This window comes from Pempheris klunzingeri, chromosome 4 (genome assembly GCF_042242105.1).
Source record: "Pempheris klunzingeri isolate RE-2024b chromosome 4, fPemKlu1.hap1, whole genome shotgun sequence".
NCBI lineage: Eukaryota > Metazoa > Chordata > Actinopteri > Acropomatiformes > Pempheridae > Pempheris > Pempheris klunzingeri.
Window position 1 is genome coordinate 7572563 of NC_092015.1, and position 1114252 is coordinate 8686814.

The 1114252-nt window shown below is 41.3% G+C and overlaps 37 protein-coding genes across 49 annotated transcripts; 21 read left to right on the forward strand and 16 right to left on the reverse strand.

The window, feature by feature from the left end:
- Window positions 1–139410: 139410 nt before the first annotated feature.
- Window positions 139411–298067, forward strand: robo2 (roundabout, axon guidance receptor, homolog 2 (Drosophila)). Of its 4 annotated transcripts, XM_070828639.1 has the most exons (31): window positions 139411–140075; window positions 152498–152824; window positions 237935–238092; window positions 238330–238450; window positions 238855–238993; window positions 248282–248418; window positions 249562–249573; window positions 253586–253710; window positions 255391–255562; window positions 258131–258336; window positions 259439–259520; window positions 259637–259802; window positions 259954–260120; window positions 261417–261538; window positions 263380–263611; window positions 266604–266728; window positions 266820–266991; window positions 267936–268124; window positions 269019–269045; window positions 272036–272078; window positions 276118–276245; window positions 277558–277830; window positions 278838–278963; window positions 283554–283713; window positions 285908–286171; window positions 287165–287379; window positions 291331–291513; window positions 291991–292149; window positions 292380–292646; window positions 294398–294592; window positions 295030–298067. In XM_070828639.1, coding segments are annotated over exons 1-31 (4749 nt in total). In that variant the 5' UTR covers window positions 139411–140020; the 3' UTR covers window positions 295032–298067. The 4 variants fall into 4 exon arrangements, with proteins under 4 accessions (XP_070684740.1, XP_070684741.1, XP_070684744.1 ...); XM_070828640.1 differs by lacking the exon at window positions 269019–269045; XM_070828643.1 differs by lacking the exons at window positions 269019–269045; window positions 278838–278963.
- Window positions 298068–318682: 20615 nt separating this feature from the next.
- On the reverse strand, window positions 318683–442322 carry robo1 (roundabout, axon guidance receptor, homolog 1 (Drosophila)). The gene is made up of 30 exons (XM_070829613.1): window positions 441746–442322; window positions 425429–425755; window positions 360102–360259; window positions 355276–355396; window positions 354082–354220; window positions 353762–353889; window positions 349446–349454; window positions 348342–348466; window positions 347965–348136; window positions 346118–346323; window positions 344189–344270; window positions 343792–343960; window positions 343531–343697; window positions 343313–343434; window positions 341335–341566; window positions 340330–340451; window positions 338606–338777; window positions 336379–336579; window positions 333499–333525; window positions 331895–331937; window positions 330004–330158; window positions 327605–327991; window positions 326791–326907; window positions 325486–325630; window positions 324975–325205; window positions 323889–324385; window positions 323633–323794; window positions 320481–320747; window positions 320198–320391; window positions 318683–319905 (listed from the first exon to the last, which is right to left on the reverse strand). The coding sequence occupies exons 1-30, from the start codon at window positions 441804–441806 to the stop codon at window positions 319891–319893; spliced, it is 4953 nt and encodes a 1650-aa protein (XP_070685714.1). The 5' UTR covers window positions 441807–442322; the 3' UTR covers window positions 318683–319890.
- Window positions 360809–740010, reverse strand: LOC139200340 (diablo IAP-binding mitochondrial protein-like). Of its 2 annotated transcripts, XR_011584167.1 has the most exons (7): window positions 739948–740010; window positions 738935–739067; window positions 738725–738847; window positions 737368–737478; window positions 737093–737189; window positions 736254–736693; window positions 360809–360821 (listed from the first exon to the last, which is right to left on the reverse strand). XR_011584167.1 is itself a non-coding variant. In XM_070829611.1 (6 exons), exons 1-6 carry the CDS (start codon window positions 739989–739991, stop codon window positions 736485–736487), a joined length of 717 nt encoding a protein of 238 aa, XP_070685712.1. In that variant the 5' UTR covers window positions 739992–740010; the 3' UTR covers window positions 736137–736484. The 2 variants fall into 2 exon arrangements, 1 of the variants encoding a protein (XP_070685712.1); XM_070829611.1 differs by lacking the exon at window positions 360809–360821 and having other exon boundaries at window positions 736137–736693.
- apbb1 (amyloid beta (A4) precursor protein-binding, family B, member 1 (Fe65)) lies at window positions 634987–644382 on the reverse strand. Of its 3 annotated transcripts, none has more exons than XM_070828970.1 (14): window positions 644272–644382; window positions 642926–643579; window positions 641609–641814; window positions 641473–641529; window positions 641100–641179; window positions 640927–640993; window positions 640475–640621; window positions 639949–640076; window positions 639021–639135; window positions 638821–638905; window positions 638657–638737; window positions 638401–638516; window positions 637739–637915; window positions 634987–637526 (listed from the first exon to the last, which is right to left on the reverse strand). In XM_070828970.1, exons 2-14 carry the CDS (start codon window positions 643560–643562, stop codon window positions 637371–637373), a joined length of 2052 nt encoding a protein of 683 aa, XP_070685071.1. In that variant the 5' UTR covers window positions 643563–643579; window positions 644272–644382; the 3' UTR covers window positions 634987–637370. The 3 variants fall into 3 exon arrangements, with proteins under 3 accessions (XP_070685071.1, XP_070685072.1, XP_070685070.1); XM_070828971.1 differs by having other exon boundaries at window positions 641100–641176; window positions 642926–643584; XM_070828969.1 differs by having other exon boundaries at window positions 642926–643584.
- Window positions 645505–659669, reverse strand: LOC139200201 (scaffold protein ILK). Its single transcript, XM_070829443.1, has 13 exons — window positions 659580–659669; window positions 657978–658224; window positions 651603–651768; window positions 650312–650407; window positions 650102–650198; window positions 649910–649993; window positions 649616–649701; window positions 649398–649507; window positions 649056–649183; window positions 648729–648850; window positions 648452–648551; window positions 647218–647348; window positions 645505–647083 (listed from the first exon to the last, which is right to left on the reverse strand). Exons 2-13 carry the CDS (start codon window positions 658064–658066, stop codon window positions 646934–646936), a joined length of 1359 nt encoding a protein of 452 aa, XP_070685544.1. The 5' UTR covers window positions 658067–658224; window positions 659580–659669; the 3' UTR covers window positions 645505–646933.
- On the forward strand, window positions 660484–666655 carry rrp8 (ribosomal RNA processing 8). Its single transcript, XM_070829873.1, has 9 exons — window positions 660484–660657; window positions 660750–660855; window positions 661934–662192; window positions 662315–663188; window positions 664054–664183; window positions 664282–664388; window positions 664738–664834; window positions 665259–665378; window positions 666478–666655. Exons 2-8 carry the CDS (start codon window positions 660757–660759, stop codon window positions 665370–665372), a joined length of 1680 nt encoding a protein of 559 aa, XP_070685974.1. The 5' UTR covers window positions 660484–660657; window positions 660750–660756; the 3' UTR covers window positions 665373–665378; window positions 666478–666655.
- On the reverse strand, window positions 666109–676997 carry LOC139200117 (uncharacterized). The gene is made up of 14 exons (XM_070829351.1): window positions 676931–676997; window positions 674251–674580; window positions 673815–674123; window positions 671591–671872; window positions 671351–671507; window positions 670686–670855; window positions 670284–670565; window positions 669858–670154; window positions 669478–669762; window positions 668894–669053; window positions 668086–668246; window positions 667880–667955; window positions 666672–666699; window positions 666109–666529 (listed from the first exon to the last, which is right to left on the reverse strand). Exons 1-14 carry the CDS (start codon window positions 676995–676997, stop codon window positions 666380–666382), a joined length of 2754 nt encoding a protein of 917 aa, XP_070685452.1. The 3' UTR covers window positions 666109–666379.
- nectin3a (nectin cell adhesion molecule 3a) lies at window positions 702512–729990 on the reverse strand. The gene is made up of 6 exons (XM_070829656.1): window positions 729892–729990; window positions 714457–714804; window positions 709878–710177; window positions 708031–708148; window positions 706111–706262; window positions 702512–703970 (listed from the first exon to the last, which is right to left on the reverse strand). The coding sequence occupies exons 1-6, from the start codon at window positions 729956–729958 to the stop codon at window positions 703315–703317; spliced, it is 1641 nt and encodes a 546-aa protein (XP_070685757.1). The 5' UTR covers window positions 729959–729990; the 3' UTR covers window positions 702512–703314.
- Window positions 740011–743128: 3118 nt separating the features above from the next.
- Window positions 743129–744082, forward strand: LOC139200121 (odorant receptor 131-2-like). The gene has a single exon (XM_070829354.1). The coding sequence runs from the start codon at window positions 743129–743131 to the stop codon at window positions 744080–744082; it is 954 nt and encodes a 317-aa protein (XP_070685455.1).
- Window positions 744083–747400: 3318 nt separating this feature from the next.
- Window positions 747401–748354, forward strand: LOC139200122 (odorant receptor 131-2-like). The gene has a single exon (XM_070829355.1). It carries the CDS (start codon window positions 747401–747403, stop codon window positions 748352–748354), a length of 954 nt encoding a protein of 317 aa, XP_070685456.1.
- A 3303-nt stretch (window positions 748355–751657) lies between these two features.
- Window positions 751658–752587, forward strand: LOC139200123 (odorant receptor 131-2-like). The gene has a single exon (XM_070829357.1). It carries the CDS (start codon window positions 751658–751660, stop codon window positions 752585–752587), a length of 930 nt encoding a protein of 309 aa, XP_070685458.1.
- Window positions 752588–756040: 3453 nt separating this feature from the next.
- LOC139200421 (odorant receptor 131-2-like) lies at window positions 756041–756943 on the forward strand. Its single transcript, XM_070829717.1, has one exon. The coding sequence runs from the start codon at window positions 756041–756043 to the stop codon at window positions 756941–756943; it is 903 nt and encodes a 300-aa protein (XP_070685818.1).
- Window positions 756944–758660: 1717 nt separating this feature from the next.
- Window positions 758661–759563, forward strand: LOC139200413 (odorant receptor 131-2-like). The gene has a single exon (XM_070829710.1). The coding sequence runs from the start codon at window positions 758661–758663 to the stop codon at window positions 759561–759563; it is 903 nt and encodes a 300-aa protein (XP_070685811.1).
- Window positions 759564–761773: 2210 nt separating this feature from the next.
- Window positions 761774–762697, forward strand: LOC139200414 (odorant receptor 131-2-like). Its single transcript, XM_070829711.1, has one exon. The coding sequence runs from the start codon at window positions 761774–761776 to the stop codon at window positions 762695–762697; it is 924 nt and encodes a 307-aa protein (XP_070685812.1).
- Window positions 762698–767159: 4462 nt separating this feature from the next.
- LOC139200424 (odorant receptor 131-2-like) lies at window positions 767160–768083 on the forward strand. The gene has a single exon (XM_070829722.1). It carries the CDS (start codon window positions 767160–767162, stop codon window positions 768081–768083), a length of 924 nt encoding a protein of 307 aa, XP_070685823.1.
- Window positions 768084–772370: 4287 nt separating this feature from the next.
- Window positions 772371–773288, forward strand: LOC139199844 (odorant receptor 131-2-like). The gene has a single exon (XM_070829021.1). It carries the CDS (start codon window positions 772371–772373, stop codon window positions 773286–773288), a length of 918 nt encoding a protein of 305 aa, XP_070685122.1.
- Window positions 773289–775514: 2226 nt separating this feature from the next.
- diabloa (diablo, IAP-binding mitochondrial protein a) lies at window positions 775515–777687 on the reverse strand. Its single transcript, XM_070829022.1, has 6 exons — window positions 777411–777687; window positions 777012–777144; window positions 776767–776892; window positions 776407–776517; window positions 776154–776250; window positions 775515–775869 (listed from the first exon to the last, which is right to left on the reverse strand). Exons 1-6 carry the CDS (start codon window positions 777545–777547, stop codon window positions 775664–775666), a joined length of 810 nt encoding a protein of 269 aa, XP_070685123.1. The 5' UTR covers window positions 777548–777687; the 3' UTR covers window positions 775515–775663.
- Window positions 777688–781581: 3894 nt separating this feature from the next.
- or95a1 (odorant receptor, family 95, subfamily A, member 1) lies at window positions 781582–782526 on the forward strand. Its single transcript, XM_070829020.1, has one exon. The coding sequence runs from the start codon at window positions 781582–781584 to the stop codon at window positions 782524–782526; it is 945 nt and encodes a 314-aa protein (XP_070685121.1).
- A 2195-nt stretch (window positions 782527–784721) lies between these two features.
- On the forward strand, window positions 784722–795634 carry p4ha3 (prolyl 4-hydroxylase, alpha polypeptide III). The gene is made up of 13 exons (XM_070829550.1): window positions 784722–784856; window positions 785835–785989; window positions 786106–786329; window positions 788925–789074; window positions 789153–789204; window positions 789282–789445; window positions 789702–789878; window positions 792389–792453; window positions 792667–792826; window positions 792936–792998; window positions 793525–793593; window positions 794294–794390; window positions 794949–795634. Exons 1-13 carry the CDS (start codon window positions 784744–784746, stop codon window positions 795017–795019), a joined length of 1560 nt encoding a protein of 519 aa, XP_070685651.1. The 5' UTR covers window positions 784722–784743; the 3' UTR covers window positions 795020–795634.
- A 2116-nt stretch (window positions 795635–797750) lies between these two features.
- On the forward strand, window positions 797751–814649 carry c2cd3 (C2 domain containing 3 centriole elongation regulator). Its single transcript, XM_070829538.1, has 33 exons — window positions 797751–797873; window positions 799035–799304; window positions 799388–799545; window positions 800106–800284; window positions 800384–800547; window positions 800641–800773; window positions 800858–801010; window positions 801102–801249; window positions 801380–801480; window positions 801718–801921; window positions 802014–802129; window positions 802252–802370; window positions 803019–803153; window positions 803250–803696; window positions 803827–803978; window positions 804614–804857; window positions 805196–805379; window positions 805474–805657; window positions 805863–806035; window positions 806133–806268; window positions 806800–807068; window positions 807321–807401; window positions 807487–808095; window positions 808181–808525; window positions 808625–808763; window positions 808861–808925; window positions 809013–809218; window positions 809339–809457; window positions 809556–809705; window positions 809800–809990; window positions 810574–811369; window positions 812439–812547; window positions 814419–814649. Exons 1-33 carry the CDS (start codon window positions 797822–797824, stop codon window positions 814560–814562), a joined length of 6675 nt encoding a protein of 2224 aa, XP_070685639.1. The 5' UTR covers window positions 797751–797821; the 3' UTR covers window positions 814563–814649.
- Window positions 814650–815674: 1025 nt separating this feature from the next.
- On the forward strand, window positions 815675–819884 carry LOC139199603 (dicarboxylate carrier UCP2-like). The gene is made up of 6 exons (XM_070828662.1): window positions 815675–815931; window positions 816598–816805; window positions 818285–818488; window positions 818707–818808; window positions 818892–819072; window positions 819186–819884. The coding sequence occupies exons 1-6, from the start codon at window positions 815806–815808 to the stop codon at window positions 819298–819300; spliced, it is 936 nt and encodes a 311-aa protein (XP_070684763.1). The 5' UTR covers window positions 815675–815805; the 3' UTR covers window positions 819301–819884.
- Window positions 819885–822143: 2259 nt separating this feature from the next.
- On the reverse strand, window positions 822144–823417 carry LOC139200124 (vacuolar protein sorting-associated protein 37D-like). The gene is made up of 4 exons (XM_070829358.1): window positions 823316–823417; window positions 823061–823232; window positions 822881–822954; window positions 822144–822575 (listed from the first exon to the last, which is right to left on the reverse strand). Exons 1-4 carry the CDS (start codon window positions 823415–823417, stop codon window positions 822144–822146), a joined length of 780 nt encoding a protein of 259 aa, XP_070685459.1.
- Window positions 823418–828034: 4617 nt separating this feature from the next.
- camkk1b (calcium/calmodulin-dependent protein kinase kinase 1, alpha b) lies at window positions 828035–834027 on the forward strand. Its single transcript, XM_070829427.1, has 16 exons — window positions 828035–828289; window positions 828381–828428; window positions 828524–828577; window positions 828670–828721; window positions 828820–828953; window positions 829287–829323; window positions 829426–829447; window positions 829570–829658; window positions 829783–829982; window positions 830173–830226; window positions 830305–830378; window positions 830786–830873; window positions 830984–831112; window positions 831643–831746; window positions 833372–833422; window positions 833867–834027. Exons 1-16 carry the CDS (start codon window positions 828035–828037, stop codon window positions 833946–833948), a joined length of 1473 nt encoding a protein of 490 aa, XP_070685528.1. The 3' UTR covers window positions 833949–834027.
- An 8408-nt stretch (window positions 834028–842435) lies between these two features.
- ywhag2 (3-monooxygenase/tryptophan 5-monooxygenase activation protein, gamma polypeptide 2) lies at window positions 842436–849314 on the reverse strand. The gene is made up of 2 exons (XM_070828663.1): window positions 849095–849314; window positions 842436–845743 (listed from the first exon to the last, which is right to left on the reverse strand). Exons 1-2 carry the CDS (start codon window positions 849179–849181, stop codon window positions 845087–845089), a joined length of 744 nt encoding a protein of 247 aa, XP_070684764.1. The 5' UTR covers window positions 849182–849314; the 3' UTR covers window positions 842436–845086.
- A 4068-nt stretch (window positions 849315–853382) lies between these two features.
- Window positions 853383–854735, forward strand: LOC139200125 (RIMS-binding protein 2). The gene is made up of 5 exons (XM_070829359.1): window positions 853383–853604; window positions 853968–854130; window positions 854285–854388; window positions 854512–854583; window positions 854670–854735. Exons 1-5 carry the CDS (start codon window positions 853383–853385, stop codon window positions 854733–854735), a joined length of 627 nt encoding a protein of 208 aa, XP_070685460.1.
- A 5013-nt stretch (window positions 854736–859748) lies between these two features.
- ca4b (carbonic anhydrase IV b) lies at window positions 859749–863383 on the reverse strand. The gene is made up of 8 exons (XM_070829500.1): window positions 863273–863383; window positions 863011–863055; window positions 862747–862911; window positions 862451–862596; window positions 862249–862341; window positions 861421–861487; window positions 861001–861164; window positions 859749–860065 (listed from the first exon to the last, which is right to left on the reverse strand). Exons 1-8 carry the CDS (start codon window positions 863331–863333, stop codon window positions 859880–859882), a joined length of 927 nt encoding a protein of 308 aa, XP_070685601.1. The 5' UTR covers window positions 863334–863383; the 3' UTR covers window positions 859749–859879.
- Window positions 863384–877533: 14150 nt separating this feature from the next.
- Window positions 877534–879832, forward strand: LOC139199841 (adenine phosphoribosyltransferase). Its single transcript, XM_070829018.1, has 5 exons — window positions 877534–877659; window positions 877907–878000; window positions 878269–878415; window positions 879235–879330; window positions 879413–879832. The coding sequence occupies exons 1-5, from the start codon at window positions 877537–877539 to the stop codon at window positions 879553–879555; spliced, it is 603 nt and encodes a 200-aa protein (XP_070685119.1). The 5' UTR covers window positions 877534–877536; the 3' UTR covers window positions 879556–879832.
- Window positions 879832–885809, reverse strand: rab34a (RAB34, member RAS oncogene family a). 2 transcript variants are annotated; one of them, XM_070829016.1, is made up of 12 exons: window positions 885728–885809; window positions 885306–885353; window positions 884357–884473; window positions 884185–884276; window positions 884039–884104; window positions 882858–882959; window positions 882706–882770; window positions 882465–882516; window positions 882294–882375; window positions 881290–881380; window positions 880772–880879; window positions 879832–880686 (listed from the first exon to the last, which is right to left on the reverse strand). In XM_070829016.1, exons 3-12 carry the CDS (start codon window positions 884429–884431, stop codon window positions 880619–880621), a joined length of 801 nt encoding a protein of 266 aa, XP_070685117.1. In that variant the 5' UTR covers window positions 884432–884473; window positions 885306–885353; window positions 885728–885809; the 3' UTR covers window positions 879832–880618. The 2 variants fall into 2 exon arrangements, with proteins under 2 accessions (XP_070685117.1, XP_070685116.1); XM_070829015.1 differs by having other exon boundaries at window positions 884039–884107.
- A 3462-nt stretch (window positions 885810–889271) lies between these two features.
- On the reverse strand, window positions 889272–894113 carry tlcd1 (TLC domain containing 1). Its single transcript, XM_070829765.1, has 4 exons — window positions 893610–894113; window positions 892604–892686; window positions 891183–891265; window positions 889272–889993 (listed from the first exon to the last, which is right to left on the reverse strand). The coding sequence occupies exons 1-4, from the start codon at window positions 893813–893815 to the stop codon at window positions 889589–889591; spliced, it is 777 nt and encodes a 258-aa protein (XP_070685866.1). The 5' UTR covers window positions 893816–894113; the 3' UTR covers window positions 889272–889588.
- Window positions 894114–898650: 4537 nt separating this feature from the next.
- On the forward strand, window positions 898651–910382 carry nek8 (NIMA-related kinase 8). Its single transcript, XM_070829532.1, has 15 exons — window positions 898651–898719; window positions 899713–899918; window positions 900800–901032; window positions 901150–901281; window positions 901476–901684; window positions 901774–901853; window positions 901952–902136; window positions 902693–902840; window positions 903369–903445; window positions 903804–903921; window positions 904062–904212; window positions 904801–904964; window positions 905359–905511; window positions 907140–907298; window positions 908879–910382. The coding sequence occupies exons 1-15, from the start codon at window positions 898673–898675 to the stop codon at window positions 908905–908907; spliced, it is 2091 nt and encodes a 696-aa protein (XP_070685633.1). The 5' UTR covers window positions 898651–898672; the 3' UTR covers window positions 908908–910382.
- A 1171-nt stretch (window positions 910383–911553) lies between these two features.
- traf4a (tnf receptor-associated factor 4a) lies at window positions 911554–946448 on the forward strand. Its single transcript, XM_070829829.1, has 7 exons — window positions 911554–912083; window positions 937966–938017; window positions 941353–941457; window positions 941702–941863; window positions 943126–943287; window positions 944062–944217; window positions 944995–946448. Exons 1-7 carry the CDS (start codon window positions 911941–911943, stop codon window positions 945625–945627), a joined length of 1413 nt encoding a protein of 470 aa, XP_070685930.1. The 5' UTR covers window positions 911554–911940; the 3' UTR covers window positions 945628–946448.
- Window positions 946449–983947: 37499 nt separating this feature from the next.
- tada2a (transcriptional adaptor 2A) lies at window positions 983948–995357 on the forward strand. The gene is made up of 15 exons (XM_070829157.1): window positions 983948–984033; window positions 984537–984643; window positions 984730–984789; window positions 984873–984964; window positions 985655–985812; window positions 986266–986354; window positions 986628–986700; window positions 986828–986891; window positions 988879–988922; window positions 991505–991615; window positions 992726–992797; window positions 993326–993458; window positions 993889–993932; window positions 994265–994344; window positions 994845–995357. Exons 1-15 carry the CDS (start codon window positions 984009–984011, stop codon window positions 995028–995030), a joined length of 1338 nt encoding a protein of 445 aa, XP_070685258.1. The 5' UTR covers window positions 983948–984008; the 3' UTR covers window positions 995031–995357.
- A 14035-nt stretch (window positions 995358–1009392) lies between these two features.
- On the forward strand, window positions 1009393–1010080 carry dusp14 (dual specificity phosphatase 14). The gene has a single exon (XM_070829764.1). It carries the CDS (start codon window positions 1009396–1009398, stop codon window positions 1010023–1010025), a length of 630 nt encoding a protein of 209 aa, XP_070685865.1. The 5' UTR covers window positions 1009393–1009395; the 3' UTR covers window positions 1010026–1010080.
- Window positions 1010081–1017289: 7209 nt separating this feature from the next.
- On the reverse strand, window positions 1017290–1054003 carry synrg (synergin, gamma). 5 transcript variants are annotated; one of them, XM_070828726.1, is made up of 23 exons: window positions 1053963–1054003; window positions 1049327–1049367; window positions 1048086–1048222; window positions 1047473–1047600; window positions 1044661–1044766; window positions 1044436–1044547; window positions 1042924–1043361; window positions 1041328–1041606; window positions 1040047–1040124; window positions 1039695–1039891; window positions 1038472–1038717; window positions 1038248–1038387; window positions 1036645–1036769; window positions 1036022–1036084; window positions 1033643–1034605; window positions 1028488–1029039; window positions 1026953–1027116; window positions 1026731–1026784; window positions 1026101–1026197; window positions 1025614–1025762; window positions 1024781–1024891; window positions 1024616–1024654; window positions 1017290–1018400 (listed from the first exon to the last, which is right to left on the reverse strand). In XM_070828726.1, the coding sequence occupies exons 1-23, from the start codon at window positions 1053995–1053997 to the stop codon at window positions 1018269–1018271; spliced, it is 4386 nt and encodes a 1461-aa protein (XP_070684827.1). In that variant the 5' UTR covers window positions 1053998–1054003; the 3' UTR covers window positions 1017290–1018268. The 5 variants fall into 5 exon arrangements, with proteins under 5 accessions (XP_070684827.1, XP_070684826.1, XP_070684830.1 ...); XM_070828725.1 differs by having other exon boundaries at window positions 1040047–1040127; XM_070828729.1 differs by lacking the exon at window positions 1041328–1041606.
- A 9099-nt stretch (window positions 1054004–1063102) lies between these two features.
- Window positions 1063103–1079868, reverse strand: hnf1ba (HNF1 homeobox Ba). Of its 2 annotated transcripts, XM_070828799.1 has the most exons (11): window positions 1079706–1079868; window positions 1078235–1078834; window positions 1076074–1076273; window positions 1075524–1075791; window positions 1075203–1075426; window positions 1070048–1070202; window positions 1068661–1068787; window positions 1068373–1068555; window positions 1067753–1067871; window positions 1067296–1067340; window positions 1063103–1064991 (listed from the first exon to the last, which is right to left on the reverse strand). In XM_070828799.1, the coding sequence occupies exons 2-11, from the start codon at window positions 1078612–1078614 to the stop codon at window positions 1064971–1064973; spliced, it is 1722 nt and encodes a 573-aa protein (XP_070684900.1). In that variant the 5' UTR covers window positions 1078615–1078834; window positions 1079706–1079868; the 3' UTR covers window positions 1063103–1064970. The 2 variants fall into 2 exon arrangements, with proteins under 2 accessions (XP_070684900.1, XP_070684899.1); XM_070828798.1 differs by lacking the exon at window positions 1079706–1079868 and having other exon boundaries at window positions 1078235–1078954.
- Window positions 1079869–1106055: 26187 nt separating this feature from the next.
- Window positions 1106056–1108432, reverse strand: dynll2a (dynein, light chain, LC8-type 2a). The gene is made up of 3 exons (XM_070828974.1): window positions 1108414–1108432; window positions 1107732–1107905; window positions 1106056–1106730 (listed from the first exon to the last, which is right to left on the reverse strand). The coding sequence occupies exons 2-3, from the start codon at window positions 1107861–1107863 to the stop codon at window positions 1106593–1106595; spliced, it is 270 nt and encodes an 89-aa protein (XP_070685075.1). The 5' UTR covers window positions 1107864–1107905; window positions 1108414–1108432; the 3' UTR covers window positions 1106056–1106592.
- A 1569-nt stretch (window positions 1108433–1110001) lies between these two features.
- On the reverse strand, window positions 1110002–1112982 carry srsf1a (serine and arginine rich splicing factor 1a). Its single transcript, XM_070828972.1, has 4 exons — window positions 1112547–1112982; window positions 1111819–1111997; window positions 1110877–1111049; window positions 1110002–1110700 (listed from the first exon to the last, which is right to left on the reverse strand). Exons 1-4 carry the CDS (start codon window positions 1112732–1112734, stop codon window positions 1110503–1110505), a joined length of 738 nt encoding a protein of 245 aa, XP_070685073.1. The 5' UTR covers window positions 1112735–1112982; the 3' UTR covers window positions 1110002–1110502.
- Between the last annotated feature and the right edge of the window lie 1270 nt (window positions 1112983–1114252).

A 1114252-nucleotide genomic window follows, 5' to 3' on the forward strand; every position in this document is an offset into this window, starting at 1 on the left:
ACATTTACCCAATGAAAAGTGTCTAAAGCTGCGAGTAGGAACACAGAGAGATTCATTACTGTCATATTGTTTCAATCCGTTCTGGAAGTACTGTTCTATTTGTCATGCCCTATTTTTGTGTTAAACTTAAGCACAAGTAACAGTGAAATGGCACTTTATATGAAACCTATATCTATAATCCACAATCTCTATTGTAATAAAGCAATCCTAATCATGCATTATGATGCTGATGTAACAACAGTAAAAAGTACAATTCTTAATCACAATCACAGTACCCATTTTGCATTAAAGGTTTCATAAACATAGCTTTGCTTTCTGTAACCATAATGCATGGAGAGTGTGGTGATGGCTTGCCATACCGCGTTCCTGACACCTCACTGTCTGCTTCAAGTAAAGTAAAGATGTGCTGATATCTAGCAAACACACCCGAGGGCACAGACAGAGGCACGATACGACTATGACTATCACACTGTTTGTCACTGCAGGCATTTCGTTGATCCTGACACCTGAGCCAACATTCAAAACCTTGAGAGAGCATGGCAGACATTCAAAGTCGGAGTGCGGTGTCACAGTTTAAACAGTACCGCTGCCTTTCTGGAAGACTGTCTGTAGTAAATGAGTGGGAGTCCTGGCTCATTATGCACAACCCACAGGCACTACATTCTGAGGGGAATCGTAAATGACAAAATACAAAAACTAAGAGTGTTAATGCGTTACAGAGCCTTGCATACCTGACTCCCTGTGGACCTCAGTGCTTCTGCAGTCAAATGTAAACATATTTATCAAGATATGTTTTTGTCACATTTGGCCTTTGTCATTATTAGTTATGTACCAATGTCTCTCCTGAAACTAATTCCAATTAAGTCTTAATATCTGATAATATGGAGTACTTATTGAATGGTAAATAAGGCAATGATATGTAACTGATAGTGGAAAACACTAGATTTTATAGTGACATTGATGAAGATATTGTGTTTTAATGTGGATCATTCACATCTGGCTAATGTGATCCAATCCATTCAATGAGGTCAGTATCAGTGCTAATACCTATGCAGTGGGTTGGATCGGTGGATTTCTAGTTATTATATATGCAGTAAATATCACAAATAGCACAATAATTTAAGACGAAATTTAAATTCTCGTAAAAGCATGATATTATTACATGTTTATTTAATTTAATAAAGTGGAGCTGAAGTGGAGCGAGGAGATGTAATTAAGACAGTTAGGCAGACATGGGATCAGGATCTGAAAGAAAATTAGATGGCATTAGATTATCTAGTAAAGTTAGTGTGCAACATACACTTCCTCCTATGATCAGCTGTTTTGTATGGTGTCCTTGGTATTGAAGAAAGTCTATTCATTATATTTGATGTAGCCACATGTCTCCTTTCAAAGCATATACAGCATATTATCTTTTGGATATATGCTGAGCATGTTTCTCATCACACTAGGTGGCAGTATTGCTTTGTTTAAAGCAGTAATTCACCCTTACCTTTCTAAATGGGAACAGTTAAATGTCAAAAAGACATAGTCTTAAATTAATTAATTACTATGAAGTCACTGCTGTAGTCTCTATGGATTGATTATGTTCCTGGCTTTGCTTTTGCATTCACAATATATAGTATCTGTTTCATGGATGGGCTTTGACTTTTTAAAGTACTTTTTCTTACTTAAATTATGTTGGTATAGGAGACAGCATTTCATTTAGAGTGGGTGGCTCTGTTCCCTAGACCTTTTTTAATGAAAGTGTGGAGTCAAAGTCATCAATGATTCATTAACCCAAACGTGGTTGTTGTAGTCAATTGGAAAAAAAAAACCCCACAACACAGCAGGGTGTTGCTCCATTACAACACAAATGACTTTAGAAAGCCATCTTTTGAAAACTTCCATTTAGGGAGTTCATTTAGGATGCCTGGATGCACTTGCTTATTTTGATGACCTTTAATGTCACTGAGCCCACAGACATCATGCTGGAAGAGTTTTTGTAATGGTGTTTGTTTTAGGAGACTATGGCTGTTACTGCTGTGCTTCTCATATGCTTGGCTTTGATTTACCAATGTGTAGGGTCATGAAATATTACAGAGGGCCATAAAAAGCATGGCACATCTACCGCCCAGTAAGGAATAAGGGGAGTGAAGTCCCAGTGGACTATGTCACAGTCGCAGCCTCTGACTCCCTACACACAGCAAGGCCCATTAAGTCTAACTATCTGGCTTTACGTTTCCCACCAGCAGCACCTCTTTTCCAGCTAAAATCACTGTGTAATAAAGTTTATTCAATTTTACAGCAAAAAAATGATATACATTTATATTATGAGGTTATCTCCTTTTTAAATTGTCCCGCTGGAGAACAGGAGTGTAACAAGAAATTGCATTTGAGTTCATTTTTGACATGTAGCTGACACTTTTACCCAGAGCAACTTGAAGGGAGCGCAACAGATGAAAAACCTCAGTTTCTAGATCATCATCTTCACAGGCAAACTGTACTGAGAAGTTCAAGGAGGGCGAGACAAACAGTATTTTGTTGTGAGTGAATATACAGCACTGTAGCTCCTCTCGCTGAAATGATAAGTTTGTCGACAACAATATCAGCACAAGGTCTGTTTCGATATTGTTCTTTCGATTGTATCTTACAATCTCAAGATGGAGTTTCCCCAGACATGGATCTGTACTACTCAAGCTGTGAAAAGAGTAGGATCATTTCTTCTGTGGCTGTGGAGAGAGTTTTGTAACGTCTGAGAAAATAACCCTGGTGACATTATCAGCGTTATCTCAGCTTGGGCTAGAAGAGTAACAGAAAGTCTGCATTACAAACTGCAGCATTAAGTTTGAAAAATGTGGCATTTACCAGGCAGGTAAACTCTTACCAAAGATGCTATTGAGTTGCATTATGGGAAATGTTGAACCCAGCATTCTTAGACTTTGTATAATGATAGTGAATAACAGTAAGTTAGCCTTTGCTGCATTTTCCATTTTTCCCATTCTTGTTGTTTATTTCTATGAACATGCTTCTTCAAGCAAGCCATCCAGCTCTGTAGAAGTGCAATACTTAAATTGCTGTCGTGCTCTGGCACTTCTTGTCCATTTCGGCTTAAGTTTTTGTTTCATCATATTGTCTTCCCACTCAAGTTCCATTTAGAAGCAGTTCTTCACTTTGTATTCCTCAGCAGATACATTTGTTAATTCTATCAACTAAATAATTCCATGTTTTAGATGCAGTTAGATACATTTTCCTTAAAATGGGGTTAATCGACTCTGTCATTCATTGTCATGGCATCCAAATAAAGGCCAGCCAGATACCTCTACCAAAGAAAACTACATGAATAGTTTGCAGCTGAGATGCTGTTAGATTAACAGGAATAAACACTATTAATGGATCATGTTCCTGTGTATTGACCTGCCTTGAGGGAAAATGTCATCCTACACAATGACCCCTGCATTGTGTACTTTATATAAAGTCCTTTCTCCCTTGAGAGGAGACCAGATGGTATTCTCTCATTGTGATCCTGTGGCTGTAATAACTGTGGACTCTGGATTTAAGCACATCACTGCATGCCCTTGGGAGACGATCATTAGAGAGATCTGTTTGATTTTTGAAATGAGACCCAGTGCCTGTGCTTGGACCAGGTGATGCTGACTATGCATGTGAGGGTGCTCATAAGTGTGATTATAAATTTAGCTGTGCTGCTGGAGTGGGAAGAATCCAGATGTCCTTGGAGTGTTGGAGTGTTTGTCCTCTGAGCATGATGGTGTTGTGGTAAGGGGTGTGGCTGCATGACTGGGCTCCTGCTTTGGCAGTAGCACTGACACTGTTCTTCAGAATGACATCTGAGGGAGGGACCTTTCACCAAATGCATCACAGTCTCATCAAGTGTTGCAGTCTGCCCAGATTAATGGGGCTGAGAGCTGATTATGCAGGGCTGTACATCATGTCTGTCTAACTGCCTGCTGCTCTCCCTGCCTGTCAATGATCCACCCTCCTATATCCTATCCTTCCACAAAAAAAAGCATAAAGTAGTACTGCCGCCCTCAGCAAGAAGGACTCCCATGGTTTACCCCCAGACTTAAGCAATATGATGTGGTTGAGCAGTTTGTCTTTTATCTCTGGATAAAGTACAGGTTTGGTGAAACATCCCCTCTCTCCTGAGTACTATACTCACTTGTAAAGCCATCCATCTTTCTCCTGGCCTTTATTGATGTACACACAAACACATACCTCATATTAATGAACTATGCTGAACAGTGTACAGACGGACCATCTTTGAGTCATCTGTGGAATGTCTTAGAACAAACAATATTTTTTTTTAAATGTGCAAAAAATCATAATGTATGGTCTGTGTGGTAGCCTTGTAGTTTTAATTTATGATGGTGACACACTATAAAGTTTAAAGTGTAATTAAATGGATTGGAACTGCTAATAAACAGTTATTTTACAACTCTGAAGGCATTAACTGCTGAGTTGGGCTACCTGCATGTGTAAATTACCTCTGTCGCTGCACCCCGTGAGCCCAGCCCCATGTGGGGGATGGATTAATCTTCCCAGTGCATTATTGAATGTGTTCCCTTGCTTGGGAGAAGCCGATAAATTGTGCTTGTCACAATGGCCCTGCACCTGCTCTCCATAGCCTTGGAATTTCTAACAAAGCATCACATTTTTGAACACAGCACTCAGGGCTATAAAAAAAAATAGAGTCACAACATGGATGGAAAAAGCTTGAGGAGGCTTGGTGGTGGGGGTGGATTGGGGAAGAGGAGGGGTAGAAACATGGAAAAGAGAGGTCTGTCGTCCCCGTCGTTGCGTTACATTGTATACCATTTCTCATGCAAACACCTGTCCTCCAAAAAAAGTATTTTTGAATTAATCCATTTGAGATTCCCAAAGATAAAAATAACTGAAAAGAAAGGTCTGCTAATGACCCTTTGAGAACAGAAAAATGTCACATTCAGTGGTCACTTCATTAGTCATATCTGTGCGATCCAATACAACTGTTCTGCAATAAACTGAATATTACAGTTGGTATACAAACTCCCACATACACTGGGCATTGCTACTGTAATGGCTTCATATGATTCACGTGGAAGTGAAATCTTTGGCTATTAACAGCTATGAACAGTCCACTGAGCAGAACTAGCCAGCCAGCTCAATCTGATATGCTTAAATACTCTTCCACTATGAATATTTCACATTGGGAAACAAACACAACTAAATCAATCGGCCCCCTTTATATCATTTGGCTGAAAAAACAAGGTTTTCGGAGCTGTTTCAATTGCTGAGCAGTGCAGTCTCAACCACTCTTTTTCCATGCAATTATTGTCAACCAAGTCAATATTTTGTACGCTCCATTGAACTCACTAAAGACTATTGAGTTCACGAAAGACTTGGAAATTTTATTTTTCCCTGATTTCCCCCTATTTGTTTGTTTTGTTGCTGCTTGATTCAGATCCAAAGCGTACCATATCATTTTTCCAAATGGATCTTTGAGTCCTAAATGCTTCTTCATGTCCATCTATGACTGAAGGAACTGAGGTATGTGGTGCTTTTCTCAGTTTCACCAATAGGGGGAGCTTACACACTTGCCATCACCTGTGTTCCTCACAAGCTCTTTTTAGTCTTTCGTCATGCATCTTTATTCCTGTCTCACCATATAGCCCTTTTTACAGCCTTTGTTTTACTCTCCATCTTAGAAGGTCATGTGCTGTATATTTTCATTGCTTTTGTTTGTTTTGTCACATTAGTTGTTAATGTTTTGTGGAGCTCACACAGCAGTGATTACTTTGCTTCATTCAGTCAGTGAAAATATTGTTTTTCCTGAACAAGACCATTGACACCAGTTAAATGAATTTCACTACATCTCCTACTCCATCTTCACCCTCGTCATTCCTGTCTCTTTGTTTTCACTCACTCACTTCTCACTCTGTCTTTGCCTCCTCCGCCAATCACCACCCACCCCCATTCCCCACCCTGGCTGCGCTCATGCAGTTTCATCCCCAGAGGTGAAGAGCAGACTCCTATAATTACCCAAGTGTCTGTGAAATGAATCATTGGGCGGCTGATTGAGCTGCATGATGGGAAACATCCATCCTGAGTAGTACGACTGAGTGTTCTCAGCCCTCCACCCCATCTCTCTGCTGATGCCCAGGGCTGGCACGTGTGCATACTCAATGCCACTGCTGAGAGAGACAGGGTGTGGTCTGCAACTGCTGCGTGCTGTAGCAGAAACCATGACAGCTGACAGGAAATGGAGTAACCATGAATGCTGTTACATAAACAACACTAACAGCACCTGGATTGCTGCTCTTGTACAGTCGTAGCACTCAGAAGTGTCCCACCCTACCAGGAGAATGAAGTACCTTTGCCCTGGTGGCACCGAATTTGTGCTGCAGCACGGCATGTGATACAGTGAAGTGTCAGTAGGGGGCACTCCTCCTACACACACCTTTGCACAGGTAAACCGGCTACAGTACTTTGGCTTGGGATGTGATGTCACGCCACGCTACATTGAGATTGTACAGTACACCATCTGCACCAGTAGCCTGTCCAACTTAAATAACTGTGAAGCACTTAAGAAGCATTGTGATCATGGTTTAACATGGTTAGGTGCTTTTGCATAATCAATTTATGGTGAGGGAGAGATGACCACCTCTCCTTCCCCCAGGGACCCGGAGGTAGCGCAGGGTCTGTTTTTATTTTTACAGACAGCATGTGCTGTGATTGTGTGTGCGTTACTATATTTGCCCGTGCTGTCTGCACTCCGATGTGTACCATGCAGTTACATTTCGTTGATGGTGCGTGGCCGCTTTAGACTGTGATTGCTGAGTTCAACACTCAAAATCAGAATGGCTGATGGTTTGGTGAAAACTGATGTAAGTTAGGCTAATATTTGATGCTGTTTATGCAAAACCTGCACTATTAGCCTGCACCAAGTACCAGGGCTGTGCCCCCTTTTGAAAGAAAGAATGCACTTTAATGCAAGAGAAACTACTGAGAGTCAAGATTAGTTGAAGATTTTGATTCAAGTCACCCTGAGATTTTACGTGATAACATGAATATTCACTGTCAGTGTGGTAAATGGCTAAATGATGCTGGAGAGAGTTACTACTGATGGATGGCCTCTGTTTTGGGTCATCAGTCCACTTTGAATGTGGAAGACTGAAAGGGCATGGCGGCTCTGATTACCTTTTACTTGTCAAAGTAGCATCAGGTCGTGAACTAATTAGAAGAAAGCTCTATACGTTTTGTTTAATATGAAGGAAATGCATGCAAAAATTCTGATTCAAACGCATCATTTTACATTGACACCTGTAGAATCTGAGGTTTTCTGTTCCCCCAAAACGGGCGCAGCCATGATGTTTTACAAAGTACCACTCTGTGCCACCCTGGTCAAAAAGAGACAAATAGAGCGGTCTCACACCTGTAGCCATTTTTTTTTGTCTTGGAAACATTACGTGCTGCCTGTAGAGAGGGATTGGGTGATGTTCTGGTTTGAATGACTTTACTTTATCCAGAGATCAAACCTTCTGCGTGGTCTGCTGCTGAGATCCAGCTTTCCTCTGATATTTCCTCATGATGCGCAATGATGCTCTCTGATAATTGTTTACTTTGCCAAAGGATCATGAAGTAGAGATGAGATGATTGTCTCAATCAGCAGTGCGACCTGAAAATGTGGCTTTGACATATCACAGTAGCCATCAGACTGTAAGAACATTGTTCAGTAATGGCCCATCAGTGCGACCCTCTGAGGTGGTGTGAACACGCAGCTCGTGTGCCAAAAAACACACACACTTAAATCCTTAAATGTGGACTGATACTGAAAATTGGCCACAACCATTGACCATTTTCAGCATTTTATTTATAACAAAATTGACTGCATGACTTGAAAAATTAATCCAATTTTTTTTGTAAAACACTTCAACTCACTATAATATGTGACTTCCACCCGAGGTGAAAAAAAAGTCCTGGCTTGAACTGAATTTATCAGTCATCTCAGAATCACTCCCACAGTAGTTACTTATGGCTTGCTGCACTGCTGGAAGTCATTATTTTATAATACCAACATTCTCTGACAAAATCAGCATAAATACAAGTTAATACAAGGACTCACTGTATCAACATTTAAAATTAGTGAGCACAGATACAGTTAGAAACAACAGGAGGTTGTCATTTGAACTCCAGGCAGATGCACTCTCAATGTTTTCAGTTGATTGTGTTTCCTTCTGGTCAGACCAGGTTAACTCCTTGGAAGAGGATCACAGACCCCAAACCTCTCCAAAATCCAGCACACCTTACACACTGCTGGCAGTATGGATACCTTCTATAGTTATTTAAATCTTCTGACACATGGATTCAATTGAACTTGTGTGCTTCTCCAGGTCAAACTTTTTGCTTGTTTTAATGATAAAAGTTGAAGGACTTTACAAGGACTGATATTTTGCATATGGACTTTTTTGCTCCTGATTTTATCTACTCCTTGTACACCATTGAATCAATATGTCACTAGTGATCCTTTTTAAAAATTGCTGAATTCATACCACCCTCATGGTGCTTAAACTTGTTTTCGTGAGGTAGGTGAAAATGTTTTCACAACATGACAACGTGATCAACCTTTACAAGAAATTCTCTCACTGCTTCCTGAACCAGGGCAGATTATTCTGAAGTTGCCTGATGATTTCCCATGAGAAATAACCGGCTGGACTGTTTACATGATTGACTGGTTTTGGTTCCTGAGGGCCATGATCTTCGACACCTACAGATGTGATAACACCTCAGTCTTTATAGCCTTATGACAGATACTCAACAGATATGCACTCAACAGTTTCTGTAGGTTTTCATAAATGACTATTCAACATCACAACCACTTCAGACAGGTTAGGAGGTTAGACAGTAGGCAGGGACATAATGTCTCTCCCCAAATTTGTTTTCATTCTTTACACAACTATTTCTGTCACTCTAGGTGTATAGAAGTAAGTGCAAAACTATGAAGGCCTTCCAGGAATGACAGAAATTGTTTGCTATAATCTCTATTTGAATGAATGCTTGCCCCACTCATGACAGCCACTTTTCACCCTGCCTTTTGGTGGGGCCAATCTGAACAGCTATACACATTTGACTTCCAACACGGTCCATTGAAAAGCTGTACGGACTAGTTTCCTGTCAATATACCCACCCCCATAATAAACTTCACTTACTTTGTAACTACAAATCCTTTTTAGTTAGTGTGTGTGTGTGTGTGTGTGTGTGTGTGTGTGTGTCTGTGTGTGTGTGTGTGTGTGTGTGTATATATGGCATATTGGTAACATTGATTTAACATTGATTTGGTGTGGATAGAATTGTTATTGAATTGCAATATGGAATAGTTAACTTTTTCTGATTATCTTGTGTATCCCTGTACCATGTTATGAGTAAGTGCTGTGTCAAATGGTTAATTTCTTGCATCCACTAGATCAAGAGAAAGTAATTTAAAGACACTTTTAGATATGCAAGTCTGCAATACAACTTCAGTCATATTTGTGCTCAGCAGTTTAGCTTAAACTCAACACTCATAGCTTTGGTTTGCTCTTTCAGAGCTCAGTACGCCTGCTGCTTTGATGCTGACTCTGTGCTCACAGAGACGAAGAGAGATAGGGGGACAAGCAGTGTGTGACAACAGCCCTCCTCCCTGGCTGGCATTAGACATGGGAGTTTATACTGGGGAGAGGATGAGTGCTGTGACAAAGTCAGTAGGACAGAGGGGGAATGGGACTGCATGGGCTTGATTGTTTAATTAGACTTTACTTCATGGCATGCCAAGCCAAATGAAAAAAGGGGAAAAAAGGATTGGGAAAAAAAAGCCTGACATTCTTGGCCAGAACTCATTGTCACAGATTGTGATGGGCTCGTGAGATTCTGGTGAATTGCTGATAGTGTTGTCATTGTAGAGTTTGCACTTCTGTTCAGAGCTAAGACTTTGCACACAAACAATGACATTTTTTCTATTATTTGTTTATTTTAAACCTGCTAGTAGAGTCATGCAGTGTGCCACGGAGCGTTTCATTGGCCATGCTTCCTTATGGTTCTCAGCCACCTCAGAAATGTCACTCCTTGGTATATTAGATATTACATCTTAGAGCTCCACTGATGACATTTTGGGGTAAGATGGTCTACCTTATCCATTGCTTTTTGAGTTGATCTAAATTTGCTGTCACTGGATGCTGCCTATATTACGCCAGCTGGCCAGTGTGCGAGTCATGGAGATACTGCTCAATAAAATCTTTCAGGCCAATAAGGCTTGACTGAGCACTTTGACCCTTCCTCCAGGCATTGACCACAGGGACAAACTGGTTTTCCTCATTTCTGAGATTATGTACATGATTTTAAACTTACTGATTTAAAGGTGACCAATAAAAACATTGTTCACTGTCTGATGCTGAGTCTCTTTTTTAGAAGAACTGAACAATAGAATGGACTTATTTACTGTATTTATTGTTAAATGTATTTATTTATGTACTAGGGGTAGACGATATGGCCAAAACCTTCTATCAAGCTTCTATCAACCTTCTACAATTTCGCATCATGGTAACAGTATATATTACAATGCAATAATTGTTCTGGAAACTCAATTACGAAATTGTTTAAAATAACTATTCCATACTTCATAACATTTGATTATTTTCTTTTATTTGGAACTGCCTCACATGAGACAACACTTAAAAATAAAAGACTCAAAACAGTAAAACTAACATTCTATCAAAATTGAAGCTTTAAGGGTCCAAATGAGGACAATAATTGACAATCTCTGAAAATCTCTGTGTTTATGATTTCCCTCTCCTCTTCCATGTGGGGCAAATAAAGTTCCCTTGCCAGGCAACTGGATTAATAGCTCCCACGGTGGAAACGGTATTACCAAATCCAGACGACACATTTCTGTCATTGCACAATGTATGTAGAAGTGTACTCACTGACCATGTAGTCACCAGACATCATTGATGGATGGCAGTCACACTGGAATTGAAGGGTGCCTTTTCCTAATCGATTCAAATGGGTTTGAAGAGTTTCAGCAACCTGGCATACATTGTGTTTTGGAAGTGGGGTCCATACAACTTGAGCTGAGCAGATTAACTTTCTCTGTCACCTTGGCTTTTGTAGCTTTGCTTTTTGACATTTTTGACCTAGAAGAGGTCCAGAATGTGCTGTATATTTCAGCCTTGGGTCAAACTGCTCTTTGATCGTAACATGACTTTTGTCTCTCCGCTGAACATTATGGTATGAAAACAAAGTAGATATTCCCCACAGGCTTGGTTCAGTATACTGTAATTCACTAGCACACCTCATTTACAGTAACACAGATTGAAGAGCGATTCCCTCCTGTCTGAAGAAATTGACAGTGTTGTGTTCTGTGACATCTGTTTGCTGTTGCTGGGTACTCTGGGTAATCCAGTGCATTTGTATGTAGCAGCATCCTGACAACTGCAGTGGCTCCCCAGCAACCTGAAAGGGATTATGACTGTGCAGTTGATATACCTGACTATTGACAGGGCCGGCACTTCCACCCACACATACTTCTACACAATGTCAGCCAGCCTTCACCGACTAAAGAATAAGTGAACTCTCAAAATATTAAAGTCTGTCCTTTTCCCAGGCTTTAACATGTGTAGTCTTTTTTTTAAATTTTTTTATTCATCTCACATGATTTCGACATCTGCATTCTGTGAACAAGCATACTTCTTTTCCAAAGGAAATACTGTTAAAATGATGGAAAATGTTAACATCAGCTTTCATTTTAATTAATTTGTGCTTTTGTTGACTGATATACACAATATTTCTGTCCTCAACAAGGACCATATATTACATTTTTCATATGGATTCTGCTCTGAAACAAACAAAAGATATTACTACTTGTTTTTTCTATGTTTAATGCATTACTTCTCGAATATAAGTGCTTATGAGGCCTGATAAGGTCTGTGATATGTGACACAGAGTGTAATATCACAGCTGTATCCATCCCTTGACTAGCCGGTGTCTGAGATTGGGACAAAATGCCTTCAAGGATAAGATGCACAAGGCAGTTTGAGTATGGTGGCGTGAGAGAATTGGCACAGATTTATTGAATTTTCAATAAGAAAAGGGACAAAAACACTCAAACTAATAAAATGCCATTGGCTGTTTTCCTATAGGGCAGTATTTATGACTTTTGCCTTTTGTGGAAATGTGCCCTCAATAAGAACTGAGCGGCACAGGTTTGTGCATTTGTCTGTAGGCTATGTTGTAATTATGAGCCACCATCACCTGCTAAGAAGGGGCTGAGAGAGGGCACATCCAAAATGATTTGATGCTGCTGGAGTGAAGCAAATGAATGAACTTCCTTTGGTGTACATTATGTGTGTTGTATGACTGTGAACAGAATGCAAATATCTGTCTTTGTGATTATATATCTGTATTTTGGACTTAATGACATGTTTAAGGTTCTACACCTGCAGTTTAACTCATTTAGTCAGAATGAAGGAAATGAATATTACATTGTTATCTTTAAGTTTGAGCATTGTTTGTGTTCACTGTGGCTCAACCCAAGAGGTGAAAGTCTAATGAACTGACAGATAAGTCAGTGATTAGACCATTTTTGCATTTTCACATCATGCATCATTAACGCTACATGGACCCATGTAGGGAAATCAAGCCTAAGTAACTGACAGCATGTCACACAGAATTTTAATGTTTCTTGTGCATTTATTTATCCTCTCCTGTGTCAAAAAGAGCTCACAAAGAAAATAACAAATTATGTGCATTATTAGATGAGACTGCAACCTTTCCCCATGTACGTGTCACTAACTTTTTAATGAGGAGCTGCCAAAGTACACAGGTTAGGAGAACAAGCATATCACACCTTTGTTTTAACTTGTTTTCTCTTTTATATGATTATATTATCATATTATTTGAATAACTGTATGTGCAGATTTAATAGTATAGCTTAATATATGGATTTAATAGTATGATGTTTTGAATTCTAAAAACACATTCCTTTACTTTCACACCACAAACAAGCTGCACCAGAGTCCGCTTGGAAGTGGACTGAGATCCACATTTTCAGGAGGTTTAGTCCAGACCAGAGTTTGACTGACAACTTTCACACCGACTGGCAGATGCACTGTTTGATTGAAGTTTGGTGTGAAATCCACCAAAGGCAAATATTTAAAGTAGCCTATAGAATTAACATATACTTCAGCTTCTGTACCAGAATTTTTCTAAATGCTCTTTTTAATGCTTTCCTTTTGATTGCTGGAATGTATTCAGTGTGACACATTAATAGACTGTGTCACATAGGCGCCATTATCCAGATCTAGAAATGTCTTATATGGATAACAAACCCCCTCCCTCTTACACATTTCCTCTTTTTAACAATGACAACACTAATCATCAGAAATTGATATTTTAAATGCAAAGTCTGGAGCTTCATTAAAGTGGTGTCAGGGGCAATAATAAATATCTTTAAAGTAGGAACAAATGTGTTAAATAAGGGCTTTAAACTAATTCATATCATCATATTCTCTTGTGGAAGCTATTAAATTCTTGTGATTGGCATATACCTCTTTGTCTGGAGGCTAAAATGAGAAACGACCTATATTTTTGTTAAGCATGATATGAAAGCATTAATTCTCACCAGCAAACCTGACAGAACAGGGCTCCTAGGGGCGAGTTAATACAAAATGATCACATTTTCACTCATAATCAATATTGGTCAGTGACAGTGGTCCCCTATTTTTCATTCCGCCAGTTGTCTGGAGAGAATGATATGTGGCTCTTTCCTGGTAAAGGGCCCTCTCAGCGACTTGGAGATGGAAATGGCATTTTTAACAAGTGGCCTGGGAAGCTATTGATTATAGTGCCATTTCTGGGGCTGCAGTTTCTATGCCCCATGAGCCTGTCTAACCATCTACGCCTATTGAGTGAAGGCAGGAATATTGAAATTGTGTCCACTATTGTTGTTGTTGGTGGTTTATTTTGGAACATTTACTTTCCATTTCTCATGATGCCACTTTGTTGTCTTTGTTGACTTTGCCGGGTCTCTATTGTATGTTTGTAATCTTAATTGAGCTTCCTTGTCAGATGGAAAAGAAAGAGCAGCTGTTTGCAACTGAAATCATGTTAGTGTTATTTTTGTTGGTGTTTCCCCACAAATACTCCATCGTCCATCTGTGTCAGATTTTGTTTGTATATTTGGAAATATAACAAGCATTAATACGTTAATAACAAGCATACTGAGTTTTTCCCTTGGCTGGTGAAATTAGGAAACCTCATAAAAATATTTGGACCTATTTTTACATATTTTGGGCTCAAAATGACGGGTAGGTATAAAATGTTTTGGAATTTCTCCTGTAGATCACCTCAGCCAGCTGGTGAGAATGGGCTATAAAAGCGCTACCATGGCTATCAGTTAATCCTTTCGGGGCAAGCACTAGTCAAAGTGCGTTCCCTAAAAATGCTTATTGTTTGCCACTGATGGCTTCAGATTACTATTTCAAGAGGCTGACAACATTGCAGAAAGGATCTGTACAGAATCCTTTTTGTTTAACCAGAAACAGCTGTCATATTGCCCTCTTCAAAGCCACCAGACAATAAATGTAATTTTACTTACACAGAACATGTCCGCTCAGATCCGAACTAACTCTTAAAAACACCAAAGTCACACAATCACAAACAAACTAACTTATTCAGGCAGCGTTAGACCAGCCACTCTGGTGTTCTGTGAGGTGAATTTTTATCAATGGTATCTAGTGGTTTTGAAGAGAGCAATATGGTGGCTATTTCTGGCTAAACAATCGATCTTACAGGTCTGTCTTCGCAGGAATCCTTTCTGTAACATTTTCATACACTTTGAATAACAATGTTAGCCTCAGTGGCTAAAATAAGCCCTTGAAGTCGATGTACTTTGACTGGCACAGTTGCCCCAAAGGCTTACATCACAGCCACTGTAGCTTATTCATGATCTACTGGACCATTTCCAAAGGTTTTATGAACCTACCTGCCATTTGGATCTGAACACATGTTAGAAATTGGGCCCAGATTTAAGAATACCAGTTATTGTTTAATTGGAAATTTGTGTTGTTTTCTCACATTTAACAAAACGGATTAAAACTGTCCTTTTCTTTTAAGCTGGGGGAAGGGGGGGGGGCTACGCTGACGTGCTACTGTTTGAAAGATCAGATTGTCGGAGGAAATACAAGATTCTGTTTGCTCTGTTCATAAATTTGTAAGGAGAAAATTCTTTACAGCTCCTTGTTAAGTTGACTTCAGGCATTGCTCACTTTTGCAGCTTATTTCCCCTATGACACCTTTCCCTCATTGCTCCCATGCCTGCTATATAATCTTGTAGCATTGTGAGCAGAAGCAGTCTAGTAACTCAGCAGCATCAGCAGCGTAACAACTCAAATTGTTTTTGCAATGTGGAAATAGGACTTGAAACTAAGGATGCCCCTTTCTCTGGCATGCAGCATAGCATACATTACACAAACCGTGATAACAGACTAGTACACGTCAGCTGTTCTGGTAAGATTTTAAGCAACGTACACTCTTATAGTAATGACATACATGACACCAAGTGTAATAGTGTGTTTTACTGATATGTTTTTAATAGTCTTTAGACACAATGGAGGTCTGTGGTACTGAGACAGAATCTGTATCAGACTTTGGCTTCACAGACAGTATATCATGATCCCCCCCCCAATGAGTTAATTTTGTTTCTGAAAAACTCCAAGAGATTTGAGGACTTGATTCTCACTTCCCACTTCATTGTTGTCTGTTATTTTGTTGTACTCTAGTCACCCTTGTTTCTACTGCTCTCTGTCTTTGTGTGTTTTCCTGCTCTTGTGATTATCTGCACCTGTTCCTTGTTAACCTCACCTGTCTTCACTTCTCTTGTCAGCCTTCTCTTCTTATAGCAGCTCTGATCCTTTGTTACTTGTCAGTTCACCTTAGTTCTTGAAGGGTTTCTGTCTTGTGTGTTGCTCCTCCATTTTGAAGCCGTATCTGGATTAACACCTGCACCTGCCTGCTTATGTTTTGTTTGTAAGGTCTTTTCTCATTAAACTCTCCATAAAGATTTGCCTCTGTCTGTGTCTGGGTCCTTCACCTGTGCTCCTGGCGGCCTCCTGACACAACACTTACTAGGTTAGTTACTGGGATCATTTCAGTGTTAGCCTTGGTCTTTTTAGGGTATTAGGTGACAAGAAAAATAGAAAGTATCACTAGCCTCACTCTCAAAGCATTTATTTCAGTGCTGCATAAGTGTCAGAGCATTTGCTTAATTTTGTATCTGTATTTTGAACCAGCCAGCTTTGTCATCTTAGCTTAATAGTTTTTAGAATCTGGTGAAAGGAGTTGAAGCTTTTACCAGCTTTAGTTCAGCTTCCCCAAGTATTTGCTGAACCTTACTTTGGGTATAATGTTTTGTTTGTAGTAAAGCTTTTAGATCATATTTATTTCACAAACCGAATGTAACATTCTGAGTGTTTTAATATGCATAAAAAGAGAAGAATTAAAGGAGTAAAAACCTAATGTGTAGTTGCGATGTTTGCAATACCCTAGCCTACTTACATTGCTGACTATAATTGGCCACACAAATTTCATACTTAATGTTCTGTCTTGACACTTAGCCATCTTTCATGTAACTGATGGTTTAATGCAAGGCAGAAGTTAACAAGTTAGCATGAACTACCTGCTGGTGCACATCTATTTGCCAGATGGTGGATTCACCTGGGTAAACAGATTTGCTGAGTCTGATTGTGTTGTAGTGGTGTGAGGGCCTGCTGAGACACAGCCGCAGGAAAGAAATTGTGTATTTGATCTGTAGCATGGGTGTTAACCTGCCTTGAAGGAGGTGGGCTTTGTCGTCATATCAGACTCATGAGCAATTAGGTGTGGGATAAGGTGTGTAATCTGAAGCAGTTATATCTTCAATGTATATACTATGTCAATATAATTGGTATTTGACTAAACTACAATGAATTAAGACATCATAAGCCTGACCTCCTGTGTCCATACAGGAGGTGTAGTGTGAGCAGCACATTAGCAGAGCAGCAACAACAGCTTCAGTGCTCAGTCTGTGTCTACCCAGAATGTGTTTAGATGTATTGAGTGCAGGTCACCCACGTTTTGGCAGCGCTTAAAGCTCAATACACAGTTACTATAGCTTTAAAATAGAAACCTGAATCTGTTCTGTCAGATGTAACAGACGCCTGAAGGATTTCTGTGTAGACACAGTAAGGAGACAAGTTCGCTATATGTTCACTGCACTTTTATGTTTCAGTTCATTTTTCAGTTTCTTCAGTCAGATTCTTGTCATGCTGATGGTCTGTAGTACATGGCCAGACACCACCTCACTGTCTTACAGGAAGCAGAGTGAGTGATTATGGTTGGATATGTGCTGAACATTTTCAACTCATGGCTGTGTGTATAAAGAATTTTTGGGAAGCGAGAAGTATGATGATAAAGTTGACACAGAAGATGACAAGAGGCAATGTTGTGTGCAGGCTTTTTTTCTACTGTGCAAAGTTATTGTTTAGTGCACAGGCAAACAGTTTCACAGTGTCCCCCTGTCATCCTGTGAGTGCAGAGACAGCCTCTATAAGTAGGGCTGTCATGATTTTATTGTAAAATATAATTATGTGCCTCTCAGTGATTTATTTGACAATCTATTTAGTCTTTTCAAAAAATCACAAACTGTTTCTTAACAAGGAGGAAATAAACTATGATATTGTTCAGCCTTAGAATAGGGTTAAAATATGATTTCAGTAAAAACAAAACTCAAGTAAAGAATAGTGGAAATAAAACAAAAATTTTAGTCCAGGTTTTATGTTAGTCTAAACTTACATTAGGACATCAATACTTGCCAGCCCTACCATATGCTGAAGCAAATGACCAATAATTTTGTGAAATTGGATGCACATCAGTATGACCATCTACTTTTTGTCAATTTTGGTAAATCGTTGCACAACTGCAGTAGTGGCAATATTGTGCCCTTCATGAACGGAACTGATTCACCTCCTGAAATTATCTGTTCATTTCTCTGTTCAGTTGAGGTCTCAGTCAGTCAGATTCAAGTCATTTGCGAGGGAACAGTGCATGTTCAGTGATTCTTTCACTGAATGTACTACACAGTGAATGTCAGCCTTGACTGATACTCAGCGGCTCAAACTATGGGAAGCAGACTTAGCAAGTAGATCAGTTAAAGAATTGAAAGTTAGTAAAAAAACAGTGTATTATATTCTGCATGAAAACTTAGAATATCAAGAATTTTGAACAGAGTTTGGCGGTTTGTCACAGCGACAGCATGTTCATTTCTGGTTTCTTGAGCAATACACCATTCAGCTGTATTTCAGTTCACTTCAGTTTAGCTGTCGGTGCTCAGGTCAAGCATTCAACAATTCAGTGAAGATTTTTTATTTACCAATCTACCAATCTTATCTACCAATCTTATCTACCAATCTTATCTACCAATTTCAGGAGAAACTATAACTCATGTACGCATAATTATGTGTTATGTAATGTTTAATGTAAAATAAGATTAGGCTATGATTGCAATAGTCTATGATACAAGTGATACAACTTCTATCTTTGGAACAAAAAAACCATCCCCGGTAGGCTTGAAAGGTGCATTTAAAGTTTGTAGGTTTCTCACTGAGGGCGAACAGCCAGTGCAGTCAGTTTGAATTCAGCCAGTTACAATGGATTCGAATGGTGACAGTTTTTCACAGCAGAAAAGAAAACTACTAAAATGGCCACACAAACCTGTTAAACCAATCCTGTAGCATAATCCATTGGTGTAGCATTTCTCGCCCTATATTTGTTAAACAAACAAACTATGAATGTTGATTATTCTGAGAAGCTTTGGTGGGTTTTTTTAATGTATTTTTTGACCATTTGAATGTATTTTATTAGACAAAATTCAAGGTGGGTACAGACACTGTTCCCACCAGTGACCATCAAAGTTGTGTCCTTGGGCTTGCACTCACCCCTTCAGTGTTTTAGCTGCATGTAGTTTTAACCTGTGTTACAGCCTGTTGATTGATAGGAGATAATATCACTACCCTTTTGACTTGTGGAGTTAAACTAGCAATATATAACTGAATTTGAGCAGAGATCTGCTCAGAGCCAGTGTTGCTTCTGCAGGTTTAATTACATTATTTATTGTAGGTTGTGTTACAGTGAAAACAAGTCTCTCCATCATAGATGGTCAGCAAATACATATATTATGCTTGTCAAGCTTGTGAAAAGGATTCTCTTTGACCTTAGGGCACGTTAACATTGTATAAATGCTTACAGAAGCATCCATTTTCATTGCTCATTAATTGCCTAATTACTTCCCAAATGTCTTTGTTTCAAATGATGGCTTACTGACCAAGAGGGCAAGTCTCCCAGCTGGTGTTTGAAAACAACCTATTAATTCTTTGTCACAGAAATGTTATGAACCTGCTGGCTTTAGCAGTCAATTCCACTCTTATCACAACTTGAGCTTTGTTTTCCAGAATGCAAATTATAGTCAAGTCGATTGAGTTGTTATTATAGGCACCATTGGCTTCTTGGAAAGGACAACAAACAACAGTTTCCAAAATTAAAACATTAAAATCTTTTCAGCAAAAACTGAACATCATAACCCTCATAAAATTAAGATTGTTGTTTTAGACTGCATTAGTTTTAATGTGATGTTCATAGTAAACTGGAACCTGAGTGTTTATGATAACCAGATGGGAATACGTGTTTTTGTATTATCCATTAAACAGAAAACTATACAAAACAACTTATTTCATAACACTGATGCAAAAATCATCCTGGATGATGTCCCACATGCACACGCTAGTTTTTGTGCAGCTTTGATAAACAGCCACCAGTAGCAGTCACCTAAGATGAGTGGTCATTATAAAATGACTGCTCACAGCTGATGGCGCCAGCTGACAACATGGCTGTGACACGATGTGCAGCTGAGGAAATTAAGCTGATTTTTGGGCTTGTGTCACTGGGCCACAAGGCTACAAAGCTGATTATTGGCATGTCTATGCAGGGGCACATGGGCGTGCCTGTGATGGATCCTGCTTTGTTGGAAGGGAAGAGGGAAGTCATATGTAGAACTCTGGGTTTTCAGATGTATGCAAATGATCAGTCATGTATGTATCTATTAGTTTCCACTCAGCTTTAAATCTAAAGATTAATGGGCAATGTATTGAATAGATCTCAAGAGGTAAAATATCTTGGCCTCGTGTTAGAATCCCACCTAGAATTTGAAAAACATGTTAAAATGGTGAGTAAGGTTTGAAAAGCAAACTTATATACACTTACACTCATGTTATTAGAGACTGCCTACCATTTCATGCTGCAAACAGTTTCGTGCGTTCTATTATTTTTTTCACATTGAAGTTAATGTGTAACCTCACAATAACTGTAAGGTACCCTTACTTAATCCTCATTTGAACAAGGCTGTTTGGGGGATCAACATGTGGGATAAGTTACCTGCAGAGCTGGATCCTGATGGGGATCACTTTAAACTCAAATTGAGACTGTTTTTGAAGTGTTTTGAATCATGTAGTCATGAATGACTTGGTGCTATTTGTTGTGATATGGCGTTTTATTGTTTTACAGTCGTCTTGTATTGTTTCTGTCTGTATTCTTCTGGTGAGCTCTGTGAATTTAATGTCGGGCACATATTTATTGTTGAGCTTCTTTTTTATACCGTGTCTGGATTATTTGTTGAGTTTTATGTATTTCAAAAGGCCCATTTAGGGACGGCAACTGCAAATTGGCTCGGGCTGTAAATTCTGTGGTGAGAGGCATTGGTTTATGCTGTATACTTGTCCTTATACAAACGAACATTAAATATATAAATGAATAAATTCAGTCTTGTTAATAGATGACATTACATTATCCAGGGTGCACACCTGAATAACTACATACACATTGGTGTTTTGCACATTTCTCCAACCTAGCTGCTCCGAGTTCTGCAGCCGCCTTCAGTGTCATGACTGCTTAGAGAAATTAGTTAAATCTATGCAACTAATCATTCCCTGGAGAAGAAAGAAAGACTTCTGTAGTTGCTTCCTCACAAGTTGAAGACTTGTTAGGAAGTGTAGACATCAGATGGAATAGCGCCTTCCACATGGTGGACGGATTCGTCAAACAACAACCTGCCATTTGGGCTGCTCTCCTGTCTTCTCAGGTGAGAAAAAGTGCAGTTGACATTTTCACACTAACCCAAATGGACATTTCCAAAGGAGAAGATAGTGAAGGCTCTCAAGCCATTGAAAGCAGTAGCAGTCATCATGTCCAAGCAGTGGACACTTAGGCTGTCAACGATTGCTGCACTGCTTCACCACAGACTTTGGTGGTGCTGACACACAGTTGTATGGGAAATTAAACGGGAAATGCATATAGGGTTGGCTAAGAGTTACACTACCGTAAATGACATGACTCCTCCTCCACAGATTCTTTCCTTATCACAAGTCTTGAGGTAGTGACACGCACTTCAATGTGATTGCTGAGGCTTTATCATTTTTGGTAACAGTTTGACAAAAATAATGCAATTTATGTATTTGAAATGTATGTGATGATTGCAGATAGATAATGGCAATTGCATATGAACAAGCATAACCATAACCATGTTACAAGACATCATGCCAGTTAGTTTAAAAGATTTGTCTTAATGTCTAATTTTATCTTTGGAATAAGAACTCTCTAAAAAAAAAAAAAAAAAACCTCCATAATAAATCTGGAAAGAAGAACATTTGTTTGTTTTTCCACTGCTGCAGGAAGCAACTGGAGACAATGCTGAAAAACAAAAGTCAAGTTCTGTTTAAGATGAAGTACATGCCCACAGAAAATATCAGCATTGGAGGATTTAGTAAGACATTCGCCAAGATCATATTAAAGAGCTGAAGATGTTTATTGAAGCCTTCCAAGTGCTACTCTTGGACAACCCCCTCAACTTGCAAAGGTCCCAAGAGAATGTCTTTCCCTTGCATGTCCTTCCCTTGCATTGCAGTATAGCCTGTAACATGTTTACAGATTATTGCAGGTACCGTTTTCAAATAACATAACTTTGCATTCCCAAAGTTTTCATTTTATTCTGCTCTATTTGTTCATTTAGACTGATCTTCATCCAGATCAGTTATCTGACTGCCAATTATGTTTTTGATTTATTCTGTCCAGAATCAATTGGAAATATAATCATTCCAACCCAGACTCATCTCTCTTTTCATATCTTTGTACAAAACCTGCACATTTTTATTTCACTGTGCCATCGATCTTCCTTTCATAAAAAATACATTTTGACTTCACAAATTAAAATTAATATTTTTTGATCACAAACCTTCCAAATCTCTAACAGCCTTTCAATTTTCTGATCTAGTTAATTGCAATTGCATCCAGATTTCAAGCTGTACTCATTCTCAAAAAGGATTTACTGTGCAAGCATAGCAACCACTTGAATACCACCATGTGTGAGATGATAATCACTCTTGTGTCCTTGTGTCCTCTGTTGTTGTTACATGTTGCTCATTAAAGCTGCTTAGTGTGGGGCCGGGCCACAGCTGTACATGTGCAGCCATATGCGGGGATCCTCCTGTCCTTTCTCCTGTTTGACACATAAGCTCTGCTGGTGCCAGATGAGCTCTCACTGACAGCTGGATGTAGGCCGGTCAATCCTCACGGGTTCACCTGTCAGCCTGTGTTTCTGCTTGCCTTCTAAAGCAACGCTGACACTTCCTGTGTCCCTCTCCTCCACTCCTCTGCTGTCACTCTTTCTCCTCTCCTTCACCTTCTCACTGACTCACTGACTTCTATCACCACTACAGGGTTAATCATGAAGCTGCTTGGCAAGGGAACTTGTCTTTCCAACATATCAGATCAACCTACAGTATTTATCTGGCTCTAGCTCCCCTTATTCCAGGACACACTCGTGGTCTCACTTCTACTTTAGGGGTTCATGTCTTTAGGTTAACAGGAAGTTAACTATCTTACCACACAGGATGTTTACACTTCATACATGTCAACTTTTACAAAGCAGTCATCAGTGAGCAGTACATTAGTTTATTAATACACAGCATTACGTACACAGTGATATGCAATAGTAAATGTCTTTCTTCATTATATTGGAAACATTTTACATTTTACTTTTAAAGTTATCACTGAATCTGAAAGATCATTAAGTGTACTATTGTTTCATCTGAAATTGGAGCATGATTTGTCTGCCAAGTCTCAGGTTTCTCATTTGATTTTCTTACCTAACAAAATGTCATAATAATTAATCATCATAGCTTTTTCAGCTTAATTTGATTAATTGCTCTTCTGTCGAGTTTCTATGTGAACAAATAACATATGGACACGTCATTTATCAACAAAATCCGCAGCAGGTCTTAAAGTTCAAATAACAGCAGCATGAGAATAATTATGCTGCCAGCTCTGTGTAATAAGTCACACAATAAACAAGCACACACCTAAAGTACAGTGCAGTACACAGTATAGAAAACACACACAAGCATTGACAGATGCCCTTTTTAAGCTTTTCAAGATATTTATATGAATGAATATCAAAGAATAAAGAGATTTACATAATAGGACTGCCATTACTATTCTTACAAACACAAACCTCTACAGATTTACAGAATCAATTGATCAGTCAGTATTTAGTTAGTTGCAAATTGCATTTTTAAAGTAAACAGATACACAGAAGGACAAAGCTCCCTCTACTGTCCGGTATGGTAGAAATTCTTCCCTGGTTCACAATTGAAAAACAGACAAAATAAAATCCAATCAAGTATGGTGTGAGCCATTATTGAATGTTTATATATCACAACATTAGGCAGACAATGACAGCACAGGGAACACATATTTTTTCATACATTGCAGGTTTCCTCCACATACTATACAAGATCTTTTCAGGTGCACTATAGGATGCTAAATTTCATTAACCATTTCTTCTGTGAAGGAGGGAGTACAGATTTCTAGAGTTTTGTAGAAAAAAAGCAGTATTTACTCTAACAGCACACTGGCACAAGGAAAAAAAAAAGAATCGACTAACCTGTCATTATCAGTTACTTCTGGAAGAATTCTTTGTGGACCTTTTTCAAATGAAGCGTGCCGTCTCTAGCACAACAGAATGCAATGTTTGATGAAGTAAACAGATAATATTTGTGTGGCAAGAATTTGAAAGCAATTGAGATTTTCATTATTGGTACTTGGTTAGAAATTACTTGAACAACAAATCTTATTGGGAATTAGAAATATCTGAAGATGCAACATGAATTATCAACAAGTATTTGATTTTCCTCTTTATTGCATTAGCTACACTGACATGCACTTGCCAAATACACCTCTCCTATCACTGAATCTCAAGCTCATCTTCGATTTCTCGGCTTGTAGCCTGGTGTTAATGCTAATAGCATGCTGTATCAGTGGGGACACTAAAGGTGATGGCTAGCCTGAGTGGACTCCTGTCCTGTATAAAACCCTATCTCCAGATGGGCCAAGGAAGATTTAGTGACGAGCGAAGGGGTCTTTTAAATGAGTGAGTGCTGGAAATGTGGAGACACATCTCCACACCCAGCCATTTGGACTGGAATGGCAGAGAGGTGAGCACTGAGGTCCTGTCCATTTGGAAGACTGACAGCACAATCAGAAGCGTCTTAATCACATCTGGTTGTCTCGTTAATCAAGAGAAGTACTATTGTTAAATGTTATGCCTCTGTCCCTCAATGCACCAGTACATTTCCATTAATAATTTGGCTAACCTTCAAGGAAAGTTCTTTCTGTGAACACATAGAAGGAAAAGCTTGTGGTTGATCCGCTGTCTTTTCTATTTTTCCTTATTTGCAAATATAATAAGACCACATTTTCAGTTGCAGAGAAAGGGGTGATTATCTGGTTCACAGAGCTTTAAATGTTTAATTCAGATGACATTGAAGATTTTGAACCATAAATATTTTTGTAATATGAAAGTGGTCTTTTGCTTCTAAGAAGCCGATACTGAAAAGGTAAATGTTGGTTAAATGACTTATACAGTATTTATTTGGGGCATTATTGGGCATTATGATGGAATCTGAATCAATTTTGTTAGAATTAAAGTATACTAAAAAACTTTTATCTCAAAGTAAATTAGGAGGAAGTGAGTAAAACAAATGATCTTTAAATTATTACATAATGAGGTGATATTAGACAGGCAAACACAGTTTTCACACCTTGTGTGTTATTGTTAAGTTTCTTCCTTTCTGTCACTTGTTAGTTCGAAGTAACTTTCTCTCCTGTACTAACCACATCCCACTCTATAAAGCCCTGAAATACAAAAGCCTAAAATAATAATGTATTTGAATTCAATTCCATAATATAGTTTTATCTAAATATAAACTAATGGAACAGTTGTGAAATTATTTGCTTGCAACCAATAAAAAAAAATCTGAATTCAGATCTTGGGGCAAATAAACTGGGACTGAGAAAAAAAGCCAAGTACACATCTACACCCTTACGTTTACTCACTCTTACGGTCTCTAGTTTCTGTCTTTTTTGCTTGGGTTTACAGTATTACTGGCAAATGTTTTGAGAATGATGAAAACACTCATTTTTGACGCTTATAAAGGCTTTTGTGCTTATTCAAATTCTGACAGTGTAAATTACCACTTTTGCTATCTAGGCTGAACACAGCATTTTTAATGTACTTGAATGCAAACTGCAATTTCCTTCTGTATATGACCAGGAAACTGTCTCAGCACTGATCGTTTAATGGTGATTTGCTGGCATGGTTGGACTAATCGTTCTATTTCACAGTAATGATCTTTCCACTCTGTTATATTGTACTCATTTCCACTAGTTTTCATTAATCTTTCTAACTGCTGTGACCTCTCAACTCTGGACAAGGCCTGGGTCCTGAACACCTGTCCACTTCCTAGCCAACTACCCAGCACTGTGGCACTCTTAGACCTCTCCTGAATGCCTTCCACTGTCAGTTGATGGTGTAGTTCAATCACTGCAGTTAATAGAGAGATTGCTGTGTCCGTGGGGCTTGATACCGCACGGGTACATAAATTCTTAATACAAAATTGATTCACAGAATCAGTCATCAACAATCAATACATGGTAATGTGACACCAGTCCTTGTATTTTATCAGAGGGCCCCTGGCTCCGTTTCACTCCTTCCACACTCTGTAGCATAATGCATTGATCCATTGATATGTTGTAGGAGAAAGGCAAACAATAGTTGTCTTCAACCAGTGGAAACGTGTTGACATCCCTGTACAGTAAGTTGTGGTTCAGCCAATGACAAACACACAACACCAACAACATGATTATTATGAGCATCAGCTTGCAGCCAGCTATGACCAGGTGACAAGCAATTTATCTCCTAAACATTCATATTCAGCCTCGAAATTGTCACTGCAGTCCATGCGACAAATGTATTGTAGTCAGCTTTGTGTCTGGCAGTTTCTAAGTTATAGCTGTTTGCATAGAATCAAGCTTTGTACATATATTGTAATAAGAAAAAAAGAAAAGTCTAAGAAGCAATACAAATGTAAAAACCCACATCCACATTTGCAGGTGAGTTTCAACTGACTTTCTGCAACCTTCAAGTTGGACTCATAAAAGCTGGCTAACTGTCACCCCTGTCAGCACAGCCTGAGAGGTGGACGAGACATGTCATCTCGACAAAATTTAAAATGTGTTCTGAGGCCCCCTAGCTGAGTGGCTGCCACTCTTTCTCATCACCAGGCAGATTTAATGCCCAACACTAGTCCCGAGAGCAATGGATCCAACCCAGCACATCAAGCGGTGTATTTCTCTGTATCTGTCTCCATCTCTCTCTCTGTCTGTTTGAAGGGACCCAGGTGGGGGTATTTTGGAGCTGAACCTTGAATTCCCACCAGAATGTTTCTATAGGTCACTACTTTGACCTCTCTGCTTCCTGTTGAAGGGATGTGAATAGGAATTATGCATTAGGAATTTGTTTGCCACTGCTATTCAGGAATATGCGTCTGGTCCTAACAAACAGTGTGTGCCTCCACTGTAGTAAATACATGCCATATTCACAATCGTAGTTCAATAGCATTAGTTCATGGCTTTAATCAATGTGAAATATCGGAAATCTATTACTGCATCTTAGAGAAACATGCATCAAGAGATTTATAGTCTAGTGGATGTAAATGTTTGAGGTCTGCTGGGAAAACACTACTCTGAGCAAACTGTACATGAAAATTACATTTTAGTGAAGTAAAAATACAAAAAAGAGCTGCTAACTATTTTCTATTGACTGTTTCATACCATACTTGACAGCTGACTTCTCACTTCCATTAACTAGCTGGTAGAAACTGCAAGTGATCAACAACTTGGTTCAATTCACTTGGCAAAAGACGTGTCCAGCGATCGGTGAGGGTAAAACAAGCCTTACCTAGTCTGTTGCAGGCCATATTTTGACTCCATAGAAACATTTTGTCTTGTTTTGAACTGGAACATCTGCAGATGTGCTGGCATTGTGCATACTGGCTCACTGTCACAGCTTACTGAGACAAAGCCAATGTTAAAGATACTAGTAATACCCATGCTTTTCCTACTATGGCAATTCAAAATGTCCCCTAAGAAAAAGGCCTATTTATTTTTGGAAATAGTTGTTAGTTACGGCCATATTCCATATTGTGCACCTCATTATAAAAGCCAGAAGCTGAAATCATTAACTTTGTGTAGCAAAGCAGAGAGATATTTAAATTAGGTATGAGTCAAGATTTTTGAATATTCAAATAGTCATTATATTCTAAAAAAATTGAATTCTTTTATATGACTATCATCTTATTTTAAATATATATTTTCCCTTGTCTTTGCCAGCGCCTGGTAGTACACCCAACGGGAGCAGTAGCTTGATCTGGGGCGCTAAGATGAAGCCAGGTCTCTGTAATTATATGGGCAGAAGCGGTCTATGATTTTTTTGTTGGTTAAGCAGCCCAAGTCCCATTTCATTCATTTGACCTTCCCGCGACTGGGCATAGATACATGCTGGGTTAGCTTAGCTCCTATCCCAGCTCTCTGTCGTTTTCTCCTCTGGGCAGTCGCTCTTCCTGCTGCAGTGTTTGGTCAGTGTGGTCTGGCTGAGTGGACAGAAGATGCTGTGGGCAGCAATCATCTCAGGGTCCACTTTAATTCAAACGCTTGATTCAAATGTATAACTCTACCATAAGTAATATGTGTTTCAGCAATAAAGGCAAAAAAACTGACCTACAACTGATAAACACAACAATGTAGCAAAGTTTAAACGAGCTACGCTCGCTGCATCTGGCGTCTCTGGCGGTCAGCATTCGAAGAATATTCAAATAGTTCACAGTGACTATGGAATAGTATTGTAATTGAAATTGCAGCAATGCCATGAAGCTGCTGTCACAGTGACAGTGTGGAGGCCTGTGGTTTATTTAATCAGCCAATGCAAAAATTAGAAAATGTGCCAGCTAATGAAGTGTGTTACCACAGGGCTCGTGCTGTTGATTTAGGAACATGAGAATACAAGCATGGTTTGAAATAAATAACCGGCAGTTTATTGGCAGTTGGCAGTTTTGTCAATTAGGACGGGAGCTACCCGCCAGTCAGTCAACATTTTCAGTAGCAAAATATGAATATACAATAGTGAGTTATTGGTATTTATCCATGTGACATGAGCATTTTCTTTTGCACCAAAGCGTTAAAAGGAGACAGGTTTTCAATATGCCCCCTGTATGTGTTAATAAGTGAAGGGGAGTAGGCTACATTTTGTTCCCCATATGAAAAGTCATCCTATTTTCTGGAAGAGAGCAAAACAGTATGGGGGGAGGGAGGTTGTGGAAACACCTGACTTCAGTCTGAGTGCATTTCTCTCCAGCTGTTATTTCTGCACAGTCATATTTTGAAGTGAATATAAGGGGGTAGATTTCATATTGACTGGCTTATTATACTCATTCAATTTGCAGTGATCAAAAGTGTAGAGAAGTGAAAGTAAAGTGAAATGGAAGGATGAGCTGTAGGCTTGGGTGACTGTATGGATGTTAGGCTGGCAGCTCCAATAAAGCCTGAGGGGCCTGAAGTCTACCTGGAAGTGTCTGGGAGATGATGTGATTGTTGCTGATGATATGGGGTAATGGATGTGTATAGCTTTCAATCTACCGGCAGTCTCTCCTGCTCCTCTGCCTGTAGCTGGGAATCTCATTTTGTAAACACCTCCAGAAAGTTTGTCTGAGAGACTTGGTCTCTGTCCATTTTGACTAAATTGCACTGTCACAATGCTTTGGGTGTGTGTTTTTATAATGAGACCTTCTTTTACTGATCCCAGAACACCTTTTGGCATTTCTGCCACAGTTATTTTGTGTTTGATAATAAATAACCCCAGTGGAGTTACTTTATATTCTTAGAGCAAACAAGCCTCTAGACTGTATACAGCTGATGATCGATTGGCCAACAGTCTAGTAGTTTGCAAATGTACAGTATTCAAATGAATGAGACTGTGCAACAGCCTGAAGCTAAACTGAGGTAATGATTTATGTCTTGTGGCACATCGACTTCAGATAAGTACAGCCCATTTCTCACCTTTCCATAACATTGCGTATTTTGGTTCTTTTCTACTTGATTCACCAGTTCATGATAGGTAAAATAATTAGATGTACTGTGTTGTGTACGCAATTATTGATTAAAATGACTTTATTTTTCAATTTATGCATGAAAGTAAAATGTTCTGCACTCTGATCTTAGACTGTATAAAACAAAGAAAATAAAGTCAAAGCCATAACTGAAGCCAAATGTAACATTATTCTCACCTTCACGCGAATTTCACGACAACAAGTGTTGTTTTCTTTATGTCGAATAGCATATGATGCTTGTCAAGATGTTAATATTATCAAGCTTGATATTTTCATCTGGAAACTATCAGTTAAATTGGCAAATGTCATCTGTGAATTTGATCACCTTTTGCCAATAAAGCTAAAGTATTTGGCATTTCTATTTCCTCTTTACTTTTTCCTCCATTTTCAAATAGTGGGGGTAGTCAGAGTTAAATGTAGCTTTTGAAATACTTAACTTAAATGGGCAACTGCACATAAACATCATTTTTTCCTGAAACTTTCCCTGGAAATTTCAATTTCATTACTGGATCTTTTTCTCGTCTTGTCACATTACAGTCATGGAAGATGAATTTATTTTGGTTAATTTACGTTTGCCATAACGCCAATCTGTGCAAGCCTTATGACAATTATGTGTTCTGTAAAATGTGACAGAAGCTGCTTGGATATCACTGTCATTTTAATGGCATCATTATACCAGCATCTTGCAGGACTGTGTTATAAACAAGTGAATAATGACAAACTAGTGTTGCTACATTCTCTTTATGTTCACGGTCAGAAAACAGAAACTTAGTTTTGCACACCACAGATGAGTGTGTGATTGAGATTTTCTAGTGTTTTGAGATATGAGAGACACACAGAGAAAAGGAGGGGTGAGTGTTGAGAGCTGGGACTGTTGAAACCTGTTATTTAATTGAGTGTGTGATACAGAGCGTGCTGTCCTGTTGATATGCAGAGCTGGTGACCTTCACCAGTGAGACCACTGATCAGGTGAAGCTCTTCTCTCTGTCCACATCTGCCCATGTACTGTTCCCCACCCTCCTAATGGAAACTAGAGGAGCAAAAAATAGATTTTACTCATTACAGTTAAGCCATTACATGACTGTAATGGCTTATAGACGGGTACAAATTATTTGTCTGTGTCACATATCTACTCTGGTTGCCACAGGTCCACTTGTTATTGGTAACTAGCACATGCTGATGACTAGGAATGCAATGTATGAAGCTTAAGCTATGCTGTAATTTCTTGATCACTTCAAAGTGATTTAGTAAGAAAATGCACTGCTAATATCATTCCCCTTTACAATTATGGTATAATAAATCATACTAATCCAATTACCGCATTAGTTAGGATTGTAGTCCCTGTGTGTAATTTCAGTCTCATGCTACTGATTGAAATACTTTTTCCACTTTACAGCTTTTGTATGCATGTGTGATATAGGGGCAAAAGACATTTTAGTCTTTTGTATTTTATTACCTGAGCTACTGATGTGAAGACATAGAGATTTTAACTACTGTGAATTTTGTGACTGTCAATGACTATACAATTTCCCAGTCTGGGATCAATAAAGTCTGTCTGTCTCTGTCTCTCTCTCTGTCTCTCTGTCTCTCTGTGTCTGTGTCTGTCGAGAGTCAGGCAAAGTAATGCATTTCCACCCAGCACCTAAAAAGAGGTCTGTTATCCACAATAACTGAAAACATCTGTGTGGGTGTGCTCTGGGAATCCTCTGAATATTCTGTTACCAAAGTATTGGCAGTCCTGCACTACAAACACGATGAATTAAATAGTAAATAACACAAAATGTTTTTTCTTCCTCACTATTTGGAAAAAGGCACAATCTTTAATCAGCTTATTATTAATTAACAGTGGTGATTAATGTGATGTCAGTGGTCTTGATACAAGACAAAAAACAAATGAATCTGGAGGGAAATGCATAAAATCTGTAAACAAGCACACCTCGAACACTATTTAAAACCACCTGTTATCACAAACCGAAGCCCCATTCAGAGGTCATGAATATATGGTTAGCTAGTAAGCTCTGTAATGTGTGTCGACCCCACATTAATATTAATTTTAGATTTTATGTCACATTTTTGTCCATAGTTTAAGGCTGTGATACCATTAATATGGTTCTACCATTGCCTGTTGGCTGTTGAGGGGAAAAAAACTTGCTTGGTGTGAACAGAGAAAAGGGATTGATGAGTGCACAGACAAAAGAAAAGCTCAGCACACGGTAGCAGTTTGGGTGGGCCTCAGAGATGGAGGAAAGCCTCAGGCTGGCGCCACGCTGCCACCTGAATACCGTATAAGCATGACACTGTTGCTTTTTTTAGCGCTTGCTTTCCAGTTTGCAATGCTCTATTAGACAAAATGTCCATCTGCCAATATATTCAGAATGCACTATCGAGGTTATTAACATGCCCTTGGCAAAAAGGGTTTGGCTCTGTGGGACAAGCATCTCCATAAATCGCGCAGAGGCAGTTTTATTACAGGTTGTAAATAGAAGCCCCTGCCATATTTTATGACAGCCATCACTAACTCATTCTGATTCTTATTACCTCTCTGTTCTTTGACTTGCGGGACCATTCACAGACACATTCTGTGCGCAAGTTTATGCGGTATAAAGGATTGATTGTAAAGGAATTTATTCCTGATGTAATTGCACCTTCAGCTTGTGCCACACACTTTTGACTTCAATCGCTGTTTTCGCGTACATTTTCAGCCCAGCCTGGTTTTGAATGGTTACATATAATATTTACATATAGATGCCTGTACCAGCAGTTTGATTGAAGAGCTGTTTAGTATAGCATGTTATGGAGGTGTAGAACACAATACATTTTTGATTAGTTCATAAAATTAGATCATCCACTTTGCATTTAAAGGGAGCTCATACATATGATTTTCACAAATATAGCAATTGTTGAATTCTGACTGATTTTATTCTAAATTATAAAACTGTTCATTGTATAGGCATAGTTTTTTTTATGTAATATTATAAATAAAAATTAACATTACCTTCAATATAAATCAAACTGTCATGTATTTCTTAATGGATATTGCTTTACAAGTCATTATGGTTTTCCCAGTGATCATTCATCTGACAGACCAGCCAAGCACACATGCACATTGCAATCATATTTACGAATTGTTTTCTACAAGCACTGCTGTGTAGTCTGGCTTGTTTTTCTATTTGAATTGGCTGACAAAGCCATAATCTGCTTATGATCTTTAACATTTGGCTGCCAGGAAACATACTGGGAGCTCTATTCAAGTATGCTGCTTTGTTGACTATGATTTATACATTTGAGTGAAAATTAAAATGAAAATACGAGCAAACAGACTGGCATCGATGTCTTATCTTTGATATATTTGCTATGCCAATATTGGTGACATCAAAATTTAGGGAAAAGAGAGCATTCAGCTGCTAATAAAAGAACGGTTCCACCACTGATTGGAAGTTGCTGGGCTCTGATTCTGGTAGATTATAATTGGAACGTTAATCATTACCCAGAGATTAGCACGGCAGGAGAAATAATCATTTCACTGCTACACACTGAACAGTCATTTCAAGAGAGACAAACAACCAAATCTATTCCATTATAGACTTCCAAACTACACCCCTGTCCTGTGCTGGGACACACATGGGCGGAGTGAATGGGGATGGATGGTTGGATTAGGAATGCCGGGAGCGAGTAGATTATCCAGTATCTGGGCAGGCAGATGCGCAGAGGAGAAAACGACTACACAAAGAGCCAGATCTCCATCAGGGGATCAATTCATGGTACTCGCTCTGTCACTTCCTGTGAAAAAGCAAATTTCATGGTGTGTTTCAAGAGGCCGGCGTCGAAAAACATCAAGAAGACAGTTTCCCTCTCTCTGTGTCTGTTCTCTCTACTCTATTCTTTTTTTCTCGTCTACTCTAGCTCTCTCTACTCTTCAGTCACTCTGCGTTCAGTTGTAAAAAATGTGCCAATGTGCTCTGTCGTTGCTCGCACACATGCATAGTTACACTGAAGACACACGAACACGCATGCTGTAACCTATATTTGCTGAGTACGGTAAATGCCTATGTGTAAATTTTTTAAGAGGTTTAGCCAGCGAGAGCTGGAATGAGTGTTGCTGTTGGCTGAGTTTCTCAGCCCGGGGCCCCTTGCCTCACTCCCCCATTTCACCCAGTAGAGCTTCATCCTTATCGCTGTCCTGCACCCCATCACTGCTGAAGCTGGGCTCCTCTTCTGCTTGACCACATTTATCCAAGGGGCTCTTGTCTGGGGGTGATAAGCTGTCAGACTTACCAGTATGGATGTAGGGGTTCCCACATCCCCTCCACTTCACTCCACTCTACTCTGCTTTACTTCTGCTACAGTAGTAGTGACTGTTTTGGTGACAGTGCCCTCAACAATACTTCTGAGCATGTTTTTCTATACATCTGCCTATCACACACCGCACAGGTCTCCCTCCTATCTCTCGTATTCTGTCTCCTTCTTCCCCTTCTGCTTCTTACTAGTGTTTTAAAGATGCAGAAAGTATTTTGAAGCAAATACAGTTTTGACTGTTAAGTAATGGGCTCAAAGGGACCTTAGACAAAGACACTGAATGCTAATTCCAGCTGCACTTCTCCAGATTTATGTCTGTGTGAACTAATTTTACTCAAGAGGCTGCAGACATCAAAGTCTGTCCCTTTCATCCACTGATGACACACGAACCGAGTTTGTTTTTGGAACATCTGTGCTGTTTTTCTGTTCCTCAACTCTGTAGTCAAAACTTTTTCCAAATAATTGCTAATATATCTGCTACAAATTCATGTGTTGTTGTGTTATTTATCTGCTTATTAGAGGGAGCCAGGATTCACACTAGCTTTTAGATTAGCCTTGGTTTGGTAAATGTGAAATAAGTCTCAGCTCTTTGATGTTGAAGTGTGGCGAATTTAATGTTCACTGTGGGAATACAAGTTTTACCTTTTTAAGGTGTAAATGAATAAATACTGTGTAGTAGTTACAACAATACAACTGTCATCATAGCAACGATTGTTGTTTTCAAGGTTCTTGGTCTACACTGGTGGCTTATGAAGGAGCTCAGCCATGTGACACAGACTGTAACAAGCTGTCACTGTAGACCTCTTACTATTTAGCACAAGCTGCACCACATGCTCCATGTATTTTCAGGTCGTCCTCCACTAACGGCTTGCATCTAAGCTATTTGGTGCTTAGCCTCGTGAGCATCATTTACATGTGGAGCCACAAGGTACCACGCCAGGCTCTTTTTATGCAAAAAGAATAATCTCTGAGTGTTCCTGTTTAACACAAAAAGCTCCAGGCTACTGATGAAAAACTCCTACTTAGAGATGTAGACATGCAGCAAGATATATTGTAGCATTAGGTTTTGAATTTACCTTGTCTTGTGCAGATTTGCTTTGTAATTTTATAACTCAATTAACAGGGGGCTGTCATTCTTTAGAGTTATGTACTTTAGCTATGGTGTAATAGCCCAGAGAGAAGCAAACATAGCACTTGTTTATCTGTCATTGAAAATGTGTATTGCAAACAGATGCTCCTGCTGGTGTCTTAGAGAAAATGCACATCTCCTTTCTCATGTGCAGAAAGCTTAATTATAGTTCCTGGTGTCGTTGCAGGTTGTTATGAAGGGAACGTGAGATAGTGTGAAGGAATTGGGGGCTGCAGGTACGAAACGAGTGAAGATTATGTGTGGATTCAAGATATTAATTTGCACTGCGTATAAAAAATTATGGACTTGATCATGGGTTTCCGCAGAAGCTGTAATTAGGGCATTAAAACCATGGTGTGTGTACGAGACAGCCTGTTCATACTCCCCGCTTGTGAAGTACCTGTTTTATGAACTTGGAAGCATAACAACCTTGGCGCTTTTCACAGAAATGCGGCTGGTATCTTGATAATGAATCCAAAAAAGCATGCTCTTGCAAAATCGTGGTTAAACTAGTTATTATCAGTTAAAATATGGATGCTTTTAATTTGGCTGCGGTGTATTGGAGAAATTAAGCTTTTCCACAGTTTAAACATAAACATCTATCCTGCTTGCAGGTCCACAGTTTCCAAATGCAACACTGCTGCTGACACTAACTTGGAGGAATGACTGTGCAGATGTTATAGGACAGCTACAGTAGTTTGTTTCAGTCATAAAATTCCCATAAGCTTAAAGATGGGGTGTGATGATTCTTTTCACTGTGAAGTGTATAGCTGGTATGATTAGACATTAGCCGATCAACACAATAAACAACCGATATGGTAATTGTTAAATTATTAGTAATTCTTGGAGCCAAATAACCGCTGATGCCAGAACCTCAAATATGAAGATTTGCTGCTTTTATCTGTTTTATATACATTTCCATGTTATACCTTCAAGTTTTAGACTGCTGGCTAGGAGGTTTTTTTTAAAGATGTCACCTTGGGCTGTCAGATATGCCTTTTTTTTTGGACGTTTTGCCCAAACAGTTAATTGGCAGATTAATTAACAATAAAGGTAACCATAGGGTTTGTGGAGTAGCATCACTTCATCAGCATTTACACAATAAGTTATTTCAGTTGTACTGCTGGTTGTGTGATCTACAAACATGACTTATAGCACATTTTCTTTTGGTTCAAGCTCAAAATGCAGCAATTACATTGTAGGCTATACTTGCTCTGGTGCTGTATGCTCTGATGTTATTGAGTTAAATACATGGCCCAAATAAACACATTTCACCACAATGATTTTGTTTGATTTTGTCTGCACTGGCCTAAGGATTTACTACACTTTGTTGACCATGTGCTTTCACAACAGTGGTGGGTGGGTCAATAAGCGAGAACCCTACAATTTCCCCTCCAAAGTGCTGCTCTCGGATCTCCTACTCTCTTTTTCTTCCCCTCACTTTCTCCCTCCCTCCTTGCTTCATTGCCCCCAGTGAAGCATAGCACCTTACTTCAGCAATGGTGATGCAGTCTCCATGCAAATGTCTTACAGAAAAAGAGCATCTCCACAAATACGGACCTTGTCTTTCCTCTGCCCTCTTTGCTCACCAGCTCACCTGTTATTCTTACTTGCCTGTTTGTTGGTTTATATAAGCAGACAGCCTCAGTCCAACACACCCCCGAAGAATTCTTTCTAGAGTGCAGAAGGTGGATTGTGCTACCAGTTCTCCTCTCCTCCACGATGTGAAGCTCTAAGCACAAGACAGGGCGCAAAGGAATGAATTCCCACTGAAACCCAGATTGAGGAGGGCAGGAAATAATTCAGCAGCAGCATCGGCATCAACAGTGGTGGCAGCAGTGAGCGTGAGAGAGACGGAGAGAGAGGGAGTGTGTGTATGTGTGTGTGTGTGAGTGAGCCTGAGTGAGAGCGAGTTCCTATGCACTGTGCCGAGCGTAGCTGAGCCGTTCCGTCGCGTGGCAAGCTGTGTGTTCCCGTTTGGTTACTGTGCGCTCTGGTGAGGCTGAGCTTACAGAAGGCAGAGATGTGGCTCCACTCAGAGCTCCAGCATCAGTGAACAGCAGCACCCAGCCGGGGCATCACAGAGCAGCATGGTAGGACTAGAGACCCACTGCTGACACCAGCGTGACTGATGATGACAGCCCACGCGTGGGTTACCATGCGCCACAGCCGCGCTGCTCTAGGAGGAAACACAGCCATGTGAAAGTGACTCGACTGCCAGCAACTCTTGGACATGTTTTCCAGGGCAAAGTCTGGATTTCTTTCTGTGTTTGAACTTGTTTTTTTTCTCTTGGTGCTGTCTGGCTGTCCCGAACTCACCTATCAGGCAAGGACTAAAGGCAGATGGAACAAGGGGGGTAAGTGATGATTGACAACAGTGATGATTGAGCTGTACTGTATCTATGTCTTTGAATGAATTGAAGGTTTGATAGACATTTTCATGTGATCCTGGGTGCGACAGCGCTAAAATTTTGAATGACACTCCCATTCCCATCACAACCTGACCTTGCCTCGAGACACTTTTGGTTTTGGAAGTTGCCATTGTAGATGTATGTATGTAAGTCTGGATGTACACATAATATTCTTCCATAGTTTTACATTTACAGTTATGACTCACTGTTGCAGCTGAGGTGTGTTCAAAGGAAGTTGACCTGTTTTTAAGAAAAAAAAATATTATTTTAGCATAGCAGGAAGTGATGATCAGTTATTAACTTTTCAGTGCTGGCCAATGCATAGCTGTTCACCACTTAAGCCAACATGTTTCCTAGATTTTCATTACTTCACATCACTTCTTTTACCGTTCTGCTGCTATCTTTTAGTGTTTAAAGGATCTATTTTGAAAGCCCTCCACTCTCTACACACATACACTCACACACACCCTTTTCCCTCTGTGTGGCGGAGAGCGTTGAGCGAGATCACATTTATCTGTGCACCCTGGAATGTTTGGTTGGCAGGACATGCCACCACTGTCTCAGAACTGTGATATTTGGTTTTAAAGACTTAGATCACCAGTCTTGAGGAGAGGTGTTAATAATTCATCTCAGCCCCTCCGTGGGAGCGGTCCTCTCGCCTCTCTTGTAGCATTTAATCCCCTTTGTCGGATTAAAGGAACCTCTAATCTTAGTGCTAGTGCTCAGTGAGAAGGCTGAGAGATGCTCCCTGCAGCCTATCGGCATTGTTAGCACTCAAGGCTCACGCTCAGTGGGATGTGTGTGTCTTCAAAGAGGCAGTGTCACCACCGTGATCTATTTAATGATTCCTTGCCACTTTGCTTTTGCTCTTGTTCTGCTTCACCCATTCCCTACTTTACATTTCTTCAAATACATCTCTTATACACCCTCCTAGTACTGTGTCCACGCACTTCTCACCGACATGCATCATTACCACACAGAAGTTCGAACTTAATGACTTGGACCAGGCTCTCAGATTGATATTACACACTCTCAGAAATTGGATTATGAAATAATTTCCCTTTTGATGTCCAGTTCTTCTCTTACTTTAACCATTGCATATATGAATAAAGTAGTACAGTTCACATAAATAGGTGAATAATTTCATTTTATTTTTCTGATTTTTGCTATCATTGAGACAGCAGCCCATAATGAAGGGAAAACTTGCAGATAAATTAAGAGAGAGAAGTTTCATTCTGTCATAGCGTTCAAAAAACATGTATTTTCAGCCCAATTTTTGAATCACTTGAATTGGTGGGTAAAATCTGTTCAAGGTTGGAATTTGATGTGTTTGTTGCAAATGTGAATCAGTAATTTGTAAACTAAGGGTAAAAGCAGATACAGTATGAAATTCCAGCTATCACTGTCCGCATGTGAAATGGAGGGCAGTGACCTCCCTCAGTGTAATCAGGCCATAGACTCCATCCCTATCTGTACACAGTTGAGCAAATCATTCCACAGCCATACTCTGAATTGTAATCTTGCTTGTTTAATTATAGTTCTGTGACGTTTTAGACTAACTGTTTTCCATAAGTAAGATAAGATCTCTGCAGGGATGACAAATGCTTATGGATGTCCTGTAATTACCTATAGAAGATATTGGGTGGGAATAGCTGTTTAACATTTCATTTGTGTGCCAGCATAGTGTCATTGGATTTCTCTCACCAGCTGTAATTTTCATTGACTGTAAATTGCCATTCTTTATCACATTCAACATCATGATTTTCACACTTGTGTCATTTTCAACTTTACAGTTTTAGCTAATTTATCAGTACTTGTCCCTACTGTTACTATTTACATAGCTAAGAACACACTACGGGTATGCAAACAGAATGCATAGATGTAAACCATTTTGTTCACATATTAGAAAACACATGGCTGAGCTTTTGTTATACAACTATGGTGTTTATTTGACTAGTGTACTTAATGACACTAAAACATCACTGTGTGACAAAGCTGTGACTTTGTAACTGTAGGATGTTAAAACTCAACTTTCTCAAACTGCGCAACATGAATGAGGTCACCTGATAGTAAAATAATAGACTTTATGCAATAGCATCTTTACCGGAAATAAAATCTAAACACAAATCACATGGATTTTCCATAAATCTGAATCATGCATTTAATTCATTTGAATATCAGACACCCTCTGTATGCTTCAGGAGTGACTGTAGAAAGTTTGCATTTTGCTCTCTCACTAAGAACAGCAGGTCTGGTCATCTTGAATTTATGTCGATCATAAGAGATTCCAGTGGTGACAAGTTGACCTGGTGGAGAGATTATCAAAATGTCCAGAGGCATATATCAAACCACTCCTGCAATCTAAATATACTCTAAAAAAAGATATATATAAAAAAGATATATATATATATGCGCGTTGTACTATTACTGTAGCTTTGAAGCTGTGAGCTTTTACAGCTACTGCACCTGTCAAGCCCACCGGGGATGAGTGTTTGATACTCACAACATTTTGGGTGGAGCGTTCAGTGGTGGATGTTGAAAACCAGTTCATGTAAAAATGAATAAATAAAATGAATACTGAAGGACAGTCAGGCAAAATTTTATAATTACATGTATTTGTACAGCTATAAGCATACAGTAGTACACTGCACAGTGATGTTTTAGTACATCTTTGATTAAAATGAAAGATTATGTAATTATGCCTTTCCAATTGCAAAATTCTGAACTGGAAGAATTTAGTAACAATATTTCTGTGTTAATGTTCTTGATCTTAGAAGAACACAATTAAAGCTTAGACATAAACACAGACTTCTAAACCTTCCCTAAGCACACAGGAGGGTTCAAAATATATAAGTGCATTCATAAATGTTTTAATGAGATGTCTTTAATCTCTTAGCATGCTATGGATTCACACTATGAGGAAAGACCAACATAGCCAAACAAATGGAAAAGAAATTGAATCTTAAAAGATTATATTGATAGGTGCTTTGTATATTTATTTTGCTGTTTCACTTTGACTTTCAGCCACCCTTGCACAGCCTGATGTATGCAGACTGTGGGAAGTCAGTGGATTACCACCAGGTGTAGCAGCTGTGGTATGGTGAAGGTTGCAACAGAACATTATTTTTTGTCATCCCACCTCTAGAGAATGGAGCACTAGTTCTGAAGGTCTTGTGATCCAGAAACTGCATACTTACTTCCTATGCCTGATGTCTCACATCGCTCAGAATCCAGCAAGTTATTGTTCTTTTATATTTTCATACCTGCAGAGAGAACCTCCATAACTAATATCACACAGGCGCCCAGATCAGGAGCGGCAGAGATTGAAGTGAGCCTCGCAATGGGGGGGAAATCCAATTGGATGTATTACATTCCCACCGAACTATAATAAATGGTAATGTGAAGACAGTACCAGGTGGAGAGAAGTCAGGTCGACATAGAGCTCTGAAGACAAACGATACGTGGACTAGCCCAGGTTTAGCAACAGGATCATTTTTCGTAATGTTCTCAACAACTGATTTACTAAACAGGGGCTTGCTGAAGCAGTCAGTAAAAGAGTAATGGTAAAAAGAAGTGACCAACACCCATTACAGAAACCACTCACACTCCTATCTCCCACAGCGGTGTATCTGACCATCTGGGATCTGGGAGTGAGAGTATCAGATTTATAGACCAGTAGTGGAAAGCAGGAATTAGTACTACCCCTTCCCACTCACACAGGAATAGTGTAGCCTACTACAGATCAACAGCCCAAATTGCTTACTTCATCACTGTGTTTGCACATACTCCATAACTGCAATTAGTAAGAGCTATTCAGTGCTGCTCAGACCACGAGAAAGAATAAAGTAACCATATACAGTGGGCTGAAAATGTTCCATATAAACATTAACTTTACAACATACCCCCATTCTAAATGAATTAAATAGTTTAAATCCTTGTTTAATTAACTCATTATTCAAATATTGGCCACCCTAACTTTGAGAGGAATATTACGTTAAAGGATAATTCCCTTAATTTGTATTCAACAATGTAGCTGCTGAGACATCATTAAAACCAAAGCAAGCAGTCAGATAATCATACAGACACACCCACAAGTTAGTCAAGTTTATTAAGGAGGAAAGAAAGGTGAGTGGTGAAATTGTAGCCCAAGCTGTCCGTTGAATGTATCCATCACAGTTTACAGAACAACTTGCTGGTTCACTTTTGACGTGCTTTATTAGCTGTTGCTGTTTGTGCATTATTGCAACACACTCACTTTCACTTTTACTTTCAGTAATTTTTGTAATCTAAATTTTTGTCCCAGTGCCTGCTGGTGTTCGTTGCTCAGACTGTGTCGTTTGTGATGTTGCAGCATTGTAGCTACCTAGAACAGGACCCAAGTTTAAGTAAACTGGAATTATTCTTTAAAGCTTCATATTTATAGCTGGTGTCTCCACTGCTGTGTTCAAATCAGCAACACATTACTCTGTCATGGTCTTATCTAATTTGATCAGTGCTACAGCAGTGTCTTCTATTATTTACTTATTTACGTATTTACTCATTTTGACAGCTAGAGCAAAGATTTGTTGCAGTGTATGTTTTACATGTTGGAGTGAATATTACCATAATTGGCTTAAGACCTTTTCTTTTTTCTCTTATAGCTGGTGGAAAAAACATGACATAGCGTGTCATTGTCTTGTTATTCTGGAAGCTTTATTATCACAACATGGTTTGCATATTTTTCTTCAGACTTAAGTGCATTGTTTAATAAACCAATCTTGTCTTTATGTAGAATTATTATAAATGGATTTCACCCGCAACCCCCCAACGTGCCACTCATGCCCTGGCCCTAGCACGAAGGCAGAAGTGGCTGCAGGGATAGAAATATTATACAAACTAATGGGGGGAAATTAGGTAACAGCCTGACAGACAAATTAAATCAAGTCATTATTTTCAATTAATATGTTTTGACTTGTGTCTTGGGGCAGGGAACACAGTGATGGCTGTCATAGAGCAAGGGGGAAATCACTCTCTATCTCTTCCTGTGGTGTTTTGCTGACAAACTGTGACTCAGTTTGGTTTCACCGGTGAGGACTATGAGACCCGTTTTGAGCATCCCATGTATGCTAATGTAAAAATATAGGGCCAATTTTCAGTTCTGCCAAACACTTGATGTTATAAACAAAATGTTTACAAGACAGCCAGCAAGTGCATCTATAATGAAGCAGACTTTGCTCCCTCATAATTACTCAATCATGATGAAAAAGGCTAGAAAGGCAGAAAATACGCCTGCTGTTCCTCGTTCAATCCAATTAGATCATTAAGCTTTGTGCCACAGCAAGTTGAGTAGAATCAGTTTCACAAATGTACTTGCCTTAATTTTGTATGCCTACGCCTTGTTAGATATAAATGTATGTGTACAAGCTGAAAAGTGTGGGCGAGCTTACAGATACAGTGGTAACAGGATTGAGTCAAGATTAGGTAAGTGTTGCTGCTACCCAATTTAAGGCAGCAAATGGCTGTTATCAAATCAAATCCAATGCTAAGAAAATAATTATTGAGTGATTGTGGGCTGCTAAATTCCAGTCCCTACTGGCTTTTGCTCCTCCCGTGTAGGTAACAGACTACACCTAGTCTCAGGTAGATCCTGGGCAGGTATGGCTCTTTAAGTACCAGGGCAGGAACAAAGAGCTGAAGGGCCCTTCCTTCCTTCCTGCTATAAGATATGGTAAAAGTCATAATATACAACATACATCTATGTAAATTAGACACACTCACAGAAATGTTGAGAGTTCTGAAAACATAATTACCATAACATTTACATATCATTAATTAATTAGAAAAAAGGACTGATAAAATTGGTAATTTTCACTGATGGTGCAAAAATTTTTCTTTAGATTTAACTGTTATGCAGTCCAGGATGTTTTGGTGTTGTTTTGTGACTGGTCAGTCATAGTAGAGCAGTTGGACCAAAGACCTTTTTTGCTGCAGACATTTTGACTTAGTAGGAAAAGCACAGGAGCTACTAATAAAGGTCATAGTGAACCAGCAGGCACAACACCAGGATCCTAAATCGATCTCAGCCATTGTTCATTTTATTATTAGCACGTCTGCTTCAGCTACTGTGACATGTCAAAATTCCTCTGTGAAAAAGGCCTAAACACCTATTATTCACTAATTTCACTGCAAATTGCTGTTTGGCCCTGTATATTACGCTTTGAATGGGATTTGTGGGCAGTGCAGTCCAGTTTTGCTGTGTTTTCTTTTTCTACCCATGAGGGGTAGACATATAAGCGAGAAAATAACACTTTCATTAAAGCTACATGTTGGTTTGGAATTGATTTTAATGATTGTGTTTAGATTGTCCTATAAAGCCTGAATCTATTTAGTCTCCCATCTTCACCAATTCCACGCAAACGTTAAAACCAAACACCCTAAAGGTCACTCAATGCAAAGTGTCATCCATTTAAGGACATTTGGGTCACAGAGCTGAAAGTCACTTCACAACTCAGTTTGTTCAATTCTTAGTGATTCTCCAAATGTCTGTAAACCACTCCTATTGCAACACACAGTCTATAAATATAATTTATTAGCATATTTGTGTATCATTTTTTAGATATATATTATTTGTAAAAAATATTATGTGACTTTGGTGGTTGCCAGTAATAATAATAATAATAATAATAATAATAATAATATAAATAATGACCATAGAAATGATCTTTTAACACATAGCTTTCCTAACCTTTTAAATGATGGATTAATCATAAGGTTAAAAAAAAGTTGCATATTGGATTAATCTGAAGAAAGATTAGTTATTGTGGGCAATTATAGACTGAGACAGTGAAATAACTGATTCAGTAAATTGGTAAAGTGCCATCACAGGGTATTGCACCTCCTCCTTCTCACCACCTCAGCCCCCAATCCACTTGCCATACAGCACAGCTTAATTGCCACATTGCGGTCACACGTCCTCTGATGAAGCGGATTCCTAATTGCGCTGGAAATTACACTTTACAATAACAGTGTTTTATGGGTGAATTTCAGACTGTAAATATGACAACTTAGCGTGATAGATAGAGGTGGGTGCATTTTACTGCCTAGGACCCTCTCACCCTGTCATTCCCTGACCTGGCTACAACCAAGTTGGAGAGTATCCGCTTGGTCATATGTGTAGATGGTCCATGTGTAATAGTGTATGCATGGCTGCTTTACTGTGCTCCATATCTTTCCTCTTTGTTTCTCTCTCTCATTCACTAACAAGAGATGATGACGATGGTGGTCATTCTGATGATCTTTACGATAGTGATGGACTACAAGTTTTTCTGTGTGCATTTTTTGTTTCAATATTTCAAACACAGCAAAGGGACAGAGGTAGTCAGCAGAGGAGAGTGTGTAAAGATCCTTCTTTAACTTGCCGCCCAAGGCATTTTCTTTCCCAACGATCTTTATAATTTCCTTGGAAATGTCAGCAGCTATGGAACATCACTCTGCCCAGCTGAATTGTTCTACTGTTGCCAGGAAGATGACGCTGTCATGGTCAGAAACCGGAATCCTTCACAAAGCATGTCAGTAGACAACTGTATCTCCATAAGCTTTTTTTTTAACGTTATCTGGGACTCGCTGCCTCACTCTAACTCACTTTCTTTCCATATACCACCTTACCTCTCTTTGCTCTCTGCAATAAAACTTTAAAGAGATAAGAAGCTTTTTTCTATTTCAGGGTCACCATTAGCCTGAATAATGCATTGACAAGAGAAGAGCAGTTTGAGTTCTATGGAGGATAGAAGCACAGCCTTCAATTAAATTATACATCATTATCACAGCTGGCAAGCCTGGTGCGACGGTACCCTCTCCATCCTCCTCTAAATGTTCCATGTTACTGTCTTGTCCAATATTGTGTGTCAAGCAACAGCCTCTTCCTGTGCCAGCACAGAGCTTGGATGCAGATAAGGCCGCTTGTGCTGGAGGTGCACATTAAAAAAAATAGGAACAGTGTAATGCAGGGACATAGCTTAAAGGAGCGTACTGGTGTTGTTCTGACTTCCTGTCATTAACAGAGATTGTCCCTGTCTTCAGTAGACAATGGCGTCTACTTGATAGGGTTAGACTGACAAACTGACTGGCAATCATTCAATAAAAAGCCAGCTTCGTGCCTCAGTCAGATGTTAACATAATATCCTGTTTGTAGGTTGTTATGAATGCTCTGTTGACAGCGTTTAACTTTGCCCAGTGCAGTAGCTCTTCTTTTTTAAATGGACCTTGAATAAAGAATAGTTTTGTCAACATATTGCAGATTTCTTTCCCTGTATTCAAGAAACTGGGATGCACTGATTGAGTTGGTGTACACAATAAACACTGCAAACGGTGATCGAAATTGGGAGGATATGCTTCTATACAGAATCAAGGGCTCTTTGTTATATAACTGAGTCTACGCACATGATGTCACTACAGACGGAAAGTTGCCATAGTCACTAAAGTGGCAAAAACAATCATGCTCTGCTATGAGTCAGTTTGTTTACATGTGACATAGACATAAACTGCATTTGAACCAAACCCTCCAGCTATAACTGAGCCACACTGACATTTTCACTCCGTGGACATTGAATCTACAGGAGAAATATAGAGCTATTTAGTTGTCAAACATAAAAATTTTAATGTTGGCCTACTGAGGGCAAAGTAGTGTGCACTGTGCAGCTGTTTTTTTAAGAAGAGACAAAAATGTTCTGAATTGGCAGATACTCAATATGAAAAGAGTAGTATAGTGATCCCCTAAAGCACACACTGTGAACACACATGCACACAAAGTTTGTTAAACACATGAATAACATGCAGTGACAGCAAGATGTCAGAAATGCACCAGTATAGTTTTTTAAAGTAGCCGTAGGCAGCCTTTTAGGTCGGATGTGGGTCCATGGAAAGTAAAGGGGCTACATTTTGCCTCTCGCCGTGCCGTAGAAAGAATGTCCAACCAGATGCTGAATGTCATTTTGGACCCCAGGAGATGCAGCAGGAAGCTCTGGCTTTGTGGGAAATATGTCAGTGCAGTATTTATATGAAGCAAGGGATTTTCACTGCCGGATTAAGGTGTTCACAAAGGCGCTCTTTACATTTTGCATTAGCATGCGTCTTATCCAGATCCGCTCTCCTGCCCTCACAAAGATGTCACCAAAATGGCAGATGCTTTTCAAACTTATTTAGTGTCTTTTGGGTTGAGTCTGGTGCTATTTTATCAAACTGAAGTTGTCACTCCTTCTTTAAGTTAACATAATGCAGCTGTTCTGTGTCTGTGTGTGTTGCTAACACTATTGGAAGGAGGTCAGGATTGATGGGCAGGCATACAATGTACATGACTGTAGAGAATGAGGCTGCTGCTTTGCGTCACATGTGTTCTCAGGTTAAGGTGACTTTTTGACCATTTGTTTATGGTCAGGGGAAAAAGTGGTTTTGGTGATGCATTGAACAAGTTGAGCAAGTTAATCGTCAACACCGTCATTAATGTGGATGACAATTGATAAAGGAAATTGCTTGGAATTTAGATGCATAGTTAAATGTCTTTTTAAGAGACTGAGAGATTAGTTGAGAGAAAGTAGTTGTTTACAGCTGTCAATGTGCTGTTAAAATCAGAGCAAGCTCCTCGTTAGCTGTGCATTCATATTGATTTTTGGTGGTAAGCTCATCATATTGCAGTTGTAAAGATAATGCCAGGTGCAAAGATCGTACAAGTGTTCGTTGGCATCTGAAGCAAATTTGTTTTTAGACCTTGTTTTGGGTCAAACTCATCAGGTCAGTTGCCAGGTTAGACATGCACAGTTCAGCAGGGGTACAAAAACACAACTGCTGACACAACTGACTGCTGGGCCACATCCTTAAATAAAATGTATTTGTAACTACTCAACTTCAATTGGAATCTAAATGAATCAGGAATAACTTAATTGCCTTGCCTTTTGGCTTTTGAAATAGTCATCAGTAAAGTAATAATACTGATCACTAATTATCTTGTCATCCTTTTGCTCATTTCAAAGTAAAAATAATGAAAACAAGTATGAGGAAATGAATTAGTCAGTGGTGTTACAAAATGTGTTAGATTAAACTTAAATCTAACAATGAAAGGGGGCTGTCATCCATTACATTTCAAGAGATGTAAATGTAGATATTCTGTTTTAAGGGAGGTGTAACTTTTTCTGTTAAAGTAAAGAAAGGAGTGCCATCAAAACCATGTACACTCTAATGCAGAGAGACCTAAAGCAGTGCTCATGTCTGCATTGTGGAGAAGACATTGTCGAAAAACTGTCAAGATATATCTGCTATTCTACTTGGAAAAGAACTGAAAGCTGGAGTTGAGAAGGACATTCTCAAGTGTGTTATTACCTGCCCTATATTAGTGCTGCATTATTAACATTGTCCTTAGCCCACTAGTTAATTAACCCAGAAGACCTTAATTTACTGACGAATAATGCATAACAATGGATTAACTTCCTGTTCTCATTACTAAGATTGATTGATTAAAATCACAGCTGTGTTATCGGTCATGTTTAAATATGACCATATTATCAGCAAGTTGCTGTTATTGCGTTACCGCCGGCAGTGAACTCCAGCGGTGCAATATTCAGTTTTCTCAAGTATGTCTGTCCCTCGTGCTGAAAAAGTAGACCCATGAAACAGTTTTGAAACTATGTGTTGTTTCAAGTCAGACTTACTCATAGTTCTGTCTTTGTTAATACGTTTAATGCACAGAGCTTAATGTCTTGTAGCAGCCAGTTTGTTGTGAGAAACCATAATCTTGGGTTTTACAGTAAAAATAGAATAAGGAACATTTGCTCACGGCTTATTGTGCACTTTGAAGTCAATATTCAGACTTGAAATGGTTTGTTTGTTTAGATATTATCCCTACAATAAATTATTTAATTCAGTGTATTTGAAATAAGACTATAATGGGCCACGTCATGTTGTGGGATTAAGTATCATTAAAAATCCATATACTGTCCTCTGGCATTTGGCAGAACCAAAAATGGTAATTGCCAGAGGATCGCACATTTACTTAAAAATTATATAGCATATTGTATTTACTGTACAAATAAGATACTACATTGTCTTGACTGGCAAAAGATATTAAATAAAGCTACAATTCTGACATCCATGAACTAGAAAAACTACCTTCTACAACTTGTTTGCAAATACAGACAGGGCTGAGAGAAGGGCAAGAGTGTTTTCTGTGGTCAGACCGTAGCACACTATTTACTTTATTTATTTTGACTTATAAAGAGCTACAACAAATTAGTCTGGTTGTCTGCTGTTGATTTCAGAATATCACAGTGTAATTTGGTTGTTATGATGAGAGTTTTAGTTTGTTTCAGTATTTTAAATCGCCGTTACTGTAGACATATTATGGATGTACTGTTTGCCTCCACACTTCCACTCCAACTCCAACTCCACAGCTATTTCAGCTTATTACAGTGTTTGCTTGTATTCATCCAACACAAATATGAAAAAAAGAACTCAACAATATTGTGTGTTGTCATTATTTGAATAAATTGAAACAAGCATAACGGCTAATGCCAGTTTGGGTGGGAAAAAAAGTTCTTCATTTTGTTTGTCACAGTAAGAAATCCAACTGTTTGGGCTACTTTGGGTGAGATGATATGCCATATACATTTTAATTATGAAAACAAGTGATTGTACAACAAAGAAATGTGTGTTTTGTAACCATGATATTCTTTGTGAATACTGGTCTCCTGTGACTGGCAGTGTTGCTTTGCAGGTTTTGTTGTAAAGTCATATTTAGTGCAGCATTATGCCTCTGTGCACGTTGGTGTTGCAGAATTAGATTGTTTATTGTCAAATTTATCATATTCAGCTTGCCTGCCATGAAAAATATCTCCCTATCTCTGAATATGTAATGGCCCTGCTTTGCAAATACAGCGAGACGAATATTAACAAGTGGTCTCTGCAATCTTCCAGCTGATGCCCTCCAAAGGTTTGAGAGCACGATTTCCTGCAGAGACCAAAATAATTTGTAGAATATTAACCTGAAGGCAATGAGCGTAAAACAAAGTAATTCTCAGGATATTGCTTTACCTGCCAAGGATCATTTTCTGCTTAAGCCTGTAAAATGTATGAAATGAGAAAATGTTGAATCACTGTGAACTTCAATCTGCAATTTCTTCTGTGTTGTACTCGCCTCAGCAGAGGTTTCTCACCTTTGCTTTCTGTCGTAATGGGAGGCTATGATGCAATGCCAGCATGAAGTGATAAAAGGCCATGGATGCTTTGAACGATGAGATGGAGGTCTGCACACTGACTGGATTAAGAGTTTAATGACTGGTAAAATTGTGGCATTTCGTCCAAGGTGACCCCAGTGGAGAGATGATCATGCCAAAGCTAGATGAAAAGTGAAGGTAATCCTTTCTTCCTCATTCCCAGGTAGCCGTCACCAGCACAGGCTTTGTCACCAAGGCCCAAGGCATGTAATTACACTTTTATTGGCTTTAGGGAGACTGCATCATTCATTTAAGGAATAATCTCACTTGTGAGCACAAGCCACGGTACCGATAGATCATACCTGCATGAAAGCCTCTTGTTCTGACTTGCTGCGGTTTAATGGACTTTTATGAATCTAGGTTTGATGCATTGTTAATAGTGTGTAGGCTGTTAATACCCGGGTGTTATCCAGAAGTCATCCCTCTCTCCTCTTCAGTTTGGCCTTTTTTGTGAGTTGAAGAGCAAGGCCATATGAGTGTGACAGCAGCAGCATGCGAGTGTCTGGGTCTACTGCCAACCAGCCTTGACACCATTAGCTCTGGTGACACATTAAGGTTCTGTTTGCCTTGTAATTTGTTTTGTCTGTCAATTTGATGGATGTCTTGTTTGCCGGCACTTCCTCACACATTGGAAAATGGTGGCTCGAGGACATTGTTAAACGAACTTCAAAAAGGGAAGCAGAAGGCATTTGTTTTCTCCAAACAGGTTTTTTGTGTTAATGGGTGTGTGCAACATTGTCATGACTCCGTGCCATGCCAGACACTGGATAATTAAAGGTGAAAAGCTAATTTGAGGAGAAAAGGTGGGAAGGTCCAGGGGCTTGAGTGAGCTAGAAATAGAGATCCAAGTGACATTCTTCAGTAAATTTCGTGGCCTATACCAGTGTGGAAACCTGTGCTTTGTGGCTGGGCACGTATACCCTTCTTTCTGAGTACAAAAACAAGTTTTTGCTGAGGTGTAAAAACTATAAAACCACCATTATGCCAATTTTATCTGCTCTTTCTTCCTGAAAATGAATGCTTGTAGCCCAGTACATTAATTTTACCGCTAAGTTGCCACCACTAATTCCATTGCAAATTCTTTGTTCACACTATTGACCTCACCTCTGTGACTGAGCAGCAACGCAATATCCATAAAACTGCAGTTTAGCACACTTTAGGTGTAGAGGTGCCACACAGAACTGCTTCACCTGTTTCTGCATAGATGACAGGTCAGGCAGCCGACAGCACAGAACTGCTGAAAATGTCCCTCCCTGACCACTCGCCTCCAGCTGTGCAGTGCGGGAAGCCATCAGAGCCCTCTACCAGGACCACTGAGCTGAGGAAGCGTTACAGCTACACCACCAGCTCAGCTTCATGAACCACGTCCCCATTACTGACATGCATGAATAGCAGAATTCCTTACTTCAGGATGAAGCCCTTTTCAGACATGAAATATGTAACACTGCCAGCAGCATTTGCTAAAATAATAGTTTTTGGTTATTAAGACATAGGTGACTTTTATGTAAATGTTTCTTACAGATTTGTTTAGACATGACAGGACATTGATTCTGGGCATTTGGACCACAGGAATGAGCAGTGTCACTGCTTCAGAACAGCGGTAGTTGAAAAGTAATGTTATCAAGAAAGAGGAGTGTTGTCATGTCTTTTCAAGGCTACATCAATGATGGTTTTTGAAACATATTTTTTGTTGAAAAACTTTTTTTGTTTTATTCTTTTGCTTCACTTGGCGTATGTTTATGTAGCCAAACTTGAACAATTTTCCATTTACTATTGATGAAGCGTAGCATAACATTACATGAAGAGGCACATGTCAAAAAGTGGTTTCAGTGTGGCGGCATGCCAGTTTTGCTCCAGATGGGAGAAAATGGAGATGACAGTGCGGAATACAGTCAGGTGGCCATCTCCAATGTATACTATTATTAGAAGGAGGTAGGGAACAGTTCTTGGTGGGATATCAGGTGCCACTATACTGTTTTGTTCTGTCAGACCACAGAAGCAAGCTTACTCGGTCTCATAACTTGACTGAAGTATGTAAGCCCTGTGTGTCACTGCTCTTGACTCTTTCCCCCCAGTGGTTTCATTTGTTATAACAGACCTTGAAATTTGAGAGAGCAGTGTGAGACTGTAAGAGACATATCACAGTCACAAAGCCATGGCTTCCCCTCAATTTTTTTCACATGTGGAGAAGATAATATGTTACAGCTGAATCTTTTCACTGCTCTAATCCACGGAGCAGAGGATGAAATCTTATTTAGGGATCAGCACCAGTGCATCACTGCCATGATAGCAACAACATGCAACTCTGCAAGCTCTTTTTAAGAGCATTAGATCCTAGAAATGAATCAGTCAGCAAAAATACCTCTTGGCTCATTTTTTTTTTTTCAATTAGAACAGGGACAGCCAAGATGCTGCACTTCAAGTATGCTACTAAAATGTAACATGCTACTAAAATGGCCAAGTCTTAATCTCTCCATTCATTCATGATATCAACCATACCAGCCATTAAATATTTCTATACATTAAACGCCTACTTGCCTTGCCGTAGCAAAATATTCGAGACAGAGAGCCTTGGATTATTCAAATACAAAAGCTTGGTGAATGAGCTTTGCTTTTGTATGTGTTTGTTTCTTTTTCTGTCCTTTTGAATCTGAAGCCAAGCTTGTCTCAGTACGATATGCAAATTTAGAAGAAGAATAGCTGTCTAGCTCCCTGAGAAGCTCTTATCCTTTACTGTAGCTTCAGTGCTGAATAGAGCTGGAAGATTTTAATGTGCTATAAGGTGCTGTTTGGACAAATTCTTACATTTGTGCGATGGAATAAATGTTTGCTGTCTGAAGAACATAACTGGACCCATTGGAAGAGATTAAAGTGTTTGTATTTCTCTGTTCTGTTGTTGATAGTCTGAATAACTTTGTCTTGTCTAAAAATAGCCATTTGTTATCCAGCTCTCTGTCAACAGTCCTATTGTCATGTTATTTTAGGCCCTGACAAGCTAGTCTTAGTTTGAATAACACCTGCTCATACAAAAGAAAGGAGGGCACTTCACTTCATATCGTGCAGAATCATTGGAGGCTGAACTTGCTGCTGTGCTACACTTGCATAGCAAATAAGGGTCTCCAAGGAGCCATGAAAAGCTGGTGGAAAGTGTCACTGCTTATAAACGGGAGCTCAGGAGAGGTGTTACACTGCAAAGAGCCGAGAAGTAAAACTGCAGAGCTGCAATTTGACAAGCAGGTTGAGTCTCGGTGTTACTCAAGTAGCTGCTGACTGTGATTCTACACCACACATATTTTTCACCACAAAACCTCTAATGGTCTCACTTTTGTTGCTAATAATGCTTGAAATGTTTCCAGCACTTAGTATGACAGCTTTAGGGACGCAGTTATTCAGTTTGTCGATACCGTCAAAATCTTTTTGCAGTCGACATGCGTTTGTGATTAAGAAGAAGCCATTAGCATATTGGAGCGCTGTTCCAATTAATGAAGATAATTTCATCCATGCCCACACATGCCCCAAATCTGTGCTCTCTGGCAGCCTACAGTAACAGCTGAGAGGATAGACTTTGACTCTAACAGATGAATGAGCAGATGTGAGTTGACAGTTTGCGACCACAGGTGAATCTAATGATGGGGGATATTATTGAAAAACAGCCTACTTACAACTTAGAATCATAATAGTGCTTAATTTCCAACAATATAATGCTTTATTATCATATGTTTGTTAGCTACTTGTGAGCCAAAATATTGTATCCATTACATTGAATGTTATTCTTAGAATTGACCACTTTTATCAAGTTAAGGACGGATTACTTAAAAGAATATTAAATGAATGTCTGGGTCACTCACTTTTAGTTTTAATCTCTGCACATGTTGATTGTCAAGCAGACGCAGAAGCACAATACATATTCATCATACTAGTACTGTCACCGTGAATCTACTGTGGCTTTAACTAACTACAGATTTCCTAACAGATGGTATTGTGGCTTATTGTGGTAGATGAGGCCCAAATGTTCTCTATCACATAACTGTACTGTATGGTGGCGAGAGTGAAAAAGGTGTGGTGCTACTGTAAATAGGCCATCATGATCACCTATGAATATTTCATTGTATGTGCTGTAATGGGTTACTTCAGTGAGCCTTGAGGGAGTAGCATTTTTTTTTTTAACTGGACTTCCTGGTACACAGCAGCCATAGCTTCTCAGTAGGTTTACCCCCTTTAGATAATCCTGTATTATTCTCTCAACCCTGTGATTATATAACTGGCTGCTAACAATTACAATATTTGTGCCATTAGTATATGAATTTGACTGTCCCCTGTTTTTTTCCCCCCATTTTATTCCTTTAATTTGTTTAATTCCTTTATTTAGAAAACAAATGTATTTTTGTGAGGAGCCTTGCTGAGTATATGAGCCTGTGGTTGAATACAAATTTAACACATTTGAAAACCCTTTTAAATGGATTTACAGTTGCATAATAGCATCAACACATCCAGTATGCCATTTATGTTGGGCACCAATCCATTAGTTTGCTGTTGAACACGTTGGGCAAATGCCATTTGTTTGCATTTGTACTTGTTTGGTCATTTTGTGGTGCCAAAGTATCCTGCTTGTGCAAGGGTGGGTGGAGCAGCAATGTTTGTACTGGTTGCATCAGGAAATTGTGCTCCTGCCTGCTAGTTAATCACACTCATATGCTCTTGCGTCCTAATTCTGGTATGGTTGCTGCACCTGGTTTGAGGTAATTAGATGTTTACCCCTTTATCATCACATACACCACCTTTGAGCACAAGGATAATTGGACACCTGAAAAGTTCACAGCTACTTATCTTAAAAACAGTGAAGGTACATGAAATGTGAGTACATTTTGCGCGTATATCTTTCTCTAGAAAACAACATACTATCTCAAGAGTGGAAAAATATCACCTTTTGTTGCTATTTCACAAATCCCACTTTTGTTGACTTAAGCCCCGACTCAGTAAAACCAGACAAGAGACAGAGGGGGTGGTTTTATCCTCAACCTTGTCCCATTGGGATGACGAGCCGTCTTTGTTATCTTACACCCAACATCAAACTCCTGATCCCAATCATAGCCTTTTTTTTTTTATCTGTCCATGCTCTGAGAGCATACTACTCCCCCACGTCACCCCAACTGCTCCAACATTGCTCCTCAGATTAGAGAACTCGCCAGCTCTCAGCTTTATCTACCACTGTTCCCAACCAAACAAAATTGGCTCCAGAGGGGAGTGGGAAGGAGAATCACAAGGAGACGAGACAGGCTGGCTTTATCTTAATCAGCAGCAGACATTAAAAAGTTACACAGAATTAGTTTTTTCTCGCTCCTCTCTGACTAGGGTCATTAGGGTTAACACTGTAAAGAAAGGATGGGATGTAGGAGAGATTTGTCTCCGTGTGCTCTGACTTTAAGTACAAGGCTTCAAGGACAGTTGTGAATTGAATACACCTAGTAAAACATGGTGGGATAAGCATGAAAAGAATCAATATTATGCTTAACTGCAGTTTCTGTTTTGGTTCTGGTGTCAAGGAGCTCCTGAGGGGCTTGCTGTATAATCAGTTTTGTATTCTTATTATCAAATGTCAATTATATAACTTGGAAAGTTTGCTTTACTCTTATGTTCTCACTGCAGATCATGTGGGAACTTGGACTATGGACATTCCTGGAGATAATCGTATGTCCTTGAATCTAAGTAATACAGTACATAACACACTGTCCACTGTAACCAATGGCAAAACTGATAAAATAGCTGTGCGGGGGGCATACTGAGGTTTTTAGGGGAGAATGTGTATAAATGTAGCTGGGAGAGAACGAATGATGTACAGTTTGACATTAAACATTCAATCCAGTTCTTAACTTTGTGATCTTCCATGTGCATGTTCTACATTACCCTATTTACACCTGGTATTAACATACAATCTGTATCAGGTTAAGGGGAAGAAAAACGTCATCTGCTTGACCAGGCCTCATGTGAAGGTGGTCTACAAACTACAGTTTGACCAAGCTCTCAAGATAATAATGATAATAATGATCAGCTATGTCCGTCCTTCCTGCATTCGTACATGTCCAGCAAAAAATACTGTTGGTAGCGAGTAGATCTTATTTAAAGTTATGTTTAGGTTCTTTAAATTTGATGGAGGATGGCTAAGGAGCAAGAGGAAATGTGCTGCTCAATAGCAGTGCATAACTTCACTGCCCTTGACCAGCAAATCCACCAGCACAGACTACCTAATGTGCATACTGATATCTGATCATAATGTAATGCAGACAGAATTGCGATATAAAGAACTTCTATTAATACCAATAATAATAGTCATTGTTGAGATAAAGAATCCTGACACAGACGCCATTGCAGACGTAGACAGGACAGCTGGAAATGGAGTCTATGTGAGGCAGACATGTTTTCCAGTCCATTAGTTAGAAACATAGTTAGTAAGCTAGTTATTCTTTTACTTATTTGCAGATTAAATCACAATTGCGTGTCACTTTACTGTAAAAGGTTCATAAATGGGCGTGGGCCATAACAGTATCTTAAAAATTCACCAATTTTAGATTTTAGCTGTTTTAAATTGTTTCTCATTCTTATCAGTTCTCACTTAATGGTGGTTTCAGTCCAGCAATCATCCATGATTTAAATGTGATGAAAAAGTCAGTGCAGTGAAGTGTAGATGTCCCTATGGCCAGTATCCAAAAAGATGGACCTCAAACATGACAGTCAAGGGCAGGGGTTGTGGACAGTACCAAGTCCCTCATCAAAATTTTGATTGAAACCATAAGACAGTGACAGATTCACTGTGACCTTGACCCGAGTTGACATGAGGGGTGAGCCAGTCAAAATGCCTCATCCATGACGAGCTCTCAGCTCCCTCGAAGAGTTGACCTTACTGGCATGTTTCTCTTTCACTCTTTGTCATTAGCTGAGACACCGCCTTACTGCATCTCCTCTACTCATCCTCGATAACTCAATTCTCTGTAACCCTTCGCATCAAACCTCCCATTTGGCCTAATTTTCCCATGAGCTGCATGTATTAATCAAGCCCAAGGCCTGATTGACAGGAGTTATCACCAGTGGATCAGTTCAGCGCTGCCTATCTGGGCCTTTCTGTCTGACTAGGAGACTATCAGAGCTTCTGCTATCTCTTGAGCCTGCAGCCAGTGTCTACCATGAGGAAGGGCTGTTACATCTGTGGGTCTCTCTTATCTCTCCCATTTTGTAACATCCCACAATCAAAGAGCCTGTAGCATTTCCTGGCTAATTGCCAGAGGATAATAAATTGCAAAATCCCCGAACACCCCCATCCTCTCCCTTCACCTCTTTCTGGTGCTAACAGCTACTCATTGGCAGCAGGTAGCTAATAATCCGCTTCATTGCCACTGCTCTTATTCGCCTGACTGTAAGCATACCCAGTATCCAGTTGCATGTTGAGTGACCCACTTTAATGAAAACTGTACCTGAATCTGTGAAACACATCAAACAAATGGAAAATTATCCCAAGCATCATTAGGCTACACTGGCGCTCTATCTGCCAAGATGGAAATTTGGAGCGCAGAGGCTGAGCTGTAGTTTTCATTTAAAGATATTGGTCTCTCTCATTGCCCCAATTTATAGGATTACTATCTTTTCATTATGAGCTGGTTATGTTAAACCAGATTTACTGTATTTAAACAGATGGAATATGAGGGTGTCAATTTTGCATGACAGGATTAGGCTCATCTCACCATTTGGATGTCTTTTAAAAAGCAGCAGAATATTAAAACACGGTCGCATTAGTGAAGATGCTTTCATGCAGTCTTGCTGAGTGTAACTGAGGGGTGATAATTACCGGGGATACACCCTTGGTCCTAATAATGTAAGGCTTAATTATTCTTTGAAAAAGAAATGTTGCCTTTGGGCAACTGAGGATCTCAGCTCCAGCATTTCATCTAAGCCTTATCTAGATTCCTATAGTCTTTAATGGCTGTAATTCAGCATTTGTAAGCTTTCTGATATTAAACAACATTGGCCCATTGAGACTTATCTGTGTCAGGATGTTCTCTCTGATTATCACTTTAACAGGAGCAATCTTCATTTTGACGCAAGTGTGACAGTTAGTTATTAACTGTATTACCTAATTTTGTATCCCCCATACACAACATACTCTAGCACACACACGAGAACACAAGTATGCTGTACTCCATCTCTTTTTGAAATGTTATTTTCTCCACATTTGGTGGGAGGAAAAACATGTATCTATGTTGTTGTCCATACAACAATGTACCTTAGATTATGTTGGTGTTTGGATTATTCACTTTTAAGGTCTCCTGTAGTGGCGTCAAAATGTGAATTTTTGTTGAAGTTTTGAGCATCACCTCCGTTTGACTCATGATCAGAGCTGCTGTGAAGCATCTGATGAATATATACATTTAAACTAGTTACAGCTGCCAATAAGCCCTTGTATGTGTAGATAGAAAGTGTACAAAATGAGTAAATATATCAATAACAAACTGTTAACACTTGTGTCAAAATGAAGGTCTGGGACATGAGACATGAAGCATGTGAACTGCTCAGTAAAATTCAGTAATGGGATGCTGCAATACACATTGTTTCTTTAAACAAAGTCATTGCTGTGCAGTTAGAGAGCACAGAAGAAGAGTTGTCAGGCTTATTGTTTATTTAGATTAGTCAGTGTTTGTGATTATAAATAACTCCTGGGTTATTCATGGGTTGACTGAGCATGAAAGAAATGTCATTTCTCGCACTCGCACAGTCACACCTACACACATTTACATCCTGGGCTACCAGGTACAACCGCATTCTCATACCACTATCCACTGAGCAGCTCTACTCTCACAGTTTAGGAAATACAGTATAATGCTGTTTCAATACACTTACTGCACATAAATAAATAGCCCCAAATTCATTAAAAGATAGTAACAGCTAGAAGTGCTAGAAGCTTTATTTAAAAGTACTCATGTCAGATCTTAAGGATGTTTGCTCCAGATATGTGGTGCACTGAAACTAAAAACTGCTTCACTAAGCTTTGTTTTAACTCTCAAAGGAGTATCCAGGCAGCTCCAGGTGACTCCAAAAGGTTTGTAATACAGAGGCAGAGCAGAGATCTATATTATTTTGGTCCCTAAACATAAAAATGACCAATGAAGTAGTCGTTTCGAGTATTAAAGTTAGCAATTTAGTAAGTCAATACTTTTATAATATTTTCAAATCAGTTCTTTGATGCTTAATCACAGAGTACATTGATCTGAAACCGACTCTAGAATGGGCTAAAACTGCCTTGTTGGTCACTGAATAATTGTTCTTAGGACACCAGTGTAGGTTATTATTGTTATTGATATGTTATTATTTTGTTACATGTCGATGCAAAAACAAACTTGTCTTTACTGTATGGCTGTAAGAAACTGAATATTTGTGAATATTAAGAGATACCAGCTGGGTAACAATAACAATAACATTATTTTTTAGAACAAGAACTTCATTTATGTTTCCGTGGTGTGTCCTCCAGAGTATGTGCTATACTGTACCTGTCATTAGGGGATCCCCGTTGTAACCCCCCAGTCATCCTTCTCACTATTCCTCTGCCCCAGTTCCCCCTCCCATTTCCTCTGGGTACTAATTAATGTGTGGAAGAGGCTGAGAAGTTAACCAACAGCATCTCTGTGTCTCCATGGCTCCTCCCAGGACAGAAGATGCTACTTTTGATACCACCTGAACACACACACACACACACACACACACACACACACACACACTATTTACTTACACATCTTGTCCTTATTCAGTCAACTTTCTTTCCAACTCACTTTTTTTTTTATCATACTCACATACACATGCTGACCCACATTTACATACAGTATACATACTGTTCAACTGTTCAGACTTCACCAGATGTTAAGATAAACTGCATGCCTTCATGACAGAATAGGAGAACCCACTCTGACTAAAGTTGATATAAGTACCACATATTTCATATTAAACATATCTCTATGATATATTTTGTATTAATACAGAATAAACTCCACTCCACCTGGCTAGATCTTTACTAATGTGAAGCATCTTACAGATAGAAAAAGTACAAACTGATAAAACTGATTACAGACACGTACATCTATGCAGTGTTTCACTTTAGTAGAAGTGTTTGTATTAACATGCATATTGTCAAAGGGCACAACTGCTCCTTATCCTGTGAGTGAGTGAATGAGTTTGCGTAGAGGGAGCAGTGGCTTGAGTCAGGATGTAGGCTGGGGCACCTGCTCACATTCACCAGCCTATCTGCTAATGCTGAGTAATGACAATGTGTGTTTCAGCTTACAAAGCACAAAGGTTGAATTGACAACACAACTGAAGCAGGTTTCTTTAACACCTGTAAAGCAGAAACTCGACAAACCATATATATTGTAATCCATCTTTAGCTGACTCTAAGAACTACATTTAATTTTGAATAGACTGTCTTCCCTCACTTTCCTACATTTGTATATGCATGTAAAAAAATGAGACATGCACAATCCCATAGGTGGCGGGTGAGGCTGAGGGTGGGGATGGCTAATATCTGACCAACTATCACACTTGTAGCAACCACGGGGACAACATTATTGTGTTCAGAGAGCCAGTTCTCTGCACTGACCGTAAACACTAAGGCACAGCTAATAATGCAACACAGTAAGAGTAGGCAGACTACTAATGCTACATGCATAGGCATATCAGAAAATGGGCTGGCATAAGCGTCTGTGATTGGTGGTTAGAAATTGAGTTTTGACTATCCAGAGCTTTCATTCAAACAAAGCTCTTGTCACTTTATCATAACATATTGGCTTCTATAAATCGCCAGGGTGGTAGTTGCTCAGCTTGGCTGTTTGAAATAGCCAGACATCCAGCTGTGGTCTCACACAAATCTGTGCTCCATCAACAGCCTGGGGGTCTCTATCTTAATGAGCGGAGGCTGAATCCTACACTTACATTAAACACTATGGACATGTTCAAGAGAACGGAGGTGGATCTGTTTACCTCACAGGAAAATGCTTCTCCATGAGCACACGTGAGCGTAGACTTTCTCTTACCGTCACCCAACGTTCTACCCTATACTTTTCCCAGGGTTCCCCTGATTCCTCGCCTTTTAGCATGCATCCAGGAGGACAGTTTAACAGTTAGACTGACTGCTTCAGCACGCACAAGTGTATTATTTTCCGACAATAATAGAGCTGCTGTCGGAGAAACCATGGCAACGTCCATGGTGCTGAGATTTGCTCTCCTAGCTGGACGGCTTGATCCATTCCACTGATATAGTCATATAGTGATATCATATCTATGTGCATGTTTATCTATGTTAACAATTTTTTCAGCCTCAGTGTATAACAGCACTTTTTTGACTGACCAACTTAACGTATACTGTGAGTAAGTTAACATACTTTATACTACTTGACTTGGAGGCTTGACACAATGACCTGGATTTCTGTTATTGATAGTATATCATTTGTATTGCCTTTAATCTTTACATGGTTTTTCTCACATATTGAAGGTCACAGAGTAAACTAGTATAGACAGTAGACGGAAGAACATTTTATCACTCTTTATAAGTTATGAATAATTTGTTTAGACTGTGGTGGCTTCAGTAAAGAATATAGTATATAACATGAAGAATGCAGCCACTTAAAGGATGATGTTGGTTAATGTTTGTGTATAGCAAGTGCTGGATGCATTATTGAAGTTTTACTGTGCTACATGTAATAAATCCTCTTGACTCCTATTATTCATTGCATAATGGCCTCCATTCATCACTGAAAACATGAGGTAAATTAGCTGCTGAAACCTGGTGTTTGGCTCCAAGGCTTTTCTGAAAAAATCTTTCGAAGTCTTTGTTGCCTTTTTTAGAGACTGCATTTGCACTTTAACAATAAGATATCTCCATCCAGTGTCGCATTGTGCTATTGAATGGGAGATATTTGTCAGAACTCACACACTTACACATTACTCATGAGATAATCCTCACATTTTCTTCTCATGAGTGCTGTACTTTTTTAGATCATCACATTGCTTAGATGAAATGTGTCTGTCTCCTCCCATTATATTCAACCCTTCCCCCAAAATGATAATTAAACGAGGAATGCGTCAGAAAGCCTAGAATTAAAGTACTTAATTATGCATCCTTCACACATTAATCTTTCATGATTTGGGAATCAACATTCTTAATTATTCAAAACTGCAAAATGTATGAAAAGTTAAATGTGGAAAAGGCAGAACAGATGAATACAGAAATAAGCAAAACAAAATGCACATGGAGGTGGTGAAGTCAAGGTCTAATACCACATAGTTTGCAGCAATATTTTTCTCTCCAATTCTTTCATCATCCAGTCAAAAATGCAGATCAAGGAAGAAAACTGGGTTTAATTACCTGATAAACAAAAATTACCCAAGTAGAGGAGATCTTTGACCTGAAACAGCAGTCCTGCTGGGAACTTAGACCAGTGAGGACAGACGGAGGGTCTAATTTGGTGATTGAAATGTGAAACTCGAGTTGTACTAAGCGGATACAGTGTACAATATGCTACATGTTCATTGTGTTTTTCTGATTTGATCTGTCCACAATCTCCAGCCTCATAGGATTGACCATGGTAACCTCTAGGCAGAGGTTGGAATTATTTTCTGTACTCTGACATGAAGTGGTTTATGCCACATTAAGTGAGAATGAAAATTAATTAATTTAATCTATTTAAATGGTTGCAGAAGATGAAAGGTCACATTTTAATCCATCCATATTTCAACCCTTTTTATGTTTGTTACAAGGTCACGCTAATCCTGTGCATGCTCTTTCTGTCAGTTTGTGTATATATACATTCTGTTTGTTTTTGGCTAACAACCGTATGAAACAAACAGTGAATGCATTTTTACTCTGCTGTGTTGTGCATGTAAATGGCTTTCGAGTTGATGTATTCTGAAGGTCCATCTGAGGGTAGAAGGTGAGCAAAACACTGACCTGCACCTCTGAAATCTTCTGTAGTCTGACAGTGACTCTGTAAAGCTCTACCCTAGGAAAGAGTTGTTAGTGTGGCTGGAGGTCACCCAGGCAGGTCTGCTGGGATGGCACAAGGCCTCCCAGCATGTTTTCTGGCCACTGCTGCTCCCACCGCCAGCCACCATAACAAAGACTGTGGCCTGAGCCAGCACTTGGCCTCTCTCTCTGGCCCTTGAAGGCAATCACCAGCACATGCACCCGTGTACGTGTGCATACACACATAACTGTGCATGAGAGTTGACCAAGGTTCCCCATGAGGGTCTTGGCCTGTCATCTGACAAAGCCTAACAATAGCAGTGAGCAGATGCCCGGGTTCCAGGGCCAAACAGATGGATGGGCCAAGTGGCTTTGGATAAGAATCACCCTCCTAACCCATAAAGGCAGCTTGGGGTTCTGGCTGTCAGGGTGCTATGTTTTTAGATAAATTAGCACAGTGAGAGCAAAAACAGTGGGCTTTGCAAAAGTCCAGGAACAGCTTGCAGGAAGGCAGGCATAAAAGAGAGACTCGCTTAGGGCCCAGAATCCTACCATGTCTAATCCCTCACCCATTGCTTGAAAGGCCAGAAGGGATGGCCAGTATCTCTCCACGAGGGAGTGAAATATTAAAACAGTGATAAACCATCAGGCTGGTCTCCACCTTGGCTGACAGGCTGACTTGGAATGGTCAGTAGATTTAAGGTGCCATGCGCAGCATGACAATAAAAAGACACATTACAGGGCAATATGTCAGTCCCTTATTAAAAGCAGCCTTAGCAGCCTCTACCTCTACTTGTGTAACTTCCATCTCTTTGTAAATTTTAGCTACTTTTCCAAGCTGTTGTTTCTTTCCTTGGTTGTTTGATACTTCTACATTTGCTTTTTGATGTTTTCCTTGTTGCACCACATTTCCCAAGGCTTAGTGACCAAAAAACCTGTGGTATTTGAAGACCAGTTAAAAAGCGCCCTCCCCTTCAAAGAGCTTAAGCATGTGCTGATGCTACACTGTCGGGCCTGTGTTGGCAGGGATCTGTAATTTGAGGAAGAAGAGGTGCTGGTTGTCTGACCCCTGGCTTGTCAGGCAACCCTCACAGTATACACCGTATTGAAACTCTTGCAGTCAAACAGGGAGGGGCAGGCAGCATAATGGCCCTGAGTGGAGTGGGAGAGGGTGCTTAGCCAGGGTAATTTAGAGCAGGACATACGGATGGGATTGGGGGCAGAGAAGAGACTCTGCAGGGCAGCAGTGATTAGACAGAAGGGCTCTCTAGAGTGCTGCCATAGAACTTGGCCACCATGACAGAAGAGGTGGGTGGGGGGTAGAGGGGCACCCACCTTATGACATCATCAAAAGGGGGTGAAAATGGCAAGGGTGCTGATCGTGGAGTTTGGAAATTCCATAACCAAAGGGCCCATGTGAAGTCCTTATGACAACGCTGATCATGCTGTTTGTTAGAAAGCAAGTAGGACACTAGGTTGCTACGCTCAGTGAAAATGTCCCTCTGGTCAGCAATGTACAATAAGGTTTTCCCAGAGGATAAGGATACGGGAAGGTAAACAATCATGAGCCAAGTACTGTAATGCAACACTGCAGCATCAGGCTCTGATCACACACCATCACAAGAATCAAGAAATAGCACAAGTCATCATGCAGTGGAGCTGCAGGGTAGTTAAATAAACACCCTGAGGTTCAAGGGGTCATTGTTGATAAGGTGGAAGAACGGTGAACGTACTGCGGGCGATTTGACGGCAGGATGTAGCAGACCTATCAAACCAAGCAATGAATACACAATGCCCGTAGTTGTTGAGCCCCCTGGCTCTTATTTATCTGAGGGTAAAACATAAATGGAAAACCGCAAATGGCACTCAGCACCTGCATGCTGCCCATGTCTGTTTGGACATTAAGTGTAATGAAAGCCACACGTCTCCTGTCTGGTCGGGTTGGAAATGATGCAGCTCAAATGAACCTGCCTCTCAGTTAAATGTTTTCACACTTCACACTCCATTATGGTGGTGCTGATGTGAGCGTCTCCAGGTGAACAGCGGGGATGAAGGCTGTCAGTGGAGGAGAGGGGCTGTGGTCCTTAGAGTGGGAGTGGGAGCGGGAGAAAGGAATGGGAATGGAGCCACAGCTCATTGGGAACATCAGCCTGCTACGGGGAGGACAGGGAACATGACTCATTAGGTATGGGCCTCTGCATTTTCTATACTGAGCTGCATGTTAATGTAGGGAAGACATGGTTGAACTGGGACCTCAGTCCTAGACGATCACTATGCTAGAGAACTGATATAGGTTGTGGCTTTTCTATGCACCATATGGTGGCTGTAGCATCTAATAACCTTCTAGCTGGCAGTTGTAATGTAGTCAAAAGTAAGTATACATAGCTATATAACATCAACAGCTTGATGTACTTTTGTGTGAAATTTACTGGGAACATTTACAGGAAGGACCACATGACTGACTTGAATATTTAATGAGAAGAAAGTCTGGGATCATATACATCATGACCATTGAAGAGCAAGTGAGCCTTGATGGAGATTGAAGGAGAGTGAAAACCTTTATCATACTAATGAGGGATATTAGCCATACTTCCCAGGCTTCAACGACGTTGAAAATTTTACACTTGACATTAATTGCCTTTCTCGAGTACTGAAAATCTTTTCTTTTTTTTTTTTACCTCAAGAGTGTCATTTTATGAGGCTGAATTAAATATTGTGGGGGTTGGTAATAAATGTGGACAGGAGTCAGCCAAAAGTTTTCTATTTGCAAGGTTGAGATGTCAATAAAAAGCTCTTGTGATGGCATTTACCACTACAGGCACACACACACCCCTTTTCTCTGTGTCAACAGGAGTGCAGACCAGGCAGTCACATTAAGCGGGGTACACCTTCCTAGAAACCATTACACCACATCAAATATATGGCGATCAACTGTGTTTAAACACCACAAAACAAATGGGGGCTTGTTTGCTCTTGAATTTTCTTTCTTACTAATTAGATGCTCGAGGATACATCTGATTAAGCAACACGCTACTCTCACAATGAAATGTCATGTGCAATTACCATGAGAGGAGTGACTGATCCTCATACCATGTAACCTATTTGCATGTATCTTTCCATCGTCCTACCAGCTCTCCTTTTCTATCTTGGTTTTCATCTTGGTCTTCGTGAAGGCAGAGATAGTGAGACCTGTCTGATTATTGATCAGAACAAGATGCCCTTTGAGAATTTAGGACATTATATACAGCACATAGCATTTATGACAATACAATATGGCATAAAATCCAATGAAAACTGCTATTTCCGCCATGTATGAGAACTCAAGACATTAGGGTTGAGAGCGAACCATTTTTTAACCTTAAAGGATCCGGCTGGCGATATTCTGTCAACAAATCTCATGAAAAGAAAACGGTGAGTTTGTCTGTTGCTCAGAGCTTTTAAACTTCCCAAGCCTTTCTCTGACTAAAGAATAATAAGAAATGGTTAGATAATTTCATGAAACAGCCGGGTACTGTAGTTTTTAGTTTTTACTCAAATAGAAGGAAATGTTGCATTTGTCGGGGACGATTTTCACCTGCAGGTTTGGTGCCCTAGAAAGTGTAATAGCAAGAAGATATTGTATATGGGATTGACTCAAAATAAACTACGATGCTTATTAAAATATAGGTACATGTCACCCGGTGCAAATCTTTAGCTCCAGACTTTTTCTTTAATGTCTCCATTAAGAAGTTGTATTTTGGATAAAATACTTTATGTTTTGCCGATGGTCCTATATTCAAAGCAGAGGTGTCCCAGTTTTAAGCAGACTTATGTGAGATTTACAGTCCCCCAACTAAGGTAGAAAACATTCCCTGTGGGCAAAACTCCCACTCACTCACACCAAAGTGAAAAACAACAACAGCTAAAAGTGTGGTCTCTTAGCAAGTTGCCTCGAGCCTTGTAAGCTTTTCGCTACATTGTTTTTTAGTTTTGCTTGTTGCTCACCTGCAGTAATTTGCTATCATACTTTAATTTTATTCTTAGGACATTTCAGCTGTAGTAGTCTCTTCTTGCTGTGAAGCTGGGAGACCTCACTGCCACAAGCACCTGGGCTGCACCTGAGTCTGCAACATTATGGGGTATTTCAAAAATATTATATTCTTTGTCCCCATTTAGACTCCCTTTGAAGATGCAGTTGCTACTAAAGTGTTTTTGATTTGACTCACATGAGGTGACCATTTCTTTTATCACAGTCTAGCCTGCAACAGTTAATCGCAAGAGGGCTTCTTTAGACTCTTCCCCATCCTGCTACACTGCTGTGATCAGTCACCTGTTCTCTGTTTTACACAAAGCTTGCGTGGGCTGTGCGTAGTGTTCATCCCCAGTTCTCCCATATCACTGGGAGAGGGTGTTTTCCCCATAGTAATCCTGATTTACTCCTCTGTAGAACCTGCACACTGCTGCTTCGATGGCAGTGGAGTTGTAGCATACAGCTAGATCCACCCTACTCTTCTTCTCTCTCGCACATTACCCCACCCATCTTACATGCTCTTCATCTGTTTCCAGAGGTGAGATTTGGAATCGGGTGGGAGTGTGTCCAATGGCATTAACCCACAGTGGAGCTTGAATCACAGATTAGAGCAGAGGAGGGACTGTGCAGAGTGGGGCTGGGTGGGAGGTGATACAGTGTTGAGATGGGGCTTCGGGCGCCTGGGGAGGGTGGACAGCTCTCATCAGGGCCAGCAGGGATAGAGGAATAATACAGAGATGTGGGGCTTGAAATCCAAAAAGGGATAGGCTTAAATCTTCTGCTATTGAGATGGAGCTTTGGGGCTAATAAAGGATTCCCTTGAAGCAAGAGTGAGAGCTCGGCAGCCTCCAGAGTTTGTAGTGTCCCTGCTGGTGCCAAAGCAGACCAATTTATCATCTGTGTTCCCTCTGAAAGCTGCCACATTCATGGAGGAGGCAAATTTGCCTCCATGTCACCGTAGTTATGTCAAAAGTTTTACTGACCTGTCACTGTGTTCTCAAATTTGTCTCCTGAAACCAGCTTTTGAGTGTCACATTGAGATACATTGAACAATAGCTCATAAAAGGAATATTATTTGCCAGTTTTTTGAAGATAGAACCTCCTCTCCTCTCCTCTCCTCTCCTCAGTTTCACTTAAACCTAGTGGCTTTAAACACAACAACAATGTGTGAAATATGAATGAAAGAGCAAAAACATATTTGCTTATTTGTAGGGATCTCTTGTACATAAATTAATAATGAGTTTACAGTATATTACATTTTTTCTCTCATGTCATAGATATAGCAAGTATTGGCGGAAACGATATGTACTTTGACATCCTTTCAGCATAAATGTCAGTCAGTTTAAAAAAAAAAAAAAAAAGCTCACCAACATTATTTACATATGGGTGAACTTTCAAAATAGTAAATACATTAATCTTGTGTGTTCTCTTCTTTTTCTGTGTGTTTGTGTATGGGTGAGTGAGTCCTTTGCACTCACTATTAAGAGTCAGGTTCACAAATAACAGGATTGCGAGGGTCTGCTGTTTGCGTGGAAGTGGTTCGCTAATGTCACAAGCACATTAAACCTAGTAAAAATGTGCCCTGTTGATACGTTAAGTAAGTTACCTCACTGCATACTGAGGGACCTAACCCCAGCCCTCTGCCAATAAGGAGGTGCTTGAGCAGGGTGAGTAAGATAAGTGGGTGGAAGGCAATTCAAAATGCTTTATTTTTTTGGTAACAGGTGTGCGGGTCAATGCTGAATAACTAAACAGTGTGGCGCTGTGAACATTAGGTTGAAGTACGTGGGCAAGAATGTTTTAGAACATTTTCCTTGAATATATACTTAGAGAAGTTTAGAGCTGTAGGATGGTAAATAGCCAGCATTTGATTTAGTATTAGTTAATTTGTCAGTTATGATACAGTCATGATACAGATGTGTTGCATATAAGATTCCTATCTTAGATTTTTCTGCTGACAAATAATGTTAGTTAAATTGAGCACATAATAAATAGTGGCATTCTCTTAAATGTGTCACGATCACTCAAACTTTACAAGGTTTACACTACATTACGATCATTTTACATGGTGCATTTAAAAATCATTGTTTACTCTATGAAATGTCTGAAATTTGTGTCAATGTACATCATCATTGATTATCTCACTAATCATTTCAGTACAAACTGCCACTGCTGTGTTAAAATGTTGCTCAGATGTCACCTTGGGCTCTGGGAAATTATGACATTTGGCATTTCACACATTGTATATGCTAAACAAATAATTGATTCTAAGAAAATAGACAGTAAAGACAACCCTTCACAAGTTGCGTAGTTTGAAACTGGTCCTCTTTGCCCCACCTGGTATCAATATAACCAACAGTAACTCCTTAAGGAGTCTAACCTGTCTTCTAACAAGTAATGAGGACAACTAGCCTGCTCCAGCCAGTTATTTACACTGCACTGAGCCAAGAAGTCATTATTATTCAAATTCATTCAATTGCAAAAGTGGGGGGAGAGTGGTCTATGAAGATGAGGAATTGCAGATAATTAGCAGGAAGGCATTTTGTTTGAACCCAGCCACTTCGACTTGGGATGCGCTACAAAGGTTGGGTGATAAACATGCATTGAGAAAACACAAGGGGAAAGAGAAAAAAGACAACAAACTCTTTCATCTAAACCCACACAGAGATAAGTCTAAGGAATAATCAACTGTTGTGTTGCGGCTAGACAGCTATGGAATTAGCCATCTCCAATCTGATTGTCCCCAGCACTTTAATCCCTAATGCAGATAAATATGGCTCTGAAGTCGTTGGGAGAGAGTGGCTGCAGCAGCCCTGGGTCTGGCCATCTAACAGCTTCTGTCTAAATGGCTTTGACTGTCGATGAAACGAGGCTGTGGCAGCAGCACTGATGTGATGTTAGCTTGCTCGCTCTGTTTGTCTGTCTGCCTGCTTGTTGTTCGCTATAGGTATCATTGTTTCCATTCCATTTCACAGCAATCGGCCTTGGTGAGGGAAAAGTGCTTTTCTATCCATGAGCTGTGTCTTTGTCATATCAAGGCCTCTAGCTTGAGCTGCAGATTCTTTATAACACTAAGAGTGTGTGTGTGTGTGTGTGTGTGTGTGTGTGTGTCTCTGTGTGTGTGTGTGTCTGTGTGTGTGTGTGTGTGTGCAACGCTGTGTGTTTATGCTTAATCCAATGTACGCGCCTATAGTTATTGCAGTTTAACTTCATGGTGCATGGTTTCTTAATGTGTGCAAGTGTGTGAGCATGAGTGTGTGAGTGAAAATGTGCTTGTGAGTACTGAATATATTGCGAATGCTGATGGATCTATTTTAGGCTAAAAGAGTCTCTGTCAAAAAGAATTGCATTAGTATGACAACAGACATTCAAGGCTTGTTGAAAGCACAGTCGCTAGAATAAAGAATCTTTTATCAAACCCAAGCCAGTACGTTTTTACAAATTTTACGCACACACCTTTCGTGTTCTCTTTTATTTTTCCAACCTGACAAAACATAGTCTGTGAGTCTGTTTAAATTGGCTGTTCTCTTTGGGTTTTATCATTTTTTGATGGATACATATCCAGGTACCTGCTGATAGTACTCGGCTTTGATTTAGTGAGTGTGTACTCAATATAGCAAAATTTTAAGCCAACACATTTATGCAACTATACAACTCTGACAAGGTTTGTGGCTGATTCCTTTTCAGTTTTAATTGCATCCTGATAACCAGTGTAGAATGATGCTAGAAGTAATTAATCACACACCCCGTTTGTGAGTACATTTACAACACACAAGTAGACTCACACAGACACACGCACATAAACACACAGGGCTGTGGCAAGGTGATCAATCAACTTGCGACAATGTTCCAAACACACCATCATTCCCTCCATGGCTGCCTTTATCAACAGGCTAATTTGTCTCACTCTGCACCTCAAACATTATGAGTCCTCACACATTTACCCCCACACCTTTCGCTTTTATCTTCCTACCCACCACTTAATACAGCAATTAGGGAGCTATGGAGGTTGCAGCTTCCTATTAACTCTTGCCAGCTCAGGCTAGTTGCCACAATCACATACTGTAACCTGTAGTCTGCTGTGACAGCAATGGTGTACAGCACACTAGGCAGTAGTTAGCTCAGCCCAATATTGCTCTCTCTGCCTCTTCTTTCTCCTCTTTTCATAACACACCCTGTAGATATTCTTATTACATTATTTTTTGCATACTAGTCTCATCGATCTTCCAGCCTGAAATTCTTCCATCTCATATACAGGCTCACAGGGTTGATAAAGCAATCGGCAGTACAGTAGAATTAAGTAGGTAAATATATTAGCACCGCTGCTGTGCTCTCTCTCCTCCCTCTTTCATTTCTTTATATTTGCGCACACCTCGTATCTGTTTGGCTCTACATCTCCCTTCACCGCACTGTCCCTTGCTCTCGCTTACTTTTATGCTTTCATGTGCTCTCCTGCTCTTGTTCTGCCCTCATCCTCCAATCTTTCATGTTGATTTCAAAACTGGCAAGTCCGCAGATGAAAAGTGGAATGGAGTCGGTTGAAGAGAGCCAATTTCCTCGTCTCTTGTGAAGATTAGCTGAGGCTCATTGGAACGTATGCTTTGTGTTAAAGAGCCTGCCAAATGACAGAACACGGTTGGGGGATTCATAATTATCTTTTCATTATTCTGCATGTATAATGACTGCCCCTATTATAAAACTCAAGACGATGTACACAATTACATTACCCTAGACAGAACTGAAACAGGTGCATCTATTCTACAATACAGTTGATGTCTTTTTGAGAACATGGTCATTGTCTTTATTCATTTGAAATGAATGTTTTACAAATAACATTGCCTACTGTTAGATTCACTTTGCTTATTAACTTGGTTACAATATCATACATACCATCTACAACATGTTTATACAGTCCTGTAGCTTCTGGGACGAAATCAATGCAATTTTCTCTATCGAGGGAGCAAAACTTCTCGATATTTACCATATTATGTGAATGATGTGTAATTTTCAGTATCCATGTGACCTAGTGGTGAATAAAATTTGAGGGCTCATAGAGGGTAGAGCATCTGTTATAGGATATAGCCTGTAGGTATTAGGAATTGTTGTAGATCAAAATACAATATTATATCTAAAGTGTTGTCTTCTTTCTTGGTTTACCTGCTATTGCAGCAGGATTTAAACAAGGTATGGAAAATACTGTATGCACATTCTTTAACCTGAGTGAAGGTTCAAATGAAAAGGAAAAGACTAACGTTATAAAAGCCAGAGCACAGTCCATGAGTCAGCATTACACTGAGAGCGTTTGCAGTCCTTGCACTTGTCACTTTTGCAGTTTTTTTTACCCACAAGCCCTCCAAATCCCAGATTAAATGGTATTCTTTAAATTACAGTTTAAATTCCTCATTTGTTGGTTCAAATCCCACCAATCTTAAACATTGCGTTAGGAGAATAATTTTAGGTTTGTAATTGTGTTTGTCTTGCTTAGAAAATGTCTACAAATACAAACAGGGCCACCATTTGTGTGTGTGTGCACATACTGTACGTACACATGGTTCTTCCCACCATGCCAAACGGTACAGATGTGAGGGAGGACTGGGTTTATGGGTTTTTGAATCTGGATGGCGTAGAGCAAATGGGTGGTTTGGCTGTAGTATTTCTGTCATCCCACCACAAACAGAAAAACAACAGGACTGCAGGCTTGTGAATAGACTCCGTTATTAACCCCATAAATCACTGGACTGCTGATGGTTTCCATATATGAGACAATTCATCAGATTTTCTCCCTCTCTTTCTCATTTGCAGTCACACACACACACATACACACACACACATAAGCTTGAAAAATGGGAAATGTTGCAAATCTTCCACACAATAGCATGACATTGCATCTTGGCCACCAGCATTATTTGTTTGGTTTCATTTTCCTGCATACCCACACAGAGAGTGATAGTTTATTTTAAAAAATCCATCACCTCGTAATGGTTCTAAATAATGGTGTTAGACAAGGCATTAGCCACATGGGCTACTTGGCTACTAAAAGAAAAGATACTCTCTCCATGAATAATCCTCGTGATTCTCATGGTTCCTCTGAAAAAAATAGAGGGTAGATAAGATTATAGGTAATGAAGAAGAATGGATTGAGGCAAAGCAGAGGGAAGTAGGAGGGGGTCTTAACTCCATGACCAGCAGCTTTGTGATAGTGATTTAAGAGGTCAGAGAAGGAAGATAAAGGCTCGTGAATTATTAATGCTGAAGGTATCTAACTGGATTGGAAGTTTCTGCCGGTGTTCCTGCTGAAGAAAAACTAAAATTCATCACAGGGCATACACAAGTTATGAGTATGTGTGTTCTCACATCATGCCTCATGCAATGATACCACATTTGAATCTTTATTTGAGTCCTATCTGTGTTGCATAGTGTAAAAATAGCACAAATCGAATGCATTCTTTTTGCTTTTTTTCTTTCTGCTAGTTGTTGTTTTCCCACGATGACAGTGCACGTAAAATTAGCTAAATGCATCAAAATGAATTTTTAAACTCAATTGTGCAGAATGTGAGACTCATTTCTTTTCTATGCTGCATTGATTTCAAAACTTTTCAGTTTGTCTTTTTGTTGAAACACAGTAATATTTACTTGCGAGTGAGGAAAGTTTGTGCATAGAAATGGTGAAATGGCAAACCATGTCAGTGGAGCACAGTCAGGTCCATGTGCATGTAGATTGGTCTGGTGAATGTCTGTATGCCTTTGTGTACTGTACATATTTGTACGTGTGTGTTTGCGTGTGAGATTGAGTGTAAACTTGTGGTTACCTGTCGCCCCTGGTGCAGAGTGATGGCTTACAGACAGGTAATTTATGACCTCTCGATGGCTGGCAGGGAGAAGGGTGACACAAGACTTTCCCCGCAGATAAATAAGCGCTGCTCTGGGGCCCACATCACCTCACCCCTGCATGTTTGTGAAGGAACAGATTTAGCTCCCGCTCATATATTTATTTATTTTTTTGTCTTCTCAAACATCCAGTGGCTTTCTGCTGGTCGTTTCATCTCTTTTTTAAATATCCTCACATTTCAACACTTTCTTTCTCTGTGCCCCTCTTTCAATATCATGTACCCTCCTACCCTTTCCCACCCTGCTCCTCTCCCACCTTGTTCCTCTCCCACCTTCAGTTGTCTTTGTTTTGCCCCCTCTCTCAGCAGGGAGCTGGGGACTTTGACATGCCAGCAGTCATTTACAGAAATATGGTGTGAAATCGATCTCATGGAGAATCCTGCCGCAACGGTAAATTTAGGAGAGAGGGCTGCAGATTAATTTCAAGGTCTTTTTGGTGAAACACATGGCCTGTCTGCAACAGGGAGAACATATGAAGGTGTGATATCATATTGTAATTTATCATGTGGCTGCAGTCTCATGCTGCACGTACGTCTGTGCTGGAAGTTTATTGAGGGAACAAGATGGTTTCATTTGAGCTGAAATAAACATCAAAAGGTGGCCGAGCTCAATCAATCCCTTTGTCCGTCCATGTAATTCTTCCCCAGAGAGGGAAGCTGTAGTGAGCCGGGCAGGAGCAGGAAGTCGAATGGCAGAGAGGGAGAGAGATGCGTGAGCAGAGGTTGACTGATGGATGTGGAAGTTATTACACTGCTGGGAGAACGTGTCATTTATTGCCAGTTGCTTGTCTCTCGTTGCCTCTTGTTTCTTTTATGGCAGTGATTACAGAGCGAATGCATGGACAAACAGCTCCCACAGAGATGCCCATCAGCCACATAAAACACATGCACACACACACATACCAGATTTGAACCTTCCACAGCAAGCCGAACCACCATCAGGACAGTCAGGACACGATGCAGGCAGGGGGACGGAGTCATCAGGAACACTTACATATGTCAGATCTGCTACAGGACCTTGTCTGTCCCTGATGTGATGACGCGCTAAAGCCACAGTACAGCAGACCTTGAACAAGCCTTTCTGCTTTACTCTACCAGGGCCCCGCTAACAAGCACAAAACTTGTTCAGACAAGAGATATTAGTGTGTCTGTTTAAGACCATGGCTCTTTCCCAGATCACTCAAGCAAAAGGTCTGTGGTAGAGCTGGATGAAATAGCTGAAATATAATAATGTGACAATATTTTTAGCGTCCCAGCAATATAAATATGAAAATATTTTTCTCTAAATTCTTTACCAAGGGATTTGTCTAAGTGAAATAATTATGTTTATATTCAGATAATTAGAAATGATATTTGGTGTCATCAGAGGGTGTCATTCTTCCTCCAGCCATCTACTTCCTACTGTCGATGACATAATAAAATAAAAATTTTCTGTCATTAAGCGTTCGTTTAATGTTATAGACAGAATAAAGTTGTCGCTACAACCGTGTTTTTAAACCACTGACCTCAATGTCTAAAATTTTCCATGTTGATTTTGAGGAAAATGAAAACATCAGCAATCCTGTCTGAAAATACACTAGACTCAGAACAGAGTAGTTCTGAACATTGTTTGAAATTTTTAGGTACTGATGCCAGTACGATACCTGAGTTACATCACCAATAGCAAAACAACACTTTTCTACAAATCTTTGGATTTTCATTACACAGAAGTAGCAAAGCTTCGAAAATAGTTCTGTGTGTGTCTGTAAAAGGACTTTTCCCATATAAAATAACATTTTATTTTACATAAAATTACAAAATTCTAATTTCTGTCAGTGACTTCCAGGTATTTGACAGTTTTGTGTACACATTTTGGTTGGAAAGAAAAAAGTTTTGAAGTTTGATACCGAACCATAGTGCAGAAAGTCAGTTCTCCCACACGTCCCTCGCCTCAGCGTCACTGAGAGAGTAAATGACCACAGAAGGCAAGTCGCTGGCTATGGCTGAACGTCCTCTGCACCATGGCAACAAGAAAGATGCTACCAGACAGATGCTCCTGAATGTACAGCCCAGTCTAGCCCAGCCCTAATTTTCTATCCAAGGACACTGGCAATTTAGTAGTGCCTGTTTCTGATGCTGTGCCAAGCCATGCTCTTCTTTGTTGTCCTATTTTTCATAATAACACTTTCTTCCAGGGCTAAACAATAACAGAAGGGAGGGACTTTAATAAGCCTCCATCTCAGCCCTGTGTAGCTCAGGGGCTTGTGGCAACAGTAACTGTGTGTATTTATTATTGATGGCTAGCACCTTGGCCCTGTGTTTGCAGTGGAGGAACGGAGCAGGAGAGAAACCAGGTCATCTACTGCACAATGCCAGAGGCCCAGCTGACTCACCCAACCAGCTTTATTGCATTATTATTGCATTTCTTTCATTACTGCTATCGCCTGCCTTTTCAATACCTCTGGCTTGGAGTCACAGTTCCCATAGAGTTTACCTTATGGCCTTACGGAGAGCCACTTCTCACAACTACATCTATTACGCACAAACACACAAAGTCTCTCTATGCCTTAATGTTTCTCTTCCCTCAATCTTAACACCCCCCACCCTTCCCCGTCCTTTTTCTTTCCTCTCTTCTCTCGAGTTATTTTTCTCTTCTTTGGAGAACGGCGATAACGATTTGCCTTGGAAACACACCACTTCTATTCACTTCTGTTAAGTTGCTTCAAGGTATAATTTGCTGAATCAAAAAAGGATGTTTTGCTACAAATGTTTACCCTGTGTTCTACTCTGGGGTAATATTCTAGCCTAGCGGATGATTATTTTCTGTTTAACAGCCTGGCTTTACACATGGGTCTGTGCTGTGGGTGCAATTAGGATGGACAAAATGCTGTTGCAGAAAATTATGTTTTGAGGTCAAATACATAGTAAACACCTCAGATATAACACATTGACCCCCTGTGTATTTTTTATAATTTAGAGGGGTACATTAACTTGTGTTGTTGGTATTATATTAGACTACATGTAACACCCACACATTTAAGGTGAATTAAGTATGATTTGTGGGTTGAGGAGAATGGTCACTGAGTTTGTAAACATTGAGGCAGAGCATTTTTATCCCAGTCATATTGCTGTCCCAGAGAAGGCAGTAGTGGGTGTTTGATCTCATTAATGTGGTGATTAAGTGTTCATTGTCTCGTATTTTTCAACTGGAAAAGATTTTACTCTTTTTATGTGCCTGTGAATTGTGAATGTAATGGGGCTAAATGATACCAATACGTCCTGCATGAGCCATTACTGTTTCAGGGTAATTGTGTTTCCCAGAATTAGCAGTAGGTCAGCCCATTGTTTTATCACACCCTGTGATTATGGAGATGGATACGGCACTGAAATGTTTCCTGTTCAAACATCTAAAATACTCTCTTAAAATGATATAAATTCAGCTTATTTGACTAGATCCTTCTATCTTACTTTTCCATTGCTGACAATTTGACTTTGGCATGGTTTTACGGGTCTGATATTGACTGTATTGATATTTATATAGTGGACATATGTCATGCATGGTCAGTAGTCTGGATTAATACTTAACCAAGGCGTTATATTGATGATTATAGCAATTAAATTGAATGAAAAACTGCAGTGTTTACAGTCTTTCACTTACTTTTTGTTGTAAAGCGACAATGGAAACATTTTCCTTGTCTAGCCCATGAAAAAAGGACTTGCTGGGCAATCAATAGCCAAATAATCATGCTTATGCTGTCGCTCACTGTGAGACAGAGTGACAAGCCGCTTTAAAATTGGAATGGCTTGTCAAGATGTGTCTAAATGAAAAGGAGAAGATTACTGAGACTTTCTCTGACTATCTATCAACAGTTTCACCTGGCATCAGAAACATAAGAAAAGACAAACAGTCCCATCTGGCCAGTCATAGTTCTTGTAGTCTCCTGATGTGTAGTTACATTTTTGATGAGGAGCATGTCAACCACAGTAAAGCTCCCATAGCACAGTGAATAAAATGTTTAAAGTTAATCAACTTTTAATCAAATTAAAGCATGTGAATCATGTAGCTTTTGCTATAATATAAAGTGCTTCTGGCTCTGCCATGTTGCATATTTTACCAATAAAATACAATGACAATAGTTATTTTTTTCCATTGGCTTTATGAGTAGTAGTAGTAGTGTTCAACAGAGAATTTTTTAAAGAAAACTTTCCCTTGTTCTATCTTAGTTCAGACACAGAAGTTGGGTAAATGGTGCCTCTGCTCAGCCACATATCATTTGAGGGTTTCTGTGGTTCCAACAACTCCAACAGACTGATACCTTCCCACTTAAACGTTCAAATAATATCGATCATTTTAGTTTGTAAACGTTATAGGTATTAATCAGTCACTTTCAATAATTGGATCAAGTAACTTGTGAAAATGAAGTGTCTGATTTAGTAGTCTACGTATGTAATGCCATTATGTGAGATAGATATTTAGTCAACATTTAAGTCAATACAATCATCTAGAGCTCTGAAAAATTGTGATGGGAATTTTTCACTGTTACTAATGTCTAATAATGATTTATTTGTTGATGAAAAATCACCAAATGAATCAATAATGAAAATAATTAGCCTAAAATAGCCGTAATAAAGTTTTCAATCTAGTATCCTACTGTATATTGTTGAACAATTTACACAGGCTGTCCATGCTCACCATGTAGCCTCTTATATTTATTTTATGCTGTATGTGTCTGTGCTGTGTCTCATAAAATGTTCCATCCTAGCCTTGTTTAATGGAAGAGGCAGGGCCACTAGAGGCCATTCAAGGCCAGAGGTGACCACCATCCACACGTGCCTTGGGTCACTCATAATTAGTCGGCCTGCAGCCTGGGGGCTCCATAAAAATGTGATAGGTCATCTCAATCTGTGGTCGTCTTGGCCAAGCCTATTCCTGAGCTAGTTTTAAATGTGTTCAGTGACCCCCAACAAAGTGCCTCCATAAAACACCATGCAGTGTCCCTGGGCAGTCAAGAATCAGTCATGTTGTGTTTTTCCTCTATGAATATTTCCAAAACTACTGATGCATGAAGCTGCATGAAGGCATAAATGTAACATTATTTCTGCCCTGTTCTCCTTTGAAATGTTCTGGTCTCTTTCTGATTACAGATCAGTTTGGCAGAATGCAGTTCATCAGTATTAAAAGCCTACATACCTGACTAATGATAATTGATAGTGTCAAGGCAAGCTTCTAACAGAGGAATAGCAAATGAGGTTTATGTAACAAAAGCCCTGTCTGTGACAACACGTAAGGTTCATGAGTTTAACTTTGATGCATTAAGTTAATTGCTGGGGGGATGCCTTGTTTTGTATTTGTAGTCATTAAGGCTATGATTACCTCTGTACAAAACCCATAAACATACACTTCACAGAGCTGAAGAAATGCAGCTACTGCGACATCAACCAGTAGTTTGTGGACTATCGTTTTCACACCAGTTTGCCATTTTGATTTTTAGGAGCCATAAATGACGGTTGATTTTTTCCATTCTGCGAATGGTTAGGTTTGGGCATGACTCATCTCTAATTGGTGGGTCTCAAGGTTTTACTGCCTTAAAGCATACCCTGCTTTATTGTCTATTCTACTCTAAATAGGACCATTTACAAAATGAACATTATGATGTGTTGACAATACTTAGAACAAGCAATGAGACCATAAACTGATTAAGAAAATGTTTACTAAGATGATAAATCAAGTGAAAAGCAGGGTTATTTTCTCATAGACTTCCATAAAATGTGACTTATTTTTGCAGCTAGTGCAGTTGCCCCTTGCTGTCATTAGGAAAAATGCAAATTTAAGGGACTGCAGCATGACTTCACTTTTCAAACTTTTCATATCCAATTATTTCATACAGTCCGTGACAAAACCTAGGTCAAAGTCTCTGTTGCGATATAGTTCAGATTTACAGCAGTCACATTGGAGGATTATGAGCTCTTCACAATAAATTGCCCAGACAAATAGCTGCAAAGAAGAGACTACAGGGTATAATTGTGTGTTTTACATGTCAAAAACTCAGGTCAAATCATCTTTCAATGTCAGCGGATCAGGGCGGTGAACTTCCGGCGTTATGACTGGCTGTTTAACTGTTTGATAAACAAGCTCAAGGCTCCTTATCCTCAAGGCTACACATATTTGATGAAGCCATAGTCGATTTTGTCCCCAAGTGCATCCTTTTCAAATCTTCAGCTTTCTGTTGTCTATTACTAACTTGCTCTCTGCATGTCGTTTTTAACTTGTCTTGCTAAACTCATCATTTATCTTCTGTCTCCCATAATATTCAGACAGTGATGTCTTTTATGGCTATTATTAGAAATGGTGTCTGTCTTCAGAAGCTGGCACAAAAGTGTGAGTGGTCCCTTGGGCACTGTTTCATATCAAGGTTAACTTGTAGTGATTAGGATAAGGAGACGAGTAGTTGCCATGGGGATGAAGGAAACGGCAGTGGAGAGGACGATAAGCCGGGAGTGACAGAAGCCTGATGTTTCTGTTACTCTGTATACAACAAAGCTAATCTGAATACTGTTCATATATATTTCTTCCTTCACAGGGTTTCTTAGCAGTCTTAGTCATGATGTGATGACAAATATGTCCCTCTTACATAATAATCATGATACAAATCACCAGTGCTGATGTTCAATAGTAATGGTATTGAACACTGTACCATCATAAAAAAGAATGAGTATTTTTGAGAATCTTAAATATAATCCACTGATATTAATATTGCAGTCATACTTTGGCAATTCCATCATTTTGTTTTTGGAAATTTAACAGTAGTCTGACAGATTGTTGAGAACCAATCAAGGCTCTTATTGTTTTCCATTCACTGATGAGTTTTGGTCGGCAGGCTGATCTATTGCTTTGGGAATTTTGCCATCTGTCATTGAAATATTGTTGTCGGGGAACATTAGTCACTTGATCTAGGTCAGTCTTACATTAACCAATGTAATAGCCCTCTGATACTTCTTGAAGAATACTATATGCATTATATGAAAAGATCAATTATCTATAGCCTGTCCTGGATGAAAACTGTGAGAATTGCTGTTCTTTAACTAATTTTACTGACTATTATAGGGTCTTTATAGTAAATCCCCTTTAAAGCATAATCCCAAATTATGTAAAAACCCTAATCTCAGTCTGTTGCTATCAACTGGGTCATCTTCATTCATTAAAACAACATGTATTCAGCCAAGAGATAGCTCAGACTGATGCAGTGGATAGTTTTATACCAAGCTAGCATTTTGACCATTTCTATAATGCCATGTAGGTTGAGTAAACTTTCTCATGGTGCTTACTCCTTCTATGGAGTTGATCCAAAATCCTCTTCAGCATACTTTTCCCTTGGCAGTCCCTTGAACACTGTGTGGATAATCCTTGGAGGAGAGGGCTAATGCCCCAGGATAGCCCCCATGAGAGGCGCTATCCTCGCATCCCTTCTGCCGAGCTCCCTCTTCTCCCGGGTGCCGTCCCCAGCAACACAATAATTAATGAGCTCAACCAGCCTATCACTGCAGAAACCTCCTTCCCCAATCTCCATTATCCACATCATGCAATGATAATTTGACTTACGTAGGTGCTAATTTCATATAAGTTAAAAGGCAATTAGGAAAATGTGTCTTTTTGACGGGCAGAGGGATTAAGACTAAGCTGTGATGCCGCCAGTCTTCAGAGGGTGCAGGCTTATAGTGGGTATGAAGGCCCCTGCTTGGCAACTACCATTATCGGTCATCACATTAATAACCCCATATTTCACATCTCCATTTGATGTGCTACATTTAATTAAAGTGCGAGGTTGTGTGACGAATTAATGCCTAATTGGAAAGCACCTTTTGTACATTCCCTTTGCCCTACACCAGATGTGGTTAGTTATGGGGTGAGAGAAGTTGTCTTACTTTTTCTCCTGAATCAAAATTCAGCCTTCTATTGTCAATGTTCACACGCTGCTAAAATTGACTAGTTTAGCATGTATTAAACACTTCTTCCAGTAGATGAATGCATGAATGCACCTATAGTGTATATGATATTCTTCCACACTTCTTTCACAATCCATAAACAAACGATATGCCCTGTGTTTTTGCACTGTGTTTAGAAGGTGTGTTGCATGTGTGAATACCACATACACATAACCACCTCACCTGCCTGTTGAAAGTAAAGGTAAAAGCCCTGTCTGAATTGATTTTATATTACTGAAAATGTGGACAACTGGCCTCCATCTCCTATTTGGAATCTTAAACATCTGCTATTCCAGATTAGTTTAAAGCTCATAAAAATGTAAATCTGCCACACAGGGGTGGAGTATGTGTAGAAAATGATTTACAAATACCTTAGACAAACTATATTTCTCATGCATTTATTTCTCCCTTTGAAGACTGGTGGCTGAGAGTTGGTGCTAATCTGACATTCCATAAATCTCAGACTATTCAGGGAGATATTTGAAGATAGAGGTATTATTTCCTCTCCTACCTCAGCATTCCCACAGCGTTGGGAGAATGATTATTATGGATTTGTGGAGAAGTTGTGTTAACGAATTTACTCACACTGTTTAGAGGCTAAAAAGCAATTTTAACCTCTGCAATAACCATGCAGGATATTGAAATGTGGTGTTTGCTCAGTGGAGTTTCTCGATTCTACACACTCCCGAGGACTTTTGACTATTGTTTCTCCTGCTGTTCTGTTCAGATCCAGTCTGTCATGCTCAGGCCGTTTGTCTTGTGTGTGTTCTCCTCTGAAGGAGACCTAACAAATTAAATTTTTGTTTAAGAGTGGCAGGCAAACTGAGTCCCATTACAAACAAGTTAGCACAATTTACTCTCTTGCCATGTGCCAAATTGAAGCTGTAATTCAAAGTTGCACTGTGTTTGTCACTCCGTAGATTTCACCCTGTTGCATGACAGCCACGTTTTTCCAGTGAGGCTGTTTTTTTCCCACCCCATGCTCAGCCTACATCATGCTCTCATGTCTGCATTTTTTTTCATCATATGTACCTCACACTGTGTGGTAATGACTCCATGGAACTTGATTAATGCAGGTATTGATTTTATTGTTAAATGTGAGAAGAGACGCATGGACCCCAGCACTATTCATCAAAATGCACTGACATGTAATTAAACTGTCTGTTTATATTTTACGACTTCACACAATTATTAAATATGAAACTCATGTTGGTATTATTTTACCCATAGGACAATGATATTGTATGTAAACAGAGAGCAAAAGTTGAATACTGATATCCATCTTTGGTGGAAGAGGTTAATCTGAAAACTCATCATTAGAACACAGCATTACCAGGGGTATTGAGAGGGAAAAAAATGGTAGATAAGAAGCATGATGTAGAATAAGTCTCTATTTTTCAGATGCACAAAGTGTCACTGGCTACTGGAGCTTTGAAGTTACATGGATGTCTGTGTTTTATTCTCCATTCAAAATCCTACGATGAAATAGATCTGAGATTAAAAGAATATATTTGCAATAAGGGCTGTCGCGATAACCTCAGTGTTGCAATACCATGGTGTTGTCAATCTACCGGCAGTGGATGTCAAGCAACCACCATAACTGCAATATTCACTTTTTTTTTTTTTTTTTTCAAAATTCTGTCTGTGACTGGGGCTAGAAGTGCCCCTTCAGCAACTGCACAGCACTGTAATATGGGTCTGGTGCTACTGATGTGTGCGCTGACCGGCCCCTGCAGCAAGAGCTGCCGCTGTTGTGAGAACGGAAGTCCCAGTAACATTAACATCATGAGTGAAGACTAAGGAGCTCCTACTTACAACAGGAACATTGTGGTGGAGGCTTTTCTACTTAAAACTGTATCATCTTTGTGATCACCAGCTCAGGAGCTTCCATGTTAGTTTCTTGATCATATCCACAAGTTACAACCTTCGGGCCACGCCTACTAATAGCAAATAATTAAAGCTTATTCATATAACACTAACATCAGGATAAGTTTAGTCATTTAACCATGTACTGTGTTATTGAGCCAACCGTTATCACCATGGAGGAAATTCCTTAGCCGCGACAGCCCTGTTTGCAATAAAAACATAAAAATGATTTAAAAGTGGTCAAAGGGGCATTAAAATACAAGCATTTAAAAAGAGGAAACATTGAGGAAACAGGTCACTGTTCAACTGAAGTCCATTTCCATTACATTTTCTTTTTGTATATTCAACCAAAATGCTACTTTAAGAACATAATCTGTAATAGCATCATAAAAGTATCCAAGCTGAATTATACAGTAAAAGCTAATAACCTTTTGGGAACTGCCTTGTTTTTAGTGAGCCGTGCTTTTATCTCTTTGTGAGTCACCTGATTCACTTTCTCGTTTCTGATAACATCTTCTACTCTTGGTACTTTCTCCCTTGTCCATCATTCCTGCTATAGCTAAAAAAAACCCACACATACCCACCCCCACACACCATTTCTGGGTACTGGGATTATGGACTATGTCCCAATGCATCCATATTTCAGAGTTGTATCTCTAGTGTCACTCTACATCTTGTCTGTGGAAGCAACATGGAGGATCCAGCTCGTGTTTAAGCATGTTTATGTTGCTGACCCACTTACTGGATTCCGGCAGCGTTAGATATGTGGACAGGGTGGGGCAGCAGCGTAGGTATCATTAATTTCAATTTAGCTCTCCATTTTAAGTGTGCATACACACATAGAAGTGTATATGGCCACACGTGAACACACACACACACACATACGCATGCAAATACATAGACACACACTGGCACATATACCTCTACATGCAAGTACATGTGACATGTGCTCTGCAGCTTAACCAAGCCCTGAGCTTTTCATGTGATTCTCATAAATGAATAAATGTATGCATTACTCACGCTACATACTAGGTATGCACACCTATCAAGCCTAGATGCTGAAGGGTAACTACATGGTTATAATACAAGTGAGCTCATCATTGATGGATAATTGAAGACCTGACTGTGTAGAAAGTGGGAAGATAGAACCATGAGGCATGCTTTAACGTTGCATTTAAAATCCAAGGTATTCAATAATGTAGAGAGCCCTTTGAAAGCTCAGTCGAGTATTCAAGCTCAGAGGTTGTCAACAATGTTGGGAAACTTAAAGGCACAGCTTGTACCGAGTGGTGTTTGTTGTGGGTTTGGAAACCCGTGTGTGTGTGTGTGTGTGTGTGAGAGACAAAGATGCAGGCACAGATGTGTGTGTGTGACAGCATGTCAATATGTGCTGTGACATGACACAACAATGTGGCATCTCGTGTTCATGATGTCTGGCACGTTTGCATTACTGTCGCGTTACCTGCCATGATTGGTTTTATGCCCTTTAAAACTTTCACATTAACTGCTAAAATTTAATACCACAACACTGAGTGATCACCATTGTTCTGTCATATTTCCTGCAACTACTGCTACATCCACAAACATGCAGTCAGCCTGTCATTTGAACAACCAAATGATGTCATACAGCCCTTTCCACAGACTGCCTCTAAAAATTTAAAATGCATCACTTCACATAGCTTTCCCTACTGGGTGTTTATAACAGAAGATGTAAATCTTTCATGATCTTAGTAGAGGGTCAAATTATTCTTGTGTTACATCAGTTGGTGAGAGTATTTGTACCAAAACATACATTTTTAAATGAAACTACACACACGAAAATTAGCAAATTTTAAAGAAAATAATCAGCAAATTAATCAATTGTTATCAACTTTTGATGCATGTGCATAGTTATGCAGTGAGCTAAACACACTGCCAATAAAGGGTGAAGAGAGCTAATTGCCATTGAGGTTTTTACTGGAAACAGTTGTGAAACTGTCAAACAGGATTGGACAACTAATTCAATGATATTGATTACAAATCAGACGACAGGATTCCATAAACAAGACTTAGACCAAAGGCACTGTAAAAATAGTACAGTAACAAGACAACTGGATTCATAAAAGAATAGAGCAGCTGTCAGAGACAGTAATTAATCAAGTAAACATATGTATCACAAGTCCACAAGAGTAAAGAATGAAATGATATCCTATCCAGATATCCTAGCAACAGTTCAATAGCTACTTTCACTAGGAGATATATCATTTAACATTGAGAAAGCACCTTTGTGAATGTCTTGCTTGAAGCTCTTTTTTATGTTGATTACTTCAATTATTGCTTTGCATAGTAGCAAGCTTGGTTGGCAGTAAGGTGATCATAGAAGAAACTAAATGTGTGATCGGGCATTTTCTGATTTTGGTTTGATCTTCCCCCATCATTGATGGCTTTAAAACCCATCTAAAGAACCTTCCCATTCATTAGCCTTTTAATAGTCAACATAAGGACGTGACCAGTCACACTCAGTTTTTATGCCTCTGCGTGGGCTGTTGTGTTCTCAGGTTGTCCGTGCATGTGTGCATCTGTCCTTCCCTCCATCTGTCCATCTGCTCCATTCTTTTGAACACAATATCTTATGGATACCTTGAGGGAATTTCCTAAGATTTGGCACAAACATCCAAACTCAATGAACTCAAGGATGAATGATTAGATTTTGGTAGTCAATAATTCATACACTAATTATGACAAAATTTCACACAGATGCCTAATAAGATAAAATGATGATGATGACATTATATATCCAAGAGGTTGAAGGTCAACTTCACTGTGACCTCATAATGTTTGCAAAAACTCTTCTCTGGCCATTATTCAACGCAGCAACTCAGGAATTGGAGAAAAGGAGGTTGTGACCATATTTCACATCTGGTTTGTTACTGAATTAACGGATGCTGGATGGATAATGGATACTAACCATTTGGTCAACTTTTGTTTTTAAATGTGCTCTATAGATAGATAACTTCACTTCACAAACAGTCACAAAACAGCTATGATAAAGGGGAGTTCCTACAAATTATGCTCCAACAAGGGCATCTGCTGAGTAAATAAAAGATGCCTGTCAATATTTGCCTTTACAGAGATCTGACAAAATGGTGGATTTAATATTGTCAGTTAAGCTGCTACACAAATGTGCCAGAAGTGGTTGCCACTAGCAACACAACAACTTACTGAAACCAAATGCTAGTGGCAGAATGTATTGGTTATCATTTTAGAAAAGTCTGTCATCCAGATTAATAATTCAAATAGGATTCAAAAACTGAAAAAACAGCTTTTGATGGTCATATAAGTGAGGACTTTGGTCTTCATACATACATGTATATTGATTAAAATATAGGATATATAATATATTTTTTTACATTTGCCATATCAGTATGTTCATGCTGTCTGTTCTCTCTATAGAGACATTCTGCTGGGTTGAAACCCCCATCACTTTCACTCAGACACAGTACACATCAGCACTCACACTCGGCTCATTCACCACCGTTGAGAATTGTTATTTGCCTTGTGGGCCTTTAGAGAAAGACATTTCCTGTCCTGTCAACAACAGGTGTAGAGTCTCATGAGGAACAACTGTATCTTTTACAATCTGTTTAAGATGGGTTATCATCATCTTGGTTTTGCACACACAAGTCTACACAGATAATTATTGAATGATACCAGCTGCATAATTTACCCTCGATCTCAGTGACAACACATCCATCTGTCCCGCCTTCATAATTTTGCTGTCAGTGAACCTGTGACACCGTTTGTCCTTGTTGCAAAGCCTGTTGCTCAGACAGTATTGTGAGATTGATGTATTCACAAACCTTTACTGATGTCTCTCTCTCTGTGGTGTCTGTCCTGCTAAGCTGGAGAGCTCAGTCTGTAGGAGTTACGAATGTTAAGAATAGTACTGACATCATTGGGTTGTGGCTCTCGGCCTGTGTTCAGGTTCCTGTTGGTCTCTTAGGTAATTGTCATGATGTTGTCACTCTGAAATGAAGCGAGACAGCTGACCAGCTCCCCTCCCTCCCTCTCTCTCTCTCCTGCTGTCAGGATGACACCATCCCTCCTCTGCAGAAGACAAAGGAAGTTAACTGATCTTGGCTGTGTTAGCTGTGGAAGTAATTAGAATGCACACTTCTTAGGTCCTTACATAGATATGCTAATCTACTTCATTAATCTTGTCCCCTTGCATGTAAACGTGGGAGCCAGATGCTGCACCAGTTGCTCCTCACACTCTAAACTCTGTTAATGTTTTGCTGGGAGAGAACGATCTGCTGGAAAATAATCAAGGCCGCCTGGCCAGGACGTCACTATGGTAACTTCCCATGACCCCCCACTGCGTAGAATCAGTGCTATCTGTAGATTAATTAGGCTGACTGTTATGAATCTTCTCCCTCCCATCACCCTTTAACAGTGGGCTCCACTCTGGCCGCTGGTCATACAGTGACCCATTGATTGGATTGTTCCCCCCCCTCCTCTGAAGCGGAAGGACAATTTACAGGTCAGTTGTTTGTTTGAACAACACTCTAAAGTGAATGAGCTGAATCGGTTCGTCAAAAGAACTGAATCGAATTTTCAAAACACATCTGGGGGCTGGATGGTTTCTTTACAGTTCAAAGTGAGCCTATGAGCTTGTGAAGGGCCTGGTAGCTTTAGAGAAGTTGTCCTGAATTGACTCACTTACATTTGACAGCCTGAAAGAAAATCAGTATCATATTATTTCATGGTACGGACCCAAACTTAAAGCTCTGCTCTTGGGATCAGCATCAGTACAAAAGTGAGCTGCTGAGCCACAAAATCTAAAAAAGCTACTTATCCAAAACCACTTTCCCCTTTCTGTTATTTCTTTATAAATATTCATAAATGTTAGTGTGTCCCATAATTATTTTATAGCCCTATAAATCAAAAATACTTAAATGATAATTCATTCACATGTTCTTTATAATTACATTATTTCCCCTTTATGTTGAGACCTTTCCTCAGTGTAATCTTGCTGTACTGATATTTTTAGTGTCTCATAATTCAACAATGTTACACCTCAATTTGTGTACTAGTTCATCATAAATGATGTACAAATCCATTATAAATCCATCACAGATATTAATTAAGTGTGAGGTGAGTAAAATGTAACCATACTTTAATAGATAGTTATTCTTCAAACTGAACCTCTGCTGAAAAAACAGACAAAACTGATTAAGAAATCTTATTTTGAGCAACAAATTACCCCTCAGTGACTACCTCATCAGAAATGATGTGTACTTTACTCGCCTGCAGCTGCTTCACAGTAAAAGCCTTCCATTGCTGCCAATGACTGCTATGCTGCTTGAATTCAAATGTAATGCCCGATGGTTCGTTGAGAATTTCTTATTTCCTACGTGACAGTAGTATTTGAATATTACAGTAACATGTATTTATCTCTTCGGTCACTTTGGATTTATGACGGATGGAGATGTTACAAAGAACAATATTTCTGATGGTACCTTTCAGTTCTTTTCATGAAAATGTTCTCTCATCATGTGCTAAAAACACATTGGTGGGAGATTTTTTTAGGCATCTTTGGAGACCTAGAAAGATTCTTTTTAAAAATACATTATTTACATAAACAAATGCAAAACAAACCAAAATCTATGTACTTAAAAAAATGTTTATTTGTGTTGTTGACAATTATTACTGCTTACTACTAGCATGATTGTGGAGATTAAAGTATTAAAATTCAGACCATAAATTTAGTTTACTCTGGTAATTAAAACCTGCTTAATACATAACACACCATCGCCCCACTTTTTATCCACTGTGTAAATTCATATCACCAGTAGTTGTATAATTTGTTTTGCCAGTTGCAGCTGGAGCGTTGTGTGGATTTACTTCACTAGGCGCACATTCCCTTTCCACAGCACTGTAGCTACTCTGGACCACTGACCATCACTGGTAGCTGATCAAGCCACTTTATCAGCTGTATCAGGTGCTGTGCTGTTTCCCCGGGGCTGCGTGGTGTAGAGTGAGGGAGGGGGTTGTTTTCTTTTTTCACTTCATGCTTTGGTAGACACGGCTTTGTTGACCAGGGTCTGTCTGTATGTGTACTTTGGGCTTGACATGAGGACAGTGCAGGATCAGTGGGAGAATCAGTGGAACAGAACTTGACAAGAGAACATGAAGGTTCCCTCTGGAGGAGGTTAGAGGAGGTAAAAGACTCTTTCTCTGTGGGGGAAACATTTCATTCAGGGTTTGTTTGATCCTCTGTTACCACTTGTTTTACATTGGTTGAGTCCTGATGCATGATTGCAGACAGTTCAGTACAGTTCTTTAAAATAAATCCTTAAGTCTAAACTGTGGGCATGGATTGTCAAAGATAGGGATGCAGTAGTGGTATAATGCATCATGGAAAGGATACATTTCGGAGTTATTGGACCTTGTACCATATCATGGACTAAATATTTACTTCAATAAACTTCAATAAGCAACTAAGTTGAGGGAGTGCCCCTTCAAAAAGCTTTGTGGTGATCAGTTTGCTTGGCTAGTGCTGTGCGATTGTGAGCAGGCAGTGCTGCAACTAATAGAAGCACCTCATGAACAGAAAATGAAGAAGAAGCATTACACATCTCAGCAGGACTTAACTTGTTTCAATGGAGAAAGAGCACATGAAAGAACTTGATTTGAACAGAACATTTATTTTGCCATATTAAAAATATCTTTGGTTTTTTTCCGTTTTTGTTAGAGCTATTGGATAATATTTAGCTTATCTATAACATGCTCCTTGTTTCCTTCAAAGGGGACCTTCATGCTCATTTTCAGGTTCACATTTTTGCTTTAATGTTCAAAAACACATTCTTTTCTCATACTTTACATTGCTTTACATTGCACCTCTTTCCACCCTCTTATCTGCACACAGGCCACAATAACAGCTTCTAAACCAGGAACCACACATGTTTTAGTGGGATTCTGATCCAAAACTGGGGCTAAATAATCAACATTGACAATCAAGATTAAAGTTCTCTGTGATGTTACCCTCAGGCTAATACTGCTAATGTTAGTATTGTGTCAGTATTTATGCCCAAACTCTCTAAACCCTAAACATACACTCTGATTTGCATTTATCTTTACAAGTACATTTGACAGAAGTGACCTATAGAGCCCAGTGTAGAGAGCTGTGTGGAGCCACAGAGGTAACGTGTTAGAATATGCATGTAGCACAGTATTTAATGTAAACACCTACAGTAACTACCAGGAAGTGGAAGTGGAAAGTACAATATGAAACAACAGACGACGTGAGACATTAGTCAAGTCATTTTTGCTTTGGTAAAACGACACCTAAAAGCCCATTAAAGTAATCAGTGAGTACTGCAGCCACTTTCCCTGTGTGTTATCCTGACTACACATTAGTTAGATGAGACCAGTGATACTTATCATAATGAGGCGGCAACCTGCCTGGAATTGACTGTATCGTTACCATGTAAACACGACTGCAGGGACTGCTGATCTGATAAAGTAACTTGCTTATGCAGTTAAAAAACAGCTCAGTAATCAAAGTATCTGCTGCTACTGTAAGGGCTGCACTGTGTCCATGTTTCACAGAGTAACTTGTTGCTTTTCACTCAAAGGTTTCACTTGTCAAGCAATTATTGCCACGTTTATGATTCAGCTGTCTGTCAAAGCTGCGGCTTATGTGCACGTCAACCTTTCACAGTACTGTAGAGAACTTTGTATAATTAGTTTTCAAATTTGCCAACACTGTAATAGAGTTTGAATGTGAAACAGAAATAACTTGTGTTGCTTTCAGAGTCATTATTTACTACCACATTGTTTACTAAAGGATTACTTGCACAATTCCTTCATCGCTTTATAGGCTGAATGGTAAATGAACCAGTTTTCCTCAAGTGTTTCATATCACCTGTTTGATAAGTGTTATTACAATAAACCTTTGGGTCCTCTACCAGAGGCCTGGGAGCTTGAGGGTCCTGCACAGTATCTTAGCTGTTCCTAGCACTGCACTCTTCTGGACAGATAAAGATGTACATTTGCAAAACAAAAACAATGCCAGTCAGTAGCAGTCCTTAATATAAAATAAAGATAAAATATGTTATTGCTGACGCTGGATCGTAAACAAAACAAGTTGCACACACAGTGGAAAATCATTGTTTTTTAGTACTCCCTGTGCTACTGCCTACCTACCAGCCTAGTAGAGAGGCATCTGTCTTAAACTGTCAAAAACATAAACTAAAGTCAAGTCAAACAGTCAGTCAGACTGGAACATCCTGTGCCACTGCATCTCACAAATCAAAAAAGTATATAGAAAATAAAATAATCAGGTCCTTCAATAAGCAATAAGTTTCACTTTAGTTTTTAAGTGACTGGGCATTCAGAATATAAATATCCCTTACTGTAGAAAAAAAGCTCAGTACCTGGGTTGCTATGATGGAGATATGCTTTGGCCATGGGCGGCAGTGGTGGGTAACTCTGTGCATTGTCTCTCCATCACTTGAAAGGGCAGCCAGAGACTAAAATAGAGGTCTCTCTGTGGTATGAGTCAATTTCCATCTTGATCCCAGTGTTGGGCTGTGCGCTGTCCACTCTTTCAGTGAAAAAATATCCAAGAAGATCTTCAAGTACTGTCTTTTTGGAAGGTGGAGTTTGTTCCTTTTCAGCTCCATGTGCTGTGTGTGGCATGTCATCACCAGGCTGAGGCAGCCTGGCGTCACTCCCTCCCCTTCTGCATCGTTACAGTTCTGTTGTAACAAGCAGAGGTAGGAAAAAAACTTCCTACATGTCTCATCTTGTTTGTTTTCACAAAAGCAACAGCGCCAAGCCCTGCACACACTCTTTCAATTTACCTTAACAAGGAACAAGTTACACGCACAGAATATTTAGATAATTACCTGGTTCTGCATCTGTGTTGATATCAATGTCAACCTGTTGAAGACCTTGTTTAGTTGATACAGGCTCCAGAACTGAGGGTCCAATGCAGCGCTTTCTAGCAGAAACATGTTTTGCTCCCCCTGGTATTGGGCTGTCAAGTCCCTCATCGCACTGCGCCGTACTCTTTTGTATCATGAGATTTAGAGGCACAGTCAGAGAAACTGTAGGCCAAGACTTTTTTCAGTGGTGTGAGACGGCTTACTGTGTCCTGGGTGTCAGTGATGTCAGCTGGGTCCGGAGTGTTTACGTTACGTATGTTGTGCCTGGCTTCATCACTCAGTAGCGCTGCATTGAGTGCTCGCTGTTGCTCAACCATGTCAAGTGAGCTGTTCCATTGTGTGACCACATCCATGATCTGTTTATGTACCGGCAGGTTTAACATTCTCTGTTTGGAGACCAGGCAGCTTATGTTCAAACACAATTGTGACACAAAGTTTAAAGTATGTGCAAAACACTTAATGTGTGGGGACTGTCCGACCTCTTTTGCTGTAGCATCCATGTTTCTGTAATGACAGCAATGCTGTGATGATTGTTGTTATTTGTCATGTGGAACTCCCACTCTAAATCAGCCTATTTCATCCCCTCAGAAATGGTGAGTCCAGTGTGTGATGCGTCTATTAGACAAAACTTTTCATTTCCCTTCTCTGGTCATGACATGAGCTGTGACTGCATATAGCTTTGAGGAGCTCATGCAGTCCACCCATCTGTGGATATTGAGATGCACTCTGTTTCTTTGGGGCTCTGTGTCACTTTTGTCTCTTGGTCCAGAGCAGGTAGCTCTTTGTGACTTAAGTATGGCTCTGCTGGAATGGCATGCATGGGCCACAGACCACAGCCTATGTATTTACCCATGCACCTTGTTTTTTCTTCAGCTCTTGAGCTGTTATGGGGAAGTGAGGTTACAAATGCTTCTTTCAGATTCCTTTGGCCTGGCTGAAGCTCTTTCCTTACAGTAGCCAAATGGCTTCTCATGTTTGATATCTGTCTGGTATTTTAGCTGACCATTGTCTGGCAGTATTTGTTCCACTTATCAATTACCTTTTCGCCATTGTCATTTCTTTAACCAGACATGTCAGCTCGATGGAGTTGATGGAGCACTGTCTCAAGTCATTGGGTCAGTCTGGCACACAAAGGAGGACAGAAGTCTTTTTGACTAGTTTGATTGCACCCTCTGCTGCTGTTGAAACAAAAACAATATAATTGTTGACAAGAAGAGATAGTAGAACGCAGCTATAACCATGTAGTATCATGTTAGATTTTGTCACTCCCATGACGGCACTCCAACATGTTGTCACATCTCTACCAATCTTATTGCCTCTGGGGGTAATGTTTTGGTGATTCCAGTGCGGCCAGCGGATATCCGGATTATAGTTTCTGCCTCCTTTGCTCCTCACATGGACTGCCTGCTCAAACAAGATTGGTCAGTACTTGGACTACAAACTGAAACCACAAAGCTTCAGAGACTAAAACATCTTCCATGCCTAGATTCCTATGCAGATATTGGTTCATAGAGATACATCTCTACTGATAATCTTAACAATATACAGTACAAGTCACTCCTAATTTGGGAATAATTTTCCATTATGCTAGAAATTGTGGCATGGCCACTATTGTCATGTTAAGGGTTTTCACAATATTTCATATCTCATTTCATGATTTCTTCTGTCAAGTAAAACAGGATCATTACTAGTTTCATATTGAAATGATGATTACCTTTTGAAAGTTTACTGACGTGCTCTGACTACAGAAACATTGTGAACATTGATGTGTGTGTAAATATAATCTGTTCTGCAAACCCAGATTTGTCACTTGGCTGCAGGATCCCTTGCATGGCTGGCAGTGTCAGTGTGTGAGATGGCTGCTGTTGTGATGGGTAGTTGATTATGGCTCATCTGCCTGCCAGCACCCTCAATCAACATCCACAACTAAAGGGATGAGGAGGGAAATGTTTATTTGGGCCTGGATTCTGTAAATGCCAGTGTGGATACATAAGCCCCGTGCCTTATTTCTAAGCTGAACTTTCTCTGCTTCGCTCTCTCAAACTCCCTCTTTCAGGCTCCTTCTCATTCTCTCCCTGTCAGCTTTCTACTCTGTTTCCCCTTCTTCAGTCCCTCCGCCACAATCAGAGAGAAATGTTTATGAACCAAGCTTGAAATCGTGACCCAAGCCACCCTGTCCCTCGTCTCCGTCACCTGATGTATTTTTCTGCAACCTCCTGTCTCTATGCCAGAGTAAAATTGGCCAACCCTTAACATCTCCTACAGCCCCACCAGACAACCTCCTCCCTTTCCCCCTAGCCTGGCTCAACCCAGGCTGCCAGTCTGCTGTGCTGCTCTGTGCTCTACACGCTCCAGTGCGCTGTCGGCTGGTGACAGGCTATTTGGGATTTACCCACTGCTGCTGTGCCTGTCTCTTCATCTGCAGCCTTTCATGGCAGTAAAAAGCAGTCTCTCCTCCCCCTTATCCTTTTCCTGCCTTCTCTTCCCCCCTCACCCTTCAGCTCAACTCATTCCACCATCCTCCCACTGCCCCGTCCCCTCCCCTCCCACCATCTCTGCTCCTAATCCCATCCTCCTAAAGACTGTAATTGAGCAGCATGGCGTGCTGGGATTAGGGCTGTTATTGAGGATATTCTCATTGCAGGAGAAATTTGGGTGAAAGTGTGGCAACTGGAATCTACTGACACTCAGATGCGAACAGATGGTTAGGGAATATGGGGTGTAGGGGAAAGGGAGGGGCATGAGACAGGGTCGGCTGAGGGAACTGCCGTCGCTGGACCCCTGTTCTGACAAGGTCGATCTCCAGGTCACAGCTGATATCCAACAAAGTGACAGAAAATCCATAAAACCATAACGCTTAAACAATAAAACATCAGCTCGTACAGCCCAATATGACATCAGATCACTGAACAATGATGGACATATAGTATTCTCCATATAGTATCTAACATTTGGAATTACATTTCACAAGAACAATGGAGGCCATTTGAGTGATTGATAGCCTTTAATATCAATCAGTATGAATCCATGGCATGCCAGCTGATCTTCAATGTGCTGAGAAAAACTTATGGCCTGGCACGACTAAGTGTGGGGTGGAGATTTACTGGTTGGCGAGTTGCAGTGCTGGTTGTTTAGATGTGTTTGCCAATTCTTATTGATCAGGTCTTTGGCCCTTGATCCTGCATTTTGAGGCAACCCTCTTTTTTATTCTCCATCAAGAGATAAGATAAAAGAGACTACACAGAAAGACTGATACAGAGTTGATTTTTCCCTCGCCCCCTGAGTTAATTGAGGGATTTGCCATGACCCAGATGAATATTGATTCCTAATGGAAACCAGACTTCAATTGGCAAATAGGTCTTGCAGGCCATTGAAGCAGTCAATGAAAAAAAGAGTGCTGGTGCATCCAGCAACATTCAAAACAGTGAAATGTCTTCGGTCATTTCTGATGCGATCTGTGCATTTGTGTGCATCGGCCAAGTTGTCATGTGGCCAGCATGAGGTGGGATGTGTATTTAAACTCTTTAGGATTTAAAAAGTCTTGCAAACTGCTGTGGAATCATCAAGTTTATTTCCCTGTACTTTGTAAGCTGCTTAAGTCCTGTGCCAGCTTAGCATTGCCATATTAACATCACCCAGTGAGACAAGTCTGACAAGCTCCCTTCCTCCACAGTTCTCCTGCTTCTACTGCCTGACTGGCACATTGGGGGGAAAAAAAGTCTTATGAACTGACACACACAACCACATAAATACACATGAGCACATGCCTTTTGCCACACACACACACACACACACACAGACACACACTCATACACACACACTTAAATTCACATTAAGCAGACATGGTTTTATGTGCAGTACATGGAAGCTTTGCATTTTGATATCAAACAGCACTTGCAAAAGCTGTTTGCCAAAATAGTTTTTTTCTTACCTTAATGACTAAAAAATGTAGCTGAAGTATGTAGATGCGATGATTGACAAAGCTTAATGTCATGCTACCAGCTGATCAACACCATTTGCCTACCCTTGTGTCCCTGGCTGGATTCCCTGTTTCATCACTGCTGAGAACGTAGTCCTGTGCCAGTGCAAATGTAGTGATGTGGAGAGACAGGATTATGAAGTCACTGTTAAGCAAACACATGAACACAACACAGTTTAGTGTATTAGGCGATTAATTAATGACATGTCATGTAAGTGGTTTGCACTACACGATCTTTGATGATGAAAGCAGTTGCCCTTTGAGTTTGATGAGTATGCTTGTTATGGTTTGTTAGCTGATGGAACGTCACTATATTAGTTAATATCTTTTTCTGTGTGTTGTCATGCACTACTTTTAGCTAGCGGTTGTCATACAATAGTTGTAAATACTGTTGTGGCTTGGTTACTTTGTGGGAATGATGAGTAGACATGTAATGGTGCCTGCTTATTTTTACTGTCTACCAGATGTGGCAAAACAGTGGTAGTAGCCGTTTATGTAAAATAGTGAGTTACAGTAACACATTTCTTTAAAAACAAAGTCTATCACCTCAGCCTGGAGCGCAGCTTTCACCTAGTCTGTGTGAGTGTCAGCAAAGTAAAACTGACAAAATATGTTAGATGTCTGTTGTAAGGTGTAAGACACTGTTATTTCGATGTTCAAGCGAAATTAGAGTGTTTCATTGAGTGCAATAATAGCACGTGTCAAGTGTGCAAGGGAAAGAAGGGTGTAGGTGAACACTTACAAAATTAGTTTTTCTTCAAACTTTGTGCAAGTTATTGATTGGATTGCTGTCAGTTTCTGTCAGGTATTGCTTGTTTTGTAATTTGGACCCCATGGAAGTTTGACCAGTTTTTAGGGGGCAAACAAAACAATGAAAACAATCGTTGGTTTCATGTGAAGGTGCAATTTTTCTCCACATCTGAACCTGAGTAATTTCTCTCTTCTGAGACAAAACGTGAACATGGGATGAGCCTCTGCTTATGACAGGTTCAGCCTTTTGTCTCCTCTCCCGTCAGTGACTAAATTTAACATGCATAAGCCTCTTACCATTACAGAGGCAAACAAGATGGACTTTTATTGGTTCTTACAAAACAAAGGTATCATTATTACTGCTTGAAGGAATATGCCCACAAAATTACGTTTGCCTGTCAAACTGATTTCAGAGGCAGTGCAAAGCAATAAATTTGGAAAGTGAAAATGTAATTCTATTCATGACATCCCATATTCCCTCAATATTGTAACATTTATATTATGTGCCAGGCTGGTTTTCCTCTGGAGGCTCTCTCATCTCAAAGCCTTCTGTTTTCACAATAAAGACCTTATAATGGTATAAAGAGTACTTTACATTTTAATATTGCCATCTACCTAAAAATGTGCCCCTTTTTAAGCTATTCCTATTGCCCACATTTTAACATAAAACCAAATATTTACTATAGACCCCCTGTTTTTTCAGCGAATGATGGTGGGGAGAATGGGCCCAGGGTTGACGTGTAATTTACTATATGCAATGTATGATATGTCTAGGTAATGAGAAGAGAGCTCTTTTCTAAGCTATTCCACCCACTGAATGCCCTGATTGATTAGGGCTGGGTGAAACAAACTCAGTGGATTCATGCCTGCCTTAATGCTTTGGACCCCAAGCTGGAATATTAACCTAGATGTATTACAATAAAATATTCACCTTCTTGTGCCTTATAAATCACAAAGTGGGCAGAGATTACAGTGAATGTGGCACTGGTGTGATCAGGGTCAGCCCATTTTCTCCCCCCTCTTTGCTTTCCTCCCTTCTCTGTTTGGCTTTCTTTCTGTCGAGACCGTACGAGCATGTCAAAGACAGACCACAGGGTGGGGTAGGAGGACACATAACCAGCCATATGTCTTCACTCTGCAGCACAGCAGCCATGGGGGGAGATGGGAATACTGCCGAATACATCACACAGTTTGTATACAAATGTACTCTCATTTGTTAACCTTTGTTCTTGTTCTCTGTATTTCATACTTTATATCTGCTTTAATTAAGAGTTAATGATATTACTGATTATGAGATCATGTTTAGGGACTTTTTTTTATATAAAGGTAATGATACAGCCTTTTGTTTACTATTTTCCAAGAAGAGAAGCATTAAGACGTACAAAATTAATGACATGTATTGTAAAACTCAGAAGACATGCATTAGCGCCTAATAGGTTTTGATAGCCATATGCATTCCTTTTGTTTAGCAGTATATCCCATCATGTGGGTGCTATACTGTGCCCTTAGGGTGTATTAAAGGTGAGTAATGGCGGTGCAAATATAAACACTGGGTTTGGAAAGCACTTCAATCATGGGCTCATGCTGAGACCTTTAATATTCAACTGGAATTTCAGTTTGACATAAACTTTTATGAAATTGACAAGAGACGCATATTAACACAGCCATTCCCAAGGGAAAACAAAAAGGGCTGAACAATGCCCAAACACACAGAGAGACAAACACACACAGACACACACAGACAGACACACACACACACACAGACACACACACACACACACACAAGACAGAAAGACAAACAGTTTCCCAGATCAGTGTGCCACATTAATGCAATTTAGAGATGAGTAACAGCGAGAAACAGACAGCATATTATCAACTAATGGCTTTGGTTTTGCAATCCATCTAACAGCAAATGTGCATGCTGATATAAATAACATTACTAACTGTGCATGGAAAAAAATATGTCCACAGCAAAGAAATGATTGTGAAACATCAAATGCAAAGAACATTTCTTTAAGAAGTTAACGAAATAGGTCAGGTGCTGCTATGATGTTTAGACAAACAAAGTGTAGACACTCCAGATGGACAGCTTGTGTTTAAGCTCAGACTCAAAGCGGTTCAAAGCTCAGACTTTAAAGCGTGCCAATTGTGTGACATGACACACACAGCTGACATCTAAACAAGAACAGAATAATAAGCTCAGTGTGTATCTCTGTGTGTCTTGACAGCAGTCAAATTTATCAATCAACAATATAAATCCCCTGAGTTTTTCCTGAGTGAGACGTTTTATTGGTTCCTTACTCCAAGTTTCTTTACCAGGGATCATCTAATACTGTGTGCTGCTGGTGTCCGTCATGTTCAAGTTCGATGACAGCAGTGATGAGGTGTGACTGATGAAGGCAACTATAGATCAGTAAAATTGTATCAAAATTGTATGTCAGGAATCATAATATGTTCTGGATAATTGTGCTGCTTCACAAATTGTCTAAATTTCTCATCTCTGCAGAATCAAATACTGTTTTCTACCTTTTGTTCAAATTGCAGCTACAGAAAAAAAGTTGGAAAAACAGCCTCAAGTTTCCGAGGGCAATATTATATCATAAAAAGTTGTTTCACTGCAGGCAATTTGGCAGAAATACTTTTTTTCTTCCTGACAGCAATATGAAATTCTGCAGTATGTACTCTGGTTTTCTCTCATTCAAGGATCCAGCAATCAGCAGTATTCGTTGCATTGTGCTACACCACCGTTGAAAAAGGGAAAGGTAAAAATACAGAGTTGCACATTAACAAGAAGGAATAAGATGTAAGTTTCACTGGCAGACTTTAAGCCTGCAGCAGTGAGCATTCCTGAAAATGACTGCCTGAGTGTTTCTGGGTTATTATTGTGCCCGTCCTCCCAGGATGGCAGCCGGTGGCAGGAGCTGCTTAGAGGTATAGGAAAACTAACAGGATTAACAACTCCATCCCCCACTCGCCCACTTTGGCCCTCACATGTGCATATAAGAGGCCATTTCTATGGTAATGCAGTGTTTACATGAATGGGGAAAAAATCTATTATTTGCCATTTTAGCCATAAAAGCAAATGATAAATAGTGTGTTTTGTCTACTTTACCAGATTCCTATCAGCTTTGTTCCTGTTTTTGGTTTCCAATGGAGTAAAAAAATGATGTCAATATTTTTTATAAAACAGGCCCTCAGGATAGTAAATAACTGCTTTGCAATCTCACTCCCATCTCAGGAAGCTTTCCCATTGACAGAGCTGAATCTTTTACAACTTCTTTGTAGTTATTTATATTTCTAACATAAGACATTCTTCTTCTTCCCATGTTCATCTTTGAAACACTATTTTTTGAAAGCGATTTCCCAACAATTTCATAGCAGTCCTCTTCCTTATGCTCATGAAGAGAGTGCTAGAATAACAAGTGTTAATGTAGTGAACAGCTATAAACACGTGCATTACACTTGTAGAAACACAAGTTATTGGAAACTCCTATATACACTGTGATGCTGGGGAATCACAGGGAAAACAGACCAGCAGGGTGCATACACTCCTGATCAAATGTTTCTGTCCAAACAACACAACAAATTTGTCTCTGTGCCAAGTCTTTTGTTTTTGTTATTTTTCCAGACTTGTGCATTTCTCAAAGTAGCCAAAGGATGCATATCTGTTTAGCTCATACAAACAGTGAGGCTAATAGCAATGACATCTATAGCCTTGATGACTTGATTTGCAAAGTGTGTTTAGGGAAGTTAGGAGCTCAGGACAGTAAGCTACAAATGGTTTCACTGTATAAACCTGAAGTCTGTTGAATATTTTGCCAGTCTTTTGTGTAGAACAGCACACAAGGCTGCGAGAGAAGGAACCCTGAGAGGAATGTTTATTATTAATAATAATATTAATATTGATTTTATAATGTTTATTTACTGTTTGACCTCTAATTTGATTTTGATGGGCAATGAAATTCGTACTATAAATAAAAGTAAGTAAGTACTGTACTGTATGGGATGCTTGTGACTTCAAAGACTTCTGTGTTTATGCTTTCACCTAGTAAGTCCACCAAATTGACAAATGCTTGTATGTACAATGAGAGGTGATTTGGGGGGGTACCAATGCAATTTCAAAACAAACAATAAAATTGCATGATGCTGTGCAATCTGCATAACCACAGCCTCAGCTGCACCATCAGCCATGACACTTCAGCACATCACTTCGCACATCGCTAAACAAAATGTGTTAATGTTACCTCCAGTTATGCACCAGTAGATGCCATTAGAAGCCATTGTGTCCTGTCTCCATTCTGCGTTGAATTTTTCTTTATATTTGTTTTTTGATTGGTGGCCTGTATGTTGAATAATTTAGATGACAGTGGTAATTTGCAGTTTAACTGTCATATATGAAGTTATTTTCACAATGTAAATGTTATGCATATTCATGGATGCGTGCTGATGCTACAAACTGATTATTTATCGTTCACTGTCTCACAGAGATAGTGAAGACAATTATTTATTATTATTATTTCTGAATGCGAAGCTATCGCTGATGATTTTTGAATGATTTTGAATTTACTCTGAATGAGTGGTTTGCCTCAGTTACTGTTAAGACATTCTGCGTGTTGGTTAAACAACCCTGAGGGTTTAACTGGTTGGCATTGCTCCACATGGAGGGGAGACTGGTGAGTTGGCTGCTGTCATGTCTGCTAATAAAGACATCACATCCAATGGGCACGCATGCTCACGTCCTTGGTTGGCATGACAAATAATACCATTAACCCTACCTCCCAAAGCAGCCATTTTGATTGATGTGCAAGCAAAAGTGAATGGAGTGAATGTGTGTATATTTGTGCGTGTGTGTGTGTTTAACCCCACAGTGGTCTTTATTGCTGTGACCTTTCTTGTGTGCATGCAGCTGTTCAGCATTCCAATTAAAAATGGAAATGTTACATGAGATGATAATGGCACTGAGGCTCGGTCCAGATCTTTGTATGATGCCTGCACAGATTTACAGAGCAGTTTTACTGCGCACACATGGGGTGCCTGTGATATATCACCAGGTGGCAGCATTTATGTACAGAATAAGCAGGAGCTACAGTGGATCTGAATTCCCACACACTGAACTCCTACAGACTCCTACAGCTTGGCAAAGACGTGGTATAGAATTTTGAACATTTCAGATTAGAAATTAAAAATCTAATTTCTGAAGGCAAGATAACGCAATGTCTCATAATTAAAAAATGGAAGACATTTAATGTGGATAAAAAATTAATGACTCATTCATAATTTACAACAACAGATGGGCATTCTGGCACATGGGATTGGATGCATGTGAAATGCTGTCACTTTTCAGGGGATGCTGTGTGCTTTATATAATTATAAAGTGATGGGGTCATTTTGTTTTGTTTACCCCTAAAATGATCTATCTTCCCCAGTAAGATAGAGTTTTTGAGTATGAAAATTTACAGTTGCTTTACGTCAGTGGTCACCTAAGAGAGTATGAACTAAAAACACATGCAGACGTGATGGTTGCATTCATACAGCAGTCAGAAAAACTGCTTTTAATTTCTGGCGCGAACAAGTTGTCCAACTTTACTCATACCAGCGGAGACTCTCTTACTTACTGATGTGATTGATAAGGACCTAATAGCATTAATGATTTAAAATGTTTGAGTGGATGCGGTGCTAGATATTGTAAGACAGTTTAACCCCTGTTCTTAGATCATGTGCAACTGCACCACCGATTCCAAACTGACAGATGCTCCCACACATTTATTGTCCTTTTTTACCAATAGAAAGAATGAATTGCACACACTTGTGTCCTTCCAAAGCCATATATGTCACCAGTAAAACTGTCATTAAACAGATTGCCAATTACACGATTTCCGGCATTTCACCACCATCAGCTCCAGCAGCCCCCTCAGTTTGCCCTTCAGTCTGTAAATGCTGTGCGACCCAGAAGGACTGAACAGGACTGAATGTGTGTCTGACTGTTTTAATAAAGGAAATTGCAGTCAGAACACTCTGGACCCAAATCAGATTTGAGTGATGATGATTTGACTTACGGCAAGACATGCTGAGAAGTCTTTGTGTCCTGTGCTGTATACGTGTGTGCGTGGGTACGTGCTGGCAGCACACATACGTATGTGTGATTTGTGGGGCTGATTGCATTAGGTGCTAGGAGTTAGTCCCTGTGGAGGAGCCACATGCTCATTGTACCCCAGCTGTAGCTGGGATCTAATATTCCTCCACCAGTACCATTATGTCCTTGATGGGCCAAACCCAATCTTCTGCTTCTTTGTGTCTGCCTGGCAGGGTTGAGAACAGAGTGAAATATTGTGTGAGGAGGCGCATCGTATGCAATATTCATTTCTTATGAAGTTCACTTACAGTCATGGCCGTGAGTTAACTTTAGCTCAAGATTTTATACTGCTTACACTGGCACGTGGGTGTCTGAGAGGCAAGAGAGGTCAAACACCAGTCTGAAGAGTGACACTTGTACCGATTACTGAACTAGAATGTTTCTGTTAATCACGGTCATATGGTGCTCTCATGTGCTTTCCCAGATTTATCTTCTGTACTGCCTTTTGTCTACTGAGGTAGACGTCTAACCTTTCAGTCACTGCATTGTTAATTTTTCTTGTTCAGAGTACAGGGCTGCATCCATTTTTGTTTGTAGTTGATGTTTTGCCTTAGGCTTTTTCCAGCAATTGCTGCTCAGGCATGGTATAGTGTGGGTGGGCCAGACAGAGGGCACCATCCTTGCCTCTCTTAAAACGGCCACAGTTAATACCTCCATTAGTCAGCGTTCAAGTTCTGCTCAATATCTCCATCCACCCAAATAGCAGCACTGACAAACAGAGAAGCATCACCCTCACTCTACACACATCGGTTTCAGTCAGCCAATTCAGCCTTCATTTTAATATGCCCCACCATGCCAGATGGTCTGAGTGCAAGCTATATTCCCCATTTAGGATTAATTCTACAGCTGTTGCATTTGTTTAGCACATAATGAAAAGGCTCTGTCTATTTTAAGAGACACAGTCTTTCCTGATCCCTCTGTATGCTTCTGTTATAGAGGAGAAATTGCTCTTTTCACTGTGTAATCTCACTCCATTGTCTTTGCTGATTTCCATTATTGTCATCAATTCATAAGCAGTTAGGAGGGTGCCATGTTAGATTGACAGTAGCAAGTGGAGAAGCAATTAACACAAACAGCTGGTTAGAGAAAGAGACGGGGACTGTGTCATTCATGAGGGACACAAAACAAACACTGTCACTGCAAACACTTTTGAGACAAGCTGATACTCTAGGTGCATACAGTATGCTATAGATTTTAATATTTACAGTAGTTGAAGTAGTATATTGTAGAAAATGTGGCATCGTTTGACATGTGAGTACTTAGTATTGATTCTACAGTTGAAATGAAAGTGTTTTTCAACGTTCAGATTTGTTACTTGTAAGAGTAACTGTATATTTAGGATATTCAGATAGACCGTTTTCCTCAGATTAATTGTCGTCACCTCTGGATGTGAGACAAGGACAGACACGTGTTAGGATATTGGAAGAAAACCTGCAAACATCCCAGGTTAGCAGGTTGGCTGCTTTCAAAATGCAGACCCATGTACAGTGTGTCTTGAAGGTGTAAAATATCTCTACCAGAAAAGTAATCTAATCCCCATCTCAGTATTCATCCCGTCTTGGATGTGTGATAATATGATGTTGTGCTATGTGAGTTTTGTGTTTGAGTCATGATCTTGAGTCATCTCGTCTCTGTTGTATATTTATGTGTCTGCGTATTTTTGAAAATAGAGATTTGGTTTCTAAAATGAGAGAGGCCATTATATTCTATCAAACATTTCTATTATATACGGCCATGCTTCTGGATAAATTATTTGGTTATTCAAATGGCTGGGGAGTTCAACTGTTTCCCTTAACACTAAGTTTGTTGCCATAGTAACCATTCACTCTGGCAGGAGAGCAAAAGCTATTGAAGATAAATTGCCCATTCGCCACATGTTGGCTCTTTTACCATATGTGCTCTTTTCTGACACCAGATTGATGTGCTCATATGAGCAGTAGTTAAGATACTATTTCTTTATACTGAGGTGCAGATTCATTTCAGCGATGACCTGCTTGTTTACCAACATCTGCTTAATTAACCTCCTGCCTTGGCTGCAGAGGAGCTGCCCAATCAGACCACCAAGTGCCATCCCCCAATATCTAGGACAGCTGCCAACTGGCCGGCAGGTGACCACATAAACCTCTGGACACAGGACAAGATTGATCTCTCCAATAACAGCTCGAGATTCAAATGGTTGAGATGATTGCAATAGTGATTGGATGTCCCTAATAAACAGCAGGCTGTATTTGGGAGAACATCTCCCGCTAGGTCATTTAGAGTCCACTGGATCCAAACAATACTGTACAGTGTATGTTTTAAAGTAAAGACTAACTAGGGTAATTGCCTGGATCTGTTAGAAACTATTGATGCTTTCTTTGGTCTTCACCGCTTTTAGGTTTTAGTTATGTTAGTATGTTGGTAATGTGTCCCCTACAGGTGTGTGAAACAAATACAAAGCTGGAGTGAATCTACTCAAATGTTTATGTGCTAACATACTGGAGAGTGTTTCCATTTCAGTCAGTTTTGAAATTTCAGGTTGAGCATTTCACATTTGTCTTTCTAATATGCTAATCACTTTGATTTTGTCCAAGATTTTATTAGATTTTGATTGATTGGCTGGTTTGGTGGGTGGATGATTGAATCACCTGTTGGTGAAGTTCATTGACACATTTTAGCTGAGATCTGGACATTGTCAAGTTCAGTGATGTTTCTGTTATTTGCTGTTTTCTGCCATCTGCTATTTCATAGGGGCTCATCACACTGTCCAGCAGTCTATTTCAGTGCCATTATCTTCAAATTTGAGACCATTTCTCTGTAGTAGAAAAATCAATGTTTAGGCAGTCGGCAACTGATTCAAACAAATAGACATCAGGATCTCTGTCCAATGATAATTATGATGTATTTTTTTGCTACAGCAGAATAGATCTATTGTATAACATTTGTTTTCTATAATTTACTATTTTGTCTGTAACAGTTATTTTGTGTCCTTTTTATTAAAAAAAATAGTAGCAGAGAGATTTTAATTTTTTGTCAGTCTGTAACTCTAATAGTACTTTTTTAAAAAAATGGTTAGTCTATAATGCTCTCATTTTTAATTCTAACTGAATTAATATTCAACATCATCCTGCAAACATGCTTCATCCACTTTTTTGCATCTTTCTAGACTTCATGGCTAATTTCACAACTAGTCCATAAGACCTCACGCCGATCTAGGCAATAATATGGCATTAGATTGTGTGACAAATCTCTTATGGCCTCTAATCATGAAATATTAAAAAGAGCGAAGTGATTATTGAGATATAATACCATTCTCAATATTCACTTCATGTGCTGGAATTATATAAAAATGTTTTATTGATGTAATTTAAGCTCCCCTCAAATGTTTTGATCATGGCTTGAGGACATAGATGAACTTGCACTGATTGTGAGAGAAAAGGCAATAAGAACAAAGAAGTTGGGAGTAACCTTTGAAGATGATCTTCTTTGTCACCTCTCTTTGCCACCGGCAATGTTTCTAGTGAGGCAAAAGCTAATTTCATTAAGACATGGGGGATGGGTTTGTGTTCGCCTCACAGTTGAGCCAACATTATATCATTGAAGACTTCATCTGTGTTTCAGGGAAAAGAACAGGGTGATCAATAGTTCTGCTGGCGCTCATACCAAAACAGGGTTTCTGGCTTAGTGAAATCAAACAGTGCGCACATGATCCATGCTCTGAAATCACAGAGGTTGGGAGCCTCACTAGTTCAAGGTGTTCTTGTGGGCAGTAATAGGAGTGAGAGCCTCTGCTTTCTTTAATCTACTTTCTGCCTCTCACGCTTCTATCATTGTCCTCCCAGAACTCGGGTGAGTAGTGCAAGGTAGACTGGAAGGGTGAAGCACTCAGAACATGACTTTATCTCTTTTCACCAGCTGCTCTCTGCTCCCATCTATAGAGGGAGCAGGGGAGGAGATTGAAATGCAGTGCTACAGTGCTGTTGCCAGGCTAACACTGAAAAAAGCCTTAAAACGAGTCACAGTGACACTAAGTCACACAGCAATGGAAACCGGGGTGCGGGGGGGGTTGCCTACAAACCAATAATTATGGCTTACCTTTGCTGTGTGGCCCAACATGGCTGAGTGCGCTGCAGTATAACCTCTGTGTCACAGCTTCTCTCAACTACACTGCCTGTTATTTTATGTTTAACCAGGCACTGTACTCCTACTACACGTTTATTTTCTGTAATGAAAGTGTGGCGCTGCCATCTCGAGTTTAAGTTTGGTCCTGTCCATGTGTGGACAGGAACAAAAATACCTCTGTTCAAATGTTGTTCAGTCTACCTTAGGTACTCTAAACCATTTATTCAACCCCTTTGTTTGCTTCTGAATTAAAGCTTGACTCCTATTCTTTGAAAAAAAAAAGTAGAATTAATGTTACTGTGATCATGTATTAATGTGTGTGTACATGGGTGTGTGTGTGTGTGTACATGGGGCGTGTGTGTGTACATGGGGTGTGTGTGTGTGTGTGTGTGTGTGTGTGTGTGTCACAGTGAGCATTAGCCTGAACAGGGGGAGGGGAGTAATGGTGCCCTCTGCTATTCCTAGTCAACATGTTAATTAAAGAATTATTAGCACTGTTCCACATGTAGTCAGACGCTGGTGATTAAAATGAAAAACTATCTTCAGCCTTTTTTGTTCTAATCTATGAAGCTGAGCCTCTGATATGTAATCACAGCTGTGGTATCATTTAAATTGGAATTCTTCTGACATTAAAACATCTCATTTAAATACTAATACCGTCAGATCCAAGTTAGTTTAGTACAGCTGCCTTTGTTTGAACCATTATATTGCCAGTCTCACCCGCAGTAGATAGATGGTAAACTCTGACTTCCACAGAAACACATGAAACCTATTGATTTGTTTATAGGGAGGCTCTGTCCCCTGAAACTAAAGTGTCTGCATCAAACAGCATAACCATAAATGGCCATTTCTGTACATGAATCGCCGTTATAGAAACAGTGATCCTTAGATACACAGTGTGTGCGGCAGGTGTATGTGGTAGGTGTCTGGATATGTACTGGATTTCAAACATAAATACGTTGACACAACACAACACATGACCAACAGGCAGACTTCTGAAGTAAGTGTGAACATTACATTTTTTGATTTGGGTATTTATTATTTAAATGAGCTGAGATTCCAAAATCTGGACCATCACCAACCAAACAGAGTTAAGGGAAATAGACTCAGCAGAAATGTGATCATTGAGCATTATTACTGCTTTAATATCACAGGTTTTGCTACTTAAAGTAAATGCTGGATTAAGCACACAGAAAATACCAGTAGTTTGCAGAAATTTTCCAGAAATGCAAACATTTAAAAAGCAACATGTTGTGTGCATTTTGTTTATTTCTGTGTGACTGCAGATATGGAAGCATGCAAAGCATCTGTTTTGTGAATGTTTTTTGAATGTGTGTGTATTTGTGTGCGTGGATATGTGCATGAATGTGTGTGTGTGGCTTTGTATCTGTACTGTACCTGTGTGGAGACAGGGCAGCCTTGCTGTCTTGTTTGCCTGGCCATGGCAGAGCAGCAGTCGCAGCTTGGCTCACACACCAGCTGCTGTCACATTTCAGGACACACTCGGACTCATTCAGTTTATACCCTTCACTGCCCCTACACCTCCTCGGGCTTTTCACCTCTCTCATGGGTTACCAAACAGACATCACTGGATATAAAGATAATAAAAGTATAACAGTTTGTTTTTTTTAACAGACTGTCCTAAACTGCAGTTTGGGATGCTCACATCCAGTTTTTTAGCAATACAAATGGCTTAAACTGATCAGGTCACATCCTAAACAGTGCTGATCTATTATGTGTTTCAGAATGAAAATTAAAATTTAAAGCTGCACTAATAATTTATTTGGCCACATGCTGTAAAGCTGTAAACTTAGAATGAATACATTATCTCCTATGATCTTATTAAGTTTTATTTATGCATCTAACTGACAATGAGCATCATAACATTTAGTTTGGAATTGTATTTGTGTCCACCTGACCAATATAAGACCAATATTACTTTAAACTTTGTTTTGGCTCTCTACTCCTGAGAAAAATATGGCTGTATGGCTTTCTAGACCCTCATTCGTTCATTAGCTAGCTAGTCCATTTGCTGTTTGGGGATGGGCAGGTATTGCATGTAAAGGGAATTATTAAGTGCTGCTTGTCAGAAAAAGCTGCCTGGTGTGAATAGAAACGGGGTTGTTGAAAGCACAGTTATGGGCTGGAGGACCAAAACATTGACCCAAAGTAGACCAAAAGGCTCAAGGGGCCTACGGGCTACGTGAGACTGCAAAGTTGCAAGTTTGTCACTCTAGTCATTTGTTTCACTGTAAAAAAAAAAATCGATTAGTAAATCTTGAACTGTAGTGATGTATCTGGTTAAAATTGTCTAAGGCTTATGAACTTAAACATATTATCTGTTTGATAGTGCCTTGTAATTTTTCAGTGGTGGCTATCTAGGTACATAATATTAAAAGAATATATATAAGTGCATAATAATAGTGCATAGAAGCAGGTGGTGGTGACTTTCACAATTGCCATTCATAAGACTTGAGGTTTTAATAAATCAAACAAATGTCAGCTATTCTTTTCACAAAGAGGGGGAGAAAAAAGAAAAAAAAAAAAAATATATATTACTTAATATTGTTAATGAAGCTGCAGGGATTTAGTGACAATAAGCAGGCTTTATGACTATACTATGTCTTGAGCTGGAGTGCTAGAGGTTATTCAAACAAACCCCCTCAAACCAAACACAGAGCGATATTTCTGTTTACTAGTGTTAATGCTCTGTTATTTAGTGCCACAGGCCCACAGGGAGCAGGGTTCGTCTGTGGGGTGAATATTCATTTGGGACTGACACCTGAGACTCACAAGCTTCTGACAGAGCACATCCTCATTCTTCATTAGCGATGTGATGGATGCACAGTATTGACTGCATTGTTTCAGTCAAATATCCACTATAGTCAACACGTTCATTATTCACCTCTGTTTATTCCACATTTTTGTCCAAATAGCTTTATAGATATGGGCTTGATAATTGTGAAATGTTGTTGTTTATAAAAGTGGTAGTACAATGGTAGTGCAAGACAAATAGCATGATATTGCTAATACAGCAATACTCAGACTCGTGAGAGTAAGATTAACAACAAAAAGTCAATGTATGACAACAATGTGTTATAATGCAACATTTTGATTTAACAGTGTCATTTTCCTTCATGTTGGGAAGCATAGAATTGCAGCGTCCATGCTTTTGAGCTCCCCCAGACTCTCCATTGTGTGGAATATAATGAAGGCATTGAGTGCTTCATGAAATCCATTTCCCTCTAGATCAATCTGGCCTAATGTCATCTGTCTCATTCACATCTAACTGCCTAGGACTGTATTAATAATTGCATCGGCTGTATTGATTTCTATTGACCGTCGAAGCGGCCTGTGTGAAACACTGTAGTCTTCGAGCAGCCTGACCCTAAATCAAGTGACATCTCATTAGAACAGACAGTGGCTCTTAAACAGATCTTTTCCGGCTATAAAAATGGAAATAGGAAATGGCCACTAACATAAAAGAGGATTGTTTCTTCATTCTTTGCTGATATGTCGTTCTCTGAATTAGTCAATATGTCCCCACTGAGGTTGACAATAGGTGTCTTGTTCATTTTTCGGTTATCAATTTACCTGACCACAATTCTTTTTCTTCTTGCTAAACTCAATGACAGTTTTATTAGTGATACCTGTCTTGCATTCAGCCTTATCTGTTTCAGGCTGGATTTCACTTAGGTTAGTTGTTTAGCCCACGGTGACACCATGAAGCCATGCTTTCTTTTGTAGATGTTTTGGCCACGCTGTGAACCTCTCATTCTACCTCATCTGTGACGTTCTTATTGGATTGAGATCATTCACGTTATTGTAGTAACATGAAGTTGCTGTTGTTTTCTTGGAATAGTGTAAAGGATGAACATATTTGGTCATTTTCCTCTGAGGTCTCACACTGGCAAGTAATTTGTTCCCACAGAGCAGCCACTGAACGCTCTCTGCTTTGTTAAATTTACTGCTTCATTCTATGTCAACTCCAGATGCTGAATTACTTGAAGACCTTAGGTGGGCTGCTGTCTGAGAGAGAGTCCAGGACATGTTGAAACAACAATCATACCACATACATACCAAATTCATAGATCTTTACCCTCAATAATTAAAAAAAAATTAAATTTATTTGAATGCATTATATTTACACTGAATGAAAGCGATTTGAGTTTGATATGGCATTCTTCAAACTGAGTGTTGTTGTGATAATTGTGGCCATTTTGTCTATGGTCACCTAGCTAACTCTGCAGCAGCAAATCCAGCAAAACAATGTATATTGGGACAAGCAGTATGAGCATTCTCAAGCTTTAGAAAAATACCTTGCATTAATCACTTTGAATGTTTGTATCTTAGTCCAACCTGAAAATACATACAGAAAGTAGCCCCCTGGATTAGTTATTGTAGAAGATTTGTCTATGTTATTGTCTAATGAATTTGCCTTTATCACCCATATCATCCCTGCATAAACATATACTGACTATTGTTGTAGGGCACATACAGCCTTGATGCTGACATTCAAATTCTCCTTTTCCTTTCTTTCTTTTTTGCCTCCGGATGACTCCTTTGGCGGACCTTACCCCAACAAGGTAAGTGGACAAATACATTCACTATTTCATATTCTGTTGCTGTTATGTGTAATAAACCAAATATAACATTGGAAACGTATTTTCAGTTAATGAAATATCACAGTGTAAATAGGGCAGGACCTGTGGTTGTGAGAACTACTTTCTATCTCCATCTGATGAGTTGCTGCTGACTGGCTGCCACCGTAGGTTAATTTCCTTCTTTGGCCTTCTTTTCTCGCTGAAAAAAAAAAAAAACTAAGCAATTTCATATTGAATCGTTCATTCGTGTCTTTCCTACTGAGTTTATTTCATCTACATTGTCAGAACAGCTCTTAAAGTTGTTCTAATAAAATAAATAACAAAATAAATTCAGTAAGAACGTAAGTCTTGTCTGGTTGAAGTGAATTGAAAACAAAAAAGATTGTTGTAGTTATTAAGACATTTTCTGTCATTGGTTTTTTTTTGCAATTTGCTTACACGCCTCAATAGCTATGAAAACCATATCAAAAAAAAAATTTGTAGCTGATGCTTTTGAAGATATTTAACAATTTGAACACACTGTTTACATACATTTCATAAACACAAACCACACACGCCACTAAAAGCTACGTACGTGTTTATTATCTGATGAAACAATGACCTTTTTTTTTACAGTGCTGCCCAGGCCAAAAAAAGGATGATCTGTGGCTGGATCTGATGCTAAATGAGTGCTTTATGATTCAGTGCTGCTCTCTCATGGCTGAGCTCGAGTCAGTAATGAGTTAGTAATGAAATTTGGGTTGGTGGATGCTGGGTAATGTGGCTAAGCAATGCACCAGGGGTCCATGGCGTATGCTCACTTGCTTGTTGGGCCCTGCTCTCTGATTATAACCCCCACAGGTTTTAATATTAGAGCAGAGGCCAGCATTGGGGCAATGGGCTAACACAGCCTTATTGCCTTCTGATAAAAGAATATTGACAAAAGACAGACATTTGCCACATCTCATCTAGATTGCACATATGTCATGATTAATGATTAATGTGATAAATAACCTATCTAATGTCTCTATAATAATTCTCCCTAATTTAACAATGTGGCCATTCGATCTTTTCGCTCCCCTCTCTATCACCTCGCCTTTACACCCCAATCTTTCCATCAGACTGTTCTGCTGAAAGCAGCAAAATGGCAGCGCTCGTTTTCAAGTTTAATAGTCATTAGATTTGTAACAGAGTGACAGCTTCATGAATCCAGAAAGCTCCTTTATTGTGTTAGTATGCTCCACCTTGTAAATTCCTTTGTGACTCTTTGTAAATTTAAAGCATCAATTACACTGGGTAGAGAAGAATCGTGATAAATCTGCGCGGTGAGCGTTGCTGTGTGTTCAGCCGAAGATTGTTGTTGTTCTTGCATATATCCTGAACCAGCCATGCATTTGAAAGAAAATCTCACCATGTTGTCAGTATGTAAATGAATTTGTATTCATCTCACTATTTTCATGATTGATTGACTATAAAATATAAATGCATACCCCAGACAGTACCCTCAGCACAATTGCTGTTGTATAGAACTGCATCAAACCAAAATGATTGCATGTACGTATATATACTAAATACTGTTTTTATAACAATCCATCAGCCCTCTAATGTCACATGAAATTAATATTTTGCCTCGTTGGACTTTTCAGTTTGTTCTTTGCACTGTTGTGCTTTCTCTTGCCTTTGAGGATAAGAAGCTGTTTATATGGAAGTCAAGCCAATATAGCCACCATTGCCTCCACAATCTTTCACTTAGACATAAGCCACTTTCCTCCACTGCCCAAGTAAAGCCCACCTAATCCACTGTGTATTTGCAGGCCTCCCCAGTTTGCCGCAGCAGTGGCGGTGACACTGGACATGTATACAGCACAGGGCCACCTAAAGGCTGCCTCCACCGAAGGGGAGAGGAGAGGAACCCCTGTAATGACTAGTTGAGAGAGCTGGATGAAAGGAGCACAGCAGAGAATAGAGACCAGAGAGGCGAACTCAGCTGCCCCAAGGATCACGCTCTGGTTTGGCCCCTTGGGGTTTAGATCACAACCAATTGTAGCAGCCCCACTGCCCAGGCCTCACACACACAGCATGTTCTGAAGAGGGCTTTTCACAACCTCGCTGCAACTCTGCTGCTAGCTTTCTATAGGAGCCAAGGCTGAAGGTCTACAGGGATAGAGTATTAAGGAAGAATTAGATCCTAACTCTCCTCAGAATGCCCTGGGTGATATTGGAATTAAAAACTACCCTTTGTATTTGTCACACCCTTAGAGTCTACATTATTTTCACTTTACTGTAGTGTTTCAAAGGGTGAATTTGTTTCCCTGCCTTTGTTAATATGCAGTACACTGTCAAAGCACAAGCAACTCTAGCCCCCAACAGTGTTCTGTGAACCTCATTTAAATGGAAATTGTACAATTATAACCCCTGTGAAACTCTACCACTGTGATGGGAGAACTGAGACTTTTTTATGTCAAACATGCATTTTTGGTAATGCAATTACTGATGCTGACTTTCTTCTCTCTTTTCCGTTGGGAGGGGAGACTGCTTAAGGTGTGTTTTGCCTCTAAATGCACTATAGCAAAGATAATGGCGGCTATCAAGCTATCAAGCTTTTTTTTCCATGAGGCCCACACACAGGGAGCCAATGAGACAGAGTTGCAGTAGTAATCTTCTTTCCTGCATGAGTCCCACCTTTAACTGGGCTAGGCAAGGCCTGCTGGCACAATAGCCTCACCACTTATCATAACCACCTGCCATTTACCCGCAAACACAATCCTATTCTCTGACTAGGTAATTACTGTGTTTGCTTCCACATTGTTGTGTCTCCACCATGCTGATAGGCATGTCCAAAGATGACAGCTACTGCTGGTTCTCTAAAGGCTCTGCAGCTATCTGCCATATGTGCCTCTCCAATATTGTTTATCTTTTTTGTTGAATCCAAAGCACCCTGAAGAGACAAACATGTATCACCTCTTGTTTTTATGCTCATGTACAACCCATACACCTCTTTTCTCTTTTATATTTTTGTCCGTGAATTAAGCCAATGAAGTGATGGGGGTTGTGGAAAAACTAGTGGCTGTTCTTCCATTCGAGATACATGAAGATACTTGACTCCTCATGTACACGGTACAGTCAAAAGAACCCCAATGGGTTTCACAACTAACCTGTCTTTTTCCCACCATGACTACAGCTGCAAGATGTTTACTTCAGGCCTTTTCTATAAATACAAGGCTTCTCAACTGGCCGGGATTAGCACTGTGGAGAAGGGAGGTTCTACAAAAGGGGATGGGAGTGGAATGCGGTTTTTGGGGGTAAAAAGCAGCTGTTTGTAGACCGTAAAAACTTCCATGATGTAGGTCCTGTGTACTTGATAATGATGACCCTGGATCCCATTACCCCAAGAATCAGGGAGTCAACATCTATGCCCTACAATTTAGAAGCAGGATTCCAGTCTGTAATGAGAGGCCCCTGGTCTGGACTGCACGGTATAACCACGTGATACAGGAAGTCACCCCGGCTCCAGGTCACACAGCAAACACACTGACATCAGTATGACAGCTACATACTGTCCAACCATTAAGTTAATGGTAGTAGGTAAACACAAGGTAGATTCCAGTGATTTTTCTAACCTTGGTGTATAGCCATATAGAATATTTAAGGTAACAAGATCATTCATGACAAATGTTTAGTTGAATTTTAGCCAAATTTAGATTGTAATTTGGTGATATTTTTAAAGCAGTCTCCACATTTTAAAAATTTGAGTGGGTTATTGATTCATTTAGAATTGCTCTCGAACCCACTGTTGTAGCTATGCTTCGTGTTTTTTCTACTGATTTAACAATGGCACAATCTCTACTAACTAATGTAATGAGTAATGTATGCAAGTTTGTTATACAAAAATATTCATTTTCATTCATATTCACAAATAGTTTAAACTGGCACTATAACAGCCCTATAATCATTTGTTAGTTTAAAAACAGATGAAATCAATTAAGGGAAATTTTCAATAGAATTGTTTACATTTAGTCATTTGTTGGTAAAATAATCCACAACCAACTGATGTGGTGTAAACCAGTGGATTATATTATGATTACAGTCTTAAACAGACCATCAGATCCCTGAAACAAATGTTATTTTCAAAGTAACCTTTCCAGAAGTGAATCACAGTGTATGATGTTGTTAGGAGGACAGCCTGTATTGCTCATCTCAGGGGGCAAATGATAAAATAATTTCAAGGAAGGACAATTGGTCTCTACTGAATTTTAAAACTCATTTACTGTCTTTTGCCAATTTTTGACAGATGGGAAAGTAGCAATTCTGCCTAGTTCCCCGAAGACTAAACAAATGAAATGCAGTGGGGTCACTGACGAGCTCCTGTGAGTGAATTAACGCCACCGTTTTCATAATTGCTCTAGAATATGTGCTGTAGATTTCAGCTCAATGCACCCTGCCATCTTGCGCACACAGATTTAGCTAGACCCTAACCCCCCACAGCTGTAATTCACATCAGGATTAGATTTCCCCTCATGCTTCTTCCATATTTTTTACCTTTATATATATATGAAACTCCATCTAGGTGCAGATAGCATCCTCACTCAGTTGATAATACAGTTTATTAAAACCCACCATGGTGGGTTTGGTGGAATGGAGGTCATATAGGAGACTCTAACCTGTGTCATCTATAATTCATTGTCAGAATATGCTCTTCTTAGTGGGATTAAAGTTTAATAACTTGACAGGCTCTGTAAATACCCCTTTGTGCAGAGCTAGTGTCTTGCCTTGTGTAGGGACCGGTGCAAGGGCTAGATCTTGTGCTGAGTAGGGGGCTGGGAGAGATGGGGAGTATCTGCTGGGGGAGAGGAGATGCAGTAAGCCCAGGTTAAGCCCTGAGAGCCCACCGTCAGCAGGCCAGTCTCCTGCATAAGGACAAGCCCCAGCTGAAATGTGTTTCCCTGCAGATAAGGTCCAGTCCAGAATGGGGGCATGGATGAGATGTGGCCCCTATCTGTTATGGTTCTTATTGTGTGGGCGAGCGATTAAGTTAGGGGAAATGTAATACCTCAGTGAAGGAGTTTTGCTACGTATGTACGTACTGTAGTAACTTCGGGTGAGGTTAGACAGGGTTTAAGACATACTGTGTATGTGTCTACTGTAGTTGGAGCTGCATAGTTGGAGTTTTACAGTCTAATCATCAGAGCAATATATTAAGCAAAACTGCGATTCGTGTAAACACTTTCCACATAGCACTTGTAAGACAATGGATGTATGTGTATTTACGTATTTTATTGTTGCTATTTTGGACTTTACAGTCTCACAGGAGTCTGGCCATGTAGTTAGATGCCTGACCGTATTGGGCTGGCCCTGTCATCATTATTAGGTCTGTCTTGTTTATGGCTGCATTTAGCCTGTGGACTAGGTGGGGTCACAGAAAGGAAACCGTCTCTTTTTGGCCATCACTCAGTGCTTGTTAGAAATTACAGCTTTGCAGCAGCACTGAACCTCAGTGTCCGTACAAAATACAGTAGCGTTCTGTTATCAGTAACGGAGTTATCAGTAACAGATCTAGCACCACTTCACTATAGTGGCCTCTCTCCTGTATCCTTTCCCAGTTAAGAGGTGCATGTTTTGATCGGGCTTGTGGAAATGTAGCAGTATCTGATTGCTAAGCAGCAGTATTTTGGCACTCTCAGAAATCACTTTAAGTATGTCTTATAGTCCAGGCTCATATTCAGTTTTCGTTGGATCTGTTTGGCACCAGACCAACCAATTAACCTCCCTAAATGGCAGTCTGGATTGTTTGAAATCCTTTTCGTCACATTTAGACCCCCTGTGGTTTCTATCAGGGAACAACGGGTAAGGGGTGATGCACAGTGTGTGTGTGTGTGTGTGTGTGTGTGTTTTTGTGTGCGCGCACTTACGCACTTACATGTGTATGTAGGATACCACTGCACTGTATAAGAGTTTAAGGTGTAGTGTCCAAGCTATGGCCTAGTAATTTCATTTTCTCTTTAATATAGCTTGAACTCCCTTTAAGGCTATGGACATGCAAATGCATTTCTGCCATTTTCCCCCTCAGTGGCCCCTCTCTTTCAGGTTTATGGGGCACATTATGGTCTAATTGCTTTGATTTGGATCCTGCTTGTAAAAACCAAACCCGTGGTGGTGCTCTTCAGACCATCTCATCACTTCAAAGAAAAAACCTCTATTCCTCCCAACCCCCCTATTTACTATAGCATCTAGGTGAGCAGGAAGAAGTGCTTCCCTTCAGACCCATATCCACTGATGTCGGACTAGATTGCAATTATTCATGATGGACAGGTCAGAAAAGCCTTTCCCTTTGCCAAAACTCAATTCACCTCCATGCTATTGTTGTGTCTTCCATACAAGTAATGTGAATGTATGTGTTCTCCCGAGTGTATGTGTGTGCGTGCATGCATGCTGTGGTGGTCTTTGTGATTTCACCACATAAAACAACTTGTATTCTGGGTCTCTTGGGGATTGATCCCTTGACATAGAATAGATTAAACACTGGAGGAGATAGCTATGTGTGCTGTACTGGCCAAGTTGGCAGGTGGTACAACAGGCAGGTAATGCTACTGTGATGCATTCTCACCACACCTTTGTTACAGCTCTGAATATTTGGCCAGCTACACTGAATGAGTCCTTAAATGTTACCTTGTAATTAGCTTCTGTAGCTTCTGTTACAGCGCAGAGCTGAGTAAAGCATGGGGAAGTCAGACAACACTAGAGTTCTCAAGGAGAAGAGGTGAAGCACTTTGCTTGTTTTTTATCGCCATTATTTCCAGTGAAATGTCTAAACCCATTAGTAAAGAAGTAGTCAGTCGTAAACAGCTATCCTTAATGTCTCCTCTGATGCAGGAACCCGCTCGCTCCCACTGCTACAAAATCTATCAGCCCACAGAGGCAAACTGCTGGCTTGACTAACACACTACATCATGTTGACAATGGATATCAGTATTTATCTTTTTATCTTTTATCGTTTTATCTTTTTGCAAATTAGATGATGACTACTGTGCATTTTAAGTCCTAGTTGCAGAGAAGACATAAAATAAAACTTAAGTCAGAGTGAGAGGAAACTATGTACAACTTTATCTTTAAATTCAATTCAGGCACAATGGAAGTGATTGTGATGCAGTCAGTCTTGTTTGGACAGAGAGGATACACTCATTCTTCAAAATGATGTACCCCGTTAGTCGAGGCAGCAATGTGTCCCTTTTAGCTGTTTAAAGGCATTTTATAAACTGTAGAAGTCTGTGAGAAAAAAATAAAATGAGTAAACTAAGTACGATGCATTCATCAACACAGTTTTGTCCTTTAAGGTATGTGACCCTAAATGGCGTATAGCAGTATGAACATTCTGAATTAGAAATGCAATGATCATGCAGTCAGTAATTGATTTTATTTTATTGTAATGATTTAGAAGTGATGTAACAGTGGTCTTTGGAATTCTGGCCTGCACAAATTTGAACCTTTCCTCCCACCTGAGTAAGAGTCCTCTCTTTGTTCTTGAGGGTGATCAAATGGGATTGTTCAAAAATCATGGCTGGCCATTTATCTTCATTCAGCAACAACAATTGCAGTGCAACCTGGACGCTTCCTTTCTCTATTGTTTTCCCCAGTTGTATTCATTTTTCTCCTGTATGGTCACTTTTTTTCAGGGAACATATTTTGTACAGATATTGTGAGTAATTTCTTACCATCTGTGGTAGTAAAATGTAGACTACTCCGTGGCATCCTTTGTAACCATTACTTTTAGAATCCAGTAGAGGGCACATTTTGCTTGTTGCTTTTCTCTTTCAAATGACTTTGTTTTTTAATGAACCACACTCCCCTCTCAAAGTCTGCTGTGACTGTATATGAAGTGAGAACTGGACATTGAACTCACATAGCAGACATGACAGGGTGAAAGCACTGATAAGCATTTACTCATTCCAATATTTATTAGTATTATTTATTTATATTATTTATATTCTTTTTTTTATTTTAATTAAGATTGAAATGTTGCAGAGCTGATTGAATTTTCAGACTTTTGTTTTTCAGTTTTCCTCTGCTAGGACAAACCTGATTTGAGCTGAATGAATGACCCATTTGTTGTGTGTGTTAAGTGAGAAAAAAAGGATGAAAAGTGAAAAGTAGCCCTCACAAGTTAAATTACATGTCCTTGAACATGAGCTTTTTCTTAGATGTCATTTCAATGGTCAGTTTGTAAATCATTTGGGGTATACCTGCATTTAAGTTAAAACATGAGAAGCATAGCCACGACTTTGGCCACCTCTCTGTTAAACACACACCCGATTTATGGCCACCATCATGGGACTCCAGGGAGGAAAGCTCAACATTGTGGCTACACAGCACAGGGAAAACATATAGCAACCCCTGTCACAAGGGCCTAAAAGCTCAATACTTGAAACTTAGAGATACATTTTGAGTGCAAAACTTTAAAAACCTCAAAAAATACGTGCGTTTAAAGCCTCTTGAATAAGTCTGGTTTCTTTTCATACCAGTGTGCTGCTTTTCATAGAAGAGAAATGTCACTCAGAGATCATGGTACTGAGAGTTCACAGCACCCATTAGGGGAGATTCACTGGCCTTTTTATGGAATATTTCTGTGTGGGTTGCAGCTCTTCCTAGAACTGCAACTCACAAGGACAGATGTATTAAATACCTTTCCGTAAAGTATTCTTAGTTTGTAACACGAGTGGATGTGTTACTCTTTTTCTATATTTACAATAAATTGATAATATCAAACCACAGCTTGTGTTACTCAGAAATGCATCTTCTCCTCACAAAGGACTATTCTTTGTGCTTTTGTAAATGGTTGATTTGTTGTTTTTTTCATTTGGAAATATGTGTCATAACTGCATTCATGTAAATATTTGTACACACGACTATGTTTTCTGTGTTGTTACATGTCATGGACAAAGTCATCTCTACACTAAAGTGTTATGTTTATGGTCACTGCGGTTAATACATACCGAGAGCATCATGACCAAGAAAAAAGTATTCTGCCATGGCTGAATCATGTGGTTATGCATTATATAGATGACACTTTATGACAGAGACCTCTGACACTCAATCAGGTTTTCTTAGTACTACATAAGTGGCAATTCAGTGTATTGCTACAAAAACGGGGAAAAACACAAGTTAGCATTTCATAGTGTCTGTATCATGTGATGTATCAATGTATCACTTTTATTGAACACATTTGAATATAAGCGGACAAATGATTGTTCATCACTGTACTAAGGAACAGTGGAGAGTTTGAAAGCCTGTGGTATTGATATTCTTCCGCTGAGACTGTGTAATGTAGCACATGAAAGACAACCTGCTGTTAGGAAGAGAGAGTGCAGCAGATACAAGTACACATCAATAAAAAAAACACAAGTGGAGCCAAAAATAACAACTTGGTGAAAAAAAATCTTGTCCAAAATATGAATATTTTTTTAATCTAAATGAAGAATATCTAACATGAGGTGAACTCAGCCCTTGCATTCTGAGAATTGTAGGGAACATGCTATTAATATTAAGCATAGTCTGGCTTGCTTTAACGTAACAGACAAGCTGTAAGCTGTTTTATAATGTGCACCACACCACTTGAAAATATTGTATTATTTATTTGGTGGAATCTTATTTGTTTTAAGTAAAGCCTCTTCAGTATAAATAGTTTTGTTCAAATCCAACTCTCAGCGAGTGTGCCTCTCAGCAACCTCTGTTTTTCTTGGCAGTTCTGTAGAGACAGACTACTACTACATAGCTGAATATTTTTTTCATTTTACTCCTGCCATGGTATGGTGATGTGAGATGTTTAATTGTCTCATTTGGATTGACTAATCTTATTGGAGCATTAAGACAGCACAATGTGTGTCAAAAATACAAATGCAAATGCAGACGTCCCAGTTTTCTCTCCTATTGTTTGTCTCAAGGCTGCACTATTGAATTTGTCTGTTTGAATTTGGTAACAACAACATTAAAGAGTGCATGCGCCATTCTAAATGAGAGCCTCTGTCCTAGTTTTAGTTATAGTTATATTTTGATCTTCCATATACAGTACTGTAAACTTAAAGACGGGTCTATTTACGCTGTGAACCCCATGTATGATGAATAAGCTTAGTTAGCAAATAATCTGAACAGTGATTAACCAGTTTTTCTGGAGGGGTCTGGTTAAACAAAAATGATGAGCATGCTCCATCCAGAAGTGAGAATTCATCTGAGCCACACATTGCTTTTATGCCTTCTATGCCCATTTTCTGAGGTGTCACGATCAGCCTCTCAGGGATAAAAACAGCAGAATTTACTGCGGCTCTTACTGCAGTCTTACAGGCCACCAAAATGATTTCCTTATAGCCACCCCCTCCATTTACTTATTCTCTTTAATGTTCTCCTATTTACACTGATAACATCCTTTGCAAACCAAAGCAACATTGCTAATTTTCAACCAGTCAGAAGCATCCTTCAATATTACAATTTTTTTGCATTTATTTATCTTTGTAATGGCAAATCGCTCATTTTTCTAGTGTGAACAGTCTCCCTCTCCAAGTAGTAAACAGTAGAAAACAGTAGTTCACACTCTGTGGACCTGCCACAGAGTGTGAACTACTGTTTTCTACATCATTGTCCATAATCACTATCTCCAATTAAATCACATCATACTATTACACTCATATTGCAGTTGCAATAATGCCACTTTTTAGTGCTTGATTATATCCTTAGGACAGATCAGACAGTGACCACCTTCCTGCTGCAAACTAATCAGCTCCAAAAAATTACTTATTGATCCCAGTCCAGACCAAGGAGGGGGATTTAGTGGTGGGGTCAGTGGGAGGGCCTGTGGTGCCTGATTGCCAGCCAGCATTTCTGAATCATGAAAACACACACTGACACACACACAACACACAAACACATACACATCCACATCCATGCACATGTTGTGCCTTTTCATTTTTTTCCCTAAAATGAATCAATTACAACCCAAACGTGTACTTGTAACACGCTTTCCTTTCATAAAATCATCATGATAGATATGATGGTAACTGGATCTGGTTTCATATGGAATACTCTCCCGGCACAACATCTCTTCCCCTTAAAATACATAAATTGGAAATGGATTTTTTTATATATACTGTGCATGACATTTACTTCGGGAAAGTAATATGATGGGACTGGAATTGAAATATCATCTCCAGCAGGAAAGCTCACCGTATGATCCTATCGAGTTTTGTAATAGCTCACACTGGGAGTTCAGACATGTATTGAAGTGCTGAAGGGTATTTATGTTGTCTTCGAACAACATTTATTTGTATGTTATATTTCATTGATGTTACATAGTAAACATGTTACCATATGCAGTCACAGCTCACCAATATTTACAGTTATGCTTTATCAATAATGCCATTTTCAGTCCAGTTGCAGCATAGCAAACACTGATTGACCAAACCACGGTCTACATGTTTTCCTGTACTATTCCCATTGCATGGCAGTTCGCATTGCAGACAGCATTGATCGGCTCTTTTTTGAGATGAATGGATTAATTACGGGCAGTGAGAGGAGACGACATACAGTCTGGCATGGGGATGAATGGAATTGAGGGCTGGGATTGAGAAAGCCATTAAGGCAAATTGAGGGCATTAATGACTGTAACACTGCCAGGGGGGGCCCAGTGGCCCACCCCTTTCCCTGGCACTATGGCTGTGAAATGGCTTCCTCAGTTGCTCTTTTCAAGCACTGGTTGGGCAGTGGCTTTGTGGTAGCATGGCAGAAATGATGTTCTTTTCCACCTCCGAGACTTTACGTGGTCTCAAAAAGGGCCGCTGTCAGAATTCACAAGAACCACCTGCATCACATTGTATAGACATGATGACGCAACTGACATTGTGCAGGACGTAAATACTCATTAGATATATTCGACCAGAGACACTGATGATTAATACTGTGTTTTAAATATATACAATACAAATACAATAGTGTATGAGAAATACAGTGATGTTGTGTGACTTACTCATTTATTTCTAATAGGAGGTTGTGGGAAATTAGGTTCATTTAAAGAAATACAGCAAACTCCTTTAATCATTAAGCCCATGCCTCTCAGAAATATTTTGACACATGTGAAATGGTACTTCAGTATATAATGAATAGCAAAAGGAAATATGAGCCTGATGTTTAATACCAAATACGAATAACAATCCATTGTTATTTTCTTAAAGGCTTTAAACACCAACACTGTAACATGGCCATACATATAATTGACAATTCACCCACAATAGCATCAATTAGGTTTTAATTACAAGTAGCAACTCCTCGTACATTATGGCATTAAATGTTATACACATGAGCTCCAAGACTGTATTGATGTAACAATCAATACTAAGAATAATGATAATCATTTTATAATAAAATACATAATAACAATGTATTAACCATAGCCTTTATGCTCCTCTTTGTTCTTTTCTTGCAAGTTTATTTCACCCCTTCTCAATGTCTAGGTTGTTTAAATCTAATCTAGCTGAACACATTACGGCGCTCACACGGCCCCCAGCTGAATGTAGCAACTCATAAAAGCCCAATATTTCAGCCATATTGATTCCTCTTGTTAGATTGGTTTGAGCCATGAATGTGCTGCAGCACTGTACACTGAAATGTTTTTCAGCCTTGGGGGGAAAAGAACGAGGGTGACCTTGAATGTTTTTTCCCCTCTCTTAGTTTCATATCAGTTTTTCTCATTCTGCCTTTGAGCACTGTTTGATATCCTCACGGACGCTGTAACTTGAGTGACCTATGGCACAGTATTCACATTCTCTTAAAGTGAATTACACTGTCTATTCATGGCTTCTAAAAAGAGAAAAATATTTGGATTTGCTCCCAACTTTGATTGAGGAAATGACACGAAGCAGTTCTTGTTTGATCTCAGATTCAGATCATTTATATGACCACATCTCTGCTTCCTTTCATCTTTTTTAGGTCCTTCAGCAAGAGTTCGCCCAGATGGAAAGTATGTTATGTGCTAGTATGTGATCCCTGACCTGGATTTCAATAGTATGCCTCTGCATTTCTCTCACAGAACATTGACTATACACTATGCCTTGGTGATATGGAATGTAGCATGCAGAAATGGCTAAATATGATGTGTTAGCCTTGCAGGGATACATGTAAACAAACTGTTCCCATTTACAATAGTAGTAATGGTACTTTCAGCTTTACTTGCACTTATTCTCCTGCTTAACTTCATTAGTACAGACAATTGAAAAGCCACCACTACAGCTGGCTGTTTTGCAGAGACCCAAGAACTTTATAATGCCCACAGCCGTGGTTTACAGTTACTAGTACAAGGGATAGTAATCATTAGTATTATACGTGCATATTATTATACATATTAGTTAATAATACTATTATCAATATTGGTACTGTTTATTGGTATCAATCCTTATCAGTACTCTTACTGACTCTTAATGTGATTACAATTTATAGCTAAGTGCATCAATGCTCAATGTATGAAGTATTTGTTCTGCAAAGTGATCATGGCATACGGTTAATTGCTGTTTAACAGCCAACTTACAGAGCTGGTAGAAGTAAAACGACCAGCCTTCTGCTCAAGATGGTGGCTCGTGTGTCAAGAGCAGTGACACGTAGTTAGTTGCTTTAAAAGCAGGTAACACATCAGATGTGAGGAAACAGATGAAAATGCATGACATACAGAACTACAGACATACAGAGTTGTGCTACATATTTCCAGTCCATGAGACAACCACAGCCAGTCAAACTAAAGTAAAGTTGAGTTAGTGTTTATACTTTGTTTTGTTTTATATATTATTGTCCCATTACAGTAGGTCACCAGTGTTATCTTATTACACACCATAAATCTTATAAACATACGCATAGTGTTAGCTGAGCTTTCTTTCCCTTGGCTTTAGAGTAAGCCCAATCTGCAGAGAATTTTAACCTGCCCCCTTCACAGAAGCACACATGATGTATTCTCACAACACTAAGGAATGCACCATCATTGGTGATGTTGCGAAACAGTCAATTTAATAGTAAGCTAAATATTTCAGTGACTGAAATATTGTGTGTGTGCATGGTTGTGGGCAGGCTTGTGTGTGAGTGGCATTCCTTCATCATGTCCATGTCACATCGTTACCTCTGTGTCGAAGGCTGTTTGGCTCTCTCTGCGTTGTTTTTCAAGTCAAGCAGTCAGTGTCTTTCGGCATCAGAGGGCCGATAGATTTGACAGTCTGCTGTGAGTGGAGTCAGCAGCGATACAGAGTGTTCCTCCAACTTTTTGCTGGCCACAATACTTCATTGTGATTTGAAAAAGGAACACTCAGCCTTATAGTGATGCAGCTGGGTCAGAGTTGTAAGTCTGATGTTGACCTGTAATAAAGCGAAGGGCTCAGACCCAAACTCAGTGGAGGCTGATGGAGGAAAGTAGGAAATTGTGTGCCAGGATCATCAGCAGTAGGTCCATTGTGGTGAAATTCTGCAGCTCCGGTAAAAAGTTCCACCTGATGGAAATAAATTGGCTGGGTGAGTCAGTGCTGAGCTGGAGTCTCTAAAGACAGACCCAGCTTCTAAATGGCTCAATTTAGCTTTTGTGGGAGCCAGGAACCAGAGCAGGTCACTGCCCCACAACCCGCCACAGTGAAAATCAATAGGTAGTTTCAGAACAAGGGGCCTTATTAAAACAGGTCCTTTTTCTGTGAGGTGTTTGGATGACACTGTCTCACAGAAATCATTAAGTTCAGCTCAAACTGCTCACCACGTTTAAATTGTTGCAATCCCTTTTGACCCACACAACCTCTCTTGTTTTCTCTACATCCTCCCTCTGATCCTGAAGATAGCGGGACTACAATTGTGATCTGCTGTAATTGTAGGATACCAGAGACTGTATAGACATGAATTTTCCAGTTTATAGCTAGCACACAATAAGGAGAACAAAACAGATTCTATAGCCTCTTCAACAATAAATATCAACAAAAAAGAATTCCAAGAGGAAGAAAAACAACAGCATGAATGCATCAATTTACAATGTCACCGGTAACGCTGCAAAGAATCTTTATTTTGATGCTTGATATATTACAACTTGAACATCCTTTTGTTTTAAAGTTTGCAAGTGTAGATGTCTCTCTCACCTTCTGTCTCTCTCTCTCTCTCTCTCTTCTATCTTTGTCTCTCTCTCTGTTGTAAAGGTAACAACCTCACGCTTTTAGAGCCAAGATGACCTTTTCGATTTTATGTGTTGGACCTTAATGGCACACAGTAAAGTCTCAAGGCCAGCAGCACTGCACAGCAGTGTAGTAAAATCCAAATAATGTTGTTGACCCAAGGCCACGTGCCCACACACTCATTCTGTTTACCTCCTGGAGGGCTGTAACACTGACCACACAAACAGTGGCAACACCCTGAGCATGGCAGGTCTTCAAGCAGCTAATTTCTTTCTTGATGTTTTGAAAGTAGGTTATTTGAGCCACAGTCTCACTGCAGGATTTATTCACTCGACTATGACTGCATTGTGATTGTGATTGTGTTTGTTGGGTTTTACGTCCATTCTGAATTAATAATATAATTCACTCCTACAGGGAATGCATTTATAATTTATGGCTGTGTATTGGAACATCGTAGCATGTTCCTGCTTCTGTTTTGCTTTGTGTTCACTGTAAATCAAAACAAGGAAAGAGATGCATCAAAGTGCCAAGCTAGTGCATTACATTAACTGGAACCCAACCACAAGTATATTTAAAGACAAATATGTATATGAAGAGATATAGATACAAAAAATATGGCATCCTTATGATTTGTTGTCCACCTGGATAAATCACAAACATGGATAGCGTGTGTTTCCATTAAATTTCGCTATAGAATAACATGGGCGTAACAATATTACGTAATTAAAAGAAAACTCTTGTGTAACTTAAGTAAAGCATGCCATTTAATTGCTTCTTCCCACCCAGTATGGCATCTAAATTAATCTGTAATCCCTGTCCACACACACTGTATACTGTTCTTGTCTGCCACTGTCTCATCCCAGACTTCTTGGGCTTTACAGAGGAGTGAAAGGCGTGTAACAGTGGTTGGCAGAGTATAATAAGAAGAAGAGGAAGAAGCAAAAACAGGTCTCCTAGCATTAATGTCAATTTACCAATCAATGTTAAGATTAACGTCTGTGCAATATTTACTTCATTTGTAATAGAAGATCATTTTTGGCTAACAGTCATGATAATGACATCAGCAGCTTCCACGGGGAGAATGGACAGGGAATTTGAAGGGTAGGAACATGGTGGTCAGAATGGTGAAAGAGAAGTGCCTTTGATGCAGCTGCTAATCAGTAACCAACTATTTTTATGACAGTCTGCTCATGCCAAAGAATCAGTGGGCAGCACAGAAGTGCCTGGGCCATAGCAGTTGAGACTAGGCGTGGGTAAACACTGCAAAGGGAGGGGGGAAGTTGTTACACAGAGAGACAAATAAAGATGGTGCCAGAAACCAAATGGTGCTGAGTCCAGTTTATGTTGTAACAACAGAGAGTTATCCAGGGGAATCGGCTTCTAATTTTATTAGTCCAGATGTGGCCATCTTGTAGTTTGGTGGTAAAGCCAGATGTCTTTTCCCCCACTCTTTCTCTAGTAGTAATTTCCTTTGCACTGCTCACACAGTCTACAGTATGTGGGCCACTGATCCTTTTCAATTGAGACCCACTAACCCATTTCATTAAAAACAACACATTTATTAATTGCTGTATGAATAAAGGTCACATTATGGACAAACTCAGCCTACAGTTGTTGGACACTTAAAACTGAGCAGAGGGATCCAAAAACTGTGATGGATACACTGCGCCTTCTATCACAATCTGATGACAGAAATCAACACAGTTTTTAACAAGTGGTGGAAATGTGAATATACACATAACTAGTAAAATGTGGATTCAGTCACGCTTAACAAATATTTGAGGCAGAATTTGTAATGTTCCTCTAATAAAAGAGAGAGCGAACATCTACTATCTGTTGTAACAGCTTAGAAGTGAAGAGCTATTCTTGGAGGAAGAGACAGTATGATACAGCGTGGGTTGAGAGTGAGACAGATTAGACAACAAAGGCAATGAAAACAGTAATTTAGTGCTGCATTAAAACAGATTATGGAATGTGCAAAAATGCTCTTTGATGATTGTGTACAACTTTGATGTTTACCAGCATCAGTAAATGTACGACGTACAGTATCTGTGGAAATAACATCTTTGATGAATGTTAGATTTAAGCAGAAACTCAGTCTCCCTAAGCTTCCCATTGTTTGGCCTCATTCTATCACCTTTTACTGTGCTCTGCCGCACAAATAAATTAGAGGAAAATGCAGTGCTACCTTTTCTTCGTGCCATTTTAGTATGTTAATGAGTAGTTTGACTAATATGCTTAGTTTCATTTTCCAATTAAGCTTCCTGTTTGCTCCATAAAACACCCAAAGTTCTGCAATACCAGTCGGCCACATTGTATAACGCGTTTAGATTTGTTTGCAATGTTTAAAATACAATAAAACATCATAAATTAAGTAAAATGATGATTAACATGCCATATAACTCTAAAGAATTTTAAGTACCGATGCAGCATTTTAGTATTGATGACATCACGGATTTATAGGCTACTATTTGAACAGCCTTTGTGTATTCATAGCTTTAGGTCTGTTTGGCTTAATGTCCCCGTGCTGCCGGCAGTATTTGTGGCATGGTGTGAAATTTGACTTCTTCAGTGTTCAGACTAGGTCTGTAATGGCTCTGTTGGGACAGCATGAAAGTGCTTCTTCAGCGCTCATTAATGGAGCAAATTGAACAGGTCTCCCGGCCTACCTCTATAATGAGAGCTCCCTCTTCTCTGCCCCCCACTTCCACCATCATCCTGCAGTCTATTGTTCACCTACAGTTAGGGTCAGAGCTACCGAGCGGTAATTGTATCACTCTGACCCTCTTTTGGATTTTATTTTGTCACAGGGACCTGCTCTTTATTGGGTGCAGGCCATCCCTCAGGTTGTAAAAGCCACAGTGCCCCTCCTCCCATACCTAGGGACAGGGGTGCTGCCTGCCTGCCTGCCAGCGATCAATATGCCACTGTCGTTAACTGGATTTGTTGCTGTGGTGCTTGCTTATGAGGCAGCAATTAGAGTGTGAAGTGGCAAGGCCGGGGTACGAGGCTGTGGCCGTGCGAAGCTTGGCCCTGGGGGATGGAAATGTCAGGGGCACAAGCCCAGTTTCATTAGGGCCTGAAGAGAGTATGACGATCCATACTGTCTGTGTAATTCAGTCAGCCTAGGGGGCTTAAAATTATTTGTGGGAGACAGTTAGAATACACAGAAAGAGGTCACAGGTTAGGAGCGGCTGTGGAAACTTGCTCGCTGTGAAATCCACTTACACCCTGTGGAATCCACTTACATGCCTCCATTGTTTTATTACCAGATCAGTGGTTTTAGCGGAGCTTAGCCTGAGCTGCAGCCTCTTGTCATGTAACAATTCAACTTTCATTTACAAACAAAATCTATCTATCTTTCAGTAAAGTGCTTCGACATACAGTGTATTCTGGAAGTTTTATAGAGTCGTTTTTCGTCACCTGCTGCTTGTGGGCATTTACTCATTAGTGAGTGTGCGCAAGTTCATGCCTAAAAATACTAAAAGGCCAACATGGTTGTGTCCATTGTCATCTGTGTCAGACCATCACTCAGCTCAGATTGGTGACATTGAGACATTTATGGCTGTTGGGGTGCCCGGGGCCCCCCCAGTGTCTGGATATTTTTCTCCCCCAAAAGGGTCATGGCGTCCCTGGTCGAGCATGGGGAAGGGTTGCCCTAATGTGTCATTTGGGATTGACTCTGACCTAAGGCTCTAAATCACTTTCCATTTTGGGGGACAATTAAGTTTGAACCTCTGATGCGCACTGCCTTCAGCTGATTCTGTCAATAGCACTCCACATACAGGGGCGGGGCTGTCTGTTTAAGTGGAATACCCCGCAGTTTGAAAGTCGATTGGTTTTATTCATAGTGGTCCAAAAGGTATTGATTAATGAGAGCCAAATGTAAGCAACTGCTTTAGGGACTAGACATCTAAATGTTTCATAGCAATGTAGTCAAGCAGCTTTGGTAAACATACATATAAGATTATGCTTATTTATGGGATCAAATATGCTTGTTATTACAATGTGACTATCTGTTTTTCATTGATAACTACAGCAAGCTGTCTTGGGTAGTCTCACATTGCTCCGTGGAGCTGTACATGAGAACACCACAACACTGCCCACTAAGGCATGCAACAATTTTAGTTTCTGGCAGTAGGGGACAACAGATGTTCAAATTGTCCCAGGCCACAGGGTTACCAAATCTGAAATATTGAGATTAATGTTGTTCCCCCCCCAAACACCTGACTTAAAATGAGGAGCAAAGCGGACGATTTAAAAGACGTGAGGTGGTCATATTGTTTTCTAGTCATGATTACAGCCGGTTTACAATGTACAAAGGGACAGATACAGTGAAAATGTGTAAGTAGGAACGAGAGAAGCAGTGAGAGGAGCAGTTTTAACTCTGGGCTCTGTTCCAAAAGTGAGTGCATTGTTGAGAGTGTAATGGGGTACATACTTTGAGTGTAATCTTGACTGTGTGCAAAAAAGAAACGACCATTAAAACTGAGTTTTATTTGAAAGTGTTAACATACATTTTTATTCCCTGAAAATGGGCTTTTGCTCTAATGAATACATTATAATGTTCATTGTCAAAGTTTACACCAGTGTACTGATGCTGTTGAGTGCTAAAATATATTAAAGATAATCCTATATTTTATCATAAATCAGACACTCATGCATAGTACTTATAAATTGTTGCTGACAGTACAAAGTTCAATGGCAAAACTGTTATTGAACTGTATTAAGAAATTAGAGTGGAGAGAAGAACCAAAGGAGATATATAAACGTAGAGAGAGCAAACTTTTATGTCTAATTATTTTCACGATGAATGCTTGATCTATTTAAGATTGCAGTCCAAAATCATCTTATCGTCCTACTATCATCCCAATCCCCCGTCAGAGAGGTCACAGTTGCCAACTACCTAATAAAGTAAGCACAGAGAAGCTCAGTCACAATGTTTAACTTTTCCTTGACTGGGTGAGCACCAGCCATATGAAACCAGAAGTTATTTTCCTTTCCTGATCTATAAAGGGCAGGCAGAAAAGCATGACCACCTGCACCATATAATGCCACCCACTTTATAATGCAATTCAATACAATTAGCACTGTCTTTAATAAAGAGATACTGCCTTTGTGAATCTTGCTGTATAATATTATTTCCACTGTACATTTGCTACCTGCTAACCCAGAAAATAAATTGCATGACTTACAACAATGAGACTGTCTAGAAATCCTTAGATACTGTTTATTGATCACATGCCACCACTACAGAAGGACATTTAATTAAACTCTTAGTTTATGTCACACCAACTCTGCTCCCTCTAACAAAGAAAAGGGAATATTTATAGCAGCTAATCCAATGAGATGTATTAGTGGCATTAAAGAGGAATAGCTGGTACGTAATAAGTAAAAACTCTTTTTGATAATGGACACATTCATATTTACAGTTTAGGCTATAATAACTTACAAGGCCTGGTAATGCAGATGCAATTAAACATGACGTGTCAACACAACCAATTATAGATAGGCCAGAAAATGTACACAGTGCTATGCTAACATATGTGTGCTAACATAACTGTGACAATGATGGCAAAGTGCTACCAGTCACACTACCAAAACCTACTGATCTGAAAACCTTTCCATGATAACCTCAGTCCTCACATGAAAAGCATGTCAATAAAGCACTAGTCAAAATACAAACTAAAATTGGAAATATACTGTTGATATACTGTCTTTCATATGGCTTGAATCATGCGAGACACTCAACAGGCTAGGACTGGTATTAATGGCATTTATTACTCAATGCTTCTCAGACATATAAATGTCTTGTGAAGTTTATTCTTAACAACAACACTTGTAAATTCTGGTGCCCTGATTGAGGACGCTCATGCCAAGTCATCGGGAGAGTGGCAATTCTTTGCAATAATGTTTTTAATGAGGAGGAAGGAAATGACTATGAATAAATGATGTTGATAGCTTAAATAAATCCATTTGTTTGGGTTCCTTGGGTGTTTATGAGACCAACTGTGCCATTTTCAGAATTTCCTGCAGGGGTAATGAAAATAAATAACTTCCCATTTTTACCACAGACCATTGTATAGAAGATTGTCACAATGGGCTCCCTCATGCCAAATATGAAACCAGTCTTATCAGTCTTATATAGCCTGCTCAGTTGTGCAGGACTACGGGATTTAAAAACCTGAGGAAACAGACTCTGCTCAGAGCCTTGCTAATGATGTCTGTAGCTGTGGGTCTGAGGAGGAAGACTGGAGAGAGGAAGGACAATGTCCTAACTGATAAGGAGGTTGGAGAGATACTTGAGAAGCTCTTGTCCTCCCTTCCTCTCATTCCCTCCCGTCTGACTCGTCACAGCTCAAGTATTCACTTCTCACTCATTAGCGGCTGCTGCCCATCGTTCACTGGACCAAACTGTTTACCCTGACCTGTCATGACAATGACTAGCACCCTGTTATCAAGGTCTGCCCTAGGTGGGGGGCTGACAGTTGCGATGAGTTTCCACAGAGGCAGATTAAGAGGCTATGTTCAGGAAAAAGTAGGGCAGCTAATTAGCTGCAGCTCTCAGGACCCGAGGAGTGGGCTGTTTTTCACCTAGACAGGGAACTTCCATAAATGACAGGAATGTAGTTGAAGACGGGGGCTGGAATATCTAATAAGGGTGGGAGGAAGAGAGAGGTTGGCATAAAATAGCAAAAATGGAGGGAGGAGATGGATCATCCTGTAAAGTTTACTTTGGATTTCCAGCAACTGAACTTATCTCATAGTCTCTTTTGACATTTGTGAGTTTGTCAGTAGCTTATAGATGTTACCACCTGTGTGCAGTGCTAAATATAAATTAATCTTCTATATGAAGTTTGTTTTTGTTTAAAAGCCCTGAAAACTTGTGAAAACTTGTTTAATGTGGATTCAAACTTTTCTGTAGAAGTTAGAACAGTTCCACAAGTGAGGGGGGCTCAGCTGGGTTTTGATATCCTGTATTTCTGTGCATAAACCAGCGTTTTGCAACATTTGATTCAAAATGTGATAAGTCGTAGGGTTGTTTGTTTATGTTGGCGGGCCACTGTCAATCAGATGTGATCAAACCACACCCTCGAAGATCTGATGATAAGCTGAGTTTAAAACTCTTTATAAATAGTATATATGTAATATTAATGTTTATTTCCTGAACCTTAACTGTGATTGCTGTTTATTTGTTCATGAATATTTAATAGAAAAACACTTAAGATTTGAAACCAACTTTTCAGAGGCTTTAAGGTTTTTCTCTACACATTACAAATCTAGAAATTCCTTAGTTCCATGTCTACAAATTAGTAAACACGGGTACATGTGAATGTGCTCCACTGTGTCGCATATTATTATTGCCTCATAGTTGCTGAATCTTCACCTGAGCTTGCAAACAAAATCATATGTTAATAGCTACTTTATTCAGTACTTCACTCAATATGAAAGTGAATGAGAAGAACAGGAAATGACAGAGCTGAACTGGATGTGCAAAGTATGAATTCTTTTACAGTAATCCTCAGTTTTGCAACATTTGATAGGGAGCCCCGATCTCTTCCTGTGCCTTTCAGTGAACACAGAGGAAGATGGGGCGATGCATTACATACAGAGTTTACGTCCTGCTGATAGAAGCCTCTCTCCACATCGAGCTCAGGTGTCGTGTCCTCCATACTTCCTCCATCTGCCCGGCCTCGTCCTTAAGCCCCTCTGAGGGAGTATCGGAGAGTACTGAATTTAACACGTGTTGCACTGACTTCTATTAAATGCTTTATTGCCCTGAATAAACCCAGGTCGGCAGTGTTATGTCTCCAAAAACTTGGGTTCTTATAAATGTCTCCCTTTTCCATGTATCGTATAAAAGCCACAAGCCTAAATAGCTAAAGCAGTCGTAGTTGCTGAGGCTCCGCCAACATTTAAGGCCTCCTCATGTTCAGCCTGCCACATTTCTGGTTGAGACTGTACAGGGTCCTTACTCAGTAGCCTTGTAACCTTTTTGTAGTTGTGTGGCGCTGATTCACTGCTGAGCTGAGTTTTGCATTGTTGGACGATGCATCATTGTGAGAGGTTTGTCACTTTTTCAGCATAATGTGATATTGGGTTGTGTGTATTAAAGAATGGAAGGAAACAGAGATATCTAATAGATCTATGGACTCTGTCACACTGGAACTGAATCTGTAAAACTTGCTAAATAAGAAAGTAATATTTCAACAAACGGTAACGCGTACGTAGTGATGTGTTTTTGAGTTATGAGTATGCTGTGTGTGTGTGTGTTTGTGTCTGTCACTGTATTATATAGAAATGACTGTGTCAGTGTGTGTGCCTATGTGGGTGTTATTGCCGAGGATAGTGCGGAGCGGAGCACAGCTTAATATCTATGTTTGACATAGAGGCCCATTAATAAGGGCCTGATCCGAGCTCAGTGACAGGACTGCTGACAGAGGAGGATCATGGGGAAGAATCATGCCCTGCTGAGGGAGCCTGGGCTGCAGGTAGGCCCATTCTCCCTTCCCCAGGTGTCATTACGGATGCTGGGGAGGGAGCACGGGAGGGAGGGCCGCTACTGACATCTACATTAATCACCCCTCCACACATCGCACCCCACCCTCTGCACACCGCCGCCCCCAACCTTCAGCTCCTAATCATCCCTACACAGAGACCCAAACCCAGTAAGGGGATACTCAGCCATGAAAGATATCCAGCTAAGAGCTCCCCAAATACCACTCTGATCTGATCATGAGTGATGTTGCTACCTGAACCTCTGACCCGGCTCACAATTAAAAACACTTTCCTCTTTCTCCCCCAGACACATACATATAGACAGATGCAGCTATGCTGAAGCTTCACATTCTGTCACTGTCTGCATTTGATTCATAGTTTGCATCTGAATTGGACCTCAGTTACATGCAATTAAAATGCAGAGAATGTCTCTGCCGGAATGCGTCTCAAAAACCCCCAGAGTGTGTGCCGCTGTTGTACACACTCCTAATTGTCTCGTAGATATCACACTCTCCACTCGGGGACCCCCTATTGATCCTCAGCTCTGGTTTTATCTACAAAAAAACAACAGTACTTTATGTTCACATTGCTTCACTGTAAAATGAGCCACTGAATCTTAATCATTTATAGAACAAAATAAAGGATGCTGTAATTAAAGGGAGCAGCACTTCAAATTCTAAAGTGATCATATCAGTCCTTAATAATCTGCATAAAGTTTATCTTATAGTAAGCTTCCATTTTGTCTAATATTTACTAATAGAAGAAATGAACAGAATTTTGCCACAAAACTCAGTGGACTTTGGCAGTCAACTTGACCGATTTAAGTCATGTCAGTCTAGAAGCGGACGAGGATGGATGTGGGTCACGCCAAACAACCCTCCTAATGAATGGCTCCACCCAGGATCCATCAAAGAGCAGATGTCCTCAGGACAATAATGGGAAATTATCTGATTGATTATTAGCTTTGATTCAATTAAAAACACATAATTGTCCAAAATGTGACAGTAATTTTTGTATGATTAGTTTAGGTTATAATAAATGATCCATTGCAGCATCTGGTTGAAAACTCAAATAGTCTTTGCAGGGGTGGGAAAAAAAAAAGGGGGGGGTGTAATTGCTTACAAGACTGTTTTTCTCCATGTTTTTAATATCTTTGGTTTCGTCTGTGTTGATGCAGTCATTCCAAACCACCACTCTTGCTTTGCTTTCCTGCTTCAGTGACGTCATGCTTATTTGTGTGTGGTTCCACCTCATCTGCATGCTCCCAGCTTTTGAAATGAAAGAACTAATCAACCTAGAAAGCCCTGTTTGTCAGTAATATTATGAGTGTCAGTCTAATAAAAGATTGGTGATTCTTCCAACAGTAGAATGAAGCCTAAGCTCATAGCGTCCATGAGTTATCAGTCCATGGCTTAGCCCCACCATCTCATTTTTATGTAACATGCCTTGCCCTGAGTAAACACAGCCTCCAGTTTAATTAAAATAAATCCACTTTCAGCTGATATTTAGAAACCCGGGCAATATCACTGCCTCCACCACAGATACAGTGATTGAATGTGGTGAATAAAAGGCTCGGCTTGAGGAAGAATTATACTCTACTTACTTTTCCATCAATGAAGCCATACCCTCCATTGTTTATGTTTGAAGTGTGCTTTTCTTCTTAGTAAATTACCTCTCTCCAATTCCCTTTTTTTCTTTTTTTATTTGCCTTGAACTTTCAGCAACACTGATGACACAATAAATTTCTGTGTGTGTGTGTTTGTCTGTGTGTGTGTGGGTGTGTCTGTGTGTGTGTGTGTGTGTGTGTGTGTGTGGTTGGTTGCAGGCATCTGGTAAAATCTAGGACACTATGGAGGCAGTGAGAAGACAACATTTGCATGCAGCTCACAAACGTATAAAAATATGAAGACAAATCACTGTGTCTGGCCAGCTGACAGCACCGCCTGCAATGGGAGCAAGCTAGCAAACTTACAACATGTGGCACTTCCCAGTAAGGCCTTTATAGGGCAAGCCTGAACATGCAGCTTGACAAACAAACAGAAGAAAAGAAAGAAAAAAAAACCATGAGCAGTCAAAGCTATTATTAAAGGCAATAGAAGTGGTTCCCTTTTCCAAAGCCGTCCTGCCGTGGTGTTAGTTTCTATAGTTATTTATTGGGAGAGTATGGTTTTCACAGACACCTTCAGGGCACATAGTTTGAGTTTTGAGGGCTTTGTTCTGTGGCTGACTTTGATGTAAGTCATAAAATAGGAAATCCAAGCCTTTTAGATTGTGCTCCTGTTCGTGTCTGTTAAGGTAAAAACAAAGGGGCCAACTTGTTGGATTGATCTTGCGTCTCTCCGTGTTTCTGTAGACTTAGTTTCTTATTTCTTATTTTATTTAAAAAAGATTTTAATGTTGCAGCTATAGTATTTGCATTCTGTACGTTTTTGGCTAAAATACCAAACCCATTTGCATGTGTATTCTGTGGGGAAAAAGAGAGACAAAAGTGGTCTAATTCTTATTATATTTATGAATGGAAAACTCTTTTGTGAGAATTATTTCATACCCCTTGAAGTAATAATATTAATTAGTCTCATGTAGCTCCACCATACCAGTTATTTAATTTTATATTAGTCTGTTGAAGGAGCTCTTCTGATGTGGTATTTATCAAATCTGCTAAATGATGCTGCTGAAAGTAACACAAAAATGCATGTTATGGCACACTTATGTCATATTAATCATGCTGCCGTAGAATATATTACTGTTGGGGCTGCATGTGCTGTCTCCTCTCTTTATACCACTTGATGAAGCAGCGATGAGAGAGCGTGGAGACCAGACTAGTGGTACAGCTGAGACCAGTAGGGGGAGCTCATAGCTCATAGCTCATAGCTCACTCTACAGCAAAGTGGTGAGACAGTATGAGGGAGGTTGCTGGGCCGCAGCGCAGTGCCACATACACGACCCCCCCCCACCTCTGAACCTCAGCATATATATTGGGTCCTGACTGCTGTGTGCAATCACGTGACCTTAATTTATCCATAATAAAAATGGATAGTGGTGATTTCCTTGTGCACTTGCTGTATCCTGTCTCTGTTTGCACACTTAGTTTTGAGAAACACTTGCATGTGTGCACTATTGGTATGCAGAGGGGCTGCCTCTCTCCTTGTGTAGGTGGAGGGGCTCGGTCAATCAGTCATTGATTTCTGACAGAGATCATATTTACAATTCTGCTTCAATATCTCAATACATCAACATCCATGCACTATTCAGCATCTTCTTTCTTGCATCTTTTATATGCCTGCAGGTATGGTGTCTATTCACTAGTAAAAACAATTTAAAAAAATCACATCTGCATTCTTTTTTTTTAAAGCTTTTATTTAAAGTATTTTCTTATCACATATGCTACATGTTGGCTGTTTTTTCCCTTTATTGCACAATTTCTAATATTGTAATATATAAGAAGGTTAAGGTTAACTGGAAAATGTAAGATAAGATTTGTTCCCAGTGTCATTCTCACAGTGTGTGGTAAATACTGATTTTAAAGCTATACATTATATGTAACTCAAGAAAACACTCATATGTGTGTAAACAGAGTTTAGGAGGGTTTATCCTCTACTCCAACACTTCTGCTTAGATTAAGTCTCACCTGTAGAGGAGTCACAAGCCTAATCTTCATTCATATTCAGACTGGGATCCAAGCTCTCCTCGACTTCTCCTTCCCCTCAGTCTACTTACTCAGTTCCCCTGTCGCTGCTGTCTTCCCCCACCGATCCGTGTTTCGTGTAACTGTGTCAAGCTTCAGTGCGGTGGGCTGCGGGCTGTGCCGGGTGCGCATAGACCGTGCGCTCCTAGCGGCAGCGCTGGTGAAACCAAACAGCAGAGACATAGAGAAGGAGGATGTTGGACTGACTTGTAGTGTCACTGTACATTTACAGCGCTGTATCCCAGGCAAAGCACATGGGTCTTTTGGGAGCTGGTTCCCGTTGTAATAAAACAACTTTTTGGGAATGCATGAGAGTTGAAGGCTGGTTTCCAGTCAGAGTGTCAGCCGAGCCATGTGCTGAACTGTGGAGACATCGCTGAAGATTTGAGACGTGCCACAGACGCGTCCTGAGGACCTGAGGAGAAGTGCCCAGCCTGCGTTTTTTTTGATTTCCCAGCGTGGACTTACATTTCTTTCCTCACATGGTCTGCGGGCTTTACCTTGTGAAATAGGTCATCTCGGAGAAAAAGCCGAAATTGCGGATGAACTCGCGGGGCAAGCGGGGATAATACTCAAAAGACCGAGAGTTTGGTGTCAAGGCTTGGTGGATATGAACACCTCGAGCAGCTCCGGGTGACCTTCTGTGAAATGGATCCTCTCAGTTTTTGGACATTGAAACTGGCTTTTGTCAGTAACTAGGACCGTCCTTAACTCCCACAGACACGGAGCAGACTTTCCTGTCATTTCGGACATATTTTTCTGCTGTGAATTCGAGGATTTACGCGCCTGCCGTGGATGTTTAATATGCTAGTATGGGTCCGCTAGCGTTCATCCTTGTTAGTGGATTACTGTATTTTCAAGTTGATGGTAAGTTGCCTCACGTGTTGTTGTGTAAAACAACTTCTTATGTGTATTTAAAAAAAAAAAAATCTGTGTTGCGCACACTTCCCCTTGAAAAACTGTGAAGTCGGCAACTACACAGTTGTCAAGGAGCACTGCCGGTAACTGAACCTTCTGCTCTTTAAATGCATTTCGCATAATGGAGCGGATACTTTCCATTCATTAAATTAAAAGTAATAAACGAACTCGAATTAGCCGAACTCGAGTCTAATGCAGCCAATAGTCTCCTTCCATGAGTTTAGAATTAGGTTGGAGGTGAGTTGTTGTTTTCTTCCAATGCAACAGATAGAAGAGGCAGCATGTAGTCTGTTCAAGTAGTGATTATTATTTAATGATATGTACATATTAGAAGAGAAAAGGGACTTCCTTTAGAAGGGGTTTTCAACGGGTTTTTCCCCTCTCTGACTCTGTGTTAAGCCAAGATCTGTCAGTATGAATGATTCTCAGGTTGGGTGTCAGTTCTATGTTATTTCTCTAATGCAGAGGTGCAGAACAGTTTGTTGAAGGGTTGTTGAATATTGCCAGACAAGTCCCAATTATTTGTGTGTGTGTTCCAATTGTGCGAATGAAGGACAAAGTAGTCTACACAACAGAAAGTAATTCAGACCTGTGGGAGGGAGGCTCAGTGGCTTGCAGGTGTTAGGCAAATGTGTTGTGAACGCCCCACCTATGCACTGTAGTAGATGGTGGAGTTGTGGTCATTTCGCTTCAGGATTTCGGTGCTGCGATTTTGCATCATAGTGTAAGCCGGCTTAAACCCAAGCCTGGGCAGTGCCCCAGTTTATTATTCCCATTTGTTTGATTAAACTTTAATAATGATGCAAATGAGATTGATACTGTTTAATTTCTTCAGCCAAAAGCCCCAGCCCTCCTCGCCCACTCTGCTGCTGAGTGCTAAGTCAGCATCTTTTCTTTTCTTTTTTTTTTTCTTTTACGACTTTACAAGGTTTCTTGGGATTCACCGTCCTACGAGAGAACTGGTGTATTTGAGGAGTTAAAACAACCTCAACTGGAGATTTAGACTCACATCAATCATCAAAATAGGAGTATTTAGGTGACAGAAGTCGTGACGGTGGAACGATGGGAGGGAATCAGATATGTTCATTTTAAAATTTTAAACGCATTAGATTAAAAAATTTAAATTTTAAACCTGAAGTCTGATTGCATTTTAGTGCTACTTTTGAATAGGACACACCTCTTCACAGTTTTCTCAAACACACACGCACAAGCCCGTACAGACAAACTGGCGCTCATGATCATAGAATGAGGGAATAATGCTCCTGAACAGTCACATACTTGATATCAGCACTATGTTGTGAGTGATGATTCACACATGTGTTTGCTTTGTATTGTTTGTACAGCCTAGCAGTATGTAAAGCTGAGTTTTTGTTGTCATTGAATACAAGAGTCTGCAAGTCCCTATTTCTCTTTTCTTTCACCTGTCAACTCCCGCTTTTGTTCTCCACAGCTGCGAGTTGCGGTTCTGAAGCAATCCTCATGTCTGCTGCAGTTAGCAAATCAAATCCCCTTTCTGCAGGGATTTGAATATTTTTCTTTTTCTTTCATTTACCTTTTTTTGGTGTCTTTCACTCTGTTCAGCCAAACCCACTGGTTGCTAAGCAGTGGCTGAAGGCATTGCTAGCTGTCCAGAGGGAGAGGCTGTACATCTCCCCGGGAGCAGTGGATCTTCCCAATAATTTGCCTCCCCCTCTTCCTTGCTCTCCTCCTCCATCCCGACAGAACTCACCCATCACCCAGCCCTTTTCAGAGGTGATCTGAGGGTCCTTGGAGAGGGAGGAGCTTCCTCTAAGAGTCCACTTAGGCAGACAAAAAGGTCCAGAGTTGTATTCACTGGGCAGCATAGCCAACAAAGCCAGGCCTAGTGAATGGCGTCAGTCACTGTTTATTGTGCTGTGATTAATACTGCTAGTGTGTAGGAGAGGAGAGAAAAGGTGAGATGTAGAGAGAATAGGGGGATAAACTGAGTGTGTTCTGGGTGTTGTTACCAGGGATGGAAGAGAGGGGATTGTTTTGAGACCTGGGAGAAGATCTGCATCTGAATTCAGGGCTATTCAAGACTCTGATTGATTGCAGTAGAAGATGTGTCCAGGAATACACCAGTCAGCAGCTGTTTGGTTATCTCTTAAACTCCAACGTGCTGCTTTTGATGATGAGAACATGCTTTGCATAGTGGACATGCACTCCTGACCCTGTGCTATTCTGAGATCTCCTGCATGCTTGTGTCTGATGTAGGAGCTGGTGACATCACGTCCATCCTGGCTGACACACTGAGAGGTGCTGAAATATGGTCCAACTTAAATCTGTCTAAGAGGCTATGGAGACTGCTTCTTGGGGTCTTTGGTGGCCCAGACAGCGTACAGCTCTCTATCTGCCAACAGGGTTGTGGTTTCAGTAATGCTGAGTCAAGAGAAACTCAAACCCTGAGAGTGGTTGCGTATGTGTCAGGGAGGGAAGGGGGGGTGGAGAGACGAAATGAGTGTAATCAAATATAAAAATTGAGAGAAGAGTTGTTTAACAACACAATCTTTTAAAGGGAAATGGCGAGGATGAGGCTTTATTACCAAAGCACCCTGGAGACTAACAGCTCTGTTGATGGCCATGATTGAATGAGAGGGGTTTAAAGTACTGCCCTATAATGGAAAGTAAGCCCAGATTAAAATAGTCTAGGTGAATGATGAGGCAGGCTGAGGTCATTGTGTAAGAGCCATTGCAATGTCTCGCCCCAAATGTGATTGTTCTGCTTGAGTTGGCAGCATTTAGGCAGCGTTATTGTAATTGCGGTTCATTTGCTGGAATGAGGCTGCTGTAATGATGAGACCTTCATCTGAGATCTACAGGAAGCTCCTCTCTACTGTCTCCCATAGTCTCATCACTGTCAAGGAAGCCGCTTTCCTCTGCATCCAAGAGCACCACTGTTTATTCTCTGATTAACATCAAGAAATGAGTGGAGAGTAAAGACAAAAGTGGTGATCATAAAAGGAAGTGAATGATCAGAGAACAAAGACTAAGGTGTGCATTTGTCCAGTGCAAGCTTCCAGGCTCTGGTGTGTGTGACTGATAAGTGTTACCCGACCAGTGACGAGGGCCTGTCAACTCCTATGATATTTTAACAGCCAAGACTGGCTCCTCTTTGGGTCCCGTTTCATCAGCCATCTCTCCACACATCCAGGATAGAACTGAATAGACGTTGAGCTTTGAGTGCATACTTCTTTTAAGTTCAAAGTAGTGCTCTGTGATCACTGAAAAATAACAGGATTCACAGATGTTTTAAATTCCCGGATCATACTGGTTAATGCCTTTACATTTTCATTGTGCCGAAGTGGGAGAGAAAATGTCAGTGTCAGACAATGCTCCTGGCTGATTTCGCTGTAAGACCAGCAGAATGCAGGGGAGGTAATACCACTTTTCCGTTTACCTCCGCTTTATTAAGCCCCAGCCAAGCATACCCCTGACATTTACAGAGCAGAGAAGGCCTAATGCCTTGATGCTTTTGCCTAGAGAAATAGAGACACAAAGAGGATGAGAGATTACAACTGGAAGTGATAAAGATTTAATGCTAACAGGTAGGCGGCAGTAAAGGACAAGTATCTTTCCTCATATGATTTATATTTCCAAACTTCCCCAGACCCATTTCAGTCACTATCTCTGTTTCTCTCTCTCTCGCTCTCTCTCTCTCACACACACACACACACACACACACACACACACACACACACACACACACATACACACACCTATCCATTGTCAGCATTGTCCATGAGGGTGGAATTCAAACACTGAGGGGGTTGTTGTACACCTGTGATGGCAGTATAGTGGGGTTGTGTGTGGAGTAGAGATGGGGGAGGAATGATATGATGAATTGAGCATGCTGACTATGAGGTAAAGCAAGTAGTCAGGGCCTTCACCTGTCTCACACACCTGTACTTACAGAATACACACCTGTGCTTACCCTTCTGGGCCCCTACACACAGATATAATCCTTGCTCTATTCTCTGTGTCCCCCAACAGCCGATTAGGAGTTTGAAGCAGGCCAACAGACAGAAAATGTTGATCTAATTACTGTTATATAATCCCTGATGATTAGATGATACTAAATGAAGTTTTATTGATCAATGGTAAATATCCGGCCAGTGGTTACATTTCAACCTGCCTCTGTGCAGGCCAGATTACTCAGTTGCAGTGTGGATGTGACGAGTATTCTTATCTCCACAAAACTAGATTATTTTAAAAGCATGCCAAAATGCAGACAGGAAGTCAGTATTGAGCACAACACAAGCCAGTGATACCTTAAACTTGCTGGAAGAGCCTTATCTGTGTTTTTGTGTCGCATGCTGCACTGAGACGTCGTGTTTGGGGAAGCGTCTAATTACTCTGTATTCCGTTGCCCTCAAGCTGCCCTTTGGTTGGCTGTCTCGCAGCAACCTTCAGATGGAAGGGAGGGATTTCAAGGTTGAATGACTCATGGAAGTAGATACAACTATACAACTATACACGCCCATGGGTGCAGGCCCACTTACACACCCTGTAAAAACACAGAGAAGCACACAAATGTTTACTGGTGGTTGCGTCAATCTTTTACTTTGTAAAAAGAACAAGTAAATATACAGTATACAAATGAGTTGAATGGAACAAGCATTTGGCACATGTGCTATATTAATTCTCATTGCTGTTTATTGGACATACCTGGTATGTAGCACACCCTCTTCAGTTTGTGTGACAGTTGTACCTGAGCTGTGTCTTACCAATACCTTGAAGATGAGGTCAGGCCTGGTGATAAAAATGCATGAGCTGTCTCCCAGTGTGAGATGTGTGAAGATGGACAGCCAGAGCATGACACTCAAGCACACATCCGTCACGCACAGCAGTAGTCCAGTGCAGCTGTAATGCTGCTCAGAATGGTGGAGCCAGTGAATAAGTGTCTTGTTCCACCATCCCCATCCCCGACTTGCTCCATGGATCACCCAGCCATGACAGCTTGGTACCTTTTCTTACCTGAACGTAACTTGGGGAATCAAACTCTGTAGCAGAGTGCAGAATCTCTACTCTGCTCAAACTATACATCATCACCTACCAAACCAGTGTTTGAGGGTGGAGATTGTAGTAACATGGAGGTCTTCTGAGGGGCTTGACCTCTTATGAACAGATCTCACCCTGCATGCCAATGAGGGAATATCAACATTTACAGTACTGTATAGCTGGCTTTCACCCCAACATGTGAGCAAATATGCTCATATTGCTGAGGCTTTTTTTAAAAAATTGCAAATACTATATAATGCTAATGCTATTGGTAATAACAGTGTTCCCTGGCAATGCATTTATAAATAACCATGTTGTGTAATCAGTGTGCCTATGTGCTAATATATGCTGTAATATGCTAAATTATGTTGATGTGCAGTTGCAAAAAATAACTGTCAGGCCATACAGCCTGCTTTAACAGCATTCTCGGTTGGAACCTGATCACATTAATACATACATAACAAATGGTAAGTAATGAGACCTGTATTGTATGTCAGTGCTGTGGGAATCTGTTCTTGTTGTGTCCCTGCTGCAAAAACATGGCACCATACTGCTTTGTAAACCGAGCCACCATGGCCAGGGGTGAGTTGATTTACCGTATATAATGATTCCTGGTGAGACTGGCTTTGTGGTTGAAGTCACAGTGTGGAACGCGGCATGAGCCAAGTGTCACAACCATAGCGGCGGATAGGAAGAAAACCTTAATCGCATCCTTGAACGTTTGAACTCTCCAGTTTCACTTCCAGGATGGTGATGATTTTTCTAGAGAGCTGCTCACAGGCATTTGTCATTTAGAGGCCCGGTAACACCCAGCCAGTGGTAGAATTATGAAATGTGGTGGGTGTATGTGTGTGAATGTGTTTGTGAACACCATTAATAACCATCAAAGCCCATTGTTTTTTTGTGTTAGCATGGATTTATCGGCCTGAGTAAATTGAATGAGTCCTTCATCCACTTACTGCTGGCACCCTTGACCCTGTCACCCTAAGCCAGACCAGATGAAGTGTCCCATGGAGTAGAAATTTAATAAATCTCATCTTGACTTGGTATGCTGCACCTTAAAAACACAGTAAGGGCCATTTGATTATCTTGCTCTGCTCTCTGAGTCCATCACTTGGATGGTGTGTGGTTACAGCTCTTATTCCTCATGTTCACACGTGGGGCTGAAGACCACTGGAGTAGCTGGAGGTGGTGACTGGCTTCATTGACATGCAGGGACAATGCATCGTGTTCCCTACAGGTCAGCAACCACAGCACACCTCCAATTATCCACTCATCTCGCATCTCGCAACACAGTGTATCATAGACACCTGAAGGCCTTCTCCTCCACCTGTCCCTCCCCTTGGTCCTCATTTCTAAAGCAATAAAGCACTTATTTATTTTGCCCTATTCAATCTGCTGGGGCAGCTCAGCAATGCAGGTAAAGAGATTACAATGCTTGAGGGAGAATCAATTGATGCCATTCATTTCATTCCACTCACATGCCCACCACACACACAAATATGTGTTTCTTGAGAACACCAACATAAACACTGTCGCTTGCCTATCTGATTTTATAGCACATTCACAGAGATTAAAATGACCAAAGCAAATTGTGCTCTCCTGCAGTAGTTTTCTTCTGATGGCCACTGCTTGACTGCGGCAAGTGGGCATTCACTTAAGTCAAGGGTTCCTCACCATTAGTTGAGGAGGAAGGGGAGACTATTAATCATTCAATTCACCTCTTTAATTTTTACTTGTTCAGGGATTTGAATCATTGATTCATTCGTCGTTGAACACACTAGCACACATCTTCAATATCAAGGCTAATGCCATCATGCAAAGCAGAGGCAAAGAAAATGGCTGAGCACAGGCTGCTCAGAAGGATCTGCAGGAAAAGAGAGAGGGCTACAGAAGGTGTGGTGGTGCAGTGAGCTACATGCTTGAGTGGCCCTGGCATCGGAAATCATTTAATCTGCATCACGCAGTTTAGTGTCCCTACCAGTGACCAGTGACAGTCCCACAGAGCTGCTGCTATACTCCTTACACTAATCAGCCCGTATAGAGAAAGCAAGCAGCACCATTATCAACACATTGCACTTTACCATAAACACATCTTAACTGTTTGTATGTCTTCCTCCTTTGCCTCTTCTGGTCTCCTATTTCACAACAGCAATCTCAGCTCCTCTGAGACAGGTCATCTGCTGAAAACGGATAGACGACATCGTCCTTTCTGTTCATGGCTACTGATAGTAGAAGGAGAATAATTTAGGAAAGAAACAAGGTGGAAACTGCTTGAAATGCAAGCTACATGAATCAGCCCTTTGCAGCAAAATCAGATATTCTGTTTCCCACAGTAATCTATTTATATATTCCGACTACATGGGGGAGAGAGGGCAAATACACATGCAGAGTCAATACGACTCTCCACACCAATGCCCGAAATACTCAGAGTGGAATTCTATCTGATATTTGTTGGAGGCAAGCATGGATGCAGAGACATGTTGGGAGCAGCTCCTAGAATTACCCTTGTGTTTGTTTTCAGAGTATAGATCTTAGCAGGAGAAGGGGAAGGGGGGTGTTGTGGAGTAGCAGAGCACTGAGGTGGAACAGAGCCTATCAATTGAGCTCGCTCCCCACCTAGCTAGCTCAAACTCCCTCCCTTTCTTGCAACCGAAGATAAAGCGAAAAAATCCACTGTGCACCTGTAAACACCCTTCATTTCACTTTCTGTGTCTTCACCACGAGGATTTTAACGCATATTCCAGGCTGTATCAAGTGGGTGGCTGCATGCAGTGAGTTGAGATGGACTCCAGTACATACAGCTGGTTGTTTTTAGTGGTACCCCACTGAGATGAGTTGTATGTCTGGTATTGGGGTATACTGACGCCACTGACAGCCTGCCGTAAAGAAGATGAATCTCGGGTGCAGAGCAGGCTGCTTGCAAGTGTCACGGCAGGCCAGTGCAGAGGCGAGGACGGTCAGCAACATCACTCTATCGCCACCCCCAGTTTCCCCATGCCGCGCTCTCACATTTCCCTTCTGATGACATGACGGATATGACTCTGTCACCCTCACAGCAAGGGTAGGATGTAACAGGACAGGGAGCAACTGAAGGAGACAGAGAGATATTGGGAGGGAGAGCCAGAGATATATAGAGGGAAGGAGATGGAGTGGGAGGTTGAGGAGAAGTGGGAGGCAGGGGAAAATATATTTCAGATTGGACAACATGGATCCAATGCATAATTCACTCCTGAAATTTCTTTGAAGTTTTTTGTTTCTTTGTTTTGTTTTTTTTGTACATTTAATATTCTATCAGCTTACTGGTTTTCAGCACTTTCTGCCTGAAATGTCTCCATTACCAACGCCATTACTTTATCCGCATTAGAGTGTTGTTGAATGTTGTCCTGGTCCTTGGTTTTCATGTTTGATGTTTTATGGAGCCTCAGTGACTGGAACTTTTTGCCTTGGTCTGAGGTTGCCGTTGGTTACCTGTGATCAGCGCACATGTCTGTTGGCAGAATAACTAATATCTCTTTGGGGAGCCCTTCCTTTTATGCTCTGGCTGTGACTGGTGTGGGTATTGATTCGGTTGGTGGGCTAGAATTTCTCCTGGGAGCTAATAAAAATAATTACAAAAAGATCATCAAAGGCCTGACCTTCTGTTGCACACATGAATAAATATTTGACAAAGATAATAGAAAAGACCCCTTCTATGTGTGTGGTCAGTGATATATGAGAGTTAGTAAGCTGTTACGGTAGTTAAAGTGATGTTTTTATCCTGGATTTGACCAAACAAATGTAACCTATATATGTTTCATTATGTACTAATACTTTTATGTCTCTACTTATATGTGATTGATAAATTTGAAGCATAATATGTTATTTGAAAGATAGATAACAACCCTACAGAGTCAGAAAGCACACAGTCAGACTGCGCATTTCTTGGATAGCAGCAGTGCAAAACATCCGCAACATCCGATTTCGGTGAAGCTGATCTAAGTAGACTGAAAGAAAAGGCAGTAAAGAATCAGCTTCTGGTTCAGTAATCCCTCCCTGATTTCATTCTCTGTCTGTGTGCTTGTTTGTTTGTTCTCTGGTTCCTGCTTTCCTCCAGGAGTGGATGACTGCACAGCAGTGGTGAAAAGTAATGGTGGTGTTATTGCAGACGGGGGGAAACACAGCATTTTGATTGGAGCGTGTGCCCTGAGACCCAGTGAAGTGCACTCGCCTCAGCTCAGAGAGCACTTGATTGCACAGCACCAATGATCGCATTAAAAGGGCAACAGAAAGCCCATTTACCGTAAAGAGAGTGAGAAAGGGGGCCCAATAGGAAGCTGAAAATTGACTTTCACTTCTGTTAGGAGCTTGGTCTGATGGCTGGGCAGTGGGGATGCACATGAGTTTTTTAAAAGTCAATCTTCTTGGACAGCATCTGTAGGACATGATAGCTATACGAGGGCACATTAAAGAACAAACAAAAAAACACACACGCACACATGAATGTACGAATGTTTTAGTTTGTGCTTTTGAAAGTGACACTTGCCCAACAACAGGCGGGGATTACATGAAGTTGTCCAGTATTGAGATTAATGTGGCTTTTTGAAAACATATTTCATGGCATATGGATGTGCTTTTAACCTTTCCTACCTCAACACCTGACTACCTCCACTCAGGAAGGACACTGACCAGTCACGTCTGGCCTTATGTGCACCCGGCTCAGCTTTTTCTGGCAGTGAAAGGACAATTGTAGAGGCATCTGCTGTGCTCATTTTCACCGGAAAGAGGAGAGCAGATGGAGACTCAAGGTTTAAGTGATTAGCAGGCAGTAGATTGGAATACAAATTGGATTTAAAGAAATTAGACTGATATAAATCGAATGGGGTTGCTGCAGTTTAGTGCTGTGCATGCGCATTGGTCTTAGTAGAAAGCCACCGCAGGGCCTGTGGATTATGAAGGAAGCAGATGCTCCAATGAGATAAGAATAAATGTGAGTTTGACACTCCATCTGAGGGAGAAGGGGGTCTCAGTGTCTGTCCTTTATCTTGCCCTCCATTTATCAATGTCACAGTGTTAATTACTGCTTCATTTATTAAGTCACTTACCGCCAGAATACAAACTTGCCCCCCTGCCCCTGAGCTGGTGGGGAAACTGACTGCTTGCCAGGTTACTGTTACCAACTGCTGGTGAAAGACATTGGGTTATACATGACCCAAGACATGGTAATCTGCCAACAGCATAATGTAGGTTTTTGTTCCACTACCTATAGTACATCCTCAGTTTTCCACATAAAGTCAATGAGATTAGATCATCCCCTCACCCACAAACCTCAGTCTGTGGCCCCACTTAGAGCAAGACACCAGGCCTGATCACTAATCAATTGCTGGGAAATGGAGGGAATTAGCCCAAATTAGGAAGAAGAAAGAACAGACAACCTCCTGTTCAGGGGTCAATATGCCACTATCTGAAGCTTGATCCCTGAGAAAACAAACGGTGCACTATGGCGCATTTACACGCTGTGTTTGCATGTATGTATGTGCAAATCTGTGCACACACATTCACTACACTCAGAGTCTTTGAAGTGTATTTTGTGCTGATAAGTGGGTTTTAGTCTACGCCTGTCCTTTTGCCCGCAGACTGCTGGGCAGGAAAGACCGGGGTACAGAGTGTCCCGGTTCCCCCTGGGAGGTTTAAGCATAAGCGGTAGTGGAACATATGCAAACCCAGGCAAACAAAGAGCTGGAACCTCCACTGTTTTGCCTCCATCCCATGTTGAAATCAGCCCTTACATAAGCACAATGGCCTATGTGGTACACTGCTCTTCTGTGCAGCAGGCATCGTCCTATTACCACACTACACTGCCCCAGGGAAGGGCACAGTCATCAACTCAGCTCAATCACATGCACACCTGCAACAACTAATGTTAAGACAAAGAGCCTAGCGCGCTTAATACAACACTGACTGAAGCAGAGTTATTGATGGGATACTAAATGTGGTTCAAAAGAGAGAGGATAAAGAAAGGTTTGTTGGAAAAGTTAGCCTTGTTCCCCATTCCTCTTATTGTGTCTTTGATTGTTTGATTCTGGATCAAACTCTTTGATTGTTGCATGGTTCCCAGGGCCTCTGTGATGCAAATGCGTGTGTGTGGCCTACAGCATCTTATCTCCATGGTTAAGACCTGGTCACAGACACACAGAGCTCTCTGACTTGGGGAGCATTATCTTGGCTGCCAGACTCCCAGAGCTCACCCACTGCAAGCCCTAACAAAAAGGAGTGGGTCGAGGTTCTCAGCCACAGGGGATTAGCATTTGACATTAGTCTGGAACCGGCCATTCATATTCACATCACATGTACACTTCTACAACAGTGGACTCAACAGTTTTACTTGTTTGCACTGAAAGCCAAATATATAATTTGTGCGTGTTTATAGTTCAGATGTAAGCTGTGTGTACGCTTCCATTCACAGTTCACCCATGGGTCCAATTACCCATAAGCCCTTACAGGGTTGAGAAGAGCAGATGGCTGTTTTTTTTACGCCCTGAAATGGTGATTAAAGGGTCCAGTATATGTTTTTTACATGTCTCTGGCCCAATACATGCTTTGGTAACTTTTAGTTGGAGTCATCCATCCATTTTCTTCTGCTTATTCAGGCTCGGGTAGCAAAGGCTGCAAGCTAAGGGAAATAGCTCATATAGACTTCTCCCCAGCAGTGCTTGTTGTGGCTCCTCATTTCAAATTAATATTAGTTGCAGTTTTCTGATGAAAATGGAAGCTAAAATTTGTCACATTTTAGAGTGTTCTTTATGACTTCCCCTAGCTGTTTTGTCGCTGCATTTGCTGTTAGTCCACAAAAAAAAAAATAGTTGGCCATAAAAGACAACGAGAAAGAAACAGAAGTTGTTTCTTATTAGTAAGTAGTTGCATTAGTAAAACTGCTCAAGCATTTAAGAAGCTAAATCAATTCTTTTTTTAAATGACATTTTGGGTAGTAGCATTCTGAATTGTATGCAGATCACTGCATAAGAGAGGACTTTAGAATAAAGAACCAATCCCTCTGCCTTTTTTTCTGTATGAAAAACATGATACATGTCATCATTGTTTTGCTTACAAATGGTACTATTTATTTAGTCAGTTTACTATGGAGTTATTATTTTATCATATATTATATGATGCTCTCCTGAGCTACACTGAAGGTGTAATCTGTCACTTTTAGTTGTGTTCATTAATTTAACCCCTTCCTTTTCCCTGTTTTCCAAATGCTATACCTGCTGGCTGGATATTTTGGAAAGACCATTATGGAAAGTCCAAATACACAGATGTTAAAAGTTGATATTCTGTTCTGCTTTGATTCATTTCATCTCTTCTTTCTCTAGGATCCCGTCTGCGCCAGGAGGACTCCCCACCCCGGATTGTGGAACACCCCTCTGACCTGATTGTCTCCAAAGGGGAGCCCGCCACTCTCAACTGTAAAGCAGAGGGGCGGCCAACCCCAACAGTGGAGTGGTACAAGGATGGAGAGCGGGTGGAAACGGACAAAGATGACCCACGTTCTCACCGCATGCTGCTGCCCAGTGGCTCGCTTTTCTTCCTTCGCATCGTTCATGGACGACGGAGCAAACCGGACGAGGGAGCCTATGTCTGCGTGGCCCGGAACTACCTGGGAGAAGCTGTCAGCCGTAATGCATCTTTGGAAGTAGCATGTGAGTCAGTGCTCTGTCACCTCTGTCCTTCTACTTTCTCCTGTTTGCTGCATTGCTGAATCTATTTCGCTCAATGTTTTGATAAGTAATTTGGCTGGATGAGGAAAGTCTTTATTTTGCTGCTTTTCAATGATGGAAAGACTGGATTTACAATCTGCTCAAGAAAATTGAAAGATAATATTTGAACATGTCCTGTCAGCAACAACTATTAAAATCTTTTTTCCCCATTTATACATAATAGAAAATGACATTGTTTTCACTGTAGGGAATAACAGTAAATAAATCAACATGTAATTTGAGGCAGCTGTAATTATACTATTTTAAGATTTGATTTCATTTTGCTTTCCTTGTTCTTGTTTGCAAACAATGTGATCATTTCCTGTGGGTCTAAAAAGGACAGTTAGGCTCCATTGTGGTCTCACTATGTGTGACACTGTTTGGTGGGATAATGAGTTGTGTAGAATGAGGTTTTTCACTTGAGATGAGATACATTTGACAAATGTTTTAACTCAAGGGAGTTTTGTTGAAGTTCTCTGCAGATCTTTGAGTTGGACATAAAGCTACTGTCAAGCCATATGAGAGGGACTTGATGGCGTGGTCGACACAGGTCTCTGGATGGGTGGGGGTTGAACATCAGGCACAGATCAAAGCCCTGATAGACATTTGACACAGGCCGCCTGGACAGTGTTGGTGAACACTAACAGGCAGAACCTGAGCTGTGGATCAAATTACCTTTGAAGATGAGCCTCATCCCAGAAGGCTCAGGCTGGGCTTCCTATGGAGTGGCTCCCAGGCCCCTCAGATGCACATAAGGTGGAGCAGAAAGTGTTCTTATGCTGTTTCAACTGGTGGTACCTTCAGTAAGCTAGTTCTGTCTGTCTGTCTGTCCACCATAATATGTTTTTTGGTGGTATTCGCAGATGTTTTTGGATACTTTGCTCAGGGTATGAAAGTTGGCATGAAGAGCAGACCTGAGATCTCATATCATGATAAGTGACATACATTTTGAGCATGGTAAAGATAGCTGTAATAATTATTATTAGCTATTATTCTCTATGACCACTAATAGTTAATTGTTCTGCAATAGTTTGAACAGAAGAAACAGCAGAAATAAAATCTTCCATGTAATGAAAATGAACTGCAACTGTATTTCTATTGTCATCAAAGTGATCAGTGGTAGTAAGATGAGTAGTTGGTTTGTGATCCTTGGGAAATGGACTTTGTGGACGAGGGAGAGGAGGGGGTTGGGCCTCTGCCTCTGATCCAGTCCCCTGCCTTCCCGAGGGCCTTCCAGCAGCCCCCAGGTGCTAAACTGCGTGACAGCAGCTTGATCTATCGATTGCTGTAAGAGGGTTCTCCCAGTCTAAATGAAAATTCATGAAAAATTGATGAAGTCTCCAGATTATTTTATTTTTCCCTTCTCATACTCTTTCTTAGCCTTTATTTTCAGTACTCTCTCTCTCCGTATCTCTCATGTAGTAGGTGTTGAGCAGCAGAGGGGGTTGAATAGATGCATTGACTGCTTGAATGGCTTAAAGTTGAGGGGTCAGAGGTCAGGAGGCTGGGAGATGAGGGGATAAGTAGGAGCTGGCAAGGTGAAGAAATAAGAAGACACGTATAATGAGTATCAGCAATGATACAGGGTTTAAGCGAGAGAGAGGTTCAGGGCAAAGTCTGAGGCCACACTGAGTAAACGAGGATACAGAACTATACCTTGTACCTAACTGTACATAGCTGGACCATTTTGACAAAAGTACACCATCATCAAACAACACACTGTACTGAGCAAATAAAGGTACGCATAGCCAAATACCTGACTGTGCAGAAATAGCTTCCAGTTCATACCCTGTTGCTTTGGGTTAATGTAATATTCAGTTTGCATGCACCAAGATCGACCAACAGAAAGGGAGAACATTTTCTAATTACTTAAAAATGTTCATCATTTAATTGTTCATCAAAGTGACATCAGATCCTCCAATTCCAATTATAGATAAACCGATATTGGCACTGCATTACCTCACACGGTTTTACTCATATTGACCTGACCTGACCTGAGCTGACCCAAGAAACTCATAGTTTGAGAATGACAACAGTGTTGGCCTGACTGAGATGGAGTGTGGTCGTAGGAAATGGTTATGCTGGTGTCCTGTTCAAGAGCGACAGGGACTTGATTGTGATGTGGCAGTGCAATGCCATTTTATTTAAGTAAAATATTGTTGATATAAATCATTTGATTTTCACTTCAGAGAAAATTAAGGAGATGAGGCGAAAGAAATAATATTCAGCATATTTTCTTTGAGATGTATGATCTAGCCTTGTTTCTGAAAACAAAAATACACAAAGGGGAAGGAAGGCCATTTTGTGGAGCGCTCCATGCCCAGTTTGTTTTGGGCCCTGGGCTTTCTTAGCATTCTCTTTCAGCCAGGTCTTCAGGGGGCTGAGGAAGCAGAAGGGGGTGGGGTGCTAAATCCCACTGCTTTTGGCTTACTGCAGTGATTAGCTTTATCAGGTCCTGACATCCGTTTAGTGATTGTAAAGCCAAAGCTAATCACACAAGAAAAAGCAGCATTTAAATCTATATCCATGTTGAACTGGGTTTGTGTTTATGATATGTCTTGTCTCCCCTCGTCTGCCCCCCTCTCTCCCTCCCTCCCTCCCTCTTATTGAACACACCTTTGCCCCTTTTCCATTCACGAGTGGTTGAGCAGGACCCTGGTGAGATAATTGAATTGCAGCTCTGAAACAGATTGAACTCAGTGTCCACTGAGCAGAGTGGCGCTGCTGCATTCTGGACCTCAAGCTGGGCAGCACTCACCACTCTCTCTGTTAGAGGAGGAAAGGTGGATTGGAGAGGAAGAGGGGGAAGAGGCCTCTGAGAGGTGCCTCTGCATTATTAATGTGGGCCAGATTGGGGGGACTTGTGCAGTTTCTTTCAAACATGTTTCCTTTAAGCGTTGGATGTCGAACACACATTGTTCACAAATGGGTGAACAAGAGCATGAACTGCCTGTAATGTTATCTAAGTCCATCGTGCATGTGCAGAGTGTGAGGCTAATGCTCACACATCACTTTGATGCATTTGGGAAGAGTTCATTATAGCTGTTGTTCACTGTCCTGTACTTCAGAAGATTGAGAACGTGTAAATGTGTTGCCTAGAGGGTATCCAAGTAGTCTACTTTGTTTTTTTATTCCTCCGCCCGTGCTCTAAAAAACTGACTTCAGTCCAGCTCCATGGGATGGATATGCCGCATATACGAGGGGATGTGCCCCCTTTTCTCTTTTCAGAATAAACTAGGTCAATGAGCAGGTTCATAAATCATTGTGAAGCCTGTGTCAGACATGCTAGCTGCAGCCACCACTGCTGAATAAATTGCTAGTAGTGCAGATATCTGTGTATATGTAAGTGTGACAAGCACACCTGGGGCGATAGGATCCCAAGGAAAATGTTAATTAGCCCCATCTTTTCAGGTGGATGGGTAGTGCACATACATAGTGATCCAGATACAAGCATGTAGGGTGTACAGTTGCACTTTTAATTGAGTGTTGGCTGTGACTCAGGCCCTCTGACATATATGTGGTAGTGTGTGTATTTAACATGTGAAATCGTCTGGGGAGAGAGGCATCCTGAAAGAATGAAGACACAGAGTCCTGAGGTGTAGATCTGTATCCTTTTCCTCCTAGTTCAGTTTGTAACCTTTAAAAATGCAAACGACACAGAAATGAAACAGATGTCTTGGGTTGGCTCTAAATGCCGCTTGAAATGGGATTGGATGACTTTTAAAAAGGTCCTTTGATATCATCTAATGTACCACTTCTGCAATTAAGTGAATCGTTAGGTAGCATTTGGTGCTCGTACAACAAGGTAATTAGCAGGAAAATAGAGTTGGGAGAGGTGTGAGTGGTGAAGAGAGGAGGAGGGCACCAAGCTGTTCCTGTTGTGTCCAGCATGAGGGGAAGCTAATAAAGGGACAGGCCAGGAGGAGCAGGCCAGGTGGGGAGTCAGGCCGAGCTGCACTGCAGAGGCTTTCACAAGCTCATCTGGACTCATTATTCCATTTCAGAAATGAGAAAATGGAGTGACAAGTGCACACAAACAACAGAAACACACACCCTCACACAAAAGTGTACACAAACACGTGCTTGTATAAATCCCCGGTAGGTTGAGGTATAATCTGCGCTGAAGTCCTTGAGAAATAATGAAGGGTAATGAAGGAAGCAGCAACAATGCAACTATTACGGCACATTAATGATGCATGCTATAGTTTGGAGTCTCAAAAACTGAGCACGATCTAATTTGTTTTTAAACATGTTTAACTCTCACAGTACACCTCATTGCGTCTGCTGGTTTATGTGGTGGGATACTGGATCCGATATTTATGCACTTTTGAAAGACTCTGAGTTGTGCAGTGCAAGAGGACGCTGATTTTACTGTTTCTGTGTGTTGCCACTACAATTTTACTTGGATAAAAGTCCCTTCCCACAAATCAGAGTGATTGTGAATTCAAAATGTTTTGTTGTTTCAGTTTAGAAATAAAACACAACACCATAGTTGCAAAAGAAGTACCAGAAAAAAAATAGAACAATAGTTGTTTAATTACTCAGCACTGTACATATTTCTTTATGAAACTGGCCTAGTTCAGTGAAGAGAGAAGTAGGGATATAACAGAGGAAAAGCAAAAAAGTATAGATGCAGAAATGGTGCGAGTGTTGTCCAGTGATAAGAGAGATAGTGAGAGCAGGCAAGAGTGTTAGAAATATCTTCCCCTGATAAACTGTGAGAGAGAAAAAAAAATCCCTGATTAAATGTGTCAGCTCTGTGTCTGTACTGCTGGAGTTTGCTGACCTCTGTAAAGAGGTGTTGTTATCTATCGGGATTTACTCATGTAGTGTCCACACACACATCCACGAACATCCACATGCACACACATAGTTTTTGCCTGCAGTTTACAGCAGCATGCAGATTGCTCTCTCATCTATCAGCCACAGATGGCCACCGTAAATGAGGAGTTCCCGCCACAAACCAACTCCTGTGCAGTGCATAGAAAGAGACTGGCCGGCAGAAATGGAACAGGAATTTGGAAAACTCTCACAGGGAGATAAATCATAGGAATATACTGCAGTCACCACCAGCACTCTGACCTTTCACTGTCACACACACAAAGTACCATATTCACACACACATGATATGTCCTGAGACTGCACTTCTTCTATTCTCAGTGGGCCTTGTGTCCCAGCTCTGACCTCCCCAACTCCACCAAGGGAAATAGACTGTCTGTGTGTACCTTCCTACCTTCAGAGGAGGCAAATGTAGTGCTGAAGATGGGAAACGTAGCACGCCTAGACCATGGCATTGCTAAATGATGACAGCAATAATGGAGTAGTGCGGTATGAGCTGAGGGCAAAGATGGAAAGTGTGGTGAGAAGGTGCTGGAAGGTAGCAAAAAGATGGAGCACTTAATGATATCCAAGTTTGGCGATGACCTTTGACCATCTTTCTCGGTCCCTTATGAGTCTCTTTCTCTCTCCTTTTCTCACCCTCCATCTCTCTACTTCCACCATTGTGTCACCTTCGAGTGTATAAACTGGATTAAACAAGTGTGTAGCGCTCCGTCATGGATGCCACAGCCCGTCAGCAGAGGAGTGAGCCGTCAAGCAAAGAATGCTGAGCCAGCCGCTTCTCACGCCCATTAGTGCCCGGCAAGATGAAGCACCCGTCGCACCGGGTTTTGTTGTGTTTCTTTTATACACCCTACTCTCTCCCCTTCAGTCTCTCTCTCTTTCTCTCTTTATAGTGACACTGTTATTGATGGCCTCTCCACTCTGACAATGCAAACCTATTGCTTTGTCTCTCCTGCCTGCCTGTGTTTTGCCTCTTCTCTCCCTGTTCTCCTTGCTCCCTCCACCCCGACATGTCTCATCACGCGTGCTTCTCACTATGTGTACTCGCTTTGCAGTGACTGACAAATAAATCTTTGCATTAACATCGGGTCCCTAAATTGCACAAGCTTGGCAGCTTTGTTGTAAAAATTAAGCACCTTCCGACAAGCACACTCTATGAAATAAACTTACCTTGCTGCTTCTTTTACTCTCAGATAGTTTTAGATGTAGACTGAGCTGTAAATTATTGAAATCTGTCTGCAGGCTGATTATTGATCAGCTCTAAAACACAGACAGGCTCAGAGGCTCCTGCTTTCATGGGTGGATTGCACTTTGATATATGGTTTAATATCGACTTATGGTTGTGATTTATTCAAGTCCTGTGCAGCTTGCAGTTTGTAGGAAGCAGATTTACTTTAATGATCATCAAAATATGTCCTGGAATATGCCCTGCTTTATCAGTCTATTAATCTGTTCTTCAGGCTGCGTGTAGATAACCGAACACGTGGGGGTTCAAGTCTATTTTAAATTGTTTCACAGGTGTGATATTTACCAACATTTAGATTAATCTGTCTGATACCACTCTATCTGCTGTCAAGTGGGCGAAGAGACAAGTGAGTGATCATAATAATCGAAAAATGTGACCCTGAGTGAAATCCCTGTAGACTGCTGCGTTCTGAGGGTGGCTTGCCATTGAGTCCAGCCGGGATTGGATCCTCTGACCCCTGGAGAACCCTTTGCCCTCTCCTATCCACCCCAGATCTCTGTCAAACCATAATTCCTTAACCCAGCACTCCCCTCCAATGAATGTGTCCCTATAGTGACTGACCTCCCCCACCCACCTTCCTCTCTCTGAGACTGCCAGAGATGGTAATCCATCATATGGAGCTGGGGAGGACGTGACAGGGTGGAGGGCTGAAGTTCAGGCGCTAGCTGATATGGGTTTGAATCGAATGTTGCTGAAATTGATTCACCCTCTGGTTTGTGCAATGGTGTGTTATTTCTGCACTGGTGTGCCAGGTTCAAATGCCCATTATTGCCCTGGTTTACTTTCACACACACACACACATCTTTAAACACACATTTGTTCACACGCATACATGCCTTCATGCAACACTGTAGGGTGCACAATCCTGCTGGGGATTGATCTTGTGAAAGCGTCAGGACTCAGCCATACCCATGAATTAGTCTGGGTTTTGGGTTTTGACTGCCACACTGGCACTCAGATGGATCTGTCTAGTTGGAAACTGCTGTACACACTTACATACAAGTACACATAGACACTTACACAAGTGCTCAAGTACACATAGAAATGCTGAAGGTAAATGGCTTTTGTGGCTGTTTTTCTAGTTGTTCAAACATTAAGGACAGCCCCTCCTTAAAGGAGCCCTTTGGGAACATTGGAGACACAGAGTTTCAGCTTCATTAGATTATCAACTGAACTGTGCGGATGGAGAGGAAGTACGGTGGTGGGGGAAGGGAGGAGGGGTGTACATGGTACTCAACTGGCCTAAGGAAGTGAAGAGTTCATAGTGTGCCATTTTGCTAGCCTTGTGGTTTTAAAGGAAAAAAAGCATCAGGACCTCTCTTCCCCAAACATAACTCGTTTTGTCTCGATTTATTAATACAGTCATTTTCTGCAATCCCTAAAACTGTTACCAGGCTTCCCTTGGCCATGGGCCATTGCAGAGTTATCGTGGGTCCGGATGTGTTATGACTCGGTAATCTCTTGATGGCGTAGACAGATATTGTGTTTGGCTTGGATTACATTTGCTGTAAGGGACACCTATCAGCCACCAGAGCCCTCAACAGCTGCAGACCAGAGCTGAAACCTGATCATCCCGTCTCTGCTCTCTCTCTCTCTCTCTCTCTTCATCTTTCCCTCTCTATCACTCTCTTTCCTCTTTCCCCCTTTCCACTCCTTTCCTCTCTCATTTCCTTTCCTGTCGTTTGAAAGTGATACTCAAAGCATTTTAAAAAGTGAAGGGAGACAAGATCAAATGTTTAAGAGCGTGGTTTCTAAGACAGCTGTGGTTCCATTCCATTTTATAGCATGACCTTTACATGACTGCACTGCTGCATCCATCGTGCATATCAGCTGAGGAAGTTGGGTGGCTGCTGTGTCTAGTTGAAGGTGACCTTGTGTGTTGCAGAGTTAATGGCTTCCTATTTCGATGTGGAGTGTGTCCTAACTGCTGCCTCTGACTGTTAGACTGCCCTGGGATCAGTTTCAGGCTTGGCCGAGGTGAATGAGGGGATAGAGAGGTTTGATGTTGTTCATTCACCAGCCATCAGTTCACTGCAGGAGACGTCTTGTCTCTCCATTGAGAAAACGTCAAAGGCTCCCAGCTTCAGGACCAGCAAAGACACATGATTTCATTGGGGGAAACTGGCTACCTCAGTTATGTGTAATGCAGTGTGACCAGGTGCAGTGAGATGACATCACATGGTGAATGGGACTGGGAGCTGTGGTATGTGTGGCCACCTGCTTCTGCAGCTGGGAGGATGATTAGCAGCTAGCCAGGCTGATTATTAACCAGCCAGACACTCATCCAGCCAAACCGACAGTCAGACAGACAGACCAGGACACTGACAGACATTACACATTGCCAGATATGAGCCTGCACATTGGTTGGCACAGTAGAGACCAGACAGACTCACCCAGACCACTTAAGCACTAGCGTGGCCAAAGGCCAACTGAATAGAAATCAGAACACCCTATTCAAATGCTAAGCAGAATCTTATCTCTGTGACTCTTGCTGCTGGCCCTGCGGCTGTACACTGTCCCGGGCAAAGCTATTAACGAACATGCAGGTGCCTCCCATGTTTGCCTGTGTTTCATTGTGTTTGCGTTTATTTAGGCATTAGTTAGTTGTCTATATGTTTCTTTTTGCTGTATTGATGGGATATTATTTGGCAAGTTATTTCTTGAGTAAAATTTTAAGTCTGTCTTATTGTTAATGTATTTCCAATGATCACTGTTGACATATCAGTCTAAATGCAATAATGGCATACACAACAGTACCCACCACCCAGTGAGACAGAAATGCAGGCAGTGAATCATCTTAAGTGTGGCTATAATTGCAGGGATTTGTCTTGGATCCACTGAAGATCTTCATATTCCACAGGAAATGAAATCTAACGACACTGAGTGATCACCAGGGGGTGTGTGGCTAACTGATGAGCGCGCTCATTTGACTCCACCGATCTTTAAAAGCCATTAACGCTCTCCTGTTTCATGCACAAATTAGGCTTCCATACACAAAGGCACACAGGCACAGCGGCACCTAGATGTTTGGAACTCGTACACAAGACAGACAGATATGCACATGCCAGTACCCGCACGCCCACTTTGTAACAGACTCCCAATCCCTCTTTGTCATTCAACTTGCACAGTGAACGTTTGCCCATTTAAAGCCTAAATGGCACAGTAAGGGAAAAATGAACCCCAAGACACTGCCTTGTAATGAAGCTGAAAAGAACAGCTTAATTGGCCAACATAAGCCATGCCCAGGCATTAGCTGTGAAATTTACATGTTAGCTTTTTCCCCATCTTTCTTTTAAAGGTCCCTGTGGTGTTCATGTGGAACAGACACATGAATTACAACTTTGACACTTCATGAATATCGATTTGGCTGCTGTTGCTGTGCAGGAGGTTATGGAAAACCATATTATTTGGAACATGTTGAGTGGGATACATCTGCAATTAGTCGGTTGTTAGTTTATGCAACTAATGTGCTATTAGTTTAATTGCATGTTTTTAGTAATTAACTTATCCTCTCTCACACACAACATTGTTCTGTGAAAACCATCCTGAACATTAAAAATGAAACACAATTTAGAAAAAATTGTGGATGAATTCATTATGTCTTGATGATTAACGTTATTGAAAATGGTAAGTTTGAGGATGTGGTAAATTGCTCTTTTTATCAAATTCTCAGACTTTAAGCAGAAGGGAGTTGTCCACATGATTTAACTCCATTCACTGCAGTGCAGGGGGTTGATAGGCCGGTTATACCTCTGGGTCTAGATAGGCTGACCTTTGGACAGCTCTGGATGCGACCTCTGACTGACCATCGATTGACCATCATCTGACCCCATGGCTTGAAAACAGGGCTGCATACGGGTCCATTTGGCTGTCTCGAGAGCATCTCTAACATACACTGCTAATATAGTTACCTTAGTGTTATTGGGAGATGTATGAAAGGAGAAATAGCTTGGGAAGGCAGGGTTATTCCTGTGTCAGAGGAAGAAAAGCACAGATAATTCAATTACAGGCAAAGGGATATGAGCATCTGTCAGCTTATTCATTCTTATAGTATACAAGTTCTGTTGTTACTGCAGTAACCTCAAAACTAGATTGCCACCGGATTCAACTCATTACCCACCTCATGACAAATCGAGCTCACATTGGTATTCTGACATCTATGAACCTTTACTCCCTTTATTTACTAAGTATTTCATCATTTTACAGTACAAAATGCATTTTCTGCTTTCTAAGACATTTTGTGAAACTGAACCTTCCACAGTCCTTGTACATTTACTGAGTGCTAGACCAGAGTCTGTTATCTCTTCTCAGCATCTTGCCACTCTTCAACCCCCATCCCGCCTCCATTTCTCCCTTATCCCCTAAATTGCTGTTCCCTAACTGGCTGTAGATGATAACAATTTCAGCCCAGCAGCCAGAACACCCACCCCCCTTCTCACTGTGAAAAATCAAATAGCAACCTAGTGACTGACTGCTAATAAAATTAGAAGAATTTCTCATAAACTTTAATCAGTAACTTTACTCAATAAAGGATGCTGATGAGGGCAAGAGACAGCAATGTGATTGAAAAAAAGAGGGGGGTATATCATTCATCTCAAAATCACTCAACGGTGCCAACTGGGGTGCTGATTGTCATAAATATTCCTGGACTTTCAATTTTCACCCCCACACCCCACGCCCCACCCCCACCTCACCCCACCCCACAAGAGCGTCTCACCTCTTCTGACTGCATCCATGCCAGCACCACCGCCATCAGTCCTCTCCCTCTGTCTGTCTCTGCTCTCACATGCAGCAGGGGGATGGTTGGCCCAAGAACGTGGCATCATTAACTTTCTTGAGTGGCAGACGTTAGATGTGCGGAGGGCTGTCCTGTCCCACCCCCTGCTGGGTGTCCCTCAACCCCCATCACTCCTTCCTGTCATCCTCGATCGCTGCATTTCTTGCTTCTTCTTCCCCAAACAGCCTTCCACAGATTTCATGCATTTGATGCTCCATCAAGGGTGGATGAGTGGATGCATTAAAGGATACATATTCAATTTCAGCATCTTTGCTGTGCAGTGTAATTGTTTAAATACATGCATAATTTGTATAATGTGTATTCATGTGAATGTGTTGTAGTAGGGGTAGAATTGTCTACACTTATATAACTGTTCAACTATTGTCACTCTTGCTCTTTGTAAAACTGTGGAGAGTCCACTGCCACACAGTGTCAGGAGTTTTTGTTGTTACCACCAGTGCGGCACGTGCTACTGAGCTCCCTGTGGTGCGACGCCCTGTCTCATTAATCACAAGCCCTGTGCTGAAACCCTGACAACCCACAACCTGGTGGCCTACCACCTCCCCTCATGTATACTGGGAAGACTGTGCCATTATCCGCTCACAGGAAGAAGGCAACACAGCAGTGACAGCTGCCAGTGGTCATGTGAACCAACCCCCCATTTCAATTGAAACTCCTCACTTCACATATCCCCCACCAAGCTTTTTGGCTTCCTCTCATCTCAGGTTCATAAGTTTTGAACCGCTGGGCCAAAGGTCAGTGGATTTGCCAGGTCGTCACAGGAACTCTTGACAACATCAGATGTCAAAAGAGTTGGCCGACCATGACGATGGCAGGCAAAGCGCTCTGCTTGGCCAGCCATTTCTTTCTGTAGAGCAGAGAAAGCAGGACAGAAGGGGAGAGAAGAGTCTTTTTGTGAAGCACACACTCTCCCTCATCCTTACTTCAACCTGTGTCTAGTGTGATGAGGGCTGTGGTGGAGGGATATTTGGGCATTTATGGGAGGTGTATAAAGGGCTTGTTGGGGTCCAAGTCAGGCTTGTACTGTGGGGTGCTGGGGCTCAGAGCGATGCCGTGGTCTAGTTGTGTCATGAGCATGTAGCTGAGCTGTCACTTGTCTCTAATTGGCTTAGATCAGCCCAGGAAAGGCTCAAAGCTCACTGACCCACCCTCTCTCTCTCTTTCTCTCACTCTCTCTTTAACCCTCTCTCATTAGCTTTTGTTCCTCTGCCAAGCTAAGATAATGGTCTCCACACGAGCCTTTCCATTGGACCGTTTGATCCAAAATCTCTCTCTCTCATTCCAGCAGGCCTGTCACTTTTCCTGTCTGTATGTATGTCATGTTAGGAAGCTAAATCTTCCGAGGAGCAGAGGACATACTAGAATGATGAGAGAGGATGCAGAGGGCAGCTTGATCTAATCCTGATTGGAGACCTGATTGATCTGGGCCCTGGGGTCGTCACAGGGTCAATACAAGGACTGATGATAACACAGCTCATCTTAAGGGAATAAACCTATTGCAGCACTTTCACATGCCATTACACCTTGTATCAATCCAAACAACAATTCGTTGCAGTTGTCTCCACCATTATAGCTTGCGATGTATCGTAGCACCTCATTTAGCAGCGCTGCAATCAGTCAGCCATTTTGAATCCTGCCAAAGTGGGTGTTCCTTCTTGGGCAGTGTAGGATTTACGATGTGCTACAAGGGTTCAGGGAATGACCCTCTAGTGTGCATCCCTGATGATGTTCTAATTGGATGGGGTGACCTTTCTTCACTGTAATTTTGAAGTGTACTTGGTCCTTGGGGGTGGGAACAGATTAAAAAGCAGCAGGGGTGGGCTGATTGATGTGTGCTGTGGTTGGTGTGGTTGTGGATGGACAGTGACAGGTAGAGGGACAGTAACATATGAGTCCACAGCTGTTGAATGGGAAGGGATGTACACACTGATATATAGGAGGTGGCCACAGCCAGGCTGACAGATTGCTACCTTATGGTACATCATCCCTTGTAATGGCTGCAAAGACTCTGCCTACTATGATTGAGTAGTGGGGGAGTTTGTACGGTGTGTATATAAATCATATCATACCATATAATTCATTATAATACCAGTATGATTTTTAATCTGATAAAAAAAAGTGTCATATCATGATATCAAACGTAGTGAATCATGTTTTATTAAGAATTTACGCCATGACATGTACAGTAGTAACCTGAACAGCTAAGTGAAAATATTGTAGCTGACGGTGCTCAAATGAAAAATTTAGCTCCCTAATAGGGAGCAACTTAACTTTAAAGTGGTTTAAAACGTTAAACATCACAGAGAAAAATAAAGAACATCACATCAACAACGGCCACAGTTGTCATCTAATTGATTATTCACCATGAGAGGTACCTCAAGATCTCTCTCATTGAGTTCAGTGAGGGGGGAAGAAAAACAAAGAAAACTCAGGTTTACATGTTGGGCAAAGTAGAGGTGAATGGAACCACGAGCCACAATCAGTTGTGGATATGTGGCAAAAAAATGTCCCATGCACACACGTGTATTATATAAAGTACATTCATATTTATAGATATTGTCATAGTGCATATATGACTTTATCAAAATATTACCCTGCAATATCATTTTAAATTTATAGGTTCCAATACGCTGTGGATATAAGTCTTTGTGGTATGTGGCTGTTTGTGTTTGTGCAATCTACTGTATGCTTATCCCTGATTTTGGCTGTTATTTTGCTTTGCATTCATGTATAGCTCTTTCACTGTGCTCACAAAGCTTCCAGCATATATTTATTTATTTCTGTCAATATGAAATTTGCTTTGCTTTTCTTTGTAGCCAGAATGAGTTGAAGTGTGGTGAATGGGTTGTTTTGGTGCATTGACAGGTGGATCCTATTTTGACGGCGAATGAAGCTGGAACTAATTCCTGCATATTTATTTGGCTTGGTCTAAGCAAGCTAAGCACTAACCCCACTTAATATTCCAGGGCATGCTAACAGGGACAGCCTTTTCGTGATAGCAAAACAGCCTCATACAGCCTTTGGAAGATTGCAAGTGGAACAATTCGGGACCCTCAGAATGTCAAAATAATTTATTCCCTTGCAAATGAGCATGTAGGCATGTGTCAACTTAAGGTGCTAGGATTTGCTTTTCCAGCTGTCTTTTGTTATTTTATGTCATTTAGGCCCATACTAATAATGGAGACCATGCTAAAATGCTAAAGGAAATAATCCACTCAATAACGTATAGTGACACAATATTGTAGTTGTAGTTAATTGGATTCATTAGCTTGTTTGAATTATTGTCAAAACTTTGCCTCGTGAATTTAGTTTTGTCTCTTGGTGTCCTTACTGTAAATTAATTGTTGACTCTTGAATTTCCATTATATGTACAATATGTGCAGTTTATGCTACAGTATGTACATGGCATGATGGTCGGATTGACTCTGTAAACACAGGTCATCGTGAAGGGTGTTCAGTGAGAACATCAGTTAAAACCCCTTATCTATATTCTTCCTGCATCTCATCCAATGTGGTCAGAAAAAGAGTAAAAAGATAAAAGAGCAAAAGGGGGAAAGAGAGCTTCATCCATTCCCCCAGCCATCTTCACCAGGCGTGAGGTACCTTTGAAAAGATCAGCTTTAACTACTTAAGCAAATAGGCTGTGGAAGGGAGGCCCCTTGAACTTTCTGTAGAACAGGTGTGTTTTATTGCACTGTATTTGTCCTTTGGTCTTTAATGCTCTACAGTCCCACATTGTGTGGGTGGGTGTGTGTGTGTGTGTGTGTATTTTTTCATGGTTGAAGCTCCACTGTAGCAGTAAGCCAGTCCCAGCAGGAGGGATGCAGTCAACCCTGTGCCATGTGAGAGCTGCAGGGAGCGGGCTAACGAGGTGTCCAGGCAGCTGACGGCTTTGTCCTGCCGCCTGTGAGTGGCGATGGCACAAAGAGTGTCCTGCAGAGAGTCCTGTCTGTTCTTTGTGTCTGCCTTTCTCCTTTGCCCAGCACTTTGAGCTACAAAAGACAGCAATGCGAGGCAGTATTGTGGCATCAGGTGGACGAGGCTCTGTGCCTGTCCCCCATTTCCCTCCCTCCCAATACGTTTCCTCTCTACACCATAAAAAAGCATTTACTGGAGTCTTGGGTAGCTTGGAACTTGTGTCTCGTGTAAGTTTGTATGCTCCTCTGCTATTCTTAGCGAATCATTGGCAAAATAGCTATAATTTTATCAGATTCTCCATTCTCTTTGCTTGTCCAATCTTGCGTTTCTTTTCTCTCCTTCTCTGCCACATTATGCTGAAGTGAGTGCAGGCAGTTCTTTGTCATGTGTTTGCTGCTTGTATTTACTCAGTCTCCCATCTTCCTCTCTTTGCTCTTCTCTCTAATTTATGAACTGTTACACTTGAGTGGGCCTCGCGCCTATTAAAATCAGCACAGTGCCTGTGTTTGTACTGGCCTTTCCTGCGCCACAGGAAGCTCATCTAGAGTCCCTACTAGTTAATGCCACTGCAGGGGGTGCACAAGAAACATGGACACCTCTGTGGATCCTCTGCCCACTGGAGGGAGAGATTTGACGCTTCTTTTAAAAGGCCAAACTCATTTGTCTCTCTTGTTTTCTGTCTCCCAGGAATTGTTTAGAGAGAAAAAGACAGCAAGAGCGATAAAGAGTGAAAGGGAGTAAGAGCAAGTAGAAAACATGCCTTTTTCTCAGAAAACTCTGGTGTGAATTCTTCTCATCTGGGCCATTGTACTATTCAGGGACCTCTGATAAGGTTTCTCATCACTCAGTGCCACTTTACAGCAGCTGTGCATTGTGTCCTCATAGTTTAAAATATTAGATACAAAATCCAAACAAATTCAGCATTGATGCCTTTAATATTTTTAGATATCTGACCTTTAAGTCTTCTGTAGTCCTATAGATCAAACTGTGCCAAAACCATTTGCATGTGCAGCCCCGTAAATCTCCATTAATATTTAATCATTTGAACAGCAGGTCTGAATAATAGTGTTAGGATTTATGGTACCTCAGAACGAAGACTCTGAGCTTTGATCCTTCAACCTGTGTTTAAGTCTTCTCCAATGGCCAGAGAAGCTAGGATTGCTCTGGTGAGTCATCATCATGAGGTCAATATCCATGTGGACGCCAGACATGCTCCAGTCATGCTAAAGCAGACACCAGTTCTAACAAAGGATCCACAATGTAGGCATCAAAAATTCACACCACATCGCTGAAATGTTTTATATGTGAATACCACTTGCTGAGCTCAACCGCAGTGTTTCCATATTGTTATAGTAATCGGATTTAAAACAGAGGAACATAAGGGCAGACAACCAAGAGAGAACCTCAAAAATCACAGAAAGGTTAGGGTGGAATCCCAAAGGACTACAAATCCCCTCTCTGAAATCTCATTGTTTGGAAACCATGAAACCGGATTCCTGTAACAAGTCTCTGATCAGAGGTGCCTCGGCCCAAAGGACTCAATTAGACCAGAACGGCCCTTTCTGACCAGGCCTTTATTTTGCCTCCCTCTTTCTCCCAGCATGCTGTTACCAGTGCAGTAGAGCTGTCTAATGCCCCAAACTGGGAGTCTGGCCATACAGCACTCTGAGCAATCACATTTCCCCAGCCTGTGCACCTCTTATTACACACCAACGGCACAAGTCCACACTAGGATGTGTGTATGCGTGCTTGTGTGTTTTGCTTTTCAGTAAACCTGTGGCACTCCTCTTGATTTAGTGTTTTAATTGGCAGCACGAGTATGGTAAATGTATGTTTAAAACACTTAGAGAAAATAACAGTCACTGAAACATCCCTACAGACGGAGGCAGTAATTCAGAATTTAATTTCAGGCATTTTGCCCTCCTTCACTTATGATTAGAGTGAATTATGATAATTTCTTGATTATGGTTTGGCCCCTGTCTGTGAGCCTCAGGACACTCCTTGTCTGAGTTCAACAGAAGATGGCAATTGGTAACATGTGCAACCCACTGTATCTGCAGTGTCAAACACATGCTTCGAGATGCCATAAACAGAAGCTGTGCTTTGTGCCCTGCAGTTGTAAGACATGATGGCAATGTGGCTGGTACATTTCTTTTCATTCAGATCATTTTTTGCAAAAATATTAAACTATAAAAATGTTTATGTGGCCTCTAAAGGTATCTACAAAGAGTTAAATGAAAGTGGAAGATGAACGATTAGAAACGGGGCATTAGGACCAACCTAGAATTAGCTGGACTGATATAAAGGCTGTGCATTAATTAATGTGTGCATATAATGAATGTATGTGCGTGAGAGAGAATCATCAGCAGTCGGGACAGCAATCTCCACAACCTGGCTTCCATTGTCTGGAAACCTAATACAGCATCTCTGATTCACATTCAATCAGCGATTCAGTCTGTGATTCAGATAATACAAGCTGGATCATCCACATTGCTTTCTCCACACGAAAGTCAATTAGAGCTTCATTTAAAAAGCAAAATTAGTTGTTATAGATTTAATAAGTGACCTGGCCTGTGGTGGACTGGGCAGAGCCTGGGAGATCGTGGCTGGAGGTCCGTGGGGAAATGAGCGCCTCCTCAATAAAACCCACTGGTAATGACTTCTGTTTAGTCTTGATAATGTCTACTAATTAGTTAATCAAAGACAATGGCCTTCTACATACACCTCCCACCTTAGCAGCTTTTGTCTGCTTCATTGAACAGCTCAGAGTCTAAAGCCTTGAAATCCCCATTCACTCTCATCACTGGTGGACACACCTGGTTGGGTTTGGTGTATGCCTGCAGCAAGATGTACAACACATTAATTTGCTGAATTAATGTTAATGGATGCATGAACAAAAATATGCAATGATCGGTGTTATAAAACATGTAATAGGATAATGAAATATTATAGAAATAATACACTTCATCCCATGCGAGGTGTCCACGCTGGTCAGAAGGTCGATATAAAGACCCTCTGGGCTGGACAGACTGGAAAAACAGAGCATTGACAAAGTGTCTCAGCACCCCTTGGAGCTGCCATCATTGGGTGAGTAATACTCTGTTTTCTCCATAATCAATTAGTAAGCCTTCATTAGCAAGGCCATTCATTATGTTGGCGTGTCAGGGACGGGACATGGTGCAGTGGTCGCCCCTGGGATGGGCACGTCACTGGGTGCTGATACATGACGAGGCTCTCACAATCGCTCTTGCATCTAAACAGGACACAGCCATTACTCTGTTGCACAGCCAAGCAAGCATTACGCTGCGTGGCCAAATCAACATTGCAGTGATGTTGCACAGCCAGCCAAGTAAGCATCATTCATTTTAGTTGCAGAGCTAAGTAAATATTATTTACTGCTCTTACACAACTAAATATTCATTACACTATATTGTTAAAACCATTTGAGCTAATTCATTTTTCAACTAGAAAAGCAATGTCTTCTCGACGTGGCTGTTTATTCGGGAGCTGAATGCCTGCAGTACATATTTGGGGATTCTTGAGACGAGAAAGTGCGAGCAGCCCTGCTGTCGGCTTTTAGCATGAACTACATAGTAAGACATCCTAAACATATCCCAGTTACTCTGGTTTCTCACAGCCCTTGTGAATATTACAGTAGCTTGTGAGCTGCACTAGCAATCATTAATGTAAAACAGATGTTAAACGCATTCCCTGGTGCACCAGCTCTCATCACTGGAGTCTGTACCACTGCAGCATCAACTACTCTGCTTGTTTGGATGCATATTTAATAGAAACTGAATTTATTCGAAAATACAGAGAGAGTCTGTGTGTGCATGTGTGTTGGTGTGTCAGCATTTGTGTGTGGGAAGTGTTAAAGATGCCCACAGCACAGTGTGAGCCCCCATGCTGTGTGTATTGGCCAGGGCTATAGAATTATGATGAGGGGCAGACAGAGATTAAAAGAGTAAGATATTGAATGGCCCTATGATGAATGAGAGCTGTTTGGGGATCAATTAAACAATAAGAAATTAATTCTGCCAGCGACATACTCATTAGGGACTTAGTGAAAGGAAAGCAAGGGAGAGAGAGAAATGTGTCACTGCTATATTTGGTCCAGTTTTTTTTTATCATTTGATCCTTTATTATATTTCCATTTTTTTTTTAGAGAATATAAATGTTGTTCATTAGCAACAGCTGTTTTAATTTAGCACCCAGAAAACATTTATTATCTGGCAACACTGAACCTGATCATATGTGCTCACAATGGGTCAGCAAATGTTTGAAAAATGGTGTGATGTTTACATACTACCACTCCATATATGTTTACCGCATTGCTGACCTTGTTTAAAGGCCACAGCAAAGAGCTTTTTTCCTTCTCCCACTGAAAAGAAGCTGCTATCAACCTTGGACTACACGGTGCTTTCGTCTTTGTGTTGCACACTGCAGCCAAATTTGGCTGAGCAGAGAAGCAGAGGAAAGTCAACTAATTACGGGAGCAGCTCGTATCAAAGGGCCGCTGAGCGCTGCAGATACGGGAGCCAACAGATGTGAGTAACAGCTGCCATGTTGAGTGTCAACCTTCTCGGTGCTGTCAGTCTCCATTTGCCCCGTGCACGAGTAAATAATGTGTTGTCTTAATTCATTTGCCTCCGCTTGCAACAGCCTGTTCGTAATGGATTCTAATATTAAACATGATCCCGTTCCAGTGTGCAATTAGTGTGTAGCTCCACCTATTAACACTTACATATTAATGACGTCTCCCAGAGTTTGCTGAATGATGGTTGTGGGCCTAGTCATTGTAGCGGTGGGGCACACCAATTGGCAGGCGCCAGCAGTTGGGGACCCATCAGTCTGCCTGCCAATGGAGGCACTATGGAACTTCTGTGGTACTGTGGCAGAGCCAACACAACAGCCCCTCCATCCCCCGCCCCTTGGGGAAGGCTATCCTGATGCGCTGGCTCGGGGGGTGAGCACACAGACGGACAGGCATGGCTGGTTGCCAAGCTGGGCCAGGCCCACTCAGTGCGCAGTCTGTCTGTGTGTGCAAATGTCTGCTTGGGGAGGGGTTGATGTGGATGGACTGCTAAGTGGAAGTAGATAGGATGGTGTAGGGGTGTGGCTGTTAAGTGAGAGTGGTGGTTGAGGGTGCAATCTGTACAGATGGGGGGGATGGAACATTTGCTTGCTGAGCAGATGTTTTAGGGGTGTATGTTTGTCTAGGGGGTGTGACATGGTCAGTGAAGGGCAGTCAGGGGACTATAGAGAGGACATTTGTTGTTTAGCTTTCTGCTCTTCTGAGGCTACTCATCCAAGAAAGTTAAAGGTGAGGCTAGAGAACTGACATCTGAGAGTGAGCTCTGCCCTCTATCAATGGTCTGGGTCTTACAGCTGACTCTTCCTTTTGTTACACACAGGGCTAGAATTCAGTATGCTTTTTTTGTGTCTGTTATTATTCACCTTACACAAGCAATAAATCATTCTGTAGTACGACTAACACAACACTGAATACAGTACACATACTTTGAACCACATTTGGTTAGAATGAAATGAGATGAACTGATGCATGAATTGATATGAATATCATATCTTTATTTAGCTGTTGAATTGTACAAACCTTGTAAACATGTCATATAATCATCATGATTTCACTTTGACAGATTTTAAAGTGCAGAAATATAAAAAAAAAGATCAGATCTCAGCAGCTCATGGCTCTGCCACTCTAAACATATTTTGATCACTTCAAGCCCAATGGTAATATGTCAACATTTTGATTTTACTTAGATTTGATTTTACATAGATAAAATCTCAACAACCTCCTCTCCCCAAACACCTCAGAGGCACATTTCAACATGGATTTGTTTACAGATGTATAAGGCTGAGGGAATAGATGGACCAACACTACTGGGACATTTCAGAGTCTTCATAATTTTCATACATGGTTTTTCCACGTAATTTCTATCGTCCCGCCACAACAGGACATAGTAAGTCTCAAGCCCGGCCTCTTAAACAATAGTTGCCAGTGACAGCACAGTGCAACTTGCTGTTGCTGCTGTGTAGACTTTCAGAGCGGTGAACAAGAACTGATTTCAGGGGTTTTAATTCAGGGCTAATAAACTGTTTTGGATCAGTGCGTAGACTCATGTACTCGCCTACACCTGAACCAGCATTTTAGGCACTTCCGATACCGATATAAGAATAATTCTATACCTGACTCTGTTGAGTGTCATGTGGACATGACATTTTAGCTATTTGACTATGTGAACTATTTGAAGATCCTTCAAATATTGCCCCGAAAAATCAGAGACTTTTTGTGCCCATATCAAAAAAACAAAAGAGAATATTTTTAAAACAAGATGATAGTCACATAAACTATTCAGTTTTTTAAAATTTAACAGCTATTAGAATATTCAGAAATAATTACCCTTGGCTTGGAGGGCAGTATGTTTGCATGTGTAGCCCACAGTTTCCCGCCCTCTGGTTGGTTAGATTGTGTAGCATTAAAACAAACACAGTTTCTTTTTTTTTATTTTAATTGCAGCTTTCGTTTCATAACACTACAATGTTGGTTTGAATTCTATTCATTGTTCAGCCGTAGAATATCTGTCTTCTTTGTTGCTAGCCTCTGGTGCACAGCAAAAACAGATTGGAGTTTTCATTAAGGCTGAAAAACTGTCAGATTGTTGACAGCTTTTGATCTGGACAATATGCCCTGATACACTGGAAACAAACACCAAGATCAAACCTAGAAATTCTCTCTTTCTCATTCGCCATCATCCTGAGTTCTGTCCACACGACATTCATACTTCACCTACAGCTGAGGAGAAGCTGTCTGGTGCTTGCTTGAAGCTGTTTTTCATATTTGGTGGAGTTTTTTTTATAATTGGTAGATAGAAACGGGTCTTTGAGTATGGATCATGGCTCTGTAATGACTCTCTCTCTGTGTATGGGTGTGAGTGCAGGGTGTAGACCAGTGCTGAATGGGAATGAGATGAATGCTGGGTGGAAATGAATTTCTAAAGGCCACAGTGCTTCATCACAAGCCCAGCACTGCCCGTCCCACTCCTGCCTGAATAACACCAGAATTATCACTCAGAGGGAGCGATGAATACCTCCAGCTACTACACCCTGGGGACTCTGGTAACCCCGCCCCTCCCTGCCTCTTTCTCTTCTACACACACACGCACACACACGCACACACACGCGCACACGCACACACACACACACACACACACGCACACACACACATGAATGTACTGCACACTCACACAGGTAGAGATGGGTGGGGGGGGCAACATTATGCACTAATGGTGTGCTCCATTAATCATACAATGATGAAGGCCATTTCCTTTATTTAATTGGCTGCCAGTATCTCAGTGTCTTTGTTGTATGTCATTTTAGACTCTCGCTGGCAATATACTTGTGTGCTCTCCACTCTTTTAGCTAGCAGAGTGCTGTATTAGGGTATGGCTGAGAGCTCTACAGACACATCAAACAAGTGTCTTTTGTATTTGTTCATAGCGTATCGCTAATAGACAGAAAAATATTGGTACAACAAACCTTTATTTCTGCCATGCAGAATTTCCACAAGCTTTCAATTAGTCTCAATCTATTCAGCTTATTTAACATGAAATTGTAGATTAGTATTTTATGCATCAATATCTTTCTTAATTAATCAATAGTTATTGTTTGGTCAGTCAGTATGTAAATGCAAACAAAATAACCAGGTCTGAGACTCGTTACGATAATTGATGCCAGTTTGGAGAAGGGACCAGGAATTAACCAGTGACTGCATATGAAAGAATCAAATGTGTGTTCAGTAGATCAGGTTATACAGAGGATTCATGACTGAAAAAGGTATAAATATGTTTCCTCATTGCTGTCTGTCCAGTTTGCTTTTTCTTGTCATCCACATTATTCTGTAGTTTGGCTTCAGTTGTTTTCATCGCCATTAATAACAAAATGCAGGAGGGCAAAAGGTCCATGTTCTGTCTCCAGCTGAGTGGGTAGCTATTAGACTATAGATATGTAAGTGTTATTAAGAAACATGTAGCAGTGAATGCTTAGCTGACTCCACAAATAGCCAGTGGAAGGGGTTACTAAAGGGTAAAGACCCTGCCCCATCAAAACACAAACACAAAGGGCAAACTTACACCATGTAAAATGATGACATGATAAAACAAAACCAAATTAAAACAAAATAATAAAACTTGTTTTCAATAGATATTCACATTCAGTGTGTGGATTTAAAGGTTGCACTTTTGAAAGCATTCTTTTTCTCCATAACTTTTCCTACTTATGGCATGCTGAACAAATATTTTTATGTAGAAATAGTGAGACTGTGCACCATCCATTATTAATACACTAGACGAAATGGCAGAATTTATGCCTAGTGGCTATTAGGGGACATTCTTTACCACTGATGACCCACTAATAGAGCCGCTTGCTTTAAAAAAACATATTGGTGATAATATGGCTAACAATTTAATATTTTTTTGATTCAGTGTAACATTTGGCATTGTTAGTATGAAAGGAATATTTATCCATCAGTGATGTGCACAACAGAACAGCCTGCTTGAGAACCCACTGCGGGCATGATAGTACAAGCTGAGTTGCCCACAGCAGGAGTTACTGCATTGATCTGAATTTTGATGCTCTGATTTCAACTATGAAATAGTGGTAAATTGTTAGTTTGTAATTTGTTTTGTGCTGTGTTCTCCTCGCTGCACATCCAGCATATTAATAGTAAACAACAACAATAACAAGTGTCTGTTTTAGGACATAACTGTTTATTCAGAAATCTATGGGTGTGCAGAAAGTTAAAGTTGTTGATGTTAATGTTAATTTCTAAAAAACATTCTCAACACAGCCTTGGCTGTTGCTCCTAATTAGACAAGACATCTCTTACATTTCAACAATAAGGGAAGATAAAAAAAGAGTATGCAATCATGTACTGCATATAAAGGCCTTTTTGATTCTCAAAACACTTCACACATGGATGTCTATTATCGTAGCACACACTGCTTGTTTTACAGTGTGGATGGGAGAGCAAGAGAGGAAGAATGCTGCAGTTAGCTTGTTTTGCTCTTTGAAGGCTGAAGGAGGGCATGGCAATATTTACTGAGAGAGTGCCCCCCCCCACTCCCCCCCTCCTCTTGGTCCCACCCTGCTAGGCTGGCATTTGAGCTTCACAGCCGGGGGATGTGTTTTGCACCAGTACATCTCTTCTCCCTCCCCCTCCCCCTCAATCCCCCCTCTGCAAGCCCTCTACGGACACGCTGCACAGGGACACCCACTTCCTCATTAAAAAACCAACAGCCATTAATGTTAGATGAGGGCAAGAGAAGCTGGAGGAGGGAGAGCAGGGAGAAAGAGGGAGGTGTTTTCCCCTTGATCGACTCCTAAGGATGCATGATGAATCCTCACAGACACACAGGCCGACATGCTGAGAAAGGGGAGGAGATGAGAGGCTGCAGACATTCTTCCCAAAGACTTACAGACATAATCGAGGTCTTATAAAATGGCTGCAACATCTCATAGAGACACACTATTTGTTCAAAAACACGTCTTCCTCCCTTTCTCACTTTCACACACACACACACACACACTCACTGAATATGGACGTGCCTAGTGCCATGTATAGATGGACTGTTAATACCCAATATGCCCCTGCTGTGAAATCTTAAAGCTCCTTGGAGTGGAAAAAGTGACAGAGAGAGGAGGGGTAACACCATCTCAGCTTTAAGTCTGGGGTCAGAGTGTTAAGACATGGCTTGGAGCGTAACCACAAACAAAAATGCACATGTACATCCAAATGGAATAAAGAGTTCGCAAATCTCTTCTGTTGCTATGCGTTGTTCTGTTATAAGAGTGCTGACAGTTCTTCACAGCAATTCAAGACTGTAATGGTCAATCTTCTCTGGCCATCGACCAATCTGCTGAGTCCCTCCACTCGATTCCACTTCTACCTTTCCAATTGTGATAGACAGTTTGGTCCAGAGAATCAATCCCATCAATTTTTGGATTGACCCCAGCTGCACAGTCTGTAAAGACTTGAGCACACAGGCTCAGATTTTAAATGCTAGGGCTTACTTAGATATTTACATGCTAGTGGTTTATGTATGCTATGGACTGCCTTTGCTGCGGTTAGGAGGATCATCATCGTGTGGGAGGGAATTGGGGTCATTGTTATTCCACTGTTTTTACAGAGAACCTCCAGGAAGAAGCAGAGATTACCACCCAAAGCAACGTGGGTGGACGTTTTGGATAGTGTGTGTGTAGATGTATTGTATTGATATGTTCCTGCTGCACATGTGTGTGTGTGAGCACTTTTCTTTCCACATATTCATCCAATATTATTGGGGTTACATGGAGAATTTCAGAGCCCTGATGAGAAGGGGGGGCCGTGGCTGCAGAGCTGCAGAGCTGCAGAGCTGTAGCCCTATAGCGGTGGCTGGTCTGTGGGGAGCTTACTGTGTGTGTGCTTGTCTGCAGGCCCTGTCTGTGTGCATAGGGCTGGGGGAGACTGAGCTGGAGAGAGTGGGCAACCAGAGCTAGCTGGCTGGGTAATGAATTTACTCCTGCGGCACTCTTTAAAGCATACTGTAATTACACTCATCAAAGCCAGGAAGGCCTGTCTCGCCCACTGACTCCTAGCTAAAACAAAGGCTGTGCAAAAACACCACAGCTTAATTCTCTTTCCATATTACCATACCACCGTTACCACTACAAACCACAATATCATTTTATATGTCTTTTTCTGTCTTTAGCCAGAGTGCGGATTGTAAGTCAGATGTTTTCTGTGTAAAAATGGCTTTAACAACTAATGGGCAAAAGGCATAAATATATATATATATATATATATAATACAGAAGGTCTCTCTCCATAGCACCTCATCTTTATAGATACCTGGTTCCCAATGTCCCCCTTTGACTCTGTTCTTGAATTCAACCCCCACGTTCCTCTTGCCATCGCTGTCCGCCCTCCTTGTCTCCCCTTGATCTCCTGCTTCACCTCCAATTTCTGTGGGAAAAGGTCAAGGGTGTGTGTGAGCACTTGGTTGTGTGTCCAGGACACACGCAGGGTGTGTGTGGTAAGCATACAGAAAGAAACTCAGCTGCACCTGTTCTTGCTCTGGTGATGAGAGGGGGGCATAGACAACGGCAGGAAAATTATTTCACACAGACATACACACACATGTGCACACATATTCATGAATGCGTGTGCAGTGTCACACACATACAGACATTCATTCATCTTTTTTTGCAGATATGTAATGAGATCCTTTAGTACTAAAATCATTTTACTGAAGGCACAAATAACTGTACTGTATTAATGGAAGCTTCTGTTGCATATTTGCTGTCACTGATACACATATTAGCAACTTATCATGATAATGACTACCAGCCCCAGTACAGGCAGCCCACAAGAATTTGCCAGAGGACAGATGTGGCTGACAACTGCAGGCATACCGCTATTACGCCCCTCCAGATAAGTGTGTCTCTCAGAAGATACACTTATGAACATGGAGCAGAAGCAACCATTACTTTGATCAGTAGACACTCATACATTTAGCTCATGATTTGAACCATCAGGATTCAACATCAGTGTGAAGTTAGTTATGACCAAGTCCCTTTTCATCCCACACAGATATGAGGAAAAATGCTGTGTCTATAAAGGAGCATTACAAAGGGGTGTGGTGGTGTCATGGCTGTTCAGTGTGCTACGTAATAATAAAGTTATCTCTGTAAATTCGTCCACTATGTAGTCCATAGTGAAGAGAGTAAAGACGATGATTTTGTTGTGTGTGCCTTTGTATGTGTGTCAGAGTGTGTTTAGTCTAATTACTGCAACCCCTGCTTGGTGAGGTGATTTACACATTGTTGTTCTCCACCAGGTTTTGTGCTAAATTTGAGATAAGCGCTCTCTCTCTCTCTCTCTCTCTCTCTCTCTCTCTCTCAATCTTCCCCCCACCCCAAGATAATAAACACTTTCAGTGTTTTCCTCCGCAAGGCCTTTGTGTCTCTTGAGGATTTATCATCTGCCTACAGTATTTTAGGGGTCTTAATCTCCTACTATTTGATTACTACCAGCTAATTAAACAGAGAGGATGCCAAGCAGGTGATAGAGGGATGGAACAGTGAGGTGGCATCACTCCCTGTCTGAGAGCCAATGCGTCTTTTCTCTCCTCTGTGGTCTACTTGCCACAGTCTGCTCAAATAGTCTAGGTATTACAACTTTATTGGTATGTATTTTGGTTTCTACAGTGATGTACGGTATATCCTTCTACTGAGCCAAGATGTTTTTCTTTTTGGTTAAATAGACCTAGTTATTATTTCACTTCGCCCTCGCTACTGGACTGCCGGAGGCCAGCGAGAGGGAGGACTGCTTGATTTCAAGGCTCTGCAGCTGGGAATAAGGAGCTGCTGACATCAGCATCCAAAAGCAATATTAGGGAGAAAGAAAGTAACACAGTGGAAAAAAATGCCCATAGATTTATTTCTGTAAAAATTGAAATTGGCTGCGATCCTTTTCCCCGTTTTCTCCCTCACAAAGTCCAATGTCCCTTATGAATTTTTAGCAGCAGGTACAAATCTTTAGCCGTGCTTCCATTTGGTTTGACAACTTGCCGCCCACAAGGTTGCTTAAACAGAGGGGTGAAATGATGGCACGCACACATGAAGGGGACAATGATAAATGTCACAGATGACAATGGGTTTGTCACAGCCGAGGGATGCCCTTTTCTCCAGTCCCTCAGCAGAGATGCTCTCTTCACAGGTCTCAATCCCTTGTCAAGTGGTTGAACCTGCACATCCATATGCATGCTGCTACACATGAAACAGCATGCATCTGCTTGTCGTGCTCCGTGGCTGCCCTAGTAGACAAGCAGACAGGATGTCCTTAGCCTAAAGGCCAGTGAGACAACACAGGATCTGCTGACCGGGAGAAAGGGGCCACCAAGATCCTCAGGGCACTTCTTTTAGTGTGGATGAACTACTGTATCTACTTGACAAAGCAGACTCTGTCAGCATATCAGCAGAGTGATATTCAAACCGACTTCTTTTGGCAATTCACCAATTTACTCTCCTTTGTTAATGTACATTCATCGACAGGGTAAGGATCGTAGTAGTTCTTAAGGAGGACATGCCCCTCACTTATTTCCTAATTATATTCTTTTAGAATGCAGAGGGCATATCTTTATGCTTTAATTATAATTAGACAAATCAAAACCACTGAAAAGACATCAAACTGCACCTGCTTAATCAAGCATTTATTATGGTTAAGTGTGAGCAAGAAGGCTCGTACGAAACAATGCCTATTCCGTTTTATTTTTAAGTACCATTAAAATTGAATAGGCTTATTTCTGCTCCTTCTTTACAGTAATGTCACTTTCTATTTTCAGTTCTACAGAAAATATCTGCCTGCTACTATTTTACCTCTGTGTAATCACAACCAGGATCATCTCTCATAGCTAAGACTGGTATCCATTAACCATGTGAGAAAATGGGATATAGGAACTATCTTGAAAGGGTTGATTTATTAACTAAAGGTCTAATTTTTTTCTTTTCTCAAGTTTTGTAAATAAATTATTTTTAAATTATGTTTCTGTATGGTTCTAAATGCTGCACTTTAGTGATAATAAAACCCAATATCTCAAATATGAAGTGCCACCAGCAACACTTAATTAATCTTAATTGCTTTGAAACAAGCCAACCTGCAGAATCGCCTCGTTTTTCTAAACGACTCTTCCCTGTACAATATTGCATACAACCATTTTTCCCCTGTCTTTCCTGGCGTGATGAAATGCGCTTTTCGTCGCTATCTATTCCTTATCCACTCTGTTCCACCACACACTCTTCTCTCCAGTGGAGGAAAAGCTTTCGGAGGCTGCCAGAGCAGACCCGTCATCTGCTGGCAGTCTATTTGCTGTTGTTGGTGGGGGATGAGTAATGGCAGCACCACTGTCCTTATCACCAGTCCACACACCTGCACTCCTCCCTGCGCCATACACTTAATTGCCCGGTTGCACCCCCACCCCTGCTTGAGGCCCTGATATCTGCTTATGCTTCACATTCCTGGATAGAGGCCTTATGTCCATTAGTGCCATGGCTGTATGGGATTTATAGCTTTGCATGGCAAGGAAGCTAGGAATCAACATTTCGGGGCTTGACAGGGCAGGGGATACTGTAATCTTGGTAAACTGGTGAGGAAGGTTTGAGAAGGGGAAGGGATCAGTGTACTTCTCCGTAGCAGTGAATGTGCTGAATATAAGGCGTGGTGACATTTGCCTATGACTTTCAGGGTCATAACTGGCATACCACTGAGGAAAACAATGATGACTCAAGAACCCAAAAGAAACAAACAAAAAAAACACCAAAAACAAAAACAGAAGGCATGGAGGAGTATTGAAGTGATGTCCACACATACCCAGACAGACAGTCCCAGAGTGAGGGTCACAACAAGGTGGATACAAATAGAACAAAGGGCCGTCATGCACTTACAAAAAAGGATTTGTAGTGTTCTGTCTGATCACTCTGATGCAGACCTTTCCCTTAGCTTGTGTGAAAATATGCTTTATATTTGCATACAGCCAAGCAGATCTTCCAAATCTTTGTTTACTAGCTCCATGCACCCAGCTGCAGAACATATCCCATTAATGCCTGTTGCTGTTTAAACACTGTCACCTTGTTCTACTGCAAAATATTGGGACAGAGTCGACTGTGAATGGGATTGAACCTTTCCTCAGGACTCTTTGTGTCAGTGCACTTTGTCCCTCAGTGCTCATTTCTTATTTTGTCAGTCATTGGCTTGACAAAAGAGAAGACCACAGCAGATAGTCTATGTTTCTTTATGTGGGAGGTACAAGCCCAATGAGCAGGTACTTCATGTAGGCTTTTGTTGAGATCTTTCCTTCAAAGACAACATTACTTTGGGGTTTCGAAATGTAATTGGAGAACCATTTGAAGTCCCGTGGTTGTAGATTCCTCAGGCCCTGACAGGCCTCTAATAGCCTTGTCTCTCAGTCACCAGGAGACCAGTAGATTTTGCTCATTCCATATTCAAGGCCTCGTGAAAGACCTCTCTCATGAGACCATGATTGTACCTTAAGAGATTTTTTTCAATGTGTATTATCTGTCTTTCTAAAAATTGAAAACAAATATGGGGTTACTGGCTTGGATGAGCATTTGTCTTTCCTGATAAATGCATTAAAATGCATTTGTTCTCCCTCAAATTGTCTTTTCTCTCTTAAGCTGCAAATTTCACAGTTGGCAGAAATGAATATTAGTGTGTTCATGGAGTACTTTGCTGTCCTCGAAGGGTTATTAGAGCGAAAACCTGAGACATGCAAAGCATTCCTGTGAGATTGATTGCAGACAGTTCGTTCAAGCAAGGTGCATTCTCAAATAGAAACAATGGCTGCAGCGGCTGCTGTTCTGGCCTATAAAAAGCAGCAGCAACAGCTCTAGTATCCATTTAAGAGTATTCATCCTCCTCTGAGCAAATGCCCCAGAGAGTTCCTCCATTACAGCTCCAGCTGGAGACAGTAGCAACCACAGTTATACTCTTGTCCTGCCACAAGCCTCCCAGGTCAGGAGGGTGCTAAGAGGCTCCTATTGGCAACCCACCCGTCCCCAGTGATAAATATCCAGGAGCTCACTGGATGACACCAAATTTTTCATCATTAATCCGAGCCATTATGAGGCTGTTTCCCCGGCATTGATCCCCAGGCCAGTCCAGCTGACGCAGCCCCTCCGGGGGGGAGGGGGGTATCACTGGGGGAACTGGGACATAGCCAGGCTTCCCAGTCAAGTGCAGAGTAGGAAAGTAGGCTGAATATAGATGTGATGTGTTCCTCCTGTATACTAATCACCCTGTACTGTATGTTTACATATACACACATATAAACACAGTTGAATACAGCCGGACGCACACACACACACAAATGTAAACACAAGATGTTGTGTTGGATGAAACCCGATTCTGTGTGGAATACTATGTTGAGAATCAGGGCCAGATGTCCAGGTGTTTGCTGATAGTAAAGGCTTAATTATATTCACATGGGCTGCAGAGAGACAGTTGCTCCCCATTACGTTTATAAACACACATACTGTACATACACACACCAGTGAGCCCAGGGGGGGCAGATGCACAGCTATTGTCTTAATTTCATTCCCCACTTTTCCTCGATTTGCTCTCTTTTACCCCTCCTGGCTGGCCCGGTTGAGATTGGCCTGCTGTTGCACACTCCCAGTATTCCAGAAAATGAGATGAACAGAATGTATTATATCCCACCGGGGAGAGGTAGAGCAGGGAGATTTACCTTCTTTTTACAAATGATACCAAATCAGGGAAAGGAAAGTCTGTCAGCTGTGAAATTACTGATCATCCGGGTCTTTCTTGTTTCTGCTCACTGAGAGACAGCCATAGAGACCGAGGAGCAATAAGGGGAGAATAGGATAGGAGGGTATTTTGCTCAGCATGTGTTCCCTTTCTCCTATCGTTCTCTTCCCTGTCATCATTTGTTGAGGACAATCTTGCTAAGGCTGATTGTTTCTCCACCTCCTTTGATGAAGTCAGGCACAGGAGTGTCATAGGGCTGTATGGAGAAAGTTCACCTCACCTCCAGGTCAACAGAGGGGACTTTAAAGGTCTCTCTTCCCTTTTGTTAGACAGAGGATGTTGATGTTGATTGTTTGCCAATCACTGCAAACAAACAGTCTAATGCATTAGACTTCTTTATATTTCAGCATAAATCATGAAGAGATGATGATCATAAGGTTGGTGGTGTAACAGAGTTATCTCTCGTGTAACAGCATCATCCATGTAGCTCTCTCTCAGACCAGTCCTCATCAGTGTTGTGACAGCCAGCTCGGTCAGACCAGTGTGGAGGTGGCAGAGTTGCGTCTAGAAAGGGGGGGGGGGGTCAGATGGACGAGGTAATTACTCGGATCGCTGAGCATGAAGGTGGGGCCATGGACCGCTGTCATCACCGAGTTAACAGCTGGAGGCTAAAGCCCCTTCAACAGCTGGATGATTACACACACACACACAAACGCATGCACACGATCCACAAGAATTATCCTCACCTGTACTGAAAAGAGACAAGTGGCCAGTGCTGTGATAATCAATGGCACAGCCAGCCAACTACTCTACTCTTTCTTCACAATGTGGTGCATCGTTGCTCCATCATACTGTTGATACAGTCTTAAAGGATGCATGAGAATGTGACCTCCTCCGTCTCCTCTAGTCGTCTTGTATGTTTTTGAGCTGCTGACATCCCTGTCTTGCTCCCATATCATCTCACATGAGGAGAATAGAGACATTAATGGAGATGGCAGTCCTACTGTGAGAGTTATTACTCTGCTCTTTCCCTAATGGAGAAAAATTTAATTATCAGCTAATTTGCTGTGTTGTCTCTGGTGACATGAAGTTCCCCATAGTGTCGGCTCCCATTAAATGCTCTGCTTTGACTCTTTTACTCAGACAAGGAGTAAGAAACCCAGGTAGGCACAATGATATTCTTAGGCATAGTTGCCTTTTGTGGCACATATGGCACGCAACACTGCATATGTTGGTATATTAGCAACTTTGCACAGTTCTTCATCCCTATACCAGTCTCAACTTCAGATCATATTGAGATCAAATCTGACGCAACATGAAATTAGATAATGGAAGTGAGTTTTGATAATAATCTCTCAGTGTTGACACAGTGGTGTTTTTTCATCTGTGTGCCAAGTGTTTAACATGCATTGTACTTTTCTTATTTTTCCTCTCACAGCAAATTGGACAGACTTTGTGATTACAAAGATGAGATAAAACACTAAATCTGTGAAAAAACATAATTGAGTCCCCTCTGAGAATTATACTCAGTAGACCTCTTTTTGGAAATGAGGGACATGCATTAAACCTTCACGTAGTGTATCCATTGTTATCCACTAGAAGTGTTCCATAGTGTTCCTCATTTATCTGTCTGTCTCTTCTTGTAACCACTGGGTATAATAATAGTCAGCAGCGGAGCCGTCTTCCTTCCACATATAATGTGGATGTCATCCAGTGGGACCATTAAAACAATGTGTTATGATTGGGCGTCTTGAGCAGTGAAAGGGATTGATTTCCATTTACCCCCCATTAAATCTTCAGACATCTGGCATGCCTTTGCCAGCACGTTTCCAAGTCCTCCTTTTTGTTTTCTGTTGAAATATTCAGGAGTACTTCTTGCTTCTGTGCTCTTACCATCTCCCTGTCAAAATACAGTCAACCTAATTTATTTATTTATTTGTTTAGTGTTAGGATGTGTGTGTGTTCACTATGCACTCTTTGTTAATAATCCTTTGACAGCTAAATCAAAATAAAGTGATATTATGTGGTGTGACTCCATGATTGTTTTACCCCTCAGTGTGTAAGTGCGGTTTTGCCTACCTGCATGCATGTGGTGTCTGTAAATGAATGAGTTAGTGTGCAAGTGGTTGTGTGTGTGAGTGTGCCAATGCTATTGAGAGGCTCTGCAGATGCTGATGTTGTGTTGTTGAATGTTAGCCCTGCAGGCCAAGCGTAAAGATGGAGGGGGCACATGAAAAATACATGATAATCATCCCGCCACAGTGCACACAAAAGCCTAATTGGAGACAGGGCACCATCCTTATTTGCGTACAGAGAGGCAAAGATAGAAGGAGCATCGTCATGTCATTAGGCTTTTTTTTTTTGTATTTTTACCCTAAAATACTTGGCTTTTGTTTTAGTTATAGAGCCAAAAAGCTACTCACAGTACTTCAACATTGTAGATGTGTTTATTTACGATCATACTTTTTTTTGAGTGCACAATTCAGCAGACATGAGGTATATGCTTGACTTTCCCCGATTTTCTTTTCTTTTTACCACTATGTTTAATTTTCCAAATCATTTTACTAGGCTTGTACTCCAGTTTTGCCATCTTCAGTCTGAATATTCTAGTGGCTGTTATTGTAGTCGCCCTGAGGCTCGGTCAGAAGGGGTGTAAATATATGGGTCAGGAGTGAGAAGAGTTTGGCCACCCCCATCTCTGCTCTCTCAGCCATTAGAACAAACAACACACAGCTGCTTACCCAAGCATACCTCGCCTGCAACACAATATCTTATCAGCTGAGAATCCACACAGGCCAAATCAATTAGAGCCTGTGAATATCTATGGATCTGCAGTGTGAAAGCATCAACATCCCTCCAGCTCCTCCTGAGAACAGCCAAATTAATAACTCTAAGTGGATAATGCCCTTGCTCCTATCAACATCAAAATTGAATTCTTGCAAACAGCTGAAATATAGCCAGGGCATGTAGCACTGTGGTAGTCAGCATTACAGGCTTTTGCTTTGATAGCTTGGTATCCTACGGTCCTGCTCTGCACATTAAAATTCAAAATGCAAATTCTTAACAGTATCTAATTGGCAGGGGGTGTTTAATATAAAAGTGTTCCTGGAGCCATATCTCCAGACACTCTCTGCTCAGCATTGATTCTCCACTGAGTGGCTCTGTTGAACAAAGAGACTGTGAGCAAGGATCTACAGTGTAGATGAAGAATCGTGTCAAGCAGAAACGAAAACAGAAGTCTGGTCCACTGGCTAGCTGTGAAACTGGGGACTTTTGGGGAGGGTAGATGAACCAGCAGTGCTTGTACAATAAGTGGAAAGGACAGAGTAAGTGCTTTTACATAATACATAGAAACATGAGTGCCAGCAGAGCCCTCCGCCCTCTTTTTTTTGCCCACCGACTGTTAAGATCTCATTGCAGTCTCTTATTTACGCTGTTTTAACTGCTGTGGGTCATCTATAGTGCCAGGAGCACCACAACACACTCATTCAGAGGGTCCTTGTGTTGGCACCACTTGTTCCCATTCACATGGACTCTGATGGCATGGGTGGGAAGGTTCCCTCCTCTGTATAGTCAACAGTATTTGAAGCAGCAGTGCATCGACACTGACTAATTCAGTTGTTTGTCCCTTGAGTTTGTTAAAGTTAATCTGGCTCTGATTAGCTCTTTTAATAAGATAAAGTGTCTGCTCTCTGGAGTGGTTCATTCCTCCCAGGGAACAGGCTTCTTTCCATGTTGTACTTTCCAAGGACTTTATACCATGTTTTATACCCTATCATAAATTTAACTCAACAGTGACCCTGATTCACACACCACCACCAACCTTATCCATTTCAGTCTGTTTTGCTCAATGAAGTTTTGCTCATTTCAAGGTCAAAGACTTCCTGATTACTTGTCCACCTCCTTTCTCTTTCTTCTTGCTAAATCCCCCTGTCTTTATCTCTCTTGATGTCCCGTTTGTCCTCCTTCATTCACTTCATCATTTCACTCTTCATCATGAGTGGATAGTCAGAATAAGTAGTTCTTGTCTTTGTGCATCTCCAGTACGTCATCCACAATGGCCCTTAAAACTGCCAAGAGAATGTTTTTTTTCAACTCTTAAAAGCCACAGCTTGGACAGCGAGGGCACTGCCCTCTCTCTCACAATGTCAAAAGAGAAGTAGTGGCAAATAACTAAAGTGGCAAAAAAGCGGCAAACAAGCTGCCACTGAATTTGAGACAAAATGTTAAGATGTATAGTCAACAGCTTCAAGAAAGAGGAAGGGCAGCAACATTTGCTGTGAAATTGCAATAAAATAATTGGTGAAGATGCAAGCTTTTGTTTGGCATCCAAGGTTATTTATTCAAATATCACACCTCAAAAATGTTCCCAGTGGTCTTTTCAAATGTTTGAAACCTGCAAATAGTTAGGTTAGCAGTACTGATTTTCTCACTAACAAATTCAGCAGTGTTTTAAAGTGGTCAATGAGGCGGATGAGGGGTTAAGAAAGCTGCTGTCTATCCTCTCCTTTGTCCTCCTTACACAGCAATGGAACGTGAAGTTATTTGGGTCCACCGATCTGATAGAAGGGGGATGGGGTCAGGTAATCCACTGGCCTGCCTGCAAACACTCTTTCATGCTAGACTGCCTTTCAATAAATAAGAAATGTTGTCTCCCCCACCAATATAATATTAACCTGATCCCCCCCGTGGAGAGTATAGGGGTACCTCCTGGGTTAGGGCCGGTAGAAAGGCCTCCAGGCCACACTGCTAATGGATACACACGTACACAGTGTTTGAGGATTAGACGAAAGCACATCTAGGGGGAATATAGCCCAGCAAAGGAGAGGGGGGTTGTTGAAAGTGAAGGCATCTCATTTCTAGTCATTTCAACACCAAGTCACCACCTTATCTTTACCTAGTGGTCATGGAGTTCACAATGCATAATCAACAATAATGTAATGCTTAGTGAAATAAAAATATGTTTCTCAGTGAAAAGCTCAGACAGAAGGGAGCTGATTAAAATGACATGTCTGTGATGAATCATATGGACATACAGAGGCACAGAAAGCTGGAGCTAAACTGTGGAACAAGCCGGGGTGGAGGGATGTTGCAGCCCTCTGTAGCAGTGGCTTCACGCTGTGTTTACCGTTGAATCCCTCTCACTTTTTCTCATCCTAAATTCACTTTTCTCCGGGAGACAATCTATTGGTCACAGTCTAGGAGTAAAGCAGCACAGCTTAGGCCACAGAGGATGAGCTTCATCCCAAACAGGTACTACTGGACACACACTGATTCAAACTCGGTGCCAAATACCAACACTCTCATCCAACCGATTCAAATCATTTGGAGAATTATACAAGATAAAATATTATGCTGGAGACACAAAGAATAATTGCTAATGGTGGCTTTAGAATGGCCTCATTCTGGAAATGAGAATGAGGGTGACAGAGAATATTTCAAGTCTTTATCTTGAGCTTTCATTAATGCAAGTTTAATGGAAAGGATGCTGAGAGAGGAATGTTAATTATCACCATTCATTTTTCACAGAGCACAAAACCGAGGATGGTTCCACCGGAACAAAGATGATTCAGACTTCTTGTTCTCATAACCTGTGCTTGTGTGTTAAGGTCGCCCACAATTGACTGCTTATAAGAATCCATGTCACAACATTCAACTCTTACTTTTGGCGCAGAACACAGCTTTTCATGGTCGTAGTCAATCAATAGTCATGTAGAATATTGATCTACTCTGTAAGCAACGAGAGTACAAAATCTTAATCCTGTATGTTTTATGTATATCTCGCCTGGGTTCTAGTGTATGGGAAACTGATCTGAAAGGTTGAGTTTGTGTCTTGGTCTGTAGAGGAATGCAGATGTGGTCGTGAATGCAGAGTGGATGCACCATTGTTCACTATGTGGAACTCGTCTATAATTTACAGGGTCTCCACCCCTCTCCGTCACTAATGGATGGGGGTGTCTGCTTGGAGACTGTGCAGTGCATTGAGATAGGCTAGAGGATTGCCTCTTGAAGACCCCCCTCCCTCCACCACCACAGATGAAGAAAGCCCACTTCAATTTGATGCACGTCTAGTCCACACGACGGGATACCAAAGATACCGAGACAAATCTTGAACGCAGCTCTTAGGTTTTAGGTGGGTCATATCTCGTACGGGTAGATATTTGAAAGAGGGGTGATGGAGTTAGGTAGTAGGGGGTGTACAATGTGGAGTGTACACAGATCATTACCGTCCCTTATAGCTCCAGGGCTCGTCATGCTGAAGGCAGGCAGATTGAAAGGGCTAATGGGAGCCAGGGTGATGCTGTGTGGAGTAATTTAGTGCAGAAGGCGTGGTGGTTGAGAGAAAGGGGGGGGGGAAGGAGCTCTTAATCCTCATCATAAAAAAGAGATATACCGTTTCAGTTTTGTGTGGGGGAGCACCTTCGATACATTGAGGACAGGTGCTCAGCTGAGAGAATGATGTAGGTCACTGCGGCCCCTAGGCTATATTGAAATGACTGTATGCCGAAAGCAGCCTATTCCTTCCTGTGTTGTGTCAGCTCAGAAGAGAACAGCCTTTGTTGTTGGCCTGTTCATAGCCTTGACACCAGATGTGAGTGTCAGCCACAGGATGAAGAACAGCTGCTGTGGGGTTAGAATGGTATGGCTTGGATAAAAATACTCTGCATGTTTGCCTGTGAAGTTCAGTGGCCATGGTGATAGCATGTAGTGGCCGGTATGGTTAGGGTGGTTAGGCTGGGCTGGGTTAGACTAGAATTTGGGCTGAGTTGGATTGGTCAGAGATATACAGGACTAGCACAAACGGCAAGCGACACCATGTCCACTGATGCCATCTGAAACACATCACATAGTAGCTCAAATGTTACAATGCACTCGCTCTGACAGACGTTCACTTTCCTATTATTCATTTATTTGCTCTCCTCTTAGATGGACTAACCCCACTCTTCACTTATTTATACAGGGAGACACAGACATTTCTCTCCTCCTGCCAGAGGAAGCATCAAGAAACAGGGGTTCCATCCAGATAGCTTTAGGCAGAGCCGTGTGATGAGAGCCTGATGAAATCATTGTTTGAATCTGAAGGACACAGAGGAAGCTGTCTGAAACAGTTAGAATCAATTTAATTTGAGCTTTGGGATCAAAGGCAGGCCTCTGGGCTGCTCAGTATTTTTAGTGCTGCCTTTAAAGCCATCAGTCATTTTCAATCCTGATTAACTTATGGAAATCACAAGCTATTTTTGAGGTGTTAATTCTCATTAGATTACTGATGGGAGACGATGACTGATGCATAAGCACGGTGATGTTGACTAAAATTCAACTGGACCTTCAATCAGATCTTTTTATACATACACAATACAATACATTAATTAAAGCTCTGCGACTAGGTAAACTTACATACTGTAGGCCCACGTAGTTTTTAATGTTTAGTGATGCCGCTGCTCATAAGATATCTACAGTAGTGGGATATGCCCTCATACAGTATCTAGGACTTTGCGAAAACTTATCTTATTTTATACATAATATTCTAGGTATTGTACGTAGTCTTTCCAAAAGCTAGATGTTGTGTCTGACCTATTAAGAGGTGGCCTGAGGACACGGCACTCAGGACCGACCACACAACTGTGGACAAAGCCACTGATAGAATCTACGCCTCCTTTGAGAAGACCAGAGGCATCATTGAATGTGTACATGAACCCTGGAGACATAGAAGTGTATTAGTATTTATAAAAGCAAGAGAGTGAGCACACTCCAGTGCACCAGGATTAGCTAGTGTGGCCTGTTGGGCAGCCTGCTGTTTTCTGCATCATTTCCAACCAGGGTGTTTTCAGAGGAAGATTAGGACATGGCCAGATTGTGCAGTAATTGGTGGAGAGAGGCAATGGCTCCCTATGATCCCATCACACTCTTCACACCTCACTGGCACTCCCCTGAGACCAGTGTCATAGAGATAGCAGTGAGAGCAATATGTGTGCATTTATGTGAGTGTATGTGTGTGCGTGTATTTGTATAGGTTTCTGCATTCATGTGTTTGTGTGGCAGAAGTGAGGGGTGCAGGTAAAAAATTAGATTTTCCTTTTTACCTGGTACTGTTTTAATTTGTATCTTTCACTCATAAAAAACAGCACATCACAGATGTCTGAGATGTTGGTGTACATGAATGGAAGCTGTCAGTCCTGGAAGTCTGTTGACCTGTGCGCCCGTCCTGGGGTTCACGCCTGGATATGCAATCTTTCCTCAGCTAGCTCCCATTGGCTTTTTTTCTTTCCCGCTTTTGATCTCAGACGGATAAATTCTGCCTGGCTGCTCCTCCGTCAGAGGAAAACCCAATGGTGGGTTAGGCAAGGTCATGTGGAGAGAGGGACAAAGTGAGGGTAGGAGACAAGGATTGAGAGAGAAGTGACAGAGAAAAGCTGGCAGCAAAAAAAAAGACAAGGCACGTTTGGCCCATCTTATTGTTGAAAATCAAACAGAGCAGACCCCTTTTAACACCAGTGCATTATGCTCTATATTCCACCCCAGTCAAACACACACAAAAAGATTTAATGTTAAGACTTTCTTTACAATCAAGTGAACTTGCCAAATTCCCTGTTAAAACAAGTGGATCAGAGAGATTAGCAGACATAATACTAGTAACAGGCTAAGGCAATATGCTCCCTGATACCATCTACCTCAGCTCTCTTATCTGGACTTTTCCCTTCCTTACCTGCCAGCCCACATAGCCTGTCCTTATGTATATTTGCTCAGTGGTTAAAAAGACACCGAGGCCACTGTCAGGTTATCATCCAGTGGGGCTCTTTATTTATTTACTCGTCAATCCTTTCTGATTCTGCTCATGTCTTCCCTCTTTCACTGACTCTGTTTTCTTTGAAGTAGGTCATTTTATAGACGGGGAAAGGTCATTCTCTCAGGCTCCCTTGTGCAGTGTGTCGCTCTATCTATCTATCTATCTATCTATCTATCTATCTATCTATCTATCTATCTATCTATCTATCTATCTATCTATCTATCTATCTATCTATCTATCTATCTATCTATCTATCTATCTATCTATCTATCTATCTATCTATCTATCTATCTATCTATCTATCTATCTATCTATCTAAACTTGGCCAGATGGAGTCAGTGAAGGACTGGGAGACTGAGAGGAAATGTTATTGAGCAATGCTAATATGCAGATAATGTCGTTAGTGCTGTGCAGTGGCACTGGTGGAGAATGCGTGGCTGCCAGGGGTCCTCTGCTCTGACAGGCCTGTTGACAGACTGTGTCCACATGTATATATGTGTGTGCATTTATTTTGATTAGGGGGTTGGGGGCTGCTCAGCTTTGTCACTCTCTCAGCACCCGGCCTTAAGGATTGGACATATTGCCACATGCTATAATTTGCAGCATACAGACACAGAAAAGTATTTTTACACACACACATACACACACATCATTACAGACATGAAGACCATTTGTGCGGATGTACAAAGGTTGTTGCTTGTGATTCAATAAATTATAATCAAGAATAAGAAATGTCCATGAAAATGGTCCCCTTCCTAGCGAGTCATATTTAGTCAGACAAAGGTTGATCATTTCTTCACTTCTCCAAATCACAGCAGTTTCCTTTAAGGTGCCTTAGTTCAGTGTTTATTCTTACCAAACATTACTTTGAAGGTTTTGCAATTTTGTTGTTGCATTTGTTTTGGAGTCTTTTGTGGTAACAAGTGTGCAAGCTAAGTGCTGCAGACGTAGGGGGAAGACGTAGGGGGACGCAGACACAATGACCACTTTTGTCTGCTGTTTTAAGTAGTGATCTTTCTGCACAGCTACAGACATGCAGGAAGACACAGTAGGTGTGAGGTGAGGTGGAGGTTTGACCTAACCACCACCAGCTCCTTCTCCCCTCATCAAGTCCTCCTCCATCCTGACTGACATCCCTCTATGGGCCTGTACCCCCAGCAGCGATGGTCAATAAACCCCTGCCTCTTCAAAAACAATCACCCCCAGTCCATGCTCAATCCAACAGCATCATGAATAACAATTAACACCCTCCAAAAACAGCAGTAACCTCTGATAACTCCAGTCTATCTGGCTTCTGGGGTGTATTTGCATTAATGATTTCTCTGCCTTCCTCATTCTCTCTCTGTCAGCCTGATCGCTTTGTCCCTCTGCTCTTCTCAGTGTATCTCTTCACAGGCTCTCTGTATATTGGCTAGTCTATGTCCCCCTTTAAATGTGTATCTGACAATTAGATAGATGGCTGCAATGCAACGTAGCCACAAAATGCACTGATGAAAGCTCTTTTCAGAAAAAAACCCCTCTATTGTGTGCCAGGAAAGTCCACTATTAAACAATATTTGGTATTTCAGATTGTGTGTAAATCCAGTCTGTTCCATTGCACAGGTAAAGAGACAGCATTTTACAGTGAACAGAAAATACTTTCTCTCATGCTGTTTTTCATATGTATGAACCCCAGTGCTCTGCCTAATGTTTTCCTCTTGTCTCTTCTCTCTTGTTGCTGCTTCTCTTGCCTGATGGCGTCGTCCTTTTCCAAATCTCGTCATTCAGGTGAGTAATTTTTGGTCCTATTTAGTCATTCCATCTATTGTAGAAGAAAATGCTCTTACATCTGATTGTATTTTAGAGTGTCCTCCTCATATAATTTCTTTATAATGTGACCAGACCGTTCAGTAAGGTTCATGTTCCTCTTTGCTCATCATAAATCATTCCAACCATGCGTAAATGCAGTTCCTTCGTTTTCACTGCACTCATATTGTAACACACTCAGAAACACACACAACCATGTAACCACATACAGTATGTGAACATGCAGACATGCACACCTCAGTCACACCTATACCCATAACTGCTGTCTGAATAAGCTAATGGGTACTGACATTTTCCCAAGGGATCTGGCTAAAATAACTGTGATATTCCTTTGAAGGCCTCTTTAGAGTGCAAAGTAATGAACACTTTCAGCATGGAGTCTGCATTTTGTGCTGTCAAATTGTCGTACAGTGAAGTGAACAAAATGGAATTTGGACTAGCTTTTCAGGGAGCACATTCCCCACACTCTTCACTTTGTTGTTTTTCCAACTTTGCTCATCTACCTCAGGTACCTGTTTTCCCCTCCTTTTATTTCCTCTTCTATTTCTCCTCCTGCCTTTAGCATCTAATTTCCCCTCCCTATCCTTGTTTCCATATTTTTCCCCTCATACATCTCCCTTGCTCCTTCTTTCTTCTCTCCTCCTCCCCTCTATCCTTGTCTCCATATGTTGTGTCTGGGCTCGTTTACATGGCTGGAGGAAAGGAAAGGAGAGGAGAGGGCTAGTCTGAATTATACATGCAGCAGCAGTAGTGCACCAATCCAGTCGGGACCCACCAGATGCTTGCCCTCCAGATTCTCTGCTTTTGTCTCTTTTGCCTCTCTTAACATTCACTTGTTGTATCTGTATCTTTTCTATTGTCCCTGTTTGTTTTAATGTGAATCCATTTTTAGTAATTTTAGAATGGTCACAGCATTTATAGTACAAGGACGTAGTTTTTGAGAAGAAACTAGGCTTATGTTTGCCTTGCGATCAACAGCACGGCACATGACTGCAGTTCAGCAGGCATATAATTGTATTTCCTGTCATAATACTTCCCTCACTCATGTTCCTGCCTCTCTACTGGGTCCTGGGGTTAGTGGCTCCTATTTCTTAGGTGAACGTAATTAGAACCCCCCCCCCACTCCCCATCAGACGTGTGTGTCTGCTGCATATGTGTATGTGTACCTGTATGTGTGACAGGGAGATTTACATGCTGTAATGATTAGGGATCAGGGTGAGGACAGGGCCTGTCAGCACCCCTAATGAGAGAAGCCCTGTAGCCCGGGGCCAGGGTAAAGAATAGGAGAGGAATATGGATGGGGGGCTGGGGGTCGCACTCAGCAGTGGGGGGTGTCCAAGGCGACAGAGGCTGGCATCTGTCTTTGGTGACACTGCCCTCATCGCTAATTCACAGCACCCATCCTACATTCCTCTGTACAGAAATGATATGGCTCCAAGACAGAGGAGCCTCTACCCTGTTGAGGAGGACTACTGATTAGGCCTATTAGACTCTGTGAGGATTGAAGCCTTTTCACTCAGGCACACAATGCCATCCCGCTGTCTCAGGCCTGCTAAATTATTCTGCTTATTGATTTAGAATTCAGCTGTAACAACCCCATGCTGCATAACTGGGTTTGGACTGAAAAAATATAAATGAAAAAAATCAAGGATCTGGAGTGACTTCTAATGATTATAATTTATTGGGACTTACCAGTAGTTGTTTATTGATTTCAAATAGATGCAGGCAAGCAACAGTTTTATGTGAGGGTATTTTTGTTGTTTGTGTTTGCACCGAACAAGACAGAATCCCAGGGATTAGTTGAGTCTTATACTAAGCCTCTAAAGATGCCCTGTAGACCTGAGTAGTTTCTCTACACTCACCTCGACCTGAGGGACTTTCTTCTCAGCTCTGCATTAGTGTGAGGTGCTGGTGTAACATCACATCTATTTTCTACCTCAGGCGCTCAAGCCAAATGTGTTTAAACCAGAAATGGCAAGACTGACCTCCACACTGCCTCTTGTGCCCCAGATACACTTAGTTGGACTCCACTACCAATCTGCTTGCCTGCGCACACAATTCACAATGAACAGATTTGAATCAGCTTATAACAATGTGATCATTAGTCACATCAGACTGAAATACTGAATTTTGTTACTTCTTTTGTTATCAGAGATAAGTGCTGCAGGGTCATCAAAATCTCCCCAATACTCTTAATGATAAAGTTGACAATATGTAGTGCATTACAGCAGGCCATTGACTTGACCTCTGACATCAGAAACATCCTCAGGGCATGCCCTGGCTGTTGGGAGATCTCCCATGATACACTGAGGCCACTCTCTGTCCACACATGTTGCAGTATGGCTTCGCTAAAGGCCATTGATAATTCAGCTAATGAGCGTGAGGGGATGGCCAGGATTAACCCTCTTTAGCATCCCACTGTCTATCTGCCTGTCTGGCTCTGCCTCACTGAGCCGCTGCAAAAAGACAATCAATAGCCCGAGATGTGTCACACAGAGCTACTGATGTGATCCACCACAAGAGCAAAAGAAAGCATGTTTTGCTAACAAAAAAAAAATAACTCTTTGTGCATCAACAGTGTCATGCAGCATTTCCAGTGCACTACATAGTGGCCTCTGAGGTGGTCCCAGTTTGGATAAGCACAAGAGAATCTTTTGCAGAGAGCAGCCCAGTGTTGCCGCATGCAGCAGGCAGGGCCCTGCTCGGGGATGTGTTCTGGGCATGGCTTCACCACATCAGTAGAGCAGGACTCATCCAGCAGCCCTTCCTCCTAGCTCCTCTCCACCTCCTTAACCCAGAGACCAAGCCCAGGCCCTGCCTCCATTGCTCTAATTATAACAGGAGCTCCACAATCTGTAATTTATAAGTCTAAAACACTGTAATTAACTACAGCTTTTATGGGGAGTCATAAATAATGCCAGGCCCTTTTTATAAAGCTAACTTCTCTGCCCTTTCCTTGCCTGCTCTGGGTTTGTTTCAAGGTAACATGGGGAGACCTGGGATTATTATTCAAGCCACCCACCTCATTCAACCCCATAGCATCCCACTCATGCAGACAACCTCAAAGACTTTTTGAGTTTTTCTGACTGGTATGGGGGATTTTGTGGGGTTACCCAACAACATTACATCAGAATATCTTGTCAAGTCCTGCCAGTTTTGGGATGTTTGACTCAGGGGTTGAGGGGCTTGAAGGTTGTTGGCTTAATATGTCTCTGGTGTTTCTGGAAATGTTTCTAATTGCGGTGAGAGATCCCTCTGAATGATCCTGATATACTTGTCTTTAGAATAGTGATGTAATTAATGACTCTAACAGAGCAAGACAGAAAACCACAGTAGGCCAGGAAAATGTTACCATATGGCTCAAGTAAAGACAGATTTCTCTATAATGCCCCGAGAAAAATATAGGATACAGTGACGACACACATGTGCACATTTGTCAGGTTAACAGTTAAAAAGAGGTTATATTTTGTGTAGCTGCTATATAGTCTTGTGTCTGTGTAGTTAAAAAAAAAATGGACGTTTTACTTGTGCAGTAGCAGATTTTTCCAAGGTAGCTGAGATAGTCAGATATGCAGGGGGGATGATGATGCATATGGATGATAGTTCCTGCTGTAATCAGCTGCATTGTCTGACGGCTGTTTTCCTCCATGCCTGTTTGGGTGGCTGGTGATTTATGTGGTGATCTTTACATTCAGTCCTTAGGGAGGGACAGCCACCGAACAGGCTGGAACAGCTCGACTCAGCATTCTTCTCCTGTCACAACCAGCCTTCCAACTTGTTCCTCGGTCTACACAAAACAACCCGTACAAGGAAAAATGACCACCTCCATCCAAAACAGGCAAAAAAAATCTCTCTGTTGTGAATGAGAAAAGGTTAACAAAAGTGAGATACATAGTGAGGCACAAAACAACAGCAAACAAAACAGAGTATAACAAAGCCCATTGCAGAGGGGTGGCAAAGAGGTGAAGTATGGGATAAAGAATAGGCCAATCTGGGCACAAGGAAAACTCTCAGCACCCACTCCCCAGGACTCAACAGACAATAGTCCATCTGCTGGAGACACACAGGCGCTTTCAGTCTGCAGAAAAGCCCCCTCGTTTGGATTCAGCCTCCAAGTATCTTTCTCTCTCCTCCCATTCGACCACCCAGACACTGCCGCCGCCCCATCTCCCCACTCTCGCACATCACACATATGCAGGAGATGATTATAGTCCTCCCTGTCTTACGGCCCTGCCTCCAGTTTTTTTAGTATCCACTGGAGACAGATCCTACTGATAGTTCAAGGCAGACAGAGGCTCTGTTCTATTGCTGCTTAAACCCTTCTCTTTAGCAACTATTCAGCTTGGAATCAATTAATCGCAAGTCTGCTTGTTTAAAAGCCTGCAGGAGGGATTGTAGTTGAACCAGCATTTTGGTTTTTTTCCAAGAAAATGCGCAGCTGAGAATTCGGTTTTAGGTGTTATGAAGAGCTAAATAGAATACTGATCCACTCCACAGTCTGTCTCGAGAGATAAAAAGAAACCCTTAAAAAAAGATTTTTTCCCTTTTGAAGATGCATATAATGAATGTGCACACATATGTCTGTCTGCTTGGCAGTCTGTGTTTCTCCTCGGTTGTTTGTGCCTTTGTGTGAGCAGTGCTGTGGCTGGGACTGAGTACGGTCCTCAGTGGAGCAGTTGGGCCTCTTGAGATGTGGCTCTGGGGTTTCCTGTGCTCCCTTGCTACACCATGGTCTTTAATGACAATATGGTGGCCCAGGCAGTGGCAGCTCCTCTGAGAGAGAAAGACGGAAGGAGGTGGGGTAGGGCATGGGCTGATTAGTGAAGAAGCCAAAGATGTTTACCAGGCTTTACTGCTCACTGTTTTAACCCCTATCAGGCTCTCCATGGAGATTAGGCTTTCATTTTGACTCTACCAGAGTATATGCGGCTTAGCTTAACTTAGCTTAGCTTTCATCAACTTCACTGATTCCTGATCCATTATGAAAAAATAAATACACTTTGTTTTTTGTTTGCAATCATTAATTTGACAACTATAAAATTTGAATTCAGGTCAGGAGTAACCAATGCCTCTAACCTCACTTGCTCTCCGTACCATCCACCAGGCTCCTAAGGAGTCCTGGGATGTTCTGGCCTGGATTCCAAATCTTTTTAGAGGGTTTACGAAATGGGTTTTAGTCTTAATATGGTTGGCAGTTTGCCAGTGGCCCAGCACTGATTCTGTTTAGGATAACTAAAGTAAATGCATGTGTGTGTGTGCATGCGTGTGTTTGTATGTTCTTGTGGATGTTTCGACCAGAAAGCTCTTGACGTGAAGTAGATGTTAATCCTCCCTCTAACTAAGCTGCCAGCTCTTGGGTATAATTTGAACCCATCCAATCTAAATCTCAGCGTGCCTCTTCACTAAGTGGTAGGTTGCGGACTGCAGTTTCCGTCTGTGCGTGGCAGCTTTTCCTCTGATGACATAATGTGTTGACCCTCCTTCTTGTGTTCCACGCATTGGGCTGCTGGTTGTACAGTCACGTAATCCGGAAATGAGTAAGTGGCAGGGAGTGGGGATGTTCTCTTTAAAGCTTAGCTATCTGCCTAGCATAGATGAGAGGGTTCAGTCTAGGGATGAGAGAAGCTCAGCACATCCCTGTGGTCTTACTCCTGCCATAGCCACTTTTCAGGGACAGGCAGAATGGATGCTGGCAGAGTAGAACAAGTCTCCTCCTGTTCCTGCTTCACACTAGTTAACCACAAATGACTCTGTATGGCAACACACACACCTGTGGAAACTGCCTGTTGGACTGCTGGTTTTTTGTGTTTACCAGAAAACAAGACACGCTACCTGTCTCTATACAGTGCATTTTCTATTGTATTTATAGATGCAAATATATTCTTCATAGAGCCTAATTGGTTCTTGGCTCTTTCCGTTATCAAAAACCAACCAAAGCACATGATACTCTGAACGCATGAACTACCTTGGTACACATGATCTCCCAAGGTAGATTTGTGTACCATGTGCTGCAGAGTGGTTCCATCTATAATAACCATAATCAAATCAATGCCAGTAAATATGTCTCTCGAGCTGAACAGGAATGGCGTTAATGACAGACGTGTTGAGATGTAGCAGTATGCTGAAGACAGGTACTAGATGATTTATTTGCTGAGGAAATCGCTGTCACAGCAGCCCTGTTCTCAGTCCTTTCCCTGGTGCCCAGTGGGCCAATTAGACCAGCCTGTAATCCAAGGTACAACACCTAACTATGCCACCAGAGAATAGACGCATACACAACACAGACCGGCTGCTGTCATACACATTTCAGTCATAGAAACTGTCCTGCTTTTCCATTTTGCATTACTATCACCATCCCTCTTTCTCCCGTGTGGTACCTGCTCCACTCACGGCCAGTCAGGCAGTATGGCGGCACGGCTGTTGCCGTATAGTCGCTGCCATGCTCAGGTGATTATGCCTCATTATGAAGACGTTTGTGCTACACTAATTAATGAGCCTGTTGTGTTGCCTCTCAACCTCTTCCCTATTTCCCTCTCATGTCCCTTTTTAAGTTCGGGCTGTGGTCTCCCACCTGCTACACGGCCTGACGTTTGCCCTTGCACTGCAGCAGCTACCAGATTGGAAACTTCACACTGTGGCTACAGTCCCCCAACCAAGTGTTGACAGTTAATTTGATTTCACCTTCATCAAGAGCAAAAATAAATCAGAAATGCTGTGACACTCAATCAGTGCAGACTGGCAGTATGTCAAATACAAGTGCATGAATGTTTGACACTGTTTTGATCAGATATTTATCTGTATGCTTTCATCCCATGCTGTGGCTGATCGTACAGCTCCATGAGTGATCAGTGTACATGTACTCTTCTGACCAGACACTCAAACGGACAGTTAGTCACGCCAGCAGTCAGGTCTAGCAGCTGTTAGAAAGGGACGGCCCTTCAATCACTGCACTGTTTTGTACACGGAAAAAGAGGCCTCATCTTGTCCATTTTGACAATAAAGCATGTGCATACCCAAAAGAAGTACAACAGATGAGTCTCCTTGTTCAGTTGTGACCACTGGCCTTCCCTTGACAGCGGCGCCATTAGCAACCAGTGTCAGGGCAAGGGCAAATCTGGGCGGGAAAGGATGGTCTCCAGGGGTAAAGAGGGAGGCTATTTGTTGGCTGAGGACGAGGGGGATGGGTGTCATATTGCAAATCATCAAACAAAGCAATGAGATTACCGCCAGTAACCGGTTTTAATATCAGAGCATAGATATTGCCAGAATCTCACACTGCCAACTTAAAAATGTCAAACATGATTTAAAAGGTTATTACACTGCCTAGTGGGGAAGAAGAGACATTCTGTCTTTCTTTTTTCTATACTTTTTTTTTCAGCTGTTTGATATTTTATAATAAATCTCTCTGTCTTCTCTCTGCTTCAGTCATCCTGTCTAGATTCTGACGAGTATAAAGTACAACTCAGTATAGTTTCTGAGAGGAATTATCAGTGAGAAAAAAAACAAAAAATCAAAACATATTACACTCCTCTAAAAATAAAAATCAATCCGTCAGCTGTTGTGCTCCAAGACAACTCTTTCAAATGGAAGTGGGAAAACTACACTCTACAATATCCTGCACTGATCTCAATGTGGGGTCTGTGTAGTCTCATTTTGGCTCTTGTCATGATAGGAGGCTATTGTGTTCCCTGTGTGATTGTGCTATGATCTAAACACACAGGGAGCCCCCAATCCTGTTGTCTCCCCATGTTTTTGCCGGGGGGGCCCCTGTCAGAAAAGGCCTTTCAAGGGGCAGGCCTTTGATATTTGCAGGAACCATTAGATGTCTTGTTCAAGCACATTAGTTCCAGTGTTGACAAGGGACGACTCAGGAGTACTGAGGTGGCTAGCATCTTGATGTTGATGTTGGTTAGCCCTAAAATTGTCGTTAGACTAGAAAGCAAGATAGTGTAAAGCCTAGGCTGGGGTCAAAAGGCTACAATTTGCCTCCACTCCAATCCTTCATATGCACCACTTGCCATCCCTCTTGAGCATTATTTTTCCTCAAGCTGTAGCTTGCTGTATAAGTCTGAGTATCATGCATATGCAACGATTCCTGAATTCCCATGTACCTGCTTTCCCCTCCCGCTGCTTCCACATATCTTGGGCCCTCAGGGGAAGAACGGAACTGATATTCTTGCCACCCCACTCCAGCCTCACCCTCCCACCCATCACCACCATACACCAGTCAATCTCCTGCTCCTCACTCATTCTCCTCCTGCTGGAATGCCAGCATGATATGTGTTTGAAAAATACAAAAAATTGAAAACAAGATAGATGCAATCCAATCTGCTTAACAGGGATGATGTATGCTTCAGACATTATGCTTTTGTTTAATCATCATCCTCTCATTCTTTCTGTGATATGCTAGTATGATTACCTGAACCAATTTAAATAATCTCTTATTTTAACACCTGCATTCAGTGATCATTGTGTCTTGGCACCTATACCAGACTGGTGGGATGAGGTCTTTGTCTCAAGCTTGAATTAACATCATCTTCATAATGGAGAATTACATGGTACACAGAAGCTTTGGACCCCTGGTGACAGAAGTGTATGTGTCTATGGGTTGAGCCAGCAGGCTGTGCTCTGCACGTTCTGCTCTTTTTGTCTCTCATCAGCAGGTTTGTGGTGTGGCATGTTAAAGTGGTGTGTGCTCATTTTCAAATTTGTTTACTTCATAAATCATTGGCTTTTTTCATAGTACACTGACAGGGGAAACTGGCAGTGAGTGAAAAAGTGCTCTTTAAGCACCCCCAGCTGCTCAGCTGTCCTACTCTTGGGATCGTCCTCATATACAAGTGAAGACTTAGGCAGTGCAAATTGAACCAATCCATCAAGCAGGATACAATTTGTTTAACCTTCCCCTGTCAGATGTTTAATGGCTCTGTTATTACATAGAGGGAAATGCCACATATACTGTTCTAACTAGTTTAATAGTTATAGATATGAGTGCAGGTTGGAAGATACATTTTGTATATATTCATAAACTGAATGACTAATGGTGTACCATTTGTTGTGGGAGGTGTGTTAAAGGGAATAGAAGATTGCTGCAGAGAACAGTAGCATACAGCATTAGACAAGAATCAAAGAGAATGCAGGAGGAGGAAGAGTATGCAGAGATGTGGAAAAAAGTGCAGGAATAATAAAACAGTCTCTCTGGCTGGCAGCCAGGCAGAGTGTGAGGGCAGAGTTCAGATAAAAAGAAGAATAGGAGACTTGGAAGTCAGCCAGTCAGATTTCACAGTTTTTTCTACTCCCCCTTCTCCTCCCCCCGTTTATTGTTAGTGCCAAGATCTTTTGCCAGAAAGTAATGGAAACTCCCTTGTATCTAGTGTTCCAATAGTGGAGCAGAGGAAGAGGTTTGTTGAAAGGCCACTTTTGATTGCTGTTCTCTTACATGTACATATGTGTATGTTTTGCTGCAATATAGTCAATACAGTTCTCCTCTATGTCTGACATCCTTTGAAAGACCATTTTGTGTTTAATGTAATAGCTGTCCTTTACCTGTACACTCCACCTACCCAATCTCATCCCACGCTCCTTGCATAGACTCAGTGGAATTCGAGATATGGTTGCTATGTCTACACACGTACTCATAAATCTCAAAACCAAGGGAATTCAGCTTGGGATCCCAATTTGACTCCCATGGGTTTCTAGAAATATGTGTATAGAAAGTAAATGAGCAATATTCAGTAAAAAAGCTGTGCGTTTTCTTGGTGGCTAGCAGCAGCAGACTGGGCAGTTTCCATGTGTGAATGTAACAGTGTAAATGTGAAGCAGAGAGGTGCTGAAAAAACACAGCAATTTACCTTCCGTGCGTAAATAAAGAATGGAAAAAAAAAATGTGCACCCTGTTTCCTAAACATAAACAATGAAAGGACAGGAGATGCATGGCACAGAAATTGCAGTCTGCTTGTGCAGTTGACATAATGCCCCACAATGACTCTTATTAAATGGTAACAAGCCCACCCTTGGCACCCCATCTTTGCCCCCGCAGCCCCCACAGCCCCCGCCTCCTACCAGAGCCTAGAGGTTTGTCCAAACACCAAGAAGAAAATGCTGACATTGTGGGCTGCTGTTCCTCGTTATTGCAGCCCACATCTCAGAGCTGTCAGGAGCTAGCTGGTGGTGACGTGGGGAAATTGGACTGACTGCTTTCTGGAGGGTATTCCCCCCTGCTGTGCCCTGACCTGAAATATGAGAGAAAGGCCACTAGTCACTGGACCATCACCTGCTGTAGTGCTTGGAGAAACAATGGCAATTGTACCTTAACTAGAGGGAGCAGTAGCCAGTGTTTGGATTTTTCAAAGTTTGTTTAAGAAAGGAAGCACGCGTCTTAGCATTTTTCCTCTGCCTTCTCTCTTTCAGCTGAAGTGAGAGGACTCTTAAGAGAGAGGGATCTTGAGCAGAACTCACCAGTGGAAAGAATTTATCAGCGATTAGTAGAAGATTGGATAAACTAATCCTTGGGAGCTACTTCAAGGCTCCTCAGTCCCCTCTCCTGGGGGACAGAGACCTGTGTGTCAGGCTAATATCCAAATATCCACACACACACGCACATGCTTGCATATACACACACAAAAAGTAGTATAAAGAGAAATACAAAATAAAAAGGTTCAGTCATTTAACAAAGCTTCGCAATAATGCAAATGTATTCCAATAAACATGTGTTCACACACATGCACTCAGTGAAACATGAACACTCGTGCACTACCCACAAAATCCCTTTTCTGCCACCTGCTAACCCACATCCATAATGTTTTCCTCTCCCCTGCAGCTCATCAGGGATTAGGGAAATTGCCTGGAATGAAAGAAATATGTTCTTTGATGGCCCCTTTTCATGCATATGGTGGCACAAGACACAGCTGGAGGTTCTTTCTGGAGCCAAGGAAAAGGGGAGGAAAACCCAAACACAGTGAATGACGGGGGATTGTGTCTTGTTTTCTCATTGGTTCAAGATGGATCATTTTATTGTCCTCTTAGTAGTGCTCATTACCATTCAATTAATCCAAAATTATAGATTAGACATCACTTTTCTGCTGGTGAAGTTTACCATGCACAGCTTCATATTCCTTCACGAGATGTTAAGTGAACAGCAGTCTTGCCCTCCTCTAATCTAAATGGCTGTCCAGCCTGCAGAATTGTTGGAACATTTTGCTGTGGTGTTAGATGATGCCGCTTCAGTTTCTCAAAGTGCACATGGCTTCTCTCAAATTGCACCACGTGTAGGCACCACAGCTCATGCTGCATGGCCAACTGGATGCCAGCAGCCTTATGGTGAGGGTAGAGGTAATGACCCCCTGTGCATACGTGGGTGGGGCTGAGATGGCAGATGAGTGGGTAGTGGTCTATAATTGTACCCAGTGTGACTGCATGTTGAGGGTTTCATTCGGCCCATCTCTACTTCATGGTCTGCAAAAGCCATACATCCTGTTGGGGGCAGGGGTGGTAATTGAAGGGTTTTAGCAAGGACTGGCATTGTACCTCACAACAAGTTCAGGTTTATCACCACGGGACGGCTACACACTATATCTTTTTTTTTAATAGAGTTTGAGGAACGTCTACGTAACCAAACCTCACTGTGTCTTAGGAAAAAAGATAATTATACAAGATGTTTTTTTCTATATTGCCTGTGTACTGTGAAACATGCATTAATATGTGTTAGATTACACCTTCCCTCTTTGTCCAGTTAACTTATATTAGAGCGAGACAGTTTAAGATGCGAAAGAGAGAAGATGTAATCAGTTTAATTGTCAAGGAGAGATGTATGCAGCAATGGGTGATTTTTATGCCTCCACTATTCATTTAGCTGCTCCTGCACCAGTCAATGGCAATCCTAGCATACATCGATCTATTAACAATGTGTACATATTGATTGGCTGTGCAGTAATGTATATTCCTGCAATTATTAGGGGCCCACTCTCATCCCTATGCATTTCCTCACCTATGACCTTTACACAGCCGTAGGCATTTAGGCCATGCTATTATGAAAAATACTTTCTGCTATTGGACGTAAGGATGAGGAACAGCATGCAGACTCTGACAGTATTCGGGCCATCACGCAATCTTCCAAAAACTGATTTACCAGCCAAATTAATCTTTTCTGGGTACACATTAATAATATGTGCACTCAAATTATTATGTTTGATGTCTGATTGGCTCTTTACTGTATATATATTCATAATGAGTCTTATTAGCAATAAAAAGTGATTTTTTTTTTTAAAAAGTAATTTTTATTTTTTTCTTCTTTGCTCCCCATCTGTCTGCCTCTCACTCTGTCTTTCACTTAAGCATAAACATCCCATTTTGTGTGTCTTTCTCTGGGCTCCACTTGGATGTTTGCTTTGCTTTAACCACAGCAGAGAGGCTTTGATCACATAGAGATAGACTTTGCTTATTTTAGCACATGTATTTCAAGTGTGTGCTAATGATCAGCACAGAGGCAGATTTACACACTAGATACTGTATATATGGTGCAAAGAACACAGAGAGAGTGGGACGAATCATATAAAATGTATGTGTATGTGTATACATTGCTGCACTTGTTGGTCTGTTTCTTCATTGTGAAAATTACACTGTTAGTTTGGAGTACAATGTTTCTACAATTCCACAATTCCAGTGCAAAGGAGTTTGGTTTTTTTTCTTGGATCTGAAATGGACTCCCAGCCTCGTCCAAGAACCACAACTAGACCAGAGTTACTCCTCTGTGGTCACCTCAGCCTTGTAGCATCCTGGCACAAGCCAGTGGCACAGAAATAACAGCAAAGAAAAGGGAAGTCATTATGGGGCTTGGTTAGCGCTCACATTGAATTATTATTATGGTGTCCAAAATAAACATGTGCACCACCAGTTGGCTCATGCGAAAAGGGGAATAATAATCAAGATTGAAAAATAAATGTAATTATAAAAAGTGGCATCTTATTTCCTTTGAAGTCTGTAATTTTCTAATTTTGTTCTCGTTCTGCTCTTTCAGCCAAGCGAGTTGGCAGTAACTTCCAAATATACTTGATATGATGTTGGAGTTTTGAATATAGAAAAAGGAAAGTGTGGAATAGATCTATTTAAGGACTTTAATGAAAGGATATCCAAGGACATCAGTAAGGAAATGTTATGTGCAGGTTGGCAAAGTAGTATTGTCTAGTTGTCCAGTACACATAGTCCATTTCTACCTCTTAAAATTCGGAACTCCATTCAGAAGAAGACAGAAAGACACATAAACACACACGCACATACACAGCTGCAAATAGCACATCAGTAGTAGACTGTAAATCCACAGCTGGCCCTACTGTGCTAATGGAGGGCTCATATCTTCTTAGTCCCACAGGAAAGTTGTGCTGTATACCTTCCCATTGTGAGGCTAATCTCTAGTTTATGGGCCAGAGAATATCTCTCAGAGCACAACAACTAACCCTTAAATACTCTCCCACAAACCACACTGGGTCATATCTCAAGCAATTAACTGAACACATAAGCTGCCTGCTTCTGGGCGTTGGGAGGCAGGAAGAAAGTGCTTTCATGGGGTCCTGGGATGGTGACTGCCCTGGGGGCTATTGGAATTGATTGGATATCCTTACTTAGGAATGACCGAGCTTCTCTAAGCGCTTAGCATGCTGACCTAAGATAGATGAGGCCAGTGTCCTCTTGGCAATCTCCACACAAATCCACTTCTCTGCAGTACTCGACTTCAGTCCGCAGCTTCTGTTCACTTTAGTTCTCTGTGCTCAGAGAAAGAAGAGATGAATGAAATGACACTGGGGTGGTACCCCTCTGTTTTCATCTTTCTTTCCCTTCTTTCTGTTGAAGAGGAGCATAATGTCCACCCCAGGGTCACAGCATCAGGGCTGCAGTGAGAAGGTAAACGGCTGTGGAGGGTAATGAAGTAGATGAATAATAAATGTGGGAGTGTGCCATGTGGTGCCAGGATCCTGGGGCGGCAGGAACAGTGGGGTGTATAAGGGCCTCCCTGCCCCAGGGGTCAGAGTCCACACAGTTGGATGAGTGCCAACGCAGCCAGATCAACATCAGATCAACAACAGGATCATCCTGATGTTCCTCTGAGCTGGTCAGATCAAGTCTTCATGAGGGAGTCTGGGTTCTGTGCTGGAGGGAGTGGAGGCTTGATGCTGCTGCTTGCAGTTAAGGAAGTTATAAACTTTTAACTAGTTTTGTAAATGCATCCAAGTTGGTGTGATGTGTTGCTTCTTGTAAAATTGGTGGCTTGTTAAACAAGTTAAATGCTGCCAAATTTGCTAAGGTCATATTGACTTCTTGACTTTTTATCGGACAGACTAGAATAGCAGGACTTTCCTTACATTCTTAACTGAAAATTTCAATCACGCAATGTTTTACTCATTACGGGGGAAAAAACCAAGGACGACTTTTTTAAGCTTACTTGATGAAAATTTTGTTCTTAAATTGTACTTCCACCTATCATACTGTAATGTAACTCTCAGTTTGTCAATTTTAGTGACAATGACCCTTTAAGTCTCAGACATGCAATTGAAAGTGTATCGTGAATTATGGGGAAAACCTGATAGATTCTGAGAAACTGTAGGCTTATCACAACATAATTTATCCTTAGCATTTACAGTCAATATGGAAACAAGCTGCTATTTCAAATCATGTTGTCACATTTTATGCCAAACACCACTGAGCAAATGCAGGCCCCATACAAGCATACTACACTGATATGTGTAGTTTAATGTCAAAGTCTGTTCTTGGCACAGTCCAGTGAGTTAGCACGTGGCTTAGTGCCTGTCTTTGCATTTATGTCTTTTCATGTGGAAAACTACTTCTGATTGTCTTCTTACCATTTTATCACACCAGCGTTTATGTAGCAATCAGTGTTAGTTAATGGTTCAAGATTTCAATGGAAAGAATAAAGTATAATAGGTTATCATTCCTTCAGCTGCAATTTCCACTTGGGGCTGCAGGTGTAATGCTTTCACTTGACAAATATTTCTTGATTACTGTGACATTTTTAGGTCATTGACAGCTGTCACATTTTTAGACTGAAAACGTCTCTTTTGCCCGTTCCCCTGTCTTTCCGTTTGGTATTTCTATCATGTGTTCAACTTGACACCCAAGAAAAGATACAATCCTTAGTCTTAAATGTGGTTGATTATGTGGTAAAGAATCTGCATGTCGATCCTTGAGTTAGTGGAAAATTATAGAAATATCCAGACATTTTGCTGTTAACGGGTGTCTCCCCAAATTTTACACTCTTTACTAGCACCCAGCCTGGCCAGAGTTAATATGCAGTATAAGGAACATCTTGGTTTATTATTTATATGAAAATTCCTGCTGTCTGTAAGTATTAAGTAAAATGTAATTGCCACAAATGTATGCTGAAAGGTGTGGAAGATTTCTTTGACAACCATAAAATATATAATAAATAGGCCTTTTCTGGTAGGCCAAAGGCACCGCACATAGCTGATTACTGTGTTTGGTGAAAATCACACAGTCAGTCTATGGCAGCACAGACACGCAACACATTTCGCCCCACATCCCGTTATATACCCATTGCCTTTAGCCTGCAAGTGAATGTCAGTTCACGGGAATTTAAATTGTTTTTCTTGGCCTCAGACAATGGAATGATAATGGATAATGGTGATCCGCCAGGCATAAAGAGCGAAAAGAGAAAGAAAATGGTCAAGGTTGAGAGAGTAAATTTCCTTGGGTCAGAGGTCTAGGGATTAGCAGATGTCAGAAGGAAAGCTGGGAGGATGGGGTGATGCAGGGGTGGGGGGGAGATGCAGAGGGCATATAGGAGTGGGGTAGGGAATATGATAGTGGTCTCAGACTGGTTTCTAACAGTAACCCCAGGTCACAGATAGTTCCTCTTAGACCTATGTGAAATGCAAGGTTTACATCGCTTTCTTTTTTACTGAAGATTGCTGTTGCTCTGTGTTTGCCTCTATTAACCAGCTGTTTTCTTTTTTTTTCCATGTCTGTTCCTGACAATCCTTTTGTCTCCTGCTGTATGCTTCTCAACTATGGCCTTCTCCTCCACAGGTAAGTGAAGCATCAACACAGTATAGATAAACATTTTAGCTCAGAGTATAGAAATCACATTCACATTTTGTTGTTGTGCAACACAGACAGAAAGAAGACATACTTTTTGGTAGAGATTCAAACATCATGACAGCTAGCAAAAGGCTAAGAAGAGCAATCACTTGGTTTAGAACTAATGCCTTTAACAGGATTTTCAACATATGTTCTCATGCCTCCCAAATAATTACACACTTAAACAACGATCCTACCCAGTCGTCCCAGGCGGAGCAGTTAATATTTGTTCTGAAGACCCGTCTGTGTGTGTTTAAGCCCAGCTGGGATCCTGGTGAGTGCAGAGGGAGCGAGAGCGAGACGCTGAAGAGAAAATAAAATCTAGAAAATCAGCTTAATTGGCTTAAATTAAAGGAAGAAATTGGAGCGGATGTGGAGTGAGGTTATCTGGAATGGTGCACTTGTACAAATACATGTGTGTGTATGTATGGGAGGGCACTGCAGCAAGTTGCTGGTGTTCCCTCAGTTCCTTCGTACGGGTTGCTTGGCACCAGATGGGCTCCCAAAGTGAGGAGCAGCTGAGCAGTTTGATGAGCCCCAGCGAGACCCTGAGCGGAGATCAGAAAGAGGCCCGCCTTCCGTACATGTAGCTCCATCGGGGGGGTGGAGGTATACAGGCCTTGGGAGGGCTGTTAAACTTTCATCTGCAGTCGTCCTCCCACCCTCCACAGCTGGTTCAGTCTGTATCTGTGGTCCCAGAGAGGCCAAGGGCAGGGTCACCAACCCCTCTATAGCCATAAAACATACATCACTCCCACAGAGGAATAAGTTCCTCTACTCAGTTTTTTTCCATTATTCTTGACACAATTTTAGCAGATTCTTCCTCTCCACACAATTATTTGGAGTTTGGGCTGGCTCTTTGTGTTTCCCATGAATGTATTACTCTTTGTTTGGCTTTCTTCCACCTACGCTTCACTTCCAGTCGATTTCACTCCCACTTTTTGTAGGGAGGCAAATAAAGGTCTCCTCTGTCTGGTCCACATGTCGAGTATCACACTCCTCGCTGTCTCTGTGTCTCCATTTCTTACCAGCAAACGTTCCTCCTAGTTTGGTGTTATCTCCCTGGGGTTACTGTCAGGGGAAAAGGGAGGTGATCCAGACAGACTCCATCTTGTTGAACCACATTTAGATAGCAGTTAGTGAGGGCCTCCTTTGTTCCAATTCCAACGCAGAGAGCAGACAAAGCCTTCGACAAAAATAATGACAGAGAGTGACATATATTGTGAATCTCTGTGGACTAGTACAGTAGTAGAGAAATGAACACATGCCCCCTCCATATGGAGAGCTCTTTGATTCGGTTGCAATCCTGCTGATTCACTGAGCACATTTTTATAATTATTACACGTATATAATACAAAACTTCAGCTAGGCAAGTTTTCCAGAGCATGTGGCTCTAGTCAGCAGGCAGCAGTGAAGCATATACAAAGTGTCTCAATCCTGCACAGATTGTATGCTGGCAGTTTACTGATAAAGACGGCAGAAACATGATGGGGAAGTTGATGAGTCAGGAAACCAGCTCAGGCGTACTTGAACACGACACTGAATCACTGTCAGTTTCAGGAATGCTGGTTAACCCTAAACCTTGACTATACAATGAAAAGCATCCAAAATACGATTAATATACTAATACTGCACTCAGGTACAAACAAAAACAGCAACAACAAAACAGAAAGAATAGAATTCAAACAATGCTGGGGTTTTTTTCTGTAGTTGTGCACAACAGAAAATGGGCTTCATGTAGTCTGGCCTTTTCTTTTTTAACTTTTCTCCAGGGGCGCTTGATGACAAAACCAGAGTGAGTGAGAAAAAGAGAGAGGAAATGACCATCCATAAACATGGCATGTTTCATCTGCTCTGTTGTGATTATTGGAAGAGCAGATGAGGTTGTCTGTAGAACATTAGAACTCCTTTTCTGTGACTTTCTGAACAGGCTGACACCCCGTATTTCAGTGAAACTATCCAAGCCTGTCAGCAGGGACTCTCCAAGCCTGAACTTTTGAAAGATTTAACTCTGCTGTGGGTTTATTACTGTGAATGTTTGTATTTGGAGAGCATTTTAGCATTTGCATTTTGCACGCAGAATTGGGATAGATTCTTGGCAAAAGACTTTTACTGCATTTGAACTGGTTCATTCGGATTTCAAATATATATTACATATGATATCATTGAAATGTGTCGGCCTAGTTCCAAGCTGTGTGGTTATTTGTTCATAAATCTGGAACAGGGACCTCGGAGAGTCAGGGGTCATGCTGTACCAGTGCTGACTAAACCGACAGCTACCGTGTGAAATCGCACTCTGAACAGCTTTTCATAAAGTGTGTTGCTTGGTAGACATGCACACAGTATTTAAATTACACTGCAGGTATGCGAATTGAAAAATTGCCCCTGCCCTGACTTGATTTGCATGTTTGTTACACAGTGAATTAAGAACTAAATAAAAGGTAATGCTCCACCAACCAAAACTATCCATTTAGCCTATACTAATAGCACTATTGGTAGTAATCTAATAGTATACAGCGTGTTCATTTATTTGCAAATTTTCCATCATAATTTGTTAAAGTTAAGGGCTATGGAAACTTAATCATTGACATATTGTCAAGTTCTGCATTGAATGTATATTTGCAAACCAACACAGTCTAACCAAATGTGCATATGTGCATCAGTGGATTTAACAAGATGCAGAGTGTTGATGCAGCACCCAGAAATAGGTACGAAAGAGATTTATTACCAGATTTATTATTATTATTATTCATTGCTTCTCCATGTTACATTCCCCACTCCTTAATGCTTTAGAAATCTCCCCCTGAGATGACTTATAGCAGTTCAACCATATTCTTCATTGTCATCTCTGCCAATCCAAAGCTTTTACTGTTGGAATAAAACCTGAAAACTTTGCAAAAGTAGCTTGGAATTCCCAGGCTAATATCGCCTGTGTTTCCTCTAGCTTTGATTCCTCGTTCCTGTCTGACTCGGCGGTCGGAGGGGGCATGAGAGGGTATGAGATTTAGTCAGATTTTATCTCCCCAGCCAAGCTGCAGTGGAACTCTGAACTGCCTGCTTGCTAACCCTGTCAGGACCAGACAGAGAACTCTGGTGGAATGAGACCTGTGGATGACTTGTGTGTCACTCTTGGCTTATATCCTTTCCCCTCACTGCTTGAAAGCCACAGGCTTTAGTGAGGAGGCAAGCTGAAACACACAATGCAGGGAGTAACATTCCTCAAATTGTTGCCTGAGCCAGTCAGAGGTAATTGTTTATTTGAATTTGTATTACAGTGCAAGACAGCTTCCCCATGTCAATTGCTGTGAAAACAAATTACGATGAGCAGCACTGTTGAGAGAAATTGAGTGATGAATGGAGCTAAAAGTCCCTATGTGTGGAAAATACTTGAACACACTTCAACACACAGATTGTATTTTTTTTCTCTCTTACCTATAGGGAAACGCAGTCATGCCTTAAGCCTAGGATTTTCCTTAATCTTCCTTCTGACTCGACACACTTCCTTATTTTGTTTACAAAGTTTAACCTGTAGGGTAAGCAGAACACACAAAGTGGAATCACCAGAATAGTTTGAATAAACACTGCAGACCTTGAATTGCCATATTTCTGTAATAGTTAACTACACTAGAAGTTCTCCCATGGTCTTTTCTTTGCCCTGATGGTCATGTCCACATAGAATGTCAGTGTCTGGCAGTGAGCACATCAAAGACTGTTTACCCATCAAACAGTCTGAGCAGAGAGGGAGATGTTTATTTGGCCCTGGGCTCTCATTCAGCTAATAGGCAGGGCTTCACTCTTGATGAATTGTCAAAAAGAAAGTGCCACATTCCTCCTCTGATGGCACTTTGAGAGTGTTATTGCTTTTTATTGCTTTCCTCCCTTAATGAGTGGAAGGGAGCCCAATTACCAGCAGAGGCCATCAGGTTTCATCTCTGTAACACATTTCAACTGGCAAGTATTATTATTGTTCATTAGGTTAGGGCCAGAATCTTGCGTAGCTAATGAGAAAGCTCAGCAGCCAAGAACCCTCATGTACCAACAAGACCACAATTCAATTAATTATAAGATAGCACCTAATAATGCCATAAGAGTGAAGGGCAATCATCAGTTCTTTTTTCCTTCTTCCTTTAAAGTAAGCTGCATTGTGGGGAGTGTTTGTTTTAACACCGACTCTCAGGAGAATTTGAGTTCGGCAGAGAACTGTTGAAAGAGAGCTCTGTGTGTTTGTTGGCAATGAGAGGAGATTGGGACTGGAGGAGGCCTGCCAACACTTCTGTTTAAGTACACACAGCATTATTGGGTTACTTCAGCGGGGGAGGGAGTGGACTCGGTGGGCCTGGATTAACATGGGGGCAGAGAGCGGACAGCTGGGTGTTTCTGGTGGCACAGGACGGGGCTAGGCATGCGTTTATGTGTTTGCCCAAGAGGGAACCATAGAAGAGGAGAGAAAGAGAAAGGGAGCATGCACAGTCGCTTTAACAGCCACAGCTCAACTATTTTCTCCGCCACATTTACTCCTCCTTTCGGGGCCATTTCTCATTTACAGTCTGTGGTGTAAACAACTACTTCCCTCGGTGTGAGAGGGCTCCAGGTGAAAAACAGAGGCTATCGTCTCCATCTCCCTCCCCAGTGACTCACCTCATCTTCCAGCCTACCAGTCCCAAGCTCGCCAAGGTCTAATTAGCTCACCGGCACAGAACGCAGCCAGAGTTGCGCTGAGTGTGAAAACTCAGCCTGTAGCAACCTGGCTTGTGCACACGCGAGGCTGCTCAAATTGCGTGGTGCTGTGGCATGCGGCCACCACAATCTTTTCTCCTTTATTTATTCACTTACTCAGTCACTTAACCTTGCTTGTCATCCTTGCTCTGAAGCTTAATCAGATTTACCACGCAGTTAGGACTGTTTCAGTCTTTATTCTGTTCTCAGTGGCTTCACAGCTTCTTTATTTGGAACTGTCAATCACTCTTGACTTCTTTTTTTTTTTCTTCCCTCTTGCGGTCCTGTTTTTAAAAAAAAAAAAAATGTTTTTTCTATTTTCAACTTAGTGACTCACTGATGATAGTGGAGTCATCTGGGTCATGAATTCAGTGCTCTTTGATCCATTAGATGCTTGGGGATCTTTTTCAGTTACTTGCTGTGCTGTATTCTTTTTGGAAAGACCAAAGGTTGACTCAACGAGCACTGACCCTGGGGCTGTCAGTCCTTTCAGAAAGACATAGGAACTGAAATCCTATTTCTGACTGGCATGGGTTCACTCATGAATAGTACAACTTTTTAGGGATTAAGATGAGAGGAACTACAGTGCACTAAGAAAATTATGTATTGGCTTTGAATGTATTTCACATGCCTCAGGGTTATGACACTTACTTACTAAATAAAAGACTACAAACTTTGTATGCTTTAAAATATCCAGTTTGAGTTTTGTGCTGCAAATACAGAAAAAGACATGCAAAATTTGACACATGTTCAAACGTGAAACAAATGTGGAGCTTTCACACTAAACCAGCAAAACAAGGGAGGTTAAGACTCTTTTCCAAATAAATGAAGAGACTATTCACTCCCCCTGAGACAGCAGTATTTAGTAATGTCACCTGGGGCAAGTGGGGAGGGGGTCAAAAGCCAGGGGGTGAAAATGGAGCCATCTAACCTTCACCATCCTTCATCCTGATGGCCGGTATAAGGGAGGAAGGAGGAAAAGCTGGATTAGAGAGGAGGACAGTTGGAGCATGGGGGGGCTCAGACCAGGCTTCCTGCTATGATGGATAGAGGATGTTTAAAGAGAAAAGAGCAGTTGATGCTAGTGTGGCTGCAGAGCGAGGGAATAAAAGAATGGAGATGAATAAAATGATTCATCACTAGGGAAAAGGTATTAGTCTGATTGAAGGACCAGTTAAGAGAGTAAAAGAGAGGGAGGGGTGGATGGGGGTGGCAGAGGGAGTGACATAATCTCAGAGGCGTAAAGGTGAAGATTTGGTAAAAGAAGGAATTAATGCCGGCTGGCAGATGGAGCGTATTCCAGGGAATGTTAAATAATCATGCTGAGTCTAAAGAGAGCGGGGAGAAATGGGTATTGTTTTGTCTTATCCCGCGCCTTCAAAGTGCCATTTTTTCTCCTGCTGTCTGTCTAGTGGTGGGTCGTGGGTGTTAGGGGGATTATGAGTTTTGCCAGGCAGACCAGGGTTAAGATGAATGGTTGTCCTTTTGGATCCAAGATGGTCATTATCATTCCCACATGGTGCCGCCAGATAAAGCCCCTAAAGCCTTTTTGATTCACATGGGTTTGTTGTCCGTCTCATTTTTCTTTTGTTTCTTTGTTTTCTCAGTAAATGCGGTATTACTTTATACCTCTTCCTGGAGCAGAGTGAAGCCTGTCATAGCACAGTTTGTTACTTCTGCATATATAATTTCTGCATACATAATTTCTAACACTCACAAAAACTTCAAGTCAAAGACAAAAAAATATTCCAGATTGATATGGAAATGATTAATGAAGTATTTGCTGAGTAGAGAGTCAATCATAATTCTGAATGTGTGTATGTATGTGTGTGTGTGTATATATATATATATATATATATATATATATGTGTGTGTGTGTGTGTGTGTGTGTGTGTGTATGTGTATAATGTTTCAAATTGTTACTGTACTTAATTGCTGGTTAGACAAAGTGTGCAGATTTTAGTGAGTGACTGATGACTAAGAATTCTGTCAAAAATAAAAGAAATGGATTTAATTGTTAATTTGGGCCCTATTTACTCTCACAGTGGCTTTTGAAAAGGTTTTCAAAAAGGAAAGTATTCATCGGCTTTGTCATGTGTTGCATACTAGGGACAGTCCTTGGCCAACCATTTTTTTTGTCTATAGTCAGACACAACAATAAATGTGTTTCTATCTGTTGCCTTGGTAGCAAATAACAGGGTTTAAAACCATTTTTCACATGGATTCACTTAATGGCTATCTCTGTCTCATTCTTCTCCAATCAGAGGCTAGTGTGATTAGACATGTCAGTCACTGGTGAAAGCCCCTCATGCACAGTGGCGCTGCAGTTTAATGTCTGAATAGACTTGTGAGGAAGCTCTCCAGTGGTAGCATGGACACTGGAGCCATTTACATTCACATCAGCTTTTGTAGTGTCACTTTAGTATTGTGGTATGGGGAAACGTGTTGACATTCCTCTTCACGGGATTATTATCAGCCTTTGTGCTGTCTATTAAGGCCCAGCGTCACATTTTCTCAACAAATATGATACACCAAGAGTTAGTACACAATTTTCTTGGATGGAAATAGACTTTAAATGACAAGGAGATGAAATATCAGATAGTCTGGTCAGCTCACTGGCAAATGTAGCTGATTTGGACCCTTTTTGTTCAGACTATGGCTGTCTGTCCATGTGATCATGACAGCTAGTGGTGGTGATGGTGATCTGAGTATGTGTGCACTTGTTCATTCATGCGTGGTGATGTATTTCTGTTTGTTCAGGTTGACAGTAAAGAAATATAGTCTACTCTGTAATCCACTTTGCTTCAGCCCTTTGCCTATGCCCTAGCCTCCTTCTTTGTGCTGCCCATGTTTGCTCAGCAGTGGACACAGGCCTCAGCTAAGAGCATCTGGGGTGCTATGATTAAGTATTAATTCAGGCGCGTGATCGATTTCCCTCCAGCTGCTGCAAAAGAACTGAACACAGAGGGCAATGTTCAAATCCTGACTCGGATTAGTGTTCAACAAGATATCTTTTTTTTTTATTTTTCTCTGGGCGCATTGTACAATATTCACTGCTGAACCAACCAGGCAGACCACACACAAAGATTGTCCTCTCTTGTATCAACATCACTTTTCCTGCTCTAAACACAAGCCTCAAACACTTGTCCGAAGCGTTCCAAAATGTACATCTACACAACTATTCTTTGTGTCAAAAGGATGCTGTTGTGTTTAATTTGTGGTTGTCTTAGGCCTTGTCTCAGACTTGCATCCCTGTCCTTTCAACTCTTCCCCAGCAGATCACTTGATCTATGACCCCTGCTCAGGATAGATTGACACTCGTGCCACTCAGTGAGTGGAGAGGCCTCCACACCCCACCTCTAACCCTTCAGGTCACCAATTAGGCTCGGTGTCCATCATCCAACCAGCCATCCCAGACCCCCGTGTTCCTGTAGATGATATCCCACCACATGGAGGCCATATTGGTCCTGTCCATTTGTCTTCATCAGGGTCTATCACGGTAGAGGCCTCCCTAGCCCCAGAGGGGCCCCCCATCTCTGGTCATGTCTCACTCATTGCCTCTAACTTTCTCTGAGAGGTCCATGCATATTGTCATCAAGCCTTACCTTGAGAAGTACCTGATGGCAATCTATTACATTGAAGTAGTTTTGTTTTCAGCATGATAATGAAGAGGGGAATGGGGTCTGAGCAGAGGACAGCGCACTGGATAACGATGGTTTTGGAGGGGCAATGGTGCACTGGAGCATACAGTAGGGCTTTGCAGGCCAGTATATTTCCCTGGAATTGGGGGGTGTGAGGCAAGACTGAAATGGCAGGCAGAGGCCAGTTAATGGGCCTGTCAACACAGCCAACCTTGCTTTGAGTTTACTGTTTTAGTCTCATTTTCGGTGTGTGCATGTGCTATGGTGTGTATTTCTGGCCATGTGAGCGTACATGTGTGCGCATACGGGTTCGCAAGGGCCTACTCCCTCATCACTCAAGCTGAATGGACATCAGCCAGCAGTGAAATTAGACTGTCTCTCCCTCAGTGGTGGACTGTCACTACTGAGATGGAAGGAGGGTGAGCAGTCTGGTCCCAAGGCACTTTTAGTGGAGGCCCATTTTGAAGTGTTTAAGGTTTGACACACACTGACACACTGTCAGAAGCACAATGACCTACGAACAGCCATACTCTCCATCAAAAAGGTATGGTTAAGCCACAGCATATGGGGCCATGTACTCAAAGTCATACGCCCATTAAATCAGGCAAGCAGTGGCTCTCTATTTTATCTAAACGCCTCTATTTGGCACCAACTCAAAAACTAGCTGCTCAAATTCCAGTAAGCCAATCCATTTGATTGCCTGACACAGTGGGGACAATGCCTTTTTGTTACTCATGTTACAGTGATTTTCGGAGTGAGGTTAGCCACATTCTCGAGCCAGGGGCAGACTCCATCCACTCCTCAAAGATTGTACTTCATGTAAGTGGCCAAAAAAGACACTCCCTGATTTTAGTTTTGCAATAATTTTAGAGAAAACTTTGGATAAACATCTGTATTTGCCACTAAGACATTATATTGCCACATCCTTAAGATTTTCAGAAATGCGCTTAAAGGGAGATATGCATGCATGAGGATGTGTTGGCACATAAATGTCAATGCAGTCTCAAGCTTGTGATTATAAGGTTCTGCAATTACTGCACAGATGTTCTTTATACTTTACTGTTACTCTCACTGTTGGCATTCCCCATTGCTCTTTATGTTCTAGACATCTAATATATGACATGCCTTCTTACTACTTTTCCTCTTTCAAACCCACATACTAAACTTTTATTTCTGTAAACATTCATTGAAAAGGGGTTTTTTACTCATTCATTTCAGTATGCAGGGAAGCAGCTGCAGGCGCACAGCATGTTATGACTTTATAGTGGTATTGCTCCTGCACTCCCTAAAGCATCTTTTTGTCTGACGGCTAAGTGGAGTGAGGTTACAGTCTCTTATTTTATCAGGCTTTTACCACTCCTCCACTTCCCCCTCTCTCCCATTACAGGTCATCCTGCGGCATCTCCCGCCGCTGTGCTTAAATGTTTAAAAGCCTTTTCGCCTTCAGTTTTACTGTTTGTTTACCTATTTATTATGTTACAATGCCTCTCATTTATATGGTCTGTTGTAATATTATTCTATCTCTTCTTTTTTCTCTTTTTATATCTGGCTTGTTTTTGTTTTTTTTGCTGTGTTTGTGTGCTCTGATGAGAATGAGTGCCTAGCCAGGTGCTTGGCTGGCATTTATACGAGCCTACCATTGATCTTAACGCTCACACCAGACCAAATATGCCCACTGAGAACTGGAGGAAGCCACATTTCCTTTTATACTATACCTATTTTCTCTGTTAATTTATATAGTTATTGGATTCCTCTGGACTCATTCTCAGCCTACCCTATGATCCTCTTGTTTATACAAGGTCTGGTTGTCCTTGCAGATTTAGCCACTTCAATTTGCGGTTGCCCATGAATGCTGCGTTGATTCACGGCTGGTAATTTAGCATTTGGCCACGAGGGGAGTGGACAGGCCCTGGTTTCTGCTCATTAATAGTGGGGCTGTGACACAGAGAGAGTGGAAAGTCTTCCAGGCTCCATTGATTCACCGTCTCCATGCTGTATACTGATGCAAGCAGCACTGCTTAATGCCCTAGTACAACAGCCTTACTGGGTAGAGGAAGGTGAGGGAAAAAGACAAAAAATGTCTTGGCCTGACACAGATTACTGTCTCTACTGAGTACTCATTGCTTCGCACTCCAGTTACACCACCACTCTCCAGAGAGGTGACTGCACTACGGAAGGTCCATGTTTTGGTCTCTTAAGTTTTCACCAGCTGTCAGTGAGTCTTAGTCATCTCAGACTTATGTGTTTAGACAGAAGGCTTGAGATAAAAGTGATGTGTTCAGCAGGTGACTTCACCATGTAGCATTTACCTCCACTGTGTAATTTGTAGGTGGTACGTATGGAGAGTGAGTCCTGATGAAGACTAATGGCTCATTAGTTTCCACTAAATCACAGTTGATGTTCAGTGAAAACAGTCATGACCCTCATGGCCCTTCCAGATACCCAGGGGCTCAGGCAGCTGAACCCTAAGGGGTTAAAGGTCGACTAAAACAGTTAACAGAGCAAGACTCACACCTGACCTGACCCCACTGTAACCTGAGAGGCAGAGATAGGCTGCCACTTAGAATCCCCACTAATCTTTCACTTCAGACCCTCCAAGCACACACACATATAGAAAGTCATGGACACTGGAGGAGGCTATAGTGAATTGCTGGTGTGAATAGCATGACTGAGAACTGGAGGTGCAGGGTGTGGTGTGACAAAGATAGAGAGGGAGAGAAAGACGGTCATCTCATTGTCCCTCTGGGGAGGTTATCAGAATTCTTCATTGCTGTGGAGGCAAAACCATCATACACATGATGTGCCATACTCTCTTCAAGATATGATTTAACTTAAAGACCCCAAAAACGTTAAAAAGTAAAAAAAAAGGTTTACGGTTTAAAAACCATAAACTTTGACTAGTAAGCACAGCATCTGATAATTCAACAGATTAATTGAGGCTGAGAAGCATATGCATATGCTTGTTTTGGGGTCCCCTTTCTTCTCCAACAAAGAGCCTGGTTCTGCCAGCCTTTACACACCCCTGTGCTCCAGTATGGTGGCTATGTGTCTGGCTGGCCTGTGTGTCAGGGCTACTGAGGCCCTGTCCCCTCTCCAGGGAGTCTCCTTCCACTCGCTTGCTTCATCCTCCTGCTGTTGCTGCCCTGTGGGACACAGAGGCACACAGAGCCCAGATTGAGCCACTCTTGCCTGGCCCTGCTCCATTTCTCCAACAACGCTAATTACATCTCAAATGGTAATAGATGAGGCCTCGTTAGCAGCTCTCACTCCCTTGAAAGATTCACAAACATACATCAGAGGGGCCACTGATCGGTCTTAGCTCCCTCCTTCAAAGGCTGGACTTCACAGGGAGCTAGGGGCCCGATTCGCTAATTACTCCTGCAGTTCCACACTACTGCCCTGTGCACTGCCTGCACCAAGCAGACAGCTTTTCTCGCATCACCAGTGCTACTCTCAGACAGGCCTATCCTCAAACTAAGGCCAAACTACACAGGCGTGTTAAATCTATAATTCAATGATCAAATTAGCATTATGTCTATTTTTGTCTCCCAGTAAACCAGCTGCCAATGTGATGACATTGCAGAAACCAGTCCTCTCATAGTCACTGACAGTTTTAACCTCAATTCTGGAAACTCCTTTATGTTAAACAGAGACAAAGAAATATGATGTCATTATGGTTCTTGGGGAAAATGCTGACATCTCAACATTATGTATGTCATTAGTGTTTCCCCTTACAAAATTAGCCTAATTAAGGCTAGAGTTCGTTATTAAATTATCTCACCGAAAAGCTTGTCATTTTCTGCTCTCAATATTAGAAATGTAATTTTATTCTGCAGAGATCCACTTAATGGGATGAAAATAGATCTGAAGTTCCGCATGAGTTCATTCATGTGTGTCATCATTTTCTCTGATGTGGGTTGGTACATTTATGCGTGTGTGTGTGTGTGTGTGGGTGTCTATGTATATACAGTATTTCTGAGAAACATACATTGTTTCGTACTGTTTCATAATTCATTATTTTTGTGTGTTACATTTGCATGATTTTTACTTTAACCTGTTGCAAGTTTCTGGGACAAATTATGCATCACCATGAAGAGAAGCTGCTCTTCTGGCTTGTTAAGCCTATATGGCCTATGTGCATATATAATATTGAGTGGTATATACCTCTGTCTGGATCTTTATTGGTTCAGATCTGTGGCTGGGCTCTCTTCATTGTTGAAGCGATTTAATTCCACAGAATCCCATTAGATTCTATTATCATTTGTGTTTTATTCTGTGGCTGTTGTGAAGGAGATGGAGTCAACAAGAAGATTAGACACTGCTCTAATTGTGGTGTGGTTTACAGTGGGCTTGTTTGCCTGCATCGATCCGCTGTGAGAAATAATAATAAAATGGATGTAATGCAATGCAGGGAAGGAAGAGGTGGCAAGTGAGCAGGGCTCGTTACTGAAGGAATGATGTATTGATTGCGTCTGACAGGGTGCTGTGGACCGATCAATCCTGATGGGCAAGAGGAGCCTGTTAGGAGATTCTCCTGGGTCGTCAGGGTCGCTCAGACAACAGGCAATGGGAGAGAAATTAACTCATCAAAGAAAAGGGGTAGATGGAAAGATGGATTGGCGCATGAATAATCAAGAGAAAAAAATCTTAGGCTTATGTAGAAAATAATTTAGTAAGGTATCACAAGGTGAGAAGGTGGTTTGTGTATGAATACATGACGATGGCGATGGTGCACATAGAAACGAACCTCCTACTCTTGAGCTGTTCCCTTCCACACAGGAAAACAAACACTCATGCAAATGAGAGGAGCCATGCTGCATGTGGACATCTTGTCCTGCATACTGCTTCTGTAAATGGTAAGCAGCTGCCTGCGTTTTGACTCTGCTTCGAGTGATTGAAAGTAATGCAGCCTGACAGAAAGAGGAATGCATTTCGTCAAAATGAAGGTCAATTACTCAAGAGTAAAGAGCAAACCACTGTTGAGCTGGTGAATAGTTTTAGATAATGAGGGAAAAATAAAGTGGAAGAGAGAAAAAAGGTGTAATGATGGTAAGGATACAATATCATCTGTCTTCGCTGTCCAGCATCCATCCAGGATGCCTTTCTCCTTTCCCCTTGAGTACTCTATGCCTGGCCTTGCTCAAGCTAATTGATAGCCTGCACGTTAATTCAAGTCAGACATGAGTGGCTGCTATTAATGAAGGTGAAATTTGCTGGCCTGACAGTGAAGTGAGGGCTCACGGGAGAGTGATCTACAGTAAAGCTTGAGGCACAGTCTAGAGGCAGAGGCTGGAGTGGTGTAGAGTAGAGCAGCCATTACATTTCAAGAAGGCATTCACTGTGAACTCAGAATGAATCCATTTTCACAGTAAAATTACCTCTATAAATTGGTCTAGGAGCTATTTTCGGCGTGTAGAGGAGAAAGGCGAGCAAAGTTTTCCTCCTCAACTGCTTGGACAAAACTCATAGAGGATAATGATAAAGTGAGCAGGCCGGGTCCCTCTACAGTGGCAAAGATTTGGTTTGTTTGTGCTTTATCCTCTCAGATCGATGGGTCCATCCACACTCGCAGCCCATTTGCATTTAGCCTCCATAATTGCTGACATTAATAGCACACACATTTACAAAGTATTGTCAGCCATGAAGTGATTATGGTAATCAGCAGATGAATTCGAAAAGGCAATTTTAAACTGCTATTTCTTTTCTCAAATGAGTTGATCGACTTCAATCATCTGGGCACTCTAGGGAACAGTGGCCATGAATTATCTGCGTTAATGACAGCTTTTTAGCAGGGCAGTTTGAACTATAATGTTACAAAGCAAATACACATGCATTATTAGTTTCAGCGTGTTTGTTAGCCGCACGCTGCTGCAGGGTCATGTTGATGCAAAACATGTAACAATTACCTGGTCAGATCAGACTCCTGTGGAGAATTCTAAGTGCTGGTTGTCACTGTGGCATGGTGAGGTCAGGGGTCTCTTTACCACGGCAGAGTGCTCACATGTCACCTTTCTGCTATTTAAACACAGCCTCTTTGCCCCATCTCCTCTTATCTTCTCCCTTCTTTCCCCCTCCCATCTCTCCACCTCTCCCGTCCTGCCCTCATTTTTAATTCAGTAGCAGCCCATGAAGCAGGAGCAATGTGTGTTGGTTACCGCTGGATTGGAGCAGGGGACTGACCAATTTGCCCCCTTTCCTAATAGTAGTTGTAATAAGAATGGTTCTCACATTGACCAAACCATCCTCAATGGCTCATTAATGTAAGACACATCTTACAAGTAGTTGAGATTTTAAGCATCATTATAAATTTTTTTTAATACATCCAGTAAAGGGGCGGGTGTGCAGAGGTCCTTGCTGAAATTGACGTAGAGAAGGCAGTCATGCATGAGTGGAGCGCCTAGCTCTTCATTTAAAGACCTCTCTTGGAGGAGGAGGATGCTTTCTTGTGGCTTGTTGTGCTTCCCCCACATTCAGACATGTTGTATGAAAATACAGCCCTCCACATTCCTGCTATCATGTATTCAGTTATTCAGTTATTCATGGCTTGAGGCTGAATAATGAAAGATGGTGAAAAAACACTTCACTCTGTTTCTCTCTCTGTCTCTGGATTGATATTTAGTTCTTGACTGCTATTGAGCAGGGGCATCTCCAGCATCAGTGAAGTCAATAATATTGGGGAAAAAGTCATTGAAATGGCATTTGAAATTCCATAATGTTAATGCAACTTGAAAATGATTAGCTGATCTATAATAATCAAATAGTTTAAATCAGTGTCACTCTAATACGCGCCTACATACAGGGCACACATGCGTACAAGCTCTCTATGTGCAGAATGCAGAATCCTATGTGCTTTTACACTAGTTTCCAGCCATACAGTATGTTTGGTGAGAACCTCAGCATCTTGACTGTGATCTGTGCCATCAAAGAGCCCAGAGTGATGCGGCACATGAATACAGAAGTAGCTCTTTTTATGGCTGCGGTGGAGCAGAGACTTGCACAGCACGGCGGCTGCGATTGCCACCACTCTGTTCTGCTCTTTTATGTGGCTGTGGGAGATGGAGGTGTTTGAAGACAGGGATAAGGCTGGTGTTGTGACGCTGTCAGCCGCTGCTTCATTCCTCAGCTGCAGTCACTTGTAGGCAAGAAATCGAGCTCCGAGACGCGCCGAGTAAAAACCAGGAAACGGCTATAATCTTTGTTTAATTACATGCATTAAAGAGGGAGACGTGGTTCTCGTTGTGTAGCGGGTCGTTGATTATTAGGAAAGGCTTTGCCTCTGTTTTCATGTATAGCGTTATGAATTAGTCTTTGCCAAAACAGACACAGTGATTTTACACTCTTGATTAAGCCTCCTACTGAGGACGCAATACCCCAGAATACATGATCACTGTAATTTATCCCCCTATATTTCCTAATTCTCAACATGCATCTGCTTGGCTGTGTGTGTCCAGCAGGGGGCAGACCACCAGACATGCAAAACTCAATCTCGTGGAGGCTGTTATCAGCATGTGTAGTTCTAACTGAGAGAACTGATAAAACCACACGCACTAATTGGGTTTTACAGCGACCACAGTCTCACAATGCTCTTTTATTACCCAGGGGACAGTGCGTCTGGTTGTTTCTGTGTTCAGACATCAGCCATCCGTGTGTGTGTGTCTTAGGGTCTGCATGTGTGTGCCTGTATCATAGATATGTGTGTCAACCACCCCCACTGAACTGAAAATGCAGTGCCTATGTGCAATCAGGGAATCCAGTAGAGGCAAGAAAAGCAGCTCAAGTGGTGTCTGCAGCCACAGTAGATGTAAACCCCAAGTCCCCCCTAATGGCTCCCCAACGTCCTGCTTTCTGGGGTTAGACATGACGATTTCAAATGTCATTGTATCACTGTGACCTTTGAAGGACCTGAAATTAATCAAAGAAGAAAAATGTGCCTTCAATCCTAAATGGCAAGAATAGTCACCTTTGATCCAAGCATTAGATGGAATTGTCTTCAGAATTAAACTGACTTATAGGACAGTTCAAAGGCTGCATTTACTGTAAAAGCTGTGTCATGAAATCTGTGGCGTTTGTGGTTTCTTTTCTTACCCTTAGTAGTGGTAGGCATAGATGCAGTTTCAAAGAATCTGTCATGTAAGATGAATCAAATAAGATATTGCAGTAACAATTTGTCATGTCTTTCTGTAATTTCTTGGGAAGAAATGTGCCATGTGCTACTAATTATAGAGAAACGGGAATTTTCTTGAAAGAAAAGCTCAATTTGAAACCATGTGTTGATTATTAATTTGTTATTGGAAACCCAGTAGTCCATATATTTTGAATTGTCTAATAGTCCATGAATCAGTGTCACATTTTTGAGTGCTATCCAGCTGTCCACTGAGTAAGAGATTAATTGGAAGTGCACAAATTGAACGCTCATCTCTGTTTTCTTCAGATTACTTATTGGACATTTTTAGGACTTTGGAAATATTATTTGGAAATTCTTAAATGTTTCCTCAATCATAAAGAGATCAGTGGCCATCTAATGTTCTACATCCCAATCATGCTGCCTGTTATCAGCAAATGTCCCATAATGCCATGAATGTTCTCTGTGGTTGAAAGACACTAGAAAATAACACTTGATTTTATCTTCTCGCTCTTACTAGACACATGCGCAAAGCTTCAGCATCAAACACTCAGTGTTATAGAGTGTCATTACAGGGTGTCATTCATAGCAGACATGTGGCAGACCACAGCCATACCCAACTCCACCCCCTCACCATCCTCTATCTTTAGAAGTTCTGGCTCAGTAGCTCCAGCTCATTGAATTATTAGCTAATTGCCAGGTGGAATCAGTATTGATTGTGTGTTGCACAGCGGCTAGTGGTAATAGTGGTATATAGCTGGTCGCAAACTGGATTCTACTACTTGGTAATATGAAAGCCAGGAACAGTAAAGATAAAGGACACTGCGTGGGTGGAAGTGGAAATGCTTGCCCATGCAGATACACACACACACACACACACACACAGCTTACACAAACACACACATTCAGTGTCTTTTTAGCGTCGTGTCTTTGCTGCAGAATCTGTGCCCTGGAGTGCTGTGGGATCACTGTGCTGTGCTGCTGTTGAGCCACTGCCTTGTCCTTGCTATGTAGGTCATCGGTGCCCTCCAACGATATCTTATCCCATCTGCAGTGCAGTCAATACTGTTGACAGAACTCCGAATAGCTTCGGATAAGAAGTTGCCTCATTAACTTTGTTCCTTTGCCTAAATGATTAACCTCACATCTTCATCCTACAGAGATGTATTGGACAAGTTTGTAGTATTAACACAGTATGAAACAGTACTGCTTAATCTTTTTGATGTGGAGCCTGAGAAAATTTAAGGGGGGCAGGGATAAAGCGGGAGGAAAGAAGTGGAGAGGTTTAAAATAAAAAGGGAGGGCTGAGGGGTAGAACTGGAATGGTTTAGACACAGCACTCTGCACTGATCCTGAGCATGGCAGCCAGTGGTGTGTTTCAGATTGTTTTCCATTTGCATGATAATATGAGCATATGAGCACAGACACACACACACATGCACACACACACCAGGTTTATTACATACAGACTGACGGTTCCAGCAGGCCAGATTACCTGAGTGAGTATCCAGGGTTTTTACTCCGTGCCCTGAAATGAATGAAATTCCCCCCATTAGCACGCAGGTTACATAAGCCTGGTGTACAGGTATATCCAGCTGCACTGAGGCAGTAAGCTGATTACAGATGGAACTAACACAATTACTCCTCTGTAATGCAATTAACACGAATTGGATTGTGAAATAAGCAACCGGACTGTGATGCAGATTCTCTGAAGATGTGGAGCTCCTCCACAGAATGACACCAGAGGAGCTATAGCTTCAATAAATCATTTAAATGCTCCGCTAAGCAAGTTAATGTCAGAGCATTTCAGCACACATGCTGAAGTCTTTTGCATCGCATATAAATGCACACACATGTGATTCAGCTGTACAGTAAATTGTCTGTGTATGTGTGCGTTATCTCCTTTTTTTATTTGAGCAATGGACTAATGGACTGTATATGAGCGTAACTCCTGCTATTTCAGCGCAGTATATAGTGATCAGTTTGTTATTAGTGCTGTTGGTGCATTGCTCTGCCGTATACTGGGCAGCTGTTTTCCATACAAACTGACAGACTCTGCAGCACAGACACTTGAAATTGTAATTTGTGTGTGTACGAGTGTGTGGTACTTAGGTGAGCCTAATGTTGCAGTGATTTGCTGAGCAGGCAGCAGCGCTACTACAATTTATTCCAAGAATTTAGATGTTATGTGCAGCATTCAATCATGCTTCAGTAGATGCACATAAAGTATATAGCACATCTTCAGGATGATAGTGGTGCTGGTTGTACAGGGAGGAATTTTCAGATACACATTCTGACTAAATGGTGAATTGCTCCTTTCCCCTCAATCATAAACAACTCACACATACACATACGTACTTGGACATGGAGATGGAGAAAAAAATCCCTATCCATGGGTGAGGCTGCTGTAAAGGTCATCTCCATATCCAGTTTAATTTTTGCTCTTCCTCAAGAGTTAAGATCTATAAAGTGATCAATAAATCTCTTTAAATGTCTCTGCATCTAGGCTGCATGTGATTTAACACCCTGCCACATCTGCTGTCTGCTCTCTGTTCACCACACTAACAGATCTCAACCTTCCTTTGCTCACAAATCTAACTGTATCACCCGCTGCCTACACCACCCACCTGGAAAACGGCCAGACCTTTACATTTGATGGATATCAGAACTGGTTCAAAGTCATCTGTAAGGTTCTGATCCAGAAGCACCACATTCCTGGTATGGAAAATGTGTCACCTGTGATGTACAGTGGGGAACAAAGTGTCCTTAGGTGTGGGATCCTTCCTTTCAGGCAGTATTGATTGAAGGGAAGATGATCTGAGGAGGCCATTAGGAGGATTGAGGAGGGGGGACCAGGCAAGGAGGGGCTGTGATGAACACCTCTCTAATCATTATGCCATGTACAGCACTGCCTACAGCGTCAGCCTCACATGCAGATTCACACACACATACACACACACACACACAGAGGCAGCTGCACAGTAAAGTAAGATTAGTTCCAAATTTACAGCAGTGGTGTGGGATCAGTCTTCTGTTGTATTCGTTGTTCGTTTAGATTCTTGTTTGTGCCCATGTTCTGCCGCCATGTTGTGGGGCTGGCTGTGCATCTGCACCAATACACACATGACTGCACACTACTGATGGGTGGGGCTCTGTCACAATGAGCACAAGGAGACACAGTAATGGCACACACACACACACACACACACACACAAGCACACTGGATTTTTTTATGTCTCCCAATATCTACTTGGTCCAGGCATGTATATTGGTGCCTAAGGAGGGATGCTGAGTACAGTAAACTGGGCTATCTACAGATGTAGTAAACACCTCCTTTCCTCCTACTGCCTGTCCTGCAGTATAGTGGGGAGAACACTTGCACTTGGGGCTCATCAGACCAAGCTAGATAAAAGCAGCTCAACTCCAGCCGAGAGCTTAATTAAAACGGGGCTGCCATTGCAGAGTGACACCTTTTACAAGCTCCTAACGGCTCTCTGCTTGCCGTTACTGCCAATCCAATTATAGACCAAAACAATAAAATAGATACGTAGGGAGCTGCAGCAAATAGGTTGGCGTAAAAAAAAGAAGGGGGAAGCTATTAAAGATTATATGAAGATTCGCACAGTGGACTGCAGAACTAGGCTGCAGGGGTTTCATTTTCACCGGAGATGCTCGTGTAAGTATGCCACACTGGCTAAGCGAGTCTGCTTCTGTGTGTGTGTGTGTGTGTGTGTGTGTGTGTGTGTGTGTGTGTGTGTGTGTGTGTGTGTGTGTGTGTGTGTGTGTGTGTGTGTGTGTGTGTGTGTGTGTGTGTGTGGTCTCTGAGGAAATCCAGCCCTGCTCTCTCAGCCTGGACACAGTTCAGCAGCATCCTGGGGATTATCTTTCCCTGTGGAAGGTCAACCTACCTCAATGTCATTAGGCCAGAGCTCACACAAAATATGCTGAACACACACGCAAGCACACACACACACAGCTCAAACAGCATTTCTGACTATCTTTTCAGATGTATCAAATTTATGTCCTAGTGGCGTCTAGCACTTCCTGTTTTCAGTGGTTTTACTCCTCTTGTGCGACGCAGCTGGATTTGTGACATGAGAAAACTGTGGGGGGTTATACATATTAACTATAACACTGCAGGTGAGAGGGAGAGATGGTGAGGATGAAAACTGATGAGATATTAAGACATTGTTTGGGTTGATGTAGAGATGGTAGATGAAAGGTTTTGTTCTGTATGTACAGAAAAAGAAGTTTTTCACCTGTGGGTTCCTGTGGACATAATAGTAGAGTCCAGTTGTTCGTAACCTCATAACCAAAAAGCCAGAGTTGATGTGAGTCCCATGCATAGTGAGACCCTTTAGAGGTTATGGTGTCGATAGCCCAGAACACAAGACTTTCTTCCTGTATTTACTTTGTGTCTCCCATCCCAGACATATCTGACCAATAAACAGAGTGAACGTCTGTGGTTTGTAGTGATGCATTTTGGTTTGCTTGGATTTTTTTCTTGACGAAATGAATCCGAACCAAGGGGAAAATGCTTTTTGCAACTGTAGTTTAAGAACTCATCTGATTCAGACCAGAGCAAACAAACTGTACGTGGGAAAATGCCCCTACATTCTGAGAAAAAACAGAAAACATTGTTTTACATAACTTTTTTTCCTGATAAGAATCAATACATCCAGTCACAAGATTTAGAGAGCAGCTTTTAAAGCCACTGAAGGGAGTTTGCCTATATGTTGAGATATTCCAAAATACAATATAGTATTCAACTTTGAATGTGCCTGCTTAGCCACTCTTTCACAAAAAAACTCTAACAGCTTCCATACCATATTATCTATCATATTTAGATGGGACTGATGCAATTGGAGATTAAGAGAGAAGACATTAATAAGAGACTTTCCTGTCTGCCTGAGTCTACTACTTTCCTTCCTCTTCTTCTTCTCACTTTACTTCCTCTTCAGTCTTCCTTTACCCGATGCAGGAACAGATCCACCTGCTCCATCATGAAGCCTCACTACCTCTGTCTGTGCTGTCTCTGTGCTGGAATTGGCAGGAAATCAATTCCGCTCTCATCTACAACCCCCACCCCCTCCCCTTCTTCTCCTTCCTTCACGTCGGTCTCCCCCTCCCGGCTGTAAAGTGTCCATTCTGGACTGAGCACAAGCATCAGCACAACATCATGCCTTATCAGAGCAGGCACAAAGACCCATGGGCACATTGTTCGTCAGTATCAGCCAGCTCCAGTTTCAGTGCGCTGTCTGCATCTGCCAAGCGCCCCAAACACATTTATGACCATAAACAAGACAAGCTAAACAGAATGAAAACTGGAGTGGCCACCAAAATCATTTTGGGGCAAGATGCATCCTTAATTGTAGCGACTGTTAATTACAGAGTGCTATGAGAATGGAGAAAGATAGAAAGGAGGATATAGCACGTTGTTATTTATTATGCAAATGTATTCCATTTTAGACACAATTAAGTGATTAGAAAGCTGTCGCTCTCTGCTCTCTTTCTTCTCCTTGTCCTTACTTGTCTTTTTCTTTGCTTTTCAGCATATTACTGTAATGAAGCCATTACTTCTTCAAGTGAATTTTAATGAGTTTTTAACTAACATTTTAATGAGCTATACATTACCATAAAGCATGGATTAGGCTAAATTGAATTGTGTGTGTGTGTGTGTGTGTGTGTGTGTGTGTGTGTGTGTGTTTGCATTGTTAAAGGGTGTAAAGGAAAGGGGTTCATTAAGAGTTAATTATATTGTTTCTCAGGAGCAGCAACACACATTTTTCCTGTATCGGCCAGCAGAATCGTCCACTGTGGTCTCACTGTCATTACTGTGCTGCCCAGGGGCTTGTTAGGGCAAATTAGGGGTGCTGTTTGAAAAATGAGCTTTGAACGGGGCTGCTGTTTAAATAAGGATGTTTGTTTAGGCTTATCTACTGAATCAGTGGTAGAAGCACAGTACGCAGTATGAGCTTGATGGAATACACCCCATTCATTTACAGTCAGCCCCATCTATTGCACCTTTGTACTCCTCTCTTCAGTTTGACCTTGATCAGACATCCCCTCATCATCCCCTGTTGTGTGGTGTTATGTCTTGCCTCTTTTCTCTCAGCGTTCTGACTAGAGCACATATGCTCTGTCTCTTTTGCTCCATCCAAGGCTCTATTAAAGATGCACATTTCATATGATATCGCCACCTGTGATTTCCCCCACTATGGTATCGCTGCCGGCCATATGATTCTCTTTACCTTCACTCTTTTCAATATTTTTTGCATCTTATCTGTGTAAGTGACAGTGTTATTTACAATCCCTTAGCTCTGGATTTGCAGATAGGGAGAATGGTGGTGAAGATCATATCGGGTTTGGCCATGGTCTGTGGAGAATGATCGGGTGTGCATGCATACGGCTTCATCTGCAAAACCTCATCTGCAGTCAGTGCAGAGAAAGCCCTGACAAGCCAGTGAAAGTGAGTGGAGGGGGCATGGTGCAACGCATGAGACAACGCTGTGGGATTGGGAAAAAATTGATGAACTGAGAAGATGGGGGAAAAAGAAAGACAGAGAATGACCCCTGATGGTGATAGAAGAGAATAAGACAAAGAGAGAGATGGTGATGAGTTGTGCTAATGATGAGAGTCTCTTCTCAGTTCTCAGAGGAGGTACAGCCTTGGGCACCGCCAGCCGGCCATATTTTTGCAGCTGTTTCTCTGGTCTGACCTGCAACCTCTCAGAGGAGGAATACCGGGGATATGTGTGAACCTGCTGTTTGCCTGCCTGCTGAGGGGGTAATTTCTGCATCTGGATGGGGGGCAAAGGTTAGCTCTGGCCGGTGGGAGGGCAAATGAGCCAGTCAGAGATGGAGAAAAAGCTTGCATCCAGACAAATGGAGCACATCTCCCTTCACTGTGTAGTAATATATAGTGTGGCATTATCCTTCTCCTGCCTTCAGCGTCAACAGTAATACAAAACATCAATGACAGCACATAGAGTGGGTTTGGTATGTTTTGTCAAGTGACATATATATTGTCTCTCTTCTCTAAGGGTGGAATTGAAAATGGCGGTATTGTAATGGCACTCTGCCGGATGAAGCGCAAAAAGCACTTGAACGAAATGATATTATAGCTTGGAGCTACCTCTTTACAGCTCTCCGAGTTTGTGGGTGTGTGTGTGTGTGTGTGTGTGTGTGTGTGTGTGCATGTGCATGGTTTATTTTCTAATCAGACTGTGGGTTGAAGGTGGTGGGTCTTGGTGACGGGGTATGGCCCTGGGCTTCTAGCTGTTGTAATCTCTCTCTGTGTGTCTTAGCCCCTGACCCAGGAGGATATCTATGAAAGCACAGAGGGTCTTTTTCTCCAGTAAATGGGGAGGGAAAAGTAATAACAACTACACAAACATACACAAACATTCACATGTGTAGTATTACAAAGATAGCAAGCCCCGCAGCTTTTAAGAAATGTTTCACAGTCTCTCAGGCTTGTGTATAAGTTTTTGTGTTTGTGGTGAATGCCTATCAAAGTGATGTGAATGTCAAAATGGACGGAAAAAATGTGGTTTTAGACATCATCAGTCTGTGGTGTTGTGGCAGTGAGCACAACCTTTGTGAACCAAAGCTAGGTACGCTCATGTAGGTGAATGCATTTGTCAGCACTTATCTCAGTATGCAGGCTGGACGCTTCAGTCAAGGCTCCCCACTAATCTTACCGACAAGCAGTGTCACCCTCCAGTGAGTAATATCTTGGGTGGGACAAGAGGGTGCACTGCACAAAATATCTCTCCTCATCCTGTCCTTGCCCTGCCACCTCTGTGCTATGATGCCGGGTGTTTGTGCTGTCATGTATCTGCACTGGGATGATTTTTTGTGTACCGAGTCTATCATAGACAGACAAACACACACACACACACACACACACAGGTGGACCTCCCTAATGGTTGCTGGCACAGGCCTCCCCTGCCAGTGTAGGACAATCTGGTTTACAAAGTAACTGTGTGGGTGTCTCCTTTGTGTTTTTATTCTGGCAAAGACCTCCACGATCAACCCCTTGGCTGTTTCACAGTGCAACTACCAACCTGACACGCTCCCCTTTAAGTTCGAGGTGTTGAAACCATGCCAGCTAAAAGAGCTGCAAATTTGCCATGATTTGCCCCCTGCCTGATGCTCCTTCATTTAAATCAGCCCACTCCTCTGATATTTGGGAAATAAATAAATAAATAAGATACAAGAGGCAAAGGCATATTAATATTATTCAGATATGGGTTGTTTTTAGCCTGCAGCCGGATTGGCAGATGTAGCATTTGCCAACAGAGGGGTGTAAATGTAAAAATATATAAATATTAATAAGCAAGTAAGCAAAACGGCAGAGTTTGGAGCCTTCTGAAAATCCATGGGAGGTGAGATGTTTTCAGTGGAGGAAGAGCTGAGTGTTTCAGGGGGATAGAAAGGCAATTACCTCACGTCTGTCGAATGATTCGGGCCTGAATGCCTACAGGGCCTCAGAGTTGGAGCAGGAGTTCAGTTTCTGACAGCAAATACACAGACCTACTTAATGATATACACATAGAAGATGCAACTTACATAGATTAACAGAGAAAACAGTCATGTTATGATTCTAATATAGAATAATTCACTTGCCTTATGATCCTCAACATAGTGTAGTTCAGCCCATGGAGGTGCCTGCAGGCAACAGAGAGAGATGCATGCTCATACTGTAATGAAGCAAAGCAAATGTTACACTGAGCCGATGAATATTTGAGTTGTGCGTGTGCTTTGACCATCAGAGGTTGACCTTGATGACTGTGGGCTTGTAGTTAGGATTAGTGTATTAAAGTGTATTTGGATTGGCCCCTCCCCTCATTAACTTAGTAAATGTATCTGTTCAGAGTGTTGTCTTGGCATTAACACACCCTGAACCAACACACAGCAGGACATAATCCTTTCACCAGTGATGTCATCTGTTTGTTTGCTTATAGTTGTTTCTCACCCTGTGTTTATCCTGTCCTCAACAAGTGTGTATATTGTGTTTTGTTGGCTAGAGCGTGTGGATTTTATTTTTCTGTTTCTACAATTTGTGTATTTATTTCAATTGCAGGGTAGAGGTGCATTTACTGTGACGCGGTATTAGATTAGATTAGACAGCATGGCACAAGCACCGTAATGATGCACCTAATGTGTGTTTCTTTTGTCACTGTTCTGTTTCAAAGGAAATTGATTCTGACAAAATCCCATGGGTGCTAGCAATGAATGGAAAGGAGCAATTAAATCTAACATGATCTTGAAAACAACAGGCAGTGGTCCAAACCAGGCTATGATTTTAAACAGCACGACTCCTGTTTGTAATGCAAATACAGAGAGCCCAGCGGTGGTGGCTGTTATGCCCACCCCGGCCAGGGGGGTCGGCCACTCTGGAGCTGGCTAATTACCTTAGCTCTTTAGATTAGAGGGCAGCCCTGCATGAAAGAGAAAAATCCTCTACTTCTACCTTTCCTGTATTCTCTCCTATTACCCTTGTGTAAAGGTTTCATTTGAATTCATGTCACACAAAAGTCCCACTCTGTACCCCTGTGCATCCCCAGGATAATTGGGTTGAAAGCTTCCCTCTTCCTCAGCCCCACTTCCCCTTGGTCTAAATAAATAAATAAGAAGACAATGGCTATGCAGGTTTCTGTAGAGAGGGTAAGAAGAGTGAATGAAGAGATGAGAGAAGCCGGGAGCGCAGGGACCAGTTATCCCTTCTTATAATCCCGGCCCTCCCGCCATTGTCCCCAGTGCGATGTGGAATTTACATAAGGACCTGTGGTGCTGCCCTCAATTTAGCCCTCCTCAAGCATCTTCAAACATCCTCCAACAAGCTCAGTCCTTTTATCCTTCAGAGGAATCGTGTGTCCCTCACTGGATGGACGCTGTTGAGGCTGAAATTCCTAGAGTGCTTCTCCATGGATTAGATTTAGTGTAGATCAAATGGAGACAGATCTGTTTGAGTACACACAGTGGGAGAGAGCCAGGGTGACCTCCTGTTTGCACCCTTAAATCTTTTTTTTTACTACATTATTACAGTATTATGTGTGGTCAGTCATTGGTATGGCAGTTGTATCCTGCTCTGAATACACCATTGACTGAGTTTAATTTCTTATAGCTAGTTTAGTATGTTTGTGCTTTCACATTTGCCTTTGTGTTCTCGTGTGTGTGTTTGTGTATGACGGCAGCTTTCCTAGTATGATAATGAGCCGGTGTTGTTTGTGCCACTGAACACTTTGTAGAGCGAGAGGCTATCTCTGTGATGAAAGGCCTACCTGAGGGTGATTAGATACAAGGCCACAGTTGTTCATCAGACCACCCGCTGTTTTTTTGTGTATTAGCACGTATCTGGGTGTGTGTAAGTGTGTCTATGTACACACATGCCAAGAAAAGTGAAGCAGTGTTGCACCCCTGTGAGCTCTCACATGTGAATGACACCAGGCTTCAGGGCATTCTGTCTCTGTTTGTTCTGCTACCTCCACAGGGACCTCCATTAGCTCCAATTAGCTTTCACTTGTGCTTGCTTTGTCAGATGAAGCTGCACATCCCATTTAATAGCCACAGTGAAAACTGCATACATTCACTCTGAGTTGTGCACACAACTTAATGCGTAACAAGATATTTCAAAGATGGTGAACTTAAACATTTATTCATTTAAATTCAACAGTATGCTACTAAATTGTACTCATCCTGAGCCGTTTCCTCCTTTTTTCCCCTCAGTGCTGCGAGATGACTTCAGACAAAACCCTACAGACGTGGTGGTGGCAGCAGGAGAGCCCGCAATCCTCGAGTGTGTTCCTCCCAGAGGCCATCCTGAACCCACCATCTACTGGAAGAAAGACAAAGTGCGAATTGACGACAAGGATGACAGAATTACCGTGAGTACAGTTACAATCTGCTTTAATACCTTGAGTGAATAGGAAGACCAATTGTTGTGAAATGTATTATTAGCATTTAGTATAGTGGATCATTACTTGCTGCACTTTGGCTTAAAATGGGTTGGCAAAGAAGGGCTTAAATTCATAGGAAAGGGAAAAAGGCGAGAATATTATGAGGCAATGGATAGAATCTAAATGTATTATCTGTGGAGTTTCAAGGCAATTTTTTTTCTTTAGATTCGAGGAGGGAAGCTAATGATCTCCAACACAAGAAAAAGCGACGCTGGCATGTACATCTGTGTGGGTACCAACATGGTCGGAGAGAGGGACAGCGAAACGGCACAAGTCACAGTGTTTGGTAAGTTCTCCTGAAATTTTTTTTCTCCCCAATGATGTAGCAGAGCGACTTCCATACATGTGACTGTATATTCTCAGTTACTGTATAGCTCTCGATCTGGAATATGTCTCTAATGTTCAAAAGTGTTCCTTTAGTTTAATTTGATTGTCCATAATCATGCTTTTAGGTCACATGATCATAGATCTTTGTCCATATAATGATCATAGAAAAAATCACAGAACAGAGTAACAGTCTGAAGTAAACTTAATATTTAAGATAAAAAACAGAGTGAGTAGAGGGTGAGGGTAGGAAGAGGACACTGTGTGGAAAAAATAGTGTTTATAGTCACAAAACTGACATAAAGCCATTGCATTACATTATAAAATAGTCTAATTCTATTTTTATCCTCTGTGCCTGTCCTACAGAGCGACCAACCTTTCTCCGGAGGCCCATCAACCAGGTGGTCCTGGAAGAGGAGACGGTGGAGTTCCGCTGCCAGGTACAAGGAGATCCTCAGCCAAATGTACGCTGGAGGAAAGATGACATTGATGTTCCTCGTGGGAGGTATGTACAGCTGCAAGAATATTCTCAAAAAAAGCTTTATTTCATGGGAGGAAAGTTTCTTAAGACAGTGATGATGGCTCACAGGAGCAAATATTTCACCCTTCCTCTGTTACAGTATATGAGCAACTAGTCTTGAGTGAGTGTGTGTGTGTGTGTGTGTGTGTGTGTGCCTCTCCATACCAGTATTGTGTGCGTGTCTATGTGTGAGTGTGTGTGTGTAGAAGTGATGTGACAGGCTGCACTTAATGCAAAGGAGCTGTGGAGGCATTGATGTCAGTCTGAGTGACTGTTTCAAACTAATGATAACTCACACTGCCAGCTCTCACCTGGCCTGGCTGCCATGGGGCATTAAATAGCTCTATTAGGCTGTACATAATGCACATTACACATTCAGGATAAAGTGACTCCACCCTTGGGTGCTCCAGAAGACAGCTCCCACAGCCATAACAGGGGGCAGTGTCACATGTCAAGAAGGGGTCTGCATGAAGACAAACACATAGAGGAGGTAGACAATTAAAACTGAGTGACGGGTAAGTGGACAGGGAGGCTGATAGGAGGACATTTAGACGAGCAGAAAAAATGTGGCACATTGAAAAGCAGTAGAGAGAGAGACAGATAGAATGACAGGAAATAGGAAGAGACAGAGTATAGCAGCTGACGCGGCCCTCAAGTGTCTGTGTACAGGTGCAGCTGTTCAGGTGAAACCTTGGCACTGATACCTAGAAACCTGAAAGATAATCACTCCCTCCCTCACAGATTTAACCGCATTCAGACTGTCTACCCTCGCTGACATGACACATGCATTCACTCACAGTTGCAAAAACAGTGACTGATGAAAGAAAAAGCAATAAAGTCTGTAATTTACAGAGAAATGCCAGCGCCATTACCAGCTGTCTCACCTCCTCTAAATAGCCCCTGATGACATAGTGATACTGTTCTTGTTTGGTCCTGTGTGCTGGCTTGTTGCTTCACCATGAGTCACTGGACTCACATTCAACAGCAGTGTCATTGTCAGGAGTAGACTTGAAAGAGACCAGCGTTCTGTCCGCAGCCAGCTAGCCAGTCACACACTGCTTAGATCACCTTAGAACATACACTCAGTGGACCTGACATCTCTCAAGGCTAGCGGCAGAGCTGAGCGTAGGCGGCTTGTTTGTGTCTGATAAGGATTTGGTTCACTGGGCAGTGGGACACGAGGGCTGTGCCAAAGCAAACACATAAAAGTATTTCACTCATGTCTTTGATAGGGAGTTGGCTCTGGAAATGAGTTTATTTTGTACACTAATTAACAGATTTAAAACGGAGTAGGATGAGTGTCATGTGCCCGTGTTCTTGCTAACTGTATCATCCCTTTGATGTTCAGCCTTATTTGGATATAAAAAAAAGAACTAACACATGAAAAAGACACTGCAAAAGTTAATAAGCAATAAATATTGCAGTGTTTCTAATTACAATGTGAGAGCTTTTGTTTTCTTTGCCAGTTTTGCTTTGAAGCAGAAAGCAAGCATGAAGACTGCGATATTCTAATTCTGACATTTTCTGCTGCCTTTGTTGCGTGCCAAAAAGAAGACTCCTCATATTGTCAATTGACGAACTGTTCCTGCTTTCTCTACTGTTTAGTCCTCACTTATTAAACATCAAACAGGGCTTCTGTCTCACTAAGAGAAGAATTGTTTAAAATCCCATGAAAAAATAGTTTCCAGTTTGGTAACTGGCGAGTGCTCTGAAGAAGAAAATAAAAACAGCTACTGTAGCACAGCCATTGTGCCATTACGCTGTGGGTGTTTGTAGCTGTAACAGGAGTAGTCTTCACCGTAGAAATCAACAATGACTAAAGATCAAGCACTTCTATATTCAGTGGGGAGGGGTCTTTGCTTGCTCTTTATTTGAAAAGGTTACACTGTCCTTATTATTATGATAAGCTGCAGAAAGAGAGAGATTTAGTGAGACTGCTCCGTCTTTACCATCAAATTGTTTTGACTTCTTTGCTGCGTTTTTGCTAGTCCCTTTACACGCATTGTGCATGCCTGTGTCTTTGTTTGGGTGTTTGTGAGTGTGTATATATGTGTGTGTGTGTGTGTGTATGTGTGTGTGCAACTTGCATACTAGGAAGAAGGGAAATGGAGCCTCAGCTGAGTAAACAGGTCTTTAATATGCTCAGTGGCTCCAGCAGCCTCCCAGGCAAACACACACATACACTGGCACATAGACATAAAGCATGCCAGGATGGCACTGGCTTCAGTCTCTGTGGGATAGAGGAGGAGATAGAGACAGCAGAAGAATGGTTTCAATTAGAGGACAAAGACAATGGTGATGCTCTTTTTCCTCTGTGTAGGTGTTTTACTGTGTTTGTGAAACTAAATTAAAATCACCAAACAAGCTTGTGTACTCTAGGGCACTTTGCCCTGCCAGTGTTATAAAACAGGTCAATCCCACCATCGCCAATCACCATTCACCCATTCAAACCATTCAAATTAAAGTCTGGTAGATAGATCAAAATGTCAAGGAACAACAGGTACATTATTACTAAAGCAGCCTTCATTATGATTGAGAATTAAGATCATTTTTAAATAAATAAGAAAAATAAAATGTCTAAATAAGAAAATGTTTAGGGCGAGTAGTTTGTATAAAGTGCTTAAACACATCAGTGTCTCAGTTCATAACCATAAATAACATTTGTGGTACACACCTGTAGCTATCTTCTGACAAAATCTGTAAAAGAAACATTTACATAACATTCAATCTTCTGGACTGTATTTAACCCACTGAGAAATTAAGGTATCAGGTTATTTTTTTTTTACTATTGCTATTAGTATAAGGTTAATCAAATTATCAAATAGTTGTGTTTGAATTTCTATTATACATTTACTTTAAAGAGAGGACTGGAGTCTGTGAGGTTATGGTGTTAAATACATGTGGTCCACCACGCATAAAATTAGTTATAGGAAGGCAGACTAACCGAGACAGGATAATTACCTGTAGCTGAAATTAGATCAGACCATTTGTTGAGCTTGCGGGATCTTACTCTCATAATGGCTTTTCCTTTTTTTTTTTTTCATCAGTGGGCTCCTAAATAAGACTTATTGTTGCCACCAGGTCAGAAAAAAAAGTGTTCCTATTTCATTCTCACACAGATCGTCATACTGTGCGCTGAGCCAATGAAACTCCAACATTCAAGGTCTCTCTCAGGACAGGACTGAAATATATGAGACGGCCAATAAGTGTGCTGAAAAACAGCAGTTAGTTGGAGCTTTAATTATTACCAGGGTAGGAGGAGAACAATTGCATATATGCACTCCAGGCAGGATTAAAATCACTGACCAGCACATGTAATATTAAAATCACCCAACCTCCCCTAGAGGAATAAATCTGGTTTGAAAGGGGCTCATTCTTTTTGCCAATATACTTAAGATTAGATTCAGATGATAGAATAGTGTGTCTTCTCAGGGGAAAAACCCAGGAGTTTTGGCTTATTTAGGTTGTATACAGCACACAGTCTATCCCCTCTGTATATTCCCTTCTATATTGTGGCTGAATTTACATCCTCAACATTTGGTTATGAGTAAACAGGCCAATTTATAATTTGCAAGAGTGTCTTCATTTGGATTAATATCAGTATCAGATTAATATCTGTTTGTCAATCATCTCTGCAGAATCTTGGGATAAGCAGACAATAGCTGCTCCCAAATCAGACAGCTTTGTGTCTCCAAATGGAAGAGTTTCTGCCATAGTCTACAAATCCTAGTGAAAATACTTGGACAGTGTGTGTTATCTCCCATTGCCTACCAGCTCAGTGTGTGGCCCACGTATTTCCCTCCTTTGGCTTTCCTCTCCCTCCTCATTTGCTCTGGACCCTTGTGCCCCCTCCTGTGCCTTATCAGAGCCCCTTTGGTCTTGTAGTCTATCTGTATTCAGACCCCCTGTCCCCATTGACCTCGGCAGCACAGCCGCTGCAACATTCAGCAGAAAAACCTTTCTTTCTGACTCAACCCCTTCATGTGTGTGTGTGCGTATGTGGGTTTGTGTACGATAGAGGTGTGTGGGTCATTCTATTTGAGAGAGCTGTTAAAGCTAGTGTGACAGGAGCGCCTGCGTTATGCTGACCATCCAGTTTCAGTGATTTCTCACCTCCGCAACTCAGCAGAATGAAAATACGGCAGGCTATGGTTCCTGTCTCCATTACTTCCCCTGATATATAAGTGGATACATCTGGTATTTATGAGAGCACATGTGTAAGGGGGTTGGCAAGTGGAAAAGCAGTAGGATGATCAGCATTATATTTTTTCTTTAAGCTTAATTGACACTGAAAATGTGAACAGCAAAGTCAGGTGAATGAAATAATAATGCAGTCTCTATAATAGAGAATATTGAAAATATCTTTTTTGCATTAATTAGAAAGACGTGCGGCTCATCATTCATTATTTATCAGTTCTTTTTTTTATTTATCTTCCTGGATGACAGAAAAAATACTTTTGCAGAGCTAAGAAAGCACAAATGAATACCTCAGCATATACAACTGACTTTCTCAGTGCTTTTGGAGTTTGTGCGTTCTTTGTTCTTCACACACACACGCACACACGCTCACAAAGGCAGAAAGAGTAAGAGTGGCTTCCAGGCATTGGTCAATGAACTGTACTTTGCCATTTCTTTTTCTCTATCTGCAACATTTTCCAGTGCAACCATAGTTTCTGCTCCAAACCGCTTTGACTAAGTAAAGCTTGCACTACTGCCACTGATGCTGTGGCACTGAGGAAAAGTAACTCTTTTAAAGACAAATATACAGTAGAGTCATTTGCTTCCCACAAACCCCCAGCCTATCAGGGTTGAAATCTGGCCAAACTGATCTTTGATTAATGTAGGATAAGGTGATGAATGTCAGTCGCACTGATGGGAAGGCCCTGACCCTGCTAAGGCAGTAGCGATGCCAAGAGGGAGCTGAGTTCTGGCTACAAGGAAGATGAGAAGCGATAGTGGTTAATTGATTCCCTCTCATGGGTGACAAGGCCCGGACAGGTAGACTCCAGCTCTTTTGATCTGGATGAGGTAAGGTAGCAGTCAGATGGTGTGAAACTGGATCAGACTGTCAGAATGAAATGGAGCAGAGAGGGGACTTTGTGTCAGAGCAGTCAGGCCAGAGAGCAGGCTGGAATTAGCCCTCTGCTGTATCTTGAGTCTGAATCATGTGCTCAGTGTTGGCACACAAGCCTTCTGCCTACTGCCGGCCCTATTCATATGTACACAGAGAAGCGAGGCAGATAAGATCCTCTCAGGTTGAGTCATTTTGTGGATAACTGTACACACACATTCAGTTGACCATACAACCGAGAGATAAGATTCTCTTAATGTGACTTAATTGGCACAAGTCTGAAGGTGGAACACGGGTGAGTGTGTTCCTGACAGACAGCTTCAAGGCAAATCCTCTGGGATGATGTGGAGGATTTTTAAGATGTAATGCTTTTTAAGTGTGTCCAATAAAGTTTTCATCTTTGCACAGCCATCTCCGGGCAGCAAACACATCAAGTTGGCAACCCAGAAAAGTGCTGCTTTGTCTTGGCATTTGCTTACATTCCTATCACTCCTCATCTGCCTGCACCAGTGAATGACTCTGCACATGTGTGGATATGTGTTGGATGATTGTATACTTTGTTCTCTGTGTGAGCGTGTACATACAGTGTGCCCTTCCTAGTTGAAAAGGAGGGAGAGTCGAGCGGGGTGAGCTTGGCTCTCCTATCCTTTCCACAGCCCTTCTACATGTGCAATTACATTCCTGCTCTAATAGAGAACAGAGCTCTACTCCAATCCACTCTCAATAAAGAGCTACTGTTCCCTTTCTGTGTGTACTTACATGTGTGTGTGGCCACAACTACCTCTTATCCCTGAGTATTTCCACTCATCTTGTCATCTAGGCTGATTCCATATAGGAAGTTGATTACAGATTGATTGGGCTCATGTTTCTCACTAATAAGTCATGGACCAGCCAGAAGTTCTGTTTGAGAGGCTGAGAGGAGACAGAACCAAGAACAATCAGCATGTTGTCCAGTATGTGCATACGTGGGTTATTCGCACAGCAAGGGCCCAGTCGTGCAAATGTCAGGCTGTGGGAACCTGTATGAGCAGTTGAACAGCGCTTCTGTGAGTGATAACACAATTTTAAGCCCTCATTCCTGTTCTGAACATAAAGTGAAAGAACAAAATCGAGGTGAAAGCCTACTGTGTTGTCTCAATATATGCTGTTATAGAGAGAGAAGTTCAAAACCTCCACTGTTGGTTGTTGTAATTTTTTGTGTTGATCTATTCAGCTGCTAACTCTTAAGTAAGTTTGCTGCTGCTTGCTATTTAGCATTGGCACCTGGCTAGCTAACAGTGTCATGCTTTGTTCTACATAGTTGGACAAAAAGCTACCGTCATGGCTCTGCAATCTCACATCCTAGCATCCCTTTTATCCACAGTGGCGTTGCTCTTCGGATGGCAGCATCACTCTGTCATCTGTCTGGTCGGTCAGTCCACCACTTTGGCTCCAGAAATATCTGGAGTCCCTATGATTCACTGGAACCTGTCCAGTGTGTACCCCACCTCTCGCCCAATGTGAGCCGAGGTTGGCTCCAGCACCCCCACAACTCTTAAAGATAAGCAGTATAGACAATGGATGGATATCTCTACAACTATTAAATGGATTGCCATGAAATTCTTAACATGTGTGAATGGTTCCCAGAGGATGAATTTGATTGGTACTGCTGATCCTCTGACTTTTCCTTTAGCACCACCATGAAGATGTCATATGTGGTTTTGAGTCTGAACAGCTATAGGATGGATTAGCATGACATTCAGTTTCACCTTCATGGTACAGAGGATGAATCCTATGACTTTGGTCAACCCTAGACTTTCTTTCTAGAAAATTCCAAATTTTCCAATTTGCTTAATGACCAAATACCTGCAAAATGAATGACATTCGTATCATTTTCAGCTGTACTTTGTGTGAATTAGTAAATGTTAACATGCTAAACTAACACAGCAAACCTTATACCCCCTAAACATTGTGAGAATGCAAGCATACTGTCAGCATTTGATTCATTGCATTGCTGTACCTAGCGTCTACTAGCTGATTATAATGGAAAGGCTGCTTTAGAATTACATTTCCTCTTTGTTGATACAGAGCTGGTTCAGGTAGGTTGATTGAGAGTACTGGGAAAAATGTTCACTCACTTGCTTTCATCATGGCGTGCTGGGGAATCATGGTGTTTTTTGAAGCCCTACCCTATCCCTGTCTCTCTTTTGTTCATCTCCACCTCCTCTTGCAAGTCAGAAGTTCATGTTGAGCCACCTAACTTAGCCAGAGGGCAAGGTATGGAAGATATTAGCTTGTTTGTTTTTCATCTGACAACAGGCTTGTCCCAAAAGGTGCTGTCTCATTCCTTTGGATGACACTCATTCGGTTTTAACAATAAATGCTTTATTCACGTCCCCCGCCATTACCTGAACTGTACATCCCCTCTCTGTAGAACAAAGCATTCAGTCATGACTCAGTCAAATAATCATTATGGCTCCTTAAGTACCTGTGTGGAGAGGAGGAACTGGCAGTCAAAGTTGAGGAATGTGCTTCAATAAAGCTGCCTTTGAATGCTTGCTGAGGAAATGTCATAACAGCAGGCGAAAAAAATAAGACATGGATAGACAGGACAGATTAGTTTTGCAGCTGCCAGTGGCAAGCAGCCATCAGTACACCTGATGGCTGAACAGAGGGGTCTTTCCCACTCTGAGGACCAACGCATACTGTAACTCTAAAGCTTCATATGAAAGTGTTGCTCTAAACCATAGTTTGTTGCCATATCTCATTGTCCAATGTGTTATCCAGGTGAACAACCTCATATTGTGCACAAACCTCACCATAGCATCCCCCGAAGACACCGAAAACAAAAATAAATATATCCCTATAAAACGTATCATCTCTGCAGACAAAGCATAGCCTATTCCTTTGTGCCATGGAGCTCTGTTGTCATCCAAAGGCTATTAAAAACACATAAAAGAGTCATACTGTGGCTCTGGGTGGCATATTTCTTCATTACAATGAACAGTGTCTATGTAGTTCATTCGAAAAACAACTTTGACTGCATTTTCACTCTCCAAAGGGTTAGCTCCATGTTGGGCAGGCATCACTGCTCTTGTTTTTTTTTTAATGTGTTTTTAATAGTAGTTGGACTACAAGTTTGGAGTTTTATGGCACATAGGAATAAGCTATAATAAAAGGATAATATAAAATCAAGCTTGCCCTTTACAGCTCCTATGTGGATTTGGAAAATTCTGACTTTGGGGACTCCAAGTGGTAGTCTCAGCAAAGACACTCTTGCAGACTGCAAGCTTGAAAAGCTGAAAGCAACACTTAGACTGCACTAATTTTATCTGAATTGTCTCCTTTTTATACAAAGTGATAATTTAAAATATTCAGTAATATAAAAATTCTACACAGGGGTTTTAAAGGGGAAAACGTACTGTCAATCTCTAATAGAGTGACTCCTTTTCTGTTGCTCCCAACTCTGATCTCAGTGTCTGTGAGTGACAGACTGTGGACAGCAGAAGGTTGTCAGGCTGACAGACCACCATCACACAGCCCCACCACCCCTGCCAGCACACTACTTACACACTGTCAGGCCAGCACCCCCTTCAATTATATACTAGAACAACAAACCAGCATCATCCCCCTGTCAACTGCCATAAAATTCATACATGTCTAAGCAGCCATCTTCAAACACGCATAAACACAAACATTTGACTACTGCAGTGGAAGTTGAAATTAGGGCCCACTTTGACTTGATGATGTCGCTGTATTTATTCAGTCAGTTGCTTTACAATGAAGTGTAGCCCTGTATAGTTTTATAACAACAGTCTATCCATGTACGTGTAAAAGGCACACAAAGCTCTGAATATGGTTTGAACATATCTAAATACACTCGCAGACATACATAGAGAAACGTCTCATGAATATTAAACACGTTTTGAGGGTTCCAACTGAACGCACTCCTCCCTGTGTACTTTGTGTCATTGTTGAATAACTGATCCTCCTCCCAGCAATCTCCATTTGTCAGAATGAACAGTTGTGCTCTTGTGAAGCTCTCCAAAAGTAAATACAGTTTTTTGTTTTTTGCTAGAGCCAGACAGCTCAACAGGCATGGGTGAATCACTGAATCACATTTTATTTGTTACAGGGTTGATGTTTTATCTCTAAATATAGTATTTGCATTTATTGCTGAACAGGCAACTTCCATTTCATGATGTTGTGTTTTTTCTGGACAGGTATGAGATCAAGTATGACAAGGATGACTATGTGCTGAGAGTGAAGAAAGCTTCCATTAACGATGAAGGCACGTTCACCTGTGTGGCAGAAAACCGCGTGGGCAAGCTGGAGGCCTCCGCCACTCTCACAGTCAGAGGTACAAAACACCTTTGTTCTTTGTTATTTTTTCATATCAGCTAGCACGTAGCAGCATTTAGAGAAGTCACGGACCACTGAGGTTATTGTACTTGTACACCAATATGAGGTTTAGATTAATAAGTGACCCCATAGGGTCCCCTTTGCACAAAGGAAGTCCAGAATGCTGCCAAAGATGCAGACAGTCTATGAATCTGTTTAATTATTTACATTTCCAAGTGCAGCGTTGACACTCTGCCACCCTCCCCCCTGTTGTGGTGGTCTGCTAGCCACGCTACTCTCCATGCTGTAACCACCCAGTCAGCAAAGCCATTTCACAGATTACTGGTGCACACCGCCAGTCCCACACCTGGGGTTTGCAAGGTTAATAAAAACATTCTAACCATAATTTTCCCTCTTTTCACCACTCTTCTTCCCATTAAAACCAAGTGTTTACAGTCTCTGTGGAGCGCTTTACAGCAACACGGGGGGCCAGAGGGAGGTAAAACAAGGTCTGGGTTGACTTCTCTTTTTACCCCTTTTAAAGGGTAAGGAAGGTGAAAACGAAGGTGAATTTGTTAAAGTAGCTTCTTAGTGTTTTACTTGAATAGCGGACACAAGGAATCACTGCACCGACCCCTCTGGATAGAGTGTGGGATTTCAATAGCTCCTGTCTCTGGCTGTAACCCACATGCTGTCTTCACTTAGCCTTTGAAATGCTCTCTCTCTTTTTCTCGGTCTCCTTTTTTGTGCTCTGTCCATCAGCACGTAGAATTGTAGATTTCATTAATGCAGACAGCGAATGTCCAGTAGTGTGTTTGTCCCTGACAAGTAGAATTGGCTGCCCCTGCAGGTGTTTGAATGCAACTGAATATTTTTGATCACCAGGGGGCGCTCATACCAGACTGCCTTTATCATTCAGGTGTCTGAGTTTATCAATAAAACTGTCTGGAGGGCAACAGCTGCTGGATCCTCTCTGTCATGCTTACCCTGTGCCAGAAATGTGTTGGCCCCAACACAACATGTCATTCATTCTGACTTTGATTTCTTTTTGTCTTATTTTATTATGTTTGTTCTGTTCCTCTCCTCTTGTTTTATATGTTCGTGCGTCTTTGTCTCAATTTTTTTTCTTTTTGTATCCACTCCTCCATTGTTGTGTCTCCAGCTCGCCCTGTTGGTAAGTACCCATCCTTCTGATTTGATTCCATCCTGCATGCCCTCTCCATACACCTGCATTTGACTGCTTGACAATCAATTACCATTGCTTTAACATTACCGTATTTGACTAACACAGGTGTTACATTACATTGAGGACCATGAGAATTGTAGTATGCAAATAGCTATGTAGCCTGCGTAGATTTTACAGCTCCACCTGGATTATGAACCTGGAAAAACACTAATGGTGTGTTACACCAAGTCTGTCTGTTAATTAGATATGATACATAGCCTAAACACTGATCTTATGTCAGCTGCAGTTATTTTGTTTGCAGCAACTTGACAGAAATCAGAACTGAGACAATGCTCCAAGTAAGCATTTTATCACAGAATTTTCTAAATTGATCAATTTAGTAAGTAGAATTGACCTCAAATACATGTTAACAAACCTGATAATCATCAATATATAACCTCATGTAAAAGTTGGTCTATTGACATATCTTGAGCAAATTGTCCAAGCACATTTTTTTATGTAAAAAAAAAAAAAAAAAAGCACTACTAAGAACACTGATCCCCAACCAGGGGATATTTCTGCAGTTTCCAGTGGGTACATGGAAAAAGTATATTGTAGCTTAATCAAGGAAAATGTATATGAAATTTGTTGTGATACTTGAACTATGTTGTGATGGGAAAACTTGGATTGAAATCTGAACCGTTAGTGAAAAGTAATGGACAAATAACAGTAATAACAGTTGGCAACAACAGTAATTGATAAATGGTTGAAATAGCATCCAGTTTGAAATCAATTCAAACGAACCTATTCAGATCCTGACGAGTGGTGTGAATGAGTGAAAGTACTTGAGCTCATCTAACAGGGCTGTGGGGCTACATTAGACAAAATAAGTGGAAAACCTTTGAATAGATTCTAGTCCCTGTCCTTTACAATGACTGAGTGGGCTGGCAGTCTGATAGTCTCAGACATTGTCATCTCATATGGTCCAGGACGTGTTTAACTTGCAAGTCTTGAGGCCATCTGTGGATTTTTGGAACACAAAGCCGAGATCTGTTTGTTTTGGACAAGCGTCTTTCCTTCTGAGCCCCATAACACAGAGCTGGGAGTCTCATTTTATTTCCCTATAGATTGGGAAAAGGTCAATACAAAACCAAATATGATACACTTAGGATGTTAAATTGTTAGAGGAAGTGAGGGGAAATGGGCACCTGGAGAGAAAGGTAAAGGTTTTTTGAATAGAAACAGGAGGAATGCGGAAATAAGAAACAAGCATCAGGACAAAGAAGGGAGAGGAAAATAATGGTAGAAGTGTGTGTGAAGACAGGCTTGACTGGCAGAGAAATCCAGACACTGCCTCAGTGGCAGGACTTTGGTTGCCAAAACAGCAGTGGCTGCTCTGCGATTGTCAAACTGTCAGCTTTCAAGAAGATGGAGGAAATTACACATTCACCCTGCCTGTGGGAAGAGACAGTAATTGCTGTCGACTTCTGAATAAAATATGATTGAATGTGGGATTTTAAAGGAGGAGGAAATGCTTCTTAGTTTGTGTGCTGGGGTGTATTGAATTGATGTCTGTCTCTCTGTCCATTTGTTCTTTTCACCCTGACTGCTGTTTTATGCTGAGCCCTCTCCAAACCAGGCAGATGTGACTTGTCATGAATTAAATATGGGCACCTGATCATGTGTTTCCTTTGGAGGGGACAGGAATGAGCCCCTCACATGTCATTAAGGGTCTCTGAATCAAAACAGGGCCAGTATGAGATATCCCTGAGCCAAGCTGTGAAACTGTCACACACTGACTTTCTCTTGATTTGTCTTGAGTTTTTGATCTATGCTTCTCTGTGGGCCTCCTTGTCCTTTTTTTTAGGTCCATCCAATGTGATTTAAGAGATAGAGAGGGAGGTTGATAGTACTGCAACAGGTATAGAATAAGCTCATTATTAATCTCATGCCGCCAGAAAAAGCTAAGCAAGCCTAAATTACAAGTTTGGCAGATAGACACTTTACTCAAATTAAAGCAGATATTGATATTTTGACCTGTTATCAATTGGTTAAATAATTGAATTAGAATTAGGAATCTTTGTTACAGTAATCCTCCATAAAGTTGGTGACTGCAAATGATTCTTTTCTTTTATTAAGTTTGGTGAAATCTAGCTGAACAGCATTTTTTTGTTTTTGACACCCAGCTGCAAACAATCAAAAACCAATTATAAACCTCAAAAACATTCACATACATTAATTCTGTTTGACAGTACGTAACCATGGTTGGGTGAACTCTTCTGTATAAATTAAACAGAGTTTGTGTACAACAAGAGTCTATGAGGGAAAAAAGGAAACACTGAGAGTGTAAGAAAGGACAAGGCCGGGCAGTGCAGTGATGGGGGCTTTAAGGTGTTGAACCATATTTTTAGTGAATAGTTGGTAATTCAGTATGTGGGATAGAACAGAGCAGAGGAAGTGAAGGGAGGGAATTGAGTCCTTGCCAGAGCATGATTTAGGAGCTCTGTATCAGGCCCAGCATTGTGAGAGCCACAAGATATCCAAGCTGCAGAAGGCCAAACGGGAAGGCAGTAAATCTGTAGCCATCTGTACCATTCCCAACTGTGTGTATCTTTGACAAATACACACCCCCAAAAAGGGATTACATGTAGAAACCAGCCAAATGGGAAGAGTTTGGCCTTACTAGAACCAGCTGGCTTATCAGTGAAAGGACTTAAAAAGAAATCAAAAGAAACAGAAAGAGAGCAAGATGCTGCATTGCAACAATTCAGATTTTATTTTGTCTTAGAATTTTAATAAAATCTGTGGGAATTTCTTAACTCGTAATTGTGTTTGTTTAAAGAAAATGGCCTGTACTATCCACTTTTCCAATTAAAAGTCTTAAATTGATTGAATTTCATTATCTCTGCAGGAACCATGTTTACTCCTCTAAAGACCATGTCATTGATGTCTTATCAATGTCCTACATGGGACTAAGACCACCAGTGACATCATAGAATAAAATGCAGTAAATTACAAATGACCTGGGGAACACACTATATTCCACTATTATCGTAGCGATGTGCTCAGACTCATCAGCACTTGCTTGGTCATTGTCCTGTGAAAAAATCAAGATAAATGTTACAGGGACATGAGGAAATGTGAGGGGAGGGTGGTGTGAAATCCTGCCCCCCTAACCTATCATCAGGGAACAGTCAGGGAGTGAAGAAGAGCGCAATGCACACCAAGAGAACTTGTATCCAATCTCTTAACTCCTCTCTCTTTATTATTGAACTGTATCTGTCAAGTTGTCAGTCAGAAATATCTCACTCTGCCCAGACTGCGAGTGTGCGACAACTGGTCTGGCTCATGACGGAGTCGTGAATATTGACTGAGAAAGCTTCACACTGCGATTTCAAAGTTTGGTAGCTTTTCAAGCCTCCTTTCTCTCTGACGGAGAGGTGTTAGCTTGAAGTGTGGTAAACGCAGAAATAGTCTTTTCTATCTCTCACTCTGTTTTGATACAGCTTTGATCAGAAGTACTGAGCCACTTCAGATCTTGACTTATATATGTGATGCATTTTCATGCAGACTAAATGTTACATATGGAAAGCCAGACATGATTAACCCCTATGTGTCTATGTCTGTTCATAGTTTTGGATGTTTCCAGGGCATGGGTGTGCCTTTGTGTTGTCTCGAAATCTAAATCCCATTGTGACCAAGGCGCTTCCCAGTGTGAATGCCAATGTGACTGTCATTCATTCAGGCTCAGCCTCACCTGGATGAATGGCCAACCTGGTTACCATGGCAATGATAGTCATAATAGTCGTTGGTGTTCTCCCTCTGTTCAGGGCTATTAGAGGGCAATGGATATAACGCTGCATGGAAGCTCTGTACGGCACTCCCATTTTGATTTGAACATGTGGTATATTGCTTGTTTTTGCTTGAAATCCCCAAGCCCTGATAACCTCCAGCCCTGCTGTTTGGCCACACTAGGTATCACTGGTCTGCTAACACTGGTGTTTTTGCCCTTTGACTTCAGCTGCACCTCAGTTTGTCATCCGCCCAAGGGACCAAATCGTGGCTCAAGGCCGCACTGCTGCCTTCCCGTGTGAAACCAAAGGAAACCCTCAGCCTGCTGTCTTCTGGCAGAAGGAAGGAAGTCAGGTATGAGCGAACAATCTCACACAACTCAGTGTATGGGAAACATTTGTATCTTTATTTATCGATATTTTATATTTTATTTTTTGCACTGTTTTTGATGTGTTAAAACATATTGTTCTCTTAGTTGACAGCTTTCGTTATCTACAGTACATCTGGGTTTTAATGCTCAGCACTTTGTTTGGATTCCCTTGGCGGTTTGCACAATTACTGAGTGTTTATTATTCCCTTGCACTGCACATACACGCACACGTACACACAGCACTTCAAACTACATTATCTGTCATCAGTATCTTTACTACAGTCACAGATGCACCTTTGTTCTCAGGAGCCGCCAAGCGACAGTGTGCCAGTGCTTATCGGTTTCCCCTGACCCTGCACTGATAAGAACGATCCTATCCCTCACTCAAGCAGATAAACCATTCAAATACCTGGGTGTCCTCACAACGCTCAACAACAGTGCCAATTAAGAGCCTGTTGGGGCTTGTAGATGAACTAGAGATATGATTCAGCCCTGGCTAAGGTTCAAACACACAACACACACACACATACACACATACTGTACTGATACTGTAGCCTACAGGCCAACAATTACAGCAAAGTTCTTTTAAAAGAGTGAACAGAAGTGAGACACATGCTTACATGTTCACACAAACATTTGGTGTAATACTCCCCTTACCTAACCTAAAGTGTGTGACTCAGTAACACTGAGTAATGTTGTGAACTTGTTCACATAGAGCAGATTTATATCTAGCGTGTGTCTCACATTGTCATTAAAGATGAGCCTTTTGAAATGAATGCACCACAAACACATTTGTACAAGCAGTTGCATGTCTTTGCCGTCTCTGCACTTGTTTCTGTCCCTGTGTTCATCGATGCTTTCTCTGCCTCACCCACACTGAAGTATAAAAGGTATGATAGTATTTGTTGTTAGAACAAATTAAAGCTAATTCAGTACACTAATTAAATGACAGAAATGGCCTTTTTCTCACACTTGAGGATAATGAAAATATATATCTCTCATGTGCTGGAGATGTGTAGAACCTAATTTTAAAAAAACAACACAATTTGTTGCATTAAAGTGATTAGGTGTAATTAAATCCGACTAATGTATTTGTTGGTTACCTTTGGGGATCATAAGAAAAAAGAAAAAGAGCTAAGATAGAGTGGCTGAATAGCTAATGAAAAAAATGTAGATTTGATGTTTTGTCAGTGTGATTGGTCCTTTGATCCTGTGTAAATATGCAGGATGGATTAACCCTCTTCTATTTTAAAGATATATTGTATTATACTCAGTTTAAGTTCAAACCAATGGGGTGGTCTCTGTGGGCGAAAGAGCAGCTCAAAACTGCTGTGGAACTGAAGCAGAGAGGAAAGTAGTCATGATGCCAACAAGAGCAAAAGTTGCCTTCATAACACAGTGGAGCCTCTGGCTTGGCCCAAGAAATGGTATGAAACCAAGCCATCAAACTGTGTACATGTTGGGCAGCTTGTGAGGTTGGTTAACCAAGCGGTAGATGAAATTGTTCATACTGTAGCTGTAATAGTCTGATCTGTGTGTACATGAGTGTGCTCAGTATGTGTGTGAGTTTGGCGGTGGTGGGTGTGTGATGTTTTTTTGTCATTTTACCAGGTTGTACTGGTTCCATGTTCTCACTAATTGCCTGTTTGTTCCTCTTCCTGCAGAATTTGCTCTTTCCCAACCAACCCCAGCAGCCCAACAGTCGCTTCTCGGTGTCACCCAGCGGAGACCTCACCATCTCATCTGTGCAGCGGGTAGATGCTGGTTACTATATCTGCCAGGCCCTGACCGTTGCAGGCAGTATTCTCGCCAAGGCTCAACTGGAGGTCACAGATGGTGAGGGAAAACTGGCGCGTAACTTCTTCCATGCCAGCACACTACACACATTAGCACATTAGCACATGCCTTAGAACCACTGCAAATGCAAATGAACAAGGATATAGTTTCTACAGGTTTCTTTAGACAACTAATTATTTACACTGAAATCTTATTTCATGTTTTAACATCTTTCTTGTATTGCTGTGTTTATATGGGAATTTGGCCTTTAATACCCTTGAAAGTATAGGTACACAAGCAGAACTTATTATTTTTTGTCATTCCATGTGCAGGAATGAATTCAGCTTAGGTTTGAGAAATGTCTGTCTGCCCATGACCTTCAGTTAGTGTTTTTGCAGTACGCCCTTTGTTTCATTTTTTCCTGACACAATTTAATTAAAATTTTCTACTTTTCCTTTTGGAGAGGAAATAAAGCATTGCCCTTGAGTTCCTTCAAGTTTAATGATCAGCATTTGGGAGAGTGGGCGAGGTGCAAGTATGTGCACGCAAGAGCGAGAGAAAGAGACACGGAGAAAGAGGGGGGACAAGATTGAGTGAGTGAGTGACAGTGGTTTTCTGTGGAATGAATGATGTGGTCCTGCGAGGTGTGGGAGCATCTAATCTGCTCAGCTGTTGTGATGGTAAGATAGACGGCCATCCATATGTCTTTTGAAGTACCTGCTAGCAGGAAGATTAAAAGCACTACAGGAACACTTTTTTTTTTTCCAAGATTTTGTATAAAGCAGGATTAGTTCTATTTCACATTTTAAATTGGTTTGTCCTTCAATTGCCTGGAATAATGTATCATCACATTTTACAGCCAAATGCTCTTATCAGTTAACATTTTAATTATTTTTCTTTTACTGTATGTTATTGGGTTTAAATCGTTTTTTTTTTTTCCTGAAATGTGCAACCAAAAACATGCCAGGTAGACGGGTGTTAAGCAGTTGTAAAAGAAAAGGAGGGAAACGAAGAGAGAACAGGAGGGCCAGGGTGAGGTCATGGCCACACCTGCCGCGGTCTTCATGTGATTTACTGCCCCGAGCCCCGACAACAGTCTGTGGAGTTCAAGGAGATCTGTAATGAGAAATTCCTGATCCAGAGACCCAAGGTCTTACTTGAGCCTTGCCTCCTCCTTCTGTCACTCAGGACCCAGCAATGCCTTCTGCTTGTGCACGGTGTCAAAACTAGTCATAGCTTACTGTCTTCTCTTAATGAGGAAAACCTCGGAGTCACTTCACTTAAAGTATCTATTAACAAATTTGGATGTACAACATGGTTCAGGCTATTAATTCGTGAAACAAAAGCTTTATTCTCACTTGTAATGTTGGTGTAAATCTTAAAAATGAGAGCAGTGGCAGACTGAAAACTTCCCCGGTGTGTTTACTTGATAAGATAAACTACAGCATAGTGAGTCCTGGCTAGTAGCAGGTGCTTTGAATCCTGTTTTGGCTAAGGTTTTGATTTACATTATCACGTTTGATTCATATGATTTCATTTGCCCTATTATGAACATTCCAGAGGTCTAAAACAGTAAGTGAAACATCATTATTGAAATTGATGTCGACATCTGGCTTGTGCTACATAATATATCTGGTTTCTACACAGTTTTTCTCTCTCTGTCTTTGATGACCCAAAGCATGGGGTGGCCACCACACCCGATAAGTGTATTACTTGGAATCACTTCCTTTTGTCAGATATAGCTGCTAGAGAGAAAATAGGGGTGGAAGCGAGGGTGTGATAATGTGTTGAAAGGTTACTGAGGTAGACTTGGTAATTAGCCCCTGCAGGTCTGACATCATTAATCCATACCTTCTAATTAATGTGGGTTCTGTGATGCCAGGGGGACTCCACATTATTCAACTCTAAATATATAAACTGCCTGCATACTAGAGTACTAAGTCTCTCTGAGATCACCTCTGACATACCCACTATTTCATAGAAGGAACCCATAGGCCTTTCTTCGCACAATAACATATGAACTTGCTTATGTAAATGGAAGTCATCACACCGTTAGCATCCATTTGAAGTGAAACCTGAACAAAATATGAAAAGTTTGACTGATTATTTAATGTTAAGATTTAGATACTATTCTTTACTGTTTACGCCTCATACAGTTTAGTTATACAATGTTTAGTGTTTTAAATTCACCTTTTATTGTGCTCCACGCTGCACATAATGAAGTATTTATCTGAACCACACTGAGTCAATAGGCAAGAGTCTCACCGCTAAACTGTACCACAGAGTCTAGAGTAGTGTATAAAAATACGACTACCCAGGCAGTAACTGGAAACTGCTTAGCATCCCTTTGCCACATCAATGAAACTAGAAAATACTAGTCAGCTGTCTTTTGCTTGCTTCCTGGAAATACAGGATATGGACATTGTTCTGTGGTGCAATTACATGACCTGCAGAGAAAATAGTCTATTTTATGATAGATACCCACATCCACCCCCTGTGCATTGTATGATCAATGCTGTCACTCAGTTTATTTTACAGTCAGGCACCTTATGTGTACACCATCATCCATGTGAACCTCAGAATTATACAGTTAAAATGTTCATTTACATTTTTGTCTTTGTGTCGCAGTGCTCACAGACAGGCCACCACCCATCATTCGCCAAGGCCCATCCAATCAGACTCTTGGGGTGGACAGTGTGGCACTATTGAAGTGCCAGGCGTCAGGAGACCCCATCCCCTCCATCAGCTGGCTGAAGGATGGGATCAGTCTGCTGGGAAAGGACCCCCGCATGTCCCTGCAGGAGCTGGGCAGCCTGCAGATCAAAAATATCAAAGTAAGGGATTTCATTGGTCTTATTGGTATTAAGAACAGCTAATCAGTTTGTGCTACTGTGCCAATATCTTTCCAATAGCTTTGTCCATAACTAGAGTTTAACTGTCTCTTGTCAGCTCCCTTACTGCTTCACACTTTGCCACCATTACTTTCTCAAAGTTGTTACTTACCTTGGTTATGTATCTTAATTTAAACAATTTTACAAATATATATAAACAAATATATGCTTTTGTATTGTCATGCTTGCTGCACTGCAGGATACAAGCTTTTGTAGATTTCAGTAGGATATGGCTCAAGCATAACTTGAATGAGCGAGGCACCATAATGCCTTAAAGAGATGAATAGGCAGTATTGATTTTTTTTTTAATTGTTTGATAGTATCACTTAGTGGCACTGCAGCTCCAAGTGGGCTCAGCTGTGCAGGGTTGGATGGACTCCAGCTGTATGATAGAAACATGTATGCACTTACAGATATATACACACATGTGTACACACATACACATTTAGAGCTGATTAAATTTAAAAGGCTCACTTCTTCCTTTCCCCGCTCAGAGGCCTCGGTGGAATATCTATTACGCTTGACAAAGCTGCCGACCACTGACATGTTATTTAATAAATGGAAGGAAGGCACAGGGACAAAAACCAACAAACAACCAAAGTTCCTAAGAGGGATGGAGAGACAAGCCAGCTGTCATCGGTCCAGGGGGCTCCAGCAGCCCACCCTAAATTAATTAGCCTGGCTTTGTTGTGGTCGGCAGGACAGTGGGGAAATAAGGAGGGGGAGTGGAAAAGTGATGGAAGGGTGGTGAGTAGAAAATGGAATTCATTAGGAAATTAGCGTCAGCACTTTGAGGCACTCACAAATGACACACAATTTGGCCAGCTCAAGGCTAGCTCATGAAGTCACCCCATCACTTTTCAGTGTTTCAGTGATAGGAAGATCACATGTATTCAGTCAATGCTCAGGCACTCTCAGGAAGTGTGAAATGAAATGGCCCTTTCACTAAAAGTGTTATTAGTGGAGTCATTAAGCTCTGTATGTCAGCGCTGTTCATGTGTTTGCTTTATTCATATATATATGTGTGTATTCTACTGTACATCAGCTTTCAGACTCTGGGATCTACACATGTGTGGCTACTAGCTCCAGCGGTGAAACATCATGGAGTGCTTTCTTGGAAGTCAAAGGTAAAAGATGGTGGAATGACTCTATAGCTTTACTGTGCAGGAAAAAAATGCTTTTCAACTTTTCATCAGAGAAAATTGATCTTTTTTTTCCTCTCTTCCTCTATCCATCCATTCAGAATCAGGGGGAGTGATGATCATTAAAAACCATGATGAGAATGAGCTCCCAGGCCCACCATCTAAACCTCAAGTCACTGATGTCACCAAAAACAGTGTGTCCTTGTCGTGGCAGCCAGGGATGGCTGGAGCGTCACCCGTCTCCTCTTTTGTCATTGAAGCATTCAGGTTTGTTTTTACGAGGAACATCACACCCTCACTCACTACTTACCTGCCTTGGTATGCAATGCAATGTAGGTACAAATATATTGTACCATGTGAAAAGACAGTGAAAAATGATATGTGTAATATGAAATCACCCTTTTCTCTTGCATTACAGTCAGTCGGTGAGCAACAGCTGGCAAACAGTAGCAGATCATATCAAAACCACCCAGTTTACTGTCAAAGGTCTCCGCCCAAACACCATCTACCTGTTCATGGTCCGAGCAGTCAACAGCCAGGGCCTGAGTGATCCAAGCCCCATGTCTGATCCTGTCAGAACACAAGGTACGTTAATGTGAAAGCAATTCATTACATTGATACTATTTATTGAATACATGTATAGTTATTTCAGAGGCTGGCATTATCACTTTCACTGTTGGTATGTTGTTTCTTTTTTGCTGAGTATAATTTTTGTTTGTGCTGATAGGTTAAGGTCAATGTGCTCCTCTTCAGCGATCTGCAGTGAATAGCTGTACTGAAACACTGCAGAACTTTCCAGAGGTCAAATTCTCCATCTCAGCCCAGCTCATTAAGGCTACACTTAAGCAATTATGTAAAATAAGCATGTCTACTTTTGGATGGCCTAAGTGAGTTAGTGCTATCCCTGCTATGTTAATGATCATAACAGGAGAAAATTACTGCCTCTAAACCCAAAGAAGATTTGATTATGGTACTGGACAGACCACAGTCTCCAGATTACATTGATATGATAAGTCCCCTGTAAAAAAAAAAAAAAAAGAAAAAACATTTGGCCAAGCTCTGACAAATTCAAGCCAAGAGTATGTTGAAAAAAGTGAACTTTAACTGCAGCATATCTCTCTCATGCTGAGGTGAAGGTCTTGAGATGATATATAGACATGTTTATTGACAATGGCATGCACTGATGACAAATTGATTCTTCCATTTCCTTTGAACTCTGTTTGGCCTGTCTTGCCATATTAATGTGGTCTGTGATTCATGAATATTTTTGGGTTGACTGAATGGCATTTAAAAAAAAATAATAATAATTTCATCTTGCAAGTTTTTTTTTTTTTTTTTTGCATCATTTCAGTAAATAACTCAAAATGTGGCTCACTGCAGCCCCACTCTCGCATCTCATACACTGGAGTTTTTTATTGCTTGTAACTTAAAACACATGCATGTGCAAAATGGGAAATGAGCTATAAAATAGTGTCATAGTGTCCATTCATCTTCCATCCAATATGTCTGGGGTTGGGCATTCAGCCGTCATTCGTTGATGTGCTTGTTCAGTCAGGCCCCAGTAAGTGCAGTCACACATCTAAAGAACTTTGCCAGCAAACTCGACAAGTACCTTAATACAAAATGGAATGAGGTCATTTTAATGCAGATGAAGTTGCTCCTTGTAAAATGAAGTCGTGATCACCAAGTGTATGCTTCTTTGTTGAAACCACTTCGTCTATTCAGTCACTCTTTTCCCATTTACCTCTGATGGTGATGAAGGAAGGTTTATTGTTAGGAACTGAGTTAACTCTGTGAAGTGGAGGAAAGTGGGCAGCATTTTATTTTGGATCTCTCTCTGTCTCTCACTCTCCCTCATATTTTTTTCTCCTGATCTCATAGATATAAGTCCTCCAGCTCAGGGTGTTGACCACAGGCATGTACAGAAGGAGCTTGGTGAGGTCATAGTTCGGTTGCACAACCCAGTTGTCCTGAGTCCCACAACCATTCAGGTCACATGGACGGTAAATGCAGTTTGTCTTTTTGATTACAGGATACAGCTATGTTTAACAAACCCTTCACTTTCAGCACTTCAACTTTGGAAATGTAAAATCATTTGATTTGTATGTGGTCATCTCAGGTCTCTGCATTCATTCTACATCTTTGATTTTATAAAACTGAGTCATAAAGTCAAAACAGCTGATATTAAAGATCCCTCTTTGAAGCCAAAAAGCTACTCCTTGAGGCAACAGCTTGTTTTATGTTAGGAAATTTTAGTCAGGTTGTTCCTTAAAACTGCAGCTTTGAAAGATTGTAATTGGTGACTTAAAAGTAACTGAACATCAAATAGCTGAGAAATTGTTTCTTTTAACCCCACTGAACATCAAAAGAGATGTCAGAGACATCTGGTTGTTCATCAATCTTCCATATGTCTTCAGCTGCTTCCCTCTTAAAACACAGACTTGCACAGATAAAAGGAGATTGAAATTAATGTCTGTGGTTGATCTGCGTTTTGCAAATATAAGTTTTCCTACCGCCATGAGATGACGCATTAATCTTTTAGTGAATCTTTTAGATTCATACTTGCCAACAAAACAAATGCACACCTGTTCTTCCACCATACAAACAGTATGCACATATCATGGTGTTTGCCTTACCACAAGAATCAGCATATTATGTCCTGAAATTAGATGGTTTTAATGAATGTGAAAATGCAAAAACATTTACAGCCTTGGTTTTTATTTAATTACACGATAATGAGGACAAAAAGGCTAATTATTTTATTCAAAGTGGAGGTGTTTATATAGTATATGTATGCTGGTTTATTTTGATTGTGGTGCTATAAATCATTCTGGTGAAGGTATTTACAGTATACACTCATCACTTAATGGTGTGGGGTGCCTGTTTCAATTTTCAAATGACCCACATTAGCACTTTTCCTGATGACATGTTTATTGACCCCTGTCTCACCCCAAGACTTGGTAACTAATTTAATGGTAAAGCATTGCTTTATGATTGTAATGTACAATCAACAAAAAAACATGGCTACTAATCAATCAGGGACCCTTTCAGTAAACAGAGGAACTACTCTTAGAGAGCTTTTATATTCCCAAATCATTCCATTAATAAAAGTCACGCATCCATTTTGCTGATTTACTCGGGCTACACTGGCGAAAAAACAGCTGCTTAATATCCCACTTGAAAGCCCTGCTCACTTCTTCTACTGTTAACAAGCCATTACAATGAGTTATGCAGCAGCTCCTCCTCTGCATACATTCGGCTTTTTCTGTCGCTAAATAGGCCCAAGTTTAAGAGAAGGGTCCTTTGTGGGTTGCGGGGGGCTATCACACTTCCAGTCTCTCCATCTTTTCTATGGGGCAGATCTGCTGTTATCATCTCTGCTGTGTACTCTCCTTATGTCCCCAGAGTGCTCTATTTGTTGCTGCATGGCATTCTCATATTCGCAGCACATTTTTGATGTGGTGTTACCTGCTTTCCAGTGTCACAAGTTAGTATTTATAACTCATATGAGACTTGCATAATGTCCTTTAAGGTGGCATTACAGGAAGTCTTTTTAATAGAGGAGGGAACACTTTGGGCTGGGAGCTGGGTGTATGAGGTAACGTCAGAGTGTTAATTGAGCTAAGTGTGCCATAGCTGGTGATGAAAGGCCCATTAAACGAGTAACAGCCTCTAAAGTGTCATGAATGTAATCCTATGAGGAAGAAATACATTGCGGAAAACATCCTTTTATATGATCTAGTAGCTGGCCCAAGGTAGTATCTACCAATCTACCCTGCATAATTCTTTTTGCACAGTTCTTTTTGAAATACAACAGTAATATAATCTTCATTCACTTTCTCAGGTGGATCGTCAGTCCCAGTTCATCCAGGGTTACAGAGTTCTGTACAGGCAGACATCAGGCCTGCCTTCACCAGGACCCTGGCAGACCCAAGATGTGAAAGTTCCTTCTGAACGTAGTGTCGTCCTCTCTGCACTCAAAAAGGGCATTGTGTATGAGATCAAGGTCCGTCCTTATTTCAACGAGTTTCAAGGCATGGACAGTGAATCCAGAACGGCACGGACTACTGAGGAAGGTATGACTAAAAGAACACAGGAGCAATACAACATAACGAGTCAAATGATGGTGCATCTGCATAAATGCAGGAGGGAGGGTGACACATGACCCATTGGTTGCTTTCATGCTGATTTTTACAACGATACTACAGGCGCCTCTGCTCTTCACTTTGATACTAAGAATTTAGGGTATATGTATAAATGCGCGTGTGTGTGTGTGCACGCTTGCATGTTTGTGCCCGTCTGTCTGACCTTCCTGCTGTGCTTTTTTTGTCTATGATTGGTGGTGTTAGTGCCAACCTTCTTCTAATCCATCACCCAGCAGCCACAGGCCTGAGCTGTGATTGGACACACCACGCACTTCCTCCTGCGAATATGATCTGTCGCCCAAAGCTTGATTCAAACAGGCTCTGACAAGACTATAGAGCAGTGTGGCACAATATCACACACAAACACACACACAGGTCTGTGTTTGGGTGAATTTTCTATTTTGACCAATGCCAAAACAGAAATGCATCCAACAGCACTGCACCAGCCTTGCTTCAACCTTCAAGTCTAATAACGGAAATTAAATTATGATGTGATCTGAAGTAAAGACACACAGTACATGCATACAACAGCACAAAAAGACAAATACAGACTCTTTATACTGGAGACAAAGCCCATCTTGCCACAACATATTTAGGCCTGCGTGTATAGGAGACAGTTCACATCCTGTCTGTGTGACAGGCCCATTTATTTTCCCTTTCTCAGAGGGACCATATCTCCTGTGGCCAGCCAGTGCACACACTGCTGTAGTGGAACTGCCATCACATTACAGCTGTCCCCAACACACACACACACACACACACACACACTCACAGTAGACACCTACATGCTAGCACACCACCTCTCCCTAAGGCCTTCAGAACCTGCATGTCCCAGCTATTACCAATGCTGATAACGTTCCCTTCTTCTGCTCTATCTGCATCCCAGTCCCTCAGAGAGCTTGAACACTTTCTATTTCTGTCACAACCCCACTGCTGTGCCTGGTCATAGCTGATATACTGTCAAACACACAGCTCTAGGCTCCTCAGAGACCCTGGGACTACTGAGAAGGGCAGCTAGATGGATAGAGAAGTCTTGTTTAGAGGGTGATTAAAACTTAGGTTGTCCATTAGCTAACACAATTAGAGAATCCCGAGAGCAGGTCCAGATGGATGCAGGGTGCAGTATGCTCGGCGCTCCAATGCTGTGTCCATCTTTGTTGTCTCCCTCCTCCTTTTTCACACATTCCCTTACTCTCCATCTGGACAGTCATGTCATGGCTGACAAATGAACTCTGGTTGCCATCTGATTCCCATTGAATGATTGTCTAAGAAGTCACTAAGGAGGCCCGTCTTTTGTACAATTTAACTTATTTATTTATCGTATTTACTTATTTAGGGGAAAGGGAAATTGATAACATTGGTAAATGTTTATTTGTAGTGGACTAATCTTCATGCATGTTAATGAGTATCTCTGATGAAGGTCCGCAGGTTTCCTCCCACACCACCCACTGCTTTACATTAGCTACTGGCTTCTTTTTTGTATGGATATGATTTGTTCGTATTCCTTCATCATGCAGCACAGCACTGTTTGTGTGTGTGTGTGTGTGTGTGTGTGTGTGTGTGTGAGAGACACAGGGTCACATTCTTGCCTGCCATACATCACTCCGCTAATGGCTCTATTAGCACAGCCTCTGAGGCCTCTAATGAAAAATGTGTATTGTTTAGCACAAATATGCATGATAATAAGCTGCTAAATCATTCATAACATTAACTTTGAACGACATTGTCTCTGATGGCTGCCACGTACCAATCCAGCACTTTGTCACCTGCGTGTAATGCAGCGTTGGAGAGCCCTGAGCATGATGGTTGATCAGATGCTCCCTTGGTAGATTGTTTCTAATCTGGCCAAGGTGTTGGGTTCATCATTGGACCCATTCATCTTCCACCATGCCAGGGCCTTCTGGCTCTCTTGGGGCCGGTGTGGCCAATCGTGCTGAGGGATGAACACAGATTTACAGGGTGACACGTGCCATTTTGGATGGAGGAGAGGTGAGGGAGAGGCAGCCCAGGAGTAATTGACCTGTCAGTATTCTGCTGTGGTGCCGCTCCCCTGCCAGCGACTGCGGAAATGAGAAAACATTATTTTTAAAACGTTATTTCCAGTTGAGCCAACTGTTATTTATTTTTCCTCTGTTACCCCTTGTGGGGTCAGAAGATTGTTGCCATCAGAATAACAACAGAGTGAGGTTTATGAAAGCTTGGACTTGTCTTGTTTCTATCTACTCTCTGTCTGCCTGTGGATAGAGCCGATTCATTTAGATGTGCCTCACTCTGAAGCTTCCCTATGATCCTTACCTACTGGCTTTAGTTTCACCTGGCCAATCGATGGAATCAGTCAATATGTTTACTGAGACCTTGTTTCTTTCCCCTGAAATGTATTTTTTTCAAATTTCCTTCTCTCTCGTCTGCGCTATAAGCTCATTGACCTGCATGCCACCCTGGCTCTGTCAGTGCCGAGTCTTAGCTTGACTGAAAGAACTTGCCTGGCTTATCCAGGCCGTCATTCCACAAATCAATACCAGTATTCTCTGCGCAAATCCACAAGGTGGAGCAGAGGATGTGCAGAGAGATGTACAGATGTATTAAATCATAGCGAAATGTTAAAGATAGGCTATAGCCATGTCAGACCTGCCTAGTCTCCATGTAAATCCCCCTCTAATGAGACATCTTGACAGCCTTCAGCCACCTGTGTCATCCTAGAGGAATAACATTCTTTAGAGAAGTATGTATGTGTGTGTCTGTTTTTGTGTGTGTGCACTTGTGTGTACATATTTATGAGCTCCTGTTCAAACACATTCAGATGTACAATACTGCTGTACATAGCAGTATTCTTGTTTCTAAGGATTAGATACTCCTCTGCTGCCTGAACTGCAGAAAAGTGTGTTAAATTTTTAACCTGGTAATTTTTTGCCTCATCTTTCAGCTCCCAGTGCCCCCCCTCAGCAGGTAACAGTCCTGACTGTGGGAAACCAGAACAGCACTTCCATTAGCATCTCCTGGGACCCCCCTCCACCAGACCACCAGAACGGCATCATCCAGGAGTACAAGGTTTGCCCCTACAAGTCCGCATGGATTCTGATTTAACTTATATGAAGCCAAACGGAATCAACTGCCTCTCTTTGTCTCCTCTCTGCTTTAGATCTGGTGTCTGGGGAATGAGACGCGCTTCCATGTAAATAAGACCGTGGATGCAGCCATACGCTCAGTGGTGGTGGGTGGTCTGCAGGTGGGAGTGGTGTACCGGGTGGAAGTGGCTGCCAGCACAAGTGCAGGGGTTGGAGTCAAGAGTGAACCTCAGTCTATTATCATTGGTAAGATTAATTGATAACTTTCTCCCTAATTTAACACATTCAAATACTAGGAATGGCCAAATGGATAATATTCTTAAAATACTACTATTTTGATATGTGTCCTGACCATAAATGATTTATGTGGAGCTGTGGCAGATTGTGCCTGATTTGACCCATAACTGATGGCTTGGCCTGTAGCATGTTCTTATTTCCCCAGTGTCACTCACATAATCCATCTCTGGGAGCAGAGCCTCAAGCTTGCAGTCCAAATATCCTATATTCTTGCACGTCTGTGTATGTGCAAATACATGTGTGTTGATGTGGTTAGGCAGTCATATGAAGATGAAGAGCATTAGTGCAACTTTGCATGCATGCTCAGATGATATGTGCGTATTCATCTTATATCGGCATGTATTTGTTCCCGCCGATGTGTCAGACCATTTGTTTGTGCTCGGGGTCTTATCATGATCCAAGAAATAGAGTCAAGTAGACAAGTCAGGGTGAGCTGCGATTGGACATCAATGCAGACCGGGATCCTCTCTGCCCCTTTCACATGGTGTGTTTTACCGGCAATAGAGTAAATTAAAGGCTGAGCTAAGCAAACAACCTGCTCACCTGGGGGTTTGTTATAAGCTTTTAGGCTTTGTCCTTTTCGATCTGTACATTATATTTCACTGCACATCCTTTAGATCTATGTCCTGCTCCATTGGTCAATATCTCAGCTGGAATGTATCAGACCTACTTTCTTTGAGCTTAATCTAGCCCTAAACCTTTTTGATGTATCGATAGGTTTCATCTCCACACAAAGAAAAAGTAGAACATTCACAAGCCATTCTGTATTATTATGTTAACTTTCACCTTAAAGCAGCAAATCATGCACAACAGTATTGTTATTTCCTGTTTCTCTCCAGTAACCATCCACCCAGCATCACATTAATGCTGCCTGTTTATCCCTGTGCCCTCAGGTAAGGAGTTCCGGGATGTGATTATACACGGAAACCGGAACAACAGCATCACAGAGCAGATCACTGACGTGGTGAAACAGCCTGCTTTTATCGCTGGTATTGGAGGGGCTTGCTGGGTCATCCTCATGGGCTTCAGCATCTGGCTCTATTGGAGGAGAAAGAAGAGAAAGGGCCTGAGTAACTATGCAGGTTAGGCTGTTCACAGTCTATTAGCCTATTCAAATTCACATTGACATTCTGCTCTTGTGCCTTAACAAACAATGGAAAATTCTACCATTCAATTTTTTTTTCAACTACATTAATATCTTATTCAGTCCAATTTTGATGAAACATTGTAGCTAGCAGTGGGGTTGAGACGGCTGCAGTGTTAAAGCTTAAGAGGGAGACAGATGTCAGGGTGAATCATTTCCGGGGGGGCTACAGTTTTTGACAAATCCACCCACGGTATTGGTTAATAGCCCAGGGTGGTTGAGCTGAGTGGGCAGACTGGACTCTCTGCTGGTCACTGAAGCTGCAGTTTGTCCAGCTCTCCTCCCACACACTGACCCTGACATCTCACTGAGTGACCCCCAGTCAATACTAGCAACCACCACGTCCACATACACTGCCAAGGGTGCAAGATTTAATTAGAGAGCAGAAAATGGTAATGAACTGCCACATTAGTGTTGCAGTAAGTGTAACACAACATTCTAGCTTTATTTCCTGTCTTATTAACTCAGAGAAATTCAAGAGAAACACATATTTATAGAGATATATTTTCTTTATTTTTTGCAAGTCAAAAGAGCATGTACAGTTACATCAACTATAAGACGTTTTGGTTAATTTGTTCTTCATTTCTGTTTGTTACATTTATATGTTTGTGTGTTTTCTTTGGTTTATGCCACCGTCTCTACACCTCTGTGGCATCTGAGCTGGCTGCTTTCCTGGCTGTCGCTCTGCACACTGGGTGACGATGTGGTCTTACATTCTCTGACCCTCAGCATCTCTCGGCTTATCCCCGTCCCCAGCGTGCAGATACCCCTAAAGCACTGCTTATCTCTGCAGGCTTTTAACACACAACTTCTCTGTCTTCTTGTTTTGCAGTTCAGTCCTTCACCTTCACCCCTGCAGGTACTGTTCATTTGTCCCGTCTCCTCACCCCCTAATTGCAGATTAATCTCCTGCCCGCTTATAGTATAAATGCTTGGATTGTCAGACTGATGGTCATGGCTAATGCAAATCCAAACTTAATAATCATGAAGGCAATTTAACCAACCAGAGAAGCAAATTTACAAGTCAAAGAAATCTAGATTTGCTATTGGCTATGACTAGATCCCTGCAAACTTAAGCCCTTGTTCCTGCCCAACCTTCAGCCATATTTACATATTGTGTTGTGTTTGTGTGTATGTCTGTTGTGGCTACCTGTTTTTGAATGAAGTTTCATCCTGTCTTGTGTATCTTTTTTGTGGCAGTCTTGTGGTGCAGGGTGAGACTCTCCATTTTCCTCTTCCTCCAATAATTTTATTCATTCTTGTTTTCCTTTTAAGACCCGGATTGTGTCATAGTTGAGATATCTGTTCTCCATAGGTGTCAGTTCGGCAGCTGGATGGTCTGTTTGGTTTTTCTCCCTTTCAGTCCACTAAGTTTTTGTGTTTTTTTACTTGTAATGACTTCTCCCAGTACTCTGACTATACAAAATTGGATACCTTGGCTAAATTTCTTTTGTTTATGATAAACTAGAGCCATTTTGATGAGAGTAACGGTGTTATATTGCCACCTGTCCTCTGCTGAATTAAACCTGAGTGGCACCAGCGCTGTACAGATAATTCATCTGGCTGTCTGTGGATGCAGTGGACTGAGACAAGAGTTAACCTATCAAAGATACTGAGTAGTTGGATGTAAAGAGAAAGCTTAAAAACACATTACTGATTAATGTATAAAATATGCCCTGAGGCCTATGTACTGAACAGTATCAGTGTATCTGAAAGCTGCAATGAGTCAGGGGTCAGCACATTGCCCTTCCCCCTGTTTTCCTGGATTTACTGATAACCTTAACTAATAACATTTTTTAGTAAAGTATACTTGCAGCCATATGGTCCCTGTGGAGCCTACAGCCAAAAACCTAATTTGCTCTAGCCTTTCCACAGCAGCTGTAACAACAGATTATGGAACACATTAATTTGTTTGTGAATCTTGTCTGGTTTTAAATTGGCAGCAAACCTCGGAGAAGCCAGAGAGGAAGCAGGTTATTTCACTAAAACAGTTTTGGGCAGCAAGCACATAACAAGGTCAAATATAGCAGAGATTATAGAGTTAGAGTACGGTGATATTCAGAACATGAGCCAGAGTGTGGCTGAGGAGTCTTACAGTGCTGCTCTTCTCTGTATTGACAATTAGTTGATGTATCGAGAGTGTCCTGTCTCAGCCTCCTAAAGCTGTCAGTACAGGAGAGGTAAATCACTACACTGTTGAGACGCACGGCCAGCAGGAAGGAGATTTGATGGAATTTTTATATGCTGATTATGTCCACCCCCCCTTAATGCTTATTAAAGGGGATTAATCTGTATTCATATTGGAGAAAGTGCTTATCTGGAAAACGGAGGCGAGAAGCGCAGCAATGCTGCTATGTCACTCTGGCTAACATGAAAGTATTCCACAGCAGGCCAAAAATGTGCCTGAGCACAGATAGGGACTTCAGAGGCCTTCCCGCTGCACAGCCTTCCCTCGCCTCCACCTTCCTCTCCTGTCAGTCCTCTCTCAAACGACAGAGATTCCTCTAATGCAAGTTTGTTGGTGGTGGAACAAAGGGAAATGGCTTTAGCTATGCCTGAATAAGGAGAGCCAACTCTGTCTCGAGCTGTCAAAGCTATATTTTATTCAGGCACACTTGCAATGTTAGCATCATCAGGGTAAAACTTCTGTTTTAGGTGCGGCGAATATTTTAATTCCACTTGCTGGTATTCAGTGGCTTAAACCATATTGCAGTAAGTAAACCTCATTCATAAGAGACATGTTTTGCATTACATTTCTTTTGTGTAAAATCCTAAAATTCTGTTCAAGAGACAGAAAATTGGATTAAGGTAGCTTAGGTAATGTTGATGATGCATTAAAATGTCCTGTTAGCAGCCTTTGTAATCTACTGTGGGAGTTTCCTCTACCTGTCATCTGTGTTAGTACGTCACCCACAGAAAAGCCCCCTCTGTTGTCCATGCCTGGGCTTGTTGTGGAATCAACCTGAATGAAACAGAAAAGAGGGGAGGAATGTTCAGCCTCCTTCTCTCTTTAATCTCCATCTGTGGAACAAACGAGCCAAATTACTAACAGCTATCTTTCCCTCTCTTGAGTAAACCAGCTCTCTTTTTTCCCTCCTCTCTTTTTTTCCCTCCTCATCGGTATGAGGTGATTTCCAAAACTCGGGCTGCTTTTTTGTGTTTCCTGTGATCCATTGAAGTTCTTACATGCTTAGAACTCCCGATGCTGCTTTGTCATCATGGTCATTGAACAGAGATGAAATGGATCCTTCACAGCCGTCTCTCACTTTGAGCCATGGAGTTTTACTAGCCGCTGACAAAGAGCGGCCCTTGTTATCTATAGATCACTGTAATGGAACAGGCCACATGTATGGCTTCTGGGGAGCCCTGCTTGCAGAAGGATCAGTAACTCAGCCTCCATGCTCGCAGATAGAAAACTCAACGTGATTAATGAGCCCTCTGCCTTTTCTAATCATTTTTTGGCTGAGATTTAATCACAAATCTGATAATAACTCAGCAGCAAAATAAGAAAGATGAAATGAGTTTTGCCTCTCATCAGGCATCTTGTCCTTGAGGAACACATGACGTCTCCACTTATGCAAAGCAAAGCAAAGCAATATGCAATCCTCATCATTGCACCTTTTTTTTTAAATTGTCATGAAAGGCATTGGACACAGAGGGACATCTGCATCCCTTCAACTGTCTAGCTGTTAAAGCACAAGGGCAAACTGCACAATACTGAAAAGTGTATCGTATCTTAATTACGAAAAGAAATCCTGGTCGTTTGTGATGCATTATGATAGAAAAACCTAATATCTGGCTTTGCCCTTTTTCCCTCCATTTTCCTGTTTCTTTCTTTTCTGACTTCAGTGACATTCCAGAGAGTTGATGGCGGTCTGATGAGCAATGGAAGGTGAGTTTCCCACCGGAGACAAAATGGCATGCAGTTTTTGAGCGCAATATCACAACTGAAACCTAACACGTCTTAACACAAGCCTTCCTCCACAGCAATGCATTAGCTCTACAGCAAGCTGCTTTTGATTCCAACATTGATAAATGACTGATAGATTGATAGATAGCCAATACCTGTTTGTATGCCTGCCATGCAAACTGGTGTGCAAATATACATTTCAACCACATCTCCGTTCATGCATCGATAGATGAACTCATAAATCTCCTCAACAGAATTAACAGAAACAATTTAAGCAGAGAGTGCTTTTATTTTGTCATTTATCTTCTGCTGCTGGCTACAGGCAACCCAGAAGCCCTCTGGAGTGATAAATTTGCCTGTCACCTTGCGTGGGCGGCTGGGATCTGAGCACATGTAATAATGTAAAAATAATTACCCAGGGGAGAGATGTGTGGAGGTACCCCGCTTGCGCCCCCATACAGCCTGCTCCATTTCAGTGTGTGTTGGTGACAGAGAGAGGGGCTACAGTGAATAGGGCACATCTCAATGACACCAGTTACTGAGCCTTTGTGGGTATTCAAGAGACTCCCTTGAGAATCTCAGGCTTCTGTCTATCTACCGCTTATCACACCTGACTAGGTAAAGCCTGCAGATCTCAAACACTCAGCCAGCGATTGCCAACTAAATGTGACCCTGTGTGTCTCTGGGCTTTTGAGAATGTGGCTGTTCTACTGTCAGGTTGCAGAATTTTTATATGTATGCATTTTTTCATCTTTTCCTTACTGTGTGCATATGACTGGGTGCCGCAATGGACAATTTTGCCTATATTGTTCTGCGAGCTGCCAGCACACTCTCAATGAATTAGCCACACCACTTGCCATGCCTTTTCTCATCTACTTTTTGCTGTAGTGTTTTTCCTTCAATTTTCCACATAAGTGGTTCTGATTCTCATTCCAGCGAATGGGATTTGAAATGTCTGTGTTTGTGGTGCTCTATATTTGTCATATCTTTCGACAGAAGCAGTGACTGCCACAATTTTCCCAACACTGGAATAGGATGCAGTCTGAAACTCTCTTTCTAGCACCAGCCTCTGATCTGTTAGTCACTCCAGTGCCTTCAAATCCCAGATGTTGCAACTTGCCCATCTGCCCTGAGAGTGAAAATTTGTAGCAGAGTATCAGAGGAAAATGTGTTCATTTGTTACATGAGATGTTTATTGCATTAATTAGACAATAGCAAATGAAACCACGTCTGTTTCCAGTTTCTCATTGGTTCCTGCCAAATTACCCTGACTGAACAATTACATTTAATCGATCACAAAATAAATGATTCATGGAAGATGAATAGGCTGCAGATTGGTAGACCTGGACGATTTGACTTTGGCTGCTCAATTGAAATTGATAAAAGCCGATAAGGGCTCATTCCTTATCCTCCTGCCAATAGGGAGATGGTAATTAGAAGGTAGTAATAACTTCCTATCTTGGCACTGATCAATATTTTAGTGAAGCAGATTCACTCTTGTAGGCAGGGAGAATAGGCTTATAACTGCAGTGAACAGGTTTCACTAAGACTGTTGCTATGGAGATTCATTTACATCCCAAGATCTGAATGCTAAATGGCAGCATGTTATCTAAGAGTTAATCTAGAAAGTAATCTGTGTTTCCCATTGCTCTAAGTGTTAGCTAATGTCTAGACTTTTAATCGAAGTTCCATCCACCAGTTCCTGGGACCATAAACACCTGATTTATGAAGTTGCTTTGGAATTAATATCTCTCACTTGGCTTATTTATTGGAAGCTCAGTGTCAGGCATCTCTGGCAATATTTATCATTTCCTACCCATCACAAGTAACTGAAATGTCTAGCAGGGAGAGGAAACGCTCCAAATCAAATTTTATCTGCCAAGGTTGCCATCCATCGTAGGTTGGGCAGGGATTAACAGTTAGCTGTTGACTTGTTATTAGACATATGACCCACTGTCCAACCCCCACACACTCCCCATTACCCCACCATCTCCCACAAGCACACAGTCGCACACAATCACATATATAACAAATATCCCCAGTAGAAATCAGTCTTATTCTAATTATCCTGAGCAGGACTACTGCTGTGTGATAAATACAAGGACGATGCAGCCATTTCCACTGTCATCTCCTTGTCTTTCAAATGGTCTTTCTCTAGTGGGCAGGGGGAGGTCTCGCTGCGGCACCAAGTATGACAAGTAATGAGACAAACGCATGGTCTTTTACTTTAGACAGCGTGCATTTGTGGTGCAGTCTTGCTTGAGTCAACAAAAGAGAGCAATGTCCTCTTATTTTTCATCTGATTGGAATTTTTAGTCTGACAGATGCAAAGCACACAAGAGGTGGGGAGGAAGGACAGACAGAGGAGGTGGAGGTGTATAAGGGAAAAATAAAGGAAAATAGGGTTAGGGAAAGATGGTATGGTGAAAGAGAATGATGGCAGTGGTGGAACATGGCAGCCAGAAACAGAGGCAGAAGGACAGGGAGAGATGTATTACCCTATAAAAGTGCATCTGTCTGATGCACAGCCATCAATTTGAATGACTCGTCTCCCCCGAGGGCCTGTTTTGGCATTCAGGAACCACAGCGAGGGCTCTTAGCTTGCCAGGGCTGCAGTTCATTTGGACTCCCCCCTCTGTGGAACAGCTCTTCTCATTAGAACCTGTGGCTGAGGGAGAGACTGACTGCAGCACGCCCATTACCTGCCCTTGTCCTCAGGGCGTGACACTCTCCCAGTCCCCCAGAGCCTACACGTCACACTACTGGAGCTAAGACAAAAAAACCCCATCAGACTGCCTGGCTGCTAACTACTGTGCTCCACAGCCTCTCCGAGCACACATCTGCAGTCTGCTACACACAGCACTGCTGGGCACTGAGAGCTGGGAGTGTTGTGTTTCTAAGAAGGCAATGACATCCTTCATCACATGTGATGTTTGTTGGACCATTGCAGGTTGTGATTTCTCAGGGAAAAATGAATAAAAGAGGCCTTCAACAAAATACTTAAAATATTTCTGTTGAGGCTCTTGTGTCTGCTTAGAATATGTTTATTTAGTATTTTGTATTGCTCACCTACTGATGTTAATTGGTGATTATACAGTCCTTTTTTGCATGATAATCAATTTCAATGCAGAGTCACTGGAAAGATGTGGAGTAAGATGTATCAATGAAGTAAGACATAAACAAAGGCATTTAACTCCATCTCTCATTCTCATTTAACGCCATCTGTGTTACCCATGGTAACGAGCCTCAGACGTGATTGTACAGTAAAGTGGCCCTAATGGCCTCCCAGCAGTCACCCATGACAGGTTAAAGTCTTAATGGCTGCTTTTTATGGTTCTCACCCCCTCAGGAGGGACACAACACCTGTTAAATGGAGCTGCCCTCTCCCATATGCAGGCATCCCACAAGTGGGTTGAAGCATCATGGTGGGGCCAGGGCCGATGTTTGACGTCTCATCAAATAAGATTTAGACTGTCTGGACACCACCACAAGGGGTAGATGGGAAAACACAGCAGAATGTGCAAGATATTAATGAATAAGGAAACGTATACATGTGGGTGTTCGCCTGCACATGTGTGCAGAGAGCAAATGCATGCGTTAGTGACTCCACAGTGTGCTTTTGCATTAATAACTCAGGGAATGTGACAAAGACACAGCAGGAGAAACAGAGAGATAAAGGGCTGTGTTTGCCTGAAGGAATTCCAACTTTGTGGGGGAAGAAATGTATCCGTACAGTATTTCCCCCTATCTCAGAAGTGTTTCATTAGCTTCAGTGGCTTATGGCAAGCTTATCACACACAAACACACATTCTTGTGCACAACATTTAAACATATGCTTGATTTTTTTTTTTCTTCAAATTGTCTCACTGCTGATTGCTGTCATGTTTTTTATTCATTATTTCTAAATCCAGTAACATAATGCAGAATTAAGTCATGCATAATAAGTAATTTAGGATAATTTGCACAAAAACTGGTATTAATGTAATTTCACAGCCTTTGTTTAATCTGTGTTTCTGCCTAGCCGGCCAGGCCTGCTTAATGCCAGTGACCCAGGTTACCCCTGGTTAGCGGACTCTTGGCCAGCCACCAGCCTGCCTGTCAACAGCAGTTCCGGGGGACCCAATGACCTGAGTAATTTTGGCCGAGGAGGTGAGTACCCTGGTGCTTTTAGAAAGAGACCATTCGAGAGGAAAGATGATGGCTTGTCTTCCTTTCTGTTCTACCAGATTCCCTGTTGTTCATCATGTTCATATACTGTGTGCATTTATGATGTATATACATATGTGCATATTTCATGTATGTTAGGTTAAGTATTTATATCCCATCAGTGGACAGCTAATGCATTAACAGCAGGGCCTCCACTGTCACCAGGCTGACTAATGGCCGATAGTCCAGCCCGGTGTCATTGCCCATACCTCAGAGCAAGAGAACGTGAGGGGAGAGACAGGCAGAGGAGGCAGAGGAGCAGGGGGTGGATGGGTGTTTGAAAGGATGGTCTTGAGCAGCCAGTCGTGAAGGACAGGCGCAGCTTGACTGGCGCAGATGCGGACACTTCCGCCATGGCTCTACATCATCTCCCCTTGACTGGGCATGCAAACCATGCACTACGGGGAGAGTGTGCTTGCTCTCTCCCTAGCTCTCTCTCCCCCTCCCTTCCTCTGTCATCACACACATGCAGAGCAGCAGCATTATCCCTCATCTATGTGAACAGAGAAGGGAGGGGATGTGAGATATCCACACATGTGGGGGGAGAGGGACACCTCGACTGTGAGGCTTAGGGTTGGAAAGGATGAATAATTGGGATGATTTTTGGGATGGATGAGGTGAACCTGCAAAGTGTTGTTTTTGAAGACGTGAGCTGACATGAAAACACAAAGACCCAGACTGTAATTCCATAACACACCAGGATCACATGCATTTAATTCTCAGGTCACTCAAGTCCTAATGTGCAGGGATAGTGCTGACAAGTTAGAAGTTTGCCCTCAGGGCCTCCTGCTAGTGACCCTTTCTGTCAGGAAGCTGTTGTTCATGCTCTATGTGAAAGCAAAAGTCAGTGTTGACTTGTTATTTTAACATGATCTTTTCCCAAACCTAACCAAGTACTCTTGTTGCCTACACATACCCAAATTGTGGCTGAAAAAACTGACAATAACAAGTCAAGTCAACTAAGTCAATGTTGACTTTTCACACAGGACATGAACCCTGGTCTCATGGGTAAAAGTCTAGTGTTTCAACCATTCATCCACCACCTCCTGCCATCATGGACTTGTGCTTTCATCGCTATTTATACTACTATCACCTGACATGGCTTTCTGGCAGAAAGGCTTATGTTACCTGACTTGCTGAAGGCTTTCTGGCAGAAAGCCCACTTCTACCACATGCTTCTTATTCAAATACTCCATGGTTACAGTTGAGCTGACCATCCCTTTTAGATGACAGCTATCCCTTTCCTCTTTGCCAGATCTCCCCACCGGTCAAGGGGATAAGACGGGCACCATGCTCTCTGATGGAGCCATCTACAGCAGCATAGACTTCACCACCAAAGCCAACTACAACAGCCCTGGCCAAACTTCCCAGGCCACTCCCTATGCCACCACCCAGATTCTCCACTCCAGCAGCATCCACGAGCTGGCTGTGGACCTGCCCGAAGCCCAGTGGAAGGCCTCGCTGCAGGCCAAGCAGGAGATGGCCAACCTGGGCTACTCCCTACCCGACAAGAACTCCTGCAACAACAGTAAGTTACACTAACAAAGTCAGCGTGCTAGTAGCTATTTGTGGGGATATTGCTGCCCTCATGTTTGAGGGTGGTAAGATGGTGTCTACTAGAGATTATTCTTGTCCTGTGACATCAAAAATGAAGTGAATTTATCTAGATCACAAGCCACAAATTTACAGTTATAAGAAGATGGTCATTTGGAATTTAAACTTTTCCACCAAAGGTCTGTGTAGTCTTTCCAAAGGCCAACTGTGGTTGTGGGGAGGGTGTCTTAAAATAGTGATTTCCCCCCCAGTAGACATCATTTGGTTACTCTCCAAGGCTGAATAAACATCTCATGAAGGAGTAGTGCAGTTAAGTCATTCGTCTATTTTCTTGCTGAGTTTTCACGATGGTTCCACTCCTCCTTCAGTTTCAGAGTAATTGCCAATCCATTTTAGCTTGACTAATATTTAAGAAAATAATCCAAATGAATTATCGTGGATTTGATGCAGGATTTTTTAAAGCCAAGTGGAGTTTCATACTTAAGATGTAATGAGTGTTCCTCGGCTGTATTCTAATACATGTTTGGATCTCATTTTCCAACAGTCTAAAATAGATTGATTATAGTTCTTCATAGTTCATTTAATTAAATTAATCTTTTAAAAAAACATTTTTTTCTGATTCTCTGGCATTATTTTAAGAAGTGTAATCTCATATGATTATGTCTCTCTGATGGGGGACAAATATTGAATTAAAATCCCCACTATTGACTCATTTATCCAATTCCATGAATTGAAAAGAGTTTTGTGAAAGATTACGCTATGTTTTTCAAATCAACAAGGATTCATATTTGTCCAGCAAATGTATTGTCTGCATACAAATCAGACAGTGGATGAAAGGCTGAACAAGTGCACCTTTTTGAATGTGTGAATCCTGAATATGTCCTGCTTGCTCAATGCTCTAACTGCATGTTTGCATGTGCTTGTGCTAACTGCCAATCACCTGATGCCACTGTGATTTTTGCCCTTTAACCCTCACTGTAGCCCTCCTTTTCATTCCTGACTACCGATTGGCCGAAGGATTGTCTAATAGAATACCACACAACCAATCACAAGATTTCAGCACCACCAGCTCTCACAACAGCTCAGAGCGAAGCGGCAGTCTCTCAGGTTGGTTTACGCAGCAGAGAATCTTATAAAGCAAACTGGGACACTCTGGGGTTCTGCCGCTTGACTTTATGATTGACTGATGTCTTAATTGCTTTATTGATCTCTTATTTGCATGTACAAACCATCTAAGAAAATTCATATCAACACAGTCCCTCTCCCTCACCAGAGATGTTTTTCTCACTCAGCTCCCACTGCTTACAGTTCATTACATGAGGATGCTTTGAAGTTATTTCTTTTGTTATACAGGGCTCTGAGTGAAACATCAACTATTGTATGTAGCCATGTTGTGATATTGGATAGGAGTCGACAGCTTATTGGAGCATGAAGAAACAGGACATTTAAATCAGAGAGAAAGAATGGTACTGTGGTCTCCTTACAGAGTATGGCTGCAAGTGCTAATGCTGGGTTTCTGCCATCACTGCCACTCCTTGTAAAGTCTTTGTCTCTCACTGTGTGAGTGAGCAGACAGGAATAGGGGCAGAGGGAGTCTTTCAGACAGAGTGGACTATACACACACACACGCACACCATTAGAGATGCTTGGCTGGGTAAAGTGGCAAAAATACCTCCCTTTTTCCCTCTTCCCCTAATGGTAGCTGACTACACTAAAACCCATGTTCAGAGAATTACAATGTCATTTATAGGACACCAAGGCAGCCCTCTGCCTGCCTCCCCTCCACTCTTCTCTTTTATCTAGTTACAAGCCACTGCCTTAACTGGTCTCTAATTCAATGCGCTGGCACACAGTGGGCTGGAGAGAGGGATGTGAAGTGGCCATGCCTTACAGGCAGATTCTTCCCTTAGACACGCAGCTTACTGAAGGCTTGGAATGAGCTTGGAACATGTTGTATTATACTTTAATGATGGGGAGTTCCTGCGTAGTATAAAATGTCAGAGAATATGCTTTGAAAGAAAAGCTTGATATGCTGGAAGATATATTTATTCGCTTTCTTGCTGAGATTTAGATAAAAAGATCAATAGAAAAGATAAAAAAAAAAAGATCAACACTCTTACCTCTGTTCGCTAAATAAGCTAAAGCCAATAGCCTGTTAGCTTAGCTTAAGCATAACGACTGGAAGTAATGGGAAACATCTAGCCTGGTTCTGTCCAGACTAGCACATAACACTACATAAAGCCGCAACTTTTACACCTCGGCTTTTGCCCAGATTAAACAAACAAGACATATAATGAAGTTACGAGGTGCTGGTACATGGATTGTGTTACCTTTGGACAGAGAGGTTAGCTGTTTTCCCCTGCTCCAAGTCTTTATGCTAAGCTAACTTCCTGATGACTGTAGTTTCATATTTAACAGACAGGAGAGCGGTATCAATCTGTCCTCTAACTCTGGGCAAGATAAGTACATAAAGGTTTTTATCAGTTAAAATAAGTATATAGATGCTTACAGCATGTGGTTGCTGTGAGGGAGTAACAGTAACTAATGTATTGTTTTAAGATTTCACCTTTGTCAGTGTTCCTCCGCCTACCTTTACGGAGTACACCATATCAGAATAAAGGATTAGAGGAATGTGGACTGTGTAATATAGGCAAGTCCCCATTTCAGGGAGTTGGGTGAACAATTATTGTTAAAAATGAAATACCTAAATAAGAGATAATAAGTCTGTATTTGTATTAACAATGTCATAAAAGCAAATTAATTAACAGAAGATATGATATGAATTGTTGATATATCGAACGGGAGATGAGGACTAAAATGAGTTCCTGACTATATAGTACGTCTTCTGTACAGTAGGTTACATGCTGTACACTGTACGCTTCATCTTTACAGTGACAGGTTTGAATCAACACAAGCTTAAGATCTGATTCAGATTTCAACCAAAGTAAACTCAGCATTTGAAGGGTGGAAAAGTTGAAGTTACAGTGCCTTGCTCTCCCTCTAAGGAGATTGAAGGAATAATGAATGTCAGGTCTGAAGGAGGAGAGCCAGGATGAAAAGGAACAGAAATAGAGCAGCTTTCATGGCAGCATGGATCTCCACTGGGGACATGAAGCTGCTCATTAAAACTGTTCTTAGTGTAAGGGAGTAGAGGTAGCTGTTTTTCTGTGTTTTCTATAGCAGTTTGAGACCCTGAAGACTCCCGCACTCCCCTTACACCCTGTGAAGTTGCATAGTCCATGGTTGTGTGTGACCTGCTGTGCTCCTGCACTCCCCATATATGTTGCATCTCACCCCATTATGTAACATATTGTATTTTTTTTAACTAATCTAAAAAAAAAAAATGATGATACATGATTTATTTTGATGTCCTTTTTGAAATTATTCTCCAACTCATAAGTTATATGTGGCTGCATAGTCTTTCTAGAGTTTCTGCTCTGTGGCTTCCCCCCTCAGCACTGACGCACCCAATGAAAACAAAGCAAGCTCAAGGCTATGCAGCCCTGCAGTTATAGGCTGGGAGCGCCCAAACCCTGGGTATAAATACCCAATGCTGAATCTATATTTAGTGTGAGTTCCTCTTTGAAGAGAGGCCCAGTTTTGTCAAAGGAGATGGGTTCACTGTGTAATTCTTGTATAGCTGCTAGCCACAGCCGCGCTCTGTATTTTTCATATTTGGGGTGAGCTGTTGTAATTCCAGTGCCAGACCATTCTTCCCTAGAAGAGGCTCATTTACAATATTGATGGTTGGTCTTGTGTGGAGGGACTAAGGATGATTGAACAATCGCGTCAGCTCACCATTTATTGGTAAAAGTCAAGAGTCGCCCAGAGGTACGATTAGGAAACCCAATTACTTTCAGACTATACTTACACTGTTGTGCTGCTTGCCTTGGGCTTACAGTTGTTTCTTTTATTACTTCCATTCTTTATTAATCTTATTCCGACACCTCTTCTATCTCCTCATGCCTGATATTTCCTCCCCTGCCCCAGCTTTGTTACCATGCTCATCTATGAAGTGCTTTTGTTTTTCTTGCTGGTAAAAACCTCATTATAGTAAAATAATCAAAATTTAAGGACTTAAAACATGTTGTACAGGGTGTCTTATTCCTCAACCATCTGGCTTCCATGAAAATCAATAGAAATCTATGTCATCACTTCTGTACATTTCTTATGATGGCTGTGATCTACTTTTTGCCGTGTCTGAGTCGAGTCAGTTTATTAGATTACAGTGGAGCGCATGATGTTACATTGCGCAAGATGCAGTATTGGCAGCTTTTTGTGGCACTGGGAAAAGTGATTACAGGCCTTTGGCAGTGAAGGCTAACCAACAGATGACAGATACAAATGTGTTCAACAGAGTTTCACTAGTCTGTGTGGCTGGTGACGTAGGTTTGAGGTATCCTGGTTTAAGATTTAAGGTGTTTACTGGTAGAAAGGCACTTCAGCCTGCCACAAATTGATTTATATATGCACAAACTGTAAAGTATGTCTCCCTACTTCCCTTTCATATGTTTAATCTCAGAAGCATTACAGAAAATATTGAGATATATATCTATCTATAGTTATATATATATATAGATATAGATATATATCTATATCTATATCTATATCTATCTATATATATAGATATAGATATATATATATATATACACACACACACACACATAGATAGATATATACATATATATATATACATATATATATATATATATACATATAGATAGATAGATAGATAGATAGATAGATAGATAGATAGATAGATAGATAGATATTGATAAACCTCCATGCTCAAAAATGAATGGTACAGTAAAGGAGTGCACAACATATCGATAATATCATATCATATCATGTGATAAACTTGATAGAAACAAAAGTTTAAGTGTATAAAATGTGTTTTTACCCTAAGAATACATTTTCCAGCAGCATGTCTAAGTCTTCAGGTGTATAGTGTATATACCTCAACATAAAAACAGATTTGGATTCAAAGTTAAATGTGTTTTAAAGATGGAAAAAGAGGTTGCTTTCACACTGACCAAATCGTATAAAACTCAGTATTGACCTGGCTGGCAGATTTATAAAGATGGATGGGGCAGTGGAGAATCTGGTTTTGGAGGGATATGAGTGGAAATGGATGGGGTTAGTGGCTCTCCGGTGTAATAAAAGAAATGAAAGTAGTAATAGACTCTCAGTGAATTCCATTAGGGACACACTGACACTACACAAGCCATTCATTATGATGATGCTGTGAAGTGAGATATTTCATTGTGGGAACCCAAAGCCTGGTGTTGAAGGGGACACTGAGGGATGGGTGGAGCACAAAGGTCTGCCTTAGCCTCGTTTACTGCCATTCTCTCCCGTTTCTATGGAGATTTGAGGCTTTTCAGCCAATTAATCAATGGAAGCATGCTTTTCATCAGGTAACCTTGAGCTTTTCTATGTAAGCACTGACAGGCAGGAGCCCATTGAAATCCTGTGTTTGAAATTGTGTATGATTTTCCAAGGGTTTGTTGAAATTCAGTCCAGATGGATCCATAATCTAAGTAACATGTTTGGATTAAAGTGAGTTTCTTTAGAATATACATTTGTCACATGCCAACTACTGTAATTTGCAATGCTATCCCACTTATAACATCAACGTTTTTAATTGATTGTCTTTTGCAATCTAATTAATGTCTCATAAATCCCTTCCTTTTGTAGGTGGAAAGGGAGGAAAGAAGAAGAAGACCAAGGCTGGTTCCAAACCTAGCAAAGCCAATGGGTCAAATTGGGCCAATGTTCCTCTGCCCCCTCCCCCCATTCACCCTCTGCCCGGTACAGAGATGGACCATTATCCCAATGAACAGCATGAAGGAGGAGGGTATGTCTACCCGAGACGTGAACTAACGCAAATACATTATTAAAATATGAGCAGATAATGTGCATTAAATAGATACAAAAGCATACATTTTTGCAGTTACTGTATATTTTATTGTTTGTGCAGTAAAGGATAAAACTTGACTGTTACACAGGTTTTATTTTGACCTCATGATCAGATATTGAAGCCTGGCACTTTGCCAGACTTTAAAGTAGACAGGGAACTGACAAGCTGAAGTAAGGCACCATATCAAAAAGTGCATGCAAAGTAGCCAAGAGAGCTTTTCATATTTTTGTCAATATCTTTCTCATTCATTTTCATAGACCTTTCAAGTCAAATTATTTTTCAACTGCCCTCCCATTGTATACAAGACCTCCAGCTTTGAGGAGAAATCATACTATATGGCCACATGCAATTATGACATGTATATTCCTATTGTTTAAACCTTCTGGTGTATTTCAGTTAACTAATCCTATTTCCACTCAGGCCATTTACAGTTACACAGCTTTAATCTAGCCTCAGTTTATGCTTCCTTTTTAATTTTCTGAAAAAGGGTTCATATACAATCCTTGTTTAAATATTTCATTAATGTAGGTAAGTGGTTAAACTATTGTAAAATTGCAGTAGAAAACAATTGAACAAAATGAAGCAGTATTTTATAATGATTTTGTTGTATATGCCCTTGAGCTTACTCATTGCTATCATTGTATGTTTCCTCCTCTGACTACTTTAGTAGTAGAGAGTCTAGTTTTTTGCTTGCTGGAACAAACAAGACGGTGCTTGCCAACTTAAGCAACACCACACATTGCTGTGTGTAATAACAGGGTTCAGCTCTGTTTTCTCTGCAGCTAATTACTGTACTACTGTACATCTGGAGAAAAGTGAACGGTCAATGTGTGTATAGTCTCCACAGGCAGCCAGATACACACACACACACACACATACACACACTCACTTACACTGGCTTTCACACAAAAGCTCATATACAGATGGCTGCAGATCAAACTATCTGCTGATCCTACCTTCAATCTATGGGATGATTTCATGACTGGAAAATAAATGAAGGGGGAAAAAAACAATGTTCAACGTCTCCTGCTGCTACTAGCGTGTCGACACACAGATGGTTTCAGATTAATCTATTTGCTGAATTCCATAGTGGGGGAAAAAAAATCATAATTGCATTGTTTCGTAAAGACAAATGCGAGAGACAGACAAACAAAGGGAATTAATACCAGCAGACTGTTATCCACCTCTTAGTCTGAAATAGATGTAAAAAGCTTCCAAAGTTCTCAGAGATGTTTGATGTAATACCAGTCACTTCTTTATACACTAATTGCACGACTTCTTAAAAATCATTTAGTGTGGTGAATCCAACATAATATTATATAGTGGGTATGAAGTAACAGAGGTTTATTTAAGTGTGAGTGTGTGTCTCTCTCTTTGGTCCAGTAGGTGATATGTCCTCTTTCTCCCATTTCCAATCTGGGAGAGTCATCTGCTTTAATAGGCTATCTGGCAAATGAAGAGTCCCGTGCACTGTAAATCTGAAGCTGCTCTTAATGGCAGCAGATTAAAACAGTTATGTCCCATGGAGTGTGCACTGACAAATTTCTTTAATGAACATTTTCTTTATGGCCAGTATTATTTCAGCATGTATAAGCACGGCAATGAGGAAGTGAAGCCTGGCTTCCTCCATAATTCCACCCAAGTCTGTCATCTAACAAATTCTTCCAAAAGTTGGACAAGGTCACAAAGCACTATGCTAGTATATTAGAATTTCCATTAAAATATTTATATTTTTAGGCTGTCTGCTATTCCCTCCCTGTTCAGTAACATTTTTACATTTGGAGACATTGACAGTATTGCACACCCTATTGTAGTTCTGTTTCTGTCCGTGTGTTTTTGATTTTTTCAATTTCTTTTCTCAGTATGCATAGACTTTTAAATAAATGTGTTTTGCATCTCTATAAGGTAAAACATGTCATTTTAATACACCTCCTCTGACCTTAGGAAATTGACATTTTTCACACATTTTGTTGACAAAATGGTTATTTGAACAATTGAGAAAATAAAATGTAGATTAATCAGTAATACAAATAATAGTTAGTTGCAGCCCTAGATTAGACTGAAGATTGCAAACACAATTTCACACATAAATTGGGAGAACTATTACAGTAAACATTTCTTCTTACGTCAGGTACGAGAGTGATGGTTGGGGCCCACCCATGCCTGTGCAGACCTATCTTCACCAAGGCATGGAGGATGAGTTAGAGGAAGAGGAGGAGAGGGTACCCACCCCACCCATCAGAGGGGTTGCCTCTTCCCCAGCAGCTGTCTCCTTTGGACAGCAGTCCACAGCAACCCTTACCCCTTCGCCTCGGGACGAGATGCAGCCCATGCTCCAAGCCCATCTGGATGAACTCACCAGAGCATACCAACTGGACATGGCAAAACAGACATGGTAAAACAGCATTATCTATCTATCTATCTATCTATCTGTCTGTCTGTCTGTCTGTCTGTCTGTCTGTCTGTCTATCTGTCTGTCTGTCTATCTAGAAACATGTTTAGTTATACTTGATAATGCATGCATTGTTGTCATTTTAAAATGCCTACTGTATATTATGTTCTGCATGTATTGCTGTCAGGATTTATTTGGGTCCTTCGGTATTCTTCATGTCAACTGTGTGTGCAGTGGAGATAAACCCATTAATCATTTCATTTTAATGGGCCCATGCGACCACTTAGGCAACTACTGTATTTTGCTCACTCTAAGAGACACAATTTCTTACCCAGGGTTGTTTACTTCCCCCACACCCATACAGCACATTCCATTGTTGTGGTGCTCATGCAAGTCAGATGAAGGCCATGCTTCATTCTGACTGCGATGCAGAGAGAATGAGAGACTGGCATTCATTCATAATAGTGAAGTGGGGGGAGACAAGAAAGCCCTGTCAGGAAGGAGATGTCATGTAACCCAGTAATGACTATGTTGGTTAGAGAGCATCTCTGAAAACACCAGAGGGCCAGTAATTACAACCAATTCCCACTGCAAAATGCGTCAAAGACATTGCACTCTTCAAACAAATGTGGCTGTCAGCAGAGCGAGCTGCCACTGAGGTGACAGCCATGTGTCGACAGGCTTGGAGAGCGTGTCTTTGTATCATCTACAGCAGCAATTAGTGGGTCATTGTGTTAGCATGCAAGCAGCACCGTAGAATTAGTGGAATTGCTCAAATTTATTCAGAGCGTCACATATGAAAGAGGTCTCTAAAATTAGCACCCCACTTCCATATACATACATTTATCACCATCCTGTGGCATAGAAACCACTGAATATTCCCTTTACTATCTCCCTTCCCTTTATTATCTTTATATTCACAAGTCCCCAACATTCCTTGGTACATGCCGTATGCTCACTCCAGTAGAGTAATGTGCTATCTCTTTCTCTTCCCAGGCACATGCAAGTAGGCTCACTTCCTCCCCAGGCGCCAGCTCCTCCAGTGGGCTACGTGTCGAGCACAATGGTTTCTGATCTGGAGACTGACCTGCCTGATGAGGATGAGGAGGAGGAAGAAGAGGAGGAGGATGAAGGCTACGGAGCCAGGCATCCCCGTGGTATCGAGCACACACCAGGGTCTAGCATGGACAACCTGGACAGCTCTTTAACAGGTAAGATAGTTACCTTAAATTACTGTTTTAATTACTCTGAATGGGGAAAACATTCAGTTCCCATTGTTGTTACACCTTGTCTCACAGTAAAAATGGATTGATGTTCATGGCATGTTCTTAATCATTCTGCTTTTCGTACATTTTCATGTGAACATGCTTACGGAGTGTCCCTTAATCAAGCACTTTTGGCAGACTCTGGGGAAATATAATTATCATTTCCAAAAAAAAGATAAGAAAGTCCATGAATTTTAAACAGGATAGTGAGAGGGAAATGAAGAGGAGGAGTAGGCATGGCAAGCAGGGGAGAGTGACTGTGATTTAACTCGCACACAGCACTGGAGCCAGCGCCACCCATATCTTCCCGAGGAGATTTGAAATAAATTTCACGTGCAGCATATTCCATTCCAGACCAGAGGCACCATTTCCATTTTTACTACTCACTGAAAACTTTTACAGCCGTCTGTCAAGGGTACATGTGAAGGGCACGACATTGCAGCAGCAGAGCTGGGATCTGGGCTGCTGCATTTATACTGACCAGGCCACATTATCCATCTATAAACTAGAGGGTACAACTGCAAGGATATTTATGTGTGGCATTTGGCTATCACACACTATGGGGACCAGTTGTGACACAGAATGGTGGTGAGGTGACACCATGTATCTATCAAGTGTTCCAATAAAGTCTGCGAATACTAAAAAATGAAATGCATATTGGGAAATGTATGGGTGGAAAGACACTGAGTGAGCAGAAAATATACTGTATCTGAAGGTAGAGGAGCTGAGCCAGTTTAGAGAGAGAGCATGAGAATAAGAGGGTTGACAGCGCTGCTTGTTGGTCTATCCCGTCAGCGGCAGCCCTAAAGAGTAGTTTTCCATGGGATGATGGAACAGTGGTTTTGGTTACGCTGACACATGCTACTGCTGATGTATTTAGAGGAATATAAAGCAGCAACTGGGCCCTAATCTACTGCATCTCTCCTCCACTGTATTACTCTGAAGACAGCACTATTTCTTCTTATCTCTCTGCAAGTCTGCCTCGCACCCCATCGCTTGACAACACAGACACGGTCCCAGCTCCAGGGTTAGCAGGAGGAATAGAGGGAGGATAGAGGAAATTGCTGAGATTTATTGTGGCCACCATTTTGAGGCTATATAAATAGGGGGAGGTAGGATTGGGATTCCTGTCGAGTCTTGCTTGATAGATTTGTCATTGTTTAATAATATGGAGATGGGTCTGTTTTCTTAATGTTACTCCAAAGGCCAGTAAATCAAACATTTTCACTGATGCTCCATAAAAAAAAAAGCCCTCTCCTCGGGGGCCATTTTTCACCAGCAGATTTTCCACACAGGCTTTCCAATGTGTTATTCTATGCTCTGAGATAATACAGCATAGTTTTAGTGGATACATGTAAATCCTGATGCTGTGGTGGGTATTGCTGAGCCATGTCTTACTTGAGCTAGAGAGATGAAGTGAACACACAGGTATTACCTGGCTTTGTGTGTGGGTGGTATAGGTCATGTAAAGCTGAGATGTGTTATCAGTGAGGCTGTTACGCCTACAATGAGCTGAAAGCTGGACTGTTCTGGGCGATTACTCCCCCATAAAGCCTTGCCAGGTTTGTGAGGAGCAGGGTCACGTCTCCTGACGGCAGGTAGAGACGCCTGCTCGTCAGAGGGAATGATTTTCCAGCTTAATGACATGCAGATTAGGCTTTTGGTATGTATAAATCAGTTTTAGTGGCAGGAGGGACTTGGGTGGGGTTTTACAGCCCCTCAACCATCTCCCGTTTACTGGCCTGGCTCTATCATTGTGTGGCGCATGGGAGGTACACGGCAGTGGATTTTAGAGTACATGGTTTGGCCCATTGCTCAGGTTCAAGACGTGACAAAATGACAGAGCCGTAGTGCAAACCTTGGTCTGGACCTAGAGGAAAAAAATACCACATTTCTAGGGCAAAAAGAAAACTAGATTGAATTTTTATCAAATTATGTTACATTGATCACAGTTTGATTGGACTGCTATTTCTGAGAATAGAAGTGCTCCAGAGGTTCTGCAGTAGAAAGTGGCAGTTAGTGCAACTGAAAAGTCATTCTGTGATGTGATTTGCTGAGGCAGTGTTCCTTCACTGAGCCAGAGGAGTTGGAAGCTTCAGTGCTTTGGCTGGCAGTGCCTATACTTCAATATCTGCTCTATTCTTTGTGGGAGGATTGGACCCAGCGGAATTGCTGTCTTTCTTTCTTAGAGAAAAACTCTTAGAAAAGAATTTCAAAGAAAATAGCAAGGCAAGACGGAGGACTCGAAGTAGTTACTGCCTTGGATTTCAGTTAGTGCTGTAAAAATGGGTTGTGTAAGGGGCTCTCTACCTTATGCAAGCTTATATTTTATAGAAGTTTCCATTAATCTGAGGGAGTTTTACTGCAATAGGAGTGAAAAACTGTTGCAACTTTAGCTGTGGAAGGTGCAACTTTAGCCGTTGAAGGTGCAATTCCCTGAAGTCACATCCAGAGACTGAGTAACCACCTCTTTGAGACATATAGTTAAAGATGAAGAGACCCGGGCAGGAAGTTGGAAAACTCTTTGAAGGGGATTTCCCAGTGTGTACATAAATAAACCACAATCATATTAGCAAGTTTTCTGTCAAATGTTAATGTAGAAGAAGAAACACCTGAGAGAGCAGACTCTTTACCATTACTGAAGCTAATGTATGGGTGAGTTGTGCTCATTTGAATCTCTGAACTCTGCCAACAGTCCTGGCCAGGATTATGCTACCTTTTGTATCATACTGACCTTTTAATAAATCCTGCTGTTAACTTTTTGTCCCCATCACACCCTCTGCAACCTTTACCCTCACACCTCCCCAGTTCTCTGTTACACCAGTCTGTTCAATCACATCACTCTTGTGTTCTGTGTGAGGGAGAGATGTGAGCAGAGCACTTGGGTTTGTGCCACTTGAGCAAAGTCTGCCAAACCAGTCCCACTGAAAGCTGTCACATTAGCCGACTGTTCTCTGTGTTTTTGCTTGCCAAAGTGCCATATTTTCATTGGCAGACTAATACTTATATATTTTAAGTGCTGGCCTGGCTTTTTATTTGAAGAAGAAAATGAAAGCGTAAAGAAATACTTACAGTAGCACAGATATATAAGCCAAAAGTCTTTCTATATGTACACGTCTTCCTTGTGTACAAGCTTTCAATCCTGCCAGGTCACTGACTTTACTTCTCATCTTTCAATGATCTTTACAGTCACATGTATGAAGTGTCTAAAACTACAGTGAAAGTTTTTGGCTTTGTGGTAATGTTCTCTCTTTTCTTGATACCATAGTACCTTTTAGATGGTAGTGGACAGGATTAAAAAAAAACTGTTTCTGCATTCCACCAGGTGTTTGATTTAACGTCTTTTTTGTGAGATGCTTCATCTGTGTCACCTGAGGCAGTTTTGTAGCTAACTCTGCTCTGCACAGGTGCGCTCACTGTTCTTATCAAAAGGAGAGCGAAATCAGTTGATCCCAGTCCTGCTGTTCCACTGTGTACATTCTGTCGTGTGTTTGCGTTCACCTGTGTGTGTGTGTGTGTGTGTGTGTGTATGCAATTTATGTTCAGCATGTGTTTGTACTAGATGAAAGAAGACAGGCCGGAACAGAATGACAACACAAAAGCACTTACCTGCAAGAACAGAAATGCCCTGCAGCAAATCCAAAATAATTTAAGTGTAGAATATTCACTCTTTTTTATAAGATCACTCAATACATTCATCCATCAAAATGTAAAATCACAGCCCAGATGTTCAAAGTGCCAGATCGTACGTCCATAAAGGTTATGGCCAGTGAGCTGAAATATATGAAAAAGATATGGTTGAATTTGAGTGTTTTTGAAATAATAAAAGCATTCATTCACAAGCACAGTCTAGCATACTCACACACAACATTTGCTGAAACCTGCGGTGTTCCACAGGGTCCATGGTGAATGGGTGGGGCTCAGCCTCGGAGGATGACCGTAATTTCTCCAGCCATAGGTCCAGTTTGGGCAGTTCGTCTGATGGCTCCATCTTTACACACTGCAGCTTTGCTCAGGCCCTGGTGGCCGCTGCAGACAAAGCAGGCTACCGCCTGGAGGGCACTAGCCTCAGCAAGCGAGGTTGGTGTGTGGAGACCAGCTACCCACTGCTGGACTGGAACTTCTACCAGTGGCAGATGACTTGTTCCTTTCTGCTCTGATTCTTCCTCCTCCCAACCTTTGGCTGTTGTTGGCTTGTTATTTCCTCTCTGCTGCTTGTGGACGCTGTGCCCAGGTTGTGCATGGCACCTGTTGGCCGTGGCTGGCTGGATATCTCTCTATCCTTAACTTTAACTCAGCTCCTTTGTAACTCGTCAGGCTTTGCTCTGGCTTTCTTGGGTTCATTGAGTAATAACTGGGTGATATGTTATACTTGAAACCTTTACAGACTTCTACTACTTTTGCTTCTAATTAAAAACTTTGTTTTCTAATAGGTTTTTTGATCTTGATTGATAATCTGTACCCTTCTTGGTGACTGCCTCAGGTCCTCTGTCTAAGCATTGACTCCTTAATGTCTTTATTAACCAGCTGGCCTGTGGCCCTGTATCCCTCTTGCAGGTAAAGGCTTGTCCCACAGGCCCCGGCCCAGCAGTCCATTCTCAACAGATGGCAGCACAGTCGGCACACACAGCTTGGGCCACCAGAGGGCCACCAGGCCCACACGCAAACCCCGAAGCCAGGGCACAGCACCCCACAGGAGAGATACTGGTGCAGACGGTGAGGCAGTGACTGAAAACACATTTTAAATAGTTTATGTAGAAACTTCCCCAAACAATCTGTTGTTGGTTTATGAACAAGGAGTTTTGATAACATGTAATATAATATTGGATGGGACTTTCTCATGACATGTTTAGAGTCTTACGGGGGGGGTTTTTCAGGTAAACTGCATTTTATAAGTAATTTATGGCTTCCATTGATTCATTCTGTGGGTTTCCCCTTTGGCACAGACCTACCTCCTCCCCCGGAGCCTCCTCCCTGTCAAGGGCAGGGCCGTATCCAAGGGGCCCGCAGTGTGAGCAGCATGGTACCCCCTACAGATAGGAAGGCATCATCTCTGGAGCGCCCGCCTATGTCAGGAGCCCTGTCTGGGCCAGACGACATGAAGAGCTCCATCGACAGACAGACACGCACTTCTCTGGAACATCATCGCCAGGCTCAAGACAGGCTGGGCTCCACAGATCGAGCTGATGATGGACGCAGGGGACACAAAACAGGTAATGTTGGAACAAGACTTAAGTCTGTAGCCATGTGGATGGGCTGATGGCCCTGTAAAGCTTCAAGTGTTACACACTAGAGCACTGAACAGGTGTTTTTAATCCCACTCCTGGCCACTCCCACTTTTTTAAATCATTTAGCTAAACATCGGTGAACGTGCTCAGGTTTAGTCCCGTTCACAGTCATGTAGGAGGACTTGCTTTAAGGCAGAATCTGCATCTTATTTAGAAGCACTTTTTGTTAAATTGGTTGAAATTCTCATAACAGCCAGAAATCAACAAATGAAATAGTTTGGACAGCCAACCTGCCTCTCTAACTACGCATTAAGATGAAAGTCAGTTGAGGCTGACAGTGATTTGATCATTAGGTTTTAATGTACTGTATGTATGTTTTCATGAACATGGACAGCTGGAAATTTTGTGGTGAATGATGAAAAGTCACCAAACTTATTCAGATTCATTCTATAGCAATCCATCCAATCATCGAGAATTTAATCTGTAGCAAATGTTGAACTGACAGATGCACAGACGGACTGATGAGTTGACATCTCCATTAACTGAGCCATGCAGCCAGCAAGGTTACGTAGAGTTGAGGAAAACCAATCACACAGCTTTTCAGGGTAGTGCTCTCTAGGCTCTCCATAAACACCCACCCTATATATTTCTAAAAGGGCCATCAAACTCTTGTGTAGCACAGTTCTGCACCTCTTCTCAGCTAAACAAAATCCATAAAATTATTTTGCTTCCTTATAACTATTCATTACTGAGGAAATAAAACATCTAGGCTTCACGTTCTAAAACAAGTGGACTATTATCGTATGAAAACAACAATGTCACAGGAGTTTTGCTGCTGCTTTAACTTGGCAGTTGTGTATTTTTCTCCAAATTGTTGTGTTAAAGTTAGCTTTCATGCTGCAATGAGACTGGGCTCCCATGAACAGATTGCACTGTCTGCCACTTGCTGTGGTTTCCAGAATGCCCCCCTCAGCCCTCCCTCAGCCTCCCCAATGCCCCTGTAACTGTTGCCAATATCGGCCCACTCCGCTCCAAATGAGGCAGGAGGCCCCAGCAACTGAAATGCACTCTAATCGCTTCGGCTTTCTTTTCTCACCCAAACAGCAGCCATTCTACACCCCATCTGTGTGTGTCTGTGTTCATGTGTCTGTGCATGCATGCATGTGTGTCTGTGACCATTAGAGATCTCCATGCTGTGCGCCCTGCTCTCTTAGTGCCAGGACAGTTCTCAGACAGTTAATCTGAGACTGCTAGACAAAGACAGGTGCCACAATCAGCATCTTTACAAAAAAAAAACCCATAGGTAAATTCCCATATGTGTCAGAGTGCTGACTGATTCACAGTAGAATCCAATGAGGTCGGGGCAGGCTCTATTACAGTCATTAGCAGAGCAGTGGGGAGCAGTTTGATGAGATTTCACGCAACGATGGAGACTGCTGTGGGTCAATGTTATGCTGCCCTGCAGCAGGGGGTGCCACAGCAGCCAGTGGTCCCTCTGTTATTGTATTTACCCCCTCATAAGGCTGGTAGCTGCAGGGCCATGTGTGAGGCTGAGAGTCCTCTCTGTGGCACGCCCTGGCATGGCCTGTTGGCATCGCCACTCTGCAGATGTCAGGAGGAGCGAAGTGCTCTTTGTCCCCATGCATCAGATGTTCGATGTGTTTCACTGCAACAATAAAAGTCACATGTTGTGTCTAACTTAGAGTATGCCTTTCGATCACTCGCTGTGTTTCCAGAGGAGGGGTGCCTGCCATACAGTAAACCATCCTTCCCCTCCCCTGGTGGTCACAGCTCCTCTGGCACAGCCTCCTCCAAGGGCTCAACAGGGCCACGCAAGGTCGAGGGTCCACGACAGCCACAACAGTGGACCGCCACAGAGCACGCTGAATTCCTGGGGACCAATGGACAGGGACAGTACTCGGGAGAGTTATGTGAGTGAATCAATATTTTAATGTTTTACAGCAGTGTTTTGTGATATACACTTCATGTGTAGTGAGAAAAGTCATGTTTGTGGTCCAAAAATTATGACCATGGTATGACCATAGCGTCTTCTGACCAAACAACAATTCATCCATCTGCTGCACCCACTGCTTTTCTATAGAGCTGGGTGCTTCACAACTTGACTGTGAAGTTGTCTCTGGGAGGCCACTGCACCCAGCTGTTGTTCACTTAGAAATGGTTACAGTACAGAACTAGCCTAATAGTTAATTAGTTAATAAACTCCTACCTCCAGCTCTGTATTCTTCCCATCTGATTTGTGAAAAGAAAGGGAATAAGAAAGGGCATTTCCCAAAATGCTGCATTGTCTCTTTAAACGAATGTGTCATTTATCAAGTTTTTTTCTTTTTTTCCCCCTCGGTTCCCACAGAGTGATCTGCCTGGGATGTGAACTGGAGAAAACCCGGTCTGTCCTTGAAAGAATGACGCCCTTCCAGTCGGGGCAGCGAACTTTGTCCTTATCTGTGTGTGCTCAGAGGGAAGGAGTGCAGCAGAGGGCACTACAGAGAAAAGCAGTGTCACAGAACTGTAAATGTGATGTATAGACACAGACATACTGTACATCTCACTATGTTTTTGTCCTCAAGAAAATATTTTCCACCTCCTACCTTACTGTAATTTTCTTTTTGTTAGAAAAAGGCAAGTTCAAAAAAAAAAAAGAAAACATCTATACGAGAACAAATTTTCTGGTAACTGTCCTTGGGGAAAGGGAATTTTGTTTCCTGTAAATATATTCTTTAACTTGTTGTTGCATTGCTATGCAAGCCTAATTCAGTTTGAGCTTTTTATTTCCATATACAGGAACAGTTGGTTTCATCTGGTTATTTGTATTATATGTGAATTGAGTGGCTGTTGTGCCATAAAATAATTGTTTTATAATCCATTGTTTGTTAATAGTTACCATTAATTATTATCATTATTATTATTATTAATTATTGTTTTTGCACTGCAATTTTTGGTGATAAGCACAAAAACATAGCTCCTGCTGACATGAAGAACCGGAAGAATATGTGAAGAGGAGTTTCTGTACTGTAAAGTAAAGAGAAGAAAATTATATACTAATGTACAGAGAGATATTAAAGAGTAAGGCTTTGCTCGCAGACAGCAACAAATAAGGCACCCGTTTCCATAGTTGAGACTAATTGGGTGGCAGACACACAAGGTTCCCGAGGGTCTGAAGGGCAGATATGAAGCTGGTAGAACTGTACACAGAGGATACTGTATTACTGGAGGTGACTGAGTTCATTATTTAATTCCTAATTAACTGTCCTGAAACAATAGTTTGATACAGAAACATTAAGTCATTTAGTTTGGAAACAGACTGAGGGAGTTTTTTGTGTTTGTTTGTTTGTTCGTTTTTTAATACAAGGATCTCCAAACTTTTCAAGTTTTGTTTTCATAAGTTACTGCCTAACAAAATGTACTACACTGAGTTTACGCTCCTCTTTCAGTATAGCAGCACACTAACCATAAGTGAAAAGGACGAGGGAGTGAAATCTGTCCACATGCTGTCGTCCAGTCATAGCACTTACAGAGGCAGATTTATGATTTTTCTGTTGCCTTAATAGGTGAGCAGACATGGGAGTGTGTCTTGTGATTAGTAGCAATGATACTCCAAAATCTACCATAGATATCAGTGGAGCAACATTATTTGTTTACATCTTTTATGTTTTACATTTGATTTCTTTAGTTCCATCCATTTTAATATGGTTTGCTTTTTAGAGCACTTACTGTTTTATGTTAATTATATTATCCGTGGTACAGTATCACCTATGAAAATAACACATTGACCTGTTCAGACCAGCTAAGTGCTGCTAAAATTAGGTCACCTGTTGCTCTAAAAGGTTGGTGCCTCAGTTACTATTCCACTATGATCAGCACAGTTTAGTGTCATTAACTTTGAGAAGAAATGGTGTGTGTACGATTTACAATGTAGCTTTGAGTCACTGTTTGAATCCAAACAGTGACGTGATAATGGAGAAAAGCCTTGTATATTAACTAGCAGGTCCCACTGCCTCCATGTCTACAGCCACAGTGTGGAGCAGAACACTTTCTATCTGCCTGACCGCCACAAAACACACACTTATCATCTGCAGCTTTCGACTTCTCAGCCTCTGATTCTCAATCTTTGTCTTTTCAAACAATTTTTTTATTGGTTGTCCTTTTTTAATGAAAAGCTTGTTTCTTTGTATGCCTTTTATGGACTCCAAAACGCTGCTTACAACAATGTTTTCAATATTAATGTTCAGGATTTTTGTGGTTCAATGACTGTTTGTTTTGTCTTTTTTGTACTGCTAATGTTGATAAAAGGGGGGTGGAAACTAAAGGCCGTCAGATGCTGTTGTACTGTTGTCGTCATGCCATCGTCATTTTATATCATCCACCCAGTGGCCAGTGTTCTGGAAATGAGGTGCAAAGAGTATCTCAGGTTATTTTACATTCTGGTGGTGTTTATGTATGTGTATATATGTGTATATATCCATACGCATCTCCACTTGATTATGCCATTCCATTTTCATTGACAAAAATCCCTCTCATGTCCGATTTTGTCGTCCCCTCTTTTCTTTTCTGCTGTGGATTTTGATTCTGAGTATAATGTGCTGGTTCATCCACCTTAAGACAAGATGTCAGTAAAAGAACATACCAAATTAAGATTGATATTTCTAATGTCTAATGCGTTTTAGTGTCTCTTTAATACTCATTGTTTTCTTTTAAATCACGGTGTCGTTTTGTATTTATTAAAATGATAATAAAAGTATATTGTGAAATATGCATAAAGATTCGTGGAATATAAAATGTGTTTTTTGTTCCTTGTAAAGTTTGCTGTCAGAGCCGAGCAGCGAGGCCATAAGGAGATGATAGGCACACTGTGCTCACAGCATGGTGGAATGCCGGGTCAGTTGTCGTCTGAGTCACTCTTCGTCCTGCATGTTCACCACACTGCTCCTCTCATGTCAAAACTAAAGAAACTTAAAACCTTTTTGAACACAAGGAGCAAAAGCGCTCACAATTTGCTTGTCAAGACAATAGAGAAAACGTCTTTTCGGAAGGATGAAAGTACTTTGGCTTTCCCTCTCTTTTGTTCATTTTCTCAATATTGTTGATTCTTTGTAGCCTATCTGTGTGTTGCCTTTTTGCTATAAAAGAGGATTAAAAATGACAAAAAGAGAAAGTTGTTGGGTGAAGTCTTTCTGTACAGTATGGGGTGAGGTGAAACCCTGATCCAATGCCATTTCTATGGTACAGTACATTCTGCTTTTTTTTTTTCCCCCTTTCTTTTTTCTGTAAACCACCTTCTGTATTCACTTGCATGTCCTTGTCCAAGAGGAGAGTGGATCAAGAAAATAAACTTTTACAGACTCATTCCCATGTCCTGTAAGATAAATCCATGTTCTTTTATTTCCTTGTACCTGGATCAATATCAAATAAAATATTTTTGAAAAATGAAATGAATGACTAAAGTCTGTCTTTGATAGAAAGACTAGTGCATCTAGGAAGTGACAGGTCCAAATTGGGTGTAAAAAAAATAATGAAAAATACTGCAGGTCTTCGTTTTCCTCTTAGTTCTAATATTTTAGTTTTTGTAGGTTAATTCCTTAGACTTCAGCTACAACAACATCAAAAAATGGCAAGATTGCCTGTTTATCCAAAACATGCGCCTTCTGATATCTTGATAGTGTTTGGCTCAGCAACAGCATGTGTGTACTTACTTTGTGCTGGGTGAGTGTGTGCGTATATGTGCATTAGAGATGTGTGACCCACTGTGTGTGTTTGTGAAAAAGCTCCTGACTCAGCTGTACGTTTTCTGTCAAACCAATCCCTACCTTGATCCTTCTGGAGGAGCAGCTTCAAACACAAATCCAAATCTCCCAAATCACCGAGACGGGCAGCTTGCTTTCAAGCTCTCTTACATGGGGCTCACAATAAAATAACTTGTGAAAGAAATGGTGCAAAATTTGATGTAGAAAACCAGGAGCTTCTTCTGTATCAGCATTATGTGGAAATTTAAATTCAGAGGAAGTAGTTTGTTCTATAGCTTTCCTTCAAACATTTTCTATATCCATATCAGTCTTTCCATACTCTGTATGTACTGGACCAACCGCATGGATGCAGTTGACCACAAATCTGCAAGATCTGGGTATGTAATGACCACATTAGTGTGACTCCTTGATTTAAAAAGGAGCAGTGACGTGTCTGCCACTGATATATTATAGACTCGTGTGTTGAGCAGTATTCTGTGTAAGTTGGTATCAGCATTTTCAATGTAGAAGAAATAAGGACCAGCCCAGTGGGTTGAGTTCATATTGGCCAAAAAAAAGTGGGAGAATGGCAAACCAATTCATTACATAAGGAACGCTGCCACTTCATGTCAAATGATGAAGGCCAGCTCCAGTGGGTAGTCTGCATCACTAGCTTGTCAAAGATCAGTGAAGCTGTTTCATCTACCTGCTTCTGGTGACCTGATAATTGGGAGAACACGGGTGCAGACTTAACCATTTAGGAAGGTGGGCATATGCTGGAGTTACTCAGATAAGAGGACTCCTGATATCTTCAGAGAATGTGCTGAAGGTGACTATATTATCATCTTCACCACCCTCAGCAGATTAATTGACTGTTCCAGTAGACTGTCAATCAATCAGTAGCACATGAGCTAACTTCTTGGTAAATGAAATGTCCAGGATTTCAGCCTAAACTTGACACAAATAGTTAAGAAATTCTGCCCGAAAGTGAAACATTGTTATACAGTAGTATTTCTAAGCCGAAAAAGTATATAGTATATTGTGGTATTCTGTACAAAATAGGTATACAGAGGAGGATTTTTCGGGAAACTCCTGTGTGGAAGATGAAATGTTCAGACGTGGACTGGGCTTGGTGAGAGAAGACCTGGTACATGGTAAGACAGTAAACTGTTACTGTGTGTTTGTCGACAGCTGGTTTCATTTGTCAGGCCTGTATGAGTGTGTGTTGGACCTTTTTACAGTTCAGTGGCAGCTAGAGGTGGCTAGTTATTAAATCCCGTGTTGACATAGTTTGCTTGGCTCTGAGTGAGATATTAGCCACAGTAGACACAGGACAGGTGTCTACTATCATGACTTTTATACTTGACATCTGGTACAGGGCTAGTGTCTGCTACACTGGCCTGTCCAGTCATGATCTGCAGGGGGAACAGAAAAGTTTGGGTAATTTGGAGAAAGTTATTTCATCATTTCCCAGCAAACAATGTGATTCCTGCGTGCTGAAAATGGCTCCTTATTGGTTATGTGCATGTGCTCTCTGCCTTTGATGCATAAATGTGGAAAAAAATGGGAAATCCAGTTTTGTTGGAGCTCAGTAGTGTGGCTGAGCATCCCAGGTCCCAACCGCTTTGGCTTGCTGTTCCTTCCATTTCTGCCTCTTTACTTTGTATAAATGGGTCTTTCTCAATGTCTTAGATTTGTCTTTTGGGTACTGACAATTGACACACATCATTGTCTGGGCTTGTAAATCTTTATGTGATTTATTTTGCGGTGGCATTAAGTGTAGTTTCTCTCCAAGATGAGCGATTAAGATTTTAAAGGTTAACACTTCATTTTAAATCTATTAAACAATCTGTTGGCATTCATGAATAATGACGTGTACAGTAATGCTGACCAATTAAGCACGGCTTCACAGTTTTCCTCATAAATGTCAACTGTTACTCATTGCAGTTTTCCATGTTTTGGTTCTCATCGTATACTCTTTTTCTCCCTTCAGCTTTATTCTCCTTCATCTGATAAACATGTTTATGCAAAAAAAAGCAAATTTATCCCCAAATCCTGGCGTTATTATTATATATATTATAATATATATATTTTGTGGCGTATTCGGGTGGCATAAAAGAGTTTATTTATATACTCTATAATAAGCATTTGAGCTGATGTTGCAGTGGTAGAACATGCTTGCTAGTCAGAGACTGCACAGTTTTATCTTTAAAAATAGCCTCCTATTGAGCTGTGCAAACCAGCTTATTTACACTTGTTTACTTTGGTGTCAGGTTTAATTTTAGTTGGATTTAATGATTTTGGATGCAAGGTTGCACTGCTTACAGTGAGGATCTCTTCTTACCTTCGTTTGCACTGCTGTCACAGTTATACTTTCGCTGTTTGAAGTGTTTGTCATGCACCAGAAAGCATTATAAGTCATTCACATGGCAAAGAAATCATGTTTTTCCAGGAGAAATCTAGCTGTTAAGAGCTGTCTCTCTTAATCCTACGGCTCAGTTATGAAAACTTTTCTTGCGTGACTTTTAGGAAGCCAAAACTGAGAAAAAACTTTGGAGGTAGAACCTTCTTTTTTAAATGTGGAGCCATTAATGCATAAAATGTAAAACAACCCCCGCACAGTCAAAGAGTAATGTTGTGTGAATAACTCAGTTTCATGATATTTCTTTCAGTTTTTTGCGTTCATATTTATAGAAAAGGTTCAATGATCTGTCCTGACCCTTTAAACAAACCCATCAGTGCAGACTAGGCAGGAACTGCTCCCATTTCACACCTCTTCCTCTGTCTGTGCCTGGGGGGCAGGACGAGTAATGACTGCCCTGCTCCTTGCCAACAAAGCAACTTTCCCTCTCCGCTCCCATCTTTTATTTCCTACTGTTTACCACTGTGCACTCTTCCATCTCTTCCTCATTTCTCACCTCCGCCAGAATGTGCAGCAAATATGCAGTTTGCGGTGATGTACCTGTTTCTCTGCGCACTCCCAGAGGCCTGTGCTTTCAGACGGCTGTGTAATTGTTGCATCAGACATTGGTGGACATGGTCTGTGGAGAGAGCGAAAACTGGTTATCCAGGCTGAAGGAAATAAGCTTTGCTCAGCAAATACATACTGCAGTAAGATAGAAGTTATCAGGGTGCAAGGGAGTGTGCATATGTGTGTGTGCTTTGATGTCTGTACCAGTGTTTGCGCTGGGAGAAAGGAGCTGGTGTGTATGTGCTTGCATATATATCTGTGTGTGTGTGTGTGTGTGTGTGTGTGTGTGTGTTGATGAAAGGAAGCATCTACTGCCCGTGCTGCGGGATTTTTTCTTCCCTCCTGCTCCTCCTCCCCTTTGTTTCTGGACTGGTGACAATGAGTGGAGGTGAGAGGGCAGCAGTACCAATGCAACACCATTCATCACACATGTCAAACAGCTAGACCAGCTGCTGGGGACAAGCAGCAAAAATTAGCATTTCATCCCTCTCCCTCTCTCTCTCTCTCTCTTTCCCTGTCTGTCTCAGCCTTTATCTCTATATATATTTCCATCATAGCTCCACATTTGATAAATGACTCCAGAAGCCACATCATTTTCCACCTGTTTTGGATGAAAACATGATGTTATTGACCAACACTTTGCATATACTGAGCTTTGTGGCACAGAACAGACTAGTCCAGCTGGTTGCATGCAGTTCTTTCTTGTTAAAACTACTGTCTCCATGCTGCTGAGTCCCTAAAGACAGTTTGGCGGAATGAGATTGACCGTGTTACTTGTTAATGGTGAGGATAGTTCATTAGCCAGGCTGTCTTTGTTTGGGCTTTCACTTACAATTATTTTCTTGATTATTGATAACTGGTCTATTAAGTGTCTAAAATAGTTACCACGGCCTGTCGTGGTTTCACAGATGATGCCCTCAAATATCTTGTTTTATCCAGCCAACAGCAATAAAAGATATTCCTAACCCAAAGATCTTTAGTTTACAGTGATGTAAAACCGTACACCGCACACTGAACCACTGAATATTCAGCATTTCTGCCTGAAAAATGATTACGTCCCGTGGAGACTGTGAAGGACTGAGGCTGCTGTTCAGGCAGAGTGTAGACGGTGCTGGAAAAGCCAGATTCTCAAGAGTGTGAATTCATTTCATGTTCCTGCTTGATATCAGCTTGTGACTGATGCATATGTTTATCAGCATGTGTTATCATGATCTTTCAAGGCTTTTGCTTTTGACACATTGAGCGATCAATTAATTTTGCACGTGCAGTTCAGGCTTCTTTCGAGCCCTGTTACTTGTGTTGTGTTGCTTTAATAACTTGCACATTAAAGTGCTGATTACTGCACCTCTTTGATAGTTGATAAGTACTACTAATTGACAATGAACTGAATGAGATGTTTGTAAGTGTCTGTTGCAAGTTTTGTAAGTTGCAAATCCTTTGAGTCAATTTGCATGAGATCTAAAATATTCTGTCTATTCAGATGGGTGGATGAATAGATGGATTTCACCTGCAGTGATTTCAAAAGAGACTTTGCAGAAAGCAGGAAGGTTCATAAAAGCAGAGACATTTTATTCAAGAGAAAAGAAAACCTTATTGGCAGAAATAAATGGTAATTGATTGCCATGTATTGCAATGACATCCAGGGAAGGTACAAGCTAGTGAAAAGACTATTGTATGCACAATTTTACTTTGCTGACTTGAATAGTTTGTGCGTCTGTGTGTATTAGCACCACACATTGCCACTAGATGTTTTAATCAAAGTACCCTTGTCATATACTGACAGAGTGCGCCACTATTTCTGAGTACAGAGCTTTAGGTGCAAGTCGTCCAGTTCCTGTGGGCTTTTAACATGCCATTGGCTGCTAGTGGGATGGCTGGATGAGCAATCTCTTAATCAAAGCTTAATTGTTTAGCATGATCCTGAGTGACCTGCGTAATGGAACCCCACCCTTGATTAATGATGTGTGTTAACCAACACAGTGGGAGACACCCCAAAACCTTGTCTGACTCTCGTTAATTAAAGGCTTGGTCCAACAGTATCTGGGACTGGATTATGCAGCATAATCAAATGGAAATAAAAAGTCCTCAAGATAACTAATGTTTGCATCACAGCTGTGTGACAGTACTGTTGCATAAGATTTTGTTAACATTACATGATCTTCAGGTGATTTTTTTTCTGTGAGGTTTTTGGATGTTCTGTAAACCATAAAGAGATTTTCTTTAATATAATTTATGATTATAGAAGTCTTGGAATGTATATTCAAGGAAATCAAAGCGTACATATGGTAAAAGGAATCCAGAAATGTTTTCTCTGACTGTGAGCCCGACTACACGTGTCCCTGTGCGCGTCCTTCAAATCTTGTCCACGAAAGAAAGTGAGGCATTTCTAAACCCACGCTCTGCCTCCTGCTTGAAAACTACACTGAAGAAAAAAAGAGGCAGCTTTGCCAAGGCAAGCTTTTGTCTCTGGTTGTATGAAGTGGGCTGGAAATATGCAAAACTATTCTTTTCTGCCTTTTTTACACACACACATACACACACACAGGGATAAAGCAGAAGACTGACATATTTTTAAAGCCAAACTTTTATGGAAGCTTGCTCATGTTTTTCACACAGTAGCACTTCAACGTGTGTGATGGGCTGAGCTCTGCAGCTAGAAGTCTTTGCCAAGGACTTGCACTGAGAGTCCGCCCTCGTCTTTTGAATGTTACAAGGCTGTGGCTGCTTTCAATGGCACTGCCACATAATAAACTTTAAAGTTAAGAAAAAACTGAATAAATCCAATCAGAGCTCTTAGCGTGTACAGCACAGATTATTTAATAAATTGCTAGATAATTATAATAACTATATGACAGGACTGATTCACTGTATGCTTTTTTTTTGTATTTCACAAACTCTCCTGCAGCAGCATTTAAAACAGAACACATTGCCACCTTAGTGAAGAGGGAGCCTTGGTCTTTTCGTCCTGATAATGTTCTCTCTACTTCCTATGAAGTAATGTGTGCAGAGAGGAGGACAATTGTTGGCTTCCAAGCATGAATGTCACCACTGTTTGAGGCATAATCAGTTAATCACCCTCAGACGGGCAAGGTCACTGTTGACACACGCTGCCCAACCACTTATCTTCTTCAGCTCAGGCCACACAGGAGGCAGCAGAGGGGCTGGGGAGGAGGAGGAGGAGGAGGAGGAGGAGGAGGAGGAGGAGGAGGAGGAGGAGGAAGAGGAGGAAGGGTTACTGGAGAAGATTATATTCAAGGTATATTTCACGTTATCCTTATATTATTATTACTCAGTTATTTAATGGCTATATCATACATATTTAGGTTGCAAAACTTGAGCATGGTTTGACTGGTCTTGGCTCTCGTGGGTCTGCATATCCTTGATGAGGCTTAAGATGTACCCACACACTGCTACCTTCTCGAAATGCCTCTTCAACTCCTTTTTCCACTCATTACTTCGGTCACGGACAATAGCAGATGGTGCAGCTGCTGGTTTAATTGTCTTTATCACAGAGGCATCTGCTTTCTGCTTTTTTAATCCAAAACACTGTGGCATCATTCAGGCAGTTGAGGCCATGTTTGTGAAATAAACATGGCCTCGAATTCCTCGGCTTGTGTTGCTCAAAAAAAAAATAAAAGAGGGAAAAAAAAAAAAAAAAAAAGCTAACAAACAACTGATGATATTAAACATTATTGTCTTGGTATGTATTCTTCTTTCCATCTGCCTCACATGTGTTGCTTTCAGCTGAAAGTCTGTAAATGAGAAGGAGAGTCCCTGTGGCTCTGTTCAGTCATTTTCTTAGCTGCTGAGATGTGTTGTACTGAGTTGAGGCTGAGGGAGAAAACAGCAGATGTTAGGCTCTGACAATTCTTTCTGCCTTGGATCCGCAACAACAAAGCAGCTGAGGGAAAATGTCATTCTCGCATCATTCCTGACGGCCCAGCATGAATGAATAATTACTATACTTTGACTCAGGTCAGGGAAAAGAAGGTATAGAAACCTCTAACCCTCTTACCTTGAAACCCTTTCAATGTGAAGCCCTGCATCACGGCATATGATAAGATGGTGACACCGAGGAGTCTGTGACATGCCGAGATCCTTCAGAAATAAAAAGATTTTTCTTGTGGCAAAACGCTCAGGGAAATGAAATGATTCTCCCCAGCAGCTTAGTACGTGCTCTTACTCAAAAAGATGAGATGGGGACATGGGTTGAAAACGAGGGGAGGGGGGGGGGTAGACTACATTGGAGGATTGGTTGGCTATGTTGAGCTAACTGCAGTCATGTCAGGAAGGAAGCAAGGCTTTAGAAATGCATCATTGTCACCATTATGCTTAATAATTTGAATGACATCTCTGTGCATGACTCAAAGGCACTTGTATGGGGGCTGGTGGGGTTATTAGAAATGACTCCCCCAATGATGCGTGTCACTGAAGCAGCAAATTAACATGAGGAGATGGAGGCATGTTAAAAGCAGCAGTGAAGGGGAGGGAAAGGCTGAGATGGAGGGAAGAGGGAGAGATGTGAAGGGGAACAGCGATAGATGCGGAGAAAGATGTTGCTATTTTCACCCTCTTTGTTAGCTGAGACGATCTGGTTGTGGTGTCCCAGCTCCTGCTCTGTTAAAGCTTTTTTCTGAACACCAGGTGCTCCTATTGTGATAAATGATTCTCAACTGTGCCGAACAATAGCAGAGGCACCCAGACATATCCCTCATCAAATAGTTCCACAGCTCCTCTTCCACAAACTACACAATGAGCACACTGGGTTGTGCCGGCGGTTGTTTGTCTTGCCACCACACAAGACTGAAGGCTATTTTTGCTTCCTGTTTACCATGTTACTCATATGGTAACTGACAGTCCCCTGGAAGACACTACTGGAGGGGTTTTTTTAGCCTGTTGAGTGGCCAGTCCATCACCCATCTACATGTCCTCTTCTTCCCCTCTTCCTCTGCTCCTCATTTTACATCATACTTCCTCTTTCCCCCTCTTTACTCAGCTCCTGTGCGTTTCTTTGTTTCCATGTCTCCTGTTTACGACAGCAAACAAGACTTGATACATGTACAGTGCCTTCACCTTTTTCCGCCCAGTAATTTATGCTGTTTGGATGGCCGGGCTTTCATGTGTGTGCAGAGCAGTATCTTGGGGTGTTGACATGTTCCTCCATGTTCAGCATGAAACAGACTGTAACAGGTAATTGATGGGGATTTACTGCCACAAGCACACTGCACAAACTGGGAGGAACCCTACCAGTCTTTAACCCCACCAATTAGTTTAGCAGGTTGGAAACCAAGAGGTGATCTCAGCAAAGTGTTGATAATGTAAACACTTAGCTACTGTGTTTCAAGTAAAGCCCATCCTCAACATCGACACAGACAACACTGGCTAAAACTAATGTTGTCTAATATAGCAGTTGTGCAACAAATCCTTCCTTCATGAAGGTTATAGAATATAGTGTATAAAATGAACTGTTGTTGCTGTCCACCCCATGTATGTCAGTGATAGAAGACTGAATATTTGAAGCACTTATCAGGAAAACGCAATACATTTCATCAAAATCTAGATGAACATAAAGACCACAATCAATTGATTGTATCATCTGATTTTCCAAAGCAGATGGGGCTTGTCCAATTGTCATGAAATTTCTGATGTTAAAATCACAATTTTTTTGGAGCACCACCACTCATTCTTGACCTCAAAAATAGTCTTTGTGGTGAGTTGTTCTGTCAGCTTCTGTTTCCAAGGTCATCATCTTAGGCCTTTTATTAGACAAGATATAAGTGGATAGATGGCACAAAACGAAGGAAGTGAGAGATGGGTGTTGACATGCATCAGAAGTCAGATGCCAGTTAGGGATGCTGAAAGTTGACAACCTAATCCCCAGGCCACCTGGGTGCCATAAGAATGAAGTTTCCATATCAAGTCAACAAAAAAAATATAAAATAAAACAAAATATAACTTGTGCAACCTGAGCTGTGCCTCCCTTACAAAACATCTGAAGACAAAAACTAAAATAGAATCGCAGCCAAAACTAAAAAAATTTCTGATTAGGTTAAAATGGAAAATGTGGTGTGATGAATATTTGATAAGTCATTAACTAAATAGTAATAATCAACAGATAATGAAAATAATTGTTAAAGGCCGCTGATTGCAAGCCCCCCGTTACCTGAAACTTGTTGATCGTGGACCTGCAGTGTGTTCCTGAAGCCCCTGTGCCTCTATATCTGTGAAGAAGCTCATGTCCGTCTTCATGTTGGCATAGCACTTATATGCTTCCAACAACATCAGATCTCCCACGCCAGAGTAAACCTCTGCCCATCCGGCCTCACTCCCCACACACACAATAGTCCTGTTCAGCATTCAGCCAAGCACACTGGCCAGGATTCTGCCAAAAGTGATAAAACCCCATTTATCAGCTGGAAGCGTCCACAGACTGTAGATATATCCAGTCTCGATGTGTTTGATGCCAGGGTCACACCAGTATGATTCTGGCTGGCTTACTGAACCCTGAGTGGTTACCCCCTCAAGCTCAAGATCTCATTACCAATTGGTGTTACTCGATAATGAATTTGTCTCTAATCATGTTATTTGTACGTGTCTCACACAACCATGGTTAAAACATGCTGAAGTTCTCCCAACAGGAACAGAAATAAAATGTCTCTCTGTGGGATTGTTTTTCTCATAAAACAACTCTGCAATCCATATTTTTTGTGGTTGATTTGACAATTTATTTCAGAGACATCTAATAGGAATTGTAATTGGATTTGGTTTTGAAACAGTTGAGTGATGAAAACCATTTGGATTTTATTTCAATTATTTATTTATTCCCCATTTAAAGCAGCCAAAGCCACAGTTGTAAACTGCAGGTTTTTCCCTCCAGTTGACTGTAAGTTTCACATACTACCTCCCACCTTGAGGTTGATTACTGGACCTGTTAACATTCGATCATAAACGTTGCATGTATGTAATAAAGCTTTTGAAAATGTGCAGCAGCAGCATTGTTCTAATCGCTTTGCAAATATTGCCTCAGAGGAATAAAAATCGCATCACGCTTAGATCCAATTTGTGCTACACTCACCAATTACTTTCACGGTCCACTTCCCGTCTAATACAGAAAGGCCAGATTATCCGCTGGATGTCTGGGTGCTGCACACCCTAATTACAAACACAAATTGGAAAAACGCAACTTGTGACAAAAAATGCAGCATGTGATTTGTCCTCTTTCCAAGAAAAATATTTGCACTAATTTACTTCGACTTCGTGTCCTCAAGGAGATAACTGGTCTCTGAGAAACGGAAGGCCTACTCATGTAAAATGTGAAGAGTTTTTGATCTTTCTATTGGTCTTGTAATCAGATAAAACTGTAGCATGGATGCGCTGTGTCTAATTGGGTTGATGCATAATTAATCTAAACAGTAGTACCAGCGTAGTTCATTACATGACTGATTAAGAGGATATCCAGAAGAAAAGATGGAGTATTAGGTTATCAAATAGTGTAGTGCTTTGAAAGTAGTTTGAGCAGACCTTTAAGGCACAATAACCCTGCGTAAACTGACTGCTGCACTCCACTCACAGCTTGTTTTGCTCTTTCTTGTTGCTGCACTTGCTAGCTGCAGTTTCTGCTGGCTGCACAAATCTCATGCCTGGACTCCTAGAGGACATGTCGTGAGGAAGTCAGGGCTGATCATGATGTAACTGAGGAGAGAACCAGTGGCATTGAGTAGAACATTAATGGATATGAACTCAGAGTCACATCCAATGGGTGCTTTGTTCTGAACGCTGACTCTAGCTGAGGGACATTTCCATGCTACAGAAGCTGAATCTGTGACATGGCTTGATGGGAGGTTTATTGAATCTCAGAAAAAGTACTATGATGAGCACATTAAAAGTTTTAAGGAGGAGCTGGATATTGAAACATCTAAAGACACGTGGCCGAATGGCTGGTAAGCACAGTAGTCTTCCACCAACTCCTGGAGAGACTTCTTTTGGCCTCTTTATCACTGCCAAACAGAGATCTAAACAAACTGGCACTCAGCTATGGTGCTGGAGGGAATGTGAAGAAATCATGGTTGATCATGCTCATGTGTTCTGGTCTTGTGGCACTATTCAGACTTTCTGGAGGGAAGTACCAACAAACCTCTCAAAAAACCTGGAATTTTGTATCAGTCCAACATTCACATCCTCCCCTCCCATCTTGGGCAAATCTCAGACTATGGATGATACTTACCTCCTGAAGATCTTGCCGGCAGCAAGTAAAAAGACAATTACAAAATACTTGCTTCAAAAAAACGGTCCCACTGCTGACCTATTTGTCAATATTGTTAAACACCTAAATCTTCTAGAACATACTTTATATGACTCCAAACAGAAATGGTTTGGGAATATTGTGTTTATTTAGCCAATGAGACAAATCTACACAAGTATTGCATGATATTGATATTTTAATTTTAAATTAGACAAATATGCCTTGATTTATTGATCATCCCATGATCTTGTATTGTTTGTTTATTTGCTTAATGTCCTTTTTTAGAGGTTCTTGCTGCAAATGCTTTCTGTTTAATCCACACAATGGACATTTAGGGCTGCAACTAAAATAATCTGATTGTTCTTTTTTGTTATTTTTCATTACTCAGACATTAAAGTGTCCGGAACCAAGGAGCTGTCTTCAAATTGCTGTTTTGTCCACCTCACAGTCCAAAACCCAAAGATATTCTGTTTTCTATTATATAAAGCTGAGCAATAAATTCTCACATTCCTGGAGATGGAACCAGAGAAGGTTTGGTATTTTGATTTGATTTAAATGATTAAATGATTGGTGAATGATTGAATTTGATGGACTTATCAATTTATTTAGCCAGTTATCTCTGGGCTAAAATCATGTTTTCCCCTGCCTTTCTTCAAATAAATTTTGCTTTATTCAATTAATTCCATTCCATTTATGCTGTCATAGATAATAAACTGTCAATATTAGAAATACGATTTAACAAGAGACTTACAGGATGTAGGCAAAATTTTGGATCCAGTAAGAGTCCTAGAGGAAGCATGTCACACACTATTCAGAAATGAATGACATGACTTTCTACACATCTGAGTTCACACCTGCCAAATTCAAAGAAAAATCTCATGAGGAAAAAAACATTCGGATGGAGTCACAGAGAGCCCTGGGCTGCAGGTACTACTGTGAGTGAGGCAGGGAGATGGAGCAGCACTCCTCAGCTCTGTGAGAGATAGATGCATCCTGCCACTGTATAAATTGGCTGTCTGAAACGTTGTGCAGGGAAATACTGCAATTGCTGGGAAGTTAGAGGCGGAGTGACAATGATGGAGAGATGAAAAGGAGGGAGAGATAGGGCGAGGGTCAAAAGGGAAGAGGTAGTGAGGTGAAAATTGGGAGAAGGCCAAGGTCAGTGTTAAATGTCTCATAAAGGGCTGGAGATTGGTAGACGACTGTTTCAGAATAAAAGACCTTTCCGAGACAGGGCAATAAATGAAGATAAAGATGGCTCAGATTCAGTTATGGACAATGCACATGTGCATGGTTATCAGATTTCTTTTATGGAATAAATCTACTGTACAGTCAACAAGAAATGGTTATCAGAGTTACAATTGTGATCATTATCATTTTCATAATGACCATGTAATTGTTTTTAGTGCTTTAATGCTTCACTTGTACAGCATATCTCCTGTGAACTACATCATGAACACTACAGTAACCTCAGTGCTGAACAATGACTGGCTTGAAGTCAGAACAATAAAGGAAAGAGCCACACTGTAGAATAGCAATTATTCAACGGATCTGGCAGGCCTGATAAAATGAATGAAACCTTATGACTTGGCAAACTAGCTTCATGGTTAATGCAGGACTTCCTGGATGGAGGTGGAAGTTATTGGAGGACTGTTCCCCCTGCGGGATAGTAAAGTGATTTGGCCACACTCTGCAGATATCTGCCATATAGAGGAAGAGATAGTAGCTGTCTCCCACAGGATGGATGAGATGAGGAAATGAGAGACATGGACCAAGAATCGGCCTGTGACTAGGATGCCAATGACGGTATCAAAGGAACAATGCCAAAAATGGTGATGGTGAGCAGAGGAAAGACACAGTGTTTGCATCTCCATTTCTGTTCCAGTTGCTGGCAGTGGAATATTTCACTTGACCAATTCAAAAGATCACCTAGTAGAGACGGAAGATAAATTGTTATCCCTGTAATTGCCTGAACCTTTGGAGGCAGGAAGTGGTCACTTTACCCTGGGAGGTCTAATGTTTGGCCTCTATCATAGAACAGCATCAGCTATTGACAGACTGCAGTAATGGCCTACCTTAGGGCTGGTATCTTCACACAGAGTAATGATGACCCATGGTTGCCCACAAGCCACTGCTTTTCTTCTCATCGATGCAATTACTGCACTGAGGCATTGCTGGCCAAAAGCCCCCATACCAAGGAGGAGGATCACAGTTCTCTGCAGTTCCTCTTACCACCAGTCCTAAAGCAGAAAATACCTGTAAGGATGGCAGTGACGTTGTGTGAAGCTAATTGGATAATCTGTTATATTGAAATGGATATAGGAGTTGTGCTGTGCACAGGTTGTCGTGATGCATTATTTATTGTTGATGCTCATGCACGTTTAGCCCCCATCAGTGAAAAATGAGATGACAAAAGAGGTAATTTCCTCTTTCTCTCAAGATGGTGTGTAATTGTGTGAGCTACAGTGAAGGGTGGGGTGGGGGATGGAGATATGGGGGGGGGGCTGTGTGAGGCTTCTCCCTCCCCATTTCTTCTGACAAAGACTTTAATTCACTGTAATTATACAGATGGATTGAAATATACAGCAAGACAGGGAATCACTCCAATTATGCAGAGTTAATTAAAACTTGGACCCCATGCCAGGGTGCTGCAGGAGCATGTGAGGAGTCAAGATGTGCACCATAGACACACTGAACACATAAGACCAGTTAACATCTGCACCACAAGCACCAAAGCACAGAGGAGGATTTCTGTGTCTTTTGCAAGGCAGTAGTGTTTCACTTTCCAGGACTGACTCTAAAGTAACATTGTACGGTTTGATGGTCTGGTGTATAAGGAAGAGTTTCTGCTCTTGACAGAAGGCAAACTCCTCGCATTGAAACCTCAATGCCTCCTAATGAAGATGGATCAATGCTATTCATTTACTGACAACCGCACACATTGTACAGCACAGCCCATCTCCTGTGTTGTGTCACTGCATATAGCTACAGCATTTGCGTGCAATGGTGGGGAGAAATCCTTGGCTTCTGAAGACCATGGTCACTGGAGGAGAACGAGGAAGACACAAAGGGAAAGAAGAGGGGGAAAAATGGAGGATGGAGAATAAAAGAGAAACAGACAGAGAGACAGAATGAGAGGGGGAGAGAAAAAGATCACAAACAGGGAGGAATGGAGTGAAAAGGGCAAGACATTTGTCACCCTCTCCTACAGGACCATAAGAAGAAAGAACAATATCATTAATCTCCTGACATTTCAATATTGTATTAACCTTTCTTGTGGAATTCTCTGGGCTCATTAGTCTTTTTTGAGGGGGAGAAAAATAATAATCGATAGAACAAGCTCTGGACACGATCTAGGAATATACTGCAGTCAAATAACCATCAAATCCATGCCATATGATGCTGTCCTGTCATTGGCAATTTCTCCCCGTTTTATCTGCTTTACGTTCATCGGTTAAAATACAAATGTATCAAATGAAAAGATAAATGGAGGTGAAAGGGTGTAGCTGTTGCTCTCGAGTAGGTCACAGTCATAAAAGAGAAAAATGGCTGGGTTGTAAAACAACAGCTTAAGATGGCAACACAAGCACATCAGCCGTCCTATGTGAAGAGAAAAATGCCCCAAGGCCACACAAAGTGTGATGAACCCATGTCTCATCTCCCCCGCTCAGTCTGCAGCCTGTCAGCAATGCAAAGACAGAAAGAAAGAGAGGGTGGAGGTTGAATCCAATGGCGCCCACACCCTTTAAACTCCAGTGCCACAATCCTCCCTTCCCTGTAACACCTCCACAGCCCACTCACCCATGTCCTAACCTTCCATCTATCAATGCCTGAAGAACACCAGCCATTCAAATTAACAGCACTCCCCAGGTCATTTGACTAAGAAAACATCCTCATTTATCCCCATTATGTGCCCTCGCTGAACATCAAGCACCGCCAGGGCTTTTGTCTATCATCTTTTGCATTTAGCCTCCATGATTGGTCATGTCAGTGTTTTGGTGCATGTTTGGCGATGATGTTGTGAAAACATGTCACTTTTGAATGGTGTGATTGTGTGTTTGCATTGTGCATTCCTGACCTCGGGGAGGAGTCTCCTGGGGTTCAAGGGTTATTTCAATGCTGTCATTATAGGTGTACCTAACACCTTGACTATGACAAGAACCTTCTAATGGGTTTCTTTGAATTCACAGGGAATTGAGTGGCTGGCAGATTCACACACCTACACTATATATCTCTGTGTGAGGTTTTTTTTTAATTAGTGTTCTGTCTGGTAAATTAGCAGAAGTCAATCATATTTGTAATAGGACAAATATTGTATTGGACAGGAGCCTGATTTAAAATCCTCAGGGGGTAGACAAAATAACATAAACACTTAATGAAAAATGACTTGGAAGATTATGCACTATAAGGCAATAGTAGTGGTGAAACAAGCCATCTATCCCTTTAACATTCCTGGTTATATTGCAGCTCCAATGTTGCAAATCAATGAGCTGAACTGTTTTACGGCAATATGGGATTTACAGAATTTTTGCATCAATGTGATGAAGTACCCTGTCAGGTATTTAATTTACTGCATTAGCCCCAAAACAGACATTCCCATCTGTGTTTTTTTTTTTCTACGGTTTCTCAATTAAATTTCTAGGAAATGTAGCTGATCTTGAATGCAGTGCTTAGATGAGTCGTTAATGAAAAATGTTGAATAATAGGGCTCTGTTGTGTTATTAATGTAACATTATGTCTCTAGCACTTGAGAATGGCCTCTCAAAAATTGTTTCTTGGCATTTGAGAATTGCCGAAGAATCGCAATCGAATTGTTTGTTGTGTTGTTTGTATGTTGGGTGGTGTCCCCCCACTACAGCATGTACTGTATGGTACAATATATGATCATCATGTGCTTTTGACCTTTGTTGATGCACTGTGATTGTGTTTGGAATATATTTTATAAACTTGATAAATATTTCCGGTCAACATAATGTATGATTTAGTATTACTTTCTGACTGATGGATCTGCAGTTAAATCACAGAATATCAGCCTTCTTTGGAATTCTATTAGGTGTCTTTTTAGACCTCTCATATCAGTGTTTTTTTTTTTTCTCTACACCTCGTACATAATTAGTGCAGTCAATCTGGTAAATGTATCTAATCAAAGTCTTATAGCAGTATTAATAATTATCATAAGCACTTTGATAAAGACCATTGCGCATTGGTGATATTAAATGTTAGATGGTGAGATCAGCTTACAGATGCAAAGAGGACAGCAGAGGCAAAAAGCTGAGGGAGGGAAGATCCCAGGGACGGCATGAGGAGGCTATATTCCTCTGGGTTAATTGTGCGGACCCCATCGGCACTAAATAAGGATGGTTAGAATGACTGGCTAAGTGACAAATGGATGTACAAATCACCGAGATTACTTCCCAGTTATTAAAAAAACTTGGATCTGGCTGGCGTCCACACTCCCTCTCTCATTACGTCTGGCAGTCTCACCACTGACGGCTATCTTTTACAATAACTCATCTCAGGCTTGTTTCAACTTGTGAAAATTGAACTAAGTGTTTAACATTGATTAAAAACAACTTTTTGTAATGATGTGAAATTGTGATGAGTTGGTTGGTAACATCATTAAACGCAAATGAGTTTTGATTGATTGTCTGAAGAGGTGGCGTTTGACCTGCAGCTGTAGTCTAAATGGCTGTGGAGAGGTGCTGCTAAGCTGTCTAAACACTGTGCACCTGTGATGACGGGTTCCTCGCTGGCATTCTCGTGGAGGGTAGCGACAGTAAGATGAGTTGTCAGACAGTGCACAGCTGTTCACTTAATTACCTCCTAGTTTGGGAAGGAGGTTAATGAAGCAGTTTGGCGATCAGAGAGAAGAGACAGCCTGAATGTGCACAAAAGAAATTAGTTTCTGGCTGCTGGAACAGAGTTGAAAGCAACAGCAGTTTAAATTATTGATTGCAAAAACTGAAACACTGAAGGCATAAAGAAAGAGGAAGCTGGTAGAGGAGGAGAGGTTAGCGTGCTTTACGGATTTGTGCATGTTTCGAATACATTGGCATGTCAAATTGTGAGTAAACCTTTTGTCTGTAAATGTACTTCCTTCTGAGAAATTTCTTCATATTTGCATTCCAAGATTTGTGCAGATGTTATTTTTAGTCCTAGGAGCCTGTAAAAATGACTTCAGCGAAAGAATATGGTCTGTTTTTTTTTTCTGCAATTGTGTTTAGTGCAATTAAAGCTCCTCATTGTTTCTTTTTTAGGTTTGTAAAGATTTTTATTTAACCTAGACCATTTTCTGTCATCTCTTTCTGCTTGGGTAGTTTTGTGGCTTTATCTACAGCTTGGCAAACATTGTTTTCTGTGGCTAAAAGAAAGCTTAGTTGTTGAAGGCGTTGTTTCTTAATATAATTATACATTTGTAATCATAGATTGTATAATTGAGGAATATTTAGATAATATAAATGTTAGAAATGCAACTGTTTTACAACAAATACTTTTTTTTAATATTCTGTATAAAACAGTACATATTATACTGTATTTTGCAGTGTTACCACCACTCCTTGAAGCACTGGCTTTGCAGATATTAACATTAGCCACAGAACTTCTTGTGTGCAAAATCCTCACTATTTGAAAGTTGGAAATGGGTTCTGTTGAAAACAACTAATTGTTTCAGCTTCACAACTCTACAGTCATTTGCTGAGCGTTGCAGTTGGTATACACAATAAGTGTATAAATAGATACAGTGATGCAGGTATTTTTCATACATATGAGACAACCTTCGAAGTGAGGGAGAAAAAATGTAACATTATACTAAATACACACACACACACACTCATCTTTTTCATTCCCCTTCCCCCAGTTTTAATGCTGAAGACATGCCAGTACACCTCGCAGCCTTCCCCCACGCACACAGGTAGAGTAACTGTTAGGACCAGACCAAAGACCATTCAGCCTCATTGTGAATATTCATGCCATTATGGGGTGAATAACCCTGGCAGCCAATGTATCCGCTTAATATCCTTAATCACCTGCATCTCATTGTGGAGCCTGGACACACCTCCACTCATTAAAATGATGGATGGAGGCATAAGGGGTTGCTCTCCCTTGTTCCAAATTTGTACTTGTTTAGAAAGGTGCTTATTAGAGAACACCTGGGGGAAGGAAGGGGGGAAGGGATCTCAAAAAGCTGAGAGAGGGGCGGTGGAGGAGGAGGAGATGGGCAGTGGGAATTCAGTTGTTCTAGCTGAAGCATTATAAAAACATTAGAGATAACTGATATGTTTGATTAGATTACTTCTGCAAATTCCTGTAGTTTTATATGTAAAAAAAAAAAAAAATCAGAACTAAAATAAATGTCTTTTAATGCCAAAAAACATTCCAGCAGATGTAAAATTTCTCATCACTGATGGCTTTCAGCAGAGGACTCAGAGCCGTCGCTCTCTTGAGGCTCCAGGACGCTGAGGTGGGCTGCACTAGACATTAGCTTGTAAAAACAGGACTTCCATTCCAGTTCTTTGAGGCTCAGGAGGGAGTACAAAGGGGAGGAACCATCTCTCTTTCTTCATCACTGATGTTTGAATAAGCCAGACAGACAGCAGTTGACATTAAAGAGTCCCACAGGCCAGGTTATTGCCTCCGTGAGAACAAGCAGTAGGCAGGTTAGACGTAATAAACTGGAACAAATGTATTTCGGTCTCCAATTAGGATAAGTCGCTGTCTAAAACCGCTCTGTGGCGACAATGTCATCTTCTGATTTTATGGATATTTTGTTTTGCCGCGTCAGCAGCTATCCCACCGGCTAGTGAGTGATGAGAAGTAAGATGAGTACTATATACGCTCTCTTATGTAACCTCATTTAAGCCTCCTTACGCCTAATTGGCAGCAATCTAGGCCTGTCAAATTGAATATAATCCCTTCACTATTGGTTTTAGCTTCCCTCTATGGCTTCAAATGCCTTCACTGAATGACATGGGATGGCAATATTGTGAGTATGAGTAATGGAGAACACTAATGGAATTGGTATTGGGTAATACATTTGAATAGCTACTGTACAGAGCAGAAATAGCTGTTTAGCCTCTGAGCCAGGGATATTGATAGTTCCCTCCTTGACTGTGTTGTTGAAGTACATCGTGTCCTTTTTGGTTGAGGCAGATTTTAAATTAGAATGCGATAGATGCTTTGACATTGAGCTTTTATTATGATGCTTTTTATTTATAGTTATAATAAATGTGTCCATAAAATACGTTTATTACTTTTATGAATATTTTTTTTCATAACTCCTCAAATGTTACTGTTGTGTACTCTGCAAATATGGTTGATAAGCATCAGCTAAATGGTTAGAAATTAAATCTGTTTTCATGGTTTTGATCAAATAAAAAAAAGTTGCATAATTAATTTCTAAAGGTTAAGGATGATAAAGCTGCTATATTTTTAGATGAACAAATCCCATAAAAAGGTTAAAACCAACCATGAATAGATTCCATTATTACCTGTGCCTTTACACACCTCCATCGCTCCATCAATCAGCCACATTGCTGTGTTGGGCAGAGTCAGTTTCAATATGAGGTGACATAAACTACATTATTGATTATTTTAAAGATCAACAGTGGTGACTGAGATGTCATTGGTACCGGTACGTTTAATGAATTAATGATATGAGTCCTCTAAATAGCTACAGCTGTGTGTAAAGTTCGCACATAATGACAGCTGTTGTATCACTGTTGTACAGCCTCATTGATGTGACACAATCAGTAAAATTACATGACTTCTTTGTAGAGCAGGCGGAAGTGTTGACAAGCAAGCGTGTGATTAAGGACTCCTCTACATCCATTTATAGCATGTCTGGCTGTGGGAGTGGAAATCGGGCTGTGCATGTACACCCAATTTCCCAATGATATTTTCAACACAGGAAGTGTGGACAAACAGTTTTATAGGTGTGATTTTAAAAAATGGAGAATTTTAAGAATTTTTTTGAAATTTTCTTATCAACAGTAAACCTGCCTTACCCTTTCAGAGAATGTGAACAAATGACCAAAGGAACACGTATAGTTTCAACTTTTTTATTGATCTTTTTTTGGTTCTTTTTACTTTTTTGCTTTACGAAACAAATGTTTGCAGATGTCCTATGAATAAACAACAGCGCCCTTTCTCCCTTTAAAAACAGGGGCCTGTCACCCCTGCCTTATCAAGAAAAGAGACTCGTCTTGTTCAATTACAACCTCTCCAGATTCCCAAAGTGACTCTAATTTCCTGTATTTGACATTCATTTAAGTGCATTAGTAGACAACATAACCTTTTCGATTAATGTGCAATAGCTGAGTGTGTGGTCAATGTGAAAACATATTTACATTGCAGCTATGACTCACATTAACTGTCTTTTTCATCACTTGAGCTAGCTTCAGAACCGGAGAGGGAGACAATCACAACGCAAGGAGTCTCCTTTCAAGCACAGCCTTCGTAAACAGCAACTTTTACCTACATCATCATCGTCATCATCAGGATTAACTAGACTCTTTTGTCATACCTGTTTTCCTCCAGTAAGACAAAAAGGTTAATAGATAAAATGGTTTAAAATAAAGTTTAGTGATTGTGCTTTTAAAACCAAAGTAAAACAAGTAACAAACATTGACGACAACACGAAACATAACAGTGCATTACAAAAACAAAAGAAAAATATAGAAATCCCAAAGTGGCACTTTCTTGGGGCAGCTAAATAATATAGCAATTTACAACATGGATGGAAATGATAAAATAATTATATTTACTGGCATAATAAAATTAGAAATTGCAAAATAAAACAAGGAAGACAAATTTGAGGTACCACAATGGGTAAAACAAGAGGACATCATGTATACACGTATATTTACAGACAGTCCACCCCGCTCTGCTTGCAGTTATTTTATTACAGTAACTTCTGACTGTATGGGCTCCCAAAGTTCTTGTCAAGGAAGGCAAGCCGAGTCATGTCAATGTCTGGAGTAGGATTTCACTCCATATTGCATTGGAATTAAACATAAATATACTACTGTGTATTTTGTTTTGAATGCACCATTGTCAGACACTTTCCTTTTTTTTTTTTTTTTTTTCAAATGGACATAGAAAATGATAAGTTAGAAAAAAACCATTGGTCTGTTTTCCAGATGTAAAGAAACACTACTGATGTACAGTATAATGGCAGCCAACATGAAGGTGAAATACTGAGATATTTAAAATTGAATAGAAACAATGGTGCTCCACTTAGGACAAAAATCGGGACAGTTCCTTGTTTTCTTCCTCTGTTCTTCAGCTTTCTACCATCTGGATTAAAATAGAGAAATCATTTTTGTTAGCATCTGTTTTTCGTAACCAGATATCATCACATTGCACATAACTGAAGTACAGAAATGTTAGATTTAGTTAGATTTGAGGTCATTTAGAAACAATGCCACCATTAGTTTGTTCATGGGGAAGCGCTGAACACGTTTCTTTCATCTTGGTCCCAATTCTCAATTCTAAGAGATCCTTATCAAGATTGTTTGTGCTCATGTTAAAAACAATCTGAAGATCAGATCTGTTGGGGTTCTTTCGTGTGCACTTTAACATCCGTTACCTCTAGCTCTTCATCTCCTGGTTGGAAGGCCCCCGTGGTGTTGAGGCCCATATCTGCAGGGTTCCTGCGGCCTCCTTCGCCTCTCCGTCGACCCCCTGAACCCCTGGAGGACATGGAGCTGGAGGAGCTTGGGTCTCGGGGGCTGTTGACTGTGGGGAACTGTGGTCGGCTATAAGGCAGAATGTCCTCTGAACCTGGGACAAAGAACAATTGTGGGTGAAATTGAGCATAATCAAATCTAGTGCACACAGCGTTGAGGGATTCCCTCACATTGTATCTGTACCTGCGTGTTGGCGTGCTTTGTTGGTGGTGCTTCCCTCATGTTTATTTCCTTTCCCACCGTGAGCAGTCTTTTGTCTCTCCTGAGCGTCTTTGCGTTCAGATGAGCTGGTTCTTGGGTCTGAGCCGTCTCGGGGCCGATAGCCTCCTCTCTTGTCTCGACCATCACCTGCTTTGGGAGAAATCACTCCCCGGCCCTCCAGGGCTGCCTTGGAGGGGTGTGTGGGTGACTTAAGAACTGCTGGAGGTGGGATGGGCGGAGGTGGGAGATCTGAAGAATAAACACAGGAAGTAAGAACAAAACATCAAAACTGGGGCTTAGGTAATTGCACAAGACCGAGTAACAAGAATCTGTGTACTTTAGAAACTTGAGTGTGTATCATCTGTCACTCAGTTGTCTCACACCTGCAAGGTGATGCGCAAACACAGCTGCAGTGTGTGTACATACACTCAGAGCTGTACACACGGCCCTGCTGAACGGAAACTCCACCACACAGACAGTAAACAGAACAGATGACATTAGAGACGCTGAATAAGGCCAGAGAGTTATGAGATTTGAGCGAGAGGCAAGAGAGCAGGAAGAGAGGAGCGTGACGGTCAGCAGCTGGCTCTCTGACCTGCTCGACTTCCCCTGTCAATGAATCAATGCTGCTTGTCCTTGAGCCATTATTCATTCGAGGCCAGCCAGTGGGCCGCCTGGCCTTTCACACATCACACAGCCATCTAAACAAAATGCCGAGAGAAAAGCCTCGTCTGCTTGCGATCGATGGCTTTTCATCTTCTAATCAGCTTCCGACCTGAAGGATGGTTTTGTTGGCTGCCAGACCCATAATCCACATAGGATTATAAAGTTAATAAACCTTGCAAGTGCCAACAATTACACCTTGCTTGCATCCTGAAGGCTACATTTAGACTCATATGATTATGGAAAACTGGACTTTAAGGAGAATCAAAGCTTTTATTTCCTTTTTTACACATGAGAAGCTAATGGGGCATGTGATGTCTTTGCTGTGTCTTGTTGGCAGAATCAGGCAGCTTCAATACACTCTTCTGATTATCCTCCACCTCCATCCACTCCTCCTGAATACAAAAGGGGGGCAGTCAATATCATACAGCAGAGAGGCGTCTGCAGTTTTTTAATATCTCTCTTGCCTCCTGAGTCCTGCCTCAGCCCGAGTCCGATCAATGCCACTGTCTGTGAGATATAGCTCACTACACAGGAGGAGCAGAGTGCCTGTTAGATTTATGAGTAAATGTTGGCGAGGACAGAGCTCAGGTCTGAGAAGTGTCTCTAGGCTTGCCAAGGAGGGTGGATCGGAGGGCCCTGTGGTTAATTAGACAGACAAGGCTGAGACAGATCAAACGAGACAGGAAAGGGTTAAGTTCAGAGAGGAGGTAGACAAAGGCATTAGAGTCAAACGCAATATGAATCATGGAGGGAAATATAACTTGGGTGTTTCCACATCCACTGTGCAAACAAGAGTGAAATGAGTAGGTCAAAGAGGGGTAAGGAGTGGAGAAGGTATGGGGATTGCTTCCCTTGTGGGTTCACTTGTTTTTCTGTGTTTTTCCCTGCTGCCTTTACTGATGGTATTTATGTGTTGTATTTATAGAGATGCTCCTGGGAGAGTAGTCTCAGTTAGAAAGGTAGAGAGAGACACAAAACATTGTATAGAAATACATAGGGATGCACATTACAGCGTAATGTGAGTGTGTAGGGAATGTTTTCTTTCTTTTCTGTCCTCCTTCAAATTTCATGAAATCCCCTTCCCTCACCTCAGGACCAGTCTTCCAGACCACAGACAGGGTATGTAGGGTGGGGGTTGAAGAGGAGACAGTTGGGGGGGAGGCAATAACCTCCAAATGAAAAACAATCCATTCAGATCAAATGCAATCAGCAGGAGGGCTGATGGACAGACAGAGCTGCAGAGCTGTCAGTCCGCCCCCTCGCTGCTCAAACAAAGACGGAGGCGAGGGGAACATGAGAGAAGAGGAGAGAGTGGAGAGGGATGGAGAGATCACTCCAAAGGGAGGGGCAGCGGATGGGGAAGAGGCCAGGATATAAGGATGATGGCAGGAGGCGGTGGTTCAGGGTTGGGTTGGGGGTGGGATGGGTGGGTGGGTGGAGGGGTGGATGGGTTGGATTTTCTGCAGTGATATAGCTGGTCTGGCTCCCAGTGAGGTGGATATTAAATCTCCCTGCCAAGTGCTTCCAACACTCAAGGACACCTGACACTAAGAGGAGAGCCAGCTCTGGGACAGCACACACTGTACACAGCGTGTGCAAACAGTAACAGATGCATATAAAAAAAAAAAAAAAAAAGATCTTCCCACAAGATCAAAGCCGAAAAGAAACGACCACAAAAAAGTGCCTTTCCACTGGTAGGCTGTGTGATGTAAAGAATGGTGCTGTAAAAAGCCCATTACTCTTTTACTTAACAAGGTTAAAGCTTTTTCTTCAGTGTACAGGTGCTCCGGTATTTAGCCCCTGTTTGGTTTATGTCCGAGCCCTGCCGAGTGAAAGGTGGCACTTCACTATGAGCCAGAGCACCTGGATCAATTTCATTAGTGGCTAGAGTGGAGAGACATCCCAGTGTCAGCATAGCCAAGCTGGGCAGAGCTCCCCTGAGACAACCCCCTCCTCACAACGGCTCTGGCCTCCAGCCCACCACTCGCCCGATCTGTTCAGCACCGTCACAGATTAGGAGTGATGCCATGTATGCAAGCGCATAAACACACGAGAGAAGATGATTAAAACTCTGGCTCACAGCACACCCATACTCAGTCATTTACAGACACTACATCACAGTTAACTGCACTTTTACTATCCATATCTATAGAGGGAATAGAAAGAGAGCCATTGATACAAACTGGCCATCTGTGTACTTGCGGGATACAAGTAACCTGCTGCTGCTGCTACATGTCTATCTCTCCATCAGTCTGCTGGCTGTAATAATACCTTTCACAGACAATCATGTACATACCTGTCAACTTATATTTTTTATATCATGTGTAGTTTCTACATTATAAAATTATGCTTTTGTTTGGTGTTGCTCATTGCAGTCCACCAGGTAATCATTAAATAACCTGAGCTGGTATTGTCTAGAAAAAAATAAATTCAGCTCACCTAACATTTAGATAGATAGGATTGTTTACCTTCATTATAGACTTCACGTCGCTGGTTTCCTTGGTGACCTACAGGATGCTGTTTCTGCTTCTTAGGAGGCCTCCTTTGTACAGCTGCCATACTCATGTTACTGTCTGTAGACACCGGGCTGCCAGGACGGTGGCCTGATGGGTTTATTTGGTATTTTCGTGCTGAGAAAAGAGAGAAGAATTGTTTGCTTTTACAATTACTCAAATTTCTTGCAGTAACATTTCCTGTGAATGTGGCTGACCACATAAAACCCACCTGAAGCTCCTCCAACCTCGTGGCCCTGTGTGTTGGGATATTTGGCCACCCTAAGGCCTGAATATTCTGCAGCTGCAGCAACCGCTTGAGCAAAGTCAGCATCAGTGAAGAAGGATCCATCTGATGAGCTGACGGCGCTGGACCTCCCCGAAGAGACATTATCCTCTTCAGACGCTGACCCCCATCCATTGATCATGGAGCCTGTCACCGAGCTCTCCAGGTCGCCCATGCTGGACGCAGGCGTCTGTTCAAGCCCTCGTAGCAGCAACCTTCGTGGATGCATCTGGGGATGGTGAGGGTGTGTGTTTGGGTGGGTATGGTGGTAGTGCATCTTGGCCACCTCTGCATCTGTCTCGTCACCCTCCTCCTCCTCTTCCTCCAATATATCCTCCTCCTCCATGCCGTCTGTGTCCAAGGCCAATGGGCTGGTGATGTACCCATATGTGTGGGAAGGAGAGAGGGGCCTTGGAGGGGGTGGGGGGCTCACAGCATGGCGCCTGCAAGAGGTGAGAGACATACAGTATCAGAATCCCATCTAATTTTGGATAGATTATGCGGAAAAGCCAGTTACCATGGGACCACACTGCTGACTTTAAATGTTTTACCCAATTAAATACAAAATATCATGTACTTTACAATAATTCTGATGACTCCTTGTGTTACATCAAAGCACATCAATAAGACAATAACAATGATGTGAATCACTTTTCCTGCTCACAGCTGGATTACCACACACTGTCACTTTGACAAGAGGTAAAATGGACTAAATTTAGGCTGTGATGTATTACAACTCTCAAAATGCTGCAAGTTGACTTTTATGCTGAACTGAAATGAACTGAAACAAATGGCTCCCAGAAAGGAAAGGAATCAATCTAAACCAGAAGATATGGTTTTGAAAAATGGCCAATAGTGCTGTACAATATACAGAATTTGGAGTTAATGGGCTAAAACATGGAAAACATTGTGAATTTCAAGTACTTTAGAGATCATGTTTCACTATGAGGCTTTAGAGAATAGACACCACCTGTTTTTTGCTACTTGTTATGCTTTTAACCCAGTAGACTGTTTGATGCCATGCAGGTGTACCTGCGTTCATGGCTGTCAGGTGCATCCTGGAGCATCGGCTGCATCTCCTCCTGGGGTGAGGGGGTGAGAGTGGCTGTGGACTGGTGACTGTAAGATACGGCAGCAGGGGAAGATGCTGCCCCTCGGATTGGAGGAGTGGGCCCCCTCTCCATCTCCTCTTCATCCTCCAGCTCATCAGGCTGCAGGTACATGTGAGAGGGGGGCATGGGGCACTGCATGTCTGGGTCACAGCTGCCAACAGAGAGAAACGAGCCTCATTACCTTCATATCACTCACAAAAAACAAGAATGTTTTCATATAGTGAAGCCAGGAAAACATGTACTAAATATTCATGCCATCCTTCTATCAAGGTTTGACATGAGTATAGCACTAATAGATAGAAAACCCTTGGGGCTAATGCTTGCGATGAATGTGAGAAACTGTAGAAAAGGCAGGAAGAATGAACCACTATTTAAATACAGTGCGTGCCTGTCAGATTGTCTGTGTCTTTGTCTGTGCAGACATGTCCCACCTTTCTTCCATCGATAGAGAGTACTCCTCTGTGCTCCGACTTGGGGGTGGGTTTGCAGGGGGAGGGGGCAGGAGGTCAGCCCAATTCATTGTGCTCTGTTTGGGTAGTTTGGGGGTGCGCGTTCCTTTCTTCTGACCCTGACTCCCTGCTCAAAAATGAGGGGAAAAAAAGCACTCCATCAGTCAAAACACACCTACAGACACACAGACTTAACATTTGCTCTGTTTCTGAAAAACACATCAATTATTAATGTTGAAGAAATAGCAAGTTAATGAGTAAGGAATTGACAGCAGATAAAATGCACTAACAAGTCTGTCTGACAAAGAAAAGATAATTTTACATTTGAGAGTGCAAAGGCTAATGCAACCTTCCACTTTATGCAGACATACATCTCAGTTATTAAATGAGGGGAAATTCTATAAAATGCAGTCATTTCCCTACAGCGGTATTACCGAGAGAAAAGGTAGGGAGAAGACGACAGAAAGGGTACAATTAATACCAAACTATTAGAATTGTGAACCAATGAGCTGTGAGGTGCAGTGAGCATTAAAGGGTTCTCCTTAATGGCTTGAACTTCAAACGCAATATCAGAATGGATACATGGCATTAAGGTGGCAGTGTTGCATGCCGTCTGCAATGTGTTACCATTTGTCCTTGTCTACAGACAGACATTGAGGCCCTGATGAAATTAGGCTGCTCCATACTGGAATTAAAGTAAAGCCAATTAAAGGAAACAATGCAAACTAAGCAAGGACAAACGGAGAAATGAAATAGAAAGCAAGAAAACAAAACAAAAAAACAGAATTTATTCAAAAATATACTTTGATCTAATTTGGTTTAAAAATTCCTAGGAGGACGTTGCACCCAGACAGCAAAATACACAAGCAAATGTCTGGCATGGTGCTCATGCCTTTGTTCAGAGGCATTATTGTCAGTTTTCTCTTTATATTCTGCAGTTTTCCACTTTCTGAAGGCATCTTCCTTTCAGTTTCTCTTCAAGATAGGCTTACATGGAAATTAATCAAATTACCATTTTAAAGCATGCATTATTAGCGCCTCAAAGTGATTTATTGCTTTTGAGCAAAACAGGGATTTTCAAATGGAGCTGGGGGGTGTATGTGATTATATGGTTCACAACAATAATAAGCTGGGAAAATACTTTGGCAGTTAAATAAAAAAAAAACACACAGAATAAAGCTCCAAACAACCTTAAGAGAGCGAGAGTCTCTTCGGATGTGTTGATTTTATAACCCATGACTGCCCTTCCTGGTTTTACCCATGTCTTTAATGCCCCAAGCCTCTTACCAGAAGTACTGCTGCTGCCTCGGTCGGAGCTGTTGTAGGAGCCTCCAGTGTGGCTGTCATGGGTTTGGTTGTAGGGGATGGTGGCTGGCATAGGGCTGTCACCTCCTCTGTAGCGGTCTGATAATGGGGAGAATCAAGTGTTTGGTTAGCAGATATCTTGCCAACTCCAACCTTTTCAATCAAATGAAGGACAGCAGTTTATCAGTAGTAGAAATGGACATTACACAGAGCACAATGTAGTGTTACACGTGACAAGAGACATGCAGTACATGCTTTGCAATTTTCAGGTGAGTATGTGAACACGTGCAACATCTGCAGAAAAAAAAAAAAAATCAAAACTATCACACCAGATGTGGTTCCTTTCTGCAGGTACAACAAGGTGATGATAGCTTCATTCAAAGCATCTAAAGACTCAAGAGTTATCTTTGTCTTTCCTTTAGAAATCTGACACCAAAGATAAACCTTCACACCTGCCTTCATCACAAAAACACAACCCAGATACCGTACAATGACAGCAATTCAGACCTGGCCCACATTTAGCGGCAAAGATTAGACATGATTGCATGGAGGGTGATGAGGGGTTACGTGAATGCCATACAGACAGGCAGAAAGAAAGAATGACGGCGTCTATGCTGACTGAGAAGGAGCGAGACAGAACCAAGGGAAATATGAGCATGAAACTCTTCTACAGGCTTCCACAGTGAGGCTGAAAGAGCCCGGAGAGGAGAGAACAGAGGGAAAAGTCAAGTGTAGGGAGATCATGGCTCGGAGTTGACCTCTTTAACCATGGCTGCTGGGTATTCCACACACTCACCCTTGTTCAGCTTGTTTTGCTCCATGATGTTGTACTGGAGCTGGGAGCCCATTTCTTGTTTCTGCTGTAGGACTGAGGTGGGCTTCCAGCAGTGTTTTTCATTCATCTCCCCTCCAACCCCGAGTCCTCCTCCACTCCCTCCGGTTCCTCTGTCTGAGTTCATGTTGTTGCCCATGATGGACGATTGGATGAGCTGGGTGGTGGCGTATGGTGTCGGCTGGCCCCCTGGACCCACAAAGCGGCCCTCTTTCAGGTTTGGACTGTTGAAGGTCTTCATCTCATTGATCTTGTTGGACAAATCAACATCTCCATAGACTCCTGACTCAGGCACAATGAGGTTGGTCTGCTTGTTTTCCATCTGGTTGTTATAATTGGCGATGCAGTCGGCTGGAGAACATGAGGAGGGTATTAAGTCAATCTCGTCTACTGCTGATCAGCCTAGCAGCAGTATGCCACTTCGGTAAAAGCTTTGAAACAATAGGGCGTCATCTGACCTACTGCAGAGCTGAAAGCATTTATTTGAGGAAAGTGAAATACATTTACATATTAATTTCAAGTTTTTGAAAGATCACTGTGCCTACCAGAGAGACATTTCTATTTCCATTTAAAGTCTCAGTTTTGTTTGGAAAATGATGATCTACTTTAGGCGAGGGACACAGGTGGTATTACACCTTCTTGCTCAGCCTCTTCTGAGTCTCACCCATGACTCAGTGTGGGTGTCATCTCTGTTCTTTTCCATCTGACAGTGGGAGAGTCTTTGCTCATTGAGAGGGACAGAGAAACATGTCTGTATCAAAGACCTGGAATGAGGCGCGCAGTAAAAGCACAGCTCCACTGACAGATCCAATTTTCCCTGGCTCATAAAATATTCAAATCCTCCAGCAGATCTGAGAGCCAGCCTTGCGGTAAATACCAAGGACGGCCATAGGTGCATGCTGCTCGTGCCATGCGCCTCACATTTCAGCAGCATGGAACAGCTCGATACTTCAAAGGTTGATGTGTGAAAGCGCCCCTATGGCTGAGATAAAGGGACATTAACTCCTATTTCTTTGCTCTGTCACCTAGTCAGTGATCCTCTTAATGTTCACAGAGTTTAGGTTTGGCACACACACAAAGCATGCGTCTGGCAAGCTCCTTAGTGTCATACAGCAGGGTGTCATGCGAAGAAGGAGGGCTGCCTTTAGCCTGTTATTCCCTGTTAAACATCTCACACTATGTTAATGTAGAGTTAAACACTTCAACCGCAGAATGGTGATTAGCACCAAGAAAAAAAACTGAACTTGATGACTATAAAGTCTATGAAATGAATTATTAATCCTCACTGAGAAAGGTTTGAAGTAAGGAGAAACTATTGCATGGCTGGATGGATATTAGGCCAAACAGCTGAATAGGAATTATGGGCAACCCTTAAAGGCACAGTCCCAAAGAGCATAATTTAGAACATAAAGCATTTCATTGCAGTCCAAGTTTCCGAGGACAGGGTTGTTTAAGACTTGGGTCACAGCTGAAAATTAATAACATTAAGTCCCGTGTCATCCAAGCTAGAATTTTTGGCTGAGAGTTTTACTTTTCTCTTTTCAGATAGGTCACTGTGCGTGTATGTGTGTATAATAATGCATATTGTACAGTAGTACTGTATTTGGAGTCCAAATTCGCTCCTTATACTTGACAAATGTACTAGTGCTGAATAAACTAAAAGGCCATCTGGTGGCATTCCATAAGTCTCTTTCACTTTTTTCCTCTCCACCTACCCATCTTTACTTTAGCTCATTCACGCGCTCTACCTCTGCACATACGTTTCAGTCTATGTCTTCGGTTACACTTATTCATCATCACCCTGCGCCCCCCCCCCCCCCCCTTTCCATCTGGTCTTCCAGGTGCACCTTTCTCCTTATATCATTCTCTCTTCCTCTGCTTCTGGCCACTGTCTGCAGTCCAGCCTTGACCTCTTCGCCCGCTGCACATTTCTTAAATAACTGAGCACTTAAGGGAAATTACATTACGTGCTATAACAACAGTATGGAAATCAGCAGAGCAATTCGATTAGCAACAGAGTAGAGCCATAAGCCCCTCTCAGTGTGCTCCTTTTATTTCCTGCCTAAAACAGCTCTACTTTAACCTTAGATAAATCAAACACACCAGCACACAGCCACTGTTAATCCTAATATTTCTTCAGGTTTTTCCTGTGGAGACCTATACAAAGAGATACACAGAACAACTCCCTAGGGAGCTAACCTAGATATCTTGTTTTACTTCCTTTTGCCCTGCTCCTTTCCCCTAGCTCCTACGTTTCTTATCTCTACAGTTTTGTTTTTGTTTGTCAAGGACTGCATCATTGCGTTTGAGGCCAGTGCTTATTTTGGTTAGTGCCGACGTATGGAAGTGTCAACACCACGTACCTGGGCGGCTGTATGTTGCCAAGTTGCTGTCGCTGTTGCCATTGCCTGCAGTGCAGCAGTTGATGCTGCAGTCATTGTGGTTGGAGCAGGAGTTGGGCCATGTGTCAGCCAACCAGGGCTGAGTGGCAGATTCCCCGATGTTTAGCAAGCCAGGCCTGTGAAAAATGGGACCAAATGGTTAACAATAGTAAGAGACTAAGCCAACACCACAATGACATTTATGTGAATGAACTGAAACACCCACAGTAACATAATATTTGAAAGAGAAGATTATGTGGAGTTTATTTATCCAGCAGCTAAGAATAGGAAAAATAGAAATCCGGCTTTAGTACTTTTTGCCTTTTGGACACACACATGCACACACAGGCATAGGGAGCACAGTAGAAAAAAGCCCAGCTAAATAAATTGTGTGTGCTTGACTTGCCTACAGCCAATGACACTTTCCCTGAGCCCTTGTGAGCATTAGCGATCTGCCTGGATTAGACAGCCAGATAAAATTCACTCCCAATGTTGCGAAATGTGCGTCCTGAACAGCCAGTGAACCACAAACGCCCTCCGAGTAGATTTCTTGGTGTCGCACAACATCTCTTTCATTTAAAACGTTTTTTTTTTAGCTCTACACACAAAAGTGAAACTTGAGCACCAGCCGAAAAACCCGTGTGGACCGGTCCTTCACATCATCTTCTAACCATCCATCTCTATTGTTTCCGTGTCTTGCTCCTATTCACTTGGCTTTAATCCCAACACAAAGCAGCATCACTTGTTCAACAAGACTACTGTACAACCTGACCTCACGCCAACCGCTTCGTGTTAAAAGAGCTGAGAATAAATAGCCTCCTATTGCTCATGAAATGAATCAATCTAGCATATAAAGGGAATGCAAACTACTATACCAGGGCCATACATTGTTTCAGCATTCAAATCTCCACAGAGCGACTCCCAGTTTGCATATCCCAACACTGAATTAACATTGAATTATGTTTCCTCATTCCCTCTCAAATGACTCATTTCTTGGATTCATTTTGGGTAATGAACACATTTGTCTTGTACGGCCAAATACAATCTCACAATAGCTCCTCAATCACCCCTGCAGTTGTATGTTGATATTGAATGGCCATTGTCTTTGTGCAGAGCTTACACAGCCTTGCTGCACATGGGATTTAATCATAGAACTGGATAATATAATGAATATGGATTTACTGCTGATGGCTCCAAGCTAGCTATTCATTAACACATCAACAACACAAATGTACACTTACAGTCAGTATGGTGTACATTCAGTACTTTCAGTAAAGAGAGGGCCACAAACGCATACATGCATACTTCCTGTTTTTGTCTGTGTGCTCAATTTTCACTGTTTCCCATCTGTATGAAAACATGCCAAATGCCATCCAGTGGAAGTACAAATGAGCAAGCTGATACTTAACCAAGCCTAATTCTTTACAGTCTCACTGTTTAGGCACAATGCACCATTCCACAACACGGAGAGGTGTGCTGCCACTGCTATTTGCATGCATTTCTCTCCATGAATGTTTTAGGATGATGCTATGGCACAGCCTTGTGGTTGATTGTGGCTCTCCACCATATAGGATGAGGATGACATACTACATACTGACAGACTACATGGGGCTTTGTTCCCGTTATCATAGCATAGTTGGGGCACCTCCTCAACCCTCCTCGGTTCTGTGGTGCTTAAGGAAGTCACAGCACGCCCCCTAGTGTTCATTTAAGAAAAGTACACTTGCCCAACCCTATTTATCCATTCAGGACGGTTTAACATCCTATTGTATTTGTTATTACACTTTAATCATCATTTAATGTCAAGAAAGGTGATTCAAATTTCAAATATTATGATAGACACTCTTTATAAAAACAATAAATTAACACTTACCTTCCAGCGCTGCTTACACCTTCTCCGCCTCTCTGATATGCCACTGAAAAGAGAGAAAATGATGAGCTTCCAGCATGATTTCACCACTATTATATATGTGATCACATCATATTTGCCATTGTCATATAAACTCAGCAACAATTATTTATTTGTCCTTGAACGGTCAGTTTTATGAGAATTGTATGAGTGCTACTTTGTGTGTGTGGTAGTGTAAGTAAGCATGTGAATGAATGTGTGTGGCATAATTCGGCTGAGTCACACACACATACAGCAACAGGAGCAGCAGGAGGAGGATATGTAAGAGGCTTATGAAGAACAGAGATGCAGAGCTCTTTGGTTTTCTGGCTTGGGTTCAGTGTGTTTGAAGCTCTGTGCGCTGCAAGTTGGACTCTTTCAAGGAGCTCTAAGCTGCCGGTGTGTGAAGGAGAGATAAACTTCTAACTTTAATTACAATCTCTTCCCTGAGAGGAGAGAAGGTGCAAGAGGGGTAGGTAGGGCTTTGGCTGTGTCGATTCCCTGCCTCTTTTTCAAAACAGGAAGTATGGTTTTGGCCTTTGCATGCAGCCAGAGGACCTCTTAGATTAGCTTTCTCTAATGCAAAAAAAGTATCACAATCTGGTTCGAGATTAAAATCAGCATAATGCACTGTTGTGTCCTGATTTTACACTGGGTACCGGGGCGGAGATTTTCTTCTTATCGAGACAGAAATGTAAACACACAAAGCAAGAAGTAGGTTTCACCTGAAAGATTTCCAGCAGATCATGAAACAAGCTTGCAACTGCAAAATTATCCTACCTGACCGCAAGCCTCAAGGCAGACAGAAACAACGCTGCTACTGTTTAGATACGACCTCCGCACAGACAGGATCAGCCAGTGTAACCACACAACACAACACAAACTGTAGAGTATTGTCTCTCTAACTCTCATTCTCCTTCTCTCACTTCCTCTCACCCAGTCACGGCTTCACATTCAACATTACACTAAGCACTTCCAACACTCCTAACGCACCTCTTGGGAGCTTCAGACTATTGCAAGTCCATGGGTGAAAGAATAAGGAGGAGAGGACTGTAAATACAAACTTGCAAAGAGAGAAGATAGAGAGGCACAGAGAGAGCTTTTCTTTTATCTCTTTTACGCGGTGTCACTTCAATTCACAGATAACCTCCTTAGCTCCACTGCCGCATGCCTATATCCAATTGGTGTGTTGGAGTGCTGGTGGTGTGTCATTCTCTAAAATCCCATCTGAGGTTGCCAGAAGCACTTTGATCAAGTTAGCACTAGTTTTAACAGCCTCTCAGTAGTGTGGCCTGTTTCTCTTAAAGCATAGCATTCTGACATGACCCAAGCATTTGGTGGAACATTTATTTCGTGGTAGATCTTTAACCTCTGCCAATGATTGGCTCCTTTTATGGGGACACACTGAGTTTTCCTTGCTGACTTCTCTACACTCCATTTCTCTTATTTCTCTTCTCACTTCTCTTACAGTTGCTGTTCCAGCTGCTGTATCACAGATACCGTGAAAAGACTAGTGTTCATGTGCTGTACAGTTAATGACTAAAAACAGACATCACTTGCATAGAGGGAAACAAAATCTGAACGCTTACCTGTTGGTGTGAAAGTAAAGGATGGCACTGTTGGGACAGAAAAAATGGAAATAAATTTTAATTATTGTGCCTTTGGACACAATTGATATGCTTCATTGCCACACAGCTTCTGTTAAAGTACACATGTCCACAAAAAGTATTCTAGACTGTATTCACACGCTACCCGCTGGCCCCTAGCCTTTGATCCCTGCAGACATCCCTGGACCCCAACTGGGAGAAAGTGAGTGTTGAGCCAGCTGCTGGTTCAAATCCTGGCCCAGTCTGTCAGAGGCCTGCTGGGTGGGGGTCACACACTAGGGAGATATCTGTTGCGATCTCTAACACTCACATCATCACCCGTGCAGCTCAATTACTTTGAAGAAGTGAAGAATGTTACAGTATTTATTGCAGTTGATGCAACATTGCAGCAATGCTGATAGGCATCCAGTACACTGACTTAAAAATGTGCAAGAAATGTTGCTGTCTGCCTTGAACCTACAGTATAAGGGGAACATCTGCAAAGAAAGATACTGTTGTTGTCATATTTCCATGTCCTCAAACAATGTATTCAAATAGTACCTGTGCCAGCAATTGTCCTCTAAATGCCACAATCATCCTATCACGTTTGAATCTCTCCTCTTGATGCTCAAACAAGTCTAAAGATAGGAACGGTTGTGTGGCTTTTATCTGTTTTATGAATGCCTTTGAAGAGGAGACAGACTAGCATTTGGTAGGCAAAACAGGCTGTGACAAATGTAAACGTGATTGAAATACATAAATCAGGTTTCTATTCTGATACAGGACAGTCACAGATGTTCAGTCCCAGACTAGATGAAGCTGTAACTGAGCTGAACGGACTCTTTGTTTGGTAATTATTTAGTTGCTGCGATGTGAGGCTTTTAAGCTGATTTGTTTGGATTATTTTAGTTCCAAGATTTTGAGGAGTTCTGCAGCATGTCTAATAAAGCTGTATTGCACAGTGTCATGATTTATATTAGTTCTGATCAACATAAGGTTTGCATGATTGCATTAATTGGCAGGGGCATAAGAAAAAAAGCTATTTGAGATTTTTATTTTATAAATTTAAATGTGAAATCTATTAAAGGCAATGCTAACATACACTGTTGCACACATTGCACAAGCTCCAGTTCAACCTATTTCACCCTGAGTGCAGTTTGTTGCTTCATGTGGTTGCAATTATACTCTTTTCAAAACATTCTTAGTTACCAGTTCCAACAAAGACCGTGGCCTCATGTGGTCTGGGTGCAGGAGAAGGAGAATGTGGGGGAGCACGTTTGCCTACTGTGCCCCTGAGGAGCTTTGTGAGTTTATGTGAGTAAACATCATTTACATATAGAATCACATAAAGTCGGATTCAGAGGGTAACCTCAGCCTACACAGTCCTTTCTAACCTGTCCACAGATCATTACTGCACACTAAAGGCTTCAAAATTACTATTCTGCATCAAATGTTCCCTCTGAATAACCTCTGTTAATTATGTTAAAAGAATTCAGGCATTGTTTAGTTTTGTTTGAGACTGTTTGCTTGGATGAAGGTGTCCCAGATTATACATGTATACATACAAGTCTGAAGCAAAACATATCCAACATCAAATTGGCATCAGAGGGTTATCAGACTTAAATACAATTAAATCCAAGTATTATTTGAAATGCACTATTGATCTTTGATTGATGACGTCCAAGATAATATAAACCATAATGAGAAAAGCAACAGCTCTGGACCACAAAGGTGCGTGAAAAAGCTGTACAACACCACTGAGCTTAAATAAAAAGCTTGGCTGATGTCTCTCTCACTTTCACATGACTAAACGATAATTCCCACTATTGGCATGACTCCAGTGAATGTAGCACATAGATAGCCCGTGTTTTCTGTGTGACAGCCACAGATTAGCAAGAGCTAAGTCACTCTATTGTATGTGTGTTTCTCAAGGTTGAAGGGTGAATCTCCTCTAACCCCTGGCAGTCAGCAGTAAACCTGAGCCTAGGAGTGGGGATGGTGCAGGTAGTGCTCAGAGGCAGCAGCTGCACAGCCCAAGGCCACGCATTAAGCCAGCCCACACATAAATGAGCCTAAGAAAGAAAGGCTAATAGCCCTCTTTATACTCTAACTATTGTGGGCACAGGTTGGGCATGTCATGAACCCTGTCACTTCGATTCAAGTCAGGTAAGAACCTTCTGGGTTACGCTGTTGCTACTCTAAGAGCGTTGAAATGCAGCCCAAACACACGTGGGCAGGGATTCTCTGGATTTTTTCAAAACATTTGCCAAGTAGACAATATTAACAGGATTGATCAATGCTAAACTCTTCCATATCTAAAGACACATCTTTAAAAGGACAGCAAGAGTACTTGAAGCAAAAAATGTCAGTATGTCCTTGATAAAGAGGGATTATGCCAAGACATTCTGTCTTTCCCAGCATAGTCAGAGGGGAGTCGCTAAAAGGGGAGTTGTTGGACCTCAATGTACTTTACTGAAAACACTCTTCACACACCCTTGCAGAATCAGCGTGACAGTAGTATGAAAAAGAAATAAAAGACGTTTTCATGCAGCACTCTCAGCGGGAGCTTACATCACATCTTAACGCACTCTACTGGAGAGTGCTTTCAGTTAGACTTCACCTAGAGAGCTCTACAAAGACATATTTCTGTGAGTGACAGGCAAGGTTTGAGGTAGCTTGGCAGCATTTGGGATGAAGAAGATCCAAGGGACTGGCTTGAAATGGAACTAAACACAGTGCCACACTAATAAAATTTGCATTGCATTTTCTCACCAAATTTTGTAAGTGTGAAAACCTCCAACCTCAAACCAGCACTGTAAATCAGAAATTCAAGTAGATATTTCTGGTAGTGTTAAAGGTGTACTGTTGCACTTGTGTACAGACCTTTGCGTATGCCTGCATAGCTGCTGGAGAGGCCATTCCTTTTCTTTCGGTGTCTGTACAACCAGATGCTGAAGACCATGAGGATAATCCAGCAAGCAGCTCCTATGCCTGCTATGAAGGCCGGCTGCTTGACCACATCTGAGATCTGCTGGGACAGGGGGTTCTCCTGGATCACAGTCTCTGTCATTCGCCCAGAGGCATCTAAGGATGGAAAAGGGGGAAGGATTGGAAAGGATACAGTTATATTTGGTGGACAGCACAAGTAGAATGAAGGCAGTCAGGAATGTGAAAACAGTGGACAAGAGAGGAGAAGAAATATCTAAAAATCTAAAATTCAAACCACATAGAAAAGCCTGAAATATGGAAAATATATTTAAAATAAATGGAGTCAGCACAGTATATGAATATGAACATTCCTCTTTCTCTTAATGCACAAAACATTCTTCATCTCAGCAGGTGTGTATGAGGCTTGGTTGAGGAAATGGAGTCGTTTCTCTCTATTATTCAAAAGGCTTTCATCCCAAATCCCAGTCAACAATGGCAGGTGAGCAGACAAAAGCAACCAAAGACGTTCAAACAGAGCCTGTGCACCACACAAGCCTGATGGAACCGGACAGGAAAACAGAGAGACATCATTTACTGCGAGTGATGGTGGTTTCATAATCATATGAATAAATCCAATGAGATCATCTTCAAATACAGACACCACAGTAATTAGCAAACTGAGGCACATCTGTGAAAAGCTGAGGTGCGAATGCCTTGAAGCTGTTTCTACTGTGAAATACACTGCAAAGGCACCGTCGGTACAGATGCTCACAACAACCAGCTCTCGGTCTGTTTTTCTCATCTGTCTATTCTCTCTGTGCTTCTCCCTCATGCGTGATACATGAAAGACTTCTCCGGGCTGCCCCACCCTCTGCCATTCTGAAATTTCTTCATGTTCATGTTACTTTGTCTTCATCTCCTTCTCTCAAGTCTTTCATGCTGTAGCCACTCTTCCACCGACTTTCTCTGCCAGAGGCAAAAACACTTCCCCAGTGAAACCAGCTCCCTGCCTTTGCCCCTCCATATCCTTCTGTCTGTCTTAGTCTCAGCCTCCCAGTCAATGTCTCCATTCCAGTGCCTCTCTTCTCACTTCTCTGTCTTTCCAATTTGTGGCTCTGTCTGGCCGAGTGAACGGAGCATGCCAATGTGACTAAGCAGGCCGCAAGGGACTGTACAGGTATCTAGGCTGGGATGACGCATACAAGCTTGGAGTGTGACAAATGCATTTGGGTGAAGCGCTGGTCCCCAAGGCGCATTGTTCCACTCCAGTGTTGGAACATGGCAACAATCACCACAGGAACTCTTCAGGGGAGAGAAATTGTATCAGTCACAGCCGATGCTTCTTCATGCCCATCCCAGCCCACTCAATCACACATTTAAAACCAGATGGAGTTTTCTCTCTCTCTCATCCTGTTATCCATGTGTTTTCCATCCTTCTCCTGAGTAGGCCAGTTCAGAGCTTTAAGGAATAAAAAAATGACAAAGCATCTCAAAATATGACTAAAGGGACAAAATACATTAAATAAATTATAGCAACTAGCCCCAGTGTAGTCCGCGCTGTGTTTCTTAGCATTAATGACATGCTGTGTCTGAGCCCATTGTGCAGGATTCATTTTTGCCTTTGTTGTTTGAAGCAGATCAGAGGCAGAAAACATTGGATCCTTGACTGGAGAGCGGAGCAGGGTGGGGCAGCCAGCTCAACAGCTCTGCCGCACAGGAATTTAATGCGCCCATGTTGATCACACTGTCAGCTACTGTAGCTGAAAGCCATGTCGGTGTGCACAAAAACTGCAAAAGTTCACTGTCATTCAAACTCTTCATAGTCTTTTGTGGCAAGTGTGCTGATGTTTGTGAACAGCAATCACTTCAATTACAGTTTTTAAGCATCACTGTTGCTTATGAAAGGGAAAACCGGCAGGGGCTTGCACATGTCTGTTCCTACAAAGAAAGGAATTACATAATTGTCTGTTTACTTGGCAGAAAGGCATATTACTGAAAAGCTCTTAATTTGAGATGACTGGATTAATGCCATCATTATTTGTCAGATGATTGGGCTCCATTCTGTGTGCAAGGGTTGCCAGAGGACAAACACATTGAAACAGACCAAATGTAACCACCAGAGGAAAAACAAAATAATTATATGACTTCCTATGAGCAAGAACTAAAGATTGTTTCTACCCACCAAGCTGGAAGAAGGTGATATCGCTCTTGACTCCAGGACCTGCTCCGGTGCTGGCTGCTACCTCCACACTGTAGCGGATCCCTGGGGCCAGACTGGGAATCAGCACGGATAAGGTTGAGCCGTCAACTGTGCGGTTGATGTGGTACCTACTCTCATTCCCCAAGCACCAAATCTGCCATAACAGAGACAAAGAGAAAGTGGAGATTGAGGCAATGTTATGAGGGTATTGTGTCAACATTCAGCTCGGTAGCTGCCGCCAATATGTGTCCTTATAATTGGTTGGTGCTGCTATTACACCACTTTAGCTCACCGTGGGTATTGTGTTACATCTCTGAGGCAGGAAAACATTTTACAACATGGCTTTATGTCTTACAGGCTGTGCTCAACACAGGGTCAGTATTAGCTAAGGTAGCCATAACATGTCTCGGTGTAGCCTTAAGCCCATGAAAAACAAATGGGGATCAGTAATCACCCCCATAACCCAATTTCAGCAAAAGCTAAGTGCTGTCACTGCCAAGAAGGGAACAGCCTCACAGACGGACTGAAACCAAGGTCACAAAGAGAAGCATACATTCACCTCAGCATGAGGCCTGGAGACCTCCACATCCTGAACCCCTGACATTGTGCTTTCTTTACCCCCCACCTCCTCCCAACAGTTAACCGGGTTAACATGCACACTTTTCCTTGGGTGTGTACTACGCATGTGCTCGTGTGCGCGTGTTTGCACTTCTGTGATGGAACTACAAAGCCCTGAAATTTTCCGTGTATCTTAAAAATTGCGGTGAGTGGAAGTGCCGCCAGGGACCCGACTCGGTAATGAGCAGGGAACGCTCTCGAGCTGGACTTAAAAACCATGAAATTACTCTAAAGCCTATCAACAGAAAACATTTACCTGGAAAATTAACAGTGGCTTAACTTTTTACTGGCTATGCCTCATCTCCCCTTCCGCAACTAACCTATATTCCCTGTGACACAAAATGCATTCCAATTAAAATACAGGACTTCCACAGCATAATGTATGAGAGGACAGCACTGTCCAAAGTGAGGCCATTACCAAGTAAGGAGGAGGGAAAGAGGACTCAGAAGGAGGTGCTATAGGTTGAAAGATGCACTGGCACAGACCCATACCAAAGTAATGACTGGAATTATAATAGTGGTCTCTCTATTGTTAGGTCCTTAGTCATTATCATAGCTTGTCCTTCACTCCTACATACACTATTACTGCTCCCTGCACAAATGTCTCTATCAAATCATGCAACACCTACAGCATAGTGAAATAAGGCCAAATATCTTATCTTCACTAAAGAAACAATGGTGTGTAATAAGCCGTTAAGGCCTAACTACTATTAGAGGAAAAAAGGGACCTGTCAATAATTACCACAGAAATTGCTCATCAGTACTATTCACCTTTGAAAAGCCCCAAGATGTGTGCATCTACCTTCTCCACCAGATGGCACTAGTTCACAACAGTTTCCACCATTTCTCCTAGTTTTGACTTCTCTCCTCTCCTGTCTGAGCTTCTGTCGTCACACAGAGGAAGAGCACTGAGGAGTGTAAAAAGGTGTGCCTGAACCAGGAATTCATTACCTTTCCATGTCTGTGCATTGTCTCTCTCTGTGTTATCTCTCCTGTCTGCATCCCTGTTTGTGTCTCCTTTGTATGTTTCAACAATGTGCGTCCCACTTGCTCAGACCTGAGGTAGCTGCTGGATGTTTTGTTTTTACCTTGTACTCCTGGACCACCCCATTCTGCTCCTCTTCTGGAGGGGGTTGCCAGGAAACAACAATGGCGGTCCCATTGTCCCCGCTCTCCATCACTGTAACCTCACGAGGAGGGGCACTGGGGGCTGAGGGGGTAGACAAAAGATAAAAATAAAATCACACCTTCATACATGACACTGTTTTTTTTTTTGTCTGTCTCCCTTCATCCCAATGAGCTGTCAGAATTTGTCTTTTATCTCTGTGTGAGACTGAGGCTGAATTGAGAAACAAAGGACTAATAATCAAAATTACAACACTTTTATATGAAAACTGAGTTTGTTTAATACACGTGTTTCTGTGGGTAAATAAAAGCAAATAACTTTGCCCAAAACAGACAGGGCGTTATGATGGTGGCATGTAAAAGACAACCTCTGGTCCGATGGTAATTAAACCAAAATAATTATGAATGCAACATAAACGGCGTAATTACAGTGTGAGTGGATGTTATAAAAACAGGCATTTTCTGCTTAGAGGAGAACAAACATTATGTTTAGAGCTCCGCAAACAATTATCAACAAAATTGGGAACAAAGGAGAATCTAGCAGAAAAAGAGATCAAAATACTCCCACACACATAACACACACATACACACTCTCTTGTAAACACTCTGCACTCACATTTCTTTTACGTGTTCAGTACAGATTAAAATTTGCAGTTGGGTTTCAACCAAACCTCATGAAACTGCCACAACCACACCCTATGAGAAATTAGTATAACACTTGCACTGGAGTGTTGTATATGGGTTTCCATAGGGCCTTTTAAAGAACTGAACATCCACCCTTGCATGCTTGAATGCACCACATTTGAACATAACATAATCGTGCCCTCACTGCCTGCTGCGAACAGCTGTTGTATGCTCACACACATGCAAGCTGTGCATATAAAATTGTGTAAACATGAAAACATGCATCCACACATGTGAGCACTAAAGCAAACTCGCACACAGTCGCGCAGATTCACATCCCCCACCTTCCTCCAGCGTCTTGCCAATTTTGACATCACTGTCTGTTCCCTGGAATTCATTGAAGAAGGGGCGGACTTTGAATTCATATGTGATTCCCTTCCGAAGCTGTGGCACAACAGTGCTGTCATCCCCAGGGGTGCGCACCTCGAACACAGCCCATTCGCTCCTTTGCAGCCCCTCTGGTGAAGGCCTGTACATCACCTTGTATCCCTGGATATACTGTGACTGCTGTTCCACCTGGTGAGCGGTGAGGGAGCACAGACAAGGATGTTGTCAGCTTGATTTGATTAGATTCCTCACACTTCGCAGTGCAAAACATACAGTAATGTAATAGATTGTAACATCATTGAACTGCTATGGATTCTTGCAAGTGGTACACCAGGCACTGGATGGAATGAGGTGCTAACTCATCGCATCACTCCACTGTTTATCCATCCACATCTACATCTCTCTTTTCGACTGTCTGTCTATGCGCCATTTGGAGCAGCAGCGATTTGTGCAAACCACAGTATGAGGTCATTGGCCAGAGGTTCCTCTAAGTCTGGAGCTGGTTAAATAGGGCCCAGGCTCCCAGAACAGCCTGTCTCATCCTGTCCTGCTCTCCAGTGTACTGACTGGCTGCTGAAGTCAAGAAGAGGGGGGGAAAGTGGATCTTTATACAGAGTTAAATTGGAGAAAAACAAAATGTTAAAAGGCATCTGATGTAGCTAAATTAAGAAGCAGGATGTAATTGGAGGGGATTTATCTGTCATAATAATGTAGGAATAGTTAATGTTGCTTTGTGACCCAGTATGGCTGGAGGAAAGAGGAACTACTAACCAGTATGCTTCTATCCCAATGAGTCCCTGTGGAAGGCAAGCAGCACGGGCTTGTAAAGATTTTTGTGATTTCTTTATCCCTCCCCTGTAAACTATGCTGCTGGCTCAGGTGGTCTTCATTAGGCTTGAAACTGTGCAACCATTTACCACAACACAAAGGAAAATGTAAAACCAAGAAACTCCACATTGGGAATAGATTTAACCCCACAAAACAAGGAAACCGTGGCGTTTTACTATAATGTCAGTCTCCGTCATGTCATATGTTTTTCTGGAACATTCCAAGTAGACAGGGTAACTGGGCAGTAATGTTTTAAATCAGTCTTGACATGTCAGTATCCTTTTCACGTTTCCTCAGTCCCATTCATCACTCACTATGGCACTTCATAATACCTGGGAATGTAGGGGTGGCCTTTTGTCAAAAGGCAAAACCGGGTCTGTTCTTGCCCTTCAGTGAGCCATCCCACTGACTAGAATCTACTGTGTGAGGTGGACAGGAACAATGTATAATTTTATTGTCTCATAATCTAAAAAAAGAACATTAACCAGATCAATTTCATGTGAAGATTAGTATTTCATATTCAGCTTGTACGAGCAAAGAAATGTCAGCATAAGCCCGCAGTTGTGCTTCTACCTCTTCCTCTCCCACCTATCCGTTTTAACATCTGTAAGCCATTTCCACTTAAGAGCATGATTTGGCCGCCTCTTCCTTCTCACTTGTATTATTTTAACAGCTGACAAGTGTTTTCAATCTGAGAGGGCACAGACTGGCACGCCACACACTGCTATATGGTACTGCATGGCTAGCAGAATGCTGGGATCTGTAGTCTGGCCTTTGGCGGCTGAGTGGCGCACTGTGGGCAAAGCTGCAGATTTCTGGTCTCTTGCCAGTCGACCAGTTCAGGCTCAGGCCAGATGGATGCTAAGAACACTTGGACTGTGTTCTAGGCTGCTGTCTTCAGTGTCCTTCCCCTGTAGGGTGCTGGGACGTTAGCACATTAACTCGGCTGAGTAGCCTGACAAATTGACCTTAGGCGTATCACTAAACTAACCGTGGAGCTTTGGTGACTAGCTATACCAACGATTCATGTGGCCATCTGTAGCCGGTTGCAGCTGTCTTAAGAGAAAGAAGTGACAATAGTGTATTCAAGGAGAAAATTATACTCACTGTCCACTGCACCCTGACAGATGAGGAGGAGAGAATGGTGGGGTTGTGCAGGTGGATGACCACTTCCCCCAACTCCCTCTGGATCTGACGATGATCCACCCCCTGACTGGTTGGAGGGATATCTGTATGCAGAAACACAGATCGTCTTAAACTACAGAGAAAGCAAAACACAGCTGAACTGTATATAAAATTCATGTCTGTCAGAAGGCAGTTCTCACCTTGTGTTTTCACAGCATCGGTGATCGGGCTGGGATCACTCAGCCCATAGGCATTGGCTGCCCGTACTAAGAAGAGGTAGACTGCACTGGGCTTCAAGCCCTTCAGTACAAATGACTCAGTTTTCACATGCTCTGCCAAGGTCTGCCAGCTGCTCCCTGATGCATGACTGTGGACAAACAACAGAGAGAATTGAGGTTTAAAAGGTTTATTAAAGCCAGCCAATTATTTTGTTTATTGATCTTCGAGTTAATTAGTTTTACCTGAAGGCCTCTATTATATATGAGGTGGGTGTGGCTCCAGCATTGAGGTTAGGTTTCCAGGAAAGGGTGACAGAGGTGCGGGTAACGTCAGTGACCTCAGGTTTAGAAGGGGCACTGGGGATCAGGTTTGGGTCAGTGGGTCTGTTTGGCTGGACTGGAACTCCAAACTCTTAATGTAGGACAGACAGAAGGAAGGAGGCAGGAAAAAATGTAGTTTTTTGCTATTTCCCAATGAGCAAAGCATACAAAACATCTTCAACTTTCATTGTTACCTCTCTTATTTGTCTTGAGCAGAATAGGAATATTAAAGCATATCAAGCAAATAAAAGAAATGCACACTTGTCAGTAGAAAACTCGTACTGGTGGACACTAAACTAACTATTGGGGGTAGGCTTACCATGGACCTCTAAATAGGCTTTCCATGAGGCCTCTCCGCTGGGTGTGGAGGCGATGCAGGTGTAGGCGCCAGTGTCACCAAGCTGGAGGAGGGGAGGGGAGAATATTTGGTTGAGTGGAAAATTATTTGAATTTGTGGCACAGTTTCCTGAACTGGTAGTTCTGCCTCTTGCAATCCCTCCTGCACTATCGCTGCTCTGCTTATTGACATTCTGGTGGAGCCTGTAGCAGGCAGCTGTCATTGCCTGATAATCTCAATATTATCTCTTTCATAGCAGAAACTGGGGGGAAGCAGCTGGAAAGGCCAAGTGGCAGACCGTTCCTAGTCAAATGGAAAAGATTTTCACAGGATCATAGACTAATTGGAGACCTTTTTCTCTCTCTACCATCCCCCTAGGTACCCAACATGGAAGTGCCAGCTCTCTGCAACAGATGTGGTGACAATCTGTGACTAAGATATACGGTCAAATCTTGATCATTCATGTGCTTTTAAATATAACTGTTGGGAAAAATGTACAAAAATTCTACATACATGACTACATACACAATCCCAGAAGGCAATTAGAGGTCTCTCTTTACCAAGGCACGTTTGTTCTTTTAATACTGGAATATGTAATCTGGTTTAAAACTGGTTCTGCATCAAAATAGAGAGTGGTAAGTGGTAAATGTGCCCAAAACACTTATTTTCACTTATGTGAAAGTGCAGCAGGTCATGAGAACGACAAAATACAGCTGAAAAAATAAACAAATCATTTGTTTTTTTTCCCTCCAAATTTAATTAAAATCAGCTGGCAATTTTTGGGGGGATCTTCTTTTAGTTAACTGGCTAATAAGCAAAACACAAAACAAGCCTTCTGGTAATGGTATATGGCATGGCTGCATTTTTAAAGATGTCTCCTCTGTCAACTGCAGTCGAAGTCTGTCGGTAAGACAAATAATTCTGTTGTGGTTTGTTGGTTATGCATAGTACACTAATGGCCACTGTGCTGATGTGTAAGTGAAATGAAGAGACAAAAACAGAAACAAATAAATTGTTTGAACAACTGAGCGTGAACATGTCCTCCCAATGACCCACAAGTGAGTGTATTTTTTTTCTATTTTTGTCTGGCATGAGAAAATGTATTAAAACTCAAGAAGAATAGCACTCCCATGACCACATTAAAATAAATTACCTCACCGTCAAAAACGTCTTCATTAAAATGTTGTCAGGGAGAAATGACAAGTTCATTAATGTAAAGCGCCTGCGGAGTTTGCTTGGCTACAGCGGGAGAGGGGTTCAGACGCATCCCCTCCTGTCTGCTTCGCACTGGTGGCCCAATCACACTGCAATCTTGTCACCACAAGACATGCCAGCATTCATCAGAACACCGCAAACTGACGCGAACTCTGACCCTGTGACGCCTCCATCTGGAAGACACGTCAGCACCCCCTACTTGTCTCGCCCTTAGAGTGCGTTCGGCATCGCACAGCTTACCATCACGCACACACGTACACTCGCACACAAAATTACACACGAAACCCACTGTGCTCGTTGACTGACAGGAACTGCAGACTGTTCGACTTCACAGACTCCATTTCAAACCCACGACAACTAACTGACAGCCCACTGAGGCTGGTTGCTGGCAGGGAACACATGCTTTATTTACCAACCAGCGGGGGTTTGCCCAGCACATTATGGACGTGATATGGAGAACTTTTAAGTTTATTTAAATGGTTTTGGACATTAAAGGCAGCCTTGTAGAAAATCTTGATTAAAAATGTAATTGTACTACATCTATATAATACAGAAATGCGAGCAAGTTAAATTACAAAAATTAAATTACAAACTCCAAAAGCTGCAGAACATTACTAGGTGCCGTGTTGTCTGTTTACTTTGCTTGACGTTAAAAAGAGATCTGAGCATGTTTGTACATGTGTGCGGGTGCCTTACCTTTGCATAGCGTATCTGCAAAGCGCCTGTGTCCAGCTGTTTGACCCTGGAGTCATGTGTGGATACCAAGACACCATCCTTCCTCCACAGGATGGTGGGGATGGGGTTTCCTGATGCCACACAGTTGAGGACAACTGTGCCGTCCACAGCTACCGTCTGATTGGTTGGGCCCTGTCGGATAACCGGTGGTGGGCGGTCTGACACGACTGTGGAAGGGGGAAAATGAGTAATTATGCAGAGATGTGGGGAGAGAAAAACTGTGAAGGTGCTCATGTGCTGTAACAGGGACAGAAAGATTCAGACAATTGTATCCTGAAGACACAAAAGGCAGAGAATGGTAGTGAGAATATGACAAACAGCGTGTAGCACTGTGTGCATGTGAGAACTCCCACAATAGTGGGAGAGGAATTAAATCCAGTTTTAAGAACTGGAAACAATTTTCTAATCATTCAGCAGCAGGAGTTGAACTAAGCCAAATAAAAGCAGCATAATTAAAATGAAACTGCCTCAGATACTTCAGTCTTCTCGCTGCAGCTCTACCAGACGCCTGGCACTACCCGTATGAACGCTCGCAGCCAACAATCCACTGGCCCATCCCCCAGCAATAAAACACAAAACAAGGGAGAAAATGCTTAAAAAAACATCTAGCCAGAACAGACAGTGTTATTAGCATTAGTACGTTTAAACTCCTCCTCCCTGCCTCACAGCCAGTGAACCCTGGGTGTTCAACCAGTAGACACAAACAACAAAGACACAGAGAGAAAGCATGTATTTGACAGAAAAAAAGAAAGGCTGTAATGCAAAGACAACCGGGAAGAGACATTTATTACATGGACCCAATAATTCTTTCACTTTTATTTTGTCTCTACTGTGTGTAATTCATTTTGTCATTAGCATATCCTGCTTTAGGTTGTATGATTATTATTATCATTCATAGCAGTATTGATGACCATTGCTGTCAGCCCCACTGATTTACTAGGAGGTTATATTCAGTGAGGAGCAATCAAATTAATACCTAACACAATGTAAAGGCAACACAAAATGATGAATGAAGTGTATGTGTGCATAGATCCTCAGAACCATGCTGCGGTGTAATCTCTGGGCCACTTTGTCTTTGCTTTTGTGCCGGGGATGGTGCAATTACTAAAACACTGTCAGCATGACCTGTAATTACCAGATCTGCCTGCGGAGAAGTGGTGGTCTCAGAGCAGCCTGCTCACTTTAATAACAGTTATTATTATCCAAAGAGCATGACAGAATGAGAGAGACAAGAGGAGAGAGGGATGGGGCATACGATTGTATGCCTGGAATGAAGAAGGACATTTGGTAAATAAAGAGATGAATCTAGGTGTGTCATAGACAAAATAATAGCTGCCCAGATCCTCTGTGGGAATGGTGGAAATGAAGCCAAGGATAGTCCACCAGGCTGACATGGATTGGCTAGCAGAGTAATTAGAGGACCCAATCCAGACCTCACCACACAGCCACAGTCTTCCAATGGTAGACAGCAGCAGGCCAGCCATCGAATACCAAAGGAGACATTAGCCAGTGTGAAGCCAGCGAGGCCAAATACTGAGCCACGGTCTGGCTGCACAGGCACCAGAGAGTCTCTACCTCTGACAGGAACACATTGAACAGGCCAGACCAAACCTCACAAACCTCAGTTTGGATATTAATATGCTCTGCAGCACCACCACAGCATTTCAGATGAACAGCATTATCCTCTTGAGCAAAAGATAATCTGAAATACCAATATTTATCCACTCAAGTTTTCTTTCAGTATTCCTCCTAATTCCCTCTAAGGCTTTGCTGTATGCAGAGACTGTGTTTAAAGGAAGGTTGCTTACCATCAGTGACCTCAAGCAGAGCCTTGGTGATGACACTGCCAGCAATGTTGAGAGCCTGGCAGCTGTAGTATCCCATGTCTGAGCGTTCAGCATCAGTGATAGTCAGGTCCCCAGTCTGAGATACAGAAAATCGACTGGAGGGTTGAGGAGGTTGGTAGGAGAAGAGCAGGTTCTGTGGGGGGTGAAAACAGATCGCATACAGTCAGACTTCCATTAACATCTATTTAGCTAAAACAAATGTGGTTGAAGATTTCACTCCAAAATGGCATATGCAGGCAACCAGTAATTCTATCCAAAGCTTTGAATGAATACACGAACATGTTCTCTAAATGGATAAATACCAAATGAAAACTTTCAATGTAGTTTATTTTGTTTACCTGACTGCCTTCCCGCTGCCAGAAAATGGCTGGCTGTGGGTTTCCAGTGGCCTCACACTGGAAGGTGACGGTTCTGCCAACCCCAACCACCTGGTTCCTTGGTCTCACCACAAACGCCGGGGGCACTGGAGGACAGCCATGACAATGGTTAGCCATTGAATAGACAAACTCGCTATAGTATATTATTATACTTATAATACTATTACAGTTACATGTGGTCTCGGTTATTTGAATGAAAGACAAAGGAAATCTGACTGCAGCGACTGTGCCAATATTAAAGTCAGTTCTTAAGGATTCAGGCTCTCTTTCAAAACTTTGCACGGTGTGTGCACAGCAGATTAAACAGTACGGTGATCAAATTTAAAATTCAGGCATATTATAGATGTAATGAATAGAAAAAACAAGGTTTACTCCCATGCCCCCTCATTTGCATGGGCAAGGGCATGGACCATTAAAATTTACATGGAAATGGGGAATAAATTTGAGCCATCTGTCCATGCTGACACCCTCCAATAGCGCAGGCCTCAACCAGGATGCAGTGTAAATGCATCTTAATGACAAATTCCATCTCAGACTAAGCGTGGTGTTGTAGCCCAATGTCACCCATGCAGCTCTGCGCTGACACCAGGCCTTGCTGGTCTAATAGGCCATCTATGTGAGGAGACACACCCTGAATGTAGAGTCAAGAGGCAGGCCGGTTTACACCTTTACGTCAAAATGACTCTGGGCATGTCCTCAAATATCATATATCTGCTAACATTTAAATCATTTTTATACCGAGGCTGTGTTGTACATAAAGCAAAGCAATCTGAAAACTGTCATTTGGAATACAGACATAATCTGTCCATGAATAAGATGGGGTGTTTGCTAATGCATAGAAGGAGAAAATAATAGAATGAAATGGTGCGGCTTTACCTTGGAGGCCCCCAAGCTGAGTATATTTTTACCCATTAATGTCCTTTTGTCACTGTTGCCCATGACAACAGAAACATGAATGCTGATTGGAGGGTGGAGAAGTGATGAGAGGAGGATGGAGGGGGGGTTGTGACAGCTTCCTGTCTCTGTCAGGGCGGTGAATAGGTGACGGGTGACATTTCAACTTACCAGACATGACTAAAAAGGAAACAAAAACACAACAACAAAAAACCCAAAGATGAATAAATAAATAATAAACAACATGACATAAAGAGGAGAGATAAGGAAAATAACAATGTGATGTCCATGGGTACAAATAATCATGTTATTATTATTCTGTAAACAAAAGACATGTCATATTTCACCTTCGACTCAAACCCTAAGGACGACATGATAAACACAGCAAAGAATAATTACCATGACTGATCAAGAATGAATTAAAATGCACACACAAGAAAACACTAAATACAATTTGATTCAACATTCTTTCGAAGTCCTGGGACATTGTCAAGGACAGGAGAAAATGCTAGATTAAGTACAACAAAATGATGAATAAAACACACAGTTGATACCATGAAGCACACAAGACAGATGTCTCGTGCCTAACAATATAATGCGTTATTCATTCTTTGTTCATTCTTTTATTTCTTTCCAGATGTTGCGTGAAGATGAGCATTCTTGTACCCTTAGCTAGATTTAGGGCACCCCAAGGAGCAGCTAGACCACAGTCCCTCAAACACAGCCTTGCAAATGTAAGACTGGTTCATAAAACCACAAGGTGAATGTTAACTGTCACTCTCTGGTCATAAATCTCCCCTGGCCAATCACTCACCTTATCTAATCTGTCAGCTTCAACGGCTCCCACGGAAACATAAACGCTGTCAGTCAGAGTAATGACCAGCCCCTCCCTCCTCCCCTTGCTGGCCTTTAAAATGCAGATAAGACTTGCATCAAACGCTCCCTGAAGAAGACGCTCACCGCTATTCATGTGTGAGTGGGTCTAGATACTCACAATCATGAGAACATACACACCCACAAATACACAAACCCCCTAAAACACCTACACACATCCATTCATGTGTGTCTAAGCCTTTAATTAGGTAACCCTACCTCTCCCATGCTGCTGTGATCACAGTTGTGGACCTGGAGGGAGAGGTGAGCCTTAAATCTGACCTGGCTACTTTGTTGTGGGTTTTCCGCTAGCTTACAGCGCGGAGGGGAGGCTTTATCAATAAGCTGATCAGAGCGGATGAGGAAAACACACTGAGCATTGTGGCCTCCAGCCCAATAGGAGGCAGGCTATGTACCAAAGTGCTGCTGTTCAGTGGGCCTGATATTAACACAAGAGCAGGACAGCATGCAGAGGATTTAGCATGATTAATAGGAGCTCCCACTGGGAGGTCTGTAGCATGCTTCAAATGTTCCGTCCCTCTCTGGGAGTTTATATACTGTATACCAACCTAAATGTGGCTCTCACAACTTTGTGTGACAGTAAGTAATGCACAGTGAGGCTTCGTTTGATAAATCCCATGTAGAGAAACAGAGATAGAGCAGCTCAAAGCATCAGTTGTTTATGTGGCACCCTACCAAGTTTTGGTATTTATCATCACCGTAATAGCACACAGGCTGCTGACAAGAAAGTTCCTCTCATTCACTCTCTCTTGGCACCCGCTCCAAGTCTGTTTCCAGACCCTTTACATGGGTTATTAGCAACGCTGCTCTGGGGACTACCATTCCATTCAAGACCCTTCTATACATAAATCACTGCTAACAGCAAACCTAACCAGCTGAGGAAAAAATAACACGTTGATTTTCTGAACTCTGTCCAATACAGTCTGAAACAAGGTATTTACATTCCTACGGTGGAAGTCCGCTGGTAGGTTTAATTAACAAAATGCTGTATAAACATTAATTAACCACAGCAGACCCGGATCAAAATGCCAATGTGTGATTCTTACATCTTTCAAAGCACGGTCACTCACATGTACACACACCCTAAGCAGGCGTAATAGCTGGGAAGCCCATCTCACTCCTACATTCTCATGTGGTTTAGATTAATGATTTTACGATGACACTGTAAATATGGTTGGTGACTTGGCCAATTATGCGTTTCTTCCATTAAATACTGATATATTTTACTTGACATGTTTATAAGGCGTGGCAGACTGACAAACAAGTGTGTAAAGACAATAATTTACTGATTAAGTTAGTAATGAGAGCAGGGGAGATTGTAAGAAAAATAGCCCAAGGCACGACTTCCTCAATGTCGACATTGTTCATTGACAGTCTGACCATGGAAGGTGTGAAAATCCCCCTCTGTCCACACAGAGCTGGATTCTTTTCACAAAGTGTCTAGCTCTTAAAAGGGACTTGCTTTGAAGAACAATATCCTCAATATTGCATGTCTTGCTATATTTTTTTAATATAATTTGCAGATACCATATTGCAATGATAAGCCAATTTCATAATGACACTGCAGGGAAGGACTTCTATATTTAACTATTTTTTTAAATCAAATTTTAATTCACTTGCTTTTATCATCCATTTACACATCACAGCAGATTTAGCAGAAAAACTTGACTTCAAAGAATATTTACATTATTTCCACTTCAGCCTTAAATATCAGATTACCCATTTTGTGGTGTAGTCCTCTCTGCCAGCTGCTCACTACCACTGAAATTATATTATTCAGCTGCTCAGTTTTTCTTGTGCAGTGGCTCAGCAATCTTGCCATAGTTTGACTCTTGATGTAGAGCGACAGTATTGACCACTAAACCCACAGACTAAACTCCTGCCCCCCACATTACTGTTGTCTTCATTACTACAGCGACATATTATTACCTATACGTCGCTTCTGCTACTTTGGCCTCTTTAGAGCTACAATTACCCAGCTTTTCTTTCCTTTCCTATGCCAGCGTCTGTAATTAGAAGCATGTCATTTCCGGGCGTGGGACTGTGGCCTGCTTGCCTTTAATTAGCTGGACTACTCAGTGCCCACAGCCTCCCTGGCCTCCTCATGTCCTGGTCTGGATGAAACTCAGGGATCTGAAGAGTAGATGGAAATGGTTGCAGGAATTTTGAAAGTTTGGAGGTTCAGGAATTAGTCTGACCATGAGAGTAGAATGAGGATTCCTATGATTTATCTTATACCTTTCACCTCTTCTTACACTCCAAGTATTTGTTAACATTTGTCCCCTGAATCAATCACACTTTTTTTTCGTGTAATCAGTGTAAGTGCTTTTGCTTCCGTTGTCATACCTTTCTAACTCAGGCGTAGCAAAGGCGTAATATGTGAATAAAGAGTAAGTGCCTTGCTTTTGCATGCAGTCAACCGGGCATTGGCCTAAGGTTAAGACATTTTATTCCCACCGAGGACAAGGGTGGTTTTAGCATTTCAAACATGATTCTAAGCCAGCATAACAGCTTATTGAACCAGCTTAATCAATGCTGTTCCCTTTCATTAGCTAAGCTTTCATCAGGGAGAGGGAAAGAATGAAAAAAGGCAATAAGAGAAGTAGATATATTGATAGGTGTATTGGCAGGTGTGCCTAATCTTGCTCAACAAACCAATCTAAAGACTTTCTTGTGGAGAAAATCAAGAAATAATTGCAAAGGGTAGCCATGTGAAGATGAAGTATCTGTGTTTGCGGTAGGGGGTTGGCAGAGGAATAAAATTGCCTTGTCTCTTTATATCTGTGCTGTGCTGACTGCTCAGAGTGACATTAATATGACTGACCTCACCACAGAAACCTCTCCCTCCATCCTCTTCACCACAATCGCCCCCAGCCCCAATTCCCAACCCGTTCTGCATCAGTGGTGAGCCGCCACGAAGACCAGCACACTCACTGTCCTTGCATCCAATCCCCATCTCCAGTGCACTGAGCCTCCTCCTCCTCCTTCCCTCCCTTCATCTCTCACCCGACTCCCAACATTCCCATTAGTTTGCCGTTAAATGGCCCCTGTGTTCCCTGCGATTCTCAGGAGGGTTTGGGGGTGATCCCAGCCCCCAGTTCCTCTGAATGGTTTCTTTCTGAATGTTCACACTCTGTGACCAGCTGCTTTATATTCCAACTGCGTTAATAAGATGTCCAATGGAGAGAGCCACAGGAGACACACAGATATTCCATAGGTTCACAAATAGTACTGTATGTCTTAAAGCATGAAGGAAGACAGGCCTCCGGAGAAATGCCACTTGTATAGGGCAAATGAAATCGATTGCTGTTGAGCTCCCATGTGCACAACTCTACAGCAGTTATGGATTTTTGCATTTCTTTTTATTAGAAATCAATCAGCTAATTGAGAGAGAATAGTTGAAAGTGATGACCGTGTAGTACTAAAGCCGAAGGCTATTATTGCAATGTGGCTGGGGTAAATTGCATTTGAATCAAGCTCCACAGCAAGCTAAAATGGAAATGAATTTAGAATAGCTGTCCAAGTGGCTGTAAATGAAACATTAGTCCAACTGAACAGCGCAAACTGAGACTTGGAATAGTATTCTGTCTTACCGTGGACGGTGAGCGTGGCCGATGCCTCCGCCTTGCCCACCATGTTCTCTGCCACGCAGGTGTAGGAGCCTACATCAGCTGAGGTCAGACGACGGATCTTTAGGGTGTGGTCCTCACGAATCTCATATCTGGATAAAGAAAGGTATTCATGTATCAAATGTTGTCAAACACAGAAAAACTTTGTATACACAGACTCTCTCAATGCAACATGTGTCAGCTGGCAACTCGGACAAAAGCGCGCAGTGGCTCAAACAAAGGCAGAGGGATGGTGAGGGAGGAAGGTATTGTGTGATGAAAGGGGACTGGTTGATGAGTCATACCTCCCCTTGGGCAGGTCACCATCGTCTTTCCTCCAGCGCACGGTGGGAACTGGGTCGCCACGGGCCTCACACCTGAACTCAACACTTTGGTCCACTAACACCACCTGGCTGCCCGGGCGACGTACAAAGCTGGGACGCTCTGCGGAGATGGAAAACACACACAAATTAAACATCACAGAGCGCAGAACAATAGTATTGGAATAATGTTTTTATTAAGTTAAAGTCATTACATATGTTGCTTTGATTCCCTCAATAAACCATGGTTTTGTGCTCCATAGTCAGGCTTTAGAGCTAAGTTTGAAATTAAATTGAAAACTGAATAAAATGTAGTGGAAAAAGCCATCTTGGAGAGAGAGTTAGTTTAAATCATTTAAATCCTGCGAGGTGTTCCAGAAAGAAAATAATGAAATAATGTATGTAAAGAAACTTTAAATAAGAAAAAATGACGGTTTAGACAGTAAAAATAAGTCTCATTAGAAAACTAAGGACAGGAAACAGCTGGTGCTTTGTGGTGCTGTATATGGTTTTAATTACACATGACAAAACACTAAATTAGTTGAAGACAGGACACTGAACAAGACCTGACAAGGAAAGTGTAACCCCTCCTGTCATCCTGTTAACCCTAAAGTGTCACTGTGTCCCTCTCTGGTCACCAAATCCCAACAGTGCAGGTTCACCGCAGCACTTTCAATGTTTCATTTTTTTACTCTCTGAGGCGTAAAAATAATAATTGTTAATTGTTTGAAATTAAGCAGGATTTCTGAATTTTGATATTCACCTAGATAGACAAGCGCAAAAGATTATAAGAGGTCTCTGAGAAGAAGAGACGGAGGAAGTGAAAAGGCTGGCGATAAAATCAGGAGTCTGGACATGCTCTCTGCTTGGGACACAGGAGAGTATCGAGGTGAGAGGTCACTCGTGGTGAAATAGGGGGCAGCTCGTCATAGGAGAGAAGCTGCTGTGGCCAGCGTGGGATTCATAGAGAGGTGTGAGATTGGAGGTCATCTCACACTCTATCTGATAAAGGTCAGTGACACCATTTAGTTCCCTGGGAGACAATCAGAGCTTAACATCTGGATCCTGTTTCTCACTGCAGACAAGCATGAAAAAAACACCTACGTGGATGTGTGTGTGTGCAGAGAGTGAAGTACACAACAAACTGAGGTACTTTGATAGAAAAGAAAAAATAATTACCAAGCACTGTAAGTTCAGCTATTTCACTTTCACGTTCTCCGACCATGTTTGTGCCGACGCACACGTACTTCCCAGCATCACTCTTACGGGCATTTGTGATCATAAGCTTCCCGCCACGTATCTGAAGGAACAGAAGAGGAGGTGAGAGGCTAAACATGGAGAGGAAAAACAGCAGTATTAGAGTCTGAGAGACACTTGGGGCCTGTGGTTGACACAGAGAAAACAGAAAACACCATTACTCAAACATTACAAAACTTTTTTTTTTCTGATTTCATTTAAGAATGCCTGTGAGCATTCACTTACCGAAAGCCCATTACAACATCCTGATGAAATGTAGTCAAAAACGCATAAAGGCTTGGTGCAAAAGACTGCTTTTTATTAAGTTTTTGCTCTGGGGTTATAGAGATAGAGACCAACTGGACGGCTCTACTTTTGCTGTTCCCTCTAAGCTTCTACTCGAATTCTAAATCACTATCAGTCGGTTTGTTCCTCCTCAGGGTAAGCTGAGCCAAAGAACACTTTCCCAATCCAACATAACCGCAGGTCCCTGAGGGAACACCTGGGGCACTGCAGGACTGCAAGCACTTTACCAGTTGCCGCAAAGAGCCTCAGGACAGTTTTGTCTGTTATTGTGGGGAATGTTTTAAAGAATAGGCTTCTTGGAATTTTTTTTCTGTGTGTACATACAACTACAAGTGAAAGCAAGTGAACATAAATGCAAGCGCACACACCCAGCAGTGAATGTGTGTTTGTCCAGGTGAATGTCATGTCTGTTATTTCCCAGGGCTTTGATTACAGGCCAGAGGAGGTGCTTTGTTCTCAGGCAGTCAGAAAGGCAGTCCCGGCCCCAGCACAGGCCCCTCAAGCCTTCTCTCAGCTCACAACCATGCCAGTCAGTGCTGAGGCACACAATAGCATGGTGCACCAATGATCTCCATGCTCGGATGGGGCTTAAGGTTTTAAATGCACACATCAGCCAGCGAGACCAGAACCACCACCTGCAAGCATGTAATCGATACCCTCATTAGAGAACCACTGACAGAGAACTTGACACACAATATTGCAAAAATCCGCTTTCCCCGTGACCACCATGTTAAATTCAAGCCCTCCTACTGTACATGTATGTTCACTTGCAAGCTATGATACGTCTCAGTAAATCTACATCACTGTGCTTCACAAACTCATACAGTTTTCATCACTTGCACATGTTGATTAAACGTAAAACCGCGTGTATCGATTTCAGTTTTTATAAAGTCTAAGATTCTGGAGGGACGACTTTGCAACAGGACGCATTCTTCTGGTTCTGAGGCATTCCTCGGCCCTTCACCCCTATTTAATATTCATGGTAAAGCAGCAGGCAGAAGGACTTGAAGAGGCTGTGGAAGGCTGGCTTATTTAGGGCACCCCGTGGTGCTGGAGAGGTTTGAAGTATCATTATGTTACTGTTTGTTTGAGGAAAGGCTTAACAGCTAAAACACTGTGACACTCACAAAGGCCCAAGGTCAGGGCAGACCATACAGCAAAGAAAGAGGGGGGTGTACTGTTGGGGTCCACAGGGCTTTGACATGAGGATCCACTTAAGGACACGTCCACTCTGTCCATGTTCTTACCTCTGTGCGTTTGTGGCAGTTTCCCATTCTCCACAGGCATAGTTGGAGTGCCAGAGCAGCAGGGACTCTGAGAGCTGGCTAAAGTAAATGAATGCAAGAGCGGCCCTCTTTTTCTCTGCATGCATATCCGCTCCACACAACAGAGCGAAGCACACAGGCTGCTGAAAGCCCCAACAATCTGACCATTATCCCTGCATTACAGGGAGATGGCTCTATCCTGCTGCCTTTTGTCTCATGTCATTTGGCAATGCTGATAATGAAAAGTCACCATTTAATATGCACTCTGTTGGTATTCACACAGCAGTTTGTTTTCCAGGCTGATAATTAGCCACAACTATTGCACAAAAGAAGGAGGACAATGTGCTGCATTTTGGCCATTTATGATGCTGCAGACAGCCTCTTGCTCTAAACAGACAATGGTCTCGGTTTAAATGCTGGTGTTTTTCCTGTTTCTGTTTATTTATCCCCTACTCATTGTTCCTGAAAGACCTGTCTGACGAAGTTGAGGGGAATGTGGCCAGCTGCTGCCGGTAGCACAGCAGCGTTTCAGAGTAATAGACCTACATCTTTTTACTTTTTATGGCTCAGTGGGAAACCTTTCACCACTGCCCCACATGAAGTCATGAATATATGTGAGATGGAACACAGCATGCCATTGGTGTTTACACACAGCTGACTAAAATAGATAGAAAAACAGAAGGGTTCCCTCTGATGTGTCCGCCTCTCTCTGAAGCTCGCTCCCTCCTCTTTACGCTGCAGCCACCAAAGCCAAGCCAACCCATCCCAGTAGAGTGCAGTACAGAGAGAAAATCCCCACTGCAGGTGGTTCGGGACCTTGCTCTAATCACCAGTGATCACCAAGGAGACTGCACGTTCCAGCATGTTGCATGGTGGGAGGAATGGATTGAACCAAACAATGCAAGGGGGGGCCTTTGACGAGCTCAGCTGTTCATCACATTATAAAGATTCCACCCTCTGCTTCCCTCTCCACAGTCCTATGCTCGCTCGCACCAAATATACCAAACCAAACAAACTCTGAACATCGCCCCATAACTTTCCTATTTCTAATACAACTTGATCTGTTAACATGGGCGTCCACAGGACACCGTCCAGACTCCCGTCTGTCACCACAGTTGATTACACATACTTAGCGCTACTTTAAAAGTGGTCATTTGGGAACACTCAGTCTGTGAGGTTTTGTGCTTGACAGGAAGTTTACAGTGAGCAGCACCAGCTGGTCCACGCAGCACTGTTAAGTCTACCAGATCCTGTTTTTGGTTCCACAGAAGGCCCAACACTGCTGCAGGCTACAAGCACAAAACTCTGAGTCATTTGGTCGGTGTTACAGCAGCTGTGTTCACAACGTTTACGGATTTCACCCATCAGTGTTCAAAATCCCAGATACAGCAGCAAGGATATGTTCTCGCTTCCACCATGCAGGAGGGTGGATTTTATTGCAGAATTGATTTATAAACAGCAAAAATAATATGTGTGCGCATATGTGTGTGTGTGTTTTATTCAGTGCAGCTAAAATATTATTATGAGAAAGGTTATGTGTGGGAGAGCCAAGCATACTACTGAGTTGAAACAGACCTGCTTTGTCCTAAAAGTACCTTGCCTTTAAAACTCTCCAGTTAACATTAAGTTGAAGTAGTTTGCCAGTTGGCGATGAACAAAACGGAAAAGATAAATGGTAACATATATGAATTTTATAGAAAAGCAAGATCAAATACCTTAATTATCAAATACATTAATTATCAAATACATTAATTATCAAATACATTAATTACCTTGAATGGCAGTTTAAGAAATAATGGGATCTGGCATTTTGCCTAAAATACCATCTATAGTTCAACAGTGGGCACTAATAGGTGGTAAGGTGTTACCACCTATGTGATACACGCATGATCCAAATGTGTAGAAAACAAAAGACAGTAAATTCAAAGGGCGCAAGTGTTCACACTGTGGCATTGGGTAGAAGTTTTGTGCTTATCAGTACTGCCCTAACTCAGAGACAGATATGATTTGATTCCCTTTAAAACTAGATTATGCGCTTGTTTCTTTCAATTATGCTGCTCAGCAGCCAGACACAGGCTCTTAATCGTCTGCCTTTGCAGAAAAAATAGAAAGAAAGAATACTCACAGTTTGAATTGCCATCAGGGCTCATTGCGCCCGACCTCAACTGGCCCTCACTGAGCAAAACTGTGTTTAGTCATGTATAGTCATCCACTGAAGACAGCCAACAGCGATAAATCACTGTTTTAACTTACCGAGTAATGAAAATGTATTGGGCACAACTAGCCAAGGCTGTAGTTGAGCACTACGCTACGGGCATGCAGAGTGGAACGTCTTTATTAGTACCTTGTATTTATTATCTGGGGAAGATTTGATTTGCCATGACTGTACTGTGAAGTTAGCCATCGTCAGCACTTGGGGGCCTAACTATTTGACTACTCAACAACTGCACAATCTTCAGCCAGAGCCATGAAACCCCACCAGTCAGACTGTGAAAATGCGATCCAGACACACAGCTAACCATTTCCTCCTCACTACCTGCTGTAGAGTCTTTCATTTCCCTAAAGCACACATACAGTCAGTATAATCAAACACAACTAAAAGTCTCTTCCTGCTCAAGGAAAACAACGATGGACACAAAGTCATGTTTTGTTGAAACAGCTTGAGGTAGGATTATTCAGGACAGGTCTTTGGTAAGCAAGCATGCAGATCTGATTGACACTGCAGCGCTGGGTGTGCTGTTGTTTTAATTAAAGCTGAATAATTGGTGGTTTGGTCGTAGATCAAATGTAGAGAGTTGTTGGGATTCTGCAGATGCTGCTGCTGAGTACAACTTTTTCCTCTTGGATTGTGGTCAGCTCATTTCTCCCTCCTGATCTACACTTCTCCTAGTTGATTTCATCAGCAGGCCATCCCTAATCAATGCACTGCTGCTGACTGATGGAGCAAGACTGAATCTATCTATCTCAGTCATTAAAGGTTGTAGCCACTGAAATGGATTGCGTTGGGTTTGGTAATGAGCCAAACAAATCAATTATTCAACAAACATGGAAGTGATGGAAATGACTTGACCTGCATCCCTTGGCTATTCTATTGCATACATTTAAAAATATTATCCTTATATACAAAGCAGTTCTCGGGCATCAGTAAATTAGCCTACGTGTCAGTAATTACAGTGCTTACAGAAAAAAGAATCTTACTGTAATTCTTTCGTCCCTGTCATCAATGTTTATTCCATCTTTTTTCCATGATATGGTGGGTTCAGGATGTCCACGTGGAGGCTGACACTCCAGGACTGCCGGCTCTCCTGCTGCCACGATCACATCTGCGGGGTTTTGTCTGAAATCATCACGTAGAACTGCAAGAAAACAGGAAAAGGCAGAAAAGAAAAAAAATTAATCAAAATGTCTATATATCTTCTTTTAGGGAAAAATACAGCAAATTAACAGTTAAAGAAGCAGAAGATTGCATGTTTAAAAAAAAAAAAAAAAGCTGAAGCTATTGCTACTTTTATAAAACTGGTAGCAGCTAGTAAAACAGCAGTCAAGGTGTTTTGAAACACATAATTAGTTCTGCACAGATGACAAAATGTAAGTCACACATCACTATTGATTTAGTGCACCTAGCCTGCCATGAAAACTGAAGCAACCCCACCAAATTCTGTTCACAGCATATAGTATTGACTAAATAAAAAAATGCATGTATGGCGCACACTTATACCGTTGCTATTTTAACAGCCTGCTTTCTCCCATTAATCTTACTGTCAGTAAGCTGTACAACAGCGATGATAAAAACATATTTGTATCCCACAGCAATGACCTTCCTCTTTGTTGACCGAATCGCACAGACCTACATATCTTGCACCCACACACACACACACACACACACGCACACACTTCAGAATACACTGATGATCACCTCTCCATCATCGCTTCTTCATCTGCCCCTGACGCTCCATATTTACATCTCCTGCACTCAGGCACCATGGCTATCTTAGCATAGATGAAAATCTGCATTGGATCCAATCCACCACTGCTGCCTTGCTAAGGACATTAGTAGGATATGATACTTATTTACATTGATTTTCTGAGGTAGAGGTGCTGTAAAAAAGATGACACAGCCATGGATTTTCATTATTCAGACATCAGAGGACAGCTTCTCATTCCTACGTCTAATTTCATACTGAATAGATGCGAGGGTTTAAAGAGATGAGCTGAGCAATTCTGATTTTCATTTGCAGACTGAATGCAAAATTACAAAACTTGCCTCAGCTAAATTCATTAGTCTTCACCTGCCTGCTTTATCAGGATATCACATCAATATCATTACTATCTGGTAGCTGCAACAAAGCAGATCAATGCATATCTATTTTCTGAAGGGGCACAGGAACCACTTATCTTTGGACTCCATATCTCCAGTGTTAAAGATAAAGTGGAGGTTTATTGAGAGGGGAGAAAGTAATGAAAAAGCAATGAATTCCCTTTTGCAGAGCCAGTAATCATTTTCCCAGCTTCACTGCATATATATATATATATAAACATTTGAAAATAGTGCTTGTAAAATTTCAGGCTGAATTTCAGGCCACACACTAAGTCAGCGCAGTATGTGCATTGTTATTCCTTTGTCTGTATGGAAAAGTAATGTGAATGAATGCTTGTCTGTCTTTTTGGGGATAAAACCGAGCTTTTGCCGTCCATTGTCTCACGCTCCTCAGCTTGCTCTAAAGTCACCTTAGTCACAGATCAAAGTCTGGCTCACCCCAGGACCCCTCACCTACTGACAGCCAACAAATTCCTGACTAAACCCTTTAAGCACTTAATTGGTCATTGCCGAGCCAGGATACTGCTCTCTGCTTCTTGTAACGTGGAGTAGGAATCCAATCCAACAGGAACCTGCTTTTGGAGTAAGATGGGTGGTAATAGCTTCTCCAGTCCTTTGCTGTATAATCACACCCACACACCGCTACCTACAGCTGTAACATTACCTAACCTCAGTTCTTAAGTACAGAAATAGTATTTATCAGAAACAAAGCAAAAAAAATCCTCGTGTGTTTTATGACTGTTGCCGCCTACGAGGAGGCATATATCCACAGATATATGCACAGTGTCCTGTGCACAGATAAATAATAGTATTGTGTGTGGCCTGTTACATTTTCTGCACTCATTCTGATCCAAGTCAAACTCAGCAATGCAGCTGCATGGTGAGTGAGCTCATTTGGTGTGGTTAAAAGCAAAACGGTCATCCAGGAATTCCAACGTAAACACTAAACATCCGATCCATTAGAGCACCAGCTCCATCTGAAGAAACACTGTCTCTATTTGAATCCCCAAGGTCAACCTATTCTGAAGAGCGATATTGTGGAAGTGAGCCTTGAGTATCAAGGTGAGGGAAGCATTGTGGATGCTATGGTAAGACTTAACTTATGTTAACTTAGAGTATATTCAAAAGTGCATTTTCTTATATTCTTCTATTTTATATTTCTCTCTCTCGTTTTTAGAAAACGAGTATAAGTATATCATACTGCCTCAGCTGGTGATTGAGAGTATGTACACTTAAGAAATGAGTAAAGCATGGCAGAGAATTCATGTTAATCCTGCATGGCTATTGCACAGGCTGTAAGAAATGCTTGGGTGAGTAAGTCAGTAACTTAAACTGTGACATTAAGTGCACATAGTCTCCTCTCAGTGGGTCTCTACCTCCCCTGCTGGCCTCACTGTAACTCTTTCAGCCAACATGCAGATGCATCTGTCCCTCTGGAAAGTAAAAAGGGTTGTGTGGGGAGGAAAACAGGAAAAAATGGATGGTGTATTGACTAGCTGGAAACCCGGGGGAGAGCTGGCATCATCCAGTGTTTACACCAACAGCGCAGTGACCTCCAGCCCTACTTTAACAGCACTCACTCCCCCACCTCGCTGCCCTCTCTCCCCTCCAAACCAACACCTCTTTGTTATAAACACAGCTGAGTGCGGCGCAGCAGACAGCCCCGAACATCTGCGCAGTGGAAAACAAAATCCTCTGGGATGGAGGCAGAATGAGCAAGAATGAGACAGAGGCAGCCAGACAGTCTGTCAGACAGACAGACGGACCCAGACCTGGATGGGGTACAAAGCTCCAACTCTTCCGCCAGAAGCCCTGTCAGATCCGGAGCTGTGGTGGAATCAGTTGCCTCTGGCCCCCCTGGTTTAAATAAGACATCCAGCGTCCCTCCTTCCTGTATGCATACTGCATAAGGCCCTGCTCGTCTGCCTGCCTCCCTTAGCTGTTCTTGTTTTAAAAAATGGGATAAAATAGGGATAGAGAGGCTCTCACGCAGTGTGCTGCCCTGAACGTGTGTGTGTGGTGTGGTCTGTGTTTGGGATAATGAGCCTACTCTACCATTCTGTCTCTCTAGTGAGCCTGCAGCTGTCCCCTAGCAGATAATATTTCCTGCGCTATTAACAGGGAGGCCAAACTCTATGCATGTGTGAGCGTTTGTGTGTGTACAGAGAGATTTTCAGTTTGTGGCTTAATATGTGGAAATGGGCCAAAGTCACAGGTCCCAGCATGAAGACGCCTCTTTGTCTGTCATGGATTTGCTCAAATATGCTGATGAGTGGATGAAACGGAGTGAATGTCCGGACCTGGATGGATATCAATACACTTTGTCAAGGTAAAGGGATCTATTCTGCATTGCATTTCCTCTTTTCAGTGGGCCAAGAACACAACACATCCTATCTCATCTGGCTGACATGCTTCGCTGCAAGACAAACAGCTGACTGTGCATAAAACAACCATATCTATCAAAGTGGAGGTTTAGTTTGCAGTGGCAGGCATCTGTTGGCCCCTGCCAAGCCCAATCTAACCACGCTCGACTGTACTGTATGATAAATTGTTCCCCAGGTCCACAGTAGCAAATTGGAGCTGTGCTGAGGCTAACGCAATTAGCTGCCATCATTTCTTACATCCAAACCTCCTTTAAAGGTCAGCTGAGATGGCTGCTCTTAGCTCTGAAAACTATCAGGTTCATCACCCCCACAAACTATCCCCTGTCCACCCACACACTAACACATAGCCACGTGCACACACACACTTTTTTTTTTCTTCAGGAAATTGAAAACAGATGTTTAAATGTCAAATTAAAATGAGATTCCCATGCTGCCCCTCCAACATTAATGAAAATGAAGACTTAATGCCACACACAAGTCTGGGTGGGAAGATCAGATGAGCTTTGTTCTGAGGAAATTAAACCAAGTACAACAAGCTTCCCCGCAAATCTTTAGAAGGATACAAAAACAGACCCACAAGGGAATTAAAGATTTATCAGAAGGCACCCAGAGTCAATCCTGCAGAGACAGAGCACAGCATGGGTCTTGCCTTTGGCTTCGGATTTTTCCTTGAAACAGAATGGACATGGCTAGCCCCTTAAGGGAACCAGAATGAAGGATAACGGCAGGGAAAAGGGAACTAAAACGAGGAGGGAGAACAGCAGAAGCAAGGGAAAATGAAAAATCCCATCTCTCTCTCTGCCTTGTGGTGTATCCCCCAGGTTTCCTGAAGATAGTGCTGCTTTTTTTCAAACAAATTTGCTTTATTTGCTTCATAATCTGCCGCAATGTCAGGCTATCAGAGGTCAAACATGATCAGATATTACCTGAGGACATAAGTTAGGGATGAATGGACAGTACAATGAACACTGAGAGAATACTGAATTGCTAAGCAGCCCCAGATGTTCATGGTTATATATGACAGCTTAAACCCTCAGCAGCACTAGAATGATTCTTAGCTGCTCATATTGTAGCCTGTACAGCTTGTGTTTTGCTGTATAACAGCAAATACTAAATGAACATTTCACAGTTAAAGAAAAATTCAATTCAAATATTCACAGTTAGCTACAGCTTCTAAAAACCTTCCCCATTCTGGTCAAATGACAAATGTATGTGTTTTAAAATAGGACTTACATTGGCTGAGCTCCCCTCTAGTCCATTTCTACTTGTTGTCCAATATTATTCCTCTGCCCCTGCGTGAGTGTTGTTTATGCCATAAGCAAAATTCTGCCTTATTCACAGTGCAGATACAGAATGCTGTGTGCTAAACCCTTCCATATTGATGCTCTTCACCTTGCCTCCAGCTCTGTCCTGTGGGACAAACACCTCTCATTCTCTCCCTCCGTGCATCTCCCACTTTGTCTCTAAATTTCTCTCTCCCCTTTCAGCATTTGACCCCCTTATCTTACCTCTTTCGCAGCTCACACACACTGAGCAGCTTACATCAAAGACAGACTCATAGCGATAGTGTGTTAACCCATGCCACTCTATTGCAAAAGGCTGTTGCAGGTGGATAATTTGCCAGAGGCTTGCGAACAGTGTTTGTGTGTGTGTTTGCACAGCACAAATCTGTAGTTTTGCTTGTGGGTGTGAAGATATAACAGGAATCCTGCTGTAGTCTGTAGAATCACTGCCTCCCTCCTCTCTCCTCTCCTACTCATTCCATTGTTCCCCCCTGACCCCACCACCAGGGAGATGAGATTGGACACGGCAGATTCCCCTCTCTTTCTCAATCTGGCTCTCGTTCCTCTGCTCTGAGCTCATGCCCTCTTGCCCACCCTGCAGATATACTGCAGCACACAAGCTGCAGTGAGCATGCCTATAATACTGTCTGGGATAAATGATCACATGTATAAAAAACTTCACAGCTATGTACACATACACAAATACAGGGATAAAACAGAAAAGAAGGGAAGTTGTAAATAATTGCTGCCATGACAATAAAGTCATCAGACATGTTCCACTCCACACTCCACAATGTTTTGTTCTGATAGAATTCAATTTATAGATTTCCCATTTATTTCGAAATGCTGTATTGATAAATCACGTAGAAAACAATAGAACCTCTCTAGACAACCGTGACATTCACTATGAGGTCACATCTGCAAAGTCACATTGGTTAAAAATACTTGACAGCCTAAGTGCCTGGTTTACCACAAGACACCTTGTGGACACCCGTAAATATGTCAACAAGAGCAGACAGACTATTACCCAACTGGCCTTTAGGGTTTGCACCTGCACACCCTGAATGCCATGAGGTCATCCTCCAGAGTCAGATGTGATGTCACGTCACTGAACACAGACAGGATGCCCTTATTAGGTCTTATAAACATTAAGATCTGGAAAAATAAACTGTGCTAGTCCATTATTAAATAAACAAAACGTAGGCATACATCTGTCTGTTGCCACGTTCTCTCGACTTGGCTTACTTGTAATGGTAGAAACATTGGACTACACAGACAATTTGTTTGAAAATCATTGAAGAAACCTCGACAGTTGCAGATCCAATCAGACTATGACACCAGTTTTGACCAGCATCCACAGAATGAGCAGCACACATGCTACTAACTGTGGAGATATACAGATACAAACGTAAACCACACCATGTAGGGAAATGAATCAGGCTGGCCCTGCTGGTGTGTGGATTAAAGAAGGGGTAAGGCGAGGGGGGTAAAGGCATTTATACTGCGCTGTGCCAGGTGATTACAGTTTATACCTGGCACTGACAGCAAGGGCAGATGGCTTTGTGGACCTTTGAGTGGCACAGCGGAGGGCATGTCTGTGCTCACTGTGGCCCAGTGAGGCTGTAGAGAGCCCAGTGCAGAGGGTTCAATCTCAGGGCCTCACCCTTTGTTTTACACACTTCACCAAACACATGTAGACCTCATGTGCATTAGTATCCACCAGCAATTATGTCTGTACATAAAGAAACACAAACATCTGCACACACACAGGCACACACACACATATACCACATAAAGGAAACCTTACCCCACAGCCGCGCAGACAGAGAGGCCATTGAGTGCCTGTGTTTGTTTAAATGGTCATAAGTCTTCTCGTCAGGCTTGGAGAGAGAGATGGCGTTTGGCGAACACGGCGAAAGGCACAGAGGGCAGCGGGGAGGCAGGTTTATGTGAGTGACTGAGTGACTGAGTGACTTGGCACCTCATAGTTCAATAAACAGTGCCTGTTTGATTGGAGTGCTGGGTGAGCAGGAGTAGGACTAAAATAAAGAGTGCTTCGAGTGCTGGGACTGCGCGGGCAGGAATGTCGGAAAAAAAATATAGCCCAAGAACTACTCTCTCTCTGTCCAAAAACTACAAATCCTGTAAAATCCTGATAGGAACACCTACTGCCACAATGCAAACTGTGCAATAAACAACTGTATGGGATTATCACATTTAAGTTTAATAATTGAAACATGTAGGTAAGCCATTTATGGATTTGTCAGCTTCTGACAGATCAGCCCACACACTGCATATGAACGTGATTTCAATGCTGTTACATACTACCTGTTGTTGTCAAATGTTGTGGGTACTTAATGTACTGAGATGTATAGTTTTCTCATTGGGGGCTTACCAAGCTAAACAAATATTCCGTTTACACAGCATAGAGCTGATGCCAATGGAATTCATTCTGTTTCCATTCTCAAAGACGGCTTTAGGAGTTTCACAATGCTGTAAAAATAATAATGAGGGAGATAAAGGTGGTGGCAGGTAAATGAACATGTTTTACAAGTAGAGAATTGCCTTTATTTCCACCATTCGTGCAACAAATGATGACTTAATGACGTAGCTACAGCAACACTGCAGCAGTCAACAGTGAGGTGCCAGTACTTAAGGATGCATGTCTATGATATGTCCTCATTAACAGGTGGAGCACTGCTGCCTACTCCCTGAGGACAAGGAGAAATTGAGAACCCCAGTAACCTGGCTCTCACCACTCACTGTATAGTCTCGAGCCTGAAGCTCTCTGGAAAGAGATACAAAAGAGCAGATGTAACACTATAGTGCACACACACACGTACACTTGTACAGTATGCTCTCCCATTCTCTGTCTCCTTCTCCCTCTAACACATGACACAGGGCAAGGCAATGGGGCCCTGATCTGCCCTCTGTGTACTGTGTCAAGGGAATAAACTGCTTCCTGCATAAACAACATACACAAAATGAAGTGTGGTTGTGGCAGCCAGGCACATCTTGAATGTCGGAGAAGAAATAATTTCATCAATGTAATGTGTTTTCCTAATAAGTCTATCTCTCCTAGGAGGCTGTGGTAAATGTTTCCATTGGAACTACTTTCTACCGGAGGAATAGTTCTTATGAAAACTGCTGACAGTGTGTTCCATGGATTATCCAGAGTAATGGGGACATTGATCCTGGAAATGCTGTTGAATTTTTAAAATGTAGCTAATTCTTCAATGCTGTGAGCACCATACAAAAAAATCATTGTCCTTTGTATTAAGATAGAGGCAGAAATCTCAGAGATGCACACTGCATCGCAAAACATAAAAACAGCTATCTGCATGGCTAGATATTACTTGTTTTGGTTTTTTTATAATTTAGTGAAGAGACCCTTTATGAACCCTTTCCTCTTATTTGCCTCTGAATTTTTCTCTCTCTTGTCACTGCTGTCCTCTTCTCTCTGCCTGTGTTCAGCTTTATGAGACTGTGTTAGTCTGTCTGTGTATTCACAGTGTAATAGGATTTTACACAGCACAGAGCTGGTGAGTATATGCAGATCACACATTTGTCACCATAGAATGCTCATTATAGCAAATCCTGTTACCTCCAGAAAAGCAGGCGTAAACGCATCAAGAGCCATGGAATATCTTTATCCACTTGTGCCTAACTCCCACTATGTGTTCTACACAGCTCAGTTCACATTGTGTCAGTTATGTTTGCTGACAATATCTCACTGTGAGCTGCCCTCCCGTCTGTGTGGCCCCACCAGCTAACCCTCTCCCAGCATCTGCAAAGATGAGGGCCTTATTAAAACAATCTTCCCAATTAACATTCCTGGCCCCTAGAGCCCCACCAGCTCCCCCCCCCTCCCCTTCCCTCCCCGACCTCCTCCACTGCTCCTCCAGATCTGACCCCCTACTCAGCCCTACAGTGACAAAGAGGCTGTGTAGGACCTGACTAGCCACGGGACCCATAATGTGACTGGCCTGAGAGGGGGATGTGAGGCAACTTGTTTTTCTTCCTGTGGAATTGAAATCTGTGTGTTTGTCTGTGTGTTCATCTGTGCACCGTGTGTGTGAGAGGAGGGAGAAGAGAGGGGTGATACAGGAATGGATAAACGAATTTGTACCATTCAGGGTGGCTTAGTCATCACAAACACTCCTAATTTGATGTGACATGGAATGATATGGGCTCATTTGCACGGGGTGGATAGCTCATGATCCCAGGCAGGAAGGAGTACTGTAAGAGGAGCCTGTCAGCGAGCTAACTCACACCATCAGAGAAATTACATCCATAAACACAGCCTGCTTTCCTGCAGAGTGCCATTTGACCTGGCGCTTACCCTCATCTGAGCATTTTGGAACATCTGCTGCAGATCTTTTCACTTCTCTATTAGCCTGAGATCTCACAACCAGATTACAGGACGCTACCCAGTCTCTCGCTTATCTTCCAAAAACAAAGATATATTATCGGTAAACAGCGGAGACTGAAACAGTGTTATTCTATAGTGGTGCTTCGCAAACAGGACCAGGGCAGGGAGAATGAGATCCTGGTGTGGAGATGTGGATGAGACCTTTTACAAGGATGGCGGTCTGGCCTTGCTTCATGTCAGAGATAATGGAATTCACAAACATTATACAGCTCCTGCCTGCCTCAACTCAGCTGGACCTTGCAGTGGTTAATGTACAACATCATCCACTGCGCAGTATGGCACAGTCTGGTATGTTTGTGTGAGCACTCATGTGCAAGCAGGTGTGTTTGCTTGTGTTTTAGTTCTCCCTACTGACTTTGCCGCCAGTCTGTTTGGGCTGAACCTTATTAATGCGTGCTTAATGAGATCCAGTGGACATGCGGTGCACGGATTCTTCCTCTGTAGCAAATGTCAAACAAACTAATTCAAAGCAGAAAAGTTTTCCTTTCATCTTAAATTGGTGTAATAGAAATCTTAGCCGAATACACTTAGTTTCCAATAAAAGTCTAATTTGATGAGGTTTTAGGAGACAGTAGGAGTGAGCGATTGTTGCGGAGAACAGTGTGTCTTGGTTGGGACAGGACCATAAACTAGGATTACATCAGCGGCTGTTGCGGAGGTGACTGGGGAAGAGTAATACGATAGCGGCTGTGTGGAGGGAAACAGGCAGGCACAGAGGAAAATGCGAAAGGGAAAAACACAAGGGGATCCAACGTAATGTTACAGCAGATCCCTCAGCCTTTCGTCATGGCCACTTTCATTTCCACCATGCTGATCCCTCTCCAATCTCTTTACCAGGCACAGGGGAGACATGGAGAGAGGGATGGAAGGAGGAAGAGGGACAAAGAGAGGAAAAGGTTCTAGGGGTTAAGTAAAAGTGTGGAGGTGGGGGGTCCTCCAGAGATATAGGGCACAGGAATGTTAAAGAGGGTGAGACAAAGCAAATAGGGGTACTGGGATCCAAACATGTGCTGCAGCTCCAGAGGGGCACATCTTTCTCTGATCAGTTGCCGTCCCCATTTCAATGGTTACCACATGAACCCTAAACTCTCCCAGATGGACCCTGGGAAGATGAAAAGATGTCCATATCCCTATCTAAGAGGGGATCTGTTACAGTGGGAAGAGATACCGTTAGGAACGGAACGAGGGAATGCTGTCAGAGATAGTGTGCCAGAAAGAAATAAGAGAGTTGAAATTTCATCTTTAGCACTTGCCTACCAATGCGAGTGTGTACGCCTACGTGATCATTGCCAAACACTTTGGTGCTATAGCTTTTCACTACATTTGTCAAGTTGTCCAACATGCAATATCAAGCAAGGCCGATGCCAAGGAGAAAGTTTTGTAAGTGTGCCAGAAATTACCCTGATCCCTGTGAAATTGACACTGTGTAAGGTTTCAAGACTGATGTTAAGCCCTGGATTTTCCAACTTTACATTTTCATTAGACGAGGCACAGACAAATGTAAAGTACCTTCATAGTTTTTTTTTCTCTTTTGTTTTATGGTATACTTTGCTACTGTTAACATAGCTGAAACATCCTGGCGAGCTGATTTATGATCCTTCTCCCTAGGGTACAAAGCCAAGTCCAACAGCAGGGGAAATTTAAGGCTTCTGCACCAACTCTACTCAGAGAGGACTCTAAAATATCCGCTAGATTTATGGAAGTGGGAGAGAAATCTTTTCCTCCTCTGAGGTGCTGCGTTCCTCTCGCTAGTAATTCAAGCTTGGCAGCCTGAGACTAGCCTCACGAATAGAGTGTCAAGGTGCATTCTGTCTAAATATATTTGTGCGGTGACTTTGGTTTTTTAACTGTATTTCTGTTTCAGTGTCGACTCAGCCTGTCCATTCAAAGTCTGTCTTCCCCATCTTTTCATTCTTGGCAATGCCTTCATGAAGCTCATTTTTCAAAAACCACAAGAGGTTACTCCCCCCTTTATGCTTTTTTAATCCTCTCGAAATTTCTGTCAGATGAAAAAAAAAACAATTCACACAGCTGTCCATTAAAATCACATCTGTTAAAATCATGGTCACGTTAGTACTGTAATGTACTACTGTAATGTTGCCTATATAATGCAACACAACGTAAAACTAAAAAATTGCCTGGAGATGACTGACAACTGCTGGTTTTACTGGGTAACATTAAAAAAGAATATTAAATACTGGTCTCATATTTTCAGTCCCAGCTGGCTCTCTCTTTAATACAGTTGGTGATGGACCTTCACAACATCAACATGTGAAAAATTTACATATGAACACCTAATCACATTGAAGAAGCTTTCTCTGGCAGTTAATCCTCTCGGGGAGAAGACATGCTCTGGCAACGCTGGTATGAAACCTATCAAATGTACGATGTATAATGAACTTATTAAAGGTCAGCAGTCTGCACGTTTCAATTTTCTTTTAATAAGGGCAACTTATCGTCCTATTTTCAATTTTAATTTCTCTTTCTCATTTCTCTGTCGCCCAAGTCTGTTGTGGCTGTAAGTCAGAATGTTATTTTTTATCATGAAAAAATGTATTCTTTCATGTTTTCATGTAAAGATCTTCAGTGAACAAGATTTAAACCTCGACCCTGAAGTCTTATCTCTTCCACCCTCCTCCTCTTTTGCACTGTTTCGCTGGGCAGGTGTCTGCAGGGACAGCCACCGGAAGAAGCAACCTCTAGTTCACCCCATCATAAAAAAAAAAGAAAAAAGAAAAACCCTACTCAACCCGGATGCCATTTCCAACATCCAGAGGCATGTGGTCAGCCCAAAGCCCCCGTGCATCATAGACAGATTACTCTGAAAGGAAAAGACGAGCCCATCTGGAGCAGAGGAGGGGCAAGGAGTGAGGGGGAGAGGAAATTTAAGAAATGGAGGAGAAAGAACTGGTTGCATGATTTGGAGGATAAGGGAATGCAGGGCAGAAAGACAGGGAAGTATTGGGGGGGGGGCAGGGGTCGAATGGGGGCAGATGTTTGGGTTTTTATGCCAAAGGGGGATGCAGGGATGCATGAGAAATCTGGACTGCTACAGCGTCAACGTGGGTGTACTGAACAAATCTGGCTGTGAAAAAGGCAAGACAAAGTAAAATAAGAGCTCATGTGAAGGACAGTTTAAACCTTGTCAGTCTAGATGATTTAAGAGAAGAAAAAAAAAAGACTCCATTTCCAGTGAAATACCTAATAAGAGCTTCAGTATGATGACACACATACTGCCACACAGAACTTGGCTGCCGGATGTTTGGTTGAAATGGCAGTGTGCATCAGCCTCCAGGCTCCACACACAGGTCTGAGGGAGTGACGAGATCAGTGTGCGTTTGAGGTCAGCGGCCGTGTGTACACACACAGTAGTGTGTTTAGAGCAGCTTGATTGTGTGGCCTGTGGTACATCTCATTAGCACCTGCTGACCCTGGTGGTTGACCGCACTCGGGGTGCAACAGAGCTGGGGCGTACAGCAAGCAAGCGTGAAAGCAAACACGAAACACTCTTCTGTGCCAGCAAACAAACTGTCCCCTGGCAGAAAGAAAGAGAGAAATACACAGCATAGTAAGAGATCAACATGCAGGGGAACAAGCCCACATTACCATCACCCTCTTCCTCAGTATCTCTTCAACAAACTGAACAGAGAGGTCAGGACTTGGCGAACAGATAAACTCTCCCTCCGTTCTTCCCAGCGCTGCTCAGATAAGACAAGCCTATCGTGCCTCACATGGGGAGACAATTTATGACTAAATGCTGCCACCGCCTCCTCAGCGAGGAAATCATCAAACAAATCCATGTTTAGTTTTTGCCAGGCCCAAATATGCCAGCAAAGCCACGATAAGAGTGCGTGCAGCTAAAAAAGCTACATTGTGCACAACAAAGAGGAAAACGCAAACCAGGACGGGGATGTGATGAGGCTTGTTGCCCTCTGGAGCAGCAGATGAGGGTGTTGTGGAGAAGAGCAAAATAAAACAGAGCAGTTCACGTCATGTGGGTGAGACCTGCCTGAGAGCGCAGACCATATGGGTGACATCAATAAAATGTTTCTCCACTATTTCAAGTCTTCTCTGTTAGTTGCAGGGACAGGACATATGCACCCAGCATGCACGCAGTAGGTATGCTGTCCATTCAAAGGGTAATGCGGGGATAAAACTACACAATATCAGCCCAATAATTACTGAGCGCAACACGTGCTGTGCCATATTGGAATAACAGGTACATTAGCATGTCATGTTACAGGACATTGACCAACAGGAGGACGGCTCATTTGTGTGCAGCAGCAAACCTGGCAGAGCAAATTTGTATGTATGATGCTGGTGGTGTTGGTACTCTGGCACCATGATTGCTTCGGGTCCAGGCTGCTTTGTCTGCATGGCAACAATGTACGACTATGATTATTTAATCTGACTAAGTGATCATCTGAAAAGGCAAAGAAATAATGTCATTTGATGTTGGAATAACACTTCATAACATAACAGTACAGAATACAACTCTTCATTCCACCTGATTTACATCTTTTTGGAATGTGGGATGAAACTAGAACACCCGGGTCACATTATGTTGGATGGAAAACTCCGCTAAACACTGCACATATTTCAACTTCCCCTGCAACCAATTGGATGTGCCCGCAAAGTTCAGCACTGATTACAAACATCCCCCCCCTGCAGTACCAGAGTCCACATGCCTTTTATTGTCTGAGTCCCCACCATGTTGTCTGTATCTGGGAGAGATAGCATCTCTGCAAGCCCTCTCTGTGGATCTCTGTGGCTTTCTGAGATCTCCAGAGCCTGTGGGAGGCAGCACACCTGCACAACAGACAATAGTAATGGCTCCTATAGATTCTGCTGGTCTTTGAAGTGGCGATGGATGTGAGCTCAATACCACGGGCTCTGTGGTTTCAGCACGCAGCCCTTTGTGATGAGAGACGGCTTTGAGATGAGTCGACCAGAGCTTTTAAGGACGTTCAAGTGTTTGGTTGACCAGTCATTCCACATCAGACAAGGTGTTCAAATGAGACGTACACAAAGCAGAAATTACGAAGTTGGCACATGCTACGGTACTCGTTCTCTGCGGTCTGATCTGCCAAAGTTTCATAGTGCAGTTAATTGGCATGTGCTCGGGTATCAAAACAGAGTCAGTAAAAATATACATGTAGGAGAGAGACAAATCATGGAAGACGACCCGAGGGCTACAGTATGTTTGGGTTGAGGGAGGGAAAACACCACACAGGCAGAACTTTACATTCCACGCCAGAGTATCACAGCCACATCTAATAGCTCTTCCTCCAGTCTATGGTGTCAGCCCATTGTCTAACAGGCCTTCTAAGCACAAACTAGCGGTGAAATATGACATCATAAAAAGCAGTGGGTTTTTCGATTATGAGGAATCTATGAATTATTCAGAGGCAACTGATGGCAATATTTTTCTCTCCATCTTGTTGCTTCCCTCCCTATCTCATAGTTCTCTCTGCTTTTTTCTCTCTTACTGCTGCTCTGTTTAGCTTCATCTCTATATATCAAATTTATGCCTCATTTGTTCACCCCTCGCCCTCTCTCTCTCTCTCTCTCTCTCTCTCTTGTTTCGATCCTATAGGGTGAGTAGCACTGCTGTTGAGGAAAGATGTGGAAATGAGGGAGTGTAACACCGTGATTGACTGGTGCTGAAGTGGAAACCTCACCTCTTGACAGGGCTACAACAAAGTCAAGTGAGTGAAAACCTTGACTGGTAAACAGACACCCCAAGCATGCCCGTGTCATCTCTGTCATCGTGTAGCTAAAAACCCAGCAATGTTGTCCTTACAATCCTGGTGTGTGACCCTCTATCTGTCACCATCTATTTTACTATTTCACCTCCTTAACCGCCATCAGCGCAAGGCCTTAGATAATAACTCTTTTACTGTACATCACAGTGGTTTGCTGTGCTTGCCTAAGCATGATGCTGCAGGAGCCAGTAGGGAATGAACCAGTCACAGATGTGCATCTTCCCTCAGTGGTGACAGACAGGGCCATACAGTATGTCTCTGCATAGTGATGAGTAATGATCTCTCTGGGGCTCTTTACCTCGCTGCATCTCATACATACATACCCTCTACTGTACGCCCTGCTTTCTAGCCATACAATTCTGCATAAAGAAACAAAAGCAGACTGTTCCTCTTAATGATTCAACATCACGGTGTTCTGCTGATATAAGTAACTATACAATAAATACAGTAAACTGGTGCAGGTTATCTATGGTGGTTTGTTTACTTGTTTTGTTTTGTAAGTAAAATGGCAGAGAAAAAATGTTGCCTCAAAATGGCAGTAAGTTTTTTTTGGCAGTAGCACAGAGAGCAAATTTCATTTTAGGCCAGTGTCCATTCTGACAGACCGTAGCACCACCTTGAACTCCAGACTGAAATTAGTGCAAATTTACTTGGCCCACTTCCAGTTAAACAGTTGGGTTGCAATTTAGGTCACAAACCAAATGTGCATTATGTGTGCTTATCAAACATTTTGGTTTCCAAGTACGATGTTGGCTATCAGTGTTTTAAGTTATGAAAGATGCATGAGGATATGATTCTGTGCAAGTCATTTGACCCGAGCTGTCCTCTCCTTTACCTTCAGTGAGTTCTCTCTGATTCACAAAAACATGATCGTGCTGTGCCAGTCCAATCCACACAGGCACAGGGCCAGCCACAGAGGAGGACACAATCTATGAAAACTTAATTTCCTGATCCAAAGCACATTTTTTTCTTCTTTTCTGTAATAACCCCAGTAATGAGAAAGAAAATGAAATAACTTCTAGGAATAGATGAGGCATGACATACACTCTCCACTAGGCCACTACTCTGATTCTCCCTGTGCTTCATTTGGGCCTTCACAAACTACATCACAAATGCCACAAAGGTGTAAGCAGGACACTGGGTGCACTGTTACAAAAGCACTGCTGCGTCTGTCACTGATGTACTCCAAATTATGTGCTTCAGATGAGTCACCGCCACTAACAAAAGCCATTTTTTAGAATGACTGATGTGAGGACTGGCAGTGATCAACCTGAATGGTGCAGTCAGAGCAATCTATGGCCACTCCACATGAGAAAGAAGAGCAATACGCAGGCTGATGAGGCCATCCACCTTCTCATCTGACCACTAAAAGCCCTCTGTCACTGCTTCATGCATGCATCCTCATCCACCCACCCTCTGCATAAGCCTAAAATGAGCCCTGGGTTAATGCATAGAACAACAAAATTAAAGCCAAATTGAACAACTCCCCACTCGAGGCCAGGCATGAGCTTGCAAGAAGCTGCTCGCTGTGCTGATGGGTTTGTGTACCCTTCAATGTGAGCTTGACCACTCGTGCAAATATATCGTGTGCCTCTGTGAGTGTGTTTGCTCTAAGAAGCAGAAAAGAGTTGACAGCTCCAGCCACTAGACCTTTGACCTGTGGCCCAAAGGCCTAGCATAAGATGGCAGTGCTGGTTTGCAGTAAGTTCCTCCCTCTGGCACAGAATCCTTGGCAGGTCATTGTGAAACACAAAGGCCACAGGCACATGGACCTGATCCAGGATGCCACGCTTGGTTTGAACTCTCTCTTGACAAAGAGGAAAAAAATAATTTCCCTCCAGAAAATCCTGGAAGAAAGGGAACTGAGGAGCAGTTCGGCAGTATGCTGCACTGTAGTCAAAGAAATCTAAATCAGATTTCCACTCCAGCAGGCCAACCAAAGCTCACAGAAGCAATATTTGCTTCCAACTACAGTGTGTGCGAGTTAAATTGCCTACACAATGACCCATTTGTTATGGCCCTGATATATTTGTCTTTTTCTGTCTCTTTTTTTCTTTCAGCAAAGAAGAAAATCATTCTTGGTCTCAGAATCTGCCTTGCCTTTCCCCATTTCAGTCACAGCTATTATTTCATGAAATGTGATTCCTGGTATTCTGTTTCTTTTCAATTTCCTTTTCAGCAAACCCAGAGCGTTCTCTCCTCCCATGTCAACCACCTCCTGGTACACAGCACAATGTGACAAAAATATCTCTGCACCAAGAAACAGCCTTAAAACTTAATTTAATTAAATTTGCCATTCTATTTCAAAACAGCATTGCTTTTTTTTTTTACAAAAAACACAAGCGCCACTCATCCTGGGATTTCAGTCTGCCTTTGTTCTACATCTCTGTTTATTTACTCCTCTGAGAATGTTTGTGTTTGAGCACTTGTTTTGGACAGACAACATCAGCTCAACAGACTACCAAGAAATCTCTGACAGCCCTCCCATGATTTCCTTACCCCAAACATAATATACACTCCAATGTAGACGAAGAAAGAAGCTAATTGACCTGAAATCAAAGTTAATTGGCTTCTATTTAGCCTCTTCCTGTCCTTGAGCAGTACGCTGGGGGAATATTCCCTGGCACAATTCACAGAATACAATCAACAAATATACAGTAATCAGCAGTGGGAAGCGTGATACTGGACTGTATCTGTGTCTGCAGGGTGTGGTGAGCCCCTGGCTGAACTACTGGGTGCAGATGACCTGAACTGTGTTTGCCTGTGTGCTGCAGGCTTGGTTGATAAAAATCTCTGTCTCTGGCAGTTCCCACCATGAAGTCTTAGTCGAACTGCCATACTTCATCAGAGGAGTTATCCCTCGAACTGCCCCCAAATCCCAATGGATCATTTTCTAGATTTCTTTCCGGCATTATGTTGTAACACTTCCTCTGTGTGTGTGTACATCAGTATCTGTGTGTTTTGTGTATGCGTGACTGAGGGCAACCAATTGTACAATATCCTGGATTGATGGATTAAGCCAGTTTCATTCTTTCTCTCTTTCTTTCTTTCTTGGTTGACAAATCCGTGAGTTCATTTGCCGCCCCCATAAGCAAACTTATGCCCTATTGTGTGACTGTTTAGTGAATAATGTGTATGTGCAGCAGTGAGAAGTTGATTTGATTTTATCTAGGCTCCGTGGGTGTAGTGAAATAAAAGAGACAAAGTGAAGCAAGACACTCATTTTGATCTATGAGGTGCAAAGGCAGAAAATTCACAGTACACAATGATGGGTAATAAAACAAATGAAGCAAGACTGAAATGCTGCTTGCACCACTGTGGCTACATGACCTACATCTGTAGAGTGGAGGAATGCTGATCCTTATCTAATGTAGGATATGGCCTGAGGACAAGACAAGTCATCTTGGCACACAAACCTCTGTTATTCACTGTAATCTTCTCCTTCACAATGTTTTCACTTACAAGAGGGAGTTTCAGAGTCCGTGAGTGTGCTGCTTTAATTGATGCAGCAACAGAGTTTGATTCAAGTTACGTTCTACAAGGAGAGCCATGAAGTATCCGATGAGAGCCCGGGCAGGGTTACATTAAAGGCATTCCCGTGAACCCTCAGCACTCTAGAGCACAGGATCCCAGTCTCTGTTTCTCCCTTCCAGACAGATGCCAAAGCCATTGTTTTTTCGAGCCTGCTTTTCAGAGAGAAAATCTGATCCCACTGGTTGCCAGTGTCGCCAGTGGCCCCCCGTCCTCCCTCGTCATTCAATCCCATCTCTCCTCCTTTCAGGAATGCACTTCAGTCACTCTGTCTTATTCTCCCTCCCTCTTTTCTCCAGGCTGTGGTGCCCTAGGCAGTCTGGGGGCAGTGTGTATTTGGTTGTCCCAGATCTATTCATCCTCTCTGGTGAAACGAGATACAGTGACCTCCTCTGTGTCCGGTGGTCTCCAACCCAGGCTCCTGTCTGGTAAGTGTCAGAGATCAAGAACCTGTGAGAGGAGGTGGGGGTAACTCCATGGCTGGTAACTTGATGGCTGGTCATGGTGACAAGCCAAGAACATGAGCTTGTCGGCCACCACAGAGAGATGATACTAGATCTGAGTGAATGGACCAGCAGGAATGTTCTGCAGTGAGTTAATATCAACTACGCCACATTTTGGACCGAATTCTCAGAGCCATCTGTTGTTCTGTCATCATTTGACTCCCTCAAACAAAGCAGTAGAGTATATAGGATCCAAAGCACGACTAATAAACGATGCGGATTGGTTAAACGTGCCATACTGTGCCTCAGCGGGGGATATGCACATAAATGCGTCCATTTCTATGCTATTTTAACAGAGTGTGACATACTTCCGCGCTACGAGCAAACCCCTCGCTTCCCATTAATGTAGAAAACTAGGGGCAATTACAGGAAGGGTTTCTCCATTATAGAAGGGGAATATATGACACCCCCTACCTCATAAGACATGACAACCTCTCTGCACCTCACATTAGCATAATGTATGTTTACCACGTGAGCCGCAATTTGTCGGGAAAATCTTTCCCCCCTCAGGTTTATTATTGGGAGTGTGTCCATTAAAAACAACTGAATTACCATCTGAATTGGCTCACCATAAGGTACAGTGTTGACAGTCTTTGAAAGAGTAATTGGATCCATTAAAGCAAGAAAAACTGCAAGAGACCATAAGATGCATGTTCTTTTGTGTGTGTATGGTTTGTGTCTGAGAGTGTGTGTGTGTGTGCGTGTGTGTAAGTGTGTGCACGTTTGCGCGTGTCAGTAGATGTCTGTGTAAATGCCACATGTCGACTGCTCTTGAGTTTTTCTGCTGAAGTAGCGGAACAATGGTTAATTGGAACCAATTAAGATAAAGTTTCATAATTTAATTTAGTACTCTTTACAGCATAAATGCAGCAAGTCACCTTAATGGCAATTCTCTACAACAGCAGCACTGAACAGCCATTTCAATGTGGCACTGTCAGTCACATGAATATTCCCTGCCAACACAAACAGCCAGATAGAATCTTTTGCGTGATTTTTATCAAAAATAACTTAAAAACCCCTGAATCTTGTTTTATCCAGTGATTTCTACATAATATATCATCATTGTTAATGATACCCCAATTCCTATGATTATATTAGTTTATGTGAGCAGCTGCTGTATCATATCCCAGTCAGGATTTGATGGGGACAATTATACATGTACTATTGCAGTGACACACTTGTGTTATTTTCCAGCTTGCAGAGGAAAGGCGTGAAAAGAAAAACAACAAAACTGGCCACTAGGATGATCCATGGGTAGACAGGTCACCTGTGTATAGCAGTTTGGCGATGTGAATCCATTTACAGTTTAGCCTTAATGAAAGTCCCTTTAACTTTACAGCACCTGCAGCTCTGGACAGCTCACCCAGCTAATCTAACAAGGCAAACAGTGTTTGTGCCCTGTGATAAATCTGACCACAGCCAGAGAAAAGCTCCTCCAAACAACCCTTCCCTTATGACGAATGAACAAACCTGCAAAAGTCCTTGAAACATGGGGGTTACTAGGCAGTGTCACAAACCTATCTGTCTCAATTGTGTTCAGTGGCCTGTGATTTCTATGGGTCCATGGGATGTGTGTTTCTCTGTGTGTACATTCTAAAAAGAATGAAAGCTGTAAAGCCATTACCTGTCTGAAATGGTGGCCCAATTATGACAGTCTCCTTCAGCATGCAGCCTTGCAAAACCAAACTCCATGAAATTGATTACCCGCACACCTGGACCTCATTTGTGACTATTTTTCTCGCTCTCCCCTGTCACTGACTCTCTGCTGGGCCCTGCTCATTTCCTACCAATAGAAAATAAATGCTTTAAAGATACATGCATATAAAGTATTTGAATATTGAAAAAAAAAAAAAGCCTAGACACAAAGGAAACAATAGTGTCGGAGGATAAAAATGCAAAAAAAAGAATAAATTTTTGCTGAGATGTGAGAAAACCCAACAATAGCTTTTTCAGACCCATTTGAGACAAAGAGGGGTGAGGAAGAGAGATAGAGAGAGCCAGTGAGAAACGAAAGAGAGGGAAGATGAATTTCCAGATAATAAATAATCACCTGGCTCCCAGCGTCGCCCTCTTTCCTGCTATCATTAGCAGCCCCGAGTCTTTCATTCTCTCATTCTATTTTGTATTTTTCCTTTAAAAGACTCCCCCTTCCACTTCAGATTGACCTCCTCCATTAGACTCAAGGTTACTGGGGCGGGCACAAGGACATTCCTTTGAGAGAAACAGCAACGCTTGACTGCCACTAAATAAATAGAGATGCTTTATGGGTGCTGGTGACAGTAAAACTATATGGGATGACAAATCTGCCAGTTGGGTTATTCTGAATACCCACAGGGGAAAAATGCTTTACTGCTGAAGTAAGGATGAATACTGAGAGGTTTTACAACAGTTAATCATCTTTCAAAATATGGCAATGTATCTTGATTTGTATTCATTGCGGGATATAGAATGGTTGAAACATCAGCACAAAACTTATAAGGCTTAAATTCAGCATTAAAAACAAAGAATGAACTGGCAGCCAGTAGAAGGACAGTTATGGCATTTCGCTGTCCCAGCTTCTCTCTGTCTAGCCCCTGCCTTTGGTCTTAGCACCTCAACTGTGCCTCTCTGTGGTGTGTTATAATGAGCTATCAGTTCTCAGTGACTGATCCTTCAGGGAGGTGGAGGTGGAGGGGGAGAGCAGGGACTGTTGTCTCACTTCCTCACAGCTTCTAGAAAAGAAACCTATTTGTGTTCTGTTGTTGACCTCCATCTCTCACTGTGAAAATCTCCGGGGACTCCCTCCGCTCTCCATCCTTCCGCCTGTCCATTCCTCCCTTCATCGCTGACTGCCTGGTAGCTATGCATTTCTGCTGATAATGTTTCAAGGCTTTTCCCTCACAGGGACCTTACAGGGAGGCGGGATGACAACACAGTCAAGTAAAATTGCACACAGGTGGCTTATATCATTGTTTGTTTCCACGTAAGCATGAAGGGTGAGTTATTTTTCTCTTGATCCAGGTTCACGGACTCCACGGACTGCCTGAACTCCCACGCAGTGAGCTCAAATGCTCAAGTGCATGCTGATAAACTACACCGTGGAAAAGAAAGCACTGTCAGTGACAGAACAAGAACTCGCAAGAATGGTAGCCGGTGGTTGGCATATGCTATTACAGGGGGGAAAATGACTGCAGTACAAAGCGGGAATGTGTCAGTTCTTTATGGTGATGTGTGTGTGAGGTAAGACAAGTAGTCACGCGGTGGTGGGTCCCACATAGCAGTAGCCGGTGAGTAAGCTCGGCGTACGGTGACTGAGAGGCGACCTCTCCTGTCTCTCCTGACTGTTGTTTTGCATTCTTCATAATTAGAAGCGCCCAAGCATGCCAGGCATTCCTAATAGAGGTGTTTTACACTACCGGCTGACACCATCACTCAGTCTGAAGCCAATGGTCCTTTCCCAAAGGTCAACAGCTCAGCCTTCTCCTCCTTCAAGCTGCCTCCTTCCTAGAGATGGGGGGGCCCTCTCGTCAGTGTGACAAAGCCACGCGCCTCCTCCTTTTGTTCCCTCCCTCCTGCCCTACCTCTGTAAACCCTGACAACCATCACTAGCGCTGGATACTAGTTAAACTAAGACTCCCTATAGTGACGGATGACTCCTCTGCTCCCCACAGCAATGAAGATGGATGCTAAGCATGAATTATTAAGGGCCAGAGCACAGCGGAATATTTTGATATTGAACCCCTTATGAATAATTCCAGCAGGGCTACCCAAAATGAATTACCTTGTTCTCCTTGTACTGCAGAAGGAGATACTGCTCTCTGTCTCCAGGGGTTCAGGTGGTGGAGGAAGATGTTGGGTGCAATCTACTGGACATAAAAATTTATCTCATACTGATATTAGGTATTGTGAGCAAGGCGAGAGCAGCCTGAGCCGCAGTGTGTGTTTGGACAGTGCAGGATTGTATATTCCCTTTGATCTAGTGGTCAAAGACGGGTCCGTAGAGAGACTCACACTGGGATGAGAAGTGTGAGGAATGCAGAGGGGGCTGGAGAGAGCCAATGATTGGGATGCCAGGGTTGGGGTTGCATGTCCAATTATCTAGCAGGCAAAGAGAGAGGGGAGCCGGCCAATTAGAGGAGAGGGGGAGAGACCTCTGCCCCAGCATATACTGCCACAGAGAGTCAGACAGGCAACCAGACAGAAACGCAGCATACAGAGACATAAGCAGGAAGACAAACTGAAAAGACGATTAAGTCAAGAAAGAAAGACAGATAAAATATATTTCTCAGGTACTTTCTGAAAAGGTGAAGAAATGGAAAAGTGAATATGATTTTTTTTTTCGTGAAAGCGGGTAGTGCTGCTTCTTGTACGTGATCCCAGTGTGCCTGACTTCATAATGTCGTCTATTACTGAATATTTTATTAGGGGCTCATAACATCTGCTAAAAAAAACATCATATTTTTGCATGATTTGAGTGAATTGGTAAAATCATACATCTCACCAGTTTTTCCACTTCCTGGCAATATAACTGTGTGAGTTGCCACTGGAATATACTGTACAGGGAACTCTGGAACATAATTACCATCGAGTACACTCTATCTCTTGACAGTCAGCTCAAGGAAAAAAATATGATTATAACCTTAGAGAAACTGCAGCCAGCCAAATCCTCAACTGAATAACACTTAGTAGGGTTATTACTTAATAAATAATGTCATGTATCCACCTCTACAAAAGCTCTCTGTGCCGTTGCCAGTGTTCATGGGGTTCATTATAATTTACAGTGAAGTTCACTATAATTACCCGCTCTCTTAGAGAAACTTGTCAAAGTGACTGGGGATTAAATCCAGGGATAAACAAAGATGAAGACAAATTCTACTTTTTACTAAGACAATGTCATCCTGTCTTTCTCTGAATATTTCATTCTGTCAAGTGGAAAGATGCTGTTGTAACGCGAGCCCTCCAGCACATCAGGAGCAGAGATAAATGGAACAATTTAGATTCATCCATTCTCACTTTCTAATTAAGGGGGTCAATGACTTATTGACTTTCGGAAATAACTAATTGCTTAGGTTAACGTTGACAGTGCTCAAACTCTTTGAGATTCTTCAAATTCAAGTAAATTTGATTGAAGGAGATTCATTGGTTAGAGATTTGGTAAAAAATTAACTTCAAAGTACATGTTGAGTTCTCTAGATTAACAGTTGTTGTTTTTTATATCTATGAACCAATGATTTGCAGTTACATTGCACATGCACAGGCAAGCAAAATGGAATCAATTATTTGCTCACTTACAATGACAGTCATTCGCCAGCAACAAGCATAATTGAAATCACCTATAAACTCCAGCAGTTGTACTACCTCAATTCTAGGAAAACCCTTATATTCCAGTAAACATTATCAGTATTTGCAGTTCCCCATAAACCTGTGGCCGCCATCACATTCCTTTATTATTTGATTACTTTGCTCTATCATTTTATGCCCTGACAATACAGAGTGATTGCTCACTCACTTCAGGAATGTCTGGTGACTTCTCAATGTCTCATTTAAGTCTGAGCAAATTGTGGGGTTTTGAGCTAAACACCACTGTACTCCGTGGCCAAGTCAAGTCCAAACAGCGGATTTTGTCGTTTCAGACCAACTGTATAATTTCTGACACCACAGGAATGGAGCCACAGCTCTAAACTGAGACAATGCTCACTCACTTTGATTCAGGAGTAATGCTGTCTTGAAGTCTGACTGCCATTCTACTATCATGCACTGCGATAACGGGAAATGGGCTTCACCGCAATCAAGAGTGTGGCATTCTCTCTCTAGGCACGTGCGTTGCAGATTATGATCTGCTTCCAAGACTGAAGGACATGCCGAATCATCATCAAAAGCAGCAGCCTCCATTTCTGTCCTTCAGGAATGCTCCTGTGTGATACTGACAAACATTTAGGGCTGCAAACAGGATATTAAAGACCTTAGTACTCTTGTCTTACAGCTGGCTCCCAGCACAAAGGCTCTCGCAAGTCAATAATTAGCCACAGGTCCACTTCACACGCTCGCTATGACCCCTGACCTTTTTTACTCACCACTACTTCCTGTGAGCATATTTAGGGTCCTGTTGTAAATGGCCCTTTGATCAAGGAGCAGCACAGATGTTTAATACATGCAAAGCCATTAGTAGTCCTTTGTGCCTTAATTCATCATAATTTGGAGTTAAGCAGACAAAGGTCAAGAGAGCACTCTTGCCTGACCTGGGAGGGCCCTTGGTGCTTGATCAGTGGTCAGTCTTGAACAAGCCTCTTCAAGGAGAGCTAATGTGCCGGCTAAAAGATGGCAGAGGTGGCAGAGGACGGCTTGGCGATGTGCGAAGCAATACAATTTAGCGGAGATTAGAAGTAAATGAGAAAAGGACAGGGTCATCAGTCTTTTAGCCCTTAAACCCACTCCCTCATCTTGCATAGTCACTCTCACTGCTGCTCATATATAATGTTGCAAAATGCAAATCATGGAGAATGAGCAGATATGAAGCATGTTGTCAGTCACTCTGTATAATGAACAAAATAAGGAAATGTTAAGTGATGGTGGGGGTAAATTTGTTTCTTAAAAACTTTGCGAGACTTCTTTGCGATGTGCGTATTTATCAAATGTAACAACAGCCGAGAAAATGTCATGTTTTATCTGCGTTAGTGCCAGTCTGCTTCCTCCGGTCTGTCCCCTGGTCTTCTGTCTCACTCTCCATTTATCTCTAATTCTGTGCTGTGGCTCCCAAAAACCACATGAATGCTATTTTACACTCTAAATCCTATAGTATGGGATACATTTCCATATAATATAGGGGAAATTGTAATAAAAAGGCACATAATGAGCCTTTTTCATTTTAGTTCACAAACAAATGAAGAGTTGAATTAAATCTGCAGGCACACAGATGGGTCTGGTGTAAATCATCATAGGTTCTGTTCAATGTGCTGATGTGGATATCAAATGAAGACATCAATAAAAATGAGCACAAAGCACATTATGAACTATGCTTTAAATAAATCAATCTATTTCTAAGCTTTGGCAAAATAGCTATTTCTCTGTCAGCAATTACAAAGCTGCATGGCGCATTCACTCAGAGTCATTCATCATCAAATACTATGATTTATGCAGAACCAAATAGCTGTAATAATTCCAGCCCCCTCCCTGGTACTCAAAGAACACTAGAAAAAACTTGAGACAGATAAAACAAGAGGCATTAGCACAGTATTTGGAATGGGAGAGGAAGATTTTAGGGTGGCATCTGGAGAGATTAAAATGCAGAAATTTTACAGCCCAGCATCTGTCTTTTTTGTCCATGCGCTTAAGGAAGACCTCGGACTATGCATCTTTCTGATTGCAATCTGCGGGCGACCACAATCAATGAGGGTCTCTGTTTGCCAAATCAATGGAGGACAACAGTAGGTGATAGGAATTCATCATACTGGAGTGGTTTTGGGCGCGTGTGTGTGTGTGTGTGTGTGTGTGCGTGTGTGCGTGTTACATAATCAGAACGCAATCTTACACACTATAGCAGCAGAACAACAGCCCCCCCACTGCTACTCATCTGACCGACAAGAAGAAATGATTGATGATCATTGGCAATCGTCCCTCCCACTAATCATACCTAAACTGTATCCATAGACAAGGATGAACATACACACACACAATGATTCACATGTTTTTTGTGTTGAGGACACATTTTAGATACGTGGTTTGATGTAGAATATATTGATCAAATGTTCTTGTTCTAGCATATATTTATGATGTAATTTGTGTTTTAGGAGGATTAAATTGGCATATGCCACATCTTTGAAATCCACTCCAAACCTCAAACACTCAGAGTATTTTAAGTTTTTAGCAGGTGCAGAAGAATAAGGAGCAATGAAGGCAGCAGCGTCCAACCATAAAAGGCTGGCCTCGAAAAAGATGAGAGGAGAGAATGTAGGTTACTAATCCTCCCAAATTAAAGGCATAAAAGAGATTATATTTACCAAAGCTCTCACTTCTAGGCCAGTACACAGCTCTCCCCTCTACTCTCAGCTTGACTTACTTTCTGTCTACTCAAACTAAATTTTTATCCCACAAAAGTTTTAGTGATCAACGTGAAAAAACAACACAGATGAGATGTGTGTCATGGAAACACACTAATGAACGGACAAAGAAGTAGCTCAGTCTTAAATCATGTTTAAATTCTAAGCAAATAACACGTGCACACACTGGCACACATGTGGCAACATGTGCTCACACATTATGCACACCACAATGAATGCAACGCAATTAGCATAATAAACTGTGTGGAAAGTGCCATAGGAAAGACACAGTGGATGATTTACCAAGGGAATATAGCCCAAGGAATGTAGTGGGTTCACTGGAATATGTGTGTAAACACTACTTAGATGCACTTACCTCCCTATTAACACCTGTCTAAGCACAGCACAACATTCAAATGGCTGTTTATGCTCAAGCACAATGCCACTGACCTTGCTTTCATCCTTGGAGGAATTTTAAAATAGAAAACCTCATCCAGCTTGTGCATATGTTTAACACGCATGCATATTGACCCAGCTTCAAAGGCAGGCACGTTTTAGAACCAGCAATTTAAGAGGAGCTTTAGCGTCAAAGTGTGGAAAACAACAGCCCACACTGACCTGACTATTTTAAGTCATGTACTGTGACCTTTGGACAAGGACATGTCAGACTTTGAACAGAAGCAAAAACTAACACCCCAAGACTATTTTACCAGCAACATACAAAAGTAGAGCACGATCTGAGTTGCAGTTTATCAAACCAGTCATTAATCACACAGTAATTACATCTGACTGATCAGTACGCAGGCTAAGCACTGCTGTGTCATATGTGGACCATATCTAAGTGAGCGAGAGAATGTCCTTCCAGTCTGCAGAGCATTGGCTGCTTCTTTTCACATAATGAGGCTATGCAATGCAACTGTTCATGGTGAACAGCACGGAGATGAGTGTAAATACCATTCACTCCCAGCTGTGTCTGCTCGCCTCACTGGAGGAGCAGTGGAGAGAAAAGAGAATGCTAACATAAAACCAGAGAGAAGATAAACTGAAGCTGTGCTCCTCTAGCATGACGGTTATTTGCATGCGGGGAAAATAGAGGTACAATGAAGGGAAACTACAGAGTGCAAAATGCACCATGGACTCACCTCTGTGCCAGGTAATGACAGAGCAGAGCTTCAAAATGAGTAGGTATGGAGAAACATGTGGAAAGACAAGCAAGTTAAATAGGAAGAGAGGAGGAAGGAGGAACTCACACATAGATATGAGGCTGTGAAATGCTTTTCTGACTTTTTATCTCAAGAGGAAAAGTTGCCCAAAGTTTCCCTTGAAAAGAAATGTTCAAAAGGAGGAGGATATCCTCACATGTCTGGTGCTCTTTTATTGTAAACCTAATTATCATTAACATATCTGTCAGAGAAGGCCTCAAAGAAGTGTTTTGTCAGAGAAAATACATAAAAGATGAAAAGAGTGGGGACTAGAGGAAATATTCACTTTGATGGGAACGTGCTGGTTGTGGATGTCTCTCCCTGTGTTGTTTTTTCATTGCCCTCCCACATGTTCGGTAAGATTTTAAGGTCGTCTGGAATCTCCCAAATCTTTGTCGTCAGGAGGGCTGCTGTGAGAGCAACCACATCCCATGGGAGATGTATGATGGGAATGCTTTCATCCTTCAGAAACCTGTCTCTCTCTACTGAGTTTATCATAACACTGTTGCCTTGGATACACAGTGTGATTCAGCTCCTAAAAAGTCGGGTTCAGACACTTCAGAACAAATGCACTGAGGTCACTGGTTACAAGTATAGTAACTGTGCAGGAAGACATAAATAAAAGCAATTTTTTTCTGTGAAAGTCATTACTTCTGATGATAGCACAGGGCTCATTAACAGCAACACCATCATCTTGTGCGATCATCTCTGCCCGTCTCATCCCTCACCCTCTCCTCCCTGCTTTTCTGAAAGGTTAAGAGGGAGGTGATTTGTTATAAAGAGAGGATTAATCCAGCTGTCTGACTACCACTTTGCTACGGGGCTGTGCTGATAACAGGTGTCTCTGCGCACAAAACTGACATAGATAGATAAATACTATCTATATCCATTACTCCTTTATAAAGGTAAACTCAAGCTGGAGAAAAGCAGTGCCACACAGATTTATCTTGCACAAGTCCACTTATTCATTAAAATCTAAAATGAAGAAGCTCATTCTAAAAGATACACAGATAACTACACATGTGTACAAACGAGATCTGTAACATGTGAACACTCAACCACATAGACCAAACACGTGTTCATGCAATACAAAGAAATAGCCAAGTACACTGACACACCTGTCCTGCAACATATCTCCACTTACAGCTCACAAAGTATGACAAGGAATCCCTTTATATGGTAATTCGCCATGGTCGGAATGCTGGAACCTAGATAGGCCAAGTCAGGCTGACAAGATAAATGTGACAGGGTTTGCAGGGGACCACTACTAACATAAATGGAGTTTATTTGGAGACAGCCTGGCGTGAAAGTGAGGATATGGCCCAGCGGTCTTCCTTGTTCCAGGTGAGGGCTTTGGCGATTACATTTCGTGTCATTACACCAGCAGCTGACAGGTGAGCCGCAGCACGGATCAGAGGCATCCTCACACAGGTGATGGGGAGGGAAGCAGCACTTGAGCATTTGATTTTATGTTTTAGAATAATTTAACAACCCAAGAACCTTTGTTTATCTAGGGAGAGTTGACTGGGCACACATGGTCATGTTGAGCAATCCAGTGCTTCACATTCACACCTGGGACCGGCCAACAGTCTGTGACTATTGGCAGCTAACCAGCTCCACTGGTGTGGCTGGAGGTTAATCACACCTCAACAGCAGCTGTTGAAAAAGCATAAAGGACGAAGACAGAGGTGTAGTGAAAACAGAACTGAAAATTGTTACGCTCTCAGAGGCAAAATAGAACATTTCCTGTGGAAAACAGAAAAATTGAGGACATCAACCTTGGCTAAGCGAGCCAGAGACACATCCTTATCCTGATGATGATGGGTCAGCAATTCCCACTTGCACTCTGGTGAACTCTGCCGGTGTAAAATACGTGACTGAAATTGTACAGCAGGTCATCTACTGTAGCAGGCGTAAATTATAACCCATTATGGATAACTGATCCTCATATACAGCTATAGTAAAGATAGCTCAGGTCACAAGGCCAACCTTGGCAACCGATTTCACCCCTACATATATATATATATATATATATATATATATATATCAGTATAAACAGCTCAGTGATGAAATAGATGATACACTGAGATAAAGGGACTATTCCTCTGAGTACACGAGCCTATATTTACTTCCATCAGTGGAGTTGGCCATCAGTGTTTTTTTCCCTGTCCCAGAGACTTAGCGATTTCACTGAAGGTAAGACATTACAGTCAGGAATAATAGCACAACTACAGACAGGAAAGGAGGCTCAAGGATCTTCTGCTGATAGATGAAGAGACTGTCAAGTGCTGTGGAACACTGCTGATACGCAGCTAACTGCAACCAAGGGAGACCAATTAGTTATTAGGAACTACAATCATTCACACTTACCTGAAGATAGTGATTAAGTATCTCTCACTCCCTGTTTTATCTAGTGTGTGTTTGTGTCTGTGTGGATGGGCGGGGGTGCACGAGAGAGAGATATAGAGGGAGGGGGAGATGGGGAGTTGCACACACATCCCATCAGACTTTGAGGTATGGTGATGAAGTGTGGCAAACAGACCTTATTAACACAGAGTAAAGCTTAGAGGCCCTCCTCGCCCCATCTCCACCTAAACACAACAAAACAAACAGGGTGACCCCACTTTAACCCCGGCTCTGTCCATCCATCACCCAGCAACACACACACACACACACGCGCACGCACACACACACACACACACACACACACACACACCACTGAAGCCCATATCTCTCTCTGCATTGTCGACATTAGGCCTATCCTGTGGTGAGATTCATGCTGCTTCACTCCATTAACAGTCCCAGCTCGCACACACAGCTCACACCATGAGAAATCTAACAGTCTAACAGAGCTTCAATTTTTGAACAGGTTCATATCAATTCTTTATTTTCAAAAGTTGAAAATGCTTGTAAATTGACAGCAAACTGTTACAATTTACAGAGCAGAGTTTTAGATGTAATGGCTTTCCACCTGCTCCTTACCAGAGTTGGAATAGTAAATGTGTGCTGCTCTAAATATATATATATATATATATATATATATATATATATATATATATATATATATATATAGTTCCACCAGGAAAAAAAAATACTTTGACTGAAAACGTACTTTTTGGCATTTAATAAGAATTGCTCCTAAAGAGGAGGAAAAAACATTATAAAAAGGACCATCTTTGTATGAGTGTTACTGCTAATGTTCTCACATCTCTTTGACTTTGCTTCTCAATCTCTGTTTATTATATTTCTAAACTATGGATATCACACAAGGTTAGATGGTACTTCCTCAAGACACCAGACAGACAGATAAAAGATGAGGGCTTAGACAGTCAGACGTGGTCAGTAAGGCAGAGGAAATCCCTATCATTTGTCTAAAGCCCTGCAGACGTATGTTCAAGCTCAAGTCTCAACCCCCCTATCTCTCTTCACTTGTCTCTCACTGGTTTAAGGTTCATGTGGAGGTGAGGGTTCCTACCTCCCCTCCCTTGCTAGTGACCCTGTGCTCCCTACGTGTCTCGGTGCAACAGACCCCCTCAGGGATCGACCTCTTTCCCCTACAAACAAAAAACACACACACATGTTGCTTTTATGTGCTCTGCAGGTGTTGCAACACACTGTCAAGCATACAAATTCCCACCACAAGCACACAAACACACTAAGAACCAACAAAGGGCCAGAGACAGACCAGGGTGATGGTGTTGTTCCTTTTCCAAGAACAAAAAGAGATAGGAGCTGAGATTGCTCTTACTTGTTTTTCAAGTTGCTAAAACCTCATTGGACAATGCTTATGCTGAGCTTGGGTGAAAAATAACTCTAGTTACCCTTGGCTATTGATTTAAATGGACGGTATGGTCTGTACCCTGTAGTTCACAAGTGGATTTAGAGAATTTAGACAGTGCTTGATGTGCCAAAAACTTTCAGAGGTTGTAATTATTGTAATTTGATCTTGAATGGCGCAACAATAAAAGAAAAACTACTATTGTTTCTTGGTGGGAGGGCTTTTCGGGGCAAGGTGCAGACGGACCTGGGATGACCCTGAGAATCAGTCAAAATGCCAGAGTGACTTTAAATCACTAAACATTTCACTGCTGCGCCTGTCTCCTCACACACGTGATGAACGATGTTTCACAGTGTGATATTCTGCCCAGGCCATACGTGTATTCCATAGCCAGGTTTTCTGGACCTTTTCAACCAAATAGTCAAAGTAAATAAAAAGCTTGGAAAAACCAAACTCAGCAACTATTTGTGTTTGCCCATCCTCCCCAGGGAACCAACTGCCACTGCCACTGATGGACTGATAAATGTATATATCCTACACCTGGTTATGACCAACCAGTCCTGGAATAAGAGTACGCTATTACACGACAGCTGCACATGAGTGCAGTTACCTTGTGCATACACACGGATAATGTTATGCAGAGTAAAGAAGCCCAATCAATTTTCATCATCCATAATCAATAATAGACAGCATTAAGTTTGCTCATCCATGAAAATGTGATGTGTGCTTTTTAACCATATATTGGGGGTGTCATTGCAAGGAGACAACACTGTGCCCTGACCCAGCTGCTTCACCTCTCGGTGCCCGAGCAGCACCCCTGGGCCTGCAGTGGTAATGAGAGGGCAAAGGGACATGCAGCCTGGGTTCACCCATGGAGCAGGGGGCAGGGGGCAGGCGGGGAAGGCCAAAGTATATGCAGGGCTGAGATGCATACTAAAAAGGCATCAGTTACAAATTCCATTGCCAGCATTCTTCGTCAGTCCCATCACAACTAATAAAATTGTCCTGTGATCCAAAAACCCTGCTGAGCACAGAAAATCTTGAGGGAGAGTTCTGCATATCTCAATCCCTCCATCAAAGGCAGCACATCTTAACATTAAATGCTCTTGTCACCTTTAGTGGTGGAGGAGGGGAAATTTCTTCTCATCATAGGCAAGTGGCAAAGGAGAGACAGGAGCAGGAAAAATACCTCTCATTTAAATATTTTAATACGAAACAATGAACTAAATTTATTCTTAACTGTCACATATGGATGTTTGAATTGACGAGGAGGCGAATGTGTGCTGTGTGCTTTACTCCTGCAAAGTTCATTCCCCCACAGGACTGTGGGTTAAGTGACAGCTTGGGCCCATCACTAAGATGAATGGTTCTGTCCCACACAAGGCCTTTTAATTAGCTCCACACGCTGCCTTTTATAAAGAGCACACACATGCTCACACACACACAGAAATGCACCTACACACAAGTGGTATTATGCACATGTGCCCACAAGCATATGCAAAGACATTTCAAAATACTAATTTTAGGTTTTGGGGGAGTTTGAATGGATAAATATTTTGCGTAAAACTATTTTTTGTTACTGTATATTTCAAACACGCATAACAACAGACAGCAAATACTTTTGATAAACCCCAGCCCCCATCTATGTGTAACCAAAAAATATGGGAGTTAAAAGTCATTTCCGTTGGGTGGGATCAATCCATCATCATTTAGCAGCGGTGGATTGGAGGAGTCACTGGGGGGGGGGCGAACAGCCTGGCAACCAGACGGGTACCATCATGACCAGGACAGGGAGCAAACAACCCCAGCTCCCTCACATTCCCTCCCTTCTTCTCCTCCTACAAGAATCCTCCTCCACACATGGTTGGGAATGGAGAGCCCCATCTACCATTAGAGCGTGGGTGGGGTTATAACAGGCCCTGGGAAGGCAACAACGAACCACCAGTGCTGTTCCAATTACAGAGTGACTGATACCAGATGATAAAGCTTGCAGCATCTCACATTAACATCCACCATATCCGCAGCATCTGCCCAGATAAAGGGCTACAGAGGGACACTGAGCTCCATGCACATACAGCACCATCCAATTAGTGGGGCCACCAGCCATCCAGCATCATATTGATGGGTGGAAAAAAAGGAAGACTGCCTGAGTAGGACTGTCAAACCTGAGCCACTGCGCAAAGAAGCTGTAATTGTGCCACACGCTGTCATTAGCAAAAGGTTCTCCACTGTGAGATTCAGATTCCTAGTATGTGTAAAAAAAAATGATTCTGAAAGAAAGAGAAAATGAGTCATATAGAAAGAAAGAAAGACAGGGAGAGAGACATCTTTTTTTTTTTTTTTTTTTTTTGATACAGCTAAAGCCGGTCAGTGAAGTGCACATAATGGGTTGATCTGTCAAGGTCTTGCTCTGGAATGTTCCCCTTTTCCATACCCATTCAACCACTTAGAGACTCACACTCACACACTCACACAGACACAAAACATACAGACAATAAAAGCAGCAAAGGGGCTTACAGTACATCTGTCACACTGCTGCTGTAAACACTGTAACCTCACAAGACACCACCAGCTGTTACGGAGCCTGACTCAAGGTTTGTTTATAACCCATTGTTTTCTTTGCCCTGTCTTTCACTCAATTTCAATTTACTCAGATACACGCTAACACAAAGGAGGGCAGTGTGTCAACGCCCACAGGCCTTTGAAGTGCAGGCTGAATGTTAGTTTAGACATCTGAGAGCAGGTTTAGAGTGAACGCGCTCTCCTCTTTGTCTGCTCCGCAGCCATTTATTGCACACATTTGGCAAGATATAGGACACGAGGAAGGGATGGAAAACATTTCACCGCTTGCTGCCCAATTTGACTGTCAGCTGACCCAGGCAGTATCATACCTTCAGATATGAAGGTACAACAAGAGCTGAGACTGCTGAGGAGGAAAAAAAGTAACCATACTTAAACAAAAATGAAGCACTAAAATATGATCTATATTAAACACCTTGGAGTGGTATGTGTTTCTACCATTCATTTCCTAACCTGCTCCTCATGGAAATGAAATAATTATTCATCAGATTTACTTTAAATACTAACAGTCCTACAAATCTGTCAGGTGCACTGTGAGTAACTGCATTCCATTCACTCAATCCTGACATTCTCTGTGTGCATGGAAAATGGTCGTAGCTGCCGGGCAAGTCAAACAGATTTGATTTCACTCATATCTAGTAACAGTACGTTTTTCTTTCTCCTGCGCTGGCTGTAACAGAATATGCCTTGTTCCCCTTGGCCTCGGGAGAAATCTTCTGCCTAGTAGGGCTGGAGATGGACGGAGAGAACCCTGACTGACTGTGGCTGGCAGTGGGCCTGTGGGGAACGGGCTCATCAGCAGTCTATTGGAGAGGGAAAGAGGGATGGATGGATGGAGAGGAGGGGTAAAGGCGGTGGGGTAGGGGGAAATCAATAAGCTGGCCAAGTGTATCCTTCCTCTGGTATGAGCTGGTCCAAATTTCCCTTTTCTCACTTTCTTATAAAGGAATGGTCCACAGCACTCCAATCACAGAAAAACGGAGAAAAAAGAGATCTAGAGACAGATATTACAGACAATCTTTGGAGGAAAAAGAATCCAATCATACACCCACTACGTTGACAGCTTTTCTTAGTTTTGCTGCAAACAACTATCCCAAACTTATTACTGTCAGAAGGTTATAGTGCTAGATATATCTACAGGCGCAAAACACACCAAAACCAATATTACTGAAAGAGCCATGGGGTGCTTCTTCGAACACATCCATGTACAGTATTCTCTTATGGGAGGTTTGTTCATTTCATTAAATACACAGACTTTCTCTATGTTCTTTTGTTTCCCCAGATCAACATTTCATGCCAGAATGTCTCAGTGTGCATCTAATCCTCGTCTCCGAGATGTCAGAATGTGGAAAATATCGAGTCCTGATTATGATGAAACATAGAGAGGCTGGACACCTGGGGGATGACAGTAAAACAAAAGCATCCCCTGACAAGTGCCCTGACATGTCTTTGGAGGCATCTCAGGAAAACAGACACAGCAAAGAAGAGCTCTTTCTCCAACTGAAGAAGTTACTCTGCATTTTCAGCTGGAGGCAAAATATATCACACAGCTGTACACCGATGTCTGACAAACTCTGGTTTGCAATCCCACTTGTTAGTCATGTGTTCAAAGGGCATCTCTGTTACCACCGTCATTAAGAATGAATGCATTAGTCAGCCCGGCATTAGGACACTTAACCTCTGCCCATGGAGTCAGCAGAGGGCCTAATCGATTCCTTAAGATCAGTCAAGAATGGCAAACAATGGCCAGCAATCATTGTGGACTCTCTGCTGAGGGCAAGACCGAAAGCCTCTCCCACAAGGTCAATATTGCAGCCACTCAACGCTGATAACGAACCAATGGATGATAAAAAGAGGGCAGAGGCGGTTGACACTCAGTTCACACTGTGGTACTTTCCAGTCAGCCTGATTCAGAAGATGACCTCATATCCTGTTTATGATTGTCTATCTAGCCAGTTTTAGAGTCTTGGATCTTGGTGCATGGATAGGTATTTCGACTTTGGCTGAAAGAGCTTTGACTTCTACTTGGTAAAACAGGGATCACTAAAGGGCCCTAAAGCTGCCTAATACAACCCACATATCCAAAGTGGCAGCGAAAATCATTCATCCTGAGTCTTGTCAACAAAGCCATCACACTGTTATTCAGGCTTCATCTGTCTGAAACGGCCATGTTTGATGAAAGGACAGCTGTCATAGTGGGGGACCGGCATAAGTAGTATGATGACAGAGTGATGCTGAGAGAAAAGGAGGTCATGTAGCTGAGGGGCTCTTAGGAGCCATGGACCAAGGGGGCCAGGATATTGTTCGTCAACACGACTAACCCCACAGGGCTCACAGAAAACAGTCTGGCTCTCATTTAGCCTGTCCCTGTCTCTCCAATGGGAACCATGGTACAACAAACACACCAGCACTTAAAAAGGGACATTCAAAACAAGGACTCCCTGATATGCTGCAGGTTTTTTATTCCACACATAAAGGTCATTAGATGAAGCACATGTTGATTTTAACTGGATGACATTATTGAACAAATTATATAATATGTTCATGATAAGATCAAACCTACATGGTCCTCACGGAGACAATGGGTAATATATGTATGTACATAATGTATGCTAAGACCACAATATAGTATAAATCAGATGTTTTTTGAAGTACCAACTGCATAAATGGCAACACTTGGTAAACTTGTACTTGATAATACACTGTATGCGTCTAAGAGAGAATAATAAGAGAAGAGTCTCCCATTCCAACTAAGACCCCATACATATGCCTCAAGTACTCTCTCCAAGAAGAGCTGCACTCACCAGATCGTGATACAGTACAGCATCACAAACTGGCTGGGTTGTTAAACATAAGCATGCTATCTACAGTTCACTGACATTTTCCTGGCAATATTTATGGGAATATATGTTTTAATTTTCCAGTTTTCACTCATTGCTATTTAAAGCCACCAGTGTGGGAGTTGGCTTGCATAAACCTGAAATCTATAAAAAAAAAAAAAAAAAAAAAGGAAATGTTGAACAAGCCAAGACATTAAAATTAAACCTGGACAGTAGCAGAAGAAAACGCAGCAAACACTGGCATGTGTCGTGTTGGTTTAGGATAACATGCAATCAACTTGTTTTTCTCCTTTTCATCTTTTTTTCCTGACGAGGGCTTGTAAACAAAACCACCTCATTCGAACAATAGAGCCATGATTGTTGTGGGCATAAACTGAAATTTATCAGTCATGTAGCCTTCTTTCCAATATGCAGCACTGAAGCCTTGAGAAGGAAAGGAAAAGCCAAAAAATGTCCCTCTGGTACAATGGTCGCCTTTGTGAAACTGCAGGCTGATACATAGCAAACAAAATGGTAAATGTTTGAGCAATGAAACTGAATCTGTGTTCAGTGCTCAAAGAAAGCCCAACCTGCTCAGTTGTTTGGCAGGCTCTTTATGTATCTTGGGAGAGGAGAGGAAAGTAAAGGAAAGTGGTGGAACATACAAAAAGCATTTTCAGGGCGTTACAAAATACCTAGCTATTATCAATTTAAACTTGTTCAAGCATTTGCCTTTTCATTTACCCAGAAAAATTGCGTGTAGAATGCATCTTTTATTGCAAACCAAATGAGCCCACAGTATTTCCACATTTGGTCCTCTTGTGACAAACCTATGTTTGACTTTTTGGTTAAGGTCATGTTCTCTGTTTGGATTTGGGTCACTGAACACAGCCTGCCAACACATACTGCACAAATCATAAGTCACTTAGCTAACTCCCTGAAAGACCCAAGACAGTGAGTGTTTCTTTAGTCAAGCCGAAGAAAAAGCTGAGATGATGGAGGCTTTGCACAAGGCAGATAATGACTACTTTCTTTGGATGTCAAATCTATCTAAAGGTCCCCTAGAATTGGATGATGGCCCTCCAACATCAATGGACTGATATTTACAAGAGGCAAGCCAGACCATTCCTCCTATCTCAAGGGACAATGATTTGGTACCAGTCTTTGACATATTTGACCAGATTCAGAGTTGTGGCCATGTTCTCTGACCCACTGAGAATATCCAGATTTGCGCTCTTTCACAAAATCTCAGGCAGGGATACAAATTACATGTGACATCACATTGTAAAGACATTGAGCAGAACAGCAGCATGGAAAGAGACATGGACAGGAGGAAGGAGAAGATGAAAGGAGGCACCAGGATGTCACAGTGAGTCTATTGTGGAGTTTTTCAAGACCCAACGTGCCCTATTGTAGCGAGAAATCAACCGTGCCTTCCTGTGCATGTCTGGTAATGAGGGTGTCCAACCAAGCTAACAACTACCACCCGAACAGATACAAGCACACACACACACAAATCTAAACACATGCAAGGAAACATTTTAAAGACTTAAAAGAATTTTACAACTGAAAGCAGCTTTGCTTAGTCTACCTATTCACATTGTATAGTCCTGCTCCATAAATAGATGCGGGGCCAAATGGTACAACATAAACTTAAGACAGAGTTGTGTCCCTCAGCAGCATCTGCCACAGAGTAAATCTGCCCACAGCCTGCAGCTGTCAACAGGAAGCCCAGAATGACCTCCACAGACACACACACGCTCAAAGAGTCAAACACACACTCTACATTACACACACACACCAGTCTTTCATCTGTCCATGATTGGCCCAAAGCCAGCGCTATATATTTGTTCCACTCGCTCATAATAAAAGTTAATATTCATCCTTGTTCAGCAGCACTCTGGGTTATTATTACAGGAAAATGGAATTAGTGAAATAAATTCTGTCAGTGCATTGTTAGAAATAAGCAAATGAAAAAGCGCTATTGGACATTTTGTAAACACATGCTATATTTAAACTGCAGTGCCAGCCTACATACCCCGTAGCAAAGTGCCGACAAATGCATGTTCTCAAAGGAGAGAAGGGTTTCTGGTTTTTGTCAGTGCAATAGCTCCTAGCACCTCAAGTGCTGTGTCTAGATTGTCGGTTTGCTCATATTTTCCTCCAGCCTGTTGGCAGAAAATTTACAACAGCATTTTTAACAGCTTGTTGGTTCATGGACTGACAGAGTCAGTTTTGCTGAGAGCCTTGCAAAGAGCCTTGTGTTTTACGCCCTCTGATAATCAGAGGTACTATGGCACTTCAGAAAATGAAGTACATGAAGTAGCAGTTTCCAACAGTCTATCATGAATAGACAGAGGGAAAGGAGTATGGTAACTGGTGCGTGTAAATGTGTGTAACCACCCCCTTTTCAGTTTGCATCAGAAAGCAGCACGCCATGTTTCATAATTTCCCATCATCCTATCATATCATGCTGCAATATTTACTGTACAGATGGGTTTTTAGAAAAAGTGGTGTAAGTGACAGCTGGAGCAAATACCCTGCGCAAATTACATCTTTCATCAGTCTTCATTAAATAGACAACTGAACTGAACAGAGTCAACAACCTTGATGAATCAACAGGAGAAGAAAACATGTACACATACACACAGGCACACCTTCATGTGCACTCTCAACACACACGAGCGCAGTGAAGACAGACCAACAGTGATCCATTAACAATAATGAGCATATACTAGTCAGAGGGATCTCAGTGTCTGACAGCGGTAGAAAGACAGGGGGGTTGTGCACCCTGCTTCAGTGCCAACCTGCCATCTGCGCCCAGTACTGGCTGAGTTAATGAGGGGATTAGGCCCACATGCACAGCCCTGGGACAGGGCCCCTACCCTGCCACCAGCAGGAGCCCACCACACCAGCACTTTAATATGGAAAACATGACAGAGGCAAGGTGGGCTACTGCACACATGCTGAGCAGAAACCGCACTGTCGACGTACAAGGGCATGTGGGTTGTCTGTTTGGCCATTCCTTTATGAATGAGATTGTGTGTTTCTGTGCGTATCTGTGTGTGCAAGTATGCGTGTGTGTGAGGATGTGCTAAAAAGACAAAAATATGAACACGAAGCACGCTACAATCAAGCATTCGGCACAAGGACTGGGTGGATCTCTGGCACTCTCTCCTCATCTCGCCCAAACAAAAGAGCCACTTGACTAAGGGAAACCAGGAGGAAAAGCAAATCTGTTCACAGAGCAAAGATTAATATGAGGAGGAAGAGACAATCTGTTGAACAAAGCAGGAAAATGTTAGCAGGTCCGTTAGGCAGTGACCCCAACCAGCACTGGGAGCACACCACTGTTTACACCCAACACTCCATCAGCACACCCAAACCACCTCTAGAGACTGCATATCATGAGGCAGCCAGCCACTTTACACCAGCACACAAGGAGCACAAGGGCCCTCAGGCCCTTCGGGCTAGTAGTGACACCTTTATGTGTCACTGGCTTCCTCCTTGCAGGCATCACCACCTCAGCTCACCTTACAAGGCTGAGGCAGCGTGAGTGTAAGGAGAGGATGTTCGGGCCAAGGACTCACATGCCAAACAGCTATAGAGATAAAATTACTAAAAACATGCTGAATATAAAATAAATTAACAGATAGATGGATAAATCCACTGACCTTGGGTGCAATTAGCCCTTAATTACTGCACACAATGTGCCCTGGGAGATACATTAATTAGAGGAGGATAATGGAATGTAACAAGGGAGACTTTGGAGGAAAATACCTGCCAGCAAAGAAGATCTACCACAAGCATTCAGCATGGAGATTTTTGTGTGTAGGATGCTATGTATCAGTATTGTGTGTAATGGTATAGTATGGAGTTGGTCTGCCGGGAAAAAAAAAAGAAAGTGTAAAACATGAAAAAAAGAGTGGTTGGCACTGTAAAGCAATGCTCAAACCTCATGAAGCTTTATTATTATGGGTTTGGGAAGTAATGAAATGTGAAATCACAAAAAAATACTAATATGCCACTGAAAATGCCTACTATTATAGGTATTATCCACAAACATCTACCAGCACTCATGTTGGACACTTTAATTCAAACCTTTCATGCCCAATATTGCCTCCTGACCACAGCGAGGAAACTTTAATGACTAGTCAAATTGGGTCTTGGCAAATATGTTAATTTGTCCTGTCCCTGTTTTACTCCGTCTGTGTCTGAGCTTGTTTCTGTCCACAAACTGCTGCTGGTCCTGTTCTTGCAACAAAGATGGAACGTTATTTCCTTCTTCTCTCCTTTATGGCTGTGGAAACCACAGAGCAGAGACAAAATCGAGGCAATACACACATCCAGTGGTCAAATGTAACGATAACCTTCATCAGTTAGAACTCTTTTTTTCCCCCTTTGTGCCGTGTGAAGCTCCACCAGCCTTAAGGATTAAGTGCCAGTCTTCCCACGAAACCAAGGGACAATTATGTTTATGTCTTGACCGTCCCTCTCTCCTCCCCCTGCCCCCTCCGGTCAGCCTGTCTCTCCACACTGGCTGATCAAGGCACTGGGAGCCCTGTAATAACAGTCTGTTTAGACACTCATCGCTGATTGTCAATTAGAGCTTCTGTCTCCTGTGACCCCCAACATAGAGACTTTAAGGAGCTGCTGACAGGCTCAGTCGTCTCTACCTGGTTAGTCTCCATACAATTTAAAGACTACGTCACCTCAAAACATCCCCAAAATGCTGAGTGTCTCCAGAGCTGCTGAGGCAAATGGCCACAGACACAATGTTAGTAGGTAACCAATAAACAGACAAAGCCAGAGCCTAATGGCTGAATGCAGTATGTGTAAATAAAATCACGGGTAATGTCAGACATGGAATGAGTCATCACTATTTAACCAAAGCTTAATAAAGAAAAACAGGCCCCAAAATACACACAAATGGAATGAATGGCATGGCTTTTCTGTGCCTCATATACAGCCTATCAGACCACTGGCAGAGCAGGCAGAACATTGTCCAGCAGTGGTGTTTTATTGGAGGCTTGTATTTGTTAATGTGTCTAGGCTCCTGCACTGTTGACAGAGAAAACCCCTAACAGAGAGGCTGTTGTGCATGGGTCTGGCTGAGCTCCACTGTCCCCTCCAGCCAAAATAACATATCCGCACTTTTTTATGAAGCCTTATGAACTGGGGGCACTCAATGTGGGTGAATAATCACTCTACCTCTTCACACACAGAATCCTTTTTTTTTTTTTTTTTTTTCAGAGTTCACAGTGTCAGCTGGGCTGAGAGCAATTGTTCCAATGAGAGGGCTTTTGCTTTATTTCCTGCACTTTTCCTTGTCTCGCCTTCCTCTGTGTCTTTCCGGGCTGTTGAATAGCTGCCTACACCCTCTCTTTCATGGTGCCCTAACTGCTGCTGGAACAGTGACGCCTAGGCAGGACCTGGGTCTTAAATAAGGGCTTGAGGCCCGACACATGTGGCCTGTGTACTGACAGCAGCTTTGTGAGGCAAGGGGGTGGGAGTTGGGGGCCAGGGGCCAGGGACACTCAGAGTGGAGAGACAAGCTGAAGGAGCCCCTTGAGAAACTGCCTCAGCCAACAACCACAACAACACCTCAACAAGGGCTCCAGTCATCCAGTGGAGTCGAGCTGGAAGCAAAGGAAGAAAACGGTACCACTGCTAGATGCCAACAGGAATCAAGAAACCCGACGTCAGAGGGAGAAGAGGAGCATTAGAGCAGAGGAAAAGCTAAAAGGGAGATTGGACAGATGATGGACAGAGGGTTGGAGGAAAGAAAAAAGAAGGTGAGGGAAGAATGAAAGGAAAGCAGACTATATTGGTGGGCTAATAGCTCTAAAGAAACCCCCTTTCTGTTAGTCACAGAAAGGAAGCTGGAATAAATTCTGAGGAAAACAACCTGAGTAAAGGCAAAGCAAAGGGGATGTTGTGAAGAAATTGGAACAGACAGGTGAGAGAGGAGAAGAGAGCAGCTTGAAAGTGTGTTGTCTGTCACAACACGTTGCTGCATATACTGTGGTATCTGTGAAAAGGCCAGCAGGGAGATAAACAACTCCGGAAGACTAAATAAAAAAAAAGCAGCCTGAAATAGTTCAATGTGACAGCAAGGAGATAACATAAGAAAGCCAACAACAAATTTAAGTGAAACGGCATAAGAGAGTCAAGTTTTTCAGAATTAGATAGGGATAAGCAAAATGCCTCTGCAACCAAAACATATTAACGACTGTATTATTGGTTATCACCTTTAGGATTTCAGTACAAAGCTGAAAGAACTTTGGTGGGAGGAAAAAAGAAAAGGCGAGGGGGAGGAGTGGGTGGCTTTCCAGGAGAGCAGACAAAGAGAAAGACAATCACAGAGGCACTAAAATTCTATTCAGAGTATTTTGCTGGGAATGGTTCCTCCTCCATCTCTCTTTCTCTCTCTCTCTCCTGAGTCACTGTGCACTCTCTGGCCCGATCCCAGCCTAATCCTCCACTTTACCTCCATCTCAGATGATTTCACAGTTGTCACTGAATGCTGAATTTCCTCTTTCTTCCCACTAATGTTAACTGAGGGACATGCCAAGATGGCGCCAAGATGGTAAACTGGCTGAAGGAATGGGGGGGGGGTCTCAAACTGGCAAATGTGCCCCTCATGGTTGTTAGCATTCTCCACAACAGCAAGTTAAAACACTTGGCTAACATTTTCATTTAGCAGGCGAAAGCATCCAGACTGGAGCTGCTGTCCTTTGAAGAGCCTGAAGAGTCGTCACACCAGCTAATGTCCTTCACTTAACATTAGAACCATCAACATTTCACTAACAAGACAAGAGCCCCTCTATGAAGCCAGACATCCAAGTCAAAGGACTCCTCAGAAAGGCACACACACACATATTCACAGGCACACTGAAGGTCATGATGACATCCCCACCTGTCCCAAACCGATCAACCAATGTCCACACTTCATGATGGAAGTCGTGTCTGTGGCTGGTCTTCAAGGAACTGAGCTGGAGCAGGCTCCCTGTCTAATTACAGTTAGAGAGGTCACTGTCCTTCCTGCAGCTAATGTGGATTTACTGACACTAAATCCTGCCTTAACAAGCCATGCAATCTATCTGACAGAAAGAAAAAAAAAAACATACAGCTGTGCAACATGGACAGTTTGGATAACAAGACAACAGACAGTAGCTAATGGTTTAAAATGCCACTGAACGTTAAATCCCCTCTGTCATGTCCACAATTGTGCCCATTGATTCTCTCCTACAGCTGCCACACTGTTTTGTTTCCTACCCTTCAGATCTCTTGAGCTTTATGCCATGAAGCTATGCCACCGGTATGTGAGTACTGCAGACAGTGGAGTGAATTAGGTTTGAAACAGGGTCAGAGTAACTACGCTGGGACTATGGTCTTGGCATAGACAGTACCATGTGTTACCCGGCTGGTTACCACTACACACAGGGAAGTAAGGTGTGGTAACAGTAAACAGCAGACACAGGAATGCACAGGGCAGTAAAACGCTATACAGCACCATTCATCACATCACCCAGAGCTCAGCAGGGGCCCAATATCAACGTTTCCCCCACACGCCCTGTTCCACAAACAGATTTAAGCATGCTTTCAGTCTCCCACTGTCTATAACTCTCCCCTGTGTGCTTCACTGTCTATAACTGACTGTCCGGCATTCTTGCTGTCAGTCACGGATGTGCTTGTCACTGAAGTTTTTTATTAATAGCTCCAAGAGTAAACAATTTGAGGTTTAGCGTAATGCCACATAGGCCATGGTGGTGGATGCCAGAGGGGTCACCCCTGGGACAGAACCTCAGAAAATGGCTCCAGAGTTGAGTGGTACAGCAGCTGAGGATTGAAAGTGTAATACATAAGGATAAGGACAGAAGTCGTCACTTGGAATAACTGTGGCAAATACTGTACTGCATTGATCTGCAGTGATGATAATACATGATTCAACATTTTTACAGACTAACAGCGTAGATTCAATAAAGAGCAAGTGTCTGTGACCAATGAGAGGAGGCGCGGTCCTTATACACGGCTATGGATCATTTAGTCCACCATCAACAGAGCAGGGCAGCAGAGTTAAAGCATGTGTGACATTCAGGAGTTGGAGGTGTCTGTGCACGTGTGTGCGTGTGTGTGTGTGTGTGTGTGTGTTCGTACCCCGAGTGTATAAGCTCTCCCAAAGCCTTTGGTGATAAATCCAAACATTTCTGGCTGACTTATACACAACATAAATCTGTCCTCAGAGCCAGTCAGCAACAAACAGCCTCAGGCACAGATGTGTAAAGAAAAAAGACAGCAAAGAGTGACAGCAAGCAATCTATTCCCTGCCCAGTGTGTCCCTCCTCATGGCGAGGACAATCAACCTTTATCTCACTAAAGGTTTTAAACTTTCAGTCTCCTTATTCTCCAGTTTCCTAGTTGTCACAGCGTAGCAAAAAGACCAAGCACGTGTGAAATCCAGACACTCATAATACGCAGCCACATGTGCTGTGCTCTTTCTATTCTTTCAGAGATTCTCAAGGATATTGGGTAGGCAAATGATTTAACAAAGAGCTGGGATTAGAACAGCGTGGAACAAGGTGCTTGAAGCAAAAACAAAAAAAGGAAACACGGAGCGATAAGGAAGACTGCGCGGGGAAGATAATTAATGAATAGCTGCGTCAAATAATACAAGCTGTAACAGTGGGACCCCTTGTCCTACTTCTGCTGCGCATTACGCACATACAAAGACACACACACACAAATAAGGGGGAGGAGGAAGAATTAAGAAGCGGTTCCAAAAGGAATTTAACAGTGATTTACCAACAGACATTCCCATAAAAATGTCTTAAGGAAATAAAATATGAAACAGCATGGTTCATTGAGAAACACAATGAAAACAGAGAAAAGCTGGCAGACAAAGACAGTCTCAAAAGAACGATGGTGAGGCCACACGTCATTTGAGAAAAAAATATTGGTCAAATAGTAGTAAAACCCAAAACTTTAGGTGATGGGGTCAAGGGGGGATCAGGGATTTTGTGGTGCAGAGGGGGTTTTGGAGTTCATTTTTATTTGTTGGGCTGTGTCAGCTAGTCAGAGCCACAGCAGAAACAGAAATGGCCAAAAAAAACTGGACAGAGCTGAATGGTCTGAGAACTATTTTATATGGAAATCCTGACACTTCGTTTGCATTAAATATGCAAGCCAGGCTAGGAAAAAATGCACTGGGCAGATAATAAAACCAGTTTCCAGGGGTGCATATTTACTATAAGATGTGATTTGTAAATTAATATTCAAATATATTCAGTTCATGGGTCCTGCCTTGAATTATGAGAGGTAATTTTTCCAGTGTAGAGAAAGTGCCTTATTTCTATGGCAGGTAATTGAGAGCAGTGATGTGAATAGAGTGTCGGACATGGTGAAGGCCCAACTCTCCCCTCAGCGTCAATGTCTCTCTGAGGCCCAGGAAAGAACCATTGTTCCATCAAGGGACACAAAAAAGGGATTAATTTGAATTTGGTTTACAATGCCATGCCTTTCAAGTTAATCCATCTGGCCTGTGCCCTGGAGTTGCTGGCTACTCCCTCCATTCCCCATTCACTCTGCAACTGCTCTTTGTCTACAAGAGGGGTAAATGTCAACTCTACCACTGCTTGGACTGAACGAGTCCTGAGAGATACTGAGATAGAAAGAGAAAATGAAGACAGAGAGAAAATGTCGTTCTCTAATTCTTAACAATTTTATTTACTAATCTAAGTTTCATGCCCATTTTGTGCTACATATTCATATATATTCTACACTTACTAAGATGTATCCAATGATTATGTATACAAAGGGAAAATCTCTCTGAATGCAGAGGAATTATGCACAGCAATGCTGTAATTTGGCTTTAACAGATGGAGATCTGGCAGATTTCGTAGATAACAAGCAGTGTGAAAAAAGCAAAATATTCATGTCCTGTGTAGTTACTAAGTGGCCCGCATTATCTGGCACCCCTGCTGAGAGTGTTAAGATGAGTCTTCCCATACATTCATCATGTCTGTTCTACCAAATTACTACAATGGGTTGCTGAGGGACATTTCAGTTGTTGTTTTTGTCAATTTCTTTAAAATGCATTTTCCGTCACTTGAATTCTCTATCTTTCAAATTTGCCTAATTTTGTGGTGGTAAACTGTGCCTCTAAAGTACAGAACGAAAAAATTTACGCCGTCACCTTTAAACATACCGGTCACACATTCTGGTGGTTTCAAGACAAGTATCCAGAACTTTTTATAAATCCCTGGTAGAGTGTATTCAGGAAGCTGCAATGGCCCAAAATCATAAAATCTAATTTTACTGCAGAGTGGTTTGAAGAATACAGTGAGAGGGTAACTGTGAGGCTGCAATGGGAGAAGCATCTACAGGGAAAACTTATGAAGCTCCAGGGCACAAAATGAAAGATGATTAAAAAAAACCTTTGCTACCATCGCTGGTTAAGACAATAGTACTCCCTCTCCTTCCCTTTCTCCCTTTTCCTGTGGCTGGTGCCAGAGGGACGGTCAGACTACTGACCTGTGTTTTTGCTGCACAACTCCCAATACGCCCCTGAAGGACACACATCTAGACAGATCAACGGAGGACAAAACTGAACAGTTGCAGCAGACATCTGCATGGTGAATCTGATTGGGAGAAACAACTGAGGGGTACAGATGGGGTTTTTTTGAAGTCTCTTGGCCATTTCCTAGTTAACAAGCCTTTCAATTAGCAGGCACGGCAATCTACGGCAACAAATATCACTAAACACAGAAAAATGGTTTATTTGGAGCTGAACTTAATTAATGCAATTTATCTTGCTCCCGAGAGAGCTAAGTAAAATACAGATAATATATACAAAGAAGAACGGAGAGGAAACACAGATTTTAATTAGAGATGTTTTAACCAACAACTCCAGCGCCTCCGCTGATGTCCTCCTGGCGCCACTTAAATACCCCTCTGCATTAATCAGGCAGCTCACTGTAGGGTAGATTATGCACAGACGACGTCAGTAACTCTCCACAGATTCTAAAACATGGCACCAAATCTCTACTTTTTCTTCACAGAACTTCAGCTCCAATAACAGTACTTCTTACTTTCTCCTTATTATAGTGAAGAAATTCTAGCATACATAGCAGGCAGGCCAAGCCAATACAAAATAAAGACGAACAAAGTGCGTTGTGATATTTTATTTATACGTAGTTGCAAGTGGTGCACAGAAATTTTCAAAGGCGGGGAGATAATGAGGCCAGATGATCTCTGCACAACTCTTAGATTCATCCTTACTTAAAAAGTGTTGTCAAATCGACTGTCTAAGCAAAGTAAACAACATCTTCAAAATGCGTTTAAGCCCATGCACAGATATACAGCATAGTATGTATGTATGAACTTTATATGATAACTGGAAAAAAATAAAATAAATAAAAACTGAAAAAAGTTTGATAACCTAATTAAATTCAGATAAATACAATAGTAGAAGGCCAACTGTGATGCCTAAGGGGGGCACTATACTCCAATTACAGACTTGTTTTTTTTAGGTCAAATCTCAGTAGTATGGCGAGGATTTAACTAATATTCAATTACACAGTGGCTTAGTTCTAATATAAGCCAGCAGATTTAGCTGTCAGTCAGAGTTTGACAGCATGCAGCACGTAAAACTAGAATAAATGGACACAGTGTTGTGGCCATGACAGATGTGTTTAACCTACAAAAGTCCTGCATCCTGCTTGCACTTCCTCGTACACAAGCATGGTGTCAACATTGTTTACAAGAGGTCTTTTTCACAGGCCTAAAAGTGTCTGTTTTCTGGGCAGTCTCAAAAGTGAGCATCATATTGCACTGTGATTTCTTCAATGCTGCTATTCTTCAGTGCTTAATTCGAAACGGTATACTGCCAGAAGTACAAAACATTGTGAGACTGAGAAATGGGGAAATGCAGCATGCACAGCCCCCCACACAGTAAAGAGGTGTATTGAGGTAGACAGCTCATACCACCCCCCTCTCATACACTATTAGTCCTGGCTGTGTGTTGCACATTCCAGCCCCCCTGAGTGTGTCAGGGAAGTGGGGCCCCTCCACTGTGGATCCATCTATAGAGTGCTAATCCACCGCTGGGCCATGCAAAACAGGGGACGACCAAACATAAATAAATACGAATGAGTTGAATCTGTCTACTTTTCCCATTTCAATCAAGTGCTGGGATGGAAACCAGACGGCACAGTCACATTCAGGGGTCAGTCCAAGCTCAATTAGAAAGCCCCTCACTGAAAACAGCGAGTGATTATTTTTAAGCCCTTAAAGTGTCTCTCCCTGCTGGCTGCGAAGTGGGGAAGTGGGGCTCAGGAAGATAAAAAAAAAGTGCCTTTGCCCCCAAACCCGCCTTTCTCCTCACACCGGCTGTCAAAATGTATAAAGTTTATAAAGTGAGACAGACAGGATTAAAGGTGCAAGGGGGAAGGTCACAGAGAAGGGAAGGGGAGATTGAGGACCCCCAACCCTTTCACTGACAGATACCAGTTGCCAGCAAGCACCAAGCTGGGGCTGATAACTAAGACCTGTCTGCTGTGGAAAGAAATACTGAGAACTGCACGACCAGTAATGTAAGAAAACTACAACCTGCTCTATTTATTCTCATCACTTGTTTAGCTCTCGGTTGTGTGCCATTGTGCACAGTATAATGACAGGAACCACACTGAGGGGGAAAAACAAGGGAGAGAGTGGAATACATGGTGGTGTTAGTGGCTTATATACCCCGGGAGCATTATCATGTAAATGGTAGTTACTGTAAAGTAAAAACCCTGCTTTTAAAAATGATAGCAGCTGGGCCTCAGAGAGGGGGGATGGATCCTGAACATAAGTGCTCTTCAGGGACACTATCCCTGCTTTTTGTCTACTACATCAAAGAGATGCAGTTGAAGAGCTTCCATTTCCACTGCTGAACACTATGTACTTTGTCTATGAAACTTCCATATCACTTTCTGCCAGACATTATTCATGTGCTAGTATGACAGGTGCACTGGTTTATGAAAATGAGTGATACCGTACCAGGCAATGTCATGTTTCCTATTATTTCTAATCGCTGAGTACTTCTCGGCATGCATTCGCTTCCATAAATAACTAAAGAGTCTTGTAAAACAGTGCTCTATTTGCGAACTGGAGATCACTGAGTATTTCATTAAAACACTGCTTGATACCACAGTTCATTTGATTGCCTTGATGACATCCAGCCAGTTTTATGCTCTACAGCTGTGCCGTATTAATGCGTTACCTTTCTACTCTTCACTCATCACCCAAAGTGTAATTCCAGCCTTAGCAATATGCATAGCACAGCAAAATTTCATTATCTGAATGCCAGTCCCTGTAATTTAAGCAAATATGGTGAGGACACTTCTTTGGATTGGGAACAAAGGAATAATGTTTGTAATAGAAGGACAGCTTGGGTCAGTCGTTGTAGTGCAGCAATGCAGCATGCATGGTGGATGCAATGCAGTGCATACGAGCCATTTTTTAGTTCTGGACCAAAGGGCCATACTATGACACTGTCCACTGTCCATGTCACCTCTCTATTGGTCTAAGCCAGATACATTTAACTCCGTCAGCCAATTACAGGCCAGTGCTGTCAGCGGGAAAGAGTGATGCTAAAGCTCCCTGATGAATACAGGCATGTTGAGGATATAAATCGGTTTCATCTGGTGTCTGTCCATACATCCAAAGTGCACATACGAGTATGCACACTTCCACACTTCCACGTCCACACACACACATATCCCTGCTGAAAGATTTCCCCTTGGGTCTCATCCGTCTCACTTTGTTCCACAAACTCACTTGTGATCATTTGCAGAAAAAAACCTTAGTGAGCATCTGTTTAACTTAGTTCTACAGGAGTCCTTTCAAACAGTCTTTTAACTTCACATCAAAGCTGATCGAAGTATAGTCCCTCCAGTACTTAGCAACTATGAGCACTGGCTACAGATCAAGTGGAAATATGGGACTAAGAGGAACAATGATTACTGCATGGAAAAAACTGACAATAAGGCAATGTACTGTGCACCTTGTAACAGGGTTCCCACCATGGCTTGGCTGTAATATTCCATGAATTTTCATAACGAGGATGAAGAATTTCTTTGACCTATAAACTGTATTCTATCCTGTTTTGTTGTGGTTATAGCTCAGAAAAACAAGGATAAACAGTCTCATTCTGCAACATTCGAGCTGACTGAGAAAAAATCTGCTGCAAACTACAAGTTCATTTTGAAAAAGTTAGAAAAGCAATTCAATTATTATTGCAGATTTGAAAAATGGCTTGATAATCCTTGACTTGTCCAGGAAATTTATCAAATCCCTGGACATTCCATGCCTCCTTAAAGATATTCCCAAAGCCCCATGACGAATGGGAAACCTGTTAAGATAAAATATTTTCCAATTATGTCACTGAATTCCTCACAAAACCCAGATAGTCAAGGTAATACAGGTGTGTATTTAATGTCTGGCCTTCCAGTTCCATCCAGCAAACCTTTTGTCTACAAGCTGGATAGATGCTCATTCTCCATCTGTGGTTGAGAGGATTAGCGGACGGGCTGAGGGAGAGTCTTATCTCACCTTGCAGAGATAAATCAGACAGGGATATGGCGTTGCTCACACACTGCTCTGGAGAGCAGCAGAGAGGAAGAGGCAGAGGCATTTGAACAGAAAAGCCACACACAGCCTCCTCGCCAGACTGTTTGTTTAAAACCTGCTTTAACGGTTTATGCTCTGCTCTGCCTACCCTCAGGAATGAGTGGCCAATGGCCATGGGCTCCAGGGTTGTTTGGAATGGGCAAAATGGTCACCTTGATCTCTTCTCCTGTGACAGTTTCCAGACAACATGAGACAAAAAAGCTGTCTGCCGAGAACTTGGCCTAGTTTTCCTCTACCTCTGACCAGCCTCTCTGATTTTTCATCTCTCTTGGGAACATCCTAACACCCTCTCATGTATGCTTTTTTGTGGCGTAAGTACAATCCGAGTTAGAAAACAACAATTTGGCCTGTGAACCTTCACACATTTAAAGAAGAAAATACTGAATTTGCATGCTCCCCAAGGTGACAGTCATTTGTGACAGGCACCCTGAATTTCTAGAAAACTGTGACACTGCCATCTGACTCATGTCCATATTGTGACATGCATACTTTTGTAATACTTGTGCACCAAGACATTTCTGTATCACAAAAAAGGGAATGTGGACATTTCCCTTGGGTCCGACAGCACATGCCAAAGTGAATGTTAAAGTACTCCTTACAGCTTTATGGTCAAGATGAATAACAGTTGATGTTCAAAATGAATATATTTATAGTTATATGAGGACAGCTATAATAACCTCTGTGTGTCTGGAGGACAAAGCTGCCTTTCTGTGGCTTTGCCTAAGGGGAAAGAGTTGGAATCTTGTGTGGGATGAAAGGAAACCGTAGTTTCTGATACAATTCAAGTTTAAAAGCACTGCAACAGAAATTCTTTTTGTGGCAAAGTTAATCCAAAAAGAGTCCAAGTAGTGTGTGAGCTAGCCATTGCTAAGGCTTTGTCACAATCATTGCTGCTATTTAATGCTACTACTGAAAATGTGCCTCGGCCCCGGCCAGTAGCGCTGTGGATAATTGCGCATGCCATCGGCCTGGGGAACCCGGGTTCGACTCCCTCCCAGTCCCGGCTACCAAAAATGGGCGAGGGTTGCGTCAGGAAGGGCATCCGGTGTAAAAAACCAACGCCAAAATCTACAAGCGGATCATCCGCTGTGGCGACCCCGGAAGGGAGCAGCCAGAAAAAGGACAACAACAACTGAAAATATGCCTCGAGTACAAGAGGAGACACTAAGTGGTGAATCTCAGTGCTTACTGTTAAAAATGACAAGTGTAACTGTTATTTTACTACAACAACATTCTCCATTAAGAGGCGGGTGTGTGTTTGTGTGTGTGAACAAAGCCAATCAATTAGAAATAATAGATCTCTCGAATTGTCTCACCAATAGTTAATCACAAAGATTCAGTCTGTCTAAGTGATTGCTTGATGAGATGCACATTTCAGAGAATAAGCTAACAGGAATCTGATAGAGTCAATGTGCATAAATGATGAAATATGTGTGCCCAGTGGGCTGAAGGTAAGTGTAATTATGATCTTGAAGGGATATTCAATGTCATTATGGGACTACTTTAACAGCTGATTACATCAAGAATACACTCCCATCACAGTAATTCATATGTAGTGGAGGCTATAGCTTATAATCAAGACAGGTGGGGAATAATATATTTATAGAAAGGTGGAGAGTGGATACAGATGGTGCTGGTGAAAAGAGTTCTTTCATCTTAATTAATTCATTTTTGCATATGAAAAAGTTCCCCGCCACAAAGAGGGCATCCTAGTCAAGGTGACCTCTGGGGCTTGAAACATCAATGGATCAGGTGCAGGCCAACTGTTCCATTGAAGGTGGGAAGCTGAAAGAAATCATAGCAACTTCAAAGAAACCACTGGCAAAACACAGAGAAAAAAGAGAGCACTTATAACAGTTGACATCAATCAATAACGGTCTAAAAAATGGATTCCCATTCTGTTGACCAAAAGCAGTGCTAGAGGGGAATCTTTATTCTGAGCCTCCACCAGAGCGTGATGGCCATGAAGAGTTTAAGAGCATGAATTATATTTAAGGGCAACTTGCATTGTGAACAAACTCTCCAGCATCGGGGATGAAAGCCAGCTGTCAGGCCACAGTGGCAACTGAGTGCTTCACCGCTGAGGACAGTGTCTGTTTGCCAACAGCAAATAACCGCCTCTGGCCCATTTAGTACCATCTCCTTTTCTTTTCTGCAAACAAAAGCAGTCTGCCACTGAGATGACATGAGCTCTTCTCAGTGGCAACCACTACACCACCCGATCAAACACAGAGCTGTATGTGGAACGAGACCAAAGCCAACACAGAAAAGAACTATGAACTAACCAAAGTACATGAACACTACATACTGCCAGGCCAACACAGAGGAATTTTAAGTCCCTTCTGTTTTGGCTCATTTGTTATCCTGGCATCTGCTTTGCATGGAAAAGTGTTCATTGGTCATGAAATCAAGTTTATGAGAAAAGCAAACTTAGCACAAATGAATACCTGGAACTGTTTAGACTGGACTAGGAAATATACAGAAACGTACAGTTCACTCAGTTTTAAAGCGGTACAATACTCACTACGATATACAACACCTAAATATTAGTATTTAGCAATACAACAAGGGGCAGTAAAAAGGCAGGGAGATAGGTAACTGGTGGCATAAAAATAATGAACAGGCCACTCCTTACGTATGAACTTGGTCAGAACAGGAATCAACCTGCTAGGCTTTCACACATTATTGCTAAACACTGAGATCACAATACTGAGATAGAAAACTTTTCTGGTGGAACAGGCTGGTATAAATGCCGCAGGGCTACCAGTGAGTAGAAAAAAGGACAGGGAAACTATAAAAAAAAAAAAAAAAGCCTAGGTATGAGAGTTGAGACTGACTTTAGGGAGATATCTCAACTGGCAAGTGCTCAAACAACCACCAAATGCAGGCACATGTAGCTATAAACACAGGCACTCACAAACAAATGTCACACAAACACGCATATCACACTCTCAGGGACACGCACACATACATTCTATGGCAGCATGCTTATAGCAAGAGAGTTGCCAGCTGTCGGAGATCTTTGAGAGAACAGAACACCACCTGTCCCCTTATCTTCCCCTCACGAGCCAAGAGAGACTCTCCGTCCAACTGGAGCCACCTCCATCTACTCTCTCATCCCATGCTTAATGGCAGCTTGTCCGCTATTTTCTCTTCGACAATTTATCCCTGTCTTTGTTGTTCCTTCCCATCTCTCCTTCTGTGCGTTTGATCTCAAAGCACAAGATTCTGTGCAATTATTTTAAATCACATCAAGGCTTTTCGGATGAGAGAGTAATCTAAACGTTGTACCTGAAGTCCTGGTGGTGATGAGACCTGATGAGGTTTAGATTTGGGTTAAGGAGGACAGTTTTGCCAGATGTTGCTCCTGTTATTGTCAGATAGGAATTTGGTCATCAGGTCAGTGACAGCGTGTGTGTGTGTAACGGGGTGCAAGGTCAACATTTCTCTGTCTCTGTGTTTACACTGTCTTACTCCTTCACCTCTCCCCTTTCTGTGCCATTGTTTTGCTTTTGGTTAGCTGAGCGTTTGGGTGCAGACAGATTGACAGAAGCCAGGCTGAAGCATGGGCAAACTCCAACCACAGCTAAACCCGGTTTTGCTGCTCTTTGTGTAAACACAAGCCGATGTGATACCCTCACAGAACTTTGAGAGTAAGCATTGCAGGCAGTAGATTTTGGTCTGAATGATAGCAGAATCAGTACTGGCTGACGACTCCCGGGTTGAAACAGACGTACTCAGCTCTGCTACAGTCCATAGTCTGATGTAGAGCACAACGCTAATGGCAGCTTTGCTTGAGGTTGTTAAAATAGGGGGGCATTCTCTCAATCTGTGCTGGCAGCTAGAGGGCCTCCAGTCAAATAAAAGCAGCATGTGCAGTTTCCAGGTAACCAGCCGAAGTGAGAATATGTATTTGATGGCAGTGCTAATGGGCCGGAGTTCCTCTGAGTAACACACACATACACACACTCATACTGTATACTAATGTACACACCGAACAGGAGCACTCTAGCCTGGGAAAGACCAGTGGAATAAATGAGTGATGGTCCAACCAGCTGTGGGAGTTATGGTCTGAATCACGGAGGCCCGGCTGATGTTTTTCAGAAAACCTGAGCAGTGCTTTAGCAGATGGAGGTCACCACTGGGTAGCATAGCTAAAATTAACTCAACAGCTTAGCATGAATTAAGCTGGGCCCCTGGGCAGGGAGCCTGCATCCCACAGGATTGAGGCGGGTGCCCGGCAGGGAGTACCGAACCAGCAGGGACCTGACCACAGCTGAGGAAAGGTTTCACAAAATCAGCAGGGTCCCCTCTGTCTTAGAGCAGTCAGGCCAACTCCTCTGAGGTTGAAAGTGAATTTACATGGCAGTGGTGAACCTTGGGTAATGTGATTAAATCTTGGCAACACATTGCGCGATGATTAACTTATTCTCTACCCTCTCTGTGCCCTTCCATGCTGCTTCTTGCATCTCTGTCAGGCAATCAATAAGCTATTATAGCTCCAAACAGTGGGGCAAATTAACTTACGGCTACACCTGCAGAGTCTGCACTCTGCACTAATCCTATTGGCAGGGAAAAACGAGACTGGACGAAAAGGCCAGGTCCCGAGATCATCTGCTACCACACAATGATTATAGCCATGATGCTTACAGAGAAAGCAAAACAGGCTCTGAGGTGCAAACATGGCACTTGTGGTTATGCTGTCGAGCTGTAGGGGGGTTGTACAGTTCCCCCTTACACTGTGCTAGAGGTACAAGAAAGGGATACTGGTTAAATATGTGTTGAAAACTCTCATAGGTGAGTGTCAAATCCTAAGCTATTTTTAGGGAAGTGAAGAACTCTGGGAAAGGGACTACCTATATCCCGCCGGGTCACTGAAGGGCTTTCTATCCCATCCATCAGATGGGAGCCAATCGGCTAAATGGACTGAGGCACCACTGACAGATTAGAATCTGATACTAGTGCAAGAGAGAGAGAGAGGGGTCTGGAAGGGAGAATAGAAATGTCACCCCCAAGCCTAACAGCAGCACTATGGTCATACAATACCGGGCCTCACTGAGTCAGATGTCAGCTATTTCAAACTTACCCACAGCAACCGACTACTGTTTGAATTTTGAATGGATCCTCTCTACCTCTCTCCTTTTACACATGACGTCCCCCTGTCTGTCTTTTATCCTACTCTTTGCAGTATATGGTTACACGGAGATCCTTTTGTGTCCTTGCCACACCCTGTTTAGAAAGGTCGCGCAGGCACAAAGAAGAGGTGAGAGTGTATCTGTTCTATTCACTGCTCTGTCAAGCTGCCCCTCTACTTATGGTCCTAATTAGACTATTGTATATGTTTACATACACTCCGATGAGGATGGTTATGCTCACCACACATGTAGTTAAGCCTGAGGTGCATAAACATACAGATGAACATGCAGATGTTTAAACAACCCAAGCAGCATCTTTCAATTATGAGCTGCACACTTTCAATTGTGTTCACTGTTAGTTTGTTGCTTTTACTGTTCATTCATTTTTTTAATGTCCTTTGTCATTAGTGCATCATTACCGTGGTAATGTAGTCAATCCCTTCATTTGTAACATGAGACCTACTATGCTGAATATCTGGGGTTTAGAAATGAACTGCTAGCATTACAGAAAGGTCAGGATAACAGAGTGCTCTCATAAGAACAACACTGATAATGAGCCACAACTCTCACTCACACGGTCCTATTTTAGGACACACTCTTATATCCATGCCATGACAAGGAGAAACTAATTTTCTCCCAATTGTTGCTTTAATCATTAGATTAGCTACCACAGCAACCAAGGACAATTAGATGACAATTGAATGCCATCATGTATCCCGTTTGCATTTGTCATTGACTGATGGTAGGGCTGCGACTATCCATAGTCAGCACCAAGTAGACTGCGTTTCATTTGTAGTCAGATAGCACAAGGCAGATCGTTATCAGTGATTGGGTCTACTGCTTAGCTTACCAGCTCTTCCTGCCTGTCTTGCCTCCTCAAGGCTCAGCAACATGCTACAACTCTGATAAAATTTTAGATGCCCCCCCTCCCTTTCCCATCCCTTCTCCTTTCCAATGGTCTGGGGAAACAAACCCTGTCTCTGTTGCCTCAATCTTTTTTCTCTCAATCAATTCACAGGAGACAGAGTGATGGAAAGCAACACAGTGGGGAAAAGAAGTAGAGACAAAAGGAAAAGAGTAAATGTCATGTTGGAAAGGGAAGATATATCAGTTCAAATCTGATATTGCACAAGTGTGGCACAGACACCGTTTCCTGTATTATCACTCCATTGAACCTGAACAGATGCAATAATGCCACAGTTCATCGTCACTTGAACACCCAAAACTTAGTATCTGATTGTTATTGTGCTGACATGCAGATATACTGGTGTCTACTATGCTTAAAAAGGTACCACGACTTTCATAACTTGTTTCATTTTGTAAAAGCAACTGAAACTTATCAGTATTTTGGAGCAAGCTTGTCAAGTATCTGCCTGAAATTTGACTGGTCTTGTTTTGTACATTTGCTAATGAAGAGTTCAAAGCAATATATCTGGACTCTAAGACTTATAGGATATCTTAAAAACTATCAATAGATGACGAATCGGTAGCCTGTCTCCTGGGAGCATAGAGTGAGCACAAGGGAAAAAACAGGCCATCACAAGGTCTGCACAGGTTCACTTTAACTGGACTGAGTATGCCCCTTGAGCACATTTTTCTAACTTTGCCAAAATGTTGGCTGAAAATCCCTCAAGTTCCAGTCTCCAAACCCCTTAATCCTCCCTAACTCCATCGTCTCGGATCGAGGAGCATGATAGAAGGTTTCAAGTGAGGGCTTAACCCAGGTTTAATAACCAGAGCATGTCCACAGAGCAGAACACCTCGTCATATGACCAGACACCAGAATGCAAGCACATACACATGCGCAAACCTCATAGACACGTAGACACACATGCACACAGCCTCTCTGGCCACAAGAGAGGCTCAGACCAAGAGGAGATTACACCTCACAACAAGAGTAATACCCAGGTCTCCGCAGAAGAAGAGGAGATTAGAGTCAGCAGCATACATTCATCTGGTTCTCACAAGCACCGACATACACTTTACCACCGAGAGCATTTATCATATGTGGAGCAGAGCCAAAGACACACTTCAAACAAATATGGAGACACGATGATAATAGATGCACATAAAAACATATGCTTACTGCATGCACACTGCGACATGAACACTCACAAACAACTTAGATAGTTTTTAAGAGGAGAGGAAGTGAGGGTACTCTGCTATCAGTGGTCCTCCTGAGTGGTAGTACAGGACCACTGGACTCAAGTGCTCACATACTGTATCTTATCTGCTCTAGACTAGCACTTCATAATGTTAATATCATACTTCACTATCCTCGGACCCTGCACCCATTCTACCCATGGTCTTGTTCTGTGTTGTAGCCAGAGGCAAGGATTACATAGAGATGAATAAGCAATCACTGTGGCAACCAGATAAAAAAAAAACTAAAAAAAAAAACTCTGACGCACAAGATTTTAGGGAGATGTCCAGAAACCCAGACAGAAAGCTGTGCAGTAGCAATACTTTTTCAAAGATATCCCAAGGTATCTGGACAATGTCATCTTGGGCAAATAGATGGACTGCAAAAACCTCTACAGAAACAGAGAAAAATGCTTAAAGTGGACTCCATACGTCAGTATTCCCTTCCTTGTTAACAAAGACAACCCATTTTCATACATGAATGCACACTGAGAGGAGATCTTGAAAGGCAAAAGCAAAGAAAATGTCAGTGTGAAGAAGCTGTGTTTAGCACATCTAATTCATTCCATTCTCTATCTTTATAGAGATAAATATCAAACATGGAAATATCTATCACACTAAAGAGACACAAAAGAGAGTGATACCCTCCGAAGAAGTATTTTATGTTGCCATTAAAAAGTACCTCAGTCACCAAGGTTCTATATTTTTTGTTTAATGGTGCAGTTTCTTCCTAAACTCCACCAGTGGCAATCTGATAATGCAGATTTTTTGCTCTATTCATTTGGATTTTCCTGGTTGCAAAATCTCAAAATGTTTCCACCTTTGTCTTCATTCTTTTTCAGTACAAATAAAGGAGACAGAAGGAAGGATGACGCAGGTTCTGGCGTACTTTAGTAAGCCATGTTTCCCCTGTCTTCCTTGGCCCACTAAGCTGTCAGTGACGGCTGGAGCATGGAGTGATTGATGGGACTTTGGGCAGGCTCCTTTATCCATGTCTGTACACCTGCCCCTTTAGCTCATGTACAGACTCCTTCATACAACACTCTGCTAGACATTGTTCACTAGACCAGTGGAGACACACTGACAGATTGATGGAATCAAACACATACACATACACACACTCACATGTTCCCAAAACACAGGAAGTCTTGCCTCATCCAATCTTGTTCTATCGAAGGCTTCATTCTTGTATAAACCAATCCATTCATACTACTTTCTCTCACTCTGCAGGATACGAGTTCTGAAAAACTGCCCTTCCTCCTTTCTCTGGCTCTTTTCTGCTGCTACAACGCTCTCTTTCCCGGGGTGATTTTCAGCGCTTGGCTTTGCATCTAGGCAGTAGTGTAGGCTATGTGTGGGCGAGGGTCTGTCTGTGTGTTTGTGAAAACCATGCTCTAAAAATCCCCAAATCAGTGTGACATTTGACACATTTTCACATGACTGAAAGAGACATGAGCATCTTCTTTCTGCTCACTCCAGGCTGCTGTCATTGCACTGAGTGACAACTGCATTTTGGGTCAATTATGTCAGCCAATACCTGCCAGGATGTATCTCAGGCATATTTAGTCAACATGGTCAAAGTCTGAAGGTACGTATCCAGGCTACTAATGACCGCTGCATGCCATCAGAGGCACCACACATTTTTGTAATGCCGGCCTTGTTGTGTGTCACAGAAACTGTCTACTCAAAATGGCATTTAGGTATCGACCAAGTATAGCAAATAGATGCTGCAGATTTAATTACATGGATTGCATTGATTTATGCGAACACCCCGAAGTACTAAATATGCTAGGTTCAGACCACACACAACATGCATGATAAATATCACTCTCTGCATACTGTTTATTGATTAATAGAAGGCTAATTGAAATGCATGTGTGGAATGTATCTTCCCTGCAGAGGTTTCATAAAGTCTGAGCTGACAGCTATGTGCTGGGGGAGTTTGGGGGGAGGTTGTATTTAGACATTAGCCAGTTGTTTCCCATGTACAGTAATTTAAAGATGGACAGTTTTAAGGCCAATAGCATGCATGCAAAACTTTGTATGCTACTATGAAACAGACAGTTTTCTTAGCAGTTCAGCTTTGAAAACAGCCACACACACCACTGGACTGTGAGATTATGGAAGGGGTCTGCATTCCAACATAAAACAGATTGGAGTGGAGGCCAAGGAGAGTCTGTGGTGTGGAGCCCACGCCTCAGCTGCATGTTGACTCATGAAGCAGACCCTGGCTGTGCCGTTTGCACCAATTTGCTCTGAACCTCCCTGAGACAAATAACTGCCACAGAGCTGTAACACTCTCTGCCTCCAGTCCCCTGGCAGCTTGCCAGCGCACTCACTGCTGCTTCTGCTGGAGTTAGCTTTTCTGATTTTTTTTCTCCTTCTGCTCTTGCTCTCTAATTCTGTGCAGTTTCTTTTTCTCTACCTCATTCACCTCTTTTTTCTCTGCACCTCATAGACTGTTTCTAAACTTGGAACTCCTTAATATTTGCCAAACAGAAAAAGGAAGTTAAAAGGAGCCTACATGAAAAATAACAGAAACAGAGGGATATCTGTAAGCAAGTGAATGTAACTCAAAAACAAAAGGCTGCAGCATTGTATTGCTGCTCTTGAAGTTAATAGAGGGCAAACATAATGACATATAAATAATTACTGTGCCACCAGGTAGTGAAAGATGCAGTTTCAGTCACAGGGCTTGTTCCATTTCAGTAGAGATGATATGATAATACGGAGACAAAAGGAGAGATGGACGAAGGCAGGAATGAGAGAAATGCGAAGTTGAGTAAACTCAGATGTTATGTGTAAAGAGGAGGGGCTGTGGTGAAGGGGACAACATGAAGATCCCAAATCTTTGAGAACCAACAGATGTATTACAGGGAACTTCCTGCAAGAGAGACAGGCGAGTCCTCAGATCAGGAGGTGGTCGTGCTGCCTTTAGACTGGCGCATGCCAGCCAACTGTTCTCCGCTCTGCAGATGACCCTTAAGCATGGCCTCAAATCTGTCGCGATGAACCCTGCCTTCTTCAACACATTCGAAGTCCCGACCTTCCCCCACTAATCAGAGAGTCAGCGAAGCCAGCTGGCTGCATGTGGTGACAGGGTTTCACAGAAGCATCAAGATCAATGCGAGCCTGAGATAAACTTGGCTGAATAGAGTTATATTTAATGGACCAAATTCAAGTAAACATCCCTTTGCTTCTGTTGTTAGTGGCTGGAAGACGTAAACCCTGCCTCTGGAGAGAGGAGTCTGTGTGTGGATCTAAGGCCTAAAGCCAACCCTGTGCGGTCAGCATTGTGCAGTCAGCCAGACCGCTAGACAGCAGGCCCTGAGGTTATCGCCTGCTCAAGTGGAGCAGTGTGCTGTCCATTACCTCACTTTACTATCTCTGCATCCAGGAAAAGGGAAACAAGCTATTCATAGAGCCTCTTAGGACCTCATGTAGAGCGCCGGGTAAAGGAAATTACTGTGACAATACTTTGAGTATACAGTATACTGCACACATATTATATTGCCTGTGTCTGTCAATAATTGCTAAATAAAAGTGAGAACATTTTCTATTACTTTAAAATTGTGTTTGTTCAGTGTTTTTAGCGAAGACATAAATGGAATCTGAAGATGCATAGGGTATGGAAACATCATTACAATATGTGAAAATGTTTTCAGTAACAATGTAGGACAAATTGCAATGTGGCCCTACTTGTAGTTCTTTATCAGTTGGCAGTTTTTGAGCATAAAGGAAGTTCATTATTTGATGTTGACAGCTCTAATACAAAGAAAACAATAACATTATAGGAAAAGAATCCTATCATAAGCTAGTTTGAATACACAAAGCAAACAGGATTCATGGTAAATGCATTAGCCCCAGCTTTGGGTTAAGAGGCTGAGATAGAGAGATTGTGAGCTGTACTGTACATGTGGTTAATGTTAAACCAAACAAACTGGGTTAGCTCTCCTAGCCTGACAAAACAGGACTTGTTGAAACTTGGATTATGTTAACAATCGTTGTTGAGTAAGGGAAACTGTAAAAGCCAGGCTCTTAGAATAACATCTCCAAAAAGTTGTGTTTTTAGCTTTTAAAGTGAAAACGTTCAGGGGGGAGAGCCAGGCAAAGTAAACACAATTAAAGCCACGACTTCCTTCTTTGGAGTTTCATTGGAAATTAAATGCCTGGTTGTTCCCTCAACTTACACAGAGACTGAATAAAACACCCCATCTACAGTCTTCAACTCATAACAATTTAGGTATGGCAAGCGTCTTTAATGACAATGTTCTAAAACGTTCTTATATGCCCTCATGAGTCAGATTTATGGCTTGTAGTTTCTTCACTCCGGAGTTTAAATGAAACCTTGTGAAGAAATTTCGGTGCGTCTGTGCCTTTTCTTTTTCTACTTTTTTCTTCGGCAGAGTTCCATCCCGGTTGCTCCGACAACATAATTATATGTAGTTAAGCATGAACTGCAGAGAGGGGAGTGAGAGACACCAACTAAGCGAGAAGGAGAGAGAGGGCTGGAGCACAGTGGCTTGTCATTATGGGTCTGTTTGAACCTTATACAGAATAAGCAGCCCAAACTTGAGACTGAGCCAATGGTACTCTCTACTCTGGGCCTTGTGAGTCCCGCCAAATGTCTTGTTTTTCTACTTGAAAAACTCACCACTGAAATAAACACTATATATAATCTACTACTAGATTACAATATTTTTAGCATTCTGACCTGTAGAAACTTGTAATATGTGCCAAACAACTGAGTTCTCTTGTACTTTTCTTATATCTATATTTCTTAGAATTATTTTGTCTCTAAAGCAGTTTGGTTAACTATATTTAAATTGTGCAGAATTGTAATTTTTATGCTGACAAGCTTAGCTGGCATTACATATTACACCTTCCTGATCATCTAAACGAAAGTTGCGCTTTAAAGAAACGGCTGACATTTAAGAAGAAAAATATCTGAAACAGCGTTAAGTGCAGAGCATTCACATCTGTATACTCCAGAGATAACTAACAAACACCACTAATGCAGCTTAAATCCTAAACTACATGGCAAACAGCCCTACTCTATCTGCACTCAAAATGCCAAGAGCCCATGCCCAGCCCTGCAACCCCCACAGTCCATACTCAATCACAAATGTACACATTCACACACACACACTTCTTTCTTTCCTCATCTTGATTAGATTACAGTGAGCGGGTTGGTGACAGCCTTTGGGCATGCTAGAAGAGCGGTTGATATCTGAGCTCTCCTCCTCAGCCTTCACTCTCAGCCAGTCAAGGGAGCAAAGAGATAATATATCTGAAGAGCTGACCTCACCAACGAAAGCAGTCTTTAAATAATCATGGGAACAAATTTGTCAACACAGGTCACCACTCACAAAAAGACTAAATGGTTTAGAAAGATTTTTTGTCTTCTTACATTGTATACCCTGTGACTGCTAAATATACTCCATGCTAATATATTTCAGAGCCTGCTTGTTGACCCTAGAGCTGCTTAAATCCACTTTGCATCAAAGCAAGCCTGACATTGCATGAGCATAGCAGACAATAAAGGGAATCTCTGATATTTCAATGAAATGAGTGGAAAAGCTCTTCATTAAAAGATGACTAAACATAGGTGCAATGATTGCATTCCTTTCGATATAAAACCTCATATCTATCTCTCTGACAAAAAGCAGAAGCTGGGCCAAAACAGAAAGGGCTTTGTTCCCATTGTAGCTGCTGACCACCTACCAAGGGCCCTTTAGAGAAGCACTCACCCTGGAATGATCAGGCCACTTCTTCCCCAAGGCTCCGCAGGCCTACAGAGACCGCTGGGCACAACACATCCTGCCCATCTCCTAAGAGATTATCCAACTCAATGAACACATTGAGCACAGAAACTGGAGCCTGCTATTCAACTGCATCTAAACCCAAACTCTTGCATTCACACCCACACTAGAGGGAAAGAAGCAATAGGAAGACATGCTGCACTTACTGGCTACTTCCAGCGAAGCATTGTGGCTTACTGCCTCTCCCAGGTAGTTGCGGGCAACACAGACATAGGAACCTTCGTCCGGTTTGCTCCTTCGTCCATGGACGATTCGTAGAAAGAAGAGGGAGCCACTGGGTAGCAGCATGCGCTGAGAACGGGGATTGTCCCTGTCTGTTTCCACCCGCTCTCCATCCTTGTACCACTCCACTGTTGGGGTTGGTCGTCCCTCTGCTTTACAGTTGAGAGTGGCGGGCTCCCCTTTGGAAACAATCAGGTCAGATGGGTGCTCCACAATCCGAGGTGGGGTGTCCTCTTGACGCAGACGGGATCCTAAAAAGAAATTACAATTTATACGTTTATGTTTGCAAGTATTTATGTCCTTTGAGGTCTGCTATAATAAAATATGGTGCACAGGATCAACTGGCCCGTTATTTTAGAGGAAACTCTCTCTTACTCTGGATATATCTAATTAATTTATTATGGTGAGCATCTTTGAACTACCTACAGTAGCAGAAATCACTTGATCAGTGGGGGTATTCCATTCAGTTCGACCGATATTTATGCTCACATCATCCTTTTAGATCAGCTCCATGTTAGGATAATTAACTAATATATGTATATCACATCTAAACACGGATGGAAACACGGATATGACACACCTTTGAGGCAAAGGGAAATTAAGAGATTAAAACGTAAGATATAGATGCATTGCATTAGTTTAGGGACAAAGAATTACACTTTGGAAGAAAGACAGAGCAGGCAGCAACATTGCCAGCAGCAGTGCCAAGGGGGTTAACACCACAGAGCTATCTCAGGTCATTACTATTGCTCTCTACAACCAGTCAACTGTGGCTATCAAACCTGCTTTACATGCAAATTAGCTTCCTGTTGTTAATTCCTGAAGGGCGGGACTTTGTGGTGTGCTTACACACACATAGACATGTGTGTGTCTGTGTGAGGGCGAGAGAGAAAGAGAGAGAGTTTTTCCCTACTCTCCATATCTCCCAGAATAGGTCCTTTGGAGCCCATTCAGCACCAATTAAAGAGAGTCCAGTCTAATTGGAGGCACAGGCTTGCAATTAATTTACCCAGCATCCCGTGAACTTGCGACACTGCCTAATTTCTGTGCCTGCTGCCCATCCCCCGCTACCCTACAAATCTGGTGCTGAGGAGGCATCTTCTTGTGGTCGCCATATCTTTTAGGTAAAGTCAGCATAATCAGTGACAGCTCTGTGGAAAGATTAATCACTACAATGCAAATGTGTAGTGTGGTCAATGAAGTCTAATTAATCCAGTAACCCAATGAAGGACATCATGATCACGAGTCTCTTCAAGTCATCACTAAACTTCAAAGAGAGGTCAGACTTTTTTTCTTTTCTTGAAAGGCTTGACTGAGGGCATGCATCTTCGACTACCTTTTTCTTACACAAACCTTACACAAACACTGGGTTTTGCCTTGACAAATAAATCAAATTCACACATGCACTGCAACCCTTATCTAGACATCACCCAGAGGACCTGTATGTGAGAACACAAATGTCCAGATCAGTAAGACTGGACATTAAACGGACTTTACCCTGCCAGCTCCCTAGTGCAAAGTTGCACCGTGTCCTGCCTCCTGTGCACTCTAACCAGGTGTTGCCGGAGTATTCCCAGTAGGTGAAAATGAACAATCTCGTGTTTTGTGCTTCAAGTATGCAATTCCAGGCAATTCCAGACAAAGTCCAGACCTGATTCTCCGCTCATTGTCTGGAGATCATATGAGAAAATGGTTTTGGTGCAGGCTCTTCTTTTGGGACATAGTTTCATGTTTACTGGTTGTCCTGCACATGTGCTTTGGTGAAAAACAGCTGTTGTGGCTGTAATGCAAATCACAGTAGCCAATGAGTTACCCCTAATAAACCACAATAGGCTTTTTTCATCACACAAGCATTCAGTTAACCTTTAGTTCAAAATAACTTAATGAGATGCTGCGCCTTAGATGGTGGAGTATTACAGAGGCAGTGCAATAGATTTTGTGGCACAGAACATTGTATTCAAAATTTGCTAGTAGACCAACAACTTACTCCACATGGAGCAATTACACTCATTACAATCAGTTGATGATTAATTATGAAGTGGCAACACGAAAAACCAGAAAGACACACAGAAATCCTTGTTATTCTGAAACTGCTTCCGTCCTGTATTTCATTCTATTGATATGCTGTGAGCATGAGAAACATATCAGTGGAGATTAAAGCACTTCTGAGAGACAGATAGAAAGAGATAGAGAATTAGAATGAGCAGGATATCAAGCCTTCAGCAAGAGTGAATTAGTCTATCTGACGCTGAATAAAGTTTATAAAAAATACATGTGTGTGCTTCCTGGCCATTGGAGCTGCCTGAACCACTACTAGGCTAATTAACCCCCATTTGTAACCTGCTCCTGTCAGAAGCTTTTGAACCTACAGACCATGTGCTAACGAGGCCCAGCCCTTTGGTCAGGCAGCAAACAGGACCATGGAGCAGAGCGAACACTCCTTGCTATGCTAACACATATGCTAGCCCATTACCACCACAGCAACTGCACCGCTACTACCGCCCTTCACTAGACAAGGCAGGCTAATATGTTTTATTAAAGAGGACTTTGAAGAGCTCCGCTGCTATCTGCTCTGCCCATTCCCTTCCTGATTTAGATAGCTCCTCTCTAATTTGAAATGGTCTGAAGTTTGGGGTTTTTATGGGGGAACCATTAACTATTTAGATGTGGCCCACTGTGAGGAGAGCTATGCAGCAGGCAGTGCTCTGTTTGATCAGTGGCTGTTTACTGTAGATGATTACACCGGATCTGCATGGTTCAGATGCAGACTTAGAGTACAATATACAGTAGGTTTCAGTATCCTGTTGCATGAAAGCTGGTAAGCAGGTAAATGAATATTCAGCAATTCACGTATAAATCTAAGTGTTTCGTGTGTGATTCATGAGAGGGTGTGTGTGTGTGTTTTGAGCAGTGAGTGAGTGCGAGCATGTATCAGTTACACAATGCTATTATGCTTTCCTTGTCCCTGATTGAATTCATTGTGCGTGTATATGTGTGTGTGTGTGTGTGTGTGTGTGTGTGTGTGTGTGTGTGTGTGTGTGTGTGTGTGTGGTTGCGTGTGTTGCCGTGCTGATCCCCATAGACACTTTGAGTGACCCCAGTTACTTCAGCTCCATTACCCCGCACCAGGGGAAAAAGACACAGGCAGTTTAAGGATTATTCTGTCACAAACGCTCCCATGCCCCCCTCTACAGGTGCAGGCTTTTATAAGTTGGACCACAAGCTAACTTCACTCCTTTGCTACAGCATGCACTGAAGACCAAATCTGAAACACAAAGAAGAGATGTACAGGGTGCACACATCACCACTGAACCAAGCTGTTCAGTGTCTCTCTCTTGCTTTGCTTTGACTCATCTAACCCTCCCTTTATTTCAAAGAGCTGCGCTTCCTTCTCCTCTGCTGCTTTCAACCGCCTTCTCTCCTATTTTCTATCCCCCTCTTCCCCCCTTCTTTGCTTCTAGACAGAAAATGTGTGATGAGCTAATGCAATACACAGCCTCACCAAAGGGAAGCTGGGACTTCTACTGCATGGATCTGATCGATTGATGCCTGAGGCAAGATTCTCCTTCTCCTTTAACCCTCTCACTTGCTAGAGCGCTCTGTATTTCTTTTTTCTCATTCACACACACACACACACACACACACACACACACACACACACACACACTTAAACTCTGCTTGAGGGAGCCTTTGCTTGCTGTGGAGGTAATTAAAAAAACCTACAATTCTCAGTGACTTTTTCCTCATTGCTAAAAGCAATCTCAGTAATGAACAACAAACCATGAGAGCCCAACAGCAACAACAAGCACATTGAATTGAACAGCCTCAGACCCATCCATACAGCTGCCACAAGGGTCCAGCCCCAGACACTGACCCATACTCAACACAGTGTCTGTATGCATCCTAGGCTTCATGAAGACCTCAGAGACATTTCCCCACTCTGGTATCCAGGCTCTTTCTCCCCACTAAAATTGATAGACAGGGCATTATAGCGAGATTTGTGATGGTTCTGAAGAAGCCAAGGTCATTCAGCTGTCCATTAGATCACTAGGCTTACACAGTGTATTAACATTATGGCTGCCAGCTTTGTATCGATTCATCTGTGTCTTGGGGCTAAACTTGATTTTTACCCTGCAACACGAGTTAATGTACTGTGAATCTATAATCCACGAGATAAGCCTGCTTCCTCAATCTGATACAGAAATAAATATATGCATAGGAGTCAGACTGCTACCTTTCATGCAAATATATATCGTAACATAATATGACCTACTTTGCAGGACACTCTCTACTGGACTGTCAACAAGGGACACTGGAACTCAATCAGACTTGGGGTGCTGAATGACACTTAATCAAATTACCATAATTGTATAGAATTGTCTATATACTTGCGTATCTCGTCTATGTAATGACGTCTCTCTTTCTCTCTCTCTCCCTTTCACTGCGAGACTAGAATAATGGACTAATTCATGTTAATAAATGGTATAAAAAATGTAAATCTTTTCTCTTCCACATATGCTTTCTACACATTTAGTCTATCCCAGTAACAAAGGGGAAAATATTACACAAGTATATAACTTTTTTTTTTTTTGATAATGCTTCATTTGAGGGGAGTCCCACCAGCAATTGTAGCACCTACTTCCTGCATCCTTGCAATCGACACTAAGTAATAGAGGAACTCCATTTGCTATTAGTGAGTAGCAAAGATGTCAATTACAAGAAAATTCAACAAAATCTTGTTTGTGATGCTACAAAGCTAACTGGACTGGGAGGCATTAATCGATCTAACTAGAAAACATAGAAGGCGACCCTGGAACAACAACCTAGACTCTGACCAGCCTCAGGACAAGAAGAATCTAGACAGGGTCAGCTCTATCAGAGCCAGGGCAATTCCTTAAACGCAGCATGTTTGCCCTTTGCAATTAAAAGCCCATGTACTCCCACAGGCAACGTCATGTGTACTGCATTTTTACCTCTAATCACCCTCAGTATAAAGATGGCGAGAAGCAGAGACGGAGGCTAAAAAACAGACAAAAACAATCACCCAGCTGAAGTAATAAGTTCAGGCCCAGTGATTTCCCTAACTTAAGAAATAAAAGTGTCTCTCTCTCACAGCTCTTTTCTGTGGCTCCTATCTTGGCAGAGTGTGAAGAGGGGGAAAGGAGCCAGGCACCTGCCTTTTACCCAGAGAACTCACAGGGGAAAGGGACAGTGAGACAGGTTAGATCGGTTGTCCCTGCGGTCCCCTGATCCTGGGAGACAGGATAATGTGTCTACTTCCTTAAATGATAAAACAACTTCACAATGCTGGGTCACAAAGTCCAATTCTTGCCGTAGAACAAATGAGCCCAGCCTGAGATTGCATGTGATTATCTGACCAATATTGTGGTAACATTTTATTTACCCCCATAAAGATGCTCAAGGTCACGGAATTTAATACAGACAGGTGCTAAAATTGAGAGGTGTTGCAGGAGTCTGAGCCATATCATCACATCCCATATCAGATGTCCAGCCGAGCAATGGCAGTGATATGGAATATGGGTCCGTGATATGGAAGGCCAAGCACAGTAGGGCACTCCCTATCTACAGTCCCATTAATCTGTGATTAGGGGACTTAAGAGGGATTTATGGCAGAGATAAGAGCAGAGGGCGTGTCCCTTGGGGTAGCCAGGCGGAGACTGGAGCCACGCCTGCTGGGGAGGGTGCCGGCCAATAACTGACTGAAAGCAAAAGAAAAGGCACCCTTTTCTGTTGAATTAGAGAAGATAACGGAGAGAGAGGGCAGAGATAAGATGGAGAAACAGAGAGAGAGACGGAAACAGAGAGAAAAGGCAAGGTACCGTAGTCCTGCTGATCAGATGACATTACAGGAAAGTGAAACTGAATCTTTTACCGTTTCCACATCAGGATCCCACCCTGGAGTTCGCCGCATGAATGACTTTGCCAGTTGCATCAGATCAGACCTGTTTTTAATGTTACACAAGGCTATCGCTTACACTCCTAAGAGGCAGGATTAGAGCCTTGTGTTTGACTGTGTATAGGGACCCAGAGGTGGGGAGATGGAGGGGGATGATGGATATCTTTATGGCCTCTTTCTTTCCTCATCTCTTTGTCTCCGTTTACCAAACAGAACGGGGTACGGTTACTTCACTGATACTACGGCAGCACTTGAGTACAGATATCAGTTTCCAAAAAATAGCACCACTGTCCAAATTTGTGCTTTTCTTTTTTAATCAAAGCAAAGCCTGAAACACACTACCTGTGAGTTTATACACAACACAGCAACCCATCACTCCACTATTTGACTATTTATCTCTGCTTGCTGTTAAACTAAGTCTACACACTCACAGCTGATTACAATGCTCCTATTGATGTTTGAGCATAATGTGGCTTCTGCAGACTATAATGTAAACATGACACAAAGCACCTTTGTTACTATTAAGGCCAAGACACTGAACTGAAGGTTAGTAATTAGGAATTAGTAAATAGGAAAAAACCTACAGACTGTCGTACCTCTGCAAGGCCTCCAATACAATTTATTCAATCATTTATTCAATTGAAACAATAGGAAGGTATGAGACACAGGAAATAGTTAGTAGTACAATTAGTTCAAAGTAACCACAAAACTTGCTCCAGTTTTCAACAGTTTTGTAAAGGGGAATCTATAAATTCTTAAGATCCGTCAGCACCACATTATAAACACTGTTGTTGCCTTTGATCATCCTGATGTGTATTTGTCACATACAACAAAGAGGTGACGAATCTGCTGATGATACTACAAACAAGAAGCATCTCCTCCTTTGCTTAAGGCCACGGGTTACCCTCACAAGCTCTGGGGCTCTGGCATAATCATGGTTGCCTGTCAGGATGGGATCCAACAAAGGCTCCCCTACGCCTGGAGTATCAGCCCCAACTCCTGGCTGTGTCAGCTGGGAAACACATCCCTGGCTCTCCCCTGGCAATGCAGGCCAGGCCAGGAGTGACATAGCCCCAGCAGAGTGCTCCTTTGGGAGGCTGGGGTCCATCCTGCTCTGGGGCCCCCATCTGGAACTACAACAATAGGAGCAGTATTTCCACGTCTGCTCCAGGCTTTCCCCAAATGGTCCTGACACATTTGGAAAACACCAGACATGATCGCAAGCATGATAAAGGAGTGTTGATACTCAAGGAACACCTCTTAAGTCAACTGAAGACAGCCACGAAATCTTTGTCTGTCTTTAAAAAGTCTTTTTTTCTGTTGTTTATGACAGTTCCATAGAGGGATAGTTTATTCATTATTGATATAAATAAAGCTTTCCTCTCACAATTTGAACATACATGGTAATTTCACATAAACTCTCAGCAACATAACGACAAGAAGTAACAGTACAAAGACATGACAAGAGGAAAATATACTATACAATAATGACTTTTCAAGAGAAACCCAGGGGACACCAATGTGGATATGTTGTAGCTCCTCCTGATGCCAAGCTGCTCCAGTGAGCTTCATTAGACGCAAATAAAACCTGTCAAACTCCGCAGACGGCCACAAGGGCAGGATTCATTCCTGCAGGATAAACGCAGTTCCTATGTTTTATTATATCCATCACTGAGACAAGGAGGAAATCTGTAGTGGAAAAGACTGGGATGCTTGTTAGGAAGCTGCCTGTCAAATTGGCTCTGGAGACCATGCAAGGCAGATGGGCTGAACAGAGCACGGCTGATGCAAGCACAGAGTCAGTCTGTCTTTATCTGTCTATGTCAGTCTGTCTAGTATCTATCTATCAATCTATTCACAATGTGCATGTGTGTGTGACTTTGAGCAGACATGCAGTCTCCTCAAGTTGACCCTGGATATTCACAGCAACGACCCAAGAAGAAAACTCGGCCCGTATTTCTCATGAAAGAACTCCAGAGCTGGTGTCAAGGATGTCATTCCTTCAGCAAAGCAGAGACTCTGAGAAAAGAGCCGTAATTAATGTGCCAGGCTTAGACCCTCTATTAGGAAGCTCGTGTATGCAGCACAGGCATGGTTTGGAGTGTGGGGGGGATTTCGGAAAAGAAACACAAGGGAGAACAAGTGAGCAATTACTTCTTGTTTTTGTTTTCCAGCATTGCCAGTTTTTAATGAGGTTTGACCAACGCATTCTCACTGATACATCAAAGCAGCCGGCAACAGCAGGACAGGAGAGGCAGGGGTAATTGAATATGCTGGTACATTTATTTCTCAACAGGGGACAGTGGGTGACTCACTGCTGACTCCCTCTTCCATGAGCTGCCAGACTTGAAATCCTTAAGAGATTCATAAATTATATTTCAGCAAAACAATTTGTTTAGGATTTTGAAAAACAAATATATAGTTAAAAGCAGGAAACTTGCTTTTAGGTAGGTAGATATGGCTCTATTTCAAACTATATTATGCAATGATTGCAGAGGAGAGAGAACATCACTGCAGGGTTAATGTAAACAAAAAGGATGCTTAATCTAATTCAAAATCTGCTGGCTGCTTAGTTTTGTGTCCATAACAATATGGTGCGGTGGTCTGCTCCTCCCAAGGTCACTCTCTGGAGTGACTGCAGTATTTCTGTCCCTGTGACCTGCCGTGAGGGGACTGGGATAGGTGGCAGGGAGTTAGGAGGGCAGGGGAGGGGCTTGCAAGTAGTGAGGAGGAAGCAGGACCAGCACACTCAGCTGGCACAGTCCAGCCACAGGGAGTATGGCATTTAGGCTCGGTGCCAAGAAAAAGAGCAGCTCTGAAGGGCTGCCAAAGTGAATCGGGGCAAGCACGGCCAAAAAGCACCTAATGCTTTTTAAATGTTATTTAGTTGATGGCAGCGGCTGATACAGGCCTACTGTTGGACCAGTTTTATATTACAGTCCCTGAGAGCAGAGCTGATGACCTTATGTAGGCTATTCTAAATGTTCGGCCAAACACATTCTAAAGCAAATCTCAGACAGCTGGGTGTTGAAAGGGAATTTCAGTTACAGCATTCAGATGAGGGTACAGCAGTAATGTCTGAGTGCACATTTCCTTCTGGTACCCTTTAGGTTAAAAGGGTAAGCATGGAGCACATAGCATTGGACTGTCAATGTGTGAAAGCTTGTGCATGTGCATGCATATATGTGACAGTGGTTCATACACTGTAGCTAGGGATACAAGGTATTATTAAAGTGAAACGTGGCTCCCACAGGCATAGCGTAGGTTAAGACTCAGTGGAGCCACTTTCTCATGTGGCAAGATCCCAGAGACACCAGCATGGGCCTGCTGAGTGGGGCATGGCCCCCGTCCAGCCAAATGGAACACAAATCGCCCCAAACTGTTCAAAACCTGGACTGGAAAAATGAGAGTGGGATGTAAGGCATGCCATGTGATGCACAGTAAATATTTGGTCAAAATTAATGAAGGGGCAAAGTCTGCCAAGAAGCCTTTTTCTAGACGTCCACAGAGGGGAGACTGTGCCCAGTCTGGCATTAAAATTAAATTTCCTTCTGTAGACAACTGCACACTGGCCTGTCTGCTTTCCAGCACCCACTTACCACGTCCTCCCCTCAAAACACACACCAAGTGTCCAGGTACACAGTGTATCTAACCAAAAACTGTTTTCTTTTCACGCTATAACCGAAAGTGACTTGATCATAAATGTATCCCACTTCCTTAATACCTATCTGTCAGTTCTCTACATCAGTAGACAGTAGAAATGCTAAATAAAAAGGCAACCTGTTTTCTTCCAGAGCTGGAAATAGGGGAGGGGGAGGGAGAATCAGATCAGCGCAAGACAGCTGTGATGACAAATGCAAGAGACAAAATATCCCAATCACTAACAGCCTTTAAAAGTGTTTTGTAAGGATGAGGATATCTCTTTTTCTTTCCACTGGCACGGCATTGCATTGATTTCTCCAACTTTTCTCTTAAAAACTGACAGTGAGGCAGCCAGTTAGACAGATTTTTCAGACAATACTATATATAGGTTTAGTCTGCCCTGACATAAAAGAGACATAGAACATGAGTGCAAATATAAAACCCATGTATGCTATGGCTGTCTGAATTAAAAGCAAGTGTAAATAAATGGTGCACAGGCTCAGCTTAAAGAAAACATTTTGGCAAAGTTAACCCAGTTAGAGGAGGCCAAATGCACTTCAGCGTGTTGAATGGATGCTCACCATCCCACCATTATCATTAAAGCACTGTGCAGAGGTGGAGACCGAAGTGAATAGTATGCTCTGATTAGAGGACATAATGAGTGACGGATAAACACCGGCTGTCAAGACTGAACGTCAGAAAGAATCACAACACTCAAGCAGGACAACATTTATCACAGAACCCCTTCAGGCATTCTGCAACAACGCCTTTTGAACCAAGAAATGTGAGATTACTGAAGCCAAGTGCGTGTTGGGAGATAGGGGTTGAGGCTCTAAACCTACAGTGCACTTTCAATAGTTTGAACTATGAAGCTTCCGATTAAGACTTGGTGACAGACGTGCAGCCAAATGCAAAAGCAATCCTGCGCTTAAAGCCTGCAGAACCTGTCTCTCAACCTGTGATTACAATTGTTATTCAATTAGAGCTTTCATTATATAAGCAAGGAAAGGGCATGTGGGAGGCAGAGGAGGGTGGATTGTACAGCGGAAAACTAGTGAAGGAGAGGACTGATAAACAGCTCTGCAAGTCTCCTTCAAAACTGGAAAATACAGTTTAAAAGTATATTTGAAAAGGTGAAAATTGACTTTCAGTGTAAGTCAAAAGCATCACTCCTGTTCAAAGGGTTCTATAGCATTAGTACTTCTTCCAAACAGAAAGCAGCACCATTAACATGACCTACAGCAAAGGAAAAATTTAAAAACTGTGTGCATTTATTGTCTTTATTGCAATGTTGAGATAAAGTTCAAGGAAAACGTCACCAATTTGCAGAAAGTAGGTAAGCCTGATAACAGATGAGGATTACAGTTAATCTCCCAACTTAAAGCGACCGTGTATTTACATGTTGGAAATTCACCCGGTTATTTGAATCCTCCTCACCATGGTTACAGCTGAATGGTGGGAGCGGCTCCAGAAGCAGTCCTTTAATGGTGAATTTCAAGGTCACCTTCTCATTAATTATGTTTTCCAGCACTTCCTCTTAAATAGAGCGCACCCCTCCTACTTTTATCACTCTCTTTGTGTGACAAAATCAGCCCCAGGAACATAAAATTGCTGATGCAGCTTTGGATGAGAGTGGCTTTTAAACAAGAATCTCAAAAAGCATCATTTGCGTGTGTACTAAAAAATGTGTCTCAAAATTTAAAATAAACACAAAATTGTGTGTGATAGGCGGGGAGAACCTTTTCACTGGAAGGGATCTTGACTGTGACAGTATAGCTGAGATGGGGAGGAACCAAAGACATTAATCAACTAATTAGCAGTCTCTCTTTTAACTGCTAATTTAATCTATTCCTCTCAGCCTCTTTAATGGTATTTTCCCCTGTCAGTTATAACGAAAGAGAGGTTTAGCATTTCAAAAGTGTATCCAGGCCTTGCAATGACAGGGTAATAGAATGGTCACAGAGGCTGGGAGGAGGCCTGAGCTCAGGGAGTGAGAAAGAAAAGAGGGATACTGGGGAAAGACTGTCCTCAATGCCACCTCTCTGTCTCCCCAGTGGAGAAAATGAAAGGGGGGTCTGAGCCTTTTTAAAATGCACAAGGCAGAGCACCCCATGGTAGCATGGCTTCCCCACCACACCAAACGCCAGGCCCAGGGAAAGCCTTCTGGGAGTTCCTACATACATGAGGGATGTTGGCCACACCGCACCAAACCCTCAATGCCACACTGAAGCTTTGCACCAGGACAATTTATTTACTCAGCACTTTTAAAAATTAACCGCGCCTCTCCCCATATTTCTACCTTTAATAGAAAAAAAAAAACACACCAGTGCCCTTGCCTCACAGTTTTCCACCACTACCACCCTAATCAGCACATTCTCTGCCAACAGGGACCAGTAGGAATATGCAATGTGAGCACAGCGAGCCAGATCAAGAGTATTCCCTGAGCTGGTGTATCATGGTATGTTTGACTGCTACGTCCTCCCCTTCGTCCTCCTTTCCTCCCCCTCCATCCCCCTTCCACACCCTGGGGTAGCCTTTGTGTAGCTGCACTCCCCCCTTTTACGCTCCTCACACACCCTCAGTACCTCATGAACCATTCTCCTCCCCTCCTCCATGCCTTACAATCGCCCTGTTAAGGCGACACAATGCGGCCTCCCCGTCCCCACAGGCTTTTTCTGTGTGTCGGCCTGCTTTATTTAAGAAAGGCACTGCACTGACCAGCCACAAAAAAGGCAAGTCTTAAAAAATTGGGCCAAAACAAAAAATGCGGGGGATGGGTAAGAGGATGAAGAGATTCCTTAAGCCCCCTTTCACCACCTCACACATACACAAACGCACTCCCCCCCCTCCTCTCTTTCCCTCTCCGTCACATCTTTATTAGAGAAGTCATGGGGAAGCTAATCCAAGGTGAAGCTAGATGTAGTAAACATGCAACGTAGAATGTGGATTAGAATTACGTAATGTGCTTGTGCATTACTGTGCCTGCAATACAAACTTTTTGCATTTTTCATGAGGGGAAGCAAGGCTGTGGGAATTCTAAGATTGGCATTTGTGACCCAAGACAGAAACCAGAAAACACCTTTCATCCTATAAGGACACAGCATTTTTCACTTCCGCCCCGACTGGCAATAGGGAATGTTTGTCCTCCAAGTCAACTGTCAGAACGAGATGCGTTTACTACACTGACTGACCCATGAGGCCAATATCCTGGACACGCTTGCTGCTTTCTAGTATCAGCCAGCTCTAGACTACTATTCTGCTTATAAGAAGTTATGTTCCAGAGTATTCTTAGTGTAGACAGCTTAACTCTGTCTGGCTATATGTTTTTAGAGCTTAGAGTGGCAGACAATTTGACGGACAAAGTGATACTTGCTAAACAAGTCATATCAACATTATCCACAAGCAATGAGTTTGCTGTTTTAAGTCTGGTGAGACAGAAGTTAATTCCTGAGGATTTTGAAAAACCAAGGACATGACACACTGGTCAGTTTCATAAAAATCATCTAAATCCTCTGATTCTTCATGCAGACATGCGCATCAGTCAAGCTGCAGCCATGGCAAATTACAAACCATTGACGTCAGATGGATTTGTTAATTAATCCAATTAAGCAGCGCCTTTAGGTCATTAAAGGAAGAGCAATTGGGGGAAAGCAGATCATTAGGAGTCACCGCCTAATTATCTGCCCTCAGACAAACTGCTTTGAAATGTTTATATAGTCAGTCATTAATGACTTAGCCACAGTTCTCATGAACAGGAAGAGGACACGGGCTGCCCTCCCACATTCCTCCATGCGGTTTCACTAAGCCAAAGTCTGCCTAATCCTGGATCTTAGGGTGTAAAACCCTGCTTGATTTGGATTAGGATCAGATTAATGTGTATTAGTAGAAGTTATAGAGATATGGCTTTATGGACACCGTCACCTCACTCAGGAGTGAGATTTTTCAACTCGGGGAAGGAGGCAACACAGCAGACGGTTCCCATTATGTTCCTAAAGACACCTACTGCCCTCACACAACATCAGCACAGAGGGTTAAACCCTCAAAAACAACATGATTTTAGGGCTATTTGGAATACCTGAACATTTTTTCAAGACGCCGATAAAAGAGGGTAACTGCGAGATGGCAATGGGAAGAGGCTGACTTTAATGAGTGTTTTCACACCTCGTGAAAGGTAAAAGTAAGACGACAGGAGACAGAGATGGGTCTCACCTGTGGTCTCTGGTCATTAATTGGCTCTGGAGCCTGCTGTGTCTTGTCATATCTTCATGATGTAGGAGGTGGAAGGGCTCTGCAATTTATCAGCACTTACAAGTCAATTTGTCAAGACCTCAGCGGCTAGGTGCTGCTGGGGGTGATTACCAGGGCACCACTCCCACAGCTCATATTTGTATCAACGCAAGTACATACGCACACTTCTACCCACTGCTATGTTCGGGTGTAGTCACCCAAAGAGTTTACAACAACATGGGTGTAAATTTTGCAAAATAAGCCAGATGTTTGCCTTGAAATTAGAGCCTGTCTGTTAACATGTATTGTTCTAACAGCCTTTATCTCCTCACAGTAATCTAGAGTGTCATTTTAAGTGTGAGACGTACGGCCACCTCTTGCCCTCATCTGAATGGCACCTCTGCGGTGAGTATATAGTCTGACGAGCACTTGGAGGAGAGATAACAACCATTTAGTGTAGTGCAGGAGGACAGATTGCCTGATAACAGGGCGAGACATGATAGATGGAGGTATCAATTTACAACCTTCAGACAGAGCAATGAGCAAGTCACCACGAGTTTGACAAGGACAAAGGTCATCTCATCTCTCTCCCTCTATTCCAGTGTTTTTTTTTACGAGTGTAAAAATATGATCTCACAACCAGGCCAGCAATGTGTAAATAATCTTGATATTATCTACAGAGATGTTACCAAACACCATCATGAGTTTGCTTCAGAGATTTCATACCTTCCCTAAAGTAGAATGAAGTTGTTAACTCCCCAATTAGCAGCAAATATGAAATCTTTTCCTGGCAAGTGGCGTGTAATCTAATTTTCCTGACACTAGTGTCTAATCCAAGACCAATCCTTTGAGTATCCGTTGTCCAGTCCATCTCTATTAGCAGGCCCTATTCTCACGCCTCTCCCCAGAAAACATCCCCGGACATCTCCGCAGCTAGGCGTAATTGGAAACCCTGATGTCTCACGGTCTTTCTCACAGGACAGGACCATTAGTGGCTCAGCACAGGCTCGGGATCTGGGCGAGGGTGGAGCAGATGGAGCCACCACCTAGCCCTAAACGCTCACCTCTGACCCTACTTCCTTCTTAGGTGCTACAGTGTTTCCTCAAACGACTGTGGTGTCACAGGCTTTCACCAACACTACATCTCTTCCTCTCTACAGAAAACAAAGACCCAATTCAGGAAACCATTCAGGAAGCATGACAAACATTCAAATGTAGATGATGAAACTGTGCAAAACACGGCCACCAGACACATAATTAACACTTTTCAGTTTAAGCATGATTGAGCTGCCTAACATTTATACTTCATTTCTAAGGACATCTGAAAACAGACCGAGAGTTTGGACAGGTAAGCCCTGATGGCTTTTCAGGTTTTAACTTGCAAACAATTACCCTATTACATAGGTAATTATATAGGTGTGTTGTTGCTGTGATAAACATTAATAGAGGGCCTGGATGTCAGTGCTTATATTCTGGTACAGTAGCTTTAGTGTGAGTCTTTTGTCTCGAGCTGTTCTATTTTTTTTTTTTACATGTTTTGTCCAAGTTTCTCTTTGTGTAAAATGCCCCACTAGCTCCCATTCAGAGTGCACTTTTCCCAATGTATTACAAAGGGGTGGCAGGCATTTGCTTCGCCATAACTCAGGAGCAACTGACCTGGAAAACCCCCAGCTATCATGGTCCAGAAGCTCCATAGAGACATCCATGGGATGAGTGAGAAGGAATAACATGTGAGATAATAAGGAACAATGCAAGCGGCATTAAAAGACAAAGACAGCTGAAACCAAGCTGCTGTAGCTCCACATGAATGGCAAGAAAGCTGAATTATAAATAAGGATCTTTATCATTTGAGGTGCTGCAAATTTTCATTGTAAAAACATGAAAACGTTGCACTCAGCAATAACAGACATCAGTGGGCAGAATCGCTACATACATGGAAACATGGTCTCCTTAGGGGCTCGTGCTCGTGCTGTCTGAATGACCGATGATAGCTGCACTCTCCACTCATCCCACATGGCTTCAGCACTTTATGTGTGCTCAGCTCTTAGAAGTTAAGCAACCGCTTTACACTGACAATTTACTTTTTTTCCCCCTTTTGGTCAAGAGAGAAATTTTCACTGTTGTGTATCAGAGAATTGCCTTGCTCCTTTCAAACATGAACTGAAAAAACACCAGAGATGCACTTAACAAACATCAGACCAAGGCCTGAAACACACTCTGTTTGACAAAAGTCCAATGTTCACTAAGTCTTTTCTTATAGCTTGGAAAGTTTGTGCCAACATTCTAGCACTTCTTCGTGCTGTATTTAATGATTTTAAATTAAACTGTTTTGCAGAAGCAGAAGTTTCACAAATAATGAAAGAAAATCTGTTTTTCCTCCTCTTTGTTAACGTTGAAAACCCAAATAAGAGCCAAAAGCAGCTGATTTCTTCTTCACTGCTGGGCGCTGACTTACCTGAGCACACATGGAGAATTCCTAACAGAAATACAAATCCAATAGAGGTTGGAGACATCATTCAACGTCTCTCTTATGAGAAATGTTCTTGTGTAATCCAAATTATTCAAAAAACAATTCAGGCATCCGCTCCTTCATGTCAAAACTGCAAAACAAAATCTTAAAATCCAGAGTTTGAAAATGCAACAACCAAAGATTTGGATTTGTGAGTCACAAAAAAAAGCAAAATATCTCAGCAGTCCAAGAGCAGTCTACCAAGAACTGGCTTTGGGCTTCTTGTTGTGGATGAGAAGAAGGGTTAAAAGAAAAAGATGGAGAAGAATAAAAAACAAACAGCTCCAAACAGCAGAACAAGAGAATTTTCAACACATGCTCCGTTTCAGTGGTTCAGCTGAACTAAATGATGGCATGTGTTAAAACTGTGCTAGAAAATGTGAGCGGGGTTGTGGAGGAGCTCTGTCCGCTCTTTGAATTCATCCCGTCGCTGCCGTGCGCTCAGACCAGTCAGGCGATCTCATTCAAATCATTTAGCTCCTTTGTGCTTAAAAAAAGAAGGGGGACAAAATAATAAATCCACTGTGGCTGGAAGTTGAGTCAAAGGTGAGTGAAATAACGCGAGCGGTCGCTGTGGTCCACGTTAACAGCCTCTACGCTCGCAGTCACATTATTTCAGTCCAGTTTTGAATCTGTCACTTGAGATCGGAAACTTTGCGAGTTAGTCCTGCGCTCCCCGCATCCACCGGATCCAGACACGAGATCAGAGCAACTTTTCCATCACTTTTCGCCTTTTTTTTTCTCGTCTGCTGCAACTCCGACCGATCCTCTTGCGCGTCGCAGCCCCCGAACCTCAGGCGAGAGGGGGGAAACACGGGTTCATATTCACAGCATTTCATTCAAGGAAAAGCGGAATGCCTCGTCAATTGCTGTGCGCCTTTCTACCCCCTCCATAGACCCGACAATGTTCACCAGAGAAGAAATTTAACCTCTTCCCGCCTGGATCCCACCGAGCAGCGCAGTTACGCAGCGCGCTCTGGCAGGCTACTGTATTTTCCTCAACTATGTCCAACAATAAGAGAAACCTTAGAAAACTATTTGGACATGCTGCTTTAATTCTTTCTGCGGTTCATGACCAAAAACAAATGTAACAGCGTATTCCAGTGATACTCCTAATGGGACTCAACAGTGGGGTTTTTTATATATATATAACGGTTCTGACATACTTTGGGGTTTTGTTTCGTCTCCTGTGGTTTCATTGTCCATTAATATTTAGATATTACAAACTGGATTAGCTATAAAATTACGTTTTATCCCTCTGAAATTTATGACAGGATAAAAAATCTCATCACTGTCCAAACAGATATAAAGCTGTGTGTCTTTCATTAAAACACTTTTAGTTTTGCACATGAAACCTCGTCCCTCTAGCCTGCATGCAGGCCTGTGCTGGAGATGAAAACTTAATTCATAACTTTTGCAAACAGCAACCTGTTTATATGACACATACTCTATCCATCCATCCATCCACTAAGAAAATAAGCTACAGTTAATACACATTAGTGCACAATGACTACATATGTTTAATTAAAATCTGGTTTGACAGTTCCTCTGGTGATCCATGCTCCTAACATTTCCCCCAATGTGACATAAACTTGGAACCCACCAGAATAAAAATGTGTTTCTCATCTTTTTCCCCAGTTCAGACTTCAGTGAACTCGAGTTTCTGTGTGCAATAATGTGATCAATTTCTTGGAACCCCTGAATCATAACCTTTTTTTTTTTTTTTTTTTTTTTTACCACTTTTGGCAACTTTAATCTATAACCATGAAAGTTATCGTGCATTAAAAGATCTCAAATGTGAGGAAACATGAGTGAAAAGAACAGCTGAGAGACTTTCACATTATCGCAGCGCAGCTCAGAGGCTCCACTGAGCATTTGTTACCAAACAGCGCCCTCCAGTGAAGGTGGCCTGAACTCATCTGAGAAGAACTGCACTCAGGATAGTGTGTCAGCTGAGGAGCGCCTAGTGACACGTGAGTCATCAAGCCCAGAGGTTTTCAAAGTGTGTCATGTTTCTGAGAACACACGCCCACGTTTAATGGCGATCATGTCTCTGAAACTCAATCCTCTGGGCTGGAAAACAACAATGGAGAGTCATCATATTCACACTCTTACACCGCTAACTTACACTGAATGAAACAATAGATGAGTTAAACTAATCTGTGCAGTGATCAAAGCGCTCACCGTATATTCTGAGAGGGACATGTCTCAGAGAAGGGCAACCTAATGTGCTACGCATCGATGTATATTTTCCTTCTTCTAGTGTATTATTTTTCTTACTGTGTATTTTATTTTATTCAACTGTACTTTATTCGATGTGGATGCTGCTGCAACAATACAGTTTCCCAGTGGGATCAATAAAGTACATCTATCTATGTTTTTTTCAAAACTAGGTACATGGCTTTCCATAATTGCTCTTTATGTATTAGGTGGAAGGACAACTGTTCCAATGCAATACGCATCTTCATCATAGTGGAATAATCAGAGTACAAACAGCCCGCATATGCGTATCTTTTTCAACAGGACCACAGCAACACTTCAGTTAGCACCCTCTACGATAAAAATACAAATTCAAGCATTTTAAACGCATACAAAAAAAGAACGATAGCACGGGTTATTCTCATACAAACGAAAAAGATGCACAACAGTGATCATATAAATAGCAGTTTAGAGGCTGTTTGTTGGCAGCAGTCTGCTGTTTCCAAAAAATGTACCTCTGTCTATTTTAGCCAAACTGAATTCACCCCATCGATCCCATCCAGCGAACCTTGCATGTCTCTGAGCACCATTTCGAGACCCCTGCTGCAGTCTGCATGATGATAAATTCCAACCCGACTGACCTATTCAGAGTGTTTTCAGTCTATCTTTTACACCAAACATGTTTTCATTTGTCATTCATCCGCGTGTGCTTTATATTACAGTTCTGCACACTCGATTCCCACTTGCTCCTCGTGTGCCCTGTTTTGCTGACAGCTTTTACAGTCCTGGATGTGTAAAGTGGCCGTTCAGCTGAATACCACCAACTGAATAGTTAAATTTCCTCCAGCCAGCAGCAGGGAACTGTAATACAGAAGCAATTAGCAGCCGAGTCCTCACATAGACCCACCAGGATAAAAGGGTGTCTGAGAGGGCTGATTGCTGTAAGAGGATGCGTGTTTCAGATTTCTGATCTGCACAGCAAAGACCCACATTAGCTGCAAATAAGTGAAGTACACTTTAGGAATGGAATGTGCAACATGTTGAATATTTCTAATATCAGTTTGATATTGTCTACTGGTATTATTGTACTGTTACATTTCAAAGAACATCCCACCCTGAAAAACATGTCTAAGCTACTCCAGAGACTGCCCATGGCCCCATCTCTATCACCACATTTTCATAGCTTACTGTCGCATCAAACCCTTTGTATTCAGATTTGGTTTCACCCCTCTTCCATGGTTGTCAAAAACAGAAAAGAAAAACAAAATCTCACATTATGTGCAAGTTATGACGACTGAGCTCTGAACAGGGAGGCTCTCTGTCCTCTCTCTTTCTCCTCCCTTGCAACCTTGATCAGACCAGCAGAGGCAGGAAAAATGACATATTGTCAGGGCTGCAATGGCAGTGGAGACAGCAGAGAGCTTTTAACACTGCAGCCAAATCCCTTTCACACAAAACAACTTCCAAGAATATAAAAGGTACAAAGAGATTAAAAAAAAACTCCCCCCCCAGACTGAAAAGTGCTTTAAGGCATTACCAACGACTAAAGAGAAACAAAACAACTTTAGGTGCTGTCAAAGATTAGATGAGTCATTATTTTTTCAGATGGTAGTTATTCATTGTAGCACTTCGTGTACTTACTGTGAAAGACTTGGTTACACTTGTGTGGTTTGTTGTGGGAGTGCCTCAGAGGCTGGTGGTTTTGGTAAAGTCCAAAATGATCAGGCAGCCGTTTGCATGAGTGAGACTTCTGCGTCCCAGTGAGGCGATGGGCCCTGTGAGGACCCTTGTGGTCTTTAGGGACCCCCAGCATGACCAGCATGGCAAACAGCACCACCAGCAAACAGCGAATCTGCATGGTGATGTGCGCGGAGAACACGGGACCAGTAGATGTGCATATAACTACCATAAAAACTCACTAGTTCAGTGGCTACTTCAGTGGTACTCCTTAAAAGATGTCAAATAACAAAAATCCAATCCACTTGAAAAGATCCACTTGAAAATTCTCAAAAAACAGCAACAAACTGCAAACATTGCTGCACTTCCCACCAAGAGTCCCTCATGCTGCTACACTTGAGATCTGCCAAATACATAAACCCCTGCGGTCTTGGCCCGTCTCCTAAATCCAGTGACAATGTTTTCCCCCCACAAACGATGGGATCTTAATGAGGGCAACTGCATATACAATGTGCACGGTGAAGTTCACTCCCCTCTCCATCTCGCCATCTAATCGCTCAATGGAGAGACTGTCTCTCATTTTCCCAGCCTTTTTATCTCTGATAATTCTCCTTTTAATATTCAAAAGGAGTTTGTGGACGTTCGGTCTTCTCTTATGATGTTTCTATGCATGCAGCAGGACGGGGGATCCTGTAGGCTACATGCTGGGTCCCTTTTCAGATGTGCTGGACTCCTCACAAAACCTAGGCCCCCACAGCATAGAGGTGATGGGGTGGCATACAGGCGGGGTGAGGCAAAGGAGCCCACATTCCCTTTTCCCTAACTAAGACTATTTAATGGCTTTCATTCCCATCTCACCAGCGCACCAAACAAGATGGCATAAAACAAAACCCTGTCCCCTCGAAAAGATGCTCCCTGTTGAGAGGCAAACAAAACACTCTTTTCCCAATAGACAGAAAAGTAAGAATACTTTTCCATCCTCAGAAAAAAAGTGATACATTTGGGGACTTCACACTGCACAGGCTGAAGTTTTAATTCTGAATATGTTAGGAAGTAAACAAAAGCTTCCCAAAGTTGCAGTTAGAGTCACCTTGGACAGAATGTGGCCGTCACAGGTATAGTATGTTTGAGCTCCTTTCACAGGTACTGGTTGGATGGCTACCATACCGCTCTTGCTTCGAATTCACTACAGCCTTTTATCACTCATGTCCTTGAGGTGCCATCCTTTTATTTATTCATTGGACTACTTTTCTTTTTATAAGACATCAATTCAAATTTGTAGTCTTTGTGAGTTGGCAATGGTAAGCACGTCTCCAAGGTGTTCTGAGAAGATAAACACGAAGAACATGAGGTAAAAGGATGTTTTGTTGAGCTCCTTTAGCATTTTTCCAAAACAATTAGTGAATAGCTGAAGAATGACTGTGTTCTGCTTCAGTTTTCGGGCTTCAGTTTTCAGTTATTTTACAGTTACACAAGTAGCCCATCACAAATCAGAAGCAGTATCTAGGATGACTGAGTGAACCAGCCAGCAGTGCAAAGTCCTCTGACAAGAAAGGACAAGACTCAAGGTTGTTTTACTGGGTAAAGCACTGGCTGTCCTCTCATCCTCGCCACCCCAGATAGAGGGTTTTTCTATTCTGAAGGCTTAGAATAGAGGAGTGTAAGCATATGGAATTGCATTTACTCAACTGAGCGGACATTTATCCAACCTCTTGCAACATATGGAAATCTCTAATATTTAAAACTTCCTGTAAAAAGTAACTGTTACATGATTGATATGCGCGGGTGCTCGAATCTGCAGAATATATCACGATAAATGAAAACTGCTTCGTCATGCAGTGGGCTTACAAGGAGGAGAGCTCTCCCTGCTCTCTGTCACGGCACTCTTGAGAGTGAGATGATTTTCAGGTGGCATGACAGATTGTTGACATGGGACCGACAAAGACTGAGAGGAGGGGGGGGGGGGGGGGGGGGCAGTGATTTGAGAGAGGAGAGGAGAGCTGACCTGAAGTCCTGAGGAAGTTGGATCACATTGGTGTTACTGTGCCACTGCTAAGAGAGGCCACAAATAATTTCTGATTGGTTGCTGAGGGAGTGGTGAAGCTCCAGGAGCACAAACAATGCCACAACTAAAAGCACATGCCCGTTCCAGCATAAGAAAAAGTTTGACTGGAAGTGACTTTCAGTTAAGCACACCACTGACTGTTAAAAACTTAACAAGCTTTCGATCAAAAGAGAAGGTTGTCGAAAAGTAAGGTTAATAATAGGAGCTTAAGTGCCATGCACACATCATCAGCATTTGGAAATTTGTCTTAAATATAGCTAAGGGCCAAAAGACTGTGTTAAATTCAAATCACAGCTGGCCAGTCAGACTAAAGCCAACCATATTTAGACCTTGACACACATCAGAAGAGACTGAAAGTGAAGCACTAAGTGCAGTCTTGTCATATTTCTGGAACATCTACGACAGAAACCTCTGTGAGTGTCAGGCCATTTCCCCCCGCCTGTCCACTGTGGACAATACTGGCCCTGCAACTTTACACAAGAGCTCAAGAATGCATAATTCTGGGCTCCATCCCAGAATAAATACAGTTAACCTACTAAGATGAACCCCAGAAACACGCCAAAAAGTCTTTTAAAAACTGGAGAAGACCAAAAATGTCTGTTGTCACCATTATATTGAGAGTTTGCCAGAGAGCAGAGAAAGGGACAGGCGATACAAAGCAAGTAAGATGCAAAGCAGAGTGTAACAAAACATAAACAGAAGAGTGAGAACATTCTTCTGCTCACTATGGCCTCTCTGTTCAGCTTTTAGAAATGATAAAAAAAAAAAGACAGGGGTCCAGTGAAAGAAAATGACAGAGAACCAAACAAATCTGTTTCTGTTCAGGGAATGCCCCCATGCATGACGCTGCTGGAAGAAATGTGAGGCAAGTTGGGAGGGGGGGGGGCAGACACTGAGGAAAAAGAAAGAGGGGGAGCTTCACAGGATGCCGCGACGAGGTTTAGAGCACAAAGCAGGATGAGGCGATAAACAGGCTGTTGCTTTTCCGCTTGCCTGCGCACACTGAATCCCTCTTTCCCTGTGTCTTTTAATGGGCCTCACATTAGCATCTGTTTAGCGTCAGCCTCGACATGGCCTGTGGAAGCTGATTAAAATAACCCAGCTATCACATAACATCCTGGCAGCAACATCAAAATACAGTCAGACTTTGGAATATTTGCGGCAACAGACGTTCAGGAAGTTAGCATGAATGTTCTGTATTTCTGTTGTCAGAAAAATGTGCATTAGTTGCTTGTGTTCAAACTCCTGTGAGATTATGTTCCATATTAAGGAAAGATGAACTTTATTATGTTAGTAACAAGTATTCAGCATTAAGACTAATATGCAGCACCACAGTGCTACAGCATCCAATTTGTGCATTTCCATGCATGACTGCATTAGCGCAACAGGAAGATACGATTTAAAGACAACTAGACAATATTAAAGTATCTCTCACTGTCCTTGGATTGCTCCTCATTTCATCAAACGCAGCTTGTTGATGACCTGCGTCTCACTCCTTCCCTCATGAAAATGTGTAATGGCAGAAACAAGCAGTATTGTGTTTCATGCTTAATTTGCTTAATTGGCTTAGAGACAGGACAGCTTTAATGACTGACAGTGGGGCTCAGCGTAACTGAGCCAAGAGATTCCTTTGTTCTTATCAAGGCTGGACCTCAGCCAATCGCACGGCAGCGAAACACAAGACAAGATCTTGACAGAGAGCAGAGCTCAATCAACGCAACAATCTCACCATTATCTAAGCATAAACATAAGCAGCAATTTCCTGGAGCGATCTCTTCATTATTAGTAAGTCTTACATTTCAACCGCAGTATAAATGTGAGCTTTAGTTTTTGAAAAGGTTCTTCAGTTCAGTCAGTACATTTTTTTGTTATCCAGATGTGACAGCACTGACAGTGTCTGATGTCACAGAAATACATGAAATGCCCTCATCACACCACATGACAAGGTGGTGGCATGTTATGTGTAGGAAAAGATCGTGGTTTGGGTTAAAATACGTACATTAATTACAGAAATGAAGTTATGTTACGTATATTATTTATTTATTGAAAGGATGTAACTCTTCACATCCTACTCTACAACTCAAAACAACCATACAACAGCAACAAAATACCACAATATTGTTATATAAAATCACAATAATGCAACAAACACTTTATAATCAAACAAAATTTAGTTTTTTGACCAGAATTTATCCAATCTATGTTTAAAAGAGTTAAGCGAAGTTACTCTCACTACATTTTCTGGAAGTTGGTTCTATATTTTCCCATTAAGCGTGTGTGAAGTGTAAAAATATATCAGTGGGAATAATTTCATGCAGTTCCTTCTTGAGTCATACCCGTTATTCCTGAAATTGAATGACAGGCTCAGCTGTGATATTACATATTCTGTATGCAAACTTATACACCTCAATCATGTCTCCTCTATGCCTCCTCTCCACTAGCGCTGGTAATTGTAATTTTCTTAACATCTCTTCATAGAACATCTCTTTCAGATCTTAAATTACATTAGTAGCTCTTCTCTGAAACTTTTTTTCCCCTATATATTTTAATTAAAAAGACATCAGACTGAACTTGCAATTCAAAGTCAGCCAATGCTGGCTTTTGGTTTGACACTGGACCTTGTTGCTCTTTGTCCTACGTCAGCTGACCACCACCGCTAATTGCATGATGTTTGGTTTGTCCACCAGGACAAAGGATCCTAATTGACTGGCCATTAGCATTGTTTTTGTGCCACCACCACGTAATTCACTGTTTAGAGGTTGTGGTCATTTCCTGTATTTCTGTGAGATCAATCTGACTCCCCGTTAGTGTTAAAGAGAACCAGTTCTGGACATTTTCACCAGTGTGAAACTACACCATTGATTCTTGGAAGCTGAAAACTAGTAAAAATATCAGACTCCAGAGAAGAATAATGGAGGAAGAATCAAAATTCCTAAAGTGTGCTTGTGTTCAGATCAGTTGCTCAGTTTGTTCACATTCAGTTGATTTCCTTCTCTTTTTTTGTGCTTCCATCTTGACCAAGTCAAAGGAGTTCATCATCTGGGGACCATGAATGTCTGAGCAAAGTTTCATGGCATTCCAGCCAAAAGGTGTTGAGATACTTCGGTCTAAGAGGTCTGACACTGCTGCCGCAAGAGCCACAGAGCTACTGTGGCTAAAAAAGTAAGTCAGTGCCCCGATCAAAAAATACTTTCTGCAGTTTTTGTGGGTTTGATAAACATTCCAATTTCACATAATATTTTTTCTTTTGATATTAAGAAATCAATCAAAGAAGTAAAAACACAATTTGTTCTTTCAATATTCCGGATAAACCACAACTGCATACCCAAACTGCCACAGAGCTGAGAATTGATGGTACATTAATTTTTTTTTTTTCCTCAAAGTTATTTCTCTAAACTTTCCAGAACTATACTTTGAATACCACTCTGCAGTAGTTGTGGTTTTATTGGCGACTTAGAGCCAACATCAGTGACTGATCTCTCTCTGAAGACCCCGAGTGGAGAAAAATGCAAAGACACTGCTCATGCTCAAAGAATTCCCCGTCCCTCAAATAAAAAGCCTATTCTTTCTTTCTCTTTCCCTGGTGCGATCAGCTGCCAAAACAAACTGGCGCTGTGATGAATGTAATAAATATGATCGATGGGATATCTGGCGCTGCTGACCTCACACCACGCGCCGGAGTCCAGGGAGCAGGTGCTGCTCAGATTTACAGCCCCCCCCCCCCCCCCCCCCCCCACCTCTACCCCCTTCTCATGATATTCTCCTCTCACACATGGACGCTGAGCCCTGCTGAGACACAGCCGCACTGCTGAGGCTCCACAGCCCCCTACAGCTCACAATGAGTCTCAGAGAAACAAGCTTAGTATAGGCTCTGGCTGAACTTCATGTGCAACATGACTATGCATGAATCGTATCGCCGCTAATAAAGCCAGCAATGATTTTACAGATCATCAAGCCGTCAGTCACAGCTGACATTTATTAGAGTAATTTCTACTGGGAGGAGCACGGAGGAGCACGGAGGGCTGTCAGTGAAGTGGAGGAGCACTCCTTATGCGTTTGCTCATAAAGTTGGCTAATTGATAGGAAGCCAAAGGCAGTTTGGAAATGAGCATAGAAACTATGAACAGTGTTTTGTCAGAAATAATAATAAGACGTTGCTGTGGGTGGGTCATTTACAAAGGCTCTAATTTACAAGGAACATCCAGTAGCTCTCCAAGTAGTGGATATTACCAGTAACTCGATTAGAGTCGATTATATGTTTGCTTCACTTTTAACAAGTTGATATATAGTTATATAGTTATATATATTATCTACAAGTATATAGTAGATCATACCATAGATGTGTGTTAACATGTACCGCTAAACAATTAAGCAACAGCATATAAATTATCAGTACTGAAGTAATAGTGCATACTTTTTTTTTAACAAGCAGAATACAGTCTAAAATTGATTTACCTCTGTGTGAGTGCAGCCCAGTTTCTAATGGCAGCGCAGACAGAGGACTGGGAAACAGCACTTCACATTTTGAGTGATCAGAATATGTAGAATACTTAACACTCCTGAGACTCTATTGTAAAAACAACCAAGTCTTTGGCTGATGAAGTTGTGCCTAAAATTAGACAGGTTTGGATTTTAGCACAGCTGTTATAAAGCTAACATTATGTAAGTTTTAGTTGGTGTTGTCCAAGGAAAATGTTGCCGTTACTCCTCACTGTGTGTTACAGAGCAGTTGTAATTGCTACAAATAATGCTACTGATCTCATACAATATCGTGCAAACTGGTCTGACGCCGTCGCTGCAGTGTGGAAATGTAGTTAATCTTGAGCACTTCATGATAGGTACAACAATGAAATCTGAAAAATCATCTGAAACTATTTCTAAATGCACTCTGTGTTTTTGCACATATTTCAGAAATATATACCCTCAACATGCTGTAGTCGCCTGACTGTGGTGTTCTATGTAGAAGATTTACCTCCCTTATCTTTTATTTCTCCAATTTAGATTTGGTGGATGGAACGCACTGAAGTAAGATTATATAGTCAAATATATGAACAATTTCATTTTACACCAATGGCGTACGCCAGAGGACCAAAAGCCTTCCCTCCTCTCACCTTTGAGATGGTATGGAATGTGACCCATTTATATCCTATGAAAACACTTGTTATCCTTTCGCAGAAATTAAGTGTGTTTGACGGGGCAGGAGCAGCTCATTATTAGCACTTAGCAAGACCCTATCCAATCTTCTTCCCAATTATCACGAGGACACTAGAAACGTGAATCTGAATATTGTAATTTAATCCTCAACTCATAGTCTTAGTGCTTTCAACCCCGGTGCACTCGTGCTAACTCCCATCTCAAATCTTACTCCCACTCCAGTGCCTCTTGACCACATTACTCCACTCTCGGTCCTGACGAGAATGGCTAATAGACCCATTTCCTGGGACACTGCTAAGCTAATTTGTGCGGATGAGGGAGATGAAAAGAAATTGGATGGGGAACAAAAAAAAAAAAAAAACTTTACTTTAGCACAGAGGCTGTAGAGAAACTGCATGTAAGACATTAGTTCATGGTTATGACTCCTCCAGGCATGGCCAGGGATCTTTCTCTATTGTTGCACTGGTGGGGAATGAATGCTGCTGCCATACTGGGGATAATATGTGAGAGTGCAGCTAGCTGAGCGTGTAGCGCTCTATTTGCTTCCTGTATCATGATTACCATTGCACTAAGACTGATGAACATGAGTGAATGTCATGGAGACGTGACACGCTGATGCTTTGGTGACTCTTGGGTAATATATGTGGAGGTGACACTGTCAAGGAAATTGGTTTTCAGGGTGTGGACTCAAGGCCAGAGCAACAGCCCAGTAATGAAAGCAAAGGACGAATAGAGAGTAGAGCTGTCTGTCTCTCTCATGGTAAAGCTGTCAGTGCCATGTATCCAAACATATACTACTCCACCTCCACATCAATAAGGGGAAACAGGCGCCTGGCCTCCACCCTCTGAGCCTCAACAATATAAGAATAATCTGTATCTGCACCACCTCTGCTCTCAAGCTACACTTGGCTCATACAGGATCTAAATGCTGATCAGTGTAGTGTTGAATATGCTCAGTTTTACCCTTCATACAGTTATGAAGGTGAACTTCTGCCCAAAATAGTTGGCTTCACCCGAATTAATCAAACTATCTTGTCTATGCATGTAAATGTGAATCAGTTCTTCACAAGCAGCAACTTGCAGTAACATGTCCTGCTGATTTTAGTTCCAATCAAACTACTGTGTGTTCATATGCATGTGAACTGGAAGTGTTATTTATGTGCAATAAGTAACTGCAAAACCCTCAGAAGCTTTCATTTCTCTGAAAATGATTGCCAAATGTGGCAGATTGTGGTTAAATTTAGTCAGATGACTTAGATAGATCTCATTTTAAGTTTAGGGGTCAAGGTGAAAATCACATGAAACTGAAAGATTTAAAAAGAAAGATATTAATTCAACAGCATTAGTAAAAACTCCATTTCAGCTCTTTGTCTTTGCGCTCAGAAAAGACTTAAAAACTAATTTGTTCCAGCTTCTTTTGGCTTCCAATATCATAGTATTTCTGCAGTATTTCCAAGGCAACAAATAATGGGGTGCCTGTAATCACTTTTAATTACCTTCAGATGTGTCATCATTAAATAAAGGTGTCCCCAAACAAAGTTTTGATGTCAAATCGATCTGTACACGTTCACTGAAGCACTTGCACCATTCTGCTGGATGTTTTGGGCCAATTTGCCAACTCCCTTTTCTTACCAGTTTGAGCTTTTCTCCATAAAGAATCCCACAATCAATCACAAAAACCAACCCTTGCAAAAATCAATGGGCTCACAACACCTTTTACTCACACTCACAGTTGGCTTTGTATATTGAATTTTGTGACATACTGGATTACACATTCTCACTGAAGTATAAATAAGCCGAAGGGCTAATGTACACCAGTGAAAATGTGGCATGTGACAATGTGTCAGCTGACAGAACTGTGTCACACAACACTTTGAATTAATAGTTCAGACATGGTATGTGTTCTTACTATAGTAGCCAGAGGCCAACCTTAACTGAGGCTTGTTTAGAGAAATGTCAGTATACTTAAATGTTGGGTATTTTGAAAACAAAGAAAACGTCATATTAAGTCTTATTTATGGGAAGGAGAAGTTCCCTCTATTTAACAGAACTAAGGAGGTGTATGCTAACTGTTTTGGTGGTCTAGTCCATCTCATCCAGCTGCATATTAATAACCATGGTACCACCACCGGTCTGGTGGATGTTTAAGTATTTAATAGTATAAATATGAAACAGTAGTATGAAGTGTAAATTTGACTTAAGAGTTCTTAGTCTTGATTGTGTCTGTTATGTGTGTGTGTGCTCACTTGTGGAAATTTGGAAATTCCCAATATACTACTGTCTGAATACACTCATGTACAATACAGTAGTACAAGATTAAAAATGTATTCTGCTTGTTGCTGTCTTAATCAGAACTTTAATTATGGAATTTTCTCCAAAAAGAGAGAAAGATTATATTATAAATGTATGATTTTATATCGGTTTAATTCAACCAATTACTCCTGTCTATTTTTTCTGGCCTCTCAAAAATGAGGAGGAGCGACCTCCTCTGCCTCTATGGACCCGCTCCTCTGCTGTGTACCCATCATATTTTCAATATAGACATGTGGAGTAAGAGCCTGAATTGCGCTGTGTGTGTTGATGGATATGCTATGTATCCTATATTTAATCTCTGTGATTGTTCTGCAATATTAACCTCCTTGACTCCACAGCTCTTAATTAGACTTGACTTTGTTCTCACATGACCTGTCCGTACATCCATTAGTGCAGCGGATGGTATTAGTGGATGTTCAGGGGCGACTGCTTTGAGAGAAGAATAAGATATGGAAGTACTCTAACCCCTGTACTTTCCGGCCAATCAGTGGTGATAGTGTGGCAACCTTCAATTCCCTCACTCATCTTTATTTCCATAATCTGACAAATAGAGCTGCTCTCTGAAGTTACCGTCCTTTGTGATCTGTGACAAACACAACTGTAGTTGTCAGCGAGAGGGAGGATATGAGTGCTGATGTGCTCTCTGAAGCAACGCTCAGCCTTTCATGTTGCGGCAGAAGAACCAAAGACCTGTCTCCTCTGTTTGCATCTGCCCGCTAAGCAGCGGCTCGCAAAGTGTAAGTGTGAGAGCTTTAGCATACCTCTCTAATCCGCTGCCTTCACACAGGTCAGTCTCATTTATTATGAATGTGAAGTTCTGTGCAAAGCTCTTAGATATCTGGGAACAACTCTGGCTGAGAGTGAATGTCTTGGGGGACCTATAAAAAACACTTTTAATGTGTTGCAAATTTCAGGTCAGCATGTGGTTTCTAATAAAGTTTAATGCTGCATTAATACCAAGTGAGTCAAACCATCAAACACCACCACTTTGAGTCAGGCCTTTTGGCAGCTGTAACCGATGCACAAAGGACCCCCACTGCCCCACCTTCAGTCCAACCCGTTCTCATTCTCACCCTTTGGTGTCTGCATGAGATGCACCAGCCTCTGGCGGTCTGTCTAATATTGCTGCGTGCACAGTGGACCTTTGTCGTCATGGTAACAATAATAGACAATAACAGACATTGCCCTTTAGCGTCTCATTCAGACACCGTATGACATGTCACATACACACATTAAAGGGCGTCTTGTTTGTTGGTATCAAACACCAAAGGGGAGGGCGACAGTATTTGACGACCTGGTAATGTGAACGATCTGGGTGACCATAAAAGACATACCATGTCATAGCCTGGTACTGTACCAGCTGTTACCAATTTCATATGAAATAAAAAAAAGGATCAGGTTACTGTATTAGTCACACTGATGCAACGTTCTTCACTTCACTCCACACATCTCTGTCCTTTATTTCAGGGTTACGTAAACTCAGCAACAAGTCACAGCGGAAGGACAACAAGGACATACCACCATTCTGGCTCAATGTCATGTGTAGGAGTGAGATCAGATGATCGTGAAACATATTCAAAAATCAATGAACCTTAAAGATTCTTACTGTAACGCTTCAAGGATCTCTTCATTTTCACCTGAGCTAAAACTGGCAGCTGTCAACATTATCCTCACGTTCCAACCAGTGAGTCACGCGCCTTGAAAATGGAGTCTTTGGCAGCCGCCCACTTTGCTCTATCTGTGGCAGACTGAGGTATTAGGGCACATTAGTCTCATTTCCAATTCACTGACTGGGCCAGATCAATTTCCTTCATTTTCATGCACAGACGGGATTAAATGGCCAGATTAAAGATGAGGTCCTGGCACCGTTCACCGGACAGATTTATCATTCTAAAGATGAACTTAAATGCAGTGAGGCAGATATGACATGATTTTCCTATTTAAACCCTCATTAAAAGTATGCCAAGTTAGTAGAAAACTTTGGCTATATGCTAACTCAGACTTAAATTGAAAGACTGCTGTGCTAATAGCTGTTTGGGCTCAAACTTTTGAAATGTCTTGGCATCATCGATAAAAGACGCAGCAAGATACTGATGATAATTGCACGGTTATTGTCTGAGTTTAAAGCAAAATAAAACCTTGAGCTGCCAAACTACTGCACTCAGCAATGAACCCCATAATGGTTTTGGCAGTTAATTTGGACTCCCTTTTTCTGCACAAGATTTCCTGACGCTGTGTGAGGTCCAGTAAATCACCTACGGAGGGAAGTATCCTCGCAGGGACAACACACTGAGAGCACTTTTTAACCTCACTATGAGAAAAGACCCTCAAAAAAACCCAATCAAAACACAAGCCTCATCACTAATTTTCTCCAGATTTGAATCCTTTGTGTGTGCTGGTGTGTGTGAGTCAGTTCCTCAGACGAGGACCCCATTTACAGCTCTTCATTTCCCTACAGATCTCTGCGGCCTGAGGAGACTCCGGCTACATGAACTGATGCGCACAGTGTATTTTCTCACAGTTCTCCTCCATCAACACAGAGAGACCCTTAGCAGCAGTCACAACATGAACATCAAATTTGACTATTATTTCACAGAAACATGTGAAATGCTTATTTATAATGTCCAAAGACTTGTCAACTGTGGAGGCAGCTGTTTGAAGAGAGGCAAATAATTGGCTCCCTAACTACATTTTGCAATACATTTTACTATTCTCAATAAAGGGCTTACATATAACAGGTTTGTATAGGCTACCTATTGTGATAGACAACACATTCTTTCTGATTTAAGTTCCTCATGAGGGGTTAAACTGATCAACTGTATTGTGTTTCACTGACAGAAGTTCTAATATGTTAAATAACCCACTTTGATATCTTCATCTAGGATCAACTTGTCCTTTCCAAGGGTTTATGTATTGTATGTATGCAAGGGCACATTAAGAATTATGGGAAAGCAGCAGCAGTACCTGTGTAGCCCAAAGAGTTGTCATCCTCGTGTTCGGTGGTAGGAGCTGGTGTTGCCCCTTCGCTGGCCCCATCCTGAGCGACTCCCGTCTCTGTCAACAATAACACCACAGGGACTGAGAACTCGGACGCATTCTGTCCCCTTTCCCCACCCACGGTCAAAACCTTCTGCCCTCTGCATCCTTGACACAAGCAGAGAGCGAACACACAAAGAAGTGCCGGACTCCATCCTTGTAAACTCTGTCTCCGACTACAGAATCCAAACACCCACATTGCAGTAAACAACCCAACACGCACAATCCTCAGATCTGTGTATAATCCGAGTGTGTCTATGGGAAATGATAATGCATGCGTCAATAAGTTGTTGGGTATAGATCCATCAGATTGGTGTGTTGATGCTGTCTTCAGCTTCTTTCTCTGGGCTCAGCAGGAGGTTGTTCTGTTGTCCTGTGTTGGGCTTGAATGTAAGTGTGTGGTTGTAAAACAGAGTCATCTCTACCGTATCAGTAGCCATAAGTGGCTGCACCCCTAAGGGAGCACATGGGCAGGACAGAGGAGGGAGGGCCAGGGCACGTTCTGCATGATTGACAACGCCACTCTGCATGCACACACACACCGTGCACACAGTTCTGACGCAAATACAATGATGCACCATTAATTGCTAATCAGCCCCTTTTGATTTGGGCCTGTCTTTGTGCCTGTGTCTTCTCCGGAGTGACAGGTTGAGTGTGTGCGACAGGAGGTGTGAGGGCGGGACAGTGGGGGGAGGCGAGAAAAAGAGAGGCCAAGAGGGCCGGGGTGTATATGGCTTATGGGGGGAGAAGGGAGGCCAACTGTGCCCTTATGATGGCTCTGTGTGAAATAAATCAGACTCAGCCATGCCCATTCTCTTTGTGGTCCACTGACAGGGGGTTAATTTGGGCCGGGTGGTTGGGGTGGGGAGGTAAGAGGAATCTTAATCAAAGAGCATCCAACCCCTTTAAGCTGACTGAGTGGCAGTCTGTCGGAAGTATCTGTTTCCTCAATGAGATCTGGCATCACTTCTGATAAATAGCAGACGGGCAGACAGAATCGTTCATTGGAGAGTACTTTAGATCACCGGAGTGTGAAGAAGAGGGTGACCTGTCATTTCATCTGCCCCTCCCACCATTAGAGAAGTGACAACAAAAATCTACGCAGACTTCTCAAACACAGTAATGACAAAATATCTCCCTTTCCAACAGTTCTGGACTCATTAGGAATAGTAAACACGAAAAAGACATTCAAAATGCAGTGGTCATGCCGTCCCTGCTGCTCCTGTAGTGTTGCAATTAACGTGACAGTTAAAAGGCCCCATGCTGGGCCAAACCTCTTTGTCTGGCACTTCTCTGTCTGTCTGTTTATCCAAACAGCAGTGTTTGACTGACAACACTACAAGAGAGCAGAGCCTCTGATAACCACATAGGCTACCCAGTCATGCACATGAATGAAGTGCAATGATACACATAACACATGAGATGAGAACGTGCTTGATGTGAAGAAACACAGACATCAACAGTCTGATGCAGTGTCTGACACTTACAGCATGACACCAGTCAGATATTTGTAGTGCTTCCAATCTGCTAAAACAGACAAATTACACACAAACAGAACATCTGCTTATGACAAAGTAGTTTGCCACTGACAGCAAGTATAGGCTGGAGTCTATAAAGAGTCTTTTGTATTTCTTCTTGCAAAAACTACACATACTACCACTCACAACCTTGTACAAACCAAATCAAATACAAAAGGTGTTTGATGTCCTGCGATGCTGTAACAATAGTTTGACACACTGGTATAATAGTCTCATCCACACACCAATTTGTCACTTTCCTGTATATCCAACTGTTAATGAGGTAAGAAAAACTGCCTTCTTTTCAACTTTGTGACAACGCAGTTTTTCTCAAACCATAAAGAAACATGTAATCCCTTCAGTTTATCCCTTAAATTCTAAATTGGCAAATATGATGATACATAGTTTTCATTGGACAGCAATAACTCACTCCCTTATTCCAGAGTTTTCAACCATCTACAGTTTTTAGGGAGTGGATAGTTGATGAGAAGATTGTGACGTGATTGGAAACGCTAGTAAGTCGACATTGAGAGGAGATCATTTCCTCAAAGATGCTTAATAAATGGTATAGTCCTCATCAAAAGTAATGTTAACCATTTATTTATTTATTTTAGATGTTTTCATTCAATCTTCTCTTTATGTCGTCACATGGACTTTTTTTCCTCTGTCTGATTCCCTGGGTGGTCCACAGTCAGAAGTCCAATTAGAGACCACTTCAGAGGTCATTAACAGGTGGTGTACCCAGCTGCCCCTGGGACTTCAGGATAGAAAGCCAGGACCTCGCTGTTGTCTTACTGCCCCCCTTTTAGCCTCAACACTGCACCCATGCCCAGCGCTCCCCTGTTGGCTAATTAATGGGGCACATGTGCAGATAACTGACTGCTTACCAAAAGATACAAAGGCAGGCCTGCCCCCCGTCCACTCGTTCCGCCTGGGCCCCACACTTTCAGTGCTGACCCCCAAGCCCTCCTCAAACATGAGAGCATGTCCTCTTTTCTGAATCACAGGCCTTCATGGATCAATCCACAGGGCACCATGCAGGCTTTTGGCTCTTTTTCTACACTGTAGTCATAAATTATGAGGTCTACTCTAACTAGATTTGACTTGAGGGGTTGTCTGCAACGCTGCAGCTGTATTGACCTAATCAGCACTTCAGCCCCCCTACAACCTGACATAACAATAAACCTGATGTCTAACTTATTGCCCCTGTAGTTGAGGTTGTGTAGTTTGACAAACGCTGGGAGCTCTTAATAGATGTGAAAGAAGAAGCTGGTGAGGCTAGCTGTTGTCTCATTGTTATCTTGTCATGTATTGGCAGCAGCACTCCGGCCTTGGCAGCCCGTATAAGAGATGGATGGGCTTAAAATGATGTGTGGAGAGTCTGACTCTGGGGCTTGTTAACTGAACTGACTGATTGTTTGCTGTAGGACAAATTCCTTCACACAGCCTGATCAGAGTAGCGGCATATTTCTGTGACACGACCTCAAGCAATTTCAATGATTAAATTGCTTTCTTGGAAAATGTTCTCCACTAACATCTGTTTACTTTTTGTCAGATGACAGTGAGAAAATATGAACAGCCAACAAGAATGCTAATTGTGAGGAAAAGCCAACAAGATTTCAGCTGTTTCATTTGTAGCCTTCATGCTGTAAGCTGAACATTTAAATGAGGTCCCTGCTCGTGAATATATAACCCATAGCACCATTTTTAAGAATACCGTCATCATTTTGGACCTGGATTCAATTGTCTTCACCATTATTGAAGACAGACAAAAGAAGATAGACTGTACAAAAAAAGTCTCCTGGAAAAGTCTTTTTCAGCAGAGGTCTGTCCGCTTCATCTGTTTCCACAGCACCATTACGCTAATTTCCATTTTGATTACACTTTCTTTGTTTTCTGCATGACTAATGGAGTTTTAATCAGGCCTCGAGATAATACATACATATGCAGTGAGCTCACACTGCTGCACAGAAATAAAGGACAAAGTCAAAGTGGAGAAGTATTTTTTTGTCTATAACTGTTGAAATAACTATAACTCTCAAAAAAAAAAAACCTTAAGAGGCAGCAACCACAAAGCCCTTGAGATTTAAATCTGGAGATGAATAAGAAACAGTGTGAAGAAGAAGAAGACGGTGAACCGCCTGAAAAAAACTAATAACAGTTTATGCAACAACAAATAATCATACATAATGCATACATCGTGTCTCTACTGTTGTTATGATAAGAAAAAATGGGGTTTGGAAAACATTAAACGCACCACAATTGTGCACTGCATTTACACCCATGGTATTCAACCAAACTATTGAGAGAGAGAGACACCTTTAAAGGAACAGTTTGACATTTTGGGAAATACGCTTATTCGCTGTTTTGATGACAGTTAGATGAGAAGAGTAATAGCATACTCATTATTACATTACATTAAATATGTAGCTGGAGTCTGCAGCTAGTTAGCGAAACATAATTTGTGAGTTTTAGTAGGCACAGTTTGTTAACTCTGAAGAAGTCCAGTCTAGCTGTTTGCCCCTTTTTCCAGTATTCATACTAAGCTAAGCTAACTCGCTGCTGGCTGTAGCTTAAAATGTACTGTGTAGACATGAGAGTGGTATCAATGTTCTCATGTTACTCTTAGTGGGAAAAACAAATAAGTACATTTCCCCAAATGCTGAACTGTTCTTTAAGGGCAAGAAGAGCACTGGATTCAAAGTAGAAAAAACAAATCGCTGAGATGTGCTGCAGCTGTACTGAGAAAGGGGAGCAAATGACACACACTCACGCTTGGCATCAGGTCTGCAGACCAATTTGGCTCTTAACTTTCATCATGTAAGAAACTCTGTTCCTGCATCCACTGTAACACATATTAATAGCTAATTGATGACACCTTTAACTCCAGGCATCACATGATTACTGTGCCAGAGTCATGTACTGTATTATAATCACCTAAGAGGGCAACATTTATATACCATGATATGTATCATTACTGCATATATTTTAGGTCACACTACTAAGCCCCACTCAATAAAAAAAAAAAAGTCAGCATTATGTATGCTTTAGAACTGCTTATGATCTGATTTGTAAAGGATTAGTACACAATTTATTACCCAGTTAAAGTATAAAGGGTGATATTAAGAATGAGTATGGTGTACATACTGGAAAATTATAGACAAATTTTATGTGTTTTTCAAAAGTTTGGGTGGAGATTTGGTTATGTCCCAGACTCAGTTTAACTCTGCACACTGCCGTTATGTTTTCAACAGCTATTTAAGATTCTAGCCGTGATAATGACAGTGACAAACTGCAATAATTAGGACTATATTAGTTCCCATGGGTGAACTGCAGTGAAAAGGAAATTTTAGCAAATGCTAACATCAACTAATTTCGCAGATATTTTCCACAAAAGCCTCTGATGTCCTCAACAGTCACAGTTTAAAGGCTCATTGCTCCAGCTGGTGGAAACATCAGTGCTATGACAAACCTGCCAGTTTGTGAGTGAATGGATGCACACAGGATTTGGATGCTGGCAGTTACACTGCAGTACTGTGTGTATTGTATCTCTTCCCAAGCACGGATTCGTTAGTTACAAAACCCACAGTAAACACATGCACGTACATCCTCAAAGCTGGAATGTGATTCATCTCGGAATGAACAACTGGTTGACTGTGGTTACATAAAAACGCAAATGTCAAGGAAGAAATATGTGCCAATTCACTTACTGATAGATTTGCTTGGAGGGCATGAGCAACAAACCACACAAAGGAAAACAGAGAGCGTTCCAGGACAAATAGTGCTGATTGGCGCAAGGGGTGCTAAATATTGTATAGTCACTTGACTGAACTTCTGTGCGATTGTTCAGTGCCAAGCAGACTCACAGTGAGTTAGCAGCTCACACTGTAACCGTCACAGCTGCTGTCAGGGCAATTTCTTTCCTGGCGAGCATGTTAAATTGAAAGAAGGGCTTTTGTGAAAGACTTTCCATGGATATCTCGTTCTCACACCTTTACATTACATAACACATATTAATATCAATCTTTGCTTCTGAGCTTTGTTTAACAACACTGATGTCAGATAAGTTCAAAGCCTGAGAAGAGTCTGAACTTGACATCCCTGTGGAGCTGAGGCTAGCATCCCCCTGCCAAATGCTGCCTAGATGTCCATCTCTATGAACACTGGGATCCTTTTTCTGCTCAGAGAAAAATACAGAATGAAGGAAGGGAAAGAGAGAGAGGGGGAGAGACTTTTCTTAGGTGAGAAAAATGAGGCCTTTCAAAGATACAAAGTGCTGTAGCCAAGGTGAAGCTTCTGAATGCTTGCTATGTATCAGGAAGATCGGGCGTCTGCAGCTTCTGGTCACGACTCAAAGCAGCTCGTCAGTATCTACATCACTGCAGCCGACAGACAAGTGACCACCTATGACTGCTCACTATGTTCTGCACCCTGCTCTCTGCTCAAATACCATGAGATTTATTTGCATTGTGGGGGCAAGTAATGATGGTTAATGCTTGTTTCCTGATGCTTTCTCTTGTCCGATATCTAAAAAAAAGAAACACTGTCCCTTTTCACTTACAAAGAGAAGAAGAGATAAAAGGAGATAAATCCTGTATGAGAGAAACTGGAGGTTTCTGATTATGGCAAATGAGTTTAGAGGGCAGTGAAGCAGATAATTCAGACCTCATTTCAAGGCTGTGACACATTAATGACAAACTACAACGATGCTACCTTTTCCCTGCTCTTTGATTTGCTTAATCAGGCACATATGCTCTAAACACACTCACGCACACACACACATATTTTCAAAGGGAAAGGAAAGAGCCCTCAAACTGAATTCACATATGTTTTTTGTATAATCTTTGAAAATTCCATCAATATGTTAATGTGAACAATTCTTTCCCAAACCTAGAGACGAAAAACCAAGCCTCTAATCTGTCATCCCTCCCAGCAACATTTTCTGGAGCTGCTCCACTGACAAAGTCTGACTTTCCAGGCACAAGGAAAACTTCACTTGAGCTTTTATACTTAAATGAGATGTATTCCTAAGTAGTGGTAACTGTTTTCAACCAGAAAATGTCACCATAACCACTTGACCTGTGACTCCTAAACTTCTTTTATGTATTTAAAACTAAACTGCCCTGGTTGAGTTGGAGTGGCATTATGTTAATTGTGTTGAACATAGATGTAAAGACTTGATTGTTGTTTATCATTCCCAGTTCACCTGTGCCCTCAGTGCCTGGCAAAGTGCCTGGGAAATGCCTTGAAGCTGTTGGTGCCATTAACATGAGCCAAGGGGAATTCTGAAAGTTTTTAATTAGAGATGCAGAGAGAGGAAAAAGATCCACCAGTGATGTATAACCTTCAAAGTCTTTGATGTGTTGACACACGGCTTTCAATTCTCACTAGGCACACCTATTAATTTCTTTCTTCTCTCAAGCTGTGTTATGGTGAAAACAAATGAGCAAACACTAAATGCATCTTGGTTTGGCAATTACTGCTTCATACTTTGGCTTTTTCCTGACCTCTACTTTTAAAAAGCACAAAAGACAATAGAGCCACTGTTGAAGAATGCCCATGCACATATTCATTGGTTATTTTCTTTATTTCACATAGAGAGAGGCCAACTCTCTCTCTCTCTGTGTTTCAAATAATGAAATATGCCAAATGTACAGTATTTACATCGGCTCTTTCCGAATATTTTCATGGTGCTTTTTGCAGTTGTATTACCTAAAAACATGAGCAGCAGAGGTATAACAAAAACTTTAAATGAAAACACTGCAACAGTAATGCGGATTACATGGAATCAATTTCCCTGTTTCTCTGCTTTAAGTTGTGTAGGCTCATTAGATGTAAATTCACTGTGGTTGATATTACCATTACTACTATACTGTTTTGTGCTCCAGTGTCACAAAATGCACCTTGCACTGACAACCTACACAGCCATGTCTTACATGCACTTATTCACATAACAGCATGGTTATTCAAACCCCCTTGACCAGTTTTGGGTATGAGGAAGAGCTGGATGTGAAGCAGATAAAATCTTTGCCTTGTTCAGTGTGTTAGCACGCTAACATTTACAAAGTAAAGCTGAGGCTGATGGGAATGTCACTAGTTTTAGTATTAAGCCTTAAACCAAAAATATACCAAAAAATACAATTTTGATTTGATGAAAAGTTGCAACATGAGAAGTCAGGGGATCACCAAAGTTATTAAAGTTTCTGAGAGGAACATTTATGTCTGTACCAATTTTCTAACTGGATCTGCGTGGTGGACTGACCAACCAACATTGCCATCCAAAGAACTGAAAATATAGAGCCAACAAATGACTACAGGTTTCTTGTCAGGTTCATATGTTGGTGTGTGTCTACGGAATTTCACTTTCTAATGGCGGAGCCAGAAACTAGTGCTCAAACTACTAAAAAATAATACATAACTCTTCTCTGGTTTTTGTTTAGAAGCACGCCGACAAGGCACTTTGCACACAGCAGTTTATTAATGACTTCAAGGTAATGATTCTGTTTATTTTTCTGTGATTGCCGTTGTCACAGTTCAGTCACCATCTGATCTGAAGTCAAGCAAATTGAACAAACAGCAGTTGCTATCTCCCTTTCCCAGCCTCTCTACTCTCACACACACACGCTCTCATTCCACCTCGGATTGGTGCTTGTCAGGGAGGAACATGTGTATGCTAATTTACTGGAGCACACACCAACTATTCACAGTCCAATGAGAGAGTACAGATAAACCAACTTATGCTCTCAATATGTCTAGTTCTGATTAGAGGAGTTGGAAATGAGGCCCTGAGAAGATGTGTGGTGAGAACATTGCAGGCATGCAGCCAGTTTCTCAGCACTCCTCCAAGAGAAAGCTAACAATCTCAGTAGACAACCAGATCAATACTGGCAGCTTAGGTAGCAGAGTGTGTGCCAGGATCTCAGCGCTCTTTGCTACATGTCCACAGATGTGAAAAGTTGTTGGTGAGACCACAAGGGGACCATAAAGACAGTCCAAATCTGCAGGCAAACACGACAAGCATCGCTCTTCTTTTGTTGGTCTAAATTACAGTTTACAGCTGGGAACAAGAATGAAATGCCTGCAAGCCTGTGGCATGGCTTTGAGTATCCCTATCCAGTGTCACGCAGACCAAATCAGACACCTTTCAAGTGTGTCAAACAGTCATGCACAATTTGTGATATCATTTTTAATCCAGGGATCAGTGTTTCAAACATCTGCGAAGTCACTGGAAAGGAATGTAGGAGAAGCTGTTTGTAAGCCAGCTGAGATTAGACTCATTCATGGTCTCATATGTTGTTTAAAAAAAACACCTTTGGCATTGACAGCATAGTTGTATTGTGCTAAAAGAAAGACAAATGATGTGTAAACATAGACAGAAATTGAATCCATTAAGTCAATGATTCCCAGCCTGGGGGACTTGTACCATGGGGCACATGGAAAAAAGTATACGGTAGCTCAAGTAAACTGACAAACCACAACTTATGATCTAATTAAAGAGATAGATATCTACATATTGAGACTGTTGTGAAAGCTGTGATTGGGAATGCAAGAAAACTGCTTAACAAGTCCAAACATTTACAGACGTGATGGAAACGTGTTTGAAATATAACTGAATAGTAGTGAATATTGAATTGAATTGAATAATGGTTGAAATAGCATCAAGTTTAAAATCTGTTCAAATGAACACATTTGAAACACGTTGGGTTGTGTTGATGAATGGGTACTTGAGCTCATCTAACGGGACTGTGGGGGTACATTTAGGAAATGTAGTCTGCATCACCTAAGGCCAATTTTGAGTCTAAATTCTTAAGGACGAAGGCTGGGTCAAGATTTACGATGTGAGAACTCACCGTCTGCTTTCCCTGACAGGTTAAGCTATACATTTTCCCCCATGGAATTCAGAGAAACAGTTGTAAAGTAGTGAAGTGTAGTTTTTTTTTGAAAATGTCCAGAGGATATTAGAAATAGATGTCAATCCAACCAGCCCTCGAGGTAAGAAAATGACCACTGAACAATACTGTGCATGGCTACTGACTATATGAACCCAAATATACTTTTAAAACAGTGTTCTTCCATGCAATCCTTTCAAGTGTCACCTCACTAAATCAAAGCTTGTTTCCACCTGATATCCAGCCAGGGGGTGTTCACATGATCACATAATTATAGGTTATAAAAAATGTCCTAATATTTCATTACACATTTGCTCTTACTCATTCCAATACAAAATTTTGTAAGAGGGATATATATTCTAATCAAGAATATATATGTATATCTTTAAACATCTCTATATATATATATTTCACTATGATATTTATCAATGTGAGATAGATCGGGCTGTATGTGTGAAGACTGCATTAAATGTTGGCACAGAATTTCAGCATATGGTATATAGACTGCAGAGTGAGTCATGCAAGTGTGTATTATGGAAATGGATGGATACCAGCTGTGATATCCACGCCTATAATTCATATGGAAATGACATCAAGAGTGGCCTGGGACCCAATAAAATCTTTTTGTTTCGTCACAAATATTCAAAGTACAGTTGCACTATTGACTATTTTTCTCCCTTATTCTCTTATTGTGTTAGCTTCCTGATCATCTTTAATTGGAAATTAAACATTTCCTTTGATGTTTCCTCTCACATTAGTAACTCCTGAAAAATAGATAAAACTTGATATTACCCTAAGAAATAATTCAATTTAATAAGTTCCTAAGAACTGCAAGTGTCAAATAAACCCTGCAGCGGGCTTCCGAGACATGATGATTTTTGTTCGCTACAAAGCGGTGGTATCACATGACACATGGAAATGCCGAGGGCCAGAGGCTCTGAGAAGCAGATCGTAAATCCCAAAAAGGCAAGAAATGCAACAAAAGACAAAGTGCAACTCTCCACACCTCCTGTCAAGGCCTCGTACAGCCCTCCCTTCTGTCACCCCTTCACCACACAAAATCAGCCAGATTTATTAGCAGCAGGTGACTCTGGATTGCAGCTATAGGTTATGGACTGATGTGCTACAGTGCAGGGTATTACATTACCATCTGTTTGTGTTAAGCTTGGACACATTAAAAAAGTGCATTTTTATTCCAAAGAAACTAGACTTTCTGTCCTTGAAAGCTGAGGAAGTGCTATAAAAAGTGGTTGCACACAATACAACGCAGATTGCAACTGTTCATGCTGTATTGCATTAAATCCACAGCACTGTAAATCATATGAGACACCAACAACATTTGTGTTACATTCATGCGTTCAAGAGAGCTGCAGAGGAGAAACGAATGCCACGGTGTCAGACATCTGGTGGTAATATGTCCAATAGTGCCTTCATGTGGTGTGGGAATATTTCTGTGCTGCTTTACTTTTGTCCTGCAACTGTGCTGTGGCTCTCGATGCTGCTCAGAGGTGTTTCCAGCATTATAAAAGAGGGTGCAAAATGAAATAAGTGCATACAGCAATGCGCTAACATAATTCAAAGTAATACAGTGGCCAAATGATCAAATTTATGGCACTTTAGATAATCACCACTCGTTTTTTACCCACAATCTTCTCAAAATGAAGATACAATGCGACTGTTCAGTACAATAACAATGACCTTGTCTCATTCCACATTTTGAAGTAGCAAATTAATTAGAGGTGTTCATTTTAAGTTTTATGATGTGAGGCTCTACTGGCAGTCTTCATTAGTGCTGATTAGTGCCACTGCCATGGTTGGCCTCTCACTGATTCATAAGATGTGAGTGATTCTCTATTGTTCTCCTATTCACACTGCACCCGTAAAAGTCAGCAATACATTGCTATCTTGGCATTACAGAGTTGAGCGATGTTCCAGCTAGACAATACCATCTTGATTCATCAGTTGTTTCCAGCTACTTTACAAATCTTAAAACAGACACATGGACCTGTTGGATATCTAATACCTTGAAGTGTAATTTTCTGCAGTCACATAGGCGAGAATGATGCATTATGAGTGTAATCTACACCCAACCTTGGATTCTGAATCCCCTTCAGTGATGCCAATAGATGTCGACTTCAAACCCAAAGAAAATCTCCTTTCCGTCTGTGTCGTGGAAACAGATGGCTTGAATATCTCCTCATAGATACAAAACACAAGCTCGCAGTTAACCAGTGTTTTGTGAAGGATGTACTTCCATCCGGACAGTGCTGATGCTGGCAGACAGAGCTGGGGATTGTTGTGAGGAAATGGTGTGTGCAAATGCTGCATCAGCGGCGGAGGGATGCTGATGCAAAGACTGTCTCACTTCCCACCATGGAAGACCAACCACTGACACAGCTGGATTGTGCTTCTGCTGATGTGGATCTGCCACTCTGGCAGCCATGCGGACAGGCAGAATTGGAACAGTTAAGGTGATATATTCTATCTGATAAATTTTTTTTTTTTCAGCATTGCTTGAAAGGGTTCCACTAGCCTTGGGATTGTAAAAAAATATACATAAAAAGAGAACTACCAACTCTTTTAAATAATGAAAGCTGCAGTTGCTACTCTAAAGTTTTTTCATATGTAATCACATCAAATTGATCAAAGTGCAGCAGTCACAAAGCAGGAATTTGTCAGCTCATATTTGACCAGCAGCAGCAACGTCAATTTCGGATTGTGTAGCTCATAAACCTCCGCTTGTGCAACTGTCAGCTACAATGCCTCTAGTCAATGGCGTGACCAAAATGTGTCTGAGACGGGCACAACAGTGGCATGAGCATAAAGACGTTGTGCTCTGTGGAGGTGAGAGGCATCTCCTGTAATTACCACTTCATCAGTGAAGTAAAGGGAACACAGAGGCCCCAGAACATTTTTGTCTGGGATGGTAAACAGCTTGTCCCGTCTTTGCTGTGGTTGGATGGTAGACGTTGCTGCTGTCAGCCAGACAGACTGCCTGCTTTATATCCATGCATTTATCCCTGAGTGCTGCACAGCGTGTAGGCCAGGAAACCAAAAGAAAGGCTGTTTAATCAGCGGAAATGGTAATGAAAGAGCTGACAAAATGTACTTTAAATTGAACTCATTCTGTCAAGTGTGCATATTTTAATGTGTATGCAGAGATGTGTGTCTCTGGTATTTCTCTTAAACAATGGTCATGATGTTTAAAGTTAAAGAAACCTGAGGATAACTTACTATGGCTTCCTATTCGCAAACACTGCCGACTCTTTCACATGGAGAGCATCATCAAACTGGAGGGAGTGGATACGACAGCGTATTAACAATTGATGATGCCTTTATTTCTGTTGCTTCAGTACAGGTACAGGTGTTTATCAAATAGCATTTGCTTAAATTTGGTACCATGTAAAGCAGCATATGATTGTTTGGTAGCTAATTAATGTATAAAAAGTCATTTTTCTAGTTTGAAATTTGATACACAATTTTTATACTTAAATCAAAGTAACCTTTACTGTACATTTGCTATGATGAATGGCATTACCATTACGCATTGATCTTTTACCCAGCAGTTTGTAAGTGATTATGTAGATGGTTAACTTCCAACTTTCATTTGGTCTGCCATGCCACATTGTTTGAGTAGCAGCCCATCTGGACAAATAAATAATTAACTAAAATGGCAGTCACTTAATATCATCTCCACCATCCATATTTTTCATTGCCTATGAATGTGGCCTCATGCTGTTATGCAAATGTGGTACAGTTTCTCAACACTGAAGCAGACAGAAAGGCCAGAATGGTTAAAAGGTCTAGAGTGAATGGTGTCAAACTAACAGGTGTTAGGACTGAAACAGAATCCAAATGAGAAGTAAATGCACGTGGTTTTTCCTTCCCACTTTATTTGTCATTTAATAACGTCTCACATCCAGATGTGGAAACCAGTCCATTTGTATGTGCAAACATTTGCCTGTGAAAATGTTCATGAATTAAGTGAAAGTGGCGTGAAAGGGGAAATAAAACATCAAGGAGTGGTACGAATGGTACCATTTGATTTTTAACCTCTACAGACCAGCCTCGGCACTTAATGACCCTTGACCCCACATATCCTCAGAATCCCAGATCCCTGTGCTTTCACTCTGGCCCACGCCTGTCAGAGCCCCATATTTATGGACCATGTCTGAACACAGTGTCCACCTGTTTTTTCACTTCTCTCTGGTAAAAAGTTTCAATTTTTCCCATAATTCACTGCATACGAGGTTGTTTTCCTTTTACGATTGTGAAGTGAGCAAAAAGTAACCCCAAAATAGGCTTAGATAATGCATTATTAGATGCTGTCTTCTGTGGAAGTGAAACACAAATAGCTCTTACAGCTTATTTTTATGGAATATTATAGCACTCAAAAGGTGTATGTGAAAACAGGATTCTGTATCTGTGACCATAACGTGTAAGCTTAGTTTTATAGACTAATATATTTTATTATCCACCTCTAAACTCTGTTTTCAAAGTCATTCAGACACACAGGCTTGCAAGTTCTACAGTTATAAATACAAATCCCTGTTTTCAAATATGCTGTCTTGAATTTTATAATATTTTATATATTCCTTAAATATAGGCCAACTGAGAGTGAGGTGCCTTCTATTTTATGCATCTCAGTAGTGAGTTGAATATTCAGATTCTGACCCCACAGCTTGCACTGATTATATCTCCACCATCTCCAATTTCCCTGCCACCACACCACCTCACTAGCAAACCTGCCACAGCCTTGTTTCTGGCTTTGTGTTTGACATGCAGTGACTGAGATTTCCAGCTCGTTCTTACCTAATTAAAAAGCTTCTGAACCTCCTGGAGCCTTGGACAGAGTGAAATGGGAAAGATGTGATGAAGAGTGGAGTTAAGAGGAGGAAAAGTACAGAATGATCTTTAAAAAAAAAAAAAAAGCCAGCAAAACAAACAAAAATAAAACATCTGGGCCCCAGTGCTCATTAACACCTCTTTTAGTAATTAGATAAGAATAGATATCTAAAATATTAGATATGGGAAAAATGAGTGATGGACATGGAAGAATTCATCTTACAGTTCAGAGAAAGATTTGGACCAGAGGCTCATGGGATCCATCCTAGATATCAAAAATTCCTTATACATGTATGTGCAGTAATTGTCTTACATGCCTGCAAAAGTCTTCGGGTTTGGGTTATGTTTCTGATGACGGTGTGTCTGTGGTTAAGACTGTCTGGGCCCCATCTGGCCTCTGACCGAAACCACAGGATTCAGTCCACAGCTCATTACAACCCATTCATCCTCTCCAGCCCCACCAGTCTGTATGTCAGTGTTGCCATCTATTGGATACATGAGTTCATATGCAACTGCCATGGAAAATAAGTAATGCTAGCAACAGCTAAAATGGATATTTACAGTGGTAGTGTTGGTACAATTGCAAATACAACATGTTCACAAGGAGATCTAATCAATTCAGGCAAATGAAACCACAGACTTATCCAGGCCGAAACCTTTACTGTATGTGGGGAAAGCATACTTTCAACAACATGTTGCTAGATAATTTGTCATGACAATACTACCTTTGTCACACAAACCGCAAATCTAATACAAGACAGTATGAGAATGCATCTACATCTGACTGCATCTTTATTTACTTTTCTGTCCTGTAATAAGCAGCAAAGATATCCAGATTTTAAATTGTAGCATGAAAACATTCGGGTACATCCGAAATAAATAAGCATCTTGTACTCTGATTGAATTCTAAGAGGCAGCCAGTCCTATTTCTGTGGCTTCTATTAGCATCCACAGCAGAGTAAATCAGCCGTAAATCCTATAATCTTCCTCATCCATCATAAGGATGAGGCTGTGTCAGACAGGAGAACCAAAACCTCAGCAAACAGCAGGAGGCTGGTGGCCTGATCTGTGGACTTGCAAGTACAAGTTGGACCAAACCTCATATTTATGCATGAATACTGTAAATAAACTGTATTAATTATGAATGATTATGTCATGTTGAAAGAGGTCAATCCATCTGCTTGCAGCAACACAGCTAATCTACTCCTGAGTAGTATTTCAACTTGTCCTCCAAATTGTTGTAAGAACACAGAAGGAAAAGATGTGAAAAGCGTAGAGTTTCAGACATTAAGGAAAGGTTTGCACAGAGGGACATATCTAAGCTGTGAGGACTTGAGGAGACAACTTGTCGCTAAAAATAGACACTGTGATATTTTATTTATCATGTACGCACACTCACGCATGCACATACACATACGGAAACGATTGCACACACATGCACACACACACACACACACACACACACACACACACACACACACACTCGATTCTGCCTTATATACAAGTCCTGCTGTGGGTTCATGTACTGGCCAGTGTGTATCTGCGTGTGTGCACGTGTGTGTGAAATGTAGAGACAGAAACAGAGATTGTGTGTTTACATGATCTATAAAAATACACATCTAGCTCTGTCAGACAGAGGAGCTCTGCCTTGCACAGTCTTAGAAGACGTTCAGTCTCAGGTAGCAAATAATAGCTGGTGACATTATCACTTATATCAGTAGGCTGCCCTCATGCATATCACTGTATTCTTTGTGAGCTGCCAAATGGAACTTTTGTGTGCAGACTGCAGCATGCCACATTCAGTATCCAAGAGACAAGTGAGATAAACCCATACAAATTTTTATAGCCAACATTTTCACATTTTTGTGGTTATTTCAGATTTTCTAAATGCTGGATATTTTTTTCTAAATGTTGGATAAGATGACAAGATTAGCATACACTAGGGTCGCGGTGATTCTGTCACAACATGAGCAGGGATGCAATAGAAAAATAGGATTTCAATATAGCACTGTATTTACATGGGAATATGTTTTTGCAAGTTATGCGTATAGTAGGGTTGAGGCTCATGGTGATGATATAAAAAGGCTTTCCTGTGAATGAAACATTGTGCGATCATTTAAATCTGCAAGCTGTAAACAACAGTGATTATGACCTTTTGATTTTATGCAGCAAACTTGTTATAGCAGCAAACAGCTGCTAATTTACACATCTAGCAGTTATGGAGCACCATTGTCGTCCATTCAGAGTTGTGTTTCTGGCCACCTGGCAAATGTAACGTACTCTCCTTTTAGCTCAGTTTTTCTCTCCACCATCTCTTGAGGCAAATATCTGGCACTTTAGGAGCTAAATGCACCACTATTTTTCCCTGCTGAGAACAGCTGCCTGCTGCATCTGGAAACAAGGCCAATAAGAGTGTTGACATAAAAACAATACGCCGTGGATGTGGGTGATAAAAACAACTCCCACTCATATGCAGGTATTCATTTGATCCATTGTTTAAGATATTGATCATAACAACATTAAATAACACCTAGGAGCTGTTACATTGATAGCTATCAGATAACGGTTCTATGTTTGCAATGTGTTCCTGGATTCAGAGCTGTAATCTGCACACCTGTGTTTCAAGTGGATGTTAAGTGACTGAAACTTGTAACTGCATATTAACGGTCACGAGTCTCTCTCAAGGTTCACAGAGCAGTAATTGTTCTTCTGAAGGATAGCCCAGCGCTTCTAACCACACAGTAATACTCCTGCTGTAAAAATGCACATGTTAACAATAAAGTTGATGGACAGGGACAATGTAGACCAGCTTTTGTGTTAGATAGTGCATGAGCAGTGCCTCTGGTGCCAGAGAGCAGAGGTTGGGGTCAGAGTGGAACAACTCTAAAATATATAACAAAGCTCAAGCTGTCAGCAGTAAATTTTCCTATACTTTATCAAGAGCTTCAAATCAAATTTTTACTTTGTATAGTATATTCTAAAGACTGAGTGCACTGAGTTTGCTTGCAGAGGTGGCCCCGTTTTTTTTTCCCCCTTTTGTATAGAATATAGCTCACATATTAATTCCAACTTACTCCTTTGTAGAAACCTAGATAGAATACTTGTAAAGATAAAAACTTGGCGAACTTGGTGATAAAAAACTGTAGAACTTTAGTAGCAAATGGCCCGCCAACTCCCTGAATGTCTATCCAGTTCCCTCTTCAGCTGTGCTGAGTTATGTTACTAACAGTGAGCTGATAAGAAACTGTAGCATTTGAGGTCACTACAGCACTTTACAGAATTAGCATGTGTGTCATCATGTAGCTAAATATAACACCAAAATCAAGAGTCATTGCAATCTAAATCTGTCAATGATATCGCCTTTCATGCCACCCTGAGCCCAACTCGTGTCTCCTTGGGAAGGCAAGTGACCTGCTTTACGTTGACTTAGTGCCTCTTCCATCCCATTCCAGTCATTTAATCTTGGAACAGTATCAAGATAGCGATCTCCCTTTAACCTCCACGGAGGGGACGGACATAAAGGGACAAACTCCCCACTTCATCACTCAGCGTCAGGCAATGGTGGCATGCCAAACAATCCCATTAGCCCACAGCCAAAAGCACGGGGACAGCAGCTATGTCCTGACTCAGCCGCAGCTCTCTGTTCATTTGAACATCTCTCCTCCCAACATCCATGCACTCATGTGTCAGCATGTATAATGAACTCACTTAGAGCTACACGCAGCTTTTACTCTGAGGAAATAGGCAGCCCCATCACTCTGAGTAGCTTTTTACAACTCAACACTGATCAATTAATGACTACGAATGAAGCTCTGAGAGATATTCATACAGGAATATTAGAGTGATGCTGAGAGCAGCACAGGGAGAGGGATAATAAACTATGAACTCACAGCAAACAGCAGAGAGGCACTTTCACAGTCACGTCCATATTGATACCTCTTTGAGCTGGCAACGCGGGCCAAGGTCGCTGGCCTCATATAGACGATTTATTTCACTCTCTTATCCAGGTGCCACAGAGAAATGAGCTGAGACTCATACAGCAGCCAGAGTAATCAAAGTGGCACACAATGTGCAGCGCTTTCTGGATCTTACTGCACGAGTCAAGGGAACAGAAAAGAACAGTCAAACAAAGTACAAGGCAAAGGTCTTTCCATACGCTGAAGAGGAAGAGAAGGAAAGAAGAAGGAAAGTGAATAACATGTAGCAGAAGAGGAGTTACTCACGGCTCCTGTCACCTTTCCACCTCCAGCTTCCCTTGTACTTCCCAGAGCCGTCCCCTGGTACACAGACCCCACTCAGCACCTCTGCCAGCACCAGCAGCAGCAGCAGGGGCATCCGTCTGCCAGCCATGCCTGCCTCTGAAGCTTGGGGCTACAGCAGAGAGTTGGGGGCCATGGGGAGTGCTGTCCCACACACAGTCATATCTCACACAGCTGTATGGAGCAATCCAAAACAACAACAATACGTCCTCCTCCTGCTCGGCTTCCCTTGGAGCGTTAGCCCTGGGCCACAACACTGGAGCCCCAAAGGGGTCACACACTCACTGCAGACACTCCTCCTCCTCGTGGGGGATTGGAATTATCCCTCTGAAGGCAATAGGTTCACAGCCTAACTGTAATTCCAGCATTGGTAGAAAGGCAAAGTAAGCCAGGATTTCTGGAGCTTCACTCTGAAATATTGATCTGATCTCTCTCTGGGCTCCGTCTTCCTCTTTTTCAGTGCCTCTTGGAGTTTGGAAGGTATTTATTGCAATCCTGGTCAAAGCCGCAAAGTGAGCCCAGCGGTAACAGCTCCCATCAGCAGAGATAGCACATGAAGAAGCAAATCATTTCCCCTCTTGCAGAGCCGAAGATGTTCAGTTCACGGTGTGCACCGCTGACACTGATGGTGACACATCACTGATCCAGCAACAGTCAACTCTTGTCACCCGCACCAGGCAGTGACCGAATGAGTGAGTGTGTCCAGGAGTGTGTGTAAATGCACGGGTCCTCCCTCCCTCTCTTCGTCCACCTACTCGTCTCAGATCACATGAGGCAGTGTTGATATGAAAATAAGGAATAAATCACAGAGATAGTTCACTACAGAGCAGCCTTGACTTTGTCAACAGAGCGTCTGCGAGAGGGAGGGAGAGAGAAAGAGAAAGAGAGAGAGTACATCTAGCAAGGGAGGGAGGGAGGGAGGGAGATGTGGAGGAGAGAGACTGAGTGAGACAAGCGTGGGGGGTGTGAATAGAAATTTCTCAAGTGCAAAGGCTCTTGCGCTTTTGCACAACCATGATGCTCCTTTATCGTGGAAACCTGCAGAGCCCGACTGAGCTCAGTGGTTGTAACCTGTGTATAAATAGGTGTGTGGGTGTGTGTGTGTGTGTGTGTGTGTGTGCAACTGAAGCAGGATCACTGTATCCTAATGCTTTCCCAGATTTAAAAAAAATAAATAAATAAACTGGCATGTACCCACATGCCCAACCAACCGACCTACCCAACATTCACCTGTATAGACAAGCACGCAGACCAGTTTGACTGGGTTTTTTATATGCATGTGACAGGAAGTCTGTAATTGCTGCACATGAATACCTGCAACACAGTTTGGGAAAGATGTTTGAACGATGTCACTTTGACAAAACAGTTGAAGCGTGACTTTGTAATACAATATGCATAAGCCAGCAGAGTTTCTTTAAAATTTAGAGCTGAAAAAGGTATCACTTGTTCTTCAGGGTGAATCATTTCCCATGAGGACAGACAAGAGTCTTTTTAAAGTTAATCTTAAAGAGTAAAACCTAATGTCTGCACTACTCATTCTTTATTTTATTTTATTTGAAGGTGTGTAATGAGCCTGAGAAATGCACTTGGACTAAAAGTCGGAGTAAGTTAAAACACCTGGAGGCTGATTTAGTTATGTATTCTATGTAAAATAAATCAATCATACTTTGGATTCTTAATCTGCAAACAAGCCTGTACCTACATGACCTTCTTCAGGACAAAAATATACTTAATTCTCTCATAAACACAGCCCATCTTTCTTTTGTTAAAATGTCTTACAGTTGTATACTCTATATTGTGCCATGCAGAAATATACAGATGCACATATTTACACACAAGCACACACACCACTGAGCCTATTTTTGTAAAAAAACAAGCTCAGCAAGTCTAGGTTTAGAGTTTCACTGCTCGTTTCCTCCGCCTGCCCGGGCTGTCAGGAGGCAGGTGAATGCAGGTTAACGTGGGAAACTGGAGGTGTCAGCAGCAGCTCCCCCCCTCTGCCCTCGCTCATGTCTCCCTCATATGCCCTTCATTACCGTTGTGTAAAATGCCATTACCAAGTGTAAACTGCTCCGAAACAAATGCAATGTAATCCAAATAAATAGAAGTTTGCACTGTGTGAGGTCAGTTTGACAAAGAAACAAACATAAATCTGTGCGCCGACTTGTTTACTGAATGCTTTGTCCCAAGTTACTGTAAATTACAGCATGCGGTATGTGAGTCTCTACAGCTCTTTACATACTGGACAGTTCTCAAACAAAGACTGAATGCCTAATGTTCTTATTTTGTTGAATAATGTGGACAATGCCCTACAAAAGTGTTCCTATTCGTTAGTCATGTAATCCTGATGTAGTGCCCCTTAAGGACCATGCTCCTGGAGATGTAATTAATCGCGTTACATTAGCCACTGATGGAAGTCTGATTAAAACAGCTCTCTAATGATTAGGCCTCTGGAATAATTACCACTGCAGTAGGGATGGACCACTTCAACCCCTCAGGACTCCAATCTAACACTAGACTACCTGCGAAATGTCACTGCTAATGCCAACTGCTTAGAGACCTGGACAATGCAATGCAAATTCTATGCAGGGAGAATAAATGGCCTGGCAAGTTCCAACAAAGGCAGCATTTACACACCATCTACAGGTAGCCTACTGTGTACCTTTTTAAGGTGAAGTGCATCTTTGTTAATATGCAGTCTGAGAAAAGGATTAGCCTCGTGTTTACACAGAACCAAAGCGTATACCACAGGAGGATAACATGCCCGGCAAAAACACACAAATAACTTTCTTTGTCAGGTTAAAGAGAATAGATACATAGATAAAAAGATTATTATGTCAGCTCTCAGTACAGTTATTATAGACTTAAGTCGAGTTCTTTTATCCTCTGCGGTATCAAACACAGGCAAGCATCAACATGCAATGCTGATGTCACTAAGAAACTGTCATACTTTATTGGATCCCAGCTGAACTGAACACATGTGAAATGCTTTTGGCAGTGCCCATTCCAGTTGCTGCTCAAATTCAAATTGCTCCCATTCCCATTTCTCAGCATAAGCAACATATTCCTGTTTATAATTCTAATGTGCATAATAAACATTTAGGCATGGCTCCTGTATTCTGTGTGTGTAAAATAGCATCATAATGTAACTTCAGCTGGCAAAAAAGCACCGCAGCTGTGAGGAAGTGGGAAGTTAAAACGGCACACAAATAAATCACATATATACTGTGTAACAAATGACTAAAACTCACTCACTTAATCACACATGCTGACTAGCTCAGGCAGTTTTGCTAATTAACATTAAAATCTCACAGCTGGTTACCATTGAAGTACTGCCAAGGCACAAGTAGTCTTCACTTGAGGTTATTTTAACCACCAATGGGTAAATATGAATGTAGTGTGGTATAGAAGAGCCTTAAACCTCTGCCTTATCTCGTCTTCCTCTGCATGCTCCCAGTTGTTTGTGTCAACAATATGGCGTGAGTCATCTTTCTATTTGTATGGTGGTAGCAAAAAGTAATATATATATATACTGTTTATATATATATATATATATATATATATATATATATATATATATATATATATATTCCATATATTCCACACTGAAAAACTGCAAAAAAGAAGAGTGAAAGCCAGAGTTATCTTTAGCCAAACACAAGGAACAACTCTGCCCTGTAACATCCTTCTCTGTTTTTGATAAGGCCGTCCCTCCTCTATACCTCTGTCACAAGTCTTGGTGCACAATTAACCTTTGAGAACTTCATCAAAAACCTTCCAAGACCTCCTTCCTTGACATTGCCAGACTTTACACCTCAGATGCCGAGGAGCCAGTGATCCTTGGCACAAGTCCCCAGAGACTCAAGTGTAGTCAGTACAACACTGCTGAACAGAGACACAAACTGCACCCATTGTGCACCAGCTATAGCTGACTCCCCGTCCCCTTCAGCTGACAGTTCAGTGCAGCTACAGACTTGCAGCATCCTGTCTGAAAGAACTGCTCACCCTCGCAATCCTCCAGACCTCAGATCAAATGACTTCCCACTGGACTAAGCATGATAAAATGCTTATGCTTAGAGAAGTATTAAAAAGCTTAGTATCTGTGTTATATCCCTGCATGTTTAAGTGGAGCAACACTAAGTTTTACCTGTTCTGGCTGGAATGAGTTGCTGCCTGATGGTGAGAACAGCTTCAGCAGCTAAAACACGCACCTTCAGTACACATATCACCTCTGCAAGCCAAGAGATATTGTCTGTATGGCCTTGTGCATAAAAATGATTTGACAACTGACACCCTGTTGTATCCAATAAATCCTGGTCAAGGTGGTAGCAGAATTTTCTTTTTTTTTTTTCTTTTTTTATCACTTTTGCTATCTTATCAATTTTCTCCTCTAAACTTCATATTCACCAATGTCACTCTCTTGAGTTTAATATATATATATTTTTGTCAAGCAGAAAGCCGAGACAGAGAAAACGTAATTGAAGATTATTAGATAGCAGCGTTTCAGAACATGCATCTCTAAAAGCTAAACCACCACATGGTCTTGAAAATGACATCCCCTTTGTATTTTGTTCCCCGTGACAGTATGGTGTTTATGGAGCTCACATTCTGGCCCCTCTGAGTTCTGCCAACGTGATGTGACAGCAGAGTTGATGGGTGGTACAGAGACGCCCAGCAGGGCTGAACAGGCGGAGGGGACTGGACATTAGTACACAGCTTGGAGCACAGCAAGAGATTCGGGGGGCACTGGCACCCACTTTCTGACACTCAAATGCGTTCACACTCACATGCAGGAAAAAACGACCATAAAAGGCTGCCCCATGGGAACAAACCACGGTGAGATCTTTTGACTTTTTGTTGTTGGACGCAGAGTGAGAATGGTCTTTGATCTGAACATCCAGCAATGATATTCATGTCACTAGCAAACACAGCAGTCCACATTCTATCGTTTTAACACGAAGAAATTCTGGTATTTCTGCTCAATATTTCATTTAAACTGGTATTAAGCTTATCATAGTTGCTCGTCAGTTGCAGCAACCTTATCTGTAAAGGCTTTTCTGACGTTGAAAATTTTCGCTTTCTTGCCTGAGAGTTAGATGAGAAGACTGATGCCACTCTCCTGACATGAAAGTGTTATCAATCTCCTTCGCCTTAACTTGAAGTTTTTTGTAAACACTTTTGTCACAGCTTTAGTTATTCACATTTATTTGCCTTTTAAATGCGATCATCACGAGAGGATTAGTATTGCTCTCCTGACAAAGGAATAGTTGGGAAATTCGATAAGTCACTTTTAATTAGATGAGAAGATTGATGACACACTCTAAGTCGGCCCACAAATGCCAAAATTTTCCACCTCGATCTGAAACTCCAGCCCGTCTGTTCAGGTTGTTATTAAACTTACAGGAGCTGCTGATCCATCATAGTAACTTTTTGGAGGAACATTTAACTTTGCAAATTTATCAAATCAAGTAGAGTAAATCTGAATGTGCGCTCTTGTAACTTTATGGCATAATAACTTGCAGTATGTCTTTTTCAGTGCATTTAATTAGAATTTTAATTATAGTGCTTTGGAGGAAGGCAGATGGGGCATAAATTAGCCATCAGGACTCTGGTTGAACAGTGACACTCTGTGATGACAGATTTTTTTTTCCCCAACCTACATACCAGTTCCAAGTGATTCATATTTCATCACTGTCTCAGCCTCAAGAATGCAGAGAGAAATCAGGATCCATCCACATTTATAGAGTTGGGGGGGGGGGGGCTATGAATTACTGCGTGACACACAGCTCAGTGACATCTAATCCACAGGTTGTAAATACAGTTCAGCGCAGGATCTGTGAGTGTGTGCATGCTCTTTGGGGGGAGTGCTGTAACACTCTGCTTTACTTGGAAACACATATCAATGCATCTGCTGCAGAGCCCCTGCTGTTTCTGAATGAGTTATGGTCAGCATGTACGGAGGATGATAAACAGGACCACACCCAGGATTCCCTGCAGGCTCAGGTTACGATGGCCCACTCAATCAACACCCCTGCCCCACCCACACCTCCGGCTCCTTATCTGTCCTCTCCAAAACGCACACACACAGCCTCCCCCCTCCAACGCCACTCTCCAATCAATGGGAAACCACAGGAGGAACCTGGCTGAAGGTTAATGTGTGCAGGGAAAAACACATGCGATCACTTGCAATGACAGCAGGGAGACGAGAGGGAAAGAAAAACCTCACACACGCTGCCTGAGACGTGCTGTCTGTTCATGGTCACTTAGATACTTTTCATGTTCCCCTAGAAACAAGATAGTAAATGTGCAATGGAAAGGGTTGCTCTGTTTGTGTGACTATAATTTGTTGTCCATGATTCCAGCAATAAGTAAGACTATGATTTTTGCTACAGCTTTGTATTATAAAAATGGGTGCCAATTTTCTCAAATTGTCAGTCAAAGAGCAACATGGAGCTTGCTGACCAGTACAAGTGGTCATTATTACAAATACTGGGTTTATGTGAAATCTACGGATAGCAGTTTTTTTTTACGCTTTATCATTTATTCTAACAATGCAATTCAAGAGAGAGAAGAGAAAGGAAGAATAAAGCAGATTGATGGTCATGTCATGCGATTTTATGATAACGATCTGCTGTACCAATACTAGCATCTGCTGCTTTATAGAGGCACACAGGACGAATGTCATTTGCCTCCCCACCCTCCTCCCCACAGTCCCGGGTTCATTCCCTGTAACGGCTGTCGTCAGCGGTCTCACCTTGCAGTGAGATTCCAGTCTGCAGCACTATCGTCCAGATCGCACAACACACTGTAATTTACAGCTGCGGTTGCTGCAGGGCCACCTGGACCATAACCACTCCTGCAACACTCAGCATTAGACCCCCCCCCCCCTCCCTCAGTATATGCTTCATGTTTGCTGTAAGTGTCTTTTCATAAATACACATTTCCTGTTTATTCAACATCCACATACAGACTCTCCTTTTGGATCCTCTTTTCTCTCTCATCTCTCTTGTATTTACACTCACATGTACATGCACTCTATCTAGAAACATTCATTCTAACTTTTTCTATGCTATTAGAATTTAAAAATAATTTCTATTGTTAAAACTTACACAAACTACAAAAACTTTCTAAAACAATGAATGGTCTTAGAAACCAAATCTAAAACAAATTTCTGCTTACTACATTTTCAACTTCTCCCATTTGTACTGTAACTCCTACACTTGCTCCAAATATGAGATAGAAATTAACTGAGGAAAGGTGTTTGAAATAGATTTCCGAGTTTGCATAATGCTTTGGGCAGTACAACTTAAAATCTCTCTCTCTGTCTTGTAAACATACTCACACAGATGACTGAGTTCACACTCACAGCAAGGGTGAATTTGCTCATCCCCTTTCAAAATTGTGCTTTGGCTAGCACAAAAAGAGCTGCCAGGAGCACTTAAGTTGTAAATTATGTTCGATATGGGCCTAAGTCCACACTATTATCATTGCAGAGGTCCCTTCAGTGAGGTTGCACTAAAGACACCTGCACCTTCCTCTGTGTAGAGCCTTTTACAGCATCCAACCAAAATCCATGGGAACACACCATGGGAGCCCAGACACACTGGCGCTGGCTGTCCCCCAAGTACATAGGTGATAATCACATAACCCTCCGTGTAAATGTGCCTCATTCATGGTAATGGGAGTGTCATAACTGTGGATCTGCATCTTTTAATGCTCGGCGCCTCTGGTTCAATGTGTCTCTAAAGGGCCTTCTGCTGCAGTTTGTGTTCGCTGGACTGTGTGATGAAAACCAGGTGAAACATCTGGTGTCATATAAAAGGTGTTAGAGCATTAAGAGCAGAGCCGTGCAAGCTTCAAAAGACCTACTAAATACACAGCAGATGTAAGGAGGGTGCTGCTGAGGTCAGCGGCTGTAATATGGCCATCATCCAGCAGGAGGCAGTGTTGGATTCAGTCAATATTAAGGTGAGCCACCTCAACCACTGATTCCACCCCAGGGAGGACAGGGACACTCCGGGCGGATCAGGCTTTAGGTGCTGAACTGACACCTGGCAGCTGGGTCCTGAATTAGACCCTTTCAGATTAGATCTGTAAACCAGCCGCCCTGCATCTACAAGATCACTTACACCACAGATTGATTGGTATAAATTATTTACAGATCATATACATGTACACAAGCCTCCATCCTCTAAGAGCTTCAAGGACGAGCACTCTCTTGTGTTGATCAGGTAGAGGAGAGGAGCACATGAGACACAGCCACACTGAATGGTGCTGTCATTGATAGGGCAGTGATCTGATTTGTTGCAGCTGGATCAAAGAGGGGTCAAGGACTATTTCTAAGCATGTATATTGGCTGTATATAGGCTATATATGTTATTTGTATATAGTTATACACTATTCACAAAAAGTTAGGGATATTCGACTTTCAGGTGAAATATATGGAAAATGTAAAAAGTGAATGCTACAGTGATATTATATCATGAAAGTAGGGCATTTAAGTAGAAGCATGCAATGGGGATTTTATTCATCTTAAACAATTTATTGAAAGAAAAGCTAACAACAGTGGTGGGTATACCACAACAAAACATTTTCAGTGTCTCAATAAATTGGGATGTGGCCAAAGGACGTCCACTCCTCTCCTTTCTGTGACTCTTCCAGTCACTCTGTATCACTGTTACAACCTCCTGATGACACTCTGTGACCCTCTAAGCTCAGTGAACACCTCCGTCTGAGGACTTCCTGTTTGAAGCCTCGCAATAGCAAGGTGCTGTTGATCAATAGTTAGGTGTCGTCTTGGTCTCATGATGTCAGAATGTGAACAGCAGGATGAGGAGGACTGTTTAAATACCAATTCTAACTGAAGCAGGAAATGTATTGGTCGATTCATGGATCAAACCTGTTGTGAATGTTGCTGTTAAGCTTCTTGTTAGAGAACAGCAACTTGTGCAAAAAGTACTGAAACACTGAACAGTTGGACATGTGCATTCAAAGGTTTAGAGAAGGTCACATTAAGTTCACCTGGAAAGTTTAGAATGCATTTTAGGTTCATCCTGAAATTTCACCTGAAAGCTGAATATACCTAACTTTTTGTGAGTAGTGTATAAATATATTTCATCTATGTGTTAATTCATGTTTGTGTGTGTATTATTCAGTTTTAGTATCATTTCCTGTTTTATTTTCTCATACGTTATTCAATGTAGGCAGTCTTTGTTCTGCACAAAAACAGTGCATTTTTTCCACATAGAAATATGCAGAAGGTCAAGAGACACATGGACTTGAATTTACTTCTCAACTTTGAAAACCTCAGCAGTGTGTGTGTGTACACTGTCTCATGAGTGTGTGCGTGCCAGTGTCTTTCCTATTAAAATGTTGTGTTACACAGAGGGACACTTCAAACAAAACTGTGCTGCACTAGCTTCTGTGCTGCAGCTACAATATTGCATATGCTAGAAAACAAAAATCTCCCAAGAGCTGCAAAAGTTTTCCATACCATAAAATCGTACGGGAATTCAGACACACACAAAATGAAAATATTAAAGCCATATTTATTTGTAAATCAAACTTTACTACCTGAGTGAGGCAGATGATACTGGGAAGGATATATGAAATACACACTCTGTCCAGGAGGTGGCAGTCTTTCACAGCAAACAAACCTAAACCTTTAGGTAAGACTCACTGACTGGCTTCATTCATCTTGTGTGTGTGTGTGTGTGTGTGTGTGTGTGTGTGTGTGTGTGTGTGTGTGTGTGTGTGTGTGTGTGTGTGTGTGTGTGTGTGTGTGTGAATCCTGCCTCATATAAAACCTATTGTTGATTTAAGCTCATATTAAACTCTTTTGAATTTGGAGAAAGCAGTCCCCACTCTTTAAATGGACAGCAGCATTGAAATCAAGTCAGAAGAAGAAAAAAAGAACAGTTGGATGAATTCCTTATTCGAAGTAGTTACAGAGTGCAAATTCATGAATGTATCTATAACTCATGGTTTGGTTTTGAAGTTAGACGACAGGATACATATTACGCCATGTACTTCATGTGCTTCTGTTTTTGCAGAATGTGAGGTTTAATATCGAATGTCTTCTCATTTTTCAGTTTCCCTGTACACTGATAGAAGTGATGTGTCTGTGACTTCCAAAAGAGGGCAGTAGAGTCTCACGTTGAGACCGTCAGGGCCACAGCATCCCCACAGCTCTGACTGCTCATACTTTTCCTTCAGCACATCCTCCTCATGCTGTTTCATTGGGACTAATTACAGTGTCCTTCATCAATAGAAAAATGTTAATGATTGATTTGGTCCGTTCCCAAATTGATACCAAAGTGGCTGCACTGGGTAGGCGCTGACTAATTGGTCAAAGTAAACACACACACATACCTGAAGTATATGCTGACACAATGTTCACATTAAACACTCAAGCCTCTTTCTCTTCATCTCCCTTCAGACCACCCTGTTTTATTTTCCCACTCTTTTACACTGTTTCCTCTGTCTCTCCCTGTGAATTGACAGACCAATAAGCCTTTAATCCCTTTAATACAAACTTCCAACAGAATCGCTTTTTAATTGCATAAAATAAACAGTGAATGCGTAACCAGATCTCCTCTCAGGATAGATTTAGCTCGGCTACAGACGGCGGATTAAGTTGAAAAGTAAGCCTGTAAGTTATTTTGAGGGGGAAAAAAAAAAAAGGATGAAAGAGCGTCAAATAGCACAGGATGTCACAATAATTCCTGTGCAGCTCGGAGTTAGCCAACACATGAGGAGTATAATCATATGGAGATGATGGTGATGGCTCTGTGATTAATGGGCACATTTTCTTTGCACAGCTTGGGTAGTGGGCCTACTTGGCCCCATTAGGAAAAAGCCTAAAGCCACCCGCTTTCTCTGTATGCCATTCATCAGGCGGATATGAGCATCAGAAAAGGTTTATTCTCAACATTCATGAAATATGCACTATAAAATAGACAGAAACACATTCCTGTATCCCTTTTATGCCACCCTGTGATATAATCTATGCATTGTGAATACCTGTGTCAGAGGGTATCACGTTTCCAGTATTCGGAGTAGGATGGGAGGAGGAGACGTGGTGAGAGCTTCTATCTCTCATAATTGGTTCTACCTGCTGCGCAGAATTGGAGGCAGGAACATGCTTGTGTATTTCCTTCCTTATTTGATGGACTATGGGGAGCAGGAGCAGCAAACACTGGCCAGACAGCCACAGAGACATGCCAGTGCCCCTTTTAGAGCAGTATGCAAATCCACTGTTAAATTTCATTTTTCTAATCCCTTTAATCAGAAACAGGGGAATAAAGCCAGCTGGTAGGAACCCATGTTAAGATGTAATTAAGCATCTGATTGAATTTCAGTGCATACCAGAGTGTGTGTGCCAAGGCGGGAGCAGGAGTAGGAGGGAGGGGTAGAAGATAGATGGGGGGCTGGGGGTGGTATGGGCACTTGTACACCAGATTGAGCATTGGAGTTGGTGGGGGGACACATTGCCCGGCGACGGGGGACCTGGAGCTTGCGGCGGGCTTGGTATTTTCCAGCATGCTCCACTGCATGAGTGAACAGCGATCAGAGGCACATTTTTATACATTACCAGGAAGGCTCCCATGTCAATCATCTCCCTGCTGGCATTGGAATGGTTTTCTCCTGCTTGAATCTCAACATAAGGTCTCGGAAAATAAAATACACACAAATGGCATAGCTACAAGTCGCCTCTATTGGCAAATACATGAAGATAAGCAGTGCAGAGGTTGTTATGGTCCGTTGTTTGCCTGTTAAGTGAGTTCTGACACAGCCTATCCCTCTTCTGCCTCGTTCAACGTGGGTTTGCTATCACCATTATTCTTTTGGGGTCAATGTGGACAGATATACTCCATGCACACATTCTGCAGCCCACCTGGGACCTGGTCAAACATGTAACCTAATCCATGTCTACAAAAGTGCATGTGCGAGAGAACACACACACATGTAGAGACACACACACACACACACACACACAAAAGGGTATGTAATGAAATTCATTCACTCAAAATGTATTCACTCCCAGACAGAGACAATATAAAGCTGGTCTGGGGGAGAGGGAAGAGCTGTCACAGCAGTTTAGTTGGGCTTGGATATAGAAAAGATCCATTACTGAGGCCTTTCATCACCAAACATTGCACGCTACCTGTGGGGCTCTGACGCAGAGCGGGGGTAGGGAAGGGGGGCAGGTCATGGAGAAAAGAAAGGCACAAAAAGACAGGTGACAGAACTCGACAGGTCATCATGTGTGTGCCCTCCCACCGTCCTTCCCCAGTCATCCTTCACCTCTGCTCCGTCAGCGGCCAAGGCCCATCTGGTGAACAAGCTGCTTGCTGATGAACAGGGTTAAAGGACACCCAGACCATACCGTCATGACCTCAGCTAGACTAAATACCCACAATTGATTGGAGTATGATGGAATTTTGCAAATTTGTCTCAAATGTCCAGTCTGAAACGACTAAATGGTTAAAAATGTCAATCTGAAACTGGTTCCAGGAGACGTCAGCATGCCAATGTGTGGGCTAAATCTGCTCATGACCATTGTCACTTCATTGCTACAAACCACCAAGGAAAAAAACTATTTTCTTTTTTCTGTCATTACGCTCACAGATTTAATGCAGTGTTTTTCACAACCATTCCCTGTATGTGTAGTAAACACTTTGCCTCAGCACTTTGTCCACAAACCCCAAAGAGAAATGGAACTATTTTGTGTTTGTTAACAATTCATTGTTAGAGATCCACAGTCTCTTTCATGGAGACAAAAGAACACAGGTGAGCAGTAGTTCAGAGAAAGGTGATGTATGATCAAACGTGAAAGCACTATTGATTTTCCTCGATTGTGTTTGCTCCGTTTGCCACTATTAAATATGGATTCTGTGCAACTGCCATCCTGACTTTGTCTTGAAATTGACACTCTCTCTATAAAGGGCTATAGCTTTTTCAATAAAGCTCTGTGTCAGGAGAGAGATCGGCCTAACACAGCCAGAGACTCCGCGTTTGATTTGCTTCAGAGGCAGCACATCAATGCCACAGCGGCACTCAGGTTAAACCACGTCAAGACCAGCGGCAAGAAAGAGAGCAGCTAGGAACGTCGTCTTCAAAAGGACAACCCCTGCACAAACACTTTTAGAGATTATTAATGTCCTGTGCCCATGTGTGCACACAGGCACATGCTGTTTAATGACAAAAAGGTTATGAAATAATGGCCATGGTAAGTAGTACCCCTCCAAAGACATGCTCCAAAAATAAACACACAAGGCCCAGTAAGTGGAGGAGATTAATCTTTGTTAAGTTAGCTATGCTACCCCAATCCCCCAGTGATGGTGACAGCGTGTCTCTGTTTCCCACCCACTCCTTATACTGCGGCTCAACTACTGGCCTTCAATGTTATCGGGGAAAATCTGGCTAACTGCTGACAAAGGAGAGCAGGAACAATAGGATTATTAAAGAGAAAACAACAGTTTTTCAGAGCCTGAGGCATTTCAAAGTAAATAACATTTCTATGGACATAAATGAAACAGGCCCTTTAGCCAAATAACAGTCTATGTCAAAACTTTTGTGTTAGAACAAAAGCTAGCAACATAAACCAATGTTGTGAACATTAAGTTAGCACATTCGTGTAAAAAACTATATCCTGGGGTTAAAGCAGCTTTGACTGTTTCTTCTAAAGGAGGGGCATCTCTCTGAATTATGGCAGTGACCGCACAACAAATACTCTCGGAAGCATCCATAATGGCCAAACATCCCGTTCACTGCTGCTCCTGCCTTTGTCTGCAGATGAATAAATCCAACTTGATCTCCATCTAATGTACTGTTTAAAGCCATTGGCTGTGATAAATAGAACACTACCCTGGATGCTATGTCCTTGTGAAGCTGCTCCTGCATTGTAGGGTCTATTTGGTTTGATAAATAGTTTCCCTGACCATTAAAGCCCATTTCAAGAACAGGTGCTGCTCAGTGAAGGACTATTGAAGATAAGTAGTTAATAACTGTATGTATGAAATGTGTGTGTCAATGTAGGTATGGCAATTCCTAAAAGTGACAAGCTGATACATGGAGGAACAGTTTCCATGATGTTAAAGGCACAATCCAGGATCAAAAGGTAAACAAAAAGGAAGTTGTGACCTGAGAATCAAATAAACACAGGACTGAGCTTTAAGGTGATTTTCTCAATCAACTTTTCTAAGAATTGTGGGGTCCTACCTAAACACCCACTTTTTTGCCAATGTTTAAACAGTTCAGAAACATTTTTGTTCACCAATCTTCACCTGCAATATTTGAATCAAAGTGTCAATCAAATCTGATTAAATCCCACCCATGCAGTCCTGATTTGCTGTTGACAGTTAAACTTTTCAAAAATGTATATTTTAATTGTTATGAAGTTATCGATACACATAATGATAGAGAAATACTTAATATTAGAAATGACATGAGAAGCCTTCCCAGAACTGATGGTCTAAAATAGCAGTTACAGTAGCCTTTGATATGAGCTGTGGTCCTCTTGGGCTGTAATCTCATTGTAAAAGCAGCAAGCAATGTTAAAGGGCAACATGCTACTGTAGATGCACATTAAAGACCATATATTTTGACCTTCAGATTAGTACACATGAACTCACAGATGTATTCCAGTTGAAATATAAAGGATACACACACACACACACAGAGAGAGACACACATTGGAAAGTATATGCCCATACAGGTATGTTATCCCTGCAAAGCTGGTCTCATTATTCTGTGTCCCCTGACATTTCAGCACCACGGAGAGCTCCCATATTAATCTTGAACTGTGCGTCTCCTGTTCCCTGCACATTCCTGCCCCTAATGACAGTTTTATCATAACTTATTATTGCTTGCCCAAACCTGAGCTGAAATTATGTAAATGCTGCATGTTTGGTGCGGGAAACATCTTTATGTTTTGCTCAATGGTCGTTCAAGCGGGAATCTAATTCTGCTCACCGACAGCCTAAATGAATCGGCTTGTTACGGTTTGAATAATGGTCTACGCAGCGGGGTCGGCTGGCTGAAGGTTGAGAAGGAGAGACCCACTTAGTTAGGTGCCACCTTATCGGATTGTACGCCCGCCTCATTCATTACCTTCCATCACTTCCCTCATTTACAATAAGCAATATCATTACAGGATGATTTGCCTCAAGCGTGGGGTTGAAGTAACATCTCAAGGCAGGAATAACTGCCTCAAGATTTGTAATTTGGGCTGCAATATAGGCCGGTAATAAAGCCTCAAATTCACTCTCAGCCACACACCCGCCCAGCCCTCTTTGTTTTTCCTCTTTGTTTCTCTCTTACACACACACAAAAGGACAGGCAGTAATGTAGAGAATAACATAATACCTTGGCTTTAATAGGATTTTCTTCAATGCGCTACATCTTAATTGCCATAAAAGCATTACAGGTGTCCAAAGTCTCTGCTTCTGTCTCTGACTCTTAATTTGTCAGCCTCTGACTCATGTCTCTCTGTTGTTCGTTCTCGTCATTTGTCGCTCCGTTTCTCTCCCCCTCCTAACAGGCCTATTTGCAGTCAGGAACACCAAAACTCTGGCCATCCTATTTATTTAGGTGGTTAACAAAGCAATCTCACAAGCAGCAGGCCTGATATCCAATTACGCCAAATTTTCCTCCTTATGAGAAAGTCTCTGGCCTTGAGAAGCCAGTATTATTGCTGCCGCCTCGGTCTTGATGTGTGGGAGCCAACAGCCCTTGAAGGCTACGCCGAGATTATATGTTCAAAATGAATAATCTCCATGCAGAGTTACGATCTATATGTTTAAAGATCCCTCCCTCCCATTATCCTAGTAAACCAAGTAAGCGGGGGTTTGGAGTACAGCTAATTCAGCTTTATTTTGACAACTTGGACTGGCTTAGTGAGAGCACATGAATCCCTCAGCCACTCCTACCACCATGTGGTAAACCATTGGTGGGCACGTCTAACGTCTTAATGGTACCCCACGTGATGGAATCTGACCCTCTGTAATTAGATAACTTTCCCCGTTTCAGTGTGTGAGTCCCAATAAATTAACAGCTTGTGATGAAATTAAAGGGATCGCAGACCTATCTTGAAAACTAAGTCTCAATCTTTATCATCCAGCACTCAAATGGCATGAATTAAGTTCACACAAGGTGCAAAATAAATTGAGACAAGAGCACAAAGCAGAACGTGTGATATGCCTTTCTGGTTGACATTTAGCACCTCACACTTCATTTTCTGTTTGAAAATGTCACTTAAAGAAATTAATAGTTTCTAAATCCTTGCTCTTTGCTGGAAAGTTGATGCTTTGGGGATAAAGTTGGTCAAGTGACACAAAGGAGAGGAAAAAAAACCATTATCCTAATCAGTGATTAACAATTATATAGAGGTATCAGTGAAAAAAGAAAGTTTGTAGCTGGAGTAAAGGGTGTAGCTGGTAATGCTTGTGATTAATCTATACCATTTGCCCTTGGGATTCTAATCACTACTGCAAACACAAAGATAGCCTCACTCGGTGTGTGTGTGAGATGGGACTTGCGTGGGTGCGGGCTGCAGGGGCAACAGACAATCTGCTAGACACCCCCACACCTGCAGACTTGTCAGAGTTGGAGGTGGATAGAAGTGCCTGTTGGAGGCGTATTTCTCCCCTTTCGTCTGCATGGTCATTGAATGTGAGACAGCTGAGGATGGGCACAATAGCCTGCAGGCAGGGACAGATGGGCCTGTGCTGCTGGAGCACACTGGCAGCACCGACTCCGTCTCCCCTGTTGGAGCCAGCCGATCCCAGATGGGTGGGAAGGCAGGAGACATTGAATTATGACTGATGCAAAACCACTGGGTAAGCATGCCGGAGCATTTGTCATGATTTAGGTATGTGTATGGCTATGGGAATGGCTTTTCAGTGCAGGACAGCACATTGACAAAGTGATAGAAAAATAAACAAATAAGTAGTCGTGCTCATGGAGATGCTCACGTTAGGAATGGAAGACAAAGCAAGTCTACTGAGAGAGCATTTCAGGTTGCGTTTGAGCTTTTTCAATTTTCAGGTGTGCTTGTTACATTTTAGTCTTTACCTTGTTTTCCGGTCCTGTGTCAGACATACTCTGTTCTCTAAAAATAAAAAGTGGCCTCTCACCTCTCTTGGCACACACACAACCATGCAAGCACACACTATACAGCCTCCTCTGTCTCTCTTAAACTGGAGGCAACTTCTTATTCTGTAGTCACGTCTGTATATTTAGGCGAGTGGAGCTGGAGAGCTTCTCCTTGGCTCTAGGTCAGGGGTTCTGTCCACCAGGGACTCAGACTTCTACAGGCTTCTCAGTGCTCTAATGGGGCACAGAGGGAGAGGAGGTTTCAGCCGGGACTATCTACCTCCTGTGGCAAGCTTAATTGGGTATAAAGAGATGTAGCCCTCCCTGCGCCCTCCACCTTAGGGTAAACCGTATGATATGTTTAAGTAAAGGCTCTAGACGTGGTGTGCAGGTTAAAGCTTGCTTTGCCTGGAAGGAAGGACAGCACCTGAGTCTTTGTATTCTTGAAGTGTGCAGCACATTACTCTCAGATGAACCGTTTTCAGTTTTTCCTGATGACCACAGCGGTGCACTTAGGGCTCTGCTGGAATTACCCCTGTTTCAAGGGGAAACTGGCCTTTACGTTGATGAATGGACCGGAATGTCACAGCTCTCCCACTTTCTTCAATTCCCTCTTTAAACAGATAAATCAAGTCAGAGGCCACTGGATATGTAGCAGCACTGGGGCATTTTCCAGGGGTACTACTGAACATAAAACCTCCACACACACTGAAAACAACAATCCCAATAAAAAGGTGGATAAATCACTCTGAATCTGCAGGTCAATAGTACTGAACAATAAACGTCTTTTTCACTATTCCTTCATCAGTGGTCAGAGAGGGGCTGGCAGGTGGGATGCGGTGGGGGTTGGCTCAGCATAGAGGGACGTGTTAATGTGTGTTAATACACTAAAAGCCATGGGGCCTTTTCTAGGTGATGGATTGTCACTACTAAATTAGTGTGTGTGACAGTTCCAGTGCTGCACTATAGGTCAATGAAGAGCCGTCAGCAATGGCAGGTAAAGAAAGCTGTAGAAGTTATGTTTAGGTATATGATAAAAACTGAGATGTGCCAAAAAAACAGCCAGTGACACAAAAGTACAATTGGCCTAAATTCATAGATGCACTGAAATTATATAGAAATGACTTTTCAGAACATACGGCTACACTGAAGCACAAGCAAAGCACTACAGTGTCTGCAAATACATGTCCATTAGTATAGCAGAGGTGCTTTTTGGATTATAGCTTAACCTGAAACCATCTAATGGTGAACTACTACTGTATAAAAATGAAAGTTAGACTCTGGTAATGTGGAGTATAGATTTTATTATGGCTCCAGATTTCCAGAACTGCTGTTTAGCTGAAGATGACAAATCAAGCACTGCAGTAAATACTCTGGGTAAAGGAACTCAGTGCAAAAAAACTGAAACACTGGGTATGACATGCACTGCACTGTAATCTGGACACCTATGCACCAGAGGCAAAATCGTCTGAAGTCTTTCAGTCTGGACCAAAGCGGTGGACTGACCAACAGGCCAACAATGGCGTCCCTAGAGCCACACTGCTTGCGTGGGCAAAAGCAGAATGAAAGAAGAGTAGTTCAGATATATAAAGCAAAGAGCAGATAGTGATCTTAGCCAAATGCATATTGCACAGAGAAGCATTAGTTTGATGCTATTTCGACTCACATGAGGGCGGAAGGTTCCATTTCCTCATTATTTATCCATTATCTATCCTCTCGGTTTCTAGACATGGGGAGAATTCCTCAGTGCTATAACCACATGACTGATTGTAAATCAATACTAAGCGGCTAAGTTCTCATTGAACATATGGCAGGAGAGCCGAAACATCTGGAAATGTCAAGACATCTGAAAGCTCTGGTAGTGGAAGACACCACCACATGCACCAGCCAAACGACAGGTACAAATACAGTACATGCAGTAAAAGTGGGTGCGTAAAAAAGCTGGCCTGGCAAACATGTCACTATCCCAACAAAAAAAAAATGTAATGAAATAGAATGAAACCAGTGTAAATCTTCACTGCAGACGTCTATTGCGCTGATGCGGTATAGCAGCGAGGAGTTGGTGTGGTGTTTGACGGCACATGTCAGATGTACTGAGGACATGTCACACAGGAGGGATGTGAGCCCTGTCAGCTCCTCACTCACACTCCGTCCCAGAGCGCTGCGTCAGCTACCTCACTATTGATTGTCAGGCTTCTTTGGGGAATTCGGCTTGATTCGTTGTCGTGGGAGCAGCAAAATCCAATTGAATAGAGAAATCAGATGTATAAATAAGCAATGTTCTGCATGAGGGCGCCCAGGAATGACACAATGACATAGTCACCTTGACATAACCCTGCAGCTCCCTCCCAGAGCAATCAGTGCTGACCAGCGCTGTAAAGCCCTTACACACTGACACACTCACATCCCTAATGACTATCTATGCGCTTTTAAACGGACAGAGTGCCGGTGTCTTTCACAGGGATCAGTTGGAGGCTTTTTTTCAAAATGGCAGGGAGATTTCTCCATCGATTTATATTGCTACTATAAAATTATAAGACAAGTGTTAAATCTGTCATTAAAGGGCTCATTAAAGTCTGTAATTGCTAGGCTGGATACATTTGGTGCTGTTAAAAAGAGAGTCTCCTGCCATCCGTTATTGTTACTGTCACAGGGTATCGGAGACTATGTATAGTACTGTGACATAAGGCGCAGTGCTGACTGGCTTCTTGTCAGTGAGTATTAAAGTCTAGGGAGTACACCATCTTTAAACAAACCCCACGTGATGCATGAGAAAGAGCACACAAAAATCTGCGCCTGCATTTTACATGCATCACAAGTTTGTCTCAGAAATGTAACTGAAAGTGACAAAAGAAGATGGATGAAAGATTGAAATATCTGATACACATACTCATCCTGAAATAGGCACTTAAAGGAAATTCAGCAGCAGCTTGGGCATACAGGGCGAGAAAATCATCTCATTGTCGTTATTAATTTTGCTCCGTAGGTAAATCACGCTTCATCACAGCTCATAAATAACCTTCTCTTTCAATTCTATAATTCATTTCTCTGGTATGATGAGCACAAGACACTTTCTCTGAAGGAGCCACGTTGACAAAAGCACATGAATGAAAGATTAAAGAGCATTATTTAAAGTGGGAGTTTCTATGGAGCACAGTTAGAAAGCGACTTTAGCTCTGTTTAGTGAGAGTTTAGTGGTCCTGGCCTCATTACTATGCTTCACTTACTGCTGTTGCTGCTTGCTGGGTCAGGAAACATGAGCTCAGCACCTTGGCCTCTCCCTCAGACATGCACAGAACGGCCATGTCAGCACACTCTGAGGACAGTTTCTACCACAGTCCACTTGTTCAGCATGCAAAAATATTTACCGTGCTTTACTGTGGCTGTACAGAAATGGAATGTCATTTCACAGTATGAATGACAAAAAGTCAACTGTGCAACATGTAACGGTAGAAAAACTCAGTATGCTGTGTAGTTTGGCTTCAATCAGTAACAGGTAAAGATGAGCCACCCCGTGGGTCTCTCGGGCCCGCCTCCACTCATCATCAAACACAGCTCTGATCAAGTGATTAGATGAGTGGTGTATGGGTGGAAGCCTCAGAGAGCGTGGCCACCCTTTGCTGTGCTCACAACCCCAGGCGGTCAGGATGAAGAGAGAAAAGGGCGAGGACAAGGCAAAAGATACTTCGAATGACAGTTCACTGACAGCAAGATTAATGACCCAACACACAAAGGCCTGGAGCAGCAGCGTTCCTTTTTGATAAGACACCCTGGACCTCCTCCGCCACCTGGCCCCAATCCATATAAGTCGAAATCCTGTAGATTCCAGTGGCCAATTAATGAGTGGCCCTGGCAAACGACACTGTCCCTCACACCCCCTGTCCCCGCCAGCACTTCATCTAGATAATCTGATACTGTATCACAGACAGAAAGAAGAAAAAAGACCTGTCGGAGATCGTGAAGGGCAGTTATCTATGGTAATGTGCTGGTTTTAGGACGGGTGAGTGGAAGAGGAATGTGTGAGTAACTCTGAGTGTGCATGCGTGCGTGCGTTGGCGTTGCACACTTAATGAGCAGAGCAGAGGTGAGTAGGCAGGTTTAAGGCCTCTTCAGCACTGTTGTTCATATGGAAATGAGAAATAATGAAGTCAACACTGTCCACTTCACATCTCCCTGCATTGTCATAGTGATAAAGGCCACTGAAGGTAATTAATTTCAGTCAAAATGCTGAATACAGAATGATCTCGCAGACGCTAAAGAGGCTGTATTGTGCCATTGTCGAGTTTTATATCCTCACAAATCTGCCACAGTGCTCACAAGATTTCCCAACAGAAGTCTTTAACCATTAATACCTGTCCATACTGTTCATTTTCACGTTCATCTATGCAAATGTGATAGCTATGGTAGAAAAGTGTGGCTATCACAGCCTTGCCAAATCTCTTGGGCCAGGTGCAAAAAAACTCTGTTGGAGAAGCCAGTAAAAGTCTGCTTATTCAAAATGGCAGCGAATGCATAAGCAGTCTTTGCACCAAATGTGTAATCCTCTGCATACATATTGTCATACATCTCATTATAGTGTATATCTCACTCATCATGCAGCTCATTCACTGTGAAATTATGCACACGTGCAGGAGCCCACTCCCACAGTTAGCCACAGATGGATGTTGAAACACCATCTTTGGACACAAACCAGACTCATTCTGTCCTTCATCTGGCACAGCAATGTCCTTTAACAGCACCACAGCAGCCATTGTGTCGTTACACACAGCTATTACACATCAGCATGTTGTGAGCCTGTTGATTGATGACACGAGTAGGTCATATTCATAATCTGATGTGTTTTATTATTTCTTAAATGACTTGATGCAATTTGACTAAACCTTTTCACTAAAGCTTTAAGTAAAAGGGCATAAATGTTATTTCATGGAACTCAAGTCTAGACACTGTTGAGATCTAAGATGTGCTATAAAGACTCCTGATGAAAAGTTGCTCCAAGTCCCTCTTTTATATAATCCTCCTCTTCGCCACACTGATATATTTCACGCTCACCTCAGCTTTCTCATAGAAGTCTTACAAGCATGTTGTAAACTCAGTTTAGACAAATAGACTGCTTGTTCTTACAGAGTCGGTCTTAAAACAATACTCATGTCAGTATGTACACTGACAGCGTTATTGGCGTCTATGTGTTCCTCCTGTTCATGGTGGCGCAGAGGAGATTTCTTTATATTGAAATTCTAATGCAAGTGACAGGCAAGAAAACCCACAGTCCTCTTTCTGTGCAGAGAGGCTAAAAGGCATTCTATAGATGAGGCTTCAGCAGCCTGGATTAGTCAAAGCAAGTGGCTACCTTCCAAAGTCGTCCTCTTTTCAGTGCAAAATTCCCTTTTTGTGTGGCTGTTTCACCACTGCAGCAAGTACAAGTACAAAAACAAGAGACAGAAAGAGGGAATTTCATACTAAAAAGTTTAGAAATTTGGTTTGACTTTGAAAGACTTTGTAACATGACAGACTTGGTTTTGATAGTTTATCAAATCAAGAGGTCGCTTTTGCTAAGGAAAACATTTCACAAGAGATCTCGAAACTTGTAAGAGCTTTGAAACATCTGGGGATGAGAGGTCGACACTTAAACATATGATGCTAATGAGGCTTGTGTCTGTGTGCAGGACCTTTGACTGCCTGATGCTGTCTTTTACTTTTTAATAACCACCAGCCAGCAGACCTAATAAACTGGCCAGAAATTCTCAAACAGTGGCAATTAACTAACCATCAAATCTATTCAGGCATAAACAACTTTGACTAATACTAATGTTATACCAATAAAATGGGCGTGAAGGATATATCAGTATATCATTTTGAATAGCTGCTGCTCATGGGGCACTGTAACCTTCAAGCTACGCCTCTTTTAGTCAACTCCACGGAGCTGATAAAAGCGAATGCTGAGTACACAGCTGCACTTGTGCACCAAAGCCTGAAGGTGTGACAGACACAGGCAATAAAACTCAGCAAAGAATGGGAAGATGGTAGTGGCAGGTCTGCTCTGTTCGCCCTTACTGTCGCAGACATGACATTAATATGAGGCAGACAGAGTGGGGGAAGTGCACCATATGGAATTTAAGAGGAGGGAGAAAAAGAACAGAAAAGACACTTGACATAAGTCACCTGAATGCTGTCGGGGTTCTACCAGCATCAGCGCATCATCATCATCATCATCACCATCAAGCTATCTATACCAACAAATGTGAGCTGAATGTGCAGTGTGTGTGTATACATGTGTGTGTGTATACATGTGTGTGCCTGTGTCTGTGCATGAGGGTGTTCCCTTTTCTTGAATGTTGTAGCCCAGCTGTGTGTGTTTAACCCCCCATACTTGGCCCCGCCATAGGTCTCCTCGTGCAGGCAATCACATGACAGAGGCCAACGTCCTCTCAGCATCCTTGAGCGGCTGTGATGGGCACCCAGCCAGTGACTGATCACTCGCTCGTTCCCTCTCGTCAGCACTTTCCTTCATCCAGCTCCTCATCAGTGCTCCGCGGTAATAAAACCAATGTCATCCTGCTCCTCGTGAAGTTCACGTGGAGCGATAAGGGTAGGAAATGTGCCACTGGCTTTTTGTTCCAAATTAATTTCCCACTGTCTTTGTGTACACCATTTCCTGGGTGGCATTTAGTGCTGACAGTGACTAATCTCATGTTTCTTTGCCTGATTTCAGCCTTCATTAGGAAAATTTGCTGCTTCAAAGTCGTTTTCCATTTGACTTTTATCATCAAGTGTGTGTATTTGTGCGTTTCTAAATGAAAATAATTGATCAGATGCAGATGTTCTGGAGCAACAGGAGCACCTCTTTCGTTAATTAAAGCTGCATGTAGCTGCTGTAAACATTAGGGAAATGGGGTTGTATATCAGGCTTATTACCTGGACATGATCATCAGTGCAGGGACTTTGGCCAGGAAAACCTCTTATAGCCCATCAAACAGAGGCTTTGCTGCTACTAAGAGCACCTGGTCCATCTACCTCAAGCCATCCAGGAGAGGAAAAAAATGCTATGATGTCCATAATGAAGGTTTAGGGAGGTAATAATCATACAGAAAGGCAAACATTGAGCAAAAACTTTTGCTAACGTATAATCATAACTCCTGTTGGAGCCAAAACAGGCCTATTTTCTTTTTTAATCTTTGGGCTTACTCACTATTATATCACAACAGGAAAACTCCATAAGTCTAGACAGTAGTCCTATCTGTCAACGTTCCCTAGCATTTCTTATCCAAATCATTACCTGTGCAGTAGGCAGGAGTATGTTGGAACTAGGCTAAGAGTGCCTGTGGAGATTAGGAGGCTACAGGTGGGACAACAACATTAAGAGGAGATAAGGGGAAACTCATAAAATAGCAGCATTTCATTTCCTAAAAACACAATAGATGCCGGGCCGGCCTGACAGACTACTATCAGCTCGTCTGTAGAATCATAGCTTGGTTATCGTTTCTGTAAATGGAAAGGTAGACCAGGACCATATAGGCAGCTGTGGCTGGAATGTTGATGCCGACATGCAGGCAAACATTTTGTATAAGAACTTGAAAAGGATGTCGTATTAGAAATTGCTGCCTAATTAGTGAGCAATTCTTTCCAATCAAGCTGAAAAGGTGGCAGAAGTTCTGTATATGGAAGCAAAGTTACTCCATCCTGTTCCTGACTTTAACGCTTATTTTAGACTCCATCCATATTCTCTCCACGCACCTGACCTTCTGCTTTAGAAGCACAATGCACATTAATATTTCATATCACAAACACAGATACGCATACACACCTCAGTGTTGGGAAGTCTCTACAGCACAGCACACAGTCTGGCTACCTCCTCAGTGTTTTACAGTGCATTCACACAAACAGACACAGTCCCTATTACAGTATAGTATTTAAACCCCTCCAAAGTTTTCATGTTTACTGTTTTACAACTTTGGATTAAGACATTGATCCTTCACTGACAGATCTCTACAGAATGATAAATTAATTGCATGTACAGAATATAATATACTAGTTTTCAGACAGTATTCACCTTCTTTAGTAAGATGCACCTAAATCATCACTGATGCAGCCAATTGGTTCACATAATTAGTTAAATGGACATTAGCAGGCAGCATCAGCATGTTTTTATGGTTAAATTTACAGTGAGTGCCATCCTGTTACATCTCTTGTGTTTAAGTTTGTGTGAGCAAAGCATTAGACTAATGGGCACAATGATGCAGCACTCTGAATATATTCAAACAAGGAAGTGCTGTATTTAGTTGGAAATGTGTTTCTAACTAAAGATCTGTGCAGCATTGATTTATTGAAATCTGTTTCTCTAAATCAGAGTGTGTCGATGTTTGTTTTGTTATTCTACATTGAATCTAAGCTCGAGCACCTCCAACATATTGGACTATTTCTTGCAAGAGATGTAGCTATTGTTAAAGATTAGTCTTTCTAAGACTCTTCATTATAGATGGACACAGAGAAAGGGACCCACAGGTGGATTCAACACCCTGAGCTGGATGATGCAGTTTCTACTTAGACAGAAGCTAAAAAAAAGTGACCAGACCCCTCCTTCCTCCTCTCCTCTTCCTCATCGATTGTCTGCTTGTCTGTGCCTCACTGTCTCGTGGCAGCAGAAGCCAAAGTGATGGAGACAAAAGGCGGTTTGGGTATTAATTCAGCGCTCACGTCTTCTTTCAGGATCCTTTCACATGCAAAACGCTGGGCTGCGCATCGGGCAGAGGGGGACGCTGACAATTACAGCCTCACATCGAGCCACCGTTGGAGACTCACTCTTTAGACTGACTGACAAATGAAAGAGCTTAAATAGCTTCCATTAAAAACGGCCACTTGCCAGAATAGGGGGATCATCTCCAATATCTTGTCTCAAATGGGAAAGGGAAAATATGAGCGTGCATGGGAAATTGAGCTCACAATTCACCACTTCACAAAGGCCATTTAGGCTACATGCACGGCATACCCAGTGGTATTGCAGAGGCTTTAAAGCTCAAATTCAATGGAACATCAAGATTTAGCAGCAGCTTTCTAGGGGGATTTGCATTCAACTGTTCTTTTCTCTCAATCTTAAAACTTTTCATATTGCGCTAACTAATCCTCTCCCCTGAACATATACAGATGGACAAAAATGAGGGGTGCACACAAACATACACTGATTAACCAAAATTGCCATGTTCGTAAAGCGAAAATCAACAAATATGTCTAGAAATCTCTGCATGTGATTTCTGGGGAAACAAACAGAAATGTTCATTGCTCTGCGAAGCACGTAGGCAGATAGATTTCCAATCATGGATGTTGCTCAGTTTGTCTGCTAGTCCTTCAATGTGCCCAATCTACACAGCTGAGTACAGAATCCAAATCAACAGTTTGTGGAGACGGATGCCTGTTGAGCGCCTCATCACATTAGAGACCACAATACCATGGCTGCCATGTGTGTGAAAGTTGACAATGTTTGATTGCCGAGACTGACTGTGTAATATTTTACCTTCTTTTTAAACTTTAGTTTCAAAGTTATGACTGAATAAAAGTACTCCAATAGCAAAGAAACAACAAAGATATGCAAAGTGGTGTTTTAGTTGCTTTTCTTGAAGGTGAAGTGAAGTAGTATTGCAGTTTGAGTTAAACCTCAATTAAAGGAATCATACAACTGGAAAATGGAGAAAATACAAATAACAGAAAAGACAATGAGCATGATTTTATTGTGTTTAAGGGGTAAGTTATTACTGCTGTTTGGGTTTGCCTTCTGGCCCTCAGGTCGTGTAGTCTAAAGAGCAGCAATCTAGAAGCAAGAAAGCCTCCACAGTGATTTAGCAAAATCTTAATGAAATCAATTGTCTTTAGGGCAAAAACGTATTACCAATTAACATGCATGAAAAAAGTACATCAAAAAAGTAAATATGGCATGTCAGAATCAGTCCTACTGTTGCGTGCATGAGATGAAGGTAGCCAGAGACACAACATAGGTATAAATAACACAAGTGCTTGTGTCTGTGAGCTCAAACAGCTGCAGGGGAGTGCTGCACGCTGCTGTAGGAGCACAAACAGGTTCTTTAATGGAGAGAGGGATGTGAGGAGAAATTCATTTGTGAGATGACACTCTCCTGCAGCCCCACAGCACAAACCCCGTGAGAGGGATGTTGTGGCTTGGAGGATGGGGGGTGGTGGCAGGGGGTGGATGCGTGTGTCTGTGTGTGTGTGTGTTTGAGGGAGTGGGTGTAGGGCAGATTGAGGAACGGGGTGAAAAGATGCAGAGGTGCCTGTGTCATGTCTCTATGGAAATCAATAAACTGTGCTGCATGCACAGCACACCCTATCACACATGCATACAAGTATACACACACAAACATACGCACACGGGGAGAGAAAAGGTATAATGGAGCTGCATGCAGTCATTCTGCAGCCATTCTGTTATTGTATTACCCATTCCCATATTGCCTTGTATTTGATTTAAAAGCAATGATACAGAATGAGAAGAGATTTCATTGTGTTTTTTCCTTGTCACATTCAAATGCATCCAAAGGCATTTTTTAATCAATAAAATCCTCATTAAAACCACTCAATGTGTTACTGTGTCACTCACATGAATATTCAGTGGAAAAACTTCATATTGCTGCATAATGCTTGAAGGATCTTCTGAATTAGATTAAGAAATGCCTAAAACAAGGTTTCCTAGCTTTTAGTTAGAATGCCTAAGAGGTTGTCGACGCATGTAGAGGTGGTAATGACTACTAAATTAGTCAGCATATTTTATGATGACATTACATCTTCAGCCATTTCTGTTGATCTTGCTTAAACTGCCGGCAATGACTTGCACACACTTGTGGTTTCAAAGCATTGGCTTTTATCAAAGGTTTTTTCAGTCTAATTAGAGTTCACCTTGATGTCTTGTTTCTTAAGGTTGGTGTTGTGTCTTTTAGCCCCTTAAAAAAGTGTAACCTTCCCTAAATCTCACCTTCCCTTTGGACTAACTTTGATATAGATCCAGCCTTAATAGTAGTGAAGCGAGGTTCAAGGTGAAGTCACACTGGATGTATGTGAAGCTGTAGCCGAAGGTGTGGAATAGAGAAATGGCACACTCGAGCTCAGGACATCAAGTTTCAAGCCTGAGAGCAAAATATGAAAGAAAAATAAATAAATAAATAAAGCTGGTTGTGTACAAAGACACCCCCTGACACACACAAACACACACCTCAATGACAAAAAGAGAAAAGGCCAGAAAATAAAAAGGAGGAGAAGATAATAAAACAAATGTCCAAATCTCCTGGAGCAGATTTTTCATCATTAAATGATGGCCCGAGGGCTGAGGGAGTGTGATGAGGAAACACTGGCTTGTGCCCTGCTCTGTAATTAAATGGTGGCCGGATGGAGCGAGAGGCAGGGAGATGATAAGAACTGGGCTCTGTGCCCCAGGACAGAGGAATATTGTCAGATGCTTTTAACAATAAGGTTATCTGAGAGAAAAGTAGCTCTTTTTGCAAAAACAAAAATGGAACACAGATTGCTACTGTTTCCTAAAACAGAAATGCAAAACATGTAAAGGATATGTTTAGACTACTATGCTTGACTATAATCAAACAGAAATAATATTGATTATATATGATGCGATGCTCGATAAAGGAAGTAATAATGCAGATAAAGGTAGTGTAGTTTTAACTGTGAGGTTAATTTAATTTATCACAGATACTAGATGTGAGAAAATAAGCGTCTCAAATATATACTGTACATCTCCAATTACAGAGGGCTGGTCTAACTAAAAATCAACATTATAATCTTTTAAGTATTTATACTTCTACTGTTTAATAAATATGAACAAGTAATGATGTGACACCACTATAATTATTCAAATGTGCCCACAGCCATAGCACGTGATATGAATACATGTAGTGTGGAAACTGTAGTTCCAAGAACTAATTCAACAGTTAGGATTTGGGACATATTGATCTTTAGAAACAAAATAAAACAAATCAAAAACACCTGCAGGGATGGTGAGGTTGTACTTGTGCTAAATGCTAATGTCAACAAGCTAATACCCTCAGAGTGGCTATTCTAACATGCTTAATGTCATGTGTAATGTTTGTTTCGTTTTTTTTTTTTCTATAAACGAAAGTTTTTTAACAAATTGCAAATTTAGCCTGATGATGTCAAAAGAGGGTTAATTACAACGCATTCTGCGAGGAACATCAACACATTTTACAAATTTCATGTCAATCCATCCAAACAGCTGTTGAGATATTGTTGAGAAAAGAATCATCTATCCATCCGTCCATCAGCTGTACAGCTTATCCTGAGAGGGCAGCGAGGGTCTGGAACCGCTCCTGCACTGTACAGGTCGCCCGTAAATCCCAGGGCTGACAAAACCAGCCATTCACACTCACAATTACACCTACAGACAATTAGAAGTGATTGTCCGTAGGTGTAATTGTGAGTGACAATTAGGACAATTAGGCGTAATTGTCAATAGGTGTGAATGGGGATGTGAGAGGAAGCACCTGAAGCAAGCCCAGGCAGGCACAGGGAGAACACGCAAACTCCACAAAGAAAGGCCGTCCCCAGGCAGGTTTCGAAGATGGAAAACTACAACAAGGGGACCAGAAAGTAATGCCTGCAAATACCAGGCTGATTGGCCCGGCATTTAATCTTGAGTGTGGATACCAGTTTACAGTGCAGACACAGTCCATACTCACTTACCAAGAAGCACAGGAGATTTCCTGACATTTGATTCAAGCCTCGTCCGCACACACCCGGATAATGAGTTTAGTTTCAGTGCAAACAATTGCATCAACACGCCTTGTTTTGATTCCATTAAACACAAGCGCAAACATTTTTCTCCCTGAACATAAACACTACCTTAAATCATACTTAGCGGTGTTGAACCAGATTAGACGACGCACAAGAAATAGCACAGAATGCACAACAGAAGAAACTGTTACAGCACAGGGAAAGAAAGTGGAAATAGGAATAGGAAAAGGAATATAATACATGGAGTGATAATCGGGATAAGCACATGTAATTTCTGACAAAACTGAGATTGGTTTGCTTGAAGAAATCAGTATGGACAGAGCTCAGAGAAAAGGGATGAGTCTGGGTTTTGGGGCTTTTTTCTTGACAAAGCTTTTTAATATGTCTTAATGGAATGAATGGTGTCACTAAATTGTATCGTTCTCCAAAAAATAAGAGAAAAAAAACAGTCTGTCACAAGAATTTCATTATATGAAATGCCAAGCCTTCAATCCTTTTCCTTCTGCAATAATGGCACAGTCTCCCCAGAGAGGGAAGAATAAAACACAGTGGTGAAATGAGGCTTTTTCACCTAAATACAATTACAGGGTATTTTGCAAAGTGCTGTATAAAGCAATCATGAATTACTCTTGAAAGTTGGCAAGGAGAGAAAAATACTTTGTTTTTAATGTCTGGATTTTTTATTTTGACTTTTTCATCGGTAAAAAGCTTTTGTCTGCCCTTTGCCAAGCAAAAACTGTTGTATCTCTGCCAGTCAGGTTTCGAATTCTCTCAATGTGGACTGAAGATGAGTACAGTCATCCCTGAAAAATGGCTGTGACTCCATAGAGTCATGCAACTCATGCCAAAGAAGACTGCTTCATTTTTCTGGCTTTAGCTTCAAATTAGATCAGACATCAGAAACGACCTTCACATATCAGCAAAGCCAATATGCTGACTAGGATGCATCCGAGAATAAGGCCAACGATCAAGATTTATGGAGTGGGGCTACACTGTGTGTCAGGAGTGATACGTGTCTCATCAACGGTGAAATGAAATGTCAAATTAGTTTGTGGGAGGGTGTGTGTGTGTGTGTGTTTTAGCTAGTCTGCAAGAATGCTCTAATGGCTGTTTGTACACAAGATCGAGGGACAAAGAGACAAAGAATTTGCTGTCAAATGAGAGCCACTGTGAGCAAATGAAAGGAAAGTGTGAGTGTCAAATAGGGTGCTTATATAGCAGAACACTAATAAGGAGAGAGTCAGCAGGACAGCGGCAGCAGATCCATTCTCCTCCGGGCTCCATCTTGGCAGTACCTGTTATAAACTTTCTCTGCCGTCTTGCACAATTGGTTCTGTAATTTAAAAAGGTCAGCATGGCTCTTGTGTAATTCAATACTCTCATGGTGCTGTATTAACCACATATTTAATCACCCTCGGGGTGGTATGCAAGCTGAATACCGAATGTAAAGGGAAGAGGAAGGACCTACAGTACAACAGGGGCCTCCCACATGATATACTGTGTATGACTCACAGTGTGTAGGAGGGGAAATAGTTTATCCATGAGTGTGGCTCTGTGTTTCCACTTTAATTGAATAAAACACATGGAAAACTGACTGTTTCAAATAAGGGATAAATCTGTGAGCATAGCATAAGATAAAACTGGACAGTTGGGGTAAAGGAGTTTGCTTTAAGTTTGAACAAAGGAAGAAAGATGAGTAAACTGAATTTGTCTGAGTTGACTCAGTGTGACAGATGCAATATCTGTGTGTTATGGAGTTTGGTTGTCTTGACAATTAAATTAAAGGGCAGGTCCAGCAATGAAAACCAGCAGTAATAAGAAATAAACAAAATTCTTCATCATGAGACATACAGATACACAAATATTGCATGTGTCCTATAGTGTAATTATGCTGTAAAAGACGAATAGACCTACAAAAAGCTTTAATGCCACAATTCAGGAAAAACAGAATCCTCGATGTGAAGTATAAACCACATTTTATATGGCTGTATCCATCCACCACAGACTTGAAAAATATGAGGCACTTGTTGCTATGAGGCTGGAAAAGTGTTATGGGAAATTAATGATACTTCATCTGAGAAAAGCAATCAGCAGGTAAATGACAGCGAGTGGAGAGCAACTTTATCATCTTAATATAAAAAGACTCTGTACATGTGGGTCAATATACTGCACATATGGCATGCTTAACTGAGCAGACGACACGAGTTGAAAATGCAGTGTACTATGAAGCCGGAAAAGATGAATGAATACGCTTGTCTGCCAAAGTGAACAGCGGCGCTGCTTTACCTCTATTCCCCCCATTCTAATACATCAAGCAATATACAGTAAAGATCAAATACGCCAACATACAACCATATAAGCTCATAGCATAACTGGGTTTAGGTTAAAAGGTTAGGGACAGAATGAGGTTACTGTAAATAAATGATGGTTAAAATATTGCTAGTAAACTAAAACAAGGTAAGGCCTTGGTTACTTGGTAAATAAAAAGGCACTCAGTGACTGCATAGCTGTGATGCTGTGACCCTGATCTTCTGCATGTCAGACACGCTACCAATCCACCAGCCTGACCTCCCCACACCTCTACCCCCTGCACTAGTAATGAATAATTAAATCATATGGACCATAATAGTAGAGTGGGTATTCCATCATCTCAAATGTTTGCCACAGTCAGACGGTGCACACAGGATACCGGCTCATTACAATGAACCTGAGGGGGTTAACAAAGTACCTCAGAGGATGAAAATACCTTTTAAAAAAGAGAACAGGGAGTCGTTGCTTTTGGGAATTGCCAGTATTCACAACAAATTAAAAGAGCTGTCAGTCGGCAGGTATACAAAGAAACAAAATCCAAGTGATGTCTTGACATTGCTCTCTCATTGAGAGACAACGGAAGGTAGACACACGGTTGTAGAGGAGTTCGACTTCCCCGTATGGAGATATTTATGACAGTTTCTTTACTATGGTGGCACACTCGCAGAAAAAACAATTCATGACTTAGATCTGACATCCGTCTCTGGTTTGGGTGAATTGTCACTGAAGCCGAACACCTTGCTTGAGGCATGAAGTGCCTTACATAAGAGAGAATATCTATTTTCAAATCTTTGCTTCTAACTCCAATAAACTCAGAGATATGACATTGTGCGCTTACAATTCTTGTGGGTATCACCTTGTATCTTTTTAGTTGTAACTAGAGCAGAATATGAGCAGCAAGCAACAGAGATAAGAAAAGCCCTTGGTTATAGCACTCTAATGGCTTCAGAGTGTTAAGCAGAAGTGTCAATTCACCACCAGCTGGATTCAATCTTAATATAGCTCTAAATGCTGCCAGTCAGAAATCCAGCTCCAACGGTGTAATTGAAAGCATGTTTGCCAAGGTAGTGATCCCTCACCCATGCACATACATGCTTTCTCTGTCTCACACACACCATTCAATCAGGGTACAAGGAGCCACACGCTGCCCTCAGCTTGACAAGTAAATTGCTTCTCAGATCATGTTGGCAAAAGAAAATACAGAGAGAAAGAAGATGGTGGCATGAACATGGTTAAAGAAAATGAATAAGAGGTGAAAGGCAATAGAAAGAAGCAAAGGGGCCAGAATAAGTAGATAACCGAAAGCAGTGAGAGTGAAATGCTCGGCTAAGCAGGACTGTATGGACCTGTTGTCCTGTCTGAAGAGAACTGGGTGGAAAAGGAGAGAAAGGGGTAAATGAGGTGACTGTCAATTTTGGTGACAATAAAAGCCTATTGGGGACTCTCTTATCTCCGACAGGGAGACGTTTCAATAACATGACAGAGCCCTTAAATGAGTCTTACTGTGTACAATGTGAAAACAAGAATATCGAACATCTAAATCTTTAAAAAATAGCTGTGACCAAGACATGGAACAGTGTAGATTAATCAAGACAGAGCTATTTTGAGAAAATCTTTATCTGACAAAAGTCAACTGATAATTGTGATAAAAAGTATCTTACAGCCACGATTTGATCAATACAAGTAGCACAGCAAACATTGCTGGACTGCTCACTACGGGCTAAACTGCAAAAGAGTCAGGGACTACTTTTTTTTTTCCATTTGACCTCTTACTCTGAAGAAAGGCTTCCCATACTATTTCTTAAGTTGAGATGTTGGTAAGATCTGATATTCACTGGTGACCTTTTGAACTTGTAACATTTTGACAGAAACCGCAGAGTATGTCAATAATGCATTGCAGATTCAAAACCCCGGTCAAAACAGGCCCAACACACATTTGACCACATACAATATCTGTTCAAAAGGCTCCTTGGGTCAGGAAGCTATGAAGTAAATGTTAGTCCAACATCTTGAACACTACAAAAACTCAGATGGGAACAATATGCAGCATGTAGGATCGTTTGGGCATTTTTGATTAAGAGTACCCCATTAAGTAGCAGAGTGGATGTTCGGTTTGATTGCACCATTTGTCTTTTCCTTAATTCTTATGATTTGACTCCACATATATGTTTCACTTTCATATTTACAATCAAGATTAAGGGAAAGTGCCCGGGAGAGGAAGGAAGCCATCATTTTAGATATTTAGACAATATCCAACTTTTTTTGTGAATTTCTGCACATCTGGTGGAGCTTCCTTTGAAACCCAGCCAAGAGATTTTAAAGCTCCCAAATCAGTGTTCGACCTACAATTCTGGAGGACTGGGACAGGCATGCTGCTGGGATTGGATAGGTACCACGGTGGATTTTCACAGTCTGAAACGGTTTCACACTCATTTTTGCTTGGTAACAAAAGAACCAAATGTACTCAGTTCATGCATTTATGCACTGGGTGCGAAGCAGGGTACACCCTGGACAGATATTTTCTCGGCAAAAATGGTTGCAGTTACAAGCTGTCTCACTCATAGTACTGTATAATGGACAAATGCTTACATGTTTCTTGAGACAGAAGAGTTGGAGATATGTTCAAAGACTTAATAAGCATAATTGCTCAATGTGTGCTAAGAAAAACGTTGCTATTCTGGTGCCACATCACTGACGTATCTCCACCAGTTACATGGCAATAATAAATCAGAGCAAAGGTGTCAAGCACATAATAGTCAGACAATCACACAGACTGAGAGACACACTGACAAAACATGATGATGGAGCCAGACCATGAAGTTTTCATAACTGATGAGAAGACATGCCAGTGCAGAGAAATATGATAGATCTTACCTGGGACCAAAGGAACATCTTGGCCCTGTGCCAGCCTGAGCAGAGCCATTATGAGGAGGGGCGTGGCCCTGGACCACGTGCCGTGCATTGTGATGGTCACTGTCCTGGCATCACTAGGCATCAATCTGAGGAAAGAGATAAAAATAAAACCGTTAAAGACTGGGCATGTTGCTAGGATCTCTCTCTCTTCACTTGGTTGCAAAAAGAAAAATGGATATTCAATTTATTGTGTAAGTTACAATAAAATGCCAGAGTGCAGGAGAAAACAACAATTACTGTAACAGCAGGATCACAATACATAAAACTTCCAATTTCTAATGACATTTTTAAAGTGTTGAAGAGTACAAAGCAGCTTTCATGGCAAATGACTCACAATTCTCTATTGAGTTCTGTTACATCGTAATAGCACAGCAGTTGAATCCATAATTGCAATCCTAAGAGAGTTCAGTCTCAGAATATTAAGAAGATTGCAAATCGACTTTCTCTGTCACTAAACTCTTACTCCATATCTCCCTTTGTCCACACAAACACACACACACACACACACACACAAACAAATGCCTCTGTGTCAAATTGATTTCAGACAGGTGAGACAAAAGCGTCAGAGTTTAGTGGTGTGTGCGAGACAATGCCGCTGTGCTGACATCACCTGCGCATAGTGACAGGGACCGTCTGTAGCATGGAAATAAATCGGAGGATTCTCCGGATCAGCCATCTGTGGAACAACCTGTTCACCCTTTTTTGATTACATCCAGCAGGCCAGGCACTCTTGGCTGCCCCGTCTCCTGGTCTTTCTCCGTATCTCTCGCTCCCTCCCTCTCTCTCTCTGCACTGCTGTGCACTACGAATTTCTCTTCACAGGCCTTTTTTCCCAGGCATGACATACTCCTTGAATTGGATATGCTTCAGCTAAAATATGATGGACTTGCTTTATCATAAATTCCAAAGCACTACAGTAGTGACTGAGTCTCTTCAAGCCTTGCATCTTTTGAGATGATGAAGACCAGTTAACAGCGCCTCTCCACAGTAAAAAGGTGAATGTATGTGATAATGAAATGGGGGAAAAAAAAAATGCTCACTTAGCAAAGCTACCAATGGACTCTACATCACATTTCTCTTACTACTGTACTACATTCTCTCCATTTAATCCTTCCAAACTTTCATGTCGGTTTAATTCATGCAACACCAAAATGGACCTGCTATTTGCTGCTTATTAGAGGCAGCTACCTCTGTCTATCATTTTCTTCCTGTCCCTCTCTCGCTCTCCCTTCTGTAATAGGTTTGCAGGAGAAAGAAGGCACAAGCATACCAATTTGGTCTTAAAGCTTTTCTCCAATCTTATCTTCGGTACTCAGTGGACACTCTCGCACCCCTTTATATGCACTTCTTGTTCTCAGAATTAGAAGAGCGTCTGAAAAGGCTGTCAGATCTCAACCATGGGGAGCTCATTGTTGCAGGGAGTGTTATCATCACCTGTCATTCCTCCTCTGTCACAGCAGAGCCAAATAATTATGTGTTCTATTTGCACAATTGCCCCATTTGCATGTGATGATGGCATGCGTATTCCCGGCTAAATGGCCGATAAAGAAGTCCCTTTGGCTGGACTGTCCCTGTGGTTGACAGCGCTTTCACTCTGCCTGGCCAACTGAACCAGTAACACGCCAGTATCCTGGAGGAGCGGCGTACTAGGTTCCCTCATTTTTCTTGATAATTGTGTCAGATAAACACTGCATCGTCCTCTCACAGGCAATCTGATAAATACCCAATTACCAGGCAGGAGATGGCTGTGACAAGAAGCTGCCAGGGGTCTTTGGTTTGGGAATGTGGGATACATGGCTTTGAAATGGCCTCCACAGCCCAGAAGCAAGTGGTGGGGAGCTGGACTCATAATACAACTCATCACTCTGTTCCATTTGATTAATGAATGGACTGGAACAGAGATAAAAGAAGATTTATTTGAGCCCGTCCCTTTAGAAACCACAAACATGCATGTGAAGATGCATCACAGTCCAATCAATGACTATTCCTGCGCTCATTATTAAGCCAGCTTCCATCAAAGGAAATGAGCATGTTTTACAAGACTTGTTTCAGTGGCTTCCTCTGCGTTCATGACCCATTCAGTCTGAGAGGAATGAAAGGCCCTTATTGTCTCTCTTTATCTGACTCAATGACTACTGAATGGATTGAAGCCAATTAATCAGGCAGTGACAAGAAGCATTGCTGCTGGCTCAGTGACCAACTCCCACAAAAGACAGGAACCATCAGCAGAACAGTCACTGCCCACAAATTGATTTTCAGATGCCTACTAAACCAAGGCGATGTCATTCAAAACCTGCGGTTTCTCATTGTGACACTTCCACATGGCCCAAGCGCTTAAACTCAACAGAGATTAGACTATTTTTTGGACATCGTTACCACGGATGAACAAACAGAACTTTTCCCTTTCAACTTGCATATGACAGAAGTTCCCTGAAGCACTAATGAGATGCGATGCTTATGTGCAGTATGCTTGAACCTGGACAAAGCTCAGGTGAAGTGTTTAAAAGGAGGATTTGCAGGAAAGTTGAGGGGAAGCAAGTTGGGGGCCTCTGAGAAAAGAGAATGAATTTCATATTACCTCTGACTGGGACCTCTACTCCTCACTGTTTAATCTGTTTCTCTTTCATCTTCTGCTTTTGTGCTTCTGAGGCACATTGCGCATTCTCACATTGACAAAGCAGAGGTGAGGGGAAGAAGCAAAAGTATAGGGAGGAAACAAAGAGCATAGGAAAACAAACACAGTATAAACATACGAAAGAGCATTTACACTTTATTAGGTACACCTGTGCAGTCTAATGCAATCAAATGCTCAACTACTGTTTGTCTTAATAATCAAAGGTCAATGGTAGCCAAATGCAGGCTTGTTGTCGGGACACAACACAAGCAATAAATCTACACACAGACAAAGATACCCACTTTTGAGTCAGGCTGCTGAATATTAGCTTCACTGAAATACTTGGGGGTGCATTTTAGTATGTAACAAAGTCTGCAGATATTGTCCCTCGTTTCTGACCATCTAGTTGTGTTAAAGTGGAATCACTTCAATGACAGAGGAAAGGAGGTATACTTAGTGTCCAATATCGTCACTCAACGTACAGCATGTGACTTGTTAGATGCACTTGAAATAATCCAAACCCATCCTTTAATTAACATATGTGTATTGATTGTTATTCTGCTTTTCTTCTCAACACACCTGGAACTGGCTCTGCCTGTCCAACTACCATAAAGTGAGATCTCTTTTTCTAAGTTGCCCATTTGTACAGTGCTGTACTGAATAAGAAGAAAGTCACATACAGGCTATACAGTTTCTATACAACCAGTACTGCATTTTTCTGCCCTCCTCGAACTCACCCACCCACAAGAGAGTCGAGAGTTTTAGACTTCATAGGTCAGCATTAATGTATGCCTCTACATATTCCTAAAAGCACCTGTATCATGCACAATTGCACGTACAGCAGTGGAGAGTTCAAATAAAAAAGAGGGAGCAAAGGGATTATAGGCTACAGTTCACTGAGGCAGCAGATATGTTCCTCTCATGTCACATATCAACTTAATAAACAATTGTGTAAGAAATGATAATGCTTCTATGTCCTATGTTAAAAGGGCTGTATTGTACTAACTGTTTGTAAATTTTTTACAACTGTGAGTAGTCCTTTTTAAGTTAATTTCCAGCCTATTTCAAACTACTAACTTATTGTTTGTTTGATTGCTCCATTACAACTTAGTGAGGACCTGCATAATGCATAAATCCAGTACTGGAAAACATCTGTAACAAAGTAAAAATGGAAGTCACTGTAGCACTATAAGCTATGATGTTACGGTTGTAGGCGGCCAGGCGATACATTAAACTCACCTCGTAAATGTATGCATGTTTCATTATATTCATAGTGTTCACGGAGAAATTGATTTGTTTCTTCAGGCAATTCAGAGTAAAAGAGACATAAGATTTTGCAGCAAAACCTTTTTGGTCATTTTGTTTAATCTTCCTGACTTGCTGATAATTTCAGGCATATTGTGTTATTGATTACACTTTAAGACACCATGTCTGTAATGCATTATAAACATACTTATTGTGCACTATAATCTTCTTACAGATGCATAATTATGAATTAATCTTAAGGTATAGGCAGATATAACACATTTCATGATCACTGACATCCCAGTTGTACACTGTCAACTGCTGACTATAAATTGATTTCCCTTAAATTAATTTTGGGGACGTACTTTAAATATAATCCTAAAGTAAACTACTACTGTAAAGATTTCAGTAAAGCAGACAATTCTCAAAGGCATGTGTGTGTATTGCTGTTTTTTTTTTTATATATGATGCGTCTTTACAGACCAGTGATAAATAAAAGCAGATCGGGTTGGTTTGTTGTAGGTTTGAGTGTGCTGTGTATCACTGCCTGTTATACAATGTTGGGGAGTGGTTACCATAGTTACCATGGTTACCATGGTTGCCATGCTGGATAAACATTCTGTGAAGTGTTATGAATTACACATTATACATATTTACAAGTGGCCCTCAAAATGAATGGAAGTAAATGAGGAGCCGGACACCTCGGAGCGATGATGGTGCATAATGCTTTGAACTCTAGTCCAGTTTTCCAATGTTCCAGCTGGCACTTAGTTTGGTGTAAATATTAACTGAAAACTACTTGCTATGTAGGAACTAATTTCTTTGGTGCGACACACTTTTGTTTGGTTACTAATGTTATAAGTACGCCAAGTTTAACTGTGCTAACAGATGCAACCGAGAGAGAGCAGTAGGAATAAGGGGAGTTTGAATTGAAGCATAGACACACGTGCAAATCTCCTTAAGTGTGTGTTGTTGTGTTGTGCGATGTCAGCGTCATGCTTTGATTGACTGTTCCTGTGCCTCTAAAGCACTCTGTTCTTCATGTCACTATGGCTACTCCTTCCTCATAAAAATGCCACCACTGGATTAAGCATCTCACATTGACAGTACATTATGCCCCCTCACTTCATTACAATAAAAGGATTAACCTGCCTGGGATCTGTAAAGTGATCGGTGGGGAGGGTAGATGACATGTGGCTGAACTGTCCTTCCCCCTTAGCGTAGATCACATCTCTTGTGCTCCTGCGAGTCATGCTACTAATCATCCACACTCCTGTGGGGGCTACAGTACAGACTGTAGCAACACACAGGGACCAGAAACAAATCTGAAGCTATTAGGACGCCCTGCAGTTGACTTACATAATAGCATACGCTCCATCCATTCCACAGGGAAAACCCTACTTGACTGTCCCACTTTCTGTTCGATTTTGATTGCTACTGTATATCATGTAGCGCAGGCTGGCCATCAGATTTGTCTTTAGTGGTGGAAACTATTTCAGAAACTGTTTGATGTGGCCTAAATGGAAGTTTTATTTCTTGGATATATGTTAAAATTGCTACACTTTAATATGGGTAAGGAGTTCCTCCATCCAAAACTGACAAAAAGATGGAGGTATGAGAAAAACCAAAATTAGAACAAATTAGAAGAGCCAGAAGCACTCCAGCGTGACTGGGGAGATGGGCCTGGTCACATGAGGCCTCCCCACAGCGATCCGTCTTCTCATGAATGTGATCTGTGATAAATTAAAAGCTGATTATTTCCTGGAGGGAGAAGCCAAGCGCTTGGCCCCAAGCCCCCTCGCTGGCGGTGATGGATTAGTCCACAGTCTGCACTATGGACCTGTCCCCACTGACTGCACATCTATGGATGCCACAGGCCTAAGTGCCTCCTACCAAGTTGCCATCTCTGACAACTCTTAATTTATTTGAATAAATGCTCCACCATCTCTTTAAAGGACAATGCCATTTTTTCACTAGACAGATGGATGGCTCTTGAATTTTTTAAAGTAGTATTACCATACAAACACCCAGCCCTATTTAGCACTGATATACTATATATAGGCTTTTTTTTTTTTAAAAAAAGCTGGGCAGGAGTAAGCTATTCCCATGAATAATAATAGACTTTGTTTATGATAAAACAGGCATCTATTTAATACCAATGGAACTGTATTCCATTTGAGTAACCTGAGCTTATTGATAGTGGTCTTGAAAGCAGAATGCTTCTCAGGTGTTGGGTTTTAACTGTAATGTTAAATGTACTAAGAGCAGCATGAAGGGCACCACAGACAGACTAATTCCCAGTGAGAAATGCCTCTTTATGAAACGGTCTTACTGCAGTCAGAGAGCTCCAGGCAGCTGTAAGTTCTGTGTCCAAGCTCATGCGCACAGTCCATGAGCTTCCACGAAGCTGAGGTTTTTACATTATAGTCCCATTCCCATGTGTCCGAACCATTTTCCCTGGGTCGGCATCATTTGGATGGCCTACGGCGCAATTTGTCTGCAATGATTTGGTCTGCCTGAGTGGGAACAAAGGCGGTCAGCCTGGCTGTTGTGTCTTTTTGTATCCCATATGTCAGAAGTCTGCTGCACAAACAATACAGCAACAGCCAAGAGCGCAACAGTCATTATCTCCTGTAGAATGGCTGTCATTATCCTGCCGCAATCATAACTCTAATTACAAAAGTTGCTTTGTAAGCAGGTAGATTATGCTATGTTTAATGCCCGTGCACAATGCAGCAAGCACATGTTGAAATGCCACTCACTATTGTGCCCCCGAACAAAAGCAGCACACAATTTACCCTCTGCTATATGCAAATCAACAGCAGGCCCCTTGGTGGCTGGTTTAAGCTCTCATGGTACAATTACACACCTCTAGTCATTAATAATATCTCATTAATAATAGTTGTAATCAATCACCCTTAACTAGATTATCTGACATAAACCAATATGTCTGTGTGTGTAGTTCTAACTGATGAACCTCATCTTATAAAATGGTCCCGCTTATTACTGAATCTTTCCGTATCCACACCATTAAGCTGGAGGAGGCTGAGCGTGTAGGTATTTTACAAGACTTTGCAAACATGTCTTTTTCATTCTCAAGGTACCACTTCTCTTGTTGCTGAATATAGATACTTCATTGACTACTCGGCATAACTTACCACGCTTTAAAATCAGTCACAACCATAAAAAAGGCACAGAGACATACTGCGAGGATGTAGTTTTGGAAATCTATAGATGAAACGGATTGCACAAGTCAAGTTTTGACTTAGGAAGGCTAACCATTATGCTAACCTCATATTTCACTCCAGTCTAATGAAGGTAGATTATAACCTAGTTTCACTGCTAAATTCTTCAACAGAGAAATGCAGCAGAGGTGTTTAAATTTGCATTTTGTCGCAATACACAGCTGAAAGATGTGTGTTCATAAAAGATATTTCTAAACAGAAGCTAGACACAGGATGATTTTCCCCAAGCACAGCACAGTAGCCTTTTTGCATTAATCACCATGAGGGTGCACTTTACCAACCCACTCTGGCAAATTAAATCTTCAGAATAATATCTCCATCATTGCTGTATTTCTGTGCTCTGACACAAGCATCTATCTGGCTTTGGAAAGCAGCGCAGCAGAGCCTGCCAACTCGGAAAGACCTGAAACCATGGGGCAATAAAAAGTGACATCAGCAATGGGAAAGTTAATAGTGTGTTTCAGATGCACTTTCTGGAGGACGGGAGTAGCAGAGGTTTCATTCACTGTAAGTGACAGTGGCTGGCAATCTCCTTCTGTCTCCCATACGCCCTTACAAATATCAACCTGCTCCCTGTAATAACTTATAAATAGGTGAGGCTTCCGCAGGGGCTTATGTGACAGCCTACTGTATAGGATACAATGCATTTACAGTCTGTGTACAGATCATAGTTACAGCTTGTTTTGCTTATTCATCTATTGAATGCGATTACAGCTGGCAGGTCCCTAGTGTTCTGTGTTGTAAAGAAGTGTCACATCGGTTGTTGTGTGGAGCTGTTTTTGTCTTTACATGAGCTTATTTCTAACTTTGAGGCGCTCATTTCAGCACAGCTGTCAGAGAATGCCTCAAGCCGAATAAACAGAATATAGAAACACACACACAGACTGAAGACAACATGACTGCCGGCATCTGTTTCAAATTGGGCCATGGGCACATTTTCCTAATGTTTCCTCCACAACTCGTGTTCTCTTGCTCGTTTATAATCTGACATCTGTTATTGCCTGTGTACTGAATTACTGTATATTATTATTTATCTTAGTTTTACTTATCTTTGTGGGTTATCATTAACCTGGTTGTCATTAAAGCAGTATGATGTACAGACAGTTAATTCTACAATGATTGAAATTAACTAAATATGCTTTACTGACTACACAGCATTTTTAACTGTAATGAGACATTGTAAAGCTGTTTTTTCAATAACTAGTCTGCTTTATACATATATACGTATGTAACTTAAGAGTTACACTCAAAAATGCTGAAAGAGAAGACTACAACACATTTATTGTGTAGCCCACTCTTATTTGCAGAAAAGTGTAGGAAAAGCAGTTCCCAATTGAGCACATGATTAATCATTTGTATGTTTAGAACAGGAAGAGCCAATCAGAGACAAGGATTTATCCAACAAAAAGGTATGCTATATGAAATTTTTACAATTTAGTAATGAACTTGTGAAATAAATACCATACAAAATAAAAACTACATGAGAATGAAACTGAGGGAAGAAGGAACTTGTTTTTATAATAAGAACTTTATGCCACATTGCAGACAATGAAGATGCCCATGCGCAATTGGAGATTAAACAGGATACTCTTAAAGGGGAAGTCCACCAATCCTTCCCTAGACCTAACCAAGTTATTGTTGTGCCTAAACCTATCCAAACTGCACTATAATCCTGTCACTTCATACAACCCGTTGTTCTGTCAACACTGATTTGTAATTAGTTTGGAAGGAACAGACAAATTATGTTGTCTTACCAATAGGGGCAGCAAATCTGAAAATGCTCCCATGTGTTGTTTTGGAAGTCATGAACAAATTCTGTATTATGTCATTTAATTTGGAGGACTTGTGGAGTTAAAAGGTGCTATTGAGTTGCAGTATGGGTAGTGTAGGGGCTTTTGAAACTTGATTCATATAAGAGCTAAAAAAGACTGGATAAATCAGCCTAAGCTGCTGTGAATTTAACCATTCTGTCACTTGAGAGTACGCCAACTTTATGCAAGTGCTGTACTAAACCACTGGAGCACCCCTTTAACCTACGCAAGAGACCTGTGGGACTCTTAACTCAGAAATTTGATAAATGTCTTGTTCACTTAGCTCCAAAATATAGTCTACCTTTCAGCCAAATACTGGCCTTGGTCTCAAAAACCCCTTTAAGGGAATATCTCACGAGATGGATGAGTTTAAACCAGAGCTGTGAAATTGGTACAGTTCTTCCTTCCCCTTGCAACAGTCAAACCACTGGCCCTGACAACTCGTAGTGGTAGACTTTCATGCTCCACCAAACAGCAGACAAAGATCAAATGTGTGATATGAGACATGAAAACTATACAGCTGCAGCTGCAAAGATTGCCACAGAGCAGGAAAGAAAGAAAAAAAGTCAGGTAGATAATGAGAACACAGTTGGTTTGTACTGTCTCTGTGCTGACAGACAGGAGCAGTGGTCCTGAACATGTACGTGGTTCAACAGGCCTCTGACATGGTGAGGCCTTCTCCTCGGGACTGTCAGCCTTCAGCAGAGCACATCATCTCTCCATGAGGATTTCATCACATTAGCCTAAGCCGTGTGCGCAGATAGGAGCATCAGCCATAGTGTATCATTCACAGGCAGACACACAATCGCCAATTAGAGCCATCACGCATGCTGTAATTAGTAAGACTGACTGATTTGAGCTTGTGTAAAATGTATTCATATTATCCAGATTACAAATAAGCACATTCATCTAATTAGCTTGAAAGCTCACAAGCTTAATTAAAGTTAATACATTATGATACCCCAAAATCCAGAGATTACAATGCACCAAGGTTCTAGTTAATTAGAGTATTCACACATTGACAGGCAGGGCTCACAGCCTCCCTTTCCCTTAGCCAATTAAATCTGAGGGTCAGAGTGGCAAAAACTTTGTTTCCTCTGTGTTTTTTTAATGAAATTTTAGCATCTTCATATGTGAATGTGCTCATGTTATCATTCTTCCCACTACATTTATTCTTTTGCCAGAATATCTTTTCCCACCTCCAGTCCTTCCTGTCTTTGTTGCATGAAATGATACTACCAGCCAAGTCAAATTGGCAATTACAGAACCTGTCATCCACACAGCTCCGCCTTAGTGTTTGTTTACAGAAAGCTAACAAAAAGGGCATTTTCAGATTCCCGCCTCTGTATTTATCTGGACTGTGGCAGGCAGACAGAGAGAATACTGAGCTGAATATTCATTGTATCGCAGAGGACTTTCACACTTCATAGAATTAACTTTGCACTCACATGCTCTGCGAAGCTGCATTAACATAAAGTGGCTCATTACAGTATTGCACGGCTACCGGGCCAGCTTTGTTATTAAAGGGGGGGGTGTATCTGAAAGAAAAGCAGCCACGTTAATTTGTTGTCAGGATATGGGTATAAATTAGAAAGAGCAGATACAACCTGCTCAGATGTTGCCCTTGTTACTGAGTCTCTCCCTCTCGACAGCAGATAACACCCATACAAGTGCTGAAACACAGACGCATGCTTGCACACACACACGCTCAAATCTGTGCTGTGTTTTATGATTTGAGAGTATATGAGGACAAAAGCGTCACAAGAATGAAATCTTACTGAATCTCCACCTTCGTTAATAAGATATCAGGGGAGAATCATGGTGCAGACAAAACATGGGAATTCAAAGTTTCAAGACTTTTCCTTTTTTCAGTTTGTACACCTAATGGAATAGTTTGACATTTTTGGAAATGCGCTTATTCACTTTCTTGCTGAAAGTTAGACGAGAAGATTGATGCCTCCATTGTGTCGGTACAGTAAATGATGTAGCTGCAGCAGCTGGTTAGGTTAGCATGAAGACTGGTAACGGGGGGAACAGGTAGCCTAGTTCTGTTTAAGGTAACATTTAAGCACCTCTAAAAGCTCACTAATTAAGACCTTATATCTCTTTGTAAAAATGACTTTAAATGTTTTTATAGATGCTAATGTACAGGACTGTTTATTCAGTCATTTTTGTCAGGAGCAGTCATTTCCTGGACTCTACAAATGGGCTACAAAGACATCAGGAAGTTACTGCGTCTGGCCAAGAAAGAGTAAGCTGGAGGCTGTAGGTACAGCGGTAGTTTGAGCTAAATGCTGATGTCAACATGTTAACTTAACATGCTGACATATTTTATTGGAAACGTATACCAATGTACAACAAAAGCCAAGGGGAATGACATTATTTTTGTGGATATGAAAGTCACCGAGATTCTTCCTCTGGGAATCATGAATGTTTGTACCAAACTTTGTCCTAATGCACCCAATGTCAGTTGGTGGCACAAGGGAAAAAGTTAGAGGTTCACTAAAGTCATTGGGATTTGTCCTCTGGGAGCCATTAATGTGTTACAACAAATTTTGTCCCTGTGCATATAGTAGATGTAGAAACTTCACTCTGGACCAAAGTGGTCTGATAGAAATCGAGGTGACTAGAGCCAAATTTGCTCATTTTAAGTACAAGCGTGCTTAGGCTACATCTAGAAAGTTTGGCCTTCAGTTTCACAGGACCTATTTGCAGTGTAGCAAGTAGGTCGAGAGACACATGTGAAAAACATTAAAGTGGTTTCCAAGCATTATCGATTTACTATCTACTCTACTAGTTTGTGTGTACTGGATGCAGCCGTGAAAAAAGAAATGATGCAGCAGCAAATGTGACCAAACAATTCAACTGCTTTCACCCCTTAAATCAACTGATACTTCAACCGTCTTCACATTTTACTCTTGAAAGCAGCAACAAAGAAGTTTGTAACTGGTTATGCAACAGTCCCAATTTAATAGCGATGCATCAATACGACCTACATAAGCAAATGAGATGATCAGTGACAAGATAGCTTATTCCCCCAGAAAATCAGACAAAACGATATATACAGCATGCAGAGCACAAAACCCTGTCAGGATATTTTTATTTATTTTTTTTTTTTAGAGAATTTCATTTTTGACATATTTTGTGGTTATGGCTGAATTGATCAGCACAGAGAAAAAATTGACCAAAGACCAAAAAAGACTAAGGTGACAGTGATAAACTATTCCTTTAGGAGGGTGTGACTTGATGTTAGTAACATCAGCACATGTATACTTTCTCACTGCTCTCACTGACCCAGAAAATGTGTCAGAAAGTGTGTCAGGAACAATGGGTGAGAGACCAGTTTAAAAGCTTTGTGTCTGTGTGCTGGAGAAATGGAGATTTACAGACAAAGGACATGGGGTTGAGAGTTTCTGCATTTCTCTGTTTTTACATGTTGAGTACTGATTGATCAGCATTGCTGTAAATGAGCCAGTGTTAGCCAAGTGGATAGTTTTTCAATTTTGTTCCTTAGCCAGATGTTAAATTAACCGCATGACAGAACAACAAAACAAACATGGAAAATCACAATGGAAAACACAGGTGAAACATAAAGCAGCTACATAAAGGATGAAAAGCTGAAAGGGAAAGACAATCATGACAAGTTGCCATTTCATTTTAATACTATTCTTTCATTTCCCAAGCTGAATATGGAAAACAGAAGGTAATAAATTATTATACTGCAGAGTAACATTGCCTACAGTTAGGGCTATTTATTAAACCCTCTTAAAGGACTACTTAAAACATACTTAACAAGGCACATAGTGTCTGAAATAACCTGAAATATAGTGTAGTGAATCTTCATTGACTGTCACAACATCGGTCTCTTTTATTGCAATGAAATGCTCATAATACCATGGCAATGCTCTAGTTATAGAGGCTCTTCTATCAAAGCCTTACTGGGTGCGTTTTAGTACTTAGAGATCACAAAAGGTCAAAAAATATCATCACTTTAGTCGGTTAAACACAGAATGATGAGAAGGAGCCATCCTTGGGCACACAGAGATGGGACAAGCAGCGGACTGCAGACCATTAAAGGCACAAAACATACGTTTTTGTCTGATTCAAAGCACAAAGTAACTCTATTTATGGTCTAACATAATCGACCAGAGGTAAATGGGAAAAATACTAAAGGTATAAACGCTGGAAACTATTTCTAATGGCTCAATAAGGGTGTAAAGCACCTTAAGTAGTTTATACCACAGCGACCATCTAGCTAGCCTGTCAGCTGATTAATCATTCTTTGTCCTGTTAGATTGCCGGCAGCAGAAGCTATGCTGTAGCTAAGAGAACACAGCCTGATAGGTATAACAAAGTATATTTTTGAAATCAGTGTCTCTGGTATTAGCAAACATTACCCATGGGTATTCTCAGATATTCAGAAATGCTCATTAACTGAACGGCATACTGCTCTGATGGAATGGTCAATGAATCCAATAAATATCCTCATATTACATTTAGGGCTTTACTAAAAATTCTGAGATGACACCCTTAAATAAAGTTACATCTTACCTAGGTTAAGGTGGTCAGGGTGTTTATGAACAATAAGAAGATGAGCATCTCAGTAAGACCTTGAGCTTTGTCATATTTGCATTCAAGTAAAATTGTTCTCCTTTCGGGAGAGATATTAACTTAGTTGACACGGACAAGTCAGCAAAACTCTCAATATTTAAGAGTCAACATTTTCTGAGCCATGTCAATAATAGTAAATGTAATTCACACACTGAATGAAACGCTAGTGCTAAGCTCCACTTGTATGATATGTAGAGTTGATGTAAATTAGTGAGCATTAAATTGGATTTTTACCTTGAATGACGGACTTCAGTTTGCTTGTCAGACTCATACTTTCTCCAAGTTGAATTAATTGCTTCCAAAAGGCATTTATTTATTTTGTGCTTAGTTGTGTAGTTTGTAGCCAGCATCGGTTTTCCAGCAGTTGCCTTTAATAGACATGGAAATCTCTCATTTGAACCAATTTTCAAGTGAAGTTTCTCTTTGCTTTTAAGGTCAAATGTACTAGACTGTTTACATAAAAATCAGCAATGTGCTAATGAAGCACTTCACTTCTCCTTTGGGTGTATAATATTCTAAAAAATGAAAAATGTAATTGAATGAAGACACTAAAGATAAACATTTATTCCCATTAATGGTTTGTCCAATAAAGTAAAGCTCTACAATGGTGTTTATCCATCATGTGTACAGAAGTCTTGTTGACATACACAGACGTGAAGGAGCCCATGCACCCGCAGACAAACACAGATGCACAAACTAGCAGACAGACTCAGAGGGTATTCCTGTCTCCTGCACCCTGATGTAGATGGATGCCCCTGGCTGCCGATCCTGAATCTACATTAGGTCATTACAATAAGCGGCGTGGCCCAACGAAGCCGGCAAAGTGGAGGGAGCACAGCAGCTTGGGAGGAGAACTACTCTCCCAACCCTGTGGGGAAACAACCTTGACACAGTCATCTGTCTTAGTTACACAGGAGTTAGACCTACTGACACATACACACACAGAGGAGCCGGCACAGCCCCTGCAATCTCTGCTGTGTTGTTATGATACTGCATTAAAGGAACTAATAGAGTGCGGCTAAAAATATTGAGAATATCACAGGGAAAAATAGAGGTTTGGCTGAATATAATGGATGACAAAAGTATTAGGGTGTTGGGGGTTGTTGTTCCTTGAGCAGCTGCTGGCAAGGGTGCAGTAAGGTTGGAAATAACCTCACCTCAACACTGGGACCTCTGACCCTAGGCGTCAGGTGAAGGGAACGTTGGGAGGTTGAGGGTGGCGCAGGTCGTGATGGGGAGACACACAGAGATGAGAAGTCTGTGGAGGAGGGGAGGAGCTGGGGAGAAAAGGCGGGACGAGGGCGTCACTACAGTGAGCTCTCACTCAGTCACCCCGGGGCTGGCTGTGTTTACGGAGCTGTCAGTCACGTGGTGCGGCCTCTCCCTGGGGACACGGGCCACCAGGGCGATGAGAAAATAATAGCTCCTTCTGTCAGAGCTTCGAGGGACAGGGGTCTGATGGACACCACTGGGAATTAGAGCCAGCCTCCGGGACATGTCCTGTCCTACACTTAAATACTGGCAGGATAGACAGTCGCACACAGGACAAGGAGGAGGAAAAACATACCAGTCCCGTCAATGATATCAATATCCATGCTAAGAACCCTCAATATTTGTGATGTCCTTGTGTATCCCAGTAAACAAACAGGTCGAGCTATTTTTAGAAGGTCTTAAAAGATGATGCAGCTTATTGTCCCTTATTTTTATACAGTAAAATGCTGTGACAAATGACTTTTTTGGAAACACTCAAGGTGCAATTTCAAAACTGAAAGTGAAAGAACTGACTTGTTAAATGTCAGCCTTTTAAACCCAAGAAATGAAAGAATACTCTGGAGCCCTAAATTACTGTATATGTGCCTCAATGTTTGTCTCCTGGGTGTAATTTAAGGACAGCATAGCTTGTCAGGGCAACGTCAGCCAACTCTCAACTCTGACACTTCCGAGCATCCTTGAATGCATCAACAAAGAGAGTCTCAGAGTCTATGGATTGCCACACGGGTGAAAATGTGATTGATTACCCATCTCAGACAATTTTCGAATCCCTGCAAGTTAATTTTCATATTGCAGCAAAATGAATAGCGATCAATGGATGCCTGACAGGAAGGAGATCAATCTAAGAAAATGTGCTTTGTTTTGAAAGAAGCTCATGTGTGAGATTTACATATTTTTAATGAATATGATAAAACTGCTGGTTTGCTTCTAAAGCAAACTGTGCCAGACTTGATGCAAGGCAGTGGGGCAGACTTGCCCTCAATTCCACATAAAGATTGCAGTATAAAAAAATACAGTCATGCTGTAAAAAAAAGGACTTCAGCATGGCCCTTGGTGATGAGCAGGATTGGAAACCACTGCTTCATCCATAAAAACTGACTTTAAATCAGGCTGAACAACCATTAAAAGGGCTGTAAGATAGCCTAGTGGAGCTCATCATTAGTACAAACAGTCAGAAATCATGGGGTAGCATCTGTTTTCTGCACATCCTCCCACATCAATGCTAAGAGCAGTAGGCCTGAGGGAAGGGGGGCGTACAGAGGGCTATTCCCCTGTCCCTCACCATGAATAACAATCTCTACCTCCAGGTAATTAAAGGGGACAAACGATGTTCACAGGGCCACGCCAGCCCATCATTAAGCAAAGCAACTATCGCACTGGGCATGTGTACACACATGAGGAGAAATAGGCTCTTCACACACCAGTCTGGGAAACATAATGGCCATTGATTTTGAGTGGACGAGGACAAAGCACAATTCACTATATCTATTACACAGATTAATGCATGTATCTGTTTATCTACCTGGCTTAATGCAACAATGCACATTGTATGCTTTGTTCTCAGCTGCATCAAATGAAACATCTACTTCTTTTGTCTCGGCCGCGATCCAAGACAAGATGATGCACTCCTTACTGCTGACCTGGCCTCTGTTGTGGGTTACCGCTGATCCCACAGACTGCTTCCACTTCACGCTTCACGCATTCTCACTGCTGACAGACACATTAATGTATGCAAGGGGGTTTTTACACAAATTAATGTGCACACATACACATACATAGAGTACATTTGACTTTGTAACAAATTTAGAGCAGCGCACACATCTGAGACACAGACAGACAACACACACCAGCCAACTGTGTACTCTTCTTGATCCTATTTGGAATTGGGTATTGACATCAAACATTGAGCCACTGCTGAGCACGCACAAACTTTCCCACAATGTTTAAAGACACTGCATGAGAGCATGCAAATAACAGCCCACACCCCGATTCCAAGCTAACATGGACACACTGCAGAAGTGACCTTGACGTGCGTTTTTTTTTTTGTTTTTGATGGATTAATTATCCAGTCCAGTCATTATGTGGCACCATAAAAGGCACATTATTCACGACATTACATCTGTTACAGGTAACATGGAGCGCATCTCAAGACTGGTGATTGAGGGACTCCAGAAAAATAACTGGATTAGTCGGCTAGTGATCAGTGATATGAGAAGATCTTGAAAGGGAGAAAGTAGAGCTGGAGGAGGAGAAGGCAGAGGGAGAAAAAGAATGAAGGAGAGGAGAAAAACTGGGTCCTCAGTAGCCCTTTGCTGCCACACTCTCACATTTCAAACTCCGTCCAAGAACAGGACAGTCCCCAATCAAAAGACACTTTAAAAACCTCAGGAATGAAAAACACCCCAAGTACAGCTCAATGCCTCCCACCGGGATCCAAGCTGTTTTATGACTTTAAACTGCTAAATAATTCAGCACCTTATAGCAAGAAGAAACACAAAATAACAAACCACAGATATCCCACCACATGCTGGGTAGAGTGGGAGCCTATCTACTGATGTAGGGGATGCCCAGACTGTAATACAGAGTTATCAGCACAGCAAGCTGGGGGTGTAGAAAAATGTATTCAACATGGGACAAAGCTGTGCATGAAATTTAATCTCGATACTGCACCTGTTGTGATAGTTTGATCATTATATTTTAAGGTTTGCATGTGACAGGAAGTTATAAGTTTTTCTTTTTTTAGGCAATAAACATACGTAAACTTGTATTTTTCATATAAAAGTTGAACTGAAATTGGAATTCTATTGCAGCTACTTTAAAACATTTTCAGTAGAGGATAAAACTGTCTAAGCTTCAGACTTCAGGAAGTGCGTTTCCCATGGCAACGGTTGACTGACATATGCGAGCTAGTGTTGCTAGATGTCATAGCTGTATAGGCTACAAATGTTGATACTATCGATTTTTTACATACGGGAGGACGATTCATGCTAAGTTTGTTTTCCCTTCAAGTGGAGATGGGAGCTGAGAAGCTAGGCCAACTAGTTTTCACTCTGAAAAAAAGAAATCAATGAAAGCTGGATAGTTTGGCTTGCTTGCGTCAAGATTGATTTCCACCAAATAGCATTGAACCAAAAAGATACTGGATCAATCAAATTATGAACTCTACTTTAACCTTTGACATAATTTAAAACCAAAAATCTTTCGTGTGCTGCCCAGCACCTTTAGGTCCAAAATGAACAGTGAAGACCTTTTCGAACTTACAGGATGGTTTTCTGAGCATTTACATTTGTCTGTAAGCTTTTCAATGTAAGTACGCCTTGTTCATGCTGAGGCAGCTCACAGGCCAGGAGCTTATCGCCTGATGCAGGAGCAGGAAGCAGCTTACCGCAGGTGTACAACACAAGCCCCAGGATAGACAGCAGTCTATCACAAAGGCTTACTCCCAATACATTGCCTTTAATGCTAAGTGGCAAGCGGCTAAGGTTTGGCTTCCATTTTTTAAAAATATTTGTGACTGAAGAGTGGCACTGAGCGTCTTTGTGCCAACTGCTACTGATCGAGATCATGCTTTATACGGGTTGTGTTACTGTGAGTTGTGGAGCAGTAAATGCACAGTTATCCTGAGACAAATCATAGAGTGAGGTCTCAGCCACCTTTTCTATCTCTTCCATTTCACACTTTATGGAGCTGTACATTGGTATGACATTACAGATTTGGGGATAGAACAAATTTCTCTTCCGTGGCAGTGTGTTGGTAGTAAATATGAACCAAACTGGAATATCTGACAGCAGAAAATCATCGATAGCCCTCATTAAGAAAAACAATAGGCTTTTTCAGTAACCCCATAGTCTGAAATGTAATTCTGCCATGACCAGAAGTAAAGTTTGAGTAAGTGTGAGAAAATGAGATGCATGAGATATCAGGTAGCTATTTGAACACTTACGCACCCACCCACACACACATACAGAGTATATTTATGATGATTTTTGTAGAGGAATCTTCCAGGTACTTAACAGCATTAATCTCCATGTGGTGCTGCAGATTGTCTGTTTGATTTACACAACACTGAATCTCCTTGAGAGGCAACCAAAGATATCTTAATCCGCGCCTTTGATCACCATCTCCTCCCTCCCGTTTTCCAGTCTCCTCTGCATTCATCCTCTTCTCCTTGCCTTGTTGTTGTAGCCGATGATGAAGTCAGTAATTCTTAATTTGCAGCATAATATTCGACTGAAGTCCTCGGTGTATTCGAGAGTCTTTGCAGCACAACAGATAGAAAGATTAAAAAAGAAAGTCGCTGATCCAAACACTGTCCAAATAATTCTATTAAGGAAATAATTGCTGAATTCTAATTATCATACTTGAGCCCTTCTTTGCATCATGACATGCAGTAAAAAGTAATTAGAAATTGTAATCCACTTCCAGTGTGTCCCCCACCTCCGCATGAATGTCAAAATCCTACCAGCAAACAGATCCCGACTCCCCCTAGACGTGACTAATTGACTTGCCACCAAGGGTGACTGACATGCCATCCAGAGGGCACCATAATGGCCGTGTCATGAGGGAATGATGAGACCTGCCGACAGCTAGCAGCGCTCGACCTTTTGCATGTGAGGTCGGGTGTCAGAGGGAACAGGATCCCCCCTGTTGTCGGAGCCTCGGGGCTCTGTTGGGATGAGCCACTGACGGCGAAGAACTGGAGCTTTTCAATCAAGCAACCTTGCAAGACAGTGATTTCATTCGGTATGGCGTTGGAATGAGAAATAAAAACAATAAAACAGAAATCAATCGTCAGCAGCCCCGGGGCATTTAAACATCTTGAGGGTGGAAGGAAGATGGAGAGTGATGGTAACTTCCTCTATCATGTTCTTCCCCTAACAAAAGGTTATTACTGTGGGTTTTTTTTTTTAGTATCTGTAGCAGAAATGTTTTCTGCACTAGAAATATTTCAGATTTCGAGTGCAGGTTTGAGGCATTCTTTAATTGCCTTTCAATCTTACCAGTGAATATGAATAAGTGTGAATGAGTCTTTTTACAAACAGGAAATGAGATTGCAAACATAATCATAATTCTGCAATGCAGTTCTGGGGGATTTATGAAAGAAAAGTCTGCGCTTTTCAAAGAATCTTTATTCACACATTAGTGTTGTTGGTTTTGCTCACTGGGTATTAATGTCTTATTCGTTTTTCTGCCTCCTGTCTCATTTCCAAATATCACTAATCCTGTTAGATGAAATCTATTAATGTTCTGCTTTGACTGCCACACAGAAAATTCCAAGTCTGCCCATAAGCCTCAAATTTGCCATGAAGGCATATCTGGTCCGCCTCTTTGGATTAGAGAGATTTACCCAGGCAACCAGAGATGTGTGACCAGCAGTTCACAGTGGGCAAAGTCACCCATTCCACAAACAAAAGCAGGAATAAGGTGCAAATGAAGCAATTCTCATTTCTGCATTTATTCTCCATGAATATGCCCCTAATTTCTCATTCATTTCTGTATTGTATCTGATCTCAGCTTTTGGACTTAATTAGTGCCATTTAGATCCAGTGTGTTCATATTCAGGATGCGGTCATGACAAAGAACACGATAACGTACTGACGTGCAGAGCAGATGTGCGCTGAAAAGGGAAGATAAAACTGCTCCAAAGAAGCAAAATGTTATTCTGTGAATACATTTTTCTTTGTAATGTAATAATGGAAAACAAGCACAAAAGAATGATTAATAACTAATGAAAGAGAGTTTTAGTCTGATTAGATCACTTTAAAAACCAAGAAGGCTGTGCATTAGGATTATCTAATAGTATAGTCGATCATAATTTATGGTTTGTCATAAAAAGGAAAAAGTCCTAAGGGAAGCTCCAAATATTATTCAACACGATGTCTAGTTGAAGCAAAGTTCTCCCTGAAAAAATGGACAAAATGGGGGCTGTGATATAAAGTGAAGGCAACGCATTGATTGGAAAATCCTGCCAACACCCCCCACCATCTCTTCCATCACTACACCTGAAGGAGTGAAGAGAGCAAGAGGATGAAAAAAAAAAAAAAAAAAAAGGCTCTGCAGTTCTCCGAGAAAGTCAATCAATCTGGAAAGTGACCGGCAAGACTCACACTATATCACACAGGGCAGACTACACATCACAGTGTGGAGGATGAGCAGGAGAAAATATGAAGCGATGCCACAGCGGCAGCTTGGACTGCACTCCACCTGTCCACAGAAATCCTCACAGCCATGTTGTAAATCTCGGAGAGGTGCAGAGCGTCAGATTAGTGGCAGCAATCACAGAGAGTAGGCTCCTCACAGTGGGAGACGGGCACAAATACACAGCACCCCTTAACACACCTGAGCTGTTTCTGACAACACACCAACATACACATACTCACTGTATAGGCAGAGGGAAAGTTTAGGATAATATAAACTACACTGAACATTTGACTTTTTTTAAGTATGTGATAGATGCTCATAACTAACAAAAAAATATTCCACAATAACCACAAATGTCTAAAATGTCACTGTTCTGAATTAAAGGGAGATACAGACTCCTGCTGGCTTTTCACTGAAGGGCTTCTGTGTTCATTCAAACTGTATTGATTCATTGTCCCTCACTGTCCGGTGCAATCCCTGCTGAGATCCTGCTTTCAGTGCGGCAAGGGGGGTGGATGGTGACTTACATGCATCCGCCCCCCTCCACCACTGAAAACCATTCATTCCCTGCAGGCTGAGAGATGAACAGCCGTGGAGCTTTTAGCTTAAAAACCATAAACTAAGAAACACATGAAACATATCTGCATGTCTCTCGCTCCTGCTGTGCGTTTCCCTGCGATGCCACAAGCTGTGTGGCCAGTTGGGGAAACTTTCAGCACCACAGAGAGGGGGACAGCTCCGCCGGAGCAGCGCGAGCGTCCTGTCAGTCAGTCCGTCAACAGGCTGCTGTGACAGGTAACTGACACACCTGTCAAATCACAAGACACAACAGCTACGGAAGGAGCCACTGTCTGTGCGCCGCACCATCATATGATATGCCCTCAGATATATCAGTGCTGGTGTCAGATTTGCTGTAGGAGTCTCGCGCCCCGTGAAGACAGCAGTTCGCGTCTTTACGCATGGTGCCTTTACGCAGACACACTTCTGTGTCTAAGCGGTGTCTGTAGTCAGAAGAACTGCAGCCTAGCCTGTATGGTTCACAGAGACAACACTGCACAGCAGAGCTCCGCACCGGCGGAAAGAGCAACGCGCACCATTTTTCACCAAACTGCTGCGCTTGTCGCAGCACTTGCAGCATTCTTCACACACACACACACACACACACACAAGTGAAATCCTTAATCTATGAAACTTACCTCTCCGAAATGATGCGAGGGCTGCTGCTCTTGTGTGTCCTTTAAACGCAGAAGTGATCCATACCGGTGAGTCCGCAAAACTTTTAGTCGCTGCGCACGTTGTAGAGGAGATAAAACCGAGGAAATAAACAGCCTACAACTAGTGATCTGGCGACTTGTAAGTGGACGCTGGTTATCCTTCTTTCTAGGAACAAAGCATTGGAAACTCGACCCAAAGCAGAGTCCTTTGATAAGGCTTATCCCTCAGGGTGAAAAAAGAATATCCAGTGCCGATATGAATTGTGCAGTTAGTGCAGCGGTGGAGAGCCAGCGCATGCAAATCTGTCCATGCTTCTCCTGCAGGGAGCAGCCGCGTCAGACTCCCAGGGTCCTAAAGCTGCGCTAAACTGATGACACCCGCATCTCCCTCGATGCCTGTCAGACTGTGGCCAAGCAGCCTCTTAAAATTAGTGGTTTTCAAAAGACAACGCTGAGGAATGTTTTCAATCCTCTAATGTGTGAAGACGTTTTTGTTTAGTGTTGTCTTCACCGAATTGTCTACTTTGTTCCAAGGTATTTCCAGTCATTTCTAAGGGCTTACTAAAGGGGGTTATTACAGTATATAAATCTATGACTTGCTTATGTGAATCTTTTGCAGTGAGTGCATTTGACAATATGAGATTTTACAACTCTGGATCCATAACTTGATCAGGAAGTGCAGGAAAACATCAGGCTCTGGAGGAGTTGCCCAGCGGGTCATAAACCACCCACTGGAGAGAAAGTTTGTGGATACGGTTCAGCTTAGCCTGGCAGTCAGCACAGCCTCACCTTGATGTTTAGTCACAGGATCAGGATCCCTCTGAAACTCAGCCACCAGCGGAGCTGCTGATGAGTTTGTCACCTCCAAATCACTTTGCTCATCTTTCGTGACAGATAAGATCTGTGCCACCTAACACATGCACGCCGCAGTCCTGTTTATGCAAAACATGCGCAACTGGACACGCGTCCCTCAAGCACGCATAGCATCCTTTGCGCGAAAGCGTGGGGCAAAGTAGAATATAAATGGGAGGGTGTGGCGATTAATTACTCTCTCCTCAGTTGCATTACTCGTCTCATACATTTTAAACAGCTGCGAGAAACACAGTGGCGCATGACGACTATGGCGTTACAAATAGAAAGCTGAGTTCAGAGCAGATTCTTCATTATTGTTGTCTGGAAGTAGTCGAGTGTCACATTCATACATTTTGATTAGTTTAGATATATAATTGTTGCAAATGTGGCTTTGGTTTATAACGTTGAGCATTTAGAAAACGCAGCCACTTCGGAAGAACAATGTAGACAAACGCCAGTCAAAAATCTTCAGACTTAATTCATATCTGTTGGTAATCTCTCTTATTTCTTATTTTTCCAGCGCCTCTGTCAAAGGAAAATCTTGCTAGGACAAAAGATTCTATTTGGCTTCAAAATTGAATTTCTATATTGATGCATTTATGTATTCCATCTTCCTCTTGAATCAGTCCATCAATTCATGCATTATGCTCCCCATTTCTTTTTCTCCCTGTTTGGCTATTCAATGCCAAGCCATTTTGCACTCCAATATTTATTTATTTAACAATCTCATGTATTTCTATAAGGGTAAATACGGATGTAACCTCTCCTCCTGCCAATCATTGCTGAAGCTGGCTTTTTGAAATGGATTGAGCAGACATTCAGGCTGCCTCACTTCTCTCCATGAATCTTAACAGGCCTGTCTGGTGTGGTCAGAGAGGGAGAGAGGTCGTGTCCAGGGGGAATGGACAACGCCAATCAGTCCTGATTCTAGCCCCAAACCCATAATCCCACACAAGGACCTTTAGTAACCTCATCATCTGCAAGTTGCATATGGTGCCTGTTAGACAGGAGTGCCAACTGGGTTGGTGTTTCACGTCTAAATTGATTTAAATGCTTGAAAGCGATATGAAGTGCTGTCTATTCAGTTGTTTAATAACAATTATGCGTCATTATATTTTGTGGTAATTAGTTTCAAGGTCCTTGTGTGGAGGTTAACATGACAAATGGCTGTCAGTATTGAATTGGACAACTGCATACTGCTGAAGTGAAGTGGTTTATTGCAAACATCTCACCAATAAGCAGCACAGGTGTAAACAGTGCCAACAGGAACGCTGCTGTGGGTCTACTCAGTCGAAACTCAACTACAATTATAATTAAAACACACAATAACAACCAAATGTTGTTTGTCTGCTCAGTCATTTAGTGTTCCAGCTCCATAAATCTGCTTAAACCACAATGGTCTGTAAACTTGAGCTGAAATTCGGTGGTTCTGGATGGATTCTTGCTTTTTCTTTCCCTTTTTGAATATCCACCAAAACCTGGATTTTAAAAAAGTAATTTAGGTGAACATATGTGATGAATTAGTGAAGCGAATTGGGCAAAAGAACAGCTGGAAATGCTCTTTAACTATGTGCTAAGAAGAAGTTGTCAAAACTTATTAGATATTACATCAAAATGTTACTTAACTGTTGCATGTTAAAAGGCAGACTGAAAGGCTCAATGTTTAAAATATATTCAAACTAAATGATCCATTCAGCCTATGCAGAATTAAATCTGCAGTACTTGACATTTTTGGTAGCAGAACGAGCTAAAAACAAACATTCCCAACATTAACATCTTACAAAGACATTTAAGCTGCTTTTGCTCTATAGTAACTTCTGAGGGAAATATCTGGATCCCTAGCTTCTAAATTTCCATTATGTTTACCTGCTGTCGCCAACTTTGCTATCTGTGTGCCGTTTGGGCCTGGGCAGGTAACATGCAGCAGGTTTTTGAAGCTTTTCTCCGCAAAACTACGGCCCACTGCATTTGGAAACAGGGCTGATGAGAGTTTCGGGCTTGAAAACCAAAACAACTAAAAGAAGACAAACGCTTGATAGGACTGAAGGGAACTACAGAGCTGGGTGATGTTAATATAGAAATATTGAGACCATCCATGTTGTAGGTTGGGATCATTTTTCACTATACCATTATAGTCAAATGTTGCATCCATTTTAGATCCATGCAACGTCATTTCTTCTGCCAGTGACATGCCATCGAAGGTCCTGCAAGATGTCAGAATGTGATGTTGAGAAGCAGCTAAAGTTCAAATCCATTTACATTCACTCTGTGTGCCTGGATGGAGAAGAAAACTGAGGAGTCAGCTGCTGAAACCATGCTTGATATGCAGGATAAGCGCCTACATCTGCAACTTGTTAATCATATAAAACCAGGAAAGCAATGACACACAATGAGGTCAAGCATAAATCCTGAATGAGAATAATACTCCATGATCTTTTATTCATTTTTTTTTGTTGAAGCACACAGGTGCTGCTGCAGAGAAAAGCTAGGCGCAATTCAGGTATTTACCATGTATAAATATTAATAAATGGCAGATTAAATACATCCCTGTGTGTACAATATCTGCTAATGAGATTGAAGGAAACTGCGATGGTTATTGTGATTATTCCAACCACTGTTTCTCACAATGTGATGAACTGGTGGTGTGGCAGCTGGTGGGTGGGAGAGTGTGAGATTAAACTTTTCACTGATTCTAACAAGACTTTTAGCAGAGATCTGATCATGGCGTCTTCTCTCTTATGTTCTTTGAAGACGATGCACCATCAACCATAACTGCCATCGGCATACTAAGGTCTAAATTTCACAGGTACTTGATGAATTGATGAATGAGGAATTTCACGCCTTTCAGCTCAGCTACCTTGCAGCACTACTTCTGAAGAGATTAGTGTGTGTGTGTGTGTGACTGTGTGTGTGGTCGCACAAAGAACAGATGGAGGGAAAACAGAAGCAGTTGCAGATGGGCATTGCTCGACTTGAACATTAACTTGTAGACAGACCGACACAGGTCAGCTTTCCAGGAAGACTGCCACATGTTCAGCTAAACCAGCCAGAAATATCATGCTGCTTTTCCAAATCCAAAATAGGCAACTTCAATCCATACATACTCACACATCGAATAATTAGATAATCTCACAGATGTACCCCATCGTTACGCTGCATGCCTGAAGATCAGTACTTCAATATCGGCTTTTATAACAGTGATTAATATCGTACAAGACGGGTCAGACAGAAAAAAAATCTTGCAAGTACGACTGAACAGTAAGAGTTGCTATACCTCCTGGGCAGTGAGAGAGGGGAGTCGGATAAGTCAGACTTTAGAAAAGGAAACGAACACTAACTATGTGAAATATACCCTCTCTGAGCAGTAAGGAGCCAAACCAGTGCAGTCAGTTGAAAAGCACCAATTAGATATAGTTGGGCTCATTTTTGTTCACCACCGTAGCTCTCAGAGGGGGGTGGTCTCTCTTCTTGTTAGAACATGTCCAAGGTGTGATGTTTTGGACAAATTTGGAACTACCCAAGGTTACTTTGAGTTGTGGAGAGGAAAACTCTGACATATGGCACTTCAGAGAAAGAAAAGAAATCATCAGGTAACTCAAAACCTGATACTGTCACAATAAAAGGGATTTTACAATGTAGAATGATGGTCCTCTACAGTGCAGTGCAGCATTTGTGTAATACCCCTGGAAATGCAGTTCAGTCAGATAACTCATGTTTGAAATACTTATTACAACAGCAGAACATATTTAGTTTGGAATCTAAACTCATCCCTCCTCGCAGATATGTTTGCATGGGATACTGTAGAGTGATGATCAAATATCCTGCCCCGCTGGCCGGAGCCTACAGGTGGATGCTGGTGTGGTGATGGGGCTGAGAGAGCAGGCAGCAATAATGAGGCAGGGCAGCTACAGCATTGACAAGGCAGAGGGAGAGATGGGAAATGTTGTGGTACAGCAGCTCACTTGTCCGCCTGAATTAGCTTGTAGCCGTTGTTCCATTAATCAAACCTGTGTGTATACTGTATATTCACTGTATTATGAAGACGCTTTTCTGGTGTCAAGAGTTTTGTGGACAGTTCAGTTTTAACAGAGTAACTAAGTGCACGGGGTCACTCCAAATTCAAATGCAATAAACTAGCTTTCTTTCAAGGTTTCCGCTTTTTACTAAACGCTACAGAACTAACAGTTCTGCAGGAAAAGAAAGCGATTCAATAACTGGAAGGTTCCAAGATTGATCGTAGACTGGCTGCTAAAATCGAGCAAACATGTAAGAATATTTGGATTTATTCTTGAGAATACTCCCAGGTTTATAGGAAGAAAAGGGTACTTCTGCAAATGCAATGCTTGTTGCGTGAAAACTCAAGCGGAGAACAGATATTTCTCATGGAACTGCTCATGATCTGAGTATTTTCTTTTAATATTCCTCTGCTAAGGGAAGGCTCTGCTCATTAGCAAGATGATGCAAGACTACAGTCTTTCTGGTGTGAATCAGATCACATGCAGGAGAAGCAAGAATATATTTACCCCTGCTTTCAATGTACCCTTACAAGTGATGCAATACAATGCTGGTGTTGGAATGCAAAAGTAATGTACACTTTTACTTTTGTTACTTAGTAAGTATATTTTATGATTCATCTTTTGTACTTTTGTGATTTGTAATGATTTGATGATTTATAACAGAGCATTGTTGCACTGTGGTATTACCATTTTTACTTAACAAAAGATATGAATACTTCCTCCACTACTGTTCAGTATTAAAGTTAATCTTTTACTCTCCACCAACCATTATCCAAGAACACATCTGTTCTTTATAACAACTGTACGACTCCTTTGTGCAAAACGCTTGGTTCACTCATTCTTTCTGTCACAGATGTTGCAGGAAGACTCTTCACTATACCAAACCTCTCTTACTGCACTTCACTGCATCCCTGCGTGGTAGAAAGAACACAGCTCAGATATAAGGGGAGCTCTTTGAATGCCTGTTTGCTTAGTGCTCAGTGGGATGACGACATGAAATACAGTGTGTGCCAAAGGTTTTCATATACCACCCTCTCACTTTTGAGCAGTGTGTAGTTGTGCTCTGAATCCGGTCCCGGGGTGGTCTCCTCCCCTGGCTGACTGGGGTGGACGGATGCTCGGTCCTACTCTTTGGGCTCACACGATTTTCTGTCACAATGCAACGCCTCTGGGCTGATTTCAGACTCCCTCGCTTCTCCCCGCAGTCCTAATTGCTTGGCCCACTTATGACTGTGACGCTGTCATCTCACCTCAAGACAACCTCCAGTGAGCCAGCATCTGGCATCCCATGGCAAAAACGCTTTTCTTTACCTCAACCTCCCTACTGCAAACAAAAGACGAGTCTTAGTGCTATGTTTACAAAGGAACAGAAGTAGTTGATCAAAGAGTTGACAGCATTGTCTTTGTGTTATTTTCGCTTTCTCCCGTCTGTAACTCTGGAGCCAGTGAAAGCTGCCTTGTTTGTTCAATAATTTTTGTGTCTGTTCAAAATGCCCGCTGTAGGCCACAGTTAGCATATATCCCACAGAAAAATCCTTTGTATTAAAGGATTATTACATCTAACAAACAGGCTGAACAGCCGAGTGGCTCAATCACAGTATACATACATTAATATGAGATAATGAAATAAATAAGCCCCTTAGAATCATGGCTTAGAGACGACTGAACATGCTCTGTGAGGCTGTACTTAGAATGTTCCTTCTGAGCATGTTAATGTGTTATTAGCATTTAGCTCAAAGCACTATTGTGTCTAACATGCTCATGTTAAGCAGGTATAATATTCATGATGCTTACCATCTTTGTTTAGATCTGTTAACATAATATTTGTAAAGATGGGAATCTTTACATACACTGTATAAAAGAAGTGATCGTAGCTTCCATGTCTAAAAATTTAAGCCAATGCTTCACTTAAGAGCCTTAAAGCGTTATTTCAAATGAGCAGCAGGAGAAACTACTAAGTCCTGTTTCTTGGAAGTTTACCTCTCTCTAAATTAATTACCTCAGTAAACACTTGTTTATGGTCTCAAGTCTTCTTCAATAAAGCATGATGTTCATTTTGTAAATTATTGTCCCATTTAGAGTAAAATAGATGATAAAGGAGGTTATGCTTAAGGGTGGGACTACCATGTGACAGAGACGGGTCATGCCTGAGCCTAACCAATCAGATGCAAGGGTCTCCACGGAATGAATGTCACTTCTGGCTCCAAAACCAAGATGGCGATGGCCAAAATGCCAAACAAGGCTTCAAAATGGCAGTTCACAAGCCAATGGTTGGCATCATAATGAATGTAATGGCTTATTCCATGCATTTCGTCATAAACCAAAATATTGGACAAATTAAAATGTTGTCCGGATGGACAAGATAAAGAGTTTAAGGATCACAAAGGTTTTTACAATTCAAGTTGTTCTTCTAGTGTTGCTGCAGTTTGACCTCTAAAGGCACAAAAAACACACATACAGAAACTCTTGGATTAACTTTTTGGGAAAATGTTATAATATGTGATATTTGTTGTATTCAGAAGTCTGTTTGCTTTGATCATTTCTGAAAACACTTGTTGTCTTCAATTGTTCTCCACAAAAATTTCTCTTGGCAAATATTTTGTCTCAGCAAACACGGGTGTAACAAATATTAATAATGGCTGCATTTAGCTGTGCCAGTGCCAGACCCCAGTACTGTCTGGGCTGACTCACTAACATTGCTTAGTGGGCTACAGAAATGGAAGAGAGCCATCATTAATGTTACGCCTGTGCTATTACTTTGCTGTGTAGTCTGTGTAGTTCATGAACACTATTTTGCTTAACCAGACCAAGTTACAGTCAAGTCTCACCAGAAGCTCTTTGCAGTCCTCATATCAGGGGCAGCAAAGGCAGTAAAGCATAAGGCATGAAGTGAGAGGGAATTGTACTCAATTCTTTTGTGGTAGATTCTCCTCAAAAACGTAGATTGGATTTTTATTGTGGTTTCCGCAGTGCGCAAAATCCATAGGCATTGGGTATTTTATAGGTGAACATCAAAGTTTTACCATTCACCTGGGATGGCCACAGCAGCACAGGGGGATGCCCTACCGATCGCCATCTCCGCTGCAAATAGCTTCTTGTATTGGAAGTTAATTCTACCATTGAATTGAATTATAAACCATGTCCAAACAAATTAACGTCAAGCGGCAAGCAGGTGTTTTTTTTTTTGACAAGCTGAGGGCATTAGTAATCCAACGCGTGAGCCCTCTCTCCTCTTTTAGCTCGGGGGACTCCAGCTTAGAAGTAATACACCCGCTGCCCCCGCCCCTCCAATTCCCATTTCAGAAACCATCGTATAGAAGCACATGGGGGAGAGAGGCTCTATACTGCTGAGGGATAGATTAATGTGCCACCTGAATGTGGATCTATAGAGAGCAGGTTTCATCCCTGTCCCAAAAGTCAAAGCAGAAAATATTATCCGACACATCTCACTGGAGGATTTACCTGCTAAAACATTTATTCTCACTTTCAATTACAATTTGGTTTCTCATCACTGAGAGAAGAAAATTACTATGTATGATATTGCCATGGGATATAGAGATAAATTGAGCCCGATATCCAGTTTGATACTGCTAAGCAAATAATCCTGATATGAGTAAAACTGTTAAACGCGCTCTTTTTCCAATCTTACGTTATTGAGTTAACGCTTGAAGTGGGGGAGCTACATGATGAATGTAGATTGATAGCTGGGCTTTACACCATAGTTCAGTGGGAGACAGACACACCACTTGTCCCTGCGTCTACTCCTCCGGGACAACACGCTCCCACAGGCACCAACTATTGATCCAGCAGGTTGAAATCGGGGGGAATAAGTGTTTAACTGATAGTCAATGGAAGAACATTCCTGGGGATTCATAGCTTAGTCACTTGAATGTGATGCTTTAATTACATGTTTACAGGCTGCTCAATTTGCACTATTAATAAAATATACATGTGCTGTTCATGTTGGCTGCTGACTGTTGTGTCAATATTTGATCATGTACTCAATATTTTGACAACTGTTTGACAAATTAACTATATTTAAATCTAATGTTGTGTTTGGAGACCCTGCTGCTTCAACAGCTTAGCTAATTAGGAAAAGTACTGAAATATTAAATTGGTACAAAAATGTAGCGAGAATTGCATTTACTATAAACACGATTTTGAACTTTTCTAAGTCTATTCCTGTCATTGAAGTTTTAAGACAGTTGTCCATCCGAGGTGAAATTGATCCTAAAATGAAATAACAGTAACTGGGGCAGAATGGTGGTCTAGTGTTTTATTCTGTGCACACTTCAAACCTGCTGCCTCTCTGTGTCCGTGTTCTCTGCAGTTTCCTCCCACAGTCCAAAGACATGCAGGTTAGGTTTATTATTGACTCTAAATTGCCATAGGTGTGAATGTGTGTGTGAAATGTGAGCTTGGATTGGATCCAGACCACCTTCTATGGAAACATTCCCTTTAATGTGCAAGTTATTAGCAAAAGGTAAGATTACCATTTCACTACTTTTCTGCATATGTTTGTTTTGGTCAGACTACTTATTATTACTACTTATTTGTGAGTCATACCTGAAGATTTGAAGTCTTGCATGATCTTACTAAATGGCTTGTTTTTCTCTGCAGAGCAATATTTTGAAAATACTGAGGTTATGAGTGAATTAATGACAAAAATCCAACTTTGACTTCACTTGTCATGCAGCAAATTTGTACGGTGAAGATTAGGGGATTCATTCTACCTGTGTTTTTCACTAAAAAGCAAAAGGCCAGGCGTGGAGAGCCACATGAATGCTGGTAGAAGCTCTTGTTGAAACAGTGCTTTGGGGGTCGTGGTGGGGAGAAAGGGTTGTAAGGTCAATGAGGGCTTTTTTAATTATGAAGCGCAGGTTGTTAAGTAAATAAAACATAATGAATGTGGAAACAGGAGATTCCCACTTGGCCTAATGGAGGCTTGTTCTGACTGCATTTCTGCTCTTGGAGAGTTTAAATATTTTTGTTAGACTAATTGTTCTGTTTGGTAAAAACTCTTTAGACAAAAGGCATTAGCAGTCAGTCGACACGCGAGGAGGAGATGAAATTCAACATCTCTCCTGTTATTCTAAACATGATTTGGTGTTTCTCACCGCTCAGCCCCTCTTCTTCAAACAAAAGCAACATGTTTGCTCAGCCTCACTGTGATCTTCCATGTAAATAAGGTCACCAGCTAAGCTCGAGCACATTTGCATTCTCACATCTCCCTAATATATGGCGCACAACAAGCCCAAGAACCCCCGTGTAGACTTTGAACTTCATTCAGATGCATACAGTTGCAAGAGAGAGAGAGAGAGAGAGACAGGAAGAGAAGAGAGAAGCAGAGAGTGGAAAATAAACATAAACTATTCACCCACCTCCTGGCTGAGTGGTAGGCCAGCAGACATAATGTACAGTCGCAGGAGGTTAGCAGTGATTGTGGCAGACACTGAGGGGAGGAGAAAATTGAACGAGTCAAGGCTTGAACAGGTGGTTATCTGTGGCGGAATCACTTGTGAAAAGAGCTTTTGCCCTTTGATAGACAGAGGATGAAGGGTGGGGATAAGAAATGGTTATTGATCGATGGCCGCTTTATCTGCCTCAACCCTGATGACCAGACAATGCAATCTAACTTGGTCCAGAGAGGTGCAAACGTACTGATGGGTTTTCAAAAGTACTTTATTCAATGCGTCTTCTCATTTGTTCTGTTCATATCATCTCAATTTTGTTATCTTGCATCAGAGGCACTCCTCCGCATGCCTGTTCTTGCTTTGCGGCTGGAAAATTAAAGAGTTTATTGCAAAAGTTTACTCCAATAAATAACAGAAAAAAATTACTACCTTTGAAAACATTTTTTTAATTCCTCATTTTAGCAGTTAAAGAGAAAGTTATTTCCTTCTAGAGTTGATGGAGGTGAACCTTTAGCAATTGCGAGTAAATATTGGCCACATGAACATTCACACTCCTTTTAGCAATCGATCTTGGGTGCTTTAATATTTTATGTATTTTGCAACTTTTCTTGGTTGTTGTCCTACTGCAGTACCCTGAATTATGTTGTGAAATCCAGTGCACCCATAACATGTTTTCTGTTTCAGGAGTTTAGCTTCACTGATCAAACCTGAATCAAGAATATACATATTGCCTGGCTGCACTCGACTATAGCTTATTAAATGTGATTGCTTGAGCAAAATGCATGAGGCGGATGCAAAATGCATTTGCATCCTCTAACACATTACCATTCAATAAACAGAAAGTATTGGTGTCATGGGAAAAGTGTGGCTTATAATGAGGAGCCACACTGCTGTTCTCAAGCATCCCATAGCTCACAAAATGCACAAATCCAGATATATACAATCAAGCAGAGAACACACACACACAATAAAGCCAATGAGTGCGCTCCAATAAAAAGACTCGGCTCTCACTGCTCCTCTCCACCAGCGAAGGTGATTTTGGAACACTGATGGAATACGGAGAGCGCATGTGGCTCGAGGTGGATATCAATTAAAATGATGTATGGCCCCAGTGTTTTCTAATTGGGACATGGCGATGGATTTAATAACACATATTAGAACCCTCATTAGAAGTAAATTGAGCTGCATCTTATTGTCTACTAATCAACGCGGCGGGTGGGTAAATAACCGAAGTTGGAGGTTTTTGCTTTAAAACGCTTACATTTCAGGAGACATCCATTTGTTTTCTCTGCCTCCGTCTGTGCAGGTTGTGTTTCAGCAGGGCGTTATTTACCTCTGGGTTGAGCTATGGCATCCTGTGGTGACCGCTTAAACTTATATTGAATACTTTAAATCACTCTCACAGCAACACAATGTCAGTAATAAAGCTTTAACACATTTTTCTAATGATTCCATGTGTTGGACATCTCACCAAAAAGCAAGTTCTCCTGATTATCATCATCTCCCCTTGTGTGTCACTAGGTGATTGCTGATTGTGATTCATCTCCGAGCAAGAAACGAAGAAGTCAAATCAATCACATTATTAGTCCCAATAAAGCAACAAAACCTTTTCACTTGGCAGGAGGTGCCCTCCATCACAGATAATTGGAATATGTATAAAAAGAATGTAAAGTCCCACATAACCTTTCCAGTGAATTATTAGGATGTATATTTCAGGAAAGGTAGCAATGTAGCGTTAATGTGGAAACCTGACAATTTAATACTTGCATACTGGGAAAACCAGAACTGCTCCTTGTGATGAATTTTTCTCCACTTGAAGCACCCATGAAGGATCCATTTGGTGAGGAAAATGCCAAGTGAAGGTAAAATAAGCATCCACATCACAGGTTGTTGGATAAAAAAATGATTTTGTGCTGTTACAGTACGACTGAGAGGTCAGCATACTGTAAATAGTAGTCGTACATCCATGCTGACTGCAGCGTAAAACCCCTCTGAGCACATTTTATGGATCGGAGAAACGTTTGACAAGCTCTCTGCAACCGGATGTGTCAGTATAAAGGATTATGTGTTTTATGGGGCCTGGTCTGAGCAGCAGATCTGCTCCTATAAACATGCACTACAATTTAGCCCAAGGTGTGCACTGGAAAGGTTATCCAATCGCCCCTTTGAAAGTGCCTCTCAAAATGAGTGAATGCTTTGGCTGATGCGACTCGGTTCTCCGGTAGCAGTGCAAAACACAGTGCATTCGTCTGTCAGCTGCTTCAAAACTGGTGGAACTTTTGCCTTAAAAAAAACCAAAACAAAACCTATTCTTCCTCAACTCTCCATCGTTTCTCTTTTTCTTCATTTTTCTCTAAAACAACTATCTCTGCATTTTCACAAATAGGAGTAAACACACCCACGTATTGATCGCAAATTCACTTGCACTGTATTGGTTATCTATATGGTAATGAAGGGCTGCATGTCTCATTTTATTATTTCATCTTTCTCTGTCTCCTCATTACAACAGTACAGAGCTGTGAACACCTCCTGCGTATCTAGATAAGGCTATTTGAATGGATAACACATTCTCCTCTACATACAAAGGGTTATCTTTGAAAGAGCAAGCCCACCTGCTCCAACAAAGCCATTCATCATTGTAGCTCTGTACTCCTTTGTCTTAGGCGGATAATTAGCATAACTTCGGCAAAGAATCATTTATTTAGAGGCAGATAGATGGATGGAAATTCTCTGTCGGACAAGTTAAAATGTCGGTACCAGCGCCAGATATGTTTGGAGAATCGCTTAAACACACAGCCACATCACAGGGAGGTCTTTTTGACCTTGGCATAATCTTCAGTCCCATTTATACTGAAGTCCAGAATGGAGGGGGTTCGCCATGTAATGTACTGTCATATTGCAGCAGAGTCACAGCTCGAGTATACAGTGAACACTTTCTCCAATCTCTCATCACTTTCCAGCCTCCCTCTTCTTTTTTTTTTATACAAATAAATAAATCTGCAGCACACCACAAGCAAAGTCTGAGGGAGCTATAAGAGCCTAACCATAAACGAAGTGAACACTACAAACATGGACCCCGACAGAAAGCCGCCCCCTTCTGAGCCGGGCTCTGCTAGAGGTTCCTTTCCATTGCTGCCTGGTGCTTGCTCACATGGGGAGTTTGGTCTAGACCCGCTCTCTATGAAAAGTGTCTCGAGATCAGGTTCATTATGAATTGGACCGATTGATTAATTGACTTGAAAGGTGGCTGAGAGAAAAGTTCGTAGTTTGGCTGCGGTCAGTCAGGGTTAGATTTGAATCGCAGTGAAACAAACTATCAAAATGGCCACAGAAACTTCTCAAACAACTCCTGCGGCGAAACCCACTTCTTCACTGTCCATCTGTGTGCTCAGTATGTTCCAAACTGTCACATTTTTGAAGTACAGTGCGTCTGTCTCAGTTCTTGTATACTAAACCAGACAAGATCCAAACCTGTCACTATACCGAATGCCGTACAGAATGCTGCCTGAACTACATTTTTTTCCCTTCAACCTGATTAGGAAATCTTCTTAATGAAAGTATTGGCAAAGTTAGAACATGTGTATATAAGCTTACATTGGATTTCATTTGTTTTTCATACCATATCTGGCCTTGCAATACAATATCTGCTTATAGCAACTGAAGCATATTAAAATGGTTATGTTCAGGCATTCAAAGTGAGGGTGAAGTTAAGGAAAGATTGTGGTTAAATGGTTGAATATGGACACTTCGACATGTTGACCCATAGGAGCTGGGGATCGAACCTCTGACCTTCAGATTGAGGGACAACCTACTCTACCACTGAGCCATAGCCGCCCCATAAAGATCCTCTAACCTTATCAAGATGTTTAGTGAGACATAACCAAGTTGGTTTTGTGCCTATATCTGAATCATATGAAACAACTTTACTTTTCGCCTGTGAATTGTAATGCATTTAGAGGGTACACAGAGACGATGTCGCCATGACGATATTGGTGTCAGTTTAGAAAATCCTTCGGTCTGTCAGGCATGGGCAAACAATATATTTTGCCGTTTCATTTTGAGGATGTCACTAACTAATCAATCTAGGGATTCTAGCACTTTGTTGACTGGAATCATTTCCCTGCTTCTTTAAAAAGACTCAAAGACGGAGCAGTGAGCATTCGTCCCTCTGCACATTTCTGTATTTTGTTGTTCACTCTGACTCGCTCGTGGTCAGAAGACCGTAATGAGGAGGCAGGTGTAATTATGGAGTTGTGGCACAGTCAGTCTTTCCTTGCTTGAGGCCTTGTGCTGGCGGCGGTAAATATAGCTAATTACATCCTCCGCTCCGCAGCCTCTTTATCGAAACTCAGCAAGACACAGACCTGCCCACCCAGCACTTCATTACTGTGAACCAACCTAATAGGGGCCTGATGTTTTTAACCACCCAAACAAATTACTTTATAACAGTCAGCAGCAGTTATAAAATGCTTCTATTTTAATCAGACTTATCTCAGTAAGTTTAGAAAAGTACAAAATTTGTTGATCTTTGTTGATTTGTTGAAAAATATCAAGTCATCATACCTAAATGCCTTTAAAAGCACCCGATTGTTACAAAATGATTCATAGAAATGTTTTCTGGTCTGCCACCTCCATGTTAGAGCTACTTCTTTCTTTGCTTGTGATAGAGGACAGCTGTATTCGCACACCTACAGTGCAAGAGGCTGGGCTCAAGAAACAAGAAGAAAAAATGCTCGAGTGGCTGACAGGAAATGAATGAAAGGGAAAAAGTCGTGTCTGTCGTCAGCTCTTTTACAGCCAGTCCCAAGGTCAACAGTTCTGCTCATGAGGGGGAGCGAGGATGAGAGGGAGCGAGCGAGGAGGACTGAATTTCACACAGTTCAACTTCTTCATTCTGGATCACATTATCCTGTATAAAAGGAGGATCATCAGGATGACACGGAATTCATTCCCCATAATTCCTCTGTCATATCTGTGATGGAGTACATCTCATTTACAGTAGCTGAGAGAATTAATTTCCGTCTTGATTCAAGCACGGCCACTGCCTATTTGACACACTTGACTTTTCACCTGAGCCCAAATATACACAGTCTGGCATTTGATTAAATGGCCATCCGGTACATATGAATTTGTGATATATAGTCATATTAATCATCACACTCTCACACACTTTATTTTCCGTTACTCATGTTGAGCACAAAAAAAAAACATTAATCACATTATTACAGAAATCTAATTAGATGTGACAGAGGCGAGTGAAGTGTAAATTCAGCAGCTCGGGGGTGTTGATGTTTAAAGGTCAGGTGTAAACCCAACGTCTACCAACGGGCGCAAATGCTAGATTTTGCAACTGAACAGCAACTTTCACAGCCAAAACGGGCGGCACAGTTCACGACGTCTGGCCACTCAAACATGTACTCATGTTGACAGGTCAGGTTGTACAGACTGAGCAGCTCATCGATTGCACTGCAGACGCATCCGTGCTATGAAAAGGCATCAGAGAGGTAAACAGGTCCACATCCAAACCGCACTCTGTGAGCAAATGGAAGAAGTGGAACAATAATGAATGGGCGCATTTGTAGTCATTGTGTGAAACATCCTCATTTCTCACACCCTGTGTCATGCTCATTCACATTCCAGCCACACAGACACGCACACACTGCTGTATCCCTGCTCTTCTCTTTCTCATTTTCCCCCTCAGCCTGGCATGATTCCCCATGGAAACTGGAGGTCACTGGTGTTAGGAGGTGGGAGAGAGAAAGAGAAAGAGCAAGAGAGAGAGAGTTACAGGTTCTAACCTCGGAGAATCTCATATGGCCTCTGACTCTGTGGCCTGAATCAGCCTGGAGAGCTGCCTTAGATAAACCTGTATATATCAGCTGAAGCTTACAATGTAAATGCCATTCGTTGCATAACCAAAGAGTGTGCATTAGCTTTGGGTATCCATCCATATGCAACCCTTTCTTCTATAGTATGTGATATACAAACGTGATTTTCTAAATATGTGAAGGATTTTCTTTTTTTTTTTTTTTTTTTAAATCCAGGAGGTGTGTTTGGTGGTCAAGAAAGCTTTGTGCGATACAACTATGTAAACACATCTAAATACAAACCACCTTTATGCAGATGTTTTCAAAGTGCTTAGATTTGCTTGTGCTCTGTCCATTTTCTTAAGTTGCACCATGATAAGTTGTCACTGCTACAGAACTATAACTGTGACATAGCTACTTAGAAAAGTTGTATGGAGGAGGTCGGGCTGGGTGGTTGGGTTGTGCAAAGCACTTAGTATTGGTATTTTTCCTTATATTATGTATAATATGTTTTATATGGTGTGATATACATTATATATTCAAGTAATTTAGTATGATAGAAAACAGAAAGTCTGAAGTCTGAAGTCCATAAAGGCAACGTTTTAAGACTCTCACAGTCCTTTACAAAAACACTGTCATTTATCTTAGTGTTGTCAAAAAAAAAAAAGTCTGATGAAACCAAAAGTCTTCATCTCATCTCACACACAAAGATCTACATCATTTTATGCTGTTTGGTTGCTACCAAGGAATACAATGATTTTGCGCTCAACTCAAGCAAACACAGATTGGCTTCCTGTACTATTTACTATGTTATTTCACCCTGCTTCTCTCCCTCTCCCTCTCTCTCTCTCTCTCCATCCCTCCAGACAGTCACAGTGGTCCCCTCATCTTCATTTGGATCCCCCTGTTAGGAAATAAATCACATTCATAGAACACCTGAGCTGGTGATGGGAGCCGAGTGGGATCAGGGTCCCAGATGGACCAATTCAAATAGCATTCATTCCTTGTTCTGGGGGAACATACACACACAAACACAACAACACAAAGGTTATGGTCAATCAAACCCCGTGTCCTCATGGGTCACACATACAAACTATAAGCCCCTGCACACACACACATATTTTCGTCTCACCGTTTCTTTGTTTTGTTTCTCTCTCTCCCCCCTCTCCCTCTCTCTCTCCGTCTCCCCCATTCATTAACTGACAGCTTAAGACTCTCCTAGGTGGAATTGGGAACAGGAGGATTTGCATTTGTATTTTTCCAATATCTCCTGCGGACGGAGGATCATGGGCTTACCATGGGAGAGAACCAAAGCAGGCAAGCAGGCAGGGCTGCAGCACACTGACATTTGTTAAAGACATTCATCTCCTCTCATCTTGCTCTTTTCAGAATTTCAGAGAGGGTTTCTTGACCTGTTGTCAGTGGCTGTGGGGAAGGGCATTGTTGGAGAGGGGGTGATAGGTTTGCTCTACCCATTGCATACTGGGAGGAAAAACATGCAGTTCAAACCTAAGGTCACACATGTGAATGTGTCCTTGTTAGCTGGAGCTCACTGTAGACAAAGGGCTGATGCTGTCAGCAAGTTGCTGCCTGTGACCTCACTCAGATCTCATGGATGCTGGAATTTCAGGTATGGGAATAAGATACTTAAATTAGCATGAATTTCTGTCCGCTGAGTCATAGTCTGAGGAGCATGCCAGCCCTGAGCAAAACCAAACATAAAAGATAGATGTTACACAAGAAGCCAATCTTTATTTTCATCCTCTCTTGTCGAGTCTCTATAATGTTTATCCCGTCAGTAAAAAACCCTGGACATTGATCAGAGCGGAACAACATCTATTGCCTCCGGCAGGTTATACACAACACACCCTCTCGACTTTTGACAGCTCCTGTTACACTCGGCCTATCCCACTCGAGAAGGTGTATGACTAGAACTGTGGCAGGAGCACACACTGAATTGGGTTATGGTAAAAGATTGAAATCCACTCGACAAAGCAATATTCCACGACCTTACATGTGATCACGTGAAGGACATGAGGTCAACTACACCATGTGGCCCGGGTGGCTTTTCAGTCAATGGCACAATATATAGATGTTTCACTAGTTCTTCTTTGGTTTATTTGGATCCCCATTAGCTGCTGAATCACATGATTAAAAATATACATGGTGACAGTTCAAATCTACACCACCTACACACAACCCACAAATACACAACAGCTTTGGCATTTCAGTAGGCAACAGCTAGACTGATCTGACGCCACTATCGACAGGCTGACATGGTTTTATAAGAGCCTTCCAAAACTGTTACAAATCACTGTCGGAGAAATGTAATCCGTTTGGTGATGTGACAAGGCTACGGATAAGGTTCTTCACATGACACTCACACAGACATTATTTTAACAGATTAGAATGACATCATGTTGATTACATATACAATATCATATTGCATACAACACGAAAATCCTAATTACAAAAACTAGAAGGCAAAAGTTGTCTGAAATCTGTTCTATGAAGGTGATATTCTAAATGTTTTCAGACAAAACAGCATTCTTGTTAGTAATCTGTTGAGGCAGTGAACTTATTTTCACTAGTTTTGTGTAAGACAAAATTCCCTCTTGCTGCTAGTAAAGGTTTTTTTTTGTATAAGATGTACGTGGTCAAAATAACTAATGAATACTAGTACTGTGAGTACTACTACTACTGATACTAAAAATGATAATCCTAATCATCATCATCAGCTGCTGCAGCTTCTAACAACAAGACAGTGGAGATTTTCACTCATGACAACAACATCTGATATTAAATCAGCAGCGAAGAACCATGTGAGCTTCATGCTCTGAAGTGAAATAAAGTAAGAATGTACCAAACATTTGCTGCCGTTTTTACACACACACACACACACACACACACACACACACACACACACACACACACACACACACACACACACACACACACACACACACACACACACACACACACACACACACACACACACACACACACACACACACACACACACACACACACACACACACACACACACACACACACACACACACACACACACACACACACCAATGCCTGCAAGGCTCTAAACAATAAAAACACACTTTGCAGGGCCTGGCAGTTCAATTTGCATTCACTGTGTTTGCATACTAAATAAAAATAATTAAGGTTACAGAAACATTATCTCTTTTTTTACAGTCCAGCTGTGTTAAATAAGTCATAGTGCACATTACTGTTGCCTGGCCCTCCCCCACCACACATACATCATACTGTGTTGCTAATAAATATACCCATGAGCCCTGACATGATCTGTGCCACTTCTTCCAATTAAAAGTAACACCCAATGCTAAAGTGAGCGTCTAGATTGTTGGCAGAGATGTTGGGAGGAAATGACAGAATGAGTCTGCAGACAGATGACACATCATTCAGTGGTTTAAAGGACAGTTTTAGAGCACATACAGTAGATACCAAAAACTTTAGAAAATGTTAAATCATGCGTGACTGTGACTTAAGAATATAAGACAACGCATGTGTTCATAGTGAATGCAAGGAGGAAGAGGACAGCTGGAAAGATTCAGCTTTTTGCTGGAGGCTAGAGATAAGGTAATCTCATTCATAGTTTGATTTTTGTGCAGAACAGAGTGGTGCAGAGACAAATAGCCTGTGGTCAGACACGTACAAAGAGCAACCAGGAGTTAAATGGGAATTTTGCAGTTGGAGAATCTATTCTTGATTTTAAATTGAGCTCTACTGGCCTGATCTATTCTGTCTGGCACAGGCACAGGAGCTCAAACCCTACAGTAGGTGCCAGAGCTCAGTAACAACTGTCCTTAATGCTGATGCAACTCCATTAACTGACTGGTGTCAGCGTTTAGTAAGACGGTTTATTATTCCAATTAGACCTGTAACAGGTTTCATTGAGGAGGATGGATAAGTCGCCACTGGGAGAAATTCACTATTCCACGGTCCAATCAATTCAACTGCAGGCCTGCCTTACAGCTTTCATAGTTCATAAACACTGAAATAATCTGAATATCTGGTTTGATGTTTAGAAAGCAAATGATGGAGCCACTAAAGTTTGGCAAACTCATAATTAACAATTAGTACAGTTATATAAACCGTGTTTCCACCCAAATGTGTTTGACCTTGAATTTGACTGTATTTTCAGAAAATCTGAAAATTAAAGGAGCATCTCAAATGATGGAAATCAATGAAGAATAAAGCTGCACTGCGTCAAAAAAAGTGATGAGATACTAGTGTGAAAAATCAGGTGTTCTCCACGGATGAGGCCAATAATAGGATAGAAATAAAAAATTAAAAAATATGACTGTCCAGGAGGTGGAAGCCCATGATGTAGAACAGCAGCCAATGAGAAATCACTCTGATGGTGAATATTAAAAATCCTTCATCAATTCATGGATGAACAAACACGCTTCGACTTCTTCGTCAGGGTATTAAAGATGGAATTAATAAAGGAAAAACAATATAGAAATGATGGAAATATGGCGTTTGTTTGTTTCATGTATTAATTTCATTAGCATTTCAGTCTCCTCTTAAGTGACAATGTCTTCGTCTGCATCCATTCTTAGTACCTTCAATGAAAGCTTCACCTTTGAGTAACACGCTTCATCTTCTTCATTTTCCTTTTATCCATACGTCCACTTTTCCACCTCAGCCAAACAAACAGAAGCAAAGCATACAACAAACAAACATCTAATTGATCCAAAAGCACTTGCCAGCTTTGTGTAGGATACAAGATATGATAACAGTCCTTATATTGCCTGGAACGTTGGTTATTACTGTAAATCCTGACATAGTTTAAACGTAGTTTTTCTTGACCTTGAAGTTACTTTACGGTTATATGATGCACCTTTATGAACCTTTATCTGCCTGCTTCTCCTTTATCCGCATTACTGTTATTACTTTTTTCCTCGGAAACCACAACAACCTGCCTGGATATTGTATGAAAGCATCAATAGGCTTACCCCAAAAATAGCCTCACACTGTCAACACCGAGGTACTGAGTCAAAGATGTGTGATATTTGATTCCGTCTTTACCACCCAGCTCTACTCCCTGAAATGAAGACACCCTTTCTCATTCTCTTTCTGCACACATTCAAACCTGTGTTGGATATTCCAGGCAACATGTATGCTTCATATGGTGCAATGATGCGCAAGTGTAATGATATTTTCCATCTGCATCATCCACACTGCCTTCTGTAAAGTGAAGTTGAAGGCTATGGAGATGTTGCACTGAAACTACACTAAATGACAGAGATAGAAAAGATATACATTGTGTGGATGTATTCTAACAGCTATGCAACAGATCAGCATGAGACCATATGTGCTCAACTAAAAAGATGCTAAATATTTTCTCATTGTTTAAAGATTTTGAGTTGTACCTTTTCATATTTAACTAAAGGTATCAACAAGTCTAAGTCAAACAAATGAATTGTCAAAATATGTCACTGCCATCAAAACAACGCTTAACTTTACAATAAAAAAACTGTTTCATAAGTGTTTTCTGATCTGCCGCTGCTATGGTTTAGGTTTGGTTTGATTAAGGCACCAACATTGTTTTGTAATGGTTAAGGTTAAAAATCACACTTTACTTGGTTCAAATAAGGGAATCGGTTAAAAAAAAAAAACTGTGTCCAGGGATGATGGCTTATCATCATCCAGTAAGGAGGAGGTGTTGGTTACATCATGCAGCTGTCTGAGACGTGTTAATGTCCAGGAGTTGCTTTCTAACATAGAGTTTGAGTATTATTATCAGTCTGCCTGTGCACAGACGCACAATGTGCACCCACACAGATTGCACTGCCAGCTGTAATACTGTTTTGAAGATTCCCATTTAACAGTTTTTGAAAGCTTTTACAATGTCGTTCTAAATAAGCAAAGTCATCCTGCATTGTGTTCACTTTACTTGCTTCATTTTGGTGGCCAAACTGTCAGGACATGAAAGCTGTCCTCTGGAAACTCTCTCTGCTGGTGTCATCATCTGGGTTTACTGCAAAAAATGCCACATGTGATGAACAGTAAAGAATCTGAGCTTTGCCGTAAAGATCTGATGCTTAAGCCCACCTCTGATGTTGCCTATGCTGGGTAGGGCAATCTGAAAGGTGAAATACCATTTCTTAGAGCGTGCATTACGTATGGCAACATTCACTTTCTACACCTTCCTTGCTGGCAGGAGAAACAAATTAGTGGAGAAGCAGCACGTGTCCATATACACCCTCACCAGGCCTACAGCAGCAATATGTGAGCAGCAGTAGTAAGAAAGAGGTCTGCAGTGCAGAAGGAATGAACTTGGTGGGTAAAAGGGGAAAAACAGAAAAAGCACAAAATCCTCAATTTTATGTTTGTTTTAAATCAACAGCCGCATCCTAAATGTACATATAGAGTATCTGCACTGTAGAGTGTACAATCTGAACCACACGTCTGGAAAAGTCTGATTTCCATGTAGCTTGTCCTCACATCAACGAGAAATCGACCCTCAGCCATAGAGAAATTTCACTACCTCCATACAAAGGAATACAAACAAGTGTCCTTTTCAATTTATTGAAATATTTTCTAATTTTGGGGATTCTGTGAAGTGTGAACTCTCTGAAATGGATTTCTGGAGTTTCTGACGAAACAATCCACTTGAATCCATGTGTTCACTGTCCTTTTCTCCCCTAATGTTAGTTCTACTTTTTTTTTGAATACGCACAAAGTTGCATTGAGTTGTAAAGAGGGATGGGTGGAGTGGTAGCACACAGCCATCCACAACCACATTACCAGCATGAAGAAGCTGGGAGGAGAGAGGCTACTGATTGTGTCACCTTTCCACAAGCTCGAGGCTGTGAGGGCTCTTTGTGGGTCCGGCTCTCAGTGGAGGACTCAGGCACTTGTACATGAAAAGATTCAGTGTATAAAGCAGCTGGGGCTGAAGGGGAAGCTGCATGGGGCTACAAACTCCTCTTTTATGTACTGCTGTCTCTCTCCCTCTGCATGTCTCACTCTCTCTGTCACCTCTTCCTTACTCATTCTCCCCCATCTCCTCCACTCGCTCTCTCAGCCCTCAAATGTTTGATCAGGCCAACAATGTTGTATCTTTTTTTTTTTTTGTAATTCTTTAAATTGGCAGTTCTTCTAAGAAATGCTGCCACCACTTCTGTAACAGATCAGAGGTGTGTTTTTGGCAAAAATGCTGAAGGTTGCTGTCTCTATCTTTTCTGGGAAGTGTTCAGATATGAAGGCGGTGGTTGGCGCTGGTTTCTGTGGCAACAACACTGTAGCCATTACTGGCCAGATGGCTTCAATGGAGCTGTTTTACTGTGAACAGTGGTGCTTAAGTTGTGCACTCTCACTTTAATTTGCTTTAGGATTGGACCTGTGTTGTAAAAGAATTCCTTTTGTCTTTTTCTCTATTATGCTGTTGTCAAAGGGGCTAATTAGCTCACTTGAAAATGTTTCACAGAAGCCAGGTGCTTTTAGAAAAAACGAGATAAAGCCTGTGAGTTCATGTTTATCCCGTTGAGGCTGGAGTCATCTGCATTAAAGGCCAGCAATCAGCCTGCAATTACAGTGCAACCCCAGCTAATGGTTGTGAAGAGTCCACTCATACTCTGTTTACACTGCACACACTCTGAGTCAGGTGCTGTGATGTCCAGGTCAAGTTCAGTTATGATAGAGAAAAATAAAAAATACCAAAACACCCAATCACACAATGGTAGGTAAACAATTCAAATATTTCTTCATAAAAATTATGGTTGTTATTTTGGTCAAAAATGATGAAGATACAATCTATTTGGGAAAGACTGTGAGCTTACAATTATTCCATTTCACTCAGTTTCAACATCATATAAGTCCAATAAAAGGCAGGGACAGTCTTCGACAGAATAAACATCCAGTACTCTCAGTTAATGATTTCCTAAACCTTACCGCAATGGAAGGGGGAAAAAGTCTTTTTAAGTTGTAAAACCATATCTGTTCAGAAATCAAACATTCTCTCTCTAGTCATAACTCATGCCAAGTTCTTAAAGAGAAAGGAGTCTATATGAAGGCAGAAAAACAAAGCCAAGAAGCACTGGATCAATGGGGGAAAATTGCAGAGCAAAAGATTAAGTCTGCTTGTTAACGGTGGGGATACATGTTAATCCTGGATTGCCTTTGTTTGCATTCTGATGAACTATTTGGAAATGTTGAAATAACATCAGACACACACACGATCAAGGCCACCTGAAATGTTAGCATTGCTGGATCCACAGTTCAATCTCTAATTATCTCACTACCTGCTGTAGCTGTTCAGTGTTTACACCTTTTTCTTGTACCTCAACTAAATCAGCCTCTGAGTCGGACTATATCTCAGCAGAGGACTCTCACTCCTACTCTGCTGATAAGGAATATATTTATCACAGCAATGGATACCTCATTAATTTCTCCAGAAATACCATCTGGGGACAACATCAGACTGCAGTGCTACTTGAACAAGGCCAACACACCATAAACTTCCTAATCAACCCAGCGTACACACTCCAACAAAACACAAACTGTGCTCACGCTTCTCTCCCCGTTCGAGCGACGCTGTGAACTCACAAAGCCACTTAAAGTCACAGAGGAAAAGGTCAAGCTGATTGAAGGGAAAACGACCTGGCTCAACGGTACGTGGCTGCGGTAACAAGCGCATTCGGCTGCCTTCTGAGCATGTTGAATTGCATTAGCCACCTTGTCAGGTTGGAGACACAGTCAGTCCACCCACTGACCTGTTGTGTGAGATGTAATTATCCGCTGCAGTTCTTCTGCTGCGTTACAGGTAATTGATGCTTATTTCCTCAGGAAGGGTTGAAATCTGTATTGATTGTCAACTTAAGTAGGCTGAGTTTATCACCTGGCTCTCTTCCTCCTCCCCGAGGAATCAATACAAATTTCACCCAACAACCTCCTTCACCCATCTCCACCACCCTAAGAACTGAAGGTCCCACTCGTGCTTATCTACTCCCTAATTCACAATGCCTTCATAAGGTACTGCCACACCACAAAGCTCTACTTTAGCTTCTTAACTCCCTGCTTATGAAATCTAATTACAGCCTCACTCACTAATCTAGAATTAATTCACTTTAGATGAAGGTGATTGATAACGGCCCGTGGAAAAGTCATCTAGGTCACCCATCAACAGTCTGACTTCACAGTGAATAAAAGGGGTTGAACTTGACCGATCAAAGCCATTTCAGGGGACAATGGATTCATGTGAAATGACTCCTGTAAACATTACATCCAGTTACCTTATAGCTATGTTAAAGGAACAGTTTGATATTTTGGGAAATGCACATATAGTACACTTTCTCTGTAAGAGTTAGATGAGAAGATTGACACCACTCTTTAGTCTGTATGCTAAAATATGAAGCTACCACTAGCAGCTGGCTAACTTTCCTCAGCACAAAGACCGATAGCAGGGAAACAGCCAGGCCAGCTCTGTCCAACAGGAACAAAATCCACCTACCAGCACCTGAAAAGTGCAGTAATTATTAACACACAATATCGTGTTTGTTCACTCAGTACAAAAGCAAAGTGTAAAAATTGTTTTTGAAGGTGGTATATGCCAAATGTTTTTTTGGTCAATACCAGTTGCCAGGCAACCAGCTGAGAGTCCAAGTTACTGGTCCCGTGCAAAAAATAGTCATACTCCATAAAACTATGAATTGTCATTTTTACCCTTTGCTTTTTGTGCTGCTAAATGGAGTTTGTTACCTCTGGACAGAACCAGTCTAGCTGTCTCCCCTAGTTTCAAGTTTTCATATTTACTGTACAGACATGTGAGTGGTATCGATCTTCTCATCTGACTCTTGCCAAGAAAGCTTATTTCCCCACAATGTCAAACTTTTCCTTGTGAAATTGTTTTCTTTTTACGGTCCCTGATGAATCCAGCCATCTCAGCGCAGTGACTTTCACCTGGTTTTAGCAGCTAAGCAGCTCTTCCCATCAGTGACTGATAGTGACAGAGATACAGTAGAACACACTGAACAATGATATGGGCCATATCCTTCCATAGAGCTGACAACAATCTAAGATGGAGCCTGTGGTTGATGAACACCTCCTCCCCTGTAGAGTAATAACGTGCGCTGAGCCAGAACCTCAGAGAAAAAAGAGGGTTGAGCACCGCTGCCTGTCTCTGGAATAGAGCCTCATGAAACTGGCTCCAGGGGACAGACTGAGAGCTAAATTATGAAGTCAGGATAGCTGGCCTCTCCATTGCTCTGCTATCCTATATGTGATGTACCTTTTTAAATGGTGAGTTCATCCAAATTGCAAAAAAAAGAAAAAGAACTTATCCATCTCTGACTCTACCGAGGAAATAGTCTGGGATGACACGTTTGGGTTAAAACAACTATTTGGTCAAGGCTCGGGAGCATGTGGTCATGGTTGAAAGAAAACAACGCGGACTGACTGAGGAACACAGAAAGCGAACGTTAAAGTCTACCATTTTGTTGATCCTTCCAACAACCCCAAACGCCTCCCCATGCGGACTATAACAACGTCACCTAACTTCCTCTTTTGCTGCCAACAGTCAAGAGTCATAATTACTATGGCAAGCATAGAAATTCAAATAATGTTGCATAAAGACATGCACTTTTTGGTTATGTTTGTTATAAGAAAAAAATGATTAAAGGGTTATTAAAGTATGTATATACGTAAGTGATGGGTTACTCAAAACCTGGGCAAAGAGAAGCTATCTGCATGGATAAATACCACTGGAGCCACTAAATAAAGAAGTTGCTTTTTTGTAAATGCCTTAAAGTTCCTACATAAAATGTTTTTGTTGTACTTTGAACTATATCTAAACTCTGTCAGTCAAGAGAGACCTTGAAGGCTGGAATGCAGGGGATTATTACTCAGTGAGCACACAGCCATAGAGAATCTTCCTGGAGGCCAAATGATACATACTTCGCCCTTTCCTTATTTAAATTGTACAGATACATACAAGTTTTAAACAGTGCCATAAAGCTGTAATAGAATAACATAACCAGATGACAAAAATTCTCTTCACTCAAGATCAGCTCAGGGATGAGAACAGAAAAAATGACAAAGATAGAAAGATAATAGGCGAAAGGCAAAGCGTCACACTTCAGATTTAATGGACCCTAATGACTCCATTTAGACACTTCATTTTGCCTCGTTGAATGAATAAAACGCAAACTGTTTTGGTAAGAGCTTGGAGTAAGGGAGACAAAGCCTAATTATGGCCAAAAACAGAGCAGTAACTTCATGACAGTGGAATTACTTTAAAGAGGGAAATTACACAAAAGCAGGTGCTGGGGAGGCTAATATCTTTGTACTGATGTCAATGAACAGAAGCCACACGAGCTTTTTTTACAGTTTTCTGGATCACTGTGTGTCAGGGATCATATAGTAAAGCCTATTTTGTGCAGACTTTGACTATTACAGCTTAGCAAGATAAGCAGGTATATATAACGGATGGACTTCTTAAGTGTGTAATTCAATGACAGGACAAAAGCTGTGATGTTGGCACACTCGGGTTACTTTCAGCTGTTCATTCTGGCCTGACATGCATTTGTATTTTTCATCTCCAAAACAAAGCTTTGACTCACTCCCGCCATAGACACCCGAGACCGAGTGCAGTCACTCTCTGTCTTCTGTGGCAGCGGAAGAAAAGGAAAGAAAGGAGGAGAACAAAGGCAGGAGTCAGGTTTTGCCTGTAGAAGAGTCATACATCTGTGAGATAATAGTCATGTTGAAGTATCTCTGACGTCTCGAATTACCGTCATACAACTTTGTAGAAAATTAATGAGTTATGAAGCGTGCACACAAAGAAAACCTCTTTGCAAACTAATACAGCACCTCACACTGAGCAGCACTGTCGTGCCTTGCATGCTTCTCTGTTCATACGACTGTGATGAATATGTTCTGTTTCTCTTTGTTCTTCCCCTTTGGATTGTTGGATGGATCTCATTGTAATAAATAAATTGTGTCTGATTATTCATCCATGAAAAGTTTTGTTCTCAATCAGCAGACAGACTTTTTCTGTTAATTCCCACGTGTCAGATCCTAGATCAGTAGACATATTGCTCTCGCTCTCAAGAAAAAAAGCAAAGATAATTTTCTCACAAAGAAACATCCTTTACATTGAGATTATCTCAAAATTCTACCCAGGGTTTAAAAATCTGAAAAAACTGACTTTTCAATAGAGGTGGGAAGTTCGAGAGTTATGGTGCTTTGTTATATTCCAGGTTGGACCTCTGACAAACTTCCAAGTTTTTAGGGTTTTAAAGAATCAAGCAGTGTGCACTCTTTGAAGCCACAACAGTAGAGGGTACACTGACAGGATGTGATGATGTTGAGAAGTAAAGCAATTTATGTGTCATTATCCTTCCATATTGTTACATAAGTGATTTACTTTACTTACTGTGATAATTTAGATGATTATTCTTGTTTTTCAAGTAAATATCTACCAACAAATATGTACATAAAATAAGCAAAATGAGACATCAATAGAGACGATTACATTTTTTTTTTTTTTAAAGAATCAATCAAATCAATATACAAAACAACAGGCTAACGAACAACCCAGCTGCAGCAGTGAGTGTGCAGTGACTCTGCACATGAATGTATCTGGCGAGCTTGAAAACCTCCTGAATGTCTTGTCAGTAATCTTCAGCAAACAGGAGGCAGTTTGGCGTCTATGGGTCAATAAGGCACTGATGCAATACAGGGATAACTTTACCCAGGACCCATGGGTAGAAAACCATCGGGGTCATCGACCAAATTTGAGAATGGGCTGATTTATATGTTGTATCATAGTATTTTTATATATTACAGGTGGGTTATTTACAAGAACTGAAATAAACTATGGTTGCAGCCTGTTACCACTAACAATAATAAAACTATCTCTAGCAGTAGACCACAGGAGTGTGAAAGATGCTGATTACCACTGGAGAGAAGTTCTGCTAACATCAGGCTGTTTAGTGTTTATCTGTTTATTTAATCTTTCACTAAATCTGCAGATGAACCGCAAGCTTACCGACGTCGTATTCACACAGTGCAATCTGTATGAGAGCTGGCTACCCTGGGACCTGCGGGTGGTTGAATGATTGAGGAGCTCCCTGCTTTCGCCTCTTTTTGTCAGTAATGAGGCGAGGGACTCGTCGAGCTGGCAGCCTACTCAGGGCGCGCTGGTGGGCAGGCACCCTTTGATGGCTGCTGATGAGTGGGGAGCGTCCCGAGCCACTGGGGTGAGAGCTGGCAGGATGTGGGGTCTGTCCAGATGGGGTCTCATCTGGCCCTTGCCTTTACCCCCCCCTCCCCCCAAACCCCTCTTACAGACCAGCTCCCCTCACACAATGGAACGGACCAGCAACAGACTCTCCACCTCAAATCACACCAAATGAAGATGAGAGGTGTCTGGTACATCAAAAGTATCCCTGATTGCCAGGCATCTCAGAGAGAGATCCATCACTGACATTTAGAGTTTGTCTGATGGCCAGAGATGGAAAGGTTAGATTTTAGATGTCTGATGCTGAACTGCACAGCAGGGGCACAGCAGACATGGGAGGGAAAGCAGAATATAAATGGATGAATATCAATAGGCAAATAAAAGGAGCAAACAAAGATTGAATTCATAAAGAGCTATGAAAAAGTTATATTGTAGGAGGACAGCGAGATGCTAATGGGATTTTCCTTTCTCTACAGTGCACTGAATATGTCAGTTTCTTTATCAGTACGTCTTAAATCCTCAAGCTGAGGGTGAAGTTTAAATGTTGGAAAAAGTAGATGGAATTCCACAACTAAAGCCAGCAGCAAACAATTTTCCTCATTTGGCTGGAGAATAATAAAGCACAGAATAGAAAAAAAATAAATAAAAATCTTCAAACCTCATTTGTAAAACTATCCACTGGGGCCGTGATATCATCATCAAACAATGGTGGCTGCTAACTGTTTATCAAATTGAGTTTTCTTCACTCACAATGAAGGGAAAACATCCTCTTCCTGTGGACACTATCATTTCGGAATACATTGCTAGACAAACAGCAATTACTGATATGGAAATGCTTTGACCAGTCACAGTAATTGAAATCACTTCACACAGCCGCTTTGTTCCCGTGCATCATTTACGATTTCATATATATATATAAATGTCTGCATCCTGGCTTCTACAGCAGCCAGAGTGAAGTGGAGAAAGTCTATTTAAAAGGAAACACCAGCACTCTAACTCTACATCTATATCTTATTATTGTGGACTGAAATTTCTCACTCAGAGCCGTTCAGCTACGTCTTGGAGAACATTTCAGGATGTAATATGCTGTAAATATAAAGATTTAATGTTTAATTGATAAGACAACTGGCATAGTCTCCCAGGTGACCAAAGATAACACACGTGGTAATACGATTAATGCAAAAAGGACATTTTCAATGGAAGAACACCACAAAACAAACCTTTATGACACGATCCATCCATGCCCTTCCCCACCCACTGTGCTTATAAATCAGCATTGCTCCTGTCCACCGGGAACTGCCAGCAGCAATGATTTTCGATGCATAGCAGATCCCTCCACCATCCCTCCTTTGAAAGCCCGCACTAATTCCCCTTCCCTGTGCACAATGAGCTAAGCAGGGTTCCCAGTGGACCAGAGCAGGGTTACAGCTGAGCTGACTGGCAGAGCATGGGAGTCAATCGATGCAAATCATTGAGAAACCTCCACGAGGAACAGTAGGGGAAATGTAATCGTAACAACGGAGTGTGTGTGAGTATTTTTCCAACCAGTTCGACCAGCTCATCACTCACCAAAACACCACAAACTTCCATTTTAGCCACTCAGGCCGCAGCATCAGACATCATGAAGTCAGCTGATGAGTCTGTTAAAGTAATGAAATATTAAAGAGCATGTTTAGCACAGGATGGTGCGTGTGCAGTGATGATAAAAGTCCCAAAGTATCGAACGTGCCACTGGTGGATAACAGAACCTCATTATGCTATTCACACAAGTAATGACACAAGTCCACAGTGTTGCGGAACTGAGCTCACACAATTAACCTGCTGCCGGAGAATAAAAGTAATCAACCCCAGCGAATCAAAATGTATAATTAAAATGCAAATCTTCAGGGCTCTCTACAACTCTAAATGGATTATTTCAAATTACCTGTCATAAGAAAAGCAGCATTAATATTGCAACGACTGCTAAAAGTTTGGAGATAGACGAGCGCATGAGTAAGTAAATATTAGACTCAGGAGGAGAATTGTGGATTTCTAGAAGTGATATTTGTGTAGTATATCCATGCAGTTATGAATTGCTGCATTTGAGAGTTGAATTTTAGTCAGTTATTTACTCTCTCTGATTGAGATTATATTACCATGGTATTTAGCACTGAATCTAATAACTTGTCGTGTATTTAGTAGCTATGAAAAACTCCAGGAAAATGCATGTACTCCTGAAGTGGTTATGACACAGTGAGCCTCTGGGCACAGGCATGTAAAGTGCTCGCCAGCACCTCCTGCAAGATGAGACCCACAAATTAAAAGACCGCTTGTGTCAGCTTAAAGTTATGTAAAAAATAATACGGTATGTTAGTACTGATTTTAAAAGCCTTTTTTAAAAAGATACGTTTTGAGAAGTGACTTAAAAGACGTGACTGATTCTGCAGCCTCAGATCTTTGGGCAGTGAGTTTGTGAGAGCCGAGGAGCCTCGACTGCAGAAGCTCAGTCAGCTTTAGTTTTGAGCTGTGACTTAGGAAGAGGCAGCAGAGCCCTGCCTGAGGTTCTGAGGCTGTTCTGAGGCTCTCATATACATGAGCATCAGTTCAGCAGTGTAACTGGGAGCTAAACCATGAAGTGCTGTGAAGTCCTTCAGTCAAATCGTGAAATCAACTCTAAAACTTACTGGTAACCAGTAAAACCTGATCTGTGTCTGCTATGGATTTTGGATACAAGACGCTTAAAATGACAAGTGTAAATGGGGTCTCTGTGGTAATTTTGTCTCCCATTGTAGTCATTTCGTACCATTTTGCCATCTTTTTATGTCTCTTCGTAGTCATTGTGCAGCTCTTCGCAGTTATTTTCTGCTTTACATCCCTTTATGGTCATTTGCGTCTGTTTGAGGACATTTTGCGTCGCTTTGGTTTGTGCTTGTAGTCATTTGGCTTCTCATTGTGGTCATTTATTTGACTTTCCAACAGAAATATTAAAGGTGCTGATAGGCCATTCAGTATGAATTGAATGATAATTAACCTACAAAAGATAAATATTCCGGTGCTCTTTATAAGCTTATAAAACTCCAAAAGACAATTTGACTATTAGCCAATCAACAGTGATCATTCCACGCGTTTTGTCCCCTCACATGGTGAAAACTAAAGGGCGCATTAAGTCCATGGCGGACTTCTCAGCCATCTGCTGGTGCTGCAGGAGAATCTGTAGCTTAAACAGAGCAGTGTGGCAGAGCCCATGTGTCTGTTGTTTCACTGTCTCATGGTGAGGATGGGGGAGGGCTGTCTCTTGTCTCATCAGTGTCACTGTCGAATTGAAATGAAGCGTGTCTCGGCTGTTGGGGGGGGGGGGGGTTAGGTGGCGAAAAGATCGGGGCATTGCTCATTTTGCTTAGAAGATTACCGAGGGGGGCGTTGGAAGGTATTATGAAGAGTGATGAGCAGGAGTAGGAGGATCACTAAGATGTAAAGTGCTTCGTCTTGTGCCTCACTGAGCAGTGAAGAGACGGGGGCCAAACAGGTGGTAGAAGTCTCCATCAGAGACTTCACACAGTCTGAGCATCTTGACTCAAGGCACTCAACACAAACTGTGTGGGCAAGCGTGTATCTGCGGATTAGTTCCACTTGTCCTGTTTGTAGTGCACATGAGACATTGGATAAATATCAGTAAAACTGCTCAAAAGAATTATTTATTAGTTTGAACAGCACATTTCCTCTTTAGAATGAGAATAAAAAAAATTAGATATTTCATTGGCGGGGGATCTTTAATAAGTCATAACTGCATTGTGATTCTCTGTTGAATGATTCAGCATAGACAGAGATTGTCTCAGTCAGAATTTTAAAATGGAGCTTGAACAAAGCGTATGCACAGTACAAGAGTGTCGCTATGACACTAAAGATGAGGAGAGCAAATATGAGTGGGTAAACAACTTATTTCTGCTGGAGGTTGTATAAGAAGAAACAAATGAGAATTATCATAATGCATACATTAATTAAGACTTTTGTGTGATCAGTAATTTTATGGAAAATTGCCAGCATATTTTCTGCTTTTTTTATCCCATAATAGTGAAATAATATCTTGCTGATTTGTAAACAGCCTGATTATTCATCAGACTGCATCAATAATATAATAAGCTGACAATGCAAAGTGATCCAGTCACACACCTGCAGAGATCATGTGAGACAAGCGCTGCCAAAATCAACAATCATTTGGTTTGGTTGAAGAGTCAAATCATGAGGTTATTCTCAAGTTTTGTTTGGAATGGTTTTCTGTACAAAGTGCTATACATGTGACTGGTTTGTTTACTCATAGTGTGACTTACATTATAAATGCTGGCCTGTAGTCAAGGCCCGTTGGACACGACTTGGTGAGCCGATGTTTGTGATGAGAACAGATCAATACAGATTATAAACCCACGCCACAGTGTGGATTTGAGTATACAAGAGTTTGAGATGTGATAACTCTGGTGTTTTTGTGTGGATGTTTGTGTTTCATCACCTGACAATGCAGCCTTGAGGGCAAGGGAGCACTAACAACTGGGAAAAACAAGAGCATGAACACACAATTCTGTCAGAAAAAGTAAACATCTTTCATTTTTTTGTGTTAATTCTCAAGGGGTTTTCTTTGGCACAAGTCAGTTGGAAAAACGTGATTTCACATATTTCTGTGCACCAATCAAGGTTTAAGCTACATTTGAATCAAAAACTGACGGTTGTCTGATTGCGTGTTTCTGTGTGATCAAACCAACCACACACAGTCTTCATGAATCAGTCTATCTGACATTTTAAAAAACGTGTTGAAACTGTTAACCCTTTTATCAAACTACAGGTACAATTTGAAACCAAGTTTTCAAGGACATACAGTACGTGAAGCTTGCCTCAGTAGTAATACAGAATTTAGCAGAATTCACCTGCTTTTTCCAAGATAGATATCTGCTACACTGAAGATGTATCAAGAATTATTTAGTATTTAAGTTACCCAGATTCTCCAGTTAAAGATTCTCCATAATCTAGATTCATTTGAAAGATGCTAGAAACACAAAGATGATATACACACAGTGGCTTTAATGAGTCAGAGACAGACCTGTGGGTATTATTAGGATCACTTTTCACCAAGTCATTCCTGGACTCTCACTCTCTCTTGCAGTGTTACATGAGAGTTGTCTCCTGATGTCTTCTTCTCGAGTCCCATACAAAAATCTTCTGCCCTCTTTAATTACTAAGCCGTCAGGTATAGCACCAGGCTAAAGCATTTCTCATGCCAATCATTATCCCTACCTAAATCCACTGGCGTCTTGAAGAGCCAGCAGTAATTGCCAAGACAGCTCTTGAAATGAAATGAATAAATATAGCTACTGTATGAGTCGACCTGTGAAAGTCTAAGGCTGACGGTGTTTGGAGTTAACCAGCGGCAACACGGTCCTTTTATTTTTTTTACCGACAACTGAGTCACACTGACAATTCAACATCCTCAAGCAAATTGGAACGACTGAAAGAATGGCTTATCTTTGTATAAGCACGGCTCCTATACCTCAGGGAAGTGATTCTGCATTAAATTGCTAGTTGTGATTGAAAATAATGCAGCGACTGCAGGACACATCACTCAGGACAGATGGATTTTTCTGCACCACAGCTTACAAACCGGTGCCAAATAAAGAAAAGGGACATTGTGTGTGTGGTTTGTATTGCTGTGTCTTGTAGAGTTGAAAGTGCACATTTTGTCGTAAGGGGAAGCAGACATGTATACAGATAAACAATCAGGCAAAAGTACTGAAATTTGTCTCCTCCAGGCTTTCTTGTATGGATTAAAAGTGAGGACGTTATCTCCCTGATGTCTAGACAGGTGGCAAGCAAAGCCCCGAGTTACACAGCCAGCCACCTCTCAGCCCCCCACCTGCTTTCTGTGTTCCTTCCGCCTGAGGCATACTGGAGGACAATGGGCACTTAAGAGCCTGACAGTAACCTGCAGCACCATGTGACAACAGCGATGCAGGTAAACACACACACGCGCACACACACACACGTAAAAAATGACCTCAAGGTCAGTGGCATTATCCTTCTGAGAGAAGAGCTGTCCATCTGAGCCCAGCTCAGAGACTGCTCATGTGTTATACAGTTCTCTGCATGTACGTTTCATCAACTCCCCACCTTCCTCAATCTGCCCGCAACCCCATGTGGGAGCAAAGATACGTAAAAGATCTGCGCTCCTTATGCTGAAAGCGTTGCTGTTTTACTTTGCATTCACGGTGATGTTTTCTCCGACACTGAATTAGCTGCCTGAACAGATTGCCTGAACAGGGTGATTGAAACAGCCAACAGTTGGAGATTGCTGCAGCTTTTTTCAGAGTTTTTGGTAGAAAAAAAAATTCTCTCCATGCTGGTGCCCATTTCAGGTTCAAAATAGGCTTTAAACTGCAATAATTAAGGTCCTGAGGGACAGTTGGAGTTTGGCCCTCTGTGGGGTAATATATGCAGACAAATCAGTCAGCCAGACTAAAGCAAGGCAGGGGGGCAGCCTGTATGTGCAGCTCGAGTCTGCATGTCCCACTGTTAGACTGGCCTGCAGCACAGGCACTTCCATGGCTCTGCTGACATGAAAGTGCCCTTATTCGGGCTGGCAGTGAAGATTTTGTTGTTACACTATGTTGATCATAAGTAATGGAGAGGGAGGAGTGAGATACATTAACTAAATGCTGTAAAATGGATTGAGCACGCTGCTGTGTCGTGATATGTGTGCAAGGTTTTAATGAGCAGTATAGATTATCATATAGCTAACGACAGTTTTGTTGTAATTAATATTTTTTCAAGGTTTAAACTCAAGCCAACAGAGGACCAAATGAATAAACAGAAATTAGGATAAATAAGAATGAAAAATTACAACATTCAGCCACATCTGTTCAGAATTCAAATACAGTCGTCCAATGATCACACTGACTTTAAACTACAGAGAGCTAGTGGCAATGTGATCCATTCAAAGTCACACTGGTGATTTTTGTCCAGACAAACAGTATGAGGACCTCTGAAACAAGCTACTAGACTCACAAAGATGTGAAGTTCTGATGCACCCCACTGTCTGCCCAGTGTTCCTCTAGCCAGTGACTAAATATGAAAAGAAAAACACAAGAACAGCAAAAGACAAGCAAAGATTGTGAATGCAATTTACAAATAAATCACACAACAGGTAGAATAAGTGAGAAGTATTTCAAAAGCAAAAAACTAGATTTCAGACCAGTGAATTATGAATGTTCCCTCACAGATCGTTTCATTTTTACAGCTTTTTCTTTAGTGCTTAGGAGTTGAACACAGTTGAGTACATTGATGTTACCAGGCTGGATATGATTGTTACAAATGTCAGCGTGATTGTGAATGAGGTTTTCTTAATCCGGGAAGAGAAAGTGGAGGTTATGGTTTCACTCTGTCCTCTCTACAGCAGATCAGTCCTTTAATATAAAAGGACAGTCTATTTGGCTGACCAAAATTAAATCATAACTCCCTGCACTAAATGTCAGCGGTTTAATCAAAATCCAAATTTTTGCAGTAACTGGCTCCTCACTACTGGATATTATACCTGCTGGATATTATTCCACCAGCCTCTTAATACTGGGCATGAGCAGAGGTTACATTATATGGAGTAAAGCCTGCCAGCCACTTCAGGCAGAGCTGCACTGCTGCACTCACACATGGCACACTTTACTCACCGCTGTTCAACCAGCTTTAGGCTCTGCTCCCATGTGGGAGAGTTTATTATAGTCACAGCCTTGATGCCAAATATAAACTCTGTGCATACTCAGTACTCGCTAAATATTAAATCTTTTCTACACAAGTTAAGAGTCGAAAAGAGACACCATCACTTTCACATCAGCAACAGTCCTCAGTATAATTATGTCTTTAATGTGTGTTATAAAAGTGAAATATGACCATGTTGCATGTCAAGAAAACGTCGTAATTACAGTATGTTTTGTAGTAAAAACCAGTGCCAGAACTTTACAACTAGCCATCCCCATGAAAAGATATGTGAGGCGAGAACAGAGGAGCAGAGAATCTATATTTGCTGCACCATTAGAATAACCTGCAGGGTGACTTTTTAATACCAGCTCTCTTCTGCCGTGGATCAGAGGAGATCAAAGTGAAATCTATTAGAATGGCAGTCTTAGAGCAGGGGAAAGTCCCTGAAAAGAGAGTCCATGATCAGGACCAGGATCAGAATTATCTCAACTTGACAAGTATATTTGCACTGGAAACAGCCGTCTTATCAGAGGCAGTCACCTTTATTCCTGAAGAATGTTAATCTAATTTGTAGTGGGTGCAAAGACAGAAAGCAGTACAGATCTTCATTTGGTCTATAGACCAAGTGGCTTATAAATAACAAAATACACAAAAATAATGATATTTGGGTTGTACTGAGGACAGTATCTGCAGGGATACATGTAAGCACAGGTTGATTTTTGATGCATGAAGTGTTTTTGGAGGTGGGCAGGGCTGCTGTCAATCCACCCGGTAGTGACTGTGTCATGTTTTCGCACTTTGGTCTCATGCAGCACTTTATTAGACCGATTACACCTGACAGGTAGCTTGTCTGTGCAGACTCTGAGTTTCAGTTAAACATTTTCTGTTGGGTTTTCTGGGCAAATTTTGAGTTATTAAACCCTAAATGATCCTCAGTTTTCAAGTTAGATCAGCAAACAATAAGGGCAATCAGCAAGCCAGTATTAGTGATGATTAATAAAAATAATTAAATCCCATTTGAATAGATAAGTAATGTGAATTTGATTCACAAGAGGCAATTCTTCTGTCTCTGCTGACAAAAGGCTGAAAAAATTATATTTTTCTTATGCATAAATAACCAAAAGTTAAAGGGGCACTCCAGCAACTTCCATAAAGTTGGAGAGCTTGTGAGAAACAGATTCTTTTAAAAGGATGATCAAATTTAGTGTTTAGTTTCTAGGACGAGTCAAGCACTGGAAACACTGGATGCTTCACTTCCCATAATGCAACTTGATGGCGTATTTCATTAGACCCACCAGAAGTAATAGACAAACGACGGCTTTCTGTTACAAATGTGACATCTTGAGCTGAAACTGAGATAACCCTGATGACATCACAGGGGTTATTTTCTCATCCAGACTCATAGAAGAGTTTATATCACTGTTTTCACAGGTCGTGAAGTACTCGTGCCATGACTCTACATCAAAATGAGATTAATCCTGAGCAAACTGTAGTGTATAAAGTTTCAGATGGAAATCTATACACACACATATGACCTGTTAATACACAACCTGAATCTATGCCAAATGAAGCTGCAGCAGGTGGATCTATTATTATTCATATATTAACTATTATCATGTTTTTCAATGTTACCATATTGCTAATTATTAGTCAAATTCCTATTGTCAGCACTATAGTTGCTGTTATTATTTTGGTTGCTGTTTGTTTTGTCTCTCTCTCTGTCCAACCTTCACCCAACATGCACCGCGAGAGACATGGGTCTCTCTCTAATTAAAGAGTTTGGTCTAGACCTGCTCTTTATGGAAAACATCTTGAGATAACATTATGAATTGGCGCTATACAAATAAAGATTGATTGATTGATTGATGGATCATTTGTTGACTAAAAAGATGATTTTGCAGGAAGTCTGAAAGTTTGAAATCATTTTGACATCCAATTGAAATAAGGTGTTTAAATTTCTCTGTTAAATCGGTTATCTGGGAGCTTCCTGATCTGATGGACTTGTCACTGTTACAGTAGCTGATGAGGCCCTCGAGGCTGGTACCTGTCATCACCAAATGGCACATAAAGATAGAATAAAGAGAGAGATATAGGCCAGTACTCTGCAGGCTCTTCACTGGATCTCCTCCATTTCTCAAGTTAGAGGCACATAACTCTCTCTGTCCCCAAAGTTTATAGTCTGTCTCAGCACAGAGAGAATAACTGCAGAGCAGCCGGGGTTTAAAAAGAAGAAAGAACAAATGGATAAAAGTGTAAATAAATCATAACCTCTGTTTTGTATATATTTCATTAAATAAAGTGGCTATCAGTCATGAACAAGCAAAGCAGCAGAATGTAGCCCAAGTCTCAGCTACTGAAAGTCTTCTACCAAAACATGATAATAAGCCCTAGTTTCCCACATGAAAGACGCAGACAAACCTCAAAAGCCAGCAGAGCAGAAACACACTTAGGAAAACTAAGACAGCTGTACAACAGACATTTTCCTCTAAAACCAGACACAGCTGTTTGTCATTCAAACGACACGTTAACATTGTTAGAATAAACTCTGATGTTACAGCACAATTACTTACTGTAATTATTACATAATTACAATGCTGGGTGTCACACATGACACAACTCAGATGAAATCAGTTGCTTTCTTTGTGTTGCATTTATTTACTGTCTTATTAACCATCAGGCAACTTTCAGCCAAAAGCCAGAAAAGTAATAATGTTGCCATATTGCATGTTACAATATTCATTGACAGGGTCAATGAGCACGAACATTAGAAAACATACCACTGACCCCACTCTGCAGCCTTAAATTCTTCATAATAGTACAACAAAGAGGCGCACAAAAGCACAACAAGCATGGGTTAAACACAGAGACCTCAAACTGAACCACCCATTAAGATTGCATAGTTGAAAAGCAGAAGATATTTTTAAAACTCATCTAAAGTTACCTTTTTTGGTAAAAGTAATCTATTTTTAAAAGTCATTTAATTGCAGTCACAGTGTGGCTCAGTTGGAGCCAGAAAAATTTAACTTTGAGCAACAGAAAGGAACCTGAGGCAAAGTCCCATTTTAAGATTTATATAGCAGAACTTTAAAATGTTCCAAAAGATAGGGGACGTCAGTGCAGCCTGGCTAGAAGTGCCCTAACGTGCTCCTTCTTCACTGTTTTAGTTTAGCCGTACTGACAGACTTCTGAATCGGCTGAAACCTGTCAAACAGGTGTTTTGGTAAATGTGTTGATGGGGGTTTTATTTTGGTTAATATGTTGCTACGTCATCATATTTGTGTCTATTCTTTATATATTGAATGCAGGTGCAGTTAGAGTAAAAACAATTACAGGTAATTAACACTTGTCCCTATAAGGCGCACAGCAGCAGGCATGTTAAGGTCATTTGTTGATCACAGAATGACACGTTTTCTGACTGTGTTTTGAGCTTTTGGAATCTGGAGATAAAAGGTGGCATTTTCTAATGGAATAATATTTCTCTGTATGAGGTCCAATTTGTCCTAAGGACAGTGGCTTCATACAGTGAACCCTTTTGTGTTTTCATCTACAGTGGTGTGTGTGTGTGAGTGTGTGCGTGCGCGCGCGCCTAGGATAAGAAACATGAGTCAACGTAAGGTTTACATTACACCACCTACCAAGCTGTGAAACCTGTAAAACTTACACCAAAGTCCAAAATAACCAAAAAACTCTGTACATCTGGTTTAATTTGAGTTGACAGATTGTGAGAGCAGTTGTGTTGGCCGAGTAAAGTCTGGAAAGTCTTCTATCTCGTTTTCATTTAGCTTTAAAAAGTTGTAGTTAATAAGAAAGCATTGACATAAGCAGGCTAGATAGAAATGCCCAAATGTATCAGCAGAGCTGTGATAATGTAACTATATACCGTGTGTAATAAAACAATGCAAACCAATGTCTGATAATTAAGTTGTTTCAAATGTAAGATGATCATTGCTGCATTAAAGTTGTTTTAGTAATGTAGTGTTAATCTATTTGATCAATTTTGACAATTTCATTTGTGGCTCATGCTACACTGGTAGTTTCAATAGATTAGGCCCCATAAACTAAAATCTGTCATTATAATGGAGGGCTTTATGTGTTAATTGTTATCAGGTTACTGATGCAACTGTAAGCTATGGGGGAGTGGTAATGAATGGATGTTTCTCTTTACTGGTTTAATTTAGCCCCCCTAAAAGTAGAAGGGTCATTAAGTCTGAGATCAGGGCAGCGGTCATTAAAGTCATGGGAGCCATTAAAGTGGAGAAAAGAACCGTTATCAGAATCTCCTTCTCCGCCCTCCCTCTTTCTTCAGCGTGCTCAATGCAGCATGAAGGGAAAACACTGCTTTATGTGAGCAGCAAGGGCGGCATCATGCATCCTTGCCTTCCATGGACCTTTTACGGCAACCTCACCAATTAACTTTAATGGCCAATAATATCATTTTATGCTTTTCACTCTATTCTCTCAATTCAAACTCCTCCATGAATCCATATTACGCACCTCCGTGCCCTCTGCCTCCCATCCTGCATGGCCAGCTCCTCCACCTCCATTCTTCTCCTCCTTTTTCACCTCTCCAGACCTGCAGTGTCAATGGTTTAAACGGATTGCTCACGCAGCCAGTTAACCTTCTCATCCCATAAAAAGTATAATTGGTTTACTATAGAAAGAAGCCTTTTCCATGCAAGGGATAATCCCTCAGCTTGATTAATGCTCCTCTAATCAATTGGTGTCTGGGAGACCCGCCTCTTCAGTCACATCCTGTAAAGGGGAACAGCTGGCCTTTCTAAAGGTCAGGGAAGGGGGGGTCATCTGGGGTCAGAGGGGCTGATGGATCAAGCAGGGGGTGTCAAACTATTAAAACACATTAACAAAACTCTTGAGCTGTTTTTAGGGAGTCATCAAAGAGTGTGTAAAATAATCACAGGGTTTATGTTGCATTTCTGTCTGTTTGTGCGTGTGTGTGTGTGTGTGGTCATGCATGTGTATGTTTCACCAGCTTTTATGACACAAAATGGCTCAGTGAAAAGCAGCCATTTTGCCAAAAGATTATGACGACAAGGAAAGCTGTTATATTTCTAAGCTGCAGGGATTTAACAGAGTGGCTTTGAATTTGAAATGAGCCCATAAAGGGCAAAGGTTAAGTTTAGGTGTTGCGTGAGGGTAAAGGTCAAGGTCGCTGGGTCAAAGACTGTAATAGGATAACCCCAAAAGTATATTTCAAGTGCGCATCCATGTGTATACGAACCACCAGGCACTCTCATGCAAGTTCATGCACATGTTTCGAGCTGCATGAACCTACTTAAAATGCTGCACAAAAAAAAACAAAAAGAGACAGAAGGAGATACTTCATTTGGACAAAATTACTCCAAGATGTCTTGTGCATCGACATCACGCAGGATGAGAAAAGATCCTCGGGTGTATTGCTCTTGTAATTTTCTCTTCAAACAGGATGGGCTATCATCCTCGCAGCCAGCACTGCTGAGGGGTTTGTGCTCCATTCAGAACAGATTTGAATAAGACTTTGAAATTGACACAGAGCCTGCTGCGATGTATGAATATCAATGTCACCTCTGACAGGGTAGAATGGCAGACTGGGAAATATCAATTCATTATGAGTTTGGGATCGGGACAAACTATTTCATTTTGAACATACCTGATGTGTTTTTCTTCCCTACGATCATGACTCATCTGCATATTCTCTGTGGAAGCGTCCTGGTGACAATGAAGTCCTCACCAAACACTGTAATCAATATACAATTTTGCCACTGACAGACAGAGATGACCACGCTGAACAAGATGTCACACCTGAGGACTTTGAATGGTAAATAATGAATCACTACATCAGCACCATGCCTGTTGTATACATTAGCATTCAAAGTGGACATCTAAATTACTTTGAATCTATAACATGTCGCTTGTCACGCTGGGAAGATGTATGCTTTTGTCTCTGACATGTTTCTCGTGTCTTAAAAGAGACAAAATAACTGACCTCACTTACTCCATGTGAGCCTAGATAGACTGGTAGGTAAACCTAGATATGAATGGTGCATTAATCTCAGATACGTTGATGCTAATAACTGTGGACTCCTGATATAACAGAGGCAGTGATGAATTATCTCACCAATCATTTGCTCAAGATGTTTTGCAGCCATCAGTTTGCCAATCTCTCGCGCTCATTGTCTGCCTTTCCTCCTTTTTCCAGCCCTTCGACTTTCCGAGGGGTGTCACAGCTGATCGGCTGGTGATTTAGTTAAACTTGTAAACAACAGCAGCCATCTGTCTCCATCAACTTTAATAACAGCTCAATGCTTATTCCCTTATTTATAAGAATGCAGAGCGCAGGCAGCAGGCGCTCTGTGTTGGCATAGGGGGAAATCACAGCGCGGCCCGTGTTAGTATGCACATACATGCCTCTCCTACACACAGACTCACTGCGACAACACTGCAGCGAGAGATGGGGGAGATGGTGAAAAGGGAGTGGGGGATGGATAAAGGGGGGAGGATAAGGGGAATAGGAAGGGGGATCTGTTTCTGAATACTCTCAGCATCACCTTGAGGTCAGCGGTTTGGACTCTTATATACAGAGAGGGATGCGGAGAAGCATAAATAGACACCCAACGGATCTTTAATTGGAGCACAGCAAGGTGTACAGAATAAATATTTCCACCACACACACAAGAAAATACAATTGATTTGTAATGGATCTGCGGTGAAGTAGTAGGCAAGCCCGTCACTGTGTTGTTTTGTTATTAATACTCTTGAGCCAATGGGCTGTGGAATATGCATCGAGTGACCTGCCCTTCCCTCTTCTTATGCTAATTGCCATTGACATTTCCTGCACACAGCGTGCCCGTCCTGGCCCCTCTGCAGTGGACCAGAAAACCACCGAACATTAGCAACAATAAAATCCCTCAAACTGTGCAATAATCCACCCAGAGACATTACCATACTGGAATTACGGCTGTCCATATGCTGCAACGTTGACCCCGTATCTCTGAAAAGATTTTGTTGTCGTCTCGAAAGCTTTGACGGTCAAGTGTTCTTTGTGTATGAAAGACCACAGCATTCATCTTCTGCCCATTTATCACTCCTGTCTGCTTTTCTCCAGACCTCCATTCATCTATCCGTCCATTCATCTCTCCATCCATCAGTTCATATCGCCTTTGTTCCACATGTGGATCCATCTGTCATGATGCCTGTGCTCTTATATATAGACATCTCAACCCAACCGTCCACCTTTTCCAAATTGCTTAAAATAAACAATTTCGGTGCAGAGCCTGTATTTTTTTTTTTTTTTTTTTTAATGTTGGGGTAGAGAGAGTTTTTGTCTGATTTTTCTTCGGAGACCATCAAGTTGTCCATCACTATGACAAAAACCAAGTGGAAAGCAATTTATGCTCCATGGCTTACAATTCATGTAATTTCTTTCATTATATTTGCAGTGTACTTTGTCACAGTGAGTCCAGTCATGATTGAGCCCAGTGAGCCACATTTAGTCCTTCAGATCCTGTCTGGTATTACTGTATTTCACGTACTTCACTAGGAGGCCCCTATCTTTTGAGGGGAAAGAAAAAGCAGGATCGTGCTGCAGAGGTGAGGAGCTGTGATTTTCTAGTTCAGAGCACCCACTCCGATCCCAGCCACCCCTGCTCCTTTTTGTCGACTTTGCTGCCATCGCACAGCCTTTTTCTTTGCTTAGAACTTTTAACAGACTAAAATTGGCCTTGGTGTGAGATTTAAACACATTAAGAATGAATTTAAACCAAGGTGCGAAGGCACCAAAACGTGCTCAGCTTCCACAATGTCAAGGTTTGTCTGCGCCAGGTGCCACAGCCTCTGTGTCTGTCATGATCTTATTTGTAAAAACTATTATTTTGTGATCAAAACAAGGGGATCAATGGGTAGATGGAGATGGAATAACAACCAAGCTAATTGGATTTCCTGGCTCCAATACAAGCCAATTAACCTTACACTGAGGCAATTAACAGTGAATGGAGTGGTTCAATATCACAAAAGTGAGGCCCCCAGAAGTTATTTGCAGAATAGTTTATCTCTATTGAACTGCATGGTGCCAGTCTTATAACAGCCAATCCACTCAGCCTGAGCTGTAACCACCTCAGTACAAAAAACCAGTAAATGTGACCCGGTGCCATGTCATCCTTTAATGATGATTCATGCCCAGCTTTCTGCCCCTGCCGCTAGATACTCCTAACCTCTCTGCATGTTAATGATGACTCTCCTTTCGACTGGGTGCTGTAGGTTCATCCAGGACAAAGAGTAGTGCAAGGGTTTACACATGCCTCACTAGAGACCCTCTGCAGACCCCGCTGTGATAAACACATGATTAGGGAGACAAATGATATTAGGGCCAATAATCTCCCGCCCACTGTGGTCATTAAAACACCACACAGCAACAATAGATCAGTGCTAATTGGATGCTGAATATGACCATAACAACACATTACTCCCATCAATCACTGAGTCTGTCTTTGAGGAGAACTTGAGTTGACCTACTGATTTACATCCAGGTTGTTGCCATTTCTTTCCCGAGTGCAGCTCTGAAAGTCAGGTGGTTTATGGTAAAGGTTCAGTTGTTCTTCAGTTGTTTTGACAAAAAGATATGTTGTTGCTGATGTTTACATGATAATAGATCTGGATCAGCTCCACTGTGCAGCTACCATCATACTATGTGTTATCTAATGCAGCCACAAAAAACAAATGAAAGATTATTTGAAATTTGGTCTGTTTTTGTTGCTTTGATATTTTGATCACTCTCATTTTGTTAGCTTTTTGTTTGTTTTGTTTTTTAAGCTATGTACTTGATATCTCCTCAACTATTTGTTCTGAGATGGGTTTTTTTTTACGAACCGAGGATGATAGAAAGAAAAAAAACATGTTTTCCAAAATGTGTAGCTATTCCTTTAATACGTATGGGATTAATCTGATTTACAAGAATCACTTCTTTTGCTTTGCCGATTTATTCTGTTTGTGTTTCTTTCACTCATTTTTTCTACTCACATTTTTGATTATCGTTTCTTTTATTTTGAGGATGTTTTTTATGAATTATTGTTGTGGTAATTGCCTCAGGTGTTTGAGATTTTGTCCTCCCTTTCGTTACAGCCTGTGGCTTCAATACAAAAATGTGCTGTTTCACATTGCGAATTTGATGCCTGCAATGGTCCGTGGCAAAAGTCTCGTCTTCCTAATAAAGTCAGTGTTGACAGTGTGCTGGGATTCAACTTTCTTTCATTTCACATTACCATAAAATACATTTCAAGGCCTTAAAAAAACATTCTAAATATTGGGTTCTCCAAAAGGATCAGAGTGTGTACATGCCTTTGGCAAATCCATCTGTAATCTTTTTCACAATGTGCTGCCTCTCATTAATAACATATCATTTATCACAACACCTCTGCTGATCAGCACAGGATGTAATCCTTCTGGACAAGGGAAGACATGAAATTTGCTGCTTCTGCAACACACTTTTTTTCACTTAAAATATTTTCTTTAAAAAAAACATGATTGCATGACTGTCACAATGCAAGCCAACCCAAGCTGAAAGTAGAAATACAGAAATACTTATCACTAAGTGCACATTAACAACATTGTATGATACGTATTTCTTAATGCTTTCTTTATGGGTTCTTTTTTGTATAATAATATTTCTAATATCCTTAAATCCTTTTATATAAGCTGCTAAACCTTTGAACCTTGTAATCGGTTATTACAGCTCTTCTAATACCCCGACATGGAAGGTGTTCCTGGAAGAAAGTGAACATCACCAGTTTTTGCATCAAAGGAAAATCACACTTTGGACATTTTGGGTAAAGGTAAGGATAGAATTACTTCCTGGGGTATTATCAATAAATGGAGTGGGCAGTCTGTAACCCCTAAAAGACCTTGTGACCCAGTGGCAGTGGGTCACCTCCACAGACACCATCATCAGGTCACAGGAACATACCAATCGCCTGTCAAATGGAATTGACCAGTGCAGAAAGTATGGGAATCCAGTGGCAACACATTGTGATGATGCCTTCACACTTATGTCAAAAACTGGACAGTCAATTGGGCAGAATCCAATAAAGGCTTAGTCAAGGGTGCAATGCCTGCACTAGTTTAGGGGTCAAAAGAGAAGTCAGAGTTCCAAGACAGACGGATTAAAGCCTGGAGGTGTGTGGGGTGAAACAAATTGCAAACCAATTATTGACAGGAAAGACAAAGGTTTTCATGTGATTGCTTTTGTGATAGAAGATGGACAAGTCTATTCAGACTGTGCACTGCTGAGTAAAAGGTAAAGACAGGAAATAAAGTTGAAAGCCATAAAACCGAGGGGGAGGATATTCCACTGTGATAACTGACTAACAGCTCTTATAGGAACTATCAGGAGGTATACAATAAGATTTATCACCTTTATAGTACAGACATGATCTCAGATAAGAATATCTCAGTTTGCACATCCACTGAGACATAAAAGTAGTAATAAGAACTTACATTTTCCCTGCAATGTTTTTAACTTGTCGCCTCACAAGTACAATTGTCGGTGTGTGATATTATTGTCAACATGAAAATCTACATAAGATCCAAGATGTGTCACTTGCAGCAGACAATTTATGGTTGAAGACCTTTGATGGTCGAATTTTGACAGTCAAATACAGAAAGTGCAAATACAAAAAGTGTATACACAAACAGCGAACACTGAAATAGAGTCCCAAAAACACAATACAACAACAGAAATATAAAAAAAAACTGAGCCAAGTCTAAAACTCCATTCCTTTTCAAAGTCTATTTTCAAAATAAAGTCGACCCTAGTTACAGCAGCCTAAACACCCTCTCCACCTGTCCCCCCACCCTTTACAATTTAGGCCCTGTCTCAGGCCTCCCTTGTGTCCCCAGCAGAAGTGTCCACCTTCATGGTGGGAATGAAAACCTCCATTTCCAATCCCATCCCTTCCAACCTGGTCAAACAATGTCTCCCAGTTATCTTCCCACTCATTACAGACATCAACTCCTCCCTCATCTCCAGTTCAGTCCCCTACACTCTGAAACTGGCTGCTGTCACCCCCATCCTCTAAAATCCTGGACTCAACCCAGAAATCATAAGCAATTTCCGGCCAAAAATACTTGAACGTGTTGTCGCCTCCCAGCTCAAAGCCCACCTCATCTCCAATGATCTGTTTGAATCTTTCCAATTCAGATTCCACTCACAAAACAGCACAGAAACTGCTCTCCTCAAAGTCACCAATGACCTCCTCCTCTCCTCAGACTGTGGACTCAACATTGTCATCATCCTCAATCCCACTGCAGCCTTCGACACCATCAACCACAATATCCTTCTTTCCAGCCTCGAATCCTCCCTCATCACCACCAGCACTGCCCTCTCCTGGTTAAAGTCATACCTCTCAAATCGACAACAGTTCATTAGCATCATCAACTGCACCTCCTCCATTACTCCTCTGTCCCAGGGCGTCCCCCAGGGTTCCATGCTTTGTTCTCTCCTCTTCATTCTCTACATTCTCCTCCTTGGTAACATCATACGCCATCATGGTCTCCGCTTTCACTCTATGCCGATGATGTCCAGCTCTACATCTCCACCAAATCCATCACCATTGCCACTCACTCTACCCTGACCAACTGACTCATCGAAATTAAATCCTGGATTCAAGACAACTTCACTCAAGATAACTCCAGTTTGTCTCCCTCTCCACACATCCGCAACCTCCAAGTCATTTTTGACAGAAACCTCTCCTTTGAACAACATATCAACCAAATCACCAGAACTGCCATTTTCCATCTCAAGACCATAGCTCACCTTCAGCCATCACTCTCCTTCTCTACTGCTGAAACCCTAATTCATCACATCCAGAATCGACTACCGCATTCTTTATGGCACATCATCCAAACTCCTAAATAAACTCCAGTACATCCAAAACTCCACCACCAGGCCCCTTCCTACCTCACTGACCTGCTCTACCACTACACTCCTTTCTACAGGCTCCGCTCTTCTGCTGCCAACCTCCTGTCTCCACCACTCAGGACTAAGCACTGGACATGGGGTGACAGAGCCTTTTCCATTGCTGGAACTCTTTCCCCAAACACATTAGAGACTGCAATCCTGAATCAGGAATCTCACAACATGTTGGTGTTTTCCAGTTTAAGAAAGATCACCATGTTAAACCAACATGTTAAATTATGTTTTGTGTGACCATTACTACACTGTGTTCCAAATTATTAAGCAAGTAGGATTTCAGTTAAATAAACTTTAGTTTTTTTGTTTTTCAATGAAACATTTTGCTTGTGTTGTTTCTCCTGTCTGTTTAATACACTGACATAAATTTCAGACAGGTTTGATAATTTATTTGGCAGGTGAGCCTAATTAAAGGGAAACTACTTAAGGAGGTTGTTCCATATTATTAAGCAAGTCACAGGTTTCATGCAATATGGGGAGAAAGAAAGATCTTTCTGCAGATGAAAAGAGTGAAATATTGCAATGCCTTGCAAAAGGTATGAAAAGACTGGAAATTTCTTGAAAACTTGAGAGATCATCGTATTGTGAGAAGATATGTGTGTGATTCAGAGCACAGACTGGTTCATTCAGATAAAGGTGTATCGAGGAAGATTTCTGTCAAGCAAATACATCGTATTAAGACAGCAGCTGTTAAAAAACCACTGCTGAGCAGCAAACAGGTATTTGAAGCTGCTGGTGCCTCTGGAGTCCCAAGAACCTCTCGATGCAGGATCCTTCAGAGGCTTGCAGTTGTGCATAAAGCGGTATTTCGGCCACCCCTAACCAATGCTCACAAGGAGAAACGTTTGCAATGGGCTCGGAAATACATGAAGACCAATTTTCAAACAGTTTTATTCAATGATGAATGCCGTGCTACACTGGATGGTCCAGATGGATGGAGTTCTGGGTGGCTGGTGGATGGCCACCATGTCCCAACAAGGCTGCGACCTCAGCTAGGAGGTGGTGGAGTAATATTTTGGGCTGGAATAATGGGGAGTGAGCTGGTAGGCCCCTTCAGGGTGCCCGAAGGTGTCAAAATGACTTCTGCAAAATATGTGGAGTTCTTAATGGATCATTTCGTGCCATGGCATAAAAAGAAGAACTGTGCCTTCTGGAGTAAAATCATTTTCATGCAAGACAATGCACCATCCCATGCTGCAAAAAATACCACTGAGTCCTTGGCTGCTATGGGCATAAAGGGAGAGAAAATCATGGTGTGGCCACCATCATCCCCTGACCTCAACCCTATTGAGAACCTGTGGAGCACCCTTAAAAGGAAGATCTATGAGGGTGGGCGGCAGTATCCCTCAAAACAGCAGCTCTGGGGGGCAATTTTGGCATAATTAAATGAAATCCAGGCAGAAACTATACATGGACTCACAAGTTCAATGGATGGGAGAGTTGTGAAGGTGCTATTCAAGAAGGGCTCCTATGTTAACATGTAACTTGACCTGTAAAGATGTTTTTGATTGAAACAGCCTCCTAATGCAGAGAATACAACAGATTTCCGTTTTCAATTCTTTATAAGCTATTGAATGCTTTGAAACTCTGTTGTGCATAATAAGTTGTCATCATCAGAAGTTTTGTTTAATAAAATCCTGATTATAACATAATTGTTGAGGACTTAAAAATTCGTACCAACTGTCATTTGTATTGACTATTTAGGAAAAACAAACAAAAACAGCATATGCGTAATAATTTGGAACACAGTGTATATGGGCTGCAACTTGCAATTAATCTAGAAAAGCAGAAAATCCTCACATTTAGGAAGCTGGAACTGGAGTCTTTTTGGCTTTTTTGCTTGACAAATCAAGACAATTAAAAACAGTTCGAAATATTAATATCCTGATGATCAAAGAATCAATAATTGACTAGCATGATATCTCTCAAATCAATGTAATCAACTATGAGTCCAATTAAAAAAAATTGATTGGCCACCATGAATATATTTTCCTAAAAGGAAACAAATAGTAGCTCAGTTTGAGAGGAAAGATGGCCCAGCTAGAGACGCCCAGATTGAAAAGCGAATGTGGGGAACAGTCCATAAGGCGAATAAAGTGATGGATAGGACCTCTGAAGAAATGGGCTGAAATTAGATTGGAAGCGTCCATTAATTTGTATGACAGAGAGCTCTCCTGGATTGTCAGCATGATCTCACCTGTTAGATGACCCGCGTGGAAAGGGCAGACAAGGGTTGGTTCTCACTTCCATTAACAATTGTGTCACATTCCCATTGAGTACGTATACTGCTGAACTCTCTCAGGCTGGAACGCAGGGTGTTAATACTAAGGGCTCATGTGCTCAAATCTTATGTTGTTTAAAAAGCCCTAAAAAGTCTGGCATTCAGAAGTGCTGATCGGTGTTCAGGACAGCTGCCAAAAACATCCGTCACTATGCCAAGTCACAATCAAGCCAAGAGACATAATGTACAAACTGCATGGTTAAAGACAAATTAAAAGACCATGCTGGGGTTTATTCTTGTTTTCAACTACTAACCACATATTACCATTTTTGCAGACCATTTTCCAAAACAACAAGTTTTTAATATGGCATAGAAGTGAACATGTACAAAATGGAGACACAGTAACAGTAAACAGTTTTGTTGCCGCTATTTGTTTTTCAGAGTCACATTTCTGTTTTGAGTACATGCAAATGCAAGCAGGGAGGTTTCCTCGTGTGTCTGGGCTCCTTTAATATGACATGACACTGTTTTAAGGTCATTTACTGAAAGTATTTGGACTTTTTGCATCATGTGCCGCTTTGTTCTACAGCACAGAGCAAAGCGGCACTTTAGGGATTCAGCATTTAGGGAATAAAACCGTTTTTTTAATCCTGATCTTTGATTTACTGATTTAAACAACAAAAAAGTACAAGATCAGGTTAAAATAAAAGTCAGATATTTCCAGTTGCTGACCTGTAGTCCTCTGGACAGTACCATCTTTGAGTTGTTCAAAGTACAAGAAGGAAGAGGTAGGTGTAAAAGTGAGTTTCCAAGCAGAGGGCAGAGCACTGCTGAGTCACTGGTGTTTTTATTTACTTTATCAAATCCCTGGTGATTTATTACAGCCATTTGTGCTATTGGCCAGTAAAATCTTACTTAATGCACCTTTAAAGGTACAACAGACCTGTAAAAACACCTCAGGGCAATGTTAAATCTTTTATGTGTGTGATTGGGGCACATCCAGACTGTTTTTCCCTTTACCTCTCTCAGTCTCACCCTCTGCAGCTATGATTGCGATGACCGTTGTTGAAGGGCACTCTCGATGAGTTTATTAGAAAGTATCATCAAATGGCACTCAGCTCCAACATCTGACAACTCACAGGTGAATAACTCCCTTTAAAATAATAGTTTGTCCTTCAAAAACGCCAAAGGCAGAGATATAGTGCAATATAGTCCAGTGGCATAAAATGTTTTAGCACCCTTCATAAAACAGCACTTTCTTCTGTGTGACTCTTTGAAACATCTATTTTTCTTTGGGATCTAACGGGTCTCATTGGAACTCCTAATTGGCAGTCACTGTACCCACTGTCCTTTGAGCTGCACTTGCTATAGGGGGGATTTTGAGCGTTCAAACCAGCTTTGAAGTCCTCAAAAGTGAATTCTCCATTCACTGCTGTGGCAGCAGAAACAGCAATGACCAGATGGGATGGTAATTGAATGGGAGAGGTATAAATGGAGCCAGTGTCAAAAGTCTACAACACTGCACTGCGAGTCCACAGGAGCAGCTTCTCATTATTACTGTGGCTAAACTGGCGCCAAAGCCTTCACAAAGGCCTACCATGTTCACTCAGCCTCTATTCCATATGGACCTTCTTGCCTCTGTTAGCGTGTCAGAGCACTTGATGTTCAGAGAGAGGGGGAGAGGCCTTTCATGTCTTCCCTTCCCATTTCCTTTAAACAAACTCAAATTATTAATTGCTTCTTTCTTTTAAGCTTCACTTGACCACCATCACAAGTCCAACAATACATTCCCTTAACCCTCCACAGTCTCTTTTTGCACAAATCACCCAGCCAATACATGTAATCTAACCTCAATAGATTTTGTCAAAATGGTGCTTTACCTCCAGCAAAAAAAGTAAAATTGAAATAGGAATCTTTTTATATGGGATACGTGTGCAAGAGATTTATCTGAATATGATACAGAGAGCATGCAGTGAAAACGCTCAGTGCCTGGTATCCACGATGCAATTTTCCAGCATGTGATGGCAAAATATGCTCCGGATTACTGTTATTATCAAGGGTCAGTGTGCAAACAAAGTATATTCAGCTGTAAGTGTTCTGTTTAATGCTATCAACTAAAACCCCCACATTCCTCTGCACTCTACAAGATGAATCCATTGACCCTCTCTCTGTGGCTCCTGCAGGAGTAGGTCTTAGAGTCTGAGAAACAAAAGCTGAGGCGTAGATGGCTGTTCAGCAGATAGGATTAGGCTGTAAGTCTTCAAAGAAGTCCCTCTCCGCAAAGCTGCTCACTTCAGTAATGCTAATGCTGTTTATCTTTTCTTATCCGTTTTTTTTCTTTTCTTTGCTGCTCCCTCTCTCTTTCTCTTCCTCACCTGCCAGTGGCGAGGAGAGGTAAAATATAATTTCAAGAACAACACTTGAAAACACACTGACAGGTGGATATTTACAGAGGGGGTGTTTAATACTGACCCTGACAGTGGGCCAACTTTAATGCTGCATCTTTGCCTGAAGCGAGGCCAAGGGACCCTCATCCTGACAGTGAACCGCTCCTCTCTGCCTGCAATATGGGCTTTTATGCTGAAAACCTCTCTCTCCCCCTCTCCTTTGCCCTCTCACATGAACACGCACTCATACAGGACTCCAGGGAAAATAAACATTTAATCAAAACCTGCTTTTAATGCCATTTTATGCCTGCGCTGTCTTTATGAAGTGGTCAGGGAGTTGTTGTCAATCCGTCAAATGTGCTCTTTTTTAAGATAAATCTCAGACAGGTTATACATATATTATTATACTGGTGTATGCGTAAAGAGCAGAATAGTTTAAGGCTCTGCTTGGTAAAATGTACATCAATATGAATGTTATTGATCGCTCTCTTGGTACTGAATTTTTTAGCATGTGTTAGAAAATTAATGGACTAACATTAAGTCACTCACTCACTCACAGTGCAGTTTGGGCAGTGAAGTTTCCAGTTAGTCCACAAAGCTGTCAAGCACGGAGAATTAAATGCAAGGCAGCTGACATGTAATTAATATCAATTACCGGAGAAAAGCGTGTGAATGTGACTTCACCCGACGACTGCAGTTTCCACGTTTATGTGTTAGAAAACCACACAGCCTTGCTGGCAAATGGAACCCATATATAATCAAGTCAAACACACTGTATTTCACACTCCACTAAAGGCGCTTAAAAGTAGGATTTAAGAGTCTCAAAGCCATGAGTCCCAGTGCAAAAAGCCATCATGGTTGCCACTGCTATTGGTCTCCTCATAATTGCACTGGTGGACTTTTTCTTTCACTGTGAATGGTGAGAGCGACCGGCTTTGTGCACACTGTCCGATAATGGCAACAAAGGCAGGGAAGCAGCAGAGTGAACAAAGCATTATGTAATCAATACTGTTGGTCAGTCGGAACAGAGAGAGGTGTTGATCTGTTGACTGAAGTACTGTTTACATAGATTTTCTCTTCTCACGCTGCAGCTGTCAAAGGAAAAACCAGGCCAAGAGGAAAATAAGAGGCACTTCCACCTCACCAAAAAGTAAGGAGTATAGTCCAAGGAAAACCCAAAGCTGATTGAAGGCACCTTGGAAGGTGCAGGGGCAGTGATCCATGTCAGCGCAGAGCAAGGTCAAGGCCAAGCTTGCCCATCTCTCTAAATTAAAACTGTCGTCCTGAACAATGGAGGGATGATTTCAATTAAATTGTGCAGTGCAGGTGGGCAAGATCTCAGGAGTCACTGAAGAACAAACACTGTAGCTTCATTACGTTCACATTATTCCCCCACGGTGACTAAAACTTCTCCCCTCTGGGCAAACACACATGACTAGTCACAGGAATTAGCTAGAAAAAACATTTAATATAGTTTCATTCATGTAACTTCTATTAAAAATCTCTCACTGTTATGACAATTATTTTTTACAAATTTAAAAAAGCAAGTTGGTGCTTAATATCCCTCAATATCTGTTCATTATCAGTGGTTTTACAGCCATTAGGGGTGAAAAGCTAATTTCTTAGTCATCACTTGAATACAAAAGTTATGTAAATCATCTCATGTGGAGCAGTCATGGGACTTGTACTTGAGTAACAAAGAGGAAACAAGCTGAAAAATACTGCAAATAAACAAATGAAAGAAAATAATTTATCAAATTTACTTTTGCACAAAGTAGTCCAACCTCATTAAGGAACGATATCAAAAACCTAATTGTCCATTTAACTTGAATATGATGTAATCATTGAGTACATAAAAAACAGTTAAAGTTTCTATTTCATTTTTATTTTAACTGTAAGGAAAAAACATGTGCGTCTAATGCAGGACAACCGCTGCTTCACCTGGCTGAATCTTTGCTAAAGTGCTGGAAGCATAAAGATTGCAACTATGATTTGAAATTAGAGAGTCTTATTTTCTTAATTGCGGGAAAATTAGGCGTGCAAACATGCATATCAATGTGTGTGTATGTCTGCGGCCATTACTGGTGATACCGAAGAGCTTAGATCTGATGGTGTGATCTGACGGACTGACCTTTGTTCAAAAAGTGGCAGCTGTCAATCTGTCCAAACATCAGTAACATCTTGACCTTCACGAGGTGTTTGTTGTTTGACCACCAGCCTTCTGCTACTCAGGTCTCTTATTCTAAAGATGTCCTCTAATTTTTTATTTTTTTTTAATTAACTTCAACATTTCCAAATCCCTAAGAAGCAGTTGCTTTTCGTAGAGTTTCAATAACTGTAAAGGTGATTGCTTTGTTTTCATCACCATTAGGATCCACTCTGTTTGGAGAAATGCATTGTCGCTTGGCCTAATTAAAGCGATTTCATGGTTGCCACACTTTGGGGGACTTTAATCTGAAATGCTCCACTGTGCTTATGCAAGCCCTCAAAATCAAAAGCACATCCCTTAAAATTAGCTTCATTCGGTTTTTCTCCCCCAAGTTTGAAAGCCTCGCCTTAGGTAAACTGATGTGCCACCCTCTAGTGGAGCTGAACGTTAGCATTTATTCTTCATAATCACATTTGGTTAAAACCTAATTGGCAGAAGCAAGAAGGCATAAATTGAGGGACAACAAAAGCTACAACAAATATAATTAGATCAATGCTGGCTAAATTAGTCCGTGCTATCACAGACTCATTTAAATAGGATGAAGAGGGTGAAGAAAAGGCATGAATAATAAAACGGAGATAAACAACTGGACAAAGAGAAAAGACCGCCTTAAGTGTCCCACCCTTATGTTACATGGAATAATGTTCTATATGCCACGAGAAGAAGCAGCTCCCATGAAGCAATGCACTTCAGGCTCTTTCCCCAGCCACCGCAATTACAGTCTAGCACATCAGTTAACCTGCATACATATTCATATCCCGTCAAAAGCCAGATCCATGACTGGGTGCAGCTGCGCAGCCTCTGTGCAGCAGAAAAGACTGAGATCCTCCACTGGGGAGGCAGAGAGGCCGCAGGCCTGGCACCCTGCAACCACCACCTGAACTGAACAGAGAGAGGCGTGCTGGAGGAGCTTGAGGCCAAGACTCATTTAAGATATCCCTGTCTTCTGACGGGTGTCATCTTTGCCTCCCTCTGACACCACGAAGGCCCTTTTTAATGAAACTGGACTGCCTGCTCTGCTCAGCAAGCCCTTTGATATTGTCCACGGGAGCCTTGTACAATAGCTTGATCTTAATTGTGGCTAATAAATCCACCTTCCCCCCACTTACTGCTCCGTCCGCCATCTCACACCCAGGCTTGATCGGTGTCTGGAACGCCTTGGATCGCTGCCAGGGAGCAGAGACTCAGCAGTGTAATGAAAAAGCACAGTAGCAGACACACACACACACACACACTCATGTTAATTATTTGTTTAATAAATATGCAATAAGTACAGCTCCTGGGGCAATAACTGATCCATCTCAGTGCTGAATGTTTCCGCAGCAGTGTCTGCCTGAGTTAGTGGGGTTTCAGTGGTACTTTTCCTGAAACTTGTGCAGTCTAGTAGTTAATATTCTCCGCCGACTGGATGTTCACCGACTCTGAGGGGAAGTTGGTCTCTTTCTGTATTGTTGTGTGGACATGCCTAATCCTGATTAGGCATGTCCACACACAGCACTGGAGACAAGACGCACTCCCTCTCTCTCCCTATCTGTCCGCTCCACAAATAGCTCAGTTTTATCACCCAAGTCTTTAATCACCCACCAGAGCTCAGATGAAGGGTGTTACAAGGGTGATTATGAAAGTTAGTGAGCAAAAGTTCTCTAAAGATGAGATCCAGTATATCCCTGATCCTCTATTGTGGTGGAACAAGGCTATTAAATTTGTATTTAATCTGGGTTGGTGGATGACACTGTAAAACACCAACAAATAAATGAGTGAAACTGTTGCAGTCCGTTCATATTATTGTCTCGCAGTGTTTGTAAATGAAGAGAGCGAACAAGTAGCGCTGGATTGTCGGCTTCCATTTAGAGAACTCAAATTATTCAGATGGACATCAAGCTTGAAACTGTATCATGTGCACTAATGCAGAGCTATACTTGATACATGGATAATGGATAATGAGCTGACTTATCTAAAGTTCACTGTCCTGGCTGAGTCCCATCTAAACCCCTCATCTGGCAGCTCTCTTCCTCTTGCTGAATTGTCGAGGATGTGTCCAAACATTTGGGGACGAGGTTTCAAATACTCTCCAGCTTGCTCCTGAAATAACTACTTGCAGCACCAGCGTAAGTTAACACCAACAGTTACATATTTTCCTAATAAATAATTTAACAAACAGAACACCACACAAACTGGGCAAACACTTCCTCAGCGCTTCCTTCCTGTAATAAATTCTCAAGCTAAATCCCCCTATTTCAGATATTTCAGCTGAACGAGGCCAAATCAAATGTGACCAAGGAGCCAAGCAAAATATAAGTAATGACAGACGGAGATGTCCCTGGTATATCAGCACTGTGAAGCTGCTGCAGGAATTTATGCATTTTTCCATGCTTGGCCGCAGAGGGCTGATCCTCAAGCTTGATAACGCTAAACAATGTTTAGTTTAAATTTTACATCTTGATATTTTTCTTTTTCACTTTATTGTGAGTAAGGAAACAATTCAGCCTGTAATATTTATGGTGAAAACAAACTAACAGTGACTTCTATGTGAGTCAGTTGAAACAAACACCTCTGTGATAGCTTTATAGTGTCTTTATTGCTAAAAACAAACTCAGCAGATGAACTCCTCTTAGATCTAATGGAGGCTCACTCTTTCCTGTGCTCTGAAGACCATGAAACCTTTCAAATGTCAATACTGTGCCTGAATTCAGTGTCATGATTCACAGGTCACGGACTAATACACTGCAACACAGTTGCGGGCATGTTTGAGTTAGACGCAGTATAGACTCCACCAGATAACTTCTTGTTTGACAATCCCTGAATTGTATTCACCCTCACAGTCCTTCACCATCAAATGGCCACCCTGCGGGTTTCTACTGTCAGATGCTGCCTTAGGTTACTGTTTGCACTCCGTCTTAGAAGATCCTACACCACGGACATTCATGCACAGCTCTTTGTCACAGCGCGATCGAAAAAAATATTTGGGATCTCGCACGTACTCGTCTTTCAGCTCATGGATTTTTTTCTTCCTTTGGCCGTCCACCCCCTCTCCAATAACTCCCTATTTTTTGTGAGGTTCAAACAACCTGAGACTGAGCGCCTGGAGCACTAACTCGTCTGGAGCCAGGCCAGAGAGAGGATGGGAGATGGGGAGAAAGGGAGGAGGAGACAGAGAGGCAAAGAGATAAAGACAGAGGGAGGGAGTCTATATGGCCCATTCCCCTTTAGAGGAGCGACAGGGACTCAACCGACATGTTTCTGTGTTTGTCCGCTCTAGTTTGTTAGTGCCTCCTCGTGCAGAAAACAGCTTGTCAAAAAGAAGGAGAGACAAAGACAGAAAGATAGAAACACGGATCCATCCACTTAAAAAGGCTGCTAATTAGGGTGAACTTCTATACAACCTGTTATTATCTTTGATGAAACATGTTGGAATAATGTTGTTTGGTGTTGGTGGTTCCAACATCTTGGGGAAAGCTGTTACAGCAGCTTTTGAGTTGGAGATGTTCAACAATTACGCAAGTGTGTTGTTTAGGTGTTTTTATATATTGTATATATACATTGATACGCATGTAGGAAGTTTAGAAATAATAGCAAAATCTGATGAACATGCATTTCCACATAGGTTTGGTATCCTTACAGCACAGAATCAGTTCATTAATGAGTAAATGAAAGGGGGGCTGGAAAAGATGTCACCATCAAATTTGTACATTTTTCTTTTTTTTTTTTTTTCAAAATCAATTAAACCAGCCAGTTTGTCCATAACTCTGATACACTGTGGTTTGACCTACTGAACCACAGCCAATTACGGTAATCTAGCTGTCATTTCTGCGAAAATCTGGTTAGACTGAAACAAAATTAAATTTACCTGAAAATTAGCTTTAATTGGGCTAATTTCAAATGCCATTGTGAAAAGTGCTCCCACAGTAGAGCAAAGACTGATTCTTTTACGAGAAACTTTGACCTCAAGACCTATAAATTGTAATAAATTGTGTAAATTTCCCCCTATGGGGGATCAATAAAAGAAGTCTAAGTCTATACTTGAGTTTGGGGAGACCTACCTCACTGCACATCTCATCTTATAACCCGGCCAACTGCATTTTGCACACATGCTTATTTTGCACTGTTAAATGCTTGTTTTTTTATAGTGCTCTTGTTTATTTTCTAAATTTTTATTTTTATTTAATTTATCCAGTTTATTTATTCTCTTTGGCTTGTAACCGGGACCCAAGTACTTAATTTCATGCCATCTTATGTGAAAATGTGCGCTGGCATGACAATAACGATCCTTCAATCCTTGAACATCTCTCCGTCTGGCCCAAGACGAGCTGATGCTCCAGGCAGGGTCTCAGGTTATCTGAGCAAAAGGGGGAAAACATCCATTGTGGTATTAGCGAGGGGCACAAGCAACCAGGGAGGGGAAGAAAAGAAAGAGGAATGATAGAAAGACTGCCAAATACTTTCTTCGCTCATGCTGTGACAAGAAGCTGCATGAGGGTCAGGTGTGTGGCACCTTGTAAGGCAGAGGGCAAACACACACTCAGGGCAACCTTGGACAGTGTCTGACTGAAGAAAACACAAAACCACAGGGTGTCTCTTTGAAGCTGGAGGAAATTCAGGACAAATATGAAACTATTTTGGCTAAGTTTGGAGTCACAGTCCAGGTCCAAACAAAGCAGCAGATGTTAGCATATCACCAGCTAGCATGATTATGTTTTCGATTAAAGCCTCTATGTGTAGAATTTAAGCATTTCTGATTTTGACGCCCCCCCCCACGGGTAGTATCAAAAAAGGACAGTGTGGCAGAGAGCAATACCTGCTGCTCCCCAAAGATCGGACCAGGAAACACAGGATGAATGGCCTCAAAGGGACACATGAAGATCAGCACCGCTCAGCCTCTGAAAGCAGTTGAATTATTTCCTCTGTGGCTCCGTGCGGTCCCTACAGTCTGAGAAAATGACTTATGGTAGCCTGTGTTATAAGTCAGGCGCATGGAGACAGATACAGGCATTTACCAGGTAGACAAAGTCTAATGTGAGACGCTATCGAGTTGCATCATGGGAATAATGGGGATATTTTTGGATCTTGACCCACACTAGGGAATAGAATTCAGGAGATCATCTCTTTTCTAAATCTGTCTCTCGCAAGTGCCCTGACTTTGTCGAAGTGCAACACTAAAATCACTAGAGCACTTCTTTAAAGTAGCGTATGGCACTAGTTTCCACTGGAACCGTCCAATTTTTATACAAACACTTTCCATCAAATAACTTATGTCGTCACAAAGATGGCCTAAAGTTTGAAAACAGCTATAAACTTCTACACATCATGACATTTATTGCATCTAGTCATTTCTTCCCTGTCCCCTCTCCATTACAAACAGGTTAAATAAAGCATGAGGCCCTTAAATTGACAATAACACTCAATCTTGACTGTTGTGCTTTGTTATGTTTATATAGTGTGATGTGTCTCGGACCTTCTGTGATTCCAACTTAATATGATCAAAAATGACACTTTGTCAATGGAGGATCGTGTTTTGCTGCAACAGGGATAAACGGCTCATACTTTTCACTCTCAGTCCAAGTTTCTAGACACTGATGGGACAGAGCTGGCAGTCAGAGAGGATGAAAGTCAGAGGTCAGTGTCACTCAGAGCCTTGAGGCCTGGCAGTTCTAGGACTCCCAGTCTGGGACTGTGGTTCGAATACAACTTTCTGTTTGACCTCAGCTAAGAGAAAGCAGTTGTTCAATTTTAAAAAGCCAGAGAGAAAGACAGATGCTGCTAATCACCTTGGCGCCAAACTTCCCTTGTTCAGTTGCCGACTAATAAATCAAATGCTGTAGCTTTGTTCACTGCTTATTTTCCCCATTTAGAATTAATGTTATTCATGGGCAAACTGAGAGCAGCTAACATAAATATCTATGTTTTTTCCCCACATTTACAAATGTAATTTTCCAACATATTTTTTAATTATGATGCGAAAATTAATTTAACATGTTTTTGGTTTATTACTTTGATTTATGTGACCATCTGGACATGGTTGGAAATCAATTTTGCATTTTCTTGACACAAAAACAATGTATCCTCCACAAAATTAGCGATGAATAACTTTAATTAAGCCAGAGGAATTATTCCATTTATTTGATAGGCAGAATCTCGTTAAACAGCACTTAGGACAAACCATTTCATCCGCGCAGGATGGATCCCTCCGTCTTTCCCTCCATCTTTATTTCTCTCTCTCTCTACACACAGCATTTCTTTTTCATTCCAGTAAGTGATCACAGCATGCGTTCATTCACTGACATGAGACACAGAGCCACTTTCACTGACAAACCGCACCACAACCTTTTACCTTTGCATGTAATTATGCCTTGAGACATCCAACACATTCACTTAGCCTTATTAAAGAACAACAAAGACAAATCGTGCCCTCGTACACCGGACGTCTTGCCAGTTAGAGGTAGAATCCTGCGTATTTTCCTCTAGAAATGTCCTAAAATGTGGTGAAGGATAAAAGCAGCTGTTTTCCTTTGGTCCACTGTTGCGTTTGTCAGACTTGTGGCGTCAGCTAATCCCCGTCACTGTTCCAGACACTGTCAGCACAAGAATGAACCAAGAGGCATCTCTGTCTGCTCCAAAAGCTGGATTACAGTCACAAGAAGATTACCCTTCCAACAACTAGAACAAGCACAAAAACAAAGCTATCACAATGCCTCTCAACATGGGGTGATTAATAATATTCTTCAGTCCTTGTGTATTAATACAGTCCTGTGGTTTACATGCCCAAATAACAAAGAATCCCTGTTGTGCAAATTAAGTAATGCTCACAATACAGTTTTGATTTGTTTCTCTGAAATTTGTTTTCCATCTAATTTTGCCGTCTGCCCCAAATGATGGTTGGGTACAGTGTTACATAAACACTGATCCTTTGCATACATGATACAGCTGCTGGGTGTTTCTGCAGGGTGGGGGTGTACTGATCTGATGGAGGGCTGAGGATGAAGGGGTAGCTTGCTAACAAACCCCTGGCTGAAGCCCTCTGAGATGGTGACATGATCGGCTGCTGCTCTCCTCCTCCAGCCACTCATAAATCAAATAATTACACTGTGGTTCTTGAGGGAAGAGGAAAGTTTTCCCATTAACCAGCACTCATTAACCCACTTCCAAAACGTGCAAATGACTAACTTGAGGGGGCTGCGCGGTTATTTCCTTATCGCACAGCCCATTCAAATGCGATACATATTCACCAAAAGCTTGGTTAACATGCATAACACGAGATCCAGCTCACTCTGAGCAGTAAGTGATCATTTTGTTATCAATATTTTATGATGTACATCAATTAACCTTGAACTGTCTGCGAACGGCAGACAAACGCTCCCTGGTGACTGTGTCAGAGGAAGCTCTGTCAAGTCCAGCATACACTGTGCTGCTGTGATTGACAGCATTTTAAGAGCTGTTTTTGAGGGGGAGATCCTACTCTTCTTCTGCAGAAAAGCCAAATGTCGCCCATGTTATAGATGTCCACAGTCTGTAATCTAATCTGCAGAGGCTTTTACCAAAGCACTGAGTAATTGGGGGTATGGTGAGGGGTCTGCCATATAGTAATGATGATTAGCGCTCAGTGGCATTGTTTGCCTGCCGTCTATTTTATGCCTTTTCCTCACATGATGTATCTTTAAGGTTATCTTTCTGAATAAAAGCTGTACTTGCATACTTGAAATAACTTGATATGAATATGAGATCAGGCTGTACAATCCTCAGGCCAACAGAGTTGAGGCACTTTCACTTTCATCCACCTCGTTTGAAAGACGTTCCTGAGGAAATCCAGAGGGTATGATGAGCATGGAGTGGTCGCTTGTAGGTCTAACTCCTCTATTTCAAAGATAAATATCACGCTGGGACAAAGCCTCCGTCTCTGCCCTGCCATCACAGGCCTGTCAGGAATGACAGAAGGAATACTTTGGTCCTGTTCGACATGAGACGTGGACAGGACAGGCGGGTGGCTCTGATCACATCACACTGCTGATTACTGAGGAAGGCAGAGGGATAAGAGCAAAGCCAAGGGTCTCATTGATCACACAGATGCATTATGGGATGGTTACAGCAAGCGGGGACAGTAAAGGGCCTTATCTGCTGTTCCATACAGGCAGAGCCACCTTGTTTATCACAACCACTGCCTGAGGGCTGCACCTCAATTAGCTCCTCTCTTACTGTGGATTGTCTCAAGTCTCACAAAAGCTAAAATATCATCACTGATAATCAGTATTAAGTGTTAGACTTAATTTAGTGACAAAAAAATATACCTTAGTTTTAGTCTTATTTTAGTCATTTGATTAGTTTTTGTTGCCTGAAGCTGGGCTAAAATAAACTAAACATCTTTTATGAATATTGTTCATTACCCAACTCTAGCTGCTGTAGGATTTCCGGCTCTTATTTATTTCCACAAAACAGCTTGAATACGGAAGACAGCCACCTAAAAGTAATGTTATCTTTGTCTAGTAAAGTAAATCGGTAAAGGAATAAATTTGGGAAGTACGCTTACTCGCTTTTCAGTCGAGTTAGTTAAAATGGCCGACACCACTCTCACACCTGCACATGACCTGGAACCAGCAGCAGGTTAGCTTAGCATAAAGGCTAGAAACAGACATTACACGTGACTTACTTGAGAGCTATTTTAAAAGCTGTATTTTAAGTCAATGGCATTTTGATATAATGCCAATAATGGCTACATTAAAAGTTACTGAAATAAAAGTATGTTTAGGTCGTGGGTAAAGCTTCTTCTGTATATCCTGGTCCTCTGGCGTGTCTGCTTCAACAGTAGGACAACTGAACTCTCAACCAATGTGATACTTTACAGGCTTATATTACATCACTCTGCCAACCTTAAGCACTTGTAACATTACAGGAGAAGTGCACCACAATGTGCAGTTAGAAGAATAGAAGAAAGTATACATAGTTACCATTAATTAAGCCAATTCTCTCAATATACCTCAGTAAATCCTCACAAAAATAAATCTCATCTTTCCTCATCTCACATGGCTGTAGATTCTTGATTTCATGTGACCAATGACTCCCGACACTGCCTGTGACCTAAAGAGCCAAAACCAAACAAATACAAAAACTCAAACATCTTGATTAATGTGATCACAAAACTTCTGTGGCTGTAGCTTCAGCGAGCCAGCGACGGTCCGGAGAGAACAACGCTGTATTCCCAGCCAGGAGAAATGAACAGCAACTAAGGGAAGTGATATTTCTTAAAGCTTTGAACCCTTTCCAGTAACACCGAGTTCTTGTGACCTTTTCTAGTCAGGGAACAGTGTGCCGAACATTCGCACGGATTAAGCACAAAATCATTAAAATGGCCATGCTGGCAGACAGACCGGACACATCAGAATGAGAGCCAAATGTTATAGCACCTTATGGAGTGTGAAAGGTTAACAGGGGAAGGAGCGCAGACAGGGGAAGTCGAGCCAGGAAACAGTGAGTGAGAAACATAGTCAGTGTTACACTTGCGTTGGCCTCCAAGTATTTCAGCATTTATTGGTCTGAAACATTGATGCTAATTTATTTATCACACAAGTCAAACAGTCTGTCTTATCAAGACTGACTGTACGTTAATACATATTTTCCTCTGAGATGCTTAAATGAATAGAGGCACACATTTCACAGGAAACCGTATCACGTCCCACTGAACCCTCTACCTTTCCTCTACACCTGCCTCCTCCAATGGGAAGCGACTTGCGCTGCACGTCGGTTTTGCATCCCGTTGTGGTGAAGTCAGGGAGCAGGTCCAGATGGTGGCTCCATTAGTCAGAGCAGTGGAGCCACCCTGGCAATGTAAATACCCGTGTCACATACCCAATAATTGATATGGATGATTACAAACTCTCTCACACTCATCAGCTCACAGGAAGAAGAACCAGAAAACCTCCTCTAATTGTCAGCGAAAGATGCAAACTGGCTGCAGGTCAGTTTTGAGTATTTCCTCGCAGCTTCCTGAGCTCCAAAATACCCCCTTCAGCCCTGGAAAGTGGGGTTAATACCAGCATACTGATCTGGACAGCTCTAGGCAGCACCATCTATTTCTCAAATAGCATTATTGACACGTACTTCAGTGCCAAGACTAGGAATCTCAGCTGCAGCAATGTTAAGTGGAGGTCTTCGATTAGACCAAAACAGTCATAAAATGCCTGATTATTTACATGCAGAAATAATTCACAAAAAAAGGGAAACGTGACGTGAAGGAAAAATAACACGAGCTAAGCAACATTTTGGCTATTTTAATTGCTTAGCTGGAACTGAGCAACTGTATGTGCAGATTATCCGTTATTGCTTTCCCATTGTGCGATGCTGCTTGCAGACGCATTATAAATCAACTTCATAAAGAGGCACACTGTAGCACAGTCAGGACTTTAATATGCTCCACAAATATTCAGAACTTCTAAGCCGTCCACACTTTAAGCTGATGACTCATGCAACTGTAAACAAACGGGCCCTTATTAAATGCAGTTAATATGTTTGACTAAAGACTGTGGAGGTTGTTAATCGAAAGGACACAGCTCATCATTCCCATTTCTCAGGATAACAAAACCGACTTTAATAAATGCTAATCACCATATACACTTGAAGCCATTAACGCTGATCATCATCATCTTTTATCTTCAATTCAATTGACACACTCAGTCATGATATTCAAGATAGACGGCATAACTGGCTGAATCACATATGATCTGGTCTTGCTCTAAATTAAGTCAAAATGATTTCTTGCTTGTTTTGTAAACGCTGTGTTTATGTCACTGCAGCCATTGAGCAAGTGACGATAAAACCCCACATGAAAACTTTACTGGCCATATTTATGGAACCAGTGTCTAAGCATCATTTCTATGCAGCTGATTGACATCTGAGGTCCAGTGATGTTTGGAGATGTGTTTACGGCTTCTATGATAGGCTAAGAAGTATTTCATAGTGTTATAGCTTACTAAAGCTGACAGAAGAGGTTTTTCTTTCTTTCAGCTCAAATGGTGTTGGTTATGTGTCAATAACAATTTAAGACATCCGTCTCTTTACAGTGTTCAACATTTGGCAGGACACGTCATGCTGTTAGGTCTATGGCTGTCAGAAAGTGGAAGCTAGATGTAGAAAATTAACTATGAATTAAACAAATATACAAGTCAAAATGAATAGTACATACTGTGTACATGTATATACACATATATATAGAGAGAGATTTCACAACTGGCAATCAGTTATAGTGTGTTTAGGTGCAATAGAAGCTAGTATGGAAACTCAGGACAGGACAATCATTTAGCCAAAAGATCGACAAAAATCAAAAAGTTTTATGTGTAAATGCAGAGAAAGATGTTATTACCAACAGGTAATAGGTACAGGTATGCAAGACTCAACACAGATCTTTCAGGAGTGGGCCGTTTCAACATTGCTGTAAGTGGGACTGGACGGTCTGGAACACACACACTGCTGGATTTCTAACCATTGCCACCTGGTCCAGCAGAGAAGGCAGGAGTTGATTAAAAACACCGTCCTTTTCAGCATTAAACATTAAAAAGAAAACAACAATAATAAAGGATTTGGCCAATAACCTATTATATTTTACATTAATAGCATTAAACTCTGCAAAGCCCACATTTGTAAAAGCTTTTAAATTCAGTACTCTCAAATTGATCAGCAGCCTATTCAATATGAATATTTTCATATAATATAGCTCAATGTCTGTTGCTCTACCATTATTTGTCTGGTAGCAAGCAAGTCTTTAGGTCTATAAATGTATACATAATGTATGTACACATACAGAAGAAATCACTAAAGTATTCAAATGTCAGAGAAACTGCTGCCTATACAAACTACTGGTGTTCCCACAGTGAATTTGTGGCCATAATTTACAGTAAAAGTCTACACAGAGTACTTTTCATTCATGCAGCCTGAAAATCAGATGGAGAAATGAGCCTCCCACAATTATGCAGGCTTTCTGACACTATTCAACACATCTTAAATGCAAATCAGTGTTTGATACTTCTGCCAAACATGTTGATGAAATGCTTAGCCAAGATAATTCTAGTTACAGTGATGGATGTTTCCCAGTTTTAATCCGCCTCTTTCACTGAGCATGCCCTGCATGTTTATGCAGAGTTTTTTAACCTCCTGTTTCGGTTTGTGCTTCACTGTTGGCCATCTATACAATTATTTAGTTTATAGTTATCGCTCTATTGCAGGTATGATTGTTTTTGTTTGTTAAATTGTCACTTATTCTAGTCTGGGCCTTTGTGAAGAGATGACGATTATGCAAAGAATCAACCAAAGTTGTTAAATAATAGACAGCAAAATGAATGAAACAGCGACAGATTGTGCTTACACGTGTTTTTCAGGGCACACTACAGTGGCATTTTGTAAATTACATCACAAATTAAGCATAAAATAAAACACCCAGGAAATGTTCAAAAATGTTGCACATTAGAAGAAATCAATTATAAAGACATTTTCATGCTTTAGTTGTAAAATGTTGGGCACAACTTCTGCTCTTAGTGGAAGTTTTTAATCGCGGGTCGAATGGTTGTTTTATGAAGCATAAAAATAGGCTGTTTATTCAAGCTAAATGACTTACATTTCCATTTTAAGTTCTCATCATGTGGCATGTTTTTGGCTCTCTGAGCAGCTAAAATCCAGTGATCCTGCATACTGCTGATGTATTGAGGACAAGAGCCCATTAATCCCAACAGAACCTGTCGAGATAAAGCAGAGCTCTGGTGGGTTGTGCAAACTACAGATTTATTGTAATAGCAGTGATTACTACCCATGAATTTATCTCCACATTACTTCGAAAGTCAGTTTATGCAGTTCTACCGGCTTCTGCAGTCAATATGCTCAATACTCTGCTGCCCACTCCTAACTAGGTCAATGAAATACATTTCATCTTCCAAAGTCTTTAAACAAATATCGGATGCCTGGATAACAGTTTCTAAAGGTCAGATCCAAGAAGAGAAATTATGGAAGGACTATTCCGACCATTTACAAAAAGGTCAGCAATATTTTATTATTTAGAATAAAGGTTCCATATTATACTAAATGCACTTTTTAATGCCTTTTCAACATAAATATTGGTCCCCGGTGTGCCCATCTGATCTGTTGACCTGCTCAGCCTTTCAGCAGAGCGACTGTCCCAGCCTACTGAAAATCTCCTAAATCCATCTCGCCGGCCGCCGTTGTTGTTTTTTCCCGACCAACGCCAGCTCTCTGTAGCATGAAGATGTTGAAGGCGAGAGCAAAGCACGCTGATTCTTCAAAAACGGATCATGCAGACAGACTGGAAACAGCTGCAGCAGCCATGTCTAGTATGAGTAAAATAATGTTTACTGAACATTAAACCATGTAAACCTGTTCTAGCGGGAGTCAAAGGCAACATGAAAAGCCTGCTGTCATAGTGTGTCCTCAAAGGCTGTGTGTTGCATTCAGTTGTCCACACAAACTTCTGCATACCTCGCTAATTGGTGCATTAAGTGAGTGTGATTGTTCATTTTAGAGTTACTAAAATTGTTGGATGGCACAGGCCCCTAATTCAGCCATCAGGAAGGGGGTTTCACATGCTTTTAGACAAGCATTGTTAGGAGCATACTGAGGTCTTTAGGTTCATCTTTGAATTGTGACTACTAGTGCATAAATTGCATCTGTATTGAAAAATACCATAACACCAATAAGATAAAATGTTTTTTTCCAATAATTTTGCTTAATTATGTTAAAATATATGCATTATCAAACAAACAGAAATTATGTTTGTATGTTTCCCATCAAAAAACATTGTGCGCATCCTTGAGGTCTAACAAACATGTTCAGTCAATGCATTTCCTTTTTCATAGAACATTTGTAAATTTTGCAATTTTTTTAAAGTATGTAAACCAATCATTTTTTACATTCACTAGCTCGCAGCCTTCATTTTATTCTTTGTTAGCACATAGTTGCATTTCTTGGCATGTTACCACCACCTCTGGATCAGTGGAATAGTGAGAAACTATTGGCAGGAATGTGCGTCGCCTGACCTGCGTGCACGCGCACTCTCATGAGTGTGCACAAGATTAAACAAGGACCCACACATTGCCTCTTCAGAGTGTGTCAAAGTAAAAAGTGGCTTGTTAAAAATATATTCGGTGTAAAAATGACACTTTCATGCTCGCATGCTCAATTAATTTAAAATTGGCGATGGACAGACATTAAACTATATTCTTCTAATTGAATGTTAAAAAAAGAAAAGTGAAGCCAAGCTCATTAATAGTACTACTTTACTCTTAGCTGACTGAAGGTTCACCATGAAACCCTTCAAATCGACAAAGAGCCAATAAAATATGCACTCAATGATGATGATGATTATATTTCCACATTTGCTTACCGTTGTTCTATCCCTGACATCTTCGCACACCCGCACTTTTAAGTGTTAAACCACCTGCTCTTGTATGAAATAGTGTGGCGTATGGTGAAAGGAGCGGTCTGATTTGCCCTTTTCAAGAATGTAACAGGCAATCCTCCTGCATGACCCCAGCTTAGAAAAATCCCTGGACTGGGATTTGTTACCTTGGATACCTGAGCACAGACATTAGATCCACTTCCTGCTGTATACATTCAGTGTTTTATTTATTCAGGCTGCCATGTAGTCAAAGATCTGTGTTCACTCCGCAGATTATATCGGGACAGATTAGAGCTAAAAGCCATTGTTCTAGTTGTTGTATAATCAGCCATGAATCTCTTTATCTATGCATCATTATGCTGCTTCATTTGAGATAATTTGGTTGATTCTTAAGGCATCTGCTGCCTTCTGTAGCTGTGATCAAAGCAGCCACATCGGTGCTGTATTGTGCACGTCGGGTTAGGATGGGTCTTCTTTGTTCTGCCCTCTTCTCCTTCGAGTCTCCATCAGAATCCATGCCCCTCATCCCTGATACCTCTCACAGTCAATGACTCCATCAAAGGCCTGACAAAATACAGACAGGCCCCTCTCCATCACTCGCTGCTGTGGTGAAATGAGCTCTGAATCTGTTTGTTCAAGACGAAGGGGCTTCATGGGCAGTGATGGGACACAGCAGCCGGCCTGTCCCCAGAAACAAATGGCTCACAACACACCTCATTTTCTTGTCTTTTTTTAGTATTATTGAGATTTCTTACACAAAAGACAGCCATCAATCATTGTCGACGCTGCATATATTTTCTTTATGCTCGTCATAGTCTGAACTAGTTGGCAGTACAGTGGTATGATTTCCAAGATTTTAATGATTTCTTGAAATACTATCCACCAAGAAAAACATCAGTCGTCTCTGGAAAATGTTCAGAACAAACATGTGTTATGTTCAAGTGATCAAGGTCTCTAACAGCCATAGACACCATGTCTGGTCTGGGTGGAGCAAAGGTCCTAATAGCATCAGTAACAGTATTATTTTAGTGACACTAAATGTATCTGTGGATCAGGATGGTGGTATCTAACTCAGCCTCATTGCTCAGCAGGCCGCAGCTTTATGGTCTGACCAGGTTAGCTGCTGGGTGCTAATCAAAGTTACAGGAAGCATTACTTTATCACTTGTAGTTATAGGATTTTTCAGGCTATTGTCTACCAGGTACATACAAGATACAGCCATAACACAAACACACACACACCCGATGAGAACCATGGAGCAGAACAGGCTTGTAACAACAAAGCTAGCGCTGGGTCACAAAAAGCAACATGAAAACACAGCATCCAACCTACTAACGTTAATTTTGTTATATAGTTAGCTTGAAATGAAGCTGAATATCAACAGTTTGTCTTCACTGTTACTCAATATTACAAAATAAGCTGTGCAAAATGCTAAACGGCAAGTTCAACAGACTACACTACAAAATAAACAGCAAAAAAAACATAACATAGAAAAACTTGCAGCCTCCAAATCTAAAGTCAGGCCATGAACAGCTGGTATTCTACATCTGTATCGTATTTCCAGTCATTGTGGGGACATTTTTATCACATTTTCATCCAAAGACATGGAGACTGTTGTGTGGGTTCTTACAGCCAACAACAGAACAATTTGCATGCTTTGCTCTGCCTTCAACATTTACTGGAGCTGGCATTAGCAAGGAAAAAACAATGGCAGACAGCAAGGAAGATTCAGCTCTGGTTTGAGAGCGTGCCGAACTAGCCACTAGGTCGGCATTCTTACATACAGTAGTAACGCAAGACAAACGAGGCGCTTTTCAGGCAGTTCAGGAGCAGTTTTCTGATGGAGAGAGTAACTCTCATACAGTATTTGTTTGTTGTATTCGGAGTACGGTTGAGCAACCAGCCGGAAAAAAAAGCAGTTCCTGCTGAGGCCCAGAGAATGGATTATCAAGATTTTTGCCTCAAAGATGAGGCTATTCCTCACTCCAACAGGATTGTGTAGCCACTCAGTGGAAAATACTGCAACAAGGCACAAAGACTTCAAATACACTGGTAGTGCACTTAGCCACAGACGGTCTAGTTTCTTTGGAGGGGGGTGAGGTTGGAAGCAAAAGCCACTAATGTTTACCTACCCAATTACAATAGCCTCATCTCCAGACAGACACACTTAAACTGAGAAGTGTGACGTTAATTGCGACTTAAATGGCCTCTTTTGCCTGCTAAATTGTTAGACTGCTTATATTCTCTTAAACAAGATTGGTAGTTTGCAAAAGGAGAAATGATTCCAGTGAGATGCTGCTGAGAGAGAAAAGGGCACAATTAGTTTCCCGATCAATTTGCCAGGGAGAGGAGGGAAAAAAATCAATACTCTGATTATGCATGAGGACGTCATCTGCTTACATTGAAATCAAAGCATCAATGATCTGAAGCAACCACAGATCCATCTATACATGATCCATAAGTCATGCGCGGAGAGGACGGGACAACGGTGAGACAGGCCGACGTGTATACAAAAAGGATAAATTGCAACATGATACGGAAATGGAGACAAGTTATCTTTACCCCAGAGCCTATGAAATGATGCCGGCTTTTATTATCTCATTTGTAATCAATAATGTGGGAATTCTCAGTGGAAGCACTTAGGGGTGTCCTTCGGGAGTTCCCCTGTTTGAAAAGCAAACAGGGAAAAGTGGGAGTGGTCAGGTTTTATCTAAAGGACTGCGGGTTAATGGGATGATCAGAGGTGGCTGGTTATAGTGATGACTTAAAAATGCTAAATACATACATGTCTGGTCGTGAAACTGGGAGGGAACTTGGCAGCGTCATATTTTTTAATGGACGTTCAGAGGAGATTCTGGTCATGTGGGAAAGCCACACAACACCCACCATTTACACTTTCTGCAGCAGAGAAGAGAAAGAAATCAAAAGCAGACAAATATTTATGAATTTCAAATAAATCTGGCCTTTTCCATTTGTTTTTTTTAGGTCAAAAGGATTAAGATGGAGCCTTAAGATGTTGCTCACATCTCTGGACTGTTGTTTCGGCTATTGATGCACATGTATGGCATTCACAGTGATAAGAGAGGGAGCACAATATAAGCATGAAAACACTACCTCTCTGATTTTTTTTTTTTTGTTTTTACACGACATACCACAGTTAAAATCATTCACCGCCTCCTGAGTGGAGTATCTGAAATCGAGTAAGTCTTATTGGTGTGAATTATGGAGTGCGCCTGAATGGGACACATTGTTCTGTCCCTTTTCAGAGAATGGGAAGCAGCAGACAGATAAGGAAGTGAGATGAAAGTGTGGTGCACCTGGCAGGTCCACGCTCTAACATCTTTGATCCGCTGAGGCAAACATCAAAGACTCTGTTGGGGGCTTTGTGTGGACGCCAGCCTGCAAAGCACTCACCACTAAAGCACCAATCTAGAGCGTAAAGTGCAACTCAACAGAGAGGGGAAGCTTAAGAAAGATGGGTTTTCAGTGGCTGAAATTACAACAATTGTGCGGTCTCTCTAAAGCAAAAGTAACTCAGACGTGATCAATCCAGTGATAATAGGAGTGACATTTCAGTGCAATTACTGTCAGAGGGAGTGTTTGGGGGAACATAAAATACCCATCAAGTGTGTGCAGTGTGTTTACAGTTTGCTGCAGGCATACAAGCTAAAAATGGACAAACAGATAAGTATTACTGGCTGTAAATCCATGTGGACATAGAACACAACACCGAGAGACGTCACACTCTGCGACTACATATGTTGATCTCCGAACTTCTTTGGCCTGTGACCTTTTATAGTGAAACAATGTCACCTCATTATGTCCTGTTACAGGTTTGTCTTTGAGTTACAGTATGTGCAGTTCATGCACGGTTATTTCCCAGTTTATCAGACTGCCTCTTTTTCTATCAATTTAGACTCTTGAAGTAAAAGAGAGATTTTGCGTTAGTCAGAAAAAAAAAAAAGCTACCAGACAGCAGCTCTTACTGATAGTAAGAATATAATTCTAATTTCCTCTCACAGCTGGAAAGAACATAATTCATTTAATAGCACTTACCATGAGATTTTGCTTGCAAACTTTAGGTGGTTGTATATAAATGATGATCATATAGCATTCTGTTTGAAAAACAAAATGACAAGATTTTAAGCTTCCTCACCATAATTAAATGAAGGAGTTTCCTTTCCCTGCTAGCTGAAATCTACAGAGGGAGCCCTTTAATAATGGACTTCACCCTCAAACTGTACAATAAAGGAAGACTGGGCATCTACCTGGTGTCCGTCTCCTCAGTTATTTGACTGGAGTAGAAATGATTCTCACGGAAAGGGTAGAAAAAGCAAAGGATTGCTACACCAACACAAAGAAACCCAGTGGATACAGCAATAAGATGGAGGGTGCGCAATATGAGCACCGCAGTGGGCAGGAGGAATGACATTGTGCTCCGACGGTAAAAAAACAGTTCAAACAGGACATGTTTGAAAGCAGTCAGCTCTGCAGAATAGTAAACCACGGTGCATCTATTTATGCGGTTTACAACTCGCGGTGAAGTTCCAAATGTACCTGGAGCAGAATGGGCCTTTTATTGTGTAGCGAGCAGCTGTCCGTATGAGGCAGACAGATGTGGTTTATCAAAAGAAATATAATGTTTGCAACAGAATGAACTAATTAGAGTGATGAATAGATTTATGAGTAGATTTGCAAGATGTTTAACAAGAGATGTCAGAGATCCAGATTTTCACAACAGCGATGATGAGTTAAGATTCTGAAATTTTAACTTTAATTGTCGGAGGCATCTCAGCAGGTTTCAGGTTATTCTGAAATAAAATTCACAAATCTATGAGAATACAGTTTGCTAGTATTTTCTTTAGGTATCACTGCCGCTATCCATGTGGTTAACGTGATCGGTGAGGTGCAGGTTCTATCTGAAGTCTATCTGCCATGTTCGGTTTAATTTATTCATTTGGTTCTGTTTAATTTGTTTGTAATTTTGCATTGTTTTCCCATCAGTGTGATTTAATTAGCTGAGGGAGAACTGGAAGCTCGTTCACTCAGTGAGCGGCTGGTATACTAGTAGTGTTGGGGGAGCACTTTGACAAGCTGTAATTAAACTAGTAAATTTGCATTCAATTTTACAGTCCTTAGGTGGTTGTTCAACTAAATTCTAATTTAAATTGTGTTAATATTTTTCATCTTTGCTGACACTGGACGTGTTGTAAACTAATGGAAGCATATACAGTTACTGCCACTGAATACTGACCGATAGATTCGTTGAGCTGATTGTTTAGCTAAATGTATAATGACACGGATGGATGGATGCTGATGAAGACAGGGAGATCTCTAAACCTACTGACAATGTTTTAGATGAGCAGAATCAAAACAATGTTGTAATAAATACACATGATTTATAACCTTGTCTGTCAAAATGTGGACAAAACTCCCCAAAAAAACAAATCAGACAGAGAAGGCCAGTCTCTCTACTGTATGTTATAATAAATCATATATCCTCATGGTATTTGAATTTATAGTTTGTCATGTTTGAGTTGTTATTATGCTACTTAGCTACCAAGCTAGGTAGTAAAGCTATTAGGCTACTTACCGACCAATTTCAGAACAGATCGCCTAAAATTGTTGGGCCAGTGTTTTGGAGCATCCAGTGCCACATATTCAGACAATAGAAAACAGATATCCGATCCGCATTTCAGATAATCGTTATAAACTATCTGCATACGAATAGCAGATAGTCTTTCACACAATTGTAATGAAAGTGAAGTGTTATGTGAAACGTTGTGAATTCAGTCGGACTAAATTACCTGAGATAAAAAACATGTAGCAAAATGTCTTGCTGTGCATTAGTGACAAAATGATTTCCAGTGGACTTGAAAATGGGTCCCACTGGACGCAATTATGGAAAAATCTGATAATGATTCATATATGCGATTTTCTTAAGTTAAAAGAAATTAATGAAAAAATGTAATTGAGAGAAATCCATATGCTCAATATAAAATACTAATCAGACCAGGGTGCATGAGAGAGTTAGTTATTGTTTTCCTTACAAAAAAATCAAATGTTATTTGATGAAGGTAATGAATATTTTCCTTCCACATATGACTAATGTTCAGATTAGTAATCCAGACAGTGGAGGATGTAGATGAGAGGCAGGCCCAGCCCATCTTATTGTTACTCCTGAGGACGCCCCATTGATGAGCCGCTCATTGAGCTGCAGAGTGAAAAGGGCTGACGACTGTCTCCAGTATAATTGGACAAATGAATCAATTGCATCAATAGCAAATTACAACATTCATAATTGATCCCTGAACAAATGCAGTATAGATCATCTTGGTGTTCGATAGCTATACCACAATATTCATGTTACACTGAGCATATTCAGGAACTAATTAAATCTCAAAGGAGGGGATCGATGTTTGAAGTAGCATGAGAGAACTATTGATCGTACAACCGCGATCTCTTGCACCAAACTGCATGACATGATACAAGCACTTTGTTTTGATGAATTTGTTACATCTTCTCCAGAAAATAATATTTACATGGCAAATAGAGACCAGCAGGGATAAAATTGTAAATCAAATAAATTCATGTTAGCCTACATGTACAAGCTTTGAAAACAATTTACCCCTTGAATGAAAATGAAATATCTCCTGCATCTATTGCATCCTTACAGTGACTTTTCAGATTAACTATGAGATTGCATTTTGGTATTGGACTGGCACTAAGCACGGCACTGAGGCTTTTCAAGAGCCTTCACAGCACTTAACTGTACAAAAGGAATGTGGATGTCAGCATGAGAGTTCACTTTGTAAATCAATACCACGGACAGCACGACAAATGCTAATGACTGGATGCAAGGACAGAATATTCCTGCCTGAAACACAGTTATGAGGCTGCTTTCTGCCTCCACTTGCTCTTATCATGATAAAATGTTTGCTATTTACTTGTATCAAATGAAAAACAACAGAGCAAATGGCCTGACTTACTTCCAAAGAACGTCTTATTCAATATTCATTCGTGGATCGCTGATTACATTTGATATTGCATTGTATTCATATTTCATATTTTTTTTAGCACTAAAGCCACAATCTCCTCAATTATGTCCTAGAAAGAAAGACAGCAGTAACTACAGAAGCAAAGTTGAGAGAAAGAAAGTTTAAAAAGAAAGTTTCAACTGCTTATCAAACCATTTTGATACTGATGCCTCTATATGACCTACACAAACAAATGAGACTATCAGCAAGAAGATTGGCTATTTCTTGTTTATTATCCTGAATCCCTGTCCCCAGGTCCCATTCTCTGTGAAATAAGACTAAATGACATACAGCACGTAAACCATTACAGCCAAGGTTTCAGCTTTCCCAGGCAAAGTGTCAGTGAGTAGTAAATATACAGCAGGTTCAAAAGGAGGAAGAAGAAAATTTCTTTTTCTACACAGAATTTTCTTTTTGCCGTTATATTTTAGTGGTTAAAGCCGATACTGAGGCAGGATCAGCAAAGAGAAAAGAATGGAAGTGACTGGAGAATTAAAAACAAAAAAAATTGGGTGAAAACAAGTCAAACGAGTCAAACCTGGTCGATCAGTCAGCAGATGGAGAGAATAACAGATCTGAGAGAATGAACTGGCCTTCGTGCTTCTAGACAGGGAGCTAGTATGCATGCTCTTAATGAAATGTATTGCTAGCTACAGTTTTACACTAATAATTGGATTTACATGGCTAAAACAAAGCTAGTTAACGTTAGCTGTGAATGCAATAATGCATTCAGATCAAGATCTCTGATGTTTCATTCCAGGAAACGTTGCTGCTTTTGTCCACAAAAACACAAAATCCTATTTGGCTTAACAGACAAAGTTTTAACACCCTCTGGAAAAGAAACGAATGCTGGGGGAAATGCATTATCAGTGAAATTCATCTTTCTTGTCGATTTGTTTTTGTTTTAGCACAATACAGTTTCATAGCAGCACAAACTACAGCCTCCGGAATGGTCATAAAGTTTAAAACAAATACTGAACATAACATTCATGAAGGAAGGATTTATTGCAGGCTGTTGCCTGAGTCTAAAAAGTCAGATTCAGTTCTAATCTCATTTTGACCAAATATGTAGTAAGAGCGTTTTGCCTTTGCAGGGCAGAAGAAAACTAAAAAAGCATCAAGGTTCATCTCCCACAATGAGAAAAGGTTAAAATCCATTTATAGCTGAAATATTGGTTGTGTCATTTAAAGCTGCGCGTCCTTTCCGCTCTCCTCTCCGCTGCTGACCTTTTTCTACTGTCCACGTCTCAGTGCCAGTGGAGAGTATTTTGGCCACACTCCATCTCTTCCCAAATGAGGCCAACTGAAGAAGTGAATCAATGTGTTTTTCCCCTAGTCATAGGAAACAGCTGTCATGCTGTCGTCTGGTACAGAGCTGGGCTGACTTAATGCTAGAGCCAGCTGGGAGAGTCAGCGGGGAAGAGAGAGCTCCCCCTCTGCATCCGCTCGTACTAAACCTATCACCTGAGCAAATTCCACTTGCCATGCCTCCCAGCTACACTCAAAGCACAAGGATATAAACAAAGAACCAGCTATGCTCCAGCAGGGTACCTTCCTGGCACTGCTGCTATATTCCACGGAATCTGTCCTAATTAACCGAGTACCGCCTTTGTAAGTCCTTGGATCATTTTTACTTTTATTCATGCAAATGTTGAAGGTTAGGGTTGCAGGTGAGTGCTCTGAGATGATGAAATGGCGCGAGTCTGTCCGTTCGTATAAATGCAGAGACAGGGAGAGGTGGTTGAAAATGAAGCAATATCATGGAGGGAGTGAAATGCTTCAAATAAAAATGAGAAGTTGAGAGGGGAGCTTTTCCGTGCAAACCTTTAGCATGCGTTTCATTAGCAGGACCTGACATTATCTCCCAGGACCAAACCGCATCTCCCACAGATACCGCCAGCATGCATAATAGGAGTAGGCCCTTTGTGCCAAATGCTGTGGGGCAGAGCCCATACCTCTCTCTTGGTGAAGTCCCCCCCCTCCCCTCCACTACCACCACCACCTCCCGCTTTCAAGCCACAGCTGTACACACAAATATACAGACACTCAAGGATGCAGCAAAGCACACACAGAAACACAGTCACCTCCCCTGTGTTCAGCACCTCCTTCATGTTGCTGTTTTCCCCCCAGAAGCTGCTTTTTTTTTTTTAATGAGTCAGGAGGTGAGATTGTTACCAGGCTGACATTAGAGACACAATAAGGTTTTATTTTACCAAGAAAAAATAAAGGATCACAGTGAAACCTCAGACAATCATGGAAATGCATTCGCGTTACCAAATCTACTTTAATTGTTTTAATTAAAGAAAGGAAATATGCATGTGTGAGTACACATGTCTCCGATCTTGGTCTGTGTATGTACTGTGTGCGAGTGTGTGTGTGAAAGAGTGTGTGTGTGTACTTTGTGTGTCTACTGTGTGTGTGTAGAATACAGGGTGAGCATCTGTGCAAAGCTCAGAGACGAGCGGAGGCTACCTGCTCCATATTCATGTGTTTCCCCATATGTGACCCTCCACTGTAAACAAAGAATATTAAACACAGACACTCAGAGGCAGCCTAATGAACACATACACACATTACTCGCGGTGTAATGAATCGATAGAACTTCCTCTTTCATCAAATATTTATTGAAGTAATATTCCTGAGCCCTTCAAACTGAAACGACTGCACTGTCTGGAGTGTAACAGCAGACCTGTGCAGCCTCAGAGCCCGGCTGAACACAGCAACTCATTACAAGAGAAATATAAATCCATGACTTAATGAAATATATTAAGTCCATCAATCATCCGAGGCCAGGAAAATCATTACAAAACTAATATTTAGAAGCAGCATTGTTTCCTTTAACATTACATCGTAAAGATTTTGCAATATCAGTGAAATATACATCGTAGCTGCTTTAAAATCCTGTTTCCCTTGATGCAGATAAAATATCTGAGTCTCATCATCTCCAGATCTGTCACAATGAATGTGCAATCTCATTCATCTTTTGAGGATGTGTAAAGAGCCACCTTATGACTGTTGTGTACTGGAGTCTAGGACGCCAGCAGAGCGTGACGGCCTCACAGGGTAACCACTGCCGCATAACTTATGAGGCCTGTAGTAATAGAAAAGTCTGCTGTCCCCGTCAGACCCTTTGTCTCTTTTTCCGGAGCTGAAGCAAAACAGCTGACAGGTTCCTATAGCTGCCTGGAAACCTCTGAAAGCTAAAACACCTTGAGAAAGTGACAGACCACAGCTGTGTCGGACCCCAAACCCCCTCGCCACCCATCTGCCGGGACACACTCTGCGCTTCAAAGCTCTCCACCTGGCTTTCAGTCCCTCCTCGCAAAGGCCAGCAAATAGATTCTTGTTAGTGTGTCAGAGAGCCTGAGATATACCATGAATGCATTAGAGACCTGACTGCATCTACCTGCATCTACCTTGGTGAAGGTGACCATTCATTTGGCTTTTATTCATTCAGTAAACTATTTTGCATGTAAACAAACTGCAGTGGTTCCTCTTCGCCTCGTCTCAGCTTGAGGACAAATAGCTATTGGGCTCCCTCTGTTGGCCTTCATGCATCTATCTGCATCCTGTCCAGCAGCAGGTTAACGGGGTAAAGGGCCAGTGACCACATTTCTAGGCACGTCCCAGACTCTCTGTAAGGTGATACTCTTAACTTATCCTACACTGAGCTATCTGCCGTAGGTTTCTCTTCTGACCTCCACAGTATATGATTTGGTGTGCATGTTGACAAAGTCACTTTTAAAGTGAGATCACGTCTGCAGATTGGAGCAGCAACCAGCAATTATTTTCATTATCTCCATTAATTTAGTTGCTTAGTCTATGAAGTGTCAAAAATTAAAAATGTGTTTATAAATGTCTCTTTGTTCGGCCAATAGATATATATTTTAAAAAAAGCCAGGAGCCAGACGATGCAATTCATTGTCATTTTTCTTTAAAAAAACAAAATAGTTTTAATGTAGGATGGTTTTCCTGTGTTTTCGTGTGTGGACCAAATGTTTCAGCTCTACTGATTATACCTACTTCCCGTGTCACAGGGAACATCCCATCAATGCAAAGCACAAGCCATGTTTCTAAAGTTTACAAATGTTGTTATCTTCCTGTGAAGCAGATAATAAAATCAGGCCAAAAGCTGTCACATTACATGCTTCGTATCAATGGACGTTTTTTCCCCCAGTGTAATTAATAAACCGTACTGTGAAGACATGCCGGGCACAACCTCTTTAATCCTCTATACCAATGTTTGTTTGACACGAGCTGGTCTCTGCAGTGACCAGGTTAACACTGCGCTCAGCTGATTAGTGTTGTCGTATCACATGAACTGACGGCTGCGCCCAGTTTTAATTAGATAACACTGTCCCAACAACTTCTCAAGTCATTGTTGTTGCCAAGCAGCCAACTTCTGAAACACATTCTCCTCGTGATGAATTATTCATGGCCTAAAGCAGCAAAGCCCCAATCATCCATCAACATCAGGGGTAAATACATGAACAAAATTCTTCACAAAGTCAGCCTTAAATCGTAGTTTAGCCGTTTTGCGTGCAGCCTGTAACACAGGATACTTATTCCCCCTTTTTCAAAGAGGTTGTGGGGAAACTAATATGGATTTAGTCAATTTACTTGAGGCTCAATGAACGCAATTCATTCTCTGGACGAGTACGTAGATGGTAGAGCAGTGGTAATATTGAATGAGGCTTTATTGGAAGTCACTTCAAGTCAAGTTTTTTTTATGGCACAACTCATCGCAGAAACTTTGTGTATTTGCTGCAGCAGCAGAATCTAACTTTGTACGTGGGAAAGAGAAGCCAGGGTTCAACTAATAATACTGCATGAAGCCAACTGCAGCACGTCTACCTCAGGGAAGACTCGTGAAAGACACCTGATTATTTTCATCAATCTGAGGCTGTCTTTGACCACAGCCGCATCCCTCCAGACAGCAAACACCTCATAAAGCAACTCAAGTGTGGTTAACACAGTCTCAAGCTGTCACTCCAAACAAGAAGGTTATTTGCACTCCCTGAAGAACCAAAAGCAAAATTCAAGCAGCCACTTTTAAACCTTGACGAAAAATCTATAGAGTCCAAGATTATGGGTAGATTGGATGTCAGTGTCAGTATTTGTTTCTTATGACAGGTTACAAGAGCCACTCTGTACCCACGAATGACAAAAAAAAAAAAAAAAAAAGGTTTCTTTCATTTTCTCAAGCACGAGAGACATCTGGATGAACAAACGGATCCTGTGCGAGTACATAGTCAGGGCAGCCATGTTCATGTCAGGCCAGGAGATTAAACAACGGCAATAACAGAGTCTTGCATCCTAAACAAAATGGTCTGGTGCTCTGTCAACAGCACGCTGGCCACTGGAAGGGCCACTGACATTTCAGATGGGACATATGTTAACCTCCCCAACATCCATCCTATCAAATATTTATGAGGGGGGGGGAGCCAAAGGGAAAGGAAGCGGGGAGACGTTTGTAGACTTCATAAATAATTTGACTTGGAAAGGTTACATTTAGCGTCAGCCGGACAGAGGAAGATGTATAAATTTGACAGAAGCACATTTGTAACCATCAACACCGATACTCATACTGATGCGCGTGTCTTTATGCGCTCACACACTCCAACCCAACAGAATTACAAAGATTCACATGGATTTGGAGACAGGAGATTTGTGATTATGCCAAACCATCAAATGCAGCCAACATGTTTTACTGTAATTTTCTGAACGGCTTCTTTCTTAAACAAAATTACAGTATCAAGTCCACTTTATTCTAAATATTAAGAAAATTGCAGTATCTGCACTGATGATGACATAAATACCAAAATATATATAAAAAAGGCTAAAATGTACTATTCTCAAAAACACATTGTGAATACATACATGCCTGGATTATTTTATAATGCATCTGAGATGGTGTAATCTCTGATTTAATTATTTCGCTATATTCTGAGCACTGAGAGAAGTCACATGGGAACCTTTTGCTCAACTAGCCTCATTTATAGGCAGCTCAAATCTGGCTCATTTATCTGTTGAAATTATTCAATGGTGCATGCCTCATTAATACAAAAAAAGATGACTGCATTCATTTTTATTAGTAGGGTAGCAGCACAGCACTTAACACCATCTCCAGGCGAGCCATACTGTATTTCATCATGGTAAACAGCGTCCTTTATTTTCAAAACTGCTGCCTTTTGCTTCCTCTGGGCTGTGTCCTCTTATCGCCATATTATCGATCAAGCTGATCCAACAAGTTAGCAGAATTCTCTTTGGAAACTCAAAAATGATAGAAAGACATTTAAAGCAGCCTTTGTCTCGTGTCTGACTGTTTAATTAGACAATAGGAGGGAAGCCAGAGGGACAGGCAACCATCTCCAGCACTTTTCTTTGTTTGACCTTTCCTGCCAGGATGAGGAGGGTGTTTTTAAAGAAACGTAAAGGCGGGAGCTGATGGAGCGATGTCTTTAATGAGGTATGCAGGGGCTGTTTTCTCTCCATTTAATTAGACAATTATGCAGCCTCCTACGGAAGAGAGAGCATGCGGGGTCACAGGGGAGGGGGGCGCGCGATGCCACAATGCCACCCCGTCACATACACAAGTAAGGGGGCTAAATCACAGGTCAGTCCCTCTGGGGTGAACACAGACCCGGCTCTCCATTTGGGAGCCATTATAGGCTTATCATATTTAAATTCACTTCAACTGTCTTTGTCCATCTCCACTCTGTTTTTGATTAGGCCGGCAATTACCATTTCACAAAGACACTGACACCAACATTGCTGCAGTTCGACGGTGCTAAATGGCCTTTCCTCCACACTTGAACTCTTCAGCAGACAGCGAAATCAAGAAACTTGGACCTCAGAGAAACTACTGTAGGACTGTTGAACCCTCTGCTAAGTAAACAAAGACTTCTACATGCAGGATATTTGAAAGTGCAGCAAGATTTCATTCCACCAGTGTCTCATTTTGCACCAGAGGATTGTAATTACAGATTCACTGCCATCTGGTATTCATGCTTGTCTCTGCCCATTCTTCACCAGTGCCAAAGCAGGCTCCAGTTTCTTCCATGGTGAATAGCTTTAACCTCATGTCTGCTGTCCCAGCGGACGTGTCACTACACTACACGCTCAGACGGCCAAAACCAAAAGCACAAGGCAGTGGGTTTAAGATATACAAGCGAGGTGAAGGTTGAGGTAGCACGGATTCGCTTCCAAAGAGGGGGCCATAACTCACATGGATGAATGGTCGGAAATCTCGGCAAATGATGAGACAAAATTCATTTTGGTGATGTATGGAACGCTTCCCACAGAGGGATTGTTTGTACATGTGTCAGCACAACTGAATGTCCACCATTTCCTTTGTTTTGTTTTTTTCTTCTATAGATAACCCGAGACCACATTATTACTTAAAGGAATAGGGTGACAATTTGGGGAAATATCTGCTCTCTTGCCAAGAGTTAGATGAGAAAATCAACATCCAGTCGGCAGCTGGTTAGCTTAGCCTGGCATATGGACTGGAAACGGGCAAACAGTTAGCCCGGCTCTGTCCAAAATACACCCACACACATCCCTAAAGCCCACCTATTAACAGCAACACAGTCTTTATGCTAAGCTAAGCCTTATGTTCACCAGAAAGATGTGAGAGTGGTGTTGATCTTCTCATTTAACTCTCACAAATAAGTGTATTTCCAGCAAATACTGTTCCTTTAAGGCTTACAGAAAGCCCTTTAGTGTCATCACAACAGTGTCTGGTAAAGTGGAAACCTGCTGCATCTTTTCATACATTTACCACTCCTGTATGTGCATAGTCTCAGATAATCACTGCTTCCAATTCCGCCATAAATCATCATCAGCCTCCGATCTTTCCCTGCTCATATTCATATGCAATTCAGAAAATGAGCGACATTTCCCAGGGAAGTAGTCGCCCAGCGGAGAGCCTGACTGCACATCATTTCTCACAGCTCCCACTGTAGTTAGAGGATAACAGACACAGGGAGAAAGAAACAGTCCCGCACAATATCGCAGCGTGAAAAACATTCATTGTGTGATGACTGGAAGCTGTTCTATAAGACAATTAATCCATCATTACTGCTGGTTCACCCGTAGTTCAAGCTCAAGACTGATGATAAGTGTACAATCTCAGTGTGGCCTCTCCTTATGTGAGCAGCTACAGGCTGCCTGGATCGGCTCGCTTACGTTAAAACACACTGTAGGGAATTTGCTCCATGTGTTGGCGCTCGAGCCAGCTGCCACAAAAGTCACATATTTAAACAGACACAGCAGTGGGGGGGGGTATCACTTACCCAGAGCGTTATGGTGGCACTAGACAGGAAGGGATACAGCTGTGCACCAACTCAGGAGCTACTGTCCCACAGAACACCAGGAGTACATTTCCTATAATGATCAAACTGGGGAAATGCTTTAATACATAGTCACAGAAGTAAAGAGGAGATAAAGCAACATGACATGAGGAGGTGTCTCTTTACAAAATGGATTTGTGATGAGTTTGAGATCATCTTCAACCCTCATTTGAAGAGTTTGAACAAGGAGATAGTCAAAGCTGAAATTGGCAAAGCAATCTTTAACCAAAAAAGAAATGTTTGGCCAGTTGGACCAAAAAAAAAAACCTCATCAAGGAGAAGAGGTTTTTAATGTTCCTCTTAACCTCGCACACCCAACAACTGATGTGAGAACTGACAACTTGCACACGTTTGTCTGTCTTTCTGGCAGCAAAATTTTCCAAAAACAGTTTAATGGACCAACTTACTTTTGGAGGACAATCTGGATGCAGGCCTCTCCACGGGTGCTTTGTAGAGGGGGAAACAATCTGTTCCATACTCAGGTGCAGTTTGATGTTTTTCCAAGCAATTAAATCAAATTTACTCCACTTTGTCTTTTACAGCTACAGGACTGTCTATATATAACATCTCATTACATCCATGCAAGAGTGTGTTGTTGCAAAAATAAGAAAGTGCTCAATTAAAATCAGTGGTGGAGCCACCTGTGCACTTAGCACACCTGTAGCAGCTAGTGGCTAACTCTGCTGTATGGTGGCTGGTGAGGGTCAAAACAGAGTTTCCTGATTTTCTGATTGGGATTCACAACACCAGCAGAAGTGTACACAGAGTTCACACATGTGTAACAATGATCCATTTTAAAAAGCCCCCAAACGAATAACACAAGGAACTGATGCAAACCTCCAGTTGGCAGACTGAAACTAAAGGAAAGCAACCAGGTGCAAGAATTGCATGTAGGTAATTTTAAAAAATGCCCCTCCTGCCCTACCCAATCACCAGCTCCGAACAGTTAGAGCCTGACTGTAAATGGGAAAACTATTATACTGTACCAATATTGCAAGTTGTAATTTTTTTTTAATGTGTTTTATGTATTTTATTATGTTTTACATGTCCTACAGGACGTTCAAGTCTGTGTGTGTGTTCTGTGTTTTATCTCTCTGCATTTTCTGGCTATTCTCACTTGGGAAAAATAAGGTTAAGTAGAAACTGAAATGGCATTTCTCAGCCAATATTGGATGCATTCAAACTGTGCTCCCCTAGATACAGATAACACACATCATTGGCGAAACAGTGAATAACTATACGTTCTGTAGACTACATGCATGTTCCAGCAGAAAGTGCATCACACTTCATTCTGTCATTACTACGAAATAGTCCAATTTACCGCTGAAACAGAAAAGTCTGCATGCCTTTTACATACTTTTTGATGCACAATTCAGTCTGATACACTAGGTGTTAAACCTGGCATTTTGACTACAATTTAAAATGGAGTTCAGAGGGCGTTAGGTTTTACCTGCCAAAGGCTCTGTTGGGAATTGAGAATGTTAAGGTTTTGGAGGCACTTTTAGGAGCTTTTGATACATTTCACATATTATTCAAGGGCCATTTAATGTATGCACACATTGTATAAACACAGTTCAAGTAGTTCCTCAAAAACCTGAAGTTCTATGTGGAATAAATCTAACTACAAAGTGGTTGAAACAGAGAAAAGCACAGCAGGGCCATTTTCCAGCAGGTTGGTATTAGTGTCAATCCAGCAGGACTGGTTCCAAATAAATATTGAGTCCAGTTGGAATCGCATGTATTTCTAAAGCAGTCCATCAGCCTCCTCTTAGACAGTACAGTGTTGTTATTCCACTCACGTATGATTCCAAGATTCATGTCCCACAGGCTTTGTGTTGGATACTTTGTGTAGTTTTTGGTTTTGCAGGATTATTCGGAGCATTTCTATGAGCCATACACATATACATCTTAGCTGCAGGATGAAACAAGAGAATATGGATCTCATGCTCAAATTAACTCAAATTAAACACACAAACAAGACTACTTATCCACTGGATTTTTATAGTAGTTAATTAATCATCAAAATTTAAATGTTCAGCATTGGACCAAACCTTTTGTTGCATATTAAATACTGCATTCATGAATATCAATTAAATGCAGACATGATAAAAACACTAATTTGTTTATCTCTCTGTGGCGCGCTGCAATATCCTGGGCTTTCACAATAATTCATGAGGGGCTCTGTCTAATCCATTTTCAGCAAAACACCATATGCCAATGAGTGCACGCACACGCAGGGCACTGGGGCCTGCAAGTCCATGTCCAAACTCGATGGATTTGTGTTGATTTTTTTCTCCGCTCACGACTCAAGGTCACAGTTCTCTGCGACTCTGCGTGGCCTCGCAATTCCTGCTGCACACTGTGTTCTCACTGAAGGCCGTGCTGCCTCAGCTTTCTGTCCCAACAATCTGCAAATGCTGCCCTTGCCCTCTCGACCTCCCAGAGCTCAACCTGTCAACCCACACGCCCCCAGAACCCTGCTGCAGTGCAGCATGGAGGGGCTGGAGGTGGAGATGATATAAAAATGGAAGAAAGGGGAAAAGAGAGATTAAGAAAAAATGAGGGAAGCCAGAATGGGCTGTAGAGCAAAAGACAGAAAACAATTTAGAGCGGTAAGAATGGGAAAAGCCAACGCGCTTGAGATTGAAAGGCCTCTTCCTCTAATTTGCACCATATTCATCACCTCAGAGGGCAGACGCTCTCATATCGCTTTCAATTCACTTCCTCACCCTTGGCTGCAGGTCAAAGGAAAAGGCAATTTCCCCTCAGCCCATGTACAAGCTGCTCCATTCCTCATGGATAAACTGTACTTTTGAAACACGTAGAAGTGAGGACATTCATCACCTAGCCAGGTCTCCCCCCTACCCTCTCCTCCTCCTCCTCCTCCTCTGCAGGAGAAGCTGGAAGAAGCAAACACAGCTGATTAATAACTTTCTCCTTGTGCAGTTAAAGACCGCTCGGCGGGGCCAGTGTCAGTCAAGAAGGGCAGTGTTGGGCGCACTGCCCACCTAATTCGCTTACTGAGCACTGGGCAGCGAGCCCACCTACTGAAGACTCAGAGCAGACTGTCTCAGGCTGTCAGACTTTCATCTTGTAGATCCACCATGCTGGGCCTGCCAATGAAGACACCAGGAGTCTGTTACAAATCCACTCTAACACTCCCACACATCTTCAGCTGGGAAAAGAGAAGACGTTTGAGCAAATGAAAGTCAACGGAAAGACATACATATCTATTAAGGTAAATGTGCTGTATCGGTCTTTTTAGCTATTAACGTAAAGAAAAACTGCAGGAACATCTCCGTCATGACAACAGCCAGCATGCCACTAAAGCAAAAACAAACACACAAGTGCTAACACGGATAGAGCCATTCTTCTCTCCTATCGCAGCGAATTTCCATCTCTTGCTCACACACTGAATTCCACTTCTACTTCAGAGAGATGGAGAGAAGAGAGGGAGGGCTGGAAGTAGATGGATGATGATTATTCAGGCACACTCTCTCTTCTCTTTCTCCTCTCTCCATTGATCCCGTCCCATCAGAGAGGCTATAAATATTAATAAGAGGGCTTTGTTTTAGCAACCTGTGTGAAGATCAGAGCATGGAACAATAGAAGTATCTGGACATGTATTTTTTTTTACAGGCAGACAGGCAGGCAACCTGCAGAGTGTCCTTGGGGGAGGGGAACCCCGGGGGGGGGGCCAGCCCTCAGCCCAATGCCTCGGGCTCGGTGCGTTCCAGTCAAGGGCAGCTCAAGGGGAACTACTAATGTGGGAGACCTGAGTCTGGTTCAGAATTAGCCTTTCACAGGCTGTCTGTGAATTCATTGACAAACATGCATTGCAGCGTATTGACGATGCAAAACATCTACGTGTTCGTGTGTGCATTTAGAAAATTGACAAAATATCTTCATCACATTCATTTGTACAACAAAAAATGAAACAGAGATTAAGTTGTTTCTCTCATTCCCAAATTCCTCTCTGATTTTTTAATTCAAAAGAAAAAAAAGTCACTTTGAGCCATGTGGATAGTTTCCATTTTAAAGGAATAGTTCAACATTTTGGGAAACGCTTTTTTTGACCTCCTGAGGGAGCGTTAGATGAGCAGATTAATGCCACTCTAATGTCTGTTCAGTTTAACAGCCGGTTAGTTTAGCACAAAATCTGGTGACATAATCCACCAGCATCATAATAACACTTTGTGTATTGTTTATTTAATGTGTTTGTTTAAGTGTACGGTGGGTTAGGTGCCTGATTATATCTTGGCCAGGACTAGTTGCCAGGCAACCACCAGAGACTCCTTTCATCCAATAAACAGCCCGGCACATTAACCCGCGTAAAACTGTGACTGTCATGTTGACACTTTGTCACTTGTTTGTTTAATCTGTACAAAAACCAGAGTCTCTATGCTAAGCTAAGCTAAGATACGCAGCTGTTAGCTTTAGCCTGATATCTGATAGAGGATTATGACAGTGATGTTGATCTCGGCATGATACACTCCACTGGAAAGCAAATAAGTGCATTTCCCAAAATACTGATGTATTCCTTAAATGTTTAGCCAGTTTAATGGCCAATACACAGTATTTCCTAATAGAATGTGGATATTGCTGTGTTTTTTATGCTTTCATTATTGAACTATGTCACACATCATTAACTTCTTTTCTCTGGGACTCTTTGATATTTTTTACATTGTTTGCTGAAAAGAAAATCAATTGTTTGTTCAGATGATTTGTCTTTGCTCTTGAGTTCTTAGCACCACAGTAAATAAAACCCAAACTATCTTGGCTCGATCACGGCTTGATACCATATAAGTGGTAAGGGAGGAAACTAAATGTTTTTGTTTGGATTGGGTGAACTGACCCTTTAACTCAATTAAAGGAAAACCATGCAGAGATGAAATAGGTCAAATATGACTCTAAGTGGATTTGACCCTCCCTCCTTCTCTGTGTCATTTAGTGTCTTGGAATAATATGTGTTTGTGTGTTATGTGACCTCCATTTTCTCATCCCGACCTGACAGACAGTGTGAGCGTGTGGGGTCACGGTGCCCCTCCACTTGGTTAAACGTTTTAATGCTGTAGCTGACATCATTGTGCTCACAAGCCAGAGTCCTCCCTCTGATGGCGGAGACAGTGATGGAGGATCTGGCCTGCTAAGGTTGCAAAAAATAAACCTGAAATGAAACCAAGACAATGGTTTGACCCAGGACAAAGAAAGAGAGAGATGGTGTCTAGTGGCAGAAAGGATCCTTCTGGTTAATGGGAGTTTGTGATTTACAGCTGATGTTGGCCAACTCCTTTTCAATCTAGAAACAATACGCACGACATGGGGCCCATTTCTGGAAGGGAACGAATCGATGATACAGAATGGTGTGGATTTTATGAGAAGTTGGCTCGACTTGGCTGTGGGGGTATGACTGATGCAAGCCGTCCAAGCCCATCCATGGAGCACGGGGGCTGTCTGTGTGATGTGTGGAGGGAAAGTGAAGTGGGAGGCTGGGTTAGACGTAACCACAGTCTGTGCCTCTCGTGTATTAACATGACACTGAAATCACAAAGCTAGCCATGGGGGATAGCAGGGGATATCATTTGCAACTTTCTCAGCCAAACCTTGAACCCTTGTTTTCTTTTTGAGAAAATATAATGAAACGATTTGACAGAGACAGAGCTAAGCATCAGATGTCCTGACAAATAAATACTCTGCCATCTTTGAAAAACCTGGAAAGTGGTTTAACACTTACCACTTTTCTCAAGGCTCTAGATGAAAAAATATTATTTTAAAAGTTTTCACTTGTTTCTCAAGTTGTGACTGATTTGATTATACTCTTGCTCTTTTTGTTAAAGATATTCAAAATATGTTTGCTTTTCTGTTACTTTGTATGAAAAAGCAAATTATTGGAAGTAACATCTGTATACACCAATATAACTGACTGCTCTGCAAATTCAGCAAGAAGATATTGTATGTCGCTACCATTGGTTACATCTTTGTTTGGATTAGGAAAAAAAGGCGGCCAAATTTTTTAAAAAGGGGGATAAAATGATTTTTTTACTGTACAACACAGCTAATGTTCCTTCATCCGAAAGGTTAGAGGAGTGTCTGAGGCTTCTGATAACACCAGAACTGTGTTACTTTTTGTTAAATGACCTTCTAGGTTTTTCAAAGTGTGCCAAGTAGAAAATCGAAAGCTAACTGCAGTGACTTAAACATAACGTCAATTAGAGGCACAAAGTGGGGCTAGATATTCTTTCTAAAGGAGTGTGTGTGTGTGTGAGTGTGTGTGTGTGCAGAGGGGTATTCTGCTGTCTCTTCTTTCTTGTAATTAAAAGAAGATCATCATCCAGTTGTAACAGCCGAGGAATGATTACAATCAAGTCCCAGTTCTTCCCCTTTTCTTGGTTTAAAGTCACCTCAGTTTGCAGTGGCGCTCCAAAAATAACTCGTCTGTCACATGAAACACCACCCACCACTTTTTTTCTTAGGTTGTTTAACTGCAGATTGTATCCAATTAAATGCTGCATTACCACCCTCTACTGTTCATCCTTTTTCTTGATTGCTGTGGGTGGCCCCTGACACTGACATGAAGTGTGATGGTCTGAAAAAGAAGTCTGAGTTTGAAGGGAAAGTGGAAGAGTAAATGTGTGATTTGAGACACTACCTCTCATGCAAATGTGCAATCAGAAGAGGGGAGTGTCTGACTTAGAGTATGAAAGGATAAAAAATTCGAGCAACAAAAGAGTCCTGTGGTGTATTGATGAATTCTCACTCATAAAAGGAAGTGTGTTTTTAATGTTTATCTGCATGACTTGTATGATGAAAGATGATTTGCTCGCTTTGTTCAAATGAAATGCACAGCCATGATTTTTTTCACGCAGAGTAAAATTTAAAAAAAGCAAAGATGTGTCTGACAATAGCAGTGGGAAGAAATAATCAGGCCTCATTAGAGTCCGCGTGTTATGAGACACGAGGAAACTCAAGCCTTAAATCAGCAGCCAAAATTAAGAACAGTGGGGTGTGCTGTTGAACCTGTCCGGTGCTCAGAGAAATGTTGTGACATGAACTCTGCAGAGGCAGCGAGAACAAATGGCTGCAAAATTTCAATTTAAAGAACTAAACAGAGGAGGAGGGAGAGGAGTGTAGCTCTTTTAGAGAAGAAAAGGAAGGGAATCAGGAGCACCGTGTCCTCCTCTATTGTTCAGACTGTCGGGTCACAATAGGAGCCACAGCCAAGCGAGAGACTGACTATGCAGCAATGTATACACACTTGACCAGTTTCACTATATGAGGCCATTTCTCTGCTCCCATTTAAAGTCCTTTAGAGGGAACCAGCAAGGTGTGTGCTTGCATTTCATTTGCTGCCAGCCACTTGAGAGTCTCCAATATGACCCGTAAACAGGTTTCTCTGCATCCTAGCCGGCCGTGCACCGCTGTCGCCTGTCTGCAACAGTGGCGAGCCAGGCGTCACCCATGTCACGCTCCGATGGCTCAATTTAAATGGAAATTGGATGAACTGCTTGGAAGTGATCCAGCCATCCAGAACAATTAACCCATATTACTGGCAGGCCTTGAAGGAGTAATTTGACTTTGAACGAGAATGGGAAGGTGGTATCTAATACGACTGGAAACAAAATAAATTCATGTTAAGAAAAGAGCCTGTTTGCTGCTTTTAGTACCAGAGATTTAATGTCAAACATTGTCTCTAAATCCTTTTTATCGGTTTAAAATTAGAACGGTAATCCATCGTGAAAGTCAAAGTACTCCACCAAATAGGATTTAAATGAATGATAATGTTTATTTTCACTCAACTATTTCAATTGAGCTGTAATAAGACTTGCACTGAAGTGGTTTTTATCGCTGCTACCATGGAGAGGAAACAGTTCAATTAAGTTTATTCACAAAACAACTAAAATACACGTACAATCTTAAAAGACGTTATTAACATAATGTGAATCCTAAGAAGCTATAGGGGCCCAGGCTTTATGAGATGAATCAAAAACCCTATAACACTACAACACTCAAGGTTATTCTATATCCTCCCATTGTCAGCTAATCATCAACAACAAATCAAAAACCAAAAGCCTGTTTCTCTATGCTTTTCATGTTCTCTACTATTTCTTTGGCATTCAGCTGGAAAACATAATCAAGACATAAATATTTATCACAAATACCTTTCATTTTTGAAAAAGATCTAGAAAATAAAAAAGATTCTAATTTCCTGAAACTGCTGGCCAGTGTGGGAGTATATGGGGACTAGTTTCAGCTGCGTAAGTGTACACATTTGGTGTTCAGGTGAAGTACAGCAGACCAGGACGGTGTGTGTCACAGTCACAGGTTGCCATTTTTTGATTCTTCTATCTGAAGGGCAGATCTTATCTAATCTGAGCCTGTCAGACGGCAGAAAGCAGAAGACAATAGGGGAAGACCTGGACCTAAAGGTAAATTCATGGTGCCTGTGTCCGCATCACACATAAGTGTGAGTGAAGTTATTTTAGCAGCACTAGAACAGCCTTATTATTTAAGGTTGTGCAGAAAATGCTGCTGGGTGACTTTTCTCTTAGTGATTTTAAAAACATATGCACAGGCATGCGCATTTAAAGAGCCGTGACCCACTACAACCATGCTATGCACTCAATCAATACACATGATTAGAAATAGAAAATTCAAGCAGCATTAGGAAAGCTAAATATTAAGAGAGAAACTAGAGCTCATCTCATCCTAACCTTGCCTGGTCTGTGGTGAGATGTTCTATAAATGGCAGAGGTGGTGAAACGCCATTAAAGTACTAAGAAAACGTGCTTTTTGCAGTTTGGGGGAAGTTACCTTTTAACTCTGCCGCACAAAGAAGGTAGAGTTGCTGCTGTGGACATAAACTGTTCAAGGATTAGATTGTTCTCAGGCAAAATGCTGGTAAATTCGAAAGCTTAAACAGAAGTCATGGTCTTTAGGCAACATTATTCATGTCAGTGTGATTTTTGAGATCTGGCTCACATCTGTATGCACTCACAAAGACAAGAATAACTTAATATCCGCTAAATTTGGGTCTGCATGACCTTCTGTCTCTTTACGTGTCTTACTTGTAACATGTAGCCAAGTTTCTTCCAGATTTCACAGAATTTGACTTGAAATGTGAGCATGACCATCAGCAATCTCACTTTGAAGGCTGGAAAGTACGGTAACATTAGCAAAATGTCATTGTTGTAGGCTTAGACCCTTTGACGCTGATTGGATAAACAAAATCACACAAATAACGTAATCGCAGTCTTTCAAATTATGTGATTTGAAACTAGTCAGACGGTCGCAACAAGCAGAACACTTGGCCAGGCCGAAACACACTCCAAGTGAAACACAGGCTCATTTTTATACCAAGCACACCACTGTTATAGTCGAAAAAAAGAAATAAGCATTCAGAGTTTGTAGATCTCCCCTGTCCCTCTGTCGTGTTGACAAGAGAGAGTTAGATGAAAGGCAAAGAGAGGAGAGAAGGATGGCAAAAGCAGTTGAAATCATGGCACTCTGTATGCAGGCGGTTCAAGCGTGTTGGACTTTTGAGTCAGTCAGGTAATGGGTGAAATTGTGTCTGCCGCACAGCTTATAAATCGCAGTGCTGGCAGTATTTATCTATGTCTCAGACAATCCTGCTGGGAGATGGGAACGGTGAAATGAGAATCAACAGCCTGCTTCTCCTCCCCTCAGCCCTCGTCAGGTCATTTCACCCCCCCAACCTTCTTCTCGAAGGCGACGGGTGAGGAGAAACTGATAAATATAAAGCAAGTTGAGAGCTGCCTGCCTCTGCCCTCTGCTTCTCCCCACAATTCCTGAGGTCATTTTAATGTATTTTGTTGAAACCTAAAGGGAAGTCGCATAAGCCTCCTCTCCTGTCGAAATTCCTTGCAAGGATACGCTGTGATGAAGTATTTACTGTATTCCTCCTCTAAAGAGCTCCCTGACCACCACTGCTACTTAAAGGCCATCAAGTGTGGCCCTCCATATCATTTCCACTCAAACTTTGCATATTTCATCTCCCAAATCAGGGGTTTTTACACTGCGGTGATGGCAGGTGTGCTCTGTAATAAAAGATGGGGCTAGAGCTATTTCTAGTCTCCCATCCTAGACAATTGCCCTTTGGCTTTGTCTCCAACAGTCACACCTTGTTACCACAGCTCCGAAGGATAGAACAGAGGGGACAGACGTGGGCAAGAGGAAAATGGTGGATGGAGAAGGAGGACAGGAGCGCGGGGAGGTAACAATAGCGTGCAATTTCAGGCCTCATTGTAATTCCTCTCTCATCTCGGTCCCAAGTGACAAGCGCCGAGCCGCCCAGGATTCTAATCATTCCTGTTGTCAGATTGGTTCCCCAAGTGAGATTGAGTTGATTGCTTGAACAAATTTGCAAAGTAACGATGCAATTTGCTGCAGTATGCCTTGGGAGGGTTTGGCCCGTCGGATTGGTGGGGTCTGCGGAGAGACTCGCAGGAGACCAGGCTGAGAAGTTGTCTTCTCAGAGAGAATCTCGTGCTAATCGTTACACATGTAAGACAATAAACTGTGTTAATATCTGTGTGAGCTTTGCTTGACTGCAGCAACACAGAGCTAAAAACAGTTAAAGGGTATTTTTACATTTTTGAAATATGCTTTATTGCCAAGAGTTTGATGAGAGGACTGAAACCACTCTCATATTTGTCTGTTAAATATAAAGTTAATATGCTTCATTTCTGCTTCTGAGTTAAAGGGTTATGTCTGTGGGCTCTGTAGCTACACGCCATAGCATCTATCATAACTCCAACTTCAACACTAATTAACATAACATAATTGTATGTTAAATCCCGACAAAAAAAACCCCCAAACAAAACAATAATTTGTGGCTTTTCAGGGGATTATGTTAGGGACTATTTCTTGTCCAGGAGCATTGACTTCCCCTTAAAATTGTTGTTTTCATACAGCTTAAAAGAACACACATCGTGTTAATTAGTGAGCTTTAGGAGTGTTGGTGGGTGAGTTTTGTCCCCCTCAGTTGCTATTTCCTCCTGTTTCCAGTCTTATGCTAAGCTAAGCTAACAGTCGCCTGCTGCAGTTTCACCGTCAGCATGAAGATACGAGATCTTTTCATTTGATCTTTCATCTAATGGTCGACAGGAAAGCAAATAACTGTAATTCCCTAAATGTGGAGCTGCAGTTCTAGCGCCCAGAAGTTCATTGTGAAATGGTTTATTATGAGACTACCTGGAAATGAGACATTTAAATGGTTGTGTCCGCACCAACACTGTTGGAGTGCTGCATCCTTATGTATAATGAGACATGTCATTTCCCACTAACTCCAATCATTGAACATTACCGCCTGATCCTCACACACTATGAATATGAATTGGTTGCTGTCTGTCATCTCAAGTCCAATGATTAAAGATTCCAGTGACATGGCAGTGCACCAAATATAAAGACCATTCATTTCCAGCGTGACAGTTGCTATTCCTCATAGCAATTACTCTATTATGAAATTTGACAAATTTTAATAGAAATGACTGATTGGAGGTGGGAGAGAGACATCTGAGGTGCCGCAGAGAACTATATTCGTCTTAGAACAAAAGGATCTTGTCAGTGAGTCATGCCGAGATCTTAGACTCCAGTCATGCATTTCTGCAAACAAGTCTACGATGAATTTAAAGGTAACGGGCCAGAGGACCAATGGAATATTTGTCAAACAGGCACATTTTTCACCCAGATGCATCTTTTTTTTCTCGTTCTCGAGCACTTAGTTTAAAATTATATATATGTCATATCCCAAAACTGAAGAAAAAATCGTCTATGAAGAGTATTCAGCTTCTCTATGAGCATAAGTAAGAGGTAACCAGGTGGTTACAATATATAACCTTTAGCTCTCAAAGTACGATCCAGTGGGTCTAAATGAAATAAAAAATAAGATCTAAGCTTCTGGGGGAACATACGTTTTTTGAGGCCATATTAATAACCTCCTTTCAGTACTTTTATATTCTAGCACGCCTCACTTCTGTACTTTTACTGATGCAGGACTTTGACATAAAAACTGAGTATATGAACACTTAATGGTTCTCTCACTCAAGCAGGTAAATACGTCTTTCTTCACTGGAAATCACTAATACAAGAAGTTTTTCTGTGCGCTGCTTCAAAAGTGAATTTAAAACTGACCAGTCTTAAAACATGAGATGTGTTTTGGGACGTGTGCGCTTTAAGTTACAATCCAGGTTAACATTGCCATGGATCATCACACGGTGCAACAGAGTCAGTACAGACAGGGTTTCCTCCGAGACTGGTATGTGTACTGAGCTGATACTACACCGCCGCTGAGCTGCTGGAATCGCTGGAGGACCACTGGAGAAGTGATTATTCTGACACCAGTGGGCTGCTGGCTGCTTCCACAGGCAAAGCAATCACTGCGTTATTTGGGAGAGAACGAATTACTGAACATTTTGAGATTAGACTGCTTAATCCCCAAATGAATGCCTCCGGGCATTAATCGAGACTGTAGCAACATTTGTGTTTTGGATCTGTATTGTCTGACGCTTCTTCTTTATCACCTGCCTTTCAATGTTTTTTAATGTATCTCATGTTATGTGGGATTTTATATCAGGAATTGCTTTCTCATAACACTCCCTACAGTGGCAGCATAGAAAGTATTATCCTCTCCTTTGGTTTTTCTTTATAGTTGATCCAACTGCGTGCCTTCACGCATCTCCTGTGGCCGTCCTTGATTTGCTGTGGCTCTGACCAAAGCTCAGCACTCGGTGGCGTCGTCCCCGATTACCAAGAAGCACAGATCTCTGCAGAAGTGGCCAAAACAAAATAATGGCGAGCAGAAATCATAGTGGGTAGGCACTGTTGAAATAGAGGCTGCAGAAGATATGAGATGCCTTGTTCAAAGAGGTGTATTCTTGCAATATGAATCAGTCAGAAAAAGATGTGCCCCTCAGGGATTTCCATCATCTCTCAGACCTTGATACCAGGTTGAAGACGGAGCTTGCTCCAGCTCCTTTTATCTAGCCCACGATTGGTGATTAGATTGAAGAGCCCAGCAGAGGAGAAGCAAGTCCTCTCCTCCGCACTGAGAGGAAAAGCAATGTTCCACAAGACTACACATTCATTACTCAAAATAAATCTCCATTTAACAAATGCCATATGCATAATTAGGCTATAGGAATAATTATAATTGTGATTAGTTTCTCCATGGGCCGACCTATGTAAATTGTGATTGACACCCGGCAAAAATGGAGCGCATGAATGTGGCTTCAGAGATACAGGGACACATGCTGCAGCACAATAACGAGCATGTGCATACAGAGGCGACAAAGGGATTTAGGGCATGGGTGGCTGTAAGCATGCCACCAGCGCACATTCATAATCCAGGCTATACACAACTGCTGCGTGTTGTATAAGGAATAAACAGTCAAAGATGCATTACATCACACAGAGAATAAAGACATTCAGCTGCAGGTTGTTGGCTACTCCTACTAATACAGTTCATCAGTAAATCCTACCTTCACGTAGGCTCTGATCTCCAGTTTTCACACATTTCAGAACAAAGCCAACACAACTCAGCAGCAGCACAAACCACAGCCCCCAAACTGATTATAAAGTTTAATGAGTACCTCTCTAAAACTGTGCCAACAGAACAAAAAGCACAATACACCAATGGACAAAAAAAAAACAACAAACAGATCAAGCTGCGTCCCAGTTCTATACTACTCGCGTTACGTTCTACTGCATGTGTTATATGTTAATGTTGTTTTTGCAGTTAATTTACAAGAAATCAACATGCTAAACTGTTTTACTGCTAACAGGAAGTGAAGTACGCTGTGCAAAGGTAACCAAACAGTGAATTCAGAGAGAGCAACAGATTTTCCTAAAATTCATATTTTCCTGTTTCATCATCATCAACAATTAGTTCCGATGTTTTCCAGCTATTAGCTCATCATTTTCCTTTGTGCACTGCATTGTGGGGAAATAGAGTCCAACAACAACAGACTTAAAAATTAAAATAAAAAAGTTTTTCTTTTTGTTTTTTTTACTGTGAAAAGTGACTACAATACCTGCTTAGAATGAGTTTGCTGTATTGATTTGGGACACATCTTAAAAGGTCTACAGCCACAGCAGTGGCCCTCTGAGGCAGTGCTGAGGCCCAGAGGTGCTCTGGGCTGAATAGACACCAACATGCCCACATGGTCAGAATGCTATAAACATGCTGTTGTCAAGCAGCTACGACGTCCATCATCACGTTTTCCATCCTAGTTTAGCATGTTAGCGTACTAACATCTGCTAAATAGCATTTCAAACGGAATATTGCAATTTATCCTGAGGGGACATGAATGCTTGCAACAAACATAATGTCAGGTCATCCAATAGCTGTCGACATTTCATTGAAAACAAAAACCCTAGAAAATGCTAATAATGTTTCATGCCAGGTGGTGGGCTGTACATGTTGCTTGCTGAAATTGTCTGGAAAAATGTAATACATGTTAAAAGTACAATTCAGTTTAAACAGAAATTAAACATTTTAGCCGTTGGTGCAGGCCTGCTGCATTAGACTGAAGTAGTTTTAGCTCAGTGTATCTAACTAACAACTGAGTGTTAATCTGTCTGTAAATCTGATAGAAATTCACACACACGTTGCACAAGTCACCTCCTGTGATGTGAACCTGGACCACATTTGCAGTGTATTAGAGCAGCAGTTGTTTTTTCTTTGGGAACCCAGCACCGATGTGTTTAACACACGATGCAACAGGACAGACGACAGCAGTGGACTTCGACATGTTTCATCTGTACAAACACAAGTCGATAAGCCACCCAGCACAGAGGGCCCAGCCTCCCTTCAAAAGGAGGCGATTATAGCCAGAGCCTTGATCCGTCCCGCCGCTCCGGGATCCCGCTGGCAGAGCAGTCCTGATATTTGTGTGGAGATGGTGAAGCCAATTATTAGCAGTCTGCGGCTGCTGTGAATTCCACTTGATGTGCACCTTTCATCTCCAAAAGCCATCTCTTAGGGAAACAATAAGCAGCCCCACCCATCCTTTTGAACTCACCAGGTGGGGGCAGCAGTGCTGATATGAACTGAACAGGTGACTGGGGATGGGGTGGAAGGGGTTGCTGCGTATTGCTTTTTTTTTTTTTTTTGTTCGTGCACCATGTGGCTGGTCTGTCAATACATACGGTAAAACCAGTGGCAGCAGGTTTAATGCATATGCAAAAGGGCCAGACAGGTTGTGTGTGGCTTCTTTTACATTTTAATGGAAAAGCTGGGGATGACAGATAAAGCCATTAATAGAAAATGAAAAAAAAATGTCCGTGCCTCTGAAACCAGAAACCAAAGCAGACATTTTCAGGCTGCCGAACCCACACCTGCCCTTTGGAAGCCAATCTCCTCAGACCCACTTGGCGTCACCAAAAACAAATTAAAAGAGCACAAGATAGACAGTTATGATATGTTCACATTTATTGTGCAGTGACTTTTATATACATAGATTTTATACACCTAATTTACATGAACAGAAATAAATTAATCTGCTAATGTTCTTTAACTCATCTGGCTTTAGTGTTGCCATCGACTGGACACAGCACACTTTGAAGGAGAAAAAGCAAAATTGTTCAGAGTGACACACGAGTGGCGAGGCAGTAATATGAGTCAATGTGGTCTAATTTTCATTAGTGTTATACTTTACACATATAAAGAAGCAGTTGGTAAGAGTTTTACTGTTTAGTAGCTTCTAAAATGTTAAAAAACATCTATAGGATCTATGAATTAACGTTTTGAGAAAGGCCAGTCATCACAAAGCACTGATTACCAATCCGTTTGTTTCAAACATGGATTAAATGTTTGAGTGTTTTGTTGCTATATATTTTTCCAGTTTGAAGCTGCTTTTAGCACTTTTCTGAGGACAATTCAGATTTCTGCTTTTTGCATTATAGAAGTAATATCAATGGGGAGTGTTTTTGGAAAGAAAAAAATTTAGAAAGTTAAAAATGTCTGATGTAGTGAAGAACAGATGTATTTTTAGTCTTTTTTTAAAATACAATATTGTATTTGTTATGCATGTCTATACATTCTTTTTCACAATATGTTGTTGTAATTTAATTGAGTGATACATTTGCTCTAAAATAAGTTTTCTTTTGTAAGAATTTGCATGTGTATGGAGTCTGTTAGCCTGAGGATATCTAGTAAGTAGCTACCAATGTCTCAGACAACGTGGCCGAACGAATCCCAACAAAATCTTACAAACTGCATCTTCAATATTAGAGATGACTAGTAATATTGTGCTACATACAGTATTGATCACTGACAGACACAAAGATAAAATACAACTTGGCTAATTAGAGTGTTCTTTATAAAAAAGTAAATCTAACAAGCTAATGTGAGAACCATCTTAATAGTGTACATTGCTGTAGTGCGTGGAAACAGTAAAAAATACATTAAGTGGAGCGGCTGGGGCGCACACACGTCAAAATGTGGCCCAGGAAAAAAATAAAAATGTAAACCACTGGAGAAAATCACCTCTAGGTTTCCCATATACACAAACTGTAAATACAAACATTAACCTGCTCTCATCTTTTCAGTCTGAAGGAACTGACAGGAAGTCTAACTCTCTACTGCTAGCTTATGATAAACACTGGCACTAACTAGAGTGACATGCCTATGAAACACGAGACAACACATCAACTCCAGCCTCCTCTTACCACACAGAAACACAGAGAGAGAATTTACAGGATACATTGATGGGTCTTAAGCACTAAACCGCTGCGAGCAGCAAGAACTCTAAGTTATCAAAACATGCAGCTTGTGGCGAGTTTCTACAGTACTATTGAGTAGTTGTTGGTGGTAAATGGCTGTGTGAAAACCCAGAGTTTATATTTTTTTTTTATTACTATCATTTTCTATCACAAGATAATGATATTAAACATGGCTCTGTTGTTCCGTTAGCCTCGCACTCAATCTGGCCAGACTCTCTCATTAAAGTGAACTAATTAACACATGGCAGCCATCATATCACCACACCATACAGGAACATCTGATTATTGCACACTAGCACTGAACTTGCAAATGTTCATGCAGAATGTATGAGAAACACACTACACTCAAATCAGTGGTTGCTCACTATGCGACAGATGACCATACAGTTCTTTGGAAGACTAAAATACATTGTTTGGGAGGGTCGGGGACATATAACTACGTGGCACACTACTGAGACGCCTACGCCGCTTGTGTTACAACCTTTTGTGGTAGAGAGAGGTGCAGTGATGTTTTAGAAAACCAGTATTAGGATACTTGACACCGACTGACAACGACTGTGTTACAGTACCTTCTTGAAACAGTAGAAAAGGAGGAGCGTTAGAGATGATAATTGCACCAAGAAGGAAAACTGAGAAAATCAGACCGTTTCTATGAGAGAGAATCTAGCAACCTTTTTCACGCAAATTCTAGCATCTGCATGTATAATATATTACATCCATAGCCAACATTCATAGCATTGTTTCTGTTAAAACACAAAAATAGTTAAGACTCACAGAAAGAATCCCAGCAAAAGAAAATATAGATGTGCCAGGGGTTCATCTGTTTGGAGATGGGAGTTTAAAATGGTTGTATAAAGTAAAAGCCTAAAAAAGGAAATAAATGCATTCTTTTCAGACACACATTTTCCCCACAAACTACTCCACACACCAGACTAGTGACTAGAGCGACAATAAGGCGAAACTGTGGCAGAAGGATGAGGAGGAGAAGGATGAGCGGGAGGAGGAGTGAGATTGAGAAGGGGCTGTGATGATGGACCTGGTGTTTAATGGACTGTGGATCATCCTCGCTCCAACTCAAGGGGATTGAGAGCCCGACCTGTAGCTCTTAAAGCTGCCCAGCAGACTCTGCACCCCCTTCTTGACCCTTCGAGCCACAGAGTCAGCAGGAGGAGTGGGCAGGCAGGAGGCTAGGCTGGGCGGACGCGCATCCAAACACTTCTGGTAGCGAAGCTGTGAAAAGAGAACACACACACGGCATGTGTTACAAACATTAAACAACCTCTATCCACATTTGTACCAAATTACCTTTTAACTTTGGGACACAAAATCTTGGCAGAATTGAAACACAGATAACACGTTGGACACATGCGTCTTCCCCTCAGAAATTATTTCTTGTCTTGTCCCTACATCTCTCCACTTGTGCGTGTTTGTTTCCAACTCACCATGCAGGCAGCCTGTACAGCCTCGCTCAGACTGGCAGCGTTTGGTTCGCACCAAAACATGTGACAGGTGAAGTCTTGGGGACCCTCCGCCATGATGAAAGCGAAGGTGTGGACGTCCTTTCCAACACCCATGAAAGACAGGAAACGCACCCTGCACTCTGACAGCACCTCCTCACTCTGGGGTTAGGAATAAAAATGACAGTTAGAAACAGTTAGACAAAGCTTAATTTAAACACTTCATGTGGTGTCTTTTTAAAAAGACATAAGAAATTGCAATGTTCTGTGTTAAATAACCTGACCATGAAAATGACACATTATAAAACATGACTCAAATTGAATTAATGTTGTAAAGAAACAAAGAAAAATAATTTTCTTATTTTGCAATATTTATATTTTGAATCATAAAAGACATGCTAATCTAATCTCAAACTTCATCTTGGAATAATATCAAGAAACCCAAAAGGAAAAACAGGATAAGGTCGATCACAGTTGATACTAGTCCACTTTACTTTCACAGTTTTAAAGTTATGCAGTCAAAGTTGAGTGACAGTATGTGATGTAAACAGTGCACGCTGAAACGTATTGCTGGCATCCCTCTAAAACACACATCATCATGAAACACCACGTCACCCCCCAAGTCAGTTACACAGATAAACAGTTACCTGTTTAGAAAGTATTGTGAGGGTGGCTGGTGCAACATTCACAGAAACAGGAGTCCAGTCATTTCTGTCTTTGCCATTAACTGCTGCCTCTAGTGAATCATTGATTATATCCATACCTGAGGGCACAGAGCACACGGTTCATCAACATTACCACAGAGCATGGTGATCAGGACACACAAAGTATAGTTAGCATTTCAAGACACAAACAGCTCAAGTGTTTATAAAAAACATTATGTATTTGAAGGTGTTCTCTTACCAACTGGCTTAGACACACTCTCACAACCAAGGTAATAAACATGGAAGTGCTGAAAGAGTTCATTTTTCGGAGCAGGAAACTCTGTTGGGAAAGGAGGAAGCATTAAGTGGTCCATTCATACTCTGTGTGTAAGTGCCCTAAAGGTACTTTGGCTTTAGCTTTACCTTCGACAGGGATGACCACAGAGTTTCTCGGGTCAGAGTTGAGCCTGCTCACCCCCGGTCTGTTGGCCTTCCTATCTACCATAATCTAAAGTCAAATGAAGGGAAGAAGATATGTTAACAATCCACACTTGTGGGTCATCATGACCCCAGAAACTGCAGTGAATTCATAATGAAACAAGTTAAATCCAGTAGTGGCTGACCTTTGAGCACATCTCATGTAAGCTGGTGGCTATGTTCTTGGCAGGGGAGTCACAGCGGAAGACGTGGCACTTGAGAACCTGGGTCAGGTTGTCTCGAGCCACGTAAGCAAAATCCCTGCGGGTGAAACAGATGGAAAACTTCACATGCACATATTGAATCGCTACGACGTGTGAGCCGATTTGAACAAATATGTGCACATTCATCACACACACACTCATACTACTGAAAGGAACAAAAGCACAAAACAATACTTTTATAAAACTTTTAAGATAGTGAACATTAATATATACCTTTCCCTGCTCATGATGGAAAACGCAGCATGAAAAGAAAAGAAGTGTTTAGAATACAGTGAGACAGAAAGCAGGCACAAACAAACAGGGATATATTTGTCTGCAGCGTCCTTAACAATCCAGCAGATGGCAGCAGCGTACAATAAAGAGCACACAGACAAATACGATGTGCTTGCCAAATGCGGAGCCTCTGAGTCATGAATGAGTCATAACTACAGGGGCCTGTACATTATTTAAAAGGGAAATCAACCACTAAATGCACACTCAAACAGGATAAGGGCAGAACATTCAAACCAGTGAGAAGATGTTTCTGGTCTTAACACAAGTTAGGATGGATATTTAGCAAACACTGACTCAAGCTTAAATAAAATTAAAATTTTCACCTTATTTCAGGTGTAATTTTGCCATAATGCACCTATTATTAGAAAAATGCTGACAGTTCAGTTAGAATAAACTAACTTGTCTTCACTGAGCAAAATACATGGTTTGAGAATATAAAATTCAAAGAAATACAACTGGCCAATGATCAAAGTCTTCTTTGAAACATGGCTTGTTTCAAGCAAATTAAAGGTGTCACATGAACGAATCATGTGCAGTTCTTCCGTCTTCGTTTTGGCCCTGTGCTGTGGGGACTGACCTGCCGTTGTCTCTGCCAACGCCCCAAACACGGATGCTGCCAATTGGCTGAGCATGAAGCAGAGTCTGGCCCAGTGGGTCGATCAAGTTCATGGTGTCATTCTCCAGGACCATCAGCATGTCCTTACCCTGTCATAGCACACACATCCGCACTCATAGTACGAGCAGCTTGGCTTCAAAACATTTCATCTATCAAAGTAATGAGTAATTTCTGAGCTGCAATTAGGGTTAGATATCTATGCATGTTCGATTTGAGGGATTTCACTTCATTCCAATATTAATTTAGGCATGGAAACTTTTTATACCTGAAAATACATTCACATTTTCCAGATGGCTATAGCTGATCAATCCTGCTCAACCGAAATAGTTTTAATGGTGGTTGGAAATAATAAATAAATCCAACACTGTACAACATTCATAGAAATCAGGGTGCTGTTTTTTATGTAGACGGCGTACTTGTACAAAATTCAATTTCAAATGGACATTACAGGAATTGTCAGTATAGAGTCTGAGAGCACTCCTCTCACCTCTCCCCAGATGCCAGCAGTGTCATGAAGGTTGTGTTTGTGATACGAGAGCTGCCTGATGCAGTTGTTGACAGCTACACTGCTCTTGCCAGGTGCCATGTCCTCTTCAGACATCTCCACCCAGCCCAGGGAACGCACTGCAAAACACTGACAGGACAAACAGGCCGCACATTAGCACATAGCAGGACTGCACATGAAAAGTGAAAAACAATGAAGTTAGCAAAGCGTGGAAAGGACATATTTTAGTAATCTGCATGGAACAATAGCATCCTCTGTTTTTTATCCCATCTCAAATGTTTCAGAGTTTCCAGTCACAGTGCAGCACTCATGGACCAGTTCTGATGCCAGTCTTTTATCTCAAAAGCAGTTTCCTTCATATTTAATCTGGTTTTGAAACCCTAATTTACTCTCAATAAATTACTGGAGAAATCCAACATGACACGCTGATTTACCTTAGTCTCTATATCTGTGCAGAGTGGAGCGAGCTTCTCTTCTTCCTCAGATTGGGAGCAATTATAACTACAAAGATAAGAGAGAGACCAATAAGGAGACGCAACAGAGAGAGAATAAGAAGAGGTGACAATATACCAAATACAAATAGTCAAAAAGCTTTAACAGAGCATACTTCAGGTTGATGGATGCATAGCGTAGAGTTGCCCCCTCAAACTCCTTCAGACTTTGATCAGATGACGCCTCTCCCTCCTCCTGAAGACACAGATAACAAGAAAAACACTAAACAATGGAAACTTCAATGTATTCCACCAAGAAGACATTAACTTGACAGTTCCTTATTCTAATCAAAATTTCTGCCATGAAAAAGACGGAGACATTTTGTTATGATTAACCTATTCATCAAAGGAATACAGAAACAAAGGAACAACAAAAGTGTTATTTGTGATCCCATTCTGTATTGGTAATCTCACAGGGTGGCTGACAGGAGGATTTAACTATGGAGAAGATGTTTCTACTACACTCAGTTACATTCTTGACTGAGTTACCTTCCACAGTTCCCCTTCAGCGCCTTCATCCGTGCTGGAAAGCTGAGCCCAGGATTCCTGGCAAATATAACAGAATATATTAGTGTCTATAGATTCATATTGCCTTCGTCTAAGCAAAATGTGCCTTAGACCTCACCTCAGGCTCCTCACAGGGTGTAGTTTCCAGGGACATAGTCGAGGACATCATGGAGTCGCCAACTTTACCCAGGGGTGAAGGAGGCTCCCACTGGGTAGTGCCTGTGGGGATGTGCCAGTAGTATGTGCCTGAAGTATCTCGCACCCTCATCCATCCTGACGGCAGGTCTGTGTCTGTCTCAAAAGCACTGGAATCCCAAAAGGACTCTGAGAGGAGCAAGGAAGAGGAGAAACACGGGAAAGGGGAAATCATTAATGTTAGGTTGACGAAGAAAACAAACACTCTGACAATGTAGGAGGAGAATAGAATAGAACAATCAGTTATCGTTTGTTACTTTTATTAATCTTTGAGTGTTTTGACGTTATCAGCTTACTAATGAGAAAGAGAAATGGTTTTAACAACATTGTTCAAGGTAAACTTCATAACATCTGCTTGTTCAAACAACAGGTGATAAAAACATCTTGGGTTGCATCTCTAAAGTTGCTTCACATCATTGTTGTTTGACTAAGACATACAATATAAAATAATACTGTTAAGATTAGCTTACTACTATACTACTTCTATACATCACACTTTGCTATATTCAACTACTATACATTTCTGTGACACTATAATGTTACTGTATGCTAAAAAATGATGTTGCAGTAACACCTCTGACTATAATCACTTACTCACCAAATCAACTAAAAACAGAGCCTGGAAATGGTCTTCAATGCAAATAATTTAATGTTTCACCCCACACCAATTTGTCTTTAGACTATTGAAGTGAAACAGAAAGTCTTGAGCTCTCTCTGTGATGATGATCAGAAAAATAATATGCATACTAGAGGCCTTTGCACACTGAGTCCAGCACAATTCGAAACACTTTAATCTGAAAGAAACTAATTGCCTTTTCACACCAAGTAAGGTGCAAAATCTGCAGCAGAAAAAGTCAAACATAACAACATGCTTGTTTTTAATCAGCAAGACTTCACTTTAGCCTCCTTCTATAGCATTTACAAGCAGTATGTTAACATTTACTAAATGCTTTATAATTTACTATAATGTAGTCACAAGCAGATATAAAGGCTTCAAGTATTTTAGTAAGAAACTGTCAGCATTTTCGTGACCTGTTACTGTTATTATTCATTTACTGTTTATACACCAGCCTCCATGTATGCATGCTTCACAGGAGTTACAGTTATTGACATTTATATAATCATAATAATAGCGCTTACAACTACATTAGATCTATTAGTTTTTGTTGTCGTCTGTGCAAGCTGTGACAGCTGATGGCGCTTACGATCACGTCTAATGTTGTATTGTGCCTTTATTTACCTCTGTTGCCATTAGGAGAGCTGTCGGCTGTGTTGTCCTGAGCCAGTGGAGGCCAGCTGGGTTCTTCCTCATTTGGTGTTCCATTCATGTTGGAGAAGAGGAGGCAGGCATTTCTCGCCACAACACTGCCCTCCCTCTGGGACTCCACACCACTCTGTTCTTCACCCACTCCTCTGGTATCACCTGATGTTTCTCTGTTTTCCTCTGATGTATTTTCCTTCTCTTTACCATCTTCTTCTCTCTCTTTATCTTTCTCTTCTGTTGACTCCAGAGTGTCGATGAGTAGCGGCTCATTTAAGATGTTCTTGGACTCCTCCTGACTGAGACCCGGGGTCATTGCTATTTTGGGAGACTTGGTCTGCTCCTCGTTTCCCTGTTGTTCTTCCTGAGTGTTGGTCTGATGAGGGAAATCTTCCTTGTTCCCATTCTGGCTGATATTGCAGTTGTGGTCCTGGTCCTGTTGGTTCTCGGCTACTTTCCGCAGCTGGTTCCGGCCTTCTTTGACCCACTTGGCATTGTTGCCTGTGGACTCCTGGTCGCACCAGTGGCTGCTGTCATTCAGCTTGTTCTTCAGCTCTTCATCTTGTTTTTGTTTGTTCACAGCATATGGCATATCTTCATCATCATGGCCACCCATGGTAACTTTCCATGTAACTGCACTGACGAGAGAGAGGGGAGGTTGAGATTTATTAGCATTGCTGTTAGCATGCTAGCTTGCCATCGATTAATAACGGAGATATTGAGTTATGTGGTTCACATCAGAGTTTCAGACAATGTGCTGTGGCTAGATAGTAATGTTTCTAACTAAACTAAGGACAATTAAGTATGTCACTGTCGCTAAAAATGCTGAAATTATTTTGACTGTGAAGCTACTAGCATCACTTTTTCCTAAGGCCAAAGAAGTCTGTTTCTTGTTCGTCTACCCTAGTTTGCCCACGACTTCAGTTACTTTCACTGTTGGGTTTGTCGTACGAATATAAAACGTACTTCAGCAGCTGCACCTACCAATTGCCAACACGACCTTTTTCTCTGATGATACTAAACTAAATGTCGAGCTCACCGCCTCGTTGTAGATCAGATTATGCAGCTGTTAACTAAAATCAACTTCTAAAAACAGGCTGCGTACTAGACTACAACGATATAAATCGAGTGCCATCGCCGCAGCTGGAAATAACGGGATCCATCCGCCATCATCACCGTCGTCATCTTGGCTAGGCTAGTGTTAGCTCCCCGGCTAGCTAGCTAGCTAGCTAACTAACTAGCTAGCTAACGTTTCCACTCAGGAAAACCAAAGCAAGCGCGGTGACAGCCATTTAATAAACTCTATGTTAACAAATCTGACTTACCAGCTGCGCCAAACCCTCCCTTGTTGTCGAAGTGTGCTGAAGTGTCCGCGCTAGCTAACTACATATTTCCAGGGATGGTGAGCAGCCGCTTCGTGTTTTCTGTCAGCGGGCTCGGCGAGTGATGGAGGGCGGACCTGCGTCACGGATTAACGTCACGGCCTCAGACACGGAGCTGCAGAGTCCTCAGGACATGGAGGTGGACTCCTTCCTCTGTTTTTGGACATGCTGATCCGGTGCTGCAAATCTGCATTACGCATTAACTACAGCAACACGTTTTAACATTTAATTCAGTTCCTCCTGGTCAAAAAGATAAGCTCAGATACCGACAGTGACTTTCTTCCGAGGACATTTAAAACCACCGACTATGAGGGAAAACTCCCAGTTCAGATATCTGCAATCCATATAGTTAGTAGTCATGATTTAAGTTTCAGATATCCAAAATGACGGGGAAGATCCCCGAATAATGATGTCTCAAAGCCCCATTTACAATGTTGTGAAATGATATGGTGCCAAAATAAGGTGCTCCCAGGATTGCATGAGTAATTCCTGTGTTAATTATGTTCCACCCTATTTTTTTTTTTTTGCAATTTCTTACAAATATGGCTCCAATCTGTATGCCACAGTACTCCATTTAGTACTAAAATACAATTCCCAAGAGGTGGAGCATCTCCCACTATTGTGCACACGTGTTTTTCTATATGCTGCCAATAGTTGTACTTGGATGGGCCTGTCCATTGCTGTTTCATGTATGCTGTGATGAAGGTCTGACATGCTGAAAGCGTAGCTATTAAGTGGTTCAACTCCAAATGAAAGCCTGGTTTGGCTGTAAATTAAATCTTACTGATCAGAGGATGATTTCATTGCCTTTTTTGAAATGCCCATTGCTTGAAAGATAATGACAGGAAAGTAATTCATCTACTTTTTAATAATTAGAAGTTGCTGAACATAGAACTTCCACTTTAATACAATAAGCTGCTGCAAAACATTCAAATAGTCTTTGCCCCCTTTCGGACACAATGCCACAACGAGCTCCCTACATAATAAAGTTATTATTCCACTATCAAGGTTACTGTACCAGTGACAGCTAAAAAAATATCTTTTCAATACTGATTTTCTTGTCCTGTCAAACATTTATGGCTTTTATGTTTTAAATCTCATAGATTTATTCAGTAGGAAAGTTTAAACTTTTTCCAAATTACCCAATAATGTCCACAAAAAACTCACACATTTAAGTAGCCCATATTTTCCTTTTTAATATACTTATATATATAAATACATACATTTGTATAAGTCATTCTTGATTTTGGCTTCAACCTGTGATTCAGCACAAAAAAGCAAGCTGGTGGAGGCACAGAAACGATGCAGGTGGAAGAAACAACCCATGAGACTGATATTAAGTCATCTAGAGGACCAACATTATATAAATGGGAGAGAAAACAATATAACAGGATATTAATATCACCCCTTAATGTCCCAGTCACCCCCTGCTGGCAGTAGCTTTGTAGCCATAAACTTGTCAGGAAAAGCAGTTCCCTTTGTTCAACAACAGAACAACAAATTATAAATGTACTTATGACATCTGTACATAAATAACAGTCTGGGTCTTTCAGTCCTGACACCACAAGGAACACCTTGTACTGCATGTTAGATTTCCAGTATTCAACATGAAAATAACAGTTGAGTTAAGGATAGACACTTTTAGACTTTTATCGTGAAAAGTACAGCTAACAGAATTCAATATATAATTAAACTTTTACGTTAAGATTTTGAAGGGAAAATAACAGATGACAGAAATACATTTAAGCAATCTAGTTAATTACGTTACATTATTAGAATTAACTTGGAAAAAAAGATCAGCAATCTTGCAATGCATTTTGGAAATAATTTTTTTCAAAATTGCAATGAAAACACTGACATTTTTGCTGTGGCGAAGAAGAAAAAACATTTCTATGGCCAGTTTTACATCATTGTCAGCAGGTTGAACAGGGACCTGTGCCCAAGACAGGTGAAGCTCTACACATCGCTACACAGCTAAGCTGAATGGTACAACACTGCTAAATACTCTCATTGGCACCATTCACTCATATAGATTTCTTAATCTTACATGTTTAAATGCTTAGTTTAGGACATTTGGCATGCTTGCCAGTTGCATACAGTTTGTTCTATCACAACTTTTCCCCCCCACAAGACATTCTTTAAGTTAATGTTAATTTGTTTTATTAGGAGCCACCATTATAGAGGAGCAGTTTCCTTGACTTTTATATAGTGAGGCCACTCCGGACACAAAATAAAGCCTTAAATCCACTGAAGCAATGCAGCAGGCGGTCATGCTGACCTCCACAGGTTATTCAGTCTACAAGATTGTCCACATGATTACAGGTTAGAAGGTGATCGGTCAGTGTGTAAGCTCCCACAGAGAGAGCTTCAACGGATCAGTGACAAAGATGAAGACAAATAAAAACTTGACATCACATTGAAAAAAGAAACAATATAAAAGAAGCGGCTGCTGCTGAGATAAACTCAGGAGCAGAAGCTACAGTGGCGTTGGATGCAGCGGCAGAATTAAGAGTTTAAGGCAATACTGGTAAGCACCACACCACCATATCAGAGTGATATTTGGGGTAAGATATCCGGTTCAGTGCAGGAGGGCGGAGGAGCTTTTTCACTTCTCCTGCATTTTTTCCAGAATTGGCACAATCATGTCAAATTTAGGCCTCTTTGCTGGGTCTTCGTTCATGCAAATCTTCATGAGCTTGCAAATGTGAGGCGAAATGCCAGGCGGGATAGTCGGCCTCAAACCCTCCAAGGCAACCTGAGAACAAAAAGAGAGAGGGATGTTGGGTACTGTAGAAAAGACATTAATGATTGCATTAAAGCAAGGAGTAATCTGTGCAAGCGTTTGCTACTCAGTTGGTCATCTAGTTAGCGAAAGACAGCTCTGCTAACCTTCATGCCAATTTCCATGTTGGACAGATCAGCATAAGGCACTTCTCTGGTCACCAGCTCCCACAGCAGAATAGCAAAGCTCCACATATCCGCTGACCGACGGTTGATCTCTTCCGGCTTCTTCTGCAGGGCTACAAATCACAAAGAGGAAGTGAAGAGAAGGTTATACAGAGCAAACGCACTGAACGACACAACCAGCTCTCTCTACCCTCTACACAAAGCACGTCTATTCAAGTATAGCTGAGTACATGTTTGTATATTAAATGAACAGACGATTAGGTTGTAATGCTGAATTTCTACATTAATGTGGCTTATTATTTAAATACATTGACTTGATGAACTAGACCTCTCTGCATATAGGCTGCAATGTCAACACTAACTGAACTGACTGCATTCAGTTATGCAGTTATCTTTTAATGTGTTGTCAAATGACAACCAGGGAATTGCCATTTTCTTAACTCAGTTCACTAAACTGTGTTTCATGACTAAAGATCCCATAATCCCATCAAAATCATAGACTTTAAAAAAGAAATATCATTGTCTCAGCAATTGCCGTGATTCAAAGAGCTCAAGGTCTTTGTATCCAAATTAAATCTTCAGCTCCTTTTCCTGGAAAACTATTACTTCCATCTCTTCCCATACGTGACACATTAAACAAAAAGTAATTGTTAATACGTGAATCAGGACGGGCATTCTGCTTCCTGTTAGAACATGCATTATATTACAGATTAAAGTTCACTGCACGTCACATAAACGTGAAAGGCAAGTTTATCCATTTTACTTGTTAAACACTCATTGCCCTCCTGTTATAACACATTTAATGTTACAAAGACCGTAGCCATTTCTGTACATTTATGTCTCGTCAGTAGCAGCTCTCTCTGTGCTCTCAATTTCATGGCTCACTACCCACTGTAGGTATGCTGTTATGGAGGTTGTTTCTAAGGTAACCATCAAATCTCCTGTATCTCACGCAGTCACCACCACCAGTTTGCGCGCACTGTTCGGTGAACTTAAAACCTCCTCTGTGCATCAGTGTTGCAAAAGTTTCCTGGTTATTTTTAACATTTTGTAATCAGTTTATGTTGCTCCGGTTTCACTGTATCTGAGGGGGAAATCGGCCGTAGATTGCATTTAGCTCAGAGACAGTCTCGAGTTCCCTGCATCCATCATTCATGCTTCAGCTTGAGTGGCTTCAGCTGTCACTTTGGATCTGCGCTGTACAACTGATGCCTACCCTCGGGGGCTACCCATGCAGGCGAGTACATCCTGCCAGGACACTGGAAGGAGAACTTGACGTCTGCCATGCTGATCCTGGCTGTCATATCTTCATCTATCTGTGGAAACAAGGAACACTGACTGAGATGTCAATTTAAAGTGCAACAGACATCTCTTCCTCCTTCAGCCGTTTTCTGTGTTTTTGAGGTAACACGGTTTCCTTTGATCAGTCAAATAATGATATCCAACACATCTATGCTCATGAGAGCTGTACTGAGACCACAACTTCTTCTTACCATAACACTCTTGCTGTTGAGATAGTGGCGAGGGATCATGGGTTCAAGTGTGTGTAAAAAGGCCATTCCGCAAGCAATGTCCAGCGCAAACTTCACCGCCTGTGTCTGGTCCACCACAAAGTCTGACAGAAGGAAGGGCGACAAATCATTACAGGACTCAGCCACCATCACTTTCAGCACATAACAGGAGGACTGTGAATTTTACTACTACTGTACAAGTGATGGCAACATAATGACAGATGCATAAGTGCAATATATCACAAATCCCTGCCAACCACAGAAAATGGTGACAAGTACAGACTTTGGGACCAGAGTAGAAGTACTCACTGGTGCCTTCATGCAGCACGTTGTAGAGGGAGCCATAAGGCATCCAGTGTGTGATGATGATGGGGTGAGGGGCGGGAGGAGACTGACATGCTCCCAACATGGGTAGGACATTCGGGTGGGAAAATATCCTGGGATGGAGCCCAAGAGGGAGGGACAGGAGAGAGAGACAAGACAGACAAAAAGAGGCAAACCCGCAGAGGATTTGACGTAAGCAGACGGCTTGTGTGAGATGCAGCATCCCGCAAAAAGAAATACATAAAGTTTGGTTCAACACGGACAAATGAGAGACGACAACAGTGCGGGAACATAGAGGCAGTAGAAAAGTCAGGATCAAATAATAACCTGAGTTTGGGATACTCCTCATTGAAGTCTCTGCTTTTCCTTGTGGTCCAGTCACGAACCTTTAGCACTTTAACAACAACTTCATTTCCTTGCCAGCGCCCTTGCCACAGCTAAAATTGAGAAATGGATATGGAAAAAGAAAATGACACATGTCTTCAGCTGATGATCAGTAGTTCTATAATAAAATAAAAGTGAGTGAAAACAAGAAGATGAAGTACCTCTCCAGACTGGTTCTCGTTGATTTTAGCCAGGAGAGTGAGCTGTTTGAAGTCGATGCCTGCGTGTTTGTTCAATGTGCCGTTGCCTAAAAATACAAGATGGAGACAAACTTCAGTGACGAGTTAAAGCTCAGACAAAAGCCACATTATTCATGTGACATTTAACACAACACCGCATTAAGACTGCTTGGTAGGCCAGCATGGAACATTTTCCCTTTCATGCAGCACTCTGACCAATCCAGATGGTGGAAAGTGGTCAGCTAATAAATTAGTTTATGAGTGTGTGGGACTCACGGGGTCGAGTTCTTGTGGTGCCTTTCCAGAAAGTGTCCTTGAAGGGAATTTTTGTCAAGTTCTGTCCCAATTTCTCAGCTTTGTCTGTGTGGTGGAGGGAGAGTTTGCAATGTGAAAACTGAACATAAAGCCTATCAAAAATGTGTTTGAAGCTGTTGGAATGAGGCAGGTGGTGATGGGGAGTCAGGGTACCTCTGAGGAGTTCACGCAGGTGAGGTTTGGCTTTGTCCAGGGGAGTTTCCCCATACTTGTTACAGATGCTCACTTGAGCCCCATTTGTCACCAGGTCCTGAGAAAAAGGATTGATTGGTGTCAGTGAGATTTTTAATAGTACTTAATGATAGTAACTACACATAAACACATGTAGGTTTCGGCTCTATCACCACCAGGGGGAGCACCAACCTCAGCCACTTGGTCTTGGCCCCAGAAGCAGGCGTAATGCAGTGGTGTGTTCCCGTGCTCATTGGCTGCATTTGTGTCTGCTTTGCACTGGATCAGCTAAAAGAGAAGCAGAAACAAGATTAAGCAGGATTATATGCAAAACGAGACTGGTCAGATCTTGTTTGGGCTGTATACAGGGATGAGTGTGGGTGCTGCCAACAAATATCATGGAAGTTTGTCTTGCCTGTGGACACATACCAGAGGTATTCAGACATGCCTAATATTAAACTCAATGGCTGCCTGGCTGCAGTTCTAAATCAGACACCCTGGAGCAGAAGCCACACGCTCACATTATGGTATAAGATTTAAGATTCTTACTGCAATCATTTTGCAGCCACATGGATAAGAACACTCTGCACTGCATGCCGCATCTCCAAAAGTTAACTAGTTGCTTCCAAAGCCTTTAAACATGACATACAGTGCACCCATGTGATGTACTTTAAAAGGCTGCAGTTGAATCCTGCAGGTGAATTTCTTTATGCTGCGTATGAGCAAGTGACGACACTGACTATCAGTGACTGAACCCCTGTATTGCTGGTAGCATTGCACCACTGAAAAATATGGCCATCAGCCATAGATTCACCCCGCAGCTGATGTATTTTTGCTATTGCCTTGCCCCATAGGACATCCTTCAAAATGAGCAACTGGGCAAATTTACTGTCCCTGAATACATTAAGGATTAATAAACACGTGATACATCTTAATTTGTTCATTCTACTCTGAACAACTGCAGTGGTGAGCAGGTTTTAATCCAGCAGCCACTGAAATATTAAATTTTCCTTCAGCACAGACAAAATGATCCGCACTCCCCTCAGCTTAAAATGACTGATTGTGGAACTGCAAGAACAGACAAGACCTTTGTATTTGTAATTGTTGGATGAAATCACTCTAGGTTTCATAATATCCTGTGTTCATGAAGTAATCTTGATGAGGGATATTGTCTTTTTGGCCAGTGAGATTTTAATGTCTGTGTGCAACATTGATGTCATGTTCACAGCTGTGGCATCAGCCTCTGACTTGATTCATAGGGAGGAGATGTTTAACATGACACTTATTCTGACAAATAGACCATAGAGAAAGAGCCAGTCATGTTCTGATGTCAGAGAGCTTATAGTCTGCTTATAGCCGATATTCTAATGATCATTAGAAAAAGTTTTACTTTTATCGATTTACAGGATGACCAAAGGAGAATAGGAGGGAACCTCTTTCCAGCAACAGTGTGTGCATGCTCCAGTGTGTACATGAACCCCACCTTTCCCACAATGTCGCGATGCCCATGGCTGGCTGCTAGGTGCAGAGGTGTGTCGTCTCCACGGTTCATGACGTTAATGCGAGCCCCTCTCATGATGAGCATGTCCACCACGCTGGAGCGGCCCTCCCTGCACGCCCAGTGGAGAGGGCTGAAGCCGTGGTCGTCTCTGCAGCGAGAGGGGAGCGTTTATATTCAGCACAGGTTTCACAAAAGCCTTCAGCACAGTAAGGACTTAAAAAAAAAAACAACTAAAAAACTACAGGACAGGCAGGAAAAGTATGAGGGAGAAAGGAAGTACACCAGCAACGTTGGGCCCTGCCATCCACTTTAAGTTTTTCCTCACAAACATCTCTGCGGTATACATGGCAAATGGCCAGGTGCTCCTAACTGGGGCAGTTTTTGTGTTTTGCTTTAACAAACAAAATATCACTTTACAAAAAAAGGGAGCAAACATTCCAGAGAAAAAGCAGGTGGTCGACAAGATCAACTAGCTGCTTTTGATTTTGGTAGTTACAGTTAGAGTGCTGTTGAAAGTGTTTCTACATTTTTTCCCACCCCATTTATATCCATAAGGGTAGACTAAATATTAGAAACATCTCTCAGGATCTCGCAATTAAATTCAACAGCACTGCAAACTAGTCACCAAAATCATCATTAAGTTGAAACAACGCCTCTCTAAAACGTTTAAATACAAACTGAATGTTATAACCTTCATGAAGGTCGAATTTACTGCAGGACTGTTGCACTAAACCATTTTCTCATATGAACTCAGGACAATGTTTGGAGAATTAGGCTTCAGGCTTCCGGCCCATTCGTAACGATGACCGTTTTTGCGTTGATATCAATTTATTTGGACATATCTACAGTATCAAAAGGACCTGCTCCATTCACACGTGGACTCAACCAGACATCACAGGGACTGGGGAGCTGGCAGGTAAACTCAGTTTAATGTCCAGTCCAACTGATTCGGACGTTTGTGTCATCATACACAGCTCCTCCGGGTGACGTCTTGGTGAGTTCAGGGTTCTAGTGCATGTGTGAAAACGACTTTGTTTTAGCTAGTTGTACCTGATGAACTGACAACTGAGTGTATTTATGTGAAACTATAGCATTAAATACTGACGCTCAGCTTTGATCATACTATATATTTTATTCATTTTGCCTGGTGTGCAAATATCCTGGCTTTATATCACCTGGCATGGTGTGTATCTGATAAATTGTATTATGTGCTTTGTGTAATTTGTTTAGTGCTCTTCAGTCACTGTGTCGATGTTTAATTGTGTCCTTCCAGGGGATTTAGGCAAATTAGCTTCAGGCTAACTCCGGAACAATGCATCAAATGGTAACATTTATGTTTAATATTGTACATGGTCCCTTACAAATAATATACAATAAAGAATGAGCAACTCATGAATGCAAAGTGCGAGACAACAGCTCAAAAGCCTCTGGCATTCATCATTCCTCTTCCGTCTCTGTGACACTGGCAGCAACACATGTAGGACAGCGGCCGCGATTACATGGCAGAGTGACTGATGGCGTACCTCCTCAGAGAAAGGGGGAGATAAAGACTGAGAGATAAAGACACAGTAAGAGCTGAGTGACAGAGTGTCAATCAGTTAAAGGCTGACAAAAAAACAAACAAAAACAGCAGGCCGAGCGTTTGCTGCAGTCCTTATAAGGCCGAGTGAGACTTCCTTTAGCAGTGCACTCCAGCTGCTGTGTGTGATTGTGTCATTCTTCATTTTCACTGCCCTCCCCGCCCGGTCGTGGTCACCTCCTCCTCTCATACGAGGTTTCCCCGAGTCTCTCCACTCCCCCGTCCTCTCATTCACATCCATCCTCTCCCTCTCAGTTCCACGAAAACAGCTGGACTGCACTGATGATATATTCCACTTTCCACACACGTTCCTTTTCCATGTGTGCTTTACAGTTAGTGCCAAGACACTGCACAATCCTCCAGATAATAAAGTTATGCATCTGCACCGAAATTATGAGTAGGCAGACAGCATAATAATGTGATCTGAGAACTGAGGGAGTATTATGAATCTGCAGGAATCTGAACCCTCTGCCCCTCCAACCCCCGCCATCAGCTCACTGGCTTGTATTCACACATCCAGCCGAGCTTTGCTCAAAACGGCATCAGGAGCCCCACAGAGACCCTCAGTCTCACAACACACATCTATCTGTGCATCTCGGTGACCTGCTGTAGCCACGCCAGCGGGCAATTTCCTCTCAGACCAAAAGGCTAAATCCGACAAACTAATTAGACTAAGTTTATGAGGGGAAAACTCCCCACAGACTCACTTCTATGATTTTATTAGTTTTCTGTGTTAAGCTCGAGTCTATTTAGGGGAGGAGGTAGAATAACAAAGTTAATGGCTGTATTCTTTGGGAGCAAAATTGCACACATAAACAGACGTACCATCCTGCCCATCTATACGATCTTAGATTCAAATAAATAGATAGTTTACCAGACATTTTGACAATTGATTAATCATTTAAGTCATTTATCAAACAAATAATCAAGTCATTCTCTGGTTTCAGCTTCTCCGATGCAAGGATTTGTTGCTTTTCTCTTTTATATCACGGTTAACTGACTACCTTTGAATTCTGGTGTTGGATGGACTAAATAACAAATCTGAAGATATCAGCTTGGACTCTGGTATACGTTCATTCACAATATGACAATTTACAGACCAATCGATCCACTGACTAACTCAGAAGGTCATTAGATTACAGTCTGTAAATTTGTAATGAGGATCTTCCTGTATGTAACTTAACAAATGTCACCTTTTTAATATCACAATGTGTAAGATGCATTTGTGACATGTAAGTGCACTGTTGAAGCTCCAATAGGTAATTGATTGATTAGCATTTATTGTTATTATTATTATTATGGACCCAATCCACAGAAAACTAGTGAAAATGCACCACTTACAAGCAAGCAAGACTGAGGCCTCTGCTTTCTGCGTGTGCATTTCTATTCAGGGGCCCTTTTTATAGAATAGATTTTCCCTTTAAGCTAGCTTCATCCCCATAACCCAAAGGCGCTTGAGTGCCAGGGTTTTCTCCTTCTCACCCCCTCCACACTGGCTGCGGTAATTTATTTCAGGCACTTCCACCTGCCAACACTGCTCAGTTTGGCAGACGGAAAAGCCAGAGGAAGAGCGCCTGTCTGCACCCTGTATGTCTCTGCACCAACACCACACACATCGAACAAATGAAAAGAACATCCACAGACACATAACAAACAAGTTTCCCAAGACTTAACATGTACGTAGGAATGTCACCGGTAAAACAAACTTCTGTATGATGTCTTTTCTTTATTCTGTCTCCTCACGAAAAGTCAGTGAAACACACTATGCTCTATAAAATAATGATGAACATACGGAGCACAATGAGAGCAAAGGGGCTTGAAGTTGTAAACAATTTGGGAATTAGCATGATTTGCCATAATTTACATTCCTATTCTAACCATTGTCTGTTCGATTGATATAACCCTGTGTTTAACTAGATAATCTGTGTTGGCTGGATAAAAAAAATGCTAACACTGCTTCTTGTGAAACCATTTCTACCTATTACAACCACAGTCTGCTTATAATAGTAACCACTGCAGAGCAACAGGCTCATGCTGCTGCTCCTACCAAAGAGGTTATATATAAAATCTGTATTCATGCTGTAAAACTAACCTCCCTCCCAGCCAAGGAGCCTCAACCTTAACAACGGGGTAAAGTCTGTAAAAATAAGTGCTGTCCATTACAGTCATGAGTGAAGAGGAAAGTGTTGTGCTCAACCTGTTATTCACACATGTACGGGGCCTCTTACATTTTGACAAGGCTAAATACAGTCAGGTATCAAAGCCATGATTATACACTTGGAGGCCAAAGAAAACACAAGAGCAATGAACCCAGTCCTCAGTTTGAAACCAAATTTAACACAAATGGGGCACCCTGAGGAATAGAGGTTGGGCACAGATCCTCAAAATCCTTAAATTTGTAATAAAAGTTACTTTCATTCAAGTATTCATTTCTCAATTAATCATTTGTTCAATAAAACGTTGAGAAAAGTGAAAAATACCCATCACAATTTTCTAAAGCCCACATGACACGGATCGATATAATGTAAGACACGGAAAAGGACCACGTCTGCACATTGGAGAAGCTTCAACACACAAGCTAAGCGATTAATGGCTTCAGATTTCATAGCCCTAGACTAATTGATGGATGGACTGATTGTTTCAACCCAACATATAAATCAAATGTGTGAACCAGTTGGTCCTAAAGTGGTCCAAAACCACAGATTACCCTTTGTCCTAATTTTCAACACAAAACTGTAACTCTTATCTGTAACACACTTATGTAGCAACTAATAAAGTGGCAGCACAACACGTACACAGAAAATGACCAAAGATGGTGACTATGTTGTAAACATTTAGGAGAATGCGATTTCAACTTTGCAATTAACTCTTCTAAACTTGAAGGGAAATGTTGAGGGGAAATGAGTAGAGCTATCTAATACCGCTGGGAGACGAATACCGGAAACATACAAGTGGAGGAGGGGAAGGTGATGTGCCCTGCTGTGCATTTCTCTGTTGAAAAATTCACTCTTTGGTCTCACACACACACAAAGATTCTCTGTTTTGTCACACATAACTCTTCCAGACCTGCTTCACTACAACAATCTCCTCCCCCTCTCGCTAAGTTTTGGTGGGTGGTAGATGGCTCCCTTGAGGCCTGTGTGTTATTCCTTGTAAGGAGATTCAGCATTCCACAACTCCTCTTTGTCTGGCAGTTACATCAGTGTTCAGATACATAATATCATCGTGAAGCACAGATAACTTTACAGTGAGGCTGAGATACATAGCAGGTTTACTGAAATACAGCAAGGGAGGAATTAGAAGGTCTGAAGGGAAATGAAAAGGCAAGAATATGTGTGTGTGTTTCACCCACTGGGGGAGATATATCAACCGGAAAGGGAACCTGACACGCAATCAGCTAATGGACGAGTAACATGTAGGAGTGCATGTGTCCACACTGACTCGATGCAATTATGCACTCAAGAAAAAATAAACAAAAATAAAGAGAGAAAACACAAAGTCAATGCAGACATTAAACAGAGAACAAATATCTCTTAATGCTGCACAAAGTTAAGCTTGAAAGAGAAAAAAAGGCCACAAAAAAAGCTACTAGGCATCTTGTTTGTGCTAACTTACTTGTATAATTATAATAATATAATAAAGTTATACATCCGTCTTATCTTTATAGCAACAATGATTCACACAAGAAACACAACACCGACTGAATTTACTTTTCTCAGATAAAATTAAAATGTACTTTGAGACATCTCAGTGCGGTTTTCATAGTAATGATGAATCACATTCTTCCTCAGTTAGATTAATTAGTTCACCTCTGGATGTTATAAGTGTCACACCTCTTCAACAAAACCATGAATCATTTTGCTGCAATTATCGTGTGAAATCAGGGCGTTGGCTCCACCAGTTGTTGTTTTTTAGACAACTACTTTAAAACTCCCGAGACTTCACAGCGATGCCCTTTGCAAGTGAATTAATTTAAAAAACAATCCAACTAGTTGCTCAACTTTTACCATGAATGTACTACAAAAAAACAGTACACACGATAATTAAACAGATGAACATCATCTATTTGCTTGCTCTGAAAACAAATACCGGTAGTCTAAATCTAGGACAGAAAGGTCTGAAAGAGAAGATTCCCAGATGGCCGTCACTACTTGATCGGCAAGTTCTGCCAAGTTTTTCTTTACAGAGTCAGCTGAGGATACAGAAGCAGCCCAGAACTGATTGCTGATCTGTAACTATCAGACAGATATTTTGTATAATAAACATGTCCGATTTTACAGAAGCCTGCAGTATTCCCTGTATGTATGTCCAGTTGGCCTGAATGTAATTGCGGCTACAACTACAAGCGTGACTAACTCTACCATCACTGTGGGTTTCCTGTCCAATATCAGGCTTTGAATTACTCTGCTGGCATTCTGGGTGTAAACAAGTGGCCACAAGTAAATGGGTTCAATCACAGGCCACAAACTCACCCGGGACTGAAAAGGCGGGCTCTCAGCCTGCACCAGAAGCTGCAGCATTTAAAGTAAACAGTGACGTCGCAGTGTAATTGATATTCGATTAACGTTATCCAGCATTACAAATTCAGGCTGCGGCAAGTCTCAGGCACATTAAGTACATTTGTGAAAAGCTGGTGTCTGTGCATTGACCTTCTGATAACTCTACAGTCCGTAAATGTAACAGTAAATGTAAAATGGAATTTCATTAATTTGTGAATTCTGGACACCATGAATGTCCTACCGACAAGAAAATACACAAATAAATAAACCTCCTCTCACCCTTGATTGAGGTCATTCTCTGTGTTGTCCAACCATAAGCGGACTGCCACTGCGTTGCCTTCCCGGCACTGCGTGAAGATATCATCCATTTTGGCGTGTTCTTCTTCTCTTAAGGCGCACCCGTGGGAGTAGATGCAGAACTAAACTGGGACAGATGAGACAGGCGACCCGATGGGTTCAGCACGGTCCCTCATTTGGGACAATGGGGGACACTATCAAGAGAGGCTCAGGAGCACTCACACAATGCCTGAAAAAAGGGGACAGAAAAGGGGGAGTTCCACTGTTAACACATTTGTCATTCTGACCTCTGCACCAGACAGGTAAATCCTCTCTCATATGGTCCTGTTGTACAAACCTAAAATAGGAAAGCCAGGCAACCAAGAAACCTTGTGTTGAGTAATCTTATCCACCTTTGTAATACTGGGTGGGTGTGCAGTTCACAGCACTGTGACTCACAAAACTTGGCCGTGACTGAATATTCCTATCCAGTGTTGTGCTTTATTCTGTACTTCCTTAATATCTGAATCAAGCACTTATATGATTACTGTAATTTAGCTGGTTAACAGAAAATGTATCTGCAACTGTTTTGATAAATTGGACCAACTGTTTCTGTCATTTAACAAGTGTTACCTGGTTCAGTTTCACAGTTTTGAGGATTTATTGCTTTTTTCTGTCTCATGTGATGTTGGATTGAACAATTTTGGATCACGGATCAGACAAAACAAGCTGCTGGAAGATGTCACCTTCAGTTTTCTTAAACTTTAATTTATTAGAGCCTATATGATTAATCAAGAAAATATTAAGCAGATTAACTGATAATGTAAGTAATCTAGTACATTAAGTGCAGCCCTAATTTGACTATCAAGCAGCAAAACAATTTAATAATCACAATCACAAATACAAGTGGATAAAGCAGTATTCATATTTCACACAACCTGAATGGAATTACTTACTGATTAAATAACAAAGGATAAATACAAATATTTGCTAAGGTCAATAGACAATGATGAGGTTAGAAAATGTGGTATTAAAGTAGACCAAAGAACTGGGATCACAATATTTGACTTTTTATCACAGACACAATCAAAAAAGATCTACAAATGTTTAAAGTCTGACTAAGCCAAGATGTTAACGATAGCTGCAGCTCAACTTAACATGCTGTTAATCCGCAGGTTAGAAACAGGACTTTAAGGTGATTTAGAGGGATTCCTACATGTAGTTCACATAATAATTGCAGCAGACTGGTGTCACAGTAATGAGCCCACGGTGGACAATTCACTGTCTGTGCAGCAGTCTGACTAGCTGCACTGCTTCATAGCTAACACTCACTAGCTCATTTCAGTTTCTTCTCCCTGTCCGCAGCACCGTGTGTTTTCTTTATACTCGATTTATAACTAAAAGTGACTAGATTAGCTCCACACATTAGCGAAGTTAGCATCTTCTGCCTGACTAAATGAGCCACAGCCAGGTTTGGCTAACAAGCTAACTAACGTTAACGGTACCCTGACGCCGCGGGCTTCCTCCCGTTTGTTTCAAAACATACTTTAGTGGTTTAAACACTTCAAACTGACAATACATTGGCCTCCACGGCTACAGACTTACCAGGTTTGTCGGCCTGTTGCGGTGTAGAGCAGTTAGGGAGGGCTATTAGCAGCGTTATGTTGTCTCCAGTAGATTGAATGCTGCGGGACGTCCACACCCTCAGCGCTGCCGTGCGTACGTACGTGATGACGTTTAGTGGAGGAAGAGGAGAGAGACGCCTCCTACATGCGACATGGAGAACTGCAACAGGTCAAAAATATTCATAGCCTCAGGTCAGAGTTTTTAAAATCAACAAAACATCAGGTTACAGGCATGTGCACATTTTATACGACACACTAATATGGTATTATGCCCTATGATACGATACGATACGATATGGTATGATGATGCTTCTTATTAAGATAAGATAAGATAAGATAAGATAAGTTCTCGAGTGTAGTGCTTGAGTGAACGTACTTAGTTACAGTACAACACCTCAGCTAAAAATCATTTTCTTTTTTTCCAAGTTTTTAATTTCAACTGTAGGTTACAAAGTTTAAGAACTGACTAAAGTTTAGACGAAACATAAAAGCAGAATATCAATAACAGAAAACATTTAAAGTGTGTGGGTTTATCAAACCCCTGTTTGGGAAATATATAAATATATTCATATAAAGTGCACACAGTTTAGACTAGATTAAAGAAGATACACAGTATACTGCATAAACATACTGATGGAAATACATAGTACATAGGTTTATATATGTGTGTCTGTTTATGGTTTGTTTCTTGTAATTGGGTTATAACATCTAAATCAGTTTTTATTAATACTGAAGTTCCCGAATAACAACAGTTATTTATTAATTTATTTATGTACTTGTTTGCTTATTCATTTAACGACATTAGCGCGAAGAACTTCATGTCCCAGAGGTCTCTGGTGTGCCTACGTCATCCACATGCGCCTGTGTTCTTCTGTTTTGCTTCCTTCACGCACATGAGACAGACCAACGTGGCTTTTGCTTTGGAGCATAAATCCCCGTAACTACTGGACATAATCACATGTTCATTAAATAAAACATTTTCATACAAACACCTTCAACAGCCAAAGAAGCCGATTGACGAGAGAATCGACTCGTTTCGCAGCATCAGAGACGAAACGGTGAGTGACTGAATTAGCAGTTAGCTCCTCAGTACGGAAGAAGTGACATTAGCAGGGATTTTTCTATTAACACGTTTGTTTTTTCCTCACAGGGGAAACATGTTTATTGAGGATGAAGACTGGAGTGACGGACAAGATGTTCAACTCCTCAATCAAACTGTTCTTAAAAGCACTGTGAACAGCAGCACAAATGTCAAGGTAAACACTCAGCTAAGTTACCTGCTGCCAGGGTTGGAGCGGATTACTTGGAAATGTAGCCTACTTGTTACTGAACACAAATCATATGGCAGTTTTTGTTATTAGTTTTTCTCTAATCTGAATAGTTTTGGATTACTTCAAAATCAAACATTGAAAATATTTCACCTTTATACTAAAAAATGGACACATCCACAAACACTGAGTTCCACAAACATTAGTTTTTTCTCTTTTAAGTGTCTGAAAACATTTTCAATTTATATAAAAATGCATTTTGCACATTCGGCATTTACAGTTGTTGAAATCAAATCACCCTTATAAAGACAAAGTGTTTCTTTTGTGTAAGTGTTAGTAAGTCTTGTGTAAATGATGGTGATATTGAGGAATTAAAGGCTGTTTTGATAAGGTAACCAATAATAATAATAATGTAACTGTAATCTAATTACAGATTTTCTTCAAATGTAATCTGATTATAGTCACTATTTTTGTGATGTGATTATGTAATCCCACTGACATACAGGCTGATCCATTCCTACCCAACCCTGCCTGCAGCTGTAGCCAGTTGTTCGATAACAGCTTTGTTGGTGTGTGTTTTTATGGCTTTTTCCAGTGGTGGAAAATAACCAAATATGTTTACTCAAGTACTTGAGTACAATTTCCAGGAACTTTACTTAAGTATTTTCATTTTATGCCACTTTATACTTCTACTTCACTGCATGTCAGAGAGAAATATTCAACTTTTCACTTCACTACATTTATGTAACAGCTATAGTTACTAGTTACTTTTCAAATCAAGATTTTACAGACCAAACACATGATTGGTTTATGAAATATGGAGTATTGTTACGCTGTAGTATTGCTACTTTTACTTCTTCCACCACTGGTTTTATTTAGTATCCTGAGTTGTATAAATCCAAAATCCAAAGCAAAAAAAATGGGATTTTTTTCCACAGGACCATAAAAAGTCACCCTGTATCAATACTGGACAATTTTCTGCTTATCTCAACATTGTTTTTATTATATGTTTTTATTTATTCAGTTAAAAGACTAATTATATTGTCTGAACTCATCCCTTGATCAGTCCAGGGGTGTTGGAAAGAAGAGCCTGCTGCGCACGCTGCAGACTCTGGGGTCAGTACCAGAGTGGAAGAGTGACGGCCATCAGCAGGACAGTGACAGTGAGACAGAAGTGGCCCCATCGCACAGCAAGAAAAAGAAGAAACGGAGGAAGAAGCGAAAGCAAGCGGAGTCGACGGGAGAGCAGCAAGAGAATGGTGACGTAGATCAGACTGGTGAGAAGAAGCTTGAAGCAAAAAAGAGGAAGAAAGACAACAAAATTGGTGAGCAATTAAAGTTTAAGATTTTAGCCAGTGTTTCACAGTGATTCAGAAACTGTACAATGTTGATGTTCACACAATTTAACTTTAACATGAAATAATGTTAAGATGTTTTCTCCCTACAGGGGCCCCAAAGGGACACACCACATCTGTGGGTGAGACAACAGGCAAAGAAATGACAAATTCTGCAAAGGTGAACGTAAACAAACCGGAGAACACAAAGACACTGAGCAGACAACAGTGGAAAAACAAAATGAAGAACAAGAGGAAATATAAAAATAAATACAGCCAAAACAAACCTGGAGGGGAAGTAAACAAAGCAGAATCTGTGGAGAAACAGCAGCCAAAAGAGGAAGTCAAAACAGAATCAAATAGCAATGGCAACAACAGTGAAAAAGTCAGTCTGACTTCAGCCAAGAAAAAGGAATGTAAACCACAGAAGAGGAAAAGGGCTGAAGAGGACACTGACAAGTCCTGTGCATCAGAAACACAGACACTCAGAGAAGAAAAGGGTGGCAAAGTTGTAAAAGGCACAACTGAATCTTCTGCTGACGTTTCAAACCAGAAAGCAGATGAACCTGAAGTGCCGCACACAGGTGATCAGCAGCAGCCCCCCATGAAAAGACAAGAGATGAGCAAAGCACAGAGACTGAAAAGAGAGAAGCTGCGCAAAATACTCCACAGCCAGGAAACAGACCAACGTGAGAGCCCTGCGGTGGCGAAAGCGGAGCCGGCGGCGAGAGCGGAGCCGGCGGCAGCAGAAAAAGAGGTGAAGCAGGACCGCTCGGCCTCCCTCAGGCTCCGCATGGAGCAGCGCTTGGAGTCGGCACGTTTCCGCTACATTAACGAGGTTCTGTACAGCACGACCAGCGGCGAGGCCAAGCACATGTTCAAACAGGATCCGGAGGCGTTCTGGGTCTACCACAGAGGATACACAGCCCAGGTTCAGAGGTGGCCCGCCAACCCCGTGGATGCCATCATCTCTTACATTAAACAAAAGTGAGACGTTATACTCAGCATCATATTTTGGATGTAATTTGAGCAGTTCTGTAAGGTAGAGATGAGTATCTCGGTTCCTAAAGTCAAACTAAGGTTTGTGACCTTCAAGAACAGTTCTGTATAAGGTCAAACGTTTTTGGAGCTTTCAGCTGCATCCTCAAGGTCTTCCTCAGCAGCATCAGGAGCTGGCTCAGCTGTCCTTTTATGGCCTTAGAGCCAAAGTCAGGTCATGTGACGACAAGCACGACTCCGACACAACAAGCTGAAATCAAAGTCTCACACTTCAGGACACCCAAGGAGCCGGCTGAGGAGGACGATGTGGTTGGAAGCCATAAAACGCCAGGAAGTGGACGTCTGAGCTTAGATTATTTGGTTACACATAAGATTTGAAAGCTTAAACTCAAAAGCTGCACGATTGAGCACATTTTGAACAGAGAGCAGTGGTTCGTTTAATTTAATAGGTTTACTGAATTTAGATCCTTTCACTGATCAATACAGCATCATAAAGTGTGAGCCCGACACACTTGTTTAGTTTCAGCCATTAAAAGTGCCACTTCTCTTCGCCTCTGAAATTGTTAAAGAATATATGTCTTCATCAGGCAGGTAATTGTACTGTGGGCCCAAAACTCCCATAGTCTACATTGTGTATCTGCTGTACACAGTAAACCTGTAGGCATTGCTCTGCTGAGGTCAATGGGGTATGGGGTAGGTAATGTCAGCAGTTTGGGAGAGGATAAACAATTGTGGCTGCTTTTTTTTTTTTTTTTTTTTTTGCCTCTGTTTAGACTTTATTTAAAGATGATCTGTTCCTCTCGGTTTAATATCCGCTGATTGTAAACACATCTTTGCATGTTGTTTATTTCAGGCCTCCCTCTCTGGTGGTTGCAGACTTTGGCTGCGGCGACTGTAAAATAGCACGCAGCGTGAAGAACAAAGTGCACAGCTTCGACTTGGCATCCACATGCGATCTCGTCACAGTCTGCGACATGGCCAATGTGAGTGCGTGCTCCGTGGTTCAGTGTGTGTGTGTGCGCACTAATTCGTGTACAGACTGTGTGATTGTTAGCAAATGAAACACATTCTCTGCGTGCAGGTCCCGCTTCGTGACGACTCTGTGGACATCGCTGTGTTCTGCCTTTCTCTCATGGGAACCAACCTGGCAGATTTTCTAGCAGAGGCCAATCGTGTGTTAAAGATGAGGTAAAATATGTGACATTAAATCAGCAAAAGAATGAACATTTTGTATGTATACTATTTATTCTATTTAGTTAATTCATTTGTCAGGGATGATGCATGTAGGCATTGTCATATTTGATTAAAATGAAAATTACCAACTAACAAAATGTATGTTGGACCTCTAGTCACAGCTAATTTGTCCTTTCGAGGATAAAACCCATAATATGAGACTGTAATAAAGGAATAGACACAGACAATAGATCAAACATAGATAAGCAACCACTACAAACAGTAACTGAAACAACAATGACCAAAACAAACTAACAACAGCGACAGTCAATGTTTGTGTAACTATTTTTGTCAATTATTACAGGGGCGTCCTTAAAATAGCAGAGGTGGCCAGCAGGTTCGAGAACGTGCGGAGCTTCATCTCTGCACTGGCAGGTCTGGGATTCAAGATGGTGTCCAAGGTGAGGTAACAAAGCATGAAGACATCTTCATTTTACACATAGCTGTACAGTCTTGCTTAAACACACAAAACATGCAGAATGTTTATTCTCGCTGCAGGTATGTTTTTCTCCTTTTTTAAGACGCCAGCTTGCTCAGAGAGGCAGGTGGTAGCTGGCAGCTGGTGATTTATAATTGATAGCATGCAGCTGTGGTGACCTCAGGCAGAAAATAGTATTCAGCAAGCTGGTTTATTGTTGGCAACAGAGAGAGTTGGTTAAATGTATTAAAGGTAGAGAACGCTATTTAAACAGCTCGGTCTGAGTAAGAGTTAAATCACTTGATGGCTTAGAGCTGCCTCTCTAAAGTTTGCCTGCACACAATATTGGAAATCTACCCAGGGACTGATTGTAAAGAACATTTGGCGCTTTGTTTTTCTTTCTTTAGGACACAGAGAACACTCACTTCTACTCCTTTGAATGCGTGAAGACGGGAGATTCTCCTGAAAATGTGAAGAAATTTGGACTGCAGTTGAGGGCTTGTGTCTACAAGAAAAGATGAGTTAATGTGAGAGGACATTCATTCAAAGCAGCGCCTGAACATTTTTTTTATCTAAATGTGGTGCTTGTCACATTTTGAAGCAACCAAATCAGAGTTGAAGCAGCATTCAGCATATTTCTGTGTCGTCACGTGGAATCAACATCCGAGTGCGTGCAGGTTTCTTTCACTTGTCTTTGGTTCAAGATGATGATCAGTGAACTGACCCCAGATACATTCATTATATATAGGCCACCAATCTAGTGCATTTTATAAGAAAAGAAGTTATGTAAATGGTAAGATTGTTCTGGAAAAAAATGAAATACAACATTTTTAAGATGAACACCAACACTCAGCTTTTGTTGCAGCTGTTGTGTGGCACTAAAACTAGAAAACAATTAAAATTACAGGTTTATTATATAACATTTTTAAATACACGATTTTCTCAGTTGTATGTGCGTGTGTGTGTGTGATGACTTGCCACAAGAGGGTGTAACAGCGTTGCGACCTGATGCAGGCGGCCTGTCTGTCTGGCTGTCTGTCTGTCTACATCTGGATGGTTTACTGTAATATTTATAGAATCACTCCTGTTGCCACAGCAGATGGTCCTTCACTCATTTAGTCGACCAAAGATATCACAAGGACAGATGGTGTGTAGCTAAAGTCACAGCCGAGGAAATGTGTTTGCTGTACTACAGTCATATGGCTGCAGTGGGAAACAAAACAGCAAACTGGAGAAATAATGATCTATTTGGATGGTTTTTATTGAGAAATACTGGAAAATACAATGTACGTGACTGCAGTACAAAATTCAAGTAAGATAAAAAAGTGCACAAGTACTAAAGCCAATCAGTCAAAACTATACAACTTTAAAAAGAACAGATATTTCAGTACATAAACAGATAATCCTCTCATTTATAATGCTGACACGTAAAAAATACACTTAAACCATGAACAGTGCTGCAGTTCCAGTTTGTGTGCAGTATAAAGCTGAATGTGTGATCCAGATCTCCGCAAAGCCCCTTTCATCTTCACACTGTGCTCTTGACGTCAATGACTATGGAGTAACTGACCAGCTGAGCGAATTCCTTACTGTCTTTTTCCATCACTCCCGGCTTCTTCATCTCAGGAGAGCCGGGCTCCTGCATCAGAGATGTCAAGGCCGAGAGACACTCCTGCTTCTGGATGACCGAGAGCAGCAGCGAGAGAGAGAGAGAAGAGCAAACAAGTCGAAGCATTATTCACTTTGTGCTCAGATTTGCAGAATCATATTTCTAGAGGAAAATAAACTTAAACTTGCACGTTCACTGAATGTAGTCCCACCTTATATTGATTCTTGCTGTTTGTTTTGCTGCAAAACAGAACAAAAATATTGTGTGAATCATGAATAATTCTGTAGTTGAGGAACTTGTAAGGCTGAGCAGCACCACTAGGTGGCACTGTGACTTAATCTGGCGCACTGAGTCAGTTTCAGATGGACAGGTTGCAGGTGTGAATGCATCATGCGACAGCGTTATCAATGGAGATGAGTGGTGACCCCCGTCCTCATCATTGATCTCTGATGTCACAAGCAGCAGCTCACTGTGTACATTATGACCTCAGTGACATCAACTCAATGAAGCCGTCAAAAAATGTCCCCAATGAAGGAGGAGAGGGTGGGAGGGAAGGCAGGGGGTGTGATGTTAGTCCCAAAATAGCTTTACTCCCGGGGAGTCATGTTGTCTTGTGTACACCGTTGTACGCTATGTGACTGACCTTCCCAAATTAGCCTGACAGGACCCTCCCACTGGGGCGAGGGATAAAGGGACCAAGGCTCTGTCTGCCAATGGCACCTTGACCAAATGTTCTGACCAGAGAGGTAGGCCTATTGAAAGAACTCCTGGTCCCACTGCGAGCACAGTGCAGCTGCGCTCACAGTGGGACCCGATCTGAGCCTGACAAACATTCTTTAGAGAAGTTACATTTGGCAGTGAATGTGGAAATGTGCAAGCTCCTGCAAGCAGAAACCATAAACAGTCAGAGGATCGTGACAGATATCCCACATCAGTCGTAAAAGATGAGTGACTCACTGATTTTTTTCCAACAGCAATAAGATTGGATTTGTGGAGTTTTTCTTATTGATGAATGGCAGCTCGAATTTCATTATACTAATAACTTCCGAATGATGTGGACTTGTTGAACCTTTTACCTTTGTTTTTGCAATGTGGCATTGGTGATAATGGGCCAACTAACAGCAGCCTACTGCAGAAAATGCCAGAAGTAACACTGCTAAAAGCCAGAGCAGAAAACTGGAAAATAAATCTCTCTACAAACATTTTCTACCTGTCTACAAGCAGGGCTGTGGTGGCAGACGAACCTGTCTGCCTCAGCCACATTACATCCTGTTTGTGAATAACAGCACGGTTTTGGTGAGTTGGGTTAACGATCCGCGCATCCTGTTTGTCTCGAATTTTATGCCACCAGCCGCGTTTGCCTGTCAACACATCACCTGCTGAGCTGCAACCTGTCACCTGTGGAGGCATTTAACTCACCAGCACACCCAGAGAGTGACGATGAAGATGAGCGTGAGGGCAGAGGCCGAAGAGATGCAGATCATGGCCACCAGCGCTGAAACACATGCACAGGCGCAAATTTCAAAGCAGCAAATGCAAGAGGAAAGTCTGATAACATACCTCGGTGTGTTGATAATGATCAGACTAAACGTGGCTGTAGATGGAAAACACATCATGGCACTCACCAAACAGCTTGTCCTCGCTCATGACCTCCACTTGAATGTTGACAATGGCTGTGTGGTGATAGAAGGACGCCCAGCAGGTGTACAGGCCTTCGTCCCGCTCTGTGAGCTCTGACTGGAAGACCATCGCAGCCCCTTCCATTGGGACAAGTGAGCCGTCACTCCTGAAACACAAGAAACTTTTAGCTAAAGAAGGACGAGGCTGGAATTTATATTTTTCACATTGGGAAGAAAACATTTTAAAAGACCAGTGACTTCTCTACCCTGATTGTGGCACTCAACTCAATTCAAAGCACATCTGTTCTTTCTAAAGACATGAACCTCCAAAATTACACCACAAATATGATGTTTCATTTGTTTTAAAAAGGCTCAGTAATTTTCGAAAAAAGCTGGGCACTGCAGGTTTTAGCAAATGCTGCTCACATACATAACAGGAATAAATGTGCATTATACATTTGGTGCTCTAGTGAGTATTTATGGCAGCATGTGGGATTGACTCAAAATAAACTGCAGTGCCCACATTTTAATAGTGGGACCACAGCACAGAGGAGTCACATATACCAGGCTGTGGCTACACAGACAATACTTGTTAGTAGGATCAACTTGGGATGGGATTTGTCGACAATGACAACTAATACTTTAATGTCAGAATTATGCTGGATGAGATTCATGTCGTGGAAACAATCCAGTTTATATTTTCAAGCTGATGGATCAGAACGCAGAGTGCATCGGCTCCTTTACATGGGGAGAATGTTGAGTTTGGTTCAGGTGTTTACATCGTGATGATAACGGATAATAGAGGACACACCACCTTTTACAGTTGAGGTCGTACTCTGGCACATTGCCTTCGACTCTGAGCAGTAGTCTCTGCTTGCGAAGATTTTCCTGGAGAGTCACTCTGGGTACGGTAGCCTTTTCGCTGTAGCGGCTTTGCAGAGGAGTCGTGTGGTTTAAGGTTCTCACAGAGATATCTGCAGAGAAGTCAGTTTAACAATAAGGATGAACCTTGTGTCTTTGATGTCTGAATACAGTCAGGTGAATTTCTATGCGTCCATATTCTGTACAGGTTTCAGATTTATTTATTTATTTATCTCTATCTTTATACACGTATATACATATATATACATATATATATATATACACACACACACACACACACATATATATATATATATATATATATATTTATCTTGTGTTTCTCCTCTTATTGTTTCACTTTGTGTGTTATTTCATATTTATTTCATTTTATCATTGTTTCAGTCTGGAAAAGGCACTCAAAACATTTCACTGCACATTATACTGCGTATGACTGTGTATGTGACAAATTAAGGTCTTGAATCTGAATCTTGGAAAAAAAAAAGATGTTCATACGAGTGTTGTTTCTGCTAAACTCACGGTATCTGGGGATGTGAATGGTCCTCTTCTCTGTGGCTCCATGCTCAAACTGATACACACACGTTAGGTTCTGTCCCTCATGAAGGGCCAGAGGAAACCGATAAGTCAGCCTGGCTTTCTGGATGCGGCCTTCGTACTCTGAGTGCAGGGATGTTTGGCTTTGGGCATTTTCGGGAAGGACCCAGGCGAGGTTCGTCCCAACAGCCTCTCCTCTGCAGTCACACACCGCCAGCCAGAGGGGAGAGTCCTGCTGTCTCACCACAGACACACTCAGCAGATGGGCTCCTGAAAAAGAGAACAAGCAGTTGCAGGAAGGGGATGGGCAGCTGAGCTTTGTGTGTATCACTGAGAGAAATATCTGGGAGGAAGAAATAACGTACTGCGCACAAGAATCTGTATTGTCCTTTCTTCTGGTGCCTCCAGGCTCGGATGCTCCACCATGCAGGTCAAATTCTGACCAGAATACAAAGAAGACAAGAAGTGCACAGAGCTACGGGCCGACACCAAACCATCAGCCTGGACTTCAGTCTCTGACACATCAAAGCTGTTGTCGCTGTTTCCAACATGCCAGGTTATGGTTGCTGCAGGGGCAACACTGTCCACAGAGCAGTCTACCTTTGTGTACTCGTCACCGTCGTTCCACTCAGTGCTGGAGTTGATGGTGACGTTGGGGCGAGCTGTGTGGGAGAGAGAAGTTAAACCACAGGGAAGGTTTTGAGAAAATATTAAATCTGTGATACCCTCACATGACCAAATATGTGTGCTACTCAGACAAAATTATCCATCGCTTGATTTGTTAGACATACCGCACAGAGGGAGTGCTACGCTTCTGTTCTCTGGCTCCTCAAACACAGGGTGATTTATCACACACTCTGCAGTGAGCTCCCAAGGCGAGCAGGCAGGGAGGAGTAAAACTCCCCTGACAGAGTGGCTTCCATTATGAGAAGTGAAATTGAACCAAGAGACTCCAGACACACCCTCTGGTAGAAGCCAGGACATGTTGGCTGCAGGAACGGCATCAGCTGCTGAGCACTCTATCACCCTGCGTCCATCTTCAGTCCGCAAATCAACTCGTATGGTGGGAGGAACTGAGAGGAGGGGCACGGAGAGAAGGCTCCACATCAATATTTCATAGTTGGACAATGCAGGACATTCCAAATGTATTCATGAAAGTCTTAAAACAAATCGATGCAAGGAGTTTCACCTACCAAGCTGTGCGACTGAAGGTTTGACTGCGAGAATAAACTTAAGCGTTGCTTGAAGGTGATGGTAGGAGAAGAAACATTCATACAGGCCAGCATGCTGATCCTCCACAGGACCCCGAAATGTGAGGCTGCTGCCGAGCAGCTCCACTCCCTCAGGCAAGGGCCCGTCATCTCTAGAAGGACACAGAAGCAAATGTACAAAGAGGAATTTTATGCTGCAGTTTTAATGTTCAACAAGTCTTAAAATATTACAGTTAAATCTTGAAATTTTTTTTTTATTTCAGTCAGGAAATGTGTCTAAATCTGGTTCCTGCTGTCTATCACTTGTGGTTTGATGCCACCAAATGTCTCACCACATCCTCCACAGGATATGTAAGTTGTTTCAGTATGAGGAAAAAAGTGGCACTGATTTTACCTGTTTCTGAATATTTGTTTTGTTTGGATGAGAAAAAAAGCCACTTGTGTCAAAAACACTTGTATACATTTACAGGCCAGAGGTTACCAGATTTTACATCACTCATGTCTTTTAATCTTGACATTCCCAAGTGACAACGCGGGCTCCACAGAGGAGTTACTGTTTTCTCACATTGTTTTCTCACGTTGAGGTGTAGGCTGAACATCATGTGTAAAATCTATGGAGTGCTCCTTTAACAACATGTCTTTCTCACTTTTTGCAGGTAACGTTGTAACGCGGCACATTCCCCGTGACCTGCAGGCTGATGACGGTGTCACTCTCTCCTTCCTGCAGCTCTAAAGATTCAGTGTCTTGGAAGTCATCAGTGTTGCCTCCCAGCTTTGAGTTCCACAACTGAGCTCCTGACAAATCTGCAGAACACAAAGCACATCTCTGATTTCTGTGACTTCTACCTCATCAGCAACAGCAAACATAAAGCACTGATGGTACTCACAAAAAGACGGCAGTGTCATGACTCGCGACACTTTGTGTGGGAATTTGGGGTGGTCAAACACGCAGGTGACATTATGCCCCTCATACACGGCTGCAGGGAGGACGACTGAGCTTGTTTTTATGTCTGAGTCTGAGTTGTTCTCTCTCTGCAGCTCTTCATCAGCGTTCAAAGCCAAGGAGATGTCAGTGTCAGGTCTCCCTCCAGATGAAACGCAAGAGACCACCCAGAACTCACTTCCTCCTTGTTGTATCATCTCTGCTTTAATGGTCACATTTGGCCTTGCTGTGGAGCAGGAAGAAAGGCGAGAAGAGTTATTCTTTCACATGTCTAATGTTTTTTCCAGTAAATTAAAAAGTCAGATAGTAAGCTGAGGCTCGGGTGTTTTTGTTAAGTAGGAAACCATGGCCGGATGAGCTGAATGTTAGCTAAACACAGGCTATAAGGGGCTTCTGCTTGGGTTTTGGAGAGTGCTGACTTCGGCTTATCACCTGTCCCATCTGTTGGCCGGGCTGCAGCTGAGAGCAGATGTCTGGCCCAGCTGCTGCCCAACCAAAGCTGGGAGAACTGCAGGCTTTAATACAGGGAATCAGCAGAGATCAGTCTATTATCAAATACATAAAACTTGGGTTGTCATACAATAGCCAGCCATCCCTAATGAGTAAGACAAGTGAGCTAACACCTCATAATAACCCCGGTGTTGGGGAAAGGTATTAAAGTGCGTTAAAGCACTTCGGCTTTAAAAATCCCATCTGTTAACACCTACAGTTCTGTGTGGATTTAATCACTGCAGTTAAAGAAATTACCGAAGCTGCAGTACTTCAGTGGAGTGTGAACGCATCATGGACAAATGTGCTGGCTGGTCTGGCTCATGCTAATAGGATCATTACCATACAGCCCGCCTTATGACTGTCCACTGTTTCCATGCAGGGCTCTGGACACTATGCTCCAACTGAATCGGCACATAAGAGCCTTTAGTTGGTTTGTTTGGGCCACAAATTTCGACTTACGTGTGCCAGATAGAGGCAGTGCATGCATCACGGGAACCAGAGCACATATATGGCGTATGAACTTTTAGATTGCTGGCTCAGTTCCTGAGACACTAAGGCGACAAAAGAAACAAAGTTTTGTGTGTTTTTGTATCTTTTGTATTTGCGTTTTCTTTCCAGCCGGGGTTGTATGTGCTAATGTTTGGCATGAATCATGTTTGACTACAAGATGCAATTAAAAGTGCAAATTCATTGTTTCATCTGGGGATCTGCAGCCTAATGTCCCAACTAGGTGAAAAAAAACATCAGTAAAGTCATATATATTATCATTTTAAATCTACATGACCTAACTTTTCTGCCACTTGGAAGCAGCGAAAGCAGACATTGACATATTGTCAAGTTAATTTGCATACTGGTTTGCAAATAGTTGTTTCTTTACATGTTATGCATATAGGGAGCAACATCAGGATTCATTTGGAGCCATGTTTCTGGCCACCTGATGAATCTAAATCCAATAGTCATTCTGATTTTAGCTCCATTATTGGTCTACACCAGCTCCTGAGGTGCTGAGCAGGTAATGTAAAGTGGATTAATCAGAGCTTTTCTCTGCAGTGTGTGAAAGCAACACTGCTAAGAGTGAACCAAAACAGACACGCAGGCCCGAAAATCAAATCATTGAGCTGATAAGATGCTAAAATGCTTTGTAAACTGCAGATGCAGGTCAGGACCAGCCCCTTGTTTTATATACTGCTGTCATTTGATCCATATGAAAATACTGACTATAACAGCTTTGATTTTACCTGATAAAAGGCTGTGGAACAAAGCGAGTGCACTGCATTTTTTGTTCTTTCTCATGTAAGATTCTTTGATCTATGCACCTTCCATTAATACTTTACGTTGTGCAAGATGGTGGTTTGGTATTGTTATCAGTCAGTTACTGGACTGCTGCTGTATTATGATGTTCCATATGCTCGACGCCAGTGAAAGAGTGCATTCCCACATGAATGCATCGCTCTGTGCAATGTGATTTATGGTCTTTCACCGTATGTGGAGCAGAGTGAGAAGAAACGACCCGTGTGAAAAATCAGCTGGAGGAGGCTATTGTGTTGTAAGATGCTGAGTCATGATGCAAGATTACAAAACTCCGACAGGCGATGCAGAACAATATGTCACCTCAGCTCACAGATGTACAAACACAACAATACTGACACGCATGGCTGTGAGCCATGTCAGCTTACTGTACGTTTCCACCCTCGCTGTGGTGAGTTTGGGGTTTGGGAGGGTCGGATGTTGGACCACGCAGGTCACGCTGTCCTCGTCCTGCAGATGGGTGGGGAAGCGAAGGATGCTGCTCAGGGTGGAGGTGCCGTTTGAGTGAGCAGTTTCACTCGTGTTCACGGTGAAAGGGTAATCTGGGGGAGGAAGGCCGTTGACCAGCCAGCTGATCTGAGCCACAGGCCTGCCAGCAATGGCAGAGCATGACACCGACTGGTAGTGAGAGCCGTTTATGGTCTCTGCATTCACCAGGATCTGGATATCAGGCTGAGCTGTGAATGAATGAAACATGTCATTAAATGAATTAGGCATGTCCCGGATCAACCTTATCACCGCAGTTTATTAACATAGTGGTGAATAAATAAAAAAAATACTGCACACATGATTGGCTTGGCTTACCTAATACAATGACGAAGACTTTGTTAGAATAATCCTCATCCTCTGACTGAAACTCACAGATGTACTCTCCCTCTGCTTCCACACTGGACACCCTCATCTTAACTGTGAGGTTGGTGAGAGAGTCTGGCTCTGAGAAGTCAATGTTGCGGCTAAACGGCTCGCCATGTTTAAAGCCCGCCAGTCGTTTAACTTTGGAGTTGGCTTTGATGAGGCGCTTCCACTCGGCGCTCTGGATCTCATCCTGGCCCAGATACCTACAGCTCAGGTACACGTCCTCTCCCAGCACTGCTGTGATGTGTGTGATCTCAGTATCCGACTTTTCACCCACCTCTGAGACAGAGAGTGATACAATGTTCAATAATAATGAGAGGTCAAAGGTCACCTGAACAGCCCTGAAATTGCAAACACTGGCAAAGCAGAAATGTCTCGACGGGGAAAATGCGATTGTTCCTCTTCCTGAGAGGACGGACAGCAGGCTGATAGATGTCCGCCGTTGTGCCTATGAAAGGGGTTTCCGCTCATCTCATTGTCGTTCACTAATCAAGTGAAACTGTGATGGATGAGACAAACTAACCGGCTCAGTGGTTAAGAAATCCTGAGTCATTATATCATAACTAGAACATGCCAGTGACTAATCAATATGAACAAGACTAAAGAGTGTATGGCTAACACGCTCACAGTGATGATGCTAACATGATGTAGCTGTACCCACTTATCCTTTAGTAGTCCTCTTTAGTGAAAGGAGAAAATGGAAAATGTTTGATATTGAGAAATGGCAATGCGAAAATGAACAATCACAAGAAAGCTTAAATGTTAAAACTTCAAAGAATAAATACAAAAGCGCAGATTACACATGTAACCAAGAAGAGTTGAACGAGTAAAAAACTGAAGTTACTTTTGGCTTGCAAACCAAAGCTCTCTATTGGACAGATTGAACTTTTGAACCAATGGTGGCGCCAGGTGAGAAGGGAGGGCATTTACTAAAGTTATCAAAATGCATCCTGAGGCGAGCATGAATATCTGAATTAAATTTCACAGCAATCTAGCCAACAGATATTTCACTCTGAACCACAATTGTCAACCTCATGGAGGCACTAGAGGAAAAGTTAGGCTATGGTCAGTCATTAGGGTTCATCCTCTGGTGACCACAAATATACATTTCCATCCAGTAGGTGTTGAGATATCTCACCTGAATAACAAAACTGGAGGTGCTAAATAAGAAGTCAGGAGATTATCAAAGTCGTTAGGATTCATCCTCTGGGGACCACGACTGTATGTTCAAAATTTCATGAAAATCCATTGAAAAGTTGCTATTTTCATTTCATGACTAAAAACATGGAGCTGCAACCCATAAATGATATTAAGGTATACATTTTGAGATGGAGTTAGACTTTGTTCACACAATGACACTTGACAAATGTGGCTTTGTCCCCTCCGTGTATATATTTAATAGAGGACTCCATTATGTTAATGAAATGAAAACAGTCCAAAAGTTACACCCTGATCCATACTCAGACACCAACGACCTCTTCCCTCCTCACTTGAGAAATCAGCTATGATTAGGGGAGGCTTCAGAGGAAAGGACATTTAATAGAAGCTGACAGGTTTTAGCACTTGCAGAAAGGACAGTGCGCAGACTCCAGTGCATACCAAGTCCCTTTCATCCTGCTTCCTCTGCCGACTTTATCAAAGTGCACTTCAGCTCCATCAGCCAGATGAAGCCAAGAACTTCTATTCTGCTTTATAAATATATAAATGTGAAAACCATTGAATATACAGCTGCTGCAGTCTAAATCAAACAGTTTGCATCGAGCACGGCTAAAGCTGAAATGCTGTTAGTCATACTATACAACACAGCAAATGGAAACAATGTGGAGAGCCTCCAAAGCCTTTTAAGAGGAAAGGACACAGAGAGAGAAATAAATATGCTGTACGGGTTCAATTATGCCTTGTGGGTTTATAATTCATTTGCCCTCGCAGGTTATTGCCAAAATAAATGTCAGCCAAGCATGAGAGAGGCACACCTTAAGGACACAAACTAAGTAATAACTGAGAAAGAAATCAGGTATTCATGCACTGCATCATATTCCCTGAGCCCCAGGGCCTTCTTTTTCTCACCAAATACTATACTACTAATACTCGTGGCACACAGCATCTCTTCCTCTGCAGACTGGGGATGTGGTAAACAAATAAGACTTTCGGCTCTTAAACAACAGAACTTTTTCACACATTTAAAGCTTTCATCTCTGGCTGGAAGTCTCAGTGACTCTGCAGAAACAATGGTTTTAATCTGCACCTTAAAGCGTACATTAGCCTGCAGAGGGTTTTCCCCTTACACAAAGAAAAGAAACCTTAAAGACGCTCATATATTAACTTTGAAAGGCTGTAAAGAAACTAATGTGGTTTCAGGTGACAGCATTGACCAATACTAATGAACTGTCTGCCAGAGTGACAATACCAGCATGGCATCAGTAAGAAATAGTAATTATTTAGTAGATTCAAGATGCATTCAGCATGTGGCTTTATTGCCCGTGTGCATTTATAATTGGACTAATCAGTTAGGAAAACCACAGCAGCACTGTTTAGTAAATGCCACAGGTTAAACAAGACCGTAAGGGCCAGTAAAATAAGCCCATAAACAGCTGACAGTCACAGACAGATTGCAACCCTGCAGACTTACCCAGAATTTCCAAGCAGTGAGCAACATTTAGGACAAGGCCCAAAATCAACAGCCCTGAGCATCCCATGATGGTGTCATTGAGTGAAATAAGGTTCGATCGAGTGGCTGTATGTAAGGCATAATGGTATTTTGAGTGTGTGTGTGTGTGTGTGTGTGTGTGTGTTCTGTGGTTTATGGTTAGAGGTGCACACCCTCCGCAGCTGACACTGACGTTTCTGCATGTGCCTTTGTGTGTGCATGTTTTCTGACACTCATACACCCACATGCTGGATGTTTACATGCTCACACACACGTGCACATTCATGTATGTGTATTTGTGTGTGTGCGTGTGTCTTTGTGTAAAACTGTTCCTTTCATTCACTCTCTGAAACAATAACTGGGCTTCTGTGTATTTAGAGTTGCTGCAGATTTGCATGCCTCTCACTTTTTGCTTCTCACATGCCCAGAGTCTGTTTTCTCCAAGTTGCCATGCACTGTGTGTCTGTTCAGTTACTCAGCCACCTCATATAGTAGGGCGCCTTGGGAAGTGGTGAAGCCATGCATCATTCATGCCATCCCATTCCTGCTGGGGCCTTAAGAGACTGCCTGTCTGAGAGACAGCACGCCACTGCTCATGCCCTGCAGTTTGGGATATCACTCTCTTCTGGGTATTGTTTTATGGGATAATGCTCCTCTAATTCACTTTGAGGCTGTGTGTATGTTTTTTTTTTTTTTAGTCAGACATATTTGCTGATCACAATTTGTCACCCTGCAAGGAAAACTGCAAACAGAAACAAATGTGGGTGAGAAAGGTAGGGCAGTTTTTGCAAGGGCTCAGCATTGCACAGCATTTTATGCCTGGTCTATGTAAAGTTACCATTTTTCTATTTCCTGTTAAAGTTGATCAACTTTAGCATTGAGTCAGCAAGACCACAAGAGGATGACAGTGAATGAAATGACCCGACAAAAAAAAACACACATTCACGTTTTGATTGCGTGTGGTTTTATAACGGCTTTTTGAATCCTCTGACGTGAAACTGGCAGCTGTAGTGAGACATTTAGAAGCCTGTGAAAGTGGGTTGTACAACAAAGAAACTAGTTGTGTCATCCTCTCTTTGTCTACCACACACACACACACACACACACACAGCAGAAACAGTCTTCACATGCTCCTACACCACACAAATATGCCTTTCCATCCACACACCTCTCTGAAAATGCTGAATTTGAAGTCTCAGTCCTGTCTGTCTTTCTTTGCACCGTAAGAGGCCAAAGCCCTGAAACACACCTAAATCATACACGTGAGAGCAGAGGAAGGAGCACAAGCAACATTCAGGGCCAATCTTTTGTCTTTTTAGGCTCAAATTCAGCTGTTCAATCCTTAAAAGATACTTATCCTTGTGGTCCATCTGCAAATCCTTTAAACGGTTTTAAGAAATTTGCATACAAGTGTTAATCAAGCCAAAGTATCATATCTTGGTTTCTCGTGAGTGTTTTTGTTTTATAAGACCGATTTAAAAGCAGATGACGGGGAGCAAATTTGGATATTTTACAAATCACAGAAATCAGCTTGTGAACCGCACAGATAGATGAGAGAGGTTTTGTCGGCATGTTGTGAGCAAGACTAAAGCTCTTATTACTTCCAGTCTTGACTCTGACTGTGGACGATCATATCTCCGGAAGGTAAAACACAGTTCAGTCTATTACCGAAATTACATGCAACATTTGATTTCGAGGGGAAACACTTGACACGCAGTCGAGTCTGTCGCTTAAAACCCGGTAATCATGTGGAGGTGGAGCTGGTGGTTGTTTTTCCAGGTAATTAAATTACCTGAAGTGGTTATTCCCCTGAAGACAGGAGGAGACAGAGTGGAGTTGGGAAAGAAGGAGTCTGGAAACCTTCAGTCTTTTCCGGGTGTGCCCTTCTGTCTGTGAGCTGATGTATTTTACTGACAATGAATTGTTAACAATTCACAGACAAGGTTCCTATAGATTTCACAGATGTACAACTGGCATGCTTTTCACCTCTCTGGGTTTCTCTTTATCACTTCCTATGCGCACACACATGCAGAAGTTCAGCTTGAAAAAAGGTGTGTGTGTGTGTGTGTGTGCACAGTAAAGCAGCAGTGGAAGGTTGTGTGGTATCCTACTTAACTGAAATCTTATCATCACTTTCTTTAGTGGAGGAAAATCACCGATAATCTGCACCATCTCTTCCTGCTGTTGCTCATTTACAGCTGAATTATCACTAAACCCCCCACCGCTCCCACACACACACACACACACATACACACACACACAGAAAGGCACTTGAACAGATTCCACACTGACACAAAACTTGATTGATATGCCACTATCAACCTGAGTCACATACCATTATTGGCCTGTGACACTGCTGGCATTTGTGTACAAAGAGAAATAAAAAAAAAATGAATGTGTCAGTACCATCTCAAAGTACACATTTAAACCACTCACATTTGAAAACTTGTGTGGTCTGCAACACAGAGAAAGGACAAAGAGAGTGGTTGGAAAGGACACTTACTTCAGACCACATGTTCACTCCTTTGGTCTGGAAAACCAAAAGGAATTAAGTAAAAAAAGGTTTTCTTTCTTGGTAAGGGAGCTTCTTAGGCTTATGCTCCACGGTGTTGGAACAGACATCTTTAAAAATATCTGTTTATCCTGGCTATTACTTAAAAGAGTGATGCACTAGCAGAAGACATATTGAGATATTATCATGGATGTATCACAAGAGCTGGATCCCAGGCCGCCGCAACGCCTTGGTTCCAATTTTCCCAGTGGCCAGTTGCAGTATTGCAACAAAAGTCCTCTGTGGCCCAAAAACCATTTTCTCCATAGACCACCATTGTAAATGGTTTAAACACGAACAGTTATGATGCTTTGCATTGCATATTTTCAAACCATGGGGGTTTAACCTTTGTAAAACCTCTCCAAAGCCCAAAAAGGTCTTTCTTTTTTTTTTTTGCTGAATGATGTTACGGCTGTGGTCATGGAGCCGCTGGGTCTGAGGCATGATGGAATGAACATAACCCAGAACCTAACCCGGACTCTAGAAACTTTTTATGCACCAGGCGAGCAATTCATGTTGGATTGGATAGACGACAGTTTTGGTCTGGTATCCAGGTCTTGTAATACATCTGTGGGGACATATTCTGCAAATTTTTAGGTTCATACGTGTACTACGGGGGTCCCATTACATTTAAATGCTATAATGTTAGAATTTTTCTCATACTGTGCATACTGCGTACTGCTCCTTTCAGCCTCCAGTTTTGCTCTGATCTCTTTAAGACCCACCTCCTGAGAAGCCGAGTCTGCTCTGATTGGTCAGCTCCCACATACCTGAGCAGGCACCGCCCACCAATTCTGCAAAAGGACAAACACATTAGCTAAGAAACAAGCTAACGACAAGATCAACAGACTAAACTACCAGTACAAGTCGGGCCAAAAATAGCCAGCATCGATCCATCATTTATGTGCTGTTAACAGCCCTCATTAAGTGAACAGTTCTGAGTAATGTCAAACTATTCCTTTAAAATGAACCTTTTTGAGGCGGGCTTTTGCTTAAAAAGTTTTATGCAGTGGCAGAAAAAATTCTGAGACTCTTATCCTAAATAAAAGTACCAATATAACACTGTAAAAATACTGTAACTTTTACTTGAAATCACCCATATGTAAAAGTACAGAGGTGTTATCGGTAAAATGTATTTAGAGTATCAAAATGAAACTGTCAGAGTGCAACATTTTTGTATGAATTATATTATTGCTATTAATGCATTAACAAAAAAGCAGCACTTAACAACTTAACAACTTAACTAAACTGCTGGGTTGTTTAATCTTCATAAATGTGCCGTATTAACAGGTGAGTAAAACCTTAATCTGCAAAGTAATGGGAGGAAATGTATTGGAGTTAAAACTGTACTTCAATGAAGAACTTGAGAAAATGACTTTGAGTCATGGGCAAATGAGTGAATATTTCTGAGATTTTCTTTTTTTTATTTCACTTTTTTAATCTTGATCGTATTAGTTTCCAAAGTATACATATGAAACATGGCTTACTAAAGGTTCGATCGACTGATTGACTGATAGTACTTTCTGCAGATGAGCAGGTGCTGTGAAGTGCACACCAGTGAGGAGGTGCTGACCACAGAAGAGCAGCTGCACACTCGCAGCAAGGAAAGAAAAAATAAACACCTTTAATGCAGAATAAGAGCCAACAGTTGGATGCCTACCACATAAAACATCCCATCTATAATTCATATGAGAAGAATAAGAACACTAACAACTTGAATTCATTCACAAAGCATCCTGACCTCGTTTTTAAGAGCATATAATGGTTAGTGATGCGTTTTATCAGCTCCTATAAAACATTATACATCCATAATGAATCATAATGATCTCATGAATGTTTATGGCATGTTGTTGACAACCTTCTAAAGTTCCACTCATTTTAATGCTTTCAAATGCTCAACAGTATGACATTACCCAAAGAGGAAAACGGAAACTTCAAAATTGAAATTTCACACACACTCGAGCACTTTGTTGTGTGTTCATAGCGTAAGTTGACTCATACTGAAATACTTTTAATCCTCTTGTAATTTCTTCCAACTGTCAAGAAACATCATTAAAAACATTCACGCTTGCACCTCTTGTGATGCAGCAAAGAAATGAAAGTTTCATGCAACTGAATAAAAATTTAATCAATGCTCCCTTTTCAGAAAGAGACAGACAAAACTCCAAGTGCAGCTTCTTTGTACTTTTTCCTGTATGAGTCATAACTTATCTGATCAATCTCTTCTTCTTTGATGCCCCAGTGTGTTTTAACGGTCGAGGATGCTGAGTGCTTAATGGTTATTTAGTTGGTGGAAATGACTCGAGCAGTAATGCAACAGTCTTGAAGATGATGCATCTGATGTTCGGGTCATGAGCGATTTATGTTCTTCAACAGTAGAGGCCGGACTGCTGAGTGCTTAATGGTTATTTAGTTGATGGAAATGACTCAAACACACTCATGAAGAGTGAAGAGGAAAATCTGGTCATTAAAGAAAGTAGAGGATGGAGCTGAGAAGACAGTTTGTGATAAATGCATTTGAAATGCATTTCAGGGAAAGTATAGCTCTTTGTTTTCTCAGGCACAAATTAGAAGAGTAACCACGTCGTCCTGCCTGCTGAACCCGAAGCTTTGGTGGCTCATGTGGGGACGGGAGGATTAGTCTCATTCCAGGGGTGAAAAAGCAAGCTGCTGGCAGAGCATCAAGTGAGAATGTAAGTGAAATGGACAGCAGATGGCTCTGGTTCGTGCACCGGTTATTTGGGACCTGCTGGGCATGGCTGGGCCTGTGCACCCCCCCCCAGACCTGGCACCCGTTCTGGCTTCCCCCGCCACAGGACTCTTCAACCAGCAGGCTGTGAGACTGTGCTAATGCAACCTGTACAACTCCCGTCAGGGGTGGAGGGCAGTTACTGAAGCGAATCCAAGGAAATGATTCTACTTATACCAAAAGGAGCCTTCATGAGGCCCACAATGAAGACCTCTTGGACCTGAAGTTTCTTCTGTCATGATACACGACTGATTGAGGGAGTAACATTTGAATTTTGTATCTTCCTTATCTTGTTTTGATGAACGAACAAACCTTTTGTTTTGTTGTTGCAATACTGAAAAGGCCACACCTCGATAACCACTTCCAGTTGTAGTCGTGTGATAAGGTCAATATGCAGTTTCAAATCGAAGACTCTCATAAGACTTTCAAAGCCTTCTTTGATGAAACTCAGCAGCTCCGAGTTAAAACATCACATTAGTCATAACTGCACACACACACGTCCGTTGAGGCCTCCTTTTTTAACGCATGCAGCAAGCCAAGAAATCATGATGCATTCAGGTTTTCAGAAACACTGAGCACTCCTGCCAAATCAACGCAACTTTCCACGGCACCATCTTCCTCAACACTGTGAAGTGTTGGGTGGGCAGGTGAAACTGAGAGGTGACGCTGATAGTAGAGAGAACACAGGAAATGAGGGGAGAGAGAGATTGGAAACAGCATGCAACAGAGCCCCCCAGCCTGGCTCAAACTGGTTTTGTTGCATCCATGGTGCCCCATTACGTGCTTTAGTTTGGTTAAAAATGAGGCACTTACTGGTTGTTAAGTTGACCACTCAGCTGCTGGATTTGCAGTGCAGGAAGCTTGAGTCTGAGGTGAGCAGCAGACCAATCAGGTGTTTCCACTGGCACTGACCTCAGGTATGGGGAGGTGCGACCCTAATCTTACACTGAAAATAATAAAATGATAATAAAAAAAACATAAAAATCGACATCTACATACTGTCAACTACTACCATCATATCAAATAACATTACACATCACATAGAAAAACATGAAGCCTGAACTTTACATGAAAGTACTCTAAACACCCCTCCACTAATTACCACTTGGTATCTCCTGGCTATCTACTTTTAAACTGGCTCTGGGAGCCAAACACCCAGGATATTGCCTCAGAGCTCAGACTTCACTGCACAATGTTTAAACATGAAGTCATGTGCTAAACAACAATAAAAAACAACAAAAAGTTAATTCCAAGATGAAATAAACAAACTGGTCAAACTAAGCGTGTGTTTTCAAGTTCAAGTTGAGAGGCAAAAAGAATTTTCAACAATATCAGTAAAGTCCATTCAGCCCCAGAGGTTTGTGCAGTTACTTCCTGTGCCATGTTCATTTATACAAAGCCATAAAGTGCAAAGTGCTACAAACAAAGAATGCCAGTAATGAAGAGGATAATTACACAGCATCATCTAATTGGTTTTTAAATCTGTAAATCTTCAAGAATCCTCCAGGCCCATTGGCCGCTAGAGTGTTTTCTGTTTTTATCTGAAGAGCCAGCAAAACCTCTGATCACATTTAATGGTTTTTTTCATCCAACTATGGTGACTGTGGTATGGTAAAGTTTGTGTTTATGAAAAATAAACAATTGTCATGGTATAGTTGGGATCAGAGAAACTAAAACGCTTGTTTAAAGTTAGGGAAAGTTTGTGGTTACTCTTAATAAAAATGTTCATTGCATGTCTGAGGACTCTGACCTCCTGCGTGAAAGTCAGTCGTGTTACAGGCACGTCCACATCCATACTCTCTGCCTCGCTACACAGGACACACATCACTTCCTGTATTGGTACTGAACTTTCTAACTGGAGGTTCATCATGAGGTGTGGAATTACAATACATCCCTATACACTGTGGGGGTCACAGACACACACACACACACACACACACACACACATTTAGTTGTCACAGTTAAGCATTTATGCCTCCATGCTGTCTTATGTTCTTCTGATTTGTGAGCTGCAGATGTTTTCATGACAAAGTTACACACTCTACTATGGACGATGAAATACTGCCTATTGCCGTTTGGAGATGCCTACTGCAGGAGGTAATAAATGAGTTAAAGATGTTGCTTTCGTTGACAGCCAGCTCTTAATTAAAGCAGTGTGGGATAATGAGAGTTCACCTCCTCTCAAGCATGCACTGCACTAAACTCAGCTGACACAACAGAAAATTCACATGCAACCTTAGACCTGGGGGACAAATTACTCTGGCACCGGCCAGGCAGGGACTGTGCAGGAAGGCGAGCAGCAAATCAATAGAGTTTTATAGACCTGAATCATGCCTAAACGTTCTTTCTTAGCTCTGATACTTTCATTCATCTCTATATCTTGTGGCTGTTGAAGACAGGACACACATTCAGATGCTGTGATGAACATGATTATGCTTTTCCTCTCCATTAGCGGATGCAAAGTCTCCGTCTTGACTGCCGGATCTGGTTTTACAGTTAACAGCGGTCTGCTCCACATGTACAAGTTCAGGTTACAGTAAAAGACAAAAAGTGCTTGATGCAAACTTTGTAGATCAGAGCTGTTCCAGCTAAACTAAACTCATGGCTGCCATCTATGGGCACACCTGATAATTGATAAGAGCTTTGAGCAGCAACACAGTTTCCTCTGCATTCCCCATCCTGCCCACAACAATGTAAATGGACTGCACTTAGGAGGCAATTTTTCAACATTAGTAGAAGTAGAAGTTTGCATCTCATTCCCACACTGATGGCAGAGGAGCTGGACTGGGAGCACTTTGTGGTTCAGTGTCTTGACTATTTCAGTTTTATGCTATTGTATGTCCACTCCACTACATGTCAGAGGCCAATATTGTACATTTTACTCTACTCCAATAATATACATGATGTACATACATAACATTATTCTGCATAATGACTTTTAGTTTTGGTACTTTAGCTACATTTTGTTGCAAATGTTTTTGCTGTTACTCAAGTAAAATGTTTGAATGCATGGTTTCACTTGTAAAACAGTATCTGTACACTGTTGTGTTGGTACTTTTACTTCAGCAAAAGATCTGAGCACTTGTTCCACCTGTGCTCAATGACAAAGGGAACGAGCTACAGCTGCCGAATGCATCCTTATTCTGAAGGGCAGTATCATCTCTCAAGAGTTTGCATTGTTAGTGTCATTGATCAGATAAAATCAAATTAACGTAATAAATACACATGCAGTGTGTATATTTAGAAGCACTTGTTTATAATAAAATCCGCTACACACACTCTCTCTCTTTCTCACACATACACACACACACAGAGGGAGGCCCTCAGAAATCCCTGTGGCGCCTCTTGTGTACGCAATGACCGCTCAACCAGTGCATTCCTGCAGCACTCTGTGCTGTCGGCCTGCCCATGTTAACACAAGTTTCAACACAATGACAACATAAACTAAAGGGACATTACCACACTTTTAGCCTCGAACAGGAGAAATCACAACTGCCAGGAGTCGTGTCAAATGAGACTTTTCAGCTGGGGGGTGTCTTCTGTGTCCCTGAGTGACCGCTGTCTCTGCGTCTGCCAGCAGCACACAGCTTGACCTTCATTTTAACCACACTGACTCAGCATCTGCTACCTAATGTTAAGTGATTATGCTGCTGGTGACGCCCGGTGGGTGTGAGAGGCATTTGTCAAGGATCAGTCCAACATCCTCTTAACCACATTTTAAAAGCCTGATAAGCCTGAGGCTATAAATCCCAACTATCTGAACTCGCTGTTAATTGATTCCTTTAATGGGCAAAAGGTAATGATGAGCAAAACGTTTTGTCCTATATGTTCACGGTGAAGCATAAAGTCCCTTTTAAGTAACTTTTTTGCTGTAAAGTGGATAGCGTAGACTTATTAAGAAAATTAATTAAGATTTAAGAATGAAGAAAAATTTAGCTCTCTTATTTTTTTGCCTTTTTTCAACTCATTTTCATGGAAAAAGAGGCAAAGATCACAATCAAACAGACATACAAAAGTTTAAAACACACTGATGTGTAGAAACATTAGATTACATTACATTAGACTCACCTGAACTCTGTCTTGAATGGATGAATATCACATTCAATACAGACCCATGTTCTGAAATAAGTAAGTTAAATAACTGATTAAACTGTCTTCTAATTAGATTTGGTTCCTGTCAGGTTAAGAGGGTCATTTTGAGCTAAAAACTCACATGCAGAGTGAATATGTGATACAGGAAGTAAGGTTAATATATGATGGTCAGGTTACAGTGACTCAGGTCGCACTGTATGAAATGGATCTGTATTAAGGAAACTGAAGTCATCAATAGGTTTCACATTTTCTGTATTGTGTGACAGCAGTGAGACTTGAGACAGTCTGTCACTGCTGCACAGATTCCAACAGGGATTTAAATTGAGTTTAATTTTCAGGGATGAGAAGTTAAATACATATAAAGTTACATTTATGATATTCACGTACAGCTTCTTCAAAATGAGCTTTCTGTTGAGTGCTTATCATTGTCTCTATGAACATGTTAGCATGTTCTCAAAGCTCCACTGTGCCTAAGTACAGCGTCACAAAGCTCCTAGCATGGCTGCACACTTAGTTTTGTTAGTAAATGCAACTCAAACGTGAGAATATTTGGTGCCGACCTTTAAGTAGGATCATACACGTTTAGTGCTCTGGTGAGTATTTACGACAGCAGCAGGATGGTGTGTGTGGGACTGACTCAAAATAAACGACAGTGGTTGAGCTAATCATATAGAAGGGACACGTCAGTGTGGCTCATTGATGTGTTTTTAATAGTTATTGGACAACAGTCGTATTACACAGAGGACTAAGATATATCAGGCTTTCACTGCAGAGTCAATATTTGTTATACTTGAGTAAATTCATTGTTGGTTTTGGTATTTTCATGGGATTTGCTGGCAATATTGAATCATCAGGCTTGTGCTTTACAGCAGGTAACTGATATATTTATCATAACAACGTATCAAATGACAATGTGAAAGGGTTCGCTTGTAGATATGAACCTACGCAGCATTATCACCTGAATCTGCAGCTCCACTTTTCCCAGAGTTTAATAGTGAGTTTCAGCTCATTCTTTATCTGTTTACTGTTTTGGTTCAATTTCACCAGCTGTTCAGTCAAAACTTTCTATAAAACCACTGTGCATGACCATTCCATCGTAGCAGTTTGAGGGCTGGTTCAGAGCTGGTGCCTAATCTTGTACCAGTTGTTTGCAAAAGAGCCTCTGGTTCTCGGCCAGGAAAACTGGTTCCAACACTTTGCTGGTCTAAAATAAAGTACTGCTTACATAAGGGACTGTGGGCGGGAATATTATGATGTTCAGTATTGATAAGAATCAAAACGTGCCAGGTAATTATCTTTATTTATGAGCATGATTGTCGGTCATAGCCATTGCTAGGAGCAGCACAAATGAGCAGCCACGGACCAGTTGTGGTTGAATGCCACTGTAGGCTTCCAAAGCCAGCAGCAACGCTTGTAAAAATATTGTTGTTGTGCTTGAAGTTAGAGCTTGTGTTGCTGGGAAAGCCGAGAGATATGCCGGCATGTACACTGACGTAAAGATATGGCACTCTGGCCTGTGGAAAAGCAAACCAATTCATAGAAGGTTTGCAGGCTGCACCAACTGGTAATAACCCAGAACCAAAACTGGTTTAGCTTTTGTGGAGAGGGTCTGATAATGGAGTATTTAGCAGCAAAAGAGCCAGATATTTCTCTCACGAGTTGGTGGAGACCAAAAACAGAGCTAAAAAAGAGTATTTATTGTTACATTCATGCAAGTGGGCAGAAACACAATTCCAAACGAAAGGATAAGTTGCTCTGTAACTGCTGAATGTGTAAATGAGAAACTGTTTGCAGCTTGTCATATCAACTTATATGGTGAAAATATGTCAGTGTGATGGTGACAGCTTGTTTATGCTGCCCTAAGTGGCTAAAAATCAATTATTGCAGGTTTAGAAATCAAAATTTGCATTCATGTACACAATGGCTTCTCTAAAATTATGAAAATGAAGATTTTTCCCTCAAAAACTCACCGATTATACTGTACTATACTATACTATACTATACTATACTATACAGAGTAATACTAATAAGTAAAATTATTGTAACAGTTACTATGCATTCAGGCCAATGTTCATCTTTACAAACAGTGTGCTGAGGACAGTAGAGGACAGAGGCAGAAGCCACTTGTTTGTTTTTAAAATTTGACCAAAACCAACTGTGAGATAATGTCTAAACCCAGAGACACATTTTCTGCACACAGCTACAACTCCTTCGCCAAGGTAAACACAGCCTGACCAGACTGTAGTGACCTCTGTCCCTGCTGGTGTCTTGGTTTGGTTGAGATGCACTCCCTTATTATAACACATGTGACTCTCTCTCCCTGTATAATTACTGACTCTCTCCTGGCAAATGGCTGTTTAATAACATCTCAAATTTTGGGGAAAAAAGAGAGAAGAGCTTCCAAACTTCTATTTTGAGATTTACATTCCACTTAATAATGTTGAGGGGGGGGTTGGACATTTTTGTTAGTAAAGTGGGCCGACTGGAGCCAGACGCAGGGCCCAGACAGTTTTATTGCATTGTGGGATTACTCGCTGGCTGAAATGAAAGTGTATCGCCACGGCTACCAGACCCCTGATCCTCACGGCTGCTGAAGGGCCAGTGCGTGACCTCTAAATGTAACACGGCCCGGGGAGATTTTTTTACAAGGATAAACATGCACTTTGGCCAAAATAAGAATGCCCCGTGACATTTGTTCTGATATCACCACAGGAGACACCCGGATACTCAGCTAATTAGGAAAGAAAAGAGACTTGACTGTGCAGAATGATGTGAAGTTCAAATCAGGTGAAGTTGCAATAAACTTTTCTTGTAAAACAGTTCTAATAATAATAATAACAACAACAAATAGACAGCATGCCAAAGTAACAAATAACACAGGGTTTAGGTGTAATTTATTAAACCTTTATTTAACCAGGATCTCTCTTGAGATACTTTATATATTTTATAAGAGAGACACGGTCAGAACAGCAGCATGGAGGGGTTAACAGTCACTCACAATTCATTTTTTGAATGTTGCGTAAATGCCTGCTATGCAACAGTGATGGAAGCACTCATATTTGCTAATGTGAATTAATTCTACAGTGCAAAAACACTCAGCAGTTTGACACAAGAGAAATCATCAAGATGAAATTGGTGCAATAGCAGGGCCGTAGCCAGGCTTTGCACATACTGGGATCATGAGCCTAAATCCCCCCCAACACACACTCGATCACTCAGATCTTTTGAAAAACAAACACTATAATGTTTAACCATTTGGATTTGTCATATCTTACGTATTCAGTTAACTGTTTAATTGTATTTTCTGTAAATGCTTTAGTTACCTGCCGCTTCAAACTGTCTATAATTCTATTGAGGAACGGCTGAATGTTTTATGTATTAATTGTTTCGGCTGTCCTACAATAGTTAATATTTAAAATATTGTGTCTAAACTAGAATGCTATACTTTCTACACTAGAACCCATTGTGTTATGTATTCATTGTAACTGTTGCATGTAACTTATGTTGTTAAAACCCCTGAAGTCCTAGAAAAAGATGGAGGACACAGTGTCCTCAGTGGTAGGTATGGCCCTGCACAATTATCATTCCCTTGCATGTACAGTAGGGACTTCACTGTAATCTTTCTCCTTAGATTCTTAGATTGATAATTAAAAAACTAAAGTAAGTTGCAGCTTATGTATGAAGAGACTTTTTCTTATTCCATTTCCTCTAGTGTTTGATGTGTAATGTAATCTACATTTTACACTGACTGGGTGTTATTTCTACAGAATGTTATAAACTTTGTTTTTGAGCATTTGAGGTTCATTTTCATTGGTAAGTAAGTAACTGAATTCTGTTTTGGTAGTAGTTTGCTTTATGAAGAGGGTGACTATATAAATGAGTGTATCATCTGCATAGAAATGAATCCATGCTGAATCCAATACTGTTTATAAGAATAGAGAACTGAATGAATACTATTATACAACCTTGTGGTAAACCTTTTGTGAGGACTTTACAATAAAGGGACGATTTAGATTTTTTGAAGTGGGGTTGTATCACGTATGTTTAGATAGTCAGTATATTACAGTAGATTGTGGTCAGCATGCCTCACAGTGCATCTGGCGCTTTTTGCTGTGGACGAGGTCAGCAATAAAATTTATTTTATCCACCTAAAAGAAGCCTCACCTAAAAAAATCTGTATTAGTTTACACTATATTCAGACTATTTTCACTGCTCTACATTGCCGTCAGACAGTCCTTATTGTCAGGGAACTGGAGCTGTGGTATTACTCTGTGCACTCTTCAAAGTCGCCAGACTCCATTGACAAAAACAGTTATTTTACCTCACAGAGCACTGCTGGACTGATACTGCCTCAGTCCACAAACTAACATGTTAGTTCAGATCAGAAGTAACCATTTAAAACACCAGACTCAAACAATAAAACAGACAAACTCACTGATTGAGGCAGCAGTTGTCCAGCAACTGTTGTTTTCTGTGTCGTAAAAATGATTGTTTTTGTGAGTGGAGTCTGGTGGCTTTGAAGAGAGGATTTTTGCGATATATTGACATCAATGTTAAATATTCTTAAATTATTTTTAAACTGATGTTGATTTTTTTAAGTGGGCCTTTTTTAAGGTGGCTAAAATCTGTCCACAGCAGTACATTGCTTAGCTTCTGTGTCAGGACTCCTGCCTGCTCCTCTAAACTGGGAACTTTGGCATTTGTCTGAAAGATTATACCAATTAACAGTTCCAATAGGTTGATTAATTACACTTCCTACCAAACTGTGAAGTGAAGCTGAGGCAGTAAAGGCTCATCTGAAGTCTGACATCTCAGGAAGAAGTTGAGGTTAAAGGTGATGATGTATATCCTTATTCTCACCCACACCAACACACCGTCTAACTAATGGAACCGGGGCCTCTCACCATCTCTGGTCATTTTCCAAGTCACGACCCCTCCCCCTCTTCATCTGAACAGCAAGCATTAACATGTGATTGGTCAGCGGGGAGTAACCTGGGATCATTACTGCCAATAAACCCGAGTGTGCATGAAGGTCCAATCTGACAGAAGGGATAAAAGGTGGAAGAAAAGTGTAATTTGTTGGAAATCCATCTCATCCCAACACCAAGTGGAGAACAGGATGAGGCCTTGGCTGCTTTTATCTAACAATCCAGATATTAAATGAGTTTTCATCAACCTTTATTTTCCCTCCTGCTGGCAGAGACAGTGGAAAAGTCCTGTTTTGTCTTCAGTTTTCGGTCTTCTCTCCTTCCTCTGTATCCGCAGGGGCAGCAGCCTCCAACTCCTGACCGTCGCAGCATGAGCACAGCGCTGGCCAGCTAGTCTCAGTAATTAAGACTTCACGCTGTTCGACTTTAAAAGCTCCTAAATGGGCCTCCCGCAGCCCCCCGACCCTTCTTGTTGGAAGTAATTTATTCGATTTGACATGAGTTGTGCTTCACCTCATCCTCGCCTCTCCCACAACACACGCCTGTGCTGCGGTGGAACAATGGAGCTCCTCTCCTCTTTTGTCTATATTTGCTTTTGTCATTCCTGCTTCTGTATATGATCGTGGCGGTGTTTAATTAAGTCAAAAGTGCCTCCGTTTTAGATGAGTACATACATGATTAGGAAGTCAATTGGTCAATCAGCAGACGAGAAGAGAAAACAAAACCGAGACAAAGAGAGACAGAACAGCAGATATATACTGCACTTTTTTTTCCTTCTGTACTGTATCTTTGAGAAAGACGGGTAAATGTTGTTTGTCTGCCCATTAAAACCTCAATGACACTAAATTAGTTCAGGTTCTACGTTGTTTTTGGTGGAGTGATTAAAAGTAATCAATGAAAAAAGTAACATCTGCACACTGACCCCAAACCACAGATTTATTGAAATATGTTACTAGGTCAACATGTTTAAAAATGCTTAAGTCTATATGTCAATAGGGCCGGATTAACTCTTAATGGGCCCCAGTGCAAAAATAAGCGGCAGGTCCCTACTGACCCAAAATTTCTCCCTCTTTGAGCGCCTATTAGTTAGTAGCCTAATCAGTTTGTGGTAACTTGATTAAGCACAAATAGACGGCCAAAATATTTACATGTATACATATAAGATACAAGATAAAGGCTTTAAAACTACATCTTAACTCAGGGTCCCTCTACAAAATAGGATCACCTGAAGGCATCTGGAATTTGTGTTGACATGGTTGGTTTTCATGGTGCTTAAAGCAATTTATGGAATTACCACAAACACCACCTGGTGAACCTGGAGCCCTTTGAGGTCAGCTGTCCCGTTAGCTCTGCGATGACAGGCGTAAATAACCATCAAACCTGCCCTGGGTGATACACATCTCAAAACCATTAACAATTCAAGTCATGTACAGTTAAAACTCAATCAGCGGTACTTTCATTACAAAGAGTGCACAGATACTAATACACCAAATATATAAAGAGTATGTAAGCTAACATGTAAGTTGTAAGCTACCTAAAAAGTCCATGGCATAAATGCATTCTTTTAGTATGTGTTACTTATACACATGAGATTTTCAGATTATAGATGTATATTCTCAGTGTGCTTTTTGTCACGTACTGTTCTTTTTCCTTTCATGAAGCACACAGTAAACGAGAGAGGAAGCACTGAAAAAACACTTTTAAAAGAAGACAGGAAATCATGTTTCTAAAGAAAAGCAAGCAGCATTAACAGACATAATCAGAAAATATTGCAAACAATATGGGCCAGAGTGACAGTATAAGTCAAGAAATTAAAAAAGTTGTACTCATAACGACGTCTATCTGCTTTAGACATGTGGATGCTCTGTCTGCCCCTGCAGTAAATCAGAGCTGTAAATCAGACATGTTAAGGCTGCACTGATGTTGTTGTAACCAAAAAGCACATGTCCTGACTGTAAGCCCGGGGTCCTGGTGATACATCATCCGGCCGAACAGCTGAGTGTGACAGGCTCATCTGTCCCAGTCAGGAGAGGTCTTCCTGTTAGATAAAAGACTGAAGAGGGAGGCTGGAAAATAACGGCAGCAAACACAAATCAGAGCTTAACAGATGATAAAACATTATAAAACCCAAACTATCTGACTGATTCATGATAACCTGAGCATGCGGGTGGCTTAATGTGATGTGAGGTTATATGACCGCTCATCTGCTCCAAGGAGTTGGAACTAACAACAACAGCCTCTGGTGGTGGTCTGCTGGCTGCTGAGCTCTGACACTGAGGCAGGCAGCCGTCACATGACGAGCGCCGTCACGTGCACACAGTTGGTGGTAGCAGAGCAGGGAGCAGACACCCGGTCCGGCTGGTCGGCCTGTCAGACTGCATCCACACGACCAGCTCCAGCTGTTCACAGGAAGCATGCAGAGGGGCGTGGCGGGTGTCTGGTCAGCCGGATTAGATGCCTCTTCTCGGGCCTTGTAGTAGTCGCAGACTGACAGACGCAGGCAGGTGAAGGAAACAGAGCTTTAACACTAAAAATAACAACAGCGGACGGAGAGAACAGCAGACGTGCAGACAGACAGTCAGACAGACGTCCCTGAAAGTGATAGATGGTGGGATTCTTATGTCAATTTTGAAGTCTTTTTTAAGCTCTAAGGAGGCAACGTCAGTCGGTCCACCACTATAGTCCAAACTGAAATATCTCAACAACTACTGAGTGGATTGCCTTGAAATTAAATGTACACATTCATGGTGCCCATAGGATGAATCCCAAATGTCTGGATTGAAACAAAATTTGCTACAGATATTCAAGGTCCTTGGGGATTGCTAACGACTTTGGTAATTCCCGGAATGAATGGTACCAACATTCATGCCTCCGTCCATTGACTTTGGTTAGGGTCAGGGTCTCCTGGAGGAGGGGTGACCCTGAAATGTTGCACAGACCTTCATGGCTCCCAGAGGATGAATGGTGATAACTTTCATCTTAAATTTGTCCAATCATGACTAAACATCTGCCCTAACTGATCACATTCCCATTAGCCTCAGCTTTGTGTTGAGTGCTGATTAGTGCAGTTTAGCACGCTAACATGCTAAATTAAGATGGTAAACATTACACCTGCATCAGCTTGTTGGCACGCTGACAACAGCAATCAACTGGAAGCACTGCTGCGCCTTGGTACAGCCTCGTGGAGCTGCTAGCGAGACTGTAGACTCTTATTCTCGTTAAATGCAGAACGTAAGCTTCCCCCAGGCCCCTCACATATTTATCTAACATATGTGAAGTTGCAGGTCCAGTCCAGTCCTGGCTGTATTTTAGTCTGCTCCATTCAGTTGTATGTTGTTGTTTCCTTTTATATACCCTTTGGACATTTCCCAGGGTACGTTGCATTGTTTTGCAGGGATTAAAATTCACTGAAGATTATATCTGCTCCAGCACTGCAGAACAATGCCGGGGATGTGGGGGTCTCCCTGTCACGGCCCAGTAAGTTGGCTGCCCACCCATTCTGATCAGAGCCTGTGGCATGCCATGGGCCCAATTAGAGACTGATCCATAAGAAAAACTCAGAGCTTCATATGTTAAAGCATATAACTGTCTGCCCTTTGCACTCCAACATGTGCATGTTTTTGTCTTTAAATGTGCCTGTTATAGCGGTGGGCGGCAGAGATGGTCAGTCTGCCAAAGGGAAGAATGATCCTATGGGTATTTTCTTACCGTCCACATTACCCAATCTGTATGTTTATACCTTATTTATTAGGCACCAGGGAAAACCACTCTATCATCCCAGTTTAATTTCATATTGTGCAATAAGATATGCTTCTCTCAGTACTTTTCTCTAAACTGTCTCTGGAAAACTTTCTGAGTCAGCAGAGAGAAACGCAGGCTCACAGCTCTCCAGAGCGGCAAGTACTTCCACGGCAGCAGAAAGAGCGAGCTGGGAGCACAGCACACAGGGTCTGAGCTTGTGAATGGCCCTCAGTGCATTCTAGAGTAACAATGTGGCTTCATTGTCTTCACTCTCGGTCTCAGAGGAGTCGCTGCACAACGGGGCTTTTGTCACGGTGCCCAACCGTCTCTGTCGGAAGTACACATCTATACTGCAGACAAGTCAAATTTACCGCTTAAGGGTGAAACACGCAGGATGGTTTAGATATACGTCTTGAATCACATTGAAGCCATTTCTCTTGTGCTCACGTGGGACTTCTTTGCAGAAAAAAATGGATAATCGTTCTCTTTCAGCTTTTGATGGTAAAAACAAATCTACAGGAACGGTTGTCAGAGATCTACCCTGCAGACTGCTTGCATATGACTGTCATGTTGGTGATAAACTGCATTATTTAAATGGTCCATTGTGTAGCACAATGAAAACCTACACTTGTAGCCTGTAAATCACAAAAGGCAGAGTGAAACAGTAGCAGCCTGTAGACAGACAGGCTAGAGGCCACAGGGCTTTTCCAGACTGATTCTACAAGGTTTATTTGATTCTGTATGTATTGTTGGGGCTTTGTATTTTATGTTGCAAGTGAGTGGCTGTGACTGCTAAAAATCTCCCCTCATTTACTTCCTTATTTGCTCATCTTTCTATGAAAAAATAAATATAGCCCTGAAAAACAAGAAAAAGCATGGCCAGAGATTTGCTCTGCTTCGTGCCAATCCCAATGCAGTGTTCCTCAGCAGGTGGAGTTTCCCCAGTTGCCATTATTAGTTATTTAAAGGAAGAAGTTGCCCATTTAGACATCCAGCAGATTTAGAGCAACATCAGCATTCATTTAGAGTCGTGTTTCAGGTCACCTGATGAATGTAAGTCCAATATTCACTCTCCTTTTAGCTCTGGTTTTGGTCTCCACCAACTCCTGAGGGAAATATCTGGCTCTTTAGCTGCCAAAAGCTTCATTATGTTCGCCAGCTAGTCACTAACTGTGTCTGCCTGCTGGTGTGTAAAGCTGATGGGAACTGCAGAGTCAGGTGATAATTCTCAGTGGGATCGTCATCTGATCCATTGTTAACAAAAAAATATTGATTATAGCATCTTGTAGTCGATGACATGTCCTTAAAGGAGGATATAGAAATTTGAACATCTACAGTTCAATGACAAGTTGGTGTGGAAGACTGTGCGGTAGGATCGAAAGTTTAAGAATTTAGCGACTAAATGGACCTTAATAAAAAAAAAAACAATAAAATAAAATAATGAACGATAAAAATCTGCATCTCACTTTTCTCTTGTATAAAGTGTCAACACCAGCTGCTTATGACTGAAACAGGCCAGAGATTTATATTTTTTTTCCGCTGGTACTCGCCACCACCGTCTCAGCCACAGGTGACTGCTGCCCTGAAGCCTCACACGCTTCACACCGAGAGGAGGGCCAGCGGGACTGCAGGCCATGTGACAACATTTTTGTTGTAACTGCTCCGCACTCTCCCACCCTCTGCAGCATTTCATTATTTCCAAACCCATGAGCTCAAACAATTTGTCTGTTCAGCTCAGTCAGCTGTGGCCTTTGATGTGAGCGCCCCATTGCTGTGTTCGTGTTCATTAGCTAACAATCAGTGTTTTTGGAGAGGCGGGGGAGGGTAGGAGCACAAAATACAAGTGGCCACCTCTCTATACTTCAGTCTGAATTACTAAATCAGCAACACTGCTGATAGTGTGGCAGGAAGAAGAAAAGCTGCATTTTTACAAGAATAGTTTCTAAAGGTTAGGGCTTGATGCTGAAACCCATCTAGACTTTAACTTTTTCAGGTGGGGTCCTTTGAGAATGTTGAAAGGACCCGCTGCTGTTTTACGAGGTAACAAAACTAAACACATTTGCTGACGGATTCATTAAGTGTGAAAAAAGCCCCTTGCAGCCATCTGCCAAAAATGTAGGAAAAGAAAAAGGAGAAGTAACCCAAGCCCACCAACACAGCGTTATTTACCCACACTGCCTGCACAAACATGCAGATGTTAGCAGTGATGGATTAGGCTGGGGTTATCCCGGTCAGGCAGCACCATGATAATAGAGTGAGTGCTTTTGGGCCGGAGTGATGTGGACGCCGAAGTGATGAAAGTGAAGTCCAAGACGGGAGATTTCTGCCCAGCATGCCACAGAAGATTAAGTATCTGGTTTCTCCTCCAGCTCTTAATCTGGACCAGAGGGGATGATTGTCCCTTTGCTAAACAACACGTATTGATAGTGCTGGTGTCTCCTCCAAAGCCAGGTTAACACTGGGGATTAAACACAGGCACTTAGGAGAGGGAGGGCCTGGATTAGGAATGCCGCTGTAAATCCCACTGGAAGAGTCTTGAGGGCATAATTTCGGTGTGACAAGTTCACAGTATTTAAAGAGACACATTTGATTTCTCCCTGAGGACTGATGGGTGACAGGAGGGAGTTGTGGGTGGTCAGCAGCCGTCCAGTCGATGCAGGCGTGACAAAAACCCGGCGGCCTCGCTCGCTTCACTCTGTGATGAAGAGGGTGCTGAGTTAGACAGGATGAAGAGTTGTGTGAAATGGGTCAGTTAGTCACTATCACAGGTGTGGACAGTGGAAGAGGCTGAAGGTGACAGAGACTGATGGCCGCTGGCCTGAAAGACAAACATCTTGACTTTGTATGGGGGAGAAACAGCATCTATCTATCTATCTATCTATCTATCTATCTATCTATCTATCTATCTATCCATCTTATAGTTTTCCTTGTTAATTACATGTTCACTTTTAAAGGTCAAAAAAACGCTCATCACAAATTTCCAGTTCCCATGGTGACGCCTTTAGTTTGCTAGTTTTGTCCAAAACTGAAAAATATTCAAATTATAATGATATGAAAACTGCAGCAAAGTCTCAACTTTAACACGTTAGAAAAACCTTTTTTTTGATAATGCGATAACTGGACATCAGCCTATGATGTACTGTGTGTGTTAGTTTTAAAGTTGTAACATTTCTTCCCAGTCTAATAAGAGACTGTGAGTTTTGTGACAGTGTGGTGGAAGACGTGACATTTGATTAAAGTAATTAAAAAGATGAGACTTTATTGATCACTAGAGGGGAAATTCACATTGAAAACTAAGAAGAATTAAAAAATGCAGCAAACTGCTGACAGGTCATATACGGCGGAATAAATTTAAGATATGCATCACATCCCTAGAGGGCAGTTTGCTGTAACTTTGATCTACACCACTTGGAATAAGTGCACCAGTGAGTGTGTGGCCTGATGGTACCTGGTTCAGCCTCTGCCTCATGTCAAACCCTATTCAGTAATATAAAAATAAGATAAAGCAAATGTACTTACAGTAAAGTCCACTCACTAAATTTCTTCCCAGAGCTTTCAGCCACAGTCAATTTGACTTGATTTCGCTATATTATCAGAGTATTATTCTGAACCCTCTCTCTAAAGATGGACACTGGCTCACATAAATTACAAAATGCAACATTTAACCAAACAACAAAACAAATACGACAGCATACAGTATTTTACATCAGACATTATGAATAAGTGCAAACAAATTAACGTCTCTCTTTTACATTCAGTTTTCACACAGGAACACGGAGAACCCAAAGTCTGATTTAACAGTTTAACTGAGGGGGAAAAAAGGCTCTTCAGTCTGTTCAGTCCAGCCTGAGGGACATTAAACACGTCGTGGCCTTTGCTCAGCTGTCAGTTGAGATTGTGACGCCTGGTCACATGATAGCAGTAAGTTATCAAGCGGCTATGATGAGATGTGGCTGAAAGCTCTGGAAGAACAGGTGGAAGTTGAGTTACAAATAACTGATACATTAGTAGACTAATGATTTCATGGTAAACCTGACAGACCAACCTCACCTCAGGGTCCATTACAACTTTCTACTGTATGACGCAATCTTCCTCACTTCTCACCTAAAAGGTTAATCTGAGGAAGACTATGTGATACACTACGTAATTTGAGTGTGTGGTATGATCGAAATCTACTGAGCAGCTGCAGTACTTAATAGACGTTTCGTCATCAACTGTTTCCAAGGTCAAATATGACATTTCCATGTTATGTAGTACAAGGAAAAGTCGTACAAATGAAGAGAAAACGCTTCGCTGTATCTAAAGCTCTTGATGGATACGGGCAATCTAAATACGACATTAACACAATATTGATCTAAATAAGCTGATGTAAGTTAAAAAAAAAAAAAACCTCTCTGAAAGCAGAATCCCAGGACACATTTGATTGCAATAACGATGGCGATTTATTGCAAACGAAAAGGAACAAAATACAATCTACCGCACTCTCGTCTCCAATTCCTGTGAGACATCAATCATTCAAAGAACAACATACAAAATAATTGGTCAGAAACTCTTGAGAACAAATATAAAATGCAGTGAAAAAAGCGTCGCCGTCTATATTAACATGAGACAAGAGCTTCTCCAACGCTCGTAAGATAAACTAATACTCTGTGAAAATTACAGACGTCATACAAAAAAATAAGATTTTTTTTCCAATAAAAAAAAACAACAGCCAGCATATTTACAGGACAATAATATTTTCTATGAATCTGGCTTGCCTAAATTCCCAGTGAAACTTTCCTCACGATTTTCTCAGTAACTAAGTTGTTACATGTGTCTTTTCAAAGTGTATAAGGCGTGACAATCAACCTTTTGTCTAGTCTGATGTTTTGATATCAGCAAATCTTAAATATCAAGATGGAAGACTTATTCACGGACCAGTCAGCCCTCCTCTTCAACGATATTAATATCTTTTATATAAACGTTTTCAGTATTTGTCATTTTTCAAAGTTTCTGTGCATTGCTCAGCCCATCTAAGGCACCGACTATTCAGTAGGGGGGTCCAGAACAAACTGTACATGAACATATAAATCAAAAGCGAGAGAAGAGATAATCCTACGATTAGCGTTATGTACATGTATATGGAAATTAGACATGAGAAGTAATAAACGTAGTAAGTAGCGAATAACTTAATTTACATGCAACCAGTTGGTGAGAGACCAAAGCTGAACTGTACAGAAACATTCATCACTTCAGCTCATTTTGCTTTTGTCAAACAGTCTTGAAGCAGCAGAAACAAAACAAAAAGAAAAAGAAACACATCATTTTTGGAACAGAGACAGCAGTTTGCATGGAGCAACTTTACCAAATAAGAAACAAGCTGACAGCTATGAATCAGCCGTTTAAAAAAATGTGTGCATGCAGACGCGGGTGTGCTGTATATCACAGAGTTGGAGCGCTTTAGTTGCCGAGTGCGATGAGGAGAAAGGAAAAAAATGAAAAGTTAATTAAAAAGCTCACGGTTTGAGGTGAGGACTGCTCTTTGAATGCGGGCTGCAGTGGCAGATGTGCGGTGGCTGGGTGCGTGTCTGCAACGATGAGAGTGAGAACGACATTAAAGTAGTTTATTCTCAGACATCTGAACCTTCGACCAAAGCCCTGGCATGGGAGAGCGAGGGCGGAGAAAAAAAATGAAAGAAAAAAAGAGAAAATGTGCACCCTCAATCTATAAAACCCCAATAAGCAAGGAGGAGACTTAAAAATATACGCAGCCCCCTGTTCTGATCTGACAGTGACACACATATATGGTTCCTTCCTCTAGCAACAAACACCCTGATTGACTAAACAGGGCTCTGTCCAAAAAGGGTAATTTTTCCCTTTCATGTGAGGCTTTGCAGAGGCCACTTTATCCATGTATCATTCCTGAGGAAACAAAAAAATGAAGCACTAAGTGGAAAAGTCTAAGGTTAAATCAAGCAGTGAGAGATGAGATCACTGATGATGTCAGCGCTTTTGTTTTAACTTGATGTCACTGGGTTTGTTGTTTGTAGGAAAAGAAAAGAAATACACATCCACTGGGGAAGCCTAACACAGACAGCTCTAACCTAGAAGGTTCTTAAAACCAGTTTTTTCACTCATGGATTAAATTTCTAGTTTCCATGATCTCTGTGTATCCTCAGAGGAGCTGCAGAGGAGCCAAACCCCAACATTATATCCTGTTCTGTGATCAGTAGTGATGTCAGCCGCTCATGATGTTTCCAACTGTGCTGGGAGGCGTTCGCACAATCATGCTTCAAACAAACACAAAACTACAGCTGAAGGATCAGTTTATTAGTGCCCCCCTTTTTGTGCTCTTTGACCTATTTTTCAACAAGTATTTTGCTTATTTACCACCGTGAATCACCGCCGGAGTGTCGAGCAGGGGCAGTGAAACTGGCAGTGGTTTATGGAGCCACATAACGTCAGACGATGACAGCTGCGATAGTCACATCTGGTATCTATAATACACTGCTTTGATCCCGTGTTTAAAATAAAAACTGTAATGACCAATTGGTGTTAGTCAGGCAGACAGAAATCAGAGGAGGGAAAATGGAAAAGACAGAGATGCAGCCTGTTATCATGGCTAAGTAAAGACAGCCAAGGCTTGTTTGTCTTCCTTTAATGTTTGACAACTGTAATAATAAAGTTGCGCTTTTTCACTGAAAGAAAGTGACTGGATTAACACATTTTAATACTGATGTTAACAGTGAATTTGGGTTTAAGTTCTAATCCTTAAGATTTTCATGTAATCAAACTCCTTTTTTTCTGCAAAAGCCATTTAATTTGATTTATATTCAGTAATTATCTCTCTGTAGTTGTTATTGCAGTGGCGGAGTCCGCCATTCCCACACTAGATTCAGGTCGCCTTCCTAAACACGAGAGATTCAGAGGCAACAATGCTTGTGTGTGATCCAGCACGATTTCATCTTACTGATAGCAGCCTCACTGTTTACCGTTTGCATTCTTTCACACTGCGTCAGAGCTCTGTCAAGTTACGTCTAATGCGAGCCGAACGTTTCCTCCTACTGCTGTTTCAAATTAAAGGCATTCAACTGGAGGAACTCGGGGTGGCTTCTACTGTGAAGCACCCAAGCAAAGTAATTGTCTCTTCTGGCTTTGTTTTTGGTCAGCGGATAATTCTTAATTTTAACAAGCAAGTAATAAAAGCAGAGGGAGTAGCTCTTATACTATGGAGGACAAGCTGCATGCATCCAACTCCTCAGCGAGGTAACAAACTTTACCGTGCTCAGCCGTTGTGTGAAAAACCACTCACACTGTCTGCAGCACGAAATCAGATCACTGTCAAAACTATAACTGATTTTTTAATAAAACAATCCCAGTTTGGTTGCTCAGTGTTTGCTGCAGCATTCAAAAATATTTACTGTTACTCGATAACCGCAGGAAATCTTAAGGATGACAACTATAGGAACAAAGATATCTGTAAAATAAATAAGCTGACCTGAAGCTGAAAATAAAGAAGCACAGGGAGTGACCTCTTTTACTCTGTTGTCATCTTCACCAACAACATCTCATGAATAATTTACAGATGACATTCAAAGTTTGCAAAAGCCACTGAAAAACGTAACCAGAGTTTTACAAGGGGCAGTGTTTTTGTTTTTGTAATGCACTAGTGTTAGTGAGTTTTTTTCCCTCAGTACAATGCCTGTGTAAGTCTCCCTTTTAATCATGTGACTGACAAACCTTCCCTTTAACTTGATGATACATTTTGTTTTTAAAAATATCATGCAATATAATTTGCTTTAAATACTGGTTGCAGCCATGATAAACATTTCACCTGTATGAAAACGCTGTGAGCAAATAGGAGACCACTTTCAAAATGCCACAGAAGTTGTGAGGTTTTATGGGAGCAGAGCTCAGTCAGTCGGGGATATAAATACTTCACTAACAAGGGTCTGAACACCTGACCTGTGACCTGTTTTAAAGACAGGTGCAAACACAAACAAGCAGAATACAAAACCTCATTCACATCAGTTGAAACTTCACTGTACGCCAAAGCCTCTTAAGCCCACACAGACCATAACACCGGGGCGTTCCAGCTCATTTGTAGCTTCTTGAAAAGCTACAAAAGTGTAATACAATCCGCATACACGTCCTTAAGGTTAAGTGGTTACAATCAAGGCAGAGCAGAATTGTTCAAAGAGCTCATTGTAAACTGAGCTGAGAAATTGTATTCATCCTTTAAGTGAAATGACGCAACCTTTAATGATATTTATATCTGTCACTTGTTAAATTATTCTCAGTCATTTGTCTGTTTTTTTTCCTTCGCTCAAACATACCACTCCCTGCGTGAGATCACAGATCCGTCCATGTGGGACACATAGTCGCTGTCTGTGCCATTGTCATAGCAGTCCTCCGGGAGGTAGGGGGAGCCGTTGTTCACAATGGGGTTGTGCACAGGAGGCCCGCAGGGGTGCATGTTTTGGGTGTTGTAGTGATCTGGGTAGTAATTTCCCTCCTTGAGGCCCCTGTGGGCATCCCCCCTGTCAGCCCAGTCATCCCTATCTTTGCGCTCAGGGGTATAGTCGGGGTAAATGATGTCTCCACCCAGTTTGGGTTTCAGCTCCTGGCTGCCTTTGCTCGTCTTGTCCCCGTAGACCTCCTGCAGCTCGTGCGGCTGCAGCACATCCAGCTGAGACTCCTTCTGCATGTCGGAGGGTCCCAGGTACTGTTTGGTGTAGTAGTCTCCTCTGAAGGTCCTGCGTTGTCGCATGAAGCAGGCCCCGCCAAGGATCAGCAAGAGAATCAGGAATAAAACTCCACCTACAGCCCCGCCCACTATGGTGCCCAGGCTGCTGTCAGGTAAGGAGGCCAGCGTCGGGGAGCTGAAGAGGGCGCTCTGCTGGTCTGCAGCAGTGCCAGTTCCAGAGGTGTCGTGGAGGAGGGATGCAGTGGTGCTGGGGGCGGCTGTGGTGGGTGGAGGATCTGCAGAGTGAACATGTGATGAAGAGATTTAAACAGAGAGGAGGGATGGCAGATGGACTGAGCAGTCATAAAAACAACGGGGAGAAAGACCACACTTTATGTTCTGTAAAGCAACCGTGAAAGGTTTTTAGATTAATTTATAACACAATGCGGTGTCGGAGCAGAGACATGCCTCTCCTGAGACTGAAGAATCTGTTGAAAGCTGTGCTGTAGAGCAAAAAGGAGGGAAATGAGAGGGGCAGAAAAAGGTTAAGTGTTTCATGTCATTGTGTGTGTGTGTGTGTGCTCTGAGAAAGACAGAGAGGGATAGGAGGACAGAGGACATGCACTCATGAGCATCTGAGTGAGCGTGATTGGCGCTCCCCCCTTTCTTTCTAAAGCCTGCTGTGGGGAAGTCATGTGAGAAGATGAAATGCTCTGTGATCGATGTGAGGTTCCTGCATCTGATTTGTCCTTCGGTGGCTGGCGTTTGTGATAGCAGCCAGAGTCGGATGGAGAAAGAGCTTTGTGGAGCTCAAGGTCAGGATAAGTGTCTCCATTTTGACCTCCAGCCTCTGGGGCTAAGAGCAGCCTGATACCACTAGTCGATCTCTGCACAGGCACATCAAAGGCCTGACTACAAAGCAATATGATGCGCACTAACAGAGGTCTGCATCTCTGGGAGGTTTTTAGGTACTAGTTATCTCAACGGGATTCCATGTAGAGCTGTAATGATTTCCACAATTTGTGTAACTGAGTAAGAATCTAATTACCTGCAATTACACACTGCGTGTGAGCCTGTGGGATCTGGTAAAGTAAAGGCATGAGAGAGGAAAGTGGAGATAGATCAAGGTCAGTGAACTGATATACTGGCAATCGTCTCCTTAGTCTGTCATTAATCCCACCCTGCAGCGTGATACGTTAACTTCATGTAGGTTATGAGCATCTGCAACCATGTAGCTGATCATCGCAGAGACGAGCAGCCAAAAACCACAAGGCTGACAGACAACTGGGGATGTGAAACAGCTACACCAAGCAGTCGTGGAGAGGGAGGGAATATAGCTGAGCTCAACCTGGCTATCTCCACAGGGGAGGGGAGTGAGGGGCAGCATGTCCAAGTCTTAATATTTGACAAGAGAAGCAAGATAATTGCTCAGTGTAAGTCTGTCGTGGACAGGATGTCAGCTGTGCTTTCGTTTGGAGCACGACTCCAAACCAGGCCTGGACACAGATGGAGGCTGACAGCCTTTTTTGGGGGTTGTCCAGCTCTGTCCTCTCGACAGTGAGAAACAAAAAGGATTGCGTGTGTGTGTGTGTGTGTGTGTGTGTGTTAGTGGAGTACGCGTCCAAAAGCAGCACTTGCTTTGTTTGGAAAAGGATTAAAAGGAGCAGAGGAGAAATGAAAATAAAACGAGATGCAGAGTTCTCAGGATACACGCCCTGTCTTTACAATAATGAACTCATGGAGGAGTATTTTAGTACCCTCTGAGTTTTCTGACATGGATTTATGTCAATGAATCAACTGGATTAACAAATTCAAATTCAGGGAATCCCCTTTTGATGACCCAGAAAAATCTCCTCTCTGGCTATTAGTTTTAATTTGTTTGTTGAATTAAACAAAAGAATCTGATCACATTTCATACAGAAAAGCTTTGAAAGTACAATATACTGCTGAACACCAGTTTTTATGTAATACGCACATACTTCTGTGTACTGCAAATCTGTGAACACACTTCACTATGTCCTGCTGTGAAACCTGACCTCAAACAAAACAAAGTAAAAGGCTACATGGGTGCATACTTTGCTGAACCAGCGGGGGTAAACACCCTCTTCCTTATCTGGGAAATCTAATGTTGCCAAAACCACAACACTGGAAACGTTTGGTACCGATACTCTTTATCTGCACTCTGTGCTTTTCTGTTGCCAGGAATGTGTGAAAGTGGATCTGGGCAGGGACACTTAGATGGAGGCTTAGCTCTGTTAGAAGTGTTGAACTGAGGGCTGATCGTATTGAGAGGATAATCTTACATCAGAAGGCATGATGGAAGTCAAATGGCACGGATTCCTCTTTTAAACTCAGCTGTTAAAGCTCACATTTAAGTATGAAAAAAAACATCCACTTGCACTTTGAAACTTAGAAAGTGAAAAAGTCTGAACGTACCTTGTACCCAGAGGTTTACGTCTTGACTGCGGAGACCGATGTCGTTTATCACTTCACAGCGGTATACTCCAGAGTCGTTGCGCTCCAACGGGCGAGTGAAAGCAAAGCTATTGTTTGAGATATGAACACCTTCGGGCATCAATCCGTCCAACCTGTGCAACAATAAAACATTACAAAAATCTCACCGTGTACAGTACATCATACACAGACCTGCATACAAAGACTCAAAGTTCATACGCTGTTATGTTTATGTTACTGTATGTTTCATAGACAGTCATTATAATTTTTATATTATACATTTTATTATTTACATTATATTTTATCATCATTATATTATTGCAAAAACCTCTCCACGATTTGCAGTGACGTCGCGTTCTGCTGGTTGTGTTGACTGTATCATTCATAGGCCACATGACTGATAATTTGAGCTGACTGTGATTCCATCAGAAGAGGGGAAAAGCTTTCTGCATGAACACAAGGTTTCAACGTCAGGGCAAAGAAAAAAGAAAGAAGAAAAAAGAAAATAAAGAGCTTGGCTGTCTAGACTTCACTTGTCCTGTCAGCTCAAATGAGACCATATTTCTAGTTTTCAAAGTAAGATGATGACAAAGAGCTGCCAACAGACCAGTGCTGTTCTGATCCACGAACCATTATGAATCTTCTATTTATAGCAGGGAGTCTTCCCGACTGGTGCAGCAGGGCATTCGACAGCTCCAGTGTCCGGGCTCCAAAGTTATCCTGGAGGTAATTTATAGACAGAAGCTTCATCGCTTCGCTACTTAATACAAGATTGTTTAAGCCTAGTTTAGATCTACGCAACTGGACGAAATAGCAGCTGATATAATATTAGTTACTCATTAGCTACTCTTCCTTTTGCCTGCTTGTCACTAAACTATTGATCAACAAAACTAACACACATAAAAATAAACTCATTAGTTATTTAAGAAACAGTTGTGTTGTGCAACATACCAGTGTTCAGTTCAGCCGAGCTTCATTATACTCCAGCTAAGTGTGTGAGAGAGATTTTACTTGAACACATGATGAACTGCTACCTTGTCCCAGCTAAAAGGAACAATCAGTTCCTGGCTTCTAGTGTTTACATTCTACAATGGCTTTTTTTAAATGGTCCACAACATGTTATGTAATTTAACATTAGCTACTGACAACCTGAAGGCAAATACCAAAGGTTTTTTTCCCAAGCTTAGCAGTTGATAAGGACTTTTAAAGGTACCTTTTCAACAAGTGACTGCCCTCTGCGATGAGGGCTGCAAAAGATACAACAGACGCCACATTTACAAGACACTCTGACAGAATACATTGTATGTTTTGACATATTTTGTCCTGAAAGACAGACTTTCAGGGGAAAGACACCGACACCAAGCGGTACCTGAGTCCCTTTAAAGGTCAAATTTTGATGTGTGAAGTTAAAGTACAAGGGACAGTTCTCAATGAATTGTTCAGTTATGTTTCAATTCAATTTCAATTTCAAATAATGATGATTGGATCTTGCCACCCTTTATGACTTTTCACTCTGCCCTCAAGTGTAGCTGTTCGCAGCGGTTATGAGAACTTTTGCCTCCCAGTTTGATCGTGCTGGTTATTTTCTAACAAAACCTGACCTTTAGAAGAGCACAATTAGCTACAGAGGCTTTGGAAAAAAACGACCAAGTGTCTCTGATGAGAAGTTCACTTCAATACAGTGAGGTTTTTCTTCTTAAGCCAGCATTAAAGAAAGTGCATCATAATGCATTCTGTTTGTTTTAATAGAGGAGTATAAATGTATGTTTTTGAATTTTGATTATAGTTATTACAAAGCCCTGTGTTACGAGAGACAGTAAAGCTATGTCCTCAAAACACTGACATCACTGCAATTCATGGATTAGGTGGTCCCAGGGAGCAAATGTTTTCAGGAATACTGACCTGACCCACGAGAACTGACGGGCAGGAGGGTTGGCTTTGGCACCACAGGTGAACTTCACGTTATCTTGACCCACATACCAATTTTTGTCAATTCCTATTATTGATACCATTGGTGCAACTGTAAAACAAAATACACAGAAGGTTATCATTTTAAGAACCTGCATTATTTACAGAGAACATTTTTTCAATATATTTTTTTATTAAGGCTGTTGTTTTATTTTTATTTCAAAGGGTAAAAGACTAGGACTCAATCAGTCATTGTGATCCCAGCATCCTGATGACAAATGAGCTTTTCCAGAAGGAACAAAGCGTGCATTATAAGCACAGTAGCGAACGCTGACAAAAACAAACGCTGTGCAGGACTGTAGCAGGGTACAGCATCTGCTGGAGAGCGAGAGCCAAGAGAACAAACAAATGACCCTGGGTTGGTGGAAAGTTAGAAAATGACAAACTCACTCAGACAGTAGATGTACTGCAGCTAATAATAAACTCTACTGCCTCACCGTGACAAAGAAAAAAAAAACACAAAGGAAGGCAGGAGGATGCCTAAATGAAGCGCAGCACATGCCACTGTAATAAAACATGGCAAACACAGACTTAGATATCCAATTTTTCATTTTGATTTCTCTGGAGGACAAATGAGGAACTCATTACAGCACACGGGAAGATGCCTCTGCTTATCGTGTCCGCTGACCCTTTTCACACAGTTCAAGTTAAAATTGTGCTTCTTTTGCACTTAAAATCCCTTGCCTCTGCATTTGACATGATTTATTGAGTTGGAAAGCTGCTTTCTTCCTGTATTAACCTTGTTTTTTTTCTGCATCTCCATCCGCTGCCCCAAGCAGCGTCCTGCTACTTGTGTTGCTGCTGAGGCCTAATCAATATTTCATAAAATACCTTCATTAGCCTGCACTCACACAGTCCAAACACAGCCTAACCCTTAGTACTCGCCATGGAAGTATGCATCAATGATTATAACATTAAGACGACTCTTAAATAGCCCCTTTATGGGCGGAGAAGGAAAGTTAGTGAGCAGGATGTTCATAAATCAAGTTATCAGCAAGAGTTAGTATTGACAAGATATACTGTACCTGTTAGGGCTGCACAATGAGAGCTATAATAATCATTACTTTACTTTATGTAATGATCATAATTATTCATCTTGGTAATTTTGGGGACAAAATCTTTTCACTCTGTTTTTGACTAACAATAGTGGAAATTCAAAATTCACTTGCTGGATGATGATAACTAAAATCTCACTAAACTGCACAACATTACATAATTATCTGAGTAGCCATTGTGCTGAACTCAGTCCCACAGCACCAGTTCAGCATCATCCAGTGCATTGATTTGGCTTACTGTGGAAAAAAGTGTGCAAAACACATGGACATTTTTCTTGTCCTGTTTGTGAGTCCAAAAAACTAAAACTGTCTCAGCTGCTTCCCAAGGACTAACAGCACTATTAAGTGCTCCTTTCATTTTTTTCATTTCACTACGTTGGGAAAGGTGCAATTTTTTTGAGAGGTTTTCCACTGTACCCGGCGGACAGCCAATTTGGACTTGAAATGTTGGACTTCTCCTGATGCATTACAGAAGAAATTTAGAAAAGGAGGATAAACAGGTCAGTCAATAGGTTTTGGACAACAATTTAGGTCTTTGGCATGGAGGAACAAACCATCAGGCTTTGGCTACAGAGGCAAGGCTTAGTAAAAGTGGTGGTATCAACTCATTGTTGGTTTTGGTGGTTTCATGGAGTTTGTTGATGATGAGAAAAATATAGAATATCACCTCACTAATCCTGTCAGATGTAAACAGGAATTAAGGAGGTCTTATACTTCTGCACTTACACTGAACATTTAGCATGTAGGGTATGCGGAACTCCGTTTGCAGAGCCGGGTGGCGCACCACACAGGTGAGCGTCTTCCCCTGGGCATAGCTCTGCGGTTGCCACATGTAGTGCACATGTGTAGTGCTGGTGCCGTTGGCCTCATCCTGGCTTTGCTTCTCACTTCGCCCATACAGCTCCGTCTCCCAGAAGACCTCAGCGGCGGGACGGCCTCGCTCGGCTATGCAAGTGGCCACCAGTGACTCGTTCCCACCGTCCAGCAGAGCTGTGGGGCCGGCGGACACGAAGACCTTTGGCTCAACTGTGTAAAAAGAGAGCGAAGAGGAGAGATGGAGAGATGGGGGAGGAGGAAATGACACGGTGGAGAAAATATTACGAAATGAATATTGATCTTTTTGTGTCTGTATATGAATAAATAATATCCATCATATACTATATGGACAGAAGGAAGTGGCTTTAGTACACTTAACTGCCAGAGAGAGCAGATTGACGTCTTCCATTTCACATATATGCATTAAAAATGTATGAACCATGTTATTCATATGTAATCATGGCAGTGGAGACTTAGCTGTCTTTCTTGTTGTGTGTCAAACATGAAGTGCTTATGGTCCAACAAAGTTTATCAGTGCCCGAAGTATGTGCATGAATTTTGGGGAAAAACCCGCAGAGTATCAGAACCCACTGTGGTGTGTTTGTATTTGACTGTGTTGTACTGGAGGATGAGGAGCCAAGTTACTGTACACTTCTAAATGCTTTAGAGCTGGGGTAATGTTATACCGCCTTCCTGAGAATAACTGGGGGTTTACATGGAATAAGGATTTCTCAACAGAGAGGCAAAACAGATCCATGCAAGACGGACGTGACAAGACTAACGCAACCCTCTACCTGTTTTGCAAAGCAGTAAAACTGTTTAACTTATGCTGCACTGGCCTAAATACACATATGGGTCCCTGCTTAATAATCACAAACTGTCAGAAATGACACTGGGGAAAAGTTCAGCGAGACAAAAGAGGAAACAGGACAGCCCGAATACAAAAGATGGCCTGCTGGGGGAAAAGACACAATGGAGGGGTAGTGAAGCAAACTGGCAACACAGGTTACACAAGGTTACACTTCTGTGTACCACTGCTAGAATTTCCATCTTAAGTTCATTTCTGCTTCTTTGTCCTGCGGTGCACCGCCTCCTCCATCTCTGTTCCTCTTAAAACAACAGTAACAGCTGTTCCACTTACTGCAATGGTGACAGTTTTAAAAGGCGGCACGTGGGGGCACACACCAACCTAATCCACAAGACAAGGCCATCACCTTTAACATCTGCCACCCCCACACCTCCCCCACGAGCAGGAGGTCCAACAACAAATTCAAATAACTCCTGGCACCCCCCTTTTTTCCAAAAATAACCTGGCGTCTCCTGTACCCAGTGCAGGGGTGGGGACACCGTTCTCAGCCATCCACCTCACATTCTTCACTCACTTCACGCTGCCCCTCCTTACAGGCCTCTGACTATAAACAGTAGCAGCTCTATGTTGGGAGGCGAGCTGGCTGAAGCTTCGGACTAACTAAATCAGAGAGACGTGTTAATTTGGAGTTGCTGTCAGGAAGGGAGGGGAACATTTTGGATGAGTGGAAATGCTATAGGGGAAAGGCTAAAGATTTCCCTTCAGCAAACTGGCTGCATTGGCTCTTTCCCGCCCACATACACATACACTCGCTGAACACTGACGTCAGAGTGGGAACCCCTGGAAAGAGGGGAATTAACAGGATGTTCAATGGTCATGCATCATGTTTGGGCATCTTAACAGAGAGTATGAGATTTAGCATCGACCTATAAATTAGCATTTTTACTATTTAAACGGTCACATTGGCATTATGATCTATAGCAGTTCTAAAATGAACAGCCATAATTTTGTTTTAGATTCTGGATGCTGTGAAGCAAAAAATTGGTGCTTCTGAGACAAGTAGTTGTGTAGTAAAACAACAATTACTCATTGTGGAAATGAAGACACACATTGCAAGTAAGTAACATCAATGAAATTATCTGTTGGTAAGCTGCTGGCTCTTTATCAGCTAACAGGAACATGCAAGCAACAAATAGCTTTATGACACATACTTAACAGAAATTGGGGGGAAATTACTGGAATAGACTGAAAGGAGAAATTCAACATTTCTCACCACAGCACACTATGACACCCTTTTTGATTTTGCGTATTACTGGCCGCATGAATGAACAGACAACTTTAAACCAAAAAGAATGCAGTTCATGGTTTGAGGATAGAGCTCAAATGCTTGGAGCTTATGCAGTTAAAGAATGATCTCCACCACTGCTTATCAATAAAATCTGCCTTCCCAACTTAATGTGCATGCATGTTTTGTTTTTAAATTTCATTAGATCTCACATTCACATGTCAGCACTTTCAAACAAAGGGTCATTCTAATTCATTTGCTTTATGTGTCATATTTTCCTCTTCTGGTTCCTTCCTATTGCTTAATGGTGGGGGCATTTGGCTCACGTGCTGTAGAGCACAGTTCCTGCTGAACTGTTCCTTAAATGCCTTGGCTTCGTCTATGAGAAGTTACAGACAAAGATGAAAAAGAAAGCCAGAATGTGTCGGGCCAAAACAAATATGGTGCGTTGAGGTGTCATGATACTGATTAAATACTGGACAAGATTGGTATCGACTGTGCAACTTTTGAAATGTCCACTGCACCTGTTAATCATTAGGATGTGTGTCGTGACTTAGGTCTATTATTCATGGATTTGAGCCTTTTCATCGCTTTACTTTAGTTCATTTGAAAGGAATGAAAATGAAGTCAAGTGTTTTCTCATAAACCTCAAAGTATAAACACGGATCAAAACTGGGATCTTTGAGTTTAGTAAAAGAAAAAACATGTTTAAACTGCAACAAATACAATACACACCATACACCAGATATTATGTATATCAGAACAATATGTTAATAAGCTCTGGCTCAGCATGAATATATTTACGATACACTGACGTGTTGTGCAGTGACTACACAGTCGCTGGTGTACAGCCACCTTGTCTTTTCTCAAAACAGCCTTTTGAAAAAACAACAAAACTAAGCAAGGCAGAGATGAGGAAGCCACTCTTCAACGCTGACTTTCTTGTAATTGTGAAAAATACCCTATGGGATAAACTAATTCCCACATGGCATGTATCAAAGTGTGAAGAGCATACATTTACTCCATAATTTACCCTAATTACAACTGAATTCTGCAGTAGGCCTAAGCATGCATTTGTGTTTGTGTGAGCAAAAAACGTGGCTGAGAAGCTGTTCAGAGAGAACAGCAAGGTGTAGTTGTACTCTTTGAGGTCCCAGACACTGTGGCTGTCACAGCACCATTTAATGTACCACTCATTAGTCATCATCAGCGCCTCCTTCAGTCTCAGGAGGGAGACGTGAAACTACTGCCTACAGTGCAATCTCCTACCCTCAGCTCAGCCTGAGTGCAATCCAGCTACCCATTTAGGGCTTCAAGCATACGCTGACCACAGAGAAAGTTCATTGTTGATGCTCCTCAGAGAGGTTACATGTCCGTACAGTGTGGAATATGTATGTAAACAATAAACTTCTGTATGTACACAATGAAAAAAAGACAATGCTAATGAGAATATGCATTAAAATGTAAATTAAAATGTGTTTCCTATTCATATGAGTAGTAATAAATGAATAGATCTTGGCATATTGTGTTTTTGATAGAGCATTGTACATTTCTTATTGATTTTTTTGGTCTTAATTATATTCTGTAGCCATGTTTTTTGGGGGGTTATCAAGGAAAGGCAGATAGCCTCACCATACAGAAGTTTGCAGATACCCAAAAGTATCTTTCATTATATATTTTTTACACTGCAGATTGCCAAGTCTGTCATCTGTTTCTCCTCCAGTGCATGTGAGAGCTTACAAATGCCAATTACTCAGTCTGGAGTCTGATTTCATAATTAGTAACAAAGGTTAAAGAGAGCAGAACTGACAACAATACTCATTGCCATGAGGGACATGGCTGCGCATTGTACTTTTAAGACCAGCACTACATGCTAACCTTTTTCATACAGTTTGGTTAAATGCAAATGAATGTCAAGAGAGTGACTCTGTATCGCACCCTGCAATTAAATTGTTGTTGCATGCAGCTTGTTCCATCAAGTTGGGACTTTCTGCACTCTGTTTACACTCTGGCTGCTCCATGAGGAGAGCCTGCATATTCCAAATTTTAATGTGTCCACTTTGTGTGGCCTTATGAAATTAATTTTAACTTGATATAGCAGCTTTTCACAGTGAGTGACACTGGGGTGAGTGGTTTGAGCAGGACCACACTGCAGCAGCTTCTACACAGCTGCAGATTCCTACAGGGATTTAAGTTTACGTGACCTCTGCCCAGGTAGTAATTTAAAAAACTATGTAGCTTCAGGGAGAAGTTCAGATCTCCAGGGCAAACACTTAGTGGTCACCTATGCTTTGCTTAATCACGGCCAACAAATTCCTGCTTTGAAAAGTGAGATTTAAGAACAGCATGAAAAGGCACTCGCAATGAAAACAGGAAATGACAGAGCTCTACTTTACCTAATACATTAACAAAGGTTGAAGCTTGTGTATTGCCCAGAGGAAATGTGGCAACTTTGCAGGTGTAGGATCCAATGTCTGCGAAGCTGGCTCCTTCAATAGAAATGGTAGCATCTCGTACAGAGGGGGAAACAAACGAGATGCGCTTGGCATAATCTTGAGAGATGGAGATTCCCAATTCGGGGTTGAACACTGCCAAGGTAATGGTGCCTGAAGGAAGACGACGTTCCCAGGAGCTCTGTGTGAGACTGAGGTTGGAGCCCACCTCTATTCTGCAGCTCAGTGTGATGTTCTTCCCCAACACTGCATTCACTTTCTCAGGAGCAACCACCTGGTTACAGCTCACACCTGCGGAGAGAAAAGGATGGAGATAAGAGTCAGATAAATAGATTCCTGGAACAGCAACACAGCACTGTTGCAACTTTTAATTAAATGGTAAAATACATTGCTCACGACGCCGTCACTGCATTGGATTCAGAGATTACAGTTTTTGTTCTCTGGTGTCTAGCGGTGGAAGAAAATTGTCTGTGAATTCAAATCTAGATTCAATTTGTCAAACACTACGTTTTTCCTAGTTTACTGTGACAGCTACAACACCACAGGGTGAGACGTGCTATCACCAGACAAGATTAGACCTCAAAGTGCAGGAGCTGCGATGTGTCAATCCAGGGTGCTAATGTGGAGAAACTGCTGCTTTTCTGAAGTACTGATCAGTGTTAACACTGGGAAACAGCACATGAGCATATACCAACATGGTACTGCACATCTACCTGTACTGAGATGCACCTCAGCATCGCTCATGTGTGATTACATTGACATAAACAGTCGTGACTTTTTGCATGTGGTGTTGCCACCCATCCTGATACACAGTTTCCTCATTTCCAGCTCAAATTTTGATCCATATATCAAGGCAGTAGAAAGACTTGGATTAAATTCTTGATTGGTTTTAAACAAGCTGCCGTACATCATTTCATGTATTCATTCCCCTCATGCATCAACATTACTCGTCTTCCCATAGTCTCATTAACGGCCATCATTTGTTTCAGACATGTTTTTTCCTTGGGTTGCAGAAAAAAAGACCAGACTTGATCTGTTACTCTGAGTGCTTTCCTTTGCCTCTTAATAAGCAACACACTTTCACCGCAGGACACTCAGACTGTCCCTCTTGCTAATCACCACAGCACCTTTTAAGCAGGAAAGAAAAAAAAAAAAAAAACTCTGGAAGAAGATCAAACAAAACAAGCAACTTGATGGTTTTATCCCCTCTTTTTATGAGGCCCTTAATTTGACTGAAGCCCACCACAGTTTTTTTTATGAATTACTGTAAACTAGTGCAAAATGTAAACTTGGTTTTGCCATTTGAATGCTGTAATTCCTGAAACAAATCCAAGACAAGATGAGCATGTGACAACAGACACTTGTGTGGTCACAGTAAAAATATTACACTTTGAGAAACCATCACAGAAAAGAGTGACTTTGTGTTCATAATGCATAAACTGTATGGACAGTAATCTGCATGTCACAGTTAAGACATGCTACTGTGCTGCAGCAAAAGAACAACCGACTTGGTGGGAATGAATGCAGTATCTTGGAAAACTTACCGGAAATAAATCCTAAATTACAGGCTATGGCTATAAGGTCTGAATGGAAAACAAAATTCATCCTAGACTCAGTTTTTGTGAGCATAATCACACAAATGAGTCACTGACAGAAACATGTAAGCCCAAGCTTACATGTTTTCAAGTAGATCCAAACTAAAACTTGTGAAAATGTTTGTTTATAGATAAAATGTAAAAAGTTGATTTCATTCACAATATTCAAACAGTATGTCTCAGTTTCACTGACATGGTTGCAGTTGGAGTAATCTATATTTGGGAGCCATAAATTTCTACTTTGTACCTAGTCTCGGATGTGTATGGAGTAAAGCTTATAAAAGTGGTCCACTGGCTGGTATTTTGAGTCTTTGGCATGAATGTGAGTGGTAAGCCACAGCAATGCTATCTTGGTTTGTGAGGAGTAAAGCCAAAGGAGGCTGAGGCTCCCCGTGCTCCATTACGTCCCCTGTAATTTTAGTGATCACACACACACACACACACACACACACACACACACACACACACACACACACACACACACACACACACACACACACACACACACACACACACACACACACACACACACACACACACACACACACACACACACACACACACACACACACACACACAGAGAGAGAGAGAGTTTTCTCTCTTCCAAAATAAGGAATAAGAGTGTGACCATGTGTGTAAGAGTCAGGCATTTTGCTGCTGAGTCCTAAATGTATGTTGCATTGTGTTGTGAAGTTTCATGCTGTGCGATAATACTTGGCTTTCCTGTTTGTTTTTTTCTCTGCTGACCCACATTTCCAAAATATTTCCTTGTGTTTCCTGCCTTACCAATCTGTTAAGACTTTTAACCTATTAACCTAAGGTATTTAACTTATTCGTCAGTCACATGGGAAAGTCACGTTAGATTATTATTCCATTTCTCCAAGATAATTTAGGGATCACGTTACATATTTTCCCACCTATGAATCACGACCACGTCTAAAAAAAGCCCACTCAGCTACACTGCGCTTTGCAGTACATGTGTTACCCTGCGTTTGCACTGCATCTGCTGGAGTCCTCTGGGTGCACTGGTGTGGGGGAGAATCAGGGTCAGAGCTGTATGGTCATTTGAGCTGACACGACAGCTGTTTGTTGTCACCTTACTAGTTTAAGAGTCGCTTTGCACGACAAATATAACAAAATGATACTGCCATGACAAGAACCTGACAGCAAGATAAATATTTGCAATATATATCTACAAGTGCTACAAGAATATAGATGGCAGGCTGATAAAAATCCTCCTGCAGCACCAGTTGTATGTGTAGTAAACTAACATACTTGGCATGTGTGACATTGCTTTGATGCACGCAGACACGTGTCTCAGACCAGGCTTCTCCCTAACATGCTCTACATACTACAGCTACCTGACACGACACCCCAACTGCTACCGTACGTAGTTTGTCTATCTCAGTGTGTCAGCTTTCAGGCCTGTCAAAGCATACAAAGAAACAAGACTCCATCCATGCTATGCTCTGTTTGTTTTACAGTAAGCATTTGGGAGTGAGTAGAAAAGGAGGGAGAGAAAGGGGGGAAGTGCTTAAAGAGGACTCCACCCTTACCATTAGGGGAGGAGAGACAGATGGCCTCTGCATGGGATACCTACAGCCAGGAGGAGAGTGGGGAAACTTGGCACTGCTAGCTGCGACCATGAAGAACACAGCCAGGGCTCGCAAACTAGAGCACCGCGCAATATTATCAAAAATACTGCAGGCAAATGAAATGTAAGCAGTGCGTTAAACAAAGCTGTCATGCTATTTCATCAAAGAAACAGGCATACCGCTGCAGAGCTGAGGCTGGTTATTCATCTTATTCAGTACACAGTTTCAGAATTCTAATAGGATAAACATGAAAACTATATTTTGCTGGCCATCGTTATGCAGCGTCACTGTTTTGATACTTTGCAACACATCTAGTCTCATTAACTCAAACTGTGACACCCTGCACCAGAGAACAGGACGAACCCTGGCCTACGAAACCTAGTTTGACCGAAGAGAAATAATCTGCACTTTTGCCCCTTTTTCTTTGAGAAACCCAAGGAGAGAATGAACTCATGGGAAGGAAATGCTTGCCCTTTGAAGAAATGCTTCATATTTGTTTCTTTCCCTCCTGACATCACTAATTGCGACAAGCTGCTCGAAGGACGCAATGGTAAATCAAAACCTTCCTCTCTGCCTGGCAACCGGCTCAAACATTCCACGTCGGCCACTCGATGAGCCAAAATCTCCACCTACTCAGACCTGACCCAGCTTCAGCCCTGACCTCCGTGGAGGAGGCCGTCTCCTGGCCAGAGATCCCTGCAGTGAAGCCTGCAGTGCATGTCAGAACCGTGTGAGACAAGGCGGATCCAAGGCCAAAAACATTCACAAGCAGCAACAAAATAGACAATGTGTCATGTTCATGTAGACAAACTCCATGCATAGATTATCATGTCAAACAGCACTCATGAGGGACTGATCTGAAGACCTCACAGGAGAAGAATGCAGACATGAGATCTGTGCAGAAGGGAGTGTGGTTTAGGACTGAAGCAAGAGGAAACTCTGAGTGTTCAGTATTCAGAAATACAGAGGAGTGAGGATGAATAAGGAGACAAAGCCAGCAATAAGGCAGTTATTGAGAGAAAGAGACAGACAGAAGGCAAGAGCTTAACAGCAGAGTGAACTGTGTTAGGACATAAAAATGTAACTAGGCTGAGTCAATCATCTCTACAAACTTGGATTACATGACAGACAATGACAGCCTGACAAAGTATTTCAGACCACCAAGTTTGCTGTTGAATCAGGACAAAACTACTGATACAAACACACGTCTGCACAACAAATACAGCATACAGGATGGTTTGAGCATACTCCTTAGTGTCTACATATCATTATGAGTTCACTTCTGCAGCAGTATTTAGGTCATGGGGTTACTGATGATGTAATAATATTTCATTTTGTTTCTTTCCAAAACGAGTTTTTTTGGTACCCTTTATATCTATTGTTCACTAAACGAATAACTGACATTTTGAAATGCTGCATCATTGCTGTCCAATGAAGTCCAACAGGGTAAAAAAACATGCACAGTCAGACAATTAGAGTAAACTGTGCTTGTAAACTACAGTTTAGCCATATTATCTACAACTTTATTCCCTTTTAATCCCTCATTACACAGGAAAACTGTGACCATGTACAACTACAGTAAGCATGCAAGGTCATACGTGAACCAGGGAGTTGGTGAATAAACTGTGAGGTTTACAACAGACAGTTTGGGTCACAGTTTTACTGTTCGCCTGTGCAGTATCTCTCATCCAAGTTTGACTAACCCTTTATGATCATCTGACATCTGGCATTTGTTACCCTGTTGAATTACTTTTTAGGGATGTTGCCGTGTTCCCTGACCTCAGCAGTTACTTTGAGGAATATGAATCGTAACCAATGGAATCAACTGCAAAACCTACCAAAATAAGATCGAAGTAGTAATAAACCTGAATTATTCTGTTAAGAGCAATTAAGTACAAAAATACTCTGCCAACCTCACACAATACAGCACCCTAATGACTCTGAATATGGATTAATATATGACTTTTGTCCACCTCATTTACATCAAGGAGGGTAGGTTAAATAACAGAAACACCTCTGTGTCTACACCACTGAATCTACACTTCTGAAAACTGAACATTATAACCTTCATGGAGGAAGGAGTTACTGCTGCATTGCTGTATTAGACTGCATTAGTTTAGCTAGGTGTGCCTAATAAACTGGCCACTGAGTGTAATCATTAAGCCCACAACAACCCCCTCATGAGTGGTGGTGTGTCTTCCTCAAGCTTGGGTCCTCTACCAGTGGCTTGGGAGTTTGAGGGTTTAAATATAAATAAATGGAAGAAACCTGAGGAAGCAAAACCTTGGGAATCTTATTAATAAATCTTCCACTGGGGCCTGCATTTTCTGGCTGTCATCTGTGCCTTTAAACACTGCAAACTCAAAGAAGTCAATAGGCAGAGTGGAGCCATTTGTTTGGTATTGTTACTCTCTAAAGAGGTGACCAGGGGAAAAAAAGCATCAGACAATGCCTATATGCCTAACACAGGCCCCCAGACCTTTGCTTTATTTCTGTGAGGCCTATAACTTTGTCTCACTCAGTTAGAGACAGGATAGGCTAAGTGGTGAATTGCCTTTTTTATAGCGTGTCTTTATCGTAAGAAATATTTGTGCAGTGTGAAGAAAACATTAGTCCCAACACCAGCTCTAATCTACCCCCTTCCTTCCTAGCATTGTATCCTGTGAGGGTGTGAGGCTTTTTCAGTGGACTAATTCATGGTGGAGACAAACAGAGGCTGACAGGCCTTTAAAAAGGGGCAGGCGGGCCTCTTTTCACATGTCACTGTCCTCTTGAAAACCTTTTTCTCATTGCTCCCCCATAGCAATGTGGACTTATGTGCCCTTCTCGTCCAGGTCACATTTGATTAAAGATCCATGCTTAAAAGAAAGAGATCAATATGGTGACATACAAAGTGTCGCGATAGGTTACAACCTATTAGAGTCAACTACAGCTATGCAGTAGGACTTGTGAAGGACAATGTCTGCCACTGTGTATCAAAGCAACACAAACACTCCTACAGCATCCTGCCTTAGTGTGTGGGATTTGTTATTGTTTGTTGTGGGGGTTTGAGGCATTTCAGTATGTGCACACAGTGCCATGGACCCACAAGTAGGCAGGAGTGTTATTTTCCCATGGAGGTAGAAACTGTATTATAAAACAATTTCTGAACAGAAAGGACAATCAGAAAAGTAACAGACTGACACAGAAGGCAAGGAAAGGCATTTCTCAGTCTGCTGTGTTAATTTTGGAGGTTTTGTTTTTAAGGAGAGAGGCTACAATGGGATTCTCTTTTTACAATTAGAGCTTATGTGTAGATCATCCATAGCATGCTGATGCTAATAGAGACCGCACTGCATTCACCATCCCTCCACAGTAGTGTTGAAGTTTGCACTGAAGTAGAAATGTTATTCATGTCAGGGTTTGCCAACTCATTAAGAGCATCCCTACAGCTTGTCCTTTTACAAATAGCTGAGTGTTCTCAAAAAACGTTCATCTTGTCTCAGAAGTTGACAGCCACGAATGAATGTTTAGACATCTATTTCATAAAACAATTAGCAGGACATCACGCAAAGACAACTGATGCGTCTATAATTTCAGAACAAGTGGCTTTTCATGGTTGGCCTAGTATCTGTTTAATTGATTTGAGTAAATTATTCACAGCGTTCACTGAAACCTACCATCAAGCCAAGCAAAGACAGCAGAGACAGGCTACCAAGTGATAATTGGAGTTCCAACCCTCCACATTAACGTCTGATGATAATAGGTAACGTTTATGGTGGACTCATATAATCAAAACTGGCATTTTCTCGACTCTGACTGCATCCGTGGGCTCCCATTCCTCATGTGAAGACACATATACACAATATCCTTTTCCTCATTGCAGTCTCCTTAACAATGCACAAGTGTAAACCCAGCCATGAACCATACAGACAGCTTGAGACACGTGCTGTTTTCACCACACTTACATTTCACTGTGCTTTGAAAAATACTGTAATTTCCTGATAAATAATGTTAAAAATCCAAGCTCAATTTTCATTCATTAGGACAGAAATAGATCAGGCCCTTGTTGAGTGGTGGTGGTGGTGGTGGGTGGTGCTGTGCAAAGAAGAGAGAATGGGCTGTGTACTAATCACAGACTCCACTGCCCTTGAGTGGGTCTAAATGGGCTACTGTACTTTCATTAGGCTGATCTAACATAATGGAAACATAGTTTCCCACATGCCAAAGAGACCCAGGAGGGAATTCGACTGTTTTTCTTTAAAATGATTCCCATGATTGTCCAGTTTTAGATTTTTTTTTGTGTGACGCTTGTTCCTGCCAACAATCAGCAGCAACATGCATTGTTTTTCTCTTCAAGGTTTCTACATGATGTTTGAGACTGCCACATGGAGGCTATACACAATGAGCTGGTATTACCTGGGAATGTGCATGCATAGATTTGTATAGTAATATGTTTATGTGTAACATAGATGGAGCTATGAATACTGGTGGGTGATGAATAACACACTGCTATTTTAATACATAATTAAACTGTTTTATCCTGCAAGATACATGAAAAACTAAAAGCAAACAATCTTCAGTTAAAAAATTGCTACCTGAACATATTTACAGCCCTTTTTATTGGTAGAAGGAAAATGGTCAGGGCTCGTTTTAAGTGCTAGACCTGCCCAGCAAGCATCTCATCTTATTTATGTCCTCTGATGGGGCCTGGAAGTCATTTGCTATGTTTAATATGTAATTTTCTCCAGTCTTTTGTGGAATAGCAGCAGTGAAAAGAGGCAACAGTGAATCATTATTTGTCATTTCATCTATAATTCAAATAATTCAATTAATATCTGCAGTAAGCTGTTTACTTCCTAGGGTTTTTCCATTTTTCATTTCAGTGTCCCAAACAAACCAAGATTGGATGCAACTCATTCCTCTAATATAGTCTCTAGAAATGAACAAACAGAAAAATACTTCGACAGAGGAAGTTGCTTTGGACTTGAGCAATCAGCATCACTGCACATGTCAGCAATCACCAGCTCACAACAGGGGAGGAAGTAAAGCAGTCCAACAAAAACCTGCCTCTGTACTGTGTGCATCCAGTGGTCAATAAAAACAGTAAGTAGTTTGGTCAGTGTGGCATTTCAGCAGCACTACCCTGGTCAGAGGGAGTTCATTTTCCCGGCACACCCACTTTTCCCGGCACATATTCTCACCCTGTTTCTGCAACAGATTAGAGCGATACTCTTGATACACACTTACCACCCACTTTGAACAGTGGGAACAAGGAGATTTCGGTGCCTACGTCACTTGGGACAAAATGTAAAAAAAAAAAAAAAAGAGCTACAGTGATCTCACAGAGAGACAAAAATATAGCATGCCAATGCAAAACATTTAGTCAACTGCTCTCTCTATGATGGCATTATATTCAAGGTTCATTTAGCTTTTCCAGTACAATTCAAGCACTTTTCAGGGATTTTCTAGGCACCTAAACCAAAAATGTACAGATTCTCTAAGCCTTTATCATCACATTGTGTAAATATAAAATTTGCATTAGTCCTTTATACCCACAACAAGCAATGTATATTGTCAGTTTATTTTGCCAGCTGTTCACATTAACTTTGATTGCATGTTTGGATCATGACTTTTTAATACTTGCCAGGGTTTACATGAGTGATTGTGTAGTTGAAAAGACCAAATTATAGTGAAAATCACTGTTCAAGGAGTACATTTGGATTTATGCCTTTTCCAAATGTTAAAACCATGTCAGCAAAACTCAAGCATTTTCCAAACCTTCGAAACTTTGTGTGAAGCCTGTATGTTGCCCTACTTCCTGTCCAACTATGTCTAGGCTTCAATTTCAGGGGGTATAGTGACAACACCCCTCTTTGCAATGTGCTACACACCCCCCTCTTGGAAAATCCATACACATTCAATTTGCGAAAAGACAAAAAAAAATGTCAGTAAGACAACATCCAAGTGTGTTTTCTCTGGGATTCAGGTTACACGTCTGCTCTGACATAGTGTTACCATAATATGAAGCTGTAAAATATTTTTAGCACATAAAGGCAGTAGCACCCCGTTTACTGTTGGTCCAACAGCTCTGGGTTGTAGAGTAAGTAAACATGTGATGCCCTCCTCCTTAAACTGCAATGAAATCTGTGGAAAATGTGATTTCTAACATTGTTTTCAAGCCCTAAATAGAACTGGCCACTAGTTTTGTTATGATCCTTTTCGCAATCCAAGTAGAGGCAAAAAATAGCAACCACATTGAACTATCATGTTTGTCAGCAGTGAGCACTAATCTATGACTCTTCTCCTGTGTGACAGAGCAGCTAAGCTATTGAAGAAATACAACACATGTTCCACCTTCCTTCATCAATTTTAAACGGTAACATAGACTGCAGTCTATTTTGTTTTCCTTGCTACAGCTTTAATCAAAGAGGGGGCCTGTATTCAGCCTTGCAGTCTATCTGAAAAAGAAGACAGCATCAGCAACTTAAAACTGAAGCGTGAAACTTAAGTATACAGGGGTAAGGTGGACATGTGGGGTGTAGCAAGGATGGCAGGGGAATACAGAATAATTTGGCTGACAACCAGCAGGGGATATAGTTGTGCAAAATCCTATTCAAGCCATTACCGCAATATATCTGCATCAAGGACTAGGGCTGCTCAGCAAGCCAAATCAGGAAACTCTGAGGTAAGGGAGAGCTCTTTCTTTCCCTCAGTTTTCAGTGTCTGATGTTATCGCACACACAGTGAGGGCAGTGGGTGGGTGCTGAAACATAGAAAAGTTGGACTAAAGTTCTGATAAAATGGTAAAATCTCCAGTGTGATAAAATGGCGTCATATCCGATTAGTTTTGTCACAGGCGGTCTGCTTCAAATGATGTGAGTGATCCTGACTGAAAAGCAGGAATGTTAAAACTGTTCCCTTCAGTTCTACAAGAAACTGTTTTGGTCTGTCACTCATGCACACGTCCATTATTGTAAATAATGCATGCAGTGAATTTTTCCTGCTCACTGATGGTTTTGGACCTGTGGTGCTGGGATAGTAAGTCCAATAATGTTCTGTGTTTTCACTGCTAAATTCAGCTGTATGTCACAGATTATCAATGTTTGCTGATAATACAAAACAGATAGATCGAATGCCAGATTAACTTTGCAGGAGAAGGTCAGAGGAAGCCAGAATAGTGGTTGAGCGACTTTGCTGAAATTTTCCAGATATATTGAGCCAAATGTCTGTTTTTATTCTTAACTCATATCACAGGTTTGGACACGAGATAAACAGTGCTAGAGACCTCAGACTGAGCATGTTAGTGTGTGTGATACAGAGGGATCGAAGCTGCAGGTGTGCTGAAAACATAGTCGGAAAAACAAGAGATTCCTTCTATTAGCTGCAGAATACTCACCTTTCCTCGTGCACAAGCAAATAAGATAACACAACTGGCTAGAATCAGCACTTCCCAGTATTTGACTGGTGGGTGTTAATAATCTCCCACTTGGGTGGTAGGGGGTGTGTCAGTGCATATAGCCGACTGTGTGCTCATCCCAAACATCAGAGCCACCTGACAGCTGAATGAGTGAAACAAACAAGACAGAGTGGTGAAAAGCAGCCACACCTGTTTCCCATAACCCCGGCCACTCCTCTCCTTGGGGGATTCAACTGCTGACTGTGCATATCCAGCATGTATACCTCTTTAATATGAACCGTCAAGCCACAGAGTATCTGAGTGACCCGACCCTCAGTCACATACTGTGATCTGTTCTTTCAGGGAAAAACCCTGACTTCTGAAAACAGCAGGGAAAAAAACGGTTTAAAAGGTTTCCCTCTGTTCATTCACAGTAGGTAATTAACCGTGGAAATATCTGGAAGCCATTTTTACTGTGCAGTTTCCTATGACTCAGTGATTCAAAGAGTCAAGTCCTGTCAATCCAAGATTTGTTCAATAGACAAGACATGCTAGCTAACGCACAGTGGAAAAAAACATTCCTAATATTAGCATTTGCTATGTATTTTTTGCACGTTTCCCCTTTTCCTCCCAATTTTGAATGGCTAATTACCCATCCATACTGGTAACTCCCAATGTTGGCCCGGAGAGGAAGTAGACACAAAACTATAAATGCCAACATAAGCCCCAAGATTAGATCGCAAAACCAGACTGTTGGGTTAAAGGTTGAGGCTGGCGTGATTCTATATTTGTGTCATTATCATTAAATCCCACGAAAAGACCAAATTCGACAATGAGTTGGTCTGTTTCTCAATGTCATGGCACTCTGCCCCAAGCCCAGTCACTCCTACAGAAGATATAAATCGTTAAAAGCTTTAAAAGATATTTCCTAAAAGCCTTGTGCATTGTTGTTTTTAGCATAGGTTACTCAAACAGCAGTAAATGTGCGCTGCGTTTGTTGGTGAGCTGGCTAGTATTTATGGCTCCAGCATTGTGTACGTGGGATTGACTCAGAATAACCTTCAATGGCCGCAGTCATTGTAATGTAGGTACATGTCACTCCACCACATCATGCTTGGCCTACACTGACAGTACCTATTAGTAGAGATAATTAATTGCTGGTTTTGTCTTTTCATGTGATTTGTTGACAATAAGAAATATACTGAATATCAATAAAGAGAAGATGTGTTAAGTGAGTAACTATAATTGAAATGAATGGGACATGGTGCCATCTTCAGAGCCCCTATTATAACATATAATATAAAGTATCTTTAATTAGGGTAATTCAGGTTAGCGCAGGCAGACCTAAATTAACTTGTGAAAGCAGTGGGGTGAGTGTAATTAAGCCGGGGATAAGCTAAAACTGGGGGTTAAAGCTCTGAATTTACTAATGGACCACCAGGGAGCAGCTTCCCATACAAAGCCTTTGACAGTCAGTCACATCTGTCGGGGATGAGGAAGCAAAGGGTGGAGTCAACAGAGGCTGGTGACCACAGCCTGCTCCCTGAACCCCACACACTGCCTCCATGTGCCACAATAAAGCAGCCAACTCATCTGCTGATGGCCCTCCTTCAAAAAGAAAACACTGCATGCATTTAATGTGATTAGGAGTTTTCAGTCTGCTGCTTCACGACTGAGATTTAAGACTGAATGAGAGGATCAGATGAATGCTACAGCTGCGACCCACAGATGTGCATCAACATGATCAAACTCAATTTAAAGACCTTTCTTGCATATAATTCCAATACCAAATAACTAGTGTGGATAATTAATGCCAGGCGTCAGCAAAAGGTTGGCATCTGCAGACATATTCAGTCAGTGGATAAAAAGTGGGCCTACTCTATTAAGTCATGCTTAAACTTAACCAATCATCGTTTGGAGAGGACTGACTGGAAAAATTAAAAATGAATCAAGTAAAATCCAATGTCACAAAAGCTTTCTTGTTGTAATTTCACAGAAAAGCCAGCAAGGATGGCACGAAACTGTGTCTCTACATCTATGAACACAAATTTAATGTTCATACTGACAATGGCATTACTTTTTCTAAAAGGGCTGCATCTAACGAATTATGTCCATTACAATCACCTAGAGCCCAAGGTGAGGTCATCAAATGTCTTGGTTTGTCCAAAAAATAGTCCAGAACCCAAAATTATTCCATTTATTGTATTGCAAAAACCGAGAAAATCTGCAAATTTTCACATTTGAGAACCTGAAAAAATATCAAATTTGTGGAATATTTGCTTGACAAAATGACTTCAAAAGATTGGTTGATTATCACACTAGTTACAAGTTAGTTTTCTGTCCATTGACTGATCAGTTAATTGACAAGTCGTTGTAGCTCTATTATCCACTAACCTCCTCAAAACAAAAAGGTCCCAGAAGACTTTTTGACCTGATCGGCCCTATGACGTGGTGACAGGAGCTGTAAGCTGTAGCTATTTTCAAGGACAAACCTACTTTCTTGGTAGGTCAATTAATAACCACTGAAGAACATTAAGCTCTATATGGACCAAATCTGCTCAGTAAGTGCACTGCTTTTTCAAATCTATTTCTGTATTGAGTCTGTAATTTAGGTGGCTCCATTACTACATTATTTATTTAGATTATGAATCATGTGGCCCCAAGAGAACAGACCTCAAAACTACGGTCTTCAATTATAGACCTCACAGCCTGTAGCCACGCCTTGAATAAATCCCCTCCTCACAACTCCCGTCTACACCACAGGGAACCTGAAGATGACACAGTGAAGGAAACTGGCATCAACACTGTTCTTGTCACCAAGCCCCCCTGCACACTTGTGCTCTGCTAAACACACAACAGTGTGGCTCGGCCACATGGGCTCCAACCATATGTTAGTGAGAGTCAAAAACCAGCACGTCTTTCTCTTCGAAACACAACACCAAAACTAACCTTTCACTGGCTATGTTAATAATCAGCTAATGTGGCTGCCAAGGTGACTAGTTGGACTGAAAAGCCTGCACACACACACAACGCCACACAGCACGTTTGGAGGCTAATCAGCTTAGTTTGCAACAGCTCATTGTTTATCAGTTCCCTGTGTTGATTTATGAACCAATGTTTTGTGGGTGCAGACAGAAAAAGTATGGTATGAAGACGACTCTGGAAAAGTATGTGTTGCAAGTGTGTGTGTGTGTGTGTGTGTGTGCCGGAGATGACGATGACAGCTGAAGAGACACTACAAACTAGACCTTGACAGAAGAATCTGCCAGGCCAACAGATCAGCCAGTGTTATCTTATCGCAGATATATCGGTATTGGTATTTCGGTAAAACATGAGTATTTCCCCATGTATCACAACTGAATACCTTAAACTGTCACATATCGATATGAGGAACTTAATTGGCAACCTTTTAATAATGAAATAATTGCTTTGAGTCTTTTTCTAAAGTAAAAAAAATTTAAAAATCTAAATAATTCTCTGGTTCCAGCTTAAACGTGAATATTTGTTGTTTTCCTTAATCTTCAATGATTGTGAACTGAATATCTTCATGTCTTTTAAGCCTGTTGGTCAGACCAAACAAGACATTTGGAGGCATCTCTTTGGGCTCTGGACATTTACCAGCATTTTCTGATGTTTTATACATTAGGAGATTATTGATTAATTGGGAAAATAATCAGAGGTTTAATCAACAAAAATGATAATTAGTTACAGCCATCACACACAAATACAGTTAGCAATGCAGGGACGGTTTTATGGTCCCTTTAAGGACCTGCTAGTGGCATATCAGAGCTTTTACGACCCTCACATTAAACAAAAAACAAATGGTGCATTCCTGGGCAGTATTTACTTTAGCATCCATCTGAGTTTGTCTCTTCTTTTGTCCTAGGAGGCCTGTCATGTAGTGTAATCCCAGCTCAGGACCGGGATACAGCAGAGCTCCCCAGCTGCACTCCTCGGGACAGTATAATGACTGGAAGGTGCTCTGGCTGGCATGCAGCCCAACTGCAGGTCAATACTTCCAGAGACTCTGCGACTGCAGTGCCTCCCCTGAAATATGTCTTCATTTCCCCTGCCACCCCTCAGAGGTCTGCGCTGCCTCTCTTCTCCTCTGTACCAAAAAAACCTTCATCCCCCATCTGAATCCAAATACTTGGAAAACACAAAGGGGCTCCTCTTTGCTCACCATTAAGTGACACCCGGTACACTCCATTACATACCAATTCGTTTCTATTTCTGCACACCACGACTCGCCGCTGCTGCTCCTCAATGAGTTTCTATCAGAGTGGGAGAGAAAGCAGCCGGCATTTCCCTTCAGTAATGTGAGCTAAGTCGTGATGGGAAGTAACGCTAGCTGGGAAATGTGCGCAGAAATACCCCCAAAAATCTGTGCTGCGCTTTAAGTTATCTCCCGTCCCGAGTGGAGCCACTTTGACTGCAAATCTAATTGAGTCAGCTAGTGTGTAATTGGTAGTTTCTCTTTGTGGTTTAAGTTAGCAAAAACTGTAGTTGGTGCCGTTAATGAAGTTGTATTCAGACAAGGTTTAGCTAACTGACGCCAGCGGCTAGCGTTAACGTTACTTTCCCACCGCCGTAATGTCAGGATAACTACCCACCGTTAGCTTAAACAAAGCTAGCTGGCTTTGAACGGAGCACAGCCCCACTTCAACACAACGAGGAGCAGCCGGTTTGTGGCGTTTTGAATCGGTCACTTCGCGGCAGAGACTCCGCAGCAACTTCTCTCAGTGGCCCTAAAAAGTAACGTCAGTCCGGGCAGAAAAATGAAATAAAGACAGAAGCAGCGTTAACTCACAGGTGAGTCCGAACACGATGAGAAGTGATGGTAAAAGTGGCAGAGTGAGCGATGATGTCTCCTCCATGGCTCCCGTGTGTGTGACCCGCTACTCCTCGCTCCTCGCTCCTCTCTGGCTGCCTCGCGCTCGTGGGGAGCTGCTCTCCATAGCGACCGATCCGCGTGGGCTGTACCACAGAAACACACGTAACGTACGCACGCACGCACGCACGCACGCCATACAAATCATGCCCATTTTTATTTCATGTTTTGTCCCATTTAAATTAAGACTTCTGAGATGCAATGAATAGATAGTTGTATTTGTTGTGGTAAATTGGTGATTGTGTGGTGGTTATTTGGAGTGGTAGCATTTTTCTGCTGCTTAGTGTCAAAAAATTCACGCCAAATCCCCTTTGATTCAATATTGTAAACAAAAAAGGAAGCTTACAAGAGGAGTGAATACATTTTATGAGTTCTGGAGCTTGTAGTGTATTATAGCATGGTACTTGTATTTGTAATGCAGTATAAATCAGAGGTGGAACAATTCAGATCTTTAGCTTAAATAAAAGTAGCAACACCACACTGCAAATATACCCTATTAAAAGTAAAATCCCTGCATTCAAAATAGGACTTGAGTAAAGTATTTGTTACTTGCAATATATACTTAAAGATAGTATTTCATATAATCGTAATAGAATATTAAAGGTCCTACATTATGCAGAATGCATTTTTCAATGTCTTTTCTACATAAATATGTGTCCACAGCATACAGACCGCCCTTCCCTTGCTCCATCTTTCAGTAAATGTGTGTGAAAACACACTGTTTAAATTTGGCTCCCCTTATGATGTCATAAGGGCCCTCTGAAAACCTCCTGAATCCACCTCACTGTCCGCTGTTGTTTTCCCCTCACTATCATCAGCTACCTGTAGCAGGAGGATGTCGGAGGCACGAGCAAAGCAGCAGACTGTTCTGTTCTTCTAAAACTGAGCGTTCAGACAGAGGCTGAAAACAACTGCATTGAGCATTAATCCACTTAAACATGTTCTTGTAGGACCTCCAAATACAAGTAGGAAACTTTAAAATGAGCAGAATATGGGGCCTTCAATGATGATGCATTCATGTGGTCAACTATCTGTTTAAAAATGCTTTATTATATGTTTTGCATCTAAAATCTTAATCTGCAAAGTGTCTAATAACTATAGTTGTCAAATGAATGTCATGGAGTAAAAGGAACTATACAATATTTTCCTCAGAATTGAATTGGAGTCAAAGTATAAAGTTGCGTCACATGGACACACTCAAATAAAGTACAAGTAAATGTACTTCGCTACATTTGTTAGTAGTGGTAGTTTTGTACCTCTAGATGCCAGAACAGACTTAAAAACATTAGAGAGGACATTTGCTGTTGGATAGGACCAGAGCTGGATTACCAGCTGGGTAAAGTGAGCAGCTGCCCTGAGGCCCCAAAACCTCAGGCCCCCCGAAGGCTCCAGGGTCACCATGTGGCAATTAGTTCTTGGTAATTTGATTAATTGGACATTTGTTAAGTTAACACTGTTTGCAGCACTAAAGCACAAGCTATAAGGCCCCTAACTTGACACATGACACATACTGAGGTCCTTGCTTGTACAGGGGCCCAAAGATAAAGTCTAGTTTTGCAGCTTTTATGTATGTGATTTTAGTGTGTGTTGCACTTACGTTATGCATATTCATTAGAAATGTTCTTAATCAGGTTGCCATATAATACTAACTGATTTCTAACAAATCAGAATCAGCGTTATTCACCATATGTGAACACATACAAGGAATCTGACTCCAGTTATTCCACTGCTCTCATGTACTTACACATAAGAAGACGTACAGGGAAAACAAATCTGATCAAAGTAAACAAACATTTAACGTAGGAATAAACATTTAACTGCTATGCACAAATAAATAAACATATAAATGTATATAAACGTAAATACGTAAAAAGCAACTAAAGCGACAAAAGATGCGACTATGGGACAGTTATGTGCAGGTTCTATTGTTGACATGAGGTAGATGGACATGACAGGATATGAATGTTTACAGTATATACAGTGTGTATACAGTGTGTTTAAAAATTGCTTATATTTTAGAATAAATAAGTTCTGTAGACAGTTACACAATCTACAGAAAGCAGAAGAAACAGAGTCAGGAGGTTCAGCGATGTCCCTTGAAGGGTTAATCTGACCCTGGATAGAGATGCATGCATAAATGGAGAACAGTTTAATATATACATTATTTTCTGTCTGTCTTTCTCTTAAAAACAATGAAAACTGGCAGTACATGCACTCTAAACTGTAACGAAACCCTTCATTTTAGTTTACTGTTTGAAAGCATGATTATCTTCTTCGCTGAACTGAACAGATAAGGGCTCATTGTCTTGCTCAAGGAGACACTGAACCTTTATGTGCTTTTGGCAGGCTCCATGGGTGTTGTGGAGATCAGACCTGCAACTGGTTACACTGTAGTCTCTCTAACCACCAGGCCCAGCTTATTTATACATGGAGGTTTTAAATTGTAAGATGATATAAATGTTGTTTTCACACTTTTGTGTGTGAGGGTGAAGGCATGGGGATCCTTGTTGCAGTTTCAATCAGTCCAAATATGAACAAGGCAGGCATACATGGCCTGACATGAAAATATAGACATCTTGAACCTTTACCAGAATGTATTAAGTGCATTTATTGTCTTAAAAAACAGCCACAACAGAGAAATACTAACATTTCTGTACCACTAACTAGGCCTACTGCTACAGAAATAGTATATCTAAGTGTTAAAATTAATCGCCTAACAACATGGTGATGATATTCAGTGATTGTTGTAGTGGAGGTTGATGAGCCACATATTTTGTAGTCAATGCATAACCAGTGTTGTAAAGGTATTGTAAAACTGTTGGCTGAAGTGAATGTGAAAGTTAATATAAACCGCAGGAGATCGGCCACTGAAGGACAAAGCAGTCACATGCAACTAAAACGCTTCACTGATTTGTTTCTGAAAAAGTGAAAAACTGTCTTCTCACCAGCTTTAACACAGACACACTGTGACTGCTCCATCCTAAAACAACGTGGTAATGAAACACTCTTGCATTGTTCTTTTCTTTTAGATAATTACAGCTTTTACACGTTCAGGAATCCAACGTTGTGTGCAGCACAGTGTTATTATCATGCACCGTAGCCTGAGCTGATAAACATGCTCCCTCAGCAGTTTTAGGCAGACATCATATTTATTCACTGAAGATAAGCACAAATGCTCGTTTCAATGTGATTCCCTCATGTTGGGCTGCAGATTTCACTGCGCAAATGACGTCCTCAGTGCCTGTGTTGGCTCAGAGTCCTCATCAGGGGACGTGGGCTCTCCGGGGAGCCTCCGTCTCCTGCAAAATTTAACCCACTCCATCTCCTAGCGCTGCAGCTCAGCCTCACTGTGATTAAAGCATGACCCATGATGTGTCACCACACTATACCCCCTGCCTGAACACCCTCTGGTGGTTTATTTATATCCTCAAAGAGTTATAAATCCCCAGGTGAAAGTGCTGCCCTTTTCACTAATCAATCTCCCCTCATGGGCCACTTTGCATTGGAACAGTAGAGTAACAACAGCAAGGAGGATTGTGCATTTATGAGACTGTAAATCACATCTTATTTTTGTCCACAAAACATTCAATGTGTTAATGATTTCACCAATTTGGGTGAAACTGTTTTGGTGAGGCTTATTTCACACCCCTGGCATAGCATAACCCTGCTGCATTAATCCTGCATAAATGCTCAAAACCCCTCAATAGCACTAAATAGTTTATGAGCATTTACGGCCCATGACCTTTGTAATTGTGGTTACCTCACTGAGGTTTTATGCTGCAAAAATACTTCTTAGTAAGCGCTATTACATTTTCTCTTCATGCAGGCAAGGCTGCACTGGCACCACCTCCCCTGTGACCAGTGGGTGCACATCCACACAGACTGTCTGGGACATTTGGTTTTACAGTCTGTGAAAACAGCCTTTGTTAAACACAACATTCCTCACTAGTCACATTGGTGAGCCAGTCCTTGCACACCTCAAAACCTCCCACCCCTCGACCCCCCCCTCCCCTGTAGCCACACTCATGGCCCTGCCAAGGCTTGACCATCTAGACTGGGGAGAGGTCACCTCGCTGCTGACGCTTCACACTTGCGTTTGCAGCTCCACATAGGTCTTCCCCATAATGAGCTCCCTCTGAAATGACCCTCTGCAGTACACACTGACCTTTAGAAGGCATACGTGCAGACAATGAAGACAGCGTACCTGTTACAGAGCGTATTCATGTTACTGAAGGATAAGGCTTCTACAATGTGTAGATTTGGTGATGGACTTGCAGGTTAGGTATATATTTTTAAGTGTACTTTAACTTTCCCCAGTTTTTAATTTACTGTTAAGTCCTGCACACAGTGACAGAACTGAGTGTCATGTCACACTGTGCTGTAAGTGCACACACTGGCTTAGAGACAAAATGCCACATGCAAATGTAGGTATAAGCACCAGGAGTCACAGTATATTCACATCAAACTTTCTCTAACAGTCTGGTGTTCCCATTTAATCGCAACCACAGAACATCATGTGGGTCGAATCTGTTGTAATAAAAAAAGTACAATGTGAACTAGTGACTCCAATAAATTGATTTGACTGGAAGTCAAAGTGCAAACACAGTGCATCCAAATGCAGCACTGAAAAAGAAAAATAAGTTCCAATGGATTTAGATCGCCCTCTGCTGGAATCAAAGGATATGTTAACAACTTTTCAGGGCCGCCATAAAACTAGATTCAGGTGTGAATCAGGATTTTGTTTGCTGTGATGATTCCTGTTCATACTGACTATTAACAGATCCCTTGGGGCATCCCTGTAGTTCATAGCGCATACCACAAGGCTCAGTCCTTACTGCAGCAAATCCAGTCTGAGTCCTTCCCTACCCCCCCCATTTCCTGTCTGCTCTTCACTGGTCTGTCCAATAAAGGCGACAATGCCAAAAAAAATATTCAAAATAATAATAAAAAAAAGACCTTCTTCCTAAAGGTGCCAGAGTCAAACATCAAGTGAATACATCCTTGCACAGACCCCATCACTTACATCAGAAGCATATTAAGAAGAGATCAGTGTGAACAGAGGAACAGCTACAAGAGGCAAATCTGGTTTTCAGTGTACATTTGGGCACCTGACTGTTGTTTTAGGAAAGAAAAAAAAGTGAACCTTAAGGTTTACAAAGCCAGGCAGTTAGGTAGGATAGGTCTTTGGTCCACCTTCAGCAGAGTCACTTTTCTAAATCATGTGCTGCTCTGGGAAACGGGTCCAAAGAGGAAACAACCTGTGAAGTCCTACGTTCATGCAAATAACTCACATCTTCTGCTGCAAACAAATCTTTCCGAAACCAGAAATTATTCTTTTCCATTTTAGAAAGTCTCATAGAAGTCTCACAACTCGACTGGTTTGTTTTCTGTGTTTTGACAGTGTGGAAAGGTGGTGCTGTGGATGATGTGATGACAGGGTGGGGGAGCTGAGAAATGGCCTAAAAGCCCTACAGGAGAGCCAGGACATGGGTAATTTGAAGTGAAGGTGAAGTTGTTGAGTGAAACAGAAAAACAAAAATAACAAGTGAAGCAACACTACTTGAGGTAGGAATCAGTGGGAAATTCATTCACTTGCAGATATGAATTTGTGTGGATGGCTTATTGGATACAACTTTACTACAGGGTAACATGTAAACAATGCGTTTCTACCAGCTGATTGGTTGAATCTCACAACCACAGCGTTAGCCAGCCAATTGTTTGGTGCCTCTGTGTTTAACTGTGTTTACAGAGCAGCTTCTGGTCACTTTAGCAAACAGAAAACTTCCCAAGATGGCCACAACATGCATTTTTTCACATCGCTGGCAGAGATACTTCCCCTGCGTAACATCTGCTCACACCAACAATTAAGCCAGAATAAATCTGGAAAATGCTGTGAACTCTCATCTTTTGGCAACACGTATGAAGTGGACACATTGTTTTCTCTCCATTTTTAGCACTGGTTAAATGTTTTTCAGGTCACGCAGGATCAACGCGATGTTGCAAAAACCAGCTCTGGCAACACCATATGAAGTCTAATCCACTCGCCGCTTCAGCAAAGAAAATACTCATCTGGTAAACAGGAAATGAGATGCTACGTTTCACAGTCTGATGCTGCTGCAAGAAAAACAAAATTAGACAATTGTATGTTTTTATACTGTTTCTTGTCTTTATTACAGTGAATTCTGACAAAATATTACACAAATATCTGCTGCTGGTTGAGTCACATTATAACAAATAGTGCATTTATAATCCTCTATGCTGCAGAAACAGTTGATGATCACAATTCAAATAGTCTTAAATGACTGCACAATTCAAAAGGAGGTGCTCAACTCTTTTGCAGATGTAAGCACTAAAAACTTGAGCAAAATCTGAAGAAACACAGAGCCAAACACATTTACCGACTCAAAATTAAAGAAGACACTGCAGGAATGATAAAAAGTTAGCAATTAGGATGACTTTTTTTTTTTTTTTTTAAATGCTTTCTTCTGTTCTGCGATACCTCCGGGTGTTTTTCAGTCTTCTCTTAGATAAGCCTCAGGCACCTCTTCCTCATCGTTATTATTCTGTACGGAGGTGGAGTATTCTGCCATCCTTTCAACCTCCATTACTTTAGTCTCCGCCAACATTTCATTCGCATCCATTGACAGTTTCTGTGCCTCCTCCACCTGCGACTGGGCCAACAGAATGTTTGTCCTTGCTGTGATGGATGCATGCTCAGCTCCTGTACACACGCACACACACAAAAATAGATACAAACACACACTGTGTCAAATTGCTGGAAAAGTTCAAACGTGGACATAAACACCACCTCAGGTTCAGGCATTAGGTGTGGTCATTAAGAAGGCGCTCCTGTCCATCGTCTCCGTTTTGTTTAACACAAAGCTCTACTGACGGACAGCAAATGATCCATACACTGCCGAAGTGTAACGCTGACAGCGGCTGAATAGGACCAGCCGCAAACAGCGGTGTACAAAGCTTTGAGAAGATGATTCACAGCTGAACACTTTTATTCATCATTACAGGAGCCCTGAGAAAACCCGCCTCAACATTTCAACCATGACATCCCAACTATTCAGTCACACAGCTCTATAACTGCACTCCGACAGTTTCTTTTACACACCTGAGGTGTACGCTGCCTCAGCTGCCGTTTCACACAGCCTCACGGCGCTGACCCAGGTTGACTCGAAACGCTTGCATTCATCTTGTTTGTCATTAACCTGTCAGGACGGAGAGAATCATACAACCAGAGTCAGACACAGACAGATCTACAGCTGTCTGTTTCGTAGGGTTTGCAGGGCTGCTGTAATATTTATGATGCGGCAATCAAAAGAGAAGAACGCTGTGCTCAGATTTGTTTTGAGATACTTTTCTCCGAAGAGGACAACATAAACTGACCTCTGCACGCTGGCCAATGATCACCTGCCAGATTGTATCCTCTTCTGCTGGAGTCAGTTTTCCCAGTGAGGCCAAATATCGCCTTTGGAGAGCGATGAGTGTGTGCACAGCCTGTTGGCAAAAACAGGGAGGACACACACATTTTCGTTAAAAAACTGAATCTTCTGGAGTATGGACACTATTCAGTTGATAAAATTGTGTCAAAACAGATCTGTAAAGATCTTGAGATTATCCCTACCACTAGCCAGGACAACGTTTCTGGGGTGGAATGGATTTTGTGGCATATGGAGTACCACAAAAGAAATGCCATTCATCTCTGTTGTATCAGAAAGGCAGCAGAAGTCACAAAGATTTTGATCTCAAAGCCAAAGCTGTCTGCATATTTTTCATGAAGGTAACTGGGGAAAAAGGTCTATGTATGTGTGCTTTTGCTGAGCTTTTAAGGTGTAAAGACCATAATTTACAAAATGCCCTACAGTTTGCAGACAGATCTGTATAAATCACCACTAACATGTCTCTATATCATGCGGCATCTGGACATGGATCACTCCAAACTTTGATGCAAAGATTTGTACATTAGCAGGAATGCAGTTCAACATGGAAGTGAAAACACTGTAAGGTTTATTTAAATGTGAAAGCAAAATAAAAATATCTTCTCCCTAATATGAGTAATGAATGAATAATCTTGATAAATCCTCGTAAATACTCAATATTGATCAAACTAAGTGTGATTGCCGTTTTGTGATTATCGTGCAGCCCTACTTGCACCTCCAAGCTGCTCTGCTTCTATCCCAGGCCTAATTCAAGATACACTGAGGCAAACAAAACATAAAAACTTAACAAAACTAAGGGAGCTCCAGTCTTTCGGCTCTTTACCCCATGTCTGTTTTTTGCTCTTAATTCCTCAGCTCACTCATCCAAATCCTGTGTGATGAGTGAGCTAAGGAAGTAAATACACCTTCTGTAACAGCTTAAAAACCTCAAGTTGTCACAGATGCTACTCTTATACATAATAATCATGTTTGCATATATAACAGTACATTGTTTACATCCTCAGTTATTTCAATCTGGTGAAGCTCAATGTGATTATGTTGCGTCCCACTATATAAACTTCAGCACCTTGTTTGTGTTGTCTGTGAGAATTTATTGGCAAATAAAACTATTATGTGTCTATAGTATATATATATATATATATATATATATATATATATATATATATATATATATATCTTGTTTTCTACTTTAAAATATAGAAACATGCATATGGAGCTACTACACTAATCTTATAATATTTCTGAACCTGAATCTGGCAAACCTAAGATATAGGAAAAATGTTAACCACAACATCAAATCTTACTTTGGAGTACTCTGTGATGGCATCTATGAGAGCCAAGGTGGACTGAGAGAGAAAAGTGCTTGAACTGTCTGTTGCCAGAGAGGCTGCTCGTTTGATCAGAGAGTCATGAGAGAGGTTGTCAACCTGCAACAGGGACACAGAAGGAGAGATAAGCCAAAGCACAGGTTGGAAATGTTATGTGTGTCTATATGTGGTAAGTGACAGACTCACCTGTTTGAAAGGTATCGCACACAGCCCACCGCCGACGGTTAAAGACGCAACGCTTGTGTACAGAATATTTCTCCATTTCCCCAGTTTATTTAGTGCAGGTACTCTGCTGCTAAATAGACCACGAGCTGAACTCCTGTGCAAAACAAATAACCGGTTTCAGCTTAAACCAAGCGTTGAAGTTGCAGTGGCCATTTATTCAAAAAAATCATAATCAAACAAAGAATCAAAAGGGACACTGGTGCACTGTATGTGAGCTGTGACAAATTTCGTTATCCACGCAAAATCTCAGCGGATTCTTCTGGTTTATTTTCACAAAACAAGTAAGCAGATAGAAGAGTAATACTATCATGATTCCTGCTGTGTCTCTTCCACTGGTAAAAAAAAAAGACCAAAGGCCTACCGAGGTGCATGCTGGTCCTTTACCTACCTACCTACCTTTATAGCGTCAGGTGCCCACAGTATTTCTTACCAAAAGCTAAATGTGCTAAACAAGAAAAAATCTAAAATAAACAAATAACTAAACAAGAAATACCACCACATTCTAGTATAAATAAACCTAGAAAAATCAGTCAAGCAATACTACTTACTCCTGATAAAACACCTATAGGTGTATATATGTATATAGGTGTAATAGTAACAAATAAAAAGCTACTACAGATGTTTTGAGGTTTGAAGCTAAAGCTAGTTTAGACTTTAGACCTTTTACTTTATTTTAATGTATTATTAACATTGCAGTCGTACTTTGTTTTTTTTATTTCTTACTGAATCACTTCTGCATGGCAACAGCACAACTCCTAAAATGCTGATGCTAATCTGAGGCTACGAAAAACAAGTTTGACGTGTTTTCTGACAGCTTCCAGCTGTCGTTATGAAGCAAATTATTCTCATTTTATTCACATTTAAGTCGAAAACAAGATTTCTTTTTTAACAGTCGATTAGTTTAGTAAAGTGTGTATGATTTAAATAGCAAACATTGGCGGTGTAGCGTTATCTAAGTATGTTATACGTCCTACCAGAGGAGACCGAAGCAGATTGTTGTCCTCCTCAGCGCGGCCATGTCGGTCCGCCACTTAAAGTGTCCGTCGTCACCGATCAAAGGTTCCTCTCTGGTTCCTCCGCTGTGAAGACGAAGACACTGTGAGACACTGTTTCCCTCTGGTGGAGAAAACAGCAACATTATCCTGCGCTCAGCAAGATCCGCCTTTACTGACCCCCAGAGGGGATATTCAGGTGCTACAGCAGCACCAAGAACAGAAAGAAGAACAGATCAAATACACAACATTACGAGTATACATGCAAATAAAAATATAAGCCGTACAAGAGCAAATAACTCAAATTAACAAGGAAACTTAGAGTACAGTTACATCCCAAGCAAAAGTGATAACAGTGTGGTTAGTAGTCAGCAAAGTAATGTTATCAGCTACTACAAAAATGTCCACCAGAGATATAAAATATGATATTTATGTGATAAGTATACTTAGTTTTGGAGAAGTACGTTATAAGAAATTGGAGGGAAATCATTGAAAGAGGTCGCTAAAATAATATTGATGGATTCACAGTGACTGCTGATGTGATGGATCGAAGGGGAAGTTATGATGAGTGCCTGTTGTGTCCAAATACTTTTTTCAGTCACGGTGCAGAATTACAGCACATGAGGAGTTTTAGTTAGTTTGAAGTAAAAGACAAGAAGCAACTAAATCAGGATTAAAGATTAATTTATCCTCATTGATTATCTATAATACTTAATACTGAGAAATAATTCTCAATATGGTCTGTAAAACACATTGCCCCCATGCATTACCAATCAACAACAATACCCCATTCAAATTCTCTGCATGAGAAATGGGTTGAAACTTCATTACTTCTCTACAGCAATAGCAGCTTCATGACTGTACTCCTGAAAATATTGTATGGGTTTTTTTTGCATTGGGTTCAATAGTGTGTATGTTTTTGTCAAGAGCTGCATAGTGTCAGTAGGTCAAGAAACTGCTGGCTACTAAAATCTTTTACTGGCCCTATGAATTGTTTTCTAATGGGCTCTTATACATTCAAAATTAAAATAGTTTATCTTCATGGCCTGTATTTTATTGATTTTAAGCTGACAGTCTGACAGTAATGCGGCTTTGAGTGAAAAAAATAATTGATTGAAATGTGTTTGCTCGATAGTTTTATCTCAGGTGTCAGAGGCAGTCAACAAGCAAAGTTTGTTTGTTTCCTTCTTGCTGTCCTTCAACTGGTTGCACCCTTGCATGTATACTGTAGCTCCCAGTGTGTCACAGCTTCTAATGCTGTGTTCACATGGCATTGTGATAGTGCATATGCCACTACAACTGGCTTCATCACACTCACCTCACAAAACGTTTTGACACTTTCTGTTAATATGTTCAAAAAAAAAAACATGTTTTAAATATCCACTCAGACAACATTAAATCCAAATATTGTTTCATAAGTGTTTTTTAAAATGTTGAAATGTTAACAAACAAACCATTACAAATGTATTCATCAGCCAAAACAACTTCCAGGGAGCAGTCTTTAAATAATTAATGCCATGCCATGAACCGTCACCTTTAATTAGTTTCACTGGAGTTTGTCATTACACACAGGACTACAGATAACTGGCTAGTTATCATCGTCATTACAGTAAAGAAAACATCGTCTGATAATGAAAAACAAGCTATGACTTGGGACGATCAGTGGAATATTCCCCTCGTGACGTCTAAAGTTAACTATCAGAAGTTGACTCTCCAGGCCAAACACTGCAGCAAAGTGAGAAAGAAACAAAAGATATTAGAAAATTGAAACAGAAATTAGAATAATAAATTGTTGAAGGTGGAGGAAGTGGGCTTTAGCGGGGATTATATTTATTAAAGATGTCTTGGAGGGAGAATTTACCTCCCTCCAAGAAGTACCTCCAGTTGAGAAGCTGCTTTTTGTCCGCACAAAAGAGACTACCTCTAATAAACCAAACATTAGTGCTGGAAACGTCTCAGTCAGTCGGCTGGACAGAAAAGGGGCCTCTAAGTTTTATGGTTTAAAAAGACAATCTCACCCAGCAAGACTTGCGGGGCTTAAGAGAGCTTTGGAGGAAGATTTAGGGGGTGAAATAGCTGCGGAGGTGTGGAAGGACATTAATGGGTCACGGTATAAGACATCAAGGGAAAAACAGACTAGATTAATTACATACAGAATCATTCATAGAGGCTATTGGACTCCATGTAAAACAGCCAGACTAAAACTGCACATTTACAATTGTCAACTGACCTGGAACTTGTGGGAGAATATAATAGTATACATTAACAATGTACTTCTAAATAACTACTAAATACTCCTTACTCCTTAGGAATAAATGCAAGGGGGGAAGGCCAATCAGCTCAGCAGACACTGGAAAACTGACTATATCATACCTTTTAGTGAATGAATGGGGGGAATGACTAAAATAGCCACTTATGAACAATCGATTTTCAAATTGAGTAACACACAGGAGGTATTTTTAAAGATATAGTGAATGAAGCATTGAGTAACTAAGCAGATTTATTGTCTGTGTCACTCATGAAATAAATATTCTCATACACACCTACACATTGAAGACAACTGATACGTAATGGCCTTAGGTAAGAAGCCAAGAAAAACTTGTATGTTTAATTTATTGATAGTAGCTGAAACCTACTGAAGCCCAACTACTGACGTCTATCAAAGGCCTTTTCCAGCACTCACTGTATCTAAATGAATACAGTCTGGGGCACATGGGTGTTGCGCAGTGATGACGACATTGTTGTTCAAATCTAAATTTGTCCTTGTTCTCTTTGTTTTCTACTCAGGACTATAAAGTTTCTCTGGGAAGGCTGTGCAGAGCTCGGCAGAGAGAATGAGCCATGATGCCATATCACTGTTGAGAGGGATCTTATGGCCTTTTACTTGTTAGTAGGTTCATGTGTGTAAAATACTATAGATGTGTTTGTTCTGGTTAAAGCAAATTCCACCAGTTGCAACTGTTGAAGGTTCCTAAATTCAAAACCACAAAACGGTGATGCATCGTGCTTAAAGGAACATCTGTCTTACTGTGGCAAGTATTCAGATGGTTTTGTCAGACACCGTGTAAATAATGATGTGATGATTTGTTTTGGCTTCGTTTTCAGACAATGAATTGTGGAACTGCTTAAGATCCTTCTGTATTTAGTCACAATGTTTAAATATATGGCTGATAATAACTCAGTGGTTGCTGGTGAATCCTTAAACCAAAGCGTTAATTACAAAGTCATTTTAGTCCAAGTTTTTGTTACACTTTTCCTGTGCATCAATGTTGGGCTGATCACAACCTTTTTCATGAAGGATTTCTTCTACACAACCATGCGTTACATCTTATTTGCTACTATATTGATGTCTGATTGTTTCATTTTAATTGTGACTAATGTCTTGCTCATCTTAAACTATTTTAAGTTTACTATACAGACATGGTTCTGTCTCATTATGGTTATAATGTCATATCTGTACAATTTTGTCACACCAGTTACTCTGACAGTTATGACCCTGGAGCGCTATGTTGCCATTTGCATGCCCCTGCGACATGGAGAGCTGTGCTCTCAGCACAGCGCTCTGCAGTGCATCCTCATCATTCATGGCCTCAGCTCTGTACCCTGCATTGTTTTTCTCTCCATCATCTTTGCATCTGCCTCCCTTAAGGTTTACCAACAATACAGGGTCTGCTCTATGGAGAGGTTCATATTTCACACGTGGCAGGGTCATCTCAGGTCAGCTATAAGTCAGTTTTACTTCGTCATCATGTTTAGTACTATTGTATTCTGCTATGTTAAAATAATGAAAGTGGCCAAAGCTGCATCAGGAGAGAATAAACAGTCAACATGGAAAGGTCTGAGAACAGTAATTCTTCATGCTTTCCAGCTGCTGCTCTGTCTCATCCAGCTGTGGTGCCCATTCATAGAAGCTGCTGTCCTTAAAACTGGGTTCATGTTATTCATTAATGTCAGGTACTTTAACTATATAATGTTTAGTCTTGTTCCAAGATGTTTGAGTCCTCTAATCTATGGCCTCAGGGATGAAGAGTTTTTTCTTGCACTGAAAAACAATGTTCTCTGTGGCTTTGTCAAAACAACTTTTCACAGTTTTTCATTTGACAAATTAAAACTATAATTCCACCACAGAAATGAATGTTTACTGCATATGAATACACATTATTTATTGAAATTCTTTCATCTCATGAACATGTAATCAGTAAACACCTTAAATTCAGTTTCTCAGTGTGTTCACACACTGTTATGATTGCCATGATGAGTACTCTTTTCAATTCTTAAAATCAAACACAATATTTTACAGTCTCTGAATCATATTGACACCATGTTGTCCACATCTGACGGGCAGCCCAGTTAATCCATGTAGGAGCGTGTGTTTTCTAAAGGCCTCCAGTACCTCCATCCACCCCTACAGCTGCACATTTCTGGAATTATGTAGTTTTAAAATGTCAGTCGATTATGACCTGAATTGATATTAAATATTTTGTCAGTGCTCAGTAACACTTGGAATCTTCACTGTCAAGAGTTTTGTAATTCAGCTGTGGCCTTTTTTGTTTGCATTGAATTACTTGTTTGGTTTGTCATGTGTGTTATACGGTTCAATACAAAAAAATCCCAAAACAACATATAGTGATATAAAGAATTTAATCCACAACCTACATTAAACATCCTGTCGCACATGTCTTGAATGATGGAGTATCAAAATGTCAGATCTGATGTCTGTGACCTGTTTTGATGTAAATAATCGCATCCCTAAACATCCCATGAGCTTCGTACTAGATGGATTAATCACTACTCCTGCACATGCTGCACAGCCCATAAATTGTAATCTTTCAAATTCTGAGGCTAAATCCATTCCCCTCTCTATCCTACCTCCTAATCTACACACTTGAAGTGGTCGTGCATTATATTTTGTTCGACTGGATTTTTTTGAGCAGCGATTGCTGTATTTAATGTTGTCTGTCATCTTTGCTTATACCAATAAAATCATAACTTCTTGCTTGTCAAATCCATTTTTATTATTTGTCAGTAAATAAGTCTTTTTTGGAGTGTTCTATCATGCTGTGGCCAAGCTTTCTTAAATATGGACAAAATAGCACACACAGCAAGTGAAGATGTTTTCAGTCCGGGTATAAATTACAAATGAATTACATACTCAGACCATTTCAGTACAATACATTGGGTAAAAAAACTAAAAGTAATAGAAATTAATAAGGTTTACTCATGTTGTGGTTTGAATTCGGATGCAGACACATTCATTCTTTACACAAGCTGGTTGAAAAACACAATACAAGTAGTTTGGAACAAGTCGTAACAAGTAGGTCCAACCAAGCAAATTGATTGCTCAGTTATATGTTTAGAACATGCTCTACTCAGCATGACAGCACACCCAACTGCTGCCGTACTCATCACAAAAAATATTACTCCACCATTTCCATGGCAACATTGTAACTTGCTGCATTTTCTGATCTTTATTTCAAAGGTAACTAGACAATAAGCCAGTCCCGATGGGAGAGCATTATATTTTCTCAGCAACAAAAGATAAGAAAAATTATAGTAGAAATCTATTAGTTACCTTTTGTAGAAAATTTCACAAACAAAGCTTATTAATTTCATTCAGTTCATAGAACTGTTTTGTGGCAAGCACATATTCAGGTGTCTCTGCAAAAGGTTCATCTAAATTTCAGTGCTCTGGTGGGACAGTGGGACAGTGGCACAGTGGCGCTGTGGCTTGGTGCTGTGGCTTGGTACTGTCCACCATGCTGAATTGCATGCTGGTGAATCGGTGACTGGCGTTAGTCGCTTTACACAGACTCCAGGAAGGCAGTCACAGACTCTTGTTGATTGCCCCAAACTTGCGAGGGAGGCCTTTAGGCATTATATACAGGCAACTTTGGGCTTTCAACTGTCTGATAGCCTGTTAGTCTGCTATGGGGGCAATAGAAAAGGGCTGTTCAAATAGAGGCTTTCCAACTGATTTGTCCAAGTAATTGTGGAGACATACAAGTCAAAAGGACTGCCTTTACCTCTTAATGTCAGGAGTGGAGTATCTCCACTTCCTGGGCAGCACTATGGGGGTCCCTCTAATTGAGATTTTTGCGCTACAACCTCCTGGGCTAGGCCATGCACCTTTGTCCATTTTTATAAGGTAATTGTTGCTGCTTCCCAGACAGTAGCTGCAGTGGCCTTTCAGGAATCCTATTGCTGTTCCTGTCAAGATGGGTTTCCTCATGACCATGTGGGTAGTCATCATCCAGTGTTAAGAATAACCTCTGGCGGTCAGGAAGAATGGAATAAAACAAGAGTATACATGTAACTACGGCTCGATGAATTCTGAATGACCACTATAGTTGTTGTCACATTGAGATGTAGAGTAATGATTCTGGAGAGACATCTTTCGTGATGCTGGGCTTAAATATGCTACATCATCCCAGGTCATTTGTGACTTTGTCACCTCTCTTTTGGTTGTTTGTTTCCTTCTTTCCTTCTTGCTTCTCCTCCAAGTGTTCTTCTTGAACCATTGCATGTAGACTGTAGGTAAATAATTAATGCCATGCCATGAACCGTCACCTTTAATTAGTTTCACTGGAGTTTGTCATTACACACAGGACTACAGATAACTGGCTAGTTATCATCGTCATTACAGTAAAGAAAACATCGTCTGATAATGAAAAACAAGCTATGACTTGGGACGATCAGTGGAATATTCCCCTCGTGACGTCTAAAGTTAACTATCAGAAGTTGACTCTCCAGGCCAAACACTGCAGCAAAGTGAGAAAGAAACAAAAGATATTAGAAAATTGAAACAGAAATTAAAGTTCTCTCACACACACGTGAGACATAATGGCCTTAGGGACTGAGCCAAACCAACAAAAACTTTAAGAAAAAAATCACTTTTTGCTGAAACCTACTGAAGCCCAACTACTGACGTCTATCAAAGGCCTTTTCCAGCACTCACTGTATCTAAATGAATACAGTCTGGGGCACATGGGTGTTGCGCAGTGATGACGACATTGTTGTTCAAATCTAAATTTGTCCTTGTTCTCTTTGTTTTCTACTCAGGACTATAAAGTTTCTCTGGGAAGGCTGTGCAGAGCTCGGCAGAGAGAATGAGCCATGATGCCATATCACTGTTGAGAGGGATCTTATGGCCTTTTACTTGTTAGTAGGTTCATGTGTGTAAAATACTATAGATGTGTTTGTTCTGGTTAAAGCAAATTCCACCAGTTGCAACTGTTGAAGGTTTCTAAATTCAAAACCACAAAACGGTGATGCATCGTGCTTAAAGGAACATCTGTCTTCCTGTGGCAAGTATTCAGATGGTTTTGTCAGACACCGTGTAAATAATGATATGATGATTTGTTTTGGCTTCGTTTTCAGACAATGAATTGTGGAACTGCTTAAGATTCTTCTGTATTTAGTCACAATGTTTAAATATATGGCTGATAATAACTCAGTGGTTGCTGGTGAATCCTTAAACCAAAGCGTTAATTACAAAGTCATTTTAGTCCAAGTTTTTGTTACACTTTTCCTGTGCATCAATGTTGTGCTGATCACAACCTTTTTCATGAAGGATTTCTTCTACACAACCATGCGTTACATCTTATTTGCTACTATATTGATGTCTGATTGTTTCATTTTAATTGTGACTAATGTCTTGCTCATCTTAAGCTATTTTAAGTTTACTATACAGACATGGTTCTGTCTCATTATGGTTATAATGTCATCTCTGTACAATTTTGTCACACCAGTTACTCTGACAGTTATGACCCTGGAGCGCTATGTTGCCATTTGCATGCCCCTGCGACATGGAGAGCTGTGCTCTCAGCACAGCGCTCTGCAGTGCATCCTCATCATTCATGGCCTCAGCTCTGTACCCTGCGTTGTTTTTTTCTCCATTTTCTTTGCATCGGCCTCCCTTAAGGTTTACCAACAATACAGGGTCTGCTCTTTGGAGAGGTTCATATTTCACACGTGGCAGGGTCATCTCAGGTCAGCTATAAGTCAGTTTTACTTCGTCATCATGTTTAGTACTATTGTATTCTGCTATGTTAAAATAATGAAAGTGGCCAAAGCTGCATCAGGAGAGAATAAACAGTCAACATGGAAAGGTCTGAGAACAGTAATTCTTCATGCTTTCCAGCTGCTGCTCTGTCTCATCCAGCTGTGGTGCCCATTCATAGAAGCTGCTGTCCTTAAAACTGGGTTCATGTTATATATTAATGTCAGGTACTTTAACTATATAATGTTTAGTCTTGTTCCAAGATGTTTGAGTCCTCTTATCTATGGCCTCAGGGATGAAGAGTTTTTTCTTGCACTGAAAAACAATGTTCTCTGTGGCTTTGTCAAAACAACTTTTCACAGTTTTTCATTTGACAAATTAAAACTATAATTCCACCACAGAAATGAATGTTTACTGCATATGAATACACATTATTTATTGAAATTCTTTCATCTCATGAACATGTAATCAGTAAACGCCTTAAATTCAGTTTCTCAGTGTGTTCACACACTGTTATGATTGCCATGATGAGTACTCTTTTCAATTCTTAAAATCAAACACAATATTTTACAGTCTCTGAATCATATTGACACCATGTTGTCCACATCTGACGGGCAGCCCAGTTAATCCATGTAGGAGCGTGTGTTTTCTAAAGGCCTCCAGTACCTCCATCCACCCCTACAGCTGCACATTTCTGGAATTATGTAGTTTTAAAATGTCAGTCGATTATGACCTGAATTGATATTAAATATTTTGTCAGTGCTCAGTAACACTTGGAATCTTCACTGTCAAGAGTTTTGTAATTCTGCTGTGGCCTTTTTTGTTTGCATTGAATTACTTGTTTGGTTTGTCATGTGTGTTATACGGTTCAATACAAAAAAATCCCAAAACAACATATAGTGATATAAAGAATTTAATCCACAACCTACATTAAACATCCTGTCGCACATGTCTTGAATGATGGAGTATCAAAATGTCAGATCTGATGTCTGTGACCTGTTTTGATGTAAATAATCGCATCCCTAAACATCCCATGAGCTTCGTACTAGATGGATTAATCACTACTCCTGCACATGCTGCACAGCCCATAAATTGTAATCTTTCAAATTCTGAGGCTAAATCCATTCCCCTCTCTATCCTACCTCCTAATCTACACACTTGAAGTGGTCGTGCATTATATTTTGTTCGACTGGATTTTTTTGAGCAGCGATTGCTGTATTTAATGTTGTCTGTCATCTTTGCTTATACCAATAAAATCATAACTTCTTGCTTGTCAAATCCATTTTTATTATTTGTCAGTAAATAACTCTTTTTTGGAGTGTGCTATCATGCTGTGGCCAAGCTTTCTTAAATATGGACAAAATAGCACACACAGCAAGTGAAGATGTTTTCAGTCCGGGTATAAATTACAAATAAATTACATACTCAGACCATTTCAGTACAATACATTGGGTAAAAAAACTAAAAGTAATAGAAATTAATAAGGTTTACTCATGTTGTGGTTTGAATTCGGATGCAGACACATTCATTCTTTACACAAGCTGGTTGAAAAACACAATACAAGTAGTTTGGAACAAGTCGTAACAAGTAGGTCCAACCAAGCAAATTGATTGCTCAGTTATATGTTTAGAACATGCTCTACTCAGCATGACAGCACACCCAACTGCTGCCGTACTCATCACAAAAAATATTACTCCGCCATTTCCATGGCAACATTGTAACTTGCTGCATTTTTTGATCTTTATTTCAAAGGTAACTAGACAATAAGCCAGTCCCGATGGGAGAGCATTATATTTTCTCAGCAACAAAAGATAAGAAAAATTATAGTAGAAATCTATTAGTTACCTTTTGTAGAAAATTTCACAAACAAAGCTTATTAATTTCATTCAGTTCACAGAACTGTTTTGTGGCAAGCACATATTCAGGTGTCTCTGCAAAAGGTTCATCTAAATTTCAGTGCTCTGGTGGGACAGTGGCACAGTGGCGCTGTGGCTTGGTGCTGTGGCTTGGTACTGTCCACCATGCTGAATTGCATGCTGGTGAATCGGTGACTGGCGTTAGTCGCTTTACACAGACTCCAGGAAGGCAGTCACAGACTCTTGTTGATTGCCCCAAACTTGCGAGGGAGGCCTTTAGGCATTATATACAGGCAACTTTGGGCTTTCAACTGTCTGATAGCCTGTTAGTCTGCTATGGGGGCAATAGAAAAGGGCTGTTCAAATAGAGGCTTTCCAACTGATTTGTCCAAGTAATTGTGGAGACATACAAGTCAAAAGGACTGCCTTTACCTCTTAATGTCAGGAGTGGAGTATCTCCACTTCCTGGGCAGCACTATGGGGGTCCCTCTAATTGAGATTTTTGCGCTACAACCTCCTGGGCTAGGCCATGCACCTTTGTCCATTTTTATAAGGTAATTGTTGCTGCTTCCCAGACAGTAGCTGCAGTGGCCTTTCAGGAATCCTATTGCTGTTCCTTTCAAGATGGGTTTCCTCATGACCATGTGGGTAGTCATCATCCAGTGTTAAGAATAACCTCTGGCGGTCAGGAAGAATGGAATAAAACAAGAGTATACATGTAACTACGGCTCGATGAATTCTGAATGACCACTATAGTTGTTGTCACATTGAGATGTAGAGTAATGATTCTGGAGAGACATCTTTCGTGATGCTGGGCTTAAATATGCTACATCATCCCAGGTCATTTGTGACTTTGTCACCTCTCTTTTGGTTGTTTGTTTTCTTCTTTCCTTCTTGCTTCTCCTCCAAGTGTTCTTCTTGAACCATTGCATGTAGACTGTAGGTAAATAATTAATGCCATGCCATGAACCGTCACCTTTAATTAGTTTCACTGGAGTTTGTCATTACACACAGGACTACAGATAACTGGCTAGTTATCATCGTCATTACAGTAAAGAAAACATCGTCTGATAATGAAAAACAAGCTATGACTTGGGACGATCAGTGGAATATTCCCCTCGTGACGTCTAAAGTTAACTATCAGAAGTTGACTCTCCAGGCCAAACACTGCAGCAAAGTGAGAAAGAAACAAAAGATATTAGAAAATTGAAACAGAAATTAAAGTTCTCTCACACACACGTGAGACATAATGGCCTTAGGGACTGAGCCAAACCAACAAAAACTTTAAGAAAAAAATCACTTTTTGCTGAAACCTACTGAAGCCCAACTACTGACGTCTATCAAAGGCCTTTTCCAGCACTCACTGTATCTAAATGAATACAGTCTGGGGCACATGGGTGTTGCGCAGTGATGACGACATTGTTGTTCAAATCTAAATTTGTCCTTGTTCTCTTTGTTTTCTACTCAGGACTATAAAGTTTCTCTGGGAAGGCTGTGCAGAGCTCGGCAGAGAGAATGAGCCATGATGCCATATCACTGTTGAGAGGGATCTTATGGCCTTTTACTTGTTAGTAGGTTCATGTGTGTAAAATACTATAGATGTGTTTGTTCTGGTTAAAGCAAATTCCACCAGTTGCAACTGTTGAAGGTTCCTAAATTCAAAACCACAAAACGGTGATGCATCGTGCTTAAAGGAACATCTGTCATACTATATTCAGATGGTTTTGTCAGACACCGTGTAAATAATGATATGATGATTTGTTTTGGCTTCGTTTTCAGACAATGAATTGTGGAACTGCTTAAGATTCTTCTGTATTTAGTCACAATGTTTAAATATATGGCTGATAATAACTCAGTGGTTGCTGGTGAATCCTTAAACCAAAGCGTTAATTACAAAGTCATTTTAGTCCAAGTTTTTGTTACACTTTTCCTGTGCATCAATGTTGTGCTGATCACAACCTTTTTCATGAAGGATTTCTTCTACACAACCATGCGTTACATCTTATTTGCTACTATATTGATGTCTGATTGTTTCATTTTAATTGTGACTAATGTCTTGCTCATCTTAAACTATTTTAAGTTTACTATACAGACATGGTTCTGTCTCATTATGGTTATAATGTCATCTCTGTACAATTTTGTCACACCAGTTACTCTGACAGTTATGACCCTGGAGCGCTATGTGGCCATTTGCATGCCCCTGCAGCATGGAGAGCTGTGCTCTCAGCACAGCGCTCTGCAGTGCATCCTCATCATTCATGGCCTCAGCTCTGTACCCTGCGTTGTTTTTTTCTCCATTTTCTTTGCATCGGCCTCCCTTAAGGTTTACCAACAATACAGGGTCTGCTCTATGGAGAGGTTCATATTTCACACGTGGCAGGGTCATCTCAGGTCAGCTATAAATCAGTTTTACTTCGTCATCATGTTTTGTACTATTGTATTCTGCTATGTTAAAATAATGAAAGTGGCCAAAGCTGCATCAGGAGAGAATAAACAGTCAACATGGAAAGGTCTGAGAACAGTAATTCTTCATGCTTTCCAGCTGCTGCTCTGTCTCATCCAGCTGTGGTGCCCATTCATAGAAGCTGCTGTCCTTCATATTAATTTCATGTTATATACTAACGTTAGGTATTTTAATTACATTACTTTTTATCTTGCCCCAAGATGCCTGAGTCCTCTTATCTATGGCCTCAGGGATGAAAGGTTTTTGCTTTCACTGAAATATTATGCTCTCTGTGGCTTGTACAAGAACAAATTAGAACCATAATGTTGCTACAGAAAATGTTTATATAATACATGCTATATTACATGTGATGTGCATGAATATTTTAAACTGTATTTTGTCCCAGTAAATATGAACTCTTATCAGTTTCTTTGTCTGGTGACTGTGTCTTCATTGCTGTGATGAATACACGGTTCAACTATTAGCTCCAACGTCAAGTTGAACAACATAATCAGCATGTTTTGGGGAAACTAAATGATCCATCATATAGCTTATGTCCTATGAATGTCCCCGGTACCTTCATCTACATTACAGGAGATGTCCTCTAGAAGTCTTAGTGTATAACCTGTTGATGTATTGTCAATCCTCTTTGTGATTCTGCTTTGTAATGCTCCTTTTTCTTTTACTGTCCCATTTTCAAATTGTGATGTTTTTACTGGTATGGTTTGCTTGTTGTATATGCTTCAATTAAATGTTGATTACAAAATAACCATTATGGTTTATATAATTTAAGACCCAGAGGCGCTGACAGGGGGGGGGGTGCAGGGGGGGCCGTGGCCACCCCTGAAAAATGTCCAACCCAGTGGCCCCCACAGTTCTGATAGGTCAAGTTCACATTTGAAAATTTCGGAAATTGTATCTACGTTGTCCGAGTGCAAGTGAAGGCAGCACTGCAGCATAGTGATGGGAATTTCGGCTCTTTGAAAAGAGCCGGCTCTTTCGGCTCCCAAGTGGCTCCTCAGATTTTTTTTGTTGCTTCAATAAATGTATTACCAACTTATGTGTAAAATGAATTATTAATGTAAAATACACATTATATAGAATATTTATTGTTTATATTGCCTTATTGATTTGAAATTATTTAATTTTACTGGGGTCATAGAGCTCTGGGCTGCAGGTCTTGGTGGCTGTGGTGTTGTCCTGGATGATGCTGTAGACATTGTAGGAGCAGTAGACACACTGGCACCTTCATTAACAGCAGCTTCCCTTGCTTGTCTTTCCTCCTCTAACTGAATTGATGGGTGAACAGTACACGCATGCCTGTGCAGGTTATTTGTGGAGCCTGCCTGATATGAAATTTTAATTTTGCAAAGTCTGCACTCTGCCTTTGAACTATCAATATTAAAAAATAAATAAATAAATAAATATCATTTTCTGTCGCTCATGTTTGTCACCTGTCCTGCCTGCAGTCTGACTTGTAGCAGTGCTCTCTCTCGCTCTCTTGTATCTCCCTCACTCCAGTTCGTGTGCTCACTGCGCTGTGTCTATACCCCCCCCCCCATCACAGATATTTCCCAGTCAACATCAGAGGGCCCAAACAGCAGCATCTCAAGTTTTTCCCTCGTACTCTTCAAGGGGACAGAAGACGAGGCTTCAAGAAAGACTGGCACAGTGCTCACACATGGCTAGAATACTCTCAGAGCTATGGTCAAATGTCTATTGTCAAAGACAATGCTTTTGTGGACATAGTCTGTTACATGTTTACAGCAGAATAAAGCTGTATTGAAAATAATCAAAGGCCTCTGTGTGGTGCTTTTAAACTTGAGTAGACTTGTTCCCTGTAACTGTTTAGTTCATTACATGAATGTACTCCCTAATAGTAAAGCTGTATAATACAACTACCCTATTAGAACAATGACTTTCCTAACTCATAAATAAACCAACACTTACTAAAACAGGCTTGTACTGTATTAGTCCATGTACATCTAAGTAACATTAACTGTAAAATTAGAAAGTATATGAGTACGTGATTCCTTAACTCTCATATTGACATCGATTTTGACTAGCCTCAATACTCACAACAGCTTTTCTTCTTGGAATTCCGTTATTGTTTTTGGTTTTGGTGTGCCACCCCAGGATTTTCTCTGGCCCTATCTGGCCCCCCCTGTGAAAAACTTCTGGGGGCGCCCCTGGTTCTGTGAGGTAAAATTGCAGAGACTCCTGCCTGTTCCTTTAAACTGGAGACCTGCTGACCACAATCTGCTCTAAGTAATACACTAACTTTACTATGGAGAGAAACCTCATGCAACCCAACTTCAAATAATCTGAACTATCTCTTTAAGCATTTAGGCTCAAAACTGTTTGCACTATTCCATCATTGTTTATTTGAGGTGACAACTTTGAATTTTTTTTGTCATTCATGTTATGTAATATTGGTTATAGACCACTGTAGCATTAAAAACTAGCCACAATACATATTTGATCTGTATTTAAATTTCAAAGTCAATAAAATAAAACAATTTTAAACATAGGGCTTGGCGCTGGCTTATTCTTTGCCAAATACATCCGTCCACATCATAGCATTTAGACACAAGAAATGAGCACAGTCTTTGGGAGAAATAACAAAAAGGCACTGCTTCTCTCCAACCTCCACTGTGCGGATGTGAAAGTGCTGTTGAGTTATTAGATTTACTCCACCTCTCATTATCAATCATCAAACTTGTAATCCATGATATCTTGCAGCGTGATCAGAATAAATACAGTAAATAAAAATCTGAAGGACATGATACCATAAAAGTGGAATGTTGGCTGGTAAATTTAGGAGAACACAAAGGCAGCAAGAGCTGAGCGGTGTGGCAGCTCACCATCGGCCCTGTGTGGTCAGATTAATGGGCCTTTAGCTGTTTTTAGCTTCTACTCTACCACTACAAGGAATGAGCTCAAATGTACCCCAAAACTAAACTAAATCAAAAACTTGGTTGGTCTCCTGTGTTATTGAGAATTAGTTTCTCTTCTGCACTTTTATTTCCTCTGATGCGTTTGGGGCAAATTACTACTTTCTACTGCAATGTAACTATTTTATATAAGTCTGTATTTTATGACATTTTAAAAATCTTATTTTATGTTGATTTTATTCTGTTTCATTACCTTTTTATTTTTTTATTTATTTTATTTTTGTTTTGAAGGTCATTCAAATGTTTTTCTTTGTCTGTTTAAAATGTAATAAATAAAGTTGTGAGAATGCTGCTTTGACGCTGAGCAGAATGTGTGAATTCAAAAAAATGTTCAACATTTTGTTGAAAAGTTGTTAAACGTTTAAAGTTGCTATAGTTTTAATACATCTGTGAATTTTTTTGCTATAAGAACTTAAAAAGTGGAATCTATTATATACTGTACATCGCATTCATGAGGTGCCACTGCATTAATGGTGGACACTAACAGAAAGAGTCAATGACGACACTGCGGTGAGAAAAGTCTCATTTGCTGTTACTATGCTCGTACTCTAGTCACTCCTATAAAGTCTTCAAGCACAGACCCCTCTCAGAAACACCGCAGAGGCTTCAACAGACAACATCTCTCTTGTCTCTGGACATGTGTGCCACAAGGCTGCAGGGAGGATTTGGTCAATTGCTTTCAATGAATCAGCATCTTAACACCACAGAAAAGCTTGACCTCAAGCTTGTTAAGATTGATTATTTCTTTTGACAGATATATTTAATAATAACAATTTAACACTCTGCAGTAACTCAACTACATTTGCATTTATTCAGAAAAGAGATGGCAGATAACAGCTCACTGGTTGGTGGTGAGTTCTTATTGCGGCAGATCGATAGGGTCATTATTGTGCAGCTCCTGGTGATGATTTTTATTTGTATCAACGTTTTGCTCATCGTAACCTTTTTTGAAAAAGAGTGTTTCTACACAACTGCACGTTACATGTTCTTTGCTGTTACATTACTGTCTGATAGCTTGATTTTAATCTTGTCTGATATCCTGCTCATTTTGAATTATTTTCAAATTACCATGCAAGTGTGGATATGTATCATTATCTCTGTTGTGGTACTTCTGTATCTTATAGTCACACCAGTTACTCTGACAGTAATGACCCTGGAGTGCTATGTTGCCATTTGCATGCCCCTGCAGCATGGAGAGCTGTGCTCCCAGCGCAGCGCTCTGCAGTGTATCCTCATCATTCATGGCCTCAGCTCTGGACCCTGCATTGTTGTTCTGTCCACCTTCTTTGCATCAGCTTCTCTAAGCCTTTATGAACAATACAGGATTTGCTCTGTGCAGATATTCATTTTGCACAGATGGCAGAATCATCTTAGGTCAGCTGTACATCAGTTTTACTTTTTGATCATGTGTATTATCATCATATTCTCCTATGTTAAAATAATGAAAGTGGCCAAAGCTGCATCAGCAGAAAAAACAAAGTCAGCAAGGAAAGGTCTGAGAACAGTAATTCTTCATGCTTTCCAGCTGCTTCTCTGTCTCATCCGTCTGTGGACCCCATTGATGGAAAGTGCTGTACTTCAGATTAATTTCATGTTATTTAATGATGTCAGGTACTTTAACTACATATTGTTCAGTGTTGCACCTAAATGTCTGAGTCCTCTTATTTATGGCCTCAGGGACGAACATTTTTTTTATGCACTAAAAAAACATGCTTTCTTTGGCTAGTATAAAAGAAATATTTGATAAGGTAGATAAATAATTTTACAACAGAAATACTGCAAAATTTAAAACAAAAATCTGCTATGTCTGCAGTTCACTTTTGCATAAGCAGTTTTCCGAATTTTCAAACTCATCACAATTTTTTTATTCTTGCATTATTGTTTATTTGAGGCCAATAAATTTTTTGGGGTGTTTTGTGTCCTGCCTTATGATGTTATATGTAATACTGATTATAGACACTTGTAACACTCAAACCAAGAAACAAAATTGATGTACTTGTTAAAAGGGGGATTGCACTAACAATAAATAACTACTATGCCTCATACCTCATGTCTGTGCAATTACTGTCAAAGTTCCCTTAACAATGACTGAAATGTATGTTTGGACAGAAAAAGAACGCACCACACCCCTTACCACTTTGCAAAGCATACAGAAAATGTACACTCACACAACAGTGAATGACACTTGCTGTCACATTTAAAATGACCTGCGTATTGAGGGTGTAGAGAAAAAATGTTTGATAAAATAATGAAATGTTATAAGTGAAGATTATTCATTGCACTTAGGTCAAATATGTTTTGAGGAATGATTTTCCAACTGAAACATAACAAAATACAGTCATTTAAAAAGAGAGAGAAAGAATTGAACATACCTGTAATTTACATACACATGATAATGTTTTAACAATGTGGTATTTCAAATTATTTTATTGTTATATACATAACTATGATTGCATTTCTATTTAAAGGGACGGTTTGCATCCTTTGAAGTTGGGTTGTATGAGGTTCATAGTCAGTGTATTTCTCACAGTAGATTGCGGTCAGCACACCCTCATCTTGGAGCAGCAGGCAGGAGTCCCGGCATAGAAATACAAAACATTATACTGCTGTGGATGAAGTCAGAAAAAAAAGTATTTTAGCCACCTTCCAATCTGAGTTTAAAACACCGAGGTCACTCAATAACACAAGCAAACTAAATGAATGTGGCAGCAGTAGATTTGAAATTCCTGAGTTCTGTGAGGTAAAATTGCAGAGACTCCTGCCTGTTCCTTTAAACTGGAGACCTGCTGACCACAATCTGCTCTAAGTAATACACTAACTATGGAGAGAAACCTCATGCAACCCAACTTCAAATAATCTGAACTATCTCTTTAAGCATTTAGACTCAAAACTGTTTGCATTATTCCATCATTGTTCATTTGAGGTGACAACTTTTAATTTTTTTTGTCATTCATGTTATGTAATATTGGTTATAGACCACTGTAGCATTAAAAACTAGCCACAATACATATTTGATCTGTATTTAAATTTCGAAGTCTATTATATACTGTACATGGCCGTGTTACACATTCATGAGGTGCCACTGCATTAATGGTGGACACTAACAGAAAGAGTCAATGACGACACTGCGGTGAGAAAAGTCTCATTTGCTGTTACTATGCTCGTACTCTAGTCACTCCTATAAAGTCTTCATGCACAGACCCCTCTCAGAAACACCGCAGAGGCTTCAACAGACAACATCTCTCTTGTCTCTGGACATGTGTGCCACAAGGCTGCAGGGAGGATTTGGTCAATTGCTTTCAATGAATCAGCATCTTAACACCACAGAAAAGCTTGACCTCAAGCTTGTTAAGACTGATTATTTCTTTTGACAGATATATTTAATAATAACAATTTAACACTCTGCAGTAACTCAACTACATTTGCATTTATTCAGAAAAGAGATGGCAGATAACAGCTCACTGGTTGGTGGTGAGTTCTTATTGCGGCAGATCGATAGGGTCATTATTGTGCAGCTCCTGGTGATGATTTTTAGTTGTATCAACGTTTTGCTCATCGTAACCTTTTTTGAAAAAGAGTGTTTCTACACAACTGCACGTTACATGTTCTTTGCTGTTACATTACTGTCTGATAGCTTGATGTTAATCTTGTCTGATATCCTGCTCATTTTTAATTATTTTCAAATTACCATGCAAGTGTGGATATGTATCATTATCTCTGTTGTGGTACTTCTGTATCTTATAGTCACACCAGTTACTCTGACAGTAATGACCCTGGAGTGCTATGTTGCCATTTGCATGCCCCTGCAGCATGGAGAGCTGTGCTCCCAGCGCAGCGCTCTGCAGTGTATCCTCATCATTCATGGCCTCAGCTCTGGACCCTGCATTGTTGTTCTGTCCACCTTCTTTGCATCAGCTTCTCTAAGCCTTTATGAACAATACAGGATTTGCTCTGCGCAGATATTCATTTTGCACAGATGGCAGAATCATCTTAGGTCAGCTGTACATCAGTTTTACTTTTTGATCATGTGTATTATCATCATATTCTCCTATGTTAAAATAATGAAAGTGGCCAAAGCTGCATCAGCAGAAAAAACAAAGTCAACAAGGAAAGGTCTGAGAACAGTAATTCTTCATGCTTTCCAGTTGCTGCTCTGTCTCATCCAGCTGTGGTGCCCATTGATAGAAAATGCTGTACTTCAGATTAATTTCATGTTATTTAATGATGTCAGGTACTTTAACTACATATTGTTCAGTGTTGCACCTAAATGTCTGAGTCCTCTTATTTATGGCCTCAGGGACGAACATTTTTTTTATGCACTAAAAAAACATGCTTTCTTTGGCTAGTATAAAAGAAATATTTGATAAGGTAGATAAATAATTTTACAACAGAAATACTGCAAAATTTAAAACAAAAATCTGCTATGTCTGCAGTTCACTTTTGCATAAGCAGTTTTCCGAATTTTCAAACTCATCACAATTTTTTTATTCTTGCATTATTGTTTATTTGAGGCCAATACATTTTTTGGGGTGTTTTGTGTCCTGCCTTATGATGTTATATGTAATACTGATTATAGACACTTGTAACACTCAAACCAAGAAACAAAATTGATGTACTTGTTAAAAGGGGGATTGCACTAACAATAAATAACTACTATGCCTCATACCTCATGTCTGTGCAATTACTGTCAAAGTTCCCTTAACAATGACTGAAATGTATGTTTGGACAGAAAAAGAACACACCACACCCCTTACCACTTTGCAAAGCATACAGAAAATGTACACTCACACAACAGTGAATGACACTTGCTGTCACATTTAAAATGACCTGCGTATTGAGGGTGTAGAGAAAAAATGTTTGATAAAATAATGAAATGTTATAAGTGAAGATTATTCATTGCACTTAGGTCAAATATGTTTTGAGGAATGATTTTCCAACTGAAACATAACAAAATACAGTCATTTAAAAAGAGAGAGAAAGAATTGAACATACCTGTAATTTACATACACATGATAATGTTTTAACAATGTGGTATTTCAAATTATTTTATTGTTATATACATAACTATGATTGCATTTCTATTTAAAGGGACGGTTTGCATCCTTTGAAGTTGGGTTGTATGAGGTTCATAGTCAGTGTATTTCTCACAGTAGATTGCGGTCAGCACACAGACAACTTTTAATTTTTTTTGTCATTCATGTTATGTAATATTGGTTATAGACCACTGTAGCATTAAAAACTAGCCACAATACATATTTGATCTGTATTTAAATTTCAAAGTCAATAAAATAAAACAATTTTAAACATAGGGCTTGGCGCTGGCTTATTCTTTGCCAAATACATCCGTCCACATCATAGCATTTAGACACAAGAAATGAGCACAGTCTTTGGGAGAAATAACAAAAAGGCACTGCTTCTCTCCAACCTCCACTGTGCGGATGTGAAAGTGCTGTTGAGTAATTAGATTTACTCCACCTCTCATTATCAATCATCAAACTTGTAATCCATGATATCTTGCAGCATGATCAGAATAAATACAGTAAATAAAAATCTGAAGGACATGATACCATAAAAGTGGAATGTTGGCTGGTAAATTTAGGAGAACACAAAGGCAGCAAGAGGTGAGCGGTGTGGCAGCTCACCATCGGCCCTGTGTGGTCAGATTAATGGGCCTTTAGCTGTTTTTAGCTTCTACTCTACCACTACAAGGAATGAGCTCAAATGTACCCCAAAACTAAACTAAATCAAAAACTTGGTTGGTCTCCTGTGTTATTGAGAATTAGTTTCTCTTCTGCACTTTTATTTCCTCTGATGCGTTTGGGGCAAATTACTACTTTCTACTGCAATGTAACTATTTTATATAAGTCTGTATTTTATGACATTTTAAAAATCTTATTTTATGTTGATTTTATTCTGTTTCATTACCTTTTTATTTTTTTATTTATTTTATTTTTGTTTTGAAGGTCATTCAAATGTTTTTCTTTGTCTGTTTAAAATGTAATAAATAAAGTTGTGAGAATGCTGCTTTGACGCTGAGCAGAATGTGTGAATTCAAAAAAATGTTCAACATTTTGTTGAAAAGTTGTTAAACGTTTAAAGTTGCTATAGTTTTAATACATCTGTGAATTTTTTTGCTATAAGAACTTAAAAAGTGGAATCTATTATATACTGTACATCGCATTCATGAGGTGCCACTGCATTAATGGTGGACACTAACAGAAAGAGTCAATGACGACACTGCGGTGAGAAAAGTCTCATTTGCTGTTACTATGCTCGTCCTCTAGTCACTCCTATAAAGTCTTCAAGCACAGACCCCTCTCAGAAACACCGCAGAGGCTTCAACAGACAACATCTCTCTTGTCTCTGGACATGTGTGCCACAAGGCTGCAGGGAGGATTTGGTCAATTGCTTTCAATGAATCAGCATCTTAACACCACAGAAAAGCTTGACCTCAAGTTTTGTTAAGATTGATCATTTCTTTTGACAGATATATTTAATAATAACAATTTAACACTCTGCAGTAACTCAACTACATTTTCATTTGTTCAGAAAAGAGATGGAAGATAACAGCTCACTGGTTGGTGGTGAGTTCTTATTGCGGCAGATCAATGACCGGTTCATAATTGTGCAGCTCCTGGTGATGATTTTTAGTTGTATCAACGTTTTGCTCATCGTAACCTTTTTTGAAAAAGAGTGTTTCTACACAACTGCACGTTACATGTTCTTTGCTGTTACATTACTGTCTGATAGCTTGATGTTAATCTTGTCTGATATCCTGCTCATTTTTAATTATTTTCAAATTACCATGCAAGTGTGGATATGTATCATTATCTCTGTTGTGGTACTTCTGTATCTTATAGTCACACCAGTTACTCTGACAGTAATGACCCTGGAGCGCTATGTTGCCATTTGCATGCCCCTGCAGCATGGAGAGCTGTGCTCCCAGCGCAGCGCTCTGCAGTGTATCCTCATCATTCATGGCCTCAGCTCTGTACCCTGCTTTGTTGTTCTGTCCACCTTCTTTGCATCAGCTTCTCTAAGCCTTTATGAACAATACAGGATTTGCTCTGTGCAGATATTCATTTTGCACAGATGGCAGAATCATCTTAGGTCAGCTGTACATCAGTTTTACTTTTTGATCATGTGTATTATCATCATATTCTGCTATGTTAAAATAATGAAAGTGGCCAAAGCTGCATCAGCAGAGAATAAAACATCAACAAGGAAAGGTCTGAGAACAGTAATTATTCATGCTTTCCAGCTGCTGCTCTGTCTCATCCAGCTGTGGTGCCCATTGATAGAAAATGCTGTACTTCAGATTAATTTAAGGTTATTTATTGATGTCAGATACTTTAACTACATATTGTTCAGTGTTGCTCCAAAATGTCTGAGTCCTCTGATTTATGGCCTCAGGGATGAAACATTTTGTCATGCACTAAAAAAACGTGCCTTCTTTGGCCTGTATAAAATTAATATTTGATAAGGTAGATAAATAATTTTCCAACAGGAACATTGCAAAATGCAGTCATGAAAATAATAGAAATTCTAGTATGTCTGCAATTCAGTTTTTCATAAGCAGTTTAACACATTTTCATAAGCATATCTCTGACTGTTATTTAAACAAGAATTCAAACTCATCACTTTTTTGTATTCTTGTATCATTGTTCATTTAACGTAACTATGTTTTTAAGCTTTTTTCTGCCCTTCATGATAAATTACAAAAATATTGATTATAGACACTTAACATAACAGTCAAACCAAACAAATCTCATACTTAAAACGGGGACTGTGCTCACAATAAATAACTGTTATGCCTCAATTATGTTGTTTATGCTGTTAATATTAAAGTTGAAGTTGTTGTTTGCGTCCTTTCACAAACAATGACTGAAATGTATGTTCAGTACTTTTTGAACTTTTTGAAAAGACGTATACCGAGAAAAATCCTTCAATCCATCCACCCTCACACACTCACAGCACCACTCCCGTCTTACAAATTTGCAAAACATGCAGAAAAGGTAAACACATGCAACAGTGAATGACATCCCATTGTCATATTTAAACTGCAAACTGACGTGTTGGTAAAATGATAAACATTGTCACACATGGCGTAATTTTGTTTAGTCAGTAGTAAAACAGTTTTGCTTCTTAACATTTGAATTACCACATATTCTCCTTAATACCCTTTAGTGGTGGAGTGGTTTCATACCCTCATCAGGAGGATTTGGTAAATTGTTGTACATAAATCATCTTCTTATTGCCACAAAGAAGCCTGACCTTAACTATTTTGTGATAAGATTCACATTTATTTGACAGACACCTAAAATAATGATAATTTAACACTTTGTAAAACCTCAACAACTTGTGTTTAGAAAAGTGATGGCTGATAACATCTCACTGGCCGGTGATGAGTTCACAAGCACTGTGGGACAGTGCTTTCTTTGTGTTGTATAAAAGACATAGTTGACAAGGAAGATTAATAATTGTTCAACACATAAATGACAAAATGTATGTCTGGAAGTCACTCATACATGAGAACATTTTAAGAATGTTTTATTTCTACTATTGGTTATTGGCATAACTTTGATTGCACTGCTATTCAAAGGGATGGTTTGCACTATTTGAAGTGGGGTTGTATGAGGTATTTGTCCATAGTGTATTACTCACAGTAGATTGAGATCAATAATATCATACTGCTAATCTTTTAGTCACACTCCTGTTGCTAGTGCTATAGTCACTGCTAGTACGTTGGTTGCTGATTGTGTTGTCTCTCTCTCTCTCTCTCTCTCTCTCTCTCTGTCCAACCTCCACCCAACGCGGACCCTGACAGAAGCCGCCCACATTGAGCCTGGGTCTGTTCGAGGTTTCTTCTCGTTAAAGGGGAGTTTTTCCTGCCACTGTTGCTCAATATAATATCTGATGCTTGCTCATGTGGGAATTCTTGAATCCTTAATTTTGAATTCCTGAATCGTTGGGTCTCTCTCTAATTAAAGAGTTTGGTCTAGACCTGCTCTATATGTAAAGCGTCTTGAGATAACGCTGTTGTGAATTGGCGCTATATAAATAAAGATTGATTGATTGACTGATTGATTGCAGTCAGCACGCCCCCAGTTTGGAGGAGCAGGCCGGGTGTCCTTACACAGATATAAAGCAATGTGCTGCTGTGAATGAGATCAGCAGAAAAACATATTTTAGGCAAAAAAGGCCTTAAAACAAAAATCAATGTACACTTTACTATATTAAGAACATTTTTATCACTTTTCATTGCTGTCACACAGCCCTTTCAGCGGGTAACATCTGTCTTTTTTATGTTGTTTATAGACCCTTGTATCATTCAAACCTACCAACAAATATGCCATACCCGTTAAAAGAGGGAGTGTACTAAATAACTGCTATGCTCCATAGTTGTTGTCTGTACTGTTCATATTAAAGGGGCTGTGAGTGATATCATTTTGGCTAGCTTCATGTCTGCTTGTGCAGATGAGCCCTCCCCTCCCTGCTCCAAATGCCAAAACCCCTCACCCTCCTTCATATGAAAATGAAGCGGTGTTCCCCCCAGCATTTCACAGTATCAGGCACAGCAGAAATGAGGAGCAGCAGATTATTTACCTTTAACCACTAAGTGCAATAACGTCAAACATTGGTATTAAATGTAGCCGACTAGTGATCGACTGACATCGCGGACTAATGATACATTTAACCCACAGATTGTATGATAGAAGTGGATGTAGCTTTTAGGGCTGATGAGTGAGGCCAATGTGGATGTACCTTCCAATGACCAGCAGGGGGCGACTCCACTGGCTCCAAAAATAAGTCTGATCGTATAGAAGTCCATGAGAAAGTAATCCAAATTCTCACTTGATTTATTACCTCAGTAGACATTTTCCTAATGAGTTTATGGTCTAAATCACTACTTTCAAGTCTTGTTCAATACAGCATTTTTTAAATTACGGTCTTGTTTTAGAACAGAAATTGTACAAAATAAAAAAAAAAAAAAAAAATCTACTAAGTCTGCAGTTCTCTTTTGTATAAGCAGTTACAAATGTTAAAACTCATCCTTTCTTGCAGTATTTTTCTTTTGAGGTCATTTCTTGCGCCCTTTATGTTACGTTACATGTAATACTGATTATAAACACTTATAACACTCAAACCTAAAAAAAAAGTTGACATACTTGTTAAAAGGGGGACTGTACTAAAAATAGATAACTGCCTCATATATGTTGTCTAGGCAATATGTTATAGACATAAATTTGATTGCATTGCACCCAACCTCTATGCCCTCGCAGCAAGCTCTCCAGCCTTTGTTTTGGCACTCTGCAACTAGGTCTGAGTATCTTGTGCTCATTGAACTCGTCAATCCTGTTTTCCCTCGGTACACTGAGTTCCATTATAACCACTTGCTACGTGTGTGTTGATGTTAAGACCAAATCTGGGCAGACCGAAGTGGTCTCAGTTTCCTCTGGGAATTTCAGTTGTCTTTCCAGGTCAACTTGGAGGTACCACTCTCAAACCTTGGTGAGCAGCTCTGTGGAAACACCACAGTTTTGCCTTTTCCCCAGATCTAATGAAGGCAATGGATTGGTTGGGGGTATGGTTCTCCTTTTTGTAGATCTGGTTTGCTGTGGAGATTGCATCTGCCACAGACCTTAATACGTGGTCGTGGCGCCAGTGGCATCACCCTTCCCCCAACGCCTTAGGGCAGCAGCTGAGGATGTGTTCCAGGGTCCCCCTCTTCAGACATAGTTGGCTTTCTGTTTTATCTGTATTTAACTGTAAGAAATTATGTGACGTCCAACAATGTAAAGTATCCAGGTTTGAAGCTTGTTAGACTTAAATGACACATAAAGCTGAGTGTCATCTGCATAACAGTGGGAGGCAATAGTCTTTAATTGACGAATGATATGACCAAGTGGTAGCATATGCAAACTAAACAAAATAGGGCCAAGGACTGAACCTTGTGGGATCCCCCTCAACGTAGTTGCAGATGAAGAGACAAAATCATCAATAGCCACCCTGAAGGATCTCTTTTTTAGGTAAGTGGAACATTATCTGTTACTACTTCCATTTATGCCAACCCAATACTTAAATCTGTCCAGCAAAATGGTATGATCGACAGTGTCAAAGACGAGGTCACCAAAAAAAGTCACACAATAACACAAGCAAACTAACTGAACAAAGCAGCAGTAGATTTGCAACTCCTGAGTCCTGTGAGGTAAAAGTGCCGGGACTTCTGCCTGTTCTTCTGAACTCTTGCAACCCAACTTCAAATGATCTAAACTACAGGAAAATGTAAAACTGGAAAGTTTACTAGTAAATATAGGTGAGTACGGAGGTAGCAAGACATGTGTTGTGTGGCAGGTTACCGTCAGCCCTGTGTAATCACATTAATGGACCTTAAGAGTTTTTGAGATTATAACTGTGTTTTGAGTGATGCTTAGTTACTATATCTTAAAAATAAGTGAAATTTCTTGGTATAAGAACTTAAAAAGTGGAGCCTTTTACATACTGTACATCACAATGTTACACAGTATTTTGCCACTGCATTAATGGTGGCTTGTTTACATTCACCTATAGATAGATCATCTATAGAAAGGCACTGAAGGAGACAGAAAGAGTCAATGACGACACTGCGGTGAGAAAAGTCTCATTTGCTGTTACTATGCTCGTACTCTAGTCACTCCTATAAAGTCTTCAAGCACAGACCCCTCTCAGAAACACCGCAGAGGCTTCAACAGACAACATCTCTCTTGTCTCTGGACATGTGTGCCACAAGGCTGCAGGGAGGATTTGGTCAATTGCTTTCAATGAATCAGCATCTTAACACCACAGAAAAGCTTGACCTCAAGCTTGTTAAGATTGATTATTTCTTTTGACAGATATATTTAATAATAACAATTTAACACTCTGCAGTAACTCAACTACATTTGCATTTATTCAGAAAAGAGATGGCAGATAACAGCTCACTGGTTGGTGGTGAGTTCTTACTGCGGCAGATCAATGACCGGTTCATAATTGTGCAGCTCCTGGTAATGATTTTTATTTGTATCAACGTTTTGCTCATCGTAACCTTTTTTGAAAAAGAGTGTTTCTACACAACTGCACGTTACATGTTCTTTGCTGTTACATTACTGTCTGATAGCTTGATGTTAATCTTGTCTGATATCCTGCTCATTTTGAATTATTTTCAAATTACCATGCAAGTGTGGATATGTATCATTATCTCTGTTGTGGCACTTCTGTATCTTATAGTCACACCAGTTACTCTGACAGTAATGACCCTGGAGCGCTATGTTGCCATTTGCATGCCCCTGCAGCATGGAGAGCTGTGCTCCCAGCGCAGCGCTCTGCAGTGCATCCTCATCATTCATGGCCTCAGCTCTGTACTCTGCATTGTTGTTCTGTCCACCTTCTTTGCATCAGCTTCTCTAAGCCTTTATGAACAATACAGGATTTGCTCTGTGGAGATATTCATTTTGCACAAATGGCAGGCTCATCTTAGGTCAGCTATAAGTCAGTTTTACTTTTTGATCATGTGTATTATCATCATATTCTCCTATGTTAAAATAATGAAAGTGGCCAAAGCTGCATCAGCAGAGAATAAAACGTCAACAAGGAAAGGTCTGAGAACAGTAATTCTTCATGCTTTCCAGCTGCTGCTCTGTCTCATCCAGCTGTGGTGCCCATTGATAGAAAATGCTGTACTTCAGATTAATTTAAGGTTATTTATTGATGTCAGATACTTTAACTACATATTGTTCAGTGTTGCTCCAAAATGTCTGAGTCCTCTGATTTATGGCCTCAGGGATGAAACATTTTGTCATGCACTAAAAAAACGTGCCTTCTTTGGCCTGTATAAAATTAATATTTGATAAGGTAGATAAATAATTTTCCAACAGGAACATTGCAAAATGCAGTCATGAAAATAATAGAAATTCTAGTATGTCTGCAATTCAGTTTTTCATAAGCAGTTTAACACATTTTCATAAGCATATCTCTGACTGTTATTTAAACAAGAATTCAAACTCATTACTTTTTTGTATTCTTGTATCATTGTTCATTTAACGTAACTATGTTTTTAAGCTTTTTTCTGCCCTTCATGATAAATTACAAAAATATTGATTATAGACACTTAACATAACAGTCAAACCAAACAAATCTCATACTTAAAAGGGGGACTGTGCTCACAATAAATAACTGTTATGCCTCAATTATGTTGTTTATGCTGTTAATATTAAAGTTGAAGTTGTTGTTTGCGTCCTTTCACAAACAATGACTGAAATGTATGTTCAGTACTTTTTTAAAAGACGTATACCGAGAAAAATCCTTCATCCACCCTCACACACTCACAGCACCACTCCCGTCTTACAAATTTGCAAAACATGCAGAAAATGTAAACACATGCAACAGTGAATGACATCCCATTGTCATATTTAAACTGCAAACTGACGTGTTGGTAAAATGATAAACATTGTCACACATGGCGTAATTTTGTTTAGTCAGTAGTAAAACAGTTTTGCTTCTTAACATTTGAATCACCACATATTCTCCTTAATACCCTTTAGTGGTGGAGTGGTTTCATACCCTCATCAGGAGGATTTGGTAAATTGTTGTACATAAATCATCTTCTTATTGCCACAAAGAAGCCTGACCTTAACTATTTTGTGATAAGATTCACATTTATTTGACAGACACCTAAAATAATGATAATTTAACACTTTGTAAAACCTCAACAGCTTGTGGTTAGAAAAGTGATGGCTGATAACATCTCACTGGCCGGTGATGAGTTCACAAGCACTGTGGGACAGTGCTTTCTTTGTGTTGTATAAAAGACATAATTGACAAGGAAGATTAATAATTGTTCAACACATAAATGACAAAATGTATGTCTGGAAGTCACTTATACATGAGAACGTTTTAAGAATGCTTTATTTCTACTATTGGTTATTGGCATAACTTTGATTGCACTGCTATTCAAAGGGATGGTTTGCACTATTTGAAGTGGGGTTGTATGAGGTATTTGTCCATAGTGTATTACTCACAGTAGATTGAGATCAATAATATCATACTGCTAATCTTTTAGTCACACTCCTGTTGCTAGTGCTATAGTCACTGCTAGTACGTTGGTTGCTGATTGTGTTGTCTCTCTCTCTCTCTCTCTCTCTCTCTGTCCAACCTCCACCCAACGCGGACCCTGACAGAAGCCGCCCACATTGAGCCTGGGTCTGTTCAAGGTTTCTTCTCGTTAAAGGGGAGTTTTTCCTGCCACTGTTGCTCAATATAATATCTGATGCTTGCTCATGAATAAGGATTTCTTCTTGAATCCTTAATTTTGAATTCCTGAATCGTTGGGTCTCTCTCTAATTAAAGAGTTTGGTCTAGACCTGCTCTATATGTAAAGCGTCTTGAGATAACGCTGTTGTGAATTGGCACTATATAAATAAAGATTGATTGATTGACTGATTGACTGCAGTCAGCACGCCCCCAGTTTGGAGGAGCAGGCCGGGTGACCTGACACAGATATAAAGCAATGTGCTGCTGTGAATGAGATCAGTAGAAAAACATATTTTAGGCAAAAAAGGCCTTAAAACAAAAATCAATGTACACTTTACTATATTAAGAACATTTTTATCACTTTTCATTGCTGTCACACAGCCCTTTCAGCAGGTAACATCTGTCTTTTTTTTATGTTGTTTATAGACCCTTGTATCATTCAAACCTACCAACAAATATGCCATACCCGTTAAAAGAGGGAGTGTACTAAATAACTGCTATGCTCCATAGTTGTTGTCTGTACTGTTCATATTAAAGGGGCTGTGAGTGATATCATTTTGGCTAGCTTCATGTCTGCTCGTGCAGATGAGCCCTCCCCTCCCTGCTCCAAATGCCAAAACCCCTCACCCTCCTTCATATGAAAATGAAGCGGTGTTCCCCCCAGCATTTCACAGTATCAGGCACAGCAGAAATGAGGAGCAGCAGATTATTTACCTTTAACCACTAAGTGCAATAACGTCAAACATTGGTATTAAATGTAGCCGACTAGTGATCGACTGACATCGCGGACTAATGATACATTTAACCCACAGATTGTATGATAGAAGTGGATGTAGCTTTTAGGGCTGATGAGCGAGGCCAATGTGGATGTGCCTTCCAATGACCAGCAGGGGGCGACTCCACTGGCTCCAAAAATAAGTCTGATCGTATAGAAGTCCATGAGAAAGTAATCCAAATTCTCACTTGATTTATTACCTCAGTAGACATTTTCCTAGTGAGTTCATGGTCTAAATCACTACTTTCAAGTCTTGTTCAATACAGCATTTTTTAAATTACGGTCTTGTTTTAGAACAGAAATTGTACAAAATAAAAAAAAAAATCTACTAAGTCTGCAGTTCTCTTTTGTATAAGCAGTTACAAATGTTAAAACTCATCCTTTCTTGCAGTATTTTTCTTTTGAGGTCATTTCTTGCGCCCTTTATGTTACCTTACATGTAATACTGATTATAAACACTTGTAACACTCAAACCTAAAAAAAAAGTTGACATACTTGTTAAAAGGGGGACTGTACTAAAAATAGATAACTGCCTCATATATGTTGTCTAGGCAATATGTTATAGATTATATATAGATTATATATAGATTATAAATTTGATTGCATTGCACCCAACCTCTGTGCCCTCGCAGCAAGTTCTCCAGCCTTTGTTTTGGCACTCTGCAACTAGGTCTGAGTATCTTGTGCTCATTGACCTCGTCAATCCTGTCTTCCCTCGGTACACTGAGTTCCATTATAACCACTTGCTACGTGTGTGTTGATGTTAAGACCAAATCTGGGCAGACCGAAGTGGTCTCAGTTTCCTCTGGGAATTTCAGTTGTCTTTCCAGGTCAACTTGGAGGTACCACTCTCAAACCTTGGTGAGCAGCTGAGGATGTGTTCCAGGGTCCCCCTCTTCAGACATAGTGGGCTTTCTGTTTTATCTGTATTTAACTGTAAGAAATTATGTGACGTCCAACAATGTAAAGTATCCAGGTTTGAAGCTTGTTAGACTTAAATGACACATAAAGCTGAGTGTCATCTGCATAACAGTGGGAGGCAATAGTCTTTAATTGATGAATAATATGATCAAGTGGTAGCATATGCAAACTAAACAAAATAGGGCCAAGGACTGAACCTTGTGGGATCCCCCTCAACATAGTTGCAGATGAAGAGACAAAATCATCAATAGCCACCCTGAAGGATCTCTTTTTTAGGTAAGTGGAACATTATCTGTTACTACTTCCATTTATGCCAACCCAATACTTAAATCTGTCCAGCAAAATGGTATGATCGACAGTGTCAAAGACGAGGTCACCAAAAAAAGTCACACAATAACACAAGCAAACTAACTGAACAAAGCAGCAGTAGATTTGCAACTCCTGAGTCCTGTGAGGTAAAAGTGCCGGGACTTCTGCCTGTTCTTCTGAACTCTTGCAACCCAACTTCAAATGATCTAAACTACAGGAAAATGTAAAACTGGAAAGTTTACTAGTAAATATAGGTGAGTACGGAGGTAGCAAGACATGTGTTGTGTGGCAGGTTACCGTCAGCCCTGTGTAATCACATTAATGGACCTTAAGAGTTTTTGAGATTATAACTGTGTTTTGAGTGATGCTTAGTTACTATATCTTAAAAAATAAGTGAAATTTCTTGGTATCAGAACTTAAAAAGTGGAGCCTTTTACATACTGTACATCACAATGTTACACAGTATTTTGCCACTGCATTAATGGTGGCTTGTTTACATTCACCTATAGATAGATCGTCTATAGAAAGGCACTGAAGGAGACAGAAAGAGTCAATGACGACACTGCAGTGAGAAAAGTCTCATTTGCTGTTACTATGCTCGTACTCTAGTCACTCCTATAAAGTCTTCATGCACAGACCCCTCTCAGAAACACAGCAGAGGCTTCAATAGACAACATCTGTCTTGTCTCTGGACATGTGTGCCACAAGGCGGCAGGGAGGATTTGGTCAATTGCTTTCAATGAATCAGCATCTTAACACCACAGAAAAGCTTGACCTCAAGTTTTTTAAGATTGATAATTTCTTTTGACAGGTATATTTAATAATAACAATTTAACACTCTGCAGTAACTCAACTACATTTGCATTTGTTCAGAAAAGAGATGGAAGATAACAGCTCACTGGTTGGTGGTGAGTTCTTATTGCGGCAGATTGATAAGATCATTATTGTGCAGCTCCTGGTGATGATTTTTAGTTGTATCAACATTTTGCTCATCGTAACCTTTTTTGCAAAAGAGTGTTTCTACACAACTGCACGTTACATGTTCTTTGCTGTTACATTACTGTCTGATAGCTTGATTTTAATCTTGTCTGATATCCTGCTCATTTTGAATTATTTTCAAATTACCATGCAAGTGTGGATATGTATCATTATCTCTGTTGTGGTACTTCTGTATCTTATAGTCACACCAGTTACTCTGACAGTAATGACCCTGGAGCGCTATGTTGCCATTTGCATGCCCCTGCAGCATGGAGAGCTGTGCTCCCAGCGCAGCGCTCTGCAGTGTATCCTCATCATTCATGGCCTCAGCTCTGGACCCTGCATTGTTGTTCTGTCCACCTTCTTTGCATCAGCTTCTCTAAGCCTTTATGAACAATACAGGATTTGCTCTGTGCAGATATTCATTTTGCACAGATGGCAGAATCATCTTAGGTCAGCTGTACATCAGTTTAACTTTTTGATCATGTGTATTATCATCATATTCTCCTATGTTAAAATAATGAAAGTGGCCAAAGTTGCATCAGCAGAAAATACAAAGTCAACAAGGAAGGGTCTGAGAACAGTAATTCTTCATGCTTTCCAGCTGCTTCTCTGTCTCATCCGTTTGTGGTTCCCGTTCATAGAAAATGCTGTACTTCAGATAGATTTTAAGGTATTTAATGATGTCAGGTACTTTAGCTACATATTGTTCAGTGTTGTTCCAAGATGTCTGAGTCCTCTTATTTATGGCCTCAGGGATGAAACATTTTTTCATGCACTAAAAAACAGTGCCTTTGGCTTGTATAAAAGAAATATCTGAAAAAACAGCAACATTGAAATTCTAACAAGTATGTCTACAATTCAGTTTTATATAAGCAATTTCACAGTTTTTTTATGCCTAATTAGATTGTTATGAGCATATTCAAACACAAAACTCTTGGTATTCTTGTATCATTGTTCATTTGTTGTAACTATGTTTTTTAATTGCTTTTCTGCCCTTCATTCTAAATTCTAAAAAATATTGATTATAGACCTTTGTAAAATTCAAACCTAATAAGAAAGAAGTACAAGTTAAAAGGGGGGCTGTACCAACACTAAATAACTTGTGGCACATATGTGTTGTCTCTGCCATTAACATTAAAGTTGTAGTTGTTTAGATCTTTTCACAAACAATGAGTGAAATATATGTTCAGACAAAAAATGTTCACAGAGAATAATCCTTCATTCACATTCAGATTGACCAGAAGTAAAAACAGAAAGATGGACTCAAAAGCTCAACACGAGGCAAAACAAATTGTAAAAGATGCGGTTTAATGTCGCTCAAAAAACAACAAGGACGAGGCATCAAAAAACAGGCACTATCAAAAAATACTAAGTAATAGACCAGACTGAAAACACCAACAACAAGAAACTCTAACTAACACTGAATAAGGACACTAAAACACTTGACACAAGATGACCTGGCACAGGACAGAGGAAAACACAGACAATATATACACCAGGGAGGGCAGCACAGGTGGAAACTATCAGGGTGGGGCAAACAATCACTAGAACAGGAAACACACATGGGCAGGAAACCAAATGACCTGAAATGATATGCCATAATTAAACAGGAAGTAACAGAACAAACACAACTAAACAGAAAGCACATGAACTCAACTTCACAAACTTGACGAGACATAACACCCTTGGGTCAGCATGCATTTGCTAAACTCTATAGACCTTCATACCGATCAACATGTTTGTCTCAGCAGTTGAGGACTGTTAAGAGATCAATTGGTGAATAAACAAAGTCAAAGAATGAATGCACAGGAGGTTCCCACAGGGAGATGAAGCACACTGAAGTGATGTATTTCCTGCTACCCCATAAACAGTTTTGATGGTAAATTTGCAAAATCTGAAAAGAGATTGACAACACACTGAAAACCAAATCTTCTACTGTATGTAGTTCTACAATGTTGAGTTTACCTGACAAAGAGCGTCACAGATCAAACAATGCACATACACTGTGGGAGCTTTGATTTCTAGCACATGCACATTTTCTACTTTAAATAATAATCTCTCGCTGTGCCCTTAGTGTGCTCTGAGCTGGGCGTTCGGTGCAACACGAATTGATGATAACTCTTTCCCTGCTCATGGTAGCTGGACTCTCCTGTTCACACCAATACCCCACCAGAGTGGATATCCCATGTTAACCCATGGTTAACACTTGTTAGCCCATGTTGTCCCATGTTAGCACTTCCATGTTAACCTGTGTAAATGATGTTGTTGAAGATGTCTACTGATCGAGAGCACTTAGCAGCGCTGCCACAGACCCACACTTAATTAGCTCTTCTTTACTAAATATGTTAAGTCTGTCTTTATTAACAGTATGCACTAAAGACTTGAACTCAGAAACAGAAATGGTCTGTCTGTGATTACATTGGTATTTTTGCTTATTGTGATGTAATTTCTTGGAGTATCTTCAAGTAGCTTCTCATCCCTAAAATCTGTACAACATCAGACAAAAGATAATGTAAGTTAACAAGTTAATATAATAATTAATATAATTCATTGTTACCAATAATAGATAAAAGTGTTGAAAATGTGCCATAAAGTAAAACAAAACATATAGATTCAAAACAATTACGGATCTAGAAACATGGACTAAATATTTTTTAACACATCATCCATATTTAGGCAACCTTTCAAAAGCAAAGAAGATATGGATTCTCTCTCCTCCTGTTGTGAAGTGACAGTAATCAGTAGCAACCACTGAGCCATATCTCACTCAATTCGGATTACTTGAAATGGCAACAAACAAGGACCCATCAACGCATATATTCAATCAAATACTCATAGATTCATTTTATTTTTTTTGCTACTATGCAAACAACAGTTTTCTTAAAAAATGTCATTGTAACAACAAAACAAAGTGGACAACATGATCTGATCCTAGGCTCCCCTGCCATACAATATACACTGGAGATTCAGTAATCACTTTGCAGAAAAACTGACATTTGCTAATCAAATAAATAGTCTTAAATAATGATTCATACAATAGTAGATTTTCTTTGTGTAAACACAAACTTAAACATCTCACATCTCTTAAAGAATACAAGAGATAATAAAGAAATAAAACATAGCTCAGAGCTTTCAGAGCAGAAAGCAAGCACTTATTGTTTTTTTTCCCACTGGTTTCTCTGCCTATTTGCCTTAGTCCTCTCGTAGATAAGCCTCATGCACCTCATGCTCCTCGTTATCCTCTCGTAAGGCAGCGTATTCTGCCTTCCTTTGGATCTCTTCTACTTTAGTCTCGGCCAACTTCTTATCTGCAGCCGCTGACAGTTTCCGCGCTTCCTCCACCTGCAACTGTGCCACCTGAATGTTATTCCTCATTGTGATGGACGCCTGCTCGGCTCCTGGAAACACAAAGAAACAAGCAACGCATTTTGTCAAATTGCTGAGAAAGTTAAAGGGTTGTATCATACTAGCTTTAGCTCAGGGATTAGATGTGGGCCTTAGGAAGGCACTCCTGTCTACTAAATATACTAAAAAAGTTTTACTGAGTGGCAAAATCTGATGTGTACACTTGTGTAACACAGATGTGGATTAATGGGACTCCAACATTATAAATGCAACTGTATTTCAGCATTACATCAAGCCTCAAGAAATCCAGCTGCACTCTGACACACATTTCACTCACCTGAGGATTGTGCTGCCTCAGCTGCTGTTTTACACAAGTTGACAGCATTAAGCCAGGTTGACTCAAGGTGTTTACACACATCTAGTCTGTCACTAACCTGTTAGGAAAAAGAGATAAATTCAGTATAATGAATGCATCTTTTTTTGTTGTTTTCGCATAGAGTAAATGCTGATTTTAAAAGAAAGCTGAACGCGAGAGCACATTTTTGCTTGTTTTCAACATCTTTAATCCAAATAGGACAGCACAAACGAACCTCTGCACGCTGCCCACTGATCACTTCCAGGAGCGAATCCTCCTCTGCTGGCGTCAGTTTTCCCAATGACGCTAAATACCGTCTTTGGATAGCAATGCGTGTGTGCACAGCCTGTAAGCAAACAAAGGGAGGAGAGCCAGTCAGGGACGGTACAGAGCAATTTTTAAAGTATTGACCTTGCAGTAGTTTTTGTCTGAGTGGTGGCAGGTGATTACACTACTGTTACCATTCTACAGGTTTTGTGTATTTTCCTTTGACTCCAACTCAAATGATGATTGTATCAGGCCATTTTTCAACCTCAGACTGAGGTTGGTAGTCATGAGATATGGAGAAGATGCTTCACACAAGATGAAAACCTACCTTTGAATAGTCTGTTAGTGCATCTATGAGAGCCAAAGTGGTCTGGGAGAGGAAGGTGCTTGAGCTGTCTGTAACCACTGAGGCTGCTCTTCTGATCAGCGAGTCATGAGACAGGTTCTCCACTTGCTACAAACAAGGAGGAAAATTCGGTATTTTAGCTCCTTTACTGTCTTCATGTTCAAACAATGAAGAACGAGAGCGAAGGCACACTATGTTATACTATCTCTGGTAGGAGACTGACCCACCTGTGTAAAAGGGATTGCACAAAGTCCACGGCCAACACTTAAAGATGCTACGCTCATGTGCGCAGTATCTTTCCATTCCGGCACCTTCAGGACTCCGGCCGATCTGCTGCTCAGTATGACACTCTCAGAACTGCTGTAGGGGAATTAAAATGTTGAAAATGAAAATGTTAAAATCCTTTTTTTAATGCAAGGGGAAAACATCAATAAGCTGCTAAAATCTTACTGTAATTGTCATTTATACACATAGTAACTCATTTACATTACTGTGGCATTATTGTTTTCTACACAACCTAAATAGGCCACATTCTGGTAATCGCAGTTACTCATAAAGCTTCAATAAGCAGAGATCTAAGTCATGTTTCAGCTGCATACTGGCTTTGCCTGTTATTCATAACTTACCCAAGGAAACGGATGTGGGCCGCTCCTCTCCTCAGCACACTTTTGTTGGTCCGCAGCAGTGAAAAATCTGTCTGATTTCGCAGAAGTCCTCCAGCAGCACGGCTGGCACACACTGAGCACTGACGGACAGCTTGCATTTTGCAGAAATATTAAAACTGCTGAAGAATGTATTTGTTATGATGTATGTAAAGTTAGTTATGGAGTAGGTTTTCTGCAGCTCAAACTAATCGACTGTCCACTCGCTGGTGCCTTATCTTAGAAAAGGATAAATACTCTTGTCTTAATTTTGCTGCTTGCAGTGTTTCAGTCTGCTAGACGATGACCAGCCGTCATGTCCTGTGGGTATTTATAAGGCCCCAGCAGCGTTTCATTACGCAAAAGGCATTGATCTGTTGACTCTGCCTGCAAACATACGTATTTGGCTTTATCTGGAATACGCTAATGGAGACAGAAATTACATACATGTTTCTCTTACACTCTTGTTCTCTTGTGTGTTTGTGTGCATGAGGTAGAGGAGCATTGTCTGCACAAAATGCAACACTTCGTTCATTTAAAAGTCAGCAGCTGATGATACAAACCATTTATATGTAATATAAAATGCTAACTTTAAAGCTCTATAGCATTGCAGGTCTCCTCTTCCACATAAGATGAACTATGCAGGCGGTGGTCTCAAGTCCAAGAGAAAACTTACTAAACACCTCTCAGCTTTTTATAATTTCTGTAAAGAAAAAAGCTTTGCTGCATTTGTTACTTCTCAATGTCATTTAATGCTTCACTACAACTCTTGTTGCCAAAAGTTGGGCAATAGCATTCATTCTGATAGCTTGCAAAAAGTTATTTGCAGAAGCGACATCCACTGACGTTCAGAGGCAGTTTGTTTTGGACACAGATTTTGATCCAATCCCCAACAGTCCTGATTAGTGACGCAGGACTTGCGCAACGAGCTGACGAGTGCCAGTGAGCTGCTCTCAACAGAGTCAACTTGTTTGCCAAACAAATGAAGACTTCAGGTTGCACAATTAGACTCAGGAGCTTAATGTTAATGATTAGCCAGTCTGTTAATTACTAAGCAAGGGATTTGCGACCTGCTCTCTGACAGTACTCTGTAGATATGTCACAGTACCCCACTTCAGTGCTGCACAGCATTTAAACTACAAAAACAACTCTTTAAATGCTTCATCCTCATCTTCAAAACATTACTCATGTTGCACCTCTCTGGTGTGATTATTGACTTCAGTACAGTTGTGTGTACAAGTGTGTGGCACTGGAACACTTTCAAAAAAGATAGTAATTAGCATCAACAGCCCCTCTCCCTGGTAATACATGTCCTGCTTTAAACACATCTCACGAGCAGTGTCCTTTAACCCTGACTCAGACCATGGTCCTGCACCTGACAGTAACCCATGTTGTTTATGTGTCTGAATGTGATGAAACCTTAACCAACTTTGCTGAGTACATATATATCAACAGTCTAACAGTAATTTGAGCAAGTCTACCTTATAGCCTATTCAACATGTTAAATGCTGACAGTTGACATTATGCTTTTTATTATCTCCTGAGCCCAGTTTCACAAAGATGAACTTTGACCATGGCTTAGATTTTCAAAAAATTCTGAATTTATTGGTTGCACGAAGATGCAGAAAAACACATCTTAAACGGATAGTTTGGATTTTCTGAAGTAGGTTAGTTTGAGGTATTTATACTTAGTTAGTGTGTTGTTTACAGTAGATTGCAGACACAGCACCGCTGTGGAAGGGGGCAGCAGAAAAGGCCCACCTAAAAACATTAACATCAGTGTATGCTATGCTGTTTAGAATGTTTTCTCCACTTTACCCTCCATCGGACAGCCATTTCTGATGGGAAACTGAACCCTGTCTATTCACTTTCTTCGGAGCCGCTGGACTTACACCATTGACAAAAACCTTGCAAAGCATGACCTGCTGGCCTACTGCTGCCTCGATCAACGACACAACACATTAGTTTGGAATCATTTAAAGTCACACTATAACACAAACAAACTAACCAAACACCTAAACAATTAAACTGATAAGGATTTTTTTTAGGTGGACTTCTTGTTTTGGGTGGAAGTACATTTTTCTGCTGCTCCCGTCCACAGCAGGGCAGTGTTAAGCATCCATGCCTGAACTCCTGCCTGCTCTTCTAAACTTCAAAAAACAACAAGAACAATCCCTTAAAGTAGGACTCATTTTCAGTTATTTCAGAGTAAAATAAGACTTTTAATTTTTAAAGTAAGTCTTCGTTTTTGTGATGCTGTTTAACTTGCATCACACTAAACTATAGTATCTTTGTAAAACTGACCCTGTTGCTTTATTAAGCGTCAACAGTGAACTTCAATGCAGCAGTAGTGATACCCATAACCAACACAAAATGGGAATCTCCACACCACAGACCACAGTTAACATCTTTTAGTAATCCTGCCATGATGGGCCTGTCTTGAAGTCGACTTTCCTTTACACATGCAGCTCAAAACTGTCAGCAACTTCCATGGTCACACTAAATTTAAACGCTGCCAAAACACTTTGCTCAACAGTTCACAAACTGCATTGTACAAGACACAGCTGGAATGACTGACCCAGCTCTCTTGAAAGTGTCCACTCAGCGGAATCACCACAGTGCCAAAAATCAATATGAGAGCGTCCCCGTCCCCGGCTGGAAAAGACTCAGCTGAGTAACTCTGAGACTGTTCTCTGCATCAGCGGAAAAATTAAAGGGACATTTTGCAGCTACAAATGTGGTTTGTCCGGTCTGTCATATCTAATCTGCTGCACAGTGTCCACATGTATTGTACCAGTTATACACTACTCACAAAAAGTTAGGGATATTTGACTTTGAGGTGAAATTTATGGAAAATGTAAAAAGTTAATGCTACAGTGATATTATATCATGAAAGTAGGGCATTTAAGTAGAAGCATGCAATGGTAATTTCTTCATTTTAAACAATTTATTGAAAGAAAAGCTAACAACAGTGGTAGGTATACCACAACAAAAATTTCTCGGTGTCTCAATAAATTGGGATGTGGCCAAAGGACGTCCACTCCTCTCCTCTCTGTGACTCTTCCAGTCACTCTGTATCACTGTTACAACCTCCTGATGACACTCTGTGACCCTCTAAGCTCAGTGAACACCTCCGTCTGAGGACTTCCTGTTTGAAGCCTCCAGTGTTGAGGTGCTGCTGATCAATTGTTAGGTGTCGTCTTGGTCTCATGATGTCAGAATGTGAACAGCAGGATGAGGAGGACTGTTTAAATACCAATTCTACCTGAAGCAGGAAATGTATTGGTTGATTCATGGATCAAACCTGTTGTGAATTTTGCTGTTAAGCTTCTTGTTAGAGAACAGCAACTTGTGCAAAAAGTACTGAAACACTGAACAGTTGGACATGTGCATTCAAAAGTTTAGAGAAGGTCACATTAAGTTCACCTGGAAAGGTTAGAATGCATTTTAGGTTCATCCTGAAATTTCACCCAAAAGCCGAATATCCCTAACTTTTTGTGAGTAGTGTATATTAGAGGATTATTTGATGTTAATCAAGAAATAAAAATTAAAATAAGGTTTTGCTATGGTTTATCACTTTGCTATGAAACTTTGTCTTCAAATGGTACACTAACAATGTTCAGTCAAACTTCACTTCTCTGCTTAACAGTTGATATTATCATTCCTGTAGTTCATTAGATAGCAGCCTGTCAGCCGATGCCCCCATCTTGAATCTGTTGTTGCTTTGTTATGATTGTATAAGAATAATGTATCTCTGGCGGAATCAGGCCTGAAACAAACAAAGCTGAGGTACGCCGGACAACCCAGAAAAGGGGAGGAACATCCCAGAGAGGATGTTTTTTCAAGTTATGTCTTATGATAAGAAGAACAGAAATCTAAAGCTTGGTTCACTCCTCTGGCTGATGAAAACATAGGTGAGTGGAGGGCTCTATGAATGTTCTACATGTAGCATCTATTTACTGATAGAGTTATGGGTTTTTCTCTTAGTTATCAAGCATTTGCATTCTGCAAACTCTTCTTTTATCTTATGAGATAAACACTGGGCTTTTCTTATTTTAAACTGTTACTGTGGATTTCTGGTGATGTATTAATTAATGTATATAGACCATCAACACATTTTCCCTTTAACAGGTTTGCTTAAGTTCACATTTGCAACATGCAGAATCTGACTGACTTTCCAGACAATGCGGTGATCATCAAGGTGTGTGTGGTTATCCCCTTCTTCTGCATCTTCCTCTACTTCATTGTTGTCATGCTGCACATCTTTGCATCTCACAGGCAGTTCCTGGACACCTCTCGTTACATCCTGTTTGCCTACATGCTGATTAGTGACACCCTCCAGCTCTTTTCCTCTGTGCTGCTCTTCCTGTTTGTCATGAGCAAGGTGAAATTTGCTTTTGTCTTCTGTGTCCCTCTGCTGTTCATTTCCTCCGCCACTTTTAAGAGCACGCCGTTAGTCCTGGCCACCATGTCACTGGAGCGTTATGTTGCCATCTTCTATCCCCTGAAGCGCCCGGCCGCCTGGCGCTCAGACCGCATCTGGATCATTCTCCTGTCCCTGTTGTTTATTAGCTGTATCTTCCCTCTAATTGACTACTCCATCTGGAAAAATCATCCTGCTGTGGATGTCCTCACTACCCCTCTGCTTTGCAAAACTACTGCTGTCAACTCATCTCCAATCCAGATATTGTTCAAAGCTGTCACAAATATTCTCTTCTTTGCAGTAGTGGCTGTTATCATCCTCTTTACATATGTAAAAATATTGTTAGGAACTAGGACGCTGAGACAAGATAATGTGTCTGTGAGCAAAGCCATGCACACGGTGCTGCTACATGGCTTTCAGCTGCTGCTGTGCATGTTGGCCTTCACTTCAGCCATCACTGAAACTCTCATAGTGCTCCATCCTAACTGGCTACCAGAAGATATTGCCTTTTTTAATTACTTTTGTTTCATCCTGATTCCACGTGTTCTCAGCCCACTCATCTATGGCTTTAGAGATCAGAGTCTTATGGACTGCATTGGGAAAACATTCCTCTGCTATTCAAGCAAAGGCAAACCCAGTGTCAGAGGCAAGCTGCAGGGCAACCTGTCTGCTTCTTAAATGGCTGATTTAGCTTTGACAGAGCTCTGAAACACAAAACACAAGTGTCAGAGGTATATTTGTGATGTTTAAACAGAGTGTGAGAGGGTTTGTTTTTTTTTTGCTTTGTGAGGCCTGCAGAAACCCTTTTAAGGTATTTACTGTCTTCATACATAAATGGAGTGAAGAGTAATGTTACATTGGTCTAAGCTGAGGATTTACAGACAGTTAAATCATTTGTATATAACAGCTATATTGAATGCCTGAGCAAGAATGAATAATGAATTGATCGAACCTCTGCTGCCCTGTGATAGCACTCAGGACCCTTTTATTTTGTGGATACTTTGGCATCGTTTTAGTTTTATAGACCTGCTGCTGTTAAACATAAACCAAGCAGTAAATCTGTGCCAACAGCATCAGTAAAGATTACTCAATAGTATGAGTGAATTTAAATTCCCCTAATCTTAATCTTAATTACAAGTTGAAAATCTTATAGTCTTAATTGGCATTCTCTCAAAAACCATTCAACACTGATTAAGCAGGATTTATGATTAATTGTGTTACTGGAGTACAGCCGAGCTAACGCTTTCAGCCCTCTGTAATCCACTGTGATTAAACTAAATGATTTAAAAGCTAATAAAGTTTAAAAAATAGTGTGGTTGCTTTCTTTCAAACCTTTATGGAGGATTAGAACACTGACATTTTAACGCTCAGAGCAGTGTGCTATTCCCCAGTAGAAAACTGCTGAATGCACACACTGAGTGCTGGTCAAAATGAGTCAAAATGGTGCAACAAATCTCATGTTTTATTAAGGATACTATAATGGTGACAATATAAGAGATAAGATAAGAATGTATTTATTCAAGATACATTTGGCAGCAGTTGCAGTACAAAGTAGGAAAGATCACAAATATGATAAGTGAAAATGAACAAAATAAACAATACAAGAATAAAAAATATCAGTAAGGTTCCAACCCAAATGAAATGTAACAGGTTAATGGTAATTATCATAAATGAAAATGTAAATTAGTTAAGAGTAAGGAGCAATTATAAATATACATGTTCCAGAAATAACAGTTATGGTGAGGATCAGTAGGTGCAAAAACCAAATGTCAACCACTGCCAGAAATGTAAATGTTTAGCGGAAATGTATCATAAATATGAATGTAAACTCAACAGCAGTAAGGCTCAATTCCAGATATTCACAATGCCAAAAAAGTTTAAATGAGTTAACTGTAAGGATGATAATATCAACCAGTGAATAGTAAAGGTGCAAATCCAAATGTATAGTGTATAAATATAACAAGATCACAGAGAGGTGCCATGTGATAATGTTGTGTAAATATCAGAATAATAAGAAATACAGTCTCCTGTACCCAAGTATTTAAATTACACCTGTGAATGTGTGTCATTTTAGTATGTAAAAGAGGAATACCTGTTTTGTATGATTTTACATTTGCCCATAAGAGGGACGCCACATAGACAAGATCATGAGTTTATTTTATTGTGCATTCCTTTCATTAAAGTTAATTATCAAGATTTAGTGTTTGTTTTGGGGAATTGAGGTGGTAAAGATTCACCACACCAATGAGCCCAATAAAACGTCTTTGCTGTACAGCTGTAAAATTGCAGTTTGGCTGTTGTACTGCGGTTCACCTGCAGGTGTCGCAGTGACCCCAAAGTCACTGCACCCACATGTTTTCAACTTTTTTTTTTTATTTAGTACAATAAAAATAACAGTGAAATAAAAAGAAAGTGGTGGGTTAATTGTGCGATGATGTAACTGTTTCCATAACTTATCTGCATGCATCAAAGCTCAAACTGAATGGGCAGCTGGTTTAATCAGAACCAGCCTGCACAAACTCATTCTCAACTAAAACTCAACCAAGTTTTAAGAATTCCTGTTATTACAGAGCACATAGACCTGGAAGCTGCGTGCTGTAATGAGAAACCAAATCGTCCTGGTTGGATCCATGCTGCAGGTCTGCCCCAGAAACTGATCTCAGAGCAGTGAAGGGAGATCCCCGTGTGGACTTCAGAGGCACGTTTTGCAAACCCTGAAGCTCCTCAGAGCAGCTCAGGGCGGTGAGAGACGAGCTGAGCCTCTGGGGCTTCTGCAGAAGAAAGCTTTTAGAGTTGATCAGTGTACTCTGAGCGCTGGAGATGAAGTGTCCTGCACGGGTTTGCGTTAGTTGGGCTCTGCTGGCCGTGGCCGTGATCCCCGTGTCTGTGGCTGAAATGTACACGTCGCTGCTGAACGTGAAGCAGGCGATCAGTGTTGAACAGAAGCTGATCGATTACCTGAGAACGTATATTGATCAGGAGGTGGAGAGACTGGAGGACATCAAACGGTGAGAAACATGCATGATGACACACTGGAGATGGACTTCTTTATTACCCACTATTTGCATGTTTGGAATTAAATTATTGGAGGTGCAAAAGCCTGAGAAACTCCACAGCACCTCAAGGCTGCCTGTGGAGCATTAATAAAGCACAACTCCGGTGTAATCCACAGTCTCTCTTGATAGCAGAGGTGCAAGACTGTGGTGATGAGCTCACCCAGTGACAAATCCTGTGACTTCTCCTCAGACAGTGAATAATACTGGAAGGTTTTTTGGGCACGATGATGATGATGATGATGATGATGAGAGCACATGTGGACTTTCAGCCCCACATCTGAGAATGATGGATTTAAATCAACCTCACTTGGATTAAATCATACCAAAATTTTATGAGCTCTAATTACAGGATTTGATGTCTTTGTGCTCTCATTTCCTGCTCCAGATATTTGGCCTTGTCCAAACTCGTGGCAATTATAACTTTTTAGGGTGTTTCTTCACAAGAAAGCAATTACATCTGTATCTTGGATCAATAAATCAGCTGTGCTGCCAGTCAGAAACTTTCATTATGTCGGGAACAGGATGAGAGGAACACTTCCCACCAGTTTTTGCTCATGATTCAATAGTTTTCTGTGAGGAAATGACTCTGATTTTATAGAGGAGCTCTTTTGACCATGCCATTTAAAACAGTAGCTCTGTTGTGGTGTTTTTTTTTTGTGGTGTGAGGTTGGAAAATGAGGGATGCCATGAATCAGATTTATTCATCTGCCCTACCAGTGCACAGCATAATGATGATGACAGTGGTAAAGGTTGCAAATGTTTTAAACCCATATATCTGACTAAATAAAGCATTGGTCTGCCTGAATGATGTTTTCTTTCCTGTTACTATTTTTTCTTCTTTAAGAGTACCTCAAGGTTCGCAGGACTCACTCCCCGTGTGTGAAACTGACCGAGCACTTTTTGTGACCAAAGTCCATGTCTTTCCCACAGCTTTTATGCCAAAGTGTCTGGCCTGCACTCTGAGCTTTACAAAGGCCCAGCGGCTGCGATGGCAAACCCACTGGTGGCGTTCACCCTCATCAAGCGGCTGCATTCAGAGTGGCTGAACGTAGTCTACAGCAACGAAGCCCAGGAGAACACACAAGGTTGGCTCACTGCCCTCTTCACAGACACATCTGGTGGTGATGACTTAACACCCCCATCTTCTCTGCTGTCACCACCCAACCCCCCCAGTTCACCTTTTGGCCCCTGTGCTTCCCAGCCCTCAGGTCCAGTTACGAGGAGGAGGAGGCGGATCTGCCCACACTGGAAGACCTCCAGGGGGCCGCTAAAGGGCTGATGAGGCTGCAGGATGTGTATGCTCTCCAAGTTGAGAGCCTCGTAAGGGGTCGTTTCCAGAGAGTCACTAATGGCCAGTCTATTGACATCTGCCTGCCCACAGTGTCTGTGCCACTGTCTGGTGATGACTGCTTTCTGGTTGGAAAGGTATTCAGTCCATTATTTTCCTTTTATTGGTTTTGTTTTTAATATGTTTGTAAGTTCTCAGATTCTTTACTTAAGAAAAAGTACCAATACAACAAACTAAAAGTACTCCATTACAAGTAAAAGTCCTGAATTCGTAATATCAACTAAAATAACAATTATAATAAGAAAATGTTCTTCACTTTTTTTGTGAAATATTGGAGAGAAACAGTTATTTAAATGAAGCCATCTGAGAAGATTAGATGAAAAATGTCTCTTCTGAGTTGAAACTCAGAGTTTCAAGCGGTAGCACTTGCCTGACTGCAGCAGTTCACCGATACCATTGTTCAGATGATTCAAATCCTTTATGATTCTCCTTTGGTGGTGACGTTCCCAGACTCTCCAAAGTGCAGGTTTACAATGTTTTTGGTAGTTTAAGACATCTGAAACATCGTAAGGAAACATCACATCTAGACATATTTTATTTGCAAGAGGTCACAAGCCAAAAACGTTGAGAACCATAGATTTGGCCAATTAATTATAGCCTGCAAGTAAATATAATGGAGTAAAAAGTACCATATTGTGAAATGTTGTGACATAGATGCATAAAGTCACATAAAATGGAAATATGAAGGTACGCAAACTTCAAAATTGTACTTATGCCCATATAACATAAGAAAAGTGGAGAGATATCTGGAAGATATTGCTGTGAAAATGTCCCTGATTCACATCAAATTCCAAAGGTCTGAAAAAAAGTTTTATTCCAAACCTGTCAGTTGCTGTGTGGTGGGAATCCAGACAGTCAGCCTGGAAAAAACTGGAATTCTCCCTGTTGCGTGGCTGGGAATCCGTTTCATGTGAAGATGAATATGGTCTTATACGAGTATGAAAGGGGAAAAAAAAGGTTTCGCCACAATAAATTCCACAGTTTATGTACAGTGGTGATGTGTTAAGGCAGGGCACTGTGTGGGAGAGACTTCATCTTGTATGGAAAAGACATTATCTCACGCAGCAGAGGTTAAAAGGCGTTTTGGAGCAAAGAGCCTAGCCTTCCTTCGCTTGCACTGACGCTGAGATTATCTGAGACAATCTGTAAACAGAGATGCTTAGTTTTAGGGTGGTGTCAGTAAAAGAGCTGCCTGCACGTGCTTTTATATGGCTGTTAAAAAGCAGGCGTGTTCGTTAAGAGACATTTGTAGCCTGCCAGTTTTATTTAGAGGAATTTTAAAGCAGTTTGAATTGATTACCAGCTGATTCTTCCCTGAGATCTGCAGAATAATCACTATTTTTAAGAATTTATTGGCTCTTTAGCTCATTGCTGTGGAGACTAACACCTCCCAGATTATGGGGTGTGATGTTCTGTAGTCAGTGTGTGTGACTAGTTGAACTGAGTGGTGAGTTTGTGTGTGTGTTTGTGGGGTGAAATGGCACACTGGAATTTTTGTTTGTGTGCTGTCTGGGGGGGGTTGTGGATATAATCTGTGATGGGAGGAGCCACATGTCACCCTGTTTCTGTGGGGGGCTGTCAGGCCTGCAGTCAGCACCTACTGAATCAAGTCAGCTACTGAAGGTGGTTGACAGAAGGTAAAGAGATAGACTGTTGCTGGTGTTCATGACTGTCTTAATGTAAAAATAATGCTCAAGGTGTTCTTTGATCAGCAGACATGTAGCTCTGTCCACAATGTGCTTGCTCAAGATGTCAGACACAAGTGTCATTTCTAATACTGATAAGCTGCAGAGGAAATGCATGACAGTAACCAGGCTGACAAAGTAGAATATATATACTTTTAGGAAAGCTACAACAATTAGTCGATTCACTAACTAGCCCATTAAAAGAAACTTAAATAGCAAACTTTTCTGATAGTCGATGAATCATTTCAATCATTTTTTAAGCAAAAACATTTTTCAGCTTCTAAAATGTGATGGTTTGCCGCATTTCTTTGTCTTATATAAGATTAAATTAAATATGTTTGGTTTTGGGCTGTTGGACATGTTTGATTTTAAGACCCCAGCTTGGGCTCTTGGAAATGTAATGAGCATTTTTCACTGCTCTTTTGATGTTTTATAGACTAGTCGGTTAATAACCATGAGTTTAAGCCCGGGATGAGGCCATAAGTGAACATGGGCAGAAAACAGAGACTGAACTAACTATTACCAACTTAGGAGTGTCTGGAAACGTCCAAAATCAAAGGGTTGAATTCATCCAATTAAACTTTGAAGTTTAAAAGTCTCATGTTGTCTGTGTTGAAAATCTGCTGTATGCCACATCACATTTCTGCATTTCGTTAGTGGTAAATGCCATTTTTCTTTGTAATCCATTTCAAATGAAGTTAATGTAACCAAAATGTTTGCCGCCACTGGCCAAAAGCTAGACAGCTGCTAACTAGATTGATTCTAAGCTACAAGTCCACAACCCTAAAACTGAGCCAAATCTGGCAACCATGCATATAAATGGTCCAGAGCTGGCTGACATTTGGTCTTCCAGTTCAGTGCCAGAAGACAGCCCAGTGTGCCGACATTCAGCCGCCTTTGAAATGACTCCCTGGCCACCAGTGTCAAATTCCATTTAAATAGCCAAAGCGCAGTAATTACAAGCGACTAAGATGGTATTTTATACAGGTGGCCTACGAGCAGGAGGACTACTATCACTCAGTGCAGTGGTTGGAGGAGTCGGTGCGTCTCTTCAGGGGAGCAGGAGGCGAGTGGAGCCCTGAGAATGAAGGGACTTTAGAGGATGCTCTGGATCACCTGGCCTTCTCTCACTTTAAAGTAGGTGGAAGGACACTTTGGAAATGCCAAATGGGGAGATGATGGATTCACTGCCCTAAATTCCTCTTGTTGTTTCAGACAGGAAACATCTCCTATGCCCTCAGTCTATCTCATGAGTTACTGCATCACGGTAATTCTTTTCATTTGACTTGTCTCTATTCTGTCTGTGGGGTGTAAACAGTGCTTGAGAAACATCTTTCTTCTCAGATCCAATGAATGGAAGAGTTTTGCAGAATGTTGAGAAATACGAGAAGCTGCTGGTTACGAGTCCAACCAAATCACTCAGGGGCGATGAGCTGAGGAGACCCTCCTCCCATTATTTAAGGACCAGGGACACTTATGAGAGACTCTGCCAGACCAAAGGCTCTCAGGTATTCACCACAATTAATATATAAATACGAACCAAGTGTGCAAGGAATTATGTTCTTTCAACAGCACATTTATTCTTTGAGGGATGTGTAATGTTATAGGTTACAACTTACATGTAGAAAGGAAACTTTGGAAATCACAATTTTTGTGTGTGTGGTTATAGAGAGAACAATGCTAAGAGTGATTGTTTGCAGGTGAAAAAGACAATCGTTGTTTTGATCTTGTCAATGGACTACAGATCCCTGTCTCTCCCAGCAGCCACTGCATTTTGAAAACCCCAGATTATTCTGCGACTACTTCACCAATGGCAATCCTGCGCTGCTGCTGCTGCCAGTACGGCGTGAAGTGCTGAGCCTGAGGCCGTATGTGGTCTTGTACCACGACTTCATCACAGACACAGAGGCTGATGACATCAAGAGGTTCGCCCAGCCAGGGGTAAGTGCCCTTGGCAGGCAGTTTCCTCATCAAAGCAAGTCTCCAATATGACAGCTTTTTAGGAATTAAGAAAAAGGGGCCCTGTTTTTATAATCAACACTATGCATTTCTTACTTAATCCAATTACATCTTCAGATGGTTTTGCAATCCCTTGTTTTGTACAGTTTTCTTAACAGAGACGCCGTGTTGTTTCTTCCACATGGGAAGCTGCAAAGCCTTTTCTTGGCAACAGCAAGAGTTCAAGGGAGTCTGTTGAAGTTTATTGAGCGCTACCGGTAGAAAATACATAGAACAATTTGCTGTAGCTGTGTGAATACCCTGTACTTAACATTGAAGAAACAAGACTTTTCAGGGTTTTTTTTAGTATAATTAACCAATACCAGGATATTGTTGTTTTATTTGTCCATGTTCAGAATGCTTGTTTAGGATATATTGTCTCTGCGGTTTTCCACCAGGAAACTGCCCTCTGTTGATGTTGGCTTTGCTGCCATCAGTAATTTCAGGATGTTTCTCAGGACAATTTAATTTTCCTCTGGCCAATATGTTAGCTTTCCATTACACTGACATTAAAAGTGTAATGACACTGGCTGCCTTTTCATTTCACTTGTAGTGTAATCTCTAATACTTCCTTAGGCCTCTGTCCTAAAGTGAACCTCCCCGAGTCCATCTTTTATAAACTGTCCTTAGGACAGGACAGTATATGCAGGTGCATGGACCGGAGCCCCAGCCTGAGCTGTGTGATGGTTGAGACACTACAGCTGATCTCTACCGACTGAGATAAGAGCAATACTCACAAGGTGTCATTTACTATGTTTTGATGCAGGTGGTCCAGATATTCATCACTATTATAGTAATAATAGTAATAGTTACTTTGCAGGTTAAGACTTTATATACAAAACACATCATCAGCCTCAAAAATGAAATTAATTCTCATAGACTAAACTGCTTGTGTACAAAGTCATTTGAATGATCTCCACCTTGGTCAACTACATAGTAAATGCTGCTTACTAATGCATCCATAGTAAAAATCTAATATTATAATATCTAGTTTAATATAAGCCTCTGAATGGGACCATTTTGCATATTGAGTACTTTTTTTGATATTTACGTACATTTTACTTTTTATACTTTGACGTAACAATGAGGGCATTGAAAAGGAAATTAGCTTGATGTCAGGGGGCAACATTGTGCTCCAAGGCCGTGAATCAGGATTTAAATCAATTTATTGTTTTCAAATCAAAGGTACCTGTCAAAAAATATTTTAGCTAAATATACATATTTTACTTGATGATCTGCTGTGCTGTGGGCCCCACAGCTGGGGCTGCTGGGGTCCAAGCCAACCGTGTACCTTTTCTTAATGGAAAGATGCTGGAAAGATCCTGTGGACGAAGAGTTGGTCTGCTTCCAAACATTTAGCAAGGCTTAAAGGAATGAGGGATATGTTACTATGAAAACTTGGCTGTACGCCTGTCTCCGTCCAAATTACCCTGCTGGGCTCCACTGGTAAATACTGAGTCCACGATGATGGACCCTCAGTATCTATGTGAAATCCCACTCCTCTTCTTTTAATGGAAAGCTGCGGTGCATCGTCTTCAGAGCTGCTCACAGTTTGCTGACTCTGTTTCTTTAGGGAATATTTGGTGGGCTAACTCAATTGGTGCCCTATAGTTTCTGTGAGGTTTTGGCATTGTTCAGTGAGTTTTCCATCCCTTGCTCAGATGGAAACCCCTGTACTTATTTCATCATTATGTCAGCTTGTGGCTTTATTGAAAACAGGCCTGGGATATGGTATTAGTTTGGAGCAGTGAGCAGTGTTCGTCACCCACGAGCACGGTTTACACTTTGTTGCTGGATCCCAGAGTCATATTTGATAGACCCAGTAAGTAACAATAACAGAGGGCTGTTGTTTAGTCTTCACATATCTGTCTTTTTCCTCTCATGAAATGTTTTTTGTAAACCTTCTAGTTGTTGAGTTGAATTAAGTAATGTCCCCTGTGGCCATAAGGAACTCATCAGTTTGACCTGCCAAATGAATCAGTGATACTGTGTGAGATACTAGTTTTCTGCACAGAACTTTGTACCAGTTTTTTGTATCATTGCAAATTGGAAAGCATGTATGAAATATGCAGACGGCAGTGTAACGATTCTGCAGTCCAAATAATCTTAGAGACTCAGTTTTAAGAAAAGCAGACTCAGTCCAAACCATCTGGACTTCCCCAGACTCCCCTCCAGACTTTATAAGGTGCACTTTGACAAGGTGAAACTTCAAACTGATAACAGTAGGGGAGGTAGGGTATTTGAACTCTGTAAAAGTTCCTAAGCACATTTCTCATCTCTTTATCTGCTCTCAGTTTTTATTTTTCATTTTGGATACGTCATTGGAGCCTGTTTTAATGCTGGTTAATACTCACATTTTGTCAGAACTCACAGCTGGACATCAAAGTTTTGGCTGCCCGTAACAATCACATAAATCACAACATAAAATGCTGTTTTCTGTCTTTGCTGTCAAGCTGAGACGATCTGTGGTGGCATCTGGAGAGAAACAGGCAACAGCAGAGTATCGCATCAGCAAGAGGTTACATGCAACACTTTGTTTATGACAGTCTGTTTATCGTTAGTAATTTAATTCATGCTAGTTCTGGGAGAAAACTAGCCTTCCTTCACTGCAATGTCAATGAAGCATTTCTAATGCTAATAAATTTGCAACTTAAAACACTTAACAGCATGCAATGATGTCCGATACTTTTTCAACTGTAATTTGTTATTTATCAATGTGTCATATTTCCAGTGCATGGCTGAAGGACTCAGGACAGTCCGTTGTTGGCAAGCTGGACCGGAAGATCTCCATGCTCACAGGTCTGAATGTGAAGCATCCGTACGGCGAGTACCTCCAAGTAGTGAATTATGGGATTGGTGGCCATTATGAGCCTCACTTTGACCATGCTACAGTAAGTTTATTGTTAGACTTGTTTAACAAGTTCCAATATTTGATTATATTGCTGTAGGCTTTGCATGTGTTTGTATTCATACTAACGTATCATCTCTCTAATTTTCCAGTCGCCTTCGAGTCCTGTGTACAAGCTGAAAACTGGGAACCGAGTGGCAACCTTTATGATATATGTGAGTGAAGTCTTACTCTAAGCATCTTATGACCCAGTATGACCCAGAAAGCAGCCCAGAGGCTCTTTGGCAGGTTCCTGTTCCTGCTTTTCCAAAGTCTTAATTAAAAACACAGAGGTAGCAGCTAGACTTTGAATCAACCTGCCTCAGAAATTCAGACTAGATCTGACCTCACTACCTAAATTAGCTTTTATAGATGTTCTGTCGTGCAACAAACTTTAAACAAGGCCCCAGTTGTTGTCTCTGACCTCTGTTGTACAGCCTACATCCATATCTTTGCCTTACAATTTCTTATTTGTCTCTTTGTTTTGTCACATAATCCATTTTTATCTTATGAATAATATGTGATGTGCTTTTTAACTGTATTTTGGAAAAACATATTATTATTGTTGCTGTTATCAATAAGAATCTGATGTGAAAATCTCAGTAAAATAGTGATCAGTATGAGGCAGCAGACAGAGTGGCTTTTCATAACATGAGCACATAAACACAAGACACAACTCTGAAGGAATGTCCTTTTCCACAGCTCAGCTCTGTTGAGGCAGGTGGGTCCACAGCCTTCATCTATGCCAACTTCAGTGTTCCTGTCGTGGAGGTAAACACTTCTAAAAGCAGCCTCTTTTGTCTTCATGTCATTCGCACCTCAAGTTAGATTATCTTCACCCTCCGCCTCACTCACATTCTCTGGTGCAGCCGTCAAAATGCTAAAAGGTCAGATGAAGATTTTTTTGCCACAATACTGCTGTTGTATAGTTGAGCCTCAGTACAGGCTGAAGCTGTTTTTCAACTGATAAATGAGCTGCAGTGGAAAGTTTACAGGCCCATCCCCGGGGGGTTTAACCTTTCACCTGTCATTTGATAGACATCTAATTTCCTGGCTGTTTTATATAGAAAATAACTGAACCTGATAAACCAATAAGATTACCAATAAAATACATATAAATAAAATAGTGCAATTACAAGAGAACTCTGCCAGACATATCTGAATTAAAGCTGAATTAGTCGATTGGCAGAAAAACAACATTTCAAGAGAAGCTTCTCAATGGTGAAGATTCACTACTTTTCTTTATCTTATAGCAAATTGAATATCTTTCATTCTGTTGAGGAAACCAAACAAGAGATTGGATGAAATCACCTTGAGCTTTAGGAAATTGTCATGGTTGTTTTTCACTACTTTCATATATTTTATAGAGCAAAAGATAAATAACCTAGAAAATAATTGTCTGATAAATCGATAGACCAAAACAACTTTTCGAAGTTATTGAAAGTTATTGATGTTGTTTTTAATCTCACAGAAAGCTGCCATCTTCTGGTGGAACCTCCATAGAAATGGTCAAGGAGACGTAGACACGCTGCATGCTGGCTGCCCGGTGCTTGTTGGGGACAAATGGGGTAAGAGTCAGTAGATCCAGTGTGACGTGATGATGCTATTAACCAAAGGAGCCAAAAGGTTATGTGAATATGTCACATATAAGTCACAGCAAATAATCAGACTCCCTGTTCTCTTTTAAACAGATCTTAGTTTTTTTGCGTCATTATCGCCGTTTGTTTCTGACAACAGTTATCTGGTGTGCAGCTTTCCTGTTATACAGGAGCTGATGTTCAAGCGCCACATCTGTGCTGCATTATACATTTAGAGATGTTATAAAGTGCAGTTCAGACACTGAGGGCTCATCTTGGAAGCTGAACATCTGCTGCCGATTGGCCCAGATCATCAAATTCCCAACTCTGAAATGTGTGTAGGGAACCCATTAAAACTAACAGACAGATATGAATCATCACAAAGCAGCTGTAGAAGCATTTGGTGGCTCTGTTGTTTTTAGCAACTATATACATTATTAGAAATGAATGTCACTTTGTTATTTTTCAAACACAGTCATCTAAAGGTGCATGCAAACTTTAATTTATGCTAATAATAAGAGATAGTTTGCATCCCTCTGTATGTTCCAGTGGCAAACAAATGGATCCATGAGTATGGCCAAGAGTTCCAGCATCGCTGCAGCCTGAATCCTGAGGAGTGAGAGAGGTGGAGCCATAGCTGGGCCCCTTGGAGTACAAGAGTCAGCCTCTACAATTGAGAGGCACACTTGCAGGCGGAGAGAAGGAGGGAGCCAGAAAAGTGAGCACACAGGCAGGGGAGGTGAGAGCCGTTATGGGGCAGCCTGCATCTGTGATTGGAGCCGCGGGCCCCAGGGAGCCTGAGGGGTACAGTGCTGCAGTGGACATGGATAGCACAAGGCAGAGAGGCGGGGCAGAAGAGGAGTGGGCCAGTTGGCAATCAGCCCCCAGAGGCCAAATGCTCTCTTGCTCCTACTGGCCAGTTCCTGCAGATGGAGAGAGGCCTCTGCTGTCGCACACTGTGCTGGTTTCAGTTAACTGCGCGAGGCTGTTTGCCTCCTGCTTGCTTAAAAACTGACATCTTATGCAGTCCTTTTCCTACACTGGGCCCGCTCCAGGTCCTGGGTTTCTAAATCAACACAGCAACTTTGTGTAGAACTTTTATTTCCAATGTGTAGATGCAGCGAGTTTATAAAAATACCCTAATGTGCCTGGCAAGATCACAGTGAAATGTGATTTATATGATGCACAAGGCATCTAATATTTTCTATATGATGTAATATTGCAGCCAAAAATAAATGCTGTTTTGGGATTTTCAAGTCAATAAATTAAATGTGATACTGCTTCCATGGAGTGCTGGAACAACCAGATACAGCACATGTGGCGTTATTGTACAGAGAGGTTTTTTTTAAGACTTTAAGGGTAAAATCTGTGTGAAAAGGGTGCTCTTTCATTTGGTTGATACACGACAGATTAGCAACAGAGAGTTTAGTTTCTCTCTAATGGATTGTCTCAGACCTTGGGACTGCAGTTCAGACTGCTGCTATGAGTCAAAGGAACCAGTCACTGTGTGAGTGTGCCTGTTTATTCCCAGCTGACTAAATGATGTGGTCATCGCTGCCTGTGGGAGACTCTTTCAATATGGTTTGATGTAACAGTCTAATAATGGAACAGATGAACCAGATCTGTCAGCCTCTCATTGAGCTTCAGACGCTTCTAGTCATTAATCACGCTTTGCATGCCAAGTGATCGGGAGCCTGTCTGTTCCAAACTTTGTGTCTGAACACTGTCTCCATATCCATATTTCAGATATATGATATAGATATATAGATATTAGATGTACATCTAGGTAGGTCACCATAGGTGAGACATGCAGAGTATTAAAAATCTCTGGATGAGCTTGGATACTAAGGGGTCTATATATGTGACCTTTTGGGGGGATCTGTGACAGTGAAAAATGAGTCAGTGCTCGCCCACAGTGATATATGTTTTCTTATCAGCTCACCACAGACAGACACTCTGAGCACACACCGCCACACGGAAAATATAAGAACGGATGCATTTGCATATTTCTAGGTGCACTTTAAACAGTAGGACCTGTTTATTTTCCCTTAGAGTTGATGGATAGGAAGGCCCTGCTTTTCTGAAGTATTCATATGACTTTTAAAAACAAAGTTATAGCCACATTTAGATGCAAAACATTAAGTATATGAGATCAAAACTTTAGAGAACAAACAAATAACTTGACGTGATGGTAAATTAAATACAATGCTAACTGAGGTCAGAGAAACTGACCAGCAAAATAGCAAAGGAAAAAACTACAACAAACTTCTTTTAATCTCTGGTTCAAGAAAGAAAGAAAATCCCCACATACTTGTGTCAGTGATGGAAAGATCAGTGCTTCCCTCTGCTGGTGATGAGAAAGAAGGCAGCCTGGAGTTAGTGAAACGTTTTCTCATTCAATTAAAATATATTTTATTCCATAAACTCTATTTTACCATATTGTTTTATTTCATTTTATATTTCATATTGAATAAAAAAATTATTGTCTAAATTATTAGCCAAATGTTCTTCTGGGTAAACTGAGAGCAGCTTTGTTAAACTGACATTTATAACTAAAAACTGCTAAAATAAATGGGTGATGATTGTAACTCAAATTACACACAGTATGTGTATAAGCCATTTAGTATACCGTATAATAACAACCCATGTGATATTAAAAATTTCCACAAGATTTAGAAAAAAAAAGTAAAGGTACTCATTACACAGAATGTCCCATTTTAGAATATTACATATTGCTGAATTATAATTAGTGATGCACTCGTATTTAGGCCTACATTAGTCTACTTTAAAGTTGCAGCTGGTACAATAAGGGCTTATTTTGTATAATAGGATATAATAGTGCTTGATAGCTTGTGAGTTTCACCTAGGTGTCAATAGAGCCTTATATTTATCAATAATACATTCATAATACGTCACATTGATTACTATCAACATTATCAGTCTGAATCTGCAGTAGTAAGTAACCAGTAACTATAAATAGGTATCACGTGAATGTAGTGAAGTAAAAACTACAATGTTTCCCTACCCGAATAGTAGGGGAGTAAAAGTTGTATAAAATGGAAATATTCAAGTACATGACTTAAGTAATTAGGTAGTTTCACCACCAATGTATAGAAACTAGTCGAACTTCTGCAGAAATGTGACTTTTGATCGCCACAACAACAAAGATAACTACATTTCCCAGAATGCCTCAGTGAAAAGCAGCGGCTGCGGAAGCGGGATGTTCGGACTTCGTTGCTGGGAAACAATTTTGCGCGCTACCGTTTGTGTGTGTGTATGAGAGAGTGGGTGTGCAGCTGAAACTGCTCTGTTAAACGGATTATTAGTGAGTTAGCTGGAGTGGCAAACATTATGCCTGCTGACTGTTCAACCCCTGCTTTGGCCAGGCCGGCATTCACCGTCTATATTTACTGAGCTGAGGAATGAAGAGCAGAAAACAGCGGTCCGTCAAAGCCGGAGGCAGCAAAAGGAAAGGTAAACTGTTGTTAGCTTAGCAACCTGCTAGCAGTACAGCTAAGTTAAGTGCTAGCTGTTGGCGTCAGCTGTCAGTCCCACGTTAGCATCGTATGTTAGCCTACTAGCTAATGTTATCCCAAGTTAATAAACTCTGGTTTTCTTTCGGTTTGTGCTCTTTTTGTATGAGTTGTCAGTGTTGTTGCTGTGCCTCAGTTTGCTTTTATTTATTAACTTGTAACCAGTGGCTTAAGAAGTATCAGGAGCATTTAATTCGGTAAAGTAGGCTACGTACTCCGTTACAAGTAAAAGTCCTGCATTCAAAATTTAACTTAAGTAAAAGTAGAAAGCGGGATCAGCAATATATATGCAAATTGCCAGAATTATAAGCGCTCGTTGCGCCCTTTTCTCAATACTGATTGCTGTTATTTTTATCACTAGATGGTCATTATTGATGCGTTAATGTGTACATCACTTTGATGGTGCAGCTGGTAAAGGTGGGGTTAATTTTGATTACTCAAAAGTTATATGTTTCTAGGTAGCTAAATTAATTTTCCAATGGGGATCAATAAGGTCTTAATCTGTAATAATACATTATCATGTATTTGTTGATTCTGCTTTGAGGTATTAACCTGAATGTGCTCAGAGACTTGTATCTAGAGCTTTCAATTTCATGTTGTGAAGTAAAAAGCAAAATATTTTCAGCTGAATTGCGCTGAGATGAAGTCTAAAGTAGCAGAAAATGGAAATACTCAACTTACAAAAAAGTACTAGTAGCACAAAACTGCATATAAGTAAAGTACTTGAGTAAATGTACTTGGCTCCTTTCCACCACTGATTGTTATGTTTGTAAGCTTTCTGCTCATCTGTGGCTGTGAAGAGAGATGGATGGTAAAGCCCAAATTATTATCACAATATTACGAATACGTTCAGATATCAATATATTACCATAGAGCAAATTCCTCCAAAATGGCATGCCAATAAAGCAATATTATCTTAAAATCAGTGTACTGTGTTTCACTGCTACATGTTACATAAAACTCTTCATATGTGTAAAACAAAAACTTTTTACATTTTATTTTGTTGCAGCAAATACCATTATTACTGTACCTTTTGACGTTAGTATTTACAGTGTTTACATTTAGACTTGACTTCGCTGTAATGAAAAATAACTCTTTGCAGTCCCCAGCGATGTATCCCCCTCCACCAGTCTCCCTCCTCTGGTCGAGGGCCAGCTAAGATGCTTCCTTCGTGTGACGATAAGCCGGGTGTTATGGACAGTTCACAAACCTCCGCCTGCAACATTTGTCAGGCTGCGCTGGTGGGGAGAGTCATCTGACGGGACGCACTTCTTTCCAAGAGATGGATCACAGCTGTCACAGAAACACATCAAGACAACAGCTCGCTTTGCCATCCGCTGTGGGCCAAAGCAGTTCACCTCATATCTTACAGGTACCTAAGAGAGCTTTCTTATGCTTGAGTTTGCTGTGCTGCACATAAATGTTTAAAATCACCCACTGGCCTGTCATTGACAGATATGGGCTCTCTGGTGCTGGAAGTTCTGACAAAACCGGATCACTTGCCCATCGCACGGGCCCAGGTTGCAGGCATCTCTCATCTCTCTCTGTCACACCCTATTAGTGGATTTTACACCCTCGTATCTCCGACATCTGAGAAGCTGGGAGAGTTACAGGTGAGTAAGAACTGAATCACATTTATGTGCCAACTGCATTCGTGGGAGCTACAAGTTATGTTTGGTGTAAGTTTAGCATTGTATACTGACTGAATAACTACTGCTTGGATTAGGAAGTCTGTAGGGAGCAAGTATTTGACCTGCTGAAGTGCTTTGAGGCAATACACTGAAACTCCCCCAAACACAGGGGTCCTGCTTTATAACTGACTTTACTGTGTAGGGGCAAAAGAATATCGCAGGTAATGTTTGAAGGCATGAAAACCTAAAATGATGATGATCTTGAGCCTACTAAATGCTTAGTATCCATGATCATATCTGTAAAATGCTTAGGAAATGTTCAGAACTTTGGACTCACCAACATCTCCTGGTCCTCATCATCATTTAAAATTGTAGCGTCGACAAATGAACCATTGAATCCGCCTAAACAAAGTTAGACAGATATAATATATTAGAATAATATAATATCTATTGAAGGTTATTAGGTGTTTTAATTTTGTACCTGCAGTAGTAAATCACGTGAAATCTCATAGGAATATGAGCTTTTTCTTTAATTCCCACAGGTTTCCCTTAATTTAGAGCCCCTGACAGAAGCCTATGACAGCAGCAGCTCAGGCCCCAACACAGATATCAGCATCGAAGCACCGCAAGTCACCACTCTGACTGTGCCCTCACGGCCCAGATCGCTCTCAGCTGGCAGCGGGAAAGAATCACCAGGCAGCAGCAGTGGAAACACACCAAGGTTTGAAGTTGTTGTCGTTCATAATCAAAAGCCTGTTTCTAGTTGTTAGGGCTCAAGAGCATAATAATCTTACTGTGCATATTGCTATAATAATTTCAGAGGGAAAGACCACCTGTATTTCCAACACACCCATAAAGACAAAGGCATAGAAGCGTCACTGGAGAATCAGATGCAGAGAACAAACGGATCCCAGAACAGTCAAACAGCTGTGAATCCTTCAAGTCGGGAGCCTTGTGGTCAAGCAACCAATGATATCCTCTCGGGTTGGTTGCAGCACAACTACACATCAGATTAACATAACCCGTGCATGAAATTGACGTGTCATATCATATGCCCATCCGTTTCTCTCATCTCAGTAATTCTAGAGCGTGGAAACAAGCTTAGACATGCTATGGTGGTATCAGCATTGCAATGTGAGATGGATTCTGCTCCGGCTCTTAAAGACACCCCTCTCCCTCTCCCAAAGGACAACATCCTACCACCGTCCAAGTTAGTGTTTCAAAAGTTTGTAACAACAATGTGTACTGTCACTTTATAATGCAAAACTATAGGACTTCACTCCTGTGTCGGCAGGCCCTTCCCTTCAAACTCTGGGATGTTTCTTCAAAATATTCTTCATGCTGATTCAACTCTCAAGCGCTCTGATGATGTGGCTGTAATCTCAGACTGCAATTTAGACTGTCCTGCTGACATGGATAACAGAGCTGTCCATTTGCTCCTCGGCAGGTACCTACTTTATGCGCACATTTACTTCCAAAGTTGACAGAAAATGCAGTCCCCCCCCCCCCTGAGATTTTCACCCCTTTTTTTCTTTTAGCTTGAACACATCTCCTCTGCCTCTGTGGGATGGAGAGGGATCCACCCCTGAGTCTCTGTCTGGCCATAGCAGTGTGTGTGGGGACAGTGAGCTCAATGATCCTCAGTATGATCAGAGCTTACTGGAAAACTTGTTCTATAAAAGTCCTGTAAGTAGGCAATTTTCTGATATTTGTCGGGGATAAAGACGCGTTTTAAAGTGTAATATCATTGACAGTTTACTTGATTTTCCAGCAGAGGGTCATTTAAAGTCATCCGTGCTTTCTTGTCAACTTTCAGATGACAGATATCAGAACAAATGACACTGAGACTGAAGGTCAAGGAACAGTGTCGTTGAATAAAAAACATCGGACACAATCTGGACCCAAGATTAGTGGAGGGTAAGGGCCTTCACATGCTCCTTAATCCATCTATTAAGAAGCCAGTTCCAAAGAATGCAAAAGTGAACTGACTATGTTGGAACTAACCAATTATATGGGCTACAGGGGATATACACAAGGTACCAGGGTAGCATATAGTAAAAAGACAAATCATACAGTATGAGAATAACGTAGATATAATCCAAAACATTAATGTACATTTAAGACAATCTTTCACCATATTTTGACTGTGTCCAGTCCAAATTCAGAGCCTAAGCGGTCTGCAGATGCTGGTGATGTTCCTCCTGGCCTGAGTGCTGAGCAGTTAGCTTTGCTGAGTTTGATCCGGTTGGCGAGAGTGACCATCGACTCCCTGACGGTACCTACAGGCAGTACAACCACCACACCCAGAAAGAGCTCTAGTAAAGGGAAACCTCCTCGACCATTAACCAGCAAGAAGTGGTAGGCAGAACATTTGACATTCTTTTGATCTGATTTTAAAATACAGCTGCCACCATGAATAACACAAGTCTGTGTTCTGTCTTTTTCTTTAGCACATATTTTATCGAGTACGTGTTCCCAGTGGCTTCCACTTCCAGTAGACATGATCGTAGTAAGGGTGAAGATAGGAAAGTGACCAGAGCTGTTGCCAGTAAAGTCACAGGAGGAGGTATGGCCTGTTAGAATCAGCGTTTTCTGAAACCCTCATAAGTGACAAACACCGTTTCTGCACACAGTCTCTGGCAGGGGTTTGTGTTCTGTATCTGATATACACTCCTCTGTTTTTTTCAGTGGTGAGATTTCATCAGCACTCTGTGTTTCCTGTCCAATTCAGTACAGCCACAGTAAAACAGTGGTGGGGAACTGATCTGAACTTCAAGATTTACTCACGAAAGAGCGACCAAAAGAAGGTAAGTATCTTTGGACTAAACATTACTCACTGGATCTATCTATCATCTGAACATAGTTCAGAAACATACTACTGCAGCTTTGAAGTGATGTTAGTTTCATTAATATTAGTAGATTTTTGTCATCGAGAGGCTTCTACATTTAAAACTGTTTTAAATCAAACCTTGACCATGATGGCACATAAGAGCCTGTGTGGGTTAAAAAAATAAATAAAACTGAACCAGGGGGTGGAGAAATATCCTTTGAGATTATAAAGTCACAAATTTATGAGAATCCAGTTATACGTTGTAATAGGAATTAACAATAAGGAGAGATTCATGATTTTTCCCCCAGAAAGTTTTTTTTTTTTTTGGGACTTCAATCTCAGAGAATTTGAGAAGTTTTTCCTCTTCATAACTTCATATTTATACACTATTTGAATTGATAATTATGCTTTATGTTTTAAGGGTGAGTTATATTTGTGATATGTTACAGAAAAAGAAGGCTCTGTTTCAATGTGACGATTGTTTGAAATAAAAGAAAAAGGGTGACTTTCTGTTTCCAATAGATTCCTTGAAACACAGTGTAAAGTGAAGGTCTGAGTGAAGGTCTGAGTGAAGGTCTGAGTGAAGGTCTGAGTGAAGGTCTGAGTTTGGCCTATCTTGTTGCAGCCTGTTTCCGTAGGTGAGGCGGTTCACCCACTGCGCTGTCTGCTGCAGAGCAAGCAGCTGAGTCAGTCTGTCGTCTTACCTGTACAGAGTGTGATGGGAAACATCGACACAACACAGGAGATTGGACCCCTCAGGGTAACATACTGTTTTTTTTTAAACCCAGGAATTAATGTTTGCAAGCCTGATATTTATTACCAAAGTGACTGACATATATATATTTTTTTTTTTCAGGTGTCATTTGAACTTGCTACAGACAACAAGGATTTCTCTTCTGGAAAAAGTAAAAGCAAGCTGGCTTGGAGAGATGCAGCACCTTCACAAACTGCACCTAGTCCACAGAGGGAGACCAGCTCCAGATCTCAACGTGGCAGAGAGGAGATACCAGCTGGCTCTTTTGAAGATTCCAGGTTAAACATTTGGAGTCCTCAGAAACCTTCAAAAGAACCCTGTCCCCATCCCACCTTCCACACATCTCCTCGTATATCACGGCAGCCGGTGGAGGAGGACCCTGAGGTCCTGCTTCACGCTTTACTGATGGTGATGGATGGAAAGAACTTCAACTGTGGGCCCATGCAGGCTCCAAACGTCTACTTGAACTGTAAACTGTTTTGGTGCGATGAGACGGTGAGATCTGTCATCAGCTGGGGTCGGGCAAATCCTTCTTTTAACTTTGTCCAGGTGAGCCCAAGAGATTAAGTGTTTTAGCCATTTCTAAAATGTTAAATCAGCTAATAAAAGGGGCCACTGTGTTTATTGATGGCCCACCAAAAGGGGCCACAGGTAACTTTTCTTCCATCCTTTTTCTCAGGTGACTCCTGTGGCCTTAACAACTAAGCTGCTGGAGCGGATGAAGAATAATGTGATGGTGATCGAGGTGTGGCAGAAGACAGGAAGTTCAGGGCAGGATAAACTCCTTGGCCTTGTTAAATTACCTCTTCATCAGTTCTACATGTCATTTAGGCAAGTTGTGTAAAGAAAACAGTAAAAGAAACAGTAAAAATACTTTTTGTGGGATGGTAGAACTGAATGTTGGTCGGTGGTATTGGTATCAGTGATAATGAAGTTAGAGGTGAAACAATTAGCAATTAATCAACTAATCAGTTGTTTGTTTGATCAAAAATTTATCTGCAATTTTTTTTGATAATGTAAGTTGTTTTTAATGCAAAAGTACCAAAAATTCACTGGTTCTGATCTTTCAAATGTGAATATTTGTTGGTTTTCTTAATCCTTAATGATACTAAATTGGATATCTATGAGTTGACTGTTTGAGTCATATGATAAATATGATAATCAGCAGATTAATTAATAATGATTATTATCATTAGTTGCAGATCTAGAAATTACAAACACAACTCTGATCTGATAAGTTCAGAGCAAACACTAACCTGCCCACTGGGAGGCGCTGTGGTACACCTCTGTATAGAACACGATTTAAAGGTCTTCTATCCTACAAACTTCTTAAATTCTTAAAATGAAACTTGAGGAATTTTCCACCACATATTACTACACACACCTTGTCAGTGTGGATTAAAATTTACCTGTCACAGTGAACCTGCTTGTGTAATTCCTCTCTTTTTTTTTTCCCTCCCCTCTAGGGATCCAAAGATCGCTCACCTTCTTCTCCAGGCGCAGTACCCAGTTTTAGGGGTGGACTGCTACATGCCGGTCATTGACGTGTTTTCAGGTAGTTGTAAAGGAAATCTCAGGGTTGTTTTAGCTCTGGGTCAGTCAGAGCAGATAGTTGCCCTCCAGCGCACGAGGGATGAAGAATATGACTCTTTATCACATCCCATAAGACCAGTTCATCTGCTTGATCACCAGCCACATTCACAAACAAAGGTCAGTGTTAATTTCGGCGACTTAATGCTTCAATCCGTGCTTTTGTGCGTGTTCCTGTGTAAACAAATAATTGTTGGTTCACAGCACCTTCCAAGGGTGTTTATAGAACTGTTCCTCTGCAAATGCATACAAAAATGTTATGTTGATGAATAAGTGTTGATTAATAACAATGCATACTGTAAGCGTGCACAGGTTTCTCACCTCAAAATGTCATGTCTTTAAACCAAGTGCATGGCTTCCTTGTGTCTTGTTATTATTGGGCAGGGGCAATGATACACACTGACTGTGCTGACAAAAAGTCGCTTTGACCTCCTTTCACCATGGTGTTTCTCCCTCAGGCAATGGCAGCACAAGAGGAAACTATGAGGGAGCATCTGTTTGTGCTAAGAGTGGAGAAGGTGAATGGGTTGACACCCCTACAGTCCACAGTGTGGGGTGAGGCTGACTGCTACGTCCAGTACAGTTTTCCCTGTCAGGAGAGCGACCCTGCTGCAAAAGTAGACCAAAACCTCATAGAGACTAGTAAGGCCATTTTAGTGTCTGAAACCTTCAATCTAAGATGAGACACATTTTTCTTCTCTCTGCATCAGTCTGACCTTTATCTCGTCTCCAACAGGCTTGAACCTAAAGCAGTTTCGCACCACCACGACTCTCTGTGTCCCCGACCCGATGTTTGGCCACACTGAGACTCACGTGCTTGTGGCACCTGAAGGAGTGCCTGTTCAAAGGCTGCTGCTCAGCTCTCTTTCAGCACAGGGCCTGAGCAGTGGAGGGGGTGTTGTGTTTGAAGTGTGGTGCAGGTTTGTGGTTTTTGCAGCACTAAAGGGATTATTTGCCGATTTTAACCAGTTTTGAATCATTGCAATGTTGGTAGTATATTCAAATGAAAGATGTTTAACTTGCATGTTGCTGTCACCAAGAATATTGTAATGATACAAAGCCGAATGAAAATATTATACTATAATACTTATGGGTTTAATGTCAAGGATTTTTATGTCTCTGCAGATATTATTATCCAAATGTTCGAGACCAGCTTGTGGCCAAGGGGATGCTTCCATTGTCCAAATTGTGTGCCATGGTCACCATGCAGAGACAGCATCCTAATGAGGCCCAAATGTTCTCCCTGCCCCTGATTCCCAGGATGGACAGTCCCACAGGACATCAGCCTCAGCCTTCCGGTACACAGACACACAGCATAATGATGAAATGATGGTGGATGGATACTTTAAGAGTACTGTATCTTAAATGTCGTGACTGGTCCGGTGTGTGTCTTAGGCCTCCTGGATGTGTCCGTTCGGTACAAGCACCGACCAGTGAGACCTGAAGGGCAGACTGCTAAAGGAGCTGCCTCTCGTGTTGTGACGCTCGTGGTTCAAGTGCACAGAGCTTCAGGTCTGCAGGCTGCAGCAAGGTACATCACCACCACTGTCCTCTTGGAAACTTCATGTAATCTTATTTTGTTCATGTCAGAGTAAACAGAATCATAGAGTCTTTGACTCTTGGAATACTAGTTATAATAGATGATTTTGTATTTTTCTCAAAAATGGAAACCCCCCTCAGCACTGTCATAAAGCATGGAACTTTGATGTTTTGATAAAGATGTGTTTATTTGGGTAAATGTGTGTGAAACTTTTCCTAATTGCAGGATAACAAGTCGGGAGGTTTTGGGTTTGAATACATTTTTCAGTATGTGATGGAGGTTGTTCAGGCTAAAAAATGGGATTTAGTTACTCATGTCACCAGTTAAATTAGTTAAAGTAGTTTGTGTTTTATTTGCCAAGTTAGAGCTCCACTGCTGACACTAATTACATTGAAAGTGACTGCTGCTGTTGAGCCTTTCAGTTGCAACTTTTAAGATTAGTATTTGCTCATTTCTTCCTTTTACGCATTTCTAGATACTGCCCCAATGTCTTCAGTTTGCTATTGTGCCTCTCTGTTTCAGGGTTTTATCAGAACAAGATGAACGATTCAGCTACTTTGCCAGTGTGGGAGTGAACACATACGTCACAGTCCAGCTCTCCTTCCTGCCTGAGAGTGAGAGGAGAAGCACCCGCTTGGCTGCCAGGACCTTCTGCCCTGAGTTGGACCACCACATAGAGGTGTCCTGTGATGTTCTGGTTCAGAGGAGCACTGGAGAAACCTGCAGCCTGGCTGAGCAGCTGGAGGAGGCATCTGCCATCTTCACTGTCTGGAACAGAGACAGTCGCAAAGGTTTTTAAAAAAGGCTTAGTTTGTTTTCTTTACCACAATTATATATTGATAAAAATGTTACAGATTTATACATTTAGGTATTTCTACTTTAATCTGACTTATCATTAATTACAAATATCATAATATATATATCATTAACAGATCTGGTCCATGTAGTACATACAGTATATGATGGTATTGTGATTAAGTTTTACCTCTACTTTTCGAAGTCATTAATATCTGCCTACGTTTCTTTTGTGATATTTGTTGCAGCCGCGCTCTCTCAAAAGCCGAAGGATGTTATGTTGGGCACAGTGAAAATACCACTGATTGATCTGATCCATAAAAGAACAGGTATTCTGCACTGTTAGTGACTGCTGGATCACATAAGCTTTCTGATGAACACATAGTCATTATGTTTCTTTTTCCAAAAATAAAGGTATTTCTGGCTGGTTTGGAATTTATTTACCTCAGGAAACAAGTTCTTCTCAACACCAGCAAGTCCTGGTCGGGGGCCTTGAGATCTCCATCAACTTCGCCCACCAATCAGACAGGGATAGAGTCATTAAAGCTGCTCAGGGTGTGGGCTGGGAAGTCACCCAGAATGAGATGGAAGACGGTGAGGAAGCCTGGGGAGACAGCATGCGAAAAATGTCATTGACTTTTTCAATGCCCAGAGCGTGGATACCTGTCCACTGCTTGTTTCTGCCAGGCCACAGTGAACTTCAGCGCTCCACCTACTGCTACTTCAGGTACAAATTCTACGACCAGGAAGCCTTCTGCTCCCAGATGAAACACCCCTCTGTTGTGGAGGGTGGGGCTGAAGGCCAGGCCACTGTGACTTTCCAGGGAAGCAGAACTGTGGAGCTGAGGAGCACTCAGCCTTTGATGTGGTATCTTCGAGAGGAGAGGCTGGAGATTCAGGTGTGGGTGGCCTTTAAAAAAGACAAAGCCCAAAGGCCCAAAGACACAGACCGACTGGTGGGTTCAGTGTTTGTAGATCTGTCCTCTCTTGCAAAGACACCCCAGCAGAAGCTCACTCTCAGTGGTAAGAAATGATTAATTGTGGTATAATTTAACTGATTATTATTGGCTGTTTTTGTGAGTGTAATCACAGTTTTGTGGTTTTACAGGAGTTTATCCGCTGTTCAGACGCTCAGCAGCAGATCTACAAGGGGCTGCTCTCAGGGTGCACATCATCCTGACAGCAGGTTTCATCCCTGTTGAGGTTTTGGCTGGAGCTGACACCCAGGTAGACTCGGACAGCCATGGGGAGCTATTGTCAGACGAAGTGGAAGCAGCAGATCAAACCTCCTCTCCCGCAACACCCAAAAGAGCGCATATGCAAAGCAGACATTTGAATAAATCCTCCAGAACAACTCCAGATATCACATCTGTACAGCACACAGAAATGAGCACAGATGAATCTTTCCCTGTGACTGTCACAGTGGACCGGGCTATGCATCTAAATCTGACAAGTGAGCTCCTGACCTGAAATATTTTTTCTTCCACTTTTTTTTTTAATATACATACAGTACAGTAATAATAATGAATTGTGTGTTATGTCTCTCCGGCAGGCTGTCCTCTAACAGAGCGCAGCGGAGGGACACCAAGCTGCTGTGTTTCATACATCACAGCTGACTCTGCTGAACCAGCGTCCACAGCTGTTATAGCCAACAGTGACTGCCCTGTGTGGGACAATCAACATGAGTGCAGGTCAGGTTATGTCACAGACATTAACTTAACTCATTGAGGATTTCTATACTAAACTGAAATAATCACTTACCAAATATAATTTGTTTCAAATTCACAGGCTTTCAAAGCAGCTGTTGATTGATCCACAACAATCTCTCGTGTTCAAAGTGTGGCACAAAGGAGGTACAGGAAGCAGTTTCACTTGAATGTATATGTAATTTTGATGTGTTTGATATATTGCTTCACTCTGGGGTTGTGTTAATTCCATAGAAATGGAGAGGGTGATTGGATTTGCCTCTGTAGACCTGTCCCCTTTACTCTGTGGGTTCCAGTCAGTGTGTGGTTGGTACAACATCACTGACTTCAGTGGTCAGTGTCACGGCCAGCTCAAAGTGTCCATCACTCCACTAAAGGGGGTCCAAGACCTCCGAGGACAGAGAAAATCTGTGAACGAAGAAGCTGGCAAGAACTCATCGGTGAGAGAAAGTCCTCATGCGTACACTACACCTTCATCATGTCTTAACATAACATAAAATAACATAATGCACAATACATTTTTAAAGATAAATAACTTTTATTAACAGGCTTTATTCCAGGCATCCTGTCTCAGCTATCATACCGCAGCCACATACAGCAGCTTCCCCTCTCACATCAGCCGATACACCGAGCAGAAGATCTCGTCGCCTGATCAAACGGAAAGGCTGTTCTCTGAAAGGTTTGTAGAGCATTTACTCACACATTTCTATATACAAATGATTAAAAAGGGCTTTCACAGTCAACCATTGTATTTATTCATCGTCATTACGATATCAGGTCCAGTGAGAGCGACCGCCATGTTGAACACATGGACAAAGTGCGTCTTTACCATCAGAGTCTGCAGGAGCACACAGCAGCTCAGTCCATCTGTAGCAGCAGCACTGGTGACATCAATCCCTCGACCTCGTTCCTGTTTTCAGCACTCAGGTATCACACCTCAGACAGACAGTCCCCATCATTGCTTTGTAGCTTTTTTTTCTTTTAAAACCCATGCTTTGACTGCAGTTCTCTGTTTTTATAGGAAAAAACTAAGTGAGCTTGACAACATTCAAAGATACTTCAGCCGTAAGCTTTCAACCCCCACATTCCCGTCCATGAGTGAGCAGGACTGTCCCGCCAAGCATGAGGAACAGAGGGACACGGAGACAGACCCATGTCAGCTCCTTCTCAAGTCCAACCAGTTAGTCGGAGAAGTCAACAATATCATCAGTGGTGAGTTCTTTCCCAGGCTAACGTAATGGAACATTTTTCCATCAATAGTCTCTAGTGAATACATCATTTTAGCATTTTAAAACAGATATACAATAGATGGTACGATTCTTTAAAAATGTTCAATAGTCATTTTGCCATTGAAAAATCATTCTTGGCTGTTAGCGGCTCTAGTTTACCCAACCTTGGCAGGAAGCTGACCCTGACACAGTCTGCTGTGCAGCTCGCACACTAACCATAAAAGGAGGCATCACTGTCTTCTTCTGTCTGCTTTCTTCAAGAACCAGTGGTGCTGAAATGTCAGCGCTACATTGTTGGCACTGTAAAAGTGACTTAACTATTCATATGAAGTTATGTAACTTCACTGCTGTAACTAGCAATTAGTTTCATTAGATTGTTTTCTCCACAAACACCACTGTCAAGTTGAGGTTTTAGACATTACCAACATTTAAAACAGGAAAACACAGTTCTCTAAACGTATGACCTTGATTGCTGGAGGAAAAAAACATTTATTGATAACTGTCAAAGATAGTAAAATAGAAAATAATAAGCCGCATCACTGTACTTTCAATTCAATTCACCCAAGGTCTACAAGAACACCGCCTAGAAACAGTTCCCTCAAACCCACTGAGCAGATCAACAACTTCCCCTGTCGGAGTCACCAACTCTCAAACCATCCCTGAGATAATCTCCAGTCCACACACAGCTTCAAATTCTCCCCAAGACAAAGTGTTTGCTCCGCTCTCGCCTCTGCCAAAGAAGCCGGAAGACCATACAGACTCTGAGCACGAGGATGAAGGAAACTACAAGATCACTGTAGGCTACTGTTCATCTGAGGATGAAAACGAAGAGGGAGCAGGTGAGGATTTGTCAGGCTGCAGACAGGATGAGAAAGCTGGTGACGATGAGGAAGAAGAAGATGAAGATTATGAGGAGCTTGTGGTGAAGCCGAGGCCTCTGAATGAGGTGACCTCTTTAACAGACAAAACCAGCCCCTGGACCAGCATCCTGTCAGACCCTGACCTGGTTTCTCTGGAGAGCCTGGAGGCCCCAGAGGAGGTGGATCTTAGCCAAGACCAAGGCGGGAAGCAGCAGATAGTAAATCTGCAAACTCATGACAGTAGTGAGAAACACGAATGTCCAAGACAAGAGGAAAGTGAACACGAGCAAAGTGACAGTTTTAATGGATCTGCAGGAGACGCTTCAGACACAGACAGAGATGATGAAAGGACACTACAAGCTTTAGACGAGAGACGAGCAGAAGAACTCAACAGCCCCAATGAAGAGTCAGATGACGAAGGTTCATCATCCTCCTCACAGCACTTCACAGATGCCCATGATGCTTCATGCTCCCTGGACGATAAAGACACTCCACTCCAACCGTATCCTTGATCTGTATTTGTTGTCTTTCAGATTTGTTTTTGCTGTCATCATTTACTTTAGAAGGGAATCAAAGATTCATGACAAAAGTAGATCAGTGAGTAAAGGATCTTTTTACCGAACAGAAAGCTTGGAGTGTCCCGATCCTGGCTTCATGATGCCGCTAACCTGACCCACCAGATAGTTTGTTACACAGAACCACCTGGGAAGTTGACTAGAAACTGTTTGTAAAGGGGCAGGCATGTTCACAAAACATCCAACCATAGACTGTAACCATATAAAAGAAGTGGACTTGGCTGTGAAAAGTGAAGCCAATGCTGAAGTGCTTTAAACCTGCATTTTTTCTAATGGCAACTGTGCTGATGGTAAAAAGAAATCCAATTCTATGGAAGTCTATGAGAAAATGACCTTACTTCTCAGTAAATATTTTTCTAATGAGTTTATCCTCCTGGGACAGTAACAGAGTAACATGACGTGATGAGAGATGATTAATTCCTAGTCTCCTAGAGATTTAATGCTCCAAATGCATTTTTGCGTCTTTCATGTGCACATCTGGCTCTGGTTCTTTGCGTCTTGTTCTGTGTGAACACGCGGTTACATTGTAACTACATCACACAATGTGATTGCACTTGAGGTCAGTGGAACGACCCAGATTTGTCAGCATTTTGCAGGCTCAAATTTAGGTAAATCGAAAATGTTTAGACTTAAGTGAAGAATTTTCCCTGCTCATCTGGCTTTGTTAATGTACAGAGTTTTATAAATATACAGAAATCAAAGAGACTGAAGGGAAAGGAAAGAAGGAACCAGAGTTTTTGGTGAGTTCTGAGATCAGTTTGAGGCTGGGCTGAACAGAAATACCACCATAACGTTATACACACTCAGTTTACGGCTAACGTCTGTACAGTTAATACATCAGATGACACCTATCACTGACCAAAGGGAGACACTGCAGAGGTCCATAAACATTTGTCTTTTGGTGAGTTTTAAAATGACCTTGAATCTGTGATCTTACCTGTCCCGTAGGAAACTATCATACTGTATTTATTTATTTCTTTAACATGCGACATTAAGCTTAGTCCCTGTGGAGGTCCCTAATTTCTTCCTTCCTTCTCACAAACTGGAGGCGTCCATGAGAGCCATACGATTAGCTCCTTCTTTCTCCCAGCCGTCCAGTGACCCGGTGAGTATTTGTCACCAGCTCTACTTCTGGCATTCACCCTCACTCGCTCTCCCCCCTTTTTACTTTTCTCTCCCCCTCTATACAATACAATACAATATTTTTGCAATAATCGTAACCTCTTAGTTCTAGAAGAATTTATTGACAGAATATATTATTTGTTCCCATTCACGTTTATTTTGTGACAAATGAGACATTAAGCAAAGTCAAATTTATAGTGAGTTAACAGCAGAGCCCAGCGGACGGGTGTCATTTTACGCTTCACATGATGCTTGCTGAACAGAGGCCAGTGAAGAATAGTGACTGTGTGTACCCACTGAAGTTCAGCGTGATTGAACTGTCATTAGTGCAGCATTAACAGGATGAGGTCCACCCACAGTTATATAATCTGACTCATACAAATGTCATGTGTAAATATATGAGTGTATCTGGTGTTCGTGGTTCCATCCGTCCTTTACACTGCAATGGGAAACGTGCCATCTGTCTGCCCTCTTCAGTTTCTGTTGTAATGTTAATGTAGCAACGTGTATTTTCACCCCCATTTTCTTAGTGCGTTGTGTCTGCAGCCTTTAGGAGGAGTTGACAAAGCAGTTTGAACTGCTTAAGATCAAAAGAAGAGTGTGTGTTTGTGTCCCATCTGTCACCTCCAGCACACGCTCTGTTTAGGGACACTGCTGTGATGTAACTAAAAGTCTTTGCTGGCTGTTTTATTGGAAGAAGAAAACCGTCCACTCTGCCAACGGTCAGGGCTCAGGCATCTGGGGCGACCAAAAGTCACAACACAATAAAATCACTGTAGGAACAGGTGGTTTTGTTTTTGAAATATCACCTCATCATTTAAACTTCACAAGGTTGTTAGTTATTTGGTTTGAATAACACAATAGAAGCATAGGAAATAACTACACATGATCAAATAAAAACAATATTCTCTACGTAATACAATTCTGGCCAGACAAAACTACAAAGTACTTGGCAAGTATGCAACATACTTTGAATAAGATTCTTGTTTGTTCCAATAAAAAGCGACTATTTAAGTAATGTAAAATCGTGCGCGGATCTTGTGAGTCTGAGGACGTGACAGCACACATCTTTCATTTTGTGTACCAAGATATTTACTAAAACATGAACACAGATGTTGTTCACACAATGTGGCTTCAGAGGTAAAGACCCCTTGAATTCTTCACTTCTTGTACTCTTGACTGTGTTTTATTCAGTTTTTAAAAGATTACATGTCATTTTTTTTTTTTACACTCTCTTTTTGGCAATTCATGCTATACACAATAATCCATAAAGACAAACAAAATACTTTGTGTCCCTTTGTGCCACAGAGTGCCGCAAATATGCATCAAGGAACTAAAACTCAGCATTTAGCAGCACTCTGAAAGAAACTTCAGAGTAGTCCGTAGTGTCGGACAGATAATGAAGAAGTATTTGTGCGTCACACCAGCAGTTTCAAAGAGGGTGTGGAGATAACACGTGTACACTGAAGGTGCATGCTGGAGGTGATGTGTCTGTCTGTATGCAGGAATGATCATTTAAAGAACCGGTTGGAACTAGTCGCTTGTTGTTGATTGTACTCTGTTCAGACGGACACAAGACAAGCCTGTTAAACAGTCGGTACATTAACATCAGCGTTAACTAAAGAAAGGCTTGTTCTGTTTGAGTGGTGACTGGTGTTAGCACACACAATAACATATTCTATGCCTAATTATTATGCCTGTTTACCTTGAGCCACGCCCTGAATGTATTTTATCCTAGTACACGTTTTTTTTGGGGGGGGGATTTGGTTGGTTGGTAAAGTACAACAGAAAATAGTCACATAGTTTAACTGCCTGAGCACTCACATCACTGGTGTTTGTTATTTTGATCTCCAGGGGCGAGACTCTCCAGTACACAGCATTCACACTTCCCATCGCAGAGGTCCTCGACAGTGTCTCAACATGTCTCCATCATCCATGAAGAAAGAGACCGAAAGAATAGCAAAAATATTTGCAGCTCACTTTGACGACAGCCTATAGTACGCGATGGATTTGTTTGCTGAACATTTAGGGTCAAATGTGTACTGCTTAGCAGTTTCAGGCCAGGAAAAGATCATGTAAATTGAATGTAACATTTTGTATTTTTATAAATAAATATTACCAGTTTACTGTTTTAAACACTTTCTCTTTTGTTGCTATGATTTTACAGTTTGTTTTTGTGATACCAGACCTTGTTTCTTTGAGGACGCCTCAGGCTGCGTTAACCCTAACCCTCACTGTTTCATCCTCAGACTTAAGTTTGGAAGGCCAAAAAGCTCAAAAATATATGAAATTTATTTCTGAAGTCATCACATTTTTAAACCTTATATTCAGTTAACTAATGTTGCGTTGTGGTAGTGCGTTTCTTAGTAAGGTAGTTTTGTGCTATAGCTGGACAAACTGGTGGGTTTAAAGCGCTCATTTAAATGTAATAAGTTCAAAGTATTCAGGGTGCTACAGGTGCAGAATATTGTAAGTGTACATTAATTCCATTCATGGGTTTCAGGTTATGTGTGTCTGTAAAGAAATTAAGATAACAGACGAGCAAAACAACTTCTGCGTAGAGTAAAACTAGACTTCAGGAATATTTCTAAATTTTATTCTTTAATACGGGTCAAACTCTAAAAACACTGGATACTAAAATGTCCATAACACAGCTGATAGCTTAAGCCCCTCCATGTCTTTGGCACTCTGTACACCACTCTGTCTTGCATGTCCATGATGACCTTTGAGCCTTTTGGCATTCCCTAGTGTGTAACTACTTGTGTGTCTGGTTTTCATGCAGGGCAGTGCAGCTGCAGCTTTAACTGCAGGAGAGGCAGGACTCAGTGAGCACCGCGGCTTCAGTCTGACAGCTAGTGTCACTATATCACTGCCGGGTGTTTTTACGCTGCTGTGCAGCGGTTTGAGGAAGTCAGCTGTAATAGTGTTTTATTTCTTCTTCTTGAACTTTCTATTTTACAGTGGCATGATAGTTTGGAGCTTTTTTATGGCTAAAGGTACAACAAGAGGACTTGGCTTTGAAAAGACAAACTTTTCAATACCTGAAACCTGACACTGGCTGCAGTCAGCTTGACAGCCTATCTGGATTTGTCACAAATACCTCGCTCAAATATTTAAACTGAAGGATATAATAATTTAATGAGGACATTGGACAGAAATTACTTTGGCTCCTCCTGATTCATGGGCTCTGTTTTTTTTGTTTTTTTTGACACTGTTGATCCTCTGAGCTCAAGCACTGATCATGGTTGGTGGAAGAACTGCAGACCTGACACCAACAGCTGCTGTCAAGATCTTTTCCGCTGGAACAGCTGGCTGTGTGGCCGACCTGGTCACGTTCCCCCTGGACACGGCCAAAGTCAGACTTCAGGTGAGAAACTGAAATCCTCACCACTGAGTGTCCTCAGTGGTGAGGATACACTGCTTGTCGCCAGGATTTTATACTTTGCCTACTGAGATTGTTAAACCCCCAATCAGTCCCCCCATGATGTTTCTTTCCAGCCACCAAAACCACCTGTAGAATTTTGTTTTTTCTTCATATATTTTTACTGTTTAATAATGTCTCTAAATGTAATCTCAGTCAAATCACTTCACAAAATGCAATATAAAGGATCTAATTCTGCTGTGTTGCCGGCCCAAATGGTAGAATATTGCCTCTTCACACCAAACTCAGCCTTTAAAATATGAAAATGTGGGTAATTTATGTACAATTGTGGAACACAAACACTTCCTCATTTGTCGTCATTTAAACCCTCAAATTCCAAAAAAAAACCCATCCTTTTGACATGTCCTCACTGTCCTCAGGTGTATCTACAGCATTTTTTTTCAGGAGGCTGCTACTCAGGCATTGAAGCATGCATGTTGCTACATGTGAAATCAGGGATGTAACAATTGGAAACAAGAACAAAAATGGAAACTAAAGGACTATTTGCATGAATTTCGCAGACTTGTCTGATTATTATAGAAACCCTGAATGCATTTTTTCACCCAGCAGACTGTAAAGAGACTCAGTTCACACTCTGTTTTGTTACTCTAGATTCAAGGGGAATCTCAGTCCTTACTGGACGGCCAGAGGATGAAGTACAGAGGTGTGTTTGGCACCATCTTCACCATGGTGAAGACTGAGGGCCCGAAGAGTCTGTACAGTGGACTGGTGGCCGGGCTGCAGAGACAGATGAGCTTCGCCTCAGTCCGCATCGGCCTCTATGACACCATGAAGCAGGTCTACACAAGCGGGTCAGAAAGTGTGTGCCACAACGTTTCAACACACAGCCGAGTGGTGGAGAGATTGAAATCTGTTTTTCCATAATTATCTTCCAATGCATTTCATACCCCAGTTTGTTGTCCAGCAGCAGACACAAACACCAGGAGTTTTGCAAGTCAGTGAACAGAATCACCAGTTTTTTTTACTGATTTTGTAAAATGAGATCATTACGAGGGCTGCAACTAACAGTTATTTTCTTGATTGATTGCTAATTTTTGTTTGGTTCACAAAAAGCTCAAAAGTATTCAATTTACTATGAGATGAAAGACAAGAAATTGTACTAAAATGTCACATTTGAGAAGCTGTAACTTGGCATGTTGCTTGAGAAAAAAATGACTTAAAGAAGTAACGCTAGTTAATTAAGCAGCTAATCGTTGCAGCTTGAATCATTACTAATTCTAACCTTCAGCTGCAAACAAACAAGAGCAAATCACAGCAGGGATTTCTGGAGTTTCAGAAACCATTGAAGAGCCAAATGTGTGATACTGGGTCACCACAGTATCTTGAATATAGTAAAAATAAAAGCAATGTGGATAAAAATAAACATGTTCATAAAGTAGAAGCGCCCTGGTTCACTCCAACAACAATCAATTAGATCAAATTTTGCTCAGTGTACTGAGAGAGAACTGTTAAAACACAAGTCCCAAAAGTCCGAAAATATTACTTACAGACAGCCTGACATTTTTGTTCAAAATACAAAGAGCTGCATTCAGCGCTTCTGCAGATAACTAGTCGAACCAGTTTGAACGATAAGCAGCACAGTGATTTTATCTTTGTATTTTTTTGTTACAGCCGACACAAGTGTAATGTTTCCTTTAGCCCGTAGTTACTGCACAGAGGCTCAGAGGCTGTGCTTTGTGCTAATAGGTCACTGCTACTAAACGACAGCCTGTCATAATACTCAGATTTAAGAGTTACAGCTCTGTGTTGTTTTCCGGCTTAGTGGGTTTGTGCATCGTGCTGCTAACTCACAGCCGCCTGTCGCTGGGCCGTGACTCAGATTTTGGCCACACTTTCTCAGCCATTCATAAGGCAATTTTATGTGACTGGCTTACTAGCTTTAGCCTCGTGGAAAACTCCGGTCATGTGTAATGGGTGCACAGGTTGGCAGGTACGAGGGGAAGACCAACAGGTCGGCCGTCTGAATGTAATGATCTTGTTACAAGCCAGACTGTTTCATTTACTGATTGCTGTTGGGCTGTTGTGAGAATTTCAACAAATGTAACCAAAAAAGCTTCTAAAATAAGTTGCAGACCCTGCCTTTAACAATGTGAATGCTTAAAATGAGGCTTCAGATTTGAGGAACAGGATGTAGTATGTAACAGCCTACGGTTAATTGCTAGCCAGTAAAATATTTTGACAGGTATATATTAAAAACCTTCAACTCCACAGCCAGATTTCATCCAAACTGCACTCCTGTTCAGTCTCTAATTACAGTCTTGACTTGCTCGCATCACAGATGCAGGAATTGGGGCTCGGCTGCTGGCGGGCTGCACCACAGGGGCCATGGCGGTGGCCCTCGCTCAGCCCACTGATGTGGTCAAAGTCAGGTTCCAAGCTCAGGTCCGCCTGCCTGAGAGCGGCTCTGTGAAGAGGTACAGCAGCACCATTGATGCCTACAGGACTATTGCCAGGGACGAGGGCGTTAAAGGGCTCTGGAAGGGTAAGTTAAGATGGGTTAACAATGGCATTTGTCATTTTACTGTACAGAAGCTGTTACTGATGCAAAGTCAAGTTGTTGGAAATCAAGTTTTGTGAGGAATAAAAAGATGACATCTCTGATTTTTTAAAGTGTCCATTGTGGGTCCAACAGTGATACATGAGTAGATCAGTGACGTACTGTTTTACAATTCTCCAGGTTGAATTTTTGTCTTTTTTCAGGTTGTCTGCCGAATATAACTCGTAATGCCATCGTAAACTGCTCCGAGCTGGTGACCTATGACATCATGAAAGACCTCATCCTGAAGTACGACCTGATGACAGGCAAGTGCACACGCCTCACATTAAGTGAACACTGTTCACACTGGGGCCCTTAACAACTAAACGACATATTTTGTTTCCAACAGACAACATGCCGTGTCACTTCACAGCGGCCTTCGCAGCAGGTTTCTGCACCACCATTGTAGCGTCTCCAGTGGATGTGGTAAAAACACGCTACATGAATTCGGTGCCTGGGCAGTACAGCGGCGCTTTTAACTGTGCCTTAACCATGATGATCAAAGAGGGAGCCACAGCCTTCTATAAGGGGTATGCAGCGCTGTTATCAAAGAATGTCACAATCATTAATGCAAAAGTTTAACATTTGACAAAGTGACAAATCAAATTAGCATTTTTCTTGATTCGCCGGATTCTTTTTACAGATTCATGCCGTCGTTTCTTCGTCTGGGCTCCTGGAACATTGTGATGTTTGTGTGCTTCGAGCAGATTAAGAGGGTGGTGATAAAACTTCAGCAGTCCCATGGGTCTCCTTTCTGACAGCTGGTTTGGCATCGGAGTGGTGTTATTAGTGTTAACGGTGTGGTGAAGCCAGGACAGTGGTGATGATGACTGCTGCCAGTCTGGACCTGCTTGTTCCTCAGGGATAAAACTGAACATGCATCTTATTAAAGAGGCAGTGTTCACTACAGGGGAATTAATCTTGAATTTTTTGCTGACTTGCGAGCGTTATTTGAATATTCTAATGTTTTTAAAATGTTTTTTTTCTAGAGAACATTTTGACATGGCAGAGCAGGAAAAGCACAGGTGTAAATCATAAAATCAGTGATGGCTGAATTCCATTTAGCTGCTACAGTTTCAGGATCCTGCTGTTGTGCATGCTCTCACACTGTCACCACTTATTGGGGCGCTTTAAAGGAGCTGTGACACTTGAGCTTTTCCTGCTATGACAAGTCAAACTGTCTGCTGAGAATATTCTTTACAGTGCTGTCTTTCACTGTGAGCACAGTAACTTTTTTGATTGTCTTGGGTGAATTTTGCATTTCCTGTCTGGTTTCAGGTGGAACTTTCCCCTTTTTATATTCATGTCAAAACACGCACATGTTTCATTTGAATTTTCAGGAATTGAGGTTGAGATTATATTATCTTTATTAGGAATTAATCTGAAGATTGTTTTTACAGTTAATCATTTATTTTAGTCTTTAAAATATGAAAGACTGGTAAAATCCATCACAATTTAATGAAGTCTCCTGTTTGATTTGAATGATTTGTTCAAAAACGTAAAGATATTCAGTTTATAGTTACATAAGCCTGTAACTGGAGGATATTTGGCATTTTTGCTGATTTTATGTCAACTAGTTGATTAATTAATGTATCATTTCACTTCTATTAAGAATGAACCATATTTATATAATTAGAAATATTATTATAAACATATTATTTATGTTACTATCCATATATCAGAAAGTCTATATAATATGTTATGATGAGCACAGTGAGTCAAACAGACACTGGACATAATCCAAAGAAGAAATACAGTATGAATGGAACAAAACAAAAATATCCATTACTGGTTTTTGTCTATAAGGTCAAGCAGCAGCATTGACCCACATTCATAAATATAAATAACTCCACCCAAGTGTTACTCCATACCTGCTCTACTCTATAATCCTCTGTGCGTGTGACCATTCAGGGTAATAATGCAAGGATAAAGCACCTCTTAACTGTGAGTTAATACAGACTACCAATGTCATACTTTTTAGACTTGACTTTTTAGAGCAGATGTGTTTACAGGAAGAATGCGGTTTTGAGTTCCCATATTTTTAGAATATGATTCTTGTACACAGAATTTAAATGGAACAGATACTTTATGCTGTCTTTGTCCTGGCATTTAAGTAGTTCTTTTCATTTGGGAGGCATTTGAAATCTAAATATTGTGCATATTCCTGTGCAGAAATAAGGTTTCCCCGTCAAACAATGCAGAGACGCGGAGCTGAAAGAGGCGAAAAGCACAAAACAATCAGATGACAGACAAGAAAATTGCCCAATTTGAGTCTTGTGGGACAAAAGAGGCTGCTGACAAAGATGTAACTGAAGTCTGTGGGGTAACAAAAGCCTTTGAACATGCTCCACCTTGCTAATCATCTCCTGTAGTGCCAGTGAGGTTTCTCCATGGTTGAATTCGTATGGCAAGCTGCACTGGGCCATATGGCACTCTGGTTAACCCTCCCGAGCGCTTAGGCGAGTTGACGGAGGGTGGAAAACAAAGATATTGAACAAGTGATGAGTTTTACAGGATTACCCATGGCCTTTTATCAAAAGACGTAGTGGTAATATTAGGAGGAACAGTGGGAACTGTGAGCTTAAAGTAAATAAAGTGTTGTTCGTGGTCCTTTGCTGACCTTGGCAGGACCGATCAGAGATATTGAGTGTCGGCGAACAGTTCAAGTTCAAGTACGACCTCACTGATATGATGACAACCATGTTATCGTTTAGAGCATTCAGCTGCTGAAGATGCTTGTTGTTGTCTGTTGTCATCTGGAGGAACCAGATGCTCAGTGGAGTTTTAGTAAATGACAGGTATTCATAGGTGTGTTTTCATTTCTTTAATATAATAAATAGTAATAAATAACAGAGCCCATCTCTGTGGGGGGTTGGAAGACTTTTTGGAAATGTAGTAAAACACCACTGTCAAGTTAGCAAGGCAACCTAAAAATAGTTAATATATCACAGAATTGTTGCATTTCTGATGCCGTGGACAGTTTTTAAAAGGGCACCTCTGTTTGAGCTGTGATGATTGATCAGTTGGGATAAATATACAACACTGAGCGCAGACTTGGATCGTTTTCCTCACTCATAGAAGCTCTCATGAGGAAATTCCAAATCAAAAGTATGAGTCTGTATTATGTGATTTCCCAAAACAAAGACTTATCTAAACTGAACATAAATCATTATGTAAGCATCTCTCTGTGGACTTCCTCTCTTTAAGAGCTGCTTTCTGCTGAGCATGCAACCGCAGCCGTCTGTGGTGAGACATACCCCAGTGAAAAAAGTCTATTTCCTCTGTACTTTATACATGTGCATCCAGCCACAGTCTGTGTTGTTTACTGATTTATGAATATGTTTTTCTAGCCTACAAAATATGTCAAACTTCTCTTCCCATCTTTGTTTATGAACTTTTTAACACAAACAAATGTTCAAGAACAGTGTGTATAAAATACTTAAATGATAACGTTACAACTTAGAGCAGGAAATATGTTATCAAAAACTAAATCCAAATTAAAATAAATTCTAAATCTGTAAAAGCATTCAATGTCAGTTCTTGATGACAGTTTTCAGTGGAGACTTTACCCAGGAGCTGTTGTCTGTGCGTGTGTTGGACCTCACTGTGGTGCCTGTTGGTGCCTCCTCTGCTGCACCCTCAGGGGCTGCAGGCGGACGGGTCTTGCTGGCCATTTGGGAGCTCGTCCATGCACTCCTGGACTCAGGGACCCGCTGTAATCGTGACAGGATGGTAAATGCTGCAGACAGTGGGCAGCGTTCAAATGGGTGGCGAAAGGCAGCAGGAACGGAGGGTGACAGCAGGCAGGTAAGATGACAGCTGTGGTCAGACTGCACACTGGGAGACAGGCGTTGTGGATCTGCTCAGTGTCCGGGTAGATCTCACTGAGCCTCCCTGTTGATTGGAGCTCAGTCATTTCTTGGAGTTTCTTCACCAGGACCAGTCTGACGTGTTGGAGTTTCTGTGAGCTGAGAAAGGAATCCAAGAAATCTTCCAGTGGCGTTTTCCCCTCTGCAAACCTCTGAAACAGCAGCTGTTTGAAGGAAAATATCTCATTGGTTTTAAGCACATGCATCATATATAACGTTACTCCAGATTAGACCTCTGCTTTGCTTTGACACCGGCCTGAAAAACCGGCTGGTTTTAAAAGGTGTCGTATAGATAAAGTTTCCATGTAGTTTCCATGTATTACATCTTTTGGGTCCTTTCTTTCATTCCATTTCATTAAGTACTGACTATTGATGCAAATTATTAGCAAGGTAATTGAATGTAGGCTGAATTTTTACACTCTTTATATAAGCAAATCAAGCTGATCTCTAAAAAGAAGAGGAAATGTACCTCACACTCCTCCTCTGCACGATTTATCTTCCCCAGGAGGCAACACTGAGCATGAGGAAGGCTGTATTTTTCTGCTGCAAAACAACAACAAGTTTTCAGAAAAACGAACATATGGAATGTATGAAATGACAGTGGAGTGAAGGCAGCCAGATTCGATGCAAAACATATGTCAAAACTCACCAAGTTGTTCTTGTTTGGCCTGGATGATGCTCCTAAGTTTTTCCAGTTCCCTGTACTTCTTTGCAAGTACTAACTTGGCATCTCTAAAAGTCTGTTTGTGAGAAAGAGCGACTTTTGCCAGCTTTTGATTTGAAACCAGCATCTTCTCTGCAGCCCTCTGCACTCTCTGCAACTGGAAACGACCACATATGGTTCAGCAGACAATGAAATCCAGCTTTTTTTTTCTTTTTTTTTGTCCCTCTGTCAGATACTCACCTTCTCACTACACCTGACGATGTGGTTTATTTTGTCTTCATCCTGCAGCAGCTCCCGCAGCTCTCTGGTCCTCAGAGCACCAAACTGCACGGACAGAGACATGGCAGGCCTCCAGATGAGATGCTCTCTGCTCCACCAGAGTTTGGTGCCTGACTGTCACTGATGCATCCTGCTGGGGCTCTGTGTGAGCTGCTGCTGCATTCAGGGACCGTCGGAAAACTATTCGACCATAGGCAAAGAGGCCTTTACATAAATACTAGGCATGAAAAACTGCAGTAAATAAAGTGTTAGCTTTTATATGTGCAGTGTTTCTGAAATATGAGGCTTCTAAGAAAGAAAACAGTCACCAGCTGTGTTGATAAATTCATTTACTTTATGGGAAATTCCCCTGGTAAGCTAACAGGCTAGCGGCCAAGAAAGCAGGTCGACCAAAGTGGGAACAAGCACTTAAATTGTCCTTGTAAATCTAACAGAAGTGAATGTCCAGCAGCTGGGTAGCATATTTCTTGCCTGAAATTCCCTCGCTGACAGCTGTAGGTGGACTGCTCAGGAGAAATAAGTCAAACTTTACATGGCTTTCTGAAACGTCTCTGTCCATACAACGGTAAGCGCCTTGCGTTGTGGGACACAGTAGGTGAAGTAGACTGGTCCCATGCATGCTGCAGATTTTGCTTTTGTTTGCAAACTATATGAGACAAACTACATTTTGTCCTATTCAATACAAACTGCCAGTCTAGTAGGCCATTTCCAGTACAGCCCTAGTCTTTTGTTGTGTTAAGGCTTTAGCCTCTTATGTTACTTCACAGATGATGTCAGTTGGCCACCATGTTGGATTAGTGACCTCACAGATGATGTCACAGTTGGCCACCATGTTGGATTAGTGACCTCACAGATGATGTCACAGTTGGCCACCATGTTGGATTAGTGACCTCACAGAAGATGTCACCAGTTGTCATACGGAAGATTGTAAATAGACCTTGAAAAGATCAAACCCACTGAGTTGGAGTCGACCCGGCTCCCTTAGATGGGATGATGCCGCGGGTGTCCCTCACCAACAGAGGCCTCGAGTTGAGCCGCCGATTGTCTGCAGGGTGTTCCCCCCGCTGTCAGATTCAATTGGCGTGCAATATCAGGTATAGGGGAAGCCCCAGCTTGACTCGTTTCCGTAGCGCTGCCTCTGTTTGTGTGCCGCCTGCATCATTCCATCTTCGTATTTACATTTCAAGTATGAATTTTTATCTGGACTCAGGGCTTGGTTTGTGGAGGCCTGGAGTCCCGCTGTACAGGCGTTGTTGTTTTCATGGCCCTCGCCATCTTGGTTTTTAAGCACCAGAATAGACAAACTGCAGCTAGTTTGTTTAAGGAAACAGGACAGGCAGCTGAATCCACGCAAAATGTGATACAGAATTTTACTACTGTACTGCTGGTAGTTTGACGCCATTCATCACTAGATATCCTCTAAGGAACAGCTGAGCATTCAGACAAAATGAAAAGAGCCTGTCAATCAGACCCAGTATCATTACCATCAACTTTCTAAGAAACCAGTGGAGCCTACAGGAAGTCACGGCAGCTTTAAATAGAGCCAGGCTAGCTGTTTCCCCCTGTTTCCAGTCTTTGTGCTAAGCTAAGCTAAGGAGCTGCTGGAACCAGCACAAGTGTAGTCTCATTAGCAACTGCAGCTGCTTTGTGTCTGTCCATCACCCACAAAGTGGTCCCCTGTCACTGTCATGCATTGTTTAAGCGTGTCGGTGGGGTTGACACTCAGATTGGATTATCAGGTCATGTGTAATACCTTAAACAAATGGTCTTTTTTAAAACAATTATTCATGCAGAAAAACAAATCAGCATGTTTCCATGTCATTCATATATTAATGAACTTTAGTGACTTTTCAATGATCACAAACTACAGGGGAGAAGTCTGAGCTCCAGAAACTTCTATCACAATTGTCACTCCAGTTTTGTGAAATCTGGCACATTAAAAAATGACAAATTCCAGTGTAACTTCCACATCGTACGTTCAGTCCAGCCACCGGCTGTATGCAGTAAACTGCAAGCTAATGTTCCCTAACTCTCTAACCTCTATGTTTAGGTGTTAGTCAGTGGCATTGACACAATGTCGCGGTCTGCAGCCACACTCTTTAACTATCAAATCTTCTGTCGTATAATTTCTCCTTTACAAGGTTCTATTGTCTTTTAACGTACCATTATTAGCTTTACATGTAGGCTAGAAGTGTTCAAAATTCCCAGGTAAATTGAAGCCCTCATGTAATATTAGGATGTGACCTGCACAGTCCAGACTTAAATGTAATTTTGTGGTTTCCTCTCAGATTGATCAGTGTAAACCAATTTATCGACACAAAAGGTCCTTTTGTATTTGACCTCTGTTCCTGAAGGTTAATTAAAAGTGTCAGTCTTGGGTGCCATTTTAGCAGATTGGTTACAGTAGTCCTCAAAAGTCTTAGTAAAGCTTTTGTAAAACTGTTAATGAAGACAGTCTAAGAATTATTATTCTTTGTTCAAATGCTTTTTGAATTAGCAGATGAAACTACAAAAGCACAGCAGGTATGAAGCCACCATGAGGAAAAAGACAAAAAGATTGCTATTATGGTTGCATTCAATGTATTTGATCACTTTTTCTGTGTGATCACAACATTTTATTTTCATCATGTTTGATGTTTACTGACCTTTAAGATGAAATAATGTCTATTCTGGAGGTAGAAACTTTACAGCTTCCAGACAGGATGATCCTCAAGCAGATTTTATTGTCCTTTGAATTATTTGTAACACTGCAGTCAAGAGGGCTGTCTGTTTAAAACAGTTTGCAAAAGAAAATATCTCCACTACATAGACATTTATATTATATTACACCAGTAATGCAGTGGTGGAAAGTACACTTTTATATAATATGATACTTTGCAATAGATAGAAGTACCAAACTATATATAAAGTATAGTATAGTAATATAGTAATTAAAATGTGCTCCAGTTATAATATCCCGATTTCAAGATGGCACTCCCCTGTGTGCAACATAGCATAGCTCTCCAAGGCAATACCTACTCAGGGCATTACTGTTTTCATATTTTTATATAAAGTGCTTTTACTACTGTTTTCTGATTCATTATGTGTATCTATTTATTTTATTTTGTGTATTTCATTTATTTATATTTTTATTTATATTGTATTCTATTCCGTTCTAACAATATGATGTAAAAAGAACAACCATGTATTGTCTATATTAATATCATATCATATATGGTTATTAGTATTATTCTGATATATTATATCATGTATCAGAATAACACACTAACTACTCTGCAGCCATTAAATGAAAAGGTGGTGTGATCGTTCCATACAGACTAACTAATGTGTGTTATTGACGTGTCCAGCTCTGTCCTGCTCAGATCAGGGTGGGGTCTGTCACCACAGCCTGCTACAGTGTGCAGGTGAGCACTGCGTGGCCGTCCTCAGAATAACTCTGCCTCAGCTATATGTAGCCTCAGTTAATCCTTAAGACGCGCGTTCCCTCCCTGCTCCTCAGTGAAAGTCCTGGACTGAGACACACAGGAGTTTCCTCTCCTCAGAGCAGCGGGACGACATGCAGATTAACCTCAGCAGCCCTCAACACAAGACACCTCCACTGTGTGAGTAAATCATTCTTTTCATCTCTAAGTCTGTTTTATTGTTGCCATTTGTCAAAGGGGTTTGAGATGAGTGTTAGGCCTTTGCTGCCTATCAGTCGCTCTTTTTTTTAAATTAATTTTTAATAATTCTGTTTTTTAGCTTTACATGTTGCAAAAGCACTGATACATGTATTCTTCAACTATGTGCAAATGCTGTAGAAATCTTGTGTATTCGATTAGTATTATGAATTGCTTACCTGTTAAAGCTTTCCACGATGCCACATAAGAAGCTTTTCAGTTCCCAGTATTGTATTTTGGGCTACAGTGAGTCGTGCTCACAGGGAGTTGGAGTCTGATCTGCTGCTAGACTGTTGTCTGAGGATGACATTTCTCATTTCCTGGGTTTTTTATCTCTAATGTTCCCCTTAATTCTTATCTGAGGCGTGTGCCATCTGTTAAAGGAAACTCAGGACACGAAAGAATTAGTCTGTTGGCTGTTTTCAGGTTTCAAGCTGCAGTTTTGGGGCTGGGAAAGTCAAACTTTGAGGAAACCACAGTAAAGAAAACTTACTACTTACTACTTACCTACTTCATTAAAGGCAACATGTTGCTGGTAAATGAGATAATATCTAAAGGAATGTTAAACACATAATTGCACAACAAATGAAGCAAAGTCATTAATTGATTAATTGAAGGTTAGCAGGATTACGTAGAGCACAATTCACCTTTGTCAGTTTGTCTTGAAGATCAACTCGCACAGAGCTGAAATTCAACTGATCACAGTGTGAATGTTTAGTGGATTCAAATAATAAAGTCCACGCTGTGAGAGCATCAGCCTGAAGTACAGAGGAAGAAAATAAAATGGGCACCAGCTCATGATGCATTTATGGTCGAACAGTTTATGACATTGTCTATACTGGAAGCCCAGATATACTTAACATATTTTATATGTGTCATGCTTTTTTAAATGGTATATTTCTATTTTTATATATTTAGGATTGTTGACTTTTACTTGTTCTGCTTCCACACCTTTCAGTGCAGTGATGCATCCTCTGGTGTCTGGGACGTTCAGCTGTGATTGAAAAACAACCAAACCACCATGAGCGCTGACTCTGCCTGCAGGCCAGAGGCGGACACGGAGCACAACGGCGAGCTGGCCGACATGGTGGCAGCCATGAACGTGACCTCCAACCGCATGACCCCACCTAATGGCTACAGGTCGGGGCCTCTGAGGGGCACGGCCTCTCACAGGGCTCGACTCTCAGACAGGAAGCTGTCACTGCAGGAGAGGGGGAGCCGCATAGCCCGACAGCCCACCATCGAGACCAAACGCGTGTCCATCACGGACGCTGATGTGAGACTTCAACTTGACAGGAATTTGATTTTTTTTTTACTTCATTCAACATGTTATAAATGACAGATTTAACTCTTTTTGTTCTCTGCAGGACTGTGTCCAGCTCAACCAGTATAAGCTGAACAAAGAAATTGGAAAGGTGACTCATCAGTGCTTCACATGTGAGATCACTGAAACAGAAGTGATGGCAAAAGATTTTTAAAGCTGTTTCCCTTTGTTATTTCCCCACCCAAGGGTTCATACGGAGTGGTCAAACTTGCTTATAATGAAGATTCAGAGCAGTACTATGTAAGTTGGAGCTTATAAATTGTGCATTTATGCTCAAAGCGTTAACAAGTCAGTGTGTCATTGCCATCATTTGCTTTATCTGCTTTATTTAGGCGATGAAAGTTGTTTCAAAGAAGAAGCTGATGAAGCAATGTGGATTTTTCCGTGAGTGAAAATCTCCATCACTAATGACATTTAAATGTCTAATGAGTTGTGGTGTAGGTGGTGATGTGTTTTCTCTTTGCCCGTGTGTGTAATTTCAGGCCGCCCGCCTCCTCAAGGATCAAACTCGCAGCAGGATGCGTTCCCTAAAGCCATGTTTCCTCTGGAGAGAGTGTACACGGAGATCGCCATCCTGAAGAAACTGGACCATCATAATGTTGTTAAACTAGTGGAGGTCAGTCAGTCCTCGCCTGCTGCTACACGTCCTGCAGTCTGACAGCAGGTCCAACTGCGTACAGTCTGAGGATCCCATGAAAGCACATGATTGCAGTTTTCCTCTGTAGTTTGACACATTAGAAACAAGATATGGGGATGTGATGTCAGTGAAGTAGGGAAGGACCTGGTTTGAAAATATGGTAGATTTTCAAGTTTCAAGAAACAAGTGACACAAAGTTTTTAAAATAAAGATGTTGACATGTGGGCTGGAGGAGCCTCAGCTGCTACATACAGCCCACAAAAGTGCAATAATGGTTATTCCTGTAGTACAAATTAATAATATGTCTTTCAGGTGCTTGATGATCCTGATGAAGATGGACTTCATATGGGTAGGGACTCATTTATCCCTTTCACAGTAATTGAACTTAGCCACTTACATTTCAGTGTAACGTGAGAGTGTAGCCATTAACTTCTGATCATTTGTCCTCAAGCCTTCGAACTGATGACAAAAGGGTACGTTTTTGTGCATTTCTGTGTCCTGTCACATTACCAAACAGTGATAGTTTGGGCATTTAAATTGGCCCGTGAGATGTGGCACACCTATTTACTTTTTCCCTTCCTCTCATGTTGGTCAGCCCGGTGATGGAGGTGCCCACAGACGACCCCTTCACAGAGGAGCAGGCTCGCTTTTACTTCGTAGATGTCGTCCTGGGAATAGAGTACTGTAAGTTTACAGGATTTCATTAGCAGCATGTGTCGTGCACACATAGCGGCTTTTTGTGAGCAGAACTGATATTTCTTAGCTGATCAGCAGACAGTCAACATGTTGACTTCTCTGCCTTGTCCAGTGCACTATCACAAGATCATCCACAGGGACATCAAGCCCTCCAACCTGCTGCTGGGCGATGACGGTCGCGTCAAGATCGCAGACTTTGGCGTGAGCAACATATTTGAGGGGACGGACGCCCTCCTGTCGAGCAGGGCGGGAACACCGGCCTTCATGGCCCCCGAGATGATGACAGAACGCGAGCAGAGCTTCAGCGGAAAGGTGCAACAAAACTTCTTCCATTGGTTAACTGGGAAACAGACATGGCTAATCACTGTAGAACATATGTTTTGGATGTTGATCATCAGACCACACTTAATTGTGAGAAATTATCAAGAAATCATGTCCAACCGCCTACTGAGAGCTTTTCAATAATGACACATCCCTGATAATGACTGTGTTTGTTTTCCAGGCTGTAGACGTGTGGGCGATGGGAGTCACACTGTACTGTTTTGTGATTGGGAAGGTAAGCAAGTTAACAGCAAAACGCATGTGAAACAAAAAGCCAGCAACATTTTAATCGTTTAATTTTGCCTCGTTCCAGTGCCCTTTTTATGATGACTACATCGTCTCTCTGCACAACAAGATCAAGAACAAACTTGTGGAGTTTCCAGAGACGTAAGCAAACATTTAGATTAGAATTTTTTTTCTGGCTTGATATTTTATAGGACACATGTGGCTCCATCATTATATCAGTATCAGTTCGCGTTGCAGACTCTTTAAACTGCTGTAGCAGAATAATTTCTCCTGAGGGCAGATGGCAGCATCTGGCAGCAAGTGACTTTGCTTTTGACACAAAACAAACACCTAAAACAACACTTTGTAAAGGTGATCCAGTAGATGTTAATATTACAACACTCCTCACAGACTAGTTTTTTTAAATATTATAGATATAAGATATATAAGATAAAGGTCTGTTCCACTTTTTTCCTCTTCATGTTCCTGGATGGAAAATGTGCCCACACAGAGTTTGGGAATCATTGTCAAAAACATATTTATCTGTAAAACTGTAACTTTTCTTACAGTCCAGTGATAAGTAATGAACTGAAGGAGCTCATTGAAAAGATGCTGGATAAAAACCCTGAAACAAGAATCACCATCCCTGAAATTAAGGTGACTGAAAAAGAAAATTCTCAATGACTATTAATATAATGTAAAAGACCATATGTTCAGTTGCAATTCGTGTTACTTTTTCATGAGGATTTTTCTGTGTGTTGTTGCAGCTCCATCCGTGGATGACAGAGCACGGCTCCAATCCTCTTCCTCTGGAGGAGGAGCACTGCACGGCGGTGGAGGTCACTGAGGAGGAGGTGCAGAACAGCATCAAGCTCATCCCCAGCCTTTCCACTGTGGTGAGTCGCTTCTTCTGTGGTCACTGGACACTTTAAAGACTGCGGTGCCCACAATTAGCTGCTGGTTTGAACATTTCAATTGAAATATCTTAGCTGTAATATTTACATGACCTCTTTCAGGTGATTGCTTGTAAGCATTTTCCAAAAATCTCATCTCATCGTCTTTGAGATGCAAGGGGCAATGTATTCACACAGTGCTTAATATGGTGAGGAAATAAAAGCTCTGACAAATAAAAAAAATAAAAATAAAAGCTCTCAACAATTTCCTCCGGGATAAATAAAGTCGGTCTTATTCTTATTCTTATTCTTAAATTGCAATATTTATATGACAGGATAGAAGAATAACCACCCAACAGTTTACAGTTTACCAGGAAGTTAAATGAGTGTAATTTTTAGTGGGATTTCATTATTATTATTCATTATTCATTATATAAGTGTGCTAATTAAAAGACATTTAGGTCTGTAGACTTAACTGGCAGAAGAAAATGTTTTTGTATTCTCACTGAGACTCTGTCTGACGTCCACTTCAGATTCTGGTGAAGTCGATGCTGAGGAAGCGGTCTTTCAGTAATCCCTTTGAGTGTCAGGGCAGGCGGGCGGAGAGGTCCATGTCTGCCCCTGGAGGTCTTCTTACGTAAGTAGCCTACTCTGCAAATCCTGCCTGCTCTGCTCTGCCAAACCGCCAGCTCTGGATTAGGCCTCGAACAGAACAAAGCAGCGAGCAGATGCTTGGATAAAAATAGAGCAGTTACATACTTTATATATCCAGCATGTCTCTCACATATTAAGTATAGTTGGTCTACCATCATATCTAGATCATTAATCTTTAAACACTGGCCAGCTCTTATACTGTATTTGTTTTGTTTTGGTCCTTAAATGAGCAAAACAGATGAAAGCACTTGTTCTCTCCTGATAAGCTAAATGGATGCCCCTACAGCAGCAGTAATGGCTGCGCCGTGCTTTTGTTTTCCATTAACAAGCCAGTACTGTCTGCGGGGGGGCCGGTGGCATAGCTAATTACATGTGAAGAGATGTGGAGCTGCAGCTACATCCTCCTCCACACATGCCCTGGCAGCACCACCAGCACTACAGCACTGCGTTCTCCTACACAGTAAATCTGTACAGATGTCTGTCTGTCTGTCTGTCTGTGTGACATGTGATCTATGACATCGTATACGAAGAGCAGGTGTGACTGACAAAACTATATTTGAGCGCTTCTTTAATAAATAGTGGCTTAAATTGCATGCTATAATTAAAGGTTTGATATTTTGCAACCGAAGAAGATCAAAATTGTTTTGATTTGATCTTCTTGGAGGGATGATGTTTGTGGCCTTGTGTTTCAGTGATTCACTTTTCTGCCAACACTTTACAGCTGGAGGTTGTTCTGTATGTAGACCCACAGTATTGGATATTAAATAACTAAGTCATTATCAAATAAATAATCATGCAAATAAACACAGACAAAATATGTCATTTAACTATGAAATTGCAAAATAACATTTAAAAACTTAAATTAGTATTATCTATTGTTTGTTCATGCAGGCTTTCAAGACAGTAATAAGACAATTTTTGCAGGTATTTGTGGTCTCTATTCCAGCAGTTGCATACATATCAATCACATATCTGTTTATTCACATAATTATTTATCTAATAATGTCCTATTTAATATTGATAACTCTGGGTCTCCATATAGATCTCCAGTGTAAACACAATAAACCAGTCTTCTACATGGGGGCACTACAATAAAAATGATTACAGGAAAAATGACAGATTTCCTGATGGAAGGTTAAAGGAATCGACGCTTTGGGAACTGTTCGTATTCACTTTCTTCTGAGAATTAGATGAGAAGATTGACACCACTCTCATGTCTGTCCATTGAATTTGAAGCTAGAGCCATCAGCTGGTTAGCTTAGCATAGCTTAGTTTAAAGACTGGAAACAGGGGGAAACAGGTGTTAGTAAGTGCACTTGATTACCTGTGGATGGAGCGAGGCTAGCTCTCTCCCCTGTTTCCAGTCTTTATGCTAAGCTAAGCTAACCGTCTGCTTGCTCTAGGTTCATATTTAGTGCACAGACATGAGTGGTATCAATTTTCTCATCTAACTAATGCAAAAAAAGTGAATAAACCCATTTTCCAAAATGTCCGACTGTGCCTTTAAACTGCTACGGTGCAACAATAAGATCTGTGTTTATCACTGACTGTGTTGCAAACTAACGGACTATAAATTCTGCCCTCTTATGTTACATCTCCTTCTTGCAGTGGTTCTTGGGGCTTATTGGGGTCTTCGCCTCAGCTTCATCCTTCCTTGAGGTAAAATTCAAAAAGGCATTTAGCTTGAGTAAATGACTGTATATAAAGATATACATATACAGTATATCTATATATTTCTACATATATTTATATACAGTCTATGGCTCAAGCTCGTGCGTTCAGTTGCAGCGCAGCTCATCAGTTGTTTGTTCAACCTTAAGAGGATTTAAGGGAGACAAGACAACGCAAAGCTCTCAACAACGAGCTGTACCTAAAATAAATGGACACACACTGTTGTTGTTGGCTGCTTTTCTGTCTCTCTTGTGTCCTCTTGAGGTTGATGTGGATAAAGAGTGATGAGTTGTGCTGTGGAGGACGTGTACTCTCTGACATCTTTAGTCTAGTGTTACCCCGCCACCCTCCCCCCTCCTCCTCCTCCTCCTCCTCATCTGCAATCTCACTTAGTACCTTCAAACAACATGATCGAGCGTTTGTCGCCCGCAGGAAAGTCAGCAACGAGGGGAGCAGGGACGGAGAGTTGGAGGACTTGTATGAAGACGATACATTTACAGAGTGTACTGAATAATTTGAAACGTGCACACAGATTGAAAATGAGGAAAACGGGCAGGAAATTATGTGTTTTGTACCTTTAATTATGTCTCTGTCTGTCCTAATTATCTCTTAACTTTTGCTCTTTTGCTCCCTGCTTGCTGTGCTTACATGCTTAAAATTGGTTCACAGTTTAGTGCATAATCATCCTTTAACATACTGAATATTAAAGAGATGGATAGGTCATTAAATACAGACGGCATGATGATGAATACGTTATGATTTATTCACGTTGGATTGTTGTTAAAAATGTAAATATGCTCCATAAAGAAGATATTTTTACATTTTCCTACAGCTGTTGAAGATAATAAAACATCTAAATTCAAACAGTGACTGTGGATGATTGCAAAAAAATGCTAGGCCTCATACAGCATAATGTCAGTTTTGAATGTGAGACTCTAGATGGCAACCTCGTGACAACAACATTTAGAAATTTCTTAAAATTCATATTCTGATTAATGCATAAATAGACTCCACATCGCCATGTAAGAAGCTCTGCAGTGAAACAGAGGATCTCACATCTCTACACACAATCAAACTGTGGCCTGATTTGATGTTTTAGGCCTGTTTTTGGATTGAATGCTCTTCATTCTCCAGACCACTAGAGGGAAGCATTGGGTTGCAAGTACAGAGATCGACCATTTAAAAAAAGGAGGCCCTATATTAAAGCCCCTCTAACAGTTATAACCCACCCTGCTGAAGTGTCCTTGAGCACTACACCTCCAGCTCCAGGGATACAAATTTTTAATTTACGTGAAGTGAAACATGCTCAAAAACAGCATCCAACAATATCGATATCGATCCATTTCGTCACGTTATTTATGATGAAATTCTGATACGTAAACGTCATTGTGCAGCATATCCTCACATTTTTGCTTCAGTTAGTATTCAGTATAATCCTAGTAAGTTTCAAACAGACCTCCTGTTTCTGGGATGCTATTGCAAACTGCATCTGTAAAGAGCATCTTTGGGCTTCAGATGTTTTTATCCAAATGCAAATTGTGTCCCACCACTCGTTTCTTCTCTCTGTTAATTGTGCTGCAAAAATAGATGTTTCAGTTCTGAGGATAAGGAGGAGGCATGATGCTGCAAAATGTTAAAAAGAAAAAAAAAAAAAGAAAACTCCCTGAGCAACAGTGCCACTGCCAGTCACCATCACAGCATTACTGTCCACGATGTGTCCTGATCAGCACAAACTTCAGCTGTGTCACTCTGAGCTGCGAATACCCTGCTGGTTTTAGAGAAGTACACTTTATTAATGTAAACCCACAGGTCCAAACAAAGTGTGGGCCTGAAGCTTTCTCCGGAGGTGTGAGTGGTAGGTGGAACAGTATCTCTGATGGTACGAGACAGAGCAGCACGATGAGGAAAAGAGGCAATGGCAACGAGCGCAGAGCAAAGACAGGAATGCTAAACAGACGACATCCAGCCCAGGCCAAAGTAAACCCACTGCTGAGACATTCAACTGGGAACAACAGTTTGAAACCCTGTCAGGTCCATACAGACAGAACATCACATGACCTGTCACATGTGATAGATATTTACTTTCTTGCTGAGAGAAGATTGATACCACTCTAATAAAGCATTTCTGAGGTGGAAGATGGATTTTGTTTCATATGAACAGAGTCAGGCTAGCTGTTTCCCTCTGTTTTCAGTCTTTGTGCTAAGCTAAGCTAACAGGCTGCAGTTTCATATTTACTACGCAAACATGAGAGTGGTGTCGATCTTTTGGTCTCATAATTGGCAATAAAGCAAAAATGTCCGATGACTTTCATCCAACAAAGCATTATTAGTCCTTTAATGGATGTGAGTGACATTTAGTAATTATTTGTTTGACGGTAAAATATACAGTAGCTATATCAACAGTGGGGTATATTAGTATCCCATCAGCATTATGTAACAAATACAGGTGGTTAGCATTGTTATGTATCATTTGCTCTCAATTTGACTGATTAACATGGGGGAATAATGTCATAGCATTATCGAGAGGAAAGCTTGGTTTGATAATTGTCATTCAGGGCTGACGTTTAATTACTATTATCTGATCAGTTGGAGATAAACATCCCACATCCTTGAGTTGCCTACAGCCTCTGATACAACACCAAAAAAATGGTTTACAATTTGAAATAGATTAAACTACATCTACTCTCATTTTCTGTGTCAGCTGCTCTGGAAATATGTTCAAATCAAATCAAAACAACTCCTGTGTCTCTGCGGGCTGAAATGGTTCATGAGACCATTTGTATTCCTGCAGTCAGCCCATTTTTCTGCCGTTGCAGTTATGTGAGGACCAAAGAGCTGTTTCTGAGCAAAGATTTCTGTGGAAACTGTTGCCATGCAACAGCACAATACTGCGCTCATACAGAGTAGTAACTTCACTGTATGACTGCTCTTTTTCCTGAGCTCACTGCCAGAGTAGCAATGCAACCCTCTATTCTATTCTATTCTATTCTATTCTATTCTGCTGCATGTTCTGTATTTTCAAGTACATAATGAGGTCTTTATTTCTGGCCTGCACTGTAACTGTGGTGTCATTGTTTCGTGGATCGACAGAGGAAACTTTGCTTCAGCGTCTGGTTCCACACCCAGACTCCCTTCAGTTTCCACATCCAGAGCCAGCTGCAGTTCAGCCTCAGATATTTAGCTAAACACTGACCCTTGGCTCTTGCTGTTCACCCTCTAGTCCTGTCACCACGCCACATTTCACCCCTTCAGCCTCAGCCGGCTCCAGTTCTACCAGCCCCTCTTCTTTCTCTCTCTCTCTCTCTCTCGCTGCCTGTTATCCACCACGACCGACCCCACTGGCCCGCTGTCAATTCAACTGTACATCCCCTCAAGGCTGCAAAGTGGAGGAAAGGCTTTTCTTTTTTATTCTGCTCCTCTTGCTCCCTTTACTGATGGGAATCCCCTGTGCCCACATACATAATGAGTCACCAGCTCAGACATCAGGCAGACCCACAAACACTCGAAGGTATAATTTGTCAACCAGTTGGCACCTGAGGAGCTAATTGTAAAACAAAGCATGAGCGGCCAGGCGCTGTTAAGCTAAAAGAAAACACAGACACTTCACACTGAAGAGCAACGGCACAGACAGGACTCTTACAAGAGTGAACACGCTGGGAATACACACCCTGAGGGGCAAGACATATTGAAAAGTGCTTAATAATGGCATGCAGAAGGCATTAACAGCATTAACATATGCCAGCTACCAAAAGCCATCTTATTGGATTTTAATCAGTCAGTCAATTATCACCTTGTGAGCCTGTGTGAGGTGGGAGTTGAGTTACATATAATGCGCAGATTCACACCACAGAGAGGTGATGTCAGTTCATTCTCACTGTTATCTTTTCCCGTGTAAAAACATCCATGACAAGCATGACTATCAGCAAAAACCTGAGGTCAGCTGTCTAATTCAGATGCAGCTGAATTTAGCCCAACATTGGGCATTAAGTGTATCAGTGTGTGTGGCCTCCTTGTGCTCCCCTCCTCCCTCCCAGGTCAGCGCTCTGTCAGAGGGGGTCACACAGAAAGGTCACCTCCTCCGACAGTGAGCTGACTGTAGAGGGGATCCTCCCACCGTAAGACTGTCCAGGGAGGCTTTGGATGCTTTAGGATTGGTTTCAAGAAGTCGGTTGCACACCATCAGTGACTGTCATTAATATTAGAACAACACAGGAAGCAGATCTAATGCACTAATGCAATTTGTTGTATATAAACAGGATTTTTTTTTCATTTGGTAAAAATAGTCATGTTCATAATCTCAATTCTTATAGACTTTAAGGAACAACTGGCAAAAAATAACCCTAAAAGGAAAGTAACAAACAAAGCAAGACACAAAGAGGAGAGTTTATGTTGTACTTTATATTGTCCACAATGAAATCCAGTCATAACTTTCACGAAGTCCATGATCTTTTTTTGCTCTTTATAAAATCTCAAAATACTTTTGCAACCATTGTATGATGCAATTTCTTCTATTTTTTTTTTTATCTGTCCTGCAGCTGTTCTCCATTAGTAAATCGGTGGTTGTAGCAGGCTATTTTCTCAACAGTGGGACTGAAGATGAAACTAGATTTCTGCCAGCTAAAAAAAAAAGAAAAGAAATGTTTTTCGCATTGGGTTTTAAGGGTTTGTGTGTGACTTTTGCAAACAGGAAATGAGGAAACAGATTCGTACTATTATTGCTAGATGTTCTTCATCATTGCTCCACTTAACGTGTACAGTCAGGGGCTGTTCACACTCTGCTAGATTTTACAAAAGTATTCTGTACATTTTATCATGTAGAGATTTTTGTCACACATTATCTCTCACAGTACAAATTCTGTTCTTGCTGATCCATTAGTAGGTGGTTGTTGTATGTAGGAACTTAGTATTGTGGGAAAGAAAAAAATCACTGCAATTTAGAGGGAAGTGACAAAATATCTTCAGTACACTCTGTGCACACACTGTACATTATATGTAATATTATTTAGAATACATAAATCATCATGGAGCACATTTGTGTTATTTTGGTGATGATGATGTTATTTTGTCAGGGAACGTGGTGTGACTGACTCTCTGGCACTGGGAGGCCTTGAAAGAACATACAGAGTGACGTAACTGTGAGACAGGCGGAGGAGGGGGGGGGGGACTTAATTTTAGACTTACCTTTTACAAACTTCTGTTCATCACAAAAGCCTCTGTAGTTATGAATAATCCCTTCCAGTATTATTAGCTGGAATCAGTTTGATCATCAAAAACGACAAATAGCTAATTGCTAATTTGCAGTGCAGTGCTGCTGTAGCTTGTGCTGCAGCCAGATGGAGAGCATTCATTTATGAAAAAAAAAAAAAAAAAATCATGTGATGACACTTTTCCACCGCCTATCAGATGCAATGTATCCTGCAATGTTTTGGGACAAGTGCTCCCTAAAATAGTCTCTTAAAAACCTTCAGCTGAACGTTGTGGCACTTTTTGATAAATAATACAAAGTCTAAATGTTAGCATGAATAATTCATTTTGCAGCAGTCATGCATAACAGCTGTCTTTGTGCCTGAAAGAGTCAGCAGCGCTCTTTGTCCTATCACAACTAAATGCTGCGAGAAAAGAAAAAAAGAAAAAATAAACATGGTGGAGTGAACTTTAAGAAAACAGTAGAAATCAAGAGTTAGTTGTTTGTGTAATCTGTGCAATTTCATGTCATGTAGTGTGTTTGCTCAGCTGGGGGTAAAACTGATGAATCAGACTCTCTTAACCGAAGATATGAACTCTCACCATCCATACAGAGGCAGATAGTCTCTATAGTGGAGGGGCTGTCACATTGATGTCTCCGGTCTACTCACTGTCTACTCACAGGCTGCAGGGAGGCCTATTTATAGATCTGTCTCTGTTCTCTGCTTTTACATCAGTCCCCTCTTTTCCTCCGTCTCTCTTTTCTCTCTCCTTCCCTCCCTCTAATGGGTCGATATTTCTGGAGCTGTGCTGCTATTATCTTCTTTGCATCTTTGAGGTGCAGATCACGTTGAGTCAGATCATAAACTTTTATCTGTGTCTGTCTGTATTGCGCTCAGACATATAATCTCCTCATCCTTTGGTATCAGTGTTGAGGAATAGTGATTGAATTAAGGGTTAATCCAAAGCTTTGTTTCTAACACCTGATCGGTCATGAGCTGCTATGTCTCACCTGCAGGCCTCCAAACTCACAAAGCCATCAACCTTTATCCATCATGTCTAGAAATTATACAACATATTCTTTAAAGCAATGTCTCAAGTTTTAATTACTTGTCAAACTTCAGGTTGTTTTTTCTCCAGCTGCTGCTATCAAGTGTCCAGACCATGGAGCTATTACTTTTGCCCCGGGCCACAAAACTAGTCCTGACAACCCTGTGGTTGCTTGGTTAGTGATGAATGGCTCAACAACGACTGCGACAAGCCTTAATCACAGGTGGTTAAACACCTTTTAGTGCAGGAATTTGTAGACAGCAAGAAATGCTGCATTCAGTGCAGGATTAACAAAGGAAATCAATAGACTGCTACAAAGCTCAGACCCTGTAATGACCTTTGGACAAAAATCACTGACCTCATGTCTTCTACATAAAGAACAGCAAATCACGGACTTGAGAAAACAGATGATCTGATGTGCAGTCTATAATAACCAAGAAAGAAGCAAAATGGTTGGTGGTGCTAGTAGAAAAGTCACCAAAGTAAGTATTCATCCTCTGAGGACCACGAATGTTTGCACATAATTTCATGGAAATCCATCCAATATTTGTCAAGATATTTCATTTTAAACAAAAGTGGTGGACTGATGTTAAAAACAGCCTAAAATTACTGGGAAGAAAAAATTACTGTATTTGCCTGAGCTGACACAAACTTGACAGTGGGAAAATGAAGTATCTGCACACTGGATTTAAGCTTAAAAACATTACTGAACTGAACAAAAGTTTTCACTCCTCATCAGGTAAATGGTCATCATGACAAGCAACATGGCTGAATTATTGCTTTTAAATTAGTTCAATACAGTTTGGGGGTCTTAAAGGAGCAGTGTGACAATTTAGGAAATAACCTTACTGTTTTACTGAGCCCATCACCTTTTAGCTTAGTTTAGCATAAAGACAGGAAACAGGAAAACAGCCTGCATGGTTCAGTCCAAAGGAAAAAAGATCTGACTCCAGACTCCAACCTCCAACTAACTAACTTGGCATATTATGTCTTGTTTGTTTTATCAGTACAAAAAGTGAAGTATAAAAATATAAAGGTTATAGTTTTACGAGAGTGATGTGTCAGATTATTTCCAAGTGATCACTTGGAAGTCATTCCTCCCAGAGAGAAATAGTCTGGAGGCAGCTGTTACCCTAAAAATAACCTACCTGTATCATCTTCAAGATGCACCTGGTTTCCACAGATTAATGTTAATCTATCACCAAAGACAAGGATTATTTTCTGTCATCGGGACCTTTTCTATAAAATGCTGCTGAGAGTGCCGTCATAGTGAACGTCCACTGATGCTAACAAGGAATTTGATACAATGATTTACTGGACGTTCACCTTTGTGTGACATCATTATGGCACGTTGATCACATTGATTGTGCTTTGTCATCCTGGCCTCCCCTCAGGGAAATAATGCTTCATGTGATGAAAACGATCAGACAGAGCGGCTATTGTATAAGTGGAAGTGAAGCACCGCACAGCAATTTTCTGTTCCTGTACGTATCCTGTAGATGTGACCTTTAAAAAATAATCTTCTCCAGGGATGTTGGTTAAATCTATTAAATACACTGGTTTGATTAGACATGTGTGTTAAACAATAACAGCAGGAATTCCACATTATGCTATGCAGGATATATATTTGGTTGTTTTAATTTGACAGAATTGTGTTAACAGAGCAGACACAAAGTGCTAAATTGAATTTGTAGCTGCTGGAGATTCAATTGCATACCCATCAGCAGGCCCCGGTGTGTTTTGGGCTGTATAATATCACCAACATTTACCAGTAATGATGACACCAACGTCCCTGAAAGTGTAGCAGTGCATTAAAACACAGGCTGGGAAGATAGGTTGGTGCTGAATCCTAATGCCTCCTGTGTGCTTTGAGCTTTCATTTTTTACAGGATGCAATAGGTGTCTGAGCAGTGCAGCAAGGAGCTGGGCTGATAGTGGGATACTTATTATAGCCCTAGCAACAGGAACGGGATTGGTGGCTGTGGAGAGGGAGCCTGTCAGCTATTGGCTGGCGAGGAGGACCGTTCAAAGCACAGAATTTCATCTCATGAAAGGTTCAGTGCAGCAAGCTGCAGCAAGAGGCTGCAGTCTGAGGGTGGGCGATCCAACTTGCCACTTCAGCTTATCAATCAGTGTGAGGGCTCAACCTTCAGTGTGAAACACGCAGATACGCATAATTACGCAAAAACTCAAGCTTTGGGTGTAAAAATACTATTGGCGTGTAGATTTTAAAGCCTAAGCGAAGCAGATTCTCCTTCCGTTGTACATCATGAGATGCAGGATTTTATTTTAGCGCGGCACTCCTCTTCTGTGATCATAAAACCTGTTGTCTTTTGAAGCAATATTCTTTGATCTATGCCCTAATTTAGTTAATGATTAGCAAAGCAGCCTTAAAAAGAGGCTCATTTAAGACAGACTGTAATTGTGAGGCAGTGTCTCTGCACTGCAGCTAATACAGCCTCCATCTCATACGTTCGCCCACAGACAATCAACATATACAGTGGTGCAGGCACATACAATACACACATTCCCATCCAGATATGGACGCACACTCGCACACACACACACACCTGTTACTGTATGTGACTCACAAAGGGTTACATAAGGTCATTTTGTCTTTGTATATCAATGTGTAGGCTGAAGACTCAACAGAAACGCTGAAAATCTGTTCAGTAATGAACTTACAGAATGAAAAGGAATGAGCCGTGGTGTTTCTGGTATGGCCGTGAATGGCTACATCACAAAGAGAAATGAAAATAAAGAATAATACTGATAAACAAATAACTTTAATGGGCAACAGATGGCAACAAAAATTTCCTCAGAGCATACAGTGTGTATCCCATGTTCAGCTACCTCCCCTTTGCTAATTTCTAGTAGGTCAGCCCTTCTTCTATCTAATTTGTGATAACAATCTAATTCTTTTCTCCTCATTTGTTGTATTTGTATGTTTTCGTGCCACAGAAACAAGGATTGACATCCAAAATAATGAAAACTTGAAAATAAAAACAAACCACAGAAAAAAAAAAATACACAAATTAAAAGGGAGCACAATGTATGTATTCTTGGCAATGAGTGAAAGTCTCCCGACATATCAAAACAAAAAAGTGAAAGAAAAAAAAATTAATGACCACTTGTTTTGACATAACAAAATAAAAAAAAATGAAGTGTAGCACTTGACTCCATTGTACGTTTCTTAAACTGTATGAGCAGTTGTGCAGATTGGCATTAGGATTTCACGCCAATTGTCTGGCAAGCCTTCAAGACCGTCAACTTTATTCCACGTTAAAAATAAATCAAAGCAGCGATGACATACAGTGAGCTGATGGAGGCTGACTCATGACGGTGACATAATTGGCATGCGTGAACGAGGTTGTGTGACCGACCTTAAGGCTTCTGGTTTCTCTCTTAAGCCATCACATCTGCGATAAAAAATAAAGTCCCAGACACTACCATCTGCACGAATATATTAATGTAATAATCTATAGATCTAGCAGCATTATGAAGATAAATCCGTTCAGCAGCTTTCTGTGCTCTTAAGCAGCTTCCTAGTGTCTAAAGTTTGTTCTCAAGATGTGAATTCTCACATTTGCTGATCACTAACCAACTCTATTGAATTGCCTGTGACTCTATTTGTGCATTGGTGTTGTTTATAGTCATATCTATGTGCTGTAAAGACACAGTACCGTCCGACACATGTAAATGTGAGGGGAAAATATTGCACACATGCTTGCAGGAACTTCAAATACTGGCAGACAAATCCTTTTTTTCTGTAAAGGTTAACTTGCAAATGAGGCATATTAAATAATGATACAGGCACAAAAAGACAGCGCGCACTGTACTCAGGGCACAAAACAAAGCATTAAAACATCTTTTCTATGAAATGGTTTTCCTTAAAAACAAAATTTTCTTATGGGTGACGATACAACAATACACTAGACCACCACGGAAATGGTGCATGTATAATTTAGTCATATTCTTTTTTATTATCATAGCTATTATTTCGGTTCTTGTGCAACTGCTACATAATGACTCACATTCAAGATATTTTGTCACTCAGGAACAGCTAAAATGTATAAAAACAAACAAACAAAAAAAGTATACTGTCAGAAATAAAATATGGTCCATGTTTGTGAATTCATAACAGAAACATTGAGCCTGAAAACTTCACCATTATTAAAACTGGATAGCATGACAGAAAAAGGTACTTAAATACTGTTCAAAGAACAAAATATATCATAATCATACTTCAATGTGACAAACACCAGCTGGTAAGATTAAGTGATCACTGGTGGGTTTTTATCTTCCTTTTTTTTTCTTTCATTAACAAATTAAATACACATATTGCATGTCACTATAGCAACGCCCATTACAGGTCAATTTTTACGATCACCATTTTGGTATAGCAAATCAAAAACCATAACAAAACTAAATAAATTAGAAATTAGAAATCAACATCAGACAAAGCCTGTTTTTCTCAATCATATGAATACTTAACACCCACAGTATAAGTTAATAAAGTCAAGCTACTGTATATAAATACATCACCAGCATGCACAATATTGAATAATCGATATTATTGTTGTCATCATCTTACACTGAAGAAACAGTATAGTAGGCAAGTGCATTTAATAAAACAAACACAGAAGTAAACCACAAACTCTGAAGCTGCTTTTATTTTTATTTTTTTGTCTTTTTTTTTTTTTAAGTTTTATATTGTTAAGTCTCTGCCTTTAATAATCTTCACCTCCAAAAGAATCTATGGTTCCAGTGACATGACAGACTAATCTGTGAGATGCCAAATAACACTTCAGACAGAAGGAAGGGGATCAATTTTTCTACTCAGTCCTCATTTTCTCTCCCATGTAATTTATCCTTTAAGATTTGGAGATTTTTTTTTTTTTTTTTTAAACCTTCTCTTTTCTCAGGGTTAGTGTGAGTTTAACATCAATGGCTTTCAGGGCCCTTTCTCAGGATATAGACTACTACTGGAACCAATGCAAACTAGTTTTGTGAGGCATTCCCATTCAAGCATTTTCTCTCTCAAGTGACTCAAATGCATCTCTATCACGCAAAAACCTAACTAAGCAGCTTATCTTGACAGAACAAGATCAGTTCCTATGCCAGTGTGAGGCTGCCATTTCAATCCAACAACAACCACTTCAGGCTGATTGACTGACATATCAGTGGTTTTGGCAAATGTCAAAGAGAAAATCAAGAAGACGGAGGCCCCTTTCAACTGTATATATATTTCTATATATATTTAAACTAAGATTTAACCTCCACTCTCACCTCTCTTTTGATTCTTTTCTTTTAACACATGGAAAAATAAAGAACTGCTGCTGCGGTAGTATCATCGGCAAAAGCGGCTGCCAAAGTCCACCGGCCCTTCATATATTTTTTTCGAAGTGTGGTTTCTTTTTAATTGTTGCCCTCCCCTCCCTCGTCATCCTGCTGGTCACTTGTCCACAGTGTCAAGTTGTCTCGGAGCAGCTGCATGATGAGAGTGGAGTCTTTGTAGGAATCCTCGTTGAGGGTGTCGAGCTCGGCGATGGCGTCGTCGAAGGCGGTCTTGGCCAGATGACAGGCCTGCTCCGGGGCGTTCTGGATCTCGTAGTAAAACACAGAGTAGTTGAGAGCTAAGCCCAGGCGGATGGGGTGGGTGGGCTGCATGTGCTCCTTGCTAATCTCGTGGGCCTCGTTGTAGGCTTTCTCCGACGACTCCACCACGGTGGCCCTCTTCTCCCCCGTGGCCACCTCGGCCAGGTACCGGTAGTAGTCGCCCTTCATCTTCAAGTAGAACACTTTGCTCTCGTGCTGCGTCTCGCTGCAGTTCTTGATCAGGAAGTTGTCCAGAAGGTTGAGCACATCCTGGCACACGGCCTCCAGCTCCTTCTCAATCTTCTCCCGGTAGGCCCTGACCATCTCAATCTTCTTCTCATTGCCGTCGGCCGAGGTCTTCTGCTCAATGCTGGAGATCACCCTCCAGGAGGAGCGACGTGCCCCGACCACATTCTTGTAGGCCACAGACAAGAGGTTCCTCTCCTCATTGGACAGGGCCTCGTTCAGCTCTGTTACCTGGGAGGAGGAAGAAATGGACCATTTACTCACCAGCTTAAGAGTACAACCCTTTATTGACAGCACCAGGCGGCATTTACATAAAACATTACACAAGAAGAGAATATGAAAACATCATTTATGAAGATCTAACATTATTACAAGAGTCGGCAACTCTTTTTGGCAAAAATGCCAAACATTTTAAGGTTCCAGCCTCTCAAAAGTGGGGACTTTCTGCTTTTCTTTGTCATGTTTTTTAAATAAATCTAAATTGAATATCTTTCACTTTTGGATTATTGGTTAGAAAAAAGAAGCAATTTTAAGAAAACACATTGGGCGGCGCCACTCGGGGTTAACACCCCATCCACAAACTGCAACGTCTCCTCATCAAACCTGGCTGGGGACCTTTATTGCAACTCCATTTCCTGTCCAGGCATAAGAATACCAAGAAAAATACCAAAAAAAAAGAAAAAGGAAAAAGGCGGTGACCTTGAGCTCTGGAAAATTGAAATGGGCATTTTTCCAAACCAAACTGTAATGATTGACAGATTTATTGACGATGCAATAATCGTTGGTTGCAGCCCTAATTATCAAAAAACATCATTCTATGTGCAAGAACCTGGATTAGAATACAGGTCACAGCAAAGACAGTGAGCAATATTTCACTTGTCATGTGCGATTCCCAGTTTCTATGTAAGTCCATTAATTTAGTGCATCAGTAGCTCCAGCTGCCACGTGGATGCAGATACTAGTTAGTGGGAAAAATATCCAGGATGGTCAGTGGCAGCAGGGGGTTGGGAAAGGGAAGGTGGGGGGAAGGCAAAAGGAGGGTGGGAGATCGCTAAAATGTTCCCACGAGCACTCCAGGGCAGCTGCACTGTAAGTGAAGACCATCACTGCACAGGCATTCACGTGTCCCAGTGACCTTCTCTCTGGCTCAAACTGACCTTTTTACCTGTCTAAAACGCCACACGTGACATCACTCTGAGCTAGACTGTTGAATTTAGATTTTGACAGATCAGTTTGAGAGTTGGATGGTTGTCTAAGCGAACATGTTACTATAAAAAGACCATACTGCTCAGAGTTATTTGATTGGAAAAGCAACCTTGTGTTGGAACATGGCTTCTGCCAATAACTGCACTGCGTGTGTACACACACATTTACATATATATTTAGACATAGAAAAGAAATATGTAGCTTTGGTTTCCCAAAATCCTTGAACTGCTTTGTATCTGAAAAGCTTCTCCTTAATGCGCTGACATTTCTCATTTCTCAGTTTTGACATTCACTGCTCAGGCACAGGAGCACAAAGATGGCGCAGGATAGCCGACGTCACACACACTGACTGGATGGGTTCAACCTATAGAGGCGGAGAGGCCTTCATCCTGCCCGTCCAAAACTGCAACACAAACCCATGAACGCTAATGATGAAAAGTGTGAAATTTACAGTCAAATGAGGCAGATTTCTGTTAATCAAAACTGTTTTTTGTTCATTTAAAAGGACACAAATTGGTTATCATCCTAAATATATTGTATTGACGTTTGAGAAGCTTTCTAATGTGTCAATTGGATTACATCAAGATGCTACATACATATATATATGATCCTCATCTCAAGCTGATAAAAACCCAACATGCAGCAGAAATTTGTCTAACCAGTTAGTTGATTGACAGTCGTCAGGTTTTGATAATTGATCCTAGTTTCAGTTTCACAAATGTGAATATTGTCTCATGTTCTTCATCTTACGTGATAGTAAACAAAATATCTGTGGGCTTTGTAATGCTTGTCAGACAAATCAAGACATTTTGAGGATCAATAATTAATCAATAATGGATATAATTGTTGGTTCCAGCTCTAAAGACTCGAGATAAAAGGCTGTTACGGTAAGAATGAAGTGTATATATATTTTTCATCACGTTATCAGTTGTCGTTTGTCATTTCTGGCTGCAATGGCAAGGGATTCCCTTTGATTAGAGCATGAGAGTACACACCCCTGCAGAAGGGCCCAGTTTGGACCGCACTGACATGGCAGATTGTTTAAAGGGAAAGGAATCCCTCCCTCACACACATCATCCCACCTCCTGCAACCAGAAACCCTCGATGACAAATGACCCACGGGGGCTCACTCCGTTTCCCCTGAGGAGCATGAGACAAAATGTTCCTCCTTTTAAAGTACGTGTGACGATTTTAATCTATATGTGAGCTCATGCAGGCCCGGCTAAGACTCCCAGGATGCCATTGGTTCCAGTATGAGCTGGTGTGACACAGCAGTTTTTTTTTAACCCACTGATGAATCCAGTTTCCAGAATTTCTTAAGGGGGCAGAGAGGGGAAAAAAAAAAAAAAGCAGACAAAGGCTCTGTCCTCAGCACTGGCCAATAAGGGCCGAGGAGGCTCCAGTAAGGCAGTCCACCCATCTCATCCTCTTTGCATCAGATATTACACCACTTAATCAGGGGTCATCAACCCAAAATGACTTCAAATTGCTGCTGGATATCAGGAGGAAACTGACAGAGGGACGGCACATGCACAGACTGAGACGTGAGCGTGGACGAGGAATAAAGTGAACAAGAGAGGAGAAAACAAAGCCCACAATCAAATCTGATCATATTGACTCACTGCAATATGACAAAGAATATTCTAGAGAGATTCTGCTGCCTCCTACGTTTGTTTAGAGGAAAGAGCACTTTATGGAGCATTTTTACAAAGCAATCATGCTCAGAAAAATGCCTCTGAGCCCTTTAAATTAGTATGAAAAATGAGCAGATTTTAATCATGTATATTATTTTAATTAATGTGACAAAGAGGAGGAAGAGGAGGGCGAGGAGGAGGAGGAGGAAGAGGAGGTGGAGGGGGCAGCAGCACTTGATGGGCTTTTTCCGAGCAAGCTCACATGGCTCCCAGGAGCAGTAGCTTTTATAAATTCGGCATAATGGAGAGAGGAGAAGTGGGGTGGAGAAAAGAGGTGGAAAAAGGCAAAAGGTAAATGCGATGAAGCAGAGTCATTATAGGATGTGAGCCTCTCATGGAGCTCAGGCCTGCGTGCATTTCATTGTAATATCCCTTCATTGGACTGCACGGCCGACTGAAAGGCACCGCCCAAAGGAGCAGACGATTTGGACTCGACTCGGAAACAAAAAAGCACTGAGCTGTCGATCAATCGGCGACAAGGCAGCGAAAGATATCAAAGCATTATTTCTTTTTTCGATGATGTCTTATTGTAGTGCAGTTCAAACCAAGCCAGTGTCACCCGCCGATTTACAGCCAACACGGTCGAGATTGCGGGACGAGCCTTTGCGCACAGAGAGAGCAGCGGCAAGACAAAAGTCACACACATCTGAGTCATAATTAGGATCTTTTTGAATGGACTTACCGATTTCATAGCAGCTGCCATATCATCATATCTCTCAGCTTGTTCAGCCAGCCTGGCTTTCTGCACCAGCTGCTCGCGATCAACCATTTTTTAAATGATATTTGGTTGCGTTGTCGAGCTGCTCTACTTGAGTTTTGGGGATGAAATGATTGATATTTTAAATCGCAATGCAGTGAAATCCTACGCGAACCTAATGCTGCAGCTGTTCCCTGCTGTCTGTCTGTGCTCCGTGCAGACGGGACACCCTCTCCTCTCCTCTCTCCCCTCCCTCATCCCTCCTCCTCCTCACACACTCTCCCTGGGCTGCGTCATCACTCAGAAAGGTGGGTGTCTGTGCCAATGATGTAACACTCCATACATGGGAACCAGAGGGCCAGGCTATAGGGGATGGATGGATGGATGGATGGATGGGAGCAGCTGGACCAGGGGCCTTATGGGAAATGGAGTCCTGTGTGGCTGCATGCTGGAGCCAGAGGCCTGCACAAGCTGGTTAACGGTGAGTCTGGGTGTGACACAGCATCTCAGGTTTTAATCTATATGGGTAACATATTGAGGAGCGAGTCCTATGCAAGGGTGCCACTAAGTTCACATACTCAATAGGTGGATTCAAATCCATAGATGTTTTGCAAGTGGACCTCTGGGGCTTATATTTGAGTACCAGTGATCTTAAATCTAGTCCACGAACAAGTCCCAAATCCCTAAATAAGTCTTTACCCAAATAAAAAAAGCTGCATACTACATTTAATGGGTACACAGGGGTGACGCCGTGACAGACAGGGTGTCACTAGGGGTCCAATGGACTAATCTTTGCCTCCTTGGGTCTCTAGTTATGGTCACAGTGGAAGGGGGACACACAGAGCAGCCCAGATGTCATTTTCATGTCCACCTCCTGCTTGTTTTTCCTCCTGGGAGATCTTCAGGCAGGTTTTGTATGGTGGTCTCCCCTCCATCTGTAACCCGTATTGCACCGCCCACACACTAAAAGCATTGTGCTCAATGTCTCGTTCTAGATTGATTTTCAATTTCACCATCCTTTTTAGGAGAAAAAATAGGCGCAATAGACTTTTAAACCGAAAATGAGGTAGTAAATGCTTTTTTGAGCCCTGAGTACTGTCTGCAGGTCATCCTCTCAGGCTGCACACAGCCCAAAAAACCTTTATAATTAACGTGGGGAAGCCTGTGCACAACCCGAGAGGCAAACCCAGGGCAAGACAGGGTTTGCAAAGCACTCACTGCTGCTTGTTGGACTCAATGCTTTGAGTGCACACAAATAATTGAAGGCTACTAAAATGAGTGTATTGTATTGTATGTATGCATGTGCGTGCATGTATCTTCAACGGCGGCTGGACAGTAAGAGGACGATGTTTAAACAGACTTTAATTAGAAAATGAAATAATAACGAGTAGTTTGGCCGTTTTATGGTAAAATCAGTTTTTACTCTACATGCTTGTAACATGACAGTGAGCCTCAGTGACTGTGGGACCGCTGGGGTCAGAGGGCTCGTGTTCCTCGACAGATCACAAAATGAGAGCTGGTGTCAAGCAAAAGGCCAGACAAATAACGTTTTATGAGGAATCCTCGAGAGTCCTCGTCTGAAGCTGCTGCCCTGTGGGCTCCCACCACAGTGACTGTAAAGGCTGTAATAGAGACATGTATCTGGGTCTTTGGGAGACTTTTTAGGATTTGGGGGACCTATTTGATTATCATAGTATATGTTAAAAGGATTTATGCTCTTCCTTGTTCTGATTTATTTTCTTAAATGTTGGATTTCTCTTCGTGCCATAACCACAAATGTGAAAATTGTTGTAAATTTTTGTCATCTTTTCTGTTGTTTTTTTAAGCAAGTGAGTCATTCATGTCATGTTTCATGTCTAAAGTCCTGTTATTTCAGTGGTCACCAAAGAGTTTGTGTCCTACTAAAAAAGTGTGACTCAGAATTTGCTCTCATTTGGTTGCAGAATAAAGACATAAAACATTTCATTGTGTGTCAAATTAGGTCCATCAGGCTTAAGATTTCAATTAAATTTAAATAGAACTTTTAAGATGAAAAATCTTCTCTTGGTTTCCCAGTTTGACCTTTTTCTCCTTTGAGTTTTTCCTTCCTTTCCCACAATCATTTTTTAAGATAAAGGAGGGTTTGGTCTGAAGGTTAGATTGAATTTAAAGACTAGATGATTACTGACTTTAAGCTTGATAGCTCACAGATTCTCATCATATCCTGATTCGACTTTGTCCTCTCTTCTCAGCATTTCTAACCAACATCACTGCGTCCCACATTTTGACTTTAAATTTTCATCATTTTTTCAGAGCAGCTCATGGGTCGTCCCTGAACTGTAATCTGAGATCACAGCATTTCCTGTCAAGGCCAAATGCTCGTGAGCAAAGCAAAGGGCAAACTCTGCTGGTGAGGTGGAAAACGTGCAGCTTTTTTTATGAGCACACTGAGAGCAGCAGGACATGCTATCAAAGGCTGCAGTTTTATGTTATAACATCTTTAAATAGAGCACCGCACACTTAAGTCAGTTGGATGTGTCACAGTGAGAGTAAATTATTTTACCAAATATGAGCTACTTACAACAGATGAAGAGCCATTTGTCAGCAGCTCCCTCTTCTGGCCACAAATGGAAATGGAAGTGTGTGAGGATGAGACATCATGTTCTGCTGTGAGTCCCTTCAAAGTAAAGGATTTTGTTGTTTTGAAACACTTTTGAAACCTGCGTGAATGAAACTGTTCTCAGGTCAGTGGTTTATAAAGGCAGACTGACCCAGTGCAGCTATTCAGTGGCAGGGGACATTTCAATACAATAGATTTGTTTTCATCATGGTGACATGATGGTTTCCACAGCAGCAACACATTATATATGAGAGGACAGAATAAATCTGTTAATCACAAAATTAAAAGCAATCAAAGGCTGTTAGCTTAAAAACCATAGATGAAATTGGCACATTAATAGATAAATGTATAAATATAAATATCTCAAAATATGAGGAAATGAGACAGATGACTGCCTTAAATAAAAACAGACAAAACCTAATTAACAACTAAAGAAAGGAAGAAAGGAAATGTTCACTGGTTTTATATATATATATATATATATATATATATAATTTAAGATGAGACTGTATGTATGATACACTGTACAAATTACCTTTGTACAATGAACAAGGAGCATGGATACTAATACTGTTTATAGACTGAACAGATTTAATCAAAATGTGAAGGCAGAGGAGTGTATGAATAAAGAAATAATAGAAAATTAGATACATTTAAGATAAGAATGAATATGACCAAGAACCTGGTCACAACAAACCCTAACATGGAGTGTTGTGAGATGCATCGACCCCCCAACATCCCCAGTTTGTGTTTTTCTCACTTGCACATTTCAGTTCTCTCTTCCTCTCACTCACACACACACACACACACACACACACACACACACACACACACACACACGTTCACAGAATCGTTAAACCTTCGTCTGCAGGAGGAGATTATCACCTGCTGACCTGACCAGAGGTCAAGAGAGGAAATGTTGACTTTCAGTGACATGTAAACTGGGTCAAGACAGCAGAAGGTTTCAGGCCAAAGGAAAATAAAATGCTGCCTCCTCACTTATGAGCATGGCTTGATGTTTCAAATAATATGAATATTGCACTGATGAGGCTTGAACTATTGAAAGAAATTAAATTTTATTTACTTTTATTATATTATGTGGCTTCACAATCAAGTTCTTTGACCATAGAAAAGACCATAGACCAGAGTCTAATCTTAATGTACTGTTACAGTTATGTAACAGTTATGTAAACTTAATTGTTGTCTAAGAGGATCAATTTCTTTAACAGTCATCGCTGAAAAACATCAAGGGTTTATAACTAATAATAATCTTTATATTCCAATACTGGGACTAAAGAGAGAGAGATCTATTGTATGTGTATGTACTGGATGGACAATGTATTAATAGTGTGTTTGTATTTGATAGACACCAGGAGATCTCTTAGCTGCCACATGTATGTTAGAAGCAGCCTAAATAATGAGCATGCTATTATCCGCCCAAGTTAACAAATTAGTGGATTCTTTTTCAACTTTTTAAAAAGCATTACTTTGCATGGCACAGCCTTACAGTGCGACAGGCTGTGCTGAACTAATGAATGTCTCCACTTGCTTCAAAGAGGATTACTGTTCCTTCTGCTTAGCTTAGTTACCTCAAATTAGGATAAGGGTAAGGCGCGGTCTGCTGCCTACAGCGGCCATCTGTCTTTGGACAGTCGAGCTCTCACACTGCTCTAAATGGAGACAAGGCTGGAGTTGGATGTTTTGATATACTCAGATGAAGTGAGAGTTGTTACTCCTGAGGAACTAACAGAATGGGAGCTTGAGACTGCAAGCCAGGTGTCCATACCCACCGTCCGACTCTTTGTGGCACTTTACCCATACAACCCTGCTGCAATGTCTCCAAACTATGAGACGGCTGCGGAGGAGCTGCCTTTTGTACCAGGCCAGATAATCAAGGTAAAAACTATGTGATTTATTTTATTTCTGCAACTTAATGTAAAAGTTGTGCAGGTGAAATGGTGCTCAGTCTTTTTATGGTGCACTGGCATATTTTAGGGTCTATTTCCTCACTTCAGTTGAAAAGCTTCTTCTAAAGAACATAATGGTGTTTCCTGTTTATGCTGCTTTCAGGTCAGCTGGGTGTGTGCAAAGACCTGAATTTTTTTTTCTTTATTTCCTGACACCATTTCTAACTGATTGATGTTATTTTGCCGCCTTTTCACTGAATCTTTGTGCTGCATGCAAATACACACATGCATGCTTTTCTTCCTCCAGCACTTAAAAAAACCCAAAGAGAAACTAACTGACTGCATTTACTAGGTGCATGGAGACAAAGACTCTGATGGTTTCTATCACGGTGAGTCCGGGGGTCTTTCTGGTTATGTGCCAAGTAACATGGTGGCTGAAATCCCGGTGGACGACGAGTATCTGAAGCACCTGCTCATGCAGCAGGGATTCCTCCCTGTGGACCACACAGGTATCAGCACTCAGGGCCCTGTGCTATAATACACTGGCAGAACAGTAATGTAGTTTGATTGTCTCACTGACTAGTGTGCAAACTGATTCTCTACTCTAGCAACAAGTCAGGTCATATCAAATGAGTGTATTTGGGCCCACAGGTGCGCCTTCAACATCAGATCTGAGTGACGTAGCCAGTATCACTGACGATGTGATTGTTCAACGAATGGTGGCCTTATTTGACTATGATCCATGGGAAAATTCACCCAACGTGGACAGTGAAGTAAGCACCATAATAACACATGAACCACTTTGCGTCCTTAACCACTTTCTTCAGATACAACATAGTGATTTGTGGTGATGTTTCAAAATCTAAAAATGGTTTGTCTCTCTCTTTGTGTCAAAGGTCGAACTTGGCTTTCATTCAGGAGACATCATATATGTTCTTGGTGAAATGGATGAAGATGGATTTTACTATGTGAGTGTCTGCTTAACAATGAATGATTGCTACTGAGTTCTTACGCCGGCTTTTGCACACAAGCTAAAGTTTCATCTGAATTTTAGGGGGATCTGCACGGACGAAAAGGTTTGGTTCCATCAAACTACCTGCAGCCGCTCCCTTGGGATTAGAAGAAAACACCACGCTAGCATGTTTGCGACAAAAGCCAAGTCTGAGTTTTCATGAAACATAGTTAAACGGAGATTTTATGTGTCAAATAATATGTTTTTCATTTTCATATTATAGCCTAGCACTGCACCTGCTTTAGACTACAAATCAATGAGATTCTGTGAAAATAAGCATTTAATTAACCCAAAACTACCAATACAACTAGTATGGCCAGTATTCTCAGGATGCTCAGGATGAAAAGAGTTCTCGACATAAAATTGTCCGATAATTTATTTATTGAGAAATTACAAAAAAATACAAATGACTTGGTGAAAAACAAATACAGAAAATGACAAACCATCTGTATTTTAATAATGATTAAATGTGAAAAATTCACATGTAAGGATACATTATTTTAGCCTTAATTATACCTTTTCAGTCTCAGTTTCATTGCAGACTACTGTATTAATATAGTATGTCCATACTTGCCTTATACTCTGTTTATATATTTTCTATAATTGGCAGGTTGAGCTTTGTAGCAATTTTGATGTAAAATATTCAACAACAGAGCCTTTATATAAAGGAAGTCATTAATGCTGTAATTACGTTATCAACACAAGAACTATAATGCGGAAACAGAAAATACTTGATACTGAATTTGTACAATGCTTACCTACTTTCTTTTAACTATAGATCATAGCTACTTATTTGTATTATGTAAATAATTATTTAAATCATTTTCTATTGTGACAGATTTTCATATTTATTGTAATAAATTGTAATAAATGAGCACAATACAAAAATAAAAAGACAAAAAACAACAGAGATAACCAGCCAGTTTTTCATGAAAGGCCTTCAAGTTATAACATCTTTCACACAGAGTCCAGTGGTTTCTTCTTTTACGTTTCTCTGCAGCCAACAGTATACTCATCCATAAAGTAGGAAACACTACACTGTGTAGTCAAGTTTAGTAGTGCTTTCTACTTTATGGGTGACAACACTGTACATCAGAAGCTTCTGGTCGCTCCACTGAAGATACGTCGGGTTGAGAAAAGTCAAGTTTTCACAGATTATATTTGACACAAAAAACATTCAACATAATATATAACATAATTCAACATCATTTTATAACTAAGAAACATGAAAACAGTTTGTTATTCGTTGCAGCATTCAATGGTAATGATGCTTAAAATTGTTGCTGATAAGAGCATTACTGAGACTGAAAACAGTAACTCCCATATGTGCTAGTGTATTTTGATTGGAAAAGACACAACAAATAAAAGCAGTGATCATCAGATTTGAAAATAAAGTCACTTGCTGTCAGGGTCTTACCAGCGTTTGGACTCCTCAGTAGAAAGAAAACCCAGAAGTGAATGTGATCTTTTTATTAACCCCGTCTGGGCCACGTGGTTAAGACAGGAAAAGCTCTAACAGTCACACACACACACACACACACACACACACACACACACACACACTATACATGCAGGGAAGTGTTTGAAGATGTGCACATACTCATGCATGCACACACACACACAGTGGTGAGAACTGTACTTGAAACAAGCTCTTAGGTATGTGAACATGTCTTTTTAGTTAAAGCTCTATTTGTTGTGAAATATGTAAAATGTTTTCATGTTTTTGAGAGATTATTCTCTTTGACACTTTTATTCATTGTGTGTATGAACCTGCAGCTGCTTCAGGTAGTTGTAAGTCCAACCTCTTCACGTACTTTTGTGTAGTGAGTCTAACATATATACATTTTGATACAATACAAATACATAATGTTTCACAGTATTACATGTATGTTTTTTATGTGTCAGAAAAGTAACTTTACGGTCAGTAAAGTAACTGAAGCCATGAGTGTACAGGGAAAAAAGTTTCCCAATCTAGAAATACAATCTAGAAAGTAACAGTACCTCAGAACTTAGGTGAAATTTTAGGAAGGGTACTTAGTTACTTTCCACATCTTCGCGCACACACACACACACACACACATTCACAGGCGCACACATGCAAATTCAAAGCCTACGCCTATGAAGCCCTGGCAGACTGCTCTACTGCTGCCAAGCGTGAGCTCATCCCTTTTAAGGACATACAATTATGAGGCGACACCTTCTCTGAAAAAAGTAGTCAGACACTAAACCAGACAGATATTGATTCTGGTAATAATTTATGTGGATGTGTAGCAATTATCTCAGGAACACAATACCCTTTACTGCCGCAGCATCGAAGCTTATGCTTTGAAACAGCATCATATTGATAAAAGAATAAGCAAAGATTATCAGCAGATACATAGATAGAGTGAGCTCAGTTTGGAGATGTTGGAGCTATTAAGTGTTTTTCATTTGCAAAGGGGCACAAGGTGCTTAAAATATGGCATGGCATTTTACAAACTCTTCTGTACAGATTACAGGAAGAGATTCATGTTTCTGAGAACTCATTCACGCCTGCATGTTTCTGACAAGGTGTGGGTGGGGGATGGTGGTGCAAGGCTCTTCCCTATCCCAGCAGCAAATGTGCAATATGCTTGCAACAACAGAAACTTCGCAAATAGAATAGAGACGGCCCTGTGTCCTCCGTTGTCACGACAACCTAAACCTCAGAGTCACACCAAGTGAAATAAGAGGAAGTGGGGGATGGGCGGTGCACACAAACCGAGAGAAGTCCTTGTGTGAAAAAAAAAGAAGAAAAGACGAGCAGATAGTAATGCAGCAGATGAAAAAAAAAAGGTTGCAAATGTTTGCCAAAAACTTTTAGTTGCTTCAAAAAATCAGATTCTAAAAGCCTTTTTCTCTCAAACAACACATGCACACACCTAAAGATTCTGTTTTTTATGTGATAATGGGTCAAGAAGTTTCTTGCCTGAGAATACAAGGAGTGAACCTTTGCAGCAGGCGAGCATGACTGTGCATCCTGCAGATTATCTTGGCACTGTTGCACCAGAGGATGTGCCTGCATCAGACATCTATTCCTGTGCAACATGGGATTATATCCAAAGTGATCTCCTTGAGTACTTAGAGCGATATAGATAGCGTCACAGTGCCAAAAACAAGCGCAGCGTCTAATGACACCAATTGGCATTATCCACCCAGGTAACTGCTTAGGACTGATTTAATTATGTTTTGCCCGTGATGACTGATCTCAAACATAGGGGAAATCTTTTTCTGATGTGTAATGTACCTTTCCATTGAAATGGTTGCTGCATTTGTATTTTCCCATGGATCTCAATTGTTCAATCAATCATAAAATGTAATTAAAATTTACAGTAAAATGAATCATGTTTGAACAGATGGAACTGTGGACAGCAGCTGGAAACTGTGAATCTGTGCACTCACATACCACAAAAAGCCACCATTCCTGTTTCTGTCCAGTCAAACCTCAAATTTTCTCAATACATCATGAATGTGGCTTCAAATTTGAGATGAAACTTCCTCGGGACTTTTAAAGTTACAGATAAAATGTTTGTGGATATTTTATGTACACAGTGCACCTGCTAGTTGGATGCAACTGGAACTCAAACAGCCATTCAGACTTGTTGGGTGCTGCCATGTAGTGGATAGTTAGCGGAGGTGACACTTACAAAATCTGGCTTCAGTCTGAAGTGGGGACAAGTTTCAAAATAAAAAGGACAAACATGATGTCATTTTAAAGGTGAATATTATTAGCTGCTACAAAGTGGTTGCTAGTCACAAAAAACATGAAAACATAAAAACAAGCAACAATTTAAAATCACACTAACCAATAAAACAAGAACAGCTAAAATGAGCCAAATATAAACATCCGAACGTAAGTGAAATAAATGATTCTACATCTAAAAAAATGACACCTTGAGTAAAAACAAGAAACATCACAAAGTTTATGGATTTGTTTTGGTGACTTTTTGAAAGACTCACTTTAAACCAGTGAGAAAAGCATAGAAGGACAGAAATATCTAATATCTATCTTGTGAAGTAACCAAAACTTTTCCAACTCTGGCAGACAATAGTGTGTTCAAGTCCGACACCATCACTGATCATCTTTGATTGAGAACCAAACAGGAAGCCAACGTTGGCAAGTACAGGAGTAATATGTTCATATGTGTTCCTGCCAAATATAACTAGAATTTGAGCAGCAGCGTTTTGTACTGCACCAAAAGAAAGAGCTGAGAAAACTCAGAATTCACAGCAACAAAACTAAACTTAATTTAGGCTTTGTGAATATTTACTTCTCTTAGCTTACATACAAGGATTTCTATTCTAACTAATTCTAACTAAGATGTAAGATAACAATGTTTCTAAATAACTTAATTTGATGACTTTATCAGGACTCACTTTTGTTGAAGCAAGAGATTCACTTGATTTGTTGTGACAATTTCAAATTTTACTTTAAACTGTGAGAATTCGGGTTTCTAAGGCCTAAAAACTGGTAACTGTTATTTTTGCTGGAAAATATACGTTTTTCATTGTAATTGGAGGCTGTGGAGGAAGCTCTGATTGATTCCAACATAGACTGTATAGTCTATAGATTCCAGTGTAAAGTTCCTTATAGTAATCCAAGCAGGAAAAATGTCATAACATCTCTGAAGAGACTGAAGAGAACACCACGCCCCCAAAAGGCAAAAAAATGTACAGAGCAGGAATCAAACACATTATTCATTTATTCATTAATTGCATAATGTTTCGTGTTAACATGAGTTTCATTGTTTACATTGTTAACTGGCGGGAAGCGGAACTGTAAGACAGAGTTATGGCACAGAGTTCAGATATTTTCATTGCATTTCATTGCCTTGTACTGTACAGGTGTAATGACAATAAAGTTGAATCTAATCTAATATCTGCAGAAAGGAAGGAAACACTTCAGTATCACAAGTGAATGTATCCTGATAACATATCACAAGAGCAACCAAAAGTAAAAACCATTGATTGATGAAAACTATCAAAGAATCTCAGTGCAGTTTGCTGTAGCAAAAACAACAAACAGCGACAGACATAATGAGGTGTTTAAACAATTCATGTTAGTATACAATATAGAATGAAGAGAAAAATGTTATGACTTGGACATAAAATCAGTGCAAACAATAGATTCTCACAAGCATTTTTAAATATACAGTGCATTATATTTCATATATTAATCATTAATGGACATAGGCAGCGGTATTTGTTCAGAAAGGTCAAATTAAATCGAGCTTTCACCCTGTAATGTGCAGGGAGAGTGAACTTGACAGCAGCACTGACATGATCAGTAACACAGTGCTAACCACAGCAACATGGACTCCGGAGTAATATACCTGCCGTCCATTCAAGGGCTGCAGTGGTCTGTAGGTTTTCACCATGTGCTTTCCATCAGAAAACTGAAGCTGGCAGAATGCAGCAAGCTGTAATAGAAATAAAATGACAACAGACATGTGGAAAAATATTCTGCAGGGTGTTAAAATGACAAGTTCTAGGAATACAGAAGGTGGATGCAGTGGCCAAAGAGGTAGGCTACTCAAATGACCAATTAACTAAAACTTCTCCAGAGAATATTAACGGTGGATCAAATAACTAAACTCACAAAATATTATCCCCAGACTCTGCAGAACCCCTCAGCTTCACAGAGCATTTTGGCATCTTTCAGCTCATTCTTTTGGCTTTACGGCCTCCAACTTCACTGTTTTGATTCACTCTCTCTGCTCTCATTAGCATCATTTCAGCAAAAAAAAAAACCACTGTGCACTACAGCACATGCCCAGCGCTGTGGTAGCACACAGACATAGCTAGTGACTAGCTAATGAGTTGGTGGAGACCAAAACAGAGCTAAAAGAGAGCGAATATTGGATTTACCAGGTAGCCAAAAACTTGACTCTGTATGAATAATAACATTGTTATATGACTGCTGGATGTGTAAATAGATAACTGCTTGCTAACACATTTTCCATGTTAACTTCAACTTGAACATGAATGTTATGTTCACAGTGTGTAACACTACCCCTAAGGTGCCATACAGAATTGTCAATTTTGGGGATATTTTGATGCTTCCTGTCTGTCAGATAGATTTTGAGAAATGGAAGAAACCAGGCTTTTTGCCATAGTTCATATTTTGGAGATGCACTGAACAACAGGGATAGAGTGACTTTATCTCTATGTTGAATCTGAAATTTGAATCTGCATTGCAAAGAAATTTCCGAAAAGTTTGTATGTAGTAGAAAAGAATGAATGTATGTAAAAGAATAAAGTTTCAGAACACAAAGTTGCTCAAGTAAAGTGTCACCACTCCTGTGTTGGTAGAGTACAGCAGTAAATTCACCTCGGGGTGCTCAACAATAGCTACCTGCTTCCTGCTGAGAGGAATGGTCTGTTCAAACAGGTTCCAGACGACAGCTTCGGCACAGTCAGGAGTTGTGAGGGAGCCGTCATAGCGTAAGTACTTGGTCATGTTCCTCTGAGAGGGAATGAACATTTCCAGGGACACCCCCCCCAGTGTGGTGCTGTTGGCTGGTTCAATAAAATATTAACAAGACAATAAAGCAAGCAAGGAATCTATTACTAAACAATGAACAGGTCCAAAGTGACAACTGCATTGTTCTAATTGATTTGTAGTTGGGGTATAAGAAAGTGGGTTTTATGACATTGTGTTATCTAACAACAATTGCACTTTAGCCTAATGCTTATACGTTATAGACAATGTGGCCGTAAGATAATGAAACATGATCTTATCAATTATCTTTCCATGACAGTAGATATGACTTACAGGGTTGTGTGATGTGTTTCAGAGCATTCACAAGGGGATCAAATTTCTTATTTGCAGACGTGGACTCCTGAAATGAAAGAAAGAAATGTTGAACTTTTGTAAAAACTGAAACATTAACCAGATCATTTAAATAGATGCGGGTGGTTAAATCACACAGGGCTTTTCATCCCTTTATGAAGCAGACTACAGTAGAATATATCTTAATAGATTATATTTTTAGAAACTCTAACCTTGTTAAATAATTGATTGCTCTCTGTTACTTTTGATCAACAAAGTTTTCCAAAATATCTTTTTTTAGAAAATAACATACATTACAATATATACAATACATCTTTTTAAATTATCACAAGATTTGAACTGCCCTTTGTGAAGTTATTTATTAACTGATGAAGGTCTCGATTACCCGCCATTTATCTATTCATTGGTTTATTTTGGCAAAATGAAGATTGCATCTGGATGGATGAATTCAAATATAAGTCTATCACCTTCATTCATCAAAGCTGCATCTTAGAATTCAGTAGTTTTTTTAAAATTATTGTTATTCAATTTATGACTTTTCAATTAAACCTGGCGTCTACTTGATGACATATTTACAATAACTGAACCAATGACCCACCTTGAGCACATTTTCATAATATAAATGCCAGTCTAGAACGTCAAATATCCAGTTATCAGAAATGTAATTTAGTTTTTTACCAGACATATTCTGTGGTTCAGTTTGCACACATTTACTGTCCCAATAATGAATACTGCACCTGTGTTCATGTTACTCATATCAAACTTCAATTTTAAGCTGGTCTCCACATTTTTGTTGCAACATAAACTCACCTGAAAGAAAAATCCTAGAACAGCCATGCCAGTGCGGTCCTTTGAAGCCTCAGATAAAGTGTGGTACTTTTCTTTTATGTGGACAATATGCATCTGTGGATGACATTAAATAGTTCAGGATCTCATTTATTGCAGTACAGAACACGAATTGGCTTTATGACGTGCGTTAATGCTGACACGTTTCTATCCTCATATTTCGAACCTCCATTGGAAATTGTTCTCCATCGATCGTGTGTTCGGATCCCGGTCCTCCGTCTTTGCCCCAGTGCAGGTGAAGCTGAAGGGCCTTGTATGTTTCATTCAGGTTTCCTCCTTCGATTTTTATACTGGGGGGCAAATCCAGTTGAACTACAAAAACAGTCAAGCCATCATTAAAAAAGAAATTAAAATCATTAAAACAGAAGCTGGTCCATGGAGACCCTTCTGGTGAATCTCTCAGAAACACCTCGCCTCAAGTCATCTTTTTCAAATAAAACAGCAATTATCACAAAGACGTACCAGAGTGGCCGTTATTTACGAGGCGGCCATGAAAAGTGTCTTGATAGCCAAAGAGTTGAAAAGGAGTGAGGCGCTTATCTTCTAGTACTTTCCTTGTGACGATGTTGACTGGAGACTGAGCTCTGCCGCCACAGTGCTGTGAAACCACAGCCCAAACATCTGGACCTGTGAAGACAAGACGTTGGAAAAAAAAAAAATTCTACTTCAACATGTTTTCCTCTTTTATTTAAGCTGTTAGTGTCAGTGGCTTGTCGTGAGGTTTACCTGTGCAGGTGTGATTGCATGTGACTTCAGACTGGTAGCACCAATCTATAAAAACAGGTTTGAAAGAAGACATGCAAGCATGCAGCTGAGCAATGACATTATGAGAAGTAAATATCTGAAGCTCAAACACCCTTGCCATTAGTTGGGTTGTATTTGTTGTTATGCAACTTTTTCACAAACACAACACCACAAATGAAAAAAATGCCTCTAATTTTACACAATTTCCATTAATTCATTGGTTTTTATTCCTGAGAACACGTACCTGCCCCTGAGGCAATCGTCATGGAAGATGCAAACAAGAATAAAGCAAGTGCACGCAGCATTGTGAATGTACTGTATCAGTCCGAGTGTGCCCGCATTCAATGTTTTGGAAGATTATGCCAGAGTCCAACCAGCCTTTTACAAGACACCTGTCTTATAACAGGCTGGTTGTCCCACCTATCAATCCTGTCTACACTTGGCTTTGGTTTTATGACTCCTGATCCAGGTGAATACTGATACAAACAGTGATATCGGAAGACTGCTATTCACAAGATAATGGCTGCAGCCTTGTGCACTTGGTTTGGACTGAAATCTCCCAACTTGGATGATGCAGTTTAGAAAAATCCCCACCTGATCAGATATGGTGAACCTATTTAGGATTTTCTTCTCTTCCTGACCTCTGGAAGGCACAGTTATCACAGTAAATGACACATGGTAATTCATCTACAATTAATACTACTGTATTCTGTTACAATGTCCTTTAATGTCCACTAGATGTCACTGAAAACAGCTCATTGATACTTTTAAGTAGTACATTTTTGTTTGACATATCAGATTCATAATCGAAATGGGCTTTTATCTGTGATACAATTCATTAGTATGATTTAAGAAAATCAAATGTATTTACGGCATGTAGTGGTGTGATGTCTGTCTGAAACAGACTCTTACATGGAGCTTCTGGATGGACTGCAAATCAACCACAGAGCTGCAAGTGGGTGCACAAGACTGCGGATCATGCTTTGAAGTGTGAGGAGTCAGTGGAAGATCCCAGCTTGTAAAGGTTGGAGCCACAAAGACCTGGAACTGGAGCCCTTTGCTGAGGAGCTGGAGGAGAACACAGATGAGGAGAAAATACCATCCTTCAGTTACACTGTGCTAACAGGGAAACACAGTAAATACACATTTACATGTTGGTACACAATAAGCATGGTATTCTCATGTCACAGTTTTAATCTTATTAGTTTGAGTTATTTGGGCTCTTAAGCAACAAATAGTTGCAGTCAATTTGTAAATGGGAAGTTAAGTTACTAAATCAAACAGTCAGAAGCCACAACTTGTATTTAAGTGAAAGTACCACAGTGTAAAAACACACTTAAGTCAATTTTTATTTTTACTTAAATAAAAGTCCATTAGTATTGGCATCAATCTATACCTTAAAAGTATCAAATGTACTCATACAGAATGGCTGATTTCAGAATGATGTATTACACATTATTTAGGATTGAATTATTTATGCATTAATGTGTACATCACTTTGATCCTGACTCTGGTAAAGGTGGAGCAAACAATAACTATCTGCTTTACCTGCTGGGTAGCTTGTTACATTTTGTCTTAATCTATAATCATTGTTGATATTTTGTACTATTAGTTTTAATCTGTAAAGTAACTAAAACTGTCAGATCAATATTTCCATCTCTGTTGTGGAGTAAAAGTAAAAGTAGCAGAAAAAGAAAATTCTCAATTAAAGGACATGTATCTTAAAATGGTACTGAAGTTAAGCATTTGAATAAATGTACTTAATTACTTTCCACCACAGCAATCAGTGTTTTTTACATTGAAGGTTTCCATTGAGCAGCACTTCTTTATTCTTTGCCCACTAGAGGTCATTAGCACATTACATACCTCAAGAGTGTTGATCTCGTGGTGAGTGCCCATATCTTCTGTTTGTGTGCTCGTTCATGTGAACTGGACGCTGAGACTGAACAAAGTGAGTGAAAAACATCCTCTACTCAGCCTCGTTGTTTAATATGAATGTGTTTATTTACTTGGAGTCAAGGAGAACACACGGGTAATATTTACCTTCTCAAGTAACACGAGACCACATATTGTAAAGGGTGAAAAAATGCAAAGATTGGGACAAAAGGGAGTAATATGTTTACAATAAGGAACATTTGCATTGCGTGAAGATTCATTTTTATATGTGGTATGTAAATGAATATCCACTACCTGTGATGGTGAGTGTAAAGACTGTAGAGGGGATTAGTTTTAACCCTGACATGCTGCTCCCTAAAAATCACCAGCTGCTGCTGCTTTAGTGAGAAAGACCATGGAGGAGGTGCTGCTGAGAGAGAAACCTAACATTACTTTCTGTGTTTCTGCTTGTGGAGAGCTGCTCAGCTCCCAGTCCAGAGGAAAGCCAAGGTTAGCTGGGACATGCCAACCACCACCCACCGTCTTTCTGATGTTAATGAACTTCCATTTGCACCAAGCCCACATTTGAACACATACGCGAATTCTGGAGAAGCACTTGGCTCAGTGTTTTTGGCCACACGCACTGGACATCCTCTCACACCCAAACAGAAATTGTGTGTCAGAGAAATGGGGGTAGTCTTTGGCATCGTCACCTGCCAGAAATACACAGGAATACACTGAGCTTCTATAGAGGAAGAAAAAAAATCGAGCAAACCTCTGGAGTGGCAGATAATGTTTGACAGAGCTCAATTTCTGGCCATCACCTGAAGTATTGACATATTTTTTTTCCCCACAGTAAGCAGCTTCTTATTTCAGAAGATCCCTCTCCTCATCCATCGGTGACACACCAGCCAATTTAACCACCACAGGTTAGTTTCTCTCAATCAATAAACCCTCCTGTGTTGGTGAATATAATGGATTATTGGATTCTTCACCTAATAGGATGCAGCAGACCGTCCTCCCATCACCACACATACTATGGATTGTATATCCCTTTGTGTGTTCTTTTCTGCCTGACCAGAGTGTGCCTCCCAACATCTCAAATGGTTCAAAGCTATCGCCACAGTAATGGGCTGAGGTCAAAACCCTAACACGACCCCTCACCAGTTGGCATCCAGCCAATGCACTGGGGAGGAGGCATCGGCTGCACCTATCACGGAGGTTTGAGGGAGAGCTCAGCGATTTTATTTTCAACCACATCCTGTTTTCTTAATGCTGCACAAGTGTCCGCCCAGCCTGCTTGCTATTCCAAAGCTGCACATACATCAACCACAGGGCAACAAAACCCCCACTGCTGCACCCTCTCCTGCCTCGACCCATCTTCAATCCAGTTACAGTCACCGTCAGTTACTTCATAGCTTCCAGAAAGTGTGTACTGCACATGAATATCAGCGTTTGATAAAATTAAGATTTCCCTCAGCTGAGGACAATATTCCAAATAAACTCAGAGTTGTCCACAAATCAAAGTTGTCCACACTTAAATGTCTTGCTGCTTTCAGTTGAGTCAGTCTTCAGTCTTTTCACTGCCTTCTAGTGCCTCAGGTCTTAATATTGATTGTTGAGGCAATAAACAAGCTGCCATCTTCATATATCTCAGATCTTTAAAGTTGCTGTAATTATGATAACAAATGTATCAGCTGACAGTGAACATGTGACGAGGGTCACACGTATTGATGAACCTACAGCAAACTATGGACTTTTAGGATGAACAGCACAAATCACATGGAATCTGTTCCTGGCAATTCTGATTTGGGCCTGTGACAAAGTGGGTGAGCGCTCATTTCTCCTCACCACTTGGCCATCGACATGTTCGTGCTACATACGGTTTTCCCCATGTGTGTTTTTCTTTAATTTAACCAGGCCAGTGTAACATTGAGGTACATACTATCCCGGGTTTGTTTGTGTTATTAAGTTACAGTTTACATCTAGCGCATGAAGGATTAAAGTAAAACAGTCATTAATTAGTGCAGTTATTCTTCATTAAGTTGCAGGTAAAATGCTCCTTTGTTTATACTTAACTTTCTTTGTTTGTTCTGGCTCACCATGCAGGAGTAGTGTTTAGAGAGGAGGCCGGCTCAGCACTTCCCCAATTAATGGTGTTGGTGATGTCAGAGTGACCTCATTGGGTCAGACCAAGTGGAGGGTTTTTTTCCTTTTGACAAATGTTTCTTTGGTATTAAAATGCATAAATTAATATTGATTTCACTTGTTTAGCTTGTGGGGAAATGGTTAGAAATGCCTAGAAGTTTGTAGTGTGTACAATGATTTTATTTGCAGATTTGTTTGCATTCAGGGTACAGACTAGGTCACCATGTTACTGAATGGTAGAGCTGAAGTGAGCCAAGGTGTGAATTGAATGGCCTATATAAGGAGTAGGTATTTGGATGCCTGGGGGATTTGACAGACAGACAGACAGAGATGTGAGGGCTGTGCTGTGCTGTGCTGTGCTGTGCTGTGCTGTGCTGTGCTGTGCTGTGCTGTGCTGCGCTGCGCTGCGACAGTGTGAGAGTTTCTTTTTTTTTGAGTAGCTACAGTTTAGTTTTGAAATTGTTTCTTTGTAAATAATTTTTTGTATTTTGTAATTTAAGTTTAACTTCATGGAGCACTGTGAAATAAAAGCACACAAGAAGTCTGCTGAGTCTGCCTGCCTACCGCCTTCCTTGACCTTTTTGGCTGGACTACTCTACAGGGCCCCTGACATACTGAACATTTGGATGAAATCTGTTTCTGTGAAGCCAATCCTGGCTTCGCCTCTGTGCGCACACGCTCCGTACAGAAGTAGCAGCCGCTGCTCCACAAAAAGCCATAGTTAGAAATATGGCTGTCTTTCACCTCATCCTTGTCATCATTATCTGCTCACAATTCTGCTGGCTTCCACTGCACATCACCTCCTACATGAAACCGTAAACTGTGAGTCCATGTTTCCTTCCGCACAACAGCATGCTGCATGTGACGTCTTTGTTATTGTTCTTTTGCAAGTGTGTGACAGTCCAGGGCCCTGACCAATTAACACTGGGATCTGATTTTGGCCATATTTAAAAAGTAATGTTAAAGAAAGCAATAAGTCTGAATTGAGCACTAAGACTTACAGTGTAAGTGTAGCTATAGTGCTTTCAGAGTTCGCTGCCTGTTAGTGCTTGCTTCAGTCTAAATTGACCAACTTCGTGTGTGTGTGGTGACCTCTGTAAATGTGTTAATCATCTTTTTTAGTTGTATAAATCCGATATGGACAGACCAAAGTAACATGACATGAGCGTGAAGCACGGACACTTATGTGAACTAAATGAACCCAAAATGCATTCTCAGAGGTCACAAAGTTGCAGATGAAATGGAAAATTCCTGCCACTTTTTCTTCCCTGACTGTGAGAAATGGTCTTATCACACATCCAACTGTGTTAGCCACTCTGCCATTTCAGCTTATGATTGTGTCTGAATGCCAAGCTCCTTTGAATGCTTGGGTGTCTTCCAAAAAATCTGGGAACTTGAGCAGCAGCATGAAAGTCTGCATTGTTTCAATGAATCCTACTGCAGCATTTAAACAAGATGATCTGCTGCTGTACACAATATGTCAAACTCCTTCCTCAATATACCCAAATGTGTTTGACATGTGTCAGATGTGATGGAGATCTAATTTGGACATCTCACCAGATAAATTCCTCTTAGAGAAGCATGTGACAATCAGCTGACCTGGAGGATTTCAGCCTCTGCACCGGGTGTTACAACCCTCATGGGTGAGAGGTGAAAGAAATGTGCAAAGAGAGCACCTAATCTGTGTTGAGAATGTGACCCTGCCTTAAACCACACCAGGGAGGGAGGGAGGGAGGGAGGGAGGGGTGTGGGGGTGTCACACTATAAGGCCAAAGTCCCCAGCCCCCTTGAACAAAAGAACACAGTACGTAAACTTGCTCAGTTTTCTTGGCATGGAATCTGTGCCCGCAGTATGGAAAGAAAGGTTCACAAAAATTTAAATCAGATTAATCAGGTTTAGCTTTAAGCCTGAGAGTTTTAATTTTCCAATTTTATCCTTTTGATTAAATATTCCCAGCTGAGATGACAAGAAAATGTGCTCGCAAAGTGATTTTAAACAACAATCAATCTATCAATAGATTGTTGTTGTTGGAAACACATATATTCACAGTTGTGCAGAAAGTAGATGAAACCCAAATCAACCAACTACAACCACCACTGAAGCTCACTAATCAACACGGCAGAGAAACTTTGTTTAATTTGTGCAAAAATGAAAGAAAATGGCATAGTTTCCAAAAATGTCAAACTATTCTTTTAAAAGACAAGCATGTTGCTTTTTCAATTTTATCACTAGATGTAAATGGAGACAGTGTCAGATACATTCACAATCATTCATAGATTTTATTGAACACATGCAGAATACAGTATTACAAAACATGATTCTCACATTATAATCAAACATGATTTGTGTCCACTTCTGTCATTTAAATGTTGAACCAGAAAGGATTATACTGTAAATATATTATCTGATCGACAGGAGCTAGCCTAGCCAGCTAACTTGCCTTTTTGTCTGAAGCCTATCCTGCTGTGCTTGCACCACATGGCTCATTGTTGTCTAACAGACAGCGTTGCTTTCCTCCTCTTCTTCCTGCTGAATTGTGCTTTTGCTCTCTCGAGAGACAACTGAAGTGGACTCATGATGGGCGCTGCTGAGGTGGTCACGCAGGGCTTCTCAGATCTCTGTGGGTGAAGCTCTTCAGTGGTGGCGACCTTTGGTGGCGTGGTTGTAAATGTCATTGGCGTTTGTCCGGTTTGTTTAGCGATAGACACTCCATCGCTGACAGCAGGTACGGCTTTCTTCCTGTGCTTTCTCTGCTGTCTGATTGTCTGCCTGTGTCTTTTTGTACTGACAGAGGGGGCTGTGATAGTGGTAAAAAGCCGCCATTCATTGTGAGTTCCTGTTTCGTCTGTAGGCCTGCTAATGGCAGCAGTTGTTGCAGGGCTGCTCAGTGCAACACTCGTCTCTGGAGTGGGAAGAATAGGAAGCACATTTTCAGAGCCGTCGTGAAAACGTGGATTTTCACCTGGAAGAGGCAGAGTTGTTTTCCTCCTCCTGCTTCTCAGTCCTCTCTCTTTTGACTTTTGCCTTTTCAAAACACTAAAGGAGGAGTTCAGAGCCGTAACTTGGACGGTCGTCTTCCCTCCATAAATGTCCAGCCTGTGTGAAACCGGCCGCTCTGTGTCGGGCACCGATGGTACGGTGGGAGCCCCGGTGAGAGGGATCACTTTCAGATTGTCTGCAGAGGAATTTTCATGGACAATGGCCACAATGGGAGAAGCCAAGCTGACTTTCCTCCTTTTTTTCCTCCTCTCTCCGTCTCCTCTCTCCTTTGACCTGGTCCTTTTGACTTTGGGGATTACAATGGGAGAGCTGGCAGTGCTGACAACAGGTCTCTTTTCAGTGTCGCTGCCAAAGCTTTGTTGCTCGGGCTGTGCCGTTGTGGTTATGGTAATGATGGTGGGGACAGAATTGGCTTTTAAGCTGTCTGTTGTCTTTGGTAAAAGCTCATCAGAAGAAGGAAGAGGATCCTTCTTGCTCTTCCTTCTCTTCCCCTTTCTTAGCCTCCTGGTTTTTGCTTTATGTGGAGTTACAGTTGTCATGCTTGTGGACGTAGAAGGAGCGATTTCCTCTGTGGACTCCGCTGGTTTCTTCTGGACTGTTGTAGGTGAAGTTGTGGAAACAGTGTCCTTCGCTGGTTCATCCTTCATGACTTCATTGGATGTCTCTTCTTTACCTCCGAGCTCATATTCACTGGCACCGACTCTGTTTCTGTTTCGACTCGACTGGTCATGTTTGTGTGACTCACTGATGAAGTTACTTAGAGCGTTGACTTTCTCTGCTGCGCCGCCAGAGGGCGAAACTGCAGCTCCTTCCTCCAGTTTAACACCAACCTCTGCTTTCTGCTTTCTCTTCTTCCCCTTGCCTTTTCCTTTCTGCTTTTTGGAGGTTTTCTTCTTCTCCCCTGTGTTCTTCCTCTTCTTCTTCTCTGAGCCCTGACTCTCTCCTTTGTCAGACTCCGAGTTGGAGCTTTGAGAGGTGGAGACTGTGGCAAGGACCTTGATGAAGTCCTCAGCAGCAGTGACAACGTTTGTGAGTGAAGGCTCTTCAGGACCTGATACTGTGGACTGCGTCGTACTCTCTGGTTTCTCTTCTTCATCGCTTTTCTTCGAATCTTTCCTCTTAGGAGGAGCCACTGTCAGCTGATCGATGACGGCGATACCGCCAAAGTCATACGGGACCGCCTCTTTCAGCACAGCAATGGGAAGCTTCTCATATCGTTTACACCTATGAGAGAGAGAACGAAGGGGGAGATTGTGTGTGGTTGTTTCTGAGAGTAATACAGCTCAGTGTGTTGCACATCTGCTTAAGTGTAACACCAGAGTACACTGATACTTACATGCCATACCAGTGGCGCTCTACACACTGCTCTTCATAGACAAACTCAAAGCAAGGCACGCCGATGACATTGAAGAACGCCTGACCAACTACCCTGGAGGACGTATCGTTGACTTTCCTCAGACAGTCCTTCAACCTGCAGGGAGACACAGAGAGAACAAAAACTCAGTCGTGTTTCCATAGTCATCTCTTACAGAAGACGGTAATGCAATTTTGACAAATAAGAGTAAAGTTACTCCAGAAATGGCATATCTGGTATGTTTCTCCTACCACTCCACTCCTGCAGCTGATCATAGAGGCTGCAACCTGAGCTGTATCAGGTTAGGAAACTCCTAAGCTAATAGTCAGTGTTACCTTATAAGTTACAGAAAATCTGAAGGAGTACACAGCACTCTATTGTCTAAACGACTGAAGTTCACTGGCTTTATTTTCTGTTCTGATATCTGTAATTAAGTCTGATGCAGTTCGTTGTGTTGATTATGCTGATTCATTAAAAGCCTGATGCACACTGATTTATCATAGATCTCCAATATTTTCACTGATCCACATGCTGTTACACTCCTGCATCATGTGCATCTCAGTAACCACCATTATTCAAAACTCCTGAGTCTGTGTGCACTTCCCTTTTCATCTCTTCATTTCAAGAGTGTCCTGAACACAGAGGCGGTTTCAAACTTAACAATGGTCCACTTAACACTGAATTGAGCTACTGTTTTTGTCCTATACATTTAAGTGTGGTTTAAGGTAAGCATGCATCAGTTTGATTAAGTTTTGTACTCACGTGTTATCACAGTCACAATGGCAGATGGAGTGCCACTTGAAATTAGTGTGGCCATAATTTGAGGAGAAGGCGTGGATGACATGCGGGCAGTGGTCGTGGATTCGGCAGCAGCTGTCGGTCTCTGCAAAATCTCCTGCAAAAAGGAGGTCACAGTTATAACACCGGTGGATATTTGACACACTCACGAAGCGCACACATATTTGATTTAATCTGCTTAAATATACTGAAGCCACATAGCCTACCCAGCTGGTCGTAATTATCAGCCATGTTTCCGGCACCACACCAAAGGGTCCCAGGATAAGTGAAGCCTCTCTTGGATCTATTTAATACCTTGTCCTGCGACGGAGAGTCATCGCTATCCTGCCTTTTCACCCCGCTGCTGCTCTCTGACCTCTCTTTAAACTCCTTGCACATCAGTTTGGCTTCATCCGTGCGCGCAAAACGCGTCTCCAGTTCCCGACCGGCTCTCTGCTCTCTCAGTCCCAACCTGCACTCGTGCACGAACGACTTCACCAGCTCCCGATTCCCCGTGATAGCGCAGTCCATAAGCTTCCCGGCGGGGCTGACGACGGAGCGCACCACCTCCGCTCCGTCTGACACCTGATAGAGGAAATTCTCCCTCACGGTTGACATTTTTGCGCAAAAGGTGCCGTTGAGCATGGAGAACATGTCTTTGTTCTCTTTCTCTGCATCCAAAGCTCGGCTCAGGAGGTCGCCCCTGACGAAGTTTCTGTCCAGGTAAGACAGAAAGACAAAGAAGACCGACCACATGATGCGGCGACTGGCCCTTTCAGCACCACGCGTAATGGAGACAGCTCCTCGCGGTTTTCCTGCGCTCTCGAGCAGCCCTCCCACTTTTAAGGCGACGCTCAGGTGGTGTGATTATTAATACGATAAATAGCAATGCTGGGAGGAGTCAGCCGAATTAACCTACTTAGATTTCCGTCATGGACACGATATCTCTGTCTATTACAGAGTCACAGAGTGCTGATGGCACATCGAGAGAACATATGTCTCACCAGTGTATTACTCAGTCAATTAAAACATGCAGGAGGAGAATAGGGGGTTAATGTGTGGGTGTGTAGGGCATGAACCTCAAGCATCTTTCACTGCAGGGAGAGATGACCGCAAGTTACCTCCCAACCCCCCTCAGCTCAGCCCCCAGAAAGTGGAGATTTACTTTGGGAACACGCATGGAGGAGGTTCTAGCTCGTCCCGCTTCCCATGGTAACAGCCATGGGGTGATTGTGCCAACCCAAGAGATTGGACATCTTTCAAATGCCACAAAACAGGCAGTGAATCGGTGATGACCTAAATCACAATGTAGGGACAAAACTCTTTCATTGTGGAATGTGGAGAAAGGTTGGCGCTGTCGCACGCAAACCCCACTGACTGAAGGGCCTCGGCAGCCCAGAGGACTGAGGCTGGATTCAGAAAAAACTCAGTAATATAATGGATGGATCAACTGACTGTGTGGCATCAAGGCATCCTGAGCACCTGGCATGAGCTACCTGTCAGCCAATTTATTTCATTTTACCTGTAGGTGATGTTGCTGACTGTTTTAACCATTAAGCCATTTTTCCATGTATATATATTATCACACTGGTCAGTGACATGCCTGTCACTCAGATACTTCCATCTTTTACCCCCGTCATGGGCAGGAAATTAAGAAGAACATATTCATGTTAAATAAAAGTAAGGTCCTGAATCATATGTTACATCTGGCTTTTTAGGAAGCCAAAGATCTTTAGTTGTACATTTGAGATCAGGTATTTTTCTCTACTTACTGAGTCCCACTCTGCTTCCTACACACTATAATAATAATAATTATATAATAACCTCTACGGGACACAGAAACCTTCAGCTGTACAGATATAAAAAAAGTTCAAGTCAAGTGTTTAAGTTGATAACTTGAACTCAAAAGCTTGGAAAAGAAGGCAAGATGGATTATCTGATTTAGTATTTTTCACTTTTATATACTACTTGTTTTGTTAGTGACTTACAAATCTTGAAAATGATTCAGATTGTGCTTCTTTATTTGTAGACTCTTGTTGTTTAATTTGGAATTTGCTGCACTTTATACCATCAACTCAGGCAGGAAACATGTTTCATGCATGGCACGCATTTTTGTAGATGTGTGGCTTTGATGTAAATTATTTTGGCAAATTGGCACTAAAACCAAGTACAACTGAAGAAAATGATGTACAGCAAGGTCCTCTGCATCTGTGAACAAGTGACTATTCCTGAGGAAAAGAAAAGCCTCTTGTCAGGTTGGGTTTCTAATCAGCCCAGTGTTTTGTCACATGGTTGGTCTTACAGGGAGCTCTAGAGGCGGAGGTCCGGCCTACTCAAGGCACTGAAATCGGATTGTTGGAAGGCGGAGAGAAATGATGTAAAATCAGCAGAGGCAACATTCGACCAAACCTTGAGGGAGGGGAAAAAGTTTCTCATGAATTAAAGCGGTCACAGTAGGAGAGACAAAAGTGAGCCCAATAATCCTGCTGTTCACCAGGAAAGAGTCAACTAACAGTGCACAATGAAACAGAAAGGTGACACTTGATGAATCACGTATTGTATCTTATTCCTGCTGGTTACTGCTCCTTTCATTTCCTCTCATCCACAGCTGCAGAACAGCGCTCCCTGGAGGAGTTGAGAAATTGGTGTCTTCCTTATGGACACTTGACTGTGAGCTCAGTCCACCAAAGTCATGGAGAAAAAAAGAGATTTTCCCACTCAACAGAGTTTGTAGGTTTGCTTATGCTGAGGTCTTGATATATCTGGTGTGAAATTTTTGCTGCCACCCCAATATGTGAATAGTTGTTATTGCTGGAACTGCTCTAAGGCCGAGATATCTCAAAACACACTTCTGCTCACTTTGTTTTAGGTGACTGTAACCTTTAATATGCTTTTTATCAACATTTGTAAAACTCACCTGACTCTGCAGGTCCCCTCAGCTCTATAGAACTTCATGGTGTCCTTCAGGTCTTTATTTTGCTTTCACGGCCCGTGACTCTACTGTTTTGATTTGGTCAAAGCTAAAAAAAATCCACTGTTAGCTAGCTGTTGAACAAAAAGTAGCATTAAGCGCCCCAAACAGAGCTCAAAGGACTGAATGTTGGACTCAAAGTAAATGCTAATGTTGGCAGATGTGTAAAAGAACAACTGTTTGCTCTGTCACCTGAAAAGGTGATAATAGTCAATGCCAGTGTTGTGTTCATGGCTTCTTTACGCTGCCCCCAAGTGGCCAAAACATTCGTTATTGCAGTTTGAAGCATTTCTCCATGAGATAATTCAAAACCTTTTAAATCACCATGAGCTCACATAGCGCTATCAGTAACACGTTAATGTGTTAATATCTGCTCAGATTTGTTGCCTTGTAAATCTCGTGAGTGTGTGTCAACAATGTGCAAAACCATATAAGAAAGCATGTGAACATCCCAGTGTTACATTTACTATAAGTTAATTAGGTTCGAGGGACAAACCCAACTGTGGGAAAGTACAGTTACTGTTGGCAGGAAAGTGAACGCTCAGCTTGAACTCTGTTTCACAAAACTGGGATGACATTTCAGATCTATTTATTTAATAACTGTACTGGTGTATCCAGTCTGAGAACTATGAACATAATCGTGCAACCTGAGCTTATTTAGACACCGATCCCCTGCTGATTCGCAGCACCTGAAGGCAAACACCTCAAGACCACAGCTCTGAGCAGCATATAGAATAACAACCTGAAGCACGCAGACGGGAAAAAATTAACATTTTTAGAGGATCATTAGTCAGTTTCTCCAGCCCAGTGTTGATACTGCTAGTGTTGGACTCTGCACAGATACACCTAAAAAACAAGTTACACATTCTTTAAGAATTTACTTTTTGTCACTCAAGAGTTTTGTTGCCAGAAAAAGATGGTAGGATGTAAAAATATTGTCAGTACCAACCTGAAATATGAAAATCAATTGTATTTAACTATATTTTAATTGTGATTTCAGGTATGGAAAAGGTGCTCCACATTATGAGCTACAGCTGTGTCTGAATGTTAATACCCTAGCAGAGAAACACTGACCTCATGTGTAAGGTGGCTGATTTTAAGCTGATAGCAAACCTCTGGTCAAATCACAAGAATATTCCTCTTATTGATTCATTGTAGTAGCTGTAGAAGAATCTTTTTGAAGAAAATTATGACGATGAACATTTCAGTGAGCAGCGGAGAGTTGGTTCACAGCAGACATCTCTACCTGAGTCAGACACGCCCCTGATACCTTTACAACAAAGGTAGACAAATCAAGAGCTCTGAGTGAGGACTAAATAACTCAGAAAATCCCCAACAAGCTATTTACCAATCTGAATTAATCTGCCAGTGACCCATTTGGCTTCATCACAGCCAGTCTTCAGGGGTGTCTAATAAATTTGATTTATAGATTCAAGAAAGCTTGTTGAAAGCTGTTGCCTTGTGTGTTTAAGTTTTTAAACCCCAATGATGAACAAGTGAATGTAAAGTTACATCCACATAGCAGCAGTGAAAATTAGGCTATTAATCTGATTATTACAGTAAACATCGTAAAAAGTGTTTTCATTGAGCTTGATAATCATTGTTGCTGCTTTTTTAAAGGACCAGTCTACTGTTTGTGCAAGTGTGGGCCAGTTTACTGCAAACAGCAACTACTTAATGTTTTTTCTAGACAGCCATTGGTTCCATTTAATTCAACCACTTAAGAAACTTAAGCGAGTCCGGTTATCCTTTCAAGTGGATATATTAACATTTTTGTCAAACTTAACATACTGCTGTTTGTTAATGAATCACACATTGCATTGATTTTCATTTAATGTGCTCTTGGACCTTTGTTATAATTCAACAGAAATGTCAGTGTGACATTACCTGCTGCAAAGTTTCTGCAAGTTTGCACTGTATGAAATGAGTGAAAGGTAATTAATGCTTGAATGCATGAACATTACATTAAAGGAATTAAAACTATCTGGTATGCCTCGGACAATAGTTGGCAGTGATGTTAAGTGTACAAGATCTGTAGTAAATGAGCTAAATCAAATAGGTGTGGTTCTTTAACGGCAAAACAACATCCACTCAACTACAATAAAACAAATAAGTGCTGAATGCAAGAAAAACAACAGCAGGGCAGACATATTTATTATCTGAGCTGTCACAAAGAAGTCTGACTGACAAATCATCAGTTGACCTGATTCTGAATTCAAACTGCTGCACTGACTGTGGGCAGAATAAGTAACTAAGTGCAGTGTTATTAACAGCCCCCTCCCACCCGCAATTCACCCCACTGGAACCTGATATGAGTGACTCTCTCGTTCATTCACAGTTCAGTTCCTTCACCCCAGTTTCTTCTTCTAGTAGCACAGACAAATGGACGTGTTGGCCATTCCTGCAGACAGGCATAAAGGATGGTACCTTTCTCTGATGGCACCCAACACAAAAGGACCAACGTTTGCCTGGCTGGACCCGTCCAGACTCTACTGCAACTCTGAGGTACGATGGGGGGAAAAAGGAGGATTTCTTGTTACTCAACAGTTATTTGAGTTGTTGATACTGTCTCTACTGTCTCTACCGTCTCTACCGTCTCTACTGTCTCTACTGTCTCTACTGTCTCTACTGTCTCTACTGTCTCTACCGTCTCTACCGTCCCTACTGTCTCTACCGTCTCTACTGTCTTCCACCTGTGTGTATTCTTACATGCAAACTTTATGAGCATTTACTGTCTTTGCACTCGATTCAGGCTCTTGCAGACTGTGTCAAAGACCTTCTCAGCCCATTCCACAATGACACCGTTGACCTGGTTGCTGGGATAGATGCAATGGGATTCATTCTGGGTAAGAAAACAAACCATTTCATTTCAAGGCAGGAAATAAATGGTAGGTGAAGAGCGATCAACACTTTGTGGCTTACTCCAATCTTATTTTAGTTCCTCTGCCAGTACATGGGTCAGGAAACCTAACCCCTCTGGCAAAGATAAATTTAGATACTGTATTTTTGCCCCTCATTTTTCATCTAGTTCAAAAGCAGTTTGCAACAGAGGCTGATACTTTCTTAGATATGATTTTGTCATTGTGGATTAATAATTTTGATGTGTTTTTTCAGGGGCGTCTGTTGCCACCACCCTCGGGAAAGGTTTTCTGGCTATCCGCAAAGCAGGACATCTGTGTGTCCCAACCCAAAACCAAAACTACACCGACTACTCAGGCAGAGAAAAGACCATGGAAGTAAGACTGGATGTGCTAAAATCAGGTTAATCCTCCCTTGATTTTTACTCTTAAACCATGTTGGTTATTAGGAAGATGAATGTTTACGCAGCTGGCAGTGTAGGCGGACACTTTAGGGTTGTGGGAGCCACAGCTTTAAATATACCAAAACACCACAATGTGTCTGTGTTGTACCGGCTGAGGAAACAAGTCTCCCTCTGGGACAATAAAGTCTAAATTCAATCTAAATATTTAGTTTTTCAATTAGATCATTCAAAAGAGCTGTTTTAGGCGTGGTGAGCATGGAGGAAAAGCTTCAATGTAGGGCTGTATTTATATGTAAAATGAATTCCATAAGCAGCATTTGAACATGTTTTCAATCCTCACATCTGAAACACTGGAACCACTCCAATAGAAAGTCTTATTTGCTTGGCTAAAATTTTTAATTGATCATTAAAGTTGCTGATATTGTTGCTCAACTATTCGCCTAGTTGTTGCTCTAAAACTACTGGACAATAAAAGACCCACATGATTTTAACCAGGTCATTCCTTACCTCTACTTCCATTTATTCCCTGTGACACAGCACCCTCTAGTGTATGAATTGAATGAATTAAAGGTCCTATGCATATTGCTCTAAGATTTGGAGTACTATCTTTGACATTATATCAGATACATATTTTTGACTATTATTAGAGGTTTATTTGTCTATTTATTTCATGATGGTGTCAGATCTCTGGATTTAATGCTTTGTTGTCCTTAAGAGCAGAGACCCAGGACTTCATTTACTTTGTGAACACCCCACTAAAGATTGTTTGAGGAAAAAGATCCAGTGGATAAAGGTAATTGACATGTCTCCCCTTGCAGGTATGAGGGTGCTGCTTGTGGACCAATGGATAGAGACTGGAGGCACTATGAAGGCTGCGATCCAGCTGGTGGAGAGGCTGGGAGCCACTGTTGTAGGTCAGTCAGCTAAATTATAACACCATAGTTCAGTGATTATCCTCTACATTTTTATGTAAATCTGTCTCTCTGTTTCCTGCAGGCGTGGCAGTTGTGGCCATCGAGAACACTGAAGGAGGAAAGTGGATTAAAGACAATTACAAATGCTCTCACTGCATCCCTGAGGAGCTCCAGGCCCAAATTGACCAGAAGTACCTTGATTCCTTCAAAAGCTTCAACAAATGAACAAGATATGATTTCTTACAACTTCAGTTAAGAAGAAAAGGGGAATAGTGACATTTCAGCATGATGTGTTTTTTTAAGGAAAAAGTAAAATGTAAATAATCAAAATAACAAACTAAACTGTGATTTCAACTAAGTAACAAATGATAGTTGTTGAAATTATTAATTAATTGAATTAATTTCACGTTTGCTGCTTTCAATATAACCACAAAATGTTGTTTTTTTAAAACATTTTTATTTTTATTAAATGTAAAATATACCATAAGAACTCTTAAGGACAATAAATGACGGACCTAAAGTATTTGCACAGAGTATTTCAGCTGTTGATATACACATTATAATCTAAATTCAGTCACTGATTTGATTGTAAACACAAAGTAAAGAGTACCTATAAAGCATAAACATTGTAGATAAAATCTGCATCTATGACAAAGGTTCCCAACCTGAAGTTCAGGACCCCAACAAGAGGTCACGAGATGAATCTGAGGATTTGTAAGATAATTAACAGGATAGGAAAGAAGAGAAAATATTTGTGGTGCACAATTTTTTTTTCAGACTTTTTTCTTGTGATTTACTGAATAACCTTACTTCCTACTAAAAGGTTGGGAACCTCTGGTCTCCACTATTGTGAAAAGAGGTCAAGTACCATGTAAAAACAGTCATTTTAAGGTCAGCAGATTTTAAGGTTAACCGGAGTATTATTGTGGGGAAAAAAACAAACTACAGCAGCAAGACTGAAGGTAAGCGTCCACACATACCAGGTTACAAACGTCCACAGTCATCCTTTGGCATCTCTGCAGTAGCAGAACAATCATACTTGTGTAATTGCTGTGTCACTCTGTAACCCCAAACAAGTTAAACTGAGCAGCACCACAAGAATCCACATCCCACAGGAAAAAAAGCCAGGAAAAACTGAAGTCAAATATGTCAGGAACCGAAACTCCACAGTCTGTCCTCCTGCTCTGACCACAGAAATCCCTCCCATGAGCTGGAGAACAGCCGCAGTCATTTTTTCCCCCACTTATTTTCAGGCTGCACCTTAGACTTTAAACTCCTGCTCCCGTCCTTACTGACAGCAGTTCGGCTGTTTCTTCTTTGATGTAGCATACAGGTTGTTTGTAGTGCTTTTAATTCCTGAAACAAATCATCATCTGGTTGTTAAGCTATGTCACATAAATGATGGTTTTCATGATTGCAGAGAGATTGTACGGACACTCACTGACAACGTCCCCAATATGCCTCGATCCGCTTTTCTCCAGCTCTGCGAGAACATTTGTCTCGAATGCCAACGATGCCACTCGAAAGAAAAACTCCTTAATGTTTTCCCCTACAGCGTGGAGGAGATAGAGATCAGCAAGGGACTGTGGGAAACTTTTTAAAAATGTGATACCTTTCTGATTTAGAACATTTCTTAAATTTTTTCCATTCAACAATACTCCTATGTGGCCTATAACACTAGACTGTATCCATCATGTAGGTTTAGTGCCACCAGTTTCAATTAATTCAACTTTATTTCTGAGAAAATCATGACGCATTTCAAGCTCTTGCCAAAATGCACATTGGGAATTATAGTCAACTTCCCCTCCAAAAAATACATGCATACAAAAGCTTGTACACTTTTTTTGTCAAAGAACCAAATATTGTCTAACAAAGTTGATCATTTTTTACTAATGATGATTTAACTAGAGAAGTTTAATGGCACTGTTCATCTGACTGTATTCAAACCCAAACACTCACCTGTCAGTGAGGACACAGCCCAATACTCTGCACTGATCTCTTGTGCCAGCTTGAGAGCATCTTGTTCGATCAGGGAATACTGAGCAGGAGACTGTCAGAGACACCAGAGGCAAACAAGTTATAATAAGATAAGATATAATGTGATCAAGTTAAAATTATAGATGGTCTGCAAATGTTGTTTTCATAATCAAGTGATCTAATTGTTATTTCCTTGCTTGATTGATAAATCATTTGGTCTGTAAAATGATAGAATAAGAGTAAAAATGTGACTACAACGTCATGCAGCCCAAGGTTAGGCCTTCATATTGCTAATTTTGGCTGAGCAGCAGTCAAAAACCCAAAGATATGCAGTTTCGTGTCAAGTAAGAAAAAGAAAAAGCAATAAATCATCACCACTAAGATTTTGGAATTGGTGATTTCTTTTGGCATTATTGCTAAAATGACTTAAAACAATTAAATCCCGATGATTAACTAATTGCTCAGCTCTACTTTATGATGTGTTACTGTTTTGTAAGCGGTAGGAAGAGTACTGGAACATTTTATTACACTGCAAGTGAAGGAGTCAAGAACAAGAGAAGCCCTCTAAAAATAATAAAACTGTAAATGACCTATTCCAGTGATCTGATTTGTAGTTTTAACTAACCCTCAGCGTGCTCGTACCATTCCTGCTAAAAGCACAATAAACATTTAACATAGTTCAAGAAAAATGTAAAGTTCTTGAAACAGAAAAGTAGCCCCAGTGAACATGTATTCCTCTTACTTTCCATCGCTGCCTAAGCACAGCTTGTGTTGTCCTAAGAATGTCTTTGTATTCGTCACTTCATCCTCTATCAGAAATGCTTTGCAGTCTAGCGAAGGATGGGGAAACTACATTCCTGAGGTTTGAGCCAGGACACAAACGCTTTGCGCAGCTGGCACCGATCCAAACTATTGACATTTGACTCCAGTAAAACACACAGAAGTGTCCACAGGCATGTCCACTCTAAACAGAATAAAAGACGTACGCTCAGGTCTTTCTTTGTGCCAACAAGGAACAGCTGAACAGCGGTGGGGTCGTTCTCTTTCAGGGCGTCTTCCAGCCACTGCCTGCAGACAGAAAAAGACAAGCTCTAGTCGTTTCGCTGGGAGAAAAACTCCAACAGTGCAAACAATCTGCTCTTAAGAAATAAACTTACCTCACATGGCCCAAAGAGGCGATGTCGGTTATGTCAAATGCGATGATAACAACTGGATGTAAAAAAAAAATTACCTCAGTGAAACAGCTTTAACAGTTTTAAGAACGCAGATGTGACAAACCAGTAATGTACGGCTTCTTTTTCTAGCATTTTGTTCTCTGTGAAACAATGTGTACATGGACAGCAGAGAGTTTAAAACATTTCTTTTAGTTTGCTGCCCTAAAACACACAAAGCTCTCACCCTGGGCTCCTCTGTAGTACGTAGAAGCAATGCACTTGAACCTCTCCTGGCCTGCAGTGTCCCAGCTGCAACACAGAGACAGACTGGTCAGTGATGTCACATCAGACAGACTGTTTGCTGACTTTACTTTATGTGTGATAATGGAGACTCACAGCTGCAGGCTAAAAGGAACACCCAGCACCTCGAACCGCTCCATCTCAAAGTCAACACCGATCGTCGCCTTGTAGTTCTTATCAAAAGCATCTTTGCAAAATCTGAAAACATCAAAAAAGTAAAATCTCCTCAGAAAATCCAGGTTATAGACAGGTGCGATGTTTATCACAGTAGCCAGGACTGTAGCTGGTCGACACACACACACACACACACAAATAAGTTGATCACTTGGATCAATCTTTTAAAGTGCCGCTTCACCCAAATCACAGAATATCTGCAGGGTTTCTTTGGTACAGGGATGGACACAGGGATTTGTTAAAAGCTAGACAGATGAAACTGAACCTTCCTTCATGACGAAATACAACTAGAGATACTGTAAGTGAGAAATATATATATTTTCTTAGTTTGGGTGAACTGGCCCTTTAACCCTCTAAAGTCCTGGTTTATTTTGGTTGTCCTCACCCGGCATGCAGAGAGTCCTTTTCAGCACAGACTCAGCTCTAAGGCTGACTTCAGTTTTGGTATAAAGCTGCCAAGAACCCAAAGTTGATGACAAAATGATACGGCGCCAGTGAACGTTTTATCAAAATAACTATAAAAAAAAATATATATAGGTATAGGTATATAAATAAAGGTTGAAGAGAAAAATGTAAGAAACAAAACAGTCTATTTTCATGTAAAGTTTGTTTAAAGGTTTTCCTTTTTCTAAAGTCTATGTGCTGTATACCTGTACATCACTGACAATAGAAATAATTGAGTTTAAAACGTGTTTTTAACAAATGTGAGATACTAATGAGATGAGATACTTTGTGAAAGCTCCACTTCAGCACTTTCAGCTGGTTACATCAGCTTGTATCATAAAGTAATATTACTACAACAAAAACAATGTATTTGCTGAAGAACAGACAGATTAAAGGATGGTGAGATTACGAAGGCATTTCTGAAAATATTCATGATCTTCTCACACACACTGCGGCATCTCACTGAATGAAAAAGCTTGGAAAATATATCCCATTTGATTGTCAGCAGATTTAATATTTCTACTGTTTTTAATAATAAAACGACAAGGACTGTACTTCCTTGTAGGAGTTAAATCTTCTCTGTCTTATTCTAGTTATTTATTTCCCAGAACTTCCCCACATGCTGCTTTCACACAGGCAGTGACCGTGTTGGAGCTTACCTATTAATCAGACAGGTTTTCCCCACAGCCAGGTCACCCACCACAATGACCTTAGAGATTTTAAATCTGCTGAGGGGAATAAAACAAGAAATATAAATAAGAGCCAGAAAAAGTGCCCTCCAGTATCATTTGGTTCCTGTGCTCACCCCACAGTGCCGGTGCGCTGCTCCTGACAGGCAGTCTTCACTTTGTTGTTGAAATCCTCCTTAGTGTGGAAAGCCGCCTCTTTCCTGAAACACTATGAGAGAGGAGGAAGAATATGTGAGGCTGCACACTGTTTTAGTTGGGCAGCAGCGCTGGAATGGTGCATGGTTTTACCTGAGGGAGCTGAGCGATGATACGGTCCTTCCGAACGGGAGGAAGAACACTCATGGCTGAAACTCGGACAGACATGAAGCTTCGAGGTGAACGTTCAGCAGAGGGACATGTGGTGAGCTGACAGAGAGAAGAGCATCAGCAGTCTGACATTTTGACAACTTCAGGCTGTTTCTTCATTAGTCTGGGCCTCATTTTTCCTCGTTGCTACAGTGAATCAAACTCACAAGATGATAGATGAAGCTTGAACTTAAACTTTACACCTTTACAGCAGAGTCCTGGAGCTGAAACTATTAGTTATTAGTAAGGTAATGAACAGAAAAGTATGAGACGACTATTTTGATAATAAATTTGATTGTTTCAATAGTTTTTAAAGCAAAAACAAATTTTGTGTGAATCCAGCCTCTCAAATATACAATATGAGGATCAGATGCTTTTCTCCATTTCATATCATAAAACATAACATGAAACAGAAAAAAGCAGCAAATTCTCACATCTTTTGTGCAGGAATCTGTAAATGTTTATCTGTTTTCTTTTTTTTAATGGATAAACTATTACCAACAGTGTTGGTGGTCATATTTCTGTCAACTGACTGATGAGTTGACTGGTGGTATCTGCCTTAAACACGATCGGTAGCAAACTGAATATTTTGGGGTTTTGAAATGTTGGTTGAACAAAACAGATGATCTGATCAGTCTGGGACTGGATTCAACCTCAGTAATGAAAATAATCATTGGTTGCAGCTTTATTTTCAATTGTCTTCTGTTTTTTTTTTTTATTTTGTTTAAGCTTTGTTTTTATGTCTTGCTGCAAAAAATAATGTCCTCAGCAGATCTAAACAGAATGCAACAACCCCTCTTTGTATTTAACACAAGGCAGTGGTTTGGGATAAATTGGCTCATGTTAGGCAACCAGGACATAGACTGTACCCACAACATGCACCCACGTCTACCTCCTCTCAGTCCCACAGACAGCCGGCAGAGCCCCAAGTCAAACAATCCTGAAATGAGAGAAGAAGTGTGTTATTCACGGTGTGTGGACTGGACATGACCACATACAGAGGCAGACCAGACAACTGTGATCAGCGCTGATCCCTCACTGTGTAGATCTGTTTTAATCCTATTGTTCATCAAAGCTGCTGCTGAAGAAGAAGAAGAAGCCGAACTTAAATTTACTAGACTCGCTTCTGTCGCCTTTAACGCTGAAACCGGCCAACTTTAGAGCTCCATTTTACACTCACACATCGGGCACAGCATCTCACGATCCCGGTCAAGTCGCACGACTGGAAAAAAAGCCCTGCGAGTTAACCACACATGCCTGGAATAAAGTTTGAAAAACAGCGTGTTAGAGGGCAGATATCTGAGGAGAAGTTACCTCAGCGCTCAGCTCCTCTGTTCAGGGCTGAGGCGTGTTTTTCCCTCCTCTCACCGTCCTGTAAACTCATCCAGCAGGGAAGCTTTGAAGCGGTGAGTTGAGTTTGAGGAGATCAGAGCTGAAGGAGAGCCGCGGAAGTGGAGGAGGAGAAGCAGAGAGGAGCCGCTGCTGCTGCCGCTGACTCAGTCCTCTGGAGGCTTTTTTCTTTTCTTTCCTCCCACATTTTCTCTGCTCGGTCCCCTGCTGGAGGAAATGAGGAATAATCGGAAATGATCTATCTATCTATCTATCTATCTATCTATCTATCTATCTATCCATCTAAAGTGTAAAACAAATTGCGCATGAATATATCAATAAAATCATAAATCAGTTTTATTATCTTAATGATTTATGCGTGCCTATTTCTATTCATCTGTAGTCTTACATCTGCATTTTGCTGTTTGCATTGTGAAGGTGCGAGTAAAAGTTGGCAAATAATTAGAAAATTTGGCCAAAATCGCCAAACTTGTTTAACTTTATCTCTCTTCTGCATAACTTTAAATTCTACTGTTTCCAATGACAGTAATATTTTCATACTCCATGTTTTTTTGTTTTTTTTTTTAAAAAAGGAACAAATCAATAGGATATAATAACAAACAACAAATAAAGTAAAAAAATACCCCCTAATCACTTCTTTCTGGCTTCCTGTCCGTCAGTTAAACATGTTGCCAATAGGGGGCGCTCTTTGACTGATCTCTGCCTGGCAACAAATGCCCAGAAACCTGAGACACTGCAGCATTTATTTTATTTTAAATATTAATATATTATATTAAGGCAGGAGCAAAATACGTTAAAGAAATGCAGCAAAGATAACAGCATAATAACTTTATCTCTTTGATGTCCCGTTTTAATCTATTATAGTTAATTAACTGAACAATATTATCATTTAATGTGTGAGATAACTAATAGTTAATTTTGTACAGAATACAGAGATTTTACTGCCAGGTTCCCCTTAAGCAGTGATGGAAATTAATTAACATTTACTCATGTGCTGTTACTGTAGTACAGTTGAACTTATCTGGCGTGAACTGACTTTATATAAGTAATTAAAACCATCTTCAGCAGTAAAATACAGTTCACACATTGTTGCATCAGTTTTAACAATCTAATTAAGTCATATATCGTATTATATCAGTCACAGGGGACATTGTTCTGCTCTGCGAGTATGTTTACTTTTGATACACTAAGGTTTTATTTTAAAAACACATGTTTGACATATTTTTTTTGGCTTTATATTGTTTATTTTTAGAACTTGTAGTTCTTTGGTATTTATTTTTTCTTTTTCTGTCACTATAGTTATTTTTGCATTGAAATACCACGGCAAATTCCTTGTATGTGAAAACCTGCTGTACTTGGCAATAACACTGATTCTGTTTCACTACATTTTGCTGATAATAGTTCTGTATTTTCATGTACGTGTGGTTTTGAATGCAGGGCTGTCACTGGTAATGTGGTATTTTCGTTACACACTGTTGTTATGGCACTTTTCCTTAAGTCTGATAACAGAGGATGTGAGTGGCTTTACCAGACGTCTCTCAGGTGTGAATGTGAGCGACAGCATGAACGAAAGACTGAGAAAAAACACACACAAAGCTTTCATCAGTATACACACATTACAAAAATATCCACCAGCAGCCCTGTGATTTTATGTTGTTTTTTTAATTCATGGTATCACTTAACCATCCAAAATATGGGGCTCTAAAAAACAGTTGTAACTTTAGCATAAGATACATTATTGTGGTCATATTCATATGAATTTACTGAATGTTCGTCTCAAAAATCTCTCTACTTGGCTCAGCGGTTACAAAAGCATACATATATCATTATATAACTAAATCTTTGATTTGGGATTCATCATCTCTATCTGTGCTTTGTTTTTGCACTGTGGCGAAGGCACTAAAGCATCACATCTAAACTCTGGTCGTGTCTGTGTGCACTGTCTTGGCAAATAGAAAATGAAATGTACTATTTAGGTTTTTCAGTGACAGTCAGCACTTTATGGCATGATTAGGAAGTTAGCATTTAAAGTCCACTAATGGTGCTTACTTGTATATAAAAAAAAGGAGGGTGGTTCGTCCATTTTGGAGGAAAGAGGAGAAAGAGGAAACACATCTTCACCTGAAAGTCATCATTCAATATCTCATAGAAGGGATCTAAGCTGTACAAGTATTATTCATTTGCAAGTAAGGTACACACAGTGGGGATACGCCTCTATTACTCCACGCGAAGTCTACTCAGGATGCAATATCAGTGCTGATTGTGCTACTGCCTGCTCTTATTATGAAAGGTTTCTCATGGTGCCCACTTCCTGATCAGCTCAATCATCAAACTGTTAGATTGTGGCAGAAAGATCCAGCTTCAGCCCCACTTGTGTCACATCCCAACAGATTTCATATGAGAACCAGCAGAGGACCATGAATTGTCCTGCATCGTTGTGTGTTACCACTTGAATTGACACCATTGTGTCATATGTACCAGTTCAGTCACAGCCCAGTATCTCTTCAGCTATGCATGGCATCATAGAGACAAAGAGAGAGAACGTACTATATACACATATTATTAAAATGTGAGTCTGTTGCTGCTAAAATTCAAAGTCCACTGTTTGAAAATCCCATCTGGTGGCAGGTTATTCATACACCCAGGGGGAGATCTGGACAAGATTTAAGTTTTCCTTAAGTAAAAACACTGCTCCACATGCAAACGTTAAGGATATGGCAACATGTAGCTAAGACTGTTGGCAACTGCAATTTCACATTTCAAACGTATGCGTTGAACTACTGATTACACAGGGTTTTTTCACAGACTAAAGAAATAGACAAATAGACAATTTTTGGGGAAATACGCTTATCCGCTCTGTGGTGAGACTAAAAAGGAGAAGACTGATACATTTTCGTAGCTGTACACTAAGGTTACATCCAGCCTAGCTTAGTTTAACATAAAGACTACAAGTGGAAACAACTTGCGTGGGTTTGTCCACACTCATGTCTGTAATGTGAATATAAGGCTGGTGCTGTCCAAAGGTAACAAAACCTCAGTAACTCTATAGCTCACTAATTTATATGTTATACATCATTTTTTAACTCGGAATAAAATCCGAAATGTAAAACAAACAAGTTGTGGTTTTATGGGAGGGTGTTTTTATCACTGGACAGAACCAGACTAGCTGTTTCCAGCCTTGATGCTAAGCTAAAATAACCAGCTGCTTCATGTTTACTGTACAGACCACAGACTGTATAAAAGAAGTGACTATGGAAGTGCCTTAAACCTGCATTATTTCTAACAGCCAGAAGTCTGATTGAATGGAAGTCTATGAGAAAATGACCTTAATTCTCACTTGATTTATTATCTCAGTAAACATCTTCCTAATGAGTTGATGGTTTATAGTTTAACATCCTCTTCAATACGGCATGATGTTCTTTTAGTAAGTTATGGTCCCATTTAGAGTAAAATATACAATAAAGCAGGCTTTAGGGCTGCCTTTGCTTAACCAAAATGTTACGTGTTTCTGAAAATAAACTTTAAATATGCTAAAAGGTCGCCAAAGTTGAACACAGACTTGAACTGGCTTCACTTAAAGCAGTGTTGCATTGTACTTTTCCCAGTAAAAAGGCACATTTCTGACTTACCAACATGTCTTGGACACAGAACCCGAAACAAGGCTGCACCTTGTTCCACCAAAAGATGTTTTTTGGGGGTTTGATCTTTGGCAGTGAGACACAACGAGGGAACCTGTTGTCATGAGGAATGATGTCAGTTACAGTTTGGCAAAGACAAAGTGTGTAAACTGCCACCCTAAATCAAAGTCCTGTAAACTTTCTGCAGTCAATCACTGAGAAACTTCTTGGAGTTGTTGTTGTGCGTCCCGTTCTGTCGCACGGAGCTCTTCCTCCATGTGAAGAAGTCAGCACGGAGCAGGCGGTAGAAATAAATCAGGATCATAACATTCATCACCATCATGGAGATGAGAAAGTATCTACCGTGGTCCAGCCAAGAGTAATTGTGGATGATGTACCAGGTGAGGTAGAACTGGGTGCCCAGACGAAACGGGATGTAGGTGAGGATGTTGATGAATTTGTTGTTGCGGTATAGCGAGGTGGACTGAGCACCCGCCAGCTTCAGCATCAACCTCAGGTGCAGGGTGACGCTGTTGACCTCTACAAAGAGAGCTATTACAGCGCCGGCTACGTACAGCTGAGTGTAGAGGGAGTACAGGAAACACCAGATCACCTGAGGAGGAGGAGGCAAACACAGAGAGACAGAGGTGTTTATACAGCTAGCAGCTGATCTAGCTAAGCTAATAACGCTCTTTTGCTAAGCTATCAGTATGTCAAATGAAAAGTCAAGTTTTCTGGCCGCACTAGTCTTTTAGGAGTCAGAAACATCTTGTTTAATAGATTGATTTTATAATAGCCTACGTGTTCTTCTCTAAAATCTTAACTCGTGTCATTTGTATCTGTAAATGAGTTTATACATGTGAACTAACTATAAAGCACCTTGTCATGATCCAGCTCATCTGCTGCTTTAAGGAACAATCACTACAACCTAACTCACTTATCCACACATGAAAATCAGGGTCCAAGTCTTGACAGTGTTGGGTGAAAGGAATTTCATTTGTGGCATTCACAGCATTGAAAATAACATTTGAAAATGGTTGAGTTGCTCTGGAACCAACTCTTCTGGCTGTTTTAATGACACTGAAAGCTGATAGTCCAGGTAGTGCTTTTGTGGTAGTGTAAAACTGATTACACAGCAGAAAACACAGCTTTGTTATTCTTAAATCCTTACCACAAACAGGGTAATAGATGTCAAGTTTGGACTGACCTGAAGAGTCGGACATAAACTCTCAGGAGTGATATTTTCAACCTCCAATTTACTTAAAGGGGAAACTCAACTTGAAGAGAACTGGATGATTCAGGAATGAACACTTAACAAAAAGACTCTCTGCACGATGCAAATAAGACACAAACACAAGTCTGCCTGTTGATCTCATTGATCTGTTGCTCAGAAGCAGCATTTAGCATTTGGCTCCACTCTGGCTGCAAAAACAGCCTGTTATTTTCCTGTAATTATTTTCTCCACTCTGGATTTGTTTGTTCTGTGGATACTTGATTAATAATTCAACAGTATTCTGTAAAAACCAACCCAAGAAAATACAGCAAATCTTGAAGCCTTAATGTAAAACACAAGGTATTCATGACAGCTACAACATCATGTTTATTTCTGAATAACACCACACTTTCTCCTGTTCCTCTCTCTCAGTGTTTTAAACACTCATGTGAAGCAGGTCATCTGTGCAGATGCCCTTGATGTTAACTTTCTTTTAGTTGCTCACCTTAACAAGGTGACTCCAATATCTTATCTAAACCCGAAATGCAACCTTGATGAGATAAAAAAGAAAACACGGCCAAAGTCTTACCAATGCGTGATGGAGTAAAAACTCCCATGATCCTCTTGCATGTCCTGTCAGGATGATATCACCTGCATCTTGCACAAAGTACCCTAAGAGGGAAGAGAAAATGTCACTTGAGGTTTTTTGCTTGTAAAAACATCCTTCATGCTAAATCTGCATGGGTAATTGTTCATGACTGAGGGGGAATCGTTGTGTTTGTGCAGTGAAGCTGGTTCACCTCAATGAAGTGACAAAGTCCTCAACTAAGCAGGTCACCAAGGTGACACTTATGTCAACCAGACAGGTGTGACTCGAAAAACCAGACAAATCAGTGGTTCAGCCACAGCGAGTGGGTTGTTTTCATGTTTCACCTCACTCCAACATGACAATGGGTCTCATAACGAGCAATTCATCATAAAGAATGAACAATTTTAGCTTCAGGAGACAGCACATGAATTAATAACCTCTTAGATATGGTAATTCTCAACATAAGAACCTGTTTTGTCCAAAATAACCACAGCTTTGAATTCACAAGAGGATTTTCAAGTGTGTCTTATTTGTTAAGTAGCTGTGCAAACATTTATTTTGTGATTTCTTGCAGAAAACGACCACTAACTATATATACCTAAAGATTAAACGTTGCATTTATCTGAAATTACAATGCAAGGCTGTTTGTGGACAGAAGTTGTAAATGTCTGTCTTCTCCTTTATTTTTGGAAGATGCCAACGAAACATTTCACAGCACAGCCACAGTTATTAAACTGGGCAGGCCTCATTTCGCTGGAGGTATTCAAGTGACTAAGAGTCCTTTTGTGCCTCTGTATGACTGGCACGCTGCAGCCAGTGAGACACACCACCAGTTTCTATGTTAAAGAACGTGACTGCCAGTGGCTGGCTGGCCTCAGTGGAGCTAATAGCTGTTTGTGGTTGTTAGGGCAGATCTCCATAGATTTACGTCTTCATGGTAACTCAAAGATGCACAGAAGAACTAACAACATACAGCACGGCCTGTTCTGAGAATCAGGTGAGTGGGGCGGATCCTTTTGCTGTTTTGCCTGGAAAAATAACAACTGGAAAGGTGGCAGTTCTGCACCCCCAGAACAGGAGAGTTCAGTTCAAGGGTGGAAGAGGAATGCTGTCAATCACCACCTCTCCCGTCTCTCTCTAACATGCATGAAACCAGATCTGCAGCAATTATTTGATTAATTGACGTGCTGACTGACAGAAAATTAGCATTTAGCAGTTTGCTGCTTTCAGCTTCTCCAGTGTGAACATTTGATTCTTTTCTTTGTCATACATGATATTTTTCTTTGAGTTTCGGACTGCTGGTCTTCTACTCAATGTCTTTGTGTACCAAAAACAATAATGTGCATCTTCATTTAGAAACCAAAAAGGTAACTCTGCAGTTGTTTTACTTGTCAAGCGGAACCCACGATGCTTTCACTGACCTGTTGAAACGCAGACGAGCAGGTAGGACAGAGGGGTGTGGTAAGAATGGATGTTGCTCAACGTCTCTGGCCAAACCACCACACTGGAGAGGGATACATGTTATGGATAGGTGGGTCTGTATTCATCTCACACAGACAAACATGGGCTCACTCCTGGAGAGAAAAGTCTGACTAAACAGAGACAGTAAGATCATGTATTTTGACTTCTTTAACCCTTAATCTTTTGTCACTTCTTACAGCTGTTGGGCAAAAGGGGCACGCCTCAAACAGCAAAGGTTTCCCCTCCCTGTATAAACACACCACAACAGAATTATTGTTAATAAATGACCAGTGGTCCTTGTGCAGGGAATTGTTTCATATGTTCTTGGTGTAATTTACAGTGCATAAAGCCCTACTTTCCAATGCGACGACTTACTTCTTTCACCTCCACAGAGGCCCTCAGTCATTGATTTTTCGTTCTGTCACAAGTGTAACACGACGGTAGTTAAGCGAGAATGCAGACAGCTTGAAATACGTGACCCTGGTCCCACTTCTTAATGTTAAAACATGAGTCACAAGCACGGTCCCGCCCAAAAAGACAGTTTCTCATTATACTTTCACAAGAATCATTTAGCCAGCAGGTTTTTCCAGTTGACATATCTGTGGGCTGTTATTTGAGCAGCCCTGACTGTTTGTTGAAAAGATTTGTTTCCTGACAAAGTTCGGAGTTGCACACAAATTATCCAGCACAAGCAAAGAGCAATAACAACTTTGTGAAGCTCTTCCTGTGCCATGGCATTTCTCTCCCCACTTAAAAATGCCATTGTCTCCCCCGTCCCTCACCCTGTCTGAACATGCCCTTCTTCTCCTGGCTGCCACAGACTGTCACTGTTGCACACACACACACACACACACACACACACACACACACACAGTCACGCAGTCACACACATCATGTGGACAGTGAATAGACAATGGTGTCCCAGTGTGGACTGGTGCATAGACAGATGTTTTGATTTAGACTTACCAGGTCAGGGCCCATGTCCCAGTCAGCAGGGAGTGCACCATTGAGACAGAGAGGTTCCTCCACTTCCACCAGTGGAACTCACTCTCCCTCACCACTTTGGGCACAGGCAGCCTTTGCAGCAACCGGTGGACCACCCTGAAAAGCAGAGAGCACACCAGCACTGACGGGCCTGGGTGACTCTTCAGCACAGGAAGCAGGACGTCCATCCTCTCCTCCACAGCCCCTGCTGTCCCTCTGTCTCTGGGTACTTTCTCTTATTCTTTATCTCTGCCTCCCTTAGTCCTTTCCTCCTCTGGCTTTTTCACGCTCCTGTCAAAGTCTCCTCGGCCCGGTGATAGACAGATATGCGCGGTATGTGATGGGAGTTTTCCCCAGGACTTCTGTCTGCAGGAGATGATCCTGCGCTTTTATTTTTCTCTCTTTCCTTCTTCTTTTCACGTTTTCTGCGTCCCGAGCCTGAAGCGGGGGGCTTGGAGGGGATTCCCGTGACAGCTAATTCCAGCGCGTCGGTGTTTGTCTGTCCTGTAGTGTTCTGTGCCGCTCCGAGCCCGCCTGTCTGTGCTGGATGAAGGGGGGAGTGGCGGAGAGGGAGGCAGCGGGGTGGGTGGTGCGGCTCCTGCTGCTCCATTTAACCATAGAAACAAGGAGGGGCACGGACTGCCATCATGTTACGTAAGGACCAGAATCAGTGATTTCTGGTAAACATGTCGAGCCAAACCCACTCAAACATGTTAAATTGGTGCAAACCAGGCTCATAAGTTTAATTACTGCGAGCACAGCCAGGCGCGCACAAGGCACTGTGCGTTATGTGCGCATATGAAGACACCTCTCCCTTTGCCTCGTGCATTTAATGCATCAATGATAACAATAATAACAACTATACTAACTCTAATATTGATTTCCAAACGCAGGGTGTGTTTATTATGAGCCTTAATGACTGTAGATCAACTAATAATTTATAATGTATAATAATAACCAATTTAATAATCCACCGTCCATATTTTTTGCCTTTTGTTTGCTCTACATGAACATCTTAACTAAATAGAAAACAGCATCAAACAGTGTCAAACTTTTTTGTTTTATTATAATCATGTCTTACAAGCTTACAAAACTACCATAATAAAGCTCACTGTATTTTTGTAAAATTTTAGAGGAGTTCGTACTGTTTACTAGCATAATGACATTTGCTTGAATACACATACTTTGGATGATCTAATACAGAATTTAATTTTCATTTAAGCGGGTGATAATGTCAGCAGGAAGTGTAAATACAGACGTGATTGATACTATACACATCTTTGCTATGTTTGGAGCACAACAATTCAAATCTGGCATGTTAAACAGGCAGCCTAACAGTAACACCCTTCATCCTCGGCCATACCTCTTTCCATAAACACAGCGAGGCCCTCTTTCCCCACAGCTGGCCTCTCTGCAGCCCGGTGAGGAAAAAGGAAGTGAGCTGAGTTAAAATCATCAGTAAAAGCAAAGACTCTTCACACAGACTCACATTACCATCTGCACAACAGATGCAATCCTAAAATATAAACCTGCACAAGAGGAGTTTACTTTTCTTTACATGCTAAAGGTTTTTCAGTTCATTCACCATTTCTGCTCATTTTTGATTCGTGTTCATTTTCCTGTTCTCTTTTTCCTGTTTGTCCTCTGTCCTTTGAAATTAAACACCTTTTGCTCATATGTTGCTTTCTCGCATCTGTTCCACATTTACTGATTGTTTTCATGCACCGTATCAAAATGCAAACAAATGGAAAATGACAGTGTCTGTTATAGAGTTATACAACTGTAACATTGAGTCAATAACATCTTTGTTGCATTACACTCGCTCAGCCTCAACTATTCAAGTAAATACGCCCAGAGAACAGTGTTAACAGTCTGGGGTCAAGAGTCTGCCCCCTAAAGTCAGACAGCCAACATTATACAGAGTTTAGGCTACAGTATTAAAATACACCACCAGATGGCAGCAAAACCTCATGTGAAGGACAAGCACCTCACCACAGCAGTCACTGTTTTCCAGTTCAGTGGCTCCCAGTTCTTCATACAACCACTTGGTGGCATCTCTCTCCAAAAACCTGGAGGAAGACTCACCTCTCTGGGGAAATGACTGACAACATGTGCTAGAAAATTCTCTGTGACTAATAAGGCTGCAATTCCTTTCATGTCAAGTTGTACAGCTCTCCAGTAATAATTCCAAATCAATTCAATTACATGTCTATTTATGTGTCTGAGAGACACAAAGAAATCACAAAGACATGACTGAATGTGTTTCATGATTGTTCAATCAATAGGTTTAATGCTCCCTTTTCCTTCTCTAAAGTATGAAACATCAAGCATGAAATATGAACCTTATAATTATTCCACATATATCCATTGAGTGCAGGGCAAAAAAAAACACCCTGCGGTTAGAGAGACAGATGTCTTGTGTTTCCTAGTTGCCTCTCCATAGTTATTTTGTTGTTGTGACACAGAATAAGAGGCCTTTTGCTCTCATAGTTTTAACACAGAAACCTGTAATTCCTCACAGCTTCAAGTTTCCAAAGATACTGCTGAGAAGTTATGACAGCAGATGCAAAAGGTTTCATACTGCGGTCGCTGCTGCTGCTCTTGTTGTTGTTGCACCCAGCAAACTGTCTGTTGAGCTCTTAGGAAGGTCTCCCAATATCATGTGTTTGAGACGGGAATCTTTGTGCCTGGCTCAGCACTGAACCTTATTGATCTTTGGGTGGTTTTTCTTTCCCCCGAGGGCCTGTTGAGAAACGGCTGCTGTGGAGACTCTGAAAGCAGCCAATAGTGAGAACGTCCAGGGGTAATTGATTTCCAACAAGTGCATCATAAATAGCCAAATAAAAATAGGCCCGTCTTGGTCAGAGGAGCTTTCAGTTCCATTGTAGGGCTTGGAGAAGTATCGGTTTATGGTAATATATATCATTTGAATAGTTGACGTTGATTAGATTAATCTGCCATGTTCATGCTGCATTTCTTCTCCCCAATTTGTCATGTTTTAACTTATAGGTGCTATAGTGAGAGCTATAAAAATACAAAATATATTAATAGGCCTAATTATAAGAGAAGAGAACAAACTATGATTTTTTATTGTATTTTACAAATCACTGCATGTAACTTGCTGACCATCCAGGGATGTTTGTTTATAAATTGCTTATCAAAATCCATGATTAAAAGGTTTATAAAATGTAACATAAAGTAAAACAAGAAAACATCAAAACAAACAAAGTGAAAAGTTAAACAGCAAGAAAAAGAAATACCAATATACACATATAGAAGCACACATACTTATAAGTATGTTCACACACACAGACACACACAATTATATATGCATGCACACAAAATAGAATTATAGGAAAGCCACTAGATGAAAATGGGTTTTCTTTATAGAGATAATAATGCTTTTAACAGTCAGAAATCTGCACAAAGACACATGTAGGCAAATCTGTTAATGTCTTGTGTGAAACCAGCTTGTTAAAGTTGAGACAAAGAGGTAAAAGTATCACTGTGGTGAGACAACCTCACCCACAACTTCCTGTCATGTCTTGAGAAATCTCCAAAGATCAATGGCTCCTCATGCACAGGTACATACCTGGGATTTAGCATGAGTTTCACTATCCTACACAACGCATTCCTGGACACTGACTGTTGTATGTAGAGACAGATCTCCTGCTGATAGATGACAGCAGCACAAGGCCAAATATGTCACTAAGCTGGTCTGAGGAGTGGCATATATGCTGCAAGGCTCCTTTAGTTGCTCCCTTGTTGAGATATTATATTCCTGAGAAAGAGCAAACTATTGTTTGTGAAACCACCTACTCGCCCATCTACCCTCGCCTAACTTCATTTGAAAAACTGCTAATAGTAGAGAAAAGGTTCTATTACATGAAGATCACTGTTTGTAGTGATATATCATTATTTCAGCTTGATGATAATAACGGAGATATCTACTTCAGCACAACACAGAGCAGGCTTTGTCACAGCACAAAGCATTTATTATCCCCATCGTGGCAGAGAGGGGAAACAGTGCTCATGCAGCCTCCTTCCTGCTTATCTCAGACAAGGGGAAGGCGCTTCATAATCACCAGGCGTCTGGATGTAAGACTACAGTATCTGAAGTCCATGCTCAAGACGCTACACTAATCATATCTGTCTCGCAGTTATCTCACTGCCTCACTGTCTCCACTTCAGTTTTCACTTTGTTTCCTTTTTCACAGTAGATTTTAACAGTAGACATAACTTTAACAAAGCAGTAATTTGATTTGTAACCTAAAATACTGAAACACTTGGTTGGATGCGATCTTTCCTTTAGTATGACAACAGCAACAACAACTCAGAAGACAGACATTAAACTAGATTGCTCATAGATGTAAAAGTGGAAATTGCAATATTAAGCCAGGTTACTCACTATTATGCTTTGCTGGTCTCTTTGCTTTGTTTTAGTGATTCTATAAACATTGCTGACTTTATGCTATTGCCAGTGTAAAATTAAACGAGTTAGTAAAAGATGAGGAGTAAATATATTGGCACAGAGGTATACTGTAACAAATCAGGTCATTAAAACATAGTGAAGAAAAGGCAGGGACTGGAAGAAAGGGCTATATTTTGATAGGACTTTTTCATTCAGACATTTGACTTATCACTTCAGGTTGGAAATGAGCCATCAGTGATGGCAGGCTACGAGTGACACCTAATGTTGTTCCTGTTATCATAATGGGCTCTCAGAATTAAAATAGGTCATTGTTTCAGATTGCCTATGGCCTGACATGATATAGTAAGCCTTCACTTCAGTTTAAGATTTGCTTTTCACACCAGTGTTTTCTTTTGCTAAAGCACACAGGAAAAATAAATAGTCAGATAGAAATAAGATATGGCTGGCATTTATTACAATATGTGTCGCCAACAGTAGTTTACTACTGTAACCTCTGTGTCTCTTCCAGTGTAAGTAGGAGCGTTTTTGCCTTCTTCGCCTTTTTTGTCCCTCGTTGCTTCCTGTAGTTGTGGGATGGGTTGCCTGGCGACGGCGGAAACGTTTGGGAACAGCTATGGAGAAGTATGAGAAAATCAAAGTTGTGGGAAGAGGAGCTTTCGGGTAAACTATGAGTTTACTTACACTTCGTTACACACACACGTGTCACTGTTGCTGTACATGTGAAAATACGGCGTTGTGAAGGCGTGAGTTTAGAGAGCCTGAAGTCCACAAAACCGACGCCTTTACCCCAAAATGTGCAGGATGCGTAAAATGTACACCGCCCTCGAAAGACGACATGTTTAGAAAAGTAATGGGACATTGAACAGAGTTTATAAAAAAGATGAATTGAAAAGTATTTTTAGGCCAGCTGTGAATTGAAGCCACTTTGGGTTTCTAGCAAAATAACAAACTTTTTTGCGGACAGTTTTCCTCACAAAACTTCCTTTTGGCTTCCACAAAACCTTTTGGCAATGCTAACTATTTATAAGGTAACATTAATAGTTAAGTTAGTTATTGCATTGACATCTCTTTGAATCACCAGTGGTTATACTTCACATTTGACAAAGTTGTTTAATGACGATAGTAAGTTGATGTAAAATGTCTTCAAAATGAGACCTTAGATTACACCAATCAATGTAGTGGAACTGGATTTATCCTAAACTTTTGCAGACTACTCTGCTAGTTTTACAGTTTATTTGAAACCGTTTAAAAATGAAATGTTTAGAATGGACAGACAGTCAAATGGTATAAATTCACTCAGGTCTTGTACTGTACAACTGTGGACCTGCATTTTGAAAGTGGTACTCTACTTAAACATAGTAAAATATACTTTTATACTACATGTCACTAGTTACGCTAAACACTCATAAGGTCAGTTTATGAGTTTTAATGTGACAGAAATTTGATTGCCAATTTCACAAGCTTTTTTTTGCCAAACAGCATAATTAACTTTGCGTAAAATGCAGAAAATAATGTAAATCTGTATGTTTGTACATTGCATCATCAAAACAAAAAAACATTAGAACATCAGATATTAACTACCAAACCATCCTACTACATTGTTTATGGAGCTAATTATGCATCTAACTTCTCCTCATTTTCCTCGTCTGTCAGGATCGTTCACCTGTGCCGCAGGCGCAGTGACGGGGCCTTTGTCATCCTGAAGGAGATCCCAGTGGAGCAGATGTCACGAGACGAACGCCTGGCAGCTCAGAACGAGTGTCAGGTCCTGAAACTGCTCAACCACCCAAATATCATAGAGTATTATGAGAACTTCCTGGAAGACAAGGCCCTCATGATAGCTATGGAGTATGCACCCGGTAAGCTTACTGTAATATCTTATTACCTGATCCCCTTTTGTTCACTCTCCAACACTTAACTTTTCCCATGGTTTAGTGCTGTAGGGCTCCATACCTTTCCTCATCCCCATGTCAGGTCTGGGAAAGCCAAGCGAGAACATTCAATATCAGCTTGTGTGCTGGTGTTTTGAGGGACAGGTGTGATCAGATAACTTTTCTGTCATAAGGTATAATGTAAAATAAGGCAGGTGTCCATCAAACCATTGCTCTCAAGGCTCTTAAAACTCTGTTTCTGAATTGAATCTTCTCATCTTCTGTCCCTTGCAGTCTTCCTGTGTTTGATTTGCAGGTAGAACTGACATTATTACCAAGGCTGATATATTGATATTTGTTTGGTATATGAAAGTGAAATACAAAAGTATCTATCCTATATTCTAACTTCAATAAAATCTTCATATAATTTTGTGTTTTTATAATCTTTTAAAAAAAAAAATTCACCTTCATTGCTTAGTTTTAATTCTTTGTCAATGCCATGCCATGTTTTTAATCACCATCCTACTATTGCTGTAGTAGTTAACTTTGGTTTATATAAGTCTTGGATTTCATTGTGTCATCCTTTAAATTATTATAGTTCTCTATGATTTTAGTCATTTTATCATCTCAGAATCTCCTCAACTAACTTAAGTTTAGCACTAAATAAAATTTCATTTCTTGTTGCATTCCAAGCTTAGTTAAAAATGGTTCAATCTGCAAATCACTGATGGGATGTAGAATTTAGTCTTAGTAAGATAAAAGCAAGTAGCAAATAAAAACAAAGATATTTATTCCCTTTTTTGTTGACATAAGGCCTGTTAAACCCATAACTTCTCATTAATTGTCTTCTCAATGTTTTCTTCATGCAGGTGGAACTTTGGCTGATTACATACAGAAACGCTGTAACTCTCTGCTGGACGAGGACACGATCCTTCACTTCTTTGTGCAGATATTACTTGCCCTCTACCACGTGCACAACAAACTTATTTTGCACAGGGACCTCAAGACACAGAATATTCTTCTTGACAAGCACCAGATGATCGTCAAAATCGGTGATTTTGGCATCTCCAAAATCCTTGTTAGCAAGAGCAAAGCATACACTGTGAGTTGATTTGCTTTTGGTTTAGAGCTGTATTTGCTTCAGCAGCAGTCATATCCTGATATGTTGACTTGTAACGTGTGCTAGCACAAATCAATGCTGCCTGTTTTCACTGTGCAGGTGGTCGGGACCCCATGCTACATTTCCCCAGAGCTGTGCGAGGGAAAGCCGTACAATCAGAAGAGTGACATCTGGGCTCTGGGCTGTGTGCTATATGAGCTGGCCAGCCTTAAGAGAGCCTTCGAGGCTGCTGTACATAAAGCATTTTCTTACTCTTTCTCTTCTTTTTGAGTGTTGAAGTGAATGTGTAAATGAAAAAAACATTGCATATGCTAAAATCTTATTCCTTTGGCAGGCATTTCAGATTGGAGATTGGGGATTTTTCACATCTATATATAATGCATTATGTAATCTTACTCAATAATGCTCTTTAATTTTGCTTTCAGAATCTACCCGCCCTCGTTCTGAAGATCATGAGCGGAACATTTGCTCCAATTTCGGAGCGGTACAGCCCAGAGCTCCGACAGCTGATCCTCAACATGCTCAATCTGGATCCATCAAAACGGCCTCAACTCAATGAAATAATGGCTCTTCCCATTTGCATCAGACCCCTGCTGAACCTCTACACAGATATAGGAAATGTTAAAATGCGCAGGTACGATCATTTTAACATGATTTGAAATTCAGATTTACTACATTTTGTGTAATGAGCTCTTTATTCTTCTATATTCGGGCTTTCTCCAGGATTGAGAAACCGCTGTCTACTGTGCAAACAGGCCCTCAAGGTAGAGCAGGAGGGAGAGTTCCTACCAACAGGTCCAGAGGTCAGACCCATTATACCATTATTTGACAAAAGAACTAAATGCAACCGGTTGATCACAGCACTTTATTCATTGGTTTGTTATTTCTTGGGCTTAAACAGATGGATCAGTTGGTTTAGGATCAGGGAAGGTACATTCTCTCCCGCTGTCTTTGGTGTATACATGGGGAAGTGGAATCTCAGCGCCTCTCCGCCTGCCGATGCTCAACACCGAGGTGCTGCAAGTGTCTCTGGGCCGCACTCAGAAGATGGGGGTGACCAAGTCAGGCCGTCTGATTACATGGGAGGTCTGTAAACCCTGACATTCCCTGGGGTAAAAAAAATCTTCAGTGAAACACTGTCAGGAAACAGCTGTGATCTACTCTGTTCTATACTCTCTACTCTGCTCTACTCCCTCCTGGGTCAACTTGATTTCGTTACTCTTACAGATAACTAGCCAAATGAGGTTGATTTCTTTTCAACTATCAAATATATCAGTGACACAAATCTAGTTTGGGTGTCAGCCCCTCTGGGAGCTTCTTTGTAGACCAGTTTAGAGGGGAAATCTGGTACTAAAGAGACAGAGACAGCAATTTGCTGAAAGTAACATGTTTTTGGATTGGATTACATTTTTTGAAATCTAGGAAACTCGAAGAAATGTAGGGTTAAATGTGGCAGGCTGGGGGGTAATTAATAATATACGAACTGCTCTAAGGAATTGAAGAGATCACAGATTGATGGACAGGCGATTTTTCCTTTAACATTTTTTAATTACTGCAGGAAAGAGTTACATTCTCACTCTTTTGCAGTCCGTACTAATGGTCTCTCTACTGCTCAAGGACTAATAATCATGTATTGTCACAGGCTCCATCAGTGGGGTCTGGTGAGGCCAGCCTGCCTGGTGTGGTGGAGCAGATGCGGCCTCAGTTCATTTCACGTTTCCTTGAGGGTCAGTCTGGAGTCACCATCAAGTCTGTGTCCTGTGGCGATCTCTTTACCACCTGCATGACAGGTTGGTGAGCTGCTTTACTTTGTATAAGAGATCAGAGACATCACATATGCCCAGTCAGCCTATCATGGAGCTCTGCTAAAGGAAATCTCTGCTTTTTGCCCTCGCACACTGCACCACATGGCTGTAAAACACTGAGACAGCTTTTGAACTTATATGTGAAAGTTTGGGTACAGTCAGCTCTTTTACCAGACTTGATCATATAGTGGTAGTGTGGATGCACTTGTAAAATAAACATCTGCATGCTCACCTAGCAGTTTGGAAGTAGTTTTTCTTGAGCTCTAACTGTGGTGCTCTGTTAGTCAGCATGCTTTAGGAGACTGTTTTCAGTGCATTCAGCATAGCAAAGCAGATAACACAGGATTAAAGACCCTTCCTCTCAGCCTCTCTTTCATCACTTTTCACTGTAGTAATGCAGATTAGTGTTTGCTAGATAGAGATTAGAGGCACTCTGTTGGTCTACAAAAGAATACACCTACACTTATCGACCCATATTTACTTTTATACCTATTTTTTGTTTTCAATTTGCAGACAGGGGCATTATCATGACGTTTGGAAGTGGGAGTAATGGCTGTCTAGGACACGGTAACTTCAATGATGTAACACAGGTACATGTCCACCATTCAAAGGAAAATATTCAATGTCACACTTATATTAAATGTACTCTCAGTTGTCAGTTAATTAGATACACAATAGTGAGAATTAATGCAGTCTAATTACAAAAGTCCTGCTATAAGTTCTGCTGGTGTTTCTAATATATTGCCCCCTTATCTGAATCATTGAGGCTAAATATTAGAGACACCTCTCAGTATAATGCACCAAAGTGAAACAGTGCTGCATCTTGTATACCCATTAAAGACTGGGCTACCACGACACTGTGCCCCTACTGATTTTTGATCTAAAAAACTGTAATATAAATATTACAATGGGGACATATCTTCTCTTTCTCTCTGTTTTTGTTCTCAGCCCAAGATTGTCGAGGCACTCCTCGGCTACGAGCTGGTTCAGGTGTCGTGTGGTGCTTCCCACGTACTCGCTGTGACCAACGAAAGAGAAGTATTTGCCTGGGGAAGAGGAGACAATGGTATCATAGATAAACCTATTGTTTTCAAACTTACTCAATCTATCTCTCTATTCATCTTTTGGTGTTTGTATGCATGTGACTGATTTATGGCAGCAGCATCTCAGCACATAACTCCTTGTTTCTGTTCTTCTGTCTGGAAGGTCGCCTCGGGCTAGGCACCCAAGACACCCACAACTCTCCGCAGCAGGTGTGTTTACCTGTGGAATTTGAGGCCCAGAGAGTGGTGTGTGGAGTTGACTGCTCCATGATCATCAGTACCCAGTACAGCATAATGGCATGTGGAAGCAACAGGTAATTATTATTCAGTATTTCTCCTCCCAAAACTATGACCATTAGTCTCAGTGAACATGTCACTGACTGACAGCAGGGAAAGATCTCATTTCACATTTAATGAGACACTAACCATTGTTTGCTTTCCATAAAGGATACAATTTAGTGGGTTTTGTGAATGTGACCTATTTTTTCCACCAAATAAAACTGTACCTCCCATAAGCTTATGTCATAAACTCGTTCATGTGCATTGGGTGGTGACAGAATAAAGAAGATGCTATGAAGTACAAAAATACTTTCCTGGTGCACACAACCTGTGAGGCAGCATTTTCCTAAAATGACAAACACTTTTCTCTCATAGTTAATCCCTCTGTCTCAGAAAGGGTTTGGACCAGATGTAGAGCTGTGTATGACCTAGAGAAGCAACAGTAAACACAGAAGCAACATTGTTCAGATACCTGCAGCTCAGCAGCCACCTGCTGCAGACAAGGAAACAGAATAAAGAGATATTACATTGTTAATTAAAAGACTGTTTTGAAAGAATAGAATATATGCAGTTTTCTCTATTTCTCTGTTATAAGTACCTTGATTGTTGTTTGTTGTGGTCAGGTTCAACAAGCTCGGCCTGGATAAAATAACAGCTGGAGAGGAACCAAATTGCTCGAATCAGGTGGAAGAGGTTCATTCTTACACTCCTGTCCAATCAGCCCCACTCCACAGTGAGAAGGTTGTTTACATTGACATTGGGACAGCACATTCTGTCGCTGTTACAGGTAAAATATTTTCATTATTAATCAATCAAATCACATTTTTGAATCAGTCTTGGAGAGATCAGTATGGAAAGATGCATATCTGAGTGATTGATTGCCTCCATGATGATGAAATAGGAGAAAGTCACTGTTTAGCTTAGCACTAGTCAAACTACATTTCAGTTTCTTGCAGAACCAGATTAAGTGACAGGCTGCTGAGAAAGATCACTTCCAACGTCTTAGCAAAAGCTAAACAAACATGAAAAATAGAAACATAGTATTTTATACAATATCTCTGCCATAAAAAAATGAAGCTGCTAATAATCAAACATGGGCTAATTGATCCTGTTCGAGTCTTAACACTGACATTGATTTTTTAACTTTTTTAACCACTTTCACCCACATTTTCCTTGTCTAGAAAAGGGTCAGTGTTTTACCTTTGGCAGCAATCAGCATGGCCAGATGGGGTGTAGTTCCCGTCGTAGCAGCCGTGTGCCTTACGCGGTGCCTGGGCTGCAGGGCCTCACTATGGCTGCCTGTGGAGATGCCTTCACCTTAGCCATTGGATCTGGTGAGTAGAAGGGACTATGTGCGTCCTCCACAGGTGTGTCAAGGTGCTTCTGGCAAATAAGACCATGAGGTTTTGAACTAATAAGGATGATAAAAGTGTAATTGGTCTTGATATACGAGGTGCAATGAAGCCAGTGGGAGAGTCAGGCAGATATCAGTCAATAACAGTCTGCACACACAGACCAGAAGCTGCAGCCTGACAAAAATCTTCCTCGCAAAATTTGCCCACTTGGTGTGGTCAAAAGCAGGAGGGACAGGAAATACTTGTTATCAAATATTTAACATTATTTCACTACCAAGCAGCATCCCTTCTTCTCTGTTATTATTCTGCTGTGCTGTTATAAAACAAAAACGCACAAACAAACAGCATTTCCCGAATGAGAGGTCAATCAGACCCTCTCTCAAACTGGCTGGAAGGATCAATCGCATCGATGTGTCTCGGCCCGTGTCATATAGAAATAAAGAGAAGGGAATCAGTCCGAGAGCACCATTAGAAGAAGTTTCATCAGCCAAATGATGTACCATAGGTGTGCAGAGCCTTTAAAATGCTGCTTGGTACAACTGCTTAGTAATGCTGTTGCATGCAGGGATTGTTGGAAACTCTTCTTGGTAAAGTAGTCAAGAAAACCCTGATGTCTGAAACTCCAGTCAGCTGTTGAAAAGCGTTTCAGAGAGAAGCCAGATTGTCTGATAATTGCACCTGGATGGTAAATAATAAGCACACACACATCCTCCAAGAAGGATGATGTGAAATTTTAGGTTTTGCATTAAAATGGCTGCTATTCTGCTGCTGACTTGAGAAAGCAGAGCTTCCAACAAGCACTTGGACAAACACCTCAGTTTCCCTCATTGCACGTTGCACGAGGAAACACACCAGGGTTCATCTCTGCTCTAAGTGGAGAAAGCATTACTCCGATATCTGTGGTGTAGCAACTTTGGAAGAAAAGAGGAGGATTCTGGGATACTGAGGGCGGTGAATTTTAATGAGAGTCACCCAGTTTCAGTCCCTGCGAGCAGCTCTGTTTCCACACAACAGCAGTATAACTTTAACTCAAAAACAGAGCTGATCAAATGTTCAAAGTAATGGATTTTGTTACTCGGACAAGTTTCAAGTCTCTGTGAGTTTGTTTTCATGTCAAACTGAAATGAATTGAAAGTTTAAAACAAATCGTTCGTAGTCATGTAAACTATACGGGGGTTTTAGCTAATGGGCTAAACATACAAAACCATCAAAATGGTTCTTCAAACATGTGGGTTAACAGATAGGTACCAGATGTGTGTGTGTGTGTGTGTGTGTGTGTGTGTGTGTGTGTGTGTGTGTGTTTGTACTTGTGTGTCAGTAAGCGTGTGTTTTGTTCTTAAAGCTGAAGCTAAAATGGTAAAATGTTATATTGTGCAGCGACTGGCTCCCTGGGGAGAAAGCCAGCAGTGGCAGCCATGCCTGTAGGTTTTCTTTGTTGAAGGAAGTCTTTGTTTGGCTTCGACTTCCTTCAGATAGAGCCATTATGCTGCCACGGCAGGAGAGGCAGAGCTGTCAGCTAAAGATTTGTGTGGATTAATGCATCCTGAGGTTTTTGCTGTGAATTTGCAGAAACTGTGACCAGCCCCTTCTTCTGCTGCTCTCTACAGAAGGGGAGGTGTACACCTGGGGAAAGGGGGCCCGCGGCCGCCTCGGAAGGAAAGAGGAGGATTCTGGGATACCGAAGGCGGTGCAGCTTGACGAGAGTCACCCATTCGTGGTGACATCAGTGGCTTGTTGTCATGGCAACACTCTGCTGGCAGTGAAACGTAATATTTCTCTTATTAGCCCTTTGTTAACAAACACTGGGAGATGTTGGGATGTGGTGAAATCTAACTGGGAGAGAACTAATCCCCAGATGAAAGACAGGCTGAACTTGAGACAAGCTCCTCTTTATAACATCGATGAAGATGCTTGTTTGTCTTTGCAGAATTGCGAATGGTCTCATTTGCAAGTTTGAAGGCTCAGTAGCTAAAGACATGACTATAGCTTTATTTCACGTAGTCATAAATCTTTAAGCATTTCCAGCCACGTGCGTTCTGTTTACACCAACAAACAACTTCCTTTCAGCTGTACTATGCAAACGTGATCAGAACCTTTCTATTTGCCTCCAAAAAGTAATAATTCAGTTAAATTTTGATGTGTTGTTTTTGGTTTTAAACTGAAATGTTTGACATAGAGATAGACCTCTTACTGAGAGGAGCAGAAAACAGCACTTTGTCTTTAACCCAACAGTGATGGTGCAAAAGCCACAGACTCTAATGAAAACTGAAGAAGAGTGAAGTGAAGGTGGGATTAAATCATCCCTCTACACTCCAAATTGAAAATAGCTCCAGATTTAGAGAAGATTAAACTGCATCACAATTTAATAAGTAACAGAGATGTTGGTAATCCTTGCTACAGGCTGCAGGGCTGCTGTTTAAACGTTTCTTTGACCACGTGACAAGAGCATGGACACCAACATGGACTAACACTCACAGAGGTCATTAGCAGCACCTACATAATAGCCAGCACTGTGATACACAACTGTGACAAACATTATACCACACCTTTCTACAACAGCAGACGTGACAGTGTTGGTACGAGTTTTCATGCACAGTTTATAGACATTACAAAGACTACAGGATCAAAAGTCAGCATGTGATGCATCCTGTATCATGAATGGACAGTGAGAGCAGCAGACTTTTGTCTCTAGTCAGATTCAGGTGTCTTTATTGGGAAGTCTACATGTTTTCTGCAGATATGGGAAATCTTGAAATCTGACAACTTTTATATCAGATGTTTTTCAGTATGTGTCCAAATTCTTGGCGATGAGCAAAAAGCATTTAAAACATAACTAAGACCGTCATCGGACACGAAGAATCTAAACCTCTTCAAAGCCACATCAGTAATTCATGTAATAAAACTGAATAAATGCAAAAATTGATAAGAAATGTACAGGTGCTTTGGCAAAACTTGCTGCGTCCAAAAAATTGTTGTGATTTCTTCCTGCCAATGCTTCCTCTAGAATTACAATTTTATCACTTATTTGGAAACAGTAATAAAAGTAAAAAATGTTTCGAGCCCAATTGGAAAAAAAGGAGCAAAGGAAGCTTTTTCCAGTGTTGTGTGTCCTTGGTGGCAGGTTTAACTGTACTGAACTGTCGTGTAAGTGGGAGGATCCTGTCAGGAGCTGACAATTAGTGCTGTAATTAACTTTTATATAATTTATTAATCTGTTCTCAATTGATTTAATGATACTTTTGTCTACCAAATATCAGGAAATTCTAACTTTCCAGAGCCCATGGTGACTTCTTCAAGTCAGCTCTACTGACATTTTGCACTCATCCCTTTCTCCCTCTTGTTCCAGCTTTGCTTGAGGAACCTGTCCAGAGATGAGTTCGTCCTAAAATCTAACCCACTCAGCGTTCGTCATGACGCCCGGCGGTGGCGTGAGGTGAAGGACAGCTTCCTCTGAATAACTCCTCCCAGAGGCCCATCTGTGCTGCAGTTGAAAGATTCCCTTTCATACCGCAGCTGCGGCCTCAGATTTTGACTTGGTCTTCCTCTCTATCTAGTTTTTTTTCTCTTTCCCTCCTCCGGGAATGAATGTTTGTTTCATTCGGTGGCTTGATGTCATGGAGCAAAGAAGAAGGTCAAAACCTGTGTGCTGCAGCAGGTGTATTTCACAACAGGTTAGCTAAAGGAAGATTGCAACACTTACTGAAGCAGGATTACAGGAAGTCATTAGGCAGCTTTCATGTCGTGAGCCATTGTCCTCTCTCACGTGCATGGTTAGCATGATAAAGGCCAGTAAAAGTCAAACCGGTTTGAGCTCCTTTAAGCCACCAGTGAATGAGATGATACAACACTCAGAAACGGTAATAATGAAAGCCAGTGGAGTGTTTGGTCAGTCATCAGTGAAATGAACCAAACACGTTCATCTCGATGATGTCCTGAGTGCTCTCATTGTGACTTATTGGATTAGTCCTCCAGTACATTTGTAGCCGAACAGCGGCGCTCAATCCAGATAACGATGTTGTTTTGGGCTCAGCTGAAAGACGTCTTTCACAGTTAATGACTGTGGCTTTGTCCAAAATCACAACTTCACTCATTCACTCTTCCATACATAATAGACAGTCAAGAGTTTACTCTATAGTGAGCAGCAAACAAAGATTTTCGAGATGCATGAATCATTTACACAATGGACACTATTGTTTTTGTTCCACTGTAGGAATCTTTTGGGCCAGGAGATAGTGGAGAGTAAATTATGTGCGCTATAAAGTAGTGATAGGAAGTGATTTCAGACACAGCCTCTGTATTATTTTAAGATCCAATATTGTAACTCCCGGAAACATGTATTATGTTTGAAATGAGATGGTGTATCGTGTAAACTATATTCACAGGATAAGAGGATAAGAAGAGAGAAGAAACGCCCAAATGTGCTTAGCAGTGGTGGACAAAGTATGAATCAGATCTGTTGTTGAGGTAAAACACAACACAGTAGAAATACTCTGTCACGGGTTAAAGTCCTGCATTAGAAATTTGTGAGTAAAAGTACCAAAGAATTAGCATCAAAATATGTTGAACGTATTCATTATGCAGAACAGCCCATCACAGGATCATGTGTTACATTATTGGATTATAATTATTGATGCATTAGCATCACTAATCCTACAGCAGGTAAAGGTGGAGCTAATGTGAGTACTGCTAGACAGCTTAATCTATAATAACACACCATAATGTATTAGTTGATCATATTTTTCATTGATAATCTGAATCTGCACATAATTATCAACTTCAGCTGCCAATTAAATGTAGTGGAGTAAAAAGTACAGTATTAAGTATAAAGTGCCATATAATAGAAATATTGTACTTTGACTAAAGGTACTTGGCTGCTTTATACCACCAGTGCTGAGGAGTGAAATCTTTATATCATATATTTTTATATTTACATTTTCTGGAGCCTTGTTGTCACCATGACATTTTCTACTGTTAAAACTGTTTAAAAAAATCATCCTCGCATTAGTCACATGAATTATTATGTAGTTTCCTGTGTCATTTTCACAAAGCTGTTATTGATCAGTATTATTATTTGTTCTTGTGAAGACAAATTTCCACCCAAGTGTATAATAAAGATCTACTCTCTTCTATTCTATTGTGCCGTTGTGTTATACTGTAGATTAATCAAGATGCTACTGAGAAATCACCTGCTTTTCAAAAACACATTCAGGTGTTTGAAGTATTTACTCCTTATTTAAGATGTGTTCACACCCTCTCTGAGGACATGGATGGTTTACCTTTGTTGTCCTGTATGATGATGTAATGATGATGTAATCCGGTGGCAACACAGCAGGTGAAAAATGATCTGAATCTGTGGATGTGGATCTTTACTTCCGCTGCCATGAAATGATGTGCAGTTCGTTTCTGCCTTAATGTTTGTTGTTGATGAGAGTCGCGGTGTAAGTCAGGTTTTATTTATATCGTGCACGAAGGCAAATGTTTACCAAGAAACAGGGAGAAAATGCTGTAATTCTGCGTTAAGTGTGTGTGCGTGTGTGTGTGTGTGTGTGTGTGTGTGTGCTCTGCCACCAGAGGGCACCTGTCACCTCTGACTGAACCACAGGCTTCCCTGTTAGGTCACTTTTTTAACATTAATTTGTTTTAAACATTAAAAAACAAAACCCTCCTCACCTCCCACTTTACCAATTAAGATTCCTCATGTTTGATATCTGAATAAGTCATGACCAGTGTGTGTGTGTGTGTGTGTGTGTGTGTACATAGCCTATTAACATATATAGGCTTGTATGGGATAAATTAAAGATGCACATTGAATAGGAGCATGCAAAACAAACAAAGCATTTCATTAGGAGCCGCAGCAGCCAGACAAAAGCCCAATTAAAGCTCCATAAAGAGAGATGAGAGGGATAAAATGGTGTGTGTCAGCTTCTTGGCTCCTCCTGCGCGGAGGAGGAGGCGGGACTCGGTGCACCTAAACAGAAGGAGGGGTTGTGCTTTGTGCTCAGTGTGTCAGTGCTGCATCCACAGAGGAGACGGAGGAGAGGGCCACACACGGCCACATCCAGCCTCAGCTGCAAACCTGCACACACACACACACACACACACACACTCACGCACACGGGCTTTCAGGAACCAGTCTGTCATCATCTCCGCAGCCTTCCCGGACCGTGCAGTTCTGCTGTTTTGTCGCCGGGCTGCAGGAGGAGAAGCCGGGGAGGAACTCGCCTCCTTGGAGCCCGATCGGTCGGTGGCGGAAGGGACGTGATATGAGCAGCACGTCGGCTTGAACGGCGGTGCAGCGACACAGCCCCGATTTGAGGGGGAGTGGGGGGTTAACGGAGGATCAAAGAGGACATTTATACCTTTTAACCTGCAGCGGAAGGCCGAGAAATTTCCACGGAAGCTGCAGCGATGCCCGGGTTTGATTACAAGTTTCTGGAGAAGCCGAAGAGACGCTTCCAGTGTCCGCTGTGCAGCAAGGCGATGCGGGAGCCGGTCCAAGTGTCTACCTGTGGACACCGCTTCTGTGACACCTGTCTGCAAGAATTCCTGAGGTACGGCGTGTGTTTGTGTGTTTGGCGGAGGCAGAGATCCTCCTCTCTGCAGGCGATACTGGCGTCTGCAGCCCTGTCTAGTTTCGGTCGAGCAACAGTAAATAAAGGATGTGTAGGTGTGTCCTCCTCACCTTTCCCTCAGCAGGCTTTCCCATTCATTTTAGTCCAGCACAGCGGCTATGACAGTGCATGCGGCCTTGTAAACAGCACCCGGACTGAACTCCCCTGCTTTCAGGTTGCCGGTGTGTTTCTCCTCTGCACGTACAGGCAAGGATTTAATGCATTCAGGAGTCAACGTGGAAACATGAGAAACGCTGCTGTGGATCCTGTTGGGTTTTTTTTGTGTGTTTTTCCACCAGTCGTGCAGGTTTTCTCTTAAGACAGATAGAGGATGTTGTTATTGTTCTGACAAAGCTCAAAGGAGATGTTGTTTTTGTTGATGTGGCTGCATCATGCAGAAAAATGCATTCAAATACAAGTCTCGAAATTAGTAGTTTGTATCTTTTGCTGATTTTTTTGTTTTGTTTTGCTTTCTGACTAATTCAATCTTTAGGGAAAGTAATTTTAGAGCCAATATCTTTCATGTTGTGGTGGTTGTGTCCTGTAGATGGCCCCTGCCTCCCCATCCTGTCTGTGTTTCTGCCCTGAGGTGGCTGGGTGTGTGTGTGTGTGTGTGTGTATGTGTGTGTGTGTGTGTGTGTGTGTGTGTGTGTCAGAGGTCCCCCCACCCCCCCAATTCTTCTGAACATAAAGGTCTGTGCAAAGACTTGCAGAAAGAAAGTCTTTGTTTTATCTTAAGTCAGACTGCACTGACCCTCAGGCCCATAATCACACGCTCAAAGGAAATGTGATGTCCTGAATCTCAGTTTTAACACCAACAACCCATAAACGGTGCATCATAAACTGAACTAAACTTTTATCAGATGGAGCAGACAGAGTTTTATCTCTCTGTGTGTGATGTTTATGAGCAGTGAAGCCAGCAGTCCTCTGTGGGGCTTTGACGAGGTTGTTCTCCTGTAAATGGACGTGAATAAATTGTGCTGTAATGTTATGGGAGGAGGAGGAGAACAGATTAAGTGATCTGAGTGTAAAGTGACTCCTGTTGTCTTTTGTACAATACAAGCTAGAGCTGCAGCTAATGATGACTGTCATTATAGACTATCCTGCTGATTTATTTCCTCAATGAATGGATTATTTTGTCTATAAAATGTCCCTAAATAACAAATGTCCATCACAGTTTCACAGAGCCAAAGGTGATGTCTTTAAATGTTTTGTTTTGTCTGACCAAAACAATCTGTCCAAAAACAATATTCAGTCTGCAGTCATACAGAACAGAAAAAACAGCAAATCCTCACACTGAATCGATCAATTAATTGGCTGATTATTTCAGCTCTAGTGCAAACTACGATGATGTAAGGGAGTTAATTTTCTATGAAAAGGCTCAACAAAAGCCTGAAATATTCTGCTGTACAGATGATGAAAATCACAGAAAACAATCTGCAACTATTTTCATTATTGACTACTTGTTAAAGAAAATTTTTTAGATAAAAACACAAAAAAAAGTTCATTTTCAGCCTTTCAAATGTAAAGATTTCCTGCCTTCTTTTTGACATTTTATAGACTAAAAATAATTGATCAATCAACAGTTAACAAAATTGTGAGCTGCAGCCAGAGTTGTTTAATTTTGGTGTGTTTAAGTTTGCTTACTTTGTCTTAAAAGCCTGTTTGATTAGTATTTATTGGGCATATTGATTGGAAAACCTACCTACACTATAGCTCTCTGCATCTGGCATATGTGAATTAAAGGTTTCTTGTAAGCTTGTGCAGTGTGGGCATAATCCATTCATCGATTGATTTATTCATACGTTGTGAATCAAAGTGCATAGTCTTTATTCACACGCAGAGCGACCATACAGTTATTGAGTCATATCTAGCTTGATGTAGAGAGCAGCCTTTGTGTTGCAGACGTCAGTGTTGACATGCTGTGTGAATCAAATCGGGGCTTCAGTGATGTGTTTGGAAAGATAAACAGGGGGAGACCAAACCGAAACTTTGTTTGCTCATTTCAGTTTGAGGCGCTCTCTGTGGAGAAGCTCAAACTTTAAAGCCGTCAAATATACTTAAATATAGCTTTTTAATTGTTAAAGTCAGTTTTACAGCCCATAAAAACGCTGTGGCTTCTTAGTGTGCTGTGTTTTCACTGACAAATCAACTCTGTCTGGCTTGTCTGCAGTCACAAAATTTGCTATTTAACTGTAACCAGCACTGAAAAATATCTTAAAATAATTTACTTGATGAAGCTTGAAGACAACCCCAGGGAGACTCCCAAGCAAATAAAACCTCTTTGAAAATATCACTTGATATCAGGAAAGAAAAATCTTCTCATGAAATATTTTGTACCAACTTTTTATGCTTTTCACATTCTCCCTCTGTCAAAAAAAACCCAATCCATTAGTCGACAGGAGAGAGGTGGAGATGTGAATTCATCCTGTGAATGCATCAGCAACTTTGTCGTGGGTGCCTAGTTTGCACCTTGAGTCATCAGGAAGCCTCCTCTGGCTCACTAAACAGCAGCAAATTACATCTGGTTGCAAAGCAGAAACTCAGATGAACAAAGAGAGCGAGGGAGGAACAGTGTTTGCTGCTGATCAATGAGATGGGCCCGACGCTTTGTCTGCCTCATCCTGCCCGCCTCCGTCTTCTTCCTCCAGTTGATGCTCTCCTCTTTTTCTAACTCCCACAGACTGAATTTTACAAAAGTTTCCCAACTTCTGAAAGTTTTTGTTGAGTAAGTGTCTCTGCTTATGATCCTCCCTGTCTGACCTGCATGGCTGAAAGAGCTGGAGCAACATCTGTGACATCTGTGCACCTGTAGCTCAAAAATACAACTTTCTATGTGATGTAAGTCATTGACTTTGGAGTTGCCAGGCTGTGAAACTCCCCTTTGATTGGTGAGATTCATTAGCTGCTTATTTCTAGAACATGCTGCAGACAATCTAGACCAAAGTCCATTTATTTACAACTTATCAACATCTACAACTGTAGATTTCATGACTAAAACTCTCGATTAATGAATTGAACCAGCTAATGGCATTTGGATTCACAACCTGGCAATCTAAAAGTTTTAATGAGGCATATAGTGACATACTTTTTCATAAAGGCCTCCATATTAGTAAGTTGTGCCTCTTTCTTTTTTATCTGATTTTACACCAGATTGAGGTGTTATAGGTTTTCTAAACAGGTCATTTCAATCATTCAGATAATCAAAATGTTTTTAGTGTAAAAGATCACATTCGCCCCTTTTCCACCAACATTTCCAGGAACTTTTTTTATGTGTGTGGTTTGCGTTTCCACCGCACCTCAGTTTTCTCACAGTTAGGGAAGAGTTCCTGGTCCAGTTCGCAGGTAGAATAAAGCTTAAAATGCCATTCAATGACAGGTACATACATTTCCACCCTCACAACTCTGCCACACAGAAGCCAGCCAGGCGCTGATCGCAGGCGACCGGCTGCATATTCATATCTTTAATTAACAAAGTGTGCCAGTTGAGGTCAGTCTCAGCTCTCTTGGCCGTCGAGCGAGTGCATCTTTTGTGAGGAGAGTTCAAGTTTATTGAGGCTGACAGACAGTAGTTAGCTAATGCTTCGCCCATTGTGCAACTAGGTTGATCCTTTTTTCCTGTAATTATTGAAGGCTGTGTAAAATCCAGTCGAGGCTTGCCAGCCAAGTCTGCCCACTCTCTCGCTGACATCTCCAGAGCCCGCTGCTCTGTTGCAACAAGCCACCAAAGAATGCTGCTGCATGGCATTGCTTCAGTGGTAATCATCCTTTCTCAAGAAATAGTTGTCATTAATTAACATATTACCATAACGATGACTCATCACTTTCACTCCCATAATTTTGCAAATATAAGGAGCGTATATAGTACACGTGCAGCATACTGTGTCATAAACCATGTATTTAGGCATTTATATACTGGTTAAATGTCGTAAAAAAGAGGAACTTCTGCAAGAGGCACTCCAGGAAACACATGAATTGTTCTTACTTTACCATGTCGCAGCACGGGAAAGAGCTGGTGTGTGCCTCTGTGTCCAAAGGCATGTTAGCATGTGATGTTAATGGGCTGTGTTTCCGCCCGGGGAGGAATGTGTAAATACTCCACAGCAGCAGCAGCAGTCCTGGAGGCTGCCCCAGCTCTGAGGGAGAGTCATGGGGTAAAATCAGCCCTGCCCTGCAGCCTTAGCACTCACTGCAATCAAACATGAGTCACATGCTTCAGCAATTCAGTGCGTGCTGACCAGGGCAGGCCTTTGTTTTAGCAACACTGCTTCTTTAATAAAGGAGAATCAACACTTAATGGTAGGGCTTATGGCCGTGCCACACATACCGGGGCCTCATGGCTCATCAGTCCTGGGTCTACTGAGCCACAGTAACGCCATGCAATGTGACAGTGGTGTCTCTGTGGGGATGATGCAGTGCAGTGCCACAGCCTCGACAGGGGTGTAATTGGTTTGTTCGGCTCGGGAGCATCTTCCTACAGGCCTCTACGCATTCGTGTACTGCTGCAACTGCTGACTTACCCAGAGTCACGAGGAACTCCAAAGTGGGCTAATATGAGAATTTTTCACGGCTCAATTATTCACTGCCCAAAAGCCAAGGGAGTGTTTTTTTGGAATGGTCCATGATTCATTTTAACTTTGACACATCCTCCGTGGGTAGTGCAGTTTTATCTCTCCCCATTGATGTAGGTGATGCTCTTTTTCTGCGGCGTTCTCCCACACTTTTATGGTCTGAATGCACAATCACCACCATTATAAGCACTCCAGCCGAGAGCCTCCCACCTCTTTTACTCTTCTTCCACCAGCAACTTTCTGTCTTATTTGAACATGCGGGCAGAGTTTAGTGGGAGGAAACATTGATACCACTTCATGATAAGTCACCTCTTAAGAAGGGTGTACAAGGTAAAACTAATGGTTTCAACAGTTGTTTTCATTATCAGTAATTCTGTTGGATAACTTTGCAATTTACACAACAAATGTTTGCAGTAGAGTAGCCGAGATCCAGTATTGTTGCAAGTTAAGCGAGCTATTTTCTGCTGACAAATCGTCAGTCAACTAATCGGCGAAGCAGCTAGCCTTGTTCTGCCCAACAAAGTCCGCCTACTTTGTAGCATCTGTGTGTGTGTAGCTTCATATTTACTGCACAGACAGGAGAGTGGTATCAGCGTTCTCATCTAAGTCTTGGCAAGAGCACCACAAAGTGTAAGTGTATTTCCTAAAATGTCAAACTATTCCTTTACAAGGCTGAAAGACAGATAAATCATTTTCAAACTACCAACCCAAAAGTTATTTTAATTAATGGCTTGTAATTGATCTATAAAGCTTTAGGAAGCGATTTATTAACCATTATCAAAACCATTAGTTACAACTTCCAAACACTTTCTAAAGTGCAAGAGAAGTACCAACAAAACCAAATGCCAGACCTGAAGCCCATCAACATGTCAGCATGTGGTAATCTAGGTTGTTCCTCTCCTTTAAACACATGATGAATCCCCGTCTGTTCATTGTGTGTGCAGCCGTGCAGAGCGACGTATAGAGAGGCACTCTGGCCGCTGTGACAGGGCGTTTCTTAAAGGGCTAAATGGAGCTGTGTTGCATTGATGCCCAATGTTGTGTGTAAGTCTCCCACTTGAGGCAGCTGGGGCTTTGTGTCGCAGTGGGTATCTGTATCTGAATGGGAGCAGTGCCATGGATGGCTGATGAATGACTGTGTGTTCATTGCCATCCCCGTCCCTCAGTCCCATCACAGAGACATTCACAGTCCCCCGCAGGTGTCCGATGGCTGCACGGGCATCCTGGGTCCAGATCCGGAGAGTTTGGGGCAACTCTGCCGTCCCATCCTTCTCTGACGACAACAGCGGTCAGTGAGCTGCACACAGAGAGATGCTGTGTTTAGCTGAGTGAAAGCCCTCGGGCCTCCGCTCTGCACTTTAGGGTCTGTGAAGGCCTCTTAGAGCTGTGCACTGAAGCCGCTGTCAGCTGATGTACTTGGGGTGACAGAGCTGGAAACAGACCAGTAAATTTTAACACATCAATGCATAGAAGGAGCCGCTCACTCGGAGAAGAGAGAAAAATGCAGGGGAAAGGAATAATGTAGTATTTGGCTGGGAAAAGAGCTGTCAGTACTCTATACTGCCTCAGTGTACCTCCACCTCTGTGATGTGAAGTACCTGTGAAGTTAAAGAGACGAGGGAAGCTATGCCGCCCACTCCTCTCTCTTATTCTAGCAGTACTGAGTAGTTACTGAACGTCCTCAAACTTTAAACATCATCACAATTTTGGACTTTGAAACTAATGAGAAGTCACTGATCTTTAAAGTTTATCATGGTTGTTTACTTCATGCAGCCGAAAGCATATTACGCCATGAGTAAGAATCCTGCAGCAAAGGCTTGTTGACACCAGGCCTGTCTGAGGCTTTTTATTCAAAATTCAAATGTTGACTTTGACTCATGGAGTTTGGTTCAGTTTAGGCATTAAGAAATACAGCAGCAGCGAACAGTTATTCTCGTTGCAGATAAATCTGCAATCACTATATTTCCTGATTAGATTTTGCTTTCAAGATGTCAGATAATAGCTGACAATGACAAAAGTGACATATTCAGTTAGGTTTAAGAATCTAAAAGCCAAATATATTAACTGCACAATGATATAAAATAGAGAAAAGCAGAGAATTTGAGAGACTACAACCCGGGAATGTTTGATATTTATTCTTAAAAACTTGGCTGAAATTATTTATCAGTTACCTAAAAAGCTGCTAAAACTCTAGTATGAGCAGAGCCATTTGAACTTGGACGCTCAGGAAAGTAACTGCACCAAGCTGAAAATGAAAGCCTGAGAATGTAATCTAATCAAATGACAGGAAACGACCCTAAATCACAGTGTTTTATGGCTGTAAGGAAATGGATGTTGACAACCGAAAAGCCAGTAATTACCCAAGTTTAGAGAGGCTGGCATGAAAAAATGAACTCTAACTGCAGTTGAGTCCCACGACCCGGTTTAAAATGAACACACTCTCACTTAGTGTAAAGACAAGAGAGGAGAAATGATTACAAACAACCAAATAATTCAGTATTTGTTCCTAACTGCAGGACAAATAACATGTGACTTTTGTTTACATGCCCTGACCCACTTTCCCACTATGGTTTGAAGTTCAGCAGAAAAATTACAGCTTTTTTTAATCAAAGAACTAGTTGTGGCTTTGATGGACAAAAAGACATTTGCAGAAAAACTTAACACCCGTACTCTTGTCATTTGTGAAATGTTTGTTCTCCAAGTGCTTCCTGGGAGACGGACACATAGATAGATGCTGCCCGGCCTGTTTCAGGATAAGGTAATTGTGGCGATTCTCCAGGGGAGGAAGCTGAGAGGCTTTAGAGATGCAGCTGTGATGATGACATCGCTGAGAGAAAGTGGACTGACTAGTTCACACAGCTGCAGAGGTCCCCCAACACAGGAAAGATGTTATTATGAGGCTCAGTATTGTGACAGCTGCTGGTGTGAACGTTAAGAAACGAGAGGCACTTGTGTCGGGGTGAAACTCTCAGACGATGGAGGGGCACTTAGAAATTCTTAGGTGGATTTCCTCATTTAGATGCTCAGCCTCTTGTTGTGACAGGCCAGCTCTCCACGTGTCACTTTCAGGTCGTATCATCTGTCTGCTGCGAGGGAGTGTAGTATTTAGTGACAGCCAGTTTGAGTATAATTCATCACTTCTGAAAGACTCGTGAAAGGGACTGATTTTATTTGATAGCACAACAGCCTTGAGAGTTCAGCCGGCTGTAGCTTTGTACAAGAATACCTCCTAAATACTCCAAATTGTTCATTTGTGAGTACTAGTGAAGAACTCTAGTTGACTTCTGCGTGAACCGTGACTGCTTGTCCAAACCGGCGACCACACAGTGTGTTTTCCCTGCTGTGCGGTCAAGAACGATGTGAAAGTTTAGACGAAGGCAATTTGTGGTTTTTAGAAAGTCTTTAGGCCGTGACTCAACTTCCACACACCTGAATCATTCGCAGAGAGCAACTTCAAATTGCTGCAATTACTGTTTGACTTAATGTTACACGAAGAGCTGAAGTCATCGTAGCAGGTGGTTTGGTTGCTGTTGGGCGGATCGCTTTGTGAATGAAATATTGTGTCATTCCTCCTTTGTTGTTTTCTCTCAAGATCAAGACAAACATTGTTGAACTTAGCAAAGAGCATCTGTTTTTATTTAGACTTGATTAACACGTTTAAATTGGCGGATGTGGTTAATTTAAAGGAACTTCATGGATTATTACAATTTGGGTGTTATTTTTTGCAGCTTTGAAAACCATTTCTGCTGCTTATGCTGACATTATACTGAGACAGATCCTGAGATCTAGTGGGAACACGACTGTCGCTAAAAACATCAAACTTCTCTAGAGATGCCACTGCGTTTTCACATCACAGCAGCTAACGTGAGGAGTGTAGTGTTATTCTAACCAACGAGGGCCAAGGTTGTAATCAACAGGAATCTTTCTTTAAAGATGGGAGACTTATGTGTAGGTGTCTGTGATTATGCCTCTTTAGAATTGTCTTACTCAGGTCTCTGTGTTGGTTGTGGTGTGGGGGTAAACTGCGTAGCTCCAGCTGGCTATTAATTTGATTTATATTAATATCCCTAAATCAACTGACTACAGTAATAACAGTGTATGAGCAGCAGCAGCAGCAGTGTGTATACAGCCGCCCTATAAGAGCCAGTTATAGGCATGCCTCAACTTGCCTTCCTCTGTAAGAGGTCCTTTAAAATGAGTCTCTGAGTCTTTGGGCCAAACAAAGACGGAAAACATTCCAGCTATGCAGCGAAGCACCTTGCCCCTCACACAGTGAGCATGCTGGGACCAAGCCGCCAAACCCAGGCCTGCTGCTGCTGGACTGCAGCCAGTTGGCCCAGATCTGACAAGCATGGCTAGTGCTTACACGTGCCCGGGTATGCATGCTATGTCACATAACGTAGATAAAGGTATGTTTATCGTACGTGGTCTCTGCCTGTTCCCGCTGCTGCACCATAAAACGTGTGAGATGTTTGTAATGAGGGTTTGTAGTCGCCGTGTTAAACGGCAGATATTTCATGTCGTCACACACGGTTTTCAGCTCAAAACCATTTCCCTGCTCAGTCTGGCTTCATTTACACTCTGCTCCCCATTGTACTAACTGACCCCCACCCCCTCTCCAATCTGTCTTGTGCACAGGTCACTGAACCAGCTAGAAAGCCGACAGACTCTGTGTGCATATGCATACAGCAACACACGTGTTCAGACTCCCACAGAAATTATTCCAGCACAAGGCTTTTTGTTTCTCTGATTTGCGTCAAACATTTGTGCACAACTGAATTTCAAAAACACGGCGACAAATGTGGAGTCAGACGCCATCAAGCATCACAATTATGGCCAATTAGTTTATCAGTCGATTAACAGAAAAATTAATCATCAGCTATTTGAGGACATCCCCTTGGGCTTTAGGAAATGGTGACAGGCTTTTATTTTATTTTTTTTTACTATTTTCTGACATTTTATGGATCAAATGGTTAATTGATTAGCCAAGAAAATAATTGGCCAGTTGATTAAATTAATAAGAGAATGAATTATCATTATTTCCCACTTACATTTTCTCAATTAGGAAATGAAACTAGACAATGAAGTCAGGAAATGTCTGATGCAGCAAGTTCTTGGGTTCATTTCTCTTGAAATTGAGTCAAACTGATGACAGTAACGGAAGCCATGTCACACTATTACACACACCCTTTTAGAGAACTTGTCTGCCATCTAGCATAGAGCATATATGCTGCATATACCGGTGTGTATATATATACCAAATTATCATAAACACACCGATCCTGCTCGGTTTCCACAGTATATCCCATGTCGCCTTAATGTAAGATGCTCCAGCAGAGGCCTCGTTAGTGTTTGGGAGTCGTCTTCATAACAGCAGGCAGCTGAGTGACCGCTGCAGCAGTGGTTGCTGAGCTGACAGGCAGGCATGTGAGGAATCTGTGTGTGAGGCCTGAAAGGAGAGCAGCTGGGAGCGGAGCAGAGAGCGAGGGGAGGTGGGCGGCTCACTGCCGAGGCACCTGTCCTCAGTGAAAGGCTCCTCTGTAGAGCCGAACAGGTGTCGGTGGAGCAGTTAAGCCCTTCACTTGAAGTGAACACACTCTGAATTATAGTCATTTATCCACAGAGGCCCCATCAATGTTAAGGTCATTGCCCAGTTGCCCCTCAGCCTTTCCGCCCATTTTTTTCCAGCGATCAGGGCTTCCTTCCTGCCAAGACTCATCCAACTTCCTGTCATCAGCTGGTCTGTTTACTGTGGAGGTCCTTTAACCAAACAGCTCAATGACTCCATCAAGTACACTAACTCCCTTGTGTTGTGTCTCAGGCTCTTGCTCGGAGCTCATTTTCAGATATGTCAACACAGCCTTAATGCTCTGAACCTCCGTCTTCCTCCCTCTGCACAAGCCAACTATTGATCCCATGAAAGGGCCGTGCAGGAAGTCGCTGTGTCAGGTGCACATCCAGATGGATCATTGAACTGGCTCAGGATGAAGGAGCGCCTGTTTTCTACACTTTCTCACCTCACCGACCACAGAAATGGCGCAGGATTGGCTGAGTGTGGTGGTGGATTAACCAGAGGGGCACCTCACATGGCAACTATAGATTGTCTTCATTATTAATTAATCTGCAGATGAGTTATGCAATTCATCCCTTAATTGTCCGCCCACAAAGTGTCAGAAAATAATTTTAAAAAATGCACATCATAATGTCCTCTAGTCCAAAATGACATCTTCAAATTGCTTATTTTGTCTCATCAACAGTCCAAATATTAGAATATAGAATATTATCATAGAATATCAAGAAGACAAATGATTATCTAAACAGTACAGTACAGAAACAGCTGGTCAGTAGCAGCCCTTCAGGAACACGCAACCAAGTTGTTGCAGACTGTAACGGTAAATAAACAGCTAAGTGGTTATCACACGGCAGCTTAAGCATTGTATATAATTTAGCTGACAAAATAATCAAAAACTGACATGTCCAAAAGCAACGTGGCTGAGTGGCTTATACATCAGGAATGAATGGGTGACATCTCTATTTGTTTCTAATTCCTCTTTGTATTTTCATCCTTGCGTCCCCCTCTGCTCTTACATGCGCTGATTGACAAATCTGTCATTTATCTCATTGTTGCTCCCAGCAACAGGGGCAGGTTGAAGAATTCATGCTAGACGAACAATGCCGCTGAGGCGTTTTGAAACAAAGGAGGTGATTTGACGTCAGCAGCTCGCCTCACTGAACAAAGAAATTGCATCCACAAAGCAGAGAAGTGGACAACTGCAGGAGGCGCAGCTCTGAGCTGGCTCACAGTCAGTCATAGGAGGGCATGCACAGGCCGCGGGGCTTTTCAGAATTATTTTGGGCTTTATCTGCATGTACTCATCACAGATTGAGACTGATAAGGGTAAACAGCAGCCAGAGCATGTCTAAGATGTGATTATAGCAGCTGATAGTAGGAGAGTGAGCACTGATTGTTTATATTTTGTGAATTAGTGCATTTGTCCGTGTGTGCTCACTGTCTGCCAACTGCTCCCTCTGTCTCCCACACACACACATACACACACCTAAAAAGCCCTCACCTCCCCTCCCAGTTACCATGGACACAAAAGCACAGGACCTAAAATTGTCACTGCCAGTGATGTGCACACCTCACAGACTGACAAATCAGGAAAAGGAGCTTTTCTGCTCGCACTTCAATGGAAATGCAAATGAGCCAGAAGCTGAAATTCACATTATATAACGCTGTTTTCTTTTTGGATATCTAAGAGGGAAGTGAGGCATCAATTTGGCTACTTTTTGAAGGTATGCGGGATATAGGAAGAAAGTTCAGACAAGTTAAGGCTGAGAGGAAAAAAAGTTAGCAGTTTTTCTGCCTGAGAGGAACACAAGTGACTCATGACACATCAGACTCATGGCTGTGCTTCCCGCACTCAGCCGTGATAACGGTGAATCACAGCAAGGCAGGTCACAGACTTTGACAAGGGAAAATCCAAATCATTATCCTATCTCCATTCTGCACCGTCTTCAGTTCACCGTGACCTCAGACAGTCTCTGGCGGAGTTAAAGCAATGCATAAACTAATGTGCTTATCAGTTTCACAATATTTCAGAGACGTAGATCGTCGAGGCTGAGTCATTCTGTTGACACATAAAAACTTCTATTTCTTTTGCTTGTACTTTTAATGATTGTGTAGAATCAGACTCCTCCGCCTCAGGTTAATTAATGAATGTGTCACCCAGGGCATTACACATTTTTCCAAAGGTGTTCTTGTGGGATTGGACTAAAATAACTCCCCCACACAGCAAAGCTGATAATGGTTTACCCACACCTGCTATCTCACACACACATATTTGGTCAGCCTGAGAAGTGTGTGTGTGTGCGTGTGTGTGTGTGTGTGGAGTACTTATCTATGAAGGACAGCAAGCAAAAGACAGCTGGTTAATGACTGCAGATCTCTGGTGTTACTAGCAGTTTGATAGAGTTTGTGTTCAAAGCATCAAAGTAGGACATCTCATCAGCACTGACCTACTGACAAGAAACAGTGGTGGATGATCCTTTTCTCCAGTCGCACACGGAGCAGACACAAGTGTTTCCATGCAAATGTAATGAAGCAGTTTGACTCGGCCAAAGAAAATAAAGAGCATCAAGACTATAGACTATATGTGAGAAGTGGACGTACAGTAGCTACCGTGACGCCCACTGGATTGTGGACTGCTGATTTAAAACCTTGAGTCGAGCATTTTCAAAATCGCCATCCTGTTTTAGCAGCTGTTGCCATCTTGATTTTTTTGAAACCTGAAGTGATGGCTAAGGCACGGCCTGCCCCTGATTGGTTAGTCAGAAGGTAGTCCCACCCTAAAGCATGCCCTGCTTTATTGTGAATTTGCTAAACGAACATCATGCGGTATTGAGGAAGACTTGAGGAAGATCAAGGCTGAGACCATAAACTAATTAGGAAAATGTTTACTGAGTTAATAATTCATGTGAGAATTAGGGTCATTTTCTCAGACTTCCATACGATGGACTTGGAGCCAGCAGAATTGACTCCTTTTGGCCATTAGAAAGAATGCAGTTTTGAGGCACGTCCGCATCAGCTTCACTTTTCAAACCCGAAGCTACATCCGTTTCTTTTCTACAGCCTATGATCGAGACAAACTGGTGGCGCTAATTCTCCAATCAGGAGCAATTTCACAACAGAAGAAGAGAGCGCAACACAGTGACGTATTAAAAGAGGACCAGTCAAATCTCAAATGATGGGAAACATGATGGAAATGTAACATTTTGGTGTGTTTCATGGAATAGTTTGAGGAATGTTACAGCCTCCGCACCGCTCCCCTCAGATCTCATTTTTCATTGCATTTTGTCACATTATGTGTTTATCAATACATCAACTTTTCTATCTGAGCCAAGCATACAATCTTTTTTTGCCATATTTCGACTCTTTGAATGTCCAAAGCTCTCATAAAACACATTAATTTAAAAGGTGTATAGGTGTATTTTAAACAGTAAATTCTAGGTATCAAATTTTTGTGTTTCATTTCCTCTTCCAGTACACTGGGGGAGAACAGGTGCACGTTCATTAAAGGATCTGTTTTCCATAGGATGTTGCTGTTTGCAGGGATTATCTGCACTGCCCACCTGCTGCTGTTGCAGTGGAGGCGATACAGAAATGAGGTTAGATAATCAGCTCATCGGCTGCTGGCTTCCTGGATCTGATGTAAGAATTCATTGTGGTCTGTTTTTGTTCAATTTCAGTCTGGTTGCACAGATATTGTGTTTTCCCCTTTGGCTTGTTTGCAGCTCACTTTTGCTCCACATATTTTCAAAGGAGTGACAGTCACTCTGCGATAAAAGAATAGTTTTAATTGAAGGGTGATGAGAGCTGTGTTTCTCTGAGGCTCTGTCCCCTGGGGGCGTTCAGTAGATCTGTGTGCATTAAAAACAACTGTCTTCTTGCCTTCTATTGGCTTTGGCACTGAGCGAAGACACCATAAACTGAACTGAGGTGCTCTGCTTACGCGTCGCTGTTGAGTGTGATTCATGGTGAGCGCACACAAAGCAGCAGCTCGTCCTTCCTTCCTCTGGTGCCATGAGCTCATGCATCTATAGGTGCTGCTAAATCATGAAACTTAACCTCAAGTGGCCACTGATTGATGTCTGGACTCTGGTGGCCAAGGGAGTAAATTCTCTCTAAAGAGAAACTGTCCCTCTTGGCTTCTGGGCTGGGTGAAACAGATCTTGGCGGTTTTGAAACTCATAAAACAAACCCCGTGGAGAGCAAAAGGAGGTCGTTTCGCAGGAATAATGAGCCCTTAGGACCAGCTAAAAAGCAAATAGCATATTCCTCTTCAGTCTTCCACAGGAGTCAAGGCTGTTTTGACAAAAAACACATTCTGACACTTAATTCACGCTGAAATCCACACTGCTTAAATTAGGCAACAGCTTGTGAATGATCCTACAATGGGATGACCTCATACACAACATCTTAATTGGTTAAAGGAGCATGAAACCTCTGGATATAAAATCCTTTTTTGGAACTTTAATGGCTTTTTAACAAAAACACTTGTGTGGGATTTTGTGTCAGGATTGACTCTTTTTTCATCTTTATTACTTTAAGGGATGAGAGTAAAAAGACCCCATTAAAACTTGATCCTTTCTTGACTGATGGTGGTTTCATATTGCAAGGCTGCACCTCCTCTCTGGATGCTTGAAAGGAAACTTTTAAGTCTTGTGAGAATCTCCTAAAGGACTGGTTTATCTGCCACTATCCCAACTAATCAGAGAAAGTGTAGTACAAGTAAAATGCTTTATCATACGGAATATGCTTATCTCTGGATTTACAGGGCATTAATCCCCTAACAGCCGTGTCCAACCATCTGTCAGATATTTTAGCCATCAACATCATGTTAGCTTAGTCAGAAGTTTATTAAAAGATACAAAATACCTCCTGAAACTTGAAGGAACAGTTGGATATTTTGAGAGATACACTTTCTTGCTGAGCGTTTGACAAGATCGATACGGTGCCTGTCCACTAAATATGAAGCGAACGTTGCAGCCAGCAGCTTGTTAGTTTAGCACAGAGACTGGAAACAGGTCTCTGGTCTCTGGTCTCAGATTTAAAGGTGCTGGAACGTGGATTTTGTTATTTTAACTCTCCTCCTGTTTTCAGTCTTTATGCTAAGCTAGTTAAGCTAGACAGAGGCCGGATATTTAACAGACATTTATGCGAATTGTATCCAGCTTGTCATCTAACTCTCAAAGAAAGTGAATAAGCGTGTTTCCTAAAACTAACTACTGCTCTAAGTAAACATCATGTGCAGATATGTTTATGAAAATCAGTGGCAAAGAACTGAGTAAATGGAGAGCTGAGGATGACAGAAATTACCTCAAACTAAACACCTTTCTGTTTTCTGGATGACACGGCTTATTATTGCAGAATTCTCAACTGATTGAAAATGCATAGCATCCATTTTCTCTTATTTTGATAGGCAGCCTGTACAATAACCCGAAGCGCATTGCTGCTTCCACACTTAATCTGTATTAGTGCTGCGATTTCATGCTGTGCTTCTTGATGATTGTGACTCCAATAGCTGATTCATTAATGCTGCTTGAAGGGAAAATGAGGCGACTGTGTCTAGTGCTGCCTTTGCAATGCCATATGCATACAGTTGGCAGGCATCTCTACTTTTAATAGGCCAGGCACTGCCTTGGCAATCTCAGAGCCCCTCTGTCCAGTGCAGGCATGCCACAGGATTAGTGTGGCAGCGCTGCAGCTCCTCGAAGCCAGCCGTCGCTGCAGATCGCCCTTTTGAGCAGAAATCTGCCCTCTGAGGCTGTGCTAAAATTAGACCAGCCATCTGTGATTAAAGCAGCTAAAATTCACACACGTCTTGAGAAATTTGTAGCGTGTAACTGCTTCCATTTGGGCTAAGTCAGTGAATAACAGTTGATCGCTCTTGTTCTTTTCGCGGCATTTGAATTTTCGCAAATGTGTGACAGTGGGTAGTGAAATGGAGAGTGGGGTATTTCACACCTACTGCAACCTTGACAGCAGCTTTTAGCACTTTTTCCACAGACCAGTAGGTCCTTCTCACATGCGCGACATGTTAAAGCTCAGGACTTTCATTGATCTCCACCCCGCCCCTCCACAAACCGCCCTTCAACCAGATCAAACGTAAAGCATCTCCTTTCAAGCCCTCCTTTCCTTTCATGTATGCAGTGCTGGCTCTCGTGCATGTGTGTGTACGCCTCCGTTATGGTGGTCTCTTTTTTCCTTTCTTTTCTTTTTTTTCTGTGCTGTGTACTGCGTGGGCCAGGGTGATTTCACTCATGCATGCATGAGCTCAGCTCTCCTCTCTTTCCACCCCCCCCACCCTGCACCCAGATCAGCAGCAGTTAATGAAAGTGGATTGATTTTCCTGAACCTCCTGCATACAGCGTATAATCTGGCGGATGAAATCGACCAGGAAAACAAAGATCCTATGGCATTCTATTACATTTGCAGTTTTATTTTTTTGATAGCTCGCCAAGCGTAGTAGAAAACAATCTGTATGCTATAGAGATGACACTGCATAATCTGCTGGACTATTTCTTTCTGTCTGTGCATTGTCAAGCTAGTTTTTTCCCCCCTTGTTTTTATGCTAAGCTAATTAAGCAGTCTTTGTGCTTAGCTGAGATAACAAGCCTGGCTTCTTAGTCAGCAGTTAGCTTAGCTTAGCACAAAGACTTGAATCAGGGGGAAAATACTAGCCTGTCTCTATTTAAAGGTAACAATTTTCACCTGGCAGCACCTCTGAAACTCAACGAATTACCTTGTTATATCTTATTTGTTTGATCTGCACTTCATATAGAGCCAAATACTTCGAGTGTTTATGCTAAGCTAAGCCAGCAAGCTGCTAGCTAATATGAGAGTGGTATCGATCTTCTCATCGTAAAACAGCAAAACTGTTTATCACAGGCGGAAGTTTAGAGGAATTCCCACACAACTTGAGTTTATGAAGGCTATAAATTCATAAAGTCTACAGAAACCAACTAAGAAGATTCATGTTATAGCTCAACCCTCCCCTCTATAATAAAGACTCAACGTCAAAGCCCGATCACACTGATGGAAGGAGACAGTGTGAGGGGATTATAAATACTTGCAAGTGCTGTGTCCCCTCCTCACACACTTAAAGGTGGATTATGGCATCTCGTAGGCCTGCAGATGGCTGCTCCTCCTCCCTCTGACCCTCTCTCCATCTATTCATTCATTCATCCATCCTTCCTTCCTTCTTTCCTTCCTTCCTCTCTCTCCTCTCACTCTGTTTTTTGAGCCAACTTGTCCTCTGGCAGGTGGCTCTTTCCTTCATGGTTTGCTATCATGGCAGAGGCGTCTAAACTGCACCTCTGGCAATTTGATGAGTCATCGTCTAATTGCTCACAAATTCAAACCGACCGTCTGATTTCACCTCAGCAGCTTTGCAGAGTTACGTTTATAATCACACGAGCAAGAATCTCCGTCCAGGAAATCTTTATCTGCTTTCAGGAAACAACATAAACCAATAACATAAAACCATGAAGGTGTAATTATTCTACTAAGCCCTTAGATATATATATATATGAAAGGTAGCCTTACTATCAATGGGAAATGCATCATGTTAACAGGATTATTACCTCATTAACTGTAACCAGTAGTTCTTCTTGTCACAATTTTAGCATATTTGTTTGTTCTATGACATATTTAGTGGTAGAAATGAATCTTATTAATTTCATTAAAAATGTGTACATTTATGAGTGGGGTTTTCATGGACAGTACAGTGCAGGAACAGGGTCTTTCAATGACATGTGCTACGTCTTTTAGGCATATACATACATATATGTGGTCCCTTTCTTTCCTGTATTTAGCGTAAGGTTTGTCTCTAAATACAGTATTCGGTATCTTTCATTGACAGCTGCAGTCCGGTCTTTCTTTGTTGTTGTAGTCTGCCTGCAGCCAGTTCTGTCAGATGGCTCTCTTTCTAGCAGCCAAAAGTATTTTAAGAGATATTCAACATTTACCAAAATTTTATATGGGTTTTTGCCAGGTGTAATGTAACCAATGAGCAATCTTCTCACCAGATATTTTGGATGAAATATAAATGAGCTCTGTCTGAGTCCTTAAACAACACACAACACACACAGTAATATTACTCTTTATCTGCTGTTGGTGCTACTGCAAAGCTGACATTTAAGAAAAACAAACTGAGAATTTGTTAACCTTTGGACGCTTTATAGCTGTGTGAACTCTCTCACAGATGGCTTGTGCTCACAAATGTCAGCACGGTGAGGTGAACTGCAAGGAGGAACGAATATCATTACATAAGCGATGACGGCATGGGCAAGGATGGCCTCAGGTGTCCTGACAGTCAGGATCTACAGTGTTTGTGTGGTCGTAGAAATTATCTCTGCGTGGGAATATTACAAAGGAGAGGAAACAAAATCCCAGTGGCATTAAAACCATTTTCTTTTGTTCACGTTTTGTAGGTAGTGTCAGTGTAGCTCATAATAAAACCGTCCTTTTACAGTTTTTCTATCTTGGTTCACATTTGGTCCCTGTGAGTGTGTTACACGAGGTGCTGGAGATGAAGCCAGGGAAAGAGGCCAGACATCCACCCACACACACACACACACAAACACACACACACACACACACACACACACGCACACTCCCGTAGTAGTGCCTTTCTTCCACTTGCATCATTTTTTTCCTGCTCTGGCAAAGCAACACAATAAAAAAAAAAGAAAAAGCATTCGGCTGGATAAGGAAGCATAAAATAGAGATTTTAAAGTATGCTTAAAAGTTTAGCTCTGCTTGATTTACGTGGATGTGTGTAATCACCATTGGAAGCGGTTTCATTTTCCGCCTGTCTTTTTAGGGTTGTCTGACACTTAGTCAGATGTAATTTATTTCTGTCTTGTTGATGACCGTGACCTGCAGACTGTCAGCCATTGTTACTTCAAGTGAAACAGCTGCCGGTGGCGGTTAGTGACGAGCAGAGGGAGTCACATGGGATTTTATAGGTGTCATCTTCTGGACAAGCTTCTACTGAACTCAAACAGGTTCCTGAAATCTTTGACACAAAACCTTCCATGAAAAAGGGAATAATCTCCTGTTAGCATAAGACTACACCTAACAGGTCATTTAAGAATTTATCTCTGTCTTTTGTGCTTTTTTGGAGAATTTATATGATGAATAAAGTCTTTATTTCACTCAAATCTACTGACTTTATCAGCCGCTTGTGGAAAAAATCACGCTGGACTAATATTCCTCAGATGACCCTTTTATTTGATGAAATATGGTTAGAAATGAATGGCAAATTTTGTACTTTACAAAGTAAGAACAGATTGGAGCAAGAGTGAGCACACAGCTGAGCTCTATAAAGTCCATAATATTACATGAGGACAGCAGATTGTTATAGCGTCCCATAAAACAGATAAGAAGATGCTGTTTTCAGTCTGTTTAAGTAACTACCAACGCTTATTAACTGGCTGAAAGGCTTTGCCAGGTGCTGGAAGGACAATGATAAGCTGTACAAACAGACATCTCTCATTCTACAGGACTTTAACTGGCTTTGTTTACAGACAAAGCTCCTAAAGTTAGTGTGAATTAACAGGCGACAGCAATAACAACCACTTCCGGCTATGGACTGTTTAAAAGGTGTAGAACTCTTCGCTCGGCCTGAAACTACTGATGGTTTTTATCATTGATCAATCCAACAATTGTTTTTTTCGATTAACAGACTTTTTTTTGTAGAAAGATAGAATTGTAAAACACACTTTCAAATGAATGTTTTGTCAAAAAAAACACAAGATGAGTGACATGAGTGACAAGGAAAAGCAAATTTTCACGTTTCAGAAGCTTGAATAAAGGAATGTTTGGATTTTTTTCAACTTAAAAAACAGTTTAGGCAACTAATTGATTATCAAGAACTTTCTGTGGAGCTCCTCTCTTCCCACTTTGAATAGTAGTCGTTGTCTATGCATTCTCCAGCATTAGCATGTCTGAGTTACCCGCTGGAGCCAAAGATTTTGATGATTTTAGCGTTAAATGTTGGAAGAGATGATCAACAGGCTCTGGATTCTTTGAGTTGGATCAAATACATTGCTGTAGTGTGTTAACAGGCGTCTTGCTTATAGACATAAGCACTGCCTTCCTGAGGCAGAACAGAATGTCACCACAAACGTCAGAGAGGGCTTATGTACGTTATAATCTCTGACAAACCACAGGTATGGACAGCTTATCTTGTACGTATTAATTCCCACACAAGAAGCTGTCATAGCGTCATTCTGTATGGATGTCCCACACTGAAAGCCTGTGAAGGAGCAGTCGATCCACCTGTGGGACGATGTGTCATCACACTCTGTGAAAGTAGGAGCTGCTCCTCCCTTTTCAGACAAACGAGAGGGCTGCAGAGAGCTCGGCTGAAAGCCAAATCGGCCGTGGGCGAAGGGAGCTCTGTGCTCTCGGTGTATCAGGTGTCACAGGTGGAAATACCACCCGGCCTCGGCCCCCGTCACTCGAACTCATTGAGGGGCCACTTTAGTCAGCGTCACATTAGGGCGTTAATCCACGGAGTCGTGAGGATGAGATGAAGAGCTTCTGTAGGCCAAACGCCTTCGGCAGCTTTGCAGCCGAGGTGGTGAGAGCACGTTGTTTGCAGGATGGATTGTCACTTGGTTTGAGAAGTGTAGCAAAGTCTGTAGGCATTTTCATACCTTTAAGCCATGTCAGAATTACAATACAAACAATTTATTCAAACCTGCGAGCATTCAGTGCGCTCATACGCTACAACTGACAAAGTTAACAATACAGAAAGATGGCAGTGCACATGCTAAATTAGTTTTATGCTGAGCTAAATGTGGAGTGGATTGTTCCAAATAGCTTGAGCAGCAGAACTGAAAGAGCTAAAACAAATTGTGGGTTGTGGTCTGACAGCTCCAGAGACAGCTGGGAAAACTTGAAAAATAAACTACTAAATGTCTCTTTGTGAAGTTTCCATAATTAAAGTGCGTTAGTGGTCCAGAGTCACACATCATTTTAATGTCAGTACAAATGTAATGTAAGTATGCTGATTTCTTTTGTTCTAGATGCATATTATGTATACCTCTACATTCTGGATACTATGACAATTAGGAGTTTGTACAGTACTTTGTATATTATTAGTACAGTGTGGACTCTGCTACACTCATCTCAAAGATCTGTTTCCATACTACAAGCTGCATTAAGATTGATTACATTAATCAGCTTGCAGAAGTCAAGGCCAGTTTGTCCAAGCAACAGTTCAAAACCCCCAAAATATTCACTTTACCTTTAATGTAAACCAAGGAAAGGCAGCCAATTCTCACATTTGTGAAGATGGAACTCACGTTTTTTTTTTAAGATTAATGAATCATCAAATTGTAGCAGATTGATAATAATTGCAGCTCTGGTCAAATGAGATACTTTCAGCTGAAGTAGCTGTAGGAAGTAGAAAAAACATCTTTCTAAATCAATATAGAAAACTCCTGTTGGACAAAAACTAGCAGTCACACACGCTATAATGACTCTGTAATATCTACAGTCTTTATTGCTCAGATGAACGAGGTCACGACTGCACACAGTCCTGTTTGCGCAGACTTAAAAACAGATGGATTTGGGGATTAGGGGAACTCTGTCTGAGATAAAACAGAATTCCTGTTTTCTCCCAACTTCCTGAGAGGAGAAGCTGGGAATTTAGTCTCAGCCTTGAGACCAAAAATCTGCACAGAGGGCACTGGTGGAATTTAAGGTTTTGTTTGTGTATATAAAAGTTAATCCTGGTTATATCTTGAAAAGACAAAAAGGGTTTAGCATGAGGATGAACATAAATGCTGGTAGTGAGCTCCAGCAGGAGATAGGCGGGTAGTCCAGTCAAGGCTCCTGATGCTATCTGAGTCAATGAGAAAATTCGTCATGCGACAGAGATCTGTTTAGAGTGTTAATGTGCCACAGACCTGTCCTCTCCAAAGGCCTCATGCTTTTGATTTTGTTTGTTTAGTGTGTCTGGACAGCCCTCCCCACTACAATGGCACACACAGGGAGGTTTGTTTATGAGTCTTTCTGTTAGTTGATATAGAGCAGGTTTCATGGTTACTCTGTGGTCCTGGTTAGTGAGGCGGCGACCTGTCACCAACATGTCCCCTCTGTGTGGCCTGCAGGCTGGTTGCTGTCTCTTGAAAAACACCCCTCCGCTCTGCACCGGTGAGATTAAACCTGAGGGATTTGTGCGCCTCACCGTCTGCCTGTCAGGAGCCGTTCGCAGAGTGACAAAGCATGTTGTGACGGCTGTCCTCGTGGTATCAGCTGGGTGAATGGATGGCTGTTTAATCTGCGCCCTGAAAAGAAGATTTGAAGTTGGGGAGGAGAGGGGGGAATAAGAGGGGAGAGGGTTTTAAGGTCCAAGTCGATGATGGGTATGACTAGTGGGTGCGTTTCACTTGCAGAGGGGTGAATGTGTTTTCCACAAGCTAGCACAATGTGATGATGTGTGTAACCCTGTGTGATGGTGAATTTGAGGTGATTTAAACACAATCGCCTCCACAGCAGAGCAGCTGTAGAGCCTCTGCTGCTCACAGTATGAGTGCACAGAAGGAGGCAATGAAATTTTAATGAGGTGATTGTATTATATGGTATGCTGCCCAGTCTTAAGCCGCTCCCCTGTGACATCCTGACACAACGCTCAAACACTTGTTTATCAGCCTCTCACCCTGGATGTTCATTGACGAGGGTGTGAACTATGGTCAGAGATCTTTGGTAGACAAGCACTTCTGTGAAACTTGATTTAAAAGATCCTGTTTGTGAGGAGGAAGTTCTCACTTTCAACTAGGCTACACGAAGGAGTTTTCCCTTTGGACCCAAAGTAGTCAGTTTTCAGTCATATAAAAGAGGACATCTGCACACGTCGGGACCAGCAAGCATTTAGAGTTTCTGCCTACAGTGTTTTTGCCTACTTTTTTGCCTTCCTCTAAATGACTTGTATTAATCAACTAATTGTTTCACAAGAGGCTGAATCGATGTTGGCCTCGAGTCAAATTTGTGATGATAGTGGAGGCGTCCAGTCAATCGATTAGTTGATCAACACAAAATTAATTATCATCAGTCAAACAAATGACAAGCAAAAGGGTGTACAGCCATGCTGCGAAGCGAAGTGCTAACATCTGCATGCTAACATGCTGACGTAAAGCAGGTAATGTTTACCGTGTACACCATCACAGAATGAATAACCTGCTTAAGCCACATCACTAGTATGACTAAAAGAGTATCTGCTGCTTCTCTGTTTTTTCTGTATCTTTGGGTTTTGGACTGTTAGTCAGATAAAACATTTGAGGTCTGGAAATCTAATAATATTTTCACTGTTTTCTGAGATTCTGTAGTCAAAATAATGAATGGATGTATTTAAAAAACCAAGCGATACATTAATCGATACCTTCCTCACAGCTCTATTTGTGAAATTCAGTTATATTGTGTCATTCTGCTCTCTTGGCTCTGCTAGAAAGCCCTCAGTTTTAATATATAGAATAAATAGTTAGTCGGTGAAGGTGGATGGAATTGAACTGGAGCTGTGTTACACATCGGCCCCACCTTTCACTGCTAATGTGCTGTCACAAAGCGGCAGCGAGTTCGACTCCCAAGCGGCCGAGAGAGTCGAGCGGTATCATCAGCAGTAGGGGTGAACACATGAATGTGTGGCTGCGGGAGCTTCTCTGCAACCAGAGGAGGAATCATCCTGACAGTCTGTGACTAGGCTCTTTTCGCCTGTCTGCCTCTCTGTGCGTCAGATACGGGGCCCGAGCTGGATGGGGCCTCTGGCTGTCCCCTGTCCGGAGCTGAGAGCCTGTCGCTTCCCATCTCCTCTCTCTGTGTGGTTGTGGGACAGGCTATGCTCTCTATACTTCTCCCTCCACGGCATGAGATGATTTCTGAGTGATGGCGAAGAGTACTGTTTATGACTTAACACTACGCATGAGATGCTGACTGGGCCCTCCGAGCCTCTAATCGATTGACCCTCTTTTACAGCCTATTGTGGCTTGTTAATTGGTCTCCAGCTCCCTGCTGACACAGTGACCCTAATGGAGGAGAATTACTGCCGTCTCGTCATGCATTAACCTCCCTCCTCCACCCCCCTTTCATCAACTCTCCGTCCCTCTCAGGCCTAACCTCTGCTCCCATCCCCCCCCTCAGCACACTCCCTGGTTTCATAGCAGCTGGGCAGCCGGGGCGAAGTGCACATGCACTCCCATCCTGTCACATGTCCCTGTGCCTCTGGGAGCCACGGTCAGGTGACACTTCAGCCAACCAAATTAAAGCACCAAGGGGCACACACTTACTGTTTGCACACTAACTCGTCCCTTAATTAGTTTAAACATAATTTAGGCATTGTCGGGGGGGTTTATGAGAGGCCTCTTTGCAGGAGAGGTCAGATTAAGCCTCGGGGCATGTGACTTTTGAACAAAACAAATTTCTATGCATCCCTGTTGTCTGCAATTTCAATAGATTTCATGTGGAAAAACAAAAAATATATCCAAGAAAGATTAGTTTGATTAAGACTGAAACTGCAGATTGTTTTCTCATTCAATCAAGAAGTGGCAGCAGATCGCCACATCAAATTTCCCCAAATGAAGGACTTAAATAATTATCAAAATAGTGGACCTGGAAATGAAGACGGTCTTTGCAACCTTCTCTGATCCAGAAACAATATGGGGGCTTGAGTCGTGACACTGCTGACATCTCAAGAGATTACCCACTGATTACCTTTTCTGTTTTTTGTTTTTTTTTCCTTTTGGGTAACCTTTATGTGTCTGGAGGGTTTTGCTGTGCAGCTACAGGCTTCGATTCTGTGCAGCAACTCACCCCTAGTGGCTGCTGCCTCTATTATTTACACGTGTGAATATTTCATGATGACATCAGGGTAGGGACGTTGTGAGAGGGCTGCCTTAATGAGCTGTGGCACACGCTCATCTGGCCCTCTAACAGGCCAGCGAGGGCTCCATTGTGGCGCCACAAATACAGTGCGGGGGTCTGTAGGCTGGATGAGGAAAACAACAAAAACTATTCTCCCTCTCGCACTAGCAAAGCAGTAAGTCGTTGTTTTTTTCTTCCCTGAGGAAAAGCCTGAAGCAGGAGTGCGAGCTTTACGCTGCTTTATTCATAGAAAATCAGAAGCCTGTTACTAGCCTGAAAGTAGCACATTGTTATCTAGACTGCAAAACAAGGGCAAAAATTAAACTCACTCTGAGGTGTGAGAGAAACGGTAAAGGTAGCAGGAAGGTGAATCATCAAGCGTGCCTTTATGTATCGTAAATAAACGGATCAGGATCCAACTTGCAATAAATCAGTGCAGACGAATCCTCTGAAACAGAGAAGATGAAAGAGCCGATGCTGTCACAGCCCGTTTCTGAAAAATCTGACTTTCTTGTGCAGTGTGTATCTGTGAGTGTGGGTTTCTACGTCATACAGTGTGATACGTCAGAGGACTTCTCATATTAAGAGTGTTTGAAGAGACAGAATAAAACTAAGGGCGATGCAGCGCTGCTCTCACAGACTGTCAAAGAAGTGCCTTTTAGCTCCGCTTCCTCTCAGTCAGGGTCAGAGTTAGAAATCTCACTGAATGTGACTTAAGATTGTCCTTGTCGAGACGCTAGTAAACTGTTTTTGTCTGCAGTCATCTTTTATTCTGAGTGATTCCAATAATAACAAAAGCTTTCTGCTGGTTTTTTTGCAGTGAGGGCGTCTTCAAGTGTCCCGAGGATCAGCTGCCATTGGACTATGCCAAGGTACGTGTAACCCTGACACCAAACAACACGCTTTCATTCACTCCTCATCCTGAATTAAAGAATAATGTAAGAGTGCTTGTAATTAGATTATAATATATATTTGTAATGTAACACCTTTACAAACAGTAGTTGCATAACAGTAAGACAACAGAGTTAACCTAATAAGACTAGTCCGCAGCCGTACTGGAGGCTCTGTGAAGCTGTACTTAGGCAAAGTGGTGCTTTAGGCAACAAGCTAACATGCTCGAATAACATGATGATAGCAGGTATTATGAAAAACTCAATTGCCGTCTTAGCTTAGCATTTTAGCATGCTAATATATCCTATTTAGCATTAAACCCAAAGCACAGCCGAGACTGACGTAGATGCCAGTTTTGCAGGTATTCAAAGTACTGGACAAATTGAAATTTGGAAGTGAGAGGTCCACAACAGTGACTGCTGTTTATCTTGATGGGAGCATGAATGACACGACATGCAATAGTTGTTTAGATATTTCATGGTAATCCATCAAGTAGCTTTGGAGATATTTCTGTCTGCATGAATGTGGTGGACCAACAGACTGACACTGCCGTCCTTAGGACACTAACCGGGCTAAAAATGCAAAAAACAATTAGAATACCAAAACAAATTTAAAGCACAATACAAAATAAATCAGCAGAACATGAAAGAACATAAAACTAGAATAGATATGATACTAGAATAGGTTAAAAACATTGTTATTGCATTCTGATGTGATTTTAAAGATGTTACAGATTTGGTCTAAATACGGCTACAGATAAATAGTCAAATTACAAGTGCTGCAAAAATGTAAATAAACCTGCATGCACCGGTATAACCAGGAAAAATGCAAATCAGAGAGGAGACAAGCAGCTCAGATAGGGACATAAATAACCCTGCTACATTTGATCTGGATATAGCTGAGATATGAGATGCAAATTGTCAGACTTGAAGAGAAAAACAATGTCGGGACGGTGAATTTGGCTTTAAATGTTACAATAAAAAAAGAACGTTTGTGTGCAATAATGCTTAACTCAGTGTCAGAGATTTCTATTTCATTTTATTACAGTGGAAAGCAGAGCGATCAGTTGATCTAAAATAAACCTCCACAGTCCAGAAAAAGAGAGAGAAGTGCATCTAAACTGAACACTTTTTCAGTTAATCAGATTGTACCCTGTAGTGGGGGAGGTGGTGACTAACAGTATGCTGAGTTTGAGGATATCCCCTTGATATCCCCGCAGTCAAGTGAAGGAGTGCAACACGAGGATAAGAGCTTAACTCTGACCTATGCATGAGAGACTAACCAACGAACAGTAAATGATCATCCCACTGTCTTGGCAGCTTTGCATCATTTCAGTGCAGACTGGTGTATGTAATCTCCCCCTTGCAGTTTGTTAGCGTTAGCCTGAATTAGCGATCAAGCCAGCCACTCAGAGCTGCAGCAGAATCAGGGGGGGCAGCAGTGCAGATCTGCATGCTGTGCTGAGAGCGATGGAGGCGGCTGTAATAGCAGCGACTCCCCAGGGGAAGGATGGGCTCATGGCACACCTGTCAGACGCTCTTATTTACCCTCACAGGCTCCCAGTCGCCTGCAAATTACCCCGTCCTGGTGGTCCGCTGTCAGGGTTATTGCAACGCTCGCTGCACACAGTCCATTCGAAAACATGCACAAACACAGCCTGGCTCCAACAGAAGAGTGTTGCAGTCATTAAAGGATTGTGCTGCAGTAGTAGTCGTAGTGGTGTGGGACTAACAATGGCTAAAGCAGACAGAATAAACCCCCAAGTTGGAGCTCCAAAGAGCTTAACCCCCCCCCCCTGATCCGAGTGGGACTAAGTTATTAAAAGGTCATTATTTTTGTCTCCCTGCAGATTCCAAGACTGGAACAATGAGAGAGTGTTTCAGTTTGCTTTAGAGGATTTTTCCTTCTTTGCCTCCCCTGAAAGAATGTGATTATGGCAGCAAAAAAGCATCTGCTTCTACTGTATAAGTGGTACAGCAATCTGTAACGTTAGCCATATCTGTGTTTCTGTAGAGCACATTAACAGGTTAAGACTGTACGCATTTAGGCGTCTCCAAACACAGCAGCCAGGAACAATGAGTGAGATAAGTGGAAGTGTTTTATTAGAGATGATTTTCCAAATTGACTTTTAATTTGGAGGCAATGGCTCCCATGTTTCGCTGCAGAGACATGTGAGCGCAGCTGGGCTGTTACTGAGCTGTTATTTGTTTAGAGGGCTGTTGTGACATTTTGAGGAAGTGGCTTTTCTCGTTTGACCAGTGCTCTGCTCGTGCGACAGCGAGGGGGATGGAGATGCAGAGCAAAGCTGCAAATCCTTAGGACAGCATACTGTAGGGGAGGATTTGGGGTGTTTGGGCAGAAAACTGACTCATCCCCATCACCCAGTGACTGAGGAAAAATAAATCTGCTCCTCTGCTCTCTGTCTCTGTTTCTCTCAAAGGTCCCATAAACTCACAAACTAACTTATCATCACTGCCACGGTCGACTCACTGCAGCAGTTTACTAGCACAATCTCAACAGTTTGACTTTCCAGTGAGGAATTGTTCCTGTAGCTCAATATTCAGTCTTGTATGATATAATGTCACCATGTTACCATCTTTGTTGAAATTCTTTAAAGGATTCTTTCTGTGAGGTATAAATAGAAACACTTATCTCAGCTCTGTGTATGAAGTACAGAGCAGGAGTGAAGGAAGGTGTGTTTAGCTTAGCATAAAGACAATACATGTCAGTTGTACAGGCTTGAGCCGGGGTCGCAAACTACCTTTGATAAACAGGCGTCTCCATTAGGGATGGAAGCTTAATATGTTGATATTGACATTTAAACGTCTTTTAATCAACTCATTGAAAAGAGACAGAAAACTTAATTTGGTAAAGACCTTATTTGCAGAGAAAATGCCATAAAACACATTTCATTTCACTAATTTCATTTCAAATTAAAGCATTTCCAAAAAACAACAAACAAACATTCATTGCCTTCCTGTGACGACCATGTTTCTCCAAAAGGTCCAAAACTTTGCATGAAAGAAAAAAAAAAGCCCCACTAGCCGTATGACTCACATTTTTCAGGTAATTCAAAGGTTTTTGTACGTGGTTTATTTAGTTTAACTAGATGGAGAATTTTCTAACACATAACAGAAAACATGATTCTTTAAAAATTTAAAACCACCAAACACTTAGACACGTTACACATACACTTTTGCAAGCGTATGAAAGCGATTTATTTCAGTCTTTCTTCATGACCTGGTCAGCCCCTTTAACTTGTCTTGTGCATGGCTGCCACTGCAACACTGACCTCGTCCTGGTTTTTCTTCTTCAGATCTACCCAGACCCGGAGCTGGAGCAGCAGATCCTGGCGCTGCCCATCCGCTGCATCCACAGTGAGGAGGGCTGCCGCTGGACCGGCCAGATGAAGCAGCTGCAGGTGAGAAGCTTTGACATCCTCTCTCGTTTTCCCCTCAACTGTCGCTGCTCCATCTTTTTTTTTTTATTTCACTGCCTCATCGAACACTTTGACTTGGGCACCTCCTGATACATGTTGTTCTCCTTCCTCTCTTCACCTCTTGTTGTTTTCTGGCAGCAACCTGGCTTAACGCCCAACATGTGGGTGTGTATGTCTGTGAATCCGATGACACATTTGCCTCTCTTTGTCGTTTTGTCTCCCTCAGGGCCACTTCTCCACCTGCGCCTTCAATGTGATACCCTGCCCCAATCGCTGCTCCGTCAAACTGACGCGCCGTGACTTGCCCGACCACCTGCAGCATGACTGCCCCAAGCGCAAGGTCAAGTGCGAGTTTTGTGGCAGCGAGTTCACCGGTGAAGCCTACGAGGTACACACCACCTCCAAACCTGTTTTTTAATTTCTTTTTCCCTGTTGCAACGCAGCAGGAGTTTGACGTAAACAACCCAGAGTGACGCTACATAATTTCCATCCCTATATGAAAAACATCTTTGTGAAAAGCAGCAGGACAGACTGGTGCCTTCTCAGAGTGTTGGTCTATTTTGAAATAACACGTATGTTGGCAGATGGAAAGACGCTCTGACTGGGTCTTTTATACTGAATATGTTTTCCTCAGTGAAACACCTCTGTCATTCTTCCCATGCTGCCCCCTCCTCTGTTTACTCTGGCCCACATGGTCTCCCTTCTGCACACAGTTACAAGGGCATTAATCCACCTTTTGGCCCTCACAATGGAATTACACAGTCATGTTTACCATCTGTGTATCATTAAAACCTTTCAATACCACAGACAAATGATATTGAGTAGCTTACACAATGTATCTAGTATGCTTGTGTCTCCAAAACACAAAGATATTCAATTCTGTGATGTAAATCAGAGAAACGCAGTCATTCTTCACATTGGAGATACTGCAACCAAGGATGTTTGGAGGTTTTGCAAGAAAAAAATTACTTATATGATTAATCTATCTTCAGAATGGCTCTGTACATGAGATTCAACCCCAATACTAATGTGACTCTACAGTGATACTTTAGTAAACATTTTACTTTACTTTGGAAATAACATTCCCAGTTTCTCAGAGTCTAAGATGACCTATTCAGATGTCCTCGTTTTGTCTGACCAACAGTCCAAAATTAAAATTTTCAATAATATAAAAACAGAGTAATGATAATAAGTAAACTAGTAAATTATGTCAATAAAAGTTGGTAATTGGATAAATTTTATTTTACAAGTATTTTTTATTTAAATCTCGCAACATTTGTTTAAACACTAAGAAGGGTTTTTCCGTTCTTCGTGTGCGAAGTAGAATGCAGCCATAGTGCGGTGCCCTTTGTTTTGAATCGTCTTGGACCGACTTTCCTACATTATCCCTCTTGGTTTGTTGTTTTGGTTGGTCCATTACTTGCTCTTTCCTACTCTGTGCGTAATCGTCATAGACAAGTCAAAACTTTACCTCTCTGAAAAGTTTGATCTATTTCGTTCATATATATAGAATAGAAATATAGAATATAGTGTATATATAAACAGCATTTGAGTAAACAGAAGCTCCTACTGTATCTACAGTATTTGTAGCATGTGTTGACTGTATAACCCTGTTCTAAATTGTAATCACACATTTTCTTTTTATCCCAGAACCACCAGGGTGTGTGTCCCCAGGAGAGTGTTTACTGTGAGAACAAATGTGGGGCACGGATGATGCGTCGCCTGCTGTCCCAGCACAGCATGGCCGAGTGTCCCAAACGCACACAACCCTGCAAGTACTGCGGCAAGGAGTTTGTCTTCGACACAATCCAGGTCAGTTTCACACAGAGTTTACAGGACACAGAAAACCCACTGTAGCTGCAGGATGCTGCCATTCATAGTGTCGCTGTCCTGTGACAGCTGGATGTTGGTGGGAGCTGCTGTTTTATTGTTTGGGCTTTTAAACACCTGCCTCTGTACACATCTGGCCAGAGGCTGAACAGCTACTCTCCTCATTTAAGTCATTTTTCATGCAAAAATGCCCCATATTAGCTTTTTTTTCCTGGCCCTGTAATATGAAGGCTGTTTATCTCTGTTTTTATATTATTGTAAGTTTTTGACTGTCGGCCAGACAAAACAAATGAAGATGAAGATGTCACCTGACACCCTGAGACTCTGGGAAGGACGTTTTCTACTCATTCCTGACATTTTATTGACAAGAGATTGAGTAATTAATGGGAAAAAGAACAGAAAGCAGCAACAAAAGCAAGAATCACAAAAAAATGACTAGTATGTTTTATACCAGTCAGTATTTTGTTACACTCAAATCATTGACGCAATGATTTACTAAGCGTCGCATGTGTTTGTAAGCAGTGTGGTCCCAGTATTTTCCATGGCTTCAGGCGGCATCATCAGTAGTTTCCTATTTTTTCTAGTCTTTTTTAGCAGCCTCATTTTTAATACAGCATGTATTTTTTTTTTACTTTCAAGGACATATTCCCCCTGTGCAACCGTTCATTTGTGACCCTACTGTGCAGTCAGTGTTCTTATCGCTCATGCTGTCAGTCAGCAGTGCACATATTAACTCTATCCCTGACTCTTCTGCAGAACCACCAGTACCACTGCCCTCGGTTTCCTGTCCAGTGCCCAAACCAGTGCGGCACACCCAACATCGCCCGAGAGGATCTGGCTAACCATGTGAAGGACAACTGTGGCAGCGCGCTCGTTCTCTGCCCCTTCAAAGATGCCGGCTGTAAACACAGGGTAAGGCTGACCTGCATCTTCTAACCTTAAAGGATTATTTTGACCTCTGGAGGAACCATCCTGTTAACACGTATGCTAATCAACTATCGAGCTTGTTTGTCTTTGTTGTTTCGATGCTTGTTTTCATTATATTTCCTTCAAATCCTTGCTCACTGTGTCCAAAGTAATGATTTTTCTCTTTTTGACCATGTAGTACTGTGCCTGTAGGGTCTATTTTAATGAGAGCAACACTTCCATATTCTGACTGCGCATTTCTGTCTATTTTTGAAACTGACGTCAATTTGAGAAAATGTGGACACGCTCGAGGAAGAGCGGCAGATGAGCATCATACTCTGTTGTCGGCTCCTCGCTTTGTTAAGAATTACAACGCATCTGCAAAGCTGGATGTATAACATTTATAGGCGGCCTGATGGAAAGCAAAACAGTGACCATTAAATATAATAGTGCAAGAGTTGATCTGTGTATGAGGGATGTAAACAAAAGTGCATAATTCATGTTAACCGGTAATGAGCTCTAAACTGAACAGATATGGAAAGCATCCATGTTTTTCAGTCATTTTTACCACAAACTTCACACCACGTCTTCTACATATACATATATACACATGAGAAGTAAACAGTGGAATACAATGTATCCACAAAAGTGGTCTAAATGCTTCACATAAACAGACACAGATTGTACCTTTGCATGACTTTATATACCTTTTGTATGTGTTAAATCTGTATGTACTATGCAGCAGGTTCTGCATCATTAATCTCTTTGTTGTCTCTCTGGCAGTGCCCCAAACTGGCTATCGGTCGTCACCTGGAAGACACCACTAAGTCTCACCTGACTATGATGTGTAACCTGGTGGGGCGTCAGCGGCAGGAGATCCTGGAGCTGCGGAGGGAGATGGAGGAGCTGTCCGTCAGTCATGACGGCGTTCTCATCTGGAAGCTCAGCGACTACTCCCGCAAACTCCAGGAGGCCAAACTCCGTAGCAACCACGAATTCTTCAGCCCGCCCTTCTACACGCACCGTTACGGCTACAAGCTGCAGGTCTCGGCCTTCCTGAATGGTAACGGTAGCGGCGAGGGCTCCCACCTCTCTGTCTACATCCGCGTGCTGCCAGGAGAGTACGACAGCCTGCTCGAGTGGCCCTTCTCCTACAAGGTGACTTTCTCCATCCTGGACCAGAGCGACCCGTCGCTTTCCAAACCCCAGCACATCACCGAGACCTTCAACCCCGACCCCAACTGGAAGAACTTCCAGAAGCCCAGCAGCAGCCGCAACTCGCTGGACGAGAGCACCCTGGGCTTCGGCTACCCCAAGTTCATCTCTCATGAGGAGATCAAGAAGAGGAACTACATCCGAGACAACTGCATCTTCATCAAGGCTTCTATAGAGATTCCCCAGAAGATAATGGCTTAAGATCTGACCTTCGTCTTCTTTTTCTGAAGGCGAAACATAGGTTAAAGACTGGAAGTGACACTTAACCTTGAAACCTTCTACACACTTGCCCTTTAGATACTTTTCTGCCCTTACAGCCTCTCCACCACAGAGCTTGAAGCGAGTCTGTTTGGCTGTGTGAGCTGACTCGGAGGACCTTGATACATCACAGAGGAGAAAGTGTTTGGTCCGCAGAACCATCACTCTCTGGTGTTTTTTTATTATTTTTTTTTTTATCCGTTTGCTGACCTTTTATCACAGTCTCAACAAAAAGCCTTGGAAATCAAACAGTGCCTAGAGAGTTTATCTTAAGTTATATTTTTGTTGTTATTTCCGCAGTACAGATGTTAAAGATTATGGAAAAGTTATAAAAATAGGAGTGAAGGGCTTGATTAAGCCTCTGCACTTAGAGAGTAGAGAGAAAAGGTGGAAGCTGGTTAGAGATGTCCTGTTGGCGTTGATCTAAAGAAGAGGGAGCACAACAGACTCAAGCTCAAGCCCAACTGCCTTTTGTTTACACACTCATACGTTATTCTCCCGCTGATCCCTTAACAAACACAGAGCCCCACACAGTAACAGACTGCTCGTGAGGTTTGTGTGTACACAAACATCAAATCGATGTTTAAGTGAGAAACTTGCAGCTTCACTGATGGTGATTTTCATCTTTTAAAGGCATAGATTGATGTTTTGGTTGAGTTGAATGAGAAGATCCTCTTTTTCCCCTCAGTCTTTATGCTAAGCTAAGCTAAGCTAACTGGCTGATTGGTGTAGCTTCATGCTTAAGTGAACGATTCCATATTTTGGGAAATGAGCTAAATGAGAAGCTAAAGGTCAAGGCTTCCTGTTTCTAGTCTTTACGGTAGGCTAAGCTAACTGGCTGCTGGCTGTAGCCGTATATTGAATGGAAAGAAAGGAGAGTGTTATCAGTCTTCTCATCTTACTCTCAGCAAAAAACTAATAAATCTCAGACTATTCTTTTACTTTTGGGGATTTTTAAAAACCCAAAAATGAAGGAATAGTTTGACATTTAGTTATTTCTAAAAAAGAAATGCAACTCTGAAGCTCAAAAACCTTTTAAAAAAAGTTGACAAGTTTTTTACCAGACAACATTGAAGCTACAGATCTGTCTCTTCCAGTTAACTGCTTTCATCACAGGAACTGTCTGTGACTTGTGTTTGTCAGTAGTTTGACCCAGTAGTGAATAGCGTCAGGAGTGTGCAGATGTACCAAACACACACACACTTCATTGTGACCCTAAGAGGTTTCGTGTCTATTGTGGACTCCACCAATAGGAAAAAAAAGCACCTTTCGCCGGTCTTCGGATGAGCAGTACAGACAAAGAGGCCAGTTGTCGGAATATGCGCGCATTTAATAGTGAAGGAAAAGCCATGTGGCCTTTTTATACAGTATGTCTTCGCATGAGGGTTTTAGGGGTGAGCAGGGCAACATAAACACATGCATGCTTCATGTGCTACCACCTGGACCACATTTTTGTACTGTAACCTGTATTCTTGAAATCATCTCCCATCGATGGCTATTTTGTCTCTTTTTGGACCTTTTGGAAGTTGACAAATTGTCAGAAAGAATAGGTTTTTTAAGTTTTTTTCTGTTTTTATATACACAAAATGTGAACGCTGTTGGTAATATAACCCGTAAAGACAATGAACACTTGGCTGTGAAGTGTATTTTTTTTTTTTTACATAGCCTGGGTATTGACGGCATACTGTTTGAAAAGATGTTTAATTACATCATCTCTGCAAATATGTGGGTGTCTCGGGATTGACTACGCCTTTGTTGCTACCATGGTCACCAGTGTCTATCATCAGCCCGGCACACACTGAGCGACGAGGAGCATTTGGAGGGACCAGGCCCCGTGCGATACACCCGTCTTCATCACAACACCGTCAGAGGGGAGGAGGACTTTGCTGATACAGTACACTCATGATTTATGTGAATACTAATGTAAAAATGCAGAAGCACATTCTGTCTTTTTATTATTATACATTGAAAAAAAATCCTGATTTCTTGTCATAATACCAGCTGATATTTTACAGTGATTTAAAGAAGTGAGAAGATAAAACTTTTTGTAAGATTCTGTATTTTTAAAAATACTTAGCTGTTTTATACAAACACTTTTCGTTGGAGAGTCGGGGTTGACTTTGGGAATTTTCAGACCCTTTCGTCTCTTGGACATTTGGATAATTTGTTTGTACTTGTGGTTTCAGCCTCGCATACTCTGTCTGTATTATTTCCTCTTAAAAGTATTTATTTTAAAGGAGCCGTCATGTGAGTTTGCACAGATGGCACAAATGTTTTAATATGTTGATTGATGAGTGCTTGTCAATTTCTTAATTGAAAAATAAAATACCATATATTATAGCCGTTTTAGCCAGAGTTTTTTGTACAGAGTAGACGGTGAAGAAGACGAAAAATCTGCACACTGTTGATCCCTTGTACATGTGTCACTTTTTTTAATCTTCATCGGATTAAATTCAATTCAGTCAAACAGCACCATATTTGTAAGTCTGATCTGGAGAGACAAACACCAACCAGAGGACACCAGCAGCACCTGCCAGCGTCCATGCAAATCAAAGTCAGCGAGGTCTTCCAACTGCAAACAAATCAATAAAACGGGTACAAATAAATCAAAAGAAAAATTGTCTCTTGTAGAGCCACTTTCACATTGTAGCTTGAGTATCCCTCCACCTGGATTTTAATATGACTTTTATTAAATCCTGAAATGAGCTCCTGAATCCTCAGACAAGGTGAAACCGTTGATCCTACACTCCTGGCTGGACTTTATGGTGCAAGAACTTCCTCATAATTAGCTCTAGTCTAGACTATTAAAAAAATGACACCTTTCTTTTTTATTGCTTGTCATACCGCCATACATAATGTCCCGTATGAGAACATAAAAACTCCAATATATGATAGTAACTTCATACTTACCTCACTGGTTTCACTGGTTTTTGGTGACACCTTGCATGTATTTCCCCTGATTTTGTATTGCACTAATATTTGGGGTAAGATTTTTAGAAGTGGTCAAAAGCAGACCAGTGCAGGTTTGGACATCTTGTTATGGGCCTGTCTAGTCTCCCTCCTTTTCCCATTGTGTTTCAGTTTCCCCCCCCCCCCATTTGTCTGGTGTGTGTGTGTGTGTGTTGGCGGAGCTGCCAGAAGATCACTCACCTGCAGATCATTCAGCTCCACACCTGATGCCCATCCAATCACATACCCCCAGTATTTAAACCCAGTCCTAGCTGCCTCTGCCTGCTGACCACTAAGTTTGAAGTTAGAATCAATGGTGAATTAATGATTAATGATGATCAACTCAGTGACACAGAATTGTTCCTTTCAAGTGTTTATTTGCCTCCTCTGCCCTGCCTTCTCCACTCATTAATATTCATTCAATATTTGTTTATTATCTTCACAGTGCACCTTAATAATCCACCCAACTTTCTTGTCAGATATAGAAAGTTTGTCCAAAAACAGACACCACTTCTATTCTGGACATACTTGATGCAGCCAGTTTGTTTTATTTCCATTTCATCAACTCCTCAGTGATCTAGGTTAGAGGTTAAAGCAGTTTCTGTCCTGCCTTTTTTTGTTTTGTAGTCTTTTCTCCAGCACTGCAAGAGGAAAGGGGGCAGAGGAAGTGAGGCAGACACCAGCCCAGCTTTGAAGCAGTGCCAGGAGTATGCATTAGCTTGCAGTCTGGATGATGTTCAGTGCAGCAGGATTTAGGGACGAGGAAAATGAGCTTTTAACGTCAAAGTCACTGAGAGGTCCCTCAGGAGGACAGTCCTGTTTTCCACTTACTGTACAATAGCTAGCCAAAGCCTTCCTAAAACGTATAATCTCAACTCTCCCAGTCTACTTTTTCATCCCATTATAGTGAAAACAACATCTGTTTTAGGAATACAGCATGACTTTTCCCTGCTTTTGTACAATGTCTGCCTTTTTGAGGATATTGCCAAAATCCTTGAAAACAAATGCCCCTTGAGTGAGCTTATTTTTCATTTAGGAGAGCTGCTTTTAAGTTTCCGCACAGTGAGAAGGATCATTCATTAATTTCAGGGAGGGGTCCTCCGGTCAGGACAGTCCCCCATGTCTCTCCTCAGACCAACACAGAAAGTTAATAGCTGAAGTTGAAGAGACTCAAAAGCCATACTGACAGCCTCAAACTTTCCTGGCAAGGGGCGTACAACCAACAGCCCTGTGCTGCTTCAGGGCGACGTGGAGTGAAAATAGTAACAGCTAATTACACGTTTGCAAGCTCCATGTTTCCCATGCAGAGCAGAGTCACGTGCAGCTCGGTGTACAGTGCTGCCCTTTGGCTTTGCTCTCTTTCATATGATCCTCCACTCGCTTGGTAAATGATTTGCAGGTACAGTCACGTTCTCAAACACACTGCGCACACATCAGTGTCGTTCCCGCTTGGTGAGTTCACCCAACCTTTGGTCAATGTATGCTGAAAGTTAGATGCCAGCTGGGTTAAAGGAGGAGGAGGAAGAGGAAGAGGTGGTAAAGGCGGAGAAAGGCCCAACCCATGAGGCTGTCCTCACCCATAAAAAAACAACACATCAAAGAGGAGCTGTGGTTTATGAAGCGGTGCCATGCTGTCTTCCCCTATACTGACGTTAAACAATTCTGCCTTTCAGTGCAGGAGGTGGTATGTGTGTGAGCTGGTGAATCTCCCAGGAGTGAAAACATCTGAGCAGCACAGCAGGAGTTCACCTTGAGTTGGTAAAATCAGCTGACAAGAAGCTCACTGGTTGAGCTTAAAGGTTTATTCTTGCCTTTGGTGACATTATTTGACAAAAACTAATTGAATCCACTGAGGCAGACTGTAAAATGTGGCTGAAAGCTCTGGAAAAAGCTGTTAAATGAACCTTGAGTTAAGACTTTTTGGCAAATTCATTGATGTTTCATTAGAGTGAACTCTCTCCCTCAAAGTACATTGCAAATATATTGTATATGTGGAGCACTGATTAAACACTCACTGGTTATCTACCTATAGATAGAAGCAAGTATCCCTTTAAGAAGGACCCAGAAATAAAGTAAAGTTAAATTAGTACTCTTCTAATTGTGGCACAGTAATTACACAGGATAGTTCTTTTAAATGTATGATACAAAACTCAGTTTATTACAATATCAACACTGTTACTTTGTTTTCCCATTGTTACCTGTTAACAATATTACTGTACCCTGCAATTATAATTAGTACTAAATACAGTCAGTACACGTTATTCCCAACTTGAAGACAGAGTTGTTACACCCTCTTTCTCTAATGTCTCTTCTTACATGAAAGGTGTTGAGAGTCAGAATCACCTTGTCAAGTACTTTGACCTTCTTGCATGTTCTGTCTTGGATTATCCAAAATCTAATCTTGCATTACTCACAGGCGGCTCCACCCGATCCATCCCTCCAAACCAAAAGGCATTAGCTGTGAGTCACCCGTATAATTCCACTGATCTGAAACGGGAATGGGAACAGCTGCAAAGGTGTTAAATGATTGCATATCCTTTGTGACTATTGTGATATGAGCTCAGTATGTAACATCTTATGTAAATCATTACAAAAATATCTGAAACACTCAGATGAGACCCTACGCACATGCAAGTATATCTAATTCAGTGAGAGGACTGCCTGACACTCCCATTGGAGTGCATGTGGTTTTCTATGTGGGGCTTCATGCTTAGATTGATTAAAGGCTTGTAGATTTCAGACAATACAGATGCTGGAGGCTTGTTTTCACTTTTCTCCTGGATCACAGACTGAATGACATAGAGTTTTAGTTGACCACAACTGCTTATGATAAGATTGTCTGACTGCTCTGACCTCACTGACCTGACTGGCTTCTCAACTGCACAGAATACCGGCAAAATGCAGCTGGACGATTTATTATTTGGAAAGAAAAAGACTCCTACACCTCTCCTGCATATTGATTTACTTATTCCCTCTGATGTGCCTCCATCCAGCCAGTGATTGATAGTTTTAATCTCTTTTTAAAACCAGTCTAGTGAGACCAGGAGCCGTGACCTGGGGTCAAAGGTCAGTCAGACCCACCGTGGCAGCATGATGCTGCAGGGTTTGGATCAATGACTGGTCTGGATTACAGGAATACCATGCTGGCTCTGGGGAAAGGAACTTGGAGGTGCTCACAGGCCATAAGCTCACCCATAAGCATCAATGAAATCTCTGATTGATGTTATAAATGTGCAAGAAAAATTGTATGGTTGATTCTATAAAAGCATCAATAGTTAAAACCACAAATACAAATGACAAAATATGCACAAGTATTTTGTTATTCTTCAGACTCTTGTTGTGAGCAAACAAAAGACTCCAGATGCTGTTTCATTATTTTTAACATGTTTTCTTCATCCTACAAGTCACCCTAACCCTAACCCTCAAGAAGAAGCTCGAAAAACATCAGAAAAAAGGCTAATTTTGAAATGTAATAGATTAAAAATCACTAGTTACACTGTAGGCTTGACTGACTGGAGTTGCTCAGAGCAAAAGGCATCGATGTGATTGACAGACAAGAAGCGGTGCATATTCAAAAAAGAGAACCCGTCAAAAACAGAGCTTAAAATATAAGTGCATATTGCCACATGAATGGATCCCTGTAGATCCAGATAGATGCAGAGACGGCTTCTTGTAAACCATCCTCAGGCTTTGCCGACCTTCGCTGTCTGGAAATATGTTAAAAGAAGGCATTACTGCACAGGGAAAACATGCAAACTGGTTTTATAACAGATTACACTGACTTTTAGTTTGTAATCACGTAATGCTGTTACATGCTCCCAGCTTCTATCTAACACAGCAGACAGATAAAGTTAGTGAAGCTTTCAGTGGCTGAGGAGCCAGGAGTTGGCGGAGACTAAAAACAGAGCTACTTACACCCATCCAGTGGAAAGAAAAACAACTCCAAATGAAATCTAATGTTGTTCTGTAACTGCTGGATGGGTTAATGGGCAACTGTTTACTCACAGATTTATCACATAAGGTTAACAGGTAATACGTATGAGTTGTGTTCACAGCTTGTTATCACTGCCCCCAAAGCTAAATGCTCTTTTCCTCTCAGTTGTTCAATAGGAAACCTTTAAAAACAGTTGTATTGCACAACATCACATAAAGGCCTGCAAAAGCATTTCAGTCGTAAAGGTAATTTCACTATAAAAACGGCCAGTATTTGACACATCTGTGAGGATTCCCCGACGGCTCTGATACAAACATCCAGAGAGGTGTGAGAATCTGTCAACTGCTGATTATAAACTGTGAGAGACAAAAGTGTGTTTTTGAGAACACGTGGTGTCTTGAAATCTGTTGCCTCCTGAACACTACACAGCTCAACAGAGAAACTGTAATGTGTGTATGTGATTCACAATGATTATTATCTTTGCTGACTCACATGTTTTGGTGAGTGTGTGTGTGCATAACATTTTGCAGAAATCGCTCTGACGCTTGTGACATTAAGACTTAGGTTGTATTTTACATTATTTCATAAAAGAGAAACATTTATGTGTATAGATGCATAATAGTGAGACAAAAGCAGGACAGAGGTTGAAACATTTCTCTCTTGCATTGCCAAGAATTCATTGTCACCCTTTGCATTAGATTAGTGCCATGCAGCGTGGGAATTTCTTTTTTTCACATGAGCCATTTCCTCTGTGTACATCTGAGGGCAAAACTCACTCCCAGTGTTTTGCATTTTAATAAGCACCCTCTCAGATAAAACAGTGCATGTTTAACTTTCATGGTCATGTGTGCAGTGTGTACGCAGGAGGTTTGTGGTTTCAGTCGGTGAACCTGAAAGGGCTCTTCAGTGACCATTGCTTACATGAGTTGACATTCATGATGACAAATCGTCCCTGCAGTGTGTGAACCTCTGGAGGCATCCTGGAAATCCACAACAAAACCTCTGTTAAAAGAATGTCACTCTGACTGTATTGTGTATCCCTTTGGTTTGGTATCTTCTACATTATTCTCCACATTCCCCACCTGTCCAAGCAAATCTTCAATTGCGATCAGGTCCAAAGTAAAAAAAGAAGCCTCTCTGTTTCTAACTTAACATATCGGTGAATATCAATACTCTATTGATGTTCTAAGTTGTCATTACCACATCAATAGTGAGAGAGGAGAGAGTGACTGAAAGACTTTTCTTTATAAGTTAAGCCATTCATGTGAAAGATAGCACAGGATAGTTTTAATGCAGTTTTTGTTAAAGTGGCTATAATAGTGTCTTTAATAAAATTCAGTTCATTGTTTAGCTGCACAACTTGACTCTTCTGGTTCATTCTCAATGCTCTTTATTATTATTATTTTCAACAGATAGGCAGCGAAAAAACTCTTCGTACAAGTTCATCAAAAAAAGTGGTGAGAAGTCAATTATGTATCCACATCTTTCTGCTGCCCACCGGTGATAAAAAGAAATCAGTTTTGCTATTTTAAGAAACATTTTCAATGAAAATCATAATGATTATATTATTGCCTGGAACTACATTTTCCACCAAAGTAGTCAGTGTTAATATTTGCATCCATGCTTTACAGACATACATGTAAAGAGGTGAATATGAAGTTTAATGTGTGATCAGTGGTTGTTTTTTTAATAGTAAACAATAACAATATAGGAACACATTAATATATTAACTAGTTTAGATAGACCAGAGAAAGAGCAGCTTTTAGGGAGCTGCATATATTTCTCTGATTTTCCTGCTTTAAAGAACTGATACTGATATTCACAGTCAAACAGGGTTAAAAGGAACATTAGCACTATTTGCCCAGAAATTCAACTAAAATGGTCATCAGCCAGAATTAAATTAGCTTAACTGAGGATTTAACCCTTGCCACCTCAGAATCCTCTCACTACTAAACACAGTGTTACGTTGTGCTTGCAGAAACAAATCTCTCTGGCCTGAAGTCCTGCAGATAATCTTAACTCCTGCCTTTAGCCCCTAAGTAATGGCTTTCTGTGGCTGCAACCGTGCAACCCATAATCTGGCCGTATGGTAAAAGGCCACATGGCAGATACATGAGCAGAGCAAAATACTTTAAGATCCTTGAGTCCAGACTAAAATAGTTTTTTTATGGCCATTCAGCCTATTTTTATCTCCCATTTTCTGAAGTTCAAATGCACAATTTTGTAGAATAACTAGCAGGTATTGGCAAACTAAAAGTGACATATAAAGTTATTTTTCAACAAGATAAAGCTCTTGTCTTACACATCCTCTCACAATAAACCTCTTACCCCACACATTAGGGAATTGGTCTGATCAGGCAATTAAACTTATGTACACTGAATGCCAATAACTACATACTATTGAGATGTGTGTATGTGGTTGATTTTCAGCATGTGCTTACATGTGTATTTCTTTTTCAATGATAACAGTGATGTCTGCTGGCAGAGCAGAGCACATATTGTGTCATACAATATGGCTTTGTCTGCAAATGGAGTATTTTTAGAACTTATGATATGCTATCATACCAGCAGAGCAGCAGATCAGTTTTACACTTTACTAAAAATGCTTATATATTGTTAGTTATGATCTATTATTATATTGTTATTATTACAATAACAATGAGGAGAAATGAAAAAGAAAAAAAATCTATAAAATTAGCGTATTACACTGGCACAGTGAAAGTCCTCAAAACTGAAAAATATCCAAAAATGACCCATGGGATAAATACATGCCTGTATTTATTTCTAATATCTTTAGATCTTAAAATGAAACATTTAAATACAGTTTTTTCCTTTTGTCCAAGGCTTCCAATGGGTTGCCATTCATTTCTGTGCAGTATTAAATTCCACTAGCAGAATCTTGAAAATTGCATAAATTGTGTAATTCATTATATCACAGATGGATGAGATGGATTATACAACACAAGAGTGCCACTTCAAGAGTGCTTGATGATTTTTTAGCGGTATGGAGGTGAATGGAAAGCAATGGTTGTGAAAAATCTCAAACTACATAGCATGCAATTAAATATAATAAGAGCAAACTTAGCAGCTAGCTAAAACCTACAGATAAATTCACTGGTATTTATTTTATAATGACTGCTTTCTGATTTAATCTGGGAACATATACATATAATTCATATTCATTTTATGGCTTTGAATTCGTGCATTTTCTTCAGTTCTGAGCATGTGTCAAATACGTCCCACCAACAGTATAATTCAGTGTTGTGCTCATGGAGTAATGCCCTGCAGTAGCGATGTCACACTCCTGTCAAGCCCAGCTTAATCCTATTACAACCACTTTCATCATCACCAAGATATCTAGATTAAATTTCCTATGTCAACAGCGATTAAACTGGGAGAGCAATGGGATTGCAGAAGCATCCAGATGGGCACAAGCAACTGGAAGTGATCAGTAATGGTATAAGTATAGATTATATAGTTCACCACTGGTTTGGGATGCTGCACAAGCTGCCCTATCTGCTACAAACGCAGTTCAATTATCTATTTGAAGAAGTAAATCAAATCCATGTGACGTTTAGTCACATTTGAAGACTGCAAAAAGATTTTTTTTTGTCTTTTCATGGTAAATACAAGAATTCCAGAGAAAAGAGAGAAAATCTTGACCAGATGGCCTGGCTGAGATTATCCTCTAAACATGGCTTCCCAGTCTCTCTGAGCCCCCAACGGCTACACTGTCGTTTTAAAGAAGTAGGGGAGTGAATACTCTCAGCTCTGTGTCAAGCAGGTCTCTCCATTGGGGGTCTGCATGTTTAGTATCCCTGTGTGTATTTGTTCCTGTGTACAGATGTGTGTTTGCTGGCGCGCGGTCAGGGAAGGGTTACTCAAATAAGTGTGGTTTGTCTTTTGACCCAGCTGCATTGAAACACACAGCACCACCCACACTTGTCTTGAGCTGTATTCCCACATCTGTGCTGTGGCTCAAATATCACTGCTTCCCCCACAAGCATCTGCTTTAGACAGAGGACGCTGCCTTGCACAAACCCCTGCTTTCAGATTGTCTCATGTCTTACTCATTTGTAGTCACCGCCCTCGACCTCTGAGATAACCTCACCTCCTAACGTGAAATATTAGACTCTTAAGACCCGGTTTATTAGACGAAAGGTCGTCCAAAAAGCAGCATAGCATGTGCAAAACAACCACAACCCCCCTTCCTCTGCTAGGTGAGGATTTAACTCATTTTGGGCTGCAGGAACGGCCAGTTTCAGTTCACCGGTGGGTGTTATTTTGGCCATAAGACAGAGAGGACGGTGTGAGGAGTGTCAGTGAGCAGAGGTAGAGTGGAGCGGTTGCCACGGTGAGCGTGCTCTGTTCCACCAAGCTGGCTTCTGATTGGCCGGAGCCACGGCTGAGGGAAGGAAATTCTGCCAATTGGAAACAATTGATGTTTTGTTGCCGGGCCAAGCTGTCCTGACACAAAGCTGACATTTATTGGCAACAAGATTGCTCCTCAGGTTTGAAAAGGTGACACTTAAAAAGGGCTCACAAATATGGCCATTTGTGCTGCTGTTAGCATAGATAGAATTAGATTTTTTTTTCCTGAATGACAAAACCAGTATCAGTGGTGAGAGTAAGTATTCTGATCTTTGTCTTAAGTAGATTTATTAAAACTACAATGTGAAAATACTCTAATACAGTCAGGATTAAACCAAAAAGTCAAATACAAAACAAAACATGCACATAATGCAGAATATCCTATTTTATATCATTATATTATTATGTATGGTACATTTCTATATCATAGTACTGTTTCTTTCATATATAAGCAGCAACAAATCTGGATCCCTTACATCAAATATTTAAAAAAAAAAATTTTCACAAATTTACTGTAGATATAAATGAAAACAAAAGGTTAAAAATATTAACTTTTACCATCTAATTCTGCCCCCATGTGAATAAAAGCATGCAAACAGCACCTACTGTGCCCTGTTCTGCACCAGGTTATTTGAACAACACATGACGTTATCAACACAGATAAATAATATGATCAAATTTATTTCAATCAAACAAGTACACCTTGGATTCAAACTGTTTTAATTCCATATCTTTGGCATAGAATAGATGTAGTCAGTGGAGTTTAAAAGAAATGTGTGTGAATGACCTTTTCTTCTCTAAAGCAACAACAACAGCGATCCTTTCATTCTGTGAGGCCTCTGTTTATGATGGGTTCATGGTACACTTGTCTCTAATGCAACACAGTATCAACATTCACTTATGAGTCATTTTTGCCAAATAAATATCAGGAGTGCTCGTCCAATTTTGCAGAACAAGAGATCATCATTTTTATTCCACGCCTTCTTCTTAATTGTCAAAACCAGGCACTTACATTACCCACAGTGCAATTTGACTGCAGAGTTCTGTTAGACATTCAGTTGTGGTGGCGATTATTGTGACCTCGAGCTGTCAGCCTCCAGCAGAGATGACGAGCGGGCTGCAGAGGTCTGGTAAACTCCCTTCTAACTCCACACCTCCACATTTTTTTCATTTTCAAAACTTCAGCCCCAGCTGACGCTGACTCAAGTGACATCACCTGAGGCAATTACCAGACTTCATGCAGCTCCCTCTGGAGCCAAAAAACTTTTTTCACATGTGCAGTAGTCCTCCCCGAGACCTGTAAACAGACTTTGATGTGTAAAATTGGTGGAGTTCCCCAGGGTATTGATTACTGAGGGCCGCCAGCCAAATAAATAATCTAACTTCTGCATGGAGTTCATGTGGCATACAGAGCCCAGCATCAAAACCCTCGAGATAAACAACCGATGCTTGTATGAAGTATAAATATCATTATATAGTGTGCACTGTTGCAGGTTTAATAAGATGCTGATCTCATCTATTCTTTGTAAAAATGACAGATTGTCTTCAAATTCTGCTGAAAATGTCAAAAAAAAAAGCTACATACTGTACATTATAGCTTTGTAATATGTGAGATACAAGAATTGTTTATATACTTTATTAAATCTGAGCCGTTCATACAAACAGATCCTTCCTACTTTTAATAAAATCCTGTCCCTCTGTGATTTCAGGCTGTTTGAAGCCGTGGGACATGAACTTTGTGCAAAAGATGAAAAACAATGAGCTCAGTGTGCTCCGTGGAGGTTTCTGCCTCTTCTAAGTACTCCTACCTCTTATTGCTCACTTTATAACATAGATGTGAGCGAGAAAACATATTTTTTGCATTTTTTTTTCTTCTTGCAATGTAAAACTGTGAAAAAGAGACAAAAGATGATAACAAACACCCTCTGGGTGTAACATTAGATTAAATCTTTGTTGCTTCTCATTTCCTAGATCATGTTCAAGAGGGCGAAATTACAAAGTCCCATTAAAAACAAGAGAATATCTCAATCCTCTCTTTTAACTCATCATTAAAAATCGCTGAAAATGTTTGAACAGAACTCACCATTCTCCATTAGGATTTATTTAAAAGGAATCTGGTGTTATTATGACAACCATGTCTGTAGAAGCTCAGCCGTGCAGTAATGCAAGATGGAAGCATGTCCTGATGTCATTCATTAGTCATTCATCTCAAACAGCCAGACAGTAATTGTCAGCTGCACACGAGTAATTGAACTGGGCGGGTGTGCTTAAACAATTGGCTCTAATTGCATTACTCTTCTGGACCATGACAACTATGGTCAGGCTGAAATGTGCCCCCTCAGCACTGCTAATTGCATATGTAAATCGGCAATATTTGGCCCCTAACAAAAGGGGAGAGTTAATGCGATGAAGGAATTTATCCAGTGAGGTTGATTTACAGCAGGACTGGCAGGCGTCCACTGGTGGAGGCTGAGAAAGACCACAGGGTCATCACTGTCACATCACTGTATCAATCAGAGGGGATCATTTCATTGGCTCTGTTTCAGGGACTGTAGGAAAATTATAAGGGAGTGAGGGGGGTCAGAGGGTATTGTGATTTTCCTTTTGGTTAAAGGGTGGAAGAGGACATTGCTTTAGTAATCTGAGGCATACAACATGAAAAAACAGTAATAAAACACAAACTGATTTGCCTAAACAGTATATCCATCTTTCATATCTAGTTTTTATTCTTTGACCACAAAAAGATGTTACACTTTTTGTCATAATTCTTGTTTATTCTTGTTGTCAAAGGGTGCTTTTGTTTGGATTTAGTCTTCTTTTCATTATGAAAAAAGCTTGTCAACAAATTCTTATTGTCGTCGTTGTTCATGAAATTCACAATGTTTCCAAATTCACTTCTATACTGTGTGCACTGTTAATTATATTATTGTTTCATTGAGACATTAAGTGGAGAACACAACCTGAAGTTAAATCAGAAGAGACTAACTGAAAAAAGGATTAGTTATTAAGTTTAGTTAGATATGTGAGGGTTTTTTTTTTCTATTGGACACATTAGGATGTCATTATTTAACATGGGAAGTATATAAGTAGTATAAGTGGTAAAGTACTAAATAATGTCTACAGGAATATCCCCTGATAAAGTGGTGGCGACAGAGTGGGGAACAGCCCGGCTTATGTAAAGGATCTGATGAACAGCTGGTTCTGATGAAACTGGAGGTGAATGAGGTGGAGATGGTTCAAGTTGTTCAAACACTGCCAACAAAAACTGACAGCAATGAGATGATTGGTTCACACAGGTCGCGTCAAATCTAACTGGATAAACTGAAAAGTGTGAACGCCCTCAGTCAGCTGATTGAGTTGGAAGCGAGAAAGGACATAAACATGAAAAATGAAGGCTTGATATCTGTTAAATGAGTTGTACCAATTCAGCACTGATATTATATGATGGAACAGTGCTTCAGTCAAGATGAGGGTCCAAAGAAAATATCAAGAACACTGGGCAAGTGAAGCGTAAAGTTCAGCCCCTTTCCCAGCCCAAATAATTTTCACACAGTCCCTTGAACGTCAGACCTCTGAGAGTGAGTTATGTGTCACACAGGGTGGTGCGGGGAGTGTTGAGGACAACAGGGCGTAAGAGGAGGAGGAGGTCACGTTTCAGTTTCCCTGCAGCTGTACCTCCTCCCTCTCAGTCCTGCTGCAGAGTTTTCCTCATCTTCCTCCTTGGGCTGTGCTGAGCAGTCCTTCACAGAGAGAGACAGATCACATCTGGAGCCGCAGCCATGGGGCCAAACGCGGCGCCAGCTCAGCTCTGAGCCAACACCACAGAAACACAGGCACAGTGGAACGCTCTCCTCCCGATATGCCCCAAAGTGTTGTTGTGTAGTGGCACCAAAGACTTCGTTGCTCACATTTAACTCATTGTTCATGCATACAGGAGTTCTGAAGTTTTAGATGGGCCGTTGTTTCGTTAATGCAGGGAGCAGTTTTCACTTGGCTTGACAAAGCAGGAAAAGAGTCACTCTACTTTAAAAATCCCTCCCACCGAAGTGCCCTTAAAAGCTTCTTAAATTAATCCAGAGAAATTAACATAAGCAGATACCATTCCTTTCTCATTGAGGCAGGGCAGACCCTCGTGCATGTTAATTGTTCACAGTTTTTATAATCCAGTCTTCCACATGTGGGACCCAATCCAGTCTGCCTGTTTCTGATTAAGGCTCAGCCACGTGGGATGAGAGATGCCGAGAGAGGGATCTGCGGTACATTCTTCTGGGTTTGTGGGATCCAAAACTATTGTCTTGATTGGCCGACTGAAACTTCACTGTCATGCTCAGAGTTGTGATTATTGCTAATTTTCCCAGCTGAATAAAAATAATACTTGCCAAATACAGCTGGGTAATTACATCTGTGGAAAAGGCAGACATCACGATTGGTTGATAACTCCATTTGGGGGGGTATATTTTGATCCTACACCATCCTAAAACCTTTAAACTGGTAATCTTTAACTTTCATGGGAATCCATTGTTCCGGGAGAATGTCTGTCCAAATATGTGTCACTCTTTGAAGGGCAGAAAATGTCTAACATGATGGTTAGCACATGCTTGTCTTAGCCACATTGTGTCAAAGTGAGAAAAAGGCATTCTTAAGCAAAACACATGCTCTTTGTGTGAAGAAATGACCACGTATAGTTACAATAGTTCGCCATGTTGAGGTCATTTTAGCAGAGCCACTGGTAAACAAATACAGTCTGTATTGAGGGATGTAGACTTCACCAACAAATCATATCAATATTTGGTTTGCTATGAACAGGAGAAATTGAACATGACACTAGTTACTTGCTGGAATAAAATCTACTGTTTCTGAATTTGTAGTGAAGTCTGCATCTCTCAGTACCGTTTACTTGTAGATCTTGATCGCTCTAGTATATCAGATGAGTAGATGCGTAGCGTAGGTATCAAAGTTTCTACATCTATGTTACACCTACTTATTGTCAAAAAGAAAAACTACTTGCGGGTGAACAGGTGAAAGTTTCGTGAGCATAAGAGCAACAACAGTCACACGGTCCTTCAGATTCTAGCATGGTTCTAGCACGCAGCTCCTCTGCACTCACATGCATGGATCACATTTGCACTCGTAGATTTTGAGATTTAGATTGTATGTGATATGCTGTCATACTTTTGCCACTGAGCCCCGCCCACTCATTCACCTCTAGTGAGAGACTGATTGAGAAAGTAGGTTTTTAGGGCCATTAAAAATGCAGCCGATTGATGCCTGGGCTGTGGCCCTTGTGCTCTCTTGCCTTATGGACCCTGGCTGTGGCCTGCAAGCTGGAGACAGCCAGGCTTAGGGAGGCTGGGTGATGGAAGATAAAGAATTTGATCATTAGGCAGTGCTGTTCTGTATTGATGGGTCACCAGGGAGCTCTCCGTCACTGACAAGGCCGTCCATCCTGTTGTTCCTCTGCTCTCGGTCAGTGTGTTGGGTTTCAAGCACATGGTGTAGATTAGCTTTATGTGACACTTTACCAAGGCGATGTCCACCACATCCTGACTGAGCAGTGACTGGTTTCTTAGGAGGTCCTGCTTTGTTTTCTCTATAAACACAAAGTACATTTAAGACTTGTTGTTACAGGAGGGTACACATTTACTGGCCTCTGTTGTAAAGCAACAGAGGAATGTTGCTGGAATCTGACACCCATTGTAGAGAAGAGTAATTTCATTAGGAGTAGGGTCTCATATGTTGAGATTTTACTTTTTCTTCTCTCAAATTAATGTAGTTTAGTCACAGCTAATCACAGCACATTACTAATAATGGGACCTAAGCAGTATAAAGCAGTATTAATCATTTTGTGGTTTATTGGGGCAGCAGGACAAACTGAAAATACAACATAGACATATTTTTGCCTTTTTAAATTGGCATACGTGTCAGCAAACAGTTGCCTATTGCTCATCCAGAAAACATATAGCAACATTAGCATTTATTTGGAGTCATGTTTCTGGTTCAACAGTCACTCTCCTTTTTACTCTGTTTTTGGTCTCCACCAACTCCTGAGGGAAATATCTGGCTCTTTAGGTGCGAAATGCTCCACCATGTTCACCAGCTTGTTGTTAACTGTGTTAATTTGGGAACAGGGTTGGTGGAAGCCATGAGAGTGATCAAAACAGTAAAGGTGCAGACTGCAAAACTAAAACAATGAGATGCTAAAATGCTTCGTAGAGCTGAGGGGAACTACAAAGTTGGGAGATAATGTTTCTGTGGGTTTGTCATTTTAAGCAGCTCCTTCCATGTTGCACACAATCATTTTATCCATCGTTAATATAAAAATATAATAAGCTTTGATCAAGCATCATTGTTTTTTGGATATTTAATTCGATAATTTTGTGAAACCATCAGCCACACCAGTGTTTCTGTTTTTCATATTATTATCATCAGGGCTATGCACTGGACCAGGTAGGACTCAAAAGCAAGACACCGGAAATTCTCCGACAGATGAACACTTTAATAAGGACAGGAAGGCAAACAATACTTATGGACTAGGACAATGACAAAATACTTTCCAAGAACTCGATACAATGGTTTCCAATGGTTTAGCAAGATACAAGTGGCAACATGAATGCTCGACAGGACAAGACAATCTGGCACGAGACAGAGGGAGACGCAACACAAGGTAATGGGGAACAGGTGGAAACAATCAGGGCGGGGCAGACAATCACAAAGGTGGGAAACACACAAGGACAGGAAGTCATCAGCCTGAAACGAGAGGAGAGTTTAGTTTTCAAAATAAAACAGGAAGTGAGAGACAAGACTAAACACAAGTGAACTTAGACAAATTAACAAACAAGACGAGACATAATAATTATGCAGTGTCACTCCGGCATCCTCCTCTTGTTGAATTTGCTTCATGCCAATCAGTAAAATGTCCAAAGATTCCTGAGAACAGTATATACTATATGTAAGGCGTGACACACAATTTATCCATCGAAAGGGAAAAACAGATTTAAATGCAGGGTCAGCTACAGCGCAACAGTCCAGGACTGTTTGTTTTGCTCAAGGACACTTCAGAAATCCTGCGAGACTTAATTTAGCTTGTGTGTACATTACTCAGTGACTCCATGGTTGGCTCTCAGCCTGCAGTTTGGACTGCACTTAACATTCCTGCCTTTTTAATAAACTGTAGTGACTCCAGTGTCCTTTGTGCTATTGTCAAAGCTGCTCGGCATGATTCACACATTCCATTGACGCAGACTCAGACTTTTACAGCCAGGGTAAGAGTAAAATATTAAAGCATGGTTAGCAAACCACTGAAACCATCAGTTGCACACTATCAGTAAACTTCTCTTTTTTAAAGAATGCTTGGCTGCATGAACACTGCAAATTAGATATAGAACAAGGGTTCTGTGAGACTTCCATGTAGGGAGAGAGAGGTGGTGGAGCTGTGAGAGAGTGTGTCAGGTGGAAACAGTGTAACGCCTGGTGTCCCATTTCAAGCTGCACTCAGGTTTAACACGTTTAATGTAGTCTTTGCCTACTTTGGTTAAGATCAGTGAGCTGTTGTTGCTTTCCCAACATTTTAAAGGGTCAGTTCACCCACTTTGTAAAAGAAAAAAGATTACCTCTTGCAGTAATACAGATAGTTTGGGTTTTCTTTGCCAAGGTCCTGAAATTTTCTGTGATTTGATGGAAAAGATGGAAAAGAGATGATTGACGTGGAGGAGTTTTCACATTGTATAGCACCCAAAGGATGAAAATTGTGTCTTTGTCTACAACCCCTCTCCACACTGCACACATAATAACAGACCAGGCTCAGTAAAGCCAACTGAAAATAGATAATGATGTGTTATCTCAGTCACTGTGGCTGTACAGTATGTAATGCTGCCAATCAGAGAACGTCAGCAAGCATGTCTCACGCTTCCATCGTGTTCCTTTAGATGCAGCCCCGCTCTGCTCCGGTAATATTAGCACTGTCTTATCAAGTCATAAGTCTGTAACAGTGTCACAGTGACAGGATGTACATGTGAATGAGGGCACAGCTAATATTGGCTGGCTGGCGTGAGATCTCCAGGGCAGCAACATGCTAATGATTGACTCAGAGATGGTTATCTTTAGTCTGAAAAGTAAACATGAAGATGAGGTCATTCACATCTCAGAGTCTTTCTCCTGCAGCAGTAATCTTGTGAAGCAGGAGGCTTAAAAGAAGCGTCAGTCCAACCAAATTACAAACTAACAACAAAAAAAGAATAGATTCTCAAATGGCATCAAGCTGTGATGTTAATTTCTTATTCATTCACACAGTTTTTGACATGTGTGTCTGCGATTTCTAAAACTTCAGCAGCAACTTGTCTTTCCAAGAACAGTGTCCTGATTAGTCTGGATAATCCAGAGAACAGAGATGTTTTAAATACTATCAGAACGACAAACTGAGCGGAGGCACAACGTAAAACCTCAGCAGTTAAAACCTAAAGTACAGAATATGTTTTTGCTGATGAGTTTTTTGTTTGCAAATGTATTAATATATTTATTACCAATTCATTGTAACCTTATAATTTTGGATTATACAATACAGTGAATGTCTAAAATAGCCAAAACTTCAACCAAAGTTCAGAGTCGGCATACAGGTTAACTGTGCAGTAGCTGAATATATAATTGGAGAGTCAATTTCTTGTGCCAACCACAGTTTAAAACAGTTTCACAGTCCTCTGAAGAGAGAGAGAGAGAGAGAGAGAGAGAGAGAGAGAAGACCTCCTTTTACGGATACATTAAATGTCTTAAAGCCACAATGGAGAAGGAAAAGGACTTAAAGTCTCTCTAAAGGGGGATATAGTGGGAGATGCCCCATCAAACAAGCCAGTACTATGTCAAAAGGTGGTGATAACATTGTAATGGCCTTGAGTGGGTATAAATCTCAGTCTGTGGAGCTTTTTTGAGACAGCTGAGGATGGAGGAGCTGAGGCTGGAAGGTCGTGAACTGTCTTTATGAGCTTTGTGGTGACAGATTAAATAAAGATAGATGGCAGGTAGAAGAGGTGACTTACTCCTTCTGCCCCTGATTCAATCTATCTTCTGTCGCAGTCATCGAAACAGGGAAGAACATAGTTCATGCATGGGAAGCTCTTCTGCAGGGAAATCATCGTAGCTGAGCACAGGCAGCAATCAGAAACAGAGCAGAAACCAGGCAGGGAGGATGAAGAGTGGAAACCTAAGCTGTTGGTTTGATTTCAGCTTACAGATGGACACCGTCTTCTGTTATCACTCCTCTCCTCTGACTGGCAGGGAGGGCCCTGACCTTTGACCCCAGCTGGATGCCTATTCTTGTAGGGGGTTCTCTCCCTGCTGCCGGCGTGCTGCTGTTTTGACAACATAAGGAAAAAGTCTTTCATCAGGGGAAACAGCCATATGTCTTCTAAACCCCCGCAGAAAATGGGAAACACCTCACATCTTCATCTGCTTCACTCAGAACGATATTGATTCTCTCTGAAGAGATTTACATCATGTGTCACATGTGAATAAGATTTACGTAATGACAGCCCAGCAGCCGCTGACCTCAGCTGACAGATACATATGACAGGGACTCACATGGGCTGTGTGTCCCTGTAATCTGCAAGTGAAATATTGAACTACTGGGTTGGGATTGAAGAAATAATGCCATAATCCCCACCTGCAATTCTGAAATCCACTCGATTCTGGGTAATCCTGGTTAAAATGTGGGGCTGCACGTTCATGAAAGCACATCAAAAAATTGCTTTTTGTTATACACTTTATCAATGTCACACTATTTCTCCAATTGCAGAAAGTCACATCTGATTTGTTTACTTTCATTTTTCTTTTATTTAACCCGGAAATTATTTAAGCCTTGTTGACAAAAAACATTAACAGAGAACAGAGAGCAGCATTATACAGGCTAAAATATACACAGTTAGATTGAGTTAAATTAGACTGACTTTATTGTTTACCTTGGTCTAAATGTGTCCTTGGCAGTACAGCAAAAGTAAATACAGCCGTTTAGAATATGTGAAGTTATGACATGTACGATTTTTCAAAACAATCAAAAACTTGAAAACAAGAAATTGAACTGGATGAAAGTTGATGGATAAACATTTCTCCTCTTGTTGATGAAGAATATCTGATATGGTCGCAAGCTCCAAGAAAGTCGATTGTTTGGTCACCATTTCTTCATATCAACAATTTTTTTTTTTTTGGCTTTTTTGCCAAAACGTACTTATCATTCACACACATCCAGCAGTTATGGAGCAAAATTATCATTTGTTTGTCACTGATTCATTTGACTGACACCTTACTGATCTAAGCACAATATTCACTCACTTTTAAATCTGTTTTGGTCTCTTTCATCTCAAACATCCGGCTCAAAGTCTCTATGGTAACATTTACTGATGCTAAATTATCAGTTTGGTGATGCAGAATATTAAGTCATTAACATTATTTCATATTGTATTATATTTATATTATCATATTACATATTCTTGCAGATTTACTCAGTCACTAAACCATATTTTTTTCACCCAACTGTAATATAAATGTTTAATTTATTGGTAATATAATTTGGAATAATCAGCTTGTTACACAAAAATAAGCCAATGTCATAAAAAAAAAAACTGGACTATGTGTAATAATGTAACATAACAAATGAGTCTCCACTGTGCACTCTGTGTTTTGGATGACAACTAATTCTGTTATATCATACACACATATCATTATAAATATCATTATAAACATGACCAGCTAATGTGCAGGAGAACTGAACTAATTAGTGCTGCTTTGTAAATAGATGGTGATGTTTGTCAGACTTCTTTGGAAGAAAGGCTCTTATTTTCTTCTAGCTGCGACTTCATGCTGTATGTTATATTATAAAACTGGTCAGATGTTGGCTGAAATGCACAAGCACACAAGCAGCATGTCATCTCATAATCAAAAATTTCCCAAATGTCTCAATTGTTAACTGGGAACTAATCTAGTAGTTTCCAGTTTGCCCATGTTCAACTGGATTGTGTATTCTGTTAATCTCTCTGTGAGGTTTATGAGGACCTGAAGGCACACGATTTCCTCTCTGTGTGAAGCACCACTTCACATGCACTCAGGTAAAGTGCAGCGCTGAGCAACATCAGCGCTCGTGGACGAAACAGCAATGTGTGGACAAGTATCAAAGGCAAACCTGCACACAAAAACTACTACCTTCGTGTTTGCAGCAGTCAGCCTGCCTTGTTTTTCACTCAGAATGCTTTTTTGCGCTGCACTTATGTCACCGACCTACAATGTTAAATAATTAAGGTGGACACATTTTGGCATGTAGTCATGCAGTAAGGGAGTTCGTTTTTCTTCTCTGATACATTTAACTTGAGCATTGAAGCTTCGGTGGGAGTCGTGGCATCTTCATGAATTAAACATTGTGCCATCAAAGCCCAGAGGGAGTGTTACCTTGCTATCCGCAGCAGTAGAGGACCAGTTGGGTCTGTCTGTACGCGTGTCTCAAAACTTTAAAGTCAGACGTAGCACTTTAGTTGCATCATCTCACTGACTTTAGTATTAATAGCCTGCATCCTAAGGCTGATTTGAAACATTAGGCTTTATGAGCAACTTCAGCACTTCTTCCCCCTGATTAGCATACAAGATCAGCACTTTTCTACCACACACTCACTATTGGCACACTTTCTTCCTGTCTTTGTTCTTGCAGGGAGTTTGCCAGGCTGAGTTTACTGTGGTGGAGATGCCACTGGTGGTCCTGGTGGGCCCGCAGCCCTTCCTGATGGCCCAAAACCACGGGGCCCCATGATAGCAAATGATTGCTCAGAGGCTGAAGAGGAGAGGTAAACAAGAGACGACCCAGCAGCCTGAACTGGGAGAGCTCTGTCAACACAGTGGTAAAATGTCAGTGTCACCAGATACAGGAGCTGGCAGAAAGATGTGGGGAAGGGTGACAAGCGCAAAAAAGAAAAGTTCAATAAACAGTATAGCAGAAAATAGTAGGGTACAGGTTTAGTTTGGATATCAGAAGTTGTATAAATTCACAGCATCGAGCAACTAATAGATTGTGATCAGTTATCATGCCCTCCATGATAAAGTCAGAACACCAAAAAAGCCACATAAATGACTGCATTATAATGTACTAAATCCTTTAAACTCAATAATTAATGTTTTATTTCTTTACTACAGAGAGCCCTATCCTTTACTCCATTATCTTTGATTGATGATCAGTTTTTGTGTCTGTTATCATTTAGTAATTCTAGACTAATTAGTGTCCCAACAAGTTTCATACAGCCCCAAAAAACAGAAATTTGGGGGCAAAAACATTCTGCACATCTTTCACTAGTGCTGGTAAAGCTTCTCTCGTCTCTCGTCAGTACTAGTTTCTTGTTTTGTTCTCGTTAATGATTCATGTGAAGCTTTACTGTTGGAAAGTGTGTGTGTTTGTGTGCGTGCACCCATGAATCTTGAGTCCATATTTGTGTCACCGTGTGCTGAGCAGATAAGCAGAGCGTTGAGAGATTCAGTGCTTCCAGGGGGTTGTGAGGGAAGTCCTTTGGCTTATACAGGAAACTTGAGAACAAACAGGAAGTGCATGACGGATGACAGCTTTTGTTGCTGCGGACAGAGGAAACGCTCGAGAGCTCCTCAATCGCTCCAGCACATGGTCGGGTTGTTAGAAAGCTGTGAAGTTGATTCAGGTGGTCACGTGGTCATAACATTTAGTTTTTTTACTGATTAGACTTTGTACTTTTAGTGTTTCATGAAATGTAGTAAATATATTGTCTATCTAGGTGCTATTTTAGCAAAAAAAAAAAATCCATCTTGTTTTGGCCTTCTTTTGATTGGAATGAGGAAATTGACCTAAGATTTCAACAATAGAATTTGAAGAAATAATAATAAAAGAAGAATGCACTTGTAGGAAATGTACTTCTACTACAGTAGTGTTTGCAGTTCTTGGTGGTCTTGGGGTCATGGCCCCCTGTACTGCAGCAGAGACAGGTGCTGCCACATTTTTCTCATCCCACTGCATCTGCTACAGACAGTTGTCCTCACATTTAAGCAGCCGCATTTACTATTAATTAAATTCAATATTTTACTGTCTGTTAGTAAAAATACAACTAAAGAACTTGCAGCGAGATTTTGGAATATTAGTCCAGAGTGTAGATACAAATTATGTCAAAAATCTAATAAAACCATCAATTTTACAATTTGTGACAAAATATTTTAGTTTTATTAGGAAATTCGTGGCGTGGGATGAGCTTCCTGCCAAAGAAAGCATTTTTTAGGCAGTTTGCTTTTAACCCAAGGTGAAGGCAGAGGGCTGAGAAAGAGGAAGTAACATCTATCAAAGATCCCTTGTCGGGTGTTAAACATGGGCCGTTGTGATCATAACCACTACACCATGACACCACCAAAGAAAGTGTTTTTAATGAGACCAGCAACCTCTGATATTACCATAGTAATTTGATTCAGATATGCATTTTCAGTATCTACACTGAAAACTTACATAATACTAAAACGGTACTAGCTAGTACCTTCTTTAATCATCTGGAATGAACTCAAGTTATCAAAAATGAAGTTAAATTTATGCTCATTTAACCAGTAACATCAGTCAGTTGAAATGAACTACTCTTCTCCCTTTTCTCATCCACATCTGCCTTTTTTTCAGGTTAAACAAACAGAATGTTTTGTCATCGGACCAAACACCAAATGATGCCATTTATGTGCCAAACAGCCAAACAACCTCTGCTCAATTTCAAGGAGTTGATTGTTGATTGGGATTAAATCAGGATCCAATTTCATTTGGTTTCTGCAAGCCAGTAAAAGAGAGCAAGAATCTGAAGAGAAGGGCGATGCTCTTTTTTTTCTGCCAGGGTATAAAAATGCAGCTTCATGAGCTCTGTTTCCAAGGATCAACATCGGAGCCAAACCTGCTGATGAGACAAACAGAGAGCCTGGAGGTGGCTGGAGGCTCTGAATAACAACACAGCTTTCATCCTGTTAAATGCACACATTGTATTTGTACACATTTCTTTATCCCTTTACATTTATTGTATATATGTATTTACTCTTTTGTTCTGGTGATCTGTCTTGAAGGGTGAGAAACATACTACACAGTCTGGTCTGACATTTTCTCCGGCCTACAGGCAGACACCTGTGTGTGAGCTTTTTGTCTATGTAGCTGATGGACTCTCTCAGTGCTCCTTCATGACCAAGCTTCTTTACCCTCAGCCAGAGAGTTCATAGGTCAGATTCATACCTCTTTTTTACTTGTCTGTGTCTGGTGTCACATTCCCCTGAAACAGATACAGCTGACACAAAAGATGGACTCACTTTCTTTCCACTTTTCTGCCACAGCTGCGGAGGTTTGGAAATAGCAGTCCTGTGCGCAACTGACACACTGACTTCAAAGTGAAAATCACTGACTCACTGACACTTTAAACCTTTTGAAACCCACTGCCTTAAAAGATAACTCCAGTGTTTTTAAAGATCCTTTTCTAATCAATTGAGGCAGCCTCAAGGCATCAAGGTAAACCAGCCACCAGCCATTTTCTGTTTTTTTGTCAATGGAGTCTGGTGGGTTTGAATAGCACAATACAACAGCTGAATCTGGTTAAGCAAAAAGAGTCTTATGGGTCTGCCTCTGTAGGGATCCTTTCTGTAATGTTGTCACACTTCAAATAACAATCTGAGCCTGTCAGTGGAAAAAACAAACATTTTTAATGGAGGTACTTTGATCTGGCGCATTAGCCCCAAAGGATTACATTACAGTCATTGTAACTCATTTGCTTCTTCTCTGTTGCCAGAAGAGGTGATCTATTGAATAAGTTCCAAATTTAGTACACACAGTGTGTAAAAATTGGGTCCAGGTTTAAAAATACCAGAGTTATCCTTTGATATAACAAACTGCTCTTGAAATGCACTGATTCCTGCTCAGATATTTGAGATTGAGAACTAAAGCAACAGTGATTCTGCTGATTATATAAACTGCAGGCAAAAGAAGAGAGTCAGTATCACCTATGGCAGCTCTTCAGTGTTAAAACATGTTTTTTTCCACAACCTGTTGCCATCAGTTTCTGAGTATACATTGAGCAATACTGCGGCAAGAATCCGCCCACAATCCTATTACAGCGAGTGGTATAATAATGACTTTGAGCATATCTGCGGTGCTGTGGAGTTCGATGCACAGCCATGCTGTCTCTGACACCGAGCAGGATGTATGTGTGTGCCCGTACAGCCTCCCTGTAATCAGCATCCTGGCTGCTGGAGATAAGGCACAGTGGCACAGTGTGATGCTGCGACTGGCTTTCTGCCAGAAGACTTCAGGGCAAAGCACCACACCAGCAACACCAATGTGGACACCTCTGCTGGTGAAGACAGGCGGCCACTATTTTGCTGCTCCACCATCATTATCCAACACATTATCCAGCCCTTACACCCCTGCTGTATATAGTACGCTCTAAACAAACTTGTAAAAGACAAAAAATGTACTGAATTAGGCATCTAGGTCAGTGATTCCCATCTACAGGGTACTTGCCAGTGGTACATAGATAGATTGTGGAGTGGCTCAGCTAATTTAACAGTTGAAACAGTAAGCTAAAAGTAATGGATAAATGGTAGAAATGTCCGCCTTATCTGCCACCCCAGGTGGTAGTGCAAATACCAAACTGAATTTACTTTGACAGTTTAACTGCATGAAAAATACAACAATACCCACTTTTCTTTGATCAATATAAAATGTGGGGTAAGGTTGGAAATCTGATCCAGGTTTCTCATCTCAGATGAGTTATTCCTGTGTGTGTCTGTACACAGTCAGTACAGCCCGGAGATTTCAGGATTTGTTTACTCCATATTCCTCACAAGAAACAATTTTTAGCATTTATTTTTTTTTAAATAAGAACATCTTTGACATATTTCAAAATTGCCTTACCAACAGTAGACAATCCATCACAGTCAGACATGGAGGCTTAATTTGTCAGTTTGTGTTTCGGCACTATTGCACTACACCTGCGTTTTGCGTTTTCATGTCAGCACACACATTATATTATGTTGAGCTTCGCGTCAATCACCTGACAGCCTTGTGAAGAAAAGGAAAGAACAATCCCTCACCCCATAAACCTTCGTCTTATTATTTAGGCTGTTTTGTCATCAGACTTCAGCTGATTTTTAGCTGTATTTTGCATTTTTACAGCAAACAGTGATTATACTAAGAAATCTATATGCACTACACACTGCAAAAAGGAAATGTAAACCAGATGTAGACTGTATGTGTGCTATTCTTTAAACAGGGGCTCTTTGGAAATAGGAGGTCAGATGGGGGTTCATATCATCATTCCTTAACAAATAGTGGCTCTGTAAGGCATCTTTTAGCACCTCCAAACAGTCATCTGAGCTCGGACTGTGATTTACTTTTAATACCTTCCATTCTTCTCTGATTGCTGTCAGACTATCTACTCAAGGAGGGCTATTAGAAAAACAAAGCCCCACTCGTCTATATTCATTTCAACAACAGTACTTTACTATAAATCAGCTCCCAAAACCCTTAGTCAGGGAAAAATACACTCCATGTGGAAGTTGTACTACGTTGCATCAGCCAAGAGAGTGGGGAAAAAATGTTTTTAACATGCAAAGAGGGCTCTGTGTGGCTGTGTGAGCCGGGGGCAGCTCTTCAGCCAGAGCTCCATCTTTACGAGCCCACAGACACAATCACACTGGAACATGTGGTTTTGATCGGCTCACGTGCAAGGCCGAGGCCAGTTAAAGCACCAGGACACAATGATCACTCACTATACTGCAGCAATGAGAACCACATGCCAGCTCAAACCCAAAAAGCCCTGATCCCAGTCCCTGTTTTCAGTCATGTCCTGTCTCGTGGGAGCCCTGTTCCCATGCTTGCAAACAATGGCTCTGTATTCATTCAACTTTTTTCAAGCAGTTGTGAGACTATGGAGCTCCTCCCAAACATGTTTTATTGTGACACTGGATTATTTTGGCTAGTGTGTTAAATAGTTGGGGTGTAAAGGAATTTTCTTATTTGTCTGCCAGACTTTCATGATATTTCTCACCACACCTTTAATCATTTACAATCTTAAGATGATCCTGAAAGGTAGTCAAGCCTGCCTGTGCACAGACCACTCCTATTCTTTGGAGCAAACTTTTCTTTCCATAGGTGGAGCAAAACAACTTTTTTTTAAATGTTTGCGTGTGTTAGTATTTTCACACCAGTGGCAATGCGAGATCAGACATGTTGAATCCAAATTCAACAACCTTGTGCTCCTCCTGCAACAAATATGATGAAATCGCTACTCGCCTAGTTATTGTACATCTGCCTCTATCTTCTGCATTTTACCACCACTTACAAACACACAGAACAAAAAACAAATGAAGCAGCTAAAACAAACACATAATAGATCAACAGTTTTGACGAAATAAATTAATGCTGTGCAGCCCAAAGTTGTTGTCTGGTAACATATGTTTCCATGAAAGATGAAAGTGCAAGTCCAGTACATTCAATGTTCACCCTTCTTTTATCCCTGAGTTTGGTCTCCACCAAGTCCTTAGGGAAATGTCTGGCTCTTTAGCTGCTAAACATCCACTATATTAGCCAGCTAGTCGCTAACTGTGTCTGTGTGGTGTTTGGGGCTGAGCAGGTCTTGTACAGTGGGTTTCTAGGAGCTTTTTCTCTGAAAACAGCTGCCTTTCACATTGTTTTCACATTGTCATTTGATACACTGTTATTATAAAAATATAAATTGTAGCTGCTTGAAACACACACACGTTTATTTTAAATTCTCCTGGGGATCCAAATGTTTGCAAAGACACCAAATATATAAGAGTCCATTTTGAAGAAATGTGTATGAAATGATGCACAAAACATCTGGATTGTTTCCATTTTATGGAATGGTAAGGTCACAATAAACATGGGCTCATGGCTTTGAATATTTACGCTGTGTAACATTGTGTAGCTTCAGTAAAGATTTGCAACAAGCTGACACAGAACACTCAAATGAGTCTGCCAGACAGTGTGGGGAAATTATTTTCCAACTTTAGCACCACTTATGGGTTAATGAAGTGGAAAACTGAATGTCCATGTTAAGTCAGGCTAAACCTCAAACATTCTCTTTCTTCTCTTTTTCTGGTAGATATGCTGTTTTCTTTCACATTAAAACAATTTTGAAGTTTTAAGACTATGGGCACTGAGAACATGTGATGGGTATTTTCCACTATTCTTTCATATTAGATTGAATTGTTGATCAAAAATTACCTTTAATTGAGTCAAGCCAAAAAAGAAAATCATTAGTTGCAACAAAAAAGGCTGTTTTACACACTTTCTCTAATAATCAGCACAAATATTTGCATTCTTATTTAGTTTATTTAAGTTTATATCCAAAACATTCCTATTAGATTATCAGTCACTTATCACCGAGGTCTTGTCTGACTTATCACACCTTCTCACTAACTGTCCCACTTGGATGTCCCAGTAAATTTGCCCCATTTGCCCCTGTCTGGGCTGTGATGTCTGCAAGTTGGCAGCAGCATGTCATCTGTGTCACTATGTTGTTTAGTGTCCATTTACACTGCATCCACTGACCATGAGCAGATTGTTAATAGCACACTTTGTACTCTCGTGAACTGTCAACTGGGGAAAAAACCTTCGAATTCCCCCACCCAACAGCTGGCTAATCCCCTCCAGTGAGCTGCTCCTACAGAAAACCCACAGTGAACACCCAGGCTGAGGTTAGCCATAAACATTTCTGCTGTGTGGTAGAAAGTGGCAAAGTGGACAGGTCGTAACCCTGAACTGGTGTCCGTGTGGGAAGCCTGGTGATGTCTAAGTGACGTCCATGTGTCTTTATCTCTCTGTCTGAGTGTGTGTGTGTGCGTCTCTCTCATGCTGTTGTCACTGCATTCCTGCTCTGACCCTGACAGCCATTCATTGCTCACTTCAACACACATTCACTTCTGAGGAGCAGGTGACAACCAAGAATACTTTCACTCTGTCGACAGGCTGCATACCACAGTGAGAGGAGAATATAGTGATGAAGTGACACAAATTTAGCCACCTAGTAGAAGAAGACATTATAGATTAATGTGAAGCTCTCTCTTGTATCTAATGAGGTCATCCAGTCGTGCTCTGAGGATATTATTCTTCTCATAGAAGCTGTAGCTTGAGGGCTCAAGGCCATTTATGCTCCAGCTACACCAGATCAGCCTTTTATAAAAAAAACTTTTTACATTGTCCCACATGACCCCTCACTGTTATTTCTGTCCATTCTCCCAAATGCCACCATAGATAACGCATAATGCACGTCATCATTCTTCCCCCAGATTAAGCAGAGGGGGACATTGTGTTAGGGAGCCCTCTACAATGCACTGAGACCCAGGCAGGCAGAATGGGCTGCTGGGAGCAGCACAAAAGCAACAGGCCTGTGGTGTCTCTCCAGGGCGCCACTGGGAGAGCCTGAGTGTGGAAACCATCAAGGCTCCAGCAGCTGATGTGTTCTGACAGTGTTGTGGTAGATTCACTCTGCCGTAAGAGGTACATAGGAAACACGGTGTGGTTCACATGGGGAGCTCTTTTTCCATCCACAGCTCGGCCTCAGTGGGGTACATCATCTATGTGTGTGTGAGTGTGTGTGGCAACATTTCCGCATTTCAAGCCCACAATAATCTCTTCTCTCAGCTCTCCCAACATTTTCCCACTCCCTCTCAGGCCTTGTCGTAATTTGTCCCCCAGTGATGCAAAGTAACTCAAATACTGTACTTAAGCACAATTTCAAACTACTTGTGCATTTCCACTTTATGCTAATTTATCCTTCTACTCGACTACAAAGATTTAAGAGGGGAATGTTATGGCCTACTTTTTACTCCACTATATTCATGCGACAGCTGTAGTTTCCAGTTTAGCAGGCAAAATGTTTACTTGTTGTTAGGGTAGCATGTTAGCATGCAAACATTTGCTAAGCACTAAACACAAGTTACAGCTGAGGCTGATGGGAATGTCATAAGTTTTTCAGGTATTTGGTCATAAAGTAAAGTAGTGGTTAAAGTTGAATTATGACCTGGTGGTGGCACTAAATGAAGAGTCACTGGATCACCAAAGTTATTACATTTCAGCCTCAAGGATACAAAAATACTGTGTCCTATTTAGATGGCTCTTGTTATTTTGATCCCACCATTGAGGACAGCGGCAGCTATCTTGGGGGAGAGAGGAGATGAGGCGGCAGAAGCAGAGGAGCCCAAGGCAGAGCATCTTGAGATGCAAAGATGAGGCAGCTCGAGTGGAGGCAGTGGAGACCTTTTTAGCCGAAGAACGCGGTTTCTTCGTTGGAGGACACTCTGGAAAGGCGCCTTCAGCTGAACACATCCAACTCAACATGAACACTTGCTGGCACGGCTACTAAAACAATGAACAGATAGGCTCAGACTAAAACACACAAGGTGTGTGACTTCATTCTCTGATCAGGACCTCATTACTGCACTGAATCCTAAATCTCGTGCATAGAATCTTAAAGGGATTTTGAATGCAGCACTTTTTCTTGTAATGGCGTATTTTTACATTTTCCATTTGTAATTTTACTTAAGTAAGGGATCTGAATACTTCCTTCACCATTGTTGTCCTGCTCCTCAGAGTGTGTGAATTAACCCATTGGCTCCTTGGACTCTGCGGCCGTTTGCCTAAAACCTCAGAGAGCAGACCTCGTGGAATTCCAGTTAGCTGTGCTGAGGCCTGACACATGTTTTCTCAGAGCTTGTGTGTCGAGGTACGCCGCGTGGGAAAAACTGGCATTCCACACTTGTTGACCTGCCTGAACTCTCACTGTGCTGATTCCTCGGTGTCACCTTGGTCGTGGGGAGAGGATGTCCACTGAGCTCACGGGGAGGAGGAACATATAGTATGTAGGGGGAACCTCTCGCTCAGCAAAAATAAACCGATGACACATTTGTGTGGGAGTCATCTGTTTTCAGGAATTTATTCACATCTAACACTGCTTGAGTGCGTTGTCGATACTGAAGGAAGTTGGGTCATTCTGGATTATTGACATTTATATGGCACTTAATGCAGAGTTATTTTAATTTCTTAACCATCTCACAACCTGTGCTTGCATATAAATCAGCCATGTCAAGTGCTGCATGTCAAAAGCCGTTTGAATCCCACTCAGAACTCTCCACTTAACACAAAGCCGAGATGAAGGCAAACACGCACAACAGGAAAATGAAGTTGAACAGCTGCTCCAACAATGACAAAAATGTGCTTCTTATCTAGAGTTTCATCGACACATGAGCTCTCTGTTTTAAGACACAGGTTTCAGTCCTGAGTCACTTTGCACCATGTGAGGATCTTCTGCAAGCAATTTCCGGAGGTCACTAATAGTATGTAAAGCTCCTTGGTCACATTTGGTCAGGTATCATAAGAATCTTTCCACACAGCAAAGATTATTTATGATTTACAGCAGAGTCTTAGCTGTGATAAAGTGTAAACTTCATGCAGCTTTCAGCTTCAGAGATGGAGGATATGAGGCTTACCAATGGAAGTCAAAAGTCATGGGTTCAATTTAATTCCCTAAACTAAGCCGGGGGACATGTCACGTATTATAGAGGTACTCCGGTGATTTAGTCTTGCACTTCTATAAAGGTGGGGGATTTTCAAGAGAGAGATTAAAAAAGGAATCATCCAAATTATTGCAGGAGAAGCCAGTTATACTGACTTTTAGCCCCTTTTTTAGGCCAAGCTCATAAAACTGTGGATCCCATGATTCTCATTATGAAACTCATTAGCATCTTTTGTTTGTATTCATTGGGTTCAATCACATAAATGTTTTCTTTTATTTAGTATTACTAAGCGCCAAGTGGGAGGTGGAGTACAGCTTTATAAATGGAGGTAAACTCCAAGTGAGGTAGTGATTTTTGCTTACTGTGTTCACGGAGGTGGTTACGACTTCAAATCAATATATATTTTCTAGATATTAAACTTTTCATGAGATATTTGTGTCGTTTATTGAGGTACATGTGAACATTTACATTGTGCATTTCTATTAACTTCACTGTAAAATCACCTCCACTTGAAACCCATTTAATCTATTCAGTGTATTAACAGAGGTAGTGAATGGCAGAGTTCCTTTTTAATGTCGTCAGTGAGCCAATAAAATTCTTTCCGTGGACACGTACTGTAAAAACAAAGCAGTCTTCTTTTTCTCAGTGTGAAATGAATGAATTCCATTCAGTACAGTGTTGACAGACAAAACTGGACCTTTTCTTGTGAACACAGCAACTGTATGTTAATGAGCGGAGTGCCCAGATGGGAGCAGGTAGCCTAATAAATCTGAGCTGAAAGCATTCTTTAGGCAAGTGATTACGCAATTACTGCTGTCATGTCCTTAATTTCAAACTAAAGAAAGATGATTTTCTGTGCTGACCTTTATTCACGAATACAATTAGTAAAGAAAAGCTCTCAATGTGTATGTCCACTCCAGGCCACCACTCGCTGTGAGGATATCGACCTTGCCCAGGTGTCTCCTCATATTGTCTTTTGTCTGAATTCATTTAAGGGCTTGTGTCCATTTTACCTCTTAGCTTTTTTAAAGAGGCTTAATCGTGTTTCAGAACATTTCCATGACAGGAGAAGTTTAACTCTTTTTTTCTTAGCCTCTAAGGCGTGTGCCAGATGCCCCCTTTTCTTCAGAGGGGCCCTCATATTCAAATCGTAGCAGCTGGGAAGTGCTTTGGTGGGAGGCAAAAGAGTGGGCAGAGACCAGGGGAGTTTTTAAAGATGTAATGGGTTGGGGGGGGTGCGTTTGTTTGGCCCGTGTATAATCTGGCACACGTCTATAACAGAGAAACCCCAGGGCTCTCAGTCTTTGATCCACATAAGCGGCGTTAGGCCTGCAGGATGGGGGTTTGCCTGCTCTTTCAGGCCTTTTACTCTAAATGTGAAAGCATAGGCAGCAGAGAGAGAAGAGAGCGAGGGACAGAGAGAGAGAGAGAGAGAGAGAGAGAGAGAGAGAGAGAGGCACTCTGGGTAGGCGGAGGTGGCATGTGGCTGGAGGAGACAGCAGGTTGTCTGCCCACAGGCAGTGATGCTGCAGCAGGGGCCGTCTTAAGGGAGCACACATGTCACTCTGAGAGGCTGACATTATTTTCTTTGTTAGCCTCCATGTGGATAATGGATTCTACCCGCATCCACTGCCAAGATGTGATTTTATACAGTATGTTCCCACATATGCTGACCCTGGTATTTCAAATTGGCTTGGAGTGAGAGTTTTGTTTTATTAAAGTTATATGGAGGATGCAGTGCTGTCCTCATACAAATTGGGCTGCAGCAAACATCAGCTTCCTTGCAATTGTTTTTATTATTATTATTATTATTTTTTGGCTTTTTTAGCTTCGATATATTGATGAGAGTAGAGAGTGAGAGGACACAAAAGGTCATAAAAGTCACATATGTGTCATCCATCTTCTCAGTAACTGCATTAACCCACCATGTCCTATATGGGAACATTAATAAAAGGCCAGAAGTGAGTGGACATCCCCCTCTACGTACATTTTTGTACTTTTGGTCTGGGGATGTTTTTCATGATTTAGCCCAGAACTCCAAGCTCCAACTCAGCGAAATCTTAATGCAACATAATACAATAACAATTTCTTTCAGCTTTAACTTTTGGCAACAGCTTGATGAGGATGATAAAGACCCTTTTCTTGTTTAAACATGACAATGTCTCAGTGCACAGAAATGCACAAAAACTAGCGTAAATCCATAAAAATTCATGAAGAAATATGGAGTTTGCCATGGAAGAACTTGAGAGGCCTACAGAAGAGCTCTGACCTCAACTCTATCCAACACCTTTGGGATGAACTGCAGCACTGAAGGAGAGCCAGGTCTTATCGCCCAACAACAGTGGCCAACTTAACTAATACTCTTGAGGGCTGAATAGGTGCAAATACCTGCAGTCAGGTTCCAAAATCTTGTGGAAAGACTTCACAGAAGAATAGAGGCTGTTGTAGCTGCATATAAACGCCTACTGTTTTGGAGGGAGATGTTCAGCAATATAAAATGGGTGTAGTGTTTGGCAGTACATATAGTTTTGGTCGTCGAGTGTACAATATCTAAATGCAGTTGAGTCTCAGTGAGACTAGTTCAGGGTACAACGTGGCTTAAAGAGAGCATCGTCATTCACACACAAAGCACACTGCCAACTGTCACAGAAAAAGGAGAAGTTCCTCTTCTAAAGATAAATAAATCATAACGCTCTCGCAGGATTGTTAAACAAACGGTTCTGGCAGTAAGCTGGAAATTCCACCGAGAGGCAAAGTACAACTGTCCCTTTATTGTGCACAGTCTGTGTGGAGGCCGCTTTGTCGTTACTCATGGATCTGTGTTGCTCAGGGCTCTCAGTCTGACTGAGTCTCTCCCCAGAGGTCTAAAGCAGCCCCAGAGGGTCACGAGACGGGACGCAGGGTACGCTGCAAATGAACGCACTTGTCACTGTGGATCGTTCTCACAAAGATGGCTCAGGGTAACAAAGAAGGAAGGAGAACACTCAGATTGAACCCAATATGCAGTTTAGTTGTTGCCCCATTTATGGGTTTAAGAGTGTTTGTTGTATAGATGTGTAACCATTAAAGTAAAGGGATGTTACACATTTTTAGACATCAAATACGCTGAAATATAAATGTCAGAGAGATAAAATTCCTCCCTAAAAGTCAGATTTTACACCTTTGCTTTAAGGTGATAGGCATAGTTTAATATCATTACTTTAGGGCCAGCGCTTATCATGTGAGATGCAACTGTTTCCAGCAAGCTGCTGATGTCACATCTGTACTGAATCAAAGGGTTATTGCACCAAAATCCCCCAAAAAACACCCTTCCTCACTTACTTTTTGTAGTTTTGAGGCATGCAGAGTTGAAGTTTTATGTATCAAGGTTTGGAGATATTTGTTTTGCCAGACCCCCTGATGTGCAGTCACCAGGGGTGTCCTTGAGTAGCAGGAGTTACGTTTGATTCAGGGGCCAGAGCTGGCGCAGGCACTGGAAAATATCAGGAATCGTGGATATTTATTGCAGTCGAGTGAGCTGTTTTAAAGTCATTTACAGGGCAAGCAGCACCCCTGAAGTCACTCTGTACTGAGGTGGACTTGATGGAGAGAAAAAAATACAGCAACACTGCATGGGGATGTAATATAGCACAGTGCCATATCTATCATCTGTCCATTATCCAAGCTAATATATACTGGCCTGCACGAGGCTCAGGTGGTGGTGTGTGCTGAGAGAAAGACAAAGACAGACTGGGAAGGCTTTCATTGTTTACTGAACAGTTATCTAGTGCAAGATCAACACCCTGTGGTGGGATGGGGAATGACCAGAGTCACTTTGTTCCATCGACTATGATGGAAATAATAAAGTTCACACAAGTCAATGAAAATTATCTTAAATTATTTATTCACAATTCCCAAAATACCTTATAATGAAGAGCTTCATACTTAGACTGCGGCAGTATGAAGAAAGTGCTCTGTTGTGACTGATGGGAAAGAGAAAAAGCCCAATACAAGGGGTAATTGATTATGCAGTTTGTGACTTTTTATCATTTAGTGAGTCTCTTACATGTACAGCATGACCATAAATCTACTGCAAGACTTGTCAGTAAATCACCATAACTTTAATGAGTTTAGGAGTTCAAAATATAGCTACAGATCAATGTGGGTTCAACTAGCTTTGTCATCATAATCAAAGATAAATATTGATGCAGGAGTGGTTTCCGCTCAGATAACGGACTTTTTGAATAAGAAAACTATCAAGATAAGTATGATACAGAAGGATTGTTATAAGCCTGATATGATTCTCAAGTAAGATAAATACATTTGTACGGTATCACTTTTCAGATGATGGGACTTTGTGGAAAAGAGGGAGAAATTTGAGCTATGCAGCTAAAAAAAAATAGGAATAAATTAAGTCCAAATGTTGAGGACCACAAAGTGATTTAAGTTTTCAGTAAATAAAACAAAAGAAAAATTCTATACAAGAAACATGATTAGATAAAATACTCACTTGAAACTACATGGAAATAATTTAGAGACAATTGAGACATTTCAGAGTCAATTTTGACTCCTGACTCTGACCCTAAGTGTAAAAAAGTCATAGGGTTAGTCTGGGGAGCCAGTATTTAAACAAACATATATTTAACTCTACTTAGATCATAGTTAGATTGTCAGACTGTAGTTTATGTATCTGCACCAAAAACTGTATTTTACAGATTAAATGTGATCATTGCTCGGGTTCTGGCGAGACAGAAGACGCAGCCACAAAAGACTTCTGGAGTATATGAAAAGAAGTCTAGACCAGCTGTGATCTGGCCTATAATCCCTGTGTGGTCACTAGAAACTCTTATTTCAAATTAAAGCAAGAAATAAAAGCGCAGATTTAGTGAGTTAGTTTTAGTTATGAGGAAAGTAAATAGATAGAGACTCTGCAGGCAGTGTGTCTCCTCAAAGGAATGAATGATGCAACAATCAGTGTGATGGAAGCAAACATGCTCTTTACAAATACGCTACAAAACAGATACAAAACCAAATACAAGACAAGGTAGAAACATGAAAGGCAATATGCAGGATTTTTTTTTTTTTTTTAGCTTTTTCCAGATGGCAGCAGAGTGAAGAGTCTGTGGGATGAGTGGCACGGGTCTTTAATAATCCTGAACAGCACACTTTTCTAGTATAAGCAGAATATGTGAAGTGTTCAATTAGCAGAAAAACACCCCTGTTTATTAATACTGGTGCATACGTTTAGAGGGGAAGTTGCTTTTTGGGGCTCCAGTTCAAAATTGTGCTTAAGTACTGTATTTGATCAAATTAATCAATATTACTTTCCACCAGTGGGAAACATATATCAGATAGAAAGGTCATGATGGAGGATATGAAAAAGATTAAGACTAACAGGAGCAGGATTGTGGTGGAGGTCTTGACAAGCTGCAGGAGTGAACCACCTCCAGCAGATGGCGGTAATGCAACGCTGATGAAGCTAGCTAGCTGCGCTTTACCCTCGAAGAAGAAGAAAACGAAGGCACCGATTCCGGTATTAGTTTTGTTAAAACGTTGTCATATGGACCGTTTGGCGTCTTTTGGGAGTAAGTATTGATAGTATTATATAGTGAAATGTGACCACTGCAGCTTTGAACCAAACACTCCGCTCCGTTCCTAAGTTATCGCCGGTTAGCCACATTAGCTCCACTCCAGTTAGCATTGCTTTGCTAACGTTAGCTTACAGCTATATTTACGTCCACACGTATTTGTCAGCCTTTTGAATACATGTTGTTGCTTTAATAAACAGCCCGTCGTTTGGTTTCTAGTTGGATAGATCTCCGACATGCCCATAAACTGAGATAGTTGAATTTACCTTTCATAAGCAGCGTTAGCATAGCTAGCATTGAAGCTAACCTTACATGCTCAGTGGTTTGTTTACAGGAGAACATAAGCAGTGGTTGGCTCTAACTTTTGGCTGCTTTGAGAGGACACTGTACCAATAGCCTTGTCTAGTCTGTAAATAATAAATGCGCATGCTTAATTAACTAATGTTCCCCTGCTAGTTTGCCCTGCAGGTCCTCACTAACCTTTAATTTGTCCATCTCAGATGATCCCTTTGATAAACCACCATGCAGAGGTTGCTCTTCTTACCTTTCTGAGCCATACATCAAGTGTGCAGAATGTGGACCCTCTCCCTTTCTTCTCTGCCTCCAGGTTTGTGCTTGACAATCTAAATGTTATTAGAGCTCTTGTTTATGCCCTGACCACTCAGCCTGACGGAAATGAAATTATTGTTTCAGTGTTTCACCAGAGGATTTGAATACAAGAAGCACGAAAGTGATCACAAATATGAAATCATGGTAAGTACAGTCAAAGTTGTCAGCATATATGTAGTCTCGCTCACACACACACTCACCATTTATCCTCTTCAAACATAATTCAGACATCAGATTTCCCCGTGCTGGAGCCTGGATGGACGGCACAGGAGGAGATGGCCCTGCTGGATTCAGTCATGGACTGTGGCTTTGGTAACTGGTGAGTCAATTTGTTTGTAGCTGTGACCTGTACCTTGTAAGCCAATGTGTTGGTCTCAAAAATAATAGTAAGTATTGATGCTCTGATGGAGGCTTGCTCAGGCTAAACTTTCTTAAAGATCTGTGTAAATTTCCCCGTTGTGGGACTAATAAGGGAATATTTTATTTTAGCTTAGCTTATCTTATTTTATCTTATCTTAAATACAATTGAAATATTGTATCATATGATATGTACCACTGCACTCCTGAACTACTCACATGTTAACTTTTGAATGTTTGGCTCATAGAAATGTGAATTTTCTAATTAGTGTTATTAGTCTGACAATGTGCAGCTCCTGGCTGAAAAATAATTACTGATAAAGTCTTGTGACATGAACATTTTGGGACATAATAAATGGACCCACTAATTGGTTGCAGTATGTCATGACTTATGATGAATCCTCTTTTCATTATGAACTCTTTTAATTAAGTATTGTACTATAAATGTGCAAAGCATTACTTTTGTCAGTATGTGTTGTTATTATTTAGATGACTAAAATGTCAACCAAAACAACCAACCAAAGTGCTCTGTACTATGTGACATATTCAGAATATTTATAACCAGGTGGAATTATTCATATACCTTGGCAGACTTTCTTTGAGTTATTGTTCCACACTAACACTTTTTATTTGTGCCATTTTTCTCCTGCAGGCAGGATGTGGCATATCAGATGCGCACTAAAACCAAGGAGGAGTGCGAGAGCCACTATATGAAGAATTTCATCAATAACCCGCTCTTCTCCTCCACTTTGCTCAGCCTCCGGAAAACAAAAGACTCTCGCTTTGCAGAGGGCGCTATTCCTTTCAAACGTCAGTATTCACCTTATCTGCCATCTTCATTTTTTCTTAACTGATACAGACAGAATAAGACACAGCAAAAGCCTCTGAGTTATTCTGCACTTACATCTCCTTATAAGTGTGGTCCCAGCCATGAATGAAACAAAATGTCACATGAAGCCTGAAAGTCACAGACCAGTTGGACAGAAGCAGTTGGTGATTCAGGAACTTGTCTAAGGTCCTAGCAGGATTCGGGTCTCCATCTGTCGCTGTGTTTGACAAACATGTCACTGTCATGTTCATGCAGCAGTTGGCAAACTCAAGGCAGAGATGGAAACTAGTTACATGACTGTTCTCAGGATTGCTATAAGCATTGGAAAACTAATTCTTGAAAGAAATTTGCATGCGGGATATTTCTTGTTTTCATGTGCAATAGAAAGATGTATGCTTAAATTTGGGTGTACTTGTATTTTGCTGCTATTACAGCCACTGACGATCCTCCTCGACCCACATTTGACTCTGTGCTGTCTCGAGACATGGCCGGATACATGCCTGCCAGAGCAGACTTCATGGAGGTGAGGGGTTGCATGTGTCCCATACTTCATCACATATGTGCTAACACATGAATAAGCAACCGTAACGGCCAGTAGGTGTCTCATAATTAAATGTTATTGAAACCGTGACTCATGCCTTTATTGTTGTCTCACAGTATATGACTCATCCCATCTTTTGCTTTTACTCACAAATTGTTTTTGATTATGAGCGCTTATCTGGGATCATTGATTGGCTACAGGTGAACTTAGATCAAACTGGCAGATGATTAAAATCATTTTCCATTGTCCTGTTAGGAGTTTGACAACTACGCAGAATGGGATTTGAAAGACATCGACTTTGTGGATGATGACTCAGACATCCTACGCGGTGGGTAGAATCATAATGCTTGTTTTTATTGTTGTTCGTTGACTAATGGGAGATGATAATAGTGTGAACCACATTATTTACTATATGATACTCCCTTAATTGTGTCGTGTATATTGTTCTGTTTCAGCACTCAAACTCTCAGTTGTTGATATATATCATTCAAGATTAAAGGAGAGACAGCGGAGGAAAAAGTAAGTCGTTTTTTAATTCACCAAAAACACGGGTGCAGTATTTATTTATTCAGGCTAAAGTAATGACCCCTGTCTGTCAGTAGATGGCATTATAAGCTTCTGTGTTGACCTTTTGGAGCCTCATTTACCACCAGTGCTTCTTTATGCTCCCAGGTCGAATTAATGGATTTCATACTGAATTAAAACTTACAAGGCAAACAACTTTAAACCCCATGTCTGTATCTTCTTAATATTAATGAATTCATAATGCTAATGCATTTATTATTTCTAATCTAAACTTTAATGTTTTGTTGAAATCACTTTTAAGACACAAGTCCTGGGAGACTGGGATATTTAGGGAGTCAGCAGAGTGTTTATAATTGCATATTTAAGCCTTTTTTTAAGGTGTTATTACAAGCCACAGGCAGTCATTCAGGTGTAACTCAGAAGCTGCTGGAACTTCAATTCAAAACTTAAATACTAAATCTGGAAAATGTGTCTGTCTCCTGATGAATGCTGTGCATGCCAAACTGTTGGACATTTTGCCCTGTTTAAGGCTGGCAAAGACGATGTTCTTACTGCCAAGGACTTTGGAAAATGTTCATTATTAGAATATGTATGTTGCACATTTTCTTCATTTGGATTTCAGAGAAAGAGTAATGTCAGGCTGTAAGACTAAATAAAAAAGTACATTTCAAGTTTAACTTTAAAAAAAACGCCATTATTGACATAATTTGACCTTTTTAATGTAAATGTGACTTTAGAGCTTGAAACATTTGGTGGATTAAACAATGAATTGATTGAAAATAAACTATTAAGTAATTTTTATTGTTAAATAGTTATTTGCCATTTCTCATCTATGAGGCTGTGCTGCATTTATTTTGTCTTATTATGTGATTATATTAGATACACCCAGCTAAATGCAATAGTTCTTCAATAAATCCTACAGTCATTAAGATTAAACGGCTCAGTCTGATGGAACTGTTTCAGAGAGGTCATCCTTACAGCTGTTTTCTATTGTTTTGTCCAGCACATTTATATCAGTGAGGATAGACTAAATAATAGAAACCCGTCTGTGGAACACAATACAGATCCTAAACTGGATCTTTCAAAATGATCACACAGTTGAATCTACACCTATCTAAAACAGTTTCAACAAAAGCTGAATATTTTAGCCTTCATGAGGGGAGGATTTATTGCATTGACTGATGTAACAGACTGCAATATTTTTAGCTAGATTTACCTAATAAACTGGTAATTGAGTGTACTTAATTAGGATTTGGCTATTTGGTCAAACAAAGCTAACAGAAAACTTGAATTTTGAAGACTCCGTCATGGCCTTTTGGAAATTCTGATTTTTTTTCTACATTTCCTGACATTTACAGATTAAACAGTCAATGTATCAATGGATGATGAAAATGCTGGTTAGCTGCAGCCCTGTTTGTCCTGCTGAATTTGCATTCCTCTCAGTTTGCACGCTTCCTAGAGAATCTCTTCCATCCTCAGCTTGTTAGCTGCCATTCTTAGACATACACAGTCAAGCCATGCTGTAATGCATCCATCACTAAATCAACTTTGATGAGTTCCTGCTCCCCAAGCATGATGGAATGGCATGTCAGGCCGGGGAGGCATGTGTGTTTTCTAGTTCCCTCCCATTTCTGTGATCCTTGTTTTATCTCCGTAACTTGTAGCTTGCCAGAGAGGCTTCCAAGCTCGTGGCACGGTCCAACACCCTGACCTTTGACCCCTGAACCTCAGGGAGCACTTTGAGGGGGCCCTTTAAGCAATTTGACTATATCCTCAAAGCTAAAAATATTGAACAGATTTCACCCAGCTGCTGTGTAAAGGACACATACCTATATTGGGTTTTCAAATGCCAAAATGACTTCGTAGACTGTAACAGCCAAAATACTTGCGTATGAATAAGTGCCAGGTTTAAATTTGCAGAGACACGGCAATTAGAATATCAATTTGCATAGTAATAAATCAAAATCTCCATTTCCTTCAGGGTAATCCGAGACCACGGCCTGATCAACCTGCGGAAATTCCAAAGTAAGTCCTCCTATGAAACTCACACAGGCTCAGCTGCGACAGCATTCACAGCAACTGAGGGGGACATTTGATATCTACCAGCTAAATCACTACTGAGGGTTTCTATGGATGCATGCAAACAACTCCAGAGTAATAACCACTGTTAACCCCCGTGGCCCCTCGGGCAGTTGAAGTGTGGCAACTGACAGAGCTCCTATTTACAATCAAGGCTGCGAATAGTGTACAAGGGCTGTGTGCCATGGAATAATTGCTTCACTGCAAATAGATCCTCTTGCGATGAGCGCTGCTGCCATAATGACTGAAATACAGGGGTCTTCATTTATTGATCCACCTGTCACAGGTTGGATTTCAGCGAGCTCAATAATGTAATTCTTTGCATCTCTTGGGTTTTTCATTAGAGGTTAGACAGACGGCGAGGGGCTACTGTGAATGGATTTTTCCAATTAAACCCTCTTTTCTTTAAACTATGCCCCACCACCCAGCCCACTGTTATATCTCCACGTGTTGCTCTGTGAAATTGGCTGTGGTCTGGGACTTGAAGAGTTTCTCCCCTTATGTTTTATTTATGTATCTTCCAGCCTCCAGTTAGCCCTCCTCCCTTTTGCCCCTCCACTCCCTTATCTCTCCAGTCTTTCAAGACAAAAGGGAACTCAGAGTAGCTGTAGAGCTGCAGACTGGTTGTCATGGAGACTGTCAAAGATTGTGTGTCTCCACGGTGTGTGCTTGTGTGTGTGTGCGTGTCCGTGTGTGTCACATGCAATAATGGAAGCAGTATCCGAGCCCGGGAGGCTCACAGTATCATGTCTCAGTAACTGCTGGAGGCAGATTGACCAGCGTTGTTGTTTTAGGGCAGCAGTCTGTCTGAAGTCCTGTAAGAGCTTGTTACTTTAAATGATTCAAGTCTGTGTTTTCATGTTTTTTTGTGCTCTTGCTGTTGAATGCAGGCAGTGTTTGTGTCCAGCCACATAGAGGTCCAGTGTTGACGTCTCCTTAGAGATGTGGACAACATTGTTCTGTGTTCACTGTTTTGTTCGGAGCATGACTTCATGTGTTTATCCTGCGATGGCAGCTGCTAATTAGCACTCGCATTCAGGAGCCTAATGAAGGAACTTGACCGACGCACACACACACACATGCACAAATCACCACTCCTTTCACACCCACACAACAGCTTTCCTCCTCAGCTTTGACACTTGTCTGTTACTCAGCAACCCGGCCGATGCTTTGAGACGAACACAACAAGCTCTTCAGAGTGTGTATGCCTGTGCTGTGAGTTAAGAGGTGTTGAATACACATCGTTACTGTGCGAACCATCTTGAAGGAGGGTTGGTTTTTGTTGCAGCACGATCTGATGGATTAATACATTTCCCCTAAATGCAAAACACTTGGATTTGCTTACATGAAAATGTTGATCCAAAATGAGCCTTGAGATTCAAGTTCATTGCTGTTGGATAACTTGTAAAAGAAATTGCAAATTGTTGATTACGTGTTACGTGGTAAATCGCCACCCATAAGCCCCACAGAGTCTTAACAGCAGTGAGATGTCATTCTGTGTAATGCTTGATAATTGTCTAAGTCTTAATAATTTACTAAAAATTAGCTGTGGTGCAGGGGACAGTGTAGCAAAATAAAGAAATATAAGATTGGGAATTTGAGGTTAAAATTAGGTGTGTAATAGAAACAAATACACAAAAACAGGTCAACAATAATGTCACTAACAGCTGCGCCTGATCATCATGTCAAAGGTAGAATTAAAGCTGCTGTTAGTCTTCACGTTTTTCAGTTATAAGCTTTATCAGCTTGTTGGTTATTTGATGAGTTACTCAAGATACATAGAGAACTGTTGGCTGCTACCTAATAAATTTGCATGGTAAACCACTGCCAAAAATGGTTTGTTAGAGATGGCTGGTGTGCCGTCTCATTTTTCGCCATGCCAGCCATGTCAATTGGTGCAGACAGAAATTAAATTATTGGATGGATTTCCATGAAATTTGCTATACACATCCCTGCTGAGATGTGCGTCATAATCCCGCCCTGCAGCAGTCAAGTGCTGACCGACAGTTAAAGCTAGCAGATAGCAAATAATAGTCTGTTTAAACACTGGAAAAACAATATATACAAGCTGAGCTTACAGACGGAGGACGGTTCTGTTCAATATGTTAAATGTACAGCGCAAAGGTTTCAAAAATACACGAGTATTGAGAGTGAAGTGCAGTATGATCAGTGGTTTGAATAAAAGATCCATACAGTGCATTCTGTAGCTCCCCAGACAGCAGCCTGAAGGTTATAACACAATACAGCCACGGAATGGCTGTAAGACTAGATAGTAGTATTATTTACATGCCCGTGAAGCCAGTGTTGATTCAGAGCTACATGTTAACAGTTGTTCTCTGGTGTAGACAGTGATTTTTGAAGGAAATCAGATAAACAGAAAGAAACGAAATTACTTCACTTTTCCTTGAATGCACCAAACATCACAAACTATTGATGTGTAAACGTATTTAAGGGGGTGGATCGCTCTTTCATATTTCTGTGTTGTATTTATTTGTATCCTCTCCCACTCACTTCTCTCCCTCTTGCAGTGCTGGAGCGTTGCTACCCAAAGGAGGTGCAGGAGCTGTATGATGTCATGAGAAGATTTGCCAGAGTGGTTGGACCAGTTGAACATGACAAATTCATCGAAAGTCATGCACGTTAGTACTTGGCTGAGTGCATGTGGATCTGAGCTTTGAGAATGTGTGCAACAGTCACAAACACTGAGGATTCATTCAACCAATTCTTGCCAAACGATCTGATTGTGGCTTCAAAGGATGTTAAAACATGAAGCATCCACTATTAGCTACTATTATTCCACTATTAGCCTTCACAACAACATCAGTGCTCCTTGACATAGATCCTCCAAGTTTCTGAAACTCTACTGGAGGGATGAACACCATTTTCCAATAGATATTCTCTCATTTGGAGTTTTGATGATTGTGTAGAGCGACATCTAACGCGGTACTCCAACATCTTCCATATGTGTTCAGCTGGATTGAAATTGGGTGAATGTGAAGGCCACAGTTTGATTCACATCGTTTTATTTCTACCAAACCGTTTAGTGAGCCCTCACCCTGTATTTTAACATCTCCATACATTATGCTTCCTTACTCATTTAGCTGAGTATTTCCTTACAGTAAAACCGTTTTCTATTTTGGGAAACACACACACCTGTTTTTCTGGTGGAGAGGCAAATGTAAGTCCAATATCCACACTGCTTTTAACTCTGTTTTCACCAACTCTTGAGGGGAATTGTCTGTATCTTTAGCTGCTAAATGTTCCATTAGTTCACCCGCTAGTCGCTCACTTTCTTTTTTTGAGAATGGTGAGAGTGAATGCTAAACAATGAGCCAAAACTCTAAAAAGCTCCATAAAGTAGAGGGGAGCTGCAGATCTGAGAAGTGTTTTCCTTTGTTTGCGGTCTTTATGCTAAGCTAAGATAACCGGCTGCTGGCTGTAGCTGCATATTTAACAGGCACAAATGAGACTGGTCTCAATCCTTTCATCTAAGTCTCTGCCAGTGAGGAAATAAGTTGGCAAAATGTTAAACTTTCCTTTACATATGTCTATTCCTTGTCCGTGTTGGGATAAGCAATGATGCTTTCGACTTTGGATGAACCCCTCACTGTATGAAGGTACAAAATGCGAATTCGTTGTGTTGGATGAAGTGTTTAAACAGGTGAGACTTGAGCTTCGGCCGGGTGAGTTCATGTAACTCTCTTTGTAACGGTTTTTACAGATTTGCCTTTATCTCCTTCTCCTTTCAGTGGAGTTTGAGCTGCGGAGAGAGATCCGCAGGCTGCAGGAGTACAGAAAAGCAGGGATCAAGTCTTTCTGCAGTGAGTCTGGTTTGACCTTTTCACTCCTCTGTTCAGCAAAACTTAATTTTAAAGTTGCATGCCTCAGCAGGGAAAATGTATTCATATTCAGATTTGAGCCACGCTTAAGTCTTTATTTGGAGTCTGGCTCTAAATTGTTTTAATTATTTTTTGCAGCGGCACAGTTTATCAGGTCTTTGAATCGTTTTTGGAATTACAATGTTTGGCTAGTTTGTTGATGCATGGTACACAAAGGAAAGCTTAAGTGAATATTTTACTGACTTGCTATATCAGCCACTCTTTGAATAATGTCAGAGAATTGCTGGTAGAATAAGTACAAAATCAGAATATTCCCTTTACATAATGAATTATTTCAGTAAATTAAGCCTCACTAATTAATTGAAACCAATATTGTCTCACCTGAGAACTGCCAATCATCACTTTCAGAGTTAATCACTAACCTGAACTAAGGCATTGGACTACATTTGACCCAGCATACTTTTTTTTTTTAATCCTTTCCTGTTGACCTCCTTGTATAACCACTCTCAGGTGCCAAGGTGTATGAGCGGGTGAAGCGAATGCGGGAGGACGAGCGGAGAAAGCGGACCATGTTGTGCGACGTGCTGCAGTACATCCAGGATGGCAGAGCCTGCCAGCAGTGGCTCAGCAAACAGGCAGCAATGTGAGCCTCCAAACCTCCTGCTTGTTACCCAGTGTGTAATAGAAGGGCTGGTGAAGGCGTGCTCCCCTGAGACGCTGACCTCTGTCATCACACTGAGCCCCAGGCGTGCTGAGATGAATAGAGCAGACGTTTATATTACTGTGCGTCCCACTTCAACCTCAGTGTCTTCTGTATTTTTAGTCTTTTCAGTGTGGCACTGCTCTCGCTTATTCATCCAGTGCCTTTTTCTTTGGGTGGCATCCAAGTTCCTCTAATTATTGTACCTAAAAAAAAATAATAAAAAATCTTGAATGCGATGATTCATTTTTTTTTGGATGCCGATCCTGGAGTGAGAATAGTGAACAAAGCCCAGAAATGCAGTGTGTAAGTGGGACGTGTGTGCATATAAATAAGCTTGTAGAGATGCTAACACTTTTCTTTCTGATTACAGAGATGCTGGCATCACTCCAGCTGTCACAACAATCACAGTTTCAGGTACGAAGCTTCTCCCCACCTTTTCCTCTGTACTCCCTCCTCTCTGTTGTCTTGGCATAGCCCCAGGCACAGTCACATTAATGCAGACGCTCCTCCATAAATACACCCGAACAACAGGCCCTTACATACATATTTATCTTGCTGTTTTTCCCTTTTAAATCAGCTGCCTTTCCTTAACCTTTAGAGCACAAATGGGAGGCACACTCCCACACGGCTATATTTACACAATTTGCACACCGTAAATATTTGTTCCCCTGCCTCTTCCAAGCAAAGGAATTAACTGCATGTTGTCAGCCTAGCGTTAATTTATCCGAAGTGTCTGTGCTCCACAGCAACAGGTAGGCGGAGCGCCCCTCCTCTCAACCTGACCGGACTGCCGGGGACAGAGAAGCTCAACGAGCGGGAGAAAGAGGTAAAGCTCCCTCTAATCTGCACCAAAAGTGTCATACAGAAAGACCGCAGTGCGCTTCAAGTGGTGTGGATTGTCTGATGGGTCATGCAACTACGTCTAAAAGCGAAACTGTTCCGAGCGGCCACTTATCTCTCCAGAAACTGCGGGCCAGATTTATTGCTTCAGACACATGCGTCTAATAAACAGCCAGTCGCACAAGGCTGGAGCTGCAGTTTATGTGCCATTTTAGTTTGCAAGGTCCATCTCTCTTTACTCTGTATGCATTTAAGGGAGAATCACGCAAATAAATGGCAAAGGCATTTTGATAAAGGTTTATTATGTATTTCACTGGTTCTACCAAGGTCAACGAAGTTACTGCAGTCAGTTGTGCCTTACAAAAAACACTTTACAAAAGCCACGAGGAAGGTTGTAGTGGGGAAAAAAGAATTGTGCCACTGAGTCTGCCTTAAATAAGACATTGTATAAGATTTCATTATTAACACTTTACTTTGTGTTCATAGCTATGCCAGGTGGTGCGGCTGGTGCCAGGGGCCTACCTGGAGTATAAGCAGGCGTTGCTGAATGAGTGCAGACGGCAGGGTGGCCTGCGGCTGGCACAGGCCAGAGCACTGATCAAGATCGACGTCAACAAGACACGGAAAATCTATGATTTCCTTATCAAGGAGGGCTACATCACTAAGGCCTAGGAGCGATTGATTTGGCCACAGATGAGACTGGATTGTGGTCAGTGACTTTTTTTTTTTTTTTTAACATTTTGTCTTATCTTGTGACGTCATAAGCCTGTGTTTTTGTAAGAGGTTCAGATTGTTGCTGCTCGTTTGAAATTTTGTAACATTTGGAAGGTCTGTTTGTGTTTTTGAGGCTGAAATGTATTAAAATGGCAAATATCTTTGTATAATTCTCTATCAGAAGAACGGGGGTGTCCTGTTCCTCTGACAGAATCTAGAATTATATTATTATTAAAATGAGAATGTATTTATTTCTCTTGTCATAAAATGTTTATGAAAAAACAAGTTGGTGTGAATGTTGATATTTTATCTTATAGGCCCTTTTTGGTACTGAGATGTTGGATGATCCTTTTATGTTATATGTCCCATAGTTTCCTGTAATTTAATTGAAATGAACTGTGAACTATGAAACTGAATTCATAGGAAAGTGAAGGCAACGATAGCTTTGCACTAATTATAAAGGAAATGGAGACAGTGTACAACCAGTACCCTTCTAATTAATTAATTCCAATTAATTTATAGTTTAAGCAGACAACCTTTTAGTCTCTGCTCATCAGAACATGCAAAAATGTGCAAACATAGAATTCAACATATTAATAATGAAATCATATTCACCCTCGTTAAAACAGAGCTGTTATTTCAAGAATATAATACTTAGAAACTGTTCATAAACCTAAAGAATTAAACTCTTAATACCTTAAACACCCTTTTTTCTATCATGCCAAAACAAATAGTGACTCGCTACCTTACTTTTAACAACTTCCTCAAAAAGATATAAAGGTATAAAGCTTCATCAAATGTTTATAGGTCAGATTAGGGTTGTTCAGCATCTAATTTAGCTGATAAGAACAACTGGGAGAGTCAGAGTTGCTGTCTTGACACCAGACGGTAACTTTGTGAACTCACAATATATTAATCCTCTTTAGCTCCAACAACAACAAATTTGTCTTTTCCTGTGTGAATTTTCCTGTTTAAATTTTCATGGATTCCCGTCTATGGGTGACCACTAGACGTTTCCAGATGATTGATAAAACGGAGGGACGTTCAGGCCTCATTGTTCAGTCATAAATTTCAGCCTGTTCACTGCTGAGCATTGTCAGTATTTTTGAACAATGCTCCACAGTGACGGAGACAGTTAGTGGCATCAGTGACTCTTTTCTGCTCTCCTTGTCGTCTCCATCTGTGGACGTGTGGGCGCAGTGTGACGTGGGTGAACTGATGAATCTAACACAGGCAGGAGGCCACAGGCCTCTGACAGGCTTATCTGAGTGGTGAGTAGCCGCCACATCGACCTCATCTAACAGCCTGATTGTAACGGCAGATTCAACCTTTGGTGATAAGGGTGCCAACGTCTTAACTGAAATACTGAAATGCAGAGACTGGATCTGGATTTAAGAGGATGTGAATGAGGAGGAATTCAGACTTTTGTTTTATGCCTCCATGTGTCTTATCAAATCAAGGTTCCACAACAAACGCGACGCGGCAGATTAAATTACTCCTCTCACTTGTGCTCATTTCACAGATGCAGTTTTCCTCACGTCACACTTGGCGTTTTTACCCGAGACTCGATTCCAACCAGCCTCAACAAAGCAGGCTTTGATCTATCCTCTCTCCCTTTTATTCTCTGTTTAAAGTTTATGGCTGCAAATAGTGGCAGTTGGTGTTCAGTCTGTGGTGAAAGCAGACGAACAAATGTGACCTGAATTTTCTGGATTCAAAAGTGAGGCGCTTCAATCAGAGTAGACTCCACGCTCACTCAGAAGTCGTCCATATCACTGACTTTGAAGCCACCACAGTTTTTTAAAAGGATGTAGGAATATACAATAGCTACATCTATTGTCTATATAGTACAGCAGAGGTTTTGGCGACAACTTAACCTCCTTCCAAAGTGCTTTGAAAGGAGAGAAATCTTTAAGGCTCCGAGTTATAGCACCACTTGTGCTGTTAAGACAGAGATATTTTAGGTTGTGGCCTTCATCAGGGTCGACATGAAATATGCACAAAAAAAGGAAGATTTTTAAAAAATTCTTATTATTTAAAGGTGTCCAGTAGTGATGTCACAGTGTGCCGACCACCTCTGGTGTTTGTATTATAAAGTTGTGTGATATTTATCCAATCACATACCTGAACTGTTAGAGAGGTTAGAGGTTTGACCGCTGATCGCTGTAACTGACACTGTGATAACTATTCTGACTATTACAGGTGGGGTCTTTTACCAAATTGTCACTCTTACATGTGGCATAGTAAAATTAGAAAAATATAAAAGTGAAAAACAATATAAAAGTGCATAATTGAACTGGAGAGAATTTTTTTTAGATTAAAAATGCTTTTCTCTTCCATGAAAGTTGACTGGCCTTAAAAAGAGGTTGCAGACTGATGCTGGGCTTTATCAGAGGTGATTAAGCCTCTTTGGGAGGGATCATTGCTTTTTACTCAGACCCGCCCCAACGCTGTCCAGAGTAAATGTTATTTTTTCATTCAGATTATGTGTATTTTGGAATATTGCGTGCTGCATAATGTAACTCAGTTTGCACAAGCTCTTGTTTGAGCATCTTCTGTTGCAGAGGCCAAGTTTGGGTCAAGTTGAGGTGAGTGTCATATCAGTCTAAAACAGCTTTATTTCATTTACCAAGGACATGGGTGCTTGCTTGCATTGTATCTCTTACTCAAGAAGAGGAATGAAAACAACACCAGCACGATGACAGGGGGTGTTCTTCAATATCAGGTGCAGCACGTCTGCAATTCAAGTGAAATAAAAGACACAGCTTTCAAGTCACTCAACTTAGCCCTTTTTTTTTTTTCTTTTTTTTAACACTGAACTGATCACATAGAACCGTACATAATACTTATTTTATTGCCAGTCAAGCTGAGCAGACTCCTCACCCGTGTCACCCGGCGCATGTAGCGGCACGGCCCTCTCTCTGTCACTGTGGAGTCTGTGCTGTCGTGGCAGGAGCAGCAGATGGAGCAGATGTTAGTGTCAACGCTCTGCATGTGTGCAGGGATGCAGCATTTCTCAACCCTCCCACACGCTGTCTTCTCAGACGGGCTATTTGCCTCCTGCTCGCTGCTGGTCTCAGACTCCCTGCAAAGGTAAATTGTCCTCGAGTTCCTTTAGGAGGAAGCTGGTGTATCGGTGAGAGTCTCAAACAGGCGACATTCTGACAGTTTTTAAACTTGCGTCCTGAAAATCTCTAACAAGGAAGATCCGGATCACAAATTAATAATAAGAATTGGTTATTTTACATCATTTGATTACCAGGAATGAGTATTTTCAATTAAATATTTTATACAAGGTCCTTCCAAGAAAATGAATGCTTGTCAGATGACATCTAGAAAAAATTTTTGTAATGATAATCTGGAGCATTTGATGCATTTATTTTGTTTTTGTCCTCCTGTTATTACTTTAGTTATGTGGCCACAAACACTAATATGTCTAACACTGTTGTACTATTAGCTAAATTTTTTTTTTGATCTGAAGGTTAAAGAAAGTTTGACTTTTGTGGCTTGGCCTTTGGGCTGAATACATGCTGAATTACTGAAATATGAGGTTTTTAGTGTTTGCTTGTGGGGATGCAGGCTATGTAAGTTATAGAAGTTATAATATAAAAAGACAGAGAGAAAATCAGGATCACAAAGTCATGATAATCTGCTTCAGGATTAATTATTTTCCCTCATTTGATTATTTTTATCCCACAGAACGTGGTGAGGAATGATGGCAAATGAGATCGAGAGGAAACGATGTGATCTGCACTAAGATATGTGCTCATTTACTGTCAGTTAGGTTTCTATTTAATGGTTTGCTTGGTTACAGTATTAAGATATTCTCCCATGATGTTGGAGCTATTTTTGTTTAGTAGACAGCGAAAGTAGGCTACCATGGTTTGGGAATTAAAAAGAAAACACTGCTCTCCTGAGAAAAAATCAATCCATAGGTTTTAGAGCTTCTCCTCTGCCTGTGTCTTATTGATTTTTAACTTTGCTGCTATTCCTAGAAAAGGGAAAAAGATGTCTCCCACATCTTTGCTCTGTGTTGTTGTTGTTACCTTCTTTGAAACTCACATACACTCATATACATACATATACATACACACACACACACACATACACACAAGCCTCCTGCTTTGCTTTGGCCATTATTGCTGGGCACTGATTAACACAGAGGTGAACCCATCAACATAAGAGGTTACCTTGGCAACCAGGTCTGTAGCATACTGAAGTCTAGGAGGAGGAGGAGGAGGGGCAGGGGGCAGCTCTGTGGAGACACACACACACAAACACACACACACACACACACATTCGCCCTGTTGCTCATGCTCATTTGCTGGGCAGAGGAGTCGTGACTAACCAGAGCGGTGCACAGAATTGAAGTCTGCTGTAGCCTCCCCTCAACCCCCCATCCCTCCCCCCACCCCCCCAACCCATCTGTGTACGTGCTTTCTCTCACTGACTCACTATCATGGAAGAAAGGGAGCGAGTGAATGCACGCCATACAGCACTCAATAAGACATAATATTGGGAAAAGCTCCAATAACCTCCGCTGTATTTCTTTTTTTTTTGTCCTTGTGGATGGGTGGCAGCAGGGTGTGTGTGTGTGTGTGTGAGATGCCGCTCAGGTCTAGTTCCTTTTGCAGGCTACAGCAGAAAGCGTGTGTTTGTTTGATGTCAGGGCAGAACTGATCAGAGCGACACGGAGGCTCCACGCTGCGCTCAGCCACCCCTCTGCTCTCACATGTTGCCACAGCAAACACTTAGATCCCATGTCTATTTACCGCCGTCACAGCTGGAGCAATGGGGGCACCTGTGGGATCAGCAGCGACTTTATTTAGACCCCCATACCTCCCACCCTCCCTGCTGCACGCCAGCTCTAGCATCTCCACCATCGCTGACCACAAAACACTTTCCATTCTCCTCACCTTACCTCCCCTCGACCCGTCGGCCACACACAGACTGAAATAAACATCTCTAGTGTTTCAAGCCAGCTGGGATCATCTTGGAGATTTACAGAGCGTCTTCACACGCTTAGGTTTACTTTCTCAGGGTTATTCATTCATCAGCTTATTAGCAGACGACACAGCCTGATAATTTGCTGAGGCTTTTGATTGCACAGCCCCTCAGGCTGGACTCTGAGTTTGTGCCAACATTTCCAGACATCGTGCCAGTTTTTTCTGCTTTTTCAGCTCTGATTTGTGCCAATCTTCAGCAATTCTCCCTTTAAATGATTTTCAGCAGCCTCAATGGGACCGCTGTGTTTATCATTCACTATTTGGATTGACAGATCTCTGCTGGCTCCCACAACGTGCAAATAAGTAGCCATGGCGGAACAGCACATGTGTTTGAGTGTCCATACATTTGAGAGACGTGCAAAGGATTTTATGGTTAAATCACCGTGGCACCCTCTGCACTGTCAAGCCCATCACTTATCTTGTGTTACAGGCGGTCAGGGTTAATCAATGTCACTGGCCGCTCATTCGGAGCAGACAGCTCCTTCAGATCGTGGCTGCAGGTGCTTGTTATAACGGTGATGGTGTCATTGTAAATTTTCAGCCTCCGTGGCAGACTGTGGAGCCATATTAAACAGGAGCGTCTTCCCAGAATGCCTCTGACTCATCTGACATTTCAGTCTGAACCCCAGTCCCTGTCTCTCCTGCCTGCAGCTCCATCGTCCTCCCTCTATCTCTCTATCCATCTTTACCTCGCTTTCCACTGTTCTAATTCAAAGGTTGTCACTTTTTAAACATCCGTCATCTCTTTTTTTTCTCTTTACTTCTTTCTCATTCCGTTCACAGACATTTTGTGTCACCGTTTCCTCTCCTCTTTAAACATTCATCAGGTGGATTTCAGTCAACACGAGCTCTTATCGCTCCTTTGTGCTGTAAGAGGATGCATAGCTTTTCAAGTACAGGGTCAAAAATCAGTGTCAACAGCTGTCAGTCTGTCTCTTTTTCTCCCTCACAGTGCAGATACCGTCATGCTTGCACCAGTGTGGTTTTTTTTAGTGGCACTGCCTGGTATACCGCTGCTGTTTGTTTCCAGCTGATTGAATTTGGACTGTAATTAGGAGTGACTCTGAGGCAGGGGCCATGGGTTTATGGGTAGCATAATATCTCCCCCAGGAGCCCTTTGGAATAGGACTGACTTTGATTGCGTGTCTAATTATGGTTTTGTACACGGACAGGGTCGCTCAGAAACACCCCCAGTCTTGAAGGTCTCAGAGTTGCGGCCTTGTGGACGGTCAAAACGTCGACTTGTCTCGAGCTCTGCAAGGATATCAGGCTATTTCCTCCGGGCCAGGACATAATGAGATTTGAGTAAAACAGACCTAAACAACAGACAGTATATTTGTTTTCCATATACGCCAGTAGCCCATAATAATAGGGCAATATTTAAATTGGTAATGCCTGCATTTGTGTGTGTGTGTGTGTGTGTTAAACTAGTGAATGCAATTACATTTCAAGTCAGCAGCACAGTGAAATGGAAGCATATTGCCTGAGCCACTGGGGAGTGAGCTCCCATGTTTATTGCATCTTCAACTGGGAGTTTGCTCTCTGGGTTTTTATGAGTTCAAGACCTGCAACATGATCACACGGGCCTCTGCCGGCATTCAAACAAACAGTTGATGCTGTATGTTGAAGCTAATGCAACAGGTGTTCCTCTCCAGTCACTAGTGTGGTACAGCTGTCTGTGAACTAGGTGTTGAGTCTAAGAAAAACCCTTTAGGTTATCTCAGCAATTATAACACATCGGTGTCGGTGAGCTTTAGAGTCCTAATGCTAAGCTGCACCCCAGCACACGTTTAACTACATGCTGCAGTCGGAGTTATTTCACCAACCAGAGCTCATATTTCTATAGACTGTAGATCTGCGTTGCAAATAATACTGTTTAAACCTAATTCTGCCAGGGTCTACATATTGATCAGTGTATCATAGTTCATTATTTGTCAGAAAATACATCTATTATATATTTTAAATGGGAGGCAGAGATGTTCTTCAGATGTTCTTGGTGATATTGCTGAGAACCTGGGGGTCTAAATACTTGACAAGACATTTTCAGATCAGGGCTGCTTTGGATGTAAAATTAATTCAAAGGGATTTGGTATCATCCACCCTGTCAGTGTGGAGAAGGCTTTAGAGCAACTCTTAGACCTTAATGTAAAGATTTTTAATCTACAGAAGAACTTACAACAGTTAACTTTAACAGTTAGCTCAATAAATAAAATGTGATTTCTCAAAATCATTAATCAATCATTTATTTTACAAATGTATTTAAATGATTTAAGTGGGTGGGTTTTGGCTGGGGGATATTGGGAGAAATGTATTTCTAAAAACTGTCCACAGCCCTGCTGATGTGCTTTCTTTTAGAGTGTATGCTCCGCTAACCTCTGAGTAAAAGCACCAGGAACAATTTGAGGGAAACAAATAGTGTCTTGTTTAGACAGAGTCAGAACAGTGGAAAGCCATCAAAATTGCATTTCAGACAGGCTTTGATGATTCTACTAACAGACAAGAGGTTTGTTTGTTCAGTAGTTGCATCTCACCAATAGTTTTCAGCATTGAGCTCTGGGGAGGCGCTTGATCCTCCCACTGCTTCTGTATGAGGAGTAACTGATGCCAGAGGAAGAGCAGGACAGGCTGCAGATTTTATTAGAAAAGTGACCTGTCTTCAGCAGGTTCACCGAGAAGAGAGCTGTTGTGAGATTGTGGTGAGATGGACTATTTTGTGATGTTTACTATGCTGCCCACAGTGCTTCCTGTCCTTCCTGCTCTCTGCCACACACACACACACACACACACACACCACAGTCATGACTATTTGCAGGTTTTTGTCCCATTATCATACTGTGTTATTTGTAACCACATTTTATTTACAGTATATTCAAAGCTGTCAGTATGCATATCAATTTGCATATCTGTGTACCCAGATAGATAGATATATATTTTATTCATACCGTGGGGGAAATTCAGGTATCCAGTAGCTCACACAGTCAATTGACAAACAATGAAAGGGACAAATAATACCAGTGGGTGTTTTCTTCCCTCCAGCCTCAAGGGGCGCTAATGAGCCCATTGTGGCCTAGTGTACCAGGACAAGCTGCAAAAATGGTTGAACTATCGGAGATGTTTTCCAGGGATTTCTAAAGAGAGCTGGACACAGCGTTGAAGGCAGGGCCCCATTCATTCCTATGAACATTGCTCAGTGGTGCGTGAAGCTAAAAGAGTTTGACTTCCCCAGTGTAAAAGCTCCTGGATCCTCTGCATTGTTGGGCCCATAAAGCATAGCAGTGTCTCGGGCTTCTGGTCAGCTTTCGGCCAACTTGAATGGGGATGAAATTATGTACTACTGAATGGATCAAATTCTGATGAGGCATTTTGCGAGGGGTGTCTGTGTAAGTCTATGGAACAAGTCTGTCTGGGCCCAATGGCACCATGTGACGGACATTACATCAAACTGGTGTTTTCCCACACTGTGCTTTGGCTCTAGAAGAGAGAGAGCTTCAAGGATGAGGACAGACTGGATGGTTTTGCCGGAGTTTGTCTGGTTCTAGTCTTCAGACTTCTGGTAAACAACAATACACAGCTGCTTCACTAAGCTTTTCATTCGGACGCATCCAAGAGTATCTGTGCTGGGTTTTTTTCTTCCTGATCTCATGCACTTATGGGCTTATACAGACTAGTTAGTGCTTGGTTGATTAAAAAAAAAAAAAAAAAAAAACACCTCACATGCACCTCCTGCATGTCTGAAAAGTGTGGAGTGGTTAAAATGCCTCCGCCTTGGTGCGGCACTCATCACTCCTCATACAGAGGCAGCGCTGCCTGCACACTCCTGCCAGTGGAGAAGCAGGCGGATGCACTGATGGCTCGTATTTCTGTTGACTTTCACATTATGTTGTTGTGTGTCGCGGCTTGTCTCCCTCCACCTGGCCTGTCGCCATCGCTCCGGCCGTCTGTCCGCTCGGACTGACTGAAGGTAAATGTCCGGAGTGTGAAGGCAGCGGATCCGTGGCCGCCGGATTGGTGCAGGCGGTGAAGGCGCTCAGAAAAACCTCCATCTCTGCCCGACTGAGAGTCGACTGGTAAGTTGACTTTTACATCTGATGGAGGCAGTTTTATTGGGGACGTGTTGACTCAGACAGGAGATGGTTTTAACTTCAATGAAAACAGGTAAAATAGGTCTGACAGGCTTTCATGATGCAGGAAGGAGCGCACCTGCCTTTTACAAAAGACATGCCGCTGAATTATCACATTACTCTTATTTCTTTTTTACATTTCACACTTTAACTATGATCCATCTCCGACACGTGAACTTGGCAACGCACGCGCATCTCGTGTCACGCGCACGAAGGCGAGCAGCGCGTGCGCAGAGGAGCAGCCCTCGTTCCAGGCTCGAGCAAAAATGATTAAACTTGTGGAGTCATTCACTCAAAGATCCACGTTTTCACACAGCGTGGCCCTCAAAGACGTGGCAGGTGTTCCACTCTCTTTCCAGGAAGTCTTTAATATTTAAAGTTTCTCAACATTTATTTATTTATATAAATATTAAGTTAAAAACTTGGTTAAACAGTCATTTTTATTCTAAAGGATTCTCCTTTAGAATAAACTATATTGGATAATTGGGGCTGCAACTAGTGGTTATTTTCATTAGTGGAAAATCTGCCAGTTATTTTTTTGACTAATTGATCATTTTGTAAATAAAATGTAAAAAACAAGAGTAAAAAAATGGCTCCTATTGTTTCTTAAATAAGTTTACATGTCAAAGATTCAGTTTCCTGTCATAGAAAAACTGCAAATCTCACATTCAAGCCCCTTTTTTTTTTTTTGCTTGAAAAATGACTCCTAATAAAAATCAGTTTTCAAAGTAGATGCTGATGAGTTTGAAAATGTAATGGACTGATGGTTTATCGCCTATTTAATATTCACTGCTTGTAGCGTCAATTATGGGTAATGATTAGTCTGTCTCTTTTTTTGGACAGTGTGTGATTTTTTTTTTTTTCTTTTTTTTTTTCCTTTCATTGTTTAAAAGTAAAGTGGAGTCACTCATTTATCTGTCTGCTGCAGTGAAGGATCCGCTAACACCAAAAGAAAAACTGGCCCCCTGTGACTGCACACAGCAGGTTTCTTTGTGTGATGTGTGTGTGGAAAACTGAAAGCGAAGGGGAATCATTTGTGTGTGCGTTGTCAGCCACATTTGTACACTCGCCATCTCTCTCTCTCGTCGTGACATGTGGCCTCGTCTGCGGGTGTTCGTGTGAGGTGTAACGCTGTGGGGCTGAGAGAGCGGCACCCAGATGCAAGAAGGTGCCAAAAGCCGAACCCTGTCCTCGTGGGGAATTTGACTCTGTCTCTCTTTTGAACTCCTTTGCAGCTGACATTAAAGTGTTCCTGTTTCGTTTGAGGGCTTTAAAGCTGCACCCAGTCGCGCTCGGATGAATTAGAGAAGCCGCGTCCCACCTCCAGAGAGAACCGCCCTTGTCACCGCTCCTCATTTTCTCCTGATTATTATCCCGACTGTAGCAGCAGAGTCACTTTCAGAGTTCACTCAGACTGAATAAATGGATTGCCTTTGATTGAGAGACAGCGCTGAGAGCAGAGTGCCTGCGTGCACCTTTTCCAGCCATTTTAGTGTTTTCATTCATCTGGTTCTGTGGTCGGAGGGAGTGCCACTCAGACATTTGATGATAACCAAGTCCAAAGTCCAGCTCGGATCTGGTTGTCGTTGAGGTGTCACCTCAAGTGTCGCCTCTAGTTTTGCTGCAGGTGGGTCACGTTTCCAATTGGTGTTGGCGGAGGTGGAACCGGACCCCTGAGGAATCTCCCCACACAGAGAGAGAGAGAGAGAGAGTAATGTAGATGTGCGTAACAAGATTTGTGGGGTGGGACCACCTGTTGACAGACTCATCCTAAATGATTGAGGAGCGGGTTTTTCTTCACATAACATCAAGACAAGTGGAAGAAATGGTAGGGGCTGATTTGCTGTAGGAAGAGTCAGGATGTGCACAGTGAACGCTGCTCCATTGACCTTCCTCACTGTTCCCTTTTTTGGGGAATTAATCCACATAGCAAATGTGATTGACAGCGAGCGGCAGCATCCCGACTATCTCCAGCATTACTGTAGATCTGTCTGTGGCGACAGCCTCTGCATAATTCTCCCTCCTCCGCTCTCTGCAACCTCACTCCTGCCCTGCCCAGGGTATAAATAACCATATGGAGGGAGCAAATCTCAGCAAAGCCCGGCGCTGTGGCACATCAGCACTTTGGAGAGGGCTGGGGATTATTTGGTTCCCTTATCGGCCTCATCTGTCTGTTGATGTGGCTGCTATACTGTCTTAAACTGTGGTCAGTGGGTTGCCGTAGCAACAGAGTCTGTACGTACCTCAGCTGATCTATGGATCTGTGGTCTATATGTTGTTGATCCTCATGAATTCATGCACCAACTGTGCATCTCACTCAAACAGAAAATACCCTCTGTTCGAAAGGTCACTTTTAGCTCTTAATCACTGCGACTGAGTAAAGTCCGTTAAGGGTTTTAATAATTGAGTGCATTGATCAGAGTTTTGTAGGTGGGATTAGAGAAGAGACAGTTATGTAGAATCTAAGTTGACTTTAAATTGACAAATTTCTGCATTTATATATTAAACATGTTTCAGTAGAATTGTTTGACCACTTTGGGGAAAACAACATGCTGCAAAGTCATCATAGTATAAAATGGGTAAGAAAGCGGTAAGAAACCAAAACAACGAGCTGAAAGACGATAAAATGTCTCGTAAAGTTGAAGGAAACTGTGTCGTTGGTTGAGAATTCTCTGTGTTGCACTTTTCACACACAGTTATTTTCTTCAATTTTTAGTATAAATATATGGATTAGTGCACCTTTAACTGCTCCTAGAAGCCACTACTGCATCCACGTCGTTACTGGTGGACCAGAGCCAGGTAATCATCCGAACAAACAGGAAGTATTAACACAATGTGAGTGTGAATAATGAAGTTCAGTCTGTTTAATTATCAGGCCATAGTTGCTGTCGGATCATTTTAAAACCTAATGATCACCATTTTACTTTTGTTTCTCAAAACGAGTACTGTTAGCGTTGTGTTAAGGGCTGCAGCTAACAGTTATTTTCATTATTGATTATCAGTTAACCTGCTAATAGTTTTCTGGACAAATCAATGAAATATTTAGTCTGTAAATTGGAAACATGATCCCTAGAGCCCAAGTTGACTGTTCAGAGCCCAAAGATAATCCGTTTACTGTAACACAAGACAAGGAAAAGAAGCAAATCCTCACTTAAAAAAGCTTAAAAAGCTTGAAAGTGACTCCGACAGTTAAATCTTACATCAACCATGTGCAACAATGAATTTTCTCTCACTGAGTTATTGTGTCGTATATGATGCATCAGTGCTGCTCTGATGTTTTTCACACCTTATGTGTGGTGTGATGCGGTTTGATGGTATCACTCGCCTCCCAGAGTCTGGATCTCCGTATCTGTTGTCTCATCACCAGCAGCGACCAGTGTGGAGGAATCGGCTGCACCACCACACAAGCATGGCAACCATTTCAGAGGCAAAGTGCAGGCAGACTGGCAACCAGGCCGACAGGGCGACTGGCAACCAGGAGCAATCCCTGGAGGGGGGAGAGTGTTGTGTTAGCCTTTGATCATTTTTTTTTTTTTTTTTTTGGAAAGAGAGGCAGACCATGCTGAAGTGGCAAAGCTGGGATCGATAGGAGGAGAGAGGATGGTGAGGAGATTAATTTCTTTTTTTTTTTTGGTAGTTGGAAGGTGACTATGAAGAGAGGAAGCTCCAAACCCTTCAGCGGATGAGAATGAGCATGTAAAAACAATATTCCTATTTGTATTACATACTTAAGTTACAATTTACATATAAATCTAGGTAATAAAACCACTCAAACTGAGGTTAAAGCCTTGAAAGAACATGTTTTTTTCATGCGTCATATAGGTAGACAGTGACAGCAGACTTGTTTTATTTTGGTCTTTAGTGACGCAGCACTTAAAGTAGTGGTTCCCAACCTTTTTGCTTTGTGACTCATTAAAACAAAAGCATTATCTACCTGTTAGCTTCCATCACCAGCCGCGACCATATGAGCCATTTATCATGCAGATGTATTTAAATTCATGTCGCTGATAACAATGTGACTAGAAGAATCTCGATCCGTCCCTGCAGTCTCTTTGCAGGTGACAGCAGGTGATCAGCTGGGTTTTTTTTCTCTGCAGGTTGAATTGCAGTTTAAAGCAGTTGACCCGTGTGTCTTGTTAACCAGACTGTAGCAGAGAATGAAAGAAAAAGACCTGCCGGCCAGACTGGTACACATGGTGTGGATGACGCACGACAAGAGCAACAGTGTGTGCAGGAGCGCCTGGAGCTGTAGGCTCTGCTATTTCCAGCGTGTACAGTGCAGCCAGAAATGTCACATTACAGTTCCCATAATATATTTTTTCATCATGATCTGTAACATGTTTCTCTCTGTTTATGTTCATAAACAGGAGATGATTTTAATCTGCCAAAATGTGAAACATAAGAAGAACTTAAATTTCTTGCTGAAATGAAGTGTATTATCGGCACACTTCGGTGTGATCACACAGGGTGCAGTTACTTTCCGTGGTGCCATTTGGTGGCATCCAAAACAACATTAACAGCAGCAAAAGCCAGAGAGATGAGAGATGTAATCTGTATGTGAGGGCTGTGGATGGATGAACATGAGATGAGGTGAGTGTGTGCCTCCAGGGGGTCTGTGCTCACATGGCGGAGGGAGGCACGTCTCCGTGTGCAGCACCGAGGCCATTCGACCTGAATGTAGGGAAACATACAGTAGAGATAAGCTGAGATATGCACACTTTTCATGTGCCTGTTGATACGTGAAAAAACCTTTGACGTAATTGTAAAGTGAACACTGCGGATCAGTGGGTCATCGCCTCACAGCAGCGTGTTTTAGAAAGTCAACTGTTAGTGATTGATCTTAAATTGTTTAGTGTGTTTAGACAGAGTCAGGCTGCAGAACAACATTTCCACGGAAACGACCGTCTCAGCACAATGACGTCCAAAAAAAGAAAAAAGACAGGACTGGAGTGCTCTTGTTTTAGAGTCTTTGCAAACAGCAGTGATGTTACTCGTCCTTGTGAAGTGTTTGTATGTTTGTCAGCTTGAGTGCTCAGCCTGAAGTGAAATAGAAAAATGTTTAATTTAGATTGAATGTGAAATCTGTTTGTGTGTTACAGGAACTGTCTGGCTGGCCTCGCTGCACTATGACTCTGAGCTCCTGAAGATTTTGCTATTTTGAAACATATTCTCTCTTGAAGCCCACTTGATTTCTCGATGGGTTCCCGCAGCCAAGGCTTCTTCCACCACCACCACCACCACCGCAGCTCCATGGTGCCCACTGTGGTGCCGAGGCTGCTGCCTGAGAATGGCAGCCTGCTTGGGGGCATCGCACAAATCACCCCCAACCTCTTCCTCAGCAGGGGGAACGTGGCATCCAACCGCAGCCTGCTGCTGTCCAAAGGCATCACCTGTGTGGTCAACGCCACCATCGAGCTCCCCAACTTCAACTGGCCTCACATGGAGTATGTAAAGGTCCCTCTGGCGGACATGCCCCACTCCCCCATCTCCTTGTACTTCGACACCGTGGCTGATAAGATCCACAGCGTGGGACGAAAGCGAGGGGCAGTGCTGGTGCACTGCGCAGCGGGGGTGAGCCGCTCAGCCTCTCTGTGCCTGGCGTACCTCATGAAGTATCACCGTGTCTCTCTGGCCGAGGCCCACGCCTGGGTCAAAGCCCGCCGCCCCGTCATCAGGCCTAATGGCGGCTTCTGGCGCCAGCTCATCGAGTATGAGAGGAAGCTGTTTGGTAGAAACTCTGTAAAGATGGTGCAGACGCCGTACGGGGTCATTCCTGATGTTTATGAGAGGGACCGCAGGAGCCTGGCTCCTTACTGGGGCCTGTGAGGGAGGCTATGCCCACCGTCCACAGAGAGGGATCGTGGAGGAACCTCCTGCCCTCCTGGACTGCAGGTTCCTGCGTGTTCAGGACGGGCCAAGTGAGACGCGTGCGAGTGTACATGTGTGTGAAGCTTATTTAATGAATACTGGTGCATTTGGACAGGAGGGAGTCGAACCAAACGCTGGCTGTTGATGGAGCCGCTGTCCGTCCAACCAGTTGCCTCCGTTTAGTCTTTGAGTGGGAGCAAGGCGACTTCAAGCCCAAAATCCTTAGGACCAAAGGATCGATTGGGACCACAATGATGTCAGACAGCAAAAGAAGATGAAATGTTCAGAGTGTGTAAGTGGGTGCTGTCTATCTCCTGGTCTCTTTCCAGCTCCAGTGGAGGGCGAGCGCTCTGTGAAGATGTCAGCTGTGCCTGCAGCTCTGACAGCGAGGTGACTGAAGTCCTTTTCCTGAAGTGATGTCATGTGGTGGTATTGTGCCAGTTTTGCAGTAGTCTTTAGTGTGAAGGGCAGCAGCATGCTCTTAATTTATGGTAGCATTTAAGATTAAGTGTACAGAAAAAACAATATATAGCAAATTATTTTATTCAAATGTACTAATAATGAGGAAAAAATGGCTACAGCTCACTTTAACTGAACATTTAAAGATGATTATATCTACCTTTTTAAGGTAAAACTCTGTAAGATGCAAGCTAAAAGTCTAGGTTTAGGGAAAGTTCCTGTGTACCACAGGGTTGACTGTTCCATCCTGTGACCACACTATATTATAGTGCTATTTGATGCTGTATTTAAAAAAAAAAAAAAAAAAAAATCTGCCACCTCAAGGGAACTGGTAGCTCTGTTATAGATGCTTGGAAGAATATTTTCTATCCGACTGTTTTTGCCTTGTGTCCGTATTCGGGTAAGGTTGCAAAAAGATCAACCATTTTATTTCTCTCTGTAGTAAACCAGCCTACTTCTGTGGTTTGACGCCCTTCTAAAGAGCGATGTCACACAGGCTGAAAGTCCTACTTCTGCTGTCGTCTGCTGGTTGTGATTTTAACTTTGCTGTCCACGCTGCAAAAACATAGTAAAATAGAGTGTTTAGCACCAAATAGTTGTAGGGGTGAGACGCAGAATTGATACCGCAGTAGATCACAATACACACCATCGTCAGGACTTTGCCACCAATATTGGCACACAAGAGAAAACCTTAAGCAGCAAAGTAATGCAGTGAATGTATGGAGTCCTTGTTGAAAACTTCCTACTGTAGTAGTAGTGCCCTGTTGAGTTTGCATGTAAACAAACAAAAGGTATATTTATACTAACTGTATTCTAACAAAATCCCCCTCCCCTCATAAAAAAACTTACTAAGCAGTTAAGAATTTTAAATCCAGCAGTGTTTACGTGCGAGCAGTTGTCGTCTTCCCTTGTTTCTTGGCACCAGCTGTAGATTAGTTGAAAAGTGTGAAACAATCACCAGGATTGTGTCACGATGGTCATACAATTGGATAAGATACAGACAAACTACATCAAATTCTCACATTTTAGTAGGTGGAACCAGAGATAAACGCTTATTAGATTTGTTCACAATTATTATAATTATACTGTATGATGTGTCGCGGAATCCAACCTTAATCCAAGCCCATGCTGTGATACCGTCATTATCATAGGCAGTGAATGTATTGTGTTAGTCCTGTGCTGTGGTTTCTTCACTCTCACCTCTACACTATAGTGCAGTACAGTATCACTGTCGGGTGATCTAACAGGCCACACACAGCAGTGATGCTGGATGTGGCGTCGAGTGCAACAGAGTTGACAATTTCAACCCACAGAGATGAGTGCAACAGTGAGTTTTTAACTATAGATTAAGTGTGATATTACATTTTAAAGCGTTCAGGGCTGAATAATTGTTAGCAGGAGAAATATGTTCTTGTCCGGAGCACAGTCTGTAATCTGACTTCAAAGTATTTCCTGCCCCAAGATATATTAAGTCATATTAAAATAAAAATCTTAAAAAATGAGCTCATGTCATCGTTTGTGTTCTCATTTGATTTGACCTGTAACGTGCAATATTTCAGGCTTTAACTGGAATCAAAATGTACATTTACTTAAAAGCACATTTTTATTATTTCATTTTTTCTCAGATGTCTCTGAGATGTTCTTACACAAACAGGCTTCCTCCCCCGAAGGCCTCTTGTTGTTCATTCTGCGCTACCATTTTCCCCAAGAGATGTCTTCAGATGTCAAAGAAATGTTCTGTCATTCATTTTCATTTGCTGTGGCTACAGAGCAGCAGGCAGATATTGATGAGCGCTATTTGTCTTGTGCCCACACTTCTGAGGGACCTCCAAAGTGGTCTCCACAATGAATTCCATTACCCAGAGAGACGAGGCTCGTCTCATGACAGGCAGACCACCGCGGAGATGCACAAGTGATGGGGCCCAAATTATACACCGCACGCGCTATTTTCTCACAGCAGAAGATTTATTTATTTTTTTTCTTCTCCTGCCCCTCCACGTCTTTGCAATGTTAATGTGAGTACATGCGTGAGGTTTCCAGGGCATAGTCAGGCGCTAAAAGTAAACACATTCCTCACCAGCAGCAGGATATTATCATCTATCATTAAAGCAGTAAGCAGAGCCATTTGCATCATCCTGAGCATCAGAGGCAGGCCAGGCTCCAGTGGTGCAGGGCCATGCAGAACGAACAGCGCTGATGAAGTTTGGGGAGATGACATTCAGAAGGCAGCGACTCCACAGGATGCATCAGACACTGGTGAGCTGCAACAAATTGCTGCGTTTTTATGTTTGTGGTTTGTTTGTCTGGGGGATTTGAGGGAATTTCTTCTAATTTGGCACAAACGTCCACCTGGACTCAGGTATTTTTGGTGGTCAGAGCCCACAGCGACCTCACAACACATACTTTTTGGGGTAACTCAGGAATTCACGTGCTGATTATAACAAAACGTAACACAAAAGTCTAATAGGATAACATGATGAAGTGATGACATTTTATATCCAAAAGGTCAAAGGTCAGTTTTTTTTTGTGATTTGGACCCAAAGTTACTTATATGAGTTCACTAACATCACTTCCTCTCCAGGTAGGACATGATATGTTCCTCTGCCAGTTCACCACAAGCTCATTGGTCTTGCTGATATGGAGCTTCAGGTGATTGTTGTTGCACCATGTGATGATGAAGCTCTGTATCAGCGTCACAAAATAAAAAAAAAAACAAACCATGAGAATCATACATGTCTGTATAGTGATGACTTCTTACCTTGTGATCCATCTTACCAGGCTCTAAGTTATGTGTTTGCATTGCCAAACCGTAACGATTTGGACCAATCAGCGTAAGCTATGGGTGTGACAACAGCAAGAGGCGATAGAAACACCAGCGGCGGCTCCTGAAGAGGTGAGTGCAGATGCTGCTAAAGCATCAGTTACATCAGAGTATTTTTTCTTTAAAGAATAGCAACAAATTGGCCTCAGCAAGAGTTTAAATTACATTATGTGGTTCTTTGATTTGATTGGCTGAACTGGGTCTGTGTTATAGGTGGAAATAGACAGATGGCTCATAGGTTGGCAGGGTGAACTGGTTGGTCCACCTCTTTAGTTCAGACTGAAATATCGCAGCAATCATCAGATATTTGAAATTTGTGTGTGAAACTCACACATTCATGGTCCCCAGAGAATGAACCCTCTGACATGCTGATCCCGTTTCTTGTAGCACTGTTAGGTTGCTATTTGTGGTTTTGAGTGAAATGTTGCTAAAATGATTGATTGGATGTTTCACATTGATCCTTTAACTCTACCTCAAATGCCATCACCAGGTAAAAAATTAGATTAGTCAAACATTATATCAGCATGTTAACACTGATGAACAGTCTCACAGAGCGGCTACAGTGTCTGTGGACTCTTGACCTGTTGCTGTGTAAACAACTGTATTGATTGTTAAAATGGCAAATTTTCCATCAAGGACATCTTTTCAGTATTTTTTTCCATCTATTTTTTGGTTTTACTAGATGGATGAGGAGCTTAGCATGTACATTTGCACACAAATTACACATGGTGGGTTTTCAAGGCTGAAATTAGTATTTCTAAACCCCTGGCTTCAGCTGTGTTATTATTTCAGTGTTGCATGTCTGTCTGTGAAGGTTTTATTAAAACCACACAGACCAAATAGGAACATCTGTTGTAGCTGCAATGACTTACTGAATCATGGCTTCTCTTGGCTTCAAATTATACAGCCTTTAATAATTCACCATAATCGGCGCTGCTCCAGTATCAGTAGGTTTTATTTCAACAAGGCCATACGCACAAGGCCAGTTATTAATATAAACACGTTGCTTTCACTGCAGCTTCAATTTCAGGCTCGCCACCCTCGTTATAGTCATAATTTGACAGCCTGATTTAGCCACACAGAAACAAATGCTTTAGCTGTTGGATATGATTCAAAGTATGCATCACAGAACCGTTCAAACATGGAGAGTGCTGCTCATGGGATGCCAACAGCACATGGAAACATTAATAAAAGTCCCTGAGGGCAGTTTTTAATTACTGTTAATGCTTCGTGTAAAGAGAATGACAATATAGGATTTAAGCAATAACACAAAGAATCCATAACTGGGCATAAAACGTGGGAGTAAAACACAGTGAAAATGTCCCACAGTCAGACTGAGGGTCATCTGAAGCACAGTGGGAGACCTTGGTTGATACACTTTGGTCTGTAGTGAAACAAGTCATTTTTCCTCAGTGAGCGGCTGAGAGAGTGTCGTCTCTGTGGTGTAACGGTGACTCATCCATCCGTCGCCTTTAAAGCCTCAACTGTCCGCACTGATTGATAGAGCGGACACTGAGGCGAACGCTGTGAGCCAGGGAGCTATATTCAATTTGTGCTGAACATCTCAACAGTGAAAATGACTCATATTTGTGTCCAGGTCATTAGTGGTGAAACTGAGGCATCATAAATCTACTCGTGTCGCCCGTCCACGCTTTATTTTAAGCAATGTTCAAACAGGTTTGAGGATAGTTAATCCCATGAAAAGACCAAAATCAACAATTATTTGATCACATTGGTTGTGTAGCTAAAGCCTGAAATCTCTTATTTGTCTGCACTGGTTGAGACTTTCCCTTACAAAATGTGTATTAATTCACCGCTGAAAATAGTTCCCCTCAAACGCACTATTTAATCCTGTTTGTTATTAAAAATTGAGTAATGCTTGCTAACTATGCTACATTTGTTTACCACAGTGTTTTTGAAAATATTTTTTTAATTGGAACTGGAAAGTATAAACTAATAGTATCAAATGTCTTGTTGTGTCCAACAAACAGCCTGAATCCCAAATTTATTTATATTAAATAAAGTTAATTTGCAATTATATACAACTGACAAAAAAATATCTAAATTTAAAAGGGTTGAAACCAGTGAATGTAATTTTTGCCTAAATATCGTAAATATTTATACTGTATACTATATTTATATTTATACTATATACCAAATTGCTGCTTAATATTCTGACAAATAATTTGACTGATCGTTTCAGATGCAAATTCTGTGTTTTTTTGTAAAAAACAAAACAAAAACAGATGAATCCGATTTTTTTAAACTCCCATATGCCACTATCCCTATCTGCAGCAAAAATCCTGAATTGGTGTTAAATTACTCATCAGTGGCAGCAGACGCTATGAATATTTTTAACCTCTTCTGTCACCACAATTTACTCCTTTAAAGTCTTTAAACAGTAGCTTTTGCTTTTTTAAACTCTCTCTTAAGCCTCTTTGGATACTTGGAAATGTTATCGGAGGGAAATAAAGCAGGAAGTGACTCTATTCACACAGGTGAAGGCAATCAGTTGATCTTAACGCGCACAAGCAGCTGCTTTTAATCAATAATGTGATTGACTATGGCCATGAAATACCAGAGAGCAGCAGTCAATACAGCACAGCATCACTTCAATCTCCCAGAGCGATCATTTCGGTACGGCATCGCAGACAATAGGCATGAAGATGACAGGCAGACGGATGAGAAAGACGCTCTGCATTTTCAAGTTACACAGCCTTATTCAGTAATTGATTTCAGCACTTGTAATTTTCTGTAATCCCGGTGTTCACAGTGAGAGGAGAGGAATTCATTTTCTGCAGGAAATGAATTAGGGAACGCTGAGAGATAAAAATGAGTGTTGGAGAACACACCTGAACACAAGTGTGGGAACGATAATGAGACCGGTTTCACAGAGCCCCCAGACATCTCATTTGATTGGCTGAGCTCAACCGCCAGCGATGGCCCAGCAGCAGGCTTGTCGAAGGAGAATTTATTCCATTTTGTCACAAAGTGATGGAGATGAGGCCTCTCTGGCCGGAGAGAGAGTACATTATTGAGTCAAATGACGGAGGGAAAATGTGCAGCGGTGTTCGTGCGTTTGAGGCAAAGCGGGCAGAATAAAATCAAAGGCCACATGAATTAAATGAACGACTCATTCTGAAGCTGTAATGTGCTCATACTTAAACAAAAATTTAGGATAAATAAAGCCAGACAACCTGCATTAATGCTTCTCACAACACAAAAAGAACACTGCTGATTTTCATGTGTGTAAAAGTAAAAGTTTTTGGGGCATTTTGGAAAATAGTTTTATGCTTGCTTGCATAGTTAGACAAGAGATCCAATTCAGGTACCACTAAATATGAAGCTACTGCGAGCAGCCTGTTAGCTTAGCTTAGCATAAAGACTGGAAAGAGACGGAAACAAAATCCAACTAGCAGCAGCAGCTAAAATTCACCAATTAAGATTAACTGTTGGTTTAATCTGTAAAAATCTCATTTTCAGACGAGGGATAATGTTGTGGATTTTGTGGATAGATATGACGACTGCCGCTAGCAGATCTTTTATCAGATGTAGCTTGTGCCAGCTAATGATAACGCTGCAACTCTGCATTGGTTAAAAAAGCTTTTTAAAGCTTTCAGCTGGTTCGTTTTAACAGGAGAGACGTATAAAAAGGTCTTAAAGAGAGCTACATACATAATGCTAAAAGACAGAAGTTAAATCTACATGTCCCTGGCAAAAAGTCACCATCCTAATCAGCCTGTGTGGAAAACAGTGATAAAGGAGTAGCATTATCTGTGTATTTCAGGGTAAAGCTAGTTAGTTAGCACTAGTTTTAGTAATATAAGTATCATAAATACAAATGTAACAACTGTGACTTGTTTAAAGACAGATTTGAAAATGTGAACTTATCCTTTAAAGTCTTAATATAACAATCCGTGACATTTTAAATAAACTGATTGCACGTTTATTTACATCACATTCACATTACAGTTAGCCGTAATTACAATGCTACAGCCTGACACCGCAACATACAAAAAGTGCTGCTGCAATTTTACTTCAGAATCACAGTCGACTTATTGTGGACTTTCAGCTTTAGTTGCACACAACACAAAGACAGAAAAACTAAACCGTTAACAAGGTTCCCTTCCAGTCCCAAAATTCCCCTGTAAAATACACAAATTAAATACCCTCAAGAGGTGCTGAAATCTCAACAGTGCAAAAAACATTCAAAGCAGTCAACACAGCTCATAAAAAGGTAGAAGTCTGACTTAGTTTAAATGGTTTGAATGTTAAAGAGTTCAGAGATAATAAACCATAACAGCCACAAAGTTTCATTAAACAGACCCAACCAACAAATGTAATTCAAGTACAATAGGCTTATAAGTCTACAGCTCTGGTTCAGCGGGAACGTGGGGAGTCATGAATAAATTCCTCACAAACAGAAGCAAAGCAACAGGTGACATTAAAAACTAAACACGTTCACACACCTTCGCCCCTGCCAGTGTTTTTAATATTGCACACCTAATAATTTAAATATGAGACAAGAGATTACTTAATAATATTGACATTTTCTGCAGTGACAATCAGTGGAAATCATCTTAAAAGCATCAATAGCAACCGATTTAAATATGACCTACACAGCTGACCTATACCTTTTAGGTAATCTATGTGAAAGAACAAAAAGGTAACAGTAACACCGTAGACGGTAATTATTTAGAGAAAAGCTTTGAATTTGAACTCGGCCTGAGCGGCAGCTGAGTTCACCGAAGCTGTGCAGAATAAGAGACAAATAAATACGGGGGGATCCAGTGACTTTAAACGTCCTTCTCTCGCCGTCGGTGTAAAGGTGAGAGCCCGTGCAGTGTGAGGCACGTCATTGCTCCACCTATCTCATGTTGATTAGCCCGTGCCCCGTCGCTATGGCAACTGCAGCCAAAGCTCAGAGCAGGTCAGGCAGTATGAGGCCCGGGGGTTTGGGCTCCACACAGTTGATCCAGAAATTGGCACAGCTGGCGTGGTACTGGTGGCCCCCGTACAGCAGCTTGAAGTTGTCCGTCTCCGAGTTGAACGCCTGTCAGAGAGAAAGGTTGAAATGTTACACACCAGAATCACAGAGACAGTAAACCCATCTGTGCACACTGGAGGAGGAGGAGGAGGGATAGATATGTAGAATATGGATCAGGAACAAGACACTTCATTATATCCCTTCACCACTACTAACTACTAACACAGGGCTGTGACTAATCAGCCACTTGTGGGCCATTAATTCACGTTCTTTATGTGCACCAGTCTACGGTTTAAGGTTTTAATGCTAAAAACCTTAAACGCTGTAAATTGATGGTAATTTACAGCATGATTCACACCTTTTTTTTTTTTTTTTTTTAGAGCAGCGCTGTGGTGCACAGTTCAGATTTTATGTACGTGACCCTGCTGTATATTCCAGCCAAGTCACGCATGAGCAAATCAGCCTCTGGCAAGAAAAGAATTTCAATACACATGGATTTCCAAGCATGCAATACCTGCAAGCAAAGATATGACTTTCCCATTTGTTTAAAATGGTCTGCATAAAATTGTATGTGAGTAGGAAAAGGGAGCTAAAAAATCCACTGCATATAAATAATACATAATCTCAAATAGGTAGAACTGAAAAGTGCAAATCTGTATCTACAGAAGTGATGCACGAGCCACGCAGCCACATACTGTGACACATTAAGTTGTTATTGAGGCTTGTGGGTGCAAGTCGGTCGCTCTGGTGTTTCTGTGACTGCGGCTGAATACAGGAATGAACACTGCATGACACGGAGGGACACACAAAGACACCTGAGACGTTGCAAAGGTGCAGTGCGAGGCTGTCTTTTTACACACTGCATTAATGTAGTGTTTCAAAGCTGTGAATCTGGCTCATACATCAGGATACGTGAGTTTAACCCTGACATTTGAGATAAGGTCTTGAAACATGTAAAGATTGATGCATTCTTGTGCCAGAGTTGCCTTGAGGCTGAATGTCTAATCATATGATGCTAAGATTGCAGTTTTTAATGGTAAAGGAAATGGGGGGAAAATCTGGAAAAATTATCTGGATAAAATGAACAAATCACCAAATAGCATTTGTAGAGATGCACGGTGGTGCTACAACAGCAAAACAATTCTCTAACGAATGCAGTAGATCATGTTATTGTCTCTTTTTACAGACATTTAATGACCTAATCCGGCCTTTCAGGTGACACTTGCTACTGATGTTATTTGCTCTATTTTGACTCCAACTGTCGGTTAGCAAAGCTGTTTTTGCCCACCACCCAAAGTTGACCTGTGTATCAATGAGTTCATGCAGCGTTTTAATTATCTAAAGGACAGGGTTAAAAGTGTGAATATGCGCAATAGCTGGTCAACTTGCATCTAAAACCTGTCTGGGAAGTTTAAACCAAATGCTGATGTGCCCATTGTTTCACAAAGGCTACCAGCAGATGTGGATCGGGTCTTTTTTTTTTTCTTGATACAATCTCCTCTCTCATTCAAACCTGTTACTTAATGTAATTTGCAACATTCGTGCCTGAAAAGCTCAGACGCTGTTTAACTTTTTGTTTAAAATGTAATAACTCCCACTTGTTGCGTCTGAATTCACTGTAGCTGTTCAGGAAATGAGATGTGGCGATCCAACCCCCACTCGGGTGCTGAGCGTTTGTATTTTCACTGGGCCCGGCTGTAGCGCTGTGTGTGCAATCAGGAGAAGCTAATGTGTGTGATGTGCAGTTGAAGAGTTTGCATCCCTGGTGAAATACTGGGAGCTGAAGCCGGAGAGAGGAATGAGTCATGTGCAGTGAATCATAGCCTCCCACGCAGAAGGAGAGGGGAGACGCATGCAGAAAGCAACAACTGCATACAAAAAAACACCACTGCAACGCACCATTCAAGTCAGGTGCATCTCCACCTGTCTGAATGCAGTCTGTGGCACAGATGATCCGATGGATGAAGGGCCTCCTCACACAAACTGAATGACACACTTCCACTCTGCTTTTTCCTCACACACTCTGATTTCACAAGCTGAGCGATTTCCTTTCGGAGCTCTTTTGTGCCCTGGCCTACTTGTTTCTACAAAACCTGCACTTATGACTGCCAAAGCTGGGAATGTTGGAGGGAGAGGATGCAAAATGAAAGAGTGGTCGCACAAAGACACACTGTAGTACCTCCTCCTTTCAGACCTCTGAACCTGCGCTTTCCCCTTCACTCTTCGACACTCTAACTGCTTTTTAGACTTCACCTGTATGACATTGGATGAAGGCCAATTTAGTCTGTTGTAGCTAGACTGATGCCGTACTCGATTACGCCTTTGAGACAGGAAGCCACCAATGAGTCAGGAATGAGAGTATTCATGCTTTAAAGCTGAAGCCGGTCAGATAAAACTGTGACTCTACTAATTCAGTCGACCTTTGTAGTTGCATGTAAAAGTCAAGGATTCAGACTGAGCCACTGCCTGATACCCTAGATAACAATAAAATCTACTCTGGACTCACAAACTGCTTTTTTATATTAATATTTTCATCACACTTAAAATGAGGCATAGTTACCCTCACCCTCATGTCATTGTCTTTAGTCAGTGCCTGTGAGCACGACAGGAGTCATCATGCTGAGGCATATTCATGCAACGCCCAGAGCAAAGAAAAGTGTGCTCAGTACGAGCAGCGAGCAAACATTCAGGTCAGCCAGACACAGCTCCCTTTTGCCAGTATATATTTGTGGGTGAAGACACGAAAGAATCCAAATTTATCACCCTGAGGGCTCCTACACATTTTCTATCTCAGAATTCAAGAGATTTTTGCTCTGATTGATCTGAGATATTGATTAAATATTTCAGTCAGCGGTCAGTGTGCTCATAGCATCAGATCAGTGAAGTCTATCACAGCTTGGTCACTATTGTTTATAGGCCGATTCGGGTTGTAGGCTGAAGCAGACAAGCCACCGTTATTGGCACTTCACTATAAAACCTGTATATAACACTGATGTCTGTAAAGGATTTAAGTTTTCATTTTTGCCAAGAAAACTGCTCAGTAAATCTATTAGAATTGGTTATATCTTGAAAACATGGTAGTTGATAAGATATCTATTCTTCTCCAACAACAAACTGAGCCTCTGATCTATGAAAACAATTTTACTTTCATAAACTTCCATTAAATTCTCATGTTGTTCTGAGCAGCTTGTTGACAAAGACCAGACCAGGAACTGCTAAAGACTGAGCGATCTCCCTGCGTGGGCCAAAGGTGAGCCACCACCCTGCTCAACTCTTGCTAGCTGTTCCGTTTCCTGACATAAATTCAACTTTTACAGCATAATGTGTTGCTGATTTTTTATTTTTTTTTTGTGCATTTCTTCTGACTACAATGGAAGAAATCATTGTGTTTGGTGACTTAAAGAATAAGCTAGCAAGTAATTCCTGGTGGGTTTATGTAGCCGATGTTATTCCACACACCACTGTCACATCCACACTGTTGAGTTTGGACATAAGTGACGTGTTAATGGTATTTTTTTCCCCAAAGCCTGCGTCATGACCAATTTCAGCCTAGTGCTTTGAGACTGAGTAACTTCCACATTCACAGACCATCGTCATTGGACGGGGTGATTGCTTTCACTTTGAGTGTAAATGTGTTGTAAATGCGACTGCTCTTGAGACCATGACAAATAAATCAGCTGCTGGAATTCTCTGTAGCCAAGAAATATTCTTTAGGGGGAGAAGATAACTACAATAATTTGTCTAGACAGTCATTATGTTGTTTCCCAAACTTCTTAGGCCAGACTCTGTGTAGGAACCCTGCTAACCTGAGGCTCAATAAAGCATGCTGTTACAGAGACGGACAACAAAAAAACAGATTTACAAACTACAATTTTGACAAGATAGGCACATTTGAGGAAACAGCTTGGATCCAAACTTTTGTAAGCACCGCTGTCAAACATCCTCAAGTAAAAGCTACACGGAATAATCAATCCAATTCCTTGAGGCACTTCAGAAACCTGCATTAATATACATAGCCAGAAATGCTAAATTATTCAGCTTAAAATCCTTTCCGTGTGCTTCTCCCTGTAATTGCTCAAATTAGCATTTACCATTTAGCAGAAGTGCTGGAGCATCATTTGCTGAGAAGTATCACTTATGATAAAAACTTAAAACTGCTGCTGCCTTTGACCGATAAACTGATAAGATGAAGTTGCTGCCGGTTGCACATCCCTGCCTCCTGACCTGAAGAAGACAAAGAAACGACACAACTGCCGCATCCTATAATTATTGGTCCAACAGCGACAAGGTAAGACTGAGGACATTTATGGACAATTTCAGCTCTGACTGAATTTGACAATATGGCTATTGGCTCTGTCTGTGGCAACAAATGGGATAAAAATCCTACTTCTTTTTCCATTGAAAGATTAAAATTCCCAGCATGAATTACGCAGGAGCAATTAAGCTCATCTGCTGTCAAGCATTTTTCACATTTCGTTGATGCCACATCAACATCTCCACCCTTCTGTACCTTTGGTTGAAAAACAAATCACTACCTCTTCACTAGAGGACAATGCAACAATCAGTGCCGTCTGCTGTAGCCAAAGCTGTTCTTTCACTTCATTATACTCTGAGGGGATGCTATTCTCCACTTGGCTTTCATGCATTCTTACCAGTGTGGCTCTGCCAAAAATGTAATTAAAAGATGGGTTATTAATCTCATGCTAGTGGCACAGAGACAAAATAAAACTGCATTAATTTCCAGCCTGCCTCTGTGCACACAGGAGTGAGAGGTGAGAGAGAGAGCACGTCAGTGTGCAGGTCTGTTATCAGCTGTACTCCCTGCTTATGACTAATGTGTAAGCCACATCTGCTCACATCCTAGATGTCTCTCAGTCAGCCACATCTTGCCCGGACTATCCATCTGGCTCTGGCCATGCAGCAGAAAGAAACAATCAGCGCCACCATCCTGTCCGAAAATACCATTAATGGCCCACGTCGATGAAAATCACAGCCACCGTGGGCGAGGAGGTAGTCATACAGTAATTCTGCACATAGTTCCCCAGTTGGAGTTATCATCTGAGCGGTTATCAGAAACACGAATGGTTGATAGCTGAAAGCAGAGAGGTGAGCAGTTACCTCCAGATGAAGGCGACAGAATAGAAAATGAAACCCTTCCACGACAAAGTGACGACCTTTGTGACCTTGAAGAACCAATCCCAGAGTGCAAAAACCCGCCCTGAGGTGCCAAAGTGACAACTCTCCACTCTCATTTATTTCAAGAGTGCAAATCATTATCCTTAGACTCTTTTTTTTTTTTTGTCATCCTTCAGTATAAAAGCTGCAGGACAGCACTGAACTCAACTGACCGTTCGCTAAACCCTCATCTGAACAGTGATTGGCCAATCATGGCCTTGCTACTGTAATTTACGGGCCTGTCAAGCAGCGGGTTTCTCCACATGTCCACCATGTTGTTGGTGCACATGGGGCTCTAATAAGAGCAACACCTGACATTTTAAGGGTTTGGAATATGGTAACAAGAGCAAAAGTATAAAGAATGGATTAAACCGTTCTAGCCCTAATGAAACTCAATGGAGTTACATTAACTAAACCCATCAGTCATGTTGGTCCTCATCCTAAAAACGTTTGCAACAAACAAATACACAAGGAGCCAGACAGAGCCAAGTTAGGACAAAATAAGTCCGATTTTCATTTTTCCATACTTACAATACGAGGACTAACTAGCTCTGACCTGCAATATAACAACAATCTGTTATTTTATTTTTAAGTCTGGGACATGTAGCTTAAGACTCGTATATTCTCTCGTATATTCTTCTCGTATATTGACACATAGAGCTCAGAGAGCTAGAAACATAAAATACAGTGATAAGCCTTCTGGAGGTGGTGTTTTCAATAAACTCGTCTATAAGTGAGAGGCCTGTTTTGTTTTGCTGCTGTCTGAAATCAAAGACCTATTGTTTCAAACATTACTATACATTTTAGAGTGGTAAATCATTATAAATTGCATAATGTGCCATTCGACAACAAAACGCTTGACAGGCATAGCAACAGTAACTAAGTTAGGGAGGGGCTTAGCGAACGTCATTTCGGCTCATATCGGTTACAGTGTTTGTCGAGGCAGACAACTGTTGTTTGTCTGTGAGAGAGGAGCAGTGGAGAGAAGTGAATCCTGTCACTTTAGCCCCCCCGCCGGGCTCATCGGTAAGAGGAGAATAGACCCCCCGAGGCCCCCAGTGGGAAAGAGTGGAATGAGATTTGGTTGACAGTTGACTGTCTCATACTCGTTTAAACAGACGTCCAATAGCGCTTTCTTCTTTGTTCTGTAAAACGTTTCAAAGTCAAAGAAATGCCAGTCGTTATCCACTGTGGATGAGTACAACAACATTTATGTAAAAATGTATCCACTAAGTTCTTCTGTGAGTGTGTGTGTGTGTGTGTGCACAGACCTTGCTGCGTGCGTCGACGTTGAGCAGACACACTCCGCAAGCCAGCTCCTTGGCGTTCTTGATGCCGTGCCTCAGAATACAGGAGGAGAAATCTAGAGAGCTTTCATCAGGCTACGCAGACACAGATGCACAAAAACACAAAAAAAAAGACACACACACAAACTAATTTTACTTCCTGCTGCAGGGCAAAATGTTGTCATTTCTGTTCTTACAATAACAGCAGTGAAAACAAGTCTGCTTACAGTGAACATTTCCAAGCATCATCAACTTTTTTATAAAAACTGCTCGACTTCAACTGTGTGGGGTAAAAATGATAGCAGCATACACATCTTTCTTCAACAAGATACCTGGATGCTTCAATTACAAATCACTTCCATTTTGTTTTCTCTCTCCCTCCTCAAGTGTCAGTTTTATCTTCTGCAGTATGAAAAACAATATTCCCTGCTGCTGGATGAGGACAATCCTCCTCCTCTCTGTTTGACACCAGCAGACAGCTGGATAAATAAATCTATAAAGTCCTTGTCAACCCCCGTTGATCTGAACACCAAGCTACCAAAAGACTTCGGTAACATTGCAACCACATCAATGAATCATTGATTTTAACCTAATGGACCGACAAAACTGGATTCACTGACATTACAGTTATTGGCAGCCTTTTTATTGCCAATTGAGCCACAATGCTCTTATCATGTGTATTTGTGTGCTTGCACAGAGTGTAAACATGTCTGGGTGATAATAGAAGACAATAAGAAGGCAGCTGTGTGCATGAATCTGTATGTTTACTGCATAACTGTCTTGTGCTCTGGCATATTTCTATTTTTTGAGCATCTTACAGCGAGCTTGGCCAGCGACATGAAGCCCATGAGGTTGTTCCACACGCGGCTGATGTCCTTCAGCAGCTGCTGCAGCTTCTCAGAGCACACGGCTGTCGCCTTGACGCCCAGCTCCACGCGCCTCGTGACGCGATACACCTCCACCACGCCTGGCAGAGAAAATACACACAAATCAGAAAAACGTGTTTTTAGTTGCTCTTTTTGTTCCATTGTGGAGAAGCACACTGTGTGGAGTCCCTCGCTGTGATATGCTTGCCACTCACAACTCATTAAAAGCACAGAAATAATAAAGGAGCAGGACCTTGTCAGCCTAGACAGAGATAAGCCATCGCACCAGAGCTTGTTTTAATCTTGTCCTCTCCGTCCTTCAGAGGGTGTAAGGCTACACATGGGGTCCTTTAACGGCCTCATCCTGCTGTACAGTCAGTCCTGGCTTGTTTATAGTGGTGTGTGTGTGCATGAGTGTGTGTGGTTTGCGATTCCTCACCCAGCAGGTACTCCATGCCCTGAGCAGACTGGATGACCTCGGTGCAGACGGAGGAGCTGCTGATGCCGTTCAGGATGTTGTTAGCTTTGGTGATGACCTGAATTTGGGAGGTCAGAAGTGTCAGCGTTATGACACATACACTGTTTTTGCTCATTATCATACAGCAGTTGACCAACATTTTGCCAAGGAACATATGCTGTCACCAGTTTTGCTTTCACCATGTCCTGATGAAAGAATAACCACAAACTTTGATTTGACAGAGTGCAGTTTTGGACCAAGAGACACTTGCTCTCTTTTTCTGGGTCTGACAAAATGATAATGAAAATATGCATTAATTTATGAAGTTTCAGTCTGTTATAACAGACCAAAACATTATGAATTAATAAATACAGGCAAGCGTGTGAGTGAGTTTTCTCATTTTTATTGAAGTTATTTCCCTTTGACACACCTGTCACATATTCATACTCTCAGTCTTTTGAGGACACAGTTCTTTTAAATTTAAATCTTTATATGTTTGCGGTAAAGTGCCTTTTGGTTATCTTAATTATTCTACTACATTTGTATTGCCACTCTCACAATTAAGTCTCACCATGGTGCAAGGTCAGACACAGGACACAAACAAATACAAACCTCCAGAGCATTTTCCAGACACCTCTGCCACTCGTATGCGTAGCGCTCGCTCTCCTGTGACAACACAGCATAAAATTATCTCAAATGAACACAAAGGCAACAAGAACAGAACGGGGGTACATTTCTGTATTCTGTGGCCTGTGACAGTCCTGAGTATTGTGCTGATCTGGTGGTTAAGAGCAGAGATAACATGTGGTGCAGTAAATGCCGGGACCTCCTTACCTCCACCTCCCCAGTCAGGTCCTTGTACTTGTCCCTGATGACAGGCAGGGCAGGCTTCTCACTCAGGGTGTTGGATCGGTCTCTGAAGGGCTGCTCTGGAGCCGGAGACGGGGGCGAACGTCCAATTTCCTTGTCGCCCAAACTGTGGCTGCGTTTGTGGGAACCTGAGGCAAAGACAGGAGAGAAGGGGAAGATGAATAATGTTAGCTAGCGGCAAAAATACATATATAAACTTTTTGTTTGCTCTTCATCAGTTCAGCAACTCAATGGTGATGACTCATTTTGAGATATGCACCTGTTTGTTTGCAATCATTACACTTCCATTTTGTTGTGGCTAATTCCTCCCGGACAAGGACAGCATGAGTAAATACTTAATTTGTGACAAACAATAATTACGTACAAAACAGCAGCACAAATATGCAGGAATGAATTATTCATAGGGACTCACAGACGGACAGATCCTGGCAGGGTACCACAACAAACACATGCTAAACCTCGGCTATTCCAGTGGAGCTGGCAGTTAGTGCACATGTGTGTGATGTGTGTGTTGTGTGCGTGTTGTCCAGACACAGGTAATCTGGCCCCCCAAACGCCTCCACCACCCACAGAGACATGCGTCATTCTGCCCACCATGATCAGATTACTATTCCACTGGGCAAAGAGGAGTTGAGTAAAGCCATCTTCTTACCATAAATTAAATCCAACACAGGGAGATAAATCTATGGGGCAAGTGGGCTTTTATCACAGTACAGGAAATGCTAATAAATTATTTGTGGAACATGACACTAGCAAGCAGCAGTTAAAAACCAAACAGCCTTTCAGTGGATACGGCTAATTTCTGCTCATGGATTTGTTGGCCTCTGCTAATCTATCTCACTAGTCACTGCCATTAGAGCAGGGCTGTCATCTCAACACTGCCATCTAATGTCTGACAGCTTTATTACAGATCTAATGGGTCGAATAAGTGGGGGTGAGGTGGGAGAAGATGCTTGAGGAGAGTGTTGTTGTTGCTGCTGGTCACAATGTGAGACAATAACATCACATTATAGTGCTGAAACAAAGTAGTTGATTAAGTGATGAATCAATCGGAATCATGGACAGAAAGTTTTGATAATAAACCATGTAGATATTTTATCGAGCAAAACTGCACACATTCACTAACTCCAGCTTCTGAAATGTGAGGATTTTCTGCTTTTCTGTTAATTTCTTCTTAATATCACTGTAAGCTGATGATAATTTTCCTCCTCTGCAGAGGTGAAACCCCTCAGTCTTGTTACCATTAGGACTGAGTTAATGTCAGGTATCGTCTGATTTGGGGCTGTCAGAATGATAAAGGTAAAGGTAGGTGGGATTGGTTTGAGGAGTACTTTGTGAAAGACAGCAGCACATTGATTTTGCTATCCTCCAACAGAGGTACTGTCTCTTGTTGTTGATTCAACCCTCTAAGTCATCATTTCAGCTTGAAATTGATCATTCAATTAAAACAAATAATTATGTAATAAATTAGAAGGATGAACGTGATGATTGTGACTCACCTTGAACAGATAAGTCAAAGGTTGCCAGTTCGTTCTTGATCATCTCCTCACTGGACTTGACTTTGGCCTGAGCGCTGGCTTTGAGGAAGTCAGACTTGCCAAACTTTGGCTTGTCCCCCTGGAAGGCTCCAAACTCATCAGAGGCCTCACTTTGGTTTCCCTCGGAGCCCGCCTCAGCAGTGGCAGCAGGCGAGTCTGACTTTTCAGAAACAGTACTGGCAAAGTCTCCAAAGTCGTCCTCGTCATCGACACCGCCGTGGTCACCGGAGCCAAAATCAGCAAAGGCTTCAAACTTGTCATCTGTCGATGAGCCATCCTCGGTGGGGAAGGAGGTGGTGATCTTCGCTACGGAGCTGCTTGTGATGTTTTCGGAGCTGCCGAAGGTCAGCTCCTTCCTCTGTGATGGCACTAAAGATGGAAGGGAGGCTCCTTCCAAGCCCTGTGGCTTTCTGACCTCACTGGACAGACATTCCTCCCGGTCTGACCAGTCATAGCTGGCCAGGGTGCTGAGGGCCGACGTCCCAAAGGGGTCAAATTTCATGTCGTCTCCTTCTGTAATGACAACACAGACATACCAGAGGTTCCTAGGAATAGCACAGATGCTGTCATGATAGGCGGTGGATTAATGAGCCTGGATGAAGGACTGTGATTTCTGTTGGATTATCACTATGTCACTTATCTGTTATGTCGACCTATTTTACAGCTCAAGTCATATCTCTGTTCTTTTCATGGGAATCAGGTCTTGAGACTAACTAATATGAACTTTAAGGAGTCAGTTCACCTAAATTGGAAAGCATATTTTTGCACTTGTAGTATGAAGCCATATGGATGACATTTCTGCCTACAACCTAATACAATGGAGGTACTAACTGGAGTGAAAATTACACAAAAAAATCAATAGCAGCATCTCCTCCTAAAAACAATGTCCCGTGTTACCCTGGCTAATCCACACATCTCACTGTGGACAGCTTCAGTGGATTATTCAGAGAACCCTGAAACATTGCTTCTAAAATGTCACATTTCCATTCACCTCCACTGCACTGAGCTGGAAGCCAAAATCCCACAGATCTTTCCAAACATGCAGATAAAACCTAAACTATCTACTACATGGCTAAACATCTCTACAGGTAAGGGACACAAAATGCTGTTTTGTTATTTTGCAGATCCTCTATGACATCCTGTGTAGCAGTCGACGATGGCGAGAAAGACAGCATATTTTGCACTTTAAAAATGGGAAAGCAATTTCTGCAATACACGGGCAATCACTTAAGCATAATTCAGCACATTGCTGATGTTATTTACTTCATTATTATACTAGTACGTGACTATGTCTTGTCACGGTAATGATACCTACTTTGTCCTCTCACTCACATTTTCGAGATTTCTGTTTAATAAATTCTCTCTTCAAGGGCAAACAAGTTGTTTCGATGTCTGAGCTGAATAATGTTTACGAGAAGAAAATTCATGCAATTATTTTACTGAAACACAATGAATACTAACAAACAGCTTCTCTGACAATAATCAGAGTTGATCTCTTTATCCTAAATTTATTTTGATGGTGGAACAACGTCAGTAAGAGAGCTTGCCTGTCACTACATCTGCTTTGATTCTTACATGGTGTTGTGTTAACAGAGCACAGTTTGTGATCAGTTTCTGTATGACTAATATGACCTGACAAAGCTATATAGGTTGCACACGTTTGTAACACTTCAGTATTCAGATCTCCCTCTCAGTTTCTCTCACACACTCACAAGCACACAAATCGACCTCGTTGAACCCTTCCTATTTTGCAAGACAGAACCCTCAGATACAAAAAGCAATTTGTGAAATTGACAAGGACCTAGCGATGTAAGCCTTGTGTCATTAGATCACTTTTACGGCTTCTCAAGAAAGGAAAGGAGAAAATAAGACGGTACGCATTTCAGCAATACCAACAGTAATATTTATTACGACAACATGAGTAGAGAGAAAGAGAGAAAGGTCACAAAGTACTGTGAAAGAGGTCTATCATTACAAGAGGTTTGTCAAACTAACACTTGTAAAATTAGATTTCAGTCATTTAGAATACAAGGGCATGCAGAGTCAGGAGAAAAGGAAGAAAACAAACAGCCAGAAGGTAAAACAAAGATAATCCGAGGATATAGAAACAGAAACCAGAATGAGAAGGCACATTCACAGACTAGAATCAGTTATTCTGGGGAGATGACAAATTTTGTTTTACTATTAGGACGTAAAGCAACAGGTGTTTTGGAAAAGATAAGATTACAGAACACTTGAAAAGCCAGGTTGAAAAGATTCAAAGAACAAGCTCAAGGCAGGAAGCATTAACCCTTTGAGGACCTGAGGGGGAAAATAGGAAAAGAGTCCCAGAATCCAGTGGTTGTTTGGAAAAGCTGTGTACAAACTGCACTTTAGGAGCAGTGGGGACTGAAAGCCACAATTTAAGAGGCTGTCGTCTTTATACATGTACTATTATTGAGTAAGATCCTGGTGTGTACTCTGGTAGCAAAATAAGAGGAGGTGATCACAATAGCTGCATTCATCTGCATGTAAAAACATGAGGTGATCTTCATTCAAGCACTCAAAGGGTTACAGAAGACAAAGAGGGCCATCCTTACACCTGACATCCCAGAAAGGGCCTTAATTTACATCTAATCACAGATGCAGAAACAGATTTAAAGAGACAGTATCCTTTTTCTCTTGCTACAGTGATGGTTTGTCAAAGCAGGCTAATGTGCACAATCTCTTACAATCCCCTAAATAATAGCACGATTATTACTCAAGACAACAATGTTTAGTTTGGAATGATAACCTAAAACTCTTACTAAATACTGTAGGCTACATTTAATTTACATAGTTGACAAATCACAACAAGATCAAGGAGTCTTTCATAATAAGAGCTCATATTCCTGTAATAAAAATACACTATTAAATCTGTATGTATACATTTTTCCTTTGATAAAAACAACTTGCAATACTGTAATGCATAAAATGGTATCTCGTATTATGTTCTTGTCAATTTCACAAATTGAAAAGGCAGGCACCATGCCGCAAAAAGCAAGGCAGGAAGGGTAATACTAACTTCATTATGTTCTCAGAGAGCCAGACCGTAGAGCCACACATGATAATTCATGCTGCAATATCACAGATAACGGTTAAAAAAAATAGATTAAAAAAAAGAACGAAATTCATTCTTTTGTGCTCCAGTCTCAAAAGTAACCTCTGAAAAGAAATACTGTCTCTTTAAGATTGCTTACATATCCAGAAACACAGTGCAAAGCATGGTGAGGTGCTCAAACTGCTCAGCCTGCTACACTTTAACAACAGGTTAGTCCCAGAGCTCTCCAAGAACAACAACATCTGATTAATAAGGGAGGAAGGGAAATGTGGAGCAGCTGTTACAGTAGTGTGAAAACTTCTTAGGAATGTATCGGTGTTAAACTGGGCACCGTCTCTGCCCAATCAGCAGTAATGCAACTGATTTGCTGCAGCTCCATAGACTGTTTGTTTGAACACTTCATCTTACTCTGTCAGTACAGAGAGGCCTGTTTCGGTTCGACCACTGTACAGAAACTGAAATAAGGCAATGGGGATGTTTACATTTATGATTTCCTCTGGTCAGGAACAGCAATTATCAATTCCTTCGATGATATAATATGGTATACATGTTATTTAACTGATATGTTGAAATATTTCGAGCTTAGAAACGCCCATGCAGAAAGTTGAATGCATGAGGGGAAAAGTGTCACTTTGTTGTCAGGTGAAGACTTTGTCAACTTCATCAACCTGCAGAAAATAGTCTGAGCCTTCCAAAAAAATGTAAAAACATTTGAGTTGCAAGGCTTTCACCTGACAGCGTTTACATGCCGCCTCGGGTTGCATTAAGAATTAGTCTTGAATGTTTTCTGTGAAACATGAGCCATGACATGGAAGGTGAGATGCTCGATGAATAAATGATGAGCACTGGAGAGAGGAGGGGAGGGAGAGCTGATATGGACGTAACCTGATATTACTGAGACTGAGTCCATTTCCTTTTAATAAATGACTCAATAGTTACAGGTAAACTTTACCTCCACTTTCATGGACGTGAGGTAGGGGAGAAAAGGTCGACACGCTATTATGAAAATATCTCATAATTAGAGGGCCATTCCACTGAAGAAATACTGCAAGTCTGAAATACTGCAGGGTCATAAACTAGCTGACATACATAAAGACAAAAACACACACACTCACATTCAAATACTCTGAATTGTGCCAGAGAAGCAGCTAAAAGCCACTGTTGCTCTATTTCAAAATAGCTTGTTTCCTTTAGTTGCGTGCAAAAATATCCTATTTAGGGAAAGATTTCGTTTTCAGCTAATCAAAATTATATTATGTGCTACGCATTCAGCACAAACCAAGTGCCAACAGTTGAAAGGGTGAATGATGGCTTACAGATCTGTGCGAAACCTGTGATTAGAATAAACAAGAGGAGCGCCCTCCTGTACTTGTCTGTATTCAATTCAACCTTCCTGTTTGTGTTTCACGACACGTCAACAACATGCACACACAGACATTCACAGAGTTCGACCTGTGGAGACACAAGGTACACTGAAAGGAAGCGGGATGTCTTCTGCTGCTGCTGCTGCTGCTGCTGCTGCTGCTGCGTGGACAAAACAAACAGGGAGCTTATCCGAGTCACACAGACAGCAGCCGGGGACCTCGTCTACGAACTATGACTGCCAACACATCAAAACCAGGCACTCATCATTGTTTGCAAATAAATATGGGAGATATGGGCCAGGACCTTTCTGTCATTGCAATAATATTATGTGAAGGGAGTGAGGGAGGGGAATATGGAAATAAAAAAAGTCAGGAGGAACGATTCAAATAAATACATAAATAAATATATAAATAAATAAATAAATGAGATGAATGATGAAATGTAGAATGAAAGATATGAATGCGTCTAATCTGATATGTTATTCATGAACTGTTATGTCTGTCTTGAGTATTTCAGTATATTAAATTCAATTAGGACCTCATTATTTGCCTTTTGACCCTTTGTTTAGTGGTCATAAGTGGGCACTGAGGAGGAGAGGCCACTGTTGGCCTTGAATTAATGCTGTGTGTGACTGGACGGGGCCTCACCAGAGCAATCGCACTAGTTCCTCACCTGTAGCGGGGGGCTGATGGGCCGAGAGACCCGGCAAATCCAGAGAGCTGTCCGACATCACATGCTTCAGGTCTCCGCCCATGTCCGAGAGCTTCATGTCCAGCTGCACTGAGAGTGCATCCTCGGAGTCGTCCTTTCCTACGCTGCTCCCCCCGATGGACGGGAGGTCGAGGGACTTGACAGAGGCGGAGTCCTCTTTGGCCTGTTTGAAGGCAGCCACTTTGTCCACCAGAGTCTTTTCTGAAGCCCCAAGCGCCGTGCAGAACTTCGAGGACTGAAAGTCGGCAAAGTCATCTGTGTCGCTCTTGAGAGAAGAGAAGGAGCCACCGCCGCTCTCCTTAGTATCATCGTAGGCCAAGCCTCCCTCCAGAGACAGCTGTTTGAATACGTCATACTTGTCTGAGCTCTGTTGAGGCCGCTGCTGAGTGGAGGTCTCCCCTTGCACCCCCACGCTGCTCTCGCCTTTAGGCTCCCCACCAGAACTGCCAAACGCCATGAAGTCTGCAAAGTCATCCTGAGGGGCAGCCACAGCTCCTCCTGCTACTGAAGCCTGAGCAGCATCAGATGAGGAGCCAAAGAGGGCAAAGTCACCAAAGTCATCTGGCCCTCCTCCTGGAGGTTTGGCACCACTGGGTAGAAGCACTAGCGAGGGGGGCACGGACACTGAGGGGAATGTGCTGGGTTTTGTCTCAGTGGGGGCAGGGACAGTGGGAGCTATAGAAGAGAAAAGGTCCAGGTCGGCCATGTTCAGAGGATTTTTGGGCTGAGAAAGAGACACTGCTGGCTGTTGCTGCTGTTGTGGTAGTTGCTGTAGAGACTGAGAGTTTGGGAAAGTAGAGGGGAAGGCAGGTTGAAAGATCTTGGCCTGTTCTGAAGGGTCTAGTGGGGAGACGCTGTCGGCGGTTTTAAAGTCTGTGAAGCCATCATCAGCGCTGACAGACTTGAAATCTGCAAATCCTTCCCCTGCAAACCAAAGAGAGAAATCCAAGATTATTAAAAAAAATGCCATAATGGCAAACTGACATGGGACAATAAAGCCTCAGCTGCACGAGCCATGATTCTGCCATTTTACAATCCTACAAGAAAGGAAGCAGGTGGATTAGTTATGGCTCTGTCCCGTTGTGAGGCTTCCTGTCTTGTGATCAACTGTGGGCGGCAGAGTGTCCACAGAGCCAGCACACATCACTGCACAAAAAAGCTGCGTTATCTAAAGACACGCACTACCATGCAATGAACTATTCAAACTGGAACAGAAGACGATATAGCAATTCTGCAAAAAAAAAATGCCCATCTTAACAAGTTCTTTTGTCTCCTAATGTCAAGTATATGTAAAAATTTAGAAGAATAAAGTGGTTTGGTGAAGACAAATTTTACTTTAGTTTACAGTATTGAAAACCACCATTCATATGTCTTTTCTGAAGAAAGCAAAACAGCAAAATATTAATAAAATATATTTATTATATTAGTTTTTATAGTGTTAAGTTTTATGGCTGAATGTGATCAGTTGCAACAATTTTGAGCAGTTAAAGATGACAAGATGTTAAATACAGGTTGTTTTGCTTTTTTGTTTAAAGGACAACTTTTAAAATCCCCAGAAACTGAAGTGACCAGTTAAGATGGCTATTTTTTTTGCACTTTTTTCCTTATATGAAAAGCAGCAGAGACATTTTTTGGGACAGAATCTTTTCTCTGCTTGTATAAACCACACCAAAAAAGTCAGAATGCATTCCTGAGTTTCAGTGGTTGTTAGTCCACTGTGGTATAATATATGCATGAACTGAAACAGAGAATCTGTTCACACTGCCGGTGTACGGTGGAGAAGAGATAACTAATGGGCTCATTAAGGAGATGGAGCCTGACAATGCCAAGGAAAGGTCACCGCAAAGCATGACTTACTGGAGTTGTAAGAGCTGTCCCCATCGGAAACTGTTCTAATGAAACAGGGACGGGAAACACACTGGTATCAACACTGCAGGCTTGCAAAACAAGATACGGTGTAAACATGGAACAACGGTGATACGGCATTGTAGTGACCTGACAGCTTTACCCAAGTTATTAGAAAAAATTTGAATTAGAAGGAATCTAATACTAACGCTTTATTCCCTACAAATTACAAACAGAATAACATAAAATTTTGTTTTCTAAGGATGCGTGATATCGTTTTTGAAGGTCTCTCCTGTCCCTTAGCCATCTGCTTGCAGTGACCATCTCATAGGCCATTATGTCCTGTTTCTCATTTGGTAAAGAGGTCAAAGGGATATGGCTCAGGAATAAGCAGAAATGTATAAAAAAACAATAGTTCAGCTGATATGCATGTGTGTTTTTTTTAGAGACAGAAAGAGATTTGAATGTGAAAAAAAGGGTGGTTGAGTTTCTTACCGATGGGTTTCTTGTCAGCTGGTTGCTCAAGGTGTCTGAATACACTGTATTTGTCTCCAATATCTGGATCAGAGCAAATAAAGAGGAATGAGGAAAGAGGAAATACAACAGATGGACTGCATTAAGGCAGCTGCTGCCTTAAGGCAGTTTACTATTGCAAACCGGTGCTCCAAGGACCAAAACACTGAGTTTAAAAGAAGTTAAAAAGATTTCCATAAAACTGAAGGTGCCCTCATTTAAGCTGCTTCGGAAATCGTTTCCCCTGCATTAAGATTTAAAGTTGCAGAAGGCAACCTTCAGAGATCAATATTATGTTAAAAAAGTAATAAAAAATGCCATATTGGGTGGATAGAAAGGGATAATATTTCAGAAACTGTAAAAAAGTGGTTTGCACTATTCCTCAGCTGTGTCATAGTGAAATGTGGAAACCCATGAGTGATGAGACTTTTGAGGTGATGTTATCTAGCAAGAGAAGAGGCAGAGGTGTGTTATTATCTGTGTTACTGTGTTGATTTAAACATCTGAGGATCACCCCCATTATCTGTTCTTCCCATGGTTTAGCTGGCTGGAGAATTTGATAAAGAGCAGACAATGCTCCTAACAGAGCAGAAGGTAGAAGGTACCTGAGGCAGGGGGTGTTGGCTCTGCGGGCTGATCTGCAGAAAGCTGCTTGAAGACAGCGTACTTATCAGAAGACGTAATGGAGGTGGAGGACGAACCAGACACTGGAGTCAGCATGGCAGGCGCACTGCAGGGACACAATAGCTATAGTCAGACATCAGGAAGAGCGAGGTTCAATGGCAGAGTTTAATCCCCATAAGCTGCCTGAACTGATTGAACATTTGCTCTGGGCTCAAAAAGTTTAGAGAGTGATTTTTCTTTCTTTTTTTTGTCCATTCTATAGTCCACAGTCCTGACCATTTTGGCAACTATAATGCTGATACAACCTGAGAGCACTTTTGAGGATTGTTTGCTTCATTCTAAGGCTGTCAATCAATTAAATGAAATGAACCAATCAATCGCACAATTTGCTGTTAATAATTGTGATGAATCTTTTTTTTTTTTTAGACTGATGCTTGCTACAGTGGATATTTACCACAAAGGAACTATATTTAAAAACTAAAATAGTATTTTTAATAGCATCTTTTTCATTTTAGACACAGATCCGCTCCTCTGAACTACAGATTTGCAATAAAACCACTGAGCAAATCAAATTTGACTGACTTTTGGGGGGTCCTCTTTTTTCAGTTTGTTTTTTATACTTATCTTGTCTACTCCTCAAACCAAGCTGAATTTAAAGGAAAGAGCAGACAAAACGATGTAATGACCATTCATGTTCTGATTCTCTTGTGAGATAATAAAATAAAACGTGTATAAAAATCTTACTTAACACTGCAAACATCGCTGATATAATGGCATACTAGCATGAGGCACTACAGGAAATCATTAAGCTCTCTTTCCAGTGAATATTAGTTTCCTTTCTCTGCTAGACATCTGATGGTAAGTTATGCCTGCCAGTTTAGCTGGCAAACCAACATGAGCATTTCATCCTCTCATTTAATTAGACAGCCATCTCAGACTGTGGGGAATTCTTGTTACATTGCTGAAACAGTCAGTAGTGTATGTTTCCACTGGAGAAATAGGAGGGAATCATAAAACGCCTATGATGCTTTGATGTGAGATACTATAGTTTTGCTTTCTCTTTGTCTTTCAGCGGATAATTGCCTCTCAGCTTCCTCTCCGTTAAAGGACGGTCTCTCCAACTGGGCTTGGAAAATAATATAAAGAAATGAGCTTATCTACTGTCCTCTGAAATGAATTCATTAAGCAATGACCCCAACTCATTGTTATTCTGGTGAAGTTATTGAAAGATATTAAGACAGTCTGTCTGACTGTATGGTTTCCAAGATAGACAATGCAAGATACAAATATTATGCAGATTAACTCAGCTATAAATAACCTACGAGGGCGGAATATGAGACCTTCATCACTGCAAACATTTACATCATTTCTTCAGAAAAGTAGAAGTTGCTACTAGAGTGCAAAAGGAGACAGAAATAATGAGGAACAATGGAAGGTATACATTTTTTGGAAACTCAGCACTAGGGTCATATCAGCCGGAGGTTTTTAAGACGTTACTAATTATCTAAGCTGTGATTAAGTTTGCATTTTTGGTTTGTATTGCTTAAGCTGAGTCAGTATTTCCAATGCACTTGCAGCCTGTACCTGTTTTGGTGCTGAGGTGCGATGGTCGTGGGGAAACTTCCACCTGACTCCCCCTGGAACTCGGTGAAGGCCTGATCTGCTGCTCCTGCCTTTGGAGCCTCCTGGAAGTCCTGGAAGTCATCGTCATCGGCTTTGGTCACCTAAGCCAACAACATGTTAGTGATTAAGATGTGATTAATGGTCAACAAAAGGAAGATGCAGAACTAAAGGCAGGGCATTGTTACCTGTGCAGGAGGGAAACTGGCGATAAAGTTAGTGTTTGTGGGTGCTTGAGCCGGTGCTGCGGGTGTCATGGCCATGACCGGTGGTGCTGGTGTGGGCATGGCCATGGAGACTGTGGGTTTGGTCATCATGGGCTGCTGGTGCTGAGGAATGACGGGCGCCATGGCCATAGCCAGGGCCGGCAGGTTGGGCACTGGTGGAGAAGGGAACTGACTGAGGATTTCCACATTCATTGCTGGGAGGCCACTCTGAAACAAAGGAAATAAGGTTTAAAAGATACAACTAGTGACATTTAATCCTTTCCTTATTGTAAACAAATCCAATAAAAAGTTAAAAACCAAAAGAGAATGAGATGTAGCTTATTCTCTTTTTCCATAGAGCTCACTGAATGTTGAAAAATGAGGTTGGGGATGAAAGCCACAGACAGGGTGAGGAAGTGAGCAAGTAGTGAGAGAGATGAACACATTTTTGGTTTTGGTCTTTTCATGGGGTTTGTTGACAAAAATTAAAATGAAAAAAAGAAAGATGCCAACCTTATCCTTTAAGAGGTAGTCATCATTTCACTGTATATTGCAATTAAAATGCAGTTTATGATTTCACTTGTCAAATCAAAATAAGTTGGTCAATCAAATCATTAGAGACCATTGGAGGCCAATGGGTGCTCTGACATATTAGAGGTGTCAGTGCACAGTGGCTACTCTGAACCTATTTTATTTGATGCCATCATGTATTCACTGAACAAAGAAAAAAAAAAAGTTGTTGCATATAAATTATTCAGTACTCAGGTTCTTTTTGAACATATGTCACTGAAATACTCAAACCTTTATCCCTCACAGGAGAATGCAACTGGTTGTGCTTGTGTTTTAAGGCTCTTGAAGATTTACATCACCAAAGGTGTCTTATTATTCCTTGCATGGAAGCGGTGGCATGCAGTGTTTCGTGAGCTGCCTGCAGATTTGCATCCTCCCAGGGGTGGTGGTGACAGGCCCAGGCTAAGGATGATAAGAAGCCCCCTGCCAAACTCGGCTGATGGGGACTCAGACATTTACTCGGCTTACAATGCTTCATAAGCCCTGGGCTGATTCACAGCGTTGCCTTGTCCTCCCTATTTCTAGCTAAGCCCGTCTACTTTCAGTGGAGTTTACGGCAAAGGACTGTGGAAGCCATGGGGGAGGATTAGTGAAGTCATTCTAAGGGGATAATTTCTCTTGACTCCGATGTTTACCTGTGCCACACCAATTAGTGCAAGTACAGTGTAGAGCTCCTCCTTGGTCAGCATGCCAGGTGTTGTGCGGTTGGCTGATGCCCAGATTTGCCCGAGTGCTTCCCTGGGAAGACCTGATGACATTAGTATTGGGTAGAGCTTGGCTGTGTCTATCCCTGCCGGAGTCATGGTGAATTCAAGAACCTTCTTGAACATTTCTAGAGTGAGAAAAACAGAAAAGGAAATAATCACGTATGCAAGAAATGGAGCGGTAAGAAAGTGTAAGTTTCATTCATTTACATGAAACTCAGCGTGATGTCAAATATGAATATTTGAAACACTATACTGGACATATTCACGTGTAAATGTTTACCTGGGATGAGGCTGTCATTGTAAACCCAGGCTGGCAGCATGGGTTGGATGTGCTCTTGTTGTGGGTACACACCAACACCTGCTGTCACAAGCAGACACACACACACACACATACATGCACATAGTTAGTTGTTACAGCAAATGCCCCGTCCAGGCATACGATTTGCCAAACCTCTTGGCAGCTGAGCCCTGCTTGTATTGAACTCAACAATTTCATACACCTGATGTCTGGAAGGCTCTGTGCACATCTAATGCTCCCCTGCACTGAATCACAAGCGTCCTGCCACGTCAGACATCGATAAATCAGTCTGTGTGCCATTTCCAGCTTCAAGGAGAGGGGAGAGAGGAGACTGGCTTCTAAGAAAAAAATAACTAAAAATCTAGTTTAACTGCTGACATTGACCTAAATAAACTTATTTCTTTCTGCAATACGACTAACAATCATTTTGCAAAAAAGCAATGGGTTATTTTGTGTCTGTAACACTATCTGCAAGGCATCTGTTTACTCAGGCAGCTATTTTGCACGTTATATTCCCATCAGTATAGGGCAGTTTAATGAATCTTATTACAAATCTCCCTGGTCTCTATGATGAGCCTCTATATTTCCCTCGATGACATTGACATAGACAAACAAATAACAGCACAAAGGAGTAGCCGAACAGCATGCACAATCAGCCTTGGATTATGTTTGGGCCCCAGTGGCACCTGCCAATCCATGCGCATCCCTGTTAAACCAAAGCAGTCAGCATGCGCCAGAGGCCATTCTCTGAGAGGGTGTTACACAGCAAGGGAACAGACGGCAGCTTATTGAGCCAGCAGGTATTACCCCAGGACCTCGACAGACACAGTCCATTTCCAAAATGTGTGCAGAGAGCGCCAACATGAGAAGCCCCCCTCCCTCTAATGAGATCTGGCCTGAAGTGACAGAGGTATAAAACAGGCAGAAATAAGAGCAGAGAGTTGGCTTAGGAGAAGACATAAAGACACCGTCCCTCCATAATAATCTCAGGGGTGAATAAAATGTCAGCAGGATTTTATTTAACAGCGCATAGGCCACAGTAGTGTAATGCCCAGACCAGAATCTGATAGAAACCAATTATGACCCACAGAGACAGAAAAGATTAAGCTGCTGCAATATGCACAGAATTATTTTGTCAGGGTTAGAAAGAGTGGAAATATTACCCCAGGACAGAAAGAAAATTACTGCCTTGATTGTGTGTTAATACAGCAGCAAAGCAATGGAGAGAAGCTATAAAGTCTAATAAACAGGCACTTCTCTCACCACTGCCACTACTGGTTTGAGGAGACGAGTCAGCAGCTGATGGGGGGGCGCTGGGTGCTGACAACGGGGCCTCAGGTTGCTTTTCTGCGACGAAGACAGAACTCAAGTCCTTGGGGGCCATAGCCCAGTTCCTCGCTTTAGTGCTGGATTGAAACTGGGCTGAAACTTTAACTCTAGGACCCATGTCACTCAAACTCTGCTTGGACTTAAAACTAACCTGGGCCATCTTATCAGCAGTAAGATCACATGAGGAAAAAAGCTTCTCTTCCAGGGACGGGCCTAGAGGGGTGAATGAGGAACAGGATTCTTGATAACACACACGAGCCATACACAGAAGCTTAAGTTTCTATTTCTCTGAGGCTATATTGACAATTACATTTGTTGCTATATTTATAGGGGTTTTTTTTAGGAGTTTAAAAGTCAAATTCTGTTTGTCCTTATTAACTAATCAACCATATAGAGGTTAAATGTGAGAAAAGCAGCACCAATAGAAATTGTGTGTTTGGTTTCAAGTCAATATGTATATTAAGACAATATGTATTCCTGTTCAGAGGCAAAAAATATGGGAGCTGCTGCATCTGATTTATCTCTGCAGAAGAGGAAGTTGCATCTGAAATCTACCATCTGGGAAATCCAGATGTAAAATCAGTGGCACTATTTCATCAGACACGTATGGAGAGAGACAGACACTATAGCCACGTCAGTCATACTAATGAGTGAGAGAGACGGACAGAGAGAAAAGCAAGGCTCAATTTTCCTGATTTTTAATGATGATTAACTCTGTTACATATATAGTCTCAGTTACGACCACTAAATGAAAAAACTGTGCTGATGATGCAAAACGTTGCACTCTGAAAACGCACGTTTTCATTGATAAACCTGTATGACCACGGTGCAGATTTTTTATCTGAAGTTTCTTCATTTCCTACATCAAGCTGGAAAACTATATTCACAAGGTCCAATCTAACACACGCAAACGATCCCAAGGCCATCTAATCTGTGCTAAACAACTAGGTCAGCAAAGTCTCTGAGAATTGGGGCATGACAATAGACGGAGGGCTAGCTGTTGTGTTTCTCTGGATAGTAGATGATTTCTCTTTCCTGTCATTCATAGTCTAGAGTCTGAGAGCTGTCACACAGCAGCTGCTCATCTGGGAGGTTAGACGGCAGATGACGCATGCGATTGACAGTCTTCTATCAGTGCACAAACCACAAAAGGATTCAGTATCAATGGTGGATTCAGCTACTGTATGGTTAATTTCTACTGAGAAATGTTCTCTCTGTCTAATGATGAAGCGAGCTGGGTTTCTTATTCATTCTGAATCCCCGTTTGCCTAGTTTGTAAGGTCTGGTAGGTTTTTTAAGGTTTAGATAACGAGCCCAGGCCAGGCCAGGCCAGGCCAGGCCATCTGCTGTGCTCGCTGCATGCTCTCGCACAGTTTAACGCAGGCCATGACCAACCTAAAATCCAGGCGAACCACTGAAAATATTAGGCATCAGCAATAAAAGCAGCACTACACTTAAAAAACAGCGTAAATGGCTGAGTATAAATTATGAGGACGAGGGGGGAGGTGCTTACAAAGCAAAAGAAGTTACCTTGAAATGTCGATTGGGAGCTGGTGTTGACAGCAGAGTGTTGGGTGACAGTGGGAATGGACACAGAGGCAGGGAGGGACTGAGGGAGGGAGGAGGAATTGGAGGACAGACCTGCCCTCAGGGAAGGGGATGAAGGTTGGACTTGGACCTGAGAGGAGAGCTGAAAGTTCGAGGAGGGGAAGGCATTTACAGGACCCTGAACAAAGTCACTAAACTCGTCATCGTCCTCAGAGAAACCTGTCTTGGGGGTAGAGGGTGAAGGCTGGACATGGGGCTGAGAGGAGAGGCCCAAGGTGGAGGAAGTAGACGAAGAGGAGGGCGGAGGGAAGGAGGCGGGGGCGTCTAGAGGCCCTTGAAAGTCACTAAACTCGTCATTGTCCTTGGACAAAGCTGGGGGGAGGGAGTGAGTGGTGACAGACGGGTGTGATGGCGATGAGTCTGCAAAAATGAAGAAATAATGATGATGGCACAACACATAGCACACACTACAATGGAGAATGAATTAAGGGCGGCACATTGCAAGAGCAAGATAAAGACTATTTTCTGCGAGACCAGAAATTGCAGAACTGCAAATTCAACAGAAATCTCTTGATATACAGCATCTCATTTATATTTAGATTGAATAAAACGCTATTTAACCGAACGACCGATTATAATCTATAAAACTGCAACATTTGTATAAACGTCAACACAAGAATAGACTCAACCCGAGTCAGGATCCTTCCAATGGATCTTAATATAGATCTGAGGGGTCATAAACTTGTGTTCTTCTCTTATCTTTTATGTTTTCTTGTGAGATACTGAGCAGTTTGAGCTTGTATGTTTGCCAGGTTCAAAGGTGAAAAGGCATCTCTGTTTAAACTGTTCACAACTCATAGTCTGGCATATGAGTAAGGAGCTGCTAGTAAAAACTTCTGCATTTTATGGTCTCACAAACCAAAAAGGGTGGGAACGTATGCTGTAAAGCATAACTCTAGGTGAAGCCTGCAAAACTCCAATTTTCTGAAATGCACAGTAATAAGTTTAGTTAGGGAAATCTATAGTTCTGAGACACTATAAAAGGTTCAGGATGTGAACACTGAGGTTAATAGATGCCAGGTCATCATTGTAAATGATGTTCTCAACTGATTTTACCTGGTTGAATAAAGGTTAAATAAAAATAAAATAAATGCTGTATTGAACACGGGTATAAAAATCAATAACCTACTAAAAAAGGAGATAATGACAAAAGTGATAGTGGTATAGTGAAATGAAGTGAAAGAGGGAAACATAATGTGATAAAAGAAATGTGATTGAGTATGTGCTGCATGTTATACACTCAGACAAAAAAATCCCAATTTTGGCTCGTCTGGCTGCCAGCTGGGCAGTCATCATGCTGACCTGCCTCTGATCCAGTTAATATTCTCAGGCAGAGGCATTTCAACACGAGCTACAGAGAGCAGATCTGCTGATGGAGAAGCACAACAGGAAAAATCCCAGGGATTACATCTAAAAGCGTTGAGGTGAAAGTACCTGGCTTCTTGGTCTGTGATGATGGAGTGGGGTGCATCTTGGCGTCTCTGCTGAAGCCGTCCAGGTTGCCTTTGATTGCCTCCAAGGCATCGTCTCGGCTCTTCTCTCCTGTCTGAGTGCAGAGCAACAGAGGATCGAAAGCTCAGGGGCTTATGAAGATGAGCGGTGGACAGAAAAATGCCAGAAAAATAGTCAAATAAACAGGATGTGTGGAGAGAGACTCACCTTGGGTTTGACACTGCTGAGCAGCCTCAGCTTCTGTTTCTGCTCCTCAAATTGTCTTCTTTTTCTGTCCTCCTCAAGCATCTTTTGCTGCTGCTCCAGACGTTTTCTAAAGGGCAAGAAGAGCACAGACGTTATATAGAAAGCCAAGTAAATAATACTCTTGAATAGGCTGGGAACAGGGCAAGACATTTTGATTATTGTTAACATAATTAAGAGGTGAAAGCACACATTATTCACTTCATTTAAAGCATTCAATTATAAACACAGACACAAAAGGCCAAAAGTAAATAAAATAAAACTCGAAAGCAGAGGTTCTGGTTTTGGGCATAGGGCTCTCCAAAAAACACTAATAACAAATTTATTTCTTCAGGTATAGGTTTGTGTATTTTTCATGTAATCTTTTTTTACTTTATGTATATATATATATACACTACTCACAAAAAGTTAGGGATATTTGACTTTCAGGTGAAATATATGGAAAATGTAAAAAGTGAATGCTACAGTGATATTATATCCTGAAAGTAGGGCATTTAAGTAGAAGCATGCAATGGTAATTTTATTCATCTTAAACAATTTATTGAAAGAAAATCTAACAAATTTTCAGTGTCTCAATAAATTGGGATGTGGCCAAAGGACGTCCACTCCTCTCCTTTCTGTGACTCTTCCAGTCGCTGTATCACTGTTACAACCTCCTGATGACACTCTGTGACCCTCTAAGCTCAGTGAACACCTCCGTCTGAGGACTTCCTGTTTGAAGCCTCACAATAGCAAGGTGCTGCTGATCAATAGTTAGGTGTCGTCTTGGTCTCATGATGTCAGAATGTGAACAGCTTGATGAGGAGGACTGTTTAAATACCAATTCTAACTGAAGCAGGAAATGTATTGGTTGATTCATGGATCAAACCTGTTGTGAATGTTGCTGTTAAGCTTCTTGTTAGAGAACAGCAACTTGTGCAAAAAGTACTGAAACACTAAACAGTTGGACATGTTCGTTTAGAGAAGGTCACATTAAGTTCACCTTAAGTTCCTGTCCATACTTGTACATTTCACATTTTATTTTATGATACATAGTGTAAATATTCCGTAATGTAAATATTCCATAGTGTAAATATTTATTTATCATCACAACACATATTTATTTTGCTATTGCTTTATTTTCCAATGTTGCTTTTATTCACTCTTTCTTGTCTATTGTTGCTGCTGTAACATGTAAATTTCCCCCTATGGGGGATCAATAAAAGAAGTCTAAGTCTACCTGGAAAGGTTAGAATGCATTTTAGGTTCATCCTGAAATTTCACCTGAAAGCCGAATATCCCTAACTTTTGTGAGTAGTGTGTATATATATATTAATTTGTATTCATGAAACTGAGGATATATAGCTTTGTGGAGAAACATGAAAACTATAACTCACGAAAAGATAAAACAGACATTGCAACAAGGCTGTCAGCAAATCATAAGTTGTAAATATTACAGTTTCATTTAAGCAGATATAGCCACTCAAGCCGTTACACACCACACATCTAAATTCCTATCACAATACAGTATGAAGTGTAATCATTTTAGCATTTATTAGAGAGTAGGTAGTAGAGAGCTGACGGGGAAAGAGAGGAGAGAGGTGAAGGATGACATGGAGCAAAGGAGCAGACTTGAACCAGGATCACTACTATTTCTTGCTCAGCAGCTTAAACTTGCATGTCATCACCCATATGACAGACATTTAAAGCAAAGATATGAATAAGATGTATGGATAGAAATCACCCTGGAAAAAAAAAGTCTAGTTAACGAAAACAGAGACAGGGGAACTATACCATAAAGTTGTCTAATCAATGGTAACTCATGAGCAGCAGCGCTGGAGTAGGAAGAGATTCAGCGTCTTGGCAAAGTTTTACTTCTGGGAAGCAACTTAACAAGGCTAAAAGTCTACAGCGGCTCTGTGAGGCTGTGCTTGGGCACAGCAGAGCTTTGAACTAAATCCTAGCATCAGCATGCTACGATGTTCACAGTGACACTGCTCCCATGCTGATGTTCAGCAAGTATAATGTTTACCCTCTTCTCAATCGTAGTTTAGCTGTGTTTGCTGATTAGCACTAAACACAAAGTGTAGCTGATGCAGGTGGGAACTTTGTTAGTTTTGCAAATAAAAAAAAAGCTATCAAAAATCAAAATTGTGTTGTTTTTGTTTTCAGTCCTTAAGAAGGAGCTGCACACAGTCTGATAATCTGGCTCACTGTGCCAACTACTGGTGACAACATGCTTAGTTACACACATAACACAGCCAGCTGATACAGATGCTACACAAACTAGAACTACAGCCTCACGGTTGTATGCCTCCGCTAACCACTCGAGTTGAATTTACACCCATGTCTGTGCAGACCAAAAATTCAAGTCACCAATTCTGAATCCAACCGAATGTGAAATGTGGTCACAATCTCTTCTGTTCGTGAGCTATGGTTTTAAATAGTGATCAGAAAGTGTTTTTGAAAGTGTTTCACTTCATCATTTTATCCTATTAGACATAATTAGGGTATGATTTCTTGAGTTATGCCCAAAAATGAATTTTGTGATGTCACAGTGACCTTGACCCTTGATCTCTAACTATTCAAATCTAACCAGCTCATCCTTGAGTCCAAGAGGATGTTTGTGCCAATTTTGAAGACATTCCCTGGGGGTGATCCTAAGACATCAAGTTCACAAGGGGACAGACGTACAGACGAACAGATTGACACATTGACCATCCAAAAACAGAAAGACTCTGGCCACAGCTGTGGCCACACAAAGAAGAGCCATGATATTAGCATAAAGATGTCTTACTGGTGCTCCTCCGCCATTTGTTTCTGCATGTCAGCTGTGTACTGGGGTCCAGCAGGTCTCATACCCATAAACTGTGGCTGACCCAAAAACTGCATCCCAGGAGTCTGCATCCCAATGGCCATCCCACCCTGTTAGATAGAAAAAACATACAAACCACAGCTCAGAAATCTCATTAGCATCCCTTCTGTCACACTTTTCACTTGATATTTAATTCTCACACCAAGGGACAGTAATGCAATTCAGAATGATGTTAATGGACTCGTTAAAAGTCACTAGACTGCAATGAATTTCTGTTAATGTGCTGATTTGTAAAACAGTTTGTGACTAGATTACAATTGAGGGAAAAAGGGTTAAGATGATCCCGAAACACAAGTCTCCACTTGAATTTAATCAGCTAAATTAATGATGCAGTTTTTCTGTATTATGTATTCATAAATGGAAGTTTGTAAATTCGTCAAAAACACTACAAATATAGATGAAAAAACCCCTAATGGAACTATTAGAAGGATAGTTTCAAATAAAAAAGACAAAAAACAAAGTGTAAAGAGAATAGAAAAATAACTCTGGGCTCCATCTGCCCATCATCATCTCCAGTACAGATACACAAGCTCACCTGCATAGGCATTGCTCCTGGGGGCATCTGTCCACCAAAGTTCATTCCCATCATGCCCTGCATGTTGGGCTGCATTACAGGGACCATAGGGAAGCCCTGCTGTTGCTGTTGCTGCTGCTGCTGCATGGGCACCATGCCTGCAGAGACACACACAAACGCTGTTATGATGTACTGTAGACATTGTAAATAATAGTGTATTCAATTATTACTTGAAGCATGACAGTAAATCCAATTTAAAGTACACTGAAGAAAACTTAATAGAAGTCTGGTGTTTATTAAAAAAAAAAGCCTCAGGAGTCTGGACATGATTCAGTATTCCAAATCAATTTCCTGGACAGCTGGAAAAAGACATGGGCTCAGCAACAACCAAATCTGTTTTTCTGGTGACTACTGTGACAGCTTGGAGCAAAACAAGAAGAGTGAGGGAAAAAAAATGGAAACGTGTCTGTTTGTTTTCACAGATGCTGTGTGAGCCGACAGCCAGAGCTGAGCTGCCAGCTCCAACTGGAGCCTCCAGATGATTCACCGTGTTAGGTCTCAACCGGGCTGCATAAGTGGCTTGTTTAGGGAGGCAGCACACAATCTACTTTGTCTAAAATTACATGGCTAATGGGAGCATGTAATGACCCCTTAGAGTCTCTTGTCCCAGAGGTGTGTGGATGGTTTATCAGGAGTGTTACTGCAAAGTCAACAGCCTAAATATGAGAGACACGCACATGTTCACTACTCAGACTGTGGACATGAGTAACAAAAGTATGAGCCGAATCCTTGCCGCCACTTGCCTCTGCCTAATGACTTATGGTGATCTTTAACAGCAAGGACCAATTGTTAACAGAAACGACTTAACAGAAGCAAAGCAGAACCAGACTGACTTGAGTTTTATAGGCCCTATTTTTACGGCATCATCTGTGAAACCCGACAACTGAACGTGTCCTGCATCAGTAAAAGTGTAAGTTGTGACCTGAATCAAATTTTACAAGTAAACTTGTATTTACCTTGTTTTGAGACCAGTTTTTTAATATATTGTTTCATTTTAATTCACAAACACAAACAAATTGCAGCAACATCAAGACGTTTTGGTGACATTTTTCACGTGGATTTTTTCATGACAGTGTGCTAGTTGATCAGCAGGTCGCCTTTATGTGTTTCAATGTCACTGATCGTATTCAAATTCACGGAAAAATCAGTTTCTGGTCAAATGTATTTACAAAAAAGCAGTTGTAATATTACTGTTGACTCACCTTGTGGCGGTCCCAGGCCCCCTCCAACAGGATACATAAAACTAAAGGAGAAAAAAAAAAACAAAGAAATGTTTGTTATGAGACTAAAGTAAAGAAACACTCAGATAACACTTAAGGTCAGCTGTGATTTTTCTATGTGAGCTCATAATGTGAGATACAGCAGCAGCATTATGTCCTCTTCAGCACCGAACAATGCAAAGTGTCACTTGAGAGCCGTGACTCCATTCAAAATAAAATGAATGAATTTGGTCATCAATGAATTTGATAAATGAACATACTCTTGATGTGTCTTTGGCATCATCTATTGCTTTGATGAATCAGATCAAATCTGAATGCAAGGTGTATCTTACTGTGCTATCATTGTAGGTTAGTTTATTCCAAACACCATGTCAATAAAGCGCTAAATCTGACATAAAACGGATACAATTAACATGTTTAGTACTGGCGTTCAATGATCAGCAAAAAGCATCAGTTACAGAACAGGCCTCATAAAGAGCCTTTGTTCTTTTTATTTACAAAACCAGATTCAAGGTGACTTTTGCTGATCCTTTGAAAATTTAACATCAATGATCAAACCGGTGCAGTTTAGTTTCCACAGGCGACTTGGACGCGGTCACTGGGTCTGTGCTGAGAAACAGGCCTTTATGAAATAATCAGAGGAAGCCTCTAGAAGTCGGCCAAGTCTCTCCTCACCAGAGCCAACCCACACAGGCCTTCAGCTATTTGTCAAATAACTTATTACATCTCAGTTCTCCAGGCTGGAAGTGATGATGTAGAAACAAACAGAACAAAGAGCCAGCCGGGTCTCCGCTTCTTCGACTTCTCTAACCTAAATCTGAGCAACTAACAGCATCTGACTAGCCCACCGCACTGATAACTTTAGTACCAACACAAACCGTGCTAACAAAGGGGAGGCAGGGAAGTCATTGTAACACAGTTCAGAGCTTTGCCAACGTAATTATCAACTCCCCACGGCAATCAAGGAATCATTTTGGCCTGAGTTTGACTTCTACATGTAAAATTAACTAAATGAGATTTGTATTTCTGTACAGTACGAATGTGTTAAAGGCTGCACTGCAACAAACGGATTTCATTATCAATTAACCCCTTAAATTGCTTTGCTTGATTATGCTAATTAATTGTGTAGTCTATTGACTGTCATAAAAACTGTAAAAAGGTCTCTGCGAAATTGTTATGTCCATACACATCCAACATCTTTTAACTACACTGATGCAGACAAGCAAAGAAAAATCAAGTATGTTTTTCCTACACTGCCCTCTACAGTTTGGGCGAATATCCATCTGCCAGGGAGGGAAACCCGCATTAGAGATTGAAATGTTTCCTCATGTAGGGTCATTTCTCTGCGATCATCCTTGCAGAAAGCATTATGTACCTGTAAGGCTTTGATATACAGAACTATTGTACTGTATTCTTGTTTGTCTGCCTTTTGTTTTCAACATGACGTGGGTCTGCTGATAAAAAATAGCATGTTGATGTAAACTGATGTCAATGTATGTGCCCTGTTGGTAAATGAAAATTTCTAACAAAAGCCAGCTTCATGACTGAGATGATATGAAAACCTTTATAGTAGCATGTCTTACTGCTTAAAGTCAGTGATTTAGTGTGTGTGTATGTGTATATATATATGTATATACATAAAAAAAGGAAATATTGATTACAAATTAAACATGTATAAACAAAGAGAGGATGCTGCCCGTCACAGAGTACTGATATAATATGACTGGGTGTTATCTTCAGACTTGGAGGGATTCAGACTCTCACATCTGCTCCCTGTAAGATTTGCAGCTTAAAGAGCTTTTATAGCAGCACTACAGCACTGCTGCCCACCATCCTGCGGCAAATAGCAGGTCACGGCTGGGCAGATTAGCATAGATGGGGATAAGCAGCAACAGCAGCTGTGGACGGCGGGCAGGCCAGTGCCTTGTAAAAGGCCCTTTAATCATCAGACAGCTATCATCAAACTGTTCTGAAAGCTGGGAGACAGACGGCAGGGTCAGGAGTTTCAGTCAATGTCATCATCACTGAGGAAGCCAAAACTAAAATTATTTCAGCTTGTTTGGAAACTGCTCTTACAATAGAATATACAGTAGACATGAAAGTAGTCTTTTCAAAAGGAAATACAAACTGAGAGGTTATGTGATAAAGTTATTGTTGGTCACTGAACCCGTTAATTCTCTGCAGTAGTATCAAATAAAACAGCACAGCTGAGACAAGTAGTCCTTTAATTTCCTGCTTTATTATCAATAATTTCCATAATCTATTTATCATTTCAGTGATTTGTCTGATCATTTGCTCATCATTTAGCAAAACATGCAAAAGCATTCTTTGGTTCCAGCTTCTGAAATGCAATTATTTTTTATCTGTTTTATATAGTTTTATAACTATAAACTGAATATATTGACGGTTGGTCCAAAAAACAGGCTTTATGAAGAAATGACATAGGGTTCTGACAAATTGTGATCCGTATTTTTCACAATTTTCTGATATTCAATAAGTTGTACAATTGATCGTCAATGAAAGGAAAGTTCATCAGCAAATATTTTGATGAGTGATTAATTGTTTGCCTTTTTTAAGCAAAACTGCCGGCTCCAGCTTCTCAGATAAAAGGATCTGCTGTATTTCTTTGTCATGTATTATAGCAAATTAAATGTCCTTGAGTTTTGGAGTGTTGGTCGAACAAAACAAGGAATCCTAAGACAAAATTATTATGAATATTTTTCACTTTTTTGGACATTTTATAGACCACACAAGAGAGAGAGAGAAAATAAATGGCAGCTTAATTGATGGTTAAAATAGATCAAGCTAAAGATAATCAATAATCAAACTAAACACCAAGCAATATCTGACTTTGACCACATTAATCACTTATCACAGAATCAATCCAGGCAGAGACCCAGTCAAATTGAGAGAACCTCTTAATAATAAAGGACAATTTGGCTTATTATAGACACTGGACCCAAAAGGCACTTTTCCTGCTGCCATACGTAAACATGACAAATATTAAATCTATAAACACTGACATAAATTCAACCCTGATTAACATAAATTATATTAAATGCATTAATCACATTCACAATTCTCTAGAACTCCAAATCAAGTGATAAATAGATTAAATTTCCAGTTATAACAAAATTTTTTCAACAGTTACAAAACAACGATATATCCTTGACAAGTAGATTATTACAATGGGAAATCATCTGACACTCATGAGGTTAAATGCCTGACAAATAGTGTAATCACACGGCCTCCTGTCACCGTCTCCATTGTGCAAAATGCAGCCACTGCAACTGTGACTTATCACTTTAGCATCATGACATAAATTCATTGATACAATTACTCCAAAGGCCCACAAAGGCTGCTTTGGCTGCCATGTTGGTTTTTGTAAACTGTACTACTGCTCCACCTCCTGGCTTTCCACTCCGACACTTCCAACACTTTTTACTTTATTACTGCTATGTTGTCATGTTGGACAACAAACAAACTGCACTGAAGCCATCCAAAACTTCACTCTTTCATTCATATACGTTATATTTAGCGTGGAAACAGACTCAAACATGCTGGGACTTTTAGGAACTGATATCCTAAATACTGCCACCAAGGACGTAGGATGCAAGTAAACAAAACTGACTTTTGCTGAGACATTACAGCACAATAATTGTCTAACAGACGTCAGGAGAACGATGAGGATAAAGAGAACTACAGTTACCTCCAGGTCTTCACATTACACCTGCCTTTTCCAACCGCCCACACTGACCTACAGACTTGGGGCTTCGGTTTCACCTGTCAGATCAGTATCACCTGGCTAGTCGACATGCTTGTAGGCACAGCATATTTATAATTCAAGCTACTGGAGCTCAGCTCATCAAAGAATCATGAGTGTGGCCTCTTCATCTCCTCTGCAGACCATCATCACACTGCTCCAGAAAGATCTCATCGACGTTTACAGCTGTTCACTGGTTAGAGATGTGGAGTGTGAACGTGTGTGAACACAAAGCAGAGCAGCCTGACACCTGAAGAGCAGCTGAGGCACAAAAAGCCTCTGAAGCTGGTGTGTTACAAGAGAAACTTAACTAATTTAACAGCTTTTTTAAAAAATCAGATCTTCACTTTCTTAAATACTCAACAGCATACCAATATGATACTAAATCCCCACCATTGTAGATAATATAATAGCCTGAAAGCCAATGTTGATAAGGCCAGACATTAACTCTGTTAGGCGTCCAGAGGCCTGTCTACACAATGCTACTAGAGTGTTGTGCGTATATATTCATTAAATATCATGTTATATCACTGGATACCGCGACCTGCAGGCGTAATAACAACTACAGACGACGTGTCAAGAGAAAATGTGTTAGTATATGATATGTTGTGGCGTTGTTTTTGGCCAACTATGAGCATGAAGAGGCAGCAAAAGCGGCTAGCTAACGTTAGCTGTGACACCTGACAACCAGCCATCTCATCTCATCTCCCTGCCTCGGCAACAACACCAGCCTTTACCGCTGCCTGCCAGCGCCTCCAGCGGCACTCAAGTGTTGCTAAGCGGCTATCCGAGGCGGACATTTCACAAAGTGTCTTACATGTTTGCGACAGAGCTGATTTTAAAAGGCTAAAATACCTGCTGCCTCCCCCAGATCCTGGCCGCAGCGCCATCTTGATAACAGCAGTCACTGGTATGGAGATGACGTCAGCGGTGACGGATGGGCATTCTTGTTGCTTGTTCCCCGATTCATGTCTGTCAGGCACTATGGCCCTGGGAGCTGTCTGTCAGGCACAAATGATCAGTTGTGGAAGGTACTTTAGTTGAGTGTTTACATTTTATACAACTTTATCCCTCTATTTTCCTTCTTTATTTCTTCATTAAAGCCTTCACCTAGCTATGACTTTCCCGATACAGGCCTGAAACTGTTTCTTTGCACTATGAACTACTGCCCTTCTTTTAAAATTAAAATTATTAATATTATCAACTCCATTACAATTGTCTCTAACTTTAGTTACTGGCTACTTTTGTTCAAAATTTGTACTTAAATCTTCAGATTTGGTATTTGAATTTTTCTGATAAACTGAAGTATTAAGTGTTCTTTTCTTTCTTAGGCTAAATAAAACAAACTGATTAAATTATCTGAAAAATCCATTGTTGCAAACAGGGCTTTTTCCTGAGCTCATGAAAAGGCAACTTTTTTTGACATGTGTGGTTCAGACGTGAGGCGGCACTACAAAAATATGATGGTCTTATAGACCATGATGCATTGCTGTAGATTAAACTACCCAACAGGATATAAAGTCACTTTCCTGTGTGAGTTTGCATTGTTTAGAAATGTTTAGTTTTAGTGGGGCTATAATATGGGGGGTATTTGTCAGGGGCAGATTTAAGAAATTCAGAATCTTTATTACAATACAAACACAATATGTTGTGAAGGCAGCTGACTCACAGTCATGTAGACATCATTTCATTTTTTTAATTTTAGTTATAGTTAACCGTAATAACACTGGATGTGGCTCTCGCTCTCATTCAGCTTTCTTCCTTTCTTTCCCACCACCAAATTCTGTTGTACTAACAGTGCTAGTGAGGAAAGAAGGCAAACTAAAAACAACCTAGAGCCACAGCTGAGTGTGAACATACCAACCTTACAGAAACAGGAGGGACTGATGCTACTACCTGAGAGGCCAAACACAGGGCAGTAGACTCCAGACAAGTCATCTGCTGCAGTAAATGTATTTCCTCAGCAGATGTCAGTGTTTAGCTTCTTTGCAGGTTAAAATTTTTGCTCAGGTGCACAGGAGTTGAGGACATGAGTATTTGAGAGACCTGTCAGTTGCTATTTTACATAAGGAGCATAATGATGGACAGCTTTGTTCAGCATGTCCCAGCAGATGGAGCCAGAAACCTAAACATTAAAAGTCTGTGACAGTTTCGCTGCAGCACATTAAGATCTTTCTAATGTTAGAATCTCCTTAAAGTAGCTTTAAGGTGACACAAATATTTTTCCACACCACTAATGTCATTTGTTCTGTAACTGACTTGTTTCAAGCACATAATTAATATAATTATGTTTGTGTTGAGTAAAGTATTTAAAACCAAAATGTCAAGATGTTTATGGCTGCTATGATGATAATATCAAACATAAATACTTATAGATGCTCTTTCATTCACATTATTTTTCTGCAGTTCACTCCAGCACATTCAATATCTCTGAAGCAATAATAGTGCAAGGTTCATTTAACATTACTGTACCACATCTTTTAACAATTCATGTTGAAGTATATGTTTTTAAATGGGTTTTTGTCTACTTGTGAGCCAAATCAGTGTAAAATTGATCATTTATGGCAAAGACAACAGCAGTGGCATTTTCAAACAAGTACTTAGACAACTAATATACATTGTAATTACATTATATTCATGCAGTAACCAACATTTACTCTGTTTTCACCTCTTAAACAGGCAGAAAATGTAATCTATTATACTCAAACGGTCAGTTTATTCATTCTCTGAGCTAATTAGTTTGAAACGTGTCAATACATTACTATCTCCGACTTGCACCAACAGAAGTATGTTATGTAAATTGATATTCTTGTTGTTTGCTGCATTTCATGCCTCCCGTATCTATCACCTGATTTCTTCATCGTTTTTACTGGCTGCATGAAGTATTGAGGTCATTGTGTGTCCTTACAAAGTGATTCAGTTGGCAATTTCATTGTTACACCAATGACAAGGTGGAGCAACAAGGAAAAGCTTCTCTGGCATTGTCTTAGCGGGTGCTGTTGTGAAAGATTTACAGCTTAATGAGAGTAGTGTAAGGCAGCGGATGACATGCCCCGCTGCTATCCATCACCTGGTCTGCCCTCAACCTTTCCTATATCTCTGCTCTATTCAACAGCAATGATTCGGAGTCCATATACATGACACAGGGACCAAATGCAGCCATTTAGGCTCCAGGGTGACAAACAACTAAAGACAAAAGCGCAGCTATTAAAGCTGATATTGAGGGTTTTTTTCAGTAGATGTGTGAGTTTACATTCTGCAATGAAAAAACTTACACATGACTGATGTTTTGCAGTTTGAATCAAGCATAGTTATGCTCAATATACTTAAATCTGACTGATTTTATGTCAACATTTTAGGGGTTTTATCGACCTGAGAGAAAGTTTATATTCCACACATACAAACAACTGGGTCTGAAAGCTGATTCGGACATTTTATAGACTGTATATTTTAGTATGTGTAACAGGTTCAGGCAAAAAAGAGAATGAAAATAATAATAATAGATTTTACATTTTTTCACCAGAATTATATTCCTAGCTGAGGGTGAAAGCTTTGAAACACTGAGACCAACATGTTCACAGACATAAATTGAACAAAATAAAAAAACGTATTAAAAAAATAAATGAATTTGGGGGGGAAAAAATCAAGGGATCAGTGAAAAACTATATGATACCATACTTTGGAGAGTATCAGCATGTTTTGACCCTGTTTTTTTTTTTCATTTAACAAAATATATCAAACAGCATCTGAAATATCTGATAAAACAAACAAGAACATGATAAACAAGACTAAGAACATGAACAAACATTGAATGATATTGGTACTGAGGTTCAGTACTTTAGAAAGAGCATTTAGATCCTCATTCTGGACAATAACATTTACAGAAAACATAAATTAACAGTTGGCGGTATAGATCAAATATGAAACATCCAAATGATGGTAGAAAAACAAAATGGGGGAACTGCATTGGGGAGCATGGACTGATGACTCCAGTGTGTCCTAAATCCTGCAGGACACCAGGATGTTTGATCCTTCATGTTCATCTTCAGTTGGGGATTTGAATGTTATCAAAGATCCCCTCCAGACATATTCTAGGACACATAAAAATAGAAAGAGTAATTGGTGTCTTTTGTGGTTTAAAACTCACTTACCTTGTTGAAACTGTTCTTTCACTCTCGTTGAAAAGTGCAGAATGAATGAATGTAGAAACATGTTTTTCAAAAGTTAAATTACTCGTCATGAGGTGTCTCCTCCTAGTGTGAAAACTCTGGTGTCAAACTCTGCACAGACATCATTCTGCACAGAAAAGGTGAAGTAACATTTTTTGACTGGAAGGGTTCTATAATCAGCACTTGTGCAGTGAGTTTGTTTATATGAGCTCATTAAGACAGTTTGAGTTATATTCTGCCGCTCTTTATTGCTTTTATTGAGACGATTAGGCCTCGTCAGTCTCCCATCCCCTCCTCTCCTCTGAGTCCATTCACAGGCCTCTGAGGGAGCAGAGCGTGGGCTCCCTCCCCGCTGTGAGTGCCGGGTTTAGCTGGAGGCCGGCCGAGTCAGTCAGTCTTGCCCCCTCGGCGGTTGGATCTGGACTGGCCGTGGGCAGCCCCCCAGAGAGGAGGTCCGGTGAGAAAGGTGAACATTAACCAAGGTCCCATTCTGGGCATCCCACTATTCCCCATAAATCATTAACCCGTCCAGCATCAAGCCCGTGACAGCATCAGCATGACAACATCAATCTGTCAGGATTCCTCTGAACCAGGGCCTCTTACAGGTTCTCACCCTCACATGCAAATAGAGCGAATTTAGACTCATTCTGGTGAAAACAAAGTTGCACTTTTGCCCTGCAGAGACTCTGAACCACCTCAGGTGGTCCAGATATTTAGTTTAATCCTTGTTTGGGCTGTATGATTTTTTTCAGGTAAAATCCCACTCAGTCCTCCATAAACAAGCTTCTTTTATCAGGTGGATTTCTCAGACAGTGACCAAGTGAATTTCCCTGTGTTCATTTAGATATTAAACAAGATAATTAAAATGTTGATGCTTCAGGCATCAAGGACACGACTGCCTCTTAAGGTCTATGAAGGATCATACACAGTCTGAGGTCTGCAGCAGGCATCTAATGGAGACCTTCACCATCAGGATTTCTAAAAGTGTTAATCTGCCTAAAGAAAGTTTTATTAATTAAGAGTCACCAAAACTCATCCTCATTCAAACCTCCTCCACTGAATCATCATCTCTTCTTGATTTGCATTTTTTTACATGTTTTTGTTGTTAGCTAACATGTAGAATATACACTGCAAATAATCTTTTCTTGTCTTTATATAGAATTAAGGACGTACCGTCTATGCATGACTGTGTGAGCTGTGTTGATTTGACAGAAGTGGAAAAACAGTCCCATTTTCCATCGCACTGTACAGACTAGAATGATTTGAGAATGTTTTTCATGAAATGGCTCGACAGAAACCTGAAATATTTTGGTGTGCAGAAAATTGGAAATGTTCAAACTGTATGTGCTAACTTTCACTAACTTTGTCTTAAAATCCTAGAAAAGAAGGAATGATGGATCATTAATATATAGTATTTATTGTGCTTTCTAAGCCTTTTTACTAATTTATACATTTTGTTAAATGTGCAAACAAATGTTGCACCTTTACAGTAACAATCTCTCTGAAACGGAATGATTTTCTGACACTTGATGGACATTAAGCTCAAAATCATGAAATGGATATTGCAGCTACAAAAAGTGAATGCTAATGAGTTGAATTGAACTGAATGAAAAAAAACTGTAGATCAAAAGCCACCAATCTTTTCACGAGTCCAGCCTAGCTGTCACTGTAGGTGGTGCTGGTGGCGATGTACGGTGAAGGGTGCTGATTGTTACTACGGAGGCCTGACTGATCTCCATGACTGTGCAGGAGCACAACAGAGGCCTCCTTGATCGGGGCTTTTGATGGAAGACTCCTGTCAGAGCAGCTCCATACATGTGTATGTATTTCTCCATAGAAAGGTTGGCGTTAACTCTGGTCGCAGTGACCAATTAGCCCTGGCAGAGAGTGGCCTCCTGACCCTTGACCCCTGCTGGGTAGTCCTATCCATTAACCCCTTGGGCCTCAGCTGGAGTTGATGTAGTATCCTTTCTTCTGGCTCTGCTAAACACACGGCCGCATTCACCCCACAGCTTCCACTTTCTGTCTCTTTGCCCCTCTTCTCTGTTCCCCGGGTGGCAGCTCGCTCCTGGTGGTGACCTCTCGGGTCCTCGACCGCACTGAATCTACCGGTCAACCTTCATCACACAGCAGCCGCAGCACAGCCATGCTCTCTGATAATCCTTATCTCTCTTTAGGGTTCATGGTGTCATCTTCATCTTTACTTTTTGACACTCTCTGCCCAAGTGTTATTTCTTTCACTGAGCCTGTACCTTCTTTATTGCCAGTTTTATTTATTGACTTGTCTGCTTCCGTTATTTGGCTTCTACTCTGACACTAAACTTTGAAGAGTGTGTTGCCATAAAAGAGAGGGTATGTTCAGCCAATGTACCTTTTATAATTAAAGATACAAAATGAGCTACATTAACTTGAATTTGTAGACTGTGCAGAATACTTGACGTTTGCAGTTGTGTGATGTATCCAAAAATGTGTTTCCTACATTGTGCCCATCAGTCAATGAAGACATATAATATTATTAAATTACGAATAATGACTCCTAATTTTTGTTTACGTGCCATAAAAAAGACAGTGTAATAGACGCCAGAGGACTCAATGTACATTGTAAAGGAAACAAAGTGACGTAGACTGGTTGTTATGTTGTATATGTATATACTGTATACAGACAGAATGAGACTTGTTGCCATTGCATTTGTATTGCCTTTGCATAACATAATGTACGTATATATCAATATTATAATGAATACCTGGCAATGATGATATAATTTGTAGTAGTTGTATGTTGAAACAAGCAGCATTAAGAGTTTTATAAAGTGAGTTAACAATGTTGAATCAGTTGCAGTAATGACTGTACCATCACCAGGTCTACAGCCTGACTGCTGCGGCTGAAGGACGTCACATTTGTCCGTGAAAACGAGTAGTTTGGGTTGACCAGTGATTCAAGGATTTTAGACCAGTAGCATAGCAGAGATAGAGGCTGTTATGTTACTCAGGTCCTGACCTGCTTTCATTATCACCAAAAATACTAAAACTTGGATAATAACAGCAATAGAACCAGTATTAGCTGGCAGTAATACGTGTACTAGTAGCAGCAGTTTCAGTGGTAGTAGTAGCTGTATTTATGGTTTTATTGCAGTACATTTTACAGTAGGTGTCCTACAGTCTTAATGCTGATTAAGAGGCTCGAACTTGGCCTGATTGCAAGTGTGTAGAGAGCAGGTTCAGAGTCAGGTTTGTTAACTTAGTACATAAAAAAGTGATGAACTAGTTTGAATTATGACATGACATGCACGTTTAAGACAACATTTGCCCAGATGAACTTTGTGAATCGCGTCACTGCCAAAGCATCAGACACGACGTTTCCTGTTAGGCTTGACTGCCCGGCAGTCATGCTGGTCCTCACGAGAGGTGACGGGAGAGTCGATGGTCCTCTGATCCCTGGAGGTTTTCTGCTTTGGTCAGACAGATGCAGCACTGAACCAGACAGGGGGAGGTGACAATGATCTTTTTATAATTTGATCAGTTATAGTAAAAGCTGCTCGACATGTGGACAAATTTGTTTCTTTGAATATTTTAAACTTCTTTGAGCTTTAGCAGTTGCTGAACACCAAAGTGGCTCCTTAAAATTTGAAGTGTTGACATATATGATTAGAACATAAATGCAAGTAATTTTTATAAATGCTTTAAGTGATTATTTACTCAGGACACAGAGTTCAATAAAATAAGAAATTTGTATTATTCTTTTGTTTAGTAGTCAAATATATTCAGTAAAATTAATATGAATCCTAAACTATAGTTGTGGTGATACCACACTTGAATTAGTAAAACATGAGGTGGCTGAGATGATAAAATAAAATGTGGATTCTATTTCATACAAAGTTAGAATAAATCAATCAAGATAATCAAAAACTGACCAACAGATCATGTCAGTGTTATTGATTAAACACAAGCTCAAAAACCTTGCTTACCAAAACAATAAGTTTTATACTATTGTCACTAATTGGTCAACAAATAAAATCCGTGTTTGCATTTACAAAATTCTTTAGTGCATTTCTAACAGTTTTCCGAGAACCTGCTAATGAATCAAGTTTGTATTCAAACCCTCAGAGCTGAATTAAATGTTGTGTTGTATCTCAAGCTCTAACAGATGCTAATGAGCCTCCCAGTATTTCAGTTTCTTTTAGAGAAAAGACCAAAGGAGACATGGTCAGATCTTTTGAGGCCTCCTGGGTCTGAAAATCAAAGGCTTCATTCAAAACCAAATAGAGCAACATCAGTGGATTACAAGGCTTCGCTCAGTGGGGCTCCATGATCCAGGCTGCAGGTCAACACGGGGATGGAAAGCAGAGTTTGGAGTTGCCAACTAAAGTAATCGCAATCCTGTTTGTGTTAAGTGTCAACATGGTTCACAATGTGGTTGAAAACTTTATTTTTAATGCTGATATCTTTTATGATAATGTTTATAATGATGTGTAAAGTGAGAGCCGTCACTTGTATTGATGAATCATCAGCTGAACCGGCAGCTCTCCTCAGCTTTATAGAGCCTCATAACATCTTTAAGCTCATCGTTTATGTCCGGCCTGCTGTTTTGATTCACTCTCACTGCTGCTGTTTCTTCAGGACACATCCTCTAAAAGCTAACAGAACATCGCCTGTTCTGTACCAAACTACTGGCAAATTAGCAAATAGCTGCCCTCTGGAGCTGGTGGAGACCAAATCAGAGCTATAAGAGAGTGGACTTTCATGCACCAAGTGACCAGAAACACCAAACTCCCTCACTCTGTTTTTCAATTTGTAGAAAACATTTTTAAAAATCTAAATTAATACTCCAGATTACACATTTTTGAAATCAACTTGTGGGCTGTTTGCGTTACCAATAGTTTTGAAGTAATCCTCTTTCATTCTAATATACAGAGTTAAATATTTACAGACATTTACAACTAAGTGTGCGTGTGTGTGTGTGTGTGTGTGTGTGTGTGTGTGTGTGGGCATAGCATTCACTTTATTGTGAAATGAATATACCTTTATCTTGACCTGAAACCCAGTGAAGCTGTGTTTCTTGTTATTACAAGAGCTATTATGACAGTTGTGGGTTTTTTTTGACTGTGAGCTTTTAGTCAGCATCAGATAAAGGCTGAAATGAATCATGCTATCAACATGTTGGGTTCATTGAACTTGCTGCTTGAAATGTAATGTGCACTTTAGATCTATGAACTTCAAAGTTTTCTTATCACACAGCAACACCACAACACGTTTGTAGAGGCCATAAACAGACTTCATCCACCAGGCTGCTCCTTCTGCTTACCGCTCAACTCACTCAAGTGCTGTGCTTATGTACACATTAGGAGTACTTCCATTTTATGCTACTTTATACTTCAACTCCACAACATTTCATCTATCTATCTATCTATCTATCTATCTATCTATCTATCTATCTATCTATCTATCTATCTATCTATCTATCTATCTATCTATCTATCTATCTATCTATCTAATAATACTACTAATATTTTTATTAGTAGTATTATTATTAGTAGTGGTATTATTGTTATTATTATTGTAAGACTCTGGACTCACCTGGTGCAGTAATTTACCTCTGTGTAATAATTTGTAATAATAATTTTTAATAAATTTTTTTTATTCATACTTTTATATATTTATATTTTACTTTGTGTTTGAAGTTTATTCTTATTCTTATTCTTTTGGAGCTGTGTGTAACAAAAAGTAATTTCCCCCTGGGGATTATTAAAGTAATTCTGATTCTGATTCTGATCTATCTATCTATCTATCTATCCATTTACACACAAAATAACTGAAACCATGTCTTCATTTTGGAAAAAAAAACTTTTACTTGAAATATCAATATTTTCTCAGAAAGTATAAATAATGATTTATGATTGATTTCAATTTTATACAAAAATAATACATTAGGAGGAAAAAAATCATGCCCTGTCACACAAGTAAGAGTGCCCTCTGATCAGATGGCAGTAGATGTGCCTATAACAGTCACAAGCCAACCAACATAATAATAACAATGTACTGACCTAATATTGAACAGGAGACTGGATCTGCCACACTCGTGATACGCAGGGTTTGATAGTTAAAGTTGCCTTTTTGTCTCATAAAAAAACAAGGGTAGTTGTAGTGAGAGGAAAGTTATTCTTGAGGCCAACTTTGGTCCCGATCTCAGCCTTTCCCATCTTTCTCTCATGCTGTCTGAACACACCTTGACACTGTTGGCGTGGGCGTCCGCACCCACAGCAGCTGCTCCTCTCCCCAACATCTCTCAGTCTTTCTCAGGATTCCTGTATGATTACAGCAGCTGCTGCCACAACATTGTCGTCATTCATGTGTCTCTCCTTCACAAAATACCAGACTACCATGACTGTTTTGTTTCTGAATACTTGTCAATATTTTCATTCTACCCCGGGGGGGAGCGTCCTGCTCCGTGATCTATGACAAGGAGTTATTAACAATATTTGTCCTATTTGGGATCTGTTCACATTGCAACAGGAAGTGGGAGAGGGAGGAGGAGGGTGAGTCCCATTCCTGAAATTCACCTGAACCTGTGTGCAAACAACATGGAGGGGAAGGGCCACATATAAAGTGTGTGAGTCAATCCCCCCAAGGCAGACCTGGTTTATACAGTAGATATTGCAGGCTAACATTTGACACATGATGGCAAACACCTACGCTCAACTGCACTCTTATTCTTTGGCATACTTGTCACGCACATCAGCTTTTGTGTTCTTTTACAGACAGTAACTCCAGTATATAATAATTGTAGGTGGCTTCATAGTGCATATTCATCTCCAGTCTCAAGTGTGTGGAGTTCTGTGCAGAATCCAGCTATACAAAGCATTGCATACACCTATAGACGCATTGCATAGTCCTTTCAAGATTGTCAAAGTCTTTTCAATCACAGTATACACAATGAACAACTTGAAATGATGGATCCCTCGAGTGAGAGAGGGCATTCATCGCCTGCACTAACGCTAGTACAGTAAACTGAGTGTGAAAGAATAACATGGAAGACTCCTTTAAAGCCCAGTAAGAATGTCAAACGAACAAAATCAATTCAGGTGATTGTCACACAGTTCTGCTCACGTGCAAGGTGATTTATGTAGCTGTCGGAGGCATCCAGGAACTTGCTGTGAGTGAAGCGCCGTCATCGAGTATCACAGCCTTCACAGAGGCTGATTAACGTCTCTGCTAGTGTCAGTGTGTCTTCATATTTCCACCTTAAATCACAGTGTAAAATAAGCTGTCCCCGAGCCTGCATTCAGGTCCACAGTTTCTGAGCAGTTTTTTGGGTGCTTGGTCTTTGTTCCTTTGTAAAGTCTGAAAAGAGGATGACCGTCTCTCACTGTTCATTTTTGAAAAGGGGCATAAAAAACTGAATACTGTTTTCAAAGATTGTGTTAAAATCAGACATCCTTGTTGATCATTTGTGACAGAGGGGAATCCAGTCTCCTCACTTTCAGGTGCAGTGAGTTTTGTGGGGTTTTATTTTCCCTCCTCTGTCCCCATTTCTCATTTTCACCGCCTGGCCCACCGTCGACACTCCTCTCGTTTGTTGACTGACTCATCATCCAGCGCGCCGTTGCCGGTTATTAAGAGTTGTCATGGTTACCGCAGTGAGAGGGTGGAAAAATGTGCTGCGGTTGCCGGGCACCGAGGAAGTCAGGTGGACACTCTCACCAAGCTTGAAGAGGACACTGAAAGGGAGGGAAAGAGAGGGAGAGAAATGTCAGACAAAGTAGGTCTGCGTTACATAAAACAATAAATACAATCTGTCCAGTGACACAGTTATCTGACCTGACAGATGAAACCTATGTACATACCAGCGGTGGAAAGTTCATTCAGGCAAGTATATCTTTGAGGTACTTATACTTTACTTTGGTTTTTTCTATTTTATGCTACTTAATACTCTTATTCCACCACATTTGCAGAGGGAAAATTATACTTTTTACTCCACTGCATTTGATTGGGATTATAAATACAATAACATATCCTTAGGGTGTATTCTTATGGGTATAACTGCTTTATTTAGTAAGTAGATTCAGCTCCACCTTCACCTCTACATACTACATCAATAATAATGATTCAGTAATATAACAGTGATTCTCGCTAATATTTCTATACTTGTGCTTAAATAAAATTACTAATTTAATTGTCATGTAGCATTTTATTGTGTGGTATTACTACTTTTACTTGGGTAAATGATTTGAATAGTTCTTCCACCACTAGTAAATACATCAGCCCTGCACCTTCATGTGCCACACCTGACCAAATACATTCCTCATCCCTCTTCTCCTGACTCTCAAAAGCCCTTTTTTTTTCCATTGAAATGCTCTTTTTTAGGTTGTTTGTGGAATTTATTTTTCCCCTGCCTCCCCAGAGGTTTCGGCAGGTGACCCTGGTGTGACCCTGTGGCCAGCAAACAGCCTCACCTGATAAAGCTGACCTGCAGCTAAGACTCGAGTCATTAGACCGGGGGTCTGAGCAGAGGTGAGTTTTAAACAGACTCAGGTATAATGGAGGGTTCTTGGTAAACAGTGAGTGTTATAAAGCCTGAGCATGCTGGTCGTGTCATGAGAAGAAGGCTGCCCCGTCCAAATAAGGTCCTGATAAGAAAATACCTGGGAGAGCCTGCAAGCTAATTGCTCTCTAAATAAACGAGTTTGTGAAATGCCACAGGGAGATGATGCCAGTGGTGGAGAGTATTTCCATTTTATGCTATTTCATACTTGGTACTTTTTACTCCACTACACTTTAAAGGGAATTACCATACTTTTTATCCCACTACATTTAATGACAAATGTAACAAGTAGTTACTTTGCAGATGGAGAGTTTAGAAAACAAACTGGAAGAAATGCATATAAAAGAATAAGTTCTTCTCAGATTAAGTGATTTGTCAATCAACAGGAAAAAAGCCAAAAATATAGGTCCATGTTCTCAGTTGTGCTGCTTTTGTCTTGCATTATAGTGAAATTTAATATTTTGGGGTTTTGGACAGCACAAGACAGCTAATATCCCATGGGAGGTTTACACTTAGTTATCTAATGTTTTATAACGAGCCAAATAACTAATAAGACAGTTTATATAAATAATTCTGATTCTTGTTTAATTTACCATCAAATATCACAAACCACTCCATCTGTTTTATTATAAATAAGGTCTATATTTCTTCAGTAGTAGCAATATAAGTTTTGATATTACTGTTTCTTTTCTATATTATGTGTATGTCTGTAAATTACAAGAATATTGTATCAAAGTGAATTAAAGTGACTTTGAGACCACTGGGTACAGCTTGAATCAACACATATACCTTAATTTTTTTGCTAAAGCGTATCGATAAACAGCACCCCGGTCAAAATGTACCTATTCCACAGCCTCAGACAGACTTGTTTTACTTCCTTCCTATCGTGCTCTGAGCTATCATCCCATCAACCCATCAGTCTGTCAGTAGCAGCGCGGCGGTACAAGTGCTCTGCCACAGCGTGGGAAATTGAGCGTGTGAAAGCACCGTGGACAACATTTCAGGCTAGAGCGATCACCGAGAGCAGGGAGAAGTAGGAAAGAGGAAGAGGTGTAATTACCCAAAAAAAAAGAAAAGAAAAACTCCACCCCCATCCAGCCCATCTCATCTCCAGCCTCACTGTAGCACGGAGGAAAGTAGCAGCTAACTTTGATTAACAGTCAGGCTCATTTCCTGATCGCAGAGGTAACTCTCACCAGGGAGAGAGAAGTGAAAGGAGGCAGCATTAATCAAGAGGCGTTCAGGCTGAGGGAGCAGGTGATTGATTAGACTGTCAGTTTAAGAGGAAATAGGAATTCTGAGGAGTGGACTATCCATATATCTGTCTTGTCTATTAGTCTGGAGCCAAATGAAAGCATTTGAACATCAGCAGCAGCGCCAAACAAAAGCTCTGAAAAGTAAAAGCTGAAGCGATCTGCGTGCGATCTCAGTGATTCTGCTCATTTAAACTTTGTGGCTGAACTGATAAAAATGTATTTACCCAGGAGAGACCCCCGAGTTGCACCATCTTGTTTACAGGAGCATCCTATTGTGACAGGAATTAAACAAGTCAGCACACAATCGTAACACACACACACTTCTTCCAGTGGTAATCTAGTTCCTGCTGTTAGCGTGTGATTCGATCGAGTCGTTTCTCTCATTCAGAACGCGGTCAGGGTGATTTTCAGACATCTGTAGACTATGAGTGAGCTGATCAAAGTGTTACAGTGCTCTTCAAGAGAGAGATTTGACGAAAATATAGTACTCTATGTTTCAAAATCTAAGAATTACTGCAAAAAAACACAATAAGAACTCAAATTTACCACAGATTCTCATGCAAAAACCCCATACTGATAGCAGACATTGACTTTTTCAACCCAAAACCCACAGTGGCAGGCAGACAGAGATGACAACATGCATCTAAATGTGTGACGTGATGTTTTGGGCTAAAGACTGACCGTCTTGCTTGAGGACATGGAGCTGAGGGTGCTGATGCTGTTGGCGTCTGTGACCACCATGGCCGAGGGGAAACGTGACGGGTGGGAATATTGCGGGGGCTCTTGCTTGTGAGGATACACTGCAAAGGAAAAACAGACACATAATTAGATTTCCACACATGAATCTTTCAAAATGCTCAACTTCAGGTTTAAAGCAGCACTAGTAGAGGTATATATATATTTATATACCCCATTTCAGCGCCCACAGGATGTAGTGTGATATAAAAACAAAAAACACCTGATTATAAATCATAGTAGGGCAGGTAGGGGGCTTTCAGCCAATATCTTTTTAGATCTTGCCCATTTCAGCTTTCACTGTTTCACTGTTTCTGCTTTCACACAGAAGTTTACACTATCATATCTTTACAGTTGATATAACTCAAAATTATGTTTAGAATTTCTGACTTTTCTCCAATTATCAATTTTTTCTTCTATCCCTCTCAGGCCTCTAAAAGTATTAAAATTAATATCTACAAATATCACTTTTTGACCCAATAGGCATATTAAACCTGTGACAAGGTGTAACACATAGGCTGTAGTAGTGTACAATGATGATGATGATAATATTGAGAGTTACTGACTGTGCGAGTGTGTGACAGTCGCCATGAACGGCTGCTGGCTCATGTGGCTGGGGGACTGCTGCATCAGGCTCTGCTGGTGGGGGCTGTGGAGCTGCTGGGAAAACTGCACCGGCTGCAGCGCTGCAAGGCTGCCCGCCACGCTGTTGATCACTGGCACCGTCTGAGATTGCGACGTGTTTAAACCTGGCGACACGCAGCAAAAAATCGGTCAAACCGCGTCCAGATAAAAGAAATTCTGCGACTTTTGCATCTCTTTGTGGTGGTCATGTGGAGGGACGGAGGACTTACTCTGTGCTATGGCCATGACTCCAGATAGAGGCATGATGAGGTTCTGTGTCTGCTGATGGCTGTGATGGGAACTGTGGATGTTGGTCAGTGTGCTGACTGGAGGGAGTCCTCCACCTGAACCTGAAATCTGTGTAAGGATGAAGGAAATCATTAAAAAGAACATTACAACACAATTACAACACAACACAATTTATTGTTGTAATATTTCTTAGAGCAGACTCTACAGCACTTTTGAGTTATGAGAGCTTGAGGATTTGCTATGTAAATTCATATAAATGTATTTTGAAAGGGAAACAGATGTTGGGTAAACAAACAACAGACATAAATGTTGACTTAGTTCAGATTCTTTTGTATGACACCACGCTTGTGTAACTCCACTCATACACAGTCCAAGCAAATACTGATAAGACAAGATGAAGAAAAAAAATCCTACTAAAAATGTCAGCATAGAAGACTGTGCATGGGTTTCTGTTCCTCACTGTTGAGCTATCAAATGCTTGCATGCATATTGGCAAAAACACAACTGTATAAAAACAAGATCCATGCATTTACAGTAATGGCTATCTGGATCGGGGTCCTCCCACTCGGTGGGGCTGCGTCTATTTGACTACCACCAGCTGCCCACAGAGGACAGAGCAGCCAGACTCACATCTGCAGATAAGAAACTGTCAGCTCTGACCTGCTGCACACTATACTTCCATGCCATCGATGTGGTCATTTCACATAGTGCTGCTTCTAAAGGAAGAAGTAATTTGATCTAACAGGGAAGTTAGTTTCAGTTTTGAATATTTCAGTTGCATGACTTTACAGTTAATGTGACCCTGAACAAGATAAGTGGTTTAAATGGTTGAATTTTGTGTTGTATGGCAATTTAAAATGAAGAAAAATACTATATTTTTACAGTAAATAAAGCATCGCATATCAAATGTATTGTTGCACCACTACTCAAATGCCATGGGCCATGCACAGGTTTCCTTGTCACTGATCAAATATTGGACTAGGGCAGAAGGGAGAAACTCTGAGGTAGACAAAAAAAACACATCAGGTACGATCAAATGTTGGCGTCATTTCCTTGGCAGAACAAGCAGTGCTCCACCTGCGGCTCCTCTCTGTGAGGCATTTAATCAATAAGAACAGAATGTTTCATTGTCAGGTTTATTGGCTGAGCGGTGAACATGCCTGGTGCACTCTGGTGAGGGCTAGTGCAGCCGTGGCCTGCCACCCCGGCTCCACCTTCCAAACAGACCAGCACAATGCGCTAATTGTTGGCTCTTGCCAGTGGGTCCATGAGAGAGGAGGTTCAGGAACCTGCTTTGTACGTTTATGCTAAACGCAGGCCGAGTCTTATCTAATCTGAGGCCATGAGGGCCCAGGTGTGTTCACTCACCATCTTGGCGTCAGGTGACAGCAGATTGTGGCTGTGGTCCAATCCTCCCGGAGACACCTGCTGAAGCACCGACTGGCTGGTTGGCATGGCGTTGCTATTGTGGTGACTGATGGTCGTGGAGGAGGTGACCTCACCGGGGCCTTGGCTGTAACGCACTGAGAGAGAGAGAGAGCGAGACAGAGAGAGAGTTAGCTTCATTTGTTTTGTCTGAGAGCTGCTGTGCCCTACTGTTGTCACAGATATGTAGGACAGAGGCAGCGATAGTAGTGTCGAGCCTCATTCTGTGCTGAGCAGCACCGCTGTCACTCCGACCAACCAGGCTCGTCTGCTCTTTGACTCAGACAGGGGAGGACAGAGCAAACAAACACACTGACCCGTTCGCTGCTGCTATCTGTGTAGCTCAGCCAAGGCCATGCACTGTGTACACGCACTCACTGCAGCAAAACTCCCATCAGTCTCTCTGATCAGCGCATAAATGCCACAGACGACAAGGTATTATCAACAACATGTAAAGCAGATGTAAAAGTAAAGTAAAATGACCCTTGTGAGTATCAATATTATTACATATTACAGTGTTAGATTGGCAATACTGATGCATCAACGTTAAAGCAGCATTTTACTGTTGCAGATGCACAAGGTGGAGTTAGTTTCAGCTCCTGTTCAGTAGTTTAGTCCAATGGCTCCCAACCTGAGGGTCGATGCCCTTGAAATGGAAATGCAAAAGGGAAATATGAAGTTCTGCTTCATAAATCTGTATTGGTTCTTTGCATTTCTTTCAGCCGAAGTTAAGCCATCCGAGAAGTGTATTTCATAAGCTTACCGTACATTTATTTATTTAAAATCTTTTAGAAGTTTAAAGGTAATGAGACACTACTGGAAAGTGAAGCTGTCAGATAAATGTATTGTAAAAAGTACAACATCACCGTATAGTGGCAAAAAAACAAGTGCATAGAATTGAACTGGCCTGAGTAACTGTACTTAGTTACTTTTTCACACTGAAGTTGCAATGAAAATAAAGTGCCATCGCTTAATCCCATGTCTAGACTTCATGTTGTCTGTCATCGGAGGCCCACAGGAATGCTTCACCCCGCCACAACCGACAATCAAATGCCTGTTTGCCAATGCAGGCCCACTCTGATACCAACAGAGTAAACATTACACAATTACAAACAATGTCAAACACATTCTTATCCTGTGGTCTCAGCCTCACACAGACACAGAAAGTGTCCCTCCCTGAGTGACAGCGTAGAGACAGACTCTGTTTGCACTCAGATCTCCCATCTTCCCCCGAGCCCTCCGTCCCTGACCCGGGTGTGACAGTCTGAACACCCTGTCGAAGTCAGCCAGACATGACAGGAAGCATTGATATACAGCCAGTTTGAGATAAAAGAGGGAGAGGCACTGACACTAAATGTGACCAATGAGCGGGGCATTGATTTCTTGTTGCTGCTAGAAACTGGAACAGGATGTGTTTATAGATCTTAAAGTTTGCTTCAGGTGTCAGGGGAAACAAAAGGATTTCATTTTTGAGTTGTTGAATGAGTACAGATTCATGAAAACCTAGCTGTTACAAGCCTTTATGCCAAGCAAACATTATCCTGGCTGTACCTTTATATTTAGCACGCTGACGTGACAGTTGTATCAATCTGATCCTTTAACTCTCAGCAAGAAAGCAAACAAGCATATTTCCCATGATTTTGCATTAGACTTTAGACTTAGACTTTAGACTTTTTCTTTATTTGATCCCCCATAGGGGGAAATTTTCATGTTACAGCAGTTAGAACTTCTAAAATTCAGATGCCACAATGTCTGAAGCGAGGCCACGGTGCCATATTTCATCCTCTGAAGTACCTGTCTTCCATTTTGTTCAGCCCACAGACTTCATATTGTTTTCTGCAACATAGTGGCAACCCCACAACACTCCAGCGTGCCTTGTAAACACTGCAGCAGAACAATAAAGCACTCCATTGGACTCATGACCCCCATTGCCACACAATAGAAGAGGACTCATAAAAAGGCAGTTATCTCGGTGCTGGGCGACCTCTTAATGTGTCAGACGGAGAAAAGGATGCTATTCAGGCTAGTTTTGTTTCTTTGAGTTCGGCAGTAATTCTAGCTCCAAGGAACCTCGGAGTAAGGAGGACTTCCTCAATCTGAACATTAACAGACTCCGTGTTTCTAGAAAGCTAGTGGGGAGAGCGGGCTCTCAGGAGACACACTCAGAGTCGAGAGACGGAACAGATCATTTTATTTGGTAAAATTGAAAATGTGCTCTGGCACGATGGGACAGTCCATGAAGAACTGAGGAGTCCTTTTAAAGAGCAGGGGGAGGGCGAGAACTTCAGGAGGGGAGTGGTAGCAAGAATCTTCAGCAGGTTTAAAAGGCTCTAGCTCCCTGAGTGCCCCATGTAAAATCAAAGCCTGCCTCCTCAACCCCAGGCAGTGCTCATTGTAGTGCTGCTGCATATGACAGACCTCCTGGGTCTCTGCAGGACGTATCCAGTCTCTTCTTTGTAGCTCTCTCGGAGACACAGAGCTTTGGAAAGTGCAGAGCTAGGCCATCCTCTGTGTGTGTGAGTGTGTGTGTGTCCTGGTTCATGCTACCCTGAGGTGAAAGCAACGCAATCCACAGATAATCCCCCCTGCTACTGTATCCGATCTGGAACTTCTGAGTCTGCTAGTTCTTTAACGTGCAGAACGAGGCAGCTCCGCTTACACAGCGATGATTCAATCTTATGGTGACGTTAGCTGCCAAATCACCAGTGGAGGAAGAAGTACTCAGGTTGTTGACTTAAGTAAATGCAAAAATAATCTAAAAAAAACTACAACACATATTAAAAAACCTGCATTCCTACACAATCCTACACAAGTAAAAGTATGGAAGTATCAGCAAGTTTTTATCTTTATGGGCCTTTGTAGATTTTTCTAAATTAAACCATCTAAGAAGTTGAGAGGGGAGATGTCCCCTTGGCAGAACTGCTAAACTCATAGACATCTGAAAATTGGGGGGCATCAACCAGACACTGATTTTTATAAGCACAATTGTTTGTAAGCAATGGTTTGATTCTTGATGATGTATTATATTTAGTAAAATAATAATCTGTTCTGAATGTAAAATCTAAATCTGAAAAACCTCTGTTGTAAAAGATGAATATAGTCCATCAGTGCGTGCCTCAGTTTAAGTATAGTTCTTCAATAGTGTACTATTCTACCAGTAAAAAGACTTTTTCTGATTCAGTGAACATATTCATAGCATTAACTAACCTGTTGGTGGAGATTAATCTTCAAAGTAAAATGCAGTACATTAGATGGATTACCTGAGCTCAGTAAATGTTATTGAACAGAAGGTAAATATTGTGTAGGAAAACACAGGTGCGTGTCCACATACGCCTGGTCACAAGCTATGTAATCTCCCAAAGATCAGTTTCATTTTTGAAAGTAAAAAAAAGGTCACCACCAAAACTGCACGTCACACTGTTTGACTGTCTACCCAGTTGTGACCAACTGGCCAACGAACTAAAACAGAATCAATAAAAACTCCCAAAGTAAGAGGAGTTTCTTTGATCCGACCCAGCAGTGACCTCGCTCGTATGACTGAAGGTGTGGCGACGGCTTGGGGAGGGGGGTGACTGGCTTTCTCTATAGGCGAAGAAGGGGTCATCAGTCCTGTCTGGCCAGAAAAGAGCCAATACCCCAGTGGACAGCTCCTGCTGCTCCAAGTCTGCACCCAGCCTCAGCAACTATACTAAAGCCCATAAAGGTGATGGGGGAGGCTTTAAAATCAGTCCTCCTCCGGGCCTAGCAGAGATAAATGAACCTAGGTTACAGTCAGTGCAGTCTTCTAATACACCACAGACAATGGGGCCTCCTGCTGAGGTAGAATGTAGAGAGTAGAAGTCAGAGGAGCCCCTTATCAAAGGCCTGGGAGATGTAGAAGCAAAGGATTTTAATTGTCCATTAAGCATGCATAATACAGGCCGTGCCCTAGCAACGCAATGAGAGGCCCTGCTGGGATATTATTGTCAGGCCAGGGGCTGACACTGAAAAACAGCTGATGCTGTCGGCAGGATGCCAGCAGGACACCTTGTAAGCAGCCAGCTGAGGGATTTTTTTGGGGAGAGCAAAGTGTTTTCCACTATGCACCCACCCTTCCCTTCTGCAGCCTTAGCGCTGACCCCTCTGGCTTTGCAACCTGAGGTCAATGCCTGGTCAGGTGCTCTGAGCAAGAACAAAAAAAAACCTCCAGCAAACAGACAATCCACAGGTTTATCCAAAGGTAAAAGAGCAAGCCAAGGCAAACAGTTTGTTTTGCCTTTAAAGCTCACCTCGTGTTCGAACACGAGAGGACAACAATGGGCTCTGAGTGAGTCTCTCAAATCACAGTTTTATGGAGGGTGAGTGATGGCACGGGGGGTAATGCTCCATGAGGCCTATCAGCTTTGTTTTTATGTCGTATACACCAGGTAGACTCAGTCAATACTAATTACTCCAAATGCAAACATCAGGTCAGGGTGAAATGACCAGGGCAATAACGCACAGCATTTCCTTGTTTTGGCAACTCTCTGAGCAGAGTCATTAGCAACCTGCATGGGAGGAGGAAATGTGGAAATGACGGCGTTATGTGGCGGTAATCTGGATGTGTCTGCCCCCTCTGCCTGACCCTGGCCTGACCCTGGCCTGTCACAGGATTGCTGTCCTTTGTGTCATGCCTCTCCATGCTGACTTTGGAGTGGAGATTGCAGGTACAATGTGGATTGTTCTCAGTGTGTTTTCAAAGATCAGAATAACAATGGCATTTGCTCAGCTCACTCACTCAGGCTCATTGATCACTTGGCCCCTCTTTCTCTGCCCCTCTGATCACATCAACTGTGCTGTAACACTTTCTGACAGTATTTTCACACCAAAGAAAATAAAATCAGGTATGGCAGGTTTTGCGCTATTATCTCAAATATAAGTGATGCATCTGCACATGCAACATTTAAAGGGGAACCTGACTGACACGTGTAAAATCTGTGTAAAAACAGCTTTGATGAAAGAGAGACATCGTAAGTCTGTAAGTGTTGTAGGAGTGTGATGTTAAAACGGTGGAGTACACTTTTAATCAAAGAACAGTGATGCTGAGCTGCATGTAACGCAAAGCCATCGGGCATCTTACTGGGAGGCGAAGCGCTGGTCTGGGGATGATGTGGCGAGCCGTGTGACAGCAGAGGGTTGATGCTGTGGGGCGGCACAGTGATGGCGTCCATGGCCAGCTTTTGCCTGAAGGCTTCTTCTTTACGTCGGTTGGCAAACCAATTATAGACTCGCACTTCTGTGACCAGATTAGAGCCGAGGCCCTGAGCTTTGGAGGGGGAGACGCCTCTCTGAAGACACTCGGCTCTGCAGAAAACAGACGCACAAGGTGAAAATCTGGGGTCGACATTGTGTGGTTGGTCATTTTTCTAGGAAGGTGCAGGAAGACGCCGTGCTTTTCTACCTGTTGCACTCTTCTACCAAAGCTTCCCGCTCCTCCTTGCTGGGGTTCTTCTGCCGTTCATAGGCCTGGTACAGGATTTGCTGGGACGCAGGCCCCCATTTGAAACGGTTACGTCTCATTTTCTTGCTGGAGGGTTCGCTGCCGACGTCTTCACCAGGCTGACCCATGCCCTGACCGGACGGGTTGAACTCTGGGAAAAAAAACACCGGATCCTGATTGCCTTTGTCTGACATATTGCTGCCAGAACCTTGCACTGCCTGGTTGAACTCTGCAAAATAAAAAGAGGTACATTCAATAAAACTTTTACCACAAAAACACAAAAGAAGAACTTAATTAGACACATGACACTATTGTTTTTCCTTTTCATGCATTATGACTACTTCAGTAGGATCTAACACAGCTCTGTGTGCATGCACATGTCATCCAGCATGATGAAGAAATGTCCAACTTGATATCCCTGCAAGTTTGAAAGTCAAATAAAACACTGTGCAGAAACAGCTACACATTACAGGCCAGGGCCAAGCTGTGAGAAACTCAAATATTAACTTACGTCGGAGAATTTCCCTCTGTTTCCTGACATACCAGGTGTAGAGGGCCGCTCGCTTCTGTGTTTTCATGGGCGTGCCTTTGTTGAGGTGCTGGGAGAGGTGAGACTGGTTCAGCCCTGTAACGTCCACCACCTCCCGTTGGGGGATGTTGTGCTGCTGCATGTAACCTTTGATCATGCGGGCAGCACGCCATGGATCCTCTCTGGGTTCAGATAAAACACAGGAGCAGAAAACACCATTTCACCACTGAAATACGTGTAGCTTTCAGAGGGCAGTAGTACAGAGCAAAAACAGCTTTACTCACAGTTTTATGGCTGGAATACAATTTTTAGGTCTATGACATGCTATTAAATTAATTAATTAATAGTAAAGATATGAAAACTGGTTTCAAGGGGGAAGATTTTAGTAAATTTTGTTAATATGTGAAGTTATTTGTTTATGCCTGTAACAAAACCTACATATAAAAGAATATTCTGATCGCTTGTTGTGAACTTGTTTCCTTCCTTTAGCTTCACTTGTTTTTTAAGGCCTCAAGTTTAAAAGGGCCGATAATAAGTCCCCTCACAGACGACCCGTTTATCATTGTAGCCCGCTCAATAGGCTGTAAATATTTTCAAAGGTTAGTTCAAATGGAACCAGGCAGGTTGAGAAACTTGGACTTAGTATTTGTCCCCTTAACACGTAATTTCAGCCTGGAAACAGTCAGAGAGGTTTGTGTAAATATAGAGCAAGAATGTACAATGAAAAATAGAAATCAAAAGGGCCCCAAAAGTGCATCAAAACTTCAGATAATACTCAAGTGAAAAGATATGTGTCAGATTTTTTAACAGCATTTGGAAAAAACATAAAACTTGGCATCAGTCAATGTAAGAAAAAAAAAGTAAGTGCCATAAAACAATAATCAGTAATATATTTTTCTTTTCTTTTTTAAAAAGGTCTGACTCAATCGAAAAATTAATTTGTCACACAAAATATTATTATTTAATAACAAAAGATGCTTTTAGATCAAAGTGAAGATATAGTGATATACTTGTCTGTAAAATTAGAGACATTCATTTCAAAGATTGAGGTCAAAAATAACTTGTTTAAGAAAATACAGAAACTCGTACCCATACTCCATGCATGCATTTAGCAGTAAAAACCTCTTACCTGTACAGTTAGCCGCTCACTTTATACTTTATAAGTCTAATTTAATGAAAAAGCAAAGCGTAGTCGGAGGCCCAGACACACTGACATCGGTAATTATAGCAAATCTACACACGTCTGTTTGTTTTGGAGAATGTGGAGGCCTGCATCTAAGTCTGCGGGTTAAGTGGGAGATGTTAGTTTATAACTTTTGACAATGAATAACCAGATCTCCATTCACTCTAATCACACGCCACTGTGTATCTTTCAGTTGATGATTTATAGAATAAAATTAATAATAAGTTAACTACACGTGGGTTAGTTTTGATATTCTTCCGGTTCTGTTAGAGCCTCAAATATTAGTTTTACAGTGATTCGAGTGGTTTGAGTGGAGATGATTAGAAATAAATGGATTAGAAATGATGTCCCAGTGGGGTTTTAGTCTATCGTGATCACTTTACAGACACGTGAATAAATAGGAAAAAATGAAACTGTTCTGTTTGTTAAGTTTAATTGGGAAAATAGTAAATAATTAAAACAAAACGATATTATTATTATTATTATTATTGTTGTTGTTGTTATTAAAGATGTATTATCATGTTCAACTTGCAAATATTTTCTTTTTTGTTTTCTAATCCTTAATTCTGAGAAATTGCTCCGAGTCGATTCACTTTCTCTTCGCTTGTCGGATTTTTTTTTATCGTTGAGAGGTGGAGTATAGTTAATAATAAATAGTACAGCTGATATTTTGCAAAGGTGGGCTAAAGAAATAATAATCCATGTGGATAATTAGTAACCAGAATGTGAAAACCAAACCGTGGCGGGTTCTTTTAAAATTGTAAACAAAGACGGTACAGTTGGTCCAACTTTTGGTATTTTTCAGTCATTTTCTGGGCTGATCTAAAAAGCCCAAACTATAGAAATGAAGTGCGCTATAACAGGTCTGCCTGACAGCTTTTTTCTTTTCTCGCCTTTTTGCCATTTAACTGTATTTCCTAAAAGAAAATTTAGAAAAGTTTTTGGACTGAAACAACTCACGCCAACATGCGATCCACCTCCGCCCTCTGCTCCGCGGCCTCCTCCGTGTTCAGCGACTGGAGCTCCTTCAGTATCGGCGGGGTGTCGTAGTCGTCCCCGTCCTCGGAGCCCTCGTCCCCGGACAGCTTGCCCTTGCTGTGGCCGTTGGTGAGCGTGTGGAAGACGGGCTTGGAGTCGACGTCCGCTCCGTTCATCTTTCCGCTCTGAGGCGGAGCGGGAGACATGGGCAGGCTCTCCAGTTTTACTCCAAAGCCCGGCGGGCTGGGGTCCATATCATCCAGGGCCTGGATCAGAACGTCTCTGGTAACTCCTGAGTCCAGCAGGGCGCTGAGGAGCTCCTGCTGCAGGGATGTCAGCTTGGATACCATTTTAGAGAACATTAAAAACACCACATAGGCCTGCTGGGTGCGCGCTGCAGCAGAGGGAAAACGGAGGATAGAGGGGAATGATTAAAAAAAAAAATAGAAATAAAGTTCCTGTCTTCCTCTCTGCTCCGGTGTTGTGGGGAGTTTACGGCTGCTGACACCTGCTCCGAGAAGCTGCTTCACTTCCCTGTTGAAGGGGAGGATGGAGCTACTTTGCCATGATGCTTTCTGAGTGCTGGGGGATATAAAACATGATAATGAGTGGGCCGGCTGATGGGAGCCTTATGTAAATCCACAGAATAAGGCCCGCTCTGGGCCGAGGTAGACATGTGTTTACACTGCTGCACTGCTGCTTTTATTGGCTCCCCTTATCAGCAAAACTTAGGCGGACTTTGGACCCTGTTGTATATGCCATAAAGACTTTTAAGAAAGGCGAGCTGCATACTCACATCGCTGGGTCCAACTCTCTCAACAGGACCACTTTTAGTCAAAGGCCCTGTAGAAGTAACTCAGAGAGTATTTATTCATTCATTTGACTTATTCTAGGACTGTTATTAGGTATTTAAGTGTTCCTATTATTACTTAATGGGTTCCTCACATGGGTGATGATGGTTTTGTTAATGAGGTGCTGTTGCTGCCCTCATTAATTCGGCTATTTGTTTCCTTTAGTGAGGCCAAGCAATCTTATTACTTTTAGGCAAATAGTCTCACATTACGTGGAGAAATGTTTGTGTCTCAATTTTCAATACAAAACCGAGAAATAAGATAGTTTAACTTTTTTGACCTTTCTCTAAAATAAAATAAATCAGTAATAATAAAAGGCTCAATCTTCAGTCACGGTAATAAAATAGGCAATTTTATCACTAAAAAAAAAAGAATAACAAAATAAAGGCTTGGCCAAACCATGCTGTAACTACTGTATGTTAGAATAGTCTATAAACACACACACACACACACATATATATATATATATATATATATATATATATATACCTCCAAATGTGGGTAAGAAATCTATTTAAAAGCTTTAAATTGCCTAAATTGTCTCTCATCTGGCATGATACATATATATATACATATAATCACCTCAGTTTTATCTTACTTACAATTAAGAAAAAGACCCAGAAACCATTAAAAGAAGCCAGTCAGGTGTTAAACAAACCCTCAGTCATTAATATAATGAGTTTATTAGGGAGTTTTCACCTTTGTGTCCCTGTGGATCTGCAAATAAAACAATAGTGAAGCTGAATGTAGCTGCTGATCGTCCTGTGGACACAAACCGAGGGATGGACTCACTGCAGGTGCAGCGCGACGTTCAAGGTGTTAAAAGTGCCCAAACACACACACATTTAATTGTACCTTTATAAACTTTATTGAAAATAATTTTGTTGCAAACATGTGAGATGTAGGCTGCAGTTTGACTATAGTCAACAGTGAAACATTTTTGAAACGAGATTAGATTTAGTGGCAATAAACTAAAAGTAGGATACAGTCCGTAGATTATCCTCAGTATCCTTTGCAGTTCTTCGAAGGTGGTTTAGTGTCATCTGGAGCTGCTGGAGGATCCTTGACTTTAAATGTGCAAAACTCCGAGATTTTTAACCCGAGATTTTCAGTATCAAGCCCACGTGTGTTGCTGCATGTTGTTGTAGTCTAGTGGTGGTTTAAATAGAGAACAGGTCGGTTAGAAATATAAAAAATCTCCAAATAATGGTCGCACACTCAAAGTGTAACTAAGGTTGGAGCCCAGATCATCTCACACACTGGTCAGCTGCGACGTTCACTGACACACGGACAAACATACGTCAATCATGATGTATTAAGTATGAAAACGCAGGTGAGAAAAAACGATCATAAATGCAAACTAAGGTAATCCAGAGCTGTACCATCAATACTGTGGAGGCTAATGTGCTGGCAGACTGGGGTCTAGGCTGGTTTATCTAACAAGTACACAAACAACATTAAATGGAAATAAATAAATCAAGAGTTCACAGTTTCTATGGGGAAATGTCTCCATCCACTAAAGCACTCAGCTAGTCTCTACTGTTAAACTTTACAGGTGAGACTGAATGAGGAAAATACTGTTAAAACCCTCTTCAGGTTCACTTTCACTCTCATATCTGAAATGAGACTGAAACATGCTACTTTGAGAAAAATGTAAACCATATTCTAACATTCACTGCAGCGATTTAAGCTCAGTTTTTAAAGCAGAAAATCCAGGATTTTTTTCTGAATTTTGCTTGAAATATTAAGCAGGTATGATCCTTGTTTTGTTGTTAGATTATTCCATAAGTAAACTGCTTAGTTTCTGTCTTTGTCCTTGTAATGAAGAGAGAGAGAAGGAGAGAAGGAGAGAAGTTGCTATTAAACATTCGTTTTTTCAGTGAAAATCCAAGTGAAGTAATCTCTCTTTCAAACAAACAAAAAGTGACCACAGGCGCCACTGAACTCCTCTGTAAATATGTATGACGGTTTACAACGAGGTACTTAGCCAATTATTGGTTAGACATGCAATCTTTCAGTGTAGTATCAATGTGGTTGATCATTAGTAATACACAGGACCTATTAGCAGTGAGACCTTCTTCAACATCATATGTGTTAGTGGACGTTTCGCTTTGCAGAAAGTGATAATGAGTTACAATACGGGATGAGGCAAAAAAAACACCATAAAGCTCAAAAAAGTCAATATCAATCCACTGCTGAGTCCCACAGACACAGTTAAGGTCTCTGCAGGAATGTTAATGATTTTATCATAGTGGCATTTCATCAAAGGCACCTCTTTCTTCTTCTTGTCTTCTAATGGGACACATAACAAAGACCTGACAGTTGTTTCTCTCATCTAAAAGTCTGCTGCTGCTTAGCTTTGGGTGTCTTAACCCAGATCACACTGCTCTCTTATCTCCAGCTACTATTGTTGTATAAAGTTTCCCTGATGTACACCTTAGCTGCCCTTCGCTCTGGTGTGTAAAGTGCCAGCCGCTGTGTTGTGTGGGTAAAGTTAATAACCTGGTGGAAACAGATAAATTGCTGACTGTCTGCAGCTCTGTCATCTCCGGTGACAAGTTAATGACTCATGTATCAGTTTTCTTGATAACAGAATAAATGGAGCAATTTGTCGTATGGCAACCCTTCACACAATGTCAGGGGAAAAGAAGGTTAATGTAAATGTTAGATATATTCTTTGAAACTGATGATATGCAGGGTTAAAGGTAAATGAAAGAAAGATGATCTACAGCAAGCAAAACTGTTAACACATGACAGCAATCTGATATTGATGTTACACTTCATTATAAATATGAGCACAAAAATATGAAAAACATGTTTTATAAAAAGCCATTAACATTAGTTGTAACAGGAACACACACACACACACACACACACACACAAAAGCGTATGACTTGCCACCTACAGGTGACGAACACTCGAACATTTTTCTTGCACTTTTGCATGTCTCCATCTAAAATCTGTCAACCATTAACAACAAATAATAACAAGCAGCAGAAAACAGTTTATCCAGTACACAGACTGTTGTGAAAGAAACATGTGCACTGGAGCGTTGCATGGAACACGCGCTGCCCATTACGCTTTCACACGGACCAGTGACACACAGGTTGTGCAACTGGGGACGGAGACCATCCGGGGACCGGACAGTCTACCTGTTCCTGTAACTGTAGCCATGTGTGTCCACCTGTAGTCATGTCAGGCAATGGCTTTAAGGTGTTCTGAATCAAAGGATAAGTCTGGAGGCACTTGTTTTCCTTATTAGCAAAGAAAAAAAGACCAAAACCAGCAAAGAATTTATCCAACTTACAGGTATTGTCTGTGTAGCAAAAGCCTGATATCTCTTATTCCTTATTAAAAGTACATAAAGAAGCCACACTGTTGCACTTTTTACATCTTCCTTTCTTCAGCTGTAAATACACTCAAGAGCATAACTTAAATGCGTGCAACTGATAATAGTCCTGAACAAATGCATTTATTAGTCCTGTTTGAGTAGCATTAAAACTACAGTGACCATCTGTATCAGTAAATCATTGATCAGTTTTTAAATATGATAGGATATACAGTATGGGTGAACCATTTTTAAAGATTTATGTCTTCAGTAGAAACCAGTGACGCTGAATGCAACAGCCAGACAAGGGAAATCCGTAAGTGTTGTGAGGTGTTGGTTTTTGTCCATTCGTGCATTTGCTCAGAACAAGAAAAATATAGAACAAGACCAGCGTGGCCCTGTCACAAAGAGGTCTCAAATGTATACATCAGTTTCTGTCCTCTGCTACAAAGCTGGCCTGAGGTGTCAAAGGTCAAACAGGTTATTAACAAGACATTTCTGGCTTTTCTTAAATCTTTTTGGTGCTTTTATTCAGGATAGTTTCACCTTTTCAGACGTGTAAAAACTGTTAAAACTGTCCACAAGTTATCAACACTTGCAACCTGTGATCTGGGGTCATGCGTGGGCATTCCTTGGCATTAAAGGGTCAAATTAATTTTCTCAGTATTTCAGTATGTAACGTAAACACCTCTGATGTCCAGTCTAGTTTGGTAGATATGTATTTTATTTGTCACCACCAGCAGTTGGAACTGGATCAGCGTAGAGATTAAAGTGGTACAAAGATAACATTGTTTATCTAACAGCATCTACTGTGAATTGTTTTGCAAAACAGGAAAAAATATAATCCATGTGCTTTGTTTGCCTGATAGTATTTTATGGATCTTTTATGCTGTGAAATAAATCTTGGAAATCCTCGCACTAAAAAAATATGTCGGAAAAAGAAAGCAATTATAGTCCATCACAATACATAGAATAAACATGTACATGGTTTTGCTTTTTTCATTATATGATCACCCTCTAAACTTGGATCCAGCCAGAACCAACCTGGATCTCTGGGTCATTTTGATCCTTAAAGTCAAGCTTCAGGGACGCGCCGTGACAACTGATGTTGTCTCAAGGTGTGCTTGGCTGCTTTTGGTGTCTTCACTCACCTCTCATGACCTCTCGCTCCTCACCCCACAGACCGGAACATTTGGAAAGTGACTGAAATAAAGAGGGCAAGGGCTACATGCCATGTGCGTGAGATTCAGGAACCAGTGGCCATGTACCGTTCCACAGACTGAGCTGGACCTTACCCTCAGCCTGAACTCCCCGACCGCTCTTCTTCTTCTCTCCTCACAGACTGGAGATCACAGTTGCCAAATCCTGCTGTTATCTGTATCTGAATGACGAGGCTGATGTGTCCTGAATTTTGGCCGTAATTTTATAGTTTTTGAAACGAAAGGAGTAGTTGAGTCGCACGAGAAGAGTGATACAGCTCTCAGTTCTGTATTGTAAATATGAATGTACAGCTAGCAGCGGGTTAGCTTTGCTTAGTACAGAGATTGGAGGCAGCGAAAACAGCAAGCTTGGCTCAGTCAAAAATTCCCAAAGCCCACCTACCAGCACCTCGACCTCGATATTTAATCTGTACAAAACCAAAGTGGAAGCATGACATGATTTGTTGGTTTATGACTATTTTTTGGCCGGGTGCAGCAGACTAACTCTTGGAGTCTACGCTGGTTGCATGTGTCACAGTTATATACTCTCTCTTGCCTTATGTAATGTATGTGGTGCTTTTGGCTCCAACAAGCTCCAACCGGTCCATTATTCTGGTAATAACCAAGTCCCCAAGTAAGTGCATCTGGCTTTGAAGCCAGTTTGACAAACTGGACAAACTGTGCAATTACAACAATGTCATGTGATGCTGGCCCAAAAAGAGCTTTTACCTTAGAAGAGCTGTTTGTAAAATGATGGATACATTTTTTCACTCCAATGACATTTGGAAAGTCTAGAGGACCTGCACAGATAAATCATAGAGCCCCATTCAAGTTAGCAGAGGGCTAGGTTAGCAGTCTCAGCTAACTATTGGGCCCAAAGAGCATGTGCAATACATTTGATCCGGGTTAATTTTTTTTTACAGAAGGAAGTGGCTTTTTGGCTTCATGCACCACTGAACAACTTACATGAACAAACGGAGCCCTGCCTCCAGCGCTGAATCCAGTTCTCTTTATACATCCGTGGTAACAACAAGATTAAAGTAGTTCTTCCACAGTTACACACTCCAAAAAATACTAAGACAAAATAATTGAATTAACTCCTGGTTAGTTAGATACATGCCAGTGGTTTCTTATGAAGCTTTATGAGTCATGGAAAAAACTGACTTAGCACCAATTGTGGTGTGTTCAACAAAGGACTCAAATGACACATGACAAATATTGTCATGGAAACTTCTGCGGTGACAACTCTGCTAGCCCTTCAAATATAAATACAGAAAACATGTGTGATGTGAAAACAATGAATGTAGATCTCAAAATATCAAACCATTTCTCTTCAAGCAGGAAGTGAGCAGCATTGAAAAACTGTATAAAAAAAGAGGATACATTTTCAAACCAACAAACAATTAATTTAGTATTTTTTGTTAGTTTTGGCAAAGTAATTAACATCTTTGGTCTATGCAGGAAAAACATCTTACTTGACTCAACCAGAAGTGTCAGCAAGAGAAAAACAGTCCCTCAAGGAGAGCCAAGATTGTAAGAAATAAACGATGAGGGTCCCAATTCCCATTTGTTGTTGTCAACCCTCCACACAAAACCTTGTTAATCATGCAAATCGTCTGGCTATTTTGTGATAATCACAAGTTGTTTTCATGTTGCCCTCATAAAGTTACCCACTATAAATCCGTCAGTGATGAGACTTTTCCACAGATGCTTTGATTGCATCACAGTTTCTCTTCATCGGATGGGGTGTCAGCTATCAGCGCAATAAGATTTCATCAACACACACATGAGTCACAAGAAGATAGCTGAGTCGGAGCACAGAGAGAGAGACGGGGAGAGAACATTTCTGTTTGCAGCTGACTGATACAAGTGGGGATAAGGAAGAGGAAAGTGATGGAAGACGCTGGCATCCATCCACTCCTCCCAATTCATAAACATGACCTGTGGATGATCCTGACCTGCACTGGGAGACCTGGAGGGGCCTGCAGCTGCCAGTTTGTAGCGCTGGTGGTGTGTGTCACAGGGACAGTGTTGGCTCTGTCAACATGCACTGCAGCAGGGTGTGTGTGACAGAGTGTTTCTGTGGGTTTTAATTGAGCCAAAGACTTGAAAGTCTCTCTGCTGTGTTTGCTCTTCATGCACAAGGTGTGTGTGCAGTCAAGGATTGAGCTTTTCCTCCTCTTTTCTTTTGTTAAATCAGATCAGAGCAGCTTTGAGGTTCGGCTGTTATTCATGGCACAGCAAATTGGTTTCTGTCTCAGCGTTGTTTGATTACGTCTTAACTTCTCTCTTGTGTAGTATTCTTTTTTATTTTCTTGCAATGACAAAGCAGCTGATAAGAAACACCAAACACGAGACACAATTTGGGGGATTTTCCATCCTCTGAAGCTCATGTTTTCACAAAGTAGCAAAGGCTGATACATGAGAGAAAATACTGGGATGTAGCATTTTGTTCATCAGGGCAGCACGACCCCTTGTATCATGTCCCAACAGGCTGATACTCCCAGTTACCTGTAACTGAGCCAGGCTGCCCCCAGATACAGCTGATGCATTCTGTCAGAACAAATCCTCTTTTTACAGCCATGTGCAAAACCGTCTCCCTGTGATGTTAAGCCTGTTCTCCCCATTGTCTGAAAAGATGTGAAGTAAATATTTGATGGCAACCCTCTGCAGCTCACAGGACCAGTTGGGCCATTATTATTCTACCTGTGGAGCCTCTCAGGACCAAAGCCAGGACTAAGACCACCTGTCCTGCAGCTCATCTCTTCACCTCAACCATACGCACATTTTTAAGACCATAAGTTCACATGTTTCAATGCATTTTGAAAGCAAATATAATCACTTGTGCTCAGGCCCATCAAACTCTTAAAGTAGTCCTAAAAATCTGGGTCTGGATTATTGGATGAGGTGAGTACATTTCCATCTTGAAGGAAAATTGGAAAAAAAAATCAGTCAGACCTTTATACAAAACAGTGGTTGTCAAGCTTTTTGGTGTCAAGGACCCCCAAATTGATACACATCAGGCCGCAGACCCATATTGATAAGTATCTCTACAGTAAACTGGCAAATTAATAGTAAAGAGAGCGACACCTACGATCACTCACATAAATGACTCCCAATTTTTGGACCAGACTGCTGATAAAGAACAATAAAAGTCTCCAAAGCAACAGCCAGAGTTGCCAGACTGGACTGATAAGAAACAAATTAATTAATTATTTAATTAATTAATCAGCGTTATTACTTTCAGTCGTCTGTGTAATCAAATACAAGATGAATGAAAAATAAAAGCTGAGCAGGTTACAATACAATAAGAGGAAAAACGTTACTAGAAGTCATAAAATAATAATGCTGTGTGAATCAAAGTTTTTTAGTGTTTTTAAAGTTCCTTTGTTTTTTCACAAAGCTATGACAGAATACTAATTGGAGTAGGAAAGAAGTTTAAATGTAGTTGTAATAAACTGAGATGACATCAGTGACGGATTGTAACTAAGTACAGTTACTCAAATACCATAGGGGCTACTTAAGTACAAATTTGAGGTACTTGTACTTTGGTTGAGTCTCCTCATGCCACTTTCTACCAGTCTACTCTACTGCGCTAAAGGAAATATTGTACGTTTTACTTCACCACAATAATCTGTCAGCTTTCGGTGCTTTACGGATTAAGATTTGTGCACACAAAGACTATGAAGAGCTAATAAAACATGTTTTTTTTAAAATATTTTATCAAACTACTCAACATTACATAAGTACGGCTAAAATGATTCGTCGAGTAATCGATTAGTCGACTGACAGAAAATGAATTAGCAACTGTGTTGATGGAAGAACATTTCATGGTTTGACAAATGTGAAGATTTTCTTGTGAATTATTTTAATGTTTTTATGATGAAGCTTGATGAAAAGTCACCCAGAAAGACTGTCTAGTCATGGCAACACATGGTTTTCACTCTCTCTCTCTCTCTCTCCCTCTCTCACTGGCTCTCTCAGCTGATTGTGGGCGTTTACACTCATGCACTTAAACCAATTAGATTCTCACTCTAAACCTCATGAACCAATCATCTCATATCTGTTAAGGTTTAAAGTCCCTCTTTAAAGCCCTTCTCTCTCACTGTCAGCTGTCATTTCAGGTAAATTGATGTGACCTTCCTCCAACCCATTCACCTCCGGTCCTCAATATATGATAGTATAACAGTCACAGCAGCCATTTTTCAGTTTCTCTCTCTTAAACCAAAACTTCAGGTTAACATTTTAGTGTCTTCAAAGCAAGATTCAGCCCTGGAGCCTCCTGCTAGCATCTGAAACCTCACTAAACCAGCAGGTATAGGAAATAGACAGGAGTTCTTAATTGTGTCTTTTACCTATTTTTGTGTATTTATGTTTGTCAAAGTTGAATTAATATGACTCTGTATAATTCATAATTTAGGAATGCGTGAAATTTGCTCAAGTCAATTGAAAACTCAGACATTGTTAGACAAAGCTAGCGGGCCATGACAAAATAATCTTAACAGAAGTCTTTTAAAAATGAAATTTGAAACTTTCTATCAGTAATTTGTAGTCAAAGTGTACAACTATGATATAAAAACATTTTGCTGTCATGCAGTCTCTGTAAACATATGTTGAATGGTTCAAATTTTGTTGTACTGAGATAAACAATATATTAAAAATGTATCTCAGCTGTAGGATACCACAATTATGTGTGTGTGTGTGTGTGTTACTGTAGCTGATGATGATGATGCTGTCCTCCTCCTCCCAGCTGCTGCTGGCTGGTGGTCAATATTGACTCAGGGATCGAAGCAACAGCCACTTTGTCAGGGTGCACAGGGGGGCAGACCTGCTATCTCTATGGTATCAGGTGAAAACAGAAGAAGGCATACATCAGAATTAAAGAAAACTATAATAAAGCCATGCACAATTTTAAGATACCGCAAATATGACCAATCGCAGCAACAGTTTAAAATACCGTGCGGTTATTTTGACTGATCTCACTGATTTCAGTGCTTAAATGTAAGACACCGCTTTTGATATACTGGTTTTAATTCTTAGTCATTATTATTAGATCTTGTTAAATTAGAAAAATCCAAAAACATCCAAAAAGCTTTTAGAAACAATTTTCCTGAGCACTAACGCAGGCAAAGAGGCTGACTGCAGCGACACAGTCAAGCAGATTGACTCTGGGAGGGTAAATGAGCCAAAAGACACATTGAGGCATGAAAAGAAAACTGCTGTCAAACGAAAGGACAAACACACCGTTGTTTCTGAGGTTAAATTACATGGTAGGTGTTGCCAATGTTAGACAGTAGATGTGTTAGATAAATGTCTAAAGATAAGCTCCTCGCTGCAACAAAAAGACATTGGTTGATTTCACACAATTACAGGAGCAAACTCCCACTCAAAATGTGTGAAGCAAAGCTGCTAAAGAATTACTGGGTAGTGGCAGACAGAAGGTTTCTGCTGCTCACTTCACTTCTCTAAAAAAAACAACTTATTTTTGTAAGTTAAGAGATTTCAACTTTTGAGCAGGTATACTGGCAGCACCCTGCAATCCTTCCTCAAAGCATCACTGCACCCAAACAGTGTGCAAAGTATGAAGATTCTCCATCAAACTGCACCTCATTTGTTCTCTAGTTATCTATTAGTGACTGTTAAACTGGTCAACCCTGGGGAGATTTGCATGATTCGGACATCGGCTCATGAGCTCCACAATGCTTTGACGCTGGCCAACAGTTTCATTCCAGTGGTTGATTTTGCATAGTTCTGTGGTGAAGGCTTAGAAACATAGGACTCCTTTTGTTTAAGGGTGAAGAGCTGAAGGTGAGCTGCAGGATGTGGAGCGGTGGGTTTCCCCTGAACCTCTCAGTGAACTCACTGCTGTCACCTAGTGAACGACTGACCAAACAGCTCCCAGTGCATCATACAGGTAAGACTGAGCATGAGCATTATTCTCATGCATTCACTAGCAAAACTGGTGTTGCTGTCATATCATTTTCAATGTATCAATTTAAAATTGTATTCGTATTTGAGACTTTTATTGCACTGTATGCCCATAGCATATAACAGTAAAGTTCAAACACACGACACATTCATGTATAGTATCACCCCTGACCTTATTTTGAGCAGACAAACTGTGCCAGGTCCATGTAAGGTGTGTCACCGTGCAATAAATCTCCTGAGAAAAGAACACGAGTGAATCAGATCCAAGCCGTTAGCTGCTGTACTCAGCGGGAAGTCAAACACACGCCTACGAGGAAGAGTTGGGTGACGAATTATGGCCCGATAAGAAGTCCCTTTATTTAGCAGTGTATTTGGAAACGGGAATGGAATGCAGTTATCAGATATTTACTTTGTCCTCGTTAACATCAATATACTGTGTGAACTCTTTGTTGTGCTTTGCAGGAAAAAAAAAATCTTTGCAAATTGGAGTCATTAAGGCAATAACACACTAAAACAATGGTTATAAATAAAAGTACGGAAGTATCAGCAAATACGTCTTCTAAAAGAATCAAAAGTTAAAGTAGTAGTTATAAGAAAAATGACACTTTGTCATTGCTGTATATTAATATGTATGATATTATTATTGTAAGTTAACCTCAGGAGTCCATGTAATCATTGATCATTTATTATTGATAGTAACACAAGTTTATCTAAAGAGACAAGCTTTCACTTAGCATCTCATTCATGTCCGGAGACCATAAAACCATCACATTTTATAAGAGAATTACATGTTTTGTAAGTAAAATCTGCAAAGTGTAGTGACTATAGCTGTCATATAAATGTAGTGAGGTGAAAGTGTGAGGTAGCAAAAAATTGAAATACCCAAGTATAGTGGTGGACTAAATAATACAAACACCTTGCAGTATAACACAGTACAGTTTAACAGCACCACAAAACAACAGCCTCTAAAATGATCATAAAGTTGAATCAACGCCTCTGTAGCACAGTCTAAACACTGAACATTATAACCACTGGCGGATGAAGTATGGAGAAGTGAAGGTAGCAACACCACCTTCTAAAAATGCTCCACCATAACTGTGCAAGTTCTGCATTCATAAATATTAGCAGCAGAATGTAAAGTTAAACTATCAAAAATAAAAGTACTCCTTAAGGAAAGAACTAATTATACAATTTAATGTTGACTTCACATCAGTCAGTCTATGCACTGATCCAATCTGGACAGATCTCTGCCCCGATATTAACTTCATGAAGTGGATCAGATGTCAGCCTGAGGTGACAAATTTACCCCTAAATCCACAGTTTCTTACTCTTGTTACTTTGTATTATTTATCCCAATCACTTAGGATCAGTGGATCCACACTTTTTATAATGTTTGGCAGTTAAATATCGATGTATTGTATTTTATAAGATGGTCACATGTTGGATGTTATAAACTCTTGATCTGTACATGGCTGTGAAATAAATTTAATAGAGTAATAAGTACAATATTTGCATCTGTACAGTAGTGGAATAAAAGTATAAAGTCTCATAAAATGGAAATAATCAAGCACCTCAAAAGTATTTAAGCACAGTACTTGAATAAATATACTTTTCACCACTGATAATAACCTTCATGGAGGTTGGATTGACTGGAGAAGGGTTTGAGCAGTATTTGACTGCATTGGTTTAGTTAAGTGAACCTGATAAACTGAGTGTATTTTACATTTGAAGAAGATTCATGTTTGTAGTTTTTCATTATTCAATTACTTGTTGAAGGTAGCAAACTCTGATACAGTGTATTCAATCAGAGCCAGTGACAAAACTAGAAATAAAACTCTTCAAAAGTCACACTTATTCCCACTTATGAGTGTTCTGATGCTCTTTACCGGCTCAGCGGGACGCACAGGGACAAAGCTGGACCCATGACTCATATAGGCTACATGTGCTGCTCGATATTTTTCTTTCTCCTTGTCTGCACAATTAGAGATTCAAAAGTAATTACCTGCTCGGCTTCCTCTGCGTTTAAACGGCAGGTTCACAGCCCCCTGATTAATGCAGAGGCATGCACCCACCATTAGCAGCCATGAGAGGTGGAACGTTCTGACTGAAACCCTGCAGAACAAACACTCTGCTGTCAGCACCTGCATAACACAGAATTACACAACATGAGCATTGACACAAAAGGGATGAAAAAATGAAATGAAATGCGCACACAGACACATTCATACACTACACTACATACACACATCATTTTTCATCATCTGGTTACACTCCACATACAGTATGAAGGGAGGTATTAGTGTTAGATCCTGATTCTCAGCTACATTTATTCAAGTATGATTTTGAGGTGAGATGTTTTGCTACATTAGATTTTACTCCACTTTTTTTCAGGGAAAAATGATTTTTACTCCACCAGCTGTGGTTAGTAAATATTTGGAGATAATAATTTTGCATACAAACCATATAATGACATTACAAAATAATACATTTTCATAGAGTAAATCAAATAAGCTCGTTAAAATGCTTTACGTCTGATGTGCATCAATTTAAAACTTGCAGCTTCCTTTATTAATATTTAATTCAATTTAAATAATTATTGATTGATGCTTTGCAGGTTAATCATAGAATTTCGTTGTTATTTGATATTTCAACCCTTAAGTTACTGTTGGACCTTCGGTGCTCTTTAACAGCTCAAAAAATATACTTATGGTAGTTTTAACAGCTTGATACTTCTTGACTTTTCCTGATTTTATGCCAATTGCTTATAAGCAGGATTTAGCACTGATGGCATGTGCAGCAGCAAATGACACATTACTTCTGCATGTGGCCTCAGAGACCCCAGCGAGGTTTAACACGGTGGATTTTTATATCCTTTATATCTGTGATTGGTGTTGACTGCACGTGCTTATTTGTTGTAATCCCAATGCTGCATCATCTACTCATCATCATTATCTACAGTTTGTGACAAAGGTAGTTTTAATAATGTCAGAAGGTTTGATTGATTGTGCAATTTTGATAATTATTTCACAGCAGAGGAGTCTATGGGGAAAGCAATGAGTACATGAGAGTACAATTTTGAGGTATTCAAGTATTTCCACTTCTAGTCGACTACATATTATAGGGAAATGTACTTTGCACTCTGCTGTGGCTCTGGTCACCTTGCAGATGAAGATATTACATACAAACTATACAATGATCTTAAAAAAATATGCATTTTTATAGAATAAACAGCCCAATAGCTTATAATATTATGATAAGGTTGGACTGGACACATTTTTTATAGTTCAAAAGTTGACAATAGTGGCCGAATAAATATTTCTGATCATTTGTTAATGCTACATACATTTATCATAGTCATGCATAGTTTTCCTCTTTTTTCCGCAGGCATTCCACCTCATGAGCACTTTTGATCATTTCAAGAATATTTTGTCAATAATAACTCTCCTTAAGTAATAAGCCTTTCACCTACAAGGGAGTATTTTCATTGTGTGGTATTGCCGCTTAAAAGATCAGAGCACTTATATACATCAACCCATCATAGTTACCATGAATAAAACATCTAAAATGCCAATAATTAGATGGGAATTCACAAACCACATCAGTTAAATGTGGGCTGTGATGTGTGTATCTCTTCCCTTTCAAAAAGATATTTTAAAGACACTTAAATTTACGAGTGAAATCTTCTCTCTGTCCTACCACTGTCAGACACCCATAGGTTTTTATTTGGCCATAAACACACCAATAACAAAAAAATGTGACAGTAGCAACAATGACCTTTAGTGTCAAGATTATTTTTTCTGTCAGCAATTTGTTTGCCTGGTCTGACAGATGCAGTAGCAGGTTATCTGTCCAAGTCTATGAGCTCTTTTTATATCTTTTTTTTCCTCCTTTTTTTCATTAACTGTTAATGTATAACTGAGTCTGCGAGGAATCAGCACATTTCCTTTTACCTCATACACAGATCGATGTTGGTGTGGCTTCGCTGTGAGGGAGCTAAATGGGATCATTGTCAAGAGAGCTACAGTAACACGCCTCATCACTTTGACATGAGAGAAACTACAGATACAGTCATACTGTATGTTTGAAACAGCGCACTGAGGAGAAATGTAGCTGCAAATAACTATTTCTTCACTGTAAAGCTGATAATTGTGAAACTCCTGTAATCCACCAGTGACACAAACGTCTTCATCTGTGGTCCCGACTGTCCACTTGTCGTGATAAGCTCCAGTCTTTCCATAACCTGTTTTTACTGTAAACATGAACTTTGATAGGAACGGTCACTCGGGAGCTCCTCTGAATCTTCTTTGCTTATTTAAGTCAGCTTTTGAACAATTAAGATTCTGGCCCAATGCCACCTAATGTGGAACCCAAGTTATCTATTATTTCATGAGTAAAGAGAAAAGCTTCACACTCAGTCAACCATGGCGTCTGTCTTGTCCCCCTGTGAGTGCCTTAAGCACCTATACAGTTACCGTCTTTGTTTAGTCATCAGACATGATTCTCTATTCCTGTAAAACAAAGCCCCCCCTTTGTGTGTTAGTTTGGTTTAGTTTAGATTAAATATGGTTAATTTTCCTGCAGAAGATACATAACCTTCTTCTGTGGTTCCCAATCAGCGAGAGACCACAAGATAATTTAAAGGATAAGAAAGAACAAAAAGTTCGACCTGATGATGGTCATAAATGAAAAGATGAGGGATCAACAAAGTTGTGACAAGTCATCTAGATGGCAAGATATGGTGATAAAAGCATTACACAGACCAAAAACGTTAGGAGAAATGTGCTGTTTGGTTTCGAAGAAAAGTGGCGTAAAGAGGTGACATAAAAAGGTACGTATTCTTGTTTTCATTTGGCCATAGACTTAAGAATATATTGTACTAGATACACTCTCTCATCTGGATTCTCATGGGCAGAAAACCAAACCGAGTTTTACTTAGTGCTCCCCCTACAGGCCTGGAGCACTTAAATTGTGCTGCATTTGTGTTTTTAATTTGCATTATTTCTATATAATATATTCTATGTTTGCTGTTAATGATTTGTTTTGGCTTTCTGTCTCCTAATGGCAATGTTTTGGGCCATATGTAGCAGGTTTGCCCTTGCCGGCCACCAAGTCAAATAGTTGTGAAGACGTTAACCTAATGGTGGCACTAGAAGAAAAGTCAGATCACCAAAGTGAATGAATGTCTGAACAAAATCCATCCAGTAGATGTTCATATGTTCATATGCTACATAAAAAGTCAGGTAATCATCAAAGCCATCAGGATTCATCCTCTGGGGACCACAGATATCTGCACCAAATTTCATGCCAATCCATCCAATCCAATGTCAAGACATTTCACTAAAAGCCATACATGTGAAACTTGTGGTGGTGCTAGAGTCTGTGAGAGTCTGTGAGATACAGTATATCCTACTGGGACCATAAATGTCTGAACAAAATTTTAAGTCAATACATCTAATTGCTGTTATGATATTTCAGGAGTGCACAGATCGACTGACCTCACTGCTAACATGACAAAAAAGTACTCTTTGCTTTAAATTGCTCACAACTCATGAGAGGTAACAACTAGTTTCTTTTTACATGCCAGAAAGGTTCGAAACCACTGGTCTACTTCACATAAAAACATTTGACCTTTGCACAGGTGTTTCACTTTGAAAAACCTAAACTGGACTTTTGATTTTTCATTTAAATCTGCGCTCACAAACCCATTATGCACAGTCGCCCCCCTCCCACCACTCCACCAGTGGACTCTGGACCTCTGTCTCCACGCTCCTCTGCTCATCCCTAAAATTAATTCATCCGCACATCTCTGTCCCTCCAACACCACATTAACCTCGACCACAGGAGGCATCCTGTTGGAAAAAATGTCCCTCTGTGGCTTCACGGTGAAACATCAGTTTGACCTTTCCACCTCAGACCCTCTCCCTCAGCTCTTTTCCCACCCTCACGTTGAAGCTCCTCGTTGTTTTACTGTTTGTTCCATCTTGATTTCAACACAGACTGCACGCTCATTCTGCTGAATGATCTTGCAACCAGCCAGGTATTATAAGTGGGGGTATGAAAATAAAACATTAGATTCTCCATCTGGGATATGAAAATTAACACAAAATTAAGCCTTCCCACTGTCTAAACATGTCCATTGTTGCCATGCATTTGTGAGGAGGACTCATTTCAGAGGGTCACGCCACACTGGCTGCTTTCTGGAGGACAGAGAAACTGTAATTGGGGGCCATTAGCTGTTGCCCAAGACCAGTCATGCAGGGGCAGTTTGCAGATTAAGACATAGTGACTGCACCGTCCCACCGCCTGTATCAGTGTCCCCTACCTGTGTGACTTCCCCACCCCCCGACCTCCCTGACCAAACCCCCTGCATGACCCCCCCCCAGTCCCAACTAACCCCCCACATCCCACACACACACACACACAGACACACACACACCTCCCTATGTCCTTTTTGGTTTTCTGTTGTCTTCAAACAGACCTTGAATGGAGTCAGGGCCAGCTAGACCCACAGCAATCAAATAAAAAGACACCTTTATAACAGCTTTAAAATTCAGTCAGGGCAATCTAAACCCATCAGTCACCTGTCTGACAGCACCTGCTCTGCTTTGTTGTGAACCAGGTTCAGCTCTCAGCTACTGCAGCTGTGAAACTTTTCCAATATATGTAAAAGTTAGAAAAGGCTATGGCAAAATATTTAAATTCAATACTGATTATAAGCTAAGATGAACTAAGACAAACAAAATTAAGCTAAGGCAAGAAAAGAATGAGCTAAACTGAAGTAAAATACACTAAACCAAGCCAAACTGCTAAACAAAAGTAATCCAAAAACTAAACTGAACTGAAATGAAATGCAGCTAAGATAAACTTAACTAAAGAAAACTGAACTAAGCAATACTAAATAAAAATACTAGACCTAATGGGAACTGCTCATTTGTGCGTTATTGCAGAACCTCAATAGGGCCTTTCTCCTGTATTCATCATTGGCCTCCAGCAAGCATGATGTTTCTCAAACCCTAAGATTTAAGATTCAATTCAAGATTCAAAGCGTTTATTGTCATGTGTACAGTACAGAAACTTTTCATTGTTTCCCTGTACAATGAAAATCTTACTTTGCATCCACACTGAATGCCTGAACAGTTTAAAGTGAGAGTAAAAGAGTAAAAAAGTGGCATGCAGGAGAAGTAGAAGATAAAATACAAAATATAAACTACTATTACTAATATAAATATATTTACATAATGTGCAACATCATTAACATTACAAGTAAATGTGCAAATTTGTCAGAGGTAGATGGTATGAACAGTGGGGATAAACATTATGATAGGTATAAAGGTAAGCAGAGTCCCCCACAAATGGGGCCACCATGTTGCTTCGCTTCACCCCACTGCTCCCGGTGCCCGCTGCATTCACGCTCCACAGTGGATCTTGCACGGTCCAGCGCACAGTCAGACTTGAGCGGGTGTCCGCGTCACTGGGACATTTCTCTGACTATTGGGGTTTCGGAGTAATCTGAACAATGGCATGGCAACACTGAATGTAGCTGAGTTAAGCTAAACTAAACTAGACTAAATTAAGCTAGACTACTTGAGAATATAATAAAGAAAAGGGAAATAAATTAAACTAAAAGCAGATTTTAAACTAAACTAAATTATACCAAATGAAACTTAACTAATTGCAAAACTAAACTAAAACTGAAATAACACTAAAATATACATAAAAGTGAATATGAATATAAATACTTATATAATACAATGTTGTACTTACATAATTGTTCATTCTTTCTTCTGTATCATAAAAGCAAAAGAATCACAACAGAAAAAGGACTTAAGCATTAAAAAAGTTATGCAGTCTTGTCATCTCCATCCAGTGCAAAATGTTGTGACCTTAATAAGCACTGATAAAAAAATTAACTTTCACTGAGTCTTTATTTCTACTTTTCTTAATTTCCTTCTGTCTTGCCTCAAGTTACAGAAAACAATTCTCTAAAAATGATTAATTGCTGCATTGTGAAAAAAGGATTATTTCTCTGCAGTGCCACTTTGCATTTTAATACTAGTACAAAATGTTTTTGTGCAGTGCACGGAGGCCGTGCAGGAGCCCCCCTGCAGCCACAGATCCAGTCAGTGAAGCCAGAGTTTCACAGTCCCTCTCATAAAGAGTTGCCCTGCTTTATGGCCCTATTGCCCTACATCACATGCCTTCAGTGCTGGGATATGATCAGAGATAAGGCAAGAAAGCACCGAAACAAATCTTACTCTCCTCCTTCCTTACGCTGCTCATTCAGGTAAATGAACAGGATGGGAAACGCACTGAAGTTCGGTTTCTCAAGTTTGGTTTTGGTTGTGTTAAGAGACCATAAACAAAAAGCCTACTGAATGAAAGAAAGTCTTGAGTAGCATTATTTCTTCATATAAGGTGAGAGGTGTTTTGGAAACTACTTCTTTGGAAGCTATCAAAGAAGGTCTGAATCACTGAGATGTCCTTATTGCATACAAGTTTTATAAATCATGTCTTTATGATAAGCTGATAACCTTATCCTTGACAGCAGCACACAGCGAGGGCAGTAAAGGTGCAGGATTACAAGGTGATGGTCCATAAAGGGTTTGGCTCAGATAAGGTGGTTTGTTGGAGTGAGAGACAGGACTGGTAACTTTAGGTCAACAGAAACCAGGTTTTCTTTTCAACAATGAGGCTGACTCTGCCGCATGTTACTGAAAAACACCTGAGCATGTGGTCACATTTTTTGATTTTAGGAATCGTGAAGCTTCTCTAGAAGCAAACTTCTTTTTATGTGTTTGCATTAGTGTCGGAACAGACAAGGTCATAAAAATATTGCGGCCCATGAAAGGCAGCCATTTCAACCTTTAGCCTGCTCCTCACTTAGTCATGCAGGATGTTTGCTAAGATCTAGCGACTTTAAAACTGAGCGTTATGTACTTGTTTGCATAGGTATGTTGTTTTTATGTTTGCTTTGTCGTTAAAAAAAAACATTGAGGGGCAGCAAAAGTGCAGCGTCTGCCCACCATTCCCCTGCGGTTTTAGCCAGTCTGATGAACTTTATAGCTACATTGTTATGCCAACAAGCGCAACAAAATGCCTCCCAGCTGATGTCCACCTTTCTAATCTTCAGAATGGCTCTATTAATAAGCCTAATGGCATATGAGCGATACCACACCTGAGCGAAACTGCACAGGGTGACTGCTTCAGCAACTTCCCGTATTGCAATGCAAACCTTCATGGCTGCGCTCCATTCGGAGGAAACCATTAGAACAAACTGCTCCCGGGTGCAGCAAAGCAGACCGGACACCATCATTTATGAACCAAATCACCTCTGGGTGCCCTATGCAAGGACAAAGCGCAGGCTGTCTGTATGCAAACTCTCACAGAGCAACACTTTTTGAATACATGGAGAAACAAAATTGCTTTTTCATCGGTTTATCTACATTTCTGTCTTAGTTCTGTCTAATCAGTAACTATCATTATTAGTATGGGGAGAACTCTTAAGTTTCCCTTTAGTCAAGGGAAATTCCACTTTTTCTACAAAACCTTCTGTTGCTTTTCATAGTTACATTTTATTGTCAATAATTCATATGCTACAGTAAGTTAGTGATAATCCAAATATAGTAATGTAGGCTCCATGTACATCATAGCAACATATAGTCAATATACAATGTTTTGATAAAACAGGTTGCACACAAGTTCTAACGGGAGGAGAAATGGACTACTTCTTAAAAGTGTTCTGAAAAAGTGTTTCTGAGCCAAACATTATGTCTTCAGATCAGGACCATTTATGTTTATGACTAGTTAAGTTGTGAAAGGAAAACGTCTCTGGGTTTTTACACATAAATATAAAGGAAAATAAAAATGTTTGAAATGTAAATACAACAGTATTGTCACAAACATTTAATAAGTGTTGCTCTAATTCTGATTTAGAAAAGTAATATAGAGTTTTACACCAACATTGATCCAACTGACTCCTACGGTCATATCATAAATTAAAAAAAGAGAAAAAGACAAAGACCTGTCACGAAGAGAAAGGTTTCCCTCTTGTGGTCATAATGTGGAAGTGCATTTCTGATTGGCCAACCCAAACAAAATCATTTAAATAACATCTATCTATCTATCTATCTATCTATCTATCTATCTATCTATCTATCTATCTATCTGTCTATCTATCTATCTATCTATCTATCTATCTATCTATCTATCTATCTATCTATCTATCTATCTATCTATCTGTCTATCCACAGCATTTTAGTGTGGATAGACTGAGTCGCTGTATAAGGGCGATTATAATGCAATAATGCAGTGATATTACTGTACATTATGCAAGGACAAGAAAGAAAATCATGTTCCATTCAGACATAATCACAAACATCATCAACACAACACCGATACCATATGAACATGGAGCCGAAACCAAAATGTGCGCAGTGGATGTCTAACTGTAGGTGTGCTTTAGGTTTGTGTTACTTGGTGTCTATGACGTGTGCATCACCTGTTCAGCAGCTGTGCAGCATTCACACCTCCAATAGAAATCAGCACTGACAAGTACACAAAAGGAAGACATGACAGGTGGATAAAGCGAGGACGTGTTCACTCACATTTCTGTGCTGTTCCCCTTGTGCACTGTACGTTAATAAATCCTCACTCATACCCTTGGAAAAAGAAATAGTACATAGCTTCTGGTGTCCTTTTCCCTTTTTTCAACCACTAAACACACAGCAGTCATGAGTGTAGAGGAACATATTTTCATTTTCAATGACTTTCATGCAATGATGCATGTAAAGTTGATTCCCCTAGACAATAAAAGCATGTACTTCAACCTACACACCTTGTCACTCTGGCTTAAGTGTCCAGTTGCTGCTATTAACATATTCATGTGGCACTTTTTTTCTCCCACTTTTATCAACATCCCTGATGTTTGAGTCTGAGTCATTTGCCTCCTTGTTATGCCGGTGTTAAGTCCGCCCACTGGTCATCTCACAGTCTATGAGGCATCTGCAGAGCACAAACATTCACCACATCAATGAGAGCTACGCTCCCAACAAAACAGGAGGGTATTTTCAGCCTGAGCCGCAACAACAGTTTGTTTGGTGCAAATTCAGGATATTCAAATGCTTTTTGAGGTGGAAACACGTGACGAGCTGAAGAGCTCATGGCTACAGATATGTTGCACTAAAAGGATCTTTTTAGGATCATTCAGAGATCTGGATTTGAATGCTTTATGTGTCAGTCTGGTGGAAATTGAGCTATGTGAGATGGAGCCGGATTTGCTTTAACATCATAGTTAAGTTATCAGTAAAGTAAAAAAAGGTCTGACCACAATCTCATTTTCAATTAACAAACCAGAAACAAAGTCTATTTGTCAGTTGTATGTTTTAAGGCCACAGTTCAGACACATAAACTGCATTCTTATCATCAAACTTAACGTTTAAACCTGCCTGAGGATAAATATATCATGCAAACATTTCTTCAACTTTGAAGCTGCAGGGGTTAATTTCCTGGTCCAGTCAATTATCCTTGTGGTCTACATGTGAATGTGCTCTGGCTATGAATTACAGCTCCGTGTGGGAAGATGGATGAAGGCAGCCAGAGGCTACAGTATGAAAGAGAAGCAGGTAGGTATGTGGGGGGGAGGAGACGCTGATGGGAAAAAACAAGAGTGTAAAACATCAGTGAAGGTTTGGTGAAAAAGCCTCTAACATACTTCTGTTTAAAATGTGACTGAATAGACACAAGACACCACTATGATACATTATTCTGTATTTCTGTGAAACAGGAAGATCAGACAGAATAAAATCTTTGTTTCCTTTTCATTTGTTTTCCATTTATTTCAGTCTTTTTCACTCATCGAAGGGAGCTACAAGTGATCACCACGACGTCAGGGGTTAAAATGAATCATTTTTGAGATTCAAAATTATGTAGAGATGAAAAGGCCTTTTCTAATGTTTAGGCAAAGTGTTCCAGTTAACTCCACATGGTGTCTTGTGTCACCCACTTTGACCTCAGTCTGTCCCTAGAAATTATTCATTAGTCACTTGTCCTTTAATTTGTCTGCTTTCTCAGCTCTACTGGCTGCGCATGCTCTCGCTTCTACAGATTTCCACTCTCAGACATCACGTAACTTCAGCACAAACTCAAAACATTACACAAGTGACACTCTACTCCCGCTGCTTTTGTCAATGAGAAAACAGTAGCCACATTGACGCTGAAATAGCACAAAATATCTCGATTGTAGCTCACATTGTAGGTTCCACTGCAACCGTGATTTGCACAAAAACATAAAATCTGTCATTTTTCTGTGGTTGCGTTATATTGTAATGCATATCATTACATCAGCCCTGATCCTGACACATGATCTGTCGATTGAAGCTGAGGTCCAACTGCAGCCATGTGGACACAATTTTTCATGCCAACCAAATAGCAGCAGCTCTGCTCTCTGAGCTCTCTCTGACTGAGGTGGAATCAGCTGATGTAGTACTCAAACACGGATCTAGATGTCACATTGTTGGATGCAACACGTTTGTACAGAAATTATGGGAAAACAAAACAAAACTTGGAGGCAAAAACATTGTTGATTTTTGTGAATGTGGATAATAATTCCTATTTTTAATGGTCAAACTTGATGCTGCAGAGGTTGAGATAGCTCGAATTCTAGCACCTAAACAGCTGAATCCTACATTTCCCATAATGCAACTTGAAAGCATCGTTTTGTTAGACCTTTCCTGCCACATTTTTCAAACTCCAAGCCTCCCCTTTAGAGTATTAAAGACTTGCAGGTTTTCTGTTAAAAACTTGAAGTGACAAAGCTCAAGTTGAGTTGATAACCCCGATGACATCATCAGGGTTATTTCCCTCCATTTTGCAATCATGGCAAAATTTGATAATTAAAATACTTGGAGTGTCCCTCTAAGGAATTACTGAGAAAAGTTTATCTCTACTGCGAGGCGCACTAAAGCATTGATTCTCATGATAAGCCTGACATGACTTGAATGCAGCATCGGTGTATCACAGCATGACATAACCAGCATGACACTACCCCAACTGATGTCACAGTTACGTGGTTTGGGGTCATTGTCTCTGAGCAAAGGTCTCACACTTGTTGTCAAGGACTTTGTTTTTCACACAAAACCACTTGCACAGTACAAGCACAACATGAATCCACCACCACAGACGTACTGTGGGCCTTGCTGCTTTAATGCATGAAAACTGCAACACTCATTAGTATCCATCTGGCTCAGTCAGCTCGCTCTGTATGGATTTATGTGGCCCGATTCTCTTGTCTATTGTGTTGTGATTTATTGTTGAATTGTCAGGCTTTTATGGGGTCATCACATAATGCAACCATAAAACTAAAGCATGACAACCTCATGGTCCCTCTTTTTAAGCCTGCCTCATGCTGGATATGTTTTTTGACCCTGCAGCTCCAGTAAGGTAAACCTGAGGAACCATCAGGTAAAGGCCTTCATAAACTAATGTTGCTTGTTTTGTCTGACAAATGGTCGAAATGTGTTGAAAAGCAGCAAAAAAGTCAGTGAATGTTTACCATTTTTACAAAAGTGACATTGAGTAACTGTGGAAAAAATAAATGACACTAATGTCAGCAGAGGTTTTCAAACTATAGATACTGTTGTAATTGACATGACTGGGTCAGTTCCCTTATTTTACCACTCGTCTACTTTATTGTACTGTTACGCCAACATTTTAGCATTTGTAACCATACTGTAGCTGCTGTTTATCAAAAGTTACATACGTAACCTCGCTTTAAAGGACTGATTTGACATTGTGGGAAGTCAGATAATAAACTGATACCACTCTTGTGTCTCTGCAGTGAATCTGAAGCTAGTGTCTGCCAGCAGCTAATAAACTTAGCTTAGCACAAACACTGGAAACAGCTACACACAAGCTTTTATGAGGTCGTGGTTACACCACAGGAAGTAGTGTACACGATATGCTTGGCGTTCACGCAAGCCCTCAGGAAGTGAGCCAAATTCAGCCAATTTGAGCCAAACTGTATAATTACGAGAATGGCGTCCGTCGTGTGATACCATTGAGCCGAAAAACACAATTTTTTCCATTGATTTACATTGTGAAAGAGACACCTGTAAATAGGCGGATAGTGACTCCTTTCACCATCAGAATTTTAACCATTTGGTCAGATAACATTTGAGAAGTCTAGAAGAGCCGAACAATAAAATAATTTTATTCCCATTAATTATAGCTGAGGGCTAAAAGGCTAATTTGTTGGCTCAGCAGATGATGAGATGCTAAAGCTCACGCTCAATGGGCCCAACAATTCAGAAGATCGGGGAACTTTTATTCCCAGGAAGGAACTTTTTTGATATCATGCGCCACCTAGCATCTTTCATATGAATGAACGGAGCCTCCAACACTCACATTGGAGTATCCAGTTCTCTTCATACCGCCAAGCGTTGACGTGGTGATGAGAACACTGTTGCTAGACAATGCTGCTAGGCAACATGGACAACCAAGCCACTGACGCTAACAATTTAGCTAGCTAGCAACAGATGATGCTGCAGGATATGCAAGGTTGTTGGGAAATCAACATTTTCCTCAGACAGAAAATTACTAAGAAAAACTCTTTATGACTAAAATTAAAATACTTTAACTTTCCATCCACCGAATAATGAACTTCCATGGCCTCTGCAACTTCTGAAAACACCGGTAAACAACCCCATTTAAATCCACCAATACAAACAAGATATAGCATGTTAATTAGTGGGCCTTTGAAGGTGCTGGTAGGGAGATTTTGTTACCTTTTCCATTCTTCATGCTAGGATTAATCTCACCAAATGCTTGGTAAAAACAAAAATAAAACAAACAAAAAAATTCAAATAAGCGTGTTCCGAAATTTTCTATTCCCTATAAATCATTCCCATGAAAAGGAAGCTACACCAAGTATACCCGGTTAGCTTAGCATAGCATAGATACTGGAAACAGAGGCGAAAAGCTAGCTTAGTAGCTCTTCTAAAGCACACAAATTAACATGTTATATCTTGTTTCATCTGTACAGAAAACGTAAAAAAAAAAAAAATCTTTACCTTTGAAACATTTACGCTGCCTGCGGTAGCTTCATGTTTGCTACATGAACCTGTGGGGATTTCCGAACTATTGGGAAGAAAGCAAATAACAGTATTCTTCGTTAAGCGTTATGGATTTATTTTCTGTCTGTCAATCAGTTCATGTTCCCAATGACAAAATGAGAATGACAAAAAAAAGGCCACAGAGTAATAAGTCAACAATTAATTTTTATTTCATCGAGTTTATACGATTTTGGTTCTGTAGCAACCTACTGGATAATTATAATGAAGTGCAATTGTACTCAAGCCAGTTACAGTTGAGAGCAATGACAGGCACACGTTTTGTGCAAATTGAACAGCATTGGAACGGCTCCTACACATACACAGCAAAAATACATGCCAGAGGAAAACAATACTAAAATCAGTGACACTAGTTAGGAAGACTTCCTGCGAAAACAATATCAATCCAAGCTAACGCGTGAGAGATGCACATTGTTGGATTATGGGAGAGAAAAACTGAGCAAACGTTAAGTCTTTACGCACAGCGAGAAATGTATGATGTTATCCAGCTCCATGGACTCAATCCCTCCAATCTGCCCTCCAAAAGAACACATTTCATCATAATCCAAACACTGTGCATTGCCATTTCAAACTAATTATACTGACATGACAAAATGAAAACCCCAAATCAGTGCGCTAGACAAGAGATGCACTTGCTTGCAGATGCTTTAAGGAGTCCCAACTCCAAACGCTTTGTCTTTCCTGCATATCTGGCAGTACAGTGGCAATGCAGAAATAAAGGTTGGGGGTAATGCAACTTTATCACAAGCCACACAAGACGACACAACCATCTGAGACACAGGGGTGTTGGTAGCCTTGTTAGAGTTGACTGCAGATGTTTTTTTTTATTTTTTTTTTTAAAATCACCTTCCTAACGCTGCTTTATAGGAATTACTGGGACAAGACACACATCGGCTCGGTCCAATATCTACATACTGAAAAGTGGAAATTAAATAAACTCTTTATCTTCATGGTGAGCTTTCATTTGCGTCTGATGATAGTTAAAAGAAAGTGTGGATATTCTCCTCAAAACATGCAGAAACACAGGATTATAAGAAGTGGCTGAGTTGTTGGTTTTGGTAACCAGTCTGTGGCGTTACTACTCGAACATTACAGGCTATAAGGTCTGTGTACGCGAGCTCTATGTGCTTCATCGTCCCTCACGTGAAAATTTAAGAGCTGACAAACATCCCTGGAAATGCTTGCACCGGCTCATGTTGCTTCCAAAATGTCAAGTGTTGTTGGATGTTGTGACATCTTTTTTCTGAAAGCGGCTGCTAAAATTTCTCATCTGTTGCTGATTTTATTTTAAATCCAAATTGCAAACGTTAAAAGGTTTTGTATATGCATCTACAGACAACACAATTCCTTTAAATTTGTAAAGTTAGCAGGATTAAACCGAACTCATGCTGTATGTTCTCCTGGAAACAAAAGGGGGCCTCGAAGTGACCCATCATGTGAAAAGAGCTTGATTATTCTGCCCCGTTAACCAACTTCTCTTCATGACCGCACATTAAAATCTTGATAATGAACTGTTAAACTGGTGCACGCATTATGATTTTACCATCTAAACCGACAGATGGAGTCTCATAACAGGGTCTGGCAATGCGGCTTGTGAAGGAAAGCAGATGCACCACTACATTCTACAGCTTTCCTTTATTATACAATCAAGGGCCACGTTGAAATCTTTTACAACCTAGAATTTAACAGCATCAACAAAAAACTACTTCAGTTGCATTCAAATGGCAACTATCGAAAAGTAAACTTACTGTAACATACATATTAAATAGTGTATAGTCCATGCAATTGCGCACGGCCGGTTTTGCATTGTTATGGTATGTCGTTATTAGTGTATGGGAGACATCAGCCACCAGTGCATTTCCGATTTAGGTTCAGGGAGAAAAACTCCTCAACACCCATCAGAAACTTCTCAGCCAGACTTGAAGAGCAAGATGGCCACTTGGCCCAAGTAGAAGTAAATGAAATGCTTTGTCTCGTGGGTGACGTAGCTGCCAAAGTTCCTCCCGACGATGCAGTGCCAGGTGGGGTTATACTTCTTGTCAAACTCCTGAAAGAGGTCGAGAGAAGAAGATTCGTGAACATCGAATCAGAAACAAGAACCACAGGCTGCAATCTACAAATCCCTTCACTCAGACTGAGACCGAGGCCGCAGCTACCATTAATGATATTTACATACTTTTATTTTCATTATTTCACAAGTCAATCAGCCAATTATACTCTAAATTAATCAGTTATTTGAAAGTAAAATGTCAGAATAAAAATATTAAATTCCCCATTCTAATTTCCCAGAGGCCAAAATCTTACATTTTATCATCGTACATAACAAAAACAGCATCAAATTCTCACATTTAAGAAGCTGAAACCAGCAAAGGTTTGATATTTGAGTGGAAAATGAAAAGAACTTTTAATTGGTTATCAGAAAAGTTGCTGATAAAGTTGCTGGGGGTCAACTACTATCAAGCCAATAAACAAATAAGATAAAAACGGAGGTAAATTGCTGAAAACCCACCTTTTAATCTTTTATGGTCATTATTTCACTATTTCGCCTTTTGTGTGCTGTTTTTAACATTTTTTTTTATTTCCATTGCCTTTCATCCGTTCTATTGTCTTCATTTTTTTCAATTTTATCATTTTTAATTGTCTAATTTTCATATTTGAGCCGTCTTACTCGCTTAGGAGTCTCCTGTAAAGCATTTTGAAGAGCGCTAACAATATAAAAGGTGCTATGCAAACACAAGTTTGATTGATTGACTGATTCAGACTCTTGATGGGAAATCAGTGCGCATAAAATACAACTCATTTCTGGTTAAGCGTCAGTAGACACAGTGTTTTGGAGGGGACACTTGTGGACCCATGACCTCGGTGATTTAAATAAATAAAATAAAATAAAATAAAAAATAAATCCTGGCTGCAGCCCTGATCATAAGAGCCTCATCTCCACACTGACCAAAAATAGATGTGAGAATTAAAAAAGGCTCTAAATTTGCAGATCATGTGCCAGTGATGTAAGCTCCACTCGGATCCCTCCATGCACCCGTCCTGTCTCACCTTCTTGATGTAGGCTGCGATGTCCTTCTCTATGTTGTACTTCTCCATGGCCTGGGTGGCACAGTCCACCGCGTCCTGCTGCATGTCCTCGGACATGTCTGCGTTCTTGATCACCGCTTTCCTGTCGGTCATGGTTGAAGAGGAGGAGGAGGAGGATGGTGGTGATGATGCCTGCTGAGGAAGAAAAGGAGCACTGCACTGAAAATTAACACCGCACGTGGTGATGGGGATGGGGATGGTTTAGGCCAGCACGGATCATCGCAAACATCAATCATACGCAGAAGATTTGACACCGCGTTTTCTACCATTTGCACTGATTCCTAATCACAACTTATGCTCGTGTCTTCATGTCTGTATTTTTAAGTACACGATGACTTGAGCGTTGCATAGATTGGCTGCGAAACTTGATACAGGTGGAGTTAAATTACTTGGCAAAATCACTTTCCGATTAAAGCAGCTTCTGCATCGGGAGACCAAAACTATCAAAAATGGATCTAATTAATTGCGTGCTCGGGTCAAATACGCGTGCTTTAGCCCACGTCAGACCAGTTTGCGTGTCTAAACCGGTCGAAACGAATTAAGACATAACAGGAAAAGCTCCCCATCATGAGAGAAACTCGAATCAGAAATATGTCAAGACATGCAAGTCAGTCTTTTTTACACACACAAATCTGTAACTCACCTGGACTTGCGCCGCCTGAAATCACTTCTTTTCTCAAAATAAATGTGTATTTCACCCAGCCGAAGGGAGGGGGGAGGTTTAGATGATGCTGCGGCTAATTGCTTTTTAAAGATTTACACAATAAGCATGTAGGTAGGCTGGCTCTCTGCTGTGCTGCTCCGACGGCTCCCCGCCCCTCTGCTGCATGCTGCACCCTCCCATTGGCTGAGCCGCAGCCTCCCCGTGTGTTGCAAGCGTTTTTCTCCAGCTCCCGTCTGCCGGCATCTTATTTCATCCCACAATGCATCATTCACAGCATACACCACTGGCTGTGGGCTAAAAGGAAACGAGACCTTGGCTGTAGGTAGGTATCGTTTAGCTGTGTGTGTGTGTGTGTGTGTGTGTGTGTGCGTTCACAGGGTTTTTCATCAGTCACCGTCACAGCTGAAAGACACTGGAGCTTTGAATACTGGACACACTCACTGCTGTGTGTTTTCTATTATATCCACAGCTGCAAGGTGTTTTTTATGGACAAAAACAACCTCATTTCCTGCTCCCCTTATGCAAATGTATTAGTTTTAACTTACAAGTGACGTCCTGGGCTACAAATGTGATTATAGGAAGAAAGAAATGCTTTAAAATGGTCTAAACAAGTGTGCATGAAGTGAGTTAATGTTTCAAATAACCACAAACTAAGATGTCCTTGTTTGAAAATGTTTTATTGAAAATGCTAAAGAGAAAAAAAGTAAGATTAAGCAAAATAAAACATACAAACTACTCCCAAATAAAACCCCTTCCCAACCTCCCAAATTTTTAATTCCTTCATACCAGGCATCTACGACTCCATCCTTTGATCCAACTTCCTGGTCCTCTGTTTCGTTTTCTTGTAAAATAAAGCCATTACCACTGAAAAACTTTAAATAGGCATGGGGGGGCCTAATAGGGAAAAAAAAGTTGCTCTGGGACTCCTGTTAATTAGTTCTGAAATCAACTCTCATTTGAATCCTGGAAAACTGATCCCGTTCCGAGCATCCATCCTTGCCTATCCCTTCCCTAATCGATCCACTCATCCAGCTCCAAGGATTGGGATCCACTGAGCCACTCCTCCAATCAAAACCTTGAAATACCAGGAAGAAAATCAGAGGCAGACTGTTAGAATAAAATGTCAAGATTTTTGGGCCTAATTTTTTTCCATTTTGAGCACTCATGTCAGATCAAGAAAAAAAAATGCCACTGAGCACAAAAACTAACACTCCCTGAAGTTAAAACATTTTAACCAATGAGGACAATTAAGTTAAAAGTGGGACACTTCTGCAACAAAGTAGTGATTCAGATTTTTTTCTTAACATTTGACAGCAAAGATGTTACACTTACATCACAACACTTGATCTAGGACTGCTTATTCTGTCACAGGCCAGAGTAGCATGTTAAAAATTGTATATATAACAAAGTACAGCACATATGGCTTTGTTAAATATGACATGCATGATATGGCAACCTATCAAAAAGTTCAATTTATGGAATATGAAGCATACCATTGCCTCGACCTGATTGCTCCTCAATTAGATGTCCTATCCTGACCATACAAATGAAATGTGCTCCACAATGGTTTTATTCCAAATCACTTTAATCCTTCTCTTCAGATGTCTAAAGGAAGACACAAGGGTAAAATACAGTTAAGCATTGGGCTCCCCGTCCAAACAGCCCACCCCACAAATCCAATGAGAAGCAATTTTTTTAAAAAAATAAACAAAAACAAAACTCAATTTTCAATACTTGCAAAAACATTGAGTGCGGGTTATAACAACTCAACATTTTTGAAGTTCAACACAGCACAATTTCTATTGTTGTAAAAATTGAGAGGACAGAAAGAAGGGGAGAGCAGGAGAAAACAAAGAGGACAAAAGGAGCTGAGAGGGTGAGGAACGGGCGAATAAGGGGGGGAGAGGGTAGGGGGCGCGGGTACATCTACATACCAAGATCATCCACAAGGACATCGGGACATGAAATGCAAAAATTAAAAATCAATTGCTGACATCTGGAGAAACTCATAAGAGGTAAAAACAGGAGGGTATACATCAAAAGGGCAAAACATTGGTGGTAGAAAGGTTTAGGAACGGGAGCGAGAGCGGCTGTGACGAGGCGAGTAGCGGGGCGATCCTCTGCCACGACCACGGGAATTGCTGCGGCTGCGGCTGGCGCTGCGACTGCGGCTCCTGCTCCGGCTGCCACGGCTTCGGGAGCGTGATCTTCCGTAACTTGGGCTGCGGGGACCGTCTAATTTCACACGAATGTAAGCAGTCTCTCCCTGGCGGACACAAGAGAACTTGACATTGAAAAGACAACATTCCTGTCTATGGTGGAAATGCCATAGATGGAAGTGAGGGCCAGGTGTGCTTCAAACGTGTCGCATCTCCTGCAGTACTCACCTCGACACGGCAAAGACACATTATCCATGACAAGCGATCAAATCAGTACACATACCTCATGCGAGCGGAATTTGGTGTTGTCCAGCTTTCGAACGGCATAGGTCATGTCTTCTTTGCGCACAAATTCTACAACTCCAGTTCCATCTCTGAAAACGTCAGCGTAGCACACGTCGCCTGCCTCACGCATATGGTCCTTCAGGTCCTGCCAGCTGCCGCTCTGAGGGAGTCCTGAAACATTTTTGTTTTTAAATGTATACATTATCTTTAAGTTAGCTGTCCAGGTTTGTTTAAGCGCTACTAATTTGTTTCCCCAAATTGTTAATGCAGGATTAGGCGCTACAGGATTGCATTTCATTTGCCAACTATAGCAGAAAATAAACATCTTAAAGTGCACTCTACCTTACAGTTATGTTATTTTATTCTATTCTTAGAATGCCTCTAAATCAGAGCTCTCTAAACTAACTACCTCATTTATAGTTATTTCTATGTAGATCAATACACTTTGTTGCCCATCTGATCAAAACTCATTTTCAAGTCTTAAATAATTGGGATCAATTGAATCTTACAACCACAACAGTATGCAAAGACACGTTGGATACTATACTCAGCAGTAAAATACATTCTTTACATAAAGACCAATAACAAATGTATATTCTTGCACTGTTTACATCCAGTTTCAACTGCACATGCATCAAACTAAGGAAGATCATTGCTCTCTGAATAACTCTGATTTCAACTGCATTGTCTGAACTTGACCAAAGTAGCTTTAACAGTCACCAAGATATTTAAAATAGCCATGCTGTGTATTTAAACGCAAGATCTGTATTTAGTGACAGCACACTTAACTAGCTCAAAAATGTGCACAGTTTGATCTGAGCACTAAATCTAGAAGTTGCACTTAAGAGAGATGCATCCAGCAAAACAGGAATAGGCTTCTATAATAGTAAAACTTCTTATGTAATAGCCAAATAAGAGGCAGGCTTGTTTGCATGCTTACCCGACACAATGACCCTGTACTCGGAGCGTCTGGATGGAGGCCCGTATCTGCCTCTGGGAGCTCCTCCAATCCCGCTGAACCCGCCTCTGGAGCCCCTGCCGCTCCGGGGAAACTCCACACGCAGTCTGTAGCCGTCGTAGTCGTATCCATCACGTCCGTAAACGGCATCATCCGCGTCCCTATGAACAAAACGGTGCAGTTTAAACATTTACACATGGAGGGCTGTCAGGCTTGACGCAACACATGCGGAGAAAATGCAGTGAGGGACGGAGTCAGCCATGTTAGCGGCTAGCTTGATCTGGTTTGTGTTAGCTAATCCGCCTTGCAGACATGCACGCAACTACAGAAATGTACCTCCAAAAGAAGCATTTGTTGTTTCAGTCGCTGCACACGTGCACCTGATGCATATTATAAAATCAAGCGTAAGCCTGCAGGTGCACTGCACGAACTTGTGTACAAAGCAAAGAGGGTTTCCGTGTTAACATACCATTAAGGACACAGAGTAAGTAAGGACAAAGCATTGCTTTCTTAATTGCACAAGCCAGATCCCCATTAGGAGTAAGTTAAGAGGCAAAACCGAAACTGCACACGCACACACACACCACGTTTCTGTATGAGAACAAAGTCCAAGCAAACCAGGGAATAGTCTGAGCCCGCGAGTTGGTTAGCCACACAATGGGGCTGCCTGGGGCCTAATAACAAGCTAATGCTAACAGCTAGCTCCTTACCTGGGGTCTTCAAACTCTATGAAGGCGAACGGCGGCCCTCCTCTCCGGTTCTTCAGGTCGATATCTCGAATTGTCCCGTATTTGTAGAAAACGTCTTCCACGTCTTTTGTGCGAATATCAGGAGGGAGATTCCCCACGTATATCCGACAGTCGTTGTTCCCAGCGGGGCCTCGCACAACACCCGACATCGCTGCTAGCGGCTAGCGCGCTTCTTAAGCTAACGGTTTGATGTTCGCAAGATCCTCCAACAGTCGGCGGAGCCACACCGAGAGCGCACCCCGATCGCTTAGAAAACGTCGACCACAAAGGAGAAACAACCCAAAAAACAATATTTGGGATATTCACTGAGTAGACTATACTCTCGACGACACGCTCGGTGGTCCTGTGTTTTTTGTTTTTTTTTTTCTTCAGGAACCGCGCTCCTTTACTGAGGCATTCATGAATACCGGAAACACTGCGGCCAGCACGGACACATCCGCCTCACAAAATAGTCCGCCAGTTCACCAGGTGTTGTGATAGCAACGTGATATGAACATGAAGGTGGTCCACTTCAGCTATTTGGTACTTTAACCAAATGGGGTTTTCACTGAAGCTTTATGTTTAGTTTGTTAAAATTCACACGTTAATGTATCACACACACAACATTTATATTGGTGTAAAAAAGGTGAGAATGTATATATCTGTTAAATAAAACTGGTTATAACATCCCAAAGATGAAATAAACACTTGTTATGTCACCACCAATCACCTTGATGCAGGTATAAAATAGGAGAGTTGCACCTAAACTGTAAAGCGGTGGTGCTGAATGTGTACCCACATCAATATTTAATCACGTTTCTGTGTAAAAAAAAAAGTAAGAATAAATGTGATGATTCGGCGAGGTTTCAAAAGGTTTCTTAGAAGAACTATATTTTACTCTCATCAGATAGGACTGTTTTCTTCCACTACTGCTAACATTAACTACAGGTCATAAGATCAGTCATAAACAGTTAAATATACATTGGAAAACTCACTCTGGGATGCAGAAAAGCACTGTACGCTAAAGTATTACACCAATAATTGAATTAAAAAGAATGAAATGGCGTAGCAGCCTAAACTACTCCATAGCTCGACACTCATTTATGTGTCAGGATCAGTGTTTTAACATAGTTAGAGCAAACAATTGAATAAACAGGTCTCTTATTCATTACTTATTGTCCCATACAAAAAGTGCGAGCAAACTGATTTACTGAAGATGTCAGTATTGATGGTGTTACGACTATTCAGACTACGAGAGTGAGATCAAAACCTGCCCCATTATAACTGGATTCTACGTTTTCAAGTGATGTTTTCACATAAAACACAATGTCCACACCAGACATTACCTGAACAATGTTTATTGTTTGAATTCTTACATTTCAACTATGTTTATCAGACTATTATGCACTCTATCAGGCTATTAGAGAATACTATGTAGAATGACAACAAACACAAAATCACTTTGTGTTATAAGTTACTGTAGTGCTGCTTGTACTTTCTTCCCAGAGACTGCAGAGGCAAATTAACTTGAAGCTCATTCTGGTTCGATATTTTTAACTGTGCATGGTCAAATTGACAAATCTAAGCAAGACACACTCATACACAGAGAAGCGTTGCAGAGCGGTGGGAACTGCATGTCAGAAATTCAGCAATTTTCACTATCTTTAATTAACTTTGCCGTGATACAA

What these genes read in the sequence shown, in the direction of transcription:
- robo2 (XM_070828639.1), top strand. Translation starts at nt 140,021, where the DNA reads ATGGGTCCGCTAGCGTTCATCCTTGTTAGTGGATTACTGTATTTTCAA. An exon ending in TGCTTTCTTGGAAGTCAAAG is followed by an intron (nt 259,521 to 259,636) that starts GTAAAAGATGGT and finishes CCATCCATTCAG; the next exon opens with AATCAGGGGGAGTGATGATC. An exon ending in GAGTAATTTTGGCCGAGGAG is followed by an intron (nt 276,246 to 277,557) that starts GTGAGTACCCTG and finishes CCTCTTTGCCAG; the next exon opens with ATCTCCCCACCGGTCAAGGG.
- robo1 (XM_070829613.1), bottom strand. Translation starts at nt 441,806, where the DNA reads ATGATGTCTCCAACCTCTATTGGATTTGTATTTCTGTTAGGAATTCTC. An exon ending in TATATAATAGAGGCCTTCAG is followed by an intron (nt 343,698 to 343,791) that starts GTAAAACTAATT and finishes GTTTGTCCACAG; the next exon opens with TCATGCATCAGGGAGCAGCT. An exon ending in CGATGCTGTGAAAACACAAG is followed by an intron (nt 343,435 to 343,530) that starts GTGAGAACTGCC and finishes TTCTGCATACAG; the next exon opens with ATATCCCTCCAACCAGTCAG.
- apbb1 (XM_070828970.1), bottom strand. Translation starts at nt 643,562, where the DNA reads ATGGGTGGCCATGATGATGAAGATATGCCATATGCTGTGAACAAACAA. An exon ending in CACCCTGTGAGGAGCCTGAG is followed by an intron (nt 641,530 to 641,608) that starts GTGAGGTCTAAG and finishes TATATTTGCCAG; the next exon opens with GAATCCTGGGCTCAGCTTTC. An exon ending in TATGCATCCATCAACCTGAA is followed by an intron (nt 640,994 to 641,099) that starts GTATGCTCTGTT and finishes TTATCTTTGTAG; the next exon opens with TTATAATTGCTCCCAATCTG.
- LOC139200201 (XM_070829443.1), bottom strand. Translation starts at nt 658,066, where the DNA reads ATGGATGATATCTTCACGCAGTGCCGGGAAGGCAACGCAGTGGCAGTC. An exon ending in ATCGCGACATTGTGGGAAAG is followed by an intron (nt 650,408 to 651,602) that starts GTGGGGTTCATG and finishes CTTCTCTTTTAG; the next exon opens with CTGATCCAGTGCAAAGCAGA. An exon ending in CACCACAAGAACTCGACCCC is followed by an intron (nt 649,702 to 649,909) that starts GTGAGTCCCACA and finishes TTGTATTTTTAG; the next exon opens with GCAACGGCACATTGAACAAA.
- rrp8 (XM_070829873.1), top strand. Translation starts at nt 660,757, where the DNA reads ATGTTTATTGAGGATGAAGACTGGAGTGACGGACAAGATGTTCAACTC. An exon ending in ACAGCAGCACAAATGTCAAG is followed by an intron (nt 660,856 to 661,933) that starts GTAAACACTCAG and finishes TCCCTTGATCAG; the next exon opens with TCCAGGGGTGTTGGAAAGAA. An exon ending in GATTCAAGATGGTGTCCAAG is followed by an intron (nt 664,835 to 665,258) that starts GTGAGGTAACAA and finishes TTCTTTCTTTAG; the next exon opens with GACACAGAGAACACTCACTT.
- LOC139200117 (XM_070829351.1), bottom strand. Translation starts at nt 676,997, where the DNA reads ATGGGATGCTCAGGGCTGTTGATTTTGGGCCTTGTCCTAAATGTTGCT. An exon ending in CATGACACTGCCGTCTTTTT is followed by an intron (nt 671,508 to 671,590) that starts GTGAGTACCATC and finishes TGTGTTCTGCAG; the next exon opens with ATTTGTCAGGAGCTCAGTTG. An exon ending in GAGCGAGGACAAGCTGTTTG is followed by an intron (nt 667,956 to 668,085) that starts GTGAGTGCCATG and finishes CATGTGTTTCAG; the next exon opens with CGCTGGTGGCCATGATCTGC.
- nectin3a (XM_070829656.1), bottom strand. Translation starts at nt 729,958, where the DNA reads ATGGAGGAGACATCATCGCTCACTCTGCCACTTTTACCATCACTTCTC. An exon ending in CTACATGCTAAATGTTCAGT is followed by an intron (nt 708,149 to 709,877) that starts GTAAGTGCAGAA and finishes TTTGTTTTACAG; the next exon opens with TTGCACCAATGGTATCAATA. An exon ending in CGTCAGTTCTCGTGGGTCAG is followed by an intron (nt 706,263 to 708,030) that starts GTCAGTATTCCT and finishes ATTGTTGCACAG; the next exon opens with GTTGGACGGATTGATGCCCG.
- LOC139200340 (XM_070829611.1), bottom strand. Translation starts at nt 739,991, where the DNA reads ATGGCCGCGCTGAGGAGGACAACAATCTGCTTCGGTCTCCTCTG. An exon ending in ATCTGCTTCGGTCTCCTCTG is followed by an intron (nt 739,068 to 739,947) that starts GTAGGACGTATA and finishes TGTTTTGCACAG; the next exon opens with GAGTTCAGCTCGTGGTCTAT. An exon ending in GTGCGATACCTTTCAAACAG is followed by an intron (nt 738,848 to 738,934) that starts GTGAGTCTGTCA and finishes TCCCTGTTGCAG; the next exon opens with GTTGACAACCTCTCTCATGA.
- LOC139200121 (XM_070829354.1), top strand. Translation starts at nt 743,129, where the DNA reads ATGGCTGATAATAACTCAGTGGTTGCTGGTGAATCCTTAAACCAAAGC.
- LOC139200122 (XM_070829355.1), top strand. Translation starts at nt 747,401, where the DNA reads ATGGCTGATAATAACTCAGTGGTTGCTGGTGAATCCTTAAACCAAAGC.
- LOC139200123 (XM_070829357.1), top strand. Translation starts at nt 751,658, where the DNA reads ATGGCTGATAATAACTCAGTGGTTGCTGGTGAATCCTTAAACCAAAGC.
- LOC139200421 (XM_070829717.1), top strand. Translation starts at nt 756,041, where the DNA reads ATGGCAGATAACAGCTCACTGGTTGGTGGTGAGTTCTTATTGCGGCAG.
- LOC139200413 (XM_070829710.1), top strand. Translation starts at nt 758,661, where the DNA reads ATGGCAGATAACAGCTCACTGGTTGGTGGTGAGTTCTTATTGCGGCAG.
- LOC139200414 (XM_070829711.1), top strand. Translation starts at nt 761,774, where the DNA reads ATGGAAGATAACAGCTCACTGGTTGGTGGTGAGTTCTTATTGCGGCAG.
- LOC139200424 (XM_070829722.1), top strand. Translation starts at nt 767,160, where the DNA reads ATGGCAGATAACAGCTCACTGGTTGGTGGTGAGTTCTTACTGCGGCAG.
- LOC139199844 (XM_070829021.1), top strand. Translation starts at nt 772,371, where the DNA reads ATGGAAGATAACAGCTCACTGGTTGGTGGTGAGTTCTTATTGCGGCAG.
- diabloa (XM_070829022.1), bottom strand. Translation starts at nt 777,547, where the DNA reads ATGCAAGCTGTCCGTCAGTGCTCAGTGTGTGCCAGCCGTGCTGCTGGA. An exon ending in GCCCACATCCGTTTCCTTGG is followed by an intron (nt 777,145 to 777,410) that starts GTAAGTTATGAA and finishes ATTCCCCTACAG; the next exon opens with CAGTTCTGAGAGTGTCATAC. An exon ending in TGAGGCAGCACAATCCTCAG is followed by an intron (nt 775,870 to 776,153) that starts GTGAGTGAAATG and finishes TTGTGTTTCCAG; the next exon opens with GAGCCGAGCAGGCGTCCATC.
- or95a1 (XM_070829020.1), top strand. Translation starts at nt 781,582, where the DNA reads ATGCAGAATCTGACTGACTTTCCAGACAATGCGGTGATCATCAAGGTG.
- p4ha3 (XM_070829550.1), top strand. Translation starts at nt 784,744, where the DNA reads ATGTACACGTCGCTGCTGAACGTGAAGCAGGCGATCAGTGTTGAACAG. An exon ending in AGCCCAGGAGAACACACAAG is followed by an intron (nt 785,990 to 786,105) that starts GTTGGCTCACTG and finishes TGTGCTTCCCAG; the next exon opens with CCCTCAGGTCCAGTTACGAG. An exon ending in GCCAGACCAAAGGCTCTCAG is followed by an intron (nt 789,446 to 789,701) that starts GTATTCACCACA and finishes CTCTCCCAGCAG; the next exon opens with CCACTGCATTTTGAAAACCC.
- c2cd3 (XM_070829538.1), top strand. Translation starts at nt 797,822, where the DNA reads ATGAAGAGCAGAAAACAGCGGTCCGTCAAAGCCGGAGGCAGCAAAAGG. An exon ending in ACTTGTTCTATAAAAGTCCT is followed by an intron (nt 801,250 to 801,379) that starts GTAAGTAGGCAA and finishes GTCAACTTTCAG; the next exon opens with ATGACAGATATCAGAACAAA. An exon ending in AGTCAACAATATCATCAGTG is followed by an intron (nt 809,991 to 810,573) that starts GTGAGTTCTTTC and finishes AATTCACCCAAG; the next exon opens with GTCTACAAGAACACCGCCTA.
- LOC139199603 (XM_070828662.1), top strand. Translation starts at nt 815,806, where the DNA reads ATGGTTGGTGGAAGAACTGCAGACCTGACACCAACAGCTGCTGTCAAG. An exon ending in CGTTAAAGGGCTCTGGAAGG is followed by an intron (nt 818,489 to 818,706) that starts GTAAGTTAAGAT and finishes GTCTTTTTTCAG; the next exon opens with GTTGTCTGCCGAATATAACT. An exon ending in GCCACAGCCTTCTATAAGGG is followed by an intron (nt 819,073 to 819,185) that starts GTATGCAGCGCT and finishes TTCTTTTTACAG; the next exon opens with ATTCATGCCGTCGTTTCTTC.
- LOC139200124 (XM_070829358.1), bottom strand. Translation starts at nt 823,417, where the DNA reads ATGTCTCTGTCCGTGCAGTTTGGTGCTCTGAGGACCAGAGAGCTGCGG. An exon ending in TCGTCAGGTGTAGTGAGAAG is followed by an intron (nt 823,233 to 823,315) that starts GTGAGTATCTGA and finishes GGTCGTTTCCAG; the next exon opens with TTGCAGAGAGTGCAGAGGGC. An exon ending in GTGCAGAGGAGGAGTGTGAG is followed by an intron (nt 822,576 to 822,880) that starts GTACATTTCCTC and finishes TCCTTCAAACAG; the next exon opens with CTGCTGTTTCAGAGGTTTGC.
- camkk1b (XM_070829427.1), top strand. Translation starts at nt 828,035, where the DNA reads ATGAGCGCTGACTCTGCCTGCAGGCCAGAGGCGGACACGGAGCACAAC. An exon ending in TTCGAACTGATGACAAAAGG is followed by an intron (nt 829,448 to 829,569) that starts GTACGTTTTTGT and finishes CATGTTGGTCAG; the next exon opens with CCCGGTGATGGAGGTGCCCA. An exon ending in CTTGTGGAGTTTCCAGAGAC is followed by an intron (nt 830,379 to 830,785) that starts GTAAGCAAACAT and finishes CTTTTCTTACAG; the next exon opens with TCCAGTGATAAGTAATGAAC.
- ywhag2 (XM_070828663.1), bottom strand. Translation starts at nt 849,181, where the DNA reads ATGGTTGATCGCGAGCAGCTGGTGCAGAAAGCCAGGCTGGCTGAACAA. An exon ending in TGGCAGCTGCTATGAAATCG is followed by an intron (nt 845,744 to 849,094) that starts GTAAGTCCATTC and finishes TCCTCCTCCCAG; the next exon opens with GTAACAGAGCTGAACGAGGC.
- LOC139200125 (XM_070829359.1), top strand. Translation starts at nt 853,383, where the DNA reads ATGGAGACAAGGCTGGAGTTGGATGTTTTGATATACTCAGATGAAGTG. An exon ending in TACCAGGCCAGATAATCAAG is followed by an intron (nt 853,605 to 853,967) that starts GTAAAAACTATG and finishes TGCATTTACTAG; the next exon opens with GTGCATGGAGACAAAGACTC. An exon ending in TGTGGACCACACAGGTATCA is followed by an intron (nt 854,131 to 854,284) that starts GCACTCAGGGCC and finishes CTTCAACATCAG; the next exon opens with ATCTGAGTGACGTAGCCAGT.
- ca4b (XM_070829500.1), bottom strand. Translation starts at nt 863,333, where the DNA reads ATGCTGCGTGCACTTGCTTTATTCTTGTTTGCATCTTCCATGACGATT. An exon ending in TTCTAGGATTTTTCTTTCAG is followed by an intron (nt 861,488 to 862,248) that starts GTGAGTTTATGT and finishes CTTTCATTTCAG; the next exon opens with GAGTCCACGTCTGCAAATAA. An exon ending in GAAACACATCACACAACCCT is followed by an intron (nt 861,165 to 861,420) that starts GTAAGTCATATC and finishes TTATTGAACCAG; the next exon opens with CCAACAGCACCACACTGGGG.
- LOC139199841 (XM_070829018.1), top strand. Translation starts at nt 877,537, where the DNA reads ATGGACGTGTTGGCCATTCCTGCAGACAGGCATAAAGGATGGTACCTT. An exon ending in GACTCTACTGCAACTCTGAG is followed by an intron (nt 877,660 to 877,906) that starts GTACGATGGGGG and finishes CACTCGATTCAG; the next exon opens with GCTCTTGCAGACTGTGTCAA. An exon ending in TGCAATGGGATTCATTCTGG is followed by an intron (nt 878,001 to 878,268) that starts GTAAGAAAACAA and finishes GTGTTTTTTCAG; the next exon opens with GGGCGTCTGTTGCCACCACC.
- rab34a (XM_070829015.1), bottom strand. Translation starts at nt 884,431, where the DNA reads ATGTCTGTCCGAGTTTCAGCCATGAGTGTTCTTCCTCCCGTTCGGAAG. An exon ending in AAAACCTGTCTGATTAATAG is followed by an intron (nt 882,960 to 884,038) that starts GTAAGCTCCAAC and finishes TGATGTTTTCAG; the next exon opens with ATTTTGCAAAGATGCTTTTG. An exon ending in GTACTACAGAGGAGCCCAGG is followed by an intron (nt 882,517 to 882,705) that starts GTGAGAGCTTTG and finishes TTTTACATCCAG; the next exon opens with TTGTTATCATCGCATTTGAC.
- tlcd1 (XM_070829765.1), bottom strand. Translation starts at nt 893,815, where the DNA reads ATGGACGTCCTGCTTCCTGTGCTGAAGAGTCACCCAGGCCCGTCAGTG. An exon ending in GCTCGTCTGCGTTTCAACAG is followed by an intron (nt 891,266 to 892,603) that starts GTCAGTGAAAGC and finishes CTTCCCTCTTAG; the next exon opens with GGTACTTTGTGCAAGATGCA. An exon ending in TTTTACTCCATCACGCATTG is followed by an intron (nt 889,994 to 891,182) that starts GTAAGACTTTGG and finishes CCTCCTCCTCAG; the next exon opens with GTGATCTGGTGTTTCCTGTA.
- nek8 (XM_070829532.1), top strand. Translation starts at nt 898,673, where the DNA reads ATGGAGAAGTATGAGAAAATCAAAGTTGTGGGAAGAGGAGCTTTCGG. An exon ending in AGCTATGGAGTATGCACCCG is followed by an intron (nt 899,919 to 900,799) that starts GTAAGCTTACTG and finishes TTCTTCATGCAG; the next exon opens with GTGGAACTTTGGCTGATTAC. An exon ending in CTTTACCACCTGCATGACAG is followed by an intron (nt 902,841 to 903,368) that starts GTTGGTGAGCTG and finishes TTCAATTTGCAG; the next exon opens with ACAGGGGCATTATCATGACG.
- traf4a (XM_070829829.1), top strand. Translation starts at nt 911,941, where the DNA reads ATGCCCGGGTTTGATTACAAGTTTCTGGAGAAGCCGAAGAGACGCTTC. An exon ending in GCCAGATGAAGCAGCTGCAG is followed by an intron (nt 941,458 to 941,701) that starts GTGAGAAGCTTT and finishes TGTCTCCCTCAG; the next exon opens with GGCCACTTCTCCACCTGCGC. An exon ending in TTGTCTTCGACACAATCCAG is followed by an intron (nt 943,288 to 944,061) that starts GTCAGTTTCACA and finishes ACTCTTCTGCAG; the next exon opens with AACCACCAGTACCACTGCCC.
- tada2a (XM_070829157.1), top strand. Translation starts at nt 984,009, where the DNA reads ATGGACCGTTTGGCGTCTTTTGGGA. An exon ending in GGGCGCTATTCCTTTCAAAC is followed by an intron (nt 985,813 to 986,265) that starts GTCAGTATTCAC and finishes CTGCTATTACAG; the next exon opens with CCACTGACGATCCTCCTCGA. An exon ending in CTCAGCAAACAGGCAGCAAT is followed by an intron (nt 993,459 to 993,888) that starts GTGAGCCTCCAA and finishes TTCTGATTACAG; the next exon opens with AGATGCTGGCATCACTCCAG.
- dusp14 (XM_070829764.1), top strand. Translation starts at nt 1,009,396, where the DNA reads ATGGGTTCCCGCAGCCAAGGCTTCTTCCACCACCACCACCACCACCGC.
- synrg (XM_070828725.1), bottom strand. Translation starts at nt 1,053,997, where the DNA reads ATGGCGCTGCGGCCAGGATCTGGGGGAGGCAGCAG. An exon ending in CCAGTTTCCCTCCTGCACAG is followed by an intron (nt 1,038,388 to 1,038,471) that starts GTAACAATGCCC and finishes TTGTTGGCTTAG; the next exon opens with GTGACCAAAGCCGATGACGA. An exon ending in ACCTGACTGGGGAGGTGGAG is followed by an intron (nt 1,026,785 to 1,026,952) that starts GTAAGGAGGTCC and finishes GTGTTGTCACAG; the next exon opens with GAGAGCGAGCGCTACGCATA.
- hnf1ba (XM_070828799.1), bottom strand. Translation starts at nt 1,078,614, where the DNA reads ATGTTCTCTAAAATGGTATCCAAGCTGACATCCCTGCAGCAGGAGCTC. An exon ending in TTGGTAGAAGAGTGCAACAG is followed by an intron (nt 1,075,427 to 1,075,523) that starts GTAGAAAAGCAC and finishes TGTTTTCTGCAG; the next exon opens with AGCCGAGTGTCTTCAGAGAG. An exon ending in GACCAGCGCTTCGCCTCCCA is followed by an intron (nt 1,070,203 to 1,075,202) that starts GTAAGATGCCCG and finishes TCTCTCTCTCAG; the next exon opens with TGCGTTACAGCCAAGGCCCC.
- dynll2a (XM_070828974.1), bottom strand. Translation starts at nt 1,107,863, where the DNA reads ATGACCGACAGGAAAGCGGTGATCAAGAACGCAGACATGTCCGAGGAC. An exon ending in TCGCAGCCTACATCAAGAAG is followed by an intron (nt 1,106,731 to 1,107,731) that starts GTGAGACAGGAC and finishes GACCTCTTTCAG; the next exon opens with GAGTTTGACAAGAAGTATAA.
- srsf1a (XM_070828972.1), bottom strand. Translation starts at nt 1,112,734, where the DNA reads ATGTCGGGTGTTGTGCGAGGCCCCGCTGGGAACAACGACTGTCGGATA. An exon ending in GTACAGGGTCATTGTGTCGG is followed by an intron (nt 1,111,050 to 1,111,818) that starts GTAAGCATGCAA and finishes AAAATGTTTCAG; the next exon opens with GACTCCCTCAGAGCGGCAGC. An exon ending in CCAAATTCCGCTCGCATGAG is followed by an intron (nt 1,110,701 to 1,110,876) that starts GTATGTGTACTG and finishes TGTGTCCGCCAG; the next exon opens with GGAGAGACTGCTTACATTCG.